A 1,153,433-nucleotide genomic window follows, 5' to 3' on the forward strand; every position below is an offset into this window, starting at 1 on the left:
TAAAAAATGTGTGGGTATTTATGCAGTTAAAGGGAATGAATTAGACATGTGTTTTAATTTAGATATTATGAGGCTTTTCAGCATTTAATGAAGTGAGTTGCATCTGCTCTTCACACAGATTTTTTTTTTCATTGAATTTCTGAATAAAATGGATGGGAAAGGAAACAACTGCAAGCAAGACATTACAGTCCTCAAAACTATAAAACTCTCTAGCTTGTGAAAATGTGGATTCTTCATTTAAGATCTTGCTCAGCAACACACTTCCAAAATACAATCATTCTTAAATGTTAAAGCCACTGATTCTAGCCACTCGAGCTAGAAGGTCCTCTGACCAAAATATTAAAGAAAACTCATTTCTTCCTCTTTATTTGGTGTTTACATTACAGCTCTGGGCCTTAATGGCATTTCTGAGGAAACTAATACCTTCCAAAATCATCTTTAAGCGAAAAAACAGCCAAAGAGCTTCTACAAACAGAAACTAAAATAAAAGGTTACATGAGAGCCTGTGTAGGAACTGTGAAAGACTTCTGTAATACCCTATCTTTTAGGAATATACAATCTTTTAGGAACAGTTCTCAATGTTTCCCAAGCTGTACGAGCCACCCTGCCAAAGGACACCTGGGTGCAGGTATTGGAAGACACTGACACCACCTTACTCTGACCAGAACTGGACACATGAGATCCAGGCCTTCAGTCAGCCTATCCGTTCTTGATTAGAATTTCTCTCAATGCCCTCAATAACATCATGATATTAATCCCCCAAAGCTGCTGCGGTACTGTAACATTTTAATTTTGCTATCCTTGTATGTCCAGAACAAGAGACATCTTACATATTATTCTTATTGTCTTGGGCAGTGCATATCCAGAAATAAATACAGCAGTTAAAGTATTTAGAAATCCTGTATTAAAGAAATTCAGAGTTAGTTGGTCTTCACAGTGATCAGACTTTAAATGAATTAACTGCATTTAAAAAGAGAAATATTGGTGAGAGTTCAAGTGAGATATAGTCTGACATTTTTGGCCTGGACTGCTTTTGTTTTCAAATAATTGTTTTTTCTTCCCAGAGCAGGTGAGGAATAGGAATGTGGAGAAGAGTGATCAAATTTCATCCAAAAAAATACTGAGGAATAAAAGCAGCCATTACATTAATCCTCATCTTCAGAAAAATTCTACTTCATGTCAGCAGTTGGTAAAAGGAGTAGGCAAAAGGTGACAACGGGGTAATCTGCCCTTTCCATGTCCCTAAACCTCATGAAAAACCCACTATCCTTGTCTCTGCCAAGATTTAAGCTTTTAACCCTTCAGGTAATGTACAGAAGTTACAATCTGCTCAAAGGAGAAAACCATGCTTTCCCCAGCTGGAGGTTGTCTTGGCACCCTGTTACCATCCTGGTGACCACTTGTATCAGTGATTGCACTCACTCACATTTTTTACTTGCAGGTAAAACCTCTGAGTGTCTGGCCCAGAATCAGTTCTCTTTTATTTTGTTGGGAAGACTTCTGTCAGCCATCTAGAGGTTAGGCACCTCATCCAAATATGTGGCCCAGGCACATTTGACAAGGTTCATCCCTCCCCAGCCTAAATGACTAAGCTGGCTCAACTCCAGAGGGACCTCCATCTTTGCACTGGTTATAGAGCAGGCTAGACCACTAGCTTAAACCAGACTTGCAGCTTTTTGACACCTAATGCTAGAGTAAATGGATGCCACCTCCTTGACTTGTGTGGTCTCCAGGCAGCCTCCAGCTGCTCTAGTACCATTTCTTCTCAAGTGTCCTGATCACTGTATTCTGGCCAGAGCAGATTATACCTACATTATTGAGAAGATGTCATAGCATTACAGACCAGTGTGGCAGGAGAAGCTATTGAACCATGCTTGAAGTGATCTTGAGGGAATTTGTAAATCCATGTTCCCTTTTTAGGCTACTTTTATGCAAAACGTACATTAGAGTAAGTTTAACACCTTCATTATTATTATCTGAGGTGCTGAGTTTACTCCTGACCTTTAGTAAAAGGAGCACACAGAAAACAAATTTTTGACAGAGAAGGTCAGCTGAGCCTGTTTTCATGCAAGTCATACCTAGAAAATCTCTACTAAAACAGAGTACTCACTGACTTGAAAGCCAACTGATTCTTAAACAATATTCCAATCCAAACAAACTGATCTTTAAATTGGACCTTGCAACTACTTTTGCAAAATCAGCCCCTGCCATTGAGGTACATCTGGTGAGCATGAAGTCAGATGATTTTTTTCTGAGTATGAGCATTCCAGTAAGCTTGCAGATGAACTCTAAGCTCCGGTGCAATTTAAAAGCTGTAGACTGAATACGCTCTTTTCAGTCCCTGCCAAACACCAGCTCACTGCAGGATTAACATATACATAACATTCAAACCATAGCATGTGTCTGAAGGGACAGTTCACCGTAGTCCCTTGGACGATAACAGACCTTCCAGTCACCCCTAGACTTGCCTACAATGAAGCACAAGTGAAAAAAGACTGAGGACAAAGTGAGCCAGGGACCTAGTCACTAGACCGTCCCCAGAGACAGTAGAGGGAGACGAGCTCGGCTCTAGGGTAACAAATCTTGGATGGGGTAGGATGGAATGGGACTAACCACCTTCTGGAAGTGTCTATTCACTGTTCTTTGTGCAGAGATTGAAGACAACTATTTCAGGAGAGACCTCTGACTTTTAGACAGCATCTGTCAAGATGAAACCCATCCATCCCTGGACAGGAGAAGCTCACATTCCTGTTTTTTCAGCCAGCTTGTTTGTCTTTGCCCTGAAATGAACTCCCATTAATCTCAGAGTAAGTTGTGGCTGAGAAGTAGTTTGTGAATCTGTTTTTTATCTTTGCCACCTTTCAGCTCTCATTTACAAGCTTCCAGCTCAGCCTGGGTGCCTGGCCATGGCCATGTGTGTAGGCATCCCATCAGGAATGCCAGGACTCTTCTCAACAGAGGGAACTCAGCCACCAAACTGTGTAGACACAGCCTTTGGCATCTCACTAGAGAAAGGGCAAGAGAGACTTTATATTCCTGGAATTGCCTTGCTTCCTTACAAGAATATCTCAAGTTGTACTTATTTTCTTGAGGTTTTTTTTTTTTCCTGGAAGGTTGTTCTCTCTGTTTTTATTCCCTCCTGAGAAAGGGAAAAGAAACAAATGCCATAGGGCTAAGACAAGAAGGAGCGCATGTAATTTGGCAAAGACTGTCTGAGTGCTGAACCCAAGTACTGCTGGAATCATAATATTTACTAAATTTCATATTGAGGGTAATACCCCAAGCTCTCTTTTTTCTGTATTTCATTTGTCCTGGCTATTAATAGCCTATATGACACCCATATGATCAAATAAATCTGGCCACTGTGGAGAACCCCATGGAAGTGGCTTGGTTGTGCTGTGTGTGGGCTGAGTTTATGAGCAGGTTTCAAGAAAGCTGTTCAGGGGTTTCACCACCCTCCAGGGACTGTCTTGCACAGCAGTTTTGAGAGTAGGAGGGAGAGAAGGGAACTGAGACCCCCTCTGTGGTGGCAATACCTCTGGCTGCTGCCAGCCCGGGGCCAGAGTGAGCTCAGAACCTTTGCTGACCAGCCCCAGTGATAAAATACCTGGCCATGGGGAGCAATCTCTACCCCTGAGTGAGAATTTAATTCTTTGTTTGCAATTTTATTTCATTCCATTTTGAAGCACTGAAAGAGTAAGACAAGCTGGTAAATAAAATCTCAAGTTGCTTATTCAGTTTTTAGTTCTTTTCATTTTGTCTCCTAGAAACTAAGGGCAAGTTAGTCAGTTAAGACTAGAGCTTGGATAATTAGGCTTTTACAATTATTTCCTTTTCTTAGCAACAGAGTAAATGGCAAAGTATTAATAACATTCCTTGCTAAGGTTCAAAAAAATATTCTTTTCCTGCAGTTAAGCAAGGCACTCTTTTAAAAATCATTTTACCTATGAAATTGTTAATGAGATTAAAAAATGTTCTTTGCTTTGCCTTCCCCCAGGAGACCTTGGCTAAGTACTACTTCAGATAATGGCAAAACATACAAGTAAGTTGCTAAAGGGACTACCCCAGCACTGAATTTACTGCAAAACAAACAAAAGTGACATAAGCAAATAGGTGAACTCTTGAAAAGGGCCCCAGCAGGGCAAAGATTTGAGGGTTTTTTTCATTGGTTTCTCTGGTTCAGAAAGCTTAATTTCTCAGCAAAAAACTAGCTGTGCATGGCCAGGCAGCAGCAACTAGGCATGCTAACAAAATAAGCAATTTTAAACCATTCAATCAAGCTAGCCAAGGGGAGTGGATGAAAAAGGCATTTTTAAAAGCTGTTCTGTGCACTTGAAGTGTCTTTTTTCATTCCTCTGGTCTCCTGATTCCATCCAGGACACGTCTTTGCATGTCAGCAAAATCCAGATGAAATCGCAAAGACTGAAATTCTCTGCTGGGGGTTTAGGAGGAACTTGAGTGGTCGTAAACCCTGAATGGGCTGCTGCACAGGAGGAATTTCATTCACAGAGTTCCTTTGCCATATTATTAAGTATCTTTTATTTACATTTCGTAACTATATCTTCTGCCTGTACCATGAAAACTCTTAGCAACTTTTAAACAATGGATCTTCTGTATAATGTGCTTGTTAAAGTTTCCTGAAATGAACTCTTCACACTGTATATATTAGATAACTAATACTGTACTACAACTCTTTTGACTGCTTGTTTTTCAAAGAGCCACAGGAGTTCATTCTTCCTATGCATCTCATTGGAACATATCTCAGAATCATCCATCATGTGCAGATCAGCAAAGTTGTCATGAATGAAGAAATAAGAGTTTTAAATTGCAGTTCTACCACCTGAGAAATACACTGGCTTTAAGACTTAGCCGGGTGTTTGCATTCCTGTCATGAAACCTCGAACATCCATTTAAGCTTAGGACTCTGCCTGAGATACAGCATTTTGTGGGATTACTTCTATGGATCTCAGCATGGCTGATGTACAGATGAAATAGTATTTGCTTTGTACCTTTTGTGTTAGATCTGACTCTGAAATTTTACCACCTGAAGTGCTTTTTTATTGACAGTTCAGATGTGTTCATGTCCTGTGAACAGCAAGTTGAATTGTCAATACACAAAGGCAAGTGTGTGTGCTATGATGCTGCTCTGTGCACATGGGCTTGGCTGGACTGGCTACATTTCCCCGGGATGATCAGGCTATACTCACTAGATATATAAATGTAAAAAAAAAAAATCTAATTTCTTAATGTCATCTAAAGGCAGCCATTTCTGTGGTATGAAACTGATCTATCAAATATATCCTGTGTATGACTTAGTTAAAAATTTCCACCTTTAGAGGTGGTTTATATGGGAAATATATCAAGGGGTCATGTGTAGGTATTTCAGATGAAATTAACAAAGGTAAAACAGGAGCTTGTTGAAATCTCCAAGAAATGGGTTTCCTTCTTTGCATTATTTTTTCATTATATTCTGGAGTAGGTTTCTAAAGGCTGCCACAACCAGCAGGCTCAGCAACAGCCATAGTTAAGCTCCTAGGGTAGAGGATTATTCCATGTTCAAATAGGTTTGGGTACATTCCGCTCAGCTCTGTTCTTGGCATTTGGTGTCTGGAGAGACATTGCTGGTGCTGGTCCTTTTCAAGGTTTCCTCATCATTCTTCAGTCCCACACTTTTAATGTCCTTGTCATTGCCTGCCTTTTCCAGATGCAAGACAAAGCATGTCTTGAATTAGGCAGAATAGAATCCAATTGCTGGTTTTTCTTTAGAGTGTTTTGTCTAGCTCCAGCATGGAGCAGGCAATATAAAACCCCTTTCTGTTTCAAACTGAGTCTCTCTTTTCTTTCTGGTAAGTATGTACTTATTCCTGCCATCACACAAGACCCAATATGAAAGTAGATGCCACTAAAAATCAACACCTCTAAACACTGCTTCATTACAGCAGCCGACAGACAAGTTGTACCAGCAGAAGGGCTCAGATATGCTGATTAGTGTTATAATTGATGATGAATATTTATAAAAACAATCCCAAACTCAGGATATATCGGCAATATTTTTTTCAATTATTTTTCTTTCCTTTATATGTAATCTCCCACTGTCTAAAATACTTTCACTCAGTCCTCATGGATTTTAGGATCCTGTTCTAACCTGCTTCCTTTGCACTTTTTGAAGAAGGTTAAATTTCATCCACTTCATGTAGTATGCTTTGACACTTCAGTTGCTACAATAGAAGATGGAAAGTAGGCAATGCATATTCACAGTTCCTGAAACAAAAGAAAGCAGTAAAAGACATTGGAATTGCAAAACATGGCAAGAAAAAACACATTTTCCCCCCAAGGGATAGGAAGTACTATTTTTATCTTTGTGTGGAAGAAGATGATGCTGCAGTCACCTAACACATTAGTAAGATTAAATGTTGATGATATTACTCTTTGTAAGCCTTGAGAAGGTGAAAAAGGCACCTGACAGTCACATGAGGAATGCAGAATGGTGGCAATAAAAACATCTACATAGTTGCCACCCCTAGTTTGGAAGCCTGCTGGAAAAATCCAGAAGTCTTCAGCTGTAGGCTGAAGCTGTACTCTGCTCTGTTATAACTTCATAAATCTTGTTGTTGAGATAGCTGTGAACTATTTGCACTCCTGTAAGTCAAACTGGAACCCACAAATGTGCATTCACAGTGTTACCTGAACAAGAACTGGTGAAACCACCCAAAATTATGAAGAAGCCAAAAGCCATTGTTCAAACATTTGTGGGATAACCAGACTCTGGAAATATTCTTAAAAATTTGTTCTGATTTTTATCTTAGGCCACACAGAAAATAAGAAATTATAAAGATATGTTAAATAAAAGTGATTGCATTGCAAAATGAGAATAAACTAAAACATGTCTGAAAAATACTCTTTTTATTATGCTACATTTTTAATATCTAAAAATAAACAGTTGTTTATTCAGATTTGATGATAACATTGACTCACCTACCACGCAGCAAACCAAAGATTTCTCTAATGTGTTTGTTTTGAAGAACTAACTCGCAAAACAAGAAGTCCTTTTAGTGGCAATAACATTTTATAATCGCAGAAGGGCTGTCATTTCTCAGGCTGGGAACACAAAATAGCACTTTGTGTTTACCATGTTCATAGTCATCAATCTAAGTACCCTGGAGTGGAAGACTTGAAAGGCTTTACATATAAGCTGCCTCATATGGCGTCTCAGTGTTTCCTCATTTGATATAAATAGCTTCTGGTTGTTCTTTTCTCCACTTGGCTTCACCTCTTCTGAGGTCAGGTATTGTGCTGATCTCGTGCATGATGAGGGAGGTCAGCCATGGCCATTTGGAGATGCACAGGCTGACTCAGGGTATGAATCACACTGTAAAGAAGACAGTCTGTCCCTCAGCTTTTATGAAAAGTTCTCACTCGTTTCAGTGAAGCTTCTTGTTAACAGCAGGCACTTCAGAAAAATGCAGCTGGAGTAAGTTTGTTGCATTTATTGAGAGTACATCTCCTTAAGGAGAAAAGATATGTCTCCTTAAGATATGTCAACTCAGGGACGTGTTTCCTTAAGAAATGCCACTGAGGTGCCTGGTGTTATGATTTAGCTGTATAGCCCTGCACCTCCAAACATTTTGTTTCTTCCCTGTGAGAACAAGCGCAGAAGCAAATAAACTGAGGTAATAAAAAGAGAACCACTAGACTCCTTTAACCCCTCCCAGACCAAATGGCTAAAATGGCCAGCCAGCCATAAACAAGAGTTGGAGGACTGTATCTCTACAGCATTTGTCCCATGATGTGGGATGATGCATTGGAAACACCAAATACACTAAAAGGAGAGGAAAGGTTTGGAGATACAATCAACCTGAGATCAAGAGAGATGGATTCAGATCCTGACTTTGCCACAGGCATCTTCTGTGACACCAGATAAATCACACAATTTCCCTGTGCTCCAGTTTCTAGACATGACATCAAGATAACCCAGGAGGTTCACAGAGAAGGGGTGAGCACAAGGTGTTCTGTGGTCTTCCATTAGCATCTGGGTGCTCTGCAGCTCACACACACATTGCAAGAACCACTGCACTTGAGTTAAGCTCTGCTTTTTTCTCTTCTGCCCTCTGCTTGTTTTGTTCAGCAGCAGATCCATCTGTGCAGTGGCCAGCCCTTCCTACCTGCAGTGCCAAGGCAAGATCTTGCAGGCACCATCGTGCTGTGAGCAAGAAAGAGGATGTGCCAAAGGGCCTGTCTAAAGGCTACACCGTGATGTGGGCACACACAAGGGCCATGTGGGAGTTTAGTGATGTGCCAAATTGCTGGGCAGCTGCTTGTGCTGAGGGTGGCCATAACAGCATCAACAACACAGGGCAGCACACTGTAATAGGTTCTTCAGGTTTGGCTGATGTCCCTCCACAAGCACTGCTGCACCAGTGCCATCAGTTGTTAGCACCAGACAGGCAAATCCCTTCTCCCAGCTCAGTGTTACAGTAGGGAAATGGGTGTGGGGGTGTGATATGGGCAGTTCAGTCATAAAGTGAGAGCAGCTACTCCAAGCCTGCAGGTTTGAAGAGGCATTGGCCAAAACACTTTCCTCAGGAAAACTGCAGCCCTGAATGCTCAGAAGGGGAAGGTGCACTCACACACACACACACACCCCCAGCTCAGGGGCCTGGGCTTGCCTTGCAGCCTACTCAGTGCCAGCAAATATGTGGGAGTGAAATTCAATTGTTCAACACCACAATCATCTCATTCAGTCAGAAAACCAGCCTTCAGACTAATCCTCCTCAGAGACAAGTTACACGGAAAGTTCCAGCTTGTAATGTTGTCACTTTGGTTACACACATAAAGACAAGAAAAGGAATATCTTGATTTGAAGTGTTCAGCACCTGCAGTTCCTGTTGACTTGACTGGTATTTCTGACTACTTGACAATTCTGAAAACAAGACCAATCCTTTCACAGCAGAAAAGGGCTCTTTTTTCCTTCCTGGTAAGCAGAATTCACATATAAATCACATAGAAACTAAAAAAAAATTTAAAAAAAAAAGTTTAAGGCTGAAATCAGGCAGATAATTTTCAGCCCAAAAGTGCAGTTATCAGCACACAGAGATATAGATAATTGTAGAAGTCTCCACTTACACTGCAATACAGTGTTCCACCACAGTACAAAAAAAAGAAATTATACAAGTATGATTATTACTATAAGAAGCTAATGCAGCTACAGTAAGTGATTACACCAGTTAGAAACTGTTAAAGATTCATTTTAACTTCATCTCCTCACTAGTCTCCCTGGGATTTTTTGCTTTGTTATTCTTTCAAGTAAGTGTAAACTGGGGGGTTTGCCTTTTACAGACCCAATGTTCAACTCCATTTTTGTATCGCTAAAAAACAGCAATTTCTGATTTAAACTGCTCTGAGCAGGCATTCATAGTTGAATTCCACTACAATTTTTGAATAAAACCACAGATAGGCTGTTTGTTTTTTCTAGCTAAAATTAGTTATAGCCACCAATACAAATGGTCTGCATTCATGCAGGTTTGTGTAGTGGGCTGCCCACAGCACCAGCATGGTGCCAGATACCAACTTAAACTAGTAATTTGGAAGGATTTCAACATCAGCCTTCCCGATTTCCCCGTCTAGGGGCCTTTTGAGTAATTAAAGATTACCCAGCTCTTGCTGGAGGCCACCAATGCATTAGCTAGAGTCAACACCAAGCTTTGGAAAAGTGCGGCTACCTGTGTTTAGTCCCAGTATTCCATAAGTTGTGAAACAGTGACAGAGCTGGTGTCAGGGAAGAAGCAGTTGCCCCTTGCAGGTGCCACTGGTGAGGTTTTGCAGCTGCTTCAGAGAAGGATGACAAACAAACTAGAAAAATGCCAGAGGAACCTATCAGAAAATGTTGCAAATTTTATTGGAAATTCTTCCCTCTGAAAGTACTTTTCAATGCTGCTTTACCAAAGTCAAAAGGCATCCTAAAGCAAGATCTGGTTCTCCTTGATATTACCGTGAGAGATGTGGGCAACTCAGTACCATGTGTGTTTGAGTTTGCAGACGGTCTCCAGCTGACAGAGACTGCATGCCTGTTAAAGGGTAGGCATTCAAAAATAATAGGATAAAGGGATCTTAAAAGAACAGAATGCAAGGTTCCAGAAGGTACAGACTTATAAAGGACCAATAGTAAATCCCTCAAGTGTGAGAGCCCAATGAGCAGAGGCAGTTTAGACAACTCAGAAGAATATCTGGAGCCTACAGTAGATCACAAGGTGAACATTAGCATGTTGATGCAAAAGGAAAACTAAAAAATCTACTGAAATACATAGTAAAATTATATGTAAAACCTTAATTAATCTTCTGTAGTCCTCAGGGAAAAAAATGTTCTTGTGAGAGTACAGATCAATTCCCACAGAGGTATAAGCTCCTACCTGTTTGGACTTCTGCAGTGAAGAAGGACACACTGACATGACACAAGGTGCACCTTCTGTCCAGGGTAGGAGAATACACCTATTCCTACTTCAGTTCACTGGCAGCTCCCAGCACAGCAGCAGGAGATTGTCTTGTCTGGCTGCAGAAGAGAATCATTTGAAATGGATAATCAATGTTCAACTGCCCAATGCTGGAAACATTAGTGCCAGGAACAAATAATGTCTAAATAGTCTGTTAATACAAGACATTAATAACTAATTGGAAAACAGAATCAGCTCATAAATTATTCTTAAGTAGAAATTATTTTTATTTGAAGCTCCTACAATTTACAAGAGGTAATATGAGCTCTGTTGCCAACCATTTTCCAGACTCTGGATTTCCACCATTCATAGCCCAGTGTCTTTTGTATTCAGTTTTTTGAAAGAACCACAAGAAAAAGGTTTTTTTGTGAGATAAGGCATCAAAAGTCTAAAATCCAAGTGGTTGTCTGCCTGCACTAAGTGTGGGCTAATTTTCAAAGGCTATAAACAAAATATTGCATATTGTATGAACTGCTCAGCAAAACCAAATTTATGCAAAAAAAATAAAATGCGGCTGCTAACAAGTTTTTTTACAGAGTCCTGAGTTGCTCTCTCCTCCCCTTTCAAATACAATGCATGTAGTTCCTGAAAGCTAAGACATCAAAAGGCATTGCTCTTTGGTAAATCCCAAAGTGTCATGTGGTACAGTATGTAAATCTGGATATACAAGATACCTGAGAGCAAATTGTGAACCCTAACTCAGGGAAACCCTACAGGGTATTAATTTCACATGATGGGATAGTAGAGAAATTTAATGAGCTTCTACTGGAAGCATAGGAACCCGTTTTAATCCTGGGTTGAGTAAATTGTCCTGTTCTGCCATGTACCTAACCCAGCAGCCACAGCCTGGAGAGAGGCAGTAGCAAACACATCACAGGCAGGTACAATTAATCTTGCTTTAAGTAGCTATGAAGCAAAATGCCAAAGAGAACATTCCTTCCTAGCCCTAAACATATTTGTATAACTTTTAAGACTTTAAAACACCTGAAATCCAGAAACTGTAGTAATAGGGAAACATTCCTGGTATGATAGTTTTTAAGCGTTTAATATTATGCAAAGATGACAACATTCTAGAATTATTTTTACAAGTATGTAGAGGTGATTACCACTTACTTAAGTCTACAGGATTTTTCCACAATGGGATCTTTGGCTGAGAAAATCAATTCCAAAGTCCAAAGTTTGTGACAAGCGATTAAACAAAACTATGCAATGTTACTGTGAGACTGCTGACTGGTGTTGGCATTAGGATCATCAATGATAAATCCATCTTTAACATGTTTAAAAACTGTTTAAAGAAAGCAGATCAATTATTATTTTTCAACTCTTTGTATGAAAATTAATACTTCTACAGAGAAAATTTTTTTGTTGATTTATAATTTATTTCAACTGGCAAAATCCCTTAGGTACAAAAATGTAAATATTTACCTAGCCAAAAGTGCTTTTACTAAGTCTCTCTTCAGGGGAAAAAAAAAAAAAGAAGGGAAAAAAAAAACCAGCTATTCTTTGTAACATAAAAATAGGAAGCACAGTGGAATATTCAACAAACTGGTTTCAGACACCCAGTGCAGCCCAGTAGGTTTAGCATAAAAACTTTAGTTAGGAGCTGCCAGGAGATATTTCATTGCATTTGTGTGACATTCTTTAACTGGTTTTCATACATTCCAGTTTCATGTAAATATATCCATGTAGAGCTAATGCTGTGGTAAAAGTAAATGTTTGAGACTCTGCAAAGATTAAAGGGATACCGTTAACCTCACTCTTGCCTTTAGCTGGAATATTTCCTGATTTTTTTTTTTTAATCTTTAATGTATATTTTTTCTATAATTTAAAAGCAAAAATAATATAAATGGCTCTTTTTCTGGCAATTCATTGGCATTTGAATGCTAGAAGCCACAAACATATTATTGGAACTGAGTAGCCGTGACATTGTGATACTGAGAGTCTTAAAATAAAGGAGAAAAGAATAAAATTACCCCTTGAACCTCATTTCAATTCAAAAGAGAAAAAAAAATCCCAGGCTTGTTAACATAAATAGTATGTGCAAATATGCATAAGACAACAGCCCCTTGGTAACATTTTTCCCACAGGAGGGAATTCCTGCAAAATTGTAGGCTATGTGCAGATACTTTTTATTTTCTAAACAAAAATTGCATTATGCCAAAAGACATATACATTTCAACCACTATTAGGGTGTAATTAAATTATGTTAGTTATCTTTGTTTGTAATACAAGGAACAAGATTTCTGTTGAAAGCACAAGGCGCTCCTAGGTTAATATCCTTTCATCTCACTAAGTGTCACACTGTAGGTGGTCTGCAGTGCTTTCTTTATACAGAACTTTTCACAGGATTTGCTTAATTCAATGCTACTTTTTAGCTTTTGGGTCAAGTGAAAAAAATAGCAGGAAAGCCACAAGAGGACAAATTCCCCTTTCACTTAGCCCGTGTAAATCCTGTTGAATAGGGAAAGCAGGACAAAGGCTGAATACTGTGCCTTTGACATAAGGAGAAATACAAATATTTCATGAACAGGGCAACAAATGTCTTTGAAAGTTGCAACAAAGTAACAATTTCTGTAAAACTGCAGAGCCCATTATTTCCTATTCATTGAAAACATATGTTGATGCTGTTGCATATCAGAAACAATCAGAAGTCATTTGATTTCTTATTTCTAAGACTAAAACAGTAGCTTACTTTTTAATACATAACCAATTGTTACAAAACATCTGGTGAGCTGTACCTTTCACAGTTTATAGACAAATTCTTGCTTTAAAGGCAAATTGGAAAATCTTATGCTTTCTTTTCCCTATAAATGCAGCATTTCCTCAGCCCCAGTAGAACTCCTTTGCCTTGCTTGCTCACTATTTCCATGCTGCTGGTGGACATGAATATTGTACATAAGTCTTTAAAAAGAAAAAAAAATAGATTTTCTAGGACAAACTCTTCTTCTCCCACTCTTCACTTCCCACCTCCATGTTTCTCTTGCACCTCTTTGTGTAACATTTTGCTGCCTCAGTTCGTTGCCCAGGATGCCACACAGCAGAGTTGACAGCTTGCACTGCACAACTATTAGCACAAAGTCTTCCATGCATTAAGAAGAAAACCAATGCCATGCCAAACACTTCAAGTGTAAAATGTGAAACTGCTTTTATATAAGGAGTGGCCACTAAGTTTTATATACTCAGAGGACATAAATGCTAAGAAATGTTATCCAGGTCTCTCTTACTGTATTAAAAGTTGGAAAGCTTTTTACTCTATTGGATTTAGTTCATAAATCTCATTCCAGAGCCAAGGATTCTCATACCAGATGACATTAATGGGACTTCAAAATTCACCTGCTGACTCTCTGACATACAGAATTTGAATCTCCCAGAGGTTTATATAATGAACTTTAATTGCTAATAATGTAACTAAACTAGGTTATCAAGAAAGAACCCAAGACACCCAGATGAGTCTTTGTAAAGACCAAGGCCAAAAGTGCCAGGAGGTTTGAAATGTCAAGTGTCTCCCAGTGAGAGGAGCTGCCAGTCCTGGTCACTGCAGCAGTTTCCTCATCAGAAAGCAGCACACAGACAGCAAGGGAGAGAGTACACACTGTGCTTCATCAGTCTGACAGATAACCCAGAAAAGAGTAGGGAAAAGCAAATCGACAAAGAGAAAAGTCCGGGCTCATTGTTCATCCACTAGCAGAAAGGAAAAAATCCCAAGGAAAGACGTTAAAAATTATTCCTAAGCAGGAAAGTGCAAGTGGCACCAAATCCATGTTTAGCTGTAATGTGAGAAACAACCAGAGGATGTGGTTTTAGCCAAGACAGACGTTACATAGAAGGATGAGGCAACGATTGTCTAAATACAGCAAAAGGACTCACGGTTCCCGAAGGCCCACCATTCCCCAAGTTGCACCATAATCCAAAGCTTCAGCAGCCACCTCAGATATGCCAGAAAGACAATTTCCCCTTGGAACCATCTGAAACAGGTATAACATGAAGCAATAGTAATTGCAGATGGGAATCCATGGACATATCACACCTCATAAAAATATGCGTAGATTTGTGGTTTGCAGAAATATGTGTTTGATACATTTGAATGCGAAAACAAGGAAAATTTTAAAAACAGGATATTACACTACAGGTACCTTAATGTGAGAGGAAGAACTTGGAAGAGATGGTTCATCAGAGAAGGAAAACATTCAACAGATGATGCCAAGGAGAGCCAAGTATTTCATGCCTGGTTGATATTTGTTGTCATAAAATAGCAATCAGTACAATTACAAAAAGGAAATTTTAAAAAAAAATTGAAATAAGGTATAGAAAGTATTCAGGTAAATTGTAAATCAATGGGCCCTGTGAAACTTACCAAGGCATGCCTGGAAAATTGGTTCATACAAATCCTAAAACTTTATCAGTTATCTTTGGAAAGATGTAGAGGACTGGTGACATTGCAGACTAGAAAAGGACAAATGAGATGCTTTTTCTTCAAACAGATGTAAAAAAGAACCTGGGAAATAACAGGTTGGTTCAACTTTTCAGTCCCCTTAGAGTAACAGAACAAATAATTTCCTTAAAATACACCAAAGAAAGAAAAAATAGTTAAACAAAATAAGAGAACATGGTTGCAGCAAGTGTATTTGGAAACTTCCAGTTCTGCACAACCAATCTAGCTTCCTGCAAGAAGTGGCAAACCTGTTTTGTAGTTGAGGAAAGGACTATGGGGAAAAACAAATAGTAATATCATATAGCTTAATATTAGTAAACATATAGTTTGACCTTAGTAAAGTTTTTACACTGCTTATTTCAACATTCTCATAAGTAAGCTCAGAACTTTTGTACATGCTATAGTTCACAACCAGATGCAGAATCAGACACAGAGCAATTTTTGGTGGTTCACTGTCAAAAAAAAGGTGTCCACTATTATCATACATCTTCCTGAATTAGTTGTGTGGTGGAGTAAACATACATTGCTATAAACATATACACAGACAACAAAGAGATACATTGATATATTAATAAGTATCTTTTGTATCTGAATTAGGTGGTGGTAACAACAGTTGTGAAAAGTCAGAACCTCAATTAGTCCAGAATGATCTTTTCAGAGACTTGATACAGATTACAAATGTCACCATGAGATTAAGTAAGCTTTATAGGTAGGTAGAAATAACCAATTACGTAAGTACAAATAACGAAGGACAGGAAAGGATGGTTATAGGAAATTAAAAGCAGCGCACGAGTCACCACACTGAACTTTTACCAAATCCCAAACCTCATACTGGCTGAAGGGGTCACTATAAGGCATTCAAAGTCATTCTCCCACACTTCTTAGCATTGGAAAGGCCAAAAGGAGTCTGAGTTTATGTCCAGCTTGGAGAATCACTTTCCAAGGAAAATATGAGCTTTCAGTTAGATTGTGATTGGAGTTCTGTCCGCAAAAGTGGAAGAATTCGTGCTACTTTTTCTGAGGGAGAGCATGATGCATCATAAATTTCCACACAGGAAATTCTGAAAAAAGTCTTATGTCACAGATCATTAATAGCTACAATAGATGACTTCAAAAGGTTGCATTATCCTATCACTGGAATTACTCAACTTGTGGAAGAAGTATCTGCATGAAAAAGTTAAGTGGGTTAGTGCTGACTTTGAGCAAGGGAATGGACTAACTGATTTGCTGATATCTTCTACAACCTCACTGCCTGGGATTTCGTATCAGGGTTTGGCATTAGCTATTTGCAGGGAATTTGTATCTTCTGCTTTATCTGTGAGTATTTGATCTCACCTGACTGTTAATTGCCCCATTTCTTTGCATTTTTTCCTCTGGTAAATCTGTATATGATGTAGACAATGTTATGGGGTCCCTTGTTCATGGAAGAGTAATGTCTTTTCTGACTTTTTCAACCCTTTCCAAAAGAAGTCTGAAAAACAAAGTATGGAATCCAAAGCATGCCCTGCAGGGCTTGGGAGCAGCTGTCTGGTGCTCAGGCTTCCCAAAGGAAGGCAGTCTGATTGTCTGATGTGCCATGAGAGTGGTTGGTGGCTCCTCAGTCAGCACTTGCTGCTGTCCTGTTTCCCTCTTACCTTCTTGCTTGTGTTTGCCCACCATCTCCATTCCTGCCCAGTATGCAATGAGTTCTCTGGGGTGAAGCTGCCTCCTCTTCTCTTTGTTCACACACTTGCTATCAGGCTTCTGAGAGAAATCCCCAGGCACTACAATTAACTCATTATTGCTGGTGATAGTGCTATTAAAATTTGCTGTTTACAATTACTCACATGCAGTAATTACATGCATTCTTATTTTCCATTGGTTCAAACTATACATTGGGAGGGAGAGAGGCAATGTTTAATCTCTTCTACATAACTGATTTGCAAGGTTATTTCAGATTTTCAGATATGAAATATTGTGTTCCTTCTACATGAAGTGCAACATTCACTTGGGGAAGGCAGAGATAAATGAGGGGATAAGGCTCATGTCATTTGTTGTCTTTCTTAAGTCTTCAGTGAACTCTTGTAGGGAAATCTTACTTGTTATTCTTATAGCAAACAGATATTAATTCCTATCTTGCATCCACCTGCTTATCTACCACATTACAGAGGGGTCCTGCCCACATTTAATCTACTGATTAAATGCCAGTTTAATTCTTCTATGCTGTAGGCCACAAGAAATGTGTTCAAAGGACAGCCCCTCATATACACACCACAGTATAAACATTTTAATGAAATAGAATTTTTTGTAGGAGGGGAAAAAGTTCCTTTGCTTTGAAAATAATGAATAAGCTCTCGCTGAAATGAACCTTTTATGTACACATTTATGTTTCTGATCTGGCAGCTTTGAAGAGCTGATATCATCAGTTTTAGATCCTGGAGTCTGGCCACTATTCTCTGAAACATATTTTACAATGGAAAAGACCATTTGCAAGCAAGTAAAACAATACAGAGGAAAAAAAATCAGGTTATTTTCAAAGTTTGCAGATTTTTTATTCCTTTGCAACCTTTCTGCCTGACATATAAAACATTCTGTGTCTCTTGCTTACCATACCACTGCCCTGCTACTCTCCTGCTTCATTAGGATACTAGGACTACTGATGGCAGAGGTTAACTGCAATTTTAATTTCCACTGGAAGGTGTTTGTGTATGTCCCACTGCATGATGTTGTGCAGTTGTTCTTAACAGAGCTTACACTGCACCTGCCCAAGAAAGTACATATTTCTTCAGTTCCTCTAGCATGTAAGCATAAAAGCACACTGGTGTAAGTTTGACTGCATTAAAACCAAAGGAGAACTCATGTGAGGGGTTCAGCAGAGATGGGAAACTTGCTCTAACATTACATTTCTTACAGCAGTTGCCCCAGTTCATAAATTTAACTCTTTCTATGGACAGAGGAGCTGAAGCAGAGGCCATGAGGCTCAGCAAGCCTCAGAGGTTGAGCACTGACCCCCGCAGAGCAAAGGCAGTGCTTTTGAATCATTTCCTCCCTTGGCCCATGCAGCTTCCTCACCCAAGGCTGCAGTGAGACCTGGAGTCAGGATTAAGGTACATCATGTTTCTGCACACAGGATGGAAGCCATGACTTACACCATGGACATGGGGGGCAGCTTTCCAGATTTCCACTTGCCGATCCCCAGTGCTCCTCCTCCTGTGAGAACTCACAGACCCAAGGCATCTGTCATTCCAAAACTTCTCCAGGTGAAACTGGGATCTTTAAACATAAAAGCAGGTTTAAATCATTCAAAAATGCGCCACAAACTGAACTGCCACACAGGTTCAAACCACCCAATAGGCTATTTTCTTTAATGAAAAATTCAGAATCAATTTCCTTCTCTTTTTATAATCATTTCACAGGTTTCCAAAAGAGCAGAATCTGTATCAAAATATGCTCCAGATAGTCTTGTAACAGGAACTCATTTTGAGGGTCCTGAATTTTGGAAGGCACAGATCCTTTTCTGTGCATAATGGTCAGAAGACCTAAGCTTTCAAAAGTAGCGTTAAACTCTTCTGTAGAGCAAACAGGAGACAAAAACTGGATCAGATGTCTGTAAGTAAAATCACAAAAGGATGAAGGAAGACTTCTGAGGTAATCCAAGGACACACTACTTACTCCAGCAAACCACTTTCTTCAGTGAGCCTCAAAGGCCATGGAGCATGGACTGTCTACATCTGCTGACAAACTGAAGAGTCCTGAAGAACTCCTCTGCTTTCCACTGGAGCTTGTGCAAGTGTAGGATCAGGCAGTCTGGAGAACAGCTCTTCACACTCTGATTATCCCACTCTCAGCCTTCCTCCCACTTGCACCAAGGGGGAGGGAGCAGCAGGCAGAGGTGGCTTCATAAATTCCATAGATCAGAGTCACCATAAGTAATCTCTTGATTTGTAATTAAAAGCAGCGTCTAGCCTGAGGTAGTAGAGTATCCTTGAGCTTCAGGCCTAGAGGGATTGTTTTGTCTGATCAAAATGTGAAGACAGTACCTAACACTCTGTATGGCATTTAGAGTTATATCCTAAAGCAGTACAGGATTTGAAAAATATAAAAGCTAAAATCCTAAGCCATCAATGTAACCCCCTACAGTTTGCAACTACTTCGGGATTTTTCCTTCTACCTTCCATAGACAACTCATAGCAGGGACACTTTGGCTCTGCTCAGCTCCTGCACACAGCCTGCATTGGTCTTTGTGGGAGGATTATGGCCTTTGCTGGTTTGCTACCTACAACTCTACTTAGGGTGGCTGACAGTATCCAAGCAAGAAATAAAATGGCCTGTGATGCATCAAAGTCTGCTGAGCAGCCACCAGTGCTTTGCTTCAGCCAGAATTCAGAGTTATTAGTTCATTTATTTGAAGATCCTGTCTTCATCTTCATGTGAGACCAAATTATCCTCTCAATTGCAGTAGTGTAGATCATTACATCAATAGAAAAGCAGTGAACAAGATGATGTGGTTCCTGTTGTAATGGCAATCCTGTTGGCCATTCCTAGACCTCAGGCTGACTCCCTGTGTCTCTAGTCCCTGCAAAGAAGCAAGACAGAGCAGCCCAAAAGGCAGCCCTTAAAAAAGGGCCTAGGTGGGCGCAGTCCTCCTCACAAACATGGTCTAAGTAAACATGGTCAGTCTCTCAAGCAAAGACATAGATGAAAAACTGGAAGGATCTGCACAAAAGCCCATGACAAGCTGAACTGTCTTAAAACAGTTGCTGGGATTTTCCAAAAAGAGACATTTAAAAAGTCCTTTACAATTCTGGTTATTGGGGTTTTGATTCCATTGTTCCATTGGCCTCACTCAAACGCTTTCTTCTCCAAATCTCAACTAAAATTGCTTTTCATTTAATAATACATACTTATTTTCTTCTTTTTTTCTGAGCATAAGTCTGCTCTTTTTACATTTCCTTTACAAGGCAAATTTGGCATGCAATTTGGTTGCATATCCTGATGTCAGCTTATTGAAGGCAGGTGCACTCTTTAATATATATGGGCACAGGGACCCCCTTCCAGACTATAAAATAATACTGGGCATGTCCTCATGTGTAATATCTCTAATTTTTTCTATTCATAAACCTAAAAATATGAGCTGTTTTTTTGCCTATACCCATTACAAATGAGTGTGAAGAGGCAGGGACCATATTTCAACATTACACAAAGATGGTGTTAAAATTATTCCATTAACATTTTTTGTTTATCATATTGTCTTTATATGACAGGAATGTGAAAAGGAAATGATGCTGTGATGCTGCACTTTTATTTCTAACAAAATAATCATGATAGAAAATACTCCATGGCAAAGCAACTTCAGCTAGCCCAACTGCCACTCTTTTACTTAATCTGGAAAGAGGTGACCCAGCATGCTGTCAAACAAAAATCCTTCACTTTTTATTTAGCATTCTTATAGAATTAATAACACACAATGGGGAGTAAAGAAGAAAAATTATTCTGTCTGTAATGAAACAAACATGGTCCACATGATGCCATTTTCAGAGATCTATTGATTGGTGTAGTTTTTAATTTGATAAATCTTCATGCAAAATGAGATGACCTGTGAATGGTAGAAAAACACATTTCTTCCTTTTTAAAAGTCAAAAAAAATATAACAGATATTAAATGGTTTCTATAATTTAATTCCCATTTTCTTGTGTTCATTCAAACATTTCTAAAGGCCAAATCTATGCAGGCAGCAATCCCGTTTAGCTGACATTGTGGCTGTGCCCTGTGCCAGTCCAACTCCTGGTTATCTGGACCTGCTGGAGCACGGAGCTTTTTGTCTCTGAGGCACTCACTCATGTTCTTCTCTCTGTGAAAAAACAATATTCAAGGATAATGGAAAGAAGCTCCATGTAGGGCTCATCTCAGCATGAGATCAGGTTGCACCTGTAAATAAGTGCCTCAAGGTCAGATATGTCTGAAGATATTCAGTAACATATTTTTCACTGATTCTCAGAGCATCTGAATACTTTTGTGAGCCTGTAAGGACCTCATCACCAGCAACTGAAAAAGGCCAGGGGCACATCCTTGGGCACCACAAGTTTTCCAATCTACTAGTAAGGTCTCCAATATGGATCCAGCCTGTGCCACCTAGCTGTCCCCAAAAAATACCCTGCATTTGGGAGTGAATGCAAGTCAGGAGCCATACCTAGGAGGAAGCAGGAAAGCAGCTTTCATGGCATGGAGGAGAAGAAGAAAGCAGAGCAACATCTGTGTGTATCCTTTTGTGACAGGTATTCTCCGGCCAAGAGGGCAGCCTGAGGAATTCAGCAGGGTATGTTCAAAAGTGGATTCAGTACACAGTATTTGTGGGGGGGTTGATTCTTTTTTTTTTTTTTAACTGAGGGTATGTTTGAGAGCTAGTGGATATGACTGACCAATAAATCCTACAGTGGAATAAATCTCAGAGGAGGTGGGCAAGGGCAATGCGCCCATGAAGCTCAGAGAACACAAAGCAGTTGACTTTATCTCAACACAAAGGGAACCAGAGGGGATCTTTATCTTCAACAAGTAGCTATCAGCAGCTGAGTGGATCAAACAGTGGTGTAAACATCTCCCTGAGTTATCCAGACCATTATGAGGGGAGTCAGCCCAATGCAGAGTATAAAAACTAAACTAACAAAAGAATTTTGAAAACAGTGGGCTTGAAGCGGCTTCAACACACTCATCCCTTCCTAAGAAACTGGGGAAGTCCAGAGTCATGACAATGAGTCATAGAGTCACATAATCATAGAATATCTCAAGTTGGAAGGGATTCATAAAAATCATTGACCCCAATTCCCTGCTCCTCACAGAACTACCACAATATCATATGATTAAGAGTACATCCAGACGCTCCTTAAACTCTTCCAGGGGCTGTCCACCATCTCAATGGAGAACTTTTATTCTTATGTTCAACTTTCCCCAAGACAGCTAGTACAGTGAGCCTATTATAGAGACCAGTGATGGGAATCACACTGGTAATTGTGACTGAGCTTTGTATTGCAATTGCTATCACTTGCTAAGTGTGACTTACGTAAGTATTGGGTTTTCAGAACATTTTGTATCATTCTACTAAAAGAGAAGTCCTGTGTAATATATAAATAACTAAATTGCTATTAAGGATAATTCCCTCCATGTGTGGAATATCTAAAAGAAGCTGATCAGAGCTGATCAGGACTCTACCAGGAAGATCACACCTTTTCTTTCAGCGAAGAATGCAGCACCATGGAGGACCCTCTGAATTTCAGGTCTACCTGTATCAGCTGCCAAGATGCAGGCTTTCCTTAATCCTTAAGTCATACTAAAAAGGTACCAGGACTTCTAAGTCCCCTATGCACAAATACAAGTCATACCTACAATCTTTGATTCAATCATCTCTCAATTCCAGTCAGTTTGCCTATGATGATCCCAATGCCATGATGTCTCCTGGTTCGGATGGTAAATACATTTTACTCATTTAGAAGGTTTATTTTCCCCTTCTCAAATCCAAATCTACAGGACAGTATATTTCTCTTAACTCATGAGTAACCAGGACAACCCATTACAAAGTCCTGTACTTTTTGAAAAACACAGAACTATACACAGCAGACCTGCCTTGAATCCCTGCAAGGATCAGCAGGCCCCTGATCTGGGCTAAAATTCACAAAACAGTATCAAAGAATCACAGAATCAAGGTTGGAAGAGATCTTCAAGATTATCTAGTCCAGTGGTTAACCCAGCACCACCATAGTCATCCCTGAAACTTATCTCCAGGTGCCACATACAGACACTTCCAGAGATGGTAAATTCACCACCTCCCTGAGCAACTCAATCCAAAGCCTAACCACTCTTTCAGTGATCTTTCAGTGACAATATGTTTTTAGTATTTTCTAATCCAAGCCTTCCCTGGGGCAGCATAAGGTCATTTCCTCTTGCCTTTTCACTTGAGACATGTCAGAAGAGACCAACTCCCACCTCACTGAAGCCTCCTTTCATGCATTTGTAGACTGCAATGAGATCCCCCTTGAACTTTCTCTTCTCCAGGCTGAACACCCCCAGCTCCCTCAGCTGCTCCTCACAGCACTTGTGCTCCAGAGCCTTCCCCAGCTCCGTTGCCCTTCCCTGGACACGCTCCAGCCCCTCAATGTCTCTCTTGCACTGAGGGGCCCAGAACTGAGCACAGCATTGGAGCTGTGGCCTCAGCAGTGCTGGGTACAGGGGGACGGTCACTGCCCTGCTCCTGCTGGCCACACCTGGCTGATCCAGGCCAGGATGCCATCGGCCTTCTTGGAAACTTGGGCAACTGCTGGCTCAGAACAACCTACTTATTGAGCAAGAAAATAGAAAGAAGTGCTAGTGCACCATGGTAAAACCTGAGGAGTGCAGCCATGAGGCACCAGCTCGCTTCCCTTCCACGACACTTCTGCTCTTACAACCGTACAGCAGGCTGTACAGCTCATGTGAACTCCTCTGATAAACCCTTGATGATATCAACTGTCAAACAAGCTTCTTAAAAGAACTATGCAGTTCAGCATTTGTTCTTCCTTTTTGAGCTGCAGCTTTCCTGCTTGTGTATCTGATGTATGCAGGGAACACCACTAGATTCCATCTCCTGCTTCATTACTATCACATCACAAGAGTCTTAAGGGAATGTTCTACTCTAAATCTGTTATACCCATCTTAATTTTTTGCCTTCTTTTCCTTTTCCTTCATTTCCTTTTTTCCCTGGTAACAGAATAGGTAATGTGTAAACAATTTGTTAGCTGCTCCCATGCTAAAAGTGGTACTGTTCTTCCTGATTTATAAGTGTAACAAAAGAAATTGCAAAGACACAGAAATTAGAAATGCTTTTTTTTTAACTAGCTATCTGAGGCTGACCAAACCAAGAATGGAAAACTTCTTGCTGTGTACATGTATAACTCATGAGACAGAAGAAGTTGCATCCTTGATGTCTCACCACTGATGCAAAAGACATCAAAATATTTTCTAGACAAGGCTCTGTGCTCCTTAGGCATGTTAGAAACCTGAGCTCTAAAATCATGTGAATTCTTTTTTTTTTTAATTTTGTACTATGCAAGAAAATGCATTGAAGTACAATTCTACTCCAAGAAATTACTGTAGAATCAGCATCTTTTTCACACTTTTTATCATTCCCATCCACAAATTCAGAGATCTCTCCTTCCAATAGTTATAATGGGAGATTTTTTTCTATGCCTTACTCCTTTTATCACTGAAGTGGTCATACTGGTAAGATAGTTATATATCATTAAGAGCATTACAAAGCCAAGCACAAGCTCCCACAGAGTAGGAAGATAAAAGTACAAAATTGAGACAATGGGTGACATAACCTAGGTATCTGAAAGGAGAGTTTTGCCTGAAAAACATTTGTCCTGGAGCTGAGGAGGGTCAAGACAACAGGACTAGTTTAGCTTTCACTCCCCTTTTTGAGTTTACAGCTCTGAGTATCAGAGAGATCAGAGAGAGCTTGTCTCTTTCCAGACTAGGTAGGTTTTTAATTAGAAATATGTGAGTTACAGTAATAAAAAATGCCAAGAAGTCCCTCTAATAATTTTTTCTGATCAAAGCTGAACACTCAAAAATTCATCCTGAGACTCTCTTTGTCATCAAAACTCTCTCTGCTTCCAGAGGTGATCCCATTTCTGAGCCCAGCAGAAGCTTCAGGCAACAATATCATGGGCAGCTGACCTGGTGCAACATCTCATTTCCACTAAAAAAAAAGGCATTTCACTCTTCCTCTCTGGTCAAACTCCTCCCCCTTCCCTTGTTTAGTTGACTTACTTTCCACCAGGATGCTTGGTTCACAGAAGGGCCTGATGAAGCAGCATGAAGTAAACAGCTAGAAGAAAACCAGAAGTGATAGAGGAGGGTGGAGGAAGGAGGAACCTTACATTTTCAGCAACAATAAGCTGAAATAACATTCACTACCTCTCAGGGAACCACAGCCTAAATTAGATGTGAAGAACTGGGCAGTGCCTATCTTTTTCCATTGTCTCTGAGCAGATCCTCCAGCACTGACTTGGCTCAGACCTCCAGCTTTTAGACAGCCACCCTCAGGTGAGATCTGTCCCCTTTAGCAATACTTGATCTGCCAAGGCAGGGTGGACTTGCTTTGATTTTTATCACATTTCAGCCAGGGACATCTTTGGGTCCTTTTCAATCTGTACTCAGTAGTACTGCAGTGATGAAGAAAAGAGAGAAATATAAGCAAACATTTACAGAGAAACTTGAGACTTTAGCCTAATTTTGGAGCATTCTGAGAGCAATGCAGGCATCCCCAGGAAGATACATAGAGTTCTGTGAAGACACTTGAAGTTGAATCTATTTTCATTTATATTTTTACAGAAAACTCATTTCCATACATTCTGCTGAGTTGAACAAGATCAGAGGAACAAGTCCATTGTTTCAAAGGTGGAGAAGGCTAGTGTCAGGAATGAAGGTGTGCACAGTGTGTGGTAGGGTCAGATGTTCGACAGTATTTATGCGCTGAAAGAAGGTCAGCCAATCTGCAAGAGATGAAAAATTGTCCTTCTGACTTGCTCCCTTCAAAACCCTTGGTCTTTGTTCACTGATCTGATTCCAGTGAGATTTCTATGAAAGTACAGGTGGAAAATAAAGCAATGAAAAACAGCACCTTTGTAATTCCACATTTGCATTACAGACTTGGATTTTGAAAGGGGCAGGAAAAAAACAAGAACTGCATGTCAAACCTGCATCTTTTGAGGCTGTCTCAGCATAACTGCCTCTAACAGGCTGAGCATCTTGGGACTCATAAAAAGATGTTCAAGGCATTTTTTATACTAACATTTCAGTAGATCAACTAAAAGACCAGCATGTCATGCATGGAATGAAAAATACCAAGAGTTCAAATTTGAAAGCAATGAGTTCAAGTGAGCAGAAGCAGAAAAGAATAGGTGCAGGAAACAGAATCTTGGAAAAATCAGTCTTTTCTTCTTTATTATCTTAGTTAGACTGACATTTTGAGGGGCTTGCCAGATACTACAGGGTTAGTGGATTGTCCTGGAAAGCGTTGTGTGATATTTTTTGTGACTTTTATACAAAAGATATTTGCTGACCACTGACTGAAAAATCTCCTGTACTGGAAGATACTCCCAGGGTTCCACAATTCAAGTTGCATATGCAAAAATATTTGTGATAACCTGAATCAAAATGGACCATTCTTTATTGAGACTATTTCATTTGTTGCTAATAAACCATTGATACCGATGAACCCTGCAAATATCTTTACCTTTTTAGCACAAGATTTTAAAGGAACTGTTCACAACATGCCTTGGTAAGAGAAATTTTTCTTGGGTTTTCTCCAACTATTCTTGCTAACGTGCTAAGTTCTTCCATCCATTACCTTAGGAATAGGCAACACACTTTAATCTAGAAGGTGGTTTCCTGTCCCTTCATTATCTGGTTCTTTAGCAAATCTTTCTGTGTTAAACTTCATTTTTATTACTAACTGAATACATTAGGACTTAAAAATTTTGTACAGCCAAAGTAGGTGTGGTACTATTTATAAATCAAGGGTAAGTTATGCAGTTTTCATAAGGTGGTTTATATTGCATATTTGAAATCTGGAGGTGTTTCAGGAATGTATCATAAAACCACCTTCCATAAACTGTCTCTCAGGAAACAGTAATGATAACAGAGGCAGACAGATCTCACTTTAAACAAGTTACCTTGTACCCTTGATATACTAAATTTCTGGAATTTTTTTTACCAGATTGAAAATCTTTCCAACTTTTTGAAGTCTTATCAGCTAAGTTTTCAGAAGATTCACTTTACTGCTAAGATTTCCAAACACTCAGTAATGTTGAGGCTATATAGCTGTATAAATCTTGCCTCATAAATTTCACAGATTTATGAAAATCCTAATTGTGTACCATGCATAAAAGTAAAATCAATTCTGTATATAAAATAATAAATGTACACATACTAATTAAGCTTCCAAATCCCAAAATGGTGAACTTATAGATGCCAGAAAAAGATTTGACATCTGTGCAGTTTACTAAATGTGAACTCTAACTTTTCTGGATTTTACCTCACTTATTATTTTCACAGAAAAAATGTGTGCAAAGCTTCATGTCTGACAATGTGGGTGTCAGAAGCCTGAAAAGGGTGAAACAAATTGGAAAAGTAGAATGAAAATATATAAAAACCTGTAAAATTACTATGTTCCCTGACTGTAGGCAAGAGCTATATTTAGATCTGGTGACCATAATGGGATATTGGTTAGAAGATGAAGGACAAATTTCAATACATGTTCATTACTTTAAAGAAATTACACCTTAGAGTAAGTCTTTTATATTGAAAAATTACAGTAGTTAAAAAAAAAAAAAGGAATGTCTTTAGTGCAGAAAGTAGTTTACCTAGCCTATATCCTTCTGTGTTCATTTTGCTGCTGTTGGATATAACTGTGTAAATAAGGAATGCCTTTCAGAGCCAAGGTTCTCCTTTTTTCTATCCTTCAGAGGAGTCAGTTCACAACATCATGACCGGTTCTTGTGTGAAGAAGCCCTGGGAGAGTTCTATTTTATTTAACTATACTGAAATATTTTTCTTGCATGTTAAATACCCAAGGTCTAATAAAACCTATTTACCATCTGACATTTATCTCACTTGGGGTTTTTTTTGGTGGGAAGCCTTGACAGCCCAGAGGAATAGCTAGGATACCACAGATAAAACACAGATATTGATTGTTCACAAAGGAGCATTTCTACCAACTGTTTCCTAAGTATTTGAGTTTTATGCATGGTAATTGAAACACAGCAAACACATAAAGTATGAACTCATTTTATTCCTTTACTGGATTCCTTCATTTTACACTGACATCACAATCATTCTGACTACACCAATATCTACTGAAAACCATGTGCATTTGCAATACTAAAAACAAACTTCCATAAATCAGAAAATCTAAAGCAATAAAAATAAACTTTTCCAGATTCCTTTATAATGAACAGGAACTACTGCTTTGAGGAAATCTTTGTGTAAGTGTTCAGAGAAATTATATTATGGACCTTGGAATATAATATATATATCAGTACAGCTTGAAGGTATCATGTTTTGAAAGACACCATGACATTGATGCTTAAAAAACACTAGTAATGAGATAGAAACATTGAACACAAAATAAAGCTTTACTGGGACTGAATTTGATTCAACAGGTTCAGTTTTCATCATGATGCACTTAATGTGAAGCCAGAATAGTAAAATGTCTGAAAGGAGGTTGTTTATCCCCACACCTCCTCTCCCCACTGTCGGCCCTGTATCCCCCAGTCGGGCTTGGAGGGTTGGTTTAGTGAACTGATATGGAGTCTGACAGGAGACAGAGACAGCACAAGGTGAAAGTCAAGAATGGATGGTGAAGAGCAAGGTGGATGTGAGAAATTGAACTCTTCCTTCTGAGTAGGGTGGCCATAAGGAAAATAAGACACAAAAAAAAGGTGTTGGGGTAGAGCAGGGACCAGAACTCATGTCATCTGAAAGCTAGTCCTGTTTTCTGTCTGCCAGATCAGAGAGAGGTTTAGATTGGAGAGGAAGAACAACTTCTTCACTGAAAGTATTTTCAAGCACTGAAACAGGCTGCCCAAGGAAGTTGTGGAGTCATTATCACTGCAGATGTTTAAAGGCACTAAGATGTGGCACTTAGGGGAAGAGCTTAGCAGTGGACTTGGCAGTTCTGGGTTTATGGGTGGACACGCAGGGACCAGGGTGTGACATAAGGCAGGTCTCCTATTATTGCAAAGAGAAAGCATAGCAGAAGCGTGTTGTGAAGCTGAAGTCAGTGCGACGTGGGCTTTCAGGTGCAGACCAAAGAACAAACATTCCCATCACATGGAGGACTCCTCTCAAGTGAACAGTGGAAAGATTTCACCGGAGTCGTTCCACCAGCCACAGCTGATCATTTCATAGGCCTATAGAAAAAGCTTTTCATAGAAATTAGCTCGGAGAGCAGCAATCATGAGGTAATTCTGGTTTTCATACAAAGGGAGCTTGAAAGCAGGTCAACAGCTCGAGTGTGATGGAGTAGGCGGGAAGAATGACAAACTCCACAACTCATGAGCCTATAAAGCTTTTAATAAATGTGCCAGCTGCTTTCAGGTTGTGTCTAAAGGATGCCCTCAGGGAAAGCTGGTGTGTGGATAGATAGCAGCACAGGCATAAGGCTGGCAGACTGACTTGAGATAGGTCCCAAGCCACAGACGGAGAGAAGGAATATAAAAAAGGAAAAAGAGCCTGAGACATGATAAGGCCACTGCTTGGAGGAGGTGTCTCTGAGCAGGCAATGGCTGGGAAGGGATGATCAGCCCAACAAGAGCAAAGGGTTATATGGGCAGATGTGGCTGTTCAGGTATATTGTTAATAAGGAAGGAGGAGGAATGTTGGTGTTGGTCCTAAAGGACTAGTGAGGTCTTGAGCATACAACCCACCAGCCTTCACGTTTGGGTGGAACTGGAGGATGGATGGGACCCCAGTGACAGAGGTGACAAATGGCAGAAATGCTAAATGCCAACCAGGGTGTCTACCCCCGTGAGGGGGCACTTTGTCTGCTGGTGGAGACCATGAGCCATCACAAGGATTTTGAGGAACTGAGTTCCTCAAAACTAACTACACCAAAGGATGTGTGTGTGGTCATCACAGACACTTGGATTATTTGTAAATAAAGCAGCAAAGGGGAGGGCTCTCCAGAAATCATATCTCAGCAAGAAAAATACGTTAGAAGGATACTGGGAGCAAGAGGAAAAGGAGGTACAGAAACACAAAAGTTCTCAGAGAAACAGGAGATTGTCAATGTACAAGTTGAGTTTGAGCTTGCAAAGAGAATGAAAGTGAATGGTCAAAAAATTTGTTTCTATAGCAAAGAAGAGAGAATTAAGTAGTTGGCTATGTATTGACTGGAGAGATGCTAAATCTCTAAATAACCTATATATCTCCAAGATCTATGTGATTATTGTGTCTTCATTTCAGAGCAGATCTGCTTCATGATGAAACATGGACATGCATGTGGTCCTCAAACTGCTGACCTCTACAAAGGACAAGGATTTGAGCACTGAAAACACCCTTTGTTATTCCCTTAGGAGCAGGCACATTAGAATCACAGAATCACAAGGCTGGAAGAGACCTTCAAGATCATCAAGTTCAACACAGCCCTAACACTTCAAGTAAACCATGGCACTGAGTGCCACATCCAGTCTTTTTTGAAACACATCCAGGAATGGTGATACCACCACCTCCTGTGGCAAACCATTCTAATATTTTATCACCCTTTCTGTAAAAACCTTTTTCCTAATATCCAACCTATATTTCCCTTGGTCCAGCTTAAGAATGTGTTAATGAACCTAAAAATCTGTCTTCTATTATTATTTTCATTTTGCTGAGAAAACTGGAACATAAGAATGAACATACAGCATAGGATTTTGGTAAATCCATGCTAACAAAAAGTCCAAGAGAATGGAAAGCCTAGTTCTTAATGTGAAGAGAAAAGGAATCTACACCTTTGGAACCTGATTGAATTCAAAACCATATACAACTTGAAAACAAAATGCATTATATGAATAATTAATGAATAAAAGATATGGAGATAAATAGAAGATGGGATAAAAGGTTACCTAAATTAGCATACCAGACTCAAAACAACTCTTGTTCTGAGAGATTAAATTTTTAAAAAATTATGTGCAAGATACAATCTTTCTTTGGAAAAATAATCTTTACAAAGATTATAAGTGGGGATTAATACAAGAATTGTAAGGTGCACCAGGAACCAACTAAAGACAACAAGCAAGTGGGGAAGTACCTTGCCACAAAAATGTTGGCTTGCTAAAGACATTTTCTGATAACAGAAATTTGGAAAGCATTCTTATAAGGGAGGAGAATCCAAGCAAACAGGAAGAACTAGATGACCTTAAGGAGTGAAGCAATTGAAATGGGATAATATTTAATGGTATCAAATGGCATGCTCTGTACCTAAGGATTTATAAGACAGATTTATGCAATAAACTAGGAGCACATCCATTCAAAAGGTGAGGAGCACACCCTGAATGTGCTAACTACCCACAGGATCTGTTGCCAGCATAATGCAACTGTGACCAAGGTAAGTGCAAGCCTGAAACCTACCAAGGGCCATTTCTAATACAGTTAGGAAAGTATTGGTGCTATTGCTAAAATCCTGGGAGATCATGATTGGGCCATTGGGTACTGTCACAAGGAAAGTTTCCTCCACCCTAGATTAGGCATCTAAAAATTAAGCATTTTAGTATGAGCAAGTCATCCAAGACTCTTCTATATATGCTGAAAATAAATCTAGAAAGCCATAAATTTCAGCCTATAGTCATGTCCAACACAAACGTAAAGCTCTGGCTTCTGGAAGTTTTTCTCATCTCTTCTTCATCTTTGAGTATAAGGGTGTGAACACCTCAGATGTGTGAAAAATGAGTGAGGTACATCCAGGTCAGGAACAAAAGCTAATGAACACAGTCTGGCCCTTTTTGCCAGGAACAAAATATACAAATTGACTTGATTAAGTCTGAAAATAAAAAGATGTATTATCGTAGCCATGAGTGTTTACAGATGTGGTGAAAAAGTTCTAAGAGGGCTTTAAGATGAAGACCAGTGCCAAAGGAAAGAAAGAAATTACATTGAACGACTTTATTCAGTCCTGTGGAGCTACATTTAAACCTTGCTAGATATTCACTCACTGTTTAACCACATCTATGCTTCACCAGCTCTTTAGAGATAGTCATTCCATATTATAGACAACTTCATGACTTCATGGTACTTGCAGTATATTTATAGCATGCACCTTCCCAAAGTAAAACACTGTGTGTACAAAATTGTCCTAGACTGGCCTGTTCGTGTTTGTCAGTGGCTGGCAAACCACAGAGTTTGTCAGTTTGCTAAAGTTGTCTTTGTTTTGCCATTATCTTTCTTTGTCTCTCCTCTAGACACAACTTGGCTAAGATTCTGTCTGAATTTAAGTATCAGTTCTAAATTGTTGTGAAAAATACTGCTTAACACACTCTAAACAGACATATTGTAGATGACAATAAACATAAATCTTTGAAAATACCCTGCAGAGTAAATGACAGAACTTCAAATAAAACTGTCCTGCTTGATATAAGGTTATGCCATTATTATGAATTGTGCATCAGCACGTATGTTTCTCAAATACTCTATGTTTCTGCACATATGTTTCTCAAATACTCCATGTTTCTGCATTATTTTGCAACCCTGTGACCTAGTCTAGCATTAAATCATATGAAGTTCAGCCTCTGAGTTTTATCCTGGCCTGTAGAACACAGGTACCATTACTGTTTCATAAACAGGAATAAGACATTTACACTTCCATGCTATATATCTGCATAGCCACTTACATTTTGTCTCTTTCTTAAACATGACATCTAATATGTGACATCAAGGATAATCAGATTCATGTATCCTTTCAACACCTCATGATTTTCAGAAAGATTTAAAGGGGGAATTAGAAGATTTGTTTACAACCACACCCTTCCCAAGTTCTAACCACAGAATCATTCTTTGGCCAAAGGAGTGGGACAGAATCCCTTATTTCCTGTACATTTTTCTTGCTAATGCAAGCTGAGATATAAAACCAAGGACAAAGCCGACAAAGCCTTCTTTCTGGGTATATAGCAGAGCCCTTTTGAAGACCCCAGTGGGATGGAAAATCCCAGAAAACAATGTATTTGCAGAGGTAGCTTCACTATTCTACCTGAAGGTGCTCATGTGCCATCATGGCTCCCTGGAATGGCTGACCCATAAAAAGTTGCCAACCAGTTACAACTGGTGGACAGATTGCTTCAACAGTAAAAAACTGCAAGGAATTTATTCTGGATTTTTTTTTTTTTTTAGAAAATCAAGCATATGTGATTGCAGTGTCAGTCCCCCCTGATAACCCTTGAAGCCGCTGACAAACCTCAGCCAAACCTGGAAGAGTTTCAAAAACAAATTAAGTTCCTGTAAGTCTGTGGGGGAGTGGTGGTGAGATAGAGGAGGGAGATCCCCAAGTTTGTCCCTCTGGAAGGAGAAGGGCAAAACAGCACTGCAGGGAAGCAGAAGAATTTGGTACTATTTGGTGGGGAGCAGCAACCTCTAGATGGGTATTCTGGCTTTCAAATTCCAGCGCCATCTTTTGGAAGCAAAATTCAGGCTTGAGTTGAAAAGACGCACAAAACCAGTCAGCCACCAGCAGGGTCTGCTTAGCTGGAAATCCCTGGGGAAAGCTGCACCCCAAGCACAGCAAGCACCAGCACCTCCAGTGCAAACCATTCCTCCTCCTTGTCAGCAGTGGAGGAAAAGCAGGCAGTGGCCTCCCTGTATTAGCATTGTCCTTTGGTACAGCCACCCAAGTGGATCACAGCAGGGTAAACACCCACCAGATAATATAAATATTGCTTTCCTTTTCTTTGAAAGAAACAAAATTCGTATCCTGATGATGTGTCCCCTTAAGGGATAACTTTCACTACACTATGAAGATTGTAGTTTCTTCCAAAACTGACTTCAAATGCTACAACATGCACCTGTGGCATCATTTCAATAATGGCAGTCATGGAAAACTTCTCTAACAAAAAATTGAGGTCTAAATTCCAGAATATATAAACAAATAAGTAAATAAAGAAGGCAAATTTTCTGTACTTTGGGTTTTAATGAACTATCTCTCATCTTCCCGTTTTTGTGAAAGCCTGTGAGGCAGCTGAAATAGAAAAGTTTAGCATCAGTTTTCAGAGAATGGGGTACAAGGTTTTTGCTCAAGGCAACCCTGTTTTACACTATCACCTGTGAATGAGCAGATTCCGAGGAATGTCTGAAAGAAGGACCTTTAATTCCTTCTCCAGTTTAACATGAACAGCTCTTAGATGTTTATGGATGTGCCTAAATTAAGCACAGCTCTCCAGAACTGCAAAAAAAGGGAACAGTTCTGTGTCAGCAGGATTCCCATATGATCACAATCTCCATGGAAGGAGGGGAAAAGTTTTATTATTTTGTGCAAATATCTTTCTGTGGAAACTAAATATAAATGGTTTAGCAGACTGAAATTGCTGTGAAGGCTTCCAGTTCAGAGCAAACTCCTGAAATTTATTACAAATACCAAAGGCCAAAGGGGAATGAACTGTACTTCAGAGGTGGAATGAAAGAATCTCCCCAAAAAGAGCCACAATCAATGTGTCATCTAGGCAAATTAATATCCCCACTCCCAGACAGATATTTTTTTGAAAAGGAGGGAGAAGGGGTGCTATTTTGAGTTATAGGGATACTTCAGAATTCAGGGTTTAATTGCACTTTAGCCATAGAAGCTTGTTTTAGATATTGCTTCTTTCAAATATTTCAGACCTTCCTTCCTTGAAAGCTCACATCTTCATAATGCCATCTAGTAATGCTTCATAAAGTACGTGAGAACCAGCTGGGGTAGAAGTCCAGACTGCAAACACAGAGATTAAGATCATTAACACACACCAAAAAAAACTTAAAAAAAATAAAATAACAAGCCTGTTCCACTCCCAAATAAAACAACACTGATCCTTCTTTCTTACTTCCTGATTTGCTAATCAGCAATAACTGGGGGTAAACAACCAACGGTGTTTATGCCTGCACATTGGATGCTGCCCTCTGGGCAAAGGCCTGGCACCTTCCCTCAGGTGCCACTTCCCTGGACCCATGTCAGACACTTGAAGAAAACAAGGAAAGCCTCGGGGAGAGGCAGCACAGGGCAAGGCCAGGGCTGGTGCTGGCATGCTGGCTCTGCACCTGCCTCACAGCCCGGCACCTCTCCCGCTCCCTGCCCTTTGCACACCCAGGCGTGACAGGCTGGGTGCTTTTCTGAGCAGCTTGTATGGTTAGCTGTGGAGGGAGGGGGGTTTTCCTGCCCTGTGTTGTTTGCACAGCACCTAGGAGGCTGGGTCTGTATTTCTGCAGGGCTGCTGGAATAAAAACTTGAAAATAGCAAGTAGCAATGGAGCTGATGACAATCATCCAGCACATTTACCCTCCAGGTCTGGCAGTGTTGAAAGTTCAGTGTGTTACCAAGGAGTTCCTCGAGTGTCACAGGTCCTTGCTCTGATAAATTAGTGTCTAATCCTAAGAGTGGCTCATTGGTTTTCAGGTTTAGGCCCTTAATCTCCTTCCCTAGCTCAGGAATCTTCTCACCCTGCATCCAGAGAGATCATCAGTCATTCCTTTGCCTAGAGTTACCAAACAACATCCAATTTTTTAGTAAAGATGTCAAAGTGTCTGTCTAAACATCTTCTGGTTTTGGCCTGAAACTGATATGGGTTGAAAGTCTTCAGCTCTTCCCTAAATCTTGACAGCTGGCTAACAACAAATAAAAAACAGCCCAGTGATTTACTATGTGGATCCCACATTGTTGTGCTCTGTGTTTCTTTAAGAAAGGTGCAAGTATATGTGTAAGAGTCTTGAAATACAGTGGTTGCCATGGCAATTATCTGTGTTTAGAGAGTGGAGGGGAGTAAAGTTCCATGTAAGTGGTCAGAGTAGAGTGCAAGTTAAACATGCCTCTTTGCAGGTCTAAATTATGTACTTTTCTCTCCCCACCCCATCCCCCCTCCAAATATTTGTGAAAATATGCATAGATTGTCTGATGAGCTCCAAACTATTCTTGCAACAATGCCAGACTTTTTTCTCTCCCTCAATATTCCCACTTGCCTGTAAATCCTGTGAGAATAAAGCATAAGGCTGCAGAATTGCCCATCCACACTCCCATCGAGGAGTTTCCTTATCTGGTTCATTTCTCCTTAATGGGACTGAGTCCATTACTCTTACAAAACTAACAGATCAAAAATATAGGTACACCTAAATGGCTGTAAATTCAATTGGAAGGGAATATTATATAAGTATAAATCATCAGGACAAATACCCCTTAGCATTTGTACTGTGCTTTACATTTTCTAATTACTCCATGGATTTGTTGCTTTAGAACAAATATGCATTGTGCCTGGAGCTGGAACATCTATTCTCCATAAATCTTTCTCCTCATGTTCTCTCTCATTTTCATTTATCAACCTAGATTTTTCCCCATTTCCTCACATACATGATAAGGATATGATTCCCAGCCTCCACATGCATGCACACAGCTTGTGTAGTTATTTGCCAGGTGTTCCATGCTCAAGGTTGGCTCTAAGGCCCTTTGCAGGGCTCTTTGGCTTTCACATAGGAATATTCTGTTTGAATATTCTGAATATTCTATAATGTTTCAGGACAGTGATCACAACAGAAACTGTACAGGTGATAGTTGCCTGCTGCTCTGATTTCACAGGGATAGTGTTCACCTCAGACTCCATGAAATGAATGGCGACTTCCAAAGTATTCACAGGTGAGACTCCATTCTGGCCACCTCCTGAATGCCACTTCTCCCAGAAATGTCTGTGACAGTAACAAAACCAGAATACGTACCTTGCAATAGGCCTGTAAGGAGCAATGGTTACACTGGGAAAGAGCCACTGCTTATTGCTGATTTAGAATTCACATACAGCACTGATGTGCTCCGCTTGAATATAGAGTGAGTTCTGCAAAGGAATTGACACCATGACAGTTTGACACAGCTGCTCTTTAAAGCGTGTTGCTCAGGGCTTCTTTAAATATTAATGGGTAGATTGCAAGATGGAAATACATTATTAGGTACTTTTGAAACACTGGATCCTGAGGCTCTGCTGGTTTCCAAGCAGCTGTTAGTAAAGGAGTCATGGGTTCCAGCAGCTGTGAGCTGAGGAAAGGAAACTCTATTTACTTTTAGATCCAGAAGGGCCATGTTGGCTAACACTGAAGGCACCTCATCCTTCACTTTCCATCCTTTACCAGTGTTTTGAAAGTTGTAATAATCTTCCTCTGCAAATGAATGGTGGGTAATTTTATGTTTTTTAAGAGGTGTCAGGACTAAGCTTTACAAAAGAATCAGAAATTATTTGGTCCTTGTCTCACTGTGTTTAACCAAGTTTTACATGAGGCAGTTAGTGACATTGATAAACAATTCAGTTGATGAAGGAAGAAAAACCAAAGATTACCAAAATATGATCACAGTTGAAGATGTGTGACCAGCATGATGCCTCCACAGCGAGCGGTTTTATAACCCCCTCTGGTAGGCAACATGGGAAGGGAGGCATTTTTGGGAGGGATCTAGGCAAGGCAAGGGTGGTGAGCAGCTGGAGAATAGATGTGGGAAAGGTCTTTCATGATTATGGGTGTACTACTATTAGAGAAGCAAGTATGCTGTACTGGTAAATGGTGTCCTTTGCCATCATGTTGTATTTCTAGAGCCTGAAGAATGGCAGATCACAAGCATCACGCCAACCACTCATTCACAAAGAAAGCACTGCCAGTACGAACTTCTCTCTGAGCTGAACTGATCACCAATACACCTTACCAATTAAAAGGCTCTCCCAAAACTGCCACCTCACAGAAATCCCATTTTACAACTAGGCAATGCACTCTCTTCCCTACTGTCTGATTTACTGCCCATGTATTGCTCTTCAGATTACTCTCTTTATATATCTAGCTGATTCAGTGACATGGGAGCATGATGCAGACTGACTGGACAGTGTGATGAAGCTGGGTGGCATTGCTTAGATTATCTCAGAGTGTGTTGGCTCTCCTCAGGGTCGATAAAGACCCTGCCCCATAGGTCCTGCTGCCTAATGGTTCTATAATTACAGTAACCTTTGGGAAGGCTTAGCAATAAATAACATTTTCCATGAGGCTAGTACTGTTTCAAAACACAATGACTTGCATATGCAGGGTATGACTGCTTTCTCCATCAGCGGAAGCCACATCATCTCCTCCACCTTGTCCCTATAGCAGGAGGCACCATAAGCTAACCATAAGTCTGTGGTTTAACCCCCTTTCTGAGGACACAGGTTAAATCTGTATTGTTCTGCTCATGTGGGTGCACAGGGTCTGAAAATACTCAAAGACAAAAGTGCAAGAGCATAAGATGAGTAGAAAAAGGCGGTGGCAGATAAAAAATTGGAAAACTGTCCTGCTTACCAGGCAGTCTGGCCAGTGCCTGGGGGTACCTCAGGCTTATCAGGTAGGTTTGAATGAGCCAGATTGGAAATGCAGAAGGTATCTGGGAGAGGGGAAAGCCATCTCCTGTCAAAAGTATTCTGCACATTGATGCAATTCAGCGAAAACATGCTTGGCTAACTGTCCTCTTTGACTCAGGAAAGAAGGGTTATGAAACTCCCAGTGACCATGTTAGCACCAGGACATGTGTGGTCGGGCCTCCTCCACCATGTGCCACCCAGGAAGCCCTGCCACACTTGCCAGGACTGTGGGTCAATTTTAACTTTAGTTTACCTTAGCACTGTAACAGTATACCCAGGCCAGGGATCAGCCCCCCTGTGGGTTCTATGCTGGCATTTAAAGCCCTCCTGGATAGACCCAGCAGGGTCCTTGCTCATGGGGAGCATTAGGAAGCATGATATACAGGCATTTCAGCTCTCCCTACCACATCAGACAAGAAACTATGCACAGCCCAAGTTTTGGGCCATTTGGCTGCTCTTTCATAGACCTCAGTGTGGTTTTAGCTTTATGGAAAGTATTAGCTATTACAAAATAACCTGTAGATAAGATCATGACATAAGGAATCTCATATTATTTCAGTAACTATCAGTTTTGTGAAGTCATGAGCATTTTGGCCCAATCTTGAAAAATACCTACAATGTGTTCTGCAAACATTTGCAGCCTTGCACAATAGCTTCTCCTTTTTTTTTCCAGGACTCTTTGTATGCTTCCAAAGTGGTTTGCTGGATTGGGCCCCAGACACTTGGGTATTCTGTAGCTCATTCACACAGTATAATGAGGTAGTTTGTACTAGATTTTCAATTTAGTTGTAGAGTTTGGTCCATTTCAGCAAACTTCTTCATGGAGTAGGAAATATAAAGCTGGAAGCATTACAATACCATAACCATGAAACACAGACTTCCTGCATGTCAGTCTACTTTAAAAAGAAATAGTGTCTCTCATTTGTAAATTTCAAAATAAATTAAGTGCATGGAGGAAGGTATTGAAGAGAAAACACCTTAAAAACAAGTGAGAAAACTCAGTCTTTTTCATTCTGTGAAGTGTGACAGCATATGGTAGATAGTGGGTGGCTGTTCTAAACATAACATGTATGTGTCCAACCTAAAATGTTTTATTGGTTCCTACTTATGAAAGCAGCAGCTAAAAATGACTGATGACTGTTCTTTCTATATCAGCAGCGTGTAAAGGCCCAAGGAAAAGAAAAATCAGTCTTTAAACTCATAAACATCTTTAAACAGCCATAAAACTCTGTTTGACGTACCATTTTTCCCAAGGTACCCCAAGTTTAATGTTTCCTCTTTATGAAACCATAAGACTACAATATTTTTAAATATCACTATTATTTTCAGATAATACTAAAATATGTCAGAAAAAAAAAAAAGGAGAATAATCTTCTCTTTTCCCAGAATTACTGTAGCTCTCATCTCAATATCCTTTGAGAGCACAGGTATCTAGGACTACATACTCATGTTAGTTTAATACAAGAGAAAATACAAGCCACAACTACAAGCCTCCCGGATCTATAGGAGAAAACAGTTTTATCCCATCTTCATTACAACTCAGTACATTATAAACGTGAAAGTTGAGCCAGGAGTAAAATTTCCCCATTGTCCCCTCCTTTTTTCCCTCTGAGAGTTATTATCACGGAAGGAACTGAGGCTGAAACTGGGAAATGTTACAGTGTGCTCCAAGTAAGTCCAGTTTGTTACTAACCTGTCCTCCTGTGGCAGCGACTCCTGCGTCTGAGGCCAGCTGCCAAGCATGCTCCCTCTTCCTCCCACACAAGTTTCATCCTTGTGGTCAGCTGTTTCTTGGAAGCTGGGGAGCATAATTGATATTGCAACTATCACACCGTGCACAGAGTGAGCTTACACAACTTTGTGAACATGCTTTTCTTGCCCTCTCCACCCACCTTTCTCTAAAGCTATGTGTTTGTTGGTAAAAACAGGATTCAGGTGTCAGTTATATGGGTGGAGCTCAGGTGCTTCTGCAGATATGTGTCCTAATCCTCCTCCAGGGATCAGACTGCACCCAGGTGACCATACCTTTGAGTGACCTCAGTCCAGTGGCACAAGGGGCCCTGTCCTTGGCCCTGCACCAACAGCAACACTGGCATTACTGCCTGAAAGCAGCCTCTCAGCTCAGAGTATCAGCAGCTAGCCTGCTGGCTGGAAAAGCAGGGAAGATGCACAAGCTGCACATGTGCCTCCCAAACCTGTCTCAGCCCTGAATTTCATCTCCCATGCAGCTGAGTCCCCCTTGTTACTTGGGGTTCAGAAAGCCAAGCCTGCCCCAGCAAGTGTGGGATAGCTCCCCAAACTGCTGTCTGGGAAACAGATAATGCACATTTTGTGACTTTGTCCCAAAACAGCACAGCAAATTTGGGATGGACATGAGTTTTGGAACAGATTCAAAACTGTCTGTTTGGGGTTTGTGGCTGGATTTTTGGGTTGTTTTTTTTGGTTGGCTGAGGGGGTTTGGGTTTTTGGGGTTTTTTTTATCAATATGACACAAAAAAAAACCTCCAAGCCTTTCCAATGAAAGGACTGCACAGTCATTCATCAGACACTGCCTCCCCCTCAGTAGGACTGGTCTGCACCAAAGGATTCTACAGAAAAAGAGAGCTCCACCAAAGGATTCTACACAAAAAAATACTGCTTTGTGTTGCAGTCTTAGCCCTGAGAAAGGAGAAAACTCACCCAGCCTCCTGTAGTAATGACTTTTATCAGAATTAGAGCATGAGAAAATCATTTGTGTCTTTCCTTACATGATTCGTCCAAGTTTGGAAAAGGAAGTACTGCTGACACACTATGCTTTTCATTGGTTATTCTTCTGAGAACCTCAAATCTTCGTATTCATAACCTAACATCTCCAGCCCCACATATGGAATTTTTATTAGAACTTCTTTTTAATTAAACATTGACCTGACAAAACCTTCAGATAGCTTGACTTTTATGAAATTCTGCGCATTCTAATTTCATTATTTATGATGGCTATAGCCTCAAATGCTTGTGCATGCTGCTTTAAATGCCTGCAAGATTCTTGCCCCAAAAGATGGTAATCTATGTAATACAAAAATCTCTGAGTGAAGGTATGCTGATTATTGCAAGGCAAATGCAGAAGAAAAACAGCCACAACAAAGACAAGTGTGGAAATTCGGTTGCAATAATGTTATGTGATCCCTGGTAATACACACATGTTCCTTATGTACTTGAGGTTAGTTTTATATAGCACCTTTCAATTATTTTACTGATGACAAATATGTTTACACAGCTCTACAGAGCTACTTGGGAAACTTTACATAGCATTGCGGTACACGGCGAGATAAATCCTGGTTATACAGGGCCAGCATTACCCCTGCTCATTGCAGCAACTGGGAACTGAAGTCACTTAAAATGTAGAAGGAAGCATCAGGTCACTGAATGCCTCAAAATACTGAGGACAAAAGAAGGGTTTTCAAAAAGTATTCATCTTCTCGGAAACTATTCCCAAGTTACAAAATAATCAGTGATAGTTAAAAAATCTTCTTCTAAAATTCTCTATACTTAGGGCCTTGGTAGTTCAATTATGAAAACAAACAGAATTCATCTCACTTTATTGTACCTCAGAGTGGTTAAGGACAAAATTTCCAACAGTATTTCAAAGACGGTTTTTTGAGAGCATCTGTATTCCTGACAAAGAGTTTGCTCCACTGCTTTTCTTTGGTGGGATTGAAGGAGTTCTCTTATATTAAAAGTTTTATATTTTGATGAATACTGAAATTAGAGTCACATTTATTAAATCACTGGAATATAGTAAATGCAATTGAATATGGCTTAAATTAAATGGTTTTCGAAGGAAAATATGTGTAATCATTGTCAAACAATATTTCTTCAAAAGTATAATTGCTGTTTTAATTCTTTGCATGTCTTATATGAATTGTCCAGTTTTGCTGTGTTAAAAGACCAAAAGAACCATACAAAATATTCATGTGGAAAGTACTCTCTTTCTTTGCTTTTTAAGCATTTTTCTCTTGCTAGTTCAAATACTAATTCAAATTGCATAAAATGGAGAGAAAATCCCTGAACATCTGCAAACAGGGAAGAACTTCCCAGATTACATTTATTGGATGTCCTTAACACAGCACAATTACACATTTTCAATGGAAAAGATGACCAATCAGCTTAAATTGCCCAACTGAGTGAATGGAGTCAGCTTCTCTTGAACCAGGAAAGGTGGATGAGGCCTGACATAGATGTTTGTTTTATTCTAATAGGTTTCCCCAGGATGTAACCATTATTTATTTAAAATGGGAGTACTGACACATTTACAATGAGAGAAAAATCATTTCACAGTTTTATTGAAAGGACTCCATCAATAACACTGGGAGAAACAAATTAATACTACAGGCATTTAAAAACTAGTGATAACAACTCATGAATCAAATCACAAATGTAATGATTATTTAATGATAAACTGCACAAATAAAATGTGTGTTATTTCTTCTGCCTGGTTTCTGCTGAGGCACCTGCTGTAGTGTCATACAAGATATGCTACATGGATGGGGATGAGATAGGCAGAGAATGGGCTCATGGAGGTGCAGTGGGTTATGCAGGTCAAGGAAGCTGCAGACCCAAGGAAGACAGGGAGTGGAGATTTTCAAGGCCTGGTTTTGGAAACATCTCTGTGCAGCAGTGCCAAGGATGCCTTCAGCACAGAAAGGAAGAGCACATAAATGAGATTCACTGCTTACACTGGGAGGCATCTCACATGCATGGGAGGCACTTTCTCCTTCAGTGGGCAGGGACCACTTAGAAGGTCTTGTCTCCATCAGTGAGAAGCATGGACACCAACATTGATAGTGGGTATTGTGGCAGGGCAGTAGCTCAGTACTTCCAGGGCATGGCTAACTGCTGACCCAGGGATGTGCTACCTCCTGCTTGAGCTTCTTTTAGTCTTTCTTTCTCCTGCTTGTGTTCTTCTTGTGAGAGGCTTTGTCTATCACAGCATCAATTCTCCCTCTCTTCTTTGCAGCCAGTTTGGTGAAAGTGCTCTCAGACAGAACTGACGGGCACTTAGAGGAGTGTTTGTGTCAGTACTTCCCAAGCCCTCTCCCTTATCAGGTACTCAGAGTTAAGCACATGCTTAAATATTTTACTGGATCCAGGCCCATTCTCACACACATAAACCAGACAGGGACAACTAGAAGTGGTCAAGAAATGATGGGACACTGCTCACCAGGAAAGCATGTGAATTGCCATTAAACAGGCGATAAATTGCAAGAATTCAAAAAACACCAGTGCCATAATCCAGCTGTTAAGTGACCATGTTCCCAGTGTGCACACACTTCCAAGAAAAATTAAAATATGGACATGAGGCAAGCAGTTGCCTAGCAGACTGCTGAGTGCACGGGATTTATGTCTCAGTAGTTAGTATTATATTACACTCACAAAGTAGTATCCAAATATCAGCAGCTGTGTCTTGTATCCATTATTTCCCTTCTCCCCCAAATATAAACCTTCCTCACCTTTTTAATTAGAAAAGCTGTTTGTTGACTATGACATGGAAACATTTTACGTGTTGTTGTCCAAAACTGCTGTTATTAAATAAGCAGGAAAATATGTTTGGTGGTAAATAGCAATGACCTTTAAAACAATGTCAAGCCCACACATCCCATAATTTGTGCATAGGTATGTGTTCCTTTAAGTCACTGTATATTACCAGTAATGTGACATAGAAAGCTGCTGTGGAAAGTATCTTTGTTTGAAGAACTGTAGAGTAAATAAATAATTTAAAACTGAAGTGCATAGCCAACTTACCTTGTAAACTGCTAAATTCAAACCGGTTCATGGGAGGACTGACTCGAGATGTATAAAAATCAATTTTTTTTTTTATCATGAAAAATATTTACAACAGTTAACTGAGGTCAGGACATCTCTTATTTTCTTGGCTGACTCATCCATCACTTGTGCAGCAGCCTTCTCATGCATAACAGAGGAGCACTGGTGTCACGCAAGCAGAGAAGTGGCCCTGACAAATGCAGGAAGAGAGGCTGATTTCACCTGTGTAAAATAATGTCATTTTTCATAAAACACCTACAGAAGAAAACCCAATTAGGCTAGAGTGCACCCTAGCCTTCCTCCAGGCCGTTCCAGTGAAATGCAGAGGTTGTGTGGTGTTGCTCCAGGAAATCAGCAAAGATTTTTCATGTCATTATTTTTGTTGGTGCCATTTGTTTCAGTTTCATTTTGTATTTGGAGAGGAAGGAGAAGAGACAGAGAAAGATGAGCAGGAAAAGTTGTCCTTAGGGCAAAACACTTACTGTATTAAGTGCAAAATTATTTGAAAAGTACTGTGAACATTTTTTAAGAAACCTCAGCAAGCTGCTTAGATGCAAATAAAACTGTGTAAGAGACCCTGAATCTCATGTCTCGCATTTAACAGACCCTTTTATAAGGAAGGGTGTGCCAGGGTGTGCAGGTCTGCACGGACAGACCTTGAGCTCAGTGCGAGCATGACGCAACAGCAAAGTGTTTTACAGGACACTTGTACCATGGGAACTGCACAGGCAGGGCAAGGGTTGGTAGGAAGAGCTAGCAAGGTATAAATAAATATATGTTTGTTAATGTGAGAAATTCGTGGAGCGAGGGCCTGTAGTGCTCTCTTACAAGGGATGGACAAGAGAGCAGTGCAGGTGTGTAAAGGTGGGTCTTCCTAAGTACTTACCCACTGGTTTGGTAGAGAATTTTTCAACTGAGCAATTCTTTACTGGGAAACAGTGATTCAAGAAAATCACTGTTTTTCACTTACCTGTTCTGGTTAAAGTTTACTCAGGAACAGGCTCTGAAGGACTAGATGAAAGCTAGGGACAGAGAAAGGGAAGCAGCCCTTGCAACATGTTGGTATTCAAAGCATCTAGTTAGCAGGAAATAAAAGGGTTTGGCTCAGTCTAGATCAGAAGTCAGAGCAGGAGTTTCCCTCCTCGTGAGTGAGTCCAGTGACAACTATGAGATCCAGGAGAGCTCTTTTTTTTGTGCTTTTCCCAAGAAAAGCAGCAATATATCTTGAGGATATGTCAAACTTTTTTTAAGTCTCAGAGCTTCACAGGATAAGAAGATCATTTCTCAGCAAAGATATCCAATCTCTGGTAGTTTTCATACTGTAATGTAAGTGTCTCTTTGACCAGGCACCCAAAAGCCACAACCAACCATTCCCATGAGAGAGTGAGAGAGTGTGCTGGGAGCATGCAGACCCTCCTGAGGTGGGTGTCCCCAGGCCCCCACTATCCTCTGGATGCACTCATAGTGGCAGCAAATTTTCTGACAGCTCTACTTGGGCAGTTTTGAATGGCGGCAGGTCATAACAAGCTGAGGATGAAGGAGCTGTAGGCCTCATTTCAGCAGAGGGGACATTTCAGCAGGGGAGCTGCTTGTACTAAGCAATGCAAAAACCCTCCAATTTTCCCAAACTAAGAAGGAAGTTTGGAGGGGTGGCTTCTTGGTTCTACAAATTACCTGCATTTTGAACTGCCTTTATCTCTTGGTGAGCATCATGAACTACACTCAGATGCAAATGAGATGAGCAGAAATGAGACACATGCATGTGCTATGCCTATTTCCTCCTGCTGAACGTCTGGTCCAGTGGTAAACACCAGCCCAGGAAGGAGCAGAGAGGTAGAAGCAAAGTCCAGGAGCAAAGGCCATACCCTTTAATGTACAGCTCATGGGAAATGCAGCAACAATCCAGGAGTCAAGACTGAACCTTGACTTCTTCCACAGTACAAGCTGTGAACAGTGACACATGGAGGACAGCCATGCATCTGTGAGGCTGTTATTCCTTCAGTTTCCTGAAATTAGTTTTAAGCTGACCCATGGTCAGATCATTGTGGCCTTCAGTTGATACATATAAAAGATTGAGAGAGATTTGGAACACTAAAAACCAATTGGACTGAAATTTTTCATTTTCTCCACACCCAGACATTTTTTTCTTAAGCATGTTTCTTATTTCTGTCATACCAGAGATCCTGGACAACCCAATGATGTTCCAGTATGACCTCTGTTGCTATTGCTCAGGACTTTGCTTCTTCTGAATCACACTCTGCCACCAACACTAACTTCCAAACACCCCTGTCTTGGTCAAGCTCCATTTCCCAGCAGAACAGCCCACCCCAGCCACTGAATGCCATTGCTTTTCTCCTTGAAAAACTGTCTCTCCTGTAACTATTTCCTGACTTAGTTTCTTCTCCATTGCTGCTTCCTCGCCTGATTTTTTTTGCCTGTTTTGCCTCTGCCTGTGCTAAATAACACACTCTTACTGAGAACAAGACCTCATTTTATTTGCTTCGTAAAATGTCCATGTACATGGATGGATATGTATAAATAATTAATACATGCCTTAATCTAAAGATTATGAAGAAGAAGGTGGTGTTTGCCACAGAAAGATTACTGTGGAAAAAATAACCAGACTGTAATTTTCTCTAGAGACCTATGAAAGAATTAACCCAAAGAAGGCCCCCTTAAGTACTTTTGCAGATAGCCCAATGAATTCCAGGTATGGCTTTGCTTTGCATTCATTTTCCTTTCTTCCAAGATATATCTGCCTATCTTACATGCACACATTCATATCCTTGCCTCTTCCTCTGTGAATAGTTTCTCCATGCCATTTCATCCTGCAGCAACTGTAAAATAGCGTAATTCTTTTCACAGTGCAGGCAGGGTAGCTAAAGGGCTCTTGCAGAGATCTGAAGTTGTACAGCATACAGCTCTTGAAACAAGAACTGTGAGCTGCAAATTGGATGCAGAAACACTTGCTGGTCCTCAGCTGCTTCTTTTCTAAATGTGTACTCAAGCCTCGAGCTCAGTTCCTGCTGGGAGGTAGAATGGGCAGATAAGCACAAGCAGGGCCTGTCAGCAAGTGGCACAGACCCCTCCAGAACAATTTGGTCAGCCCAGAGTTCTGCTCAAGTCAATAAATCTTGGAGAAAGACAGAACTCATCAGCAATGAGTAGCCTTGTGCCCCCCAAGCAACCTCTGTGCCTCCCAGATCCCAAACCTGGCACTTTTAAGTGCAGCTTACTTGGACTCAGCTCGAATCTGCTGGACATTTAGGACACTTGAGGAGCTGTGTGGTTGTTGGAGTGTTGGAGTGTGGTTGTGGGTGTTGGAGTTGTGGGGAGTTGTGTGGCTGTGTGGGTATCAGAGAGCAAAAATGCTTTGCCCCCCGGCCATCAAAAGCTCCAAGAATTCCCAGCATGACTCTTCAGTGACCACAGACAGCAGCAGAAATCTCAGCCTTGCTTTCTTTCCTGGGCTGAACCCTCTGCTCCTTCTGCAAACCTTCCACTTGCTTTGTCCTTTCCTCCAAAAAGCTGCAAGAGCACAGTCTGGCTCGGCTGAGGGGACTGGGGGACACAGAAAGGAAGCACCTGCAGCTGGGGCAGTCAAATCCAGCCAGTCCAGCATAGCTGGGAGGGGAAAGGTCTCTTGTCACCCTTCAGTCTTTCTCAAAGTGCCTTACAGGGAAAAAGTAATTTTATAATGGCTGGAGCTTTTTGATGCCAAAGAAGAATGAAGGAAAGTTACTTAAAAGCCAAGATCAGCCTGCACCAGACATCATGGTAAGAGCAGCTGAGCAGAGCTTGTATACCTTCCATCCACAGTAAGACCTTCACACTGAGCAGGACTGAAGTTGTCTGTCCTCAGGGCTGGCAAAAGAGCACATACAAGCCTGAGGTATAACTCCTAGGACTGGATGTCAGTGCTGGTAAGGACTGTAGTGTGGGAACTTGGGGAGAGGGTACACAGCCGGATCAGGTACCTCAGGGAAAGGCAGCTGTGCCTCGTCTCATGACCCCAAGGAAGAGCAGAGGACAGGTAAAGCTGGCACAGAGAAGGGACAAGTCTGGAAGGATTCCAGGCAGCCCAGCAAGCCCAGCACCCCTTTTCCTCTGGGTCCCTCCATGAGCACATCACTGCCAGTTCTTGCTTTCCTTCTCTTTATGCCAGCTTAAGTCTGGGGTAATAGTCAAACAGGAAACTAGATACAATCAGGGAGCACAGGCAATAATGCAAAGCACTGGGGACTGCTTCCACAAACCTGCCCCCCACACTGATATCCCTGTGAACCCTTATTTAATCAGGTATCTGGTAGCCCATGCTTCCCTTTTAGCCCTTTTGAGGGTCTCATTGTCCCAATGGCACAACTTGCTATTTTTCTCTAACAGGATTTTGGTCTTCCTTTCCGATCTTTCTAGAACTTGCTCCTGATGTCACAAAATCACCTTCAGTATTTTAAATACAGTAAATCACCAAAGCCTACTGACTCCACTTTTTTACAAAAGACATTCAACTTCTTTTGACTGAAGTGGGAGCTAAGGCTATTCAGTGCTTTGCAAGATCAAACCTTAAAAGCAGGCTTAATGGTAGCAGCTTTCTCCTTTGGTTTACATCAAGTGATGACTACCATTTGTTCTTTTTTCTATAAATTTTCAAATCTTCACCAAAGATACTGGTTTCCTTGCTGGTGTAATCTACTCCATTCCATTTATCAGCCTATTAAAAAAAGATTGGTACAGTAATTTCTTATATGGATTAGGTGTTTCAGATAATTCCCAGATACTGCTTTTCTATTTTGCTGATTTCTGGGCTCACCTGCAAGCTTGCCTTGATCCTTTTCTCTGCTTAGCTCCTGTACATAAAAAGGGAGACTCAAACACACATTCCTCAGTAACAGTTTACATTAACATCTCTCTGCTTATCCTGTAATTACAGTGTAGGTACTCTGGTCCCTTGCACTCATGTTTGTCAGAGTAGAGGGATCTTGTGTGTACCTGTTTTATCTATCACAGCCCCAAGAAAACACAGACACTTTGAAGTACACATTTGGAAAGTGCACAACCAAACTGTTCATAAATATGCCGCTTAATCACTCCACCCATGGGTGAAAAAGGCTCCCTAGGTCTTGAGAAAAGTTTGGTGAATAGGGCATTCTGTGTTACTACTTTTCAAGATCCAGAAGACAGATGAGGCTGTGAAGATTGTTGTTATGTATAATTTTTGGCCTTTTGGTTTACAATCAATGCCAGTGTTTGGGATACAAAAGAGTCACCAGCAGTAAATAACGGTTTCTGATCACACAATTAAGTTCTCATGACTACATAATAACTGAACCGTGTTGCAGTTTCAATTAACGTGATGGTCTCTGTCTCCAGTCCAAATATGTTGTCTAAGTCATGGTGCATTAAGTTAACTAAACTGAATAAATAGATAATGGCATTAAATAACTGCTAGGGTAAATAAAATGTCTTTTAAATTAAATGAGAGGACCAGTGCTCCCTATGTGCTTGGCTATACTGCGCATTGTAGCATGCCAATAGAACAGTTTAGGAAAGAAAGGTTCCACCCTGCACTGTGCTGCATGTTCTGGATGTTCTCCAGACAAACCCTAAGTACAGTCTGGAATTTAACTAAATTAATTGGCTTCCAAAAAAATACAGCTATCTATGCACTCTTGGAGATGAAGACCATGGTTCCCACAATTTTTCAGGATCCAGACCTTGACAAGGAAAATTTCAATATTGCAACAATAAGTCCCTCAGACTAACATCATCTGGAGCCATGGAGTGGGAGAGAGGGAGGGACCTGCTCCCAGGAACAGCCTGTGTGCAGAGGCTCCTGTAGTAGTCAGTATTTCAGGGTCAGATCAAAAGGGATTTAAGCTATAGCAGAAAAACAGATGGGGAATTGGTGAGGTGGAAAGAGAGAGAGTGCAATTAATCCAGACAGCTGGCATGGCAAAGAGGCAGGCCTGACCACCAGCAGTGGAAGGGAGTGTGGGGAGAGCCAAGGGGTGGCTGCATGGGATGTGCTGGGTAGCACTGATAGGCCTGAATGGATGTGAAAGACACAGGCACAAGAGGCTTCAGAGCGTGATTTTTAGAGAAGGAAATGAAAATGCCAAAGCTCATACTAATTCTGAAGATCTTGTTTTGCTGGAGGTGGGAACCTCAGATCTCAGTGAACCCCTTAAATAAATATGGAGACCTCTGCTTGTGCAAACAGCAAGGGGCCAGGCAGCATCCGCAGCAGCCTGGCTGTGGGGCTCTGGAAGAATGCCCAGGAAAGGAGCAGGAGTTAGGAAAGCATGAAGTTTTCAGCATTCAAACAAGTGATTGTCAGGCCATACACTAAAGGTAGATCTGGATTTGTAGAAAGGCAGCTTTCCTTTTAGCAAACAAGGCATCAGTCAAAGCATCCTCCTGTGACTGCCATGCAGTGTCTTGCACAGGGGCCACCAACACGGCAACAGGGACAGACAAGCAGAATTTATCTTAAAGTCCACACTGACATGGGGATGCAAAGCACTGTGAGAAAAATCAAATGCAAGAGCTACTCTGCCCACAGGAAGCTTCCTGGTATGCCAGGAAGCCTGTAGGCTTCTCTGGCCTTCTTGGGATAAGTTTTTACTCCTGACACACAGAGAAGAGTTTACACAGTGGAGTTTGAGCTATCACTTTCATAAAAGCAAATGGGGCCTTGCTGTCTATGGAGAAAAGCTTGAAAATTCTAAATCAAAAGCTTCAGGATCCCAGCCTAAAAAATGACAATATTTACTTGTTTGATGACATTTATGGTGCTTGTGGTGGCTTGGGAGTGTGGGGGACAGGCATTACAGCAGCAGCAGACAGGAGGCTGAACCAAAACCTCCTACCCCAGGTATGTGGGCAGCACAGGTACTCTCCAGGGATGGTAGCTAGTGATCTGTGCACAACAAGAGCCTGCAAAGCAGTTCCTGTCTTTGGCTGTACTGGGCAACAGAGCAAGCTCTGATTAATCACATTTTAGTGGGTGGAATGACAGTTTCCACTATTCAGTAAACATTAACTTTAATCAGCAAAGACTTAAATTTTTTTCTCCCTCTCCTTTTAATCAGGAATGTATGTGCTAAACAGCCTGCACTCAATATCAAAGGCTCTGCATAGTGGAGAAGGCTTTCTGAAGACCTATGAATTGCTGTTGAAGGGGAGCTTGTGATGTGGTTACTTGCAGTAGCAGAGACCAGATTCAGTGACCTTAGAGGTTCCCTCCAGGCCTGTCTATTCCTTTCTCCCTCCATACAGTTACATTCTGGGATGTTTCATTTTTAAATACAAATTCCAAATGAGCTTTCATGCAACAGTTAAAAACTGCTGAGAAATGTATGAAAACACAGATTGTGATCTAATTTGTGAAAAGGACTTCAAAAGATGCACATCCCATCATCTGATTCTCTAGCCAGTCCTCCAGAGGTAGCAGCAGAGCACTGTGGCACTGTAAGAACATTAAAAGGTATCTTCTGCCTAGTAAAATGACATGCCAAAGCTAGGGAGACTTGGGAGACAACAGAGCTGTGAGGATGCAGTTAAGCAGGACTTCACCCCTCTAGTTCTTATTACAGCAATGCTATAATTCAAATTAGCTCAAAAACTACAGCAAAATCAAACCAAACTATATCTTCAAGTTCCTGGTTTAATAGGATTGCTTTTGATGAAACTCTCTAGAATTTCAAAATCCAAACATAGTTAACGCTATTTTAGTTATGGGTTTTACCAGCTGAAACTTGCCAAGCAAATATGTTTGCTTACATGTTAGTTTAGCATTCTACAGTAAAAATTATTTTTTGGAAATAAATTAAGCAAAGAAAACTCTGTGGGTCTAAATTGTTAATGGTTTATGCCAGTAGTTTTGCTGAAAGCAGCATAATTAATCCAATTTTCACCAGTTGTATGGTGTGAAGTAAAGCATATATTCTAAGCTGTTAAATCCTTTTTAGTAGTATAAAAATCAAACTTAAGCAAATTTTCTTTTGTGCCACTTCAGTGTAGAAATATTCATTTTAAATTAAAGCAGTCAAACTCAACACTAAAGGGGTTTTGATGTGCAACTTAATTCTAATAAATTTTAATGGCTCTTACTTTTCATACATAGCATGTGGAACTTGTTAATTAAAACCTACTTCCTTGTGTTAGGTCTTGATCACGTTCCAGCATCTCTCTTAATGTGCTACTAAAATGTCTCTTTGACAGCCCAGAGCTGGGAGGCACTGAATGCCATCAACTCCCAGTGAGCTTTCCAGGTTGCTTTGCACTTTGGAGGTTTTACATGGTTTAAAAGTCAGACTGAACTGCTGTGATCATCCTTGTTGGATGAGCACCTACTCCCTGGCTCTGCACATCCCCAGAGGGCTCAAGTCCAGGGCTCACCAAAATTAGATTTTGAGTAGTTAGGAGCAGACACAGAGTACACATGTTAGTCACACTTACCTGATGGCTCACTGGTTTTGCTCTGGTACCCACCAAAGAAGAAATGCAGTTACTGATATCAAATCTCAGAGCTTTTGAAAATGAAGGTATTATTTTATCAGCTATAGGGAAAATTTTGAGGAAAACAGGCTACAGAGAACTCTGATCCTCTTACCTTTCTCCACTGGTAGCTTGATTATATATATATATATCTATATCTATATCTATATATCTATATATATATATCTATATATATATATATATATATATATCCTATGGCTCCTGCAGTAGCTTATTGACATCTGTTCTCTGTCCTCATGTCGATCCCCAAAGACTGTTCCTCCTCTGGTCAGAAGGCCCTGTCCCTGGCAATTCAGGTTTAAGTGCTGCACAAACCAAGGGAGGAGACTCAGCATAAAGCCTAGCCAGGTTCCCAAGATGCCTCTACCTCCTCACTGCTTTACCTGAGCTCACTGTGGCTTCTACTCCTTTTGCACCCTTTCCCTTCATCTAGGCCAAGAGTCTGCCAGAGGGAGAGGTGAAGCTAGGCTCAGGTATTATCTCAGGTCAGTGCATGGCACTCCCAGACCTTGCCAGAGCAAGGCCAGCCATAGTGCACTGGACATCCACCTGGAGTCCCTGCACAAAGCACAGCACAGGATTTACTCTGATTGTTCCTCGGTTAAAAGCACTGCCTTCCTAAGGAAACCACAAGTAGTGTTTTAAGGTTTCTAGTCTTGATTGAAAGCCATCAAATAAAGCCCTTCCAATGATTAATTGCCCCTGTGAACCCAGTGCTCAGGGCCTTCATGCACAGATTCCCCATCCTCAGGTCCCATCTTGGACTTGCATCTGCCACCAGCAGCACAGTGAGCCTTTCATGCAGATATCTGCAATACCAGTTTCCAGCTCTTTCTCCTCCAGCCACTCTAACCTGCAAGGTCCAGTTATTCCTTGGACTGAGGAACAATGGTTATGGCTCTGCAGCTTGGGCACCATTGGAATCACAGAAAACGAGATGCAGTTTCTGCTCCTGTGCTACTCTAATATGAAACTGTAGAATAACAAAATAGAAATTCAGGTCTTTATCTCAAATCTCTTCCTGCACAAGTAAACAGCTTCCTCTGTAAGGAAAAAATGCTGCATGAAACCTCCTTTAATTAACTCAAACTTGGAGGTAACCTCAATTCATAAAAGGGACTAAATTAAATACTCTTTATCCCTGCAATTTGAGGTGGGGGGAATCAGTCAACATCTACAGTCTGCCCACTTGCCTTCCTCTGTCTTTCCTGCCTTCCCTCACTTCTGAGCAGTTCAGCTTTGCTTAGCCAGGTACTTGGAGAGCTGGAAACCAGCAGCACCTGGCACAGCCAGATATACTTCGTGGAAGCCCAGCTCTGCACACAGTGGTCCCTGGCAGAGAGCAGCAGCCCCACGTCGGTGCCCGCTGGCCTCTACGCGGTCCAGTGAGGGCTCTGCTGAAATGAACTTTCTTGAGGCAAACCTGCGGGTGAGTGCTAAAGATCAGGATGCTGGCAGGGAAGATGTGCAGCAAAGCATAAAGGAGCTTTTCTGCGGAAGTGCTCTTGGACAAATATGCTTAACTCTGAGCAAATGCCAGACTAGGCAGAGAGGGGAATGAAAGCTGCCCCGTTAACCAGGGAAGAGGCAGAAATTTCCTGAGTCGCAACCAGCAGCAGCTGGCAGTGCCACCTGAGCAGCAGAGCACCCAGCTGCATGGCCTCATTGGTCCAAGGACAAAATCTATTAAAGAGCTTGAAAGTGTTAGCAGGATCACTGGGGATGTGCTAACAAGTGAGCTCCCAGCATGGACTCATTTTCCTACAGCCACTTAGCAGGGGTCATCAGATAGTGATATTTGCTTACTACTGAGCTGCACTGGATTAAAACACTCTTCCCAGTGACATGGGGGGCTTTCTGGCACCCAAAATATTTTTTTTTCAATGGCAAGTTACCAAGATGTATTACACATGGCAGGTTGAGATCAATGCTATCGTTTTTACCAAACAAATAGCCATGCATTGCAAAAGGTCAATAAACTGGCAAAGGAAAATGTACAGCTAGTCATAAAGAAGCTTTTCTGTGGAAGTGTTCTTGGATAAATAAACATGAGTTCTTGTAAACACTGTGTACTTTCCAGATGCAAATATTCAGAAGGTGTGCTCAAAAAGCCTGAGATGATGTCCAGCTCAGCATTTTATTAATTGGAGACGGTGAATTTTTGGTCAGTTATTAAGTGAAACTTAATATGAAAAAGTGTTTGTTTGCCTAGTCAGGCTTACTGCTTACACCAAGATGTTGATAAGAGCATTCAGAACAGTAAAAGATACTTTGGATGTTAGAAAACACCTTGTGCAATATAGTGAGATTAGATATGGAGCAGGTTGCAGGACACAGGAAGGAAGGTAGAATGGTGGGGTAGCAGTTTACAGAGTTCAGACAGGGGTAGGATTGGTTTGGTTCTGCAATATTGTTTGGTATCTTTAGAAAATTTTAACTATGTGCTTTTTCAAATTTTAGTTTTACTCAAGCCTGAGAGTTGTTTGAAAACAGGATTTCTACTTGTGTGAAAGATGAAAAATTTAATCACAAGAAAGTAACCCTGCTGGGCTGGGAGGGTGAGGTATTGTTCCAGTTTAGGGGCACACCTGAGGGCACAGGTTTAAAGACTCTGGGCTCTTTCAAGAGTGTAGAGGAGGTCTGAAGCATCATTGGAACAACCAGTCCCTCCACCAAAGCAGACATCTGTCAAGGGCTGGCACCTCTGCCACAGCCCCATGGGGAGTTTTGGTGGGGGTACACTGTCCCACGCTCAGTGGTTATTAAACCCAGTGGTTGTTTTCCTAACTTGTCCTGAGAGTCTTAATTACTCTTGCTCCAAGCACACAGCCACCCTGCTTCATGAAAAGCTGGACAGAAAGCACCTGTTGGGGTTATGCAGTTCACCTCCCTCCTGGTTTGGGATTACTCCTACTGCACGCTTCCTGGCTTTTATTTTCCCCCAGAACAACTTCAAAACCTCCAAGCAGCACATCTTCTGCACCCTCCTCCACAAGCTTGGCCCTAAGGTTTGGGAGGGCACACAGCTCTTCTCTGCTCATTCAGAAGCTGGAAATGCACATCCTGTACCCTCTCAGCTCAAAAACTGAACTCAGTTTGCATGTCCGTGGAGACTGTGTGAAAATAACTGAGTGTGTTTAGATCCAAACCAGCATAAGATACATCATACAGAGGTCATCTGCAGTCTGCAGCTTAAATACAACATGGGTGTAAGCAGATCAGAGATGCATCACAGAGCCTTGTCATGCAAATAACTCCGACATCCATGTATGGCCTTTCCTCAAGTTTCCTTCTCCAGCGGGAGGAATTTGAGCCTACTTTTCCCCCCTGAGCAATTCACAGGGGTTCCCAGCAAAGGCACTGCCAAAGGGCTGAGGCTCAGTGGTGTGGGGGAGCGAGCCTCTGCAGAATGCCCAGCTGTGCACTGAGCCCTCCAAGGGGGCTGCCTCGGGTGTCATGGGATGTAGCAATACATCCCAAGGCTACTCCTGGAATGTCTCTGAGGCATTGTCCTGGCCCCCATTGTAGCTGTTTCCCAAGCCACTCACATCACTCTTTTAGTGACCAGAAACAGAAGTTGTTATCCTGCACTGTAGGAAGCTCTGACCAAAACCCACTACAGTGTGTAACCCAGAAGGAGGCTCTGGTGCTCCCTGGCTCCTGCCAGCACTGAGTGGTGCCACAGTCCTGCTGCTCCATCAGCAGAAGCTTCCAACGTCCTGCCTTGGTCCCCTTGCTGCTGCCCACATCCTGCCTGGCCATCCCAACACGCCTCACATCATTCATCCCACAGCCATGCCAGGAACACCCAAACACAGGACTTCCAAGAGGAAGCTAGCACCATTTTAGACTCAGTGTAAATAGTTTTGCAATGCTGTTTTTGGGCCCAGGAATTTCCCCCAAACAGGGAAGAATCCAGGAGAAGGTGAGGAAAGCATGTGAGACAGGATGCTGAGTCAGCAGCCTGACATCTCCATAATGGATGCCAGAGGAGACACATGCACCCACTCCAGGCAGCAACTGTCCAGTGGGGAGGGATCCGTGCACACAGCTTCAAAGTCTTCAGCCACAAGACCCATTTGGTGCTGGTAGATTTGCTGGTGGCAAAGCTGGGCAAATCCAGGACACCTGAAGCTGCTGCAAAGGGCACATTCTTGCTCAAAAAGGTCCAAAAACATCTTCTACTCCTGCAGCATAGGCCATGTCTCTGCTGCAGTGATGGTTGACCTTGGAGGATGGAAGTAGGAGGAAAAGTTGATAGACACAAGGGCAGCTTGCTTTTCTTCTTGTCATGTGTGGCTTTTTTATTTTTTAATCCATTTTTGTACCAACCATTCCCCTACTGCTTCTATGGCTTAAGAAAAAGCTCATTTCCTTTCTTCTTTTAGTCAGAGACTAAAAATATTCACCAAACTCTAAGAAAAAACTCACTGTACTGTTTGATAGAAACACATTATCTTTATCTTATGAAGGGTCATGCTACCAGGGGTCCCTCTTCAAGGTGAAATGAACGTTTGATACTGTCCTACTTGTTCCCAAGATGTGAGGACTTGAGCCTCAAGGCAGTCTCAGTATAAGAAACTGCTGAAAAAATTGAAATATCTGTCTAGATCTGGGGATTTAACAGATTTCTAGAAGTTCTCTTTTGCTCCCAAGCCCACATTTGAATCAAAATCAATTCTTCCTCTCCCTTTCCAAATATTAAATCTGACTTTAAGGAAAGCCTAAAGGAAAAGCATAAAGTGAAATAAGCAGAAGCAGAGAAAACATAGTTCTCACAAAGAACAGCAAAAGCAGGAGAATAAAAGTGTTCATTCTGAAAGCCAGGTAGGCTTCATGCACCAGCTGTACACTCAGTCCCTCTTTAGATACCACAGTTGTTCACCATCCACCTGACTATTATCCTCCCCCTTGATCTGGGGGACTTTCCATCTCTTCCTCCCCTGGATGATTACATGACCTTTCATCACTAGGACAAGCTGCCTTCCATTAGCCCAGTCTCTCCTCCCCTCCTTATCCTCAGAAATCTGGCAGAGACTGCTGACTCCATCCTTTTCTCCAGAGCAAGGCTGTCCTCCAGAAAGTGTCTCTGCCTCACCTCAAGCATGTCCTGGAGGTACCTGCCCCAAGCAGGATGAATTGTACCTCAGTTTAAAGCCCAACATAGCCTGAAGCAGACAACAAGAGCCACCTCCTTCCTATTTTTGACCCTGGATCTTACACTGGTAAACTCCAGACATTGCTTATTACACTACTTTAAGTCACAGCATTCAAGATTTTTTAGTTTATTGACTGCTGACACAAATTCTTTGTATATTGTGACATTTTTGGCTCATTCCTCACTTCTTTATGTTTAGAGCAGAGAAACAAAGGAAGGGGAGTGTGGAGTAATCTTACACTGTCTATTAAAAGCAGTGATGGAGCATTCAAAGCAAAGCACATGGCAGAGGGAATCACAAGGCTGGAGAAAACAGTTGGATGTGTGTCTCCCATGACAATTTTTTCCCCTAATGCATAGCAAAAGAAAAGGGGCTCAGAATTCACACATCATGCAAACTACAAAAATTGTTGAGAATGTACTAATGAGAATTAAATGCTGGTAGGTGCTCTCAGATGTCATCTGAGAAACTGAAGTGGTGAGTACCAGAAATAGGTTGCCAGCTGTCTCTAGTCATATTCTTTGTACAAGAATGCTAACAGTTTCCCCCTCCTATACACCCAGGGACAAACTCTGCCATCGTGTAAATCCATGCAAGCCTCCAGCTTCTCCAGGACTGCACAGCTGTAAAAGGAATCTCACAGTTTTATTAAAGGCTGAGAAAAAACATTTGGCAGTGCTGCCTGCTGTCAGCTACCGCCTTTCTGGGAAGCTCTAGCAGCCCAGCCTGGCTTACAGCATCTCATCCCCCGCGGCACACTCAGCACATTCAGCACATTAGGAGGACAGTATTTTAACTCCCCACACTGTGGGCAAAAGTGCCCCACTCAGGGCAAAAATGAGACAGGTGCCAGGCATCTTGAGTGTCAGCCAGGCAGTTTACTCACAGTTGCATTATTCCCCGTGTTTGCCTCCCTCTGAGTGGTGCAGGCTTCTCCTCTGTGCTGCACTGCAGCTCTGCTGTGCTTGGCTGCTGCACGAGGAAGCCCATCCCGCTCTGGCAGAGTGCAGATCCCACTGCTGCCTTCTCCACAATGCCCAGCACAGCGGGTGGAGCTGTTCTGAGGTGTCCATCCTCAGGACCTGCACCCACACAAATCTGAGAAAGTTATTTCCAAAAGCTCCATTGTTCCTGGTGATGGCAACAGCTCGGGTCTCACTGTGGCAGGCCACATATTTCATTTTGGAAATGGACATGTTGTGATTCAAGGCTGGACACCATGTCTTGTTTCAAACTTACAAATGTCTTCCAGTAACTGTATCTCCAGTTTGAAAATTGCCTCACTGAAATATTTTCTGTATCTAGCTTGGTCTCAATCCTCTTCTGTGTACCAAAGATAGAGGAATAATTTTCAGTGCTCCTTTATGGTTAATAGTTACTGGAAAAAATTCCCCCTTCCTCTTCTGCAGTTTCACCAATTATTTCTGCTTCACACCACATTTCTAAATAATTTGCTGTCTATGAATATCCCCTTTCCCTCCACTGTTCCTTAATACCCACACTTTTTGCAACTTGAGTAAGTAACCAAATTTCAGTGTCCTACATGTTCTCTCCATTGGGAAGAAAATGACGCAAACAAGAATTTCTTTTATTTTTTGCTGCAGTCCTATTTATTTAGAGACTTTACATAAGGTCCTTCTGCCCTGAACCCAGCAGGATTCAAACCTCAGGAGATGGTTTCTTCGCTCACTGACCCAGTGATTATCCAATCCCCCAAGGCCCCCTAAAGTGAGCCCTCCCAAAGTGTGTCTTGCCCCACTCCCTTAAAGGCTTCCCCACTCATTTACAGGCTATGATCCCTTCCCCACTAACTCACCTCCAGTTTCCATTTCTTGTCCCATACAGGCAGATACCACGACACAGATTTTCCCACACAGGCTTCCTGGAAGGCCCCTTCCCACCAGTCCAACTGTGATTTCAAGCTTCTTTAAAGCCCCCAGTGTTTTGACAATCTGTAAAGCAAAAGCTACTTCAATCTCACATTAAGCTTGAATTATATCCACCAGGAGCAATAAGATATCTCCCAGGTTATCATTTTTAAAAATATTCTCTGTATTTTATGAGGTTATGAGGTATCTGCAATTTTAAAAAATATTCTCTCTATTTTACTGCTCACTTCTCTGTCTTTACTGGATCTGTGATGAAGTTCTCAGCATCTCAGTACTGATGGCAAAGGGGACAGCATTACCATGGCTGGGTACAGCCCAACACGCTGGATGCTGAGTCAGCTCCCCTGGAGTCAATCTGACATTTTTAAGCAATGAAAGAAGCTTGTACTAGGCAAGCTGTGCACAATGAGCAGGAACCTTTTCTTCAATAATAACCTCTAACAAATGGGAATTGAAAAAAATGTTGCCAAGATGTTCTTTTGAAGGTGGAAAATGCTGCCTCCTAAAATTAAATTGCACAAAGCTGGACAAAGAAAGAGAGCAAACCACGTGCCAGACAAACTGCCACTCAGCTAATACCTTACTTTCTAAATATAAAAACAACCTACTGCTTACACTGACAGTTCAGCACATAAGCAAGAAGGCAATGATGTATAACACCATACTGAGCTGAGCCTGCAGAAGCACACACTCAACTTAGCTGCCTCTCTGTAATTATTTATGAAAGGGTACTGGAGAGACAGGGTAAAACATGTCCAAAGAAGAGCAGCAGCAGCACAGAGGTTGCTCAGCTGAGCCACTTTTGTCCACAGGGGTTGTCAAAACTCACAGCTGTGAGTGGCCCCCACCAGTGGCCAAGAGACTCCTACCCCTTGCCCTCTCAAGACAATTTGTTGCTCTGTTCCTTTATGCAGCTGTTTACAAACACTTCTTTAAAAATGTCTGCAAGCCAATGCAATAGCTTCTGATATGCTTGGCCACAAAGGCTCTCCCAAAATTTTTCCTGAAACCCATTTCTGGAGAGAAGCAAGACAAAAAATGTTGATCTTTTCTTACCCTTATCACCCCACTCAGTTCATTCAGCACTGTAGAGAGCCTTCTTCAGCCTTAACCAATGTTTGGTACAGGACACCCTGCAGATTTACAGGTTTCTTATTTTATTCCATGTCTCATGCAGGCAAAAAGTTACACAGCAAGAAAAAGGAAGGAGCAGATATTTTTCTTACTCCTAGTTCTGTACCCTTTAGTTTCTCAATTGGCCAGTACCACCAGTTCACCATTGCTGCACTGGACTTCCCTTACCTTTTTAAATTATAACAAAATCAATTCACTTTTCTATGAAGCTATTTTTAGATCTAGTTTTAAAAAAATCCATTCATAGACATTCTTTGTAGCTACATTTTATAAAAAAAAGCTTTCACAAAGACTGTGATTCATAATACCTAAGCTCACGCATAAAATTCTATTGATTACCTAGCATTTTACAGAATTTCATTATTACTTGAATTTTAAAGCAAAAACTCAAATCTTGGGAAACTCTGAAGATTTCAGTTTTATGTTAATACAAAATCAAATCCTTTTCCCTAAAGGGATAAAATGGATTTTCTTTAGCCAGCACTTCTGATCAATTTTACCCTCATGCTGCTACAGCATCATCATACTTATTCGTCCTTCAGGTCTTTATAAATTTTCAAAGCTACACTCTGAAACTCTGAGCGCTAGAGGCATCATGATCAATCATCAGCTCCAGTATCTGCTGTGGCAGCTAAAACTGGGTTAAACTGGGAATTGGAGCTGAGAGCATGAAGTGAGCTGAGAGTAGTACTACTTCTAAGTGTATGCCCTTAACAAAGGAAGGTAAGACATGAAAGTAGATTTCACTTGGTGCTGAAGTTTAACCTTATAAAAATTGTCAGTTCACTAAACTGCAATTACAAAGGTTCCTAATTGTCCTGTTTTGTGTCCCTATGCCAGCTGAACCCAAAAACACAGCTTACCATGAACATGAAGGAAGCCAAACATGAAAGCTCTGACCATGCCTGCACTTCAATGACCATTTGCACAGACAGGTTCTGCCAGCAGCAGGGTCTCAGTGACGCCACATTGGTTTGGAGGGAGAGAAAACACAGCAGTTTTCTGAATATTCATCTCTAAATTCCAGGGAATTGTTGGCATTTAAGACAATGTAACATGGCAAATATGTTGAGAAGTTACTTTGATTAATTAGGTATCTCCTGCATTTTGTGTCTTGGCATTTCATGACCCCTTTCTGGGCTAGAAATATTTTAGTACATCAAGGCAGGTAATTTCAGGATCAGTTCTGTCAGAGCAGAAATGGAAAACCTGCAGCACTGACTTTCCAGAATCTTTTCCAGTGAACTAACCTGAAAAAAACCAAGCTTGGTTTCACAGTTTCTTTCAGCTGGATCCCCTGCCAGTATGAATTTCAAAAGCCTGCATCATGATTCGAACATGTTCCTATGCCAAGTGGTTTCCACTAAGTTAACAAAAAGAAGTGCTCAGCCCCGTGCTGCAAATCTTTTCACATTCCAGAGGACTTGAGTAAGTGGGCACCGGGTGGTCATTCACATACTCTGTCTAGCAAAACAATGTTCCCAGCTTACTTACACAGAGCAGAAGTGTTCTAGGAATTTGCAAGTGTGGTGTTCTTAGAAACAGTGACCTGCAGCCACTTCTCCTGAAAGCATAAGCCTTACTGGTGGTTTGGGGACAGATACTCATTTGCACTGGAAAGGTCAAACAAGTTTGGGGTGAACAGATTCAGGAAAGCAATAGTGCTGCTCTTCCCCTAGGGGATAGCTCAGTGTTGTTAGCATAGCTCACATCCTGGATGCAGGATTGCTCATATGGGGATGTCCCCAGATGTCCATCTTTTTGTCCATCTAGCTGGAGGCTGTAGGTGAACAGGGGCAAAACCTAAAGATCCCGTGAAGAAAATACCTTTAGTATCTACAAAGATACCTTTGGTATCTATATGAACAATAAGAAGACACTGTCAAATGGAAAATGTGAGAAACCAGACTCCATATGGAGCTGGCAGGAATTAACTGTTTGTAGCACTGAGCCCTTAGTGTAACTCACACTATACACATGTAAGTATCAGCTCCCTGCACTCCCATTTTTGCAACTGCAATCACATCATAGTAGGGCTCATCAGATACACTGCAGCTTCATTCAGAATATTTCCACCTTTACCTTTACCACCATTTCCTCCACCTGTTCAGTCTGTGAGGAGAAAATGCCACCTCCTCTTTCCTTCAGTTTTAAGGTAACGTCACATCAGACAATACTGACAAATTTGCTCTCTCTGGTCTTCCATAACAAGAACAACAAAACAATTCAACATTGTGCGACTCAGTCCTTTAGACCTCCTTGTGGCCTGCATGAACTTCCAAAATCCCCTTTTGGGTTTCCCCATCTTGTTATTCCCTCACGGAAGAAAAAGATATGAAAAATAAAAGTTGCGTGCATGACCTTCTGTGAGCTCAGTCTTGTCTTACTGAAAATGTATAACTTAAATATTGTCTAAATTTTACATATAGAAAATATATTTTTCAGACAGGACTTTCCTCTTGAACTGTCTAGCTTAGCTGAAGTTTTCTCACTGAAGATTTTGATTACTATTGTTCTTCCACTGACAGCAAGTGAGGACTCCTATGCCTCTGAGATGGTGTTTTTTTCATTTCAGAGGGTTTAAATTATTAAAAAAATCCAGTGAGAAGTTTTCCTAGTTGTTACACAATGTCCTTTGAAGTATTTCATTGGGGCTTTTTTACATCTGCAGTTGGTGATTTTGGATATAGTGTGTCAAGTTAAAAAAATACACATCACTTTGAAATAACGACCTTTGTGTATATTTATAATTAAACTAGCTTGTAGAGTAATTTGTATAGCTTCCCTCTCTTTAGATACAAAAGAAGAGAAACTCAGACCTTGCTGAAGCCAACAAGAGAACTCTGATTGGCACAAACAGCAGCAGGTGCTCACCTGTAATCTATATCATAAAACCATAATTGGCCATCTCCTTTAGGACTAAACTAAGAGGAATGTTGAAGGTCAGGACGAAGGTGTATTTGCAGCCTGCATAGTTTCTGTACACATTAATAGTCCTTCATGGGTATTATGTTCACATTTTTCAGAATGTATTTGTGGTATTTTATTTGCTAAAGCCTGGTCAGGTGGTCGCTGCTGTCTGAGACAGACAATTATAGCAGTCCCAACCATACCTAACCAGCAAAACTAAACAGAATCTGAGCTTGCCCAGGTAAGCTGTACCTGGTCAGGAGCAGTGCTGCCCATTGTGTATCTCTCTCTATCTGTCTTAGTGAGGACACCAGGAAACAGAGAAAAGAAATATCTCTTCAGGAAGGGTGACAAATGCTGAAAGAACACGGTATCTACAGCAGCAGAGCTGTACAGCTTCCTTAATTTGCCTTCTTTTCTGTCCCAGCAGAGGAGGAAGATGAGTTTACAGAATGGCAACTACCTTACCCACAGGGAATTTGCTTAGCTGAATCGTGACTCATGCTGCTTGTCTTTCCTGGAGTTAGGAGCTCTGCTTTTGCTTATTCACTGCAGCAGCAAAGAAAATCAAAGCTGGCACATTAGACAAGACACAGTGTTATGCCTGGCAGCTGTTATAATGTTTGACTTTTGGGATCAAATCATCAGCCTAGGTAGGTATTTTTTGGAGGCTAAAAGAAAGGCAGGCAAAGGGTGCCCTAAGCAGAAGCTGAACTAAAGCCTATCTCCAAGCCCTCAGGACCCTTTCCAGTGTCCCTGAGGTGCCCCAGGGCACCTTGTTGCCCTTGTTGGGCTGCAGCACTGCCCACCTCAGTGCCACAGGCCCAGGCTCACAGCTACTGCCTCCCCACTGCCTGCAAAGTGAAGTGAGCAAGTTTCTGTAGCACTAAAGCAGTAAAGGTCACATAAAGGGAAATTGTATTTTGGCCTATTTCTCTGTACTTTGATTTTTAGACACCTTTTCATGCAATTCACACAGGTCAGTCCAAACACTGGCAGCTCAGAAGCTCCAGTAAAGCCAAGGCATGTGAAACAAAATAGGATCATTTCCCCTAAAATTTCCCTGGTCCAGTTTCCACAGTAAGTATGCACCCTTTTCCAACTACTTCTTCTCAAATATGTGTTGTCATGAACATAAATTAAAATCAAGCCTGCTGGCTGCAGAATAATTAGCATACTAAATGGGTTTTTGCTTTCAGAGAGAGGATTTTGTTTCTGAAGGTCACTTTCTTCTGAAGGAGCCAAGACACTCTGCTGCAACACATTCTGCTGCAACACACTCTGCAGCAAATGCAGAGATTTAATCGTGTCAACCAAGCACTTCTAGCAGATCTTCTCTTCCTTTGGATGTGCTTAAATAATTGGACACGATGCTCTAATACTTTAAAGCAGGGACAAGGAAGAGGATGAGGGTTTAATAATTGCATCTCATGGCATGAAAGGAACTTTGCTCATTGGAACTCCCCTTAGTTTTTATAAAGGAGATGGGGCAAGTCTGCAGTGTATAAAAAATGGGAAATGCTGTGCCCAGTTTTGCACCAAACACAGTTCAAGAGGGAAGCATGAAATTGAGAAGGTTTAACCAAGATATTCCCAACAAATAACCTGCAAGGGCATATGAAGTTCCTACTGCTGACTAAAGGACAGGGATGATGAGACCCGAATCAAAATAGGAGCAGAAAATAAATCAAGGGGAAGCCAATGGAATTCCAAGACTGTGTAAATAAATAACTACTTGGTGAGCAGAAGTGGGAGGGTCCAAGTGACAGAGCCACCACCATTCTGTTTCCGCTCACTACCAAGTAGCTATTCATTTTATTGTTTGTTGTTGAAGTCATTTTTCCAATTATTTAGACTCCAGAAGCAAGAGAGTTGGGGTTTTTGTGTCCAAAAATTGCAACATGAATTCAAGTATTGGCTCAACTACTACTGTTCTAGTCCCCTTGCGATGATAAGATTTGTGCAGCTTAATTTCCTAAATTGCTCTGTAACACTCTTCCATCCATGTCTTCCCAGAACCAATGATCTCCTCAAGGAGGGAAAAAGTGGGCAATTGCCTTCGGTTTTTACTTGGAAGTATAAAATACAAAGAAAAGAGGAAAAAACTCCTTGATCTGTGGACTTGCCTGATAGCTTGCCCGAAAAAATAATAGTAAGATATAAATTTTCCCATTTATCTTGATCAAATAATACCGCTAGAAGAAAACCTCCTATTTAAACCAGATGTTCATTCTGAAATTCGGGGAGCTTTTGCTGAGAGAGAGAGGTCAGGGATAGATGCCAGCATTGGAATGGCTTTGGTCCTGCCCACCAGTGTCACTGTTTGAGTGCATGGAGGCTGGGAGGGCTGGTCTTTCCTTGCTCCTCTGAATCAGTGGGCCACCACATCCCTCCTGTACCAGCCCTTACCCCCAACACCCCAGGATGGGTGAATCAAGGGCAGGGAGATTCCCCTATCAGGTTACTGGGCATCCTGCCTGCTGCTGCCCACAGAGACAAACAGCAGGTCCCAGCAACAGCAGTGGTGGAAGAAGCCCAAGGTTACCAAGTCATCCTACTTGAGATGTTTGACTTTTGGTTCAGGCCAATCAAGAAGTAAACATATCTTATTTTCTTTTAATTTTCTTTGTGGTGTTCACAATGTTGTTTTCATCCTATTTATTGCTACGGAAGGCAATAGCAAAATAATACATCCTAACTGGCTATTGGAGACAAAGCAGTGAAAAAGCATGACCTTAGCAAGGAGGAACACCTTTCTAAGAGGAACACCTCTACAAAAATAATTGTTTCATGCCTGTGACAAGGAGAACTGTGGAAGAGAGGAAAACTTGAAGGCTATCCTACCTCCTCTCACTATTAAGCCTTCATCAGTTGTACTGATCATGCAGATATTGATTTCCTCCAAGCCAGGGCTTAGCCTTAAACTCACTTACACAAAGATCAGTTAGGCACAAATTACCTGTATCTTAAGTAGCTGTCTGTGGTCAACTAGGAATTTTGCAAAGAAGGAGCACAGACATCTCCTGGTGCCAGACATGGCCCTTGCTCAGCAGACACCTTTGTTGTGAGCACCACAATCCAGCACACACCTCAGCAGACCAGGCTCTGCAGCACCCACTCATGTCAACAGTGAGGCTGTTCAGTCCTCAGTATATGGAGAAGAAGTTTTCCAGCCCCAAAACAGATCCTCTTCTCTGGTCTGAGTCCTTTAACACCACTTACATTATGGAGCTGACCCTTGAGATGGATTGCTCATTAGAGGTGTGCAACACATGGTCTTCTAAAGCTGGTAAGAAATATCAGTTAGCTGGAAAGTGGAGAAAATGTGCTTGGGGGAAAAGGGGTAGCACACAGGCAAAGCAGGGAGAAGAAACAGAAACATTTGTGTTTCTGTTTTATTACATTTCAGACTAAATGTGCTAACTTCCCCCGGCAAACCCAGGAACTTCCTTGTCCCCCTGCTTAGATGAGCCCTGTTTTCGACAGGTCTCTTTGCTGCCTCTCCCTCCTCTCCACAGGGACATGGCTTCCCTGTTTCAGAGAGACTTTCCCTGCAGTGCAGACAAGTTCCTCAGCTTGTCTGAGTGAGCACTTTGCCTTGATGGAAGTTAACCCTGGAGTTGGGCGGCAGCAGCTGCGGGGAGGTTTGAGAGGCATCTGCAGCAGGTGGGGAGGTAAGCACTTCTGCTGTGCATCAGAGGCCTGGCATACCCGTGTAACAGCTGAATATGGTCTCCAAGACTACATCTCTGTGAACAAATCACATTTTCCATTAAGAAAGAAATGGATGCTCAGCTGCACGCTACTTCATGAGCCATGGAACACTTACCTACTATCACAACTGAAAATATGGCTACAAGTAACATAGCTTTGACTTCAACATTTCAACTCGGGAGTATCTTGGCTAATTTTTAATTGTTTATTTAAGCAATACAAGAGAGGAAGTGGAAATAAACAGGTTCACATGTACTGTCAAGCCTGTTGTTCATCTAGTTTTGAGGGGAGGGTTTAAGATGTCACAGCCACCAAATTTGTACAGCAAAGACTGTTCTTGACAGCTGAGATCAGAACTTTGCTTGTTTTCCACTTTGCTGCTACAGAAGAGTGGGGATACTCCTGGGATCCCACCTAATCTAATCAAGCAGGCCTGTTTGTTCTAAAGAGAAAGAAGGCTATGAGATGCTTCTAGCAGAGTACCTGTGTGTATGTAACAACTCACAGAGACTACAGAGGGAAAACACCAGTCTACTCAGAGCAGCCTTCAGACATACACCAACAGTGCATTTTTCAGATAGATAATAAAGCCATAAAAGTAGAAACATTAATTAGGTGCATGGAATATCGGCTGAGGTGGGAAAGATAAGAGGTGCAAATTCTACTGAAGTCAAGCATGAACTCCTTCATGTGGTCCTGGAATGAGGAAGGTAGTCTCTTGCTGAGGGAATTGCTTGTGCAGTACAATAAACCAAAAGACAGCAGCTTCCTTTCTACACCAAGCAGCCTGGCAGGCACATTGTTATAGAGGCTGGAACAAGCAGGGACATTCCACTTGGAAGAGAGCAGGCTGATCTCAAGCAGCAGGAAATGTCAATGACGGTGGCAGCGTGTAACACCATCCCCTTAGCAGAGCATTCGTGGAGTTCACTGTACATCAACTTCACAGACATTGACAAAAGCTTTTGCTAAGATGACAGATAATATCAATTGGAACATAATGGGATATTAGAGAATCCCAGAAAGACAGTTAAGAGTATGGAAATCTGTTGAGAGGGATCAGAGCATGAGCAAGCTCACATTTCCCTCCTTCAAACACACTAGAGGTAAGGGGTAACATGCAGTTTTCTTTTCTTTCACTGTTTCTTCAAAGTTTTTTTACTGAGTAAAGACTGACTTGATTGGTAATGAGATTACACTGGACTCAATGACAACTACAAAGTACAAGTTTCATTGATAGCATCAGCCTAAATACCCAAATACCACAAAATTATATTAGGAAGGTTGAGGTGATAGGAAGAAGCACCTTAAAAATACTGGAAAGGTGTGGGTTTTATTAGAAGGAGGAGAGCTAATACATGAGAGCACATAATACAGCAGGCTATTTGGGAGTGATTCCCATGCACATTGAAGAGGCCAAAAGATCTGCTTTCCTCCAAAGGACAGTGGAGTGGATGGGAGACAGTGAGGAAAATATCCTTAATCGAACTGGGGACGTGAACCTGACTTTCATTCTTCAGAGAACAGGTCAGGTCTTACAACAAAAGGGATTGACAACCAAATTGTGCCTCTTTAACACACATTTCAAGTCCTTATAATTCAATGAGTTGCCAACACGAGTAATTCAACGTGGCTGATCAAGAGATTTCAAGTTAATAAGGTGATGTCTACAATGTAGTTTAGGTGTTAAATTATCTTAATGGATAATAAACCAAGGCTTGCACAGAACACTTAGTGAAAGGAGAAATGGAATGGATACACCATATCCAAATAAACTGACATTATATATTGAACACCCTTCTAATGGTGACACTAGGACACACTATGATGAAGACCCAAACCATCCTGAATGGGAAGATGCAAGCACTGATTTCTTCTGAAGCCAAATCACACAATATATCAAAGATGAAAATGCACAGAGAACTGTTTACCAGCAAGTCTTCTGCTTCCTAGGACTGAAGATAAGACGGACCTACCATACAAGTTCCTTGTGAAGGTTTGTGAAATTAACTACAGTCCAAGAATAAAAAACATGGATTGTAGCAGAAAGAAGAGAAAGGGAAAAATAAGAGTCCTGCCTGAGAAGTTACAGCCTTGCCAGCCAAAACATTAGAGATTTAGAAAATTGGCTTAACCAAAGAAGCCAGAGATAGATAATTTGACTGCAACCACTTCTGTGTGTGGACATTCATAACAAGCATAAAGATTTCTAAAAAGCAATAGAAATCATGCTACATAAGAAATACAAAAGAAAGAAGTATGCATTCAAGAGCGCAGCTGTGAGGGAGTATTTCAAGACACTGTTTCAATGTTTACATCTACTCTCTCAACAAGGGTAGAAATAACAATAATAATTTTAACTAAAGCTACCCTCTGCGGGGGCAGGGGGAGCTTGTCAATAAAATGAATGAGTTCCAACATTACAGAAATGCTCTTTTCACCTAGACTGACTGCCTCCAACTGTAAGATATACATAAATCCAGACCCTCTGGACATGGAAAAAAATATCTACAGGGCATATTTTGCATATCAGCATAATTTGACTGCCTGTGATTTCTCAAAAAAACAGAAATGTGAGAAACATTTTGACAGTTCAGTCTAATTCCAGAATTCTTTTGGCTATGTAGTTGCTAGTTGTGAGTGATGCACATAAAAATAATTTCCCTTAACCTAAAGGAAAAGGGGGGCAGGTTTTTGGGCTTGTGGGGTTTTTTTGAGGTTTTCTGCTGTTGTTGTCTTTTGGTGGGGTATTTTTAGTTTTGGGGGGTGGGATTTTTTTGGTTTTTTTGGTTTTTTGCTATGAAGTGAAATCTCTTTTGCATCACTAAACAATATAGAGCTAAAATTTATTTTATACACAGCTCTCTGTGACAGGATATTTGTGAGAGGTTGTTCAGGCAACAGATGCAGGTTTAATAAAGCTGGCATGACTTGAGGATCATTTGGAAAGATTTCTCCCATGATAACAACAACATACAAGGTATTAAAGTACAATTAATGTTGTTGCCCTCCATGTAATAGACATGGTAAGAAAAGGTCATCCTATGGACTGCTAACAGCTACTCTGAGCACAAGAGCAGCATCTTTGCAAGGCTTGTGATCCTCTATCTTAACCCAGAATCACATGGCAATTTTCCTGCCCCAGGGTTCAGACCAGAATAACTCTGAAAAATTATACAAAGGCAGCTGGACTTCAGAAATCATGAATGAAAATATAAAATAATCATTTTCACTATCATTGGGTAGAAAAAACCACACACAAAAGATATTAAAGGTAGAAAACCGTGAGGGGAAAAAAGCAAAAAGACTGGGTTTTATAAATTACTTTGCAGGCGGAACTTGGTTGTTATTCTCACTTAAAATTTCCAGAACACCATTAAATATTTTCTGCTTTCAAACTTCTGGCATCTGACCTGGCCAGACACCTTCACAATTTTTTGTTTCTAATCACTAATTGTCTTTTGAGACTTAGATTTAAGGTGCCAATTATCCATGACCTGCATACTTTAATGCCAAAGAGTTCAGCAACAAACTCTAGGGCAGGCTCTTCCAGCTTCTTGACAAGAGGAGATGAGTTTTTACTATTGGAACTTACTTGAGGGCCAGTTGGGAAAACCATCTTGTAGCGTTATGGAAAGGTAAAAGATAACAAAAAGGCAGGACAGAACTGACTTGTGAACAACCCATGGAGAGCTCTAACAGTTTAAGAACAGAGATAAAATTCTGGAAAACAGAAGCCTTCTGGTTTTATTCTCAGATCAGTAAACAATGGGCCACGTGGAATAGAATATTGAGGATTACATGGTTGTCTACTTCTTTCCTCAGTTTACCTACAAATACAGCTGCCTGCACATACACAGCTAAATGAGTAGAGGTCTGAGTTTCCAAGATTTTCATCAAAATTCCAAAGAATCTGGAATCTCTCCATTTCTGCAAAGCAAACTGCAGTTTTAAGGAGCCTGGTCTCTTCTCGAGGTTTCCTCGTGTACCTCATGGGGACCTTGTGAGAATTCACTAGGTGGGACAGGATTTCATACAAAAAGGTATTCAGCATGGCTCACAGCCTATCCATTTCTACTCCTATAATCATGAGTAACAGAGCTGAACCTTAGAGACACTTCCTTACTCGGTACAAGAGGCAGAGCAGAGCATAAGCTAGGACTGAGAAAGGCATGCTGCAGAAGCATCTTCTCTTACCTCTTGCAATATTCTGTACACAAAGAAACTGCCTCAGAAGCATCTTTTTAACTCCTTCCTATTTGCATATTTATTAAACTCACATTTATCTTATTTTCAGGGGGAAAACAGAAGAGCTTGATTTTTTAGGCCAGAGTCTCATCTCCAGCCTCCACATCTCATGTCATTTTCAAAATACACCTTTTTTTTTTCCATCCAGTTGGCAGGCAGTTTGAGTCCTGCACTGGTTGGTAGAAACTTAAGGAAATTTTCCTAGGATTTTTCTCTTTCCACTCCGCACTGCCCAGCTCTGCCAGGTTTCATTCCCCCCACCTATGTTTGAGAGTGCTGCCTTACACATTACCAAATGCAGCTCCACACCAGCCCATATTATAACACTGGTCTGGATCTCCATCATCTTTTGGGCCATTCTGCTTGCCCAGACAGATCTGCTTCAGGTGGAACGCTAATACAATTCTTGCCAAAAAGACATCTCCCTGCTTTTTTCCAAATTAGCAAAAAGGGATAGAAAATATTGATGATTTTTGTCTTCCTGGAATATTCTCACACTCTTTCTAGGAATAAGCAAGGACATCTCTCTGCCATCCCATTATTACACATGTGCACAGTTATAAGAAAATGTTCTGAAGGGACGTCAAGCAAATAATACCAGTTTTCAAAATTCTATAGCAATATATTTATACAAATTACAGAATTCTGTATGTATTTACACACCATTACAGAATACCAAGTAAAAATAACACCAATCATTCTTTTCTTTTTCCCTCAGATTTTTCTTCAGGTCAATTTTAGAGCTTGAGAAAGGTGCCAGATGGGCAGGACTAGAAGGTGAAGACTTCTGTTTGTCCACAGCACAGGAGGAGAGGCACTGCAAGCCTCCCTGCTTTGCCGTGTCAGCTCTCTGCAGCCCTGATTTAGCAGGATCACATAAGGAGCAGGAGGGTGTCCATACCCCTTCACACCTTCCTGGCAAAGGAGCTGAGCAGCACCCAGGTGACAATGGCTTTGCCCATCCCCCACCCGAAAACAAACAGAAATCACTCATTTTACACAAGGGACTGAACAGAATCTGTTGTTCGCTACCCGAAACAGGCCAAATTTGACCCAGTGAACCTGCAGGGAGTGGCAAACTGCCAGCTCCTGGGCCGTCCAGTCTTGCAGTAATGCCTAAGTTAAATTACACGTTTCTATATTTACATAAAGTCAGTATTTACACACCATTACGGGTTATTCGAGTAAATCGGTTACAGTTTATTTAGAAGGACTGCCATAAACTCATAACATTTTTCTTGAGTTTAATCCTTTCTGTAGAAAAATACAAAAAAAAAATAAATTAAATAAAACATGTTAACTAGTAGTAATGATTAGCCTATGACTAAAAATTCCAAGTCAATTTAACATTAAGACTTTAACTGTGGCCTAATATTGCGGCCTCGACTCAGAGTCATTTTAACCTTTGCAAATAATTTCCTGGTGTATGTCAGATTTACTGAAACAGCAGAGAGTTGCAACCTCCCTTCCTCATGGTGGGCTTGATGCATTTACCACAGAGCAGTGAGCCTTGGTCCTGCCCAGGAGCGCCTTTTCTTCTCCTACAATCTCTGCATCGCCCACACGAATGATCCGGCACCCAACCGACCCACAGCAGCCAAACCATCCGAGCCCCAAAGGCTGGGACACAAATGTGTGGGCTGCAGCTGAAGGCTGCAAATTCCCAGGCAATAACAGTCCCTAGACAGGTACCCTACAAATCAACTAATGTAATTTACGTCTCTTTATCATCCATGAACAATCACAACAAAACACCATGTTGTGTTTGAGATCACTGATATCGCCGGTTGAGACATGGCTCCTCCTACCTGCTTCAGCACGGACAGGGAACATTTGTTCAGCACACTGAGCCAGAGGTCATTCCAGAACAGAAATAAATTTCAAACCATATAAATCAGATGGACAAGGGTGCTGTAGAGCAAAAATTTCTTAATTACAATTAGGCTACAACCTTTTGCATCACTCCTCCAAAGGAGCCCCCGTGCGTATGCAGACAGCTAGGGTGTCAGGACCAGCCCTGCTCCCAACATATCCAATGGTGAAGGCTACACTCAACTTAATGGCACTGGATTGAAATCCTAAGGGATAAAACAACTACAAAATGCATTTTTCATATGGATCCTAACATGGTTTTCGTCTCTTTTTTTTTCCTCTTTTCTTCAGAGTATTAGGGGAAAAAATGCCTCTTCCTGAGGGTTAATTTCCAAATGGTAACTGCTAATCAATGTGTTCGTGTGCTTATCTTAAAATGCTACATACCCTTAAATATTATATACTGTCTCCTCACTTAGGGTTCATGAATATTTGAACATACTTTAGGAAAAACAATAAAAATAAGTCTAATACTGTCCCCCTCATTGTCATTATTGATAGAGATTTATTAGTTTCATTTTGCAAGTTTTACTTTAGGAAGGGTGCTAATATCATGTATTATGACAGTTCACACTGAAAGCAATTTTCCATAAAAGGTATTACAATGACCCCTATGGAACTTGTATAATTTCATACTAGATAGTCAAGTGCACAAATAAACATGTTTACAAGAGTGATCCTGTTAACCTGGTTCTTGCCCTCTGAAATATTTATGTGTTCTTTGTGGAATCTTAAAATTAGTATAATTGTTGTTGGTATTACTTATGTTGTTTCTGGCATTCTCTTTAGGAAAAAAAATAGCATATTTATCATCTAGCTTTGGTATAATCTGCAATAGGTTTTAACAAGTAGAATATATTCCAACCCCTATATTTTCCACAGCTGTGAAATTTACAATGATGTAAGAAGTCACTTTATCAGAGAGGAAATATTACAGACACATAAAAAAAAGTTGAAGACCCAGTTTTCTCTTTAATCCTCTGGGGTAAGCTATGAAACAAGCAGTCAGAAGAGTGAGGACTCAGTGTCATGAGTGGTGTGCATACTTGTACAATAATACGGGCACAAAAGAGATTGTCGCCTTTAGTACATGAGGGTCACTAGAATTTATTATTGTTATTACCTTTTTATTGTTGGCTTTTTTTTTATCCATGCACCTTTATATTTACTTGCATGAATTTACCACAGGTTCATAGTGGCCTTTGCCATTTCAATGCTTACAGAGCCTAAAGCTTCCAAAATGCCTATCTGGCCTGTACATATTTCATTAAAAATAAACTCTATATAATAAATAAATATATAAAATAAATAAAATGTTGCCTTTGGAATTTCTATAAATAAATTTAACTTTTTATTTTTATTTTTTTTACTAAGAGGTCTTTGCTTTAAACTCAGTGGGGTGAGACCCAGAGAGCGATTAACTGAAAAGTCTCTTGTTTAAGTAAGACTGCACCCTCCATGCCTTTGTAAATGCAGCGTACACTTGAGCAGGCCACCAGCCAAAAATCCTGATGAATCGAAGTATGGCAGCTATGCTGATATATGACGAAGTACAACTGATCAAAAATTTAAAAGCGTGTCTATTCCCCAGCATGCATCAGGCCTTCCTCCTCCTCCTCCTCCTCTTCACCCTCCTCCTCCCCTCGGCTCCTCTCTCTCACGCTCTCACTCCCATTCATCCTCTCCCTTCCTCTCTCTCTCGCACTCACTCTCTCGCGCTCCCTCTCGTACTAAATCAAGCGAGTGGGCATAGGCTCTCCTCCAGGAGGACAAACCTTTAAGTGCAGAACAAAATCAGCATGTTCCATCCAAGCCTCCATCATACATTATGCATGCGACAAAGTTTGGCAACAGTGGAGCTGATGTGATGACACAGCTAATCAATAAGAACCCACCGCATGAAACCTTTATAGTGGTTACTTTTTAAGGGCTCAAGTGAAGGAATTGTCTTTGTCAACTTTGGCTTAAAATATCCTTATATAGTTCTGGTACTTTCTCAGGGTCCACTGGTCTAGGTAAAAAATGTGTAAATTTTTGATGCCGTTTAGTCCTAGTCCCTTCTCTTGGAGTCCCATCTTTATTTAACGCAACGTAGTACCGTCTTCCAGTGTCCACATGTTTATATAGATTTGATGAATATGTGTTATACCAGTTTTCTTCAAATTGCTCTCTGAATACACACTCCTGGGTTAATTTTTCCTGTGGAAAGAAAAGAAAGAGCAGTAAGGAGACAGCCACTAAAATAAGCTACTTGTTAAAGAATCACTACTTTAATGGCTTGAAACTGGTATCTCCTCAATAAATTGCAGAATAAACTATTTCAATTCTCCCAGTTTTAGCTACGAAGATCTGTATTGCTGGGTGTTTCAGGAGGCAGTCAGAAGGGTGGATAATTCTATGTGAAGCAAAAATGACTCTCAAAGCCTCACTGCCCAAATCAATACCATAACAACAAAGATGAAAACAGATACTTTTCATTTCTGAGAGCTCCCAAGCAGCTTACAAGACCTTACTGGACTTCTGTAACAAATTGTTTCAATGGTGAGTGCAGGCATTCAAACAAACAGATATAAATAAAAGAAATTAGAACCAGTTTGCAGGGCTGTAATAAAATTTACAGTCTTAAAATCTCGATGTCGTTTCAACGCATGGAGAACTTGGTGCATTTCATTAATTTAAAGACATGCAATTTGCTAGCCTTCATTTGATTTATTATTTGTATCATGAAGACACAACCCAACAGAGCTTCAAACCGAAACATGAACCCTGTGTGCTGAGATGAAGTAAGCAAGGAAAAGCCCTCCAGGTTTGCATTGTCAGGGTCATCCTTGTGTCCCATCCTACTGAGGACAGGACCCACTGAGGATATCAACCATTCATCAGATCCCCCTGCCACCATAGAATCCCACTCCTTCCAGTTGACCCACTTCTTCAGTCTGTGTGTTGCCTTCCACATCCTTAAGATTGCTTAAATTTCTTTTTTAAAAAATTGCTTAATAGAGTGCTTAAAACACAGCCACCTGATAACCAGACTCATTTTAGGAAGGACTCACACAAATTACTGGGAAAAAAGGTGGTGAGCATGGGAGAGCTGATGGAAAGCTGGGAAAAATAAGCCTGAAAATAGCCTTTTCACCAGGCACAAGAAAAAAATAGTGATAACTCAATGTATTTTTTGCAACAAGTTCTCATTTCAATAGTACTCATATCAACCATACCCAGCTTCCATCTGAGGATGCATTTCTAATTATTACAAGGCTCCATACAGTACATGTGTTTTACAGACATTAAATCTTAAAATAGTTCTTTTAGATTGGAGCATGGAGATGGGAAAACAGAGACCAAGGCCCAGATGCAGCAATGTATGGCAACTAAGGCATAAACCTGTGCCTGCACACAACTAAGGAGCCACAGCTCAAGCACCCCTAAGAAACCACCTTCCATGACTTTACCAAGGAGCTTCCCAAGGTTTACCACCACCAAACCCAGCAGCTTTCCTGAAGCTGCAGGTGCCTTTGCAGCCACCTCTGCTGCTTGAGACTCAGCTCACAACCCTTTCCCAAACCAATGTGCTTTGGCCCAGATGTTTTCACTGCTGCTTTGTGTGGCAAGCACTCTGCTCCCAGGGCAGCCCACTTGGGCTGGGGACAAGAGAGGCCCAAGGAGCCCTATATACCTTACAGAAGACACCCAGGAAGTATTCCTTGTGGGGGAAATAACCCTGTGCAAATGGGGAAAGGAAGCCAACACCCCTCTGCACCTGTACAAACTGGGTATTGAGCTGCAAAGACAGAGTCCTCCTCAAGCCCTCCCAAACACCTGAGGGTTTGGGATTTGGAGGGTTATTTTAAATTAAATTTGTGGCAATTCCAGTAGGCAAGAAAGGCAGCAAGTAAGCTGCTCCTGACTTCCCCTTTAATGGGTACCTCATTACCACTCAGAAAGTAGAAATCCCAGACAGGACCTGGTTTCACATGTTCAACACCTGAAAATTCACTGTGGCAGTGACCATATCCCTTTGTGGATGTGATAACTTTTTTTTAGAGTAATTCCTGACTTTGACATTTTTAGTTCAATTTTTTTTAGTTCAATTTAATTTTTTTAGTTTGTTTTTTTTTTTTACTTCAAACAGAGCAATAGTCTACAATGGTTGTAGGCAAAAGAAGCACAAATCTGTTCACATTAAATCCTTATCTGTGGGCCATACCCTGCAACCTCCTATTGATAATTGCCTCTATGTCCTTTGCCAGCTTGAAACTGCAGCCGCATTGAGCATCACCAGACCAGCAGCAGCTGCCAGTTACACCCATTGCAGTATTCCCCTTGCACAGCCTCAAAAGTACAAACTATTATAAAAGGTAATCTGCTGCAGAGAGGATTAAGTATAGATTTCATTAGTGGTTTATTTTGCATGAGGTTTAAAATCATCTGTGTTTGTCCTAAGGCAGATTCAGATGCTAAGGAGTATTATATACTGGACTTATATAAGTTTGTGGGGAAAGAGAAACTAATTCAAATTGTTTTCCTGCTCTCAGAAGGCAATAGGATCACATGACAAGCACTGCAGAAGAACTCCCTGCTAAAAATAGCAGCATTTTAGGAAGATATTTCAGTCCTGTCGTGAATTCATTAATTATTCACTTCATCTGCGGTTTTTTTTAGCATCATCATAAATTTCTATCTTTGCAAGAACTACTTCCCCATGCCCTGAAGGAGAAATTTTAAAATAGCCTCTCTTTATCTGGCAGGTTTGATGGATCATGACAGTGCTGTGGTACACATAACTAGCAGACCCTGAATCAGGGTTTGCATTGTACTGCACTCTGGATGAGTTAAATGGATTTCAAGCTCACAAATTCAATCTTCATTTTACAAGCTTATCCTATTTTAACTTTCTATTCACTTACAAGACAGCTACATCTCTTTTGTCCTTCAAAATTCTCAGAAATTCATGTACAAACGTGAGGCAAATACTTCAACATGAACATGACAGAGCAATCAGAATGTGGGATCAGGTAGGCAGGACATTAACAATTACCCTTTAAAAGAAATTAAATTATTTCTTTATACAGTCAAGCCTTTTCCTTCTAGGAGACTTAGAAATTCTGGTTGTGGTCAGACACTATTGGAGTAAATCAGTGTTGACAACTTTGGATCAGATCCTGTAAGTAATGTGGCACACTGAAATCCCATAATATCCTTCTTCCCATGCCCTAGGAGAGTCTTACAATGATGTCTCATCTAATACCAAGACAGACAGAAATCAACATCCACCAGAACAGTCATTTATGCAGAATCACAGAATCCTTTGGTCTGGAAGGGACCTTTAAGATCCCAGAGTCCAACCATTGACCTAAACTTGATGAGCCTACCCCTAAACCATGTACCACCATAGCCCTACATAGCATTAATACCTTATGCTCACATTTTAAGTATGCAGGTCTTTATTCCAGCCAGAAATGAGCATAACACAGAGGTGAGGCTGGTCCATCCTGCCAACATCACCCTATTGTCTCTCCATCTTAGGAAGGGAAAGTCTTGCTCTAAACCGACTCTCCCAGTATGGAAAGGATATGGTGTTTCCTGATCACATTTCTCCTTCTGGCTATGACTTTTAGAAAGTCCCTCTATGCACATTTGAAGAGCAAGATTTAGCCCTACAATACAGCAATTTTTGCATACCTTTATTCCAGCAACTGACTTCTCTATCAATTTTCCAGTGCAAATATTTCCTTGCACCATACTTAAAGTTGCTGGACATCTTTGTCGAAAGCTGACACAAATACCAAACATACCCAACTGGAACAGCTATGGAAAGTAACCTGCATTCCTGTGAAAGGGGAGGCTGCCTGCCTTGCTCAAATCATTTAATTCAGGGCCAAATAAGGAGGTGACCTCAAAATTATATAAATCAGATGTTGCACCACATTCCACATGTTTTCTGTGAGAGCTGTTCATAGAGTATTCAACTACAAAGTGATTGATTTTCATTTTGCTACATTTCCATGCTTCACCTGTTTGGTTTTTTAACCTGTTATTTAACTCAGAATGTGCAAATAATCACATTGTACAAAGATGCACATATTACAAAGACAAAACCCCGAGAAAGATTAAATTCAGAAAACTGCTAATGGCTGGTCAGTGTTAGCAAGCTCAGGACCCCTTTCCCTTTTTACATTCTCCACCACCTAACAAGGAAAGAAAATAATTATGTTATGCTATTTCCAGGCAGATTGATTAAAAGTCAGATTCTAAAGTAATAAAGTGCATGGTTACAGGCATCAAATGAAAGTTCTGCTAGCTTGTTTTAAAATAGCTATCCATGTGAAGTGGTTAATTGCAAATAAGTAGAAACACGTAAAACACATGTATACTGCTCAGAGAATGGTTTCATGACTCTAAAGAATGTAAGACATTCGTGCTGCTTGCTACTTGAAAGAACAGTACAGGGTCCGATATAAAACACATCAATACTCTTTCTTTCTTTCTTTTAAATAACCCAATGGAGCTAAAACTTCAATTTATTTTGTAATCTGATAAAAGAAAGCCTCTTCAGACCATCATTCCTAAAGTCACAGCAAGTACCTTTCATGCCAAGCAAACTACTCTGTTCTATGCCATGTGTAGTTCTCCCTTTTGCAAACTGCTACACTGATTCAGCAGAGACAACACCTAATCCAGAAGTCCAAACAATTATTAACAAGAAATATATCTGATGTAGTCAACACTTCCTGTATACCTGCTGCACACTAACACCTTGTTAATCCACCCTGTCTTAATAAAAGTCATGTTTATATGTATAATCCCCTGAGTAATTTCATGCAAATCCCTCATTATGGCTACATGGCATTACTGAAAACTGCGTATGTAGTGAAGGGAAACAAAGAAAAGCCCTATTCTCCTCTGAAGCTTTGCTGCTCTGCCTACCAACACACACATTTTACATGCCATTGGCCCTTCCCATGCTGTAATGCAAACAGCCTCTAGAACACACTACGTTCAGCTAATAATTAACACTCATCCAGAGCTGTCATAAATAAAGGTCTAGCTTAACATTTGCTGTGGCATTTTCTGTACTCTCATGCTCAGCCTGTTTGTTTCTGGCTGGGTGAACTACCTCCAGCCACAATGAGAAGCCAAATACCAGTGTCCAAGCAGCACCACTTTCTTTTCCAAATTAGACCACAGTGTGAGTCAAGGCCTGCACACTGTGTGTCTGACTTGGTAAGTGTCACAGAGATTTCTTTGATGAGTTTCTCCAAGCAGCCTCTTTTCAGAATGCTTTGTTTGATAATTTGACAGAACATGAAATAAATGGGGAAAAAAATAGTCTGCCAAGAGGACTAGCTGACTGGCTTTTGTGTTTGTGTCAGTAGCTCTCCAAAAGCCTTTTAGCAGGAAAGCCTTCAGGGCCAGAGGAGAGACAAGCAGTCAGGCACCAATGCTGCCACTGATATACATTTCATATTCCATGGCACATTAAATAAGATGAGGGAAATCAGGCAAGGTGTCCCTGGCAAAACCACAGTTAGGCAACTGCATTCTCCCTACCTGAGGTCACCTTGTACTCTCACAGAGTACATCCAGTATCCATCTTACTTGCTTCCCCTAAACCTCTTCGTTAATTTGTATAAAGTTTTTATTATACATCAATCCCCACTTACAAAATAAAAATCAAGCGTGTCTGTTCTGTGCTGCTGCCATGCAGAAGTAATGATGGTGCTTAATTATTAGCATCTTTCATACAAAAAGTTTGTAAAGATCCCAAGACCCAGCAGAACTTGAACCCCTTGGGATCATGATTGCCAAAAGCCACCACACAACACCTACATAGATGCAGACCCTGTGGTACTTCCAGGCCCTGATGCAGACAACAGAAAAGCAGCACTTCCTGAGCACGGTAAGCAGACCCCAGTACCAACAGTAAAATCCCAGGACACTGTCAGTGCAGGAGGGATTTCAGGGCTTCAGCCCTTTGTCCCATTGCCACTCTTCTCCTGCTCCCTTGCTCTCCACACTATCAAGAACCTTCTCTGGAGAGACCAGGCTGGCACAGAGCACTGTGCTACACCAGGGCTGTTTACAGAGCTCTTCTGATGTGAGCTGCAGGATGAGATGCCAATTAGGCCTCCATCCATTTTTGCCACTGCCAACTCCTCAGCTCTTGGTTTTACTGATATCCTCTCCTTTGAGATTTCAAGTTTGCAGCATCTGTCAAGCCTTAAGCATTCCCTCCTTGGACATGAAATCATTATGGGACGAGCAGCCCCACTGTGCCTGAGGATAGGCAGCCCACCAACAGCCATGCCTAAGTTCACAAAGGCTGGGTTTATATCTGCTCAGCCAAGCGCATGAGATGAAAACTCATTTTCACCTAAACACCCAAGATCTGCTCATGACGCTGTTGGAAGTCTTGACAAAACTCCAGGGGCAGATCTCAGGCTACATAAGCTGTCACAGTGTCTTTTCTCTGGAAGCTGATGAGCTTCCTTCTCCACACCACAACAGAACAGGACCAGGACAAAGTCGACTCTTAGAAAACAAATAAACAAGCAGGTCTGTTCCCCTCCCTTCCACACCAGCAGATCTGGGCCCACACTGTGTCATTTACTAGTCACACTTCTAACCTCTACTTTATTTTTGATTCCCTTGGCACAATAAAGAACTGCAGTCATCAATGTTATCTAAGCATCTAATTCATAACGCTTGGCTGAACCCTTCCAAGAATCAGAAAGCAAGGTGGTATTCAGAAATCTGATACAGGGGCCAGAGCCAATTTTTAAAGAAGATGGGAGAAGGGTTCCCGTCAGCTTAAATGGAACATGGATCAGCCTTGCAATGATAAAAAGGCAACAAATATTTTAAGACATTAAAAGAACCATTTCAGGCATGCTCAGATTTACTGAAAGCTGTAACTTGACCTTCCCCAGCTCCCCACTCCACAAATTCTCTTCTATCAAAAGACAACCTGTATTTCAAAGCAGGGCTGCCACCCTACAGCTACACAGTCTTTAGCCTGAATACCAGTTAAGGTTTTACCCAGACAGAGATTTGTAAATAAAACATGCTTGCCTTAAATCCAACTAAGATGGAACAAAGTGTTTTGTCAGTATTTTTTGCCTTGTTCTGCGGTTCTCTAAGCACAGAACACAGCTTTAAAGAACAGATAGACCTCATTCAGCAAAAAGTGCTGTTTAAGTGAGCTAAACTCACATGCAGAAAACATTGTAAAGTGAGGGATAAGAAGTACTTAATCTGCATGAGCCTCTACATTCAGTGAGTACCCCACAAAAGAGATTTATCCACCATTAACGAATCACCTCATCTCTCAGCTACCAGGTGGCATCATAAAAAGAGCAGAATGCTCAGGACCCTTCATGAAACACTTTGCCACAGGGACCAAATAATTATTATACATATGTAGTGATATAAATATACATTATAAAAGTAATTCATGATTTATTCTTTCAGCAAGATGATTTGGTCAAGGACTGATGAACAAAAGCCTGTCTCCATATTTTGCTATTAATTTTATGCAAAGCTACCAGCTAGGTACTAGCTCAGTGAATAAGGACATTACTGATCACATTGTCATTCTGGATGGGGGTCATAAAACAAATACAGCATCACAAGCTATCACATTTTGGAAAGATCCTCACTGAAATGCCACATAGCCACTGGGGTTTGAAAACCAACAAGCTTCACAGAGAAATTTTTAAAACTATGTGCTTTGGTGGGCACTACAACAAAGGACTGGCACACTGTGATCTTTACCTAGCAGGGCTCAATTGCTTATTCAGTTTAAATTGTTTAAAAATGAGGCCTTTTGATTTCCCACCTTGTTTGGACAGGAAGGAAGGCCAGCATGTCAAATAGTTGCTGCTGAAGAAAAGATGTCATGCTTCTTTTTTCAGACAGCAGTGCCCCCTCCCTTGGCAAACACTTCTCATAAACAGTCTCTCCAGGGGTGACTTTTTGGACACTTCCCCCCTTCCTTTTCCCAGGGGCAATCCTGCCAAAAAGTCTTGGATTTAGTTACACAATTTTAGTATCTTGCTTTCTGAGTAGAATAAAGGGTATTTCCTCAATATCTCTCAGAAAATCCATACATCTTTGGTGCTGCTATGCCATGACTTATGTTGTCAGTGATACAGCTGACCCAGCCTTTGGGAAACAGTGGAGGCTCTGGTCCTTCATGAGACCCCTACTCCTCACATGCACACCAGTGGGCCTGTCTTTCAATGGGTAAAACTTCAGTCATGCACTTAATTTCAGCTTTGATGAAAGAAGTTGTCATTCTGTCTGTAAAAACCCAAAAGATATATAGTAACAACTTCAACAGAACTAGTGACTGAAGAGCTCAAAGACCAGGTTGTTGTTCTTCCAGGCACCTGCAAACATGGATCTTCCAAAGAAATTGGATTTTTAAAGTAAAAAAGGGAAAAACCCTGCTATTTTGTTTAAACTTTACAACATTTGTATATTCTAAAATAAATAAAAAGATTCTGCTGAAGTCTTCTCCAATAACTTTCCTGTTCTGAGTTCAGATTATATACTATATGATGTCTTAACAAAGGCATCAATGGGACAAAATCCTCCTTGTCATGAAAGAGTAAGATTATATGTTAAAAGATTGCCTCTAGATTGCAGACTCTCATAGGTAGGAACCCTGTCTAGATTTAGGTTTTTAAAATGATGAATACAATACAGCTCTTATCTTGATTGGGATCTGCTGACACAACCATGAAACTAATTGGTGGTTTCACAGGAGCAGGTCCAATCCTGATTCCATTGAAGGCAATGGTATTTTGACCATAATAGAATCAAGTCAAAATTTCTCTTGATCACAACTGTCTCTATAATTGTGTTAAATCTGAAGAGCAAAGTTGAGCAGATTAAAGATGTGCAGCCTGGGCCAGACCTCAAAAGTATGCAGCGTCCACACTAGAACACAAGTTTTACCTGAGCAGCAGCCTGTGGAACACAAATATAAAATCTTATCCTCAAATCAGATATCTGCCAGTATAAAATGAATGAAAAAAGAAACAAAAGGTCCTTATAGAAGGGGAAAATATGGATTTGCACTATAACAAGCTTCATTTCTCAAGGTTTTGAATGTGACACAAATGAACCACATTGCTGCACATCACCAAATCAGCCTAAGCACAGTCAAACTGCAAAGCTAATCTCAACCTAGTCAAAATCCCTAATGAAGTCCCCACAGGGCAAACGTTTTCTACTCTCTCTTTGAAATTATGAATGGTATTATGAATGGCAAAGTGGGAGAGAGTACCACATTCACATTGCACTGGCTCCTGAATCAGAAACAGAGCACATCTGATCTTTATCTGATGCAGTGAATAATCCCCAAGCACATCTCAGTGTGTCACTGCTGCTGATGCTTTTAGCATGTCACTTCAACACAGTATTCTCAGATCAACCAAAGGCACTGAACCTTTTCACACCCCTGTATCATTGCACAGCCAGCCCCAGAAAGGCTCAGGGCTGCAGTGACAGGGAACTACACAACTCCAAAGAAAAGAATCTGAAGATGTCCCACTCTTGCTTGCTGAGTATGATTTGGGCTAAAGTGCAGTTATGCCACTTTAACAACTCCCTGCTGTTGAAAGCATGGTGCTCAACCCATCAACCATCCCACACTGCACCTGATTTTCCCACTGAGCCCCAGTGCTTGCCCAAACAGGCAGCAAGCCAGTTCAGGAAGCTGAACATTTTCCTGTGGCTTTATATCCCTCAGCTGATCTCATGACAGGTGAGATGAGTGCCAGTGTTGGAGCATGGAAGAAAGCAGAAGCATGCAGCACTAGCAGGGAATCAGAACTGCCCTTCCTGGAAGAGGCTTCCTGCAAGGTTACATTGGCTGCCTCCTCAAGCAGCACCTCTAGCCTCCTGTTTTCATGAGAACACAAAATTTCAGACATCTTTAGTTAGGGAAAAACAAATCATTAAACTAAGGTTTGAGTAGGATCTTACTTTACCAAAGCTTAGCTTTTATATACACATATAAACACATAAACATATGTATATGTATGTATGTGTGTATATATATATATATATACAAACATACACTCACACACATAATTTATATAGAAGTTACTCATACTGTCCTGTCCCAGGCATGTAGTGAGAATCCAAGATCAACATAGAATTGCAGACCAAGGCAGGGAGATCACTGAGAGTTTTGTCCCAGAAAAAATTATCTTCAGACCTAGTGAGCATTTGAAATTAAGTCTCCTGAGGAAGACCATAGACTTGAGGAAAAGTGTAGTATCTATCTCACAGAACAGTACTAGTAAGTGTCCCTCTTTGGTGACAGTGTTCAAGTCTATGAAATTCTGATTTAAAAAAGACTGAAGCCATAGTTCAAAAACAACCACAAAAGTTGCAGTTTCTCACAAAGCTTTCTCCCATATCACCTGTGTCAAGTGTACTGACCTATCATTTTTTCCTAAACCAGTGCCCACATCTCAAAAGACCTTTTATTCTATAGATTCCTTCATACCTTGCTGAGCAGGTTGCAGTTCCTGCCTCATTCCCCATGCTGGTGCTTGTGGGGAACACCATTTAACAGTACCCAGCTTTCAGCAAAACTGCCCATCCTAATTCTAAGATTGGTTATCTGCAAGGGTAAAGTAGATGAGGTAACTCAAGTATATGGACTTTTCTCAGATCTATACCCTCCACAAAGGAAATTTCCACAGTCACAAAGCTGTTTCTTACTGTACAGTGCAGAGAAAGCATTTATGTCTCATCTACACCTCCCTGCAAAAATCCCTCTGGACAACTCAAAAACCCATTTCCTCACAGCCTGAATCTTCCTCATTATGCAGCCTAAGCTTTCTTGTGACCCATTCAAACCTATACATTCTTGTACTCTATTTCAAGGACTTCTTTTTCCTCCCTAGTGTTACACCTCAAAGTACTTACAGAGAGCAAGAGCATACCCTCTCAGCTTTCATTCTCAGGCTAAGTCAAGATCTTTAGAGTCTATCATTTGAGTCTTTTCATCCCTCTGATCATCCCAGCATGCCCTTTCTGTACCTGTTTTGCTTTCAATTCATCTTCTTTAACGCAGTGACAAACTTCATTTTGTATTTAGACTGGATCCTCCTAGTGTTGTATGGAGTGGCACTGATAGAGCTCTCCTCGTGTGTAAATATTTTAGGTACCAAGACTATTCTGTGAGTTTGCCTCCTCTGCTGAAAATACTTCCCAGCTTTGCAAAAATTTCAATAACACACCACTACCTTTTTATGACAAGATGTTTAATGTCCCTAATAAAACCAGGGAATAAAATCAGTCCAGGGAACAATCCATAAAAACTCCACTAATAGCTTCACTCCAGTCTAATACCTTTCAGCACTCCCCATTGCTGTCTTCTCTTCAGAGTTTTCACCATCTATCATACAAGTCTTCTAATAACACTCATTCTACCCACTGTAACAAACATTCTCTTTTGTAGGTCATACCTAACACAGCCCTGAAGATTAGCACTATTTTCCATTTCTAGAAAAAGGTATTCCTACCAAAAATAAAATACCATGCTTGCCTGAAACTATTTATCCTGCTTCAGTAAACTCATCATGCATGTACTTCCTCTACTCTTCCATTTAAAAGGATGTTCCTAACGTCCCAAGGGCATCCCAAGCCAGACTGATAGCCCTGCAGCCAAACACAAAGTACACAGCCCCAGGTACACACACACTGGAGGCTGGAAATTGCCTCAGAGGGAAGCAAACACTCCCTCACCCAGGGTTTGCTCCCACCTTTGTGCTGCACCTTCCAGTGACTTGGAAGGGAACCACTGTGGCTGAAGCCCTTTTGCTTGGCCAGATCTGTTTTCCAGCTTTGTACTTCAATTCCCCAGGCAGCAAAGAAACACTTGTGCCAGCAAAAGGGAGGGGATGGATGGTTGGAGGGAAAATAGCCACTTCTTTCAGTAGCAGTATTGGCTGCCCCTACTGCCTTTGTTCAACCCACAGCAGGGAGCTGCCCAGACACATGTTACCACCCAAAGGATTTTATCAGAGACAGGGCTAGCCCAGCTAGCATCCACACTCAAACTGTATTGCATTTACACTCCCTCCTGAATACATCATGTTGGTAAAGACTTCTGTTCCCTTTCCAGGTATATAGCTTAAAAACTTTTCACCTTATAAAAGTTTAAGTACACATTTCAGGGCCCAAATCAGCTTTATTGCATCAATTTCCATTTCATGCCCATGCTTCTACATCTCTAAGACATAATCTTTTCTGCAACCTGCTCTTTTCCCATTCTCTGCAGACCCTCTGCCCAGCTTTCACAATCTTCAAATCCTTACATGCAGTTTCACCCTTGCTGGGATACCACTTCCACAAGATTTCTGCATGTCTGACAAAGTTTCAGATTTCCTTAACATTCAGAGCCATAAGCACCTTTTTGAACTGGGCCTCTTCATAGTTTGCCCATCAAATTAACTACAGGCCTGCTTCTTGCAGTCTCCTGCTTAAAGCAGATTTACCCAGGGAGACACGAGTTGCTGTAGTCAGTAAAAGACACCATTGGGTTTTTGATCATGGGAGTGCCAGGTTTTCCTGAGCAAAGCTGCTTGTGCAGAAAGCCTGACCACTCCTTACAAGCCAGCTGCCACAGGAATCACCCTCTGTCTCTCCATTTATACCATTTACCAGAAGCCACTTTATTATTGTAAATAATAATACTAACACAAGCAGAAGGGCATTAAACCAGGTGCCACAGCCATTATCCCTCCTGGGATTTGACCACTCTCAGCCTAGAAGTCTCTGCCTTCACTCAAGGAAATTGCTTTTAATTCTTCTTCCAAAAATTGTGCACTGAGACTGTTCTGTTTCCAGGCTTATGCCAACTGTGGTACCTGGACACTGAGAACAGATAATTCAGATTATTATTTTTTAAAAAATCAATCTGAAACACATGGAATCATTTTAGATCAGAGGTATTTAAAAGGAAAGTGTGATGGTACTGGAGGGTAATTTATTTATTTATCCAGTTCTTAAACACCTGTAGTAATTATATACCTGGCCCAAATGCTGTTACCAACATGCACTTTCAACCTGCTTTTTTCTTCGTGTTGTTTCCGTGCACCTTGACCTACCATTTGAAAGGCTGAACAATTCCCTTCCTTTATTTGCACAGGAACATTAAAGATATTTTTAGAATGCAGCCAAAGAAATCCTTGCCTACACCAAGCAATTTTCAGTAAACTTTGACAAATTGTCCTTTTTTATCAGAAAAATTTCTGTTCACCAGTCTTTGTAGCTTCACAGCCCTTCCAGGACTGTGGGGACCCAAACAAAAGCATAAAACACTGCAGGTGCAGCCCTGCTGGGACAATAAAGAGGCATATCGTCACCTCCCTGCACACTTACTGGGAAAACATGTTTCTTCAAGGACAGTACTCTCTCTCTCTCTCCTCCTCCTCCACCCTCTCCCCAGTGTTTCAGGAGCAAAAGGCTAGTTTAGTCTCCCAGATCAAGCTTTCAGTTCACTTTTTGAAGGACAGCAATTTATGACTCTGTTAAAAGCGTTCCTACATCTCACCTTGCAGTACACACCCTGTAAGTCTGCAGCCCAGAGGTGTGGAGCTTCCCTCCCTGGCTCCTGATCTGAGCTCTTCAGCTCTGTCCCAGCTGCTCTGTGAGTAAATGAAGCTCTGTATGCTGCCCTGAGCTCTCCTTCCAAGCACTCTTCCCCGCTTCCTCAACAACTCTTCCCTCTCCACTCCTGCCTTCCTCTCCCCACCTGCACAGCTTTCCTGGTGGCTGCTCCAGATCTTGCAACTACCAAAATTCCTCCTGAGCACCAACCTGAGCTGTCTTTTGCCACCTGCCAAGGGCACAAGGAGCAGTGGAGGCACCAGCATTTCACAGAACGGTTTGGGTTGAAAAGGACTTTTAAATCTCATTTAGTCTAACCCCCCTGCAATGCACATCTTGAACTACATCAGGTTGCTCAGAGCCTGGTCCAACCTGACTTTGAATGTTTTCAGCAATGGGGCATCTACAGTGTCTCTTGGCAACCTGTTCCTGTGCCTCACTACACCCACCACCAAAAAAAATTTATTTATATTCAGTCTGGGAGAGGAATGGGGCAGGTGCATGTCTGTGGGAGATCAGTGACGTGAGTGGGCATGGCAGCAGTCAGATGCAGCACAGCTCTCTGCTGCAGAAAAGCCCAGGACAGCCAGGGCAGCTGAGGCAAGGGTGTCCCATGTTCCTGCTTGATCTGTGCTTGAGGTAGCACAGAACTCCATCAGAGGATAGCCTGCAGTTGGAATATTCATTTTTTGCTAGGTTTTCAAATTAGTATTTGACCGTATAATGACTGGCATGACATAAACTCAGCAATGTACCTTGCCAGAGTGATGGGAGCACTTCTAAATACTGCTGTATAAAGGATGGAAATACAGCAAACCATTTAAATGATTAACACAGTTACTATTACACAGGCTGGAAGAAAATTAGAGAGTGATTCACAATATTTTGTTACTGTAATAGTTACAATAGCTGCTAATATTCCCAAGGGCAGCATGACAATGGGAACAGCCTACAAAAGCATGAAGGTTGTGGGATCAGATCAGAAAGACCTCCCTCCCTCAGTGGTATGGCCCTGAGGAACATAGCTAAGACACATTTGCTAATTTCCTTGCCAGACATGTTGGTAAAAGCTGTTTGGCACTTGGGAAAGAAAAGGTCTTCACGTCTTGTCTTAACCCCCTTTGGGTCCTATCTGTAGTTTGCATTTTTGCTCCTTTCCAGTGGCAAGCACAGTAGCTGCTGTGAAACACGATGAGTCATAGCTGCAGGCTGCCAGGGAAAGGCAAGGTAAAGGGAAAGCAGGGACAGATGAGGCAGGAGGGAAAGCTGCTGTCACTAACCAGGCTCCGAGTCATTGTTAGGTAGCTACCAATGGTTCCCCTGCAGCACCATGTGCATGGTGCCTTTCAGCTTCCCCTGGCTAAATCCATGGCATGAGGAGGAATTTGAGAACAGCCACGTTATGTCACACTTCTGCCTGAAAGCAGCATGAGAGGCACTGTGCTCTTCTGACCAGAAAATGCAGCAGGAACTGCCCCCTGTGAGAGTGGGGAGATGGGAAGAGCTTGTCAAGCAGCTAATCTATGGGGAAAGCAAAACTTTGAGAAGGCCAAGAGGGATGTGACTGGATCAGGATATGCTGAAACTGCCTCTACTGTTGTCTTTCATGAAAACTGGCAGCAATCACCCATCCTGGCTGCTCTGCTTTGCCATATGTCCCATCTCCAGTGGCATCACAATTATGCAGGGAAAAAATCTTCCTGTGTCAAATGTTTCAAATACAAATATAGAAGGATAGAGGTCTTTTAGGTCACTGATTTGGCTCATGCCTAATGTATTTTTCATGCAGTAATTAGAATATAAATATGATAGTGTGAGACACAGGGCACATATTCCAATAGTGTCAAGTACTGAATGCCTCACAAGCTGTGAATCTAAGCACCTACTTAGATCCCCAATGCTGATGTAGAGCAAGACCAAGTATTTCCTAGGCTGCTGCTCAGTTGTGTGTGGGTTTCCCATCTTAGGAAACACAGCCACAGTGTCTTAAATGTATCTGCTAGGTGACAAAGCTGATACTGCTCACAGCCCTTAGGGAATAAACCAAGACAGAGGGATACACCTCACAGCACAGCAGCACAAGGACAACTTACTGGTGCTACAGAGCAGTTCAGCTGAAGAGATTGGTCTGCTTAATGCAGGTGAAAAACTGATTCAACTTTTTCACAGTCTACCACACATCAGTCTCAAAACTAATTTCTTTTAATCTGATCTACTTTGCCAGAGAGATAATTCTGCACTGGATTGTGACTTGCTTCTGGTTCAAGCAACAAATTCATTCCCATCAGAGAACTTCACTTTCAATTAATTGCATTTTTTTACCAAAACCAAAAGCAAAACACTGTCACTTAAAAATGTCCAGCCAATTATACACAAAAATCTGTTCTGAGGCCTGCTTATCTCAGTGTTTCTAAGGGAGCTGACAGTTGCTGAAATATAGGCACTAGGATTGCTAGTGTTGACAAGGCTTTAAAGCATCATCACACTGAGTAGCCATTAGAGGTTATATTTCATTGGAAGTAATGTAATTCAATTACCATCACTCTTTACTATGTCCCATCTCTGGAGGCTGACAATAAGCCCTATCATCCATCAGATTTTAACCTGAACTTTGTATTCTAGCCTCAGAGATTGCCAGTTCTACATTATGAATGGCTTCATATTTTTAGTGTCATTTCTTAGGAAAAAGAGGTTATCCAATTATACTGTACATCCATTTGCCTGCTTGTCTCTCCTTAGGTTGTCAACCAGTTTCAATTAGAAGGCAAAGGTCTTCAAGAAAATTAAGTTCCTATCAGTTTTGCAACTAATCAGAGCCAGGGTAAAGAAGAGAAATTATTTGCACATCCCACTTGGGAGTGGTGAGCTATGTAATCCCTGCAAACTGACAGTCTGGTGAGCATGGACAGCTAACACTGTCCTTTCTCCATACAAGAAACACAAAAGGCTAGGGAATTTGTGCTACTGCAGAGACAGAATATCAGAGAGACCCATGCCTTGTACTGTGAGACACAGCTCCTTAGGAAAGCAGGCTCCTTTAGAACTGCTGTTCGTGAACAACTATTTTATAAATGCAGTGAGTTTACTAATTTACAAAGAATTTCTTGTGTATATTTCTTCAGCAAAGATTGTCTTGACTAATTCACTCTGACAGCCAAACATATTGCAAATACAAAACATAAATTGCACAGGAAAGTTATGTAACGTTTGCTTTCCCAAGTCTATGCATTTAAGTCCTATCAAAAACCACATTTCCTGTCACAGAATATCTGAAATGCAGAGTAACTGATTCACTGTGTTTATATGTTGAAACAATTACTCTTACTGATGACTATCAATATTACTGATTCATATTACTGTTGTTGTTCTGCCTTTTTGCTGCCTAACTGAACCTGATGTACTTTGCTAGTTCTTTATCACATTCATCAGCTGCACAACGATTATGACTTATGACAACTTGCTCCTCACAGGCAACTGGTTTACATCTGTCATTGCATCAATTCCTTTTCTCACTCCCTCTCCATCCTTCCAAACTTTACCTGCTCCTTATTGACATTTATGCTAAATTCAGTTTCTTTGACCTTTCCCGCTCACTGGCTCTCACCACCTCTGCATCTCCCCCTCTCCCATGTCCACTCATCCTCCATCCCTGCCTTGCCCCTCATTTTACCACCTCTTTTTCTGCCTCCCATATACACTGCATCTCCCGGCTTCCTCACCTAGCTTGCTCTTTGTTGAGAAGATAATCTTCTTCATCTCTCTCACACAAAATTTTTCTAGAAAGAGATCAGTGAACCTGGACACCCTTATGGAAACACTTCTGCTGGACTTTCCCAGTTTCACTTGCTCACACTTCTACATGGATTATATACATGGAAGTTGGACTTCCCTCTTATCCCTTCTGTTTTCACCTGCCCATTCCCAGCCATCATCTCATGTTTTCTCCTACTCTCACGGCCATCCCCACCCTTCTCCCTGTTACTGCTACTCCCCTGTGACACAGGTGTCTTCAATTACATTCAAAGCCCTTCTCTACCACTTTAACTTCTTTTTGAGTGTTTCTCTTCAACATTTACACAATCAATGGATCATTGTAGCCTTCTCCTCTGCTTCTAATAAACCCCTGTAGCCTCAGATATTCTCTTTCGCCTCAGATATTTGTTTATCCTTCAATCCTGCCATCCTTTTCCTCAAATACAACTGCTTCTCTTGTCCTTGTAAGCTTTGGAGGTTGATATTTACCTGCTAGAAGAGCTTGCCTTCTACCGTCTGGGGAATTATCTGCCAAATTTCAGATGAACCTGCCCACGATCTACCCAGGGTACGAAGCCGGTTGTACATCAGATGCTTCCAATAGTCCCAGGTAAGAGCCACGTCATACTGACACATGCACACATACACACACACTCCCTCTCTCTCTGTTCTGCTGGAAGACAGCCCATGCTGCTAAGAACAGTCACCCATCAGCTGCAGGTAGGCTGGCAGACTCCCACATCTGAAATACCAAGTTTTACTCCTCCCTCACACCCGTTACTCACTCCTGCTGCCATCCCTCAGGGAGCACCAGTGAAACTTTCAGGACAAGATCACCAAGCCTCTTGCCCTCATTCCTATACTTTTTATAACTTCTGTCATACTCTTGTTTCTCATTCTCTCATCCACATATGCCACCCTTTCCCTCCCCCTCTACCTTATTTTGTCAATTCCTAGAAAGCTCTCTGCCTACACACAAAAGGAATCTACTTTGTCTGGATTTAGGTTTCCACTGACAGGAGATATTTACAAACTTTAGAGTACATCCTTTAGTCTTCAGTGACCAGCTCTGGCCATCAGTCTCTATTGTTTGTATCTAAATTGCCATTCATCTGCATTATTACTCATTCCTGATTTTGTCACCTTTTCCCTCTCCCACATTCATTATGTCACCCACGGGGTCTTGTTTCGAATTAGATTGCAAGATATTCAGAGCAGAAAGAGTGCTCATACAGCACACACACATAGTGCAATGGGAGCTTGTAGGAGCTAGCCAGTGTTTCCCCCACAGAATGTAAGGATTGTAACTGCCCAAGGCTAGCAGGAACTCACCGAGCCATACAGTTCTCCTTTCTCATTCATTCCAAGGTAAAGTCCACTGTCGACTCCTCGGATGCTGACCAAGCCCACTGCTATACTGATAAATTCCAGTATACCTATGAAATGAAGGAAAAAACAAACAATGTATGAGTTGTTCCTATTGAAAGATTTTTTTCCCCATAAATGACTTATCCCTGAGTGTCAAGCAGCTATTTTCAAGGCTGCTTTTTTCCCATTTTCTGAGTTGTTTGGAAGATGAGGACAAAATTAATATACAATACTTCAAGTACTTTGGGTCTTTGTTAGAATGATGCACTGCAAACAGCATTAATGTATCAAATTTAGAGATTGCCCCCAATCTTTCTCATCATTCCTAAACACGTAGCTCTTAAGCTCAGTTATTCTGATTTGCACAACAGATAATATATTCAGAGAAAAAATAAAGTTTTTAGTTTGCCAAAATTAGCAGGAATGAGGAACCTATGAAACTTGTCTTGCAAAATAAATTCTGAAAAAACGCATTTTAATTGGAATTGTGAAATAAAGCAATGTTACACATGGAACCAAAAGATCTCCTTTCAGACATCAATGAATCAGAAATACAGGGAAAGATTTACTCACAGTATGATCTTCCAGAGGCTTGAGAAATGAAAATCCTTAGTATAGTCCAGTGTCATGCATTTCTGTTTAGATAGTAACCATTCTCTCTGGTGTGTTATCATTTACTCATCTAAAATTCAGACATTAAAACATCCTACACCTAAGTGTAATAGTGCATACATGATTAAGTTTTCCCATGCAAATAACAGCAAACTTACACCAACATTTGTTCTCTTAGGAACAAGAATACTTCGCAGAGAAGCACTGCTTTTGCAAATCTCCAAGGTTCAGCACCCATGTGCACAGTACAAGTATCTGTATCAAGTATTGGCTCATCTGGTTCTGAGGGTTTGGGGATTTTCTAGTAGCCTTCCCTGCAAATTGCTTACCTCTTCAGTGAGGATGCTACTGCTGAAATCTAGCATAAGCCTAGTAATCCTGTGTTAAAAAATTGAAATCTCTTCCTATTTGGGAGTGCTCATCTAACACTGTAATGGTCTCACAGGAAGTTGTCCAGCAACATTCAGAAGCATGCTGCTGTGTTATGCTACTTTCTGAGTCACAAAATAAGGTGTGTCCTGTACAGAGTAGCATTTTCAATACATTATGTGAATTTTCATGTATAAGTACACTGCATAACTATTTTTAAAGCTTATTGGAAATTATATGTATATGAAATAATGAAATAACAGTATAGTGTGTGTTGAGCCTCACATGGCCAATAAAAAAGCACTTTCAAGGCTTTTTTAAACAATTAATTTGGCATCTCCCACAAAATAGTTGTGCACTAATCAATAGCAGGCATGAATTGCAGAGATTGAACACAGCACAAGTTGAAGCCAATAGGGAAAATTTATAGCCAAGCTAATGTAAAGATGAAAAGTATTCCCTGTAAGGGAGTATTGATCATTACCTTATATATTATTCAGCACTACAAACACCACAGTATTATTGTTTTGATAACCCTTCTTTAAGGCCTGGTCATTTTAAATTATTCTCTATATATGCACAAATAAAAAATACTGAGAGGAAATATTTTGCCACTATGTAATTATTTAAGTAATATAAAGTGGCAGCAGGCCTTTTTTCTGGTATATGTAGTGTCTCAGATACAATTGATCCATTGAAACAATTTTAAAATTCCCATTATATCTGGACATGCAATACTTTCAGATTTCTTACTAAGGCTTTTTTCTCTAAAGCTTTTACCAAAATATCATATTACTTGATACATGTTACTAAGCAATTTTAACTGAGTTTAAATCTTACATTAAGTGTGTATTAGACACTACTATAGCTAAGTTCGTGAGTCTGGCATTTTTCATATCAGTCCACATGTAGTCTTTAATTGCTGTCATCATTTCAAATATTTGAATCCATGCTGCTTACTGCATCAGAAGAACAAAAAAGGCACTGTCATGTCCTATCGTAAGTGCAGAAAATTAATTTAAGGTACTTGGCAAAGAGCATGCACATATTTGAGATCAGAATAGAGACTTCTTCATTTGAAATACTCAAAAGCCTACTCACAGCAAGTTTTATGTGCCATATTAAGTCCTTCAAGAGATTATCTGGGGCCAAGCATCCAGTCTTACAGAAGTCTTGTCAGCTAAAGGATTGCATTTGTCCCACAGTTCTGTGCATGTTTTCACTGTATAGTTTCTATAATATACAGATAGTACTTAGGACCTGAACCAGATATTAAAATAGACAACCCTCTTCAAAATGAGGCTGTATGAAATGAAAATCAGGACAACTCCAAACTTTGAAAGCTAGGGCCCTATTTATAGCTAAAAAATGTGGAAAGGAAGAGAAGTAGAGAGGAAATAACTCAGTACATGGGGTGCTGAATTTCTTCTCACTGCATTGAACTGCATTTCCTTAATAACTGGTGTTATTAAGGAAAATGCTCAAAGATCCATTCCTTCACAAGGATAGGAAGAAAGTTTCAGGGAAGCTATTTTTTTCCTACATGCCCACATCAGCCCTTCACACACCTTCTTCTACGTGATCCAGCTCAGACCATGCTGAATGGTGCAGGACACCAGCCTGACATAAATGCTGGCCCTGCTCTCCCGACACGCTCACAGGTGAGAGGAGGTGTGTTGTTCACTAAAGTAAAATTTTAATTTTCATCTGTCTTAGCTCTGGTGAAAAGAGAGGCCTACAGAAGCATTTTCCTTAGCTTTTAGGCAATGAACACCTCTGTAACCGCACAGTTTTATGTTGTTGCTGGTTTGCCCTTTTCCCATTTTTGTCTCTGGCTACACGTTGGCTTTCTTTGTATCAATGGAGTGGAGCAGTTCAGCTTTCCCTTAGCACTGCAACAGACCATCTATGACAACGAAGACGGTGAGCAAATATCTCTGCCAGCCCCCTCTTTGTACGGCTTCCAGGGGAAGGGGAGCGCAGGGGGAGCACTGGGGGACCCTCCGGCCTGTTCTCTCCCCGGGCTGCCGCGGAGAGCAGCGGGGCGAGGGAAGTGGAGCCCTTGGTGTCTCAGAAGCCGCCGGGAGGTCAGCCCAGAGATGGGGCGAGGGAAGGAGCTTCCCCTGCGCCCCCCCGTCCCCGGCGCTCCCCTCTCGGCCTCCCGCCCGCCGGCCGAGGCTGCGGTGCGGGGCTGCGCGGAGACACGCGGGGCTGAGCGCTCCGCCGGGATGCGTCCCGCCTGTCGCAGCTGTCACCACCCCGCCCGCTCCCCCACACGATGCCAATTAAAAGACGGGAGCGCAGACAGACACGGCACCCCCAGGCAGCAGGGCCCTGCTTCAGTTTCAGGCTCTCACAGCGCCCTTGCCCGCCCCCCCCCACCCCCATCCCCTCCCCTCTGCAACGCTCAATAGCGGAGGAGACTGTCGGGCCTGCTCGGCGCCTTTCCCTCCGCCTAAAACCTGGCCCACGATTCCCAGTCCCGGGGGCCAGCGCCTTCCCCGCATGCATCACCTTCCCCCCACCCCGCCCGGCCTGCTGGCTCTCCCCGGAGACAGCGCGGGGCGGGGGGCAGGCCCGCCCACCCGCATCCAGCAGCAGAGGGGCGGGCAGCGCAGGGACCCCCGGCCGGAGCCGCCCCCGCGCCCTCCCGGCGCTGAGCCCGCCCCGCCAGCCCAGCGCCGGAGCAGGCAGGGCGGGCCGGGCAGGCGGAGGGCGGGCGGCTGCGCGGCTCCCGCAGATGATGAACGCAGCGGTTCCTTGTAGCAGCAGGTCCCGGGGAGCGGAGGTCACCTGCTGACAAGCTTTTTTTTTTTTCCTTTTCCTGCATGCTCCTATTTTTTTAATGCTGTGCATGCAGTACTTGTGCTGACGCACAGAGACACGCCTCTCCGCTGTTAAAGAGTTCCTGAATTTACAATGACTCTACTGTCTAGCCAATGCCCTACACTAAAGGAGACTGCATCAAAAAATTTTCTCTTGTGACCCGGGAGAGATAAGGCTTTGATCACCTGAGATCACATTACGGGGGGGACCCAGCCGGGTTCTCCCGGGGAGCTTTTCTTTTGGAGATGGACATCTTGCTGCAGGAATTGCGAAATGCCAGGGCTCCCAGAACCGGGCGAGTATAGACACACAATATGGCTCGGTTCATTGTACGCAATAGGCACACATCCAACATAGCATCACAAAAGAATTACTCTTATCTGATGTCTCTCCAGAGGTGTGTGCGGGGAGGGGGATTCCCACAGGGCAGAGCCCAGAGAGGAGTTTACGCGCAGCCCCCGGGGTTTTCTCTTTGTCCTCCTTATTCCTGGAGAAAAACTTCCTTCTGACGCGTACCCCCGCATCCACACACGCGCACGCAGGTTTCCCGCACACGCTCGCAGGAGACCATGTGAGCTCGCTCTCCCCAGGGCAGCTCCCGAGTTGGGATGCAGACCTCCCCAGGATCATCAGAAGATTTCAAAATCACCAAAACTCAAATAGCACCAGCTATTCTGTGACCTTCCGGCAAACACAACAGCAATGTCACGGCAACGATACAAAAGTACCTTCCCGCAAAGAAACCGGGAGCCCCTAGGCATCCCACGGGTTTGCCGTGCCCGGTCTTCCCAACCCCGGAGCGAGCAGGGGCATCACCGGCGCGCTGCATGGGGAAAAGTGTTACCACCGAGACGCGTCCCGGTGGGGGGAAGAGGGAGATCAAAACGACAAGGACAAAAAAAAAAAAAAATCTATTTAAAGCCAAGGCTCTGCAAGGGGTGGAAGAACTGCCCCTCGGAATTGTCAGCTTCCTACAACTGCGGCTGGAAAGCCATTTTTAAAAATAGACGCCACGAATAATGTGGTCACCGCCGCCTTGCGAAGGGAACAGCTGGCGGCCCTCCTCCGGGGGCGGCGGGGCCCCGCGGGCGGCCGGCCCCCCGCCGCCGCGGCTGCCGGTGCGCGCAGCGCCCTACACCTGCTGCGGCCCCGCTCCGCGCCTCGCCGCCGGCCCCGCGCCCGCCGCCCTGGGCCCGCACCGCAGCGGGCAAGGGGAACCTGCGGCGGCGGCTCGGCAGCCACGCGCGGCGCCTGCCCGTGCCAAGGAAAACGCCTAGCTGCAACACACCCCCACCCCCCCGCCCCATTCCCCTCACTACGCGTCTGCCTTAAGCACTTTCCGCACTTTTCCTCGCCAGGAAGCGTGGATGTTGCGCCCCCGGGAGAGCCGCGACGCTGCCCCCCACCCCGCACCCAGCCCCGGAGACCGCGGGCGGGCGGCGTGGGAGGGAAAAAGAGCCTGAAAGCAGCGTGAGAGTGTCAGGGAGCAGCGGATGGAGGGGGATGGAGGATGAACCTGCGACCATGCGGGAGCCTCAGTCCTCTCCTCCCCCGTCCCTCCCTCTCCGCTTCCCTTATGAGCCCTTTGGAGATCATCTCCTACAACACCGGCATTATCTAAATAGCTTCACAAGGCAATAAAATGCAGCTTAGATATCGTTCAACATCTGGCATTAAAATACAAAGGGAGAAAAAAAATCAACACAGGACTTTGTTTTTATGACCGAATTTAAGTGTTGTCAGGTCGGTTCACTCACAAGTTAACTCCTTCCAACAGCTGGGAGCGTGGCGAGCTAACCTGGCATATTTTCCGCACCCCTCCTTTAAAAAAACCCCAAAGTATCAGCTCAGCCAGGCTGTTTTGGTCACTTTCATACATTCAATCTGCCGGGCCTTTAACAGACTCCCTGGCAGCCGGAAAGCTCCAGGTCCACTGGACTCGCGTGTGCATGTGCGTGTGTGCGTGTGTGCGTGCACAGGCTCTCCGGAGCGGCCGGGGCCAGCAGCCCTCCAGCCCTCGCTGCTGAGTCACAAATAGTGTCCCCTGGAAAGGAAACCCAGGGAATGCTCTTTTCAAATTCGCTGTGACACGCCACACAGCTCGAGAAAGGCAGGTTTTGGCGCAGGATTCCCGGCTGGCTCCGGACCCCACCTGCGCTCCCTCTTTCCCGGGGCGCCTGTCACCGGCACTGCCGCACGGCTGCGGGTGCGGGCTCGGGCGGGCGGAGAGCCTGGCTGCGGGTCGGCTGCGGGTGCGCTGCCGCTAAATCCTCGCCGAGCAGCGAACCAGACAGGGTGTGCAATTCGGGCAGTTACTAGGGCAGGTAATCGGCAGAGAAAACGAAAGAAAAGCCCTCGTCAATTTGCGTATAGGACGAGAGCCACTCCCTCCAGGAAACTCGGTGAATTTTAAATTGTGGTGGTTAATGATTAAAAACCCTTTAAACTCGCGAAATCAAATCATTCAGCAGAAACGTCCCGAGCAAAAATTCCACCACCGCCACCACCGCCTCCCAGTACGCGTCTGCTCTTAAGCAGAACTTGGGGCTACACAAACATCGCTACCGAGCACCCGGCGAGGGCTCCTGCTCCGCCGCGGCGGTGCCGCTCGTGTACATCTGCACCCCCGGACACATTCACTTTTCCCCTCGGCGGATCAGCCATCAACACAAACCCCCCTTCCCGCCCGCCTCGCACCCCCCACCGTCCCCCCGCCCGCAGTTCTGCCCCATTATTTCATCACATGACCACTAAAGGGTTAAGGAAAATACCTACCAAATCTGCTGTGGTCTTGCCTGGTTCCCTGGATAGTACCATTGGGGAAGATTTCTAAATGAAATCCAGTCCTGCAGTATAGCTGCCTCCGCCTGAGGATCCCCTTTAAATGGTCCAAGTCCGTGACCGCAGGCCCCCTGGGTAGCCCACCTGCCTCAGACTGACCCAGGTGGTCACTTAACAAAACCGGACTATCCACCGGCAAAACGGGCACATTCCCAAAGGGTACTGCATCCTGCACACCGAAATAGTTCCCAACTTCACCTAAGGGAGCCATCAGAAGATTCTGCTTTTAGAGAATGAGAATAAACAATAATGATGGTGCCAAACCCAGGAGATATAAGATTAGGTATATTCCACTCCTCTCCCCTCCCTAGCGCAGTTACAGAGAAAATGTTCTTTCTTCAATCCATTAAATGCATAAATAAAAGTAATATTCTGTTTTGACTGGTACAGGTTCAAGGTCAAACCAGTTAGTCTAAGAAACCACCACTTTATACTCACACACTGACATATTTATAAACATATAGATGTGTATATCTATATAAATGCATATATCCCCAGCTCTTAGCAAGCAATACGGTCTTCAGCCCATCCAACTGTAATAAAGAAAAAAATCCGTAGTTTCTCCATTTGGTTTAAGATAAGAATGACCATAGCAACTTAAATACCTAGGCGTTATAGGGATTTTTTTTTTTAAGATGCACAGGCTACGTCAGGATTTATGGATTCTGACTCCAGAAAGGCATGCGCTGTTTTTACTCTATAACAGACTGCATACATCAGCATGAATCCTGCAAAGGGGGAGGGGGGAAATCTCACGTTGTTGGCTGAGATAAATCCAAAAAAAAAAATGGAAAAAAGAAAAAGGAAAAAAAAACTTTTGACGTCCAAATCTATTATCCAGAATTCTCAGGAGGCTCAGCAGATGTCCACTGGTTTAGGATTATTGACGATCCACAAGCAAAGCAGCAACATACAAGTGCTTGTGTCTTTCTTGGCTGGCTCGAAACAGGTGTTGCTTCTGCAGGGCTCCCTGTGAAATGTTGTACTCCAGCACTGAGCTGCAGCTCTTGACTGTGGATCTCCATCCAGCACGCAGAGTGGCGCAGGAAGAGGCATTGGGCTGGGTTTAAGGTAGTCCTGATTGCTGCTGGAAGGATTCTCCGAGGTCCTAGCGCTCAGCCCTACCTGCTGCAATACCGAGCCGCTTCCAGCGCTCGGCACGGCGCGGAGCGGCTCTTGCTGCTCTGCGGCAGCGCGGCGCTCGCCGGCAAATAAATAAATAAGTGGGCGAAACTTTGGGGGAGGAATAAAGCGACGCGATGCTAAATATACCGCGCCCGCCCGCTGCGGGAAGCGGGCTCCTCGGGAGATGCCCGCATAGCCCAAGTCCCCGCTGACATTGGCGGGGGGAGTGGGGCGGGCAGCGCCCTGCCCGCCCAGCCCGAGCTCGGCCCGGGGCCCGGCCCCGCCGCAGGGGAGGCGGAGGCGAGCCCGCCCCGCACCGCTCTGCAGCCCGGCCCCGGCCCGCTCTGCCGCAGGTAACCGGGCTGCCGCTGCCCCAAGCGGGGTTCAAACTCAGCTCCGGCGGGCGAACCGGCGGGGCGCGGGAAGTTGGGGAGCTGGGGCGGGTGGTGCGGGTCGGTATTGCCCACGCCGCAGTTTTTGCCTTCTCCGCTCTGGCCCCCCGCCCCGGCAGTCCGCAGCCCTCCCGCTCTGCCCCTGCGCTGCCGGAGGCAGTTTCGGGGATGCCGCTGGCGGTGCGGGGAGCGCCGGGGCCCCGCCGCCGCCCGGGACGCCCCGCGGGCCACCCGTGGCTCCTAGCTCGGCCCCAGTTTGTAAGAGCGCGGTGGAGAGAAGGGAAAAGCGAGTAGGAGGTGGTATGGGGGGAGATAGGGGTGCAGTGCGAAATATGTGTTCTCTTTGCCCCCAACGTCTCCCCCACCCCCCAAAATGAAGTTATTTAAAACTGTCGGGAGAGACTCGGCAAGTGGAGAGAGGGTTTCTGTTTCTTCTTACGATGCCCAGAATTGGTGTTATTGTGGTTTTGCCCTTCGAAAAGAGCTGTGTGAATCAGCAAAGGGCCAGAAGGTCTCCTGCATTTGCAAAAGCGTTCTTGAGCAGAGCTCAAGGACTGGGCACGATGCGGAGCCTTGCACGAGGGAGAAGACATTCTGGCAAACCCTTGAATTGAGCACAGAACCTAAAGACAGGCTCATTTGGGAATGGTGAGGGGAGAGAGAGAAGCAGGGAGAAAAGGAGGAGAAATATAATATCTTGGGGGCTGGGGGAAGAGATTGCATGGTGTGAATGATGATGTGCACCGCTGAGGTAGAGGGGTCCAGGAAGGTCATTGGTGGAGCCTTGAAAGAGAACTCTAGAGAAGAAGAATTTTGCAAGGGGGTTAATTAAAAATAATCGACTCTGCATGTCCTCCTGCTCGATGGGCATGCGGTAGAGGGGGTGACTCTCCTTGCCTTCCCCACCACAAAAGCCAGCAGTCCAGCTCTGACTGGTGCAGCTTTCCTGCATCCCTCCGCTTGCCAATGTGACTAAACACAAGAGGAGGGAGAGAGACTAGTTTCTGTGTCTAGCAGGGAAACTGCAGCAGGGAAAAGCTGTGTCCTGAATCCACACAGACCTTTAGGGAACTGACTCACGCCAGTGGTGCAGGAGCCACCCCCCCTTTTATTTGACTCTACCAGTCTTTATTGCAATTTGAAGGACAGGATGCAGAAGATTCAGAGCAGGGTCACATCACTCTAGTTCTGTACAAACCTACAAAAAGAAAGAGTTGCTGCATGTCAGCCCATGCATTTCAATACGCAGGAACAGAAAAAAAACCCCGACACCAAAGCAGAAAAGTCCTTGCTCTCTAGCAAATAGTTCCAAAGCATTCATCTTTTTTTTTTTTTTTTTTTTTCCTTAGGATTTAAGGACACTGCTCTCACACACTCGTTATATCAGCGTGAACAACTGCAGAATGACTTGGGAAAAACTGCAGAACTCACCATGTCAAAAATCATCATTCTTTATCAAGTGGATCATGGCAGTACCCAGAGGCCCCATTCAGGGCTCACAGCTCCATTGTGTCGGATACTGTAGACACATGTAATAAGAGAGATGGTCTATGCCCAAAGAGCTTATGATCTTAACCCATGATGAAAGACAACAGGTGTATAGTACAAACCCATGGGGGAAGGATAAGGGAAAAACAGCCTTGAGAATAAAAAGCAACAGGCCCAGCCGGTGACAAGTGTTTGGTGTCAGAAGGGAGTTTTAAGGAGATTTGAAGGAGAACAATAAAGGAGATTTACAGTTATTAATGGGGAGATTTTTCCATGCATAATGGCTAACCTGGAAGAGAACATAAAATTGCTTGTTAAAAAATTGCACTGCAGAAAAGTGAAGGTTTGTGCCACTGGCAAAGCAGAGGGGAATACTCCGAGTGACCATAAGGGCCTGGTATCTGGTGTGCTCTCAGGAAAGAGGTTCCCATCTCCTTTCTAGTGCTTTAAATTTACATTTCTAGTCCCAGTGAAGAGTATTATATGGATTTTTTTCTTTACTTCAGGATTCAGTATTTTCTATGTTGTACTTCACACCAGCTTACCTTATGAAAAATATCTTAAGGTAAAGAAGAAAGTATTGGAATAGTTGCCTTTTTTTTTTTTTTGCTAAGGGACTTAAATGAAAGCCTACAGGTTATTTGCTATAGGAAGTTTAGTGTTATAGAAGTGTTATCTAAGTTGAGGCTTTGATGTCTGAATTACTCATAAGTATCAAAGCCACACATGAATTATGCAGGACATCCCCAAAATTATACCCATCTGTGAGTAGGTGGTATTCCAACCTTGCTTCACATAAAATCTATGTGTGATGTGTAATGTCAAACTTACCCCTTACAGAAGTTTGGCATTGCTGATAGCTGGGGCTGTATTAAAAACCTACAATTTTATCCCCAAGACACTGAGGCAGTAACATCCCTAGCTCCCCTCTACTCGAGATTCACACCCACTTCCCTTATACCCTCCTGGAATTAAAGACTGCATCTGCCACAGTGAGTCATCAAGAGCTTACTCATCAGCTTTATGCAGGATTTTAACTCCTGAGAGCAGAACTGGTCAGGAGGATCCTGCATTTCTTGAGGAGTTCCTGGCACACACTCTTCTCACATGTACCACACTAATGTGACACCTCTGTCAGGTTTTAGATAGTTTGGTGCTTTTAAAAGAAAACTATTTTACCTGCACTCTGCCACCTAATTTAGTTTAAAAAGATCATTTCACATATCATTTTTTGAGTGTCATATAAAAATAATTCAGTCTGCCAAAACAGTTTTTTCTTGGGTTGTTTTTTTTTTTTAAACTCCTCCTGTATTGTATAATTTCACCAAGAGCAGGTTCTTATTCTGGACCTTTAATGCATCTAACTCATTTATTTTCCATCCTTGCAGACAGAGAACTGAAAGACTCAGTTATTAAAAAGAGAGGTGTTATGACTTTCCCATGAAACACATGGCATTTGCCATTTTTAAAAAATGTCTTGAGGCAGAAAACTTTTAAAAGCTTTTTTATATATATAAATTGAGAATAATATAAAAAAGTAATGCTATTTTCAGCTTTCTTGACAGATAAGAATTTTTAGGGTATTTCAAAGCATGATACAAACCTGGATATAAGACAATTAATCTCATCTCATTGAGGCTGCTAGAACTGAAACATCAAGCTATAAATGACTTGTTCTTTAACACAGAGAAATAGGAGCAATTTTAGGGCACAAATCATCTGACCTATTCTAGGCATCTACTTTAGGATGACATGACTCATGCGTTAAAGATGCTTAATTCTTCCTCGTGTATGGAGGGAGCCTATATTAGATATAGACTTCTACATGACAGAGGTCTAGCTAGGACTGCATGGATCCCACCTGCTGCCTCATACATGTGATTGAGCATTTCCCCAGAATGGCTGGTGAGGGCACTAAACTATTAATACAGCCACAGAAATTAACACTCTAAAGAAAACTCATGTGATCTCAGCAATGAAAAATGACTGAAAGTCATGATTATCAAACATTAGGTTGACTGGAAATAAAGAAAGCATTTGTGAAAACAAAACAAAACAAAAAGCCGTATGATTCAGGTTAACTGGATTAATAAAAGAAATGTCTACAAATCCAGAAAATTTAAACTGGAGGAATGTATTTGCTTTCTCACTTTAGAGACTAGAAAAAATAGCAGTATTTATGACCAAAAAGATTCCTATAAAAATTCCAGAATTAAGCAGGAAAAGGCCAGTTCATCAAAATTTCACACTAGAGTAGTGTAAAACATGAAGTTTAGATGGAAAATTCCAAGAAAACACCAGTGTTGGTGTCACCATGTTATGCACAGCAACAGTGAGATATCTGACATGGACTTTTCATGGTGTTATAGTATTTTGCAGTGTACAGGAATCAGTGAATCACATAAACAAATACTGGCAGAATATGATCTTTGTGATCATCTTAGGGAAGGAGTTATTAGGATAAAGTCAAGTGCATCGACACAAGTGTCAAACACAGTCTTTTTGAATGCACATCCCTGTTGGTGATACTTGAAGGTAGACAGGGTGATGTAAGTATGAAAGCTGCCAAATATGTTTGCAATTTCTGTGGTGTGTTTATTTGTACATAGCTTGTATCTGCTTATTTTAGTAATGAATTGATTGTCTACTGTGTTGCAAGTTCCCTCCAGCTCAAGAGCCAAAGTGCCACTGATTGAAAGGAGAAAAAGGGAGGAAATCAGGGTTGCCATGTGTGCAGGTGACCGCAGAATCCTCCACATGGCAAGCAATTTGTGTGGCAAGGCTCGCAGAACTGCTCATTGTGAGAACTTCTTTACCATGGCCAGTGCTTTGCTTGGTGCAGCTTCCCTGCCCAAACAAGTGCCTCATCAGAGGTTTCTGCCTTCTTCATGCTCCCATACTGTCGGTGCTCAGTTGTAGCAGCAGTCTCAGTAGGGTTTGCTAGCAGGCTGCAGGGCATCCCGGAGGCTCTTCCTTTGGCTGATATTCTTCTCCTGTAGATAGTTCACTGCCTGAAAGATGAGGCGGCCTTTGTACACCAACCAAGGCACATAGCTTGACCATCAGCTGGGTGCTACTTACCAGTGCTAGACTGGAGCTGCAGACAGCGGCCAGGTCCTCGCCCCCTTGCCGGGCAGGGACAAGGCGCCTCTCGGCACCTGCCCAGCACGGCAGGAGCTGGTGCGTGCCCCACTTACGGCTCCATGTGCGCTGCGGCAGGCGCGGCAGCAGCCCGGTGTGCCGTCCCCCGACGGATTAGGTCCGTGCCAGCTCCAGGATGGCTCTGTGCCCGCTTTCTGGAACGGCCAAAGGCCTTGAGAGCTTTCCCGACGGAAGGGATTACCTCTCTCTCCACGGCATTCAGGACATTTCGTGCCGAACGGCCCCGAGCCCAGGCCTGCAGCGGCCGCCCGGGGCTGCTCCCCACAGGGCCGCGCCGCTGACCCCGCCGGGGCAAGGGGCCGGGCGCGGCGGGCCGGGGGCTGCGGGCAGGGGCAGCCGCGCTTCTGCGGGGCTCTCTTGCCCTCTAGCGGGCAAAGCCAGCGGGGCGGCCCCGCCGTGCCCCCGGCCAGCGCTGCCGTGCCAGGCCAGAGCCCGCGGCCCGCTCTGCCGGAGCCCGGCTCCCGCCCGGGACAGCCCCGCCGGGGCCGGGGCCGGGGCCGTGCCCTGGGGCCGGGCTGTGCTGCGGGAGCCGGGCAGCCGGGCTGGGCAGCGCGGCGGGAGCAGCGCTCCGAGCAGAGCGCCTTGTCCAGGATGCCACCGCCGGTCAGCCAACTGCGGAGAGAGCGACCCGGCGCCACGGCCCCAGCCAGCAGCACGAAGAGCCGACAGCAACACCATAATGGGCAGTCAGAGACACCATTCGTCTTCGCGATTCCTTCAGCCGGTTTGGCTGACCACAGCTACGGAGGGGGAGCCAAAGTGGAGCACGGGGCCGTGCACCCCAGCTGCTGGGCAAGCATCGTGTGCCCGCTGCTGCTGAAGAAGGGAGCAGTCACTGCGGACAAGGGAGTGCTGGGCACGCAGAGACCTGGAGGCAGCTCTGCATCAGCCCACAGCTGAGTGGGGTGGAAGTGATGCTGGAGGCCGTGTTTGGGAAAGGGAGGACATCTGTGCTCATGTGGGGTGTTCTGACACACCAAAATTTCAGTTCTTTAAGTTGCGTAGCCTGTGTTTACTAAGAATTCTCCTTTTCTGCTAATGGTTTAGAAAATATTTCAGTATCGCCATCTCCATCATCTTCTTCCTTCCTGGTTCCAAATCAATAAAAACTAGTCCTTTCCTACATTATTTTAAGCATACTATCTCCATCTAACAGAAGTTCAGATATTATCAGTAGGAATGCTTGCTTTACAAATGTTTTAGAAAACTCACAGCTTTTAAAAAACTGGCAGTGACTGACTTTCTTCCTGTAGACTTCAGCTTGACTTTATCACTTTTCCCATTTTGCAGATAAATTTTATACTTTTTCTCCCTCCTCAATTTAAAAATTATTTTCAGTATTATACATTGCATTTTTACTCTGACTGTTGTAACCACTGAACCACAATAGACTTAAAAGTTATCATTTTCATGAAATATACCTTGTTAGCCATCTAACAGAATTTGTTTTCTTCCTCTCTAAAGCTTTCCTACTCTCACTTATAATTTCCCATTTTTGGGGAATCACTGATACCTCTGAGGTCACCATCCCCTCTCATGACTCCTTGAGGTAGGGCAGTAATGAGAAAGTCCTCTGTTTGCTGTTAGTAAATATAGTTGGGTCACTTGGAATGCATCACTTGGAAACCTCCACTCTCTGCTACAGTTATTATAATCCTTTGCATGCCTGTGTCCGTTTCATTTGCTTAAATGCTATCCAATTACTTTGTTGATAACTAACATATTTTGCATGGTTTTGCCTGGTGATTTTCTGAATCATTCTGTTGCTATTTCACCAATAACTCAACAGTATGTAACTGCACTCTGATTCAGTAATGTGAAGGAACAGAATATAACAATTTGCTTTAAATAACTATCCTGGATATTATACTAATGCTTTCCTTTTGGTTGGCCAAGACAAAAGTATCTCTGACTAGAATCTTGTTTGTTTCTCCTGAACTTACTGCTTTGAAAGCAAGACTGGAGACCCTTCCCTCTTGTACAGGGAGGAAAGGGGGAGAAGCTCTGGAGAAGTCAGTAGCTGTGGGGAGCTGAGCTGCAAGATTCCTAAGCCATTCCCCACAGAGGACTGCCATCTTCTGTTTAAGCCATTTCTGTTTGCCCAGCCTAAGTTTATAAAAAAACTGGGCAAAAGGTGAAGGGGGAAGAGAAGGGACCACACTGTACAAAGTGCCATTGGCATAATCTTTTCATATGCTGTTGTGAGCTACCAAAAATATTTTATATAGTGTCCTATTTGCTGGTGAAGAATTGGAAATGTCTGTGATCTGTATCTAAGGTATTTCAGATAAGGAGTTTTTCTACTCCACATCTTTGCCATGAACAGCTACAACCCACGTTTGCTGTTACATAGGGAGTTAATGGTAATAGCTGCACCTTCTAGGTTTAAAATAAGTGAATTCAGGCTTACCAGAGAAGGATAAAGAAACCAACAGAGGTTCTTGAGCTACTACACAGCCCTCAGTGTGACTCTCCCTGCCTCTCTCTGGATGTCAAGGCATGCTTTTATGAGGGTCACCAAAACACTTCTGAGTACCAGGCTGTATCTTTATCCATAGCTGGAATATCTCCTCCCTGCGGAGGAGCAGAACAGAAAAAAGTCTTCATTCCTTTGCCCCCACTCCTCAAAATTCATACTGATTTCCACATCCTACCCTACTTTTCTCAGAAAAAATTTCCAAGGAGATGAAAAGCTCTCTACTAACAAGAATTTGCTTCTCTGCTTTCATGGCTGCTCTTGACAAAAAACAGCTTTCCCACCCTGTTGTTTAGATTTCATCAAAGTTTGCAAACCTGAAATCCACCATAGGAATTTTAGTCCCCTCCCAGAAGCTGTTATTCCAAGAGAGCTTAGAAATTCATCACAGGATCTGAAAAACACATCAGCACTGGGAATCCACAACTAGGATTTCATGCCAGAAATAGGTGCCGCCTGAACTACTTTGCTTTTTCTAGGCATTGCAGTGAAATCACTGACAGGGAATGGGGAAATAAACTGTTCAGGAGGTTCCTCTGCTTTAAATATTGCTCTAGGTTTGAGGAGGAGAATGGCAATTACTGTCAGAGATTCTCAGGCACTGACTTTATCGCACAACTAAGCATTGAGAACTCACTTCTGCAAATACGAACAAATTGGCTGTGACTACCTTGCTGTTACCGCAGTAGCACTGCAGCCAACAGAACTAAGCATGCAAATGTTGAGACTTCAGGCAAACATCTAGTATTAAGTATCCTGCTTTTTTTAACGGGACACAGGCTTGCGAAGAAACACATAGCAAAACTGAAGGAAAATTATCTTGCCAAGCCTCATGTTATGCTATTTGTATAAATCTTGATATGAACAAGCAGAAGGAATTTGCTTGAACTTTTTTTGAAAATTCATACCTTGTGTTCTTGCCATCATCTGAGTGTTCCAGCTCTGCATGTGGGAACCTAGTTCTGCTACCCTGCTGAGGGCTGCTAAGGAGAGCTCTGATATAAGCTTATAAGCTTGCTCCCTTCTCTAGACTAGATGTTCTCTGGTTGTGTCTTCCAGTGGAGTGAGGGGGATGACACTGCAAACCCCTCTCTTCAAAAAGATAAGGAGCAAACTCCCACCTTAGGTAAGCTACCATGGCACCACTCTATTGCTGGAGTGTTAACAATTTATACAAATGCAAAACAAGCAAATTTGAGTATTTTATTCCCTCAGGTAAAAAATCCTTTTCTAGTTCATCACTGCAAACACTCAGAATTTGTGGGCCATTCTCAGTCACAGCTTACATAATTAGGAAGCTGTGGAAGTCATCATAGAAGGACAGATGAAAGCAAAATCCAGGTACACCAAGAACAGGGAGATGAGTCAAAGATCCAAGAACTGCTTAAACATTTGCAGAGTCACGCAGTGAATTTCTGGAAAGACTGTTTGCAGTCCAGGTGCTCAAAATACGTGACTCTCAACTGTAAAAGTGTGAGGGCTTAGTAAACGTTCTTGAATAGTCCTCTCTGTAGATTTGATTGTCACTATATCTTTCCTGCATGCAGATTTTGGTCCAGTAGTCCTCATATTTTATTTATAATTTAGGTCATATGCTGCTTTCATAATTTTTTGTCTAGTCATTTAAAGCATCTTTGCACAGTATTCAGACAAGAGAAAATGTTGGGGGTTTATTATTATTATTATATTTTCCATTTTCCTTGGGTTTAAGCAAAGTCTATATAGTGCAGAGTCTATGAAGCACTTTAAATTCACTTTGAAACTTAACTTCAATGCTACTCAAAAGTTGAGGCATTAGAGTTGTCCATGAACAGTGAGAATGAAGCTCATTCCTTAACATTTCTGAAAGGTAAAAGCAAATCTGTAAGCCTTTTAGGCAATTTTTAAGTGATCTCAAACACTCGTTCATAACACACGCAAATGTCACACTCAAAAAAGAACTATACTGGTAACATGCTTTGAAAAAAGTCAGCCTTTTAATAAGGATGTTTTACAAGTGGGGTCTCTCTTAGAACAGAGAATCAAAAAACTTCTATTACTGAAATAACTTTAAATTATGCTTTAAATTATAAGAGCAAAAATTCAAAAATTAGAGCCCAAATTAAGACTGAAAGGCTAAGATTCTCAGAACTGTTCACTGGTGTCTCTTTTTGGCTAATTACATTCAAAACCTCTGAAGATGCCTTACATGAGTGCTCAGTAAATGAACTGCAGGAAATACTTGGAGAAAATTAGGTTCATTAAGATCTCTTCATTGAATCATAGAATTGTTTAGATTGGAAAAGAACCCTAAGATCATTGAATCCAACCATTAACCCAGCACTGTCTGCTGCCATTAACCCATGTCCCTAAGAGCCACATATACAATGACTTTTAAATACCTCCAGGGATGGTGACTCTACCACTTCCTGGGGCAGCCTGTTCCAATGATTGATAACTCTTTCCAAGAAGAATTTTTTTCTAATATCCAGTCTAAACCTACTCTGGAACAACTTGAGGCCATTCTCTTTCACCCTATCACTTCTTACCAGGGAGGAGAGACCAACCCCCACCTGGCTACAGCCTCCTTTCAGGAAGTTGTAGAGAGGGATAAGGTTGCCCCTGAGCCTCCTTTTCTCCAGGTGAAAAAACCCCAGCTGCTCCTCACAGCACTTGTGCTCCAGACCCCTCCCCAGCTCCGTTGCCCTTCCCTGGACACGCTCCAGCCCCTCAATGTCTCTCTTGCACTGAGGGGCCCAGAACTGAGCACAGCATTGGAGCTGTGGCCTCAGCAGTGCTGGGTACAGGGGGACGGTCACTGCCCTGCTCCTGCTGGCCACACCTGGCTGATCCAGGCCAGGATGCCATCGGCCTTCTTGGCCACCTGGGCACACCCTGGACCATGTTCAGCTGCTGTTGACCATCATCCCCAGGTCCTTTTCCAACAGGCAGCTTTCCAGGCACTCTGCCCCTAGTCTATAGGGTTGCATGAGGTTGTTGTGACTCCTCAATGTCTTTAACTATTTAATTACTTATGTCCTAAGTAAGGATAAGGATTTCAATGCCTGAGGACAAGCTCCCACTGTTTAAAATTCCTGGCCTCATCTTTTTGTAGTGAGATCACTCTTCCATTAATATGTGGCACCTTTTTCATATGAAAATTTACTCTATACCATTTCATACCTCCTCAGCCCTTCTGAAAATTATGTCAACCCAGACTAATCACTACAGGTTTCCTATTTGATAGGATACACAGACATCACTAAAGATTTCCTGTTTCATGGATATACAGCTATGATCTTTGCTCTAGAGTATTTGGGAAATACTACCACATTGGGAACTCCTACCACATTATGGAGAACAGACATGAGCTGCCAAGAAGGCCAATAAGCATAGTACTTTTTAATTCATGGTACCTTTTCATTCACATGATTCTTAAGCAAACTAAGAAAAGCTGGTGCAGGCAACATGACAGCATGCAATATACACCATGAGACAAAGCTCAATACTAAATTCTGCCTGTAACTGGCCTTCCCAGCAATTCCTTTCAAGAGTAGTCCTTAAATAAACTATTCCTGAGTAGAAGATAAAATTAGATAATTTTTACATCTTTAAACAGCATTTAAGAATGGAGATCACAGTCTTTATTCCTTTTCCCATTAAACACAGAGTGGTCTGACTCCTCCCCTACACTTTTTAGGTGGCAGCACAGGCATACAGCTCACAGCTATTGTGTGTTCAGGGACTTAGGGCCAACTGTGGCTGCTTCGACCCTCAAGACTTCAGCCACTTTTGAGACACTGCTAATGCAAATCCTACCTCTGTCCACAGGCCAAAAATATTCAGCAGCAACCTCAAACCTCCTGAGGCAAGATTCACACAAGTAGCTCAAGTTTCAACTGCTTGATGGTATAGAACTGCATGAACTTAAGCAGTTTCTCCAAGGGGGAATATAAACAGCTCAACTCAAGGTGAGTTATGCCCAGAACATTACAAAACATTAATTCACATTGAGCTAGAGAGGAAAAGCTCCCAACATTCTACTCTTTCTTGAATATATTCACAAACACCGGCACCCTTGCTCGTCCTAATGCTGATATTTAGAATACAAATAACTGCTGAAAATTAATATCCATAAGGCTGCATTTACAAAAAAAAAAAGATTGTTCCATCTTCACTGAGAACCAGACTGGGTATCTACAGACACTAATGAAGAAAAAGGCAAAATTCCTATCTCATGAAAGATACAGGTCCCAGTCCTCCAAACAAACCAGCAGTTTAGACTGACAGGCAAGGATTTTTTCACGCTGCAGAATGCTGTCTCATGCTCTTTGGAGGACGTCTGTTCCCAGTCACGACAGCCTAGCTGGTTCCCATCAGTTTCAGCATTTCAATAGTACTGACTGCCTCTGCATGGCAAGTACTGTTGAGTTTGCAGAAACTCATCCAATCTCTTTTTGCTGACAGCATAAGCTATGAGATTACAGTGTCATGTGAGCTGTTTTTACGTCTTGTCTTCTGGGGTTTGTTTTCTCCCTCTGATTGCTTCTAATTATTGAAAGGTCCCTACTCTTCCCTACTTCTTTACTTTTTGAGCAAGGTGCAATCAATTCAATTCAATCATCTTTGATCTCATCTCCAGTTCTGCTCTAAGTATGGAGCTATCTCATCATCTCCTAATTTCACTGCTGCCTTGCCTTTCTTCTTAGTCATGCTTTAATGTGGCTGTTTGATGACTAAGGCATGAAATACTTACTCATGTACTGTGTCCTAAAGCTCTGAATCACTGAGCATTTAGCACAAAATTCTAGCATTCTGCTCTTAAGAATAACACCCAGAGACTTTACAGTGGGTATTATGACATTTCATCATGTTCCTACCTTTCTACTAAAAGTTCATTTAGTTCTTCTCCTGTAACAATAAGATCCTCCTCAAATTTTTTACTAAATTTGTCATCTTCAAACTATGAGACTCCTCAAAGAACTATGTCTGTAAAACAGAGACCAAAAGAATATGGAATTCTAGAGCAAGAACTTGTATCTTCATATCAGCTATGGCCCCTGTGCCATAACCTCTTGGTCAAAACTATGTTCAGCACCAAGGGCTCTGCAGCATAGCACAGACATCTTCTGAATTAGCCAGGGGCTAATATTCTCCTCCTCCCACTCATGACATGAGCATTCTCAGCTGTGGAAGGTTAGAACTACAGCAGAGCCAGATGAACAGCTGACTCACTGTGCTCTGCCAATGGTGTACCACATCCACACAGAGAAAATCCCCTTTGCACAAAGTGGTCGCTAGAAATGCTGAAACCTCAAGCTCTTCCTTAATTAAGTTTTTCAATATTAAGCAAAATTTCAGTCATTTTTAAATTGTCTTTCTTTTTATTTGTATGACCATTATTCCTAGTGATTTCTAAGTGGCAATGTACCTCCAGGAGAGGTACAATATATTGGTTCTCTGGAACACTTCTTTTTTATCCTTGTTTAACTCTTTTGCCAGTTTTAGTACAGCCAGCAGTCTTTAACAGATGACAAACCATAAAGAAACATAATTTCAGATCTTAAATATCTAAAAGTCTGTAGAAGTCCTTGGGAAAAACTAAAACTCTGCTTCAGTTTAAATTGTGTACACAAAGACAAAAGGCAACACTTTAGGGAATTAGAAATCTCCACAATACAAATGCAACTAATAGAGCCCCAAAATAAGAGGCTGTCTTAACATATATCAATAAATAAAACACAATCTGTGCCACAGACTTGGTTAAGATGACCGGGGGACCAAGACTCAGAGGAGACTAACATGAGCTACAAGAAAAGACCTAATTTTTTGTGTTTCTGTTGGACTGGTTTTGAACAGGCTTTTACTCAGCACTTCCTGACATGAAACCTTGATCCAGAAGCCTTCCAAGCACAAATCTCATCCAGAATTCAGCAGAAATGTGGTGGATGCAGAATTCACGGGATTACATCTAGTATGCCATGTACAGTGGCAAGTGCTCATACAAGCACACGAACAGCACGTCCTTTCTAACAGAAATTTAGAGATTTGTAGGCGGAGCTGCAGAGCTATGTTATAAAGGCGCACTAAGTTCACTGGAAAATCTAAAATGAAAACAGCCTGGGGTTCTAACCTTCATTCCAGTTTGCAACATGTAAAAGCTACAGAAAAACAGAACTCCTCTTCCTCCTCTCATCATCGTAACACCCTGGATCACAACATTTTAAGGTATTTTTCAGGCTGCTAATTGAATGCCCATCGGCAATTCTGTTCTTTCCTCTACGAGCACATTTTTTATGTTATCCCATCTGAAATTCAAGTCTGGTAAATATAATAAATTTGATTATAACTTAGATTCCCTAGTTATTAAATTAACTTATTTTCAGAAACCATGCTGAATCTAAAGGAGAAAAAGCAGCAAATTATACCTGTCAGCTTTAATGCATTTATAACAATATGAATAAAAGATGTGATTCATCATAGATAATAAGTCTTGCAAAAACTTTGGGTGAGCTGAGAAAATAATGCTAACAGCATTGCAAAACTACTTATAATTTTAAAACCACTTGAGTGGTGAGGAAAATGTGGCAGATCCTAAGGACTACAAAGTGGTCAAAATTCCATTAAATTTGCTCTTGCAGAATTTCTCTTTTTGTGTAAAACCACAGCAGTAATTTTTACTTTCATAACTGCTGATGTAAGATCAGGTATGGAGAAACAAGACAAGACATCTTTTGTGAGTAAACATTTTAGCATTCTCTGATTTGCTAGAGGACAGCATAAACCCTCACTTTGTACCCATAAGCCTAACACACAGTATTATTTATTACCTCTGTGACAACAGAGTTTTGTTTTGTACAACATCAGTACTGTAACTCCAGGATGCACAGGAAAAGCCAGAATAGATGACTTTAATGTCTAAACCCATTTCTGTAGAACATTAACTATTTGTTCTGGCTAAGCTGTTTCTAAGGGTAGGGGATGAAGATGATGAATAAAGCAGATTAAGTTTTAGGCCATCAAGTGTAAGCAGAAGTACAAAAAAATAAGTTCTGGACTGAAGTCTGGAATAGTTTTGCTAGTTTCTTCAAGCATCTTAAAATCTTACAGATTGTCTCAGTCTTAGGAATTTAAGGGATTTTAAACTTACATCATTATATACAAAGGAATTAGAATGAAGGGCACTAAATAAGGCATAAAGTTAATGGTAGTGGTTCCCACAATGCTTTAGACATTTTTTCTTATGTCTTCTTGTTACTTGCTTTCATTGGACCATAGTCTGTCCTATTTCTTCAGAATGTAAGTTACAACAATTTAGAATCAGTAGAGTTATAGCTAGGAAAATTTAAAAACTACGTGTAAGGTGGATGTAAGAAAGTGATGAGTAGTAGCATCAGACTGACAGACATCCTTGGATTTAAAATCAATGTGGATGCCAAAAGTTTGGTAATGCAGAAATTTTTGTTTTTTGAAATTTGCAAAATTTGGACCAAAACCTGTCCAAATAAAGTAATATTTGCAGAAAATATGTTACAAATAGCACCTGTCTCTGGGGATTATTTCCAGCTCTGGCACTGCCTTGTTTTAAGATTTTAGACAAGTTATTCCAGCCTAATGTGTTCCATGGTACAAAAAAAGAAGGTAATCAACCTCTAGTGACCCTACATGGATGCTGTAATACCTAGGTCTTGATAAGGTACCCTGACCTTTCAGAGCAGATGAGTTCCCTGTTGCTCTCCCTGCCGGGATTCTGGTACCATCCCAGCTACCACTGGCAGCTGAGTTTCTGGCAATCAGCAAGTAAACCTAGCTGCTGAATTTACCAGTATTACATATAATAAAACAGAGATTATATAAAAAAAGATTGAGGAGGAGAGTACACTAAAAGAAGAAGAAAAAAGAGATTCCATGGGTGTTAAGTAATTTAGATCCTACTTAATCTGCAACAAAAACGGCTGCCTACTATTTATTCAATATGATAATGCAATACTTATTCCTCAAACTTGCCTTCCACTTCATCCATCCAGGTCTGACAAGAGCAGTGGGCTCTCTGGGTGCTGAGATGTTACCAGCACTGACAGGCCACTGTTATGGGTAGATTTGGGGTAAGGTCACACCACAGATAGTTCCTGGTTTCCAGCAGGTTACCCACAGACTCTTCTGGTCCTCAGTGCTTCACAGGTGTCAGCTTCCTGGAGCTTCTCATGGCTTATGGAGTGGGAGGCTCCTGACTGACCTAAGGTCCTCTGAGTGAAAATGGCACTTTCTCTTGCTGCTGTGAAGAACAATAAATAACTTGCTGTCATCAGTCACTGCCTCCCTTCTAACAGAACCCCTCCCACCTCAACTCAGGGGCAATCTAGCATGGTATGCTGAGCACTCCTAAATGCCTTCAACTACCACAGGGAGGTAGGCAGGCATCCTCTGGAACACTGGATAATCTACCTTTGTGAGCTCTCTCCAACTCTCTCTGCAGCAAATGATAGCAGTAATATTTGAACTGACAGAGGATATATTTATTTTTCACATAAGTCAAGACACAAAAAAGACATAAATTCCAGCGCTCCCAAATACAGATGTTCATGAGCCTAGAAACAAGTTAGTACACAGGGAGGGAATGAGGATATCACAACTTCTCCCATGCAACATTCTTCCCTCAGTTACATCTTGAAGTAACACATCCCGGCTTTCATCTGTCATCAGGGTGGCACCCCATAATCAAACTCTGTCTGACTATCTCATTTGTTGCCAACTCTGACAGCATATGTGCCCAGCAAGATTGATATCCAGATCTGCAAGAGTTCCTTTCCAAAAATCTCTGCAGCAACTAGACACAGTAAAAAAAAGCAGTTTAAAGTGTAGACATTTACAGCTGCACAAAAATAATCTCTGCTCCCCTTACAGTCAGAGAAACTGATACAGGGATTTCTTTGCTTGAGATTCAACTGAGCCACTTCAACAATTATCTTGGGATGAGACAACTCATGCCAAAGGTGAATACTTACCTCATTAACAAGAGCATGAGGTGATAAATTCAGATACAGACACCTATATGTAGACATTTCTTTTTAGTGGGATGAAACTTACCCACATCTAACACACCTCTGCCCTTTTACAAAAACCTTCTAGTGTATGCTTTAGTCCCACCAGTCTCTTCTGTTCCTCAGAAATTAGGTTATGGCTGATTTGCTGTGGATCCTCTGGACTACTTCAACTAAATCTCTCCATTATAGACCAGCCACAGAGAGTCTACACCTAAGCAGCAGGAACATGAGACCCATAAGCAATACTAAAGCCATGTGAGCAGGAGATTCCCTAAGCCTTGTGAACACGGGACAGTCTGTGTATCTCAACTTTTTGCTCTTGGCATAGCTTATGCCTTCTTGGACACATGCGGTTCAGACATTCCAGAATATCAACTCCTTCAAGTTCCCTCAAGATCTTTCACTTCTCTAGAAAAAGGTTATGTAATGGCTTGGAAATCCTCTCTGGCTGTACTTAGCAAAACAGCTCCTGCCTGACTACTGCCAAATGGGGACTGTCAACTTTATCCATAGCTTTGTTCGGGATTTTTATTAGTGCCATTATTACTGTGCTTTTGTGAGTGGATCTAACAGCAGCTTTGGTGCAGCTACAGACTGAGGATCCCTCACCAGCAAATATATCAAGACTGCCCACAATATTCACACAAATAGTAAAGCTGTTTTTCAGCTCTGCAAGTGCCAAATGCAGACACCTATGGAAAAAGATTCTGCTGACTACAATGAACTTCATATTAGGACTTCCAAATTTTTCAGAAAGGATTGCAGAATCTTCTATAGTGAAGCTGTGTGTCTACCACACACTCATTCAATTAGGTTAGATAATATTAAACAACTAAACACATACATGGAAAATAATCATGCCTTCCCCCTGCTCATATAAAAATAGGTGCTTATACAAAAATAGGTGCAATCACAGCTCCTAAATAGTATTGTGAGCAAAAGAAGTAAACACTGTTTGAAATGATGGAATACATTACAGAAAACAGTAATTTAGAGTTTTATTATTTCTTTCTTTTTCACAGAAATAATTATATATACTTCACCATCTTCAGTAGTATTAAGGATGTGATAATTAAGGTAACTTTAATAAATCACAGTAGTAGTGCAACATGTTATTAATAGTTGCTCTAGACTGAGGTCTGGGAAAAGAAATGAGAAATAAATATACAATGCTGCTTCTACTTCAACATTTCCAGAAAACACATATTTTAAAAATGTTTTACAGGTTACAATACTGATAATTCTATAATTGTTTCTTTGGTAATACTGTGAAGTAATGCCTTGCCATCTTTATAGTATTTTTTGAACTACATAATAATAGTTATTTTAAATTATATCGGTCTCAGTCACATTGCACTTAAAAATATAAAGTCAGAGTCCCTAATAAATCCTTCTGGTTTTTCAGGTAACACAGATAAAATTAACTTTGCTAATCTTGACATGTTTTATTGTACTCTTATGCACAATTTCTATCCCTCTCTCTTTTTAAGTACAGAATCTATACAGCAGAAAGTCTTAGGCAATCTTAACTATAGTTATTACTGCCAACTCTTCCTATAAAATTCAGGGTGAAATACTGGTATAATTAAAATTGATTGCAATGCTCACACTGATTTCAGAGAATGAAAGAAAAGAGAAGAAACACCCCCTGAAATACACCAAGGGGGTGTCCCAGCAACACAATTCTATATTTACATAAGAAGCACTGGTAATAAGATTTCAGGAAATCCTATGATTAATATATTATAGGCAAAATATATATATATAAATGTGCATATATTTGTATATATACAAAAGTACAGGTTAAGGGTCAAAATTACAGGATCTTACTTAGACATAGGTCTCTCTTTTTAATCAGTGCTAGCAGCACTGCAGAAGAATGTTTGCAAGGGAAGAAAAACGAAGGATAACTTATTCAGGTGAAAACATGAGGAAAATACAAGTGCTAAAACACATCATTTAATTCCATTACTTAAAATGCTTTCAAGGGACCTCTATTATTGTTGCAAAACTGCAATGGGATCTTATCATTAAAAGATAAAACAGCAGTTGAACTACAGTTCTCATCTAATAGCAAGAAAGTCTCCACTCTTCAAAGATTTATGTATACAGTTAATTTTATGCAGTCAAAGTAGCCTTGCTTCAGACCACAGAATTTTTCAAAATGCTTAAAATTAGGTATAATATATGAAACTTGTCACAGAACTGAGACCTATAGCCTAACTTGGAATGTAATAGCAAATAAACTTTCCAAATCTAAAAAATGAATATTCCTTCACAAAAGAGAATCAGTTTTGATCTGCCTTTTGCATTCACATTAGTGTTTAAACAGTCTGTGTACCATTTCTTTAATAAATCAAATATTTGTCACAAAAAGGTCACTGCCAACTTAGAAACTGCATTTTAAAATCTTTCCAATTCCATTACTGTTATCTTCCATTCTCAAATTATTTTTTTAAGTAAGAATTTTGCTTTCAACTTTTTTTATCTGATTTTCAACTTCACTTAAAAAAAGTAATTCTGAAGCTTGAGGGAACTTGTGTTACATACACCAGCAAAGTTTTTCAGCTAACTACATACAAAGAGTGTGGGAAGACAGTGTGTTAGAAAGGTCAGTATAAATGAATGCTATGAAAGGTATTTGGGGACACATATCTTAGATAAATTTTAATTCTTTTCCTTTTAAATGGACTCTATCATGATAAGCTTTCAAGTAACTTTAGCAAGTTGAAAATATTTGGAGATAAGCTATATTTATAGTGTAGCTCCTAACTGCAAAGATTGCTGTGAACTCTTATTTATGAGCTGAATAGTGTTATCTAGCCACAAAATGCTCATATTTATTTTCAGATCTACTAGTGGATGAATGTCGACTGTCTAGTAATTAGTTCCATTTCCATCATCTCCAAAGCTTACAAAACAACTGGACTTTTTGTAAACTAACAGCTTAAAAGATTCTTCATTGGAGGAAGGTAATTCAGATTCCTTGAAAGTAATCTCTCCTCTATCTGTTGTTCGGTTTTATTTTCTTTTTTTCTTGTGGAGGAGGGATAGATAGAAATTATGAAAATGGTCAAGGCTGCACAGGGCTCTGAGCAACCTGACCTAGCTGAAGATGTTTCAGCTCATTGGAGGGAGGTGGACTAGATGACCGTGAAAGGTTCTAACTATTCTATGAATAACAGTCTTACAAGGCAGCTTTGGAAATCCCTGAACTCAACTTCTAGCCTTCACCATGAAGACCTGGGTACAGGACTTTTGAGCCTCTGGATAGAGACCAAGGTATCACCTGGCCAACTTTAATGACTGTTGAATTCTGTCAATCACCCTGTACTTTTCTAAGTGTGCTAACAACATTTTGTGTTATCACTTTTCTGAAAACTTGTCTTCCCTGTGCTTACATCCTTACCTGCTTCAGAGTGTTTGCCTTGTACTCATAGGCAAACAGACTGTTCTCATGTTTGCTAAAGTAAAACAGAAGTGATATTCTTCAGAGACCATATAAGTTTGACTGGGCTAAAGAAGGTCTGGCTTTGTGAGACCTTCCATTTCAATCTTCTGTCTGACATTGGGCAAAATATAATCTTACAATCCAGTTCTTGACTTATAAAACCAAGCAGTGATATTTGTTGTCCTTTGATTAGCTTGTCTGTTCAGCTCTGCCAGGAAAGTATCAAAATACTGTTAGCACACTGTACAGCCTACTAAAATTTCACATTTGGTTGGAGCTTACTGTCATGTGTACTTATGTTAAATAAGTCAGACCAACCCCCACGCTATTTCTTGTGAAATGGGGACATGTATACAAAAGATGGCTTGCCAGCTTCCTCCCTCAACTTAGAAACAGCTGATCACTGCCTTCCCCAATCCAGTTTATGCAGCATTTTAAGTCCAGGAAGACAGACAAGCATGATGGGTGGCCTTCAGACTAACCAACTGAATCCAGCTCTCAACTCTTATTCTGTAAGAAAGGGTTTAGACAGAATGTAACAGGAGTTAATTTAAGCTGTTCCAAGAGTAAATGAATGCTGGCACTAAGCCTAATGCTCTTGAGGGGATTGCAGTTCTAGTAGAGAGTGAATCCCTCTTGGAACTTGGCCTAACACTCTTAAAAGACACTGAGATATGGAAGTGGACCTTCAGGCATGAGGAGATGTATGTTTACTTGGCTTTTTCTTTTTTTTCAACTTTGTAACAAAACTTAAAAGGAGTAAGTTTCTGCCAAACATGATTTCCTAAGAATGACAGGACTCACAAAGGTTCTGTTTCATGGTGGTATGTTTTTTGTCTTTTGATGTGACTTTACATTATATTCATTGTGCCTAATAAAAGACTAAGAAAAGACTGCATTTAAGCATTGTTACGTAACTATTCAGTGGGACATTGAACCTTAAAGAAAAATTGCATTTTAAACATTTCAGAAAACATTTTATTAGTATTTTCATTTGCTTTTTCAAATTTTCAGCAATGCAAACACCTCTAGTACAAAGTGTGATGTCACCACACAGAAAGCATTTTATAAAAAAGCAAGTATGACATCTTGCTAAATGTAATGATTTCTGCTTATAAGAGCATGGAAGAGCAAACTGAGCAGGACAGCAAAGGGAGGTAACACTTTAGTGCTGCAGCATACAGTAGCTGATGACATTTGTCACCACATAACTCATTTTGTCTGGTGAAACCTTTATTATATTTACCAGACTGTCAGCATCAGACCACAGAGATCTTTGCTTTCTGTCATAAACCACCCTGCAGTGATACTGCATGGAGTGCAACAGGACTCTGTCTGACTCACCAGGAGTTTTCTAGCTGTTTAAGGCGTGTGTTCTCAGAGCACTCACAACTGTAGCAGCACAGTGACAGCAGCACAGCTGTGAGCAGCACGAGTGGCAGCTTCATATTCCGGGAGCCTGGGCCCACGAGGTGAATTTACTGCAGGAGACAAGGGGTGGCTGAGGACACTGAGCTCGCCCATCAGCATTGCGTGCTCTCAGCCATATGAGGATAGCTCTCCATTCACACTGCAGCTGCATCTGTTCCAGGCAGGAAGGAATGTCATCTGAGGAAAGACAAATGACCTACTTATTGCTTTTTACTTAAAGGAAAACTGAAAATGCCTGTCAGAACAATGAATTATACCTCCTTGCCTGTGCTGTGGTTGTGTATTCAACACCAAGGGATCTGGCATTCAAAAATCAAATCTCTCAGCCATCCTTCACAAGATGTTTCTAAGATGTTGCCAGCACTCATGAAGTGCTTGCTATTGGCTTACACAGAAAGTAAAGTCCTTTTAAGGTGTTCATAAAAATACTATGTGTCAAACTGTAAGATTGGGATGGAAAATATTTTGTCTGTCTAGAGGGAAACAGAAATAGGCAATAGGCATTTCCTACAACTTTTACAGAAGAAGTGGGATTTTCCAGTATGTTTAACAATTGACAGATTTTGCTCCTATGTTTTATATTGGGATTAAAAAGGCTTTTCCCATATGAGTTATTTTCTAGGTCTCTGGGAATAGGAAAAAGCTTTTGCAATGTACATTAGCATGTAGAGATGGAAACCATTCATCCTGGTTGTTGCACTCCTGGGTGATTTTGCAATGAGCAGTCATTTGTGTTCCCCAGAGAAGGTGTTTTTGAAGTGTTTGTATCCTGCTAAGGACTTGAGTCCTGAGATTCTTGAAGACGTCTCAAACACTTCACAGAATGACACTCAGTGAACAACACATGCTAAAAGAAAACTGGATAAATTCTGAAATGCCATTTGTTAAATGACTGAAATGATGCTCTGTGAAACTGAATTAATGACTCTGAATTCAGGTCAGAGAAGGAGATTACTTTGATGGCAGTGATGGATGACCCTCTTTTGTCAGTGGATAGAGGGCAAAAAAGCACTTCCATGTTTCAGAGCCCATACCAGAACATTTGTAATGTTGACAACACAGCATTGGCTGTCATATCAGAAAGAGGTGGAAGATACAGTTTGCTAAAACAGACTGAGCACCTTCTGAAGGCCCTCAACCAAAGACCAAAGTAATAGCAAATTACATGCAGCTGTTGTCTCAGCAGTCTTCCTCCATTCATATGGAGTCACTAGGTGAACTACTCTCATTACAAGGATATTGGCCAACGTGCCAACATACAAATGACATTTAACTTACTCTCTGCTTTAATTCATATGACCTTATCATTAATTCTCAGTGGCCCAATTTTTGAATGTGATCAACTAATGTTTGAATGTAACCAACCAAGACCTAGAAAGCTTTGTTAAAACTATGGCAGTGAGAAAAAAAAAGCAGTCTGAAGCATTCATGGTGAGTAGCAGTCTTTTGGCACAAGCGTTACTGCCAACCAAGTCATTCTGTAATGCTTCTCAGCTAACACCTCTGCCATGACAATTTCTGTAAACTCATCTTCTGTCATCTGTATTTCACGAGAAATTCTACTCTGCCCTTGAGAAGGACATTGCAAACTTGCTCATGCTTTTGTTGGTTCTGATCTGGATCACACACTGAGCAACACATCCATATGGGCCATCAATGCCTCGGAAATCATCAGCGCCAGGTCAGCCCTGATTGTGGAAGCTCACCTCACCTGCCTTGCTCAGAACCCCGGGATTCCCGCAGTACCCCCAACCCCGCCCGTGACCCATTGCTCCTCATGCTCTCAGCAGTGGGAATCTTCTCTGGGAGAAGAGTCACACCAGGGAACGAGGCGAAGCTGAGCTCTGTGACAGACACACGGGGGTGGCCGGGGCACCCCTGGGGCCGCAGGACCGCTGCGAGCGTCGCCACTTTTCACTCCCTACCGCACAGGCCAGGCCTTTCCTGCCCCCTCCCCTGACACAACCCAACACCTAGTCCCTGCCCTGCCCGCCTTCCCTCCCTCCCCACCGGGAACCCGCCTGGAAGGGGCCCTGCCGCCTGCCCTCACCTGGGGGCTCCGCGGCCCGGGACGGAGGCACCGGGCGCACTCCGCCTGCGTTACAGAAACAGGGCACCAGTTAGGTTGGAAAAGGCTTCTGGGATCATCGAATCCAACCTGTGGCCCAACACTGCCGTGTCAACCAGCCCATGGCACTGAGTGCCACGTCTAGTCCTTCCTTAAACACCACCAGGTCCCTGGACAGCCCATTCCAACGCCTAACCACCCTTGCTGTGAAGAAATTCCTCCTAATGCCCAACCTAAACCTTCTCTGGCGCAGCTTGAGACTATGTCCTCTCGTGCTGTCGTTTGTTGCCTGGGAGAAGAGTCAACGCCCGCCTGGCTACACCCTCCTTTCAGGTTACCTCTCTGCCAGCTCCGTCCCCTCCGGTTGTGCGGGTGGCGCCGCTCCCACCGGCGGAGCGGGGCCGGCGCGATCCCGCCGGGACCGGGCTACAGCTGCCCCCGCCCCGCGGCCTCGGGCCCGGCACTGCGCATGCGCGGCGCAGCCGCCGCGGCGCTTTCCGGGAAGATGTCGGCGGCGTGGAGAGCGGCGGTGGCGGCGGCCGCCCGAGCCCCGCTGCGGGGGCGGCTCGCCGGGATGCGGTCCCCGCGCAGCCAGCGCCGCCCGTCCGTATGGGGGGCCGCCGCCGCCGCTGCTCTGGTCGGGGGAGGCTGCCTAGCGGCGTGTTACAGCGGGCGGCCGCGCGTGTTCCCGACGGTGCTGGCTCAGGTAAGGCAGCAGCATCCCCGCTCCGGGCGGCGGGCAGGGCTGGCGGGCGCGCCGGGAGCCGGGGCGCGGGGGCGGCTGTCGGCGGCCCGCAGACGGGTCGGGGTCCGCGGTGGTCAGATCCCGTCGTGAGGCGGGACTGGGCTGCGGGAGCCCTCCTGGCCCCGGTGGTGTGGCAGGTAATGCGCGTCCCGGCCCCCTTGGCATCACAGCGTATCTGTCACTTAACGCGGAGCTGCCTCGCCTCAGCGGCCGGGACTCCGCCGGTCTCCGCAGCCGGAGAAGGCAGGGTTGGCCTTAGCACGGAGCCTTTCCCCTCTCACCTTGACAGCCCTGCTCGTGCTGAACGATGGACCTGTGTGCTTTGCGCAGACACACGGCCTGTAGTGAGCTCCGCGTGTTGCTGGTAACTTCCAGGGGAAACTTTCACGGTACCCGGTCTGCATGTCAGGTGCTATTAGACAGTCATGCATGGCTTTGTCTCTTGAAAAAAATATATATAGCTATTTCACGGAAGTAGTACTTTTGTAGTTCGTACTTTGTCTGAAATGCATTACACAGACTTATTTCCTCTTATTATGTCCAAAATGTGTGCCCTGGATGCTAAAATGTGATTTGCCTTGGAGCGTCAGGGCACTCAGAAGGGTGTTCAGAGACAGATTATTTTTATTTATAAAATAATCTTTGTACACGATTTCCCAACTTTATCCTTTTCATGGAGGCAGTGAGCTTTTTCCTCTTCTTCCTCCAGATAAGAAGTTACTGTCAATTAGAGTTGGTTTGTTATTTCAAACTGGAAGACCTAAATGATTTGTAGGCCAGAGGGTTTAGGTGTGATGGGTGAAGAGGTCAGTCTATGCTTGCAGTGCCATTCATCTACTTATATCTAAGAATTTTTGGAAGTATTGAAGACTTTGTATGCTTTGATGTCTTATCTCTTAACAGTGATTAAACAGGCTGAACTACAAGCAGATAAATAGCAGCCTTTATTCTTGAGGACAACATTTATTTCTGCATTAAGAACAAATAATTACTTTTTTAATTCTTTTTTTTTTAATATTGTATCCTTCATTGTGGAAAATACTTAAACTACATCTTCTTAGAAAACTCACATTTTATTAGATAAGCATTTTTGTAAATAGATTATATAGTAGTCCTGGTCCTTGGACTAGGACAAGTTAAAACTTTGGACAGCACATGTTAAAACTTTAATTTTCTATATCCATCTCCTAGCAAGCAAAGCATCCATTACTCAACAGATATGCTACTGAAAATGTATCTCCTTGTTGTTCTTACTTTTAATTATGTGAGGTTTTTAAGCAGCATTGCGTTATTTTTTAAAAGTCCTGTCATTGAGACCAATCTCATTAATACATGGAACTCTTGCTAAAGTGGATGTGTATGTAGGTATATATAAAAAGTGTTAAATGTGGGAAGTAATCACTTTTAAAGGGTGTTGAGTGAAGAGGTCTCAGTCTGGTGCTGATGTGTTCCCGTGGAATAGCTTCCATGAAATGCATGGACAGTCCTATGAGTACACTTTTAATAATTCTCAAGAGGCAGTCCAAAAGTCTAGGACTTACTTAATGGGTTTGGAGATAGTAAATTGCTGGACTCTTCAAATGTTTGTTCAATTTGAACTTTACAGTTTTCCCATAAAATGATTGTTGGAGAAGCTAATTCTCCATATATGTTGTACTCCATGTTGCTGCAGGTAGTGTACTGAGCTTTTTAAAACTATCTAAGAAATTACCATGCAGAGCATAATGCTGCAAGTGGATTGTGAAAGCTATGAGCAACAGTGATACAGCCACGCTGCAAGTCTTTTAAGCAGTTTAGATGCTACTTGTGACTTCTGATTGATAGAAAATAGCCCAAAGTGAAACAGTGTTGAAACAAGTAGTCACCTTTATTACATATTTTGAAGCCATCCTTTTCTCAGGTCAGAGACTGTGGAATCATGAGATATGAAAATTCTTTACACATTCTCATAGTGGATAACCTTATTTTCTGTTAGTATTCCTTCTCATTGTAACTAATCTTAACCAGCCTTGCTTGAGCTTGTGCTGACAAACAATATTAAACTGTTTGTTCCTGTCGTAGTATGCTATGTAGTGGGAATGTTGGCAGCATGGTGTGTGAAATATTACAGGTTAAGGCAAGTATTTGAAATTAAACAGCGTAATTTTCATTATCTTTGTTATAAAGGAATATGTAGTGGAAATGTTTATACTTCTGTATCATCAACAAGTCTTACTGGTTGTTCTTGGGAATGCAGTGGGATTATGGTACAGTGCTTCCCAATTTTCCTTGGTAATGTAGTCTTGTCTGTTTAATTGCTGCAAAATTGGTCATAATTATTTAAAATATTTGACAAAATAAAGCTGACAAAGTGACAAGGTATCTCCATGCTGTAAAGAACCAAAATAATAAGATTTTATGCTTTTCAGCAGCATTACATTATGATTAAAAAGCTCTGTCGTTACGACCAATTTCATGTCTGTGTGTGACTCTGGTGTAAGCATAATTTGAGCCACTGAGTAATTTTCATTCTTGTCCTAAGTTACCATTAGTAACGTCTTTGCACAAAGACTTTATTGGAAATACTTCCTGTCTGTTTAGGTTAAGTAGTTGAAGTTGGTAACTCTATTTAGATTTTCTGTTTTTCTCACTGAAACTAATCTCTGTCAAGGTAGTCAGACATTTTTCAGTTTTTCCTTATTCCAGGCAATTTCAGACATACAATTTCTAGTGAAGCTGGCAAACAGCATGCCAAAGGTAATGTTCTGTATATTTGGTACTTTTTTTTTTTTATTATTTCTTTCTTCTAAAGCTTTTGAATATCCTAAAATCAAAGACTGATACCTTTGGCACCTAGTTTCTCAAATCTATTTTTAATTCCTGTCCTTTCTTCCTGCTGGAATTGGTTTAATCCTGCTTATATTGGTTAGGGGCACCTCTGACTTCTGCTCAGATTAAATGAAATCCAGCCTAACACAGCATAATCCTGTATGAGTCTTTGCAGAATCAAAGGTCTTTCAGGGTCAGATAATCTGTTTTCTTTTTGTGACTTCTATGGATAGTTTCTGTTTTATTTTGTAGTGGCGTGTCTCTGGTTTAATAGAATTGTTTATTCTGACAATGACTTCAGTTCAGGGCTTTTTTTTTAAATTTTGGCCCAGGTTTTTTGTCAACATTTTCACTAACACTTACTTGTTCTTACAATGTACATTAAGTGGTTAACATCCCAGTAATAAAATGTTCTATATTTGATGTAATATACCTCAGATGTAATCTTTCATGATTTATGAAGTTGTTTTCATTCTCTATCTTCATTTGCTGACCTACTGTTTAGAAACATATAACTAATAATATGTTGGTGTAAGTCCTTAGTGTTGATTGTAAAACTCTACAAAGATTATTATAGTAAAATGAACACAGTATTTTTGAAACTTTTTCTTTATAAGTACCAGGTGTTGGTTCCATCTACACTTGATATTTACCTGTGAAGCTACAGTGACAATACCCAAACCAGATAATAGCCTTTGTTAGAAAAAAACTAGATCAATTTTCATTTTTTAATAAAATGAGCTAATTAGCTTGTATCAAGAGGACAAAAAAATAAGGGGGGGGGGGGGGAGGGCTTTTGTTCTACCAGTGTAACTCAGAATGGAGATTTATGTTGAAATCACTAAAAGTATTCCTTCTAGTATCCTAACCAACACAGCCAGGTCAAAAACGTTCACACTGCTCTGCACGCTGCATTGATATTATACAGGCTGTTTTTCTTTTTTAGTAGTGGAATGGCACAAGGGTATATGGTTTGTGACCATGATCAGACTTGGTGTATTGTCTCTTGTGCCCTTTTTCTCTCAGAGCATGCAGTTTGCAATACTAACATGGCTCACTCCAGCTAAATTTGGAACCTTCCAATGAGCTGCAGGCTTGATCTTGGACACACACAAACTGCAAATGATAAGAAAATTCTGAGCAGCAGCAGGCTGCCAGAGGCAGTATATCCTGCCTCTGCTGAGTTTTTTAATGCCATGTTTAGGTCACTAGCTTCAGAAAGAATAAAATTTGATTTGCCCTTGCAAAGTTGTGATCCCTGCAGTGTGTCACAATTGGCACTGAGTCTAAGTCACTGTTTTCCAAATGGGGCTAACTAGAATTGTTACTAGCACATATACAAAGCTTTATGTGTGCAAAGTCTTGTCTGCTGATAAACATTACATGTTTCAGCACTCTGGTTTTTTAGGGTTGTGGGAGCATTAGCTGATACCTCAGTTAAGCTGTATGAAATATTTAAGTAAAGTGGAAATCATAACTAACAGAAATTTTTGGGGTCTGTTCTTGTTAATACTTTCTGTTACATGGTCATAGTCTAATTGGTTCTCTTTATCTTACCTTTTCTGCTAATGCTGTCTTGCATCAGCAATCTTCTTCAGTTATTCCAGATCAGAGGAGACTCAATTTGTCTCTTGGAGGTCTTAAATACTTATATTGTATTTGATCATACTGAAAATATTAAGATAGTGCTTATAGCAGTTAACAAACAATTTGTGATAATTTGTAAAATATTTGAAGTGTCCGAAAATCTAATTTTATTTAAAATGCATTTATTGAAGCAATTCTATTTTGGACTGCAATAATTTTATTATCTCAGTTTAAACTGCATTGAATATTTTGTAATTTTTTAAGTGTCAATGAGTCTTAAGAGAAGCAAAGATGGGAGTGGTAACTTTGTATGTCACACTACCCACACACTACATGGGAGTGGTGACTCCCATGTCACACACATGGGGGTGACAACTTCTATGTCACGATATGAAAACTGTTATTCTGAGCAACTGAGAGTAGAAAACTTTGAGTGATTAAAACTAGAGCTTAGATTTGTTTACCAGGTCTATATGTGTACTCACTATGAAAATTTATTTTGGAGCTATTGCCTTACACCTTTTAAAGAAATTAGAATACTGTAAAAGATTCTCCAAATACTAGCTCTTTCAGGGGACACTCCCTTGGTTCTGCCACTGTGGAAAGGTAAAATAGTATATAAACAAACGTAGGGCTATGCAGAACTCAGCTCCACAGCTCATAGGATAATCTAGGGAGAGTGCATATATTAAATATAACTTTATCAGGGGCTTAGTAGAAATCTCTGGACTCCCAGACTTGGAAGTTGTTAAAAAAAATGATTTAAAAAGTTTTGTAATCCTACCTGTGTTTTTTGGTGACACTTTGAAATGTGTGCTGTGTCTCCAAAGAGATTGAGTGCTGAAACATCGTTGGTTCATGCAAATTCCAGTATTTTATGCATGGTTTTCTTCTCAGGTAAAATTTCCAAACCAGATCAATAGAAAATTTTCAAAATGCTATAAGCATGTTACCTGTCTGGTGTATATTTGTTTGATTGGTAACTTCTGGCAAAAACATATACACTACATGTGCTTCCAAAACAATTGTAAGCAGTTGCATGCAGGTCAAAACGGCATTTTGTTTAAATCATCTGAATTATTTTCTACAGAGCAGTGGAAGGAAGAAGTGCATAGCTCTGGGATTTTAATTGGTTTTTCACACATCCTTAGTAACCAGGATCACTTTGTGACTTAAGTTATGCTTACACTGCTTGTAGGCCACACTTTCTCACTCGCTATATTAAAGATTTTTAGGTTGATTGGTTTGGGTTTGTTTTTGTTTTGTTTTGTTTTGTTGGGGTTTTTTTGTTGTTATTGTTGTTTTGTTTGTTTTGGGGTTTTTTTGGTTTTGTTTTGTAATACATAGTGTTATTTAGGAAGCTATGCATAATAAGTGCATGTGAAGGATTTTTTTGCCAGATAAAAACATACATGTGATGTTTGAATTCATTCACCAAATAGAAAAAAAGAGCATATTTCTTATCCATCAATAATGATTCCTACAAAGTCACACGTCAGTGCTTTGAATTGTGAGATATGATGTATCGTGATAGAATGGGAGTTTTTGTGAGGGTATCTTTGTCTGGTTCATGCTGGGGAAAGAATATTGCTGTTAAGATGAGGTGTCTTGATAAATATAGAATCTGGGATAAAATTGCATAAGGATTTGTAATGATGTATAGAATCGCCTGGAGAGGGGAATGTGGTTCTAAAATAAAACCAGAAGGCATATGTGCAGTCTAATCTAAGAAACATACAAGAAGATTCTTGTGTTTACTTTGTCATAAAAAAAAAAGGTTGCCTGCTTCTGTTGGAACAATAATCCCAGGACAGGTTCTTTTCTCCTAAGTAATATTTTGAGATGCTTATCTTCAAGTCTTTATTCTATTAGAATTTAATGGAGAATGCAGATGCACAGAGATGATTACTGGGGTGCTCACTAAGTAAAATTAAGCATGTATAAAATGAGTCTGCATCGTAATTTTAACATGCTTTTGAAACTTAATGCCAATGTTTGTAATCCACATCAAGCAAGCTGCTCAGTGATGACTTGCAGGCCTCAGAAGCCTCACAGTGGAATTCAGTTTGTGTGAACCTGACGACATGGTTACATTAGTAGTTCTTAAAATCTATGTAGTAAAACAATGCCATGTAGAAATAATGAAAATTACCGTTCCTTCTGTGGTTTGGAGCATCTTTAAGCAAAGATTATTTATTTTCTTATTTGGGTTTTTAAATCTCCTGCTTTACAACTTCCTTAAAGGAAGGGTCAGCTTCCTCAAAATGTTGTCCTTCTGTATTTTTGTGTCTTGCCTTGCTGCTGGTTATTGTTGTCCTTGCTGTCTTACACTGTTCTGAGTGGCAGTACACAGCCAGGCAGTGGTTCCCTGCACAGCCTCAGATTTCTGTTCTGCTTGTAGCATGGCTGGAAAGGTTTTCTTACTGCATCTGCAGGTTGTGTCCTTGAACCATCTACAAGATGGTACCTTTAAATCTTCCTGATGAAGGTTGTGCAAGACTTGCAGCCTGTGGAGGAGGCTCCAGTTGGATTCAAGGTGCTTTGAACCCCTGGTGTTCTTTCCAGCAGTGCCTGCCCAGCACTGGAGAGGCTCCTTATTCAGCCGTGGCAAGCTGCAGGCAGTGCTCTTGCTGGCATGTGGCAGCATCCATCCCTCTGCTCAGCCCTCCGCTGTATCTTTACTGCTATATTTACTATCTCAATAAATATTACTAAAGAAAAAGTTGTCATAGATCATGACAAGGCAGTCAACTCAGTAGGTAAATGCATTCCATACTGCCTGTTACTGAACAGGAAATGGGTAGTCATTTTTTTATTAAATTATTCAGATACCTGTAGTCTATGGCTATGAAAGAGGCAGTTTAACATAATTTATGCATCTGCCTTCTAACTCAGGTATTTAATGTGAATATATTCATATTAATTTTTTTCCCTCTACTGTGCATCTTGAAGTAGATGAAATACTACAAGTGGTTTGCTTCTGAGTTTGAATGACTTGTAACATTCTTGCCTCCAAATTCATCTTCAATGAATGAGTTTTGGGTACTAGTCTCAAAATATTCTGAAAATAGTGTGTGCCCAAAACCTTTTTTAAGCATTGATAAATATGCAATTAGATTGCTAGCTCAGCCTATCCCAATCTTTTTTCTTTTCCTTAAATATGCTTCATGATTTCTGAAACTGTTCCTTTGTGCAGCCAGTGAGGGTAACCTTAGCTACCTCTTGTTTTATTCTGTATTTCACTGTGTTATGGAAATACTGTATGTATCAGGTATCCATCAAGTAGTCTAAATCAATAACTGGGATATTAAATATATCACAAACATCATTCTCTGCATTAGTGACATAACATTGTCATGTTATGTGCCTAAAATAGAATGCGGTATAGAGAGTGTGGAATCTCTAGGACCATGATGTTATAATTAATTATACCCTTAAATATTACTTACATATGTGCATTTGTTTTACAGCTTTAAATATATGGTATCCTTTTCAGTTTTTTTAATGTGAAGTATATATATACTTAAGTTTCTGGCTTTGAAAATATTTACATTTATTCCCTTCTCTTTGTGCACAGAGATTCTTTGTGCAGGTGTCTTCATTGATACTAAAGCAACATGATGTAAAATGTAGTCTTAGAGGTCAAGGTTAAATTTTAACTATCTGTCTTTCATCTGATCTGTCACCTTTTCCTTGAATTCACTCTTGCTATGTGACTTCAGTGATTAAATAAAATCTAACTAACATTCCTTCTAGGCACTTTGATACATGTGGACAGATGGGGTGAGTTAAGCTGCATGGTTTTGTGCTTTTAGCTAATGTAGTAAAAGGTTAGTGCTTGAGAATTTTTGACGGTTTATGTTAATGGACAAACATAAACAGATAAGAAAATAGCTTGCCTATAAACAAAAAAATAGATTGATTAGAAAGAATTGCACAAAATAATATTTTGATTTTTAACAAAGAATCTGAAGAAGAAACTAGCATTTATTTACTGGTGATACAAGACTTTTTCTCCAGTAAATACAGTAGATGGTTTCAACATAGATATTACAAAGTTTCTTTTTTATTTGGTTTCTTAGATGGAAGCTGTTTGCTTTCTTTTTTTTTTTTTTTTGCTAGAAACTTTGAGCTTATTCATAATTACCTTTTTTTTTTTTTTTGTAAGACATGCTCTATTCTGTGCAAGCAGTAGCAACTGTTTTCCCATTGCTGCTGTTTTGTACTGTTTTCCAAATGCATTTTCTGGGGCATTTTCTGGGTTAGAATGAGAGCTCTGTATTGCACTTACTTGTAGACTTTTGTGTTATGTTGTGGCTGACTGAATATGGTTATTCCTGGCAAGTGGCTCAGCATTTTGGAAACATAATCTAGCCAGAAAACAAATAACTCAGAATCTAGTTTAAATAATCATCCAAGATAAATGACAGATGGAACTATGTGAAATGCCCATTCAGAACACGTGTAGTAGGCTATAGCTCCTTGCTGCTACTCACTGAGCTTTTTATTACACATACAGCTGAAAGACAAGAGTAGGGAGTCTCATCAGCTTCAAACACCAGACGTCATTTCAAGTAGTTCCTCAAGTTTTGTGTCCCCTTCAGGGTAGGAGAAATTTCAAGAATGACTATCTTGCACTCATGTAGTCTATGAAAAGCACTTACAGCAGATGTAGCTAATAAATATTATAGGTACTGATACTGTCCCTGCTTCTTTGCCAAATCATCAGAGAAACTCCTTCATTTCTCTCCAAAAACCGCACAAATTCTAGCACAGATAGAAAAGTTACGTGAAATGAAGAAAATTGGTGTTTCCAAATACTTTAAAATCTGTCTTTTTTTTTTAAGTAGGCATTTTCTTTGATAATGCCTTTTAATGGCAATACTCCCATTACAATGATGTATTAAGAAATAATGCTGTAATAATAAAACAATATATACTGAGCTGCGTATAAAGCTGTGTATGTATCTATATGTAATGTAACTTTATATATATTAGTAAGGGTATGCATATGTATAAAATATACTTAAAATACAGATTGTCTGATTACAATAATAAAAAATAAACATAAGAATGTGCTAATGGAGAAATTATGGGATTTATTTTGAAAGTTTCTAGTCTAAATGGCCAGATATGCTCAGCATTTAAAGGACAAAATCTGCCTGAAGTTTTACCAAAAGCTTCTTCTGGTGGCCCTGTAAGAGGCTGAGGTCTGTGTGCTGCCAGATCAGGCTGGGCTTTGAACTTGACTGCATGGGCTTGATGATGTGAGATCTTGCCAAGGAGAAAAGCACGAAGTTCTGTCATGTTGTATTGCTCACTGTGGTGAAATGGACTTGGTAATTATATTTTATGATCTCACAAATTTGCCAAAATGAACTTTATTTTTTAGTAGAGAAAAGTCTTAATGGTTACGTATTGACCACATTATCTGACAATCTGCTTCTCCTTTTATAAAACTTTGAAAATTAGAAGATAACAAACCTTAATTGTGTAGCTGACAGAATAATTGGTTTGGAAATATAGTACAGTTTCTGTACCAGTCCTCTTTAGGCTTGTTTTTGAAGCAACTGTGGACTTGTCTAGTAATTTGGTGTTTTTAATGGCAATGAAAAATCAAAATTATACTTGGCATGGAGACTAAGAAAGTGTTCTTTACTTTATAGCTTTATATTGTTTAAATGCATAAAGACAGTGGCCTAAGTAGCCTGTGATTGTCACAGTGAAATGTTTTCCCTTGCTCATTACACTCTAATGACTTTCCCTCGGGTTAAAGTACTTACTTGGAAATGTGGTAAAGCTGATGGATAAAACATCTGGCACCTTTTTTACTGAAAAATACACTTGATGGTCTTAGGCATCAGGGAATACAGTGCTGACACTGCTGTCTTTGGGAATAAGCAAACAATTATAGGCTTCTGCTGAAGATGGGAAACAGCAGGAATAAGCATTGTAATCTTCAAAAGATGAAAAGCACAATACACAACATGCATCAATTTAAACCAGCATTTCCCAGATCAATTTTGATGATTTATCCAGAGCACTAATATTAAATCTGTACTGTACAGAACGAATGAGGAGAATTGATGCTTGACTTAGTTGTTCATCTTACAGAATCACAGAATAAGTCACTTGAAAGCCACTCTGAAGGATCATCAAATCCAACTCCTGGGCCTGCACAGGACCATCCCCAAGAGTCACTCCATGCACCTGACAGTACGGTCCAAACACTTCTTGAACTCATTCAGGCTTGCTGCTGTGATTCTTACAAGTTCTTCATGACATCCATCTCCACTTAAGAGAAGCTTTTCTACTTTTTCTGGTTGTGGTTTAACCCCATTTGGCAACTACTCATCTCAGAGCCTCTCATTCCCTTCTCCTTGGGGGAGAGAGTCAGAAGAGTAAAGAGGAGAGAACTTGTAGGTTAGAATACAGACAGTGCAATGTGTAGATGCTTTTTCTGCACTTGGACTTGTTTTGTCTGCCATTATCTTCTAACCCTCCACCAGACTATCTGCTGTGCATGCTGCTATTTTTTCTTCACTTAAGTGAGAATTTTTTGAGCTCTGTGAACTCTTTTTTTATTTGAACTGGATGTAGCCAGACATTCCTATATGGAAACTTCTCAACAAAATCTTAAAATATGTTGGGATTAATTTATAATAGTGAAATATGCTCTATTTTGACATACACAGTTAAAATGTGTATTGTAATTTGCCATTCCAGTTAAATCAACTTCTGCATTTTATATCAGAGCTGGAGTTTGTTTTTATAGCTTGGTTGTTACTGTATGTGTGTGTGTTACTGTTGCAGTAGTTCTCCTTCTGGGAAAAAACCCAATTGTTAATTTTTTCACATAGAGCTGTAGTTAGCGCTTCTGTAAAGAAATTTGTGCTTGTCTTTTTGAGCTCTTGCTAGGAAATGTCTTGAATAAGAGTACTAAAGATCTAAAAAGCCGTAAGTAGCAGCATTTAGGCTGTGACCTCTGGAGAGGACTCAATGTGGACAACAAAAATGGGAAAAACTAAAGAAAGTCTTCTGTTTCTGGATTTTAAAAAAATCCATTAAAACTTTAGATTTTAATTTAGCTGAAGAACCATCATGAATGATAGACAGTGTAAAGGGTATAAAATTACTTTGCCTAGAACAGTATTTTTTTCTGAATTTACCAATTGTATGTAATGTTCTTACTCAGTCTTCCAGAAAATTACATTGGGAAATTGCTGACATACTTTTTTTCCAACTGCTGTTAAATTTGGAAAACTGGTAGTGTCATATTACCAAATGGTGTTGCATTGTTATTCTTTAGTTTTAAGATTTGCGTTGTTGTTTCTCTTCAGCCTCAGAAATGGGAAAAAAAAAAAAAAAGAAAAATCTAAATATTTAGGTGCACCAGAAGTGTTGGATGTGTTAATTGAGGAGACATCATGTAGCAATAAATACTGTGTTATTTACATTAACAGTCCTATCAAAAATAATGCACTTGCACTGATAATACACTGTTTGTTTACTGAATGTTTTTCATGGGTGCCTCACTTTATAATCTGCAGTGCTGAGACCCTTGACAGTGCTGCTTCTTGAAATGACAGCAATGCAATCAAGTTGCATTGTCAGAAATCATGGAATCGTAGTCAGATTCCTTGGTGTAAAATTTTTAAAGGACTATATGGTGTTCGAGTACAGATGGATTTTTCCTTGCAGTGTACACTTATTCTCTCTGGCAGTGGTAGGAGGTACCACTTCCAGTATCAAAGGGTTCTGGTATTGACAGCAAACAAGGAGTGATTATCCTGGGAGTCATCACATGGCTGAGTCCTTTGTGGGTAGGATTTGTGAGACTGTAGTTGTGGTAGTAATGGGCATCTTTATTCCTTCTTCATCCCCTGTAGCCTGTGGGTTAGGTCACTCTCCCTCCATAACTTCCAGGAGCAGCAGACTCCATGTGAGAGGCTGCTCTGCCAGCAGGAAGCAAGACTGCTTCCATTGCTGAAGCAAATGGGCTGTTCTGGGCTCGGCTTTGAATGCAGAGTTAGAAGGTGATGAGTAATGGAAAGCAGACACAGTGGCTCTGGGCCAGGCTGCATGGGGATTAAATTCTGGATGTGGTATTAATAGGATGGAATGAGACCCTTCCATAGGGTTCAGCAGTGTGTGTGTGGCTGCGTATCACCTCGATGAATTCATGTGACATACATCTGGGTCTGGCCATTGGAAGTGTCCAGCTGATCTGACTAGACCACTGTAAATGGATTTAGAAGTTGCTTGCCGTTCTTCAAAGTGTATAAAACTTCATGCATACAATGTTCCCTGCCATTCTGGAGGTCACAACCAAGCTGTTATCCTGCTGCGTCAGAGCTGGAGATTGTAAGTTTAATCACTGCCTGCTCGTGGGGTGTTTCTGACCCGTTGAGTGTCCCTGTGAGTGTTTAGCAAAACAAAGTTGGACCCAACATTCTTTATTTGAGCAGCTTCTGTAACTGGGAAGATTGCACAAGCTTTTGATCACCACACCAAGCAGTAGAACGTGTGTTTTCTGTTGGTAAACTTTGAATAGACAGATGATGAGTTTCTGATGGGGATCAGGTTATATTGACATAGCCATGAGACAATAAATGATGCACTTATTATTGTGGATAGGGTGTTGGTCCTTCAGGCCATAATTTGCAAAGAGCAGAGCATTAATAGTTTTCATATGAATTTGAAGGTAACACAACACAATGCATAGCATGCCTATGCATCAGTTGAATATTTTATATTGAGATATTTTGCTGTTTGAAACTTCTCCTAGAGGCAGTTCATAAAAGCAGTTGTTCTGCAAAAATTTCTTTTATTCTTTTATAATATTGGACCCACAATATTCCTATTTAATATAATATTTTTATAGTAGAGGAAGCAGGGAATGAGAAAGTGGATCTTTTCTTCTCCAGGGGCTTCTCTACTGTATTTTTGGAACTGATAAGGCACTGAGGAGAGCACCCTGTGTTATTGCAGTTGTCTCAAAAAATATTATTTTATGCAATAAATGCATAAAATAGCATAATTAATTTTGTTATTCATAAAATAGGTATCCGTGCCATGGCCAGGGACACCTCCTGCTAAACCCAGTTGCTCAAGGTCTTATTATCCAGCCTGGCCTTGAACACTACCAGGGATGGAGCATCCACAGCTTCTCTGGGCAACCAGTTCCAGTATCTCACCACCCTCTCAATAAAGAATTTCTTCCTAATATCCAGCCTAAATTTACTCTTAGTCTGTGCCTATTACTCCTTGTCCTATCACTGCAGTTCCTGAGAGGGAATCCCTCTCCAGCTTCCCTGTAGGCTCCCTTCAGACACTGGAAGGTTGCTACAAGATCTCCACCCAACCTTCTCTTCTGCAGGCTCAACTTTCTCAGCCTGTCTTCATAGGGCAGGTGCTTCAGTCTCCTGTCAACTGCGTGGCCTCCTCTGGACTTAGTCCATCAATTCCATGGAGTCCTTCTTATGCTGGGGACACCAGAACTGTGCTGGTCTGAGCAGAGCAGAGGGGCAGACTCCCCTCCCTTATCCTTCTGGCCATGCTGCTTTGGGTGCAGGATGCACTTGGCTTCTTGGGATGCACATTGACAGCTCATGTTTAGTTTTTCATCAACCATACCTCAAGTCCTTCTCCACAGGGCTGTTTTAATGATGCCCTTTAACACTCCATTGATATCAAACCCTTTGCTGGTATTCATGATGAAACTAAATGGAAGTATTGGTGTATAAATACACTTTACGTCAGTGTTTAGACTTCAGAGTTAAGTGTAGGAAGAGCCTTGATGAGTTCTTTAGTAGCATTTGTTACATCACAAGGGGAGAAACTTCACTGAAGTGCCAAGGTACACTTCTTAATTGTGAAAAACAAGTCTGTAGTAGTGGAAGAAAGTCCGTAAAACCTGACAACTGCTGTAATCCTGTAGAATTCCTAGCTGGCTATCCATTGAATATCCTCCTCCTTTCCTAATAGTATGGGTTTGCTCCATGTGACTTATTTTCTTGATTTGCTGAGGGCTTGTGACCTTCAGAGAGAAAGGGGGAGAGGATCACTTCCCATGCAGAAGCAGCTTGAGAAGATCTCAAGTTTGAAAAAAAGAAAACTGAGAGGGAATTTTTGTTACATGGAAATAGTTTAGATATACAAACTTAGATTGTCTTTATGTCAGTTGGTTTTGTAGTGTCTTGTATGTTGAAATAATTGTTAATAATGGGGTTCTCATGTACTGCAGCAAAATATATGATACCTGAGCTATGAATCTATGAATTGAGATTTTGCTCTCAGAATAAAAGCTCCCCCTTGGTTTTTTTTTTTTTTGGTGGTGGTGTGGGAGTGTAGTGTTACAATTAGTTTTTTTCCCAATTCTTCTCCTTATTAGCATAGGAATGAACAACTGTGTTCATAATGCCAGGCTTGGTGTGCAGTTTTAGTGGCCTTGTTAAAAGCAACAAGGCTGCACCTCAGCATAATGATAACTGTGCAAATAAGTGTTGGGCATCTGCTTTTCTGTACAGAAAGCCTCAGACTCTTCTGTAGTAGTAAGTTTGCTGCAGAATGGGCAGGAGGTTTATTTCAATTAGGTTTTTTCCCATTGAAAACAAAACAGGTGGTTGTAGTCTACAAAGTAGGAATACAGTTGTTTTGACAATATTAGGAAGATTTCCACTGCATACAACAGGAATCGAGAGGAGAAGTAATTTTTCAGAATATAGAGAGTCTGAAAGTTGGGATATCAACTATTTAGTCTCAAATCCATGATCTAGATACTGCAAAACACAAAATTCATTCTGCATCTTTCAGATCAGATAAGCATGTTATCAACCAACTTACTGTGTGCCTATTTATTAAAAAAAAAAAAAGACCACTTTCTGGAGAGTTGCCTAATTTTTCCTCAAGTAAAAATATTTAGATTCTTGTGGTACTATTATTCTGGGATAGAAATATGATTCTTTGGGGGCCAGAGTAAAAGAGAGATATGGAATTTCAAAGGTATGCTGTTTCTCAACCAGATTTGGGTACAACTGGGTACAGCAATACCCACAACTGAAGAAAAAGCACATCAGTTTTGAAAGGAAATGTATCATTATCTTGTCTCTATCCCCTTTTTACTAAGAACTTCTTGAGAAGGACTATTTTTTTCCTGAGACAGTCAAAATAACTATTTTTGAGTCAAAAAGAATTGTTTTCAGGGGCATTTAGAGGATTCTTATGCAGATAATTTGATATTCAAAGTACAGGTAATTCAGTGTAACTCATGTAAGCATCTGGGTAAACTGTATTGTTAGTTTAATTTGCTATTTTTAAAACAGTATTAGTTTAGCATCGGGAAAATAGCACAATAATTTACCAAGTGCTAAATGGGCTTAAAATCCTCCTTAGTGGTATAGCCTAAAGTATGCATCTCAGTTGTGTTAAAGATACTAAAGTAAAAATAAAGAGGAGGAGGAAAGGCCTATCTCTGGTGTCAGAGAGGCATGTGGTAAGCTGCTGTATAAAGGGAAGGTAATGGATCTGCTTGGATTCCAGCCAGTGGTGCTGGACACCGGCATTCTGCTCAGGCGCATTCCAGGGCATTAAGAGCAATCCCTGAGTGTGCTGAGCCCTCTGTGTAATCCATCTTCCCCATGGTCCACTCTGCCGGGGGCCAGGCACTCAGTGGAGGTAATTCCAGTACCAGTGCAGCTTGTTGGTAGTCACTTCTTCAGTTCAGGGCAGTGTTTGTCTTCCGAACGCTTGGACATAGCTGGAGAGCCCCATTTGAATCTCCTGTGCAGGCACCATTTTTCATGTTGCTGTTACTTTCAATGGGTGTTGGATGTTGTCTCTGGTCTCAGTTTCTGGTTGTAAGCAAGTCATCTTGAGAAGATGGTTTTTCAATCTATGTTTTATGAGTGCTATTGGGGTTAGTTGTAAAATTAAGTGGTGGTGGGATTACCTTTTAACCTTTCTGTCCTGTTACCAACTTACTTTGATGCATGTATGATGCAGTTTTCTGAACACAAAGAGGAAGAACAGAAGGAAAAAGGCATTATCCATCACTGCAAGGCACCTGTATATTTTAACAAGTAATGAAGCACCACAGTAAAACTCATACCCCAAAGGTGTCCACAATGGGAGTTTCCATCCTCCAGCCTTTGAGGCTTATCATTCCCATTTTCTCTACCAACCTAATTTTCCACCTTTTCCCATTTTCTTGGCCAGTTAAAAGCAAGACGAATTAGCTAAAAAACTTTGTGCTATGTCTCCTAAACTATAAACTTTAAAGACACTCAGAAATGTTTGCAGAGTTGGCCTCTTTCTCCTTCCTGGCTTGCATCTCCCAATGACAAGCATACACTGTTTTGTGAAGTTACTTCCTCCAAGGTTGTCTGACTATGGGGATTATTTGGCCATTTGTTTTATGGAATGACCAGAGAGCCTGAAAGTGTAGACTTTGTATGTTTGATTGTGTGCAACTTCTTTATAAAAAGGGCATGTTATGAAAGCATCTTACGAAATATAAATATGTATAATGTTATTGGTTTTAATTTCAACTTTTCATGCTAACGGCTATGATTACTTTTCATTGTTATTGGAAAGTTATTTTGCAACAAGACCCTTCAGATAAATATTTTGTGTCAAGCTGGGTTATTGAAATATATCATTATGCCCAAGGTAACTGTGGCCTACACTTTGTTGAGGTGCCATGCCTTGAAAATGTAAAATGACCTGCATTTCCAGCATGAGTATTTATATTCACTTTTTAAAAGCTTAGTGACCAAAATCTATTTTAAAAATAACTTGTTTTTCTTATGTGTTGATAGCAATTAATCCTTATTCAAAGATGCACTCTAATAAGTTAAGCTTCTTAAATTAAACTGATCTGCCTTTCACCTCTCCTGCCTTCTTAGAAAATCTTCCTACTTTGAGTGCTACATAGTATTGTTTATAAATGTGGATGCAAAGAACTAGAAATACTGGACAGTGGAAAGTACAAAGGAAGGGATGGCATTTTCCTTCTCTAGCCCTGGGAGCGTGGTACACTGATGTCTGTCCTCCTCCACTCCCACAGCCTTTCTTAAAAAGGAGCCAAGGTTCAAAAAACTTGTGTTTAATTTGATGCTGTCATTTAACATTCTCTGTGGTTCTGAACAAAGCTATTTATGCGTGGGACCTAAATAGTCATTCACAGCTGCTGCCAGCTTATACCCTAATGATCTTTATAGCTCCTCATCCTCACACTGGAGAGACTTCTTTTAGATAGAATATTTGAAGAGCACTGTGTTTCTTGGTTAGAGCCCTTGTCCAACCCTGTTCATGTTTCACACATTTAGAACTGGCATTAAGATTATCTGTGTTAAATATAGGGAGCCATAAGCACTTGAGAAGACAAAGGGTCTTTAAGAACAACTAGATGTAATTGAGCAATAGTAGTGTGAAATGGTATCAAATCGGCCTTAGAATAGATAGTCTGTTGTGCCAACAGGAGAGTTGTGTTTCATTTTTGGCAAATTTCTCTGATTCTAAAAAGAGGCATTTCTTAAAATTGTAATTGAACTACTTTGTCTAAGCTGTGTAGCTGTGTCCTTTTTAAGTAAATTTTACTGAGCTTTCCCAAGCATTTAGTGTGTTGGGTGTCTAAAGAGAAATTAATATGGAGCTGAACCAAAGGCAGTAGTGTTTACATTAAGACAAAAAAAATTGTAACACTGAGAAATATCTTATCATCTGTTTCTCAACTCTCTTATCTGTTCATTCAAAATCCTATCAAAATAAAGAAAATAAAAATCCACATCTTATATTGATGCTCTTGTGTAGAGTAGCATGGGAAACTGGCCCACTGGTACTTGGAACCCACTGTTGGACAACCCTCTCAGACACATGGTGTGACTCCTGGGGATGGTGCTGGGCAGGGCCAGGAGCTGGAGATGATGAGTCTTGAGGGTCCCTTCCAACTGAGCTTATTCTGGGATTAAGTCTTCCCAGGTAAGAATTTTCTGATTCTTTCTTCAGTTTACTTTTATGTCATCTACCTCTTCCTTTTAAAGAGTAATCTCAGCCACCTAATTCCCACTTTGAACTTCCAGTCTCTCTTGGTGGATTTTGAATTACACAAGCATCTGTTTGAGGAAGAATGGAGATCTGTATCCTGTTTTGAAACTAAAAAATATCTGTGAAAAATGAGTTAGAGACAATGGGATAATTTTCTTTCTGCAGTAAGTAGTGTAGCTTAAAGAGCCAAAATATATGCTTCAAGGTGTCCATACACAACTAAGTAAAGCAATCAACTTTTTAAAAATTCTTCTACCTAATATGTACAGATAATACTGTACCAACCAAAATGTAGCATTATGTGATTTAGACAGTAAAATATACAGATCCCTAAACTGCAAACTTCTTTTATGTTACAATGAATAGTGAGCACATGTGTCTTAGCAGATAGGTGCAAAATGTAAGTAAAGAAAAGACACACAAAATATAATTTGGAATGTTATTTTTTAATACTGTAAGTAATTACATACATTCTGTTTAGTTGCCTTCTGTAATTCATTAGGGCTTTTAAACTGCTGAGTTTAAAGATAATTTGGACTTCCCTCAGTAGAAGCTTTACTGACTAGCTTGAAGCCATTTTCTTTCAAGGAATTAATATTTAGATGTAACATTAGCTATGGGGGTAATTAACAGGTTTAGAATAATGAGTAAAATTTCAAGGACTGTAAATTGCATTCCCTAATATCAACTGTTTAAGGCTTCTTTAAAGGTCTTCTCTGATTAAAATGCTAAATTGATTTTGTTTTATGAACAGGATAAGGAAAAAAATTGCTGTAATGTCTTTGTAGGCTCCATTAGACTTGACTCTTAATTGAAATCAATCCTGGATTAACTAAGCAGACACACTAGACACTCAAAAAATCTCATTTGGTATTGCTTATTTTAAAACATCTGAAATCTCATTTTATTTTTATTAGACTTGCTTGATTTTATAAGAAATAAATACTTTATAGCATGTACTGGTGGAGGGAAGAGGAAGGGGAGAGATATGGGCTTTTGAATTCAGTTTTGTGCCAAAACCAGTTCCTGAAGTGTGGAAACAAGCTCTTTAACTGAGACACAACATATTTCATGACTGCCTCTTGGTTGGCACACTTCATTGATGTTCCAGTGAACTAAGTTGATAACATCAGTATCTGAGAAAAACTAGAAGCACAACACATGTTATAAGAATGCTCATTGTACCGAACTTGTTGTTTGGTATTCCTCCTAAATTCATAATTGTTTTTAGGAAGTTCCCTTCAGGTCTTCCAAATCATTATTAGAAATGGACATTGCTAGCTGATGTGGCAGTGGCATCCCAAAGCTTCTGCTCTTTGAAGAGGAAAAAATAATAGCTTAGAAAAACTTGATTGAAGGTTACTTGAAGAAAAATTTATTTAATATATGGTTGCTAAATTGATGTGTGACCTATGAAGTGAAGAGGTGTCAGACAGCAACACTACAGTGAAAGAACTAGGCAATGCTTTATTTAAATAACACTTTCAGATGCTATCATACATACAGGGTGTAATCAAAATGACTATTTTACCTAAAGCCCAGGTAGAAACCATAAGAATCTGTATTTTATCAGTAAATTGCTCTGGTTATTGCTCAGCCAGCTAATTACCTTCCTTTCTATACTTTCTAATCAGAGAAGAAACAAAAGTATGACCCGGTGATGGCCAACATTGTGTTCGAGGAGCTGTCACACACTGGTGTTTCACCAGAGAAGTGGCTTTTGTGCTGCTGTCTGAATGAGGTGCTTTGGTTATGAGGTGTGAATAATGTTGGGTATGGCAGGGTCTTGAGTGTTTGTTTGGGACCCCTCTTTCCCAGCCCTAAAGATGTATCAATCATTTGAAGTTGCTTCATGTGTAGAATATTTTTAGTTTCTATGTATAAATGTATTAAACTACAAGGGTTGGTTTTTTTTAATCTTTTAAATATTGTCTTGCTTCTAAAAAAAGGGAGAGTTTTTACTATATCATGTATGTTTTTACTTCAGGAATAAAATAAAACTTCTTGCTTTTCTTGAATTACTGCATCCATATATGTGTCTGTACTTGATGCCTGCATCTTAAAAAGGATAAGGCTTGATGATGACTAACATTTTATTAGCATTGTTATGTGATGTGATGGCATGTAGCAGTTGTGAGAGAAGATACTGTTCTCTGACATGCTAATCCTGTGTTATGCTGGGCCATTCACAGACCATTCACATAGTCTTCCTTACTTATCATTAATCTTCTGTGTCAGATCTTCTGCCTGTGATCATTCTTTACTCTAAATCCATATTTAAATATACAGAATGTGGAATTTGTGAGTAATGTGATGCCCAGGAAGGATTAACACAGCAGTTTTGGTTCTTCTTGATCTGGGTTTTCATCTTAGTAATTGATTCACTTTTTAGACCAGACTGTCAAATTCTGTTTCCTAGTTTTTCACATGAATTCACAAATAATTGATTTTCCTGACATCACCTCTAAAATTATATGCATCAAAGTGTAGTGGTTCTTACCATGCTTGTGTGTATTTAAAAATCCTCAGACCTATGTTGTTTTTACAATCATTTGTTCTGCTTCACTTTCCTAGCAACAATCAGTGAATTTAACTGAAAATTGTGAAGTGCTTTGTAATAAATATCTGTGCTCTTTCTGTGTTAGAAGACAAGAAACTATTTTCTTTGTAATAATTCATTTATGAAAAGATGAGTTTTCATTGTAGCACATGGCTCTTTCAGTACCTTTCAATTACTGTGTAGATTGTTTTCTTAAGCAGATAGTAACTTAAATAAAAGTAATTTAAATAAAAGATTAACATATAGGTGCTTTTATTTTAACTGTGAGTAAAATTGCAGTGCTTTTAACTGGTCTGTCAGAAAGATGGCCAAAATTGGTGTGGCATGTCATTCCAGAAAACAAGCAGAAGCATTGATCTGTCATATTGTGTTGTGTGTGCTTGGGGAACCAAGATCTTGGGCAAGATCTTTCTTATGATGAGCATAGAAAATTAAAGTTGTACTTGTGTTCTGGAATTCAAGTGGAGGATGTGTTAGTGTTTGAGTGTTGTGTCAGTTGGGTTTCTTCTAATGTGTTTTTTTTAATGTAGTGGCTTTTCTTTGTTTTTCGCTTAGGAAGCAGTTCTCATCATTCAAATATTTTCTTATTGACAAGAAAGACCTGCATTTGATGAGTAAATGTTAAAGTTAGATGTGGAGATTTCAGGGGACTTAACCAAATTGCTTGTTACTTAAAGGCATATTTAATTTTACTAGCAACATTGTTAGGTATTTATAAATTTTGCAGATGTAATACTATACATAGATAATTAAAAATATAAATATTTCCTGTTGTATAAATGTAGAAACTGTTAGTGGTAAGGTACCAATGGTAAGTATCATTGATTAGTAAGTTTAAATAAAGCTGTGGAGCAGACTGAAAAGTAAGTGGTATGGATAGTAAAATAATAGCAGACTTAAGGTCTGTAATTCTTTCATGGATTAGATACATGATATTCTGCTGGCATTAAGTTCAAAAACCCGTTCCTTTACTATTTGTAATTTGACTTCAGTCACGCATAGACTTGCTGACAGCTATTTACTAGAAGTCTGCCTTTGCAAGAGACTGGTACCTTGCTGTGTAGCAATAAAGATATCGACATACCAGCTGCAAGAACTGTTTTTCAGATGTATTAATATATCGGCAGTAGAAAGTGTGAAAGTCTTGCACTTTGAGCTGAAGTGTGCAAATACACTTAATTTCTTGTAGTTACTTGGCTGCCTGCTGATGCTGTTTTCATTAGAATTGCAATTTTTCCTTGTATATCTTTATTAAATATCAGTATTCAAATTACTTTTTTCAGGTTATCTGTATTAGAAAATAGTCCTGCTTAACAGTCCCCTGTTGTGTGGTAAACTTTCTTGTCAGTAACTTGAAAAGAAACATTCTACAGTTTTGTCATTCTTGGAGGTCTTCTTCCACAGAACAAATGATAGATAGAACAGGGGAAAATGGCCTCAAGTTGCACCAAGAGAAGTTCTGTGAATAATTTTATTCACAGAAAGATTGGTTAAGCACTGGAGAGGCTGTCCAGGGAAGTAGTGAAGTCACTGTCCCTGAAGTGTTTAAAAAACAAGTAGAAGTGGCACTTCATTAAATGGTTTAGTGGGCATAGTGGTAACTGGTGAAAGGTTGGACTTGAGGGTCTCAGAGGTCTTTACCACCAATGATTCTATCATTCTATTTTATGATCATGTGTAATTTGTTTTTCCATGTGCTGTTTTTTTCACTTACATGAAATTTTATCCTACGGTCATTTATACCTTTTGATCAGATTTGGTTTTGGTCATGCCAAATAATTTTGAACAATTACTGAGCCTTTTCACTTTTTTTTTAAACTGGCTTTCTAGACCTCAGGTATGTTGAATCACACTGGCTCTAGGAGCTCTGCTGGCAAAATCTCTCGTATGGAAAATGCTTTATTTTCACTCTTGCTTGCAATTGTTTTAACTAGTTATTTAGTTCTGTTAGGATCTTCCCTTTTGTCTTGTGTTAGCACAGTTTGTTTGGGAGGTTTCTTACCTTATGTTAGATAGCTTGTCCAAACTTCTTGAAAATTGAGATATGTCCTGATACTGAAATCACACGCAGCTGCTTATCAATTCTTCAGCTGCTACTAGTAGTAATGACTTCCCACTACAAAAGCTGCTGGATTTTCCCATTTATTTATCCATATGCTTTGTCTTGCTGGTTTTGCTACAGTTTAAATTGTTTTATTTGGTGCAGGCCTGGCTTACCCATACCAAACTTCCGTTGCTGCTTCCAGAAAGCTAATTTTTTTATTTAAATGGTAGGCTGTTTGAGTATCATTGCAGTCTTATAGAGCACTTTCAGGAAATAAATTTCACACCACAGTCATTAGATCAACTGTTTAATATTTTACTTTGTCTGGAAATGATGGGTGAATACTATCTGATCTTGATAACTTGTTAATGGTTTTATCTAGATTAATTTATGCTGATTGCATAAAAGGCTCTCTCTCTTCTAGCCCTCTGGAGAAAGGTAGTTGTGGCAAATTCCATCTGCTCTTCTATAGTGAGCATCAGGGAGAAGAAAGATCAATGTAGTTTTTTAGTGTTTTTGTTTGAGCTCTCCTTTCATGTTTCGATTTCATATTTGCCTTACTGATTCTTTCTTATCTTTGTGCTTGTTCTTGGAACAGTTGGTTTTAATGTGAATTGAGAAGGTTATTAGAAAGTTGGTTTTAAAACTTACTTTGCTTTCCTTTTTTACAATTTCTAGTTAACCAGTTTGTTTATATCCTCCCCCCTCCTGTTCTCATTGTTAAGGAGCAACATCTGTTTTTAAAAAGACACTTTTCTACCTAAAATAACATTCTGCAATGTTGGTTTTAATCAAGCTGGTTTTTCCAGGGCTTTTTTTTTTATTCTTGCTTGCTTGTTTTTAATAAGTGGTGTATGTTTAACCATATTGGTGGTTTTGATGGATGATCCCTCTCACATGCAAGCATTTACACTTTGAGGCACTTCTTTTAAACTGCCTCTTCATTTTTATGTAGCTTACTTTGATGAAATTTATAACAAATTTTATTCCAAACAGGTTTAATGTGAGTGTATTACAGGTATGATTAGTGGTTCTTTGATTCAGGATGTAACTGGCATTGTGAACTGTGTGTTCACAGCATCAAAAGAGGTTTCTAATTTTTATGACAGCTTACAGCAGGAATAATTTTGCTTTCTAAACTGGGCTGTATCAGTAGTATATTGAGGGAAGAAAAAGGCATTTGGCCTTGGCATTTCTTAGACATATGTAGTCCAAGATACTTCCAGTCTTAGACTCCCAAGTACAAGAAAAGTATTGACAAACTGGTCTGAGTTCAGTAGAAAGCCACCAAGGTGGTTGGGGGCTGAAACACTTGCTGAGTGAAGAAAGATGGAGGTGTCTGCACTTGTTGAATCTGGAGAAGAAGCAGTTTCAAGAGGGCCTAATAGCATCTTTCCAGTGTCCAGGAGAAGGTAATGAAGAAGGCAGAGCCAGATGCTTTGCAGTGGTGAATGGTGGAGATGATAAGACACAATGGGTATGAATTGAAATAAAGAGGATCTAGATGGATTTAAAAAGAAGTTTGGTGGAGGTACATAGCAGGATTTCATGGCTCTTGAATTAATGTTGAATATTTGGCCTCTTTAACTTTGAACTGATTGGCATGGTAATTCTAACATTCTTTTAACACTGTATTTCCTAAATAAAAGGAACAGGCACTGGGGAAAGTTAGGAGTGTTTTGGGCTGTTGCTGTTCCAATTAGATGGTATTTGCATTCCACAGAAGTTGAGTAAGAATGTTGTTCATGATGTCAACAGTCTAATAGTGTTGTTGGACTATATCTGGCTCTGTGGTTTTTGGGTTTGGTTTTTGCAACTTACCTGTCTTGATTGAAAATAATAGCCTTTAGGATTATGGAATCCACAGGTAGTCATTATTCCAGTGTTAATGGTCCAGCTATTCACAAAACAGATTTATAAAGAGGGTTATGAATACAGACATGAAAACAATCTTAACAGAAAATATGTATATGTAAAACCAGTTCCTTTCAGGCGCTTCCAGACTTGCAAAAGTGTAAGCACAACTGGAGAGGTGGAAAATATCATTAAATCTCAGTAAGTAGCTTGGAGACGTCAAATATACAGAGGCCCTACCTTTATTTGTTGTGGAAAATCACATAATATTTAGTCTTTCATTTAATATAGAAACTTTATTCAGACTATTAGTGTAACTTGCTGTTGTCTGTCTTAACTTGTGCAAGTAGTGTTATTTCCTCTGTTATCCTCAGACATATTTTTTTCATTTGGAATTCAGTACTGTATGATTGAGCCTCCTGAGGAAGCTTTCCTAACTTCTGATGTTAGTTGTACAAGATTGTAGCCCTCATTTGCTGAAGCTGGAATTCAAAAGGATGGGTTTCACTGTTATTTTTGCTTGCCTTAAGAAAAGTACATCACCTGATATTCTCTGTAAGACATTTTTTAAATCAATTTTAAGAAAGTGACTCACGTAGCTTGAGGTTTTGTAGTTTGTGCTCTGCTAACTCTGCTAACTGCTCCCTCATATTTCTCATTTCATGGTTGAGAAGTGATTCTTTTCTCAGAAAAACATAAGAACAGCCATTCAGGTTCAGCCAAGGAAGAACTGAGAAACTGGGCAAGTGTATATGGCACTTTTTGTAGTGTGCTGGCCATTTGAGTTTGGACAGCCTAAGGAGGAGCTGTCTTTTACTCAGGATTTACTGGCTTTCAGCTTTTTTGGGTTTTTTTCCTCTTTTCAGTAAACATTTCCAGATTTCACTTGAACACAAAAGGTTTTAGTGCCTGCAGCATAAACTGGCAGCATCTAACAGCTGATCATGCCATGAAGCATCTTCTTTTGGTTTTGAGTATTTGGTGTCAGAGAGACAGCTGTCTCTTTTTTATGTTTCAGGTAGCCAGAAATGAACTGTAATGTTTTATCAAAGTCTGTTATATGCAGTTGAATACAGTGCAAAGTATCTCAAGTGTATAATTAACAAGTATAAAGTTAAATTAAAAGCTTCTTTTTAGCAAGAATGTTCCTTTCATAATGAATGCTATTTGTAATAAATAATGAAATTGTCAATACAGAAATCTTCCAGAAATCTAGCACATCTGATTCCAGAAATATGCAGCAGGAGATACTTATGCAGCATTCCTTTCTGCTTGTGAATATACTTGTTCCATCTAGGTTGAATGAACATAATGTGCTTAGTCATTTCTTCATCCTGTCTTCAGAAGTTCTCCTAGAGCAAGAAATAACACAAATTGCCTTCACGAGATAAGGACAATATGTTCTTTAAACATCATAGAGAAAATTACGGATTTCTTGAGGTTGGTGTACATTGTGATCCCAAAACTGTAAACTAATCAAGAGATGCAGAAGTGGTGCTTTATCTGGTATGCTGGTGGCCCAGAACCAGTAGCTTGTTTATCACCACAGCATGACTGTTTTGTTCTGCTGAAAACTTTCAACAGAAGATAAACTTGGGGACAGTCTGAATTGTCTTTAATTGCATTTATCAAATGAAGAAACAGCTGCATTGGAGTTAGGGAGTACTGTATGCTGTGCTGAAAAACTTTCTCTTTCTTGATATGGTTTAAAAGTTCCTTTGTCCATCTGTAACTGCAGGCAGCAGTTGCCAATTCTGGATCCAGCCATAAATATAAAAAATGCAATAGCCAACATGTTACCTTTTTAAAAGCAGGCAATAGGTTTAAGTTAGGCTTTACATAATCAGCAATATGCTAGGTTGTATGAGCATAACTATTGTGCTTAATTTCTGCTGCAATTTCAACAGAAATCCTCAATTAATTGTTAAATTTGCTAGAGATTTCAAAGTCAGGAAGGATTGCAGTTACCTGCAGAACAGCTCATTTTGCATAGTCCTTTGTTAAAGTCAGCTGAACCAAACCTGAACAGTAAGCTTTCTCAGCTAAGCTAAAGCCTTGCTAATGCATCTGCATCTATAAGGGAAGCAAAAAATATCATTCCTGTGTTGTCAGGTGAACAAGGATATGTTATAAATTCAAATCCTATTTAGAAAGCATATGTGGCCCAGGATTTGGTGCCTTACTGCCTCTGAGGGATCCTTAAGAAAAGGAACAGCAGTGAGCACTCTGCAGTGCATGTAGTGATTTAGTCTATCAAACTGTGCTGCACTTTAGGTTATATGTTCTTAAGAGTATCTTAGAATTTGAGCTTTCTCTCTTAGATATAATGTTCTTAAGTTGGTAATGACTCCCAGTTCTTATGTCAGTAATAGATTTATGTTGTTGAATAAATGGTCTTTCTCTGTAAGTTCTTGTGAGCAATTTTCTCTATTAAGAAATGAGTGTTCTTTAACGTTAAAAGTGATAGTCTGCTGCTAGGATTTCCCCTTGTTCCTATTTTGTAACCATCTACATTTAAAAGTCCAAAGTCATAGGGGCTAGGGTCACCAGTATGCTAGAATACTATGATACTAATGAAAAAATGTCCCTGCCTTTAAACAGTTATTCTGCTTAAAGGATTTATTTGTCATTGTTTATAGACTCATGTATAAACTTACCTGCCCTTACTTCAATACACAACATTAGTACTTTTGCAGAATACTTTTATTTTTATCCCATGCATAATCTCTTTCATTTTGTAAAGCATCTCTTCTGTTCAGAGGGATGTTTTTTACACTGCTCATTTCCCCTTTGAATGGCATTCCTTGGTCTGGCATTTGCTGATTATCAGTTACTTTCCAAGGCATAACTTGTGAAGGGAAGGAAATATGCTCAAACTTACCACTCTAAGACTGTGCATGATCCTGTGCAATTTCTTCTTCCCTTTAATTTGACTGGATTTTTTTTCTTTTTCTTTTGTCAGTGGTATTTAAAGGCAGGCCATTACTTGCACTGTTTTGTTGAATATCAAAGTTATGTGGCTGCTGCTATGCTGAAGTTTGTTGGTGAATAAAACCTGAAACTCTTCAATACCAGATATGTCTTGGAATGATTGTTTTGTTGCAACCAGGAGATGTTTTGTCAGCTCTTGAAGTCTGCTTGGCTGTGCTTCAGTAGTTGTAGTCAGTTTGAGAATTGTGTGCCTTGTGGATCCTGATTAATTGGGAGTGTACAACTTAAATAATGTATCACTTTTTATTCTTTACCAAAAGAATTGCATTTTCTACCTGTCCTTGGGTACATTGTTTAGCAATTTGTATTATTTGTGATGATTAGTACGTCTTCTCTTTGTTCTTTCCCATCAATTAGCATTTCCTTTCCTTTGCTAATTTTTATGCATTTCTATCTGGTTTTATGCATTATGTCCCTCTATCCTTCTTCATTAATTTACTGTCAGCTTATGTACATTGAATTTCAGCTGTTAAAAACATGTTTTTTTCACAATGTTCAATTAGCTCTGCCTTGTAGGAGCATTAAAAAAATTGTTTCTCAAATTCCCTTGTCCTTACTGCTGTCTACTGTGGAGTGCATTTTTTTGCCAGAACTATCTGAGTTGAGCAACCTGGCTGAACTTTAACATTGCTGGTAAGTGTTATGACCTGGGAAATGTCAGCCACTTATATCTCTGGTCACATTTTTTAACCATGACTGTCACCCACCTTCTCATTTTCTGATATCCTGCTTGTACCATACAGTGTTTTGTTGTAGTTGTGGTTTCTATTTATTATATTGAACTTCTGTTTAAAATTTTTATGGGAAAAACTGTATTCATGTTCACATATTTCTCTGCTAGTTTTCAATCTGTATAGAATCTTACTGTTCACTTATTCCTATTACTTGCATTACTTTAGATGTCTAATGAATTAATTTCCTCATTTAATTTCCCTCTGAAACTGTCCTAACATTTATGAAGATCTGTTATCATATTTTGGCATATTTTGGTTCTGAATTACTTATATTTTTTCCAGTTGTCTTCCCTTTCTAACATTGTCTGATTTACTGCCTTTCTTTATAGCTTTTGGAACAGACACTGCTGTTGTTAATTCTGTGCTTCAGCAGTTCTCTCTCAACAATGACAATGGTTTAATCAAATTAGAGTGGATAAGTTTAATGGGAGGTGCACTCCCATTGTTAGAAATCAAAGGAAGTAGAACATCTTTGTGTCTTCATTTAATATTTTATTCTTAAGTACATTTAGTCTGTCATTCTACCTGTGGTTGTTTCCCAGACCCTCATCAGTTGAGAACAAATGAGTCAACAAAAGTAATGTCTTTTCTTGTGCATTTCCTCTTTTTAGTGTATATATCTTTGGAGAAAATGACATGTAAATCTGGTTTGGGATGCAAGGTTATAGGAGTTTTGTAGCAGTTGAAATCACAAGAGTTTTGTTCTTGTGGCCCAGCCCAGTCGGCAGCTTTAGGGGAAGGTTGTTTGATTTACTCTGGGCAGTGTGAGGGACAACCAGCAAAATTCCCAGGAGGTTCAGCAACAAATGTTTACCTGCAGGCTTTAGAGCATTAAGGTAGAATATGGTACTCGGCAAAATTTAAAATGTAGCTTTTTGTGTTACTGTTATCTATAGAAATGCAACAATATAGCCTCCGGAGGTGGGTGTGCACCCCTTCTGCACCTGGGCTGGTACTTTGGGTGTTGTCAGCAAAGCGCCCCGTGCTTTTGGAAGTGATTGATTGTCTGAGCCATTAACTTGCCAGTCTCTCACAGTTGCCTGGTCCTACAGTGAAGTGGAGAACACAGCACAGATAAATTCTATAAGCAGATCCCCAGGTTAGTGGTTTCTGTGGGTTTGTGTGTTTGATGGTGCTTGTAGATACGTTGCTGCTCTAAGTTTGAAATATTCTGAAACACAGATTGTCTGAGACTAAGAAATTGCTGGTTTCCTTGAAAAAAATTATGCAATTTGCCTATGTATGCCAAAGCAATATATATAGAACCCACTTTAAAGTCTAATAACGTTTTGCCAAATGTTATAAAGACATAGTATCGATATGACCTCTAAAGTTTCTGAACTTTATTCTAGAGTTTTTATTTCTAATAAAATTTTACTGCTCTGTTTCAAGGATAATAAAAAAGTAGGTATATATTTTTGAAGATCAGGATTTTAAATGTTCAATAATATTGAGAAAAAACATGCACAAAAATATTTAATACTGTCTACTTCATAAGTTGTTTATACCAGTGCCATTATTTTCCAGTTAACAGGACACTGAGTACGGCTGTTAATATACAGCTGTTTGGGTTTTTGTGCATGTACACACAAAGACACAGAATGCCTGACTATATTTAAGTCCTCAAAAATAAGATAACTGTGATTTTTATCACAAAAAACATCTCTTGTGCACTGTATGTGAGAGGCAGAGAGGCATGCTTCCAGGTAAGGTAGTTCATGGCTTAAGGCAGCTGCCTGGTGTGGTTCCAGCTGTGTGTGGGCATGGGTGGCAGGGGGCTCATGTGCATGAAGTTTGATGTTTTGGGCTCCTAGCCCTGGGCAGATAATGTGCCTTTAGATTTATAGGAATTCTAGTACTTCAACCAGTTGCAGTGATAGTCTTTTTCAGTGCTACTTGTCTTAAATTATTTTTACAAGTCATGAAAGAGTAAGGTATATATTTCCATCTTAAACACTCTAGTTGTTTTTTCACTGGCTTGTTGTATGGCTTAAGAAAGCCATCTTCATTGCTATTCTTACAGATATCATCAGTTCACCACTTCACTGTTGTTGTTTATCCTCCCTCCCCAATCTGAAACTTGCATCTTCTTGTTGTTTAATCTTGTTAGGACTGTAGATAATACACATCAAAACAAAGAAATTTTAATATTTTTCTAGCTAAGAACAGCACTAAAATGAATTGCTCTTTGCTTTAGATATGTTTTACAAGATTGAATCATTATTATAGCTCATCTTTGAACCTTATCTACTGCCTTGTTTGTTTTTTCTTAATGAGTTCCAAAATTAATATTAAGTATTTGTGGTGTCATGAGCTCATGTGGGAAGGCAACATGATACCCATACTCTAGGATTTTTCTTGTTTAATTCCCAGTGACAGAACTATTAAATTTATAATATTTAGCAAAATGCCTATAATAAGCCCTGACTCAAAATGTCAGCTCTGGCAAATAAATTTTCAATGTGCAACATGAAGAAGGTAACGGATCTAAAACTTCAAATCATAAAGGGATAGGATTTTTGCAGAATGAGAATCACACATGTAGATGCAAGCTGAAAGAAAAGCATTGTGCTGTGTAAGTCTCTGAGTTGCCTTTTGTGGCAACAGATGACATTGCCAATTTTCTGCTGAAGTGATGAAGCAACGTAGTGCATGTTGTGGACAATGGTTAGAGCCAGGTGTTGATGTTCTGGTGACTTTCTGTCCTACAGCTTAGAGAAGGAAGCTCAAGATGCAGCATAATCAGGAAGTCATTGGTGATAGTGGTGGACATTTGGGGCTCTTCAGTTACTGGAAAGCAGTTGAAAAAAGATGACAGTGATGTATCCCAGCTGAATGCCTGAGACAAATTGCTTCTGAATTCTGGGACAGAAGGTCCAATGTAAAGTATATAAACTAAGAGCAAGGAAGAAGATAAAAGTTTGAATTCATGACACAGAAGTTTCTTTGTCTAGTATTTTTACCATGGAGGAAAAAGTTAATCAGATGAGAATATATCTGTAAAGGAAGAGATGGCAGAAACCAGTAAATAGGTGAGATTTACTTTATGGACAGAGTTTCTCTCCTGTACTGTTTGCCACCTCTATTATTTTTTCCACCATCACGAAGAGCTGCAGCTCACCCTGCAGCCAAGCTGTGTGAGCATTCCCCATCCAGCTTCTTGCAAAATTGACTAATCATGGAATCATTTCCCCAGTTAATTAACCAGCAAACAAATGCTAATAATAGTGGCAAAGCTTCTGTGTTCCTGGGTGTAGCAGCAGCCATGTTTTTTCACAGTGTAGATGTGTGCCTTCAAAGGAATATCATGCTTGTAGACTAAATCTTCTTTAGTGAGGATGTTGCAGAAGCTTGGATAATGGTATTTATATGTAAAAATCAATTTGAATGTAAAACAATAATAAAATTTAAAAATGCATAGGAGTTTTGGTTTGATTTAGTTTCAGATTCAAGCAGAAACTTTGAAAAATTAAATAATGCAGTGATTTAAGAGCACAGGATCTTAGTTATTAAATGTAGAGAGTAATTAGAGTTTCAACAGCAAACTAAAAAGAGAAACTTCCCAGGAAGACTGATAGAGCCTTTTAGAGGCTTATAAGAGTACTGGGAGCAAACATTTTTAGCAGGATCTGTAGCAAGAGGACAAGGGCTTATGGTTTTAAACGGGTTTGAATTACTTTATATATAAGAAGTAATTTACAATGAGAGTGGTTAAGCACTGGAACAGGTTGCCCAGAGAGGTCTGAAGATGGCCCATCTCCGTAAACATTCAATCAAGGCCAGGTTGGGTGGGGCTCTGAGCAACCTGATGAAGTTAAAGATGTCCCTGCTCACAGCGGGGGAGGTGGACTCAGGCGTGACCTTTAAAAGATCACTTCCAGCTCAAACTATTCTATGACTCCAATCATAAAAGAAAAATAAGCACCTCAAAATGGAAGTGAAATTTTTTGTCTCAATTTTAGATTAGGAAAATACAATAAGACAGAATAGAAAAGGTAGAAAGTTTCTATATGTGTAAACACCTTCAAAGTGGAAGCCAAGTTCGGATATTGATGCGCTCCTGCCAGAATTGTGTGTATCCCAATGCCCCTGCTACATGACTGTAGGCTACTGCTGCTGAAACTGAAGTGGGAAAGGTGGTGCAGGTGATTGTAATCCCATTGGATTTACCTTACCAGTTTTTTTTTTTTTTTTATTTCCAGAAGATACTTAAGTGAAAAAAAAACTTGATAGTAATATAGATGCAGGTGAGACACATCACAAAAGACAAGGAGATTACCACATTTAGATTACTTCAAATAAATGCAGTATTTTTGCAGTGGTTTTCTTGAGGGTATGGAGGCAAATAGGCTGCTCCTTGGAAAAGTTCTGCCTTCCAAGTTGCCTTTTTTGAGATTTTTTTTTTCCAGTTGGTGCCTATATAGGAAATATGAGATGGGAGGGTAAAACTATATCCTCTACCTCATCTGGGGACAGTGCTGCACACATTTGCTATTTGCATTAACAGATCACCTCCTAAGCTATCTTATAGCAGCCTTATCTCTGAAATATGGTGCAGGGTGGATTAAATACTGGAGGACTGGGAAGGATAAATGTACCAGTTGTCAAAGTGAGGAGAAGAGTCAAGGAGGGAGGGTTCAGCTATCCTAATACTGATGTTCTAAAAAAAAATTTGTTAAACCATTTTTATTTATGTGCAAGATAATGAAGAGATGAACAATTGCTAGCATGGGCTTACAAAGAATAAATAATCTTAAATTAGTTTCATCATTCTGTATGATCAAACAGTTGAACTTGTCAATAGAAACAAAGCAGTAGTTTGTTTCTATTTTTATCATATATTTTTACTTCATTTAAAGCCATAAATTTTAAGACATAAGTCTGTCTTTTGTAACATTTTTATAACTAATGCAGAAACATGTGATGTAGGAGAAATTAGTGTACAGTAAGTGCAAAATTTATTGGATTCGTATTTCTGTTGATTATTGTTAATGGATTGCTCTCAAAATGAAAAGGTATATTGAGCAGTTTTGCACAGACCTGCCTGGAGGCTGATTCCCTTTTGGTTTTTTTACCTGATGTACTTAATGGTAGCTGGAATCACTCTTCAGATGACACAAACCTCGAGAAAGACTGGAGAACAAGACTGTATTTCAGAAAGATCTTGCAAAACTGGAAAAATCATCTGCACATGAGCAGGAGAAATCCAGTGAAGATGAGAAGACATGACACCCCTGAATAAATCATAGCAGTCCTTCAGAAAAGGATTTGATAGGAATTTTCATTTGATAGCGCTATACTGTATCAAGAGATAATCCTGTCACTGGGATGTACGGGTAGAGGTTCAGCCAATTAAAGAAGCAAAGTTAAACCTTTATTGAAGTCTTTGCTTGAACACTGTTTTCTTCTTGGGGATAGATGTTGCAAAGCAAACTTGAACCACTTTGAGGCTGAACAGAAGCATCACAGGTGATCAGAAGATAGGAGGAATCCCTTAGGGATGCTTCATTTGTTTAGCCTGTGGAAGGAAAAACAGCAGAGAAAAGAGTGTGGTTTTCTAATAGGTAAAAGACTGTTGCAGAAGAAATAAAGAAATAGCTGCTTTTGTTGATAGCAGCCTTTGATAAGTAACAGCCGTTGAAACTATCAAGAAGAACTCAAAGGAGATGTTAGGGAAACCTTTCGGAATTGCAATTAATAAAATAATAAAGTAGATTTCATGAGAAGGCTTTGAATTTTTGTCATTGCTAGGCTTTGAAGAGCTGGTTAAAGATACAAAGCTATAGATTTCCCCACTTATGAGAGTAAGATGGAATTTTTTTTTAATATTGTTTCTTTAGCCTGTATTATTCAAGAAGTTTCTGATTGAATGATTGCCCCAACAGAAGTATACAAGTTGAAGTGAGATAACATCAGCAGTTACATTTACACTACACCCTACTTGAATTCTCCTTTGAGAAGAAAAGGGAGGAAACCTTTTATTCATTGTAATGTGGACACGGGGGAGGAGTAAAAATAACATTAAAAGATTGCTCTAGATTAGAGATCTTATTCATATTGGACAGTGAAAGTGATAAACTCTTCGCTTGATTCAAACATAATATATTTGCTTCAAGAGACATTTATTTTGAAATATCCCTTTAATGCTTGAGCAGGAATTTGAATCCTAGCAGTTGTTCTCTTCAGATGAGTTTTAAACAATATATTTATGTTTGTATAATCATCGCTTTTATCTGTCCTCATCTTTCTCTGATTTTAATTTGAGAGGTATCTCTTCAGCATGACTGTCTAAACTATTTTTTGCAACAGAGCTGTTAAAAAAATTAAAAACATATAAAAACATATAGCCTTTTAGACAATCTTTACTTTCTCCTTTTCTTCAAGGATGGTCATCTGTGTGGGGTTTTTTGCTGTAATCTCTATAGAGAAGAAGACCCATATATCCTAATTAAAAATTCATTGCCATTTTATGTTTGACAAAAAGCTAAACAATGCATTAGACTAAATTGTCCGTTACACTTTTATGCAAGACGGTATAATTACATGAGAAAAAGCCTTAATAGTAAGAATAAAATTTATCATAGGATAGTGCTAATGCATTTATGCGCAATGAGAGTCAGTTTAATTATAGTACATTTAAGATTGGTATGCCAAGGGCAATAAACTTTATAACATACAAAAGTTTAGTAAGCATGAAACATCATAAGAACAATGTAGACTAAACCTTCCTTGCATCCAAAAAGCTGAAATGCAAAGAAGTTTTTATTTATTGCCTCAGGTAAAAAAGTCTGTAGTAACAGATAAGTGATGACAAAGCTTTGATGTTAATAAACCCAAATGGAAGTAAAAATCAAAGTGTGGAAATGGCTAGGTTATAAAAAGAAAGATGACAGAGTTATACCCTGTAATTAGGCATAATTTGTGCTTTTGGTGCACTATTTGTCCTGCATGAATGAGAGGTTGTCTTATGTTTTCTTGTCCCTGTATAATAGAATTGCAGTATGGGCACATCCTGCTTAAAACCTCCCTGGGATTTTTTTTCAATAAGTATTTGATCGCTCTGTACATACTGATCCCCTTCTGGAAGCACTGGAGCCAGTTCGCCTTTCCTAGTACTTGAAAATAATCATAAGCTGACTGTTTATAAAACACTTCCAGCTAGAAACAAAGAGATAATTTTAGCAAAAATGGAAGCAAATGACAAAATTAATTTCTACCTTGACTATAAATCACAGACTTATGTGTCATTCAAGTAAATGACATCAAAAATAGAAAATAATTAATCCAGTTAAATTATTTAATGAGTTGTTCTGTTTAGCAGCTGGTTGTCTCATGCATATTTTAAACTGTTGTAGAACAAATTGCTGTTAATTAAATAATTTAATTTAATTGATTCCTATCTTTGTTTTATGGTGTCTCTACACGAGACATCAAATTTTCAGTGCTGAAACCTCTTTTACAATCATCTCTTGCTGCCATGTACTGTGAAAATTTATAACAAATCCTTCTTTCGACATTCTATGTTGCAAAGAAACAGAAGAAGTCTTGTTTCAGGGAGAGAACAACAGATTTTACTAAAGGCAATATTTTTGTACCGGTATCAGGTTTTAAACTTTCCAGTTTAGAAATAATTACTGTATTTTTAGACCTGCTGCATTCTCCGTGTCTATGAAATTACTGCAATGTTTGATAGTGATGTGTAATTTTGATCTCTGATGTGAAGTTCACAGCTCTGATTTGATGGGATGTGAAATACTCTCACAGAGCACCTTTCACTGAGCTGCATTACATGTCTAATGTTGTGAGTCCATGAAATGCAGTGCAAGAATTGGCTGCTCCTGCACTGCAAAGCCACCTGATAAAGCTTGTCATTCTCTTATACATAAAGATGCATGAAACAAAATGAAAAAAAATTAGTAGGATTCCTTTTTATCTTGACCTAACTATATATTTTCTTTCATTTTTCATCTCTCCTTTTTAGTTTGAAAGGTGAGTCTGACATTCAGAAGTTCTCAAATGATTTCTGTAAATGTTGCAGTGTGGTTCCATGGCAGTGTCTGCTGGTGGCATGAGGTGGCCCTCTGCCTCTTGTGGGCATCCTTTTGAATTCTGAAGGTACATTTGCTTGTCCTGCAGTGCAGAAATCTACCACTTTTTTTTTAATTGTCTTTCCAGTTCATGAAGTCTTTTTCATTAATTCTGCCCTCAAGGACAAACTCCCTTGTGGGAGGACTCTGATGATTCAGACATTTCCTTTCTGTTTGGGCTGGAGGGGCTGCAAATTCTCTTTCTGGGGGTCTGTGCTAATTCAAGGCTGAGGGATTCCCTCCTCCCACGCCAGTGTCACTCCTGACCTGTTATATGCCCTTCTTCCTACTGATGTCATGCCTTCCTCTAGAACTGCTATAGCTATATTGGGGAAAAGGATTTGGCAAGTCTGTAGTTTCTTCTGCTATTAAAGGAATAATCTCATTGTTATAAAACCAGTTATGTAAGTGTTTCATTTCAGAGGTCACATTTTGGTAAGCTAAAAAGGTTGGCTAAAATTTCTGAACGCCTACGTGGGATATTATTTAAATAAAATTTTAAAAGTGCAAATCCTCAAAGAGTGTTTCAAGTTCTGCCCATGCTTCCAATACTTTAAAATATCTTCAGAAGATTTAAGTGAAAAGTCATAGTAGAGAAACAAGATGCTACTGAAGTAACTTCATCTTTTCTGTCAAGAAGTGCAATTCAGTAGAATTTCAAACCCCTGTGGGCTGTGATGAGAGCAGAACTTATGATAGAAATTGAATAACAGTCCTGTGATTATGTAGTTATAAAAGTAGATGCCTGTAGGTTTTAAACTAATTTTTGCCAGCACCACAGGATTGCTGCAGCCTTAAAACTTCAGTAAAAGTTTAGAGGATGATGCATACTGTGTATGTTCAATGCATGCCAAAGGTGCACATTTTTCTACCTTACCTGTAAAACCACTCTGTCTCTTGAATATGTGCTGATCATTACTTGGTTTTTATTTTCAAGTAAATGTGACATTATTAGTGACCCATGAATGAATATTTCTCTTACAGTCTCAGAAGTGAGGAAATGCTGATCTCTGGGAGGGTTCTCTAAGTATGGTTCATGCTGATCAGTTACTTAAAGATTTTTAGTTTCCCTCCTTTCCACACCACTGAGATCCACCTTTGAATTTTATGTGTAGCTTTTAAGTGGCATTTTCCAACTGCAGTGGAATGAAAAGAGATGTGGCCTATTCCTCTCTCATAAGTGGTAGAGCCATGCTCCAGATGGCTCAATGCATTGTCTTTTCTCCAGCTAACATTGTGAGTTAAGCTCTCCTGGACAGACTGATTTTAATCTGTTTCTTGGGGCCAGATATCTGCTCAAAATCACTGCTATTCTTGAAGTGCTGGTGCTTGCTGAAAATTATCACCATTTCAGTCCCACTGGCAGTTTTCACTCCTAACCAGATGACAATTGATTTTTTCTTAAGCCCACAGTCTGTAGCCATAAAATTAATCCCCTTGTTTAAGCTCAGTATTTCCCTTTCTGTTTCTGATGTTTATTTGCTTTCCTCTTTTGCTTACCCAGTTAATTCTAAACTTCTTTCATGACTCTCAATGCTCCAGATCTGTGAGAATGGAGGTTCTCGCTCTCTCTGACGTTCTAAGCCAGGTTCAGTTTTTACCTGAAGCATCTCCCTCACCACCCAACAGAGGTAGGAATATGAGGCAAAGTTCCTGGACTTCCTCTGGGGCTGAGCAAATCCATGACCCTTCCAGCTGTGGCAGCTGCCACCTTTTTGCCAAGATGATGTGATTTTGATTTGCAGGACAGAAGCACACAGAGTGTGGCTTCCTAGCCAGACACCATACTGCTGCAATTCTTCAACTCAGACTCAGCAAGGAGTGCTTTGGAGGAATGGTTAATTATTGATTTGGGTCTTCCAAGTAGTCTTGCTGTAGAGAATTTGATTTGCCTGTCAATTCCCTGAAATCACTATGTTGTGGGAAAAAAATCTGAAAATTCTTTTTTCTGCGTTTTTAGTCTGAGGTGAATGAGCTTGTGGGATTTCTTTTCAATTCCAGTATGTAAACCAGAACTTTTTTCTTGGCTTTGAGTGGAGCCATTTCAAATTAAAGCATAGTTAATTCTTAACAGAGATTGTGGAGTAGAAATTGAGAAGTATACTTTAATAAGATTTCCGGTGTTTGGAAGAAATGCTACCCTGTAAATCTGAAGTGTTTGACAGCCATGAAATTTTTGTATGGTTTCTTCCTAAATTGGTTTATATGGTATGATATTAATGTTCTCTATTAAAACTGATTATTTCCATTGTCCTCTGATTCTGTTGAGGTGCTGCTACTTGTTAATAACTGGGAAGATGCCTTGAGGTGAAGGAAGAATTGGAATTCCTGTGTGCAGAATTGTCACTTTGCTTAAAGACTTAATTTTCATTTTTAATAATTGTAACACTAATCTATATGTGTTGACAAAGGTTTTTTTATCATAATTGGAAGAAGTGTATGTAGACTAGAACTAGAATAGTGCAATAAATTACCTTTTTTCAAATATTTAACTGCAGTTATGTTAGATTTATAGATGGGAAAAATTTTCTTTCTACTTGCTCTCTCTCTTGGAGCCTATACTAGTTCTGGAGTTCTTTGCCTCTTTTTGTTAGTGTGGTTTTTTGAGTCATTAATTTGATGGATGTCAAAGCCCTGTGTTTGTTTAAAGTGTAATAACATCTTTATTTGAGATGGGGATGTTTTCATCTGGAAATGACAGAATATTTGTGTTCTCTAAAGCACTTTTGCTTCAAATAATGACTTTTGTTCTAACTGGTACTTTGAGAGTATGGTTAGGCCAGTGGCTACAGTTGTAGTAAATCAGTTCCTTCCAAAAGATAATGATTGCTCTGAATCAGACCAGCTTATAACATCATATCAGTTGGATGAAGACTGCTGCAGTCCTTGGACCAGTGGAAGGAATGAAGTTATTCTTTGCCAGGGAAGCCTTAATTGTTTTAAGCCCAAGAACAGAAAGTGTGTACTTAAGGTACTAGCAGGAGCTGAAATGTGGCTTACTTACCAATTGTGACTTAGTAGTAATCCATTTCTATTGCTTCAGATAGCTGTGGATTTGATGAGTAAAATTAAATGTGTACTAATTCAAATTTTGTGCTTTTTCTTTTTACTGTATTTTCTGTAATGATATGTGTGTATTTCCATTACAGATGCAGATGAATAGTAGAGAAAGTGCAATAAAAGTTGATTTGAGTTAGGATTCATTTGATCCTCTTAAAGTTCTAGGCATGAAGTTTTACAGTTGGTATATAATTTGGTTTCTCTTGAGTGTACTGATTTTTAAAAAGGTCAAAATACTTGTTCTGGAGCAGATAAATGCATAAGTTGAAACTATCTAGAATATACAGTGGAGAATTTCGGATTATGTGAAGTTTTCTTCTAAAATGTGTCACAGTTTTACATTTTTTAAATTCAATTAAAGATTTTAAATGAAATTGTGCAAAACCACAATGTGATTTATTTCAGAACATTCATATGGTGAAGTGTTAGAGTACTAAATAGATAATCCAGCAAAATTTAAAAAGTTAAATACATGTACCATCTATTGTTGGCACTTTCACGCTGCAACCTGCTGAGAAAAAAGACAGGAAACTTCCCATGGCTGTTGTGCATTGTCCCAGTAATATGCATGCCATGGAGGAAACACCTAACTAATTATGGATGGATTGGTGTGGTTGTCTCACCTGCTCTGTCTCTGCCTTTCCTGTTGAGATCATTAAGAAAAGGGTTAGGTTTTCTTTGTTTAAATTAAAATCCTGTCCTGTTCTAGAAGCATAAACTTTGGTATGAAAATTGCTCTGTGATTTTTCCAGTAGGCTCTAAATTGGCTTTCTCATGCTTTGATGTCAGTGTTTTGTTTTCAGACTGTGATTCTAGATACTGTAAAAATGTACTGATAATAGTCTTTTCAGAGCATCTTTTACTTGTTTTGGTTATGAGAAGATGTTTTCATTGTTCCAGAAAGAAACCACAATATTCATCTCTGTCATTTCAACTCTTCTGTAATTCTCTTATTTACATTTGATAGTGTCTTTGGATAGAATCCTGGCGAATTCTTAATGACTTTTTTACATCTGGACTTACCTATTTAGGTCTTTTAAAAATCAGCTTTCACAATTCTAATTTTACTCAGTTACTTGTATCTGCAAGTTTTAAATCAGGCGTAAGTATTCTATTCTGCTTTTTAAAACAATAAGAAATTTGCCTCATTAAATGGAAGTGGGAACAGCATTATATAATTGCTGGTTTTAACTCAAATTCTCAGGCTGTACCACAAATAAAATCCTAGCTTTTCTGTGCCCTTTGAAAGCATCAAGCAAAACATAACAACCTTGATGATTTCTGACAAACAAATGAAGATTACTTATGGCAAGCCAGAATTGTTGAATTAGAAACTATATTCCAAGGCTGCTTGTAAGTCTTCACAAATCCTATCACAATGGAATCCATGCAGAAACAAAAATATTGTGAAACAGTTGCCTCCTGGGTGGCTAATTATTGGCATTCTTTCCTTTTTTCCTCAAAGGGAAGCTCTGTATGTTCCCTGTAAACTGCTGTCTGAATCAGCAGCAAGAGTGTTTTGGGGTGGGAAGCTCAAATCTCTTCAGTGATTTATTTGTGAGGGTTTTCTTATTTATACTTTTATTTTATTTTAAAAAATAGTTCTTAAAAGGAACTTCATGAGATCTTTGCTGTCATAAAAGACTTAATACCTTGGCTTGCTCTATTACAAATATCATGTAAACAATTATTGCATTGTTTGTGCTGTTTCATGGATGTTGTTCCATTTTGAAGTAAATGTTGAATTGAAAAGAACAGTTAATACACATTCTTAATTTCACATATTTTGTTTAGATGAACTGATGGAGTAAGAGGGCTTTTTGATTTATTATGCTTTCTCTTTAAGTGAATGCCAAAGCTTTTCTTCTGATTTGAAGTAGAACTTATGATCATATTACTGTTTCTCATGTGCTGTTTATTTCCTTTCTGTGAACATTCCTGTATCAGCTTGATTATTAAAAGTTTTAGATACCATAATGCTAATTAGAAAATAATAATAATAATGTAATTACATTCTCCTCATCATGGAAAAGTGGCAGTTCTCAGTGAAGGAAGGAATAAAAGTCCAGTATATGCCTTCTGATGTCTGCCTTTAGGTAGTTCAAATTATAGAAGCTTTTCAAAAAAGGGCATGAAAAATTACAGCAGGAAAAATTCCTCAATTAAGTTGAGGAAAAATTAGAAACATAGAAGATAAGCTCTTTCTAGGAAGTGTAAATCTGAAAGAAGTAAAATAAATTTCCCTAAATGATACGTTTACATTGGTCTTGCAAGTCACTAGATCCTTTCTCACTCAGATATTTCTAATAGGCCATTGCTTATTGGAATAATACTACATCACACTGCAACAATTGCTAATGTTCCATTAGTTTATGGTCTTTACAGAATCTGGGGAAAGATCACTGTAAATGTGAACAATCACCACCTTGATGGCCTGACTTTCTATTTTTGGCTTTCTTCAGTTGTGTTTTGCTTCCTTGGGAGATTAAGAATTCGTTATTTTCTATCTATTCTTCCTTCTTTGTGGAAGCTGTCAGTCCAATATTTGGATTAACGTTATGATTTAGAGGAAGACATTATTTATTGTTGGGGGGGGGGAATCTATTCTCTTCTGACCATGCTGCAAACATCTTTTGTTACAGCATTTTCCTGTCATGATTTTTCAACGCCCCTGGAGAACTAAAACAAAAAGACAGTGATCTGGCATTTCTGACATTAGAGATGTGGAGTCTGTCCGTGTTACACATAGCTTTGGTACATTTCTGGGCATTCAGGGAGTTTTTCATTATGCTACTTTTCTTAGTCTTAGGATAGTGAAGGAGAGAAGTGTTTTACTGCATGGCAACAAGTGTTTTCTTGTTCCAGGAATGTGCAATACTTTTCCTAAATCTGTTTCAAATGAAAAAAAAAACCAACAAAAAACAAACAAACAAAAAACCCAAACAAACAACAACAACAACAAACAGGCAAAAAAAAAAAACTAAAAAAAAAAAACCAAAAAAAAAAACCCCCATCATGTATTTTATAGGAAAAGCTTAGTGGCACAAGTGTGATCACATCACTGGCTTGTTCAAAACTGCAGCAGAGGAAGAGCATTTAGTTGTAAGTTCGCAGAGTAAAATAGCTGCCTCATCAGCAGAGAGCTGTCATAGAGTGACAAAAAACTATGTCTTGCAGCTATGAAAAATCTTGAAATTCTTATTACATATTTTTGACGTTAACGAGAAACAGGTTTATAATTCAGAATGGTAATTCATTAATGTAATTGTAGAATACGTAAGTAAAAACCATTTCCTTGAATCAGATAGTGGCTTACAGTATTTATTTAAAAATTCTCCATCAGTTTACCTCGTGTTCAATTTTTAAGAATATTAGGACTACTTTTCTGTTTTCTGTACCTATGTGTATGTGTATATATATTTAAAAATGAAAGCATTGCTGCTTCTCCAAATGTGTATGTTGGAGCTAAGATTGGTGCTTAGTAGTCTCAGAGAACTACTTCAAAATCAGCCAGGCTTGTAATTTTTTTATACTTTAATAAAAATTAAATATGTTCTATGATCTATTACCAGGATAAATCCACTGACTTCATCTGAGTTTTCTGAATTATACTAGCTTCACCTGGTTTACAGAAGGGAAAAACTTAGCAGAGACTAGCTAGCAGAAAATGGGATAAGGCAGGTGGGACAAAATTTAAGTTCTACAGCCACTTTGAAGATCAAATATAAAAAAGCAGAAAGCCAAATCAGGAAGCCATGCTCCCTGACCTAACTTTGGAATTCAAAATATGGGAAAAATGCAGAAATGGCCTAGGAATTTCTTCTGTGCTGTGTCATTGAGAGAGACCAATCTGTATGCATATGCAGCACATCATTTTTATACTTTGTTTTCAAATGTGATGAAACAACTCAGCTAAGAAAGCATGCTAAAAGACTTTTTTGAAAAAGAGATCTTCAAATTGTGGTTAATCCCTGTCTGCTTAAATTCTGGTTAAAGTGAGCATAAGTGTGTCTGTAAGGCTGAGCAGACTTAAGTGTTTTGTCAAATGGAAAGAGACTTAAACAAGTTTTACATGTGTTTAAATGTTCTGATCTGCCATGATCTACCGAGTACCTGTATTCTGAGTCTAGTAAAAACCAGTCTGTTAGGTTGGAGATGCAGGGTCAAAGGTGTTTGGCTTTAAGTTCTTGTGTTCTCTTCACATTCTCTAGCAATAGGCTCCTTTGCAGTATTAAAAAGCAGAAATGGAATCCTGGCAAAGTGTGTGGTATTCCTATAAACTGTTGCCCTCAAGACTTCTCAACTGAAATGTCATCATCAAACATCAGTGTTTACAAAGCTAAGTACAAAATAAGTTAATGAGTGAAAATAGAAGAATTTAAAATGCATTTGCAGCCTCTTTGACATTTATTTTTCTAAAATTTAGGGAGCTGTAATTGCACACAAGCATTAGATTAGTTGGTGAAGCTTTATGTAAACCAACAGTCCTGCTGAATTGCTTGGGAAAATGGGGTGAAGGGTTGCCATGGAGTTGGGAGCACATTCACAAGAAACTTGAAAAACGATAATAATTTGATAAGTAATTATACTATTCCTTTAAATATTAAAGTGATAAAATGATACCCTGTACTGAATGTTCCTGCTGTGTGTTTGTGTGTATGTACATACATAAAATGCAGTACACATGGAGTAGAGTGTGCGTGTGTGTTTGTGTTTGTGTGCACACACACATATATATGAAAATCCCAAACTGGGTATGTGGGGTGTTTTCTTCCAAGTTAAAATTCACCCATCTGAGCACATTTCATCTCCTCCTTGTCCTCCCACAGTCCTCCCCCTGATATTTTCTTGCTTCCATATTACCAAATGAAAAGTATCTGTTCCAAGAAAGGAGCAGTATCAAACGCAATGATGATCACTTTGCAGAAGTAACATAGCTTCAAAAGTACTAATAGTTTAATGAATACATGACTTATTCATTTACTTTTGACCTCTGAAAGTAAGAAATTGTCGTTACTCTGAAGAAGGATTTCTTGTTATTTTTTCATGGTAACAATTTCCAGACTAAAGAGGCACAAAAGTTGAGTTAGGAGCAAGACATTTAGGGTATTTTATTTAGAAGTAACTGGTTCAAGTGGATAGCTATTGTGAAGTGTAGTCATTTCACTTCCCCCAGACCTGCTTGTAGCTGCTGTTGATCATTAAAATTTATAACAAATTTCCCAGCTGCTGATGCTGTTAACCAAAGTAATAGCCTCTGTTAAGCTGTAATTGGACTCTCCCTGCATCCTCCCTTGCAACATTTTGAATTCTGTTAAACTTTATTAAACTTGTGACACCCTGTGGCAGTGGTAAGCCATTGCGTATTATGTACATGCCAAAAGAGGTATTTTGAACACCCTTTTGTGGTGTAGCCTTCACTTGTCAAAACTAGAGTGACTGCAGATGACTTTTGGTCTCCCAAAAGAGATACTCCCCTCAGAGGCAGGAGTGGAAGTCATGCTTATTTGCAGCATACTGCATTTTACAAGTAAATGTATTTGCTGGACCAAGCTGACACGCTGTGTTTTGACAGTTTCACTTTGAAACTGCCTCTTTATCACTGATGTTTCTGAAACAGCCATATGTCTGTCTGTGTGCACAGCAGCAGTCCAAGAAGCAGCAAGGGGAACAGCAAGGACACAAAAATATTTCTGAAAGGAGTGATCTTCACTGAGCTTCTGTCATGAACCCTCAAAGTTATTTCATGAAGTCACTGTTAGCAATACTTGTACTATCAACTAATTGAGTAAGGTAGCTAAGACAGGCAGTGTTGTATGGACTTTCAGATCACTTTATTTACAATGCTCTTCAGGGATTTGTGAAGGAGATGGTTAAAACCACTTGGCTGTGTATTGGCAGGGTCCTTGTGAGCAACTCTTTAACACATCCTGAAATATTCACCATAATATTTGAACCTCTCCATTATAAAGAAAAGTTTGGCTCCCTAAACTGTTTTGCTGAAGCATGTTAGTTTGTGAAAGCACTGTATTATCATCTGCCAATAACTATTTACTGGTGTTTTAATGATTTTGTGAATACTGTTAACTGGTATTTTACTTTTTTCATCTGTCATATTGGATTTGTGCTTATAGTTTTAGATTAAGTGCTGATTTTTTTGTTAAAATAATTTTGTAAATAGCTGATAGAGTTGAGTATATCTGAAGCTTTTTGTGAGTGGCTAAAGATTGTTAATCATAGAATTTTTAAAAATGGCTAGCTGTCTTATTTCTAGCATGGTTTCTTTTGCAGATGGCTTTTGAAAACTCTCTGCATTTAAAACCCTAGCATGGATTTAAAATGGCTTTGAAATATTTTTCAAGGTGGCAGGATAGAAAGAGTGTGACTTGACTACTTAATCTCTAGCTGGGGCCAAGGGTTCCTTTTACATAATCCCATCATTCTTACACTATGTTGGTGTAATGGAGGGAGTAAGTGAACAATGGCTGCAAAAAAAAAAAATACAATAATCCCATTCCTATAAATTGGACTGTAGTATTACAAGAAATTGTTTTTGAAGAGCTTTGTTATTGGCAAATTTAAAGGCACTTCTCCTTTTTTTTTTTAATTATTGTCTACTTTTTTTGGTTACAGATGACAATTAGCTGAACGTTATCTTAAAGGTGAAATAAGTAAATAGCGTTCATTTCCCTTCCACTAATTTTTGCAACCCGGTAGCAGAAACTGAACCATCCACATACTGTAAAATCACAATAAATAGTACTTTAAATAGTGTGTTGCATTTGCTCTTCCACCATAAACAAAAAAAGACTATTTTCTAGTGTAATTGTAACTGTAAGCTGAAATCTAAAATTTATTAAAGTTAGTTCTGCCAAATAATTACTGTGAATCTCTCACGATCAATATGTCGAAAATTGTCTAAAGAAAAGAAATCCACATGAACCTTGAAAATCAGTTCTACAAAGGTGATTGAGTATTTGCTTTTTCTTTAAAGATCAAGCTTCCTCTAATAATTCCCATATAATCCCTGTGTAGTTAAATAGCACAGTAGTCATAACATGCTTGAAATGTATGCAAGGCACCAACCCAAAAGTTTTAAGTCTTAATAACAGAAGGATAAAAGGACTTCACTGACACAATTTTATTTTAAAATAAAACGTGATACAGACATAAATGTTAGTATAAGTAAAAGGCTTTTTTACCATACATTTTAGATATTTTATGTTGTAGATTGAAATAAGTTCTCCTTGTCTTAGCCAGAGAAAGAAGTCATGCACACCTTCATAGTCCCAAAAACAAATGTTGTGGTTTCAGTTTGTTCTCTAGTTGATGTCTGTACTGAAGTACAGTGCCTTGAGGAAAGGGAGGTAGGTGATCTGTCACCTGCAGCTTCATTCCCTCTGTGCAGAAATAAAGTGTCTATGGTTAAAAATGTGCTTTGATGTATTAAAAAATTACTGTTAGCTGAGGGATCTTTATGCTTCTAACTTGCCATGTAACTCAAGTAACTGTGTTGCTTTAGGTTGCTGAAAATAAGGAAAGCTATAATATCCCATTAGCAAGATCTGTGGCTTTTCCCCGAAATTTGTCTTTTGAGAACAAGTTGTGTGGGCTTGCACAATTGCCTTCTGGTCTTTAGATGACTCCTGCTGAGATGAGCTAAATCACAAATCTACTTCTGGACGTAGACTTTAATTGGTGTCCATTTTGGTTCATTTTAAATGATGTGCTATGTTTGTAGAAAGTTTCCATCCACTTTTTACAGGCTGCTGTTCTGAAATGTCAAATTACAAAATAGCTTCTGCTGTGGTGAGGTGTATTTTGTCCCAATTCTTAGAGAATTTAAATTTCTTGAATTGTACTGTATCATTAACATTGACATATTCTCTTTTTCAAGTTAATGCTGTGCTAAGTTTACACCTAATATTTAAATTAAATACCTCCTATCAGACATTCAGAAAGCCAGCTTTCAGTATTGAAGGTGTGAAGTGATTCATCTGTGTGGAAATTCACTTTACTGTTGATGACCAGCAAAATATTTTTCTCTGCTTTACCAAAGAATGCATCGCATATACAGTTGATTAATTGCCAGGTTTTGTAGTTTGGTTAGGATTTTATCCTGCTAAAGCATAATGTTCACATTGTTCTTTTAAATGATGGTAATGTGTGAAAACAGTGCTAACAATTCCCAGGTAGAAAATTATTTGCCAGGAAGAGAGGAAAGGATATTAATTGCTCAGAGTGCAGTGGTGTCTATCAGGCACATAGGTCTGACTTTTAATTATTTTTTTTTAATTTTCCAAGCTAGATCTTTATCTGCCTATCAATTTTCCTTTTGTAGTGTGTTTGAAAAATAGGTAATGTTCTTCACTCATGTTTAGCTTCCTATATTCTTCAGGGAGAATATTATGCTGGTTTGGTAAGGGTTTTCTTAAATGGCTCAAATTTTAATTAGCCAAACTTTACAGTCATTTGGATAGTAATTCATGGTTGGTAACTGGGCCCTCAGAAGCTGGCCCAGAACATGCTGGCTTTTTTATAACTGCTAGTAACGAAAGCTCAATTAATCTGGAAAATAATGGATTTTCATTTTTCATTATATTTAACACGTAAGACATATAAAATATTATATATTCCATATAGTAGATGTTTATAACATTGTTTTCTTTTCTCTTCAGTAAAGGAGTCTGGTTTTAGTATCCAAAGACAGTACATTCCTGCTTTTATAGCAGTTCAAAAAAAAAGGTACAGCACTTTTCCATAATTAATCTAAATTACTTGCCACTTGGAACTACTGGAAATTTCAGATCATTCAGGACAAACAGCACTGTACCAACCTAGCCTGGGGTCAGTTTGAGCTTTCTCTTGAAGTTGAATGGAGCGATGCTTCACAAGGAATCCACAAATCTTGAATCTTTTTAGCAACAGAAACAACATTTCTATGTTCAAAAAATATTTTCCAAATGATTTTGTGATAAATGGAAGATAAGTAAATTGTTTTACTGAATATCATTTCAGTCTGATGTCATATTATCAGTTCATCTAATTATATTTGTAAAATCCATGCAATATGCTTTTCTAGTGCTGATTAAGTCATTTTCTATGCCGTTGTGTTTAGCATGCACTTTTTTCTTCTCATCCTGCTATTTTTCCAGGATTCCATCTCCTCCTCCCAAATTTTCTTTTCTCTCAACCTATTTTCTACTTGTAAATAAAGCACCTGTTGCAGTTTGAACACAGTTTTGAACATACCTAGAAGTTATTGTGATGAAATTGAATACATTCTTGTTTTCATGTTAAAAAAAATAAAATCAACTATTAAGTAGAAGTTGGGCTCTTTACACTTCAGCTTGTTCACTTGGCCAATCCAGAAAATAACTATTGACTTTCTCTTAGCTTGAATGTTTGCAACTAAAAAGGAACAATAAGGCACTTTGGCTGTATGTGCTCTGTTTAAAAAAATGGCAACTTGTGTGGGATTCTGATATTTCAAAATATTACACAGATAAGGTTATCTCTAATAGGAAAGTTGTGGTAAAGCTTTAGAAAGCATCACAGGGAAACCCTACTTCAAGAAGTCAGATGACGTGATAGTTCCTAAGCAGGGAGATGGATAGAGAAAAAAATCAGCATAGTGCAGTCTGGGCATTGTAAAGGTTTGTGCAGATAATGTGTAACATGAAGCTGTTTCATTTGTATTCTCAGAGAAGTCCAGAGGTAATCAAAACTAGCTAACACAATGAATTTTGTTAAATTTATTTGGGGGTGTGAGGGGAATAGTAAAAGCCCTTAAGACTGCTTTGAAGTTTTGCTTGCAGACAGTATAGCATCATTATAGCCATCAGGTGTAATTGGGACAAAAGGGACTTTGATCTTCTTGGCATTCCAGAGTGGACCACCTTTTGAGGCAGGATCTCAGCTCCTCTAGCTAACAGATGCTCAGGGAAGGGATTAGCTTCAAATTTACTTCCAGATTGTGCTTGCTTATTTGAGACTTCCTGCATTGTTACTGCATTGTCAGATTGTATTTGAAGATTTAACTCTTTGCTAGCATAAAATTTATGGGGTTTTCTTTGGTTGCATAACAATTTAATAAAGTGACTGTTCTTCGAAAAATTTAATATATAAGTGGGATTGTAGCAGGATCTCTTCAGTGTCTGACTTATTTTATGTCTGTTCTCAAACTACTAGTGGTAAAACTCAGCAAAATTGGTTTTCACATTCTCAACATTCATTCCTGGGGTTGCACCTCTCACAAACAAGTCTGCTGTTACTTTTCTTATCACAGAGTGAAATTCTTTGTTGCAATGTATGAGAAATGTTTGCTTTCCTTTTTGCTGTATGAAAATATTCAACCTGCCAGCATCCTGTAAGATATATGCTTCACTACATGAAGGGTTCCCAAAATTCATGTCAATGAAAGCACAGGTACTAGTGGATTTAGGAGTCATCTCTGTCTTTGTACTGCTCTGTGGACATCTGCAGGAGGGGCTTGTTACTCCTTCCCATCAGCATCCTACACTTCAAATTCAGAACTATAAGCTCACGAACCTGTACTTACCCTGACTTGTTGGTGGGTTGTAGCTGCCAGTGTGAAAAAAGCTTTGGCAACGCACTTCAGATGATCTACATGTGTCAGGTTGGGCCCTTCAGTATTATGTTAATTAAATGAATTCAGCATTAAAATGTTCTACCTTGATGCCAACAAATTGAGAATATACAGCTTATTGTTTTATGTTAAAACATCTCACTCCCTAGCATTGCTGTAAGCTGTGTGTTGACACCAGGAGTCTCGTAGCAATCTCTTTCTGAAAATGTCCTGGTACCACTTCTGGTAGCTGATCTTTCTTTCCTCCTCAGCAGGTTTCCTTTACCCTAGTCACTTTTTACATCACCTCTTGTGAAGGTTATCTGGGATTTATTTTCAAGTTCCAGTACTGTTAGAGTTTGTAAAGTATTGTTTATTCCTCCAGATAAGGTTCTTTTAAATGAAGTTTAAAAACTACTGTGTCATGGCTTGTTAATGTGTCCAAATAGTGAAATGTTTATTGCAATTTTTGTAGTAATTTATTGCAAAAGATGTGGTATAACACCATCTCTGTCTTTTCAGCTGAAGAGTCAGCATTTTTTCCACAGGTAATGCAGAAACTCTGTGCAATTCATTTGAGTCTTTTATGACTGTGAAGAAAGTATCCAAATATAAACATAAGCAGTGCTGTGCTTATCTTTCATTTTTCTAGATTTTCTGAAAGCATGTACCTCCAAGAATGGTTGGTCTCTTTTAGTCATTTAAATGAAGTGCTGAATGCTGAGCATGTAAGTGTGGGTGATAAGTATGTGCTTGCTGATCAAAGGAACCAGGGAGAGTGCAAGTCCAATAATGACTCCGATGATTTTTCGTTATGAAGTCCCTGGAGCCCTAGGCTTGATCAGACAAGATAATTGTGCTTTGAACACATGTAAATTCACCCCCTTGCCCGTGTTTTCTTCAGATGCACCTAGTAGCTCATGAAAAAGATAAGCAAAGGTCTTAGAGGTCCTTTCCAATCCTATTAGTTAATGTTTCTAATTTTTCTATTGCTATCCACTGTTTAATTTTTCTTCTTTTTCTCTTTTTGCTAAAAATGCTTCAGAAAGTGGAATGGAGATATATGGAGATATCTCCTTTCCCCCCCCTTCCCTCACCGCCTCCATGATCTACTATAACTGTTCTCATTTGGTTCTGTGTGAAGTTTTCTGTACTGTGTGGAAGTTTTAAAGACAGAGATGTGCTTGCAATGTATTATGCTAGATGCAGAAGGAGCTCCTGTTCAGTTTTCACCAATTTCTGGCTACAGAAAGAAATTTAACGACAATGAGCATATCAATCTTAGCTTTGTCTCTTGGGACCTTGGAGGAAGGCATGCTTTCTGTCAGGTTCTGAAATTTGAAAATGCATTGTCATTGTCTTAGATGAGCTAAAAAGTAAAATTTGCTATTTACAGTAATGATTATGGTACATCCTAATACATGCTTCAATGATCTGATGAACTTGGGTGTACTTTTAGGGGCTTGGTAGAGGCTACCTTGCTCTTTTGGCAAGTGAGGTGTTTCAAAGCAAATTTTCTTGCTTTCAACAGCATCCTGTTTAAAGCACTTCCAAATTCCCTTACCAAATAACCTGTAAGTGCATTTTTTTTTATATTGACATAGGTATAATAGCAAAATATTGTCACTGCATTTGCAGGTATCCTTGGAGTGCTCTTGCCCAACAGCAAAAAAAATCCTTTAAGTCAGTCATACATGGAGCTTGAAGTCTGTACAGCTCCTTTGCTCCTAGCTACAAAATGACTGTGGGCTGGTGCAACCCAGTGTCTTGCAGTGTGCCTGGATTCTCCTGCAGGGTGCAGTGCTTTTGGGAGCAATAACAGGCTGCAGTTGTGTTAGTCCACTGACATCTCTGTGTTTGGAAGGACAATCATCATCTGCGTGTTCTGCTGAGGTGTGTTCTTGCAGTGGTGTGATGGGTCATGTTCACTCTTCTAGCAATGCAGTCAATGGAACATTGAGTCATCCAACACATTGCTTGGAGTCACAGCTGATTGCCATCATAGAGTTGTATTTACGCTGAGTTCCAGAATAATTGTGTCAAATAATGACAATGAAGGCAGCCTTCGAGTCAGAGACATAGGTCAAGCATCTGATTTGCAAAAGAAAGAACTACCTACTATTTCATTTTAACCAAAATAACCATAGTGTCGACATATGGGGTTTATATATTTAGACTTTTAGAAAATATACCATGTATATGTCCTTAAAAATACGTAAAAATAAAAATTCGGAAACATCAAAAATCTTTTTCTCTGGATAGTGAAAGTAGGAGTTAACGCAGGAGTTTCTGGTGTTTCTTACAACTTTGGGATTAGAAAGGTAGAGAGCAATATTAGTTCTTGATACAATTCCTTTGGGTTTTGACCAAACGTATCTAAAACTGAGTAGTGCTTCTAGGATGTATTCTCACATTTCCATAAAGAGTAACAAAAGTAGGTTTTAATGCAGGAGTTAAGTTGGAATAGGCATTCCCATTTTCTTTGTCTGCAGAGCTACAACTGCTGTGGTTGCTTTGGTTTGGGTATTAGCTGTCGTCTATTCTTTTTTCTGGTTTATGACAAGAAAGTGATTGTGCTTGCTATTTTCATTTTCATCAGCAAAGGTTGCCTGCCTTTCCCAGGCAGTTGGAGTTATTAATGTGAGCCATAGCTTATGTATTACTATTATTGCCAACTGCTGTGCTGTGCCTCATTTCTTACAAAACTTGGCTAGGAAGGAGTTAAGGCAGACAGATTTCTCAGAGGAGAAATCAAATTTTAGGTGTCCAAATATTATGAGGAGTGAGATACCCATCATTCTCTATTGCAGTCAGGAGGAGTCAGGGGTAACTGAGTTCTTACTTTTTATTCTGGATCTGGGAATTTGTCACAAGCACATAGACAGTGAGTGGTGAGCAATACTCCGTGGGCTTTGAGCTAATGACTTGTCTGTCATCTGAGGTGACCTTGCTGAACTGTTGTTTGACATGCAAAGAGAAATTTAAGCTAATAGCAGATAAACTCATTTCTTCTTGTTTGCTGCAGTGGCCAGAAGTTACTGACTCCATCTCCTTTCCTTATGCTTCATCTTCTGAGAAATGAATTTTTATTTATCTTTCACTAGTGTGACTTTTGCCTCAGTATGGCTTTCAACTCCTTTTGGGAAATTCTTGAACTTTATTTAGTACCCTAAGTACTTTAAAAAGTGGCACAAATGACACAGTTCAGTGCCCCTACCATAGGAAATGGTCTTTGCAGTTTGTAAACAGAGAGTGTAAAGGGGAAGTCAATGAGTCAATGAACAGCTCTGTTCATTGGTTGAACAACTTCTGTTTGAAGATAACTTATACTTAGTGGTTTCTAATAAAACATTGAAGTGTTGGTTCATGTTTTCCTGTGTTAAAAAAAAAAAACCTGAAAAAACAACTAACCAAACTCTACCTGAAATTAATAAAAATGTAGCAGAAAACTGCTTCATCAAATATCAGACAAATTGACAAGAATTAGCGTAAGATTCTGTAGCCTTGATGGATTTCTGGCAGATGCCAGAAGTAATAATTAAACTAAAACCTGGAAGTCATTTTATTTTGGTCTGTTTAAGCACAGCCTGCCATTTCAAATTGTTATAAAGAAAAAGCAGAGCACATTTAATTTGGGAATTGGTGATTATTCTGCAGCATTTCTGTAGTGTAGGTAGAACTAGCATGTTGCCAAAAGCTGATTCTCCATTGCATGCAGTCTTCAAAGCTAATTCATGTCCCACACTGGTTTTGTCAGCAAATCAGTCCAAGTTTACATCAGGTTTTGGGTTTGACAAGTAACTTTCTTGTAATGCCACAGGAATGGCATCACAAACATGCAATCTGTGGTTCTGTGAAATGTGTCTTTGATAGTCTCAACAGTGATATTGTTTTGTGAAAGAGAAATTAAAGGCAGAGAATAAGGATGGGATGGAAGAAATCATGGAAGCCTGCAAGTTCTGTTAAAGCATTCTCTGAGCTGCCAGCACAGAGAGTAGCCAGTCCTAAAATGTTTTCTGACTTGATAGCCTGAAAAGGAGCAAATACTTCAACTTTGTTCTCTTACAATGAAAGAAAAGCATGATTATATAGTGATGCTGGAGGCTTTCAGCTACTAGATAAGTTCAGTAACTTGCCCATTGAGGTAGAAGGTGGTAGGGTATCATTTAAATTATGAGTTGTAACTCCCCAAGCTTGGAAGTGGAAATACTTCTTGCAGTGAAAACTGCATCATGCTTTCAGAGTTTAAAAATTCACAAGGAAGTGGCAGTTTAGGACTTCCTTTAAAGAAGGAGCAACTTCTGTGCTTAAAGACTAGGCTGTATGAGTGGTAGCACCTTACATGATTTGTCTACCCTCCCCTTGTATGCACACTGAGTGGTCTATGTCCTTGATTTGCTGTTGGCATGAGGTGAGCAGAGGCTGCTTTAATATTGCATCAATAATTAGAAAGGAAAATTACAATATTTGAAAAATTACTAAAAGTTGTCTTGCAAAACACAGTGCTATTATTTGAAGCTCTGGTAGTTTTCTTGCAAATAGAATCTGGAAACATCTGTTGGCTGCATGCTTGGGATAGGTAGAGTTTGTGCATGTTTGGTGAACCTGGCTCCCAACTCCATCTTCAAGGGCTCACAGAAAGAAATCATCAACCTGTCCCAGATCCTAGATGGAATATTGCTGGTTATTCAAGTTTGAATATTGAACTTCAGGTAAGTGTGATTTGAAGTGGCAGGATTACATTTGGGAAAGTAAAAGGGGGGTTTGTGGCAGGGGGTTTTTTATGGCAGCTGTATGAAGCTGCTCAGAAGTGTGGAGTGATCGAAGTAGTCCCAGCAGAGATGGATTATTGGAGAAATGCAAGTGAGGTGGGCAAAGCTGCCTGATAGATTGCAAAACCATATGATTAATTATACTGATCACATGCATATGGCCCCCATATAACTAATGTATATTTGTGTGCAGAGATTTATCCTCCCCACCACCCTTTTTGTAGTAAAATTCAGAGCAGTGAATTAGGAACGATACAATCAGATATAAAAGGATTTAGAACTGTTTAGGTGACTGGGCCAGCAGCTGGCAAACGTGGTTCACTGTGGAAAAATGTAAAATAATTAGTCTGGGAGCAAGAAACCAAAGGAAACACAGTGTGTGCTGCAATGGAACAATCATTCAGCACACTGACTAGGAAAAGGATTTGAAGGTTATTGTGGAAAAATCATTGAAACCATGGGGCTTATGCACAGCTGCAAGAAAGTAAGTTACTAGGTTGTATCAGAGGGATAAAATACAAAATAAGAGGCGATACGGTTACAGGAGTGTTAGGCTCCATCTGGAATACTGTGTAGAGTATTGGTCAGCATGCCACACAAGAAATATAATGTCTGGGAAAGAGTGAAAAAGCAGTAACAGAGATAAGTATTTTATGTGTTATGTAAAGATTAGGGAAGATGATCTAGGAAAACATATATATATATATATATCCTTCTCCTTTTTTTTCCTCAAGATTGAAAATTGGGAATAATCTTAAAAATGAGGAAATAGAACTGCATATAAAAAGTGGTAAGGATCTGGAATAAATTATTATTTCAGAAAGTCTGTTGGAATACAAAATATACATAAATTCTATAGACTTCATAAAAAGAATTAAAGGAAATGACAAATGAGATAAATTTGTGATTGAGATTTTTAAATTTGAAGGCAGGCAGATTAAGCTGTTTCCCTTTCCACCCCTCTTAAAGGTTTGCAACTTGAATGATCATAGTTTTCAGACTTACTACAACTTGTTGTGAGGAGGGCACATGGTTTTTATCTATGAATTATGCTTTTTTATCTGCTAAGGCTAGTTTAAAATACATTAGGGAGCACCCAGATTCTTCATGTTGTGTAGGAATAATAATGTGTTCATTCTGCTAGCACTTTTCTGAATTTCAGAGACCTGCAACTAGGATATAAGGCTGCCAATCTAGTGCTTCTGCAGTGCCATGTCAGGATAATGATTTGCCACAAGTTTGGAAATGTTTTAGAGATTTGCTGTTTTGTCAGTCCTGGTTCTTCCATGGCATTTAGAGTTTGTGTAAGTGGCAAAATTATAGTTAAGATGAAAAATTTGCTAAAGCAATTAAATTATTTTAAGTAATAAAAGTTCCCCTTTTTCAAGATTCAGCATTTGGCTGGGGGGGATGCTTATCTGTTAATATCTAGCTAGTTGCTGAAGAAGCAGTAAGACAGCATGTGATTAAATGAGAAAGAACTCTGTGGACTTCAGTTCTGTGGAGAAAATTAGCTGTCTGCATCTTTGGATCTAAACCAAATGCAGTGGGTCACTGGACTGAAGTTTGAGAAAGCAATTTATCAAATTTGGTGTAAATTGCTAACTTCTCCAGGAAAACTTTTCCATTTTGGTACCTGCTTTGAAAATTTTGGAGTTACTTAGTCCCTACTACCTCTTCTCTGTTGTCACATAGTCACAACAGTGAGGACAGTTCTCCTGTAGACTTTGTATTTAATGTGCTGGGGCCATGTCTCTTTCAGGACTTCTGAGGAGGTATGCAACAGAGACCAGTCATGATTTTACTATTTTAGGTAGATAGTCATGAGGCCTCAACAGACTGCCTCTGAGGCAGGCACCCAAATTCCATGTACATTACATATACATTACCAAGGGAGTGGAGGAGCTCCGAAGGGGAGTTATGAAGCCTGGGAGCTTTGTAGACAGCAAATTAAACCAGTGTGAGTGGCAGTACTGCTTCTGCTGTGAACTCTGAGTGGCAATTTAGTGCAATTTAGTGCAAGTTGGAAAGTAGCCTCTCATTAATTTAGGTGGCTCCTGACAGTATTCAGAAGCAGAACTTGAAGGACTTCAAAATTGAGTATCAAGCCTTGATTTCTGCATCTCTCTTTAGCTTTCCCTCGTAGGTCATGGCTTCTTGACATATCTATTACTTTCAGTTTTACTTCCTTTTTTGCTTCCATCATCAAAGTCACCTCACTGAAGAACCTGATCTTTCTGGAGTCATTGGAATCTCTACAGTTTAGACACCAAAAATGTATTCTGTTATTAACACCCCTCCCAATTAGTGCTTGAATTCTGGAAAAAAATATATCCCAAAGATGTATTATAAAATGTTAATCTTTACTAATTAAACAGAATCTGATTTTCAACCATATTGCTTTTGACCCACTTTTGATAACATCATTTCAGATTGTTTCCAAGATCTAAAGAGTGACATGCATAATCATTAGACCTAGATCTGAAGAGCTTAAGATGTTACCTTAAAAACAGTTTGGCAATAATAAAACTGTTCTAGCTGGATTGATGAGATCAGTGAAGTGTGAGAAACTAGATCAGTTTTGAGTAAAACTATGTATAGTTTAATTTGAAATGTGCAGCTGCAGTTTTGCAGAAAACAAAATATATAGCAAGCACAATGCTTATATTCAGCCTGAAGTTAAAGCATTTTTTTTCCAGCTATCAATTTACAGCTTAAGATAATGGATTTTGGCAGTGTGCAGAGCTATTAAGTAATGTTTATTAAAATGGATAAGAAAAGACTTAAGAGTTGGCCTGTAAAAGAATTTTTGAAGGGCTGGTTAGTGAAATAAAGAATAGCATTTTCTTCTAGAAGTAAAGTTTTATATCCCTGGAAAAGTCATTAATGAAAAAGATTGTGGTGATATCATCTTATTATTTAATGCAGTTTATGAACTGATATGGAAACTGTACTTAGGATATTTTTTCACTTCTACTGTGAGACTGAAGTTGCTAAACATCTATACTAGAGAGAGAAATAATCAATTATATTTAAGTTTGCTTCAGTCACAAAACTAGCATACAATTTGACATGACCTTAATATTCCCAGGGTCTATTATGCATTGTGCAGTTCTTCAGAATAGGCAATAGATGTGTGAAACTCCATGCCAAAAGTCATTAAAGCACTAGAAGTTTGCATGGACTCAAGGAGATGTTGGGTAAATGCCAAGGGCACTTACATAGCCAAGGGTTGTTAAAAACATAGAAAGAAACCACATCCAGCTCAGGATGTCCCTGAGCTCAAAATAAATTAATACTGAGAGAATATTTTTATTCCTTCCTAAGCATTTGCTTCTGACCAATGCTTGAATTGATGCATACACACTGCAATTGGATTTTTAGTACTATGTCCAACTCACTGAGATGATCTGACCTTGCAGTCACACACCATAAGGAAAGAGAAATCATGTTGGATGAGGTGGACCTTTGATCTGACCCAGCACAGTCATTCCTCCTGTCTTCTGAGATCATTTGTGACCTAATTCAACCTTAAATGTTTTCCAAATACTTTAAAGATACGACTAGACATGTGCACGAGATTAGTTCTGAACATGAGCAGTGTATGTGTGCATTTACTTGCTTTTCTGAATAGAAGTGCTTTTGAAATCTGTAGATCTGCTAACAGGTCACAAAATTGACTGCCAAGTCAAGGCTGTGGAGCCTTGGGCAAAGGGATGCTAAAGCACTTTTTCTGCAGTTAGGAGCAGGGTATCAGTGTAACTGCCTTAAATGAATATGTCTCTTGGCAGTAAGGGGTGCCCTGGGGCCCCATTTTTGACTGCAGGGGCTCCCCAAAGGCTGAGTGCCTCAATGGACATGATGGCAAGGAGAGTTTGAGCTTGACAGAGCCCATGCCCTAGATGAAGTGGAGACCTAAAAAATATGCATTTCTCTTTCATTGTCTTTCAAAATGAGCAAGGTTTTTGCCTAAGCACAGTGAGAACCACCCTGTAACTGGTTTTTGCTCATCTCTCCACTGCCTTCAGTGTTGCCTCCAGAATGAACCTGTGGTCAGTGCTTGATGATTACTATCAGCTAGAAATCAAGTCATCCATTTGTGCTTTCAAACCTTAAATTATTCTGGTGACTAGTGAACCTTCTCCAGCAGAGCAGGAGAAAACTAACATGCATTACTTCTAGTTAGTGTTGTAAACATTTACAAATGGACAGTCTCTCTTGAAAAAATGTGCACATAGCTGAGGTCTTAGGATGTCTTAGAAGTCATTTTTTGACGAAAGAGAAGAGTTTGAACAAAGCATTTATTTGGCTCAGTCTGGGTTTTACATCATAATGTCATCCTTCTTGAATTGAATGTCACAGTCAAACTCTTTCAGTAGAGAAGAAGTCTGAGATAAAGATAATCTTAAAAATTTTGAAGAGGAGAAGAGAGAATTGCATCAGATAGAGTTTTGGACCTCCCAAAGAAATGTAAGGTTTGTGCTAATAGCGCAGTCTGCTTCCAAGAGTATGGCAGATTTGATAAATGAAGCAATACTGGTAACTACGGAGGTCTTGAAAAAGAAAATCAGCACATGCTTGCTGACCTGTTTAAATGGTACTACAACCTCTGCAAAAACTGTTTAAGGTGCAGCCAGGATAGCTGAAAACAGCTTTATCTCTGGTACAGAGGAATGTAGCACAGAGAAGTGGATGACCCACTAGGTATGGGGTTTTCCTAGATTCAGATGCTGCAGAGAAGAAAATTTTGGTGCTGGTTGTGACCTTGCAGTCTCACTGAGGGTGCAGCAGCGATGGACTTTGAAGGGAGGATTGAGAAAACATACTTGAACTTTCATTATAGAAGAAAAGTACAAAATTAGAGAATGGAATTTATAAACACTGGTAAAAAATGAAGGGTCAACACAACTCTGCTGTTATCAGGAATACACTGGTTTTACACTCTCTAATAGCTCCAATTAAAATAAATATTTGTCAGTGTTACTCTATTCACAGAGTCTGATACTGAATTTGACTTTTAGGATAACTCTTGATAGTTCTAAGTGGAAAAGTGACCTTTTGAATTTCTCTGATGTAAATCTAGTATTCTGAACAATCATCTCCTTGATGTCCAGTTTAAAGGTAGTAAGACCTCTTTGCAAATACAGTGTGTGTGTAAATTTAATTTATTTAATGAATTCAAACTTCTGTTACCTTCTGCTGGTGCCCTTAACTATATCTCATCTGTTCAGCTCTCTGTGGATATTATATTAGGGGCTGTCAAAAGCTGATTTTAAATATTCTGATCTACACAGCAATGTGCTAGAATTTTGAAGATTATCCTTGCCAGTTTTGTGTGTGATGCATTTTGCAATCTATTGAAAACTTCAGCTATTACACAAGTTCTTTGATTAAATGGTGTATGCTTAGATCAAACTAAATATGTTCTTTTGAATGGGAGAAATTCTAAATTTCTGAGTTATTTTTTCAAATATTTTGAATGTATTGTGAATTTTTTACAAACTAATGTTGATTAAAATATTTCCTTAGTAAATTAATTATTTTATTATTTTATTACTAGTTTTAGATAAAACTTTCACTGTGGCTTCTGTTTTTCTGAACCAGTGGTGCATTGGAACGGCTTTAGCTGTCTCTTTTCATCCAGACTTTCCATATGTAATTTCTGTATCAAATGGAAATGCTGTAGAAGAAAAATTCTGCATAGGTAGAAAGTTTAAAAAAATAAGCAAGTCTATGAAAAATATGCCTAAGCCATTGGAAAATATAGTGAGTTTTAAGACATTCAGGTTTTACACATGACATTGTCACAAGATCAGTGACTCCTACAGAAAAGAAATCATTTGTTTAGAAGGGAAGTCAGCAGCTTTATGGAGAAATAAATATAATTTTACAACTTAATTACAGTATAAACATTTCTTGTGGTTGCAATGACTTTGTTGTTATTGTTGTATTAATCTTACAGGACATACGGATATTTGTTTAGGTACCTCCTGGGACCTGCTAAATCCTCTGAGCATAGCTCTGACCACTCTTCTAAAGAGCTTAACTTGTTAACCATTTTTCATTTGTGTGACTAAATGTTTAATAAATAAAGGAGGAAAAAAGACAGAAAGAAAAGCTTTAAAGATATTCTATTTTCTTTTCTTTACAAGTTGTTATTCTCTGATTAATTTGCTACTCTGGAAGTTTTATCTAACAGTGTTAGTTCACTGAAATAAACTGAAGAATTTCACACTTCCCAGCTGCTGTTGAATGCTTTAGGAGGTTTGGTGGTGGTAGTCTTTTCTATGGCAACCTAATCAGTTCACTCCTCTTCACTTACAGCACCTTTTTAAGTACCAGACTCTCGGAGAACTGAGAAAATATCTTGGTATAGCATAGCTAATAATGGGGGTAAAATCTGATAGAATTCTTCAAGTGTAAAAAGTATATTGTGACTTTCAGGTAGAGATTCCTTTTGTTTTCAATTTGGTTCTTTATGCAGAAGAACCTGGAGTGTATAGATCTGTCCTTCTTTCATTTTGGGGTTTTTTTCCCCTTGAATTTGTGTGTGTCTTTATCTTGAAAGATTTTTTTTATAAAAGGGCTGGAGAAAAGCTTAGAAAACTTAACTTCCCCCTCACACACTTCCAGAGAGTTTTCAAGCTTCTGGGCGAAGGAGTAATGTGGTTAGCTCTGTAATGTTCACATTATCACAGAAGGGGATTCTGACACTTTCTGAACACAGTTTTCCTGTCTTTCCAGCAATCTGCCACCTCTAGGATTCTTAGATATTTTTTCTTCAGGACTTGTATGTTTTGAGTATTGCCTATTATTTGGGGTCTTCTTCATTTTAGACAGTGATTTTTTTTCCTAAATTTCAGAATATTTATAAGAAATGCTTGTGTAGTTACAATGGCCTCTTCTGTTGTGTTTTAATTTTATTGGGGGGCTGGGTGTTTTTTGCTTGTTTTTTATTTTAAAAAACCCCACAAACCACAAACTGTAAAACTTGTAATTCCTTTACCAGTATTTACTGAGTTTTATGTGGTTTTGCTGTAGAAAGCCATCCTAAGAGTGTGTACAACTAGTGTGCTTACTGGTATAATGTACAGTGACTTGTAACACTGCTAAATACATGTGTGGATTAAAACAAGAGCCTTAAAGCACAACCCTGTAGATCATGCTTTGCATGAAGAATAAACTAAAGGCTTCTGTCTCAGTTGAGCCAGCAGAACTTTCTTCCAAGAATCATGACATTTTTAAACTGAGTTTTCAGACCCTTCCAAAAGGGAAACACTGAAATTTGGATGAATTCATAATAGCCACACGTTTCTCTTAAAGTCTTTGCAGATTGGCTAAATAGAAGCACTCATTTACAGAAACTGATGGAAGATAGCATATATTATAGTTGGATATTTAAGATTCTATTTTTTTTCATTCTTCGATAGTGTCGTATAAGTGTTTTTAGGCCTTACGTACATCTTCTGTTCAGTTTGGTTTGAGTTCTGTTTACTCTTCTATACAGAAACATAGCTCTTAGTCCAGGAAGATGAAGTCACAGGGTATTTCCACTTGGGGGGACCTTGTCTTTGGTAGAGAAGTGATTTTAAATCCATAGGTTCTGCTGCTGCAGGGCTGGTTTTGATCAGTACCGTGGTAGCCTGGTTGGCAACTGCAGCACTGGGTGTATTTCTTGTAATGCTGTCTCAGTGTCATGATGAAAATTCCCTGGCAGAGCAAGTACGAAGTACCTAGGTTAAAAATTAATGGGATTTGCATGATTATATTGGCACACAACGTGTTTTAGGGAGTGATACAGCAATCCAAGGCTCTTCTACATCCACCCTTGTTGGAGGCACTGTGCCATCAGCCACTGTTTAGAACATTTTGTATGTGCAAACATGTTAAGAATAGTGCCTGAACAAGATGGATATTCTGAAATGTGTTTCAAAAACACACAATTGATGGTGTTCTCTGATGAGAGAGAGGCAGTTTCTTTCACCGTGTTTCCCTTGAAGCACATACTTGGTGTGTAAAATATCATGCTGGTGGAACGACTTTGAGGGAATACTTTTGGCACATTGTTGCAAACCTAGGGCATACAGAACTCTTGAAAGTGTATGTAACCATTGACAGAGGCACTCTGGAGTTGTTTTAAAAAGCTTGTGAGACAAATTCTGGTATATTTCTGGGTTTTTTTTATCTCAAATTATCACTAAACTTACTATCTTAGTTCCCATTCCATTGTGTTTACCACTTCTTGCTCAGCTATTACACAGATTAGAATAGCCATCTTGTTTCTAGTCCCTTTTATTCATACATGAACGTGGATATATTTAAATATTCACAACCATTACATGCTAATGCAATACATTTGTTTAGTTACCAAAAAAAAAAAAACCACTTGAAAATGTAACCACTTTGCTTTTTTCTATGTAACTTCACTGTCTGCTGCATCAAATCTAGCTCCCTTATCATCAGAGTTCCATCTCTTTAAACTTGAGTCTGTACTGTTTTGTTTACCTATTGGAAAGTTGCCTTCTCTTTTTGTTATCTTCTCCCGGTCTAGGTTTTAAACATGCCTTCCCTTAGGTTCTTCTGCCTAGGTCCCTAGGTCCAGCATTAAATATTTACTCCTTTAAATTCTTCTGTATGAGCATTGAGTCCGGAATTTGTCATGTTCAGAACAAAAGTTGTCTAGCATTCAACCACCTACTATTAAAGCAGTTAACTTTTTTTTCCTGTCTGTACAGTTGCAGGACCAAGCACTATGACAGTAAAAACCTTTTAAAGCTGTAAATCATCAGGTAAATATGTGGCACCATATCAGCTGGCATGAGTTGGACTGCAAAACTTCCAACAGTTTGAAGTTGCACTTTTCAGACTCGGGCATATATAGTCCCTTTCTCAAGGGTGTGCAGTTAAAACTGAATCTCATGTAATAAATGGATTATCTCTTGATGTAGTTCAGAACAGATGAAGTACAGCCTCTGTCTGAGTTACCCAATCAAAGGAGGCAGTTATTTGAAAGGGCATATGGTTTCCTTCTGCAGCAAAAGTACACTTAAGAGGTAAAGTCCTATCAGCTTGAAAATCCCAAAGATCTGCAAGCTCAGGGTAAGCAAAATCAGATGGCTTAGAAGCTTTCCCAGCTCCTTCGGCGAAGGTGTGCGGAGAGACACTCCATACATCATTTGAATTGAGAAGGAGGAGATAAAATAAAGATATTATGGCATTTCAAAACAAGCTCGATCAGCAGGTCAAGGATTTCTGCCCCTTCACTCTCTTATGAGACCCCATGTGAAGAGTTGCATCCATCTCTGGGCCCTCCAACGGAAAAAGGACATGGACCTGCTGGAGTGACTCCAATGGAGGGGTACAAAGATGATCGAAGTGCTGCAGCACTTCTCCTATGAAGCAGCTGGAGAGAGACTTTTTACAAGGGCATGTGACAAGGGGTGATGGTTCTAAGATGAGAGATGGCAGATTTAGGTTAGATATTAAGAGACAATTCTTTGCTATGAGGGTGGTGAAGCAGCGGCACAGGTTGTCCAGAGAAGCTGTGGATGCTCCTTCCCTGGAAATGTGCATGGGTGGGCTGGATGAGGCTTAGAGCAACCTGGTCTAGTGGGAGGTGTTTCTGCCCATGGCTGGGGATTGGAACTAGATGATTATAAAGTCCCTTCCCACTCAATCTGTTCTATGATTTTATGATTTTAAAGGCACACAATAAAGCACCACACATAGTATCTTTCAAACAGTACACAATGGGTATTGTTTATGCATCCACACATTTTCTTTCAAAAATATCTAGCTCCTCTTACTTTTAAAGATAAATGTATTTGTGTCTTCACATTTTAACTGCTCTTTAATGTGAAGTGATTGACTGAGAAAGATCAGTGAGAAAGAGATGTGACACATTTTTCACCTAAGACTACTGAATGTCAAATACAATGTAATGAGCTCTCCCAGAGAGCTGTATGGACACGTTTCCTGGGTGTGTTGTCTTTGAGGCATCAATGTGGTGCCCCTGCCACTCTGTATGTATTTAGTACTTCTGCACCAGTGTGTTTGAGTGGTGTGTCAGCCTCAGTAGGGGAATGTGTAAGGAGGCTGGTGTGATAACTTGCAAGTAGAGGTGAAAATGTATGGTTTGTTAAATTAATTAACTGGTTCCCCAGCTTGTTAGAGCTTGGGTACCTTATCTGCCTTTCTTCTATTCTGTTAGAGGAAATGTGCTAGTTTCCTACTTTGTTTTAAGCTTATGTTTAAAAATGAGCTCTGGTAAGGTAGAAATTCTAGAATTAAATGCTGAAATTAAAAACCCTTATAAACTGAGACTGTTTTCTCTATTATCCTCATGTTTGAGTTAATTCTCCATTTGGTATGGGTGCTCGTAACAGTAGATCTGCTCTGTGTGCACAATTTAGTCTGAACTCAGTGAAATACAAGGGGAGGGAGAGAAAAATTAAAACCAGAAATGGCAGGGGTTTAGATGCAAATAAACTCCTCAGCTGCTGCTTCAAACATAACCGTCACTAATTAGTACCAGCACAGCAGAACTGACTGAGCAGCTATTTGAAAGAAAGGAGGGGAGTGGCACCTGTTAGTGCATAGAAAGGGCTTCTTCTAATTTTCAAGTGTTTATATGCAGCCATTAAGAGCAGCCAGACATGAGACTTTTGCATTCTTATTCTTCTCTTGTCCTTACTTTAGCAGGCTGTTCTCTGTCTCAGAAGTAGCTCCTGAAAAGGTATTTTTAATCTCTTGCCCTTTTCATATTTCATGACTGTTAGAGCTTTTAGAAATGTAGTTGCTTGTTCAGTTTCAGTCACTCAAATACTTGGAATTTGGAATTGATTTCCAGAGAAATATATTCTCTGTATGAGTTCTGTGCTTTCCCCCTGTGCCCCCCCCCAAGCTTATTTCGTGTCCAAGCTAAGTTTGATTTGCAGGCTCAGAAAACATAATGTTTAAAAAAGTAATACAGATCAATTCACATCATCAGAACATTTTGGTTCTGATCTTATTTTTTTAACTTGGTGTTGGTTTTGGTAACTGGTGCATTTGATCAAGACATGGCTCACTTTCTTTATTGTAAAACTACCAACACTTTTGCACATACTTATACAAGCTTTCTTAAATATTATGATTTTGAGCTTTCTGTAAGTCACATATTTCTGTCAAATGGATTTCTTGTCAAAACTCTCTTTCATCTGTCAATTATTGCATCATATGAAACTTTGAAGCATTCATCTCTGAGCATTATTCCTCTGTGCATTCAGCATGCATGCTGGGTATGTTAACATGTGCAGCAGAGTTGGAGGTCGAATTACATTTTTTGTTATTTTGGTCATTGCAAAATGGATTGGGTTGAAATTGAGATACAATAATGACACTAGTTAACTGCACCGTTTTCATGGGTGGTACAGAAATTTGATACAGAGTTGCTAAATCCTTCTGTAGATCTAGTGTGAATTAGTGGCTCCAAACTTGAGGCTCCCAGAGATCTGGCTGGCACCAACTCGATTTTAATTACATGCACACATTGGTTTAGTTATTCTTGTAGCAGGTAAAATGAGTGTAACAAGTTAATTCTTTCAGATTAGGAGAAGAAAAAAAATATTGGTCCTCTTTTCACATGAGAGGGAAAAAATGGCATCTTAATTTCATTTTTTCCAAAGGAAAAAGGAAGGAAGCTATGTAGATAATAGAAGAAAGAAAGGCAATGAAAGGATACAAAGAGAGAAAAAATTGATTGTATGGAAAAAAAGATTGTATGGAAAGGAGTAAAGAAAAAAAATTATATTGGAAAAAATTAACTGGAAAGTGTATTCTATCTTATAAGCAGAAAAGATTAAGATAAAAAACTTGAAAGGCACAGGTGCATTAAAACACCAAATGCTGTGCAAAGGGACAAAAAGTAAAATTAATTAGAGGGGAAGGCATAATTTTAAATTGAAGGGAGAGATAAGTGCATATGATATTTTAAAATATTTTCTGTTGAATAATCAGCAGCATATATTTGAGTTTGTACTTAAGAATGACTTAGATTTTTAATAGATACAGAATTAGTGTTACCAAAAATCATATCACAGTGATCAGCAGTGTCACTAAAAACACAGGTAAGGGTTATCAAAGTTTTATTTATGTAACCCTTCCTTTTTATTTAATTTATTTAAAAAAATAAAAAATTAAAAATAAAAAACAAACAAAAAACCCACAAAACCACAAGCCAAAGATTGAACACCATGAACACATTGAATTCTTTAATAGCATCTTAAGTTTAGGAGACTGACTGATTAATAAATTAATTATATCAACTGAAAATTAATTGTTTGAAGTAATGCCCTTAGGCATTTCTCTGTGCAGGAAGCTGGGAAGGAAACCACAGTCTTTGGTAATGCTTGTAGATGCCAGTGGCTGGTCAGCTCCTGATCCATTGCCTTGTCACCTGCACAGCATCCTTCTGGAGCCCTTTTCATGTCATTCAATTCTAATTTACCTTCAGCTATCATAGCTTTACCATGCACATTCTGAAATTGGCACTGGAGGCTTGACATAAAACCACAAAGGCATATAAATTCCAAGTTAAAGCTAAAATTTCATTCTCAGTTCTCTTGGTTGTGGGGCTGCTGTGGAGCACATGGGAACACCCAGTGTTTGAAGCCCCAGCTGGACCCACACACAGAAGAACAAGCTGAGCATGGAATTTCAGCTCAAGCCCTACCATTAAAGCCACGTAGCTCTTTGTGGTTGGATTTCTCCTGTATGGCACTGTTAGAGGCAGAAATAAGCCCAAGTCAACCCCAGAGTTATTTTAAACTCTGCTTACAAGAATCTTGTGGTAGTAGTAATAGATTCTTCTCACCCATTATGCCTCAGAAATTTAAATTTTTGTATCCAGCTTGCCTTGAGCTTGCACTGTTGGAAACTGCTTAGGTGTTAGATTACAGATACCTTAATATCTGAGGTTCAGCCTTATATACATAATTATTTCTTACATAATTATTTTTTACAGTATACCTGTCTTTACTTGAAACTCATTTTGTGGAATAAAAGAATAAAACTCTGCTTTTTGCCCAATACATGCATTTTTATGAGCAAAATGAGCTTTCACAGTATTTTTTAAAATGTCAGGAATGTCAAATCTTTTTCATCTGAAGGACTCATTGGATGACTCAGGAAAAACTACTTAGAAATTAGTCAGGATTTAATTGAAGTGGGAAGGATACTGAATTGTGAAGCGAGAGCTTGCCCCCCTCTGCACTCATTAGATCGGTACTTCAAAAGAAGATCAATCTTAATTTTAAGTGATTGAATCAGCCTTTTCTTCAAAACATAATTTTTATTTGATCTTTGGTTAGGCACTTGGAATAATGATTAGAATAGTTATTCAAACATTTATCTCTTCTAAGAACAAATGGGAGTTATGCTTATAAGTTGGTTTTTTGGGTTTTTTTCAAAAAACAGGAGCTTCCTACTTCTTCCCATGTATTTCTATCCCTTACCAGCTGTCTTTGGTGGGTCTGGCATCCCTGCTTATTGAAGACTTGGAGAGATATGTATTGGTGAAGAAAATAATAGTGAATGAGCTTTTAAATGAGATGGTAGCTGCTCTAGCTGAGCTCATGTGCATGTCCCGAAGGGTGTTCTTTGCAGATGACAAATTTCTTCAATAGTGACAGGATGTCAGGAATTTTGCAAAAGCTTAGAAAAAAAAATAGGAGATGGCACAGCTGATTTATTTTGTCCTGTTTTGTTCTCATTTGTGCTAGTTTTGAAGCTGATATTCATAAGAAGTTAGCCACAGCTGTTTTACAACAGAGGAATGCCAGTTTCACAAAAAGAAAAGGGTTTGATGAGTCCACAATCACGTTATTGTAATTCTGATGGGAATAGGTTCCTTTCCAAATACAAGGCACCCTTCAGAGTTAATATGTGAACATGTGAACACAGAATCACAGAACAAGCTGAGTTTGAAGGGATCCATTAGGATCTTCGAGTCCAACTCCTGGCACTCCACAGGACACCCCAAGAGTCACACCATGTGCCTGAGCACACTGTCCAAATGCTCCTTGAACTCTGTCAGGCTGGTGCTGTCACCACTTCCCTGGAAAGTCTGTTCCAGTGCCCAACCTGGAACCAGTTCCTCCCCTGGGTGAGGAACCTTCTCCTAATACCCAACCTAAACCTTCCCTGACACATCTTCAGGCCATTCCCTCAGGTCCTGTCACTGGTCACCACAGAGAAGAGATCAGTGCCTGCCCCTCCTCTTCCCCTCACAATGAAGCTGCTGACTGCAATGAGGTTTCCCCTCAGTCTTCTCTTCTCCAGGCTGAACAGACCAAGTGACCTAAGCCACTCCACATACGACTTTTCCTCAAGGCCCTTCTCCATCTTTGTTGCCCTCCTTTGGACACTCTCTTAACAGCTTAATACCTTTCTTATATGGTGGTGACCAAAACTGGTACCTATGGATTTCAGTTAAAATTGTTGACTTCTGAAATTCAGTGTTCTGTTATCAGTAACAAATTTAGCTTTAGACAGAATTCAGATAAATACTGCAAGACTTAAGAAACTTGAAAATCCTGTTGGTTTGAACATTAGAATTTGCTTTTTACTTCTTGTCTAAACTTTTTTTTTGTATTTATGCAGAAAGATTGCTTTTCATTACATAATTTTGGTTCAAGGACAACTGTGAAACCATTTTGAACTTTTCTTAAAAATTTGCCATTGGGGAAAAATTGCTTTCGTTGCTGTGAGAAGGATGTGATTTTAATAAGAATGCAGCATGTTAATACCCAGCAACCGTGAAATATTCATTTGAGATTTGCAGCATTTGTTGAGTCTTGTTAACTAAGCAATTATGGAGTCACTTGTCCCCTAAAGTTTTAAAAAGAATAAAGCTACATTTGTTGCTACATTTGATTTGTTTTTAAGCAGTATTTTCCAGAACATGCAGGTCTGAACAGCAGCAGTGCACTTGGATTGTAGGCCATGATAGAAAGCTCAAAGCAGTTCTCTCTAAACCAAAGCAAGCCTTGGCTTCAGATATTTAGAGTTAGCCCATATTTTCCTTACATATCAGAATATGATTGTTTTAAATCTAAATTATGAGTATTGTTTTTTTTCTTGTTGTTGGTTGAAGGGATCCCACCCTTCATTGAAACCTGAGGTTTGAGGCAAACAAACATGCTACAAAGGAATACTCAGATTGACTGTAACAGGTGCTTGTAGCCTGTTATTCATTGAAATACTTTAACGAGTCCTTAATGCTAACACAGAGCTGCAAGGCATGGGATTAAATGGCAAGTTGAAGCCTTCTATTTAGAAATACAATAATGTATAATATAATATGTGACGGTAATTGTTCCATGATTAATGTCGAAATACACACAGTGTGTGTTCTGAATCTTAGAGTTTCTCATTTTCCTGTTGTCACCATCTCTGAAATCCTAAAGTATAAATACCTCTGTTTCACTGGGTCTGTGTCCTCTTTTGCTGCCAGTAAGTGCTGGTGCTACTCATCAGAGTATTGTCAACTCTTATGGTTTTCATCCTGAGTCTCTCAATATTAATGAGGAGCAGGTGTAGTTGGAGATTTCTTGTTTGCTTGACTAGTTGAATCTTTGGTTTTGGTGGTATGATCTCTGACTCTTTTGTTGGTGTTTTCATTGCTTTTCCCATTTTTTGACTTCTCTGAAAGACAGGCCCATATTTAAACTAGATCATTATTCTCCCATCTTAGGAGTTGCTTCACAGTTCAAAACTTAACTTCAGGAATGGCTCATTTGCATGGATGCACAGCACATGTCAGCCTTTGCTGAGCCAGCCACTAACCTGGCAAAATACTATTTACTGTTTGGTGGGTTTAGGTTTTTGTTGTTATCAAGCTGAATTTGGCTCAGCAAGAGCCCAAGTAGCAGAGCTGGCAAACAAGGAGGTGTAGGAAGACATGGCTGAGAGCAGGGGAGTGGGAAGCAGGATCAGCCTTTGGTGACATCGAGCCATTAATTTGGCTCACGTGCTCTCAGTTAAGCCAAAGAATACTTTGACTATCATATAAGCATGTCATTCTTTAAGACTATGCCATAAAAGCTTTTATTGCTGGTAGCTTTTTGTTGTGGCTACCCACAAAATACTGAGGTTGATCAAGATTGGGTATAAGGTTTTTTCTAATTATATCTTTGGTCTACAAATGCAGTGGACTTTTTTTTCTTTTTCAGAAGGAAGATGTCATTCATGCAGACGTGGATGAAAGGCTGTCTCTTCGAAAGCACCGCTTCATGCATTTTGCATCGTTGGAATATGAAGGAGAATATTACATGACACCAAGAGATTTCTTGTTCTCAGTAATGTTCGATCAAGTTGAACGTAAGTTGTTTTCTTGTCATTGTATTTGTGAAGGAAAAGAATCTCACTGGTCCCCTTAGAGATGTCATTTGCAAATCACTGGGATAAGATCCTTTATGTTACACAAATCAGCAGAAGCCAATTTTTAAATGTTGCCCATGTGGATTCTCACAGACACTGCTACCCTTTAGACAAGTGAAGTGAGGCTGATGATTTAGAAATCTGGGGACTTGCTGGTGACATCTCTGCATAATTTACATGACTGATCAGTTTGTAGTTCCTCAATTGCTTACATGCCACAGAAAATAGAATGAGTATACTATAATAGTGTTCATACCATTCCTGGTCCTGTTATCTTCTATCCACTTCACCAGCAAGTAATTCTGTAACCTTTTTTCTTAGAGGAGGCAGTGATGGGAATGAGTTAAATGAGAATAATAGAGCCCAGAGTTCAGTTCTACATTTTTCGTTTTAAATCTTCTTTGATTTTTACATAATCTAGTTAAGAACAAATCAAAATCACAAGTGTCTTTTCAAGAAGAACTTTTAAAAGTGTACTTTCTGAGGAGAAGATAGGAACAGCACGCAAATAAAAAGTGCATAGGTTGTTGTCCTTTTTTGCAGGTTTTCTGGTTTCATTAATTCTCTCCCATTCCTTAAGCTTCTTTCATCTTTGTATCTTCTTCTGTTATTTCCATGACACAGTTATGTTTTTAATGATACATGCTTTTTTTCCCAAAAAAAAATTGGGTTTTATAGTTTTCCCAATTGTTTTGTTGGTTTTTTTTTTGCTTTTGAAAGGTTAAGTTTTCCAGTTTCCAGAGAGGATTGTCACTTAGAGGACAAATACTCTGTTAGTTCACCTGCTGAGGGAAAGAGGGAGAAATCCCAGCTTTAGTAGTTGTTTGCTGCAATCTGTGCATGCTGACCAGGAGAACATGTTGTCTAGCAAAAGCCATTCAAAGCCTGGGATGCTCTGCCCACCTACCAGCAAATGCTGTGGTGACTTGGGAGTACTGAACTGGAAATCCTGAAGGGAATTCAACGCCCTGTGGAAGGGTTTGAGAGACAGGGAGAAGGAAGGAGACCAGAAAGCACTTTGAAGCCTGTCGAAAATCTAGGGCAGAAAGCAGTTTAAAAGAGCTGCAAGTAGTCAAATAGGACAATTATTATTAGAATTATTGGTAATAAAAGAAGTTTTCCAGTATCTGCCAAAAATCTGTAGGTGATAAGGATACATGAATTCACTGCTGACACACAGCTTCTAATATTACACAAAGCTGAATATAAATCCTTAGAAGAACTTTATGACCTTGAGAGTCGTGGAGATTTTTAAAATGCTGGTTTTTAATTGTATGGGTGTTAGACTTGGTTCCCCCTCAAAACTTAAGTAATTAAGTTAAAAACCTGAAAGGGAACTTATTTTGAGTTTTCCAGCCTGAAAGACAGTCCGTACAGAAAATTTTAGTTTTTAAGGTGTGGTTTTCAGGCAGTTGTGTCTGAAGACAAGGTTAGAGAGATACGTGTTTTTCAGTTCTAGCCATTCATCCATATTAATTGGTTACTCCAAGTATAATAGTACACTTGCAGATTTTTAATGAAGTGGTATGTGGTGATATTTATTTGTAATGCAGCCAAGTTAATTTCAGTTGCTTTGCTAATATGAGTAGGAAATAGCATTAAACAGAAGCGAATAAATAATGACAAGAAAAAAACCTTTGCTCTAATGCATATTTAGCATTTCAAATTGAGGTCAGGCTTGCAGCAGTCATCATAGATGCTTGATAGAAAAATGTTGACGCTTGAATCTAATGTTCCTAAATATTTTTTTAACTGCCCTTGGTATGGGTTTTTTGGCCAGTAGCATAAACACAGTGGTAAGCAATTCTCTTGATTTCTCTTGCTTGGAATTCTACATTTTTATGTGACTGCAAACAGACACAGACTTTGATAGCAGAGAAATATGGCACTTGAAGTATTTTAAAGGAAGTGGTTTTTATTCATTGTGTTTCAAAGAATTTCATATGAGGAAAATAAACAGACCTATCTCAAGTGTCTGTTGTGGTATATTCAGAGTAGGTCAAGATAGTGAACTCAATAGCAAAGCAGCAGTTATTTTGGAAGCTTTCTGCTTATATAATAAAATAATTCTCTTTGACCCTAAACAGTGCCTTTAGAAAGGAGAAAGGTATGACACTACTTATCCTAGAAAGCTCTTCACTTACTGCATACTTAGATGCAATTTTAACATATGATCCTGCATGCATATGGTGAGTCTTACAATGCTGAACTTCAAGCTTTAATGATTTGGTTCTTCTCTACCTATTTTTGATTAATTGCTACTAAGTAAAAAACCCCAAACCTCCCAGCAAAATCTGAAGCACCCTGGCAGTAACCATTCATCCTCATAAATATTTGCTTGGAGTTTTCCAATTGAAAGCTGTTTATGGTAATATGGAAGACTTAGGGCTGTTCTAAAGTTTTGTTTCTGCTGTACTTTTTACAGACAATATGCAGAAACATATGGCCAGCCTCATGAGCAGTTTAGTTATGTACATCATTAAATACTGCTGAGGTTGATCTGTCCCTGTTCAGAGATAAACACTCCCACAAAGGAAAAAGGCAAGCAAAAGGAGGGAAACACATCTGAATTGAGAATAGAAGACATTGGCTGGCCAGCCAGCCTTAGGGTTTTTTGCTCATGGGTGGTTGTCACTGGAAAATTACTTTGAAATTTACTTTTATTTTTTAAACATACTCAAATTTAGTAGAAAGTAAATGTGGTGTTGTGTAAACCAGAAGAATTGTTGGTGCTAGCATTAAAAAATACCAAAATATTTCAGCTATGTGCAGATTGTCAAGTGAATTCCTGTACACAGTTGGGTGGAATTTATTGCTGATGCAAAAATCTTAGGTGTGGCCTTTGAAAAGGTTGCAAAAGATGCAATAAATTATAATTTATTATGGAACACTTTACCAGATAAGAAAACGGATGAATTGTACTGCGAATATATCAACTGTCATCCAGCATAAGTGATCTTGAACCCTGCCTGGTAGACCTTAGTTCACTACCTCTGGTCATTTATTTCCTGGTGCATGGGTTTCTCTATTACTCATTTTCTTTAAAGTAGGCAAAAGTTGTGAAATATTTGCATTCCTCTTAATTAAATCACACCTTCAAAGTTATTTACTGTGAAGGTGAAAATGAAGAAAAATATTTACAGTACTGCCATGTGAGGAGGATGATCTGATAACAAATGCAAAGTCTCCTGACAGACTTTTTGTTATGCATATTGACAAAGCAGAGCTCTATAAAAGAATAAAGATGCCATCCAAAAAAAATTTGCTTGCTTTTAGAGGGAGTGCTTCTAACACCAAGTTACTCTGTAAACATGTGCCTTGTTCTATTACTGTTAGTTATTTTATGAAAGGAAGCAGCCACCTCTTTATAAACAGTGACAAACAGTAAATGAGATGTGATAGTGTGGCACAGCATTTGTGCCAGTGCAAAACTAATGTGGTAGCATTTTTTTCTACCACTTAGTTCAGTGCATACTAAATGCACCATTGGGGATTTTGGATTCATGGCTATATGCCATGTAATCTTGTGTTAAAACTGTTACCACAGGGATGTGTGGCAAACCATTGCAAAACCAGCCAAATTCTTCTGGGTAATCTGTGGGATGTTCATGTAAATCATCATACCTGATGCAATGATAGTTTAGTGAAAATGTGTTCCCTGTGACCGTTCTTACTGTGATATAAAAATACTTCACAATGTCTGGTAATATCTAATACAAATAATATAAACTTGCTGTGTTGCATCAGAAATTCTGGCATTTTTAACATCACAGGTACGGGAAGGATAAAATTCTGCTGATTTACACTGAATTTTCACTGCAGTGCCGGAGCATTTTCGAGAGACCCTTCATTTTGTAAAATTGTAAAATTTGTATCTTAGACAGTTATGCATACTTAGGCTCATATTCCAGATTAGACAACTAATGCTGTGTTAGAGCTCTATGGAAATACCACCGTTGATGTGCTGTTGCAGAACATACAAGAAAATATGTATTAGTCTTTGAAAAGGACTGTAAGAGTCCTTCAGGAAATGAAGATGTTGCAATGCATTGAATCTGAACTGTGCTTATGTTCATTTTTTTCTGGAGAAGATTATTTCTCTTCCAGGTAGAAGACAAACCTTCAGGTTACCTTGTCTGATAAAAATTGACACTTCCTAAATAAAGATCTTGATCCTTCTTTATCTGCTCAGTCCAGATGTTGTAGCATCTTCATTCATTCAGCTGCAGTAAAAGAGATCTTCCTGTGTTCCACATTACCAGGGTACTAGAGGCAATATTTCCATGGCAGAGTCCTATCTGTCAGTGAGGATGATAAGTGTGTCGTAAGTTCCCTTGGAGAAGTTGTTCAAGTTGGTTAAGCTTTCTTAAGGAGACACAATTGGTGCAAAGTTGTTTTGTGTTTGCAGCCTTGATATGATCTGTGGCTTCCTGTCACAGCATCAGCGTGGTCATGGCTGTGAGGAATCTGAGGAAAGGACACAGTGCAAGGCTGTGGTGGCTAAAACTAAGTTTTAAATTCTCCATTGTCCTTAGTTGAGGTCAGTGCTGGTGCAGTCAGTGGTGTTAGGAGGGCCAAGAGGGACCAGGCAGTAGATGAGCGCTTCAGAATGAGCTGAGTCAGTCTTTTTATTTTTGGGTTTAGAGTTTTTTGCCTTTGGCAGGGGTTCAGATGCCTGCACTTCAGTGTCTTCATTTTGACCTGAATTTCATAGGCAATAGCTAATCAGACTGATGTGAGTCACGCATCAGTGTCAGATCTAAAATCTAGGATTCAGAGTCAAAGAATAAGATTGAGGCTTGTATAAATGGAAAAGCTTTATATGGGAAGTAGGGATTGAAGTGTTGTATGGGGAGCCATTGAAACAGTTGTGAACTGAATTCAATTCTCTCCAATTTCTAATGTGTTAACAAAGAAATTGTTTTCTCTCTATCTCTGCATTTAGTGGTTTTTTAGTACAGATATGTCATTGTTGCTCAAATCCCCCAAACACAGTAAAGAACTCTGCAAGCTGAGTATACATGACAAAGACGACCTCTTGCTCAGTGGTAGATGGAAGCTAAAGTAAAGATAAATCCAAAGAAAAAAACATGATGGTTTAAGGTCATTAGATTAATCTCTTCCAAACTTCAGAAAATGAAACCAAATCAGCCATTTCTAGCCAAGGCTTCTTAGTCATCATTGTTTACTCATTGCTTAAAGTGGGGTTGTGAGTAAAGGAAAATACTATTCCTGTTAAGGAACTGAACAAAAAAGTAAAGATAAACATTGATTGCTGAAAATGTCTTTCATACTGTGAAGTTTTCATCCTCAGCTATCCTTCATCACCCAAAAAGCATTAGGAAATCCTACCACCACCCTGTCAAGGTCTTCAAAGTAACTTACTTTCACTTTCCTTTAAGTGTCCAAGTAGAATATTAAAATAGGTGTTGTCTTGTGCATAAAATAATATATTGTGTTAGATCTAATGTTGTGCCTCAGCCAGTTGTTGGTAATTAATTAAACTAAATAAGGGAGTTTTTTGTTTTTTCTTTTGTCCTCGTCAATTAGATGTTAACTCTGATAACTAACATACATAGGCTGTATGTTTATCTAAAAATTAATTTCACAGTAAATAGTTCTTTGTTTAGAAATATGGCAGAAATTCCTATGATCTTGATAATGTGTATTTATGTCTATTACATCTACATGTTTTGTTGTGAACTCAAAATAAGCACTAATCCACTTTCATAATGGTTGCATCACAACATACTACACAACAGAATCAAAGATGGGATTCTTGAGGAGAAATGCAGTGTTCCCTCCTGCAGCATTCAAATCTGCTCTGCTGGCCAGGCTTCTTTTTTGGTGTATTAACCACTGGCATCTGTACCAACTTCTTTGTTTGCTCCCATATTTCAGAAGAGCATATTTGACCGAGAGTCCGAAAAACAGCTGAAAGGGAGCAGTGCTGAGAGCAGAGGTGTTAGGTGAGTGCTGGCTTCCAGCACTGTAGCCCTGTGGCTGCAGCAGCAAGGGAGTGTGCATGGTCACATGGGAGAGCAGGAGAAAAGGGAACCATGGAGCAAAATGACTTAAAAAGGAACACGTTTTAGCATATCATTGCAGAGGGAAAAATATGTCTTTTTTCTTCCCCTTCAGTTCTATTTTCCTGCCTTCATCCATGTTGAAGGTACCTGAGATACATTCCTTGTACAGTCAAATAGGAAAATATATTTTTGATCCTTAAATTTATACTGACATTGTATTAATTACATTTGTGTGTTTGCAGGTATGTCTGTGTGAGACAACAGTAAGGTTGTATTGAACTCATGTCCCTGTTATGATTGATTCCTATTTTTCCCTTTGTGGCATTGATGACTGGCTGAAGAGAGATGCAGATTGAGAGTTCTTACCTCAATTGACTGCAGTGCTTACTGATTAGTTAAAAACTTGGGCAAGGTGATTTGAAAATACATTAATAGCTATTTACCTTTCAGAAAAACAGTTCAATGTGAAGATAAATTACAGCTTCTCAATGAATGAAAGTAATTTATAAAAACTCAGCACAAAACTCAGCACAAAAAGAGTAGCGATAATAAAAGTGATCAGGCTTCAGCAGAGTTGTGAGCAAGAGGCAAGTGGTCTCAATGCACATCTTGAAGGATTTGGTTATTTAAAGTGTGAAAGTTATTGGTTATTTAATGGCATCTGAATGGAAAACAGATTCCCTGAAACGAATGAAAGTATATTGTGCTCGTACAGAATACTTGTAGTGCAAGTAATGGAAAGATCTGGTTATTAATAACAGGAGTCTGCTTGTTGTATAAACATCATCTGCCTTAGCATTTCAGAAATCTTGAAACAGTTTCTGCTTTAGTCAAGTATTCCAGTTTTGTGACATGCTAATGTGATATTTGAAATACCTAACAGAGAAGTCACTTTTTTTATACATATGGGCACATTTCAAGAGCTCATACAATCATTCTTGGTCTCTGAATATTTTTCCTATCTTTAAAGATTTTTTTTTATTTTTTTAGAACACCACACACTGTTTCAACTACTTTTATAACATACTGTCAACATACCACAGAAAATATCTTTGGGATTTGTTCTCCCACAGGTTCCAAATACTTTTTGACAGATTACTTCAGTATTTTTTTTAATAATTCAGTGGAACTTAATCAGTTCTGAAACATCCTGCTTAACTGGCAATTAAGTCTTAACAGATGTAGCGTGAAAACAGATTCAATGAATTTTTTCACTCTTAAGTGTATTTTAATTTCTTGCAACATATGTCCTCAACACAGACAGGTATTGGTTTATACCTAAGAAGTACAGTCTGGTTTTAAAATTCCTTGGCTTGCATTCAGATATTTAAGAACTGATGAGGATCTGCAGACCACTGACAGATGATAGCAGGTGCCAGGAGTGCAGGTCAGACTCCTGCCAAAATCTAGCATGCATTCTAGCCTCATATTTTCAGTTGTTTGTAACTCTTTTGGTAGTGATGGTTCTGTGCTTTTCCTTAGGCCAATGCTGAATTTTTATTGAATTAGTCATATGATGTATTCTTTTTTGACTAACCTTGATACAGACTACTATTTTTCTCCTGCTTGTTCTCATAAAAAATGTTACATTATGACTTTTTAAAAAATGCCTAGTAGAACCCCAGAGTATCAATCACTTTGCTTCTAGGCAGTAGCAGCAGGCGAGGTGTGCAGCCTGCTTTGGTAGGTGAGAGGAGCTGTCCTTACTTGCCAAACAGCTGGCGTCTCCAGGGGCACTGTTGAGAAGTTCCATTGCTCCCTGTTTGGAAAACACAGGCACTGATTCCCTAAGTGAGAAACTGGCCAGGTTATGCTCTGTTTTTCACTCCCCAGCCTTGCACCTGCAGTGGGTTATAGCACTGATTGTGCTCAGTAGCCTTCCTCATCTGCTGTGAAACAAAAGCAAATACTGAGTTCAAAGACATTTTTCCATGTGTAAAACACACAGGTTCCTCTTGTTAGAGCCACCTGCTCGTATGGCAGTGCCTCCCTTGGGTCACCAGCTTTGTTACTGCAGAGGAGAATGCAGACAAGAGACAATTCTTAGTAATCAAATCAGTCATCCACTGTTGTCCAGTCCCTCAGAGAGCTCAGGTCCTCACACCATCATCCATATCCATACTGCTGGCAAGCACCTGGTCATTCTTTTTTTAAATATCTTTCCTCTCAGACCTGGAAAAGCCTGAAAGTGAAAGGATTTTACAGATGCAGCTAACAAAAAATACTACATTTTCCAACAAATCCTGCCTTGCTTGTTACCAGACAAAAAGTAGTTCAGCATTGCTGATAGGTACAAATCCATCCTACCTGGCAATTCTTGGTTTTTCTAGCTGCTTTTTTCAGCTGATTACTATACATAAAATGCCAGTGTCCAGCAACTTTGTTTACCAAGAGCTGAAATCATACTTGACTTAATAAAAATTCTGAAATGGGTTCCTTGCATGGAATTTAAATAGAAGACATGGCCAAGACAGCTACCTTTTGATGTTTTTCAGTTTATTCCAGTTGTCTTTCAGGACTGATGTTTGAAGTCTTCAGAATGATACAGCTCGTTTTCCCAGGTGCCAGCCTTCTTTTCAAGTCTTGAATGCATGTTCTTTGTGCCAATACTTCTGGAGCTACTGAGACAGTGAAATTTTGCTGCTGCATTGGTATTGGCAAGCTCATAGTCACGTATCCCACTAGGGAAACTGCCAGTTGCAGTACACAGAGGACTTTTCTCCTTTTCTGCTCCTCTCCAAATGTTGGGGGTTTTTTTCCATTTTTGTTTCTTCTGGGGAAGAGATGTACTTGTGTTTGTGTGTCACTCACACCCTGACAATAGCATTTATTTCTTTTCTGTGGATTTGTTGGCGACATAGAATGTGAGAGCTTCCTTCTGCTTCACTGTCAGTTTCTTGGGAAAAACTATAAAATCTAATGCTCAAAAGTTTCATCTACTTCTCTGGCTTTCCTTGAATTGGCTAAGGAGAAACATTTTTTGCCAGCTGTATGGTGGTAAAGGCAGTCTGTACTGCTGAAAAAGTGAGAGGGTCTTTTAAACCAGTATGGTCATTTTAAAAGTACTCTGGGCAACATAAATTACTCTACACTTTCACTAGAAGAAAGCTGTCCATTGTTTGCTTTTCATTTGTACCAACTGTGAGAATTATAAAAAGCTCATTTAAAATTTGATTCATTTGTTGTTTCAATCTCTCTCCCTTGCAGCTAAAATAAGCGTTCGTTTTAAGAGGACAGTTGCTATTCTTTATGTCCAGTATTTCTGTAAAGAGGAGAAAGGATATCTGCTTAGTCAAACCATTGTAAGAGCAACCATATTTATTGCCACTCTTAACCTAAGTTAACATCTAATATCTCATAATGTATTATTATGGATTTGCATCCTCTATTAGTAAATACTTCATGGCTTAGTACTTTAACATTTCATAGCTAAGTGTTTTAAAATGGGAAGATATTTATTTATCATATATGTTTTTTTTATCATATATGTTCTGTAAGTTAGCTCCTATTTCAGCAGTTTAAAATAAAACAAACTTAAAATATAGACCTCATACATTTTTTTCATCCTCAATTTAACATCATTTTTAACCACTGCTTATATTGGAAAACAGTGACACAATATCTGTTGCTTAAAAACTCTGCTGATAACCCTACTCTAAAAGTAGTCACTGTATAAACCCTCTTGCTCTTATGCTCACATTTCCCATTTCCTAAAATAGTGAATTTTCTTCTTTTGAGCCTTAGCTCTGTGATACATTATGGATAATTAAGCTACCACTCAGCCCTGGTCTTGTTAGATTAGCAAACCTGAGTTTATTTTTATCTTCTCTGTCTGAGTGAGGCCATCCATTCCACAGCTTCATGTAGGCATCTTTATTCCATGCTTTTCTGAGTCTGATTTATCTGTGTAAAGCTAGCATCGTTCCCTGGCTCACAGCACAATCCACTATCAATCACTGTGGTCTGAGGGATGGAACGAGGATGAAAGTCAGGAACTTCTTAAATTAAGGCTGTTGCTGAAATTTCTGAATGTCAGACTGCAGCTTTAGTTAAGGAGAAAAATGGTTCAAAGCAATGCTCACTTGAGCAAAATGCTGAAATGCGTGTAGCCTGTGCTGCACTCACAGTCACTACGTGCAGAACAGCTTCCAGCACCAAAGGTGCTCTGGTCCTCATTTGTACCTCCATGTGTCTGCCATGCTGAGGATACTGGGGTAGAGCAAATTCTTTTCTGCATCCTTAGGTGAGGAAATTTTTGGCATAATCATTGCATAGTGATTAAAACAGAAAAAGAGAGATCTGGCAAAGAACAGACTTTTAGGAGGTCATGTACAGTCAAGGACTTGATGCCCCCAGCTAAGGTAGACTTCTGCTCAGGGAAAGGAAAAAATTGTTCTTTTTTTCAGTCCAAAATTGCTCTTGGAGGAGAAATTAGTATTGTCAGAGGAAAGAGACAACACAAAGATAATTGGAAGTGGTGGAAACAGAAGCCCAGTATACTGAAGGCTGCTGAAAGTTAAATGAGACATTAGTGGGAATTTTGATGTAAAGTGTACTTCTGCATTTGGATTTGCCTTCTTAATTATATGTACTGAATAAATATTTGTGTTCTATTTCTGTCTTGACCTATTACAATGTTTCCTCTGGCGCTTAATATGGTCAGAATTCTTCAGAAAATCTGACTGTAAAATAAAAACCAGAGAAAAGCCAAATGTCTTTCAGAGGTTTGCTTCATCAGATTATTTGAATTCAGGGAGAGAAAAATTTTTTTTCTGAGGAAATAAGACAGTTCTAGATAATAACAACTTGTTTTTTGAAAGAAACTCGTGATCTTCTTTGTCTAGATTTTTTTTTCTTTCGGAAAGATTTTTTCTTTATTGTGTGAGGAGTTTGAAGTCAAAGGGTCAAGTGGTGGCTTATCTTTTCTTCTCTTATTCAGTCTGCAAAGTTCATTCTTTAGTGTAGAGGAGGTACTCTAGTTGGTGCACAAGACTTTTTGTTTCTACTGCTATAGAAGGCTGATGAACATCATGTCAATAATTTTAAACATACTATTAGCAGTATTAATTTTTTTTCTGAGTTGCAGTATTAATTTTTTCTGAGTTGCACATTTACCAAACTGTTTTGACCAGTGTAATAAGGTATTATTAACACCTGTTTTTAAGACCTTCTATGATTTTTCTTAACTTTAGCTCTTTCCAGTCTCAGGGGAGTTCTCAGACTTGTCATGATCCTGTTCCTCTTTCCATTACGACGATGTCTACCGGATGAAGGCAGTGTTTCAAATTAGTTTTATGTAACTGTCTTCACTCTGCTGTTCTGAGAAACTTAAAAAACCTAACAGAATCTCCTCACTGAGCTTTTTGCATGGCAAAAATAGGTTAAATCTTCCATAGCTTAAAAACCAGGAGCATTCTGTTATCATTTACATACCCTTGGAGCCCCTGCTGTAGGAAAGCTTTCCAAACATCTGTTAATTGCTATGTGGCAGATGTTAATGGTGTATAAACAAGTCAGACTCAGCAGGGGCTGTTACTGGTTTGCTTGGAGATTTTCTGTGTGCTAATAACAGAATGAGCTAATCTTAGAAGTGGAAAGAAATTCCAGGCTAATTTAAAGATAAAGGTGAGAATGATGTGGACCATCAGTTGAAGGAGAGCAAGTCAGCCACTGAAAGGAACTCCAATTAAACACGAGAAGAAAGGAGAGAAAGAGTAGAGATTGCAATAATGCTTGAACCTGGAGAGCTATGGAAATAGTGAAGTAGGTCTGTGCAGGATCAGTAAATGCTCAAAGCAGTAGACTTTGTCATTCTAATAACGATGTTCAAGACTTTTCATACAGTGTCTTCTGTATGAAAAGTCTTGAACATGGTTATTAGAATGTCCTTACCTTTCCACAATGGCAGTTGGAAAAAGTAATGTCATCACTGGGATGTCATCTGCACTAAAATGGCCTTCCTAAAATTTTCATGTAAGATTGCACTTCAGAGCCTTATAAAGGAAAAGGTTCCTTCTGGAAATTCTGCAATGACAGTATTATCTTAATTCAGCTTTGAATAGCAATTCCCTTTATCATTATCATCCTTGTCATCCCCAGGAATCTAAAACATCTGAAGTGCTACAATACTGCAACTATGCCAAAAGTCTCTTCCCTTAAAATAGCAGTTTTATTATTTTCTTTTTTTTTTCCTTCTCCTTCCTTAAGCTGATTCACTAACATTAATGGGGATTAGTTACAATTATTCAGCTTCTGTTGAAAAAGAAAGGGACGCATTAGGTTCTGCTAGAGTAGGCATCCAATAATTCACTTCATCCTTTTAATAAAACTAATTGCAAAATGGATGTGTTTCTTTGGTGAGTGTTTATGAGCCTTTCTCTTTCAATGGATGATGTCAGCAGAATTTGGGAAGGTGGAGAACAAACAGATAATATCATCAATTGCAAAAAGACAAGGTTTTTGGTGTAAAACTGTTGACTAGTAGCAAGTGGACCCAAAACAACCTTGTGTGCTTTCTTTTGCTTATATTTGTCATATCTTTTAGAAATTCCTCTTACTGACATTCAACACAGATGGTAATTAATTTACTAAAGCCTTTCCAAATTTTCAGTTAAGAGAATTATTTCATCCCCTTTTTGTCCTCTAATACAAATGTATTTGTTGTTTCTTCAAGAAAAGTCTGCTGCAAAGGTGAATAGGAGGTGTAACTAGCACAGTCACCCCATACAGTAATTGAACACCATCCAGTGGGTGTTCACTTAAATCCTTTCATTCCTAAATAGAATCTGTATTGGTTATAATTTACAAAGTAATTGTTCTCTGAACTCAAAAGCAACGCCCTCGGACAGCTAGTCACTGTAAATTGCATGTTCATGAATGGGGCTTTTGTTCTGGAAGAGAAGCATAATAAGGGTTTGAATTTTAGGTGTTTATTGTGCTCTGGACAGTAAGACTAAATGTCCTGGGCCTTAAGCTTAAACACACATTTCACATTAATGAAATTACCAGTATAGAATTGTTTCCTTTCAGTAAAATGCCCCAATTCACTGTTAAATCCAGTGCTTACTACTCTCATGCCTCAACTAATAAGGCAAAAATGCTGTATTGTAGGTTGTCAGTGAGAATGGAAGCCAGGCTACAGCCTTCACTGCATGAGAATGTTGTTGCCCTTAGTATAAGCAAGGGGGCAAAAACCAAAATTTGCCTATGAAACCTACCAACTATTGCAGGTTTTTGATGTTAGTGTATGTTACAAAAGCACATAAATGGATATTTTCTTTTTGGAAGGATTGGTCAGGTGACTGTATTAAATTAGAGAGATGTCTTTTATTCATAACACTTGTAGAAACAAATGTCTGCAGACATATGCTAGACCAAATTGAACATGGTCTTGGGCAACAGATCCTGACTGACCTTGCTTTGAGCTTTTTCCTTTTGTCATTGTGAGAAGATAAGGATATTCTAGTTACTGCAATAACCTCCAGAGCTCCCTTCCAACTTCAGCTATTCTGTGAGTGAGGGAATTTCCCTTAAACATGGGGGAACCCCACTTCATGGGTTTTCCCACAAGCTTCTCAGAAACTCCTGAGACCATCTTTCACAGTCACCAAAAAGGTGCTGCCTGTAATAAATTCCCTAGAATGTTACCACTGGGAAGGAAATAAGAACAATAAGATGTTCAAAAGGATGTGTTTGCTCTGTGGGGGATGTAAGGCAGCCCTGAAGGCCTCAATTTCTAAAGATCTGATGGAAGGACAAGGCGCTAGGAGAATGAATTATGATTACCACCATCATTAGAATAGTGCAGCAATAGAAATCAGACATCCTGCTGTTGAGATTTCCAGATTTTGCAATAGCAGTATAGAAAAACATCAGCCGCCTCTTTCTCTCTGGTTGTTTTTTTTTTTTCTTCTAAAGATATGACTAGGGAGTGCTATAATATGATGAATGACAGTTTCCCAGACTGATATTTCTAGGAAAATTCCATTATCCTTTTCTAATCAGCTGTCACCCCTTTGAGTATTTTTTGCAATATTTCTAAGACCTTTTACCTCATGTTGCTGTTGTAGAAATAAATCTTTTTTAAAAAATACAATACATAACAAAAGAGAAAGTATTAATGATGGTGTAAATAATTTTGATATGTGATAGGGTGAAACAGGAAAACCAGTAAAAAAAAGTAAGCTTCTACATAAACTGGATCTAAGTACTATTTATATTTACAGTACTCTTGAGAACCCATGCAATTTATGTGAAATGTCAATGCTCCTGGTTGCTTACCCACTGCAGTAATTTAAATTGCCTAGATGCACTGATATGTCAGCTGTTTACTGCTTGGACACAAGCACAATAAATGTCCTTTATCTGAAGAGAATTAGAGTAACCAGTGCATTTTTCATGCTGATACCATTAATAAATAAAACTTTTTCACTTAATATTTCTAATTTTACTTTTAAAATTTTAAATTACTTCATCAGTAAATAATTAGATTTTTTTTTTCTTTCTGTTCCACTAGGAATAAGCAATATCTACAATATCCTAAAGTTTGTGTTTGGACGAATAAGTTTAAGAAGCAAACTATTTCACAAACAAAGGAGTTGAATTCATTTCACCAATTTTTGACCTGCCCAGTGGATGAGGGAAAGGCTATGGATGTTGTCTACCTAGACTCTGGAAAAGCCTTTGACACTGTTTTCCTCAGCATTCTCCTGGAGAAGCTGGCTGCTCATGGCTTGGGTGGGTGCACTATTCACTGGGTAAAAAACTGTCTGGATGGCCAAGCCCAGAGAGTGGTGCTGAATGGAGTTACATCCAGCTGGGGGTCGGTCACAACGTGGTGTTCCCCAGGGATCAGTATTTGGGCCAGCCCTGTTTAATATCTTTATTGATTATCTGGATGAGGGGATCAAGGGCACTCAGTCAGTTTGCTGATGACACCAAGTTGGGTGGGAGTATTGATCTGCTGGAGGGCAGGAAGGCAGAGGGATCTGGACAGGCTGAATCACAGGGCCAGGACCAATTGCATGATGTTCAACAAGGCCAAGTCCAGGTCCTGCACTGGGGTCACAACAGCCCCAGGCAGTGCTGCAGGCTGGGGGCAGTGGCTGGGAAGCTGCCTGGTGGAAAAGGACCTGGGGGTGCTGGTCAACAGCAGCTGAACAGGATCCAGAGTGTGCCCAGGTGGCCAAGAAGGCCGATGGCATCCTGGCCTGGATCAGCCAGGTGTGGCCAGCAGGAGCAGGGCAGTGACCGTCCCCCTGTACCCAGCACTGCTGAGACCACAGCTCCAATGCTGTGCTCAGTTCTGGGCCCCTCAGTGCAAGAGAGACATTGAGGGGCTGGAGCGTGTCCAGGGAAGGGCAACGGAGCTGGGGAAGGCTCTGGAGCACAAGGGCTGTGAGGAGCAGCTGAGGGAGCTGGGGGTGTTCAGCCTGGAGAAAAGGAGGCTCAGGGGGACCTCATCACTCTCTGCAGCTGCCTGACAGGAGGGTGCAGCCAGGTGGGGTCAGCCTCTTCTGCCAGGTAAAAAGTGACAGGACAAGAGGAAAAGGCCTCAAATTGCACCAAGGAAGGTTTAGGCTGGGTACTAGGGAAAAATTCTTCAGCTAATGGGTGGTCAGACATTGGAACAGGCTGCCCAGAAAAGCAGTAAAATCACCATCCCCAAAAGTGATCAGAAGACTTGTGGATGTGGCACTTGGGGACACAGTTTACTGGCGGACCTGGCAGTGCTGCATTAACAGCCGGACTCAATGATCTTAGAGGTCTTTACCAACCTTAGTGATTCCATTGTGTTTTGAAGCCAAATCATGGAATCATAGAATTATTAATGTTATAAAGGATTTTTAAAATCATCAAATCCAACCATTAACTCAGACTCCAACCCTAGTCCACCACTAAACCATGTCCCTAAGCAACACATTCACATGTCTTTTAAGTACCTCCAGGTATGGTGCCTCCACAACTTCCCTGGCCAGCCTGTTCCAATGCTTGACAACCCTTTCAGTAAAAAAATGTTTCCAGTCTAAACCTCCCCTTGTGCAACTTGAGGCCATTTTCCAAACAAATTTTAGTATTTATACTGTCTTTCAAATGTGTGAACATGTATTTTTGTGCACCTAAACTGATGAGATAATGCGTGAGTCAAAGTCTATTGGGAGCAATAGGACAAAGTGGTTGACCCTCGTTGACCCATGTGGTTACTTCTGGCATTGTTATCTGTAATTCTTTCATGTTGGAGTATTCAGTACACATCAAAGACAAATAAACCATACAGTTACTTCACATACTTTGACATAGCTTGAAATGATTTGCTGTTTGTGCTTAGGGGATAAATTGCATCAGAGCAAAAAAGTGGAAAAGATGGTCCTCTCTGACATGTCCTCTTTTTTCTTATTCCAGGGTTAGTAAGGTAGCTTTATCCTAATGATACATTCTCACACAATGGAAGAATTCTCCACGTGGCACTTCAGTTATGTTTGCCAGCAAGAGAACCCAATTTGTAATAAGCAATCTTTAGTATTCTTGTGCTTAGTCTTTAACTGGTTGGGGGGGGGGGGGGGGGAAGGGGGAGGGGAGGGAGTTTGCACTTTGTAAGATGCATGTGAAAAGTAACAGTTTCTCATGACAGGGAAGATCTTCAGAATACATATTGTAAAGGAAGTAGCTGAATGAAACAAAAGGAGTAGTTGCTAGTGTGGTAATGGGGCCTTTATTTTGAGCACATAAGTTTAAATCAAGTTTTGCATAATGAGATAAGAATCAGTTTCTGGCTTTCTTAGGATGTTGACCTTTTCTTCCTTCATTTTAATTTTGGGATGATTTGCACACATTTTCATTCTGAATCCAAATTAATCTCTGCTTATAATTAAGATGCAAGTTGATAGAGTTGTGTATACAGTCAGATTTTTAACTGTGTCATTTCACTGTTGTTGTCCTTACCTCTCTTTATTTGTTCTTCTGTCATAATCTTCTCTAGCCATAAAGTAGATGGCAGAACCCTTAGGCCAGGGATCATGACTTCCAATGCTCCCTAGGAGAGGAACAGCACTAGACCTCTAGTGCTAGGAGGCTGTCATAATAGTTTATCTTCGTCTGACATTAGCATCCTAATCTAGAATGTGCTCTGACACTGTAGTATTTAAAATCTAGGTGTTGCTAACAATAGGAGATGATGACTTAAGGAGAGTGATGATTCACAAATTAAACCTTCTTTAGTTCAGAGCTGGATCAAAGTTCCTTAATTGAGTCTTCTTGAAGGCATAGTCTAGCTTATACTGTTCTCTTTGCTAGATAACACTGACTACAATCTTAAAAATTGTAACAGGAATTTTTGGGGGTTGTGGTTCTGCTTGCCTGCTCTTTGTGGGAAGGACTATGGTTTTGTGCAGAGTCTGGAAATGCCATCAATCCCAAAAGTCTGAACTGCATAGTGTTCTCTGTAAGTTGCAGAAATTGTTCTCTACCCTTCTGGTCTCAGAAATATGTATTATGGGTACAGCTCCTTCCACGTAGCTTAGTTGTCCTTTATAAGACTTTATTGCTGCAATTGTGCAGCCATTCCATCTCTTGAACTGTAGTAAACTTTGTCCTTGCATCTGATTAAGTTCTTATTAAAACAGAGAATACATGCCCTTAGCACTGCTAACATTGGGCTGCTAGATAGGAGATTGGAAAAAACAGATTACAGATGTAACAAATACAGAAAGCAGTCATAGTGTGAGTTATCTGGTCGCATGCAGAAGGATTCACTTGCTCAACTCACATGCATAAAAGCTGAGTGTCAGGTCAGAGGAAGTAATTGTAGCATTTCTTTATAAAAAGGAAACTGATAAGTGCAAAACCTGCATTGGACACCTGTCTCAACCTGGAATAAATTGTCCTTTCTCTGTCTGTTTCTTTCCCTTGACTGTAAAGGCAGCCTAAGGTCATTAGTCAGGATAAGTTTGCAGAAAGAGATAATATCTTTTATTAGACCAGTTGCTCTAAGTTGGAAAAATTAGACAAGCTTTTGGGCATATGAGCTCTTCCTCACATCTGAAATAGGAGCAGCAGATTTCAGAGTTAATTATAAATCTTTTTCTGGGTATGTCCTCACACCATCATAGTTACAGCAAAGCACCACAGAGATCACTAACTCAGATTTAGGCACCTAATTTTTAGACATCTAAATGAAGCCAGAGGAACCAAGCATGAGGTGCTTATTTGGGAGTTTGAGAACTTGCATTTCACATGACACTTTTTTTTTTCCAGATGCTCCCTCCAGTGCTGAGCTCTGCCTGCCCAGAGGACTGGCAGCCTCTCCTGCTGGGGAAATGCTCAGCTGCAGTTGTGCTCTCTGCTTGGCTTCTTGCTGCTTGTGTGTTTCACATGAAGTCTTAGCTTGCCTCACATGCTCCCTTTGCAGAGCTGCCCTTACAGGCCTGTGAGACTGCTCCAGTTGTCTGGGAGAGGTGACTTTCTGTATGCTGTATGTCCTTGCAGTACAAGTCTTGTGGTAAGCTTGGAAGTCTGAACATATTCTCATCTTTTCCTTATCTGCAGCTCGGATACATTCTTAGAAAGAGAGCGGATCTGGGAGTATGTCACTTTCCCTGGATAAAATCTAAGGAGAACGCGTTCCCCTGCTCTCCTTGCCATTCCCACAGACTTCTGCTACAGTTCCAGTGAGGACTGAGCTGTTTGCAAGCACTGTACTAGGCACCACAGCATCTGCTTTTACCCTGGTGCCTTTGGTTATTTTGGAGCTCCTGGTGACTTGGTGCCATAGTGTCTTTAAGAGGTTTTGAAAACTTGCTTATCTTAATTCTTTTGTCTGTTTCAGTTTACTAAAAGACGGTGTCATCCTTTGATGTTTCCTCCCTGCATCAGCATCCCATCCTTTTTACCCCGGGCTGCCTGACTCACTGAGAAACCTCCTGGTATTGACTTGCTCTGATGCAACTGCTCTTCTGAAATGGAGATTTGCCAGTGCTGGCCCCATCCCAGCACTCTGTATTTCTTGTTTCCTCAGAGGGACGATTGCTTTAAGTAAAGAAGGACAGATGCAAAGCTTGTTTTGTAAAGCATAGCAGAAGCTTCTATTATTGCAAATTGCCTTTTCCACTGGGCATACTTGAATTCAATTCAGGTGGTTCACTTTACTAATTCATGTGATTGAAATTACTATTATCAATTATCTTTCAATGGAGCAATGCAGTAGTTCAGTAAAAGCTTTCTAGCTGAAGTAGATTCTTAATTCATTTAAATTGCATGCTCATTTATTATTCAGATATTGGTTTGCCAGGAGCTAGCATAGCAATTTGACCACTTGGTTTGTCATGCTCTCAAAAGCCTAAATTTTTTTTGCTATCCTTCATTTATCTCCAACATCACCATTACTTCAAAAGGAGGCCTTAAAGAAATAATTACTAGCTTGAATTTTTGTCCTTTATTGGTTTCATTAACAGTAAGTACTTTATAAATGTATAGAAGAGCTTCAAAGAATGAGAACAAAAATAAGGTAGGTTAAAAAAGGCACACTTTGTTAATATAACATACTTGTCCAGTATCATTAAAATTATCTAAGAGAGCTGAGAATGAAATGCAAGCTATTGAATGTCAAAGATCTTCTATTTCAGGCTAATTTAAACAGAAATTTTAACATCATCTCCCCAAGGAAATCAACATACACGACTCTTATCTAACCCAGCTCTCTGGTGCAGGATTCTCAGAGTTCAGCTTGCGTGAAAGCTGGCAGCCAGTTAAAAGGAAAAAATGCAAATCCTCGTTCCCATGGCAGGCAAGGCTGCAGGGTGGGCTCTGCTGTAAAGGCCACAGCATGAGCTGCATACAGTGGGTGTGGTTTTTAAAATGCTGTGATCCTCAAATTAGGACTGTGCTGAAAACCTATCCCATTTAAAAGGTTTGTTTCACTCATCATTTTGGAGAATGAGAGTTTGTTTCAATTGTGAATACACTTAATGCTATTCTCATCCTAATTTTTCATAAAAAAACAAATGGTTTTATAATACCTCAGTATGACCTTGAACCTGCAAGGTCAATATTCAGCAAAGATAGCAATGAATGCCATCCAAAATTAAAAAGCTGGAAGGTCAATTTTTCTTTTATTTTTGTAATTTTGTCTGTTTGAAATGGAGCTAAAAAGAGATTCGGGTCAAACCTTCTTAGTGACTTTACTGATGAAAAGGACAGGAGTTTGTTCTTCTAGGAAAGGATACATATTTTATACTGTTCACATTTGAATTTCAGGCTGTGGAGAAAGATTGATTCAAAATTTAAATTAAATTTCCATATTACAAAAATAAGACAATGTTGCAGACATGTAAAATCATGTTTTCTTGCAAGTAGTAGTAACTACTTTTACTTTGTCCTTTGATTATTGTTGTTAGAGTTGTTGATATTCGTGATTTTGCTCATTCTTTGAATCTAAACATCTTTTGTCAGATCTAAGCCGGTCCTTAGCTTTACAGGTGTAAAAGGGTGTTACTGTGTGTGCAAGTCCATCCTTGTTAAATTCAGCCCTTTCCTAACAGTAATCCTAACACTGATGTCAGGTCCATTCTACATCTTAGTGAAAAAAACCCATAGATGATGGAAACACTTCTGTTGTAAGAAATGTGACAAAATACCCAGATTTGCCAAGGGCAAATGAAGACTGATGGAGCTGCTCTTGGCAGTGTTTTCTTAATTACAGTTGTCAAGTAACTTTCATGGCTAATGGCACAGAATTTGTGTGTTTATAAGCAGACTCAGTATTCATACAACTGAAAAAGTTAAAATGCCTTTTTGTCCATGAAAAGAGCCTCTGTACCTCATTGTTTCATGGATATGCTGTAGGTGGTGAAAATTAGATGATTGCATCTGTAAAATATGTAGAGACCCTTGAAAATACTCACTGTCCTTTAAACCAGCATTCCAGCATAGTTGTGGCAGGTCTGTAGGAAAAAAAAAGTTCTCATTCAATCAAGTTCAAAACAATAAAAATTCCAAGTTTCTTTTTTTTCATATCAAAGTAAGACTAACTGCTACAAATAAGTTTGGTACTATGTCATTAATTTTCCAATTAGTAAGAATCTATCAAAGTAAAATAATAAAACTAAAGAAAATTGAATCATGCAGATCTTTTACTTTTTAGATTAAATAGTCCCTAATAATTACATCTATTGCCTGTAGTCCTCAGAGAGAAACTAAGATCCTGATGTATTGTAGTCATGTGTGAGGAACCACAGCACCAATATTTAATTCATAGGAAGAAAGAGGCACTTATTTTCTTCAGTGTACAAGCTGGGTAAGAAAACTGGTCAAACCTTTGTAATGCATCTTCTGCAGAGCAGAGTTAACATTCTCCTAATTATTTTAGACAAGGTCTTAAAAGACCTGATTCCTCAGAGGGCTGTACATTTTATATTAATAGAGCTTTCCTTTTTTGTATTTAAAGGGTTCTCACTGTTAAGAAGTAAATAAATTGAGAAAATAAGCACCAAGAGCTAAATTAGCATTCAAGAAGTATGTTTCCTGGTGAAAACAGAGATTTGCGTCTTCACACATTATTTTATATGGTGACAGTACCAATGAAATATAACTGGATGTAATTCTTAGAAAACATTAAAATAATTATTGGAGGAAACTCATTCCACAGTTTAATTTATTATATTATTGTAAGACTGTATTCTAATATCTTACACAAATCCCAGTGTGAAAGATAACACTACTGTCCCTAGTGTCAGAGTGTTTTTTCCAAAAGATTCCTACCCTCCAGTGCACATGCTTGCTGACATCTGCCCATGTGAGAAGAGCACTATTAAGAGAGTCCATATTTATTACTTTACTGTGTTTACTGCTTTGAAAAGTAGAAATCTCTTTGTTTCTCTCTCAATCTGTGCCTTTCCCTCCTGCCTTTTTTCCTGTCTTACTTTAGCAGCTGCTTCTCGTCCAGTTGCTGCAAGGACCAATTCCAACCCAGCTGGTGCTGCCTCTCACCACATCCTGGGGTGTTTGTGACTCTTCTCTCCCTCTTCTGCCACTCAGCAAAGACTTCTTTTGCTCTACCAGTCCTTTCCCCCATGTGAGGGTAGCATGAGCATCTCTATCATTGCTGTTACTGTCTTTTCGCCTCTGAAGGAGGTCAGTCAACATCTTAAATGTCCTCTGGAGGGTGGCTGTGGCTGGATGCAGGAGGGCAGATGTTGATGGCTGCCACAGCCATTTCTGTGAGCTCTAGGCAGTTGCAGTTGTAAGTGCTGGCTGGTGAAGAGTCTGTACGTCTTCAATGGACTTCCCTTCCCTTTCTTAATCTTTATCAAGATCTGATAATTCTCAGTGAGGATATGTTGTTCCTCAAAACCGTGTAGCTGAGGAGTTTCAGCGTTGTTGTGCTGAATGCAACACAAAGGAGAGAAACACAAAAACACTCAAGCAAGTGTACAGCCTCACAAACTTGGCTGGCTATTGTATCAGCTTGTAGCTCCCAGTGCTTTCTCCTTACCTTGCATCACTTAACCATGCCTTTGCTGTTCCAGCTCACAAAGTTCAGCTTGTCTCTCTTCATCATCCTCCTGGATGCTGGCAAAAGGCTGCTCTCCAGTACACTGCTGTGGTAGCAGGTGCTGACCCAGATGTGATGTTCTTGGGATCACCAGGAGAATCAAAGGAATGGGGCTGCTGTTAACTACATAAGGGTATATGGCTGGCTTTAGTGCAGACATCAAGTACAAGGAGCATGTACAGTGAAAAACATTGCAGGGTGGTTTTCCCTTTCTTTCAGATACCCTTTTTTGCAGACCTACAGCCTGATTCATTCCCTTCGATAAGGCTGCTCTCTAGGTGGGTCTGATAGGGCCAAAAAAACAGTTTCAGTTCAGTTTCACATTGACATGTGCTGTACAGAAGCAGTGACATTTCAAAGCTGAGATCTAAATCACTTAATTTGCTTAGCAGCCATTCATGACAATGCTCTGCAGCAGGGACTGCTGTTAGATGAAATTGTGGTGTTACATCACACTGCTCAGGACTCAGCCTTACTGGATGTAGCTATTGTTGCTGCTTTCCCCAGTATGTTATTAGTCTGACTTCTTTTGTCTCAAATGAAGCAAAGTAGAGGATTTCATGCATTGTTTTACTTAAAAGGTAAGCTCTACCTATGGAGCTTTATAGATGTGCCTGTATATGGGTGTTAATGTATGTATAGGCATTGCACAAAAATGAATTCATCCACAGTAACAGGTGGTACTGGCTGCACCTGTTGCTGGGGTCACTCAACACTCCAGTATTAAAACCCTAATTTTAGTTGCTTATAACTTTTGTCAAACTTAAACATTTGTGTTGAAATGTTATGTGCCAGGTGTCTGCCTTAGGCTGATTTGGGGGAGGGGATGTGAGGAGAGGAATTTATCAGCAAAACTGTTACTGCTAATTGAGGGAGCAGAGGCCAGGGTACTGGTTTGCCTGTGCTGAAAAATGAGCTATTGCTGGTTGAGATGTTCCAAGGCAAAAGTTGCCAGTGGAGACCCCTTGCAGCTGGGCGTGCCATTTGCCAGTGCTGTGGAAATTCACTATTTTACTGACAAAGCACCTCCATCTGGCCAAATTATGGGCCTGTGAAAATGCTTGGTAGATGTTTGTTGACAGCTGCCCACCAGGCTGCCTCCATCATGCCCATTTCCAGATAGTGGTGCTGCACTGGTGACCCTTTGGATGCAAAATGCCTGTGAAACAGCAAAGTAGCCTTGGAGACAGTGTGGAGCAAAGCAGGCTGCTGCACACAGGGGCACCAGTCCACAGAGCACATCCAAGTGGCTCAGTTTGTGCTTACTCAGTGTGAGTAGATAGGAGGGAATGGCTGGCTGGAATCCAGAGGAAATGGTGATGAAGGAAGAGCGTGATGGGCTGAGAGGTAAGAGTGAAGGACAGCAGGGTTTGGAGAATTGTATGAGAGATGCTGAAGAGATAGACTGAGAAGGGACATGCACAGCTCCTGCTGGTCCCTGACCATAGGGTTTTTGTGATCCCTGCCTAACCAGCTGGAATATTCCACTCTTGATACATTGCAGCTACATACATACCTACAGATACATTGCAGCTCCTCAAACATGTGATTTGCACAGGAGCATAACCTCTACTGCCAGTGGCTCCCCTATTTAAGTGTATACACTTGAACCTGCTAAGCAACACTTAGCAGTTTGCATGGTTTTTGTCTGATGCTCTTTCAGAAAGCAGAATTGTTCAATTTACTTCTGCTTAATAGAAGCATCAACATTTTATTTTTTTTTTAGTATTTCTTAGCTTACACATACTCAACCTGCACTTCAAGGACTCTCATGTGTGCATGGAAATCCCTTTGTAAATACTACAGCTGTTTCTTGCTGTGTAGTCTTGCTTTGGAATCTGTGTGACATTTGTAGCTCACAGTATGCGAAGTCATACTAGTAAGTTGGTCATCAATATGAAAGTGGGCTGTGCTTTAATCTAGGCTGAGATAACATTTGAACAGACTGCTCATATTATTTTTAAATCTTGTCCTTTCATGATCATTATGGGAATTAGAAACAAACTGTCTGTTGCAAAATATTCTGTTTCATATTACTTAGTATTTTCCCATAAAAATCTGAAGAAATGCCACAGAACCTGATCAAAGTTCAAAGTCAGTTTGTTATTGAATGATGACGATTTTTTTTTATTATAGGCAAAGCCTCAGCCAAGAAACTGACAAAAAAGGTAAGCAAAATGTTCCTTTCCTTCTTCAAAAGAACTTGCATTCTTTCTGTTACTGAAGTGATTAACTCTCTTTCAAAACTGGCTTTATATTTTCTTGTTTGTGTCTTTAAAGGAGGTAGATGCTGCACTGCTGCATGTTGCCAAAGCTAAACCAGGACCAACCTTTTTTAGAGAGCTTGGTGATAAAGGTAATGAGCACTTTTGATAATGCAAAATAAATCTTGCTTTTTATCTCATTGTATGGTATGTGCTGAATGTATTTTTAAAGAGGTTTTCATGGATTTTATTTCATCCTCATCTAGCCAGTAGCTGCCTCCTTGGCAAATCTCTCATTTATACAAGAGAGAGTAAAGAAGCTGGGAGTTGAAAGCCTTCTTAAGTGCAGGAGGAGACGTGAAAGAAACTGAAAAGCCTACTTGGAAGAGGAAAGGGTTAAAGGGATGACTTGAACACAAAATGGACTTTTAGGACTTTTTGTTAATAACCTGACTGTTCCTCTATATAACTTAAATGCATGGAAACTACGAATAAAAATAAAACTTGTACCTAGTTATATTAAGTTGGTATCCCTGATTCCAAGAGCAGTTGAACTTATTTCTCCCTCTTTGGGAGCTCTGTGACCCTTCACAGTGTTGATGTGCTTTGTTTTCTTTTCACCCAGAATTTCCACTTTATATTGAACTACATAAAGAGAGAAAACTAAGAGTGGGGATATTGTTAGTGTAACAACAGGGGATTAAAGAACACCAAATAAACATCTCATTAACATAAATTAATTGAAGAGAGAAAACAAACAAGAGGATCAAGAAAACCAAATAGATGAGCAATTAACCATTTCACAGTAACAAAAGACCAAAATTCCCAAACTAATGAGAAAGACCGACAGCACCTATTCACAAACTTTCTGTATCATACAGTTCAGCCTGAATCTCTTATCCTGTGGATGTTTCTGGAAAATAAAGCTGCTGTTGCACTGCTGCAGTTCCTTGGCCAGCATGAGCCATGCTCTCTCCATGCACCGCAGATCCTCAGACAGGGCTGGAAGCTCGTGCCAAGAGAGCAGCTCTCAATCTCACCCTGCAGCATTTCACCTACCCTTCAGTCTCACAGCCTCTTCTGCCTGCAGTTCATTTCTTGCATCCTTTTACAGACCTGCAAAGGTCTCCAGCTGGGTGCCTTGCTTGTCAGTCTGCCCGTGAAAGCATACCCCAAAAGCCCTGAAACATCTCTGAACAAATTAACAATTTTTTCCTATCCCAGGAGAGGCTGGATTTTGTAAAGTCATTCCCTGCCTTTTCCAATCATCACATGCTTTCCTAGGATTTAGCTGAAAGTATTCTCAGTCTTGAATTTTTGGATATTCTCTCTCTTTACCTGCTTTTTAGAGCCTTTCTTTTTCTAGTGATGGACACTGCAAATCCCCAGAGCATGCTGCCTGGGAAAACCAGGAATCCACAAAGAGAAACTGAAAACAGCAAATCAATGCAGCCTCCTCTTATAGCACGTCTCCCAGCTGAGTGCTTGGCACAAAGTGGGCTCAGTGATACACTCAGAGTTGGTGTCTTCTGCATTCTGGCAAAGATCTGCCCTTGCTTAGTACTGTGTGTTTGAATCTCTGTCCTTCAAAGGCCAGGTAGGAGTTTGAGGCGATGTAAAAATATTCAGTGCAGTCATCCATATGTCCCCACAACACTCAAGAGTTTTTACAATTTTTGGTCATGATGCCTGTTTAGTGACTTTGATGCTTTTGCTTTGAGATGCATTATTATCACAGTTTAAAAATAAAAATATTTATGCTTTTACAAGTACCAGAATAATTAATCTACCCCTGTCCAACTGTTTAGCTGAGGTTATTTTAGCTACCTTCAAATTGTTATTTAAATGTAAAGGAGACAGAAAACTGCCATCAGTCTGGTTTGTAAAATGTAATGCTGGGGGATTCTGCCTTCTAGTGGGCAGTTTTAAAATCTGTGTCATATTTTGTAGGTATACTTATGATTAATTCAGCAATAAGGATATTGTACTGTCAGCATTTGTTAGTAAGTTTGAGAACAGATATTTCTAGGGAGGGTTAGGGAAGGTTCCTTTAGCTTTAGAAAATGACAGTATTTTGCCAATGCAAACTTCATATTCTTGGCTGCAAGTATGCTGAGTCATTCAACAGTGTGTGAAGCTTTTCTCTTTTAAATTGTGCTTGGATAATAATTTAGTTTTCAGTGGGCTGTTTTATTTGGGGTTTTTTGAGTTTGCTATGTTACATCTTTTGAGTACCTTTGTAATGATTTCTGTAGAGTAAAAAAGAAAATTACCAAAATATTTTATTTACTTTATGAATGAAGTAAGTTGGCCGCTCACTGCATATAGGACAATAAAATTAAAGTAAGTTTTTTAATGGAAATGAGTCCACAAATTTAAAAATCTTATGATAAATTATTTTAGTGCCATCAGTCTTCCAGAAAATATCAGTCAGGCTCTGAATTTTCTTTAGATCATTAAGTCAGGTTTTAAAGAATAATACAGAATATTTCTACATATTTTTATTATTAACCTTTTTTACCCATTTCACTATAGTAACTTTTCAGTTAGATTACAGTAAGATGATGAAAACTCCCACCATTTCTTGCAAAGCTTCACTTTCCAGCCCTCTTCAATTCAGGTGCTTCTCCCTTGAGCCAATCAGCAGGGTGGTGTCTTCAAACTGATCTTTTCTTCACATCTTACCATCTCCATAAAAATTTTGCAGATTCTTTCTGCAAAATTTTATAAGGTATAATGATCCCTGTCTAGCTATAAAGCTAAAACTCTCCAGGGACTCAGTATTTTGTATCTCAATTATTACAACTTTATTTTTTCTCAGACTTTTACAACTATAATCTGCCATGTTAATATCCTTTCAAAGGCTTTGATAAACACATTTTTTTCCACAGTTTATTTGAGTGTCTCATCTCTTAATTTTGTATCCCCACACTGGGATCTCCTTGTTCTGTTTTACCAGCATAAACCACTTGTCTTCAGCTTCCAGGTTTTCCTTAGATTATCCCATGCAGAAAATCTCAAGACAGCTGAGGGACAGAGTCCCACTTCTCTCTGCCCAGTAATGGCCTCCTTCATTGCTTGGTGGTTACTGCAGTCCTTGACAGGGAGGTGTTTTCTGTACAGACCTGAGAAGTTACCTCCTTGTCTTCCTTAAAATTCTTCCTTTAATCATTCTTTTGCTGTGTCACACACAAAGCAAAATTAGGAATCTTGATCACTACTTATCACACTATTTGCTTGATTCTTTTTGCCACCTATTTGTTTCTATCCTTTTTTCCTTTTTTAATCTTGTCTTAGGCATATAAGCTAAAAAAATTGGGACAGGAGTGCTTTCTCTGCTTATTTGATTTCAAACTTGTAGAAAACCTAGATGCTTAATCTAAGAATACAACTCCAAGTTTTACAGCAATTAAGATAATAATTTGCATTCTTGCAATGACAGAAATGCTAAAACTTATAAGCAAGACTATGTCTTTGAGATTAAAGTATTTTTTATTTTCACTATGTATTGTATGATTGTAGTACTGTGCTGATATACACCATTCATGTAGGATAATAGAGTAAATAGTGGAGAGGAATGGATGGAGAGGAAAGCTGAGAGACAGAACCAGAGTGTGTTGGCAACAGGATCAGAATTAGACCTCTCTTTAGCTAAGACTTGTTCTCGTATTTTCAGACTCTTGCATTTAGCAATTTAATATTTCTGAGCTCTGGTACTTAGAAGTGTTAAGTCACTATCTGAGGTCAAATACAAATGCTGTTGCTTCTGCATAGTAGTTTATCAGAAGCTAATTGTTTATCACTGAAGCTTAAGTGGGTTCCTTATCTATCAATTAACTAAATATAAATTACAAAAATAGTTTATCTTTGCACAGATAGGCATGTTTGAACTTCATTATTTTAAGCAGCTTCAGCATTATACAATGTTTAGCTCACAAGTTAAAAGTAGCTCAGTTATTTTGAAAAGTGATTTATAAAAAAGCCCTTTACATTTTTTCCCCAAACATTATTGCAGGGCAGATGGTTCAGATTCTGTTGTTTAGCCACCCTCATTCTGCACTCTCTATCTTTAGCTTGCACACTCTATTTTGACGCTATCACATCTTTGTGTTTGTTCAGGCTTTTCACTTAAGGCGGTATTTCAAAAGAAAACACTGGAATTTTCCTTCAAAAGGGGGGAAAATACTTTCACCTTGTAGAAAGGACATGTTCCAAAAAAAAAAAAAAAATAAAAAAGAAGCCTCCTTTTGGCACAGGGCCCAGCAGTACTATCAGCACAATCTAGCAGCTTGGCAGCTTTGCGTGTTGCCATGTTCCCTTGAGAATTAGAGGCAAGCTATTCTCCGCCTTTTGCGAGCCTGCCAAAAGATGGAGGACTTTGATCCTTCAGGGTAATGGTAGAGTAGTTCTCCTCCCAGGTACTAAATGTGACAAAGCACATTTAATTTATTTGCCTTTTATATAAACATTGAATGTTTTCAGTGAGAATCCAAAGATTTAGTGTAGGCCTTTTGTTAATACCAAATAAACCTTACTTTCTTGGTTAGACATGAACATTGATGAGTCTGGGGTTAGGGAATTTTACCTTCAGAGTACTAAAAACAGAAGTGAAAAATTTATTAAATAGTAACTTTGCTTACTTTTATACAGGTATTTAATAAAACATCAAACTACAATTTTTTATATTTCTAAGATTTAATCTCTCAAATTTTGCTGTAAGTTTTTGGGGTTTTCCACAAATAATTTTTAAACTTTTTTTTCAGGGTTGATCTCTTATGCAGAGTATCTGTTTTTGCTGACAATTCTTACAAGTAAGTATTATATATTTAAAATATATAGGCACAAATACTCAGCTGCTAACAGTTTACCAAGAACTTTTCTTCTGATATTCTTTAGCTTCTAAATTTCTGCTTTGTAGTAAAACATAAAAAACTATTATATGTAGGGTGACAATGCATTAATATAAATGGAAATCAATGTCATCATTGGCACATAGCAATACTTCAAAAATCATGGTACTTCCTGCACTATGGGATCAGAAAAGTCTTTTGAAATCCTTTGAGAGGGTGGAGACTTTGATTACAGAACCACATAATAAGGGGAAGAAGAACTGGATGGGAAGAGGAATAATTTTTCTTCTGAATAGTAGTTTTAGTCATTTTGGACAATGAGACATTAGCAATATAGCTCATGCAGGGGTGTGAAAAACTGTTGTAGTGTCTCAGGTTGTTGCCTGTTTTTATTGTGTTCAGATTTGCAATGGCTGCAATACATAAACAGCAGAATTCTTCAGTGTCTTTTTGTCTGCCTTTAAAGTCCCTTTTCTTTATCCTCTCTTCCTTTTGGCTTTATTTCCTCCAAGTATTGTACATGTATTTCAGCCCCCCTCCTTTGCTTCCTTCCTTTTTCACTCAGGCACTTTTTTTTAAAACAACTTTTGTTTCGTACTTGCTTTATCTACAAGCAACAGGCATTGTTTGGTTTTGTGCATGGAAGTGACCTGGGATTGTCTGGTACTTTCTCCATGCCATGCTTGCCACCCTGTGTTTTGTTCTGCTGTGTAGGTGGTGCTTAAAACCACCAGGATTTCAGATGTGTCAATGAGCATTACATGGCAAGACCCCGAGAGCAGTAGCGAAGTCCATATGCATGTCCATGGAATAGTCCACAGAATAGTCCACATGCAGTCTTGTTTAACTGACTTATACAAGTCTAACATTTTCAGCAACAAAGCATAATAGATTTATTGTATCAGTGCATGGGGAAAGGAGAGAAGGACACAATCACTTCTTTTCTGACAGACTGTAGAGGCATCACTCTCGTGTGACCCTCATCACTTCCATGGCTGCAAGATCCATGGCTCGGCTTTAAATAAATTGACAAATTTTCCTTGCTCTGGAAATCCCCCCTCTCATGGTGTAGTATGAACAAGTAATGTTGTTCTCCACAGACTGGAGAGAGTATGTCCAGCCTTTTTATCATTATGCGCCTCTTGCACAATTCAAGTGGCCCTTTTGCAGCTCACCTCATTTCTTAGCAGAACTACATTAGTTCCTGTTGCACAGCATGAAAGGTGGATAATCTCTTTGACAACTTCAGCTACTACACAGTATTAAATTATATATATAGATAGATATGCATTAAGCTTTAACATACAAATACACTGCTTCAGTAGTGGTGACTGTCCCATGCTACACACTGCTTGACCATGTGTTCAAGTGTCTTTTAAAATCAGAGACAGGAGTTTAGCCCAGGTAGGATACTGATTTTAAAATATTTATTGCAACTCATAAAAGATGAATTTATATTAAAAAAGGACAACCATGACAGCCAAATTATTACTTCAGAAGAATACCTTAAAGTTGCAGAAATAGGTGCCAAAGATTGTATTTCTTTAGAAATTTATGGCAGCTGAAAGTGAATTCATGCTGAATTATTGGCTGAAACAATTAGGAAATGAAGCAGTATCAGAGAAAGTTGTTCCACTTCTCCAGAAAATCAAGTAACATTGTTTTTCACAGAATTTATATAGGAATGCATTGAACTGCAAAAACAAAGGCACCTTTTAATGCAGGATACAAATGCAGTGGTAATGTTGCTGCTTTGGTTACACAGAAGGTTATCATACTGATCAGTTTGAAAGCAAATGTCAACAAGTGTTAGTGCCTCTATCTTTGCCTAACAAGTATCCCCTGCCAGTCAGCCCCAAGTTACACAACCTATCTCTCTCACTAGTGAGAATTAATGTGAGATTTCTTAAAGGAGGCATCAATATTTAAATTACTTTCAAGTCACCATCTGAGCAATAGGGAAATGGAAAAAGAGTCATCAGACTCCTGGTTCCATGCTGCCTGTCATACAAAATCAGAGTCTGTAAAAACACTGAACTTGAAAATGTAATTTTGTGATACACAAAGGTTTTATTTTTTCCCCATGACCTCCTTTTCTCTTTTCTGTGTGCCTTGTGTCATCACTATCTTTTTTCCTCCAGTGCTGTATTGAATTTCATTTCTAGCAATAGTTAATGGAGCCCTGCTTGGTGAAGAAGCCCAGGAACTGAAGCTGTCACCTTTACTTAGAGCTTTGTTTCAATTACCCAGTCACACAAGTTGACAGCTTGGTCAATGCAGGAATATTAGGAAAGGAAGCACCTAGGTCTAACCTGCACTCACAGCCAGGATGAAGCACTTCTGTTCAGATTTTGGAATTTTGCCTGATTCTAATTAAATACAAATATATCTGTGGTAGTCTTTGAACTATGCTTATTTTACAAACACATACCTTTGGGGTTACATCATATCAGATAAGTATGTCATCTCTAAACAGTATAAGCAGCTTTAGGTCTATATTTTCACTAACAGCTCTCTTATCTGAAAATTGGAACACAGATGGTATGAATTGCTATTAAATACATCAATTACTTTTATTCTCTAAATATGTTATTGGATAGCCTTTTCTTGCTCTTGTACTAGTAACACAAATTTAGCATGTGGCATTTCCATGGAAAGGAAGCCAGTTTTGAGTATTAAATCAACCCAGTTGCTGGGGACAGCACTGCTGTGCAGATTGCAATGGTATTTATAAAATACCCCTGCATCACAAGATTGCTTCACACAGAATATTAGTTGACTGATGAAGTTGTAGTTATTTCTAAAATGTAAAAATAGTACTCTTTTTAACCATCTTGTTATGACTTGAAAGAAATGGGATATCTCTTTAACTTGTTCCCTTTGCAGAAAAATTCTCTTTAAAAAAAGTAAGTTATAGAACTTTTCAGAATGCAACTAGAAGAATATATTTTCAGAAGCAAAACTCTGAAGGCAGTGGAGTTTTTTAGAGATACTACTTTGCTGCCCTCATGAGTCCAGCATTGTTCTTGGAAGCATCAATATATTCCGGAGACAAAAAGTCCATGCCTGATATGACTGGGTTGTGGCATTAATTCACCTGCTCCAGAGATTACTGGGATAAGGGCTTGCTGCTACAGTGAACTGTACCTACATTTCAGCAGCATGCTGCTCCTGTGTGGGCCTGCCAATGTTCAAGGCCGCCTCCTGTAAGCAAATTAAGATTAGGAAATTGTGGGAAGGAGCTCAAAACACACCATGCTTTTATAGAGTCTTCAAGATTCAGAACTCATTACATTTTTGCGTTGAAAAGAAACATCCACTCGGGGAAGGAAAAATTGTGCAGGGAAAAAATGTGTAGAATTCCTGAAAAAAATCATCTTGATGGGAGTCACACAAAACATGCTTTTGTCAAAAACGGCCAGAAGGAGTTTTCCACTCTTCTCACCTGAAAAGGAGCTCTTATAAAAAAGGCAAAGCTAGACTGCATAAGTGACGTGAGATTTTAGATACATCCTTTGGGAACATCTTAAGATCTGGCCAGTAAGAGATACAGCATTTTTGTTGGGGTCAGATGAACATTCATGGCTTGTACTTAGGCACTGCTGGCATTTCTTACTTTGCCATTGCATTAATTATCCCTTGAAATGATAGTAAAAAGGTGTTTAAACAGTTTGCTTGTATTGGAAGAGGTGTGTATGGTTCACTGGAAATACCATGTGTATACATAACAATGGAGAACTGAACCAGAGTCAATGCTTATTTTACATTTGGTGTTTGAGTTCTAGTGTAAGTGTGTGATATCTTCAATAAAGTCCTTTTGCACTTTGTTGCAGAACCCCAGACGGGACTTCAGATTGCCTTTAAAATGTTGGATGCAGATGGCAATGAACAAGTTGAAAAGAAAGAATTCTTTAAGGTAGGTGTATTTACATACATTTTAATTTTAATTAGATCCATGGGTTATATTTGCTCAATGAAGATTCATTAAAATCATCAAGCCTATTTTTCAGTCCCATCTATGATCACATGCTTACTAAAATATTTTATATAAAAGAAGCACATATTGAAGTATTATGATAGAAGTACTTATCATAATTGAATCCACTTGTATAAATGTTACCTTAGAATTGTAAGTAAATATCTGCTACTGGGAAGGTAGGAATTAGTGTATATCCCTTAATCCCATGAGCTAATTTAAATAATCATCTGGAAGAGTCTTTTGTTTTCTTAATATGTTGAACAATTTCTTCAATTCCCCATCCTCTTTTGGTCTTTATGTATTTTGCTTGCTGTTGCAGAAAGGTTTTTATCAATTCACACTTTGAAGAGAAACAGCAGGGTTTTTCCCATATTATATCTAAACTATGGGCAGAAAGGTAGATACTTTAAAAACTAAGAAAATCTTGCTCTGATGTTTTTAAGAATAGGCTTTAATTGTATAGCTTATTCAACTTTTAAGTATTTAACAGGAGACTAACTAAGTACTTCTTGTCAGAAGTTGAATGCAGAATTAACAATCATAATTTTTAATAGAATCCCTCAACTTATTTCAGATCCTTAATTCATATTTGAGGTAAGTGGAGAGACAATTTTATAAGAAGCTGACATAGCTGCTACGATTCAAATATTTTCAGTCACTAGGGTGATGTTAAAGTTGATCATGAACTCCAAACTCTAGAGAACCTTAAAATCTAAAACTTTTAAAGATGGACCTGTTGATAGAGAAATTAGCAAAAATTTATTTAGGTGAATTTCATAGCCTTAAACTCTGAATTAATAATAGAATAGCTGTTCACATGTTTTGCACTTATCACCTTTATTTCAGTGAATTGTCTCTTAGCAAGGTTACAATTAATGAGTCATACTTTAAATCTGTTCTAAAACGTTGCAAAAATACTTCTAGACTTAGTAGAACTATTTGAATATAATTCTTCAAATTAGGTAATTTTCCAAGACAGTGTTTCCAGAAGCCCCTAACTGAACCTGCAGATACCTTTGTCGTGGTGTAACCCCAGCCAGCAGCCAAGCCCCAGGCAGCTGCTTGTTCTTTCCCCCACCAGCTGGATCAGGGAGAGAATCAGAAGGGCAAGAGAATGGATTGACATAAAGACATTTTGATAGGCAAAGCAGAAGCCATGCACACAAGCAAAGCAGAACAAGGAATTCACTGCTTCCCATGGGCAGGCAGTGTTCAGCCATGCCCAGGAGAGCAGGGACCCACCACGTGTAATGGCAACTTGGGAAGACAAAAGCCATCACTGCAAGTGTCCCCCTCTTCCTCTGTTCCCCCACTTTAAGCACAGAGCATGATGCCAGATGGTCTGGAATGTCCTTTGGTCACTTGGGGTCACCTGTCCTGGCTGTGTCCCCTCCCAGCTTCCCAAGCACCCCAGCCCCTCCCCAGCATGGCAGTACAAAAGCAGAAAAGGCCTTGGCTCTGTGTGAGCCCTGCTCAGCAATAACAAAAACATTTCTGTGTTATCAGCCCTCTGTTCAGCACAAATCTAAAACACACTCCCACACCAGCCACTGTGAAGGAAATTAACTCTACCCCAGCCAAAAACAGTACAGTCCCACACCCATTTGTTGCTACACATGTTAGTGTTAATTATTTTGCTGATTAAAAGGAAATAAAATTCTACTAAGCCTGTATTTTTTAACCTACTAAACCAGGTGCAATCATAGTGAATTGTTATCAGACTAGCAGTTCCCTGATTACCAATATAAGTCTGTTATGGCTGTATTATTCAGCTGCAAAACAGTATGTTATAAGCAAAAAAACTCCATGAACACTAGTGAACATGTTCAGCTTGTAGTGCCTCTGCACCAAAATGCCACATTAGCGGTGCTTTCTTTAAAAAGGTACTGTCAGTTAAGCAAATAAGGAGATTCTTACACTGCTCTTTTGGGGAGATGTGCAATATGTAAATATTATATATTTAATATCATTACCCATTTCAGGTAATTCTAATTGAATCAGCCAGTATAAACAACAGAAAATCATCAAATGTAGAAGTGAAAACATTCTATAAATCATTAAAAATAATTTGATTTCAGTAGAGGCAATCAAGTTAAATGAAAATTATTCTAGTTAAATAGTTTGTTACTTTGCATTTCCTTTTTGGGAAAGGAAGTGCCATAGGATGCAAATTAGTCAGAGGATGAGTTTTCTCTTGTGACTGTTTTCATAATATTTACAGAGGAGACTATTTTCAAGCAAAACTTTATAGATTAGGTTTAAAAATAATTTTTTTTTTGAATGTAAGAATGTGGAAATAAATGTGTGTGTGTTCATCTCTACACTTTAGTTCTGTATGCATCATAGAAGGTTTCTAGATAGCTAATAAATCAGTAAATTATGTGGCTAATCTGTCATTTGTGTTGTCCCAGTTGACATCCTAGCAAAATATATCTGAACTATTCTGTAGTGATTTCCACACTATATTTGATAATTACATCAGGAAATATATGTAAGGAAAATGCAGTGGAAAGGAATAGTGAAGAAGCATTAAGCAGGAGGCAGTGTCTGTAGGCAGGGCACAGTGGGAAAAGAAATTTCCTTGCTGATTCCTTCTCTTACATTGTCACCCTTGTGCTCCCCATTTCCCACCATTATCTACTGGTTAGACATGACTGTGATGTCTGACTGTAGAGTCTGACTGCTGATATAGACTATAGAGTCTTTGAGATGAGAACTTCCCTTTTGGTCTGCAAAATGTCCATCATTCTTTGAATTGGGTATATCTCAATTCTCCCATGTTCCTGCATGAACAGGCACAAGGTGTGTCAAGCAGGTCATTCAGGAAGGGGAAATGAGTGACAAGCAGAAACTCCAACCCCAGTCCTCAGTGCCTGCATTATGTGATGGGATATAGGCTGTTCAAACCTGTATGGACCAGGCACTTCAGGAGTGTGAGGTGCAGAATTTCCCAGCGTTCTCTGCTGACAAAAATGGATGTTTGGGAAAGGAGATCTTGAATGCAATTTCATGTTTTTAACAAGGAGATTTATCTTGTCCTCTACAGCCTTTCCATTTCAGTGCACATTTCCCTAATTTCCAGTAAAAGTCTCTCCCTTCACAGGGATACTCTTGTTCTCTCTCCTCCCAATTTCTTTGTGTTGAAGCCAGTGTAATTCTGCTTTGTCCATGTCTCAGTCGTAAACACTCACAGTACAAGAGACGTTTCAGTATTAGGGCCAAGAGAGTTTTGTTGCTTTGCCCTGCAACTCCAGGGTGAAGCAGACAAGGTAGAAATGGCATGTTCACAGATCTTAGTTGCCACCCTTTAATCAGCCCCTGCCAGAGAGCAGAATCATTTCTCAGAGCCATGTTATCTGCATCTCTGTGAGGACAGTAAGAGACTTCCGTGAACTCTGCACTTCCAAGACATTCACTTGAGTCCTGGTGAGGGGGATTTCCAGACACATAATAACCCATGCGCATTAATCTGAGACCTCCCACCAAGAATAAGGCTACCAAAGTTCCCAAAATCCCCAGCAAGTAAGGAATTTCCCTAACTCTGTAAATCTGTCGTGATTAAAGATGTCTAAGTAAAATTAATGACAGTTCAAAACTATTGGGAATAAAGGCAGAGTAGCTCTGATGGCACATGCAAGAGCTGTATGACTTAGACTTTCCAAACAGACTGTCTTACACACTTCTGCTGGAGAGCAGATACCACAAAATACTTGTAGAGCTTCATCTAGGGCTGAATGAGCCAGCACTCAGCAGCTGTGGCACAGAGCATTTGTCTTAGAGCATCCACAAGCACTGATCTCTCTCAAGCAACTGGAAGATGCAAAACCAACTTCTTTTGTTTCTTTCTTTTTTTTTTTTAAGACTGCCATAGTCTTTCTGCCAGAAAGGCTGTTCAGAACAGATTACTTCTATCTTTAGTAGAGGCTTCACTTGTGCATAATAGGTCTCATTATCTTTGAATCAGCCATTATTATAGTGAGTGGTGAGCAGATATAAATATTAAATACAAATAAATATTACATGGAGGAGTCCATTTCTTGAGGGCAGAATTCTTCTTCCTCTGTGAGTAGTTGCTGCACTATGCTGCAAAAAAATCAACAAACTTCTGGAAATAGTTTCACACACTCTAAGAATTTACATACTGTGTAAGAAAACAATAAGTGAAATCTTTCAGAATATGTGTGAAAATAATTATGCTGTGTGTCTGTGCTCTTCAGTAGCCTCTGCTACTGCAATCCACTCTGCAGATATTTTTAAGAGTCCTTTAGAAATAAAATCTAAAAGAGAAAAATACAATTTTACTCCTGTTTGGAAAGGTTTTGCAGTTGTATTCCTTATGTGTGATCAAGTGATTGACTTTTCAGGTAAGAAAAAACGTGATTTCTCAGTGAGAATATGGACAAGAAGTTGTGGTTTTACCCACAGCTGTATAATGCTATTTTGCTATGAAGAAATTTACAATGCTTTTACTGTACTAGTAATTTGTTTTGTAAATGATCAAAAATCAAGATAATTTGGAGGAACAAATGGTGTTTAATTGCCTTATTTTATAGCATTTCTTTTGGTAAATACTATCAAGATGTGCAATTTAAAACTAATAGTAGAAAGTAAGCATTCTGAGAAACTAAAAAATTGAGGATAAAAAAAAACCCAAACAAACCCAGAACAGGTTAATTACGCAAAAATTGAAGGTCAGGGGATGACTTTTGGCAACACAAACTGACAGCATATTTTTCTTATTGTTTACAAGCCCATACTGCTTCTCTGAAAAACAAAAAAAAACCAACCAAAACCAAAAAAATAACAACAAAGGAGAGATCTAAGAGATCTAAAAGCTCCCCAGGATAATGACTGTGGAAATTTAGTAATGAACTTTTCCCAGGTTTTAATAAGCAGGTTGAGGAATCAGTCAGAAATGCTAGAGAAGCAAACCAGCAGTTTTGAAATTCTTGAGCTATAAAAGCATCTTTTAAAGTCTCCAAATCCAGAGTGATTGGTGTAATTCCGTATCTCTACCTGAAATGTATTAAGTCCCTTGTTCTTTCATTTCTGCTGTCCTTTTGAGGATTCATGCAAACATCTGGAAGGTAGGTGTACTTTGTGCTATATTAAGTCGCTCATTCTTGTGGCAGTGTTCATCTCTGAAGCTGAAATACAGTCAAAGAAACCTTGCAGCTCTGATATACTTGAGGTACTGAAAATAAATGCACGGCTTATATTACTTAAAACTTTATTTGGGACAGTGGAAGTTATGTTTTCAAATGTGAGTCATTTCAGTAATTCTAAAAATCTTCTTAGCTAATACATTCAAGATTAGTTTTTTCCAAGGGTGGAGGGGAAAACTCAAACCACATTCTGCCTAATGCCAGTTCTGGAAAAAATGTTTTCTTATTTAATTAAATTATACTTTATTGTTAGTTGTATAGTACCTCATTTGAACAGGTATGTTTTTCATGTCCAGAAGATCATGTTTGTAACATAACTATGTAAAACTATCTAGAAGGACGGCATGAAAATAAGGATAATTTGTATTTCTGGAATGATCCTTGATGCCATACCCCAGACTTTCAAAATCTTCTGAAGTGAAAACTAAGCTTCTGGTGCTAGGAAATCTCCTCTAAGAATAGAGTAAGCACTGGGCTGCAAGGGATAGATTAATGTTTGGTTATATTAATCACAGTAGATAAGACATTCCTAGGGAAAAGTGTGTCTGAATAGCAAAATATTCTCAAGTATGCAAATATTTTGTCATGACTAGAGAACCTTGCAGAAATGTATAATTAAGAAAAGGTGCAATTAAATCAAGGTTCAAAAAAGTAGGCTCTTATAATATCAAGTTTGTAATTTTCCTGTTCTTTTCTCATGTTTCAACAAATACAGCTACAGAGAATCATTGGGAAGGAAGATGACTTGAAAGCAGCTGGAGATGAAACTGTACTTCGGGTATGAAATAGAGATACATTTTCCTTACAAAAACATTGTAGTGTTTCCCATGAACTTTGTTATTTTTTCAGTTTTTAGATAAGTATATAAGCCTAAGTATTAATGCTTTAATTAAATGAAAGGGCATGATTTGTCAACTGCTTTCTAACTGGGGAAGAAAAATGTTTGTTATTTCTGAGCCTTCTGATGAAATGGATGGAATCAGTGTGTTTCATGACTGTGTATTCACTTGGTTGGTTTCTGTGAGCCTCTCTTTTAAAGCAACTCTTGTATTTTTGAAAATCTCAAGAAGAGCTCCATATTGCCGTATCAGAATAGAAGGCTTTCCAAACGGAAATCTATAGCTTAAGCTTACCTAAATGCTGCTGTTGCAGTGATATCAGCTCATTCTGAGTTGGTTTGAAATGTGATTATTGTCATTGAGGTGACAAAGGCAAGAATTATTTTAGTAAGTCCACTTCCAGAAAGAGGCAGTGTAGATGCAGACCAGAAGAAACAATCCTAGAGTATGATTGTCCAGCTGGAAAAGAAGTTTCACTGTTTTGCAGTCCACTAGCAAATGGTAAATAGATCTCATCAATGAAAGAGACAGGTAAGTTCCTGCTCTCTTTTTTTTTCCCCTGAATCCAGCCACCTCAACCTCCCTTCTTCTGAGGTAGAGTGTATTCTTGAGTCTGTAGTCAGCACAGAGACAAGATATTCTGTAGCCTGGGTGACGTTGAGTGAGACTGAAAACAGAGAGGAAGAATCCTGAGTATACTAGAACACCACAGAAGAAGCTGATGAACCATATAACAACTGATGGAGCAAGCAAAAATGGCATCAAGTTGCACCAGGGGACATTTAGATTGGATATTAGAAAAAAATTTTCACTGTCATTGGTCAAGCACTGTAACAGGCTGCCCAGGGAAATGGTGGAATCACCATCCCTGAAAGAGTTCAAAACACATGTGGATATGGTGCATAGAGACACGTTTAGTGATGGACTTGGCAGTACTGGGTTAATGGTTGGACCCAATAATCTAGAGATCTTCTCCAGTCTAAATTACTCTGTGATTCTAAAGAAGGGGAGAATACAGCTGGATTGTCTCCATCTATTACTAAAAGATGATGCTTACATCAGCAACTTGCTGTCGGCTGTAAACTTTTGGTTTACACTGGGCATGAGGCAGAAGCCGCTGTTCATATTTAAAACATTCAATATGGAATTTATAGAGGGCTCTGCTTTGTAAATCATGCATCAGCAGTTTCTACAAAGAGTTGCTCATGTTCTTTACTTCTTCACATGCCTGAGGAAAAAGTGGAAGTTGCTATTGCTAACACCCTTAAAATTTATTAGGCATAAACTCTCTTCTGATTCACAAGTTTTCCTCCCTCAGTGTATATTCAAAATTGGGTTAAAAGTTGTTTGACTGACAAACAACCATCTCCTTTCTTGAAACTTTTCATCAATCACCAGATTAAAATAGCTAGGATTAATGGGGTTGTCTGCTCTTCAAAACCTATTTCAATTGAAACTTAAATGCCATGACAGTGAAAGAAAAAGGATCTTTATTCTGCATGAATGCACAGCTATAGTATAAAATTTCCAGAGAAACTTTGATACAGTTGGACAGATTAGTTATAAACACATAAGCTTATTGTGAGCTAATTAAATACCTGAGCCGGAATGTCTCTACTTTTTTTTTTTCTTGCTTCAAAGTTTGTTTCAGAGTTTTCCATTGAGAAAAATCTGTCGTTACTGTAGCCAGAAAATGCTATTCAATACAGTTTCATAGAAGACTATAAATGGAATCCTAGTGTGAAAGAAGAATTAAATAGCTTTGGGGAATACAGCTAACTTGAAATTATTGTAGTCTCTATATTTCTACGTGGCAAAATCCAAATTATCACATTTCTCTTAATTTTTATTTTCTTCCTGTCTCAGTTTCTCACCAAAGAAATTGATTATCATTGTAAGCAGTGAATCTGACTATACAGTGTAGTCATTGGATATGTTTTTACCTTTTATGTTTTATAATTATGGTAAATCATTGTATTACCTTTAAGAAAAATAGACAAAGCATAAAAATATGACTGACTATGGTTGACATAGTTGACTATGTTTTTTGAAAGTTGAGATACTGCAACAGAATTTTGGTGTTTGGAATGGTTCTTTACTTCCACAACACTTTCTCAATTTGCATATGAGTTTGCTGTTTTTTCAAAGTAAACCCAGTCTCTGATACCAGATGACAAATGTCACCAACCTAGGAAAATACAGTTTAAATGGTAGTCTGCAGCTTTGTTTAACCAGCAGGTATATGCAGGTGTATTCCCTGTGTGGACAAAGGTCCCAGTCATTTATTTACTTTATGGTGATACCATTTAATACTCATCAAGTTACTATATAAGGAAAAGAAAAATCAGTTTACTGTTCTCCCAGGGTGCTTGTATCTCTGCCTTTTTACAGACACTTTGACTTACACATCTAAAATTCAAATTTTCACCACTTAGTATTGGCCCTTGAATGGGATTACAGTGGAATTGGTTATCCAGATACATGTATTTCAATTGAGGACTTTTCTTATTCCAATATTATAATTGATGCTGGAAGAAAAGCAAAAAAAATCTGCCCAGCCTTAACTGGCTCCATCTTTTGGGAAGTTCTGTGCTGAATTTTGCAGAGCAGGCAGTCTTGTAGCAGAGATGCACACAGTGAAGGAGAGCTGCAGGCAGACTTAAAACACTGGAGTCTGGTTTTTCTAATCAGACTGGAGAAAATGGTGCAGAAGTCAACAGAGGCAGTGACTGCCTCAGCTCAAACACCCTCCCCATAGACCAGAGGAAATTCTCCATCTGGCTTCCTGGCAGAACTGTTCTTCAAATGGAACATCCAGCTGAACCCATGACCATGGTTCATGGAAGAGGAGAGCCAAACTCCCTGCCTGGAAGTGATCTAGATTACAGTAGGAAAGTGCATGATCTAGATTTTGTTTCTTTTGAAAAGGTATTGCCTGGTGAGCAGCACCTGTTGCTTCTGTGTTCCTGCCCTGAGTTCCTTGAAATGATACTCGAACAGTGTAAGGTGCTTTAGTGTCCTGGCTGTGAAAACAATGCTGATGGTGGCAAATATCTACTGGACAAACCAGCTGTCTAGATCAGGGACTTTGCTCTCAGGCCCTTCAGTTTAGATTAATGAGTTACCAAGTACTTTCAATACCTCTCATTTAATATACTTTATGTAATGGGTAAACTTATAAATTACTTTTAGCTACTGTTAGAAAAGGAATGACAATACAGTGTTCTGTATTTGTTCTTGAAATGAAATTAGTGTTGTGAAATACGTGAATTATCTCATTTCCAAATGATTAAAGATATGCTTCTGGATTCCCTAGTGAACTAGTGAATACAAAGTGTGAAAAGTATGATTTGGGATCTTTTTTTAATATTTAACTAGAAGTTGGGGACACAGCTACTCATCTCTTTTAAACAGAAAACTAATGAAATTGTCTGACTATATGCAGTGTACTTTTAGACTCACACATGAACAATTTCATATTATATGAGTATAAGTTGTTTTAGACTGTTGATGTCTCTCTTTTTTTTTTCCCTGTGGTTCTAAAAGAAGTAAATTACAATAGTAATTCACACATTTCTCTCTGTTTACCTGGTCAAGGCAAGGTTTTACACTTGGACTTTCGGACACTGCAGAATTGTGATGTATCTCCTCAACCACAGGAACTGTGCAAGTCATCATAACTTGCCCATCTGCTCCCTAGAATCTCTACCTGGTTTAAAGTTTTCTACTCAGTGCTTCTAAGTCTGCATAGCTCACTGGAGCTAAAGACTGATTAAAACTGAAGGAAGGTGGTGACTGGGAGCTGTGCTCTTCTAGTGCAGCAGTACTCTGTAACAGGGGTGCAAGACATCAGATTTTACAAGAATCTAGTCCAAGACTAAAATTTATATCCCTCCCCAAAGAGTCGGTCATTAATCTTGTAACCTCTCAGTTCAGATGGAATGCACATTTTTTCTTGACCTATCTTCTCCAACGTAAATATGTATGTTTTGTGTCAGCAATTTAACACTGAATTCTGTTGAAAAGCTTTTAGATACTTTAAATCAAGAAGCAGTGTGATGTGCTTTAAAGAAAGTTCTCCAGACAGGCAAACCCCCCTAAAGAACCAAACTGTCTGATACCAAAATGTTAGATTTTTGAAAAAGTGCTGGGTCATTTTCTACCTCATAGACAAGGAAATTATTTTCTTTTTCCATATGATCTGATGACATTGTAACCTCAAGAGAGAGAAGGAACCATATTTGAGCAGGGGCTGGCTGGGGAGCTGATGACAGGCCACATGAGCCATTTTCAGCACCGAGAGCAAGAGGGTTTGTGTGTGCTGAGGATGGATTTGCTCGGCCTTCGAGGCTAGGTCTACCTTGATCAAAAGAGTGGGCTTCATAGGACATCACACCTCCTGAAGGGAGTCCTTGTCATGGAATCTCTTTTTTTGGTGCAAAGTTACATTTTTTAAGTATGCCAGAACAGAGAGGCCGGGCCCGGGTTCCTGTGAGGAGCTGTCCCCAGCTGTGGGTAGGAGCTGCTTTCCCAGGCTGCCAGCAGGGCGTGGGTCAGGCAGCCTCGGGCTTTACAGTGCAGCAGCGCCATTCCCCAACTCTTGGCACAGTCAACCCTCTTGGAACAAGGCATGGTTCAACCTGTTTCTATTTGGGGCCTAAAATATCTCCTGCAGCATCTAGGTTAGTTTTAGCCCCACCAGCTGGAAACCATTTTTATTCTGTACCTCCTTATGTGAATTGATGCAGAGCTGTGGGTGATGCACTGAAACCTGAAGATGTCCATGAAGTTACATGTTCTTCATTACAAAAGGCGTAAGTGTACAGCAGAGTGATTCCATGGCATTAGTTGTCATTAACAAAAGAGCTGATCCTCCCAGTAATAGGAATTATGGGTGTTATTGGATGCTGTTTATTGTTTAGAAGATGTTCTGTCAGACTTCTCAAATATTGTCTGCTATATCCTCTGTAGAATCATCTGTGCATATTTCAGCCCTTCTGCATCAGACCTGAGGTTTTCTTGAATCCTACCTAGTAAGAACATGCATTGCAAAACATGAAAAACTTCAGTGTGGATTTACATTAGGAGGAAAGTTGATTTATCACAAAATACACAGTTTTGTTCTGGGACCCACTAGAGACTGTCTGGGCTTTGCCAAAAAGAACTGCTTTTGGAGATCTGTATCTCCTGGTCCCACTAGCTGGCCTGCTTACAGTTCTTTTGACTGACTGTAACTGTTAGGATTAATTTAATAATGGACACATCTTTTAAACCTTCTTACCAGAACTGAGTCCTAGGATATATTCCAGCATCTGCAAGACTCTCAAAATGACAGAAAGCTTGAATTCTCTTTAGCAGTGTGTGAAGCTAGGCTGCGATAGCAGCCTGGCATGGTGAATTGACTGAGCTAGCAGCTTAAAAACAAAGAGGATTGCAGAGCAGTGGACTCAGAAAAATTTGCAAAGATTTAGTCTTACCTTTGGAAATATTTTAAACATCACTAGCAGACAGAAACTAAGGTATTGTCCTCCTTGCCCAACCTCACTTCTTTGCCCATTCTTCCATCTACTCACTCTCCTTCTGTCTTTAATAAAAAAAATATTCAATCCAAAATACATATTATTTTTAGAATTTCTAGTGAAGTAAGACATTGCACAGCAAATACCATCTCAGGAAGCAAGCAAGAGAACAAGAAACGAATTGCAGATTTGAATCATGATGAATGCTTTCCAGTCATGCCTCAGGCAAAATTCTGCAAGGAAAGGTGGTAAGAATTTAGAGACAGTAAGTCTATTAACATTTCAGATGAGTTTTGAAAGTCAGTTAGGTACATTATTCTGAAAATCCCACCTCACTGTGCGATAAGTTTCTTCTCAGTGACACTTGTTGGTACTTGCTGCAGTATCAGGTCCTAAATGTCAAAAGCTCAGTGGGGAGCTACAGGATTAAGTAGGTCTTTGCCCATGACTCAGTGTTTGCAGCATCAGGCCTCTTATGTTAACAGCCTATGTAATGTAATAAGGAAATAACTTGTGTTATCTGATCTTGCTTAAAAAGGAATAATTGCATAATTCAGCAGTTCATGATACTTTTGAAAGTGTAGGAGGCGTTAACATTACTCTAGGAAAATTAGCCTATGTTTGTAATATGTACACACATGTTCATTAGTTCATAGACTTGTGTGGCATCAGATTGTGTGGTCTTTGGGATTCTGGAACATGTCTGAGTTCCCCACTTGTGGTACATGTCTCTGCTCCATCCTGTGCTTGTATCAAGATGAAACTCCGACCCCTGGGATCCTTTCTCCACCCTATGCCTCAGCTTTCTGTAAATGTACAGATCAAAAGGGTTCTGTGGCGCACCATCCCAGGCCCTGAAGCAGCCAGATAGACCAGAATGCAAACTTTCACTCAGTTTAGATAGTGACTTAAATCTACCAGTCTGGTCTGCTTTACAGCCTGGGATTGGGTTACCATTTCATTCTTATTGCCAAGAGAGACATTCCAAGTGTACCAAGCTCACGAGGGCGAGGTGTTGGAAATATTAATAGAATTCTCATTATCTTCTAACAAGGATTTGTCATGTCAGTACTAATTTATACAGATCAGCAGCAAAAGCTCCTAATGATTCTGTGGACAAAAAGGAATTATGTACTAACATGTACTTTAATTTAATAACATTAACTCTGGGAAAAGCAATTTTTTTAATTTCACCCTTAAGGTGTAGTCTCTGTGGTCTCCTGTTGCATTCTGTGCTTTAAAGAAATGTACTGTTTTGTAGTTCTAAAATATATTTAACTCTCACTAACATAGTGTTTGGACATCTGCCAGTTTCTCTGTGGAATTCCAACTGATAAAGAAGGTAGCCAGCAAGTAGGTGCATATTTGTTATAAATCCTGGGATAGGCTTTGTCATCTTAGATAAGATGAGGTAGGTATTGTTTGTATGCCTTCTTCTAGCTTGTAACTAGAAAAATGTTAATAGAAGAAAAGAACTTTCACTATCACAGACTTCGTTTTGAAAAGGTTATTTTAAACCTCATTTTTCAGTTTGTTTTCATACAGCACTTATTACAATATGGAGTAATTAAATTAGAAGCATTAATTTGTGTAATCATGAGTTCAGTTTTTAAAATTACATTAGCAAATTTATTCCTTGCATTTTTCAAGTGTCCTTTAAACATGTAAGCAAAACCCACAAAAAGCAGATTACAATCTAGCTACAGTGAGGGATATGTGGATTCTTCTCTCTTTCTTTTTAGAAAACTTTGTATTCTGATATAAATAGTTTGGGTTTGAATTTCAAATAAGCATACATGAATGTTTGACTTTTGGCTTTCAAAAAAGCATATACCAATGTTTATGCATCAGTCTTCACAGTAATCTGAAGTGTTTAAACTTCAGAAGGATGGATCTTCTGGGTATTTAAATATTCTTTGCCTGCAATTAAATGATAAAAGTTCAGTAAGTGCAGTTTGCATATCACTTGAAAAGTGTTTTTTTTCGAGGTTCACTCATACATAACTCATATCACTGGCATTTGGTGAACTGTGGCTTGTAGTAGAAATGAGGAATGTTTCTGCTTTAACTAGAAAATAACTTTGTCATGTATGCAGTAAGCATGAAACACGGGGGACTAATGGGACTTGTTATTGATGATGCTGAAAGCTAAATAACCATTAGTATTAAATCTTATGAATAGACTCATCTTTCATCTTACCTCTTCAACCAGATAAAAGACACAGAAGCTATTTAGATGTCATAAGAATAGTATGCTGAAATCCCTACAGACTTAAAAAAAATTCTCTTTTCGTATTGCTTAGTGTTTTGCTGTGTTCAAAGAAATGCCAGTATGCTGGTGCTGAAAGAAGCATAGAGCAGAAATCCAGCATTATGTGTGGGTTTAGGCTTGTTAAAGATTGAGTTGGAATAGTGTGTATCCCTTCTCTGCAGGGATTTCTTCTTTGGATTTTAAAAATATTTCTAGAAAGGTCACTGTCATGGTTTGACACTGGGACAATGCCAGTGCCCCCATGAGAATACTCTCTCCCTGGTTTCTGCTGTGAAATGTGACCAGGAATAAGCAAAGCAGGCTCCCACTTAGGAAAAGAAAAAAAATTTATTAACTAAACTACAAGGGAAAGGAAAAAAAAAAAGAAACACACGAGGAAAATGAAAACTTCACAAATACATCTCCTCCTCCTCCCCACCAAATTCCCAATACAATACATCCCCCAAATCATCGACTCTCAGTCCGGCACCACCCTTCAGAATACTCAATCCTCAGTTCATCAAGAGGAGAAGGAGTCCTTCTTGTGCCAATGGTGACCTCTTCCTTTCATGTCCAGCGTTCTCACCACTGAACGTGGACCAGAGCTGCTTCTAGGGTCGACTTTTAAGGATGCTTCATCCCACTCCAAAAAGGCACAGTCTCAACTTTGGGACATCTGTCCCTCCCATATTTCACCCCCTGAGGCTGAGGGGTACCAACACTGAACCCTTTTTTTTTTTGAAGTGGAAAGAACCTGTTTATTTAACAGGCACAGCACCCCCCAGCGCACAAAATGAAGAATACCACAATACTGGATGACACCATAATAAGACCATAATATACTAGAGCATTATCAGTGTTGGTATTTTCCTAGCTTCATTCATTAGACTATCATGAATGTTTTTAAATAGCTGTAACGTGTTAGAAATACCTAACTAAAAACTTCCTTACAGATACTAACTTTATTTAAGCCTTCTATTCACCTAAGAATAAAGTTTCTTAAAGATTTAACTTGCAACCTTCTCCATTTTAATAATAAAAATAATAAAATATTATAATAAAATGCACTGATGGTGGTTGGAAATTGTTCTTATCTTTCATATAGAGTATTTAGAAGCAGAACTTATAATACACTGTTAGCAGTTAATGTGGAAGAGTTTTTCAGCTCTGAGATCCTGTGTGATAGCTTTGGGAACAATAATTAAATTTCAAGTATCTTTAGGGAAATTCTAGTTCAAATAAATATTTTTAGATTAATGGTGAATATTAATGATCATGCAAAGCATAACAATCATATAGGTTTTTTTGTTTTATAGGAAACAGAACTGGACAGCTGTGGTGTTAATACTGTGTTGCTGGTACATTTCTTTGGAAAACAAGGAAAGGAAAAACTTCGCTTTTCCGAGTTTTTCAGGTATTTTTTCAGCTAGGCAAGCATAACAGGAACTAGTCTTGTTCCTACCCCCTGTGCTTTACCCCAACTCGGGCATTTATCTGACATCACACTGAGTTGATTCAGAAAATTAGTAATGACCAAGTCACAGAAAAAGTGACTTCTAATCAATTAAAAAACACTTTCTGAGTTGAAATACTTCCTTTCCCATTACAGCTGTCATGGTAAGCTACAGGCAACTTCTCCACTTGCTTCAAATTCTAGCTTCTGTTGAAACTTTCCCAGTGCCTTTTCCCCTACCATTTGGACTACTTTTGCAATGAGACTGTGCAGATACCTGTTTGAGTCTTGACACACATACTGTAGCATGACATCAAGAGAAGATTATCTATCAGTATTACCTTTTTTACAAAAATAATCAGTCATTTACAGACTGCAAAAATAAAGTAGAATAATGTGTTTTGCTTCAGTTTGCATTCAGAAGTGGAGAATGTGTGGCAGCCCTCTTAAAAATGAATGTTTTTGCAATCAGTAGACTAAAAAGTGTTTGGCTCCAGTGGCTCTGGTACATACCAGTCTTCAAATAAACAACCTTTCCCTTTTGAAGACCTCAGCTCAATAGGAATCTAAGTGAGTAAAATAAGTCTAAGATGTCTCCAGCTCCCTTTTCTATAAATACCATAGATCCTCTCAATGAAACAAAAGGCAGAGAGCACCAGTAAAAGGTTGTGTTTGCATATACAGTGTAAACTGAAAAGCCTCAGGTTTTAGATAAAATCCTACATTGACCCAATGAGGCATGACATTGATGAAACTATGTACCTTGTACATTCAGAACACGTAGGTTAAAGACCTTTGCCTGCCACACAGATAGAGGCCTGTAATCAAAATCAAACTCCCACATCTTGCTCTTAAAATTTGTGGGATAAGTGTAAGGTTTAATGCAGGTAATTTTTCAACAGTGGCAGTTATGTTTCGTGGGGCTGGAATGTGCCTCTTTATCACTGCGTAGACACTCCATCTCAGCTGCCACGTGACACTGGAGTTTGTTTAACATGCAGAAAGGTGAATAAAAGGATCGCTGTCTTCTTAACCTCTGTGAGGATATCACCTTTCACATGATTTTATTTGCAAGTAAATCAAGCACATCATTTCTGGGTTCCTATTGTTCAGAGAAAATGTGATTTCTATCTGATGGCCTCTCATAACACTTTACCTTCTGTGGGAAGCTATTGTTGGCTGTTTGATCAAAGTGCCACATTGTTTTTACAAGAGATGACTGATGAGCTGTAGAGACATAGATCATTCTCAAAAGCAAAAAATAATGATGGTAAATGCTTTTATCATTTTCCAAGTTCTTGCCTAGAAAGCTTTTCCATTGATCAGTGTAGTACTTAGTAGAAAATAGAGGTGATTATGTTTGATTAGGACACACTAAAACTTGTCACATCAGTTAAATACACAGATATTGCTGTGCTTCAGAGTCTTTAAAACTAAAAAAAAAAAAAAAAAACCACCAAACCACCCGAAAGAAAAAAAAAGGAAAAACCACTAAAAATATAAAAATAATTCACCCTAAAAAACAGGAATGCTTTCATTCTGAAATTTCACTGTACTTATATGGGAATTCTGAAAGCTGAGACCACTGTTCTTATCTCATTACTTATATTTTCCTCATGCTCCCTCTTTTCAGTTTGTCTGGCATTAAAAAATCCTTTTGTAAGTATGCAACCATCTGTATCTACATGCACACCAGCATTATCCAAGCCTTTTAGCCCACAGTCCAAACATTTCAAAAATGTCAGACAGCCACAGTCAATATACCAGGGCAATTAATTTGCCAAACTGTTCTCCTTTCTTTGCCTTTAGATGGCACAAAGAAAATGGAAACTCTCTACATCTCTTGGGGCAGTGTGAGGCTGATGTAAACCAGTTCTTGTGCCTCTTTTCCTACTGCCCTGAACAGAGGAGGCACACTGAGAATAGGGAGGGAATATGGTCAGGCATCTGTCTCCAGCTGGTGCTTGCTTCTTGGGCAATCCCAGATATTGATACACACACAGACAATCCTCAGGCAGTGTTTTTATAAATGTAAAGATTCTTACAGAGATCTTCAGGCTTCTTAAGGTAGGACTCAGGGAACACATGTTCAGCTCCAGACTGCTGGATGAGTTCTTATTAGTTGTATTGTCCTTAACATAAGGACATTATAGTAATTATTAATAAGAATTTACAATTTCAAAACCAAATGTTTCCCTAGCAAATGTTAGGAAATATAAATTTCTGGAGTATGTTTATGTATATTACACTACTAAAGGTGTGGCCTCTTAGTCAAGTACAGCTAGAAGAGTATTCTCCTGTAACCTTTTTTAGGGAAATATAGAAGAATATGCAGTAAGCCTAAAATCATGTAACAAAGAGGGTAGATTTAATACAGGAAGCCGTCTTTCTTTTCAGAAGATCCGAACAAGTTTCTGTTTCAGATGACACCACTCAGTTTTACACCTCAACAATAATGTTATCTTCTAATGCCAGGTCCTTTCTCAGAGAATGTCCCCAGAATTCAAGGCTTTTTTATTCTGTAGTATGGATTTCTCCTGGTTTTTAATATAGAAATAATTTTTAGTCTCTTCTTTAAAAAAAAAAAAAATCTAACTTGTGCTTTAATTTCCAACTACATCAAATGTACTACCTTTTATTCTAGAGTAGAAAACTATTTACTTTTCTAGATATAGGAAATATTTCTTCCTGACAGACACTGGGGGTTGTTTTCCCCTGAAAAAAGTCCCTTACTGATCTTGTTTAAGTATGTCTAATCCCAAATAAAAGAGGAGACAGTATTTCACTCCCTAAACAGTTTACGACTGCTGTGATTTTTTTCTGTAATCTGTCCCCAAGCAAGCTTAAATCTCTTACATTCTCCTTGAAGGAAAAAAGTGCAGAGAGTGTGGAAAGGATATTCAAAAAACTCTCTGATTGTTGTATTTTTTCTGGGATGTCTTGCAAAAAAAGTACTTCCCAGTATGGTTAAACAATGGGCCTCTTTTAATAGTATGAGGAAAGTTAATGTTTCGATCCAGTTTATGTCATTCTCTTACCTGATTTCTTGCTTCTTGTTTCATCAGTTAATAGAATTTTTTACCAGAAATATTCTTCAATTATGGTTCTTTTTTAATTTCTGCTTTAGATTGATGGGGACAAATTGTATAACCATACAGAGATCATGCCTTTTCCCTACTTATCCTGTTTCTTTCCTTCAGTATTTTGAATTTCTTGATACATTTTATTTGGAAGCTTTCATTTAAGAAGCCAAAATGATCCAGGCTGGACCCCACTGCTAGTGCTGACATTTTTGGGGGGGGGCTGTGGTGTGTGTATGCTAGTGCATGGATGCAGGATCTCTTTCAGGTGTCATCATCAACCAGCATGCTGTGCTTTTGCTGTGATGACAGCTTATATATTTTCAGTGATTTTCATCTGGGGATTTGGAATTGCTTTGCAGAAATAGAATATGATTGCTTGTCTCTGTTCCTACACTTTTATCTATGTGTGTGCATAGAGAGTCATAATACATAGAGATTACATCAGTTATAGCCAAGATCAGGCAGTGAGGAAGGGAAGAACAGCAACAAAATCTGGCTTCATGATATTCCTGTCATAACTTAATCTGAATATTTCCCAAATACTTCGTAAAGAGGTTGAGAAAAATATTTTTCTTCCTTTCATGTGAGCTTAGCAAAAGAGTAGCTTGGTTCGTTTCTATAGAACACTTAAAAATGAAAGCGAGTTTTTTGGTTTGGAAATGCTAAGGACAGTAAATCAAAGAGGGTTTTGCTTGCAATTCTGAAAATTGTGAGATTGATTAACTGTCTTAATGCTTGCAAGCCTGAATTTACAAGCATAGATCTAAATGTTTTCTAAAGGTTACCTTTATTAGATTTTCTGTATTCTGGTTTGAAAGTCAGATTGCAAAAAGGCAAGCTGCAGCTGGTTTACCATAGTCTTCTGGTGCAGAGAGGGTTATCAATTCTTCAAAAGGACTTTGGCATCCAAAGAGGAGCCAAAGCATGGTGCAAATGCTGTGGTGGTATATCCACCACTATTTTTGTTGTTAGATTCCTTCCTATAAGCTAGTGTGACAGGAACTGGTCAGTTCCTGTATTAAGAGTGTTGAAGCTCTGCACAGACAGTTCAGGTCAAGAGGTGGAAAAAAAACTTTCCCCAATATTTCCTTAAGTGTTTCAATCTCCTTCTTTCTGTGCCATGAAGAATTCTCCGCTTGGAGGGGGGAATAACTGCATTCCTGAGATGTCCCCTCTTTCATTACATTTTCACTACTATTTGTGGTGGGTTAGCACTATTAAAGCTGAGCTGCCAAAAGCCTTGGGAGACTCCCTCTTTCTATACTAGAGCCCATTACAAAATGAGGGATAAATCCTGATAAGGTTTCTGGATGCTGTTGTAACATGATAACGAATTTGGCCAATGGCCTTCAACGTGGGTGTTTTAGAGAGTGTGGATAACGTGGGCTGTCTTAAAGAAAGTGCTCTCTATTCCTGGCCCTTTCCCCATCTTATAAATTTATGGTTTACCTCTCCTTTTTGTTACTTGGAAACTTAGAGCTTTCTTTCATTTTCAACCTACTATAGCATAAGAGTATTCCCAGTGTAATAATTTTTTAATTGTAGAGCATATCTACAATCAGAATCCTTTTCCTGTACTTGAATTCTGACTCCCTACCAAGTCCCCAGCCAAGATCCCACTGACTTTGGGAGAGCAGGAATTTTATTCCTGTGCTTGTTTTTCCTAATATCTGGATATATTTTGAGGACTTCACAGCTGAAACACATTGCACTGTGATCCAGAAGATACAAAGGCAAGTAGTAAGTAAGTATCCCTAGTGGTGTCTTGACATTTATGTATCAAGTTTTACTTCCTAACCAGAAAGTTATTTTTAATAAGTTTTAATAACTTTTACTTTAAAAAAAAACCTCATTAGGATTTTTAACTCTCACATCTGGGAATAAGAGTGACCTAGAATGCTGATGCGATGATTCACAGTATTTTAATTTTTGTAATATGGGAAACTATCACATAAATTTTAAAATGCACATTTCAGCTACTGCTCCAAGTAGGATTTGATATGGCAGGAAATCTTCCCACTCTGGCTTGCCAGGAGCAAGCCTACAAGTTGAAATGAACTTCAATTAGAAGAGGGTGCAGAAGCAAGAACACACTGAAAGTGCCACAGCCAAACCCTTCACTGTCTGCTCTGGCTTTGCTGCTCCTTTCAGCAGGCTGATGTGTGCAGCTTGGTGGGCTCCTTCCTCATCATGTTGGAATGATTGATCTGCCTTATTGGGTGTGACTAGAAGGCAGATCACCATGGCCTGTCTGCTTAAGGAAATACAATATTCAGAAAAGGTGGAAGAATCTGTTTCTGTGTCATTGCCTGTGGCTAGCAACCAGTAAAGCAAATGACTGATAGCTTTCTCCCCAAGATAAATAGCTCAATTCTCAAGATCTTAAGTCTGTTGCAAAATATGTCCACCTTTCATAGATAAAAGTCCAAGAAAATAAAACACATGTTGTCTCATTTCTCTGCATCCAAGTTCTAGGCATATTTCTGTGAGTGACCTCATTTTCTGCAACTTCTCCTCCTCCAGACCAGACGTTACATGAGTTAGAAACTACAGTCAAAGAAATTGTTCTGCACGGTCTTGGCTGTGCCTTCCAGCCCACCACAAACCACACATCCCAAATACCATCTCCTCCTTGCCTGTGATGGCCGCTCTCACAATGCAGCCAAGTGGCCCTACTCAGTCTCTGCTGGGCTGACTCCAGGCTTGGTCTACATGCCAGATCCATGCTGTTCTCTCCCTGTGCACCTTGACCTCCCTTCCCAAGACCTGGGGAGACTGTTGGGGGCCGTGGGTGCGGCAGGGCTGCTTGTGCCGGGGCTGATCTCCCTGGCACATGCTGGCTGTGATGCTGGCCAGAGGCAGCAGTCTCCTTGTGAGTTACAAAGACAGGAGCTGGGCCTGAAAACAGAGGAGTGTTTTGCAAGCTGAGCAAGGCAGCTCTTGCCACTCTGCAAAACAAAGGGCTGCCCAGTCACACTGGTTGCACTACCTGGTCCTTTGGTCTTTCATCCACTTCTGAGAGGGAGAGCTGGGGGAATTGAAAGTGTGTCAGTCCTTAAGGTGGACTGTGAAGGAACATCTTAGTGTTTGGCTATACTTTAGAATCCCCTTTACTAGACCAGAAAAAGGCACATATAAAATGTGACAGCATTTTGTACCCCTCCTCCGTGTTACCCTAACTCAGCCCCAGCCTGAAACTTAAATTCACCTCACTATAAGGCTTTCATTTACCTGCATGTCCTGAGCTGTGAAGCATTTTTTGGTCCTTTATTTGCATGTGCAGCTCTACCTGTTAGAGGGGAAAATACAAGAGAGAGCTTATGCTTCAAGAGCAGTCTTTAGCTAACCCCTTATAGACTTCACAGAGCTTCAAGCTACTAATTGTCCAAGTGATCTCATTAAAGAGCTAAAGATAGCTGTGTGGACTCAAATGCTGTCATTTTAAGGGAAAGAATTCAAACCCAGTGAGGCCAGGCAAACACAGATGAGCAAATGAACCTCTGCTGATATTGGCTACACAGACCCTTAGCTGTCCTTTTCTCCAATTAATTGCTTTGTCCTAATATAGGAGTATTTCATTCCCTCTTGTCAATAATTTCTGCAACTCAATAAAGAAGGGTTCTTTAGCAATATGGAGGGGATTCTGGCAAACACCACTGGTTTTAGCCTTTATTTTAAAATCACCTCTTGTTTTTGGATTGCCCCATTTCTGAAGTGGAAAATATCAAATGGATCACACTGTATTGTCTGTGTTAACTTTTTCAAAATTAATACTAGCCATATAGACCAAACAGAAAAAACTTGAAGCTACAACTCACAATTACAACTCTGTACCTTCAGGTTATTATTTGCTTCTTGTAATACTTTTTTCTTTCCTTCCCAAAAGAATGGGTGCCTCCTAAAAACTTTGATGTTGACTTTTTCCTTTTTCAGACAGCTCTCTTACCTTCCCAAAGCCCTGCAACATTTTCTGTGCTCTTCTTAACTCTGTACAAGTCAGTTGTAATCCTCTCTGATCTATCCTCTAGTGAGCACAGAACTGATTCACCAAACCTCTGTATGTAGTTATAATCTTTGATAGTTTCAGTCATCTTCTCCTACAGCAATAAATTCAAGTTTCCTCTTTCACCTTTGTGATTATTACTGCCTCGTCTTTTTAGGCACTTTGCAATCTTGTCATTCCTCTCTTTTTAATATGAAACCTCATAAATCATGTGTCAAACCTTCAGTTCCCAAGTCCTTTTTCTTTCATTCATTCATTCATTCATTCATTCATTCATTCATTCATTCATTCATTCATTCATTCATTCATTCATTCATTCATTCATTATGCTGCTGCCTTACCGATTTTTAATCTCCTTATCTGTGCATTTTAAACCCGAGTAAAACCGAGATGTCCAATGCGTCCCTAAGTTCTGCTGGCAGCAGCCCCCTGTGCAGGCCGAGAGCGCGTCCTGCTGGTGTCCTTATGGAAATGCAGCCCTGGAAACATCCGCGAGAGCAGGGGAAATTAAACCTATGGGGTTTATCTGTTTTAAACAACAATGTCGAAAGTGTCTGTGGCTCAGAGCTGGTGTCTGAGGCACTTGGTAGCTAAGGTAGTAGTGGTGATACAGGGATGGAAGTATCAAGTGGTGGATAATATCTGTTTACACTTAGATTCATGGAAAATCTTCAAACAGAAGTCCAAGAAATGGAATTCATCAAGTTTTCAAAGGGTTTGAGCGTCATGAGAAAAGAAGACTTTGTGGCATGGTTGCTGTACTTCACTGATGAGGAAAACAATGAAATTTACTGGCAGAATGTGAAAGACAGAATCGAAACAGGAGAGGTTGGTACCCAAAGTATACTTGTTTTCCTTCCTCCTTTCTGTGCAGAGGTTTTCATTTGAATGTGGGTATCTAATGCGATAACCAGTTGCCAAATGAAGTATTGCAGCCCTTGAATTGTATACAAGTAAGAGCAATGATAATTGTCCAGCTGAGAAATACAAATATCAACAGTGAGTAGGCAGTCACATCTAAACACTAAGTCCCACGAGATTTAATGACATAGAATAATTGGGATTTGAATGTATATTCATTATATATAATCTGAATTCTGTGATACTCTAGAACATCAGTTTGGAAGAATTCAAGACTTTTTGCAAGTTTACAAATAATCTGGAAGACTTTTCCATCGCCATGCAGATGTTTACTGTAGCCAATCGTCCTGTTAAGCGGGGTAAGTGCTGTACATCTTTCATGTGTGTTTTTTTAAAGGCAAAAAAAAATCATTTTAATTATGAAATAATGTAAATTATTATCCCAAAGTACCACAGTGAAATCCAAAAATATTATACCGCTCTGTATTTGGACTTAGTTCTATTTTATTAAAAAATAATAATATAAAGTTTCCAAAATGTTTTAATTTCAAAGTTCTAACGTGCTGTCATATGTGGATTAATGACAGCAGACTAATAAATCATAAAATAGTTTGGGTTGGAAGGGACCTTTAAAGGTCATTTTTCTAAACCTTCTGCCATAGCCAGGGAACTCTGTCACTGGATTAGGTTGCTCAAATCTCCACCCAACCAGACCTTCAACACTTTCAATGATGAGACAGCCACAACTTTGTAAGTTTCTTCCTTATGTCCAGTCTAAATCTACCCTTTTTCACTTTGAAAGCATTTTGCTATTTCTGTCACTACAGGCCTTGGTAAAAACTCTCTTATAAGCTCCCTTGATATAGTGAAAGTCCACAATAAAGTCTGCCCTGAGGTATCTCTTCTCCAGGCTGAACAACCCCAACTCTCTTGGCCTTTCTTCACTGAAGAGGTGCTCCATCCCAAAAATTACCACATAATTTTTGTGGCCGTCCTTTGGACTCACTCCATGTTCTCCCTGTGCTGAGGAGGATGTGTTATGCAGTTATGTCTATCAAAAAGAAACAATGTCGTAAAGTGGGGTTTAAAATAAAGATTTCAAGGAAGGGAGTTGCTTCCTTCCCATACAGGAGAAAGAGGAGCAATGAATCAAAAGTTTTATGGACATACAAATGCTTTTTGTTTTAATCCTGAGGTTGTACTTAGTTGTTACTCTTGAAGGACAAGTCTCATAAGTTATTTCAAAATAGCAACATTATTAAAAAGTTCCTAAGGAAATTTAAAAAGATACTAACATTCATTGAAATTAATATTTGATGGGCTCATGTGAAAAAAGATGAGAGATGTGAGAAGAGGAAAGAGAAATACATATTCTTGAAAGATATATGTTTGGATAGGATTTGAACCAAAGAAAACTAAAGGATTTGCAACTTGTGACTTTCATTACTAGTCTGTTTTTGTGCTGAACCCCACTGTAATCAAAATCAGCCAGCTGCTGAGGTAACTCACAGATGTTACATGCCTATATGTCTAATTCTCTCCTGAATCTGGCTGAGTTCTTTGTCTTGGTATTTGCATGATAATGTGGACATTATCATGTGTATTCACACACATATGAACATTGATCTAAATATAAGACAGTCTTTTAGTCTTTCCTTTTATTCTAGATTTCTTTTTCTTCTGAGTTCACAACTCATCTTTTCTCTCTGGTAAGGTGGCCCTTCTTTGCTTGAAAATTGTTATGCCCCACTGTTGTAGAAGATTTTCTTTTATTGATGTTACATTCAAAGAAAGGATAGCGCCATGTCTGGATTTAAATTCAGCTTCAAAAGATGAAACAGTTAGCATCTTTTCAAAGACAAAATTAAGACTACTATAAACATCCCATGTTTTATGTCTTTTTCAAGTTGTGATATACCCTTTTACAGAAGGATTTTTAACTTAATTCTATTTAAACCAACTGTGAAACCAACTACATTTATACAGGAATTGTTGAAAGAGACGAAGATGAGAGCTATGTCAGGAATGCTATTCCCTCTAGTAAGCTTCAGAAATAATCATATTTATAACACTATTTATAAACAGCACTTGTTTATGAGAGCAGAACCATGTTAATATTGCATTTATGACTTCATTGGACAACTTGCTGTAATAATCTACAATACTGCTAGTCTTCAATAACTTCCAGTTCCTTTTTGAAATTCACACTTCCATGATGCCTTCAAAAATGGATCCAATTCATGTGTTGTGATTGTGCTTGCTACAGTAAATAATAATCCTTCCACTCTTATGAGCTGCTGTTTTGTGGCAGCCCCACACACTTCCTCATCTTCCTTGAGCCAAAACTCCAAATTCTGTGCACCACAGGACAAAAAGAGGGGCTAGTGGGTGTTTCTATACTGCACGTGGTGGTGGAAAGAGAGAAGGAAAAAGAGCTGAAGATGAAAGTACATCTCCACAGAGGTATGGCAGCTTTTTCTGCCACAAATCCTCAGTAACTCTTCAACATCATTTAAGAGGAGCTAGCCAGCTTCTCTCAAAACCAGAACTACAGATATATGAAACCATGTACTGTAAGCAGTGCATTGACCATTTGATGGTCTGTGTTTCTGCAGAGTTGCTGAGGAGATTGTTAGTTGAGATGGAGTATATAACCTACTGTTCTCTCAGAAGAAGAGTTTTCTTGTAGAACGAATTGTCATGAAGCTGGCTTGATATAAAATGGTAAGGTTTTTAATGAGAGGATAGTGAGGCAAACACCATTTGTATGAACAGGAAAGAGCCAAAAGTATGTAAATTTTCATCTATTTCTAGCAAAAATTATCACTTGTACTGTTGCTTGAGAAGCAGTGCCTTGCTAAAGCTTATGATAAAATTAATAGTGTTACAAAAGAAGAAGCATATGGTATTTTCTGGATCCCCAGGTCAAAGGAGGAATTGAGAGTCTGACTCTATGTTCTTAGAAGGCTAATTTATTATTTTATGTTACTATATTAAAGAATGCTATACTAAAACTATACTAAAGAATAGAGAAAGGATACAGACAGAAGGCTTAACAAGATACTAATTAAAAACTTGTGACTGACTCCTGAGAGTCCCAACACAGCTGGATGGTGGTTGGTCATTAAGTCAAAACAATTCACATGAAACCAATCAAACAACCACCTGTTGGATAAACACTCTCCAACCACATTCTGAAGCAGCAAAACAGGGAGAAGCAATGAGATAATATTATTCTCCTTTTCCTCTGAGGCTTCTCAACTTCCCAGGGAAAAAAATTTTTCCCAAGAAATCCTGGCGAAGGGATTTTTCAGAAAATATGACACTGACAGAAGCAAGCTCAAGAACGCATGAACTGAGTCCTCCTAATAGTTTACTAGTTTACACATCCCAAATTCTCCAGTTAGGATACCCACAAGCCATTGTAAATTGGACAGAATCCTGCAATTTATAAGCTTTCCGTTTTCTTTGCAAGTTCAGTCACTTGTGATGTAATATTATGTCTTTATTAGCTGAGTTCAAGAGAGCAGTGAAGGTGGCAACAGGACAGGATCTGTCAGATAATGTTTTGGATACCATCTTCAAGATTTTTGATCTAGATGGAGATGACTGCCTCAGCCACAGCGAGTTTCTTGGAGTCCTGAGGAACCGAATTCATCGAGGCTTGAGGGTAACAAGCTGACATAATTGTTTGTAAAAATCACAGATGATTTCTACAAATTTCTTGTAAATACTTGTAGAAACACAGGTAGAGTTATAGAAAAATATATATATTTTAAATTGGGTAGTCCTTACTGGGATGAATCTGGGATGAGTGCTGCCATTAAGAATTTGTTATTACACATGTGAACTATGGAAGCAGCAGCACATTATATATTGTATTTACACAGTCTGGGAATAGGAGTCTTTTTTGTGTAAATGCTAAACACACTTTAACTTTATTAACAGGTACCACAGCAGCAAGGCATTCAAGGTTTCTGGAAGTGTGTGAAAAAAGAAAGTATTAAAGAAGTCAAAGAACTTTGGAAGCAAACTGGGAAAAGTCCTTTTTAAAGCACTCCATTTTTCTTTTGCTTAAGTGGTTTTTCTTTAGGGGAGTTTGTCTGTCCTGTTTACATAATAACTAAATCAAAAATGCTCTTTTTTTTTTTTTAGCTATAGTTAAAGTTTAATTAACCCAGACTCTAATGCAATAATTTTATAATTGTTCCAGTGCAATCAGTTTGGTTTACAGAACTGGTGTCGCTTTTGGCCTCCATACCAAAGTACTCTTCTTCTGGGGAATAATGTTGTTTACTGCTCTGTGGAGTCTGACCCTGCACTGTAGGATACAGGATGCACAGGATTGAATAATGGCCCCAGGCAGGAGCATCGCAGCAGTATCATCTCCTGTTGAAGGAGTGAATATCATCTCAGCCACCAACACAGCAGCTCTCCTTCTCCAGCAAGGGCAGAGGTCCACAAGGCAAAATCACTTGCACAACACATTTTAAACCTAGTTATCCTAAATCAAAAAGGAAAATTCACACCTTGTTATGGGGATCTGCTCACGTGCTGGTTCCTGATGCTTGATTCCACCAGTTCCTGTGTGGATGTCTGGTTTGTCTGCCCTCATGGTGTTATTATTAAACTGGAAAAATACAAGACTGATGGGCTTGATGCAGGGTTTAAAAGTTGTACATTGATCAATGACTGTGTATTGAGTGTCTCAGACCTCTTCCACACAGTATAAATGGGAAGAAAAAAATCCTAATTCTGTCAAACAGAGTGGTAGCTACAATTTGACTCATTACTATTCTGCTTTAGTTGTATTGCAGAAGATGAATGCGTAACAAATAGTTGTTTTATCTCACTAAAAGTTGTGACAGGAAAACCTGAAGTATCTCAGGAAATCAAGGTTATAATAAGCCATTGTTGAGGTAATATGTCCAATAAAAAACCAAATACAAATGTTTATTACTCCAAATGCAAAGTTAGACCTAAGATCTTGAACACTAAAAAGAGGAACAAATCAAGACTAACACTTAGAAATTACAGATGAACATTTTTTTGCAATAACATAAGGTGCACCTCTGTATACACAGGTGTGCATGTTACATGTTTTGTCTTTCTTACAGTCCCAGGAGCCAAAAGCCAGGTCCAGATCACTCTTCCTGGTTGGCCATATATATAGGAGATAGACTTATCTGTAAAGCTGTCAAGGTTCTTCCTCTTTCCCATTCTCAGTTGTCTGACTTGTCTTGGCTGGGGTGAAAGCTTAACCTTTCAGGATAGGTTTGTGATAATAGAGATAATAGACTCAAAACATGGACTAGGGAAATGTCTCAAAAAAATAACGAAGAAACCACTCAGTGAGGAACTATCCATCCGTTTGTTGCATTACATCATCTGTGTTTGCTTCAAAGCTCAACATGTGGTTCTTGGTTGTCATTTCTTTGGGGTTTGTAAGAAGAGGGGCAATTTCCATGATAGGTAAGACATCAGGGCAGCTCTCACTTGGTGCAGGGACAGGAGAGAGAATGCATTGGGAAACCCTAAAGGTCCCTCCTAAGAAATACTGAGATTACTGAGAATGTGTTTGATGTGTTGGTAGCTATCATGTTTGTGCTGAGGACAAGTCCTCCTGCCTGAGCCTTGGCACAGTGACTCCTAGGGAATACAGTGAGAGACCAGCAAAGTAACTCTTCCCTCATGGCCTCAGCTTGGAGCTTTAATCTAAAGTGTTGAAGAGAAAATGCTGGTAGTCCTGTCATGGGCATGCACCCAGAACAAGATCATGCCTGTGGGGATGTCCTGAGACTGTCTGGAAGATCAGGCACCAGTGACCATCAAGGATCCCTTTTCCCCCAGGAAAAAATCCAAATGAAGTAAATGCCTCAATCTGAGCTCATGCAGTGCTATATGGGCAGCAGGATAGCAGGTGCTGGTTTTTTTGTGTGTTTGGAAATTGTTTGTTGCTTCTCATGGTGGGAGCAAAGGTGGGGCAGTGGGACTGGCACCATAGTACCACAGCCAGCTGCACTTCCCCGAATTATCCAAAAAATGACACTATTGAAGAAGAGCTTCCCTGGCACAGAGGTGTGTATGTGTTCACCCAGTGTGCTTTGTGCCAGCTCTGGCTTTAATGCAAGGCTGCCTTTTATTTGTTGCTGTTAATATTTTGGCAAATCATTTTTACTTTGGAGTGGAAATTATTCCCTAGCATTTTATTCTGTGTGAAGTTAATAGGTTTATGATGTTTTTTATTGCTTTTGTGGTTTCTTTTGTTGACTAATTACTTCCTTATTACAAGATGTTTGGTTTTCTTTTGGAAAAATCAACTCATTTAGCTTTAGTGTATCTAGAAGTTTAATTCCTCAGTGCTCATTTCTATCTGGGTTTGTGCAATCAGCAGTATCTGCTTTCAGGGATTTCAAGTTTTATTTTTCAGTAAAAGTTTGATTTCAAGTTTTATTTTTCAGCAAAAGCTTTGATTTCAAGTTCAGAGGAAAAGCAAAGGTATATGCTTGGGTTTGATATGAATTTTGTGTCTATAGTAAAAAGAAAAAAAAGATTGATTGGAAATTAAAACAGACTTATGAATAATTTTCAGAAGTTATCCTGAAAGTGCAGCTGGAAAGGAACTCCTTTAAAGGCCAGGGATGATTTGTCCACCAGGCTTGAAGAATCAGACTCTGCATTTAATTTGTAAGTTTATTGTTATTTGTCAACTAAAATGGTTTGTAAAACAGTCTTAAAATAATTTCTCATTTTTAATATCTTAGATTAAAAGAGATATTTATGTATTTAGATACACCCTGTTTTTTAAGAAATTCATTATAGTTTGAGTGTTTGATGTTTTAGTTCCTTTTAGTCACTGTGTGATATTTGCAGCCTGCTATGAGCATTACTCAACACAATTTAGTTAAGGCTTATGTCAGCTACCAGTCTAAATATTGTGATGGCTAATCAATTGTGACTTGTTTTAACATAAGGAACTCTTCCTCTGAACAGGAATGTATAGAAAAGCTAAATAAAATCGATTTTTTTTAATCTACCACATTGCATCTGAATTTTACATGGAATAAAGATGAACACATTGCACATTGCAAAAGTCTCAAAAATTTATATAATATATCACAAGGATACACAAAAGCACATGCAGTCACCTACAGCATATAACTGCTTTACAGAATTTTAGTTGTTGTATCCCCATAGCACTTCTTGCATTTCTTTGTTTGTGTACTTTAAGATAATGTCTAATAACCATTTATTCTTCATTTCCAAATGAAGCAAAGGCAAAAGTGCAGTGTGATATACTAGAAGTAATTGAAATTCATTGATTGTTTCTAGAAATTAATTCTGGTGTCTCAGTTTGTACAAGCCTCTTTCTAAAAGCAAAAGTCCCTTTGGATTCAAACCAAGCTGGCAGGTTTTAACAAAACAGGCAACAATGAGCAGTACATGTTCTGCATAGCAGACAAACAACCAGGCCATGGACTGTGGTTTCATGGCACTTCACATGTTCAGTGCATATAACATAAAAAGGATCACTGCCTAATAAAGGGCAAGAATGGGAACAATCATGTTGCTTAGAGGAAGTATAAATTTCAGGTATATTGGCCATACTTGGACTAAAACATAGAAATGGATCAACAAGTGTACATCAAAATTTAAAATGAGTTTTCTTATGCTGGAGTTCTCACAGGAGAGGGCAAGCATGCCTCATACCTTCAGTTTTGTTTTTTCCTGTAAAACAGTCACAGCTGGTTCAGGAAACTACTCCAATGCAGAAAAAAGCCTTCAGTCATTCTAAACAGAAAATACATGCCCAAATGATGTTGTGGTCATTATTAGTGAGATCCAAGTTGCCCCAACAAACAGCTCCTGTAATGCAGTTGGTCACAAGGGAAGCATCAGGATGGCAGATGTAGACACACTCTTCTAGTGCCCAGCTGGCCACAGAAGCTCCTGCTACAGAAGCTGAAGATGTCATTCAACAAGAAGCCGAAAGCCCTTTGCACAACAGAAAACCTGAGAGACTTGAGCATGCACAAAATTAATCAGCAAACAAGTGTGTGTCTCTTCACTCATTTATTTGAATGTTCCCCGTTGGCTTTGTTTATTAAACAATTCCTAGCTGACGCAATAATAAAAAAAATCATACAGCGTATGTGGAGACAGATTTCCCATTAGGCTGATGTTGGCTTAGTTAATAATGTTTCCAGTTCATTAATTGGAGTGCCCTAGTGCAGAGCTCTGCTTGCTGTCCTGGGCTGCTGTTCCTGCACACCAACATTGCAGGGAACCTGCTCAGCACTGCTTGCACCTGCAGGGGCTCAGCCACAGCATCTCATCCCCTGAGGAGTAAAAGACCATGGTTTTCCTTACCTGTGTGCCCATTGTGAGTTTAGATTGAATGCTAGGGAAAAAAAACTTCATATAAAGGGTTGTCAAGCACTGGGGATAAGCTGTCCATGGAGGCAGTTGTGTCACCATCCCTGGAGGTGTTGAAAAGATGTGTAGATGTGGCACCTGGGGACATGGTTTAGTGGTGGTAGACATGGCAGTGCTGGATTAATGGCTGGACTTGGTGATCTTGGAAGTCTTTTTTAAACGAATCTGTTATTCACTTCTGCCTCTGGCACAAGGCTGGCCTGCCTTTCCAGGCTGAGTGAGTGGTGGAAGTAACATGGGATGGCATCAGGCTGTGGGAGAATGGACACAACACCTTGCAGAGCACTGTTTATGACTGGGTTTGTGTTGGCCAGATTTCAGACACACAGGTTTGAAAAAATAGAAGGAGGAATATTCCATAGGTAATTGAGAGGAATGTGTGGGAGTTTTTCTCATGGGATTTCAGATGCAAGCTCCCTGCTCTGAAACAGCCTTAGAGGGCCTGGCCTTTCTCCATGGACTGCAAAGGGAGCACAGAAGATGAGCCTCTCTGGACTAAGCCTGTACTTTGTGAATGCCACAAGCACTTTCCTGGAGAAAGGATATTCTACAGAGGCGTTCTACCACAACACTGTGCCTCAGGTCCACTGCTCTAGGGAAAATTTCTCAGCTTTAATGTCAGCCCATGGAGCAACTGGCTCTAAATCACCCCAAAGAAAACCAATTGTTTTAATTTAAGACTTTCCAATAAAGCGTTTTAAAATTTTCTTCTTTTTTCAGGATACAGATTTTTTTGTTTTAAATTATGTGGCCTCTTACTGTGGTTTAATCTACTTTGAAACTGATACTGTTGGAATGAGCAAACATTACTGAAAAAGTGGTGTACATCACTTAAATAATGCACAGAAGGTAATTCCTAGAGCAATGGCAAATGAGTCACAGGGTAGAAGATGACATTTGCTATTGAAAAGAAAGGATGCCAAAAAACAATGCTTTGCCACTAATCTTTAGAAAAGGAGACTAATTGATAAGTCCTGAAGTCAAAAGAAGAAACAGAAGAGCTATTAGAATAAATCAAAAATAAGGCAAACATGAATATCATTGAACAAAAGGATGCTAGGTAAGCAAGAACTGAATCAATATGGCTGAAATTAGGTTTTTTTAAAATGCTGTTTGACCAAACATGCATCCTTACAATTTATAAATTTGATCCAGTGCAAAAAAGGGATAGTAATCCCTGGTAGTTGGCGTGTACAAGATTACATGATCTGTACTGGAATGTGAAGAGCAAACATTTTACACAATCTCTCTTGGGTTTATGTGTACATCAGGAATTCAAAGCTTCCAAAAATTTGATTTGTCTCATATTACAAGGAATAAATGAGACAAATTATGATTTTGCATCAGTCTTCCATCTAAAGTTTAGTTGCTTCTCCCTTGGGATTGCATGCTCCTGGAGTTTAAGATGAGCTACTTTGAGAGGGAAAAAATACAGAAGCAAAACGGAGATGAAATTGTTGGAGATTATAACCTCTAAATAGTAAAGAGAGAAGTTCTGAGTAACAAGAGTGTTTGCAGGGCCTTGCTTTGGAACCAACAAACATCTGGAAGACTGCAACAGACCCTAACTGGTGCTGAGACTACAAAGGGGAAACATTTCACTTCTCTTACACATTTTTCAATGTGACTAAAGCAGGTGGGCAGCCAGAAGTGGAGGTGTGATGTGAAAATGGACAGGAGATGCCTTTTGTTTTTCAATATTTGACAGTCATGGGATCCAGTGAGAGTGTGGTGAGCAGCTATTCCCACAACATGACATTCTGAGTTGCTCTTCACCTTCCTAGAATCTGCTCCAAGTGTCATTTCTTGTCCTTCCCCACAAATGAGGCAGCAAAGTTTGCACAAGCTGCACTGCAGCCATTTGAAGTCAAACAGGTGTTCAGCAATTCCTAGCAGAGCTTCCTTCATCCTGCATGACTTCTATTCAAGGAGCTGATTTCTTCTCAAGAGGTCCTTGTAGAGACATCCCAGGTGGCTTTCAGGAGTGGAAGATGATAGTTCCTGCCAGCTGTGCCAAGGGGCTTCTTGTGCAGCAAAACTCCTCAGTGGGGGGCACTGTCAGGGGATAAATAATCTCTCTCTGCCACCTCACGACCTTGGTGTTGTCCTTGTTTAATTCAGTCTCGCTTCAGTTCCTGTCATTCTGGAAACGCTGCACGGAAATGCTGCTGGGTTGTAGCTGATAGAGTTTGTCCTGTCCAAGGTTTATACTGCAGCCACTGGCCTTCCATCCTGCCCAAGGCATCTGTCTGACCCAGAACTGAAACACCGGCTGTGTCACAGCTTCCAGCTTTGCCAGCGTCAGACTGCATCCAAACCACGTGTGGCTGTTCCTGCAGTTCAGTATGGACCTGCTAAAAGGGGGAATGTCAACACACACGGCTCCACTGATACCTCTGTGGGTGAAACTGCAGTTTTGTGTCAGCAGGAAAGACTTGGATAGGGAGGATCATGTTGGATCCCCTCACATCTTCCCTAGCATAGTGAACTATTTGCTGGCTAAACCTTTTTATTCATGGCTGTGCTCCTTAGTCTTCATGTTAGGAATTGTGTTTATTGTGAATGGGATTTTGTCAGAAAAGTTGGTGGAAGCACAACCAAGAGGATGGTTAATGCACAGTAACAGCTAGGAGTCACTTACAGCCACAGTAACATGCAGGATGTTCTTGGTAAAAGTTGTTTGTAACTTTGCTTGGCAGGTCCAGGTCCCTTTTTAAATTCCTGAAGGCTTGGAAGTACAATGTTTCTTCACTGAATACACTACTAAGAAACTAACACAGCAATTAAATTATTAAAAGCGCACAGAAGTATCAAACTCAGGTCCTTCTAAAAGCATTATTAACAAATACTATTTTGACACCAAGAATTTAAATGTTTTCCCATTGTCTTGAGGCCAAGTGTTAACAGTCCCATGAGATCTTGAGGTAAAGCACATGCCAGCAGTTGTGGCATGTTTTGATACCCTTAAGAAACAGAATCATGGAATCATTAGGGTTGGAAAAGACCTCTAAGTTCATAAAATCAAATTGCTAACCCAGCACTGCTGTCTTCACTACTCAAGCATGTCCCCAAGTGCCACAATTAATGAAGGTTAGAGGAACTGGAATACTTCAGCTATATCCCTGATGTGCTAACCAGCACATCAGATCAAGACTGTCCTAGTTCACCTTAAATCCAAACTGCTCCATCCTTGTCAGTACTTCTTGTCAGAGTGACTAGATGTCATAACCAAGATGCTGTCAGTGTTACCAGTCACTCCTCCCTTGCTGTACATCTCTCTGTTAGGAGTGAGCCACACCAAATTCTAACACCAGCTCTCTCCCTGTCCTGCAGTCTTTTGCAGCCCTTGCATTACTGCGTGAAGTCTTACAATCCCCTTCTCCACCATCCTGCTCATGCTCCTCTACACAGCGTGCACAAGCATGCCCATACCCAGAGTTCAGATCCCAGGCTGATAATCTTTCCCTGATCCCTGGGCACATGTCCCTGCCCTGTACATCAGGGCCACAGGTCGCTGCTTCATTCCTCTGCTCTGATACCCAGATGAACACACACACATTGCCACACATACAGAGGCTGTGTCTTGGGTAATTGGCCAGCGTGTTCCTTCATTGTCAGCTGTTAAGATGCTGTCTGTTCCCTATGGATGCTGTCAGTTCCCTATGGATGCTCTCTGCTCCGTTTCCCTCGGCTCAGGAGGCCCCTCTTGCTGCCGCCAGATGGCGCCGGAGCGCCGCGGGAGCCGCCAGGGGCCAGGGACGCGCTCCTGGCGCGAGCACCCTTTGGCTCGGCGGGGAGATGGGGAATTTTGCCATGGCGCGGGCCCTTCCGACCTCGGCATCCCACCCACGGCAATGCCAAAGTAAGGCTAAAGATTTCAGGCCCTCCGGAGGCTGAGCTCCGCAAGGCAGCGCCGGCGGCGGTGCCCGGCCGAGGCCACGGTGTGGCCGCAGCTGACAGGCGCTCAGCGCCGCTCAGGAACAGCCGGTGAAACAAAGAGCAGTAAGTCATTTTAAAGTTCCCTTTGCGGCACCCAACAGGCTCCTTGAGCGGTGTAAGTGCTCGGCGAGCAGGGGCAGGCAGCAGCACGGCCCGGAGTTGTCCCACCGCCTTTCTGCCCGACACCGACCCGTCCGGCCAGGACAGGAAAAGGGCAAAAGCTGGAGGTTTAAGAGCAGGTTTTATGGCTGGAGGAGGATCTCGCCCGTGCGAACAGAGGGAGGCGGAGGGTCCCCCGAGGTGCAATGGCGAAGGATGCATGGGGAAGAATATGGCCAGCAGGTCGAAGGAGGGGATCCTCCCCACGACTCAGCCCCGTAGAGGCCACATCTGGAGCGCTGTGTCCCCTTCTGGGCTCCTCAGTACAAGTTGCTACTGGAGAGGGTGCCGTGGAGGACCCTCCAAGGATAATTAAGGATCTGGAGCATCTCTCTTATTGAGGAGAGACTCCAGGAGCTGGGCCTGTTTAGTCTAGAGAGGAGAAGGCAACGTGGAAATCTCGTCAATGCATATAAATGCATCACCAAGGCAGGTGGCAAGGGGATGGTGCCAGGCTCTTTTCAGTGGTGCCCAGTGACAGGACGAGGAGCAATAGCCATAAACTAAAACACAAGTTGCACCTCAACATGAGGAAGAACTCTCCTTGGAGGGTGGGCAGAGCACAGGAACAGGCTACCCTGGCAGGTCATAGAGCCTTCCTCTCTGGAGAGATTCCAAACCCACCTGGACGCGTTCCTGTGTCACCTGCTCGAGGTGACCGTGCTTTGGCAAGGGAGGTTGGACCGGATCATCTCCAGAAGTCCCTTCCATCCTTTACCGTTCTGTGATCCAGAGGCGTTCCGGCACCCCGAGAAGGGGGCGGTGGCGGGCGCTGGGGCCGCCCCTGTCCCGCCCACTGCGGCCCGCCCAGGGCCCGCCCGGGGCCGGCTCCGCAGCGGCGGCCGGAGCTGCAGCCGCCGCCCGCCCGTCGCAGCGCCGGCGCTGCCGCGGTGCCCGGCAGGGAAGATGGCGCCGTCCCACGTCCTCAAGTGCTGCCAGAAGGTGCTGGCCTGGGTGCCCGTGGCCTTCATCGCCCTGGTCGTGGCCTGGTCCTACTACGCCTACGTGGTGGAGCTGTGTGTGTGTGAGTGGACCGGGAGGGTCGCGGGCGGCAGGAGCTACCGGCCGGGCGGGCAGGACCCTCCGCCGGCCGCCTCCTCCCCTGCGCCCCGGCGGGCTCCCTTCTCCCTGCGCCCGCCTCAGGCTTTCGCTCGGGCGGCGGAAGGAAACCCTGCCTCGGGCGCTCCCTCCGGGCCGGCTTTACCTGTTGTCCTCCCGCCCTCAGGTGCCTCATGGTGGCGGGGTCCCGGCCCGGGGCCGCCTGTGGAGGTTCCGGGGAGAGGAGGAGGCCCAGGGTGCTTCGTCTGGGGACAGGGACTTCTCGAGAGCTCAGCCCCTCGTGTCTCCTCGTGAGGAGTTTCCCCTCTATTTTACTGTTGTTCATCCGTCTGATGTATCAAATAACTCCTTAAGGGTGTATAGGGGGTTCCCCTCCCTCCTTTTCATTCAGAAGCCCGGTGCCGGTGAAGCATTATGAGGCTGGAAACATCCAACTTAAGCGGGCTGGGGAAAGGATTTAGGTCTTAGGGGGTTTTGTCAGGCCGTATCCAGGCTTTCTGGACGAGGGCTCGTCTTTATATAAATCTGACTTGCAGCCGATATCGGTCAGGGCGATATTTACCCTTTGCTGTCTTCAGGAGGAAAGTTCCGTTCAGGAGGATGTTGGCTTTCCCTGGGCAGGGTGAATGGAGGGGAACTGTGATGTGCAGTATTCATCAGAATTGCTGAAACTTGGAAGCAGCATAGGAAAACTAAGGAATGGGTTATTGAGCATTTGGCGTGTTTAAGTAAGGAAGCTGAAATGAGGAAGAACCTCGAAAGTACTAAGAACTATTTTAAGCCACATATAGGTCTGTCTAGTGTCTGTAGGTCCTGGTACTACTTCTTATTTGTGTGAACTACATGCTTTGATATCCTTAGCTAGAAAAAAAAATGTTTGCATGTACTTTGTATCTGGGTAAACTGGTATATACAGCCTTCCATTAGCAATAATCACTTTGTTTTTTTCTGTGATGACTTAGTATTTTGGATAACTTTTCTGTATGCTGATGTTATTTCACAACCTTTTGTATTTGGAGATCTAGACTGGAGCATGAACCACTGGCACAAATGTTATTTGAACTTTAAATAGTAGAGACATAGCTGTAAAATAATGCTTGTTGAGGTACTAAGTGAAATGTTGACATGAGATAGTTGCAAATATGTCAGTGTATACAAATTTGCCAAATAACTATTGTGCAGTTGTCTATGTGAATAAATAGGTTTTCTGGGAAATCATGCTTAAAACTATAAACATTTGAAAACAAATTTGAGTCAGTCTACTGGAGGTCTGGGGCATGGGTAGCTGTAACAGTAGTCCTGAAAGGGGCTGTGGGAGGTTATAGACTCACATTTTACAAGTTTTCTGTACCCACTACAGTCTGATTAGTATGACAAAAGGCAGATTAGGGCTATTTTTAAACAAAGAACAAAAACTCAGGGATTAAGAGGCTTGCCTAGGGTCGAACAGGTGGTCTCTGCTTGAATTGGGAACAGAGCCTCAAGCTCTGAGTCCCAGCTTTGTGTCTTGATCACAGAGTGGGTCAGGACTAGGTGCTGTGAATGATTTGTTCTATCATGAACATAGAGAAGCTGAAAAGAGCTCTTCTGAGTTCATTAAGGTTTTGCTTGTGTGAAAATTATTGAGAAGATTGGCTCCCGTTGAAGCAAGAGCTTCTGTGTCTCTAAGTCTGGTTTCTAGAAGACTGGCTCTTTTTGTTCACAAATCAGCTCTATTAATGTCTGTGCATACAGGCTTTTAAGAAAAAGTGTCGTTTAATCAGCAAAATATTTACTGACTTCTGTTGCTGCCACTGAATTTTTCAGTTGTTACTTGTCTAAATCGTGCTCGATGACCAAGGATTTTATTTGTCTTGTGAGTTTTTTCTGTTGAGAGTTTGGAGGGTTTTGGTTTTTGTTGTTTATTTTTAATCTGTTGAATTTTGTTTAGACTCCTGAGAAAAAGTCATCTCACCAAGTGAGAGGAAAGAGATTTTGTGTTTGGGTCTTTTTGGCATTGTGGGTTTTTTCCTTTGCGTGGTTTTACTCTGCGGTTGAGTTCAAACCAGGATTAAGAGGATTTAGAGCAAAATACAAGGTTTTCTGTTTGTCTTGGCAGGTAGTTTTTCTTTCTGCTGGTGCTCCCTATGTTCTGTTTGTTTTGGGAAGGACAGCACTGTGTGCTACGAGGAAGAGCAAGGATGTGCCTCCAGCACACAGCTGATGAATAAGGCAACGCTGGCCTTTGCCGGTGTTCACATGGGGCGACTGCAGAAGCAGGGATATGGCTTTGGTATGGCTTTTGGCAGAGGCTGATCTGTGCCTACTAAAGGAAAGAGAGATGGAGGAAGGGAAGCTTTAGAAATGAGGAGACATAATAGAAAATTTCAAGTAAATACTGGGTAAAAGAGAAATTGAAACCCCACAGACATCAGTGTTTTTTCAAAGTTTATTCTAACAGTTATAACTGTTAGATGTGATACTAACAAGGAAACAGGAAGAGGGAAATCTTGTATTTTCCCAATTATTACTTCTTCCTGGTTTGTTTTTTTTCTTTTTTTTCCTTGAAGTCCTTGGTCATTTATTAAAGGTTGAACATATATTCAGTTAGTAGATCAAGTGGGAAGCCAGGCTTAGTGTAGTATCATAAAGGAGAAGATGGTGAAGTTGGGGCTGCTTCTTTCATCACCTCACCCTTTTCCTTTCAGTTTTGCTTCTCTGTGCTGCTTGCCCCACCCTCCTCTGATGGGGTGCTCACATATTGCTCAATGTGGTGTCTGATGGACTCGGGCTTCTCTATAACTCACTCCTAGTATGTATTTACTGGATTATGCCTCTTCTATAACCCTAAATTATATTACTTACACACTGGCTGTGAACACCAAGGAGAACTGGTGTGGATAAGATGAAAGCAGACTCATGAGCTTGTCTATTGTTTTCCTCCCATGGGAACTGCCAGTATTGTTCTGTCTCTCTGAAGATGTTGAACACTGGCTTGTTTAGACCACTATTGCTATGTAGTTGTGATCCATCAAGTAAATTAGTTATTAAGCTAATTGGAAAGGTGAAAACAGCCAAATGTGTGTAAGTTGAGGGAATGTCAGCATAGTGTAAAAATTCAGTGCATATGTGGAACTACAAAAGACTGAAGGCAGGTCTCAAAGGGCTTTTTAAAACATTTTGAAGTAGAAAAAGCTGACTGAACACTTTCTAACTAGATTATTTCTTCTTTTCACACATAACTTGCCCAGAGCTCTGTTTGCAAGAAAACACACCTAGCAATGCATAAAGGATGTTGTAAAATAGCTTTTTGTTAGTTTGAAACCATTTCATGTGTTCCTTCATCTTTTCAAAACATGTTTTGCTTTTAACATCATTGCTTTTGTAAACAATGGCTATATTATGCTGCTGCTGAATTGGACTGATTGTGTTTGCTTACCACATCCCTCAGATGCTCAGAAAGAGTGAAATGCTTCTCTCATGGTTTGCTTTCATTTATGACTGGCTTGGATCTTATTATCTATCCCAAACGTTTTTGTAGGTGGTGGGCTGTAGTGCAGACTGGTTTAAGGGTGGTCACAAGACAGTTTTGCCACATGTAGTTGGTGGGTGAAGTCAGCTCATTTCTTACAGGCAACCCTTCTGCTAAAAAACACTTCCAGACTTTGGTAGTGCAGTCTTGCACTGAGAAAAATAGGAGTTTGTTAACTTTGAGTTGTCTGCAGCCCCTAACTAAAGTGTTATGACTGGAGTTACTAAAAAGAAACAAAACAGCAAAAAATCCTGATCAGGTTAGCTTTTTACTTCTATACTGAAGAATACATTTATTATACATTTTCTGAAAATCACAGTCCTGACTCTTCTCTTGAGCCAGGAGTTTTCAGGATAATGACTTTTTTACATGTTTAGTAGGCTTGTGAATGAATGAGTGTTTTCATGCTTCAGGGTCTGCAAAGTATGGAAAACTCTGATTTTGAAAGCTATGGGAGAAACTAGTTGTGTATTCTTTTCATAGCATCTAGTTGCAGAAGGTTTGCTTTTTTTGATACAGTGTAATGTCTAGGATGTCTAAAATCCTGGCAAACAAAGAAGTTTGTACTTTAGAATGCATAACTTCGTGTTAGTAGTACAAATTATACTCCTTGCTGCAATGTCTCTTGTCAGTAGGGAGCTAGCTCTGATTTCCCCAAAGCACAGCCCTTATGAGAAGCGCATGGTGATCCCTTGTAACACTCCCCATCTGAAGAGTCTGTTGCATAAACAGAGAGAAGGTAATTCACTCTGCCTCCTCCAAAAGAAATCTCTGCTGAAAATGCTAATGCCATATCTCTCAAGCAAAGGTGATACCAACAGCAGTTCTGATTTCAATCTACAGAAAAAGCTGAAGTATCAGCACTGGGGTAATGTTTGCATGTTAAGCATGTAAAAGGCATTCCTGTAGGAAAAGAGGGTCACCTGTCAAGAAAAGGAAAACAAATTAAACAGGTTAGATCATTAGTTAGTTAACTATGTTTACATGCCTCTCATGAATTTAAAAATACAGAAATTGAACCACTCTGCATACACTTAATTTTGTTGTAGTTTCTCAGCATAAGCATGCATATTATCATCTTAAATGAGAACCTTTTCTGTTATTATAAATAATTAGAATTCCTGTTGAGGTGGTCAGACTGGATACAGATTATTGGAAAACTAAGTGCTCAGCTGAGGAGAAAGATTATCTTCTATGGTGCCTTGCACTGTATTGGTCATACTAGTTTATAGGGACAGGTGGACATGTGCCTTTTATATTAAAATGCAATCTGCTCGCTTGGCAGTCTTCTAATGAAAAAATTGTTCCAAGTGCAACAGCCTGGTTTCTTGAAGAGTTATCTTGTATCTGCTCTTTCTTCTGTCATCAGAAGGACTCCATCCCTCTTCTCCCTCCCAGCCCCTATCTGCAGTGCCCACCCCAGCTCCTGCATCTGCTAAACCATTCCTGACAGCTCTGCAGCAGTTGGCATCTTTCCTTGATCCCAATGACTATCTGGTCAACAAGCAGTGTGGTGCAGTGACCAGTTCGGTGCTGCCCAGCTTGCTCAGGGGACTAGGCAGAAAATGAGCAGCTGAGCTCAGAGCAGCTCTGCCAGCAGGGAGTTTGGGCTTGTCTCTTCTGCTGTCCAACAGCTTTGATGAAACTTAGTGGTGCATACTTTGTGTGACACCTACTGTGAGCCTCGGCACTTGTCTGAAACTGCTCCGTGGGCAGGATGGGTTTGGAGTAGAGTAGAGAAGGGGCTTAGGGAAAGCAAGGAGCTGAGTAAGTGTCTGAGCTAAAGCAGGAGCTCTTCCTGTTTTACTTTCTTGTAGCCATGATCACTCACTGCTGCAGTGCTTCCTGATTGCCTTCTAGATGTGGGCTATAAAGCTTTGCTTCTTGCTTTGAAAGGACTTGGATACCATGAGCATTTAATATTATGGAAAATAACTTCTCTCAGTTTTTTCTCTGGTAACAGCAGTAGGAGATTTCTGTATGCCTCTGGAGTTAGAACAGTGATCTAAATATCACTTTCATTTTTAATCAGGAGTTTTATGTTCCTTCATCACTTGGGAGTCTCTGTTTTCCCGAAAGACGCTATGGATAAAAGGACCAGAATTTCAAGCGTATATTTTCAGCAGACATTACTTTGAGGTCATTGACCCTCTACATACAGTGAACTTCAGGTTCTTCTGTCTGTTGAAATTTCAATAATTAAAACTTTGTTCTCTACTGACTCATATTTTTATGAGTTAATTTCATATGCTTTTCATAATTAAAGAATTTACAGGGTTTAAAGATGGGTTTCAGAGCTGAGTTCTCATATACCTGTGATAGTTGAAATGCTTGGATGGCACTGGACCTGCTTTTACTCTTGGAACTTGGGACTGTGGTAGAAAATGGGAGTAAGATAGATTCTAATTGTCTGCCTAAAATTGTGCCTGTTAATGCTGAGGGTCCATGCCATTCATTTTTCACCCATTCAGTGCATCACTTTGTTAAACAGTTTCTTACAACTGTAAGATTTTATGCTGGTTTAACATGTACTTTTCTTACAAGTGTTACAAACTGTAGGTTCCTGAAACAGCTTTTATGGAGTTTTGATCTCAGACATTAACTTCTTCCAGCTGGTGCATAATCTTCCTGTAATAGGATGAGTATACATTTTTTTCTCATTAGAATGTATAAAATGTAACAGAAACACTTGGAAAGTAAGTACAGACCACTTTTTTTTCTGTAAGCTGAATCTCCACCAAGGTGTGATTCAGTTATAAAAGAGATAATGAGATTGCAACAAATTCATTTGTTCTTTTAGCCACTTCCCCAATATTCCTCCTTCTGCTGTCACTAAACTGTTTTCTGTGGGATGTGCTTAACTCCTTCTCTCCCGCATCAAGAAACAAAAAAAGCCAGATTTTTCCCACTCTTCTGCTTTCCTTCCTCCCCACAATCTTCAGTGGAATACCTAATCTTTGACCATCTTCCCTTATCTTTGCTAGAAGTCAAGTTCCCCCTCTGCAGCATTTCATGCCTCTGCTTTTCCTTTTTCTCAAATGACCAAATGGCTCAGCCATTCCTTCTTCATCTTTTCCTCTGACTCTTAAAATTTTCTTGTGAGATTGTCAAAGACAAGCAGATCATAAGAGCAGCATGCTTTGCCTTTGCAGTTTCTGCAGCAGTCTCTCTGATGATGTACGTGGTGCAGCATTATCTTAAATGTGAAGCATGGAACCATTTCAATCATATGATCTGCAGAGAGAGGGTTTCAAAGCAGCAGTCTTTTGTTTGTGGTATTTCATTTGTGCATCTCGATGTGTGTTTGTCTCCAGTGTGGGCAATTTTTGTGCATCTCTTGTGAAGTGCTAAGTGCAGAGATAGCTGTTTGGGCTTTGGGGTTTGTTTTTTTTCCTTTTTTAAACCTCTTTGTGACAAAAAAAATTTAGAGCTTGAAGAAATTCATCTAGAATTAGGCAAGCTGCCAGTGCAGAGAGAATGAAACAAAGTTTAAATTAAATTTAAATAACCTTGAAAGAAACAGACATTATTTGTTTGAGGAGACCTAAACACATAGTTATTGTATAAGCTGGTTTGCAGTTGTGTGTGGTGGACTTAAAACTTAAGTCAAGTGCCTCATCTACTGCCTTGTCATCGGTGTGAATGCAGAGAACCTGTTACTGTATCATTCTTCATGGCAAGTAGTCATTCCTTTCAGCTTTGTCAAGTTCGGATTTAAACAAAGAGAGAAAGGAAGTGTATATTGCTTTGTGATTGATTGAAGGATTTTACATCTGTTGGTTTGTGCCCTGCAGATTTACCCTGAACATTGCAACGGAGACCAAAACTTGAAGCAGAGCTCTTGGAGCAGTGTGGTTTCTGTTCTGTTTTGCAAAATCCTATGTGACTAACACTCAAGTGGCTTTTTTACAGTATCTGAAAAAGGATGCAATCTATGCATAGGATTTTTGTGGGATGTTTTGTGTGAGTGTATTTTATCTATTTAATCTGCTGCTCCTTAAGTTTCATGTTGGGGGGTTTAAATAATTGTATTTTTAAAAAGTTTGACTTCAGCTTTGTAATTGCATACAGTGATACTATGACTGTGTTCCATGGTAGATAGCTGTTGAGATAAAGCTAAAGCAGCAAGCAGTGCAGAGAGTAGGCTTGAACTTCTGTAATAATTAATAATTTAGACAAAGCATAAATTTTGACAGTGGAAAGTTTAAAAACCCTTGACTACTAGATTCAGGTATGTTTTTCTCTTTTGTGTGGCTATTTTCTGTTAACATCCTGAAAGCTGTAAATATCCTATGTTTCTCACTACTTCCCTCACTTGTAGAACCCTATTGCCAAGTTAAGAGTGGAAGTGGAAACTCTTTGTGAGCAGAAACAATGATCTGGGAGAGTTTTCAGGTACATGCAGGGCCTCAGGAGCTGTGCTTCCATGCCTCAGGATTTGTGGTAGTCTCCCACCACGGGGCAGTGCTCTCCTCTTGCTGGAGGCTATAGTCAAGCAGTTGCACACCCTGCCCCCATCCCAAATGATGACAACAGGCTTAAGGATCTGGGCCAACTCACTCCTAGTTGTTGGTCTTTAGAAGCAACCACTCTCCTGATCTAACTTCCTACAACTCACTGTGGTTGCTGACTTTTGTGCTGCAAGCAGCAGTCCTTTCTTGGACATCACAAACATTGGTTCCCACCAGAGTGCCCCACTCCAGTACTTCACCTGCAAGCAAAGATGTACTGTGTTGCTATGGTGGGTGATAGCCTAGGAAGATGACAGAAGTTAATTCTCTCAGTAGGAGCCATGCATGCTTCAAGCCCTGCTTGTTTCTTGTTAGGCAGCATGCCAGCCCTGCTGTTACCTCCAGTGCTTTTTCCTGGGAGCCCTAATGCATCTCTGAGGAGGAGTAGACAGAGCTGTTCTCCCCTTGGCAGACATTGCATTAGGACTTACAGTGTTTCAGTTAACGTTCTTAGAATCCTGACTTTATGCTTTCCAAGAATATGTGGTGAACTGTCAGCAGGCAGGTGAGCTCTGAGGATTTTTTGGTTTGTTTATTTATTTGCTGGAAGCAATAGTTACTGAATGAGAGCTCTTGGATGATAGGCCGTGCTCTTTTGTACGCTTGCCTCTCTGTTAGCTCTGGACTACTATCAAAGATTCAGTCTAGATGTTCTGGACTATCCAAAAATCCCTTTGCAGTGGCTCATACAGTCTTTGTGCTGTCACTTTTTCATATTCCTAAGTAACCTGGTACTTAGATGAGACCTGCATCAAAATGGTGTACTTCTGACCTTGTCCTCTATCCAAAACTTTCTATCCTTTTATTGCCAGTGGATTTTTCCCTCTGCAGCCCCTGGATCATTTTTTATGTTTCTAGGGAGTTGCTGTCATTTCTTCCTTTTTGCAAAGAAGCTAGAGGGTGTAGATTTAGCTAGTCAAGCTTTGTCTCGGGGTGTCTCAGTCTAAGTAAGGTTTAATGTATAACATTTTGTTTTACGAAAAGAACAAGCAGCAAAGCCTCCAGCATCAAAAGATGCCAGCATTTGTTACCAATCAACTTGATAACCCATGTATGAACAGATTCCTTAAATCACCATGAGAGGTCTTTAAACCTTTATTTCATAAATAGTTTTATAATTTTAAAAATACTTAATATTTATTAATATTTACAAGTCCAGTTTGTTGAAGACAGGAGTTGCCCATCACTACTCTCCCACAACTAATATACTTGTTTTTAAATGACATGTTTTTCAATACAAAGTTCCTCAAAGGGCTGAATCTAGGAGCTTGGCTTATTAATATCTTGATGGGAATCCAGGTAGGTTACATTACTGGCTGCTCTGTTGTCAATGTACTGCTGGCTGAAAATCAACTCTTAACGTAGGCAGTTCCATATTTAAGCTCAGGTGGCAAATACCAGTCAAACCTGACCAACATTGCAAACTTGAAACTTCACTTAGGGAATCCAGTGACATAATGCATGAGGGGAGGTCAGCTTGATGGGCAGTTTGATTTCTTCCATTACTCAGTGAACTTGGTGATAGCAAATTCCTCCTCTCAGAAAACAGAGTGCCTAATGCTTTGTAAGGAGATTTACAAGGAGATCTTTATCCGCAGAGTTTTGCAAGGAGATTTTATCCTCACATTTCAGGAAACACTTGTTGCAAGCTGGGCCAGTAGGTAAGCAAGGAAACTGATTTTGGAAGAGTCTGAAGCCAAACATGAAAAAGGAGCCTGATTAGCAAAGCAGGTCCCTCTTGGCTGCTGACCATTCTCACTGCTGGATGGGGGTTCAGGTCTGCAGGTCACAGCAGCTGTGTCTGGAATTTTTGTTCTCCATGAGCTGACACCTCTGCTCTCCTGCCAGCTGTGTGGAATAGATAAATGAAGACTTGCTTATTTTCATCTGTCTGGTGTAGAAGTAAATGGATTTACTAGTAATGTCCTCAGCCATAAGTCTGTCAGCTTTAAGTGACCTTTATATTCAAGGCAGGTATTGACTGGCAGTCACAAACTGCATATTGGTGTTGTTTTCATCAAAAAGAGTTGGCAGATTGTTAATGACTTCAAAAATACTGTTATGAAAATATATGTTGGTTGGGTGGGATTTTTGCTTGCTTTGGTTTTTACTTTATATATACTGACAGTTTCTGGTATTACCTGCAGAGCACCTGCTCTTGTGCAGGGTGTGTAAGACAGCTCTGTACAGCACCGTGTTTGTCAACACCAGCTGATTATCCTGTTTGTCACTGCTCTCTCTTGCAAGTGTCCTAGTAGTGTCAGCTACAGAACTACTCGAGTTATTCCTAACACAACAAGCATTTTCACATGTGTAGATACTTGAGTGTAGTGTTACTATGAGCTTGATCTGGCCAGCCCGAGGATAAATACCTTTCCTTCAAATGCAAATGTAATTAATTAGTGGTGTGGACATTAGCTAGCTCCATTCAGATGCTTCTGAGTTTCCCTGCCTTTCTGTCAATTCTGCTTTTTCCTGTTCGCTGATGTGCCAGAGAGAGCACAGCTCACTGACTGATGCAACTAAGAGCTCTCTTTGTCTTTTGAGAAGAAACCAGGCTTTCTTTTGGCTCTGTCTGATAGCTTAAAGACAATATTGGAAGCAATTTATGCACAGCACTTCCATGCTACTGAGCAATAAAGCTGTTACTGTTATGATAAAACAGAATTTTTGGTAAAAAATTGAATGAAGTCCAGTAATATGAGTAACCAGCTGAAGAAAGTGTGTAGAAGTAATTTAGGGTTTTAAACCCATCAAAATGCAAATAGAATGAGCAGCGTCAAGAGTAATTAAATAGCCCAAGAAAATCAAGTCGCATTAGGGGGGTTTTGAGCAATTATGGTAAATTGAAAGTGAGTAGTGCTTCTTGGGGAATGGGGCTTTTCAGGGACAGCAGACCAGGTGCATTGCTGGAGCAGAGGGCTAACTTCATATTTTGAAAAATCCTTTAGTAATTTGGGCTGATACATCTCTTAATACACAGTAGTTGGTGCGGACGCAAGTGTGGGACTGAGGTTAAGACCTGGCCACACTTTCTTCTGCATGCTGACCAAGTGTAACTCTTGGGTTTGAAATCGTTTGAAAAGTGCAGGCACCCTCGTTGAGAAGACCATTAGGAGACCTTTGGTATAACTTTCAAGAATATTTTATAGATGCAGCAGTAAGGAGCCATCTGTAGGATTTTGTGGGTTCCAGAAGTCAGCTGCCATTGTAGCTATGTTTTTGAACTGTGTAAGTGGTAGCACAGAATTTACTGTTCCCACAATACGTGGCAGAAATCTTCCCAGTTGTCATAGCTAAATTCATTGCTAAATGTAACTCAGTACCCAAGAAGTATCTTGCATTGCTTATGCTAATTTCTGCTGTAGACTGGTTGTATTTATGCATGTGCTCTCTGTATTGAGGCTGAAAAGACCTTGGTTAAATAAAAAGTTGCTTTATTATTGTGATAAGAGAGTATTTTCTGGGCAGCCAGCCTCCAGCTGCTCTCAATTACTTGTTCTAGTGAAAGAATCATGTTCATATTGTTTAAACCATAAAACAAATCATAATGATAGCTGGTAACAAGTAACAGAAACATTCTGCAGTGCAAGTTGAACTGCCTTGTTTGAAATATGAATTCATTTTGCCTGTCCCTGTGATAATGCTACGCTGAATCCTGTACCGATGGGCATGGCAATCACGAGTGTAGGAGATGTGGTTGTAAAACAGAGCATCCCCCTTTGTACCAGTGTTTCTTCCCTGCCTGCATTTTCTTCCTCCTATTTCCTCCCACCCCAGATTCTCACACATACACAGTACCTGCAGTGCCTTTGAAGGCATCATCTTGTGATCATTTGAAGTCACAAGGCAGTATCTCAAGTGCTCCTGCTGAGCACAGGATGTGTGAGGAGTTTGGGCTCTGGCTCGTGCTTTAAGGCATCAGTGGCCCAGACAGCATTTCTTTCCCCTCTCATGGCTGTGTGTGACCCCAGGACAGTGAGAGGTCACTCGCTGCCATTCCCCCTTCACCTCTGCAACAGCCTGCTGTTGGTGATCACACAGACTTGTAGTGTGGTAGCTACCGACTTCATTGGTGGCTCAAACATGACCCCAGGTGTGAGCTCTCACTTTTTCTCTGTTTGTCTGCCACAGGGGAGTGGGTAGATGGTTAAGAGGGGTAACTTTTTACACCCTTGCAGCAAGAGTTGTCCACCACAGGTCACACGTCTGAGACAAGCATCGTGTCAGACGTGGCTGATGGTGCAACCGTGCTGCAGACCAGCCCCAGCCAGTGCTGCTGCTGAGGCACATGGTGTGGCAATGTGACTCTTGGTGCTGGCTCAGCACAAAGGAGTCACGTCTCCTGCAGCACCATTCTATAAAATGTTGCTTTCTGAATCCCCTGGCAGTATGCTGGGAGTGGAGAAACCTATTGTGTCCTGTTCCTGGATATCTGAAGTTGAAATACATCAGTCTAGTACAATATGAAGATAATACAATTCTAAGCTTATATGGCTCAAAATTCTGCAAAGAGCATTCATGGTGACAATTGAGTGTGTGATTCCTGGACCCCCATAGCCTTTTAGCAGGAACCTGGCAACATCTTCCTGCTTTGGCTTTTGGCTACATGATGCTGTCAACTTAGTCATCTTGAATCATTTCTCTAAAACAACTCTGGGCTGTTAAGGGAGGAGAGCACCTACTGTGTGCCTGCCAGTTAGGAAATAAGAAATATCTCAGTGTGGGAAGGTCACAGAATTAAGGCTTTTCGAGAACAGTGGAGAAGTGCTAAGGTCTTCATGTTCTGTTGCTGCCCTGTAACAGAAGCCAAATGAGTATTTGCTCATGGAAATTTACTCATTGTCCTGCTTGTATCAGTAAATAGTGTTTCTATCAGCTTCTTGTGACTGATTAGGGTCTGCTTTTGCAAATGGAAATTATGTAACCATAAATCTAAGTTACACTTTCAATAAAATGCCATTTTCTGAACAAATTAAACAATGAGATGATGTCAGTGGTGCTTGCCTTTGCAGACAGGGCAGTGCCTGTAGGGGTTTCTGTTGAATTTCAGTACTGGTAATTTCTGGAAATATATGAGTCTGTGTGTATATATGTGCATGGGTAAGTATAGGTATGTTTAGTTATTTGTTTGTACCTCTTTTCATGAAAAGCTGAGAAAAGTTAAGGCTGTGCAACTAGTGAAGGGATGCAATTGCACTTTTATCTCTACCTCTTCCCACCCTTAAGGAATGCCAGCCAAAATGTGAATGTTACTTTGAAATTTGTGGAATGGCTGGAATAACCGAAGTGTGACTTCTGCTCAGAGCTGTCGTGGGCGTGGATGTGGAAATAAGCATAGCACTTCAGTAACAAGATCAGTTCTTGTCCTTTGCTATACTTCTATATTGGTTGGAGTTGAATTTCTTCCTCTGCAGGAAGCTTATCTAGCTATGGTTGGAACATGCCTTTTAGGGGAGTAGGAAAATGTGATTGGGAAGGGGGGGTTTATTCCAAGCTTGAAGACAAATGTCTTTTAGCATGCCTCTTGCAAGGTCTTGGGAGATCATATCACCTCTTTGCCTCAGAATAGAGAGATTTGGTTTTTTCCTATTACGCAGTAAGTTGGAAGATGCTTGAACACGTCATAGCAGCCCTGAAAATAAGCCTGAAACTAAAAGCAAACCAGCTCCCTAACACTTTTCTTTTAGAGATGAGATATTCTGAGAGGTTTCCTTGAAGCAGCTTAAAAAGTGCTCCAAAGCTTTCTGAAGCTGACTTTTCTATCACTTCACACTCCAAGAGGAATGCTTCCAACAAGTGACATTTTCCGACAGTTTCATTTGTTACACAGCTAATGATGTCCCTGTGTCTGCAGGATTGTTTCCTGTGATAAAGCTGTAGGCTCCTGCCTCTTTCATTCTTGTGACATAGGTGAGATGAAAGATAACAGACAACAATGTGAGGAAAAGTATCTAGGAAAGTGTAACCAACCACTGGGGTCACAAAGGAAAGTGTCTTTGTTGCCAGGGGTGATGCTAGGTGTCTAAATCAAAACTAAAACAACTTTTTCCTTTGTGAAAGTTAAAATTGCAATTTGTGCTCGTCCCCTAAGTGGACAGAGTTATAAAGTACATTTGAATCCAGCCTAATATAGGCTGTATGGTGAATTTTAGAGGTAGTATTCTGTAGAAAGGGATTCCACATACTTGAAATGGTGTGCTTCATCTTGGAGGGACCCCAAAATGTTGGGAGATCCTGTGTGTAAGCTGCTCAGTGGGCCTGCTGACAGCGTGTTGCACCTGTATGTTTCTGGGCAAGCTGCAGCAGCAGCAAGTTCAGTGTAGGCCTGTCTACCTCTCTTTACAAGTAAGTTTGCTGCACTCCTTCCTTAGACTGATTTTGGAAACCCTGAGGTAGCCAATATAAAGCTCTGCACTGCAGTCAGGCAGACAGGACTTGTTCACTTTGTTCAACCCCCTGGTGCTGTAGCACTGAGAGGTTGAATCCTTTGAAATTCTGGGGCCATAGTGAAAACTCCATGTGCCTGAGCATGCAAGTGCCTGCTTCTGAGCTCTCTGCATTGAAGTAAACTGCAGCTTTCACTGTCTGGTCATGTTTTATCCTTCCCTGGCAATATCTTTCTAGAACTTCATAAGTCTCACTAAACCAGGAACTTAATACTAAGAAGCAAATCCAAAGCATATTTTTCCTTTTATAGCTGAGCAATAGATTGATATGGCAATATATTTTAAAATCCTCAAAAGAGCAGCTGTTTTACACCACTTATGTTTGTGAATCATGGGCAGTTTGTGTTGATTGCAGTGCTTAAGGCACTAACTTTTGCTGATGCATCTATCTAGTGTATACTGCTGTTGCGTCATGATTTGAACATATCAATCATAAGCAATGTTTATTTTGTTTAAAAAAAAAATCAGTGAAAAGGCAGTGCTGCCTTGGGATTTTTCCCCCATCCCATGTCCCAAACAAGAAACCATATTTCAAAAATGTTTGAAATGAAAATGGCACTAATTTAGCAGAAGCTGGCAGCCATCTAAACATCATGAGCAGTAGAGGAGAAAAGTGATAGGGAGCAAACTTGTAACTAGAGGCCAGGGATGGAGCCCACAATGGCAATGTCATGTTCTCTGAGGTGTTTTCCCCTGATGTACAGTTCAAAAGCAAGAATTGATTTCTCAATGGTACAAAGCTTCTTGTTAGATGGCTGGCCTAGCAAACACTTAAAAGTCTTTTTTACATAAAGATTGATTATTAACGTATGTGAAGAAAGGCTTTGCTTTGTAGTATAAAGGTCCTGTAAAACTGTTCATGTGCCATCTGCTGAGTGGATTTGGACTAGTAGGGTTGCTGTTCATTTAATCTACGTGACAATGGGCATTAGAACTGTGAAAAGGATAGAAACAGTAACATTAACTTGCATGAGCCTCTGAGACAGAAGAGAACAGGACATCTTTTATTTCATCTGAGGATGTTAAGACAGGATGAAAATCACAAGCATTTCCATGTTGGCTTTTACCTCAAACTGCAGGAGTTTCTCAAATGAAAATTGTTCTACACAGTCTAATAACTGCATTCTAACCTAAGGGACTTATTTGTGAAAGAGAAATTATCTCCCTGGTGCTGTGAAGCTTAATTAATTTTTTGAAGGTTATTTAGGGATCTTTTTGATGAAGTCCCACTTGTGATAAAATACTATCTTTTTTTTTTCTCCTTGTTTTTGCATGCAAAACCTGTTCATTATTTTGAGTCTTCAAACATCAGATTTGGCTCACAGCTTTGTTTTGTGCTGAGAGCAGAAATTAGGCTACAAATTAAGGAGTACTTTAATGACAATTAAATCCAGATATCCTGAAGTTTTATAGATAACTATGTTCTCCCACCCCCAACAGAGAATAATTAAGAACTTTTTATGTTTCTTGTCCAAGGAATTACATGTTTATGAATGAATGTGTGCAAAGGTGTTTACTTAAGATATGAGGAGCCAAAGATAAAGCTAAATCTAAAGTACTTTTAGTATTTAAGTTAAACAAACATACTTTGCAAGCTTATTTTACCTCTGACTTTTAAAATAATTTTTATCTTCTCCTTGCATTGTTGAAAACATTTTAACTGGAGAAATAACACATTGGTAAAATTTTAAGCAAAAACACTTACAGGATTTGCTTTAAAAATAATTTGGCTTCTGAAGCATGCAATGGAGTTTCAGGCAGAAACATGGGAGCAGGCTGTGCAAGTATGCATAACTAATGTGAAATTAAGCTGTTCTTTCGGATTGACCTCCTTGAGTTTGAAGGCAACATTTTTCTATCCCAAATGGTAATTTCTTCCGCCTTTAGGTGGAAGGAATTGAAACCTTTTCCATTCATTTTGCAGAGGCTTCTGTGTACAGACAGAGGGTGGATATTTAATGGAAAGGGATGGGAGCAAGAAAGAAGGAAAAAACTCTAAAACATGTCTGAACAAAAAGGGGCCATCTATACACTCAGGTATCATGTCATTATGCCTCTTGCTGCCCATGAAAAGAGGCACAGGTGCATAATGCAGTTACAGACCCGTTCCCTGTAGGTATCTACAGGTAAGTGACAAATGCCACCTCTGTAACAAAGCTTCCCTTCAGAAGGAAGTCTGCAATGCACACTCAAGCCCTGCAGATGTAACATGGGCAGCAAGAGTGCATCTGGAAAAGGCTCTTTTGAATTGTTGCACAGGTTAATGACAGTAGAAGTGTCAAAGCTGGGAGAGAGGAAGAAATATGTAGTGAGCTAAACTGCAGGAGGCACAGTGTGCCCTGTTAAGATTTTGCTCGTGCTGGTGACGAGAAGCTTTAAGATGGAGTCAGGAAGGATCCTTTCCTCAGTGAGTTTCAGTATTTCAGTGTCCAAGGAAGAAATCCAGCAAGGGAAGTGATATGAACACAGCAACCTACAAGTCCAGCAGCTCTCTGTTCAGCATCATCCCTGAACCGATTAACTGAGCGTGAGGGTTTTGGAGAAGCCTGAGGGCAGGAAGATGTACTAGTCAGGCAGTGTACAAGGTAGATTTGAACAATGGAATTTGCTGTTGGCATAAAAGGAGATGAGGAGGTGGAGAGATTTTAACTATGTATGAAGAATTCAGGTCGGGGGGGAAAAAGGCAAAAAATAGTATGTGACAGGAAGAGAGAAGTGGGGGGGGGGGGGGGGGGGAGGAAAACTTAAGGAAGAAGGTTGAGTGTAACAGTTTCACAGGAAAAGTAAGAACTTTTAATTTCGTTTTCTGCTTTCCAGTGGTACACCTGTTGGCCTAGCTGTTGACTCAGAAAAATTAGTTAGGTGCATATAGGAAGGGGAATATGCATAAATTATGTCTAATTGTTGTCTGTGGAGTGTGCTCGCTTCATTAGCCCAGGGAACTGCATCCCTTCAGCTCTTCCAGTAACTCGCCAAGGATCAAGGCTGGCAGGAGGAATATTGACTCCTGTTTTACTCTGGTGTTGGGTGGGGAAACTCTCCTAACACCTAAAGTATGCTTTGGAACAAGTCAACAAACTCGTATATCTCACTTTTAGCCAATAATTTAATTATTTACAAATTTACCTAACTTTTTTTTTCTTCTCTTCCAGTTACCATTTCTTCAACTGCCGAAAAAGGTAATTTTTTAAAGTTTTTATGAAGATGTGAATAGCTGCTTTGCATGCAAATCCTAAGGGACATAGAGTTTAAATGTACTCCTTTATGTGTGAGCTCTGGGTAGTGCGTAGATTAGTGCTAAGAAACAAGGTAAATATTGTACAGTTGAGTCTGTTTTGTTTCTAATACCACAAACTTGGGATGATGACAAGATCTGTGACTAATGCAAGTAATGCAACTATGATTTAAGTTTGCATTTATTTTTAAATGGGTACCTACTAAGAACAGAAAAAGGAGATGAGAGAAGGAACTGCAGCACATACACAATTCCATTTTCTGTTTAGGCCTGTGACCTGGAAGACTTCTGGAAGAGAGTGAATTGTGATTGTACTGCTTAATATTTTCCAAACAGCTTACCAAATTCCTCAGAACTCCATTCTTAAGGAGTAGTTAGAATTGTGCAAAAGACAACCATTTCAAAAGTAGCTACACATTATAATTTTAAATATCCAGGTCAAGTGTTTGAGGCCTTGTTTTGAAAGATTTTAATCTTCATATTGGCTTTAGCAAGTACATGCCACAGTGGGTAGTAGTACACAGTGACAGAGATAAAAACTAACAAAAAATTCTAGTATATTGTTGCTGGGATATTTATTTGGGAGTTCATTGCGGTTTATAGAGGAACATGAGTGGTAGATTAAGCACAGATTTGCACTTTATCCACAGAGAGCTGTTTCAGACTGGTAAAAGCTCTCATCTCTTAAATATTTTGTAAAAGAGCACAAAACTAGAAGCTAATCTATCAGTTTTCTTCCTGGTGAATATCTACCAGAACACTGTAAAAAGAAGGAATCTTGATGGAATTTGTTGGTTTTTAATTTCTAATGGAGAGCTGAAAGAATAGGAAAATCTTCAAAATAAACTGTAAGCCATTCAAGCTGTGAGCTTGTGTTACACTGGATTTTTTCATCCCATTTTACAGCTGGGCTTTACCTTGACTTCACAAAATTCTGCAAGCTGCTGCTGTACTTGCTGTTGACCTGTAGAGGAATAAGTTTTACTTTCTAATTTCTTCCTGAAAGGCAAGATTCATGTATCAGTTAAGGAAGTCTGGCAGAGCAATGTTTGTGTTGCATAGTCAGATCACTATCCCAAATGCAGTGCCTATCTGACTGGATCAGGTTCTTCTAAACCTACCAGAGAAGGAAAATGCAAGATTAATTAATGAGACTGACACTATCACTGGAACCTGTTAGGCTCTTAATAGCTGTCACCTGCATGCTGCTTGCACCTCCCATTTTGAATCATGTCATAGGCATCTGTATGCATGAATTTATCAACCATGAAAGTTGATTTGAAAATGACATGTGAAGTCTTCTTTCATTTGAGAAGAAAGGTGGCTCAAGTTTTCTAAAGTTCTTATAAGCCTGCTCATGATAACCAGGAATCACCATCAGAAGAGTTGAAAGAACAAAATACCAGAAACATTGCTATGTAAATCAATAATGTGCATCTTAGCAAGTGTATTTTGCTCCAGTGTAATAAGTACTGCAGTAAAGTGATTTGAATATAATGGCAACTTTTGATTAAATTAGTGGTGATTCCTTCACCCTGTTAAGGCTCATTTTTGCTTTGTAATTTTATATTCTTGTCTAGTTTTATATCCATTAGGATGGAGGAATAAAGTCAACTCTGAATCTCTGTTAACAATGTAATATACCACTGCTCTATATTATTGCCTCTCTGTAATCTGACTGTCTTGAAAGTAGTATTAAGACTGATTCAGAAAAGAATGTTAAGGGCAAATCTTAGGAGAGCTTAGCATATTTTAGGAGGATTCTGAGAGCATGTCTTAAGACATTTTCTTCTTGAGGCCATAAATTTGTCATAGTATGCATCATTGCCTTTAAAGAGAACTGACTTCACTAGGTCACAGCGTGGCACCGAGAATCCTGGGTTGCCTTAGTCTAGCCAGGACTTCCTTGTGACTCTGAATCTGGATAAACTGGCAGATACTGGGGTTGGGGGTTTTTGTTATATTTTCCATCTAGCTTGTAATGACAAGAAAATGAGCTGACTAGGAATAAACCCAGTTTACATTTGTTCTGCAAACAGATGCAAGATGCTTCAGGGAGTAGTCTGTAGAGGAGCTGCTGATACCCAAAGTGGTGGGTAGATGGACTGCTAAAGTAAAGCTGTTAAAAATGGTATCTTCCCTCCTTCTCATTTCCTGGGGAGCATTGACAGGACAGTTATGTGTAATCACAGTAGGAAAGGCAGCATGGGAGTAGGAAAAGAAGCAAGAATTTATTTAGAATGAAGCCACTTTGGACTGCCAACTGCAGGGTCTTTCCCTGGGTGGTGCCCATCACTGGCTACTGACTAGTGGCCCTTGGCATTTAATGATGGTGACAGATTGCAAGAGCTCAGTGACATGAAGAACACTTTAATAGCTGCCTCTATCTAATAAATACTGGTAGCACTGGCACAGATCTGTACCCTTGACACAGCCAGCTGTGGTCTCTGTTATTCTGTGGGTTTTAGGGACATTTACAGCCTGTGACAAAGCTTTGAGGTTCTGCTGTTTGACTCATTGTGTGTGCACTAAAAATAATCCTTCAAAAGAATCTGAATTCTAGTGTGATTTTTATAGACAGAGTAGAACTGTTTACTGTGTAAGTTAGTTTTGCTGTGCCTTGCCCTTCCCTATATCTCATTTCCTCTTTCCTTCTATTCAATTTCTCTTGCCCTCTTCTCCACCAAAGTTCTGATCTGTGCCACTGATTTCACTCCAGTTTTATGTACTTTTTTCCTCTCTTCCAAACCATTTGCTCATTCTTTAATTGCTTAACCACATTGTGTTTGAATGTAGAGTATGTTTTTCATAACAGACAACTTCTAATAATGCAGTGCCTACTACAGTAATACACAAGTTCTTTCCTATCAAGCGACTGATTTAGGATGGCTTTAGAAAAGGGTTTTGTTTCTGGCATTTTCAGTCAGCTCCACAGCTGAAAATTTGCCAAGTCTGCCTCTGAGGTTGGAGGAATCAGAGGCAAAGGTAAAAAGAATAATTCTCTAACAAAAGCTCAAATGCAATTTGTTTGTTTTCATTGCAATAAACAGTGAAAATCCTGAAAGATGATAAATTAAAGCCATGTCTTCTGTCACTGTGCACAAACATTTTCTGAGCTGTTGGAGGTTCCCAAAGTTTTGAGCCTTTTTTGCTATCCATTAAGTATATCATACACCTTCTTAAAGGACTCTATCTGTACAGAAAAGTAGGTCAAATTTCCTACTTTACTGCAACTGAAGATAATATAAATATTTAATATGACTTCTCTAAGACTTGCTGTTCTGGCACAACTGATCTGTTTCCTCTTGACAAGTGATAAAAGAAACCATTAGAAGAAACAAGATTGGAAGGAGCTTCCTGGGTCATAAGGTCTGCATTTCTGGTCTTTAAGACAGTGATATCATGCATACTCATTAGAAAATTTATTGAGCTCCCTCCTAAACCCAGCTACATTTCATTGCCACTGTGTGTAATAGGACTTTTCCAGCTTGTATTTCTCAGATTATTTGAAAGATAGCAAGAAAATCTTTAACTCACATCTGGCATGACTGGAGTGCAGTACTCTCCAAACCCCTCTTTGGGGATTTTAACTGTCATTCATGACCAGTGCCTTCTGTAATGGCACAGTACTGTGCTGTTTCTGTTAGAAGTAGAAATTAAATTGAATTACATAGGTCAGTAAGTAATCAATTACTTTCTGATAATCTAGAACAGAATTACAGCATCATCTTTATCCAGAAAGGTTAGTCACTTACATGCCAGAAATGAGGCTGTGAGGCTGTGTTCAGTTCGGGGGTTTGGGGGTTTCTTGTTTGTTTTTTTTGTTTGGATGTGGTTTTGTTTTGTGGGGGCCTTTTTTTTGGTGGTGAATTTTGTTTGGTTGGTTTTGGGGGGTGGGTTTTGTCGATTTGTTTTCTCCTTCAAAATCTACTTTGGAAGTTCAGCAAGGTCCTGCACATGAGTCAGGACAATCCCAAGTACAAGTACAGGCTGGTCAGAGACTGGATTGAGAAGCAATCCAGTCTGGGGAGAAAGACATGGAGATGTTGGTTGATGAGAAGCCCTACATGGCTCAGCAGCATGTGCTCACAGCCCTGAAAGCCAGTGGTGTCCTGGGCTGCATCCAAAGCAGAGTGGGCAGCAGGGCTGGGGAGGGGATTCTGCCCCTCTGCTCTGCTCAGAGCCCACTTGCAGTGCTAGATCCAGTTCTGGGGCACCAGCACAGGGAGAACATGGACCTGTTGGAGTGAGTGCAGAGGAGGCTACAAAGATGATCAGAGGAATGGAGCACCTGTCCAGCTGAAGACAGCCTAAGGGGGCTGGGGCTTATTATCCTGGAGAAGTCTCCAGGGAGACCTAATAGCACCTTCCAGTACCTGTAGGGGGGACTACAGGAATCCTGGGGAGAGACTTGTAGCCAGGACATGGACTGATAGGACAAGGGGAGAATGACTTCAAACTGAAAGGAGGCAGGTATAAATTAGGTATTAGAAAGAAGTTCTTTATTGTGGCAGCAGCAAAGGTTGCCCGGAGAAGTTTTGGATGTTCCATCCCTGGAAGCATTCAAGGTCACTTTGTAATCTATAATAAAAACATTATTTCATTGAGGAAGAGCAGCTATAACATTTGGGGAGTGAGGGTGGATGTTTATTTAATTTTTTTAAGTGAACAGTCCTAGAGTGCTAAGTGTAGTTGCTTAGCCCTCCTCAAAGATCGGGGTTGATTTTTTTTTGTTGTTCTTTTCAGCTATATTCACCAAATTCTGATTTGTATTTTATTGCAGTTGTCTACCTTGTAGTTTTTCATCTGTCATTTGTCATGTTTGTATGGTCCTATGGGAAGACAATTTTCACATCTCCTGCAACCCCCTCTAATGAGGTAAGTATAATGTTATGAAAATGTCAATGCCTTTTTTATAAATAGCTGAACTGTTTTCAGTGATGAAATTTGTTTGCAGTACTGCATGATTCACCTTTGCCTTCTCATTGTCTAAAATAGAACAGCATGACAGTGTATCATGAATGAAAATGATCAAGTTAATCTTAAAATACCATATGCTTTGTGTAATGACATTTCCTTATACAAAATGTGTGTTTAAATCATCACAAGTTTGGCAGTCTTGTACAGTGCTATGCTATGAAGTGGCTTTCTTGAAACGTGGAATTTTTAAAAATGATAAATGAAGTACAGTGACAACATTTTTATGTTTCCTTTTTAGGCAGTTTTAACTGTTGTTTGAATAAGAAAGGGTAGTAATGCAATGTATACTTATGACCTGGAGGACTGAACCCACTTACTAGTCAAGGGTTAAGGTTTAGGAACACTGAGATGTGACTACATAAAGAAGCTTTATATAATAGCGAAAGAATGCATGATGAAGTTTTGCTTTGAAAAAGAACCATATTAACTCCAATAAGCCTGAGATGGATTACCTTGTTTTCCATTTTCTCTAATGTGTATGTATGTAAGGATTAAATACAGGGACTGAATTTAAAATATTGCACTTCTCTTCCTTGTTTTTACAAAGCTTTTAAACTGTCTAAACTGTTTGAGGTGTTGGTTGCTCTGTGGGGGTTGAATTTTTATTCTGTTTTCAGCAAGACTGACATTTAGTGCTAATGTCAACCTTAAACATTCTTGAGACAAGTTATTCCCATGCTTTGAAGAAAAAGCAAACACTGCTCTGTAGTGCTTAATTATAGCTTAGAGATCTGTATGTTAAAGCTATAGAATATGAAGTGTAAAAAGCCTAACACTATTCTGCTGTTTAGCTAAGCAAAAAGTCTAAATGCAGCTGTTGAAGATGGAGCACAAGCTGTTGGTCTGGAGTACAAGTCCTGTGAGGAGCAGCTGAGAGACCTGGGGGCGTTCAGTCTGGAGAAAATGAGGCTTGGGGGGACCCTACTGCTCTCTGTAACTGTCTGAAAGGAGAGTGTAGCCAGGTGGGGGTCAGCCTCTTCTCCCAGGTAACAAGTGACAGGACAAGAGGAAATGGACTCAAATTGCTCCAGGGGAGGTCTAGATCAGATATTAGGAAAAATTTCTTCACTGAAAGGCTTGTTGTCACAATCACTGGTACAGGCTGCCCAGAGAAGTGGTTGTATCCCCATCCCTGGAGGTTTTAAAACATTTATAGATGTGGCATTTGGGGATGTGGTTTAGTGGTGGACTTGGCAGTGCTGGGTTTATGGCTGGGCTTGATGACCTTAGATGTTTTCCAACCTAAATGAGTCTATGAATTGGTAAACCTAAAAATTCAAAGGGACTTGTCTTCAGGGTAATTTAGTTTTGCTTTTTCTGTGGTGGTTTTGCAGGAAAATGGTTGAGTTAAGCAGATTAACTAGTTAGAACGTAGTTGAAACTACATTCTAGTTATTCTAGATTTTATAAAGCTATATGAACTAGAGCTGCTTTTAATGCTAATGCCTAGTAACTTTTACTGTCTTCTTGAATTCTTCATTAATAGCAAACTTATCCTGACAATACTTTTCCTGTAGTTACAGTGATGATCTAGCAGGCTTTTTGTATTCAGCAAGTAAAAGGGATGGCTTCAGCATATGGCATGTAATGAATTTTTTGTATATTAACTGTGGAGAGAGATCAGATTTGATAAAATTTTCTTCTACAGCTAGCTTTAAATGAAAAGGGACAAAAAACCTCTCCCACCAGGACAACAAAAAACCACACTCAAAAAATTTTTAAAAAGCAAAAAACCAACCACATTTAAAACCCAGCACCTGTTTCTGGGCAAATCCCTTCTGTTCATGTACTAGTGAGTAATTTATGCTGTTTATACTTAAAAACAAACTTTTTGTTGATGACTTCAGTATCTCTCCATTGTGTGAGAGTGTAAATGTATATATTTTTAATCATTCAAATTGGCTATTCTTGCAAAACAAATAGCATCCTGTGATCTTACTATTGAACTAAAAAAAAGATTCTGCAGCTGCTGTTGTCTTAGTGTAATCCCTGTGCATTTGTCCTAAGAAAGAACAATCAGCATTATACAAGATCCAGAAAGAGGAAGGAAACAAAGGGATTCTTTCTGTTTTCAATAAGAACTGCTGGAACCTCATTGGGAATTCTGTTTGCTGTGTGGTAACAGACAACTTTGGATGCCTTTGAACATATCCTGCTATTGTCCTGAGAGACTGTGGTCTCATAGCCCTATTAAGTTCTGAAATTAGAAAAGAAATGCAGCTTTTTGGAAAACCAAAATCCTATCCAGGATTTTTAGAGTAATACAATGATGTTACATGGACAAATTTAAAAAGCTTTAAATCTTTTTAGTGGGTTCCTTTTCTGTGCACTAATGGTTTGCCTTGAAATGTCATCTAAAGGGGGTACTCATGTTTCCTGCAACCTCTGCTTGATTGCAGGTCGTGGATACCTGGGTTGCCTAGCAGCCTCACAAGGGTAGTAGGGATTAAGGTGTATTGCACTACTGTTTGCTGGAATGTTGCTTCACATCTGCCTTAAACTTTTGATGTGAGCGTCTCCAGTTTTCATGCTTGAATAAATATCGATCTGAGTGGTTAAATTTAAATAATTAGATCAAACTCTTAAGTGATGGCTGAAATGTTAAATTTTAATTTCACCTTTCACATAGATCAGTTCTAGTTCTGGTTATTTAAAAGGGTATTATTTAGACATGTTTCATGTTTCACCCTCAAAGGGTGTGTAGGCGCAGTAGCTGGGATGGTGCTACATGTGACAGGAGGCTTAACTAGATTCTGTGAGCTGTGAGGCATCTTGCTTGCATTCTGGGTTAGGAAATAGCACAGAGAAATTACAGCAATGTCTTACTGCTTCCTCCTTGCTGTAAGTGGAGTCTTCATTGTTGCTTGCCAACTGACTGTAATCCAAAAGAGGAAAAAGTACAGGATGAGAGGAGAATCCATGTGAACAAATCATGCACATGTTTTTGGTAGGAAAATACGATCATACTAAACCACACTAAGCCAGTTTTTGTTCCAGCTGCACACATAGCATTTTTCCACTCTCTACCATGAATGCTTTGTCTATGTGTGCTCATAAAGAGAGCTCTTGTAGTCCATGCAGGAAGCTCAGAGTTTAGAAGTGCTTTGGAACAGAAAAATACCAAAGAAAATCGTCATTTCAGCCCCCGCTGCACAGAGCCTCGTCAGCTGGTTTTTGTGGGGCTTACTGGGAAATACTGTTTCAGCGGATACCAAACTAAGTGTTTCACAAATGAGTAAAAGCTCTCCAGGATTTTCTGGTAAAGGCTTACATTTCAGTAAGGTTTCAACAGGAATGCTTGTCAGGCTTTACTCAGAATTGTAGGACACTCCCAAACTGTAGAGGCTTTGCTTAAGGTGCTTTCAATACAACTTAAGAATTTTGAGACTAGTGTTGACTACTCCTGAGTTAAAAATCCAGTTAAACTCTTCCAGCTTCTGTGTGGGGCTGTGAAGCTCACCACACCCCCTGCCTGCCTTTTTTTCCCCCATCTGGTTTGTACGTCTCTGTATGTTAGAGAGGAAGTGGGGTAAGAGAACTTCAATGCCTTGTAGCAGCAAAGGACTTGTTGCACCTTCCTCTTGTTCACAGTTCGCTTAAATTATGCTTATAGTGACTTAAAGGAAAACTTGTACCTTAAAACTCACTCTGAGTCTCTGTGTTCCCTTGTGTTGGAGAGAAAATACTATAGATAATGGAGCAGAGATGTATTTTCTTAAAAATACATCCAGAAATTAAATACATCCAGAAACTTAGGAGTTCTAAAGATCTCCTGTAATTCCTGTAGCATTCTTTTTTTTGTTTACATGATGCTTTTGGGTCAGTGGATGGGAACACCCAAAGGGTCTTTTCCTTGGAAAACAAAGTAATAATTAATCTTCCCCATCCTATCCATTTTCTACATCCCTCTTAGTTCTGCTTGTCAAAACTTGATAAAGAACAATATGAAAAAGAAGAGAGACCAGAAATCCAGCAGGAGATTTTAAGAAGAGCTGCCAAAGACTTGCCTATCTATACGACAACAGCATCGAGAGGTGAGATATAAAGATAGTTCTATGCTCCTCAAGTTGCTGTTTATTCATTTGTTGCCATTGAATCAATAATTTATTAAGCACATATTGCAAATGCCATGATGTTTTGTTATTTGTTTGTCCTGGTGTTTAATCCCCCTGAGAGAAAGAGCAGTCTTTTTTCTGGGGTTCTCAACATAAAGCCACTACTTGAAATTAAAGAAGAAAAATGTCTTCTAGCAGGAAGAGAGATGATAGCAGTTCTCTCCAGCTGTGGCAATTAAAAATAAACACAGCAAACAAATATAGCTACGATAGCTTGAAAAAGGGAAAATCATATGTGTTGCTCAATTTTATAATGACTTTTATCCTAACTTAAATTTTTTCTTTTTCTTTTTGAGCTGTTTTGATTCAGTGTGAGGAGAAACATACTTAAGATCTTAACATGCTTTTGCAATTTAAAAGAAATAAGTATTGTTTCATTCCCATCTGCAATTCAGTAGAAATCTAGTTATGGACTGTTTCTGGATTTGCTTTTAATATATGTAGGCATTTTATTCCAATTTATAGATGAATGAGCTGTGAAAGTGCTGTCTTATGTATATGTATATTCTTTAAAAATCTGTAGCTTTTGTACGTGCATATATCTTTTTCTCTTTCCTGAAACTAACAACCCTGTAGAATTTCCAAAAATGTAAACTTCTCAAAATAACCATTGCCAAAGTTTACTGTGACTTTTCCAAAGAAAGTCTAAGGACACCTGGCTCTTTTAAATACAGGCCCCCATATAAGAGAATCCCAGTCTTAAGTTCCTGGAGTGGTCTGGGAAGCTGTTGCTAGCTCTTATAATTTCTATTTAGCTGTAGGTGTTGCCTTTCCTCCTGCTTTCCAACTGTCTGTGCTGGTGTCTTATTTCCATTGAGAAAAACCTGAAGGTCTGTTTAAAAATATCCAGGAAAGATGAGGAAGATCTGACTTACTGACCAGTCTGCTAGATCATTGTTTGGTGAAGTGGATAATGAAAGCCAGTGCAGAATGTAGTTTCACAATGAGATGCCTTAGTACCCTGTGCAGAGGAGAAAAGGGGATCAGTGCCAGAGGATGAAGGATAGGAAGACTTGGGAGTCAAAGAGTAAATGAAAATGGAATCAGTAGAGTAGTAAGAGGTAGTTTTGAATACTTTAATATGTTACATTCCTTAAAAAATCAAAACTACGCATCATATGAGATTAGGTGTGTGACAGTCTGTGAGAACAGGTGTGGAAGGGAAGGGCAGGAAGCTCTTTTAAGATTCAGTTCATGTTAAGGGGGAAAGCTTTCATAATATGAGGTGAATTCTACTGACCTGACCCTTGCACTTAAATACAGCAATCAGATACTGCGATCGATGCCAGCTGATCAAACCTGACCGCTGCCACCACTGTTCTGCCTGTGACGTGTAAGTGTCTGAATCTGGAATTACAGACTTTCCCTTTCCTGAAATCATCTCTTTAGTGTGTTCATGTCTTCAGTGGATCGGTTCCTTCTGTTGGTGCAATATTATGGTACAGCCCTATTGTCTAAAGTGGCAGAATTTTTTAGGAAACCTGCTTGTAGCCTTGTAAAACAAAGATTATATTAAAAAATAGATTAATTAAAAAGTAAAAAATCATATAGAGTGAAAGTAAAGAAAGGTAGGTCTGAGATACCAGCACCAGCTAAAGCTTATTATTGAACTGTTTCATTGTACTTGTTTCTGTAGCTTTGAAACAGATGTGTTCTGCTAGAAATGTTTATCTCAAAAATTGGCCTTAGAGTCACATGCCTTTAACATTTCAAAAACATCATTGCTATCCCCTGTTTTCATTATGAATCATCAGAGGAGTCTGCACAGGCACTGAAGGCTGAGGCTATGCATAAGACTTCAGTAGGCTGAGCTTGAGGAAATCTTGTTAACTGAAGAACCTAATACACATCTTTTGGCTAAAATCAAATTTGTTAGCAAATACAATGAATGTCTATGTGTCTGAAATGTCTAGTAACTGTGTTTACTTTAAAACTGGATTAAAGTGGCATGTGAGCTATTCAAATTGCCCTTTGTGCTGATCTTTTCCTCCATTAACTTAAAAAAAAAAAAGGACAAGCAGCATGCAAAATGGTAGAAAAAATAACCCTAAGGTAGACTTAGTTGAAGTGAATGCCAGGCTAACACACCTTATCAACACAACCCTGACAGATCCTTTGGATTTGTTTTCTGTGCAAACACATAAAACTAGTGTGGCTTAATGAACTGGTACATGGTGTTGCTCAGTAATGCTCCCAATGCTAATTTAAGAAACTCTCTTCATAACTGTTCTGAATTTCAAATGGTTCTTTTAGGTAAAAGAACAGCTGCTGTAGTATAGAGAATTTGTATGATTGAGAAGGGCTTGAAAAAGATACAGTAGGGCAAAATACTTGAAAAAATCAATCAATAAAAAACAACACCCAAAACTGTAGAAGCTAAAGTTATGTGTCTTGGAAAGAAAATGTACTTTTTGTCTTAACTTGCTGGAAATTCTGTCTTTCAGATGTGTATTAAAAATGGATCACCACTGTCCATGGTAAGTTTATTTTTTAAAAAATCAGTATAAGAATGATTAATTAGATGCTACTTCAAAAATGGACTTCTGGAGTAAACCTTGATTTCCACAGAAGTTCTTTAATATATGGGAATAAATGTGTGATGCAGTTTTAAAGTTGTAAGCCCAGTAGTCCAAATCGTGCAGTTTCTCCTCATATTGAGAAACCTTGACATTAACGAGACCTGTGAGAAAATCCATTTCTTTCTTTTGTTTACTCTGTTGGTGTTAGCAGGAGAGGAGATACCACTGCAATGGGAGAGTAATTTCTGGATTTTAGGTGATATGTATGACTCACTCAGACTCTTTTGCAGTTTCTGTTCACTGGTAGTCAGTAAAAATATTATCTGCTACCACTGTGAAAAACATTAGTACCACCAGTTGACTTAGAGGTGGTTTTGTAACCAAGCAGCATGCACTGAAGTTGATGGTGAGGTTCCTGTTACTTTCTGTGGTGCCTGCAGTTAGTTTGTAGTGGGAATTGCTTCCTGTATGGACTGTCTGTATTGTAATGCTTTGCCAGCTCATGTCCTGTCCTACAGAATCATGGGGGGTAAAATTCATGGGAGAGGCCCAGATCATTCAGCCTGAGAAATTTCCTTCAAAATAGTGGCTTAAATTGCTTATGAAACACTGGTGCCAGAGTGTTTTGGACATGCCACTGACATCATACACATTTTGCTCTGCAATGTATTGTGGGTTTTTTGTTTGTTTTATTTTTTGTATACCTTAGTAACCTTTTTCTCTTTCCCCTCCTTCTAGGGTGAATAATTGTGTGGGATTTTCTAACTACAAATTCTTCCTCCTGTTTTTAATGTATTCCTTACTGTACTGTTTGTTTGTTGCTGCTACAGTCTTGCAGTACTTCATAAAGTTTTGGACAGTAAGTTCTAAGGCTTTTTTTGGTTGTTGTTCATTTGTTTAATACTGCATGTGTTATTGAAGGCTGCATCAGCATGTTGTCACTCACCATTTACTCTGTTCTGTGGTTCACTGTCATTAATGACATCAATCACAGTGACTGAAGCAGGAGAACCTTATGAATTTTGATGAAGTAAATATATTACACTGCCTGGGATGAGTAAGGGGGGGGAAGGACTTTTGATGAGGACACTGTGCAATTTCTCTGCTCCATCAAAATTGAGTGGCACAGCTCAGGTTTTTATGAGACTATGAGATATAGATAAAGATAGGCTAAAGAAGGAACAGACCCTATCAAACAATTACTATATGTATAATTATATATGTGTGTGTGTATAATAAATACCGACAAATGTGAAATATAAATAACAATTTTGTATCTTCCCAGACTTATCTATGGATAATCTGCTGCCAGATAAGGCAGATTAATTTGTTGGGAACTGTCTGAGCTCTGTTTTGGAGTCCCTACATAGGCATGTTTGAACTTCATATTAGTGGCTTTTATGATCTGGTATGAGTAGAATGCTAAGATATGTACAGTATGAATGCTATACATGTTCTTTGCAACTGTTATGGGTTGTCAAATGGTTAATACACATACATCCATCTTAGTATGTTTAATAACATTTATGTGAAGGCAACCATCCTTGTATGTCAGTGTTATATTGCACTTATCAGTTTTGTTCCAGTCACATCCAGGCTGAACACAGTGCCTTCTGTAGTTGTTCCCTTTCATCTAGAAAAACTTGTAGTGTGCCTTCCTATCTCTAGGCTGAAGTGTTAGTGGCAGAATTCCCTCAATCCATTTCCATTAATGAGCATGCAAAAAGTTACCGCAAGTGGAAGGGTCTCAATCACATCTTTGGGTAAATAATACCATATATTTCTTAAATGCTGGCTGCTGTCAGAGTAACTGGGAAAAGTAGTAATTATCTGCAGTGGTAGATATTGGTATTTGCTTTATTGGAGCAAAAGGTTGCTGCCATGTCAGGGTAAGAGAAGCTTGATCGTGTATTCAAAATAGCTGTACTGAGACAGTTGGCATTAGTTAAGATAAACTGTGCAAAGAAGTTTGTGTTATCTAAACTTGTGGGTCTGATCTGCCAAAGTACTGTATTCCTTTAACCTGTGAGTTCTGTATAGCAGCCTGTCACGGGAGAGCAAGGAGCCATGTGGGAATTGAGCTGTCAGTACTGTGAGATGAAAGCCATAATGTGTTTATCAGTCATAGCTGGGTCTTAAAAGATATTTCAAATTAAATGGTCTGATTCTGCTGTTCAGTCTTGCTTGGCTGTAAAATAGTTAAATTTTCAATCTGTGAATGTGCCATTTCCAAACATCTGCCTGGCTGCTTTCCAGTGCTTTGTATACAATTTCTAAGGAAACTGTAGATGCGCTCTTACATATTTACCAGTCAGTTCTAAAGCAAAAAAAAAGAAAAAAGAATTTGCTTTGCTACATTACTTTATAGACAAAAAAGGCCACAGGACAACTGCCCACGTTGAACAAACATTTAATACCAACAATTGCAGCAGGACTCTTCCAAAGCTCATCAGACACAATGTTGAAGTGGACTCTCAAGCAAAGGAAGTAAACTTAAGAGGGATTATTTTTTTATTATTGATTCAGTTGTTAAAAATGCTTCCTGCAAGAATGGACTACTTCTGAAATGTAACAATAGACAATGTAATTGTGTACTTGCTTTCAATTCCGGATACTTTCAAGACTGAATCTGGCAATGCCCTGATCTTATCAGCAGAATAGGTCTCTGACTCACTTTACTCATATTAAGTCACCCCCTTCACTAAGCTAAGACACTTCTGAGTTTATAACTGACTTAATAAAGTACATTTCCAGAAAGAGGTGGCAGCTCCATAATCATGTAAGCTTGCAAATTTTTGTATGTCTCTTGTATATAAGCTTTTAGGCAAGTGCTCTCTTGGAAGGTTCTCTGTACATCTGTATGCAAACCAAAGCAGAATGCTGCTGACATGTGCTGTCTGTAGATTGCTTCAGTATATTGCTAATCCTCAGCTTTGTCTGCTACAGCATCAGACAGATTGCTGTTTGGACATTTTCTGTCAAGGCTGTCTAGATGCACAGAACCACTGAATATTTTGAATTGGAAGGGACCCTCAAGGATCATCGAATCCAACTCTTCAGTAAACAGCCCATATGGGGATTAAAAACCCACAAACTTGGTGTTATTAGCACCATGGTCTAAAACTGAGCAAATCAAGGTTGTTTTTTCCTCCCAGAGCTTGACTACAGGAAATGTTACAGTATACCTTCAGAAGGTAGTGCTTATTTTTTGCTTCCTCACAGATGTTTTTCAGAGACTGTGCAACAAACTGCTGGATACATCCAGTGTTGGAAAGAAGTATGGACTGCTTCTTGAGGAATGTAGCCTGGGGGAAGAACTTGTTATGAGGTTGTGGAGAGGTGTATGTGCTAAGTAGACAAATGTAGCAATCCATTGTTTTGCACTGTTGATAATACTTGCATAGAGACATGATGCTCCTACGCAGATACTTGGAAACATTGTGAGACATGCACACCTACCAAATTCTTCTTTTGAAGAAAACCTTTGTATTTCTCCCTTACACATGGAAGACTTTTACACAGCACATTTCATACTCTATGCAGAAGTGCTGAAGAAAGGTCTTGATTTTTGTGCATACAATACTGGAACAGCTACACTGGCTGGAAATGTTTACCACAGGCTTGCACACTGATGCTGATGTTAAAATCTGTTTTGTAGATAAGGGAATGTTACTGATTTCTTTATTTATACTCATAACTGCTTTTTCTATATTCATGACATTTTTATTTCTACATCAGAGATTGTTTAAGATAAAATGCCAGTTTAAGACAACCAAATGTCTTTGACACGAACACCAGCACTGGCTGGATGCCCAGTGCTTGATGCCTTGTTTACACAGTGCCTGGTGATGCTTCCCAGCTTATATTTGTGTCTACTCCTATTCTTGCTGCACTGCCACCTCCTTGAAACCATTATGTTTTCAGTGTCTTTCACTGTCCTCCAGATTAATTTTCAGTCCTGAGTATAGCTAAATAAAGGATGTAATACATGCCCTGGGTGGATAACATGTGCTTCTTCAAAACTTTGGTTGTATTAATAATAAGGGGGTAAAAAAAAGGAGTGGTTCCACATCATTAGTTAGAACTCATTCCTCCTGCCTGTACTAAGGATGTAGATCAGATCTGAGTTTTTTTCAAAGATTAGGCTGGACCTGTCTACTGAAAAATGAAGAACAAATCAAGCTCAGACAGCACTTTTGTTTGAGGGATTTTATGACCTGATACCAATCAAATGAGTTTGTAGGGGACTCTTGAATAGTGACTGGCTTCAGCCTATTGTGTGCTAAGTAGTCCAGACTGTGTTGTGCAAATTGCTTCCTTTTGTAAACTCTGCAGCTCTCTCACCTGCAAGTCTCTGCTTCTGTGCTGCTGCTGAGGATAACGATCTTAAATAACCAGTGTCTGAAGTTTCACTCTCTTTTCACATGCGGGGGCACGTGGACTGCTGCTAGTACACCACTGTGAATAAGCTTGTTATACACACTCAAAGTCTGCATGCTTCTCTCCAGTAAAGAATTGGCCTTCTTTAAAAGATGCTTCAGTTCTGCAACTGTCATTCAGGAAGTTACAACCAGTGGCTGAGGCTGGGTAGTCAGAAGAGGTAAATGCTCCTTGGGGATCAGGCAGATTATTCATGCATAATTCGAAAAATCCTCCAGGTTTTAGAGCTGCTGGTTTAGGAAGATGCAAGTGAAATAAACTTAGATTTTCTGACCCACAGAACACACAAAGACTAAGCTGCTGCTGCTCTTTTAGCATCAGAATAAGCTCCTGAGAATTCCTTGTAGAGAATTATTTTGTTTAAATGTGTAATTTCAAAAAAGCCATAGGAATTCAAGTTACAAAAATCAGTTGGGCAGCTGGGGAACACTGCCTTGTGCTCTGAGGTAGAAAGAGTTACTTTGCTTCAACGTGAAGCTTAGGAATAAGCAGCAAGTGGAGTATTTTGCAAGGCTGGAATTCAGTGGATCGCAAAACACAACATATCCCTACTGCAGGTGGAAGAGGGACTGTTGCACAAATTGTCAGTAAATAAGTAACAAAATGGCCAGTAAAAAGGAAGCTGAACTTAAATGGCAGTTTAGAGAGCTGCACTCTTCTGTCATTTGCTTACTATAGAATTATCTGATGGCAGCCAGCACTTTTGAAAATGCTGTGTATATCTGCCTGACTGTAATGTAGATGCTTGGGCTCTCCCTAAGCTTTTTGCACATATTAATGGAATTTAAAAGCCATACATCTTGCCTACAACAGATTAGTTAAGTGTTGGCATCTTAGCCAAGATACCACTCTTAAGGTATAAAGTTTGGAATTTAAAAGCTAATTTGAACGCAGCTTTTCTGTTTCTTCCTTTGTTTTCTCAAGCACTGGTTCAATTTCAGGTGTTATACTAAAGATACATCCTACAAACTTCTCTGTATTGAAGAAAATTAAGAAGAAGAAAAACTGTACTGATTTGTTATCTGATCTCTTTTAAATGAAGAAAATCGTGCAAAGAATGGCAATTTATTTTTTATGGTTTTGGCTGAAACTACGTCTAATGGTAATGGATATGTTCTGAAGTCAGAAAGATTTTTAATTAATAAACCATTACTTGATACCTCAGGAGTATTCTGAGCTTTTCAGACCTTTGTGAATGGTTTCATCATACAGAATATTCACATAACTCTTATTTGTGATGAAAACAACTAGCAAAGAAGGAAGTTGGTCTAGTCATGCTGACCAAGCTGAGCAACCACTTGAAAGTGATCCAGTCACAATCTGAATTCCAGTACATCTATGCTTCAGTAGAAGATTTCATGCCTTGGAAGTTAGTAGTGGGCTCTTGCATACTTCTTCATTTTCTTGGAGAACAGGGGCTAAAGCTGCTGATGTGCTTTGGAAATTGGCACATCCAAGAGCACATTTACACACCAACCATTTTGTTCTTAACAAAGCCTGTGCTGTTTTCAAACACCCTGTCTTAACATAATACTAGTGTTTAATAAATTGTCTTTCTTTGCGCAAAGCTTTGCCGCAGGAAAGCTGCAGAGAATTGTCCAAAGGTAAAATACAATATTGCTGTCAATGTTTAAATGTGGTTCCTACTACAATTTTTCTAGTCCAGGCAGGTATTCACATCATCACAGAAGGAAGGAGACTAGTAATCTGTTGTCTATAAATATATAAGCTATGTACAGGGAAATGGATATACCTATGTGCACTTGATCTTAATTGAAATGTGTTTTAGCTTAAAAAAGAAAGTCAGCCGTAGATAAATGGGTGTACTGAATGCACTAATGGAAAAAAGTAATGGCAGTAATGCTAAGTAAGTAGCTGAGTAAAAATAGCCTCTCTGCTTTCATAATGTTGTTAAAGGTCAACTGCTTGAAAGTGCTGTGATTTTGAGGATATAGAGCTGGAATAGTATTATTACAAATCCCATTGGCCTTTTGAAAGTCTGAAAATAGTTTGGGGTGGAATTGACAATCTGATATGGGTGGGAATTGCTTTCTTTATGGTGGTTATACTGAAATTGTTGTTTTCCACATAGATTTCTGGTGATTCACTTCTACCTGGTCAGACGTGGCAAATTTGTTTTGCTAGGTACATGCTTGTTGTTGCTTAAACATTAGAGGTGATCAAAAATTGAACATCTATCCCATGTCTTGTTTAGGACTTGTTCATGACAGCCATTTACCTTTTATGTTCATTATACCAGCTGAGAATTAGGTACAGTATTACTACCTTGTGGCAGGAATTGCACTTTTTTCCCCTTCAGAGGAAGTGGCTTTGGACATATTTTCCCCATGTCTCTTTGTCTGTGGCTGCACAGTTAAGATTTTCTGGTATAGAAAATGTTTTGCCTTGCCCCCTACTATGCATTTGAAAAGCATGGATGAACAAGTGCACTCACAGTACTAAACTGGGGGAAGGGGTACCCATGAGATTTAAATGCTGTCCTTTTCCAGTTTAACATGACGTGAAAGGAAAAGCTGCTGCTTTTCTTTCTTGGTGAAAACTGAGGTGAAAGACCTATAGCAGTCTGGGTGTGGCAGGAAATGTTCAGCAACAATAGTGCCTTAGTTTCTGGAAGTGTTCACATATTAATCTCTTTCTCTCTTTCTCCCCAGAATGAATTGCCAGATACCCATGCAAAGTTCCACGTACTATTCCTTTTCTTTGTGGCAGCCATGTTCTTCATCAGTATACTGTCACTCTTCAGCTACCACTGCTGGCTAGTTGGCAAAAACAGATCAACTATAGGTCAGTCCATTGGGATATGAAACTTTTCCTGTTCCAGAAAAATGACAATTCAATGAGAATGTGAGGCCTACATAATATGTCATCACATATATCAATATTGATTTTTTCAATATTGTGCAATAAAAAGCATATTTGGTGGAAGTAATTAAACGTGAAACAAAAGGGAAGGTGAAGCCTATGGGGGGTCCTCTGCTGGAGCCAAGCATTCAGATTCATGATGACTGTTCATTTCTTTTGTTTGTATTTTTGAGACCTCTGTGGCACCATGCATTTTTGTTGTGATTTTAACTGTGATGTAACCCAATTGCTACTCATCACTGTTGCTCTAATACTTAGAGTAGCTGGGTATCCCCTACCAAGTCAGAGGCTCTACTGTACATGAACATGTACTACATTTTGAACTAGATGCAAACAAGTATTCTTAAATCCTGTCAAAAAAACCTAACATTATTATTAGGAAGTGGCTTGTAAGAGTGTGATAAAAATGAGAACACTGATACACATTTCCTAGATAATAAGAGATTCCCATATTTTTATGCCTAAACATTTTAAATGGCATTGATCAGCATAAACAAGCTATGTGCATTTAATTAAAGTATTTGAAGTTCTTGCTAGGAAACACTTGAGAGTGGTTTTTGCAGTGTGTGGGGGGACAGAGACTGATGAGTATTTCTACAACTGAGTAAGTCAAAATCTTATATTTTTCATTGGAATTTAAATTTCTAACCTCAAAAATAAGTGGGTTGATTAAAAGTAAAATAATTTTTGGCTAGAATTTTTTTGCTAGTTTTTTTTGATTGGTTGATAGGAGAGTTATTTGAATTATTTTTATTTGACATATCTACAGGTAAGGAATATTCAGTTTCTTTTTAGCTTTGAAGAAAACTTCAACATATTCCTTACCCAAAAGTCAGTGGTCATAATTGGCCACACAGTTCTTTATCTGCTTTCTGGATCATGATCTTAAAAAACAAGATATTGGTATGGAGGGGGAACAATGATTCCTCTCAGTTCTTGGCCAAGGGCGTAACTGGACTGAGTACAAAAATGGTGGTGGCTTGCTATAGTTCATGGTGTGTCTGTTTCTAATATAATAGATTTCATCTTCCTCTGATAGCACGGGATGCTCTTAATTCAGCTTCCTAATTTGGCAGATGTGGAAAAACCTCTTTTGTATGGGCTTAGGTCCAGCGGTACTTATGGTAAATTACTCCTAAAAGAGAAAGTTGTCTGCTCAAAGAAGCTGAAGAGAGAGCAAGTCACCAAGGAATAAGGGATGTATGTGGATATCTTTGGCATGCTGATGGTACTTAGCTTTATCTCAGACTTTGTTAAATGTAAAGACAGAAAGTTGACAAGGTGACTGTCCTCCTTACCTGATTTTCTCATTTTTCACTAACTCTGTGGGGTTTTTTTTCCTCTGATTACTTGAGATTTTTTAAATTTCCCTCCCCTCATAACATATACATCAAGATCACCGCACCTTGCCCAAAACTGGCTCCTTAGCAGTGAAGTTTTGGTTTCTTCACACTCCCTGACTCCTTAGTGGTTTAAAGAATTGCATGTTTTTATTTTACAGAAACATTCCGTGCACCCACATTTCGAAATGGTCCTGATAAAAATGGCTTTTCTCTTGGATGCAGCAAAAATCTAAGGGAGGTTTTTGGAGATGAAAAGAAGTATTGGTTGCTTCCTATCTTTACCAGGTATTCAGTCTGAACAGTAATGAATTAGGGAATTAATTGATTCCATGACTTCCACCTTGCTTCCTTTTCTACTAAAAAATCAAGCACAGCTGAAAAGCCAACTTGTATATCCAGTACAATAAATATTGGTGCAGGGAAAATGTGCATGAGAAAACGATCAAACTCCACACAGAGTTTTCATTCTAAGATGGAGCTTGTTGACAAGAGCCTTTTAAATGCAGAAGTTTGAAAAGCTTTGAGAAGCATATTGCAAAAATTGTACACCTTTTGGTGATAGTCTCAGTGATTATAGAGCAGAAATCAGCAACTCAGAGGAGCTCAAACAGCTGCATCCTAACAACATCAGCTTAAAAACACCTTCTCTTGGCCCTGGAAAAGCTTGACAGCTTTCCTTTTTCTGTAGATGACACTTTAGGAATCAAAAGCCATCTAAGAAATTGCATGTAAATAAGAAACAGGAGGGGGAAAATCTGATATAATTAAAAATGCTGGAATTAAAATGTCAGCTGAGCCAGCATTAGGGAGTTGCAGACAAGCCTTATGAAGCAAGGCTGATGTGCTGCACACTCCAACCACTACCAGATTTCAGCAGAATAGAGTAGGAACTGTGTTTCAACACTGCTCTTGGGGGTCTGTGTATCAGGTAAAAATGTTGCTGAACCTGTTTGTGAAGCTGAGGTCTTGGTATCAAACTGCAGAGGTTATACCAGCAGCTTAAGTTGACTCAGCTGTCTGCTCAACTACCATGTGATTACAGACGGAAGCTCCATGGTAGATTGCTCGATCTGTTTTGCTACCACATTTTGTCCTGATAAACTTTAAAGGAAGGCTTAGCTAATTTCAGAATTATGAGTGAAGGGGAAAGCATGGCCACCAGAATGTTATTTATTATACAGCTTCTGAGGTTGTAAATACCAGAGAGTCTTGCCATGTGTGCATGCTGGTTTAGGGGAAGATTAGGGCTACAGTCTACTGAAATACATCTGTGTTTCTGAAATCCACAGACTTGTGCTTGTGCACAGCAATCCATACTCAGTGATAGAGTGGGAATCAATTGAGCTCGAAGATTTAATTAACTGATCATTTGATTTAGTGGTAGAACTACCTTGCTAAAGTCTGGAGTTCAGCACTGTGCTCAGCTAATTGATTTGACCCTGTAGCCTTTGCCTCTTCTGTGGGTCCTTGTTCAGTTCACTTAAGTGAGCTACCAACAGTGATTTGAGTCTTTGTTTCTCATTTAGTTTGGGAGATGGATGTACTTTCCCAACTCGTTTGGTGATTATGGATCAAGAACAACTTGCAGTCTCAAGCCAAAATGAACCTGCCAAAAGGTAGCTATAGCACCTAAATACTGATTTTGTACTGTTTCATACTTATCTAGAGAAAAAATTATTTCAAAGTTAGTTTTTGAATTCTTTATGCTTCTTGTCTATTCAGAGTAAGTTTGTAAGTCTTCAGTGAAGGACAGACTAGATTAAGACTGAAAACTTGACTATGTCTTGGTTTGTTGTAACGTAAGGCTCTAAGGAAGAAGTAATACCGAAAGTAAGGGAGCTTACTGGCTCTCAGCAACAATCAAAAAAGTCCTTGGGAAGACTGAATAATTGCCCATGGAAAAAAAATGTTTATTTGCTTGGTTTGGGTTTTTTTTCTGAAAGACAAGGTATTATTTGTATTTCATCTCCTCAAGCATGCTTAAGCAAGTAATGCTGAGACATTTTGCAAGAGAAGTAGATCTCTCATGCTGGGGTTTTTAGCTCATTACTTTTTATCCCTCTCAAATTTGCATGTTTTGTATCTTCAATGTATTTTCAAAGCGACAAGAGTCTGTGTGCAGTTTCTGTTTACATTTGCCACCTTAGAAGTCTTCTGCATAGTTTAATGAATTTGTAAGCTGAAGGTTGTTGCCAACAGCAGTAACCTGAGGATTCAAAGGCAATACAGAGAAGAAGTTACTTCCAGTGCAACATAACCTGTGGAATTTACACAGGAACAGGACCCTTGTGCAAACAGAAAAGTATCCTTTTACATTCAGAAGATTGTTCAGAAGGCGGCCCTGGCATTTGCATGGGATAAGATAGCATTTGGCTGCTCTTCCAGATGGAACTGCATAGGTTTTCTTTTTAGCTGTGTGGCAGTGTTATTGTCAGGGTGCCATTTCTTGTGTCTCAATCCGTGGGTTTTTTCCATTAGAAGTGAGTGGCCTGTGTCAGGTAGGGGTTTATTTTAGACTAATGACTGGAACAAGCCTGTAGAGGAATTAGGGCTGGGGGCAGGCAGCCATTTCCAGTTGGCACTTTTTTGTTATTAACTTTGCTTTTAAATAACTTCACTATTCTAGAAATGTCTGAAGCTGCTACAGAATTCCTGTTGACTTTGCTTACTTTTCAGCTCTGTAACCACTCGACCACTCAGTGAATCACAAAATCGGTTGCTATCCGGTGATTGTCAGTGGGTGGAAACTGGCCCTGAAGAGGAAAATGTGAAATCAGGTAGTGGTTTTGTTCGTGGTTCAGTTTTCCTTTTTTTTTTTTTTTTAATTTTTGGCACCTAGAAAGTCCTTAGGAATTGGCTGGAGTGATATAGAAGAAAATGTGTTCCATGGAATCAAGTCAGGATGTTTAGAATTAAGGCTAACTTGCATCCCATGTTCTGCTCCAAAATTAATTGTTGTGTTACGGTAGTGGATGGTATATGGATAAGTAATTCCACTTTTGCACTTCAGTTCTGAGATTTGGGATCTTTTATGTTTGGTAAGGGGGAGGAAAATATTTTTGTAAAAGTAGGCACAACATGGTCAATGTGCTTTCTGGTTTGAAATCTTTGCTATTTGTTATGCAGATCTGCAAAAACACATAATTGAGATTTTCTCACATTCTAGGTGCAAAAAAGCATATTATAGTTTCATTGGAAAGTTGATCTCAGCTAATTACTAACCAACCATCTCAATGAGAAACAGGTAAGACTAACATAATTGATTGCTATTTCTGTACATGTATGAATAAAATTGACATCTTAAAGTCAAAAATCAACTAGTCACGGAATGCAGAAGAGTCCTCTGATGTTGGATGGGTAATAACAAAGTCTAAACAAAATTCAGAGTGGCTGTTGAGAAGACAAGAATGGGAGTAATGCTGTAGTGCAGGAAACATGGGTTGGCTAGGCCTGGGATGAGTCAGACTAATCCTGTAATTTAGATTAAAGTGGGTAGTGCTGGATTTGTTACCTCACCAGGGAAAAGAATCTGATGCTAAATGCAGTTCTGAGATGAAACGCTATCTTGAGGAAGAGCTCCTTAAATGTCTTTTTCTTAGTCATATATTGGTGGGCCATGTTCTGCTCTTTAGGAAGCTGCATGTTCCTGAGGAAGGAAGATCAATAAGTGAATACAGGTCTCTGCATACAGGCTGCTCTATCACATTTGGAATTGACAGTGGTCTTCTGGAATGTTTCTTGCATTAAAGTGCCCTGTGTGCACTTTGCATATAGGAAATACAGCACTTTCTGGTGCATATATGAAAGTTCTTTTGGTGTATTTCCAATGACTAAATTAGACTTCATTTATGTTGACTTTCTACTGTGGTGAGCTTATAAGTTACCATTAAGTTTTCCTTTCTGGAAGACAAACAAATCTTATTTGGTCAACTAACAGCTGTAGAAACTATAGCTGAGTCATTACCACCTCTTTTTTTGTCTTTTTTTTTGTTGTTGTTGTTGTTGTGGTTTTTGTGGTGGGGGTGATGTTTCTGCAAGTAATTCACATTTTTATCAGAAATAAAACACTACATTTGAATTTGGTAAGCTCAGTAATTTTAGGATTACTTTTGTTTCCTTTCCTTTTATTTTTTAAGGAGACTTCTGACCTAAAATTATAGTTTTGGGAGGGAGTTGGTTTGTTTTCAAGGAAAAAAAATCTTTCTAAAAGGCCTTTGTGGGTGATGGTGTGATGCTTGGCCTCATGTTGGTCAGAGTGCTCAGTGTAAACTCATACAAAACCAAGATTAGACTAGTTAGTTACAACTTCTGAAAAACCTACTCAACCATGAGAACTCACCAATGGTAAGTTTCCCCTTTCCAACTTTTCTTAATGTTACATAAATGTGCTAAAGAATATCCCAAGCAAGAGGTTCCTTTCAGCCTCCAGCTATATAAAACCTAATCTGATCTAAATAGGTCACGAAGGCTTTTCTGTTCTTCATGGAGCAGAATAGAAGTTTCTGAGAGCAGCTCATCCCAGCAGCCTTTGATAGGGTATTACAGAAAGGTCCTAATCTTTCTTTCCACTGACCTAGAGAGGGAGCATAGATGACTGTTTTAAGCTAGACAATTAATTGGTAATAGTTTGAGATTAATTTCTTTTCTATCCTCCCTCTCTTCCTAAAATGAGGCCAGATTTAATAAAGGAAGAATTTGTACTTTGTGTTATATTTGCCCAAACTACACTAGTTTTAAAAATTGTATAAATAAAAGTGCATACTTGCACTCCATCCAAAAGCATTTGGGTATGTGTTACCTTAAATTAACTCAGTAACACAATGTTTGAACTAAAACATAAGAAGTATGAAATAAAAACCCACACCCTCCCAGAAGGCTATTTATGAGCTACAGTTGTCTTAACTACTTACCTTAATCAGAAGTCTGTAAATCATATTACCCAGGTGCATTTGTGTAATGCACTATGATTTGTTTGTTCAAAGCTAATTGGATAATTCTATTAATTACCTTTTTTTTTGTTTCACTAGGTTTCTGCAACCCATTTTGAGCTTGAATATTACTTAATTTTGTTTGGAAGAAATTGAGCAGGAAAAAATGGAACATGAACATTTTAGGAAGAGACAAGAAATTCAAGTTTCTGCACAGTACAATGGATTCTTGTAAGCACTATCGCAGAGCAGGGAAGTTAAGACAGATGCCTTAAGATTCTTAATGTGCATTTATGCAACACTGAATTATATACTGCTACCAAAGGGCCAGATCCAGAAGTGCCCTGCTTGGATGCACAAGGTCCAGAGTGGGAACTATGCATTTCTTTTATGCTGCAGTGGTGGGGGTAGATTGCAGAGACTCTTACCTCCTCACGGGCAAACTTCATACCTTAGGCACTGCAGAAGTCACTTCCATAGCAGGTCTCCAGAGTACAGAAGGAAAGAAAAAAGGAAAAGGAAGAAAAAAAAAAAGTCAGCCTAGAGCATGGTCAGCAAGTCTGAAGTGGGAGTATACATAGTTCAGATGCCAGGTGATGGGGAAGGGACTGGATGATGTCTTCTCCTCTCTTCCTATTAACCAGTCTACCCCATGATCACAGCTCTCCAAGTCTTTTGGGACTGAGGTTTCCTTCTACTAGCTGTGCTTTGGAGCTAGGCAATGCCAACAACATAAAAGCCTTTAACTTGGGTGTTGCTTTTTTGCTATAGGATTGAGCTTCCTCATCATTTTAACTTGATTTATTTAACTATACCAAGGACAGAGCTCAAAGAAGAAAACTTGGGTTTTAGTTGAAAAAAAGATGGATTATTACTTTCCAACAATTGTCAGTCAGCATACAAGGAAAAGACAGTCCAAAAAGGAATTAACAGTTCTTACATTTTCTGTTACTGTTTGCTGTGTTCTGTGTAAGGCAGCCACAAAATGGTAAAGTACTCCTGAGAAAAATCATATTGCAGTTGTGTGTTTCTAGAAACAGAACAAGCAGAGTACTGCTTTTTCCATGGGACTCTTGATGGTTTATAAATACTGTTTTATACTTTTGTTTTATCTTTTTATAAAGGCACAAGGTTTTATTGGTTCTAAAGTACAAATATCAGGTACTTAAGAGAAGATTAGTGTTACATCATAGATCTGTGTTAGCACACTGAAAAATTGCATCCTTTAACCTCCCACTTTCAAGTCCTGTTTAAGTGATGCTGAAATTGCTAAAGACTGATGGCTTTGTGCAGCAATGTACCTGCTTACAAAAGGCAAAGTGTGTTTCCTGTGTGAGGAATCAAGTCCATCCCATTCTTAGCTCAAGACCTACAGCAAACAACATGGGGTTTTTTTTTTCCTCACTTCTCTACAGAGAAGACTGCTAACTCATCTTTGGGTGGTATTGCAATTTTGCACCTGGAAAAAGTGGCAAATACTATTTTTCTGTCTGTAAGATTTCTGATGTTCAGCTGCTGCTGATTACAAATAGACATGAGCCCTTTTCATACAGACTGAAGGTAGTAGTCAAATTGATGATCTAGTCCAAAAGAACCTGTTTGGTTTGTCTCCCAGACTGATTGCTACTTGAGTTAAATTTGTTTATGATGGAAATACTAAGGTATCAAGTATACTGTAAGGTTTAAAATAAGTATTTTTTGTCTTTGGATATAATAAATTTTTCTTAAATATTAATCTTCTGGAACAAGAACTCTTTGAGAACTTATGATTTCACTGTTGGATATTCTTGAGACAGAAACAATGGTCCAAACTTGCATGTTTTATAAAAGTTGCAGGATGTTTCTTCAAACTTTGTACAAGAAATTTTGCATTTGCTAATTCCAAAACTTACAAAAGCATTTGCTACACATTGATCTGAAAGGTTTAGCTTTTTTTTCTCAAGTGTTAAGTGAGAAGTGGCCATCTTAACATAAGCTCTCAGCAGTCTCACACCAGCAAAATTTCTTGGGGAAGATAAGAGAGAAGGAAGACTGCGTGTTTAAATGGCTTGTTCTGAATATCATAATTTGCAGCCCCAAACACTGGTGGAACTGTCATGGAGGGCCTGGGATTCATCTGGCTTTTACTGCATCCATGTATTATAGCTGAAATAATACATCCATGCACAGACATCATCTAGCAGAAGTATAAGCAAAATGTATGTCAGAATCCTAAGTATCACTGAACTCAGCAATATGGTCTTTGCTCCCCCCACCTGCTCCCCAAAGTGCTTCATATGCCCCCCCCCCCCACCCCCGTGAATGTATGTATCCTGTAGGCCAACATCAGAACTTGTTTGATTTCTTTAGTCAGGATAGTGAATCTACAGGAAAAACTGCAAGTAAACAGACTGTGCTATCTCCATATGCATTTTCTAGCAAGTGCTGCTCTTCTAAAACCACTTCTTTGTATATCTGATGGACATTTTTGTGGTTTTTCATTAAGAACTCACAATTCTAACATATTTATGCAGATCACAGGAATATTTTGTCCTAGATTTTTCTTCATATTTGAGGTAAGAAAAGGAGAGCAGTGGGTTTAGGATAATCCTGAGGCCAGAGTTACTGTTGGTGTAAAAGCAGGTATTACTGAAAGTCACTTTTACAAATACAAAATGTAGTAAAATGATTGAAAGATGATTCTCCCACATTCACCACCCCCAACACCTTTTGGTTTTTTTGCCTGGGGGACTGGGGACTAAGAGGAACCCCAGACTGATTTAAAGGAATTAAGTTCTCCAAGGGAATTGTACTGCTGAATTCTAAGGGCATGCCAGCCAGTGGGATGGAGGGGTTAGGTTCTCCTGGCAGGCCTGGGCTTTGAGGGAGGTATCATGGCTAAGGCAGCCAGGATGACATCCTCTGCCTTTGGATTCTGTCCTGAGTGCTCCCTGGGCTGTGCTGTGCCAGAAGTCCATGAGGGAGCAGGATGGTTCTTGGGCTGTTGGGCTGCAAGCAGCCATCCGTGTGTCCCTGCTAGCAGAGGCAGGGGCTGCAGGAAGGGGGTACTTTTGGCCCATGGTCAGGAGATCAGAAGGGGGATGGATCCTGAGAAAACAACTGTTTAGGGTATTGGGCTGTATTGTAAATGCTGGTTTTGTGCTTTAGCCTACTCTGTATCAGGGAGTCTTGAAAATACCTAAGTTGTCATTAAAAATAGCAGCCCTTAAGCTTTTAGATCCATTAAAGTAATGACTACTACAAGCAATATGTAGTAGTTATTGTAGGATAGTTGACATTGGCTGTGATTAGAAACTGCTTTCTTGTTTCTTTCTGCTTTTCTCTTTAAAAAAAAAATCTACATACACTCAAAAATTTTTTTAAATGGCTTTAAATGCGCAGTGTGAAAACAGAAGCCTGATGTAGGGGAGGATTTCATTTTTCTGAAATGTCTTGAAAAAACCTGTCCCTGTGAATATGAGGCAGGAAAATCCACAAATAGAAATTACTTAAAACTACACAATACTGGTTTTTTTTTTTCTTACTGTTATTTACTCACAGAGTGTGCAACGCACCCATCATTGCTGTGCCTACCAAAGGCGTATTATGGGAGGAGGGCAGGAAGAGGAGTATTAATTGACTTGATATTAATTGACTTCCTACAGTATTGAGACTGTATTGATATAAGTCAGATGTGATTAAAAACCTCCATTTTAAATAATCTGACGGTTACTTTAGAGGAAGTTTGGGTACTTCTATTTTTAGTGATTTAAGTAGAAATCATGGTAATATTTTTGTTAAAGCTGCCTCTTGAGTGTGGAATTTACAAGTACCAAGCTACTTTTGGTATGCTGTTCTTACAAACTGGTCCTGTTCTCCAGAGTGCTGAATACTCACAGTTTTCAGGTACTGTTTCTTTCCTTTGGTCTTGTGTGGTTCTTCTTTATTAATTATAAATCATCTTTTGGGTTGGGACGAATTTCAATACCACTGAGTATGCACACAAAGACTTCATGATCTAACTGGAGTATGGTCCAGTTGTAGCTAAGCAGAGCCCCAAGAGGAGGAAAACTGCAGCGTTTGCAGCAGTATTAATGTCTGGCAGATTTACCAAGATGTGCTGGCTCCGACACAGATTGACCAAATCTGCCTGGATCTGGAGCACTGACTGACCAGATTTTTATTTAACAGTTAAATAACAACAAAACCACGACAGCTTTGAGTTTCATAGTGTATGTTCTCCAAGGACACCCTCTAAAATTGTGTCTGACTGGAGGATTTGGGTGTGCATTTAGAGAGGTTCCAAAGAGCAGTTACTTTTAGTTCACAAACATGTCTTTTCACAGTACCTAAAAAACAGCAATGTGTGCACTTCAGAGGCTCTTCTTTCTATCCCTAAGTGGCACCAAAGAGAGCAGCTGCACATGAAGGGATTTAGTACTGAACACATTTGTTACACTCATTTCTATCAATTTATTTTGTATATAGAGCTTTTTATACACATTTTTCTTAATTATGTAACTGTTGTGAAACGTCATGAAATTACAAGTAGTTTGTTTTAATGCGGATTAAAACCGGTGTTTGGCCATTTGTTTTCTGAAGCCATTACTTGAATTTGTTTCCATGAGGTAGTGAAGTCTGATAATGTTTACAGGACATTTCTTTGGTTTTGGGAGTTTTCCCCATCTTTCTTCCTACCCCCTGTCCTGAGAAACAGAGAGCTCATGCTCAGCAGTCAAGCAGATGTGTCAGAGATGAAGAATTTGTATTACTTTGTCACCAAAGCATTGGGAGTGACATGCTGATTCCCTTCCGTTTACACTGCTTAGCTGACAACTTAAAGACGCTTAGCATGGTCCTCTGTGATTCCTCCTGTCCCTTATCCTGTTATCAGCTTTATTGTGGGAAACTTAAATCTTCCTGAATGATGATTTACAATCATGAAGCTATCCCAGAGAGAGGCAGCATTCCTCCTGTTAAATCTGTTCCATTTTTAACTTAGATGAATGAAACATCCCTCTTATCTCTGCATTCTTTTTGTATTTGCCAGCAAGGTCATCAACATTTGCACTAATCACAATGTCCCAGCTATTCTACTTCCACAAAGTTATTTTTAATTGTGCTGCCTAAACTTGGAATGAGCTGTATTTAAGTTTGGGACGACGTGTAAAAGATACCTGTAACAATGATGCACGTATTGTATTTTTTTGTATGTTACAGATAGGACTCATCCTATGCACAGAGAAAACGTTGCCATTTATAGTTTAATACTTGAAGTAACTTTTTGAAACGGGCTTTTATAAATGAATAAATACAAAATCACATTGCTTTGCCTGGAAGTTCCTTCATGTTTTAATTGTATTTGCAATTTCCCCATATGTATACTTTTCCATAAAGTTCTCTTAAGCCATTTATAAGCAATGGAAGTGCATTCAAGATTTTGTACATCAGTGTTCAGACCTGTTCATACTTCACTGAAGTATAATTCATGTTTAATAAAAAAGTACCATTTTAAGCCTCTTTTCCAAAGTGATATGAATGGACTTGGCACTTGAATTCATCAGTGAATGCAACATCAACTTAATAAAAGTATGTGAAAGAATCTGAAAAGTGCTCAGCTGTAGCATCTGTGTTATTAGATCACCAAGAAAAACTGCCTACCTGGGAAAAACTTCACCATTGCTCTGGTTTTTACACTCCAGCTGCAACACACCTAAGATTGCACTCACTCTTGACACATCTTCCAGGTCACTGGGTCTTGTGGGGAAATAAAAAGCCTGACTTGTGGCTAAATCTTATTCCTCCAGGACACTAAGCCTGACTTAGAAGTCGACTGCTCCAACAGGAATCAGCCACGTTCGTTTTAGATCAGGAACAATCTGTGTAAGAGAGCTGTAACACCCAAGTTGACACTGACATGACAATGACACTAGCAATTAAGATCAACAATTCTTTCCAGAAAATTTTCTTTTAAATGGAACATTTTATAACATTCCATGAATTCCAGCCTCATCCCCCTGTCTCTGCAGTTCTAGTTCCCCTTGGTCCTTGCATACCTGATGGCAAGTGTCGTAGTCGTGTCTCAAGTACCTGGTGTACACAGAACATCCCTGAGGAAGGGAGAGTAACCAGCCCAAGCCATGTGGCCAGTACCAGCAGTACCCTTTCAACACAGCAGGAATGTTCTCCAGGCTTTCACAAGGCAATCACTGAAGCTATCTAGGTTATAGATAGCTGAAACTAAACTAGGTTATCTATAAATCACCACCACTGCACCTGGTAACTTGCTGTTTAAGCCCTGAAGAACAGAGGGTGGGCAGATAGTAGAGAGGCATGCAAAGGACTTCTCTAACAAAGCAGTAATAATAAAACATAGGCTGTTCCAGAGGACTACTTTTAATGTAGTATTTTGTACACACAGCAACATCTTATTTGTCACCCACACTAATTACAGTGAAATACCATAACAGGTATGAGAGCAGATCCCAGGGTAGTGCACAACATGTGCCAAATATAAACATGCTGTGTTACTCAACATGTCCACTTCTTTGTCACATTTAAGTGGTTTAAATGATCACTGATGTATCTGTGCTCAGGAAACTTGGCTTGTTTCAGGCTTTTGAAAGCTTCCCACTTGGCACGTCTCTCTTCCGTGTTGTGTTTGTATTCCTGTTCCTGTGTCAGGTAAGGTTGGCTGAGCCAATACTCGTTCTCTGCTTCAATTTCCAACCTTCGGATCATTGCTTGCTTCATGGAAATGGTAACCTGTCTTGGTCGCCTGTACTTCCCAATCCATTGTTTTCCAGGAATTCTCTTCCGCAGTAATACTGTTGTTAAAAACATTTTGCCTTAAAACATAAAAAGAAATATAAAATAAATACTCATTACCTTAGGGAGAAAAATACAACTTGGACAAGAAAGATTAAAAGCTCTGCACTCACTCCACTGCCTTGTAGCTGGCTGGTTTGAAGTTTCAGGCTCCAAGTCTGGTAACCATCACACACAGCAGGCAGCACAAGGCCAGATACACTGGAAACTTCAGAAGCAGAAAAGGGGAATTAAAATCTATGTAATTTAAGAATTTATTCAGTTATTCTTACACTGCAATTAAAGCATACCCTCCATAAATTATTTAAGAAAAATCCAGTCACAGATACTCAAGAGTGAAAGGTTCACTTCGCTCAGGCCTTCTTCAAATAGTTGTCAAAACAGAGTATTTCCAGCTCTGTCTTCTTGATCCAAATCTGGCCTTTCCTCAGCATGAGGTTTTGGACTACAATCTCTACAAGCTTATTAGTATGTAATTACCTAGTCTCGTATCCTGACCGAGGGAAATCTGGTTGGTAGAGAGAAGCAATATCCTGAATTAGACCAAGTGGCGTAAGCGGAAAGCACCAATAGACCCTGCCACAACACGCTGGGTGTAAGGGGCAGGAAACGCCGAATGACGTTCAAACTTTACACAAATGCTCTTTGTTAAACTGTTCATTAGTCTCACACACGCTAATGCCCACGTTTCACGCTACACGGGATTTTATCAGCTTTAGGGAATCACAGAATACGCGGAGTTGGAAGGGACCCACAAGGATCATCGAGTCCAACTGGCCCTGCCCCCGACATCGCCAGGAACCACACCATGTACCTCAGAGTTGTCCAAACCCTCCATGAACTCTGTCAGCCGTGACCAAGTCAGTCACCCAAGCACTTCTAGCACGGCACAAAACAGCGCTGCCGCTAACGGAAGCCACGGGGATCCGTGGGAGCATGGCTGCCCGAGTACCCAGCTCCCCTCCCAGCCTCACTCACCGGGAAGCTCCGGCGGCGGCGGCCCCGCGGAGGAGCCAAGATGGCGGCGGGCGAGGAGCGCGGCTCTCGCGAGAGGCGGCGGCGGCGGGCGGGGCCCAGCGGAGCCAATGGGGCTCGCTCTGGCGGCAGTTTGAAGCTCCTCAGCGGCGCGCGCGGCTCGGCCCAGCCCGGCCCGGTTCGGTTCGGTTTCGTTTCGCTCGGGGCCGCCCCGGTCCCGCTTCCCCCGCCCGGAGCCATGGACGTAACCGGGGGCTTCTTCGGCAAGCTGCGGGATCTGGCCCTCACGGTGGAGAGGGAGTTGAAGCAGCTGGAGCGGGCCATGCGCCGGGAGGACGCCGGTAAGAGCAGCCCGCGGCCGTGGCCGCACGCCTGGGCCTGAGGGGCTCGCAGCTGTTCCTCCTTGCGGGATTTGCGTTCCCGCCTGCCACAGCCCCTCATGCTCCTCTGGGAGCGCCTGTGGTGGGCCCGGAGGTCAGCCTGGGAATTGCTCGGCTGGGAATTGTTTGAGCTCCCTCGTCTCGTTGTCTCTCTGAGCTCCTTTGTGGGTGTGTGGCTGAGTTTTTTTATCACGGAGAAAACCAAGGTGAATGGGATGAAATAAGAAGCACGTTCTTGCTTCTTCTTTAAGTAGATCGATATAGGAAAACGTTTGCAGGGCGTGTTCTCTCTCTGGACAGATAGCTCAGGCTTTTAATTGTGTTTATCTCTGTGCTATGTCTTGTCACGTAGCGGGTGCCCTCTTTTACACTACTTGCATTAGCCTTGGTTTCAGTGAAAAAAAGTAATGTCTGCTGCATTGTGTAAGTGAGCAATGCATCTGCCCACGTGCGAATACAATTGAAGAATTCAATTTTCTGCTGAGATTTGTTTTTCACTGGTCTCTATATCACTTTTTTTCCGAATTCCAACCTCTTTAGGGATAAAATTTTAATACAAGTATTAGCTGCCAACATTAAGGTGAAAGCCTGGGCAGTTTCTCTGTGGAGTTTAACACGCTGTACAAAGAGCAGTTTTTTGTGTTGTGAAGTGCCTGACGGGAACTAGTTCTCTTTGGTTTTGTCTATATTGACTCTCTCTGGGTTATGAGTCCAACATCTCTAATATTATAGAAACACAGAATGGTTTGAGTTGGAATGGACCTTAAAGATCACCTAATTCCAGCCCCCTGCCATGGGCAGGGACACCTTCCACTAGACCAGGTTGCTCAGAGCCCCATCCAACCTGAGCTTGGACACTTCCAGAGATGGGGCATCCACAGCTTCTCTGGGCAACCTGTTTCAGAGCCTCATCATTCTCACAGCAAAGAACTTCTCCAAATATCTAATCTAAATCTTCTCTCTCTTAGTTTGAATCCATTCCCCCTTGTCCTGTCACTACATGCCTTTGTAAAAAAAGTCCTTCTCTTTCTTGTGAGCTCCCTTCAGGTACTGTAAGGCTGCAATTAGTTAATCCTGAAGAAGCCTCTCTTTCAGGCTGAACAATCCCAATTCTCTCGGCCTTTCCTTGCAGGAGAGGAAAGGCTGAGAGATCCATCCCTCTGATCATCCCAGTGCCCCTCCTCTGTACCAACTCCAACAGGTCCTGTCCTCCCCGTGCTGGTGCCCCAGAGCTGGTGCAGCCCTGCAGGTGGGCTCTGAGCAGAGCAGAGGGGCAGAATCCCCTCCCTGGCCCTGCTGCCCACCATTGGATGCAGCCCAGGACACGTTTGGCTCTCTGGGCTGTGGGAGCACACTGACAGCTCATGGCCATTCACAGCTCAATGTCAGTGAGTGCACATTGACAGCTCATCTGCTAATGCAGGAAATTGCCATGTAGGATGTTACTTTCATGCTAAAACACTAAGACACCTCTTTTACTTTCTAAACTCTTTTATGTGAACATTCATCTCGAAGACTATGAAGATGAATCTCCGCTCACAGTCTTGCATGACCTCTGTGGCGAAATCAAGACTCAGAAGGTAACAACTTTCTTCCTTCTTGAGAAATTACATGTGTGTGTATGTTCCATAAACTTATGGTTCTGTTTTGGTCATTAAGCCACAATTCAACTTTGTTAGTCAATAGTTATAACCCTTATTTTTACTCACTTACATCTAAGTCCTCTTAATGGCCATGGATATTGGGTAATGCCCAAAAACTTGGTGACCCAAAGTAGGTTTAGCAATGTTTCTTAGTTTGCAGTCACTGCTGTCACTCAGGTAAGCAGGGAACAAAGGTTACAAGGAAGTTGGAGAGTGCCAAGGTACGAGGAGAATGATTCAGGAACAGCAGCTCACAACAAAAGAGAAGCTTGCTTGTTTTCCATGACCAGCCTTTAGAATAAAATCAATCTTCAGAGAAGTTTCAGTACCTTCAGCCATTCAGTTAAACTTGTGAAAAATGTTGTCTATTTCTTATACAGAAGTAGAAAAAATGGGTTATAGAAATGAACAATATAGAAATAATTGAGTGATATAAAAGTAAGATTAACCACCTGCTCTGCGCTTATGCTTTGTACATATGGAGTAAGAGTCCAGACTAATTGCTGTTACCTCGTATTTTTCTGGAGTAAAAGCATATAATTCCTTGGCAAGGTTACCAGCAAGCAGGTATAATACTGTGAACTGTCATTACAGTTACTTTTATAAGATTCCACACACTTGGGTTCTATATATTCCTGGTATTCTGTAGGTATATATACCTGATGGTTTTCAGGTATAGAAAAGACCTAAATTCGCTGCTTATCTTCATCTGAATTGCAATTAAATACTTACTCCCAAAATGCTTGATGTGTAAACTATCATGTGATGATTTGAAAGCCAGTATTTCTATGTTTCCCTCTCTCTCCCCAAAGGAAGATGTTAGTGCCAGTCTTGGTAAGATTTGCTCTGAAAAAAAAGCAGTTAATGAATTTATGAAGGCAAGTGAAATCTTGATGCAAAGAAATGCAGCAGATCTTGGAAAAATAAGAGAGCTGTTCCAGAAATATGGCTACAAACCACATGTCAAAGACTCTACAGGTAATGTTTCTTGTCAATACAGTATGTGAAGAAAAGTATCATTTTTATAAAATGTTTCTCTTTAGCTATGTGTATATTTCTATTAATTAGGAGATCAAGTACACCCATGTTATTTGCTTTATAATAATAGCCAGACAGTAGATTTTGTTGGGATTGGTGCTGTGAGAACAAACCAAAACACAAACACTTGGAATTAGCTCTTCTGGCATGCCTTTAAGTTAGTGTATGTTGGATTTTGGGTTTTTTTCAGTAATAATTATATTCAGAAAACATGTTAGCAAGCATGTTTTGATGACCCAGAGACTTCTGCTGCTTCAGCTTCTCATGCATGAGGAACTATTGTAGATGCACCTCAGCTGGTTTGTATTCACATGTGATGGTTTCATTAACTTAAATCATCCTAGAGAAAATCCTAAAGTGCCTGTTTCACAGCACAAATGGGACAAGAATGCTCAGGAATTATGTGGCATGTGACAAGCACTAGCACCTTGATCATTGGAGGGGAAGGAGGTTCTTAGTCCAGTCAGAAAATGCACATAGAACCGTCTGAAAAATCCAGTTGTGCCAAATGAGTTAAAGTACTACACCTGTCAATACTGCACATACCCCTTTTGGTACCCAGGGCCCAATCAGGTTTCAAAAAGCTTTTGACATAGTCTTAACTTGCTCTGAGCATTATCCAGTCATTACACAAAACAAAATTATGGTTGTGAACCATATGGATGTCCAAGTTAAGCTCCTATAGCTGTTTTACATAGATAGGGCAGAAAGCTCTGATTTTTTTTTTTATAGTGCCTTTCCTTCTATACTCTTTGCCTTTAAAGTCTCCAAAGAGAGCTACAGGTGAAATTATTTTTTTAAGTTGTGTTTTTAAGCTAAGTGTATCTGAAGAGATAATACCACTGCACACCAGAAGGTATACTACTTTAAATGGCCTCCCTCCCCGCCTCTCAGAATCAATTAAGTTGGCAAAGACCTCTGAATTGTCAAGTTCAACCTGTGGCTGACCACCACCAAGTCAACCAGACCACGGCACTGAGTGCCATGTCCAGTCCTTCCTTAAACACCTCCAGTGACTCCACCACCTCCCTGGGAAGTCATTCCAATGTCTAATTACCCTTTCCGTGAAAAAATTCTTGCTAATGTCCAACCTGCATCTTCCCTGCTGCAGCTTAAGACTGTGTCTTCTGGTCCCATCACTTGTTACCTGGCAGAAGAGCCTGAGCCTCCTTTTCTCCAGGCTGAACACCCCCAGCTCCCTCAGCTGCTCCTCACAGCACTTGTGCTCCAGACCCTTCACCATATTCATTGTCCTTTACTTACTACATCATGCAGAAATTGACAGACATTTTGGGGTGTTTTGCTTTATCTAACTCCAAAAATGTACAAACTATGCATTTACATATTTTTGCAGTGAACTATTGTTACCGAAAAAGCTGTCCCCTTCCACAAGTTTTCAGTTACTGCTTCATAACCTTTCCTCAATACTGTTTTTCTGAAGAATGAGCGTTTTAGTACTGTATGCAGCCTTTGCTCTTTCCCCAAAAACCTTTTCATCTCCATGCAGGGAGTAAAAAAAAATTTATGTAAAAATCTTTGAATTTCATTTTCCCTGAAAATAATATTTACCAATAGAGTGAAACTCAGTAAATGTGTGACTTATAAATATAGCTTAGCCATATGAGTGTAGCTTCAGGTTCAGTACTTTAAAGTGAAAGAAGGAATCTATTTTAAGTAAAAAAAAAATTGAATACTGGGGAAATGTCAAAATTTCTGACATAATTTTTTTTTCATTTCTTTTCTTAAAAAGAAGAGGAGGATGAAGCTAACAGTGAATCGGCAATGTCTGCCCAGAATAAATCTGATGAAGAAAAAGCAAATGCTGTGCCTCAGTTCTCTGCTTCTGCAGAGAAGGCGGCGTTGCCCAAAGACCCGCTGCGCAACCCGCAGCTCTCTGACTTTGGTCTCTCGCAGTACGCCTTCTCCCGGCCCTGGAGCGCGCTGAAAGCGCAGCACACCTCGAGTGCCCGTCGGCTCAAGGCCAAGAGTGAGACTCCACTGAGACTGCAGACACCGCAGCCTTTGCCCAAAACACCGAAATGTAAGCTGAAGATGGATGACTACGAGTGTGCGACACCGAAACTTGAGCACTTCGGCATTAGTGAACACACCATGTGTATGAATGAAGATTATACCATGTCACTTATTCAGAAAACTTCTCAGGCTATCAAAAAGTAAGTTGCTGGAATTCAGATTATTTCTCTACTGAATCTTCTGTATTTTCTTCTTGCTGTACTAATTTCTTGCTCCTGTTGCCATTCTTTTGTCTTGAGGTGGGTGATTGTTATCTCTCAGGTGCTGAGTCCTGTGTCATTTAACTCCCTACACATCTTTTCACGTACCCATTGCAGTGCCAGATGCTGACATGAAATACATCTGCTGTGCTCCTTGCCTTGAATGCACCATAAGAATCATCCATACACAATGTATTTACAAAGAGAAAAATACAATGTATGTGACCAAAGGTTTCAGCCTGGTCTTGTCTGCCCTAGATATTACACAGCCAGTGTAAAGGTTGCAGAAGCTTTATTAATATAAACAGAAAACAGTTTGTAAAGCATTCAGTAAATTTTTAGAAGCACTGTATTGTCCCTAACATAAGCCCCACCTTACAGTTTATTCCTTTTGCTCCAGTCTTCTGTTGAAAAGACTTCTCTAGATTTTTACTGTTCTAATTATAAAGGAAAATAATTGCAGCAGTTAGGTCATGCACATAGTTAATAGGTCATGTTTTTATAGTTATTATTAACAATAAGTTCCATTTTAAATTTACCTAAATATTTGATATTTGGAGAAATTGTTTTGAAAACAAGGATCATATGCATGAAAACCACTTTAAAAATTCTACTGGTTCTACTCATTGTAAAAACTAAAAATCATATGATTTCAACTACCTCTATGACTTCAAAGACAAAACTGACTTGAAAAGTTACTTTTTTATTTAACCCAAAGTTTAAGATGTGTTCATCTCAGTAAAATATACTGCCTATACTGTTTACTGGGGTTGTGGGGTTGTTTTGCAGCCTAGACATTTTGTAGAGAAGATCTAAATCTGGTTATGATAGTTAAGATTACTTTTTAAACATTTAAAATAACTTTCTTTAAAGACACAGATTTGTATGTAGGTTAGATAAGTTTCCACTTTTTGCCTAGTATTCTCTTAACTGTATATGCGATTTTTTCACTAGAAAATCTTGGATACGAAAAAATAATTTTTAAAATTTCTGTTTCTGGTGTTGTGGAATCAATATTAAATAGCTTGTCACTTTGAAATCACTAAATTTTATTTTAAAATAATTTGGGGATCTCTCCTTATAAATAGTTATGTAATTAATAAAATTACTTGAAAGCTCTATAGTATTTGATTAACAATTTTATTTAGACATAAAAATTGAATTTAAAATCTTTTCCTGTTTACAAGACCTTATTAGTTTAAAAGCAGAAAAGATTTCCTCTTGTTCTATATAATTTCATAGTCAACAGGCAGTTCAAAATAAAACCCCTAATACAGACTTGATCATCTGTGGCATCTGTTGTACCCTGGACATCTGGTTTAGGTTTGGTTGTTTCTTAATGCCTTAGACTGAAATCTCAGTATATTTGATCATTTGTGGCTGGACTGAACATTTGCATACCACAAATTGCAGTAGACTCACACAGAAAAAATCTGTAAAAAATTCATATTTGAGAAAACTAAATTTTTACTTGCTTATTCATAAATGAATACTAGAAAAGTGGCTAGGTTGGTAATATTCCTTTAATTGTGACTTCTTCATAATACTTGAGAGCTAATTGGGGATTTGGTTTTCAGGTTTGTTAAAAGAGGAGATGATAATGGAGGGAATTTGCCAGAAATGACCATCAAGGAAATCATGGTTACTCCTTCATCAAAATCAAGTAAGAGAGCTGAGAATGGTAAGTAAAGAATCTGTTAAATTAATATACATATGCATTTTTACAGAATGCATGTGCAAGTGTATTGTAAACAGATTGGTTAACTTTAATTGTTTTTCTGATTAAATATGTTTCATTCAAGGCAGGTCATTGTATGAGTAGTAATGTCTCAAAAATGTTGGTGGCTTCTATGGGAAAGTTTCTTACTTCCTATAAATTGTTTCTCATTCTTGTACTCCTATCCAATTAGAATTATGCAGAGGAATTAATAATTTTGTAACTGCAGTTTATCCATGTTTGAAATAAAAATACTGTTTTGCCAACTTAGCTTTTTTTTTCCTGAGAATACCTATTGGATCTGTTTAAAGACAGGAAAGAAAGGGCTAGCAAGACAGTAATTTAAGACTGTCAAAATTAATGCTAAAACTTCTTTGAAAGGAGAAATAGGTTATTTTAAAAATCTTGAGACCAACATAGTGACAACTGGGTAAATGAGAAGGCAAAGCAATGCTGATTTAAGTTGGGCTTCTTCAGTTATATTCTGCAGTGGGACTAGAATGACTACTTTGCATTACCTGCCTTTAAGGAATACTGTAATTTGGATGGATCAAGCAAAATATCAACTAAAGGATACACATGTTTTAGAAAATGAAACTGGAACTGGTAGTAATTATATATGTGTGTGTGTGTGTGTACATACATATTTTTAATTTTATTTCGCTCACCCTTGATAGCAGCAGCTGACTGGATGGCTTCTCCTATGGTATTTGTGTTCTGTACTCCTGATGTGAAGGACTCTTCCAAAACAAATAATACAGTATTATCAAGGTCACCAGAGACAAAGGAACTGCCTCTTCCCAGTCATGCAGCAACACCACAGTGTCCAGATTTTCAAACAAGATGGCTAAAAGCAGAAGCTAAGGTAGTAAATAGCAATTATGTACATTTTCACACACTTTGCCATAAGCAGATTTTAAAATGTCAGTTTGGGGTTCTTTTCCAATACTATTTTTACATATGTCACTATAAAAGTTCTTTCTAATAGTAATTATGTAAGAACATTTACTAAATACTTTACCTAACATAAGTAAATTAACTGAAGGTGTTTAATACTTCTTTTGCAGCAGCAGGTAACACCAGGGGGAAAGCTTGAGTCAGTGACAAAGAATGATGCAAAAGATGCACCATACAATGAAGAAAGAATTCCTTTTGCTGCAAGCTCTGATGGGTATCTTAAACATACTGGGGACCCTTCCCCGCCCAAACTGGAACACTATGACCATTTACTCAATACTCCTCCACCTCCAGAAATAACAAGGATACCAGATAATGTTCTAAAGGTTAGCTAATATGCTTTTTTCCCCTAACAAATTTTAGTATCAAAATACTAGAATTAAAAGGGCCTAGTTCTATCTATAATCTATCTGGTTTGAGTTCTTAGGTAATTCTTTTTATTTCTGTTTAATGTTTCCTATAGATGCTTTCCCAATATAATCATAAGGTAGACTCTTCTAAAGCCAAGGAAATGGAGACCAAGGCAGGAAATACTACAAGATATGAAAGTGGTTCCACTGATTACAGCAACAAAGAGAACAGGTATGATTACACTTCACAAATTTGGTTAAGTAATTTAATTTGTAGGAGGTACAAAGGGGCACTAATGCACTTAGAAATTCACATAGTTGCTTGCTATTTGACTATCAAAACAGCTCTTGTTTCTCTGACTAAATAACTGGGCCTTCGGCATGGCATATAACTGCCTGTTTGTAAAGAACAAATATTATAGCTGGTGGTGTGTTTGGATCCTCCTAAATAATAATAATAAAAAAAAAGGCAGAGTTTTACTGTAGGTTTATCTGTAGGTATACTTTGCTTTGTGGCAATGAAAGCACCAGTGAATGCTTTCTGGGTAAATTTAGGTAATAAAACAAAAAGAATTTGGTGAAAAGTATCTAAATGAGAATTGATTTCAAACTTGTTTTGGTAAAGACAAAATACTTTAAATGAAAAGCTACAATATGTATGAGTAATCTTAGAACAACTGAGTTATAGTTTCATAAAGAATACCATCAGTTTGAATATAAAGAAGTTTTTATCACAACTTTATCAAAGCATACATATTCCTGATTCAATGTAATATAATGCTTATTGATTATCTGTTAAACTTAGAGTCTGTAAAGATTATTTAAGTAGGAGGTACAAGGCACAGGTAAGGAACAACAACCAGAGTGACACAGATAAAAGTTGATATCTTACTATACTTGGGAGTTGGAATCAATTGGTGTAATCTCACTTTAGCTGACCCTTCATTTTTTGTTGTCAAGACAAAAAAGACAAGTTTTCAATATTTCTGTCTTCTGCTAATTCAAAATATGATTAAAATAAGCTCATGAACATGTCTGGGTATATTTTTAGAGGATATCGTGGAGTTTTCAAGACAAACATCTGAAATGAAACTGAAGACCATGTTGAAACTTTCACATTCATGGATCTTATCACTAAATCATGACAAGTTCAAAGAGCAAAAGAAAATACTGGTGGGAAGAAAGAGCCATACCGAGAGCAGGCTTTTTTAATGAGAACAATTCTTTATCCATTATGTGGATAAACTTGTTTGAACTAACAGCTTGTGCTTAATTCTCTATTGACATTATTGGCAAAATGTATTGAGGGGTTGTAAATATATTTCACTTCAAAGAGGAATGGAGATCCATGTACAAGGTGGTGCTTCAGTTGTTTGTTGTGTAGGATTGCATTTGCCGTAGGCTGTAGAGAGTGCAGTTAGATTGTAATAAAAGGAAAGTCCAGTATATTGTTTTCAAAAGTGGATATCTCTGGCTGTTCCAGTGACTCTGCATCCTTTCAGGGCTGAAGTCTGGTGCTTCAACAGTATTTGGTATCTTCAACAGAAACAAGTAAATATGTTTTGTATTGGAAGAGTAATTCCTGCTTTACTGTTTAAAGCAGTTCTGTGCTTTTAGTCCTTTCTGCAGTGCTAAGATGTATCTGACACATCTCTGCATCAGACTGACTGTTAACCTCTCTGACAGACAGGCATTTCCCGTGCAGCTTCTTTCTTTATGCATCAACATAGTATCAGGTGCTATGCATCTGGTTTCTTTGTAGCTCTGGAAGGTGACTCCACTCTACTGTGAATCATTTGAAAATGTGCAATTGTTACTGGATATGTGTATCTTCAGCTGCTTGGAGGAATTTGGTGGCAGGCCTGTAGGTGATTGCTTCCTCTCCTGCTGCTGCTGTGTGTATTCTCTTCAGTGCTGATGTCACTTCTAAATGTGCACATCTAACCCTGTAGTAGCTGACCAAGCTGAAGTTCTCAGAGCTGTTTGGAACTCTTTTGGTAGTCATAGTAATTAGAATTTTTTTCTACCAGCACTTTTATTGTTTTCCACCAGAAAACCCAGCTCCATATCCTTGTTTGGAGACAGTTTGCTGTTTCCAGTGTCAGCTGTTCCTCCAAGTGACTCCAGGACTGTTCTTACTATTTGTCTTCCATTTGATGACTGAAATTCTGTCATTTATGTGAGGGCAAACATGCAACACATGAGAAGGGAGAGACTATCACAGGAGATGGGGATAAGTGGATGTTTTTCTGAACTCACCTCCACATTTTTTTTAAGTCTTCAAGATATGCAAATGTCTAGAGAAGCCCACAAGTATTTCTTCATTTGTTTAGACTTGTCCTGGTTAAAACTTAACAAGTAAAGATTCCTTTTCCTTGCTATTACAGCCATTTTCCAGGATAAATGTATACCAAATTAATGGGAGACAGTGATTTTCTACTAGTTCTGACCTGAGCACCCTGTCATTGAAAATGCTAGTAGTTTCTGTTTAAAATTATGTATATATTAATGTGTCAGTCTGTGAGCTTAATTAACACTTTTGGATACTAAATAAATCTGTCTCAAATGCTTGGTGTCTGCTATAAGAACACTTATTTGTTCTACCCATCTTCCTCCAAGATTGAAGGCCACACCTGCTTCCAGCTTTTTCATAGATTAAAAAAATAGTGGGGTGAATGCTGGTCCTGGAATTTCATGGCTTTGGTAAGGTACAAAGTATTCTTGCTGCAGAACAAGTAGGTTTCAACCAGACAGATTTACCCACACTAAACAGGAGGGATTTCACAGCCTGCAGTCTCTTTCTTGCCCTGCAGCAAGCCAGATAGCCTTTTGACATGAAATGGAACAAGCAGCACTACTACAGACCTTGCTGTATTCCCCCTGCCTTCAGCTAATGAAATTCACAAAAGGGCTTAGAGAAGTCTTTTCCCTGAACTTGAGAACAACTCAGCACTCCACTGTGCTTTCCTCCATTAGGGAAGCATGGAGCTGTACCTTGCAGTGCTGGGTTTCTCACTGCAAGTCACTTGCATAATTTTGTTTGTCTGTTAAAATTTTCTGCTACACATTATTAACTAATAATTATCTTCAATATAACAATTGAAATCTTAGAGTCTTCTAGTCTACTCAAGCTGTTGTGACATGATACAGGGATGAGACTTTTTGGAATCAAGAAATGAAGTCGTATGCATCAGTTTTGTTTTTCTTGCCTTCAGTATTACTCCGATACATGTAATATTGTTGTTTGTATTTGTATTCTTTTTTATAGGTAAAGTATGGCTCTGAGATAGATAAAATCATGGCAGCAAAACAAAAACTAATTTTAGTTTTTTGTACTTCACCTTTGAAACTTTTAGGTTTCAGGATGTCCTAAACAGTAGTTTGGGTAATGGGGAATGACAGCAGTGAAAGTGTAAGCACTGGAACAGGCTGCTTAGAGGCAGTGGAGTCTCCTTCTGTGGAAACAGTGAAAACCCACCTGGATGCAATCCTGCTGTAGCATGGAGGGTGGGACAGGTGGGTGTGTGGCTGTCTGATATACTGGAACAACCAAGGATGCAGCCATGGGGCCGGAGGAGGGTAAAACTCCTCTTAGGCCAGTGTTGCTGCTGGAGAAAGGCTCATCCAGCTGCACTGTAAAGTTAGAAACCTGTCAAAGTGGGAATGATGCAAAAGAAATTTTACAAGTTGGTTTGTTGTGGGGTGAATCTCTTTAACAGCATTGGCCTGTAAGGTTGGATAAACAGTAGCTATGTAAGTAGCAAACAGTGGTTCTTAAGAGACAGCCATCACCTGAAACAAGCAAAGTTGCCAGAGTACAGTTTTGTGTTGTGCTTTATTTAGTTTAATTGGGGGCTGCTTCCACTAGAGGCTGTTTCACCAATTCCCTTGCACAGAATTTAGGGGTTGTACAGTTTTACAATAGATTTCTTCATTTGCCAAGACACAGAAAGGCTAATTATTTTTGTCTTCTCATCTTGTTTGTCCTTCCCAACAGTAATCTCAAGCTCAGCTTTTGCCTTTTGCCCATGTGAGTGCTGGATCAGATGTAAGGGAAGGCTGAGAAGGGAGATCACATCTCCTAGCAGTGCCTGCTCTCAGAAAAGATTGAACCCAGCACAAAATTGCTCTTCAGTATTCAAAAACATCTGGGAAGTAACAAAAAAACCATAGCCTTTTCCTTCATTTGCTCTGGTTCTTAGTATTTTTTCTTTTTCTTTTTTTTTAAAGTATATCAAATGTGTCAGCTAACAGAAGCTTCTCCCCCTAATCCCATTTGTTGTCAAAGGAGCATCTCAACTGTTCTGCCCAGGAAGCCCCTTAATAAGGTGGTCAGTGCTTTCTTATCTGGGAAATACTTTGCCTGAGATTGAACACAATTATAGGTCTTTCAGTGAAATGAAACTTCCCAGATGGTTGTCAAAGGGATAAATGACAAGGATTACTTCTAGTGATTCCCATTGTGCTTTTATTGAAGATTTTATTAACCACTGGAACAATAATTGGAGTCCAGGCTTCCTTGTTTTTTTGAAGTACCCTGGCTTCTTTAAATTTCCTGTAAAATGTCGCATTTGCTTTGTTCTCAGTTGTCACTGAGAACAAATATTCAAATATTCCAGCACTCATGGTGGTTGCATGTGCTCCATCAACAGCTGTAGCTGGTGTTGGATCTCCCTTCTGTTTTGGGAGTACCTTGTTGTTCCCCATGGGACAATAATACAGATCTTGTGGTGTTTATAAGGAGCAAAGACAATATCCAGTGGCCACACTATGGAATCACGTGTGTGTTAGTCCAAAGGAGCACAATTTTCTGCCAGGAAGACATTGGCTCATGCTGCCTATATCAATTTAAATGTAAAACCTTATGCTTCTCTTACACTAATACCTACTTTTACAAAGGGGCAGTTGACCAGATCCAGGAATTTCTTTGAACCTGTCTTGCCTAAATCAAGTTGAAGAGTTTTAAAAAAAAGTAGCACAAATGTGTCTGCATGGGAAATGGTCCATGGAATAAGATCCTCTGCCACACAGGCATTTATCCTGAGGAGGGGCCAAGGAAAGCATAGTTTGCAGAATACCCAACAGGAACGTGTTCAGATGCTTCCATAATTTTTAGCATATTGTATTCTTGGCTTAAAGCCTGGGGTTACATTCTCTAATGATTGCTTATGAAATTATTGTAAACCAATCTAGAGCCTTCTGCATGTTCCCACCTTTCCTCCCCCAGCTGCAGGTCCCACGCCATAGGTTGTCAGTTGCATCACAGCAGTTGTGACTGCAGGGAAATCCATTCCTGCTTGCCCAACCACCAGGAGCTAATTACTGTTTTCCAGGATTAAATTGTTCAGGGACTGTGCATTGACCCAAATCACTGCCTGCCTGCAAAGGCATTGATGGTTGTTGAGGCATGAGAAGGGAAAGGACAGGCGTGGGAGCCAGGATGTCCTCCTTCCCTGGCTGGATGAATCCTATCCTGTCTGTCCGGCTGCTTTGGTAAGGTTGCCTAAGGCTGTTCCTCCATAATTGTGAGACTGGAAATACCCCCCAGAGGGTCTCAAACACCCCAGGCCCTCCGAAGCCAGCCCTTAGGCAGTTAAGACCTTGCCCCAGTGTGCCAGCCAGGCACCCCCTCACCACCGACAGGTGTTTGTGGCCAGGTGCACAACACCACATGGGTGTTTTGCAAGGCATATTCCTCAAGGGGAACTGATACTCTTGTTTTCAACCCATCTGAGTTGCACAAAGTCCAGACACGAGGCCTTAGACAGCAGCAGATGATTGGATTGTTTTGGTTTTAGCAGGTTGAACCTTATCTGTTGCATTACTTATAGTGCTGTTCTTTGAATACTACCCTAGCTCTCATCATTTACCTGCTCTGACACAACAGGATTTCGGAGACCTCCACATTTTTCCTGCTTTCCATTGCAAAAGTGAGAACTTGCTGATAATGCTTAATATGTTCCTGCTGCATCCCAGTGTGTCTGCTTTTGAGCAGAGCTGTACAGTAAAATTTAATTCTCCACAACTGCTCCAGTCAGATAGCAAACACAGAGGGAGGACTATGTCTGGTGCTGCCCAGGTTATTGAAAAAGTGTGAGTTGTCCTCACTCTTTAAATTGAGGGAATTAACTTCCACACCAGGACCTCTCCCAAAAGTGTTGCAGAAGTTAAATTAGGCTTGTGCTGCCACTACAGGAAAGGAGCTGGCTTTCTGATGCTGTAGTACCTGTTTGTGGATGTACATACATATGTGTGTATACACACTTGTATTTGCCTGCACTGGAGGGGTGATGAAATCAGAAGGTGACTGTGAAAACTTAATTAAGGCCTGAGCATGTGGAAAAGAATCTTTTTTCCTCCCCCTGTTAACTGAAAGCCTGGCTAATGATCAACAATTGCATCAATATTTATGTAAGGTGTGACAAGGTTGATGGTGTGGGGATTCTTGGTGAGGAAGAGTAGTATTTTTGATATACCTTCTTTTCTGTTTATAAGATTGAAAAAAAGCATTGGTTTAGGTGCACAGAATGAGGGGGGGAAATTAGAACGAAGAGCCCAAGTTTGTTTGGGGAAGCACAGCAGAGAGTCCTTCATGACAAGCCAAACCTAGACAGGCAGGAAAGACACACCAGAAGGGACACAGAAGAGGAAGAAGTCCCATCTCTGGGAGCAGAGCAGCCTTCAGTAGGTGGTACTGAGGGTAAAAAAGAAATTAAGGGAAGTTACCCTGGTTCTGTAGCTGGGTCTGTATGACTGTGCTGCACCCCACAGGCAAGATGTGGAATGCTTCTGGCCCGGCCAGGGAGCACAGCTCACCAGGCTTGCTGCTGCAGCCAGAGGCCAGGGAGCACAGGCTGGAGACCGGCAGGAATGATCTGGATGTTTGTCCCTGGTTAGAGGCAGAGAAAAACGGCCCTCAGAAAGGACAGGGAGAAGGGGAGGCCTGGAGAGACACCTGCAAGGGAGGTGGGGATAGGTGTGGTATTCCTGGCAGGGCATGGGCAGGAGGCAAGAGTTGTCTGGGCTGCTGGGCAGGGAAGGGATTACCTCTGAGAAGTGTCAAAGTCAGGAAACCTTTTCTGGAGAGCTGTCATCCTAGTTCTTGCCCTTACTCAGCTGGGAGACAAAAAGCTTTGGAGGAGTGGTTGTGATTGACACTAGATATATATAACAAAGCTGTGTCTCTTAGGCCTTTGAGGATCCAAAAAAAAAAAAAAGAAAAGAACCTTATCCAGCTGCCTTCATGAGGGGCAAAAATTCCTCATCAAATTACTGCCTACAAAGCAAATCCTCTGGATTGACAAATTTGGATGCAATGCTGTCTACACCACTTCCTGAGCCTACGGACTGTTCACTGATGATGACCATGTTTCAATTTCCCCAAGCCACAGTGCTCTACATATTTTTTCCTCTCTTTAGGGACTGATATCCCTCCTCAACTTTTATAGCAGCATTCAGAGACAAACTCAACCAGTTACTGGGACTGAATCCCCTGCTGTGCACAAGGAGCTCAGCTGGTGACAGCTTTCACTTCCCTTTCATCTCTTGCCACATCTGGATGGTTGTACGCTGGTGCTGTCTGCTTCTACAGCTGCTGCCATCAGCTTGGATTGCCAGCTGATATATATTGATATAGGAAACCCCTAACCTGAACAACATTCTTCTCTCAAGTGTCTTTTCCCATAATAATAAGCTCTGCATGTCCACATTACCTTCCTGTGTTTTGTGAGCAAGAGATCCAAAAGATGTTTATCCTGAAACAGCTGGGGAAGAGATCAGCTGACATTTATACATTCATGGCAGTCAAGGAAAGGTAAACTCCTCAGCCAAACAATTTTCATGGAGTATTTGCTACTGAAGGCAGTTCTGCACTTTCATTTCCTGGCGATTTTGCTTCATGGGCCACCACATAGAAAGCCAGTAGATGTTCTTTTTCTCTGCCAGCTGGGCAGGAACCAGCATTCCCTGGCCATGTCTCCCATTCCAGCAGCAAAGTCAAGTCGCTTCCCAGAGCAGCTGAGTCACAGACACAGGCTCTGTTGCTGCTGTTGCCTTTTATAGTGACTACATTTAAGAATTATCCTTAAATGCAATTAAGCAAAAACCAGGACACAAAACTGAGGAAATGCCCATATTCCTGTGTACCTCTAATGGCAGGTCTGTCCTTCCCTTTGGTGGGAGCTTTGCAATTCTGTAATTATATGCTGGTTACTCACCGCATGCATTTTGCAGGACAAATGATGCCCTGGGTAGCCCCTGAGCCACTTAGCAGTGGCCTTTGTTTTTCTATGTCCAGGTCTGTTAAGTGTCCCAAACATGAGCAAGCTTGTCCCTGGTAACACAAGTCCCTGAGCTGTTCTAACACGAGGGTTTCTCACATCAGTATTTGGAGCACCACTGCCTCACACCAGAGGTGACTGCACCACAAAAAAACATCCTGCCCATGCCAACTCTGGCAATAATAAATCAGTTCCACTGCCACTTCCAGGCTCAGTCCTTAATAAGCAGCATTTATAAGTGTCTTTTCTTGAGCTCTCTTTAAAAAAAGGTGGGGAGCACTTTACAGTCTTAGGGGAGAAGTGACTCAGATGTAGGTGACTCTGCGAATGAGAGACATTCATGAAGGCTGAAATTGCAGCTCCCTAACATAGAATGCAGAGAAGGGGGACAGAAGAGGGTTAAGCCAAGGGCAGAACTCCCTCAGGCTATACTGAACCAAGGGACTCCTGAGAGGGAAAAAAAAACAAAGCTATATAGATCCCAGTTCATGACACAAAGCACACCTTGTCCTCAGCAGACAGGAACATTTACTGCAGTCCTAGCCTCTGCTCAGGCCTTAGGCAAGGAAGGTGGAGATTCTAATGAGTTACTGCTTCTACTCCTGCCCTTGCCTTGCTCTTAGCACACAGGGGCTCAAGGTGTGGAAACCAAGCACCTGGTCCTGCCCAGACCAGGTGGATGGTCCCAGTCAGGCAAGGACAGCTGGACCCTGCTGGAAGACCAGAGGCACCTGCACATCTCAGCCTCTCCCCCTGCACTGACAGAGGGAGTCAAGCTGGCAAGCACCAAGCACCACTTTGCTGAGACACAGGTCACCCCTTCTTCATCCTGCTCTTTAAGGTACCAGGCAACACCACACAGCAATCTTCCAGCTGCCTCATGGACAACTAAGACCTGAGCCACCCCTTCCTCTATTTTCAGATTCTAGACTGCTCAACACTTCCCAGCACCATTAGTAACTTCTAACACAGAGCAGTCTTGAGCATTGATACACCACTAAATAGTCAAAGGATTAACATCAATTTTTATTCCAAACAAGACAGAACTTCAAAACACCTGTAATCCTCCTGGTCATATTTCATGGAAGTCTTTAGAACACTAGACACACTAATTTACTACTCAAACTATAACAATCAGGGATAGGATGATGGCACTGCTGAAGGGGTTTCTTCTAAACAAACTAAAAGTTAATGTTTAAAAGTTAAATTTCTTCTACAAAGCTCAGCTATGTCTTCAGGTGCTTAGCAACAAAAGCAAAAAAATAAGCCTGCTTTAGAACAGCAAGTAGGAGTAAACAGAATACATAATCATACAAAGAGAAGCAAGACTTTAGTAAGGTCTCATGCGGCTTGATGGGGGTGGTGCACGATTCGGAGGAGTAATTGCTATATCCAAGTAGTCTCCTATCTGGAATTTCTGAGACTGCAATGTCATGGAATCATCTGTGCCCTTCCTGCCCGACATGGTGCTGCCGATCTCCTTCACCCTGTGAGTAGCAGAGGAAAGGCAAGTTAGTTATCAGTGGCCAATCTCTCCAGATGTCCAAAACAGGAACTGCACTGGCTCCTAACTCCCTTCCCATGCCATTTCCTGCACTGCACAAACGTGGCTGTGTACTCAGAACACTGGGGTTTTTCTCTGCAATCCTGGGTGCACCAAATGCTCTGTCTGACAGCACAGAGGAGCCTTCTACCCTCTTATGTTAAATACTAGTGAGAACCCCTTACCCCCTGCCATACAGACAAAGCACAAGACCCCACCAGATTCCAAAGCAGGGTACATCTACTGGCTGCTGACAAAGATTAGCTCATGCTATTCTGGAAGAGAAACACCTGCTACAAGATCACTGCTGTAACTCAGGTGCCTACCAGGACCTACCAGGAACAAAGCATTATCTCAAGTTGGAGGGCCATGTTCCAGCTGCCAATACAAACCAAAGCCTTCAAGCACACAGGCTCATAGTCTTGGGAACACGTTAACAGGGATGGTCACCAAGCACAACTAAGAGGTTGTAGCAGTCATCATAGAGAACTTCAGAAGTTTGGTATGCAGGTTCTGAACTTTAAATCAGTGTTAATGAAGGATAATTTACTGTTCTGGTGCCCAAAGTATTCTATTAACTCAGAGAAGAAATGCCATTTACCTATAGCCAGGCCTCTTGAGATCTGTAAAAACAATTGCAAAGTTGAAATGTGTGCCCTTCTTCCGTGCTTCTGGGTAAACTTCTTTCACCAAGCTGGTCAGCTCTTTCAGAGTTGCATCCATCCTAGATTAAACAAAGAAACTAAAGTGCTTCATACTCTCAAAGGAACAGAAAATAAAGCTTCCCAAAATATTTAACATAGAATCGACATATTGCTACAACCTAACCATGTTTCTTTGCCTTGGCATATCCTATGTCCACAGTTATTGACTGTAACACCTGGGAGAATTCACCACTTACTACACACTGGAGGCAACATGCTCTAGTGCAAATGTGTCTGATTCTCTGTGATATTCAGATGAATCTCTTCATCTCTGTATACATTTCAACATCTGATCTCCAGATCTCTCTGAAGAGTTACTATTTAAACAGCAGGAGCCTTTTTTTTTTAATACATTCATACAAGCCACAGTGTAAGAGTTTCCTCACCTAAGCTGACATCTGTATTAAAGTAACATTACTAACTATTAGAGGAAATGTAAGAAAAGCAGAAAAATAAAATAGCTTTCCGTTTCTGCCCTAGCAGGCAGCACTCCTTTACCCAGCCTTCAACCAGAGCAGGGCTAAAGCTCATGTCTAGAATTTCAAGAACAAAAGTTCTCAGTCACTGCAAGAGAAGTGTCTCCAATTATACAGACTGTGCACTCGCTCCGAGCTTCAGGCAATCAAAGAGCAGTGTGTTGACAGACAATGCCCATTCTGACTTCTGCAGATGGGAAACAACTCAGACACCACCAACAGCCTGGACAGAGTCCATAAATCCAACTTAGAAGTAAATTAGAACTGTATGCTTTGGTAGCCACAAAAATGGATTTATTCAACTACACAACGTATGAGTTAAAACTCTGGCAAACATCATGAAGGGTTTAAAAAGCAGCATAATTCCTTTTCAAAGGTGTTCTTCAAAATATTACAAACAAAACCTAACATGTTTGCAGTGGAGACTAAGGCAGTTCTCCAAAATAAATCTGACAGTGATAAAAAGCAGCTCTCTGTTAAAGCACTGCTACCTTACCATGCAAAAAGAAAACTCATTACTCCACTCTCAAAAGGGTCTGAGTTAAACCAACAAACCATTCACACAACATTTCAAGCCTTCTGGGACAGCTGCTTCTACCGGAAAAACGGGGCTGTTGGAACAATACATACGCATTAAAGGAGAACCTCTGCATTGAGTAGATGTGTTGCGATAACCATCGCCACAGCACAAGCCACCGATTCCATGCAGCAGTAATTGGGCACTTGAGCCGTAGTTAGTCTCGGCGGCTGAGCGCTCACCGCTGCACAAAGCTGTGCTTCGGGAGATGCCCCCTCTCAGCTGCCAGGGCACAGCCAGAACCGCTCCACACCGGCGGCGGCGAAACTCCCCGGAGTTTTCCGACCGGAGCCGGCATAACTCCCTCTGGCCCCGGGGACCCAGGCGAGGCCCCGCAGCTGGGCCAGCCGTAGAGGCGCTGTCACTCACCAGGTGTAGATCTGCAGCTCGCTGGAGGGCACGTTGCCGCGGGAGAACTCGTCCATGCGGTGGTGCCGCCCATTGTTGGTGGTGAAGACGCGCAGCAGCAGCGGGCACGTCTGCGGGGCGAGGCGGGGGTGAGAATGAGCGTGGGGATGGGAGGGAGGAGCCGCAGGGAGGGGATCAGGATGAGGGGAGGGGATCAGGATGAGGGGACGGGATCAGGATGAGGGGCCGTTTGCCACGCCCTCCCCCCCACCTCCGCGGAGGCCTCACGCCGACACTAGGCACTCGCCACTCCCCCCACCCCCGCTGTCTGCCCTGGTGCGGCCGGTGAAGCGGCGCGGCACCAGCACCCCGCACTCCGGACACCTTCTCGCGGTCGATCGGCTTCTCCGGCTCCTTCTTGATCTCCTCCTGCGTCACCCGCGACTCCACCGCCATCTTGCCGCGCCGCTCCCGGATGTCGCCCCGCGCGCCGCCCATCTCGCGAGAGCAGGGGCGGGGGCGGCCCCGGCGGGGCTCCTCCCCCAGGTGTGAGGCGCCAGGCGCCGCCCTGCCCTCAGGGAGCCGCGGGTCGGCCGGAGGGACAAACTGCGCAGCCCGCCGCTGGAAGTAGCAGCAGGGTGAAATAAACTAGCGGGAAATCTATTTAGAATCTATCTTCCCTTAATATTACATTTAGGGAAAGGTCAAATGCATACGCTTCCCGTTTACTTTATTTTTTTTTCCTCACAAGTGGAATCTTTCATTAGGTTAAAATTGAGTCTGTGGTTTGTGTCTTACAAAACAAGCAGGAATATATAATATCTATAAAAGAATACAAAATAGTGGTTTTGTGATAGTTTTTTTAAAATGTCGAGAGTTGCTTGTTACTCATAGCGGTAGGTGCAGAAGGGGCTCAGTTGCTTTCACAGAATTTACACTTGGATTGTTTCTTCTGAATTTATTTCTCATGTTGAGAGTAAAACAAAGTTTCTCTGTAAAACTAAGCAGAAGCGGAAGCGTGCTTGCAGGTCCAAAATAATCATTTATCAGGGACTCAAACATTTGCTGAGGCTGGAAGGGAGCTCTGGAGAAGGCTGCCCACTCCAAAGCCCGGCTCAAAGCAGGATCAGCAGGGGCTGCGTGGGTTCTGAGTATGCCCAAGGATGGAGATCTCTGGGCAACCTGCTCCAGTGCGCAGTTGCCTTTGCAGTTAAAAAAAAAGAGAAAATCACTTCTTATGTCAGTGTGTGCCCTTTGCCTCTGGTTCTGTGGTGGGGCATGGCTGAGAAGTCTGGCTGTCAGTCCTTGCTCCCACCCGCCAGGTATTCCTGTCTCTGCAAGCATCTCTGTGAACAGGGAGATAAATATTATAAAAGTGTATTCACATATTATGTTTATGTGTATATCATAAAGAAGAAAAAGGGTTATGAGTCCATACTACAAAAAAAAAAAAAAGCTCTTGCATTTCACTCTAATATAATCAACAGTACTTGGTTTAAAATGTTGATTTATGGCTCACCAAATACAACATAAGAGAGCCAGGAATGTTCTACAGTTCACCCTCCATTTTTATTAACTTCCTTTTGTAGTAGTCTGGATAGTGCTGTACAGTTTTAATCTACATTAAGTTACAGCATATCATCATTTTGTTACCATAGGCAATGAGTCAGCCTTACTACCATTTGTGGAATTTGATTTCCCAGGCAACAATTCAGTCTATTACTCTGCTAAAATTAATTATCTCTGCCATGATAATATGAACTTTGGGCTCAGTGTGTGAACTACCATTTCTAAAACAAAGGAATTTATGTCAAGTATTGTAAGGGAACAGCTGTAACAAATAAAGCACAAATCTGAGTAGTTCCTTCTGCTAGAACTTTTGGAGTACATTAGTTGTGTGAAAAATTACACTAGTGGGCCTAAGTTTTAAGTAAATTAAAGCATTAATTTATTATGCATGAACACATTTTATTTTAAGTCTAAAATCTAAGATTCTTTTGTCACGTGTTTGGAAGCAAAGGTTGAAAGTTATTTGGAAATGCAAATGCACTGGATGTGGCTGCAGGGTGTGGGTTTTACTCGGGATGGGGCTGTGTGGTTAAACAAGGCATAACACCATAAACGGGGTTCCCACACGTTTAGGCTGAGGTCTCAGAGGTACTGGAGTTGGTCCTTTGCTTGCTTTTGCCAGAGGAGAGGGATTTCGCTCCCACTGCTTGTCCTTAGTCACATGACAGGTTTTTCCCTCCCTTCTGCCAGGCATGACTCTCACTAGATGCTTCCAAATCCAAGCTAAGTTCCCCAATTTAAGAGAAAACTGTCTAGTGTGGGCTGGTTCTCTGTCAGTTAATTTCACTTGACGCCTTCTAAACTGATTCCACAATTGCTAGATCTGGTGCAAGGCGAGTGGAAGTGCATGTCCAGGAGCAGCTTGGAGGCAGAGGGAGAGAATGGGACTGGAGCAGGGCATGTCCCTTCAGTGGTAGTGGGATGGTTGATTGCTTCACCCTCCCTTCATTTATCCTTAGGTTTTGGGGGGCAAGAGGTCTCCTCTGCTTGTTCAGGGACACTGTGTGCTATGCAAAAAATGTCTGTACATGCAAACATGTGTATATATATATATATGTATATACATATATATATATATATATATATATGGTACAATGTAAGGAAAATGAAAGATCCTCGCCGAGGTAGTGAGGCAGGGTAAGACTGCACAGGAGCAAGTCTCCAGCCTTTGTTGTGAAAAGACCCAAAATATGACTAGAACTTTTCCAGCTGTGAATGCCTGTAGAGCAGGAGACGAGTGGTTTGGAAGCGTGAATCGCCCCTTCATGTATTGTTAACACATGTTCTTAAGGAAGTGGTTATTTAAATAGCAAACTGTGAGTTGTTTGTTGGGGCATCTGAGACAGGCATGAATGAGACAGGGACTTGGTGCCATTAGCACATGGGACTGGGCAAAGCTGCTACAGCCTTTTAGAGAGGAGCACTGTGGGTCAAGGAGCCCATTGGCCTACAAAACATTTACTGGAACTTGTGGATGAAAGGGAAAAACAAAAGGAGCAGTTGGTATGGGGTAGCTTAAAACTTTCTAGGCAGAATGGAAGGATTGTAGCAAATAACAAATGTCCTTGGGAAAGTACAGGAAGTAATGGTGTAGCTGAGCCTGGGATATCAGCCATGGAGGCAAACCTCCCAGACACTAGAAAAATTATAGCATGACCAGAATAAAGAACTCCACACATTTCAGAGCCATGGGTGTATAAAATCTGAGTTCAAGGAAGCTGAGTTAGCCTCAGCAGCATACTGCTTCCAGGTTCCCAAGGCTCCCAGGACTTCTGGCTTACTGGCTGTGTTCTGAGTTCTTTCTAACCAGGACTACATACAGCTCCTTAATTTTTCTTGGTTGCATGTGTATCCCATAAAGCCTGTTTGATAGAGGACTTGGTCTTCATCTTGATTGTGGAAAGTTCAACTACCCTATTCTGGCAACAGCACAATCAACTTTCAAACATTTTTACAATCAATTGAGAGAGCAAAGTCTCAAATTTGATGGAGCTTCTACTGCAAACCACCTTTAACTGGTGGAGGAAGAGCACATGCACAACTTCTTTGCAAATGCAATCAATGGTATTTCCTACATTTTGTCTCATGGTGATATCATGGGTGTGTTTTTATGTTCAGAATGCTCCGTGTGCAGTAGATTTGACTACAATGTTTTAATTTCCTGTGTTTTGTACCAAAGTTAGTGTGAATTTCAAGAAGCCTAGTGCTTCTAGCAGCACTGGTGCTGCTAGACAATTACAATGTTTTCATATAAACTTCAGTTTATGTTCCCTGTGTTGAATTTAGATGGTTTGGGCTCACAAAATGCACTGTAACTCTTGGGCTTCTGTGGTCCTCTTCAACCTGCCTGCGAGGCAGCAAGTGAATGAGTCAGTGCAGGACAGACTGGTGGGGCTGTGATGTAGAAAAGGACTCTGGCACTGGATGTGTAAAGCCTACAGAGACCCCCGAGGCAGCACCCTGATTCAGGAGCACCAAGACTTAGCTACCTGGCAGGAATCTGTATTTGTATATAAAGTACATATATGTTTTTCTCTTCTTTTTTTTTTTTTCCCCTGCAAAGTCATCAGAAGGACCAAAAGTTAATAAAAATGCTTTGGAGGTGATTTACTGTTCTACAGTATTGCAGAATGGTTTCACTGCTAATGTGACAGCAGCAGCAGTCAGGCTGTGCAGGTTTGTGCTCGCTCCAGGCACACAGGCGGCGTACGCGAGGCAGAGCCACCGCCGTGCCTTGGAAACAAGCTGCCTCATACCTGCCAGTGTGAGACCTTGATTAAAGCTGGAAGTGGTTTGTGGTGTTGCCAAATGTTATAATTCTGCCATTCTGCTATTCCACATCAGGTGTTTCCTAAAAGAGTATTCTCAGGATGGTTTTTATTCAGTTTCAGAAAAAAATATTCAAGGAATAATGTATTAGGCAGATAAGCATTATCACTCATATTTCTTCATTTTAGATACCAACAGCAGTTAGTCAGAAACCTGCAGCATCCACATGAGAAAGAAATAAAATTTGTGAGATATGCTTACTCCTGTTAAAAATATTCTCATAAAGCAAATACACTGGATTGAACAGTAATATTAAAAAAAACCCAAAAAACTCCGCAATTTATCTGCAGTCAGCTGAGGCTAATATTGGACACCTGGGCATGTGAGGGATTTAGAAGGATGTCCACACAGCTCCTGAGCTCTGCCAGGGGCCTGAGCACAGGAGCTGGGAACAGTGATGATCTATCTTGTTTTCCTTAGGGTGCTGCTCCCCACAATGGGCAGTGATGAAGGATGCAGGATGTGACCCTGCATGCATCCCCTGAGCAGTGTGAGGAGGGAGCTGGAGAGCCACAGTACTTCAGGCTGATCCAGTGCAAAACTGCTCACAATCTAAATCAGCTAGAGAGTACAGCTTATGCAAAAGAGATCCAGCAAAAAATTGTAATGACTGCTTGAATTTCACCTGGAGCAGATCAGAACAAACTGGAGCTTGTAGTTGTCAGCAGAGGAAAAGAGACTTCAGTTTCAAGTAAAGAAAAAGTAGCTCCTGGTCTGTCATATAGAGATATTTTCTTCTCTATACAAATACCCGTTAAGATGAGATGGTGAGGTGTGCTAAATATTCTATTGATTTTTCCTGGTGGAGTTGTAGACTTGGTTACAAAATATAAAATGAAGGAAGAAATGTTGCCAGAATCTAAACCTGGATTTCATTAAAATGTGTTGTCATTTCTCTATAAAATACATCTGCTACAATATTCCAGAAATTTTAGACACACAATAGAGTAATAAACTGCTTTTATAACTTGGGTAATACTCTACCGCAGATTCCTGATTTCCCCCCTACTGTTTGTCTGAAATTACCTCAGTACAGAAATGTTCATGCACTGTGAGGGAGGAACAAATGGGTTGTCATTTCAATCAGTGGAAATTTTTAAAATTGTGTATGAGATGTGTTTTATAGAGAGGACAACCAACACTGGAAGTTGGTCAGCCTGTAATTCAGTGCAGATAGTTAGGTCAGCAGCATGGGTCCCTGCCTGTGCTCCCTGGTTTGCCTTCACTGGGTCAGCTCCACTACTGGAAACAGTGGTGAGAAACCAAGCCAGTGTGAAGGTCACTTTCATTGCTGGTGCTTTCCCCAGTTGCAGATGCTGCTGCTGCCCACTGAGTGAATCGACTTGCCCTGGGGACACAGAGGCTGCCTGACCCTCTGCCCCTGCACTGGCTGCTCTGAGTTAACAGCACTGTCTTCCAAGTGCCCTGCATGGCAAAGCCAGTGTGCTCCCTCACAACATCAGCAGCTGGAAGAGATGTTCTTAGTATTGTCTTCCACATTTCCTGTGCAGACAAATCCCTTCCCTGCCTGCTTCCTGGATTAATGTGATCCTATCCTTGAACACAACACAAAAGTCTGAGAAGGGGGTGAGTGTCTCCATCAAATAGACACATTCCCATTCATGGTTTGGTGGGAACATTTCCATGAGTAAGTGTTAACAGATTAGGTTGATGGTTATTTCAGTATCTTCCCCCAAATATTTGTTATTTTCCCTTCCCATGGAAGAGTCATATTAAAGTACTTAAGCTTTTTTTTCCTGAAGAACAAAACTCCAACTGAGTGTACAAACATACACATAATTTATATGCAGCTCCCTGGCTATGCTTCTCTTCATCTTGCCATAGACACTTAGAAGTTTCCAGTGTGTGGCACACGCTCTTCTATTGAAAACAGTAAATGGATAAAGATGTGTCCTGCATGCTGAGAACAGGTATTTCCCTCCCTGTTTTCTACCCCAGTATGATGGATCCTAACAGAAAAAATCTCCTGTGTCCATGGCATTTTGCACTGATTCTGCAATGATGAGGGAACTGTTGACAAGTAAATCCTCTCTGGGCAGCCCCAGTAGGAGGCATGTTTATTCTGGCTTCCTCCTGGGGCTCACAGAGCCCCACGGAAGGTTTATGAGAGCAGTGGGTATCCTTCCTAAGAAAGGATGATGTTGTGCAGCCATTACGTGTGTCCTGCCTCCAGAAACATTGTCATAAAGAGTCAAGCAAAACCTTTCTCCAAAATAAGTAGTTCCAGGTGGCCAGTCTTGTCAAGCACAAAGCAAAGCCTCAGCAGCCTGAGACAGCTCAGCTGCCCTGCAGAAATATCTTTTGTGGCTCAACGAGAAGGTCAGGAAACACAATTATCTTTCTCTTTTTGTTTTACTTTGTTTTTTCTGAATGGCCACTTATGACGAAAATGTTCTGGCTGCAATAAATTATCCACAACATTTTGAATAATTCAATATAAAACCAAATTCTTTACTGAATGCTATGCAGTATCAATTAGCTCTAACAATATTTTTAAAAGAAAGGAACTGTCCATCACTGGGAGTTTACAATATGTGATGATTGAGTCCAGAATGAATTCTGATAGCCTGGTTACCATAAGCTCCTCAGAGACATGGTGCTTAGTGGAAACACTGAAATAATCCTAATGGTAGTGGCAGAATAGCACCAGTAAAACAGAATGTGCTGTAGGCACGAGGCAAGGCAGAATTGCTTCAAAAGTTCCTAGAAAATTTGTGCATGCCTATTCCTTAGACCAAGAAAGAATAACCTCTCAACAATGGTTATCAGCTGTATTATTTGCCATTTTTCACATGGCAGGAGGTACTGGGGAAATTGCAAATGTAGGAAGTTTTGCTGCAGAGCAATGAAGCTGGAGTTGTAGATGAGTGATCGTAAGGGCATGGGAAGAAGTGCACACAGTGCCCAGGGTTCTGGCAGAAGAAATCACCACTTTTACATTTCTTGCTGTTCCTTCCCTATCAGCTCTCTTGGCAGAGCTGGTCATGATGAGCTCTCCATAGAGTTGTTGCAATGAAACAGCTTAGCAAAGGCTAAGAGATTTTTGTAAAGAGTGTACAAAAATCCTGCTGCTCTCGCCTGGATTGGGTGAGGAAGGGTTCACACAAGCAGCTGTGCTGGCACATCAGTGGGCCAGAGGGGATGGTGATAAAAGGCATCCTTCTTGCCATGGTTCACTTGGAGTCAGAAGATGACATCTGTCCATAACCTGATGCTTTCAAATTATGAGCTGTACAATGTGACAAGTTATGTGACAGCATGACAGACTGTGACATTTCAGATTGCTGTGAGCAGCACTCTTTGTTTGTGTTCACAAGTTGTGTGAGAAGGCACAGCCCTCAAAAAAATAAGTTTCTCACAGACTTGCTAAAGGGAAAATTCTTGCAAATTAAGAAAGGGGGAGGAAATAAACTATTTCAAAAGAAGTGGATAGGCAAAAAATCTTGGGTCAACACTTCTCTACAGTTAGCTTTATGTTTTGTTATGCCTGTTACAAATCTAAGAATAATTCAGGATAATTTCTATAAAACTTCAGGGCATAGAAGAGCAGGAGAAATGGCACTTTTACACGCCTTTAGATTAGATTTCTTCAATGTGAAGCATAAAATAAGATTTTATTTTATTTGGGCTTAAGGAATGTAAAGGCATAATAATTACCAGCTGATACACCAATTTAATGCAGGTGTTCAGAGTTCTTAAAGAATGATAATAACTCAGAATTACCTTTAAAAAGAGACCTCAGAATTTTCAAATTCAAAAAACACAAATTTTGGAAAAAGAAAGCCCCATTATATGAAAGGAATTAAAAATCTTGAATATGAAAAGTACACTAATTCTGTTCCCAGAGACATGGATAGATTCCCCTGCCTGTTAGAGGTGAGCAATTGCTAAGCATGCAGGTTTGAAAATTTCAGAGAAATATTAAGAACATAGGGCACAGTTATTGCTAAATTATTGCACGCAGATTCTGCTGTATGGGCTAGATCTTAAAATGAAGTTCAGCAGTCTGGCTGAGTCTCTCAGACTTGGGTCTGGCTTCACCCAAAAAAATATGGAGCTGCTGCTCAAACATGCTTCAAACAGCATGAATGAGATTCAGAAAGAATTTTAGCCATGGCCAAAGATAAAGTAATACACTGTCAAAGTTATTAGTTGGTTTCTGATTAGAATCCATGAAGACCAGTCAGAATGAGAGATTCACGAGCATCTGTCCATCTCGGGCTGCAAATAAAGTGGGACGATTTCTGTATTTGTGCTGACATAGCTGTAGCTGTTCTTTGATGCAAATGACTTGGCTAGCTAAGGCATTACAAGTTTTTATGTTTAGATGGCAGATAACATTTTTTGTCAGTCATGGAGAAGTTCCTACTGCATTTGCATTCAGGGATGCCTGGATGTTGGTGAATGCTTTTTTATCCCACATTCTTTGAGCCTCTTGTCTTAAGCTGGTAATTTTTGGTGGTGTTAGTGATGGAAGGCAACTAAGAATGGGCTGTGCACCTGCTCCTGGGAGCTCCAAAGTTCATCCTCCTCCTGCTCTCTTGTGGGCTGTGAGCTATACACCTCCATTAGCTCTGTACACATTCTGACAACTGAACTGCAGGGGAGCTTACAGTTTCTTCAGGCTGCCTGAATGAGTCTTGGCTTCTTGCTGGGACAGCAATCCCATTATTCCAGCCACCAGGACTGTGAGTGGCTTCATCACTGGCTAGCTGGCAGAGATAATAGGTGGGGAAAGGTAGTTGAAAGCAGCTGGTCCTTGGCAAGATTGAAAAACATCAGGTGTAACTGTTATTGGCCCTATCTGTGTGTCACTGTTGAAGCAAGTCTGCAGGGGCATTGCTGAAACGTGGGAATTATACTTTGTGCACACCATTGCCTGGCCCAGCCAGGAGCAAAGCCAAAACTATGACAAATAGCAATGGAGTCTTTTGCTAATGTTATAGCTTTTAAAAGACTTCCAGAAAAGATGAATCCTGCTTTCCTGACTGTACCAATGCATATGTCATCCCAAACCACCTTTTCTTTTGCTTCCAAATTGTAAACAAAGCCCTCTGTCTTCTGGGGGAGGAGTGTGCAGAGCATCAGGCTCAATATTTGATGAACATGTGAAAACCTTCACTCACTGTAGTGCTGTAGCAGAAGAGGAATGAGACGGGCATGGCACAGGCAGGGTGTCCTTGCACAGGGAATGCGGCTATGGCAGGTCCCTGGGGAGTTTGAGCTAAGGTGTGCTCCTGTCCAGCCATACCAGCACCACCACTGGGAACAAACTGGGATGTTAAACTCCTCTCACTGCATAGCTGATTCAGCTCCTGCACTGTCCTCGTGCAAGGAAATAACACATTTCTCCCCTGAAATTATCTTGTATTTCCCTGAAGGGTTCTTAAAATATCCACGACACAAAACATAAAGGAAAAACTGCTGGAATTTGGGTAAGATAACAATACGAAGGATATGAGGCAAGGTACCATTTTGTTGTGCTTTACTTGTGCTTGTAATTTATATCTCATCACTTTCAAGGCCTCTGCTGGCAATATTTCCTTCTAAGAATAGAGCTTAAAGGTATTTTAAGAATTCTAGTTGTTGTGCAATTAATAGGGTAACACTTTGTTCCAAGTAAAAAGATCTGCTGTTTTGAGCAGTAACAGTATTTTGCATGTAAAAAAGGGGGAATGGAGAATGTTTTGTTGCCAGCACTTTTCCTTACAGGGGGATGAATCATTTACATTCTTGGCAACCAAGCTTAAATTCACAAGAATGCTCAGTTTGATCAACTTCCTTCAAAACACTAAGCTCAAAGTACAGAGGAAAAAAGAGAGAAAGAAACTTGGATGGGCTTGGATGTGGAAGACATTACAAGATGGACATCCAAGCAGGAAGACAATAAATCTAGTGTACAAATTGTTTTGCCCAAAGCAAGTCGCTGACTTGCTGTTACAAGAGGGTCCAGTCTAAATTAAGAGAGTATTGGAAGGGAGAAATAAAACAAGGAGGAAAAGAGTCAAAGGAGAGAAAGAAAACCCCTGCCAATCTGGCAGACATGGTGGATGTTGTGTCAAACATGAATTTATTTGCTAACAAAACAATGCGAATTTTCATAAAATTTCATAAAAAATCCCTTCAGAATGGAAGATTGTGCTGAGAAACAAAATATGAGAATACAGTTAGTTTAGATGCAAGGAAAGTGTCTATGTTTGGGCTGTTGTTTCACACAGCAAAGGCTGAGGGTCATGGAGGGACTTCTTAGGCAGGAGCACAGGGTGAACCAAGCCATGCCTTCATTGCTCCTCTCCACCTGTGCAGTGGACCCCACTGAGGAAGGGGTGGCACTGAAAATGGTCTGGTTTAGTTTTATTCTCATGGATTCTTTTGCAGCTGGGTTGGTTGCCTGGGCTGGTTCGGCAAGCAGCCCCCTGTGGCACTGCACAATACACCCAAGTGTCAGTGGAGGAGACGACAAGAGTAAGGGGACATGGCAGAGGGGGAATGAAGAAGCTGGACAGGCACTGCTACTGTGCCACCTCATTTGTGATCTTCTATACACCGCTGATCTAAGGGACTTTTGGCCTGCTGCACTCTTCTGCTCAGAGACAGTCAAGTGACAGCTTCAATGAGACCAGCACAATTGCTTGTTGGCTGAAGTAAAAACAACCTAAGTAAAACCCAAAACATTATTTAGTGTGGAATTCCCCTTTTTCTAGATCATCCTGTGGTCATGCAAACAGCTGTGTCAGTATAAAAGCATGACAGTGAGGAGTGGTGGAATACAAGAAGGAAGTACTGCTCCCCAGTACCATTTGATTTCCCCCTGCTCTTCACACCAGTGCTCTGCCACCCCTCACCTGCAGTGCACGTGGGGCTGCAGCACCTCTGGATGATCAGGGTAAATGTGACTGTGTCATGTCCTGCAGCCAGCACAGGGCTCCTGTGCTTCTGTTCAGGGTGTCCTCCCAAAATATATTTGGTACTTACTGAACCTAATATGGGTGGAAGTAAATAATTGGGGAAGAATGAGAAGGTAGAGGCCTAGGAGAGCTGGGCCAGGCCACAAAGGATAACTGCAACTCAAAAGCAGGACCCAAGATACTGCAGAAGTGTTGGTGTCTAATAACCTCAGCATCACACAATTGTTGTTGTGTGTCTTTAGGGTCCCAGTTTCAGTGTGTTCCTCAGTATGTTTCAGTATGTTTCTGTCATGCTCTGCAGTGCTGAGGCACTGAATCCAGTACTGCTCTCTGATTCTGTAATCAGATATGTTGCTTATATGTAGTAAATCCCACACTTTTGGAACACTGAATGTACTGTGTATTCACCATGCAACCACATCCCATTCATAGAATAAAATCAGTGCTTCCTGGTCTGGTTTCCTGTACACAGATTGTACATTAGGTCACCACAGGTCCTGGGGATATGTTCAGGTTTTCCACATGCGTAGCCTTCCTATCCAAGCTGCAGTACAGACAATCCTCAAACATCTGTGCAGGCGAATTTTATGGACAGAAAAAGAAAATATCTAGCAAAAGAAAATATCTAGCAAATCTGGACAGAGGGTAGCCCCAAGTCAGAGCCTCCAACACATCATGAAACACTGGACCAAGCTTCCAAATAGAAATATTGGACCAAGCTTCCAAAAAGAAATGTGAGGAATCTTCACACTGGAGTTTTAAAGACTAGAGAAGTATCTGCCATAGTGAAGTCAGTCTAAACTAGATCACTCACTGCCTTATTTCCCGTAAGAAATACTAGTTTGACTCTCTGCAGCATGAAAAATGGCAAGCACAGTCTGTTCTCTGCTCTGCAGCCTGCTCTCTCCTTCTCCAGCCTCACACATTCCCAGTGTGAAACTCAGTGCAGAAACTTAAGGCTGGACACTGAGAAAAGGGAGATTTGTATGCAATGAGTCTGTGTATTCATGCACGAGAGAAACTGTGGCAGCAATGGTGTTCCCTCATAGTAATGCAAAGCAAGACGGAAATGCGATGAAGTTTTTTTTCAGGATTAGAATAAGCAGAACAAGAGCCAGTTGTTGTTTTGGTGAAGAGGAAAGCAGTTATGTCAAAATGTTTCACCGACTTGGCAAAAATGCCAAGCTGGCCCTGCCTGCAGAATACAAGGACTTCAAAGGGCTTATCTTGAATAAGAATTGACGGAGCCAGATCACTGTTTCCTACATGTATTCAGCTAAGGTTAAATGATATGCAAGGCTATATCCCAAGGGTGTGTTTTCCTGCTGATGCCATCTAAGTTGCTGACACCTCTACCTGGTTTGTGGGATCAGTCTTGCTATAGCTGTGTACACCCAGAGGGAGCTCAGTTCTGACCTAGCACCAGGAAGAGTGGGTCACACTCTCACAACTGGTTACTTCAGGAGTGCTGCTCCACAGTGGGAACACTGAAACAGATGGCGAGGCCCGTGCTCCAGCAGTGAGCCGGTACTTAGGAGGGGTGTGTGGCTCTTAAACAGGATGCAGGCTGAATAACCCTCCATTCCTGAAGAGGGTGGTCCCCGAAGGTCAGGGCTGCCTTCAATGGTGTGGCAGCATGAGAGGAAACTGCCTCAGAGGGTGCTTTCATAATGCTCAGACTATGAATAAATTCAGCCTCTTGTACTCTGGGTTCCCAAGTGTTACTCATAAAATATGTGAATAAGGAGAATAAGGTTAGGAAAAGAACAATTCTCCAGCTAAACTTTCTTTACAGGATGAACGGGGGTCCTCCTCCCCCACCCTTTGTCTGATTTCGTACAAAGGGCTTTGCATCCTGTGCAGGAGTTCTCTTTGCTGCCTGAAAGGAACATATGGATTGTAGGTGATACAAAACTGGAAGAGCTTAGCTCACTGAGTAACAGATTACCTGGGGCTGGAAGGGACTCCTTGATGTGACCTCTACTCAAGCAGCATCACCTAGAGCAGATTTCTCAGGACCATGTCCAGTCAGATTTTGCAAATCCCCACTTATGAAGGCTTTGCAGCCTCTCTGGGCAGCTGAACAGACAGGCAATGACCAAAGACCTGATGTCAGTACAGATAATTTTGACACTTTTCAGATTTATGGTAAATTATTAAAGTACCACCTGAATAAATGTACTTGATATTCACCCATTGGCTCTGGTTCTGCTGAGACTGGCTATAAAATTATGTGGACCAAGGCTGATCCATACTTAACTGAGTTGCATATTTCTGGGAAAAAGACAGTCAAAGAGACAGTTGGGTGCTACATGGGATTAACACACTGTGGTCCCATGGGAGCTCTCCCAGTTCAAGACAGGAGCAGCCATTTCTCCAGTCAGTGCTGTGCTAATACAGTAGGAGGAGGACCAAGGGTCTCTGAACCTGTTACAACAATAAATCCAGAAAAACAATGAAGATTTTTCATCCTTTAAAAGATGAAGAGTTTTCTAAGAATATTTGTCCCTTAAATTCCAGAAGATGAGGGAACAGATAGGGTCATGCTTTCTGTTCCCATGCTTTGGAGCCAACACTTTACCCTGGCCATCACTGTTACCAAGGCAGCATCACAGTTCTGGCAGGAGATCTTATCTGAAATTTTAACAGAGGCACATTTAGGCTATTCAAGACAGTTTTATATTGCTCAAGCTGAAGTCAGTGAAATGTTTCATTCAATTAGCGAGCAAACACAGTCTGTCAATTTCCTCTGTGCAATGCACAGAATTCTCTCTGCTTCCTCCCCAAGTGCAGTACAGCATGTCTGAGCCACTGGCTACTATAATTAGGATGGGGAAAACATTTATGTGGCACTATAAAGGTGAACTGCTTTGCAAGTACAAAAACATTTTGAACTTGCTTTGCAAGTGCAAAAACCATTAAAGTCGTTCCTAAAGAATTCAGAGTCAAACGCTGAATTTGATCAAGAAAAAACACAAGGCAATTGTCTCCAGGGAAAAATGGATCCTGCAGAGATGAAGAATCACCAGGGCAGCAGGTCTAATTGGAGAAGGGAACTCCTGAGCTGAATGGCTGGATGTGACTCAGAAACACTGAGTGGTTTCTTTCCTAATCTGACATGGACCTCATAGGTGAGGAGGAGTCAAGGGTTCTGTGCATGAATTCTCCCTGTAAAACTGTCATTACTTCAGCTCACTCAGCTTCCAAAATAAAGGCAGGCTATGAAACAGAGGCTGGGAGAAGACAAGAGGTACTGAGAGAGGATAATATCAGAAGGCACTCAGGAAGCAAGAGAGGGAACAGGGGCAAAGGAAAACCTTTGGAGAGTGAGGAGGAGGGGAGACAATGACAAGAATAAGAAGTGAGATGGGATCCTTCAAGTGTAGGAGAGGAGAAGGTAGATTAACAAATTTTTGGTTAGGCTCAAGGGAGTACAAAAACCTGAAAGAGAAGCTGTCAGTGAATTTCAGTAGCTAAAGCAGGTAATGGCCAGAGCATAAAGAACTGTAGTCATGGTGATAGAAAAGCAAGGACCACTTCAAGAAGAAGTACTGAGACGGAAATGAAATGCTTCACATTAGGCCTTTCATAAGAGACCAGTAATGTGAAAAGGAAAGAAGATTTTAAAAAAACCCTCCCTGAACCCAGAAAAAAAATAGAAGGATTACAGAAATCAGATTTGAGAGAACTGATACTTTTATATCAAACAAAAACAAAAACAATAATTAATATGTAATAGTAGCAAGAGCTTCCGGAGAAGAAATTTTAAAAGTCACAGGGATCTACAACTGGATAGTCGTGAACAGAATAGAAGATCATTTACCCTCTAGAAAGGTGCAGGCAGAAATGATCAGGTGCAATCAGGGGAGGAACATGAAAAATCAGCAGTGTTTCAGGGGCCACCAGACAAAAAATCTCCACCTACACATTTTGTGTCACCCACTCTGGGCACATGCCTCCTCTCATTTGTCAAGATGAGGGTTTAGCCTGATGTTTCAAATGGTCATGAGGAGCAGTAACTGAAATTCCAAGTGGCCAAGAGAACACTTGTTGCATACAAACACAGTCTTTGCTTGCATTTCACAACATTGCACAAGGTTTAAAAAGTAATCTCCAAATTTGTACACCGATATTACTGTGTACACAGAGAATGGCTAAACAGACCTGGTGTGCATTGAAATTCATGTCATAGCCAGAGCCTGCCCTCTTGCTCCATGTGCACCAAGGGCTTGGCATTGCAGAGAGCATTTGAGTATCTGGACTTATATGTGAATCTTTGAGAAGTGGAAAATAGACAGAAGAGCAATTAGCAATTAGACTTCTTTTGTTAGGCTAAAGGAACCATAGTGAAAAACTGTGCATTAATTGCACTACTTGAAGCAAAAAACGGCCAGAGCACAGAGAAGACTTTTAAAAAGGGAAAAAAGGAAGACCCAGGAAACTACAAGCATGATAATCTTATCTCTGTGCCCAGCAAGATCACAAAGCAGATCCTCCTGGGAACTATGCTAAGGCACATGGAAAATTAGGTGACTGGTGGCAGCTAACATGGCTTCACTAAGGACAAATCATACCTGACAGATTTGGTGGCCTTCTACAGCGGGGTTACAACAGTAGTGGATAAAGGAAGAGCAACAGACATAATCCACTTGAACTTGTGCAAGACATTTGACATTGTCCCATATGACATCCTCATTTCTAAAATGCAGAGACATGGATTTGATGGGTGGACCACTTAATAGGTTGGGAATTGGCTGGATGGTCACACTCAAAGAGTTGTGGTCAACAGCTTAATGCCTGAGGAGAGACAAATGAGAAGTGGCATTCCTCAGGGATTGGTGACTGGTGCTGTTTAACAGCTTTGTCAGTGATGTGGCATAGAGTGCACCCTCAGCAAGTTTCCCAGGGACATCAAGTTATGTAGTGTGATTGACATGCTGGAGGGAAGGGATGTTATCCAGAGAAACCTCGACAGGCTTGAAAGGTGGGCCCATGTGAACTGCATGGAGTTCAAAAAGGCCAAGTGTACCCGCACTTGCCCTGCACCTGCATCAGAGCAATCCCAAGCACAAATACAGACTGCATGGGGGATGGATTAAGAGCAGCACTGAGCAGAAGGATTTAGGGGTGCTGGTTGAAAAGCAGCACTCCTGGGTGTGTTTTGGCAGTGTGCTCTCATATCCCAGAATGCCAACTGCATCCTGGGCTGCATCCAAAGCAGTGTGGGCAGCAGAGGGAGGGACAGGATTCTGTCCCTCTCTTCTGCTGTTGTGAGACCCCACCTGCAGTGCTGCATCCAGCTCTGGAGTCCCCAGTGAAACAATGGAGTGAGTCCATTGGAGGATCATGAAGAAGATGATCAGAGTGCTGTAGCATCTCTCCTATGAAGACAGCTTGTGAAAGTTGGGATTGTTCAGCCTGGAGAATGCTCTGGAGGGACCTTAGAGCAGGCTTCCAGTACCTGAAGGGGGCCATATGAGAGCTGGAGAGATTTTTTATGAAAGCATGTAGTGACAGGACAATGGGGAGTAGTTTTAAACTGACAGGGCAAGTTTAGATTAGATATAAGGAAGAAATTCTTCCCTGTGAATGGTGAGACACTGCCACAGGTTGCTCAGAGAAGCTGTGGATGCTCCATTTCTGGAAGTGTTAAAGGCCAGGTTGGATGAGGCTTGGAGCAACCTGGTCTAGTGGAAGGTGTCCCTGTCTCAATGGCAGGGGGTTGGAACTAGATGACCTTTAAGGTCCTTTGCAACCCAGACCTATGGGTTCTATGATTTGTAATCATGGGGATAAAAAAGCAAGGACCACTTGAGTTGTTTTGCATGCTGTCATAAGATGCTGCTTTAAAACAATTGGTTGTGACTTCCATGTTTCTATTCACTTTGATTTACAGTATAGCAACATTCTTATTCATGTGTTTATCACATTCCAAAACTTAAAGAAAACTTTACTCATATAAGCTACAGATTCATTATAACCAAAATCTGTATTTTAATTACTTACAAATCACATATTATCCAACCTACAGTTTACTACCCCCTAACATTCAGAGCCTTTCTTCTTTGATCCTGGAGTTTTTATGAGCTCTAGCAGAGCATGTAAACGTAAGGTAGAGCAGAGACTGAAAGAAAGTAGCTAGAAAGTTGAAAGCATGTTTAGGACTGCTGTGATGCTTTTTAGACATGGAACTTTGTATTCCTGAAGTGAGCTAAAAGCAGCAGCTGGTGTGGGAAGTTAATTCAGAATAGATGTGGGTTGAAAGACTGCGCGGAAGACTAGGAGACACACGGTGATAATGATAGCCATCAAACAGGAGCACGTGGTGAAGCATTTTTGGAGGGGAAACTCTTTCAGTTTCTATGCTGTTTTCATGTACATTATTCTGTGATGATACTCTAGTAAAGCATGATGGAGAGCCAAGGATTTTTCAGTCTCCTAATGTGGTGGATTGACCCTGACTGGATGCCTGGTGCCCACCAAAGCTGCTTTTGTTGCTGCCATTCTCAGCTGGACAGGGGAAAGAAAATAAAACAAAAAGCTCATGGGTTGAGTTAATGACAGGGAGGCAAAGGACTCACCAATTACAGTCTTGGGCAAAACAGAGTCAGCTTGGGGAAAATTAATTTATTATCAATCAAATCAGAGTAGTATAATAAGAAATAAAAACTAATTCTTAAAATAGCTTTCTCTCACCCCTCCCTTCTTGAATTCACTCCTGAATTCTCTACCTCCTCCCCCACAGTGGTGCAGGGGGACAGGCAATGGGGGCTGCAGTCAGTTCATCACATGTGTCTCTGCTGCTTCTTCCTCCTCAGGAGGCAGCTTGTCACACTGCTCCCCTGCTCCAGTGTGGGGTCCCTCCCACAGGAGACAATTCTCCATGAACTTCTTCAACATCAGTCCTTCCCACAGGCTGCAGTTCTTAGCACTGAGTTCTCCAACATGGGTCCCCCACAGTGTCACAAGTCCTGTCAGCAAACCTACTCCAGCATGCACTCCTCTCTCCACAGATTCACCAGTCCTGCCAGGAGCCTGCTCCAGCATGGGCTTCCCATGGGGTCACAGCCTCCTTCACGCATTCCCCCTGTTCTAATCTGGGCTCTTCCATGGCTGCAGGTAGATTTCTGCTCCTCTCAGAATCTCCAGGGGCACAGCTGCCTCCCCAAGATCTGCACCGAGGCTGCAGGGGAATGTCAGCTCCAGTGCCTGGAGCACCTCCTGCCCCTCCATCACTGAACTGCGTGCCTGCAGCATGGTTGCTCTCATGTTTTCTCACTTTCTGGCTGCTGCTGTGCAGCTTTTTTCCACCCCATTTTAAGTCTGCTATCCCAGAGGCATTACCAATAACCCTGATGGGCTCAGCCTTAGCCAGCAGTGGGCGGGTCCATCTTGGAGTCACTGGCATTGGCTGTGTCAGACATTGGGGCAGCTTCTGGAAGCTTCTCAGAGAAGCCACCCCTGTAGTCCCCCAGTACCGAAGCCTTGCCAAGCAAACCCAATAGACTTACACAGGGGTCCGCTCAGAATTTTCCTCAACAACTTTTTAGGGACTGTAATCCTGAACCAAATTTCAATAAAACTTTGTCTTTTATATGGATGTATGGCACATATGGATGACAAGTCTCAATGTGCAATTTCATGTTTCTATTGCCAAGGCCATGTGATACTTAATCCCCATCTTTCCATCCTGCTTGTGATTATACAAACGGGTCAGGCCAAATTATTTTATTAGTGCAAGTCACTCACCTCACAGACAATAGCAAATACTTCTCTCGGTTTTCTGGTATCCTTCTTTGCTGATAAAGCTGTGTAAACAAGTACAAAGCACACAGGATTTTGACTCCCAGAGTACACAGAGGTGTGACTGTAGTTTTTCCCCTACTCAGTATCATTATTTCTCCCCCAAGAAAATATGCGAGGTTTGTTGACTGGAGCTTCTTATGCTGCCTTGAGATGCCTTGCCAAGTTGTATGTTATCCCACTTCCTTCCTGCAGGCAATCCAAACAGTGAAGGCTTCCACAGGAGCCCTGCCCCTCACAACTGCATCACACAACTGCTCAGCTCTCAGACCCTCTCTTACAGCACAAGAAACGTGGTGGCTCAGTGCTGGGCTCAGCAGGAGCTCTGAGAGCCTGCCCTGCTGAGGGCAAACCTTGACCAGGAGAGTTTTGCAAGCCCGGAAGAAGCCATGAGCCAGCAGCAACCCCTGGGCAGCTCCATGCTGCCATGCAGATGTGGCAGGTATGCTGAGGGAAGGCCAGCTCCATTGGCACAGTCACTGTGAAAAGCCAGTTTACTTAGGAAAATGAGATGAAGCAACAGGCTTACAGCACACTGGAAAATTACTGTGTCAAAGAGAGGCTAAGCAGCGAGGATCTGAATTTCTGCAGAGTAACTAGGGCAAGACCTAAGCCTTACAGGTTTGCCTCGGAGCTTTTTATCTGGGCAATAGTCTGCAACAGAGAAATTGGACATCCCCTCTGACTCTTTGTATTTTGCATCCTTTTGTAATTCTGTTTCTTTTTTAGTGACAATATGATCTAGTTGGTGACTGTTGTTTGGTAGATGAGGATTCTGTTCCTGGCTTTGCCACTGAATTGCTGTGCTCCTTGTGAATGTTCATGAGGCCTAGCCTTGCTTCTCTGTTCAACTCCTCCGTCCATCTTATCTGCACAGATGTAATCTCTGCTCTGAAGAGGTGGTCCCTTATTATGGGTTTGGGGTTTTTTGGTAGCAATTGCAGCCTTCTGGTGCACCATCCCATATAGCAAGATTAATTGATATTTTCCCTGTGCCTCTCTGTAATGTTCTCGCTTAGTAGCAGTTCCACACATGTGATTACCTTGCATCCCCATCTTTTTTCTTATTAACAGCTTATAATCAGCATCTTATTTCTGGTTTTTTTTTTTTTTTAAATTTATGGTTACTTCTATCACCTACTTCTCTCACTCTTTGATGCAAAAGCAGACTTATTAAAAATAGACGTAGAAATAAGTTTTTTTTTACTTCTATAGCTGACATCTACCTCTACCTCTGTTTCCACAGAAGTCTTATTCAGTGTTTCTGGAGTATTTGAGTGCACATAGTTCAATCTCTTACAGTTCGACTTCCATGTTTTATATCAACTCACTCCTTTTTCCTTGTGCATTTTCTTGTGCATTATGTTGCAGATATCAGTCTGTAATCTGTCTGATTCTCTTCTTCTGCAGTGTGTTTTTCTTATCCATGTACTTCCTTACCCATCTGTACTATTATTTTAATTGTCTTTGAATGCACATTAATAGTTCTTCTTAACATATGCCACTGCTGCTTTTTCTATTCCATTCCTTCCTTTACCCTGATCCATGTCCAGTTTCTCTCAGCATTTAATCAGTTGAAATTCACTGCTGTTATTTTTTTCCCTTTAGAGCTGACTTAGTCATAATAACAGGGCTTACAGGGAAAGATCCAAGTCTTGTTCAAAGATCTGATCCAAGGCTCATTACCATGGTCACTATTTTTTTTTTATAATCTTCCAGTTATATTTCCCTCCTTTTCCTCTGACTCTGTCAGATCCAGCAACATCTCAGAAGAGGAATGGTTTCCTCTGAGACCCATGTGTAGTTCAAACCACACATTATGCTGGGAACCCAAAGTATGTTCAATTGATATCTAATCTGGCACTTCCTTGTCCTTTTCTGAAGTACCACTTTTCCTTGTAAGGCTTTTGATAAGGCAGCCTATTAAATGTGCTAACTTGTGACTCCATTCAAGCCTTTAACTGGGAGAACCATTTCTATGTTTGTAAGGTGAGATGGTTATAATCCATCTAGTGTTATCTTCCAAGGGCACTGGACTGCCAGCCCTCACTGCTGAACTCCCTTGCTAACGTATTTATTCTCTCTAGCCATACCTATTTGTCCTTCCTTAGGACAAAAACGATCTTGATAAGTTTCTAAGAATAATACACCTTAAGGCTTGCTGAGATGGTTTTGGTTTTTTGCTCTGGGAAGGATTAGAAGTAATTGTGGTAAAATGCCTGTGACTCAGCCTGATTTGAGAGCAAATGGACATGGGTTCCTAACTAACCCTGAGAATGTGAGCTGTGTGCGTTCCCTGCTGTAACTACTACCTTTTGTCTCCTTCTTGGCAATTATCCATCAGATTTCTCTGGTGAGGTGTTGAGAAGGTGCCTTCCTGGAAGGTGCTTTTGGGGAATGTGACATTTAGCTTTAGTGATCAGACATTAATTGCAAGCAAGTAACTGAAAATACCCATTTTCAGTAAAGTTTTGTCAAATGCTATTTTTGGCTTCATATGAGTAAATTGCAGTCTGTCACATGAGTAGTTTCTATCTAATTCCAGGGTCTTTACCTAATGGGATCAGATCTTTAAACAAGACTTGGATCTTTCCCTGTGTATGAGTTACCCATGGGTAGAGCTGCACAGGGCTTTAATATCAGGCCTTCTAAACAGATACAGTAAATGATCAGATAAATGAACACAGCTTTCCTTTACGTTAATGCTGAATTCTGATGCTGGGCTTTGAGACATCAATTTAACATAATGATCGGTCACAGAAAGAGCTATTTATCCAGAGATTTCTTAGCCTTTCCAAAACATGGGAATTATCCCTCTCTCCTTACAGGCAGGGAAGTTCAGGTGGAGAAGTGAAACAGCTTGCTGTCAGTCCCAAGAGGGACAAGGAGTGGGAAAAAGCTGATCTATGTTCTCTTTGGCTCTACACACCTGGCTACCACCCCCTCACGCAGATCAACATGAAACATTTCAGTGGTGTATCAACCTTCTGAAGCTTTGATAGTCCCTTAGGGCTGCAAAATGCCCTTTCATTGGTGGGTGTGTGTATGTGTGTGTGCATGGGGCATGGGGCACTCCACAGGCTCATTCCTCCCCATGTGCTCTGGGGCTGCCTTTGCATGCTGTGCTCTGTTAGGAGTATCCTAGTCCCAAATCCTTACCTCCGTACCAGTTGCTCTGGGAATTCAAAAGTGCCTCATTTCTTCCCTCAGGATAGGGGTTCCTCGTAACTCCTACATTTTTTTCCCCCCACACGGACATTTTGGGAAACTACCCTTCTCCTCAGCAGTCCCTCATTTTCTGCAGCAAGCCAAGGGCTTTGAATACGCATGTGTTCCTCCCACACCTTTTCTTTCTGTCCGGAGTGTGAATCATTTAGAGCATGTGGCAGGAAGGACAAAGCTGTGGTGGGGGTATTGTTATGCTGGGAGATGCTGCTGTGCCAGGCCTTCGATGAAAAGATAATTGCAGGCTAGACTGATGGTTGCTGGATGCCCAGACCTGTTACCAAGGCTTCACATGTCCTGCATTACCCTTCTCTTTTTCTCCAGGATCAGAAGGGCACGGCCTAAAAACTTCTAAAATTTCTGGATTGGGTGGCAGTGTTGTTCAAAAGCCATCTGCATTGCATCTGAACAAAGTGATGCCATCAAGCTGATTGCAGAGACTTGAACACTTCAGCAATTCATTTCCAAATGGAGGGCGCAACTGGCTCAGCAATTCAGTTCCAAATGGAGAGCACAACTGGCTCACACTGATGAAATTCCACACAAAGTCCCGACATTCCTACAGTCCTCTTGGGCTCTGCTGGGCTCCAGCTGCAGTCAATAATTGATACAAAGTCTGGGGCTGGGAGCAGAGTACATAGGAATGTGGGTCCTTGTGAAATTCAGAGTTTTGAACCTTTTGAACCTGTGAGTGCTGTAAAGGCAGTCTGAGCATCCAGAATGCCTTACCCAGTTAACCAGTCTGTGTGCAAGCTGAGACAGTTTCCCAGTTAGATTTGTCCCATTTCACTATTTGTGCTGAAATAAAATGAATTTCTGAAGTACCAGGTCTCACATTCACTGCATCTTTGCCACTCCAAAAGAGTGCTGCGATACATCTCGTAGGCATACTCTTAAGGGAAAAAAAAAAAAGCATACCTAAACTGTACCTAGAATTTGGTTATAGTTTATTTTTTTCACCTACTCAATTATTGAAGCACTGAGCCTAATTTTGACCACCAGAAATGCAATTTTGCATCAGGGTTAAACATGTATATTATATTCACATATAGGTTGTATTGTCTGTACTGTGCTGGAGAACCCAGAACTGCTGTTTCAAACTGGTTTTGTGTTGGTGATTTGAGAATAATGATTCCCCAGTGTCACTCTGCAAAGAAAAACAATGTGTTGAAACATGAAAATTTCAGTGACATTGTAAAGTCTTTTTTCCTTGCACATGATTCATATTACGTCACACTGCTTTGTTCTAAACATGTCACGGTTATTCTAAACAGGATGTCATTGTCAGCAAATTCCTTGTGTAGGTATGCTCATACACACATGTGTTCACATGTTCACTATTATTTCACGTGTGTGTCCCTCTTTTTGAAAAAAACTAGCAGAGAACCAGGCACTATTGATAATATTCCTGATTTAGGAATATTATCAAGTTCTCTGAACGGGTTCAAGCTTTTATTGGCAATTCGTACTGTGTAAAGAAAAAGTTCATCCACCCACATCCTAATTACTTGGTTGTTAGGAGTATTTTTAGCACCATGATTTGGTAATTGGTTCCAAATACAATAGTTTAGAAAGAGACACTGTGGCCCAGCAAACAGTGAAACAAGAGTACAAGGAGGGGATGAAGCAACACACAGCATCAGATGTCAGGATGGAGCTGCATAGAGCTCCCACCTCCCTCGTTGTTGCAGGTGGGTGGAAGGAGAAAGAATGTGAAATAGTGGATCTGTGGTCCTTCCCACTTGCCCACACGGCAAGACAGCTGCTCAGGCAAGTCAGCAGGTGAGTGCTTTAATCACCACAGACCCAGCAGCATCACTCCCTGAAGAAGAGCCATGAATAAACACAATGACCCTTACTCATGGTCGATTATTATTTCATAGTCTAGTCTGGGAACAGACTTGCTGCTCAGCACAGCCCAGATTGTATTGTTCTTTTCATGGAGCATCTTTCCTTCTGGAGGTGCCTTACTGGGGAGAAGATAGCTGGGAAGAAAGACTTGACAGTAATTTCCAAAGAGATTACTTTCATGGTGATCTCCAAAAACCTTACAAAGATCAAATCATGTTTTAACCAAGTTGTTGTATCAACCTAGCTGACTTCAATTTCCCTCATATTTCTGAGGAACGTGATTTCCATTAGTTTGGGTTTCTAAAAGGGTAAAAGCAGAAACAGTCTACAGAATATCTACATCTGTGGTGCACCAGCTGAATATGGGCACCTTCTAGAGGATGGATGCAACCCATCTCACCTGTACTTGCTGCTCTCAGGTGGGAATTCTATCCCAGGAGCTCTGTGCAAATACATGAAATTCAGGAAGCACAGCTGGCTGGAACCAGGAAGCAAAGTAGTGCAGCTTAGTCTCATTCCCAGATGGATCAGAATGCAATAGGAAAACAAACAATTCCAAAGGAGAAAGGTAAATTAAAAGACCTGTTTTACTTAGATTTAAGAAAGCAGTTAACAAGCAAATCTTACAAAATAGTATTATAGCACAGAGTAAGCAATTTTTATCTTGATGCTGTTCCTTTAAACCAGCCTGAACTTTGTTGGGAAAAGGTCTCAAGCCATTGAGCAATGTCTGGTTTGGGCAATCGTGTTGCTATGCTTCATCGGATAAGCACAGCAGTAATTCAGAAAATGAAGCCATGCTGCATCTGTCATATCATTTAAAATTTACTTCAGTTTTGCAGGTATTTGAAGATTGCAAAATGACCCACATTTTCCTGCAATATTCTGCCAACACTGGAATCTAGTCTGAACCTAATGGATTTCCTTATCTTTAGCTTTCCAGAGTGAGAGGCTTCCTCTTCCCCCCTGACCCTGCCTGACAATATATTCCAGTCAATGACACTATTGAAATTCTGACAGCAATTTATATACAGTAACTGACTGCCTTCAGATGAGATGCTAAACAATTTCTATGCACCAGGCTGCCTTTTTCTCATGAAATGCAGCACTCTATTCTCCTCCCAAACCAGCACTTTTATAAGCACTATTTTTTTATAAGCATTATTCATGTATAGGCACTATTGACAGTTTTGCATGGAAGACATTGAAAAAAAATACAATAAACAAGCTCAGAGAAATATCCTGAGACAGGACTGCCCGTGAGTATATTACTTACAAAAATAGTCTCCCTGGCTTGGAAAAGGCTGTAAATATAGCTCCCATCCTGGAAAGACAGTTATGCACAGACTTCTCTTTGTACGTGCTTGCAGTCCAGTGGAAGACGCTGGGGCTCGCCGCATGATTAAATGTGTCTTAACAGTTTGCAAGACTGACATTTTCCCTGCCAAACAGAGCAACCCTACAATGAGCACCTCTCAGCTGTGCAACAGGATTTTAAGAATTTTGAAGAATTTCAGGACTGCAGGCTTTTTCCATGTTAATGATCTAAAGATATATGCCTATGTATAAAAAAAGTTTATTTTCTAATGGTTTTTACTCTGTATGAATACCCCCTGGTTATGACTAGCATGCATATCTGTCACACTGAGGGTTCAGAGCCAGCCTCCCAGATCTGAACATTACTGTATTTGGGAGCATGGGGATTATTTCTCATTGTCAACTGTCTTTATTAAAAACCAGAGAGATATCTAAAATGGTATTATTTCTGCTTTCATGAAAAACAGGTTCATAGGTGGACATTATCACTCTCTAAAATTACATGAAAGGAGGTTCAGTGAGGTGGGGGTCTGTCTCTTTTCCCAGGTAACAAGCAGCAGGACAAGAGGAAATGCCCTCAAGTAGTGCCAGGGGAGGTTTAGATTGAATCTTAGGAAAAAGATATTCTCTGAAAGGGTGGTTGGGTGTTGGAACAGACTGCCCAGGGAAGTGGTGAGGTCACTGCTCCTGGAAGTGTTCAAAAGGTACATGGATGTGGCATCTGGGGATGTGATTTAGTGGTGAATACATCGGTGCTGGGTTAATGGTTGGACTCGATGATCTCAGAGATCTTTTCCAGTCTTAGTGAGTCTATGAATCTGGTTCCAGGTACCGCGATCCATAATAAGGTCAAATATGAACTTTGCATCTAAATATTCTTTGCAGCTTGGTTCTGCATTTTTGTTCCAGATGTGAATTCCCTGTCTGTCCTCTGATACCTCATAGCTCCCTCGTCTCCTCACCATTATGAAACAACATGAAAAACAAGTAACTTCCCTTAAAAAAAAAAACAAAAACAAAAAAAACCAAAACCAAAAAACAAAAAACAACACCAAAAAAATCCCAAAGCAAACCAGAAGCTAAAAGAAAACCCCAAGTAGGCATTGGAAATGCTGCAACTTTGTGTGCCTGGTTAGTCCATCATGGAATGGAAACTGGTAGGAATAATGGTTATCAGCACAGACCTTTCAATCTAAATGAGTTTGGAGCACGGGGAAGAGCACTTCCAACCCACCTATCCTTCCCAGGGAAGCTGTGGATTCCTCATCCCTGGAAGTGTCCGAGGCCAGGTTGGATGGGGCTGTAAGCAGCCTGGTTTAGTGGAAGGTGCCCTCCATGGGCAGGGGGTTGAAACTTGATGGCCTTTTAAGGTCCCTTCCTACCCAAGCTATTCCATGATTCTATCCCGGCTCATTTCGCCTCAACAAGTGGAAGCAGTGCCACCCCTCTCCCGCCAGGACCCAGCGAGGAGTTGCTGTGACGCGGAGTGTGTTTTGTGAGGGGAAGAAGTGTCTCTACTGCCCGTACACCTACGGACGGGCGCCCCGAGAGGGCCGGCGGGCGGAGGGCAGCGCCCCCCGCCACCTCGGTCCCTGAGGGCGCGCCAGCCCTTCCCGGCCCTTCCCGCCCTGGAAGCCCCTCCCCCCGCTGGAATGCGCCGGGAGGGGAGTGGAATGACGCGGGCGCCGCGGGGTCACGTGGCGCGAATGGAATGCCAACAATGTAGCGAATGTCCCGACTGCGCCCCGCACTCGGCGCCCGGGACGGCCAAGGGGGAAGATGGAGAGCGGCCCGCGCCGCCGCGGCCGCCGCCGCTGCTGAGCCGCGCCGTGCCGACCCGCGGAGGGCGAGCGGCGGCGCCGGGCACCCCGGGGAGGTGAGCGGAGCGGGTGCGGGCGGCGCGGGCTCCCCCTCAGCTCCGGGTGGGAGCGCTCCCCATCCCCCAAAACTGCTCTGCGCGGAAGGGAAAGTCTTGTGGGGAAGCGGGGGGTGCGGGCGAGCGGAGCCGGGTCGGTTCTCGAAGCGGGAGCGAGCGTCCCGTGTGTGAGTCCCCCCGTGGGGGCCGCCTGGGCGCCCTGCCCGCACCCTTCGACATTTTCCGGACACTCGTGTGACAGCGCGGCGCAGCTCCGGCGGAGCGGGGTGGGGGTCCGCCTGCCCGAGGCCTCTGCCCCAGCTGGCCGGAGCTGCTGATAAATGGCCGGAGTTTATTTTGGGAGCTTTCTGCCCACGAAAGGAGTGGGGGGAGAAGGGGCTCCCGGCGGCACGGGGTGGCAGGCGACCCGGTGGGGCAGACCCTGCGGGCTCGGTGTCGCAGGGAGCGAGGGCCCCGGGGAGCGGCCGGGGGCAGGCAGGGTCCGCGGGGTCCCCTGTGGCTGCGGCGGGGCCCCGCCGTTCCCAGTCAGCTGAAGGTCACTGCCAAAAGCCAGCAGCTCGCCACCCTCTCCGCTGCCTCGTGAGCGGTGTGCGTGTTGAAATACCCCTTTCCTCGGGAAAGGCACTCGCCCAAATGACGCAGAAAGGGCTCGTTTGGAGTGTCCGGGCTTTGCGGTCAGTCACTGCCGGGCTGCTGAAGGAAGGTGAGCTGTTTCCCAGAGCCCTGCGTTGGGCCACTGCTTGTGGCTGGCAGTGGGACACGGGCACAGAGTCACTTTTGGACAGTTCTGTGAGCAGGAGAGGTGGAATCGTTTTAGGAAAAATCCCCTTTCTACTTTTCTTCCCTTCCACAATGTGCCCACTTATAAAGAGAAGCACGGTTTGTATAAAAATGAAATTCCTGAAACGCTTCCCCCCCATTGTAGACTTCCGAGATGAACTGAACAGTCCCTGCTTCCTTGAATTGGTGTTCTAAAAAAGCCCAAAAGCGATACCTGTAAATTGAGAGAGGCAAGGAAGTTGTAGCAGTTTCTTAAAACTTTACTCCTTCCTATACTGCCGTGATTTCAAGTTCAGCTCACTCCAGTGCCTGCACAGTTACAGGGAAACAGCTCACCAGCTTGGGTGAGCTTTAGTTTCTTGCCTGTGTCCCAGCTCCACAGAGCCACTAGCACATGCAGCCCGTTGGTGAATGAAGAAACAGGAGAGTGAATAGATAGTGCTGCTGGGAAACAGACATCAACATGTAATTTCAGTGTGTCATTGATCGGTTGTTTGGTTGCTGACAGAGCAGCTATTGGTATTTCTCAAATAAAACAAAAGAATCAGTTACTCAAAAATTGGTTAACTTGATGTAATTAAAGTAATGCTGCACCTGCTTAAGTGTCCATTATCCTGAAGGATAATGGACAAGCTTCTAATTAGTACAGAACATGTAACATTTTGGAAAAGACATTAGGACTGTTTAGTCAGAATGGCTAACAACTCAAAAATAATTTCTTCTGATGGCATGAAGGCTGTTGTTACATCCATGCTGCAGACAGGGTGCAGATTAGAAGGATTTGAAATTATCCAAATCCAGATGTACAGTTAGAAATGCTTGGATAGAATGAGACACACTATGTATCTTTTAAAGCATACAACCATTTAATTTTTTTTTTCTGAAAAAATGCAAATCACAGGAAGATATAAAAAAAGCCAGCAGCTTGTCTTTCCTTGTAAATCATCTGTAATATTTAGTGTTCCATTTTTTTTGCTTATCTTACATATTTAGTTTTTAAAAAAACCCTGCAAAACACGAAACAGGTTTGCAGCTAACTCCAATACTTACTGCTGTTGTTGCTCTCATCCATACTGTCTGAACGACAGTATGGATGGTTTCTGGTTTAAGCAGTATTGTAAATGTAAGCTGAGGAAGTTGCCAGCTGGCTTGACCCAGCATTATTAGACTCGAGCTGAGGCTAAAGGTCACAGAAGTTCTTTATGTGAAGCATGTGTGGAAGTGGGAAAGCAGTCTTTTGCTGCAAAAAGGTGGGGGGCTTGCAAGCTTTCCCAGCGCGTCCCAGGCCTGAGGATTGGCACAGGGACTGAAAAGGAAGAACAACCCAGATGCCTAAACCAAGCCATATGGTGCCTGCTGCTGTCAGGAAAAGAAAGAAAATTATCAACCAATTAATTGCTCTGTATCTTCTAAGCACTAGCTAGTTATGATGTAATCCAAAGAAAGCTGCAATACTATTGTGTTTCATTTTTTACCAAGCCTGTGTATTATCTTTTGCTATATTCTGTCCAAGTAGAAAAAAACCCTCTTTTTGAGATCCAGCAGTTGCTTTTGTCTTCACTTGGGACAATGAAAGCTTGATCTGTTACTGACCAATAGCTGGTTTGTGGAAACATCAAAATCTGGATGAACAGCTTTAGCACTTCCCTTAAAACAATTGGCAAATGTTGCTGTCACTTCTCTGTCAGTTAGCTTTGCTGGGTATTCATGGAAAGCACGGAATGGAGGAGCTCAAGACCTCAAGCACATTATAGGTGTTTTTTTTTTAGTTAATGAAGCATTTAAATCCTAACAAAAAAAGATTGACTTGGGTTAATCTCAAGTGTTTAATCTGTGCTCCTGCATTTCAGTCTGGTGAACCATCATAGAAGAGTCTGGAGCCTGACTGCACTGTTGCATTTGAGATTTTGGTAGAGGAAAGCTTGAAGTAGACTCTGTCCTGATGAGGAAGTGATGGTGGGCTTCAGAGGTGAATGTGTCCTGATTCTGTTGGGCTTCACAGCAGTAAGCTGTTTGCTTGGCAATGAGAAGTGATGGTAAATGCATGGAAATGGTTGGTTTTTTGGGAAGTACTACAGCTTATCACAACAAAAAGAAATTTTAGTATGACCAATGGAAAATAAAGAACAGTACTTCCCTGAGAAATCCTTTTCAATGATAAATGTCCTATGATGAAAAGTGAAGCACCTTTAAAAAAAAATCAAATTGACTTCTGAGTGCCGGTGTGACACATACAGTGTGTTACCATCCTCTGTATTTGCAATTTGGAAACAACTGAGTGGAATTCTTCCCTTACTAGCAAGGTGGCTGGAGCACCATTCAGGAGTCACTTTGCCAGTGCAAATGGCAGCAGAAGAAGTCAGCTTGCATAACCAGCATCAATAGTGAGGTTGTATTTCTGATGAGGCTGTCTTTTAATCCCATTCCAGATTATTTCATTATTGTATTGAGGTGATGCATAAAGATTTAGTTGAGGTAGGATTCTTGTTGTAACCTCTGCTGCATGGAGATCACGAGTTTTACAATTGCTCAGCTGTGTGCATAGGTGTTCTCTGCTGTACATCAGAAGAGCTGACATGCAGCAGAGAACATAAAGCTGTCTCAAAGTCTTCTTTTTCTGTGTTGGTGTGCTGTATGATCTGGTTCTTCATCTTCTGCTCTTACTGTGTAGCTCCATTTACCCATCTTTTCCTTTTCTTCCCTATAAGGCACAGCTAATGAAATATCAATATACCCTTTCCTCTCTTCTTTTTTTTCCTCCCCTCTTCCTTGCAGTTCTGGTGAGAACTGTTACCTTTGGACTTTGCTAAGTTATTCACGTGGAAAGACAAAATATCTTGTCTTTCTGTTATTTACTTTATTATTGAAATACTAGAAGTTGCTATGGTTAGAGTCATCAATATTTCCATCATAAATCTTTTTCATAAACTTCTGAAACTGTGCTCAGCTAGTGTAAAACAAACAAAATCTTAAGTGGGGAGAAAAACATTTCATAAGCATACTCTTCCCTATTTATGAAATAGGATAGGCTTGTCCAGAATTCAGTTATGCAATTGGATAGGAAACTTGCCACAATTAGGTACTGTAAAATTCTTAAATTATTTTTTTTTAAACCTTGGTTTTTAGGAGTTTTATTTTAATTTGTTTTGAAGATTCAACTTGCAAGAAAAACGAGTTATTTATTGGTTATGTTGAGAAAATGTTCTAGAATCCTGCTGAAAACAGATATAAAGTGAAAATCATTAAAGGGTATCCTACTGTGACAGCTTAAGAGGTTCAACTGATTCATTTTCACTTGATTAATTGTCATGCTGTCCCTTCAGAGGCATTTACAATATCTACTTAATTGAATGTACTTTCTGGTTTTTTTTTTGTTTCAGTCACTGTCAGTCTGCAAAATGATGATTCCACAGATTATCATTTTCTGTAGGAAATGTGAAGATTGTGAGCTGAAGTAAAACATTGGCAGAAATCTCTTGAGAGAATTTTGCCTTTTCTTCTCTGTGAAGGATTATGTTTACAAGAAATTGATACCATCAAGTGACACTTCTTTGAAATAATTTAAAAGAAACAAAGAATAAAGCTGTATTTATGCTCAGAGAAAACTGGATCAACAATGAGGCCAAAGACTTTTCCTGCTACGACGTATTCTGGAAACAGCAGACAAAGGTTGCAAGAGATTCGAGAAGGTTTAAAGCAGCCATCCAAATCTTCAGGTCAGGGACTGCCAATTGGAGCAGGCAGTGAAACTTCTCTGGACCCTAAGATTTTAATAGGGAAGGATGCTGCAAGGCAGCAGCAGATGAGACAAACGCCCAAGTTTGGACCATATCAGAAAGCTCTGCGAGAAATCAGGTATTCTCTGCTGCCCTTTGCTAATGAGTCGAGCACCACAGCAGCCGTGGAAGTCAACAGGCAGATGCTCCAGGAACTGGTGAATGCAGGTTGTGATCAGGTACGTATGAACTGGGAGGGGAGGATTGGCACTGCTGTCAAAACAAGTTCATACTCTGGGCTGAAGAAAGGATTTTGGTGGTGGCAGTCAAAATTATGGAAATGCACTGATTCTTCTGGCAGTCATATTTCTGTATGAGCAACAGAATAGATGGACTTACTGGGGACAGATGTGACTAGTGTGGGGTTCATTTATGTTAAAGACAATCATGGTCACCTCTAGGATTCTCCTATGATTATTCTATGGTTTCCCCAGTTGATATATGAGACAGAACAAAGTAGCTTGTCTTTTTTTTAGCTTTCTTTTCTTCTTTTTTCTTTTTTGTTTCTTCATTTTCCCTGCAATGCTTAGTAACAAGCCTTAGTTGTGAGTAATAGGGTGGAATTTTGTCTAGCACATCTAAGCCCAGCTCACTGTCAGAAAAAAGCTGTAAGAAATTATAGACACAATATCTGGTATTTGAAGAATCTCACTTGCTGTTGGCCAGAAGCACGAGGGCTTGGATAGATGTTCAACTGACTGCAGTGATTCTGTCCACACCTTTTCTTCTTCACTTTCTCTGCTTCTATTAGGAAGTGGTAGCCCTGCTCAGATCAGAGACTTGGTGTAGAGATGCTTTTTATTTTTGTCATCCTGGGATTGATGCTAGCATATATTCTTAATTTAAAGACTTTTCACATGGTGCAGAACACAGGCTTTTTGTGTTGAGCTGCATTCATCTTGCTTGTGCTTCCAGTGTTGGCATCAACTTTCACCCCTGTCCAGGAGTAGTTCAAAATTTGGCTTTTTAGGGAAAAAATGCTGGTTTGGGTTCAGATTCTGAGTGTTGTAGGAACACTTTTTTCCCTGTGTGATTGAATAGAAGTTGTTGACAAGCTGAAACATTTCCATTTATAGTCCTTGATAGAAATTGGAGAGATTTAAAACCAAAGTGCTTGCAGTGGCATCTCCTTGATTTCAAAACTTAGCCCCCATTCACTCATGGCAGAATGTGAGTCTCTTTACTCTCCTAGACTATATTCTCATTCTGTATAACAAAACTAACATCAAGCATTATTATAAACAGTATAACAGTATGCATTTCCCTGGAGCCATATAAATGTTAATTAGTGCTGTTTCTATGCCAAAGAGTTTATGCTACACAAGATAATCAGAGCTAGAGTAGATTGCATATCTAATAAGAGGTGCTGCAGAACAACTAAACACTTCCTAGTCCAGTGAACCAAGATGCTGTACTGAATTATTTAACTGGAGGAACTAAGGATTTTCTCTGATCTCTAGTACATCATGAAAACAGTGTTTTTTAGAACTCTAGCCTTTAAATTTCCCTAGCTGTTTAGGATGGGAACACTCCCTGTTCATATGAGCCAAGGTTAAATGAGCACAGCTGGATTCTGGATTGGAAATGCACATTTGGTAGGTTACAGGGACAAATCGTTCACACATAGGACTTGGCTTGTTGGACTGAAATCTTGGAAAGTACTTTGAGCACACTACAGCACAGTAATGTTAAGCCAATGTATAAACCAGAAATACCTGAACACCTGTTAAAATGTCTTGGTATTCAAAGCAGTGTAATGAAGTATGTGTGTAAATTTTTTTATATATTCAGCTATTTTGACTTCAATGTTCATACAATGGTATTGCTGCTTCTAGAGCATTGAACCCAGTTCTGACTCTGATGTGGAGATTTTTGCTCCTTAAATTTTGCTCACATTTTTGGTTGGGCTTTTTTTTGCCCCTCCTCATTGACCATGATTCTTCCATCCTCCCATTTGTTGTTTCTCCCCAGCTATGACTTGTTGCCTGGCAATGGCATTATTGGGCCTATTCTTTAGGTGTGTTTGGCACTCAGGTCTGTGCTTAACCAGGGTCACATTTGGCTAGGGTCCAAGTAGAGGTTTCAAGACTGGAATCCTGTGAATAAAAGTGCTGAGCTTCCTAGGGTGAGTCCAGACCACATAAAGATTCACTCTCCTGGAGGGTGTGAATGAGTGGAGCTTCTTGAGATGATGTGAATGGTGTCTGACCTTGGAGATGGCATAGTGTAGGGTGACAGACCTGATTACTGCCTCTAGATTCTTCTCTTCCCCCTGGTGCCTGAGCTGTTGTGAATCAGATGCTGAACTGTTTCGTATCATGGTGTGTTTTAAATCAGTGATCCCAAGCTGCTCTGTCCCTGCTTGTAAATCAAAGCCTTTGGATGCCTACCACACGGACATCTTCTGCAGTCCTGTGGGCAGCAACAGATCTCTGATTTACCAGAGAAGTGAAGGCAGCTTCAGTTTCTTTGGGGATGTTTTTATTTACCTCTGTACCCAGTGCTTGTGTGAAGTTGGTAAATGGGCATTGAAGCCCACAACCAACCTTCCCCTTTCAAAAGCCATGAGAAGCTGTTTTGAGGTTAAGGATTTCAGTCCATGAACAGCTAATGTTCTGCATGAGCCTTCCACTAGAGTAAGCCTGCAGAATACAAAATTTTACTCCTCCTGATCCTGCTTCATGGTACACAAATAGCTGTTCAGGTGCTGCAAGCATCCTGAAGTGTCTGGCAGTTTGTCATAAGCTCTATTCATGAGCATTCTAGAGGCTGTGAAGAAGGAGTAGAGGGCTATAACACTCAGTTTGATCTGATTGGAACTCCATTTTCCAGCTGGGTTTGGGCTGATGATTTTTGGTGTCCTGGATGGAGCACTGAAAATTAACATTAACCTTGTGGGAAATGTGGTGGACACCATGCAAGGATCAGGATTCTTCTTCAGTCTGTTTATTAAGTCACAATTTTGGCTTTTGGAAGGGTGAAGGGAAGTAGTGACAATTAAAAAGAAAAATAATTTTAGAGGCTAGAAAAAGGATACATCTATTTAATACTCTTACCAGCTCCATGTATCTGTAGCATGGATAGATTTTAAAAACAATCATTTTACATCCTACAAGAGATGTGGGGTTTGTAGCTCCCTGTTCTACCTAAAGTGACTCTTAAGTTTTAAGATTAAATTGAAATTAGTTTTATTAAATAAAAAGGAAACATAACATTTTATTACTTGACTCTTGTTCTGTAAAGTCCACACAGCCAGGAGGTTCATTATAAACCACTTGATAGACTTAACAAGTATATGAAATGCAGTGTAATTCATGAAGTAAATGTCAAATTCTCATGTCTCTCAGTTGCAGTTAGCATAGGTGTTACATAGGAAAACAGACTTTTTTTTTTTAATTGGTTAGGAAGTTGCCAGTATTTTTTTAAATGACCTGTTTTCTTCCAGAAAGATTTCTATTTTTCAGCCATTGTGTAGTTTTTGGTTTTATAGTGAAATCTCATCCCCTAAACTTAATGGGGACTTCACTGTTCACCTGAAAGAAGCCACGATTGCATATTTTCTTGTTTTTAAGAGATAGAAACCAAAATAACATGCATAATTAGTCATTGTTTTTCTGAAACAAATGGAGCAACTTGTCTGTTGTTTGCTTAAGTCATCTTTTCAACAGTAATTATTTAGTGAGTTTCAATCAAAAATAATTAGTGCAGCCTAAATAGTTTCGAAACTCACAGAGCATGACTGTAAAAGACCAGACCTTTTTCTTTGTAAAAGCTTGAAACCAAAAGCACACCTAATATGCCATTCTTTAGTAAATAGAAGTCCTTGGGCTTGGAAGTATAATTTGCAGTCACTGTAGGGGGACAAGAGTGTGGGGCATCTGTCCTGTGGGCTGGTAAACCACTGGAATCACCTGGGGCAACTGGATGGTGTTTGGGGTGTGGTGATAAAAGCAGCTGCTGTTGTGGACTGAGTGTTTCTAATGAATAGATGCAATTGAGTGTATGATCAGTGGCATTCCAGCAACCTGAATGGGCTGTACTGTACTTACTGTACTTCCTTAGAGCATAAACAGCCACTGACATTGTCATTTAGAGTGGGCTGCAGCAGTTCTAGATGAACCGTGGAATGTTACACACTTGTCACTTTTGTGGGCTTTTTTTTTCTTTCCCTCAAGCAAACTTTCCTTTGAGCAAAGGGTGCCTTTTCTGGGTGAAGATTTCTAGACATGGTTTGTTTGGGCAGCTATTTTTAAGAAAAAAATCATGTTTTAGGATTTTTTACAGGCTACATACTGCCAATAACATGCTATCTGATGTACAGCTATGAATATGTGAAGTGGGGAAGTTCTTATGCTTCATTTTCTCCAGAGGCTTTTATAAATATCTGGAGTAAAACATGTACCCCCTGTGCCAATATCAGGATATTTTGAAAGGCAGGATCTTTCCACTAATTGTAGTGTCTTTCAATAAAATGAAATGGTGTCTGTGGAATGGTGTAATAATGTGTGTAAGAATATCAAATTGACTACTTTGTCATCAGTGTTATGCTGAATTAATGAGATTCAGTTTGTAGAAGTGGGGTGGGGGTTTTGGTTGCTTTCTTCTTTTTTTTTTTTCCTTAAATTCCTCATTGCATTCCAGGATTCTTTCAGTCTCTTCGTCATGGCTTGCCTTCTTTTTATTGAACCCGTTTGGCAAAGATTCTACCCTGATTTGGGAATGCTGATTGGTTTCAGGTTTTGAGAATGGGGGATAAAGGATTTCTCTCAGTTTGAACAAATATTTGCAGTTCTTTAAGCGAGAGAAATTCTGTTCTGCCAAATAGAGCTTGGGCAAAAAGTCCCTTTTTTTGCATTTAGCATGTAGAACTAGTATTCTGTTCTTCCTGTTCTGTATAGGTCATGCTTGTCCACCTATGATCCGTGTGCCATCAAGAAGTGTGTTACTGAGCAGTAGGACTTTTCACCATAATGTTGGAGTGATGACAGGAAGCAGATACAATGTAGAGTTTTGTTTTGATAACAGACTTGCTGAAGCTTTGCTGTAGTAAAATATCTGTTGTGATGTATTTGTTAAGAGAACAAGTCTAAAGAGACAGCTTGCCTTCAAGGTGAAGGACAGCAAAAATGTAATAGCAAGTAAGAGAGCTAATTTCATAACACTGGCCTGTCCTGTAACATAATTTTGTGTTTGCTTGAGTAAACTTTACCTGTGTTAGGAGTTTTGCCTGCCCAGCTATTTACCAAAACCTCAAGGATGAACATCTTAGTCATCTTCTGGATGTTTTCAGTCCAGATTGTTTGGTTAATGAAAAATGACTGAGCTGTTATAAGATTGCCTGGGTTATTCTGTGGACATACTTTAAAGGTGAGGATCACAGAATATTTTGAATTGGAAGGAATCCACAAGGGTCATCAAGTCCAGCCCTTAAGTGAATAGCCCATACAGGGATCTAACCTGTGCCCTTGGTGTTGTTAGCACCATGCTCTCACCAGCTGAGCTAATGTGGTGCAAGTCATTACAAGCTGTGCTGCTTGTAGAAGTATTTTGGGTTACAGGGAGGAAAAAAGGGATGTTCAAATGAGGGCACTCATTGCTGAATGCAGGAGAAAGGTTTTATTTTAGCAACTGAAATAGATCTGATAATTCAGGCCAACAGTCTCTTGAGTGTTCCATTTGCATCCACCATCTGAAAGTAAGTTGTTCACTCTGCCTTCTCTTTACTAGGTGTATTGAGGGCTTGTTTCATAACCTTTTCCTACACTTTTTTCTTTCTAACCTCCCTTTTTGGTTTCAGTCTTTCTGAGAGATTTCCAGTGTAATGCAGTGTTCTTCCATCAAAGCATGTAACGGAATGTGTTTCCCCACTAATATGCCTGAGGTTAGCAACTTAAGTCATTTCAGTTCTTCAGAAAAAAAGTGAGTCATAGCTTTCCAGGGGCTGAAAGCAAGAGGTAGAGATGGCTCTTCAGATGATAGATTCAGACACCTTTCTCTCCTAAGCCCTTTCTCTTGTCTCCAGTCTTCCTATGTTTCTGTCACTTCTTGATGATACTGCCTTAGTGAGCATACTTAGATTGTCTGTGTCAGGACACAACTCCCACAATGTATTTGAGATGGCTCTTGCTGTTGTTCTGTGTGAGCATGGCTTGGAATATGCTTGTCCTGCAGAAGGAAGAAAAGTATTTTCCCTTGAGTTTTTGTGGTGGTGGAAATATTTATTAACAGTTGTAAATGATTGTGTGTTCTCCTTCACGTGACAAGATTTGGCAGCTGGGCAGTAATATTGCACTGAAGAAGAATATTTTAAACTCTGCCCTTAATTCTTGTTAGTCTTTTTTCTTCTTTATCAAACTATAGAATAAATTACATCTTGGTAGTAGGATTGTGTTTGAAATGACAGGACAGGAATCAGATGCTAGACTTCAACTGTAGATAAGTGTGAATCTTGAGTTATCTTAAACTTTCCTATTCCTCATATGAGATAAACATTCTTGAAGCTTGGGAGTTAATGTAAAAATATAAAATTGTATCTTGCTATAACAGGGTACTGGATTAACTTGCACTGGATACTTAAAATGTATTTTTAAAAAATTTAATTGCCCGTAGAATTTTGAGCTATGGATTTTATTTTTTTTTATGAGAAAGGAAATGACTTCTTCGCAGTCACTAAAAAATCTGCATAAGCATTTACTTCAGTCTCTGAATAAAAAGCCCTTGTGACCAAAAGTGAAGATTGCCATTATTATTCTAACAGGAAGCTGATATCACAATAGTAGTAGGGTGTAACAGTTCCTTTTGCATTTTTTATGTTGTTCTCAGCCTAAATCTCTGCTGCTCTTTCAGCTTTAGTATCTCAAAGGAACCAATGTGATTTTATATTTTATACTGAGACTGAAAAATAGCATCTCTGCATTGGAAGGGGAATGTGGGGTGTTTTTTGCTTTTCTGTGGGGGTTCTTTTCTTTCTTAAAGAAATTGAATGGCACTTATAAACTTAGAGATTTCAGTGAAAGGACTTGATACAAGACTTTTGCATGCTATTGTCTTTAGGGGTAGGTCAAGGTGTGCATTATGAACGCAATTCAACCTAGGAATGTTTTTTAGTAGTTACCAAACTAATTAAAAGCTTATGTTAAAGCTGCTAATTAAATGTCAGTACAATGAAAATAAAAATTCCTTGCTACTCATGTGATACTCAGGTATGTGCCATACTTCTGTGGAGTGTTTTTTTTTAAAAATTATTTTCTTTTTTCTAAAGCATGGGCAAATATACATAAAATATCATTCAATTGCATTTGTTTTTCCTCAGTTTATTCTTGCTGTAGCCCCATCTCAAGCAGACCACAGCTTGTTGGTGCTCCCATGGGCCCAGCATTCAAATTCTGCTCGGCAGCTGCTTGCGGTGTCAACTCCTATAGAATGTCCATGTGCCATGTGTGTTGTCCATGTGTCCCCCTAATCTTCCATAAATCAGGCTTCACTCTTTGCTTCTTGGGTGCTTCCTGTCTGACTTGCAAATGCTTGTATGCAGTGCTGTCTGAAGTAGGTGAAGAGAGATGTGAAAGAGCCCTTCAAATCTTTTTACTTGGTGGTGCCAGCTGCTGTTTTTCTCATGTAGTGGATATGTCCATTAATTCCCCACCATTGCCTTGAATCACTCTTAAGAAACAGCTGGTTAGATCCAGCTTTTCCTTTCTTTCCTTTTCTCGGAAAGAATTCTTAGCGTATTACAGCTGCCTGTGGCTATAGCTACTCTAGCTATAGATGTTCCACAATCAAGTACTGCTGGAATAAATGCCATTTGTACTAGTAAAATCAAGCAGGGACAGACATATGTTCATAACCTAATTGTGAGTGTAGATTAGATCTGACATTTTTATATTGCTTGGAGCTGAGGCTTAGAGTGGGAAATGCTGGCCCTTATTTCTAAGTTTTTATCATTCCCTAGTCTTTTGGGGAAAAGAAAATTAAATTTAATAATGCTTCTGATTACCAAATTAGAGGCTGAAGTTGCTGTGGCAGTGCTGTGGTCTCATCCTAGCAGTAGCAGTCTCATGTTGTCAGGGCTTGAGAGGGGTCCCAGTTTCCCATCTCCAGAAGATGCTTTAATAAAAGCCTGGTGAAAGTCAGTCAGTCAAACTCTTGCTGTCTGCCTGCTCTACACATCTGCTGCATGTCACCCAAAATACTGCTGCTGATAGGAATATTTTTGATTTTATGTTACTGGGCAGCTTCTGTGGAGGTGGTTCTGTCAGCTCTGATCTTGATGGGGTCTCCCAGCTATGGCTGCAGCACAGCAAAAGTGGTTTGTTCCTAATGAACTTGTCCTGCCATCTGGCCAGTCACTGGCAGTTCACAAGGAACTTCTGGGTTACAAATGGACACATAGAAATTTCGTTTCATACAAGCAGTGCATGTGTGCAAATATGTGTTGGGATATAGGCTGCAGTGTTTGCATGGTGCCAGCTGTTTGTGAAGAACTTAATCCACAGGATTTGGTACTGCATTGAGGATTTCTTTTTCAGTCTAAGGAAGCAATATTCTAATGTTTGAGGCTATGTTCTGCTTCCCTGCAGTGTAAGAGATGGATTTTTCCTGATGAGAAACTTGTGCTCTTCATTTTGAGTGAATCCAAGTAATTAAAAATATTTCCTTAGGGAGGTGAAGGATAAAAAGAATGAGAGAGGATATGAAAATACTTAAAAAAAAAAAATTTCTAGGTCAGTTAATTTTCAGAAGGCCGAAGCTAAAGAACACTGTGTACCTGTAACTTTGTGAATCAGGTAATGGCCATGGCAAGGACAGTCTGTGGAAATAACTCTGTACTGTGCCTTTGCTTTGTCTTTAATTGTTATCAGTGTATGTGTGCATGTGTGAAACTTACTGTGACACACACAGTCAGTTATGCACTTAGAGAAATACAAACACAGTGGGAATTGGGAAAATGGTGGGATTTAAATGTATACTGCTTGAATGACCAAGCATTTTGCAACTGTTTTCTACACCCTACATTATCCTCCTTTTCTGTATCCTTCATTACTCTAACACAAGGTTTGTAAATCACTCATTTAATCCAAGGCACGCAAAGATGCGGGGTCTGGCACCTCACACGCATAAAATGTTAGAAAGAAGGCTGCTGCTGCTGGGTGATAATATGGTTAAGTTTCTGCCCTTTAAAGAGACTGACTTTAGAAGGAGAGCTAGCAGTGTAGAATTACTCCTGTAAAAGTCTTTATATGGCTACATTTGGATTTTATCCACTATTTGAATCTGTCGGATGGGGTTTATTTCAAAACAAATGTCAGCTGAAACTTAGAGATAACTGTTGCTGATCTGCAGCTTCATTCCCTCCCTGTTTATTTGTTTTGTTCTCCCCCTGTATCAGTTCTTATCTTCCAGCCTCTTCAAGTCTATACCTTCCTTTCTTTACCTGTTGTCCTCTTGTACTGCTTTTTCTGCTCCATTGGTTTGAATGACTAATATCCAACACCTCTTATGGGCCTTTCTCTATATGCCTCTGAATACCCTAAATAAGTTTATTTAATTTTTTTAATAATTGCAAACTACTAAGGAATAACTCTTTTATAGACTTTAGTCTTAAATACAAAAATATTTGGTGTGACATGTTAAAGAATTATAGATGCAACTGTAATGTGACTTTGCCAGCACACCCTGTGTGTTTTCATTTCTGCATCTTTTCTTCCATTCAGTGTCAGGGATTCATAGGCTATGCTTAAACCAGCCACCTGTGCCATTCATGCTTTTCTTCCAGCATTGCCACAGTTGCTGTGTTCATTCCACCATCCTGCCAGATGTCAGCCTGATAAAGATGCATAAAATCCAATTCAATCAATGTAATTGGAATCTTTGAAATACTAATTTGTGTGGGGTATCCCCATTTAAAAAAAAATTCTGGTTGTATCAATTAAAAATATAAAAAGTTGTGGTCAAAAGACAGAGACCTTTGAATCAAGATAAATTCACTCCATATTGGGCTGATTTTGTCCTGGCTCCAAATGAGTGCTCCAAACAATATGCATTACACCTTGGTGGAGCCTGGTTTTTTTGGTTGTCCAGCACAGTCTGATTCTATTTTAGATGATCTCTGTATTTTAGATGATCCCCTGATTGCCCATGTGATCTGTGCTGCCCAGACATGGTAGCAACCTGCTGGTTGTGTGCTGGAGCAGGGTGGAATTTTTCTTCAGCAGTTGCTATGCTGGAAACTCACTTCCATCTCCTTCCTGTGATCATTTCTTGCATGTTGGCCATCCCTTCTGTTTAGAAAATCTTTTTATTATGTTCTTTAATGCAAGCACTATGTCCATTGAGTGCTTTCTGGAAGGTGTTTTATGACAAACCTGTGAAATGTGTGGTGTTGCAGTTGTGCAAACAGTGGAGAGAAGCTACTGGTGCATTGTTCAGCAGTACAAATTGAAGACCTAGAGCTGAGGAATCTACAAGTGGGCAAAAGTCTCAGTGTCAGCCAGGACACGTGGCAAGCCAGCTGCCCATGCTACAAGAGGACCTTACTGGGAATTGCCAAAAAATTTGAAAGCAAACCACAAGAATTTTCATTTGTGTTGGTGTGCCTCCCCCCACCCCTCATCTCTCTGTTTGCTGAGAAGTGAACCTTCAGGGCTCTTAACCACATGAAAGTAACTAGAAAAAGTATTTTTTCTGTATTACTTTGTAATACTGTAAAATCATTTGCAACAGATTCTTCCAGGAACTTCTCTGTGATTTCAGAGTGTTAGAAACTGGTGGAGGTTGAGAACTTGCTGTTGCAGGCCCCGCTCCTCACTCAGGCAGAAGTGGGTGCTCAGATTTGCTGCCAGGGAGAATCTTGTCCCCCGAGCCTGGAACACCACTGCTCGGGAGGGAGAGTCTGGGACACAGCTCTGCTTTGCAGGCAGAGCTGCCTTCTCCCAGATTCCTGGGAAGGTCAGAGTGTTCTGCTATGTGTTCAGCACCTCCAGGAGCACTATTTTGAGCAAATAGCAGTGCTACATGCCTAGCAGGATTTTTTGGTTCTTTTCAAAGAACTATTTCTTGCTTTGGGCCAGAGGGTTTGTGCTCCCAAGCTCACCACTGTGTAGTGGAGTATGAACTCAGTCTTCACCCTGCCCTACACAGCCAAACAGCAACAGCTGTAGCACCAGCACAGCATCTACATCTAGCTGGAGCAGGCCAGTTATTTTAGTTTCTGCCATGCATATAACTTCCTTCTCTTCCTCTCTCCCATGAACTTAGAGAAGCAGGACCATTGCCTAGCTTCAGACAAAGCCATGAGTCAAACTAGTGGAGCCCTCCTTGCACAGAAACTGTTGAGCCTATGAATTTGGGGAAACTCCTGCCACTAAACAGAGTGCTAGTTTGCTTTGCCACATTCACATAGTAGTTTTGTGATTTCCCAGTCTGAGAAGAGGCTTTTTTTCTTTATTTTTTTTACTCACAGATCATGGCAGCTAATGGATAGAGGGAGGAAATATTGCTGTTGAGGTTTAAACTCTGCCAGGAAAGTGATGGCCAATGGGAAGCATAACAAGGGTGAAGCTCCTGCTAAAAAGCAGGAGCTGGGTGTGTGAGCAGAGATGATATTTGACATTTACTCGAGGGGCAATGGCAGTTGGGTCTCAAAGGAGGTAGTGCTGAGCTCAACCATTAGTAGTAAACTGGTTGTTATAACTGCCATATCTGGCTTGAAAGGATCATGCTCAGGTGTTGGGAAAGCCCTTCTCTTCCACTCTGCAGGGTGGAAGAAGCAGCAGCCTGAGCCTGAACTGCTCCCTGCACATCAGGGAGAGCAGTGTGGGGTTCCCACCAGAGTTCCCCCAGTGTGTGCCTGCTCCTGGTTTTAGCGGGGGTCACTGCAGAGGTGCTTTCCTCACCTTCTCAGTTTACTGAATTGAAGAGCTCCAGGTTACCTTGCATTCCTCCCTCCCACCCTCTTTTCAGTTTTTTGTTTGCTTGCTGTCTAAAGTCATCCTTAACCCCTCATTCTGCCCACATGCTCTGTTCCACAGGGCTTAATTGCTTTTTGTACTTTCAGGTAACACCCTCCTGTACTTGAAACGCCTGGCTTCTGTGCTTGTTGCAATGGTTGTTCTTGTTTTTAAGAAAATAAAGGATTTGCTTTTCATGTAAAATTAGCTTTATTGTTTCCATATGCAAGGAGAAATCAGGGCAGGCATGTTTCCAGGTCAGCCTGGAGATGGGGTTGGATAGTGAAACCCACTGTTCCAAAAATGGGCTGGAGCAGACAACAGTTCTTGATCTACTGAGCAAAGTTAACTGGCTTGGAGGGAGGCAGGATCCCTTTTTTGGGTGCACATGCATCATGCTGGTATTCTGGAGAGGAGTCAAGCATTGCAATAATGAGCATTTTATTCTGTTAAGTGCTCGTGTTTGTTTTACAGTTTTCTCATAATCAGGTTGTTTTGGTAACTGTAGGCATGAGTTTTGCATGAAGGATTACAAAGGAAAGTTTCTTAGGGCATAGTTCTATACTGCAAGAGTATCTGAGTAGAAGATGTTTGCAGGAGCAGTCTTGTATTGTTCCAAGATTGTGCTCAGTTGGCAGCTGTACTTTGGATTTGTTGTCTTTGGTAGCCTTCTTATGAATCTTATTGCCATGTGTTTCTAAATTTATATGAATGTGATGTGGATCTTTTTCATCTTTGTCTTTTGCTAGGTCATATTTTTACTTCCTTCAGGCGTATTTTAGAAATCTCTTTAAGGCTTTTAAAATTAGTCAGCTTGAATTTTTCCTTTAGCTTCACGATAGTCACTACAGAAGTAAAAAGAGCACAGAAGGAGAATTACAGGCAGTGTTAAAAATGTTCCTTCAGAACAGAAAAGCAGATTTAACATGAATTAAAAACTCAGCTCTGTTTCAGAGTTGCAAAAGCTCTTTTATTCACCAGAGAACTGTTAAAGCTAGTAATTTTTGGCATAGTATCGGTCAGGGAAGCGTGACAAAGTGCAGTGGAATGCACTGAGCTGTGATCCAGCTTGTAGTGTTATATGACTTTTAGTGTATGGAGCATTGCAGGAAGTGCTGCAGGGGGATGGGGAAGGCCTTTTAGTTTCATCAGCTACTGAGTAACAGTGTCCTCCTTCCTCAGACCCCACCTGCATAACAGGGGGTCCACCTTGGTTGCTTGGGTCAGAAGACAAAAAGTGAACTTTTTGCCTGCACAATCTGCTCAGAGCCTGTCTGTTTTCTGAGCACCACTGTGCAGAATGCAGTGAGATGAGGAAGTTTTGTGAAAGTAGTGAGAAAGAAGAGGAATGTATTTGGGATTTCAGATCCACTATGCATGTAGACTGGGATCGTATCCTCAGCCCCACCATGCTAGAATATGAAGATTCTTGAGCTGAATTTCTGCCCTCACTGGAATCAGCTGTAAAATTCCTAGTGATTTCATCAGGCCAGAGTTTTGCTGCCTATTTTGAGCAATAAAAGAGTCCTCCTGTTTCACCAGTACACACACATGCTAAGTCCATTTACTTAGACTTAGGGTTTGGCACAGATTTTGGATTTTGGCCTTAAATGAAGTATGTTCAAATCTCTTTAATATTGGTAACTTGGATTTCAGATAACATGCACAACTGAATAACCAGTTATAATAACCAGCCAAAATATTCTTGTAACTTGAAGCATACCTGGTATTTTCCCTTTCCTCTCTTAATTTTGCTGCCAGTGTTCACAGAATTTTCCAAGCATTTATAATGACATTAAAAAAAAAAAAATCATACCTTTCCTAGCAGAACAAGGTCTTTGGTTTATGACCTGCATGTTAGAAACTGGTAAAACCTCAGTGTGGTATAGATGGTATTACCAGTGTAAATGCCTAACAAGAGTTTTACTATTTGCTTTGGATTTCACATTTGCATTGCAGTGATAATCAAATAAAAGCCACCATTTCATCCTGACATTGGAGTAAAGCTGTTTGGTGCAACATTGCTGTAAAAAATGAGGTCTCTACCCAGAAGACATTACAAGCTGGACTGATTTTTCTAGGGTAGAAATGTGAGAAGGCTGCAATGCAGAAAAGATAAAAGGATAATGATGTTCAGTGGTTTTATTGTTTGCATAGAGATCTCTGTCATTCTTACTGTCTTCTTATTTAACTTTCTACAAGAGGACACCTTGAGGTTGGACTGGAAAAAAGGCTTGATGTTCAGGGCAGGAGTAAATGAGTAGTCAGCTGGTGGGATGGCCCTGTCCATACACTTCAGGTTGGAAAGAATGCAAAGTCCCTTGGCAGAGAGATTGCTTAGATGGGAGCATTGTAATACTCACTGAAAGCTCATTTGGCTTTTAGCACATAGATCCTATTTAAAATTTCGGCTGTCAGATTATTACAGCTTAGGGTACTTCTGCTCTAGTTTCCTGGCTCTAAACTTTTGCAGAGAAAAGCTGCAAGCTAAAAACTGACTATTAAAATTGATATATAAGAGTCATTATAGTCACTCAAGTAATGGGCTACATATGGAACTACTATGGCTGTATTACTGTTTTCTTTTGCAAGGCAGTACTTTGGATAGTTCCAACAATCTCAGCTATTGCATATTCTGAAACATAAATCCTACACATTTCATTTGTGGAAAAACATGCCTGAATTCAGGTTTTCATACATAGTTTTGTATATGCGTATATATATATATATATATATATGTATGCACATACTTCTGAGCCTGCCTGTCATTGGCCTCTGGTTAGTCTCTGAAGGTGGTGGCAGACACTGGAGAGCTTGATTAAAAGTAATTAACCATAATGCCAAGAATTTTAAATGCTGATGGATGCCTTGGAGAAGAGGAATAGACAGTTACAATGCCTGTTACAGGAAGCAGATGTTGGCCTTGGAAGCACTGCTTGAACACTGCTGTTCAGGAGTAACTGCATCTGTGACTCTGCATCTCACAGCACTATCCAAGGCAGTGTGCACACAGCTGGAAGCCCAAGTAAGTGGAATTGTGGAAAGACCATTTCTCTGGAACTGTAGAAACTACCCTAAGATGACCTCTCAGTGTATAGTGAACCTGATCATCAAAATATAGGGGACCATCTCCATGTATCATCACCATGGAGGCTTAGCTTTGTTTTGTGCTTGGCATGCTTGAAGAATACAAACATAGATCTTCTTCCCGTGAACCTGTAGTGTGGTCTGATGCAGGGACATATTTAACAGTACTTGGCAACATGCTTGCAGATTAGCAATCAGTAGGAGGACTGTCTCCACCCAGTTCTCTGAGGGCAAGTTTAGGAAGTTGAAATTTGATTGCCTAACCAGGCATACGTCCTTACCTTTGGCAGCTCTGTCAAACAGGTGCAGAGAAACTGAATTATTTTTACTTCATGCAGAAATCAAGACATTCACCTGTGCACTACTGCACATTGTTGAGTCTTAGTTTCCAAAACTCTGCCTTACTAATCCTCCCTCCCGTGCCATGTAGTGTTGTGCTTGTTACCCCATTGAAGCATGGGCCAGTTTTCATTCTGCTGCTGAAATAATCAAAAAGAATATTGCTCTTTGTGGTTTTGCTGTAGACCTCAATTTTAAGAATATGTTTCCTCAAGGAAGGAAAGTGATCACTTGTCTCTTCTTGTTTCTTAATGTTTTGCACCCTTAAAGATCTTAGAAGAAACAGCGCTGCCTTTAAATAGTATTTGTGCAACTGAGTATGGGCTCTAATAATAACAATGATGATGATAGGAATTTCACAGAACTGCTGAATGGGTCACATTGGATGGGACCACAGTGGGTCATCTGGTTCAACTTTCCTGCTCAAGCAGAGCCATCCTAGAGCATTTGCCACAGGATTGTGTCCAGATGGTCCTTGAATATCTCCAGTGAGGGAGGCTCCACAACTTCTCTGGGCAATCTGTTCCAGTGCTCGGTCACCTGCACAGTAAAGTAGCTCCTCCTCATGTTTAAGTGGAACTTCTGTGCATCAGTTTCTGCCTGTTACCTGTTGTCTTATTCCTTGGCACCACTGAGAAGAGCCTGGATCCATCCTCTTGACACCCTCCCTTTGTACATTTATATACATTGTTGAGGTCCCCTCTGTTTCCTCTTCTTGAGGCCAAACAGCCCAGCTCCCTCAGCCTGTACTCAGGAGAGATGCTTCACTACTGTAACCATCTTTGGAACCCTCTGCTGGGCCCCCTCTGGGAGCTCTGTGTCTTTCTTGTCCTGAGGAGCCCAGACCTGGACACAGCACTCCAGATGTGCCTCACCAGGGCAGAGTAGAGGGACAGGATCTCCTCCCCTGACCTGCTGCCACTGCTCTTCATCCCAGGATCCCACTGGCCTTCTTGGCCACGAGGACACTGCTGGCTCATGGACAGCTTGTTGTCCACCAGGACCCCCAGGTCCTTCTCCACAGAGCTGCTTTCCAGCAGGTCACCCCCAGCCTGTGCTGGTGCCTGGGGTTATTCCTCCCCAAGTGCAGAACTCTGCATTTGCCTTTGTTGAATTCCAGACAGTTCCTCTCACCCATCTCTCCTACCTGTCAAAGTCCTTCTGAAGGACTGCACAGACCTCTGGGGTATTGGCCACTCCTCCCAGCTTTGTGTCATCAGTGAACATTTATCAAAATGATACTGGGCCAAGTATTGAACTTAATAGTAGTAATCCAGCATGAAAAACAATTGGCAGTTCTCCTATCAAATTATATAGGTTGAAAGCATTGGAAAGTAAGAGTCTCCTAGAAGTTTGAGTAAAGGCTTGAAGGAGAGAGGTGAGGAATACTGATCCCCTGCCAGCATTACTGGGAACAACTAAGCAAATGTGTCAACACTAAGTGACTTATTCAAGAGAATATATCTGTTTGAACCTTCTCAAACTCCCTCCTCAGACTTCAGTTTTGAAGATGAGTAGAATCATGTCCTCTGCTCTCCTTTCCTCCCTCTCCTTTGTTTCAGTTTAATCAGGTTCAGACTTCTCTAGAGTTCAAAATACTGTATTTTCATAAGAAATATAGTTGTTGTGGAATAGGTCCAATATATTCTAGAGTGTTAGAAGGTTTTTATTGGCTTGGTACAGTGAGATTTTTTTTCCTTCTTCTGTGGTTTAAAATTACTCGTCTAACATGTTGATTTATAGCCTGTCATGTAAGACTGTTTCCCCTTGGCTATATCTTTTTAAATGATCAAATGTATTTTTGAAAAATGTCCTAGTTTTGCCTTGAAATATTAGGTGATAACTGCACAAGTAAGGGAGGGATTAGCTTGTTAAACTTAGTATGATACCAACATACAAAATACAGCACTTAATGCAGCACAGAGGCAAAAAGAAAAAAAAAAAAACAAACAAACCTTATGATCTGAGCTATCACAAGCATATTCCTTTCACCTGGGAAGTTTGTAGGCTGGTGTGAAGGAAGTAGAGGAGACTCCTGGGCTGGATTTCCAGGAGAGCAGCTTTTGTTGTTGCTGCCAGAGTCACCCGTCTTCCCTCTTGCTTCTCCCCAGTTCCTTCTTGCGATCTGTGCCAGCAGAGTGTTTGTGGAGCTGAGCAGTGACAGATCAGAGAAGTGATCCAGGTTAAAAATAAGTTTTTGGGGATGATGGGAGGGGCATGAGCACAATTAAGGGGTATGACAGGGGGAAAGCACAGAAAGCAGCAGAGAAGTTGAGAGTGGTGGCAGCTGCCTTGGCTGTCAACCACCATCAGAGGAAATGCCAAGAGAAAGCTCAGCCTTGCACTCACATGCTCTCCTCCTTCCAGCTGTGCTCCAGGGAGGGCCATCTGCTCCATGCTGTGTTATCTTACCCCTCCTCTGGTGAGGTCTTACTGCCCCAGCTGAGCTGCTGCTGCAGTTAACCCTAGCTGTCTTGGGGCAAAATGCTTCAACAGCTGGATCACCAGTCTGTGCTAACCCAGCTGGCTCTGGTGGCAAGTGTGGTCAGGCAAGAGGGAAGCAGGTGATAGTTGGGCACAGGGAGAAGTGACAGGCAGCCAGGGACAAGACAGAAATAGTTTTCTGCAACACACTTGCAGCTGGAACAGGTATGTGAATAGTAAGTTATGAATGCTAAATGTAGTGATGTGGATGTTTTCTACATTGCTGTGCTGATTTCATTGATGGCTCATGGCAGGTTTCTGAGAAAGGGGTTGGAATTGAGGAGAATCTTCCCAGAGGATTTATTTTCTTACAACAACCTAAAATACATCTCACAGCTTTTGCATGTAAATGGAGCAGAGTGAGAAAGATGCTTCTTCAGGACTGTGTGTCTTGACTATTGAAGTGTGCCACTTGGCTGGTAGCCATCAGAAGTAACAGTGAGGTGAACTGAGTAAAGATACTGTTAAAGAAAAAGAAACAATTTTAAAAAGGACAATTTCAGAGATAATGTGGAAACCTAGAAAGAAATAGTTTTATACTGTCATGTGTACTTTTGAAAATAATTGCACAATAAAAGCAAAGCTTTTTTTGTGGATGACTTAGCTGTTTCAGTTCCTTTCCATTCTGTTCAACACTATCTAGTATTTATCCCCTATTCTTCTGTATTGAACTGGACTTGGATTCCTGCTTACAGTGTACTTCTAGGACACTAATTAAAGCCTGTGTTACTAACTGGCTTCAATTTATTTTTCATTTACTTATTTATTTGTTTACTTATTTCTACACGTCTCTATTCTCATGGAGCTCAGTAAAGGAGCAGTGGAGTGAAGCATTATCCCCGAGCAGAAGTAGTCTTTTCTTCATGCTTCTCATCACTTTTGGGGACCTCAGTGGGCATTTCTCCCTCCCCCCCTGTAGCTCCCAGTCTGAAGAAGATGCAGCTGCTCTCTTGGGGGAATTGTTTACCTCTCTGTGGAATCTTGTCCTGGTCAGCTATGTGCTAAGAATGTGAATAATTTTGCTGCGGCTGCTTTACATGTAAAAAGCCGGACCTTAAGATATTTTATCTGACTGAGGGTTTTTTTTTTCTTTCTCTTTTTCTTTTTTTGCCTCCAACATTGGTAGATTTGAGAGTTTTGTCTTGCAACTGCAGAAAGCTGTGGTAACTTTGAGTCGTATGAGGCATTTAGTACAAAGAGATATTTTTGAAGCCTTGAAAATCATTAAATACCAGTCAGTGCTGTTTAGCAGTTCTTACTTTTGGAGCAGTAGTTATATATATGTATTTTATAGAGTTAATGCAACTTAGTCAAGAGCTGCATGGAGACTTCTGGAAAATGTCTAATGAGATCCCTAGTGCTGCAGTGTATATTGCATTACTGGATTGAGGATATTGATTTTAAAATGTTAAAAGCTGAACGAATGCCTTTTTATGTTTTTGAATGAGAATTTGGGGAAAAAAAAAAGATAGCATTACAATTAACACATAAAATTCAAAATGCCAAGAAAATTTTTTAAAATATTATTTTATGTACAAGTTTTCCCTCTTCCTATTCCGAACAATAAATACAGGGCAAGTTGCCTTGCACAGCACTTGGGTTCTGTGTGTATGTAAGAGTCTCTACAGAAAAATATTAGGAATCCTATCTCAAGATAAAACACAGATGTTTCTTCAGTCACGTGAGCTGTGCTGTGTTGCACTGGGAGGCTGAGAGAGAAAGTAGCCTTCATTTGTCTCACAGCAGAGCTGTATTTCTCAGATATATTCTTTGTTTTAGACTCTCCATTACTGCTTGATGTCTGTTGGGGTCCCATTGTGGTACAAATCCTCAAAGGAGAGAACAGTTCACTGGTAATGCATTCCAACCAGGTATCCTGGAGGTTTTATAAGTTCTTTTAAAGTACTCCCCAAAGAAAAAGTAGGGGAGCCAAACTCTCATAAACTTCTAAAGGCCATGTCAAGAATACTCTGGAACCTTGTTTGAAAAATTGTTAGTACTTGACCTTGAATATGAACAGACAGCTTAAGTTTGCTGCCTTCACTTGAATTTTCCTTGCCTTGGAGGCTTTAAGACAATGCTTCAGAGTTCTAATGGTTTAAAACTGAACAAATCACCTACAAGAAAAAGCAGGAAGAGGAATATCACTCTTTAATGTTAAAATCTTTTGAAGTAAAAGAAAATTTGTAATGCCTTAAGTAGGTAGCGCTCAGTAAAAATGACAGAGGCACTGTTAACAGGAAGAGGTACAAAATTCAATGTGTAGAGTTGAATATGGAGAAATGCCATAAACAGTACTGATGCTTTGCAAATTTGTAGCACTATGTAACTTTGTGGGTAACAGCTGTCTCTGGCAGCACAAAAACAATTTCCAGTCTTTGACACAATTCTTTTGTATGCTTTGGGGCTTTATTCCTGGACAGCAAACTTCCTAACTCATCTTGCTGAGTCTAAATATCCTGTTTACAAATTCCTCATATCCAATGTGTCTAAAAATAATTTGTAAAGTCTGTGAATATCTGTGAAAATCCTGTTTTCTACATAACTCAATATATATGTATCTTTTTAGTATAAAGAAAAGCAATAGGAAGCCCTCATCTTGGTGTCTGTGGCCGCTGAAAAGAAATGCTTTAATACACAAATAGCATATTGTAAATGTAATGCCAGCCAAACGCGTTTTTGCTAATGCGTGAGCAATAAAATTAGCAAACACATCACTTGCTGCTAATGAAGAGGAATAAGCTCATCATGAAACCTTCATTGAACTGCTGTTCTATCCAGCTTGATTTACTCACCCTGATCGAGTAATAAACTGCTGTCTCTGACAAAAAAAAAAAAAAAAGAAGAGAAGAAAAGAGGGGGAGATTCGTGTGCTAGCAGGAAGGGGTCATGCCACCATTCTCACAGCTCAGGATGTGAAAAGGAGGTCTAGAGGAGGGCATGGATGGCCTGCTGATCTTGCAGCAAATATGCCCTGGTTGCTAATAAGTGTAATTGCACAAAATATCCAAAAGTAAATTAAAAAAAAAAAAACCAAAACACGAAATATCCCACTTGGGAGAAAGAACATGAAAGAACCCAATTCCAAGAGTAGACTTAAATGACAGCTGGCTTTTGCACAGCAAGGTGTTGCTTTTGCAGGAATTTGCTATCTTAATGTATTTAGTCATTTAAAATGCATTGCATGAGGAATAAGTGGGGTTTTGGTTTTTATCTTTTAAGATTGCACATCTTGAGTGTAGGGACCCTCATTTGGACTCCCAGAGTGCAGAGTAGGAGGTTCATTTCTTATTCATGGCCGGATTTCATACATGAGGATCCTGGCACATGACTGGCTGTGAAGCTGTCCTGGAGCACCCTTCTGGAAACAACTATGTTGTTCTGGTGTGTGCTGCACCTTTCCCTCGAGGCTCGGCTCAATTCTACCTCAACTTTGAAGATGTCTTCTGAGCAAGGCTCTTTGCTATGTTCTATGTGTGTTGAGAGTTTGTGAGATTCCAGTGGAATCAATAAACTCCTGAAGGCAGCTTGCTATGATTTTTTTTTTCCAGTAACTTGTATAGGTTCTTTGCTGGGTGCTGCAGCGTTATTAATACCCTCAAATTAGTACTTACATTAGTATTAGTATCAGCACTGTTGGCTGAATTTGCATGTTTCGTTGGGCTGAGTCAGACAAGGGCAAAAGTGGAGGAAATAGTCTGGCTGAAGTCTACCCATTCTCTTGGGTAGGAAAACTTTCTGATTGCATTGGTGACATGCACAGCACCTTTCCTGCTCTGCTAGTTACTTCAATGTGCTTTATGAAGAAGTGTTAATAAAATACTTCCTGTGTGTGTTACTGGTCTTGTCTTTTCAAGCTAAATTCTCTCTTTAAATTGAGTTTCTGGATTCATTGTTGCTTTCTGGATGGAAATCATGCCAATCCAGAGGAAAGTTTCAAACCAAATGGTGATGGGGTTTTGGAACCAAGAATTTGAAGATACCTTCAAATACCTTCCTCCTAGTTATAAAGGCTGTAATACCTGATGTTGTCTGTATTAGCTTTTGGCAAACTCTGCTGCTCGGTGCTGCTGCTGAAATGGTTGTTTGCTTCTCTTTACACCAGCTCAACTGCTTTACTGCTGGATAAAGAAGGTAGGAAATAGGGAGGTGAGAGGTGTGGCATTCAACACTTTGGTAATGCAAATTCAAATCGAGAGGCTTAGTAAAATACTCTCCACTGGCTTGGACTTCTGTGCCATGTAGAAAGGATTTGCTTTGGAATACCAGGTAGAGGACTCTTGTTCTCTGAGTTAGAGTTGTAAGCCTCAGAATTTGCCCAGTGCTTGGCTTGGTATGAAAAGGGGATGATGAGTGCAATCACACCCATAGTTATTAAAAAATGTGGACAGGAACCTGGAAGGGGGTTTCAGTGAACATTACAGGAGATTATAGTGGTGCTTGGTTTGAGACAACTCATGAGCTTATACTTGAATTTGTTTACTAATTGCCCTCTGTTTCCTTTTCCTCAGGGTTTTAAAGCTGTTGTAGAATGTACCTTACCTTTGCAATACTAAAGGTGTGGATGAATAGTGCTGTGCCTTGCCTCGTGGGATCAGGAGAAGCTTTTAAGCCACACTGGTTAATGCAAGGCATGTGGCTGAAACACTGAGTGATGGATTACAGGTCTCTACAGTGGCTGCCAGACAGAAGTCAACTGAAGCACAGGATGAAACTCCTACCAGACTGTGTCCAGAGGGTGGGAAGTTCCCTGTTTCTGTAACCAAAGTGAGAGGGTTTCAGGGAAGTAAAATAGGATCTTTGGAAAGGAGTTATGTACACAGTTGCACGTGTGTGCATGTGCATTCACTCACACATGAAGTAAGCAAAGCTCCTCCATGCTGCTCTGCAGTGTAAACCTGCCAGTGCAGTAATTTGTAAATGCTGCTTATAACATGATTTCCCTCACTATAAGGTTTGTGAATTGGCATATAATAGTGCTCCTGCTCCAGTGCTAAGGAAGGGTTGGGAGAGATTTGTCCAACTTTCTGTCTGTTGATGGACCCGACATGGGTCATTTGCTTAGACCTGAACTCTAAATAGTTTAAATAGCTCTCCAATGAGCATACTTAAAGAGTAATGAGGAACAGTAGTGGCTCTATATACAATTGTTTGCTCTGTCTTAAATTAGAAATCCATTTCAAAATAGGATTGTTCTCTTGTGTCTGTGTAGAGCTCAGCCCAGTGCAGAACGCTTCAGGGTGCCATCACAGTAGAATGGATTTTGTGCATTTAGGGGATAATTCGAGCACAGCAGATGTACAAATACACTTTTTCCCCCCCTCCTTTATTCTATCATTAATGTAAACCTGATCCCTGTGAATTTTGGAATATAGATAGTTCTCAAGTACTACATGTGTTCAAAATGGAATGCTGTGTGCTCGCTCCTTACAACTCTCTGCTGATGTGGGATTTGAAGCAGTGTGTTTCCGGAAGGGGAATTTTCTGTACTCAGGGAACTACTAATATTGCCTATTACTGTTAGCCAAGTATGATTGTTAAATCAGCTTTGAAAAGCTGGGGGAGCAAGCAGGTGCCTTCAGAAAGGGGCATTACAGCCTTTGAGGTAGGCAGTAGATCACCACGGATCTTGTATTAAGTTTACAGTATACTCCCTTCACCAAATATTTGGGAAAAGAGGTCTTGTGCCATCAGCTTTTCAGACACAAATGTGCTTTTTCCAAGGCTGGTGTGGACAGGAAGAACAGGTTATTTGTCAGTGCTCCTCAGGTCTATCTATTAAGTTGCCTCTATGATCAAGCTCTCTGCACCCTGCTCCCCTTCCTCTCTTCACCCTGTTCCTCTTCCCCTCATGCCTGTGTCCTGGCTGGAAGAGAGCAGCTCAGGTCTGTTTTTCCTTTCCAGACTACTTGAAAGAAAGGAAGAAAAGAAAAGAAAAGAAAAGAAAAGTGGTATTTGTGGTATTCATAGTGGCTCTTAGTTATTTTCACTCACTTTATTATTGTTCCTAATGTTGTGGTCTCTCTTTCCTTGCCTGTTTGTTCTTTCATGGCACTTGAGCTTTGTGCAGAGTGCAGCTTTGTTGCCTGGAGCAGGACCTCTTCCAGCTTCCTTCAGCCTCCCCCTTTCCAAATCTTTTCCAGAGTGCCTGTTGTGCTTCCAGAAATGGTCCAATAAATGTATATGCAAATATAATTGAATTACTTGTTTTATCAGACTGGTGACACAAATAAGAGTCTTCTTTATTTTTACATACTGCTTTTAGGGAGCTCACTTGAAATTAGATTATTTTAAAGGAAATAATCTACACAGATGTGCAGACATTATGTAATACCTGTATGTCTGTCAGTACATACACACACTCTCTGGGGTATCAACAGGAATCGTTTGATGAAATTTTCTGGTTGGATTTGAAAATGGACATAGCAGTGCACGTATGTTTTCTCTTTAAACAGATTGCATCTCTTGAATAGTTCATCAGAGCTTCTTGAAGTGTTTACATATGCGCTCTTTGTCTGGAGATGCCTTGTTATAAATACTTTGTTCATTTTACAGGCATTTGTTTGGAAATATGTTGAGCAGCCATGCTTGGTTTATTTCCAAATGTCTTAACTTTGGGACCGTGGGTTGGCTTATAGCCTGTAGTTCATATCTCTCCTTTTCAGGGGAAGAGCTGTATTTGAACAACTCATGGAGCACAAGGACTGTAGTGTAAAATGGGAGGTGTCCCCCGTGAAATGCCCATGGCCAAACACAATGTGTCTTGTAATGAGCTGTGGTGGGGGAATGGAATATACAGACTTAGTTAAAAGAACAGATAAATGCCAGGAAAGAAAAATAAAATTAGTTCTATGCTGCTAGGTAGAATCAGTTGCATAGTGTTAAAAAGTATTTTGATATAACTGGTACCTTTTGAGACATCTGATGAAAAGTTATGTCATATTTCCAGTTGCTGTTCTCAGGTCTGGTTTTGTTCTCTCTTATCCTTTATAAGATGCTGAAGGTGTTATGGTAGCTGTTTCTTTATAAGTACCCTGCTGCTAAATCTATATAGCACTTTTTTCTTGTCTTTTGGATGAACTTAAATAGTTTTGATTAGTCATCAACTTAAGGAGAAGCAGCTGGGAAAAAACAGTAGAAAGGTCTTTTCTGTGATACTTTTGAGAGAACTTTGTATTCACTCTAGGGCTGATAAAGTACAAAAACTAAAGTGATAGATTTCAAATATTGGTATCACTTGTCTGGTTCATTTGTTTCATTTTTAACCATCCAGAGTTGTTTTAAATCCTAAAGGTTATTAGAAACACTTTAATCACCAAAAGAAGGGTTTTGTAAGTGAAAAAAAGTAACCAGATGATCTAGTTACTTTTGTTTTATTTTGTCTGATTCTTTCCATAGCAATAGCAAATAGAGCTATGGAAGGAATATAGCTGGACATCAGGAAAAAATTATTCACAGAAAGGGTGATTAAGCATTGGAGTGGACTGCCCAGGGAGGCGGTGGAGTCACCATCCCTGGGTCTAGTTGATGTGGTGGTGTTCGGTCAAAAGTTGGGCTTGGTGGAGGTCTTTTGCAACTGTAGTGATTCTGTGGGATGTGTCATATTCTGTGGCTTTGAGGATTAAGGCAATTTATTTTAGAGTTGGTTTGTGGTGATCATGATACAAGGGTTTCTGTGCTGGGACCCAGTAGAACTGACACTTCCACCCTCCACCATCTTTTTGCCTAGTACTCCAAGTTGTATATTTTGGCCTGGATTTAATGACCTTATTTTAATAGTAAGTTATCCTGCTGCCATAAACACAGTAACAGGACCCCATTGTACTGGGTGCTGTACAAACAGAGTAGTAAATATGCCAGTCTTCTGTAGGTGACTGTCTAAATAAAGACTGAAAGTGTTGGAAGGCAAACAGAATGAGCAGTGGCATAGCAATGACTGTCACATTAGATTTATTTTTATTTGTTTTTCTTCTGATAGGGCCTTTACCAGAGCACTATATCATTTATAAAATCCTCCCTCTGTGTTTTCCACATACTCCCTTTGTTAGTTCTGCAAATATCCCTTGAAAATATGTATAAAAACCATCTGGTTAAAGTTGTTCCTTACCTGCAATTCCCCATTCCTAACTCACAGTCATGTATTTTTTTCCTGTGTTGATGTGATTTAATTTAGTGAGTCTTACATTTTGTGAGGTGTCTATATTCTTTTTCTGTCTGCCTAGTTTTATGTACTACAGTGTGTTTCTTCTGCATACTTTAACCCCTGGTAAGCCTGGTATGAGGGGAAAAAAAAAGAAGGAAGGAAGCACTCTGACAATGTGAGGTGGGAATGCATAGTCAGTGCAAAGCAGAGCTAAAACATCCAGCCAAAAGAATGGATGACCTTCAGAGCTGGAGTGCTAGCAGAATTAAAAATAATTTGGGAGCACAAAAGGTAGAAATGCTGTAAGGGCTAAAAGCCAGGATTAAAGCCCCAAGCGACTTTACCAAGGATGACTTTTCCACCACTGTTGGCATGTCATCAAGAATGGTGTGTCCACCTCTCATCAAAATCATGTCCCTGTCTGATCTTTCTTGATACAGAGATGGGCTACTACACCAATAAAGGGAACGAAATTCCCATTTAGCAGAAGAAAACAAATTCAGCCCTGGAGGCCAAGCTGTGAAAATCCCTTAGGACGAAGGGGCTCACTTTGTAGGTAACAGCAGAACTGCTGTGAAAAGACAATCAAAACTAAAATCAGAGGCAGTAAAGTGACCCTGCATAATTTAGGCTGGGAGGGAGGTTTATCATTGCCTAAGCAGGATAGCTTGGAGGAGTTTGTAACAGGAGCAGCCCTAACTAATCATGGGGCAGATATCCATTAGTTTCTGAATGGATCACATAGTTTCAGAATGGACTAAGCAGTGCTGCAGCACTCAGTAGGTTTCTGCCTCTGCTAATTTCCTCCTGCTTTTCTGATGGACTAAAACTGAAAAGCACTAATGACACTCAGGATAATATCTTAATTATGTAGCTAGAATATTTTAATCAAGGTTATGGTAGGTATGGGAATTTATGTGCAAAATTTAGCCCCCGATGTTAGCAACCTGAAAACAGGCAAAACAAAAGTCGAGTACAAAATTGGATGAAGTGTCCAACTAGAGAATAATTACAGAGAGAGAATATTGCAAAATAGGCTTCTCTGTTCTGTGGGGCTGCAGGAGTTCTGATAGAGTACATTGTACACATTGTTTCCTGAACTGCTTGGGTTTTGCATGTTTAAAATCATGAATGAAAAATCCTGCAATGGGGGGCTATCGCAGAAAGGCTCGTAATCAATGCTGGATCATCTCTTTTGGCATGAGCTTTATTTTTTTTCCTTCTGCAGGGAACCTGTATCTGTTTCCTGCATCTGTCAGCCATCCTTCTTGGTGAATGGAAAGCAAGTAATTAATTTTTGTTGTTGCTAGCAATTAATTACCCTTGCCAAATTTTGGAGGACCTATTGTCTCCTTCAGACACAATGTTCTTGGGAAAAAGTCTTACTTATTGTAACCTCTTGTGCAATCTTCACTTGGATGATAAGTACATCTTGGCAACGAGGAGCTTTCTGAATGAAAAATGTTGCTGGACAACCCTGTAGTACAGCAAGAACGCAAACCTCTGCCAATGCTGGTGGAGTGCAGCCAGGCGGGAGGGTAAAATGGGGAAAGCCTTTCACACTGCCTGCAGAGCACAGAGTGAGATGAAGTCTTTATGTGCACAAATCCAAATATCTGTTTACCATCAAACAAGGATTTTTCCTATTGAGCATCTGAGCTCAAAGGTGGCCTCCCTTCTAGCAAAATCTTGAAATCTGTTGGAAGGCCGCCATCTACCAGTGTAAGACTGGGGAAATAACAGAGAGCATGTGGACCATGCAGCAGTCAGGTTTAGGTAGCCCACTGTAGGAATTAGCTGGGAAACTCCACCCTCCTGTTTTTTTATTTGAGTCCACAAATTTGGGATGCTGCAGTTTCCTCCGTCTGTTTTGTGGTTCATGGCCTGACTTTGGTTTTCCACTAGATCTGTCCAGAACCATCGCTGACCACTGAAACCTCATTTTAATATTGCAGCTGTTCAATTAATTACAGCTTTGGTAGAGTTAATTGTAAATGTGCATTTTTCCCCCTGTAGCTCTTCACCTTTACTTTTTCTGGTTCATTTTTTCATCAATAGTTAGTGATGTCTGGAAGCAGAAAGGTGCATAAAAGCCCTGCATTGAGAGATGTTTGAATCCTCCAAAGGGAATAGAGAATGAGCTGGGGCTGGGAGCACTCTGTTCTCTTGTGGTTTCTGTGCACACTGCCAGGGGCTGGTGTTTCTCCGTGGGCCTGGCAACTGCTGTGGGGCAGCAGAGCACAGCCAGCAGCCAAGTTTCTCAACCCATGCTGGGCTGACAGCGCTTGGCCTCGTGAAAAGGAAACAATCTGAAGCAGAGGGCCCGATGCAATGTACCTTGCAGTTAATGGAAATCTTTGTTGACCTCAGTGGAAGCTGGATTTGATGCTGTGCCTAGTTGAGTGTTTTGGAGTTGGCTGCAGCTCCAAGTGGCTTTTTTCCCCTGGCTCATTTCTGGTTCCTTTTTTTCCCTTGTCTTTCTAAAGTGTACTTACCTTCCAGTGGTGTAAAATCAAGACAGCTCCATCCATGTCACTGTAACTGGGCACTTTTATCCTTGCCCAGTGTCTGTCCTCATTTCCTCAGCCCTTCCACTGTCTATGTATTGATTTGCAAGATTTTGGCATCGATTTCCCCCCTTTTTGAGCCATTCTGCTGTTTCTGACAAACACTCTCCATCTCACTTAAGCCTCTGCTTTCCAACGAGTGTAATTGTTTAATCCATCTTCTGCCCTTCTTCCTCAACTTCAAAACAGTCCTTACATTGATTCCTAGCAAATGCAGCCCAGGCCCCAGCCCCAGCTGCCAGCAGGGAGCCAACTTCCCCTTCAGCCGGCTCCTGGAGGCCAGCCCTTTGCTGCCTCATGCCAGCCATGCTCCTTTGCTCTCAGAGCTCATCCCTGTGTTGCACATAGAAAGGAGAAGGGCCTGGGGAGCCAGCAGCCACCTCGGGCAGAGCACGCTCTCTGTGATCCTCAGCCACACATCAGCATGTCTTCTGTCCCTAAGGAAAAGGTGCTGGAGGTAATGGAGCTCTCTTCAGGTGACTGCCATAGAGAAGAGAGCTGTGGGCATGGACAGTGGCAATAGGAAGAATGATGCAGAAGAGGACAAATGCCAGCTGCAACACTGCTGGGGCTTCTTGTTGTCCTCTACTCTCCTTGAGTATCACATGCCCCTAGAGGGATTTATCTCCTGGGTGGAGAATTGTGATTATCTGTGATTTGCCTCTGAGGAAAACCTTTTTCCTTTTGTTACCTTTCCTTACTTCATTTTTTCCCTACTTATATTTTCTCCAGCATTAATGTAAATGCTGAGCGAACAGGGTGTGTCATGAGGAAACCCTTTGGAGTGTGGGAGCTGACCTAGTGAAAGTGGGGAGCTGGAGCACAGGGCTGCTGTTACACTGGGGGCTTGCAAGGGGTGAGATGGCCACTGACACACCTGCTGGTCCCAAGCTCTTGCTGGCCTCTTAGGTTATCCAGCTGTGCTCAGTGGAATGTGTTGTGCCTGTTCCATCACATTATTCCTGCTGAAGTTTAAATATGAGTCCCCTAAAACTGTGCTGAAGGTAGAACATGCAGTTTCAGGAAGACCAGTGTTGTTTTTACTTTTGCTTTTCAGACACGGACAATGGCAAAAGAGGAGAAAGTTACAGTATGCTTTCAGAGATGATAACATTTCTCCTATTTTAGCCCCTTTGAATTATATACAGCCAGCACAGATCAGAGAGGGAGAAATGGACCATGTGGGCTGTTTTATTAATCATTAATACAATTGTTACCCAACATCCAAATCAGCCCAAATGTGCTTATAGAGAACATTTAATTTAGGAAACTTAGACTTGTGACCTAAGGCTAGATCTAGCTGCTGTAAATGGGACAAAGTATGTTAGCAGCCATGTGGAACAGGGCTGTAAAGCCCAGTGTCCCTGGATGATGAGAATGGTGAGCACTAAGATGTGCATTTGCTAATACTTGAGAAATGTATCCACAAGAAGAAAAAAAGAAAGAGGAAAAAACATTGTGGGAAATTCTTTCCTTCATACATAATATTTTTCTGATGATTTAAAATTGTCCTTAGTAATATGTTGATGCCAGTGAAGTATTTCAGCTATAGGAAATGTGAAAACAACTATTGCCTTTCTATGAATTATGAGTCATAAATCGTATGAAAAATATTCAGCTTGCTATAGCTATTCCACAAGCAGAACCTCTGACTAATGAAGGAACTGCTGCCATTTTGGGGCAGTAGGAGGGGTCTGAGTAAAGCAAACAAGATGCCAAGTGCCAGCATGTGGCTCTGTGCTAAGTGTGAATTAGTGTCATCTGAGATGGGCCTCCCTTGCTAAGTAAACAATTAGCGGGTATTTGACGTGTACAGAGCAGCAGAGCTGCCCTTTGCTCCAGCTGGAGTTCCCGACTGCCAGCCAGTGCCCAGAACTGACCCTTGGGAGAGCCGTGCACCAGTGCCAACCCAGCTCCACATCTGCAACCGGGCAGCCAAGCCAGGGAGGCACGACCTCCCTGTGATTCAGCGCTCAGTGGGCAGGTTGTGATGACAGCATTCCCCTAAAAATAGTAATAAAGTGGCAAGAGAATAGGATACTGACATTTGCAGGCAAATCCTTGGTGGTAGCATTCATTTCTTTCAGGATCAGCCATCTAAGAACTGGGAGTTTAGTTCAAGTTAGTTCTCTAATCATGTCACTAAGTCACTAGGGTTTATCTCCTCTTATACCTATTTTATGAATTGCCTTTTGGAGGTGATTATAGAAAGATGCTCAGCAACTACTTTTGAGTAGATATCCAGCTTTTTGATGGGTGAAGTTCTGTGAGTGAAATTCAACATTAAAGCTCTGGATTTCAAATTTCTCCTTCATTTCGGAAAACACCATGGAGCCTCATGAGGATTTGTGAATTTTGCTTTGCAACCACATGGTGCTTGAGTCATTGAAAGGTGTTTAATATACCTGAGCTATAAGTAAAAGTACAAACAAACTGCTAGGAGCTGTAGCAACAACTGCAGTAGTTGTTAGCAGCAGCAGCAACTACTGCTAACCATAGTTGTTAATAAAATACAGCTAAAAAGACTGACAGTGTAGCTTTCAGTTTGGGATGCCCAGTCATTTTCCAAACAAATAGTGGATAATGTCCCAGGTGTACTGAAAACAGCAATTTTTCTTCCCTGTGGACTCTAGTGAGCAGAAATCAACCCCTGCCTAATTAGCTTCTTTGTGGTATTGTGAAAGGATAAAGTTTTTACTGTGTTCAGGTGTGACTAAGAGACATGCTCTCAAGTACTAACAGCTAAATTTTCATTTCATTACATTGCATTACATTACATTTCATCCAGTGTGAAATTATGCTGGCTTTTCCATACCTTATTCAAAGATTGTTTAAAGGGCTCTTGAAATACACATTTTAATTTGATGCTTCTTTAATTGCTAGAATCTGGGTAGGTTGTATGTTTTATTATTTTCTTCTTATGATTTTTAAGTTGTGTAAGGCATGTAAATGCTTTCAAAATATGAGTCCATTTGGCTTCAGGCAGCTGTGATCTGATGTTTAGAATGCTCCTATTAATATAAGAACACTTACTGCTCTTCAGCTTGCAGTGCTTGGGTTTTGTCACAAGGTGATTCAATTCTTGTTTGCTTTGCAGGAGATGGCTGTCCGAGCACTGAAGCAGACAGGGAGCAGAAGCATTGAAGCAGCCCTGGAGTACATCAGTAAGATGAGCTACTTGGATCCTAGAAATGAACAGATAGTACGTGTAATTAAGCAAACCTCACCAGGTGAGCATGATTTTTTTTTTTAATTGTGTTCTTCTTTCTTGCAATAAGCTAGTTTTTAAAGTAGGATCACTGCTGGGGAGAAGTGTTGGACAGCAGCGTTCCACAGCAGTCAGGACACAGTGCCAGCTTGCAAGGCCAGCTGGGCTGGAACCTCAGTACAGCTCACCTGCTTCCGAAGAGTTGTCTGTGTACACGTTCATAGTCCACCTTCTTAAACAGAAATCTGTTGTTCAAATCCAAATATTCCCCTATTGGACCAGAACAGACTTACTGGTGTACAAATCTAGGAGGTGGACATCATATCTCTCTTGACATCAAGATTATTTGCACAGCTGAATTATGTGTCCCAAAGAAGGACAGTTATTGCTGCAACATTGCTATGTGGCCTGTGATAAGGGAAAGCAAAGTAAGCTTGCCCCCAAGGCTCAGGATGAATCCTGCTGACAGAGATGACAAATAGGTCTTACTAGCTGCCTCCCACTTCCAGGCCAGGGTAGCCACTTCTTAGGATGCTTAGGATTGCTACAGCCTCATTCAGTGCATCTCACTGTGTCCCAGCAGGTGAGCTGTCAAGGGTGCTGTTGTAAGAACAGCCTCAGCAATGCTGGCCTTGTGTTATCACAGGAGAAAGAGCTCCCAATTATAGATTTCACTTTAAAGATCTCTGGTTATTTGTCCAGCCTGATTCCATTTCAAAACATTGCATTCTTTATGAGGGTATCATTTAGTGTGGTGCAACCCTCAGTGTGCAGAGAGTGTGCAGAAACCTCTCTTAATACCATGCACGTCACTATGTGTCTGTAGGCAGCGGGGCTTGTGTGTCAAGGTGAGGAGTCAGCAGCTGTGCTCAGGTGTGCTGCATCTGGCCCAGCTGGAGCGTGCTGTACTGCAAAAAGCTTGCAATGCACTGTTCAAGCTTGTTAGTATGTCAGTTTGGCTATTCTTAAGTCAGGATTTTAAAAGGAAATGGTTTAGGCATAAATGGGCCAAGTCCTGTAATTTGTGAGAGCTAAAGAAGCAGGAGGGGAACAAAAACATAGCAGCACAGAGTCTTCCCTTGTCTTTTTAGCACAGCCAGTGCTTTATACACCTGCAATTTGTCCTCAGATCAAAGAACTGATGAAAAGTGCCGTTAACACTTCCACTGTAGGAATGCTGCTATCTTGTCTCTGCACATTCTTCAAGCTGAGATTAATATGTTGACACCCTGAAAGATTTTCCTTCCCAACAGATGGAAGATGAGTAATGTGAAGGGGTACTCAGTGTCCAACACATTGGAAGGAATACAGGACAAACTGTATGATGCCTTTGTTTAAATGAAGGAGAAGGAAAGAGGGATTTTTGAGAATGATGGAAGAGAGAGATGTAAACCAGTGTGAGCAGGTGGCTCACTGTGCAGAAGATGGACTCTGTGATGGCCTAGTAGTTTATAGCAATATTGACTTTAAGTTGTATAGAAAGCCCTTCCAGGAGCTTTTTGTCTCCTGTTGTTGTATTTAACACTCTGCTCTGTAACTTCCTCCTGTCTGAGAGCAATGACTGCTAATACTGGTCCAGCTTTAAGAAGCAGGCTGTAGAGTAGTCTGATGAGTTCATAGTTAGGGAATTTGTGTTTCTATTTTCATTATTTGATAGGACTCCCTGATGATTCCTGGCATGAGCATTATTGTGAGCTTGGCACCGTTATCAGTAGGTATACTTGCCACCTAAAACTTTAGGTGTTCAGAGTGTTAAATTTAGGTTTTGAAAGGTGTTTTTAAAACACATACTCCCTGAGCAGTGGGTATATGTGTGTGTGTGTATGTATGTATAGATGCATGAGTAATACAAAGTAATTGGTTCACCTGAATTGTTTCCTAACGTTCTTCTGTATTCTTTTTATAAAGGAAAGGGTATTGTGCCAAATAACGTAACCCGCAGGCCAAGCTTTGAAGGATCAAATGAATCTTTTCCGTCCTACCATCAGATCAGTAATGCAGCCTATGAAGGGACAGGCTTTGGAGCAGAAGGTGCAAATATGCTTACTGAGGTTCCTAGGCCATACATGGACTATTTAATCTCTACTTCTCAGTCTTCAGCTATGACTGCTCCTGTACAGCGACCCTCTGGAGTAGGCACTCACAGCACACCAACGAGCCATCAGCAGAAAGCATACCCTGCAAATATGGAGTCTTCTGTGATTAATTATCCAGTGGCTAATCACAGCAGTCAGGCCCTGCAGCTGCAGGCGTCCCATGGCTGCAACAGCCAACATTACACCAGGCAGCACATGATGGTGCAGGGGGAACCTATGGGATATGGTGTTCAGCGGAGTCCATCCTTCCAAAACAAGATGCAGCAGGAGGGGGGATATGCCAATCTCCCAAATAAAGGGGCAGTTGTTCAGAACAGTACTGGTCATGCATTTCAGCAGGCACCACCAAGCCTGTATATCTCACATTCTCATCACAAGCAGACAAGTCCTTCTTCTCATCAAATGCATGTGATATCCAGAGGTCCAGCCTTTGCTAATGATTTTTCAGACAGTCCACCACAAAATCTATTGACTCCATCTAGAAATAGCCTAAACATGGACCTCTATGACATGAATAATCCTCAAGTTCAGCAGTGGCAGGCAGCAACACCGTCACGCAGAGATTCTGTACAAAACCCAGGAATAGAAACATCTCCACGGCAACATGTATCCTTCAGACCCGATGCCGCAGTGCCAAGCAGAACAAACTCCTTCAACAACCACCAGCAACAGCCACAAGTGACAGTGTCTATGAGACAGGTTCCTCCAGGAAAACCCGATCCTTCCATTACGTCTCCAAACACAATCACGGCAGTCACATCAGCTCATATCCTCCAGCCAGTGAAGAGCATGCGCGTGATGAGACCAGAGCCTCAGACTGCAGTGGGACCTTCCCACCCTGCGTGGCTGCCTGCTCAGGCACCGGCTGTGGATGGCCTGGAGATCATGGAGCAGCATGTGCCACCTCCTGGAGCAGCTAATGCCTACCAGCTCGATGTGGATTACGGTAACCAGGAGCTGCGGTGTCCCCCCCCGCCCTATCCCAAGCATTTGTTCCTTCCTGGCACCACTGAGCAGTTTGATATCAACTGCTTGTGCATGGGCGTGGAGCAGACTCTGCGTGTGGTCCCCACTTCAACAAGCAACAAGGCTGAAGAGAGCAGTGAGAGAAATGACAAAAGCAGCAAGAACACTAAAGCTGAAAAACCAAGCAAAGATAAAAAGCAGATTCAGACGTCTCCGGTGCCTGTGCGAAAAAATGGCAAAGATGAGGAAAAGCGAGAATCCCGGATAAAGAGCTACTCACCTTTTGCCTTCAAGTTCTACATGGAGCAACATGTAGAGAACGTCATAAAGACCTACCAGCAGAAAATTAACAGAAGGTTACAATTGGAGCAAGAAATGGCAAAAGTAATTCTTGTTTTGTTATTGTAAAATCTAGTAGGGTCAAATTGATTATTGCTATTTTTAATTTGTAAAAAAAATTGTAAAGGCAGAATCCACTGAAGTGGTAGGTATCAGACACCTCCCTATACCAGACTGTATCCCCTTAAAAGTGTGGATGCAGGTCTGGGAGGCTGTTTGAAAAACCTGAGATGTGAAATGATATTTGTTCGTACCAGAAAAGTAAAATGAGGCAAAAACCCCCCATATTATAGGTAAGAACTTAGAATGCAGGCTTGAGGCTGAGATAATTCTGGCAGTTCTTTGGCAGCTCTTGCAAAACTCATTGCTCAAGTTCCTCCTCACTGTTCCATGATTGCTGCCCATTCACCAAAGCCATGGTTCAGCTTGGCAGTCGCTCTGCCATATTTTCAGATGACTGTGTAATACTTGACTGAAAGTTGTCTGTTGAACACATATAAGTGATAATGTCATGCAAGTAATCATATTGGACTGACCTGAACTGATTTTGAGACCATTGCCAGAACTCATTCTAGAGGCAGGTCTCAGGGAGATGCATTTTGGGTGATAGAACTTCTTTCATGCCTAACTGCAGCTTTCAAATCTAAGCTGACTCTCTGATAGTGCTGCTTAAAACAAAGCTGCCAAGCTCTGATGATTTGTCTGGCAGTTGTGTTTTAATTTTTACTTCTGAAAGAGGAAGAGGGATTTTTTCTTCCTAGGCATGATTGGAATATGACTTGTCTACTTTTGCATTAAAGGATAAGCTCTAAGAAAAGCTGTTATTAACACATAATGGGTAATAATTAGCTACCTAATTTTCCCTAGCACAGTCAGTTTCCAGAGGCAATTGATTCAATGCTCACATTGCACCAGAAAACTCAGGAGTTTGTTTACTGAGGTTAGAATTAAGAGAATATTCTTGGAAAATCTCTTGAAATGTTGGCATTTTACTGACAGTTAATAGCTTGTCCTCACTGCAAGTACAGGTTGTATTGTGTTGCTTGAGTATTTTCCTGAGACTGAGATAGGGAATGATTTCTAGAGAGGTATAACAGGATCTAATTGTGCTAGTTCTTCTCTTCTGACTCTTCAGCTTTCCCTCACTCAGAGATAATTCAGGTGTAAACAAAAACAACTCCTTCCCCTAGAAACCTTATCACTGACTGAAAATACACATGCAGGAGATTTTGGCGATCTTAATATTGCATTATTCTAGAATTAGCAAGAACAGAGCACACTCATTATTTTACCCTAAAAAGTAAATATTTCCTCTCTTATGGATTGATGTAGTTATCTTTCATTTCAAAAACAGGGTTTCTTGTTTTCATTTGGCTTTTTCCTTTAGTCTGAAACTTCATCCTACCTGTTCTGCAAGTTTCTGTAGACTTACCCCATCCTTTATTCCTACAGATTTAATTTTTATACTGTGAGGATCTCATTGCATAGTCTGGCTGCCCACATTCATCTTTAAATACCTAGACTACAGATGTGAAATTAAATCAGCCTAAGCAGCAGCCCTGTGGGTGTATGCTTGGGTTTCTAGCCTGCTAATCAGTGAGCTTCAGCTCCCTTCACCCTCCCAATGGCCCCTTCTCACCAGGCACTGATCTTTCTCTCAGAAGTAGTTCAGTTGATGCCAATTCATTCAGGATTTTGGATCTGGGGTGTGCAGAAAGAAAAGAGCATGCTGCAGGAAGTGAGTTGTCAGAGGAGCCTCGGGTCAGCCTAGGGGTTTCTGCTGGTGGAGGCCACCAGTGGCTCTCAGCAGAGGGCCAGACACTGAAGTTGGCAAATTTGGCATTCTGCAGGCTCTGTCTTGAAAAGTGGGGGAAATCTGGTTGGATCCAGCTGCTTCTCTCTTTTCCAGGAGGTTTCTCCCCACAGCCCTGTGAAATGTTACTTGCAGTAACTGGGAGGCTCTCTGGAGACGGGAGGTGGACAGGCCAGCTGTTCTACAGCTTGGGTGCAGAGGGAAAAGGATTCATTTAGGAGGGAAATAGCACCAGGGTCTGGGCTGCAGTGGCTGAGGGGAGACCAGACCTGAGGATTTTAGGTACCTATTTTGGGAGGGGAAAAAGAGAAGTTTATAGAACAGATGCTCAGGAGATCTAAAACCTTGAGAGTGGAGGATATTTATGGCAGTGGAAGAAACACAATTTCTGAAGGAGGTTCCAAGGCACTTGAGAATGTGTAGGTCAAAAGCAGCTTTTTAATTACAACACAAAACCAAACAAACAGCACCCAAGGTAGGAAATGCTAACGTGAGTTGCTGTGGGGAACCATTCATGAACAAAGTGAACTGATGCACATAGGTTTGAGTTTGATCTTAAATTAAGCTGGGCTTAAGTGCACATACATATGTGGAGTACAGTGGCAAAGTGCACATTTGAAAGGTGTAAACCATATCCCACGGTCAGGTTTGTTATGTTGTATTCCCCTCTCTGACAATATTGCCCTATGCCTTCTTGTTCAGCCAAAAGAGACAGGCATGCCAATTTCAGATATTGCAAATTCAGGCAACAAGTTTGGGCACAGTGAGTTTTCAGAAATACCTCAACAGTCAAGAGAGTATATCCTTCACGAATACATCTTTTCTGGTTCTTGGTTAATTTTTCTGAGAAATGTGTTTTTGGAATGCTCATTTGTTTTTCTCTTGCTATGAATATAACAGTATAGCTCTTGTGGTTTGTTTTCCTTTGTAAAGGCAGGCCTCTGTGAAGCAGAACAGGAACAAATGAGGAAAATTCTCTACCAGAAGGAGTCCAACTACAACAGACTTAAAAGGGCCAAAATGGACAAATCTATGTTTGTGAAAATCAAGACTCTGGGTATTGGTGCATTTGGAGAAGTATGCCTGGCCTGCAAAGTGGACACCCATGCCCTGTATGCCATGAAGACTCTGCGAAAGAAGGACGTGCTGAACCGGAATCAGGTGGCTCATGTCAAAGCAGAGAGGGACATACTTGCTGAGGCAGACAATGAGTGGGTGGTTAAACTCTATTACTCCTTCCAAGATAAAGACAATTTGTACTTTGTGATGGACTACATCCCTGGTGGGGATATGATGAGCCTGCTGATTCGGATGGAGGTCTTCCCAGAGCGTCTGGCTAGATTTTATATTGCAGAGCTCACTTTGGCCATAGAGAGTGTGCACAAAATGGGATTTATTCATCGAGACATCAAGCCTGACAACATTCTGATAGACCTCGATGGGCATATCAAACTGACTGACTTTGGACTGTGTACTGGATTCAGGTGGACTCACAATTCAAAATACTATCAGAAAGGTAATATTTTTACCCTTTTTCTAGGATGCTATTGTGTTATTTGTTTTGAAACAAGCACCTACTTGTTGGCAGGAACACCAGATCAGGAAACTAGACAAACAGTCAATGGCAATATAATGTGTCTGTCTCTCTCTGACTCACTCAATTAGCTTATTTCCAGTTCTTTTGTTTCCAATACTTTTCAAAACCCTGTCAGTAATGTGGCTGTCTACTGCAGAAGCAGTAATTTTTCAGTTTATACTTGTTGGGAGGGTCTCTTTTGCTGGGGAAATAATTTAATCACAGGCTTGGAGTAGTCCATATGTCTCCTGTATGTGCTGTTGAGTTCTGGTGTCTGTTGGCAAAGAGGATATAAACAATTGGTGTAGCTAACTTAAGTATACTCCATAGTTCTGTGTCCTCCATATGGAACTATACTTCCTTGTGCTGAGACAGAGAGATTTTGTTGGACATTTTGTATGGAAAACCAATTGCGAATGGGAGGGCATTAAAAAATACCTTGGGTTTAAAGTTCAAAAGCCATTCTTCAATGAGAGTAGAAAATGGCTCTGGATCTGAGTAAAAACTCTCTTTGTGTGTCGAGTTTTATGATCACAAATGTGAACTTTCTCTCCCATATGAAAGGGAGCCATATCAGACAAGATAGCATGGAGCCCAGTGATCTTTGGGATGATGTGTCCAACTGTCGATGTGGAGATAGGCTGAAGACATTGGAACAAAGAGCTAAGAAGCAGCACCAGAGATGTCTGGCCCACTCATTAGTTGGAACCCCTAATTACATTGCTCCTGAAGTCCTGCTTCGTAAAGGTAGGTAAACCTGTATTTTTGTCCTGTTTCGCTATTTTTTTTCCTTGAATAAGCTTGCTGCTTTGGAAGATTATCATTCTGAAGGCCACAAACAATTAGATTAAGGAGAACTCCTGATGCTCCAGTGTGTAGCATCACCACACTAGGGGTGGCCATACTTTGTGTGTCCACACTCTGAGGCCTTTGAGTGAGGCTGCTTATAACCGTGTTGGATAATTTTAACAGTGATATTTTTCAAGTATAAAGCAGCTTATCTGTACTCATGGAGTACAACTCTGACCCCTATCAAGTTTACACAGACCAGTGAGTAGCCAGCTGACATTCTGGATCCCTGATTCAGATGGGCCACTTCAGCATAGATTACATAAACTTGTGGAAATATGTCCTCCATATTCCCAGCCAGAGCCTGTGGAACCCAACAGGAAGTTTTCCACAATTTACTCTGAACACTCTACATTCAAAAGGTTAGCTTGAGGAATTTGGACAGTACTTGGTGACTATCCATGCAGAACTGACATGGTCACTGTAACAAGAAGATTAGGTGTTCAGAGGTGTCTGCAAACTAGATCTGCCTGATCTTCTCTAACAGAGATTTCACATTGGATCCTACATCATTTGATTACACAAATTCCTTTGAAATCAGTGTTTAAATTTTTTTTTTTTTTCAGATCTTAAGCATACACCTTATTGGTCTTGTTCACAACACTTAAGTGATTAAAGTTGTTCCTTTGCTTGTAACTTGCTCAGAGAGTTGTCTGTGGCTTTCTTCTGTCTGTAGAGCCAGGTTGTGTCTTTCAGCAGCTTTTCAAAGTCGTGGAGTCATCTCCACTGAACCTAAGATGGACATCAGTTGCTAAACATTTTTGTTATTTGAGGTTCAGTTTGTGCTGCTGTGGGATTGGGCACAAAAAAACCCTCCTTCTTTCTTTTTAATGACAGTGTCATGACTCACTTTTGTTGAGAATTTATTCAGAAAGATTCAAGGACAGTAGGATTAGATCTTTACTAGAAGTAAACAGTAGTAAAGTAAGTCAGCAAGCAGAAGTCACAAACTTTTTGTCTGAGAAAAGGCAGAAGTTTGTGCTGTATGTTTTAATACTTAATTGCAAGCAGGCCTAATAACTCTGTACACATTCCCCTTAGCTAGTGGAGATCAACCTTTTGACTTGCCTTTCAGGATACACTCAGCTCTGTGACTGGTGGAGTGTTGGTGTCATCCTCTTTGAGATGTTAGTGGGACAGCCTCCTTTCCTGGCTCCTACACCCACAGAAACCCAGCTGAAGGTAAGTTGAAGCAAAGTTCCAGTCTGTGGTAGCAAAATTTTAACCCTTCCCTTCCCAGACCTACTCTCCTTTCTTTTTCTAGAGAAAGGAGTAATGGTTAAAAAAGCCTGATTTTAAATAGTTCTGTGTAAGCACACATCTTTTGCCACTAAATGAAGACACTGAATATCAGACTAGAACTGACTTGTCCAGCTACAGAGATAGATATTAGTTTTATGAGTCTTGTTAGCAGAATTGTGATTTCTCAAGCATAAGTTCATCCATTTAATTCCTTAGGGTGCCTATTAGTACCTGATATGCCAGTGACAATTGCAGTTGGCAATATAAGTGTTTCACAATTGAGCAATGATAGGTGTTTTTTAGAGAGGATCTGTCTTGTGACCACTTTTCCTAGTTTATATTTTGGAGACAAAGAGAAGTAATTCCTTTGTGTAAACTGAGTATGTTCTCAAATCTGACTGTTGGAATATTTGGGAAGGAATTTGCCTTTTAAAAAAATGGTACTGTTCTTTTTGTCTGCTAGCCAACAATGTTTTTCTGGTTCATTAATTACTATCAGGAAATGCAATCTTGAAGCTGTGAACTGTGCAGACTGTGAGATGACTCGTTAGGTGTGCACTCCTGTACAGTTCATGTTGGCCATTGGAAGAGTTCTGTTTCCAGATCAGAAGTTCCTTAATACCTTTGTTACCTGCAGGTGATAAATTGGGAAAGCACACTGCACATTCCCTCACAGATCAAGCTGAGCCCTGAGGCAACTGATCTGATCACAAAGCTCTGCTGTGCTGCTGAGGACAGGCTTGGAAGAAATGGAGCAGATGATATTAAAGCCCATTCTTTCTTTCACTCTATGGACTTCTCTACCGATATCCGTAGGCAGCCAGCTCCCTATGTTCCAAAGATCAGCCATCCAATGGACACTTCAAATTTTGATCCAGTTGAAGAAGAAAGTCCTTGGAGTGATGCTAGTGGTGACAGCACCAGGACCTGGGATCCACTAGCCTCTTCCAACAACAAACACACAGAACATGCTTTTTATGAGTTTACTTTCCGAAGATTCTTTGATGACAACGGGTATCCGTTCAGGTATCCCAAACCTTCTGGAATGGAAGTTTGCCAGTCTGAGAAGTCTGATGTAGAAGACAAAGGTGTGGTAGATCAGACTGGAGCTTGTCAGCCTGTATATGTGTAAATTATTGTATAGAGTACTCCAGATAAGACTAATCTCAAATCCAATAGGGCCTTTAACTGATCCTTTAGGAGCTGATCCTGCAGTACTTGTGTACCTTCAGCTGAGGCTGGAGACATCCTGGGGAGTAAAAGAAGCTCGCAGGGCCAGGTCCTAAAGATGGCACTCTTGAAAGTTCAGGTCAGTTCTACTGTAAATAACTTTGTTGATAATTACACTTGAAACCCTGGTCTTCACCAAAATCTGCAAGGCCAGCAGTCTGTCATTTCTGGCCTATTTTATTTGAGGTCAGCATCCCCCTTACTCAGATTAACACTTACAGACTTCTGCAACTGTCAGCGTTGTTTTTTAAATGAGTAAAGAGCACTTATATTTTGTTTATAGCAGGGTTTTTTTCCTACTAAATTATAGGGATTAACTTTGACAAATCATGCTGCTGTTCTTCTTTTCTACATTTTTATTTTATCCATAGCACTTACTTCATATTTAGGAAGATGCATAAAGCTGAAGAACATGTGATGAAAGGTCTGTGCAATAATGTAAGAAAGAAAAAAAAAGAAGAAAAATGAAAAAAAGAAAACTGCTCTCTAATTTTCTAAATTTACTGATGCCATCGTATTCACACCGTGATTTTTGTTTATTCTATGTATTTTCCACATTTCAAAATTGTGACATAACCTTAAAGCTGCTTTATTTCTTTCTGCTTATTGGAGTGTAATAGAAAGTGTGAGCAAGTGGCAACTTGGGTGTGATTTCATTGTCTAGTGTGTGAAGAATGTTGCATGAGCAGTGGTTTTCTATTTGAAATGGCCTTTTCTTGCCATTCACAGGCAGGTCCTGTGGATTCATTTTTCTAAGGGTCTAAAATTAGACCATTTTAAACCGTGTGTTGATAATGTATTGTGTGGATGGTTTCCTCTTATGATTGTATCCAATATTAATTTTGTAAAACAGATTGCAAAGGTTATACCTGAGTAGTGATGTTGTGGTCTGATGTAATAGATGGTTTTAGCAAGCACATGTCACGGGCACACGCATTTCCCAACGTGGATCAGCAGCCAGAACATTACAATGGAGCAGATTTGTGGGGAGAGCCTGGATGGGGCTGGCTCAAGCAGGGAGCAGCACAGAGGCCATGGCCCCAGCTGGCAGAGACAGCACAGCATCCAGACTGGAGCATCTCCCAGCACGGGGCTCCCATAACACCCCAAGGCCCCGGGTGCAGCGAGGCTGAGGCTGGGTGCCTGCAGCTCCACAGACACCTATGGAACCTGGAGGTATGTGGCTTTCCAGACATCAGACCCCACATGTGTATCCATTTAGGATCTAATGTTTTAGGCACTGACATTGGAAAATGTTGGCATTGTTGGTAGGTCATTCTGTCCCATTGTCTAGAGTTAAAATGTTGCTGTGATGGAGCACAATAGGCCTTCATTTCTGTCAAATTATAGGCATACTTTGAAATATCAGTTTTTAACTATGTTAAAATATGCATTTTTCTTGTATGTATAAGTGAGAATTATTCAAGATGATATCAGAATACTAAAGATAATTAAGCCATACATATTTGCATATATATTATATATAACTAAATAAGTAAACACACAAAAATCCGTAATTCAGATTAGTGTAACAGTCCTATTTAAAGTGATTGACCTAATAACATTTGATGAAAACACTCCTTTAATGTGTTTTTGCTTTATTTTATTTTTAAATCTGGAGCTTCATTATTTTTTCCGTATATTATTCCACATATTATTCCTTAATGTTTTAGCATATCCTATCCTATCCATTGTTTAGATATCTAAGCAACAACATATGAATTCATCAGCCTAAACTAAACAAAAATGATTGTGTATTTGTTTACATTTGTATGAAAGGAATGTTCTGAGGTATGCAGTGCTTGTGTTGTGACAGTTCATGTAAGATTCAGTATTACTGCTTTTTTATATAGTAATGCCATTTTTTTGTTATTTACATCTATCTGACATTCTTTCATGTGGTAGGTTCTTTCTCAGGAACTCAATTTAACTGTTATTTATTGATATATCATTGCCTTTGAAAGCTTCTACTGGCAGAATTTATTAAAAACCTGAATCAAAATCTACAATGTGTTTGTGTGTTACTCAACCCTCCTTTAAGGGAGAAGTTTTAGTGGGTTTCTTTTTGTAATGTTATTGATTGAGCTACAAACATAAGATCCAAATCTCATCTCTCCTGCAGCATTTGATGTGGAATCTTGGGGTACCTTGAGGCTATTTCTTCTGTCCTCAATGGCCCTTAAGAATAAGGAGCAGGATTCCAGGTAAAACTTGGAGTGAGCAGGTCAGTGCATGGAACAGATATAGAATGGAATAGATAAAACTGAGCACAGTCACTTCCTTTGCAGTGGTGGTGCTGCCAGGGCAGCCACAACGCTGGCTTGCCTCCTCTGACTGTTGCCTCTGATTAATTCTAAAATGTAAATAATTCACCTGCACACACAGAATCTCTGAAACTAAGCAAAACAAGAGAAACCAGCCCAGAAGGAAACAGGTGCTTCCACTGATTTACAATCTGTGCTGCAGGGAACAGGAGCCAACTCCCCTTTCACCTATAGAACTAATTTGAAAAACCAATCTTTCAAGTTTATCAGGCACTGTCTGTAGAAGCCTCTCATCCTTTGCAGACATTTCAGAGGTAAACAGAAACTTGGGAGTAAATTTATAAAATTTGGACAAGTAAACCTTGTGCTACATCCTGAGGCTGGCTCTAATTCTTGTTTCTGCTGAACTTCCTGCAAAATCAAGGATCTTCTTTTCAGAGATTATTAAAATTCAGGGTTGTTATTGAAATACTCCTTCCTCAAAAACAAAACAAAGCAAATGAAAAAAAGCACCCCAGATAACTTAATAAAAAAACCAGAAAACTGGTTTAAAATATAGCAGGGCTGCCAGGAACAGAAAGGAGTGTCTACAAACCTTTCATACCTGTACTCTTCAGCAGGGCCAGATTTGCTGAGCAGCAGCAGCAATTCTTGAGAAGCAAATTATTCCTAGTTGAATGCAAAAGAACTGGCAGTGGAAGTTAAAACCAATTGCCTAGCTTGAGCAACATGAAAGCTAAATGAGGGAGAGAAGCATTTGACTTTTAAATGGAAATGGAAGAATGAGGCTATGCAGGAAGCAGGCGATAGCCTGGAACTGGATGGAAAATTGGTCTCACGAGCACAAGAAAATTCTTTTCCCTGTAATTTTTGAGGTATGAAATAACTGCCTTAAAAGCTTTCCTAGAGAAACTGCAAGGAGAAGAGGAATTTAGAACATATAATTTGGTCCTATCCCAAAATGCAGAAACATTGGCAGAAAATGGCAACTGTTACTAAATTTACTATTGGAATTAAAAATAATAAATCTTTCCTACAGGAAATAATCTTAAGAATAGATAATGTAGAAATAGCAACCATTAAAACACACACACACACACCCCCAAAAAAGTGTAAAAATGTTTTTCCTGGCAGAGAAATCTGCTGCAGCTAAGAACATGGAAACTGTGCCTACTCCGTGTTTCTGTTCTGAGCAGTGAATGAACAGTGGGCAGCTTTTTGTAAAAACGGAGTCCTGGGTTCCATCTTACTAAAACAAACTGAGGATCTGATCCATAAAACTGGGGTCACCTTCTGCAAATGCAACAGTAGCTCCAGGCCTTGCAGAAGAAACTGGAGCCTGGTGACATGGACAACAGAAATTCGAACAGACTGATGGATGCGCTGACTTGCAGCTCTCATGGTTTCCAAAGTGCCTCAACTTCAGTGCTGTGAGATGAAAAATACCTGTGACAGCATCTATTATTTTTTAAATGTGTTAAGAAAATGGGGCTTCATTAAGCAGACCTTGAATGGTCTTAAGTGTTTCTCAAACTTCAGTGGGGCTCAAAAGATAGAGTTAAAGGCACAGCCCGTCTCATCCCCTTGCCCCAAGAAAGCCCCAGGTACTTAGCAGTTGTAAGAAATGAAAAATTGAATGTGCAAGAGGTACACATGGGCCAAGGGAGATAGCTGATCCTCTTAGGCCATGAGTGGCAGCCAGGAAAAGGACTTTAAAGATGGTCCAGCCTTGCTGCAGTGTGCAGTGGTTACCCCGTGTGGGTGCACGTGCTGGGGACAACATTCTTGCCACTTCCTATTGGTCTGGCCCTTGTTGGGAGCACACAGCAGCCTTCCCAGGGAGTCCTGCTGGACAGGAGGGAGTCCTCAGAGAGCCAGGCCTGCAGCTTTGGGTGCTGCTCTACAGAGAAGGGAGGCTGCACTGCTGCCCTGTTCCCACACCACCTCTGTCCCTGGGCTGCTTCGGAGCAAAGCACAGCCACAGCTCACCCCGAGGCTGCTGGTTTGCCCAGCCAAGTGCCACAAAGGAGCTCACCATGTGCCACAAAATGTAGCCACAGATGGAAAGCTTCTCCCCTAAACTGGCTGTTCCAGTGAAGGCCACATCAACTGTCCCAGAAATATGCTTGTTGTAAGTTATAGTGCTTTTTTCCCTCCTGCTTTTATGCTGCTGGGCAGCTATGGCTGAGGTTTTTCCTTTCTTTTTTCAGGGCAACAGTTGGCTGCACAATCCTGCTCCTTTCCAAAGGGAGCCCTGATAGCTTTCTGTGGCCAGAGGGGAAACTGAGCTAGAAAGGAGAAGAATCCACAGGTCACCCAGTAACATGGCAAAGTTACCCCACTAAAGTAATGCAATATATCTTTAGTAATGCAAAGTCTGCAAATGAAATCACTGCTCCTGAGGGCAACCTCTCCTCAGCCTCTCATGGTGGCCTCATGCTCTGATGAGTTACTGTGTCTTCTTGACAGCTGCTTTCCATGGCATTGGTCATTCTTGGCCTCAATAGCAGCAGTAAGCTCAGCTCAGCAGCTGCCTGTGGCTTTTACTGATCTGATGCCAATTTCAAAGCAGTTAATTTCACTAAAAAGAGACCTGATCGTGCTCAATAGTACAACCAGTAAAAAGGAAAGGAGGGAACACACATTTACCTTTTATGTGTCTAACTTTGCTACTGGGACCTTGGCACAAGGACAAAAGTGTGCATTGGCACATTCTTATGAAAGGCTCAGTTGTCCAATACTTCACAGGTATGTTCTCCAGCTATTTATATGTTTGGGTTTGCCTCAACATTGAAGGATGGGTAAAAGGTTTTTTGGTTTGGTTTTCTAGGCATGAAATCTAACAGGTAAGAAAACTCAAAATTCAGCTTCAAAAGCACCTGTGTAGAGTGTGGCTTATGCTGATGTCATGACAGGACTCAACAAAAGGAAGGGTTTTTTTATAGGAGGAACTCATTTGGGTGGAAACCAGGGAGACTGCAGGTAGCCAAACTGACCAGGGACTGGCAGGAAGAGCAGTGAGTATCAAGGCTGGCTTTACAGCTGGATCTGCTTTGGTTGGGACCAGGGGTGAACAGATAATAGAAGCACAGAAATGCCACAGTTGGCAAAGACTTCTGGAGATCTGCAGTCCAACCTCTGACTCACCATGGGCTGCAGCCCGCACTGGGACTGGCCAGCCAGACTTTTGTCCAGGAAAAGCCTCTAGAGGTGGCACATCCTCCCCCAGCACAAGGGCCTGAGGCTGGGTGGAACAGAAGATAGCTGTCACCAACCACATGTGCTGGTCTCCAAGCCCTTGGGAGCCTGGCTCTGGGGGTTCTGTGGTGTTCTTGGCATCATGGCCCCGCACAGAAGCCTCATGTCACCACTGAGTGTTGTACCACAGCTGCAGGAAGGCATGGTCAGGCAGTGCCAGCCAAAAGGCCCTGAAAGAAGCTATGGCTAAAGAGCTGCATGGAGGATTCTGCAGCTGTTGAGGTGTTGGGGCACAGACCACCCTGGCTGTTCCCCAGCCTTTGCCCACCACTGAGCAGAGCTGTGCACAGCCAGAACACAACTCTCACCTCAAAGGAGCCCATTTCAGAAAATGTGCACCTGCACAGCCATAGGTGAATGAGGTGACTGCCACAGATCAGGCACCTTATAACAGGCAGAAGTGCTGGATAAATGGCAGAGCACTGATAGGAATGATGATGATCTGCTGCAAATCTGGTGAGACACCCATGGCATGTCACCAAGAGGAGCAATAATGCCTTTTCTGTATCCATCTTTTCAATGTGTGCCTTGTCCCTGCTGTGCAGAGGGAGTGTCACACTCACACATGTCAGTGCTCTGCCCCCCAAATTGCTTAATTGTGGAAGAATTATCTAAACAAAAGTATCTCCCAGAAGGAAGTTGTCTTTCCATTCCCAGGGATTGGCTGAGGACAGGCTGTTTCCCTCAGGGAACTCTATTTGTTATGCTGGAGACCAAATCTCTGGGCAGGAGGAGGTGAATTCAAATCCATAGTGGGTTTTCTTCCCCCAAAGAAAATACTTCACATAGGAAAATATTGGTTTGACAAAATGGAAATATTTTGGCAGAATTTACCAGCGCATTTACAATCATATATCTAAAACATGGTAAAAATATTTTGTTTCCAAAGAAATCAAACCAAAAAATGTAGTAAAAAGGCAAAGGGCTTATATTTTATATTTAACACACTATATTCAGAATTGCAAACATTAAAATGAACTACTGTGACTATATCATTTTGAAGTTTCCAGAACGGATTTTGGAAATACAGTTTCTTGGAAATTTCCAACTGTGCATTCCAATTTAGGCCTGAAGGATTGTTTTAACATTCAATTTCCCACATAGCAGGACCTGCCAACTTAAACTAGCTCTAAAAATAACAAAGGAGGTCAAACAAATCCAACTAATATCTGAAATTAAAATGAACTTAACTGACAGCCTCATCCTGCATGGAGCTCTGATGTTATCAATCTTCTTGCCCTCTTCTGAAGTTTAATCCATATTCCAGCCAGGGCTAGGAATGGGAATCACAGCAGGAAGGGTTCTGAGGATGTGATGGTGGGAGCCAGTACCTGCAGTGCCATCGGTGGAGGGTATCCCACGCTGGGGACAGAGCAGGAGCACAGAGAGCAGCACCCTCAGCCTGAGTGGGGCCTGGCCAAGCTGCTGGCCCTGCTCACACAGCCCATCCCGTGGCCGAGCCGATCACTGGGAAGCATCGGTCTGTGAAGTGCCAGAGGAGAGCAAGCAAAGGTTATTTACCCCAGCCTGTAGCTGAGGCACTGACACTGCTGTGCAGTTTCCTTTAGTTTGTTGAAATGCTGTGGTTTGCTGATTTGGAAGTATTCTTTTCTACTGTGGTTGAGTCAGGGGAACAGTGGTGGCTGGAATTGGTGTCCCAAGTGTCTCCATGTTTGCGGCAATGCAGGAATATCTTGTTAGTGCTGTTTTCAAAAGGAACCATAGCCCAGATGTGCTTGGCAGCTTTCCCAGTGGAAGGTAAAGAATAGTGTAGATGACAAGAGGTATTGATGTGAAAGCATTTTAGGGCTGGCAGGTTTAAGGGCCAGAACAGATGAACAGGGGTGAGCGTGGTGCGAGGGCAGGAATTCTTATGCCTGCAGTGGCAGAAGCACAGCAGTGCTTCACTCCTTAAAGCCAAGTGGTACCCAAGCATTTGTGCCCATCCTAGTGGCACTAGTGGACTAATGTCCCATCCCCTAGGGATGTTTTTCTGTCCCCACTAGTTGGGACAGCCTGACACAGGGCCAGGCAGTAGCAAAGCAGCACGGATTGTCATGGCCTAGGAGATTTGTTATCTTGCTGCTACAGAAGGACACATCCGGGGGACATGGAGTCACTCAGGGTGATAGCCACGCCTATGTCTTTACTGTCACAGCTAAGCATAGGCACATCAGGTCCCTCACAGGTACCAGGCTAAGAGTGGCATGTGATGCCCACAAGAAAAAATGTTCTGGGGTGCCTCCATATTTCATGTCCCCATAAACTGCTGCTGTTTGATAGAGGGGCCTCCTGGTGTTCTTTGACTCAAAGAACTCAAATTCCACGTAGCAATCAAGACCAACCCCTGCCTTATGTAGCTCCCTAGCCAAACCCATATTCCATATTCCTAGCAGCCTTGCACTTGGCCTTGGTAGTTAATACAGTCACAACCTTGAAGCCTGTAACTCAAAGTCACAGCAAAATGAAGAACCTCAAGCACGTTGGAGGTGACTGAAGGCAGCCTGTTGAGCAACTGTGACGGCAGCACCTCTCTCTGCAGTGCTTTACTCTTGTCTTTGGTTGCTGTTACATTCAGCCCACTTCAAGATCTCCTTCACAGGGTGAGAAACCTGGTGGCAAGCTGCAAAAATTCAAATTGCTCAGTGTGGCAATAGCTTGGAGTGTTTTATAACAGCTGGCTCAAGAATCAGCTGATTTAATACATGGTTTTGCCAAAGCAGAGTAAATTGCTTCCAGCACATTCCTGCTTTGGTTCCTGTAAGACACCTTGAGGTGACCTTATGCTGCCTGCTCTGAGTTCAGCACAGAAGGCTGGACCTGCAGAACCCCTTCCAGCCTCAGGACTCTGGGGTTCTGGGCCAAGGATGGCAAGGAGCTTCTGGAAGCTCCCCTGTCCAGAAGGTGGAAGCCTCAGTAGAAAAAGAAAAAAAAAAAAAAAAAAAAAAAAAACCAAACCAAAACAAAAACCAATCAATAAGATGAAAAGCAGTTTATCTCGAAGAAAAACTCTTTTCTAGCAGCTGAGTAGCAGTAGGGAAAAGAAAACAGCGCTGATGAGTGGACTTAGGAGTCACTTTGTGGTAAGGACAAGTCGTGGTGTGGCCCAGACAGCAACTGGACAACCCCAGTGACAGCAGCTGGAGCTCAAGGGGCAGAGAGGAAACTTTCTGAAACAGATTGCAGATCTCTGGTTCTGTCTGCTCTTTTCTGATACATTGAAATTCACTTTGCAGCTCAATGACTGACTTAAATTAAATGATTAACATCCTCACTGTTACAGAAAGCATCCTCATCCCTTTATTATGAATTTAAATGTTACTTTGCATTTTCTGAGTGTCAACATGGATAATCAGGCTTGACTTCCTTTTGAGAAATATCAATAAAATAACAGCTTCCACTGTCAGGCTCTGGCACAATTCCCAGTCATTGAGCTACTTGAAACAACATTTGTCATTGCTAAAAACCATTTTTGAAAATAACAGGAACTGCGCCGTAGAAGTTTAACTGCTGCCCTCTTTTGGGTAGGATAATTACTGCTGGTCTCTGTCGGGATGCTCTACCACCGACAGACACGGAACTAACTCTGCGCCGGGAGCACAGGGGTGAAATGGTTCTGTACACTGCATAATATCCTCGAATACCCAAATTCCACAGTGGCTTTGTCTATGAAGGATTTATGCAATTAGTGGTGGTTTCTTTGTCCCTCTGTTCTTCTTCTACAGTTCCTGTGGGCACTGAACAGCTCTGTGCTGCAGGACACTGTGGATCACAAACTCAGATTGCAGGCTGAGTTTAAAATGAGTTTTAACTGCTTGCAGAATACCAGGGAGAATAGTGTAGATTTATCCAGTCTCTGTAGCCTGATTTTCAGATGGTTTGCTCTTGTGCTTGGAAGCCCGGAATTAATAGGTACTTATATTAACATGAACATACTGTGCTTCTATTAAGATTCTTTCCCCTAGTGTCTGTATTTATTTTTAAAGTGACTAACAGCAGTTTAAGTGGTCACAAGGGGGATAACCAGAATCTGTCAGAGAAGATACAAGTAAATGTCCCAAGACCAAAGCAGGAGAGATGTAGAGGCAGGAAAGGATGTTTGAAGCTCAGGGAAAAGACATTAAAGAACACCTGTGCCTTTGCAAATCAGCTTCTGGATTATTTTTAAATCCTGGGATATGAGTCAAAGGTGAAACATTTCCCTTTAAGTCCCTGCACAGGCAGCTACAGCTGATCAGTGAGAAGAAGCAAGAGGTGACCAGTCTGGAATCAGGGAAGATTTTGGGGGAAAATGCCTGCGCCTGGGTGGCACGCTTTCCTTCCTCTGCCACTCTTCCTTTCAGTGCACAGAAAGTGAATCAAGGGAGATGCAGGTTCAGGAAATGTGTTGTTCTGTGGTCTCTCCAGCCTTCCCTTGCTTTTGGCTTCACTTGTAGCACTGAGGCTAAGCAGAGGGGATACAAAGGCTTGTCACTAGGATTATCTTCCCTTGCCTCTCCCTAGCAGACACTCGAGCAGTGGCTTGAAAAATGGGTGTATCTCATATCAAATCTGTGGAAGAAGCTGAAACACAATTCCTAAAAGGTGTTTACAAGCATTTGATTTCTTAGTTGCTCTCTTTCATTTAGACAGCCCTGGCAACTCCCTGGTTGCTGCACAGCTGTCCCAAACTGTCCCCCCCATCCCGAGTCCAAATCCCATGGAGTCTCTGAATTCAATGGTGCAAAGATGCTCAAACACCAAACTTTGCTCCACTCCTTACAGGTTGCTGAGAATCCTTCAAGCTGATGCCAGGCTGGCACAAAACAAGATTCTCACTGTAGAAAAGGGATGCTTACCTGACCAGGACAGACTATTTTGTAAAACATGTTCTGGTGTCTCTAAGGAAAAGGATGGCTAACTGTGTCTCATTGGGGTACTGCAGTGCAGTGTAGGATGAAGTTCCTGCTTCAGAACAGGATTTTTCAGTTTCTTTATTCCATATCTGAAGGTAGATGCTGCTGTATATCTTGTATAATTTTATGTGAGTTTTCTGCAAGAGATTTTTTTGTAAGTGCATATATTCATCTTCTAAAGGACTGCCTTGTTAACTGGAGACAGTTGGTCCCTCTCTAGCTTGATCTTGCTATTTTTACAAAATAAAACATCTTTAACATGTGAAATCAAGAGAGCTTCCACTATATAACAGCGAGTGCTCTGATGAATTGGACTGTCACAAGAGAGGTAAGAGAAACTTTTGGCTCCAGGAGATGCAAGGTCCAAGACCCTGAGCCCTCTCCTACCTCCAGCCACGAGGCCATTGCCTACACTCAAGCAAAAGCAGCCTCCTGTGTGTTCACAGGTGAGAAAGTTGGGATTTGGGTGTCTCTTGCCCCCAAACAGATGCAGAGCTCTGGTCAGAGGTGCCAAATGGGTGACGTAGGTGTTGGGTTTTTTCTCTAGGCCAGAATTGCCAAAATTGGTTGTCTCTGGTGGTTCTTTCAACAAAGGTTTGCATTTATTATAAGCTTCTAATAAGATATCCAGCTCGCCCTAAGAATTATTTATGGGACCTGGCTGTGTACTTTGAGGTGACACCACAAGTTCAGGCACTGATGTCCATTTTGTTGATCTACTCTTGGTGATTTTTAAGGCTGAGGTCTGGATGTCCTCAGCATCTGCTGATGCTAATGAGAGCTGAGAGCACCCCATGAACTCACTAGATTAAGTGCTAACCTTAATAACTGCTGATCTAAATGTTCCCACTCCAGCAGCCAAGGACAGGAAAAATGTTCTGGAAATTTAATTTAATCTCTCAGCATGAGTGTCCTGCATGGAGCTCATCCTTGCTGCTGGACTGTCTTCTCACAGAATGCCTCAGACACCACCTTTGAGGGACCTGCTGATTCTGTGTTGAAATCTCATTCTAAATATGATCCCTTTAGATGTTATTTCACATAATTTTCACATATAGTTATTCACATAACTACAACCAAGTTAACTGTGCAAAAATTTATGTTCATGGTGTCTACGCCCTCATGAACTGAGCAGAGAGGAGAACTCATTGTTTGGTAACTGTGGAGCCCAAGGGTAATCACAACCCACAGGCTTGCCACATTGGAAAACCATTTTGTGGAGTAAAATGCAGTGATAATAATAATCCCCAGATGCTGTAGGAGATGGAAGCCAAAACTGTGGTTTGTAAAGGCCATCTCGTGGTAAGGCACTCGTGTTGTCATTTTAAAACAGTCCATCAGGAGATGCCCTTAGGTTAAAAGAAATAACTTGAGCCACCCCCAGTCTTTCTGCAATACTGATGGTATTTTAGAGACCCAAAAGTGAAGATGACATTTTCCAGTAGGCACATACTGGGCAAGGGCTTGACAACAAGGATAAGCAACAGTCTGACCCCAGTCACAGGGTGAGCTGGGCTGCAAAGTAAAACAGATTTTTTCTTTTTGAGGTAGATTTTAGAAACTTCTCTCATTTTAAATTTAATTGCCTGGCAGTTTTAAAAATGGTGTCCAAGAAAATTATTTTTAAAATAAATGCCATAGTTAAGACAACTCCATAGATATGCTAAAACAAGACTAAGAAATCTGCTGAACAGAGGCTGCCACAGTCAGGGCATCATCCTCACTCCAGAGCAGAGCACAGCAGGCTGCTGTACAGCAAGTCAAGGAAGGGAACAAGGTCCTGCCAGAACTCCAAACTTTGGAAAATGTAATGGAGGTCCTCCATTGCTGCATATTTTGGCCCAAGTGCAGAAATGTGCACACATTCAGTGTTCTTTGAAGTGAAGCCAAGATAGCTGTCACCTCACAAGGAGCTTACAACAAAGTTACACCATGCTGTAGCCAGCAACAAACAGATGGTCTTCTGAAATTTTCCAAATGTGAAACCCAGTAAGAAGAGTTCTTATTTTGCTTTAATATCTTGCTTTATACTAACAAAACCTTGAATTTGAACTACATTTTGTATTATTTGTATATTGTTCTCACTGCAGGCTTAATTAATATCAGTGTCTAACAAGGGGCACTTACCTATGTAATTTTTAATATTCAGTTTTCAAAAAAGTATCTGTTCATAGAGTTGGATATAAGGTCAACTCTGCTTCAAATAACAAGTGACAGCAAAATATTTGAAGAGTTTCAGTATATTAAAAAAAAATAAAAGCCCCCAGAAAGGTCATCTCTTCATGCCAGAGAAACTGGATGAATCACCATGTTACTCTGGGGACTATTGCTTGATGGGTCAGACCTACACTGCTCTTTTCCAATCTGGATCTTAGTTTAGACGTCATTGTCCCCATCCAACAGCTTTTCCATCTGTGTTTATATAAAAGAAGAGATTGATGATGGGGAGAACTGCATCAAGTGAGGAGGAGTTGTGCAGAGGACCACTGCTCAAGTTGGACAGAGGAGACAATCTTTCTTTTGCCTCTTGTTGTGCTAGACCAGCTGTTCTGCCTCCATTGCAAATATACAGCACCCCTGGAATAGGTGCAATCACGTTGTACTTGGAAAGAAGATATGAGGAATGGAGGGATGGGATCCAAACATAGGCAGCTGGTATCCTCTTAGGCAGCCTCAGGTTGTCCATGGAAAAATTTACTAGCAGTGTCTGGATACAGTCCTGACTTAAACAGGTCATGGAGGCTGAAGGGTGCTGTGGTTTCCAGAAGAGATTCTTCCAGTCGAGGATGATGTTGATCAGCTGGGAAGCTACATGGCTGCTCCCTGCACAGAAGGGAGCATTTTGCCAAAACTGCTTCATGAAATAGAGAGAAGGTGGGTGCCCCTGGGACCCCACTTTCCTCCAAAGAGTGTCGTGGCATTTCTTAACAAGCTGCCTCCAGCAGTGACAGATGTTGAAGGGGTCTCTCGGGTGCTCCTCCTGCCTCTCCTGCTTGCTCTTGCCATTGCACAATGTGACACGGTGCAGCTGCCATCTCTCTAAACACCCTCTGTGACAGCGGTGGCCAGTCCTGTTTCATGAGCACCATCTTCACCAAAACATTTCCAACAGAGAAACCAGGTTCACCCCTTCCAAATAAAGGTGGATGCAGTTGCAAGAGTGGCTGAAAAGAAATTAAATTGCTCATTCCCAAACAAAAGTTAATGCAGATGCCATGATTATTCCATGATTTCAGCAACACTGAGAAAATATGACTGAATCATCCAGCTGTGTTGGAGTTGGTACATCAGCCTCCAGCGCATTTCCTGACAATTTAGTAATGACCATTTCCTGCCTAATAAACACAGTCCCATGGTTTATTTGCCTTAATCACCTTGGCCTTCCGCTTCAGAGTTCACCCAGTCCAAAACAATGCTCTTGCTTTTCTTCTTCCATTCTTTGTTTTATTTTTCAGACACATCCTGATGTCATAACTACAGCTAGCAAAGGAACAGGACAGGGGACATTACATTGTTTGAACTGCTGTCATGTCCCTTTGCTGGATCCCACAGACCTGCTATTGCCTATTGTGTTGTGTTTCTTCCCATTTTCCAACATATGAGCACTAATGCATATTTTACTTAGATGATTCTGGAGGAGTTATTTCTAAATGCAATTGCTGACAGTAAGTTATACTGATGGTAGCAAAGAAAACAAATTCTGTACTAACAGCTTTAAAGAATGGAGAGATTCAAAACAGCAGCCATAGAAAGAGTAAACACAGTTTTAACCTGACTCCTGCCGTACTTACTGTCCCAACATCCCAACAGAAACTTCCTTCAGCATTTTGTTCAATGCAAAAGTCTTTTGAATGCCCAACATGAACTGACCAGATCTAACTCAGCATGAAACTTTCTTTTTACACATGTGGCATTTCTCCCTCCTTTATCTGTACCAAAAGTTCATTTGGATGACACCATTTTCTCCAAGACAAGGTAAAGGGCAATTTTTAGTCAGTATTTCTGCACACAAAATGTCATCTCCAAGCCTTAGAATTGTCTTGTTTCACTGCATTTTACTGTGACACCCTGAAAACATGGTCCCCCTGGCCCGTTGGACAATTAGAGTTTGAGGAAAACCATCCTCTGAGTAAATCATCAATACTACTGTCCTTGAGGCTAACAGAACTGTTTATCTCAGTTGCTCTAGTCATTTAGGCAAGACTGTTTACTCTGATGCTCACTTTCAAGTGACACATTATGTAAAATTACTGAAAAATGTGCTGTCAGACACTTCAGCTAAGAATAATGTGAAGCAGGTGATTTGCACAGGGAGAACTTCTACTTCTGAAGATGAGTAAAGCAACAAGTGGTCTTGTCTTCTGCAGTTAAACTCCTAATTGGAAATATTTTCCTTATGGCAAATTATCAATACATTATCAAATTGTTTTTGAAATTTTAAGGTAAACTATCACAGCATATAGAAATCATGTGTAGATACTGATTATAAATTAGGATTGCTACCTTCCATTTACCAAGGCAGGACCCTTGCCTACTATTTCTGATTGTAGAGGAGAATTGCTCTCAATATTTAAACCTGACATTGGCTGTTCATTCACTAAGTTTTGTTAGGTTTTTTTAGTTTAAGCTGGTTTTAAACTGGAAGTTTTTCATACAGTAAATTCATAATGAAGTGTGCTACCAATGCCCCCCAAATCCCCAAGCCAACCCAATTCAACCCATGAGGAGTAAGAGTGATTCTGTCAAACCCATGGTATTTAGGAAGCAAAGTTTTAAAATACATATGATACAAAATGTATCTCTATTATGAGATTATTATTGTTCTTTCCTCAATGGCTGTTATCTGGGGGGCAGACTAGGCTACTAATAAGGCTGCTGGGCTCCCAAAGCTGTGATGTGGCATTCAGGAACTGCACTATCTGAATATGTGCTTGCTCTTTCCATTGACTCCTCAGCCCCATGTCATTCTCTTCCTGGGACAGAGGTTTTTGTGACCATGGGACCTTCAAGAGTAGGGAATTCATCTTGCTGAAAAATAAACCTGGAGGGATTACTTTTGTTTGTTTTTTGGGTTTTGTTAGGAAGGCTGCCCAGCAAGGGTCAGTGTGCAGCCTCACAAATGCTTGTGCCAGAGCAGTGCTGGAGGCAATGGAAGTGAAGAAATGGCAGGATCCAAATGCTGCCTGTTGGATTTCCTGCTGCCCACTGCCCCTGCCATGTCCCCTTGGTTGTGCTGGCATAAGTGAGCCACTGGTCAGTACACTGAGAGCAGAGAGCTTAGGCCACAAAACAACTCAGTGAAACACTGGCTGCTAATTTTAACTGGATTGATTTTCTGAGCCACTTCAGCTCATGGTGACACGGACAGTCATGCCAGCACAGGGGAGGAGCACAAGGAAGGGCAGAGAATGGAATGACAGTGGCAGGGTGGGCAGGGTGGGTGGGGACTGCCAGAAGCGTTACTCTTGCTGAAAAATGTTAGTGTAATCCTATTGAAAGTAGTTCAGTCACTGCAGGAAAATCCATTAGTACAGTCTGGCCTGTCAAGAGTCATCAGTCTCCACATTACTGTTTTTCTTTTGGAACAGATCACACACTGATTACAGGGCATCCGCTTTCACTTCTAATCTTGCCCCATGCACAGGCTTCCATGGGAATTATACCTGGAATAGGTCTCAAGGTTTTGCACCTATGAGACCAGGAGCTCATTAAACAAAAAAAAGATTATTTAATCAATTCAATATTATGTTTTCCTTTATTCACAAAAACATTTGCAAGCAGTGGCAATTTTAACAGACCTAGTTTGGGAAGCTGTGTTTCCAGGAAATTTCATCTGTTGACTACAAATATGCCTTTGACAAGTCAAGGCTGCTTATCTATGAGATGTAATACTTTATATCATAATGTAATGTTTCAATTTCTTTACGGCTAACCAGATTATTATGGACTTGCTTTTCTGGTCGATGTAAATGTAATTACAAAATAAAACTGCTGTGTGGTCAAATAAATCAAAACCTTTATCTGAAGAAACAAATGCAACTTCACCTGAATTTATCTGCATAATCATGCAAATGTAATTTCATTGACAACGTTGCACATGGACAACTGATTATGAAATCATTGTTGAAATCCTTTTTGCTACTCATTCCTTTAATACTCTGCTAACTGGGAAAGAACACAGGGAAGTTGTGACATGAGAAAGCTGTGATGGCTTCAAGGAGTTGAAGCACATTCTGACAGTGTATTGGCTCATAAAATCTTCATACTGCTTAAAATACTCGTTTTCAACCCCAGCCATTATGTGAATCCATCTCCTAAATCAGCTGCAGTGCTGGAGGGTTAAGGGGCTGGCCATGATTATGCTTGCTTTGTAGAATAACTTTGTGATGAAATGCATAGGCCACATAGACAACATTTTTTTTCCTGTTTGACTTTTTTAGGCTGTCATAGTTCTGGTCATATCAGCTATCCACTACTAATGGATATTAATCCAATACTAGTCTCTGATAAGGCTACCAAATATTTTGGACTATCTGGTATAATTGGACTTACAAAAGGATCTTTCTAATGTCTCAACATGCCATGAAAATGAATATTAATTTTTTCAATAAAACAGTCAAATCCATGTGGGACTAACAAGCAGAGTTCATTTTTAACAGTGCAGTGCTGTGATGTGTTGCAGGAGGCAGCAGGGACGTGCAAAATCCAGGCAAGATTTTCAGTGATTCAAAACCAGGGTGCCATTTGTTATCCCCAGAGCAAACTTGGCAGGTAAGAGTGATGGCCACAGCTCATACAAACTTGTCATCCAGGAATCTCCATCTAAGGCACACTGCCATGTTCCATCCATACAACTCAAGGGAAGAAAGAAATTCTTTGAAAATCCAAGTTTATTCTGGAACTGCCAAAGATGAAAAATCTCCTCACTCAGGATAAGTTTTTCAGGGTGCTGGTGCAAACTACAGACCCAAACTGAAGCAGTAAAATGTTCTATGCAATGATCATTCTGCCCATGGACCCTCAGCTGCTGGAGAATCTCAACAGGTATTTCTACTACATGCCTCTTCTGTATATGGAACAAAAATAAAGAGAGTCCTGTTGCATATTTCTGCTGCAACTTCAGAAGTTAGCCACCTTCAGATAGCCTGGGTACAGCTAACTACTGGACCTTGCTTTCTCTACTGCAATTGATTAATTACATGGCACACACTTAGGGTGACTGTACAAGGGATTGGTCAGCTGAGCAGTTAGCTTGCTTTCCATGGATTGACTTCAAAACAGGAAATGGCTAGATGGTGAACCAGCTTGTGAGTACTCAATGATAGTTCTGCTTTCAGGAGGAACACTTTTGAGCAAAAGTTTGTGTCAGACCCCCTTAAGGGAAAACCTCCAAAGTAGTATGGCAGCATTTCCAAACACAAGTAAAACAAGCATGTGTGTGAGTTAAGCTATTGCAGCTTCATTGGCACCTTCTGTGAACTACCACAGATATTTCACCTGTCAGCTTCTCCAGACCCCACTGTTTTGTTACAACACACAAGAGAGAGTCACACATGCAAATTGGGCCCATGGATCCCTTAGTACCAAGGTGGTAAGTCTTACCTAAGGGTATTGCTGAGGAGTTCCACTTAGGTCCTTGCTTTTTATGCAGGATCAGTGACAATTTGACTGTGACTTGTAAGTTATTGAAAGGAAGGAAAAGTCCCCTCTTAAGCAGATGACCTTAGGAATAAACTAATAGGAGGGAAGCAGGCATCTTTAGAGCAGGGTCAAAACAGAACAATTTCAGAGGAGAGACTAAAGCATCAGTACTCTAGCCTATGCTAATCAAAAATGACTCAGTCTTAAGTGAATGACACTTACACAAAACAAGTGTCTAGAGACAGTAGCCTAAAATACACTGGTGCTACATTGATCCCTTTTGGGTTGGTAAGTTTGCCTTGACAACAGCCTTGAGATGAAAGAGGCAGTAAACTGTCAGTCTGAGCTGGCATTTGTGTCCTTCAACATAGATACCTGCTGCATGAAGACTTTTAAATGTTTGCTACAGCCAAGTTGAAACAGACTAGCTTAAGCTATCATCCTACCATCTAGTATACTAGGAAAGTATTCCCAAATACTCCACAAGTCCATGGCAGTGGCAGCACAGAGGCTGTGTGAGGAAAGCATACATATTTCCCAAATACTTAGTGCAAGCTATCACTGATAAACTTCCAAGTGTGAATCATAAGCAACATATTCGGATCAACCAGTCATAAATCCTAAATTTAACTCCAAAGGTCAGAATAGCTAAACTTAGTGACTGTTCTGTTGAGCTCCCCCCTTCCCACACTGCAGTGCTAACCCTGACATGGTGGTTGCCAGACAAGTGGAGTCAGGAGGAAACAGAATGTAAGCAGATACAAACCAAAATACAGCAGGTTTCCTGTAAAACAATTAATGCACTCACTTGCTTTAAACAATGCTTAAGCTCTTACTGTTGCAGCTTCAAATACAGGAATGAGTATCACGAGATGCCAGAAGTCTGTCTGTTCTACTAGCTTACATTTTTTAACTCTACTGACATTTTGCCATCCAGTATCAATCTATTGCAATGCAAGGCCTTGCCTGTGAAAAGCCAATTCAAGTGCAAGGTATGTGCCTCAATTCTTGGGCAGAATATTAGTTTAACATATTGAGTGTGACCCAGTAATTTCTGCGTCTGACATTCTCCTGAATTCTCCCTCTGCAGGCTGCTGCTGTGGTACTCAACTGATGCTTGGCATGTGCAGTGGCTGCTCCTGGCCACTGTGACTCTTCACTGCTCTGACAGTGTCACAAGCTCTGCACACACACAGCTACACAACACACCAATTCTCTATAACCTCATTCTTAGCCCCCACATCTTTTTCTGTGTAATATGGTTAATAATTGGTTTGAATCTTGCTTCCAGTAAGACCCAGTCTTGCAACATGGAGGTTGCTCATGTAAAGACCCAATATTTTTCCTCTTCCCTGTTAAACTCGTGCATGACACATTGCATTACTTGTCAAATGCCATTCTTAACAAAACTGAAGACTTGAAATTAATTACTTGAATGACTAATCCAGCTTTGCAGCACTGCTTACTGTTGTGTTGTAAGAAATAAACAGAGCAAGTGACCAACAGCACTGGGCAGTGCTAGCAAACTTGCTTACAGTAATTTTGGTAGAAGCTTTTCCTCCAGAGGGGAATTGTGACTTACTGTGCCCAGGTAACTTGACTGAGGCCATTTGTATGGAAGTCTAGCCAGGTTGTCTGAAGGACTTAACCTGAATTGTTTTGAAGTGTCTGGTAAGAGACCTTCTGTGTCACTGGTGATGAGCATCACAGACAACCACAAGTGGAATAGTGAGTACTGGAACCACTACTCTGAACAGACTTAATCTAGGTGCTGATGAAAAAACAGTGATAAATCAGGAAGTATTGCAGGAATTCATTGCAGAACCTATTTACAATTTATTTACAGAATTTATCGCAGGAATTGTTGCAGGAACCCATGCAGTCAAGGTTAGGAAAAATGAGCCTGGGAAAGGGAGCAAATTGCATGTTCCAGCCAGAGAAAGGAGGTCTAGTGAGAAAAAGAAGTTTAGGCAGAGATCTCTTGAACACTGCTGGAAATCAACCTTAGGAGCATCTAAGGAAATCAAGCACAGAAAAAAAAATCAAGATGTATGTCCTGATAGACAGGATAGACAAGATAGAGAGGATGGTTTCTAAAGCTTCTACCTAACCAACGATGAAAGATTAATTCCATGCCAAGCTTGCCACTTGCATGCTTGCAATTGTCATTGTGCTTTTGTACTAGTCATCCATTTCCCTACTGACAGTGATTTCCTTACCTCGTGTAACTCACTGCTCAGCCACTTCTATTCCCTTGCACTAGACTTTGTCAGATGCTCCTGACTACAGCAGATCTTTGCTAGTTTTATTGTATGTGTGCATAGGACTGATTAACACATTCAAAACAAACCCAAATTCATGACTGGTTTGAACAACCAACTGTTGTTTTGTTTTCCTTAATGTTTTAATCTTTAGCCCAAATTGGCACTTTGTGGCTGGTTTCAGCTGTGGGAGAAAACAAGGTAGAAAAGGACTGCTAGAGCAGGAAGCCCAGGCTCCACTACCAACAACACTCTTTCTGGCAATGACTTCAAAAGTTTGAACTATTTTAAGAGGATTAGCACCACAAAAGAGGAAAGCATGGAGGAACAATGTGATGCATCTTTTTTAGCCAACAGCAGAAATAGCTTAGGCATTCACTCTGACAAGATAAATGAACAATCAGCTTTTCTAAGACTAGCCAAGAGAACATTAAGATTGTAATATAGCTGAAAGAAAATGTGACTACTTGAACATGTAATTTTTACTGAAGATTACTCCACTCAGTCCTCCCACTCAAAATGAGGATGAGATATACCTGATGATCATATGGTAAAATGCATGATTTTGTCTGCACAAATTATACCACTTGTGAAAGAGAAGTGGATTTAATGAACATGCTAAAGTTTGCCCAAATAGGCAAACTTCAGGGCAGAAGGGATAGGTACAGATTGATCAAACCACTATTCCTATTCACAGACTGGCAGATGGATCCCGTGGTGTCACATCTTACCTAAAATGGAATAACAACCACAGCAGTATGGACTGAATTCTGACCAAAGCAGGAATCTGGAGGTCCTGGTGGACTGTGACAAGGACAGCATGAGCAGGGCCTCTCCATGAGGATGAATAAGCTGAGGTTGACCACAGGACAGCAGGGCTGTGCTCTCATCTATCAGGGTGCAGGTCCAAAGGATTTGGATAGGACTGGAGTAGTGACAGGTCTTCTTGAGAGTCCAAGACAAGGCAAGATAATGAGTCATGTCCAGAGTCCAAATAGAAAGTGCAGCCAGAAAGAGTAGAAGACAGAGTAAGAGTAAAGATCCATGCAGGAGAAAGGGTTGGAGACAAGGCTATATATTACACATTGAAGAAGGACAACTGATGAGCCATGATGAGAGGAGACTGGGCTTGCCACAGGCAAACCTACAGCCCTGCACATGCTGAAATCCCAGGTGAGGGTGTCAAGGCAGTTAAGGCCCAGCCACGCACTTTCCTTGGCCTGACAGGAACCAAGTTAAATGTAAGTGAGCAGAACACCACAGTGGTGAGTAAGGCTACCTCTATAGAGACACATTAGGTTGTTTTTACAGGCATGCAGCCAATAGATCAAAAGAACTACCAGTCCTTTTTCCTCAGCACTTGTTACATCACGTCTGGAAAACCACATTGCACTCTGGGGCCCACACTATGAGAAAGAAGTTGACAAATTGCAGTGAGTACAGCTGAGGGCAGTCAAGTTGGCATGGGGGTGGGAACAACTGTGAGGAAAGGCTGAGGGAATTGCATTCAGTCAGAAAAAGCTTGAAAGGGAGCCCAAGAATTTTCTTCTAGTACCTGAGATTGTCAAGAAAATGCATCAACAGTCTCTACTGCTGTGCACAGCAGCAAGACAAGAAGTAACAGACATATGAGGACATTCTGATTTAAGGGGGAAAAGAGGTCACTGTGACACCAATCAAGCATTGACAAGGTTGCCCTGAGAGTTATGCACTCTCCATTCTCTGAGGTTTTCAAGACCCTGCTGAACAAAATCCTAAGCAACTTGATCAGAAGGCTGAAGAAACAGAAGGTGTGTGTAGAGACCTCTTGAGTCCTCCCAACCTGAAGAACACTATTCTATTTCTATTGCTTTCATGGCTATTCAAGTGTGCTGCTAAACACACAAGGCCACAGGAGAATGAAGGACCTTTGAGAATGCTGAAACAGTTGTTGAAGAATCTCGTTTTGATTATAAGCTACAAGTGCAGAAGTACTCTACTGAAGTAGTCCTTTACTGAACAGAGAATTCTTTAAAATAGGTTTTTTTTCATACCTTTCAGGGATTTTTTTGACATTTTCCTCTTTGTACACAAACTTCTAAGTCTTTAGCTCTGGTTTCTCTTCTTTAGAGTAAGACTCATTGTACATTGCAATGTTTGTCCAATAAACACACTCCAGGACTTAAGTGTCTTGTCACACTCTCACTACCTTTGAACTGCTCCATGTCTGACTGTTGTTCAGTTTTCTGTTTGTTGAGCCCTCCTTTCGGGGCAGCCCTGCTGATCTCCCCACATTCTTCAGCTATGAAAATTAACGTTATCCTGAAATGCATGATCTACTTCTACCTCCTAGGTAAACCCCAAAATCAATAATTTACATGGTTCTATTGCTACTTTTAAACTTGTTTAGTAATAAGCACTGCCATGCCCTCTTCAGCATTGAAAGCTGTCATTTCTTAGGAGAAAAATCCTTGCATTTTTCTTTGGAACAGGAAAGATGGATTTCTTGTTGACATTTCGTTTCCTCAATTCTTTCTTCCACTTTGGCTATTACATTGTATCATCTGCATGGAAACATTGTCCATTGGCACTCAGCAGTGTTGAGCCCACAAGCACTCAACACTGCTATCAGCCGGCTCAGTTAGCTGATAAATTCCGAACCTTGCATAAATTCAGCACTTGAGGTCAGCTAATGCCTCCCCCAGGCTGGGAGAACTATGGCTGGGAGCACCTGGCTCTGCTAAGAGCAGAGCGGTGCAGCGGGTTCAGGGAACACAACAGCTGATGGTGCTCAGTGCTCTGCACTGTGAGGGACGTGCTCTGATCTACGCACTGAACACTCCCTGGCAATTGCAGATCTTCCATTTTGGCTGCATCTGAAGGTATCAAAGCTCCAAGTCTGCTCCAGTGTGCAAACTGAAGTGGAAACCATCAGATTTGTTTAAAAGGCCAACTCTTTAACCAAAATGAAATGCCACTGAAGGCATAATCTGAGAGTCCTTTTGCTCCTGTGGCTGTGCAACAGTGTTCTCTTCAACACATCTTTTAGAGGTGACACTGTCTTGTGACTCACAACCAATAACGTGAAGGTGGATTTTTGTGGAAAAAAGTGCATTTTAGAACAGTTTTAAACATTGTTGGGGTTTTGTTGTTGTTGTTGTTGTTTTACTTTGTTTGTTTTTGGTTTGGTTTGTTTTGTCTGCTGTAAACCAGTTCATTTGTAAAGATGCTGACTGCTCTCTCCCCTCCCCACCACTTTGTAAGCTATATTTTACAAACTCAGCTTCTCATCCCACCACAGATCTGCAAGCACTGCAATGCACAAGAGACTGCCAGCAACCAGCGCCTGCGGCCGCGCTGGCACCTGAGCTCATTGGGAAGCGCAAGAAGTGCATGGAAATCTCCAGGGAGAGTGTCAAGGGGATGGTGCCAGGCTCTCTTCAGTGGTGCCCAGCGACAGGACCAGGAGCAATGGCCACACTTGACCACAACGAGTTCCTCCTCAACACGAGGAAGGACTTCTTTCCATGGAGAGTGGCAGAACACTGGAACCGGCTGCCCAGGGTGGTTGTGGAGCCTCCCTCTCTGGAGACATTCCAAATCCACCTGGACGCGTTCCTGCGCAACCTGCTCCACATGACCCTGCCTTGGTAGGGGGTGTAACCGGTTGATCTCCAGCGGCCCCTTCCACCCCTAACAAACTGAGGGCCGGACAAGTGCAGCGACCTGGGCCCGGCAGGGAGCGGCGACGGCCCCACCCCGCGGCTCGGGAGGTCCCGCCGCGTTCTGCGGGCCGGGCCGGGCCGGGCCGGGCGGGGCCTGAGGGGCGGGGCGGGGCCAGGCCGGGCGGGCGGAGGGAGGCGCGCGGGGCGGGCGCTGTCCCCGCCCGGCGCTCGCAGCGCTGCGGCGGCGCCGCCGCTTCGCTTCCGCGGCGGGGCCGGGCCGGGCCGGGATTGGCCGCGCGGCCGCCTCGCCCCAGAATGCAGCGCATGGCGCGTCATTGAAGAGAGACCATGATGGCGGCGGCGGCCGCGGCGGCGGGGGGCGCCCCCGAGGTGATCGCCCAGCTGGAGAACGCGGCCAAAGTGCTCATGGTGAGGCGGGCGGCGGCACCGCCGCGCCCGGAGCGCCGCCTCGCCCCCGAAGGGGCGCCCGCGCCGGACCCCTCTTCCCTCCCCGCCTCCGTTCCCGCTGCCCTCGCCCCTCGGGTGCGGAGCTCGGGGCGCAGCCCGCCGGGGCGCGCCGCCTCCGCCGCCCCGTCCCGCTCCCTTCTCGAGCGGGCTCCCTCCCTCCCTTCCTGCCCCTCCGCCGCCGCGCCGGCTCGTCCCTGTGGCTCCGCAGCCGGGGCCGGCCCCGCCGCGCACGCCGCGCCGCTCCTCCATGTGCCGCCCGCTCCCCGTCGCCCCAGGCAGGCTGTGCCGGCTGCCCGCGCCCCCCGCTGCCCGCCCCGCCGGCGGGCTGCCCGTCCCCGAGCCCCCGCACCGCCACCGGCCGCCGCCCTGACCCGAGCCCAAGTTGCCAGCGAGCAACTCTCCCTCCCCTCTCCCGGGGCCGGGGCCCGGGACACCTCCCGCGGCGGCGGAGGAGCGGCGGGAGGTCGAGCCCGTCCCCAGCCCAGCGGAGACAGCGAGGCACCCTGGGCAGCGTGGAAGAGGCCTCGGAAGTGGCGCGATCCGGTTCCAGAGTTTTCCTTTGAGTGGAGGGGCACCGAGGAGCCAGAGGCTCACGGTGCAGCCGCGTTGAAGCAAAGCCATTAGTGGTGCTTCGCACTTGATTTGTTTAATTATCAATTAACTGTCCCTGATGTCTGCGTGTTATCTTGTTTTCATAACTGCGTGGAAAAGAAAGCCCATATGGCAAAGAAACTGCGTGGAAAAGAAAGCCCATAAATGTGATGGAGCTGGATACCGATAGTGACCACAGGTGTTAAAGCATCCTAGGTTTGCATCCTTGTAAAAGACTTGTTTGAATGAAAAGCTCTGTGTTGGCTGTTATAGGTTACAGCCCTTTATTACAGATCTTCTGTACATGTCTAGCTGAAAGCCTTCCCCACAGAATTTGTCTTACCAAAAAGTGCTTCTGACAGAGATAAAGCTTGTAAGGTGTTGCTATTAATGGGATTTCAAAAGAACCAAAGAAATGCTAGTGAAGTTTTTCTGGTATCAATAATTAACCAATGGCCAGAGCCTGAATGATTGTGTTTTAATGTCTCGCTGAAGTAGGCCGAATGTAAAGTGAGAGGTGATCATCTTTAGTCGTGGGTGTCTCATCAAAATATGTGTGTTACTCCTTGCAAGTAAAAGTCTGAAAAACACTGACTGTGTTTCCAAGCAGGGCAGTAAAGATAAGTAGCTTGGCAGCAAGCACTAGTCTTTTTAGAAAAATACTTTACAAAGTATGCCACTAGTGATGTGCTTGAAGCTTTGAGCTGATTTTGATTCGTGCATGCTCTACAAAAGATGTCTGTGTGGATTGTTAGATGTTCTGGTAAGGTCTGTGTATCTCTGTTTTACAAATAACACAAATGCAGTAATTACTAGGAGAGTTTGACTTGGTAAGGAAAATCGGTAGAAAGTATTACTGTGTAACAGAACAGGGGTGTGGAACGAAGCTGGTGGTTAAGTAGTTTTCAGTATCAAACCACTAGCATGTGCAGTGGCATCTCCCAAGTCTTGCATCTGTGCTTGAAGACTAAAGGTAATTTGTTGTGGGCATTGTTTCTCTAGCATAGCCTGCTAGCACAGAGAGGGAAAAGCAACTTACTGTGGAGTTGAATTAAATAAAAACTTTAGTACAGTGAAAAGGTGCAGGTCTCTTATGGAAATGTTTGTGATTCTGTTGAAGAATAGTTGCTGAACTTGCTGGTAAAAATACATCTTGAGTCTGCAAGCACATGGATGTTAGGTAGAAATTCAACAAGGATCCTTTCTCCCTACAGCCTCTGACTGTATGAAACCTGACTTGTTGTGATATTTGGCTTTTTCTTCTTTTATTTCTTTTCCACAGCTGATTTTGGAAGTTTCATAGAGAACACTAACCTGAGAAGAACTAGTTAGATGGCTCTTACCGAGGAAGCTGCATGAAACAGAGATATTCACTAGTGCTATCCGTGAGGGTGAGGACTCAGAACCAGGCTTTAAGCAGGGCTGGCTGTGGAAGAGCTGTGAGAACAGTTTAGGGTTATTGCCCTGTGTTCCTTCTCAGAAATCACTGAGTCTTAGGAGGGATGCAGGAGAGGAATGCAGCTCAGCAGGTGCTTCACGAAGGTGGACATAAGACCCCAGGGACTGAAAGAGTTATGAGCTCTGCTCCTGTTCTGTCTTGTTAGCAACTGTGAAAAAGAGGGGCCTGATTGTGTTTCAGGACTGCACCTGAACAGTGATGATCTGAATTTCATTTAGCCAGGGGGCTGCACTGTTTGGTTAAAGGTCCTCTTAGGGATGAGGACAGGAAGTTATCTCTGTGTGGCAGATAGGAGGGGTGAACTGATCAAGCAGCCTGCTGGGATCACTTAGAAAGGTGTTTATGTAAAAATCTGAGGACTTGTGAAGGGTGATGAACCTGCTGCTACTGTTGGAGGTCATGAGTCCGCCACCTTGCAGTGGAGCCTTACCTGAAGCAGTGGAAAGGGCAGAGCTGTGAATGGTCTGACAATAGATGGCAGAAGGTTTTAACTGGGCAGGGAGCTGTGGGGGGATTCAGCAAGGTTTTCTTGTGACAGTCTGTCACAGCTGAGACAGTGGCAATCCTTGCAAAATATGCATGGCTAGGTTTTTAGCCTCACAAAATATGGATGGCTAGGTTTTTAGCCTCGCAAAATATGGATGCATCAAAGGTTTTTAAGCATCAAAATACAGAGCAGGGAGTGGTGGTGGTTTACTTGATACTTGCGTTGATTTCAAATAGAAATTCTAAGCCTTGAGAAAAATTGTGGCATGCTAATAAAAAGACCTGAATGTGTTTAATTAACTTTCCTTGAGGATAAGCATGGATTACTGTGAGCTCTCTAAGTCTTTGAGAAGTATTTTCATAATTTTTTTTTCATTGCTCTGGGTTAGTTGAGTTTTCCTTTGAAAAATTGCTTTTTAGATATCAGATAAAAAACGCCCAAGTCCTGATCTCCTAAATTGCTGATCTTTATGGACTTTACAAACCGTGGCATGCCATGTTTAAAAACTGGAAATGTTCAATCTTTTCTCTCACCAAGCTCTTCTACAGCTGTATGGAAATGCTTTTCCCTTGTTACCAGTAATGCCTTTCAACAGGTTCTAGGTAGCTCATATTCAAAAGGCTTAATTTGAGAAAGGATTGGAATTTGTCAATTTAAATTGATCAATTGTAATAAAAGATGAAACTTATCTTGTCATTAGCTGCCAAGTATGATTTTGAAGGCTGGTGCTGTGACTATTTTCTTTAATGTGCGTAAAAGTATTTAAGGTACAAAAATTGAGTGTGTAATTCTTTTCTAGTAAAGGTGCATGGTGTTCACCTGAAGTAAGATCCCCATTAATCCTTTGATGTGAAGTTTCTCAGTGCCACAGGCTAGTATCCATGTTTGGCCTGTATGACTTTGGCTTGGTAAAGACCATACACCAACATCTGTATGACCTAATTTAATTTACTCCTCCTCTATTTCCTACTGGCATGGTGTCCCCTGACCATATATCTCATATCTATTATGTTCTGTTTAGCTCAGGTGGTAATTAATGACAAATATAATTAGTACTAGTTAGGCACTGTTTTAATAGCTGTCTTTATGGATTAGAGAAGGCATAGGTTGTATTATTAAGGAAAGAAATGTAAATTTCATCCCAGACGTGAGAGGATGAAGTAGGAAACATGCTTAACACCACTTAGTTATTGCTGAAAGTTTATTAAAGCAGGTTGACATTTTCTAGCATATGATATTCTCAGACACCTAAATGTAAATTCACAGGTTATTATTTGTTCACCCCACCTCCCTCCAAAAAGAGGTACTCTGTTCTTACCTGCAGCTCTGCTTTCTCCCTTGTGACCCTGTGCAGAAGATATTGATATTGATGAGATGACATAGGAATTAAACAAGGGAATGGATTTTTGTCAGGTTAGCAAGATGTATTGGCTATCTGTGCAGCCATTTAGGTTGCAGGGCTAGCACAGGGGCACTGAAATTAGATTGTTGGACACGTACAGAGCTGGTCTGCCCCTGCTACTGGTGAGTTGTCAGGTTGGCTCAAGTGTGTAATATACCTCCACTGTACAATTTACTTGCTAACTCTGACTCTCCTGATATTAGAAATGCCAGACTTCACTTAGAGCTGCATACTGAAAAGAGAAGAGGTTACAAGTTTCAGAAGGGAACATTCCAGCTGGAGAGAAGACAAAAAAAATCACATTAAATGTGATTGGTGAAGGCAGTGGAGCAGGCTGTGTAGGGAGGCTGTAGGATCTCCTGTCTTTGGAGATATTTAATACTTGACTGAACAAGTCCCTGAACAACCTGATCTAACTTTGAAATTAGTTCTTTTTTGGGCAGGGGGTTGAGCAAAGTAGGTTCAGAGGTCTTTGTTAGGCTATTCTGTGTGGTGTGGCTCTTGGAAAGCTCAAAGAACATTTGGGTAAAGGCAGCAACTAACAGAATGAGAGGACACAGTCTTAAGCTGCAGCAAGGGAAATATAGGTTGGATATTAGGAAAAATATTTTTACAGAAAGAGTGATCAAGTACTGGAATTGTCTGCCTGGGAAGGTGGTGGAGTCACCATCCCTGGATGTGTTTTATAAAAAGACTGGATGTAGCACTCAGTGCCATGGTTTAGTTGAGGTGCTAGGGCATGGATTGGACTCAGTGATCTTGCAGGTCTCTTCCAACCTTGTGATTCTGTGATTTTGCAGAATTCCATTCTTTACAAATTTGTAAATGTTCTGTTTTGACTGTGGTCTGTTTCAAATGGTGGGTGTTGGGTGTGTGTGTGGGGTGATGTGGATTCTCACATCACCACCTTCTCAGGATACCACTTAGTTTGTGATTTATCCTGCTATTCTAAGGCAGATTTCAGGCTAAAGTTGGGTGGTCTGACAGTGGTCCTAGAAACTTCACTTTCAGATGTTCAAATAAGCTTACAGAATAAGAACATAAGGGAGCATGTTAGTAGGATCAGATTGTTTATACCATCAAACTTGGCAGTTTTTATGGTTGGCTCTTTTTGACCTACCTTTTGTGGAGATCAGGCCTGTTGTGGTAAGTGTATGAAATTGTCAGGAAATAAACCCCCTTGTCTTCCAGCTAGTCCTCAGAGATCAGAGGGGCTGGGTGCAGACAGGCTTAATTTCTCATTTATAACCACTTAGGCACTAAAGTCCAGTCACTTTGAATAAGAACTTTCATAGTTGTGGAATCATGAATAGTCTGTTTTATTGAAGCAGCAGATTATAGGTTCTTGTTAGATTGCTGATAACTGCACTAGACCTACAAAATATAAGTGCATAGCTCTGTGCACAAGTCTTCCCAGGTAAGTTCTAAGGCAGTTAGAGAAACAAATCTTAGGACAGAGTTGTGCCTGCCTTGGGGAGAGGAGCAAACCCATTGACTTGTCTGTAGAATGGGGTTGTATTCTTGTCCATCCATAGTGAAGGATTTCAAATACTGGTTTTATACTTCTTGGACAAATGGATGAATGACTGCAGTTAAAAATCATTGGCTGCCTGTTGCTGCCATCATAGATGTAGGGTGGGGGAATATCTGTTTTCTTATTTTCATATTGGTAGGTGTGGCTTTTAATATATAAACAAGGGCTGAATGAGGGTCTTTGGTTACCTTCATAAAACTGAGCTACCTATCTTGTGGCTGGAAAAGACAGCACAGAAGTGTGGTACCTCAGTGTGTTCCTCCACAGGGCTGAGGCAGCAGTGGTGGCCCTCTGACCTTCACCAGGTCTTTATTCCCATCATTGTCTCCTCAGAGGAACAGATCTAAACCAAGGCTTGTTGTGCACAGTGAAGGGCCAGTGAGGCTGAGGGCTGGCACAGAGACCTGGATGCTTCAGCACTTTACTGAGATAACACTGGGCTCTGGGGCCTCTGCTTCAGCCCAGGCAACATTCAGTTGTTAAGCCTTGCTCAAGCCCAGGCACAAGATGAGCAAGTGGCCCAGCTTGTGGTTTTGCTCAATCAGCCTCATCAATTCTCCATTATCTCACATCTTGACATAAACAGCCAGCCTGTTCTCCACAGAGGCCATGACAATCCTTATTCCACAAGGAAGTTCAGTTTCTTGTTGCAATATATCTTCATTGTGAGGCAACTTTTCAGACTCTGTAGCATGGCTCATAGTAAGGGTGAAAGGGAGAGATGGAGTAGCTCTGCTTTTGTTATGGCAGGTTGCCTGTTGGAAGAAGTCAGACAAATGAATCATTCCAATGCTGAGAAGATTTGGAAAGTCCTCCAAGCTGTCACCCATGAAACAAGCAGGATGTGTGCTATATTATGGCTAGAATTGAGAAAATTTCTGCTCAGATGGGTTTTTTCTGGTGGGTGCCTGTAGCTGCTTTTATTCATTCTGAAATTATGGGAAATAACTATAACATGTTATGATTTTTCTTCCATGGTATCCATTGTGATTTTGTATAATTCTCTATCTTATTTCATCCTCCAGTCATCCCTTAGCTAAACTGAAGGGTTTTGTCATTTTGTCATATGGGATGTTCCCCCATACATCAGATCATCCCTCTGTATTTTTTTAGATTTATGATACTGTTTTTGAATGAACTGACCAGAATTATGTGATGTAGGTACTTGAGGATTTTAGATGTTTGTAAATTTTTGATATTCTTCTGTATTCCTTTCCTAATAGTACTAAACATTGTACTTTTCTTAATTGCTTCAGAGCAGCAAGGTGATGTTTTCAGAGAACCATACCCAAGTTGTTCAGATAATTTTTCAGAACAGTACTAAATAACTTAAGAGTCCATGATATATATGCATATCTTTTTCTTCTTTTGCTTAAGAGCTGGTATGGTTGGTGCATTTTACAGGCACATAGTTCAGATTACAGCCTGGGAGATAAATGTGCATGCCGTGTACACCATGCTAGTGAAACTCTTAACTGGGAGCCAAGACCAAATGTTCATGGAGCTTATCTGTACTAAAGTGAAGAGCTGAGATTAGAGAAGTGAGAACTGATAGAAATTCTGATATCTTTGAAAAGTAAACATTGTGTTTGATGAAATTAAAATCTAGTGAAATGGGATTATGCATGCTTAGAGTTTATTTCCCCTGACTGTTTCACAGTCTTTTTGAATCAATATGTTTCACACCCATTTGACATGTCACCATTGCATTGGCATATTTCTATGTTTTGTTCTGAGTAATCAATGTAAATACTGTGTGCTTGCTTCGACATTCATCTGCTGGGGAGCTTCATTAGTCCATAACTCCATCTGGATTATTCTTCTTCAGGCACTACCTACTGCTGTTTTCCCTTTAACCTGCTTCCTAAGAGTCTTATCGTTGTTATGCTAATCTGTGTTCATTAGTTAATTAACAGCTTTCCCTATGGAGAGGTGGCAGAAATCCTCCTGATTATTAAGTTGAGCTGATCCTGTCACAAGCAGATAAGTAAAATACTCCTTTTCGTCAGTTTCTGACAGTGTTTTGATTCTAAAAAGTCTGAATTAGGTGTACATAAGATCTCTGCAATTTTGATGTGTAGTGGGGTGTATGAGTGGCATAAACCCACATATGTGCTGGGAGATGTGGCATACAAGGGGAAGTGTCAGATCTGAGCTGTAGGAGATGTTGGTCCTTTGGACTTTGAAGTCCAAAACATCTTGTTAAACAGGGAGTAGTTGTTTAGATAGGGATTTTAGGGAATGAAGGAAAACTGACAAGAGGATATACTTTAAATAGTCCCTCTTCTTCCCCTTTCCCATTTTCCAAAAAAGGAAAACCCCAAACTTTCCTACTTCAGAGACATGATGAGTGGCTGCTGTACAGTGCTGTGTTTGGCTCTGCCAAAACGTAGGATAATAGCACACCCACCTGAGTGGTTGCGTAGTGAGCTAGATTGGGTAGTGAATTCAGAGAGAAAGGTGTCTTTTAATTAAAGTAATTTTCACTGTGTTGCATTAGAGACAATTGTACTATCTTGACTGAGATGAGAGAGCTTGCCTATGCTCCTTGAAGAAATTTGGTCAAATTATGTTGTTAAACTACTTAGGAAATAGCATATAGAATTCTCTTTCTTTTCAAATCAAAACTGATTTTATTTTTTATAGATAATACATTAAAAAGTTATTTAAGTTAATGTAGGAGCAAGTGAATAATGGGTTTTGCTTTTGTTACTTTGTAAGTCAGATAAGTTGGTTTAGTGGTGCCTACCAAATTCAAAATTTACAGAACTACAAAAGTGAATATGAAGAAAGGCTAAAGGTATATAATGATTTGTGCTGAAATTATGAATTTCACTCTGTTGTCATTCAGGCCAGCTGTTTTATGTGCAGCTGTGCAAAATGCTAGAGGCACAGCTGTGGTAGTGTTGGAAATATGCCTTATGCCAGGGTCTCTTGAAGGCTTTGTATAATTAATCTGTGGCTGTGAAATCAGTGAAGTGCAGAAAGGTGTCTTGCCATGGAATTTTACAGTTTATGATGGCAGGCTCTGGGATTTCAAAAGCTTGGCTAAGGTGAAGAACATCTGCAGTCCCAGGCTTCTAAGTGTGATGTAGGCTATATTTTCACAGGAGCTTAAACCAGCCTAACACTGAGTGGCAGAGAAAAAACATTACTTGTCTTTTTGCTGGATTGATTATCTGCTAGGTTAGTGAGCTGGACTGGCTGTCAGAAGGACTTGCCAGTTGCCAAAGCTAGCACAGGATAATAATATGTGTCTAGGAGTGGAGAGGAATTAACATGGCTGCAAGGAATGGAAGATCTCCAAGCACCACAGCCTTGGAGCTCTAGAGAGGCAGCCCCTCTTCGTTACTTACTGTCAGCTTAGACTAGAATCCTGTTGTAATGATGGAAAATAATAAAACCAACATCCTTCACAAGTCTATTTTGAAATTGCTCATTTGAAGAGCTGCAGAAAAGCCACGTGGTATTGCATTGGAGTGAGTGGTATGTTCCTCAACTTTTTGTATTTCAGGTCTTTTGAAAATGCATAATTTGATAGTTTTTAAGGCCCAAGGAAGTGATTGAGCCATGTTCTAGCCCTTCTTCAGAGCTGCTTTGGAAGGACCTTGAATTTTACTCTTTGACATCACAAGTAAATATCCTGGCTGCATAGGTTTTTGCTCCAACAGTGTGTGAAGGAGGGCAGGGGCAGTTTGCAGAATTCAAAAAATGTGTTGCAGCATCATTAACACAGAGTGTGCAAATGCAGTGCCTGTGTGTACTCCAGAGGCTGGTGCATTGACTTGTGCCACAGAACATCTGTGGCTCTGGGACTAAAGCATTGGTCTGCATGAAGGACAGCAGTGCAGTTGGATGACAACCAATGCTCAGTTATACCTTCCTTTATTACTGTGAAACAATGTTCCAACTAGCATTAATTGTAGCACTAGTGATGGTGTGCAAGCAGTACCAGGGCTAATAAGCAGCAGAAACAATTATACAAGCACAAACCACGCTGGCTCATTGATGAGTTACAGCAGAACTGCCACCTGTGTCTTGTGGCAGCACAAGAGGAGTCATATCTCTGTGCACTGCCTGTCTGGGCATGGGTGGAAGGTGTCCAAACTGGTGATGTGGGGTTAAGTGTCATCCTCTCACTAGTGTCATCATCTACATGTGTCACTTCTCTGCCTTGGGCAACCAGCAAAGGTTCTTCTCCTTTTGATTATTTTGTTTGGTTCTGCACATAGGTGGTCTTCAAGGTTTTGTTGTGAACTTCCCCAAAACTGATCTGCCACACCTTGGTCTTGTATTGGTGGTCCTGGCATTCACATGGTCCCTTAAGTCACTCACTCACTCATCTTACCATAACTTCACATGGTTTCTGTTGGTGCTGGCAGACCCTGCCTGCTTGCTCTGGGTTTCACTTTGCAGCTCAGTTGGTTTCCTCTTATGTTGCACCCCTCATCTAAAAGTCACAATTTACACATTTGTCACTGGTAGATTTCCTGAGGACATCTCCACAGCATCTCTATGTATATGTGTATGCAGGAACTGGAGATCCCCAAGTGGCAGCCTGTGTCTTTGTTGCACAGCACTGCAGTCCTGGGGGGGGAAGGAATATGTTCCCCCTGTGCAGCTAACTGCTGGTTTGATTCTAGGTGCCTTAAAGGTGAATTGTGTGTCGTTGAAGCCGTGGCTGAAAAGTGTTATGTTAACCTTCACTCATCTTAGGTCCAAAGAGGGCTTTGCGTTTTTTCTACGTCATAATTTTGTTTTAGTTTTTGTTTTGTTTTTCATTAAGGTCTTAACTGTTCTCATTTAGTTTAGCTTTTTCATCTCTTGGGCCACTGGCATCTACTGTTTATTTTGTTAATAATGTTGCTGCTGTTTGACTTCTCTTTCAGCCATGGTCTTGATAGCTTCCCAGGTGGCTACACCTTGCATTGTTATTGAGGAAATGTGCAAATAAGTTTACAAAACAGGTGCACTCCTTTCTGGTGAAAAGAGTATGAATAGTGCTTTCCTCACCTGTCAACAGCAAGCACCAAAGCCCAAGCACAAAAACAAATGTGCTTCTTCCTGAGAGAATTAGGGAGGGTAAGCTGCAAACCCTTTATTTTGTGAGGTTGTTTTAAGTGGGATTAGGAACAGATGTTGGGTAGCTTCAGAATAATGAATTGTTTAGTGGGAATATATAAATATTAAATTCTAATATCAAGAGAAATAACAATATTGTTTCTGGAGCTAGTCTTCTGTTCATTTTACTGTAATATTCCCTCTAAGAGGGCTGAGAATAAAATGTATGATTATGACCACATTTCTTCATGATCATTTTTTCAGTGGAGCCTGAATGTGTGGAGCCCTTTGACTGTTCAGAACTTGAGACTTGGCTCATTTGTGCAGGTTTCTTAGTGTGAGCTCAGGCACTCACTTTAAGGGAGTACTAAAAATTGCATCTTCTAAATGAAATCCCAAAGCATTTCTGTAGGGATTAAAAAAACCCCCAACTTTATCACAGAAAACTCATGTTTAGAAGAGGTTTTCTCAAAATATGTGTCATGTGTCTCCTCTTGTATATCAAAGGATGAATACAGACATGTGTAACTTCTTCAGTATCATGGTTCAGACTGTATTTGCAAGAGTGGAACAAAGTGGGAAAACAAGGTAAAAGTAGAAGACGTCTTACTGTCTCAAGTATGTACAAATCTAGATGGATTTTCGCTGTTTCCCAGTATGGGCAAACTTGGGAAGAACCTTTTTCAAGGTGTGTTCAGTGAAAGTTCATAATTTTTCCTGGGTTTGAGCAAAAGATGTTATTCTCTTCACAAAATTAATTTCAATTTCACAAATTCTCTTGACTTTCTTATCTTCCACCTAATGCAGGTTATGAACTTCTTCCTCTGGCCTCTATTCTGCTCCTCTTTTTTGCTAAACCTTGATTTCTTGTCTGTACCTTGTATCTTTCTGTATCTTATTCTGTTTTCTTACATGATTCAAATATTGTACTTTGTGTGTGTTTTGACTTGTGTATGTAAGTTTTCATTAGTGCCCTAACAGTTAAAAGCCATTAATAAAGGCGGGGGGGGGTTTAGGCCATGCCATTTTGAAAGTACAGTAAACCAAAGGAGTTTTCCACATCAAATATAGATACAATTTAAAAACTTCCTTACCTGCTTTTAATCAACTCTTACTAAATAACTATGATAGGACAAAATGGTTTTGACATTTTAACAAGATTGATGGTGGAGGAAGTGCTAAACTGAGTTTTGGCAGGGAAACTGGCTGCCCTGTGTGCCTGCCTTTCTTCATTAGTTTGGTGGGAGGAAATGCCCTTTTGATAGGAGTCAAAGCCTAAAACGCTCAGAAATCAAAATTTATTACTATCTCAGTTTAAATATTTTATGTAGTGATGGCTTTTGCCTTGTGTTTTGGGGTCTGAGGTGCATGGGGGTTACCCCTGTGATGTCTCACTCCACTGCACGTGCTCACTGTAGAAGGCTACATGTAAGTAAAAGTAATGCCACCCTTAAAGCAATGGCTGGTTATAGCTGTTCTTTCAGAAAGTATAATTTGAAATTGGATGATAGGAAAAAAAAGGATAGTATAAGACACTTTTTCACACACAGTATGAAAGTTTCTTTTGCAGAAGGAGAGCAGATGCTGACTGTAGTTGATGTATAGTGAGCCTGATAAATGGGTATATTGTGTACATCTCAAGTTATGAACTTTAGAAACTGAGTATTGCCATTACCAGCGTTATTATGATCTCCTGTCTAGTAGAAGAGTGATCACAATGATTCTTTCTTTACTTCAATCTTTCTATTGAAATTCACTGTGTACTATCCTGGCACATTTTTTAAGTGGTATCTGTGCTGTCTTATAGGCACAGAAATGAGCCATACAGAGGTAAGCCACTTGAATCATATGATTGAGTTGCAATTAGGATTTTAGAGGCTGTGGATAGGCTAGGATCCTATCTCTTGCTGGAGAACCAGGTCCTGCCAGGGGATAGTCCACCCTGGAGTGAGGACTGTGGTGTGTGTTGGTGCTGGGACTCCTTTCCACCTATTACCCATGTGTCTTCCATGCCTCCTTGTGGGGAAAGAGATAAGCAGCTGGAGTTGGTGGGAGCTGAGGGAGAAATTTGGTTCATTTCCACCAACTCTTCTTTCTTGCTTCAGGATGAGGAGGCCATGGTCACCCCAGTTCCAGGAGATGGTCAGGTTGCCAAATTTGCTATCATTCAGAATTTAAGGCCAGCCACCACCAGCCCTGTGATACCCGAGGAGTAGCTAGAATGCATGGGGGGTTATTTTCTGCTGAATCTCCCATCTCTTAATAGGAAGATTTTGAAATGAATGAATGAAAGGAAATGAGAAGAAACAGGAGAGCAGGGCTTGAGGTTTGAATACAGTTGTTGTAAGGGCACTTTGACTTTTTGTATCCTTTAGTAACATATTTTTAGGATTCCTGTGCTACTACAGTTGTGATGTGCCATTTTTACAGAAGTCAAAGTGGGTTGATTTCATTTGTTAACATTAAATGCTTTTAAAAGGTTTGGGTTTGGAACATTGAGGTTTTCTGTAACATTTCCGTGTAGTTGGGGTGTTTTTCTTATTTTTGTCCTCTTACACAGTGAGTCACATTTTCTGCCTTGCTTGAGCTTTCTCTGGCATACATGGATTGACTTCTTGTTGCTTTGTTGGATCTTACTGGCTGCAAGGGACCATGTGGATTTTCCCATTGCCATCAGTCAGTCAGATGTTTTAGAAAAGTTATTTTGCCAAACAGAACTGCAGGTCAGACCTCATTTGTGCTTTGAAATGTTAGAACAGTGAATGTAGAGATTAGAAAATAAATAACATTTAATTTAAGGGTCTGAATTGTAGCCTCATGTCAGTATTCATCTTCTCACTGTCAACAGCCAGACTACTGTAGGCTAAATATCTATTATGGGATATTTCTCAGATTTAGCTGTGTTGTGCACATAAATGAAGGGTAATTTCAGTGGAGAGCCTGTAATAGTCTATATTTGTGGATCAAATTGTTAGTAGAAAAGTAAAATCTCAGTAGTGTTTGTTGCTTGCCTTGGAGAGAAGTCTTATCTCAGAAAATATTTTTTATTGATGGTAATGATTTACTTGGGCTCTTTAATCCATTAATGTGTATATATATATATAGTATCTTATACAAGAACATTACTAAACTGAGAATAGCTCTTATTACAAACTACAATTTGTCTCCTGATTTACTTGCAAAAGACTTAATAACATATTTCAGCTTCAGAATATAAAGCAAAAGTCGATGAGGAAAAAATAAGTCTTTTTTCCCTATTGTTAAATTTCTGCATGAAAGCAAGATGTGAGTGAGTAGGTGTGTAGGAGGCAATTCCTCCAGCAGTCACACATTTGTTCCAAATATATACTGAAAAATACTGGGCACTCTGGGGTTTAAATAATTCAAGTCATAATTACTTTTGGAGAAGACTTTTTTATCAAAGGAAGTTTTTGTTCAGAAAGTCTTAAATCTTCACCATGTTTCTCTAGTGCAGTTCTGGTTGGAAGTTATTTATTGCATCTTTCTTACCAATCTTCACAAATAATCTTGAGGATCTTTTGAATTGGAGACTGAGTCACTGCTGTAATTTAAATGATTATTCAAAATAGTAAGTGTAAAGGAAGTCATTGGAACGTAGTTGGAGATGTGTTTTGTGCCAGCTGAGTTTTCTGTAGTAACTGTTACTCAAAGCTAGGCAGTCATGTTGTGACTGATCCGACTGGGACAGCAGAAGCTGTTGTTGTTATCAGTTGTCTTAAATTCCTTCTGGCCTTGTGCCCAAAGCTGGAACGTCTGATCTACTTGTAAAGCAGTTGCAGAGCTGAGCATCTTCGTTTAGCCTGAATTGTTAGATGCTTGTGGCATCTGCTTCATGAGAGAACAAGACATCCTTGCATCATTAGGTATCAGTGTCTGCTAGAGAAGTAAGAGTGAATATCTAAGAACAAAAGTGTGGCTAATTGTCTAGTTCTCTGTGCCTGACCTCTACATTTAATCTCTTCAATTAGCTACTTTCATAAGACAAGTGACAGTTTTTGAGTGTGCTGTGATATATTGTAGGGAAAAAAGCTTGTTTGAAACACTTGAAAAGTGTTACTGCTAAAACTGGAATGGAAACTTGTTATGCCTTGACTTCACAGAAGTCAGGGTAATCCAGTCTTGGGGCATGTTGCTTGATATGACTTTGGTAGAGTTACACTTGGAAATCTCCTTATTCTGAGTCTGATTCTTTTGTATAAATTGCTTATACAGCAGAACTATTTTGGGGAGTAATTATTTCAAGGTATTTTTGTTATTTAAGATATAGAAATCTGGTTTTAGTGGGTTTTGCTCATCTTGGTAGAGGAGTACATTAATTTAAAATTGAATGACTTTTGATTATTTAGTTATGTTGCAGCTGTAACAATTGCTTACATGGGTGGAGTAATATATTTAGCTGTCCTAAATGCAGTATGTGTACTAGTTAAAAATTATTGCTTGCCCTCGTGTTGTTTTCTCCCTTTTTTTCTTTTTTTCCTTCTTTTTTTGGCCTGTACTCCTCAGCTATGTTATCACCATCACATGGTGTTCCCCTGCACATGGTTCTCAAGTTCACTCATGATCTTTCTCCTTTGCATATGCCTCACTATAACTTGGCTTCCCTGCCTGCTGGGACATGTTGGCAAACCATCTGGACTTCCTTTATTCCCTGCTTTTCTGAGCATGTCTTGCCTGATGGTGGCTGTCAGCAAAGTCCAGACCCAGCAGTGCCATTGCCATCTGTGGTGGCTTTTGCTTATCCTTGTATATTGACAGAGATCTGCTTCCTAAGCTCTTCCCCCTGGGTTTCCCAGGCTCTCTGCAGCACAGAGTCTAGACACCATTCTGAAGAGCAAGAAAGTATTGAACTGGGTTTTCATAAGCCAAGAGTGGCCCACAGACCAGAGTTTGGGAACAGTTTTATTGTACCTTTTGACTGCAAGAAAGGCATAATTCCCTTACATATTTGGAAGCTCAGTTTGGAGAGTTTGTGGTGAATTTTATGAAGTCACACTTCAGTAGAAGTATCAGATTTTTGTTTCTGCTCTTGTCAAGTTTGTAATGTACTTCACTTGCAGACATAAACATTGCCCTTGGCAAGAAGGGCTCCTACTTGGCTTTAGTGCTAGCAGGTACAAGCAATTTGATTTTTTTTTTTTTTAACCAAGAAAATTCTCTTAGTAGGCGTGTTTGCCTTTCCATAATCCTCCTAGTGTTTAGGCTGTGCTGTTCATAGGGGACCTTTTTGGTAGGTGGGAATACTGTGGGTGTCAGCCTAAAACACTCCAGTGTACTCTCTCTGTGTTCTCCCAAGGAGTGAAGTCTGGAGGAGTGCGTGAGTGTTCTTTGTGACATGCTAATTTGCAGATTTCCCCCAGTGTAATTGTAGGAAGATGCTGACTTTGGTTGTATTCAGTGCAGTTTTGCCACAGCAAAAGTGGAAAATCAAATTTTGACTTGGCAAGTTTTTTTTTCCTGCAAGGAATGAACACTGCTCTTTCCATCCTTAGTTATGTTTATATTTGATTGTGGCCAGGATTTTTCTTAGCAAAATTTTGATGCAGAAGTGCTGGCTAACTAATATTTAAATAAAAAACTACTCCGTTATTGATTTTCAGAATAACGTTGTCACTTGACTGGTAGAAGTTGTTACTTCTAAGCTACTATCAGTGTCTTAAGTAAGCAATAAGTAAAAAATTCTCTGGACTGATATTAGAAGAAACTACTAAACAATGAACTTCAACAAGGTGTTGAAGGTATTGAAGAGGTCAAGATTCATAGTCAGAAGCCAATTCAGTCTTTTTTTACTGGCCTTGTAAGAAGATAGAAATTTTTTACAGTGAGGGTGGTGAAGCAGTGGCAATTGTTGCCCAGAGAAGTTGTGGATGCCCCATCCCTGGAAATATTGAAGGCCAAATTGGATGGGGCTCTGAGTACCCTGGTTGGGTGGAAGGTGAAAGTGTCTCTGCCCATGGTAGGGGGTTGGACTAGATGGCCTTTAAATGTCCCTTCCAACCATTATGTGATTCTGCAATTCTATTCTGTGATCTAAAACCACTAAGAAAATAATGTAACTTCTAATATATGACCAAAAAAGTTGTATTTTGTATATCTGTGATGATTTACATGAAACTGCCTGAACAGAATCACTTGGGAGGGTGGAATTTGATGCATTTTTTTTTTTTTAAGCAAAAGGTGTTTTCAGATAAGAGGAAGGAGCTAAAAAAGCAGACTTCTCATGTGGATGTGGTGTTACTGCTTCAGCCAGTTAGTGGCAAATACAGAGTGACTTCAGCTTTAGTCTTAATGAATAGCTTGTATTTGCAACCTGTTTGCTTCCTTTCTATCTCTTTGTATCTATTCTTTGTATCTATTACTTTAACTTCTTGGCACTTTCCATCCTGGCAAGTAAGTCATAATTACACTATATTTTTAAAACATGTGTTACTGAGGTAGGAAATGCTTGTATAAAGCAGGTGTTTCTAAATACACATGTGTAGGTTCAGTTCCTCCGTATACATCTAACTACTCCTATTGAAAATAAAAGAAAATGCCAAAGCCCTTATTCTTCCTTCATGTACATCAACAGATGTTTCCTAGTGGTGTGTGTACTTTCCCTGGCAGTTGGTCCCCTTTCTTTCTTAGGAGTTGTCCAGGCTTTCAGCTAAGTTTAGCAGTCTTGCAAGTGTTAGTGCTAGTCTGCTACAGTGTCTCTAATCTTCTCTTTTTTCAGTTTCCCTTTCCTTTGAGTGGATAGCTGCCGTTTGAAACAGTAGTCCTGCTGGATCCTTTTTGTGGGCACTGCTGCTTATGGTCCTTTTCTGTATCCAGACAGCTTTGGTAGTTGAAAGGTTGTAATTTTATTCATAATGCTGTGTCACATAGGAACTTTCTTCTTATGGGGCAGTAGTTTGTTATGCTAAAATCAGAAGGATGATCATTGTCCAGGAGAAGCTTTTATAGGTAACTTGCAGGACAAAAGAGAGCACAGATGGTTAGGGGTAATGTCAGACAGTACAGAAAGGAAAGTGATGTAGCTGCAAATGGTTTCAGCATGCCAAAAGAACCTGCTCATTACCTTAGTGTGTTTTAATTCCTTGTAAGTTGGATAGTAGAGAAGAGTTTGAAGGAGACAATTAGAAAGAACACAGTGAATGAGCGTGCTCTAGGGGACTTTGCAAACATGATGAATATGAGGGCATGTTTCTAACCCTATTGTGCCAAGGAGGTGCTGGGTACCCGGGTAGAGGGCTCTTGGGCTCAGTGAGCCAGTGTTCTTATAATATGAAATTTGCACAGAATACGTATGTGCTGGCCTTTTCTTTAAAGCAAAAACTAACTGGACTTTACTTTCATTGTACAGATAAATATTGTCTGAATGCAGTGAAGGCAGTTGACTGTGATCTTTAAGCTCCCTCTGGTGGCTTTGCAGTACAGTTCAAACCTTTACTGTTGCACTTGTCTGCTCTGGACAGTTTTGAGAGTTAAAGTTTGTAATGTATTATTAAGTTATTGTCATTTAAGAAATGCTATATGCCTTTCTGAGGTGTCAAATGTCTTCTGTAACTGGACTTCAGAGAAGTAGAAGAGCTAAAATAGTATAAAACAAGAGATCTACTTTCTAGTTATTATAAGCATAAAGGAAGCATTTCCCATAAAACTTCTCTGGTTGTTTTTTTTCAGTGGTGCCATAATTTGCAGCTGATATCCCTGAAAGTGCCCTTAAGTATTACAGGACGGTGAAAATAGATAGGATTTCTGTATGGCAAACTTTAATATAATGTGTTAATGCAAAATCAGTTTGGATCAGGTAGCCCTGATTTGGTCTTCTTGCTCTAAGGATGTGACTATAAATGACCCTGGGCTTGCAAAATGTTATGCTTTGTCACACCCAAAGGATTCTTTGTAACATGGCTATAATTAGTGAGGCTTCATGAGACTACAGAGCTGTGAGCTGCAAGGTCAGCAATGTTGAAAGGGAAATGTCACTCTACTTCTTTTCTCCCCATCATTGCTGGGGCTTTGGCACTTGTCTGGCTTTTGGATGCTTATTAGATTAACAAATGTTAATTTCCCTTGCCCCTGGATTTCCCCTCTAGCCTCTTTCTTTTGTGCACTAGCTGATAGAAAGTATCATGGAGTATCATGCAAAGAGGTAACAAGACCATGCAGATGGGACCAAGAAAGGAGTAGGAGGATCTCTCCTTTCGGTAGCAGAAAGTTTTTAAAATAAGTCACGTGTCTCAAGAAATTTGATTCTTAGTTCTCATGAAATACATTGGGCAGAGTTGTGTGTTCCTTGGGACTTAAAACTACTTCCAGGCACTGCACAGCAACAGAGGCTGTAGATTAAATGCACCTAAAATGATAACTAGTGCTGGAAAAAAGCAGGCTATCACCACCCATTATATCCCATACTGTGCTGGTGTAGGCTTTTATGCTGGATTATGGTGAACCAGACTGGGGAACTGATCCAGATGAAAAAACCTGGGATGATTTTTGGTGATCGCTTCCCCAGTCTGGTTCTCTGTGCATTTGCACAAATGCTTGCCCATACAGTGGGGGGGAAAAGTGGGAACTGCCTTTTTTCAGTTGGTTTGATTTATTTGCCATAGCTATGACTGAAGTGTGTATCAAGCTGTTGCTGTGTAGGTCAGTCCTGCATGTTTGATGACCTGCTACAAATATTCTTCTGGCATTCTGTACAGCTGGTTCTATTGCAGTGAATGCAGCTGGAATCCATGCAGAGGAGGACGGTCCTTCACACTGCAGAAAACACAAACAGCTGCTCCCATTAGGAACAGCTCATGCTGCATGGAGGAGAGTTGAGGTTACCTCACAGAAATACCTGTTAAATCAGATTTCTTGTGGTTTATTTACTGGAAAATATTTCACTTATGTTAAAAGCATTGGTCTTGATGCTTTTATTCCCAAAGCAGTGGATATAAACCATGAAAGATAGGTGGCACACATGGTCTTCTCAAACTGCTAGGGACAGGGCTGGAATGTGGAGTTTGGAAGTTCAACTGAAGTTCAATAACCTATGCTGTCACCTTGATCCTGCTCTGCAGTTTGGATGTGATCTTCCTACATGTGTGCATGTTCCTTTCTTAAAGGTTGGCATCAGTTTTGCTTACTCTGTTTGTGGTATCAATGCCTTGCATTAGAGTATTTCATGCTAAGCTTGTTATATCTAGTATTTGCAGCCTGTGCAGTTCAGATAAATCCCAAAAAGCAGAAGTCAGAGAATATTAGTGGGAGAAGTGGAGAGCAGTGTGGTGCTGTGAGCTGCTGATACTTTCTGCATGGCTGTTTTTACCCTGTAGGGCAGTATGGGGTGTTGGGGTTGTGCAGTGAGGTGAGGCTGCAGTGCAGGCAGCTCCTCTGGGCTACGTAGGCACTCACAGGAGTCCAGGTTGTTGCATGGTTTCATGCTTTACCTCAAGCTGATTTTTGGGTAGAAACCTCCCTGGAGCTGGCTTTCAACAGAAGATCAGCAGGTGTTACGTGGGCAGCCAAGGTTCCCAGGATGTAATGGGATGGGTATATATAGGGATGGATGTAAGCTGAGGAACCACCATAGCCATTCCCAACTTGTCTCATCAATCACACCAGTCTTCAGGATGTCAATTTTAATATTAAACACTAGAGGGTAGTATGTACCTGGCATATACTTTATTTTAGAACATATCAGTAGTAATTTTTAAATCCCCAGAATTTATTATACAACTACATATTTTAAAATAATTGTAGAGCTAAAGAAAAAATAGTGCTTTGCTTCCAGGACTGTGAGTGTGCTTGGCAGCATTTAGTGATGTGCAGTGGTATTTTTGATCTGAGTAGAAAAAGAATTGGTTTGAATTTAGGGCTGACTTCTAACTTTCTTCTGAAACACTGTTAGGAAACTATACTTAAATTATTCACTCTCTGCCTGATACCTCGATATTCACACCTATGTGCATGCGATGTAAATGCGGAGTGCTCGATAAGAAGAGGTAATGCCTGAGAGCAAGCAGTTTTGCCAAGAGATACTGGGTTTTGGTATTTAACAAGGCAAACATTTATGTGTTTGACACTCATGACATTGACATGACATTGCTTTTAGTATATTTTTGATCAGTGCTTGAATAACTTTTTTTTTTCTTTCAGGCACCACCTTCCATGGTCAACAATGAGCAACGCCAACATGCTGAGCACATATTCCTGTCATTTAGAAAATCAAAATCACCATTTGCTGTTTGCAAACATATTTTGGGTAAGTTTCAATAAATGAATTTAGGTTTGTACATTCTTTTATAACTGGAACTGTGCTGTTCTTTTGCAGCTGGGGCTCTGAACATCAGTTTTGATTTTAATGACTGGGACTTTTTGATGGAGGGTGAAGCCTCTTACTATCATTTTTGTTTTATTTCTGTGAGTTTTTAAGCTGTAAGGTGTAACTTAATGTAGCTAAGTTCCTAAACTGATTTAATAGATTTCCTCTGCAACATGATTATTGTACTACTGTCTAATCTGTGCAGTTTGTGCAGCTGCCAGTAGTGTGGTTGCTTGACTTTGTGCTTCCTTAACATTAAATCAGCCAACGATGCAATTTTATGCACTTCTACCAGATTTTGCATTAGTGCTGAAATGAGAGTTTATTTCAAGTTGAACAGCTTAGTTGCTGTTGACAGCCCAGCTGGAGGAAAAGAGGAAAAAGCTAGAAAAGTATCTGTTCACCTGGTACAAGCAAGACAGTATTGATTTGAAATTTTGTGTGATTATACCTGTGGAGAAAGGAAAGAGGCAGATACCACTCTTCATCAGAAATTTCTTTGATTTTAGTGCTCTAAAATGTTCTAAATGTGGTTGGGTAGCTATTTATAAAATATAAATTTTTTACAGGTGCTACAGAGACTTACTACCGTTTTGCAGCTAGATCTGAAAATTACAAGGGCAGTAAAGATGTAAGATTGCTGCTCAGCACTGTAGTATTGATGTGAGTGCTGGGGACAGGTGAGGGGAATTTCAGTGAAAACTGACTGAGACCTGACAGGGGAAACCTCAAAGTTTGCACAAAAGAACACATGCCAAAACCACAAAAAGCAACTTTTCTTTTAAAGAATTTGCCAGAATGAGCAAATTCTCTTTTAAAAGAGAAATATTACAATTATGTTGAAAATATTATTTTCATACTTAATTCATTCTGCAGTATTTTTTAACAGTTATTTATAAATTTACTGGATTAGAGACTTAGAATTCATGAATATAATTATGTCAGTATTGCAAACCTACTGCTATGTTACACTGTGATATATAGATCAGGGTGTGCTTCCTTTCCTACACCCACTCCACACCAAAATATTTTTCTACAAATGAGGTTCTTCTGGGTTTGGTATATTATAGGAGTACTCCATCTGGTTTGGAAAACTGCAATCACACTTTTTGCTTGATGGGTCAGCAAAATTGATGCTTCTTGTTTTCACATTGATTTTTAGAGAAAATAAGGTGGGTGAAAACATCCTTAAGTAACTTTGTTTGCAGACCATTTGGATCTAAGGATGCATTTCATCATCAATCAGAAATAAATAATGAAATCTCATGAAATCTTAAATGTGGCTGGTTGAATGGAATATGATGCTGATTTCAATACTTTTTAGATGTCTAGATATATTACATCCTTAAACTGTTCATATGCTACTGCCATTGAAAATCCAGCATGTTTCCACATGGAGCAGGTTTTTTGTGGGAATGTAGGCAGTTATGATGCTGAGACCTGGAACTTAAGAGACTTTTTCAAAACTTTCTGCTTCCTCAGTAAGTATCTATACAGAAAGAAACAGAAAGAACAAGTAGTTAAGATTTGGGAGTTGAGCAAGAAGAGGCAGGGATTGTGAAACCAGGAAGGGAAACAAACTGTTTATGATGAAAAATAAAAGACTTGAAGTGTACTGAAGGGATGTGTGCAGGAAGGATGGGCTGGAACCAGAGGACTAAGTAGATGGCTTTTAAAAGAAACAGGAGAAAAATGATCAAGACAGGAGCAGGAATGGGGGTAGAGAGAGATAACAAGGATGATGTCATTTATGGAAAGAAGAGTGTGGGAATGACACAGGAAGAATAATGGAGAAGGTGAGCATATGGGAAAGGGGAACAGCCATTACTATGTTGTTCTTTAGAAACTTGGGGTTGAAGCCAGGAAGCACAAGGCACTGCTTGTGCTTCCTTTCTTCAGTAAGTTCCATGGAGGATGGTGCTGCTCTGGCTGATGACAGGCTCACACCAGGGGCTGCAGCTCTGCGCGGCAGCAATCGCAGTTGTGTGGCTGCAGGACTTGGGCAAAGGGGAAACACTGTCCTTTTTTAATTACATTCTCTTTCTTTGTGTGTGTGTATGAGCTTTGTACAGCTAGAAAAGGCCCAAAGTAACAAGTGCCAGAATTAAAATTCCCATGCAGGAATAATTCAATTTGTTTTTATATGTGTTAGACATACACATTAATCTTTTACTTAAGTGGTTACTTAGTTTTCCAAATTAGGCTAAGTAGATTTAAACGTGGTTTATTTTTATTTAAGCATGTTTACCTCTGTGGGTTTACATTTGGAGCCTGATTAAATTACTTTAAAACATTTTAGCATATTAGCTGCTATCTTTGATATAGAACTTGCATATAAAGGAAATTTATATTATAAACTTGTGTGCATATAATTGGGGCAGGAAAGTTTGTTTTGTAGTATTTTAAAGCCCTTCATCTCATGATGGAGGTTTTTTCAAACACAGTTTTTTTAGTCCTGGCAGGTCAACCACTATAGCTCAAACTCTGCTTCTTGTTTGGGAATTTTATTTCATGTTTTATGCTTTTGCCACCCAGTAGCTGCACCCTTTCTAAAAATTCTTTCTGCAGAGCTCAGAATATTTTGAAACTGGCTTCTGAGATATTACCTGCTATTTCCAAGTTAAAATTTTTAAAAGCTAAGGAACAACAACAAAAATGTCTCTATAGCTTTCTAGCATCATAGAAATTTTATTACTATTCTGACATTTCTCTTTAAATTGCATTTTGTAATCGCCCAAACTGTTAACCTTTCTCTGTAATATACTTCTTTACTTTCCCTAGTGCATCTATATGCATAGTAATCCCATATTTAGATAATAATGGCAAATGATTCCTGCACTGTGGTCAGAAATTACATTTTGGTTAACTCAAAATAAATCGTGAAACTTGAACATGATGTAGAACACTTTAAATACACCATGGATGGTGTCAAAGTTTTGCTTGGAAATGTTAAAGTGTAAGTGGATTTACTTCTTTTTATTACCCATGAAATACATGTACTTTTATGTACTATTTGTTTCAAAGGCAGACACAGAAATTTCCCACTTTGACATGCCTGTAAGATTAATCACTCTTATTAATTGGTCTATTGGAACTAAATCTGTTATCTGGTTTATTTTATTCTCCCATTGTGTTAGCATCCTTATTCCTGTTCTTTGAACCAGCCTCCTAGCACAGACAACTTTTCTCCTGTGTCATTGACTTGAATAATACCAGACAATTTGATAATTGGATTATTGATTATTTCTCCCCCTTTTGAGTTGTAAATTCCTTCTCTGTTTTCATAGCAACAATATTCTATTTAATAATAAATGATAGTAAGTTCCATTACTTTTTTTGTTGGAAACACAGTCAAGCTGAATACATGTCTTCTGATACTCAAGTTGTGTTTGTTTTTTCCTACAGAAACTAGTAAAGTGGACTATGTCCTTTTTCAAGCTGCCACAGCGATAATGGAAGCAGTTGTAAGAGAATGGATTCTCTTGGAAAAGGCTAGCATTGAGTCACTGCGAACATTCCTTCTAACCTATGTCTTACAAAGGCCTAAGTAAGTATATAAAACACACTTCTGAACATATAGGACTCTGCATAAAATCTGGGCTATCACTTCTGTTTCCCTGGGTAGCAGTGCAAGATCATTTTAAGAATAATTTGTCTTCTGGTCTTGGCAGTTAACTTCTGTCAGCTTTCCCGTAGGAATTCACACAAGATATTTGAAAAAGAAATGTGTTTAAAATTTTATTGAGGATCGATGTCCAGAATTACTTTCAATTATATTTGTGCAATGTTGTTCACAGCCTCCAAAAGTATGTTCGGGAGCAGATTTTATTAGCGGTAGCGGTGATAGTGAAACGGGGATCATTAGACAAATCAATCGACTGCAAAAGCATTTTTCATGAAGTCAGCCAGCTGATCAGCAGTGGTAATCCCACTGTGGTAAGTACTTAGTTTTTTTTCTTCAGAAGTTAAGCAGTCTCTATCAGCAGCTTACATTATATACTTAGTGGCTATAAAATATTTTATACTTTGGTTATACAATTAGTCATTAAGTTGGTAACTATCCAATCATTTACCAAATTGGAGATTTTTTTAATGTTTTGGGACAAGGGGTAGTATGTGTATACATACTTTGGTATACAAGGAGACCATATTTTTAGGGAATGTTTTTCTGAATAGCTGCTTTAAATGCCATAGTTGTGGGTTGGTGGTTTGTTTTGATTTTTTTTGGTGTGTTTTTTAAAAATTATTATTTGTTTGTTTTCTTTTTTCCTCTGGTTTTCTTTAATTTCATAGCAAGATCTAAAACAGATTCTCCCATTAGCTGGGAGGTTCTTTGCACACTCTGTTCCCCTTCCATCTGTGCAGTGCTGCACTTTGCTGCAGCTCAGCTGTCGAAATGGACTGCGAGCAGGAGGCATAGGCCTCTGCTGTTCTTTGGGAGACAGTAGGTGGAGAGAAAGGGGTGTGAGGAAGTAAAACATGGAATGGAAATACAAAACTTATTCTTGATTTAATGTCATACTACTAGGGGTAAGTGTTACCTTCGATACTGAGCTCAAAGTGGAAACAAGGTGTCCAATATCTATCTATGCATTTAGTGAAATTCCGTTTGCTATGCCAGGGGATAAGTTTAGAATAGGTCATAATAGAGGCATGTAACTAGAGCTTAAAGAGAGGTGATTTTTTCTCCTACCAGATGAAAATCAAAGAGTATATAGATTCCATGCTGAAACTTTAACTGAAGCTTTTCTCCTAAAAAAACCTTGAGAGAACTGGCTCATGACACTGCTGAGCATTTAGAGTAGCAGTTGTACTAGATAGATGGGAGTGGCAAATGTTTAACTCTGAAAATTCAATCAAAGTGTACTAGAAGTAATCCAGCTCATGTCATGGTCCTAAAAATAGTGTGTCACCTCTGAGCAACAAGTAATATCACTCCAGGGTATGGAAATTTCATTTAGTCTTGTAAAATTTAATTTCACAGTTATTTACCTTAAGGAAACCATTTTAGCCTTTTGATTCTGCATAATTCAGATGGAAATGGGTATTTGTTAAGAAGAACTGAGTTAATGCTTTTTTCCAGGAAACATAGCCTGGTTATTACAATGTAGTTACAGCTGAGGTTTTCAAGTTTTATGCACAACACTTTGTATGCTTATGTAGTTTGTAGAATCTTTGCATAAAGCTACAAAAGTGACATAAATAGAAACGTGGACTTTGAACTAAGGAATGCACAGTCCAGCTTGTACAGTTGTATTTTGTGTATGCACTGTCCACAGACACACTGCACTGACCACAGCATACAGCAGGCTAAGCCTGCCTGCTCCAAGCGTATCGTCCTGCGCATGCTGCAGAGCAGAGCACGTTGCAGAGGAGCTCTGGCTGGGGCACTCTTCTCCAAGTTCAGCTCACTGCCAAACTGAACTCAGTTTTTCATTTCCCTTTATTTAATTTTCCTTTTGTTTCCCCCTCTTCATGAGTATGAATTTCTCCATGGTTTTTCCAAAATATTTGTGCTCAAGTTTTAAGAATGGTATTGAAAATGTCTAGGATATAAAATGTTTTCTATTCTGGTGTGCTAATAAGACTTACTAGCAAAAAATAAAAGACACGTGATGCTGCTGAAAGGTCTTTTCTGTATGGCACAGTGTATGGTTGGTAGTCTTTGGCAAACTGATTATAAGCACATGCTCCCATTTATATGTGACAGTTTATATTATAAGCCAGTTCTCATTCACAAAAATGTTCTTCTAATCTTCTGAGACTTAGCTGCAGGAGAGACTCTGGTACTGGCACCCAGGACTGGCATGTGCAATAATAAGCAGTAATAAAATGGTGTTTCAGCATGCTACCTGCCAAAACTGCTTTCTGAAGGGAGTCAAGGCATGCCTCTTGTATAAATATGTAACAACTTTGAAAGGTTGTATGAAATAACTAAAATAATAAAAAATTCATTGTATGAGTTATCTTTTCAAATATGGTTGGATGGTTTTGTTTCTTTACTAGTGTCCCTGTAGCATTCAGCCATGCCTGAGGTGCTCTGTGGGACCCCAGTGGTGCAGTTGCCTTGCTGCTGTGGGGAGTCTCAGCTAAGGGTGCTCAGGGTATGGTGTGAAGCCACATCCTGAAAGGAGGGGTGCTTTCAAGATCTGAGATTTGCTGTCAGGACAGTGCCATGCACTGTCACAGGTGCTTCTGGAGATTCATTTATATTAGTTACTTCTAAATACAGGCCTCCATTCAAATAATGGAAGAGGCTAGGATGTAGGCATTGAAAGAGGTCAGCTGATGTTTTCCAGTCCTCTCTGCTTCTCTGTGGAAGGAATCATTCAGTTTTTTTGACATCTTTCCCATGGTGTGATAGGCACTCTTGCCTCCTTGTACACTCAAGTTGCAGAAGTCTATCATACCTTTGTGACTCCTAATTCTTTTTCCAGTCTTTTTGTCCTTTCTGTAGCCTTCTCAGCCATCTGTTCTGACCTTCTGCTTACCCATTTACATCATCCTGCCTGAGGTTCACTACACATGAAGTCAGCAGCAGGTCACTTCGTATTTAAAAATGTTTAAAGCTCTCAAACAAGAGCTATCAGCAGCTCTTAGCTGCTGATAATTGGTTAGAGCATGGTACTAATTACACCAAGGTTGTGGGTTGGATCCCCATATGGGCCATTCACTTAAGAGTTGGACTTGATCCTTGTGGGTCTCTTGCAACTCAGACTGTTTTGAGGTGATGGCTTTCTACAGCAGTTTGTAATTGAGAGAAAGTCTATTTCTAAAAAGCAAAGCATTCTCTTGTCTGCTTCTTGCTTACCTTTTCTTCCCTGTTGGCTGTGAAGCTTCTTGATCCATCTTTACCATGTAAGAATAATGTAGATGCTAAATCTTTTCCATTCCCTGCAGCCCTCCACCCAATTCCTGTCAGACATCTGTACTAACTTCATGATCATCAGCCAGTCCTGCTCCATGAAATCTTTGGGACTTTTGAGTAATATCTTGTCAGGGTCAAGTCTTGATAGTTGGGGTAATAAGGAGGGCAGTGAATGTAGATGGTAGTGTCTGTTGTTTGTGTCCTTTAGCAGGATTTGATGTGCTTAGTACCTCAACTTCTTGAGTACTAGTAAAAAAGATCTTCAGAGATGGATGTGTTTTGAGGCTAGGACATGAAGGTGTCATGGCAAACTGACATATAAACAAGACTGTTGAGAATGAAAAAATAAGGAGATTGGAAGGAAGATAAGGAGAGGAATTGTGATGAGAGTAATAAAATTGCTTTAGTATTGAGTAATCTTTTAATAGTAGAACACAGTGTACGTGTTAAGGAAATAACAAGACACTAAGGAGAGTTAATACTTCGGGGATGGGAAGGATGTGTGGTTAGAGCCAGGTTTAGAACTGGAGTGTTGGCTCCTGCTGCTGCTTCTCTGCCATTTGGTGCTTTATGAATCTCACTGAAGAAACCTTTGTTTGAGAAGGGAAAGCAAACTTTTAGTCTGGCTGCCTATTTATTTGTAACTGAGTTTAGGTAGTAATCCTCTAGGAGCACAAAGATTAGCTTTAGAGTTCTTGGTTTTGTTTTTTCTGGTTCCTCCTGTATTATCAATACAAGCCATCCCTCTGGAGATGGAGAACGAAGGAGAATCTGTAATCTCCCTCTGACAGCAATTTCAGGATCTCTTTTCAAAATCTTCATTTCTCTGGGGGACAGAGTTTCTGGCAGCAGACACAGTATCATGAGCCAGTCTTACAATTCTAAATACATGTTTTCTATCACTGATTTCAAGATTTTGGAGAGCTGCGTAGGCCAATTTCTTCTCAACTATAAATTCCTTCAATTTCTTAGCCTTTTCTTGTGTTAAAATATTCTGTTTTTTGCATAGCTGAAGGATTTCATTTGTCCTTCATCCCTGCCAGAAGGACAAGAATCCTGGCAGCTAAGTGACTGACTCCCAGGAGGAGGATCTGGTCTGCATGTGAACACAATCAGATTTTGTTTAAAACCAGACCAAGATATGGATCACACCTCGATTTCTTCCAATATATCTGTAGGCAGATGCAGAGGGATCCAGCTGCTATAGACTTGACATGGGACTGGGAAGCAACAGAAGCTGTGGTTTTTTTGAATGTATTTTAATATAAAGTTCCATATCTGAAGTCTACATATTTTTTTTTGTATATGGAAGAAGACTTGTCAAGACTCAATGGAAAAGCTCTGGAATCCTAACAGTTCCTTTTCTTGCAACATTTGTAAATCTGTTGTTCTGTTTCTCAATGTCCCTAGTTGGGCTAGAGAGAAGATCCAGCTGCTTCAGATTACCTAAAGCTTCTGAGGGATGTGCTGTGAATGGATTTCATGTGAGCAGTGGGAAATACTAATAAGCAAAACTCTAGGCATTAGTCTTCATTGAGGTTAATCTATCCATTATAATGGCTGCCTGGATAACTAGTTATATATATTTAGCATTTACAGTTCTTGTTTCTATTCTTTAAAGGAAATTTTAGTTCTGGAAGCCTGTCTAGCTGTTACTGCTTCATGTGGTAGGGTAGGAGTTGGAGAGGCTCTCCTGACTTTGACATTTTGACAAAAACATATGTATTATCCACCCCAAGTTGTGTCTTCTGGTCTAATAAAATTGTTACCTTGTTCTGTGTACCTCATTGCCCTTGAGACATGTTGAGTCTAAAAAAGTAGAGGGTGAACCAGGATATTTAAGCTGATAAGTTCTCTATAAAGGCCTAAGTTAGTGTGTTAAAGATTGGTTTGGGAATTTTAAGGATCCAGAAACTACTCCACTTGTGAGGCTAAAACTCAGTGATAGAAATGTAAGAGAACTTTAAAACATAAGTGGCTTTTTAGTAGTTGAATTAATCAGGCTGCTTTTGCAGTTTTCAGATTTTTCTGTTGAAAGGGAGCTGGCTTTACCAGAGATGCAAGTCTCCAGTTTAGATGCCTAATAACTACTAGAAATTGATAACTTCCCAGTTACATTTACACTAGAGCCACAGTTCCAACGACAAGGCTGGGAAGTGAGGAGATGTGTTCCAAGTGGTGAGATGTGCATCCCCTGTTCTATGTATGGCATCCCAAACCCTTTCTTTCCTCAATTTTGCCATCTCATGAGCTTTGCACTTGTGGAGTCCCTCACCTGTGACCTCACACACTCACTGGGAAGGAAGAAACTAAGCTTTTCCATGTGTTATACCATGTATTTTTTTATAACAGTGGTATCATACAGGTAAACAGGCTTGAGGGGAAAAGCCTCTTTAAGACATTTGTTGACCTTAGCTGCCTGGTGTTTAGTCATTCTTCCTCTGAAAGGTACCCATAAGAATAAATGCGTTCAGTAACATACTGGATCTTTGTGTTAGTCTGCTTAGAAACAGCCCCTTCTCCCTCACAGCCTCTCTTTTTATTTTTTTCTGGGCAGATCTGCCGTGGAACACAGCCGTGTAATGCAGCTCATTTGACATAGCTGGCAGTATGGCAGGCAGAGCCAGGCAAGAAAGATCAGGAATGAGTACTGGGAAAAGTGGGGGGAGGGAGGACACCAACCCACCAAAGAGCACTTGATGGGATGGTGTATATTCAAGCTGGGTGCTGCTGATGGTGAGCTGCATGGCTAGTCTAACTATTCATTATTTTGAGTTTAATTGAAAGTCCTGTATTTGTTCACGCAGCTGTGGTAGGAGTGAAGATCCAACTGGTGGCATTCAGACAAGGACCTGGAGAAGGATGTTACCTTTATAAATGGTTTTCAGGCCTTCAACTTCTTTTATGAGATTACTTTTTATTTTTTTCCTCCTCCTGATTTCTGCTTTGCAACTTTGCCTGTCTCCAAAGAAAAAAAGAAAAGCATGTTTTGCACACTGTGCTCCAGCAAACTCTGCCTAGACCTCTTCCATTATTAGTAGAGGCTGCTGCTTCTCTTCTTTCTTTGTCCAAAGCCTGCATGCTTCACATGCCACAAGATCATCTTCCTCTGGCCCATGGTGATTCACAGGGGAATTGACTTTTTCTTTCTCAGCTCACCCTGGGGGTTTCCCTTGGTTTGGCTGGTTCCCCCCAAGGAAGGGGAAGCAAGGTCTCGCTTACTATTCTGCTGTAGCTCTGATGTGCTAACCTGGTGCTGCTCATCTGTCTTTGCACAATTGCAGAAAAGGAATGAGAGGAAAGGAGTTCACTGCCCAGCCAGTCCCTTACTGCTGACAGCACAGAACTGCAGCTGTGGGTCCTATTCCTATCATCATATCCCTGCTCTATAGCTTTTTTCCACCAGTTGGCTCATTTGGGAAGGAACAGATGAAAATCAGTGGGTCCTGGTGCTTGCTTATATTTCTTCAAAATAGGTTCTTGTTTTCTTTGGTTGGGAACCAGTACTTCAGCTCTTGGGTCCCCCACCCATCTTGAAATACTCCCAAGTTGAAAAGTTGGAGTGGCCCCAGTTATTCTGTGTACTTAAAGATACTTGTTTTGGTCCTCTGGCTATCATTTTAACCTTCCAATTTGGAGTTGCACCTTATGTTCTGGAGATTTAGATACTCTGAAAATGTTAGCAAAAACAGCTGTGCTTATTCAAGGAAAGTAGAGAAGAAAAGACTACTATTGCCTTTATAAAGAAAGCCAAGCCTTGCTTTAAACAACTTAGTAAAATTGCTTTTGTTACATTCTCATTACATTCTCATATTAGAATTCTATCACCTAGGAGCAACACAGCAAATTCTGCTTCTGATACATTTATTCTTTGATTCTTCCTGCTCTTGTGCAAGTTAAATTTAAATAGTTTAGGAATACTATTAAATCTTCACATGGCTTCCCTTTGGTTTCAGTAACAGAGTTTACATTATACATGTGGAGACAAAAAGTCCTCTAAATGCATATTCAGGCTGGCAGTGATCTAATGTAAAGGGTAGATGTTACGATTTGCTCTATTCAGGCAAAATCTTCCTTCTTTTAAATATGCTTACTGCTTTTTCTGCAAATGTAAATGATACTTGCCGAAGGCACTGCATGATAGTTTAGATTTTGTAGTAAAATGTATTCTTTAATCAAATCTCTGACAACCTAACTGTATCTCTGCTCTGAATTCAAAACAAGGAAACTGTTTTGGTATTGGAGTTCATTCTGCTTTGTCTGTTGGCTTTATTGCTGCAGAGCTGATGTACCACATGTCCATTTTTTCCTAGGCTGTATTTGAACTCTTCTTCCTTTCAGATGCTCTGTAACCTAACTACCCTCAAATTAAGCACTTCATTTATTCCATGGGCAGCCCAGGCACAAGTGTGAAATCCCTTTAAACATTATGGCTTTAGCTTCTTTTATAGGGGACATTCCGTTTGGAGGAATAAGTTGTAATTTACCTTTTGCATCTGAGTTTTACGAATGATATATAAATGCTGTTTATTGTTAAAATGACATATGGTCTTTCTGTAGTGTCTGTGTTTTATTAAAGTCATTTGAAAAGAAAACCACTAAAACGATGTTACTACTGGGTGTCTGATTGCCAAGTTAATCTCTTATCACAAGTCCCATTGATCTTCTGTTTGAGCAGCTGAGAGTCTATTTTATGTATAGCGATCTTTCATAAAGTTTATTCCTGGTAATAAAGCTAACTGGGGTGAGTGCCAAGCTATTCTCAGAGGCAATGCTCTCTCTCAACAAGAGAAGGATTTTATTTTGTTAGATGGGCTTATTGTTTGGGTATGTACTTGTGGCAGAACTAGTGAAATTGCTAGGGAGTGAGTCAAACTAGGTTCAGAGGTGTACTCTTACTGGTATGAAGTTAATGGCATTGCTGCACAATAGACATTCAGATCTGGCTTTTAATATGATGCCCAGAGTCACGTGCATTTTCTACTTATTACACTGTGGTATTACTAACTTGCATTGTTAATCTCTTCTGTGGTGTGGCAAAAACCTGAAAAAAAACCTTTAAAAAAGAACCAACAAATCCCCACCAGAAAACAAATGAACAAACCAACCAGTCAAAACCACACCAAAACCATCAACAAAAGAAAAAAAAAAACCAACAAAAAAACTCCCAAACAAACAAACAAAAAAAACCAAACAAAAACAAAATACAAAAACCCCCAGAACCCTCCACCCTAGAATTTTGTGTTAGGTGAATTCAATTTTCTTATGTGTAAGAGGAAGACATTTTAGTTCACATAGCACACCAGCATTGGTTTCTCTGAAATTGTTGGTTTTCAGATTATTGAAATCTTTCTTCTGATAATATTTATGTTGAGGTACTTAGTGTCTTCACACCAAATGTATCTGTATATTAAAAAAACATAATTCAAAATAGTAGTTAACCTTCAGTAAAATTACTTTATGAAAATAAAATTTTATTTCTAGTAAAATTTACTTGAGCCTTATTCCAGAGTTTCTGAAATATTATTGTGTATTCAGGAAAGTTTAATAGCTGGCCAGGCAAATATTCTTTTAAGCTAATAATTTGTTAATACTTATGAAAATGGTCATCTTACTGCTGTGGACAATAGTTTGTATAAGTTCCTATAGTCTTATGGCAGTTTGGGAAGCAGTGGTGGTATTGCAAAGCTTTGTGCAAATACTTGACAAGGGGTAAGCACAGGTGCAGATGGCATCACAAGCGGATGGATGTGCAAATATTGCACATGAGGCCCTAGGGATAGTGAGGGAATGGGGCAGGATTTGCACTCCAGGTATTGAAATACCAAGTTAAGGACATTGAGGGGATGCTGGGAATTCAGTAGGAGAGAGTAGAGCAGATGGGTGCAGTGTGCCCTGGTATTTGCTGTGAGCTAGCCAGCTGGATGGAGTAAGGTGTGTGAATCTAGTGACATCATTTTTCTTCTGTCATGCTCAAAGCAGGTACTGATGTCCCAGAACTATCTGAACTTGCTCTCATTGAAATCAGGGGATAGGCCACTGCTCAAGCTGCTTAGCAGATTCAGCCAGCCTACCTGTACCCATTGCTCCTTACACTTTCAAAAAGATGTCTTTACCATCAGTGATGAAATTTAATGTTCCTTTTAATTTTTTCTTTGAAATCAGGAGAAAAGCACACCAAAATAAAAATCTCTAACACAATTTTACCATGCACTAGCACATTACTCTGCAAAGAGAAAGGATAAATTATTGTATACATATAAACTTTTTTTCCTATTGTTCCTGCCTGTTTGAACTTGGTGATTGATTTTCCAGTAATTGGCAACCAACTGCAAATGATGGGTAGTCTGCATCGCTGCCCTGCTTGTCCTGTGGTGATCTGGTTAGTGGCTTGGTGTCAGGGTCTTAGCATGCTAAAGCAGAAGCAGTTTAATTTTTGCCTGGTTGTTGTACCAGGTAATCAGGGTATGTTGCAGAGCATCCAAGTGTACAGATTTGTAATTGCAGCTAGTGATGTCCTTATGTCATGGCTGCTTTGAGCTGAAAAATGCAAGTCAGTAATTATTAAGCATCAAATAAAAACTTGTATTTTAAGCTATTTAGAGAGTCATGTGAGAAAACTTTGCATTATTTCTTTAGAAACATGTATTCTGATCTGAAGCATTCTTCTAAAGTCAGACTTGGGGGGTTTTTCTTAGTAGTTCTTTTTTTTTTTTTTTTTAAACAGCTTAATTCTTTTCATATGGAACTTTTAATGTTGGATTTAATACTCAATACTAGTCTATACTGTTTTGGTTTTTAATATTAGATCAAATCTGTATTTTCTTTAACTAAAAAAATTATTTGTGTGAATACCTTGCACAGAAATTTGAAATTTGAATTGTGAAATATTTGAGATAATTAGAAATACTTCTAGTATATAAGTGAGAAAGTTGCACTTTCACTGGAGTACTTTAAATCATGGTGCTGGTTTTCATTGGCTAAATGCTTTTTGTGATATGTGTGGTTTGACAGAGCTGACTGTAAATGAGAAATAGTCCACTTGAAATAAATAATTTCTTTAAAATGGGAATGCTTTTATTTAGCAAATGATCAGCAATATGCTGGTCTGCTGTGTTTATGCAGCTTTATTGCATAGTGGAAGAGAAAACCTGTGTATTATCACAAAGCCACTATGTTTGATCTGTCTGGAACTTATTTAGCAAGTAAGAATGTTAATTTAGTGTTTACTGACTAAGATAACTAGTTGTCTGGGGGGGTCAAGGTACTGACTTCAGAGGCATTTCTGAACAAAGATGTTGCAGTTGGTGGGTGGATGGCACTGGTCTCAGCTGTTGTATGAGCTTGCATAAATAGTATCATCTCCACTTTAATCTTTCGGGTGTTCAGAGGTAGTGTGCATATTTCTGTTTAACCCCTGGACACTTGCTGGCATGCATGACCCTTTAACAATTCCTATCTCTCTGTCCATCCCTGGCACCTTGGCTCCAAACAGTCTGGGAGGATAGCCAGTAATTTTGGAGCTTTTTGTAAAGAACATCTCCTTAACAAAAAGTCTTTTCATTTCAGCAGTATACACTTTCTATTGTGCTTGTTACAACAGTGTAGGGCACAAGTCTGAAGTACTACTTGCATCTCCACTGTGCTCCTCTTTGCGTGCAAGGATCAGTTAAAAGATATTAAAACTGGTGATGATGGTTTCTGGACTTTGGCATCAGGAAAAAAAGCTTTTTTTATATATTTCAGGAAACAGCAACAAAAGCTGGAGCCATGTGTTTCATACAGAAAGTTGGCTTTTAAGTAAATGTTTTAGATAAACATTTCATTTACCTTATATTAAATTTTGAGAATGAAAAAGACACTTAAAACCTTTAGTCTTCATGAATCTGTCTCTCTAAAATTAGCATGCCTTTTTCTCAACAATTTTATATCACTTCGGAGACATAATTTTAATAGAGTAGTTTTAAGGGTTTTTTCTGAGGCATGTCAATGTGGTGCTTTGGAGGGAGGTATCCAAGACCTTTCAAGTATCAGTGCTTTCTGTGAATTCCTCTCCTATTTTTTTTATGGGGAGAGAGGGAAAAGATGTAGTAGACATTGTTATTGCAGTTGTTTTTGACAAACTTGTATCACTTTTGGTGCTACAAAGTTAATCATGATCAAATACCAACATGGTAAGTGTAGCAAATGCAAAGAAGGGCTGAAACAAACTTCTGAGGGACCTGAACTCTTACATCAATAGAAATAAGTGGACAGTGAATCTTCCCTGGAACTAATACCTGTAAAGGTCTGTGCACAGGAAGACAAAGTAATTGGCAAGGCTGGGAAATGGTTTGCAATAAGTTGATTTCATTTGTAATGACAATCACACAGATGCCAGCTTTTATTTTGCTCAAATACTCAAATTTCTTTTTTAAGGATGGAGCCCTGATGATTCCAGAAATGGTTCATCCAAGGATCTATTTTCCTGAAAGTTTGACTTGTTCTAGTTTGTGTTAGAAGGAACTGAAGTAGTAGTTGTATTAAAATGCTAATAGAAAAATGAAGGACACTATAGGTGCTACTGCATTACTGGACACCTTTTAGTTATGTTATTCCCCCTTATGTTTTTTATAGCAAACTTTGGCCTGTTCCATTCTAACGGCGTTGTTGAGCGAGTTCTCAAGTTCAAGTAAAACCAGCAACATTGGACTAAGCATGGAGTTCCATGGTAACTGTAAACGTATATTTCAGGTAAACTAGTTCTGTATTGATATATGCTACCTCTCTTTCTAAAATTTAAACATGTGGAAGCAAAAACACTTTGTTGTGCCAAGTGCAGTCAGGTACACTGTGTCCCTAAAAGCATTAAATAGGGAAAATACTGCAAACAATCCAGATACTGGCTGCTTCAGGAAAATTGGTAATGTATTTTTAAAAAACTTGTATCAAAAAGGTGCAACCCCTTTGTGCCCATTTTATGAATGTAGAGCTACAGATCTTTATGCCGTTGGACTCTTTAATTCCTTGGCTACCAATTGCAAACAAAATGAATACTCTGTGGAACAATGATAGTCTTAAATATAGCTTTGGTTTAAAGCCAAGGAGAGCTATGTATGTATTTAAAAATATTATTGCAGATGGTGTAGTCTGGTTGTCTCAGATGTATTGTTTGGCCAGTCAGAAATGTTTATGTGAAGGCATTGCTTTAAACTGACTGTTGTGGAACAACTTACCAACTTTTTTTCATGCCAAAGACCAACTCTTTTCTCCACCACTTATTAAAAACATATTGGTTTTTTATCTTTTAACGACCAGTATTTATGTGAGGATTTTTTTCATAGTTTTTGCAAATATAATCAATTTTGATGAAAGGGGGGATTCTCACTGGTAATTTCAGAGTATTTCCTATATTTTAATGAAAACAGGGTGAAACTGGAAATTTATATTCTCTCTGGAAGACTATTTCTTGTTGATCAACGTTTCATTAATGACTGAGATACTGAATGTATTGTGTTCGTCCTGACTGTAGGAGGATGATCTGCGGCAGATCTTCATGCTCACAGTAGAGGTACTTCAGGAATTCAGCAGACGTGAAAACCTCAATGCTCAGATGTCTTCAGTGTTTCAGCGTTATCTTGCACTAGCCAATCAGGTCTTAAGCTGGAACTTCCTTCCTCCAAATTATATCCTTTTCATGTCAGGCCCTTTGTTTCCCTTGACTTGGGTCTCTTCTTGGGTGAGGAGTAAAGTCTTTGCAAGGAGAGTAAAACATAGAACTTAGAAGCTTTGTGTTTAGTCATTGATTTATGTTTTCTTCTGTTAGTTTTCTTCTGCTTTTTGTCTCCACCATACTTGCTAAGACATGCTTACCTACAGAAGCTGCTGTTGGCCTTCATTAAAGTTTAAAAGTATTTTACATCGAAGAGAAAATGCACAGAGCACCCACCTTTTACAGGTTTATGGTCAGTCTGGTTGGTGCAGGGAACAGAAAAGTGCAATATACTGCTTCAGTGTAGAACCATGTGGTGAAGAGTCTAAGCCCAGATCAATTTTTGCGCAGAGATCTGATCTGTCCTACTTTTCCCCCTTAGAGAAGAGGTAGGGACAGGCAAATGCCCCATCATGCAGGAATATGCATGTTCATGCAGGTGAACTAACTCCCCATAAAAGAACATGGAATATCTTCAGCCTGAAAAAAAGTCTTTGGTAACTGAGAAATGTCAACTTCATTTTACACAGGTGCCATTGCTTCTGTTTTGATACTTTTGGGGTATCTGCTGTTCATTAGTCTAGAAAAAAGTGGAGTTGGAAAGTAGAGGAGGGAATGGGAATAAGAAAGAGAAAGGCTCTTAGTGAAGGAGAGGAGAAAAAAAAGATAGAAAAATGCTCAGTCCAAAAAATGAGCAAGACAAATATTGTAGAAATACTCAATCACACTCTTTATTCAATAGAGGTTTTAGACAGTATGTGTAGTAAATCATTATAGCACCTGTTTTAATAGCCAGACTACCTTTAAGAAGCTCAGCAAACTTTTAAGCTGGTTTATAAACTTTTTTCTTAAAACTTCTGAAATTGCTACCAAGTTATACATGCTGCAGGAATCTTGATGTTGCCCTCAAATCCACTGTGAAGGATTTTATTTGCTTTCCAGGGGTGGCAGTCAGAAGGTGATACATGTGTGCTTTTGTTTTCTTTTAGTCTCTTCATTATGCAGCAGGCAGCAAAAGTAAATTTATTGGAAACTGGATATTCCTTGGTTCACATCTGTAAAGCAGAATGCCAGTTATATTGGCTTTAAGAATGGTTCCATGGATTAAAAGTAAATATCCCACTTCTATTCATCCCTGAAGTGATTTGGCAGGGGTTCAGAGAGGAATTTAGCCCATGTGCCTGTAAAATGGAGACTGTGGTCAAATTATTGCACCTTATAAAAGTCTTTAGAAGTGTATTTGGGATTTTAAATAGAAAGGAAATGCTCTTGTATTGTGCAGTGGTGGTTCCCTCTGTATTTTAGTCTGGCTTTGCACAAACTTCTGATGCAGTCCTAAATACAGAATCATAGAACGATAAGGGGTTGGAAGGGATCTTGCAGGGACACCTTCCACTAGACCAGGCTGCTCAGAGCCCCATCCAACTTGGCCTTGAACATTTCCAGGGCTGGGGTATCCACAGCTTCTATGGGCAACCTGTTCCAGTGCCTCATCATCCTCACAGGAAGGAATTTCTTCCTAATAACTAACCTGAATTTCCTCTCAGTCTATGCCCATTACTCCTTGTCCTATCACTGCAGTTCCTGAGAGGGAATCCCTCTCCAGCTTCCCTGTAGGCTCCCTTCAGACACTGGAAGGTTGTTACAAGATCTCCACCCAACCTTCTCTTCTGCAGGCTCAACAGCCCCAACTTTCTCAGCCTGTCTTCACAGGGCAGGTGCTCCAGTCTCCTGTCAACTGCGTGTCCTCCTCTGGACTTACTCCATCAATTCCATGGAGTCCTTCTTATGCTGGGGACACCAGAACTGTAGTCAGTACTCCAGGTGGGGTCTCACAGAAAAAGAGTAGAGGGAGAAATCTCCTCCTTCAACCTTTTGATGCCGCACAGGATGCAGTTGTCTGAGCACACTGTTGGCCCATGTTGAGTATTTCATCAGCCATCACCCCTGGCTCCTTCTCTGCAGTGCTGCTCTTAATCACTTCTAACCCCTTGGTGTGTCTGGGATCTTGGTATAGTTCCAAAGTGAAGGCTGTAGTTCTTCATGAGCTCCTTTGTCCTTGGCTAAGGTTTACACTGGTGGAACCAGATAGGGATAGACACATGCAACATGTGGAGCCTTGGAATTTCAGCTTTCCTTTATACATCTATATAATATCAAGTGATTTAAGTGCTAGTAAATAAATGTTACTAGAAATACCAAATCAAGCCATACTACTGCTAAGATTAATCATATTTTCTGCTATTTGGCCTACTTTAGATACTACAGCTCTTAAGTTCTGGCCATTTCTGGATATCGGATGGACCCAAATGCTCTTAATGGATCAATTTCAAATATTTTTGTAGTTTCTGATCCATTGATACCATCTTTTTGTTTTCTACTATTGGGTGCTTCATTTTGCTGAAAGAATACAGCACCAGCTTGGGTCTTCTTTATTTATATATATATATCAACCTCTGTTCACAGAAGTTGGAACATCCTCAGTCATCTCTTAGAAAAATTGGTATTAGCTGCCAAAGATTCAGTAACTCTTGGGGTTTACAGTGCCATGTTGATTGTATTGTGGCATAAATCTGTTTTCCTTAAGATGACCTCTTTAACTGTTGATTGTTAGCTCATGGGCAGTGAAACTTAGCTTGGCTGTAGTTTCTAAATAGATAGCACATTACATAAGAATGTAAGAATTGCTGTGTTGATTGATTGGTTAAAGTCCTTTTGGTGTCCTCTTTCCACATCTTGACAGTACATATGCTGAAGCAATGGGCATAAATTTAATACCTGAAGCATGGAGTAAAATGATCCATTGTATTCTCAGGTATATCTTTTTTCCTTTAGTTGGTATTTCCCCTGGCAAGATAGTATTGATTCTCAGTATTTCCTGCAGCATCACAGAAATCTGCAGTACATTTATGTAATATTTAGCAAGATTCTTGTATCTCCAAAGAAGGGAAATAGCATAAATGTGCATCAACTGTAAGGTGGCTCTTGCAAAGTGGCTCATTATTCAAATCCCCAGGTTGTTAGAATTGAATCAAAACATACCACTTCTCAAGAATTCTGTCCTGTTATAGGGCAACTTTATAAATGTTGCATTGTTAAATGCAGTTTTGGACAGTGTTGCCACCAATTGTAAGAAAAGTTGTGGTGAGTCTGCATTGTCTGTTGCTACCATGAAAGATGCATTCTGGAATACCCCCGTCATTAGAGCAACAAAGGAAGAAACTCTACCTTATTTCAAGTTGGAACTCAGTATTTTTAAATTATCTTGGGATGTAGTGCCTGCAGTAGGAAGGACAAGGCACAGTGACCTAGGAGGCCTCCCTTCAGTCATGTCCAGTTTCTCCTATTTCATTTTCCAGCAATCATCTATTGTTATTTTTATCTGCCACCTTGAGATATTAGTTTACCCGGTGTTTGTGGAGGCTTCAGAGATAGTATCTTGTGGCATGTTGGCTTCTGCACAGTTTCTTTTTTCAGTACTGTTACAGTATTGTTAAATATTATTTACTTGTATGGAACTAGTTTTAACAGCCTCTTTTCTTAAATGAATGTTTCAACTAATTAAGGAAGGACAGATGATTAGTATTAAAAAGTACTACCCTCTCCTTTACAAAAGTGCCTTCAAGAATGTGACTTTTAATACATTGTGAATACCCAAAGTCTCCATTTAAGGAGCTGAGTGTTGTTGGGCTTTTATGAACCTTGGCATGGACATACACATCCTGTGAAGTCAGGATGTAATTATAATTTCTATCATTTTATTTCCAGAGATATTTCTCTTGTTGACTTTGGGATTTTTCTGTTCCTGGCAGCCATATTCTAATGGACTTTGGCTGAATGTCCTCAAATGTAAAAGTTCTTGAACAGAACATAAGAATTGTGTGCAGCTGTCTCCCATCTACAGAAAGGTATCTATTATCTGTCATTAGGAGCTGTCATAAAAGTACTTATCCCTTATTCTTCAATGTATGGATTACAGTACATGAATAAAGAGATACTTGAGCTTTAGTTCTTGTTTTGGATTTAGTGCCTGTACTTGCTTGGAGGCAAGCTGGCAAATGTTCAAGTGATTGTAGTATAGGGGATTGAAAATGCAGGTTATGTAGACCTGGTGGTTTGCACTCTACTAACACACATCATTGCCGTTCCATTGGAATTGTTGGTGCCATGGCAGTTGTATGAACTGACTGAAGCTTTTGTCTGATCTGAACATTTTTGTGTTCATTGGCCACACAGTTAATATCTCTGTTTTGAAAACTTCTTTTAAACTTCAAGCCAGAATGAGACACCTGTCTGGGAGGTTCTGTGAACCATATAGCTCTGCAGACTTCCAAGATTTGAACTCAATCCAACCCAGATTGGTACCATCTGTTGTGCATTATGGAAGCGCATGAAAAGGACACAGAAAACTCAAGGTTCATTTTGAGGAATGGTTCAAGTTGGCATTGCTGCTGAAAAAGCATCCTGCCTCATTACCTCCCATGCTGAGCAGGGAACCACCTGGCTATAAATGTGGTGGGGTTTTGTTAGCAAGTTTTGGTCCCAGGTTTGATTTGTTGCACAGCTGCAGAAATTATTCTACCTGTACCAAGGAGTGACAACATTGATTTCTTCAGCACCATGGCTGCTTTCCATAGGCCTTGTGTTTGTTAGCAGCCTGGAATTATCCTGAATTTACTGCAGCAGTCTGTTCTTATCTGAAAAATGAAGAATAGGGGCACTATCCTGTCTGTGTATTGGGATATAGAGCAAAATTCAATGTAACTGAATCAGCTGTATTTAAGAGAGCTGCATTTTATTTTTATCATGTACTGCTTCTAGGTGCAAACTGACCTGGCTTTGAAATCCCTGATGGTTAGTAATTATTTCTAGGACACTGTTTTCTTGTCAATCCTTTCTAGCAACTTTTTAAGACATCATTGTGCAAACCCAAGAAGATTGGAATATCCCCTGAATTCTGTCATAATTGCACTAAACATATTTATATTGATGTTGAGCTTTTTAACAGTCTTTCATCATTTCCGTTTTCCCAATGAATTCTGTAATCAGTTCGCAATATAGGAACATCTTAACAGCATTAATATCAGAAGAGGGGAAGAGACCAGGAATGACCTTTTTTGGGAAGAGGAGCTGGTTTTCTGTATTCTTGCCCCAGTGTTTTATAAGTTTCCAATTTTGCAGTGATGGTTATGGCACCCTGGATGGCAGCTGGTGTGTGGTGGAAAGGTGTGACTCCTCAGCCACATCTGTGTGGCAGCCACATGTGCTTGGGTGCTTTATGTGCCAGGTAGGCTGGAAGTGATCAGCTTGCATATCATAAGCTGCAGCAGAATGTACCAAGAACTGCAGAATCCACATGGGTGGTCATGAGCCTTGGAACTGGTATGGCTCTGGAATCAGCCAGGTTTAAAATTAGCTTGGGTGTTCCTGCACTTCCTACTCCTGTTCCTGCAATCTGAGTCCAGTGTCTCCAACACAAAGTATTGTTTGATTCTCGTGACTGTTAAGACTACTTCTGTTTAATATTTAAGCATATGCTCCTTGTCCTGGTTGCTGGATGTATTTGTGGAGAGTGTAAGGTATGGAAAGGTCTGTGAAGGATTTCTCCATAGGGGGCAGCAAGCCTCTGCAGCAGTTTTAGGCAGTTGCTCCTTAGACTCATCCCATGTGCTTGGCTCACTAGCTAGAAAGCCAGAGAAGGTCTTAAAAATTCAGATAAATTCAGATAAAATCAGTATTTAACATAACCCTGGAGGGCAGGTACCTCCCTAATGCAGTTTTTTATTTTTAAAATGCAAGTCTATGACTGGCACAAAGTCCAGAAATGTTTCAAACAACAAAAGTAAAGGGATTAAAATGACTTTTAAGAAAGATATTCAGACTTTAGCACTCCAGGATTTTTCCCTCCATTTCTGAGAAGTTTCACTTCTGTGCACAAACTTACAAATGGGGCTCTAGTAGAAGAAATCTCAGCTTTGTTTTTTGAGTTCCAACATACTATTTTGTGGAAGAACAAGCCTTGCCTCTCTTGGGAAAAAGATTGTGGGATTCATTATCAGATACTGGAATTTGTTGAAGTACTGAAGTAAAATATTGTAATCCCTCATGACTACCTTAGGATATGAAATATTTTAATATTCATCTTCACCTATCAGTCCCTTCATGAGACAGAGGCTAGTGAGTGAGAGGAAAACTACACATTTGTTGAGGGGGTTTTTTTTATGGTTTTCATGTTCCTCCAAGAAGCACATAAAACCTTAAACTTTTTTTTTTCTAAATTAGTTTTTAAATTAAAAAATTATTACTTTGAAAAAACTACTGTTATTTTTCCATCTCATGAAACAAAACTAAGCATAGAGCTGATGTCTACATGCATAAATTGAATCAAAGATAAAAGAAAATCTCTTTTAACATTATGGTCTTCTTGTCTTCCTCTCTAGACAATAATAGCCAACATACTGACCTTATCATACATTAAGGTGTCTAATTATGTTTTTATGATTTTTGATCGAGTTCAGTTCACATCACTGAATAATCTAATTCATGCAGAAGATTCAAGTCTCTGAAGGAATCAGTGTCCTAAGCCTTGCAAAATGGTTGAAACATTGACATGCTTCTGGTAGCTGTTTGTTAGTCCGGATTTCCATATAATTCAAAGTGAATTTTATTAAAAGTTTATCATTTCTCAGTACACCTGGGAATGTTACAAACATTTGTATTATTACCAGAAGTGGTTTACAATTGTTTTTCATTCTGGAAACAAAAAAATCCCCAAACTCTCCAGGATGTCATAGTAGACTAATCTATGCTTATCATTTATCTATGTTGTAAGTCTAAATCATAAGCTTGAGTGCTTAGAAAAAAAAAGTGTTTTGCTCATTCTGTACTTTTTGTTTCTTTGTAAGTCTTGACAAGTAAATTAATTTTGGATAATGAAGAGTGCATTTGTCCTGTGTACACCCATGTAGGAGGTAATTCAGTGCCATTTTTTCAGGTTTGGCATAACTAGACTGCTGTTACAAAGACCAAACTGTAGCACAACTTAAGCTGGAGTACTTTTGTGGCAGTAAGCATCTCCACAGCCAGTTTCTGCTAATGCTTGCATACATGTAATACATGCTGGAAAATGGATGCAAGATCTCCATGATAGGTGGAGTCATAATTTGTGATGTTCAGTGAACAGATATTTTACCCCCAAATCTCCTATTGTCAGATGTGTCATCAGTCTGTTAGCATGAGAAACAAGACTAAAAATAACAGGATAAGGCCTCTAAATAGTGAGTTGTTAAAATTGTGACAGCAAACTAGTGCTTCTTTCATTCCATGTGAAAAGCATTTCGTAGCTGGTCCCCTCTGTAGACTCAACCTAGCAAAGAGTAAATTTTTCACAGACTGATAATGTGTTTATAATTGTCTTCTGATAAAACATCCAAGCCAATAGCTTATTGGAGAGTCACAGCAAAGGACATTCTTGTCAGTAAGCAATTTCAAAAAACCATTTTGACTAAGACATTCTAAATGGAAAGGAAAAAAGGCACAGCCTTATTTGCCAGATAAAATTAGTTTTAATTTAGAATATTACTCCTGATAAAGAATGCTTGCATGTGATAATTTCATGCACATATAATTATTTTTTTTAAGTGGGTAGAACCAAAGCGTATTTGATCAATTAAACTACATCGGTGTTTCAGATGGAAGTAAAGTAGAAAATTCTGTGGCACGTAGTTTTTCCCCATCTGAAGTAATGCAGATCTGTTAATTCAACATACATTGATAATCTTGAAAATTGTGAATCTGCTTTTATTTTGCGCTAATGTGAAAACCCGTGATTGTTCTTATGCAGTATAATGTGCTGACAGCAGTCCTGGACACATAACACTGGTGAAGATCCGGTTGGTACTGTACTGTGGGAGAAGTCCCTTTATTTGGAATGTAGTTTTGCACAGTGTTGTTAGGAATTTTGTTTTGTGGCAGAACTCAGAAGACAAGTATAAATAAACTGAAATTGTGCATCCTGCTTTGTGACACAATTTTTCGTATTAAACTACTTACTTGCTTTAAATATTCTTTCCCTTAAACAAAACACATCAAAACTTAAAGGGTTTTCTGTTTTTAATGATACCATTGTAAATTTTATTTCATTCTAGACATAGAAATAGTTTCTTATACACATTTTGTAGTACCGGATTACTTACACTACAAAAGGTAATGCTGTTCATCACCAGTAAGTAAATTATGTACAGCTGAACATGCTGTTACTTACTCTGATGGTTGGGTTAGAAAGGGATCAAAGAGGATAATGTAGGGTTTAAGAAAGACAAATAAAACATTAGTAGTTGCTAGGTTAAAGCAGTTTTACTACTTGAAATGGATGGTGTCACAAAGAGAAGTACTTCCAAAAATTTTTGATTAAAACTGTTGTGTGATCAGATTGACAAATAATTGAACCTGTTTGTTTAAATGTTTTTTCTCATGTCTCTGTTTTTTCTGTACTAGAATATTGGCAGAATTTTGTAAATTAAGTTATGCCAAAATACATGGTGAGAGCTGAAATGAGTGCAGCAAAATTGTGTCTTTACAGCGTGCGCATTTTTCATGAGCGTCTCTTACAAATGTTTTGAATACGACAATGCCTTGTGCTGACTTGTGCTTTTGTTCTTCTCAGTGTGATTAGAAAATGTAGATTCATGCAGGGCTAACATATCTGCATTGTGTGACACATATCTGGCTATTTAGAAAAATAGGATATAGATTTCAATGAGCTATCTTTAGCTATGGTAAGACCTTTTTAAAAGCTGCCAGGAAAATTTTTTAGAAAATGATTTCCTATTTTGCATAAATTTTAACACCTGTTAATTGCGGTTGCTTTTTTCCCTTCTCACAGTGTCACATTAGACACCCTGGTTATCAAAGTGATCGTATCGCTATGGTATGTCTCATAATTATGATCAAACTGTTATCTAACATTCCTGGAGCATTCTTTTTTTCAATACTTAATACCTTTTATTCCTTGGCCTCATGCATGAATTATGCTGTGTATGTGAAGAGGCTTAAAGTTTGTTTCCATTACATTCTTTCTGAATGGATCCTGTTGTATCTAGGATTTTTTTAAAGCCAAGTAGGAATGTTATTGTTGACCTTGACACCAGATAACTGGGCAGACATTATATAGCTATGTTTGAATCCTCACAAAATGTGATGCTAAAGCCAACAGAATCCTGGCGCGAGACCCTCCTGGACAGCAGAGTTATGGAGCTTTTCTTTACAGTAAGTTTCTTTCTTCAACTTTCATAGTCCAGACCACAGGGAAAGCGGCTCCTTCCTGTTCTAAAACTGTGTTGTCGGACTCTTCCTTTTCCATCAGGTAGGATTGATTCTGTTCACTTTAGCTTGCTTATCTAAGCAGACAGAAGTATTGTCTTTTTCCTAGGGTACTGAATTTGTATTTTGCCTATTCATTGCTTTAAATTGGTGACCACTACCAGTAGAAAAAAGTTTATAGTCATCTCAACTTTTATACCTTTAATACTTCTGGACATGTACTCATTATACACAAGCAAGCGCGATGAGCACTAGTAGAGTAGTGAATGTTTCAGATAAGGTGTAACGGCTCTCAGAAAATATCAAACGGACAGTGTGTGGTTGCTGATATTAAAGCATTTGCTCAACAGAACAGCTGAAAATACATAATGTAATTGCAGTTTTCTAGCTACTTTAAGCATACAGAATTCTGCATCTCTTTCCTCAGCACGAAGGAAATCCACAAAGGTTAAAGTAGAGGAAGTTAGAAGGAATAAGGAAGAGGTGGTGTTGGGAAAGGGGAATGTAGTACTCAATTTCTGTAATATAAAAGCCCCACAATGTTAAAAATGGATAGAATTGTGTTGTTTTGTTTTTACAACTGTTGGGAGAAGTTTGTAATCATCGTTCAACTAAGACTTACTGCAGCAGCAATATATATTGACTTATAAATTTATTTGCTATGCAATTTGACTTAGGTTACATCCCTTGGGATCTGAGAATTCAGCATTCTCAGGCTTTTTTTCATTTTTGCAAAGCAGAGAAATCTGCTCAAAACTTGGACAAAATTGTTGTAAGACAATGTAAATGTAACTCTCCAGTGCTGCTTGACAGTATGTGTTTGGATACACGTCCTTAATTGACAGAATTTTCGATAAACCTAAATATTTATTTTATTTTTTTGTTACTGCAAGTTTATCCAGCAGTTTTGAAAAGGTGAAAAAAATCACTGGCAGAACTCTCAGCAGCTACACAGAATCTGAACAGCTGTCTAGACTATCCAGACAGTTGCTACTGTCAGCTGTGAACCTCCACATGCAAATAACTTTTTGGCTTACACGTTAACCCTTCTTCTATGTTTAATAGTATGAAGTTGTTAGAGTTGCATATCTGTTTGCTTGATTGGTTTACAATTACTTATTTGTGATTAAAAAAAAAAGATAATATGCAGATTTGCTTTAATACATTTGCATTTTTCTTAGTAGTAAGCAAGGCTTGCCTGTATTTTATTATTTTTCAGTGAATGCTAGCCAGGGCAGTATGCTGTCAGTTCTGGTTTTAGATTCCTGATTTGCAGTGGTTGAGGCTTGCAATAGTAGTTTGGTGTTTGAGGTAATGTAAGTAAATTGTAGTAATTTTTATTCATTTATCCTATCTGAGAAATTTTAATAACCTTGCAAAAGTTGGCAGGATTGCTCTGTTAGAGCTAAAGCCTTCATTTCTAATCTCAGCCTCGTGTGGGACATATATTAGGAGGGGTATTTCTGTTGCAGGGTTTATTTCTCCTGCTAGTTTGATGTTTCAGGGATTAACTGTGCAGCTAATCCAACTAGTTATGAGTTGGGTGAACTTGCAACTATATCACCACAGAAAAGTGCTTAGTGTTTTAACTGTACTTTTTTGGTATAATATTGCTGAAATAATTTAGCTAAATTTCACTTTTGTGTGAAAAAGCTACTTCATATTCTTTTGTTTATTTATTCAATAAGTCTTCTGTGAAAAAATAGGCATGAGCCTTAAAAAATTCTTTAAATCTCTACTTGACTGATTAAAATAAGTATGTGAGAATATGTTTACTGAAGTAGTTAAGATTCAAATCTAGAAAGTCTCAACAACAGAAATAATGACATAACAGTTTGCACAAATGCAGGAAGATTACTGTTGGCATTGTATAATATAAGGGTGTTGCCAAGGAAGTGATGCATTCATTTTTGTACATGTCTTCAGTGTTTACTTCTGCTAAAGAAGCATCTATATAATCTTGATTGAACTTGTTGACTAACTTTAGCAAGACTCTATAGCCTAGGCATAGTTAGCATAATAGAGATGACTGTCATTATTGCTGTTTTTAGAAGGAGCAGCATGTCTGACTGGCTGGCATCTGTTTCGCTCTTTAAGACATAACATTCAATAGACAGTTCAATTTTCAACATGTAGGTGAGCCTTAACTAAATGTTAGTTTCAGTGAGTTAATTCAAGGCTTGAGATTGTGTGAGCTGAGTCACGATCTTGACGTTTGCCATGCTTTAGAGAGTTGCAGAAACTCTTGTATTTCAGACTGAGTGGAAGTTATAGTAGGCTTTTTTTGGTGTGTGCTCTTTTGGATTGAGAGCCATGTGACTGTTGTAAGAACACCCTGTTTTCATGTATTATTAACTACCTCACTTCCTGAAAGGTACATCGAAAAATCAGAGAAGATACAGATATGGCCCAAGATTCATTACAGTGCCTGGCACAGCTGGCGTCTTTGCACGGGCCAGTCTTTCCTGATGAAGGTTCCCAAGTTGATTACCTGGCACACTTCATTGAGGGATTACTGAATACTATCAATGGGTATGTATGCCTGCTCTCTAAATTTAGATGGCATCTTTTAATCTTTAGTTTGGACTGTAATATATCTGTGTGGAGAAGTGGTATGGCTTGCTTATTTCTGGATGTAATTTGTGCATACTGTTGGATTGCTTAAATTGAGAAAGGACAGATTAAAGTAGGTGGTGCTTATTATGAAATAGATTTATTGAAAATGTATCAACAAAACCAATTCCCTTTTATAATTTTCTTAATGGCAAAAAACTGCTATTTCTATCTATAGAATTGAAATAGAAGACTCTGAAGCAGTGGGAATTTCCAGTATTATCAGCAATCTGATAACTGTATTTCCTCGCAATATTTTAACGGCCATTCCAAATGAACTTTTCTCTTCATTTGTTAACTGCCTTGCACACCTCACCTGTTCTTTTGGAAGAAGTGCTGCCTTGGAAGAAGTGGTAAGTAGCTGCTCTTAAAAAAGTGGGTAGCCTTTTTCACTTCTATTTGTGATAAGCATAAGTGACATGAGAATTTGGCTATTTTGTTAATAACTGTTGTCAATTCAGTGGTTTTGTCCCAGGTATTTCTGCAATCACATACAAGAGGATTTTCTTTTTATTTCACACAGTGTAATGAATGTAAATACACACTGTGTGCATCTTTCCAACGTCATTTTGATTTAAAGTTCATCTTAATTTTTTAAGTGAATGGATTAATTTAAAATATTAAAGTCTGAAAGTATTGCTGACTTGCTGTTGTAGATAATGAACAAGCTGCACTTCTGAAAGTTTAAAGTGACTACATGAACATATGGACAGACTGAAACTTAAGTGCTGCCTAGAGTTCTGAGTAAGGAGTTTCTGATTTAAGTGAGCGTAGCCGTTAAGATCTGTTTTTAACATCAAACATCTAAGCTGTTGAGGTCATACCTTCATTGCTGACACAGTTCAAATGGTATTTGTGCATACAGATCTAGCACAGGAATTAAAAGGATTTTTTTCTTTGAAACTTTAGTTGCAACATTAAAGAGCAGTTGGAATCGCCTAAGTGTTCTGCTCCTAAAAGTTGCATTAAAAATAAAAACTACCAAGGCCACATAGTTTAAGGAAAATAATGTTAGAATTAAAGTAAATAATCTTTCACTTCAACTATTTATGTACAGTAGCTATAGATTTAAAATGAGACTATCAAGATACTAAACAAGATTTCCCCACTATCATGAGAAAGGATGATTTTCTTTGTTTTGACAGTTTGGTGTAGTGACAGAATGAGTTTGAAAATAATTATAGAAGTATTTGGTTAGAAAGTTGATGGATGTGTTTCTTTACCAGAGAGTGCAGGTGTACTAATTAGCATTCATTGCAGAGCATTAGATCATGTCTTTGCTGCGAAGTTAAAATGTATTATATTTGGGCCAGTCCTCACTTAAACTTTTCATTTTTTCATTTCTTAATCAGAAAATCAGTGTTTAAATTTAAAATCTAAAATAAAGCTTCTTTGCAAACTTCACTGGTCAAAATTTGTGTGCTTTTGAGATTTTCTAGTAGAATATCAAATACTTATTCCAGTGTTCACCAGTACATTTAGAAATGCTGCTGAAGCCTTTATAAGATCCATCAAAACCACAGACAGCTATCCTTTAAATTCAAAGGAACTAAAGGGATGTTGGTCCTTCAGTAAGCACCTTGTTACTCGAGAACTGGAATATGCAATCATGTTTAATGAAAATAGTGGTCAACATGATGCCATTTAAAACAATCTCTCAGCAAGGGCTTACACTAGCTTGTACCACTGTCTGGTGCAATAACACTATGTGCTGTGCCTATAGAAGTACTATTTTGCATCCCTGAAAACAATCTTTTGGCTTAGGAATGTCCTGGCCATGGCTAATGTGTTTTCCCAAATTTCTTTTAGAATGCATGCAGTGATGCTTTCTGTGAGCTCATGTGCTGTTAGTAAAGAGTATGAACAGGATGTTGCATAAAAAGTCCAATAAAAATGTCATCAAAGGCTTGTTTTTCTCAAAAACAATATTAAATACTGTTCCTGTTTCATGATACTTTTTCAAATATCATGTGATAGCAGAGATCATTCTGAATTTGGTCCCCTCTGCTGTACTTCCAGCTCTTTGCAACTTGTTGCTGAACAAACTTTCAAAGTGTTTCTACTTCAAAGGGTCAGCAAACTAGGAAGGAAGAAGGACCAAATCTCTTTTTGTTTCACGGAGAGGAAATTAAGAGGAATTAAGCATCTTTGCTTTACATTTATTGGGTTTGTCTTGCTTCTCTTGAACATCTGAGTTTTGATCCATCAGAATGATTCAGCTCCCAGTCTACAGCCTGGCACTTTGCCTGTATGACATCTTTGGTAGCACTGCAGTAGCTAATCTGAAATAAGAATTGGGATGTTTTAGTAAGTTTTCTTCAGGACCAGATTGGTTCAATGTGAATAAAATCTTTCTAATGTTTGGGCATTTATTTTATGGATGCACTTATTAGTCCTAGATTTCTTATGAGAATATCTCTTAAGTGTAGAAATATTTTTTCTTCATGGCAGTAACTTCTTTATTACCTTTTCAAATAAATGAATTGGCTATATTTAATAGTATTTTGTTCTTCATAAAACCATGTCTGTTTAATTGTTAATACTCTCAATTATTAAAAATATTAAAAGTCTTATATGTAAGTTATAGATGTAAATATATTACATGCATGTCACAGTACTTCAGCACTGAATGACTATCAATAAATTTTTGTGTCTTTAGCTAAGTTTTAAAAAGGTATGTTGGGGTGTCTTTCCTAAATTTATGACTTAAATTAGCGTTGAATTTTGCCTCTCTCCTTGTCACCTTCAGGTTTTGTTTTCACAATTGCGTCAGTATGTCCCATATTTTAACTTCTGCAAATATGACAACTTTGCAGTTACAAAAGGATGCTGTGAAGCTATCTTGGAATGCTTCCAATGTGATATCAGTTTTTCCTCTTAATCAGTCATCCAGCCAGTGTTTTCTTTTCCTTGCCTGTTCATCCAGCCGTGTTTGTATCTTCACTGGAAGTCAGGAATTCTTGTGTCTGGAGCATAATTAAGACCTTAATATCTCTTTATTTCATAATTGAACCATTTTACTAACCATTGCTATCTCAGGGTAACTTCTGTGAGCCATCCTGTTGGTTAAAACTTGAGCAGACAACATCTTAGTAGGATGTACAGTCAGCGCTGAAGTTTTTTGAAGTTGGATGTATTTACAAACATTCAATTTTGCATCAAAACAAAAATTTGAGAGTTACATTAAAAATACTTTTTAAAAGAAATGGCCACTTTGGCCAATGCTTTTTGGATTCTTTCATTTGCCTGCAACTCTGGACTTTGTTTTTGAGAGAAGTTATTTCCTTTGGCAACTTATGTGCTATGTATAAGCACATGAATAATTAAAAAGAAGAAACATCTGTTGAAATGCACTGAGTAATTAAAGCCGCAGGCTTATTCTGTTCTAATTCATTGGGTTTTGGTTTGTTCATAGAATGAGAAGTTGGGATTCATCATCAAAACTGGCTACCTCTAATAAGGTTTCTTGAACACTTATAATCTTGCAGTGATTTCCCCTGGAATCATTGTTTTTCCTCTCTCTTTATTTCAGAGATAGTGGAATACCTATAAATCTATATGCAACAGCAGATGAAGAGAAATAGCTAAACACATTGACAGGTTTTTTAAAGCCTAGCAGGCATGAAAGCTGCAGTGACCTTTTTGATGCTTTGCTTCAGTTCATTTTGATATTTTCTTAACTATCCTTAGATACTATTTTTTTTGTTTGTTTGTTTCAACAGTAGAAGAGCATCTATAAAATAATGATAAATATAAGTATGTTCCTCTGGTTTAGCTATTTAGTAATAAGATTTTTTATTTGTTTATTTTTCATCTCTTGCAGCTTGACAAAGATGACATGGTGTATATGGAGGCATATGATAAGTTACTGGAATCTTGGCTTACTTTGGTCCAAGATGACAAACATTTCCATAAAGGTTTCTTTACCCAACATGCTGTTCAAGTCTTTAATTCCTACATTCAGTGCCATCTAGCTGCTCCTGATGGCACAAGGAATTTGGTAAGCCTTCACTGTAGTAGTTTTAGATGATAACATAGAGTAATTGGCCCGTGTCTTTTGGTGTCTGTATATTATGTAGCTCAAGGCAGCTAGTATAGAATTGCCATTTATGATTTCAGAAATGAAAAAAAGTGCTGAACTTGTTACTCATTTGTGATTTCCCAGTCCATTTCTCTCATTCTGGAGGGAAGCTAGAGGAATGTAAAGTTGGAAATCACTTTAAAAAAAAAAGAAGAAAAGTAAAGCTGTAACTCAAATCAATGTGTATCTTGTTCTTTCCATGGATACAGTGACTAAATTTTTGACCTTCCTTCTGGATTAGAATTTTAGTTAAAATTCTCAGTGAAATTGGGGGCCTTTTTTGTGATTGTTGCCTCCCATGCACTATCTTCAAAATATAACTGACATGCATAAATATCTGAAAAAAAAAGGTAGACTGACTGCACTCAAAGTGGAAGAAACTTGGAATATGTGTTCTTTTTGGATAAAATAAATTCCCAGTTGAGTTTTTGAACAGTTGACTGTCTAGAGAAAATTTACAAGTATAACAAGTATCTCTTGAACCATTGAAAAAGAAAGATGATTTGTCCATTTGCCAGGAATCTGGATCTTACTAAAATAGATTCCTATACCGACAGTTGGATGTGAATGTTGGATGAATTAGTTATTGCACAGATTCAATTCAATAACTGTATAAAATCTCTCTTTAATTTGATGCTGTGCAAAGATCTCAGAGGTACCTCATTCTGAAAAGCACTATGTAAAACATAATTCTGCTATCTCAATATGTAACAGATGGTAATAACAGTGCCAAAACTGAGAGAAATATTTCACAAGAGAGCTTTGAATTCATATCAGGCGGTCTTGACATAACTTGTGTACACAGGTTGATTCATGTCATTCTGTGAGATAAGTCATTTATCCCATGGGTAACCTTTAAAAGCCACAGCTGGCATTTTAGAATGCTTCTTGTTCTATATCAAAGCGGCAACAGGAACTTTCAGTGTCTGCTTTGAGAGCAGAGGCTCACCCTTCAATAAACAGCTGCAGCTTTGAAGTTGCCAAAAGAGAATGATTTGCTGGGTTACATAAAGAAAAGATGAATTAAAAGCACTTTGCATAAGGAGTGGATTCAGTTTTCCAGGGCCTCTATAGAAACAAAGCCGACTGATGGCTTTCTCCGCCTCTTGTATTTTACTTAGTTACTTGCATAAATTTTATGATTAATAGATAAGAAAGAAACACTTTTAATATTTGTAATTGGTTTCTGCATATCATGGTTCATCTCTTCAAGGAATAAGATCTGATTATAATTTAAATAGTTTTATAATGCAACCAAGATAAGCTTTGAGAAATTGAACAGTGCAGCTCCTGCATCAGCAAGAAATAAAACTGAGATCATCAAGATTATTAGTCTGCTGTTTTCTGAGTTTATAGCATTTACTTTTAATGTACTTTTTAAAAATTTAGTGGTACTTTTTAAACTACTATTTCCTCTCAAACAGTAGGTTAGGGAAAAACTTTAATGAAAGGACTAACATTCATTTAATCATGAAAAACACTGCCTATTATGTAAGATCTCAGACAACTGAGAACTATTTAAATGTTAGCAAATTAACTGAATGTGGCATTTTGGTAATGAGTTTGTGAAATGCTAATTTGAAAACAATTGAACCCATGTTGACTCTTTGTAACTCTCCTGCATCTAATTTAGTATAAGTCTGTTGTTCATAAGTGCAAATTGTCTTGCAAGAAAGAGCCAAAATAATGCAAAAAATTGTGGTGATAATGAATTTAACAAATATGACTTTAACTGGTTGCTTCTAATTTTGTTGAAATAACCAAAGACTGCCAACGGTGTGGCCTCTCGGGAAGAAGAAGAAATAAGTGAGCTGCAGGAAGATGACAGAGACCAGTTCTGTGACCAGTTGGCTAGCGTAGGCATGCTGGGGAGGATTGCTGCAGAGCACTGCATACCTCTTCTCACAAGGTAGGTACAAAAAAAATAGTCATGAATGCAAATCGATAAAGCAGTCACATAGGAAAAGCCTAGCTTTGCCAAAACAGTTTAAAAGCAGTAAAGCTACTTTGTTATTTGTCCACAGTTTGTTAGAAGACCGAGTGACAAGGCTCCATGGACAGTTGCAAAGACATCAGCAGCAGTTACTTGCCTCACCAGCATCAGGTTCAATTGACAATAAAGTGCTTGACGACCTGTATGAGGATATTCATTGGCTTATTTTAGTCACAGGTTAGTGAACAGCTTTAAATAGTACTTATTCTGGTAGTTTTATTGCAGCTGGAACACCTCAGGGGGAAAAAAAATCCCTGTATATCAACTACTCTGCATTGACTATACATTTTATCCGTTACAATGATTTCATCTTGTATACAGGACTTGCAAAGTCCTTGTCTTACTATCATCTGCCTTGAGTAACAGGAATATTATCTCTAATGATTACCTCATGTAAAGGTTCCATCAATGTCTGTTGGAAATTTCTGCAACTAATTTTGTTACAGATGTTTGAGTTGTGTTATCTGTCAACTTATTCAAGAAATTAGTCTGTTCATGGTATCAGTGGCTGGGTGCACATGACTATATAAGGGAACATAAGATCAGGGTAATGGTGAGAGAGAATCATGAAAGTTCTAGACTTTCTCAGTGTTGATGATCCATTACCCGCTATTTTGTTAAGTTTCAGGGAATTTAGAGCCTTTTTGCTCTAAATTTAGAGCCTCTTGAATTTAGAGCCTTTTTGGGTTTGATTTTTAGATGATGATAGTTTACTTAAGTTTGCAAATGTAGTAACAACTAAGTCTGTACTTTGCTTGGAGAAGTGTATAATGTATGAAATATTTGTGGGACATTTTTTAAGATCTGGCGCTTCAGTTGCTCTCAGATGTTGACATGAATGTGTTTATAATATTTTTGTAACACTGAGATGGAGTTTGTAGCTCACAGATGGTTATGAGATCAGATATTGAAAACTGCAATTAAAGCTGGAATTAATATTATCTAGATACCAGAGTATTGTATGAAAACCCATGCTTCAACTGATCTGAAGTTGCTAGGCCAGGAAAACTGTGTTACAGCACAGGTACTTGAAGTCTGAAAGACTCTCACAGATGTGAGATGTTAGCAAAACAGAAGTCCCAAATGATATGGACTCAGCACAGAAGCTGTAAAACAAGACTTTTTTTACCACATAGCAGAAGAAGAAAAAAAATGACAACAAAATGTTGTTTTGTCCCTCCCCCAAGTAGATGAATTGACTGTAGTGCTTTTACATGAAGCAAAACTTGTCTCTTTTTTATTGGTTTTTAAATTGGTGGTTTCCTTTTCCAGTCTTGGTTTCTTGTCACTTTAGGTTTTTTCCTACTGAATGGCTTTAAAGATTCTAATTAACTTGTATGCATTTAAGCAGTGTTAGTCAGGGTCAATGCAAATGTACAAACATTTGATTCTGGTGTGATGTCTGCAGTTAAGCCTATGGATTCTTTAATCAGAAAGCTGTAAGTTAACCTAGGGTAGAAAGTTGTGATCACTCTTTCTTTTTTAATGTAAGGCTACCTCTTGGCTAATGATACTCAGGGAGAGACTCCGCTAATACCTCCAGAAGTGATGGAATATTCCATTAAACATTCAGCTGAGGTTGACATCAATACAACACTTCAGATTCTGGGATCTCCAGGAGAAAAGGCCTCTTCCATCCCAGGGTACAACAGAACTGATTCTGTAATTAGGTAAGGATGCATCTTGTACTATTAACTGTGTTAAATGCTTTTTCAGAGAAAAAAAACCCTAGAATGTGAGTAGACTTCTATGAATGTGAAAAGTAAGCAATATGTAAACACTGAACATTGAAAAAGGAAAGATTGACCTAATAGTCTTTACAAGCATCATAAGCCAAAGTCTTGGGAATTTACAGAAATGTTTTTCGTATTTCTACTGAATACCCATCTTTTTTTTTTACAGAAAATCCTTAAAATTACTGAAGTAAAAAAAGTTGGCAGATCAAAATCTTTAGATAATATATATTCTAAAATTCTTCAGCACATATACAGCTTAAGCAAATGCTTTCCAGAACATGAGTGAGCTTCTCTACTTTGAATATGGGTTACTGCCCAAGCTTGGCAGTAGCAGCAAAATTGATCCTCAGAGCTTGAGGAATTGTTGTCAGACATCACTGTCAGCCTATAAAAGAAGCAGGAGAGATTTCCCTTCTCTTTTTGCAAGAAGGCTGATGCTCACAAAGGACTCCTCAATTTGGATCCTCACACTTCAGAAGATTGCATTCCATTCTTAAATTGACATGGAGGAGTCTTCACCTAAGATTAGTTGTTGCCTTCATTAAATGTTTTCTTCTGGGAAGAAGGTAGAAAAAGTGGACCTTCATTAGCAATGATGTATGTGCCTAGTGTTTAGAAGGTTGAACACTGCTCACTTACACTATTGGCCACTTCAAGAAGTGACCACCAAACAGGATTTCTTGATGCAGTGTCTCAGTGGTGGGAAAAAACCAGATCAAAATAATGAGAAATTTGAAGCCCTTTAGCAATAACTCTGAAATGTCTTCAAGAAATAGTCCACTGTCAGCTCCTAAGTTTCTTATGCACAATCACATTCTTACAAAATTCAATTGATGTACTGTACTACAAGAGCTAGTATTTAATGTAGTTTTATGGACTGATTGTATTAATGCAATCACCTCATGATTTACTACTTCAGACTATTTCCCAGCAGTAATGAACAAGAGAAAAATAACTGGTCATTTCTGTATTTGTTTTTTGGTATGTGTCACCCTGCAAACACTGCACAATGAGAACCCTTTATTAAACCTCATCGTGCAAGGAACTTTTTGGAGGATATTTGCTCTAGTCTCTCTCTCTCTCTTTCACTCTCTCTCTCTCTCTCAGTGTGCATTTCAAAACCCAATAAATTCGTGTGCTTTTTACTTGATGAGAGTTGAAGTGCTTTGTATTATCCTGATCCTTCTGTCACATTTTGTGAAAAATGAAAGTGGTTTTGGTAGTTGCATTGCTTCTCCAAAAACCACTCTGTGCATTGTATTTTAAATCTGCAGGTTGTTATCTGCTATTTTAAGAGTGTCAGAAGTAGAATCTAGAGCAATAAGGGCAAATCTCACACACCTCCTGAGCCCCCAGATGGGCAAAGATATTGTATGGTTCCTCAAGCGCTGGGCAAAAACTTACCTCCTAGTAGATGAAAAGTTGTATGATCAGGTAAGGATATAACTTTTATGAATTTATTATTCATAAATTTACAAATTTATTCATTTATTACTTTTATGAGTATTAGCAATAATATCATCCTGTGAATATAGATGTCAGTGTACCTATTTAAAAGTGCAATTTTAAATTATTTTTAATGTTATATGGGTTGTGATTTATTTTGGAAATTGTTTGAAATTTGATGTTTTCTTTCATTTGCTAATTAGAAATTTAAGTTTTTGTGGGACTCTTGCACATTTTGCTGTAAATGTGATTTTTTTTGGGTAACCATTGTCATATCAGAATAACATAGTACTCGAGTGAAACTCACTGCAGTGATGTTATAAATTGTGACTGTCCATCAGATTTTACATTTCATCTCTAATACAGTGATTGCTCTTGATCATGATTCTGAGTTAGGTATTTAACACCATGACAAGGTAGCAGTATACATTAGCTAATGTCATGCTACTTTCTCTCCTCATTCTCATTGTATATATCATGATTTCAACAGTGTGTTCTTTGTAAAGGGCAACTTCTTACCGTGCTTGGACAGCACTAATCATGATTAGAACTTGATCCTGATTTTGCTTATCGAACTAACTGTAATCCAGCTAGCTCACAGAGGCCCCCCATCCTGAGGAGGTCCTGTTGGCTCTAATTTTTGAGAAGTTTTCTCCTCCTCCCCTTTATTTCCACTATTGAAGCAACTAAGAATACTAACGCTTCAGGGGGCCTCTCCTTAACAATAATAGGTATCACACAGACTTGTAAATATTTGGAGTCGTATTATTCAGCTCATACATATAGGACAGCTAAGAATTCATAAAGGTACCAGTTGGGCAAGATCCATGTAAAAAACAGTGTGAAGAAACAAAACAGAGTGTCTAGGAAATGCACACATTTAGTTTGTGTTGTCATGTGAAAATGATTGAGACTTCTATTTAAAGCTAATGCTTAGCCATGTATATGAGTTCTTAAAGGTAGAAGTGTTAGTGGTGTGCTAACAGGAAGCTCCTGCACAATTACTACAAAGTCTTTGGATTTCACTCTTGAGAAACCTTCTTTGAAGGTAGGAGAACAGGCAATTTCAAGGAAGCATATTTTAATGTGCCAGGACCAGAGTGTGACATGTTTCCTAAAAGATGTATAGATTGAAGGAACCATCTGCAGAAAGCAGATGCAGATAAATTGAGGTGAAAATTAATTTTTACAAGTTTCTATATAGATCAAGAATTAGTAATAATTTTTACCACTGAATTTTGAGGAATTATGTCTTAAATTCATGGAAACACTTTTGGGAGGCGATTTTGGGATCTTTTAATTATTAAAGCTTTTGAACTTTCACTGGCCTTAAAAGCTAGACATACTCAAGCCTTTTTTGTAAGGACGTTGAAACTTTTCTTTGTTTTAGCTGTTGTGCTTAAAATCACAAGATAAATCTGGCAAAGATTTTTCTATTACAGGTATTCTTTGCCTTTGTCTATGTAACATTTGTGTAATTTAAGTAGGAAAGAAGTGACAGCCTGAAAAGAATTTGCTTACAATGATTGCCATACACTTTTGAGTTCTGGCTTCTGTAAATCTCACTCATTTTAATGCTTTTCTTATAGATAAGTCTGCCATTTAGTACAGCATTTGGTGCTGATACAGAGGGTTCCCAGTGGATTGTGGGTTACCTTTTAGAAAAAGTGATCAGTAACCTGGCAGTGTGGAGTTCAGAGCAGGACCTTGCAAATGATACTGTACAGCTGCTAGTAACATTAGTGGAAAGGAGAGAGCGGTAAGTTGCTATACCTCTGGAAGTCAAAAAGTTTCTTTTGCTTCCTTTAAAGTTTTTTGGCCACAGTAATCCAGATATAGGACACTTCATATTCATGCCTCTGTAAATTACTTTAGTAACATACTATAACTGCAAAAAAACATCACAAACTTGTCTGACAAGCTGAGGAGTGAGACCTGTATTTGACAAAATATCACCTAATTTTTATTACTGTTTAGAAGTGCACTCTCCTTCCCTACTTTTGTGTCTCACTTTTAAACAGTGAGAAAGGAAAACTCTCCTGGTCTCCACTCTTATTGCAAGGATTTTTATGTTGCTGTTAATTTTTGTTGATTAGGAGTTCAGATACTGGCTAAGCCAGTATGAAATATGTTTTTAAATCTAAATTATGTTTTTAAATACAGGATTTTGTGGATTCAGTCAAATTTCAATAAGTTTTCTTTGATATTGCAAACTGTGAAGCAGGAAGTTGTTGAATGCTTTATGTCAATTGACATGCAATTATACATGCAATCGTACATTCACGGTCTACTGAAAGACTGTTCTGAAGTATGAGGATTTAAAATGCTTGAGGATTTTTCTTTTTAAAAAAATTAAACCCCACAGGAGCTAGTTTTGGAATAAATTGCTTATTTTATTATGAAGTAATGAGACTAAGCTTTAATCCATGCAATATGTCCATTAACTCTTGTGTGTGTATGTGTGTAAAACTAAAGCACTTCCCTGCTTTTCTCCTGTATGAATTGATTTATTTTCAGAGTATATACTTCAGAAATCTGAGAGCTGAGGCATTAGTAAGATGAAAATCAAAAGGCAATTTAGCCTCAGAATAAAGGAATTTTAAAAATATAGCAACAAAAAATTCTGGCAACTGCTAGAAACCTGATGTGCTCTGTTCATACAATTTTGTGAAGTCTTTAATGAATTTTTTTTCCCCCTCTTTTAGGGCAAACTTAGTTATTCAGTGTGAAAACTGGTGGAATTTAGCTAAACAGTTTGCAAGGCGAAGCCCTCCTCTTCACTATTTGTCTAGTTCTGTGCAGAGAACACTAATGAAAGCTTTAGTTCTAGGAGGTTTTGCTCATATGGATACAGAAACAAAGCAACAATACTGGACAGAGGTAAGCTATTTTGATACTTCTGTTGCCTCCATATAAGCCAGTTAGTTTAGGGAATTTTATAGTGACACAAAATCAATTTGTATAACATATTTTGTCATTTAATACTGATGATTTTTTAAATTATTCTCTGTTTGATGGTCAATACTTGTATCTCTTGTATCTAAATTGTATCTAAAATATCTCAACCCAAAAAGAAGCCACTAATAATTAATTGAAGTCTTTGTGAGACAGACAGTAGAGCAATATGTTTGAAAAAGACTATTATGGAAGATTAAAAATTTCCCTTGCATTGGGACATTTCTTCCTTTCATTTTAATTTTATGGTATTATGATTTATTCTGTTATCACTTAATGATAATGACAGTAAGTAAAAAGCTGATGTGGAACATAATGAAGAGTCTTGACCAGCTCTTTGTGCACTGGCACCATTAAAGCTCAGATATTTAATACCAGAAAGGCTGATGCTAGAAAGTAGCTGAAATGGCATCAGGAAGCACCATTTGACTTTGTGAAGCATTGACCTTCTGATAAAAACATGCTTTTATTGGCAGAGCTACAAAATTAGAGATTTAAGGTAAAATTGCAATGCAGTGGAAGTAATTGGGAAAAAAATCAACTATTTTTGTGGAAGTTTCTAAATTCAAAATACAGATGATGACAAAAGTGATTTTGCTATTGAGAATCTTAATGTGGCAAAGATAACTGTGAGCATTATCTTAATGGTTTCATTAATAAGCTGTAACAATTTTCCCCCTAATGCTGAATTTGAAGGGAATAAAATGCTTTGAGCCAGAGAAAGTAATTGTCATTTGTTTAAACACTACAAAATTAGCTAAAATATTCATTTGACACCTGCCTGCAGGTCATGATGGACAGTGAGAGGCACTGCTCACTACCACTTCTGCTTGCATTAATGTGACAGATAATGACATAACTGAGCCACTGGAAACTGGAAGTGATTGCTTTTGGCATGGCAGTACATGAATCAGTTTGCTAAGTGATTTAAACCTCATATCTCATGTAATAGTATGCTTATCCTAATGTGACTTCTTTGGAAAATTTCAAGGTTCTTCAGCCACTTCAGCAGCGATTCTTGAATGTGATAAACCAAGAAAACTTTCAGCAGATCTGCCAGGAGGAGGAAGTGAAGCAGGAAATCACTGCTACATTAGAAGCGCTCTGTGGCATTGCTGAGGCTACCCAGATTGATAACGTAGCAATTCTCTTCAATTTCCTAATGGACTTCCTTAATAATTGCATTGGATTAATGGAAGTATACAAAAACACACCAGAGACTGTTAATCTCATAATAGAAGTCTTTGTTGAAGTTGCACATAAACAAATTTGCTATCTTGGAGAGGTAAATTCAGCCAGGAGGGGAAGGAGGGGGGCAGAGTGTGTGTGCATGCTTGTAAATGTGTATACAGTGCTATTCCTTAAACAAAATAAAATGTAGTGATTTTTATAGAGAGAAAGACTATATAGACACATCTGTTAAAGGATTCCCTTGTTTTAAAACATACACTTGCAAAGATTAAAAGCAGGACATTTAGACTGGGTTTTTTACCTATGAATTTAACCACAGTTCATCACTGGTCAAACTCTATGCATGGGTGCCAGAAGAAGACAGACTATGTTGTGTACTTTTTTATAACGATATCAAACTTCTCTGAAGTCTAGTCCAGGAGAATTGCAGCAGTATTCTATGTGGCAAATACTTACCATAGAGACACTGGTTTAGTCCTAGGCAAGGCATTAATAGATCCCAAGAAGTTAACAGTTAAAATTCTGAGTTTGTGCATTACACTTGCATCTTGCACTTAGCACTGTTGGCTAGCTTTGTTTTCAAATTTGGAAAAGTTCCTGCCCATTCCAAACTGGGTATACACAAACCGTACACTGTTTGTGGCTCTAAACTTCTATAATTTAAAGTGTGTCCCAGGGGACTTTGTTGGTAATCTAGTTTGTGAGATTAGTGAGATATGCCACTCTGTCCCAAACCAGTCTTATATGGATTTTTGTTAAGACTGAGGAATTCAGAAAATTAATCTTTTGCTTTTTCAATCAGTATCACATCAATATATGGCTATAAGTGTTCTTATTGTCTAAGGTGGCTGTGTTCCTGATGATTTTGTGTACAATTGGTACAAAAGTGATCATACACTAAAATGAAAATCTTGAAGTATTGTCTACCAAGTAATGCCATCTTAAAACAAGATGTTTAGCTTTTAGCATGTGGAAGTTTTCTTATTATGTAACATTGTTTTATAGGCCAAAGCCATGAACTTGTATGAGGCCTGCCTGACTCTGCTCCAGGTATATTCCAAGAATAATCTAGGTCGACAACGGATAGATGTTACAGCAGAAGAAGACCAGTATCAGGATCTCCTTCTTATTATGGAGCTTCTCACTAATCTTCTATCAAAGGAATTCATAGATTTCAGTGATACAGGTATTAAGGAATTGGTAATTGATGAACCACATGTTGTTTTTTAAACTGTAAGAACCATTCTGGGGCTTGTGTTCAGTCCATGTAAAGTAAAAGCTGAAGTTTAGGCTTGACTAGGTCAGGATATGGAAATTGCTATTTTAAGTAGGAAAGAAGGACTTTTCACTATATTCTAACATCTGAAATTATTGCTGTCATAAAATAAATTATGGATGTATGAAACAGCTTGAAATCTGAAAGTAATTGCAAGTCTGAATATGTTGTACCAGCAGTTTTATAACAAAAAGCTCATAGAGAAGTTGGAGTAGTAAAGTGGCTCAAGAGAGCAGATGGGTGGTCTTCTTAGTACAGGATTCAACTTTTGTGAAATGTTGAGTCATTGAAATTCCATCATTGAGGGTCTTCTGTATTCCTCTTTCACAGATCATGCCTTATGATTTGTGGGTGTACTTAAGGGTTCCTTCTTGTATTCCAACCTGTTACTTTCTTTTGTGTATTTGCCATTTAGAATTGCAGTTGTTGCAAATGACATTTGCATGGTTCATATCTCACCATGTTCTATACACTTTGCACAGATAACAAGCCAGGCAGATTCAATTTGATACCAAGCATGTTTTGATATTCATTGCTTTTCTGAGGTATATATTGAAAGAGAGAAATGCAGTACATAATTTTTTTTTCATCATGCATGCACAACACGAGTATGGAAGCAAATTTAGACTTTGTCCATTAAATGGACAACCCAGTGCTTTGTAAAGTATTAGCTTTGAGATCTGGATGTTAGTTGTGTGGAAAATACTTACCATGAAACAAAGTAATGTGAATAAAACCTAGATATAATGCCTAGAGATCAAATCTATTGAGAATTTTCTACATACTGCTTCTGACTCAATGCAGGAATTATAAAAGTAAGGTCATTGCCAGTTGATGGGAAATGTAGGCCTTAACCTGTAACTGGAGAAAAGTTGACAACATCCTAACTGCTGAACTTTCTCTGTTATCTCTCCCATTTTTTTCTCCTTCTGTTCATAAAATATATTAAAGCATATGTAAATATATATATAAAAAGTATAAAAATGCAGTAATATTTTACTCACTATGTGTTTATGTGTGCAGGCATGAAGCAGCTACCACTAGAAACAAATGCAATATTCTGTAATGGAAGGGAGCCCTCAGTATCTGAAGTGTTCTGGTTTAGCATGCCATCTGGTACAAGTGATTATGAAATGCTTAGTCCTAATGAATATAAATATAGAGTGATGTGACAGCCTCCACTCACTAAGTTTCTATTTTAATACAGTGCCTCACAATTTTGTTTGGAGACAGGGGACTAGTCCTATTTTTTAAAATGTCTGTATTATAAAGAAATGGGACTGTTTCTTCAATATGTTTAATCTTCCTTTTATACAAAATATTTTTTCTTTTCTGTAGATGAAGTATTTAGAGGACATGAGCCTGGGCAAGTTACAAATAGATCTGTATCAGCAGCAGATGTTGTCTTATATGGGGTTAATCTAGTTCTGCCTCTAATGTCACAAGATCTGCTGAAGGTAAGTATATTTTTTACACAGAGCTGCTAGAATATGAAAGCTTTATTGTAATGAATTCCCCAGAATTTGTTCCTCTATGCATTCCACCTCCATAAGCTGAATTTTCTAGATTTCATAAATGTACATAACTGTTCCATAGTTCTAAATACTCTTTGAAAACAAATACTGCAAGCTGAGAAAATGTATATCTGAAGGTCCTAAACAAAACTTTACTTCTAAAAGCAAGTCTGTGCAGATCAACAGCCAAACCTGAAATGTGGCTCATAGAGTCCTTTCTTTGATAGTGTCAGAAATATGACAAAAAGCATAAATAGTGCTGGGGGTTAAAAGTAACTATTTATTTCCACAATACAGATGGCCGTCGATCATAGGCATGAGCAGCTTGTCAGTAGAACAGTAAAATATGAAACAATCACACAGCAGCATTTCATTGTTGCGCTGTGTTCATGTTTTACTTGGAAGCAGGGCAACACTTCAGGAGGGTGTCTCAACTGTCCCCTCTCCACATACTTTCTCATCCAGTAGCTCCTGCTGAGCACAAGATCCACATCCATTTTAGATCAGACCAAAGCAAGGGATCTACCCTGGGAGCCCCTCAATTGTGCTCCAAATGCTCACAAGGCTTTTACCCCACAGGACTAGATTTGTCTGTGTCTGAAATAAAACTCCTTAAATTTGTGTAGAGCAGATACCAGACTGCCACCATCTACTGTTTATCTTTAGGAATTGTCTTTTATTGTACCACAGCGTTTGTATTTATATAAAGTTGTAGCCATTCTAATGACTCAAGTTTCCTGCTAAAATTCTTTTCTTCATTGCACATCATCAGTCTTGTCTCTTTGTACAGTTGGAAATTGTGCCAAAATAGTTACGTGACTGAATCTAAAAATACCATGCTTTTCTTTTGACAGTTTCCATCTCTGTGTAATCAATATTATAAATTAATCACTTTCATATGTGAGATATTCCCTGAGAAGATTCCACAACTTCCAGAGGACCTCTTTAAGAGCCTAATGTACTCACTGGAGTTAGGGATGTCATCGTATCCTTTATAGCTCTTGGGAATGTTTTTTAAAAAAAATCTAAGTTGCTTTTATAAGGACCTGTTAAATATATATTTTTTTTTCCTTTTCCTATCAATATCTGCGTGTATAATTATATATCAGTAATTGACTCTTACTCTGCTCTCTGGGGATTGAGAGTTTCACTGTAGTGTCCACTGAGATTCCAGTGTTAGCTGCATTGCCTCCGACTTGAGGTTCTTGGGCGCAGCCTTTAAGTAGCTTAGCATGTAAGTTTTTTCTGGCAGCCATTCCTGCCTCCTCCATTACTTCATTTCAGAGTGTGTAACTTCATAAGCCTTCAGCTGGTATCCCAAAGCCATTCCTGAATTAGTCTCTCAGCTGGTAATATAAAACATTGCTGCTGTTCTACTGGGCTGGCTCCAGAGCATTTCCTGTCAGGGTGCCAATGGGCTCTCCCTCTCATAATGGGAGTACCATTTTCACTAATCTGTGGCACGTGTCAGAAACAGATGAGCTTGACCATAAGGGACTCTTTCTGAAAATGTTATGTCAGAGAGGGTTATGTTACCTTAGGGCATGTAGCTAATAAAAAAAGTAATGAAGTTGGAATCCTTTCCCCCCACTTTTTCCTAGCATTTTTTAAATTTGATTTTTTAATTAGCAGCTTTGTAGTGAAAAGAAGCCTTGAAACATACAAGCATTTCAGGTATTTTCTAATGTCACAACTGGGTAGTTTGACCACCATTTAATTGAAATTTGACTTCAATTCTTTAACATCCATTATCAGAATGAGCTCAGAGGTTTGCCAGCTCTGTCTGGAGGCTGTAACACCGTTAGCAGAACAGTGTGCGAAAGCACAAGAAACAGATTCAACTCTTTTTCTAGCAACAAGGCACTTTCTTAAGGTAAGGCATCTATGTTTCTTGTTACTTTGATTTTTTGCATAAAAGTAGCATCCAGAGGCCAAACAGTGATCATATCCAGATTAATCAGGATAATACATATAGTAAGAAACAGCCTGTTACCTAAAAAAAAAAAAAAAAAAAGGTGTCAGTTTAAGAAGAAAGAAGGCATGAAGAACTGAAGGTACCAGACTAGAGTCTAGACAAAAGAGGATGGAGGTGTAGAGGGAACGAATCTATTATTACCAGTAAACAAAAGACCTGAGCCTCTCAGAATGGAATTTTTATATTCATGCTCTGCACTTGAGATTGACAGTTTTAGCAGTTCCTGGTGAAACTGTGAACAGAAGGCTTCCAGACTTCTGTGAACTGGAGGCTGGATAGAGTATTAAAAGAAGAGGCATGAAAAAGAGCATAGCTGGGAACTAGAAAGGAAATGCTGTCATTTATTCAGTGTATCTAATGAATTATGCATTTTCTTAATTCAGTGTCACGTTTAGTACTTTACTTTTAGGACCATCCACTTTAATGAATTTTGGGGTGACCTGGTAGCAACTAGGTTCCTACTAAGTGGCAACAAAGTAATTGTGAAATCTGTGTGCTTGTCTTCTGATTTTGTATAGGTTTCAGTTTTACTTAAGACATCTTTTCTTACCAAACTGACTGGGATTTCTGAGGATTGCTCATTAAATGCTTTCATCAGACAAGCTGAGAGAATGAAAAACTTGCATAATCTTGTCTTTATGTATCTTCTAACTTAACATAGTTTCATTCCTTATTTCTGAATTTCCACTTAAAATTATAATAATCCTCTTTACTAATCTCTTCCCTGTTTGACTTTCTGTGAGCTATAGGAGTCTCCAAAACTTGAGGAAAAGTTCTGTATTTTATTCTGGAAGAGCAAAGGCTTTTTTCATTATTTCTCTGGTATATCTAAAGCTTTTGGAGAAAAATACAAGTGATGTCATGTTTCTCTGAAGAACAGTTGATATAAATCAACAACAGGTTCCAGTGCTTTGAGATGTGAATTTATGCTTTTAAGCTGAGACTGGGCTTCAAAAGTTCTGGTACCTAAATCCAAAAATAAAAAATGGGGGCAACAAAGCAAACAACAACCTTGGATGTTTGTAATACATGTTCATTGCTATTATCAGAAGTGAAGATGAGCAGCAAATGTTGATAAAGCGGAAAGTTAAGTTTACACTTACACAACTGCTTCTGTTTCTTGATTTCAGATGGTTTTTGATATGCTGGTACTTCAGAAGCACAATACAGAAATGACAACTGCAGCAGGTGAAGCATTCTACACATTAGTGTGTTTGCATCAGGTATGGTATTCAGATACACCCTGAAAAGAAGTCATTTGTTAAAGGAGAGTGGTTATTACTTGTGCACCTCATAAATCATGGAATCATTTGGCTTGAAAGGGGGCATCCTCAGGAGGTCTGCCTATTTTAGCTGCAGGTCTTTGCATTTGTCCTTGCTGAGCCTGAGTGTCTTTAAATGTCAGTCCTGCCCTTGAATGCACTGACTGTACTTGCCAGTTTGGTTTCATCCCCAGACTGGAGAAGAGTGTATTTCCCCTCCTTCTCCAGGTCACTGGCTAAAATATTTAACAGGACAAGGTCCAGATGAGAGCTCTCACCCATTAAGACAATAAAATCCTACCTTGGTTGCAAGGGTGCAGTACACAGCTGCTGAAGACCTGCATACCTTAGGTATCCACTGCACTTGTCTTAGCCATAGATGTAAGTCATTTTGTCTAAGAAGACAGGTTGGTAAAGCATGATTTACCTGGGTAAATCCACAGTAGATGTTCTCAGAACCACAGAATATGCTGAGTTGGAAGGGGACCATGAGGATCCATGAGGATCATCGAGTCCAACTCCTCACCCTGCACAGGACCATCTCAAGGAATCACACCATGTGCCTGAGTGCATTGTCCAAACACTTCTTGAACTCTGTCAGGCTGGTGCTGTGACCATTCCCTGGGGAGACTGTTCCAGTGCCCAACCACCCTCTGGGTGAAGAACCTTTTCCTAATACCCAACATAAACTTCCCCTGACACAACTTCAGGCCACTCCCTTGGATCTTTTTACTTTCACATGCCCAGAAATAACTTCCAGGAGTACTTGCTTCATGATTTTCTTAGTCATTTGAAGATGATAGATAGCAGCCAGTAATGAATGACATGAGCCAGCTTTCCGATCCCTTGGATAGATTGTCAGGTCTTATGAGCTTGCCTGCATCAAGATTTCTCAAGAGATCCCTGGGTTGATCCTCTTTGCTATGCATAGTTCGTCTCCTCCTTGGACTCTGTCTCTAGTCACAAAGGTCTGGTAAAACCTGTCAGTGAAGACCAAGGCAAAAGAAAGCATTGATTATTTCAGCCTTACCTCTTGTCTACTATCATTAAATCATCTATTCCATTCAGCAATAGAATGCATATTTTCCCTGTTCCTTCTTTTACTCTTAAAGTACTGATAGAAGCTGCTTTTTTTGTCTTTGCTGTCCTTTGCTAAATTCAGCTTTAGCTGAACTTTATTTTTCTGTCTTTGTTCTTGTCTGGACAGTGTTTCTGCTGTCCTCCTTTCTAGCTCATCCTGCTTCTATTTCCTGCATGTGTTGCCCTTGTGCTGGAGTTCAGTCATTAAGTCCCTGCTTAGCTGAATCAGTGGCCTTATTGTTTTCCTCTGTATCCGTTCTTGTGCTTGCAAGAGGTTGTCCTTAGGACCTGTCACCTCTCTTGAGCTCTTTTTGTCTTCAGAGCTCACTCCCACAGGATCCCACCTACCAGTCTTGAAGAAGGTGACATCTGGTCTCATGAGGTCCAGGTCCTGTACTTGGCTGCCCTCTTTCCTCGCTTTCCTGGGAATCTTTAACTCCTCTATTTAATGATAACTGAAAGGCTGGCATTAATTACCACATCCATGACCAGCTCATAATAGCTGTGAATAGCAGATGCAAAGTCACACCCCTGGGTAGCCCATCTGGTATGTGAGCAAATGTCAGGGAGATAATCTCTTGTAAGTCTGATCTGGAAACTTCCTCAAGTTGCTTTAAGATGACTAAAAGCCCTGTTCTGGGGATTTGTAACGAGATCTCACCCCAAAAGATGTCCTCTTTACTGCTTCTCCTCTGATCATGATTCCTAAGCACTCAAATAGATTGCTGCCCAGTCTGTAGAAAAGCATTTTTCATTTGAGCTGCCTTTCCACAGAAGTGTCAATCTTCTGTCATCTTCTGCCCTGAAGAGCTCTAACCAGCTTCCGCCTGTCCCTTGGAACACTCCAGTCATGCCATCTGTCCCACCACATATCAGTGCCTGCAGTAATGTTGCAGCTCTGAACCTGCATGTGAAGCTCTAGCTCCTTCTGTTTCCAATGTTGAACACACTTCTACACAGGCATTTCAGGTTGGTCTCCTTTCAGCCTGTTTCATCCTTTGAGGTGCACTTTTAAACCCATCACATTTGTGTTCTTAATGCTCTCAGTCTCTGTTTCTTTACTCATCTGCAAGTTGTTACCACCATCCCTTAGCAAGCCCCTGGAAGCCCTTCCTGCCGGCTTGGCAAGCCTTTGGCAAAGACCTTGCTAAGCCACTTTGTCCTATGGATCCTTGCTCTTGTTAGCAGCCCTTATCCCTCAAAGAGGGACTCATGAACATGTAAAAGAAAAGGACCCTGTGATACCACCCACAGGTGACAAATTCTTATTGTGTCTACCCTGACCCAACCCTTCATGGGTAGAATGGAGGGAACTGCTGTTCTGACTCCTGTGTCCTTCACATGCGCTCCCAGAACTCAGTCCCTTTGGACTTGCTTCAGGTGTTTCTTTGGTTTTTTTTTCTGTCTAAAATAAGCATGAGAATAAGTAGGATACTCTTAGAAAGGAATCTAAGCTCTCTGTCCCAGGGAAGGAACCCTAGAAAAGGGAGAACCTGTGGGAGGAGATGATTGGCATGGAATATGGGACAGGCATCAAGAAAAAACAGTCCAGTCTGCAGGAATAAGCCTATGCTAAGGAAGAGCCAGAAGGCTCTTTGCCTTAAAATTCTCAACTTAGTCTGCACTGCAAAGCATTGTGCCTTGCTTTGAAGACTTCTTTAGCCTTAGAAAGTACTCACCCTGGTTGAAGGATTTTATCTGGTTTAGAGGTAGGTAAAAGGCTGTGAGGACAGGTGAAGAGGCACTGATGGTTTTCTGTCATAGCCTTTATTCTGGATCGTGTTCTGATGAGAGAAGTTGTATATATTGTATCTCTCTCTTTTTTTTTTAATGTTCGTTTAACAGGCTGAATATTCAGAGTTAGTTGAAACATTGCTATCAACTCAACAAGATCCAGTAATTTACCAGCGGTTAGCAGATGCCTTCAACAAGCTTACTGCAAGCAGCACTCCTCCTACACTGGACCGTAAGCAGAAGATGGCCTTCTTAAAGAGTTTAGAAGAATTTATGGCAAATGTTGGTGGACTTCTCTGTGTAAAATAAACAACAAAACTCTATGCCTAATTTAGACCCTTTCTGCAAAATGCACTGAGAAATGCTGAATGCTGACTAAATCTTGTACCTGTCTCTGGGTTCTTTGCAGCCATCTCAGATTCTAGAGAGCCTGGAAGTTTGAACATAACACCACGGAATAGGAGAGGTCAACTTTGAATCAGCTTCTGCTATTATGTGTTAGCTGCAATCTGTCATACTTGGGTGTGGAAGAGAATGAACAGAAAATCTGAATTGAGTTTTTTTCCATTTATGTCCAAACAGATATGGGCACAATGAAATAAATGCAGTGCCTTTCCCCCTGCGCTGGTTTAAAATATGAGTGGTCATGTAAACATACAGATTTCTTTTCTACCCAAAATCATGTTAGAGTGTGGAGCAGATACATATAAAGCTCTAAACAGTTTAGCTGATTTTAAGCTTTATTTTTCCTCTCTTAAAGTTTGAGTTTGTGTTCCAACGGGGAAGAAAAACCAAATGGTATTTTAACTTGTGTTTAGTTCTGTTTTTCTACATCAACCTGACATTGCAGGTTTAATGCAATGCAGGTTTTTACATTATGTTCTGCTGCCTAAAGTTCAGAGAAAAAAAAAAAAAGATGTATATTTTTGTTCCCCGAAAATGAACTTTAGGAACTGTAGCCATTTCATTGCCTTAATTTAAAAGAAAAAAAAAGAAGCTCATATACTTTAGGTAAGAACTTTAAGGCAAAATTGACTCTTGAGAGGTGGTTTAGGATGTTGGCACTGAGCTGCTGTGTACCTGTTGCAGCCCTTCATGTTGACGTGTTGTTTTGGAATGAGTGTCTAATGCAAGGTTCATGTGTAGTTTTACTTTCAGTATCTGTCTTGATTCTCACCTGGGTTGCATGCAACTGCAATGTGTTTCTACACTGAACTGTTTGCTGAAGCAATAACAACCCAAAAGGTGCGAATTACTGGCAAACTTTGTAAAGTTGGGCATTAGCTAAAACAATTATGCTAGCACAGGGGCATCAAACCCTTTTACTCAAGCATGTCTGTTTGACTCCAGTGGGGAAGGGTAATTGGGAGGTCTCTGCTGTAGGAGATTTTTGTTTTTTGCTGAATCTAGTCCCACTTCTGCAGAGCTCTCCCAGCTGCTCTGCTCTTGCTTGGTTTTTCATATCAGCACTTTAGCTTTTATCATAGCAGCATATAGTGCCCTGATTATATAGAACCAACAAGGGAGAGCAGCACATGAATATGAAAGCAAGGCCTGCTTTGTCTCCTGTCATGAGCCAGAGGAAACTGAAGCAAACACAAATGCTGCATGTCTAGTAAAATTATTTTTGTGGGAATACACAGAGGCAGAAGTAGGCCCTTCTGTTTAAGATCTCTGCTAGATTATGCTGTTAAATATTTCCCATGTGTTTTTACAGTTTATATAAAAAGTCTGGTATACACTTTTATATGGCTACATATAGCTTCATATAGTGTTTGCAATTCTGTGACATTCTTCAGCTATTCATCTCAAAATTAGTCACAATAGCCAGAATCTCACAACAGACACAAATCTCTAATGCTGTGCTATAAGTGATCTAAGGTTTGTTGGGTTTTTTGTTTGTTTGATTGATTTTTTTTTGTTTGTTTGTTTTTTGGCAGTGTTTTGTTTTTTCGTTTTCTGTGGGGGTTTTTTTGGAGGGCGGTGGGGTTTTTTTGGTAAGTTAAATCCGTAAGTGTCTCAAGCATGGATCCACAAGGCCAAAAATACCATCTCTTTATTACACTTTTCTCTTTTAATTTATGTGAAAACTGGGCAAGGGCAGATTTACACATTACAAAGTGACCATAAAACTTCTTAGATAATAGTGTACCTTCCCAGATAGTATTTTATTTCTAAGATAACTTGCATAGCATTTTAGAACAGGAGAATTGCTCTCAATTTTTTCTTTAAATTCTAGTGCTTTTCTTTAAAGGATTTATTGACTGTGCACTTGCACAAAATACAATGATCCTGGCAGATCACTCTGTTTCAAACTGTTGTGATGGCTGAGTTTTTATTTTTAAATTGGGGTTTGCTGTTTTTGAAACTGCTTTTGGGGTTTTTTTGAGTTTATACATTGGATGGGGCAGAAGTTCTGAAACCTTATTTTTTTCAGATGAAGGGCACTGAAGCCTGGGAACATCAGCAGCAGTAGGAGCTGCTGGTTTGTTATGATGTGCCTGATGTCAGGTATCTAGACTGAAGTCTTCAAAGAGATCATAGCAAATATACCATGTTTTGGGTCTGACTGAGTAACTGATACACTCAGTCATCCTTTCTTTTATAACTAGCTCTGTCACTATTGTTTTATTAATCCTAAAACTGGCTCACTATTTAAAAATATTTATTAAATTTAAAGGGTTGAAATCTCTTGCATATTGTGATGAACGGGAGCACAAATTGAGTTTGTATTCTGGGCAAAGTAATGTGCATACCCATTATTTTTCTTTTCAGGCCCATTGTGTTGTAACAAGCAGAAACACACAGCATTTCTGAGTATCAAGACTTTAGCTAAAGTATGAACACCCACTTTCAAAGACTAGTTTTAAAGGTGGTTTAAAAATTTCCTTTGCCCTTTGTTTAAAAATAATATTATATGTTAAAGGAAAACTGTCCTAGTAAGTGTTTGGGGTTTTTTTTGTAATTTCCTGCTTTATGTTACACTTGCCTGTTTTTTAATTTTCCTTTCATTCTCATATATTTAACAGAGATCTTTCCATGCCATTTTATGTTTCTTTTAATGCTAAGATGTCTCTGCTTAGTGACATCCATGAAATGGTTGCAAAGGTTTCTGGAAATAAGTCCTGTTCATTCATACTCTTCCTGGTGACTGCTTCTATCCGAGCTATTTGACTTCTGTATCCTTTCTGTACCAAAAAAAATAGAAAAAAAGAATTTTCTGTGATCATCTACACATTCAGTTGCTATAAATCAGGGTGTGAAAGCACATTGAGGTCCACCGGAACGACTCAGACTGTTTGTAGTGAACACGGAGAGATGACTCAACATAAGTGTCCTGAAAGTTCCATAGCATCATTGCATTAATTTTCCATTCACTGTGGAGAGTGAATAATGGTTCTAAAAATGCACCTGTTTTTTGAAGGAAGAAAAAAGGCAATTCAAACCAAGTTATAAATGCTGCATGATACAATTGTAACAAATATATTTGTCTAGACTTTCCTTGCTGAACCAGACTATTGGACCAGTGTTTTCATTCTGAGACTAGCTTCTTTTCCGTTTTGCCAGCTCCTTCCCCACTGTAATAGTTAGTTCTAATGCTGGCATAATAATTTTGTTCAACCTATAGTTTTGAACACTGACAAGCATCAAGTTCAATCATAAAATTGAAGACCTTGTTAAAAGCACAGATACACAGTGACAGGAGAAGGGGACTGGATGCATGAAACTTCCACTTTCCATGTGCATTTATGCCTTAATTAGCTTCACTGAATTACCACCAGAATCTGCTACTTTTTGCCCAGAGGTTTGTGTTTCACCATTTAATGGTAAAGGGCTCACCTTTTTTCTCAGGAATGAGAAACTTGTTTTCTCAGCATGTCCCAATGCTACTAGTTGAAAGAGAGGGGTTTGAATTGGAGTCATCGCTTTCATAGTGAGAAGAGCTCACTAAAGCCCCAGTGTTTACCTGGGCAAATCCCTTTATATCTAAGCCATGTAGTTCTAGAAAATAAGCTTGTTCAGAGCAGTCAGTTGTCCATTTAAAATCTAGTTCTTTAAAAGGGAAAGCAAATTCTAATTTGTGGTCTGTAAAACTATTAAAAAATACAAATTTGCAGCATTTTGCTTGTAAAACATTTCAAGCAATTTCAGGTTTGGTTAAGTGATTACATAAGAAGGGGTGGGTTTTTTTAAAAAGTAGCTTGATGAATATAAGCGCAGGAGTAGGAGCCAGGCTCCTCTAATTTTGTAATGTTTATCCACAGGATCCTCTGTGGCCATTGGCAAGTCACTCGAACTGTGTTATTGTTAAAATAGCATTAACACCTACCTACCTCACAGGGATGTTGTGAGGATTAGCTTATGCCTATAAAATGCTTTGAGGATCTGAGATGCTATGTAAATATTATATACTTTAATTTTAGTTTTGTGAGGTGTAAGATTTACTGTAATGAAAACAGAAGATTTTCATAATGGTAAAGCCCCGTAGAGGCAGCAGTGGTGCAGTATTCCCAGGACTGATCTACTGCAGTACAGTAATGCTTGCTGTGAAATTGTCATTATTTCAATTACAGCCAATTGAAATGGCAGCTTCTTCTTATAAAAGGTGAGATTCCCCACCAGTGTGCCTCAGTTCTGATCTTCAAAGAGAGAGGACAGTTACTGGTTATTCAGGCTTTGGTGCCTCTGCTTGTGACAAGTGCTGCTTGTGGTGGTAGGGTTTTGTTTGGTTTACGTTTGGTTTTCTTTACATTTTTCTGCAAGGAACAAATACCACACATTTCTCCCATGTCTGTTCCAGTCACTAAGTATAACCAAAGCCTAATGATAACAATTAAAATTTAAAGAGCCAGCCCTGTTCCCCTGCCCCTCATAAATTTACATTTCAGTAGCTTGTGCTCTGTTTTCAGTAAATTAGATTAATGTTTTCTAGTGCTGATGATGAAACAAATCATGAAGTGTGTTTTGCTCTACAGCCTCAAATTCTCAGCTATCTTATAGAGCCCTTTTTTCAGTATGAGATTTCTTGGGGCCCTAGAAACTAAGATACCTCTGGCTTTCCCTTCTCTTCAGTGAATTAAAATTGATTCTGATTTTTCATTTCTTCCCATTCCCTACCCTGCTTTTCCTGTCCTTTTAAGCTGCTGTTAAGCAGATTTGGAAGGCCCTTCCAACCTCAGAGGAAGATACTACTACCCATGTAATTTTCCAATCTGTTACAGCTTGATACTTGAAATTGATAAAAACCTCTCTAATAGTATTCACCATGCATTTCAATCCCCATTAAACCATTCTGGAATTTTCAATTAGGAAAAAAAATACCTATATTATTTGTTTTCTTTATGCAAAATAAGAAACCTCCATGCAGTGAACATGCAGTTTTAAGGCAATAAATGCTAGGACTGCTGTTGGTCAAGTGTGTAAATATTTTAAATGTGTCATTCAATACTGTGTTGAGTTTATATATTAAAAACACAGGGATTGAAGTGCTAGTTGATTTCAAGTACTGTTTTATCTGTACAGTTGAAGATATGAAGTTGCATAGAAGTATTTCACGTTTTATTGCAATAAGACTTGGGAAATGGCTGTGTAATCAAGCCTTATCATGACTGAATTTTCAATTTTGAAATGATCACTTTGTGTATTTTTAAGATCCATAAGCAGGAAGAGGATAAAATTGTTTTCCACTAAAGACTTTTTTATTTTGTTTTGGCCATGTGTGATTTGTGTGTATTCTTGTTTAATATTTTTCTAAAATCTCACCTGTGTTGAATCCCTCAAAAAGCATTTGTTATACTTCCTTACAGTGGAAACATAAATAGCAACATTATGAAACCTTAGGCCACACCTTTTGCTCTTTGGCTACAGTGAATGCACAGTAATTAGGTTAAAAGTTGATGGAGTAACTTTAATTTACATCAGCACTTACGGCATGAGTTTGTCCATCAACAGAAAGTGTGATTAGGGGTGCCACAGCAGTATCTCACACTGGACTGCAATTACCAGAAATAATATATAATCAGATGAATCTTTTCCCCCATCTTCCAAAAGAAGTTTTAAGAGTGACTTTTCTGGTCACTATTACTGGTGGCATTTGTCTACTCAAAAGGAATACTGATTTCTGGGTCTTTAATTTGTGTGTGTGTGTATTTAATTTAAACAGTTTTTATGATGGTATCTGGCACAGAAATGTTCTCCAAGCTCATAATCTGTTCCTATGTAAGGAGCTTCTAACAACAGCATGTTACTTCATGGATATCAGAAAAGTTCAGTTACAGGCAGCAGTTCCTAATGTGCAATTACATTTAAATAAACTACAGCTATTTTCTAGTGTCCCCCTCTTACTTCCATGCACTCACATCATTTAGATAAGGAAAAAAAAAAAAGCTTCACAAATCCTGAAAGTAAAACTACGCAACAACTGTGGTAGTGACAGCTTGCTATATATCTTGGCTGTATGTATCACTAGAATTTTACTGGTTTCAAAAGATTATGCAGTTACATATTTATATTAGCATGGTTTCATTCAGTGAATATTTTGGAGAGGGACAGAAACATTTAAGGTAATTTTGAAGAAATTCCTGAATGCAATTGCTAAGACTAACAGCAGCGTATCCAAGAGTCTTTCATGTAGAAAATGGAACTATTCTGCTTTACCTTAAATATGAGTTCTGGAATAAACTTGAATGATTTGGGTACAAAGCCTTTATTCACACTTGTTTGTCTAAGTATACACAAACCCCATCAATTTTGCCTTTTTGAAACATTGGCTTTAGTTGTGAGTGATGGAATTGGTGGTGGATTTTTTCATTCAGTGATTTGCCATGTCTTACAAGCAGAGAGGTACAAAAGCGCAACCCTCCAAGTGGAATTTGTCTGGACAGCCAACCAAGGAGCAGGTTGTACATGAACTAGAAGAGGGAAGGAGAACGAGAAGAAAGTGATAACTTTGCAATCTTATCCAGAGAAAGAAAAACAGATCAATCTGAAAGTGTAATTACATCATGTTTAACATGACATCTTGAAAGGGATTAGTAAAAGCCTGCCATTTTATCAGCAAGTTTGTTGGGGGAAAGAGTACTGTTTTGGAATTCTGAAATGAAATGTGATACTATCCTTGTAATTTTGTTAATTAAATAATAAATTCCTCTTTATTTTGGAAAACATTCCAGACAAATCTATATATCCAAAGAGAACAAAGAAGCTACCCACTGTGACGGATACATAATTCATTACTAGTTTTTCTGCTGCCTATATTTGAATCTTGTGGAAGAGCTGTTTTCACTTTAACATCTATTAGATGGTATCGGATTTGATTTTCCTGACATGCTGTTGCCTTTACAAGTTAGAGTAAAGCGAAGATGTGGGTGTGATGTACTTCCCTTTTTCTTCCTCTCTCTGTCTGGCCTACTGTTAATGGTTGTAAAGACAAATATGTTTGATTTGCTTTAAGTTACTGTTTTGGATGCTGCAGTTTAGGTTTGTGGCATATTCAAACTGCTTGCCATCTCTGTGTTCGGTGTTCCCTGAATGAAAGTCATAGCTAGACTCCAACACAAGTATTGATTTGAAAGCTTCACTGGTTTAATAAGCTGTCAGGACATTTGCTTTAGTTTTTGAACTGCACCAATACTACTAGTGGTCTTTTGTTCATTGAAGTGATTGTTGTAACTCACAAAAAAAAAAAAAAGCAAACCCCAAAGCCAAAAGCCCACCACCACACTGTGGAATCTCTAGGAAGATCACTGATGTCCTCACAAGATCAACACTACTTTGGGGAAGGCTTATATTCTTCTGCCACTTTAAGGAAAGACTGTTCTTCTGAAGTACTTTTTGCCTGCTTTTAGGCTGTTATGCACTTTCATGATTTCTTAACAAACTACTGTTAAAATGTACTGTAAACATGGATTTTGATAAGCGCACATGTATTTAAACAATTCACTCAGCCTCAGGAAAGCTGGAAAAATTGGATACCTGTTTTGTATCTTGGTTAAAATGTTTGTTACCTGCATCTCTTAAGATGGCCAGATAATGTCTAGATCCTGCGAGTGTAACTATTTAAGATACCAGTATAGTCTGTAAAAGGAGGACAGTGTAATTTTGCTTTAGGGACAGAGAAAAGGGTGTCCTTCTCTTATTTTTCTTAGAGGTATATATATAGTCTGAATTGGAGTTTCAAAAGCAGAAAGCAGTAATAAACCCCATTTACTGTTCAGGAAAAGAAATGTTTTCTTTCGTAACACTATCTGATTTCTATTTTCTTCCTTCTCCTTAAAGAGCGTGTGTGAAATAAGTGCAGAGGTATGTGTAGGAAAAACTGTAAAAGCTGCTGCTGTACATGTTTGCTACTTGACTGCATTTTCTGTTCCACTTTAATTTTACTGGTTTTGCTAAATATATTTTATATATTTTCCTTCCTGCTTCTTGTGATGGCAGAGTGATTACATCTTTGGGGTGGGGGAAAAGCAAAAACAACCATGACAAGGCTTTGGGGCCAGACAATGCCATGATGGTTGGATGTTATCATGTATCTCAGGACATTTTTAGAGAGAACTGTGTAAATCAGAAGCCTTGGTAAAATCTGTGGGGATGTGAAAATGTACAGAAGTACAGATACTGGTAATTCTGTTGAAGGGTTGGGTGTTTGGTTTTTTTTTTTTCAAATACTTGTAAAGTCTGTTTGAAATGCCAATACCACTAGGTGGTATTAAGTGACTAGTGGTCACTTATGTAGAGCATTTTTCTGTCTGAAAGCTGTGGCCCTCTATGGATCCTGAATTACTTCCAAGGAATGCACAAAGCCTGGCAAAATAGAAAGAAGTCACAGGGATCCTGTATCACTGTCATGTTGTTAAGATTTCTGTCTCCATAGAAGAAGACTTGGGACTCCATGAACTACTTAAAGCTTACTTCTGTACTTGAATTCATAGAGTGACTGCAAGCTTTGAAGAGGCTGACTGGCAGTCTGTCCTGCCATTGTGCCACAGGGTCTTGGGAAGCTGTGGTGCAGCTGGCCCACACAGGTACCCCATGGGGCCCCAACACACATTTGATTCTCCATCTGTAGGGGGAACAGCTTGGGAGTGAAAGTAAATGTGCAGCAAGCTTTGCTTAGAAAGAGGAGGTGTTGCAGGTTGTTTTCTAATTAGAATATTTTCACTTTGCTGTTTTCCATCATCATTAATAACTAGAAATTACCCTTGTATGGTTGTAAAGCATTTGCTGCCTTCCAAATCAATGTGCAGTTGGTTTGCCAGCCCTAAACATGTTGAGGGGGGGGGTTTTGTGTGGGTTTTTGGGCTTTTTTGTAAAAAAGTTAATAGAAGTTTTTTTAGGCTTAATGGCAACAGGAAAGATTCTACAAGTAGAATTTAATAATCTATTTTCATATTAATTAAACCTGATTATACTTTTTCATATGGCTGCAGGTTGTGCTACAGTGAGAACAAAACTAGAATTTCATTAGTAGAGAAAAAATGCAACAGAGTAAAAATAAAAACTCAAACCCCAGAACAGAAATGCCTCATGAGTAACAAGCTGCTATTGCTTTCCAGGCTAGAACTGTGTTTTTAAACACTGTTTCTGATCTAGCAAATGCATTAGTGAAGAGGCAGTGGTCTATGTCATCAGGTTTGTCTCAAGGACACCAGTATCACTGCTGTGTGACATGGGTCTGTCAGTGAAAGGACAGGGGAGATAGCCTAACTGGAAATACCTATCTGCAAAAATATTAGGGAATAATAAAACCCAATTATTAATAAGACATTTCTTTCAAGATGCACTTTACAGGTATTCCTGTGTTTGTGTTTCATTTGTCCTCGCATCCCAAAGAAATTGCAGCCAGAGATAACCTGTTTTTATCCCTTCCTACAGGATCACTTGAGCTCCTTTAGAGCTTTGCTTCTAGAACTGTCTTGTAACAGGATTCAAGCAAGGGCTGTGCTTGCTGCCAAGTAGTATCTGATATCACAACCTAAATAATGTCACCCTGGCAGCCCACCCCCAAGCCCCCAGACAGCCATGTGCCCTTATGTGATCTGTCTAACCTTTCTGCTGAGGAGGGATTGCTTGCCAAGGGGCAGTCTGCTGCTCGGGGAAATCTGGACTGAGAGTGTGTGTCAGCCCTGTCTCATTTCCACTTTCATTATCAGCCCTGTGCAGAATGTTTTTCATGTAAAATACCTTACAAACATGCATGAAATAGGACAATTACTGAAGTGTCACTTCACATTTCTTGCTGCACTCAGTAATGCTACACAGCTATCAATATCAAGACTTGTCACTTTCCAAAATGCAGGGAAAAGGGGTTGGTTTGTTTGTTTTAAATTACAGCAATGCTGGTAGCATGAACGGATATGGATACCCACCATATGTGACAGTCTCCTGTGCTGGGATGAAGACTTTTTTTGGCAAGAACTTTCAAAGACAAAGTGGGTAATGCACTGAATGCCCAATGATCCAGACTGCAAAGGAGTCTTTTAAACCAAATGAAAATGCCCACAGTTCTCTACTGTCATGAAAAACCTTGTTTCCACATGAGGGAGGTTAAAAATATGGGGATCTGAAGGAAAAATTGGCCAATTCCCACATCCTGTGGTGGAAAGAAAATTTGATTTTCTGCTGCTTATGTAAGCTGTGCTGCAAAATATTTTATCATTAATTTAGTATTTCTGTCTTCCAGAGCAGTAGTTCTGCTCTGTTCATTAATGCCCAGTGCTGAGCCCGTGACTTTCTGTTCAGCAACAGTGAAATGTTGTGGCAGATGAAGACTGAGCAGGTTGTAGGTAAAACAGCAGTTTCTTACTCAGCTCACTGCTGATATTCTGGCTCTGGAGAACATGAGGAGAGTCTGCTGTTGGGTTAAATAATCTGATGGGCAACCTCCTATGGGCTGGATTCTAGGAGGGTGACAGAGACAACACTATGCACATGACTTTTACAAACACTGAGCTTTATAAAGAAAGAATGAGAAAAATGGGTGAGCTTTTGTCTTGGGGCAGTGAGATCATGAGACATGCCAGATAAGCATGTTGTGCCTACACATGAGAAACAAGAAAATGGGAAGTTTTTATGACCAAAGGGAAAGATATAGTGGATTAAATTTTCCCCCTCTGCTTTAGTGAGACCCCACCTGGAATACTGCTTCCAGCTCTGGCGTCCCCAGCACAAGGACATTGCCCCATCAGAGCAAGTCCCAGGGAGGGACAACAGGGATTAGAGGCAGGGACTACCACTCACATGAGGGAAGATTAAGAGAATTGGGATTGTTCAGCCTGGAAAAGAGAAGGATTTGGGATGACCTAACTGTGGTCTTTCAGTACCTCTAGGGAGCCTACAAAAAACGATTGACAGAAACTTTTTACATGGGTATATAGTGACAGGACAAGGGGGAATGACTTCAAACTGATAGCAAGTATGTTTAGATGCGATATTAGAAAGAAATTCTTTACTGTGACAGTGGTGAGGCACTGGAACAGGTTGCCCAGAGAAGCTTTGGATCATCCCTGGAAGTGTTCAAAGCCAGGTTGGGTGGGGCTTGAAGCAACCTGGGATAGTGAGAGGTGTTCCTGCCCATGGTAGTGGGGTTGAAACTAGATGGTCTTTAAGGTCCCTTGCAACACAAACCATTCTATGATTTTATGAAGTTAAACAAGGAAGGTATTTTAAAACTCGCTATGTTTTGAAAGCATCTATGAATCGGATCGACTTCCGTTTGTATGCAAGAAAGGGAGCTGGTTCCAGCCTGCTAATGCTGAATAGAAATGGAAAGCCTGGACAGGAGACTCAGCTGTAGAAAACCAGTTTGGTGCGCTGGGCTGCGGTGCCGGGCAGAACTGGCGGCTCCTGAACACTTTCCGTCTGACTCGAGGGATGCCTGTGCTCTCCGGGTCTGCCAGGCCGGGTGCCGGAGGCTGTCTGGGTCCCCAGCTCTCTCCCGTGCCTACCCTGTCCCACATCGCGGCACACACGCCATTCCCCGGCGCGCTCGGGGCCGGGGCCGGGACCGGGGCCGGGACCGGGGCCGGGACCGGGGCCGGAGGGGGCGGGCCCGGGAGCTCCGCCAGGCCCAGCGTGTCCAGCAGGGGGCGCGCGGTCCCTGGCCGGCGCGGCACGCGCGCGGCGCGGGGGGCGGGGCCTGGGGCGAGCTGCGCGCGCGCGGAGGGAGCCGGCGGGCGGTGAGTGGCGCGAGGGCCGCGCGCGGGGCGGGAGTGGGGCCCGGGGCCACCGCGCGTGCCCGCCCGGAACCGCCGTGAGGGCGGCGGCGCGGAGCCCCCTCACCCACCCATCGCCGCCCCCTCACCGCCTGACCCTGCTGCGCCGCGCGGGCGATGGCGGCCGAGGCGCGGACTGGCTGGCTGGGGTCACCCCCTGCCCCCCACGGGGATTCTGTGTGGCCGCAGAGTTCCCTCGAAGCGATCCACGGGGTAGGGGACAGCAGGAAACGGCCTTCTCCGGGAACCCTCCGTGTCCCCTCAGCCACGTGTAGGAGGGACCGGTGATCCCGAGCCTGTCCTCCGTAGGACACATCATAATTTCCTTTTGCTTGAAGTAGCCACCAGGGCTCCTGACTTTGCTTTGTTAATCCGTTGCAGTTTCTGTGTATTTGGTAATCCTCTGAGAGCTTCTCTTGTATGAACTTTCTGTGTGACTTTGACACATTGTGAAAATCCGGTTTTTGAGGTATCAGGGCACAAGTCCAGACATTTAGTAGCTTTCCGGTCTATCAGATCAGGACTTCTCTACCTCCAGGCAGGTGGTTGCAGCCCCTGCCAGGTGATTTTCATTAGGGTTGCACACCACTGGCCAGCATTTCTCGGTGTGTGCTGCAAACACCGTGGATGATGAGCTGCTTGTCTCAAAGACTGACTTGGGCAGCTTGGAAAAAACACAGACAACTAGATTTAACTCCATTTCATGCTCTCGGTCTTTTGATCAAGGTTACTCTTAGAATAAGATCTTTTCTGAAGTTGCACATGTGCTTTTTATATTGTTGGTAAAAGATCTAAAGGACTAACACTGTCCTCTTCTTCCTTCTTCCCAGCGATGAACAGCATGGCTTTCCAGATGTATTTCTACTCCATGACCTTTTAGCAGTCTTTCCTAATGTTTTCTTATCACCTGTTCTCCATGTGGTCATAACTACAGGTGAAATGAATGTACTGAGGACCAAAAACTGTTAATTTTTCCATAGTGTTTAACTTTGAGTATTTTTTTCCTTTGTTTCAGAATTTGGCTATATAAAAATAGACTTCTCATACATGAATGCCAGAAACTATTGTTAAATACATACAACATTCTTGTGTGGACAAAGCCTTGGAGTCTCCTGTGCTGCTCTTATCTCTCTTAATTTATTTTTTGGTTTTTTTGGAGAGCTTTCACTCTGTAGTGATGACATTTGCCTGAACAGTGCATCAGCTAGTAAGAGAGAGATTGAGCTGTGCACAGGGGAAGGGACTAAAGAGTCTGCAGGGACCTCCACCCCTTCATCCTACCTGCTGCACTGCAAGCCACATTTGTCACCTCATTTTTCCTGTTTTATGGGTAGATCTGGCCCTTTAGGGACCAGTAGCATTCAGATTTGCCATTTTACCCTATGAACACAAGTTTCCCATTTTACCCTGCCTGTTCCTGTTCCACTCTATCTGAGGGAGCTTACCTCCTTCTCTGGTGTTTTCCTTCAGATGACCTTTGACTTCACCATGAGAGTAATTTTCTAAACCTTATGCAGTGTTCTTGAACTGTTCTTGGATATCTGATTTCCCCCTATGTGGCTTCCAGAGAGGATCTGTGTGAGGACAGAGCATGGTCTGCATGTGGAGGGACCCAGGGCCTGGGGCAAGCTGGGATTGGTCAGCTGGAGCCTCAGGGGCCTTGGGAATTAATAGTATAAAGATTCCCACAGAGGCAGTGGGATTTTGTGCTTCTTCCCATTCTCCTGTAGAACTTTCAGGGTTGCTTCTGGACTTGAGAGCAGTGAACTTAATGGAAGAGATAATGAAGGGATTTCAAACAGTAGAACCGTCGTCTCCCTTGAAGGAATTTACAAGTCTTGTGGACATAAAGTCACTTTAAGGGTTTTCTGATGTAGTTCTTAACCATGAGAATGTCTTCATCCTAATAAATTGAGTCAGTATATTCATTCAGAAAAATATATTAAATTTTGGAGGCATTTATAATAGCTGTAGTAATATTTCTACCATATGTTCTGAGTTACCTCTCCTTGCAAAACCTCACAGTTAATTACTTCTTGGTTCCTAAGGCTTTTAATTTACAAACCAAAAGGAAGAGTTTAAAAAAAATCAACTAAAAATTATTCATAGATTAAAGATGTCTATGGCAGTATGCCTTTTTATGTTCTGAAACAATGGCAAATTCTTCATCAGCAACTTTATCTGTGAGGGTTTTGATTCATGGGCATGTATTTAGTCTTTGCAAATGCTAGTATGGGCTCACTGAACAGAAAATCAAAAAATTTCAACTTTTGACTTAAAAACTGAAGCTTTCCACCTGTTTCAGTTTCTTAGAGTCAAATCATGGTTGTGTTCTTGCTTGGTGGGTAATAGCAGACCAGATTACTGTATGTATTATTCAGTTATTTAAAAATAACTGTGATTGTAAATTTCTACCATGTCCTAACAAAAATAAATTGTTTAATAGGACCTAAATGGGTCATAGTGTTGTGTATTGTTAGAGCATTGTGGCTGGAAACTGTTATCTGTCTGGACATACAGTCATTCCTATAATAAATACTTGAAATAATACGTAATTTAATAATGTAAATAGTCTTAAAGCATTTGTGTTTTGTTCAATGAAAAACTGGGGGGAAAATAATGATTTTGGCTTTACTAAGTAGCTTGACTCCGGAATTCTCTTGCGTGAGACCGATGCCATAGGTGGATCTTTGGGCTGTGAGCAATTCCCTGTTTGGCCAGCCTGGCCTGAGAATCCAGCAAGTCAGTAAATGATACTCTGGAAAAGGCAGGTTTTGCAGATAAGAGCTTTCCTTAGGAAAGCTAAGGAAACTTACTGTGTCAGAGAAATGGCAGAGTTATCTCCCAGTGCCAGGGTAAGGTACCATTTTTTCAGCAAGCAGGAGGAAGCTGTTTTAAGGAAACTTCATCTTGAAAGCTCTTTTAGAGCAGAAGGAAGGGGTGGAGGAGGAGACTGCCAGTTCTGGAGCTCTCCTTGTAATGCAGGGAATGAGGAGAAGAACCATGAGCAGCTCCACTTGAAATGACTCAAAATGTTCAGTCACTGTTCAGGTGAGTTCTTGGTGACTTGTGCATAATGCAGGTGTATCCCTGTCTGCATCTCCAGGCTCTGTTAAAGGCATTGCTCATGTGCTGATCCTTAGGCTGGATGCAGGCAAAGTGGTTTCTTGGGAGAAGAATCTTTCTCAATTTTCTCCAGTTCTTTTCACGTGCTGAGTCCATTCCAGCACCTCCGTTCCACGAGGTGGCGCCGTTCCCGAGGAGAGGCTGCTGTGCTGCCTGAGGCAGAGGGCTCAGGGACGCTGCCTGGCAGAACCCACTTCAGGAGCTTTCTGAAAATGGCTCTACTTCTCCACTGGTACCTACCGTGTCTTCTTGGAGCTTCTTGGCTGCCTTTTTTTTTTTTCTTCCTTTGTAGGTTTGTGGCATTTAGAGGAATCTTTTTATGGCATGGAAGTTAAAACCAGGTGATGCTGAACTAGAATGCTAGTTTACTTCGTTTGGAACATGGGAAGGAATGACCAATAGCTATCATTATTTCTAGGAAGGAAGGGAATCATTTCTATAGGATTTTCCAGTTCCACAGGAAACCAAAAGCTGTAATGTCAACTTCCCTGTAAGAGCATAAGCCAAATCCATGTTGCATAGAAAGGGAACAGTGTTGCTGCTCTTCCTGAATTCTCTGTGGAGACTTGTTATTTCCAATTGGCCTCTCACTGATTTAAGAGCACTTAAGTAGAGGGAATAATTTTTCTTTTGTTAGGAGGTTTTCCTAGTTAGCTGCATTCTTGTTGGAAGTTGTTTAACCTCACAAGATTATGCTGTTTTTACAAACATTCACCATTGAAATGGGTTCATTTAATTAATTTCTTTTTTCTTGTTGACATCTAAGAAAATGGACGATGATGATGACATTCCCCAGCTTTCATCCCATACATTGGCTGCCCTCCAGGAGTTCTATTTGGAACAGCAGCAGAGAGAGGGCATGAAGACCTCCCAAGGGTTTAATCAATATTCCATTGGCTCAATAGAAGAAGACTGGGTAAGAAACTATAAATTTCAGTGAGTGAAGCACAGAGAGAGGAGTAGCCCTGACCAAGGTTCTTTTGTGGCTGGAAAATGAAATGAAATTAAAGAGGGGAACACTCAAGATATTGCTATTAATGGATGGCAACACTGTAGGGAGATTTGCTTTAGTATTAAATCTGGATGTAGTTGTTTGCTCCACATGTGCATGGGGGGTACAAACTCAAAGTACATGGAGAGGGAATAAAGCTGCTAATGGAAGCATCTGTCCCTTCTGGAAATTTTAACTCCAGCCTGGCATGTGATAGTAGTAAAGACTCTTCCCTGAGTCTGAGACAAGCGTAGTGTAACAAGACCAAGTGATCTTTCCTTTCATTTTTTTTTGTGTGTGTGTGTGTGTTTTATTTCTTTATTTTTGTGGATGGCTGTTTTGCTGCTTCTTTTTATTTGTGACAGACTGATTTCTGATTTGTCTCTGGGTTGGGCTTTTTTGGTCTTCCTTTTTCTGATTGTTCTGATTTAGTTATCCTTTTCTTTCTCCCCACACTGTCACTTTTCAAGGGCCTTTTTCCTCATCTGCTGAAGGAACTCAATTGAAGAGCACATAAATAATGTGCATCTGCCCATTGGCTTTGAAATACCCTGTCAGTGGTTTGGATTTCTTGGTTTTCCTGATACTGCAGTTCATGTTTTGGAAACAGAGAGTGTAAGGTACCTGCTGCATATCACTAGATCACAGAAGTAGGAAGACTGTCAGGAAAACAGCCACCTTTCTAGCTTTACAGGTTGTGAACTGAGAAGTTGCTGTGGATTGTGGTTTTCTTGAGTTATGACTCACCACACATAACTGCATAGCACAGCCAGAAGATTTGATGTTGTTTGTAATTGTGCATTATCTTTCTCAGCAACTGAGCCAGTTTTGGTACAGTGATGAAACTGCATCATGCCTGGCTAAGGAAGCAGTTCTGGCAGCTGGAAAAGGTGGCAGGTAGGTTTAATAATTGTGTTGTAGATTTAACATTAAGATCTGCAAATATTTTGTTTCTGCTATGTTGGCAAGAACATGCAGTTTAATTCATTACTCATTGTACTTCAGTTTTGTTCAGCTGAGATACTGCAGAGCTGCTTTGATGTTATTTAGTTAATAGTTTATACTGATCTTCCTCTTTGTCATTTCATTGAATGTTGTAGGCTGTGCCTTGTAAAAGTTTACTATAAATCTTTGTAATTTTTTGAGAAATACAAAGTGCTTCAGAGCACATTATGGACTTATAATTAGTTTTTATATTGTTTCTGTAGAACAGATGGAAAAAACTTGGTTTTCTTCCTACTTCTATAAACAGTAATTTTTCATTTTTGAGTGTACTTCCTTGCTTTTCTGAAACAAGACTTTCTCTGTAGTTAAGCTTAAGATCTTTATGTAGCATGGGGTTGAACAGGTAATGACTTTCATACTTAAAACTTTGTTACTATGATAATTAATTGTTAGAATGGAGGAACAATACTTTATATTTTTGGGACTAATGTTTAAAATGTTTTCCCAAAGCCTGTCTGAAGACTGCTGAGAAGACTGTAGAGTTTTGTTGCTGTTGTTTGCCTTTTAAAATTACAATTTTAAGTTATTGTGTGTTTTTTTCAGGATAGCATGTGTTAGTGCACCAAGTGTGTACCAGAAACTGAAAGAACAGGATGGTGAGGATTTTTCTGTGTGTATACTGGAGTATGACAGAAGGTTTTCTGTGTATGGAGAAGAGTTTATCTTCTATGATTACAACCACCCTTTGGACTTACCTGAAAATCTCCTGCCACACAGTTTTGACGTCGTAATAGCAGATCCACCCTATCTGTCTGAGGAATGTCTTCAAAAGACTGCAGAGACCATCAAATACCTAACAAAAGGAAAGATTCTGCTTTGCACAGGTATAACTAATAAAAATATTAGGTCCCCTTAAGTAGCTTTTTTCTCTCTTTGTAATGACAAACTTACATGAGTCAAATGCTAACTCAATAATGCTGAATTATCATTAATTTAAGGAGGAATATGTGTCCTAAGCCTTTTATTTGAGTACTTGAGGTACTCAAATAAAGGTACTTCAACCTTTATTTTAAACAGAAGTGGGTTTCAATAGTTCAAGTCAGTACTTTTTTCCTATGGCATTATGAATTTTACTAAATTTTGGAAGAATTATAAGATCATCCAGCAAAACTCCAGAAATATAATTTTTCTTGTAGAAGGGCCACTCTATATAATTGCACTGATTGAAATCTGGGAATGGCAAACATAGGTGCAAGTTATTGTTTATGTCTTATACACTGAAATACAGGAGGAGGAATTAAACAGCAGTGATAAAAGCAGAAACCAGATAACTAGATATCTGTACTTGTGGGTCCTTCTTTAGGAAGGTGCACTTGCTGTTTGAGAAGTGATGTGTATCTGCCCAAGTCATGGCTTTTCTTAAACTGTTTTGTTATTACTGTGTTGTTATCTGAGGACATCCAGGAAACCTTTCCAAAAAGCGAAGGTCAAAACCCCTCTGTATGTACAATTTCAGGGAAGGCAACCAAGCAGGCAAAATAAAGAAAAATTAAAATAATGTGGCTATAGAAAGCCTGCTCCTTGGTTTAAGTGCACAAGGCAGTCACACACAAGGGTGATTCTCAGACGCTTTTCCCTAGAGTGGATAGGTGGTCCTTCAGTTTACTGCTCAAAGCAGTGATTTCTCAGTGTGTAACTGCAAATATCACTTCATGGTTTATATAAGTGAAAGAGTAGATGTAATCTGTTTGCATTTCCCACAGCTCCCTACCATTTAACTTCCTTGGAATGTAGCAAGAAGACGGAGTTCAAGTTTGGTTTCTGTAAAAATGGCACTGATACCCTCTACTTATTTTTATGAAACTTCTTGGACATTCATTTCTTTGGGATGTCTTCCATTCTTCTAGATTTACTTTACGTTTCCCAACAGATTCTGTTGTCAAGGAAGGCTGAGAGTGTAGTTGCTTTAAGCCTGCCTTCCTTAAAAAACACCGGGCTCTCTAAGTATGCATTTGGGAGGAGCTATTAAAAAAGTTCAAACATTCTGTTACTGTTTTTTCTTATTGAATACCAATTATTTTTGCTGCAGGTGCAGTCATGGAGGAGCAGGCAGCAAAGCATCTTGGTGTGAAGATGTGCAAGTTTATTCCAAAACACTCGCGAAATTTAGCCAATGAATTTCGATGCTATGTGAACTATGCTTCTGGACTGGACTAATTCTCCTAAGATCATCTACAAATCTACTTTTCTTTTGAAGCTTTTTCAGTCAAGCTTCTTTCTGTTTACTGACAGTTATGCCACATTTCTGAGGGCTGACATAGTCAGCTCTGAATACTGTTTTCTGGCATAGCTGGAATCAACACAGTGTGATAGCCTCTCTCTTTTAAATGAGTAAGCATTTGCAGTTACTGTGTTTTGTATTAGGTAAATGCAGACCAAGCAATGCAGGTGCTGGATAATGGGAACTTCTTTGTTTAACTTTAACTGGTAGCTTTTACTATATGAGGACACATCAGTGACCTCTTTGAAGTGAATTTAGCTTATAACAGCACATAGGTGTTTGCCTTGCAGGCATCAGAATCGTCATTGCCAAAGAGCGTGGTACTTCTGTAGTAATGTGACCCACGCATGTCCCTTAAATCTTGAATCCTAATGGCTCTGATTAAATATAATGCCTGCTTTTTAATAATTTCAATATCAAACTAAAGAGGATCTACAGGTATGTCAAGTTACACGAATGGTTACGATTTTTTTTCCCAGTTGCCTGATTTTATCTTTTTCTCCTGTTCCACAGACAGCAGCAGAGCAGTAGAATAGAAGCATCTTAAAAATCATTGAATCTTACAAGGCCACTGAAGAATAATATATTGATAAACTCCCATTGTTTCAAATGGAAAAATGTTAGATTTTATATTCAAGGTTTGGTCTATATTTCAGTCAAAAATAGATAATGCATTGGAAAGGGTTTGCTTTGCATAAGTAGAGATTTTTGATAACTGGGAATTTTAAAGCCACTTTTGACTAGCCTTTTGACTACACTACTGAAGTATTTTTGGGTGGAGATTAGTTCATAAATTTCAAGGCACTCAACACTTTTATAATCTCTAAAAATACTGCAAAACACAAGCACTTGTCTTTGTATGTCATACTATGTAAAAGTTAACAGAAATGCTGCATCTACAAGACAAATCACATAAAATCAAGTACTAAATTTATTTGTAGTGGGAATAAGCCTAATTAAGCTTGTGAGATGAGACTTTTTATAAAGCAGTGATAATACTCATGTTTCTGCTGTTTGGATGCAAATTTTCCCATCTGGTGGAGTAAACAGCTGAGCAGGAATAATATAGATGGATTCTAATTCTCTCTCAGTGCTCAGAGAATGGTGTTGTCTGAGCTGAACACAAAAGTGGTTCATAAACACCCACCCAATCCACCCTAGCTCTCCTCCCCATTTTCCAAGAGATCTGTTTGCTTCCTAAGGCCTTTCTCTTCTCACATTTTATACCTGCTGCTGCCTCCCTGCATGCAGTGTTCCTGGGCTCCATGGTAACATTTTTCTTCCTCTTGCACATGCCTTGGTTTCCGTCAGGCTGGTCACAGGGGTTGTTAAAACAGGGGAAGTGCAGTGAGGAAATGCTCACAGGGAGAACAGGCACTGGCCTCTCCTTTCTGCTGTGTGAGCCAGGGCCCATACAGTCTTGCCTTTCAAAGCAGATGCCATCCTTGCTGCTGAGCCAGAATTCCCCTGAAAATGACTGTCCACAGGTGAAATACACCTGGGTTTAGTTGTTTTCTGGGAGGCTACATCATCACTTTCATGTGGCCAGTTTGACAATAAAGCAAACCAGAATGGTAACTGCGTAGCTCTTGGCACTAACCTGTACTTTAAACTGGTTCATTACCTCAGTGTCTTGCACACCAAGCAGATGGAGATAATGAAGTAACTCATGAAACTTTGTTTTGAACTGCATAGAGGCTTCAAGTGGGACAGGCATGATTGCCAGAAGGGATGATACTGTTCCCCTGCCACCCACCTAAATTAGAATGTGCTGTTCAAATCGAAGCCTCACCTATTTTGCTGTTTTATTTGCTTCATTTTGGTAAATGTGTATTATTGGGCTCTCCATGGCAGAGTTAAAAGTCAACTTCACTAACTTCATCAGAGATATTTCTTAAAAAGATAAAAGTGCACCATTCAGTTGTACCAAGAAGTTCACTTCCAAGAAAATCACTGCTGCTTCTAACATGTAGGTCAGACAGCTTTGAAAAGGGGCACTGTGAAGATGCATAGTTACGGAACTGAGGGTGCATGGAAATCTGTGCAGATGCACTCAACAGAGCAGCCTGTTGTCCACCAGCCTCCCTCTTAAAAGCCTGGGGACTGCAGGCAGCTGCCCAAGTAGAGCTTGACTAGTGGCATTTACAGCCTTCATCAGTGATGGGTCATAAATTATTTTTGTCTAACTTGATTCCAAGGAAGTAGCTGTTTCTGAGAAGGGTACAAGTCACAAAAATCCATAGTGAATTTGTGTTTTGTGCCAGCATGGTAACTTTAAGAAATAGTACATGACAGCAAAACCCTCTTTTCTTCTGTAACAGGATTGTGAATAAAAATGTCAGTGTCAAGCAGTGACTGACTACTGGGGGTGTCTCATGGATGGACTTTCTGTTGGAACAGACTGTGGGGAAGTGTCAGCACTGTGCTCCTTTTCCAGTGGCATTTATGACTGCACAGTCCTATGTGCTACAGCCTCCTTAACTATCCTAGCCCAGGTAGTTATGGCTGTTCCCTCATGCCAGCAGGATTAATGGGTGTTTATACTTTCTGAGCACATCACAGCCTTTTTCCCTTTTCCTCCTGCTGCTTTCATGTTCATGTTCCCCCATGCAATTCCATGTTTATATGTAGCTGTAGATCTTCACCCATTCAGACAGACACCTTCAGGTGATGACTGGCAAGTGAACCCAAACTAGCATCTCGGGCTTTCCTCAGCCTTCCTGAATGATAGGAATTTTCCAAACTACCTTAAACGATACTACAGAAAAGAAAATAATCTCATTACCAAGGATATTGTTCTATGTTTTGTGGCTCCTAATGTATTCCAGGGACAACCTTGTTGAAGGAAAAGATTTTCCTGGCACAACAAAAAATTTTCTCAAATCAGCTGCAGCTGCCAGATAGTTCTAGCTTTGAATTGTTTGCATTTATTGGGCCTGGAGTTGGTTCAGTGAGGCACTTCATGTCTTCCTTCTGTCAACAGTTTGTGAAGCCTTGAAGCAACTCCAATGAACACTCCCTCCCCCATGCAAATTAAAGGCAAGGCTGTGGCAGCTGTAACCAGAGGGCTGGAAGCTGGAAAATGTCACACCACATTTGAAGTGAAACTGATATAAATCCATGATGTGATGACCTCATAAAAAAAACCCAATTCCAAACAAATACAAACTACATTTAACACTCAACCTTTCCCACATGAGTAATGTGGAGAGAAAGGATATATGGAAGGATATTATGATGGCCAGCAAGTGTTTGTGTAGCTAATAGCTCTTGATGTTAAGTATTAACAAACAGTTGCTCACTAACAAAATATCAAACAGTTGCTCATGCTAAAACTTAAACAGCTTTTAAGGGACACCTAACTGGAAAGCTGAATCAGGAAGCAAATTGGCTCAGCTAAAAAGTCTGTCACAGAGGAAAATGAGGATTAAGATGGAAAAATGGGCTTCTGAATGAAACAGCATAAAGATGCCTGAACCATGGGAAGCTTGCTGCACTTGTTTGCAGTGTGATGAGGTCACCAACACAAGTGCTCTATTGATCCAGGTTTTGCAGTTCTCGGGTACTTTCAATCATCCACGTTCTGAAGCTCTCTATAAGCTAAAGCATCTACTTTTCTGGAGTGGAGAAACTGATTCTGTTCTATTTACCTGATTTTAGCTTGCACCTCCCAGGAATTCCCTGAACATGTTATAGTTATTTGAAAACCTCAAAATGACTCCATAATTTATGTCTGGAGGACAAGAGAGTTGCAATAAAAAAAAGAGATTTTTTTTACTCCACATCATGCAAATATATACCCATGTGTTCTAATAACTAATTTGTTGCAGACAAATTTGTATAACAAAAGTGCAGACAATGAGTTCTGCTGGAGGGGCAGTGTTTGGCCAGACTTAGCTGGTAGCCCCTCTGGGTATCTATTAAATGTTAAATGCTGCATGGTTGGACATTTTGCTGTTGTTTGGGGTCATTTTATTGCCTCTTAGGGTGAAGACTTTGCTTTCTATACAATGGAGTCTGAAGGTTCAACTTCATGCTGCAATAAGTGTACATGTGGAGAAAACCTCACAATCTAATGGTGAAGCTGGAAGGGATCAGGGTACTGAAATATCACCAGTGTTTCTCCAGTTTTGTGGGTCAGCCTCCCTTTTGAGCCCCTCTGATTACCATTTCCCTCTGCTCAGAGGATGAGAAGTTCCTCCACATTAGAAGGAAGGAAAAGAAGTTGTAACTGCTGCAAGTATTTTCATTCTCTGGGGAAAAGGTAACTGCCTATAATTGCTGGCAGCAGCTAGGCAATTAGCTGTTCTCTGAGTAGTAAAAGCATTTTATGACCATCTCTGAACTCACCTTTGAGAATCCCCTTGAGATAGAAGCATCACAATTGGAGGAAACACAGATCTAAAGACAAGGAAAATTGAGGAAAAGCATCTGCACCAAAAACACAGCTACAACCTTCAATCTGGCATTGTGATGGGAATATTTATTTGTTTCTGGAGTTCTTAAAGTTATTTTAGGCTTTGTAAGAGGTTTCAGAGATTGCACTATAAAAATACTGTTATGCTAGACTGAGTCAGAGAGAGCACAATCAATAATGATGCACCAAGACATGGAGTTGTCATAGACTCCACAGACTTTCATTCTGTCTTCAACTTGTTAATTGTGATTAGCTCGTAGTCTTTCCATTCTTCATCCAACAACACTCCAAAGAAGAGTGTGTTTATGTAGTGTAGGGGCTTTCTCTGCTATGAATTAAGGCAAATTTCAAGATTCATGATGTAGCAGACACATTGCTGCATATGATGTTCATTCTCTAAAGGTATTGCAGTCATGATCCTTCATCTGTAAAAGAGATTCTCTGCTGTGCATTCAGAGGTTTATCCATTTTGGTGGGTGTCGCCCTCTGAGGAATTACGTTTGTGCAAGGCATGCCTGGTCATTCCTGATTCTCATTCACTAGGCTGAGTCAACTTCAGTCTCTTGTTCTGGAAATGCAAGTTTTTGTGTATGCAGGGTTTCTGGTGAGGGCCTGCCACCAAGTTCCATCAGCAGCAGGCTGCTCAGATGGAAGGCTGCCTGGTCAGCTTTTGCAGGTGGTGATCATCTGTTACATGTAGCATAAGGAGAAATGAGTAACAGTAATTGTAAAAATCAGTTGGATCTAACAAGTTTGGATTGACTGGGACTCAACTCAATGACCTCTTGTAGGATCTGGAAGTTAAGACCTAGCCTGCTTACTCACCTGCAGCGCACCTGAGGTGAAGGCCATCCTTGGTACTTTTTAATGGGGAATCTCCTTTTCTAAAATGAGAAAGGTTGCATGGAATACAGTTTTATCACAAGGAAGTTAAGCAGTCAGTGATGAATGAAATCAAATACAGAATTCTTGGGACCCAAACTGTGTTTTTCCTAATTGATATTTTCTGTGTAATTTGACATAATCCACATCAAGAAAGTCTGCTGCATTTTTACAATATTCTAGGATATTTTTTCTCAACACCTTTGTACCCTTAGCAATTTGGCAAGTTTAAAAATAGCAAGCATATAGAATATTGCTTCATGAATGACTCCAACTCAGCAAAGGTTTCCTTGCTGTGGTGTATAAATTAGCCAAAGAGGTAACAGCTCAGAGGCAAAGCTTGGAGTTTATGCAGTATAAAGGGAGGCTCTCCCAGCCTGGGAAATTATCCTTTTAACTGCTAATTTGTCATGTGTAGGGCAGCTGTGTGATATTTATACAAATGTATTTTAAAGTAGAATATAAGAGATTCCTCAAAAATATCTACAACCAGTAGCCTGTTATAGTAATAGCTACCATGTCTTACAGTTGCATCATCTTCTAAAATTTACTGTGAATAAGCAAAGATAAAATTTTCTGCTCTAAGGAAAAAGAAAAGCTACTTTGGAGTTTGCAATAATGAACTAAACAAGTTTACATGAGCTAAAGAAATAGAATTAATTGCCATCTCTAATGATCTGAGTGACTGGGCTTTCCATCTTATATCTGAAATAACTAAGTAGAAAAAGAGGGTGAGTGAATGTGTTTGCTGCTGCGGTGCAGTTTCCTGAGGTGGTGAGGTGATGATATGAGGCCAGTACTGAAACATGACTTTTAATCCATTCTTCATTCCGACGAGGGCTTGTTCTGGCCCACCAGCAACTTCACTTCTTGCTTATCTATGCTGGAATTGAGGCTCTCTGCCTCCTTTTCTTGCTCGGGGACGCAGGTGCAGCCCACGGGGATGGTGATGTAATCCTCGGTGTAGACGTAGCGGCCGCCGGCGCAGGCGGGCGTGCGGCGCAGGATGACGGTGGGCATGAACACCGGCGTGCTGCGGAACTGCAGGCTCTCCTCGCCAAAGAGCCCCATCAGGCAGCCTTTGCACAGGCAGTAGGCTTCGGGAATGTACTTAGGGTATCTCGTGGGATCGTAGGAGATCCTAGAGGGAAGCAGATAAAGATTCATTAGTACCTCTAAAACCAGGTATATTCATCTGGAAATATATCATCTTACATATTATTATAATTATTATAGCATTATAATGATTATATCATGTTTTTGTTGTCTTCGCCAGGAAAAACAGCTGTAGCTGTTGCTGTCTGGCTTCTAGTGTGTAAGGTGTAAAGAAAAAAATCATGAACAGGTTACAGAACTGATTAGGTCCTACAGTGCACATGGGAGTGTCTAGCTTTCTGAATTGTAATATTCAAGGGTTTAATCAGAACGAGTTTTGCAGTTTGGACCAAATGGGTAAACAGAGCATTAAAAAGGACACTTGGGCATTTCTAAACTTTTTATCTGCCTTGAGTTCTTCAAAAACTGGTACAAATCCTTGTTAACATTATTATTGTTAAAGCCATGACATGATGTTTTAAAATTCAGTAATTTAAATAAAATTGAATTGTACTATTATTTCTGCAATAGATTTTTCTCCCTAGTATATTTGGGGTCATAAATGTGCGTTCCCCTTGAAAGCAGAACTCTGTATGGCTTTTCTAATTCATGCCTACTGTATCTTCCTCTAACCACAGAAGAGCAACATTTTCATGCCCACTGCAACTTCCTGGGATGAGGCATCCACAGCTTCTCTGGGTAGTGTCTCACCACCCTCACATCTTAATTCTTCCCAGTATCTGATCTAAACCTTCTGTCTTCCAATTTAATGCCATTATGCCTTGTCCTATCACTCCATGCCCTTGTGAAGAGTCCTTCTCCAGCTCTCTTGTAGGGCCCTTTTAGATACTGGAAAATTCAGCCTGTCTTTATAGGAGAGGTTCTCCATCCCTTTGAGTGTTTTCATAGAGGCCTTCTCTGGACTCATTCTAACAGGTCCACATTCTTCTTGTGTTGTGATCCCAGAGCTGGATGCAGTCCTCCAGGTGGTATCTCTTAATAGATCTTAAAGTGATCTTAAATCTTAATCGATTTAAAGCAATTTCTAAATTGTGTTTCCCAGGGTTGGCAGCACTTCCTCAGGTATCAAAGTGTTCACCTTTTATCTTTCCAGGCTGTCTCTGAGATGAGAAGAGGTTTCAGGTTTGGAAGAGGCAGAACCCTTAGTCTGCCTGAAGCTGTGACTGCAGCCACTGCTAGTCAACAAAATCTGTCCTTGTGAGAGCAGGCAGCCTGGCTCTCCCTCTCACACCCACCCCTGGGTTGACACTGGTGTTTTTCTGGTCACAGGATTGATCAAGGAACTCATTCAGCTGAGGAGTAACTCCATCAGAAGCTGGGGTTTGGTCTGTCAGCTGTCTTGCCACACATACACACATATACACTCTGCAACAGCAGGCCAGAGTGAACAAGCAGCTTAGGCAGCGACATAAGGAAGCTGTCCTTTTCAGAAGTATTACCAGTTTATCTGGTTAAAGGAAATCTGAAATCACAGCTTTTGCCAAACACAAACTTGATTATCATGTTGTCAAGGAAAATAGACTTTTAAATTAATATATATAAATAAAATTTAAAGAATTTGTTTTCCTCACCAAAAAATCTGACCAGTTCTCTAATAGCCAGACACCTGTGATGTTGCAGATATTTTTGCAATGCTTCTCTGTCCCATTTATACTCACTTACTTTCCCCAGGAAATACCTTCATGTTACAGGATCTCACACCAGTATGAAATAAAATATGTGGTAGCCAGCAGAAGGGAAGAAAGGGGAACACAGGCCTTTCTACTGTGATACATTCCCATTTCAAACTCATGTGTGAGTAATATCAGAGGTGGATTGTTAAACACACCATGTGTCAAGTTATTGGTATTTCCTCTATTGTATTATCTCTAGCACCTGGTTTATGATGTTTCTGGAAAGCATGAACATGCTTCTGCATGCAAACATGAAAGGTTTCACTGATAACAGGAAAACACTGTCACTGGAATCACGGTCTGCAACCATCTTTCTCCTCCAGATTCCCACGTGGAAAAAGTCAGGTATTAATGGGGTGGGTTTTTTGAAAGATGGTGTGGTTGTGGTATGGTTTTCTACTTTCCAAGGGAAAAAATCTCTTATATTACTAAGTTCAATGTTAATACATCATGTGAGGACTGGAACAAATCAGAGAGAATCCAGACTTAGTGGTGAATTCAAAATATAGATGTGGTTTTGCATCCAGACCAGAACTTCAAGGCTGAAGCCTGTAAGTAATGCCTCCTGAAATTAATACCTGAACTCAAATGTCACTAAAATTTGGAGCCCTATACAAGGTTCTGCATCTTCAGCTCAAACTTATTCAGAAAAGCCATATAAATAAAACTTCATTTGTGTCTTTCTAGGCAACCCCGGCCTGCTTGGGTCAGAGCCACTAAGAAACACCAACCACCTCAAGTCATGTTTTAACATCGCCTGGAAGAGGGTAAATATTTTCTATTGGATTAATTAACCAGGCAAAACTGCATGCTCCATGTTCCTGCTATTTACACCCAAGAGATGGATGGAGCTGGGAAGAGTGGTGGTGAACCAGAGAAATGCAACTTTTCCTCTGGTACTGAAGTGTCCCCTGCAGCTTGTGTCACTTGGCATCTGCCAATGTGGCACTGCTGCAAACCAGCCAGCCCAGACGCTTTGATGAGGATTGCCCGTGTCCTGTGAACTCAGGTCACCACTGTGGAAAGCTGAGTCTGCCCTGCCAGCACTGCTGGTTCCCAAGTGACAGGAGCAGTGAGCTGTGCCGAGCTGCTCTGTTCCATCTGCTGGAACAAGCAGCAGGTTTGTGCTGAACTGGAGCTGCTAATGAAGTGTGACTCGGCTGCTTTTCCTTCTGACCCTACAAGCGCTTTGAGAGCTCCCAGTGAAAAACAAACTTCCTGCCATTTATGTACTAAGCCTGGAAACTCAAGAGAAAACTTCCTGTCAGAAGTAAAACTCTTGCAGAGACTTAATCTGCCTTCTCCTGTACTGCTGCTTTTATATGTAGTATTTTTAATAATATTGTCACTTCGTAATTTCCAAGCTTCTGATTCCACAGGGTCAGATGCTGTGCTGGAGCAGGGAGCCGACTCTTCAGAAAATCACTGTTAGCACTGGGCTAACAGCTGGATGTTATCAAAAGTCTAATAAGCAGATCATCATCCCCTTCCTTCACACTCTGAAATACTTAGAGGATTAAGAGCTAACAGCTTTTTTTCCCCCTTGCCAAGACATTTATTTCCCTACAGCAGGTGTTCTTTTGTTCATGTAATGCTTTATTTTATATACAGGCAGCAACATAGGTATTACTACTGTAGAAATAGCCCAATGCTAACTGATTTTCTGAAGAGTTGTACAAATGTGCTCAACTCAAAAAGAATGGCAGCTCTGCATCCCCTTGTATTCTTTCCCTTGGCTGGATCTTTGGGACAGGCACACCGTGCCACATGGTACCATTAAATCCTGGAAAATGCCTTGGGTAAGCTTCTAGAAAATGACTGGAGTATTATTTGAAGGGAAGCCCTCCTGTATGACTATTCAAACACACTGCAGACAAGCTTGGCTTTTACCACTGAAAAATGACTTGCCTGTATTACTTGTATTAAGAATTTATGTAAATGAGCACTTAACCAAGGATGCTTATAAACTGAAGCTGATTTTTGCAAAACAGAAAAAAACAAGCTGGGCAATGTTTTGGAGAGGGTCTGGCTAACTTGGCTAACATCATCAGAGCAGCACTGACAATAAAAGTTAAATCTTTGTAAATTAACCATTAGTAGATGCAGGATTAGGCCCCAGAGGCAAAAACAAAAGCCACAGAATTTGGAAATTCAGAAACATGGATGACTTCTTGAATACACATAAAGAAATTTGCTGAACTCATGTAGAAATGTGTTTGCAAATTAGTTATGATTGTTATTGTAGCCTTAAGACGACAGAAAATAAAAATAGAGCTGATATATACAGCTGGTTAATGAATATCATCTGTGCTCTGCAGCACCATGAATGGAATCACAAATTAGCACTACCTGTAAAAGTGCTGCTGACTTCAGCAGGATCAGATTTTTCAAGGTTTGCTCTGAGCTTTATGATCAGACCCCCACAAAAGTTTAGGCAGACATTTAAAATTAATCCTTTTTATAATGGCTCTTGTCCATGAGCAACTTTTCTGTGCATCTGTGGAGCTGTGCTTGCCCTGCTAATGATTCACCATGATTGTGGCTTCTGTAAATGTTAACAAGGGCATGATCCTGTGCTGTCAGCAGGGTCTGCAGGCCCAGCCATACCATTAATTCTTGTCGAGAAGCTCTGACCCATAGCAGTAGCCAAGTGGCCCATGCCAGGAACTCCTTGTACAAGCAGGTTCCCTGGATTTCATTGACTGTCCATGTAATACTGCTAGAATGGACAAGCACAAGCAACTCCTAGATAGGTGTCACAAGCTGGCACACAGTCAGCCTGATGATTTCATGGAAGGATGATTTCAGGGCAGAACTCCTGCTGCTGGCTCTATTTTTTAAAAAAAGCTGGGTAATTTGTAGCCCAACTTCCTGAACTGCTGAGCAAATCCAGCGTGCTCACTGACTTCAGGGAACTCTGCTGTCTCTTTATAGCTCTGCAGAGCAAAGAGTGATTCACGTGATTCAGCTCTGTGCCCTGAGTTATATACTGATCTCCTGTGGCCACCAGGATGGAATTTCAGTATCAGACACATGAACAAGTATTTTCTCCATAACTTTTGCCTTAAATACCACCTGTTGGTTGCTGCTAGCATCAGGGTCAGGGACCAGATGGATCTGAGGTGCAATCCATGTACAACTCCTGTATCTCTGGTTTGCAGCAAGCCAAAAGTGATGTAAGTCTTGATTTTTGTATAACCAAATTAAAAGACCAAGTAATGGAAAATAAACAGTAAGCACAGAGCAAAGATAAGCAAAGAAGCCACACAAGGATTATCTGAGCTTTGAGCCAGTCAAACCTAATTCTTCCACACTTAAACAGAATGACAGGTTTGGGATACAGATGATGCAGTAGAGTCAACATTATACACAGTTCTCTAAGAAATATATTTGATTCTTTCTCATAAATGCTGATATGAAAAAATTCCAGTTGACTTGGACTGAACAGTCATGTGAACAGAAGAATTACAAGCAGCAGCGTTAAACAGCTGGGAGCAGGTGCCTGGGGAGATATTCAGGGGAAGGTAAGTAGAGCCAGACTTAATATCTTTATTATTAATGACCTGGAATAGGCAGTATAAACAGTATGTTAATGAAATCTGCAGATGGTAACAATGGGAAATGCTGCAACGCCAATGAAGACAGAGAAACAGCATGAGGTATCTCAGGCATTAAAATGCATGTCAAAAAGAAAAAAGAGCCTTTATGCACAGAGCAGGAATGAACTGCACTGTAAGTCTTTAGGTGCAGAAAAGAGCAGGATGTGTGTGAGACGCTGGAATGGGACAGGCACCTTGATGCAAATTTCAAGTAGCCAAATTCAGCCTTTGAGCAGTTTCCTATCAGGGCATACAAGAGGGGTCTGCCCACAGTGAGTTTATTTATGAGCATTCACCACTAGAACAACTTTGGTGATTCAGAAGGCAGTGCAGGAGACAGCAATGAATCTGTGAAGGGGAGCAATTTACGAGGGAAAAGAATTAAAAGCAAGTAAGCTTGTTGAGAAAGTGCTGTACGGCACATGGCTGTGTGCAGCTTTTCAGATTAACACTCCAGCCATGGAGAAGAAATTGATGGGATTGTATAAGTGAAATTGGTTAACCATCGACAAAGCCAAATGGGACATTACTTGCAGTCTTTAATGGAGAGCTGTGTGTCTCTCTCAAAGACCTGGAGTAACTCTAATAGGATTAAGGAGCTTCCAGGGTACCCAGCTGAAGACCATAGAACAAAACAAATATTCATATCTAGCTTCAAAATCTATGAGATAGCAGGTGGTAATAGCTAATGCACTTTAGCAGTCTTATATTTTACATTTTAATTATACATCTTGAGGTATCTGTTGCTGTCTCATTGCATGCTAATGATACAGTAAAAATGCAGTCACAAAAATGAAGCTGTAAATGAGATCTGTTAACTAGACAGAGTGCTCAGGCCTCTTTACCCTAGAGAAACATTTTCCCCTCTGATATAATTTTAGATTTTGCTTTTAATGGTGTAATACTTCTTCCCCACTATCTTTAAAAATTCCTAGCTTGGAGATGTCATCAAGTTACTTGTATGTGAATGGTTAGTGGTCTGTCTGAAAACACTTGGATGAAAAAGTACAGTGGATTTACTTTTGTAAGCCAAGCCCCAAAAAGCAGCTGGTTCTCTGTTAAAAAGTAAGCCTATACAGAGCTGCAGCTGAAAATAAATACCTGCCCAATGAGACGTAAGGACGAAGGCACTGTTTTCTAACCAGAGGAACAATTTTCTGATAGCACTAGTATTTTGCAAAACCACTGTTAAAAATACCTGAGCCCAACTGTAGGTGTTTTGCTCATGGCATTTGCTTTGTGCACTCTTAGGTAGCTTTAAAATCCTCAGTTTTCTTACAGAAAATGTATTGCTAAAAATACTTTGCTTATGAAAGGCTTACTGAGCAAATAAACCATCTTTCTCTCAGTAGGATTACTTCTTACACTAAAAGCGAGCAAAACCCATGCCATAAAATAAATATTTATTGGAGAGCCTAACAAGGAGATAACTGTTTGCTGAATACACAGGAGCTGCATCAAAGTATATACCAGGGATAATGTATAAAAAGTAGCAAGAAAGTCAGTTCCTTTTAAGTTTGCACGTTTTAGCTTCCTGTTGTCTGCAGTCCTTTACAGAAAGCTGTAAACAGAATTCAGTCTTATTCAAACCACCAGAAGGCTTCATAGTCTTCTGAGAATGTGATCACACACTGGGTTTAGTGTACTAGATCAGTGGTTTCCAAGCTTTTCCAGAGCTTCCAATAGAAATGCAGGCCCTTGTTTTGTATATTAACCAGCCTCACAACAAATTTACTTTACTTTGTTGGTTTTATGCCCCCTAAAAATATGCCAGTCCCTGTTTCCACCTCAGAGGAAGGAGGTTTGCAAAGCACAGGTTGAAAACACAGGTGTAGAATACTGCTGTACTCATTCCTTGCCTATGGTCCTACAGCAAAGGGGACATGGAGCCCTTGGGACTGTTTGGTAGGTGAGGATATGGCTCTGTTGGTGGGTGACCGGAACACAGACTGTACCCTGAAGTCTTTTAGAAACAGCCGAGTGTCTGCAGTCACATTTTTGGGAAAGCATCTGAGCCCCTCTGTGGCTGCTGCAGAGTCAAGAGGTGCTTCTTTGGTGGGGGTGGTCCTTTGCTGAGGCTCCTCTGATTGTCACATACGGCAATTTGCCCAAGTGACTTTTTGAGGGTTGTCTGTGCTCCCGGGTGGGTGTGGATGTGGGTGTGATCTCCATCTCACAGCTTGCTCCACCTCATTCATTTACCTTTTTGTCCATTAGACATAGCTTGTGCCCTCACACAAGCTGTTTTTACATAATTACCTTCTATCGCCCACTTCGACGTGTGTTTTAGCACCTTTCCTGGCTGCTGCCCGGTGCCGCGGCCACCCCTCGCCTCCCTCGCCGCCCCGGCAAAGCCGGCGGAGCCTGGCGCTCCCGGTCCCGCACGGGGACCCCGCCCCGGCTCCCTTCAGCCCTCCGGGCCCCCGAGGCGGCCGCACCTCCCTTCCCCGGTGCCCAGAGTCACCTGTATGCCCAGGGCGATGCGCTGCGCAGGTTGACGGGGAGCCGGACCCTCTTGTCGGCGGGCGGCCGTGCCCCGGCGGGGCAGCTGGCGTTGTGCTGGCGGCCGGGCGGCTCGGGCTGCAGGGTGTGGTGGAAGGCGCTGAGCATGCCCGCCGCCAGCCGCCCGTACAGCTGCTCCAGCAGCTCCTCGGGCCGCTCGCCGCAGCTCCGCGTCCGCGCCGGCCGCTGCTTGGGCGCCCTGGCGGCCTCCGGGCGGAGCGGGAGCAGCGCCGCGCAGAGCAGCGCCAGCAGCGCCGCCGGCGCCGCCCGCACCTGCAAGGACGCCGCCGTCAGCGGGGATGGGGACAGCGGGGACACCGCGCCCGCCCGCCCGCCCGCGCCCGCAGCCCCCCGCCCGCAGCCCCTTACCCTGCCTCGCTGCATGGCGCCCGGGCTGCTTCTCCTCCAGGGAGCCGGGGAGAGCGGCGGGCTGCGGCGCCGCGCCGTGCCACTGGCTCTCCCGGCGGAGGAGCTGTTGGAAAAGTGCCCCGCGCCTCACTGCATCTCCCCTGGCCTCGCCTGCCAGGAACATGTTCGGCGGCGCTCACGGCGGCGGCGAGCGCTCGGCGCGGGCCGGTCCCGCATCCCAGCGCGGCCCCGGGGACACCTCGCGGGCACGGGCGGGCACGGACGGATCCGGGCCCCGGCCCCGCCGCCGCCACCCCGCCGAGCTACCGACCCTGCGCGCCCCGCAAGCCCGGGGCTGCCGTCGGGAGCCCCGCTCTCCCTCCCACCGCACCGGCGGCACGGGCGGGAGCCAGGCTGTCCCCAGCCCCGCCGGGACACGGCGTCCAGTGGCACTCTCTGGGCCAGGGCTCGAGACTGAAGCAGAGCCAGGGCGATTTGGCCCAGTCGGAGCCAAAGTGTCAAGGCTGATGTGAAAAAATGTGGGGATTTACAGCTGGAGAAGGGACTGCTCTAGCCCGGACTCTCCCAGTCACTTTAGGGCAGTTGGCACTGTCCCTCATAGGAGTTCATGATTTCTGACTTACCCGACTCCAGGTAGCACCTTTGGCACCTTTCTCCATCCCAGCTGTGCCGTTTCTCCAGCAGGCACCGAGGTGTTGATGTCCAGCATGAAAGCTGGGCCTGATCCTCCTTTCCTCCTGCCCAGGTGGCCTGGGGCAGACACCCAGGGCAGGGTCACTCTGCTGGCTGCAAGAGAAGCCCCTTCAGAAGAAGAGAAATTGGCATTGTACCTACCTAAAGGAGGTTGAGGTGAGTCTCACCTCCAATGGCTTCTCCACCTATTCTGTACTTTTAAAAACACATTATACAATATAATCATGGTCTCTGTGGGTCTCACAACCCACAAAAATAAGACTATAAATAGTACTCTGGCTCATAAAAGATGTGATCCACTGAAATGGTGTGCATTATAAACAGACTTTAGAATTCATCACTTGAATCAAGTGATTAAGTCCTGCACATCTATTGAGGCATTAGGATAAGGATAGTTAAATATGGAAATACAGGTTAGGAATAATGGGAAAAGGGATCATAAATTATACAAAGACTGAGAAACCCCAACTTGGTACCACAGAAATACAAGATATCAACTTCACCAAACAGGCTGGAGTTGAAACAGAATGGTCTGGCATTCATAAATGTAATGAAGTGTCTTGATTTTGTGGTTTCTGAAAAGTCATGCAGTTAAATCTAACTATGATTTTTAGTGATTTTTATGCCATATGCATCACAGATCAGTATCACTTATTAGCAGTATCTTGACCTTTAACTGTGTGGGATTTGAGACAGATTTCAGCTCTGAGAATGGACAGTTTTAAATTGAATTCCAAACTCTCCTCTGCACTCCTATCCTCAAGCTAAGGACTGGGACAAGGTGTGTGTCCATTTAGCCTGGTCCAGTCTAACCCCTGACCATGCACCTGGCCTTTTGTTACTTGACCACCTTTGAGTGGTGTGTGTGGCAACATGGCAAATATTTATCACCATAGGTCTTTTTATATTGCTCTTCCTGACACCAATCAGCATCTTCAGAAATTTCAGATATCTGAGTAGCATGAGGATGTCACACTTGGCTTTGCAAAATGTGAGTTTTATTTACTTCCTTTATATGCATCAACATTTCTGGGAGAGGCCTGCCCCAAAAAATGAGAGCAGATGAAAACAAAACAATGGCACAGACATTAAATTGCCATTAAATTTAAGGCTTTATGTCTTATCTAGGCAATATTCTAATTCTGTATGACATTTGCATTGTATTGTCTTTTGAAAAATCACATTGATTCAAATAATAAGAACCACAGGTCAGCAAGTGAGATTCCATTACAGAGGAACTCAGAGAGCTGTGCCAGTTCTTGTGGCATAGTCTACCCTAGAGACATGTAAGTCATAAAATATTCCCTAATACACTTTGGCAACTTAGGTTCCTCCATGACCTTAAGAAATTACTAGCCAGTATCTTTGTCATTGGTGTTAATTTTGAATTTTCTTAGAATTTGAGAGGGATTTAAAATATCTATACAAATGAAATATTGAAAAAATATTTAGTAATATGAAATCCATCCTGAATTTGATATAATACAGGTTATTTCAATCAATGGATTCAGAACTATGTCTTTCACTTTTACCTAATATTCTAAATGTTCTTTCTGGAGATTGTCATTCAATATTTGTATTTGGGACTGGTATCTACCTCTCTCCTGAGTTTATCACCACAGTGATCAGTGTCAGATAATAAGTTCAGTTTCACAAATTCCTGCTATGAGAAAGTTAGGATGTTCCAAAGAAAACTAAGCTCAGCAAGTGAAATGTCACTAAAGACATTTTTAGTGAGTTCATATAAATAAGAAGAAACTTTTTCTGCAGCTGATTCCACCAGAGAGCATTTCATGCCATGTTAAACACTGAAACGTGTTTAACGAAGGACACACCAGGTTTGTCTTCAACCTTACATTGTTACTAACAGCTGGAGAAAAATGTGTCATAGCAGGAGAAAAATATCCTTTTCAAATATGTTATCATCAGACCATTATGATAATTTGGGAAATTGTTTCAGAACCATTGGAATGATGGTGAAAACCTGACAGTAAATGTAAGAATGCAGCTCCTTCCAGACACATTAATCCCCAAGGAGCAGCGTTGTCAGGATGTTTTCTGGTTGGGGTTGTTGTCTTCCATAGCTGCTGTGGCACACACAAGAGCCAGTTTCAGATACTATGGTTCACACATAAATAAATCACATTATTGTGACAAACACTAAAAATGGCAGAATTGCTCTACACTGGCATATTTCAACTGCTTATTCCCATCCTGCTACAGCATTAATGAGATCCTGTCTCTATCTGAAACAATGATGTGAAAAAGGTTTTAAAAATCATCATACAGACCTTCAAGTTGAACAACTCAAGTTGTCGGGTGGAACAAGCATTCAGCTGACATCCCCAGCAGATATAAATTTTCAGAGAAATAATTTAATTACTCCCCAAAGAGTAATTCTGTCCTTCTGCCTCACATTCTGTTTGCAGATAACCTGTCACCCAAACTCTTCTGTTCCCATTCATCTTCCCTGCAGTTGTAATACCACTTTGCAGTGTCCTTGGCATGGCATCTTCTGCAGCAGCATCTCAGCACATTTTACAGTTGTTAGGCAATTTAACTATGCAAAAGTGAATTCTTGAGAAGTGCAGAATCTTCCGAAGACTTCATTTTGCCAAAGGGGAAACTGAGGAGCAAACAGGTTAAAAATAGCCTTTTTACCATAAAGTTGATCATCTGTGTCCTTGACTTCAAGAATAATAAAAACTTAGCAAATGAGATTAATTTCTTAAGATCTCATACTACTCTCGCAAAGGAACCAAGAGAAACAGCCCTTTATAATAAAATTTTATCATAAAACTATTTCTTGGCAATTTTGGATGCCCCATCCCTGGAAGTGTTCGAGGCCAGTTTGGATGAAGCTTGAGGAAACCTGGTCTAGTGGAAGGTGTCCCTGCCCACAGCGGGTGGGTTGGAACTGGATGATCTTTAAGGTCTCTTCCAACCCCAGCCATTCTCTGATTCTACGAACTATATCTTTGTACAATTTTAAATTCCTATTTTACTCTGCAATAGCTTTGTTTTAGAAGTAATAAGTCATGTAATCTGACAAAGGATGTTCAGAGAAAAACATGAAATATGTGATTAAGAATGTTTTGATGCTATAGAGCTAGGCTTGTTCAGAAATAAATAAAATACTACTCAAGTAGTCATTTCTATTTGGCTCCTGTACAAAGAAACGTTTTTCATACATGCAAAGAGAAAGGTAACTTGGTATGTAAAGTTCCTACCCTGAGGAAGACCTCAAGTCTAAGAGGTCAGCTGAGGATTGTTCAATATTGTAAAATAGATCTTTTCATGATGATAGAAGCTAAGATACCTCATGCATCAGTTTCTCGAGGGGGTCAGAATTTTCCTAGGTTTAATGTTACTGCTCCTCTAACATAAAATAATAAATTAATATAATAGCAGGAATCTTAAATTATTAATTGACTAATTCCACAATGATAAACACAAGATAGGGTTTAAATGCTGCTGGAAGCACATACCTGCAGTGTGTGGCTTCTGGAGATGTAGTCTGTTTTGTGCAACCAAGCCTGAAGAAAAATTCCTACTTGAATTTCATGGATGAAAGTGATTTAGCTCATTCAGGTTTCAACTCCTGTGGTTTCTAAGACCTATCTCAGGACTAAGGGCATCCTACACAGCAGCAGGGAACACCAACTCACTGCATCCAAGCTAAATACCAACCAAGGACAGGGTCAGGGACATCATATCAACACAGTGCATAATCCTATATAACCCAGGTAATTATTTGAAAAGAGCATTCCACATTTCCTTGGAGAGCTGAGCTGCCTGAATCACACAGGTGTGCTCACCTCTGGGACAGCCTGAGGCATTCCAACGTGGTGACCCAGCACTTTGGAGACGTGCATGCACCTTCTTTCTCAACAGATCCCAGTCGTATTCATCTCCATCAGGGATCACTCTTGTGCCTTCAGTCCAGTCTTTGAGTCTTGTGTTCTCTCATACAGAACATCTTACACCAAAGAAGAAGGATGATGCACTGAAGCTGCTTCCAAAGAATGGCTCCTGGCCCAGGCTTACCTTTGGATCATGCAAGCCAATTGTCTGGGAGATGAATTGTCATGGTCCAAAACTGTGCTACTGTGCACTGCTGTGCTACTGGTCTTACAGAACAGCTGGGTACACATCCCCTCCTCTGCTCTGGGCTTGCCTGGCAATGTTCTAGTAGAGATGCAGCCATAGTGAACACGGCTTTAAAGTGGATGAACCTGGGCTACATCATTTTGACTGTCAGCAGGACTCATTATTCCAGTGTTGGAGCTGGATCACATGGCTTTCTGTCAGTTCAGAACAAGCTCAACTGTGCTTGCAAAATAACATGCAAATTCATCATAACCCAAAGCATTATATAATCAGATCCTCATGCTATAGGAAACAGCATGTTCCAGAAGTCCCTGGGAGTCTGTACACAGGAAACAACATGTTCCAGAACTGCCTGTGAGTTTGTGCAGGGCTGGAACAAAAGTGCAATTGTTTGTAATCCACAGAATTTTACCTAATGTAGTTATGCATCTGGGCAAACTGAATCAAGAAACTGGTGCTGATCAAAATCTCTCTGATATTGATCAGCAGGAGTGTTTCTATAGACTTAAGTTGGGAACTGTATCCCAAGGTATTGGTACTTCATGCCACTTTATCTTGGACATGCCTATGTGATTGCAATTTTTGATTAGATGCTGTATTGGGTTTGCGTGGCCAAACTTTGGTAGTGGGGGCCTACAGGGGTGGCTTTTATGAGAAGCTGCCAGAAGCTTCCCCAATGTCCAGTGGAGCCAATGCCAGCTGGTTCCAAAATGGACGTGCTGCTGATTAAGGCTGGACCTATTAGAAATGGTGGTAATGCCTCTCAGATAACATATTTAAGAAGAACTCTGTAAAAAGTTACTGCACAGATGTAACTGTGGTCAGAGAAGAGCAGGGTGAGAACACATGAGAGGGACAGCCCTGCAGACACCAAGGTCAGGGCAGAAGGAGGGGCAGGAGGGGCTCCAGGCACTGGAGCTGAGATTCCCCTGCAGCCCTTGGTGCAGAGTGTGGTGAGGCAGCTGTGACCCTGCAGCCCATGGAGATCCACAGGGATGCAGAGATCCACCTGGAGCCCATGGAGGAGCCCATGCTGGAGCAGGTGATACCTGAGGGGAGGCTGTGGCCCGTGGGAGGCCCCTGGGGAGAGGAGCCCATGCTGCAGCAGCCTGTCCTGGAAGGGCTGCACCCTGGGGAAGAGTGACCCACGCTGCAGCAGTTTGAGGGGAACTGTTGCTTGTGAGATGGACTCACACTGGACAAGTTCAAGGAGAACTGTCTCCCATGGGAGGGACCCCGTGGTGCGGCAGGGGAACAACTCCTCTCCCTGAGCAGCAGGAGAGGCCACGGAAGAGATCATGACCCCCATTCCCTGTCTCCCTCAGCCTCACTGGGGGAGGAAGTAGAGCTGAGAAGAGAGGGGTGGGCAGAAGGTGTTTTGAAGGTTTATTTTACTACTCATTATCCTGCTCTGATTTTGTTAACAATAAATTCAATTAGTATCTCTAATTTAAATCTATTTCACCTCTGATGGTCTTTGGTGAGTAATCTCTCTCAGTCCTTATCTCAACCCATGAACCCTCTGTTATATTTTCTCTCTCCTGCTCAGTTGCAGAGGGGAGTGAGAGGCTTCAGTGGGTGCCAGGCATCCAGCCAGGATCAACCCACTGGAGTCTACTCAAATGTCTTTGTGTTAGAAGACCATGGCAGTATCTCTCCTGCCTTCTCTTCTGCACTGTTTCACAGCTTTGTCTACGCTCCCTGCCAGAGTCCCATTTATTGTCTCTTACTGTGATTAACTCTGATACCTCATGCCACTGCAGTCTGGAGCTGAAAATACTCCCTCCTGTGTGGTACATTGCATCCTGGTGTCTTCCAAGACTAAGCCTGACAGAAAGAACTACCACGACATCCAGGAATCTGTCATTGTACAACCAGAGCAGTAGATACAGCAGGACTGAGGAACAGGCAAGAGAGACTTGCAGAAATCAGGCAGCTGCCATCCACTTCCTTCTCATGCTCTTTTCCATCCCTTAGAAGGATCAGGCCCCAGAGCTTACCTTGTCTTTCTTCTTTGGTGAGCCCCTTGGGGTGTTCCATAAACAGCACTGAACACATTCTGCTTGTTCCATCAGGTGGAAGTGGTGCAATCCCAGATGAAACACTGCTCTGGTCCCATGGGAAGCATGCTACACACAAAGCAGCTCATACACCCCACAGGACACTTCTGACCACTGCAGACATCCTATGAAACTGGGCAGCATTTCTAAAACCTGAAAAAACATTTCATGAAGATACAAAGAGACTTCTCCACTGTCACTGGCAAACAGTCTGAGCAGCACTGAGCAACACTGAGAAGGAACACTGAAAATTTCAGAAGATTGAATTCTTGCAATTCAAAGTGCAATAACCAAAGTCTAACTATTAAACCAAACTCATGCCAGGGTTCCAAAAACAAGCCATCTCAGTGGACTAGTTTTGCAAGTGTTTATTAGGAAATTATGAACACCTGACTAATATTTTTCATCTCCCCAAAGTGATCCCTACTACAGGAATTTAACAGGTCTCAGTAACTTCAGATCCAACTTGTTCAGTTCATAAGCAAAATGGTGATTTCTGTAACTAACTTTGCCCATACTTAGGTTAGGCTGTAGAAAACTACCACTGTGTGGTCAGTGCCACAGTCTCCAACATAAGACTCAAAAGCTGCAGTCTAATTAGTGATTCTGAACAAACTAGGCTGAAATCCTGAGAACTCTGATCACTCAAAAAAAAAAAAAAACCCAAAAAAAAAAAAACCCAACAAAAATAAGGACATTTTGCTGAGAGACTACAAAAATGGTCCTAGTTCATCTAAGAGTATGCTAAAATTAAGATGCTTTCTTTGGTATCAGTGCAAAGTGATTCGCTGAATTGGGACCTTAAGGAAGACCAGGGTCATACCCAGCATTTTCAGGTCAGTTCACAAGACTTAAAAAATTCTGGCTTTGGATGAAAGATACAGGATTTTTGACCTTACAAGCATTGCTTCGAGGTATTCTGCATTGAAAGGTGAAATTTTAGAGGCTTTTCTCTCTAATATTATCATTGTATGTATCTCTGAAAGCAAAAGCTTTACACATTTGATACAGCTTGCAATGTGTTTGAGTACTTGTGTAGATCTTATGCATGAGTAAAATAACCTCACCATTATTTTTTTAATCAATCACAGAGGACACTGCAATTACAAATCCAAGTTTTTAACATAAGGTACCACATGTTCAAAGTATTTAATGAATAGTTTATAAAAATCCACTACAAAATCATTATGAATGAAAAGTGTTTCAGCTAAAACTTTTACAAGGATTAAAAAAAAAGATGAGTGGCCCATATGCTATTCTGGAAGCAGATCCTCTCCTAGTTCTTCATCAGCAAAATCATCTTCCTCCGTTCTTTTTCTTGCTGCTGTTTTTGGTCTTTCTGGTTGTGGGCCAAGTGGATCTGCGTAGGAGGCATCTAGGGTTTAAATAAATACATGTGAAACAGTTACAAACTATTTTAGCTTTAACTTTAGCTGGTTTTAAACATACAAAATCAAATACAAGGTTAGGATTTAGCACTACACATCTGTGTCTTTGAAATGCAGACCAGAAGGAGCATGTGAATGCTGAAGGAGAACAAAACACTGCATTCAGGAACTGAGGCAGGGCACAAGAGCAAAGTTCCAGAGTTCTACTGATGGAAGCCTCTTGGTGTTTTTTCTAATAAATTTCTCTTATTATACTACAGTGAGAAAAAGACTTTGGAAATGTGCAAGGAACAGCAAGACTGATGACTTGTTTGAGGAATGGCTTTTTAGGAAGTACCACATTCCACATGAATTTGAGTTTTTAAACCCCTTTGAAAATCCAGTCTTATTGAAGAACCTATGACTGCAGAATGGCAAGAACTGACTTAAAGGACACAGCAGACAGATATTGAAAGTAATATTAACAAGGGCCACATTTCTTAATATTTACAATAACTTTATAATGAGCTCTGAACAATGAAGTGAAAGCCTCATTTTCATGGGAAAATGTTTCCCCAATTATCTAATTTTACATACTCTTCCAACAACTTATATTTTTTCCTCTCTCCTTATTTCTCCTCTCCCTGAGGACCATGAAATTAAAAAAGGTATAAGATGTCCACTTGCCTATTTCTTTACTGCTGCTACCTTCATAGGGTTCATTTGTTCCAGGCAGAACTTTCAGTTTGGCACTCAGTCTTTCCCCTTTGGTACCACCACTATCTGGGGAACAGGGAAAAAAAAAAAAAGACAACATGCTGTTATGTTCTGTGAAACCACGATACAAGAATAACACCAATTCAGCTACTACTATCTGTCAAACTGGACTTGGATGAAACCATCTTTTCATGACAGACACAGTACTCATTTGTAATAGTGGTCTTTAAAACACAGTGGACACTGTGTCCACACGTGTGTGTGTTAACGTTTTTTAAAAAATATATACAGCCTTATGACTTTGGAGTAAACACATTAAAATATTTCTGCTTCAAATGCTGACATTTCAGTTGCTTATAAATTACAGGCACATTTTGGAGTTAAAATAAGCATGATAAATATATAAACACTGTCACAATGTACACTGGACATTTCCTATGTTTGTGTGCTTACTTACACATCAGTGTGATCCACCTGCTCAGTACTGTCAAGGTTAAATGCAACACTTAAGTTTGTTTTTAATCAGAAGAGCATATTTGCCATGTGCTGTCTGCGTGGCAGCAGGCTCAGTCCATGTGTACAGACCATGCTGGCCCTGCAGCTCGCTGTAAACACTCTGCTGGCAGCTCCCTTTGCAGCAGGGCCCCAAGGAATGTGTCGGCTCCAAGGGCTGCCTCCTGCCCGGACAACATCAGATTAACATTCTCCTGCCACAGCAGTATTCCAGACACTTCAAATATTCTCTTCACCTCTGATTCTCTTTTTCAGATTCATGGCAAGCTTTCAATCTCATCTGCTACAAAAAATTTTTATGCAGTATTTTTTCACCTGGAGAAAACATTTTGAGTTTGACTTGGTATATTTACAAGGCAGGATGTGCAGCCAAATAGAGACATGTTCATTTACAACACCAAACAACGTGGGTATTAAAAATCTTCCATCGTAAGGAGGAAAAATGGGTTTCATTCAGCAAACATTAATTACAAAGTCTGGACTTGGCAACATATTTCCATTATCTTATTTACTACAAATGTCATTTTAATAGATATTGTTATAATTAAAAGAAAAAAAAAAAACAACTCCCCCCCAGATGTCTACAAAGATGACAAACATTTATCTTTCTATAAATACTACCACAGACTTCTGTTTGCTCAATCCTAAACTGGAAGACGTCTCTGCTCCAAGAAAGATCTAATACATACAGTCATGTCAAACAGTTAATAAGTTCACCAGACACATATTGCAGTTGAAATTTCAAAGCAAGGAACACATATCTTAATGTACATCCACTTCCCTTGGACCAATTCTCACTGACAGGTTTCATGAAAGAAGTAATATTTGAAGAATTTGAAGAAACAGGGAGAAAACAATGAGTTTTCCTGGAGAGAAACTCAACTAAAGGGCTGTGAAATTAAAAAAGGGCGTCCCCTTGATTTGAGTGGGCTCTGGACAGGCCTGTACAACAAGAAGGTGAGAGCTGGCCTTCAGAGATGCCATGGATGAAAATGTTTTGAGGAAAATACAAATAATCAATGAGAAAAAGAGTAGGATAGAAATAGGCACAGTCTTGCATAATGGAAAACAATTAATTTTTAACATGATAAATAAAGTTGTAAGGAGCCGTAAAGAGATGCAAAGACAGGAACAATACAGCAGACTACACTAGGGGAAGACTGAACTGGTTGAAGAAACTTCATAGGTTTAATTGGTTGGTCCCAGAAAGGAAGAACTGCATGTAATGAAAATAAAAGAGGAGGCAAATGGCATACCAAATGTTTTCAGCTGTGAAGGAGGAAAACACATGGGTGCTAGCAATGCTGCCAGAGGAAGGGGAAAGACTTTATATAAAGTGAAAGAAGGAAGAAAAGGATGGTAGACAAACCAAACTGAGTGGGATTAACAGAATGCCCACTAGTTACCTGCACATCTTACTGCCCTAAAAAAATACAATTGAAAACAGAGGCTTCTTTAGATCTTCTAGGATCCTTAAGTTTTACTAGGTACATTTAACAGTAACCTAATGGAAATCTTTTCTCAGGTGGATCAACAAAGTAACACTGCTCACCTTACTTCTGTATGAGCATTATATCCAGCAAGAGTGAAGGGAAACAACCCTTCTGGTTAATTCTTCACATTTAGTTTAGATTAGATTAATATGCAAAACCACATTAAGTCTCTGTGGACTGCAGTATGCTCTGAGCATACCTGAAGATGAGGAAGAGGAGCACCTTTCATTTTAAAGTGCACCCAGAAGAAAGTAAGAGGTGCTTGACACCATCCGCATTACATGGAGATGTCAGCAGCTCAGGAAGTGAGATGTCTGGCTCAATGCTTTCTTTCAGCTGAGGGAGTTCAAACCCACAACTCCAGCTTTCACAAGGAATGAAATGGCTGTTAAGCCATTTGGGGTAAGCTTTTCTTGACACTCTTGCCATGGGATACAGGATTTGGCTGCCAATATGGCAGCTATTAAAAATTCTGTTGACCATATAACATGATCTGCCAGAAGTCTAAATATCATCTTGAAATTATTTTTTGTAGTTCTGTTTGGAGAATCATCTACATGTTTTTATTTAGCATACATTCACACATAATTTGGCAATATTAAGGAATATAAGCTTGCAATATAGACTTCAGGATTTTGGTATCCTACAGTAAAGAAAACTTCAGGGAAGGAGTTGTTTTTAAAGCATTTTTTCCACAGACACACATACTTTTTGGAGGCAAGTTTTACAATTTCTACTCATGATTCCCTGCTGCTCTCACCCCATCTAGGAAAAAGATTTTATATACCTTTTGAATTATGGGAATGAAATTAACTTTTACTAAAGTAATACACAGAAGAAAACAAAGATAAAAACTACAAATAAAGCTTTTCATTCTCACTGTTATCTACTAAGAGCACAGCGTTGAGTGTTAACATCTCTCTGATTGTACCTACAATCAGAGGACTACAGGTAGATATTTCTGAAACTGCAAATTAATTTTCTCTCTGTTACTGTATTAACTGTAACACCAGCACCTAATTCAAAGTAGCTTTTGAATAATGGAAGACCACTGCTGAACTAAATTGCTCTCTGTATCTAAGGAAACCTGCAATGAATACCCAGTCCTTATTTATTAACTTATTGGGCTTTTATTAAGTAAGTTATTACTGTAGCTCATGCAGAGGCCATCCCCCCTGTACTCATTTTGGGGTGACAATGTGGACACCTACACATGAAGTGACCACAGGAACACAGCTCCAGATTTCAGTTGAAAAAGCAACAGGAACCAATTAAGCAGAGCTGGTCAACATAAAATTTGATTTATAAATACATTTACTCTGTAAAATCATAATACTTGAGATTTGGATTACCATGCTGACATTACCTTCCCCTCATAGTTTCTGTTAAATAGCCTTAACTGAGGACTATGCATACAAAGACATAAATAATACACTCTGCATGCTGATATCTTTTACAGTGCATTCCTTCCTCTCATCTGTTCATAAGTCATGGCCATATTACTATATTTAGGATGTTTAAATTATTCTATTAGAATTGTTTCATTCATTTAGAGTTGTTCAATGTTTTACAAAAACTGATTTGAACTAATTCCTTCACATAGAATTTGGATGGGAATTAAAAAGAATCAAAATATAAAACCTAATTTTAAAAAATGACCAATTTTATATGGCAGAACAATGAATAATGCAACATACTGCAAAAATAATCCCTTTTTGTAATTTAAGTAGTGATACCTAGCAAAAAAGATTCTCCATCTTTTTATGTTTCTGTATTTCCTGTGTCACACGATACCTGTGTGTACTTCAAACCAAAAAATCCATTGTATTTGTATTTATTTTTTTAGAGGAATCTAACTAGTTGCAATTACAGTGATGATACTATTGCATTGGAAATTCCCCCAGTACCACAAAGGACATAAATCAGAATTTTACTCATCAAGAAAAGACATCAAAGGGTAAGATTGTTTGGTAATCTACCTCCTCTGTAAAATCTTTATGAAACAAGGAACACAGTGGGCTAACTCTCCAATAAATCCAGAATGTGTTTAAAGTGCAGCTCGGTGTATCTCTCATATTTGGGATGGAAACACCATCTTTGGAGAAGAATTGGCATTGGTTTGACCAAAGAGAAGAGTAAGTTCAGTGCAGAAGGCAGAATAATATATTAAAACAGTGAAACAGCATGGGAAGTAGATGCAATTTATAACTTTGCTGCTGTTCATTTTGATTTGATATTCTGTTGATGAAAATTGTTTGTGGTGTGTCAGTTCAGCTCACTCCTTAGGTGAGTTCGGAGCAGAAAACAGATTAAGATGTTCTCTTCATTTCAACAGATTTTCCCTTCTCCATTAATTAAGAAAACTTTTTTCTATTCTTCACACACAGCCAATGGAACCCTCCCAAAATGACTTGTAATTAATGAGGCATCAACAGGCACACAAAGCCTAGCAAATATAAATGATTGCCATGTCCTGGCTGAAGAGTAACAAGAAAATATCATCTTTATCACAGTCAGGATTATCTGGGATGCCTACAGCTCAAACATCTAAAACATACTTCCATAATATATAAGGAGATCCCTCTGGGATGGTAAAGGGTGTTTGAATATGGGAAATCTTTGGGGATGGACAAACTGACAAAGTCACCAGTGAAATGAAAAAGGGAAAAGACACCTAAATTATTCCCATGTGGTTTATTTTCCAAATCCATCCTGACAGGCCTAGGTAACAAGGAGAATGCAAAGTACTCAGCCTTTCCTCTTCTGAATTCAACACTGCTTCTGTGGGCTCCTGTCCGAGACTGCACGGCTCCTCTCATCCAGCACAGAACTCCCCATTCAGTGAGCTGGGCAAATGCAGAGACCAAGTAAACACTGCCATGGGAATGGATTCCTTAATGTCATACTTTGCATTATCTACACTTATAAAGGCATTATGCTATCAGTCAGGAAAAATTCCTTATGCTGGTAAAAACCACAGTGCACCAACTGCTAAGTTCTGGATATTACAATCATGTATCTGCAAAACACAAAAAAGTGAGTATGAAAACAAGAAAAGATTATTGGATAGAAAATCTTTGAGAACTGCCTCAACTCAGATGTTACTGTTAGCTCCCTTCAAGGTTTCATGGTATTGTGGTTTTGGGGTTTTTTCTCCTTTTTAAAATTAAAAAAAGAATTAACAGGATTGTATCAATGTCATTTGCTTCCAACATAACCCAAGTAAGATTGAAAACCAAAAATCTGATAATTGTGGGGAGAAGAAAATTTCCCTTTTTATAGTGAGTGACAAATGTGTTCAATTTTGGGTAGGGATTTTAGATTTAATGCTTATCTCTCTCTCAGGACAAGAGCAGACTTTAACTGACATTGATATATAGACGTCAGTTTTCTTGATCTCTCTGTTCCATTCTGTCTACCATTCATGCACACATCAATTATATTGCTGAAATTGTGCTGTGGTGCATCTCACACACCTTTCTGTTTTAATTTATATTGGCAAAGTACTGGATGCCCTATGAAGTACAAACCTTGCTGGCTTAGTTCTCTTTCTTCTTAGCTTCCTCTTTAAAAGCAATTTTAGATCATATTTCCTAAAACAAGGAAACCTGAATTATTAATACTCTTAATACAAATAACTGTATGGGGACAAAATATTTGGAGGGGGAAAAATCTCATAGGAATGCTGACAAGTATGAGGACAGTGAGCTGCTAAGAGGAAAGAAAGAAAACAGGCATCATACTTAAAATATTTGGAATGCATAAGACTTCAGTTAGCTAGTAAGTACTTTGATTTAGCTAGTAAGTACTAAACTAAGGAGGATTCCATGCTTCACTGGGTTCAGTAATGATGGCAAATCCCTCATACAGTATAGGAAAATGAACCCTTTTGGTCTTGGCAACACCACTGGAAAAGACTAACCTTAAAATGTATACATTTATATTTTTCTTCTCTCCTTTTGAAGTCAATTATCAAAAGCATACTAATATTATGAAATAAAATAACCCATGTTTATATTTCATACGTATCTTCACACAGGCCATGCACAGGAATTTATAAAACTGCAAATTACAGCTCATAACCCAGGTGAACAAAGCCAAGCTTTGGACAAAATAAAATGTTTGGGTGTTCAGGTGTCTATTAGTCATCCTCAGTACAATGTGGACAAAATACAGCCCAGTCCTTAACATCTGATGCTGTGAGTGTCCAGGTTCTTCACTGATAAGGCTCCCTAGAGCCAACATTACCAGTTAAAATGTGCCCAGTGCCTTTGACTCATTCTAAAAATACATATAAGTAGTGCAGCTCACCACAACTTTTAATTAAGAATCCCAGCAGGAAGTTAACTCTAGGCTCAGTACAGGACCTTCTTTGTACCTTTGCTTGTTTGCCAAGTCATTTCCAGAAAGGCTGGATCTCTGGCACTGAATTTGTATAATGAAGACTTCTCAAACATACTCTTACACAGACTTGTTCCCAAACTGTGTTTTTTTCAACTCTTTCATATATTTGACATAATATCTTAAACTCAACAATCTAAGAATTACTGATAGGGCAAATTCTAGGTCAACACTTATCCTTCTTAACCTCTCATCCCCTTTCTTATTGGTTTAAAATTAAAAAAAAATAGAAAAAAATTAAAAAAGGAAGACAACTTTCCATAGATACTTGTGTCTTTAAAAGAAATACTGACAAACTGGTAGTTTGTGGGATTTGTGTTGTCTTAGCATCCTTTCAGCATAAGCATTAGGTATACTTTCTTTTGCTAAATTACTCTCTCCCTCCTGAAACACGCCCCTTTTTCATGAATGAGGGTGGGGATAATTACAAAACAGAGCTGGAAGAGACCCTTTGTGTCATTTCCCTACACACCTGGTGCAAAGTTTTGCACAGCTGTAAATACCCTTGCCTGTTACCAATGCTGCTCTTCATTTCTTCTTGCTGGATGCTGAAGTGGATTCCTCTTAATGCCAGAGAACAGGGACCAATCCTGTCTCACAGTTGGCACCTCCAGCTGTTTTGTTGGCACCTCCAGCTGGCTGCCAGATCACAGGGTTTATGTAACAAAGGAGGGCCCAGAAACTCTCCATCCTCTTCCACCCTGCTCTGCTACTTAAGTAAAGAATTACTTTGGCCTGAGGCCCAGAACAGGTAAAATTCAATCCTAGGTGAATGGTTGTTTCTTCCACACATCAAGAAATTACTTAAAAGCTTCTATAGTGAAATTACTGAGCTAGAAAAGATCTCTCTCAAGCACCTAACACTCACTCTTAGGCCTCAGAAAATCCAGGGAAGCAGTCTTCATAAATGTAACAGCATTCTAAAGTCCTCTTCAGATTACATTAGTAAGTGCCATGACTTTTCCTGACCCTACAGAATTTGGTAAGTGTAGTAAAATATCTGCTATGTAGGTGGAGAAATAAAATTACCAAATAAGAAAAAAAACCATCATAAAATATTTCTCTGTAAAAGGAAGGGAAGAGAGGCAAGAATTTACTGGGGATATCTTCTAATGAAACCCATTGATATCAAGATAAACCAAAAGCAGGATACAAATAAACCATTTCCTTTTTGGGTTAAAATATGGGGTTTTGGTTGGTTGGGGTTTTTTTTGTTGTGGTTTTTTTTTTTTTTTTTTTTTTTTGGTTTTGTTTTTTTTTTTTTAGGTGGTTGAAGTGGCCTGAAGTCTTCTAGTTTCCTTAGAGCAGCAGTGAGGGACTGTTAGGTTTACATTACTAATTTCATGGATTTAATAATGGGAGGGAAAAATCATTTGCCCTGCAACATGCAGGCTACCTAGTGCAGAAAAGACAATACAGGGCAGTTTCCTGACTTACATTGAAGGAGTTTTACATTTATGGAAATCGGGACTGCAAATTTATAGAAGCAAGGAGACTGAGTGTCCAGAGAGGAAGATTTCTTCTAGGGAAGACTCTAGAACTTCAGTTCTGCTACCCAGAGATAAGGGGAAGGATGAGCTCAAAGACAGTAAAGGGTATGTTATCCTTAATACAGAGTTGGCTGCACAGAACAATCTGCTGAACTTGTAACAAACGCCTATCATAGCAGATTACATGGTGGCCACAAAATTCATTTTCCTTCATGTTAAATAAAGAAACAATGAATTCCTATTTTCCATGGCTTATGTGTTCTGTTTTGTTATAACAAATGATTCCTTTTAGTAAATATTCCAAAGTTCAAAATGTTCAAATACCAAGTTAATGGGATAAAAACATTCATGTTCACAGTACTGAAAACAATCAGAAATTTAGCTTTAGGAATACAATAAGGCCTGTATATAAAACATAAATGTGGGACCAAATCCATGCTACTGTACCAGTTGCACTGAGAAAATCAAAAAGTATGAAACAAAGTTGCTGAAGCCCTTCCATATTACTCAGTGCATATTTTTGTGTGTTTCAGGATGAAAGGAGGCTTTAGAAACACTTTCAGAAAATCTGTTTCCTTCAGGGTCCTGTCAAAACTGATATTTAAGCAGAGGCCTTGACTACTTACCACCACTTCCCTCTTTGCGGCTCCGTGCACTGCCCTCTCTGCCAGATTTAATGCGCTGCACGACAGTGGAAAAGGTTTGGAAAGAACAGAACATAAAACTCATTTAGTAATATATATTAGAGAAAATGATTGAAAATTAAACTCAGCTTGTTAATAAAACAGTAGAAGAATGTTAAACTAGACTTACTACACTGTAACTACTAAAGGTTGTTTTTCAACACAAAAAATTGTCCTTAAAATCAGGGTTAAATCCAATGTTTATATAAAACAAGAGTTCTGTGAAATGCAAATAGAATATCTCAGTAAATTATTTTTCTTCAGATAAAATTTATACAAGGAATGTGCCTAAAAATAGTTCAGATGTTCCTTTGTAAAGTACAGCTGAAAAAACAGGCAACACAGCCCTCCTTGCATGAGTTCAAAGTAGCCTCTGCCTATTAACATCTTGTAAATCCCACAAGCATTTTATTATTGTAAAGACTCAAAAGGGAGAAGTGGGGGAATCTATAAAAAGAACTATTCACCCTATGGATCTTGGATTTTGAATTTTTGGCACAGAACTGTATTTCACAGCAAAATTTAATTTGCTGTTGAGTGTTAAATGCAAGATAAAGGTGAAGGTAAATATTTTAAAAGCTGTGTTTAAAAGTCAGCTCTCTTGCATAGGGGAAGGTACCATAAACATCTCCCAGCTGTGTTTTTTTGAGTGTTATTTGAAAATTTTAACAGTTTATCAAAGCAATACCTTTGTATGACATGGCAGACTTAAATCTTCTGGCAAAACACCAGATTTCTTATGCATACATCTTGTCAATTATAAGACAGGACACCTCAGTGAGGAACTTTTTGATAGGTAGGTATAAGAACTTGATGTTTAAAGCACTCAGCTATTAATAAAGTATCTCTGCATCTTACTTCAAAATATGAATTCAGGATCTGATTAAAACACATGTCTTCATATGTTTCTTCATGTCATGTCTTCAGGTCAATTACTATAAATTCTTCACTCATTTTTCACCAGAAAAATATCATGAAGTCTGGCAAAGTTGGAATGATACCAAAGAAGTGAAAGAACTTTCAAGATTCATGCCAACAGAAAAAGGAAGAACTCTTAAATCAAAACCCACAGGAGTCAGACAGGAAAGCATTGAGCCTAGTGTGAAACTAGGACTGGTCTTGGAGCAATTCAGTCTGGGACCAGAATTTCTCACACTTTTTTATTTGCTTTGGGAAATCCTCAAGCCTAAAATATGTTCTCTGAATTTTGGATTAAATATCCTTTTCACAGCCCAGTGAAGTAGCATATACCAATCCTTCAGGAAGCCTGTCCAGACTCTGCCAGCTGTTGAATGACTGACAATAAGTCTGACAGCAGCACAGCTTCTGTCCACCCAAGGGAAGCAGTTCCTGTGTGATAGTGCCCTCTTGGCATTTACACCCTAGGACCTTCCTCCCAAAATATAACATCATAACTACAATTTAAACATACGATTAACTCCTGTAAAATTCCAAGTGAATAGTTTGTAAGTAATCCCACACTAAAAGCAGACATTCAAAATAGGTTTCCACCCTAAAGATGCCTATTTCTCCCATGACTGCAAAAGACATTTAGGATGGTTAGCCCAGATGTGGATGCCTGAAGTCAAAGGCAGTAAGGCCCCTGCAGCATTTGCACCTCTCATCGCTGCTTCTCAGCACAGCCCATCAGCCCCGTTCTCAGTCATTAAGCTCACTGAAGGGAAATAAACAGTAATGTGTGTACACAGCAGTGCCAAGGAAGCTCTGTGAACTTTTACACTATTACCTGTCTTTTTTAGAGTGAAACATGAAAAAGGAAGGCTAATGCAGTAAAAAACCCCAATCAAACAAACAAAAACAAAAGACCCCAGCTCCCCTCCCACCCCCACCACCCCTCAAACATTCCAACATATGAAGGTTGCAGTAAAAACTAAATGCTGTGAGAAGCAGGGAGAAAAATGAACTCCACAGATGTTCCCAGATTTTTGGCTGGAAGTATTTAACAACTTGTCCATATTTGAGAACTGAGGGAAATAAGCACTCCAGAATATTTATTTTGGTATAAACTCCATGTGGATATACTTCTTCTGGAAAAACAATGCCGAAATAGAAAATTTTGATAAATTTCTACAGGAAGACAAAGTCTGTGTGCAGACTGTGAAATGCAGGTACACTATCCTAGCATTTTACCTATTTTGTCTCTACTGGGTGCAATTGAGAAGTTAAGGGCTAGTCTAAAATTGGGAGCAGGAATTGAACTGTATCTGGTACTGCTAACTGAAACCAGTATTCCTATTGGAAACTTAGGTGGTGAAATATTAAAATTTGGTAATTTTAGAACTAGAAAGTATAGTTTATGACTGTATGGTCATGGATGACAGAAGGAACTTGGGAAAAAAACCCTAGTAATTTCCAAAGCCAGATGGCAGAGAGAAGACTAAAAATCACACACCCACCCCCAACAAAGAAACAAACAAAAAAAACCTTCCCAAACCCAAAATCGGAGGATGGGAACCCAGATGTAACATCAATAGCAAAAGAAGGAACTGCAGGGCTATTGTTTGCAAGACAGCACTGATGTAGAGATTGTCACAGAAAGATACTCCAGTACTAATGCAGGACAGCTGCATACTGAATCACAGTGTGCCCTGAAACATCTTTTCTTAGAGTCTTTGCTCTTTTACCAACTACAACAGTGTTCATTATTAAGAAAACTGTGTCAGTGGGTTCCTTGGGAGCAGAAGAAGTTGTTCCTTTCCTTTGGGAGGAACTTGGAAAGTTTTGAGAGTGTGGCAGAGGAGAAAGGCAGAAGAAGGAGATGGGAACATGTCCTGCCAAGACAAGGAGCAGCAAGAAGGAGCAGAAAGCAACTGATGAGACTTCAGAGGTTCTGAAGAGAGTGTACTTGGAACCACAGGGGCAGAATTTTGCTCCCATTCAGAGCTTACTCAGGTTGGAAACACTGGCCTGTCTGCAGGAATGAAGTTGACAGAACTGACAAGAAACCTGTTGTATTTTTATTATTAGCTGTGGTTTTTAGGGGGCACAAAGGAAAGAGGCATGTTTGTCTGGGGTTTGTTTGGGTTTTTTAAACTTACTGCATTTCATTTTATCTGCTTAAATGAAAATCGGTTTAGTTTCAATTACAGTACTATCAGGCTTATTCAAAAGGCTGAATTAATTTTTTTTCTTTTCTAGACACACTAGAGGAAATATTTAAGCAGATCTATCTTAAAGCTTTGACTAATTAAAAGTGCCATCATAGAAACCCTATCTGATCTGCTCTACTCTGCCCTCCTGATACTCCAGAGTTGTGTGTCCAGTTCTGGAGCATCCAGTGTAAGGACTTGGCCCTGTTGGAGAGGGCCCAGAGGAGGACCATGAAGATAAGAAGAGAGCTGAAGCACTTCTCCAGCGAAGACAGGCTGAGAGGGTTGAAGCTGTTCAGCCTGGAGAAGAGAAGACTCTGGGGAAATGTTGTGGCCTTTCAATACTTAAAGGGGTCTTAAAGGAAATATGGGGACAGACTTTTTACTAAGGCCTGTGGTGGCAGAACAAGGAATAATGGCTTTAAACTGAGAAAGGGTAGAGAAGGAGAAAAAAAAATGTTGAGGATGTTGGGATACTGGAACAGGTTGCCCAGAGAAGCTGTGGATGACCATCCCTGGAAATGTTCAAAGTCAGATTTGATGGGGCTCTGAGTAACCTGATAATGGAAGGTGTCCCTGCGCACAGCAGGGGTTTGAAACTAATCTTCAAATGTTCCTTTCAACCTAAACCATTCTGTGATCCTGCTTTGCAAGGTTAGTGCTGTGACAGGATAGAGTCAACACACTCTTAAACAGGAATACTGAAATGCAAGACACAGAGGGAGCTTCCCACATCATGGCTGAATTATGGTCATTGTTAAAGCCTGAACAGTCTAAACCAAGTGTGCAATAACTTGTTCAAGTCTGTGTTGGAGCCCACTGATACTTCTGTCATTCAGCTATGACTTGATGAATTTCCTTAACACAAAGAAGTCAGAATGAAAAACCCCCATAATTTAAACATAATTTTTATGTTACTAAAATCTTAAGTTACTTAGAGGATTTAAACTTTTAAATAGTCTATCAGTAGCTTTTTCCTCACCAGAAAGTAATGTGTTTGGGAAAGCTCTTGCTTCCCATATGAAAAAAACCAGAAAGAGACATGACAAATTTTAGGTTTTTAAAAATTGTATTCAAATATTAACTTCTGTAAAGAAAAAAAGGTGTTTTCTTTAAAGTCCTTGACATTGCCCATCTACAATTAATGCCTTCAGTGTAGAAAAAAGCCCAGAATTACATACAAAGAAATGGACTTTCCTTCTCCAGGCACCTCTCTCTCTCTAGTCAACTATAAAATAAACCAGTTTTAACTGGTGTTGTTGGTGAGCTTTCTCAAGTAAAGCACTGAGGTATTGAAAGTTACTGCAACAAACTATGTATATTACTGACACTGAAGTGATCAGAAACCAAGCAAAGGCTGTTTAATACACTTCAGTGAATCTCTTAATTGTGAGCTCTGCAGAATAGGTACATTATATCTGTTTTGCTTACTGATACAATTATGGGGAGACATGGAGGAATATCAATCCCACTACAGCTGTTAACCGTTTTCTTTTGTCCATTTTCCCAAGTGCTTTGAATTGTACAGTTACTGAAAAACCCAGTCAGTACACTTCAGCTAGCCCCTCAAAGTGTGGTTGTAGCATAAAGCTGCAATCCTTCAGTCAGTGTTTCCCCTTGTGAGTTTCATTTTTAAAGTGTCCCCTTGCTCACATGCATACTCAGGCTCCCAGGAACTTAAGCAGAAGTAGCCAAGAATGCATGTGCACATGATCTGTCATCAAAAGGGACCAAAAAGTGTTAGTAAGAGCAGAGTAAATTAGTTAATACTTAAAGTATCCTAATGTGGCTATGAAGCTCTGAGGCAATTTTCTGGATAGGCTAACCAAGCTTGAATACTTTGCAGCTCAACAGCATGGATAATGCTTTTCAAACAAGCAGCTGTTTTTAATTTTAAAATCTTATTTTAACACCAGAATAGCAAGAAAACAATGCATGAGTGCACACACACACAAACGTGAGCTCCCTCTTCTGAACAGAACACAAGTTATGATCTCATACCTTTCACAGCCTGTTACTTTTCCATGGAATTTTTTTTTTTTTTTTTTTTTTAAATTGGCACTCACATGAATAGTTTACTTCTACCTATATACTATGTCAGTGCTGCAGTTTTGTATATGATGAAAAAGGAGTTCTTTTACATGGACAAATTCTTAGGCTTCCCATCTCTCCCTATAGTTGCATTATTACTTGGCTCATAAATACACTGAAGTATTAAATAAAATCTGGCGAGTAGGAAAGACGACATTCCACAGACATTGAATTATGTGAGTGGCTCTGGCATTCCCTCATGTCCACATAGTCCATCTTTCACTAGTATTTAAAAATCACAGAAAATCTGGTGCTCAGAAACTATTCAGACAGATGTAAGACTGATCAGTAATTTAAAACTAAGTCTCCCAAACCCCCAAAATATAAGCTTCTGTAAACCAGGAAGTTAACAACACATTTTGTCTTGAAGTATCATAAACATTACTTTAGCTTCACCTACCTTTGCAGCAATACTGTGTAATACACACAGAAACAAACTTACCTGCTCTCTGATTTCTTTTAATTTTTCTGCTTTCTTGAGCTTTGTTATATATTCCTGGACTTCTTTCAGCCCCATGTCTGTGCAGAGACGAACTAAAAATCTGAGGCCTAATTGGAAAGCAAAGCATTGTTAGAAAAGGATTTACAAGCAGGTCAAACTACAAGTGCAGCCTGACAGAACTGGACATGCAGAATGGCAAAGAGTGCAAATAACTGCAAACAAGGTGACTCCAGTCCAGTATCACTATACAAGTTGTGATATTTTGCAAGTAATTCACTATTTTCTCTGTATCTGTATCCATGAACAGTACAAATACCATTGGTATATGTGGAAGGCAAAAGGCATACTAAGTATTTTGGCTCAGAATTCTTGACATTTGCAAAATATTTTGGAAAGCATAGAAATGATACTACAATATTACTAAGGAGATGCTATCAAGAGAATTTTGTTGAAAACAATTTTGCAAATGCCAAGTGAATCAAAATGTTTTTTTTCCTCTGTCTGTGGTTGATTTTCAAAGAGTAATATTTATAGAATTAAGAAACCCCAACAAAGCTGACATAAAAATCAAATGTAACTGTATGATTGAACTAAAAGAATCCCTGAAAAACATTCTCCTGAGACACTCTACCAAACTCTGAAAACATTGTTGGTATTCCTATGTGTTTGTTAACATTCCTTTCAAAGAACTGAAGCAGAAACAAGCAGGACATGATCCATTCTCTCCAGACTGCTTTCACAAACATGTTATTTCATTTTGTGCTAAATTAGTTTTCTGCTGGTTTAGGAAGCCCATGCTCAGGGATGGATGAGGGAAGAACCATTGTTTCAGCAGTAGAAAACTTAAATCAGTAAAATTGTCTTGCCTAACTCCTGCCTCCATTTGTGAAATTTGTAGAAACTGCATTCAGAAACATATTTGCATTCTAAAAGGTTTACTAAATGCCCCTCTGAAATATGTATGACCAACACGAACATGATATTTTGCTTATAACTTGGAGGAGTTACAGTACTGAATTTCACTTGTACAAGAGAGCTGTGATTCCTCTTTAAAAAAACAATAAATTTGTTAAAGCAGAATGATATGATTTTAAAATAAAATACAATGGCTGTTCGTCCCACATTGCATCTAAAAGCACAGACTCATTGGCGACAACCTTGTATTTTGGAATTTGAGAGGCACAGTGTGGGATGGAAGAGAATGTTTACACAACCACTGACAACCCTTGTTTTCTACAGGGCTTTTTTATTTACAGTACAGGTGTGACTGATTTTGCGAAGTGTCTTACTCTTCAAAGTTGTGTTTCCTGCAGTTTAGTTTGAAATCCTCTATGGATTTTCCAGAGACTGGGAGACCAGCTATAGTTAAAAACCCAGCAACAAAATCTCACCCTCAATGTTTTTTTTTGGAAACCATGACTTTGATAAAACTTAGCAATAAGATTTTCTTGTATCTAGAAATTCACAGCAGGAATTTCAACTAGCAGGAACTAAAAGTACAAGTACATATATTTTTCATAAGAAAGATTAAATGAGTAACATAGTTATAATATCTAGGACATATGTATGAGAAAGAACTCATCCAATGCAACTCAGTTAAAGTTTTTTTTCATTGCTCTTCTTCAGCATTACCCTCATATTTCTTAGATCACGCGTCAGTGTTGTCACAAAAACCATGCAGCATTAGCATGAATAAAAATATTAGTTAATGGAAGTATTTTTATATGAAAAATACATCATATGATTACTAACACACCTATTCAATGTAACAAAGTTTCCTTTGATAGTTGCACCACAGAATGAGATAACTTACATTCAACATTCTCTGGGAATTTTCTGTGAATGACTTTGTATTTCTCCAGAGCTTTCTGGTAGTTGCCTGCAAACAAAACAAACATCTCCTATCCACACATAAAAAAGAATATTTGACAAGAAATTGGAACACCTTAACATCAATTAATCTTTATAGTAAGAGTAAATTTAATATTGTAGGACCAAATTTGATAAGACCAAACTTAACATTCTTTATTAATGGATAGTAAAAATTAAAAGCATCTGAAAACAGTCCAAATTACTCTGTAAATAACAGAATTAATGAGGAGGAGGTTACTGATTTTTGGGGGTTTTTTTTGACCTTCCTCTATGACACCATTGTTCCAGTGTCTCACCATGCTCACAATGAAAAATTCCTCCCTTATGCCCAGTGTAAGTCTACTCTTATTCAGTTTAAAACTGTTGCTCCATGACCTGGAACTGCAGACCCTAGTCTGTTTCCATCCTTCCCATGAAACCCTCATTATTCTCCTAGCTGAACAACCTCAATGAATTACAAAAGAATGTTACAAACCTGAAAGCAATAACAAAAAAGTTACAGAACTTACCACTTCTTCTGTAGCAACTGGCAACCATCAGCTGCCACTTCACTTGTGTTGGCCTGCATATAAATAAAACAAAATCATGTACACTGCCAAACAATGAATGAGCAAAATAATCTGCATAGCACTGGTAAAGACCTACTATTTATCTACTAATCAACGTTTCACCGTGCATGTTGCCTTCCTAGAAAGAATGTATCCTGCTCAGCTCACACACTGCTGCATCACACACCTGTTTCCAGGACTCCATGTCACTCATTTTCAGTCCCATATTAAGAGTTTTTCTCAGGTTCATGATTCTGTGCCCAGACACAATTAGTAGACCTGACATGTGAACCACTAATCTTTGTCAGAGATAAAGAACCATGCAATGGGGGAGGAACAAAATGCTAAATTGTATTCTGAGGAGGTTCCATCACTAGGATCCCACACTGGCCATGGATTCCTGCCAGGAAACACAGTCCCTACTCACAGCTTTGAACTGTGGCTCCTCCTCTGTGCTATCACCTTGATGTCCTAGCTGCTGCCTGTCCTTCTCTTTTTAGCACATAATGGTGACAGTATGGTCAGAGAAAATATTTGAGATGCTTGGGCATGTGCAATAAAACTGTTGGACTCTTTCATCATTTTTACAAAGACAATGTGAAAATTAGGAAATTTTCATGTTAACAGTGTAAGCATGAGCCAAAGAATGTTGCACATGTGGCTTACAATTGAATAGTAGCATATCCAAAAGGGACCGTCAGTTAACATTTTCAGAATAATTTTGTACTTATCCTCTTCAGTTTTCCTCTCTAATAATAGCACAGGCCATTTTTAACTCTAAGCAATCTGTTTGCCTGCTAGTTGCCAAGTAAGTTCATGAAATACAAATGTTGCACCTTTTTAGCTTCAGCTGAATGTGTCTCCTGCAAACAAAGGCAGTGAAACACACACCATAATCGAAGTTATTACTCAGTTCAGTATGAAAACTCTAGAGAGAATAAATTGTCAGCATCAAGTACTAACTACACTAAGTCCTTTTATTAAGGATAGACTTCAGTGTGCTAGGAAAAATAAAATAGTGAAAAACTGCTTCCCAATTCATTGTCTAACAAGTTATCTTAGAATGCAATTTAAAAAGTAGTTATTGTGATTAAAACACTGAATACATTAAACAATAAAATTTAAAAATGCTGTTGACAGTTAAAACAAGGATATAATTTTAAAATGCAACTTTATTTAAAGTTAGTCGCAATTTACATTTACATTTATATTTACCAATTAGCATATCTAGTCTCTATTTTTAATACCAAATAAACAGCAAAAAAAAAATCTCCTCCCACAGAGAAAACATTTTTCTGTATTACAGATAAATTACAAGTTATACTGAAGAATTTAATATGCCAATTCTTCATAAGTACTTTACAATCCACATACTTAATGCATGGAGCGACTGCGACATGAAGCACAAAATATTTAAATCTTTGCCAAAACAAGATTGTGAAATAATTTCCCTTATTCTCAGCTGTTTCTTTCCAAATTTTCTAAGAAGGCCGTGGATGCCAGCATATGAAATCTCATAGCTTGACTAAAACGATTTTTTAAGGTGGCCGGTATTTGTAGGGAAAAGAATGCTGGGAAACGTGTGAACTGTGATTTCTGTCAGCTCTCCTGTGTATTTTTGTCTAAAGTACTTCTCTATTTCTTTATAAATATACCACCATTTGAATGAAATCTATTTTTTTTTTCATTTTTAATCCTCAATTAAACCTTAGATTTTCTCATCTGTAATTAAAGATCTACTCTAACCCAAGCATCTCAAAGCCAGAGTTAGGATTTTTTACTGAAAGTTTTTTACTGAACTTCTTACAACCTACATGCAGAATCATTTTTCCTTGAATTATACTGTATGATTTTTTGTTCACATGGTGTTTTGTATATACATGTCATTGAGATTCAAGAACAAAAAGAATGTCAAATTTTAGATCATCACAAGAGAAGCCATAACAGAGTTTTGCATAATTTTTCATAGTTTTCCTAAAACACAAAATAAAGAAATTCGCACTTATTGGGAGTGAATTTTAGTTCATCTATTAACACAAAATTCTTCATGAACCTATAGACATATATTTGTTTCCAGATAAAAAGACTGTGTATGTGTATTCTTAGAATTCTCTTTGAACTCTGGATTCCAAATTTAAATTTGACCAAATTTTATTTATAAACCATTCTCTAGTGAGGTCCCTTTCTGAACTAAAATAAAGTATATGACCTATATACTTACTCAAGTGCATCATATTCTGCTAAAGAACAATTTCAGCAATTAAGTTGTTGAACTAAACTCAGTATAATTCAAATATCTTTATCAGGATCAGTTTAGCCTGTCAATTTATTTTCACTGATTACTGATAGTACAGCACTGCACATTTTTGCTTACTTATATGCCTTATTTGATGGAAATAGAAGTCATGTGGAAAAGAGGAAATGCAGTAAGATCAGTCAAAACATGCACTCATCTGAACCACCAAATCCTCACCGCATAATAAAACAATAGAAAGGAAATATTTCACATGAAGACACAGAGAAAGAGGTCTTGGTGGCTTTGGAGAACTGTTCTCCATTTCATAGTTGTGTTTAATTGCAGATAATAGAGAAAAATAGGTTCTAATAGCTAACTCTCTCTTGGGCCCAGTGGAGGATTTTATTTAACACTGAAATGCACAGTAAAAGCAAAAACACACTGTAAATGAGCAGAAAGTTGAGAAAATTTAAAAATATCACAAATATTCTTAATCCTGCTGTTTGTTTCTAGTATTAAAGTTATCCAGCTGATTTATCTCCAGGTATTCTGATAGATGTCTAATCAGAAATTTGAGTAGGCATAGAATAATAACTACTTACAGGATAAGTGCTGCCCTTTCAAAGTACTCAATGGCTTTTTCACAGAACTGGGTGTCAATGTAATATGCTCCAAGCCACTCAATGACCTCAATGTTGGAAGGGAAATACCGGTATGACTGACAAAATAGGAAAGGTGAAAAACCACACAACTTTAGTGATAAACAACATCTGTATGTTGCTTCTGGAATATCTTACTCAAGTATTTAATTCTCCAGATGCCCAAAACATGTAATATAAATGAATGGAAGTAGTGTGCTACACTAAGTGATCCTGGTGGGGGGGCAGAAAAAAAGCATGCTAAGTTTTCTAATTGCAGAATGCTTTTTAGAAGTTATCCCAGATGAGCCTGTCACATTTTCCATCTAGCCTTATTTGAAATAGTATTTTAAATAGCTTGTAACAGCAAAAACATTTACTGAAATCACATCTATGTATGAATAACTTACCTAAAACATTAAACAATGCTAACTAATAAGTGTGCAATTCCACATTCACATCAGTCTGCTGGAAAACTCACCCCAAAGCATTCCTTTCTGTACATAACTACATGAATAGCATTTTCAGCTTTTTAAAAATTCCCTTTGAAATAGGCAACAAAATTATCATCAAGAACAACTCAGCTGGTAATTCAGATTGCAACACAGATTTGGTCATCCTCACTTTGCACAGATAAAGAAAGAGAACTCTCAGATTGCACCAGACACTTCTGTCTTATTCTCATTTCTAACACAGAAGAACCTCTAGAAACTGTAGACAGTAGTACAGCTGGTTTGAAATGAAAGAAGCTGCCTATCTTTAGGCAACTGTGTATACATAATGTATAGCTATACTGTTAAAATATATATAAAAACTTCCAGGCATAAACAAAACACAATCTATATGTATCTCCATATTATACAGACACAGCTTCCAATCAACTCAGCCACATTACACACCTCTAAAATTACTTCTATTATATCCCAATTTTATTTTGTCCCAATGTAAACACTGACTACATAAAAGAAAATGGAAAGTCTGAGGCCAATATCCACATGAAAACATAACCTATGTTTCCTTAGGATCTGACTACAAAAATCAGATTTTGTTAACTCTCCCCCAGTATCTCTTTTTCATCCTCTTTTTGGATGACATTTCATAATGTTTAAATTAATCAATTATTAATTTGATATAGGAACCTATGGCAAATTTTTCTTTACTTAGGACAAAGTGCATTGAAAAAGCAAAATTACCTCACAGTAATAATGAAAAGCCTGGGATTTATCACCTTCAGTATCATATAAATTCCCTAGCTTTGAAAGTACATGTGGATCAGTTGGTACTACACTGATCAATTGCAGCAGCCACTCTATGGCTTGATTGGGATCTTCCATGATCTGGTATCTGAGTTTTCCTCAGTCAAGGACTGATGCCAATGGTAGTTTGATTTAGAAATCCTAATACTTTACCTAATGCAATCCATATGCTGAACACTACACCAGTCACTGTAGTGGGAAGATACAATGACTCTTTTTTTCCACACTGTTTTCATAATTTAATTTGTATCAGAAATATTTTTCTTATGCTAGAAGAAGAAAAGTATTAAGAGACTTTGTCTGCTCTTTCACCTTAGAATCATGTTGGACTCAACAGAACTCTGGGCTCACTTGTCCTCTCTCTCTCTCTGACACTAATCTGACTTTGACTTCCTCATTTATATGAACAAAGTGTGAGAGCCAGGCCATTTATTTGCAGCCTTTACAACCTGGCTAGTTTCTGTACTAGCAGCATTTTGTTCTAAAGTGATTAGGTAAAATTGCTATTCCAAGAACAGCCTTTTGCCAGCAGGGGTGTTTTCTGCTGTATGTCTAAGGAGCACAGTCCAGACTATTCTGGTCCAGAGAACAGCAATTTTAGCTGTAACTCAGCCTGCAGTGTGCTCTTCCCTCCTGAATGGCACAATGGCTCAGAGCTCTGGCAGTATCAGCTGGAGCTACTGCCCAACCTGTTTTTTCAGTTTCTACTCCATCCTACCTGACACTGAAGAAGCTTCTGAGAATTGGTGGAAAGCAGTTTTACATAGCAGTGGAGCAGAGAAGCTCTTCCCCAGATGGATACAGAGCTGTTGGGCCATTTGTGCTGCCATAAAGGGGTTTACATGGAAAAGAGATCGGAGCCCTTTCATATGTTTGGAGGTTACTTATTTTACTGACTAGAATATATTTTTATTACCTACACTATTCTTAAAAGTGTAGTACATCAGCTGCAATCTGTTCTGCCTTGGGGAGGATTTTTTTACAGTTTGGACATCCTCAGAAGCATTGTTAAAGAAGCTCATAGTTTAGGGTATCACTGGTGATGTGCAAAGCCAATCTCTTCCCTCAGCTTTTCAATCTGTTGAGCTTCTGCAGTGCTGGGAGACAATTATTTTCTTACACATACACTAACTAATCTGAAAACAGCTTTCAGAACAGAACTTCACATTTATTAGCTATATATATTTTTTCTTAAATATTTTACTTAATTGTGCTTACATCTGTATTTTCATAGCAAAACCAGCAGCATTTTAAATATTCCATGACACAATTTAATACTGTGTAAATCTAATCCCTGCACTGTGAGCAGTCTTAATGTTGTTCACCTGCTTCACTGGAAATATTCAATAAGGGTTAAGTTCTGCTCTCATTTTTCTTACAAACATCAGATAATAAATCGTTCTTACTATAATGGACAGCATAGTAAATTTCTAAATCACCTTGACATGACTGAAACACGTATTTTGGATTAAACGAGTTTACTAAAACCACCATTCCTTATAATAAGCCAGAAAAAGATACATGCTTGCTAGCTGGTAAAGGACTTGGGCACTATTTGGAAGGATTGCATGGAGTTTCAGAAAACAATCCAAAGCTTCATCTATCCTGTTTAACTTCTTGTAAGCTAAACCTAAAAAATAAAGGTTACAGTATTAATATAATGAGACACAGATTACTTCAGTATATTAACTGAAAGGATAACCACAAAAAGCAAAAGAGGAACTCAGTACTTGGAGGCAGTGTACCTGCCTTGACTTTAAAGAACTCTCTATTTGTGAGAGCCATGCACAGAACTGTTATCAGCCAACATGACCTACCAAACTGGTAAACACAAGGAACATGAACCCAAACAAAGACCAAGAACTTATGTAATGTCATTTTTTGAACAAGCTTAATGAGGGAAAGGCAAGGCTTTTAGAGGAGAATGACTGATGGCTTAATAATGCTGAAACTGGTATCCCTTTAATAGGTATATGAATTTCTTAATCTTCAAAGTAACTTATTCATCTGCAATTACTAATTATGTTAACACTGGGATTTTTTTTTTTTTTTGCAGAACAGATAGGTAGTACAATTTAATACCTTGCCATAACATAAATCACTCAATAAAGTAATAAAAATTCACACATATTTCTATAAGAAAACTTTCAAAGACGGATTCTCAGAAACACTAGTGTTACCTTCAGTCAAAAGCTAAATCACAATAGCACCTGTGACTTACCAAGATTATAAAGTGCTTCAGTGCATAAGGAATCATTCCTGAGAGCTTCCTTATAAAATTCAGCTGCTTTTTCACAGTCTCCATTTGCAAAAACAGTATTTCCTTTGTTAGTTAGAGCTGCTGGATTGTACCTATCAGAATTTACTGCTAAATCTGCATAGTTAGTTGCTTGTTCCAATTCATTCCCCTACATGAACAAAACAAACATTGTATTAGTAATTTGTCAAGTAACTTGCAGCTATGGCTTCTTCCAGGAATTTCAGGGGATTGAGGATGAAAACCAACCCCATTACTCCGTCCTAAAATACTTCTTATATATTTGCATAAGGTAGATCATCTCTTTCAAGTTGCCACTCTGTCCCATGCAGTCTGCAAGCTTTCTCTGTTGCAATAAAGTAGCATTGACTAAAAAAAAATTTTTAAAAAATCCATACCCTACAAACTTCATACACAAACACATCTGCCTAAGCTACCTATTTCACACGTTTCTGAAGTTCAGCTGGGGTTCCCAGTTTAATGTGTTAAATCCAGCCACTGAACTTCTGCACAAATCCAACTGCAAGCATGTTCCTGTGGCCTGGGGCTCAATCTCACTCTGCTTCCCATCAACAGTATACAAAGGGATCTGATCCAAATTCCAACTGGTGTTCCAGAATAACTACTCTAAGGTGCAGTTTCTTCTTGTTTACAGAGATTATTTAGGCAGACACAGAAATTGCTACAAAAACACAGAGGTTGCTACATAAACCACAGTTCTTAACTGGTTTTGTTGAAGCAAACACTTACCAAATAATAAAGGAATGAAAGGTTTGTTGCAGCTGCACTCTTTACTCTGCTATCCTTTTTTTCAAATATTTTCAAAGTCTCCAGTGCCTAGAAATAATTTGGAAACAACTTACTTCACACTGAAGTGAACTTATTCCAAAATCCTTTCAGAAAGCATTGACAAACAGTAACAAACAGCTGAAATTATCAACTCATATGCTCACATACATGATAATTACTAGAGCTTGTAACACACACTTCTGAGCATGTACACACAAAATTGTATCTATATTTATACAATATTAATTTTCATCACAATATTTCAATAATATTGGCTATTTATTACCTATCCAAAATTTAGATTAGATAAGGCTACTGTGAACTACAGGTATCTGACAATTCTATATGTACAAAATGCAGTGTTAGATGATTTGCTTTTAATCTAGTCAACTAATGAAAATTCTCATGCCTATTTTTCTAGTTCTTTAAGTGAAAACCAAAGAATTGACATAAAACCTTTATCAAAAATCCAAAAAAGAACACACTATATAAAAAAATACACACAATAGGGTAGGACTGGATTTCAATGTGCCTTTGTTTTGTATAATAAGAAGATGACAACTGTCTAAATTTAGGAAGTACTCAAATGTGAAACTTGAGACTAGAAGATTTTTTTTAAAACTTGAATATGAAAACTAAATTTCATAAACTCCAAAATAAACATGTTTATAGACCAAAAAAAAGGAGCATATTTATAGCAAATAAACTACAAAAATCCCTCTGATATAAAAGGCAGCTTTTTCTTCTCATTGACTATGGAATACATTTGTAACTGCAGACTAAATTATTAAATAAACCTGTCTCCCTTACGCTAAATATTTATATTAACAACACAAACTGTTAGAATATCACAGTGAGCCCAGTTCCATCATCTATTACAACACAAATGTGGCAACCACAATTTAACCATCAACATTAGCAAGTCAACAGTTTCTTTCCTCCTTTGCATGAAATCTTTAAGCCGCTGTTTACATATCAAAGCAAAGGCATGACACTGTATGTCAAATGCCAAAACAAACATAAAGAGAAGTTTTAATTGTCTGTCATACATAGTTTTCACAGTTACTCTACACAAAAACTGTAACTGCACTAATGATGTGCAAAATGACAAAATATATACAGCTGAATGTAGTTCATAGATTCAGTCAACTACATCCTACCCAAGAACTATGAACTATTAATGATCTCAATATTCTTCTAATAGAAAATTCTTTAAAAACACACCAATTTCAATCAAGAAGAGCATTACAAAAGTTAGGCTCTAGATTTTGTGGTCTCAGAAATGTAAGACTTGTAACTATACTTTTAAACTTTTTATATATATATATTTATGATTTTCTCTAAGAAGGGAATAATCCCAAATATTTCCAGATGTAACACTACTATATCTGAGGTACTCTTAAGCAAAGATTTGCTTCTTCATGGAATTAACTTTTGGATCATTTAGAGCTTTACAGTTCAAAGTTACTTTCTGAAAATCCATTTCTCATTGTATCTGATTTATTTACTTTGCTTGTACTGCTAAATGGCACCTTGGATGATAAAGACCTGACAGAAATGCCCTTTTCATGTATAACAAAAAGTTCACACAATTCTGAACTCAATTTATTTACTAGTAAATTATTTTATGGGTCTCTTGAACCATTTCAGCAATTATGAGTCCTAGGATGAGCCCCCACTTATGAGGATGAAAATCCATAGGCAATATTCCTTATGTCCTTGTAAGGTAGCACTGCATCATCAGTTACATTTAAAGATTTCTAAAGAAATTCTAACTTTTAAATCCCAACAATAACAATTACTTAGGTTCAACAATCAAAACACAGACTATCCAAACTATTCTTTGTGAGTTGCTTCCAGCGTATCTAAATTATTTGGTTATAGAAGTTAAACTTCAAAGCAGTTTGTCTGACTCCAGCAGGGTGTGCCAGAGATGTTAAAATGATGCATGGTTAACGTGCAGAATTTTGTTTTTAAATTAATTTTCAAAGTTTTTCTTTGATATTAAAAAAAATCGAAGTATTTTATACACACAACTAAACATAATGTGGTAATTTTCCTTTGAATTTTATTTTATATTTTAAGTGCAAGGACTGCTTTAAAATAATATATTCATTATGATGAACCCATACAGCCCATTGTTGTAGCAGGAGAAATCTAAGAAATCTATTCCAGTTTGTTTTGGTTTTTTTTTTTTTAAAGATGCAATAAAACTTCAGCCTTGGAACTGAGTATTTCAAAAAGTTTCCATTCTTGTTATTTAGCCAAAGGTGTGTTGAGCAGTTTGTGAGTTAAGAAATATATGAAAAACAGACAGGCAGGATGAATGTAAATGTCTGCTGCAGTTTTATTAGAACAAAACAAATATAAAGATGCTCTGCAATCTCCATTTTGAAGCCCCACTCTACTGTTTAGTGGTTCCAGTGCAGGTTAAAGGTCTTCTGTCACATAATCCAAGTAAAAAGGTTCTTCTCCCCTTACTCCTAACTTCCAACAGATTTCCCTCTCCCTCCATTGAAGTACTCCACAAAACACCAACAATCTCTGTACCTCATTTTATCCCTGAGAACTGATTTTAGTTTTTTTAACCTATACTGAACACTAACTGGAAATCACAAAAAATTACCATTGAAACAATAAATTCTCGAGATCATCGGACTTTTTACCCACCTGTAACATTCTCACCCTTCAAAAGGTATCATCAGTAAAGCTACCAGATTTTACTAAATCGTTGCAAACTCTCAAACTGCTTCCTGATCTCAGAAAAGGTTTCAATGGGCTGGTTTTGGCTGGGATAGTTAATTCTTTTCATAAATATTTGTATGGGACTCTGTTTTGGGTTTATGCTGGAAACTGTTGATAACACAGGTTTAGCTAAGCAGGGTTCATACAAAGCCAAGGCCTCTTTTGCCCCTCACCCCACTCCACCAGTGAGTGGACTGGGGGTGCACAAGGAATTGGGACAGGACACAGCCATGACAGTTGGCCCCAGCTGATCAAAGGGAGGTCCCAGACCCCCAGGTGGAGGTGTCATATAAAGGTGGGGGAAGAAGGAGGAAGAGGGGATGTTTGGTGCAATGCTGCTTGTCTCCCCAGGTCACCATTATGCATGGCGGAGCACTGCTCTCCTGGGGATGGCTGAATACATCTGCCTGCCCATGGGAAGTGCTGAATGAATTCCTTGGTTTTGCTTGTGTGCACAGCTTTTGCTTTACCTATCACACTGTCTTTATCTTAGCCCATGAGTTTTCTCCCCTTAACTCTTCTGATTCTATCCCCCATCCCAGCAGGGCAGGGCAGGGTATGAGTGAGTGAGTGAGTGAGTGAGTGAGTGAGTGAGTGAGTGAGTGAGTGAGTGAGTGAGTGAGTGAGGTTTAGTTGCCAGCTGGGGTTAAACCACAATAGTCAGACATGCAGGATAATACAGGATAACTCTCTTGCTGTATCAACAGGGAAGGAGAAGAGGACAAGGCAGACAGGGAGAGCAAGAGCTGCTCAGGAAACCAGAAAAGCTTAAATATGAGAAGTAAAAGCAGGCTGAAGTTAAGCATGTGGCCCTGTGTGCATCCCTCCAAGATGTGGGAATATGAATGACCTTAGAAGATAACAGGTATCTACAGCTTCAGCTCTAATTTTGCTGTATATGATCTACCATAATTCTTGCCACTCATGCACAGCTGGGGATTGCTCTATTCCTTTTTATTTATGAAGCATTCCCATCACTGAATGTACCAGCCAGTGCATTTTAAAAGAAAACATGTCAAATCCTGTCACATATCCAAGTTTGGTTTTGGTCAGATGAAGCTTTTTTTTCTAACTACTCAAATTCCAAACCAAGCCTTGTACGTAATGGAATGACAGAAGAGCCAATTAAAGTATAAGGACAATTTATAGTATATTAGAGAATGCTGTAGCACATGGGGAGCTGCAAGAATACCAGAGCATAAACAGTAACTATACAAAGCAGGTGCAGCTGCATGTATTCTGGTACTATAGCCAACCTAATTGAGAGAGATTAGCTCATATTAATGAAAACACCCCCAGGCTGATTAGCAAAGACTTTCTAGTCTCTATTGACTGTACTGACCTGAGTTCCATTAACTGCAATGACAGCTGGGACACCCAGTGAAGAAAACTACACTTGGGTGTTTTGATTTTGAAATGCATTTTATTCACTCAAACTTCCATGGCAGAAATTTCATTTAGATAAAATTTGTCTCTTGCCAGTGTTTTTATAAAGTTATTTTACTGATCAGCATCAAAATAATAATTATTTGCATAAATCACACTTTCTCTTGCCAAAAAATATGCTGTGGCTAACAAAGGTATATACAGTATTGAAAAGTACTAAAGGGCAAATACAGTATTGAAAAGTACTAATGTGAGAAGTTACTATACCTGGTTAAAATTCTGTTGCCTCAAGTAAGTAGTGGCTTTATTTATTTCCAGGTCATTGGCTAATTCCACATAGTGGGAAGCTTTCACTGCATCAACACACCTGCAACAGAAAGCAAGCCATGAAGATAAACAAAATGCATCTATACAAATACCTCCAAGTTACATTTTTTTCAGCTAATTTGCTTTCCAAACTGAATTTTCTTAGGTAATCTTTCTTCACAGTGGCAAAGAGCACTCTGATTAAAAATACCTGTAAGAATATTTCAGTCCTATAACCTACCCTAATTACAGTATCTCTGCTAACTCTTGTTTCTTTTGAGTCAGCTGCCTAAATATCACTTTATTTTCTATCACTGAGCAATACTTGATGTCAAAAACTGACAAAAATTATTTTTCAAGCCATTTTCTTTGGCTACATTCCATAATGTAGTTATAATGTGTTTTTTTCAAATTTCATCTCCTGATGCATATATTACCTAACCTATAAAAAATACTAGTGAACAAAGCCAGAGACTACAGACTGTGTCCCTGAGCTACATCATAACACTAATCAAGTCATAATAATAAGTCTCTTTCTGGCCATTCCCCAGTAAGTTGTGGCTTAGGGTTTTCTGCAAAAAAGTGCAGAACAGAAGGCAGCAGACAGTTTGGATGTTCACTCACAGCCACCACCTTCCATGGTTTGGTGTGATCTGCTTTCAGCTGCCTGATCATTTAAGTAAGACCTTTACTTATTGCATGCATATCCTGTTCTCTCAAACATTTGGAAAATAGGCACAATAAATGAACAACTTCTGGGATGCTTCCTTAACACTTTCCACTATTTTATTAACTGGTGGAAAGCCACCTTCTTTCCTTTTAGTAATTGGCTATTTTGCCAACAGAAGTTTAATACAACAAACTGCCTGGTGCTATAATTGGTTTGGCACATGGACAGTCTTTAGACAAATGCCTTTTATATTAGAGAAAAAGTTGTAATAAAAATTGGTAATTTCTTCTTTTATTACAGATGTTTTTGCAACATCAAAAAAGCATTTTCACCAGTCAGTTGTAACATCTTTTAACCATAAAATGCAATGAGATCTAACCATCCAACTGTTCTTTATGAAATATGACAGAATAGTCCCAATAATGTCACATTTTAAGTAAGAAGTTATGAACTCTGAAGAGTATTTGTCCCTACTTTACTTCTCTAAATAAAATGAATTTGATTGAAAGTACATTTAATACTCAGAGGACCCATAATAAAGATAATAATCAGAAAAACTAAACTTAAGCTGCCAGTTAAACTTCTTCATTGGGCTTGAATACCTCAGCTTAAAATAACAAAGAGTAAATCTGTCCTGATACCCAAAAAACAATCCCATAGATCTCAGCAAAAGCTGTTCAATTAGCCAGAACACATTTGAGAATGTGTTACTCCATGACAAGTATTCTGTGGATAGCACTAAGAAAACTGAGTATCTGACAACCTTTTCCAGTTTTTCTGAACAAAAAACAAGATACAGAGCAAACAAATCTGACTTGCTCATGCTAACAAATTAGAAAACAACAACCTATTTTTTCACAAGACGTATTATTTAAATCCTGATAATTCAGAATGGCAGAAGTAGAGAAATCTTAAGATTATAAATATTATTATTAAAACATCAAACACCACCTTGTGGTCTCTAGCAGACAATACATGTCTGTGTGAGAAGATTGTTTCCTGTTAGTGTAAACAGCTTTCCTAGTGAATTATAATTATAGGACCTGCAAAATTTCAGAATAATCCTAACAGGCCACAAACCTCAAGGACAGTCCTCTTTTCCCATCAAACATTATTCACTGCCCAAATATTAACATATATGTTAGTAATATTGTGCCTGCAATACACAACATTAATTTGCATGCATACTATTATTCTCCAATGCTATTAAAATACAAAAAATATTAAAGGAAGCCCTTATAATAAAAAGCTAAAAATAAATTTTGAAAAACTTATGCTAGCAATTTTTATACGGTCATTATAGGAAGTGTGTCTAATTGAATTTGTTTTAAAGAAAAGAGTATGCTGCTGTAGAAAATATCACAGAAAGCAAAAGCTAAGCTGTACATTGAAAAATAAAGTCCAAATGAGGAACTGTGTCAGCAGCCTATCACTGTGTACATTTACGTAAGCGTTTTAAGAAATGGTAGATTAAGTTTATATTTAAAAACATTAAGTTCATAAATGAAATTCAAACAAATCTTTCTTAAAATTTAGATTCCAGTAGTTTATATAACGACTCTATGGAGTGATCAAAATTCTTAAGCACTCCAAGTCTTCATTATGCCATCCCCAACCTTATAGACTAGGAATCACTGCCTTCCATATAGCATTTGTCTGCTGAGACTTTTAAAAGCTTGTCAATTTTGAATTTGAACTTTTTGTGTGAGTTCAGAACACCACAAAATGTGCAATTAAGAGATGGCATTTGATGATAAATTACTTTTAAAGACAGAACACACTCTAATGCTTTGTTGTGTTAGGAGGCAAACTGAAAATAGCCTGGTTGCTGTTTGAGATGCACAGAGAATTGTTTTTCCCAGGCTGCTTCCATCTCTGAATTGGTTCATAACCAGCACAAGAGTTGACACAGTTTAGACAAAAAGAAGCCTCACTTGACTCTTACCAGTCATAGCCTACTGCAAAAGATGTCTCGATTGCTGGTGCAATGAGTTTAGCAGCTGTCATGATGTATTCCTCTGCCAAGGACTTCCTAAAGGAAAAAAAACCACAAAAACACAACACAAAATGTGAAATAAGTTCTTCACTGTCAGGGTGGTGAGGCACTGGAACAGGCTGCCCAGAGAAGCTGTGGATGTCCCATTCTTGGAAGTGTTCAAGGCCAGGTTGGATGGGGCTCTGAGCAACCTCAACTAGTGGGAAGTGCCCCTGCCCATGGCAGGGGGGCTGGAATCAAATCATCTCTGAAGTCCCTTCCAACCCAAATGACTCTATATGTGCATACAATTCTATATCATAATTTCAAAAACATGTATAGAAAAGAAAAAAAACAAACCAAAATGTGTTCTGCCTTCTTCCTGCACTCAGTACAAATCTCAGAAGTCAATGCTACCAGTTCTCTGTTAGCACTTCTCCCCTGTATCGTGATTAAGCTCTTAGTTTTTTCTGTTTTCCTTTCACTGCACACTAGATGTATTTTTTAAAAATCTCAAAAGCTGCAAGTTTTGAGTACTGTACCCTGTAACATGTGGGATAGATACTCTATGGCAGTACACTGAACTGAGTGATCCAACTGGCTCTTCTGAGCATGTTCTTTCCTAAGAATTGGGAGGACACTTTTGTAACAAGAGCTGTGGACAGGTGACAAGACTGATAATCCTTCCAGGAGCTAAAATTCAAGGCACCACAGTCAAGAAAGAACAGAGTCCACCATTACCTCTCACGTTCTATTTGACTTAAACTGTCATTTTTAATGGCTTCAATCAGTAGATTTGTATGTAGATCATCCTGGAGGGGGACAAAACAACTGTAAATTATATCAGTATACAAAAATTTTATTTATTTTATAGACAATATGAGTGCAAACACAAATTGATGTAAAATAAATAGTCTATAATATCACTTACTTTCCACATTTGCAAAAGCTAGCTTCAGTTAAAAGTAGTTTTCTAACCATGTACTCTGAAATTTGGCATTACAACTGCTTCAATACTGTTTTTCTGCTCATGTGTGCTGTCACGGTTCACATTAAGGTTGTTAACAGATGTAGTTCCTGTCATGTGTATCAGACCAGAAAGGCTGCAGATCACACTGACAATATTCTCATGCTTAAAAATAAGCATTTGCTGAACTGCTGTGGTATTCAGCAGATAAGGACTTGTGCTACCTCCTTGTTACAATAACTTGTATGATCATCTTTTGGCTTCTATCACACATCTCTGTTAGCTCTAAAAGAAGTTATGCAGGGTATGTTAGGTAGCCACCCCTTCCTTGTTTATTAGGGACAGATCATAGATTTATGCAAAATAAAGACCAGAAGGAAATTGTGATCTTTTCTCTGACCTCTTAATAAAAAAAATAGAGAACTTGTAATGTCTGTTAAAACCATAGCTTGCCTACCCTTAGAAATAACTTTTGCTGTCCCAAGGCTTTCTTCCAATGAATGATCTTACATAGTCCTCAATTAATTCAAAGGCTTAATGATCCTTACTCTTATATAATTTCTAATAGAAGAAATTATATAAAATGTATTAAAATATATACATATGTATCAATAAATATATCTGTATTCTTTGTATGTTAAATTTTATTTCCTTATGCTATGACAATAAGAAACAACAGCTACTCTTAGGCTGCAAACAGTTTGAAGATTAGTTATGTATTTGATATTTAGGACTGAAAGATTTGCATCACTGAAAAAAAGACTGCTAGAAGATAAAAGCTTTGATCTTTCTACAGTGGATTTTTCTAAGAGTGACCCTAAGCCTATTAAACTATTTTTTCCTCTCTTCAGCATCGTGGAAAGTCAAAGGAAGTTTCCAGCAAAGTCTAATAAACTAAAATAGTAATCTGTAAATGTCACTATAGTTTTCTTCTGTAAAATAACACTACAATATTACAAGTTTTATTAACACTCACTTGAGGAAACTTGCATAAATCCACTTATTATTTAGCTCCCTTTATTTACCTTATAAATATTTTATTAAAATTTTATAGAAATGAAGATGGTCAAGTGCAGTAAACCCCACAGACTTAGGTAAAGCTCCATGGAGAACTGAACAATAGGAATGCTGAGACAGCAACAGGAGCTCCTGTCTCTCTCTGTAACCCTATAGGTCACTATACCTAAACCCTTACTATTGGTGAAATCTGGATCCCCCTGAACCCTATAAAAGGGGCACCCTTTATCCCATTTGACAGAAGAAGAGCTGTCACTGGCACCCTTGGCAGACTTCCCCAATAAAGCCATCTCTGTGGAAGCAGCCAGCGCCTCTCCTCCTCTCTCTCTCGCCGTCTGCTGCAGCTTCAGCCAAGGGCAATCCACCTAGCAAGCAAGAGCTGAAATCCTAAGAGAGCTGATACCACTATAGAGCTGATCACTACCGAGCTTGCTAAGGTGGCTGGCCCGCGGCCATTGGCCTCGAGCTAGCTTGGTTCCGGGCACCCTGTCCCCCTGAGGGCTGGGCTCCTGAGCTATCTTGAGAATAAGGCCAGATAAGAGGCTTTATTAGTAAAGCAGTAAGTGAGCTATGTAAGTAAGCCCAAATGAATTTCAGCAAAATCATTACGAAGACAATCTTGTGGTGTGGGTTTTATGTACATCATCTCTTTTGAGGAAATAGAGATTTAAATGTTCTCTCATTATTTTACACATCTGAGCAGTACTGCCACACTAATATGCATGCTGGTAAAAAAGTTATTTCAGATACTAATCAATTTCCATATTCAGTACAGTCCAAGCAATCACTATCTCTCCTTCTTTCTCCTGATTTACTATATAAACACACAGTTTAAGTTTTCAAACTTACATTTAATGAAATGTATTTGTCTTCATAATCCACTTCCAAGGGAACTTCGATGAGGTTTTTGAAGGCTTTCTTCATTTGCTCACCATTTCCAATAGCAAAGTAACATAAGATCAGGTTGAAGCCTGCCTTCAGGTTTGGGGATATGCTCATTATTTCTTCAAATGAAGAAATGGCATCAACGTATTGGCCAGTTTTAATAAATGCAACTCCAATATTTTCCATTATTTTTATCCTAAGTAAGAAATCATGTTTAGGTTATATTTTTAACTACTAAATCATACTGTATTGAAAACTTGTATTTCATAAGCATGACTCCTAGAAAAAACTTACCTCATCTGTTTGTGGGAACTAGTAATCTGGTCTAGAGCCATACGGTAGAATTTGATAGCTTTGGAATAGTTCCGTTGTTTTAAATAAATATTTCCCATATTTACCTTCAGTATACCTATCAAAAGGAGTCAATGAGTTACAACATTTTAAAAGTGTTTCAAAGTGACAGAGTAGAACATCACCTTAATAAATTTGTCTTCATTATAGGATAGCAATGTCCTTTTAAAGCTGCACTGCACAGAACTGTCTTCTGTGAATTTAACTTAAGAGAAGATGAGAGAGAAGATGAAGTAGTGATGAAACCTAGAACAGAACTATCATGTAAGATGTAGTCTGATTTTGAATAGAGGGATGAAGTAGTGATTATTTATAGTGCTCTCCAGGAAGAAACTGCAAATAAGCATCTCTGAAAAAAAAAAAAAAAAGAAACCCACTGTAGGAGTCTCAAAGATATGCAAAATACTAAAAGGCCAAGTCAAAAGAGAAAAAAATAGTAAAAGAGAAGACCACATAGCATGTGTGACATGAGAAAATTATGTATTTGTTTTTATGTTTAGCTTAGTCTGTGGAAAGAAAAGACTTCATGAGTCAGTATAATCTAATGTGGTTTGGCTCTCCAAGTCAAAGATTATGAATATCTGTCATCCACTCTGAGTGGCAGACATGAGAAGTGAGTTCTCTGAGTTTCAGCACCATGCAGATGCAGTCCTCACTGTGAATGCCTGACTACCAGTTTTAATTCACTTTGGGATACAACCTACCTCCATTGCTGAACATCTTATTCTTCACTATAACTTGGTAAGTAGTCAGTGCTTCAGCATACATTTCATTAGCAACATACTGACTGGCCAGATTGAGGAGAACCTATAAAAATTGGAATTACAGATTTCAAGTTAATTTTACCTTGGAACTATTGTCTTTACCATTTGTAAGCTTCCCATCTTTAATGTTCCTTTGTTCTTGCAAATCGATATAGAGGAAACAAGTTTAAAAGCTACTTATTCTAGACAATTCTTTTATTTTTGTACATAAATTACTAGCATTCAAAGTTATGCTACATGGGCCTAAGTAAACACAGTGCTATAATGCAAGGTTATTAAAAGATATTTATACAAGATAATTCTCAGAAACTGTGTAATTTATGACTCCCAACATGTGGAAAATGGTATTATTGCCTGTGGTCACTCAGTTTAGAAGGGGAGAATTTTTCCAAACTGCTGTTTCACAACAGAAGTTCTGTTGGTGTCAGATAAAATAGCTCTGCATTTTTTCCACAGTTTTACTCTGACCTTCATGGTAAAATATATTACCAGGTCTGCCTAATTCAATATATTAATTGTTAATAATTGTCTCTACAGCACTACTTGGAGTATGAATTTAAATATCTCTCAAGCATTTTTATGCATATTGTATGCTTTTAAAAAAAAAAAGTTTACTATTTGAAAACCATAGTGTAAATCTGGATACCTACCTTTAGATTCAGAAATATTACTATATCCTATTTAATGTAACACATTCTCGGTCACTTAATAGTTCAATTTAAAGGCAGCATCTTATCTTTCTTGTTTTGTTTTCTCCTCTTGGCATATTACAGTCTCTAGGCTATTTATTTCTGAAATACAGGGTCTGCATCTGCTGTATTTTGATATGCAGGTTTTACATGTGAATAAATAAATGAAATACATATTCATGGAAATTCTGTTCCACTTAACGTAGACTATGTGGTTTCTCTGGCATTTGAGATTGCATGGAAATGGACTCGATGACATGAATGGATCCCCTCTGTACACTGCCAGGAGCATTACAACACAGACACACACACTTCAGGAAACACTGACATTTCTCCTCAGGTGGTTTTTTAGCAACATTCCAGTCACTGAAGATTTCTAAGCACTTACTGTGTAAGTGAGGTCTAAGTTGATACTTTCTGGGGGAGCGATTTGTTCACGTTGTCTCAACAATTCTCTTTCCTGTCTTCCAGCCTCTTTTGCTTTCTCCAGAGCCTTAAACAAAATACTAGAATTTAACAGTGCCTTGAATCTTACAGACTCATGGTGATGAAAATACATTCAAAACAAGTATGAAGAGAATACACTCATGTCTATTTTCTTTGGCTAACAGACTGCACCAACTGCCTGAAAAAAGCACTATAACTCACTGAAGTTTTAATTAGCACTAAGCACACATACAGTTATCTAAGTCTGCTTAGCTGTGTAATTATGTACCCAATTATAATTCTCTGCAGACTGGTGTCAATATCCTTTGTATAAGTAACACCTTTGGGTGTAGTAAGTGCCATTAGCAGTCCCGTGCACCTCCACAAGGATACAACGATTAAGAAAGTAACAGTTACTACTCAAGGTGGCTATTTGGAGGCAGTGGTGGAAGAAGCACTTCAAGATATAGCTTGATTCCTAGTCCTTATGATAGGAGGTCCAACTTGGCTATTTTTCAGATAATGAGTTCACAACTTTGATGACTTTTGCAGGAAAATGGATATTCTGCTGGACTTGGCAGAAACAAACATCCTATGGGACATCCAACATCCTTGGAGTTGTCTGATACAATTTACATAAGAAACAATCCCTTTGACATCAAGAGCATACATTCTTGAGCATATATGCAAGAGGCTCCGGAAAAACTAACAAGATAGATTAGTTAATTAGCCACTACTCAGTGGCACAACAATGCTCTAACATCCTCTATAGCAGAACAAATACATTCAAACTCTCCATTGGAAATAGTTCCTTATCCATGGTAACCTTTGATCATACATAGGAACCATCAAATGCTAGATAGCCTTGGCCAGAACTGTGCCAGTACAACTAATCCATCAGACCCATGTGAAGAGGTCAATGGACACAGGCAGAAGGGAATTTTTGTAACACTCAAATCTTAACAAATATATATGCCAGAAATACAGCTTCTACTTTTTTTTTTTCAGCAAAGCAAGGTATCACTAAACTAGAAGAGCATAATAAATTTAGAACTAAAATTATTTTAATAATTTTAAACATTTGACTGCAAGTCATTTCAAAACATCTATCTATACAAATTACAGCAGAAATTAAGTGAAAGTCAGAAAAACTACCAATTTCAAGTCTCCACAGCTATTGGCAACACAGCTTTCTTCAACCAGTTCATTCACTTTTTTTTCCAACTGTCTCATCTTCTCTTCTAAACTAAAATAAAAATAACAATAAAAGCATTAACACTAAAGTAATGCAACTGCAAACACTAAGCTTTTACACATTATATTCTCAATAAAACAACACAATAACATATCACATGTCACAACTAACTGGTTTTCTCATCAAAGAAAGTATTGTGTGAAACTATGCCCAGAGAAGATAGCCCAAAGATATCACATTCACACCTTAATTTGAGAACAGAGACCTAAGAAAACATAAATCCTCTTACAAGAACAGTACAGATAGGCAAATTTCACAAATCAAATTTGTTCAGAAGTAACTAGAAAACAACAGATGAGCTTTTATATCAAACACTAATGAAATGAAATATCATATTAAAAGCAATTAATTGAACCTTTATTTGCATACATAATTCTAAAGCACTGCTTGTTATCTGCAAATGCAGATTCTGACAAAAAGTTGTGGTTCTTCTAGACTTTTTCCACTGCTAAATAACTAAACATTTCAATAGGATTCCCTATTCCTGTTTAGCTATTTGGGGAACAGAACTTTGGTATTGGAAAACTCAAGGATTTTCTGAGCGAACTCCCCAAGCTGGCACCAGCCTGCAAGTTTCAGCTCATTTGTGTGGCAACAGCTACACCCAAATTTCTAAGCGAGTCAGAACTAGAAATCACTGAAATCAGATGCTCCTGAAAGTCAGCCAAACACATGCACAAATGTTTGTGGCATTATTCCACCAAGTTCAGAGTTTGGCCCCTCAAGGTTTTTGTAACTGCCTGGATGTTTTTAAACTCTATGCATGGCTGGTTTTTTGTGGCTGTTAATGCTTTGAAAGAATGTAATGCAGAACTGAACAAACCTGTCTGAAGTTTTCTTTTCCAGAGGTGAAGCAGGACCTCTTGCTTGGCCAAGAGGATCAAATGAAGAACCTGAAAAATTAACAGAGTACTGAAAACTGTAAAATAACATCTCCCTGTGGCAGCTGGTGATTTCTACAAACCATACCTCTCACAGCTGCTTTAGTGTAACCTGCAGCTTGCACTGCTGTCATTGGTCGAGAAATCCCATCCTCAAATAAAGAAGATATATTAAAATATTCTCACTAAAAATATGTTGTAGACAATACAGACATCATTTTTATATATTCATATATATTATTTTAATGACAAATTGTTCATTGCATGTCAGTAAGCATTAGAAACTACTACACAGTTATTGCTTCCAAATCTGTGCTCAAATAAAACACACATCACTACCCTCATGCTTTCTGACAGTACTATGTTCAAAAAAGGACAAATTAAAGGGGAATAATTTGTATTAATTCAATGAACTTCTAAATACTTGTATCTAACACTTATCAAAAAAATTCATTGTTCCAAATGAATATAAAATGCAAATATTGGAACTTTTACCTGTATAGTTCCTGTCATAGGTCTCCCCATAGATGAAGTTAAAGTTGCCTTTGACTACAAAAATAAGTAAGTTGTTTGAAATTGTCATTCACAAAGCACAAGAAGCCTACATACTGTCTTCTAAACACTAAAAAATTTTAAAAGTTGAGCTAACTCTCACATAAGTTTATAGCAAAGTTCCCATTTATGTTACTCACATGCAATATACTGCCAGTTCCTGGCAGACTTAATGATGTTGAATACTTCAGTTAGCACAAATTCACAACAAAGGTTTTCTATGTATTTGGATACTGCTGTCAGCTCTTTTAAAAAGAAGTACACAGAAAATTATCTGAGGCAGCATACTTTCCATTATTGAATTATTGAAATTGCTAGCTTCAAATTGAACAAGTAATTTACACAAAATAATTCAGTAAAATTCTGTGTAGAGCTGATATAATCTGTCACTGTATTAATCTGTTAAATTATGTTTTCATGCAGATTTATTTTATCAATACATCTAAGTATACCAAAGAACACAACCAACTTTTTCTGATTCAACTAGAGATGTTTCAGAGCCTGTATTCTTCAAGACTTGATTTCACCTTAACTTCCAGAAAACTTTCCCGAGCTCAAATAACAACCTATTCAGTTTCCCCTGCAAGTGAACCCAATTAATACCCTGCACTCTAATGTCTCATGTAGCACAGAAGATTTGCACATGGTTCAGGAGAAAATAAAAACAACCAGTAACCTTGACCAAGTGCAAAACTGTGAATTATAACCAATAAACAGATGCAGTTCACTGGAATGAAATTCTTAATTTAGAAGGGCTCACTTTGTGCATGGAATTAAATGGTACATTTCTATTTTGTAAACGACATTTTCATTAAGGATATAACAGAACAAAAACCTGCCCCAAATCCAGTAGCTAGAGGTCTTGGACTTGATGTAGCAGGAATTTTGGCTGTCACCTGGGTGGGAAAAAAAAAAAGAACCAAACAAAAAAACCCCACCAATTAAAACCTGTATATGTCAATTATTAGTGTTTCTACATAGTAAGATCTACATTAATGCTCAGTGTTTTAAAAGGTACTTACAGGGGGTCTTCTTCCATGACTTGTTCTTGCTGCCTGTTGAAAAGCTACATCATTTTCTAAATCCTAGAAAAGACAAAAAAATTAACAATTTTAAAACCACAACACCCAACTCATAATTCCACAACCTTCAGACTACTGAAAGCAGATTGGCAAAAAGTCAAAAATTCTTCACAAAATACTTGAAGATAACTGAACAACAGGGTTTACTGACAATAAATTACAGTTATGTTATTTGTCTATCTTTCTTGGTATTTAGATTAGGAAATGTAAAAATTTGTTATTTTCTAAAAACACAGAGGAAAGAGAGCTAAAGTCATAAAATATAACATGAATTTCTTTTCCCATCCAAATGCTCTTATCAAATACTTAGACTCTTTCTGAATTTGGACATTAACAACTGCAAGGCAAGACATTAAAACATCTCATGTTCCTCAGGTTCTGCAGCAACTCCCATTAACTGGGTACTGGGATTTCACACAAGATGCCAAGTCTTGCTAGTGGGTTTGGACCAAATCACATCACTGGAGTGTCCCAACTCCACCAAACCAGCAGTTACCCAAAAGTGGTCTGCAGGGCTACTTAAAGACATCCCAGATGCTCTACCCAGTTGCACAGAGACCTGCAGGATTCCATTTTTTACTGCAAGCCCCTCCAGCAGCAGCACAGTAGGAAACCAATGACCTACTGACCACTCAGGAGCCTCTTTTGTCAGAAAACTTGCTGCTGCACACAGCCTGGGAAACACCAGGCTGAATGTGCCTGCAAATAATTATGATTTTATACTTCAAAAATGCTAACCATTACAGCATCTTAGATCTCTTGAGATCTTCACAAGTGCTTAGTTGGAAAAGAAAGCTACCAAAGAATTAACTATTCAAGAAGATCCTGAGAACCTGATGTTTCTTGCTAAATAAAGTAAATTTTACTTCAAAGAAGTTGTAAACTTGTACATTATTGTACCCATAAATTCTTGTCTTATAATTCTAAGTTAAAATCCTATGTATGGGAAAAGTGGGAAACAGCAAATATTTTACCTCTGTGTCAAACATGGGATTATAATCATTGTAGCCAGAATAGAGATCATCTTCATTATTCTCAGGAGCTGGATGCACATTTTGCATCATTTTTCTGTGAAACATGTAACATGCCAAATGTTATCTTGGTGGTTTTATATAAATATTTTAAAATGCAAAATATAAACAGCAGTAGTTTGATTAGTCATAAAAACTAGGACTCACCTATAAACAATATGAAATGGCACCCTTTCATGGATTTATACTTTTGTTTATACTTATATCAGTTATGAAAATTGCTTTAAAGGTACTCATCATTAAAACTAAATTATAATAATAAGTAACTGAATTACTACTTCTAGAACAGTATCTTTCCATTGTCAGCTAACTCATGTTTGAGACAACTCATAAAGTTAGTCTTTATAGGCCAAACCATAGTAGTTAGTCTAATGAAAGGTATTTAATCTTGCTTTGAAGCTTCCCTTCCGCATTCTAAGATCAACATAGCTACAGTTATGAAGCCATTTCAATTAAAACGGGTTTTAAAAGCTAGCATTAAGGAAGCCCGGGTTCCTAAGTCTTTCTCCACCAATATTTTCCTGTCTAACACGGTGCCTTCACCTGCTGGCTTTTCACTCATGGAGGGCACACACTGAGGTATCTCACTTTGCCTGGCTACCTGTTCTCATAAAAACCTCAAGAAGGCAACGTTTGCTTTCATCGATAACATGAAGTACATGCCCTTCAGCAAGCAAGCCTCAGCCAGGTCGCAGCGCACGGTTCCTCGGCAGCGGCAGCGGGAGGATGAAGAGGATGTTCCCGTCGCTTCCCCGCCGTGCGCGGTGCCCCGCGGCCAAGCCGCTCCCAGCGCGGGTTCCTCCAGCGAGCACCCGGCGATGATGAGCCCCGGAGCGGGGACAGCTCAGGGCACGGGCGGGACTCGCCCTCCGCTCGCCCGCGGCCCGCTCGGCGCTCAGGGCCGGGCGGCGTTGCCCGGGACACGGCGGCGCTCCCCGCATGCACCGCGGCCGGGCGGGGCGAGCCGCGGGCGGGGCCGGGCGCTGCCGGAGCCGCTGCCCCGGGCGGGCGGTGCTGCCGTGAGGGGCGGGCTGGGGGCTGGGCCTTGGCGCTCGGGGAAACGGAGAGCGGCCCCTCCTGCCAAGTAAACGGCAGGAAAAGTCCGTCAAACGCCTGAACACGTTTCCAATCCAGTCGCAATCCAAAACGTCAAATTTTCTTCCAATGAGCTGAGAAATGTGTTCTTAAAACGAAAAGGCTCAATTAAAAAAAAAAAAAAAAGAAGTTGTTAAAACTTCCTGTATGCCATAGCCTCTGAAACTAAATTTGAAAAATAAAAATCCCTAATGTCTTATAAAAAGATGATTCTCCCTGCCATCTTTACTACTTTCTCTTGGTATTTTGAATCCCTGACAAGTGTCAGTTGATTTGCCCACGACAAATCATTATACTCCGGAGAAAGTTTCCAATGCCTAAATGGAAAGCAGAATAGAGAAGGGATCTCTGAACACGCCTACAGTATTTTTGAGAGAGAAAACATTTTATGAAACCAATTGTAACCCCTACTGCCTTATGCCAATAGCATAAGAAAGCTGAAAAGACAATATACAGTACAGTCAGAACACCCTTTTTATGGTCAGAGATTGTGTGCATTATGCAATGTCAGAGTCTTCTGCTGCTCACCTTTCAGCCCCAAAGTCCTTTCTGAAGAGATAAGTGCAGGGGACAAGTGAAAGGTCTTTCTACTCTGGCTCCCAACAAGAGAAATAAAGATAACATAAAGAATTATTAAGACATTATCACTTCCTGCATTAACCTGTTCACATTCCATGCATGAACCACTTTCACACAGAAACTTGAGACTTGCGACCTTTGGACATGAGAATCTTTATACCAGAATTTTCTGGAGTACAAGTAGTTTGCAGAATGACAGACTTAGGGTGGGAAAAGTTTTCAGCTGCATTACTTCCCACAAATCATAAACTTAAGCATAAGAAAAATATGTACATTTATAGCCCCTCTTTTTCTGCTTGTGACTCCTCATAAACATTGAACCTGTGATTTTTAGATTTTTCTCATTGTCCCCAACTGCATTAATATGTACCTGAGCAATAGGTAGATTGTGTGGTAATAGACCTAGCTCTGCTATCCAGCTTGTCCATGCTGGGGACCTGGGCATACTGGTGCCCAGCACTGTTCTCAACCCAAATTTCTAGGGCAGTGAAAAGAAGGCACTGTGTCAAGGAGGCAGTGCATCTGATTTGTAAATGAGGTGGTGCCAAGGCAGCCCTGGAATCTGACCATGTTCCTACTGTCAGACTTCCTTACCCTCCAAAATTGGGTGTATACATTCAGAGTTAAGTGGCTCCTGGCCTGTATGGACTCTGACCATACTGGGAACATGCCCTGGCCCAGGTCCTGAGACCTTGCATTCCAGCTGCTACTTTTGACATACTCACAAGATTATGAGAGTCTCAATGACTTTGGTCATGTTTTGAAAAGCTGTGTCAATCGACAGGGTTTAGTTTGGGTTTTTTTTTTGTTTTTTTTTTTTTTTTGTTTGTTTGTTTGTTTTTTGTTTTTTGTTTTTGTTTTTTTTTTGTTTTTTGTTTTGCTTTTTTTCTCATGCTATGAAGTATAAATACATCTTAATACATGAAGATTTCACACAAACCCCCAAAATCTCAGGATCCTTTGTGGCAACACAGGGCCTTACTCATGGGTTGTGATCATAAGACTTCATCTAACAAGATGATGCTACAGTAAGAAAACCTGTAATGGTGTAAGATGATGTAATTGTCTTTATTGGCTAAATCCAGACGGCAACCTAGAAAGTGAAAAAAAAAAAACCAAAAAAAAAAAACAAACCCAAAAGAGTAAATTTAGTATCTACTCTAGTCCAAGTAGCATTGTATGCTTTAAATTCCTGATCATTTTAAGTTGGATTAAACCACGACTATCATTAAATTCCTCGGATCACTCCTCTGACTGGCATCAAGTTACACACTTGTGCAGCTGAAGCAAACTGCTAATCTGATGAGGTTTTCCTTCAGTCACATCAAGACATCAAGTACCTATTCAAGACATCAAGTACCTGATCCTGAGAATTCAGTGAAAATTTAGTACAGATTAAAGAAACCATGAAGCTATATTCTGAAATAGGAATTTCTTTGCCTTTCAATACATGGTGAATCTGTCTTTTTTCAGTAGTAACTTTGCAAATAAGGACTCAGACAAACTATTCCAGGACCTACTAATTTGGGTTCAGGGGTTACTGGCCACAGTCTGCCTGTTATAATTGCTGTTAGTATGTACCTTTTGTAATCGCTGTTAGTGTGTACCTTACCCTTGCTCTGCCAGTTGAGCTGTTCATCTGATCAAACACTGATTGCTGTTTTTCTGATTTGAAAATGTAATTCTCCCACTGTAATCTTTAAAAAAGTAATTTTCTAGTACTGAATTCTGAACTGACCAGGTTTTGGGATTACCTGCTGTCATGCAGAAACCATTCAACCAGCTCGACTGTCAGAAACAGTGAAGCTGCATTTAACTGCTCCTCACAGAACTAAAGCATGTAGTCAGCATACAATTTGAAAACAAAGAACCTCATTATGAATGATACAACTGTTACAAATAATGTATATGAAACTGTAGAATGCGTGAATTGGAAGGGATCCACAAGAATCATCAAAGTGCAGCTCCTGGCCCTACACAGGACACCCCAAGGATCACACCATGTGCCCTTCTTTGTTGTACCATATGTTGTAGTTTGGGTTTGAAATGCATTTGCAACAGGAAAATCATTTTCTTAACAGGTATTTTTACTATTGAACTATATAATTCTATCTAGTTTTGCTGAATTGTGCTTTAGTAGTATCCACTTTACTACTGTTTACTTTCTTATTCCTTCAGATTGCTTCTTTAGGAATAAGAATTTTGACAATATTGATAGTATTTGCATCAGGCTATCTGCACTTTGAAAGACCACTCAAATCAACGGCACGAACTACTAACAATAATTAAAATGATAGTTTTAATTTTAACATAATTTCAATACAACTAGTTGTAACACAGTATGCAAACCATTAGTTAGAACAAATAAAGTGATAAATTAAAGCTATCTTTTTAAGGCATTATACTTCATGAACCATTAGGAACATAGTAGCAATAGATCATAGTCCATTACCAAATAAATGTACTTGCTGGTTGCTCTAGTGAACAAGTGATATATTAAACAGATCTAATACTTAACAAATGTGAACTATGCCTCTGTTTTTATTCCACACTAAAAGCTTAAGCTAGCACTCTCTGTATTTTAAAAGCATACCATTCCTTTATTTTCTCCAAGGGGAATTCACATCTCCTTCATATTACACGTCACCAAGGCTCAGAGTTAGTGAGAGTTATTTCCCCTTGCTTATTACATGACCCTTTTATACCATCCTGCTTCTCCCCTGCAGTAAATCCACCCCTCTGTGGCCAGTAGCAGATTTCAGCTCTGCCCATGGGGCAGCAGAGGAGCACACTCCATAGAAAAAGACTAAAAACATAGAGGGATCAACTATGCAGCTCCCAGCACAAGTAAAATCTGCCTCTACACCTATTTGACTTTGAAAAAAGAATATATACGCTGGTGAGTGCATGCCTGGTGCCAGTACAAGCCCTCCTTTTCATTCCTAATGGAGCCCAAGTCCTTTCACCATATTATTGGTTGGTTATGGTTTTTGATGTTTCTGGGCTTACAGCACCTTCTGTCCTTACCATGTGAATTGCAGAAGAGGGAGGAGAATCACTGTCCCTAACTTGTGGTGGCTGCAAGAACTGGGCCTAAAACTCCTCTGCTATTACACAAAAATTAAACTTGTACTTTGTTTTTAAGTCATATTTTCTTCCCTTGATTTACTCTTCTGAGAATTTAATTATCTATATTTTCTTTCTTTCTGGCAAACTTCTCTCTCCTCTTTTGATCTTGTTTGGACTTACCAGTGTGTCTGATCACTGCAGATGCTGGGAAATATGGCTGCGGTCATACCCTAGTTTTGATTAAGTAATGTAGAGCTATGGGGCTTTGTCACTAATATATGGATAATAATAACAACAACAACAACAACAAGAACAGTAATTTAGTTCACATTTCATTGCCATAGACTTGTTTTGTTCACCGCCAGAACTAAAAGGCCCTGTAATCATTTTTATCACAGCTGTGATTAGCTCTAAAACCCTTGCAGTAATACTCGGAACTTTTAATTCTCTGAATCTACTTGTACATCTGCAATGGCTTTTGTCTCTTAGTCTATTGCTGATGTCAAGTCTGAGGTGGTCAAATAAATACGCGTCTCAGGAGGTCAAAGAGTATAAAAATAACTGATAAGTACTTCTAAATGGAAGTGGTGGTAAAGTTGTTCTGAAGACCATTTTTTCTCAAGCCCAGGTGACATTACTTTTATGTTCTAGGAACTACCATTTTTTCTTTGAGGTAAAAACCTGAGTTCACAAAGAAAGTATGCATTGTTTGCTTCAGTTATGCTCTGTCTATACAAAGGTCTTCGTGTTTAGAACATGCCAAGTCATGCCATTTTGAATTAGTCTTCAAAGGAACAAAATTGGTACATGCTAAAACCTTAAAATGCTGCTTTCTACACCAGCCTACATAAGCCCTGAGCAGCAGCACTGGCACAGCAAGCTACACTCTTCTGTCCCACTGCCTTAAATCTTCCCATGGCCCTATTTACTGCCACTTGGCTCCACTAACACTTCCCAGCTACTGGCATATCTCAGGTTACATGGGTAGTGTTAAGGTCAGGAAGCCAAGGAGATAATAGTTTGGTTTTCCATCTGCTACCCATTGAGCAGTCTTCATGAAGCCTTTAGGAATATATCGTTTTGACTTCTCCATCTCATTGTTGAATGTGATTGGAATTAGCAAAGTGCCGGTGAGCAGGCAGATGTACCAAATTATTATGTTAGCCTTATTTATTTTTCTTGGAAAGTAGAAGTTTGGTCAAAAGAACCTGAACAAACTTTCAAATGATAGCCAAAGGTTCACTGAACTTCATCAGTAACTATCAAACCTTTATTCTGGGATCGAATGTATTATTTTTCCACTGTTAGGTTTTTTGAGAAAGACAAGAAAACTTAAAAGTATTTCCTGGATATATTAAGAGTACATTAATATAATTTTTTATATTAATCAAACATTTAAAATGTCACGTTTTCTCTCCGTGCCCGGGGAGCGGGGGGGGGGCGGGACCTGGGGGCTGCGGCCGGGGGAGCCGCCCCCGCCCCGCCCCGGCCCCGGCCCCGGCCCCGGCCCCGGCCCCGGCCCCCGCCCCGTCCCCCGCCCCGTCCCCCGCCCCGTCCCCCGCCCCGCCCCCGGCCCCGGCCCCGGCCCCGGCCCCCGGCCCCGCCCCCGGCCCCGGCCCTCGGCCCCGGCCCCGGCCCCGGCCCCGGCCCAGGGCAGGCTCGGCCCCGTGCCGGTCCCCGCCCCGTGCCCGCCCCGGCCCCGGTCAGTCTCGGCCCCGGGGCGGGGGCGGCCGCGGAGCCAATGGGCGGCCGTGACATGGCGGGAGCCGCGGGCGGGGCGGGCCCGCACGGGGCAGAGGTGTCTCATCCCGCTGCCCATCCCGCATCTCCCGGTGGCGGCGGCCGCAGGCATGGAGCCCTCGCAGGTTACCATTATCGGCAGGTAAAGCTCTCGTCGCCCGCGGGCGGGCGCAGAGCCCCGGGGAGGAGGTTCCGGCGCGGCGCCTGTAGGACGGATGCCCGGGGAGTGCGAAGGGGCTTGGGCGCCGTCTCCCGGCTCGGTCCGGCCTGCGGGGAGGGGGTTCGGGGACTCGGTGCTGGGTACGGCCCTGCCGCAGGTGTCCCCACTGCTGCGGCTGCCGGATGTGACAGCGCGGTGCTGGCTCGGGGCAGGCGGTGGGTTCTCCCCAGCCGCGGGGGCGCGCTGCTGCTGGATCTCGGGAAGTGGGGGGATGCACCTGCTTGCCTCTACTTAGAGTGCCTTTGTTTAAGCCCCTGAGAGCTCTGTGCTACTGTAAGACAGACAGCAAACAAACATCTTTACGAAGTAAGGTACCCTTTACGTCCGAAAGACTGCTGTCCCTTTTCATTGCAATGCCTTGTGTGTGTCTAAGTGCAAGAGGAGTGGAGAAATCCAAGCACAGCTTAACGTCCTGTTAGTCAGCTGTGTCGGGAAACTCCTAAATTCGTCTTAAACACTCCTGAAGCAATATTGACTTGCCACAAAAGTCAGCAGTATTTCTGGCTTGTGTGGGAAGGCATTGTTTCATCCTCTCATTGAGCTGAACCTAGAGTTCTTTACTTGAACAAGAGTCAGGAGGAGAGAGAGAATAGGTGCGGGATAGTAACAATCCCTTGTGCACCACTGTACCTTGGTGCTACAAGTGTGGGCTGGAGCCAGCTTTATCCACAAGACCACTCGAAGCCTCAGGATGGGAGTTTGGGTGCTGCTGTGTGATGCTGACCAAACTGGCTCCTACTGCTGGTGCTCAGGGAAATTTTGTTCACTGTAGATGTGCCTGAAGGGTCAGGAGAGTTGGGCTCTTGCCTGCTGTGGCTCCTGTGGCGCTGCTGCAGGTTTTGGTAGCAGCTGTGGAAGTAGTGTGAGCAGATCTGGTTGTTAATACTTTATCACTGAGCCCAAAATGACAGTGCTTAAAGTGTCAGAAAGCACTGTCTTAGGGTGAAATATGCTAACATCAGGTTGTGATGATGCTGTCATGTACAATGCAGTAACAGTGCAGGCCTGATACCTACCACTGACTTACTTTGTGCGCTCTGCGGTTCAAAACAAAAACCCCACAATCCTAGAAACCTGTATTAAAGAATTTTTTTTGTGTTTAAGGAAATTTAATTTAAAAGTGCAATTTAGACAGGTTATGCTACTTTGTAAAGATACTGGTAGCTCAGATATGCTTATGTCAAGTTGAAGTTATTCAAATGCTTTTATTTTATAAATACTCATTAGCCAGGAGGCTGCAGTAGCTAACAAACCTTGACCATGCCTATTCTGTAAATTTGTTCTGTTGCTTGCCTCAGAATTGATGATCTCTGGGCTTACTGCAGAGAAGTTGTTTATTTTTACCTTTAAAAGGTAGGTTTTGAGAGAGACCTCGCTGTCTGCTTAACAGCAGTAAATGCAAAACTTCACTTTTTTGTCCGAGTTATTTCTACTGATTCCTGCTATTTCCTGAAACTTCCTGTTTTGATCCCTTTTAAAAATATATAGTTAAACCAAAGGCTGAGCATGTTCCTGTTTTTTCTTCCTTCTTTTCTCATCTGCCCTATTACTTTATCTCTGACTTTTGCTCCCCTTTTAATGTTTTATTGGCCTAATGGCCTTGAATTTTTCAGTTCCTAGACATCACTAAAGCTTAATGCTGCAAATACAGTGATCTTGGAAGTGAGAGGAAATGCATGTAATTATCAAAACCCCCACTGTAACAATCATGGATCTTGAGTTCTGATCTTGTCTCTGTTATGGATTTTCTTTTCCTAATTTTTTGTGATTTCAGCTTACTTAAGCTTGTGACATTGTGCCTTGGTGCTTCCATTTGAAAAGACTGCTGACTGCTACACATCTAATGAAGTTAGAATCTGCATGTCTTTAAGAGAGATAATAAAACTGTCAGTTACTACAGATTTCCTCCATGTGTTGCTCAGTAATATGATTCACCAAAAGATGTAGGCAGACTGTTCCTATGTGTATCCAGCGTGATAAAGTGCTTAATCTAAAAATAAAGGTAGCGCTAGAAGTGGCTAGGTGGAAAAATAGTATCAAACCCATGCTCAGTTAAGATTTTTTTTTTTCCTTTTCATGTGCTTGGGATACTTTGTGAATTGCTGAGGACCTGTGACTTCAGTAGCTGGGCCTTCTGGGTTTTCTGATCACCTCTGAAGCAGGGTCCTGCACTCTGGGATCAGTGGACTGCTGCCTGTCTTCAGTCTATGAGCCGAACAGATCTTTTAATTAATTAATTTATTTAAAATCTCTTAAATATAAATGCATTAACCAAGTCCAGGTTAAGATTGTGGCTGACAAAACTGTTGGTGATTGAGTCCACTGTCCTAAAGTAGTGTTTCCTCCTATTTGAATTCTGCTCTCCTTTTTCTGTTTTGTTTTGGGTTTTTTCTTCCCTGTTATTTTCATGCCAGCTTTCAGAGAACCTGTTATACACAGCCAGCAAAGAGCATTTCTCTGTTAGAGTGATTATTTCTCATCAGTATGTAACTGATCTTTTTATCAAATATCAAAGAGTCCAAGCTCTGGTTTGGTTTTTGCAATGCTTTCAAGATCTCCTTCCCCCTATTAAATGCTGGTTTATTAATTGGCTGATATATTTTTTTTTCAGTGGGCTCATTGGTCGCAGCTGGGCCATGGTGTTTGCTGCTGGAGGCTTCAGAGTGAAACTTTATGATATTGCACAAGAGCAGCTAACAACTGCACTGGAAAATATTCGGTAGGTAACCTGACTTGAAATAACTGGGGTTGGAATGAAACTGTGGGATTTTTGTAATTATGAATGAATAGCCATATCTTGTTATTTCAGAGAGCATAGATTTTAGGCTTTGAAGAAAGCTTTAACTTAGAAGTACAGGTTAAGATCAGAAGATCTGTACTTCCAAGTGTAACTGACATTTCTGAAGAGAAATTTAATTTTCAGGTTATTCAAGATCTTACGGTTAAATTCAATTTTTTAAAATAATGCTTACCACCATTAGGTTATGTATAGGCTAGGTTTAAAATATATGAATGTAAGAGTTTTTTCACAGAAAGGCAACAAAGACCTTTTCAAAGCGGAGGTAGATTAAGTTGGATTGTTGAGAAGCCCTGCTACAATTATTAGCATTTTATACCTAGTTTTTAAACTCTTAAACTGGTGGTTTTGAGTCCTAGAAGAACAAGTTGCTAGTGTCATTGGTCAGTTAGAGTTGAAGCAGGAAGCATCTTTAGAAGGAGTGCCAGTGTGAGGGTGTGAACATGATGTCACTCACACCAGTTGAGTCCAGGAAGCCTCCAGCCCTATTCTGTTGCCCATGGCACTGTGGCTAAAGCCTCGTGCTTTTGGTACTACAAGAGCTACAAGTTCAAGTCTTGCCTGTCTGGCCCCTCCCCCAGCCTTCAATGCCAGCAAGTTAATTATCTATTCAGTCACTCTTAACTGGATTTCTTCCAAGTATTTCTCTAACCTTCCCTTGAACTGATATAAATCCTTCTGTGGCCTCCTTACCAAAGGACTTTGTGTTCTGCACATTTACTGCTCATTGTGTGAAGAGCTGTTCCCTTGTGTTTGTTTTGAACCTGGCTCCTAAATTACGTTAATTGACCCCTAGTTCTTGTGTTAGAAGGAACATGTCTGCTTGGTCCTATGCACCCTCTTCTTGCTGGGCCTGAAAATACAGCTTTTATCTGCCTGTGAGTGAGGGTGAAAGTATATTTATAAAGTGGTTCTGTGTACAACCTTATGTTGCTGTATTGGTATTTAATGCTGGACTTCAGATGACTTCGCAATTAGCACCAACCTAAATGCATCAGCTCTCCCTTCATGATGCCTAGGACTGACATGATGTCAGCTTGTGTGTCGGCTATATGGGGTGTAAGGTGCACCTGAAAAAAAGTTGCGGTGTGTTGCATCCTAATTGCTTTCTGTAACAAGCCTTAAAGCAAACAGGAGTGACTTTAGGAACCCCTTGTAGATCAGTTCAGTTGTTAGAGTTCAGAACTTAAACAGTATGTGATCTCTATTGAGATCTGCTAAAAAAGGCTTGATAACAGAAAAGTGGGAAAATCTATCTCCTCTTTTTTTTCTTTCCAGGTAGATGTTAGACCAAACATCTCTGTTGCATCACGTAGATGACACAAACTTTTGGGTTTTTTCAGAGTTGCTGTCATAGTTGTAGCCACAATGAGACTCTGGGTTATTAGGTGGCAGCTTTGTGGTGTTCATTACTAAAGCCCCATATTTTTTCTTATAGCATCATGAGGATGTTAGCCTTCCAAGGATTTCAGCTTGGAAACACGAGGCATATATGTGTAATAGGATAGAGTGCTATTTAAGTGGGTCTGTACTGTTGTGTGCCTGTGTGTGTTCTCCTGCAGGAGTTCACAGAATCACCAAATGGGTAGTGTTGGAAGGGAGTACTGAAGGTCATCTAGTCCTACCTCCCTGCTCAAGCAGGGTTTTCTAAAGCTCCTTGTATCCAGACAGCTTTTGAATGGCTCCAGGAAAGAGACCCTACAATCTTTCTGGGCAAGCTGTTCCAGTGTTTAGTTAACCTAACAGTAAAGAAGCTCTTCCTCTTGTTCAGGTGGAACTTGCTGTATTCCAATTTCTGCCTGTTGTCCTATTGCTTGGCACCACTGAGAAGAGCCTGAATCCATTTCTTGACATCCTCCTTTAAGATGCTTATAGACATTGTTGGGGTCGCCTGTGTTGTCTCTTCTCAAGGTTGAACAGGCCCAACTCCATCAGCCTTTCCTGGTAGAAGAGATGCTCCAGCACCAAAATCATCCTCATAACCCTCTGCTGGGCCCCCTCTGGGAGCTCTGTGTCTTTCTTGTCCTGAGGAGCCCAGACCTGGACACAGCACTCCAGATGTGCCTCACCAGGGCAGAGTAGAGGAGCAGGATCTCCTCCCCTGACCTGCTGGCACTGCTCTTCATCCCAGGATCCCACTGGCCTTCTTGGCCACGAGGACACTGCTGGCTCATGGACAGCTTGTTGTCCACCAGGATCCCCAGGTCCTTCTCCACAGAGCTGCTTTCCAGCAGGTCACCCCCAGCCTGTGCTGGTGCCTGGGGTTATTCTTCCCCAGGTGTAGAACTCTGCATTTGCCTTTGTTGAATTCCAGACAGTTCCTCTCTGCCCATCTCTCCTACCTGTCAAAGTCCTTCTGAAGGACTGCACAGACCTCTGGGGTATTGGCCACTCCTCCCAATTCAGTGTCATTGGTCAACTTGCTGAGGAGGCGAGGAGGCACCTGCCCCTTCATCCAAGTCATTGATAGGTTCAAGGCAAGTTCAGTTGAGTTCAAGGCAGGTTTTGCCTTTTACATAAGATGATCTTAACTTATAATTAACTTGTGTATTTTGGCTATTGTAACACCAGTTAAAAAGTCTAGTTTCAGAAAAACATAGATCTTGTGACAAGAATACAAAGCTACACAGTTTCTTCAACCACTGTTTTAATGATTGTATCTATCAAGATATGGTCAAACTTCTTTGCACTCATTTCATAGCACACAACCTGCAGTAAATCACAGTGATTTACTGGTGTGGTACTTCTGTAAGAGCTGGAGCTTGAGCAGGTAATATGTGCTAACAGGAGAGCAGCAAGGGAATGTCTTTCTCATAGACCCAGCTGGTGACTGGTTCTCTGAACCTGATATAATTTGCTTTCCTTTTCCCCTCTAAATAGCAAATACTTTTTGGGAAGATTTTAGGCTTAGGGGTTTTGTGGTTTATTTTGTTTTAGTATTGGAACATATTTATTCCAGTCTAGTCTGCAGTCCACAAACTTCTAGTGTATGGAGGTATGACTTACTGGGGAGAAACTAGAGTGTGCAGATGACTATTTGTAGTTTCCCTTTTCCAAATAAAACGGGATTTGAGTAGTAAGCAACACTCACTTTACTTCTAAAAGGAGATGATACTTCTTTGATGGCAGAAGTGATAATTATTTTATGTTGTTGCCTTTTAGTCTGACCCAGAAATTCGGAACATCTCGGGGTCTGCTTTAATGGAACAACCTTTTGTTCTAATGAAGGAACAAACTAATGAACACCCTTATACCACACTGGACCTACTGAATGCATGCTCTAGTAGCCTGCCTTGGGAAATGTAATTTTTCATATCCAGCATGCTTTTTTTCTGCATTAGTGTGATTCTGGTTTGAATGCAACGTTGCTAAATTTTGAAATAATGAGAATTAGAAAAACAAGTAGTATCCTATTCTTGAAAATAGTCCTAAAACATAGGATGCAGAAATGCTTTAGTGCATGCCCCTCTGCCAAAAATAAATGTATGATTCTTGTAATACATAAACTTTTCTAAGTAGTTACTGTTCTATTGTTTTAAACACAATTATTCTGCTAATAAAGACTGATTAATTACCAGGCTTACTGGCTTAGTCTTCCAGTCTGTCTTATGTGTTGCTTTGTTGTACTCTATATATCAAGAGCAAAATGCAGCTTGGCTTAGGTCTTCTTTGAAAGTTTTATCTATCTCCTTTGAGGGGAGAACTTCTAAATAGATGATTCTTTTCAGAACACAGTTTGATATTGAGTGCCTGATGCTGGCACATCAAGCTTGTGCTAAATCGTAGCCTTGATTCTACCTTTTGATTTTATCTCTGCCCACCCACCGTGCCCAAAAGTGCAATTAACTAGCTAGGCAAAACTGCTTCACTTGCAGAACTAACTAGAGAACGTATTGATAGGCTTTGGAAGGGGATAGATTCCTTTACAAAGGTTCTGTCTGACTGAGTTGAAAATACCTCCAAAAGAAAATGTTTTTTCACCTCATTCCTGTGTGGTAGCCAGCACCCATGGCAGCTGGAACAAATGATTTCAGTAAGGGTGATTTGTGTAATGACTAAAGTTGTGTTTTGAGAACAGTTATGGTGCTCACATTTGCCTGGTATGCAGAGTAACAGGTTGTCCAAGCAGTCAGTGAAATCTCCTGTCCTGAAAGCTTTCAAGCTTGGCTACACAAAACCAACTTGGTCTATCCTGTCTCGGGCTAAAGATGAGTGATGTTTTGGTTTGTTCTCACCATGCCAACTACCCTCTCATTTATCAGACAGCACTACATGGTAGTGCTTTGACAGCTGAATAGTTCTAGTCTACAGCAGCTGGCTGAACTTTTGAAGAACAGGGCTGGTTCTTCAAAAGTTTCTTCTCTTCCTTTCCTTCTTGTTAGTGTGGGCAGTGTGGTTGTGATTAATTCAAGTAAGTATTTGCTGGTTGCAACCATGTGTGCTGAATACAAGTGCCCAGTAGTGGCTGTGGATAAAGGTGAAGCAAGTGGGATGTGAACAAGATGAGTCAAGTGTTAGCATTGTTTTCAGGGTCCTTCTGTAAAGACTTTTAGAGTAGGATTTGTAACCAGAAGCATTTTATGTGATTGGGAGTGTTCCTGTAGATTGGATACCTTATCCTGAAGCAAATACTAGCCCAGTTCCCAGAATAGTGCTGACATGGGCAGACAGGTACAACAGTAAAACTCTGGACGTAGATGAAGCATAAGCTCAAAAAGGAAGTAGTATTTTGTTATTGATGTGAATTCTTCATTCTTCAAAGACCTTACAGGTATTGAGGGAGACTCTCTGAGCTGCACATACAATACAGCTGCAGAGTGAAGCTGTGGATATGGCTGCAATGATTGCAGTCCAGGGTCTGTCTTCATTAAAAAGTCATCCAGTAGAGGTCAGTGGTGCACTGCTCTATGTACAAACCTATGTACATTACCTTTGTAATGTATGGTAAGTATCAGGGAACACTGGTTTCCCACAGTACTGCAGCAATCTAATACCCCATCGGAATATAAAGATGGTTTAGTGTTTGAAAGACTAAAATTTGTTTGTGGAACAAAACAACCAGAATGACTATAAGTAGATTGACAAAGGGTGCAAAAAATTTCCCATGACGGAAACCCAAAACTGAAGTAATGCACATATTTCCTACTTCATGTTTTAACTGACTTAAATGCATAGCTAACATGAAGATTGGTTATGGTAAAAAGAATGCTTTTTGTTTAGGAATAAAAAAAAATCAGTCCAGCCTCAAATTCCAAAGATGAAGACGGTAGTTTTGAAGGTTAACTAAGAAATGGTATTCTGAGTGCACAGTGTATTGTTAGTGATTTATGACAGAAAAGCAGAAATGCAGAATGGCTATCACTGGCACAGAAGGGAAGATATGAAACAGGAGATGGGTGCTGCAAGCTTGGGGAAGAAAATAGAAGCTGGATCACTTAGTCTATGACTCCAGCTTTTTTGAATCCCTCAGTCACCAGTCATGTACTCTAATTTTGGAGAACCTGGGAGGATAAGACAAATGTAGTATTGCAATAAGAGTGAACAAGAACTTCACCCTCTTCTTCAAAGAAGGAAGTAATTCTGATAAGATCTCTTAAAATGTAACTTTTGTTTTGTGTGTGTTTTACTTGGGCAAAAGCACCTGGCAAATGAAGTTCTAATGAATGGATAGTAAGGACCTTTTGAATTATTCATCTTGCCTCACAAGGTATGAGGGAGCCAGAAGTTTGGATTCTGTAGCTTAGGGCACCTGTTTCTTTCCAGATGAAGCACTGGCACCTTTAGTGCTAGAAGCCTTAAGTATTGGATGAAGTTTCTGTCCAGCATGCTGTATATTCCCTCTGACCTAGAGAAAGGGAGCTGAAGATCCCTGTTTCCTATTCTTTGCCATAAATTGCTTAAGAAGTAGAAGTCTGTGCTTTTCAGCCATCTATTTGCCATGTCCTTAATTTAGTTGGTAGGAAGAATAAAGGGTTTTTTCTTTTTCCTGCTGCTATTCATTAGGTAAATTTCCCCATGTATTCATGAGGATGAGCAGTTTTTGCTGAATAATAACCAACAGCTCAGAGGATTTCTGTCTTGAAACTGATGAAAACTGAACCGATTTAACCATGATAAAGACTACATCAAGGAGCTTTAGGTTGATTGTGATCAGACAGATTAATCCCACCTAATTTCTGTGGCCATTGTTCCTCTAAGCAGTTTATAATGGTTTTGAAAAATGGCTTACTTGTTCTGGATGTTTGAGGGCTTCAAACTATAGAGACCTTTTCTGAAGAAGTGGCATGTCCAGTCCCGGCCAGGGTGTGTCCTTGAGCATTCATTTCAAGTTTAGTAACTATTTAAATTTTTCAACACTTCTTCTGTAGTCATTAAAAAAACCTCAAAATGTAGGTTTGGTTTTTATGAAGGACTCTTGCCTGTATCGAATATATTTATTTATTTCTATACTAGTAAAGAGGTGTTCCTACAGTGAGGCTTTGTAGCAAAAGAGCTGTTTGTAAAACTACATGAAGTTTATTAAAGGGACCTTGCTTCCCATTAAATATGAGCCAAATAAACCTCTTGCTGATTGTGCACCAGTTAAAACAAACAAATTTGAAGTGGTGACCATCTGACATCTAGGTGTAGATCTTGGAGCTGTCTGTGCTTGAAGAGAAGAAAAACCTTTGATAAGATGGGGGAGGAAGGAGAAATGACTGCAATGAACCTTTATAGTTTTGAATAGAGATGTGTGCAGTGGCATAACAAATTGTGTAGAACATGGTTTGTTAAGAAGGTTTTTTAAAAAATTGATGGTGGCTGAACAATGATAACGTGTTTAAATGTGTCTATGTTGTTTCTGTCAGCAAACAAATGAAAGAGATGGAGAAGTCGGGAGTCCTGAAAGGAGCTTTGAGTGCGGAGCAGCAGTTGGCTCTCATTAGCGTTTGTACAGACCTGAAGGCAGCAGTAGAGGGTGCTACTTTCATTCAGGTAAGCAAAGATTTGCCAGCTCATAGCAAATGGTTCAGAAAGGTGATTAAAAGCTGTGCTACGCAGGAGGTGGGCACTGGAGAGTTCAACATCATGACCCCATAAGAATATAGTCATGCTTGTTAAAGTTCTTTCTAGCCTGATGGTATTCTGGTGTGGGAGATCATGCCTCTTTGTAGAATTTCTAGCACTAGTGTCTTTGCAAGTTTATTCTGAGTTATGGGGGGAGAGGCTGGCAGCTAAGCAGGGAGGGAATTGGTGATCTCCATGTATAATAATGACTGTACCTGTTAGAAAGATGAATGTAAGGTGAAGATTGGCAGGAGATATTTGGGGGACAGATTGTCACCTAAGGAATGCCACACATTCTAGAGCTGGGTCTAAAATGTATTTTTTTCCTCTCCAGGTACCTAGTGAAGGCAGGGAGTATGACATATGGGATGACTCTTCTGACTGTGAGGGAGTGCTGTAGCCAAACACAGCTATCCCAGAATGCTAGAGTATTAAAACCAGGGTTGATACATAGGTTTGAAATCTGTCCTGCTTAGTAAAAGTGGAATGGAGAACAAACTGAACTGCTAGGACTGATAGTTTGTGGCTGCTTAATTATTAATATGCTCACTGGATTTGACATACTGCAGAGAATAGGCTAATCTGGGATCATTTCTGGGATAAAGTGTGAATGTGTTTTCATTAGGATTGGCATCTTCTACCCTAAATGGCTCCCCAGTATTATTCCAGTGTTGTACCCTTAGCTGTCTCTACATGGATTTGTGCTGCACTCTCATGTACAACTTACACTGTTTCAGGCTGTAAATTTCCAGTCTGATCAGCTGGAACACAACCCTAATAACAAACTGAACTGAAAAAAGCACAGACTTCCAGACCTTTATTCCTCCCAATTTGGTGAAGTGAGGAGGAGAGAATGCGAGGCAGGGCAAAGCCTCATGCAGAAGTTAAGGTGTGAATGTACTCTAGCTTTTTACAGTGGTACACTGCTTTGTGTTCACTCCTTTTCTTCACAGGATGAAACTATATATTCACCCCTTACTCTTAAGAGTATCTTGCTCTTTCATCACTAGTGAGCTTGGAACTTGTTAGTTTGCAGTATTGTGTTCATGCATGTATTGCCTACTTGTACTGAGTTTAATTTGCAAATTTATAGTCTAATCACTCAGTCTTGTAAACTCCTTCTGCAAATGCTTGTGCTTGTAATAATGATGGCAAACTTAAATTTCATGAGCTAACTTTCATGTCATTTATGAATGGATGTAACAAAGGGCACGGCTGTCTGTGAAACAGCCAGCCTATTCCAGTGAGTAAGAACTGACTGTTCTTCCTACCTTCTGCTTGTGAAGGCTGTCTTCTTGTTTCCAGTATTCTCATAGTTCTTCTTGGGTTTTTTTGCTGTTTCAAGCATTTCTTACTACCTGGTATATCCATATTGAGTCCTTACTTTCTCCTGGATGCTACCTGTAAGGATCTGATCTTTCTTAGTGCCAACTTTGTATCTCTTTAGCATTCTGACTTCTGTTTTACTATCTTCCTTTGAAGCTGAACCTAGCTGTGATGGAGTTCTTGGGTCTTGTTGCTCTGGCAGGGATGTTGAGTTTTGGTATGCTATTCGTCACATGAGAGAGGGTCTTTGACAAAATCTTAAGATTTTTGAACAAGGTCTTGCATGCAACGTCAGAGTAAATCAAGGTCCCACCACTGTCAGTTCATTTATAAAATGGGCATTGGGCAAATGTTGCAAAATCAAAGTAATTTTCTGTTAGAAGGAACCTGTGGAACTCATTTGGCCCAACCCATTGCGGGACCAACTTGCATCAACTTGCGCAGAATTTGTGCAGTTGAGTTTTGGGTAAGCACTTCTGGTCTCTCTGGGTAACGTGTTACAATGTTTGATTGCAGTCATTGCAACTTTTCCCTAATATCTAATTGGAAGTCTCTTCTTGCAACTTCAGTCTTCTTGCCTGCTGTCCTACCAGCCTGCACCTCAGAGAACCTGGGTGTTCCTTTCAGGTAGCTGAAGACAGTGGTTGGTAGTCTCCAAACAGCAGCAGTGTACCTGGGGTAACTGCAGCTTTCTGGCACTATTTTATGTTCCCTTAGTCCTCTTGATTTCTCTAAACATGTAGTTATTTAGTTTATCAATAAAAAGAAACAAAATAGCTGCATTATGCCCATGGATAACAAGTCATATGTGTGAAACATGGTTGGCACTATTTGTATCAGCTCTTCAAACTATAGCATTAAAGTTTAGCTTTATTCAAAGTCTTAACAAATGCACAATGGAAGTGGGCAGGCAACTTATTTGAAATTTACTTTAATTTTCTCTTGAAGGAAGGTGATGGAATAGAGTGAAACAATCTTGACTCACAGCCTTATTTCAGCAGTGAGCAGACAACTTTATGACTGAACCACGTTAAATTTAAGAAATGCTGCTTGGTGCAGCTTTGAATGTGGAAGGACAAAATGTACTAATTATACTAATGTATACTAATGTAAATTATAAGTGCAAATGTTCTTACTTTTAGTTACTTAAAAAATTAAATATTGGTTGCATTAATCTTAGTTGAATATAGAGGACTCAGTTTTCATGCTTATGATATAACCTACTGATTAGCTTATTTCAAAATTTTCATGAGAACTCCATTTATTTACCCTGGATTTCAGTTGGTTAAATCTTAACTTCTTTTCAAATCTGGCCTTTGTAGAATAAGCCCACTTAAAGCTTTAAAAAACTTCTTGATGTTTGCCCTCCATGGGTAAATTCTTCAGACAATTGCCATCTAAGTAGTTTTCATAGGACATAACTTAAAACAGAAGGGATAAAATAGTAAAAAATGGAACTTCCTAAGTTATATCAGTGAAGATACAAATGGGGAAAAGATGGAAGAGATCTTTAGAAGGACTGAGAAGAAAATTTGTAACAGTGATGTCTTGAACATTTTAAAAGGTTATATATTCTCTCTCCTGAGCATTTTCATGAAGTAACTTGTCTTGCTTAGTGTGCTTTACATCAACTTCAGAAGGAAATCAGTCCATGTTTTGCTCTCAATCTAAGTATTCACATGAGTTCACTTCTCAGAACTTTCCTGTGCTACTTGGAATAAATGCATAACCTATAGCATGTAGGTGAATGTACGCTGCAAGTTTTTATATCACTTAAAAGCTTTAATTCTGAAATAACTTTTCCATTAGCTGAAAACTCCATGGAGATAAATTAATGGATATGTTTGTACTATAATGTTCCTGGTGTGGGACTATCATGGGTGAGTGAAATGTTTATTTTTGTGCTCTTAGCTTTCCTGCATAAATATATGATTACTTTTGTTTTCTGTCTTTATGTGACTACTGGGTACTAAACATCTGAGTTCTCCTTTGAGTATTAAAACCAGTTTTTAGTGGATATGTGTCTAGTTCATAAATAAGATAAAATGAAAGAGGTGCAGCACTTGTATGATCTTTTACCACAACACTAGTAAAACAAAACCAAAGGTTTTAAATTGAACAATTTACTAACAGAAAATAAAGTTTGCTAGCTGTCAGAGGAAGATTAGATGGATAACCATTGCTAAGATATTACTCTTGACGCCTGAGCTGCTGTGTATTTTGGTGACTTGTGAGGGCTGGCTGGGCTGGTTGAAGATGGACACAAAAGGTCACTGAGAGGTGATCTCTGAACCTGTCTGTTGTGCTGTGGCATTGAACAGAACAGACTGGGCAAGAACAGACTGGTGTAAGCTTTTAACTTACACCTTGTGTTCTTGAAGTATTTATCCTTTTTACTTTTGAAAGAACTCTGCCTAAAAACCTTAGAACAGTATCTTCATTTCCTGCCCACCCTTTAAAAAGAGAGGGTGTTCTGCCCCCTCTCTTCTTCCCCCCATTACACCTGCACAGGCTGTTGAGCTGGTGATAACGACACTAATAGATTTTCAGCCTGGTATCTTTCAGATCTTGCTCGCTCTTTCATCTTTTCCAGTTAGACATATTTTTAAAAAACAGTGTTAACAGCTTTCAAAAAGTCTGGTGGTGCCTTCAGGGTGCAAAATCAGCATCGACTTTGGAGCTTTGTCAACAGGTGTCCTGTGTCTCTGGTCATAGAAGTTAGTTTTTGACTGTCTCTTACCAGTTTCTGCTTGTAACTTTTGTTTGGCTTTCCTGACGTCTTTCAAGAACCCTTTTACTTCTGGGGATGAGGGAATGTCTGCAGACAGGGGTGAGGATATCTTCAGCTGCCCTGAGCTCATAGGCTGGAAGACCGTACTGTTTTGGAGGCTCTGTTAGTCACAGATCTCTGTGAAAACAAAACTGCTGGCAGCAGAGTGTGCAAGCATTGCAGTAACATGGCTTCTTCTGAACTGAGCCCTGGACAGACAAACATGGGTCTGTTTGCTCTCAGCTGGGCAAATGTAACCTTAGGCCTGGTTTTACCCTACAGAGCTTAAACACTGGCCTGAGGCACCAGAAGTTGTGTTTTGGCTTTTGAGGGAACGGGTTTTAGGCATGGCACTTGACTTGCTGTCTTTGTAGAAGTCTTGAGAAAATTCTTTCTAATTTTAAAGGTTTAAATGATCAGATCTTAAAGACTTGCTGTAAAACATTTTATGAGGTCAGTGTCTGAGTTGAACTGAAAGATGATGTTGAGCTTGCCAGTGTCACTGTAGTGGTGCTGCTGCTGAATGGACTTATGTCCTTCCAAGTTTTTTAACATTTATTTCCCATCTAGTCTGTGCATATAGCAGCTGGTGTGATCTACCATTACAGTCTTGAATATGGTTTTGGTCCTTGTTTCAGGAAGTTGTCATTACCAAAACTGTCATCCTGCCTGACAACTAATCTTGCTCTTCAGGTTCTCTTCCATTGCTCCCTAGTCCCTTTTCTGGGGTGGTGTTGTGTTTCCATTGCCTTTCCTAGATCGCTTTCCCTATTTTTCAGGGTGGATGAGATCAGGGTAGAGGAAAACAGAAAATCCAGTACTTTGAGAGAAGATGTAGGGAGGAGGAGCAGGTCAGTCAACTAGTTTGAGATCTTATTGCCCTTTCCTGAGGGAACAAAAAGGATCTTCAACTGTCGCAGCCTGATTGACTTGTCTATCTTTTGAAAGTTTTGTTGGACATGTGAACATCATGGAAAATGATGGATCTTTTCATGCCATGATACTAACAGGAGAAGAAGCAAACTTGTCTTCATTTGCTGTATTTGCTTTAAACAAAAAAAACAGCCAAAAAGCCTCTCACAGAAACCCTTCAAACCCTCCCAAATTTGTGTGATTTTAGAAAATGTAGTTCTGAAAACTAGTACCTCCACAAATCCTGTTTTTTTTATTGCTGAAAGTTGAAAGGACACTTGTAATTCGGTCATTTATTCTGAACAGTATAAAATGGCAGTAACTTGATATTTTTATTGGTCAGATTCTTTAACAGAGTATGTTTATGAAATGTAGGAAAGTACAAAATGTTTCCATCCAAGTGCTGGATTTCACCTCCGTGTTTACTTGCACAGTATCTTGCAGTCAACAGTATTTCATGTCACTCAAGAGGTAGTGATTCATGAAGCATCAGATTTCATACTCATATGAGCTCATATGTTCAAGACAAATAAGAAGTTATCACTCTAGGTCTAAAGTGATTTATAGCCCTAAATTATTTTTTTAAATTAGGTTAGCCTGAAAGTGCTGGTGCCTTTACCTGATTTTTTATGACTGCTTTTACAAGAAGTTTCTTTAGCTAGTAATGAGACCAAAGGCAGGCAGGATCAGTCATACCTAGACAACTGTCTGTCAAAAATGTGTTAACCTGTTCTTAAAATTCTCTTGTGGCGTGATTCCTTCTCCTCCCATGTTCAGCATTTTGCTCCAGTGCATACATAACTCATCGAAAGTCTATGACTGAAGGTCTGGGATGGGAAACTCACATGCCTGTACTTTATTAATGTTTTTTATAATTGTGTCACATGGTGATAATATGGCATTCCCATGCCTAACAAACAGCCAGTCTGCTTTTCAGTTAAAGGAGCTTCTGCCCTTATGATGCCTTTGTACCCTTGGTTTACAGGATAGCAGTAGTTAGTAAGATAGTTCAGGTTCAAAATAAAAGTCTCGGTTGCCAAGGTTGTATATGCTTGGTTTGGACTAACTAGAGTTGGTTTACACCTAAGGGGGCTTTTGTTGCAAGTGATACTTTTGTTCATGAGTTGGTTTTTGTTCATGAGCTTGAAACCATCTTGGAGGAAGTTATGTACCCACTTAGTGGAATGAGTATCTGCTGTGGGAAGGGGGGCACAGGAAAAAAATCATATGTAATGATTTTGAATTTTGTGAAATTACCAAATCTATTAAAATGTATTAAAAATATATATTAAATGTATTAAAAATATATATATTTGAGCTAAGTTCTATTGGCTAACAGTAATATCAGAAGCAAAATCGATACTTCTATTTAATAATTTGTTCTGATATTAAAAATACAGTTTTATGTCTCTGCTTGTTTTACTAGCTTAACTCCCAGCCTCTGCAGTCAAGATGTGACATTTTTTAATTGCAGGTGGCGTAGTTCCCCACGTTCGTGTGTGTGACTCTTGTTTACTGACTGGCGTGCACTTTAGTATCTGACATGGAATACAATAAAAAAAGCGCTCAAGTTTCCTTAATAGAAGGTGCATCTTCACTCTTCCAGAATGGAGATACACACCTAAACCCTGCAGGAACAGAACAAACCAGCACATCAACACAAAAACCTAAACAGAAATTATAATAATTAGGAGTGAAATACTAATGATAGTAGTGAACATTTTAAACCCGCTTTTGCTTAAAATATAATTTGATGTGAGTTCAATAAAATGGTGACTGAAACACAGCAGTCTATATGCAAGATGGAACAAATAGATGGAATTTTGCTTTGCTAACTTCAGTAACCTCGACTTTGCCAGTGATATTGGAGGATACAGAACTGGTTGTCAAATGGCAGGGTTTAATTTGCAGAGAGCTTATTTTAGCATATATACTTTTTTCAGAGGTTTTTACAAGAATCCTTTATTATATTATTTAGATACGGTAAAATTATAGGGAATAATTGTATTTGACTGTAGAGTTGCTATAGATAGTAATTTGAAATCTCTATTTAATTTCATTAAATTTGGAGGTCTCCTTTTCAGGTGTTTTTAACGTCTGTCTTAAACAGCATTCAGGTTATGTGTATAAAAAAACCACAGGCCAAAGCCTTTTGTAGGTTTATATTAATCAGGCTTTGTTTTAGAAATAAAACATTCTCAAGTGACTTGTTAGACTGAAAGTAAAACAGTTATGCCTGTCTTTTCTGCAAAGTTCTTTTTCTAGTGGATTATAACTATAGAAGATAATGGAAGTATTTGTAGAAATGTATTAGGCACCAAGCTTTCAGAAAAGCTCATTTTCTGACATGTAGAACTCTTTGTCTCTTAATCCTGTGGAGTTCTTTATATTCCCACAAAAAGCTGGATATAATGTGGTTCCTGTTGCAGGAGTGCTGACAGTCTGGGTCCAGCTTGTGGGATAGTTCGGTGCTTTGAAAGCTGCTGCTATGGTCTCATTCTGTGAGAGGAGAGGATTGCTGTCACTTGACTCTGGGAACTGTTCTACAGGAGTGCCTTAAAAATGTCAGCAAAATCACAGCACTGACAAGCTGAGGCTTCTTAAAATGCTGTAAGTTTTACATGTGTGTAAACAGGGCAGGGGCTTGTGGCATGTTTGGAGATCCTCACTTAACTGCAGAAGATGAGGAGGATTCTTGTTGCAGTCAAAGTGGTCATGGCTCCTAAACAACTTACCTGCTGCTTAAAACCTTACTGAATTTACTGGGAAAGGGGAAATTGCAGAACTCTAGTAAAGAATTTTCTACCTCAGCTGGCAAGGGCACAGGGTGCTCTTGCTATAGCAGCTGTGGCATGGCAGTGAAATGGAACTCTTGGGGGTTAGGTGATATAAGACAAAGGTGAATAGCTGTGGGAGGGGAATAAGGTGTTTCTTGCTCTCTCTTGGGTTGATTGAGGAGCCAGTTGAGATCTTGTGGGTCAATGTTAGCAGGACCACCAATGTGGGAGACTTTGTGGTAGATGTCTGCTATGGACCACTTGATCAGGAAGAAAAGGCCTTCTTCAGAAACCTCACATTCACAGGCCCATGTCTTCATGGTGGGGCTTCAACCACATCAATATCTGCTGGAGGGACAGCTCAGGAGAGCACAAAGAATTCAGAAGGATTGTGGAATGCATTCATGGTAACTTTAACACAGGTGGTTGAGGAGTAGAAGGGAGGACATGTTGTGCTGGACCTCACAAACAATGAAAACTGTTTGGAGATGTGAAGGTCATGGGGAAGTCTTGACTATAGTGACCATGAGAATGGTGAAGTTGAGGATCCTTGAGAGAACAAGCAAGACAAAAACTGGGATTACAGCCCTAGACTTCAGGAGGGACAACTTTGGCCTGTTGGGCCAAAATCTACTTGGAAGAGTCCTGTGGTATGGGATAGACTCCTGCAATGAAGGTGGGTCCAGGAGAGCTCAAGGCAGATCTGTCTTCACTTGCAGGAGTGTATATATTATCATAAACCTTCATATTAATATTGCCAGGGAAGAAAGACTTTCTTGTTTGTTTTGAATTTGCACCAGACAGCATCTAGTCAGGAGGGAGGAATTCATTGTTGTGCAGCTGTAGCTTTCAGACTTCTTTATTCAGCGATTCCTAATGCTGGTGACTACCATCACACTCCATACTTGTTATTGGGAAGGCTTGATGCTGCTCCCTGTGACAGCAGCTCCAGATGATCTTACAGAAAGTGCCTTGCTTGTTGCTGAGTGGCTGCTAATCTTTGATCTTCTGCATAGTTTAAATGTCTGGCTTTCATCTTATACTGCTTCTGTAGGATGTCTACTTATTTTAGACCATACCACTGTGTTGCAGGGCTTTGTTTCAGGCCATATTTTCTTTCTTTTGCCTCCCAATAGTAATAAATTGCTCAGTAGCAATTCTCATTGATAGTATAAGGAAATGTTATTTTGCAAGATAGTGTTTTGGGGAGTGTTTTCCTAGAAGTTACAGAGGAGTTGCTATCTTGGCTTATTTGAGAATGGATGGGAAGAACCTAGGGAGATGCCAGCATTTAAGTATAGGAAAATGAAGTTGTGCATTTAGATGAGCGTGGATGAATGTGGGAGTACAGATGGTGGGTGCCATGGTGAGAAAGGCCTATACAAAAACACAGAGACGCTGGATTTAAACAGATGAAACTCACTGGCTTTCCATGTACAGGGGTTGTGTCATTGAGTGCAGTTTCTTATTTAGGGACAACTAGACCTCAATCACCATGTGGTGTATCAGTTAGCTAGGGAGGAAGTCTAGCATGTGTTTATCTTTGTGTAGTTCTTTACTGGTTCAAGTAGCTGTGGTGTGTTCTCTGAACATGTATTTGAATAGTGAAATTCCTATTACATCTAGGCCTTTAATTCAATACAACACTTCCAGGAGATGGGTTTTAAAAATTAACAGCTGTCATGTTAGGCATGTCATCAGGCTCTTAAGAGATGTTTAATAAAGTTTAAATTAGAAGCCAGATTTGTAGCAACCTTAGGTGACCAGGCCTCGGAATAAAGCTTTACTGTTCTCTGCAAGTGAGAAGTATGATCGTCCCTAAGAAAAGGGCACAGAAATATACAGTGTCACTTAAAATGCATAGTGGTGCATGCTAACCTCTTTGCACTGATTCTTTGAGAGAAACTGTGGTAGCTTTAAACCCATATCTTACCTGCTCTCTTTCTGATATTCCCTTTCTCATGGTAAACAGAATAGCTTCAGACCTCTCCAGGCTTTAAAACTGACTGCAAGTGAGGTTCCTGTTTAATGGATTGTTTAGAGCTTAATTTTCCCCCTGTTCTTCAGGGAATTGATGTCTCTTAGAAAATAATTGCATGCTTGAGAACAGAAGCTTTATTGCAGTGGTCCAACAACCTGAATACAATTGTGACACTATACAAAATATTCCAAGCAAATGGCCCATTCAGAAACCTTACGTAACCATGGCAGGTTTGAGTTACCAGCAGATTTGAGTTTGCCTGTTTGATTATCATCTGATGTGAGAGCAGGCTTAGAGTTTCAAGTTCACAAACCTATTCAAAGCACCTCTTTTATTAGCTTGAACAGTATCTGCAGAGTTCTCATCATCTTTGGCTTCACTAAAAGAAACTATTTAAACTTAACCAACAAGCAGGGATTCTGGAACTATGAGCAGACTATCATTTTGTTTTGATAAGGCTGTCTAACACTTTGGGCTCTATCTGGAGTTCTTAAATGACCCTGTTTATCTCTTTTGCATCATGGAACCTTTAGTACTGTTCCATGCAACTTATTTTTTAAGACTTCAAATTTCTTTTAACCCATTTTTTGGTTTAAACACTCTGGCCCTGGGCATCCTTGCCACAGAGTCTGTCTGAAGCAGCAGATGTTAAATGTAAATTTTGGATTACATCAAATGTGTAGCCTTTCCCCCTAGCCTTGCTGTGTGTAGTTCAACATAACAGAAAGGACAGAATGAAGTACTGGCAGGTAGGGGAAGGTTAGAGTTGGAAAAGAGCAGGTATTTTCTGTGTGTTTTAAAGGGAAGGCTGAGGTTTTGCAACTTTGGGATCCTCTTTGGATTTTTTTAAACTCTTCCAAAACCCCTTGAAAACAGGCTGGCCTTCTTCCTCCATTTTCTTCTCATAAGGTGAAGACTTTTCTGTTGCTTGTGGGATCCACTGTAGTTATTATCCCATGTCCTTCTCCTCCCAGACTAGTGGATCTTTGCATGCTCTCCCTCAGGCATCTCCTGAAGATAACTTTGGGAATCCTGTGATTGTAGGTTGTGGCTCTTGGCTCACATGTAAAATTTCACACAGTATGTAGATCTGAATGTGCTCAGTAGCTTTGGTAGGGGTTTTGATAGCATTCATTCTACTTCAGATGGTCTTCAGAAGTCTTTCTCAGTGACCCTCATACTTAAAATGCATAAGTATCTTCATTAATTTCAACTCTAGGAGTTGTTTAAGCAAAGATTGCAGAGATGTACCTCGGAATCTCCTGCCATATTTCTGGAGTTTGTAAGTTTTTCTTCCTTTGAGATACACCTGTTCATTTCCATCTTGTCTTAGAGAGAATACTGACTTCTATCATGTGAGATACTCTTAAAAAAAAAGTGGAGACCAGGTCTTATTCCTCTGTATTGTGTTATCTCCCTGTGTGAGTTAAAGTCTGTATTTTAGACAAAGCAGAATATTTTCTTTTGCATTAAATCTCCTGTAGGGTGTGGTGGTCCATCTTCTGCTGTACATAATCTCTTGGGCTTTCCATTTCTTTAACTGTGGGAAGATATTTTTGTGTTACTGGCTCACCGGTATATCTAGGCTGATTAAAACAGATGGTTTGTGCTGAATTCCTAAGTGTCAGTCCAGGATGGGATCAGTGAAGTCTGAGATGTATAGATAGATACTATTGAACTACATAACTTCTAATACTGTTTTTTGGTTTTATTCCAGGAATGCACTCCAGAGAATCTGGAACTGAAAAAGAAGATTTTTGGTCAGTTGGATCTAATTGTGGGTGACAGTGTTATCTTGAGCAGCTCGACCTCTTGTCTGTTACCCAGCAAATTGTTCACTGGCCTTAAACATGTTAAGCAGTGCATTGTGTCACATCCTGTAAGTACGATGGCATGTTTCCTTTTTGTGTAAACTGCAGCCCAAACTCCTTCCTGCAGTCTGAAAGACTCAGAAGGTTATTTGGGGCTCTTGTGTGCAATTGTTAGTGTGCAGGGCCAATTTTTCAAAAAAGCTGTAGTTTGGTTATTCTGCGAGCAGCAGCACTAATCTACAAAATTGAGAGGATGTAGCATGTTGCAGCTGTTGGATCAAGATATGTTCTGTGTGAGTAGTTGTGCTCATATCGTTGTGTGTTTCTCAAACTAGTGGCTTTCAAAATGTAGGAATTCTATGTTTTGTGTACAAGCTGATAACATTGCTACTTTATTCTTGTGTCATTGTTAGTCTTTTCTAGTATCCTTTCTTAGCTTCTGTTGGGTAACAGTAAGAATCCAAACACTGAGCTTCATGTGCTTGTCAGGCTATATTGATAAAAGATGGGAAATCTAAACTCCAGTTTCTTCAGACTTGTGATGCAGAAGCAATATTCCTTAATTTCTAAAAGAGGCATTAAGGAATGGTGAAAGGGAACAAATTGGACTTGGAGCTGAATTTGCATGCTTCATGACCAACCTGGACAGGGCAGTGATGCAAAAATGGAATGACTGGAGGTTGCAGCAGAACCTCAAAATGGTCAAAGGCACTTGTGGGCTTCTGTAGAGGTCTGTTTGGAACTGCCAGGCAGCATCTCTCCTCCACATGGAAGAGCATTTTATCTTGATCATCACTGGGATTTTTACTGCTTCTGTTTTCCACTATTCAAGAAGGTAATGAATTTGTTAACCCAGTGTTAGTTGGGTGGTCAGCTGATCAGTTAAAGAGGACTGTTGTCATGAAGAGAGGTGCTGCCCTGGTCTCTGCAGTTTGGTAACTACATGATATCTCTCCAGGGCATCCCTCAGAGTGTAAAGTAAACATAAAGTAAAGTAAATTCCCTGGGCATGCACAAGAGTACAAAAATACAGCACTGCTTCACTGTAGTGTCTCTACAGCTACCTGTAGCCTCCTGCTGTAGTGTCAAAGCATTTGGTCAGTGCCTTTCTGATACACCTTCACCACCACTGTGCCTTGGGGTGCTTGTGTGGCAAGGGGAACAAAAGGCTTGGTTTGTTTTTCTCCTGTATAACAAGTTTTCAATCCCTTTTAATTATAAAAGAGGTCAAATTTCAAAATATGTATCTGTGCCTAGATCTAGCCTTTCTCCAGTCTAAAGTTCAATAGTTTCTTATCTCTTGCTTCCAGGGTTGTAGTCTTCTCTAGTGTAAGACAAGAGATAATGTCTCTTTAACATTTCTATCTTAAGTAACTATACAATTTCTTCTTTTTTAACCGGTTCCTGGCTGCATGATTGTCAGTCTTTGATTTTACTGTACTCTTTCTTACTGTTTTCCCAAGCTGGTCTGTACCAGTTGATTTTGTTTAGTCTGAACTGCAGTCTTTGTAGAAGCAACTCCTGAAACCAGGTTTTATCAGATCTGGAAAAGTGGTCTCTGCATAAACATTTTCTACATTTCTGCATTTCTGTTGTAAGGATATGTATTTTGTCAAAACGAACGCTCTGGAGTACCTTAAAATGTCTAATTGTTCCCAAATGGCTTTGCAGTCCAAATGAGACTGTTTTTGTAGTAATCTCAGCTTCACTCAGCTGTACTGAGTGTACCAAAGAAGCTGTAAAGCAGTGTACTCTTCCAGGGGCCTTTCTGCATCTGCATCAGGAAACATGCTTGCTTTGTAGTAGTTGTTGGCTTTGGGTGGGTTTTTTTGTTTTGTTTTATTTTTTTACTAAAATCTTGAACACAATAGTAGGATTTGGTGGCTGCAGGAAGCAAGCAGCTCTGCAAGACACTGAAAACAAGTGTGGAATTTGATATACCAGAAGAATTAAAAGCTAAAGTTGTAGAGCCTCTGGCATGAGTGAGGGTGTTGAGATAAAATGAAATTAAGTGCCCAAAGGGCAGAAGCAGTTCATCCCTTTGCTTAACATGGTTCAGTAATTAGAAAAAAAAAATCTCACAGCACAGCTGTATGATAGAAAAGCACACAATCCTTATGTTACAGTACAAAACAGATTCAGCTGTTCTCTGAAAGCAGTTTCAGGCAATGGATCAATAGAGGTCTGCTGCAGGGTGGTTCTCTTCTCATGTACTGTATAGGCCTGCTAGACCACACAACTAGAAATATGGGGCTAGAGGAGACTGTGCCACTGAGTGAAGTCCCCTGTTGTACAGGAAACCCTGCAGTCAAATAACCTTAAAACTTCATAAAACTCTCTCAGATTATTTTTTTAACTCCACTACTCCTGTTAGAAATTGTTTGTGTCTTCTAATTTTTGTTCTGATCTTATTACTGGTCCATTAAAATTAATATTTATGTTTGTTGACAGCTTTTCTGTAACTTAATTCTTTTCAGCATTTTCTTTGTTATCTCCTTTCTTAGCTGTGTCTTTCTTATGCTAAGGTGACCTTCTGTTCCCTGAAATACTTCTCATTTTTAGAAACTTTCCCCCATTCCCTACTTCATCTATGTTCTACTACTTTCAGTTTTTACCAGTATCTATTTATCTCACTCCTGAAAAATTGCCTTCCTGTGTCTCCTCAGTGTGCTCATGAGCACACCCATATGCTCCCTGTGCCAAGTTCATGAAATGGAATACTTCAATAAGATCACTGTCCACAGTAATCTTCCAAGAAATTTTTAATTTTAGCCTTAGTCTCTCTCAACAATTAACCTGTCCTCTTTTTGACTGGAACCTGTGATATACTTAAGCCTTAGAGAATGTCTTGATGCTTGCAGTGCTTTGGGTCATGCTCAATTGCCTGGCACCACTGGATGGTGTCCATCCACCACACCGTTCTCAGCATTGCTGATGGCAGTGCCAAAAATACTGATGTGAGAGAGGCTGTGTTGGGACACAAGGCCCTCTAAAAGGAATGAAGTGTGTTACATCAGTAGTTAGAGCACATGTCAGACCCTGCAGGAAAGGGAACCATGTAAATACTGAAAAGAAAGAACATGCAGGGAGGAAAGGCTACTTGCACATTCCTGTGACTAAATCCTGTCCTTGCATTTACAGGAGCACAGTTAAGAGTAGTTGACTATAGGGAGCATGATGAAAGAATCAGTAGTTAATTGCCATCCTTCAAATGTCAGTGTTATTCCTGGTAGTAACTTTATTATATGTTAGCCCCTTTTATTGCCTGGAGCTAGATGGAGAGCTGAATTTAGCACCTTTAAGAATACAGCTGAAGGACTGCTACTTTGGAAAGAGAATGCATGCAGCTTAACTGTCTGTAACTGTCTATGACCTGAAGAACTTTTAGCTTTTTCCAGGATGTTCTTTAGGATTTTTTGGTTTTTACTGCAAAAATACATAACACAAAGGTCTTGACTTGATGAGAAATTACATTTGAGAAGAGTCAGGGAGAGGTAATTTATTTTTTTCTAAGTACAGTGTTTGAAGGTAACCTGTTCTGCAACATTTTCAAAGTATGTTTTATGTGATATCTGTTACTGTATTTAGCATATATTTACAGGCTTGGGGCCAGTAGCTGCTTATCTGTTAAGTGTTGCATCTTACAGGTGGCAATACTTTTGCTATAAAATTCCTGATGGTCTAAAAGGAAATACCTTGCTTAGTTTGGAAAGACAGGTGGTGACCATATGTCTTAGAACAACAAATAGCCTGAATATTGAGCAAACAGTTCCTCAAGTCAGAATAAAGTCTTGCAGTACTGTTTGAGTGCTGTCATCTCTGGTGTAGCTCCATGAATTTTGCTGAGGTTAAACAGAGTTTGATTTACTGCAAGTTTTAATTTCTTTTAATTTGAGTTAATGCACCAGCTTTTATTGGATTAGTGAAGTCTTTCAAGGTCTGAATATCAGGCTTGCTGTGTTCCCTGGAAATTATCCAAGTTAGTGCCATCTATAAAGATGCTTTATATTAACTTGTTCTGTTGGTGGCTGATGTTCTTCTTTTGTTTTTTTTTCTTGAGGTAAATCCACCTTACTTTGTGCCATTGGTTGAAATTGTTCCTCATCCAGAAACAGATCCTTCTACGACAGAGAGAACATATGCCCTGATGAAGAAGATTGGTCAGTCTCCTGTCAAACTGAACAGAGAAATTGAGGGGTTTGTTCTGAATCGACTACAGTATGCAGTGATAAGTGAAGCTTGGAGACTTGTGGGTGTATGTATATCTTCTTTTTCAGTACTGGGTCAGTTCTGTAGATGTGATAAGTGAGATTTTATATTTAAATACCCTTTAAATTTGTGCCATCTTTGTTCAGCTGTCCCTTATGAACATAAAATGTATATTTAAATGTAAAGTAAGCCCAGTAAGAAGTGATGTCAGTTCTAAAAAGCAAAGACTGACAAAAATGAGGTGATATGCAATGGTAAAAATTATTCTTTATCCTGCTTTCTTTTTTCAGAATACTGTTATTTTCAGGGCAATCAAAAGAATTATTTTAAAAGCACAGGAAGCAAAATACCAATTTTTATTTTTGTAGGCTTCTCATCATTTTGTTTGTTTTTTTCTAGTGTTGTTAGCTTACTGTACAGTGGTCATGAAAATATTTTAAATGGTTTTCTCTTTGGCCTTTCAGGAACTGCACTCATAGGTTTAACTGTTACTTGATACTTGTAGGTAAAGACAGATTTCTCCTCCTCCTGCCCATTCAGACTTCTAGCTGAGAATCATTTGTTTGTGTGCCTTCAGCTTTTCCCATAGTTAGTGCTCTGTGCTGAAGTCTCATCTTTCAGCAGGAGCTAAGTTAAGAGTCTGTTGCTATTCTCTTGAGAAGAGTTTCAACTGAGCTTTAATAGGACTTACTTTCTTCTTGTGGAGTGTTTTGATTTTTCAAGCTGTTTAAAACAACCATGCACACAAATACAGGTAAAGATCTTAAAACTAAGGTAATATTTCTGTAAACAAAGCAACTCTTTTTCCAAAGAAGTGTTTAAACATAGTTGCTGAACTGATTTTGCTTTCCTGTAGCTGGCTTTCACTAGTAACATAATACAACAATATAAAGGAGATGGTGAATAATAATAAGTAAAAATAGTGTTGTGAGGAAGGAACTGATCTACTACTGAAGATGTTTATTTAAATTTTAAAAATGGCTTCTGTTGTTAAACTTTTAATACAAAGTCTCAAGTTTATGATAAGAAAAACACCTTCAGAAAGCTGTAGTCATGTTGGAAAACATAGAATAGAAAAAAACCAGGAATGTAAAGTTACAGAATAGTTTGGGTTGGAAGGGACCTCTGGAGATCTAATCCCAGCCCCCTATTACAGCAGGATGCACAGGATCACGTCTAGGTGGGTTTTGAATAACTTCAGAGGAAAACATTCATTCTCATTGGGTAGCCTGCTCCAGTGCTCTGTCACCCTCAAAGAAAAGATTTTTCCTATTGAGATGCAACTTTCTGAGTTTTTAGTTTGTGCCTGTTGTCCCTTGTGGACCAGTCACCCATGGTCAGCACAGACATTCAGGTAATGTCTCAAAAATCTAACAGGATTCTTTCACATCTCTGAGAGCATAAACTCAATGGTGGAAGCCACTGCCATAGTAACCTAGGATGCTAAAAATTTGAATGGATCCACAGATCATTTAGACACATTCACATTAGACTGTGCAGAAGCAACCTCCAAGTTCAAAGTCTCAAAGACTGGGCTGCTGGGAGCTGAGGCAGTACAGTACATATCCCTGAAAGTATCATTCTCTGTTTGGTCTTGCTGTGGAAGGCATTTAAGAACACTTCATGGGCTGCTGTTGGAAAGGAAGTACTGAGTTGAGGCAAACCTTTAGTATGAACCTGTTGTATGGATGCTTTTGTGGCAGTGGTAGTTATGTGAATAGTAATAAAATAGTGCTTGAAGGGCTAACAGATACAGAAAGTTGCTTTTGTTGTAAATCAAAGTTTCCGAGTTGTTCTGTTCCTGTATAATTTTACAGCGTTTCAGCCAAACACACATTTAAACAGTAACAACTTTGGTGGCTGTATTTCCATTCCAGAAGCCTAAACAATAGCAGCTGTCAAAGGTGTATAGTTTCAGCTGTGTGACTTCAGGCTGCACAGTGCCTTTCATGGGAGGAGAATCACTGCAGATAGGTGAGAACTGCAGGCCTGGGCCAGTTTGTGTGTTTCTACTGTTGTGCTGCCAACTTAGTAATTTTTATTGCAAGTCATGTTCTTTTGGTGTATTACACTTTCCAAATAGGGAAACATAATTCTTGCTTCTGATTGTGAAGTCACTTTCCTGTTCTTACTGTTGAAAACATCAATCTCCCCAACTCTGTCTTTGAGAGACTCCTAAAAATCAAATTTCACTCATGTTGGTTACATCTCGAACAAATGTTTTCATTACTCTGAGAAGCACTGGGGGATTGTTGCGTTGCTGTGTTGGGGTTTTTTTGTTGGTTAGTTGATTGGTTGGGGTATTTTTTGGGTTTTTTTCAGTCAGCTGAGCTTATTTCATTAAAGAAACTAGTGGAAGTTTCTCCAGTAGAACTACTAATGTCCTGTTAAAGTCATTGGTGGTAGGACAGACATGCAGTACAGCTGTATTTACAACATTTATCTTGAAAACGTTGTAATAAATAGGCTGATTAGCTTGCAGAATATGTTTTAGTTCCCAAATTTGTCTGGGAAACTGACAACCTGTCAGTCTTTCTCTTTTCTTTAGCAGTGCTGTATTGGGATGGATGAGACATGGGTGAGGGGTCATGTTATGGGAGAAAGGCTCTGATACAGAGCATGACAGTAAAGATGCAGCTGTGTAGAAGGAAATGTGGTAAAGATATCTGCTTGCAGAATGTTGTGTGGGGCTCACTAACTTCTGCTCTGTGGGTCCAAGAGTAGGACACACTTTAAACACAACCAGAAATCTGAGGTAAGGCTCTGCCAGCACAGAAATCTGAGTGCTGGCCCAGACTCCACATGATGCTCAAGTTGCATGTGGCATGGATGCTGGAGCGCAGAGAGGAGCATAACTCAGGGCAAAGAGATTAAAGTAGCAATGAGAAACCTGATTGTTGGGATGCAGTTTGTCTTTGCTGAAGGTGCTGGGGTTCCCAGCTACACACACAGGGAAGCTGGGATTTTACAGCTGGGCACAAAATGAGTGCTTTGAATGCAGGACTGGTCTGAATGCGGGAGTGGGAAGTGTGGTGGTAAAGTGGTAAAAAAATAATAGGCTTGAAAGTTGAGATCCAATTTGTTGGAAAGTAGGAAAAAGAAAACTCATTTGGAGATGTACTGTTGAATGCTGAGAACTTTGTTTATGTGGATGATTAGGAATGTAGATTACAGAATGCAGAAGTTTGACTTTACAAGAACTTAGAAGCAAAGACCATGGATTCTTTTACAGGTCTAAAAGATGTAATTCAAGCAAGTGCTTCTTTTTGAAGCAAGAGTGCTACAAAAAGATATTTTGGGTCTGAGTTAGTCTTTTAGTGACAAGATGTCTTTTCAAAGATTGCTTTGACTTGCAAGTCACAAGCATTTGGGCAGTGCAGGTTTTTGTGGCAGGAAATTTTTGTATCAGTTATCTCTGTCTCCTCATGCTCCACATTTATTCCATGCTAAAGCAGATAAGTGAGAGCACTCCCTTCTGTCTCTTTAAGGTCATGTGTCTGAGAACTTTTTGTAGGACCTCATAGCCTATCTGAGACTGGCATTCATGTAGGCTTCTTATTTATGTATTCAATTGTTAGGGCTCTGGTAGAAATGTTGCAAAGCTGATAAAGAAGAGAGTAAAAGAAGTTCTATGAGATGTTGAGGTTGAAGATCCTTATTCCTCTCTTATCAACCCTAAATTTTTATATTACCTGTTTGGAACCATTAGAATAATCTTTAGCCAGTAACAGGAAAAATACCTCAAACTGCTTTCTCTGTTATTCTCTGTTGCCATTTATTTGCTTTCTCACATCTCCATTGACAGTGGTCACTGGTGTGTCTGATTTTGTTCATAACTCTTGGAGCAGAAGCTTACTGCCTTTATTTGCCTTGGAAGCACACTGTGCACTGTAGACATCATTATTTTTGTACTTTTACCAGTACCTTTTATAGTAGTTTAGGATTATGTTGCAAGGGGTATTAATTAAATAGCTTGACTTTATCTTGTTCTGAAGGTAAAATTTTGGTTAATATAATCCAGAAAATAACAACCAAACACTTCAGGAGTCTCAAGCCTTACTCTGAGTAGCTGTGATTGTCATTTAACTGTGGATCACTGAGTGAAATCTTACCTTTGTGAAATATTTCCCTAAGCATCACCTGGAATTTGCAAGGAGATCATAAAATAAAGCAGCAGAGATAGCAGGTGGAGCATGACAGTTTTTAACCTTGATATAATTTAGGAGTTTCAGCTGTTTCAGTTTTAGGAACAAGTTAAAACTGTTACAGGATGAATTGTGTACATACTCTACTTATCTCTACACAAGATTTTAATACTGTCTTAATGTGGGTTTTTTTTCTTTAAAGTGGATTTTCTTTTATGTTATAGTCCTTGTAAAACATGAAAGAATGGAAAGCTCTTCAATTTTTGTTAATCTCTTGGAAAATAAAGTCATGGTTTAGCTATGTGTCCATTTTAGTTTGTTTTTGTGGCAATCAGGTGCATTGGTTTCAATCATTAATTTATGTACCTCTCTTTTCTCAAGTGACTAGCTTAGCAGACTTTAAATGCTGGCAAGACTTTTAAAGTCCAAATTCCTTACTACTAATTATCCTACAGTGTTATTCAGACACTTTTTCCAAAAGATTGAAGATAAGGTATAGGATTAAACATTATTTACAGTGCCTCATAAAAGGGGAAATATCATAAAAAGGAAGTTTAAAGAGACAGGAAAACAAATAGTGTTGATACTAAGTGTTTCTTACAGGGTGAGGTGAGTGAGGGTGCCATGGAAGAAGGAAGATAAAGGCCAGCAAAGCAAGGAGGTGTGAAGTGTGTAGGACAACAAGTTTCTTAAACATTATGAAATGGAAAGATCTAGAGGGATATAGGAGAAAAGTCACCTGCTCAAAATGACAGGACTGGAAAAAGATCTCATCAGGGTGTGGATGGAAGGGACTTGATTGAAGCGATAGTGAAGAGGAGGGTGTAAAAAGTACTGCTGAGACAGAATGCATGTATTGGTGGCAATGAGAGAAAAAAAAAGAATACTGAATTTGGGAAAGAGGGAGGATGAAGTGGTAGATTTGGAAACAGAAAGTATGTGGTCCAGGAGGCAGTGAAATCCAAAATAACTCTTCAACAGACTGGAGTGAGTAGGTAGATAATGAATTGGTAGAATCAGAAAAAAATAAGATTGTGATGTTTTTGGGCCATTACGTTTGGTACGATTACAAACCAAGTCCACGACAGAAGTTGTGCTGTAGGTGTGACTCAGAGATGAAAAGAAAGACTGCTCATTAAAACCGAGCAGGTTGGGTCAGAGCCTAATGCTGGAGACTGCAGAACCACCACAGCTTTTTGGAAAGGTGAAAAGGATCCCTGCATAGGGAGAAGCACTAATAAAGTACCAAAGGTTCATTAGGATAATCCTGTGGTATCACTGGAGGTTAGAATCTCTAGGAAAATGAGATTATGGTATATAAATTCTTATATAAATGTTGTCATAAGAAGTGTGGAGGATTCTGAGATAGTCTAGATTTTGAAATTTGACTGGCCATTGGGATCACTGAGGATTTTGGTGGAATTTATTTTAAATCTTGATTGTGTAGCTGTAAGAGCTTCTAGTGAACTCCTACTATACTTCCCTCTGACAAATGCTGGAGGCAGAGGCTTACCAGAAGGGTAATCCAGGATGAAAAATCCCATTGGGAAGATTAATTCACACCTACACTTAGTGAAACCAGATAGGAACTCTTTCTTGTTTAGTTCTTAGCATAAACCTCAATCTTTGTGGAAGACACCTTGCTGACCTTGCAGCCAGGTGAATCATTCCACCAACTGATGATCTCCTTACCATAAATGGGAGTAGGGTTATTGCCTAGGGTAGGAAGGTCTAACTTGTTTATCATTTATATGTTCTACTTTATGAAGAGAAGTAAAAATTTTTCTTTAGAAGGGTCTTTTTGACAAGAAGAAGCTTGAGCTCATTTGTATAGAACACTTTATCCCTCAACTGAAGGGATCTGTCATGGTTTCCTTCTGGTAGCAGCAATTTTTGCCTTTTAGCAGCTGCAAACATCAAATTGCAGTTATAGTCAAAAGGCCAGGAGCAAAGCACTCATGATTCTGAGGGCACCTGGTCTTCAAATATATGAGGACTATGGACTATGGTATCCAAAGAAAGTAAGTTAATAATTTGGAAATTATTTTGCAATGATTCTGAAGTGCTTCAAGAGCCTGTTAACTCTTTTAACACTATGTTTACAGTTTTTAACTGCTGCTGTGGTTCAAATGTTTGTCTGGAATTTGTGGTTAGTCTTTTGTCCACAAATCCATGTCAGCCAGGGGGGGCAGGGAGAAACCACTCATCAAGCACAGCTTTAGCAGCACAACTCATTGTTTGGATGAAGCACTCCCTACAGAAGAACACTTTTGTTGACTTTGCTGATCTTGTTCAGAGAAGTTGCGTTGCCATGTCAGGGGAAAAAGCTTTCACAGAATGTATGGTGCCTGTGTTAGTTATCCTGATGCTGGTCTGTAATCTGAATTCTCTCTGAGGTTTTTGTTTAGTCCTGTCTTTATGCAGACCTTTCTGTCTGCCTCTAGATGAGTTACCTTACCATGTCTGTACTTTACCTTTAATTTGAAGAAAATTATGCTTTCTTATCCCTGCCATTTTATGGCTAATTGTTAGGAGAACTGTGTCTCCTATATGGTACATAGATCTTAATAATTATGTCAGTGTTTCCTTTTCAAAGTAGAGTTCTGCAACAGGGATTCAGACTGGCTTGGTTGATAGGAACAAGGCCTACTAATAGGTTGAGTCTTGAGGCTGTCTTACAGAAGTCTGAGTATAAGCTTGAGATGATGAAACTTGATGTCTGTGGCCAGCTGTAGAAGTTATGTTCATTTGTGGCTTTTAAGTTTCTTTTAAAGTAGCAGTAGATTATGTAAATCATGGACACAGGAAGACACTGTGGATGAGATTGAGCTCATTTAAGATGGGATCTTGAAAATGTAGACTGTGATATCTAAGCTTCTTACTCATCTTTCAATTGGTGAGAATTAGGCCCTTTTAGGACACAACTCCTCTTACCTACTGTAGATGCCTGCTTTAGGATGCTGATTTCCTTTTTCCCCTGGTGATTATAAAGAGAGTCTAGATGTCTAGCTTAGATGTCAATGTCTACTACAGATCAGAAGAGCTGTCCTGTGTGCCCGTAACTCTAGCCCATCACTGCATGATACAAAGGGGCATTCAGACAGGGCCTTGCAAGAGAGAAACTTAACAGAAAATGATGTGGTTTTGTCCAAGCAGATGAGTAAATGAGTATGAGTATTGCAAAGCTTAAAGGGGCTTGTTAAGGAAGAGGCACTGAGTAGGCTGAGCACCTCAGAGTAGGGTAAAAAGATAAATTACAAGCAGTTCAGCATCTCTTCCACCTTCCTACCCAGAAGGAAATGTTTTCATGTCTCTGGGAATAAAGAGGACAAGTTCTCAAAACCTGATCAAAGTGGTTAGAACAAGTATTCATTAAGTCATATCTTTCTAAGAGGTGGAAAACAACCTCATGTAATAAAAAGTATTCTTCTCAAGTAAATCTGTTCAGGCAAAGAACTGTAAATCACATTTTACAAGCCTTCCTGTGCTTGCCCCAACCTGATGGAGGCATTGGCTTTTTTGTAAGTGCTGCATGTGGGTGGAATAGCAATGCTCAACTTCTAACACAAGAAGGGCTTCATTTTGCTTGCTCTGTATCCTGCCAGCTCTTGAGATATGAGGCTGTCCGTGCACTCGAGAGCCCTGGGCAGGTTGAGGCTGAGTAGGCTGAATGTTGGGTGAGTTTTGTGGAAGGGAGTGGCAACTGCATTGCCTGCATGCTTGGACCCAGCCTTTTTTGCAGGTGGCCTCAGGAGCAGTACCCTCTTGTGCACCACCATTCTACTAATTGGGACTCTGCCCAAAAATCCAGAACTGAGAGAATATGAAGGGAGGTGTAACATTTAGCAAAATTCCTGTATTTAAAAGGGTTGGTATAGCACTTGGATTTGATATAAACTCTTTAGGCCATGTGCTATTAAGAGTGTCATGCTTGCTTTCTTCTCCAATTCTCAGTTTCTGGGACTAGGAAGTACAGTCCTAGAGATATGAGTGAATGCCTATGCTGAACTGTATGAAGGCTTGCATAGTAGATGGACATTTCTAACAAGCAGTTGTGTTTTTCTCTTTGAAATCCTAACTGCTATTTCTAGACTTAGTTTTTATTACTTCCCTAATTTTTAATTATATACAAAAAAATGGGAAATTTTGTGTTAAAAGCAATCATTCACCAGTCTTCCTTCCTGTTGTACTTTTGCTGCTTAGGAAGGAGTAATATCTCCTACTGATCTAGACCTTGTGATGTCTGATGGATTGGGAATGCGATACGCATTTATTGGACCTCTGGAAACCATGCATCTTAATGCAGAAGGTATGTAGTGCAAAATGTTATGAATATGAAGGGAGGGCTTGCTTTGCACAGGACACTGGAAATGTTATGTAACAAACCAGGTTAGGATTGCTGCAACTATGACTTGTCTCTTTTTAAAATGTAATGGTAAGGAAAACTTATTTAAAGTGTGAGGTCAGTGGAAGGAAATGGATATTGATTATCTTGTTTCAAGTGATCAAATGAAAGATAACAACCTATTAAAACACTAGCTGTGTAATAAATTTTTTCTGAGATTCATCCCATCATACTTTGATAACATTGCTGTAGCCATAGTTCTGAACCATCTGAGTGTCAGGTAAAAAAAACTATTGAAAAAGTTTAGCTGATAATCCAGTGTCAACAGAAAATCACTTTCCATAGATGAATACCCCCCTGCTGCTGAATTTGTAGCAAAGCTGAATTTGTAAATATCTCTGGAGCTGCTATGTTTTAAGCTTATATGCTGAATGAAATAAAAGTACTTTTGTCAGCAAAATCCTGTGCATACAAAGCTGACTTGACAAAAGAGTCAAGTAACAGTTTGACATCTGTCTTGCATAATTAATACTTTTAGATGTTTTTATTTACCTGGGATTCACATATACTATTCAAAAAAGTGAATTGTGTAAAATGAAATTAAAATTATGGATCAGCGTCACAAAGGTTTGAGCAGACTTCAACAAAACACAAAAACTTCAAAAAGTTAAGATCACCTAAATACTAGCTCTTTATATTATGGGCTGTGTCTTTATTTTGCTATTGTATGGTCCTTGACATGGTAGGCTCTGCTCTGCAGCTGGATCTTCTAGGCAATGCTGCAGTACATTTGTGCACTGAACCATTTCCACAACAGCACCTTGTTGGCTGGCTCAGTAACTTGGGTTGTGAGAAGGATTGCTTCACTCCTGCGCTTGCAGATACATTGTCTCTGAGTCTAGGGCTGCTCCTGTTTATGTGCTCACAGACTGACTCAGCCTCTTGCTCTCATCAGTCAGTTTAAATCAAAATTGCTGATGTCAGGACATGTGATGGCTTATGTTCATAGTTCTGTGCCAGTGCCAACTTCTCTTTGGTTGCCCAGTATTGCTTCACATAATGTGGAATAATATGGACCTCCTCTTCATTGCCAAGGATTTGCTTGACTAACCTGATCTCCTTCTAAAGCAAGATGATCTTAGTGGATGATGAAAAAGATATTGTCTATCTGGATTTTAGTAAAGCCTTTGACACCATTTTCCAAAGCATTCTCCTGGAGAAACTGGCTGCTCACTGCTTAAAAGACTGTCTGGATGGCTGGGCCTAGAGAGTGGTGGGGAATGGAATTACTTTCATCTGGGGGCTGGTCACAAAGTGGTGTTCCCAGGGTTCAGTGCTGGGCCCAGTCCTGTTTAATATCTTCATTGATGATCTGGATGAAGAGATCAAGTGTGCCCTCAGTATGCCCTTAGTAAATTTGCAGATGACACCAAGTTGGGTGGGAGTGTTGATTTGCTGGAGGGCAGGAAGGCCCTGCAGAGTGATCTGGTCATACTGGATGTCAAGACCACTTGCATGATGTTCAACAAGGCCAAGTCCAGGTCCTGCACTGGGGTCACAACAGCCCCAGGCAGTGCTGCAGGCTGGGGGCAGTGGCTGGGAAGCTGCCTGGTGGAAAAGGACCTGGGGGTGCTGGTCAACAGCAGCTGAACACGATCCAGAGTGTGCCCAGGTGGCCAAGAAGGCCGATGGCATCCTGGCCTGGATCAGCCAGGTGTGGCCAGCAGGAGCAGGGCAGTGACCGTCCCCCTGTACCCAGCACTGCTGAGGCCACAGCTCCAATGCTGTGCTCAGTTCTGGGCCCCTCAGTGCAAGAGAGACATTGAAGGGCTGGAGCGTGTCCAGGGAAGGGCAACGGAGCTGGGGAAGGCTCTGGAGCACAAGTGCTGTGAGGAGCAGCTGAGGGAGCTGGGGGTGTTCAGCCTGGAGAAAAGGAGGCTCAGGGGGACCTCATCACTCTCTGCAACTGCCTGACAGGAGGGTGCAGCCAGGTGGAGATCAGTCTGTTCTCCCAGGTAACAAGTGATAGGACAAGAGGAAATGGCTTAAAGTTGCACCAGGGAAGGTTTAGATTGGATATCAGGGAAAAATTCTTCATGGTAGGGGTTGTTAAGCATTGGAACAGGCTGCCCAGGGAAGAGCTTGTGTCGCCATCCCTGGAGGTATTGAAGAGACATGTAGATGTGGCAGTCAGGGATGTGGTTTGCTGGTGAACTTGGCAATGCTGGGTTAACAGTTGGACTTGATCTTAGAAGTCTTTTCCAAAGTAAACGACTTTATGATTCTATGAAAGCCTTCTCTGATGCTTTGTACTAATACTGTCTTTTTTTTATTAGCAGAAGGAAGTGGAGGTAGATAAAAGAAAGTGTCTCTATCCTTTTCATTAGCCTGTCAGCTTCACAGCAGCTGCCATTTTTTACAGTATAAGATATTAGTTGCCCACAGTCTTCAACTATTTGTTAATCAGTGAGGAAGGATGAAGGAAGCATGTGAGAGAAAATAGTGTTATTTGTAGAGTCCCTCTTTTTTTGTTTTGTTTTGTTATGATGATGTGACATTGTTTGGATTTGAATAAATTTATTCCAATTATTTTTTCTGAGATCAGTGTTTCTTCTTTCCCTGTGGGATGCATACATCAAGATCCTCCCCTGAACTTCCTATGGGCTACTGTCACTTTTTGGCTCTGTTAGTTCTTACATCCTTTCCTCCCTATTCATAAAGGATCCTATCAAACCTATTATCTAGGCCACTTCAGGTTACCATTTAATCAATGCATGAATATTAGGAATGCTGACTATATGGCAGTGAGCCAACAGCCTTGAATATGGAATAAAATGACAGCGTCAAGTCATTAAAAGGAGCAGAAACAGCAACAACAGTTTGAGGATTGAATTGCAACAGACAGGAAAGAAACTGCTTTGGGGAGGAAAAAAGCCTACCCAAACTGCATAATAATATAAATTTGATTGTTGATTTCATCAAATAAAATTAATGTTGATATCTGTTTCAGATTTTGAGTTTGTCCTCTTATGATTTCACATGCCAGCATCACAACAAATGCTGTTAAGTCTTTTACAAGGAAGATCAGTAGACTTCACTACAGTCAGTTTGCATGTTCACTGTTGTAGGATTATGTTAGCAGACACTACATCCCACCTGTACATGTACTGGGCAATCTGTGAATATAGTGAAGATGGTCCAGCCTCAGTGAGATTGTATCTCCTAATCGCTTGTTTCTTGAAAAATCTGGTTTCTTCTTTTTTGTTTTTTAAGCCCTTGCAACCAATCATCTGTAGAAGCAGAGGCTAGACTATAACATCCTGTGTTTTATAGGTTTGCAGCAAAAGTTCTTAATATGTATTTCATAATTGGCTTAGATCAGATATTTTGTTAGTAGGTTATTTAGTGAGCTATAATTGGAACTTGATCTAAACTGCCAATATCAGCAAAAGAGTTGGATGGTAGGAGGTTGAAGGATCTTTGTTGCTGTTTTCTCTCCTGCATTTATATCAATACCATTCCAGGATTATATTCTACTTGTCACTCACTGAGGTATTCATAGAGGTGTCTATAGGAGTTATGCGGAAATTGGGGCTGATGTATGGTCCCCGTAAAGAAAGTGCAACTATCCAGTAAGCTGGAAATGAGTCTTCATGATCAATATTATGTTTCTCTTACAGAAAATGGGAATACTTGCTCATTTTAGAAGCACCTGCCAGGTGAATTGGTTTTGGATGATAGGGGCAGAATGATTGTGCTGTGTGAAAAGCACAAAATATGGGGAGGAAAGAGTGGAGAATCATTAAGTCATAGTTGAAAGGGAGGAAATTTTACTTTTTTTGTTAGGCAAGACATAGCTAAGTGTGGTTTCTAAGAATTATTCTAAACAGATATGCTGGCTGGTTCAAGAGCAGAGATTATTTCCATTGCTATGGCCACTACTTCAGTGCTGCTGTACAGGGAGCAAACCAAGCTTTAACCCAGTTCAGGAGCTTTTGTACTGCAAGCTGGTCAGCAGGTGTGAGAATGTCTAAGGTAGTAACATCTAAGAAAAGGAAGCCTGCCTTCTTTTCTGTCCAGTCTATGTGTTACGTTTTAGAATAATAAAATATCTCAACCCAATTCAGGATACTTGCAAAAGGATGCTACTGAGATGGAGTATCACAGTGGTGTATAATCATACAAACCCTTTTAATGTTCATAAATCCACCGTATATTTAATATGTGTTTACATGCATTCAGTTCCCTTCCCAATAGGCTGAAAAAAAAGCAGTTTATAGCCCTTCTAGAACTGCTGTTTGCCTTTGTGGAGCAGCAGGGCTTTTTTGTATGAAAGAGTTTATATGCAGTAAGTCAAGGTGTGAATTTTTCAGAATACTGGCTGCTGTGCACCAGTTTCCTTCTGTGGGCTCATAGGTGTAAAGTAGTTCCCTCTGCTTTCTGAAAGGAAAACATGACTTTGCAGAGGAATTCTTGGAGCATTATTCCTCAAGTCCTTATAGATGGTTACCAAAGAAAGTGTCTTGATGCATTCATGAAAGAGTGTGAAATGATCACCAAGTGATCAGACTGGGGAATTCATCCCAAGTTTGAAACTGATCTAAGAAAATAAGCAGTTCATAATGACTTGGTTTTATTCCTTGATCCAGCAGGCCTGCAGAAATACTTGTGCATTGCTGTTGAGATGGTAACACTGGCACAATGAGAATAAAACCTTTTTTGGTGCTACCAGTTTTTCAGTGTAGTTCCAAGTATTTGTGTGATTAGAGCCATAAGTGAACCCATATGGCAATTTATGTAGTGTACAAAACGTCCTGTGAATTCACACCCTAGCTCAGAGCATGCATCTGTGTTCAGACACACCCTTGATGAAGATAGGATTACATTTAGAAAGTTGCCCTCAGAGGTGTGATGTCTAGAAATGTAATCCCTCTATCATTAAAAAAGTTCAGGACTTTTGTTTCTCTGAACATAATATAACCATGTCAGATTCCTTCACAATGTTCCTTTTTTTCTGTTAAAATAGGCCCTTTTTTCTGTTATCATCCATCTTTCACTGCAGGCTCTTCTTAGATTTTATGTGCTAAAGTCAACCCCACCCCAGTCTTTTCAAATTGTTGATGCTATTGCATCAGTGGCTTGACCATCATGCCTCCTCTCTTTGAGTCATTACAGTATCTTAATATGCTGCTCATCAGGTTGAAAGTCATCAAGTATGGTGGAGCACCCTCTCTTTGGCATGTTCCGTGTCCATGCCAATGACACTTGCTCCCGACTCTCATTCCATGTCACAAGTGTCCCAGTGCTTGCTAGACTGGTTTACCGAGTTTGCTTGCTTGTATCCTTCAGCCCTCATGCCTGTTGCCTTTCTTGTGAAGAGAAAGGGATGAGACAGCATACGAGAAGCTGATACTCTAAAGTGCTTACAAACTATAATATACTACATTTTATACTGTTGTGTTTTCACTTCTCTTTTCCTACTGCTAGTCATTATCCTCCTTATGAACTTGTGGCTTGTTTCAGGGCAGTGAAGCACTTAATGCATGTTTCTAAGCTAAATATCTGTCCTGAGTTCCTTTTTCTTCATCAATACTGTGTTCATCTTGGTGATGCAACTAGAGGCATTGCAGCAGTAACCATGTTTGCACCACACCAGTGCAAGTTCTCAGGTAAGGAGCTGCAAACTTTAAGTGTGGTTATTAGAACAAATTCTTGTGGGACAGTTCATTAGCCGTTTTGGAAACTGCCTGAACTCTCACCGAAACTGCATAAGCAGCAGCTTATTCCATTATTGGAGCCTTGGGCAGCTGAAGAGCCTTGAATCAATGCCTTTGTCTACACCTTCTTGTAACTAGACTGTAGAAGTCAGAAATGCTGAGAGAGTTTGGGATTTTCAAGGAAGATAGAGTATTCTCCTTTTCATCTCTATAATCTTGCATGTACTGCCCCCTTAGAACTTTTTGTAACTCATTCTTCTTCTTTCACCCCTGCCATAGCTGTGACTAAGTGGTGGAAGGAAATTCAGGAAACTCCTACCTTTCCTGGAAGTGTTTCTGTTTTGTATTCATAGTTCTCAGTTGCCTGCTGCAACATGTGCCTCCTCCCATGGCCTCTTTCCTCCAACATTGGCTAGGTGAGCGTGTGCAAGACGGGGAAGGTTTAGACAGGGAGCCAGCAAACTACACAGACAAGAGGAAGCTATCATCCTTTTCCTCTGTCCCAGGTGCATCTTGTGTCATTCTTGTTCTCCAGTTGGAGATAGCGCGGCACAGCGTGGGCACAGCAGTGGCCCGCACAGAGTGATGGTTGTTTTTATCAACCCCATTTACCATCTTGCTATTTTTCCACCTCCCAGGTGCTCCTGTTTCACACTGTTTGCCAAAGCTGATTCTTCCAGCTTAAGCTGCTCCCTGGGTAGTATCAACAAGGATTAAAGAGATTCTATCATATTTGTTTGCCTTCTTGTCCCTATGATCCAACCAAAGGCTCTTATCCACCTTTGCAATAGCCCTGACCCTTGAACCAAAGAACTCCTAAGTCTAAAGGCCTGGAGTCAAATATTTGCTATGAGTTTGCGGTTGAAAAGCAAAGTGATTTTTTTCAGCAATATTCCCCATTGCTCAAGTGCCAGCTTCAAGAAGGCATTAAATAAGTTGATACCGATTTCTGGAATCAAATTAAAATTGCATTTCACACTGGAAGAACTGTCTTGAGTTATTAATTTAACTACTCATTTTTCTTAATCCTTGAGTGAGATTGTGTGTGTATTCGAACTTTTGGTCTACTGACTTCACTCGAGACTTGAAAGATTTTGCAGTGCCCACGCCCTGCTTGGCATACAGCATATGTGCCTGCACGTTAGCATGTCAGCCACAATGTTGATATCAGCTGTGCTAATGTTGCTGCTCTTCTCTAGACCGCTAAGTTTTTTCTCATTTTTAAATCTTTTGCTGACATTGCATAAGGCTTCTTTTCATTCTTACATTACATGCAGTGGGTGAATTGTGCTATCCAGCCTGCTTTTGGCACGTCTCTGCTGCATTGATGAGCTACACCCACCCAGAAATTGTTCTGATTCATTCAAGCAGTAGGTGAACGAACTGCCAGTAGGAGCTTGATTTCCAGGTCTAGCTGGTTGAGTGATCTTTAAAGGCCATGTCCAGCTCAGGAGTTCATACTCAGCAGATAAATGGTTCAGCCATGTCCAAGCATTCAGCTTTCCCAAGATACTAATGCACTTGAGGCTTGTGAAAAAGATTTCTGGTGTACACTCTTCTAGGCTACCTTCTCATTACTACCACAATCAAAACTACTCAGATCTGTGGTATTATTGCACAAGCTTACCAGATGTTTGAAAGGTTCCCGTTGACTTTTGGAAAAGTACCAAATCTAAATTATTAGGTCTAAGTGTCATAGACCTGTGTGAGCTGGATAAACACCAGAATAACTGGTAACTGACACTGCTCAGTTTACCATTCCTTCTGTTGCCAGTTGGTCATAGGGAATTGCTTGGATTGCTCTATTCGACTGAATAGCCTTTGTTTATTTTGTCATTGTCCAGCTGGCAACAGCTGCTGGCAGAATAAACCTGCACTCTCTGCCTCAGTCATTTCTACTTCTGCATGTGGGAACATTTTTGCTCAGACTCCTCACTGTTAGAAGACAAAGCTCACATGAGGAAGTTGCATGTAACTATTTTTGTCTTGTGGCTGGTGCATGAGTCCTGTATAGCATTGTCTTGGGTTCCCAGGATTACTCATGTGGATAGCATACCCCTAGTAGGTCAGTCTGGGTTGGCTTCAGGTGCTGAAGTCTGTGAACCCAGCTGTTAAAATGTAATAGGCAAACACTTATGCTAATGGCAGGGTATGGTCAGAAAACCCTGATAACCAGTGGTCCTTTCCAGAGTGCTTATGGAAGTGGATGGTGGTCTCTGCTTCTTCCCCCAGTGAAGAGATAGGATGATGTCACAGCCTGTTCCACATCCCACAGTAATGCTTCCTGAACCTCACTTCCTGCCAGGGATGTTTTGAATCCCACAAGGCAATCTGGAGGTTTCTGGCTGTGTGTCAATCAAGAAAATTGATCAAAATACAAATTTTCTCTAATTAGAAAACCAATATATCTGTATGACTAGCTGGCATTCCTTGTTGTGTTGGGGAAAGCTGGAAAGTGCCAGATTGTATTCTAGGAATGCATATGCTCCATGGCTAGATAATACAAGGAAACAGACTAACTGAATGCTGATTGTCACACTCTTGGCTCCATGGGTAGATAACACAAGGAAACAGACTAACCAAATGCTGATTGTCACACATTTGCCACCAAATATAGATTCAAGCTATTTAACAAGGCTGCAGTTTTTCTCAGAGCCTCCTCCTTCCTTCAGATACTGGAGAATGTTTCTAGTCCATTTTTAAAGGAGTGGAATACAAATCTCTCTACCTTGCTCTTATGCAATGGACATATTCTGCTGTTCTGTCCTTTCAGTTGTTTAGCTGATGGTCATCATGACTTCAGAGTGCTGAAGGAAATTTAGTACTTCCTTGAGGCTTTATCCTTTGAAAGTTCTTCTTTGGCCCAGAAACCAGAGTGCTCTCCATCCTCCTACTGACCTCAGAGGCCTTTCAGAAACCGTCTACCTCAGCGATTTCAGGCGTGTTGAGCAGTCTGTAGTGTAGTTTATGATACACAGTTGGCCGTAGTCAGAGGTTTCCAATTATTCATTCCAATCTCAGCCATTTTAGGGTTAGACAGGTGTGACTTGTAAGGTATTGATATCATACAGTAATGCATTCCAGGGAACTGTTGAGGAAAGAGATCACTTAATGAGTCTTGACCTGATTTGCATTCTTTTGTGTGATAGTCAGGCCTACTCACTTATATTTCCTGCATTTTGTGGTTTGATAAGAGCATGAGCAGTTTTTGTTCATGCTTCTCAATCTGTACGATGTCCTGAGTGTTCATGGAAGAGTTGGTAACTGTAACTGCTTGCCTCTGTCTTTTGTATGTTTCTTCTCTTTGCTTTCATAATTAACTAATAAAAATAGAATTAAGTGTGCAAATTCTTCAGTCTCTGTGATTCTCAGAAGCCTTTAGTGGATGTCCAGAACTTCTCAGATCTGGGGTGATCACCAGGATAATCCACATAGGTGTGATAGGTTGGACTCAATGATCTCAAAGTCTCTTTCAACTTAGTTGATTCTGTGTTTGTATCAGTGTCAGCTTTTTTACTGCCAGACAAGCAGTGCTCATTTACTGTTGTGATGCAGTTCCTGACGTCCTGATTGGGAAAGGCTTATCCTTATCCTTTCCTGATTATGTGGTAGTTAATAGCACTAAAAGTCTACTAGATATGTATGTCTGGCTAAGTGACTGATTTCTCTTTTTGATGCATGTATGATTTCATACTCTCTAGTGCCTCAACAGTAATTGTTTAGAGATTCCTACTGGAGCTGATGGAACCTGGGTCTTTGTGTAATTCAGCCAAGGTCTACTTGGCTGCCATTTTACCCATCATTACCAGTTAGCTGGTTCCCAGGTTCTCTGACCATGTGTTTTAAGAGCTTCACAAATCCTGTGTGAAGGTTCTGAGGTCAGACCAAGCTCTCAGGGTTTCATACAGTCTTGGAAAATCCCAGAGGTGGAGACTGCACAACCTCTGTGGGCAACCTGTGCCAGTGCTTGAGTGTCTAGTCTGAACCCCTCATATCAAATTGTGCCTGTTGTCCCTTGTCTTTCTGCTGTCCCACAAACGTAAAGAGTCTGGCTCTGTATGCTCACTGACTTCCCCACAGGCTCTGCTGCAGCACTGCAAGCTGCTGGTAGGTTCCCCCACAGCCATCTCTCCTCCAGGCTGAAAAAACGCAGATCCCCCAGCCTCTCCTCACAGGACAAGTGCTCCAAGCCCCCACCATTTTGGTGGCTTCTGCTGAAGTTGCTCTGTTTTGTCAGTGGTTTTTTGTACTGGGGAGTCCCAAACTGAATGCAGTATTCTGGATGCAGTCTAATGAATGCTGAGTAAAGGGTGTTAATTGCTTCCTTCAGTCTGCTGTTAATTAACTTCAATCTGTTAACACAGCCTAGGCTGCTGGCCCTCTTTGCTGCCAGGGCACACTGTTGGTTCCTGTGCAGCTTGCTGCCTGCCACTACCAGGAGTTCTTGGAGTTCATAAGCTTGTGTTGTTGCAAGGAGCCCTTCCTTCTGAGATGCAGGATCTTGCATATGTCCTGTTAAAGTTTTATATTGGCTCATTCCTCCAACCTTTCTAAAGGCAGTCTTGCCCTTCAATGTATCAGCTGGTCCATACCACTCTAGCTCCCACTCCTACCCAATTGGATGCTATTCACACCTTATGAGCATGGTTTTTTAAGCAGTATGGGTCTCAGGACAATTTCTTTCAATATTCCATTTGTGCTGGCCTGCAGGTGGAGTGCAATCCATTAACCACTACCTCTGAGCCTACATGTCCAACCTACTTTTGTCCATCTAGTTGTCCAGACAGACAGACCCTAATGTCCTAACTTTGATACAAGAATATTATAAAAGACCATGTCAAATGCCTTTCTAAAGTTGAGGTAAATGATATCCACTACTTTCCTATTTTTCACAGTTATTTAACCACAGAAGGCAATGAAGTCAGACATGATATACACCATTGGAGACTACATGCTGATTGTCACAATCACACTCTCATTCTTGTGTCCAGGAATTTCTTTCAAGAGGACTTGCTCCTTAATTTTCTTAGGGACAGAAGAGAGATTTATTGGCCTGTGATTTTTTTTCTGCCTTTTTTTAAGATGGGTGCAATATTTGCCTTCAGTCGTATGAAGATCTCGTGATGACATTGGTGCATTGACTGACTTATCTTTAAAGTATGGTAGAAAGCAGACTTGCAAGGGCATGCTAGTAACAATAAGGGATATTACTAGCAGTAGAAGTCCATCTTGTTGCCCCTGACATCCTTGCAAGTTACAGCTGGAGCTGATCTTTGGCTTTCCTGACACTATTCCTAGATGCCTAGGGGGTGTTTTTCAACTTCTTTACAGCCTGTCCCTGCTTCCACCTGCTGTATGACACCTTTTTGCACGGGAGCTTATCCAAGCAAATCTCTTGATACATGTACTTGTCTTCCTGAATATTAGGATGGACTGTTCCTGCTGTTGGAGGATGCTGTGCTTTACTGGCCTGTCCACAGGCTCTCATTCAGCCAGTTGCCCTTCCCATGGAATAGCTCCACAGATCTGAGCTGCCCCATTACAGACATAGCACACCCCCTCCTTATCTTTCCTGCAGTGTGTATCTCTCCAGTTGTGTGAGCCATCCCCACACACCTCAGTTGCCCCTGATATAAAGTTTTTCTCACTAGATGGGCCAGGGTTTTGGCAAAGATGCCTTTTCTCCACTTTGTCAGGTGAATCCTGTCTTCCCCTAGAAGTCCTCAACCATCAGAGAGGGTTAAAAAAACCAAATTCCTGTCTCTAACCCCACTTAGAGGTTGAAAGATACAGATCTGCAAGATCCATCTGTTCCTCCTTTAGCCTTTTTCCTTCACTGGAGGCTACCTGTGTCTCCATGCCTTTGATGCTTTCCCCCTGAGCCATGTTGTCCTTGATACACTCCAGGTTAATAAATGGAAGTAATGACAGGAATGCTTCACGATATGACACACACTGACTGGGAGGAGAGGTGAGAGCACTCTCCTCATGCTCCCTGGTCAGGGAAGCTTTCTGGTCACAAGTAACAAAGCACAGATGTATTCATGGTCGTGCACTACACCCTCACACAGCATTTTCTGCTGGTGTGTGACATTCATTGGTTTTGCAATGAAGCAGTGTCCCAAATAATTTTTCCGTGAACCTTAATGGAAATGGGGTGTATAGAATCCATTTTTCCTTCATGACAATTAAGTGTCTTAATCATAAGAGCAGACCATTTTTTGGATCTCTGATTTCTGGGTCTCTGCCTGCTTAAGCACAGGCAGCCTTACTGACTTTAACTGGGAATTTCTGTTGAAATGTAACTTTTCACTCTTATTTTCAGGTGTTTCAAGTTATTGTGAAAGATATGCTGAAGGAATGAAACTTGTTCTGAACACCTTTGGGCCAGTTCCAGAATTTTCAGGTGAAACTGTGCAGAAAGTCAATCAGGTAAATAAATCCTCCACACTATTCCTTATCACTTCTTTCCTCTTATCGTATTATTCTCAGCCTCCTTTCCCACATGGATATTCATCCTATGTCTTCTCCTACTCCATCTTCCTGCATAAACTTGGAGCTTTTTTTCTTCTGGGTGTTCTTTTTATACTTCACAAACCAGAGTTCCAGTTTGTCGTGTGTGCAAATACATGTTTAAGGGAAGCATGTGAGCAGTCTGGTAAGGTTACTTGCATGTTTAAAGATAAAATGTGTTTAAGTGCTGTTCTGGATTGGGATCTAGTTTATGTATTAACATTTCTAAGCCCACAATTTGTTTATAGTCACTACATAGTCATTTTGAATGACCATAGGAATCAACTGAAGTATTGTCATTTCCTAACTCTGCCTTTTCAAAAGGTGCCTTTTTTAATGATTCACTAAAGAATATGTGTAGGGGTTGAATAATTTCTGATCAGCTGTCAGAGATTAATTCCAAATATGGAGGCAGCCTGTCTGGAAGATAGCATATTGTGTTCCTATTTATGTTAGGAACACATTTTGAGGAAAAACATTCTTTTATGCTTAAATAACGTAAACTGCTTATAATAACAATTAATAATAATTTTGGCATCATTCACAATCAGAAGCTTATAATTGGTATGAAACAGTTTGGCTTTCTTTATAGAAGGCTGGATTCCACTTCAAAATCTGTTTCTGTGTCTTTATTATCTTCAGTCTTTGGTGCCAAAGATGAGTTTGCAGGGGATCCTCTGTTAGAGTAAATCATTAAGCATTTCTTACCTTACTCCTATGTCCCTCCCTGATTTTTTTATGGAGTGACTGCAGCTTACCAGTCATTGGTAGCAGGTGCATGTTTTACCCAGTTTCTCAACACTTGCCTTTTAAGCCTAAGACCTCAGGTCCTATTTTGGCAAAGATGACCTTGTGGTCTCTATCTGCACTCTCAAAACAACTTTTTTTCCTTGTCACTTCTAAGACAACTTTGACTGTGCACTCAGAAATGCTTTTTTCCCTGTCTCCCCCTGTCACTTTTATAATAACTGGTATTCTTAAGACAAAATGTTTTATAAACATGATATCCCTCACTGCATTTATGGGGAACCACACACAGGAATCTGGTTCAGAACACATTTCAGCAACATAAATGGTCAGGTTTTCTCCTTTCTACTTAATAAAAGATTGTTATCAAAGAGACAAGACAGTGACTGTGTGGAGCAAAATGAGGGAAGAGGCTGATGCTTTCTTGTTTCTGTAGTCCTCTATGTTGCCACATTCAGGATGACCTTATTCAGGTGGGAGCATTTTTATTCCCATACAGGTTGGTTCCTTTCCAGTCACTCATGGAAAGAGTGACCTATTTCTTGTGATAGCCTAAATGATAATTTATGTGGATGGTGACTTGATCTGACACAGGGAAAGCAGGAAAAAATGCTGGTGAAAAACTTTTCACTCAGAATGTGAAATTTAGTTATCTTAAATTTTCTCTTCCAGGCACTGTCTGAAAAAATTCCAGTTGTTCCAAAAATCCTGGATGCCAGGAGAAAATGGAGAGATGAATGTCTCACTGGTCTTGCCAAACTGAAAACACAAATGAAATCTGACTGAGATGCACCTTGTCTAACAGGAGAGACCAAATGAAGAGCAGATCTTCATAAAAAGCTGAAATTTTTAGTCATGCAGAAGAGGAGGCTGAATGGGCAACCAATGATATATGCACATGGAAACCAATGAAACATTTGGTCCAAATTTGCCAAATTCATGAATGACTAGAAACAATTATTAAAAAGTTCAGTTAAAATGTGTCAAATTGCTATATAAATGCATTAGATGTGTAAGCATTAAGTAGCTTTAGCAACATTAATATTGTGCAATGCAGGAACACAATCACGTTTTAAATAATGCATTTTTCACCTTGCTTAGGAATTCAGCACTTGAACAATATTTGCTAGTGCAGGGATCTGAAACAGGCAAACATCAGCTGTTTGTCACTGGAGAAAATAAGCCCTCCCCCACCAGTCCCTGTGACAGTGAGGTTAATTTGTAAAGCAGTGACTGCAGATAGGAGAAGGTTGTATTGAGCAGAGTGGATTCACTGAATGGTGAGCTGAGACCTCAGGAGCAGTTAAGGGTCACTTCAGTTCATGTCTGTTACTGTTTCACAATGTAGGGGAAAGAACTGCTCCTCCTTTCCCTCCCCTTGGCACTTCTGTACCTGTATGGTGATCTAAATGTGAGTAAATACAGCAGAATTCCCCCTTCATCCCCTCCCCCTGGTTCTGTAAGACTTACCAGAGACCTACTTGGTCTTCAAGACCACGCACTTGAGAGCCCATGGCTTTGCTCACTGATGTTTGATGCTGGCTGTTGGCACTGCTGCATAAGTACGTGCCCGATTTTATGACTTGTCTGTGAGAAAGAAAAGATCTGGATTTAGTAGCTGGTTTGGGAGACAGTGTGGTGTAGTGCACCTGTCTGGGCTTTCTCCATGACCTTCTAAATGATCAGAAACCAGTTTACCTCTCTGCTGCCACATCTGTTTTATACACTGGTCGAAGCAAGATCTGCTTCTTTAAGATTCAGCTGTAGCTGAAGGAACCCAGATATCGGAGTTGGAACTAGATGATCTTTAAGGTCCCTTCCAACCCAAGACATTTGATGATTCTATGATCTGCTCTTCTGGTCCCCTACAGAGGGAAAGATCCAGTGGCTTAGATGTAGCATTTATGCTTTACTGCTGCCCTTCCCTCAGGAGATAAAATATCTCCACATAGAAAAACACAGGATACACCCAGAAGTAGGATCAACCTGAGGTGCTGTAGTGGCATGTTTTGGTCCACTGCAAAGTGTTATTATGAACATCTGTACTCTATAATATAGTTGGACTTCGATCTTAGCTGGAACCTTGGGGCATTACTGTTAATGCAGATAGTAGGAATAACTTGAAACATTGCATTGCACCCACCCTGCTTGAGTTAAGCAGTTCTGAATTTGTGCTAGTTTGTCATGTAACTTCACAATACAGATGCAGAAGTTTTAAGCTGTCATTCTGCTAATTCTCATGTGTTTTTATAGAGGATGCACACAAACAAGCTGTTGTTATTAAAGCTGTAACTTTACTAGTTATAGTTTTGAGCTTAGCAGAAATATCTGCATGAACATATCAAACCCACTTATTTGTGTTTATGACACAGTAAAAGAGACATAAAACAATTTGTATTGCTTGACACAAGAAGTGGGTCAAGAACACATCTCTGGATGTAAAACATAGGACGGGAGGCATAGTGCAGAGGTTGTCTTGTGCTTCTTTATAATCAGTGGAGTGAATAGAAAATTTGTAAGCTCCAATTAATACTTTATCCCAATAGAGACTTAAAATGTTCATGTTTGTTCTCTTGTTTTTTATTGCCACAGTGACTGGCTCAACCTGCATTTAGGTATCTCAGTAGTCAGTCCTCACTCCTGAGGCCTTACTAGGCAATAGTAAATTAATTATGAGGTTGATTTCCTCATTTTGTGTATGGTTTTGCATTTCAGACAAGGCTGAAGAAGGTTCTGATTACTTTCAAGATTTGACCTGTTTTTCTTGTGGGCATATGACATTGTCATAACTAATTAGCTTGCAGTGCTTCTGTTTACTCTGAGATTTTTTTAAAACTTGATCATGCCATGAAATATTTGCTGCTGCCTTTGTTATTTGCTTATTAATAAAATATTTTAATTAGGAAGGTATTAACTTGTGTGCTCCAGTGTGATTTGATGCTTGAGAGACAGAGCAGTTCTGTAGAATGAGCAGCTGCTCCACAGGGTTACAGCAGATCTCACCTTGGAGCATCAGCTCCCATACAGGCTTACATCTATAAGTTGGGGAAGGGGAAGGTGCTTGACAAAAAGTGTATTTTAACTGCTATTTGCATAGGAGTTCCAGCCTCCAGGAGATATTTTTGCCCCGTGAGGATTAGTCAGGCAGAGGCACAGGGTGTCCACAGAGGTGGAACAGTCCTCCAGCCTGGAGGTTTCCAAGTCCTGACTGGATGAAGCCCTGAACAGCCTGGTCTGACCTCAAAGCTGACTTGCTGTGAGCAGGAGGTTACAGTAGAGACCTCCTAAGCTTCCTCCTGGTTTGCATTTCCTGATTTCAGGTTTTATTTGATTCTGGATAATTTTGCATCAGAAATGTTGCTCCAGTCAAATATTTATTTTGTTTGATTGTCAACAGAATGAGAAGTACTTAAATGATCAAGTAACTATTTTATGGTAAACTATGAGATATTTTGGAATAATGTACCTTGTGGTTTCTTTTTTACACAATTACATATTTTAAATTCCTGTATTTTTTTATTCAGGTTACGCCTATAGAATTTTTGAAGGCAGTCTTTGTTACACTGTGTTTTTCTCTGTTTCACCAATTTAATATTTATTGTTTTCTGTATTGCATGTATTTTACTGTAAGTTACTGCTGCATATTGGAAGCAGTGTCCAATATATTATACCAAAGCCTTTGATTTAATTAAAAAGAAACCATCTAAGATGTGTGAGATAGGAAGAAAGGACAGATGCACAGAAATACTCCATTGCTTCTCTAAGGGAAGTCTCCAATAGCTCTGTTTCCTAAATCTCTGAGTGTAGTGGAGTAGCTTGCAGCTTGCAAAGCAGCTATATTAATTTACTTTCCCTATTCTGAAGTAGTTTCCCTATTCTTCCGTTAAGTCATTATAAGTTTGAAAGTTAAAATGGGAGCATTTTTCTGATTGCACTATTATCTAATTGGAATGGTATTAAACTGTATTATCCTATCTATACCATCTTTTAGGCAAAGAGTGGACTGTGCTTCATTAGGGAAGCAGGAGAAGTGCTTGTGGTGCTTGTATAAAAACAGAAAAAAATCATTTTGAGACAAAGTGATGTCATTGTCAGTCTCAATTTCTTGAAAGATGAGATCTGGTGCCAGTGTCTGTATAGTTCCATGTCAGGATTGCATTGCCATAATATGGAGTTACAAAAAGGGGTTTGAGAATCTGTAACTGTGGTGCCGTTGCAGGGATGGAGATACGGAGGACAGGAGCTCACCCTGAGAAGAAGAGCCCAGCAGATGTGAACCTTAAAATTACTTGAAGTATCAGGAGGAAAACCAAATGGTCTTCTGCTTTCAGCAGCCTACTAGGCCCAAAGGGAGTCTTCCACAAATTAATTTGGATCTACTTAGAGCAAACAAGTGTAAATGAATATGTTTGCTGTATGTGCCTGCTCATCTGCTCTGTTCCCTCAAGCTTCAGTGAGAGTATGTGTGTGCATGCACATGTGGGTGCTATTGCAGAGTGGAAAGACAAAAACAAAAACTGACCCCAGGGGAAAATTCACATTCAGTTTGGTAAGGATTTGAATGTACCAAGCCAACAGCCAAGGATTTCTTTCTGTACTTGTCTGTGATTTCACAAAGAGAAAGGAGTTCCTTCCTTCAGCATGTTATTCAGAGCTGCAGGGGTGCAGCTTAGAGCACATCACTTAGAGGAAGTTACTATGGACTGGTATCTGTTATAGTTAATTTTTTGGGTGGAACCTTCTCTAGAAAGGCTAAACAAACCTCTTGGTTCTGTTATCAATGGGAGATCATAAGAAACTGGCATTGTTCTAGTTTTCTATGGAGCAGTACAACATATTTTCTTAACATATTCAAAGAAATGCTCCATGGGCTTGCAAGGATGGATTGCTCTTCACCAGACATTTAAATGGAGAGATGCTTGGAATAAAAGAGCACTCAGTGTGTATGAGATTTCTTCTTGAATGTGGGTGTGAAATGGAGATTTTAACATGTGTCTTGGTACACTCTTTCCAGCTACTTGCATTTCACACCTGTTTTCACAAGAAGCAGAGATGTGTAAGATGCAGAATCATTCAGAAACGTGTTTCCTTTTATCTATGGGTAGAATATAGTCTAACATGGAAAACTTAATTAAGAGTCCATAGTTTCATGTGGATACAGGAAAGCTTTATGCTGAACTTACTTTTTTTAAAAGATTCTATACAATAAGAGCTGTAAATTTGCCCTAAATTGAATGTTTGATCTGTTTAGCTTAAGCCTAGATGATGACACTGTTGTAGTTTTAACAGACTGCTCAAGGCCTCTACAAGGGTCCAACACCTTTGTGTCATCCCAATGGAAAGGTTTTCCAATAGAAAACATTAAAAAGGCTCTGTAATTTAAAGCACTATGAAAACCCTTCTTTCCATTCACAATGTGTTTAAACTTTACCATCAGGTCTTGCACTAATTTTTCCAATACCAAAACAGTACCTACTTTCCACATCAAGCCACGGTTGCTTGTTCTTGGTCTGCTTAAACAGGTAATGCTCCTAAGGAATACAATGGAGGCATTTTTTGGCAGCCCAAGGAGAAAGTGATGAGGCTGGAAAATCCTCACTGTGACTCTGATATTACTGAAAAAATTAGGTTGTTGTTTATGAGTCAGCTTTACTGCAAGCTATGGTTGATGTGGAGCTTGTTGTTTGGTTTTTTTAATAAACCCTGCTTAATGGGGTGAAATCTGCATATTAAGTCCTTAGTAGTAGTATAGAAATTATTTCTGTGCAGTTAAAAATATATTTCTGGAATTGCCAGGCACAAAGACAGCAGTCACCAAAGTGTGTAGTTTTCCACATTCCAGAGCATCTTGCAACCACAAAACCAGATTTTCTGATATTACTCAAAGCCATGCAGTAATGGAAAGATATAATTGTGCCATTTCAAACACACGGGCTACTGCAGACAGCACATTGCTTAGCCAGGTGATTTCATTAAATGAGCATGCCTGCTGTCCATGTGGTACTGAATTTTATGGAATAGGAACAGCATGAAGTCACATTTTGTACTTCTACAAACCAGAAATGTTTCCATTTGCTTTTGATTTTCCTTCTTTAGAAAGAAAAGTTAACTACAAACATCATCTCCCCTCTATCAGAATCTGTATCAGTGCATAGTAAAGGGTGATTACAGAAGTCTGAATATAGCTTCAGTTGCTGAGACATCTCATACTACTCCAGCGTGTTGTTTACAAAACAAAAACCATTAGAAATAAGGATGTGACTGCAGAGAAAAATAGAGAATACAATTTTTCTTAGGCAGATGCAGGTATTATTTATATTATGACAAATAAAATCAGATTTAATCTGATCTTAGTGTCCTAATAGTTTATTATAAGGGAAAACCAGTAGGTAGAGATTAATGCAAACATATTTAATCATCAGTAAAAGGGAGGTAGGTGCATGTTGCACTATGTATACAGTGCTTACTGCATCTGAATATAGGTTTTGGTTTCAAGTCTCTTCTTAAAAAACTACTGTCCAGACTCCTCTGGAGTGTGCTGCCATAAAATGTGCTGTAACAACTGGCCAGACAGTGGCCACTGACTAGCCTTGGGTAGTTGCTGCCATGTCCACCCTGTTGGCAGTCCTGTCCCCATGCCTGTGAAGAGCAAATCAAAGTGTAACTTCCAGCTGCCACCTCTGCTGTGAGCTGCAGGTGAGTTTCTTGCCTGTTGCCAGAAGGACTTTGCTCTGGCACGCTGCTGCTGGCCGTGCTGCTGCAGGCCAGTAAACAGGAGATGTGGGCAGCCTTGCCCACAGCCCTGGGGTTTGTTCTGTTTCTTAGGCCAGATCAGTCTGTGCTGGCCTCCAGCATGGCTTGCTGCCCTGTTTCTATAGCAAAGGGCTTTTGGCTGTACTGCCTGTATAGGCCAGTCTGCCCAGCTCCTGGGAAGCCAGCCACAGCCTGTTGCAGAGCTGGCAATGGATGTTAACAGCTCATCCTCATTTACCCATTTTCCAGGCTAACAAACTTGGACTATTCACCTATAAAATCAATTTTTTCCTTCCAAGATAGTTTACCTGTGATAGCTGATATCCATCTGCCCTGGTGCTGTGCTGGTCCAAGCTCTTTTCTGTGATCCCTGCTGCAGCTTTTCTGATTTTTGCTGATGTGGGTTACTGCCAGCTGCCATCTACCTGATGGCATGACTTCAGTCTGAGGAAATCTGGAGAACTTTCCATGATGTAAATATTAATTTCTCAGCAGCATGGGGGCTCTTTTGCCAGGATGTGTGTGGTTGCAGGACCTTCCTCTTGTGGTTGTGTCAAAGGTTCTGAAATTTTTGTTAAAAGGTAGAGGTGATCACCACTGGATGTTAGAGCCTACAAGGAGGGCTTTAACATGGCCATGCTCATGATTTATGAGTAATTTAAAAGCCACATAATTTGTAAGCTGCCTAATTAAAGCAATGTTTACACACTTCTAGAACAACACACAATCACCTTGTTTATAGCAGGAAAGCACAAAGACCAGAACTGAATAAAACCCAGTTACCATGGGAAGACTGGTTTGTTTAGTATTAACACCACAGCTGTCCCTTACTTTTGGCAACACTCAGTGAGCTTGTTTTCAATAGTGGCACTGAAACAGTGTTATTCTGGTTGCTTCTCATCCTTTTAGTGTGCATTTCCTCAAGAAGTCTCTCTGAGGGAAGCAAAACCTTGTATTTAGCAGCATTTTTAAAAAATTTATGATCCTTTGCATGATTTCCAAGCTCATGTAGCCATAGGAGTATATTCTACACTTTGTTGTATTTCTTCTTTTCCCTTTTTTTAAGCTTTCCTTTGAATTGTCCATTCACCATCCACCTCTCTTTCCACATTAGTTGCTTGTGGTGACCCTTCACTACTGATGTTTCTCAGCTGCTGAGAGGATCATCTTTAATTTCAAAACTACACATGGGGATTAACTGCTACCCAGATGTTGTACCAACCTCCCACTCCGGCCTCTACAAGCAAACTCTTTGTGATGAATAGTGATTATTTCCACTTAGTAGATTGGATCTAAACTCTGAATCTAAACTCTGGCCATCTGGACCCTGTTTCATCATGGCGGGTGTCCCAAGAGTGTGTTTTGGTCATTCCCATTGCAGTTCCACAGGCACAGCCCAGCAGCCCATTGGCAGAAACTCCTCTGACTCACATTCCTCCCAGGACAGTGCTGTGTGCTGCAGGTGCAGGAGTGCAAATGCAGCCTTTTCCTAATCCTCCCAGTTGACAGCAATACTTGACTTCTCCAATTTAATCTCATGGTAGGTTCCAAGATGAAGCTGCTCCCTATTCTATGTCTGACTCAGTATTTATCTGTCAACTTGGTGCTTGCTGAGATCATTGGTGATCAACTACTTTGAGAGCCTTAAAACAAAGTTATTGGCAGAATTTTTAGCCCACAGGGATTTTATGTTTGGATCTGGAAGGCACAGGCAGTAGAAGCAGGACTTTTGTGGTCAGCACAGTCGCTGTAATGTGGGACATTATATTTCTTTTTTAGCCTCACAGTGCAGCTCTCCCAGTCCCTGGCTCCTGCCTGTTGCCTTTTCAGCTCCTTGCATCCTCCCTGAGAAGCAGAGACCCCACACAGGTGATGTGTGTTGGATGTACCAGTGCTCACTGATGTAGCTTTTCTGAGCCCTCGTTCCCTCCAGCTCTCACTTCATATTCTTTCTTTCTATTGCCCAGAAATGGGATACATTTTTGCTTGTTTCCAGGCCTGTTTGGCAAATACTGTCCTTCCAGTCATGGTTTTCTCAAGGAGACCTTTCTATTTTTGTTACTTGAACTATTATTTTCACATGTTTTTAGTGGTATTTCCAACAATTTTACCTGGAGAAAACTCTTATGACAAATCTGCAACAGCTCTTCCTCTTTTTTTATTTCTTTTGTGAGGAAATTATGAAATGCCTAATACATGCTTTTACTTTTGTGAAGGTTTGGAATGGAACCAGCTATGGTTCACACAATTCCACCCTTGGCTAAAATCCCCAGTTTACATACCTGGGAAAACCACAGTAACTGGGTGGAGAAAGTATAGTCTCCACAATTAAAATTGCAAGCTGACTTAATGAAGGGAAATTTATTAGGGGAGAATTTTATGACAGTATATTTTCATCTTTGGCAATAATCTCATATACAGCACAACAGATAGCACAGGGCTGAACAACACCCTGAGCATAGCCCAGACTGAGGGAGGCTGCACTGGGGGATCCTCAGATCTGTGTCAGCATTGCCCTTCACTGCCCAGGAGGACAGGCAATGGTCCTGACCCACGCAGTTTCTTTTTACTTTGTGCCTTCTCCTAGCTTGCATTTGTACCTTTATACAGTTCCTGTCCTACTACCCCATATTTCTAATTTTTTTAATCCATGCCTGTTTGTCCCTTACAGTCTCCCTCATTTTCCAGTTGCCTACTTAATGCTCAACTGCATCTTTGCATTCCCATTTTTCCCTTGGTGGAAGTTGGCAGTGCTCTGGGTCATGCACCCTCCCAGGGGAAGAGGATTGGAGATGGCAGAGGGAATGGTTGCAAGAGTTACACAGGAGCCTGATCTGAATGTGGCACCTTAGCAGATGTCACTTACTTAAGCCATGGTCTCAGCCCTGTGCATGGCAAATTAAAAAATCTTGACTGGGATCGATCCCCTGTCAGCCCAAGACAAGCAGATTTATCACCTGGTGCTCAGTCTCTCACATCTCCTCCTTCTGATGCCCATGATTTTGGCTGACAGTTATTTTAACTGTTTGCTTGGTCTTGAGCTTTGTTCCTCTTTGTGGGCATGGAGACCATCTTCACATACTTATCTACACTCTTGGACTCACTGCTTATAAAACAGATTAAATAATATTTTTCAAGCTTTTGCAAGGTTGTAGGAAGCTTGCTGTAGCTGCAAATACAAGTATCAAGCTGCAAATACAAGTCTGATCCACAGCTTAGATTTTTTTAAAAAGTTTTCCTGAGTGTAAGTTGAGCAACTGAACAAGTTATTTAGAGCAGTTGCAGAGGTCTTTGAGTTCTTTTAGGAAAGGATTGATACACGCCTCTTGGAGATTACGCAGATATCGTTAGTACAAATCAGAGATCCTTGATCCCTATAAACATGCAAATTAGAAACAATTAAAATATACAACATGGCCTAATGCTTAATATAAGCATACACCCCATGCTCATGCAGCCACAAATTAGTTTATCTAAAGAGACCAAGAGGAAGATGAAGAAAAAAGTGGAGTGACACTTGATCCCAATAAGTAAAGTCTAGCTCTGAGAAGGTGATTTCCAAAGGGATATTTTGAGAGCATTTTAGGTCATTGTACAAAGCAAAAAAAAAAAAAAAACCCAAATCAAAACCACAAAAAAATCCAAACCCAAACTTACTGTAAACAAGACAAATATTCAAGGTAGCAATTCAAGATAGAGTGGTGGTAGGCATTTTGGAAACATGGTAAAGCTCTACAAACAACACATAATACGATAATTTCCAGAAGGGTGTGAGCAAGCCAGGGCTGCTGGGACATCCCCATTGCACAAACCAATGAAGAAATCACAGGAGCAGATACTCATAACTTTTACAAAGAGGAAGATGTGAAGGAAATAGGAAATAAAGTCAAGACAGAGGCATGTTGAAATAACCAGGGAAGGCCGAATCACTGTCAACACTGAGGCTATGACAGATGAGAGAACTGAAGAGGGAAATAGGATGTGGACGTGAAACTAGTGGGGAAAGGCTGCTGGAACATCAGAAAAAATCTGCAAAACCAGGAGAGTGTAAATAGATACGGACTAGCTGGTTTTACTGCCCTTCTCTGATTTTATGGAAGATCACCTCAATGCTTCCTTAGAGATACGATGGGAGTATTGGGGTGAGTATTGGAAGCAGCCTTGGTGAGCTGGGCAGGGAGCTGGAGAGGGAGCTGGGGATGCCATGGGCTGGTCATGCTCATTCCTTGTAGAAGGCATCTGCTTCAGGAGGCAGCATTTTACAAGGTAAACAATGTCATGCAGACTAAAATGACAAGACTGTCATAAAACAAAACAAAGGTTTCAACAAGATTGCAGTTTTTCAAGAATTAGCAAACCTTCAGGCCATTGTCTGAGGTAAGTACTAATGGGGCCAAGGAGTTGTGGAGCTCCTGTGCTTCTCATTTCTATGAGCAGCAATTTGGCATTTAGGGGCTGGGAGCAATATTCCCATGGAAGATCTGAATGCTGTTCCTTGGTCACTGCATGTAAGACAGTATAAACAGCAGACATATTTAAATTAGTGACAACACTCTCCATTTCCTGCAAGCATCAGTCCTTTCACCTTAGATTTACAGCCTCTCATCTCCAGTGTCTTCACCTAAGGCAAAGGGCAGAATGTTGTTGTGCAGGAATTAATAAATAACAGGTGCTATGTTTGCAGATGGACTCTGCACCACCAACTCCTCCATGGATGATGACAAATGGAGATTTGCTCAGCCACCTGTGTTGGACAGTACACTGGTACTGGAACCATTGTTTGAACCTCTCTTTGGTGTCCAAGTGCAAATGTCTCTGATCCTGTGTGTGATGGGTCCATGGGTATCATTCCATGGAGTGAGGATGGCTACAGCAGGCAAAAGGCTGGGTAAATAAAAGATGTGAATTTGAAAAAACCAGGCAGATTAAAAGGATTGGTTGTAAAACAAAGTGAATATGTTGTGAGATAAGGGTACATAATGGGCTGCAGCTGAAAAGATTATAGTAGTGATATATAAAGAATGTCCTGAATTAATCACTTCCTTTGTCTAAGTATTTGTGTTTTGCAAAGCATAATCACTTAGCAACCTACACTGTCATTTTTACTTTTTACTTAAATTGTTTCCTGGGGGTATTATCTCTATCTGGCTCAGCAAAATTAGAACAGTAGTTCACTTAACACTGTCTATAAGTAGATGGAAATAGTTGGCTCCAGATGTATTATGAATTGTGCTTAGAGAATTAACATGGTTTAGATCATAGAAAGTGGGGCATATTTGCTGTTCAACACTTTCTTATAGAGCAGTAATCTGTGTTTAGCTTTATGGATCTTATCAAATGCTTGTTCAAGCCAAGTCACAACTCTAGCCAAGAATACTTAATGCCAGGTTTGAGGCGACGAAATGTAAGCCAGGAGGAACCTGGCAGCATTGCTGGGCTCCCTCTCAGCACTGAGACATCCCAAGGCCAGGGAGCCCTACTGGACCCCCACCACAGGCACTCAGTGCAGCAAAACATCACACCCAGGTATGTCTAAGGACTCCTGAAAAATCTCTCTGGAAAGGGATTCTCCAGCCTCTCCCCACACTCCATGCCTTGTACATCTTGGAAATGTTCCCTAGTGGGTTGTCAAAGGACTCTTTGTTGCAGAAGAAAAATTGATTTCTTCATGTCTTTGTCTACAGATAATGTAAAACAATCATTTTCCCAAGAAGGCTGTATGTGTTAGAGGATTGTTTCCATCTCTGTTCTGGAAATATTTTTTCCTTGGACTAAATGAGCCATGTTTTTCATTTTGAATCCCTTGGTGTATAATTCTCTTGATTCCTGTGCTCCTTGAATGCTTCTCACTTTGTCCAGGTCTGCAAGTACCATGTCCAGACCAGGACCCTGCACTCCAGTTAATTAATGCAAACATCTTTAGCCTCTATTAAATCACATCATATCAATGCTCACTTCTGTTTGAAGAGGAGTGAAGATAATGTGTGCCTTTTCCCAGTCCTCAGACTAATTTGCTGCCATGCCAGAGCAGCCCACACCCTGCTCAGTGGTGATCCCAGCCAAACTCTGGCACACTCAGACCTCCCACCTGGGCTGCCTGCACCTTTTGCCCTTCCTTTTGCATGCTGTTATTTTCAGCCCTGTCTAGATGAGCAAAGAGTGAATCAGTGGAGAAACAGGAGTGGATGGTGAGTGGCTTTGTCCTTTTCTTCCTCTCTGAAATCTGCTGCCCAGCACTTGTGGCTGGCAGGAAGGGAGGACTGGGCTGGGCTGTGAGTCATCCTCCATTCCCTGCTCTCCTCCTAAGCCAGGTGCTGCTTGTTCTCTGCCAACTGCAAGCTATTGCCAAGGCCCTAGCCCCTTGCTTGTAAGGAAAAAAATCTTCCCTCTCTGTGCATATCCACTGCTGTGGCACAAACATCCTCATTTAGAGCAGCCCTTCCTTCCCTTTGCTCTGATGGATGAGCCCTGCACTCCTCTGTGTCACTGCTGGCAGCAGATACCTGCTGCTGTCCTGCTGCACAGCCCAATCAGTGGCCTCAGCATAAAGAATTTCAGCATAAAAATGGGTCCAAAAGTCTGCAAAAACCCAGCAGCTGTCCCATGACATCTTAACACCTGATGGAGAGTGAGAAATTATGGATCCACAATGTGGGTGTTTTCAGTTTCAGTGCTGATTGATAACAAGGAAAGTTTAAACACTTGAACAATAACTTCATTAATGCTACAGACCTGAAGGGAGAGGTGAACTGAGGGGTTAAACATTAAATAGCTTTCAACTGTTAAAAGTAGCATGTCTATGGCCATAGCTTTCCACTGAGAGTCACTTGGACACCTGAGTCTCTCAAATTCAGAAGATATCCAGGCAGAGATGCTTTCCATCAGGACCTGTCCACACCCAGCTGTGATGGGGCAGGACATACCCTGCCTGGGCTAGGCTTGAGAAGCCATGCAATGGCAAAGTGGGTACACACACCTACCACTGCTCCAGTACTGCCAGCATCTGAGAATCAGAGGTCTGGGGTAAAACCATGCAAGCTTTCATTGTCATGAACACTTTCTATTTGTTGTTAATAGTCTGGGAGGGCTTTTTAATTAGTTCTTTATATTAGATCATTTGGCTACTTTAAGATGACTCTTTATTTCCACAATCTGCAGGATTAATAATGCACTGTGGGAGCTTTTTTTGATTTGACCTCTTCTGCTTGCCTGTGCTGTTTGCAGAGATCTTCGCACTCACCAGGTGACACAAGTAGCCCTGACTTTTCAAAAAGAGTATCTATCATCAGTCAGCACTCATAAAATCCTGCAAACCGATGACCAGCATTGCATGGCTGTGCCTTCAACTTTGCTTGGTATTTGTAAATAATAAAAAGGTTCTGTATGAAGATGTTGAGGCAGAAGTGCAAGAAGTGCAGGATTGTATGCTGCAGCAGTATTTTCTGATTACGTCTTTCTTGTGAAATTTAAGCTCTCCTCACGTATGAACGGGCAAACCCTGCTCAGCATCTTTGAGTGAGGGGAGGCTTTTCCACCTGCCCTCCACTACAGGAAGAGGTCATCTTTCTCTCCTGCCCATTGGTGCTGTGGGGACCCACCAGAGCAGCAGGTAGCGAAGCCGCCCCAGCTCTAGGTAGGCCAGTGTGGGGGTATTAGTCATCCACTTACCACATGCCTCACTGCCTGTGCCTGGAGCAGACGTGTTCCACTGCCTTTATGTAACCCCCTGGAGGGCTGGTGCTGCCAGGGGCAGCCACCTCCGCCACTGCCACCAGTGCCCAGCAGTGACCTTGAGCTGCAGGTGACACTGAAGCCTGCCATGAAGAGGCAGAGGTGCCCGTGAGCCCGGTGCAGGAGGGCCTGCTGCAACAGTGCCAGCCCTGAACTGCAAAGCCCACCTGGGGCAAAACCCCTGGTCCTGGCTGGTAAGGCTAACCCTCTGTTCCCACTCTCTCATCTGGGAGTGCACCATTGGGATAGAGGGTCACCATCAAATTTTGTGTCAAAAGACACATGAGGCTCCCCTTCGCCCCCAACCTGCAGGCTCAGCTCCATCTCAAGCCCACAGTCCTGGTGGATTTTTAACAAGCATGAAGGATTGGTTTTGTCTAATCCTGTGTGTGCAACCATCAGGCAAGTTCTTATCTTGACTTAACCTACAGGTAGAACGACTCTGGTCATACTGCTAGCATATTTCAGGGATTTATGTCCACACCCCTGTGGTGTGTGCACTCCGATATCCCTCAGGTCGTTTTTCATCATCGGTTACGCTTCAAGTCTCTGCAATCAGATATGGTTATCTGAGCAACAGGGAGAAATATTTACCAAAATGAAATTAAGATGGGAAAACGGGGAAGAAAGAATAAAGGGAGGAGAAAAGAACTAAAGATGAAAACTCAGTGTTGTTTGAAATTTGCACTGATGTTTGTTAGAAAATGAATTGGTTTCACTTTTGCACATTGCTCTATACAAGGAGATTTATCTCGTGACATATATTTGCCTTCTAGTTGGCATGGCAATTTGATTCTTGAGATACTTTGCTTTTTTCTTTCCCACACATTTAGCTCCTGATAATGTTGAGAGAGGTGGTTGATGAGGATCTCAAGAAAACTTGGATTGTGATGAGCCAGGGATATTGAAAGTCCAGTTCTAGATAATGTTTCTACATTTCTACTGTTCTTCTGTACATCCATTAATTTTTTCCCAGAGTTTCTTCTTATGGGATGCTGTCTTGGCTATGATCAACAGGGAATGGCTGAGATCTGGGTACAGATTGCTGAGCTGAGGTGTTGCAGCACCCGCAACCCAAGTACCATTTACCTGCCAAAGCAACCCATTGGGCCAAGGAACACTCCTGTCTTGGGACCCTTCATTCCTTGTATGAGAGAACAACCTTGACTACTCCTGTGGCCATGACTGGGCAGAGCAGCTCAGTTGACCTTGTGTTCTTCAACCAAACTCTTCTACCAAACTGGCAACATCATTTGTCCCTCTGGTGTCCTGGGGGGAGGCTATGGAGAAGATGCTAAAAACAGCAGCTTCGTGAACCATCACCATCTATTGCCATCTCTGCATTGGCAGGTGGGATAAACCCCACCTGATTTACTGTGGTCTCCTGCAGCACACACCTCCAGGACAGACAGCAACAGAATTTATAGTTACATTTTTCTTGTAACTGGGAAACAAAGAAAAGGAAATGTGATAAAACCAGAGCAGTCTTCTGGCAAAGGTGCCCTTAAGTCTGTCTCCTTGTCTTGTGCTGACAGCTGCTTGATCTTGGGGCTCTCAGGTTGACTCCTCCATGCTCCAAAACAGAAATTTCTGCCTCCTGATAGCAGATTTAGCCTGGCTAATCACCATCAGCTTCTTTAAGTTCCAGAAATGGAACGCTGCATCTAAATTCAGTGCTGTTACCACAGGCACTGTCCACAGCCCTGTGGGGCTCAAATGGGATTCCTGCTCTTTGCAGTTATTCATCTGGCTGTTCTGGACACACCCTGACTTGTGACTGCCATCTCAGCACTTAATTAAGGGGTTAATGCAGATCTCCACCTGCTTCTTGCTCAATGTGGTTGTAATGGCAGCCTGGACCCCTCTGGGAGGGAGAGCAGGAATGGGTCTCCTCTGGAATCTTTACAACACTAAAATGTATTCCCATATCATGCTGTTGCCTTGTGAATGTCTGATGTGGTATAGGTTACAGAGATATCTTTGTGGACATGAAAAGTATTAAAATGTACCTATTTACTCTGTTGCAAATGTCATGCATTGCAAGCTTAGGAAAGTATCTTGGGAGGCATGAATTTTGCCCTTAAGCACTAAGAAATGTATGAAATACTACTTAAAAGTAGTATCCCGTACTTGTTAAGATTTGTTGTCTTCAGTAAGTTCCTTTGGTCCCTCCTCACTATGTGTATGTCTGATGTGTGCCATTATTCTTTCAATTAGTGCAAACTTTCCACCAGGCCCAGAGGGATCAGGGTGCTCTGTGCCAAGGTTTTTACCTTGGGAGATTATGACCTGCAGGACAAGAGCTGTGGATGAGAACTTGAGTGCTCCAGAGCAGTCTGGAAGCCTGTAGGTACAAGCTGAGTGGCACCACCAGCCCCCAGCCAGCCAATGCCAAGGTTAAAGTACTACCCTGACTTTGGGAAGGGGAAAGAGGACAGATCAAGGTCACACATAAGTAGCTCATGTAAAGCTTTCTCAAAACTCCTTCCTGCCTCATGCCATAAGGTCCCCCAAGGAAAAGTCCCAGGGAACACTTGTTGTCTGGGGTTAGGCTGGGAAACTAAGCAGGGAAGCTCAAGTGGATGTGTGATTTCCCAAAAGGGTTTGGAAGACTCCTGCATTCCTAATGGGGCCAATACATAGGAGGTGATCTGTGTCACCACAGAGGCACGTGAAACAAAAGCTGGTCCAATTCCCTCTCTGAGCTCCACTACATGCTCTTGAGATGCACTCAGAGCCCCAGTGCTTAGCACAGGGAGGACTCGAATGCCCTCAAAGATGGGGGAAAATCTGTTTCAGAGCTTAGGCTTTAGGTGGATTGTATCCACTTTAGTAAGGCTGTTTCCAGGACATTTTTTTTTTAAAGGAGAGAAAGGGAAAATAAAATAGGCTCCTTGAGGTAATAGCAAAAGTGGAAAGGTAGGTAGGTCTTGGCACTATTTGACAGAGCGTGACTCTAGGTAGCTAACCATCAAGATGAGAAAATATTTTCTACTCCTGTGTAGCTTGTGGTATGGTCCATGGCCCAGATTTTGGAGGCACAAATTTCAGTCCTTTTGCTGACCCAGCAACTGCCTGTGTCAGCCATGGCTGTGCACCCCAGAAGAAGGCAGAGTCTCTCCTGAAGGTGAGACTCTCAAGTGGTTGCAGCAGCCAGGTCTTGGGCTGCTGGATAAGGATTGTCCTGGTAGGGTATGGTCCATGCTGGGAAACATCACAGAAGCACCTGACAACCCCAAATCCTCTGGATGTTTATGCATTGCAGCTCTCCTTCCTGCTTACATTTGGGATGTGGATTTTATGTCCAAGACTCATCTCTCATAAAAAGAGGGAAAGAGCAGCTATTTAGTTCTGCTTTGTACTCTGGTTTTGCAAATTTACTATTTGTTTTATAGGTAGGCAATGACTTTTGTTTTCTCATTGGCATGGTTATTTCATGGCTAAAGAAAGAATAGAGTTGTATATGAAGTACCAGGTAAAGAAGAAGTCACTCATGTTCAAGGCCCTGATGATATAAAATGTACACAGAAAACTCCTCTGCTCACATAAAATACAGAAGGTTTAAAAAAAAAGTCTCATGTTTCCCTTTTAAAAATTCAGAATCTCTTAAACCAAGAAAAATGCATCCATGGGAAGAGAGTGCCAGTAATAACAGGCCTGCTCTTACATCCACTGGAAAAAGAGAAACAAGTAGCAGTTTCCCTTGAGGGAAGAGGGATTCTGGAAGTTAAACAGAAATGTTTATGCTTGTGAAGAGTTAAAAGGCTTCATAGGCACCCGGCTTCCCCCTCATCCCCTGAGCACCTCAGAGCAATGCATCAGCCCTGCAGCACAGGAAAACAGCCCAGAAAAGAGCTTGCTTTCAGCAGCCCCATCTTCTGCAGGGAGACAAGGAAACACCAGAACAGGGATGTGGCTAAGTGTCAGCAGATCTTGCCCTCCAAAATTCCCACTGGGGACTATTTGCATATTCTTTCTGTGCGGGAGACCACTGTTTTTTCAATAGCTGAAGCCTTTGCCTGCCCAGGTTGAAAACTACTGTTAGAGGATTTTCTTTGTTAAATTTAAAGCGACTCACATAAAAAAGGAAGCAGTCTGAGTTAGATGTGAATCATCCTTTATGCACTGATCAACCTTCCTGTTCTCATTGCTGCATTTGAATAATTTTGTTAAGCTTGCATTTAAAGCCTTTCCATAAAGTGGCTTTTGGCTTGGCACAAAATACAAATAATTATCCACTCTATTAACATCTATATTCTATGAGAACTCGTCTGGCAAATGTGCCACGTAATCTACACAGGCATTGATCCTAAATTAAAAGACAGCATCAAAATCTGAGTCAGCTGTTCTACACATTATTAAATGTCCATTTTGGTTATGCTGTTGATTGTTGCCAATCCAATTTCATACTTGCCCGTTCCTTTTTTCTAGTCTTCCTATCCTGTGGCGGAAGACCACATAGATAACCAAAGCACTGCATAACATTTCTTTGTGTCTGCCTTTCACTTGGCTTTCATATGGATTTTGTCCCATGTTTTATGTCAGGAGCACTTTGGTGATTCCATTCAGTTGATGGTCTCTGCCCTCTCTCCTACCTCTCCAACCCCAGCCAAGATGAGTGGCTGAAAATCTTGTACGGAGAAGCCAAACTCCATAGTCCAAAACAAATTTCCTGACTGTTTTCACTAGGTGGAGAATAATCTACAACCAAAGCAAATCTGGTTTCATGGCTAAGAGGCAAATCTTTCCTCCCCTGCAGCCACAGCACATCTTGACCATGGTGGAAGGACAACAATTTTGCTGCATGCAGTGAGGGAAGGAAGAACAGAAGGCAGTTTCCAAAGGATGACCTCCCTTCTTTGCTCTACACAGCAAGGCAGGAAGTTCCCACAGTGGGAGGACACCCATGAGGCTGGAGGTTTGCAACCATAGGAGATCATAGTTAGGCTGTGTTATCTCATCCACTAAAACCAATCCAAAACATCCAAACTGCTGAGTGACCGAATTTCAGAGATGTTAGCCAGTGCACATGACAAAGGGGATGACTGTCAGGACAAGGTAAGCAGGAGTCCATTCATTGCTTGGCAGAAGGTTGGGATAAATGGGAAGAGTCCTTCCTTAGGAGAAAAACTGGTTTGCTGGATGGTGAAGAAAGAGGTTCTCCTGTAACCTAAACGTGTGTAGCACAGACTCAGTGGGGACCTTTAACTGCATGGGACAAGGCTTCCCATGACCTGAGTCAGTTTGGTAATCCCCACACTGCAGATTACCACACAGACATGCACCCAAAGCAGCAGAAAAAATTGGAGATTGCATCCTTCAGGAACCACAGGTGCTCCCTGGATCTTCCTGCTGCCCCAGAAAATAATGCCATCATGCCAAACCAGGCAAAGCAGAGGGTATGACTGTCCTGCATTGCCCAACCTCTGCCCACTCAGCTGACGTCTCTCTGGCAACTCTGGTGAAGAAAAGAGGAGAGGGCTGGATGGGCATCTGGGCAGGGGGAGAAGGTTGGCATGTTAACCCATGGTTAGCTAGGAACAGCTGTGGCCTGGGGTGGTTTCTGATGGGATAGGCTATCCATAGATGTAATCCTAACTGGAGTGTCTGATGGGAGATGCTGGCTAAGCAGAGACCATCCCATTCTGCTGAGCAGGAGTTAGATGAGAGGCATTCACTGGCCACTGAAAGTCAATAGTGTTGGCTGAATGAAAACTCTTAGATAATACTAATGGGCTCAGCATTGGGTGCTGAGCCTCATCAATGGGTGCTAAGAGTGACTGGGTGATCTCAGCACCAGGTCTCTCACAGCAGCCCACATGCTTCAGGGGATAGAGGACACCCCATGGGATTACTGTAATTATGTCCTGTGGGGCAAAGGATATATTTCTCACTTCTTCAGGTAGGATCTCATGAGGCCATGAGGTATGAGTTGTACCTGACCAAATTAAAGAAAGCCTGCGATTGAACTGGGACTATTCCGACAAAACTGGCCTGACAACCTTGACCTACCCATCTGGGGATTCTAGCACTAGAGGAAAGATTCTCTCAGAGGCTTCAATTGATGGGAATGGAGAGTTAACAAAGGAGGGATGAAAGCTGGAAAAATCCCTTCCTACTTTCTCTTTCTGCAGGGACTGGCAGTCTAACTTAGTGATTCTCTCCTGAAAGGAAGAGGGGAGGTTTGTCAAGACCTTCTTTAGTCACTCCATCTCCATAACTTAATTCTTTCAAAAGTTAGGCAAGTGCTGGGCCTGGGGACAATGGTGCTTGAGTAGGAAAATGCTGCTAGCTTTCTGCTCATGTTGCAGAGTCACATTTACTCAGCTTGCATGAGGAGTGATTAAAGCATTTTACATTGGAGATGCTCCTGTGGGCATGTGCTGGGAATGACTCCTGCTCTAATCCAGTAGCTGACATAGCAAAATCTTGCATTCCTTTGTTGCCAATCATTAAATCAAAGTCACAATCCATTTGGAGTAACTCATGGAAACTCATTATTATTTTGCCATTGCTTGCTGAACTGCTTAGATAATCAAAATGCTTGTGAGAACAGGGAAAAAATCTTGCTCTTGGCCTAGAAGGTGCAAAGAGCAGTGACACACCCCAAGTGAGAAGCAGCAGGATGTGTGGGAGCAGAGAAAGAGGACTTGGGAGGATATGAACCATGAGACCCCCTGGAGTTCCATGGACCTCATCACAGTTAAACATAATGTTTTCAAGGCAAGCTCTTACCTGCTCTCTCATTTCATTGCTATGGTGCAAGGGACATAAGGAGGAAGGTAATGGGAATTAGTTCTTTTAAACAGCCAGTAAAGGAAAAGCCCTTGCCATGTTTTGGAAGCCCAACATCCCTTAAGATAGAGACAACATAAGATCCTTGGCCCAGTTGTCAGGGGAGACATGGGAAGAGCCAGCTCCTTTTTCAACTTGGAAGTCTGGGAGTGGGCAGCAAATTAATGGAGAATATTTCCCTTAATTCATGAGGAAAAATGTGAATAACTGCTGAGGTTTCCATTCTGTACCAGCATGAAGCCATTTTTCCACTCTGGCCAAATATTAGGGAATATTTGGCACATGAAGACAGCATTGATACTTGTGCATTTCTATCACATGGGCTTGAGATTGATGCCATTTACTCATTAAGGCTTGTTTCTGCAAACATGTAGGTAGATAACCCGCTTATTCAATGGTCCCTGTGAATGATTTTGTGCATTTATGGAAACATCCATGTCAGACCCTCAGCGCCCCAGAGGCATCAAGGAAAATGTACACCTGGAGCTCTGAAGATTGACATTAGTTGTGACACTTCCTATAGGAAGGTATATGACAGCATTTCTCAGACATGATCATTTACAAAGTGAAAATGTCAATGTAACCAATAATACTTGAAGTTATTTTCTCATGACTAATTATACCTCTGAAAGTGAATATGCAGCTGCAGTTACCAAGTGATGGGGCAGTCAAAGGCCCATAAATACACTTTAACCACAATCATCCTTTTTGCCAATAGAAACTATGGCCTTCCACAGATGAAGTGTATAAAAAAGCATAAAGAATATATGAAAGCCGTGACTCTGTGGAATTATGCAGGTTCTAAACAATCATAGAGAGCAAAACATTTGAAGGAGATAAGTCATTTGAGAACTTAGCAGCTAATTAATTTTGACTCTTGCGCTGCATTTCTTAAGTTCCCACACTCACTGTGTTTCTAAGGCTAAATCCTATAGACCTTATCAGCTCACATTTAAGGGTTAATTTACAGAGCCTCTGTCCAGCAGAACATGCTTCACTGTTCTTTGCACAACTGCATAAAACATTGTAAATGCTTTTCAGAAAAAAGAAGTTGGAATACAAAATAAAAAGCAAATCTTAGAGGAAGACCATTTTTTTAGTGGTGAGAGTCTGGATCCTGTGACAGTGAAGTAGCCGAACTAGAGGGTTATATATATTTACTCTGCCTGACTGAGCCAGTAAGGCAAATGGACAACTTGTGCATTTATACAGCTTTGTATTTATATATTCTTTCCCAAATTCATGTCTCTTATTGGCTGTAAAATAGAAGCAGACACAAATGGTTAAACTCCTTTGTCCAAATTCTGCTGTTATCTATATTCATTAATTTTCTATGACCTGTGCAGAACCCATAACATAGAACCCAAGAAAGCATAAAACCCATAACACACCAACAACACCCTGACCTAGCCTTTGAAATGTGGCCTCTACAAGATGCCCCTCATGAGGCCCCTCTTGCTTCTTGGAAGTTGACCTTCTTTCAGAAGAGTCTAACAAATACTTTCCAAATTAGGGCTATTCAACCATCCCTGCCCAGAGACACAGAACATAATTACCATCATGATTTATCTGGAGAATTTTCAACTCCTGAACATACTGTAGTGACATTTGCTGATGGTATTCTTAGCATGCATGGGAGGGACAGGGCTTTTTGTTAACACGTATCTCTAAGGTTATGTGTGTAGGATACCGACTTTTCAGCTCCCTGTACTAATGTTAACTATATGTTGGCATGTTAGAAGTTGTCCTGTGTCCTCCAGCACAGCTCTGTAATTTGAAATGCAGAGGAAGGAAACCTACCGGATTAAGACAGAGGAAGACAGAAAATTCTTCAGACTTCCAAATGTGGAGAAAAGAGACCTGAGCTATCTCCCAGTGCATAAGCAGTTCTGCCTTTCATGACTGCAACATGATGAGCATCTCACAATGCACAATTCTGCCCTGCATGCAAGCACATCAAAATGACTCCACATCTGATTTTGTGTTTGCTTCTCAGTTTGAGATAAAACTGCTTGCATAAATAATCTTGTAAAACTTTTGGGGGTTTATTTCTTGTATTTATTAGCACATAGTGACACACGATAATTATATCACTATAATGATACCAATTGAAGATTCTGATTAAATTACTTACACAGATCCAACTTCATTTCTGAAGGAAGTGTGCTTGATATCAGTGTTTTCCCAAAGGGCAGAATTATCTGAAGTGCAGGGTGGGGCTGAAAAGGGGAATAACTTCAGTCAGTCATTAACATTTCAGAAAAAGATGATATGCTTCACACCAAATAAAGGTAAAAGGACACAAATAGTGTTTAGCCATCTATGCAGCACTGGTTTTGCCATGGTGGTGCTTTGCAATTACAAATAGAAAGGCAGACTGTACATTGAAGAGAGTCCTCAATTTTTCTTAACATGTGCTCCACACTATGAAAAGCCTGAAGCATTAATATTTTGTATATATGAACTCAGTGAATGCAACCACTATCAGGAAAACGTCTTACCAAACACAGAAGATGGAAGATAACAAGAAGAGTCTGGCACCGCTAATTCTGTTTCTAATTTTAATGTTATTTTAATTGCCATCATGGAGAATGGAATGAAGATTCTGAGGCCCAGTCCTGTTCTCATCACATTTTATGGGAGGTTTGGCACCAGCTTTCATGGGAACAGGACTGGGTGTCATACCTTCATATCCCAGTAATGTGAGAGGGATTGCCAGTATCTGTATCATCTGCAAAGTCTGATGGCCTCTGTAAATTAGCAAATGTGCAGAAGCCAACAGCAGGAAAGGATCTGCAAAGATGAATTCAAAAGGAATTACCTATAGAGGGGAGAGAATAGATGTTAGAGCAGCAGAAATATGGCTGAGTTGCATTAACTAGGGTGCAAAAAAGCTGATTATTCTGTCGAACATACTGGGAGAAACCTAAGAGAATTGCATTCAGTTTTAGGAGACTATAAGAAAAAGAAATAAACTGAAATGTGACTGAATTAAAAAAAAATCCCACCAAAGAATCCATAACGCACCAACAAAAATCAAGCCCCAAAACCCAAAGACTGAGCTTCCCTAAAACATTTTCCAAGGTCTTTAGGTATTTGAAATCAATGTAATCTGCCATATGAAACCTAGAAGGGTTTGAAAAAAATGCCCTAGGAATACAGTGACTTTTACATACATGAAAAAAAGCAGAGAGAGATTAACTCACTGCAAGTGACATGGAAGACCCTCAGCCATGCAGTGTAGGTCTCTGCACTGAAAGGGTGGTCAGGCACTGGAACAGGCTGCCCAAGAAGGTGGTGGAGTCACCATCCCTGGAAGCACTCAAGAAATAACCAGACGTGGCACATAGTGCTATGGTTTAGTTGACAAAGTGGTGCTTAGTCAAAGGTTGGACTCAATGACCTTGGAGGTCTTTTCCAGCCTAAATGATTCTGTGATCCTATGAGTGAAGGTTCCTTAAAGACTTGAGGAGGAACGACGTGTCTTTGTCGACAATGAGATTCTTTCTTCAAGAAAACATTGACAAACCAGTGAAAAAGAAAGAGCCAGAGGAAGGAGGGGAAACACCATGTATCTGTTCCCAGAATACAGAAGCCACATGTCAGCAGGCAACTGAATTACGGTGCTTATACTGGAGGGACAAGCACTCATTCATGAACCTTCTTCCAATACATGAAAAATGGATAAATAAAGCCAGTGCAGATGAACAGGAAGTATGTAATGGCCAACAAAGCCTGGACAATGCAAAGCCAGGAGGGATATCTGCTCACGCAAGATATGCATACTGGACTGACAGCACAGGCAAAGCTGACCTCAACTCTATGCACTGAAGTGGTCACAGAGAAGTCTGGACTCATGCTGATCATTAATATAAATTCAGACTTACACCTTGACACAATTTGGAGAACAGTAATTCTCTGCTTGAACAAGTGCATGCCTGCTCCCAGACTGACATCAGATAGAATGTGGAGCAGAACAGCTGAGAAAATAGGACAAGATTTAGCTATATCTCATGTTTCTGCTGAATGGAGACAGTGAAACACAGAAAGATAAATTAAAGAGATCTGGGGAGATTGGGGAATGAAGTAAGGGCCAGAAAGTGGAGAGTCAGCAAGAAACCTGAACCACCATCAGAACATCTTAAGTGAAAACAACAGGCTAAAGAGAAGGAGCAATCAGGGAAGATACCCTTACAGGGAACACAAAAATCTCAAAGCAAGTGAATAGATCTGGGGCAGGGGACAGATTAAAAAGAGCCAAGAGCCTAAAGGCTGCCAGATAACATGCAACAAGAGGAGGGAGGGGCTTCTGGATGGTACCTTAAAGGAAGAAAAAAATGGGTACAGGCAAGTAGTGGAAATGAAGGAAAGAAAGAGAGCACTGGACAAGTGCTAATGCCTGTCTAGGATTCCCGGGCAGAATAGGATATAAAAAAATCCCACTATAGGAGGGGCAATCTGTCATGCTCGAAACAAGTGAAATGCAAAGCCTTCAGGGGAACTCAAGAGCAGCTTTAGAGGAATCAAAGCAGGGACGGCTGCTGTGAGACACAGTGGTGAGAACTCCAGGAGGAAAAATGGAGGTAGTCCCAGGGCTAAAGACAGGAAAAATCAGAGGAGAATGGAAAGGAGAATTAGAGGGTGAGTTACAGGAGCTCCTTGGGTAGGGGACAAGCTATGGGAACAGAAAAGGGAAGGTAACAGAGGATGTGGCTAGAGTAGAACAAGAGCAGTTCCCAGGAGAAGGGCAGGTTGGTTTAGGACAAGGGGCTGAGGTAGACAGCACGGATTAGGAGCCATGAGCCATTCTGGCAGCTGGCAGCAGGAGCTTGCTTATTCAGCAAGTCAGGCGGTAATTAATTAAATCAAGTCAGGCAGCAATCAGTCAGTTAAATCGGGTAACAATGACTCAATTAAGTTGAACTGGGGAACAATGAATTTATTACATCAAACCAGGGAACAATGAACCAATTAAATCAGGTGGAAGCCTCCACAGGTCCATCCAGAGCCTGGGCTAGGTGCCACTGGGGTGGGGGACTTGCTGCAGCTGCCTGCTCCAGGAGGAACATCACCACAGCAACTGAGCATTGCCGCTGACAGCCTTGCTTGTCCCCCTCGCCCAGAGCACAGAAGGACACGGCAGTCTGCAGCCAGTCTGATGAAATGCTTGCAATAAACCAAAGGGGTGGGGAGATTGAAACTGTCAGCTTCCAAATTAGCAATAGTGTTGCAGAAATTACTGGGCTGCCTCAGGATGAAGAAAGCTCTGCCTTTCAAATCAGGCTGATGCTGGATATCCAGAGCTGTCAGCTTAAGAAATGGAGAGGCTTTGATGGGTGCCTGACAATGGGTTAGTCTATCCTAACTGGCACACAGGAGAGGTACATTTTCCAAGGCCATCCTGGAAGAACATGGCTATGTACTAAAACAGCTGCCCATGCCCATTTTGACATTAAAAAGTGTAAATTATATGGATTGGTGTGAGTTGGGCTGGTCATGTACTGGCAATGTTAAGAACCATTTTCATCCTCCTTTTTTGGTTCCCTATATAATTTGGTATTAAGGGGTTTTTGGGGCTTGATTTTTTTTGTTCTCTCCTGTTCCTTCTTCTATCTCCACAAGTAGGGGACATCACTAAGATAGTCAAGTTACCTTGGCAGGAAAGTAGCTGGTGCATTTCTTTTGGGACTTTCCATGCATATCAGCAAACTGAAAACAAAAAAGGGAAGGTCTCATTGATAAGGACAACCTGAGGTCAAAAAGATGAGGGAGACAGCCATCTGCCCATTATTTAAGAGAAGTGCAATCATAATAATTCTCTCAGGTACCTGTAAGGCCTTTGCAGGTAAAAAAAAACCTACTACTTTTCCAGGCAGTACAAATGCTTGACATGCTGCAATAGTTAATGAACAGGGATATTGCATGGGCAACCTTTATCATATCACACATTGTCATTAAAGTAATTATATTGAAAAGGAAATGAGTCTTCAGGTGTTTTTCCTGGCTAGATGAGGTCCTGGGATTTGCCCAGAGTGTGTAAATAAGGGCTAACACAATCCCTGTAGAATGCTGACCAGCAAATTAAATTGAAAAAAAAAGCTGAAGAAGAACAGCTTTCTGAGCAGCATACAACAAAGATGAGCTTGGTCCAAGACTTAGTATATATTATCAGTACTATACGTCTCCCTGTTGTCTCCTAATAAATGTGCCACAAGACAGCGTGAACTTTGAAACACAGTGGCACAATAGTTTCACACTGAAGGACTGGACATAATTTTCTTTTCCCTGCTCTGAACTGCTAAATAGTCAGAAGGCAAAAAGAGTCTAATTAGAGATGTGAAGGTTTGGAAAGAAAACAGAAACCTCCTGCTTCCAGTCTGCACCACAGTGTTTAAGCAGCCGTCTGCCATGGAAAAATGGAAAAGAAACTTCCTGGGGGTCTGGGTTTTTTCCTCCTCTTTTATCCATTCGGAATAATATTAAGACTGAGCAGTTGGACTTGTTCTTATACAAATCTTCACACTAATGAAGTACACAAAAATCAGCTTAAAATTTCAGTCAACAGTTCCAGTAGTTTCAGAATCTGGTTTATTAGTGCTCGGAAGAAAAACTTGACCCATGCCAATATTTCAAAAAGCATAATTTAAATGCTCTACAGGGCAGTCAATGATTGTGATTATGACCTTGACTGTGATGATGACCTTCTAGACAATAACATGCACTATCAAAGAGGCTGACCTTATCCTAAATTTGGGCTTTATACCTAAAGCTACTTCTGGTCAACAGGATGTTGTGATAACTCTATTTTAAAAAAAATTATTTTCAAACTGCATTATCTTGTGAGGCATCTAGTGACACAAAATTTCTGAACCCTGTAACTTTATTTTCCTCTTTGTTTATTTGTCAGTAATGGATGGGTTTTATGTTTATCCATTCTCTTCTCACTTTTTACTTTAAAATCATGTCAATAAAGAAAATCTATATTATAGTGCACTGCAGGAGAAGGGGCTGTCACAATTCAAAGTAATCAATTCCCAAGTATTTATTTCACAGTTTTATCAAACAGTAGTTTTTATATGCTAGCTAAATAATTCACTATATTTTTACATCCTAGCTAAATAAAAGATTCCTCACCTGTAAAGGAATAAGTACAATTTAACTCTGTTTACTAAGTGGCATATATTACTGAATATATGCCCTTTTACCCTCATAAATAAAGATGAAACACTGTGATTAAGAGTAGGACTTCCAATCCTTAAACTTCCAGCACTTACACATGTCCCATTCCTTTTTTTTTTCTAGTGTCCCTTGAGTCATCATTCATAATCAAAGAGGGTGCTGGTGCTACTGGGTAAGAGAAATATCATTCAACAAATGAGAGATGAAAGAGTTACCCAGCTGAAGAGAACCTGGTCTGTTTCTCCCTGTCACTCATTCACCTGGTGCTCCCCACTGTCTAGGGAATAGATAGATAGTTTGTTACTATCAAATTTTGGAAACGCAGAATATCATTTTAGACTCTTCTTTGCTGTCAAAACTGGGTGCTTCTGCCTTGGGAGCAACACCAGGTGTTGGCCTCCAACTGTGACACTCTTGAAGGCAGTGCAGTGAAGACCTGATAGAAGGCAGCTCCAAGAGCTCCACACTCTGCCCATGGCTGCTTGTCTGCCTTTAGGCAACTGTGAGACCCATGGGGCCTTGTTTCCACTAGCTTTTCATGGAAAAGACCTTCAAGACCATCCAGTTCAACCTTTGACCAACACCATGTCAACTGAACCGTATTACTAAGTGCCATGTCCAGTCATTTCTTGATCAATTCGAGGGGTGGTGACTCCACCACCACCCTGGGCAGCCTCTTCCAATGTCTGGCCACCTTTTCAGTGAATAAATTCTTCCTGATGCCCAACCTCACTATCTCCTGGTGCAACCTGAGGCTGTGTCCTCTTCTCCTGTCATTCATTGGCTGTCTGGGAGAAGACGCCCCACCTCACAACAACCTCTCTTCAGGCAGCTGTACAGAGCAAAACGGTCTCCTGGGAGCCTCCTGTTCTCCAGGCTAAACACCCCCATCTCCCTCAAGCTACTCCTCATAAGACTTACATTTTTTATTTCTATTTCCACAATATTTCTCTTACTGAAAAAAAAAAATAAAAATCACCAAACCTCTTTTTGGTGGCAAACACAGCCTAGCGAGGACAGCACAAAACTTAAAATACTCTGCTGAGCTAAACATAACCAATGTTTAAAGTATTTCGCACCTTAAAAGGACACATTTCACTTTTTCAAGGTCAGTGAATCAAGCTGGAAGGTGACTGGAGAGAGAACAACTCATGAGTTCCCGATGTCTCTTCTAAAGCTTTTCTTCCATTAGGAGATGGGCTTTCCCTTTTGCAAAGTGCAGATTCATGACCAGGCCCAGAGCCACCTCCCTTCCTCACACACGCCATACACATGGACCTTGAACGTCATCTGAACACACAACTCCCACAGAAGTCAGCGAGCACAGGTAAACTCAGCCCTCAGATATTTATTGCATGTCTAGCTCAGCATCACATCATATACCTTGGGCCCGGTCCTACAGCTGCTGCAGTGACCCAGTTTCCCTGGGTTCCCCCTGGATGGGGTATAACTAATGAATGGTCCCAGAGCTGATCCAGCTTTTATCAATAGGTTGGATTACAAGCCTCCTCAGATCTCTTCCAACACAAATTTTCCTATGGTCTTAATGTACAGGTTCTGTGGATGTGACTGCAAGGGTAAGAAAGGGTGGGAGGAAAGATGAGCAGCACAGAGACACAGGTTAATGTTTAAAGCACAGCTGATGACGATTTCTTATCTTTCAAGTATTGGACTGTCTGTGATAGAAATTCCTACCTCTTCTTCCTGAATGTGAAATCAAAATTAAGTAACTGATTTTTGCTAAAGATTTCCACAGGGATTACGTGTATTCTAGAAGGTAGAAAGACAAGGCAGTAGAACTTTGTTGGAAGTAATTTATCATAGGGTCCTTATACTCCAAACACACACAAACACAAGAGTTTTTCACCTGAAGTCTGAGCAAATGTCCTGTTTGTCCAGTTGTGGTGTACATTTTCTTTGGAAATTTAGTTAAGAGGTTTACAAATTATTTACTTAATTTGATGTGCCTGTCTACAAGACAGGGTACACAGTTTTGGGCAGGGATTTTTGAACCTGAAGTGAATTGTTTCCTCAGCAACTGTATTCCTTGGAAACAGAAAACTCTCCAAAATAGTTCTTTGCACTGGCAAACACGCACATCTCCGTGAAAGCCTGCGAGTCTGCAGGGCACTGCTCTAGCATTTCAATCGCACTTGGAAAACAAACCCCAAAAAGCCAGAAACTACTGGCTCTTCCCTCTGCGTTTGGCCAGTAGCTCTTTTAATGATTTCCAGGAGAAAAGACCCAGCTTTTTTCTGTCCTAAGGCCCTTCTGACTACCTGGATTCCTCAAGATGGAAACACAACCCTATTATCTTAAATAGATATGCATTTCCCCCGAAAACCCCTCAGGTATCCATTGTTACCTTGATCTCCCTTCCCCTCAGGGTCTCCCCCTACCACCCCAGACCAGCCCTTCCGCGGCAGGAAGCGGGCCTGGGGCGGACACAAGCCCTTCCCACGCCTTGTTTTGGCTCTTTGCTCCTCACCTTGGAAGCCCCGCTAGGCGCAGCCCCCTCAGCGGGGCAGAGCGGCGGGGATGGGCCCCGGGCCCCGCCCCGGCTTCCCACCGCCGCTTCCGCGGGTGGCCGGAGGAGCGGGGCGCGGGCGGGGGCGGGCGAGGGGCGGGCTAAAAGCGGCGGCAGGTGAGCGGGGAGGGACCTTAAAGCTCCGGGGCGGCAAGGCCGGGGCCGCCCGCTCCACAGCCCCTAGCGGAGCCACGTTGATAGGCGCAGCCCGGCCGCGACGCTGGGAGCTCCCGGCGGGGTGAGCGTCCCTCAGCAGCGGGGCCGCTGAGGCAGGTGAGAGGAAGAAGGGAAGGGGCGCGGCGGGGCAGCTCGGCAGCTCCACCGGGCAGCTGATCTCACTTGTTGCGGGGCTGGGGCTGCAGTGGGGCAGCTCCCACCGGGCAGCTGAGGCCGCACTTGTTGCGGGGCCGGGGCCGCGGCGGCGCCGCCGGGAGCTCTGGTGGCGCTGCCCGCCGGGGAGGGAGCGGGGCCGGGCGCGGAGCCGCCGTGTGCGCTGCCCACCCTGCCCCGGCAGGATTTCCCCTGCTCGGCATGGGTGCTCTCTGCTTCCCGTCCCCAGCTTAAGCGCGACGGGGAGTGCTCGAAGCCCTCGAGCAGTTCTGGTGGGGAATGCTCCTGTCTCTGATGGTTACGCGTTTAACTTAAGGCGAAATCTTTATTCACCTCCCAGCAGCTCTCTGTGACCGCGTTATGTGAAGTACGTCCGACCAGCTACGACACCAAGCAAAATCAAGGTTCCTGCAATTACAGGTAATTTGCGACACGCCTACAGATGTTAAGAGAACTGCGGGAAGGTAAACAGCTTGCATCAGTAAAACTGACAGGTCCTGTGAGTGTCTGATCACACACTGGAAACATTCCTTAGAATTACAGGGGGAGTAGGAAATGAGGTGTGAGTCAGAAATAAATGTATTTCTGAGTATCGGGGCTGGATTAGATCGCACAAAGAATGAGTACTTACAGCTTTAAATAAAACCCGAGGGAAGTGCTGGAGTAAGGGCAGGAGTGCTTGCTTAGTGCCTGGCACTAGCTAGGAGCTGGGCATGTTTTGGGCATGACTGGCTTTTCCGTCATCGGGCTTTCCTATATTGGGTGTTACTTTCACAGTCTCTCATGTTGAAGAATCTCTCCCCTGCTCTCAACAGAGGAAATTATTTCCTTGTCTTGTATCCCATTATTTTTCACTATGTGGCCTGAAAATACTCTTGAGACAACAGACAGAGGGTTGCAGGAAGGAAGTGGCCTTTTGTTTTAAGAATGCTCTTTTAAATCCAGGTTTTATAACTTTCATGATCAATGGCTGCATCCTGTATGAAATACTGAGGGTTTGGGATCACCACAGTGTATGTGCGTACACTGAGTCAAAAGCAGAATTAAATATATTTTCATCCTTAATTTTTTTAAAGGAGTTATGTAATTTTTAACATTTCTTGGCCTCCACTGCTTAGCCTGGAAACCCTGCTTGCCAGATGCATCCTTTTAGGAGCCCCAGAGAAAAGACAGTAGGCAGGAGGGTGTGTGTGTGATGATTGGGTTTGATCTGCCTTAGAGAGCAAGGCAGTGGTGGGACGAGCCTCAGCCTGGAAGAAGGTGGTATCTCCGTGTCAACTAGGCATTGCAATGTAAATTTCCAGGCAGGCTTTTCAGCTCATTTCCAGAGTGATGAGGTTACATCTGTACTGCAAGTGTTGGTGTTTGTAGGAGACTTCAGACAATTCCCAGAACTGTCAGTCCCATAATTGTAGGATTGTGAATGTATATGAAGGATTACATATCTCAGAACTTAAAAATTGGACTGTGAAACCCCATGAGTTAGCATACTTCTCTGGAGAAATTGATTCTGTCCTGACAGGACCAGTTCTCTCAATGTGCTGAAGCTAGGCCTCTGACAGTGTTGCTGTTTTGCATCTCTTAATGTGCAATCCAGGTAGATTATTTGGGCAGCCTCATGTATTTTGTGCAAAAAAAGTAATTGTACATTGCAAAATGTCTAGCAGGCTATCTTAGTAGCTGGAAAAATAACAGCACTTTGAGTTATATGTGCAAGTTTGTCACGGTCACTGCATAACCTCTATGGGTACTTGGGAGCAAAGAAGATGCTCTTACAAGTTGATTATTGTGAACACTTCCAGTTAAATCAGTGGTCCCACACACTGTGTGAAATAGGAGCATGTTGAAGCTGTTTTTTTCTTTTGATGTTTTCCCTTGTTCTGTTCCTTGCTGATTTTAATTGTTACTTAATGATGACTGATGAGGTATCTGGAAGGAAAACTGTGACTCTTACCTGGCTAAATACCAGTTTGTGTAAGGAAAAGCTTGAAGTGATGATATATGGGGTGAGATAATATGCTGTCAAAACAGCAGGAATGTAGAAAAAGAGAAGCACGTCCTCTGTTAGTTGATAAAAGAATGTTGAAACTAATTCTATTCCTTATCATACACCTGCATTTCTTCCTGTAATAGAGTTTTGGGCATGACTGGGAATTTCATTTTTCCTAAAAAGGAAAGAGTTACTTTGGACTTCACTCTTGATGAATGAAATAACAAAATACATGCTCAAGGAAAGCTACAGTGCACTGTAAAATGTTAGTGTTTATAAGTTTAAGTTGTGTATGAAAGAAGACAGAGGCTTGTTGATTTTAGAGGAGAGACTTGTAGAGGGACTGTAGACATCTGGCTAGGTGTTGGGGGATGGAAATAGGAATTAGGTAACAGGCTTAAAAGAAAAAGTAACATTCAAAAGTTATTTTGATGACCAGAAGTGGGGTGCAGTATCTCTAAAGCTTTCTTTAAGATATATAGGAAATAGGACACTTGTATCAGTGGAGACCTAGTCCTCAGGAATTCAGCTTTCTTCCAAAGTAAGAAGGTTTAAGCACACTTTGTGAAGGAAAGGTTTACAGGGAAAAATGGCTGAGACAGGCTAAACTCCAGTAGGACTTGTGCTGTCCTTGTTATGCCTTCAAGTGTGACCTCTGATTTCCTGTTTTGTACAAGTGGAATGAATTTTTTGCAGAGATGTTCTGGAGGATAGCAATCTCCAGTTCCACTTGCAGGCTGGTGAAATAGGTATGAATGTGTTCCAAGCATCCTTGGAAAATGACTTAAAAGTTATGTGAGGACATGAATATGGGATAGTCATAAGGGTGTCATTGTGGGCAGAAACTGAACCCTTAAATGGTCTTGATATTTAAGTAGCATAATTTTTTAATAACATTTAACTGCATATGAATTGGGTCCTAATCGGTTGGATTTCTCTGGATTTCTTGCTGGGTTTAATTAGAGCAAAGAATGCCTCCTGTTTTTCTAAACTTGAGTAGAAGGAAAGAACAATGCTTGCAGTGTTCAGACCTGCAACTGTCAGAGGTTTCCTGTTCCTGATTAGTCTTTGCCTGCTCTTGTGTCAAATCAGATATACTGTAATCCCTCTCTTGTGGCTCTTCTCCTCTCCAGTTTCCACTCTGATCTGGAGATAGGTGTTCAGAACAAAGTTTAAGAGCTACTAGAGAATTGCACAGGCTTTTGTGATTGTTAGGCTGCTCCTTTGATCTTTTTCAGCTTTTTAGGAAAGAGTTGTTGATATTCTAGAGTCTTCCAGCTGCATACTCCTTGAAGTTTTTAATATACTGCTGTAAAATTAAAATAGCTGGAAGGCTACCTATTAAAGGATTTTAGTTGCCAAGGTCTAAATTCAAAGCTTTGTCTTCTTGCATTTTGAACTCTGTATTAAAGCTATAGCAAATATTAAAGCTGTATATGTAGGGAGCTCCATTCTTTTTCAGGTGTCAGAAATATCCTGGATGATTGAATTCAAGTTTGGTGCTTCCAGCTTTGAACTGTTACTTATCTGTCTTGGTCCTTTGAGCCTGTGAAGCTTGTAATTGCAGTGGAGCATTTCAGGAGAACAGCCCTGTGAGATGGTGAGATTTTTGTTATCTCTAGTTTAATGTCTGGGAAACTGAGGCATGGGGCAGACTGAAATTAGGTAAGAAGTCTGAGCAAGTTAGCAAGTGATTGCTGTAGCCTGTGTACCCACCTTTCTTGGTGAAATGAAAGGATGCTGTCTTTTGGAAGATGCTAATCTCTATTTATTAGAAGCTTTCTTGCTTCAGCCTTGACAGTGCTGCTGTTCTTGTAGTACAGCACCAAAACTAGCTCAGCAATAGGAATAACAAAATTTACACACTGGCAATTAAGTGCTTGCTGTAAACTAGATACCAGGTTGGCAGGGTGGAGGCATACTGATGCAAAACTACTGAAACCCAGACTAGTGTGTGCTTCAAATCTGAGTAATGACACAGCATTATGCAGCTCTAGGACACCTTGGTGCTGGTTATCACCTCCCCCTATGAGCCCCTGCTCCAGTGCAGCTGTTGAGATCAACAACTGAAGGGAAAGTTGTCTCAGCAGCACATTTGAATGCATGGTGGACCTCAACATGCAGCAGTACTTCTTGTGCAAAGTTGGGTCATAAAATAATTTTGGTAATGATTTTACATCTGTTAGTTTAGATGTTCTGAAGCTTTTCTGTGGCAGCAGTTCTGCATTAAACTGCTTCTCTTGGGTATGTGAGTTGCCTTTGTCCCCAGGTGGGGGGTAAGCAGGGACACTTGAGACCAGTGCTTTTTGGCTTAAAGATTATCTTGGTTAACACATTCCCACGTGGGATAAAGTGACATTTTTCTTGGCAGTCTGCTGATCTTTTATCAGTATCCAGAGGTACTGCTGAAAGTGGTGGAAAGTCACCCTAAACTGGTAACTCCTGGTACACTGTACACTAAAATTTTGATGGAAGTGGAGTCATTGTGAATACCCTCTAAATTTCTGTGTAATTCCAGTACAGTAAATAAATTGGTATCCAAACTGAAGGTGAGAAGGGTATAATCATAGTCTGAATTTGTGCATAAATTAGGGGTCTGTGGACCTCTTCTTGAATGGGACTCCTAGATGTTCCTGTAGCATAAGCAGATACTGTAATACTTGCTTGTGACTACTTGTTTTTCTTGCTCTATAATATCCTATAGCACAAGCACCATGTATGTATGTGACAGAGACACATCTTCTGTTGCTTTTACACCTTCACTGTAGTCCAGCTGTGGATTTAGCCACTGAGTAATGAATTTCCAGTATAACAGTCTTTAACAAAGGAAAATGGTGCCTGTTAACAAGCCAGCTGTACTCATAAACAGGAGAGCTCAGTGATGATTGTCCTCGGTGTTGTGAATTGCAGGGATTTTCACTGGGTGTGTGCACCGTGCTGTGATTGCAGTTTAATGTAGGTTTACAGGAGCTGGCTTTAAAGTAGAAGGCAGTATAGCCATGGCAGCACAGAGCTCAAAATACTGCCCATGAGCTGTAGAACTACAGAAGGCATTAAGCTGTAGTTCTTCTCTTGCTGCTGTTTAGCTTACTGGGGGTGGGGGGAAAAAACCCCCCACAAATCAACAACCAAAAAACCAAACCCCAACTGAAACACCTGCTTATGTGGCTATGTTGTGTGATCATGCAGACCTGGTTCCTTTGTAACTTAACTTTTCAGTCAAGCATGGTGATCTTTTAGGATTGTTTTTAACTGTTAACTGTAACAACCATATCCTGCTGTGGTCCTCTAATTGTTGAATGAAACAGAAGGTACTGCTGGTAGTAGAACAGATATCTATGTGGAGACTTGGAAAAGCTTATTTTCATGCCCAGTTGCAATTTTTGTGAAGGAGAATTTAACATTTAATGCGCTCCCCTGTTAGAAATTATTCTAAATGCTTTGTTACTCAACCTTGCTAATTTCAGCTGTCTTCTGTTCTTCCCAGTTTCTTCCTTTATAACCAATCCCTATACTCATTCCTACTTTATATTTTTTCCCCAAAGTTCACCTAAGCTTTCTTGTCTTTAATGTACCAGCAAACTAGGTAAGTCCTTGGCTGTCTACATACTATTATTTCTGTAAGTATTTGGCAGGATTTGCTCACATAGAAATAGTATCTGGACTGGCCCTCTTAAAATATGACTTACCAACCCATTAAAGGGATGTAATTTTCCTGTTTTCTTCTCCTTTGGTCTGCAAGACAGTTAATATTTTACTTGCTAGTGAAAAAGAAAGCAAGTATTTGAAAGAAAGATAATCAAATCTATGATCAAGGTTCTAGCATTTGAGTGAGTAAAGAGTAAATGAGCCATCACATCAGTAAAGGTGGTTTTAGTAGTGTGAAGGGCCATACTTGGCTAACTTAAATTCTTCTTGGATCACTGTGTCTCTTTGTTGGTGAGGGGGGGACACTTTGGCAGTGTCTGAATTGCCTTTGCTGGATCCTCTGAAGTTGTATTGAGGGGAACTGTTTAAAGCCAGCTAGTAGGAAACAACTGTCGCCAAAGTATTTGGATGGCATTCGGGCTGCCTGGATATGGCATTACAGTCTTTCAGGGAGAAGATAGTGAGACTTCCCTGGTGTCTGACCAGTGCCTGTAGCACTCTGGAGTAGTCCACAAGTCATATGACTCTCCACCAATGTCAAAACAAGCCTGAGAGGCTGTGAGCAAGAAGGGGCAAAGGTTGGTGACTTGCTCAGCAAGCAGAGGGAAGAACCAGTGGATGGTGGCAGGAGGAGCTGAAGAGACAGCTGGAAGATTTGGTAAGGTGTGTGGGAAGGGTGAAGGGAGGAGTGTTTGGACAGATAGGAAAGACAGAGGCTTTTTTGGAAAGGAGAGGAGATGTAACCAGGGGACTCTGGACAAAAGACTGCCTCTTCAAAGTCTGGTGGCTTTTTTTCTTCTTTCTTGATCCAGATACAGACATGTCTTTGCTAGAATTGAAGCACAGATTTTTGGCTTAACAAGCACAATATACTCTCAGAGAATATGGAGCGAGTCAAATGAAGAGGAGTGTTGCCAGTGCCTCTTTCCCACTAACTGCTCATTCTTACCCATGCTTTGCAATTTGCAGCCTGGGGTTTTTGTTGTTGTTGGTTTTTTGGTTTTTTGTTTGTTTTTGTTTGTTTGTTTTGGTTGGGTGTTTTTTTTTAATGTAGCTGTCCTTTTCAGATGATCTGTGGGTCTGTACTGTTAAGCAGATTGATGAAATGGATTAGGTTTAAAAAAACCAAACCAACCAAAACGTACTAGTCCTGCAAAGAACTTATGGACAAGTTGCCTGCTTTATAATGCACCTCCACAAAGTCACAGGAGATGAGCTGTAGTGTGACCTTAGCAGGAAACAGAACCAGGGGGGCTTCTTGAGCTAACTACACACTGGGGAACTTTTATTTTGAATCTCCTTCTGCACAGGGAGGAGGAAACAAATCCGTGTGAAGTTATAACAAAATGGCAGCACTGCTGGTGTGCAGCAAGATGTGAAGCTAAGAAACAGGGCTTATGAGGAGTAGATACATAGGTTTCACTTCACAGCCTTTTCACTCTAAAGGTGGTTGACAGGCAGGGAGAAGAAGATGGAATGACTGAGAAGAGTAAGGACTGTGATGGAGTTACAGGATAGGTGGATAATGTGTGTAATAACACTGTTTGCCTGGTGCCAGTCTTCTACAGGATTTATTTTCAAATGTTCATAAGTATTTCTAGTCATAGTACTTAGTTGTAGTGTCATTTTATAAGTACTGTAATTGCCATATGTCTGTAATAGTAGCAGAGAACACTAAAAAGTTGTAATTGTCCCTCTGTTTAACAATGCAATAATTGCAGAGGAAAATTCTGAAAGAATTTTCATCAATCAGATGACAGAAAAGGAGTAGAAACAGTTAAAAATCCAGCTGATATGTTTAGTAAGGATCCTGTAGTATTAAGGGTCTTTCCTGTGTCCTCATAGGGTTGTTAACCCTAGAGACTCTCTGTAACTGTATGCTAATGAAAAAAGAATCTTCTTGGAAAAAATAACCTAGTAGCATAGCAAGGTAAATCTGTTTCTGTGTGGCTTCAGTCACATAAAGAGGAAATAGCACATAAAGATTGTGCGTCCTGAAGGAGGCTCAGGAAAAGCTCTCTCCAATCTGGCGGAGATCTTTGATCTCCCCCTTGGTTTTCACCTCCTGTAGTATAACCCCACACAGTCAACCAGCAGGATCTGAGTTTATGGAACTAGTGAAGGGAGATTACATTTAAATCCCAGTAACTCAAGGAAAAGATACCATTGTGTTGCGTAACAATTAAGTGTCCTCATTTTCTCTGAGCTGTTGTGTACTTTGATTGATACTCAGTCAATGCATGTGGCTTACTGATTATATGTGTCTCACTGTAAACCAGGAAGGTTTTTGACATTACTCAGAATGGGAGTGTGACGTGGAAGACAACTACAAAATAGTGTCATAATTTTCTTCCTCATGCAGTGTGATCCAGCTCAGAGTCAGGAAAATCTTGTGATTGATATGATGACCTTTTTGCCAATAGCTGCTCTTTATAGCAACTTTGAAAAGATGATTTTGCTTATTGGTGCCTTGTGCTGTAAATGCCAAGGAAATATGTGCTCTGAGATAGAAACAAATTAACAAAGTTGTGAAATAAAAACCTTCATAAGCAATTTCAGAATCAAGAGATCTGTAAGCACTCTTACAGGGTCCTGGCTGATAGGCAAAAGAAGTGCCAGTTTCTTGAATACACAGTAGTTTGCAAACTAATTTTCTGTAAATCCATCTGAAGTGGAGGAGTGTGGGAAGATGGGGTGGAATGCCTCTGAATGCTCTCTGTGAAAAGCTGTTTGTGGAAACTGCAAAAACTCAGATAATTGTGGTGATCCTGAGGAGATCAAAAGGTGAAATTCTTAATTCATTACAGTCATAGCACTTTGAAACTCACTTGCTGGAAACTATTGAATAAGTTGAAAAAGTCTCTGAGCTACTGCTGGCCTGTCTGAACTCTTCAAATGTTGACTATAGCACACTCCCTGCCTCTGAAATATCTCTCCTAATCTAGGACTAATGAAGTCTGTGTTATGAGAGGAAGAAAACTCCAACCTGACATGCATTCACAATGGAGAAGGCCTTATCCACTTACCCTAGGCCCTTTTTGTAGTTAGTGCAAAGAAAAGCAATTTTGGTATGAATCTTAAGCATTGATTTTAAATGTCCAGCTCAAGATGGGTAATGACCAGGATTTTACCTTCAGTGTTTCAAGCTGGTGTGGTGTTTGCTTTGGCTAAGAATGCTGTCACACTCTTTAAACTGGTGAATGCAGGTTATCTAGACCTTCTCATGGAAGATGCAGAGCATCAGCAGTAGTTGCTCAAGGTCTGTCTTTATTGTGGGAATGTACTTAAATCATTATTTACACTCTAAAGATAAGAATAAACTAATTGGCTTTGATTTGTATAGGAATTCTGTCTAACATGTTATTTTTTTAACATAACATCTACCTTTCTTTTGGCTGGTATCTTCTATCATTTTGTTACTGTTTTCAAGCTACTAGAAGTTGTATCTTTTCATTTAAGGCTGTGTTCATCATTTTCCCATCCGTCTTTCTTACTTAATGTAGCATTGGCAAATACACCTAGGAGTCAAATGAATGTGGTGCCATGTGTGTAATCCAGTGTGAAATACTACCTGCTGATATGTGATTAGGTTATCATGTATGACTAGTTGTAGGTAAGCCCACTGCGTCAACAAAACGTTACCACAGCCGGTGAATGTGCTGCAGTTATGATATTGCCTTTATTTTAAACCACATGCTTGCTGGTATTTGTTTCCTGTCTTGATTAATCTTAGTTTTATTTATTTGTCTTGTCTTAGGTCAGAGGATTGAAGCAAGACAATGGATTGGGGAGCTCTGCATACCATTTTGGGAGGTGTAAATAAGCACTCCACCAGTATCGGGAAGATATGGCTCACAGTCCTCTTCATCTTCCGTATCATGATCCTGGTTGTGGCTGCAGAGAGAGTCTGGGGAGATGAACAAGATGACTTTGTCTGCAACACACTTCAGCCTGGCTGCAGAAATGTGTGCTATGATCACTTTTTCCCCATCTCTCACATCAGACTCTGGGCCCTGCAGCTGATCTTTGTCTCCACACCTGCGCTGTTGGTGGCCATGCATGTGGCTTACAGGAGGCATGAGAAGAAAAGGCAGTTCAGAAAAGGAGACCAGAAATGTGAATTCAAGGACATCGAAGAAATTAGGAAACAGAGGTTTCGTATTGAGGGCTCCTTGTGGTGGACGTACACCAGCAGCATCTTTTTCAGACTGGTCTTTGAAGCAGTCTTCATGTACGCGTTTTATTTCATGTACGATGGGTTCCGAATGCCTCGCTTAATGAAGTGTAATGCCTGGCCCTGCCCCAACACTGTAGACTGCTTTGTTTCCCGACCTACTGAAAAGACCGTGTTCACTATTTTCATGATTGCTGTGTCCAGCATTTGCATTCTTTTAAATGTGGCTGAATTATGTTACTTACTGGCAAAGTTTTTCCTCAGAAGGTCTAAAAACGCTGGAAATTCGAAACAGCAACCCAACCATGAGAATAAGGAAGAAACCAAACAAAATGAAATGAATGAGTTAATATCTGATAGCTGCCAGAACACAGTTATAGGGTTTACAAGTAGCTAAGGTGGTGCCAGTGCTGATGTTCACTCTTTTTGGAGTGAATGTTTTATTTAAAGGCTGCAAATGAAATTTGTTGTATGAGACAAAGTTGGGTGAGGTTTTGATGCATAGTGTCAGATGTCGAGTAGGTGCATGTCTGGGAAAAGTCAGGACAGCCTAAACATGTGAAAATTGTGTGAGGATTAAATAGGAAGATACACTTTCCTGTGAGTACCCTTACAAGCTGACTATGACAAGTGGGAAGCCCTCTGCTACCTTCATGCTGACACAGCTCCTGAAAACTAAATGCAATGGCAATAAGAACAAAACTCTTTCCAAGCTAGGTATCCTAGTAATACAAGATGTTTTGTAATAGTGATAGTTTTTACTTGTGAACTGATGATTAAAATATTTTTCTAAAATCTAAGATTCCATGTTACTTAAGGTGTTATAGTACACAACTGACTGTGTTTTATTTCTTAACCAGGCATATGCAGATGAACGCTGTAATACCATATTCATAGGGAGGAGACAACAATAGGCTTACATACACCTTCACAGCTTTGCAAGTGCTGCTTGAGTCTGGGCAGGTAGCTTGAGATGCTTGTATACACACTGCTGGCTGTAGGGGAATTGTTTGAAAGCCCACCAGTGTGGACAATTGAGGTACCTAGATTCTGAATGCAAACTCCTGCCTAAAAACAGCACTAAAATATAGTTACAGCCTATGTAGACTTGTTTAAACAGCTAGCAGACCTGGTAATTGTACCAATTTCTTAATTGCATACTGTCAGTTTTATAGCAACTTACATAAGTTTATGTAGATGGTTTTTTCTCTAATGTATTAGCTGTTTCTTTATACTGTATCACATCGTGGAATTTTTTTGTTTTGATTTGTTTGCTTTTTTGTAGTAGACTGATGGTGCTGTTATGAGACTAGAGTCTGTCTGGTTTCAAGGACATGGAAAAGTATTCCTGGAAATGAAGCGAGTCTTCCGAATAAAAGGCAAACACTTAAACCTTTCTTAGTGAAGTGAGAGTCTATATGTGAATGCTAGGCAATATTTTAAGTAGGAACTTACAAAAACTTTTTCAAGTAGAGACTCTACATCCAAAGTGCACATAACCCCTAGGCACCTCTCATTCCCATCCAGGGCACTGATGCCCTAATTCTATTGTCCATACTCTAATGGAGATAGACAGGAAACTCTGAGTGCATGGCAGTATATGGCTGCGGGAGGGGTGTGCTTGTGAAAGCAGGGGAACCTGAGAGTCAGAGGTGGGTGCAATGCAAAACAGCTATATTGCCTTGTGTCTTCCTGTTTTGGGCCACTTCTCATCAGCATGGATACACTGACCTCGGTAGAGCTAAGTTTTGGGACTTGGTTTGTTTGTCATCATTTTACAAATGGATTGGCCTCACTATCTTTCTATAATGGAACTACTCTTCCAAGGTGGAGAACAAAGAGCAGGTATCCTTAGGAGCAGATATTGCAGAGTGCCCTTTTCCTCATGCTGTTGTATCACACTTCTTACAGGTGCCAGCACAGCTCTGAAGGAGGGCAGGTGTCCATGCTGTAAGAGAGCTTCAGTGGGTTGGTTGTTTTATTTGTGACTAGTAAAACCCTAACAGGGAGCAGGCACAAACAACAGGAGAGAGAAAATACCTAGAGTCAGCTCTGTCCCTGCATGAGGGCGTGAGCTGAGCCCTGCCATTTATCTGTTCTCTTCCACTGGCAAACTCCTGATCTTTCCTGCCTTCACAGCACATTTTCTTTTTTAATCACTGTTGTGAAAAGAAATTGCTGCTAGTCTTCTAAATGTGTCTACCAACAAGCTTGAGGAAAAAGTATACACAACTATAGTATACTAGTGTTTATTATTCTCTCTGGAGCTTTAAGGAAGCTGATCCCTTAGGGTCAGGAAGGTGGGTGCTCAGGCTGTACCTTGCTGGATCATTGCCCAGGCTGCCCAGGTGCACAAGCAGAGTGATGGTTCCAGGGTGTGAAGATACAGCTACTTTTCTTCCAGGAACATGTTTCATGGAACAACTTGAGACTTGACTTCCATCTGGGACATCTGTGGATCACGTACCATATTGTCAATATGAATGGAGATCAGTTAATAATTATGCCTGTGTCTTACCTCCTTAGTGATCAATTTGAATTAGCCCTATGCTGCATGCCAATAAACCTGTGAAGCTCCTTGAGGTAGATATGTTTTCCTCAAAAGGAGGAGGGGTTGTTTTTCTTGGTCTATGATAAAATGCAGGCCTGCAAAAGCCCAAATGGGGATATGATGATAGCTCTCTCTGTGGTTTTTCTTTTCCTGCTCACAAGTTTTCAAACAGCGAGTTCTATTCCAGCAGTTAGCTTTTTCTAGAACGTCAGTTCCATTCCTGTTTTTCTTTTCATCCTGAGTAAGTGGGCAAAGTTTCAATGAAAAAATTGGTTGTCTGCAGTCCTTTGTAGGCCAGCACAAGTCTGTGTGTGGCCATGCTGTAAATGGATTTGGGTTGGCTGGACATTTCCTGCGTGGTAGCAGGACCTGGTAAGGTGCAGTCTGGCAACACTGCCCTGTTGCTGTGGTGTCCTGGCAGCCAGATGGGTTGGGAACAAATGTGCAAGTCCCATCGAATCTGCACCAAGGGCAGCTGTAAATCAAGGAGCCAGAGCTGATCCAAGGCTTCGCTAGCACTAAAGCTATTGATCATCTCAGCAGGCAAGACCAGTTGTGACTGATGTGTTTGGCTGAAATATTTCTTCTCATTCTATGTACCATACTCATTATGAACACTCTCCTCTGAAATATCCCTAATTTCTGTTACTGCCAAGGTAAAGTCTCTGACAGTTTCAGTGCTCTCTTTAAATAATTCCTAGTAGATGGCACCATGATGAAATGACAGCTTTAGTGACTTGTTTCTCCAAGTCACCTTTCCCCTGCCTGCTGCATTTTATGGCCTCAGTAGAGGAGGCAGCTGTGTTTAATAGGGTCACAGTTAACCCTGTCTGCAGGGAAAAGCCGAGCTGCTTTTCTTGGTTTCCAATTCCTGTGCCTTTCCCTATTGGCTGAGGCTGTCTGGGGCTGTTCTGAACTGCCAAGCACGCCTGCCCCCACACATTCTCTGTGCTTGCCCTTGCTCCTGCCCTGCAGCCATCCCTCCAGGAGAGGGTCTCCCCAGCCCTCTAACTCTCTCACCTACTGGTGACTGGGTTATGCTCTACTGGCACCACCAGTAGTTCAGCTAGTTTTCTCTGATGGCAGCTGGCTCAACTGTCTCTGCCTATCCCTGCAGCTGTTACCCACCCTGTGATTTCTCCTTTGTTATGCCTGGGGCAGAGATTGCTTAAATTGGTTTTGATGCCAAACAATTAATCAGAGCCTCTGGAAAAGCTCTCTTGAAAATTCCCTGCATCCCTTCCCACCTTCTTGTCTTGCTGTCCTTTCAATAGGCAGGAGCTCTGACTGCCTGCAAGTGCAGCAGCACTGGCAGCTGGACTCTATTCCTGTTATGCATCGTGGCCCTTGACTCCAGCACCCTGCTCCATCCTTCACTCTCCCTCTCAGCCCAGCCCCATTGCAACTTTGACTCTGTTTTTCCATTGACCTAGGCCCATCCCAGCAACCCTGCATGCCAAAGACCTAAAAGCAAACGAGACCAGCTGTGGGATGGTCTGAACTCACTCTCCTCCTTTTGCACACTCAGGCTGCCTCCCCTGTGCCAGGTGCTGCAGCCATGAGCTCTTTGCTGCCAGATTAGAGTCACTTAGGCTCCCCAGCCCTTTTTGTGGTGTGTGTTGTGTCAGCCCAGTGCCTCAGCTACCCTTGCCCTGCAAGAATGTGCTGGGAAGCACTGCCACAGCCAACAAAAGGCAGACCCCTGCTCCTAACTGCCTGCTATGTTTTTCTATTGCCACTATTAACTGTATTCCCCTTACCAAGCCAAAGCTGTATCACAATCCTGCTGAAATAAATCTTTCATAGAATTATAGAATAGTTTACCATCTCTCTGAGCAACCTGTTCAAGTGTTTCACCACCATTATAAAAAATGTCATCCTTATATCTCTCCTAGTCTGAATCTGCCCTCCTTTAGTTTAAAACCATTACCCTTGTCCTACTGTAACAGGCCCTGCTAAAAAGTTCACCACCATCTTTCTCATAAGCTCCTTTTAAGTACTAAAAGGCTGCAAAAAAGTCTCCTTGGAGCCTTCCTTCTCCAGGCTGAACAGTCTTAATTCTTTCAGCCTGTCTTCACAGGAAAACCCTTCCATTCCTCTGATCATTTTTGTGGCCCTCCCCTAGACCCACTCCAACAGGTCCACACCTTTGCTGCTCTGGAGACTTCAGAGCTGGATCTAGCACTGCAGGTGGGCTCTGAGCAGAGCAGAGGGGCAGAATCCCCTCCCTGGCCCTGCTGCCCACTCTGCTTTGGATGCAGTCCAGGACACCACGGGCTTCTAGGCTGTGGGAGCACACTGACAGCTTGTGTCCAGTCTCTCACCCAGCAGCACCACCAAGTCCTCTGCAGGGCTGCTCTCAATCCCTTCATCCTATGGATACTAGAGTTGCCCTGACCCAGGCTGGCTTTGTTGAACTTCGTGAGGTTCCTATGGGCCCACTTCTTGAGCTTGTCCAGGTCCCTCAGGTGTGTCATTTGAAAACTTGTTTTAGGGTATACTTAATCCCATTGTGTATTTCTGATATCACTGATGGAGATATTACAAAATATTCTGAGTTCGAAGAAACCCACAAGGACCATGAAGTTCAACTCTTAAGTGAATGGCCCATATTCAAACAGACCACCTTGGTGTTTGTAGCACTATGCTCTAACCAACTGAGATAATCTCAGTGGCTCAAATTACAGGTCATATGGTTTCAAACCACCTGCCATGGCAGAGGAAAGGGGATTTTAAACAGTCTGGTCCTGATATGGAGGTGGTCCCTGAGGGACACTACTTTTTACCAATTTCTATTGGGACATTCAACCACTGACCACTCCTTTTTGGATATGACCATCCCAACCTATTCCTCATCTACTGAACAGCATACCCATTAAATCCACCTCTCCATTTCAGAGAGAAGGATGTTGTGAGTGGACTGTGCCAAAGGCCTTACAGAAATGCAGGTAAATGACACGTGTAGCTCTTCCCTGGTCACCCCATCACAGAAGGCCTCTGGGTCTGTCATGCAGGACTTGCCCTTGGTGAAGCTGTGCTGGCTGTTTCAAATCACCTCCCTGTCCTCCATGTGCCTTAGCACAGCTGTGTTCTCAGAGAGCATGGCCTCTGAAGCCAGAGGGATTGTCAGGATGAGATCCTACCCCGCACTGGCCACTGCTGTCCCCACAGGTGGGCCCATGGGCAGAGACCATCTCCACCACAGCGAACTTCTTCACAGGGACATTGCATGGGCTGCAGTGAGAGCGTGACTGGTGTGGCAGCCTTTCCCCTGCCAGAGGAGTGTCTATGCCCTTTCCCTGAAGCGCCCTGCATTGTCAGGCTTGTACTTCTCCGCTTAGGCATGTAAAGGTGAATGGCCTCCCCTTCAACTTCCACAGAAGCTGAAAATCAGCTTCACAAAAAAAGATGGGGGTGGGGTACAAATAACATTTCTGCAGGTTCCCGCCTGCTCACCCCTGCAGCCCTGACACTGTTCTGGAGTATGACTGCTTCTCCAGCACGCACGCAGAACTTCTCCAGAAAGCAGCACCCAGCGCTGTGATTGGCACACAAAGCAATGGACAGGTGGGTCCGTGGGAGGAAAAGGCAGGGAGAGGTTCTTGCAGAGCCCTGACTCAGCCATCAAGTCCCAGCAAGGGCCCCAGTCAGCACCCTGTCTTATCCCTGGCAAGAGGCATATGGACAGGAGTGCCACTCCCTGCACCTTGTCACCATGGCCATCTCCTGCCTGAGCTGCTAGGACACCCATCAATGTCAGAATTTGCATTTCAGCCTCCCCACACCCACCAGCACTCTGAACATCAGCTTGGCCCTTTCTGAAAGCTTGCAGATATTTCAGATCCAAAGCTCCTCACTGTCACTCAGCAAATCCCTGTTGATTCCAAGCAGGCTTGGGCCGGGCCCTTAGGAAGGGCGTAACTCCTTAAAAACACTGCAATACCACCCAGACGCTTTCTGCACTCCCCTTTTGCAACACCAGTCCCATTTCACACAGCAGCTATTACCTGCTGGCGGCAGATCTCCATGTTGGATTTGTAATTCCTGCCGGCAGTGATGGTGCCCTGGTGCTGGGCAGGCTGCAGAGCCTACACTGATGTGTGGTCGTGCTCCCACAGCCACTTCAGCCACTTCCAGTTTCTGCTGGTGGCTGCAGAAAAGACTTCATTACTTAGAGGAGGAGGGGGAGAGCTCCCTAGAATGTTCTGGCTTAACAAATCCAAGAGTCTTTTTTTCTCCTGCTGTGTTGGATGTTGGGTAGCCATTTATTTGTGTATGAGCCCCTGAATCAGAGAAGTTTGGGACAGCAAGATCAGTAAAGCAGGAAGGTTTTACACCCTGCTGGTTCCCAACCCAACAGAACTCTTAGTCCATGGCAGTCAGGCTATTTGACTTCCTTCAGACCCAGAGGCAAAGCTGGTTCTGCTCCTAACAATCCAGAGCAGCAAGCTGCAGCCTTTCTGTATTAGCAAAACCACAGTGCAGTCCTGGCTAATCTAACTTCTCCCAATATTTTACACCACCATCTCATTGTTATAATTTACATGATGCACCTCTCAGGCCAGTGACCCATCTCAGTGATGCCTTTGGGACATCTGGGAAATTTATTAAACAATATCTGGCAAGTATTAAACAACGATGACACCATATAAATCATGACAATGGCCTCGGGAAAGAGTCCTTTGATGCCACCTAGGACATGTGAAAACCCTGGAAAGAAAAGCAAATGGTGAACCCCGTGGTCCAGGTAAAACTCCCAGTATGTCCCTGGGGCTAAAGTTCACAATAGTGAACCTGGAATGGCTTTTGCAGCTTTTAGCCAGATGTGAGTGACACAGGAGGGAGAATTTAATCCTGTTATTAGGAATGATGGCTTGGGTTTAATTAAAATATTAAATATTAAATATTAAAATATTGCCCAGGTAGGCACAGAGTATGTTCAGTTGAGGGTAATAAACATTTGAAAGCATCCAAGAGAGGCTGTCAGAAAAAATTGCCACACTCAGCTATTTACTCCATTTTCGGTTAGTTATCTGGTAAAAATTTAACTAGTTCACCAGTCCCTGCAAAGTTTCCCAGAGCAGATAAGGCTTGTGCAGAGAGCAACATTCATGTCTCCCACACCACAGCTGTCCAAATGGGGCTGAACCCAGCTCTGATCCCACAGTTCCAAAGGGAGGAATAATGAAAATAATAGTTCATATTGACACAGAATAAGTATAGCAAAAAAGTAGGATTCCTAGCAAATGTTTTAAAACCTCAGTTAAGGACTCAAGTTTTGTTTTGGCATCCCTTATAATTACTTATGTTTAAAGGGATATTTCAGCAGAAGAGACTGACAGAAGATAAAATCATTAGGTGCTGAAAGAGAAGTTTGGATCAGAAAAGAACTAAGGTACATTGAGGAAAGATCTTTTTCCCAGAAGCACTATGATAGGTGAAAAATAAAATTAATTTCAAGGAAAGATTTTAACTCCTCATCCAACTCACTGGTTTCCAGTGGCTTGAACACCTTCAGGAACAAGAACTGTCTAGATAATTATATCACCCAGTTGTGCTGGTGGGTGGGAGGCAGGTTCAGCTGTCCTTGGGGGTCAGAAACCTAAAGGGGGCTCTCAAAGACACACGTGATTTCTGGCACAGAGCTGGAAAGTGTGTCCACACCCAGCAGAGGTGAGAAGTGATGACCAGAAACGCCTTCCTTTTTCTTGGTAATTGTAAGGAAAAAGAGCAGCATCAATGAAGTAACTTCTTCACTTGTTCACAGATGCATGAAACTGATAACGTGGAACTTCATTTACTATGCATTATTTCACAGGAATTAGAGCTGAAAGGGGAATGCTGCATAACTCAGTTTTACCTCCTCACAGCCAAGAGGGATAACCTTGATTCCGAGCTTATTTTTGTGTTTATCCACTGCTTATTGTAAAGATTAAAGTCGTGCTGGAGCTTCCTCTGCAGGGAGAGCCTGACTTGCCAAACTGCCACCCACGCTTTGTCCCTCTGGCATTTCTCCTGTTCTTCCCAGCACCGAAGTGGGGTTTATATGGAAGTTATATGGGGTTACACGGAGAAACCCCTTGTCCATCCCTCTGGTCCCTCCAGCAACAGCAGAGAGAAGATGAACAACATCCACAGGGGATAGTGGAAGCCATCCAGTGAATTTAAGTGCCTGGAGGGCTGGGTGGTAGCTGGATAGGGGTTTCCTTTATTACAGCTCTGAACTGAGTAGGTGTCTGACATCTGTTTAAATCCTATAAGTACCTAAATAGTCTCTTGGATCTCATCCCAAAACCTATCTAACCCCTTTATCACTGTGTAGGAAACCCTGACTGGCAGTCAAAGACATCCTACCAGCTAATCACCAACCAAAGGGAACACTTCACAGCCTCTGGAGGACCGACCTGTGCAGCTGTACGTCCTTGGCCCAAATGGTCTTGTGACATCACCTAGTTCACACACAATTCACCAGCTTAATTTACTCCTCTGCAAGCTAGCTCTCACTTTTTTTCTTCTTCTTCTTCTTTTTTTTTTTTCTTTTTAAACAGTTCTGGTATTTTGCAGTGTCATTCACCAAAGAGCTGGAAGGTATTATCCAATCGACCACTGAAGAATAGCCAGCTATTAAACATGATTAAAAGCCAGCAGAAAATGTATTGTTTCTTGATGGATCTGTTAGAAAGATAGGAAGAAATGTTACTTTTTTACACACTTACTAACCAATGAAAAAAGGTGAATATTAGAAATAAGATGTCACAATCTGCAAATCTGAAGCAGCATCAAATTCACCTGGATCATACTTCAGTTGTATTTGACTTGAAGAATGCTTGAAGAATAAGGGCTACCTGTTCTTGCTTGAGCATTTCCTGGATCAGAAAGGCTGCTTTGATTAACTAAATTAATTTTGTATTTATCTTGATAAAATCCTGGAAAATTCCTGTGGTAGATATATTTCAATTAACCTTGGTTACATAATTTTAGCTTATTTTGGTAAGCTGTCAGTGCTGCAAAACCAATTTGAATGTTGGGTAAATTCTCAGCATTACCAAGCCCAGCAATACTGACAGCAAAAGCCCAAATTTTTGTTATTTTGGGCTATAATTGAACTATAATTTTCAGAGGGTAGAAGAGACCACTGAGGACTGAAACATGTTGCTGAAGTGATTCCTTTAGACTGCAAGGTTCAAACCCACATGTCCATCTAACCTCAGGAGAAAGAGGTGACATACCTCCCCCACTGCACAGCTCACAAGCTGTCCTGGGCTGTGGTATAGAAATGTAAGCCTTTCCAGAATGTGGTGGATTTCAGAAATCTGGCCAGTAACTTCTGGGCCTAATTGGAGAGTATTTAGACAACTTTCCCCATCTCTTCCTTTGCTCTCTGGAATTTCAAAGGGAGCACAAGCTGTTTTATTCCTGGAGCCGTACTGTGGCCTCTCTGTCATAGCACGTGTCAAATAAGCAAAAACAAAAATAATAATTAATTTAGCTATTTTTAGAGATCATGCTGTGACTTTCACATCAGCAGGCAGTGCTATTACATTACTGGGTAGTGCTGAAAGTGTACTGAGTACCACGGAAAAGGAAAAAGAGATGCAAATACAATTTACCAGGCCAACTGGAGCTGTACGTAGCTAAAAGGGCATGAACAATCTTGTTTTTTATGCCCTTATGTTTTTTATTTCATGTCTCTGAAGTTATAGACATGCATGGAATTTTGCTGACTTACAGGCAAAATACCTGTTCCTGGGACATACAATGGGCTGTACAACAATGCAACATGTCTTGACACAAGGAAGAATGACTTCACCTGGGGCTGTGGGCTGCAGTTTGGAAATAAAGTGTTTCAACAGCAGTTGCAATCCCTGGCAGGAACTGAAAACTCTGCATGTTCTGATCTTGAATGGAATTTCTTTGTGGCTTCACATAAATGCTGTCAATCCAAATAAATTCCAGTAGATTCCATCTCTTTTGAAATAATAGAAACTACTGCAAGTGGTTTATGAGCACCCTTCCCTGATGCTCTACCCATAATGATAAAGTATCTAGCAGTAAAACACCTGGTGTGGTTTAGACCTGATTTATTTTACACTTTTTGCACAAACTAGACATGTACAGAGTTGCTATAAGATTGTTTTAATTCTATTTTTCTGGTGTCCAGACAACATGCCCTGCACAATTCAGCCAGCCCATACCAGGCAAATGCCAGCAGAAGCACCCTGTTTCTTCCCACCACTGACCCCACTGTGAATGCCTCCTGGTCTCATTTTGGTTTGGAACCTTACAGCCTGTGGGTCAGCAAGACCTGAAATTTGCCTCTCTTCCCATCTTCTCCATTTTCACTGAAACCCCAACATATTTGGGGAGCAATTTTTTCCTGCTTTTTTTGTAATTGTACTCGTAACTATGTACCAAGTCAGCCCAACACCAAATTCCTCTGTGCTGCCTTGACCAGGAAAGACATCCCAGTCCTTCTTCACTGGCCAGACTGAGAAGGGACTGCACACACAGGTTGGAGAGAAGAGAGTTATAACTGGGGGTCTCTTGGAGGGCTATCCTAGCACAGATAAGGGGCTCTGGTGAGGTGTGGGAACCCAGGAAATTGCTCTGGCTGCCCTGGAGGATTCAAGCCCCTGCCCAGGGGGCTCAGAGACCTTGGCAAAGAGCCCAAGACCCCTGTGCCTTTGATCTTGACCCATGGAAAAAGTTACCAACCTTTATATGAAGAATTACAAGTCAAGAGAATTTAAGTAGAATGATAGTGAATTTATCACAGGGTGAAAAATAGATTTTTGGGGTTATTGGAATGGGGGCTCAGGGGACAAGATGGAGGAATCTGGGCATGTCCAGCCTTTCTTCTTCTTCTTCTTCTTGGCCTCCATCTTCTGCTGTGATGTTGGCACTTTTAGATTGGTTTAGAGTAGAAGCTCACTGTCTAACATAGGTGATAGGTATTGGAAAGTTATGATAAATAATGTACACATCGTTTTTAGTATAAAAAGATAACACCACCCCGGGGGCAGGCAGAGTGCCTCTGTCTGACCTGCTGAACAGACCTCGGCAGGCCAAGAGAAAGAATTTTATAGATAAGAAACAATAAACAACTTTGAGACCAAGAAATGAAGAGCTCTGAGTCCTTCTTCCAGACCACCAGACTGGGAAAAGAGATTTTCTGACATATCTCGGGGTCATTCTGAACAGCTAATGCCCGAGAGTAAGGAATCCCCAGCTAACACAACTCAGCATGCCCTTCATGTGTCGGGTTTGGGCACTTCCCCTTGAGCACGCCTCAAGCAATTCCAACCTCTTTTGCAAAATGCTATCCTTTTATGTAGTCAAATAACAAAGGAACAGATTTTTTCACCCCCATGGTCAGTTTATTCTGCCACCCACCATTTACTCATAAAAGTGTCAGCTCAAACAGGAACTATCCAGCAGCAGGCATGTGATGGTGCTGAGAAGGAATCTCAAATAAGGAGCGGCAACCTGGAAAAAATTTATTTATTAGCAAAAGAAATTATCTATTGACCCATTAAATTATGCCAGCAAGTCACCAAGCACCTGTTCAGCTGAAGTCCTTGACTTTGTGCCAGATTTTAAGTACTGAGAGTATCTGGAAAATAAAAGCATTGCAAAAGACAGTGTTTTTATTGGATGTCCACCTTTCTCTGCCTGAAGCAAATCCCTTTATGGTGTACTTGAATAAAACGAAGAGCAGAGGTAGAAACATTCCTGACCCAAAGGGATTTGATTTTCCTTCTTTTGGAGTGCTGGTTGAAAGGGATATTTCTTGTATTTATCTGGAGTTTTTGTAATCCTGAATGCCTATATTTCTTAGGAATAAGCTCAGTGACCTTTCTGAGGAGATGTTGTGTGGCTCTTTGCCACACATTGGCTTTGCCACACAATTTCTTGGCATAATATCTCTGTTTCTTCCATGTCTACAAGATCCCTTTCCACAGATTTCTGCAGTGGTCTCTGCTGGGAATCCTGTGGTTAGCAGCATGATGACAAGCAAGGAGGAGAGACACTGGTACCTGGAACATTATCTTCCCTGGGGCTCCACCACCCTTTGGAGACAGAAATCAAGGACTCCTTCCTCATATGCAGCAATAATTGCTGATCCAGTTTTAAATGATCTGGTCCCTTTGGTTTGTTCCAAGTCCAGCTGATTCAGTCTATGTGTAGACTTAATAACCACCTCCTTTCCCTGGTTCTGTGTAGTTAAAATGCAGCTGCAGAGAAATCCTTGAGATATTTCAGGGAACATCCTGGCAGTTTGCAGCTTACCTTCTTTTCAGATCTGCCAGTACAAGTCTCCTCAAAGAGCTTGAAAGTCATCTTCCACCCCCTAGTCAGACCCAGGGAAAAGCCTTGCTTCTCTCTGGGACTATTCTGCACACCAGAGATTTCTTGGTACCTGACAAAAACACAGAAGTGAGACAAGTTCTCAGTTTTTCCAGCCTGTGGCAGCTGCTGCAAAAAGACGGGGGAGAGTGTCAGGGCTGAAAAGGGCAATGAAAAGGGGTATTAGAAAAGTCAGAACTGGGAAGAATGCATGTAAAGTTTGGAAGGATGTCAGGGAGAGCCTAAAATAGCAGACAGATTATTTAGGCTACTGGGGCAAGAGTTGCAGGGATTTCTTCACAGCAGCCTTTGTACCCCAAGGATACTGCCATGTTCAAAGGTCCTATTGCACAATGCAGTGGAAGAGCCAACATCCTTACTCCTTTCCAACCTGTTACAGACAAGAGTTATGAAATGGATGAATACAAAACCACGACTTCACCCTTCTCATAACTATACATTATAATTTATTACTGTCATAACTGTAACATTGACTCATTTAATGAAATACTGGTTCAGTCCCTAGTTGTTGTCTTCAGCTGTCATTCCAATTTATCAGTAAGGGTCATAAATTATGCATTGACCATTACTAAGCCCTTAAAAATCAAAAGTTCTTCTATTTATACCTAAAATTTTTTTATCACTGGTAGAAAATTCAGGAAATTAACATAACAAACCAGAAACACATGGGCAAGAAAAGGGTCACACTGGCCCATGAACATTTTATTCAGCTGCAGAATAATTATTTTAGTAAAAAAGTTGTTGGGATTTTTTTGGGGTTGTTTGTTTTTTAACATTAGCAAGACATCTAACATTTTCCCTGGCTTAACTCATGCATTTATTTTTGAGGTTTTACATACCAAATACAGTGTCTGAGACTTGTGGAGCTAGTGTGGAGTTTGTCTAGAAGAGTCCTTCTAAGCATCAATGCCATGCTGTAGTCCAGCCTCACATCCCCCAAACCCCAGAGAAGCATGATCTGCCTTCCTCTGCCAAAGACAACTGCCCTCAGCTCACCGGCATTTCTGTGTACTTTGCTCTTTGGTTTTGTGTCTGGTTGTTTCAGGTCAGCAGAATCATTCCAGCAAGCTGACCTCTCCCCACTCTGCTGGTAACATTTCCCTCTAAGGTACAAGGTGGTGGATAACCTGGATGTATATCCTTTTTTATTACACACTTAGTGGCCCTTGGCCAAACAAGTCTTCCTGGAACCTACTTCAGCTTCCTTTATTATTTCCTGCACAAAGCAAAGCCTCACAATCTTGCATAATTTCTGTTAACTTTACAGCTCCAAATTGTTGCCCATTGACCAAACAGTCAAGCTTGAGCATGCAGCTGCCTGCTTGGTTCCTGTTAGGACAGAAGCTCTCCTAATGTTGTCTCTGCCCAGGGGCACCAGTGCCAGCTTTGCACACAGCTTTGGGTGCTTCAGTGCCCAAGAGCTCTTCAGGTGCTGCAGATTTTGCCCCATCAGCATAACAATCTTACTCTGTCACCCTGTGTTCTTTTTTAATCTCCCGTACTGAATATAGGTAGCTGCTGAAAGTCAGCAGATTTTGAGCATTCTCCAAATTATATGCATAACACCCTTGCCAGTATTAAATTTTTTTCAGCCCTCAGTGGAGCCCTTACTCTTGAATATCCACAAACGAGGAAAGAGCCACTTGGCTATGCCATGTGAAGGAGACATCTGATGGGATGTGTGGCAGGTATTTCACAAGTCGCTGAACTGCCAGGAAAAAAGTTTTAGAGTGGGGAATGAAGAAAACCTAGGGAATGAAAAACAGAGAGCGGGCATTTGAGAATTTGATTTGTCCATACGTCCTGGAGCACAGCCTGGATACATCCCAGACAGCTTCACAAGCATGTTCTCATCTCCAGGGAATAGCACTGGGCATGGGGATAGCACCCAAAGGGCCCTGGGATTGTCACTGACTGAGAGCACCACACAGACACATGGGCACAGGGCACAGCTACAGCCCAGCATGGATCTGTTGGAGGAACATGTTGGTGTAGGGCTTGACAGAGTTTCTCCCTGGAAAGCTGTTTTTAATAGTCACTGCTTTCCTGAATTTTGTTTTGTTAATAGCATGAGATTTCAACTGTATCCCTTTAGTTGACTCTTCTTCTCAGCTCCTTTCAACTCCCAGTGCAACTCCTTTATCTCCAAATAGTTTAGCAAGAGGAAATGTTTCCCATTATATATTTGCATGCAAGAGATGACTTGGTTAATATGATGCATACATAGGTGCAACCACTGAATCATCCTATTCTTGTTTTTAATCTGATTCAGGACAGGAATTTCAGACCTTGGCAAATTGCTGGATCAGTCACGTAGTCAACGATTTAAATATTGACAAAAAACCCAAGAGAATGTACTTTATTCCGATTAAATTAAAGCAATGCAAAAGATGTGAATCCAGCCCAATTTCCATGGAGGAATCATGCATCGTTCTCACATACTGCCTGCTTCCCCACCATCCCCTTTGAGTTCCTGTCACTGAGTCCAACGATTCACACCAGAAATCATCACACTTCCCACCCACATCTTGCCCTTCTCTTTGTGGGGTGTACAGAAGCAGATCTTTTCCCTTTGTTGGCATCCAGCCTCTCCTCAGTCTTCACTGGCACTACCCTTTGTATTTAGCAGCTTTTATGGCTGTCCATAGAAGCTCCATCATCCCAGCTTTTAGCAATTTCTCTCCCCAGCCTTGAGTATTTGACACTGGTATCTCTCACTATCTTCTTCCCACCCTTATCTGTGAATAAATAAATGAATGGGGGTTTCTTCTATTCTCTATGTTCTCCAAGAGATGGAGAAGGACAGAACCTCCTCAGATAAGCATCAAAGATTAAAGTGTTCCCGGCAAACCTGAGAAGTCTGCCTGAACTTTAATAGTGCATTTACAGACATGGAATATGCATGGCAAAGGGTGGGAATTGGTCAAATGTAAAGCCTGCCCCTAGCTCTGGCTGTGCCCTACACCCTTTTCTTTGGGGGAAGATTAATTTGGAGAGACAGTGGAAAGTACCTCCCCAAATGCAAAGAAAATCACAAAGCTTCTTTATAGACCCTGCTCTGCTCATTCCTGGCCTTACAGTGCATCTTTGTGACCCTCTCTTTGAAAAGGTACCACTCACATGAAACTCCCCAACCTATCACAAACTGTTTTTTTTTAATTTTTGCAACAGGTGGGAAATAGGGGTCCTACCCACCGACTCTGTCTCACCTGTGAGGGGGTTGGAGCCTTTGTGCACAAGCAGCGGTGTCCAGAGCCTGTGATGCTGAGGGCGCTGGAGACCCTGAGCGCTGCAAGGTGAGCTGGGCCAGCCTGGTGCCCCCCTGAGGGGACAGGCGGTGGCCCTGTGAGGGCGTCTCTGGAGCTGCAGGGCTTGGACAAAAGACCTGAGAAGTTGAGGGAAGCTTACTTATCTATTCTAATTAGGGAGGAATAGAGCTACCACAAAGAAAATTCGGGTTGCCACAGGGGGTTGAAACAAAGGATCTGGCAGCTATTGACACTTTAAAATGTGTCACTTAAGTGTTGTGTTAAGTGTCTTTTTTACAGCTTGACTAAATGATGAAACCTGTTTAACTTCCTTGTTAACCTGCCCAGCTAAGAGAAAAGGCAGAACCCACGCTGCTTTATGAAATAAATTTGGAAGATGATTTTGAGGAACTTCTGGAAGACAACTCTTGCTCGGAGAAGCAAACCAGATGCTGTGTCCCTCTCCAGAAGTCTCCTGAATTATTTGAACTAGGCAGCAAACATAAAAGAAGGTTGATGTCTTCTGTGCTGCCTTCTTTTGTCAGGGGTCTCAAGCTTTGTGTGGCGGAGAAGCCTTTGGAGTCTGTGATGATCATAGGGTTGCTGGCATGGCCAGAGAACTGAGAGTCACCTGCGGCAACACTGACACAAACCAGCATCTGTGCAGCCCCTACATCGAGCTGAGCTCTCAAAGCACGCTGAGTGCTGTTTCCACACACAGAGCAGCCTCTCAATCCCTGATCCTCCTCCTACAGCATAAACCACAGCAGTATTTTGATCACATTTTACTGTTAAAAAAGCTGAAAGATGATAAAGTGACAAAGTATTTACGTCAAACAATGAAAGTTTGTTCTTGGAAAATAAAATGTTCCCTGGAAATGACACGTGAGCCCATTACTTCTGTGTGGGGAGAGAGGAGGCAGAGTTGTACCCAACATGGTGGCTCTGTTCGCTTTAAGAATTTAATGTTGTGTAATAGACATGGGAGCTATGGCTTTATGGATTTGAGCTCCTACAAACGTGTAGTTGTATTAGGCAGGCCTTGCCAACAGCACTTCAGGCACTTTTCTATAAAATAAAAGGCTTATTTTTTAAAAGGCTGGGAGGGCAATTAAAGTGCATGTAATAAAAATGACTGGGTATGTATTTCAGACACTAATATACATGTAAAGATACTGAAGGATACAAAATTATTGGCTCAAGGGCTAAGCAAGTACGGTGTTTTTGGTCATATAATGACTAAAATGAGTGTTTGAACAGCAGAGCAAACTGGTTACACATGCTGAGTTGAACTGGGAAGGTGCTTTTATTGCTGATGATAGTGCAAAAATGCCAGGTTTGACATGTTTAATCCAGCCTCAAAGAAATGAAAACTACTTCCAAAGTGTGGTCTGAGTCTCTAGCTGCATTTCCAGTTGATAAAATGACTGTTGTGCATGACAAGTAGTGAGTAAGCTGCTAAGTGTTGAAAGAGCCCCATTTGAAGCAAACGTGGTGAATAAGGACGTTGCTACACTTACGAATCAGCAAAAATCAAAATCTTTGTGAATTGTAAAAGTGGTGCTTTGTGGTAGTCAAAACTAAACCTGACCATGAGGAGCAGCAGATCTTATCCAGTGTAACAGGATAATAAAATTTCAAGTGAACCTGGGCATCTGCTGATGCAAACTAATACACAGTGTGAAAACTAGTTCAAAATACACCTATTCAAGTGTATGGGTGTATGTGTACACCAGGAGGTACTGTTCTAATTTCTAACAATGCTTGGGAAAGAATCTATGAAAAAATCAACTTATTGCTATAACGTGTCTGAAAAATGAAAACGAGTAAACGGGGATTACCAGAAAATGATGGCGAATGCCACAGGAAGCATTGCTCTGTGAATTTATAAACTGTGCAGGTACTTGGACTGCTCTTGCAAAAACGACACACATCACAAGTTGTGATGAGAATCATAAGGTTATATAACAGCTCCTGCACGGAGCTTCAACAAATGAGGACTTTCAGCAGAGAATAAAAAGGATGGAGAGGGGATATGACAGAAGTTTATGCTCTCAGAAGTTTATACTCTTAAAGGAGATGATCAGGAAAAGATAATTAGCTATTGCTCCCAATGGTGAGGACTCAGGAATGTCCTGTGAAATTATATAAGAGCAAGTTTTTAGGAAATGAAAGTTTTTTCTCTTTCACCACACATAATTAAGCTACTGAGTTAAATACTCCAGGATCACGTGGATTTATATATATATATATGGTATAAATATTAAATATTTATATAAGCCATATAGAGGTGACATCAAAACATAGTTAGGCAAAGCAGAGAGTGAAACAAGTGCTATTAAGAATATTAAAATTATAGATCAAGACAGAGCCTCTGGAGGTGCCTGGGGGCTGTTGAAAGCAGAGATGAAGACACAGTCTTTAGAAAGCCTTAGGGCATTACTGGGAGATGATGCCAAGATTTCTGCCATCCTGAGATAAGCTAAAACCTGTTTCTGAGTTGAGGAAGTGACAACAGTATTTATTTTCCTATTTTTATGAAGCTTTTATTTCCGCATTACTTTATGACCCACAAGAAACGTTTTGTATATAAATGAACACTTCATAGCATTCACCAGCTTCAATGCTACCCCTTGCTTACAGATGAACCTTTAAAAATTCCAGAGTTGTTAAAACTTGTCTCTTGCACCTCCTGCCAATGAGACAGGTGTTAAGAAAAGTGTATGCAACAAGCCTGTAACCCTGGATTTATGCTCTGTCAGAATTCCTTGCTTGGATTTCCCTCTCCTTCCCAAATAAAGCATTGCATACATGGACAAGCAAACAAAAATCAGGGAAACTAAAAGGAGCACTCAGCTTTAACACAGAATTTGTTTGATTGTAAATGAAAAACACTGTGGCAGTACTGAGCAACACAAGCTGTGAATTTCTTCCAAGCATTTACAATTACTATCTATCAAACCTGAGTATCATTTCATGAAATAATAGTTAACTATTTGAGATCTTTCTATTTAGATTATTTAAAGATCTCAGATTTCAGTGAAGCTTTCAATACTGTCACAGCACCTTTCTGAACAAAATGTCCAGCACACAGTTGGATAAACATGTCATGCAAACTGGTGAGCAACTGGCTCATGGGTTGGGCACAAAGGGTTCCAGTGAATGGGGTCACATCAGACTGGTGACCTGTCACTACTGGAGTTCCACAGGGCTCGCTCTCAGGCCCTGTGCTCTTCAACATCTTCATAAATGACTTGGATGCAGGACTCAAAGATATACTAAGTTCACTGATGATACTAAATTGGGAGGAGTTATTGACTTGCCTGAGGGCAGAAAGGCTGTGCAGAGAGACCTGGACAAATGAGAGGGCTGGGCAATCACCAAACAGATGAAGATCAGAAAGGGAAAGTTCTGGATTCTGCACCTGGGATGGGGCAACCCTGGATGTACGGGCAGACTGGGGAATGAGATGCTGGAGAGCAGTGCCACACAAAGGGACCTGGGGCTCCTGGTCTGTGGCAAGTTGATCCAGCAGTGAACCAGCAGTGCCCTGGCAGCCAGGAGGGCCAACTCTGTCCTGGGGAGCATCAGGCGCAGCATGGCCAGATGGGCAAGGGAGGGGATTGTCCTGCTCTGCTCTGCTCTGGGGCAGCCTCACCTCCAGTGCTGGGGGCAGTTCTGGGTGCCACAATATAAAAAAAGACATTAAACTATGGGAGTGTCCAAAGGAGGGCAACAAGGTGGAGAAAGGCTTTGAGGGGAAACCATATGAGGAGTGGCTGAGGCCACTGGATGTGTTCAGCTTGGAGGAGACTGAGGGGAGATGTCATTGCAGTCTTGAGCAATGACTTGTGAGGGGAAAGGGAGGGGCAGACATTGACCTCTCCCCTTTGATGACCAGTGACAGGACCCAAGGGAATGGCCTCAAGTTGTATCAGGGGAGGTTTAGGCTGGATATTAGTAAAAGGTTTTTCACCCAGAGGGTGGTTGGATACTGGAACAGGTTCCCCAGAGAAGTGGTTACAGCATCGAGCCTGATACAGTTCAACAAGTGTTTGGACAATGCTCTCCAGCACATGGTGTGACTCTTGGGGTGTCCTGTGCAGGGCCAGGAGCTGGACTCAATGATCATTGTGGGTCCCTTCCAACTCAGAATATCCTATGAAGTCCAACTTAACTTTCTACACCTCTGATAGCAAAGCCAAATTAATTTGTAATTTTGCAGATACACACACAAATTTGAGTTTCTGGTAATTCTATATGAATTACTAGATCAAATTAAATATTAATTAAGTCCCTACTGATGAAAGCATTTCTACTCCCAGACACGTCACAAAACCAGGCTCATTACTAGGTGTAATATACAGAGATTTACTTCAATATACAGTAACAAACACAGCATTTTCAGCAAAAATTTTTCTACTCAGACAAATTTTTATTATTTTTCCTACACATCCTTTTTTACACAGCATTCATTTCTGGTAGGAATTTTTGTCAGTGTTTTGAAAAGCCAACACTCTTTACTAAGTCGTAATGAAGCATCATTTAATAGAAGTCATGCTTGGTTGGATGCTTTGGGTGAAATGCAGACTGTGTGAGGCTAACCTGAGCAGGACAGCAACACTTGGTATACTTTACATGTTACAAGCAAAGCCCAAGGTATGGGCTTCTAGTGCTGATACAAGTAATTCCTACTTGGATGGCTTGGACTTTGTCCACAAAACCTTTCCTTAAAGATGAGGCTTAAAGAGTACTATAATAAGAAGAAACTTTTTTTTTTTTTTTATTGTGAACAACAGAGGTCAATCACCAGACAAATAACACCTAGTGACAGATGTTCACATGGCAACTCTGATTTGAGTCACCCTTTATACTTCCTTCTAGATTACTTTCTCTCACAAAACCAACTTTAATCCTCACTCACTCTGCGCAGTAGCAGTAAAATCAGGGCTGTGCACCCTAGTGAGGAATTCTTTTTCAAAGAAAGACCAAGATCTTACTTCTATCCTGCCTTTAGCTGTCTGATGCCCTTGTTATCCCTACATCTGGCTACCGAGAATTTTTAATTATCAATTCATTAGCTAGTTTACCCACTCCTTGTCTACCAAACTCAGGCCTTCTAAGAAGGTCTCTGAGGTTTCTCTCTGTAGCCCTGCCTTACCCCGGAGAAAATCTATGGGAGCTGCGTTTTATCTGAACATTGTACCAACTTTCTCAAGGTGACGATTTCCTCCGGCTGCCACGGTTTAGGGGCAGTTTCGGAGTGTCCCGCGGGACTGAATCCCCTCCGGGACGTGTTTTCTGCCAAAACTTGGGAACCAATACCGACGCCGGGCCGTATTTGCAGGGTACCGGGTGCGCTCCGCCCGATGCGCGCCCTGTGCTCACGGACGTGCCGGGCGAACCCGAGGGCGCTCCCCCGGGGGGCACCGTCCCCAGTCCCGCTCCGCCCGCAGCAGCTCCCGCCCCGTGGCTCAGGCCCCCGGCCCGGCCCGGCCCCGCCCTGGGTTCCCACCGCCGCCTCCGCGGGCGGCCGGAGGAGCGGGGCGCGGACGGGGGCGGGCGCGGGCGAGTTAAAAGTGGCGGCAGGTGAACGGGGAGGGACCTTAGAGCTCGGGGCCGGAGAGGCTGGGGCCGCCCGCTCCGCTGGCGCAAGCGGACCTTGGAGCAGCGCGGCGCGCCTGTCGCGTCCTGTGTGTCCTGCCCAGCCGTGCCAGGTGAGGGTCCGGAGCGGTTTCCTTGTGTCCTGCCCAGCCGTGCCAGGTGAGGGTCCGGAGCGGTTTCCTTGTGTCCTGCCCAGCCGTGCCAGGTGAGGGTCCGGAGCGGTTTCCTTGTGTCCTGCCCAGCCGTGCCAGGTGAGGGTCCGGAGCGGTTTCCTTGTGTCCTGCCCAGCCGTGCCAGGTGAGGGTGCGGAGCGGCTCCCGCGTGCCGCAGCGGTGGGATCGGGACCGGGGCTGGGATTAGGCTGTGCGCCCCTCCGAGCGGGTGGCGATCCGTGTGCTGGAGCGGGGCTTGGGTCGGGGCCGTCCCGGCGGCTCTGGGGCAGCCACGCCGCAGCCCCGACCCCGGGCAAGCCGTGCTTGGGCGGGGGCTGTCAGCCCCGGGACCGGCGGGGCAGAGGCAGGGGCTGGGGCCGGTGGCTGCGGTTGGCCGGCACGCTCGGACCGCGCAGCCCGTCCGGGCAGGAGCCGTCGGAGCTCCGAGCCAGAGCCGGTGTTTGCCGAGAGTGCCCGCTGACAGGAGCGGACGGCGATCCTGCCGCTTCCCTCCGCTGAAGGCTCGTAGCCGCGCGGGAACTCGGCAGGATAAAGGTCGGCTGGTGGGAGGGAGGGGCTGGCATCCAGCTACTAACCCAGAGTGGGGATTTGGAGTAGTTTTCAATAACGATGTCTTGGTTGGCAAGTTGGGGATCCGGGTAGATTGGCTTCCTAACAACCTACTGCAGTGTTTCGGTAGTGGCAGGTGAGAGGGAGAAAAGTTTTTTACTCCCCCCAAAACTTGAAGCCTTGGTTTAGAACTGCAGTGTGAGATGGCGCTTGGAACCCGGGCTGTTCGGCTCAGCGATATGCACTTCCCAGACTTTCCTTCAGTTCTGATTAGCTTCTTGTAAAGGCTTAATTGACTTAATTTTATTGACTGTGCAACAGATATGAGGGAATTCTTAACAGAATAATGCAGCTATCTCATCATAGCCTGTAGGTTAGCTCAGTATAAAATGCTGCAAAAAATGGTGCCAGTTTCAGCAGAGACAAAGCATGAGAAGTCTCAGGAATCCCAGTCATCTTCTCAAAGTTGTTTTCTTTTTTGCCTTACCCAGTTTTACCTTTCCGCATCACAGTAAATCTGACCTCTCCCTCTTGCCTCCAGGCTTGTCCGTACAAGCTAGGCCCTCGTACCAAGGGTATGTGTTGGGGCACGTTTTGTCCTTCGGTTAGGATGTAACTGCACCAGGGTAAAAAGTTCCCCCCCGCCGCCCCGCTGTGTGAGAATGAGAGATTTTTGTAAACTTTGGCCTGTGTTGCGTTGCAAGGTACCATGCTCTCCCCACAGCACACAGCCAGCAGCAAGAGGAGATGGAGCTCTTATCCATGGCCCCTGTGGCTCTCCCAGTCTAGCCTTGAGACGTGATGGACCAGCTATGCAGGTTCCCAGGTCGGGTTTCAAAGTGTTTTGTCCACTTCAGTGATAGTTTCTTTATGGCTGCAATCAGTGAAAGTTGAGCCCTGAGACTGAGGTCTGAACTTCAGCAAAACTTACTTTCAAAAATGGCAGAGTGGATTTTAGTTTTTTAAGAGAATGAGGAAAGCTGAAATGGAACTTCTCAGATGTTTGACTTTTTGTATTCTGCTGGAGTGTGATAGCATCTAGAAAATCAACATAAACTCTTCAGACGAGGGCTTTTTCTTCTCAACTCCGTGACTCTGCTTGCCTTCTTTTTTGGATGACATAGCAATAAATGTGAAAGGGCAGGCTCTGCTCTATCTGCCTTTGCCTGCTGGTTTGTGCTGTATAAGCATGCAGCCCTGACAGAGGTGGCTTGAGGCTTCTCACTAGCGTTGGTGACACAAACAGGGCAGGAGACTTTTTCTCCTTTCAATGCTTTTGTTAAAAGTGATCAGTTCAAAATTGGGAAGCCTGACGGGTCTGCAGCGTCTGCCGTTTCTCCCAGGGCGACTCACAGAAGAAGGATATGCGCAGCTTTGTCCACTAGGGGTAGTGCTGGAGGTTCCGTCCTTGTGCGAGCCTTAGGCATGACCCAGATGTTCATCTCTGCAGCTGCTCTCTCTCCGGCTCCCGGTCCGAGAGGGTTTTCTTGCTCAGGGTGAGGGGTAATGAAGGCCCCCAGCATCTCTGCAAGCCCAGCACTCCGCTCCTCATGTCCAGACATCACTCCAATTTCCCAACTCTATATTGGCTCGTTGTTTTGGGGGTCTTTTCAGTAAGTTTAGAGTAGTAGCTTCTCATGGCATGCTGCTCCTGAGGTTATCTTGCATGCCCCCCCTCCCAAGTCTTGTCTTTCCTCCTCACTGCCTGGGGATGTCCCCTCCCTTCACTGTCTCGGAGAAGAGCCATTACCTTAGCCCTAGCCAGGGCCTTTACTGATACAAAAAATACAAAAAAGAACCATTAACGACAACGACTTATAATTATCATAACAAACAGGTAGTGCTTTAGCAGCAACTGTCTAGTTTTTGTAACCTTTTTCTCACAAAAAAAAAAAAAATGGCAGATTTTTTGTTTATAACAGTTGGCAAATTCAAACGTTGTACTTTTGAGATTAAGAGCCTTGTCTGAGCTGCAACAGAAAGCCTTGGAGGTCTGCTGCGGGTGTCTGTGTGGAGTAAGGACTTCTGCTGAAAAAGGCCAAGTAGTACTTACCTCTGGCTCAAAGAAAGCACCTCAGCCTTCTAGGGCTATGGTGTTGGTAAAGAAATCCTGTAAAAAATGCTAGAGAAGACTCTAGTTTGTCTAGACGTGGCTTAACTCATGCAGTGATAGTAATTTCTGTTGCTTTGGGAAGTACACTGGAAGGCAAAATGCTGACCAGAGTCCACCACAGAAAGGCCAGGAGGATGTACAGAGGAACTGTATTAAGATGTCCTTATTTCCTGCCCAAAGCCAAAGTAATACAGTGAGGTATGCTTGTCCCATGATAAACTGATGGAAAGAAAGAGTTTAATAAGTTGTTTGAATCCATAAACATATCGGTGACACAAATGAAAGTGACTTACACTTGCCTATGGCTCTGGAGAGACTGTTAGGAAGTTCTCTTTTTCACAGGTTTAGAATTGATTTTTCACAGTTTGAAAAGTGACCATTCTGTGTATTGTGTCATCCTGCAGGTAAAAGGACACAGAAGAGAAGATGGACTGGGGAACTCTGCAGGGTGTTTTGGGAGGTGTAAATAAGCACTCCACCAGTATCGGGAAGATATGGCTCACAGTCCTCTTCATCTTCCGTATCATGATCCTGGTTGTGGCTGCAGAGAGAGTCTGGGGAGATGAACAACAAGATTTTGTCTGCAACACACTTCAGCCTGGCTGCAGAAATGTGTGCTATGATCACTTTTTCCCCATCTCTCACATCAGACTCTGGGCCCTGCAGCTGATCTTTGTCTCCACACCTGCGCTGCTGGTGGCCATGCATGTGGCTTACACCAGGCATGAGAAGAAAAGGCGGTTAAGAAACGGTGAGAAAATTGATATTGAAGAGATAAAAAATCAAAGGATTCACATTCGGGGCCCCTTGTGGTGGACATACACCAGCAGCATCTTCTTCAGGATCGTCTTTGAGGCTGTCTTCATGTACGTGTTCTATTACATGTACGATGGGTACCAGATGCCCCGCCTGGTGAAGTGCGATGCTTGGCCCTGCCCCAACACTGTGGATTGTTTTGTGTCTCGGCCCACTGAGAAAACCACATTTACTATTTTCATGCTTGCTGTATCTGGGATCTGCATGATGTTGAATCTGGCTGAGTTGTGCTACCTAGTGATAAAAGTTTGCACAAAAGAATCCAGGAAAGCAGTAGTTTTGAAATAAGTTCCTGGTTTCAGGATTTACTGGCTCCCAATTTGCCTTCAACTTTCTTAGGTGTAAGAGAACAATAAACAATATTTTCATATTCAAGGAAAAGGATAAAAAATGAATGTTCTTTTGTGTTTTAGAACTGATAGCCTCTCTAGGAAGCTGGTGCAAAGACAAGTTTTAAAGATCATAAACTAATTCAGTATTCCTGCATCCACTATTAGAGAGAGTGGCCTTCTGGCACCAGCTTCTCCAAGTATGCCTACTGCTGGGATCCTATTGTTGGGACAGCTAACTCTTCAAACACTGGGAGTGGAAAGAACCAGAGAAGGCTCTAGTGCCCAGAGGAGATCCAGGACTCACAAACACTGTGTTTGCTTAGAGGCAAAACAGTATCAAAGGTCTTTGGTGATAAGTGGAGTAAAGGATTTTTTTGGTGCACATCACAGCTTTTGAGAAGGAAGAAGACAGGGAGGTGATTGTGTTTATACTAGGTGTCTTTTCTAAGTAGTCTGGAGGGCAAGAAAATGGTGTAGGAACACAGATACTCTGGCAGTGCATGCTATCAGCTTTGCTTGGTACCAGCATATTTTTTTCTTCTCATCTTGCCTGCACTGAGAAGCATTTCCTTAAGGGTTGGGGGTGGCCAGTATCAACTGCCTGTGAATGCCATTAGGTCAATGCTGCCTCCCCACAGTCACAAAGACTACAGCAGTGGGAGGAATGAAGTTCATTTTTCATTCTCTTGATCAGATAAAAAAAGGGGTTGTCACCTCTGGAAGGATGGAGGCAGTGAAACAACTTCTCTTTTTCTCTCACAATACGTTGTGAAGAATCTTAGTACAGTAGACTTCATCTGATAAAGAAATGTTTTACCACCTGAATGTGCCTCACTCAGCTGTATACTCTTAAAGCTTTTTTTTCCCAATAAAAACCAAGAAAAAGTGCCTTTTTTTTTGTTCTGCTGGTTATAAAAAAAAAAGTGTTTCAATTTATAGCATGATATCCAATGCTTCTTTGATTGCTCCTGTTTTTTTATCTAGCCTGCACAGCTCTTCTTCATAAAACCTTCTCCCTATCTGAGGTGCCCTTCAAATGAGTTGAGCAAACCACTCCCCAGTCTCTCTGACATTCCACATAGTGAGATTAAATCACCATTCCTTTTCTTAAAGTTGGCCTAGCAGGAACTACAGACAGTTTGGAGAGCTAAAATAGCAAAGGGACCCAATCACAAATGAGGAGGAACTTGATATTTTTCTTAAAGTTCACACTGCTGTGCTGTAAATTGTGTATTTGTAATTTGAACTGCTATATGAGTCAGCCTGGTCTTGTCTTGTCTCAAAAGGTGTTTTATGCCTCTAATGGGCAGCATGTGGCACTTAGGGCAACACAGTTGATCTCCCAAGTGCCTATTGAGCCCACTTCTAGAAATCTGTCTTTTTCTCCTCCTTTGCTTTAATAACTGGCTTTTCTCCAAAATAATGAGCAGTAGCTCAGCTTCTCTATTTGCATTCATCTTTTACTGTACATTTAAATTTGTTGCTTTTGGAGTAAATAAAGCTGTATGAATTAAGACCCGTGACCCTTCACTGTGCACTAAAAGTGGAGCATAAATAGGCTCCACTTGCTTGTGAGCTACATCCAGTGCTACAACTTGACTGCAGACGGAAATCTGTCATCTAAGAGGAAAGCAAGAAAACCATAAAAACACCATCCTCAGACCATAAAAAAAGATAAAAGGTCATTCATAATGAGCTGGACTGGAAACTTGAATTGTGAAAGCATCCTTAATTCAACTCCAAAGAACACACTTTGGCATATACCAGGTTTGTGCTTGATAGAGTTCCTGCATTATTCCATGTACATGTACAAAGAGAGCAAGCTAGTCCCAGTGCTCTAGTATTACATTTCTTTTGTAGCAAGATTTATTTTTTTCCCTGAAATTATAATTAAAGCACTTTTGTGGTGTCTGTTTTCTGTATTACTTATACATGCTGTGTGTTACCTAATGTGTCTAATAAAAATCTGTTTACCATAGTGGATGTGCACCAATACTATACTCAATAGCCAAGGGCTAGTTGTAAGGATTTTACCTTACTGCTGCAGGTTGGTGTTTCCATTGGTTGCACTGCCTGTTACCCTGAAATCTCCACTTGAAATCAAATGTGCTGCTTAAGACAGCCTTGCAGCTAGAAAAGGCCAGTGATAAACTTAACCCGCTCCATAGGGAAAGTTTGTTTTTGCCCCCTACCTTTGAATTTAGCTGGGACTTGGAATGAGACACACCAAAACTGTTAATACTAACACTATGAAGTTATCTTCAACTAGCAGTCTGGCAACAAGATTATCAGACAGCAAAAAAAGATAGCACTGGGGAAAGTGTTTGGGTGTAGCCAAGAGAGAGCTTTGATCCAGAACTGCAGCATCAGGCCATGATAGCTCTGAGATCTGTGTATATTTAATTTGACTGAATAGCTGCTTTGTGAAAAAAATCAGATACTTTATAGGAACATGGGAATTGCACCTCTTTCTACATGTGCTACATTGCATAGCTGACCTTCTACAAATGCATTTCATGCAGATTAAAATATATTATTGTGTTGAAATTGTGTGTTCTTTCCTGAAATGCACTAGTAGTGTCTGCATTTGGTACTTGGCTCCTAGACTTTCCTCAGAATAAAGATTGCAAAGCATGTTGAAAACTTAAGCAGCAAATCTGAGGTCATGACTGTAAAAGCAGCTGATTCCTCATTGTTCAGTGTCCAGCATAGCCAGACCATGGAACACCTAATAACGTGGTGTCAGAACTGGGGAGTGGGGGAATGGGACTGGCTGAAATTATTCTTTGACTGAAATTGCCAGGAAAAAAATCACCATTGACTCAATCAGGTTAAACTTTGATCCAAAACCTTGAAACCAAAACTACAAGCATGTTGGTCAGAGTAAGGAGATGGGGGGAAGAAAACTTTATTGGTCACTCATGGACCCAGACAGAAAAGAAATCCTAACTACCTTGGGAGAAAGAATGATTTAAAAGGAAACCAGAATATAGATCTTCTGTATTTATGACTTCTGGATATAGAAGTACCTTTAATAAAGGTTTTCATAGACAAAAATAAAAATATCCTATGGTTGTTTACAGATATTATAAGCCAGCGTGCTAAGTTATTTTATGTCTGATAGGACAAATACAAAAGACATTATATGGTCCATACAGAGAAATGCACTCCTGTACAAGCTCTGTTACAAGCTGCTTTATTTTGTAAAAAGTGTACTGTATCAATAAGGAACAGCTAAGAGCACTTTGCTAGAAACTAAACCTGATGAAAATTATTGGGTTTTTTTTCTCTAATTTTAATTTCCTCACCTCAAAATTAGGCTGAGGGGGTTTACCCTGAAACTTTCAGGTTTACCCTGAAAATCACACTCAAAGAATTGCACTGTATTTTGGTTTGCCAGTTCTGATATTCAGGACACTCATTGCCCAGAGTATTACAGGGTCATTTGATTTTTCACCATCTTACTATCTACACAGTCATTTGAACTCGTTTGCAGACAGTGGCAAGAGCAATGGTAACTATTTGAAGCTTAATGAGCTAAGACTAATGGTAATGACTTTCAAGATAGTTCAGAAGGTACCTACACTTTTGTCCCCATCTGACCAACCTAGCTTGTCACTGTCATTTTCTCTTATGCATTATATTTCTCTTCTATAAAACTGGGTCAGCTTTGACTTGGCTATTTTCTATACAAAGTTTCCTAGCCACCAAATGAAAGTCTTTATAACCTAGGCTTGGAAATGCATTGATCTTTTAATTTGGAAGGCCCAGATGAGGAAACAAGTCACATCTCAGAGTTTCCATCTCTGAGAACATTCCTTGCTCTTGCTCTGGTTGGTCTCCCATCCTACTGTAGATTTAAATGTGAGATTTGGTCACATCATTGCACTTACCTTCTTCCTTTTCTGAGAGTTTAATCATTGCCACTAACTCAGAGATTATTTCACATCTATGTATTTGAATAGCCAAGTCCATTGTATTTGAATTAGCCATCTACCAAAAACATCTTCTCCAAGAATACCACCAGGTTGACAGATGCTTGCATAAGTCTCTGTGGCAAAGGAGTGATACAGTATCAGAATGATGTACAGTTTAGGGAAGTGTGTTTTCAATGAATCAGAATTTGTAGAGTTGAGCCATGAATGACTGCAGGTTGTAGATGGATGTTTTGAACAGCAGCATATATTCTGTGTGCTGCTAAGAGCCAGCATTCCAGTCATAGCCTGGCACAGTCCCAAGGAAAAGGAATACTTTAGTGTGTGGTGCACACACACTGGTCTGAAGCACAAGGCATTTTTCTATGGACAAGCTGTGCTGGGCAGGTCTACTTGCTTATACAAGATGTATATTTTCTGTTGTCTTGGCAATTGTGGTAATTTAGACACATCATCTGGGAAAGACAGTAGCAGGCTTAAAACTGTGTAAGTTGAGATAATGAAATAGGGTTTAAAAGTGTTCTGCAGATACTTTGCTATGGAGGTTCAATCTTTATGACACCATATAAAAACTCCTCCCACACCTCTCAGCAATCCACACATTAGCAGGAGGAATGCTGCACTTCTGTTGTGACGATTGGAAAACTTGCTATCTGTTTAGTATCCAACTATCAACATTTTCTTCATCACAAGACTTCTTTCACTTGATTTGAAAGTGTAATGGCAGTCCTGGTATACAGAGTCAACCCTGACTCTCATTGTTCCTGAGTTTTCCCAATTGAAAGATAAAGGTGACAACTGCATCATGTTCACAGGGATCAGAACAGTTTAATCAAACACTGTTTGTTAAGATCATTGCAACAGGTGCCAGAAAAATATAATTATTGTGTGGTTAAGATTTCAAACCTATTATGTTGCATCGTTAGTGTAATGTCTGCTTACAGTTTGTCATGTCCCTGCCCTAGGTATTGCATCCTTTCCAAGGACTGAGTATTTAATATACAGTTTAAACAGCTTCCATAATGCGTCCAGCACAGATAAAAAAACCCAGTTATTCCTCTACACACACGTGCACAAAGACTCAGAGCAGCAAACTGACTACATCATTCCCTCACTGTTATCTGATAGAAGACTGAATGAGACATTGCAACATGGATTTGTCAGGCATAATTTCTGTCTATGCCGCGATAGAAGCTTTTGTGTATTGCAGTAAAATAGTTATTAATGACTCATTGTCAGAGCATCAGGATCCACCAAATGGGATAAACTGCATGCAGCTGGGAGGAGCTGCAGGTGCAAGGGAAGATACTTAGGATTCAATAAGATCTTTATCACCGGGATAAATGGTTTAACAATAGTAGTTTTAGAAGGTAGGAAGGTGTAAGCGCTTCTACTGTGAAACATGAAGCACTTGCAAAACTTTCGGATGGGAGACCTGTTCTGAAGCAAAAACCAGTTTTGTAAAGAAGAGCTGGAGTTTGTGGAAGATCATCCGTGGAACATTACACAATAACGTAATTGACATTGAAAAAAAACATCATACTGGTATGCATTCAAGATTTGTCAAAACCAGGATGTTTGAAATTAAGTTTTCAGTCTTGTTAGCACCCAAAAGTCTGTTTGCCAGTGCAGCGTTTGTCCCAGACCATCTCTGTCAACCTGGTTCCTTTGTGCTTTTAGCAACTGTAATAAGATATTGGTGTGCTATAGTATGTTCCACTTAACTAGGTATATGAGGTGGTATTGTAAGTAAATAAAATTCCAATTAATATAAGTGAAATTTGTGATGGATTATTTTTTTTTCTTCTCATCACAGTTAGTAAAAAGCTCCTTATGCCTTGGTTGTGTGTCTCACAAAATAGGCATTTGTCCCAACAGGAGAAAGACAGAAACCCAGATCACTGTTCTGTTTTGCTGCCCATTTTACTATATGTGCAAACATTGGTGGAGTTCACTGAAGCCTGATCTGCAGCTAGGAGATTATTTCCCACCAGTGGCATGCCATTTTGTGCTACTGATTTCTTTAATTCCAAAGGCAGACCTGCACATCATGCAGCAGTTTGAATTTTGTAGAGGAATTTTCTCTTACATAATAGTGTTTTTCCTATTTTAAAGCAAGATGCCTATTGCTGTTTCTTGCTGTGGAAGGCAGTAATTATTTGAGGCTTTACAAGTTCATCGTGGATGACATTCAGGTATATTCCCGGTAAAACACACTGTGTTTGCTCTTACCCTGAACACAATGAGAAAGAACATCCTTGTTTAGAAGCCTTGGTTGTGGTTTGGCACAATGACCTGCCCACTGGCAATACTAGTTTAGGGCACTCATACTGATGTCGTTCCTTCCTGCTCACTCTTATCCTGTCTGTCTGTCTCTCCCACCCCATTCAACACGGTGCCTCCAACTCGAGGACCTGCACCGAGCCAGCACAGTTGTTTGCACAGCTGTGCTCAGTACTGGACTGGCTCCCTGCTTTAGCTGATGAAGAAACAAATGTTTTGCTTTGCTGGATTGTTTTTCAGATGGATTAATTCCTTGAGCTTCATTACAGGGAGGCCATATGAACTTCCACACTGACAAGACTGCGGGGCAGTAGGTCATGGTGTTGGGCAAGAAGAGCTTCAGGGAGTGATTGGAAGGGGTGGAGGGAATGGCAACATGAAGTTCATTTGCAGCTACACATGCTGCAATTTCAAACCACAGCCTCTGGCTGTGTTTTCCTGAGTGACTGCTACTAGAAAGGCAAAAACCTTAACTGCCTATTCTCCCTTTGCTGCTGTACCCTTCCGTGCTCCCTGTTCGTCTCTGCTGGCCCTGCTGCTCAGCTACTGGCCATCTTCCTTGCTCCAACACAATCTTTCCTCAACTTCTGTATGAGTTGATTTAACTCACTAACTCAGCAGTGAACTATTTGAACTCTGCATTCTAAATTTGTTTTCTTCAGCTCATATTTCAGCTATATTTCCTGTTGTGGCAGGAATCAATGTGTTTCAAACATCAATATTTTTATTTCCTATTTCTGCCTAGTGTCAGAAAAAAAAAATAGCATCACACCATGACAGAATGATAGCAGGCCTAATTCCTCTTAGGAGTCTGCATGTCCTGTGTCTCTCTTTTTGATTCTTCCTCCTAACAGTCACCTGGCTTGTACAGTTCTAGTTCTTCCTCTGCTACATCTTACGTGGAGCTTTAGACTCTATGAAGATGAATGGAAAGCATCTTGTTGTTCCATAACCCAGAATACTCAGATTTATGTTGATGCTGTTCTTGTTGTAGTGTTAGGAGACTTCCCACGTTTCCAAAGGAAAGAACCAGAAAGGACCAGAGGATGCTGGTTCTGGTGGGTGAAACACCAGCCCAGAGTCTCTCTGCTATTCTCAGAACCATATAACCTAGGACAAGATATTTAATCTTCCTGTGCCTCCATTCCTACCCATTAGAATTCACAGTGTCATCCTACAAAATTAGACATTCTAATACTTCCTGACACCAATTCTTGCACTGCCTTCTCTGATGTTCTTAGCAGTAGTGTTGAACAGAACACTAATCACTAACTGGCACAATAATAAAAATTAGTTTATAATATGAGATCAAACTACAATTTCCATCTTTTTATTGCCATTTTATTTAATTAATTCTAAAGTCCTTCGATTCATCTATGTAGAAAACAACTAGAGATTTTAATCTTCCTTGCTTCAAGCTGTGGTCCCGAAGGTAGCAGTATCCTTTCCCAGAATTTAAATATCTTTAGTGCCATCTTCTGTAGGGCAGTGGCATGTCAAGTGCAGTTCTCTTTACTAACACAATGAGCTGAACTGAAGGCATTTGTAGCTCTTTTTTCGGCTGACTGTGTGGATAAAACTGCTGTCAGCACTGCTGAGCCACGTGTCACTTTGGCATGGCTTTTAACTGAAGACATGTACCACAGGTCAGGGGTCTTTCCACCAGACCGTGCTTGGATGCACAGTTACATAAGAGTGATCCTTTTCTGTACTTCAAAATAGATGTTTCCTTTAGAAATAGCAAAGGGTGAAACATTGTTTTAGATCAATCCTGATCTGAAAATGTCTATTTGTCGTGTTGAGAAGCACCTCAGGTTCAGACTAAGACCAATCAAGAAATACCTCCTTAACTTATGAGATCTTTTTATCATTTCATAAAGCTTTGTGTCTATTTTTATTTTCTTTCCGTGTACCTTGTCATGAAAACCTGACTCATCTAATCTTAAAAATACCTGCCTGACTGCTCTGTTTCCCCACTTCCTGAATTCACCTTGTTTCTGTGCCAGCCGCATCATGTACTGCTAAAAGTCCGCCTGGAATGGGGAATGGGGGTTGTCACCTGTGTAGAGGCTTGGATGGAAGACAAAAGATGGTACTAAAGACGATAATTAGTCCCTCTCTGGAGACATTCAAAACCCAGCTGGATATGTTCCTGTGTAACCTGCTGTGGGTGACTCTGTCTTGACAAGGATGTTGGACTGGATGACCTCCAGAGGTCCCTTCCAACCTGAACCATTCTCTGATTCTGTGTTAATTAAAGGAAGGCTGAAAATTTTGTAAGTGCGCATTTTAATGTAAAAATTTAAATGTCACCTTAACATCTTAAGTTATGTGTTGCTGTCTAGTGTTAATGCCAATGGAGGGAAACCTTTAAAAATAATGAGAACTAGCAATGCTGTGCTTCTTTAAAGATAAATGAGGAAACCAGCAGGTTGGCTCTTCCAAGGAAATCCTTCTGTCAGAAAGTCCACATGAAGAGACACTTTTGAACATCATTAACTAAATATGAGCCTATTTTCTTTCTGAAAGAAAATGAATAGGCTCATATTTTTCTTTCCTACTTTTTTTCTATTTACCCCTTGTTTGGCTACAGATACTCCTGTCCTAGTATATGACTAATAAGTCATATGTCCTCAATATGCTTTCATGTTGAGGACATATGCTTGGGCTTTCACCAGTACTTAATTGGTTCTTCACTTTTAAAACTGCTTCCTTCAAGTTTTCCCCATGGATTTTGCATCCTTGCCTGTCCCATTTTCTACAAATGATCCAGAGGGTTTTGCTGATAGACCAAATCTCTTATTGTATGAACCTGGAAGGGAATTCTTGGAAAGGATATTGTTAGCTCCCATGGCAGGCAGGCACTGCATCAGTTTCTCCTAGTTTGAAATGTGAAGGATTCTATAATAAAAACCTTCTGTGTCACTACTAAAAGGATACTCTAGAATCTCACTGCCCTCCTGAGTAAGAATATCTTGAAAAAACAAGTGTCAAGGCCAGCTTGTACAGAGAGTGGGAAATACCACCGGAAACTTCCAGAGAGTGAGAAAGCCATCAGAGAAACACTCTGTGCTTCATGCTCTTAAAACTTACGAGCTGAGAGACTTCACTGCATGAGGAAAGTTTTAATGTTAGGAGTTACTGCAGCTGCTGGGATTCCATTCTGTACCCTAACCACAGCCTCTCAAGCCCCAGCGCTTCAGGATCAGCCCTGTGATACACTTACAATCATGGCAGCACTGTGTTTCAGATACATCACCCACCTCTGAACAGTCATTTGTCCTTGTGCCACTTCTAGTGCTTAGGGTCCACAGAGATCTTTCTCTCTAGTGCTTTCAGCTGAAATATTTATAGGGACCAATCAAGCAGTGCAAGAATACAAGAACATGGGCATGGTCAGATTCAGATTCTCAACAGTTCTCTGCTGCACACAGCTTCTCAGAGTGTCTCAAAATTTTTATTTGATTTTTTTTTTTTAATTAAGTAAAACCTTGGGAGTGACTGGTGTGGTTCTGTTTTTGTAGAGAATCACGAGAAACTCATATGTTACTGCTGAAGAGTTGTTGAGTCATCATATCACTTTAAGTCATTCTTCCATAGAAGCATAGGATGGTTTGGGTTGGAAGGAAGCTTAAAGACCATCTAACTCTAACCCCTCTGGCCAAGGGCAGGGACACCTACTAGACCATGTTGCTCATGGCCCCAACCAACTGGGCCTTGAACACTTCTGGGGATGGGGCATCTGCAACTTATCCGGGCAACCTGTTCCCATTGACTCACCACTCTCACACTACAGACTTTCTTCCTAAAATCTAATCTAAATCCACTCCTTTTCAGTTTCCCCCTTGTCCAGTCACTACATGCCCTTGTATCAAGTCCCTCTTTGGCTTTCTTGTAGACCTATTTAGGAGCTGGAAGGCTCCTGTATGGTCCCCTTAGACCCTTTCCTTCAGGCTGAACAGCCCTAACTCTCTCAGCCTGTCTTCATAAGCAGCGGCGCTCCAGCCCTCAGATAATCTTCATGGCCCTCCTCTGGACTCACTCCAACAGATCCACATCCTTCTTATGGTGGGGGCCCCTTGAATTGGGCGAGGCACTCCAGGTGGGGTCTGATGAGAGCAGAACAGCAGGGGAGAAATCACCTCCCTGGACCTGCTTTGAGCAGAACCACCTCCCACTCTGCTTTAGATGCTGCCCAGGCTGTGTGTCTGTTTTCCTTTCCCTGGGGCAACACTACAGCACACACGAAAGCCTAACCAAAATACAAGTGATAGTAATATTTTTGAGTACTTATGCTGAAAATGTCAAGAGCTACTTTTAAATAATAACTTTTAGAACAGTGACAACTGATCTCTGTTTTGGGGGGTTTTTGTTTTTTCTTTTTCCAAAAGTTCTGCGCCCAACAGCTTGATAGCTGATCCTGACTGAGGAGGGGTCTGAGGGAAAGCAAAAAGGGGTTGGCAGCCCTTGGGGGGGCTCTTCATGCAGGACACACAGGCACCACCTGCAAAGTTTATCCGCTCTCAGAGAGAAAACCCACGTTTTGGTGAAGAAGCCGTTCGGTTCTTTTGGGCTCCTTTTCCCCCCTTTTGCTCAGGTATCTCTGACACCTGACGGAGAGCGGCGCATTCGGCGGCCGGGGCTCGGCGCCCTCCGAGCGGGCAGCGGCTCCGGCGGCGCAGGGAGGGCTTTCTCACGCTTCTGTCCTCAACGGGAAATAAACTCTTTTATCCCCCAGGAAATCCCGCGGAGGTGGGATGGGTCATCTGCACAGTGACAAACATTTTAAAATCCAGGGAGACAATCCGCTTGGAGCCTGCCGGGTGAGGAGGGGGGCTTGCTGGCCCTGCCCGTCCCGTCCCGTGTGGAGCCGCGGCGGGAGGCGGGGAGGGGAGGGCAGAGGGAGGGCCGGGTGCCCGGGGGCTGCGGGGCGGCCGCCAGAGGTGCCGGCGCCGGGTGGGGAGCGCGGAGAGCAGCAGGCAGGGCACAAGGCAAGCACAAGGCAAAGCACAGGGCACGGCGCTGGGCGGGCAGCAGCAGGCAGGGCGCAGGGCACGGCGCTGGGCAGGGGCTGGGCAGGGGCTGCCCGCCCCGCCCCGCCGCTTCTGTCACAGCCCAGCCGAGTTTGGGGGCGCCTCTTTCCCCCGCTTAAACGACCTATGCGCCGTCTCCGCCCGGACTCTTCCGCAGGAGTCGCGCCCTTGCTGCTTTACAAAGCCTTCCTCCCGCCAAGCGTAAGTAGAGCGGGCCTGGGCTGCGCCGCTCGCCGCCGGGCAGAGCCGGCACAGGGGACGTGGGCACGCCGGGGGCGGGAGCCTGCCCGGGCCTCTGCCCGCTCGCCGTGTCTCCCGGCCGTGGGATGGGCGGCGGGGAAGGGCAGGGCGGGGCCCATCCTGCTCGTCCTACTGAGGAGGAGTCGTGGCAGGCGCCAGTCGTGGCCCCTACTGCTCTGAGTACCTTCCTGAGGGACCCTGGTGCGAGTGTCCCTGCCGCACCAAGGGAGCGGTGTGCAGGCAGCGGCGTTCACAGATGGGACGGTAACTGAGCCTGGTCTGGCAGGGAGAAGTGTCCAAACCTCGCCAAGTACCTCAGAAGATGCAGTGGAGGACAAAGTAACAATATTAATATCCAGGATGGTTGTGTAGGCACGTGCAATACCTTCCTTAAAAGTTGTTAGTAGCATGTGAACACTGATGTGCATTTCCAGCCAGTTTTGCACTTGGAGTAAAGTTAAGTCTTAAATATAAAGCAGAGCCAGAATTTTTTCCAGCATTGTAAGTGGTGCTGCACAGAATGATGGAGTTCACGAGCATAACCCGAGATGGTTCTGGGGTTCCAGTGACACTGATCTACTTTCAGTAGAAAGAACACTTTCTATTGGTAATGGGGAAACCGGCTGGGTGGCCTCCCTGCATTTACCTCACTCGGTTCACATCTTTGGTCTGAGAGTTACCAAAACATGCCAGTTACTCACTTGTTCATGTAGGACTCACAAGTGATGCAAAGTATTGAGATGAATAAATATTCTTAGGAGGGTATGAAGCTTGATGAAGTAAAAATTTGCCAGTGTTATAAGCAAAAAAAAGTTGTTTCATTTGTGTCCTTTTTTTTCCTGTAGGCAAAAAATTGTTGTGTTCGTTGCTGACTCACTCACATGAAGAAATCATATAAGCCTGGCATGTTATTAGAAATCCCTAGTGTGTTAGGTCTTTAAAATACTGACATAGATATGAAAAATGAATTGAACTGAGTAGTCAGCGATACTAGAGGTATTTACCTCTTTTATTTAAAGGTAAATCAGAGAATCCTGCTGGAACATTTTAGAATTAAACTAGAAAAAATTTAAATTGTTTCTATAGTATGAAAGTGTACTTTGAGGAGTTTGAACAGGGTCTCCTTTGCAGTTACTTTAACTTACCTGAAGTCCTCTCAGACAGATACTCAAATGTTGGAGTCCCTGCTTTTCTGCAGTAAAAAAGGGTCTTAAGTCTTTGGATGCCAGAAAGGCTCATCTTTCCTTTGTGTATCGGGGGCGGGGGGCGGGACGCTCCTGCAGGGCGCAGTTTTTAGATCTGTGTGGCTGATGGCATGTGGGCACCTGACAGCTCTGTCTCATTCATGCTTCACTCGCTCGGGATGTAGGACTGCTGCCCTCATGCTCCACGGCTGTTCTGCAGTCCCCCGGTAGCTCCACACCCTTGACACCTTTCAGCTTTACTGGTAAGTCACTGTCTTTTCCTTCCCACCTAGAGCTCTAAGATGGCATTTGCATCTTCTGGGGGAGAAAAGGGGTTGCTTTTTGTTCCTGTTTTTCTCCTGCAGCTAATGAACCAGAACAAGGGCTCCTGCAGGGAAGAGGGGAGTTTAACAGGTGGGGTGTAGCTCTCCTCTGGCTCAGCCCTGCACTCCTCGCGCTTTTCCTTTACTCAGGCCAAACTTTCGCTCAGAGGTCAAGTGGAGTCAAGGAGAAGTCTAAAGAAGTTTTGCCTGGGATTTAAGGAGGAGGCTCCATAGCAGTAAAGTAAGTTCAAGGTAATAGCAAGATCAGTTAAGGAATTAATTTTTAACAAGTGTTTAAAATACAATGAGAGTGGTGATAGATGTGTCTGAAAGTATGACACTGGGAGCATGAACAAAGGTATTTTTCAAATCCTTGTTGAAACAAGTTTACAAAATGAACTGTGAAACTTCTATTGTGATTTATTAAACACTCACCATTGTGTTTCATATACATATACATGGCCAAATGCCATTAAGTTTCACTGGAAATTATAGTAGCTCATTCTGTGCCCACACATACGCCAGTTTGTCTGGAAGTACATGGTCACGCTGCAGACTTTCTGCAGGATGACTGCTTTTGTCTCATTTAAGTTAGCAAAGTTAAGAACCTGGTAGTGGTGGAGATTCCTGATTGTTTGGTGTAAAAACAAAGTAAATATTGCAAGTTGTTTTCACAGCTTTTTTTTTTTTTTTGTCATACTGCTTTATAAAGTAGATATAATTTTGAAGAAAAAATCTAAATCCTGAGTGTTTAGACTGTCACAAGAAATTACAGGAAATGTGGCCTGAATTTAAGAAATTGTATTCTGACAAGGATATCTGTTAAGTTTCTAAATATTTGTTATGGGACACCTTTTGGATATACCAGTATAATGAAATCATAAATACATCAAGTGTCATAATCTGGTAATGTATGTAGTTCAGCCGTGTACTTATTTGTGTTCATATGTGTATACAAATACATAAATACGTGCATGTTGAGTAAATTTATAAATAACAAAATTTTGCACACCTAGTACACATAGTGATGAACCTCTTCAGTGACATCATCAGAAATAAAAATAACTGGAAAGTTTGGCAATGTCACATTATAATTATTCTTCTCCTGCAGAGGGATAGATATGACATTGCAGCTTCTAAAATTTAGTCTTGCTTTCTTGTTCTCTTTGTTATGTGCAAAGTGTGTTTGTGCATGTACTAAACTAGTAATTAATAACACAACATTGATTCTTAAATGCCATGCCAATTTTTATGAGTGTCCATTTTTCAGTGTGGTCTCAAAGGAATGATTTTCTAATACAAGAAATACAATACAACAAAATACACCAAATAATACAAGACTCCCAGTTCTTATTAAATGATATGAAGGTTCATGAAGTCCTTGCTTTTCATACTGTTGAATTAGATTGTTTTCTGAGACAGATTCTCTGTCATTCCCTTGTGGGTATTCATGGACATAATGAAATGCAGATAAAGATGTTTCATTTCGTAATCTGCATTTTTTTCCAAGCACAAAAAGAAAAAATGTCTCCTTTCACAATCCTTTTTGAAGATTAGGTCTTAAGAGTTGCCTGTCTCTGTAGCACTGAAAGTAATTCTATACAGTTGAATTTTATATAATACTACAAAAGCAAGCCTGGGATATTCTCAGCTGAAATACTGAGTTGTGGCTGTTTAAATTTAGACATAGGTATTCTTGAACTCACTAGGGAAAAATCAAATATTCTCTGAGCATTGTGAACTTTCTGTTTTCATTTAATGTGATTTAATAATGATTTGTATCAAGCCACCCCTTTGCAGTTGGTGTGATTTTTGGATGAGTTACACTGGCCTTAAGAATTGCTTACTGAAGAATGTATTGACAGTGAAGAAAGACACAGGACCTGGATTTCTGGGAACTCTCCAGCCAGTGGAGATATGTAACTTTGCATTGCCCTTGGAAAAAATGTCCTTCCAGTATTTATGTACTATGGACAAGACACATTTGTGGTGAAGGCAGCAGTTGCTGCAGTTCATACTAGGATGTACACTGAGATTTTTCACCTCTGTGCAGCTGAGATGCTGTGAAGTATCTGCTCATGGTTTAAACACTGTCTTGGTGTGCAGGATGAATTTGCACTCTAATACACATAAATAAATATTATAGCTAATGTAAGCACTAAAATAGCTTTTTTTTTATGTGTATCCTCTGAGAAGTGCATTGTGTCATGTCTTTGGTGTCCTGAATTAACTCAGCCTGGGCATTGCTGACCTGTAGTAAAAAGAAAAAAAATCTTGAGTAGTGTTAGTGATTGGAGAATGATTAAGTTAGATGGATTTATTATTTGTCATTTTAATTTCTAAAAATTGTTAGTGTTCTTCTGTTAATCACTAGATAAATTCTCAGAAAAGCACAAAACATCCTGTTTTCATTGTAGACATCATTGCCTGCTCAGTACCTGAGGTGCCTATTTTGTTTTATCCGGATGGAAAATAAAGTGAGGCAGAGTGTATTGAACTGAGAGGCACAGAATAATGCAAAGTATAGCAGAGAAAGGAAATATTGAACTTGGGTTTATGCTAAGCTTCTTTAATCCATCAAATATCACATTATTTATTTTGCTTTTCCTACATTTTCCCACTCATAATGAGAACATGCCTGAACAACAGTTTAGTTCTATTCAAAGCTGGAACTAAGCTGGGTATATCTTCAAATGATTTTGAGTAAAAAAAAGTATAAAATTAATTCATTACTGCCGTAAAAATTATTATTTGTCAAGATTAAAATTACTTAACCATCCAAAATATTTTAAACCGTACAACATTAAGATGGATGGTTAAATTTTAAAGTAAAATAAACATATTAAATTAAGACTATGAAAATACTATAACAAAATTTATTCAGCTTTGGGCTACTGTTTTAAGAGGAGAAAAAATACACTCTTCAAAAAGAATCTGAATTTTTTAAAAAAAAACATTTCAGGACAGGGAACGTACACAAAATCAGTATTTTGTAGTTAGTATAGTTTCTGGTTTATCATGTTATATTGGAAAAAGAATTCACTTATATTAAAGGGAATGCATTTTTGAAGAATGTCAAAGATGTATTTTTAGGGGGAGTTTTTATTAAATTAACTTAGTGTGATGAAAAATGAGTTAGTATACCAGGATTTATAGAACTGCAAAATACTAATGGGTGTGTTGTTGCTTTTTATGTGAAAGCATACTGCTCTACAGTTATAGGTATTTCATTGCCTCACAGTAAAATCAAGTTATAAAAAAGTACCTTAAATAAATTTAATTTCTTTCATTGCCTAACTAAAAGCCTGAAAGAAGTTCAGGATAGACTTTGGAAGTACTTATTTTGGAAAACCAGTGTCATAATTGTGGGAAATTACATTAATATAATGATGAGAATAGTACACTTCTTCAGTGGTAAATTCCTAGCTGTAGCCATGAACAACTTTTTTTTCTCAGGAATTGTAAGACACCCAGGTGTTTGGATAAGAAGTATAAGCATAGTAAGATGTGATTAAGTTATATAAAAATATTCTAAGATTTTTAAACAAGAAGATAATTACTTTTCTGATAGCGGTTTTTACTCTATGCAAATTGTTAAATCTGAATTACAGTTATATACAAGTATTTCTGAAGGTATTGAAGTTAGCTGAAAGCAAATTTTTTAATTTTGTTTTTAGTTGAAGGTTGACATATAAAATATAGTTGTGAGTTTATTTGGGGAATGAATTGTACTTATATATATTCCAGTTAGGGACAGGCCAAGGATAAGAGAAGTGATACCAGGAGTTTTCTCTTGTTTCTCAATTGGAGGAAGCTTGTGAGGAATCTGATATTAAAAAAAATCTCACACTTTAAGCCTTTCCAAATCAGCAATTGTGTCTCTGCCTAGAATTGGACTTGGGAGGCCCATCATGCATGAATTGGTGGAAACTGCTGAGAATATATGCCAGTTGTTTGTCACAGAAATAAGGTCATAGGATGTAATTCTGTTTTTTTCCAAGAAAATATCTGTATTATAGTTGCTGAAGTGACCTTGAGTTTGTTGTTTTGGTTTTTTTGTTTTGTTTTGTTTGGTTTTAATGATGTTGCAGTAGTTATGGTTCAGTAACACGAACTGCCAGGACAGTAGGGGAAATAGCACAGAAATGTTTTCACCATTCCTTGTGCAGAATTTGTCATTCTTCCCAATATTTCAAGTTATTAAAATGTCTGGGTTTTTTTATAAATAAACAAATTTAAATATGATTAGTCTTTGAGAACATGCTTGTTGAGTTGTACAAATTCCAAAATTCAACTGTAAATTCCATTGGTTTTGAGTAATTGTTTTTCTGTGTTTGTACAGTTTGAAAATAGTAGAGGCCCATTACTAACTTTCTGATTGCTGGAGTAAATAAGTTCTGATAGCAATAAAATTATTAGAGTTAGGTAAACTTTGCATCACACTCAGGATACCAGTGCAGTTGCATTAATAGTAGCCTTATTCTGTTTAATTGATCTGGTTTCTACCTGTTCTTTTCTAAATAAAAGCAGGAACAGATAGAGCCATCTCAGACAGAGGAAACAGAAATAATGTTATTTTAAATATTTAAGTCTTGTAGAAATTCTGACTTACAAATCCTTCTTGCCAGTTGTGTATAGACCTGTATGGGCTCTGTGAGATCATTTTAAACATCTCCCTTCTGTGCTTACCAAAGCCTGTGGTTGTGTGGTCTCAGGGTTATCTAGTTCTTAATATATATGTGCGCAATATTCTGCAAAAGCAAGATAAGAAATATCATTTGTCGATCAATCTGTTCTGCCCCAGCGCTGTGCAATTCCAAGATGTTTTACCATTGCTCTAATTGCTCTGATGTTCTTGTTGTAGGTTAGAAATCTGAAGCAATGGGTGACTGGAGCTTTCTGGGGAGACTGTTAGAGAATGCGCAGGAGCACTCCACGGTTATTGGCAAGGTTTGGCTGACGGTACTGTTTATCTTCAGGATCCTGGTGCTGGGGGCTGCTGCTGAGGAGGTCTGGGGAGACGAGCAGTCGGACTTTACATGCAACACTCAGCAACCTGGTTGCGAAAATGTTTGCTATGACAAAGCCTTCCCCATTTCTCACATCCGCTTCTGGGTGCTGCAGATCATTTTTGTCTCCACTCCAACCCTCATCTACCTGGGCCATGTCCTGCACATTGTACGCATGGAGGAGAAGAGGAAAGAGAAGGAGGAGCTGAAAAAGAAGGGGAGCAGCAAAGATGGCAACTACCCAGTAGCAGCAGCAGCATCTGGCAGCGGTGGTGGAGGAGGCAGCAATAACGTCAAAGATCAACCTATTGTCAAAAGGGGGAAGGAGAAGCTCCCAATCCGTGATGAACGTGGTAGAATTCGTATGGGAGGTGCCTTGCTCCGTACTTACGTCTTCAATATCATATTCAAGACACTGTTTGAGGTGGGCTTCATTGTGGGCCAATACTTCCTATATGGCTTCGAGCTAAAGCCAGTTTACCAGTGCAGCCGCTCACCTTGTCCACACACTGTGGACTGCTTCATCTCGAGGCCCACTGAGAAGACAATCTTCATCATCTTCATGTTGGTGGTGGCCTCAGTCTCCTTGCTGCTGAACATGCTTGAGATATATCACCTGGGGTGGAAGAAGCTCAAGCAGGGCATGACGAGTCAGTACATCCTCGAGATGCCTGTCGCAACAATGACACCAGTTATGGTAACAGGGGAGTCCAAACCTGTTTCCCTGCCGCCGCCAGCACCACCTGTGGTGGTCACAACTGCCACGCCGGCCCCTGTTCTGCCTGACACCCGTGCTGTCACACCACTGCTGGCCCCAGTGACCATGGCATCGTACTATGCTACAGCTGCTCCAAGACCGCGGCCCTCCTCCAACACGACATCCATGGCAAGCTACCCCGCTGCTCCACAAGTTCCTGAGGAGAGGCACCGCGCTGTGACTCCCACACCCATCTCCACTCCCGTCACCATCCCGACCCCCATCCCCACGCCCACGCCGGCTGTCATCAACTACTTCAACAGCAGCAGCCGTGCCCTGACATCTGAGCAGAACTGGGTCAACATGGCAGCTGAGCAGCAGGCGAAGGTTTCCTCCAGCTCAGCAGGCTCCTCTACCCCCAGCAGCGTCCGGCATCCCCTTCCTGAGCAGGAAGAGCCACTGGAGCAGCTGCTCCCACCCCCGGCCGTGCTGCCCATTGCCGCAGCCAACAGCGGCAGCAGCACCAGCCTGAGCGGGGCGAGCGGCAGCAAGTGGGATGTGGAGGGCGAGGTGGAGCTGTCGGGGGCACGGCCCGTGTCGGCCGCCTGCACCACGGTGGAGATGCACGAGCCGCCGCTGCTCGTAGACACGCGGCGCCTGAGCAGGGCCAGTAAGTCGAGCAGCTGCAGAGCCCGGTCAGACGACCTGGCCGTGTGAGGCGGTCGCCCTGCTCGGGGAGCGGGTGCTGGAAGGCGGAGTGGGCAGGGGAGCTGCCTGGGGAGGCCAGGCCTGGCGTGGGTGAGGAGGCCTGGGCTTCAAACTTAGACGCTTGCTGTTTTTGCACTCTGTGAGTTGTAGTGGGGAAAATTATCAACATTTTCTAATAGGTCAGGGGTGACCGAAGCGCAGCCCGTGGGCCAGGGGCCAGTCCCGCTTTCCTTCATGTTCACAGCAGATCCCTCAAGGGCAGCTGTAGGGGAGGCCTGCACAGATTACAGGTGGTGATGGTAGCTGGTCGTGTGCCTTGAGGCTGACTTCCATCTGAGAAAAATGTTAATATCCCTGGTGCCCGTGCACCTGGCTGTCATCTCCCTCCTGCCCTTGCCTTCACTTCAGCTCTTTCCCAGAAGCTCTCCATGAGCAGATGCAATGACTTTCTTTCTTCCTCTTAAATCTTACGTAGCCCTACATAGGGTGGTATATTGCCTCTTGGCACCTGTTGTGTCTACGGACCAACTTGCCATACTAAAGGTAACTCAGTTTCTTCCACATAACGTGCCTTATGAAGCCTTTGTGTTCATGGCAAGTCACCGACGTGGTCCTCGGCCAGGCAAAGTTTAGGGAACCCCTGGAATAGATTTTTGAGGTTCTTCTTTCCATAATTTTTTTTTTTTTTTTTTACTCTTGACCTCTTAGGAAGTGTTCAGTTTGACCTTCTATCCAGTGTTTGCCAACCATGATCACACCATGTTTATAAGCCTGCAAATATGTTTGAGCATGTTTGACTATAATTTTAGCTGACTTCTAAAATTGCTTACAGGAGGACAGGAATTCAAACCACACCTTGGAAATTATTACACAGAACAATTTCTCTTCAGAAAGCAAGGATTATGATTTCAATACACATGTGGCTCCATACATTGCCCGTGGACAGACAATTAGGATAAAGTACAGCTCTGCAGTTTAGACTATTAGATATCAGCATAAGTTTGTTGGAAAAATGCTTTTTAGAAGTGAACTTGAGTGCTTATTTTTAAGTATTTGAACATTTTGAGAATAATCTGTAGGTTTAAAGTTACTTGACTGTGTACTTAATAATTTTAGTTTGATCTTTGATCTTACAAGAAAATGTAAGAGGAAAAAAACTTACTAATGATGAAATTCCCAAATCAACATTATTTCCTGTTGTGTACCCTTTAACATCAATCTGTAGTGTCTTTGGGTCAGTGAAAACAGACTTAGATAATATTGTATTGCAGATAAAGTGGCTAAAATATCTGGGCAATGTGGTGGCTGAAGGGTCTGAATCCAACTGAAGTCACTTTCAGAATTTCCGTTCAATTTAACAAGGAGCAAGATTTGGGAGTGGATCTTGCAGGCCTTATTCAAGCAAGACTAACATTCACATGAAGTTTTGGGAGCCAGAAGAAATTTAGATTTTGGGCCTTAGAAAAGACATTGAAATCCTGCTTTTGAAAAATGTGTGTGTCCCTTAAAAATGGGTGAAGGAAAGTACTAGGGTTTTTTTTCTAAGGTGCATCTTTCCTTTCAACAGGCTCTGTCCTTTATTCCCTCCTAAACAAGATGTTAGAATTCTGCATGCCTGAATAGGCTCAGGAGGGTTTCAGTACAAAAGGAATACAGAATTAAACCCAGCTTCTGTTCTAAGCAAACTCCAAAAGAACTAAAGCTTGGTGTCAGTCCTGTTGCTGCTATAAATCCAATGTACTGTAACTGGAAAAGAGCAATCAAACACAGTGGGATAACCCTTTGCATCTTCCAAGTGTTTGGCCTGGCAGTGCAGTCCTTACTCAGGCAAAGCAGTGTCAACCTGTAGCAAGTAGTTAACATTACCAGTTATTTCTGCTGTTAAATGTTTTCCTGACCATGCTTATTTTATTCAACAGTCAAAATATATTCCCACCACACAAGATTAAACATTTTTGCTGCTTTCTGAGTAGTCAAGATTAGCTTCTTATGATCAGAAGCACTGTTATGCAACCTTTGGGCATGTTGTCTCATGACTTCCTTGTCCTGCTTGTGTTGAACCAGGTGAGGAGAAGTCCTTCTGCTTCCATGGATCTTTAGGGCAGCCACTGCATTAAAAGTCGTTGTGTAGTAGTACAATAAAGATATTTATTATTCAGTATCCAGCTTCAGGCATTCTCTCATGGATTTTCTGTGTTTTAAGCCATAAAAACCCTTTCTGCAAGAAAACTAAAAGCCAAGTTCTGCTTTCTATTGTATCCATGCAACTATGCTAAACATAGACTAAAGTTGATGAAGTTGCCTAGATGTAAACAAAGGCAGAGATTAAGATTCAAAATTTTTAGATTTACTAGCATCTATAGTAAGCAGTTTTGTAAGTTTTGATAAATGCCAGTTAACTACATTGCTGAAATAATGCAATATATGCATCTCTGTGTTTTAGTACATTGGAGTTTATGGGCTACATTTTCCTTTGTTCTATGCTTCTGAAGGATGAAGTCAAAGTCTTTCTGGAGTGTATTTATATAAACCAGACCACCTGGAATGTGTGCTTTTAATATCACTGCCTGAGAGCAAAACTGATGATGTTTGATGGGGCTCTGCATCTTGCAGCCCTTACTTTAGTACTACCCTCACAGAGTGTGTCCTGCAGGATTGCATCCATATTGTATATAAAAAATAGTAAGAGAGATAGATTAAACTTAGGGTCAACTGAGACTTAGGCTGACATTGTCAAGTTAATGTGTGTGGTTAGACCTGCAGAAAGTTCAGATGCTTTTGTGGAATGTATGGTATTTTCAGCCAGAGTAACTACTGGAAAGCTCTAAAAGATGGTTTTTCCTGTTAGGTGAAGCTCGGGGGGAGAAATGTAACTCTATTGCAACCCCTAAGAGAAGTCTGAGAGAGCAGCCTCTGCACCCAGGCAGTCCTGGTCTGAGAAAGCAAAGCTACAACTCACAGGTTGCGCTTATAAGATCAGCTTAAGTTCCATCACGTAACTATGCAGCGTCACGCCTCTTCATTGCCTGCAGTTTCATTTGGAGTCCAGTAACTGTTTCTTCATTTAAGCCCAGGTAACTGTTTTGGCAGAACTCCTCCTTAGTGCTTACAACTGCTTGTAGTTGCTGCATCACATCTGGATTCAGATTTGTTGAAAGAAAAATCTTACTGGTGTGGCCAATTTTGAGGACTTCAATCTTTACTCATGAACGATCACTGGATTCAAGATCCTGTGAGTCAAGTGCTGAATTATGTGCAGAATTGTGCAGTTCTAGAAAATATGTACAAACATCCATTGACTTGCAGAATAGAGTCTATGGGCAAAAATTATCTGCTAATTTCTAAGTTGTTGACCCTTTCCTGTCAATTAATTAGGAAGTTTCATGGGAACTGGAAGCAGGTGATACCCTGATTTAACCCAGTCATGTGGCTGTTCAAACCACAATTTTGAAAGACTTCAAGTGCACAGCCAAGATACAAAACCAGTAGGTAAGTTATCACAAAAGCAGAAGTCAGAACAGAATCATGCCTGATATTAAGCAGACTGAAAAAAAACCCACTAATTTTTGCTCTTTGAGTAGAATAATTGTAGGAAAACTTGTTCTCTCTCTTACTTGAAGTTAAAAAATGCTGAGGTAAGGTATGGAAAAGAAAACTGAAAAAAGATACTCTTTGAACAAGTTACCAGGTGTATGATGTACTACTCCTTTTGCAGTATATTTGTTGTTCAACAAGGCACTTAGAGCTAATTAAATGTCTGACATTTTGCAGCTCTTAAGATTATTTTATGGTATGAACACATAAGTGTAGGATCAGTAAAATAATACAAGCAAGCTTTAAAAATCAGATCACTATTTAGGTCCTTTTTTGGTTAGTCATGGGACCACCTCCTCAGCTGCTCCAAACTGTTGCATTCCACTGAGTTCATGTTTGTGACAGCAGTCTGCAGGAGCAGGGTGTTGAGCCCCCAGGTCTTTTTGTTTTATACAGATACTAACACCATGGATTTGAACAGGCTGGGTTTTTTTTAAATTCCAAATGTTTTACTTTGGTTCTTCTTCTGAAAAGTGTGCTCTTGCAATTTTGATTTTCTGAAGTTTACATTCAGTTTTTGATTTCAGATTGCACATTTGGATGAAATAAACTGCTTTCTAAGTTTACATTTGTATAAGAAGTAAAAGAATGACTCTGCCAATGTGTTAAACATGGGAGAAATGTCTTACTATAACACAGGAACTCTTCAGACATAAGGCAGTACCATTAAATTTAACCTGATCACTGATGCATAGTATCAGCTTTCTCTGTGTAATGAAAGTATGGGCATTGGATATATAGGGAGCACACCATGGGGGAAAAAAAATTCATCATGAATTCAATTATTGCCAAATAAACTAAGGCTCACTCTTGTTCATATGCCTTCCTGTGTGTTTAGAGCTTCAATGACAAAAATTAGCTGTGACATATGTCCTTTACGAGCTAAATTTACAGCCTGGTTTAAAATTCCAAACAAAGTACTTGTGAATAAACACTGCACTGTTACACTGTAGAAGATTTTACAAAAAATAAATTAAATGTTTTGCTTTCTAGGCAAAAATATGGTTCTGAGCCTGCAAATACAATTTCATGCAAGTTATTTTAACTTTTGCAAATAAGACCATTAAAGGCAATGGGACTATTTGCATAAACTAAAAACACTGGTGTATTAAAGAAATTGTAGATTTACATTTTAAGTTTGCTGTAAGATGCCAATCTAATTCTAGAGCTGTCAGTTCTTGAAGAGTTTTGCAAGATGTGTGAGCATATTTTAAGGTGGAGAGTACATTGCTATTTGCATTGCCACTATTTCTCACAGATAAAGGGTTCTGAAGCATAAGAAAGCTTACTCAGAACTTTTTTGTTGCTTTCCAGATGTTTGTCTTTTACATGACGGAATCTGACAAAAAACATAGCAAGTTTTCTGGGCAGTCAGGAACTTGTAGTAACAATAAAACCAGCAAACAGTACTGTCTTCAGAGAAGTGCCTTGTATATTAAATTCTGTAAGAAGAAGGTTGATGTAAACGTTAATTTACCTCATATGTTTACAAAATTGTGACTAAATAAACTTTTTGTACCACAGCATTGTCTCTTCTAGATTAAATTTTCATGGTTGTGTAGATGGTCTTTTAAAATACTAATGTGACAGAAGAGTTAGCTCCCTCCCTTTATCACTTACACTGCTTCTTCCTTTCATCATGTGAAGTGCTCACTGAACTGCATCTCTTGGAAAACTGGATGCTGAAACCTGTCTCCCTGCAGAACTCCCAGTGGCTTCAGAGGAAGTTCACAGTCCAGAAGACACGTGGGAGCAAGACCCACTTGAGCATGTGCAAAGGGGAAATGCTGACTGCCTTGACATCAGTGGGAGGTCTGCTTCTGCCTTCCACCAAATCCAGGTTTCACTCCTGGCTCCTGCCTTGACACAGGAGTCACTCACTGTTCATCTCATGCAGTGTGACACTGCCACCTTTCCCCCAGTGCTGACTCACTAACTTTGATTTAACCATCCAGCTGCTGTGCCATGAGGCTATATATGTCACCTATAAATGCACGAAGGGTTTTAGTGCAGGGAAAGTGTGTCCTTACTGGGGATAATGTGGGCTGTCCACAGCATTTGAAATTTGCTGATTTGCCCCCTTCTAGGAATGTTCACAGTTCAACATGCAGAAGTGTAACTCAATTCTGCACTGAAAATGTGCAATGTACTAAAGGCAAGTCAGTCTAAAGATTGTTTAGTCCTGTGAAGAGGCCAGGGCCAGATTTCTGAGAAGTTTTGCTTGTGGAGAGCAGCAATGTAGGCAAGACTAAATGTGTCTTCCAGAACTCTTAAGTATGAAGGCTATGTAAAACATTATTTTATCTGCAGCACTTACATGGACCTGGCAGGTCAAGATAGTTTCTGCCCTGTAGTACTGAGTGCTTCTCTCTCATGGGAGTACAGTGAAGCTTATTTTTTTGGTGCCTCCTTGTGCTCAGGCAGTGCTGCCTCTGCTTTACCTGATGTATCCATATGGTAAACCAGAGTGTTCACTATCTCTGATGACTGGCAGGGGTAAAGCAGGCTGTCAGGTGTATAATATGGGCAGCACTAAGATTGTGCTTAGCAGTAATAAGCTGAGGAAGTGCATAAAGTTGTGTGGTAATACTAGCTGATAACTCACTTGCCTCTGATCAAGAGCACCTTTTGCTACAAATATATCTGGCAAGCTTTCTACTTAGATGCATATTCACCATTTTGTCACTTGAAGAACAGACAGATACTCCCAAGGGAGCTGAGCATGTCAGCAGTGCAGACACTGCTTGGTCATGGACTCTCCCTCCCTTGGGACAAAGCCACCCTGCTGTCACCTTCCATCCACTGTCTCTAAAGAATTTCTGGCTGGAGTAGGAGATAAATGTGTTGCTGCTCTTGGTCTCTGAAGGTCTTTGTGATAGTGTGGGCACCTCTTGCTGCCACACTGAGCGAGGTAGCTTCATGTGAGCTTCTGGAGAAAGCATGAGAGGTGTGCCCTCCTCATCTACAGCTATGTCAGGGTACCCTGAAGATTCTGATAGCAATGAAAAGAGATGTGCTGGGGGGAACTCTCTAACCTGCTCCAGTAAGTGTCTGAACAGTTGTGCTGAAAGCCAAATGAGCAGCATTCCCCACAGCCCTGTACTGCTGCTGCTGTTCCCAGGGATTTGGCACAGGAACAATCAGCTGGGCTTTAGCAAATATTTTCACTGTGGCTCCACTAAGAATGGGCATTAACTAACACCGTCAGTGTTTCCCCACACTGTAGCTGGAATAGGAATGAAGGCAATACATGTTGCCTCTCAAGGAAACAGATGTCAGATAGTGAGATCTTAATAGCTCTGACATTTTGATCACTGTTGGCAACTGGATGTGCATCAAGTCTAATTGTCTTTGTGTCTATTTTCAGCAGAAAATAGAGTTAGCAGATGCTTATCCAAACCCACAGACTGAAGAGAGCTTTCTCATACGGATGATCTAGGAAAGACTGTTTTACTTAGAGTGTCGTAGTCCACGAAGACAGGGTGTTTGAGGAAGTACACATTTTAGCAGGCGTAGGTGTGTGATGTCATGCCAGAATTACAGGTATCATTAATTACTGTTGATGCATTAGTAGGACAGTTGGATTGCACCAGCTGTTCTTCATTGAGCATGGTTTGTTTTCATTTTTAAAGAGAGATTAGTGGTACATAGCAACAAAACACTGTCCTATGTGGTAGTCACCTCCTTTTGTTTTGTTTTTTTTTTTTGCAGGATGTGGTCTATGTATCTTTGAGTCACTAGCAGTAGTACAGTGCCTGTCAGAACTTTGTTTAGTCCATGGAGAGCAGTATTCAATGTGTGGGCTTTTGCCACACCTTGTTTTTCAGGGAGCACTTATGACAGTGGCTACAGATGTAGTTGAGGCTCCTGGTGCCATGGACAGAGGCAATGAGCAGACTGACACCAAGCTCACAAAGAACTGCCCAGGCTCACTGTGTTTGCATCACTAATGTAGCCATCTCTAACCTTTTTTCAGACAGATCTTTGTAATTTTAGACGTTGCCTCCTGAGGGAAAAAAAAAAATCAAATACTTGAAGTTTATTTGTCCCATGAAAGTATGATAAAATATATTAAAATGTCCAGACCTTTGCATTTCTAAGTAGCATGGGACATGGCTTTTTAAAGAGTTCCTATGGTTTCTAGGGATTTTTTTTAAATAGAAAGGGCTTCACAAGTTCAGACTCTGAGAAAGACAATACATATTTCGTTGGGATACATTCTTCTTGTGTTTGCACAGGATCCACCAAAGTCAGTGAATTGATGGAATACAGTGAAATAAAACCTTTACTTTCCATGTGAGAATATAGATTCTATGTCTATACTCAATTTAATGAAAACTAAAAAGGAAGAGCAAACAATTAGCAGCTATCATATATCTCACTCTCCTGTCTGAGAAGATTAAACTTTCTAAAGATTTTGGCTTTAAGGCATGTTGTGGTCTTTTGAGCAGAGACTAAGGGCTAATTATGGTTGAACTATCCTGCCCCACAGAGGAACCTACTGTTTGCTTTGCATGTCTTATGTAGTGGGGTTTGCTATATAAATTCTGCACAAAATGCAGAAGTAAGCAGCTAAGGAGGTTTTGCCTAAGCAAACTCAATGTGTTTGGATTATGGATACTCTAAGGGGAAAGAATCGTTTTCATTATGGGAGAAAAACCTGCAGCAAAGCCAGCCTGGCTGGGATACCAGAAACACACATGGCTGATTCTCTGGAATTTCTACATCCTGTAGTCTTTTAAACTCTGTATTCAATTAAAGTGGTGCAGCCCAATGCTTTGAGAGGAAACTTCTTGACCAGGAGTCTACAAAATAATGCCTGCATTTACATTTGTCTGTGCATGGGGCTGTACTAGTGACTGCAGTATTTTGGGATTTTGTAGCATGGAGAAGGATGCAGTCTGCACCAGCCTCTTGCTGTGGCCTACATGAGAATTCTATCTAACTTTCAGGATGTGTTTTTAAAATCTCTGCTCTTTATTGTTTACTGGAGTGGAGCCTCTTTTCAGCATATCTGTGGCCATAGGTGGAGCTGCAAGAGCCTGCCTTTGTGCTGCCTCCATGCCATTCTCCTTGCAGCAGGCAGCATCAGTCCTTCTGAGCAGCCTGCCAGCACAGGTTGCTCCTGACTCATTCAAGCTGTGGGGCTTAATTCAGGTTCAGAACTTCCTTAAGACTAGGAAAAAATTCTTGTCTTCCTGTGTAAGGTGAGACCATATAAAATGCCTCAGTAATTTCATTTATAGTTTTGTTTTAGACACCTAGTTATTTTGAACCTTATTCCTCCATCCTTGAGTTCAAACTCAGTTTTCATACCCAGAATGCTGAAGTGCCATCTCTGTAGATGATCCCAGTGGCAAAATAATTCCATTGCTACCCCATAAGTTGGAGAGAGCATGGACTGCTTGCTGTCCATGCATAATGGAAAAGCTTAAAGGTATTTGCTTAGATGTTGAAATCTCTTACAGCTAAAGCCATGACTTAGCTTTCTAACAAAGTTTTGTGTATCAGGAATTCCTTTTCCCTACAGCTGCTGTAGCAAGTCATGCATGACACTGAAATGTGCATTACAAGTTTTTGGGTGTATAGGAGAAGTGCAGTGATCTGCATATAATTTGGGCAGCTGTCTTTATTTTCAGCTGAAAGAATTCTCTCAGTTGCAACAACGTAAATCCGGTATAACTCCACCACACCGGGGTAACACAGATAAGACTTTCTTTGTGTTTAAATGACTGCAATGAATAAGATCAATTGCAAAAAGAATAGTTCTTTTTTTTTTAAAGAAAGAAAGATCTGCAAGTTTAGTACATAATGGGCCAAATTAATCTCTGTTGTAAGTACATTCATTTCAGTGGTGTTGCAGCAGAAATGAATTTAGCCTGAAGCAACTTTACAATAACTCATATATAAGCATGCACAACTAAATGTATTACACTTTAAACAAACTCAGCATTGTCTGGAGCACAGTTGGTCTGCTGAACCTCTGAAGTTAGGAGCTAACCATTGTGTGCTGAGTTTGTTTAGACAGTACCATTTTTGTTCAATTGGCTACATCGGCGGTATTTTAGTGACAGCAGGAATGTTCTCTCTAGCTACAAAGTGACATTATGGCTGTCAGACACGATTTTTATGCCTTAACTCTTTTGTTCACTTAGAAATAGTCTTATAACAAAATAGAGAGAAAGAAATAGTTTCACCAGTTCTGAAATGTTTCAGATTAATTCTTTGAGTTGTTCCTTTAATTCAAAAGGGGTTGAAATGCTTTTATGGAAGAAAACTCATAAATAATAGAAGTAGTCAAGGAGTGTGAAGAGTAAACCAAATCAGATCCAGAAAGTATTAATTCAGCTTTCAATAAGTTAATGTAACATTAATTTTTCTCTGGATTCAGGCTTGAATTTTGAATAGTTTTCAGTTACAAGTGTTATGATGCCAGACATTGCTACAGCTGCTAAGTCCCTCAACCAACAGTGCACATGGTGTTTGTGGAGTTGTCTGTTCACGCTCTACTAGAGGAGCACTTGGGCTGAATGTTTTAGGCAGTCACTATGTGTCACAGTTGCATAAATGCCTTTTGCTTCTTCATGTTTTTGCTACATTTTATGCCATCATCTGCCCTGACCAAGAAGAGTTTGGCTTTATTGTGTTTGTAACCCCCTTACAACCAGTTTTACTTCCCCTTTACATCCTCCCTCAGTCTTCCCTTCACCAAACTAAATAAACTCATCTCCTACAGCCTCTCTTTGGGACTTCAGGCCCCTGATCATCTTTACTGACCCTTGCTGCACCTTCTCCAGTTTCTCCACTTTCCCCTTGAGCTGAGGGCTGTGAAACTGGACACAGCACTCCAGGTGTAGCCTTGCTGGTGCTCACACAAAATCAAGCAATTTGCCCTCATTTTCCTACTTCACATTATATTTCCCAGGGCAGCTGCAGCCTGGCAGTGAGCACTCAGAGAGATATGCTGTGAGCTCTCTACTGGAACAGGGTTAGATTTCTCATTCACAGGTAGATTTGAAATAGACCTTAAAAAAAACTTCAGCAGCAAGAAGAGGTCAAAAACAAGTGAGCTCAGAAAAGTGTCAATTTTTTTTTTTTTTTTTTTTTGTAAAGTGAAAGCATTGCAAAATAAACATTAGAAGAACTAGGCAACAAATACTCCTGTGGAAAACTGAGTTTTTATAGATGTTTTGTGTCATGACTAGGGCCAGATTTGGACCTATTTGTGCTGTTCCTAGCAATAATCTTTGCACTTTGAAAAATATAATCTTCTATGCTGTACATTGTCCATTTTCCTGCATTGTCTATCCAATGTCCTGCATCTCCTTGTGGATACATAGACTATGTGTGGTGGTCAGATACCCAGCTGTCACCCTATCACATACAAAGATTGAGGTGTAGACTGTGATGGTGAGGTCAAGTCCTGAGCTGGCAATGCTGCTTTTAGCCTGATGGGGTGGGGACAGAGGATGTGGCTGCAGAAGTTCCAGTAGGCCAAGGGTGATTTCCATTTTTACTTAGTTGTCCACTCTAAGAATAATAAGGGCATGCTTATCGCCCTGGATATTTATAGGGTTTCCTACAGCAGCATGGTTTATAAATAACTAAGGGTCTCAGGGCAACTGTTAATGGCAGAGAGAAAGGAAGTTAACCTTTTTCAGAGTTAAAAAAGTTGCAGTATGTGACGATATTTTTTTGTTTAGAGCTGCAACCATAGTATCTGTGGTGCAGCAGATCTGTCCAAGCAACTTGCTCAATCTCTTTTTTTTTTTAATACCTTACTAACCTTTCAGCACCCTGAGACAATCTTGCTCAAGTCTCATCTTTGCAATGCCAGACAATATTTTCTTGCAATTTGCAACCCTGCTTGCAGTCAGGTTAATGGACTCACTGCACTGACATGTTTGGACTGAGCTGCATTCCAGCCTCTGCCACAACAGCAGCTTGGCAGATTTTCTCCTGCATGGCTACTGTGACAAGCTGGAGTTTAGGCAGGAATTAAAGTACTGGTGATTCTTGGGAATTCTCAACAATTCTGTCCCACATATTTAGAGCTTGGCTGGGCAATGACCAGGGTCTACTGAAGAGGGTAGATACTTTGGGAATATTCTCTTCAATGGAAAAGACCCATCTGTCAAGGACAGAGACAACATGCCATAAAGCTTGGGGGCCTGCTTTTAGGGACTGCAGTTGCTAGTTATGTAGAAATCCATTGAAGGGGAAAAATCCATTAAAACCAGGAGATCTCTTGCTGTCCAGGGGTCCAGGGAAGTTCTGATGCCCCTGGGGTCAGAGTTAGTTTGTTGTTCACCTAATGGAATGTCGGAGCCTTCTGAAGACCGGGTTTGTGGACTCTTTAGCCTTGGTGCTGGTTCTGGGTGCTGGCAGTGGCACTGAGGCCATTGGGCAAACACAGTGTCCTCCATCTGTAAAGAGGACAAAAGACCCCAGGGTGATAAGCACTGTGGCCTTTGCACTGCTAAACCTTTTTTCCTTGATGCCTTTACTCCTTGGCATCCTGGAATGAGATGTAGAACCCTATGCCCATTTCAAGCAGCCCCTGAGGGCAGTGTGGCTGAGGGAGAGATTATGGCTCATGCTGGGGGCAGGCACTGTCTCCAGGCTGGCTCTCAGGTGAATCCAGCAGAAGTAGGGAGGCTGTAATGCAGGGAGTGAACAATCTGGACACAGTTTCTGCACAGCAAGGGCAGAGACTGCTGGGCTGTGTCTGCTGCTGCCTTGGCTTTATCCATACCATGAGAATGGAGGTGCCCCGAGAGCCAGTGCTGGAGGCTGGTCTGCAGTGACTTTCTGCTCAACATCAGGCCTTTGTAAAAAGCCTGTGAAAAGGTGATGCTTGAACCACCATGCTAAGTATCAGGAAGTAAAACCCTACTAAGGAAGAGAGGGAGGATGTAGAAGATTGATTGGAACCAACATCCAGAGGGAATGGAGTCCAGCTTTGTTGGTAGAAAGTACCTCACCCCCACTTAGGGAATTTGTAGGCACTCCCTGCAGCACTGATATAGCTATGGGATCTACATAATTGCTGAAGAATTCATTATTAAATGTAATGTTCAGACAAAGGGAACTTATTTCTCAGTCTTGGCCCTTAATTAATCCATTTAAAATTTACCCAAACCACATGTTGTAAAATTGACCCTCATTTTTAAATTTGCAAAGGAACATTTTAATTTTAAGATTGCTTTATGCAGTGCAGAAGGCCTTTTACAGGTTTGGTTTTCCTAAAATTTGATATTGTGTCATGTGTTAAGAGATTAAAGAAGGGCTCATTTAAGAGAAGCAGCCAGTACTGGGGCTGGGCTGAGATTCTTGGTGAGGCTGCTGAGGAGCCCTTAGAGGATCACATCATCACATCCAAGGATGTTCCCAGCCTGCTCAGTCCCTCCAGAGGCAGAGGTCACTGCCTCCTGGCTTCACAAGAACAGCTGAAAATGTCACACTGACAGACTTCTTTAGAAACCTTATCTAGGCTATTCTTTTTGACTCTTGCTGTAACTCTGTGCCTCTTTCTCCTCCCTTTCCTGTCCACACATACTCTGCAGTCTCATCCCTTTACAATTCTTCCCTTGCCTGCTGCTCTTCTACCTTCACCTTCACATCTTTCTCTATTTATGCTGGTAAGCACCATAGCCATTCCTATTTCTGTCCTTTCTGCCTGACACTAATCCTCACTATTTTGTGATGTGTCCATCTCTTCCTCACTTTCTCCTGCTGTCTCTGCAGCACCCAGTTCATCTCTAAAAATGTCACTGTCAGCTGCAACACTCCTCTGTGCTGCCCTTTGTAACTCCTCATTCTTCCAGATAAACATCTCCCCTTTCCATGAGTCTTTTGGCTCACTTCTCAAACTATCCTTCCATCAGATACTTTTCCTCACAAAGGATCTTACCAGTCCCTGCAGAATTATTCTCCCAATTTACACCCCCCACAACTTCCCCCATTATCCAGCTTATATTTCTTCTTCCTCTGCTGAACAGCCAGCAAAAATGTAGTTTGTCTTCTGCTCTCTCCTTCTAGTAACTCCATTTGCACATATGGTCTCCTGTCATCTCCTGCCCTCTTCTGCCCAATTTCCTATTCTTCCTCACTCCATCTCAACCCATTCCCTTCTGCTGTTTGCCTATCCTCCAGCTCTTTCCCCATACACAACAAGCTTTAGCACATTCCAGCCTCTAAAAAGAAGAAAACCTTTGGGTCTCTACTTGGATGTCTGCCATCCACCTTCCTGTACTTTGAAGTTCAATCACTGCAGTTCAGAATTTGTTCCTGTAATTGTTGGTTTTGGGTTTTCTTTTTTGTCCCACTCTTGCCTTCCTCTCCTCTGTCTTCTTTCCCTACTACTAACTCACCACACACATCAAGCTGTCTTTAATGCCCTCTTCCTGGACAAAATCCAAAATTGTTCCTTCCTGCTTACACTCTTCTGCCCCTCAGGAGCCATTCTGTTTTTAGAATGTCGTGTCTTCTTTTTTTCTGAAGTTCTTTTGCTTTCTCCTTAACCTCTGCTTACATTGCTGGTAAGTCTTCCACATTTCTGGTAAAAGTCAATGTTGATTTCTGCTTCTAAATTATCTCCAGCTTCTTGAAATCCCTGCTTTAAATCTGCTCATCCACTTGAAAATATGAGTTTAGAAAACTGAGAGATCAGTTTCATGTAGAAGCAGGTGCTACTCAGCCTTTTTCTAGAACTAGCCCTCATGTAAATGTGCTTACATATTGATTTAGTTTAATGCTACTGTCAACCTCCCCTTAGCATAATTCTAAACAGAATTTAATGGGCATTTTCTTGACACACTTAAAATATAGTTTGAAAGATAACTGTCTTAAAAGGTGTAAACTTGAAAGGTGCTTGGGTTGCACTCTGTAAGGTCAGTCATGAAAAATGAAGCAGGGCCATGCATATTAAGTATCTCACAGATAAACACATGTGAGGAGGAGATCCAGACATAGAAAGCTGTTGGGTTCTGGGACAGATTCCAAGGACAAACAGAGCACTTTGCCTGTACAAATAAATATTTTCTCCTGATAGATTGGCTAGTATCACCTAGACATGGCAGACTGAAAGCATATTTTGCCTTCTTCATGGCTCAGAAATATTTTTTTTTCTCTGAATGAAAACTTTCATTAAACACTGAGTCCTTGAATTGACTGTTGTTCTGCTTCTGGTCTTTAGGTTATTTTATTTAATTCTCTGAGCCATCCCTGCATTCTGCTGCAGCCAACAGTGTTGACACATCTCCATATACTGGAATCTGCTCACTTCAGGATGCTTATCTGCCTGCAGTAGGAGCCCCATTGCCCTGAGTCCCTGTTCCACAATGTCTCTGGCCAGATTTTCTTCTAGCTGTAGGTCTTTCTGCATTTTCCCCCTCACTGATCATGGAACAGTATCTTCCTGCCTCCGTGGACCAAAAGGGACAGACTTACAGAATACATCCATGCTTGGCTTGCAGACATTTTGAAATAGAAAAATAACAAGTTAGTGCCTGTGATATGCACAGGGAACTTGCTTATATTTAATGGTTTTCAGCTACTGGCAAAGAATGAAAACTTTTTCCTATGGGGAATTCCAGCTGCTCTCCTCACCAGGATTTTATTCCTCTTTGGTGACATAGACAGAGCCCTCTATCCAGCATTTACCTGGTGAGATGGTCTTTTGGCCACTAGTGGTCAATTTAATTTTTCAACCTCTGCTTTCCAGGCTTAGATGTCTAATTTTTACGTGTAAGAAATTAAATTCTGTCTATTAGTGTCAAAGTGCAATTTACCAGCTGTCCTTATGTATGCATCAAATATGGATAACCCCAAAGAGGAGAGCTAAAGGGTTAAATATAAAATGTGGAGTGGTCATGGAGCAGCTATTTTCCCTTGTGTATGGAGTGCTGTGTTATCACTGTGCTGCTCAAAGGCAGGCATGAGTGACTGACTGAAGTGGAAGCATAATCAGCTTCATGTCCCTTTCTCCTGCAAGCTCAGCTGCTCCCTTTAAAGAAAGACTGCAAAGTACAGGACACCAAGCCAGAAAAGCACATTCTGAGTATCAAAAATCCAACTGATTGTTAACTTGACTGAACATATTTCTGTATGTCTGAGTTCATGTCCTATGGTGAGGAATGACAAACTGTTGGCATATGTCAGCCCAAGGTTTCTGAAGGTTACTGCTCTGGCTGGATTACCCTTTTCTAAAAATGACCTCCTGCCAAGACTAGATTCACACTACAGGCAAGCTTTGGTGCTCACTGCCCTTCTTATGAAGTAAGTGTAGTTCCTTACATTTATACTGACTTTCCTCCAAAATGTTTCCCCAGTATTTTAGTGCTTTGTGCTCAGTGTTAATCCAGCAGCTATGAAGCCTCACTTCTCTTAGCAATGCCTTCATGTTAACCTGGAGGGAATCCTGTCACTGCCCAGCATCTCCCTTACTCCATCTGCAAAAGGGACCCATGGCACTCATCTGCTTTAAGAAATGCTTTCACATCTGTAGATGAGAAGCTTTATGTTGTACAGAGATACTTTCAGTCACGGGAAAGGACACTAAACTTTTAAGAATGGACCGTGGTAATTAGTATAAGCTTTCTTTTATAAGCAAATGTACAATCTTTCAAATAAGCAAATGTGATTTAGCAAATTGAATATGATGGGCAAAATACAAGTCTTGCAGAAAATAGCCTATGAAAAAATGATTTCTAATCATGACACTGCTGGTTCTGTATATCACTTCATCCCTTACTACAGCTCTAAAAATGTCTGCCATGTGTCTATAGCTTCAATAACTAGCTAAAGACATCTTGAAGTGTGCCATATCATTCCATGACAATTAACATAGTCATCTTTCATATGAATTTTATATCAACAAGTCCCTAAGAAACAAGCCAGGGTAATTTTAGAGAGAAGACCCAAACTAAGGAAGAATTTGAAGACCTGCCATGAGCAATAGATGTTCAATGTAACAAAGAAAGCACCAAAATGTGGCTGAGGGGGATGGTACCATATGGCAAAAGGAGCTGAGAGGCAAACTTGTGCTTTTCCAGGCTCTTTTTGTCCATCCTGAGAAGGAAACTCAGTGTTACTGGTTATCTGTCTTAACTGTTGTTTCATGCACCAGACAGCAGCAAGAAACTTCCCACATTTTGAAAGACTGCATTTTGTGGGACCTGTCAAGAAGAGAGGTCTTATTTTTGAGGAATCCCTATGTCTGACACAAAATCCAAGCACGATGGCTTCATGAAACTGGGACACCTAACACAGGCAAAAGGAGCTGATGGTCATGTCTGAGGGGGTTACTGCTGAAAATATATTTCAAGATCAAGACAACTATTTTTATAATGTTTAATTGATTCTGCATTCTTAACCTTTCTTTTAGATCCTATTAATGCTGCCTCAGAATCTTTCAGTGGGAAATATCTTCCTACAGTTAGTTTCAGAAAGCAATTGCAGATCGTCATCTGGTTTTGGAGGATCTCAGAAAGTGGAGAACAAGTGCTTTGGAGTAGTCTTGGACAAGAACTAGACTTTGGACAGGATGGCACTGGGGGACTGGCACCTCTGGGCTGTGGAGGTGACTCTGTCTAGCCTGCAGCAACAGAAATGGTGCCCAGCTGTTTGTCTCCCCAGTCCTGAGCAGATATCGACAACTTGTTGACAGTGCTGGCAATGAGGTCAAGCACTGAAAGTGCACCAACACTCAGTCCTTCACTCACTCTCTTCTTTATGCTGGCACTTGAGAGGAAGTACTCTGAACTGGTGTGGGTGGAAGAGGATGCTTCTGGTCTGCTGAAGAAGACTTAAGCATCATCAAATTGCTGTTCCCAGTAGACAGCAACTTTCAGCTTTGACAGAACACTAGAGGGAAAATGGTTAATAGAAAGAGAGCTGAAATGTTTTAGTATCTTGTTGGGAAGTTATTTTGGCATTGGATTCAGATGGTAAAATATGTTTCCTTTGATGCTGTGCCACATAGAGGGGATTGATTTGTCCCAGAACAAGCAGTAGATCCTGCACAGATCTGACTGGTGTGCTGCAGCTACAGGCTGATGTTAAACTAGAGCACCAAGAGAGGCTGAGGGATGCAAGGATGAATAATGCAAAGGCCAAGAGGTGCAAAGACACTGAAAAGATGCAATGATGACAGATATAAAGACAAGTTCATCAGAACAAATGACAAGTTGGATGCCAGCACATGAGGTTTGGAAGTTATGTTGTGGCTACTGCCCAGAAAAGGAGCTGTTTCTTTCAGCTTTATTTTGGAGAAAGTAAAAAATTATTCAAAGGAGATAAAATGGAGGATGTTGTACCATTTTATCATACCTAGATCTCATTTAACACTATTGTGTTTACTACATTTGCCTCAGACAGGTTGCAAAATAAATGTCTGAAACTGCTATAGACAAAGCAAACATCATTAGGGCAATTAGTACTGGCTGTCCTGGCATTTGGACATTTGGACTAATTTACTTAAACATCAATACCACAATCTTTTTGTTCATAGTCTGTACACAGGATATCTGCTGCTAGGAAGATACTTTAAGATGGAACAAGTTATTGCTGTCTTAGACAAAATAAGTGACAAACAAAAGAAAACTACAATCCACAAGTGTTTTCTGTGAAAATAAATTTGGTCTCCTTTTTCTAAATTGTTGGTATATTTCAACTTCTCAGTTGGCTTTTTTCTGTTTGTTTTTTTTTGTTTGTTTTGTTTTAAATACACTCTATGACAATCCCCAAACAAGTCCCTAAATTAATTTTTGCTTAACAAAGCACACAAGGCCTCACAGAGCTCTTGTAAGATTTGTGTGCCTACATCCTGCCCCAGCCTAAGTGGAGGCATGTTAGAGTCACTTCAACAACCCCCAGTCAGAAAAAGATGACCCTGTGGTCAGAAAAGAGAGTCAGAATATTGCAAGCAGGCAACTGAGTCTCCAGTCCTGCCATGATCAATGTATTTTTAAATTTGATAATCTATTAAGCTTTTGTGGGGGATCCATTCTATCAGAGATTTTATTATCGATACCACTGGGTTTGCTTAAACAAAGAAGAAGAAAAAAACAAAAGAAAAAACAAGAGAAAAACTTGCTAGTAGTATTTGAACTTCAATTAAATTTGCAAGAATTTTTATTTGTATAAGCCCCACAAAGCCAGATAATTTCAGGAAGAATTAATTTAGTGTGAAATGACTCAACATGGCAAAAATGTGTGAGATGCAAAGTCCCTGGTTCTGATTCTTTTTTCGCAAGTTGTCTGCATGTCCTGTGTGTTTGAAAATCCAGGTATCTGCAAGGTCTTTCTAAAATTATAACACCTCCTCCCCCCCAGATGCTCCCTTATAGGAAGTTTCAAAAAGGGATATAACCATGAAGAGGGCATATATGGTGAACACTGTCTCAGTAGCACGTATTGAACAGGGTTAGCAGACATTAGTGAATTATCCTTAAGGTGGAAAATAGCTTTCCAGTTTGATCCAGAAGTCTTAAAGGCTTTCTCACATTTCTGCAAGACTGGGATCAAACTGAAAAGTTATATGCCAAAGGAGTAAACTGCTTTTAAAATACAGCCAGAAGACATCTTTCCACACACTGGATTTCTCCTGTTGTTTCTCATGCTTTATATGTATTCGCATTGCCAAGAAAATAAAGAATTATTCTGAATTTCAGAAGAACTTTCCTGCTGGAGGCCTGAACTAACTTTCCTCTGCTGGGAAAAGTAATTATTCTCTCTAGTTCTGGTCCTACCTGGCTTTTCCATGTACACAAAGCATAAGTCTGTGTTGTTCTTCTTTTCACATCTCAGAAATACCATCATATCTATCTGATATTTAAGGTTTTGTGTGTCTATGGTCCCATATGGGCTGCTGGGCTGATACTTTTCTCAGAAAATGGCAAGGAACACCAATAGCCCCTTTCCTGGAAATTTCATGTGCTTTACTCCTGCCTCCCCAGAGAGCTGATCACATCTGCTCTGGCTCCCAAAGGGCTCACTCAGAAGTCCAGGAATAGCTGACAGCAAAGCCCAGAGCAGTTCATCAAATGCAGAGGACAACTGGACTGGGGGATGGCAAGTAGCTTTCTAAAGGCCCAGCTACAACAGACAAACCTGTTTCAGGGCACAAACATATGAAAGTCTAGTCCTCAGGTGACATGTCTTACTCCCACAGCCCAAATTCCTGTGTGAAGGGTGGAACACATCCCATGCAGTGCTGGTTGCCAAAGTGCCACTCAGCTGGTCCATCCCATTCAAGCAGGCTCATCCAGCAGCCAATGGCAGACAGTGTATTTCCAGACAGTGATTTATTCCTCAGTCCTCTGATTCCCCAGGGCATGACAAACTCTTCATTTCTCCTGTCTTTTCCTCTGGCAAATGCTCTCCTAACCTAGGGCAGAAGTATCAGGCGTTTCCCAGGGTTGGTGAGCCATGGGCACCATGCTGTCTTAAAGGGTATCCAACCCACCCAGCTCCCATATAATGTATCCTTTAAGAGAAATAGGAGCAATCCTTTTCTAAGGCCATATTTATTGAATAAATAATTCACTTTTCTGGCTCGTTTGTTGGCTTGTTATAGAATGATTGCAGTTTTAGTGCTTTGCCTTAGTTATGAGGCTCTGCAGGCATCATTCCTGCCACTTAAACTGTTCACACTGCTTTTGTTAAAAGGCCAGAGGTTTAAAAGACACTGATATCACACAATGTCCTCACCCAGCATCAGCAGAATAGTGCTGCCAAGAGCAAGGCAGCTGAACGTGATGGTCACTGTAAGGACATCATGTGAAGCTACCTAGAGCAGTAAGTGCTTTTCTCTGAGAAGCCTGTGCTGAGGCAAAAAGGTGCCAACTGCTGAATGATCAAGACAGCCCTTTTTAGTTCCCCATGGAGGATCTGGGTTTGTAAACTTCTACTCATGTGAAAACAAAATTCTTGCTCTTGAGGAGGTAAAGAGGGTAAATCACCAGGTGTCCTCTGACATTTCCCTTCCTCCAGCCTCAGAGGGCAACACCTTGCCTTGGACATTAATACACCTGGGAACTTTGCAGAAATAAAATGTTGCATGCTGATTACCCAATGAAGAACAAATGGTTGTTCTGCTCTGAGTTGTTCAGGGAAATTTTTTTTGTCCCTGACTGATCTTCCCTTTAGCTCCTTTAGGCCTTTCCAATTCTGTGTTTTCAAACACAAAAAAATGTCCATGTTGACCATTTAGATGGGCACTGTATTGCAATGTTCTAGCAGTATTGTCTTTAGTTCAGCAGTAAATCATGTAACTCCAGGATATGGGAAACTGTGGACGTGATTTCTGGGAACACAGAGTAGTATTCCTTCCTTGTTGACCTTAATTTCCCTTTCCTTCTAGCAGGGTTGTGTGTAAATGTTTCTGATCTGAAGGCACCTTTTGAACTCCCGTTGCTGTCATCACTGTAAAGGAGGCAGAAATCAATGAAGCAGAGAAAGTACTGTGGGCACAGCAATCAGCAGCCACATTCTTCATTCCATCCATGCTTTTTGCAGGCTTGTCCCTCAAGCACAGCATGTTGCACCATGCTCTTGCCAGGTATTCATGTAATAATGGTAGAAAGGGCTCTCCATCAAGAAAAAGCCCATATGAAAAAGGCAAATGATACATAGCTGACATGTGAATCATATTTCCTGGCTGCAGAGCTACAGATTTTCTGATGTGCAGCCAGATTTATGTCCATCTTCTCTGTAACTCCTATTTCACCATGGACATCCTGCCTGCACTTTCCTGTCTCCAGGGAGGGTAGTAGTTCTCTTGGATTTCAGAGATTTCATATGCTAACTTGTTGCAATTATTTCCTCTTGAATTCTGGCACACATGAATGTTAATTAGTTGCAAACTTTGTAAATATACTCTTAAAGGTATTTGATTGTAGTCAGCATAAAAGACATCAAGAACTTAGAGGAAATTTTCCATATTTAATCAACAAAAGAATGATTTTATGGTTGTGGAACTAGAGAAAGGCTCAGACACAGGCTTAGGCTACAGCTTTGCTGCTGGCTCCCTGTCCAACATTATTTGAGCAATTCAGTGTCTTTTGCTGCAGAATTACTGCTTTTTTCTTTCCTTTTCACTCATCTGTTTTGTCCTGATTTCTCATTTCTCATATTAGAAAAGCCTGAACTTTATAATTCTCTTAATGTGTGTTTGTAAAGCTTGAATGTAAGAGGACGCTGAGGTGCAGCTGTGCCACTCACAATTACTTTGTCAGTCTTATGCTTCACTTGACAAGAAAGACAGTGCTGCAGAACACCCAGTTATACTCTGGCATGATTTGGTTTATTTGTAGCTCTTCAACAGGTTTGGAATAACAAGAATCAGTAGAAGCATGTAAACAAGAAAAAAGAAAACTTTTTCTGAGAATGTCTGTCCACCTTGTTTGCTGCAACCAAAAGATCATAGCTTCAAGGGGAAGTCGTGTTTGACCACTTTACAAACTTCTGTGATGAGATGAGTGGCTTCTTAGGAGGGGCACAGAGCAGTGGGTGCTGCCTACCTCGACTTCAGTAGGGTTTCCAACACTGTCTGGATCTGCAGACAGTGAAGTGGATTGCAAATTGCCTGAACTGCTCTGGCTGGACCCAGAGGGTGGTGACCACTGGGAGAAAATCTAGCTGGAGGCAAATAACGAGTGGTGTGAGCAGAGAACAAGAGCAGGGTGTACCTTCTTAACACTTCCATTAGCGATCTGGATGGTGGAGCAGAGTGTACTCTCAGGTCTGAGGATTACACCAAACTGGGAGAATTGGCTGATAAACTTCTGGTCTTTCTGCCATCCAGAGGAACCTTGACAGGCTGGAGAAACAGGCCAGCAAGAATCTCATGAAGTTCAACAAGAAGAATTGCCGAGTTTGGCACCCGGGGAGGGACAACCCCAGGTACCAGCATAAACTGGGGACCAGAGAGCTGGAAAGCAGTTTGGGAGAAGAAGACCTAGGGATGCTGGTAGACAGCAGGTTGAACAGGAGCCAGCAGTGGAGCAGCAAGGAAATCTGATGTAATCCTGGGCTGCACTGCCAGCAGGTCACAGGGGGGGTCCTTTCCCTCCACTCAGTCCTGGGGAGGCCACAGCTGGAGTGCTGAGTCGTGGAGTTACTGGAGAGAGTCCAACAAGGGGCCACAAAGATGATGGAGGGATAGAAACATCTCTTCTGGGAGGAAAGGCTGAGAGAGTGGGACTGCTCTGCCTGGAGAAGGCTCTAAGGGATTTATTTAATCAATATATATGAATACCAAAAGAGACAGTACAAAGCAGATGGAGCCAGAGTCTTCCCAGGGACAAAAGAGGCAACAGGCACAAATTGAAACACAGGAAGTTTTCTCTGAACATTGGGAAATGTTTTTTTTTTTTACTGTGAGGGTGATGGAGCACTGACACAGGCTGCTGAGAGGGGTTATGAGGTTTCCATCATGTGGAGTTTCTCAACAGTCATTTGGGCATGGTTTTGGGCAAACAGCTCTAGGTGGCCCTGCTGGAGGAGGGGGTTGAACCAGGTGGTCTCTGGAGGTCACTTCAAACTTTTCTGTGCCTCTGTGAAAGGCTGTGGAACAGAACAATCTCTGACAATGCTTTTGTCATCTATCAGCAAACATCCTGTAACAGCAAAGCCAGACAATAGCAGGCAGAGCTTTCTTTCAAAAACCAAAAATGTAGTCACATACAAGAAAGGTTAGTGCAGGAATGGTGACATGTTCTTATTTGTGAACCTGAAGCTCCGGAAATGGAAGAAACTCTTGCACTTTGTCACTGCAGTGCTGTTCCCCATAAGACACTGCACCATGGTAAACCTCTCCCAAATTTAAATCTCCTGGTTCACATTTCTTACAAATTCTAAACCATTTCTTACAAAACTATTTTACAATACAAGTCACAAAGATTTTTTTGCCATTTTTTGTCTTAATCAATGCACTTTAAACCTGTGAAACCAATAATGTGAGGTTCCAGTGATACACAGGCTCATGGGAGGCCAGTCTTGGGGACAATCAGTAGCTTTATAGGAACATTCAGTTAAATTCTGATTATTAGGGAGCAGAGTGAGGAGGTGAGCAGTGCAGATTCCTGCTCCAGAAAGCTGAGGAATCAGGGCTGTGCAGTGCAGAGGGGAGGCATGACAGCATGGTTTAGGGTGGCAGAAGGCACAGGAAATCATAGCAATGCTTCTGTGCTTCCAGTCAGGACTTCCAAACAGTTCAAAAGGTCATCCAGAGAGATTCTGCACCCAGTTTTATTACCAAAGAAATTTACCTGGCTGCTGGGTATTTGAGTTAAATGAGTGCTTCCCACTGGTACTCCTACTACCCCCTGCCAGGAGCTCCTGACTTGTCCTAGTCCTGTGAATTAAACTGGGGAAGAAATTAACTGAAAATGAAATTAGTCATGCAAAGCAGGATACAGTCAGCAAATCAGCTCTGTGATCTGGAGCAAAAGATCTGAGGTGGCTGGGCAAACTGGCCTCCACTTTGGTAACCATGTAACCAAGATTTCTGAGTGATGATAAGGCCCTGGAATGCCTCACCATGTTCTCTTCAGGTACAATTCTTTTTGACTGTCTTGAACACCAGAAATATTTTGTAATATATGTACCTAGAATACTGGATGGACAGTTGAAGATGTGTCAAAATTGACAGTATTTTCAGACTTTTCCTCTGACATTTTGGCATGAAACAAAGTCTATTGCTTAAAAACATTATATTTAAATAATCATTAGAAATTATTTTAGAACAGAACTGCAGTTAGCTTTTATATTTACATTTTTAAAAACCCATCTTGAATTAACTTTAAAATTTTTTTTAGCATAAAAACTTAAAAATTTTTAACTAATCAAGTTTAGTTTTCACTTGAGCTCAGAGGTGTAGGTGGATACTGACTGCAGATCCCCTTTCCAGGGGGTAAATCTTCATGTCCTGAAAAGACACTTGTTTTAACCAAAACCATCTGGAAATACTTGCACTTATTTTAACTTCAGTTTTTCCTGGTTATCTAAAAAGATCACACTGTACTTGCTTAAACAAAACACTGAAAAATGCAGTTGTCATCCATTCTATTCCTCCTGTAGCTGAACACTTTGTTGTTTTATAATAAGTGGTGACATTAGTTCATATCATGTGATTAAAAAGGATTCATTGCACATTAGAGCCCATAATCACAGCCTATAGTCTCATTTTAACATTTCTCACTGGCATATCCTACTTGACCCTGCTTACTGCAGCACTTCTATTATGCTGTCTAAAAGGACAAGAGGACTGAACAGAAACAAAAATGCAGGGGTGAACATTGCTTTCACACTCACAGCTATGTGTTCAGTGCTGTTATAGCTCTCAGTGAATAGAAGAAATCTGGAGTCTGGCCAACGCCGCTCGATAGAAATCTCCATCTTCCCAAAAAAAAGCCCTGATGTGTTTAAAATAAAGTGACCAGCTAAACCAGTGAGCAAGAACTTTCTTTCACAGAACTCCAGGACACCACTGAAGACAACCTGCTTTAATACAGTATCAGCTTCATGCTTTATGCACCATCACTGTTTAGTAGTGTTTATTTTTTTTCTTGGCACAGTGGTAAAGTATGATGAGGATAAATATCAAAAGGTTGAAGGCTATTCATTAGATCTTTTTGTCTAGGTTTGTAATAGGTAATGCAGCATTGATGTACTGCTTAGGAAACAAATCAAGATATCATAAAGCAAAAATGCACCTTCATGGGTCAGTTCTGTTACAGATGGTATGCTGATATCAACATGAAAATAGTTGTCTTGTCTTTATTGAATGATATGAACAACCAAACCAGATCTTTCTTGGTTTAACTCCTTCTTTTTGCTGTCTTTCAAGAGATCTGCATATCAGATCAACGTGACAATAAAAGGTAGCGAGGTGCTGTCTGAAGCTGAGAAAACAGTTTAGCCAGAGCTGAGCCATGGGCAGGTGTGTGCTGAGGGCTCCTGGGAGGGCACAGGGGCAGGGAGGCTGCTGCTGCTGCTGCAGGTAGGCAGCTCTCCCTGCTGTGGGACAGGGAGGGAGGGTTTCACCTCCAGCCCACAGGACTGATGCCACAGCCTGTTTGCCTTGTGTTGCACCAGGAGCTTCCAAATGGAAATATGGTGAGGAAGCCTCAAAAGAGATCCCAGCCTGGAGTTTAGCTTGGACATTTCTGCTTCTCTGCTACTTTCACTTAGTTTTCATTATTTGTCATGTCTACGCTGCTTTGCTATGGGCTTGGCCACCCACCTCTCCATGGCAAACCTTAAGATGGGGCTTGCCTGGGGCACTGTGGGCACTGTTTTCCTGGTGCCTCAGGGCTGGGGATTTTGTCTGGTTGGGTTTTTTTTAAATTTAACATATTTAGAATAGCCTTACAGTATCAGGTCTGAATGAAAGCTGTAGGCTGAGTACATGGTGTGGCACAGTGGTGAGGCAGCAAACATCCCCCTGCCCTTGTACCCTGCTTCTGGGCATCCATCTGCACCTTTCTGAGCCACACCTCTGGCTCAGCCAATTTAATTCATCTTCTGAACCAAATCTTCTCCAGCTTTGCTGAAATTCTGGTGCTCAGTGATGGCCAGTGTTCACCAAATGGCAGTTCCCCTTCCTGAGGGAAAAAAATCCCAATCAATCTGAATCACAGCACCTCAGTTTCTTCATTTTAAAACCCTACTCCACAGCCTATTGCTTCTCTCTCAATTGCTCATGTTTTCTTCTGTGATAAAGAGACAGTCTGTCCTAGTGGCCTCTTTTTCACCTGGCAAAAGCAAGGGAGGTTTGGGCTTTCCCTGAATCTCTCATAGCCCTCAAAAACGTGTACAAACTCCCTTTGTACACAGAAAAACCACATGAGACATCTCACAGTCCAAAGTATTTTACATCCCCCATGGGGGACATTGCTCAGGTTTTCAAATTTAAACAAAATCTTCTCTGCTCATTTTTGCAGAGACTGGTTATCCTGCCAGGGACTTTATTTCCCATTGTTTAACATATTTTTCATTATATCTTCTAAAGTTCATTTTTCAGGACTGCCTTATGGTGGATCTCTCTTTCAATCATCCAGCCTGGCTGATGATATTCTGTCTTTCCACAGTTTCCACAGTCCTCTTTCACCTCATCTCTCCTCCTGCCTGGATCCAGTCCCTTTGGGCAGCCAGCTGCTGTCCCACTTTGCTCCCACCTGGGCCATGGAGCACACTTAGGGTAACAAGTGAACAGGGTCTGCTGTGGGAATCAGTGTGACCATTCCTGCTGCTATCAGAGGTTCCCTTCCTGTTGGAAAGGAACCTGCCCACCAAACCCAGATCCTTTTGCTGGCCACCACAGAGATCTGCTGTTGCTTCCAGAATCCATCCCCCACTGGTGCTATTTTACCACTGAATCAGCATTTATTCAGCAGAAGTAATAAATAGTTAAATGATCATTTCCAGCACTTACAGGGAGGTACTTACTGTCCTATCCGACCTCCTCATCCTCTGTAGCAGCCAGGTGACCAAGAGGAATTTTGTTACTTTGGTTTTCTGGTTTTGATTTTGTTTGCTCACAGCCATACAGGAAAGCCACAGCGCAGCCAGCTCAGGAAACTCAAGCTCATATGGGCTGTGACAACAACCAGATGAGATATGGCCATCTACACAGGAATAATCCTCTAACAACCCTCCATGACAGTGGTACCAAACAAGTTACATTTCTCCAAAAAGGAGTCTCTGCAGCAGTGGGGGGAACTGTTGGAAAACCCTTTTAACTTTAGCACAATAGTGTTTGATCCCTATATCCGTGGTTAATGCTTATTTTTGTACCATATAGTGCTTAGTACAGATGCCAGAGATTAATGTGGCTTTGTATTAACTCCCTACATCTGTAACTAATAAGTCCTGTGCCAGTTACAGCTTCCTTATTTACCTATATCAGTGATTAATATGTACTGCTAGATGACTTAGTTTGGAAAACAAAGATATTGTGCCAAAGCAAAAAATGATAAGAAAAGTACATCATGACCTGACCACATATTTGAGATACTCTTAAGGAGAAAAGATTCATTAGAAGATCTGGAACTATGAAAAGGAAATTTAGGGAAGGGGATGTTCCCAAACAACCACCAAAGACCCTCAAGAGGCCCCTCCTCATATCCAAATAACTCCACAGATATAATTAGCATATGGATGTGTTCAGGAAATGTAATGAATATGCAATAGAAATTTTGAGAATATGTGTTGGTTTCATGACTATAACCTGGTCCATTAGGCTGCTGGGTGGGCACGTTACAGGGAGTGATCCCCATGCACCCAGTGGTCTCCGAGTGGACTTGGGCTCCCAGCACCTCCCCTTCCATGCTGAGGGATTCAGTGATGAAATCACTGCTACTTGGTTCAGCCCTCCTCCACACCTGTGGAGTGGCTGTGGGTGGCTGCAGGTCTGCTGCAGTGCTCTGCTGCCTCACTTCATTTCTCTCTTGTCTGTGCAATTAGAAAGAAAAACATGCAGTGTAAAATTCCCACCACCTTCCTACTGCTTTTTAATCATATATTTTTGTTTGAATTTATTTGGTTACACTGGCTTTGCCTTGCCCTGCTTTATCATAGCACATCGATGTGCCTGGAAAGCAGCAGCACTGAAAATAAAGTTCAGGAAAGTAACAGGGTTGAAATTAGATCATCATTGTCCCCATCATTCTTAAATGAAATTGATTTTTTTCTTGAAATCTTTTGCTTGTTAACAGCACTACATAATTATTACATCTCATTTCCCTTTAATATGAAACTGTGGGAGCTGCATTGTCCATGTTCCTGAGTTTCCAGAGAGTTAACAAAAATGTGGTTACACCAAGCTTTCATTGTGAGGGGTGTCAGGGATGTGTTGTGGGCTTTGTTGGGCACTGGCGCCACGTGACCGGCCCAGACACCTCACACAATGGCATAAAAAGGCTCTGGTCTTGTCAGCAACACCAGCTCTGTCAAAAAAACTTCTAACAATTGTCTTCTGTTGGAAGAGCATATATTTTACTAAAAGCTATATCATTTGTCTTTTAATGCTTTTTTGCCTCAGTGAGAAACAGCAATGGCTGCACAGTGCTCTGCCTTGCCTCATGCACCACCAGCTAACTCGACTGGCACTGCCAGTGAGATCCTTTCACAGCACTTGGAACACTGAAAAACTGAAAATTATGATGAAAATTACTACAAATTATGGGGTAGCATTCTATAAGCGACTTGCCTGCTGACATATATTGCTGGTTCTGTGAAGATGACAGACAAACTTCTAACTCAAGACATACAGAAGTCAAACCTGGCGGTGACTGCAGCAGTCAAACAGTGTTAACGTTCCCTATTACAGGGAAAAAAGCGAATTAAATTTTTACTGTAACTGAGAAATTGAATCACTGTACTATGCCTGCAGATCTATGTACAAAGCTCATGGAAGCCATTGTCACTGCTCTCCTTTCCTGCAGCCACCACTGGGTCAGGACCTCTCAGCAGCAGGTGATGCAGCTTGAAAAGGCTAGAAGACATCAGCATTTTTGTATTCAAGAAATACTGCTGGCATTGGGGAAAAATGTAATTTTTACACAAAATGCTTTGTTTGAAAATACTATTTTTTGTTAAAAGAAGAAAGCTGATTTGTCTCAGGTGTGTTATATGTGCTCAGAATTCACTGACAATTGTGATCCCAGTGGGAGAAACTGCTTAGAATCATAGAACCATGGAATGGTTTGGTTTCTCAGAGCCCCACATAACCTGACTTCTTTTCAGCAATGAGCTATCAACCACCTCTCTGGGGTAACCTGTCCCAGTGTTTCACCAGCCTCATAATAAAAAAATGTCTTCCTTACATCTAGTCTGAATCTACTCTCTCTTAAATTAAAAACATTCTCCTTGTCCTATCACTACAGGCCCTGCTAAAAAAATTTGTTTCCATCTTTCTAATAAGCTTCCTTATACCCTCCTTAAGAACCTTCTCTTCTCCAGGCTGAACAACCTCAGCTCTGTCAGCCTTTCCTCAAAGGAGAAGTGGTCCAGCCCTGAGCATCTGTGTAGTTCTCCTCTGGATTTGCTTCAACAGGTCCATGCCTTTCCTGTGCTGAGGACCCCAGAGATGCATGCAAACCCAGTTGCTCATGGGCTGAAAATGATGCATGAAAAGATTGCTTTTCTGTGCCTGATCTCCCTGCTGTACCTAAATAAGGTTTTTCTCAGAAGCTGAAATATTGTCCTGATGAAAACTTTGAGTTTTCTTGAATTGGACCTGATTACCAGGTACCTTGCTGGGCATCCCGGGTTAAGTCTTCCCTTTGACCCTGGCAATTCTTTACCTTTCTTAACCCCAGACATAGAAACAACAGGACCTTTTACAGAGTCCAAACAGTCATGGTCTCAATTTACAGAGCCAGTAAAGCTGTTTCAAAGGCCTTCACTCCTGTGTTGGTTACCTTCCTGAAACAGGAAGTTTGGATCTATTGATTCCTCTAGCAACAGTTCAGCAGTGACTGTCATGAACCAGAAATTATGGGCTATAAATGCTCATCTTCCCAACCTTTTCAAAGAAAAAGCACCCTGAGCCCTTAAAGGTTTGCTAGGACTCTCCCTGGTACCTGCATTTTCCAAAAAATACAATTTGGGAAGCTGAATGCTGATTCCCCCTGGGAAGTTGAGAATCACACAAAACCTGGTGTTCCAGCTTATGCCAAATTCTCTGTCCCTCCCATGAATTCCTGGGATGTGCCAGGAACACCACAGTTAGGGGAGCTGGCAGGGCTCTGCCAGAGGCATGAAGATCAGGAGTTCTCGGGCATGACTGGTGCAGCTACCACTGCTTCACCCCTGGACATTTCCAGCAGGACATGGGAATGACTCTGTTAGTGAGAAGGAACAGGAGCAGCCAAACACCAGAGCAAACACTAAACTGGGCTGGTGTTTCCCAGGACAGGCACATCTGGCATCAGCAGCAGCACCTCAGCACCTCCACCAGACCAAATGCAGCCCCCATTAGTGCATCTCCAGTACGTGGAGGATGACAACAGCACCGAGAAATCTTCTTCCTCCTGGTAATTTTCATCTCAGAAGAGGACAGCAGCAAGACTCAACTCCCCCTTAACTTGGGAACCCCCTTCCCTATGCTGGTAACATTGTGCCTTGGGAAGGCAGAGCACGAAACAACTCATAGACAATCTTGTTTCCCTGAGACTCTTTTTGCTCACCTGCTTCTCCCTGCCCTGCAGAAATCTCTCCCAGGATGCTGCTGAAGGACTAGAAGGAGGCAGAACTGTTCCTTAAAACAAAAAACCAACCAACCAACCAAACAAGCAAACAAACAAGAAATGTCACTTTCTTGCATTTTAAAAAGAAAATAATCTATACAATATTTCTGTCATGGTGCCCATTCTGATGCAAAAATACATCCACCCTTACATAGGAGGCTCACTAGTGCTCTTCCTCTCTGAGATCCCATCCCAATGGATTTCTGCACAGCAACGAAATACTGTGAAGGAGGCATTGCCCTTCTTGTTGATTTTTATTTCTTTTGCTCAACAGTTTGTTCTAACATCCCTTGCTATTTACTTCCTCCCTACTGAGCTCAAGCAGTCCAAATTGTTCAGCCTTGCTCCCAAAAATCCTTTTCAAAATTTGCTGTGCTCAGGTCCTTTATAAGTTCAGCAACTGTAGCATTAAATCTGGCCCCTTGTTAAACCGGCTGCAGAGCCACCAAGGAATTTCAGAATCACAGAATATTCTGAGTTGGAAGGGAGCCACAAGGATCATGGAGTCCAGCTCTTAAGTGAATGGCCCAAACAAAGATCAAACACATGACTTCAGCATTATTAGCACCATCCCTGCTATTGCACACGATTCTCTCTTGTTCTGGCAACAAACTGAGACTTAACTCACCACTGGCCTGTGGCTCCAGAGATTCAGCTGATGTCAGGAGTCACTTTGAGCCTCCTCCTCCCTTACTCTGGGGGAGTGTCCACTTGAAGCTGGAGAAGAAACCACACTGTATCTTGATGAGACACCAATGACATAGATGAGAATGTTCTCCCTTGAGGGTGAGGACGCTTTTTCAAAATACTCCAAAATACACGTTGGACACCACCTCTGGGGATGAGGTGGAATTTTATTGTAAGAAATACTTTCTGCCTGAAGGTCCTCAGAGATGTCTGCTTCAGCAGGAGCTGTCCAAGATATAGGAACATGTAAATGACCAAGTCTGTCCTCTGCTAAAGGTGCTAAAGGGCTCCTATCCTCCAACCAACCTGAACTGAACGGACACACTGGTAGGGAATTCAAAGGCCTTTTCAGCTCTGCCAGCTGACATTAGGGACAAAGACTGCTCTTCTTCCTGTCCTCTTTCAAACTTGTCTTTTCTTATTTACTGTGTTTTACAGCTTTCACCTTTAATCCCTGTTGGTCACTGATACACAGCCAGAATTCATCAGAGGGGAAAAAAAGGAACAAAAAAAGCTTTATTTCTTAAGTTAACAGAAATCAGATTATAAATCTTCCTGTATTTATTCTTTTTATTACCACAATAGAGTTATTACTCACTAAAGTGGATGTCACATATGGGGCTGGAGAAAAGACAAACAGAAGATATTTTAAGATATAATGAGGAGGGAAGATTTTTGGAATTAGTTTTTTTCCAGATGTACCGAGGCTGATGATTTTGCAATGATGGTGTGAACCCCTTCCTTTGTCTTAGTGACACAGATTTATCCTGAGCTGAAAAGCTCTCTCTTCACTTACAAGTAGGGTATTTCAAAAAATGTTAATTAAAGACTAGAAATGCAAATACTAGACATATTGCCTTGTACATTATACAATATACATATTGTATAATGCATGCTGAAAGTAGAAATAACCTTCATGACTGGAAGCGATCTTCATGACTTATTCAGCTAACATACTAAGAAATAAAATAATTGTTCATATTTTAAACTGGTAAAGCATTTCCAGTGTTTTGGCACAAATGAAATGTCAACAGTTTAAATTACACAGATGACAAAGATGTTTCTATTCCTGTGCCTAAAAGGACACAGAGGTTTCATGTTTTATGAACCAGAATTTTAGTATAAAAACAAAACAGAGTAGGTACTTACAAGTATCTAAGCCCATCATAGATAACACAACCCACTAATGCTTTGAACACTTCCCTCTTCTGTGACTGTGAACCAGGAACAATTATTTCAATAAATAAATCAACAAATACATAAAGAAAGGAAGAAGATGCTAATAACCCCAACTCTCCTTTAGTGGGCAGAAGAACGATCCTTGAGGAGTTCTTCTGAGAGAAACCAAAGCAGCCTGCTCCTGATTGGGGAAAGACCTAGCCACCAAAACAAAATTTTAATTTATTTCAATATACAAACTGAAACCAGGATAACTCATAAGGCATAACTCAAAGAAGGAGCTGGTTTAATATTAGGTTTTGCTCTTTCTGGACCTTTCAAGTCCAACCTACTGCCTCTCCAGCTTGGCATCCATGGGCTTTGTCTTCCAAAACTTTCACCTCCTGCACAGCTGTAGGCACCCAGTTTCAGAGGGACACATGTTTTCAGTATCTGTACTTCTGTCAAACTCTCAGTAATTTGGGCCAAGTCAAGATTTAAACCTAGGGAACAATTCTAGGAAGCTTTCAGCTCTCACGTCAGGAAGGTGAACAGCAGCTTTGCTGCTGCCTTGACATTGTCCCCTGTCCCAAGGCAGGGTGGCAGCCAGGAATGGCCCTCAGCAAGTGCCACATGCCACCTCTCCAGGAAATGCCACATCTCAAAGAAAGCAGAACTCAGATCATGTTCACGCCTCATTCATACTCACATCGCTGGGATTTGAACACGTAGTTGAGTAAGAAATCAAAGTTGAGTTTCATCTTCTCATTTTTTTTCTCTATTTGGTTTTTGTGAAACCAAGTAGAGAAAACATCTGCAGAAATTGCTCTGCTCAGAAGTGTTTCCAGGACTGGCACTGGTTTGCCCAGCTAAAATCATGTTTCATGAGGGGATCAGCAGAGTCTGGGCACTCATGTCATAGCTGTGACAAACAAGAGGGCTGCTCTGTGGCTCCTTGCCTGCAGCCACCTCTCACATCCTCCTCCCAGCAACAGAGGAAATGGCTGATGGTCTCCTTGAAGGATTTTTCCAAGAACTCTGTTATCTTCAGAGGTTTTCTTCTTTCATTTCACACATCAAGCAAAACCAAACCAAACCAAACACAAACAAAGGAAGGGGGGGTGGGGGGGAAGCACACTGGAGGTAGAAAAACATGACATGAAACAATCAGTAAAAGTGCTGGAATACCTCACCAGTACCTGGGACACAATACAGAGTTAACTGCATTCTTCCCTACTCATATTATGCAATTGCAAATGTGTCATGTGTGACTGCTGTATCAGTAGCTTTATTCCATAAAGATAACCAGTTCTTGGGTGAGGAAACAATTTTCCAGATATATGTATTTGGAAACACCAACACACCAATTTCCCAAAAATAAAACTCACCAGACTAAACCCTTTCACATACCTACCTCTTTTCTACATCCACCATGCGTGCAGGAATGGCTGAAAAGCTTTGAGCCAGGCTATGCAGAAAGTTGTACCAGGTGTCAGAAGCTCAGGAGGCCTCATCAGAAAGTACATCTTAAACCTGCAACTTTTAAACTCTGGTAGTTGTTCAAAGTGGACACAGTCACCCTTTTCTGTCCTGTTTCCCTGTGTCACAGACACAAACACCAGCCTGAGTTTCAAAGCCCAGGACTCATCACATGCTGGTCCCAAGTGCTGTGGCTTGTGTGCTGAGGTTTTGGGTTTCAACACTTCAAATTCAATGCTTCCAAAACATAATTCACCTTTGGTATTATAATCCAGAGACTCATTTCACCTGTGATGGCCAAACACCCTCTTACATCTCAGTAATTTAAACTCCCACTCCACTTACTCTGCCACATATTCAGTCCTGCACATAATGTGTATTATATAATGCACAACATGAGTGCAATGAATTGAAGAGTGGGTGTTTAAAAAATGGAAATTAAAATATTCAACAGCCGTTCCTAAGCGTAACAGACAAAATGGGAAAGTGGAATAGAAAAACCCTCTCCTATGTAATAAAAAGGTCAGCAAAAATGGGTATGGGATGAGTTTTCCTACCACTACTCATGCCTTTTTCTCTTCCATCTCACACACCACCTTCCTTGTGGGACTGCAAGGTTTATGGACCACCTCTCCTATGTTCCCCACCTATTTACACAGCCTCTCATAGGACAGAGTCACAGGTACTAAGAAAATAAATTTTGCTGCACTGCAGAGTCCCACTGTGAGTACTTTCAAGGTAATTAATATTGCAAAACACTGAAATTATTTCACAACCACAACCTTTTGTTCAATAAAAATCAACTGTTGTAATTTATGCTTAGTTCCCTAATTACAAAAAGCTGCATGATTCTCATTGACTGAACACAGTCACAGATGAAAAAGATGACTATCAAAGTAAATTTATTTTCTGAAAATTGCATGAATTTTTCACTGTTTCTCACACTGAACTATACTTTCTTACTGCTGCTGTCTAACTTTCTTACTGTCTTAAGGCCACTACTTTACCTGGAAATTGTTCAAAATTTGATGTGACAGCAAGGAGATGCAGAGCACATGTTGGCACGGTTGGCGAAGTTAAGAAAACCCCGCCAGGACTGGAGTGCAGGGCTGTGTGTGGACAGAGGGGTGTAGTCCCCACACTGCATTTCCCAGGTCATCTCTGCCAGAGCTCACAGGGATGCCCTCAACAGCCAGGGTGCCACTTCAAACCCTCTTAAGGAGGAAAATGAGGTTTCTTAGATACATCACCACGTGAAAGCTGTGTGCCTGTGTAGAACACAGCATCGTATTTTGTCCTGCACAGCATATACTTCCTTGACATCAACCTTATTCTACTCCAGCTGCTACAGTTCTACCAAAGGAAAAAAAAAAAGGATTTGCCCTGAACTCCTAATTACTATAAAATTACATATCTTTATTTTTCCAGAACTAAGGTATTTTATTGCATTTCGCATCACCATTCAAATTTAGGAATAAAATGCATACATCAAAGCATGATGCAGACTTGACTGCAATATCTCTGCAGTTTACAACGTTCAATCTGAACACATGAACCACTCAAAAAACATTATTGCTGATGATGGAATAGCTCCATCTTCTGGAATAAAAGTTATTTTCTTAACAACCATCTTTACATTTCCAACATGGATCTTTATGTTAAAATGTCTATTTCAAAACCCAACTTGGATATTTTTACTGACTGCAGATGAATCTTGGGTAGAAAATGGAGGGAATTTTACAACAATAATGTGGTTTCTGATAAAATTTAAGAAGCATTATTTCCTCCTGGTGCTGAAAATGCCTAGAGATTGTTCAACATGCCATAATAAAGACTGACCTTACCATTTAAGAAATAGCTGTAATCTGATTATGAGAACAAGAATTTAAAACTCTTGCTGAAGACAAAACACTCAACACATATACTTAACTTTTAGTTTCACATTAAAGGTTTGCAGTTTTACAAAAGTGTGTTTGTCATTAAACACAGTTATAATCAGGGAGCAATTGAAACCTCTGCTGAAGTCCCTGAAGTCTGAACTATAGAGAAGGGGCTGCAAGTGATCCTTACTGCTATTTATCAAAACACTTAAAAGTTATGTTTAAATGAAATATTTCAAATTTCATTTAACACAGGTAATTAGTAATGATCCCCATATGTAAATTTAACTTATGGTCAAGTCAGGTGTTAAAAAAGCAGGAGAGACCAGAACAAAACAATGACTCCAGTTCCTGATTTTATCCCTTTTATGTATCATGGGCATATTCTATGGCTGCTGTTTGAAAAAAACAGGTGTTAATGAACAAAGTTCTTAAGTATTCACTCACAAAGGGAAAGGTGCATTGAAGCTGTTGGTGATCTACTCACTGGTGCTGTGTTGTATTTCTTGATTTCACAGGAAGGGTAATGCCACCAGAAAGAAATGAAAAATTAAACATGTACATTTCCATCTCCATTTGAAATAGTGGTATATCTAAAATTAATACATACTCACAGACACACCAGAAATTTAAATGAACTTAGTTAACAAAACAAAGCAACTGAAGCTTTATTTATCTATATAGAAAGATGCATCCTTATGTGCATTCTTTTAAGCTAAGGAAAATGAAAAAGCCATGCAGCCCTTGCAAGAAATAAATCCTCAGGTGGTAATATATATATACATAGAAAGTTTCTCCTTTAGTAGATGATTCCTCTCAACAGGTAATTAATGCCATTTAGGAGAGACTTAAGCTTATGAGTACTTTATAGTAGAATACTCTACTACATTTTTTTCAGTACAACAGCAAAACCATTGCTTGAACCACCATATTGTTTGTATTAGTTAAATAAGAGCAAGTAACAGAACTTAAGCAGTTAAACATGTATCTGGAAATCAGACTACTTAAGTAAAGTAAGCACAAGGAAAGGATATAGAGCAAATGAAAGGATTTTTCTTCAAGAAAAATCACCTTTCGACTTGTTGCAACTTCACATCTCATATGGCTTTTGAATGGAGGCATTAGTTAAAAGAATCTTTCCACCCATAGTCAAGTATTGACTGTATTTAAATACAGCAATGCAAGGACAAACAAGTTAAAAATTTAGCATACCATATTGCTTTATGTAATATGGCATAGAACCCCTTTCTATAAGGCTACAAAGGACAAATTTACATTAATATGAGGTACTGGCATTTATGATTGGAAAAGTAAAGATGAAAAAAGGATTATACAGCATTGTCATCAGACATCTCTTTTTTTTTCCTTTTTCTTTTTTTTTTTTGAGGGGCTTTTGGTTTTAGTTTTCCTTTTTACAAAATATGTGTCTTGATGACCGCATGCTCTAAGCTTATATTCACTTATTTTTACATATATATTTTATTTGTAGGGGCAATTGAGAGAGAGTCACAAATAACGAAAGGACACTAAGGTTTTAATAAGGGCAACAAAAAAGTGTTTTCACCAGAATAGATTCACATTACAGTACACCAATATTGACAGCATTCTCTTTTGTCTATTTTTGGTACATAAGATGGAATCTCTCTACATAACCTTATAAGGCTTCAGTAACTAAAAAGTAAAAAACCTATTAGTTTACAATTCATTTAAAAATTCTGAAAGACACAGCAAGTTCTAAACTTTAGTAGTGCTACCCATACACAACCATCTGGTTTCAGAAGCCATTAAAAGAGCCTCCTCCAAGGGAGCTTCCAACAGCAGAGTTGTGCAACATGGATGTATCTTACTACGAGGGGAAAAAAAAATTACACATGGCACATTCTCATTCATATTTTGCAATGTAAAAAGTTACAAACATACCTAATCAAATAAATAATAAAAAAAGAATCTGAAATGTGTTTGTTATGTATCCTAAAATCACTACGCAGAATAATGGAGACTTTCACTCACAAACTATTTACATGGTAATACCCGGGTGAGGGTACACACTGCTACAAAACTCATAAAACAAAGGGTAAACTTGAAATGTTTTCCATAGTAAAGGTCTAGCAGCATGACTATATCTAATGCTGTTTGTTGTCTTTGACAGTTTTTGGAAGTTTGTTTTAATCTATGTCTTCGTCCAGTTCATAATTGTCTTTATCATAAATATCTTTTACTAAAAGAACCCGTACGAGCATATTTTCCAAAGTGTTGCGGTCCAGTGAGGTGGCAGTGTACCAGATGGGGCTCTCTGCCGACACCGAGCACTCCGGCTGCAGATAGAACATGTCTGTCCTCTGGTTCAGATTCTGTGGGCTACCAGGAGGAAAACACAGCGGGTTAGAAACAGAGCCTCACAGGACAAAACAGAACGTTAGCAGCTCCAAAATCTTGCACAAACAAACTTCTAACTGCACCTAGGCAAGTTACCAAAAACCCCAAACCAACCAGAACGAAAAGAATAATGTGAAGAAATGTGGTCTTGTTGACAGAAGGAGCCTTGCCTGGTCGGGCACAAACCCAGCCAGTCCCACATCTGCAGAGCCCCAGATGCCTGGGACTCAGCAAGCATGCAAGAGATCACAGACTCTTCAAAAACCTGCACATCCAGGTCTTGCTAAACCAGAAAGTGCTTTCCATGATTTGCAAAGAGACCCAACACTAATTACACCAACTACATCAATAATTGCTCACACAATTGTTGGCTGACGTGGCTACCTCTGAATGTAAAGCCTGGGGTTCCCTTGAAAAGCCAAGGATGGTAGTTCTGAGATGCACAGAAGTGTAAGCAGCTAAAATCTCTCCTCCTCCTGTTATATTTAAAAGGTTGGTTGTTATAAATCTTAATCCCTTAATTCCTTAGCTGCCATTTTATGGAATTACATGCAGCTCAGAAACATCCTTTAAGACCCTAGAGAAGACTTCTTTCAGGAAATCTTAGCAGTTCATCCATTTAGGCAAGTCTCAGAAAAGAATTTTCAGTTCTGGATGAGCAAGTGATCACTCAAGCTCCCTCCTTCACAAATACTGCAGACTTCAGGAGTCAACTATATTTCATGTTTCTTCAGTAAAAATAAGGATTTTCACCAGCTCACCTTCCCAAATTGGTTGATAAGATTTCAGGTGTTGCTCTTCACCTGCTGAGGTGACTGTCAGATTGTTTTGCTCTCATGTAAATCAGATTAAGAGTCAGATAAGGAGTAAAGTATGGTTGTTTAAAATAGTCTACTAATTTAAATATTTTAACCTCCTTCCTACTTGCTTGAAACAACAGTATTTTTATAGGAACAAGCAATCACAGAATCACAGAATCAATCAGGTTGGAAAAGACTTCTGGGATCATCAAGTCCAATTTGTGGTCCAACACCTCCATGTCAACCAGACCATGGCACTGAATGCCACATCCAGTCTTTCCTTAAGCACCTCCAGCACCTCCCTGGGCAGCCCATTCCCATGGCTAATTACCCTTCCTGTGGAGAAATTCCCCTCTAATGTCCAACCTAAACCCATCCAAGTGCAGTTTGAGACTATAATGAGACAATAATACAGTCCTTCATAGCTGTGAATGAAAACATCCTGAAATTTCAACTATGCAGCTGTCCACTGGTTGCCAAGTATGTTTCAAACAGCTGGCATTACCTAAAATTTTACAATAGTTTTTACAGTGTTAAATATTCCATTTAAAATATTTCAACAAAATTAAGAAGCAGAACCAGGAGAACAGTCTTGCTGCTTTATTTAACAATGGTGACCAACATCTGCAAGACAGCATGGCTTGAAACCACATCATAACTGATGCTCCAAATGGGTTTAAGAGCATTCTTTTCTCACAAAGTTGAGGTGTTCCTCCTAAAGAAAAGAAATTATGTGGTCTCTCCCCCAGTGACTGTGTAACTCAGTCCAAAAAGCCAACTTAGACTTTTTAATGACAAATCCTCCCCAAATCATGAAAGTACAGAAAGTGAAGGCAAAATCCCCCTGCAACAACCAGGATCAACTGAGTTTTTGAAAAACAGGTGGTTGCATTAACAGACCACAACCTCTTTTTTACTTGTTTCTCTCTATAGCACCACATGCTTGTACTTCTGCTGATGCTGTGTGTGAGCTCCTTCCTCACCTTTCAGACCATAATGCTGTTTCCTAACATGCATTGAGTCTCATACTTAATTTACTGTCTTGTATATACCAGGTGATTTTATTTCTTTGGTATCACTTGCCCTCATTTCCCTTAGAGTTATACAAAACATTAAAATCAGTCACTTGAATGGCTGTTACAGTTAAGGAAAAATACTTTCCAAGAAATCTTGTTTTCAAGCTTCCAAAACACTTAGCTAGTAAATAAATTTTTTTAAGAGTTGCCTAAGCTTTTTTTTTTAATGTAATAAATTCTGCTTCCTTCCTTCCTGCACAATTAATTGTAGAGATTGGATGGAAACAAGCTAGTTCTAAATACTGGGTTAATGCCAGTAGTCGTTTACCTACCACAAAATATTTCAAACATGCTTCCACACTGGGTACCTCAAAAGCATCTACATTTCAGATGCCTGATAACTTATAATGAAGCAAATTTGTTGTCTTAACCCAATTCTTAGTGAAGAGATGGGGACCTCACAAACAAAACCCTCAGTAGCAAAACCCACCAGAATTCTTGCTGGCAATTCTCTGCAGAGATACTTGGTATTCCCAGGTAAGAGAATTGAATTGTATTGTTATTCCCAGATGGAGCCCTTGAAAACTAACACTGAAGTACTCCACTGCTCCCACACTTAATGCACATTTTGTCCAGATACAGAACTGGAGATTTCATTTAGGTATTTTTCAGGAAATTTCAATCCATTCCCTTTGTTTGAGCACATTTAATGTTGCATCAAAACAGTTCCTTTCTGGTTTACTCTAGACCCTGTCTGTATTACCCTGTATCACACTTACCTTTTAGACAGATAGCACTCAAACATTTTCACAGGGCATCTAGCTGGATCAGATGTGTTTTCAATTTGTTCAAATACTGGCACATCATCTTCATGTTTCCTTTTTCCAGTAGCAATTTTATCTTTAAGAAGAAAATCAACAACATCTAAGCTGTAACTTGAAATTATTTTACATTTTTCAGTAAAATTCCCCATAAGAAGCCCACCAAGTACCACAAGTTAGTTACCACAATGGTGCAAATCTGCAAACTGGAAATGCCACCCACAGCCACAGGAAAGTCACAGCATTTCACATGGAGACCAGTGGGCTCAAATAAACTCAGAGACCCTGCAGTCCCCATGGACCACACACTCCAATTAGAGCTCTGGGAGCTGAGAGCTGCTAGACTTAGCATGCAAAGGCAGAGCTCTGGCTCCTGGCCAGGTGCCCAGATGTCCCTCCTCAGTGCCATGTGGATGCTCCTGCAATACTAATTTTGAACTGCCATAGTACCTTCATTATCAGCTCTGCACAGGGAAGACACTTGATATCGAAGACAAGCTTTGCTTTCCATAGTTAGCGGATTTTTCTTCCACTGTCTAAAAACAGTGCCAAAAGAAAGTCTTAAATGCTGCTCCACTGTTTTCAGGCCAAAATATTTAGTGTTAAAGTAGAACAGAGTATTCAAAAGAGCAACAGGTGAATGTGATCCTAGCTGTTTAATCCTCCAAAGGTAATCTTCTTCAACTCGAGAGAATATTGATCCTTGGAAAGAAAGAATAGTAGGGAAAATACAATGGATTAGCCCATGAACTGTCAAGATAAAAAAAAAATCAAGTGTTTTTTTTACTGTGAAATGTAGCAAAATGATCATGACAGAAGCTGCTGATAAACTTATTTATTTTTATGTCCACACTCCCCAAACCCATGTATTAAAGACACTCACTGAGACAGTCGGTGGGAAATTTCAGTAGAGGCAATTTCAGAGAGAACACATTTCTGTTTAATTACAACAGCATTTCTGACATGCAGCTCTCTCATGCTATTTCACAGAAATTAATGTTCAATGGAGTAACCTTAATTCCATCATAAAAGGCATATATTTGAGTTCATTTTATTCTGCTCAGGTTAAGGCCTCCAAACATTGTACCTTCTTCTTTCTTATTACTAATGGATATCTCACTTGGAAAGCATTCCTGGACCATAAGAGGATGAGGAAGGGCCCAACACAGAGGCTCTCTGGGCTGTACTGAGAGAAGCCAATATTGAGAAAAGAAAGGAAAGGGTCTGGCAAGGACAAGCCTCAAGTGAGGATTATGAAAAAGATGGTAGAACACCTGATTCTGTACTTCAGCACCAGTATTGGTCTGCTGGGAAAAATCTGCTTTCTCCATGAACAAAAATGATCCTTCTGAGGAGAAGACTCTCAGCAAAGAGTCCTCCTAATCCAGATCAGAAATTCTAAAATACATCAATTGTTAGCCCTACCTACACATAGTGCAGCGCCCCCCTGCCTGCTTCCATCTGGGGGAAAAAATGGGCAAAAAAATAAGTTCAGCTCAGGTAAAAACTACAGGTCAAAGAGCTTTTTTTAACTTTCTCTCCTAAAGATGGGTAGTAATTTTTAAGTGAGTGGCAAAAACAACTCTTGTAGCATGGATTACCCAGAAATAAGACAAATAAAAACAGATAGAGTTTTAAATTAAATCTTAGAAGACACGTCTGTAATTCTTCATCAACTGCTATTGCAATGCATAACATATATATACATATATATATGCATGCTTAAGAATACATAACTTGTAAGAGATGAAAACCATACATGACCAAAAAGAAAATTACCATCTGGAAGTATGCTTGGCTGCCAGCTTCGAAGGATTTTATTTAATTCCTGTTCAAACGTCTGGTAGATTGGATCAATAAATATGTTGTCTTTCCGATTACTCCTATATAAATACTAGAGAAAAGAGAGAGACACAGCATTTACAATTCCAGATTAGAATAACTCCTGTGCTACAGGGTTTTCTTTTTTTCATAACTGTGCAAGTGTGGTACTGAAAAGCAGTATCTAAAAATAAAGCTAAGCCACCTTTCCAATATCTAACAGGTAACAGTTACTTCCAATATAATTGTATGTTGTAAATTTCTAACTGGATATGAATCATAGTTTAATTACAACTAATATTTTTCTCTAAGATTTCCTGTGTGCAACATTGTATCAGTGAATGGGGAGTCATTAAAAAATCCCCAAATCACAAACAACTAATTTATCTTATCCTACAACTAGGCCTTCAAAAAAAATCCAAAACCAACCCATATTTAGCAAGAGTCTGCCCTTTTAAATGTGAACTCCAGACAGTGACAAAACCATCTTCAATACAAAAGTGGAAGAAAAAACCCCACCCATATATTTGTGGTAATAATATACAGCAATACAAGAAAGATGATAGGATGGTGCAAGGCACTGGCCTATTCTGCAGTCTAATTATCTTACCCCTCTTGATCTTACAAAAATTCTTTTGAACCTTTACCAAGAATTAATGGCTGAGGACTACTGTTTGACACTATCATCTCTGAGACATTTCTAAGAAAGGGAGGATTGGCTTCTTAATTTCCCACTTCAGCGTTATCTTTGCAAGAACATGCCTGTTAGTAAATACAATAAAAGTGACGGACAAAAAACGCATTTGCTTCTGGAAATGACATCTATTTCTTGAAATACCATGCTTGAAATCACATTAACCACAACACTGATAGGTGATTATGGTTCAGTACATCCTAGCCTCCTTATCTTTGCACTTAATTTTATAATCAGGGTAAATGAATGAATACACTTCCTACAGGTTTTCAACAACATTTTCATTTAGATAACTATTTTATATGGTAAGTTTAACTAACTCCTCAAAGAAAAATATTCCCTCATATGTGCTTGTTTCCATGTACACCAGTTTTGATTTCATAAAGCAATTCTAAGCTAGATAATACAGCTCACTGTAAGCTTCATGGCATTTGCCCTTCCATTCCCTGGCACTTTTTTCCACCACGTAATTCTCTCTGGTTTGCATTAAACACTTACACTGAACGCTGGCAGTGAAAATGAAGACTGAAAACTGGTTCAAAACCAATCCACACTCAAGCCTGTGAGAACTCAACTAAAAATACTTCTTCCTGTTTCAGAGTAAGTGTTGACTAAACCCTGGCATCCCCAGCTCAAGTCTGAAGCTCCCCAGAGCACTGGCACTGGAGGGTCTATAGAAGGATGATGTTGTGCAGCAGGACAGACTCCAACCTACCACCCAAGCCTGCAAACCTTCATTCCCAAACCACTTTGCCCTGCTGCTCTACAAACCCTACAGGGGCAGCATGAGCACAAGCCATTCCCACCTGAGATGAGCTCTACTGAGATGAGCATGGGAAGGAACTGGATGTGCCTCTGAATCCCACAGTGGAGGACAACAGGCTGAATCACTGTGCACAGCAATTTTGTCTGACCTTCAGACAAACATCTGCCAAACTCTGGCAGCCTGCCCAAACAGCCCTGTTACCAGACATACGAAAAACAAGAAAAAAAACCCCAAACCAAATCCCAATAATCCCAATTAGGGACAAAGAATGAAGGCCATGATGCAACAAAGGAGCACTGCAGGCTAACACCTTCCTCTAGATGAATCCTCTCCACTAGATGCCTGCCTGACCATGCAGCAGCCTTTAATTCTAAGTGTGTTATCCTTCAGGATCACTACTTTAGAGCTATCAAAAGCATTACTGAACCACTTCTGTCTGAAAGCAGAACAATTTCAGCTGTAAATTAACCTGAACTGAGAAACTGCACCATCTGACTCAGGGACTGGTTTCCTGGAACAGATTTTACAGTGTTTCCTTTAGGAAAAAGTTGTTCTACAAACTTAAAAAAGAAAACAACCAACTTAGGACTTGAAGACTCCTGAGCTCAAGCCACATTCTATCCATGAGGAAAAGCTCCAAACTGAGTATTTAGCCACAATGAGTGCAGTAATGCTCTTGGAAGGGGAATGTACTTTTTTTACTAGCCTATGGTTCCTACATCCTCTTCCCTTGAAGAGATATTTACTCTAGGATAGCAAAACATTAATGATCATTGGCCCAACCGTATTCTTAAATAGCATCATTACATCTCCTCTGAGCCCCTTCCAAGTTCAACAAAGCCAATACCTTTGATGCAGTAGCAGACAATTTATTCTCTTTCAGGGTAGGGGTTGTCAAGTGGAAAGGAAATTTCTAAGCAAATTCTAGAAGGCAATGGAGTTTCATTGTGCATGTGACAATTGCATTGCATTTAGTGTACCACTAGCTTGCTTAAATATGTTTCTTCAAAAGGGTGGTAATATTTGCCCCCAAATATTTGCCATTTGCACACAGGTGATGGCTGCAGCCCTTCACAGCTCGTGTTCCTGTCTCTCACTTGCTGTCTGCCTTTGTGAAATGCAAGCTCATCAGGACACAGCACATCTTCCTACCAGTCTGGCCAACAAATCAGGGCTGTTCACACTGCCTGAATTAAATCCTGGACAAAAAGTATAGGCAGTAAATTACAGTAAAATGACCACATGTTGCTTCACTAATGTTCCAGCACTGTGTATGTGTATTAGGCCTCATGATAATTGTAGCTGCCACACAAACTATGGTTCTGAAGAGCTGAAAAAAAGATATTTTATACACAACTAGCTTTCATGACTGACAAAATAGACAATGTCAAAGGTACAAAGAGAAAGATTAAAAAATATTGTTTGAGTTCCATTTTATAAACACATACTTCCCTCTGTGTACTGTTTATCTGCTTAAGGTGAGTATTTTCAATTCAACAGAAAGGTACAGAGAGACAGTGTATCATGCAAGTGCAGAAGCAGAAAGCTAGCTCAACTTGAAACACACCTTGTAGCAATATTGACTAAAAAGCCACTGACTAAAATCAATGTTTGCTTCTCAAGTTTCAACAATGAGGCAAAGGTAGCAACTAACTCTTTATTTTTGCACACATGCAACACAGGAAAATTACTATTTTGCTACTTATTTTTAAAATACTTCAATTTTAAAAACTGTTCTTGATTCAAGTCCTCTGCCTCAAGTATGGAATAGTTTAAGTAGAACTGCAAACCCTGTGAGCAGCTTGCTTTCCACATCATACACATCTTTTATTCCCTTTTAACTTGAATGAAATTTTCTGTGCACTCAGCTCTGAACACTGCTTATTTTGCCTATGTTTTGCCTTATGTAGCAAAAATTAAGACAGCCCTCCCTGCTTAAAAGATCAGCTTCTCTAATTACCTAGCAATAGGTTACAGCCTTCACATCCACTACATCCAACCTGACTCCTTCCCATCTTACTATGTGTAGGACAGTCAACACAGCAGAGTTTCTTGCACTCTCTCCTGCCTGGCCACAATCTGCAATACCCAGTAAATCAGACCCTCCCCAAAAGACAATTTAGATTGTTTCCTCTATATGCTAAGGAACTGAATTAGTCAAAGGCTTAGAGATCATGCCTTGTTTCATTCTGTTTTTACACTGGACATCTTTAGCAAACAAAATGAAGCACAGCATTTAAGAAGACTATGTCGTTTTTGACTGGGTTAATTACTTGCTTTAACCCAGCAAGAGGCTTAAAATTATTAGAATATACCAATGTGTGTTTGAGCTTTCAGGATGGGTCTGCAAACTCATTTCTTACACAGACAGCTCTCTACAACATGATGACACAGCACCCTGTGTAAAGGGTAGCCCTTTATACACAGCCATGTATAAAGGGTAGCTCCTAGCCAGTAAATCCATGTTATCTCCACTCTTCTACTGAAATGGGTTACAGTCAAATCAGCAGCTCCATTTCCCATCTCTACAGCCTCTACTAACCTCCTGAATTCCAAGACACAGATAATAGATGCTGTCAGGTGCATAGTTCTCTCCATTAGGCCTTCGAATTTCATTGACAAAATGTGTCAACCCATAGTTTAACTCAGCTGAAGTATGTGATAATAGATCTTCCTTTAATTTCACAGACTTTACTGTAAAATAGAGAAGAAATGCTACATTATACAACAGAATTGTCACACAGTGAAGGTGGGATGGGGTACTTTTTGACTGAAAACTGGGAAACTGGCTTGATGTCCTCTCCATTAACCAATGAATGAGACTAAAATGTACTAGGCAGTTAAAATGTTAGGTCTGTATTAAAACAATCAAGGCTCCCACAGTAAAGTCTAGTTAACCAAATGCAGTAACACCTGCTAACAAATGTACAGTCATGCACAGCTCAGGATGACACAGAGGCAGCCCAAGATGCTGAAGTGAAGCCAGTGGTGTAGAGGGGCACCTTCAGGGGAAACAGCAGTTTCCAAAGACCCAAGAGCACAACACAAGGGTGCTGAGACGCATGTGGGAGCTGAAGAGCAGCAGGAGTAGCAGCAATTCCCCTTTTCCCCCACAGTACAAATGTGTACAGAGAGGAGAGCTGCAGAAAGAGCAGCATGGCTCCAGGGGATCAAAGGACACCTTGTGCCAGAGCTCCACAGCCAGGTCATGCCAGCCTCAGAGGAAGATCTCCTTACAGGATAAAGAGTAGGCCTTGCCATTTAGAAGCCCAGAAACAGTGTGAGCCCTGAAGTGAGTTAGAATATGAGGAAAAATAGGATGCAAACAAAACATTAAAATGGTCGCAGAAAATCAGAATAGCCAAGAAGGTGCTGTCCTAGCTTTCATGAGAAGTGTGAGACCCAGCATTTTGAACCAAACAGGAGAAACTAGAAGAAAAAGAGTTTGGCAACTCTGCGGTAAAATAATCTCAGTCATGCTGGAAACATTAAGGACATGAGAAAAATTCGATCAAAAATTCCAGCTGAGAGTCACACAAAAAGCAGGTGAGAATCCCTAGCAGGTCAGAATGTGGATGGCAGATTTCTGGCAATACTTACTTGATTTCAGCTCCTCTAGCTCTGGAAGCTGCTGGTCTAAGTGGCGGGACTTTACCCAGTGCTTCCAGGCGTTCACCCCGTAGGCGTATTTGAAGGGAAAGCTGCACTCGGAGTTCTCGGAGCTGTCATCGTGCGCCTGGTACTCTGACACGGCTTTCCTCTTCACACCCTGCCACGGCAACACAGAGGGTAAGGCCACCAGCAGGGACACAGCACCTGGCACAGCCAGCTGCGGGCCAAAGGGCACAATGAACCCCAGTGCACTCACACAACGTCAGCGTGTCCATGCACAGGGAGCTGAAGATGGGACAAATCTGTGCCACAAGGCTCCACTCCTCAAATGAACCCTTTGCCAATGGAAAAGGCAGCACTGGTTCCAGATTAAAGCATGCCTAGCAGAGCATATGTGATAATGTCCAGTGCATAATAGCAAAAGCTATTTTTTTAAAAATTTTTTTACTATTATTTTTACTATTATTTTTAAAATATTTTTTTACTCCAGATTTGATACTAGAAAGACCCATTTATTATTAGAAAGCTTTAGTAGAAGTTGGCTGTTTTTTTTTAAAGCTGCAATATCTACTGCAGTTATTGGAACAAAACCATTTCAGCTTTGTGGCAGACATAGGAAACTATTTCTTGGTAGTGTCCTCCTAAATAAAAGACTATGGTTAATTTGTATCCAATGTCTAAACTAAGATTGGCTAAAAATAAAATCTGGGAAAATTACAAGCAAATAAAAAAAAAGTTTAACCTCTTTTATATGGTATGGCTCCCATTATGAACCATGGTAATGACAATGTTTTTCCATCTTACTATCAAATTAAACCAAGACCTCTTTGTTCAAAGCAGAAGGTAAAGCAGCATTGCTAAGAATACAGTAGGTATATACACAGTGGCACATTCCACCAACAGTTCTGCCACTGTGAAGCAAAAACAGGATCAGAATTTACACATCACATTCATATCAAATCCTACAGTTATCTGCAACAGACATACCACTGAAATAATTTTATTACTTGAAATGTATCAATGTATGTCATAAAGATAGGATATTAGGTATGAGTAGACAGTAACACGCTGTAAATCATTATCAGAACTAAAACCAAAAGAAAAGGATATTTTTTCCTACATAAATTTTTGTGCTTTTCTTGATATTTTTAATACCATGAAAAAATTACCTTCTTTTTGGACCGAGGCCTTGGCTGTTCCTCATATTCTTCACCAAAAACAGGAGGTAACAAAAACTCATTTTCTGTATCCAGCTCCTCAGTTGCTGAAAATACATTAACAGAAACTTATTTCTAAGTGTATTTTAAATAACATTGCTTTGAAAAAAAACCAATTACCTATATTGGTGTGCCTTAACATAAGGTGTCCACAAAGGCACACAAATAAACACAACCAAATGCTGGATTTTGGTAAGAGGAAACAAACCTGGTTTTATATTCAAACTAAAACAAAGCTGTCAAATTGTAAAACAAAGCTGTCAAATAGTTTATTTCTAAGTAGGTTTCAGAGTACACAATGCTCAACATTTCAAGTATTATCTGAAGTTGCTAAGGCAGGATTTCTCACTGTAGACTCATATATAATGTTTTCTGCCCAGGCTGTCTTTGGTATCAAAAATTCTTAGGTATGGTGAGAATGAGCAGCTTTGACTGGAAAAAATACAAATTAACTTAGTACATATAGTTTTGTTCATGTATTTAGATGATTTCTATACATGTTTTGTTATTTCTTGTAGCACATTACACTTAGTTTAAAACATTAAGAACCAGAAGGCAAACTCCTTCAGTGAAACTGGTTTAGTCTTTATCTATACAAGTGGTGGAGGTCTAGCTCATGATGGATAACACAGTTGAGTTTGGTAAGCAGATGTATGGCAATCCCTCAAAATACTGTTAATTTAACATTTCAGGTAGGATTGAGGACTCTATTTCAGGGAGGAATGAGACAAGGCATGAATGGATGTAGTGTTGCAAGTCCCACCCTTTATTTACTTTATTGAAGATGGTTCATCCCTCATTTAGCCATCAAAGAACGTTTTCACTCAAAATTGAATGCTCTTCTGATAATCTGATTTCACCACCTTATTTCTCAAGACAGCTCTCCAACTGGAGCAGATGAAACAGCACTTACATGCAGAGATTTCAGAACTCTGCCCCAGACTCAAAAGCAGTCCTTCTCCTGATACCACAAAGAATCTTATCTCAGAAGCACTTCAGTGTAATCAATGCCTCTTAGAGACTGCTGCTACTTACTACTCCAACTTGCTTATTTCTTTTCTTCTATGGTTTTTCTTTCTCATGTACCCAGCTTCACTTAAAAAGAGGGTTAAAAAACTAGTATGCATCTGACTAGTGAATTTCCCAGGATTAAGGTCAGCCTAACCCCCAGGCCTTCTCTTTAAATTAGGCATAGAGAAAACTGGACATCTGCTGGAGATAGAAGTAGTCTTCAGCACAAAAGGAGCCTGTCAGCTCCTGCAGAACCTGCCCAGCTGAGGTATGAGAGTCATGTGTCCAACAGAAGCTCTGAAAGAGGGACAGTAACTACAGCCAGAAGCTTTCTTGGATCTTGGATTGACTGGGGTATGGTGTAAGAAAACAGACACCATTCCCTGCATTCTGTAGAGTGGGAGAAATTGTACTAGATAGCATCAAGAGTTTCTTTCAAGAAAGGCAGTGATTTTTTCCTGCTAATTCAAATAACGCTACCACTTCAAATGCTGACATGGACATTACCAAGATATTAAAAGGTAACACAAGTGGTGTGCAGCATGCCAACTTGCCTGTCAATTTTCTAACAAACTTGAGTGGGAAGTTGACTCCTTAGTAATTTCTCTAAGTCATGAAAATACCTGGAAATTGAAGAATGCATTCATTATGTTTTCCATGACACATGCCATCTGAGTCCTTGAGCCTTCAAAACAACTCATGCACCCAAGTTCTTTGTGAATGGTTAACTTCCCCTTTTCTTTGCATTGTTTCAAATACTGTATTTAGAAAGATGGAAGAACTCATTCAGAAGTCCCCCATCCATGCCCCAAAGGCATGGCAAAGTTTTACCTAACTGTAGTCAGTCAGACAGGTGGATCCTGCAATCAAATAAAGCTTCTCTGAAAGGATGATTAAACAAGGCACAAGGGCTGCCCAGAGTGTCACAGTATTTATTAAAATCACAGAAGAATTACCTCTTGGAAAGTCTATTTCAATATCGAGGTCTGGCTCATATGGAACATCGGGCAAGCTTGTCCGTGACTCTGAGTTTAGGAGATTGGTGTCAGCTATCACACCTGTTTAAAACAAAAGGAAAACATTTCATTATTTTAACCAACACATGGATTAGCCAAATGGAGCAGATCTACAACTTTAGAAGCTGAGTTGTTCTAAAACTGATTGTTCTGCTCATTCTCATCCTACATTTTCTTGTTCTTGGGATCTCGTATTTACATTTCCAACCTGATTTCCTTCAAACATAAAACATACTTACTAGCCCATTGTTCTTCTCCATAAAGGTGAGTCAGCAAAGCACATGTATAGAAAATCAAATATTGGTGAACCTGGATCATATCAACCAATCCCAGAATTCAAACAATCTTGCCAAAACTAACTGTCTATTTTCCTACCTGATCCTGTCACAACAGAACAGACTTTCAATTCTGCTTTTGTAGGATCTGTTTCTCAAATAAGGCAGGGAGAAACAAAGCTTGAACTCTCTCCAACTTCTGGTAAACACTGATTGCTCCAAATTCAGTCCTCTGTAAGTGAGCATGCTCTGATCCCATACATCTGCTCATTTAGCTAGCTGTACTTCACAAAAGAGAGCAAGAAACTGAAAATGACAACCTTGCAGTGCTACCAGAAATGTGCAGTTTTAGTAGAAGAATGGCAATAGATCAGAATACAGTAAGCCTCCCAGGACTGCAGCTCCACTGGCCTCCTACATAACAAGGCACAAAGTGTAAGTGTATGTAATTTGTCAATAACCTTTCAGAAATCTGTTGAAAGACCTTGGAAAAAACCTTCAAATTTTCATCTGAGTGAAGGCAAATTTTCCTGGAAAGACATAGGAAAGACTTGAAGATTTGGGCAAGCAGAGCCAGGAAAGAAGAGCAAAGAGACATGGGCACTGAGAAACTAAAACTACAAAGTATAAAGTATGTGGGACTTTTTGATCTTTGGATATAAATTTTTATTATGAGAATAATGTGTTGGTTGTTGCCCAGTAGTGCTTACTCTAAATCATGGGCTTTTCAGTTTCCCATGTTTTGCCAGAATGCACAAGAAGCTGAAAGGAAGCATGTCCAGAACAGTTGAGCTGAGGTGTCCAAAGGGGTGTTGGACACACAATGCTCAGTATATAACTGGGGAAGTTGGCTGGGAACCACCAATTGCTGCTCAAGAACAGGCTGGGTCAGTGGGTGGAGAGCACCTGTGTGGTGCATCACTTAGCTTTCTTGTGTTTTATTCCTCCCTCTCCCCTCTTTTAATTGTATTTACTAGTATAGTTAGTATTATATTTTCTTTTGTTTCAATTATTAAACTGTTCTTGACTCACAAGGTTTACTTTTTTTCCCAAGTCTCTTCCCCACTAGGCATGAGGGGACTGAGTGAGTGGCTGTGTGGTACTTAGCTGCCATCTGACATTAAAGTACAATACAACTTCATATAAGACTTCAATGACAAACAAACCCAATCCTTCTAGTCACACACATCCCCCAGCATTCCAAACAGTCAAAAACTCATCAGGAAACTCACTGGCCACATCAGAAGCTTCAGCTTTTCCAACATGTTCAGGTACCACCCCTGACAAGTTCAGTAGCTCAGCTTCCAGAGGATCTCCGGGCACTTTTCCCCTCAGCTCTTCTATTGCTGCTAGGATTTTCTCAGTGCTATCCAGAGTAGTGGGCAAAAAAACTGGAACTGGCACCTGTGCAGATAGGGAGGCAGAGATAATTAGAAAAGAAAAAATGCCACAACAAAGCAATCAACAACCAAAAAAAAAAAGATCTATACTCTTCTTCTGAAAGACAGGGTTGATACAGATTGGAAACAAGTCACTTCAGTGTGAGCAAAATGCTGACAGGTTAAAAACCCAACATGAAGGAGCTAGGAACAGAAGGGATAGCAGGAAAGGATACAGGAAAAAAAAAAAAAGACAAAAAGCTGGTCAAAGAAAGAACAGAAAGGTCTTTGGAACTTCAAACTTGTTTGATTGTAACCTCAGACCAACAGTTTGGACAAATCAACATCTTGTTTTAGTGGCTTGTTTTTTCCTGCTGTTTATCCCACTCTGCCATCCATTCCCAACACAACCTTTTCAGTTTCCTTATTACAAGAACAAACCTTGCTGTTAAAGGCTTATTCAGCATATTCAGCAAAAGCAGAAGTTTCACTCAGAATTGCTCCTAAAAATCCCAGTGGCACAAGATGTTCATACTGGAAGCAGGCAGACAGGTCCTAAAGAACAATCAGGAATCAAGTGCCGCTGTGGGATTCCAATGCTTTTTCAATAAATTCCAATTTTCATTCCAATTTTCAATAAATAGCTCTGCAGCACCCTGCAATCCTTTAGATGGACCAGGAGGAGAACAAGCAGCAGCCCAAGGTGGTCCCACACAAGCATGTGAAGAGATGCCAATTTTAAAATGAAGCTGGAGTCTCACTTACAGGAACAGGAACCGCGGCAGGAATAGGAACATTTTGACTGTACATATTCATAGGCACCGGAACGTAGACTGGTACAGGAATAGGCACTGGGACATACTCTTTTTTCCACTCATCTTCTATTAAGAGAAAAAGGAAAAAGGCAAATACTGCCAGGTATTTAAATATATTTTACACCTGCCATTTAGTGAGAAAAAAAATCAGAATATTTGCAATATGTAATAGTTAAGAAAAAGTTGTAATGAGGAAATTAGTTCTAGCACAGTTCAGGAGTTACCTGTCTGACAAGATTTTGCCTGCATATGAGGTTTACAGTACGTGGCTTTTGTCATTGTCAAAGGCTTGCAAAGAACTGCCTTGTTCTTCATTTCTCTGTTAGGTGTTGGAGAAGGTGGTGGAGCTGAGCCCTGCAGACAAGCAAATAAGAGAAGGTGCTGTTGCACCACACTGATTCCAACACAAAGTTCTTGACTTAATTTATCAGCTGATACTTTTCATAAATGAGATACCGAAGAGGAAGCTCAAAGAAACATAACAACACAACAACAACAGCAGCACCAACTACTATTCTAAAATTGCAAGCTATTCTACATTCCTAATACTGAGCTGCCACTGCCAGGATCATAAGAGGAGGGCTAGCACTTCTGGCTCATTTCCCTTTTTTTTTTTTTTAATTGAAGGTACCCTAAACACGTTTTTCAATGTGCTTAAGTGAAAGAGCCATTTAAGCAATTTTATAACATGAAAAGTAATTTTAGCTGTAAAAAGAGTTAATTATGAGCAGCATGAACAAACTTTAGGCTCAAGATCTAACCTTCTTGAATTATGCCATAGTCCAAAGATGACCTTTTTTTTAAAAAAAAAAAAAAAAAAATTCTGAATGAAAATTCTCTGAACACTTTTTTATTACCTAAAGTATGAGCTTCGAGCTCCCCCTGCTGGCTTTGCAACGGTGACAATAAATAACCTGGGAACATCCTGGAACGTTCAGACTGCATCCTTATGGTCAAGAGGTAAAAAAAACCTCTTGCTCCAGACATGGCTTTTGTACCCTACTACCACTTTTAGAACCTGATTTGAGAAACAAACTCTCAGTTTTATTTGGTAATGTATAAGAAGACTAGCCCCATATGTCCATTTAGATAAGGAAAGAAAGCCCAGTCCTGAGAACAGCAATATGCTCCACCAGGTGTACACTCCCTAAAATATATTTTAAAAATACTGTATCACACATAGCTTTGACATGATCTTTACATGACTGAATTAACATCATTAAACATAAAATACTATAAGTTTTTAACATGACAGCTTAGCTTGTCTGATGTCTCTAGTTACCTAAGTAATTTTATGTTTCTCATAAATGTATTTATATTGTCATCAAAAACTTTCACTTTTTCACTTAAATCTAAGATTTACCTTTGATGCCTATTTGCATTTAAAAGGCAATTCTCTCAGACCTTCCATGCAACAAATAAATCAAAACAAAACTAAGTTTCAAACAAAAAACACTAAGCTAACAGAAAATAATATTAATAGTATTTTTGACAAGCTGAGAAAAACTGAAACTCAGAATGATGAAGGCTGCTGCTCCACTGATGATCCCCACCCTTCCAGACATTGATCCTGCAAAAGGCTCTGCTTCCCTACTCTGTAACAAAGTCAATCAGACCTTGAGCACCTGGAGAATTCTTCCCTTGGGAAGGACAAAATTTAAGAACTGAAGATTTATTTTCAACCTTTTAAAGCTGAGCTACCACCTTAATATTCCAACTGGACAGTGAAATGCTCTTCCTTTTCTATACTCAATAAATACACTAGTTATTCTAAACACATGAGTAAGACACACAGTGTGTTGATCAACTTTTAAGCAACATTTATATGCACTATAGATGTAAAACACAGGGTTGATCATTTAGTTTCCCAGAAGACATTGAAAAGGAAGTATGAATATTTGAAATTTTTATTTCACCTACAGATATGAAAAAGACTAAAAAGTTTATAAATTTAGCTTAGGATCATTCAAAGACACTGATTTTTGGTTTTTAATAGCATCCCTCTAATTCACTGGGATCTCACATTTTAAGTACATCTAATTATGTTTTGTATATATACAGAGAGAGAGAGAGACACACACACACAGAGTTAGATGTAAGAGTGTGTTAAATATATGTACTTACTGTCATTTTTGTCCGGGGAGTTTGACAGCCCTGATCTAAAAGTACAAGGAAACATTTTTAGAATTTTTTTCCCTTTTTCAAAATCAAAGCAAATTTCAGTAAGCAACTCAAGGTAACACCTGTCACCAATATAACATTAAATCAAGAGAACTCATTAGAACCGTATTGCAGGTGAGAACTGCACACAAGACTTTTCCTTCATGGACATCTCCCTACTGATCTCCCTCAACACTCCAGTATTGAGCCTTACACAAAGGCAAATGATAAATCAATGCTCTAGTCAGATGTGAATACAGCCTCTTTCAGAAAAGTAAACACCAAAACATTCAAGTATGAAAATGGCTATACAAAGTAGCTGAGCTGGTATAATTGCATTAATTTAAAAGCTGGTTTATTTGAACTTTGCCTGACTTCCCATTTAAACCACACAAACATGTATTCAGTGCCCATGAGCAAATTTACACAGTACCTACTGCCAACAGAATGGGAAAAAAAAGCAATGTATTCCTCCTGTCTAGATACTTTCATTGTATTTTCATTTCCATTTCACTTATTTTCCTTTCATTCCATTTAATTAATTTTTTTTTTTCATTCCTAGTGCATCTGTTCTCTGTGACCAAAAGGCATTTTGAGAAACGTTTCCACACAGTAAATAATGACAAACTGGAGCACAACAAAAGAGGAAAACATTTTCTCTTCCCATGATGATACAGCACTAAAACTACACTTAACCCAGAACAGCTCAATGATAACAGCTGAAAACAGCTCTGATGATAACATAGAAAAGGATAACACCTAACGCAATTTATTACAACAAATAGATAATTCATGCAGCTTTCAATTTTTCATTGAAAGGAAGCTTCTGGCTTAGCCCTGAAGCAGCACCTACCATAGTGCAGGTTCTCAGGTCCTTTCTGGGTGGCCAGATTGGGCTCGTTCTGCTGGCAGTAGAAGCGGAGCAGGCAGTGCTGATCGCAGAAATGCTTCATCTCACCACGCCACTGCACCTTCTCTTTCAGGACTCCTTGGGACTTACAACAGTCACACCGTACAGCCTTAATGCAAAGGAAGATTTCACATTTTTAAACAGGCCTTGGGAAGACATTATTGTTACATTTTAAAAGGCTACATTTTTAAGAGTACTGAGGATTCAGTACCACTATACAGTTAAGTCTCGCTCATGAACAACAGTTAAGCTCCCTTCCTTTTCAACTGTTTACTGGGGGTTAGCAGCCAGAACAAATCTGCTTTGCTTTAGTAATTTGTCACTATGTAAAGAAAAAAATAAAATTGCTCACTTTTAAAGAGTCATGAAAAAAAAAAATAATTTTGTGCATCAATTTTAATTAATTTCATTGAAGCATTCTGCAAAACAAAAGCAGAAAGTGTTAGGCTCCTTAATGACTCTATTGAACTGAGGACAAACACAAGCCATTTTTTCTACTTTCAAGATCTAGCAGGCTTTTTTTGTTTGTTTTAAAAAAGAATCAAAAGTTTTAAAAAGTCACCAAAAGAATAATTTCTCTAGGTATGAAATCAGCATAAATGTTTTTTATATTTCCATTGTTTTAGTAGTTTGGCAACAATTTTAAATTACAGTTCTATAGTTCATCCAAGTTTCTCTATGATTTATAAACAACATTTTCTCTCAAAAAAAAAGAGGACTCCCCCAAAATTTAGTTAGCATGTAACTTGGAAACTCAAACATTTCAGCAATATATCCTTCATGAACTTGCATGTTAATTTAATGAGGCATCACTAAGGCAATGTTCTTCTCCAGAATAGATTCTACTGCATTTCATCTGCCACGCTATAAATTACTACCTGAACAGTGGCAGCCTCAATTTCACATCGTCCAGTAAGCAAATAACTGTTTGCACTACAGCTTGCCTCGGTATTGCTTGCAACCTCTATCCTAAAGCAGACCTTAAAAAATTCAAAACTTTAAAGATGCTCAGCAATCCAAAGTAAGTCAACCTAATAATATAGCCAGGAGAGGAAGAGGGAAGTTATAATATATGCAACATAAAACATTAATACATAAAACCATACACAACATTGCAGTTATGCATGAGGCTCTGATGGCTTAAAAAAACAAAACAAAACAAAACGAAGTCCAACTGTAGTTTTTGTGACTCCAAAAAAGTATGAACAAGCCAATTAGTTCCAATTTTAAAAATAATTAAATGTGTAGTTTCTTCTCTGTATTTGAACAGTGTGGTACTATCCCCTAGCAGTGTAAGAAATTAAGCTCTCAGTTGTAATTTTCAAGTATTTAAAGATGATACGTAGAGAGGCTCTTTTCTAACAGTATAACCAGCATAAATTGGGAGCAATTGAAGCTGCAGCTTCAAGATCACCTCACACTAAGCATCAGGTGGCCCTGGAAGAGCAGGTATTTCTCTTCTCAGTGCAGGTAGCAGCAGCAGTGCTTATGCACCTGTAGGGCACACAAGGTCAGAGGGCTTACAGCACTGCATCATCCCCATCCTCCCTCAATTTTTGTTATATTTGTCACTTGGACTTTCCACTGATGCTGATCCACAGTTCCCTCTGCAGATCACCTCAGTGGGACAAAAGAGAAAGTAAGCTTTATTCTCAGAAGGGAGTGGGGAAGAAGGTAAAATGTAGAGGTAGATAGATAGAATGTTGCCAAAATAGCGTAGATTTAACCAGTTCAGGAAAGCCGTGAATTCACACCTTTAAGGCAGATGCAACTTCCAAAGCCACCAAAAGACTGAAATATCAGTAGGAGAAAAAAAAAAAAAAAAAAAAAAGGTATAATTCACTCTAAATTTAAATCTCAAACCCACCTAACACTGATTAAGAATGACAGCTGACTCACGTACAGAAAAGCCCATCTATTCTGACCTGCTGCACGCTGCTTGACTATCAAAGCACCACTTTCTGCTCATTTTTCTCTCCTTCAAAGAAAGAAAAAGGGGTCAAATCTTGTCAAATCCAGCAACTACAGCCTTCCTACAGCAGGGGCTGTTGTGATAGGATAGGGAGAAATGGTTTAAAACTGGAGGGTCAGTTTAAGATTAGATATAAAAAAAAGATATAAACTTAGACTAGATAGAAGAAAGAAGTTTTTCAGAATGAGGGTGAAACACTGGAACATGTTGCCCAGAGAGGTTATAGATAGGTAAACTTTTAAGGTGTGATGGGGCTCCAAGCAACCTGCTCTCACTGAAGAAGTCTCTGCTCATTGCAGAGGTGTTGGGACTACTCAGCCTCATAAAGGTCCCTTCCAACCCAACTATTCTGTGATTCTTTCATTCCTGCAACTGTTCTCTCCCTCTTCTGGTTTCCTTTTTCATTTAGGCTTTTGAATAAGTATTCTAATGTCTCTCCTGGGCTTCTACTAAATTATTTAGGTAAAAAAAAATTGGTTTGCTTCTGCATGGAAATTTCTATTCCTCAGGAAATCTGAGATTCTTTCAGTGACGCTTCCCTTCTCATCTCTACATTTACTACACTTGAATTCTACTGTTTCTGTAATTCTGTTTACAGTCAATGTTATACACCATTCCATGCACTGAAGTTTCCTGCTGTTTGCTCACCCACTTCCCTGACCATCAAATTTATTGAAAGTGAATATGAATTAAAGATTTTTGTGATATTTCATGATTTTTCCTTCCTTCCTTCCCCTTTTCATTTGTTTTCATCTGGGATATTCGCACTAAATGTTAACTGAATCTCCAAAATACCTGCCTCAAGTCTGCTTATCTCTGTGTTCCAAAAAGCCCATCTCTGCTTGCTGTACTTGCACTGCATAAGTCCTTTGCCACTCCTAACTGCTTTTTGGTACATTTCTTTTCCCATTACATGTTCAAATGGACATGGTGATTAGTATAAATCACTAATGTTTGCCCCAAATTTGGGTTAAAAAATAAAATTTCCGTATGTGGGGCTTTTATTTATATTTTTAATTCCTCCATCACCTGTTCCTAATGTTCTCCAATGGTGTGGACTGCTATTAACTTCACCTAATCTTAGCTGTTTATTCCAGCTTCAATTGCAGTAAATAGGAAACAAAAGCTGTTCCCAGAGAGTGAGTGAGTATAAAAGAAGATCAGCTGTTCTGAAAGAGTACTTACTGGAGGTTGAGATGTCTAACTAGAGAATGGCTGAATTCCAACAACAGAAATTCCACAAGGCTGTCTTGCTGTCTTTACCATTTTGATTAATGCTGGCTTCACTTTCAAATTTTACCACTGCTGACAATCTTTGCTGAGCTCACCTGCCACAGTGACTTTTCCTTGCCTCAGACTGTAGTTCCCCACCTCCTACCTCCTCTTTGCTGCAGACACCTGACCCTCACTGTATACAAAGCCATCACTGCACATGCTGAGTCTGATCAATTCTCCACTGTGGCCTCGTGCGACCTGTGAGGCTACAGGGGAGAACCAGACAGTACTTCAGCTGCAGTCCTGTCACCAATGTTTCTCAGTGTGTTTAAAGAAACAGATTTCTGCGCTGTTCTCAGGACTGTATACTCTTTTTAAAAGTAATTTCAATGTTCTAATTAATCAAATGATTGAAACTGTCCTCAAACATCAGGCTACGTTAAGATTTATACTGACGTTTCCCAGGCATTTTCAGGATTAACATCTAAACCATTGCCTGCAAGTTTACAGGAGGAGCTCTGAAAACTTAAGGAGCTAACCTCAAGACACCCACAATTTCACCTCTTGTCTCAGAGGTGCATGGGACCTAAAGAGTAGAAATTTCCTCAGAACTTGGCACCAACTGCAGCTGTTGTTCAACAAATGATCAGGACTAAAACTATTCTTTTACATTTCACTGCCTCATATTAGGTTTAAAGGACTCTTACCTAGGTAAGTCTAATGAACTTTTAATGGAGTTGTTGTGCTTCTACTATTGTTAACTTCTTTGGGCTTTCTGAGAAGAGAATTTTGGCATTCAGGGAAGTGCTCCCACAATACTTGATTCTTTTAAAAGGTTACAATGTTTTCCAGATAATATTACATGAGAAAGATGTGTCCATAAAAAAACATAGACAAAGAAGATGGAGACAAACACTTGTTTAATGAACACAATGATGGTGTTAAAACATTACTAAGTTATTACTACTTATTCTCTTCATGTATACATTCATTGAAACTCCAAAATAACACTGGACATTGCATAAATGAGACAAAGCTCATACACATGTAACTATTCTTTTAAGAAGCTAACAGACAAAACAGCTAATGAAGTACAAACTCAGAGAATGGTCCTTATCTATTCTGTCTTCCCATGTTTTGATCATTGTCTATTTTGGCTACATAAGAATACTGAGCTAACAATGCACTACCAGATCTAAGGTATCTGGAGCAACTTCCATAAAGTGGGAGAAGTTATCAGCAAGGATGTAAAGAAATAAAAAAGAGAATTTTAGCAAAAGACACAATTTCCCAAAACCTATTATATGTCTTTCCCATGTAATAAATCTCAAGCTTTTTTAACCAAAACTCAATTGCATTAAGGCTTTAAGAAGCACTTGAAAAAAATTACAATTAACAATTCTTAATTGGAATCCTAGTTACACTAGCAAGTGTAACATTCAAAAAGTAGAAGTATCTAACACATCAAAATTATCAAATATCAAAAGTTACCAGCAAATCTCTTTAAATTGCCTTTTTATGACATCAGATCTAACTTTGCTGTGACACAGTACCAACAGCATTTATTCAGACTTCATGGGCCAATTATTACCTTATCCCATGAATCAAGATAATGTGAAGCCCAAGTTTTCAAGTGGTCTCAAAGCTGAATCACAGCACAAGCTTCCACAGAAGCTTAGCCACATTAAAGTAGTTTGGTATGCACACCTCCAGACTAAATTCTTTGCTGAATCATCAAAAGATTTCTAAAGCACACCAAAGATTTAAGTTCTCTACCAGAAGGCACTTTTTTCACAGGGATAAATTTAATCTCACACCCCATGTTTTAAGGCATATCGATAGATTAAATATGACTGTATGAAGTTAATATTTTAGTTAAGACCTTTGCAGCCAAGCTCTGTCACCCTATTTTCATGTGAGACAAAAGAAACACATTGTTGTCTTCAGAAGTTTTCTTTTAGGAATGTCAAATAAGATCCTACATACATTACTCAAAATAAAGAATTTACAGTGTGTGGCTGTAACATTTCTAGAACCAGACATTCCAAAATATCCGATATATCTTCATATTCAGTTCTTTTATGGTAGGTAGATCGTCTTGAATTACAGGACTTGTATCTAGCCCTCTAACATTTCAAGTTTTTTACTGCCTTCCAGGCTGTGTGCAGAGTTTTGGTACGGTGATGAATTTTGTACTGTCTTTTTGGCAACTGCATCCACAGTGTAGCTCTTGTTTTGAAATTATCAGTGTAGCTTTCCAGGACGTTCACACCAGAGATCAAATATTTTATCCATGGCACTAATCGCAGGTTAAACCCAGTCCAATTTCATCTTTTCCTTTCAAAAAATGTAAACAAAAAAACTCTCATTGTGAAGTCTTTGCTGGTGCTTCACAAGGCAGTTAAGCTTCCAGAGACTTAGAAATAGATGCTATCTGTTTGATTTAAACTGTTATTAGAAATCCATTTGGTCTTGCTTTTTCCTTTGGCATCCTTTCCACTGGGAAATACTGAACAATCAAAGCCTCTGCAGTTCAAACTGTGGGAGAAGGGAAAAGGCAAAAAAGGAGGCAAAAACAGGAACAAGAAAAACTCTGCTAATGTCAGTGAACTCAAGGTTTCCAGCTGCTACTAACAGCGTTTTCAACATTCTGAATACACATTAAAGAAGTTTTGACAAGAAAAATGTGGCATTAACTGAGAAAAAAATTGGAATTGTAAAGTAACAAATATACATACTAATTTTTTTTGTTTTCTGTAACTCGAGACTTCCTTGCCAAATGAATTAATAAAATCAGACGATAGAAATGCTGCTCTAAGATCTACAAAAAATGAAATTATGAACTTAATACATTTGCTTATTCTATAGCAAATGCTTTGCTGAATTAAGCCATATTTGCTGCACAGTCCTTGAGATATCCTCACATGTGCATTTTTGGTTTTTTTAATTGTGGAGCTCTCGTCAAAAATTCTGAGTTACTTGCCTTGTAGTACCAGTCCTGAAATTTTTTACAGCACTCTTCACTGCAGAAATCTCTCACTACACCATCAAGTTCCTTAGTTGCTCCCTTTTTGCACAGCTGTGAGCAGTAATTACAAGTAACACATCTCAGTCCTAACCGTCTTGCAAAGTCTTGTTTATATAGCAGCTTGCAGCCTGGAAACAGATTTTAAACATTAGGAACAAAGTAACTTTCACAGAGAGATATCACAGTTAAGAGCTAAATATTGAAAATTAAATGAATACAACAACAGCTAACAACTGGGGCTTCAGACAAATTCAGGTTGCACAGATATATATCTATACTATATTTCAAGACATTTTTTACCCAAATACCTTTCCTGCACAACTCTATGGTTTCCTGTGATGCCTGCATTTTTTTCAAAACCCTATGCTGATTTTTTTCCATCAAATCCCTGAATAAACAGTCAGGAAAAAAATACATAATTTTCTTTTAATATAGACCCATGCAAAAACATTGACTTGGAGTTACATTGCTCAGTTACACATCCTCAAAATGCTAGAGATCCAGACAATGCTATCTACTAGAAATACCTATCTTCATGGATCAACTTAAATTTTATTACTACCTTTATTTATATTAATACAACAAACCACTTAAAATAACTCATTAATATTTAAGAACACTAATATGTACAAAATTACCTCAGAACTGAGGGATTTCTTAAAAAATGTAACAGTAAAGCAAGTAATGATCAGTAGTGACAGTTACGCAATGACAGGAAATTACACATGAAATTTGTGAAGAGTTTATATGCAATTAATATTTTAATTTTTTTTTTTCCCCACACTGGGGTGGGGGTGGAGATGCTGGTTATTTTGGTTTTGGTTGGTTGTTTTGTGTTGGTTTGGTTTTTGGTGGGTTTTCTTCTTTGGTGGGGTGTTTTTGTTTTTTTATTTACTGTGCAGTCATACTTTCAAGGTTGCAATAATGACAGCTATATTCTTCCATAATCTGATCCTCCCTCAAGCAAATCAGAAAGACATTCTACCATATTAAATGCATTAAAAGGTGAATACTGTAGCTATTATATAGGCTATTTTCAGAATATATTGTATTTAAATGACCTCAAATCTAGTGCCCATTCAGCTGATGCCTAAATCATATACTGTATACCTCTGTAATTGTCCTAATTTTACAGGAGAGAACAGACTGAGAAGATGAAGTAACTCTCCAAATTGAACACCGGAGGGACAAGATAACATTTACACAGACCTTTAACTAAGGAACTGCACCTGCTCTTATGATGTACCAAATATCACAGCACCACCAAAGATGAGAACTCAAGTCTTCCAAGTGTCCACTCTGCTAGGATGTGTGTATATAATCTAACAGATACAGACTTCTGTACTTCTGGTAAGTTATGAAACTCAGTATGCAAGATCCATGCTGTACTTCCTCTGCCATACAGAATATAAAAATACTATAATGTATTTGGTAATTTCGATTATGTGACTTCTGCTGTTGTCTATTAGGGCAGAATTAATATGTGTGAAACTGAGATACTATTTTTAAATCACTAAAAGCACAAGAATGCAAATGGAAAATGCAGCAGACTGAATCTTCCAAAAACAAAAGGTTATTGAGAAACTTAAACTTGTAATACAACAAGCTTTGCTAACAAATTAAATTTGCTAGTAATGGCAAAACAAGACATTTATAGAATATTGTACAAATAAGACACTGTAGGTAATTTGGTTTAAAGTGTTTTTGTTGGGGTTGTTTTTTTGTTTCTTCTTTGGGTTTTTTAAGTTCTTCAACAACAGAATAAAAAAATTACTAGCACAGATGGAAAGTGCCATATCCAGAAGCCATCCTTAGAGTGCAAATGATTTGGACTTTTAAATACATTGCTTTGAAGGAAATAACAATCCTAAAGATAACAGTGTGTGCAAGCTATTAGTTACAAGTACCAATTAAAAGCAAAATTTCTTGCCAATATTTTCTCCTGCTGGCTGTATCTCTCATTATTGCATGGAGCATCATATTCTTTCCACTTCTTTACAATTCCAGAGATATCTTAGCACCACAATGTATCCTCCTCTTCAGTGGTCTCTTAGAAGAGCCACTCAATGCTGCATCACACTTTCAAAACTACAGACTTAGAAACACTCTTCTACTACCAACCAGGCAACCTATGTCCATCTGCTAAATAGTTTTCAAAAAGGAATGGAAAAAATAAACATTTTTCTTGGCTGCTGAACTACAGGAAGCAAAGTTGAAGATGATGCAGCTATTTTATTTTTAAAAGTTATCAGGTAAGAAATTTTCCACTCTACAGTCAAACATCTCCCACATCTCTGTGACTCATGGAAAATTATCAGTGATCATTAAATAAGGGGAAACAAAAGTCAAAAATTCCAGCCCTCAAGACCTAAATGCCTGGAAAACATGGGGTTTTTTACAGATCACTGACTGCAGGTCTTCTTGCTGAAGGAGGCCTCTACAGAAGATAAAAAACCCATTTTTGGATGTTGATGGTAGATTTTCAGAACACTGAAACTTGCTAAAGTAGAATCTATACAAAGTCTTCCTTTTGCAACATCATGAGCAAAATTCTACAGATTTGTCTGAAACTCTTTTATGTATTTGTAATAGGTAACTTAATCTATGGGGCCAGGGAAATACTGGTTTAGTTTCAAGATCTTGTGACTTCAAAGAAAGAGAATCTGAAATGCCTTTCTTAGGTCCTCAGTAGCCTGCAGTCCAGTATATATGATTTTATTACAATGCTATGGTTTTGACTGAAAGAGTAAGACTGTTTGTATGGATAGAAGTATTTGACTTTGGCAAAACAGATTCTAAGCTCCAACAATTTGGTCTTCTCTTGCACAAGAGAAATTCTGAATCAACATAACAGTAATACCCATGTTGGCCTTGTAGATGTGACCATGAAGATGGCTTTGATTTACAGCACACTCTGAATGAGCAATGCAGAAAGCACTGAATGTCTGACCTTTCTAATATAAACACTAGAATCCTAAGGGGTTGTTCAGCCTAACTCCCCTGGGGACTTGGGGTTCATAAGTATAAGCCTGCCTAAAACAGACAGCTGATAGTCCCAACATTTTGAACAAAGAGATCTGATTGTACTCAGGTAAGTTCCTCAAGATTTCTGCTACAACACCAGACCCACAAGTTACAGTGGGATCAGATAAAAACCTCTACTGCTTTAAAGTGCCTTGGAGAGAAAACAGCTCTTACTTTGAAAGAAACTATAAGCACAGGTTATCTGGCTCAAGCTACACCAGCCATTAATTACAGTCTTTATTGAAGTTCTAACACCATCTCACAAGCTGGCTGTCTCAGAAACACCCTTTTCAGAAGTATCTCCAACTCAAAATCTGAAGCAAACAAAAACTAAGTAGGTGAGAATCTGCTAACTTAACATAACATGTCCTTAATTACATTATTAGAATTCTGGCTTCCAAGCAAAACCCAACACAAAAGCTGTATCTTAAGAGCCCTGAATTTTGGTCCCCCACATAAATGGTAGAGAAAGAAATGATCTGAACACATACAAGAGAAGATTGCTGACAAGAAAGCATCCAGGCAGCTCCTCAAAACCTTTACCTCAGGGAAGTTCTAGGTTAAGAGAGCTTTCTTTCTCTTGGCAGATGCAAGATCTCTGCCAGGTTCAGCCCAGCAGAGTTGGCCACAGCAGAAAACCCTGCTTCACTTGACTGACTGTAGACCCAGTGCAAGTAAGCTACTAAGAACGTGGTCTTAACTCTACCAGCAGCACCTACCTGAATTACAGGAAGTTCAGTACATTTCTACATCAAGTAGCTGTGTAAAAAGAAATGCTGAACCAGAAGTAATCCTGAGTCCTCAACACCAGTCCCTTTTTACCACAGGGACTAACATATTTTATAAAAAGTAGTTGTTCCACCCTAAAAGAATTAGGGTTTTACCTCTGAAATCCTGTTCTTCCTAAACTACCTTTGTCCTTCAAGTAACACTCAAAACTTGTTTTTTTCTCATCTTGGAGTAACTTCAATTGTTACCCGCTCTAGAGAAGAATAACAACAGGCCTTCAGCATCACAAGCTACATCTTGGAAGCTTTCTGGAGCTATATTCCTTCCAGATTTTTCTGCTCCATCTCCCTCTGTACTGATTTGAATGCAAAACCTCTTCCATACCCACACTGCTATGACCTGCTCTATCCAGATTCATAACAAACATTATTATTTTTAGGAAAACAGAAGCAATGTATCCAAATTCTGGATCCTGCTTGGATTACTGTTAAAGTAGACCCTATCCTCTTCTGTGAGAAGAGGAGTTATGTGTACACATACCCCTTCCTTCCTTGTCTTCACCTCAGGAACCTTTTATTATAATTCAATCCAATCTTATACAACTTCAGTTTATCCTACTATTTCCTGATATTAGGTACTATCTCCTTCCATTCTCCTCCCTCCTACTCCAATCTAGTTACTCATGTTTTGCTTATTCTTAAATCTTTTCAGGTTGATAATTCTTTCACGTTGATAAGAAACATCTTTTTAAGCGTTCTTCTTCTCGTGCTCATAATCTCAGCACATTAAATTGCATCACCCCTTATCTGCACCACTCAATGCTGTCTTTGCTCAAAGAACTATATCAAACCTCTTTAAAAAAAGATACAACAGTGGAATTAACACTGAAGAATGAAAATCTAACAAGGACCGCTGCTGTCGAACAATGCACAGGATTTCACTTGATATTCTGTAACATGTTATCAATTATCTCTCCACAAAGAAAAACAAAAATTTCAAGACTCAGTATGTGTACAGAAATTTTAAATTATATTACTTTAACACTGTCAATGTTCTCCCTCTACAAAGGGAATGGAAGATAAACAATCTCTTCCAAAGCATAGTTATACCTTTCCATTTCTCAGCTACAAGAATACTGTAAGAAATATCAAAACCAAGGTTAACAAGTTAAAACTGTCCAGTAATTTCAGAAGAGACGCAACCAAGAAGCACTAACTGGAAACTACATCTACACTGAGACTCTTCCACAAGTGGAATACCACAAGAACCAATTGTCCAGCTCTTCCATGTGTTTGTCTAGGAGGTGCAGAACTTTGCTTTCTTTCAGCATAGCCAAAAGCCTTCATTTGGTGCTTCTGTAGCGAAGGAGCTTGTTAAATATCTCCTAAGGGACTTGCCAGAATTGAATATGCTGTCCCTCTTACCTTAATTCATTTCTATAAGCAAAAAATATTATTTTAGCTTTTACAGTAACAAAATTTGTTTGAGACAGTCATCTGTGGCTCAAAGATTTAAAACCAGACTACTTAATCAGATGACAAGGCCTGAACAGTCATGGCCACAACCATGGCCTCTGTGCCACCAGAGTTCCCTAAAGACAACTGCCATAGCTCACTGAGATGCCAGGAATGTCCCATTCTAACTTCTGTCCACAGCACACTAAGCATGTCAGAGTGTCTCAGGACCAGGAATCTCTGAATACCTCCAACATTCACTTCTACTTTTCCACTAACCCAGTTTGTAGGAAAGGAATATCCTCCTGCAGTAACAACATGGCTCCTGCAATTGTGAACGAGTATTTTTACAGATCACGCATTTTGCAGTATTTAAGATGTGTTCTGCTTTTTACTTGTCCCCTTTTGCCAGGATATCCCAACTCAGCACCAAACAAAGCTTTAAATGAAAGCCACAAGGAAAGTGACATTTCAGGTTAGAATTTATCTCAGGAAGGACACTGCCAGAAGAAGTGGTCATGAGCAAAACCAAACTAGGCACCGTAGCAAGATCAAATTATTTCAACATGGCAGGCCTCCATCAAGAGCTGTTGAAAGGGACATAAGAGCTCTGTGAAGCACAAATCCTAGAGTGTGTAAAAGGGTGATTTCACACTGTCTTCAAAAATATCTGTACGTGAGCCCAAATTCCGTACATTTTATTTTCAAAAGCAGTATTGGTGCCTCTAAAAAAGATAGTTGCTAATGTAAACTATTAAAAAAGCTGTGTTTGAACAGTTTCTGTAGCTCTCACTTTAAAAATAATGAGACCAAACATCAGGAACAAAGAGACTCATACAGGGTTGATGGCAACTCCCTTTGTCTAGGGGGACATAGCAGCTCAGCACGACAGGGACTGTGCACCAACCCTTCCTCAGCCCATCCACCACAGAAGCCCAGCAACTCTAACTAAGTCTCAGCAACACTTCATATCACACATCAGTTTTTACATAATTTTTTTCCTGTTCCTAATAACAACAGGAATTGCTATAAATATCAGGTAGTATCCTAATTGATTGTGAAACACTGGAATGTAAGCACCTCTACAAAATTTAACACACCTGTGTTTAGGCTATCTCAGTATCTGTAGTATTTTCATATAATTCTAAAAATTAATCAACTAATCATTTAATCAGATACTTTGCCAAACAATCCACTGTGCAGCACTAGTTGGGAAAATCCCACTCTAAAACCTACAATGCTTTAACTGAGTATACACTTTATCTAGAAGAAGGTAGAATTAATTACCTAAACTTATTTTTCCACTTGTCAACTCTACAATATTTTAAGAGGTTATCTCTACTTAGATGAAACATCAGATGTTTTCAGAGAAAATTCTATGTCTGCATTGAGTTTCACTTGTAGAAGCTGTAATTCCCAGAAATTTACTAGCAGACTATCAGGGTGATAGTACAGTTGCTAGTTTGACAGCTGTCTTTTATCTGTATTATCCATTTGAAAAGAATTCCCAAGTATCACATAACTGAGCTACTCCAACAGCTTAATCACCTTCTCCCTCCTAGAAGAAGACAACCACATAAGAATCAGTGTTATTACAATTTGCATTATAAAATTATTATGCCTGTGTTGTTTACGTCATAGCACTTAGTTCTACTGGAAAGATGAATTAAAGAAGTCTACAAATAAAATAAAATTATGGTGATACTCATAATAAAATAGTTTCATTGCTGGATTGCCAAAGACTGACTTGCTCTCTCAGACTCTCAGAAGGAGTATGTATTACAAAAAACAAAAAAAAAAAACCACTCCCGAAATATCCCAAACCCAGTAATTTGAAGATTTCCTCAGGATTAAAAACTTGTACAGCCTATCCTCAATTGTCACTCATGTAACTACATACATAAAAATCCACAAACTACTTCTTAATTTAGCATACATAATACATATCTTTTTTAATTTAGACGTAGATATTTTGGAATGCAGCATTCTAGTGGCAAAACACCAGGACAGCCTCAGCACCAGTGGAACAGATTAAACTCTTTCATCTACTCTGTTAGGGTTGTTCATTCTCCACATAGTATCCAATTTTTGGACAAAAACAGAAAAACCATCCTATACTGCATGAAGGAAATTAATAACCATGTTCAGCACAAAACCTAGGTCAGTTCTAATCACACCTTATTAAAATGGAGGTTTCAGCTACCTCCTGCACATGTTTTGAAGTGTCTCAAGAGAAACATATAAAGAAACAGAGCTGGAATAAAACCACACAGAAATACTGATCCACGAGACTTTAATGTGGGTGCCAGGGTCTGTGTGTAACTATATATGGATATGCATGTGTGAAAAAACCCTTCAGGTATGAAGAATGGGAGCAATGTCATCTTCAGTACTCCAGCTGAGCAGCTGTAAGCAGTCAAGGGATATTTGTGGTTGATCTTATATATGCTTTCCCATCAGTCTGCACAAAGGTGAACAAGTAAGTACACTTGCAGAAACTTCAACACGTGTTTAATTTCTGAATTTATCTAGGAGCATTTTATAAACACTCCCCTGAAAATTCTCCACATTTTCCCTTGAGGGTTCAATTTCTTCCAAAAATGCCAGCAACTTTTGTGACTGAGTACCTCTGGCTATTCCTTCTCAAACTGTGATACGTTGTCTTCCAATGAAGAATAATTGCATGCTCAAAAAAATAATCTGTGTTGGTGAGGTTCCTTGAACAATGTGCAATATCAAAACTGGAATGGCCTCCACATCCAAAAAACATTTGGTACTTGAACTGGTTTTGTTATCTTACAAACAGTTGGACATATATCTGGAAAAAGACTTTGAAATTAAGGACAAACCAATGATATTTAGGTGCCTGGAAAAGGGGGAAAAATCTATCACATCTGATGATGGAACTTCTATTTGTTGACCTCCAGAAGTCCACCAAAAGTCCTGGCCCTGTCTTTCCCACATCAGATCAAAGCATGATTCATTCTTGGATTGTACTGTTTCTGCAGTCATCGATGACAACTGATGGTTTTCCTTCAAAATAAATGGTCAACGGTTCCTTCAGAATTTCTGTCCAGGTCATTGGTTTATTTGCAAGAGGAACACGTACAGCTCTTTGTCATATGCATCACAAAGTAGACCTCACCTACAGCTGGCAGGTATACACTGTATTTATTCAAGTTATGATCTACTTAATGGTGCTTTTGACTATCTTCTCTCTATTACTCAGTGATTCAGCAGCAAGCTGATAAACTTTGTCTATATGGTAACATTTTGCACATTCACCATCACAAATTTAGTATTTATCCTTGAGCTGGCAGCCCAGCACCTGCAAACTCAAGACCCGCACCTATACACCTGGCAACATATTCCTCCCACACAGTATCTCTATTTAAACAGGAGAGACTGTTTTTATATCTTTTCTTCCTCAAATTTTCCCATAGGAAACACAAGTCCTCACTTACTTCAAGCCTCCTCATACAGAAGTAGTAATGGCATAGGTGGCATTATGAATCCTACTCATTTCATTGTGACAGCCCCCCCAGCTTTAAACTGAAGGAGTAATAAATAGTCACAGTAATAGAAGCATATATTTTTAATCTCCAGAAAAGTATCTTGCTCTTGTTTGAATGTATTCTGTGGAATTGTTTCATTTACAGAAACAATTTCTAGCTAGAGGTTGCTGAGCTGATACACTGTAAGGCTGGGCCTTCATGTGTCTGTTTTTTACCCTCCAGCTATCACTTTCCAGTCCAGAACAACACACTCCATTGTCCAGAAACAACAGACTGCAGAGTCCCGAGCTGTAAGGGAATGGCATGGACGAAAGATTGCCTTCAGCCCTGCATTCCAACCCTTTCCAGCTTAACAGGATCCTCCTACAAGTAAACTCCCATATCTACTATTTCATCTGCCTGCAAATAGAAATCTTCCACAGAGGTCTTATCAAATGACATTGAAAGTGTTGCTGTTATAACTAAAGAAAAAAATATTCACCATATTTGGGAATAATAGGTCATCCAAACTTGTAGGTAAACTTCTAAGATCATGATTAAATACCAGTACCAAAGAAGAGCTCACCAGAAGTGGAAAGGATAGGTCCTTGTTAAAAATCTGTTTTTCTATTTTCTATTGAAACCATGCTTTAATGCAACTTAGAAGAAACCCAGGCCCATGGAGTTCCCTTTTACTTTGTTTTCTTTTTGAAAATTCAAGTAATTAGTCTAGCAAATTGTAGTGACAGTAATCAACACACAGCAATAGGCATCATTCAAGTTATTGCTTAAGTATCCATTCTAAGCCAACATAGAACTCTTACTGTTATACTTAATTTAGAAACTGCTAATCAAAGAGAAAGTTTGGTGTTCATCAGTGCAGGTAATGTTGTATATGCACTACTGCATACATTTTTAAAATGAATGTGTAATATTTTGTGCATATGTATGTATGCAAAGTGCATAAAGGTGTATGTATTTACACACACACACACACTGAAGAATGCTACCCCTAACCTAGACTAAGTGGTGAAAAGCTCTAAAGGCAGCTCAGATAAATTAAAAAGTACCTGCACTAATAATACCAGCTACAATGACTTCAATAACAGTAATGAAGTGACTTCTAGTTTAGCCGCAAGTACAACAGAATGAGTTGTAACCTTGAATCTTAACATATAAACAAAGTAAGTAAACTGCAGTAGAATAACCAATACCTCAGGAAAAAACCAAACACATACATACCTTCACTGCAAAAGGGTCTTTTGATACCAGAGAAATTCACTGTTTCATGGAGCGTTTTCTCTTCCTGACAGTATTCACAGTATGTAACTATGCAGTGCAGTTTCTTATAATCATCAGAACATGCTCTGCTGCAGAACTGATACACTTTGTTCTAAATGCAAAGTTGCAAAGCATCATGAATAAGGTTAATGGATAAAATCTTAAGGTCTAACTAGTGCAACTTGAACTGACAGTTGCCATTAAGACAATTTACAAAGTAAACTGAAGTGCAAACGCATAATTAGAGTGTGACTTCTAATGCTAAAAATTTACAAATACCAATTAAGCTGACAGTGCTACAAATACTCATAATTTCACATGAAAACACTGAACAGAAAATATGCCACTCAATCTCAGCATATCCTCTTTAGATACTTCTCTCCGTTCATAAAGAAGGGTAATAATGGTACTTCATATCTACAATGAAAGCAGATTCCAGACTTACAGCTCATCTGAGAAAATACATTTTTTAAAATTACACAGATATTTATGAACAAAGACTTCTGCTTTTATCCATACTGAAATTAAATTATATTCTACAGAACCAGGTAGATTTTAACTGAGCTTTTTAAAAGAAACTTCAATACTTTATAAAATAGCTAGAAAAACTGTATTACAGTTCTAAGTTTAAACTTTTAAACACATCACCATTCTAAGAATAACACCAACATCCCCCTTACCTCCCATTCCAGTACTTCTGGTTTTGAACAGAAAGAACTTTTGCAATAATTACATTTCAACTGAATATCACTGGGAGAGACGAACTGACCATTTGTTGAAGACTGAACACTGAGCGTCTGAAAAACATAAATATATATACATACATCACTAAGAAAAACAAGTTACTTTTAAAATGTGGGGTTTTTTTTCAATTAAGCTTACAGTGTTTTGAGAATTCAGGAGTTTATTTATAAGCTCAAGAACATTTCTGGCAAAAGCACAGCAGGTTGGTTCTTTACCTTAATTCCTTTTCCCATGTCATCTCAGATTTCTCAACTTTGAATCATTACCCTTACTTCCACCATAATTACTTTAAGTCATATTTTTTTACCTTACCTTTCTTATGCCTTTTATTTAAGGGTTAACGCATTTTTTGTAAAAATAAACAAAAAAATATCCCCAAACTGAATGCTTTTGTTAATCACAAAACATATTTTCAGATAAAAACATTTCACAGCTTGTATTGTTTTGGTGACAGACAAAGACCAACAAACAAATGTTTTCAAAGCCAAACCTCACCAAGGCAGATTATCAACATCTTATGCAAGCATACCACTTGAAAATACAACTACTAAAGTAAAAGGCTTTCAGTGAGAAACCTCACATCAACTCAGTTTAAGAATAAACTAGCTAACAGCCGTAAGTAGCCTCAATCCCATGGCAGGAAGATGCAATTATTCACACAACCAGCCCCAAAACAATCCAGGGGTTTAAAACTGAGAAAAATACTTAAGATTGTATGTGTAAGTATGAGAATTTAATTCTCTGAGAAATTTCTTTAGTGCATTTCTGCAGCAGTCAGTAGATAAAAGAACTAAATTATACAGTACCTGTATCTTTCAGTGTGTCTTATATGTGCCAACAGAACAGAGTGTTTTTGCAAATTCCCTAAATAAGCAAGAACTATTGGTGTGTTATAGATGTGATGTTCAAGACAAAGATCTGAATCAGCAGGAATCACAGACACTTGAATTGAGGACAACTTTCTTACATCTGTCTTCTCAACAAACTTTCCCACACTATTTGCAACAGAACAAATATATTTAAAGACAATTTCTCTTCAGACAGATTTGTTACTACCTCTCCACTGTGTAACAGTGAAAACTCAAAACATTTCTGTTACAGGATACTTCAGACTCTCATGTTAGTAAGGGTTCACCTACACTAAAAAATAAATTAAAACTATGTTGAGACTTGTTGCTGATATAAACCCTGATCTATGTGGGCTGCTACTGCTGAGTGCTAGCAGGCAGTGCAAACAGTATCATTTTATGCAGATGCATTAATCCTGTGTCATGAGTCTGCAGATATTAAGTGGTCATGCATATTCCACAATCACAGGCAGGACCTGAGACCCAACTGCCAGGCAGCAGAAAGATGACACCTTTACTCAATGGCCTATCAGCCTGTAACAACTTATATATACATAAACTTCTACAACAACTTTTTTTCTGATGCCTACACACAATATTATCATATTTCTCCCCTTATATCCAGCAAATGTCCCTGTGGCTCAGCAAGGTTTGCTTCACTTTGGCTGCTCTAAATAGCTGAAGATTTGCAAAAACATGAGAGCCACAAAGGCATATTTAACTGCAAGGTCCAACCCGTGCACTTCTGCTTTTGCAGGTGTCCTCACAGAGCAAACACCGTGCTTGACACATGCTGCTCTGTGCTTTATGGAAGCCCTAGAAGCTCTCATTGAAAATGAAAAGAACTCAGGAATACCCAGCATCTCCAGCTCAGGAATGAAGGAGATGCAAAGAACTAGCAGATGTGACAACTTGTACAGAAACACTGAAGACAGAGAGATGAATGAAGATGAAATATACTAAATGGTCATCAAATGAAAAGCAACCCTTATCTTTCACATCTATAGTTATTTTTAAATATGGGACCCAAACACCCTATTGTGAGGGCTATAAGTTAAAAGTAAAACATAGTTTTCAGTTGTTTTCTGAGGTATGCCACAGTTACCTTCTTTTATTTCTTTCCATTACTGTTTACTGGGGTAGAAACTCAGACTCACAAAGTCTAGGGAGCTGATAATTGAAAAATAACAAAAAGCTAGAGAAGTGAGAACAACAAAGTCTGAGACTATTTCAAATTAGTATTTGTTTTAAAGGAAACTTAGGCATAACTATAAATATAAGTTTAATAACTTATAAGTAGTTATATTTAGAAGTAATAACATTATTACTTCTAAAAAACCCCAAAATCAACTCTTTTTATCATGAGATCCTCTGGTTAATTAACTATTTTTCCAGAAAAATCTGTAAAGAACTGAATTTATATTACTGAAAGTTCTAAACCAAGCAGAAGATGGTTTTTAAATCAAGTTAATGAAAACATTGTTTTGTATGCCTCTTTAAAGTTTCAATTATTCTGCTTACAATTAAAGACTGCTTCTGCATTATAATTTGAGATAAGATGACATGCATGTAGTATTTTCACCATCTTGCTTTACTTCTAACTTACAAGGTACTTAAAGTACCCTCAGGAATTATTTGGGAGCATAATTACAGATAAGGAATAATAAAAGGAAAAAAGATGATAAATTCATTAAAATCTTTCACCAGTCACCCTGAACACAAAGCTTTATCTGTGCTGTGTTGTATCAAAGACATCTTTGAAGTTATGTACCTATGTTTGTTCTTTTGAGAGCCTGCCCTGAATAACAAAAGCATGAGAAGTGCAAGCAAAGCAAAAAACCATTGTAAAGCCCTCTTCAGCCTTCAATGCAACCAGCTCAAACTGCTCTAAGATGCCAGTTTAATGATGAACACTAGGCAGGCACAGCCCAGGATCTTCTGAGAAGGCCACCACAGCATCTTCAGCCCTGCCCCTGCAGCTTATGTGACAGAAGATTATCCTTGCTCACAGCAACATGAAATCAAATTGTGGAAACATTTCTGTACATAAGTGTACACGTGGAAGAGCTAGTAGGCAGCCAAATTGAGGTTAGCTGTTTTTTCCAGCTGAGAAAAAAACCTCAAAGCTTTGAAAGAAACAAGTTTTTCTTAATGCACATGAGAGAACCACTTATGAGAAATCTTCTACATGCTGTCATTCATTAGGACTGTTCCACAAGCAAAATCAATGGAACTAAATTAAATAGGGAAGGAAACAAACTTTTCCCCTGCATTCATGCACACACAGACCTTCCAGCATAGGCATGGAAGGCATATTTTTATTATTATCAAATTTAGAAGAGTATTTGTCTGTGTGCACACACATGTATAAGAGACATGCAACATATATAGCCAAGAACACTCCCAGGCACCAACACAATGGTGAAAGAGAACAGCATTAGTGAATAACCAGGGAGAGTAACCTGCTAAAAACTATTGTACTTGTAATTCTTACCCATACTGGTCCTACAATTCTCCAGATACATCCATTAATTGGAAGCAAAGCCCAAACCAACTAAAGCTTGAGCACAAATTTTGCACAGACTTGTGTTTTGCCAGACAGCTTGTACTGTCAGACACTTACACAGCTGCTAACTCTGGGAAGACACTTGTGTTATTGCTTCCATGTTCACAATAAATAATCAATAGTTTATTTTTCCCTTAACAGCAAGATCTTCAACTGACCCAGTAAAAGTACCAGTATCAATACTGGTTTAAAACAATACACCTTGGGAACAGTTCCATCTTTAACTCTGCATTAACAACCTCCAAGACAGAGTGTGGAAGACAAGATTCAGTCCCACTGTTCTACCACCAACTACCAAACAAAAACACACAAAACAGGCTGTTATCTCTTTCTTACAAGACTAAATGCTCTTACAGGCTGCTCAAAGGAGAATGCAGATACGGACATACACTGTACAACATGCAGCTCAGCTGAATCTTTCCAGTATTTCAATCCATTAAAAGAACAACTAGCTAGAAACAAAAGGTTATTTGTAAGACACAATTATAATCAATCCTTAAGTTCTGTAAAACAAACGTACCTATTTGTAAACCAAAAGGACTAAAACCCCTGCAGAAGGGAAGAAACACAGGCCTGAGATAGCAATTATTCAGTTTTGTGAAGGATAACCCTTAAAGAAAAAAGTCCAGGAAGAGCAGGCAAAGCATGAAAAGGGGATGAATATGAAGCCAGAAAACTAAAATAAGAGTTATCTCCATTAACACTGAAAAATACGGAGCACCATAGTAAATTGACAATTTTTTCAATTTAGGTTCAGTACCTTACGTGTCACTTAGGTACAAGAGAAGTCTCAAGGGAACACTAACAGTGCTCACATTGTGGTATACCATCCTTTCCACCTAAATACTAAATGAACAGAACAAAGAAGCTGTTCTCATACATTCAACTCTAGCCTCATGGTGAATACATTTTATTTTTTTACACAGTGACTACACAAAAGCTATGAAAAGTTGAAATCCAACAATGGTGGTAGCTGTAAGCAAATAACAACCTACCCATTCTTGGTCTTTACTGAGAAGTCACAGACTGCAAGGCTGCTTCAATTAAATTTCACTACAACCCTGACAGGAGATCTATGTGCAGCACTGAGACTGCAACAGAAGCATGAGCACAAGGACTCAGTAAGACCACGAACCCAGAGCCAGCATTAAATGATCTGGCAGCTCTATTCAATAATGTTGCTTAATGCTGACTGATGTGCAAATCCAAGAAGGCCCAGGTTGAATTTGTCATTCCCTGGCTGTATTTGTTCTGAGAGTTCTTGGGGATGCAATTGATTGTAAAATCACGTACAATAAAATAGATGTCAGATGAGTTTGCACTAAGTATTACAGTCTGTCATCACATACTAACAATACACAGGTATTCTGTTAATCAGTTCCACTGACAGACACCTACCAAACTGGTTATGAAGGAAACACAGAACATGGCTACATGACAGAGGTCCTACCCAGGGCATATTAAAGAAGCAATTAGAAGACCAATTTGCTGTCCAGTTGACAGAAAACAGCAAAGTTCAATGACAAATGGGAAAACCCTGTGTGGGTGTAATTCTTCAACAACACATGAGGAAGCAATTATCAATTATCCTGCGTAAATCTGGGAAAAATGCTTTTACATACAAAAATTCAAACATATTCTTTTAAAATATCCTTTGATCACCAAGAGATTAATGGCTATGACATGTTTCACTTATGCTTTAACCTTGATTCATGCTGAAAATATGACACTTTCAACAAGCAGAGCAGCCTCATCCAGAGTGCATGCCATTAGCCTAGCAACCCCCCCAGTTTAGGGCCACAATTTAAACAGCTACTATTGTCCATAAACAAAATGGTTAAGGCTCTAACCTTCCATTTCAGAAGGAATCACTTTTCTCCATGGCAAACCTTTGTTAGTTCTACATGCAATATGAGAATTTTGTTATTGAGTTTAGTACAAAAGAAGCTAAATTTGTTGACCTTCAATGTAAAACAGCAAGGCTCACATCCATGAAGAGGCTAAGGTGGTAAAAAGAAGATGAGCAGTGATACAGCTTTGTGCTTTCTAATATAAAGCAGAAACTGGTAAGTTTTTATAAGCTTAAGACAGCAGCTAGTGTTACTATGAAACAGCCCTTTGATCAAAGAAAATATTATGAGCCAGGAGCACTTGCTATGTTAATTGTAACTCTCAAGCATGTATACACAAGCAAGTTAGCTTAATATTCAAATACTTAACACCAACACAGGCACACAAATATTTAGGGAGGAAAAGATTTAACACAACAGCTAACCTGAAATTTAGCTACACAACTGGAACTGCAAAAGTTGTACAGTTTTCCATCAGGCATTGTGGCTTGATATTGAGGTAAAGAGTTTCGCTTACAAAAGTGGCAAATAATTTCCATACCTAAAAGAAAAACGCAGTTTACAAACAAAATAAACAGAAAATAATAGGGAAAAAAAAGAGTATTACAGGTGAGCCCTTTTTGGCTTTTTAATGCTGAAAACTAAGATAAGTCTGTTTTCCAGTCAGCTTCTACAAGTCACACAAAGCAAAAAAAAATTACAGAAGTCTGGATAAATACTTTCACTAAAGATCAGTACTAAAGATGAAAACACTTTCTTCCATAAAATTCAGTGGAGCATTTTCAACTTCAAGTTGAGATCTGCTTTGCATACTGAAGAAAACATGTTTTGAATTATTTACTGGATCAAAAACTTTACCTAGAGAATATCTATATGCATTATAACTATCTCCCTTCTTATCCATCTCCTGCTTGACTGAAAAAAAAATCCAGGGTGGGATTAATATGAGAATTCAGAGAATATGAATTCATATGCAAAAAACCTGCACTATCTTCCTGTGACACAGTGGAGCACATTATGCTTCAGCATTTTTTTCATAGGAAGCCTTAAGACAGTTGAAAATTCTTTCCAACATCACAAAAAAAAAGCCCAGTGAGGAAAATTAATCCTCACGGGTTCATTTACTGGTGTTCAACAGAAGATGTTTTGGGGTTTTTTTTAATGAAGTTAAAAACTATAAAGTCACATCTGCAGAGACTAACTGTAAAACAAATGCACCCACCCCCAGTGTTCAAATTTTAAAAAAGTCTACTCTTAGCAGTGATGAAAACCCATCATCCTTTTCACTTACTTTGTGATTTTGCATATTTTGATTTGTGTGTGTTCATGCATACAGTTGAGCAGTATGGCTCCATATATCCATTAGGTCCTATGCACTGAGTCATGTCAAAAAACCTGCACTGAGCTCTGCAGCCAGTACAAGATGTTAATTTGCCACATTTCTAAAACATAAAACAAAGCAAAACAATGCATTAGTTAAAACTATGCTTGGCTTTTAATTTAATTTATAGTCTAAAAACAAAAAACAAAATAAAACAAATGATAAGTTTTATTTCTATCATCTGCTCTCTCATCAGATCCTTCCTATATTAACTCTCCTGATCATCCTCTCAAGAGCATTCAGCACTCAGGTTGTGTCTTTTACTGCTGGGAAAAAGCTAGCTAAAAATAACCTTCTGTGTAAAGACACACACATACACACACACCCTTCAAAAAACTCAAACCAACCAAACCATCCCAATTCCATCCCAAATCTCACTGTCTGCAAACTGGACTGTGGAAAGAGTGTGCAACAAGTTGTGCTGAATTGAAGAGTTTCAAAGAACTCTATTCCTCTCTCCTTGTTGATGGGACAGTGGTTGTAAGGAAAGTAACAGGAATCTGGCATGGCTAACGTGATTCATGGGATGGGTAAGCTTAGAGAAGACTCCTTTTGGTCCAACCTCCCTGTTCAATCAGAGTCTGCCCAGAGCACATGGCACAGGATTGCATCCCAGATGGTTCATGAATATCTCCAGTGAGGGAGACTCCATAACTTCTCTGGGCAATCTGCTCCATTGTGCAGTCACCTGCACAGCAAAGTTATGAATATGAAGAATAAACAAACTCTGGGGAGAAAAAAATTCTATCTCCAATCCTGCAAGCAGGAGGAACACACTGCAGAGGTTCTATGCTCAAGTGTGACTCCATGAACCTGATAAAAGACTCGATTTTGATATCTCTCAACACAGCAGTCAGTTCATCAGCAGTTTTCCACAGAACGGAACAAACGTTCTATAAAAAGCACAGAAAAAGCTGCACAGAGCAGGAATACCAATGACACAGTCAACATACAAAATCAATAATTCTGATGTGCTACATGTATTACATATGCCAGTGTTAGGCAAATATCTCAAGCATGATAAAGCAGGTTTCAGAAAAAATATCTAGGCACCTTCTCTGCCCATAGAAATAGTATCAGGGTTTTGACAGTGATGGAGAAAATTCCTCACCAAACATGATGGGCCGCCTACTAGACAGACTCTCACCTTATTATTAGAAAATTGTCACTTAGGCACTTAAGATCTCTTCCCTTCTAAAGAAATTATTTTAGCACTCTCTCTCCCTCTTTCCCTATTCTCAAGGATGGAAAGGAGAAGGAAAGACAAAGCATGTTTCATAGGTGCTTCCCTTTGTTCAAAGCGAGAAAAGCTTCAGAGCATATCTTTGCTCTTCCTATTTTTCAGTAGCTAAATTTCAAAACTAGTTAAATCCAATCTTACAGACAGCTAGAGATGAAATTTTTGGGTTTATAATGTCATCTTTCCTATTCTAAGAGCATCCACATAAAAACATGCAAATCCACACGTGCCTGTGACACAAAAACAGATGCAGCACCTTGCAGAGTCCAGTAAAATTTCCACACAACTTCACAATTTCCACATGCTGTTTTGATGAAACCTTTGCTGGAGATTTCCTCCAGAAAGGAGTACCTGTCAAGATACCAAGCTCCTACCTAGAAGAAGGTATAAAATACAACTCTAGGATACTTCCTTCCTATTTTAATTTTTTTCCATTTGCCTTTAAACAAGTTACTCAGGATATCATTATCTTCCTAAAATTGGCAAAATTCACACTTAGTACCAGGACCAAAATGTAGCAGTTATATTGTTCTTTGAGCTGGAACTCTTCTGCTGCTATACATTCATCTCCTCTGGCAGGCTAATAAACAAGAGGAGGGCATCCAGAAACCTCTGAGATATATTGCTAATAATACAGGAGGAGGCTACAACTTACAAAGGACTTGATTTCTTGGAACATGCTTAATGAACAACCACCACAAAAAAATCTGCTTGCACAAATAGCCTTGGGAGCCACAGAATAACCCAAAATGTAAATCTAGAAGCATTGATGCAAATATGCTGGCAAATAACTAAGAGCATTCAGCAATATGATCAGAAAACAACACACAGGCAAATGAAGCTTTCACAAGTCCCATATCCAAAAGAGAAATCCAACAGAGGCTACAGTGATTTCAAGAGACAGCAAGACAAAAGTATAAGTTTTAATAAATGAATTTATAGTAAACTGATCAGAGCATAATCAGAAAAAAATTCATTGTGTCAGTAAACTACGTGTTTCAACAAAAATTCCTTGAAAGAGGAAATAGCTTTTGCTAACCAGCATCTCAAATACCTCATCATTTATGTGATATCAAAAAAGGATCATGCATAGAAAAAACAGTGCAACAGCATGTCAATCACTTCCGAATTTCATACATCTTCTAAATACAGTTGTTCACTGACTTCACCCCATCTCTTTAGATTTAAAAGCAAGAAGAAATTTATTTCTATCTAGTAATAACCTAACAAACCTAGATCTAGTTTATCAAGACTACAAAGACTAAGAGTTTCCAAAAAACATGCCAACTATGCAGAAGATTCTGTGGGTAAGAGCAAAACTGTAATAACAAAGCTCTCATTTTATTCTTGTAATAACAACTAAAAAGAATATTTGAGCATTTCAACATTATTAGAAATTTAAACATATTGTTACACAAGTGAAGAAGACAGGGCATGGTGGAAAAAAAGAAAATTAGAAGGTCTAACCCTTCTTTAAATGTATTGCTCCCAAAACATTGTAATCGGCATCTCCCTCAAGTGAAACATTTTTCTTGCATTTTTATTATCTTTCCAGCACTCCCTAAACTTCCAAGTTTGAGCATTAAAATCATTTTAAAAAACCCAGGGAGTACCACACTATTATTAAAGAAAGAATAATGCATACCTGAAAGTATTCAATCAGTGCTATACATGTGTCTCAAACATTTATTTTTGAGAGAATCTAACCCAACAACTTCCTCCACTGACAACATCAACAGAGAGCCTCACTATATCTCTAATGTTTTTGAATACCCATAATGCAAACCAAGAATTTTTATTTTGTTCATAAGTGTGAAATTTCCAGATGAGACTATCAAATTTCTTAGCTAACTTACATTTCTACTCTCAAATTCTTCCCAACATAATCTCTTTCATCTCTAAGAATCTGCAGTATTAACTTCATTCTGCAGAAAAAGTAACATTTGAGAATCCTTTCTCTCAAAGCATCTTTCTAGCTGCCATAGACAAAGAGAAGATACACTAAAATTAAGGAGAGGAAATACAGAGGGTCAAAGAGCATTCTTATGAGGTAAGGATTTTTGGCCTGGAAACAAGATAGCTTAGGAGAATAATGACAGAACCAAAATTGGTTTTATGTGGGGCACAATGGATCAACTGCTCAGTGTATTTTCTAATATTAAAAACTACAAAAAAATCACATGAATATCAACAGAAATTTGAAAATAAACAGGAGACATTTCTTCATGTGACCAATAGCAGGTCAGCAGAACCTCTTACCAACAAGAGCCATGGATGGAAAAACTGTTTGCATACGTGCACAAGGAGACTGGAAAAGCACTAATTAAAGAGATTTGCCAAAAATAGCATACAGGAACATCACATGAAGTTCAAGGGATGCCCTGACCTCTAGAGAGTCAGAAGCCAAGAGAATGCTCAGAGGAAAATATTCTAAGTTCCTGCCCTGGTCTTACTCTTCCATTTATGCCCACTTACATCACTGCAGGAGTTTCAATCCCTAATCAGTACCATTACAGCTTTCTCAAGTTCTTACCACAGTACATACTTAATTTAATATTTTAACCACCCTCAAGGAAAAGTGGGTGTTTAGAAAAGAAATGAAGGAAAACTTAAAATTGTATCATTGTTGTTGATATTTCACAGCAGGATGCAAAAAGATCTTCACCAGCAGAGGAAAACCAGAACAAAATACCAAAATTTTCACTAGTAACTAAGTAAAGAGGGAACAAATAACACAAAACTCCTGAGGCTTTATTTTAAAAATCACTGCTTCCTTCTTTGTTTCAGAAGAAAATCACAGAATCATATACACTGGAGGAGACCTCCTGAGGTGAAATGCAGCCTCCTGCTCAAAGCAGGTCCAGGTGTTTGCTCAGGATCTTGTCCGGTCAAATCTGAGCATCTCCAAGGACAAACACTCCCAAAACCCCTCAGGAGGATTTCACCATCCTTATAGGAGAGGAAAAAACAAAACAAAACACACACCCAAAAAAAAAAACAACAAAAAAAACCAAAAACCCCACCACCAAAAACCAACCAACCAACTGAAAAAAAAACCCACAACAAAAAACAAAAACAAACCACCTTTTTCTTTACCTAAGTAAGTTTCCCCTTGTTTTCAAGTTGTGTCTCTTGTTAAGAGTTCAACTTTGTCTTCCTCTGTCTCCTCCCATTAGATAACTCATCCCCCTTTATGCTTCTCAGGCTTGAACAAAGTAACATCTCCCAAGCCTGTCCTACCAAGTCAGGTTCTCCAGCCATCTAAGCATCTTGGTAGCCCTCCACTGAACTTCCACCAGCATGACAATGCCTTTCATTCTGTCAAATCCAAAACTGCCCACTATGCTCTAGATGAAGTCTCAAGAGCAGAAGGATGGGGGGGTGGCCCAAAAAGATCACCTCCCCTAACCTGCTGGCTGTACTCTTGCTAATATCCTTGGAGACACTAAAGAACTTAAATGGATGTGTTCCTGAAGGACCTGCTCCAGGTGACCCTGTTTGAGCTGGGGGTGGACAAGATGACCTCCAGAGGTCAGGCATTTTATGAGACAACCCAGGACCCAGCTGGCCATCTTTCCTTCAAGGGCACACTCCTAACCCCAGTTCAGCTTCTCCACTGGGATGCCCAAGTATTTTTCTCCAAAGCTGTTTTCTGGGCAATTAGCTTCCATTTCAGATCAAGTCTTAGCTTCATCTTGTGCTCCTGCCTCTTGACAAAACCTGCAAATTCAAACTAGCTTCAGTTTCAAGTTTCCTTCAAAGGTGAAACTAACACAAAACCAATCTGCAAGAGAAAGTATCAAGCATTTTCCTCCCACTTCACATCTACAGCATCCTATGAAAACATGCACATTTGAGGACTGTGATTTCAAGAAAAATTGAAGTTAAAACACAATCAAATTAGTAAGGAAAACTGTATCTAAGTTACTAAGTATAAATAAACGAAGCTAATCCAGAAGCAACATTTCAAGCTAATAAAGGCCCAGTGCCCTCTGAGGAAAAGCCTGATGCACAGTAGCCTGACTACATCTCTCCTTCACTACTACACCTAGTTTCTGCATTGAGATGACCTAATTTTTGCTAGATCCTATTGCATGCTTGACCTCTTCCAAAGGATCAAGTCTATGGCTGATGAAGAAGTCTGAAAATTCTTCTCATTGTATTTGATTCTAAACTCACTCAATCTTTCATGACTTGCTCGTATATCCTTAGAGACTTAATTCCAGAAGGTCTATTTCATGATAGGCATCTCATGAGAGATAACAGACATTAAACAATGAAAACTCTTGCAAGTCATGAGTTGTAGATATATTTCAACTATTCCTTCCATTCACTAGGACAGTGTTCGACTCGAATGGGCAACTACAGAAGCAGCTATCCAAATGCAAGACAAAGCAGATGAATGTGGCATATTCCAGATCTAAAAGAATTGTTTCAACAAAAATACTAATTCCTGGGAAAAAAATTCACTTGAAAGGTTTGTGAGGAATTTTTATTCTTGCTACTATCAGCAATTATGACTTTAGAAGGAATCTTGACCTTCCTTTACATCTTACTGAAAGGATCATGTAAGCTCAAGTCTAGAGCTCTTGCTGCATGTACCCTACAAAGAATAAAGATCAAACTCCAAAATAAATGTTAGACCAATACCATAAGTTCACAGCATATTAGAAGCCTCATTTCTGCTTGCTTGGGACTAATGAGAGCCTCTGTTCTTCAATCTTCTGGCTGCAACAGTACTTCAATAACGCTACTACTGCCTTGAATCTAGGCATCTGTGCTAGACACTTTTATTCTTGACTGAAAAAAAAGCAGCATCATCTGCTTTGTCTGCCTTGACAAGGCTAAGAGAGCATGATGAAGGATATGCCAAGGTGTAAGAGAGCATTCTTGCTACAGCTTCTCCCATGCAAGGGCCAGTCAACAGAAAATATCAGAACAGCAGCTGATTGCCACAATGCTATGTAGCAGCCCTAAGATCTGCTTCCAGTTAAAGAAAATCCTTTGTAGTGAAAACTCCATGGAAAAACATATTGTTAAATGCTTCTCAATCCAGGCAAACCTCCCTGGTAGCTTTACAGAATAAGAGGTTTAGATTAGAATTAAAAAAAACCACCAGGAAATTCCAGGACAGAAACTTAGTACACCTGTATTCAAACAGAAAAGGAGAAAGAAAACAGCATTTTCTGTAAGTAGAAAAGCAGATGCATTTGCTACATGGAATTTTATGATAACTGAGATCCCTCAGAAAGGTCATCAAGAAAATAGCAGCTAAACTACTTCAGATTCATCTGAAAGGATGGTCTGATGGAACCTGAGGCAACATGCAAGTCTAAGAAAAGAACCAGATATCAGTAGAATCTGTACCAGCAAAGAAGACATTGTATAATTTATTTTCTCTTAAAATATTGCATCCAAATCATCCCTCCCCCAAGAGTAACAAGTGTAAACTCTTCCTTAAAAGCACTTGCCCAAGTCCTCAGAGGAAAAGATGAAGCAATTGCTTTTGTGGGCCTTGAACACCAAGTGAGTTAGTTTACATTCCATCAGCTGAACTCTGCAAACAGCTAGATCGATAACTTGTCCAGTACTTTTCCCTGGCATCCCCAACTGCCAGTGCTCTTTTTGCAGGCTTTGTTCCCACACTCAAGACACTTGTCTTCCTGTCTCTGAGAAAGGCAGAGCTGAAAACACCTGCCTCAAAAAGCAAGTTACTTCTACACTAACTGAATGTTTCAGCTGATTCTGTTCTGCCTTTTCTCTCTTTCCTCCAACCCCATCCAGGTAATTACTCCAGGTACACCAGTGCATGGATGTGGTTACCTCCATCATAACTATGATACCTAGTCATGCAACCTCCTTGCTTCCTCTTTCCAGGAAGCTCCTGTGCTCCCACACAAATCACAGCTCACATTTGACTGCCTATGTAGCCTTCTTCAGAACTACAAAGCCATTTTAACATTTCTGATGGACCCATCTATTTTTATCTTCTAAAATAGCTACATAATAGTATTCTTAACAGTTATGATGAACTATATTCAGATGTCTAAGGAATCTGGTACCACCATTTTTACTGAACAGCAGCAAATTCTACAGTTGGAAGACAAGACTTTTAAAGAAATAGCAAAATAAATGGTTCCAGACAGCAGGAGTGAATAAACAGTAAAAGAGAAGGCAGAACAGGAAAGTTTCTAGGACTCAGTTTGCATAAGTGATGCAAGACACTTGGAGTCATAAATACCAAAAGGTCTCAAAAAACCTCCCCATATCACTAAGCAGGAAGAAAGAAGAAATGATTATTCCTTGGTTGATAAAGATTTTGGTCTTTTAACCATGTTAGATGGGATAAAAAGCATCTACCTATCTCCATTTGTAGAAGTGTGCACAGTAGGAGACAACAGTACGATCAGAGATTACTTAATACCAAACTGAGTATTATCTGAACCTAACAGAAGTGGTTTACTATATGATGAAGAAACTTCACTATTAAACCAGTTTGGTCTGGCTGAAACCACAGAACTTCTCTTTAAAAGTGACCAAAATTAAAAAAAAAAAAAAGTCAGTATTTCTAACATTTCAATGTAAGTGGGCTGTTCAACTCTAACAATTACTGACTCTGTCAAGAGTACTTACTCTTGAAACAGACACTTGGATATAAGAGTTTATAAAACAGTAAAAACAACAGGAAGTGGCAGATTTTGTAGTTCATTGTACTACCAAGATAAAAAGGAAGACAGGAAGGACACTCTGTCTTAACAGCAAAGAAGCACAGAAAAAAACTCGACACTGCATGGGACAGGACAAAGTTGAAAACCCTAGATGCTTCACTGAAGTGCTAAGTGGCAGGACATTCTACCACAGCATTTAAACCAGTAGATAACAAGACACTTTATGAGGATAAGTACAAACCCTATGCAAGCAATTAATTGTTAGCTGCAGAGCTGACATGCGTATTATTGTATACAGTGAAGGCTCTTAAAACCCAGCACAGAGATAAAATAGACAAATGAGTTTAAAGAGTTTCACAAAAGCAGTTCCTTGGCAAAGAGCAGAAACTGAACAAGGAAGCATAAATGCCTAGGGTGTTTTTTTTTTCTATTGCTTGTAAGTGAATAGCTTAGTGGCACAGCATAGCCCTGTTATTCTTGAAGCATGTTCAGTAGTATGTCTTCATCTAATCAAGAAGTAACCAAATGCACTTTTATGCAATATTGAAAGTTTTTCACTAAATGAAAAGGCACTGCAAGCATCCTCTCCAACTAGAAAAACTCTCATTTGGCTTGCATTCATTAAGTCTCACTTCAGTCCAGAGCTATCAAAAAGCCTATGAAGAAATAGCTAGAGCTGCTTTCCCACCCACCTTCCCCTCCTCCCCCTCCTTTTTGGCAATGGATAAAGACCATCACTTTAAGAAGCCCCCAAAGCAAGCAGATCCCAGGTCACATTCTAAGAAGAATTTTAGTTACAGAAGCAAAGTAGACACGGTAAAGGAACATTTTTAACTAGGAAGGCATTAAATACTTTCTTGGTAGAATCAAGAGCACCGTGGACTGATCAGGCAAGGAAGCAAAATATTTTTAAAAGCAGACACAGACATTGCCCTAGCTTAGTTGGAAAGCTCAAGATTAAAAGGTATGGTTGGCTGCACAAACTAAATCACAAATTCCCAGAAACAGTCCACTTGTTTCTTAAAACAAGGCTGTCAAGCCTGTACCAAAATCCAGCAAACCAGGACACAAACATGGGAATTACATTGGAAAGGAACTTAACTAATTTTGTGGAGACAGAAAACGTGCAATAGTAGCAGAAACAAAAATACTGAAGCAACCTGGGTATGTGCTGCATGAGGTTAACATCTTTATGACAGGCATATTTGAGGTCACTTCCAATTTACCACACAGATCATTTTCAAATAAATCATTACAGTAATTTTCTAAATGCTTATACTTGTATTTTAACTATAGAAAATATCTGCTCAAAGAAATAAGGTATTTCAGTATCTGTACAATAACAGACCATTTTAGTGAGTTCCTGTTCAGATATAATTTCATTCTCTTCTAAGGTGGTTTGTTTGGGTTTTCCATTTTTTTTAGGGTCATTATTAAAGTTGCTCTTGACCCTCTACATGTGAAGAGTTTGAACCTCAGTGCAACAGTCAGAGTGTACAATCTAGCAGTAATTGTCATCTTCAGGTTTTAAAAAATTTAAATACTTCCAATGAGGGCTTTGTTTTCACATTTTATCTAGATTGTCACACCTTTTTTTGAGAAATTACTTTATCATTGTTTTATCTTTTTTGACTTGCACTTAGCTTCCTTCACACATGGCTTTTGTATCACAGAGAAATTAACTTGCTCTTGCAAGTTAATTAACTTGCTCTTGCAACTACAGTGAGCATTAGTTATGCCTATTTATTATTTTAAAATAATTTTAGAAATTATTATTTGTAATTCATAACTTTTTAATACTAAAAGACACCCAAAGATCTGCAATTACTTTAAATTTTAGGAAAGGAAAAACAACAATGACCTCTCAGAAAATCAAGACTCATAATGCAATATTAAAGATTATGTATGTATCATTTTTAAACCAGGTTCTGAAACTGGTACATAGGAAGATCAATGCATCCATCACCTTGAAAGGTGACTTAGGACATTTGAGAAAAAACCTACTCTCCATCCCAGGAATAGAATTTTTTCTTACTGCCAGGAACAGTCTAAAGCAGAGGAAAGACACACTTTGCAGCAAATGGATCACCTGCAGTAATCCAATTACTTGTTATTCTGAGAGCCACTACAATCTTTATTGCCCACAAGTTTAATTTTTTCATTCCAAGAAAAGAAGAAAAAAAGTCCATGATGAGTTATTGAAAAATTATGTGTTCAAATCAGTGTAATATTTATTTTTTTAAATTGTGATTAAGTATATAGATAGGTACAAGTAATAAGGAGTTTTCATTTATTACTACTACAAATATATAGCAATATTGATAGGTGTATGACATTTACAATATAAACTGCTTAATACAAAGCTCATACCAGCAAGACCTATTTATTTTACAGCTGTTTGTAAGAAAACATTTGCTATAACTCTTATGTGACACACAATAATACAACACAATGCTGGAATCAAATGACATTAACTTATTCTGTATTATTTCTTTCATGAAGTTTATTTCAGTATGCAATAATGACTCTCCCAAAATCTCTCCTTCAGCAGTTCTCCTTTAAAGCAAGGTCTACTAATTTCTAAGGAAACACTGTTATAACTGAATGAAACAACCCATAATTTACCAACCGCCGCCTAGTGGGTTGTCAGTGATATTTTCTAGTCTTTTTTAAACTTTTCTAAAAAAAACTCCTTGAACATACTCAGCAAAAAAAAAACCTAAACAAACTTCAAACCTAAATATTATATCAACTAAATATTCTCAAGTATTTGTGTCCTGAGCAACTTCAGACACCTACAGCATATACTAGAAGAACTTCCACTTGTATAGTTTGACTTTCATATACTCATAGAATGACAGAATGGTCTAGGGGGAGTTGGAAGATCATCCAGTTCCAATCCCCTCTGCCACAGTCAGGGACACCTTCCACTGGACCAGGCTGCTCAGGGCCCCATTCCAGCTGGCCTTGGATACTCCCAAGGATAGAACATCCACAGTTTCCCTAGGCAACCTGTTCCAGTGCCTCACTACATTTACAGTAAAAATTTTTTTCCCTAATATCTAATCTAAACCTACTCTCTTTAAATCTAAACCCATTTCCCCTTATCCCATCACTATGTGCTCTTGTAAATAGTCTCGTTCCATCATTCCTCCAAGTTCCCTTCAGCTACTGGAAGCTCACCATTAGGTCACCCTGAGGCCTTCTCTTTTCCAGACTGAACAACCCCAACTCCCTCAGCTCTTCCTCACAGGAGAGGTTCTCCATCCCTCTGATCATCCCAGTGCCCCTCCTCTGTACCAACTCCAGCAGGTCCCTGTCCTCCCCATGCTGGTGCCCCAGAGCTGATGCAGCCCTGCAGGTGGGCTCTGAGCAGAGCAGAGGGGCAGAATCCCCTCCCTGGCCCTGCTGCCCACCATGGATGCAGCCCAGGACACGTTTGGCTCTCTGGGCTGTGGGAGCACACTGACAGCTCATGGCCAGCCTCTCATCCTCCAGCACCCCCAAGTCCTTCTCAGCAGGGCTGCTCTCCATCTGTTCATCCCCAGCCTGTGTTGACATGGGGGGATGCCCAATCCAGGTGCAGCACCTTGTACTTGGTGTTTGTCCTTTATTTGGACTCCTGTGAAGCCTTTGGCTGAGATTCCCATGGACTCACTTGAAGCTTGTCCAGTCCCTCTGGATGGCATCCTGTCATTCAGGTGTGTCACTGCACCCTCAGCTCGGTGTCATTTGCAAACTTGCTGTAGATGCACTTGCTGTAGATGTAGTGCCTTTGTCTATTCCTTAATGAAATAACACCTGTCCAAATATGGACCCCTGAGGGACACCACTTGTCACCAGTGTTTAGCAGGACTCCAAATCATTGACCACTGCCCTCTGGATACAACCATCCAACCAATTCCTAATCCACCTAACGGTCCACCTGTTGAATCCACCACTTTCCAGTCTGGAGAGGAGAATATTGTGGGGAACCATGTCAAAGGCTTTACAAAAGTCCAGATAAACAATATCTATAGTCTTTCCCTTATCCACTGGTGTACTTACTTCATAACAGAAAGGCACCTGGCTGGTCATACGGGATTTTTCCATAAGAGCTTCCCTTAATAATACTCTAAACTCCTCACACTCTGTGAATATTTGAAATCTACCAGTTAAGAATTACGCTTAATCACCATTCCAAAACAGATGCACAAGAGCACTCAAATTAACGTTCTCACAGCCTATTATAGTGGCACAGTATCACTTATTTTGATAAACGAATTAAGAACTTGCTTGCATAAAATCTGCTGTCAGAAGTGAATGAACCAAAACAATGTGTCTCAACTTTAAAGGTTCTCACAATAATGCAGCAACTTGACACTACTTGAAGATCCCTGGTACTGCAAACTACTCCTCCTCCCCAAATTAAACTAGAACATACAACCTGCTACCCATATTCTTCTCATTCTCAAATACATATCTAAACACACAATACAAGGATATGTAAACAAATACAGTATATTCTGTCATTAAAGTACAAATTTATCATTTAACCTCAAAATTCCATGTTCATTTCATAATTCCATGTGCAGTGTAAGTTATACTGGTTGTGGGGGAATGTTTCACGTTCAAGGTTAATCTCCTGCATTTTTGTTTCTTCAAGAGACAGTATTCAACGTTTCTTCAAGTCTTTCCATGGCTTCTGGGCATGCCTATGTTTTTAGTAGCTTGCAAACCTATCCTGTCCCTTTTGGTACAGCTGTGGCAAAAAAATAACGCTTATGTTATGTTTCCAATGAGGCTGTTTACACATTTCCAGCTTTGCTCTTCTCAATACAGCACATACACAGGAAAAGCCATCCCCAAAAGCACCAGAGCTCAGTGTCCAGTGAGAAAATACAAGCACACATGATGCAACATTAACGAACTTTACAACACAGCACTGCAATGCCTCTTCTCTTGGACCACTGGTTTCTTAAAAATGGGAAGAGATTAAGAATGAGCCTGAGCAATGTGCAGCACAGTGGCCACTCACATATTCAAGTGTGCATTTCAAAATCAGAAACAAATTTCCTAGCAAAAGAGCCCTGTCAGAACACTTCCCCTGTAACCCCAAAGCAGAACATACCAAGCAAAAGAACCCAAAAAATAACACCCCCAAAATCCCCATATTCTATTTCCTCCACTGAAATATTTAATATTTCAGAGCTATCCTATTATACTATAAATACTGTGATTAACATTTAAACCTTCTAGCCAGCATTAGCAGCAGCTCAGAGCTAAGCTGGCTCTGCAAAATATAAAAGACATCAGCATCAGACTTCTTGATTTGGCATTATACTTAAACACAATTACTGCTATCTTAACAGTCTTAAAAATAAATGAAAAACAAACCAAATAAATAAAATGAAAGCATAAAATTTGACATATGGAAGGATGACAATAATTTTCTGAATCCTGTACAATGGAGATGAGACATAGTGCAAGTACACAGCCAAACTGTAACCAGTTAGTGTCTTCTCAGAGCAATGACCAATATGTTATGCTCTGCATATTTTTTAATGTTTCAAAACTGCATCCAAGTGAGCTTTTATATAAAAAACCCCATAACTTAAGGACCAATAAAGCCTGTGTGGTGTGCTTGCTATTAATATACTTCAGATACCACCAACAGAAGAAACCTGGAATTATTAACAACATTTAATTTCAATTGTACTTTCATTAAGAACAAATATGTATCACTATTACAGCAACATCAGAAAGATATAGTAGTAAAAGGTCCACTGCAGATAGAAAAATGAAATTAATGCCAGTGAGAAGAAACTAAGTCTTTGTTATTTATGTCTTCTTAGGAGAAATAAACCCATGCTATTAGTACCAGGATAAACTTAAGAACGATTAATGCTTATTTAACTTTAATTTATAGGTAAAGAAGACATTACCTGCTTGTATTCACCAACGCAGTTCTGACAGCAGAATCTTTTCTGCTGACCATCAATAGTAAGGACATTGTTTCCAGCTCCTTTACTGGGCAAGTACTCTCCACAATGCTCACAGCAATTCATTATTAAACCATTTGCCATCCTGTATCTATTGAAGCAATGGTCACTGCACAGCTTATGAGTCATATTTTTAAAGCTAACTTCGTGACGAATCTAAAAAATAAAAATAAAAAAGTATTCTATCACTAGACAAGCACAAAGTTGCCTGAAACTAACAGACTGGCTAGAAATCTTACATTTAAATAACCATCTCACTATTTAAAACCTTGAAATGACCATGAAATATACAAACAGAAAGGGATGTTTCTGTTGTCTCCAACATACTAGGAAAACACTCTTAGACTCATCTACACTTTAGCCTAGAAGGAAAGACCAGAGGGACGGGTGTGGAAATTGCATATGAGAGCAGGCAATTTATGCAAGTTTTATAAAATGGAAGAACCTGGCATATGAGGATTGGCCAGACATTATGCTGTGTAAAGCAGTAGCCTGAACTATGCTGAACTCACTGATCAAGAAGGCATCAAGAATACATATATTCATGAGAATTTAAAATTACACATACTCTACAAATATCTAAAACCATCTGCATTACCTTTCAAAACATACAAAAAAAAAATAGGTAATACAGTGGATCTTGACATTTTCTTATCAGCAATTCTTTTATATTAGAGATCTGGGTTATAACTACAAGATTCTATGCCTAATAGAACACATTATCAGCAAAAGGCAGTTCAAGTTTCTGAAACAAATATCAAGCTCTTGGAATATTTTCTTCCTTCAGGTGTTTTTTGTGAATATTAAACCTTCATATTTTAGTATCTCAAAATACTGAAGATTTTACCTTTTTTTATTTTCAGTATTAATATTTCAGAATATAAGGTATTAATATGTCATTATTGAGAAAGACAAAAAACAGTCAACCAGACCTCAGTTAGTTTACCACAGATCGTGCATCTTGATTTATTCAAGGCTCCTTTTGAGGGATTCTGTTTATCTTCATAGAAGGATAAACATGATGTACTGCAAAACTCCTGGAAAGACTCACTTGAATCTACTTGAGCAACAATGGTACCTTTCATGGTTGTTATATCTCTGAAATACAAAAACAAAAGCAAAACCACATGCTTATGTTTTTACTTCTATAAACAGGAACACTTCACATGTTGTAAGATTCATTCTTCCTTTCAAGGTTTACATTTCAAAACAGTTTTTTTAGTGTACAGTTGTTAGCCACAAAATGAATACCAAGTTTGATAATATTTTTACAACTACTAAGTCTATACTGTGTAAACCCCTATGTTTTTCTTTAGCTTTGAGTTATTTTTTCCCATTAATTATTCTAGAACCAAGTAGTATCAATGCACCATTAGATGTAGTTATGGCAAACTCAGTGTTTTCCAAAAAACTAACACAGCAAATTTGAGCTAGCCATTTTACAATGGCTTTTCCTTTTACAAAAAAGCTGTATGTAAGTTTCATACAAAAAATTCAGATTTATAATAAAAAGCAAGAAATTTTGTTTGTAGGTATTTTCAGTATTAATCTCAGGACATGATGAGAGGAAGAGAGAAACTTGTTTTTTCATATTTTTAAACTTATAAACAACCAAAGAGCTTAGAACTCTACCACAAACATGCCTAGAAGTTCTATCATTCAAAATTTACAAAAGTTAATTCCATCATTCATTTAAAAAGTTCCAAAGCATCTGAGCAGGTCATGCAGCTGTCCATGGAACTGTGCCAATTTAACACCTTAAACCAGAAAACCAACCATCAATAAAAGTAACTTGAAATTGAACAAACCTTGTTCTAACCAAACAGACTTTTACTGTCCCAAACTAATACACACCATATATTACAAGAAGTAAGGAGAGGAAATAAAAGCCTCCTCCTTTGCCTTCTAAGTAAAAAACCCACAAAAATCTAAAACCTATTATTGACATATAGGAAATGCTACTGGGTAGAATATATAAGAACAATTATTGTGCACATCTGGAACACCAGTTGGAAAACACATACCCCACATACTCATACCTATAAGTTTTAAAACCAAGATGAGTAAAAACCACTGGAAAAACAGGGAAAAGGTATGTTTCCTTAGATACTTCCTTGAAAATTCACTTGTACAGCCCTGATACCAGCACTTGCAAGCTTGCCTTCTTCCATCAAGGGGAAGTCAGCAGAGTTTGGCTTACTCTTTGGAGAACTAAGATTTGTGTCAGGGAGTGCCATCATTCCTGTTCTGCAAAACAAAGGCAGAGCTTCTGCCCTGGGGAGCTTGCTATTTATGTAGTTGCAGAAGACTTCAGAGGAATACAAGAAAAGGGATTTATAATAAAATACCTAAGAATTCTGACTTTTCCTATTGGGTTATACAGAGGAACAGTGCCACAGAGGAACAATTTAGTGCACATACTAAGACTAACATCACTTCAAAAACTGTCAAAGGTGACTTCAGAAAGATTTTCTTTAATCTCAAAAGCTAGAAATAAGGTGTTTTCCTCATCATTCAAAAATAAAGCCTTTTCATTTAGGGCAGTTTTGTACATAGCCTCTTGCAATAGACAGCTTAATTATCTCCAAAGTGGCAAAGGAGCATGGGTTTAGCCATGATTTCAGACAGAGAAGATTTGTGTAATCTTCAACTTTACAGATCATGCAGCAAGCTGAATATGGCAGTCACCAGATTATGTCTAAAAAAATATAATAGTGTATAAACACATAACAAGGCAATAGAAAGAAGCATTATTTTAACTAGCCCTGTAGAGGGAAGGGTTCAGAGAATTTGAGCTTTTAACACATATTTTTTTTAAAAAAACCTAGAATATCTTACATTTTCTAGGTTTTCGGGGTACCATGTATGAGTATGCAGGATATCAATGTTTTCTATAGCTTATTTTTACTGAGTGCCAAGGAAAAAAAGACCAATAGCTTGCATCCCAATAGTAGTCATTAATCCAGCACACTGGACAGTAATGGAAAAGATTTTTTTACTAGCTTAAATCTGTGATTGAGCTCTCAAGAGCACACACTAGCAAAGGCATCCTTATTGCAAGCCTTTTAGTTCAGCAAAAATTCATCCTTTAACCAGTGTCACTGCAGCATGTAGCAGACTGAGAATATGAAAAAGTGCAAAAAGCTCATTTAACAGTACACTGAAAGTAAGCGTACAGCCAGTCTATATACTTAACACTACAACAACACAATTACAGAAGGCTTCTCTTTGGCAATTTCAAGTCTGGCAAATTAAGAAAAACTGCAAGTCAAACCTACCCAGTAATTTAAAATAAGCCACTTCTAGCTATGCTTTTTACTCCCTCTATACCAACCACTTATGGGGAAAACCTAAGGCTTTTCCTATCCCCCTATGACCAAGAGTGGAAGAACTCCCAAGTTTCTTCCAGCTTCTTGCAAGTATGACTTTGTCATTCCTTTAAAGTCTCTTTATTTTACATCTTCATCTATCAAAATGAGTGCTTTCTACACAACACATGGTCCACTTTTTTCAGAAAGCACTTCATATATGAAGTATATCTTGTCACAAAGTATGGCACAACTTGGACACCTTACCTTAAAAAAAAAATCAGCTATTTTTAGTGTCTTGGCTTTCAATAAAATAATGTCCCATACTCTGAATTCAAAAGCTGGCATTATTTTGTTAGACACAGAGAATTCAACATTTCCAGACACTAAAGCACCACTATATAAAGCATTTATATAATCAGCTTTTATACCATTAATGGAGCAATTCTCATGCACGTGTTAAGAATCTTAATAGTACTGAATGTAGGTGCTAGAGTGAAACAAAATAAAAACTCACTTTCTGCACATGACACAAAGTTTCTTTGGAGTGGGTTTGTGTGAAAATGAAGAGAGGCAGGTAGTGGAGCAGAAAAGGTGAGCTGATCCTTTCCGCTGATACGCAGTCTGTCCCTTCTGTAAAGGCTTTTTGCAGTTTGCACACGTGACTTTAACCTGCTTAGAAGGCTGTTGCTGGGGAGAAGGCTGGAAAATTTGCTTAGGAAGGGATGCTACAGGTGACAAGGAATCCACACCTGGTTGCTTCTGATTCCTAGGAAAGGAAGCTGACTGGGATATCCAAGAATCTTCAAGACAAAAAACCCAAACATAAAAGTAAATCAAGAGACACGTATGTATGTACAGAATAGTATTCACAGATGTATCATCATAAAATCATTTTTCTCTGGGAATGACCAGAGAAGATATTTTAATTTCAGGTTTAATGTAAAAAATCCTATTTGATGGTACCACTCTCCATTTCTAAAAAGCTTCAGAACATGAACAAATTTCAGGATGTTCCCATCCTACATCTAGTGACAGGTTTTGCAGATTTCAATTCACTTGCACTGAGTCTGCAAGCTGGCAATCTTATCTTCAAACAAAAAAAAATACAATTAAAAGACTAACAACATAGAATTTCTAAACCAATGTTTGAGACAAACTCTGCAAATTCAGATCCAAAATTTTCATTAGTTATTTTGTTCTAAAGCTTTAACAAGCATAATGTGCCCAGCCTCAGTGATAAACCCTAGAACTGGCTCCTAGACCAGCCTGCAGCCAGAGAACTATTCTGTATAGCAGTGAATGTCCAAAGTCATGAGAGAAACAACTTCCTCAGTAGTAATCAGTGAACCTAGAAGATAATATTTTGTTAAGTTCTGGAAGTACACAGATCCATGTCCCCATGTTTCAGACTCCACTAGTTTTTAATCTGTATTTTTTGGAAAATAAACTACCATGGAACAAAGTTATCTTTGCCCAATCTTTTGTAGCATAAGTAACTCCTATAACAGGAATGTAAGCAAGACATTTTTCTGAAAGAAATACATCTATGAACATCATATGTTAAATTACACGCTCCATTATCTTGGTCTGGAGCAGAAAATACAGTTCTGGGGGGGAAAAGAAATCCCCCAACAAAATGTCATTTCTAGGCTTTTCTCTGGAATTCCAGCTTTCATTTAAAGTGATTATCATCAGAATTTCGAAATGTTTATCTTCTGAAGACTGAATTAAAACTGAAAAAAACAACTTTGCATGATAAACAACATTTGCACAAATTTTCAATAGTGTGCCAGTTATACCAAACACTGTGACAGCCCTTGGGACTTACCTAGCCTTGAATGTTTTACTGGAGTGATCCAGAGTATTTCTGGAGTGTTAATACAACTAATACCCAAACCTAAGACAGATGATTTTAAATTCTATGACTTCAAATAACATAAACATTAACCTACAGACAAGAGCAACTGCCCATACCTTATTCTTAAGGGACATTATTTTGGTCCATAATTGTTTATTAAATAAAAGGAACCCTTTCCTCCTGCTTTCTGCATTCCTTTCTTTCCCCAAAGGATTCTATTAACAACATATTCTGATGCATAGCTTTAAAATCCATTTAGGGACAAAGTTCCAAGAACACTTGTTAGTACAAGAAACAACATACATTCCTTAGAAGGTAAAAGATCATTTTCGTGTGTGCCTTTTTAGCTGTCAAGGATGTCCTACTACTCAGCCATTTAAGACAATCTAGAAATTTACCTGTTGTAGTGCTTGAGAGTAAGCAGAAGAGCTGGAAGGAAAAGGTGAAGGGAAAAGGACACAAAACAAAACACATTTGTCTTAAAAGTGTTAAAGGTGTTTACCTTGGAAGGCATGAATATCCTTACTGACAAACTAAGACAAGCTACCAGAGTGCTTAGAATTAAAATTAAGTGCCCTCTTTAAGCTTTTCTGTATTTCTACTACTTCAAATATACTATTATCCTGGCAGCACCTTAACACCTCAAAACATTCTTTTCTTTTAGATTTCAAGTGAAAGCACATTGCCTGTCTTATCAGGAATACACAGCATGTGCAATAGAGCTACAGTAGTGCTCAACTGCCAGTCATGAAAACTTGAATTTGCCACTCATTTCAGTTTGAAACATTCAGCAGAACTAATACCTAATTAAAGTAGGTAATATCTCTTTAAGGTTTTTTTCAATTATTCCTGATTTTCTTAAGGCCTCAGATAGCCTCCCTTGATATTTTGTTGCATTTTTCCTTCCATAAACATACAAGAAGAATATCAGGAGATCTTGACTTTTTTTTCTTTTACTTTTTCCATATCCCAGCTTCATAGATACCCATTTTATATTAAGCCTTTTCTTCACATCTCGCTTCTCAGCCATGATACCTCCTTTGTTTAAAGTTCTCTGTAAAGGATCTGCAAAATCCAATTTTTGTGCCCTTGCACTGAGGTGTATCACACTTCCTTACTTAATTCATGGTGAATTTTCATACCTCACTGCCTTATGTCTTCATCCTTCAAGCTCCTACCTGCAATTCTGTAATGGCCAAGTTTATGAGACTATACAGTGCCATGTTCAACCACATCTTACTGCTATGGCTTTTCAGGTTGGTCTCCTTCCTTCTTACTCATTCCTGCTCTAAAACACTATAAAATTATCCTTTCCTCTCATTTATACCATTTTATTACAGAGTCATCTGGCAAAAATTAATTTTTTTTAAAAGTTGAAAAGAATGTGTCAGTACATCTTGGGGCAGAGTTGGGAAAGAAGACAGTACTGAAGTTTTACACAGGTATGCAGCTTTTGAAACACACTGAGCTACAAACAGTTGGATTAAAACCTGGTTCACATCAGGGCAATTGTAAACTGCACCCTCAATTTACTAGGTGTTGGCTCTTTCTCTGGAGCATTTCTGAAGCACAAAAACTAGAATGCATTGAGAGAAACAAAAGTTCCACTCCAAAGGACATCTACATGGACTTCATCTACCTGGACGTCTCCCAAGACCTTTGATATGGTCCCCCCACAACGTTCTTGCTGCTGAATTGGAGATATATATAGCTCATGGATAAAGAATTGGCTGGATGACTGCACCCCAAGAATTACAGTTCATGGCTCAATGTCCAAGTGGGAAACAGTAACAAGTGGTGTCCTCCAAGGGTCTGTACTGGGACAGGTATTATTTAGGTTTTTTTTTCAACAACACAGAGAGTGAGATTAAGCAGACTCTCGGCAGGTTTGCTGGGAACACCAAGCTGGGTGGTACAATTGATAAGACAGAGGGGACAGTATACCATCCATAGGGATCTTGACAGCCTGGATGAATGAGCCCATGCAAAACTCCGAGCCCAACAAGGCCAAGTGCAAGGTCAGCCAGGGCAATCTTCAATACCAATACAAACTGGGGGCTGAATGGATTGAGGGCAGCCCTGTGGAGGAGGACTGTGGGGGACCAGTAGATTTAAAACTGGACATGAGCCAGCAACCTGTGCTTACAGACCAAAAAGTCACTCATATCCTGGTCTGTGGTGATTCTGTCCCTCTGCTCTGCTGAGAGCCCACCTGCAAAATACTGCATCTAGCTCTGAGGTCCTCTGTACAAGACAGAAATGGGCTTGTTAAAGCAAGCACAGAAGAGGGTTACAAGAAGTGACAGAAGGCTTGAACACCTCTCCTGTAAAGAAAAGCAAAGACTTGGGAGTTGCTCTGTCTGAAGAAGAGAAGGCTGGGGAGACCATATTGCAGTCTTTCAACATATAAAGCAGGGTTACAGAAAAAGATGCACTGAGATTTGTTAACAAGACCTGTAGTAAGAGGACAGGAGGCAGTACCTTTAAATTGAAAGAGGGTAGGTTTATATTGGTCATGAGACAGAATTGACAGAATTCTTTTACAATAAAGGTGGCAAGACACAGGAACAGGTTATCCAGAGAAGCTATGGATGCCCCATCCATGAGTGTTCCAGGTCAGGTTGGATGGGGCTCTGAGCAACCTCATCCAGTGAAAGCTGTCCCTGCCACGGCAGGGTGGTTGGATGAGCTGATCTTTTAATGTCCTTTTCAATCCAAACCATTCTATCATAGGCACTCCAATGCCTACTGGGGACATCAGACTCTAAATTAATGTGTAGGACACAAGTGTCTCTGTTATACACCTACTGCTTCATATACAGAAGAGGCACCTACTCAAGGAAAATAGACTAACAGATCCAGAAGAAATCTTCCAAACCACATATATAATCACAGAATCATTTAGGTTGGAGAAGATGCCTAAGATCATCAAATCCAACCATTAATCCAGCACTCCCACTAAACCATGTCCCTGAGTGCCACATCTACACCCCTTTTAAACATCTCCAGGGTTGGAGATCACTTTCTTGGGCAGCCTGTTCCAGTATTTAATAATCCTTTTGGTGAAGACATGTTTCCTAATGTATTATGCCACTGAACATATTTTATTCTAGTCACAGATAAGGTAGTGATGGGCATGAAGGGAATCAAGATCTTTCATACATATTAAGCTAAAAGACTAAGCAGTGCCACTGCCAAAAATACTTAAATCAAAACTTCTATAATCAATTTATTTCACAACTTATTTTCAGCCTTTAAGGAAAAATTCAAAATCACAACTTACCAGGATTATGATGAGTCACAGATTCTCCATTTTGAAATACATCTCCAGCCACGTTCATTCTACCAGGATTGAAAGGTCCTACACCAGTCTTGGTCTGTGAAGTCAAAGATGGGGTGTATGTTTGCAAATTAACACCAAAATTATCTGACTGCAGTCCGTTAGATACATCTCCCAAGCTGGCATTGTGCAGTGACGTCACATGTGTAATCATTAGGTTCATGTCACGCCTGTCACCATCATTTTCTAAATGACTGACACTGACAGATCTCATAGCACCTGTTTCTAATGTAGTAACATTAGCAATCTGAATTTCTGAGTCTGGTTCTGTGGTTATACCACTATTACCTATCCCTGAATTTACCTTACTTCTTGAAAAACTGGAAGGTGAGAATTCCATTTCGTTGGTTCTATTTTTACACTCTGGAAGTCTTCGTTCATTAAAACTGGAAGCATTCTTCTCTTGTCCTTGATTTGTTTCAATATCTTCTTCATCGTCAATAATAATAGTTTCACTTATACTCCCCTTTCGAGAATTTAAGTCTTTTGGAGAAGGAAGCATTTTGCAATCATTTCCTTTAAGTTCTTCATTTTTAGATGATGTAAATGCAGCATTCCTTTGATCTGCTACCAGCGACGTAGAATTTTGCGGAGGTTGTACAGGCTCGATAAAAACTACATCATCATCATCTTCTATAGGCGAGTTTTGGAATTTATTAGGTCTAGAAACTAAAGAACTTGGTGGCCCTCCAAATGTATTTCCTACATTTGCAAGACCTGCTGCCATGGTGGTATTCCCTAGCAGACTAGGAGTATTTTCAGACAAGTCTAATCCTCCCAGAGGACTCGTGTCCATTCCAGATCTGCTGTTTGAAGAAAAACAAAGCAAGAAAAGAACACATCCAACTTCAGCAAGTAAGATACTACTTTCCAGCAACAGTTCTTAAAAATAACTACTGAATTAATAGTTCCAGATTTTATTTTCTTCCTGAGATAATATGAAGGAAAATTAGGTTTTTCTATGCTCCTTTTTGAATGTCTTAACATCCATTTACTTTCTAATCCTATACTAGCAAAAACTATGCAATCGCTACACATCACAATGTTTTATCAATACTTTTACACACAGGAAACAGAATTTTCAGTGCTATTTATTAAATGATCCCAATCTCTCAGTCCCTTTCCCACCCCATATATGCAAGCAATTATCTTCTAGCACTGCATTTGCTAGACTACAAAGCAAGGTCAAGAGTTAGGCACACAGAAAGAAAAAGTGAATTCCTATTAAATTCTGGCCCTATTAGGAACGTTAACAACTTTGAAATTCGACTGATTTCCCTCAACCCCACACTGCCAAAGCTCCTTAGGTTGCCACAAGATGATTGGAACAAAGAAGTAAGGAAGAGATACATAGGAAACCCTTGAATGTGACAAAAATAGATACATTATTGAGCAGCAGAAAGTGGACAGCAACCTCTCATTTGTAGCCACTACAGACTGGTAGCTCATTTGAAGTCCTGACTTATTACCTCATGCTCCTGCAACTTTCAGTGACTTCGTCTTATTTCTTTTAAGAGCAAACAGTGTTTATTCAGGCTACTTCCCAACAGCTACTTTGCCTGGGGAGCTCTGTTTGCTTTTAGTAATTGTTCAGTTTGGGGAATCTGTTCTTCATAAATGTCAATTCAACCATGAATTAAAAAAATATAAAAGTCAACCTGGATATAATCAAAGCTAAAAGACCTAAGATGGCTCTAAAAGACATCTGTACTAAAGATCAGTAACTTAAACCAATCTTGATACAATACTACAAGAAAAATACAGACATAATTATAATGTGGGTATGTCTTGGAGTAAACACTGATCTGTGACATCACTGAGTTTGTGTGGAAGGTTAGAAGCAGCTATCTGTGCTTTTTTATAAAACCTTTATTACAGGAAGGTAAATACAAGAAGTAGAAATATCCTGCTCATCTATACTTACCCATCCAGAAATCCACTGCAATCTGTTTACCTTAATAAGTTGCTCCAAGCACTTTTATTTTCTTTCCTGTGGGGAAACTGCTCTTGTATCAACTTGCTGCCTTTCACAAAAGTACTGTGGTCTGAAACGGGGTTAAAACAAACATTAGCTAACCAAAACTATTTCCTCATCTCAAGCATCATCTGCCAGCTATGTTCCTTACACCACCTTTCTTCTAAATTTACAGTTTAAGTTCAAACCTGACTTTAGCACTATGATCCTCCAGTAAGAGAGAATGTGAGTCTATTCAATCTCTGCTGTGAATAAAGCAGCAACAGTACTGAGATCTTCTACTCTGTCACATTACACATCCAGAAGGCTTTACAGAGGGGAAAAATATGCAATGTTTGGTAAGAGACAGACATACATAACTGCAACTGAGTAATGAAACATTAGAATTAAGAAGTATATCTGTAATAGAATACTAAGGAAATAAATTATTCAAGTAAACTAAGCAACCAAGAAAAAAAATCTCAGCAGCTACACTTCCTTCATTTTTATTGTGTCAACCTCCTTGCTGCCTGTAGCAGAATACACTAAGCTGAAATTAAAATAGGAAAGGAAAACTACAGGACATAAAAATCAGGCCTACAATGCAATATAAACCTTACACTGCTAGTATTTTTCAACTTGTATATATGCACTGCAGTGATACTTAGCACAGATTCAGGCATCCATAGTCTGTATTAACACACGAGATCACTCACAAGAGACTGTTCAAAATTCAAGCATCTATTTATTCTTCAGGTTTTATAACAGTCATTAGGTTTTCCAGACTTGGCAGCATTTTTAAAAGAGAGAGCATCAACTAGTATAGTTATCTACTCTTTGAGGACAGCCTTTAAAACCCACGACAGGAAAAATGCCCAGAGGAATAAAGCTCAAATATTCTTCTACACATTTACACTACTCAAGCCCTGCTGACCATTAACTGAGCAGGAGCAGGGAGGGCAGGACCAGGACCAAACAGTAAAGCTGTGAACCAGATTAATCCTAGAGGAGTGGCAGGCGACCACCTTTTAATTCCTTCCTATGTTAGCCTCACAGACAAATGCCATTATATAATAGCATTTGAACCACAATAAAGGGAATGCTGAATTGCAATGAAAGAAGGTTTCTAACCAAGAAAATTGTATTATCAATGTAGTTGGCATGTACATCCCTGGAAATCAGTCAGTTACACTGAAGGTTAATTTAATCCAATATTCTCTTTCACTTTACTTTTTCCTCCAGGGCTGAATAACTTAAAGTTAGATTTTTCTGCATCTCAGATTTTGCTGAAAAGAATTAATTTAATTTTTAAACTTTCACAGGTTTATTCTATATATTTTCTTTTTTTACAAGGACAAAAGCACCACAAGCACATAAAGCTGATAATAAAGTTTCAAATATACTCGAACAGATGTGAGCAGGGGAAAAATAAGACTATGCCAAGACTACACCCTAGGCCGCACTCAAAACCTTTGTGATTCCTATTTTCACAAATCCTTAGTAGAAAGTCAGACTTGGGCTGTATTACAATACATGCACATAACATGTGCAAAGTTGAGACTCAAAACACTTATCTTTTTGCCTAAATCTATTTACTTTCTCCACAAAGCTCCTAGGTTTTAATGAGTTGTACCGCTAAGTATTAAAAATATAAAAATTTGTGTTTAACTACTAGTATAAAGTCATAAGCAAAATCTGCATATATTTCCCTGCAAATAGCTCGTACCTCCCAACAACAAAATTACCCATAATATGTGTAAAATGAGGTGGCTTGTTTTCTAAAAGTAGGAACAGCAAGGAGAAACATAAAAACCACGTAGGCAATGTCACAGTCAGTACTTCTAAATGAAAAACTACCCAAAAAAAAAGTGACTTTAAAAAAAAGTTTAGAATGGAAAACCGGGAAAAAACTCATACCTCAAAACAGGCAACAGCAAAAGATGCTTTACAATAGAAATACAATGATTAGAAACCCTGAGATTTGTTAGACTGATCACTGGACAAATTGCTGAGATTTAGGGGGAAAAAACGAAACTGAAACAGAAAAAACCCAAACCAACTAACAAAACAAAACCCCAACTCAACAACAACAAAACCAAATAATTCATAAAAAACCCAATGAACAAACACCTCAAACAAAAAATCTCAACCAACCAACAACAAGAAAACAACCCACAAAATAGTGAGACCTAGTTTGCAGAAAATGCATGTTCGATACTGCTGAAGAACAAGCTCAAGGCTTTGTGGTGGTACACAGACACCAAAATCACATCTGGACAGAAACAGAAGCACTACCAATATTCAACAGCCATCCTTGAACCAGGCCTTGTGTGTCCCTCTTTATTTAAGCTACATCACTCACCTTTTAAAAGTCTTCACGCTGAAATAAATTACGATCCCATTGCTTTGTTCAAGGCCTAATTTCTGGAAGAAATAAGAGACAAAATGTAGGCACTTCTTTAGAATGATGACAACTACTACAGCTCTTAAGACACTTAAGTAATACTTGTAGGGTCAACTCCACTGATGAATGATAAGAGAGTTAAAGTTATCATGAATTGCAGAAACCCAGGTGAGGTGTACCAGTACCTCAAAAAAAAATTCAGCTCTGCTTTTACAAAAGCAGAAACTGGAATTTAAATGCCTTTACCAAGTGCCATTAATAACATGTGGAATGAAGGTGACAGAAGATCAAATTCACAGTTATGTACCCTTGGAGCAAAAACACAAAAATCAAGATGAGTCACTGAAATCTGGCTAAAACTGCAGTTCCACCAAAACAGACATCCAAAGTAGGACCACCATGTACATATGTTTCCCTATCAATGCTATAAGCCTAAAAACAAAAAAGAAAACTTGAAAGACTACTTTGGAAATAATGCATAACTGAGACATCTTCAGACGTGAACAGATAAACAAAATTTAGGAGACAGTATCCTAAGAAACAAATACTGGAACAAAAAGGGAATTATTTGCCTCAGCAAAAGAATACTACTTTCTGCTAGGAAAGCACAGTATCGTAACTAAATTATTTACATCAAGAGGTACTGTGCTACTTTTAAATTCCACGTCCCAAGCAGAAGAAACAGCCCATTAATGGTAAACTACCAATCACTTCCACTCAACAGTGACACCACAGGTGAGATAATGAGCACGAGAGACTGCAAAGTACTCTCATTCCCATTATCTCACTATGGTGAGATAATCACTCACCGTAACTACTTAACCACTGTTTTAACTACTTTTAACTACTGTTGTGCAAACTAGGGCAGGGGGGAAGTAAAATCAGCCCACCACCGAATGATGGGAAAAATTTTTACAACGTAGTCAACTTCAACCACCGAGAGAACTCTCTGAAGAAAAAGCAAATCTTAGTCTAACTCTGGGCCACGCAACATAGTTCAAGGTGTGATTATCCAGACAGCACTCCAGAAAAGCATATTTCAATTCCCAGGGGGATAAAAAAAATACAAATACAAAAAATCTCGTTACTTCAATATCTGGCTTCAGAAAGAACAACCTCAGTGGGAGGAGAAGAAATGGAACAGCTAGAACAAAAAGCTTGAAAGCATGAAGGCCATTTAAAAAACTCATGCATACGACCAGCCTAAAAAGACTCCAAAAACCCAAGAGGAACAAGTAGTTGGTTCCCAACTACTATCAGGAAGTCTCTGACCTACAAAAGTGCTGGAATTGTACTGGGGGGATGTTTTACATACATTTCATACACCTTTTGGTTAGAAACAGGCTACTGACCTAGGTCAGAGCAACAACAGTTTGTCTAAAATCCCAATTCTTGTCAATTTTACCATCTGTAAAATTTTCCTGAAGTAAAAGAGTATCCATGAAGCCTGAACCAGAAAACACAGAATAAATTCTTTGCACTGATGTTCAGTAAGGAAAAGATCAGGGAAGATCACATCCAAGCTCTCTTTCTACAGGTCAGGTCAGAGGAAAAATGTTGCATCAAAGTGCTAACAGAAGAGGATTTTAGAACAAATCACCAGGGCCATGTGGAAGTCACTTAAGATTTCTAAAGTCAGTCAGCAATTTTTTATTTCAGTATCTGCAACCGATTACTTAAGCAGAAGGGAAGAACAATTACTCAGACTACAGTCCTATCTCTATCACTAAATAAATTGATAGAAACTACAGCTGAATAAATATACAAAAAAATCCCCAAAACATAGGGGAGGACAGTAATACAAATTTCGAAATGAAAAGGTAATGTCTCACAGGACTACTGCCAAAATCTTTTGAAGGGTTCACATACTTTTTGACCAACCCTGATTAAACTGGTATATCCCACTAAAGTCTTCCAAAAGGCATTCAAACACTGTACTTACTGAAGACTGCTGTGGAAATTATTTACAATAAAGATTTTGAGAAGATGCTCTCTGGGGGATTTGTAATTATTTAAAGAGAAAAATATCATGTGTTGTTCATTGTTACCACAATAAAGACAAGTTACCACAGGGATTCCAAAATAAAATGACACAGATCAACATATATAAGTCAGCCAAGAGATAGTGACTCCCAAAATGAGTGCTTCCTAATCATATAAACTTATTCACAGCAGCTGAAAACACAAACTGATTGTAAAGCAATGTGGCAGGAAAAATCAGTAGTGACAAATGCAAGGTAATGAACAAGGGGGGAAAGAATACACATAATTTGAGATCCCCGTTGCAACCTTCTCACTCTTTCAAATCAAAGCTACTCAATCATCAACAACCAAAGAGGGGAAAAAAAAGAATCAAATAAAACAAAGCACATTTGTTACTACAAAACAAACATACTTCACCAGCATCTTGCTTATCAAGAGATGTTCAGATCACTCACTTTTCAGAGAAAGGGAGAAACAGATGAGTTACACGAACAATTTATACTCATGGAAAATACTTCTCTTTGAAACGAAAACAACTCAAGGAAGATCCTAAATCTGAAAGAATAAAAAAAATACAGATGATACGAGCTGCCCAATGTTTTGCAAGAAGAAAAAGGTGCCAAATTAAATAATTAAGAAGCTTTAATAATCTATTGTGCATGAAAACATTTTGCTAATTGGGAAAGTCGCTGCTGCAGAAGGCTACAGAGGTTAGAAATGCAAGCAGTTCAAACAGGGATTGGGCAAACATGAAATAAATGCACTGATAACTTAAAACACAGTGGTTCAAAGGAAACTACAAAATTCTTGGCCAGCTAGGTGAAAACCAGAATACACCTGCAGAAAAATAAGCCTTTAACTGAAAAGCTTCTATTCCTATACATCCCTGCTGCAAACAAGTTACCCAATTGTCTATTTGCCTAGTACAGCAATTACCCTAACACAGGAGAGTAATAATCATCTTCTTACATACAAAAGAAATATCACTAGCCTCACTGAAGCTCTACCCATTTACCCAAAAAATCTGAAGTTCAGCCCATGGCTCTGAAGCTGACTTCAGCTGAGGGATGGATGTCAACATGTTGGTATAAGGTCAGAGACTTTACGAACATGTCCCTAATGTTCTGTGAAGCTATCCAGTTCTAATGGTCACTTCCTGACCCTGACATTCATTTGATCATAATATCAATTAATTCCTTAATTCTGCTAGTTTCTGAAGTTCCTCTCCTTATTACAGAAGATCACTTATCACTTGACTTTCCTTTTGTCTGATGATCACAAGCTCAGTACAGACTATCTACAAAGCAGCTATCAAGAAGCTCTCTAGCTTAATGTCTTGCCACAGCTCAGGAACACTCATTCCCTACAAAGCCAGATAAAACCCATGTACCACAGCTTTCTTGGGGTATGAAGCATCAATCCAGTGGCTGGCTGAATGTATGCCACAGTTCACCCCAAAAACAAAGTAAACCACTCCAATTAAAATCACCTAAAAGTAACACTTTTTCACTGCAATTGAAGCAAATTAGTAACCCAACTATATCCACATATAAGAAGTGAAAAGTGCTAGAAAAACACAAGTAGCTCAAAATTTTAAAGGGTTGTAATTTAAGACAGTTTTAAGCTAAATCTGCATGCTACTACTACAGTCTCAATTTGGGCATAGTAAATGATGTATACTGTGTATGGAGAGACTCCTACCTATGTGAATACAACTCCAAGTTAGAGAGAAAGCAGTTGCAGGGCCCTTCTGAGTCACCAGATATAAAACTCTTACCACAGGCAACCACAAACTGTTTTGGTTTGTGGTTTTTTTTCCTCCTTATATCCTTCCTCAGGGGTACTCAGCCATCAGCCGTAGCTTTTTATGTTCACATATCCCTTAGATACATGGTAGCTCTGATTTACTGTTAACTTTTACACCTCTAACAAAAGTTTTAACACTTCTGAAGGTCTGCCTAGTTACCAGGTCCACAGCCTCATTGCTATGCTATCATGTGGCTGTTTCTGCAACCACAGAAAAGAGTTTCCTGCTGGAACCCTTTCCAGCCACGTCAGTTCCCCAAACGAAAAATTTCTGTGCAAGAACACTACAGCTGTGCCTGAACATATCAAGGTTGGTACCACAGCTCTGAACTTCAGCACAGAGATCATTTCAGCAGACAGGACAGTCATGACAAGCTGATGGCCACAGACAGAAATGCTCTACCCTGAGAGCAACTACTACATAAAGCAATCCAACATGCATGTGCCCACTGCCAACACAGCAAGCAGTGACACATGGAATATTAAAACAGGTCAGGCTGAATTTTACAACATGTATATCCAGTGGCCACATTGAGTTGTGTATCTGAAGCAAGCAAGGCTTTCAGCAAGCTTCAGTCATTACATTAATGCCACAATGACTCAACTATTTCATCTGCCAGTTTCACACATAAATCATGGTAATGAGTTCAACAGGAATACTTGCATATTTTGGGCTAACTTCAAGTGCAAGTATTCACAACACCAAAGTAAAACAAGGGTCTTAAATTACTATACAAGCTCATGAAAGTATCTGAATAACACTTAACACAAACCCATTTATATTGCTGGTGTTTCAGAACCTCAGTAAAAGCTTTCAGAACAGGATACTAAGTTTAGGTTCACAAATCTAATTTACCTGTTCATCTGAGTACCATCATTACAAAAGCCTGGTATATCTCATTGCTTGAGTTTTGAGACACTACTTCAGAAATTATTTTCCAGTAGGTTTGGAGCTGCTTCAAATTTAATTCTTTCCTCTGATTTTTTGTATGGATTGAAGAAATTAGCTTACTAAAAGTCACGATGTAAGATTCAAAATGTGTTTGTCACGCAGATTTCAGAGAATTCAACAAAAAAGCAAGACCTAAAAGACCTGTAATTCAGCAGAGACAGTAACTAAGAACAGTAAAAGGGCAAGATCTACTTAGTGAAATATTTTGAAGCAAGTCAGTAAATTTTAGTTTTATTCACAAGACTATTTACACACAGCTAAAGCCTACCAAAAGCATGCAAACTGTGATATCTTCTGAGCATCTTAACTGAACTGCAGCCACCACTGCTAAATGTGAATGCTGACATCTGTTTTCCAACTGATGCTTCCAGGAATATTTGAATAATTTTGCTTAACACAGCTTCTTCCTTGAGTCTTCCTACTCAATGAATGCTAGGAAATGCTTCCTTGCATGCACAAACAGAATCAAAATACAGAATCAACCTCAAACTTAATTCTGTGAAGGGGTATCCAAAACAAGCACCAGTAATTCTCAAGACTACTCATCAAAGAATGAGCAGCACTTGGCATAGGTATTCATGGCAAATCAAAATCATACAGTTGACCAACAGTGTTTTAGGGCAGCCACATTGACTTGTGTCTCCTCATCTGCACACTTTCTATGTATTTCACAGCTGTTTAATCTTGGAAACACACTGATCAGCAAGAGCACAGCACCATTTCTAGCCTTAAAAGCCATTATGTGCAATGTGGTAGAGAGTAAATTTTATCTACTACTCATGCAGCAAGATGCTGCTTAAGGATGTCCTTTATTATAAATAGAATAGAAAGGTAAAACAAGAGAGAAAAACAAAGGACCTGCAATAAAATGCTTATCTATTACTTATATCCAAGCGTGTGTCTATTTCCAGAAAATAGGCAACACTAGACCACAGCAACAGACTTGAAAGATGGCTAAGTGGAAAGGGAATACAGAAACAATAGAGAAACACTATGCCAGAGATATGAACACAGGAAAAGGACATGTAAAATCCTGAAAAATAAAGTGGCATTAATACAGCATGAAAAGAGTCAAGTTGTTATTTGATGGATCTTAACTTTAAAAAAATGCAACACTTAATAGGAAAAACAAATACTGAATGACTAGATCAGAAAGAGACCCAGGAACAGTAAATTTATTTAGATGTCAGGTCTGAGCAATAGAACACAGGCCATTGGTGTCAGTGGGTCAGAGCACACATTGCAAAAACATGCCTTAATCTTCATTGCTCCATGTAGAGCCAAGAGTAACTGAGAATTCAAATCTATGAAGTCCCTAGCTTTTGTTAGCATTTAAAAAAAAGCCTGGTATGCACAAATAGCACATTATCTTTCAAATTTGTCAAGTTACAAAAATTTGGATGTACAGCCAATCATATGTAAACCAACCAAATGTGAACAAGTAACTAGAGACCAGAAAGAACAGAAATCTCAAGAGCAAGAATTTCCCAATGTTTGATTATCTTAGCTATGCACAATTGTTACCCCTGTTGTTACTCATGCCTATTACCTGCTATTCTACCAAAAGCTCTTCTCAGAGAAGAGCTTGGCTTTGTCTTTTCTCTATTTTCCCACTAATTAGTTGAAAACAGCAGTAACCTGTCCCTTCAGCCTTCTCTTTAGACTGAACACAACCCTCTTTCTCAGCTTTTCCTTTGTTATGTGTTCAATCACCCTGGTGTTACACCGGGCTTACTCTAGAATATCCCTATCTTCATTAGGACATAGTCTAACCAAAACCAGACTAAACACTGTAGATGGGTTCTCCCAGTATAAGACACTGCAGAACAATCACTTTCTTTAAACTGCTGGCTACCACCTTGCTGATTTCAGTCCAGTATGCTGCTTACATTCAATCCTGCTAGGGTGCACTATTCATGTTTAACTTGCTGTTCACCAGGACTAGCTAAAGCTGTCTTCTATCCTATTAGTGCCCAAATGGTACTATTCTCAAACATTCTGGAAATGAAGACACTTTTTAACTAACCATACGGACTTTTAACACTATTCTTCATTAGTGCTTCTTCTTAATTGGTTGGGATTTTTTCATTTTTATTTTAAACTAGTATTCAGTCTACACTCATATCATGTATAACCCATGAACAAGTAGCTCTGTATGGTTAACTAGCATCCATGCCTAATGGCACACCACTTCTCAGTGCCTTACTGCACAAATCTTTTTGACTAATGCTTCTAAAATACTTTATTTTTGCATATGCTTAGAAAGAGGAAAAACTGTCATGCCAAAGTCTGCAAATGAACAAGTTTGAAGACAGAGCATTTTCTTTGCCTTTAGCATAAATAACATCAGCTAATAGCCTCAAACAGATTTTTCATCCCTGAGAAATAATCAAGTATTGGCTAACAACCTAGTATTTTGGGCCTGGTATGGACAAGCTTCTTCAACACAGTTTACTTGCAGTGATTCGTATTCAATGCATCAAGTAATTCAGAACAAAGAAAACTGAATTTAAAAGAGTAAGTTAATATGCTGTATGTAGGAGGGAAACCCATGTGGACTAAGACCAAGTAATCAGACAATGAAGCTACAGTGTAACAAAGGAAAGAAAAACTTATCACCACAAACAAAATGAGATAGAAAAAGAAGTGGGAGAAGATCAAACTAAAAAACCAGCCACAAAACAGTTCAAGTTCCATATGAGGTAAGGTTGACGGGAAACGGAATCCAAGGCAAGAATAGATCTGGTCAGCAAGGCAAGTATGATAGGTTTTCACAGCTGCACTGGCTGGCTGCAAGTTACATTATGCAATCAAGACTCCAGGTTATCCAACTGCTTTAAAGTGTAAAAGGTAGTCTTATTTTTAAATAAGATGTATACTGTATTCATTAAGGCCACAGTTACACAACTACAAACCACATCCAGTCCTGGACAGGACTACTGTGGTTTTGAATTCGTATTCCTTTCCCCTTTCTCCCTAGCTGTTTAAGGATTCTAACAGCCAGTCAGTCCATCATGGGAGCTAAGATGGTAGAAAGTGGAAATACAAAAAAAAAAACAAGAGCAAATACTCTACACCTACATAGCTCCTCATCCCCAAATTTCATTGTGATGATTCATGGACCTAAACTGACTCCCAAAACTGAAAACGTAAAACAATCAAAAAAGCCAGAAAAGGCTGATGTTGGTACAAACAGGAAAGGACAATGACAAACCTAAATTAGTTTGGTTTAAATGGTCATAAAACCAAGGATATATACATTCAATTTAAACCCATGAAAAATATTCAAAGTACTATTTGTCTTAAGCCAGTATTTCATCTTTTGAATCTACATATGCAACTGGAAGTATAGTCTGAGCCTTAAAAAAAACCCAAAAACTATTAACTTTCCTAGCAGGGAGCTTTTCAAATCCTCTATAAACTTTTGTCTAAAAAGAAGAAAGCGATGCCTCAATAAGCTATTCCACCTTCTAGTTCTTGTACCTGCTGAAAGGCTACACACTGTTCCCTGTTTGATTTTGTACTGTTCAGGCAGTAACTGACACTCAGAAATTCATCTTTTAACACTGGAGATGGAAAGGGAGATGAAGGAAGCACACCCAATTATCTACCATGTTACTGGGTGCACCATCTTTCCTAGAGCAGGATTAAGTCACACTGTAATCTATTCTCTTTTATTGAGGAACAGACCTTCTTAAGTAATTCTTGTGTATCTTCTCCAAACATTTCTTGTGTATCTTCTTGTGTTATGGTTCTTTTAAATTACTAAAAAAAGTATTTTTTAGTAATTTAAATTTCGTTGAATTTAGTGCAGATCAGTACTGTACTATACACAGTATTAGTCAGACCATCTCAGTATTTCTATTTGTTAATTCTTTGGATAGAAGTATACATAACGATGGTCAAACACAGTGATGATGGCAAACATCCACCTTTTGCTAGTGGTAAAAAAACAAACCACCTTTGTTGTGCTCTCCATTTTCCTTCATTTCTAAATTGTGATTTCTTTGTTTATTACATGGATTACAAAGGACTTCTTACCTGGTCTCTCTAGATATTACTTGGCTTCCTTAACAAGGCACCACCTACCAGAACAAAACATCATTTCCTGAATTAATTTTTTTTTCAAAAAACATAACCACCCTTACAAGAAAAACTACTACTACTACTAATTATTATCATAATAAACAAAATCCCAAATATGCACATGTGCAAACACTAGTTATAAACTAAAAGGATGTCTGGTAAATTCTGTCAGCTTAATAAGAATCTTAAACATTTATAGATTGGTGTATTAACAATCAATTGTTGCTCAAACAAAACGACAACATTATCTCAGGTATAACAGAACACTACTCTTCTCCCCTATTCCATACACACACACAAAAAAAATTAAAAAAAGACACCAATACCACACCCACAGATCACAACTGTTATCACAGACTCCCAGGAGCCAAAGCTGCAGACCACATCATGCTAGCCACTGTGCAAACACAGAGTAAAACTGTTCAAAGAGCAAACAATCTAAACATAAGGGGCAACAGATGGAGAGAGACAAAAATGAGAATACAAGGAAACAGCACCACCATAAACAATGGTTACAATTAGTTCTTGTTCTAAGGATGGTGTGTTTGAGTCCCAGGGTGACAGGAAAGGTGGTGGTTGGGGTTTGTTTTCAGTAGGCTTTATTTCCTAAAGTCAGGTTCTTTTGCATTAACAGGTTGCAACTGGCTTGCTTGTAAGGGTGCACATGCAGAATTTCTCCAAGTATGAGAAGCATCACAGGAGAATGAATGAAATTGTTTAACTGCCCATGATGTCACTTCCTAAACAGCTCTTACAACCTCATTAACAACAAAAAACAGATAGTACCTTTCACAGTTAAATCCCAACACTGAATTAAAGCTAAGTAAAACCTGTTGGTTTTACCACCATAAAATGCAAAAAGGCAAAAAGACTGGACAGTCAGAAGTCCAGGAAAGCACTCTGGTATAGGATTCTGAGTCCATATCCACAGAGCAGGATCATTCTTATCAGATCTTTTAAGAAAAATTGTTACCACACAATACAGAGGTCAAAGCATGATCTTGTACTCATGTGATTTTTAACACAACTAAATAACAAACACCTAATTGCTGATTAACAGTTAAGACACCACTTAATATGTGGGAGAAATCTACAGTCTTTGTTAGAAGAGTGTGTGCTATGTCTAAAACCAGGGCTAGACCCAAAGACCTCATGACACTGCTGTCTACAAGCAACAGCACAGAGAGTTTTCCTTTGCAATAGCAGCCTCAGCTAAAGGTCAGACATCTACAAGGAGAAGTCAAAAGCACATGCAGAGATTTAGCGAGTTTAGAGGGCAGCAAGTCTGGAAGAGAGAGAGACTTGAAGGTCATCCATACAGGTGTGACAGCTGAGTTTATGAATGAGATGAACAATACGACTTTTAGAGAAATCTGATGTAGTATTAGGAGTAAATACCAAGCTGGAAAGATCTTACACAGATCAAAGGAAAAGGAACTCCAAAAAGAAGTAAGGTTTCTACCAAGGCTACTTTCAACGAGAGAGGAAAACAAAAAACAAAAGAAAAAAATAGCACAGTTGCATTATGAGTTAATTCAAACGAATTAACTTTTTTAATGTTCAGTATGGCTGCATTGCACAGAAGAGCCTAAACAAAGGTAACATGCCAGTACACTTTCAACAAAAGCCTGCAGGAGGAAAACAAAGATGTCCATATTTCTTGGGCAGACTGTGAGCTGTAAGCAGCCCTCAATTAGTAAAATTTGGCATAACCCATACAATTCTATGTGCATGATTTTCTATCTTCTTCAATACCATCTTTCACAGCAAAAGATTAGAGGAAACTAAATGTAGAAACCAACACAAACACAAGACAAACTCTTCCATAATGCCACTTATCTCTCCTAATGGTCTGGCCCAGCAGAAGCTACATCAGTAGCTACATCAGTAGCTCTGGTTCAAAGCAGCTGCTGTCCCCATCAGTGCCCAAGTGGCAGCATGTGCCCAAGCATAGATGGCTACTGTACAAACTATTCCATGGGGGAAAGGTGGAACTGAGATGACATCCTGCTTAGCATGCGTTGGGGGATAAAGCTGATGAGCAGGGACTATGTCTGAACAGACTTCTGTACAGCACTAGGGACAAATGTCACTATTACAGCCTTTGGAAGCTACAGCAATGCTAACTGAAGGAGTCTGATAGTCTTGTAAGGGTAAAACAAGCTGTACAATAAAGTTCATAAACCTTTTAAATAAAGAAGCAACATATTACACCTTATATTTTTTAGATACCCAAACACATAGTTTTGCATGACAGCAAACAGCATTAAGTAGTCTCATCTCAGACAAACTTAAAAAACCCACACAAACCCAACCCAAATCCTCTTGTGCTACTGACACTCAGTATGGCTGGCTAGAACACTGACAATGCCTGAGTGTTTCAAATCAGTATTGCAGCTACTCTGCTAAGATCAATGACCACTTGCTTCTGCACCTGACCTCTGTGATGAGTCGCTGCTACACCTACAAGATTATTCTCATAATAGCTGATGGTGAGAAAGGGGCAGAGAAAGAAGTTATGGTAAAGCTAATCCCAAAAAATTTAGGAAACATGGACAAAAATTAAGGATTTAAGCATGACAACAAACTTAGGAAATACAAATGCCCTCTGAATCAAGAAAAATTTGAAAAAATATGTTGGTGGCAATCTTGTCACTAGAACACAAAAATTAACAATCGCTGTAGATTTCACTTATGTTGGACTAATAAAATCTGTACTATAACTATTGATTGAAATAATTTTCTTCTGATAGCAAACCAGAGCAAGAAAACAACTTTCATCATTGACATGTCCAGTCCAAGAGATAGTCCAGGTGAAGGGATGAGACTGTCTATAAAGGACAGTCACTGATCTCATCTACTACAACTGTTGATGTTCTCATACATACACACATATAATCAAACTCTTAGTGTGTGTGTGTGTGTGTGTGTGTCTTATTGAACTCTAGTGGCATTGAGTTCCACAGAATACATATAAAATTCCTAACTTCTGGAAGTTAACAGAAAAGAAAAGTTTTCAACTGTAAAAATCATTTAAGTATAATAAAGTGGCATTGAAATCATGGAGTCATTTAGGTTGGAAAACACAATTAAGATCAAGTCCAACCATTAAACCGGCATCACCATGTTCACCACTAAATGATGTCCCTACGCTTCACACACATCTTCTAATTACTTTCAGGGGTGGCAACTCCACCACTTTCTTGGGCAGCATATTTCTATGCTTGACAACCCTTCCAGTGGAAAAAAAATTCCCAAACAACCAATCTAAACCTCCCCTGGTGTAACTTGAGGCCATCTTATCCTGTCACTTGTTGCCTGGCAGAAGAGGCTGACCCCACCTGGCTGCACCCTCCTGTCAGGCAGCTGCAGAGAGTGATGAGGTCCCCCTGAGCCTCCTTTTCTCCAGGCTGAACACCCCCAGCTCCCTCAGCTGCTCCTCACAGCACTTGTGCTCCAGAGCCTTCCCCAGCTCCGTTGCCCTTCCCTGGACACGCTCCAGCCCCTCAATGTCTCTCTTGCACTGAGGGGCCCAGAACTGAGCACAGCATTGGAGCTGTGGCCTCAGCAGTGCTGGGTACAGGGGGACGGTCACTGCCCTGCTCCTGCTGGCCACACCTGGCTGATCCAGGCCAGGATGCCATCGGCCTTCTTGGCCACCTGGGTACACACAAGATTGTATTCTATGGAGCCAACCACAGCAGCAATGAATGCTGCTTAACCATCTGAGTAGGGGGTAAGGGATGGAGATTCACATGACAGCAAAGATGCAAAGCTTGACTGTGCATTAGAAACCACAGAAACACCTGAGAACAGTCACATATGAATCAGCACTTCTCTCCCAAAATAGGTGGCAGCATAAATAGTCCCAATAAAGTGCATTTACACCAATACATACAGCATGGGCAACACAGGAGAGCTGGGATAATTCACTGTGCAGCTGAAAAACTATGATATAAAATCAATATAGTGAAAGTCCCAACTGAAGAAGCCGTAACATGCAACTTCATTCCAGAAGTCTCAAACTTCTTTCTTCTACCAAAAATTTCTCTTAGAAGTACAAAACACTATCTCACAAACTTGCAAATCTTGGTACAAAATGAAGAAGGTAAATAGTAACATCTAAACTGAGTAAATTGTTCATACATCAAGTTCTCATGTACTGCCAGCCGTAAAAGCCAGCAGCACATAGGGCAAGCTATAAATATGGGATACAAGCTAAGCTTCGTTGGAACTTCAATATGTAAGCAAGCAACACACTTAGCCACAAGAGCATTCAACTACTAAGATTACACCACTGAAACAAAGTTAAGAAGAAGTTGAAAAGAAAACACTTTCAGCTCCAGAGTTAAACACAATTTCAATGGACACAAAACTCCACTGCAACATAGGGGGCTTTTAAGGCCCTCATGAGGCAAGTATTACCTCAAACAACTCACACTGAACACCTGAGCAGTCTTTTGAACTCCTGTGAACTTCAAATTCCAATCCATTTACACAAATTGGTTGAGTTCATTGTTAATTGTGATGGAAAAATAAACAGTTCTCCGTGAACAGTGAATTTTCCATTAGCAACAATTCTTGATACAGGTTCTTAACAGAACCCCCCCATACTGCTTTTGTTGCAGGGTACGCCAATTGAGTGCAAACTCAAACAATGTGACAGAACTTGAGTAATTCTGTACTTAGTCCTCAAAACCAAAATGAAAACTTCTCAAACACCACAAGACGATTCATGCTTCTGCAGGACCAAAAAAGCCAAAACCCAAACCAAACAACCCCAGCAAAAATCTGGAAGACATTGTACCAGCTTTGTACCACATCTTTCTGTACATACTTGAACAAGCTCTACAAAAGACAGAGAAACTTGCTTTCATTCTTCCACTGCCACTTTGACATTCTTGCTGATGCAAATCCCTCTTAGCATGTTATTACAGGGTAAGCAACAGTAGAATGCAATCATATATTTGAAGTCAAAGAGGATTAATAACAATATAAAGCCAATTTCGTAGATAATAAAGTGAATTTATTGCTCTAATTAAGAGAGACTTCTATTAAAACAAGTTACTTAGTTTAACCACCAAATAACATGGCTGATGAGTTTGGTTGCTAGAGATGACCTTGCAGCAGTAAGCACCAAATACATTCCCTCCCAGAACAGCATGGTCCTATCACATGCCATAAGAAGGCTGTACCACCATCCTCACAGCTGGAGGAGGACAATGTGCCACCTACCAGGATGCTTTTGTGCAAGACATTTATTTAAGTCTTACAAAGGCTTACTGAATCTTAGCTATATGGCTGTTCTTGGCAGTATTCTCATCTTTTCATAAGCAGCCACACAAAGCTGCAATAATTTTTGTCAAACTAGCACCAGTACACAACAGTCCCCCTCCTTCCAAAGCATCATTTGCCTTGATTGCTCCTAGAAGTAACTTTTTTTGACATGAAGGATCATCAGGAAAAAAACAGAACAGCTGTTAGACTGGAATGCATAATGAATGAATCAGAAGTAAAGTTAGATGGTAGCCTTGCATCCAAGATATGATAAGAGTTAAAAAATTATTATTAAAAATGTTAAACTGCTGTAGCAAGTCAAGGGTTGGAACAGACAACTTTATTAAAGATAACATGCCATGTAATGTAAACTCTTACAAGTCTTTGATGCGGTCCATAATTTTAGATGCCCAGAATAAATACAGATCTGATGGCCTCATCCTAAGCAGTGAGGTTTGCAGCGAACCACTCATTCTTTGTATAGCCACCAAAAAGTGACAAAGAAAGTTGCAAGCTCTGCAAATCTGAAAAATCTACCACGTAAAACAGCAAAGGACAGAGACAAGAGAGTGGAAAAATAATTCAAGATACGAGTGGTGGGAAAGACCGCACCACCTGAATCCGTGCTGTACCCAAGCGAGAGACCCAGAAGGCAAGAGAGGCGCTGCCTTTTTGTTTTGTTCTCGGGCTGCACGTTCCCAGCGGAGCCGCCGCGCTGCCCGCCGGCGCCTCTGGCGGCGCAGCCCGCGCACCGCGCCCGGGCCCGCCGCGGCAGCTCCGAGCCTCTCCCGTGCGCCCGCAGCCTCGCTCGCTCCTTCCCTGCGCTACTTGGCGATCTCGGAATCCCCCGCGCAGCTAAAAAACAGCCCCAGTATTAACAAGGACAGAAAATAGAGTTAAGTTATGTCCCAGCCCTACCCACAGGGATTGGCAACAAGCCTCTCCTTAGCCAACCTAACACCCAACAGAGATCAAAATCTGCTCTGAAAATCCCACGCAAACAGAACACCAAAAATGCTCGCTATTGGGAACCTGTGGGTTTCCCCAATGTCCTCTAGCTTCCTGGGGAAGGGACAAAGCTGGCTCAGAAGCCCAGCCAAGGAACCCAACAAAACCACCCAAACAAATCTACGGGTGTAGAGAACTAGTGTGAATGCACAGAGACGATGGAGCACGCTTCTCCATGGCAAACTGCTGGGTGATTTTAAACCTCCCATGCCTCTTCTTAGCTTCGAGATGATACGGGGGACACGTGATTCGAGCAATGGGGGGGGAGAAAATTCAAGATGGCTGAAGGTGTCTTGTCACGGATTTTCATACACGCTCCAGAACTCTAGAGGGCACCCGAAATATGCCCTCCTCCTCCTCCTCCCTCCCGAGCCGGGTAACGTGAGCAGCGGCAGCAGCCCGTCGTCTGCCTGCCGGAGTTGGTATTGCAGGAGCGGTGTCTGCAGCAGCAGCGCCCACTCCGCGAGGAGGAGCCGCCTCACAGCCATTACTGGGGCTTCGCCCCAGGGCAGCAGCTACTGATCCCAGGAATTTCCCCACCCAGCCCTAGAGGGACCTCATTCACCCCTGCCCCCGGAGAATACGGGGCGGGGGGAATGGCTGAAGCCCGCTGGAAGCAGGTCTAGCCAAGGCAGAAACAGATACACAAATAGCACTCACAATGGAGCTCCCTCTCCTTGTTGGTCGCTGCCAAGGCTGCACCAAACTGGGCTGGAGCCTAAGGGAAAGACACGGGGTTAACACGGGGCAGCGAGGATCAGGCAGCGCCCCCAAGGAGCGTTTCCATCGTCTGGCCAGGGCAGGTACTGCCTGCATCACTCACCACTTCCCTTTAATCGCAATCTTTCAAATAAATAAATAAATAAATAAACAAACAAATAAATCCACTGCCCTCGCCGGGGGCGGTGGGTATACCTCACGGCACACCCACGCAGCTTGTCCCCGCTGAAAGAAGGAGGGACAAGGAGCCCTTCCCGGGCGCCGCCACACCGAGGGCTTTCACCGCGAGTGTGGGGGACAGGGCAGCGGTGGCACCTACGGTGGGGAACAGCGAGTATTACCTGCGAACTTGCCCTATCAGCCCTGAACCGGCGCCCGGAGGAACCGCGGGGCCCTCAGCGGCACGGCCCCGGCGCCAGGCGAGCGCCCGCGCCCCCCGCCCGCTGGCGCGGCAGTTGCCCCTGGTCTCGGGTTTGCCCCCCTGCAGTCGGCCAGCAGCACTACCGCCTCCTGTCCGCCATTAGAGGGACCCAGCCGAACAATACGGGAGGGGAGCCGCGGAGCGCCGGGCAGGGGAGGGGAGAGGAGGGGAGGGAGGTACAGGCGGGGGGGGCTGCGAGGGTGGTGGGTGGGGGAGGCACCGGGGCAGAACAACAGCCGAGGGCCCGGCGGGGAAGGGAGGGAGAGAGTTAAAATAGGAGGCGCTAGAGCAGACCCGGCCCTTCCCCCAAATACCCCTGCCCCCCCCTTCGGGGCTGCCCCCGGGCGCCCCCCATTTTTCCCCACCGCCCCCCTCCATGGCGCGATGGTTATGCGCGGGACTGCCCCTGGTGCCACCCGCGCCCCTGCCGCCAGAGGTGGCGGCGCGGCAGCGACACCGCGGGGTACTTCGGCCGGGTAGCTGGGAGGCACGGCGGCTGCTCTCCCATCCCCGCCCTGGGGGCAGCTGAGCGCCGCCAGCCCCCCGCCAGCCCGCCCCAGTGAGGCGCAGCGCCCCGCGCCCCCGCCTTACCCGGCTCCCCACCGCCTGCGGGCACGAACCCCCCCGCGGGGGACGCACGCACTCTGCGCTACTCCTCCGGCGCCTCAACTCTAACTCGGTCCAGTCCCGGGCGAAGCGCAGCTGCTGGCGAAGGGGAGGAGGAACCGGGCCAAGGGAGCTCGGGGAGATCCGCCTCCCTGCCCCGGCATTGGCTTTCCCAGAGGGCGGGCTCTGGCGCTGGGCTAGCCGAGTGGGTGCGCCGCCCATCCATCAGAGCCGCCCGCAGCCGGTTGACCCTATAAACTGCCAATCTTCCTCCTGGCCATGCTTGGGGTTCTTCCCACTTTGATCCATCAGGTTTGAGGAACCCGGATCGTTGCCCACCGACCGGCTCGTTACCCGTGCCCCAGGGTTGCGTTGTCGCTCCCTGCGCCGCTGTTAGACAGCGGCAACTTGCAGAAGTTCTCGGTGCCGCCGAGCCGGCTGCGGCCCGCTGGCCGTGGGCAGGGTGCGCTGGCCGTCCCGGCCGTGCACTCGGTCCCTGCGGGCGCCACCCCTCCGACCGTGGGGCGCGGGCTCGCCTCTCCCGCTTCGTCCCCCACCGCCGAGCCATAGGGGCTGGCAGTGCTTATCCGAAGGCTCCCACTTTGCTCCTTCCTTCATCTCACTAGGGTTTTGAACCTGGGGCCATGCCCATGGTGGACAGAGCATGGGTAATGGAAGCATTCCCAGAGGGAAAAGGGAGAGTTCACGTCTCCTAGGGAGGGCGCCTGACCCGCGTCCCCGCAGCCTGCCCCGCCGAGCAGCGCCTCCTCAGCCGAGGACGCCTTGCTGCCCCCGCCCGCCGCGGGGGAGGGCGCCATATCAGGCACCGACATGGCTCCTGGAGGAGATGGTAGTGGTGGTGGTGGCAGTGGTGGTGGCGTCCTCCATTTTGTCGGAAGCCGCTGCGGGGAGCTTGGTACCAATTCGAACCAACGTGAGGCGCAGCGGGGCGTCCATTTGAACGGCCTCCGTCCGGCTTCCCCGCGGGAAAAAGAGCCGGGTGCTCCCGGCGGTGCCGGGGGGTGGGAACGAGTGCTCCGGCCAGGCGCCGGGAGTCAACTCTCCGCCCGCCCTTCGCCAAAATGGAGGATGCGCGCTTTCCTTGCGCGGCTCCTTCCCCGCGCTGGCCATGGCACCAGCGCCCGCTCCTTCGAGGACCGGGAGCGCGCAGCCGCCCGTCTGGCGCGCTGGTCCCGCTCTGCTCTATTCACCCATCCTCCTCTGCCCAGAAGAGGGAGAGAGAGAGCGCGATACCCGCCCTGCTCCTCTAGCCGGGATCAATCCGTGTCAACCACGCGGAGCAGCGTCCCCCGGGGAGAGAGGCTCTTGTGTGCGCAAGGCGCTGGGTTTCAGCGGCTGGCGCCATTTCCAGTCGGGAGCTGGAGCCTCCCGGGAGATCAGCCTTCCTCACGGCCGGCGCAGGAGTCATTGAAGGGATGTCGCCTCTCTCTCAACAAACCTTTGATGTGTTTGGCTAATAATTTTCATGTGTGGGAGAGACGAGAAATTTTCTCTCATCCATTGTCACAACAATACATCTAGTGTCTTCCCAATGGTGCCACCCAGAGACATAGGCTCCAGTCAACAACTCAACCCAAAATCTTATCCGGCACTGTTACTCTATGTTGTTGGGTGGAATTAATATGGGTTTGGGTTTTTTGGGTTTTGGGGCTTTTTGTTCAAAACACACTGCTCATCAGATGAAGCTTGGAAGGGCTACTTGATGTGGAGGGACAGAGTTCCCTCAGGGCTGGCAGCAGCTTGCTCATGCCTGCAAAAAAATATGTGAGCTGATGGCAAAACAGCTCTAATACAACCACTGCCAAGGACGAAAGTGCCATGTCTGCATGCATCATCATACATTTTGAAGGTCTCAAAGTTGCCCCATAAATTGATATATATTTGATCTGCAGTATCACACTACCAAACTAATTATGTAACCAGAAAGGTGTTGAAATTTTGACATTGAATCCCATTCACTCCATCAAGTCAGCTGGCTCCTGACCATCTTCATCATTAGCCTGGAATATCTTCTAGGTTGGTAAAATTCAAAGCTGTTTTAAGTTGTCCTCCCTATTACATATTTGCCAAGGTTCCTAGTCGTATGTCTCAGGAAGATGTCTTTTGTTCTACAACAGTGTTTTTCCATAAGCATTTAAGTTCTCATGGAGTTCAGAAAGAAATTCAAGAGGGCTTAAGCACTAGGAACGGATGGTAGAAAACAAGTGTTTTTCTAATTAAGAACACATTAAAGGAAACCTATCACTCTTGGTATTCTGGAGTACTAAAAGTAACTGGAGAATACTTTGCATTTTACCACTGCCATAGCAAGAGACATTACCTAACAGTGTTATCTAGGACTATTACATAGCAATAGAACATTTTCATTAATGTTTTAGATTATACAGCTTAAACAAAATTTAATGGTTTTGCTTGCACTTTTGGAACTATGTGAAATGTTTTTAAATATTAAAGTTTATAACTCCAGAGAACTGTTGTCCCCCTATAGACATGTAACCTTAGTTACAAATTCATATGTTGAAATATAGCCAAAATAATTAAATACACCATGACTTTTCCTTTATTTTTTCAACTGACATCAGGAAAAAGGGTGAAAAGTTCAGGCAATTATGTAAAATTCCTCTTCTTCTATAGAAACATGTATAATTCAGATAACTTTTAAGAACAATTCATATAGAGTAATTCTATTTATGGTTTGAAAGAGTTAGCGTTATTTCAAACTCTTTCAGCAAAATCTCTTCATGAACACCAGAGAACTGAAGCATATGTATTTATAGGCTTCACACCACTTCTTTCATGGACAGGCCTGATGTCAGTAACCTTACTAGAAAATGTCAAATATACTGACCAGGAGTAGATAAATTCAACAAAGTTGAGCCAACAGTTTGTTTATCAACTTATAAGAAGACATAAGAATGACATCCTTCTCTCTGTCATGGAGGACTATTTTCTCAAAAAGCAGTCAACTTTGAACTGAGAAGGAGTAATCTGATATATTTTGGAAGGTTTATGTTTGAGGAGAAATCTTAAAAGCACTTACCAAGACAACCTTCAAGTGATGCATGTTGTATTGTAGTAACAGGATGAACATAGTTTAAAGCCACTTCTTAGAACAACTTTTCTTTTTCCCCCTACCATTTCTTCCAGTATTTCTCTTTCTTTTCTGTCCTTAATCTCACTTCTTTATCTACTTATCCTCAGTCCCTCTTGGCCACACAAAGAAGAAAGATGTGAACAACCTGTATAGGTTGATAGAACATTGTTCTCATAGCCATGGCATAATGGAATTCTGGTCTACCAGTGTTTGCTCAGTACAACTGCAAGAAATAGTAGTGGATGGAAAAGAAATTAAAAATACAAAATCAAAACAAAAGAAAGCAGAATCTTAAAACACCTATAATTAGTAACAGCTTCATCATTTTGGTTTTACTTCCTCTATTGGTGTTCTGATTTTTGAGTTTCATCAGTCATAGCAGCTATTCTTTGTAGACTAAAGCTCTTAATGAAAAGATACTTAGGAAAAAACTCTTCACTATGAGGGTTCTGAGGCTCTGGAGCTGGTTGCCCAGAGAAGCTGTGGATGCCCCATCTCCAGCCATGTTCAATGCCAGGTTCAATGGAGCTTTGGGCAACCTGGTCTAATGGAAGGTGTCCCTGCCCATGCTACAGGGGTTGGAACCAGATGGTCTTCAGAGTCCCCTCCCAATCCAAATCAATCTATGATTCCATGATACCATATCTGTGTGTTTGTACCCTACATAACAGAACCCATAGAATTTTTTAAAACTAAAAAAAATGCTTTGTACAGGACGTTACCTGTGGTTTTCATTATGGTTGTTGAACTACATATACATTTTGTAATATTTATAAATAAATCACTATGTAGCTATAAGCAGATTGCATTCAGCTGTTTTATTTGCAGTTTAATTAACCAAAAGTGATCTTTCCAACAGTTAAATAAGGAGACAATATATCCTATTCTATAAGATTATCATTCATTGCATAATATAATGTGCCTTCAAATGACCTTTATGCCACATCCCATATTTAAATTTTGGAAGAGTAAATAACAACTTATGTTCTGATTTGGGCAACTTCCCCACAGAAGACATTCCCATACTGAAAGAATAAGATTGTAATACCTTCCAGTTGTTCTTCTGAAATAATTATAAGAGAGTTTACAATAATCAACATAATCTTTACTTGCAAAGTAATTTTTATTAATTTTTAAACATTTGAGGATTTTAGTTGGATTAATCTCTTGTCTTAATGGAGAAATGGTATTACAAAACACAAGGTAGGATCTTAAAACTGTAAGAGACTGCTTAGGTCACTGAGTCCACTATCTTGCTATTAGAGGAAACTGTGTCATATAATCCCTTGCAGAAACTTTTCAAGCCCCCTCTTAATGGTAGCCTGATATGTTTACCCCCTACTTCTGTTGCAAATCTGTTCCAGAACTTCATTGTTTTGGTGGTTAGAAATTTCCTTCTAATTTTCAGACTAAATTTATTCAAGAATCCATTTGTTTTTGTGCCAATATTCATCCTTTGGCTTAAATAGCTCTTCTCCCTCCCTGGTGTTTAGTCCTGATATATTTATAGACAGCCTTCATATTCCCTCTGAGCCTTCCTTTTGCTAGACTAAATACAGATTATTTAGTCTCTTCTTGCTCCACAGATCTTCAGTCCACTGGTCATTCTGCTAGGCTTTATTACTACTCATCCCAGTCTGAACTCATCTGTCTGAATGTGAGTTCAAATTCTCATAATAATCCATTTTAGGCTAAATTACTTCATTGTACAGTAGATCAATATTTCCATATCTCTATGGAATATTACAGTCTTGGGTGTGTAGTTGCCTTTTTGTATAAGTGCATTAGATAGCCACCTACTGATATCTATGTTCTTTTCCACCACTCAGTTACTGGGAAAGTTCTCCATTAACAGCAAAATTTTTGTTAGCATCCAAGTGCATGACCTTGCATTTTGTATTATAGCAGTTTATTTTGTTTCCATTAGTTCAATCATCAAGGCCATCCATTGTTTTTCCATATGACATCTCACTGCAGCTCTGTTGATGATGCTGCCTAGTTTTGTGAAACCAGCCACTGCAATAAATTTATTTTCTCTTCTTTGCCAAACAATAAGATTCATCCCAAGAACAACTCCCAAAGAAACCTACTAGAAGGTACTATTCATTTTGGTACTCTTCTGCTTGATACTACCTGCTGCCATTTCCTTCATTCTGCTCTGGAAAATTTGACCTTATCTCTGGGATTCTCAATGGGTGGCAAAATTCTTCTGCTACTCAGTCCCTCTTTCCCCAGAAGCACTCTACTTAATGATCCTTTTTATTCAGTTGACTTGATTAACTAGGTCATAGTTTACCAAAATTTGCCTTTTGAATAAAGGGGTTTAGATATAGACCTGCTTTTGTCTTCTTTCCATACAATTTACACAACATCAACTTTCAGGATCATTTTCTACAACCAGTTTTTCTATACTGTCCTGTCCTCAAACTGTAAGTCCAAGTCTAAAATAGCATGATTTCATGTTGGTTTAGTGACATTTTGCTGAGAAAAGCTGTCAGCTATGACATTCAGCTATTTTTGGGGCCCTGCCACCATTAATAACATTTGTTCTCCAACCTACTAAATCAATTAAGTAAAAAAAAAAGGTGAATAGCTTTTTGCCACCTTAGTGAGTTGAAGTGACTTATGTGTCAACCAGGTACCAAAGCCCCCACAAAGACCGCAGAGAAGAGTGTGCAGCCTGAAGGAGGAGAGAATGACTCCATTTCAGCAGGAGGGAGTTGTTGCATGAACCTAGCTTCTCATCTTACCATAACCTATCTTTGGAGCAGCATCTGTGTATGTATTCCTATATATAAAGAAAATTCCCTATTCTTTCTAAATCCTATTTCTTTCTAGATTTTTCACTTGTGGATCTCAAAAACTATTTGATCACAAGTATTAATCAAGTACTGGATTTGGTAAGTTAAACCTTTTCTAGTTTCCTAAATAGGATATTTCTACTTAAGAGGTTGAAGATCTCCTCCTGTGGGATGTGTAAGAATAGCACTGAATGAAAGAGCTTCTGTGTACCTTCAGCTTTGTTTCTTTCCATTAAATATGGCTGATGATATTCTTTTTTTTTTTTATCCTGGTATTTCTCTTACTGAAGAACTTGAATAAGATGAGGCTCCACGGTTTCACCACAAGCAAGTTGCTGCATGATAAAGCTGCTGCCAAAAGTAGCAGTCCTGCCTTCTTCTCAGTGACTAGCTATAAATTTATGTCACCTTTCTATGGTGACATGAGCATTCTTGCAGCTAGAAATTGGCCAATTTTCAGTTGGATCAACACGTTGATCTTTCTGCATGTGCAATCAGATGAGTGATAGTGTTTGATAAGGGGGTGCAGTGGAAAGCACAGGGAAAAATGTATTTTCCATTTTTGAAACAGCACTACTAGCTGGCAGAAATTGAAGTGATGCTACATATATATAATGGAATCAGTAGTTTTTGGCTGATGACCTGGCTTCTGTTTTATCTCAGTAAGATCCACAATGTAGTTTTTAATTGGTTATTAGCATTCTTTAGAGTTGTCTGAGAGAAAAAAACAAACTTGAAAAATATAAAATTGTCAAGTGAATTTTATGTCATAATGCTTAAGTTTGGTCAGTTTTTAAACCATTCTTTAATATATTTCTTGTAATAAATTTCATTTTAAAATCAAATTATTCAGAATCATAATAAGATTCTCTTACTGCATATCACTGTGATAATAGTTAAGTAATATTTTGACATGTGCTTCATAGAAAAAAAAAGAAAAAATAGTAATTTTTGTGAACTTTTTCATTTTCAAAGCAAAGCCATTTTTCTTCAGTTTCATTAGTGTCTGAGCAATGAACAAAGTTGCTTTTTTGGGCAACTTGTCCTTTCCTGTTGGATGAGGACTGTGCCATAATCAACAGGACTGTCTGGTTGGATTAATGCACTGCTCTTTTATATTCTAAAAGGCCATTTGGAAAAATTAGTTAGGGCAGAACAGTCAGGGCATTTACTAGCACCTTTCCACAATGGCTTTGTTAAACTGTAAGGCGGATGGGTGAGTATTCTAAAGAGCAGAGTCCCTTGCTTGCCACGAGGCTCAGAATATGTCCTGCACAGAGCCTTGCGAGTGGGAAGACTCCAGCCTACTTCCCACAGAGAGAAGATTTTGTGATGGCACTCTCATAAGACTCCTGACTGACCTGACCATTTCTTCCTTTAAAAGGACTACAGACTTGGACTTTGACTTGTGACCCAAACCCCAAAATTTTTGCTCTTTAAACATCTGTCATGGTGCAGCCCCTTTTTCACATAAACACTAACAGTGCTCTATTCTCAATTTCAGACCCCTCACTAGTGCACCATCACCCCCAGAGCTGAATCTGTTGTGATCTCTTTATTTTTGTGATCTTTCAAAGGTCCATAATTGTGGAAGGGGCTAACAGCAGGCCTGTTAGCTAAAGGAGTGAGAAGAAGCTGAGAAGTAAGAAGAAGCTGATAAGGAGCTCTGTCCAAGGCTGTAACCAAGGAGACCGAGAGAAGAAAGATAAGAGAACTTTGCAGCTGGATGAAGCATTTTTAGAAAGTTAGTTGAAGTCACTATAACTTCTCACCAATAGTATTATGTTGACTTATTGTGGCCAATAGTAAAGGTAGAAGAAGCATAAACAATTGGAAAGTGTATAAAAGTCAACCATGTTCAATAATAAAGAGTTGCCAACTGAGACTACTTGTGGTCTCTGCTTTGTGTCGTGACCACCTCGACAGCGACACATAATTTCCTTCTAGTTTTCTAGTGTCTCTTAAGGTACCTTCCCTTCAATCTCTTGCTCTTACTCTAAAAGCATAATTTTGTTCACAGACTTTTCTTCATTTAGTTCAAAACCAAAAACCATTCTTGCTCATCATAACTAAGTGTGTTATACACAAAAAAGTAATTGAAGGAATAGAAACTTTGCAAAGTCTAATGCCTACAGGTTAGGACGTGCAGCATTCCCTACATCCCCATTCAACTTCAGTTCTAAAAGGCCAAATGTAAAAATCACAATGAATTTGTGACATGGCTTTTAAGAACTGCCTTCCATAGTCTCTGCTCTTTGGAGCTGCTGTCTCCAATCCTTGTGTCCCACTGCCTATGTTCAGCTCAACAGGCAGCTCCTTGTCCCTCTTTGTCAGCTTATGGGGATTCAGACTCAAAAATCCCCACCCTGTGATCCCACCTTCAAGCTGTATTGATATAAATTCAGATTGGATATTAAAAAGTTCTTCACTGAGAGTGTGGTCAGTGAAGCTCTCCAGGGAAGTGCTCCAGGCCTGTAGGTGTTCAAGAAGGGTTTGAACAAAACTCTCAGATATATGATTTAACTTTTAACTTGTCCTGTGGGCAGTCAGGACTTGAACTTTATGATCCTCATGGACCCTTTCCAACTCAGATTATTTTATGATTCCACAGTTCCTTTGACATTTATCAATAGCACATGACAGCTTCGCAAATATTAATGCATTTATCCCCACATTATACACATGAGAGACCATACAGTTAGTGTCACAAATATGTGTTATTTGGCTGCCTGTTTTGGATGGCTACATTTGTCAGGGGTATAGCATTTATTTCTACACTTTATTTGGCAATCACCTCTGACATCAACTTTGTTTGCAGTTGAGGAGTCTTCACAGCATGAGGCTGGGTGCCCAGAAAGTGAAAAATACCTATTTCTCATTGCCTGTCCCAAAACTGAATTAAATGAGATTCAGCCTCACAGAGGATCCATTGAAACAAGACAATGAGATAATCCACTTGTTCAGGAGATATTCTTCTGTCCAAAGAACACACTTTTTCTTCATGAAACCAGGAGCCTCAGTCACTGGACTGTGTAGCTTTTGTACTAGAAAGGTAAATGCAAAGAGTCATACAATCAGCAGGCTACTTCACATCTTCTCCCTACTCTGAACACTAGATATCTTGTGTACTGAAATAAGTAAGGAATGGCCTATGGTTCAAACAGAATGTGATCTCTCACAGATAAAAGACTGTATCTTCCAGGAGTCTGAATTAAGTTTTCACAAGTAACCTGAGTTCGAGTGCTCTCTATTTTTTGTATGTTTTAATGTCTGTATTCTTAAAACTTCCCAAATTACTTTTAAGAGTTAACTAATCCAGAAAAACAACCATCAGAAAGTCTGTCTTGTTAAAGCAAATTTATATCCCTGGGGCTCATCCAAAAAGTTCAAAACTCACAAGTTTATAGAACAAATTCTGGTGATATTAGCCAATAGCAAATGAAAGCAGGAGAAAAATATAATTCCTGAATTCTGTGTAGCTTAATCATTTGGGAGAGATAAGCTAAAATGTTAGGTTGTCTCTTTACCAGCTAACTCAGGAATCCTGGACCCTGAGCTGTGTTCAAAAGGACCACACATTCCCTTTTCTTCTGCACCACTGCCTGCCCTGCAGCCTATGTCTGATTCTTCCAATTTCTCACATCTTAACTTCCAGTTTGAAGATGCACATCCTGGCACATTTGAGGCTTATATCCTAGTCCCCTATTGCTTTGAAGCATTGTTCCAGCTCCCATTCTTTCCTTATCTCAGTAGTCATTAAGTCCCTTTGAGCATATCTTCTCACATTTATGTATTCCAGCACCACTTCCCTACTCTCAGTTCTTGGCATTGTAGCAAGCTATTCAGGAATAATGTCAGAGTTTGGACCTCAGACTGGAGCATATCAGTATGTACGTAATCAAGAATTTATGAATCACAAGCTAACTTGTGCATACAGAGAATTTTCAAACTTACAGGAACATAAAAACATAAAAGCAGTCAAACCAAATGTTTGTTTAGCCCAAGATCCCCTCTCTCACAGTGGCCAGTGGACATCTAGAGAACAGCAGAAGACAGCAGTACAGTGACACCTCCCAAATATTCTCTCAGCCTCCATCTTATCACTTTTTCAAATATGGGTCAGTGAATAGAAATCAGGAGATAGAGAGGTAGGAAACAACAGGTTGCATATATTGCCATGGATCATAGTTGTTAAATACACTTGTTTCAAGGTTTCTTTTGAACAAACAGGACTTTTTTTTTAGGTTTTTATTCTGCCCCATGGCTTTTGGTTAATATTTTGTCACATTTTAAAGATTTGAGATTTCAAGATGCCTAACCTTGATCATATTTTCAAAACAACCTACCTAGCCCAAAGTCACTGTTCTGCTGGAGAACAGTTTACCCACTGAGGTAAGTGGCGTTTTTTTCTACTCAATTAGATACCAATTAATTACTAGACAAGGAATCATAGAATAGAATAATAGAATATCTTGAGTTGGAAGGGGACCCACAAGAATCATTGAGTCCAACTCATGGCCATTGTGGAAAATGGACTGAGTGGCTGTTTATGTCAAAATAGAGAAATGCTGTGAGACAGTGGAGAATTGATGAGGCTGATTGAGCAAAACCACAAGCTGGGCCACTTCCTCATCTTGTGCCTGGGCTTGAGCAAGGCTTAACAAGTGGATGTTGCCTGGGCTGAAGCAGAGGCCCCAGAGCCCGATGTTGTCTCAGTAAAGTGCAGAAGAACCTACATCTCTGTGCCAGCCCTCAGCCTCACTGGCCCTTCACTGTGCACAACAAGCCTTGGTTTAGATCTGTTTCTCTGAGGAGACAATGATGGGAATAAAGACCTGGTGAAGGTCAGAGGGCCACCACTGCTGCCTCAGCCATGTGGAGGAACACACTGAGGTACCACACTTCTGTGCTGCCAATGTTTCAACTAATTAAATTTTGTTTGTACCTTCAGTCAAACAAAAATTCTGCAAACTCAGTTTGATTAAAGATAACCAGAGACCTTCTCTGTCCCCTTATTTACATATTAAAACCACACTCTAATTGGTCATAAATTGGAAATTAAGCTCAGCCACACCAAGCCTCTCTGATGTCTAAGGACTAGTTGGAATGCAAGGGGGTTTATTTTCTGCCAAATTTCATACACTTACTGCACTAACTGTGCAGGACAACCCCAAGGATCACACCATGTGCCCAGGAACATTGTTCAAACAATTCTTGAACTGTGTCGGGCTTGGTGCTATGACCACTTCCCTGGGGAGCCTGTTCCACTGCCCAACCATCCTCTGGGTGAAGAACCTTTCCATAATGCCCAACTCAAACCTCCCCTGACACAGCTTCATGCTGTTCCCTTCATTTCTATCACTGGTCACCAGAGAGAAGAGATTGGCACTGTGAGAAGTGCCAATCTCCCCTCAGTCTCAGGAGGAGGTAGAACTTTGATGTAGCACATAAAAGAGGAAGCTTAAAACCATGTAACCTACAAGAGAAAGTTTCATCTGAACTTAAAATATCATTTCTGAGAAATCCCTTTATAACAATGTCAAATGCCACAGATTTTAACTCCCTGCAGTGTAGAGATCTTTAATGTAGTGGAAAAGTGGCAACAGATACATTTTACTGATTGAAAAAATTGAGTATGACGTCTAATTACATTGGTGGAACAAGTAAAACTATGAACACACCTATGAGGAAAGATCCTAGGCTGGAAACTGCTCTACAAAGACACTCTTCAGCACACACAATGTAAAATGGCTGGAGATAATTAGTGGAAAATCCCCATTATGAAGAGCTATTCATCAGGACATGACTAGGGAATCAGAGAGCAGAAATTAATGTAACCATGCGTTTCATACAATCTGGGAATGGGAAAGAAATGAGTTTCAGAATTTTCTTGCTATATACCTGATGGGCTACTGATAATAGCAGCAAAATTTATGATGGCATAATTTACAGAAACTCTTGCTTTAACTTTTGTCAGGATCCACATATGAGAGATGAGAAGTCACTTTCCACTGTATACAGAAGCAGCACATGTGATCCAGTAAGACATTTAGAAAATGCATTTGGGGGTCTTCCTTGGTTTTGACTGTAAGCCACTTTGTTAATGCTGCTATTCTGTAAGCACATGTCACTCTCATAAAATGATACAATCATTTAGTAAGAGAGTGCAAGGAACAAATAGACATTTGAATATTTCTACATGAAAACTCATCAGCTGGGAAGAAATTTTACCATCTTTAGAGTCCAGGTGCTCTGTTCTGGCCAGTGCTAACTGGGTCACAGTGAAATATGATTCTTCAGCACAGTCTTGTAGGCAAGAGGGCCATTATAATCCTTAAATGTATAAATAACAACATATTAAGAGGTTGTAGGGAAATTATATTACAGCTATATTTGCCAAAGTTGTGGACTAGTACTGAAGTGACCATTGACTGTTTACATTAGTTGGTTTAGTAATTAACACCCAACTTTTGGATGTCATGAAGCCAATCTCTAGTGAGAGACATCATTGTAGTGAGAAGCTCAGGTGATTTTAGCTTTGTATGAATCCTAACTTTACTTAACATTTCTCCCATGGGAAACTTACCTTTGGTAAAACCAGAGCAACTTGCTCCTTGCTTATGTGGAGGAGGATAGGACAACTGAAAGAAATGTGGAGGTCAGATAGAACAACAACAACAAAAAAAGACACAGGCTGCGCTGGAACTACTTATCAAGCCTTGATATGGATTCTTCATCACTACAAATGTTTTAATTTTTTTTCCCCCTAAAAGTTGTACTATAACTCACATGGGAAATAATTCTGAGAAAGTCTTTCATTCTATGTTGTTTAGGCACCCAAAGGTCTATTCTGGAATCAAACATTAGAGGAAAGACAACAGCCTTTCCTGGCTTTCTGTCAGTAAAGCCAACCTGGATATCTTTTTTTTTTCAATAATAGGGCCCAGGCAGCTTAGCTAGAATTAAGAATTAAGAAGACAAATGGAAAAATGTCCTGTGACACTTAAAATACATGAGGTCTAATCAGTTCTTCAGAGGAAGGCTGATGAGTATCATGTTACTGTATATTTAGATGTAATTATTCTAAGTAGAATGCACATTAAGGAGCAGTAGAAAAATTCAGAATGTAGAACTGCTAAAGAAGACTTACTATCACTTTCTTGAAAAAGAAAATTTAATTTTTTGTATATTCCTCAGAATATATATCTTGTTATTGATATAACTGACTGTGTTACCAGTTTTTCTTCTGGAGGAAACAAATCAACACCCCAGGTTGTTGGGAAATCGACTGTATAAGGTATTGTATTTTCTTCTAAGCAGCTTTGTATTGCTGGTTTTGTTCTTTGTAGCAATTGCTAATTTTGGTGAGATTTTCAAGCATGATTAAATTCTAAGAGAAAGCAGGAAAAAACTTGTAGTTTATTAATAAATATCAGTTAATAACTGTTGACCAGTTATTTCTCCTGAACTGAGTTGCATTTCTTAATTCTAATTTTCCTCCAACAACAAACAGCAAAGGGCTTAATTTACTTTACAGTTGCCTAGATGCAAGTTCAGATAGATATTTAAATTTAATAATTACATTGTTGTCAATGTCTATATTTGCTAGACAAAATAATCTGATTCAGACATTTTTGTGTGGATTAATGGGTGCATTAAGAATTCAATGCGGTTCTGTATCAAGTCTGTCACTGCTGTGAATATCATAATCACACTAAATGTATAAATCCAATGTGATGCTTTCAGAATTAAAATGAAACTGTTTTACTAGAGCTAGAAGCAGAGAGGTAAATAGGAATTGGTATAACGCAAATGAAATTAATATCAAAACCTTTATTTGTTTATTGTAAGATGTGCACTTTTGTAATAAACATTTCTTAGTGTATGGAATGGAATTTCAAAGTGGTTTAATTTTCTTTCTTTCACTGATTCAGAGATGGGTTCAGAAGCTTCACAGAATTCCTACTCCTCCCAATTCCCTCAGTTCTAAAAACTCTAAAGCAGGTGTTTCTCAGGCATTGATCACTTTTAAATTTCAGACTCAATGTGATTAATGTAAAAAAAATTAGAGAGAAACTACAGCATTTTCCTGTTTTAGTGTTTTCACTTTCCAATTGTCACTTAGAAGCTGATGTACTGAATATTCCCAGTTATATACCAGCTGAGGTAGCGATTTTCTTCTATGTTTAGCAGTAGCCCAGGGAACCATGATTACTCTTTGCTATAAAATGAAGGAATTACTATTTGATAATGAGTGATTGTGAAATATTTAACCATGTTCATAATTTACAAAAATACTCCAGAGGAAAAAGGGAATTAGCTAACCTTTTAGAAAAGATCACTATGAAATTTTCTGCATAGCACAGGATTTTTCAGTGCAGGAATGGAATTTTGTTAATCCAGTGTATTTTGCATTATAGAGAAAGAAACATAAATTTTAAGTGCTTGGACAGTACTATTTTTATATGCAAAGTTAATAATACTGTCTTGAGATTACCCTTCTTTCCCAAACATACTCAATGTCTTTTCCTTACTAGCTGTTGACAAGCTTTATTCCAAGATGAGTCTAGCCAAAGTCAATGGATACTGAAAGCAGAATTTTGAAATTAAAACACTTAAAATCATATATATATATTAATAGCTGAAAATATTTCCACCTACTATTTCTTAAGAAGCAGTAGAGCATGCAAACACGCCACAGCAAAACCCACAGGTTTTCACTGTAAGTAAAGACACTGAACTCAGGAAGACAGAACTGTCAAAGGATTCAGCACATTAAGTAGTCAGTCAATGTATGTCCACTAGCAAAGCTAAAAAGAACCAAAGAAAGTTCTAGTGCATGCAGAGGACTGGCATGAATTGGTCAAAAACAAGTGCCACTAATGGAGTGTCAGGGAAACAATACCGGAGCAGAAAGCAGATCTCGAGAATACCAGTAAGTGCTCGAGAACAAAAGCCAGGAGCATGATTACAACTTAAATGCAAAGAGCAGCAAAGAATTACAGTGCTCATTCAATGTATGGGGTGGATCTGCAAAAACAGAGACAAGGCTCTAGGATCAGCTTCTAACTTGTCCACTTGTCAGGACTTGATGTGATTAGCTGCAGAGCTGCTGGCCCAGAAAGTATCTCCCAGGGCAATCTGACTGGAAGACACAACACGACGTGAGCCTTAACACGTCAATGTTACTTGGATTTCTCAGTGGCACAAGTGAGCAACAGCACCTCTCAGCTCCACAATGTACTTTGCAGCTGAGCATGGTTTTAGACGGAGTGGAGTAAAGAGTTTAAAACCAAACAAAGTAGAAATGCTACTGTGGACTTGTGGCAATATTTCCTCTTGAATATGGGGAAGAACTTTTTAACTGTGCAGGTGGCCAAGCCCTGGAACATATTGCCCAGAGTAGGTGTGGAGTCTCCCTCACTGCAGATATTCAAGAACAATCCTGTGCTCTGTGCTCTAGGATGACCCTGCTTGAGCACAGAGTTTGCATCAGATGACCTACTGCGGTCCCATTCAACCTTACCTATTTTGTGATTTTGTGAATGCCACTTAAAAGGTTAATTCCATAATGAAAAGTTAGTTTTAGACATTTTGACTATATAGTATGATTTGCTAAAGGGAATTTTAGACATTGGAGCAGCTCCATCACCTAACACTGGGTCAGAACAGTTACATTCAAATGAAATGTTAAACAGTAGAGAAGTGAGTTGATCTCAATGGACCAAAATTTTCAGTTGTCATTACATTTTTATAATCTGAAATGATTCTTTAATATCATAGTACATATTTGCATGTAACTTGTCATCCTCCTCTAGAGACAAGGAAAGTAATATTTTTAAATACTTTGGATGATATTGAACACTTTCATATTTTAACTCTTACGTGTGTAGAACAAATCCATGTTTACATGGATTAAATGTTCTGAGAACTGTAAGTGTCACCAGCATGGGTATGGAAAGCAACTTACATCATCAGAGATAACATCTACAAATTTTAATTTCCAGTCCTGGAGTCAGCTCCTTTGTTGAGTGACACATGCATCCAGATGGGCTCTTTTACCCACCACACTACAGAAAGAGTACACCTCAGCACATTGCCAGAGGGGTGGGAATTTGAGACTGGGGGGGAAGCTTGGGAGGAGTTCAACATGGTTCTACCTTTCTTTGTAATTGAAAAAAAGGGATACCTGGAATGTCAAGTGTCCCATTAGAGAAACAAATGTTTTCAAAGACTTGACAATAAAGACATAAAAAGTAATGACCAGCCGAGTAGTAGTGGACTGCTCACATTTTTATCAGTGATGGCAGGTGAGATTATCAAGATACACAACTAGAAGTGGCTCATCTGTTGTGTATGGCACAGACAGAAACCTGTGAATCCTGTGGAAACAAAGAGATGCAACATGAAATCAAAAGTGTGATTGTGCTGGCTATGATGTTATTATATTGGGAAGAAGGACTTGCTTAAGTGAACAACTTACTCCATCTTTATTTGCTTAAAATTACAGTTTAGAATGTACCAAAGATAGTGTAAAGTACCAAAACATTTATTCCTGGCAAGCTTACTACTATGAGTAGTAAAAATGACAGTCATTACAGAGGTAGTGTAGTATTTTCTGCAAATATAAATTATAAAGTCAAGGAGAATGGCATCATCAAGAAGTATAAAAGAAACTGTCTGGCACCTTTGGGAACGGCTAATTACTCTGCAGCAGTCTGTGCACACTGAGTGATCAGAAGGGGTCAGCATGTGACAGTGTGCTATACCAGCTCTGTTTAGAACATCAGACAAATATTCTGGCACTTTCCAGATACTGATCAGAAAATGAATAATTAATTCCATTTCAACTACTGTGCTGTATCTTTAGGTGCAAAAGGTCTAAAATAATCTTTATTCTATGCAATGAACTGCAAATTGTTAAACTAATAAGGCCCACAAAGAAGAATTCCCTGAACAGACAATAAGTTACAGTGGCTCAGTTCACATATGAATAGTTCCAGCTGCTTTTTGAGGAAATGGTATCAAAATGACACATCAGCCTCTTACCCTCCTGCCATGAATGGTTTAGTGAAATGATTCATTCATCTGTTTGAGAAAGCAATCTGCGCTCCACTCCTGCATGATATTAAGCTAGCTAGCTCAAGCTAGTTACCAACACAATAATCTTCTGTCTGTAGAAAGGCACTCTGGCACTACCCTTTGTAGGACTTAATTTAAGACCTCACCAGGATGTTCTAATCCTTAAATGCAGAAGGATACTGAAAATAAATATTATGACTGAATAGTTACAGCTAAAAACAACAGGACTTTCATGTTACAAAAAAATCAAACGGAAACAAAACAAAAAAACCACAAAACTCAAAAAGAAACCCCAAAACAACAACAAAAAAGGATATTATGGAAGCATTTGGAAAGGTGGAGTATGGAATATTAATCCCAATATTTCCAGGTGGGACCTGCCTAGGCTCGTCTGACCCTTGCTGCTGGGCCAAAGGCGGCAGCTGTGGTGTTTCACCCCAGAGATACCTTTGGGTGGCTGGATGCTGCAGCTGGGCACTCGGAACAAATCCAGGCAGAGTAGGAACTCAGTTTACCTCTGGTGGAAAAGGTTCAGGTGATGGTGAAGAGACAAAGGAGAGGATTCTGCCGTAGAGTTTTAATCCAGAGTTTTATTCCAGGATGACAGACCTCTGAATCTTGTATCAGCTCCCAACAGAATCCAGACCGCATGGTCCCGTCTCCTTTTAAGCCCCGGGGACAGGGGGAGAGGAAAGAAGAGGTTGGCACACCTGGGGGGTTGGGATAGGTGGAACAGGAAATGGCATCACACTGCAACAGCTGAGTAATTAGGACAGAGAGTGACCCCATCCTCTTCTTCACTCTAATATATGGTAGGGATAATTCATGCTATTAATGTATGGTATAAAATATTGTCAAATCCAAAAGCATGACCATCCCAGCTGGGAGCAGCTGTCTATTTAGACTCAGCTAGTTCCCGGACACAAGATAAGATAAACACCTGCAACATTCAGAAGTTTTTTCTAACATCCAGTTTGAACATTCATTGTTTTTTCAGAACAAATATAAACAGACTATGTTTCTAATTTCTTTCAAGTCCTTACTTTCTACAACTCTCATCACTCTTTTGGGTTTCTCTGGACTCTTGCTAGTTGATACATGACCTTGTCCAGAGCCTTAAATTGAACATGACATTGCATTAGATGAGCATATATTTGTGTCAGAGCCATATGTATGTGTCTTTTTTCTGTGTCAAGTACAATGCACTACTGTGCATCCACTCTACTATTGCTGGGGTGTTTGTAACACCACTTTATGTTGGCAATACACCTGGAGTCCCACATCCTTCTTTGCAGAACAGTCACCTGAGCACTTTATTGCTCTCCATCCTATATTTGATTATTTTTGCCCGAAGGCAGCATCTTTTCCCTGTGGAGTTTTATCCTTTTTTTTCCCCTTCAGATGATTTCTCTGATTTAATTTTTTGAGTACTAATTCTGACTAAACACAGCTAAAATCTCTTCCATTTTTCTGCAAAGTTGAAATTTCTATTTAACTACTCAGATACCTTTTGAAATAGGGAAGAATACTGAACCCTGACCTTGCAGGACTCCAGTCAATACACTGTCCAAACAGTCAATAAAAACTCTATCAGTACAGTTTTGTATTACAGTAGTTTCATCCAGGGCATCTTTCTCCAGGTTATTTATTGGGCTCTCACATACAGGAATATCAAACCCATTACTTAAGTCAGTATACAAAAAATCAACCAGTGCTTCATCTGTAAAACCAATTAATCTGATGCAGAGAACAATTAAACTAGCTTGCTATGATTTGTTTTATGCTGTCTATAACTTTTGTTCCTTCTGATTCTTACAAGTAATTTGTTCCAGCATTTTACAGGAAAAAAACTGATTGGTTTATCATTTTGTGATTTATCTTTCCCCATTTTAAATGTTTTCCCTTTTCTAATCTCTTGATACTTTTTAAAATTTGTCAAAGCTAGGTACTAACTACTTCACCCATATACTAGAGAGAGGTTTCTTAGGTTCAGACAGTTTAAGAATTCACAATTCAGTGTATTTCTAGTCTGCTCGTGCTTATTCTTGGCTGAATACTTAATCCTTTAGCTATAGGTTTTGTGCTACCATCTGATTGCAACTGACCTTGATGGTAAAAGCTGATGGAAAAAAAGGCATTAAACTATCAGGTCTGTTATTAACTTCCTTGTGTATTGGTCAGTGGGCTAATTATTTTCTTAGGATCATATTGCTAATGTATTTAAATATTTTTGTGGGTCTTGGCCTCTCTGATCTTTGTACCTTTATATTTATGCTATATATTTTTATTTCTTCCTCGGTAATTTGACCTATTTTGCACTTTTTCTGTGTTTCCTTGTTGTTTAAGAACTCATGGTTTAACCAGGTTGGTCTATTTGTGCATTTACTGTCTCTCCTACACAATGAAAACAGTACACATTTGTGTACATACATTATTGTGGACCTGGTGTCTTGCCCCCAGTTTCTGACTGCTTTAACTTCCCAAAAATCTGGAATTCCTATTTGCTATTCCCTCCTTCCTAGGTGTCCCCCTAACTTCACATTTTAAACCAGTTCCTCAGTTGGTTAAAAATATCATGTAGAAGATTCCGTCAAAGCGCTTTCTCCTGCTGCATCAAAATTTTTTCACAGACTGGACAGTCTGTCTTATTTTCCCAACAAATAACAAGCCTAATTATTAATCTATATTATTGTCAAATAGTGGCTCTTAACCTCTTGTCTGCATGACCACAATTAGTTAGAAGTTTTGGTTTGCTGGTCTGTGATAGGTTCCCACAGTGTTAACACCCATAATTCCTTTATTCTTTGTCCAGAGATCTTCAGTATGAAATGTTCCTTTACCATCTGCAGCTCATAGCAAAGATAAGTCTTTGTTTATTTAATTATCTGTTATAGATGGATAATGAGATGATTGGCTCTCGCAATTAAAAGATAACTATTGTGTGAATATTAAGAAAAGCTGTAGTGATGTATAGTTATGTTATTGTAGTTTAGATGTCCTCTGTTCTCCCCATAGTTCCTTTCCCCCCCTGTATTGTGGCCATCAGACAGCTGGGGTTGTCTAGGACAGGTAAGAAGAAGGCTGCACATGTGCCCCTTGCATGGGGCAGTTGGGAATGGGAAAAGCTTGGTGCTTAGGGGGTGCAGCATGGCAACACCTGATCAACCAAGTTACAAGAAAATGGTTTCCACCAATAAATGGCAAAGAAGAGCTGACTGACAGACTTTGGGAGGGGCCAGGGCTGTCTGATGCAACCCCCAGGGGTATGAAGGACTGAGCATCCATCTTGAACCTGAACTGGCCGTGTGGTATGCACGAGGGCAGTTCCCAGCGCTGCAGCTTTTTCCTTATGTAGTCCTTTGTGTATTTTTGTCAAGGTTTAATAAACCTTTTTAAATTTTCAAAGTGAGCAGTTGTTTCTCACATTATATATGTAATATAACAACAGGTTTTACACCATTCTAGTTCCCTGAAAAATAATACAATCTGTTACTCCAATTTTATGATCATTTGAATAAGGTGATAGGATTTAAAGATCTTTAGACACAGTTTAAGTGGAGAAGTGAGAAAGGGGGATGTTCATCTTCTAAATATCAGGTGAAGACTGAAGATTCGTGACTGCTTATACTAAACATGAACTGTCAGGTGTTCTGTTTATTTTAAGATATTCTCATCATCCTATAAATTTTTATCCTGCAAAGACTCAGAGAATTCCCTAATCCTTCCAATGCTATAGTGGGGGTCAGCAAGTTCCCAGTTTAGAAGACCTGTCTGATTAATCCCAGTGCACCATCCATGAGTTTGTGCAGCATCATCTCCTAGCCCTCAAAGCAGTCTATGGACTCAGGTATATAATGACAGGGGATTCCAGCTTTGATGTGGGTTCTCTGCTGGACTAGTGGTGGCAGGAGCTGCCTTCTCCACTATCCTGGCAAGAACAGTATCATAGAACCATCGAATGTCCTGAACTGGAAGGCACACACAAGGATCATTGAAGTCTAACTGCTGGCCCCAACAGGTCACACCCAAGAATCACACACGTGCCTGAGGCCCTCTGTTATCTACTCCCAGACATGCTTCAGGGGATGACTCCACTCAGGAACAAAGAAGCGACTACAGGAATCCCCATTTCCCTTCTGAGCAGAAGCAGGGGCAGGAAGAGATATGCATAGATAGTACTCCTCTGTAGCCAAGCTGTTGATGTGCCTTAGTCTGGAAGAAGTCATCTGTGAATTCTTTTGTTCTTTCACTAAGTGGTTGTTTCCACTCACAGCTCACATTTCTTCTTTAGGCATATAGATAACACACCCTCAGTCAGTCACACCTAATTTATGATTGCAGTATTTCCTTCAGAGCCACATGACTGGACATTTGCTTTTTAAGTTTTAAATACAAGTCCGAGGGATTTTTAAGAACATTTTTGCAGGAGGTGTACAGCAGTCCCTAGGATAGAATATCTATACTTTACTCCTACCCTAGATAAAGTTAGCTCTCAATATCCCAGAAAAATTCTGAAATGTTTTATTCAGATCAGGTAGATTTTCACTCATGTTGTTAGGCTAAAAATGAGATTCTAAGATAGACATTGAATAATCAACTGATTTTCAAACGTGACACATGATAGTTCCTAATGAACTTACTGGCAGCTCCTAATTACTGTTACCAAAAATCAAACCATGCATTTAGAAAAATAAATATGGATAGAAGATACTAATTTATATTTCCATTAGAAAACCAACAGTTTTTAAGGAGCTATAATGCTAGTAACAATCAGTTACCACATACCAAAACCTTTCTCTTCACCCTAAGATTACATAATGAACTTTCGATGTACTGCATTCTATTATGAGAAGGAAAATTTACTTGAAACTGTCCCTATTTAAGTAATTTTCATAGTGCACCATATTCTGGTTTCTTTAATCTTTCTTAGTGTTTATACGGTGCAGCTGGAATTGTTACTCAGGTGCTTTAATTAAAACCAAACCAAACCAAACCATGCAAATTAAATCCATTAGGTGATTTCTGAAGACAAGCTTCCTCTGCTTGTTTGTCAATGGATGCAGAGAGCCCAGACCCAACTTCTGATCTTTAAAGACATTCTGCACAGGAGGAGGTGCAAGGCTTCCTGAAGTTAGCACCTCTCTTTGGAGTGTTTGCAGGCTTTTATACAAGTGACAGCAAAGAAGAAGTTGCACAAAACTTGTTAATTGGTCACCTTGACCAATGCATTTCTGCACATGTTCCAGCTGCTCACTGCATAGAGGCAATCTGATATTAGCATGTTAGGTTCCTCTCAGGGGAGTAATTTTTATCAAGGTAATTAATCTTTAGTTATCTCCAGACAACCTTGCTCTCTTCTCTCCAGTCTCCCTAGACAGGAGGTGATCCATCTTTGGCATTAACACACCCTTGTCATTCTTGTATGTGATTCTCCACTTTGAGGAGGACCACAGTATTGGATTACAATACAGATGATGCAAAGTCCTGAGCTCACACAAACCTACTCTGAAACTTCAAGTGTGTGTTAAAAATGTGAAGGTGGACTGTGTCCTAGAGGATTTGATATTGGATCAGGCATTATCAAGCATTATCAAGCTACTTTTGACTTCTTGCTGAATCAAGAATACTTTGGCCTCCTACAGATGGTATGAAAAATTATAGCCATTATAAAAGAGGCTGTATCAAGTGCTAGGGTAGTGTGATGGAAATGCAGTGTTTTGTTCATGCTTGATCTATATTTAATCTGAACTGAAAGTGATCCACCATGCACAAATTTGGAACCAGGTCTGAGTCTTCTACTGGTCAAGGGAAATACTCTAATGAATGACCAGTATGCTTATTGCACTTGTTATAATTATATATAGTTTTACTTAATTTCAGCTCTGTTTAGGTAAAACATCCCTTTCATTATTTTTCCCAGGACTTTTAAGGGTAGAAGATAAGATAAGAATAGATCCTTCTGAACTAGTGGATCTAGATACTACAAGGCATTTGGCTATCACATTATTGTGGCTATATAAGTTGAATATTTTGTGTTGTAGGAATTTTAAACAATATGTCAGTTCTGCACAACATTAGGGGTTCTTCTCCATCATCTGGAATTAGAACTAGTCTGCCCAACTTTTTGAGTCAAACAAATTAACTAAAATAAAAAATACCAGGAATTTCGATAAAAGCTTGATTGTTCTGAAAACAAAACAAATCAATGTTGTTGTTATACAACAGTAGGAGATTGATTATTCAACTACAGTAAAAAATGCTGTATTCTATGAAATAATCACAATATTAAAAGACATGCCCCAGCTTCAGCTGAGTAAATGAAGATGCAATATTTTGCCACTTAACAATCAAGTAAGTGACCACAGTTACTTTTTACTTTACAGTTACTTCCAGTCAGTATCTGGAAGGTGAGTAGAAATAGATTTGTAATTGTGTAACTATGAAGAAATGTGTAACTTTAAAAAATACATTGTCTGGAACACCTGGTATTTGGGATACTAGGTACATGTACCAGGGTGTCTTCCTAGATAGATAGATAGTTTTGTGACCAGTTCCATACAGATCTTTGACCCTGCCAAACTGGGACAAATGCAAAGGCAGGACATATACTCCTACAAAAGCAGCAGCTCCAGTCTCCAAGAAAAAACAGGCTGATGAAGGTTCTTCCTTCATCATTGTTTCACTGTGCAGCACAACTATCTGACTGTGAAGTGATGATCTCCAAACCACTTTTTACTGTAATTCCTCTCATTCTACATCAAATAAATTTGGATGTTAAGAAGTCCTCTGTAATTTTTGAAGACATTTTTTTCACTAAGACTTCATTCAAGCTTGATCATTGTATGCCATTCACCCATTCATTAAAGCTACCTCAGAGAGCAAGTTTCTATTGCTTTCCACAAGTTTAGAGAAAGAATAAGAATTGTCTTTGATGACCTTACTGCATTTCTTTGTATAATATAAGCTTTTTCCACAATTCTACAATGTGCTGTTTTCCTCTCTTTTCTATTTATTCCTCTGATCCTCAAACATATGCTGGAAGAAGTAGCAGATTCATACAAGAATATGGAATATATATTTTTAATTCTTGATTAACCAAAACTTTTATCATGCTCTCAAAATGATTTGCATCTGAGGATGCTGGGATAGGTTTCCCTGGAGTGATTCTGAAATACACAAAGAATGTTTTATAACAGTAAATACGGTGCTTCTCACAGGCAACTCTTCTCTAGGTTAAACATTCACACTGTCTGGATGGACAGCAGTCTATGTTCACAGATTTATGTGTATTTTTCACCCATTTTGCACAGTATGGTCTTCTGAAAGTTCACTTGGCAAGAAACAGTTTTTGCTAAGTATAAAGTGTGAAATCTGGCAATAAAGTTTTAAATTAAACCCAACATTTTCAGCCTACATTCTGACAACTGCTATCTTACTAAACAGTATCAGTTTCTAGCCAGAATTATGTGCCATGTCCACCATCAATTTTTCAGAGCAACATACAGCTTCTGAGGTACCACGTATCACAAGGCAACAAGGATGGGCAGGGATGACTACATCACCTCTATTGAAGATTTGGTGAATGTGACCCAGAAGAAAGAATAAATTGAAAAAGAACAAGTAAAATGACATTATTGTCTTTCAAATGTATTGCCCATTGGAGAAGTGTCTGTAAGAGTAAATACATCTGTGGGAATCCTGGTCAAGTTGCCATTAAGGTAAGTGATGCTTAGTCCTGTTGATTGTGTAGCCTCAGACTCCTAACTTTTTTCGTAATATGGAAACGAGGTGGATCGTTCAGACTCATGCCCTGTTGAAAACCACTGGGACCTCCAGCATTGCATTCTTCCTCATACAGGACTGTGCTCCATCAATGACCATTTCCCAGTACTCCCAGAGGCAAAGATGCGCCCTCTGCAGAGGGCAAAGCCACAGTGCACCAGCACTCTCCTTAAAAATAAGGTCCAAATTCCCATAGTTCTCAGAGGGAATGAAGCCACTGCTGCTCCCAGCCTCTATTTTGATAGTTTTGTGGCCCTTGGGTCGGCTGGGCCTGCCCCTGTGGCAGGGGTTGAGCTCAGTTCATTGGGAAAAAGAGCACCTGGGAAATGGCAGATCAAAACAAATCAGCCTGCACTCTCAGGAAGAGCAGGACATGCTGGCATTGTGGAAGGGATCAATTATTCATTAGGTTCCTCACCAGTGACTTTATGTACTGCCTCTGCTAAGCCTCTAGTTATATTGGAAAAACAAGTAATTAAGCAAGGAGTTTGACTATTGGTGCTAAATAAGCATTTTAAAAGGCAACCTATGGCAACATATTTGCTAAAAGATTCGAGATTAGGATAAGAGAGATGCAATGATGTGTGAGGCTATAGGGATGTAGAGTAAATGAGGGAATTTCCATATACATAATAAAAAGTGTGTGTTTTTCACACAGGAAAGGAATTTCCACTTCAACCTGGCCATTTACTGCAAGTGCAGCTAGATCTCTTTCTGTTTGTGTAACCCAGCTCCTTCTCCCAACTGGATCTGCTGCTCACTCAAATACAGCCAATTTTTTGTGCTGATGGAAGCATTTTTTCCTTTTAACACTGTTCATCCTTCTGTCTTTCATGAGAATATACATTGAAGTGAATGGTGTGGAGAATACTAGTGTACAACCCATGCCAGAGATAATAGCTTCAGCCCTCAGTGTATTTTGACCAGCCATCTCCCCATCATCCAAGCACTCTGTCTCAGGCATCTCTCACAAACAGCAGAAGCATGAAGCAGTGATGGTGATATTGCCCTGCCTTTGAATGAAGGCTTTCATCTTACCAGTGCACTTGCTCTGCAGGTTGGCACATCCTAGTTCCTCACAGATTATGTTGCATTTGGTTTTCTGTCATCTGTGTTCCAGATTTGTATCACTGAAGGGGTACTGGGGAAAGACAAAGGTGATACAGAGACCCCATCATCAGAAGGCATGAAAAAGCATTTTATTATTAGAAATTCATAGTTCTTATAGAAACAATGGTGGACCTAAGACCTGATTGGCCTTTAGGAATCTCCTCTCACCTATTGGACAAGAAGGGACAACTCCTTCTTGTAAACATCTTTGACAAACAGAGATTGTCTGCCAAGTGTAGAGATTGAGATAATAATTGTTTTAATTCTTTCTCTGAGCTTTCTCACAGCTTCTCAGGAAAATCCTGGCAGAGCTGTGTCTCTCTCTGTTCAGAGGATATGTGATTACCACAGATTTGGCCTTATTTGTCTGATGGGTGGGCTGGATGTCACCATTCTCCAGTTATTTTCCTTTTTGTTCCTATTATTCACCTGTATCTGTAGCTTCCTTACATCACCCATATGACAATGCAGCTTGGAAAGGTTGCTATTCTTCAGTGTAATAAAGTGATGGTTGTACTCCCCAAAAGCTTAATTGTGTGTCCCTAATATCAGGTCTTTTCTCCTACTATAGCAGAAAATCTCCTTTGTATTATCTTAATTTAAACATAACCTTTGTTGTTCTTTTTCTGTTCTTAATTGAAAACAGGGAATCTGTTCTCTAGTCAGTCAACTGGTTACCAAACCAAAGATAATCAAAGTTTAATAAGTTTAGTCCCTGAAACAATATACCTTGATAGCTCAAAATTGATTAACAGCACTCCAGGTCTCACTTTTGATACTCAGTCTTGCAGCTGTCTGTATGGCAAATTTTACCTGTGCTCAAATTCTTTCCAGTGCAAAACCATTTACATTCCACTGCCATGCATGGTAGTACCTTGTGTAAGTGTGGCCACCAGACAAGTTTAGGTGACCTAGTTCAGGACCAAATCATATAAGGATCCCACTTGGTTAAATAAGAAAGCAAAAGTAAAAATAAAGATGAGGAAGTGATTTTTTTTTTTTTTTTTTTTTTTTTTAGACATGAGAAATACTGAGAAATAATACATTTTTTGACACAGAGAGCTCAGGCAAAAGTAATCAGTTTATTGAGATATTATAAGCAAACTTTTCTTACCAGGCCTATTTTCTGTACACAGGCTCAGAGATAGCTCAGAGATCCCTTCATGCTTGGACCCTGGCCAGTCTATTCTCTCTTCCCCAAACTGGCCTCTCTATTTTAGGGCTTCAGTGAAACCTGACATGTCTTAGAAAGTGTGTGCACATGTCTGAGGATGCTCTCCTCACTGTGTTCTGCATTCATCACACTCAGCATAATGTGTCATGATTGGCCTAGTTTGAGAAAAAGTATCTCAAGTGTTCTGGTTGCAGTTCTCCACTGGGTATCCACCAAGTAAGTTCATCTGCAAAAAGCTGAATTAGTGAGGTTTTGTGACCTTTTAGTTCCAGGTTTGATTATGTCCAGAGGAACTGGACACAGGACTTAGAACATCCCAGGACCCTGAGTTCCAGGTGCTTCTGTATCACCATAGTTTTTTCAAATGTCATGCCATTTCCCATATATACTAACAGAGGCATTCATCCCCAGCCTAGCTAGGCTCAGGCACATGGGTCCCACTGTGCAAACACTGTAGGCTGCTGGGTTTGCTCATGGTCTGCTTTGTACATTGTAGATGGCAAAGTAGGTTGCATGCAGGATGCCTCTATGAGCACCAGGTGATCATGTGAGCAGATTTGCAGAGTATTTGTATGGGTATCTGGCTTTAAGGTTGGGTTGGACTTTCTAGTCCTGTCCCTACAAGCAGTGCATTTGGTCCTTTGCCTTATAAAAAAAATGACCACAGTGTCCCAATTTTTCTCAGAATTGGAACATCTAATGAATATCACTTGCTTTGGGAATTCATTCTGCTCACATTTCTGCCATAGGATAACTGGGATTCTGCGTGATAATGCACAAGTAATCCTGGGAATTTATACTTGAAGAGTTTCCTTCGTTTGAGAATTCACAGTGTTTAAAATTTAATTCATATTACATTACATTACCCATGTGAAGTAAGTAAACATTTTCCCCAGTGCAGAAACTGAGATGTTATGAAGATCAAGACTTTGTAGGCTGTATATCTCATAGACACCTGTTTAAAAGATGGCCTTATTTTTGAAGGTAGTAAGTACTTAAGGTTTCTACTGACTTTAGCCTCTAGCTTTTGTCACCTGCTTTGGAAAATACTGACTTAAATAAATTGCACTGCATCACAGAATGATGTGTTAAATGTGTTCACATCAAGAATCTGCCTTTGGTCTGATATTCAAAGAGAAATCCTCCTTAAATTCCTTTTACAGTCCTTAATATTAGGAAAAAATATACCAGGAAAAAAACCAAAAACGTGAAAACAAATAACAGACCACTACAACCCAAACCAAAAAGGATCTCATATATGTGTCTCATCTAGAAGCTGATAAGATGTATGTTTGTCCTTAATTTCTCTATGGGACAGTACAACTTCTAACAGATTTCTTTATTGCTGGGCAACAAAGCTATCTTGCTGTGCTACAGATTTAACCAATGACTTGCAGGAACTGTCACAGTGTGAGAAGCACCACCAGGACCTGTGGGAGCAACTTATTCCAGCCTGTAACTAATCAGTCACTGGTGCTGGGAAGCACTCAAAGGAGCAGTTCCCTGCTACTGTGTTTAAACAGGATTCCAACAGGAATAGAAGCTGGCTGGCTGCAGGAGAGCTGTTTTTAAGTGCAAGAGGTTTTCTCTGAGGTCACACTATTACTGAAAGGCTGCCTGACCTTCAGGCATGTACAGCAGTTTACTGTATTTGCTTGCTGAATGAGCTAAACTGACCTTGCATTTACTTTGGGATTAGATCTTGCTTGAGAGATTAACTGGGGAGCTGTGGCCTTCTTTTTTCTGGTCTGAAAAGAGATAAAATGGAGTATATTACACAACTTTGGACTACAACTTTGGGCAAAAAAGTGAGTCTATATTCAAAGTTTTTGCTCAAAGTTTTTTGTTAATTTTACTATCATGATTCAGTGTGTTACATTCATCAACTACCTGCTTGGTAGCTGAGCTATTTCCTTGACAAGGTAACTTTACCTTAATCCAAATATGAGCTTGGAGCAAGAAATACATGTTCAGGTCTCATTTACTCCAGCCTACAATTTCAGCTCAAGTCCACTTTAATAAACAGTGTACTGGATAGCTGGTAACACTTACCTGAAGGATGGCAGGCATAGGCATAGAAAAACTTCAAGCTGTAGCAGGATCTTCTCAAATGCCTTAGCTGAGGTTTTTACAGGGACAGACACTCTGTCATGTTCATGAAGATGGATACCTCCAAATTCCAGAAGTGGAAGGTGCTAGTACTTTAAGGGGTGCTTCTTTCCTAACAGGTAACAGGAAGCCTCTATCAGGTGCTGTTTGAGATGAGGCTGGAATGGTAATACCACATTTATTAACCACCAATGCTTGCTTAAACAACTTTTCACTTGCTTCTCTTCTCTCTCTCCCTTTATTCTTTCAGCTGGATTAGTTCCCCCATCCCATTTACATGTGGCTGTATAAGCATCAGAGTAATGTGTCAAAAAAACCCCTGCAGTAAGAAACAAGACAGGGACAATCAGAAATGTCAGGTGAAAGAATGGAGCAGAGACTCTACAGAGCAGTGTAAGTAGTGCTGCTGGGCATTGCCACACTCACAAAAATTAGATTCCCAGAGTTTTGTGGGGGGAAAGAAAAAAAAAAGTAAAAATGTTTAAAATCTGATCTATGTGTGGTATAATTTTACACATGCACCTGAACTTACAAATACTGAATAGCAACAACTAGCAAGTTAAAAACAGCTAAATGCATTGTTACATAACATGAAATTAGACTTAATTTTCTGGTATCAATTTTAATTTATCAATTTAGAGATTATAGATCTTGCATTATTTTTTGTCGATTTTTTTTAAACAGTAAAACTGTATATCTGCTTCCTACATTTACGTCCTAGACAGATCAACAGTTTTCTCTTAAACATTTGTCATTGACTACCGGTCAAAAATAGTATGATTAATAAGACAGGCCTTGAGGTTCCTCTAATATGGCAGTTCCTGAATTTATGTGCACTACACTACAGACAAACCACATTCCACCTTAAAAAAAAAGCAAAGTTAACTACTCAAAAAAGTGTCAAAACAATATTCCGATTTCATTATTTCCTAATTTTTTGTTAGGTGAATTTTTCAAGTTTTTGAGTTTTCAGGATAGTAAAATATTTTGACCTGTAAAACGTGCTCAAAGATTATAAATACTATTTCTTCTCTAGATGTAAGAGTGATTGACAGATATGAGTGAAATCAATAAGGTTTAGATAAAAGTATTAGATAAACTCCTGAAAATTGAATTCACAAATTCCTAATTCAGTTTAAATTTCTTCCCTTGACAAATACAAAATTAAATCCTGGAACTGGAGAGCAAAAGTAAAGACCACAGAGAAATGTCTTATACCTTTTCAGATCACAGTCACTGTTCAGATTACAGAAGATTTTCAGTCCCGGTGGCCCCGTGGAAAAAGTAAATTCACAGAGGAATAGTCTTATGCCCCAATTTGAAAGGAAAACCAAAAGAAAAAAATAGTGAACCAATAAGAATCATGTAAGAAAATTTATGGAATACATTAGCTTAATTGCAGAGGATACAAATAATCAAATGCAAGAGATGCATTTTGCTACAGATTGTAAAAGAGATGATTTGGAGTAAAAGAGAACAAAACCCCCAACCACTGGCCATCTACCATGGATCCCCAAGTGAAGCTCTACTGCCTGATGTGCTGACAGGATACCAAATGATTGTTTAGATATAAATCAAGAGCTGAATGTATTTGGGAAATGTTTCCTTAAATCTCCAAGTTCCTGCTTGCCTTAGTACTTTACTGTCACTCATCTACAAAAAAAGGTAAAGACAATATGCTGAAAAATATTCAAAAAGGAGTGCATTGTATGCATTGATTATATTAGTGGAGAAAGTAGCTTTGGAAAACTCAGGTAACGTTTGTTGGGCCTATATGGCCATCTGACAAGTGTCTTCCCAGACACATATATTTTAATGTATTTTCAGTCCTTGAGACCAATGCTGTTTCAAAGAATCATACTGACTATTCAAACACAGATAATTCTAAAATACAGGTCTTCATTCACATTAAAATAGATATTGATATGGCATGAATTTAGGTGACTACTAACCATATTAGGTTAGGTTGTACAGATTTTATAAATGCAATTCATATACATTTCAATCCATGTAAAAACAATGAAAGAATGTTGCTGAATTCTGCTAGTGTTAAGAAAAGAAAATAGAGAAAGGCAGCCTTCCCACCAAGTTTAAAAATAGAAAATCCAGCTCGTGCTGTCCATCTGGGACCAGAGAGATGGTATTACTGTAGGTTTATCATGTTTATTTCCACTTGAATTATTCCATTAGAGCGATAATTCCAGGATTTGTCACCAGATGGCACTGCAAGGACGTGATCCCGTAACCTCTCCTCATACTCCATTAGTGGCGCCATGAGGTCATCCCCCGGCAATCACAAAGAATGCTCTTTCGGATTGCATTAAGCCTCTCCTCCTCCACTCCCTTTATGTTTACCCCATCAGGCCTGCTGGCACAGCTACGACAGTTTTTAATATTCCTAGCCAACTGGACTTGGTAAGAAAAGCTTGACAGTGGAGACCAAAACCTGCCTAAAGTTAATTAGCCCAGATATTGCCATGAGCAATACTGAAGGCAAACGCTGTCTCTAATGGCAAGAGATGAAAGTCTCACCTGTGTCAGGTCATGCACAGAGGTTTGCTTCAGTTCCAAGGCCTTGCAATTCTGAGCAGGATCCCAGCCTCAGCCTATCTGCCTATCTCATTCACTGCTTTTTCAGTGCAGAATGTTGTGTTTTCCCCTGTTTCCTTTCTCCTCTCAAACAGAGCATCCTGTTCCATGCCCTAATTTGCCTCTCAGTTCTAGTGCTCCCTGACATATTCTGTCATGGCCTGCCACTGCAGCTTGAATTACAAGTACTGATCCTGTGACTCTACGCAGATTTTAGGAAGTAAAAGGAAATAAACCTGGAAGTCCAAAGATGTATTGAGCACTAAGCTATAGTTGCCTTTTGAGAAGTCAGTTTCAGCCCTATCACAGCTGTCATCACTGGAGTGCTGGCACCTGAGCAATCACACTGAAGTTGTGCAAAGGTAACTACATGTAGCATCAGATCTTCATTTGCAGATCAAGGTGTGTCAGATCTTCATGTGCAAATCAAGCATTTTCAAGTTCACAGCATAAAAAGCTCTTGAGCTTCCTTTCAGAGGTCTGATGCATTCCTTGTATTCAGCAGGATGCTGATATGTGGTAGGAAAGTAATGCTATGATACAGAAAATTAAAGGCTAGGACAGTTCCTTCTGACAGTCTAATATGACAATATGACACAACCTGTCTCTGTAGCAGACAAAATGAAAAATACTGCTGATTTTCACCCCCTTTCTTTTTTTTTTTTTTTTTGTTAATGAATGTTCTTCTCAATAGGGCAATAGTGATTGTACTATAGATACTCAGGCATATGCAGAATAATGTATATATGCTAGTAAATTTAAATACAAAACCATCTGTGAGATGATAATCTAAAACAATACATGAGTAAGAAAAGAGAGTCTGGCAGTACATGTAAAGACAGAAATGAAATTAAATGAAATTGCAAAACCCCAAAATTCCTAAATGAAGTGAAAACAATTAAATGGAATTGGAATTACAGGAATGAGCTGAAACTTCACAGAAAGGTTTGTCATTGAAATCTTGAGATTTTATTTCCTTTCATGAAAAGAAGGATTTTCATTTCATGAAAAGAAATTAAATGAGATATCAAGGAATGAAGGGAAATGAAAAGACAGGAAAGGAAATATAATGACATGAAATTAAATTGGAAAAAAAAATCTGAAATTAGGCGCAAACAATTAAATGGAATGGAAAGAAAGGAAGTGCAATGAAACGTGCTGAAACTTTGTGAAATTATTTTCATTGAAATCTCAAGATTTCATTTCCTTCCATGAAGTGAAGAAGTCATGACTGTTTTAAGGTCTTAAAATAAATTCCCAGTCAAACTAAATTTTGTTAGGCAAAATCAGGGCTGTCTGTTGTGGCCTTTTGAATGCCAAGTTGAGTAAATTCAGGCTTCCATAAAACCCCTCAAGAATGACAATGAATGTAAATTATCATGTGATTATAAACGTTTCTCCCCCATTCTTCTGAAATCACTTTCATGTAGTTCAGCTACATTAAAAACATTAAATATAACAATACCAGACTAATGGAGAGTGGCTGAAATAGCCCAGGATTTCGCTTTCAATGATATGAATTTGATTTAGTAAGCCATAAAGATTTCAGTGGATGTTTATAGCTAAAGGAAAACATTGGGACAAGAACTTTGAGGAACCCTTTTTTCTCCTTTGAAAATAATTTTTGGTTAACTGGTGTCAGTGCCAAGGTGTACATGTCACCAAGCCACCAAGACTCTGGGCACTTGGGGAGATTAGCTGTCTGGGGTTCTTCTGATGAATGAGTAAATTATTGTGAAATTATGTGTTAATGATGGCGAGGAAGTGACTGAACACAGCAGATATAAGATTCTTTCTGTGTGTTAACTTTAAATGCTTGACCATAGGGCATGTGCAATAGCTCCTTCTCAAAAAAGCTAAAACAAGTGCAAGCATTATGGTTATACTGTGAATCTGACTAATTAAGATAGTGTATGGATCCATGAGCACATTAAGTATATATATTTTTTCAGATATATTTCCTTGTTTCTGGAAGGTGGAATTTTGTTGCTCTATTTTACTGAACTATATTTTTTTTTATTGAGGTATTGCTATAGTTAAGGGAAAGTAAGAATAGTATGGAATTTGTAAACACTCCTTTCTCTTCCTATTGACATTTTTATATCAGGAAAATCGTGGTTGCAATCGTGGTTGCAATTTAAATGGTTGCAGCTTTTACTACTAACCTGATTTGGAAATCTCTGTTTGAAAACCATGACAGTTTTATTATACCACATTGGTAAAAACAGCCAGACTACCTGGCATCTCCTTTTTTCCATCTACAGTGTATAGTCACATAATTTCTAACATGTATTTTACCCCTTTTCATGCTTTATTTACAAAGTTATTGGTTTGGTGTAAGTTGGTTCCTTTTTTAAACACTTGTGTCTTAACACTTGTTATTGAATCCTAAATATACTTCAAAGAATTGTTCTTTGGACAGTAAAGATGATTAGGCTTTAAGGCTCCCATACTGCTGCTCTAATGCCTCCATCATGTTCCTACACTGCCTGACTTCCTGCCTTTTCTATGAGTAGATATCCTTCTCCTATCATGTATTTTCTGAATTTCAGAGGTTAAAATCTGCATTTAGCTTGATGCCCTACAGAGAGATAGGAAGAAAGGGACAGATCTTTGTTGTACCTCAAATGATACAACAAGACAGAGGAACTTCAAATATTCCACAATAGACAAAGTAACCCCCAAGCGCCACATTCATGCCTGTTGTAGAGTTAACTTGTTCTTGAATATCATGCTTGATATTGCTTGTTCCAAACAACAGTGTATGCCACACAGTAGCTGAAGTAACTACTGACCTCATAAAATGGTCTGGACTTTTTCAGTGCTAGAGTTCTATTAGTGAAACAATTCTGAGAAACCATGCACTAGTTGTACTACTGGTTGAAACACATGAACCAAGCCAAGCAGCTACAAATCTGGCAGGAGAGCAAACCACAGTCTGGTGCTGCAGATGGGGGACATCCACAGTCTTTGCTAGAAGAAGGCATGCCTGAGGGAGGAAACGTTTCACTTCACATTCTCAGAAGAAAGTTGCCCCCTTTATAATGAAAGCTGTTGCTTTGTAAGAAGCTGTCCTGGAAGGAGTGTGACAAGGCCTTTCTTCACTCAGATTTGTCTCACACATCTGCTTCGGTGAATGCTTTTTTTGCCCTGTCAGTCTGCAGGTCCTCCCATGCGGCACAGCAGTGCCCGGACAGCCCTTCCTGGCCTGGGTCAGCCAGGGTGTGGCCGGCAGGAGCAGGGCAGTGACCGTCCCCCTGTGCTCAGCACTGGTGAGGCCACACCTCAAGGGCTGTGTCAAGTTTTGGGCCTCTTAATTCAGGAATGACACTGAGAAGCTGGAACTAGTCCAGAGAAGGGCAATGGAGCTGGAGAAAGGTTTGCAGAACAAGTCCTGTGAGGTGTGGCTGAGGGAGCTGGGGGTGTTTAACCTGGAGAAAAGGAATCTCGTGGGAGACCTCATCACTCTCTGCAACTGCCTGACAGGAGGGTACAGCCAGGTTGGGGTTGGCCTCTTCTCCCGGGCAACAGGTCATAGGACAGGAGGACATAGCCTCGAGCTGCCTCAGGGCAGGTTTAGGTTGGACATCATCTCTTCACAGAAAGGGTGATTAGACATTGGAATGGGCTGCCCAGCGTGGCGGTGGAATTACTTTCCCTGGAGGTGTTTAAGGAAAGACTGGACGTGGAACTCAGTGGCGTGATCTTGTTGACATGGCCACATTCAGCCGCAGGTTAGATTCGATGACCTCAAGAGGTGTTTTCCAACCTGATTGATTCTGTGGTTTTTGTGATTCCCTCAGCTGTTCCCGCCGCCGCCGCCTCAGCGTCTCTTGTGTCACGCCTGCCTCCCTCTCCCGCAGGGACCAAACACCCCAGGGCATCACGCCCGGCTGCCTTTCCCTTGGGAGAGACCCCAGCGAGGGGCTCCTCTGCCTGGGGACTGGTTGAGGAGACCGCTGCTCTAACACAACACGGCAGCGCAGCCGCGGAATCACATCTGTCTCTAGAGGGGGACAGACGGCTCTCCGCGGGCCCGGGGCAGGTTCGGCCGTGCGCGGAGCGGAGGGGGAGCGGCGGCGGCGGCGCGGCCGTGAGGGGGAGCGGGGCCGGGGCGGGGCTTCCCGCGGGGACGGCACAACTCGCCGGGGCTGGCGGCGGCGCCATTTTGAATTGGCTGAGGGTCGGAGGCGGCGGCTGCCGAGCAGGGTTCCGCGTCCCCCGAGGGAGAACCCGCGAGGAAGGAGCGGATATGGCCGCGAATAGGAACTTGAAGCAAGTGCGGATCGAAAACAGCTCCCCGGCGGTGCCGCTGGGCATGGTGGGGGGCGGCGGCGGCGGCAACCTGAAAGGATTGCGCGGCCTAGAAGCGGAGAGTGAGGCGGCGGCGGCCATGGCTCTGGTGCCGAGCAAAGAAGGCGGCGGAGATGAGGAGCAGGAGGTTGGGTTCACCATCGATATCAAGAGCTTTCTCAAACCTGGCGAGAAGAGCTACACGCAGCGTTGCCGGCTGTTCGTGGGGAATCTGCCTACTGATATCACCGAGGAGGATTTCAAGCGCCTTTTCGAGCGCTACGGGGAGCCCAGCGAGGTCTTCATCAATCGGGACCGTGGCTTCGGCTTCATCCGCCTGGTGAGGATCCGAGCGGGCCCCTGGGGCTGTCTCCGAAAGCGAGAGGCTTCGGTCCCTTGCCCCCCGCCCCCTTCCCCTCCATTTCGGCGGGTGTAAAAAAAGGCAGCATCTGCCTCTCTTCCTCCTCACTGCTAGCGCAGGTCCCCCCGCCTCTTCTTCCTTCTTTCCCCTCCCCGTTCGCCTCTACACATCCAAGCCAGACCCTTGCATTCAGAGGAGTCTTCCCAGCCCCTGGCGTTTCGGTCCCCGCCTCACCCCATGGCACTTACTACAGTTAAAGAATGGACAGGATTGTTTGGAAATACACAGCATCCGTGCTCGCACATCGTGAGCACGGAACATAAAATCACGGAATTGAAAAGGTTGCGGACCGCGGGTTGTTTGAATTACTTGTGCCCGGATAAGACAAGATTTCTCGGGGTAATACAGTATTTGATTAAACATGCTCGAGTTAAGCATGCAAAAAACCGAATCATTCGAAAAGTTTATGATATTGTATTTAAATGGTAATTTAGTGTGAGAGATTAGTTTTCACGATTGCTCTGTTTGAAATGCACAGATTTGTATCATTCTGGGAATAGCTTTAGAGTGCTTTAGGTGTCTAGTCATGATTTTTCCATATATTTTACTGGTTAGAGTTTTTTTACTTTTTGGTTGTCATCTTAAAATACTTGTGGCATTCTGCCATGCATCTTTTACCCTGAGAATTCCCCGGCCTGAAATAGCAATTTTATGGAGGAAGTGGGATATACTTACATCTCGTTACTCATTTTTGTGCGTAATACAAATTAGATAGAGTTTTTATGTGAACTTCCATTTTCCATTACGTTTAGGGAATATATATATATATTTTAACAGCTTGCCTAGCCTGTTGAACTGTGAAGAAATATATAAAGAATTTATAAATGTCAGGGATTGCAGGTATCCAACCTGGTGAAGATTTTTGAAGTGAGAAAAAAGGTAGTTGATTTACACAGTCTCACGGATGTGGGTGCAGAAAGCCCATTAATGTGAGACGAATGAATAGAAGAGCAAAGAAGGTAATTTCACCATTTGTTGATGAAATTTGAATTGGACATCCATTGAGGGCAAGTGCGATATTTTCACTTATTTAAAAACAAAACAAAAACCCAACCCAAAATACCTTAGATCCTGTAATGTTTGAATACCGTTTCCTGCTGTGGGGAGCCAGAGATGCAGAATATAAACATTTGAGTAGGAAAACGTGAGAAGTACCAACTATCCAACTCTACTCAAAACCTTTATAGAGCAGTAGCATCATAATGAGAATCTATTAAATCCTCTAATAGGCAAGAAAAAATTTGCGTCTGTGTTGTTTTTAGAATAAACCAGCGGTTTATTCTAAATAATAATATAAATAAATATTTATTTATATCTATTTTATATCTAAAAATAAATAAGGGGCAATGAATGCATTTTTTTCAGTCAGAGGACAGAGACTTTGATTTGTTTGTTGGGTTTTTTGTTGTTGGCTTGATGTTTTGATTGGAGGAAACAAGTTGAATGGTCCTGTTGCCAATATGCTCAAGTGAAGGAAAACATCACTTTTCGGGGGGGGCACACAAAAGTGATACTTGCTGTCTTTGAAAAGAAAAGATATAAAATATTTTCTATCTCTATAAAGGAATCTAGAACCTTGGCTGAAATAGCAAAGGCAGAACTTGATGGTACTATTTTGAAGAGCAGACCACTTCGAATTCGATTTGCTACCCATGGAGCTGCCTTAACTGTGAAGAATCTGTCGCCTGTGGTTTCCAATGAGCTGCTGGAACAAGCATTCTCGCAATTCGGGCCAGTGGAAAGAGCGGTTGTTGTAGTAGATGATCGCGGCAGAGCTACAGGGAAAGGTTTTGTAGAGTTTGCAGCAAAACCTCCGGCACGGAAAGCTCTAGAAAGATGCAGTGATGGGGCATTCTTGCTTACAACGTAAGTTCACAGGTTTTTGTTTGGAGTTGTGAGTATATCTTCCCGATGTGAGCAAAAATTGCATTCTTACTTTGTTTTCAAATTCTCTCAAAGCCATGAGGTTAGAAAAGTGTTTTGCATGAACACCACAAATACTCTTGTTTTTTTTTAAAGAAAACCATCTTTCTCTGCTTACTGTTTATAAGATTTCTTGTTACCATATTAGAGTCTGAGAGCAAAATTCTCGGTTTTTTCTTGCTCATATGTAATATTACTTTTCCTTCTCTATATAATAAGGCATTTTCTGTTGAGGCTTTCTTCTCATTGGTTGCAGTCTTCCTGATCCCAGTAACAGTGACAAAATAATATTCCTTTGTTTCTTAACAAATCAGTGCACGACATTGCTGATATTTCTGTAGACTAAAGAAGTGTTTATACCGCAAAAATTATCTGTGGCTTGTAAGGCCAGGATTTTCTCGCTGTTTTAAAATGAAGACTGAGATTCTGAAGAGGTTGATATATGTACTAGTGATACTTGGAAAACAATCTATTTCAAGGACAAGCAAGCTTGCAAATAGCAGCACTTCTCCTGCATCTCCTATTTCTGTACTTGCCAAAGAGAGTTGTTAATTGCTGCACTTTACACAGTCACAAGTGACATTTTCAAATGCTTTCTTAAAAACGGTGTGAAATTATACATATTTATGATTTCTTTTTATTTCTGTGATTCTCATTGGGAAAATAAGGCTGTGGTTTCACAGCATGAAAACTTGCTGCCGTTAATTGGGTTTGGAGTTTTTTTCCTGCCCTGGCTATGCTATTCTTGAACTTCGTGACACTTCCATAAGCCACTTGTGCTTGCTAAAACAACAGAAAAGCATTCATTTATATGGGGGTCCGTTGCAGTCTGCTCAAGCACAGGAAGGTGCTTGCTGATGTCAGGTCCAGCAGAGAATTAGGCAGGAGAAAATGTTGCCAGGAGGAGTTGGCAGGTGAATAAGGGGTCTGGGACTCCCAAATCTTGTGTGCTACTGAACTGACTTGATGGTTACATAGTAAATTTAATCTGAATACATCTTTACTGTTACCGAGAGGAGCCAGCAATTTGTGCTTGTTCCCTGGGTCTTCTTGGCAGTAGTAACTGAGTGGAAGTGTGGTGAGCTAAACAAGGGAAGTAATGTAGTTCAGTGTTACATTAGTGCTATTCTTGGCGTGAGAGATGTGGCAGGGAAAAAGAAGCTGGGATATGAGGGGAGGATATTCTTGTTTTGCCAGCTGGATAGATCAGTTGGATTGAAATGACCATCTAACCGTGTCCTGAGTGAATAAAAAGCACTTGATCATTTTCTTGCTTAGTTGACGTGTTGCCTAATGCACAGTTGCAAAGATAATTAGCATGAATCTAAAATGCTGCTAATGTACTTTGATGTTTTGCTTCAGAGTCTAAAGTTTGCCTTTTTAAACTGAAAACTCTTTGCCTAATCAGAACATGTTTCAGTTCCTGTTTAAATGTATCAAAACGAGACATTCAAAACATTAGTGTTTTAACATTATTGTTTTACATCATAACATGTTAGCACCGCAGTTCAGTTGCATTTAAATAGCAGAGCTGCCAGCAATTGCCATGCAGATGGCATCAGTTGTGGTCTTTGATTCTGGGCTTCATCTTTTTAATGTGAACTTGATGCACAGTGTTAAATATATTGGGAGTCATTGGTTTTGTTTGTTGGTGGTTTTTTTTGTTTTTTTTCCTGGTTAGGGGCTGGGGCAGTAGGGGAAGAACTGCAAAGTGAAATAAAGACATGGAACACAATAAACGAGTGCTGATGTTTTGAAAATCATGTCTCTAGTGATCTGTGATTTGTAAGCTCTGCTCCCAAGACTGATGCAAAGAGCTCTTTACACAATTAAGAGTTTTTACACTGCTGTCTTTGGCTCATGCTTGCCAAAATATCAAGGAAGCTGTTTTCAGCTTTTCAGTCAGGATTCTAATTTGTGAGTGTGTGGTTGTTCAAAGAATGGAATTTAAATAACTTAAGTGGAAATGTTTTTCTAATTATCGTTGTAATATTAATACTAAATTATCAAGCTGTTTTCAGTTCTGGCGTAACTTGAAGAACAGTTGTTGTAGAAGTCAGTAGAAATATGAATAGGTTGTGCTGTTCTGTTTTGGGTTTGTTGCTTTCCTAGTACAATCATGGCCTCTGTGGTGCCTCACTGATAAAAACAGAAAGGTAGTTCCTTCCTAAATATTTTGTAATTATTGATAGATGGTTTTGGTATTTTAAAAAAGCAAACAAGACTGTGTCAAGTAAGTTGTGGTTTCTAGGCAGAATAGCTGGATTTGGCCATAAAAACAATTCTTTTCTGAAGGTAATTGTTAAGATTAGGATTCATTGGAATTCTGAGATTTAAGACAAGACACAGGAATTACATGTTAGCTTTCTGGAGTGTTTCTTCAAAATGCTGAAATAACTTATAACTGCTTCTTTAATGATTCAGTTAATAAATTGAAAATGTTTTCCAGAACACCTCGACCTGTTGTTGTAGAACCGATGGAGCAATTTGATGATGAGGATGGACTCCCTGAGAAGCTAATGCAAAAAACACAACAGTACCACAAGTAAGTTGTGGTTAGCCTTTTTTTATAAAACATTATTTATATATTTAGTTACCTTTGTAAATATACACTGATTTTTACTTTTGAGTTTGTGTAGCAGGAAGTAGTGCTTTTGTATGTTGTGCTGTTTTGGGTCAAAGGATTAAACAGGACCTTCCCAAATTTCCTAATCGTGGTAAAATTCAGACTTGACTTGTTAGTTTAACATGCTGTGCATTTAATGTAGTAGAGAGATTCTTGGCCTACACTGCAGTCAATAGGAGCTTGTTGCCAGCAAACTATAGTCTTTTATGGACTAGAGGTGTGGTCTAATCCTACAGAGATTTTGGATACCCACAGATCTTTATGTTCTCTGAATAGCCCCTGAACTGTTTGCAGCCTCCCTGGCATGTAAATCTTTGCAGCCTCCACAGTTGAGGTAAAACTTTGAGCATGACATGAGAAAGTGAATCTCAGTCATGAGATAAAAGTCCCCTAATCTGAAAATACTAATTTTTAATATTGTAATTTGCCATTCACGTTGCTTGAATCTAAAATGTTGATTTTGAGACTGTAGAATACCACGTCTTAAAAATTTGTCACTGTTAGGTACAATATTAGTGTTAGAATGGGAAATGTGGGCTCATTTTAAAGGCTGCAGATTCCAGCTAATATTCTGGGCTGTCTAGTAAGCATTGATATTTATCTAAATAACTGGTTTAGTGGATTGACTGCTTGATTTAGAAGGCTGAGCACTGTTAAATCTAGTGTTGCAGCTTAGTATTTTGTATTGATGGCAATACAAATTTTTATCTTAAATAAATTGAATCTTTATTTGGGCAATTTTTGGAAAAGTGTCTTTTTACTTATCTTAATGTCTGATTTAATCTTTGTCTGGTTTAGAATGTAGTTGTCTGACAGGTTGATAAAAAGTGAGATCTACACTTGAAGTGGTTGTGTATACATTCTGTGGCTGTTACAGCTGTTGATCTAAATGTGTCCTTCTGTACATTTTTACTGCAAAATTTTTATTAGGGAAAGAGAACAGCCTCCACGCTTTGCTCAGCCTGGAACATTTGAGTTTGAGTATGCTTCACGGTGGAAGGCTCTTGATGAGATGGAAAAGCAGCAGCGGGAACAGGTTGACAGGAACATTAGAGAAGCCAAAGAGAAACTTGAGGCAGAAATGGAAGCAGCTAGACATGAGCATCAGCTAATGCTGATGAGGCAAGGTAAAACCAGATCATCTACCAGTATTGAATTTGTTTTGTCGCAGATGGTTTTTTTGTGTAGCATATTGAGCTGTATACTTGGACCTTTGCTGGTCACCATTTAATTAAATGCATTTAACTGAGAAAAAGGAAGGAATAATTCTCTGTGCACATATTCCTTGATGATTTGCAGAAATTAATTAAGCATCTTATAAAGAGGTGATTGTCTCTTTTCCCCACTTCCTAAATTTATCTTTAGTAAAAAGTTTACTTAGCCTGTTTTTCCTGAACGGGCACATGTGCTCCCAGTGTGGAGCCATGCTGTTTTTATAAGGTCTTGTACAGAGCAGAAGGTCTTATGCAGAAGATAATAACATAAAAGCTTACCTATATAATAACATGAAAAGCATAAGGTCTTATACAGAGTGTAATAACACGGAAAACTGTTTTGAAATGCCAGATAGTTGCTGCAGCACCTGAAATGGCAACTGTTTCTTGGTTCATTTTCCAAGAAAAACTGTTAAAGCATTGCATTTCCTTGTAAGCACAGGTGTATGTATTAGAGGTGAGGAATGTGCATGTTAATATGATCCAAGATTGCTGCCGACAGTACACAGTGCAGTCCTCCTGGGCAGCTGGACACACATTGTAATTTTGTGTGTATGCGTGACTGACATTTTTAAAGATGGTTCAGTGCTTAAATTACAGGTTGGATAAATCTACTGTTGACTTATCTAATTGTTAATATTTAACAATGCTAATAGTCCAGTTCCAGAACTCATGCTCTTTAATTTCCTTTGAATTTATTCACCTGGTGCTTGGATTTGAGGGCAAGATTAGAGATTACTTTGTCTTAAATTCATGTCTTAATTATGTGTAAGCTGAGACAAGATTACAGTGGCCTGTTCATTAAGATAGAAGAAATGGTAAAACATGGGAAAACATCTTTGTGTTTTTGGATATTAGGGTTTCTTTTAAGGACAACATGAAGGAAAAGGTATTCTGCTTTTTGAATTTGTGAAATGCCAGTTTTATATAAAAAAGAGAGAATTATTCCTTCCATTGGAGAGCCACTAAAGCATGAAAGCATATGGTGCTACTATTCCAGTGAGAAAATATGTTTCTTTTAGTGTAGGAGGAGGGCTTTTCCCCCTCACAGTTTGGTTAGCAGAGCACCTCTTTGGTACCACATAACTCAGAATTTTGTTAGATAGTTGGGTTTCTTCTTGGTTATCTGCCAACACTTAATTTTCAGAGCTCTAGAGATCAGTAAGAATTCCCTCTGTTTTAATCTTCTGAATTCTTCAGCTTCAATATACATGAAAATAAGGTGTTTTTTTTCACTTGTATTTATTTTCAGAGATAACTTCCTCTTGTTGCTCTGAACAGTGGGTCTAGGTTCATGCCATGCCAAGAATATTGCTTATATTAATTGCATGACAGGATTGCAATCCTGTGATTGCATCACTGTCACTCTTGCACCGAGAATGACACAGGACCAGGTGGGAGGCAGTATTGTGGAAAGAGCAAAAGAAAGCTTTATTCAAGAGAACCGTGTGGTTTTTATGGAGTGATACGATACATTGTTTGGTTGACTAGTTAACAGTAACACCTTTCTCATACTCCGTCCTTGAGAAGAACAGAAAGATGAAGCAGAAAAACACCACCTGCAGATTGTTTATACTTAACAAGTGATCACATCCTTACAACTCCCTGAAAGTTCTCACAAGCTGCTGTGAGAAACGTTTGCCGTTTCTCTCTCTCTGTCCCATGGCATCCACACATCACAGGATTGTATAGAAAGATGCAATGAAGTTTTTAAGGCACCAGAACCTTATAGAATTAATAATTTTGTATCCCTGGTGCATGAAGTCAAATTTAAAGATGTATTGAAGTCAATATGAAATATGAAATAAAATAGAAAATGTCATGTTTTAGTTGTGTAGGAGTTAAAAAGAAGACAGGAAGGATGAGCTTACTGGTCCATATACTCTAGCAGGTGGAGGTTGTGTTCAAAGTGCTCCACGAGAGCTAGTAGGACTGGAGCTCTAGAATGTGTTGGTTTGAGTACTCAGGTTTTTGCGGTGTGGTATTAATTCTGAAGGTAGATTTAATTCTTCTGATACGTGTAATTTTTCACTTTGTAGTGTCATATTTTGACAGATTGAGTCAAAGTAATTTGTAAAGCAGAATACGTGTTTCCATGTGTAAGTAAATTGCACAGTATTTCTGATCTATGTACTGGTGGTATGCATCAAATATTTGTAAATATTCTCTAGTAATGGTGATTAAATAGATTATGAAAATACTGGAAAACATGACTGAATTTAACCAGAAGCTTAATTTTTGTATCAATTATATGGAAGCTTGGCATTTATTTTCCATCTTTAGAAAAATCAGCAGTTAAAATTGCTAAAAGTCTTTGTGGAGTTGATATTCTAGCTTGTAGGATTAACTTCTGAGGTCAGAGAACACCTTCACCTTCTGCTGTCTGCTATGTTAGAAACTTGAAGGTAAAACGAAGCCCTTGTCCTTTTATAAGCACAAGAAAATGCAGAGGCTAATAATAATGCTCTCTGTTTGTTTTCTTTTTTTCCCACAGCTGCTTTAGTGCAGATTTTTTTCTGCTCAGAGAAAGGGCCTGTCAATCAAGAATTACCATCATTACAGGTCCTTTAATATGAATGGCTCTTATGCAGAATTGGAACCTCTATATCTGTGTTTTCATCTAGCTTAGTAAGGCTTTCTGCTAAGATTCGGCAGTTGTCACATGATACTGAATCTTAAATTGCTGTGTTGAACTTTTAACATACTAACAATTTCATTAAAGGCAATAAACTATGCTGTGGAGAAAAATTAGGAGAACAATGAGAAAAGTAGAGTGCTGCACCTTAAGAACAAAGGACAGTAAATGATAGTGGTAGAGAGAAAGTAGGAAGTCTTGGTCCTGTGTGCACAAGAAATAGGGAATGCTGTTTAAATTTGGAAGAACAAAGAACTAAAAAGGAAGCATATTTTCCCATAGTTGACAGTGTTGTGTACAAGTTTGAGGAAACTGATTTGCATAACTAAGAAGATATTTTAATTAATATAGTGAAGAAATTCGTAGAGAAAGAGTGCAGACAGGTCGAACTAAAGCATGAAAGCCATGTAATGGACAATACAGGAAAATGTTACTTGTGGTTTCTATAAATAGTATCATGTGGCCAATATCCTATGTAGTCAAAAAATAAAAAAAAGAACTGCGTTCTAACAAATGGTAAAATTATTATTCATTGAAGAAAGCATAGATTTCCAGGTAGAAAGCAATAATGTGACTGGTCAGGAAAAGTAATTACTGTGAGTTATGCCCTGCTTTTTAAGGACATTTTAAGTGCTTCATAGGAGGCCATGGCTGTGCCTTTTTTGTGGGGTTAAACTACTAGTCATTTTTAAGTTGCAGTAAGCAGAGCCATGATAGAGCTTCATGGAGGTTCAGACTTCCCTCATGCACCTGAAATTCATATGACTTCTCTTGCTCTGATGTGTGCCATGCAGGGGTCTGCAGTAGGTAGTGGAGAGCATAAAAGTCCATAAATATTGTAGTGGTTTTCTTGGTAGGGTGACTTTAGCAGTATAAAACGTTGTGAGAAAATTGACGCCCTGTCCTAGATGTAAAACCAGGATGTGATTTAAGGGATTAAGAGAGGTTTTTTTGCTTTTCTTTGCAAACTTAAAACTTTTGTTTCTGCAACCTGCTCTGGGGGCTTTGCCCATTTTGTACTTTTCTATGTTTGTAAGCCACAGATCCAGTGTTTCTTTCAAGTACTAGACTTAGCTTTATGGAAAGAGATGCGTTAAATGCATTGAAAATTTGGTTTAAAACCATGAATGTTAGAACTGTAATCTGACATTAATAAATTTTGTGTTGCCACATGATTGATTGACAGCTTTTATATTAAATGCACTTTTAATCCTGTTAGATCTCATGCGTCGTCAGGAAGAATTGAGGCGCTTGGAAGAGCTTCGAAACCAAGAACTTCAAAAACGCAAGCAGATACAGCTGAGGTATTTTGTCTTCTACTGTGCACAAGTGTGGCATGCAGCCACTGTAGGCCTGCATGAATTTAGATATGTTAGCTAAACTGGCTTCCCAAAAGCATTATATGTGATGTTTCTGATAATGTAATGCAATATAAAAGATTGTTTTTGAGTGTTGTTTGATTCTTTTCACTTATTTCAGCTCTGCTAATTTTGTTGTAAATTTCTGAGATGTCTAAATGTCAGCCTATTTTTTGGTTTCATATTTATTTTAACATGACCAAAGCATTGCTGTGATAGATAGGAACACACTTCTAAATTTTATGGGCAGCTGATCTGCATGTAGAATCACAGCATTGCAATCTTATAGTCTGATATGGGATTTTGGAAGTTTTTTCACTTGATATTCTAGTATGTTGAAAACAATTTTTCTTTTAGGATTTGACTCATGCAAATAATTGTTTTAATGCCTCTTCTAAAGTTTAAGAAAATAGACATAGTCTCTTCATATTGATTTGTACTTTTTGTTAAATATCACAATAAATGTCAATAAGATAAAAAGAACAGCGCAAACACATCTCAGAATTAAAAATTGTGTCTTTTGGCCCTGTTGAAATGTTTTAATCCATAGCAGCTTCTTTAAAACTGGAATATTTTAACATGTTTACTGATACATAGCTGGAAGAGTAGGTATAGAATGTATTGGTGTTGAAATTACTTGTATTCCAGTAAAAAAAAAAAAAAAAAAAAAAAACCAAACCAAAACAAAACTTCAAAAGTACTCAAACTCATCAAGTTGAGTAGATTAGTGCCTTGCACTGTGCAAAAAAAAAAAAAATAATGGCCAGTTTTGTTGATATGCTTGATCTTACCTCTGAGGCTGAGTGCAAACCTAAACAGGTCAAGAGACTAAGCTGCCTTAATTTTGAAAAATACCCTAGACATGAAGAAGAGCACAGACGTCGGGAAGAGGAGATGCTACGCCAGAGGGAACAGGAGGAATTACGACGACAGCAGGAGGGAGGATTTAAGCCAAATTTCATGGACAATGTAAGTACAGTTCTATGGTGAAAGTCCAAATTGCAAAAGGATTTTTTCATTACATTATTTTTATACTAGTTATTGAACTGCCATCTTCTTGTTGGCTGTTTTCAATTCAGTATTTCACTGTTCCCCTGAGCAAATTGCTACATATTCAGTTGTGTAATTACTCTTTTGTATGATGACATCACTCTTATTTTTCCAACAAGCTAGTGGTGTAACGCTTCCATCAAGTGAAGGTGCTCAGATACTAATTTTTTTACTTGGGAATTGAAATGCTTCAGTAAAATAGTTTTTCTAAGTGGGAGGTGATAGGAATCACCCATCCTGATGTGCCCTACTCTGCCTGAAGGTTTAAATTTTAAACCAGTTAATGCTGCTAAGCTTGTTTGAATTACTGGTTTTGGTTTATGTTAACTTACTAAGAAAGTTTTCAGAAACAAAAAGGGCAATATTAATTTCATATGGAGCCTAAAATCATTCTCCCTTTTGACGCTGTGTAAAACTAGATGAGGAGAACATCCAAATCATTACTAAAGGAGACTGAAAGATTATAATGGTGAGGGAAAATTTGTCCTCGCTATAATCTGTACGTTATTTATATTCGTAATTTAGGTATGCTCTGCCTCTGAAGACTCATCCTGCAGGACTAACAAAATAGTGCTATCAGAGGAGTCAGATTCTAAATTTTTTTGGTTAAAGGGTATGACTTTTTTTCTACCAGCCACATTAGTTCAGTGAATGCAAACTGTGTTGCAAATGCTTTAATTTCTCTTGAGTAAGATGCCTTTTACTATAACAGCTATTCCTAGTGAGGAAATAAATGAATAAGCAATTCACACAATGCTCTTTTCCATTATTAAAACAACTGTAATTTGCAGGAGGGGATTTTGCTCCCCTTCACAGGTGCAACTTCATACATCAATGAGAAATGAGCTGGTTTCTCAGCTGCTTCCTGTGAAAGAAAAGCCTGGTTTACATTCTATACCATGAAATTTTCTGTAGGGTTGTGAAGAATTTGTTATGTATGTTCTGAGACATCCTGAGAGATGTTAGAAAATAAATTATTTCCTCTTTTCAGCAGGACATTTTTCCCCTTGTCTGTCCCTTAGTTTTTTAGTAAAGATGGGGAGGAAGCAAAATAGTTCCTTTGATTTTATTAACAGGTGTGATTTGTTTTTGCTCACTGTGTTTTGAGGGACTCACATCCAAAGTAGATGGTAATTTATTTACATATGTTCTCACTGTAAAAGAAAACTGCTTTCAGCACATCTTTTCTTCAAGGAAATGAAGACCAAGGATTCAGAACTCATACTGTCCTTTAGTGTTTTCCAAATATTATCAAACATAATTGGGGAAATAGCATGTTACAGTTGTCTCGTGTAATTTAGAAATAGCACTTACTGATGGCTTCTGTAGTGCCAAATGTGAAATTTCACATCACTCTAATATCCTAATGTAGCATCTTTTGGGGTTGCCTGACTTTCTGACCCTGTAAGCTACTTGTCAAAACCTCCTGGCTCCTCTGTGAGACCCGTGATTCTTGCTGCAGAGAGCTGGAGTAATAGCAAGCTGGAGAGCCAACCCACTGCCCTGGGATGGCAGTAGCTCCCTCAGATTCCATTGCTGTTAGGAAGCTGTGGCCTGTGTTCTGCAGCTTGGAGCAGGGAAAGCTAGATAATGTTGGCCACCACAGCCTTTACTGGTTTATTCTTACATCTGTCTTGAGATAGGAGTATTTAGTCTCTGTGCTTAAATTGCTTACCACAGTTTGTCCATCCTTGTTGCTTATCTAAATTTTTTAATTCCAAACCCTCCATGAATAGAAACTGTTAAAGTTGTTGTGCTGGACTTGGCAAAAATGTAGGATAAAAAGGGAAGAAGAGTGGTTCAAATGGAAATCACTTCAGTTACTATGCATAATTTATATGGCTTTATATGTCAAATTTTTTTTGAGGTGAAAGGTAGAAGAGTGCTTTGGAAGAGTGTAGCTTTCCCACTCTCATGCATTACTGAAATGGTGTGTTCATGTGGACCTAATTAATACACTGCAAGAATATATACATGTAGTTTTGCAGTAACAGCCCTACCAAAAGCTTTTTAAGTTAGATATAAAGGACTATAGAGTACACGTGTTGTTTTTTAATCATCATATGAAATTGAAGTGGCATATACAATGATACATGAAAAAATGTATTTTTAAGATTAGTATTTAGTGTTCTGGTTATGTCTAGGTTTTACTTCTAATGCTCTTTAAACATGAAAAAGTGAAACAAAATAGTGAGTGATGTGTTTACTTTCTTTAGCAACAGTTTCTAATCAGGGCAGCAGTGTGACTAAGCATTTTTTAGACGCTTGTTTTAAGATGTACTTAGATAACTAGTTATATAGTGTGAATGGGAATTGAAAAAGCCTTTGCATTTTGCAGCAGAGAAAAACTGTAAGCCTTTTCTGGAGATTGCAAAATGACACATGAAATCTGATTTCAACTTAAAATGTCTTATACAACTAATTAGTTTTTATTTGTTCTTACTAATACTCGTTTACTGTGAACAGATTCCATCTTGCACTTACTTCTACTCTCAGATTACTACTGTACATGTACTGAGAAAGTTATTCTCTATTTTCAGAGATTAAAAGTTGACTGTTGGTGAGAATTGCATTTTTTGGTACTGTTGGATAGTTTTTTACCATATCAAGTCTTGATAAACTCTTCTGGCATTACACTTACAACATATTAAAGTCTTCTGCCAACAATGTATTTAGCAGGACAATAATAATTGTTTCTAATCATTGTTTTTGTTTCTTAAAAGCTTTGAAAAGTAAGCTTCCTTCACTTACATCCTATCACTTTTTACTGGTCAGTCTAAAACAGGAAGATAAATGGTAAGTGCAATGGCAACCAGAATTGGACCCTCTCATGTAAGGCTGCAGTATTAGGCTTTCCTGTTGAAAGTTTCTATCTGTGTCTTTTCCCTAACTCATTCAACTTGGATTATTAAAAACTATAACTACTTTTGAGAAACATCTTGTAATCAAGTTTAATGCAGCTAGAAGTTATTTGATTTTATTACAGATGATAAAAATATTATCTGTGAGAGGATTTATTTTCCTGAAGCATTCTTGTTGCTGGTGATGATGAACATTAGAAATTTGATTGCATTGATTGTTAATATAATGGGCAGCTTGGTGATGCTTAAACAATTTATTAATCTATTTGTGTGATCTCTACTAGATAAATTATGAATAAATACTTTCATATTGGTAAGGTTTTTTCCCTTCCTTTCTACAAGTCAGTTAGTTGAAATGTGCTGTTATAAAGCTCAACAATTTATATGCATTCTGATTTCACAGTAGCTTAATTGGGAAACTAATTTTCCAGTAGTATTTTACTAATTTTTATTTTGCATACATTCTTCTGGCTGAAAGAGGAACTTGATGATGGTGATTTATTTTGCAACAGCACAAATATTTTTTAAATAGAAAATACTTCTGAGTGCCAGTAATACATTAATTACTCAAATATGCAATCGTTATTATCCAGTTATGGATGGCTTGCTTTGATTTATGTTGTTGAATCTCAATCAGAGGCGTTCTACAAAATAATTCCTGTTCCAAGACCTGCTTTTATTTGTGTCACCAACTTAGTGTTTTGGATTTAGTGTATTAAAATAGTCTCTATGTGTCTAAAACAGAGACCAAAAGTATGTAGGAGTTGTAGTCCTGGTTTTATGTGGATAGATTTACTTCTGTAGTAACACTGTGAAATAGTGTTGGGTGGGTATTGTACTTAGTGAAGCAATAGCTGTAATACCAGCCTTAAACTTACCTCTCTTCTTGCTGGTAGTTTAAAGAGGGAATTGAGATTTTTGGACATCCTTGCCAAGGAAAGGATGTCCTCCAAGGAAAACCCCTTTTTGAATGTGTAAGGGACTGTTTCCTGAGATTTCTTCAGTTTCAATTTCTGAATGCTTGCTGGTTTTTTCATGTAAGACTTCGTATATTAAATAGTTTTCTTTTGAAACTCATAGTCTTTTCAGGAATTATTACTAGATGTTGTTTTGCTTTCCTTTAGTTTTTCTTGCAGAAGCATTGCTCTCAAGTTTGGTGAGTAATTATCAGCATAAAGTGTCAGCTGCTAAAGCAGTGGAGATGCTTCAACAGCAGGGATTGTAGTGGACTTGGATCAAAAACTGTAAGACAGATGAGAGCAAGAAAGTAAAAAGGCACATTGCAAAACAACAATGATGTTTATAGCTTCAGGAATGCTATCGCAACATAGTTTTTCTTCTAAGAGTTTGGTCCTTTGGAGCAGTTTATAAATATAGTTTTCCATTTCTTACTGTTTGAAGCCCTATGGAGGCATGTCTTATCCCTCACTTCTAGGTTCACTTGTGAGTTAAGCATTAGGCATGTTTTAAACAAGACTGTCAGATTTCCTTGAACTTCTGTAATTCAGGACTAGATTTTTGCACTTCTTGCCTGTTTAGGAGCATAGAACTGTATTTTGATCCTATCTTCTCATAGCATTGTGCTCAAAAGCTCCAGTAATGTAAGCAGTTAGAATTTTCACTGAATGGTGAATTGTTTCTTACCTAACTCAAAACTAAGCTAAGGCAGATGCCCAATAATAAAATAATGAAACCTTTCTAAGAATCTTTTCAAATTTGATAAGTTTTCTAACAATTAATGTTGGTTATTTTATCCTGACAGCCTCGTATACTGAATGAAGCTAATGGTGGTGAAGTTGTGTGAGTTCATATGAATAAAATCTCAGTTTCTTGCTGCTTTATAAAAGCTCTTCTGTAGAGCGGGATTGGGTGAGATGAATTGCATCCTTACTGCAGTCCAGCATACATCGTTCATGTGTGACACCTTAAAGGCTTTTTAAGGTAAAACTAGCTTGGAAAAAGACAAATCATTAAATGCAGAACTAAAACACACCAACCTGACAAAATACTGCTTTTCTTGGCAGTGGTTTTATTTCAGTGATCAAGTTTCTTCCTATAAATCAACACAGGATAGGCCTTTAAGCAGGCATTCTATAAATACATAGTTTGTGGTTTTGTGGGCAGTCCTAGTTTTGGCAGTAGCACTAAATTATATTTATTTTTTCATGAGTGATGTACATCACTAGACAGATTCTTAAATCATGCATTTCTTCTGTTCTTTGATGTTTCAGATACTAAATTAGTTGCTTTGGGCAAGAATAATACTTCCTTAACAAGCCGTAAAATATTCAATTTGTATTATTTTCAGCAACTAAATTAATTATTTTGAGCCTTTAATTGCATTGTCAGGTAAATAAAACTTTAGCTATCATATCTGCTTTTAGTATGAAAAGACATTGCATGGAAATCAATGCAGATCTTCAGGTATCTTTTTGTAATGTATTATGTACTTATATGTATTAAATGAAGGTGTTTGTGGAATAAGTTCTTTTGGTTGTAAGTGTTTCATGACCATTTTAGGATGGTTCATAATTGATTTTCTAGGTCATGTTTTTATGTATGTCAAGGATGCTACTTAAAGTAATTTTTCAGTAACAGTTTTTAGGCAGTGTGATATTTTTGTATTATATTTAGGAGACTAATCTTTTGCTCTGTTGCAGTCATCTTCTAAATTGGAAAATACCAATATGTACTTTATATGAACTCACAAAACAGAACAAGTGACTATTCACAAATAATTTTTATAGTTTATTCTGCTGTCAAATGTGCGGTAATCTCCAATATGAATTTAGGTGTTGTGCTACTGCTTTTAAGCTTTTCCAAATTTGTTCTTTTCTACAGTAATTGATAGAGAATTTTCTGTCCATATTCTTTAGATTATCTAGTTTTGTTTATAACCTTACTTTCTCTTAGTAAGACTGATGATTGGGATGCTAAAATAACACTGTCCAGATGCTGCTTATGTAATGGCAAAATGACATTAGTCATCAGTCTCGGTGTTTCATGAGGCCTCAGCTGTAGCAGATGCCACTTTTATTCAATTATTGATGGAAAGACCTCAAATGCATCTGTACTTGTTTATAGAATACTCCATTTGCGTACTTAACTTTTTTGTTTGATGGATAAAAATGAAAAAATCTAATCAAGAGCAGATTTTATATGCCTATATTCTATATTTTACTATTATTTCTGAAAATTATTGCTGCTCACAATTTGAAATAAATGATAAATGAAATCATCTTACTCAAGTTAGAGATCTTCAGTTTTTCATATTAGGCCAAGCAAGAGTACTTTGAAAACATATAACTTAAAAAAATTACTGATGTGTTTGATAAATGCCATATATATTTGAAGAAGCTGAAATTAATGTTTGCCTTAATAATTTTCATTTTTTCTTCCTCAGCTACTGGAGTTAAGTTTGACTTGGAGTTTGTACACGTATTTACCCAGACTAAGAAGAAACTAACTTTCAGTTTCAGTTGTCTGCTTGGTACCTATTTCGGACTCGTCCACCTCTCTAAATCTTGAGATCTTGCTTGGTGGCGCTGAGACTTGCAATCAAAATATGTTCCTCTGCTTAGAACAGTTTGTCTTTGCTCAAGGGATCTGGGTTTAAAGAAAGAATAAAATGCCCAAGAAGCAATAAGTGAGATTTCTGTAGAAATACTATTTTTGCATGCAAGGAAACCTGTTAATGGGTCTGTTGCATAGTGTGGAGGAAGCCTGTTTAGTGACCTGGTTTCTGTCTCTCAAGCCAATGCCTTCCACATAGTTTTTTTTCTTAAATGTGACCTTCTGATTAGCCTCTAGCATTTTACTTCAGTAGCTCTCACAGAGCAGAAAATATTAATAGTGGTAATGCAGTAAACTGATAGAAATAAATATAAATTTACTTAGTGCTGTTACCTGTCTATTGAAACCAGGATGTTGTTTTTAAAATTAAAATAGTTATTATTTTTATCATGAGTATTTCACAAGCCTCCTTGTCAAATTATTTTTTCTTATTACTGGAGGTAGTGCTTGTTTTGGGTTATTAAATCATCCATGAGGAAAATAGAGTTTAAATCTGATACTTCTGACTTCCATCAAGTACACTTTAATTGTGCAAAGATTGGGTATTACTTTCCAATTAATTAACACTTTTAATAAATAGTGGGTTTTGGTAAGAAGATGAGTTTCAGTAGAGCTATTTTGTAACTGTTCAGATGGGGAGTTCAGTAGAAACTGAAGCCTAAAGAGTCCATTAAATATATTTGAGATTTGCTATTCAAAGATGTTTCTGCCTGAACATAATCTTAAAATCACAGCATGGTTTTATTTGGAAGGGGCCATTAAAGGCCCCCTAGTTCATTTCCTTCTGCAATAAGCAGGGGCATCTTAAACTGCTTTAGGTTGCTCAGAGCCCCATGCAGTACTTAATGTTTCCATGGATGGGGCGTCCACCACTTGTCTGGGCAACTTGTTCCAGTATTTGTTGGCTCTCATTGTAAAAAAAAAAAAAAAATTAAGTTCCTTTCACCTAGTTGGAATACCCACTCTTAGTTTAAGGTTATCACCCCATGTTCTGTCACAAGAGGCCCTACTAAAACGTTTGTCACCGTTACGATTTCCTACAGTGGCTAATGGCTCATTAGTTTAGGCCTAGAGTTGTGTAGGATGAAAGAGTGCTTGCATTAGTTTTGTTCTGTACGTGACATGAAGCTCTTACTGCAGGTCTCAAATGCAGTTTGGGTTATCTGCTTATGACAGGATAGCTAGTAGCTGTCTGTTTTAAGAATAAGACAATATAATGTTGAAATTAGGCTTTGTTTATCTTCCTCCATGCTTCTGGGTTTTATAATACTTTTAAAACGTTACTTACTTATGGAGTCTTCCTGTTTGTTTTCCCCACCATTTCTGAATCATTAAACATTTGTTTTAACTATAGGGGAACTTCTGAGTTTAGGTAAGAACCAGCTATTCATGTTTGTCCCTGTTGATTGGGTGGTCCCCATTGAGTCCCTATCATAATTCTGACCTTTGGGTCTATTGTATGTAAATAAAATAGTAGTTTTTGCTGGATATTTTTGATGAAACCAGACAGTGTAGCTTAAGAATGTGTGAGCTTGGGTTAGGGTACTTAGCTAGAAAGCAATGTTTCTCAATCTGTTTGGTTTTATTCAGATGACCAGAGTTTTACACTTTTGATGGAAATACTAGAATTGCCTGGTATAATGTATTATTTTCATCAGACAGAACTTTGTGCAAATGACAAGCATCTTCCTCATTCAAGTCTGCCTCATGTTGCACCAATTTTACAGAAAATGGCCAACAAGTTGTGTAAAATAAATGTGGAGTTGGCTTTCTGCAGAAAGTTTCACTGATGCTTCTCTGTTTTTATTTTCTTATGTTTTAGTGTGCTGTATGTGTGGACAGGCCATAAGTTAATTGGAGAAATCTTAAACGTTGAACTATTCTGATTGTAAGCAACATGCATAGCATCTATAAAAGACACTATGGGTGCTACAAGTTTCTCCTACAGGACCTCTTTGTAGGATTGAAAGACTTTGGCTTTCAGCTTCCTTTTAACAAATACTTGCATATTCTATTTACTTGGTAACTCAAATTAATTATGAGTTAACAACTACAATTGGACTGGCTTTTATGTTATAATTTATTTCGCATATATCATATCTACTTGGTGAGGAAAAATTGATATTAGAGAAGTCTGGCAAAGAGCTATATTTAGTGCACTGTGGCTATAACTAGTGGTGCTCTTAAGTTGATTTTGCAGTCTTATAGTTGGCACTTCAACTAAGAAGCAGATTTTCACATAAACATTCCATGATAAAGGGTATTCTTGACTGATTAATTTCTCTTGTAAGTAAACATTGATGACTTCCACTACATTCTACTACTTACCATTGAATCTTGCATTTGGGAAAAACTCTTTTCTTGACTCCATCCAGTGTTCACTCTTTAAAATATTTGTATAGATTTGGGATTTGTGCAAAGAAAACGTAACAATTTGGGAAATCTATAATGCAGCATTGTTCTTTAACACCTGATTTTCAGTTTAGTATTTTAGTGCATTTCTGCATGAGGGTAGAGTTAGCCCAGTCTTTGTTACCAGTTAAGCAGTCCTTCAAGTCCACCCCTACCATGGTAAATAGTGGCGTGTATCTTAAATCATTTGCAGCCTGCCAGGTTGTCTGTTTTGATACTTATCCACTCTTTTGACATTTCTTCAGCTCATATAAAACCAGAATAATTCTAAGATTAAATTGTCTAATATGCCTCTGAGGATGTGAATATATTGTGAATATAGTGTAATCGTTACATGTCTCAGTCATGAACTTGGTGATATGCTGTATATTTCTTCTAGAAAGTACTTTTGTCGGTAAGTAAACAGTAAAGTGCCTTGGAAAAATATTTGTATTATGTTCAGCTGTTGATATGTATTTAAATTATATTTTGAATTTTTCTACTGTTACTGAAAAAAAGAAGCTAACAGAAATGGGAGAAATTTTTTAATATTTTGGTTCCATGAATCTAAGGTGGCTCCAAACTCCAGCAGAACCAGATTAAGTGGCAGAATTGAAAAAGTTGCTATTAAGGGAATTGATAAAATGTGATCTCATTTTTCAAAGGATTTCCAAATCTGTTAAAAGTGGTTACCTTCTCTAAGCACCTTTGTCTTGTGAAAATGATTTCTGAATTTTAGCTTAAAATATTTGAGAAGCAGATTTTTACCACTCTTGTGAGTCTTAGTTGTTAAATCAAGGGGAAAATTTGCCAGAATACCTCTGTGCTTGTTTTCTCTCAAATCATCAACAGCAAAGGCATTTGGAAAAAGTATCCTTCTTTGCACTTACGTCCTCAGAGAGTGCTTCATATACAGTGAAGGGATAAGGTAGGATTTCTCTTTACCTGAACAGATGATGTAATAATGATTTGGGGCATGGAATTAAGATACTTTGATTTTGGTCCTAGCTACTGTATATATATGCAGTTCATTTAGGGCCTGATTTTGCCCTCTGTGTACTTTTTTTTTTTTAGATGATGAATAAATTTTATCTCAAGTTATGAGAAAATGAAGTAAGTTTTTTGTCAGTTTTGTAGATCTTGTATATACAATGTTGTGCTGTATTTTAACAAATGGAAATAAGAGAGGTGGGAGAAAAGCTCACAAATTATTTTAAAGCAATGGCTTAAATGCAATATTAAAATTCAGTGAAGGAGCAAGTAACTACAAGACAAAATAATGAAGCAGAAAAGATATAAATTGCAATATGGAACCAAGTTCTATAATCAACAGAATAGGTTCCGTGGTATATCTTGGCTTCTTTTAGACTATTTTCTTTCTTGTTAACAAGTTAGATTGTAATTTGAATTTTGAGCTGTAATACATTCTGAGAGTATGAATTCTTGTGTTAAACAAAGGTGTTACTTTGCTGTGCATTAAACAGTATTGTCTTTAACCTTTAGAATTAACCTTTTCTTTAGGACTAAGAATTAAGCTTTAATCTTTAGGACTATTAAATGTTGCTGGTTAGTGATGTATCCCCTAAAGGTCTTTGTATTGAGAGTCATGTTAGTGTAATTAAACTGCTTTCTTTTCCAATACTGTCAGTTTAGACCTGACTTAAACATCGTGTGAGAATTGAAAGGAAGCTAACTGTAGTTCAGATTGGGTTTTGCATCCAGCTGTAAGAGAAGGACAAAATCAAAACATTCTGGGAAGTTCACAGCTGTTTAACAGTTTACAGTAAAAGTATTTTTAAATAATAACTTTAATTTACAATGCTAAATACTTTTGAGGAGTTTTAATTGCATTTGTTTAATTGGGTGTTTTTTCTCTGTGGGCTTTAGCTGTCGAGGACTATCCTTAGCAGCTGATGCAGAAGGAAAATGAGATCCCTTAGGAGTTGAAGACTTTTTGTTCTCAGAACTAAAAGAAGAGAACAAAGATGTAATGCATAGAGGTTTTTCACAAATACATCCCTATACTTTTGCTGTTAGTTTTGAAAGAAATTCCCGTCTTCAAATAAAATTGATACTTCCTTTCCAATCTTACTGAAAGGACAGGAATACTTAAGAAATATGCTAAACTAGTAATAATTTATTTTGTAATTGTAGATTTAATACCATTAGGAGTGTTTTTCCAATTTGTAGCATTTACTGGAATATGTCTGTGTGATTGTATTTCATGCAATGTGTATTCCTGATTTTACCTGTGTGATACTTCTTTAATGTTGAGCATTTTTAGTGTTGGAATTTAATGAGTCATCTCCATCAGCTTTATTCATGACTCGAGTCAGAAAGCAGTAAATTGCCTTTATCTCTTCTAGCCTTCTTAGTATGTTTTTTCAAAGATTGAGTCCTGGTGACAGGTATTAAACCTAATGAAAATTCTTTTCATTAGGATTCCTATTTAAAAACAGGACTCTAGAGTTCACTGCATGCTATATGTTTTATAGCTACATTTACTGTAGTTGTTATCTTGTTTGGTGTATTTGTGTAGATTTGTGTGAAGTAAGAGAGTTTATATTTTTTTAGACTGTTGGGTGAGCACTATCACTCAGTTCCTAGAGGTTGGAGTAGTTTAGGCTGGAAAGCACTTTTGGAATCATCTGGTATGATGCCCAGCTCAGAGTAGGGATCAGCTCTAAATTTAGATTTCAGTGCTCAAGAACACATACAAATCTTGGATTTCGAAAGATCAATATTTGTCATGTAAAATTACTTACTGATATTGTGTATGAACTCTGTGGGGATATTGTAACTTTTGGATCTTACATAGAGATCTTAATTGAGGAACAAACTGAAGAGGGAAGGATGACAAGAAGATGGAAGAGAAACCTTTTATTACTTTAACTTCCTACTGCCACTTAACTTCAGTGCACTTGTCATTGGAGTGAAATAGTGGACTATTCTGAGGAAAAGACAAATAATGCAAAATCAAAAGTATACCCCGGATTCTAGTTTTAATTGCTAACTAGCAGCTTTAATAACTTGTATGATTTATGCCATTAAAATATAGGTGTCTTTCAGTAAGTTACAATTTAAGTAAGGTTTATGCCTCATTAAGAGGTCTTTGAAAATAATTTTTCTTTTCCAGAATGAACTTAATGAAATAAACCAGACTAGAAGGGAGTAATGAATTCTAGTAAGAGGCACAGAAATGTCATACCTGTTTTGACAAATATATAGTCTGCTGGAGAATAAAATTCAGTTTTCATGTTAATGAAAAAAGTGAGAATCAGCAGCACTGTTAATTACATTTTGCTCTACATGCACAGCCTAGATAAAGTGCTAATTAAACTATTAATTTTCAAGTTTATGGGGAAAGTGTTCTTTTCTTACTAAAGCATTTTATGGATGCCACGTCTTAGCATTATTGTGCTAAGTACATGCATAGCATGTACTATGAAAGGTAAGTAAATAGTTGCACGTTCTTCTGGTCACAAACCATTGAAAACTGTATGGTCTGCCATCATAACATTTCTGAGATGTCATGCTTTTTTGCTGTTCTAAAATTTTCCATGCCATATTTTGTTCCTACCATAATTTTTGACAGTTTTGTTACCATGAATATTGCATCACTTGGAGACAAGATTAATTTTTGCTGGGTTGCTGCAATTGCAAGGCCTATTTTTAAGGAAAAAAAGTAGCACTGATTTGTCAGTTAAAAAAGTCAGGTTTATGACTGTTTGTATTTTTACTTGCAGTGTGACCTGTATCAATTCTTAGGTGTTTTTCAAAAGATTTAGTTTCATGGTTTTGTAGAGCATTTAAAAATAGTGTAATATATTTAACAAAGTCAGAAGAATCATCTTGGCTGTTCTTTATATATTTAGACTGCTGTTATCAGTGTGGTAAGAGGTGTAAGAACATAGCACATGATACACCTCAAATACTTTGGAAAACTGGTTTCAAGTATTTGGTAAAAAGGGGAGAATCCATACTATGTTAAATGTTAAATACATATTTTGAAAACTTGAGTGTATTCAATATTTTGGTATAGATCTACTTTTTACATTTGATGTTAACATTAGTTGGCATTGTGAGAAATACAATTTTTAATGCTTCTGTCTAAAGTAATTAGTAAGTATAATCCTATAGTTGCCATCATAGCAATTTTTCTAAAAGATTAATCAGATGAATTGGACCTTTTTGAGGGTTGTCTGCATTAGTGAGTTCTGAAGTATTTTAAAAATATCCTGGCAACAAATAATTTGGAAAAGTTTGGGTTGTGTAAACAGTGCTCCACAATAGGACATTTTTTGTTTGCTGACTTAGTCTTTTTGATAATGGCTTTTTCTGATTTTCACAAAGTTTAACTTTTGCTTTCCTGCACATTCTTTGTCTTATGGCTTTCTTTCTCCCTGTAACAGCATGTCATCCATTTTTTTATTCTCTTCCTGTTAAGATCGATTTCCCAGGTATGGGTGACTTCAGAGGTTCTTAATCACCCCACATATTTCTCTCTTAAGGGTTTTAAGGGTTTAGCCCTATTCTCGTGCTGCTCAGTTTTAACTCCCTGTTGTCGGTGGCTTTGGGGAAGGGTCTGAAACAGTCTGCTACTGAGCAGAAGAATGGGAAATCATTTAGTGAGGAAAAGAAGCTTTGAGAATGTAACACTATCATTGTTAAGCTCTTCAAAAGGCTTCAGTATCTGAAAATGAACCTCTCAGATGGGCTCGAATTACCAACCAGCAGTGGTTCTGCTCTTGTGTCAAACTCCTTCCTTTCTGTTATATTTTGGGCAAAACCCATGGACTAGTTGACTTAACCTACCTGTAGTAACATGTTTATGCTCACATTGTAAAGAGCTGTCTAGGACCTGATTTGTGTGTGACAGGACTGAATTTTTGTTACCATCCAGGACTCCTCCAGATAGAATTTTTAAATACATCAAGCATCTCATGGCATAAATGATATATACTGCTTGCTAACGTTTGAAATTGAGTCTTTTCTCTGACAGGAAGTGTAAAGTTGCTAATTCTGTGTTACAAGTATGGAAGAATTTTTCCCATGCTGAAAAGTCAAGGGAACATGATATGTTTTGTACGTGCAACAGTAGGAATAATTATAAGCAGCAGCAGCATCTTAATCTTGAAGACGTGTTGATAAAGTAATAGGCAGCAGAGACCTTAAGGCACATTTATTTATTATCAGGGTCTTGATTCTATACCTGCAATGTTGTTTATACTGTAATAGTTCAACACTGAAGTTAAAGCTTGAAAAATGGCAAATAATTACTTCATGGTTTTTCTTACAAATGTTAAACTAGACTAAACAAAAGTAGGTTCTACCCATCTTTGCTGTACTTCAGTTAACCAAAGACTGGTAGCATTTCAAGACAGGGAAAAAATGGTGGATTCCTAGGAGGAAGACTAGTGTATTTTTTAAAGAAAGTGTACATCAGAGCTTGCACATGCTTCTGTCCTTTACAAAGAAAACAAGTTCTAGTAACTAGTGCAGCTTTACATATCTGTACTTAACATCCTTATCTAGCCAGTATTGTACTTAGCCTTGCATTATGGCACTTGTCACATTAAAAAAAACAAATACCAACCAACTTGCAGTTTAACCTGAGATGAATTAAGGAAGGCTTGTGCCTACTGTAAAGTCTGGTGCTTTGCTTTGCAGTGAAAGTTTGTCACAACTGTTCATGGTGTGTCAGCTTTTCACACAAGCATATAGGCATACACGTGTGCACACAGTCTGACTAGTGTAACTGATAGCCATTGTGTTTCCCTATCCTTTTGGGCCAGGGATGATACACCACTTTCCCTTCTGCTTCATGATGTCAAGACTGAGGTGGACAAGCAGACTAATAATCGACGTGGTTGTATGCTGATTTGTAACTAACTCATGTCAGTTTATGGATATACTTATCCCGATGGGGCTGCTGATTTTACTTAAAATGTCAATTGATGTTACTGTCAAAGGTCTGTCAGAGTTAGCTGCATGTTCTCTGATAAATTTTTAACGTGGGTTCTAGGGTCAGAAGAAGAGATCCTCCTCAGTGTTCCATCAATGGCCTTTTTTAGCTGGACTTTAAAACCTGCCTGTGTCTTTTAGTTACCAGACCTTATTTTTCCACTCCACATTAAGCCATATTCTTTTGAAAAGACTGTATACTCTTCTTATGTGAAGTACTTTTTCTAGGTTAAAATGAGTTACTACAAACAAAGTTGTTGACTTGAGAGCTCTTCATCATATATCTCATGGCATTTTCCTATAGCAGGATATTTTTATAAAACTGTTGGTTCTGTTCTGTCAAATAGTGGTGTCTGCTGCTTCAAGTGGCTGAAGATAGAAGACTCACGTTTGGCATCCCAAATATGATTGACCAAACCAGACTTTGTGAACCTGTACAAATACAATGAATGTATTTTGATTTATTAGTATTTCCATGTAAAAGTCACTTATAGACAGATTTAGTTGCCTAGTATGCAGATTTCCTTTCAAAGTGTATCTGATCTTAGGCTCTTACATCATAAGTGGAATGGTTTTTCAGAATGAGGTAAATTTTTTTGAATTTTCTTATTCTCAGCATGTGTGTGTTTGTTTACTCAAGAGAAGAATACTTGTTAATATTCCTGTAGAAAATTGAGGAGAATTTTTTTTTATAAATTTCATTTGGTTTTGTTTTGAACTGTGAATTTGTTCTTTTTGATGTAAACAGTAATTCTAAAATCCCTTGGATTGTCTCTGCTAGAGTATTTTGTTTTCCCATAGGTGATGATTTTTTTGCCACTCTGGGTACTATCCTTTGAGTATTGTTTCACAGCAGGCTGGGGTTCATGTTTAGTAATGTCAGAGAACTTTTGCTGTTGGGTGACTGACCATCAATTGAATCTTGATCAATTTGATGTGTTATTTGTCTCTTTAGTGTAAATGCATGTTACAGTTTCTGGTGACACTACAGTTTTATGCTGGTTTTAAAAGGATGGTCAGTATCTGAACTAACATCAATAGCAAAGTATAATTCATTAAAAAAATACACCACCAGCAAGTTAAGTCAAAACTATTTCAACAATGATGAATTGGTAGGTTGAATTTATATACCATAATATAATACATCAGAACTTGGTTTTCAATCAACACAAGTATTTTTGAGTCATTAAATTAGTTTGAGTATTATTGAACCTTTAGGAGAGTATTGTAATAAGACCTGTTTGTTTACAGGTAAAACAGAAATATTTATTAATTAAAAACACTCCGTAAAGATGGATTCATTTTGGTTGATCACATAACTATTTGGGAGCTTTAGACTGCTGCCTTTGATAAATGAAACTTGGGATGTTTAATCTTTATTATGCAAAAATGTACAGCATTGTTACCTTGAACTTATTTATCCCTTTGGTGTTATAAAAACCATTATTGTAATGGTTTTTGTAATTATTGTCTTTCCTTGCACTGTTTTTGATCAATGGAAACTTTTAAACTTTTTTATTTTCATGGAGTAAATGGGAATGTTTTAAGTTCTAAGAATGATAGGTTGACCATGAAAACTATGTTTACTTTCAGAGAGAACAGGAAATGAGAATGGGTGATATGGGTCCTCGTGGAGCAATAAACATGGGAGGTAGGGATCTGAAGGAAAAAGGCTTCTGTAATGTAATTTTTTTTTCTTTGGGACTGTACATATTACTCAAGCACTATTAATTATTGACAACTGGTAAAAAAGGAGTAAGCAATATCAGGAAATAAAAAAAACCCCAACATATATATTGCTTTCAAGCAGCTTTCCCCCCCCACCCCTGGTGTATCTTTCTTTTACTGCTTTGACTATACATGGCAAAAAAATGATGTGTGAGTTAAGAGAAACAAAAATCAGGCACAAGTGATGCTCTGGGAGTTATCTGATACAAAAAAGGAATCTTATGTTAAAAAAATATTTGGCATTATTTTGGAGGGACTATCCAAAGAAATTATGACTGTAATTGCATGTAGTGAAATGATGTAGAGGTTAAAATTTGCAAGTTCCTCTTGATGTACTTGGTGTGGTAAATGAATAATGTGCTTGGTGTTCTACCAATTTCCTCCAAGTCTGTTATTTGTAAATATTCTCTGTTAGCTCTTGCAGCTTAAAATACTGTCACTGCTAAAATCTATTACTGTGTAATATACTACTAAAAGCTAGTATTGTGTAATAGAAAAGTATAATAATTAGTGCTTGCTCCATGTATGCAGACTGAAACAGTTTGGAATCTTACTTACCCAGAATATCTGCTTTTAAACAAGACTGAAACTTTTAAAATATTTCTTCAAAACCACCAAATCTAACTAAACTGTGTCAACTGTTAATCTATTGGAAGTGTCCTAATGGTAGTTTAAAATAAATTAAGGTGGTAATTAAAAGAAAAGTAATAAAACTATATTTTACTAATCCCATATATTTTAAAATTGAAAGTGCATACAAAACTCAATAATTTCAGTTGACATTTTGAGTAATGTGAATTTTTAGAGTAAGAAATCTGCTTCAAATTTTGAAACACATTCATGATTTCCTTGCATTTATTGAGACACATTTATAGCTGAAAAATAGAAAGAGGCTTGTGCTTTCAGGGATGATGAAAATTATTTACAAATAATTCTGAAGAAGGACATAGTGAAGTTATCTACAAATATTAAACTGAAGCATAAATTGAGACTTAATTTCTTTTTTTATAGTTGTACTTATGCATATGATTGCATCATACTTGAAAATTTCATTTTCTTCAATTAGAAGACTTTTAAAATGTTGATACTATGTCAGTTGTCCAGATTCACAAAATACGCTTTCCATGTGCAGATTTAAAGTGTGTATTTACTGCAGTTCTTAACTGTGATTATTGGTCTTGCTTTCTAAGTTTTGTGTTCCAACTTGATTTTAAACTTAATACTTTTAGAAATAAATTGTATAATCCTAAAAAAAGTTAGAGTAACACCAAACTGCTACTTTAAAATATCCATAGCAAATAAGTGTAGCATTTATTTCTGCAGAGGCTGGATTTTAAGTTCACTCATCATAGAGATTTTGTTTTTTTCCCAGCAATTAACTCCATTAGTACAACTAAAATAATTGACCACAAAACCTTACAGTAGACCTTTAAATAGTAGAACTTCAGTTGTTGACAGTAGCATCCTTTCTTAATATTTCTATTGGAATTGTAATTTTATTTTTAACTTACCTTTACCTGTGCCATTTGCGACATTTTTATAATGTGGGGCGGAGTGAGCTGGAATATCTCTAATAACTGAAATATCTGAATGATAATTTTCTAAGAAAGCAGAGTACCTCTATGACAGATTTAATAAGTGCTGATTTGTGCAGAACTGCTCATTTTTACAACTTTCTGTGACAGTTTCTGAGAGAATATGTATACCTCATCAAAGCATTTAATTGGATCTGTAGTGCTAAGTGCAGATTATAAACTTAAATATGTAAAAAAGGGACTTTTTTGGGGAACCATCTCTGCATTGATGGACTTTGTTGTTGGGTGCATTTCAGACATTTAGAGTGGACTTTTTCAGCCCTTCAGTTTGCAGAAAAGGACTTTTTTTTAGTGTCTGCATTGTGGCATGAATGCTAATAACTGCTTTCCATCTGTTGCTGAGCACGGTCCTGTAAATGAATTCCTCACATCAGTGTCCCACCAAAAAGAAAGGACAATTATGTGGTTAGCTCTTAGGGTCTGCTTTGCAGATAGGAGGATTTTGGAGAACCTTTGAGTTACAGCTAATCTATTGTGGTGGCCTCTTGCTGAAAGTATGCAGGCCCCCAGTCTCTCCTTGCATTATACTCTGTAGTTTTGCTCCTTTCAGATCTGACTCTGCCTGAAACAGGATCAGAATTCTAGAGGTTTGATAGTATGAGTTGCTATCTGCCACCCTGGGTACGTTTGTATGACATGGAGCATGAGAACTTTGTGGCAGTTGACAGATAAGTGACAGTATCTGTGAGTGGCCACCTGGCTCAGTATAATTAGGCTGATAAGCAAACCAATAGCAAGTAATTAAGAATTTAGTTAATGGCACTACTGCATGCACTGAGTGCTGCTACCATCATGATAGTCCCGCAGAGTGCTTCTGATAATAAAGGTTTCTCCTTATATTGGCAGTCTAGATTTCTTTTCCTTCTGTATCTAACTCAATGGGTGACAGTAAAAATCCATTTTAGAGCATATGCTCCTGTAATTTTCTTGAATTGTAGCCCAGTGTTCTGCCTGCTACATGAACTGACCATGTGTATGGATAGTTAAGAAGTATCCAACATGAGTGTACCTTTGCTTTGACTCAATGTTACAGGGAGGAGTCTACGAGTTATTTCATTACTAAGCTCAAAGACTTCTGCTTTTCAAAATTACGGGATTTCTCTCACTTGTAGTAAACTTGTTTAGCACTTCTCATGTGCTGCTGTGTAGCATGCATTGTTTTTGCTAAAGAGTTTGTGATTGGCCTAACGTATATATGATCAAACCCAGGTCTTCAATTTTAGCAGCAATATCTTGAATGCCATGGTTTCACTGGCTGCTGTGACATGATGTTCTCAAGGCAAATAATTGAGATGTAATTGTGCATGCCTGCAGATAGTCACAGTACTGTATCTGTGTGAAGTGGCCTCCTTTGAATGATGGGTATTTATAGATGCATTATTAAAAAAGTGCAGCTGTGGTGAGAAGTGAGAGGGTTTATTTTTAAGATATAAACAACAGGCTTATTAGTCTAGCAACATGTCAGATTTCTTTATATTATGAAAATGTATACTTAAAGTGTGCACTAAATGCCGAAGGTATGCTTTCTTCCATTACCAAATTTTGGACGCATACTTTGGGCTGAAGAGGATGGATTTTTGTGGGGAATGGGAGGAATGCATCAACACCAGCCTTGAAGTTGATATTTCATAATAGTAAAGTGTGAGGTAGGTAGAGTATTTTCTTATAGCGACACATGAAAATACAATGAAGGCATACAGTAGGTTAGTGAGTACTGGCAGAGTGATACTTCTTAGTGAAATATTACAGCTAAATGATCTCCTCAGAATATGTTTTCAAGATTTCCTTCTACCTCTTTGATTCAGACTTTGGGAGGAGATTGTTCTGTCTTTTCAAGTTCTAACGAAGCTACTTAGTTTTCTGGTACTTATACCATAAGAAATTACAACTAAATGCAAGATGTTATTTATTCTATATTGCAAATTTATTGTGAAGTTGAGTGCCATCTCTGTTATTGCTGTTAGACCTTTAGTCTAATCTACTGTACACTATATCAATTAACATACTACTGGTGGAAGACTTCTTGCAAATGTACATTTCATCTGTTAAGATCCCTAAAGTGCCGAGTTGCCTTATAGCTGCCAATATCTGTAAAATCACTTGAGATTTTTGCAAATTTGTGGTGTGCATATTCCATGTAGATGCAATATGAACATTTTGATTCCTGCACAGAAACTGTACAGCTATATTTAGCTGTAAAGGTTGGGATTTTCAAATACATGAGGCAAATTACGTAATGCAGAATAATAGAGATTATTTAAAATCTGTTTAAAAGCAGATGATTGAGATAAATGTACAGTCTCAAAGAATGTATTTTTTTCCAAGTATTTGAAGTCTTGTACATTTGGCTTTTTAAATATTGTAAATTGTTTGTTTGTTTTTGTAAAATTAAGATAGGACAGCTCTAAGTATAGATTGTTTTGCATAGATGCGTTTAGCCCAGCACCTGCTGGTAACCAAGGCCCTCCTCCAATGATGGGTATGAATATGAACAACAGAGGAACTTTACCTGGCCCTGCAATGGGTCCTGGTCCTTCCATGGGACCAGAAGGAGCTGCAAATATGGGAACACCAATGATGCCAGATAATGGAACAGTGGTAATGTATCACAAATTTAATTCCTTTGAATAGCTGTCATGTCTCATGGCCCATTTTTCTTACCAAAGGTATTTTCACGCTGAGTAAGAATTTGTTACACGTTTTGGATCTGTTAAAAGTAATTGATAAAAGCTTTTCATGCAAATAATTTACAACCAGAAAGAGAAATTTTTTTTTTTTTGATATTACTGTGAAAATCCTAATTCCCTTAGGGAACAAAAATCTCTAAGTTTAGAGTTTTGCTGTTCTTTTCTTTAGTAAAACTAAATTCTGTAAATTAGCCTGTTGGGGTTTTTGATGAACAGTTAAACGTTGGAAGGTGCAAAGTGTGAAGATATCTTTGTGTAAACTATTTAATTTTTTAAAGAGACTTTAGTGTTCTTTGTATTTCTTTTCTAACACTGTTAAATGCATGAGATTGACAGTAATTGTGCCACTTAGAAAATCGGTAGCCAACAGCTGTTGGTAACTCTTACATCAATACAGGAAAAATAATATTGCCCAATTGCGTCTGGTAATAGGGAATGTCTTTTATATGTCTGGGATTTATTATCAAGAGCAGATAGGCCATTGGATGCAGTTAAAGCACTAGCCATTCTTGCTTTATTCTCATAGCCAGTCACTTTTCCTAGCTGTAATGTCTTATGTAGAGAAACAACTATATAATCTGAAATTTGACTTTTACATATTTTTCAGTACTGTTCTGATACTAGATTGGTGGTGGTGTGATATAATGGAATACATAGTATTAACAGTTAGTCTGTTATAATTTTGTTGGAACACAGAAGCATTTTGTAGCTGTGTTTTTTTAGATATACCTTCTCAATAGTATCTATCTGTGATTGAGCAATCTGTATAAGGAAGTTAGAACAAAATCCATTGTTCCATAGAAGAAAATGAGATTTGGATTTTGCACAAAATACATTGTGGCTCTGGTCTTTATCAGATAAAAAGGAGAGGGTCTTATTTCACATCATATGAGCCAGCTCATTTTATCAGTTGTGCCATTACTCACAAAATGAAGAGCATGCAATTCACAAAATACTGAATTTGGAAATGCATTTGCTGGAGACCACTGTGTTACTGGTCACCTTGAGAACCGTCTCTTGTGATTATATAGACACTGAAAAAGAGGTGTATGGAAAAGAACGTGGTATTATAATCACAGTATCTAACTTAAACTGTTGTTTTTCTACAAAAAGTCATTCCAGGTATGGAAATGTAGGAAATAAACTGACACTTCAAAATGCATGTTTAAAAAAAATTCTTTTCCCTTTCATTTTCTTATGCATGCTTCTGAAGGATAAATTAGATTTTAGTGTTTTCTTCATTTTGGTCTTTGAAAGTTTTTAACTTGGGAGGTTGGACCCCTACAGAAAGGCATAGCCTTATTGTATTATTGCTGTTGTTAGAAAGACCTTTTTAGAGCTATCTACTAAAACACTGTAACAATTATTTGCCACCGAGGGAAACGAATAATATGCTTTATAAATTACAGATTTAATGTTTTTGATTGGATATTTTTGTGAAGCCTTGAAGGGAAAGTTGTAGCATTCTTCCATTTGTTTCACTGCAGTCTTTTGAAACCTGGATTGTCTTGGAACATAACATTTTAAAAGTAGCTTCCCCCACTTACTAATGTAGGTAGTTAATTACAGCAGTTTTCTTGTTGGCTGGGAAGAGGGGTCCTTATTGGAAAGAGGACTTGACTTTTTGTCCAAAAGTCAAATGGTAAAAGGGATCAGGGGTAATAACTTACTTGTTGAATTTCATATCTATTGCTAACAAGCTGGCATGCATTAAGATAATTTTAAAACAGTTTTTACCCAGTGCTACAGATTTAAAGGCGCTTTAGCTCAGTAGTAGGTCTTGATGCAGCTCTTTGAAGTAACCATTCTCATACACAATGTTACACTTGAAATAATGCACATATATACAGCCGTGATCGGGGTTGCATGTACTTTTATCTATATAGATAAAATGCTGGGGTTTTAGTTATGTATGCATATATATGTATAAATTAGCAGACTCCAGAGCTGCTGAGCTCTACTACTGTCACTGGTGTTAGGCTTTCAGAGGAATTCTTTTCTGATTCAGGCATATAAGTAAAGTGCTGGTTTTAATGTCCTCATTGAACTCTGAACACCTGGGGAGTTGATGTAATCTCTGTACAGAAGGAATTTATTCTGAAAGCATAACTGTCCTTAACTGGTAAATGATGAGTTATTTCCACATCTGATTGTACCATGTATCTATGCTTTTAATGGTTTATGTTGAGTTTAAATTTCTCCATGTGGGGTTCTATTTTTAAACACTTATATACTGAACTGTAATTGTTCAGATGGATTTTTTTTTACTTGGAAATTAAGCAAATAAATCTGTGTAAGGATATATACCCTTATTAATATTAATCATAGAGCCAAGGAAAGTAAATATGGAATATTAGTTGGATTTTTATCTCACACTGATATTTCAGAATGAACCTTAGTTAAATAAGAGGGTTTTTATAAACTAGGAATAGTCAAAAATTATGCATTTTGTCACTAATGTAGTTTTGTTTGGACAGAATTTCAGAATTTTAAAAGCCTTAACTAAAGATCTCTAAAGTGCCATACAAAAGGCTAACTCCAGGTAGCATGGACTTGAAATACCCATATGTATGTGCGTATAGAGGTCTTAAGGCTATTAAAAGAATAAATGCAGTGTCTAGAAATACAAAAGCTGATTTCCTCCCCTCCTAGTTTGACAATGTTTCTCTGTCTAATTTATTTAAGGGAGAAGCTTTGTAGTTGGTATAAGGCACAGTGGGGCTTAGATATAAAACGGTTTCCTGTCTCCTCTGTTACATAGAGAATATGTATTGCTTCAGATGTGCCTGTAAGGATGAAGTTACATTCAGCACCAGAGTCAGTCTTAAATACTGTTTTTTAATTTTAAATTTACTTTACAAAGTTGGAGCATAACATTAGCACTCTTTAATTTCCAGCTCTTTTTCCATAATAACTAATTGAATTGCTCCTTTCTTCCTTCTATGTGTGATCCTGATTCTGCTGGACTATCTGCTGAACTCCATGACAACATCACTTGTGATTTTTGTTGTAACTCACATTTGACATGTTCCAAATGGACTTGTGCTAGCATAATGAGAGATTCCCTCAAGGAGGCCCATCCCAGATGGGTTCACCTCTGGTTAGTAGAACGGGCTCTGAAACTCCTCAGCCGCCAATGAGTGGTGTAGGTGCCGTGAGTGGTGGACCTGGTGGCTTTGGTAGAGGAAACCCAGGGGGCAACTTTGAAGGACCTAACAAGCGTCGCAGATACTAAACCTTAATTCATTCCCTACTGTTTTAGAAATTCCAGTAAAATTATACAGTGATATGCCTTTATAATTTTAGCTGTTATCTGGAAACGGTTCTATTGTTATTGTAGTCTTTAAAACAGTTTCTTTTGTAAAACTTTTTTTGTATTCAGTCATAGGCTTTGTAGTATAGAGCAGAAATGATGCGGATCATTATGTAAGGCAATGTGTTTGTGACTCTAGCAAAATGCAATGTGTGACTATGCTGTAAAACGTGCGGTTATCTGATTACAATAAAACAAAAATCACTGGAAAGGATTTTGGGAATGTTATTACTAATACTGAGTAAGAACAATTTTATGCTTTATTATAAGTGGCATCATATTCATTTTTATGTAGTTTCTACTATGTGTCAAGAAAGTTCCATTCTTAATAGTGTTTAGGTGAACTGCATGGTGCAGTACATCCTGGGAAACTTAAAACACACCTGCTTTTGTTTTGACTTTCAAAGAGCATAAAATTTTATACAAAGTGTTCTCAAAGATGGTGTGTCCTTGCATCTCAATCCATCATTGCAAACTTAGTCACAGTAGGCTTATCAACAGAGGTCATCTGTCAGAAAAATTATTAGAAAATTTAACTTGGGGAGGGAAAAAAACAACTTTGGAAAGGAATCTCTATATATGCTTTATTCATAACAGTGTGAGTGAATTTACCTAAACCATATTTATAGAGGAGAAAATTGGTTGTGACATCTGTGTGTTCTGCTGATGGTTAAAGTATCTCCCATTGCAAGGAAGGAGACATTTCTGCACGGTGGTCAAAAGCTTTCCTCTGTGTTTGCACATCATTATTAATAAGTATACATTTTCCCTAGTGGTTGGTTTGAATAAAAACATGTCTGTTATCAGTGAGTAACTGTTTAATTAGGAAGCAAATACATGTTTTCCAGTGAAAATAAGTGTTCACTTATAGTTGAGTAATACGCATTTGGAAGGATTGCACATGAGTATTCTTCAGAAAGGTTTTACAGAACAAGGAATTTGGAAAATCCCATTTACAGCATAACTCGGGGTAGGTTTGCTGATTAAGATAAAACTAGTAGTAAAGCTATTAGGAAGCTTATTATGATTTTGTTTTGTCAGTCTTGGAAGATGATGGAAAAGACCTATTGGTTCTATTCCTGTAATGGCAAATAAGTAGGGATATTGGTTTCTTACTATTACTCTTTTTTCTGGGCAAAATAGTTGTAAAATAGTAGTGATCTTTTTTATCAGTTCACGTACATTTTCAGAGGTATACCTAACTAAATTTTATCTGCATGAATTATGGTGCTATATTGGTTAAAAACTGATTTGAAATAACCTGGTGCCCTAATAGCATCCAGATGGTATATACATACCTCAGTAAGGGATGCAGGCAGCAGAGAGGGCTTGTGTGTTACTTGTTAATGTGAGATTGGCTTGGTGGATTGAATTTTGAGCAAAGAAAATTGCAATATTGCTGGCATTTTGGAAATACACTGTTACTTAAATTGCCCGTGTATATGGCTTAGGATACTGTTTTCATACAATTCAGGAGTTACCTTAGTGTAACTAAGTATGTAGGTCCTCACTTATGACATCTGTACCTGCAAAGCATTTTCCTTTATATTGTCTTTAATGTTGCCATTTTTTGCTTGACTTAACACGTGCCGCACTTTGTAATGCAATACTGAGTTACCTTTAGTCTGGAATACTCTTTCTCCTTGGTATATGTATCACATTATAGCACTCATTCTTAAAGTAAACCTCAACCGAACTGCAAATGGTTTTCCTTTACACACTAAAAGGTCCTAAACATCAAGATTTGGGAAAATTACTGTTTTTTCACTGCTATAAACTAATGCTTGCATATGGCAACTGGTTAAGCTCTCTGCTCTAGTGTCCTTTATGCAGTTGAAAATGCAGTATCTAGTAAGGTGTCTAAATATGAGATGACTTTTTTCTAATATTTCCTGCCCTTGTACGTGACCTTTTTTAGGGGATTAAGGAAGTATTGGTGAATTGGTAGTTCTCAACTGTAAAGCTGTACAGGGAATATGTTTTAAGTACAAATTAAACTGCATTCAAAAGGTTGGTTCATCTTCTTCAAAGGAAAAGGCTGTGTTAGTCAGGCTTTTAGCTAGCTCCTGTATATTTGATAAGCTATGTAAACCCTCCTCCTTATAATATCTGAGTATGTTTGAGAAGAACATTAAGTACACTAAATCCTCAGAAGTTGTTAATACTTTCTGTGCCAGCTTCATGCAATTTTAAGTGCATGTTTGTTGCACTGTGGTTTTGGTAGCAAGTAGAGACATGCATGTATTTGAAAGTTATTTTAGATTTTATTTAACATTAGTGATTGCCATTCCACAGTTGTGACCTGCCCCTCCTGTAAACCTCTGACTTGGATGGCTCTGCTGCATGGTAGCAGTGGATTTGTCAGCTGTCCTTACTGCAGAAAATAATTTAATCTATTTTTAAATGTCTGTGAACCAAGTCCTAACAATCAATACTGAAATATATTTTTGGGCAGATTTTAAGGAGTTAATGAAGAATGCCTTTTGTAGCTGATGACATGCTGCTGTGTTAAGCTCTTAAAAGTCTTCTTTGGGCTGCTTGGCTTAACTCTAAAGGCAGTGCTTCTCATTTTGCCAAATGTGGTAGAAACTGATCCTAGCTATAAAATAAACACATAATTTTATTGAAAAATTAATGGTCACAAATTGTTTCTTTAAAATGTGTAGATGTATTTTTGTGTGAAGGTTCTGCCCTTCTCCTAAAGTGATTAATTTTTCTTGATCCTCGTCTGGTGGAGCAGTTTATCATTTTTTCTGTGTACACAGGTACTCAAGTTTTTAACTACATTTGCATTGTTTGACTGGAGCGTATAGTGAAGTCCTGACACTCTGCTATGTGGTATGCTAAAACAAGTAGGCTTGGAATATATATGAATCTGCCAACTACAGTGTATATATATACATTATATATACAATATATATACATTATATATTACTTTTATAATGTACTTACTGAGGTTTTCCATTATTCCTGAAGTTTCATATTCCTAAACTACCAAATTTTCCAGTGAGATACAATTTTGGTACTTAAAGATAACAAAGCTTTACTATTCCATTTAAGTTACACATTGTTCTGACCAATGTGCTCTTTAGATAAAGCACGTTGATATCTTGGGAAACTTTCTGGTGATGCTAATACACTTTACTGTATTAATTTCCTAAGAAAATCACGAACTACTGTGGATTACCTGGAAAGAAAATTCCTGACATGCAGTTCTTTTATTTGTTGTCCATGGTTTTTTTATGCAGTTGTACATAAAGATATAATAAGCTGGAGATTCTTACTAGAATAAAATTTAAAATAGATGGCAAGAAGACAGTATGAACTAAATAATTAAATTTTAAACATAAGCCAATAGGATTTTATAGTATGCATTTTTTGAGGAGCATTCTGATATAAAGTATGTCACCATATTCACCAAATTAATTTCCCTCTTTTCACCTCTTGATTTCAGATATAGAATAATTTGTCATTACAAATACTTTGAAAGGTACTACAAACACAGTGACATTCATGAACTATGTCTTGCTAAACAGTTTCAATCTCCTTTTAGATAACTTGGCTCAAAAATGCTGAAATAAGCAATCTAAAGGCAGATTCTCAAATGAAAACCAAAACCCTGTAGGCCTTTTTGAAGGGAGAAATGATTGGAGGTGAGATGTTCAGCAGTTATCCGGTGTGCTCAGGTGGCATGAAGTTCATTTTACTTTAGTATGTTGAAGAAACAAATTTTTTGGTACTTCCTGATTTATCTATTTTTTACAAGAAGTTGGATCATGATTTTTGCCTTCCGAAGTCAAACTACAGTATAATTGAACCACTAAATTAGCACAGAATGCAGGGTAACAGCTAGAGTCAGTTAATGTTGGACCACAGATGTGAATGGGGTTCTAAATCCCATTCCTGAGACTCGAAGTGTTGCATATCCATGGGTCATTTTAGAGTCTGCATGCAGCATCTTTTCTTAGCTTGTGCTTGTGGGCAGGAGTGGGGGACTCCAGAGAGCACATACTTCCAATGCAATCTAATTGTCTTCTCAGGAGCCCTCAAGTTATTAATATGGACACTGTGCTGTTATCAAGATGCTCATCTTGGTGTTTGGTCATTTCCATGGGCTGTTAGCTCACTCCTAGCATGAGGGAATATTGGACCAAACTTTTCTTACTCATCAGTGGTAAGGAGGGAGTGAGTGTGACCTATGAGAAATGCAAATCCAATACTTTAGATTATTGGATATTCAGTGCTAGTTTGGTGGCAAATGTTGAACTGTAGTAACGTGAAGGCATTTGCTTTCTTAAAAATTCACTTACTGAAATGTAAGAACTTAGTAACAATAAGAGGATTGACTAAAAACTTTGAACACCGAATGTCAGATAAAATTTTTCCCGTTTGATTGTTTTTATGTTACCTTTTGTTACCTTTCCAGATATACTGTAAAGTAGTTTTAGCCATCTCACCAGTTTAGTGCGTTTTGTTGATGGTTTCATGTGCTTTCCCATAAAGTATTTTAAAAATCATAGCTGTAGGCATTTCAGGTGTGTTTTCACGGTAATCCATGAAATACTGAAGCTAGTTATAAAATTGTCTAAAATATTACTTGTAGAATAAATAAACGGAACATGAAATTTTCATGAAAACTGTTTTTTATGATTTTAAATGCATGGAAGCAAACCCTCATTGTGTTAATTTTCAGTGGGATAGATTTTAATAGGTCTTTTCCATCTTGAACTTCCTTAAGATACTCTGAAAGTTAATATAATTGAAATTTGGAAGGCATCCTTATTAATGACCTCAGCCTGACTCTTAAAAGCAGTGTGAGAAGTTTCTTCTGTTTGGAACAGCAGCCCTTTTTTCCTAATTGAAGGAGCTATTCAGAAAACCATTCAGAGATAAATACAACATACTTACAGGTAAAACTATTAAAAAAACCCTCTGCTCTAATGTAAAGATTATTGTACACACAGATCACATTGAAAGAAAAAAAGCAACTTTGTAAATGTGGGTAAAAACTCAAGTGATTTGTATGTGGTCCCTTGGGTGGAGAATAAAATGCTCATAATAAGAGGTATGAGATTCAAAAGGAACTGGAGTGTGTTACTACATACACATGTGGATAAGGTTTTTCCATTTGTTTGCATAAGTGATTTGTCTAGAGCTTCCATTGTTCCTAGATTTACTAGTGTGCTTTTATGTCTCAATTTCTGTAGAGTAAAGCATAGCTGTATAATTTGATTGAATTTACATGCTGACTGTATGTGGGACGTTAAGTGCTTGACTTGAAAGAATTGCAGTGAGAATAAAGATGCTGTTCTTGACTTTAAGTAAAAACTGCGTAGATGCTTGAACAGGAATAAGTGTGGAGGGTCCTGTATGTAAATTGAACAAAAAATATGGGAGAGAGGGAATAAAGTAACATAATAAAAGTGAGAAGAGTGTGGTTTAATTTTATATCTACAGCAGATTCACAGAAATAACTTTAAGTCTTGTTCTACATGAAAACCACAATGCAACTGATTTTTAATAGAAGAGGTGGAAATACCAGTTACATTCATGTCTTGGGTTTTTGGAACTGAATTTAGTTTTATGCAGATGGCCAAAGAAAAACTGAAACGAATTAATGTTTTAAAAATATTTTGAAATTCTTGGGTTGTATGGTGGGATCACTGCAGTTGGTTATATCTCTTTGTGTTGCTTTTATGAAGTTGATGTGTAGGACTTCATTTTGTGGCTGAATACAGCACCGTATACAGCGTACATACGCCATGTAAGTATGTAACAGCTGATTTTAAGGTTATTAGCCTCTCATCAAACTAGTGAGAATCCAGTCTTAAACCTGAGTGCATCATAGACAGAGAAGCACCAAACAGAAGATCATGGTAAAGGAAAATGAAATAGTACATATCTATTAGTAGTAATGGGATGAGATTAAGTTATTTTCATTAATTTTTGCCTTAATTCACTGTAATCAATTTTTTTGTGTGTGACAGGGAAACTAATTTTATTATCAGTTAAAGAAGGAAAGAAAGAAAAAAATCCCCAACAAAATATCTCTCCCAAAGAATCCCCAAACCCTAAAATCCTCAGTGTACAACCCAATCCCAAGCAAAATGTGTTTTCCCACTTTAAATAAATATGTATACTTAAGCAAGGTAGAAGAGAAAATAAATCTAAAAATATGTAAAAAACAAAAGGGTTTACTGTAATTCTTTTTGCATCTGTTAGCTCTTGATGTTCTGGTCATTTTAAAGTGTTACTTTTTTAAAAAAAAAATTAATCCCATTACTGTTCATTATTTGTTATAAAAGGATTTATTCTACTAAATTTATTTATTGTTACTAAGTTTTCAATATTTTTATATAGTGTAAAATTGCATGAAAAAACACTGCATAAACCAGCTATTACAGTACTGTAGAATGCAGTCTTTGAACTGCTAGCTGAATTGGTCTTCCAGGCTGCTTACAAATGTTTTAAATATTTGTATGCTAATGGAAATTTGAAATGTTTGTGTGCATATTAAAAATAATCCAGTACATGCCTTGCTGCAGATATGAATAGCCTTTTGCCCTCCTTGCTGCTTGGTCCTGCTCCCTCTGTGTCCCCAGGCAGGAGACACAGGTAAAGGCAGGTAAGGGAGACTGTGAGAATTATTGATTCTAATTATTTCAGTGTGGAAGGAAAGAAGAGCAAGAAGGGGCAGTAGAGCAAGACTCTTCTTACCTGTGCATACATAGGGTATTTTATGCTGCAGACAGAGAACATAGTTCAATAAATGTTCTCATTAAGTGTGTTTGGAAGAAATACATAGCCTAGAACAAATGGATAAGAAGTGTGTAGAGGACTTTAGATGTCTGACTAACCTGGTTATGGTTTACATTCTTAGTGATAGTTGGGCCAAGAGGGCAAGTATTTCAAGCAGTGAAAAAAAAAATTCCACTAAAATGTTGAGCCAAAGTTTATGTGAGCTTGATCTGTCTGTTCACTTTCTGCAGTTACCAAGAAGGTTACTTGCAAGCCAGTAAAAAATGGAAAATAGTGTTCTTCGTGATTTCTCCAGGAGAGATGATATACACAGTTGCTTTAAAAAGAAGCAAGACTATTCACATGTATTTTTCTTGGAAGAAAATATAAAAAACTGCCATTACAAAGATGGGAAAAACAGTCTTTTAAAATGCTAACATTCTTCATTCTTTGACATGATAGCCTTGTGTTGTTCCATATATTATGTTCTGCTTTTAAGGGAAAGAGCATGTGCAAGGTAAGCCACAGCTGCAGTTTTAATTAACTTCAAATAAAAAGCTTTTCCCACAAGACACACCTGTAATAATGAAACAGTAGTTAATCTTCAGTTTTGTTTCAGTGTGGAATATTGTGTTTCTAGAACTTAGCATTTTACCAGTTCCAGTTCCACATCTGACATTTTTGGAACCAGAGCTGTGCCAAATCATACAAATAAAGTTTTTGCCTTAGTGTGTGAACAATGCAATTACTGCAGTTCAAAAACTGAATGTTCAAGAGTTTTGAAAGAAAATGCATGGAAGAATTGTCATCTATTGAATTGCTGGTTTAAAGGTGAAAATTGTCAACTTGACAGCTGGGATGGCTTTACTTCTAACATTATTTTAGGCTATGTGTCAGTTTATTATTGTCATGTTATACATTGTGTAGTTTTTATAATACCACTTAATGCATGTTTGACATTTTTCTTGCATCACACTTGCATAGTTTCATATATTATTCACACTGATTAATACAACTGTCTGTAGGTGGGGGGTACCAGAGCATTTGTTTAGTATTATGTAACTTGTTTAGGAGTGTTTTTCATTGATAAGCGTGTTTTCTGTCTTGTGTTTACTCTGGATGTTCTGAGCAAAAGACACTTTTTCTACTTTATGTGGGGAAAAAGCAACAAGTAATGACAGAGTGGTTATTAGGAAAGTAAATGGAAGTTCTGGATGCTTCTTACTGTTTCTAAAATGACAGCTGACTCAGGAGAATAAAATCACTTGGTATACTTTCTGCATGACTATTTTAGACTTTTCCCTGCTTACACCACAGTTAAGGATCATTTTTCAAGGTTGCAAACAAAATTTTTAATTTCTGTCTGGTTTTAGTCCTAACTGTGTTTACAAGACAGTAAATTAAACACAAATGTCTCAATGTTTGCTCTGAAAAGTACTCTTAACTCCCGAAATTGTATTAAACATAAGGAAAAATAATTTGAGTTTCATAATTTTAAAATACTGAATTAGCCAGTCCCCTGGGGGTGCAGTGGGGGTGGAGGAAGCACAGATTTGTGGAGAAATCATACTCTTGTTTTCAGTTGCGCTGTGTTCCTGGGCATGCATTTTTTTACTCTTTACATTGAGCCCATTTGTTACAAAGATTTAAAAAGAAATATAATTCATCATATTTCATCCAGTTATAAATTCATTGCTACATTGTAAAAATCAGAGTTGGTTAGTGGCTCATTTACTTTACTGGAGATTATGGCATGTAGTATAAATATCAGAAATAGGGTAATTCAAGCGTTGATAGTTACTGGTGTTATGTTGTTGTGCCTTTAAGCCCAGTTGGATAAAAGCTGATATATATTGAGCATAACAATGTCTTAAAACTCAGTGCCCAGAACCTTGATGCTGAATTTGCATTTCTGCTTTATTGCTGTGATAATAACAAAATACTCACAGGTTTGAAAGTTTACATCTAGATATATGGAGGAGAGTAAAGGATTATTATTCTATGTTGCTTGGTTTTGAGGTCTTGTGTGGGAAAACTGGTATTGTAGAATCTTTTCTATATGATTGCTTAAAAACCTACTGGTTTTTTTGAACTGTCTTGTATATTTAAAACTGTCCAGTGTGAAGGAAGCCAAATGATGTATCTTTAAAGAATGTAGGAAGGCAATTTGGCTAGAGGTCTTACTTGAGCTCTAAATCATTTACTGGTTTGACACTGAGGACATGGTGTCTTAACTCTAACCTTACACTACAATTATATTGAAAAATTGTGCAAGCTTCTGCCAAGCTTTAGAAGTGATGTGAGGATGTAAGGTGACATACTGACTGTAGAATTGGGCCAAATTATTGATATTTGATGCTTGTCACCAGCCAGCTCTAGTTGTCCTAATCCATTCCTTTTAGGATTTTGTTTCCTTTTCTGTACTCTAGGTTTTCTTTTGTTTAAAACGCTTTATGTTTTCCTGATAATGTGGAAGATATAAGCTGTATGAAACTTTATTTGGGGGTTCTAACACTAAACTTGATGGAAATGGTTTAAAGCAAGGGAAAGATGTCAGATGCACAGTAAAACCCAGTTCTGTCTATGATTTGACAAGTTGTTACATACCTCTTCATATGTGTTTTGTTAGTATATATCATGTATGTTTTCTTAACCTATTGTGCCTTTAAAAAGGATTTATGTCTCTTTCTACGGGGGCAAAAAATTTTGTTCTGGATTAATTTAATTTCATTGTTTCTCTTTCATGTAATTGCACAATAATGAAGTGACAAAGAGTACATGAGAACTTAATAGATAGTTACTCTTTCTGAGCTCAAAGATGTGTGCAAATACTAATACAGAAAAGTATAATTAGATAAGTGCTCTTCATGGATTTACAGTTGGGGGAGATATTATTGTGGAAGAGCAGGAAAACGTGGCTTTATCTCATCTTTCACTTTGCAGCTTTTAATAATTTAGGAACTACCATAGAATTAAAGACCCCAAGTATGACTCTTATAAATTTCATCTAAAATTCTTAAGTGTTGTTTCAGAGTTCTGCTATAAACAAAACTAATTCAGTGTAAACATTCAAATAAAATACGTGCTTTAATGGAAAAAGTAATTCTGAAAGCCTGTGTTTTATTAAGGTAAGAAGAGTAATGTTATTGGGGAGTTAGGTGTAGTTTCTCGTATCTTTATTTTTGACTACATAACCTTAAAGGAATAAAAGTGAAATTAATGACATGCAGGAAAAGGCTAAATATACGGGACATAATTTCCTGGAAAAGGACTGAAGTTCAAATATGTGTAACTTAAGTACCAGTAATGGACTTTTGTCATAAGTTCAGAAAGCTTCTGCTTAGAAACAGGTGCTGCCAAATCTAGTCCTGCTCTTATGGCAGGAAAATGTCATCTTTGCCTTGATTGTGGCAAACCAAGAATAGGATTATCAGGATTTAAGTTTATGAAGAACCTAGTTATCTTGCCACAGTGATAACTTTGAATAGCTGAAGGGTCAGCATCTTAGGTAAGTTTGTCTGCTGAGTTGGTATATGTACAGCTGCATGATTGTCACAGCCTTCCCAGGTCTTGGAATATGGTAGTGCTTTTGGTTGTTTCAGCAGTTGCTTCATGGGCCTCAGTTAATGAAGTTTGTTTATGGCTGCTCAGATGCTTTTCAAAGTCATCTTTTCTGCTTAGCAAATTCTCTCAGGTAGTGACAGCCACTGCAGTTGTGGATTGAGAGTGATGCCGTCATGGGGTGCTTAATTCAGCATGTGCTCCTATCAGCTGCAGTCAGCTTAGTTTATACCTGTTCAGTCATTACAGTGCACTTCCAAATATTACTTTTCATTAATGGAAGTTGTGTTCTCAATGAGGTATTGATCTGGGCAAGTTTGAGTAGAGGCTTAAGAAAATAGAGAAAATACAAACTAGTTACACTTGTACTGTCAATGAGACAAATTCCTTTAATAATTCCAGGTGTGTTATGGAAAATTAATCTCTTGGATGGTTCTAATTCCCTAAGTTTGTAATAAAGGTACTTGGATTTTGTTCTACCTCTGTTTTCTGAGGCTCATCTTTAAACTGTTTGGACATCTGCATTCATTTTAGCTTTCACAGCTTGATGTAAACTAGAGTCCTTCAAACTTTATGCATAAATATACCCTGTCAGGGCATACTCATCAGTCAGGTGCTGATCAGATGCAAGATTTTGTAGAGTCCAGAATGAAAGTAAGTGTAAAAGTTGTTAAGTAAGATGAAAGTAAGTTACGAGAAGACCAGAACAAGATTGAGCAGAATAGGAGAGCAAACTGCTTTGAAGGTGGTCTGTAAAACAAAGTGCAAAATAATCTGATAACAAGTACATGTTCTGTTAATCTTTCAAAGAAATGGATGCATCAGGATGCAGAACTTCAATATGAAATGCAGACTTTTTTGGAGAAGCTGCTGCTTGCTTAAGCGGAGTTTCTTTTTCAAGATGTTACAAGTAATGTTTGTAGTGTATTAGAATGGATGTTTTTTACTCGTGTACATCAGAAGTCACAAACAGGTAACAGCTTTTATGTTTTTATCTGTGTGTGTAACCATTTTCTCATTAATGTGTTGATACTTACAAACTTGGCACCCAAGATAATTTTGATAGCTTGTTTGTAAATTAGTATTTTTAATGTGAGAATTATAGTGCGAGCTTGCATCTTGAAATCTGAATGAGCTATGATGAAAAACAGTACCAGCAATCAGTCTCTTTGATTAAAAATATTTAGTTTTGAATATGATGCCAAGTTACTGCCTTTGTATATAAGATGATATCAAAAGGGAGTTCCTCACTTCTCAGACTGTGGTCTTGGCCTAGTCCTGTGCAAAGGAGTGTCATCACTGAGGCCTTTACTTTGCTCTCAGTTGGAGAAAATGGTAGCCAACTGGAGCGACTTTATGGAGGGTATATGGTGGAATGGTTAATAGTATTCCTAACACTCACTAAGATGCCTCATCTGTTATTCAGACTTGAAATTATTTCTAATATAGTGCTTTTCAGTCCTCTGCCACAAGTTAGTAGGTGTTTGGTTTGCTCTATGTATGACAGCTGAGCTTAAAGCTTTTAAAAAATGTTTGCTATTAACTTAGAAAGCTATTTCACTTTGGGTAGGAAGAATAGCTTTTATCTTGCAGGCAGTAGTGATGTCTACTAAAATAAGGAATGCTGTACATAGAATTTACAGCATTCTATGGTACTATAAAGCTGAAATAAATCCTGATAGTGCATCATCAGGAATATGTCCAGTTTTGCAAAGAAAGGACAAAGAGCCAAGTTTGAATCCCAGCTTGCCAGGCAGAGAGTAGCAAATAGAGAAATGGCTTCTTTATTCAACATTGCTTTGTGAGTTTTTTCAGGAACAGGTAAGTCTATGTCAGTATACCAGTATGGGGTAGATAGGATACCCTGCAATTTATTAATGCTGTTTGTTGTCTTAGTCTTGAAATACAGATTCCATTTCCTGTATTTCAAATCTAATGTAAGATTTTCTGTTTTCTACCAATTATGATTTTATTATGGTGGAAGCCAGAAGTTGATAATTCTGCATTTCTTACAGAGTAATCTGTGATGGAAGTTGTCACCCAGTAGAGTTAGTACAGGAGGGAAATGACTTAACTGCACAAAGAATCACAGATCTTTTGATGGGACCAGAAGCAATGGGTACACACAGAAACACAGGGGATTACTTCTGAGCATCAGGAAACTTTTTTACTGTGAGGGGTGAGCAAGCACTGGCACAGCCTGCCCAGAGAGGTTGTGGAGTCTCCATTCTTGGAGATGCCACAAGCCATCTGGATGTGGTCCTGGGCACTGGCTCTAGGTAGCCCTGCCTGAGCCGAGGAGTTGGACCAGATGATCTCTAGAGATCCCTTCTGACATTAACAAGTCCACGATTCTGTCATCTAAGCAAAACTTGGAATTCATTAAACTTTATGTGAATGAATTAACAGTTAAACCCTATTACATGCTTGGGTATTTGAATCCTTCCTTACTAGGTTTCATTTCAATGTAGTTGTATGTATTGGGTAGTATTGTTAAATTTTACATTTTCAAATGAAGCATGTCAAAGATGAAAGCTCTTGGAGTGAATGAGTTGATGTTAATAAAGACTGTGTGACCACATCTTGCCCTGCCCTTCCCCCAGCACAGTCTTACAGCTTCAGAGATTTTAGCCCCACAAAGATAATCAGTTCTGCTGTCATTATTTTGGAAGAGGAGGTTAGGACACTGGCCTAACTTGGCACCTGCTGCAAAAATGACAGGTAAGGAACCTTACAGGAGGGAATGGGGAGCATTGTGTGAAGTTCTGTAAAGCAGAATTACAAACACTTCAGAAGCTATGTATTAGTGAGTTTCACAATTCCTTAGGAATACTGTTGTGGGTTTTTTTTTTTAATTAGAGAAAATTGGACTATGCACAGTATAGGAAGTTTTGTGTGAAACTAGATTCCCTCTTAGGTTTTGGAAGGTAGAAAACATCCTCAAACTAGTGAGGTCATCACTACTATATATAAGAATTATTCTATAATACAAAGCTTATGCTGATTTTCTGTAGTCTTAAAACTAAGATATAAGAAAATTGTCTTTTAGGCTTTGCATATGCACATTTCTGCTACTTTAAAACAATTTTAAATATTTTTGAAATAAAAAATTAGTCTTAATAGAAGTATGCCTATTTAAACATCCCTAAAATCTTAGTGGTTCTCTTAACTCCTTGCATAAGTTTATATTTGTTTGCATTGTGTGTAGCACAATTGTATCCTGACTTCTGTTAAAGTAGTAGACCTGTACTGAGATCCTACTTAACTCTGTGCTAGCTGTTCTGGTTTAATGATATCTTGTTTACAGCAGACTTTTCTAAATCTATGTCTCTGATAGGTGACCTCAGAGTTTCCAGAACCTGGCAGAACTATCTTGTGAAATTTTAACTCTAGCTTCCAGTGCCAAGTGCAGCATTATCAGATGCTTTTCATCTGTCACGTTTCTTAAGTTTTCTTTGTGAAGTCACATCTATACATCATTATTTCTAGGGGAAAGAGATGATGAGGGTTAAAGGTTATTCTCTTGTTCCTTCAACAGTTTTGTACTTTTTAGCTGTTCATGATAAAGTATCACAAAATGCTCAGAACTTCACATCTGTGTAACCTGTCATATGAGTTCTGAATGGAGAAAATAACACCATTATTTGGACATTTTTCCAAGATGCTCAGCATGAACACAGTCATTGAATGTAAAAATCTAAACATTGAAAGATATTTTTGCTGCTTCAATGACAACATTTGTAAAATGGGTAATTATGAAAATCAGTGATGAGCCAGCTATTCTGGTGGTGCAGGTTCCTCAACTTGAAGTGGGAGTGTCATAGAGGGGAGGGGCCTGTATTAAAAAATACAGGATTTTGTTGCTGTTTCACACAGGATTGTCTTAATGACTTGGACTACTGTGTTGCAATGCATAAAATTTTGCAAAAAATATAATGTGTGTGTATATATATATATAAAAAACCCACTGGATGCTATTGTGTCTTGCATCTAGGAATGTAATGACTTGCAAATGAGCAATTTTATTGTTTTTATGAAGTGCTTACAAATTTTAGTATCTTTGAATTCTGACCTTGCTGAAGCTGTACAGATGAAAACTTTTGTGTCTTCTGTTTAAATGCTTTCAGACATGCTCATCATTCCCTAAATACTGAAGAAATCATCTAATTTCTATATGCTGAAGATCTGCAATCCAAGCAAAACAGAAACTAATGTCCCTTGATCACAGATTGTCACTGGCATGTGTTCATTGCCTGGCCACTAGTAACTGCCACCATTTGTTCTTTTTTGAAATCTGATCCCAGAAGAGGAATATTACTGCATTCACATTCCTCATTCTGTGTAAGATGCTAACTTCAGGTACCCTACTCCTTGTAACTTTAAGTTGTGAAATGGATGTAAAATATTTTTAACGATCTTGCAAAGGAAATTGAACGCCTTGTTGGCTTAGCTCAAGTAGTACTTTCCCTTTTGTTTCTAGGAACTTAATTCTTCCTTTGAGCTCTAATTTGGTATTTTTTTTCCTTAAATACTTGCTTGCTTCTACCTCTCTGCAAGTACTTAATATGCACTTATTAAGAGAATTTGACAAACACAAGATTTGGAAAAAATGTGTTGCAGTTTGTCTCCTATAATCCCTGGCAGCTATGCAGTGATGCCAGGTAACAATTTCTTTTAGTCTCTCATGGTTTTATTATCCTCAGTAGGGACTACTCATAATTAAGATGAGCAGGTTTGGCCAGACTAAAGTTAAAACTAAGAGAAGAATGGGGAGGATAAGATTGCCTGACCATTTAAGAATGTCTAGCACTGTATCTTCTGTTAGTATGTCAGCAGCCAACATTGTTATCTGTTACCTTTTGATAGGTAAGCCTGAACAAATGCAAACATGAACACAGCTCTGCGGATCATCTCGGGTTCCCTTTGGAAACCCCAAATAAGTGGCCACAAGGGATTGTGTGTTTTCCTGAGAACACCTCGGCATTGGAGTTCTTCTTTCTGTGTGCTGGATAGTGGTTCTGCTACTCTCAAAATCATACCTGTGCCCGCTGGTGCAAAATGCCATATGGTCACTTCAGTGGAATTCAAAATTTACCTGTGCTGCTGTTGTGTGTTGCTAGGTAATTTTTAAAGTAGACTAAAATAAAGGGGAAACTTAGTGGGGTTTTATTACTCTTACTTACAATAGCCACCAAAAAGCCCATTAATTAAAAAAATTAAAACAAAAAAAAACCTGAACTAAACCACAAAACCTGTTCTGTCAGTCAATCCAGTGAAGCTGCCATGCATCCGTGTGCAAGGTACGTGTGCAGTGTCCTTCGGTGTTGGAGTGTCACAGCTATTCCTCCTCCGAATTGGCACCAGCAGCCTGGAGCTTGTCCCACACAGCCGGTCTGTGCTGCGGATATCCCGCTAAGCTGAGCATGCATTACTTGAGATAGCCACACTTAGGAGTTGGTTTTCAATTTTCCTTTGTAACAGCACAATATATGCACAATATCATTCTATTTGTGTGTGATGCCTCTCTCCTCTCGAGAACAGGCATGTTGATCATGCTGTAAGCCTTTTAGACTAGGTCAGATTCATTTTGCTTACCATACCCACCATACCCACTTTGAGCTTTAATTTAAAGAAGAACTTTATCATATGGATGAAAATTCAGTCTCTTTGAAAACAACTTTTGCTTGTGTTCCAGCTCACTCTTAGAAATCACATTTTTTCATCACTGGCTGTTTGGATGCATTCAGCTCTAGCAAAGTAAATACTACTAATCATAAACAGTAGAGTTTATATAGGGTAGAGAGGTTGGAATGATCTTAGAAGAGGGAGAATTGTGAATAAATTGTGGAGAGGCACATTCCTAGTAGAAACTATAGGCATTTTAACACTCCCAGCAGTCTTACTGGGTGGTTTTAGAGCCTGTAATCAAAAATGGACGATAATAATTTGGCTACAGCTTTGTCACTAATATCTACTGGTTGCCAAGAATATGGCACACTGCTTTCTCTTCAGTAAATCTGGGTGGCCAAGAAAGAGAAAGTAATATTTACTGTCAGTTACAGAAACTGGAGAGACTGTGTTAGGCCTTGATGCTTTAGCTTTCTTGATTGGGGGGGTGAAGGAGAAAGTAATTATTGGGTTTTTTTAATAATAAAATACAGACTGAAAACTATGCAGTTTGTAATTTTAGCCTTCCTGTTAGATGGGTACATACCTATCAATAGCTACATTAATTGCACCATGTTGAGGTGATGTCTCAGGACACTAACACTTCTCCAGATGACAGTTTCAGCCAACTCCCTATGACTGGCAGTTCATCACTACAGCTATTACTGCATTTGACTTGCTAAATGATTGTAGAATCGACACAGTTAGAAAGGGTTAGTGGGCTGTGCTCTTTCATTTGTGCTTTAGGAAGAAAGTATCTATCTTGCTGAATGTCTGGTGCAGAATAGATAACTGAACTTTGTAAATCTGATAGATAGCAAGTTTCACCATGGTGTGGGAAGGGAGATAAAAAGGAACCAAATGGGAGAATTGATTTAATAGGGCTCAGACATTAATCATGCCAACTTTAAAATGGTATTTATTCTGAGCTGCACATCTCAGCCTGTTTTCAGCTGTGTCTGATAAGGTACATGTTAACTTTATTGTAAACGTTTGTGGTTGTGTGTTGTAATTTGCACATATGTCACTTCTTGAATTGCTTTTTGGGACTGCTCCTAAAGTGAAGCTAGCCTGAAAGGTGTAACCTATGTGTGGCTTTCCAAAGGAATTCTTTCTGTAATAAATGCTTTGCAGGGTGTGCTAAGTTTTATGGTCATCAAAACAGGACCTCAAGATGTTGGAAAATCATTTTAACAAGTCTTTACTTGAGAGTATGGGGAGTTCTTCACCCCTTTGTACTGCTGTGATGAGGACCTTTCCAGGCAGTCTTCTCTGTAGACATTTCCGTAGGGCTCTCAGGCTCTGCAAACACGTTTCTGTGCCTGAGTAAGGGATTATGATAAGCCTGTCAAACATTGCACTGCTCACATCTTACTTTAAGTCTGAGACACTTATGGAGAAGAGGTGATTTTAATTCTGGGAGGACGAAATGTGTCTACAGGTGAGAGCTGTTTCGAAGCCTGAATGGCTGGGGCATGGAGCTGTTGAATTTTAAACATTTTGGATAGTTGATTTGCATGTGTACTCTGAGAAGACACTGTGCAAGGTGGATACCACTTACTGCAAATACAAGCCAATCGGTTGCAGAAGTTGTAAAATTACGGAAGTCCTAAACTTTTGCATCAATTTCTAATGTTTGCAGTATTAAACTGTATTTTAAGAATGATACTTGTATGCAGTTCTGTTGTGAGATGTTTTTTTACTCCAGCTCAGTTCAGGTATATTATTTTGATAGATAACTTTGCCCCCAGTTAATAATGTCTGTACAACAACACGCTGCAGAAAGAGGAGGAGACTGCAGTGAGAGCTGTTAGTTCTCAAGTGTCACTAATGACTCAGTGTTGTGTGCAGGGATCCTGATCATTTTAGTGGCACTAATATTAGAAGGATGAAATGCCACTTTCGCCATGTGCCTTGGCAGGCCTAGAATCTCTAGAATGTCTAGTGTCACATGAAATACATATGTTTTAGAAAACCTCCAAAGGGAAATGACTTGGGGCTCTTTGGATAAGAACTGCAGTTAATCTACTCCAAGCAGAAATATAAAAATCTAGGAACTTGTTAATGTTCTTGGAACAGCTGTTGTTTAACTGCTGAGGTAGTAAAAATTTAAATAAAATCTGTGGAGAAACAACTAAGTGGTAAGAATGGGTAGAGAATAAATTGATTTTTTTCTGGTAATGGGAAGTTTTATTATGGTTTATTACTCCATATATTATGGGTTTCTGAAAAGAGAAGCTACTGCATTTTCCCTTTTGCTTGAAATGTCAGTTATTTACTGTCTCTCTATTTTTTTTAGGTTACTATTAAAATCTTAAAAATGCAGATGAAGACTGGCTTGTGCAGAATCCTTCTGGTATCTTATGCAGACAAAAGAGAATCCTAAACCAGGTTTTAGTACAAGGTACGTATTAAGGTATATGGCTTTATCCAGCAGTTACTGAAGTCCCCCACTTTTTGTTCAGATTTGTGATTTGATGTAGTTGTTCTTCTACACTTCAAGTAATACTTGATTTCAGATAATGTAATTCCTGGCCTAATTCCTGCCATGTGTTATGTTTTTAAAGGACTTCAAGCATATGCACACAGCCTCTAGCAGTCAGCTCAAGCTCTGGACAGCCATCCAAACCCCACAGTGCCACATTAATATGATGCCATGTCTGAGCTGCTGGATGTTACCGATACATTGCACTCAGACTCCTGATTGTTTGTACAACCAACACAGTAGTTACTGATTCTGAACAGTCTTTGGCATTAATCAGAGGGCTCTGGTCTGGAATGTGGTGTCCATGCACTCTGGGAAGCCTGGGGCATAGTTTGATTTGTGTGCACACAGGTGTGTTGTGCCACCTGCCCTGACTGTGGACAGCATTTCAATGGTGCTGACAAATAGCAAGGTTTTAAAGGGAGTTGTATGCAGCTAAGTTCAATAGTTCTGGTAACTCTAAAATACCAGTTATTTTTATAAAGCAAAAGTAAATTTAAACACTAGTGGGATTTGACAAAGATTCTGCAAGTTCTAGTGGTAAAGCAAGAGAAACTTGTGTTAATTCTTCTGTGTTTGTTTGGCTTGGCAAAAGGACTAAGAGCTGTCTCTTTAGTTGTGTTAACAGTAAATAAGAGAACTGGGAATATAAAGGACCAGAACAATTTATCTGTTTTATAATCACATGTAATAGGTGTCCTTGTCCATGGCAGGGGTTCAGACCAGCTGATCATCTCTCTCCATGTGCTGGCAACTTTCTTTGTAAAGCAGGATGCCATTTGGATGCCTTTGTGGCCAGGTTGCACTCTTTGCTCAGGGTAGTTTTTGGACCTGGTGTTCACCAGGGCCACCATGTCCTTACCTGCAAAGGGGCACTCCAGCCAGCTGGCCTCTAGCCTGTCCTGGTGTCTGGGATTATTTCTCCCCAGGAGCAGGATTTGGCATTTCCTTCTGTTGAATTTCATGAGATCCTGTAAGCCCATTTCTCCAGCCTCTCGAGGGATCACTGGATGGTGGCATGACTCTATGGCCTTAGCAGCCGCTCCTCTCAGCTTTGTGTCACCTGCAGACTTCTGAGGACATGTTGTCCCATCAACCAGGGCAGAAATGAACATCCTGAAAAGGACTGGCCTCAGTGCAGGGATACTCTGCTATTCACTCATGTCCAAGAGGACTTCATGTCACCAACAGCCTTCTAAGCCCATCTCTTCAGCCAGTTTTTAGTCCACCTCATGGTCCACTGAGCCTATCAGTAGTCTGTCAGTATCATGACAGGATCAAAGTGATAATTGGAGATACTATGGCAGTGTCAAAAGATTTCCTAAGCCAAGGCAGATAATATCCACTGCTCTCCCCATGTCCACTGAACTGGTCACGTCACCAGAGAGGCTCTCCAGTTGGGATCCTTAAGAATTTGCAAATGACCTTGTTGTAAATCCATGCTGACTGCTGCCACTTACCTTCTTGGTCTGGAAACGTTTTTTTGGAGTAGTTGTTCCATCACCTTCCGAGGGCCTGGAGTTCCCTGGGTTCTCTTTCCTGCCATTCTTGAAGACTGGAGTGACTTTTGCTTTCCCCTGATGTGCTTGCACACCTCTCCCAGTTGCCACACTCTGTCAGCAATGCAGGGTGGCCTTGCAAGGCCAGCAGCCAGCTCCTTCAGCACTCATGGGAGCATCCTAGCAAGCTCAGCATGTGTGACTTGTCCAGTTTGTGTTCTCTAAACTGGACCCTGTGATGTTCTTGGTTCTGGGAAGGGCACTGATGAGGTGGGAAAGTTGTTGCACACCTTTTTGTGGTTCTGCTTTTGCCCTTTACTAAGGAGTCCTGTTATTTTCTAGTTCACAGTATAAGAATTATCACACAACAATTGGCAATATAAACCAGACTACTGAAATAAGCAACCTACAAGCATTTACTCACAAAATCTAAAAAAGACAAGCAGCTAAAGCTCTTTGTCAGAAAAGTAAAGTAAAACAGAAAAAGGCTGCCTAATTTTTTCAGTTGATTCAAATGTTTTTGGGTTTTTTTTAATCCAGAGGACATTTTGTCTTGACCATGTAGCCATTGGAATTCAGTCTTGTTTGTCATTACATATGAGAGTGCTGCTGTGCACAAGAGCCATTTGGGAACCTCAGTGTTTGGCAGGTTTCCCAGGCATCTCAGAATTTTTCTGTCAGCTTACAGTTTCCTTCCTGTGAAGGAAAAAAAGGATGGTCAAGGTTCCTTGGAGATACAAGTGTTCCTTTTACTGGCTAAATAACAACTCCTTGTCTCAATGAAGTGATAAGAACCTTTCTTCCTCTTCCCCCATTCCTCACATGTATGGTGGCTTCAGATTGCAGTGTGAACCTGGCTGACCAAGTATAATGGCCCAATGAATTTGTGCTAAGTATTGTGCCAGGCTGCCTGCTCCTGGGCTTCCTGAACAGAGGGAGCTGCAGCTGCCTTCGCGGGGGCAGGGCTGTCTGAAAAATTGCTGGCATTGCTCAGCTCTTTATCCAACTGTATTTGCTGTAGGGGGATAGAATATAAGAAAATAAAGATAGTGTAGAAAGTAATCTTACCCCTAAGGAGTTGCAGCTGGGCCAATTATCAAAGATTAGGAACAGGCCTGATTTTAACAGGCCACAGCTGTAACCAATGAGAAGATTGAGAAGATGCTATAAAAGAATGGGGTGGCTGGTTGAGAAGGGAACTGGAGTCAGTTGGCTGCTTTGTGAAGAAGAAAGTGTCAGTGCTCTGAGGAGCTGCCCATGAGAAACACCAAGGAGGTATGAAATTTTTGTGATAAGGAGACAATAGTATGGAACCCCTGTAATAAGATGACAACATTTGCTGGTGTGTTGCTCTGTTATTTGCCATTTGAGTCTTAAGTGCTCTACTTTGATGACAAAAGCACACTGTCAAGGAAGTTATCACTGAAGTGTCTCTTGTAACTCCTCAGCCTGAATCGTACTTACTTCCTGGAAATGTTCATCTCCATTGAATGCATTAGGTTTCAATGGAAGCTGCTGGTGGCTGCCCACCCTCAGAACTGAGGCTGTTACATTGTGATGATGTGCAAAATGCTGCTCTGCACCTTGGAGTTACAAGGACCATCAGGGTGAGAATATAATCGTGTTGTCACTTGTTAAAACTCCTATAATGGTACATTTTGTACTCAGTTTTTAGTTTGTTAATACTATTTTTGTGCTTAATGCATGAATGTTTTTTTTTCCTTGTATCTCTCAGTGCTCTTGGGTAAACAAATAATGCTGTTATCTAATAAAATAGTAACTAAATCTGTCACACCTGGCTGAAGGTAGGAGAAGGACAAACTGATCATACTCAGTTAAGCTGTTTTCTCTCTGCTTGCAGAAAGGCCAGACCTATGAGACCTGAAGGAAAAGGGCTGTTTGAAATGACAAAAAAAGAACACACACAGCCTGGAGGTGGTGTCCCCCACCAATACCTCAGCTTGGAAAAGACATGAGAAGAATGTGAATACATCTGCTCGTGAGCTCCAAGTCCTCTTCCTACATGAGGAGACAAGTTACAGCTTTTGTGATGTTACTGTCTTCAGCCTCTGGCACAGAAGGTGGTGCCAGTCCAGCATTTCATAGCAGAGCTGATGTTGGCCTGCTTTGATGTGTAACTGAGGTACTGATGCCCTTTTCATCTAGACTGCACTCCAGGCAGATTTTCTTTTTAGAAACAGCAGTGTTAAGGGAAATGGGTGTAACTAAAAGGATTAAAGTTTCTATGTTCTACAAGAATAATAAGAGTAAATGATATATTAAATGACTGCTCCTTGGTTTAACTGATTGCTGTTGGCCTTTAAAAAAGCCTTTTAAAATGTAAGAAAATATTTTTGAGCCCTACAATACATATCAAAAAATAGGAAAGTGGTAGGGTTTAAAGAAAAAGCAGTAATGTGGATTGTGTTTATGTTGCAGTAGTTTAGAAGAATATGAAAGTATTAATTATCTGGAGAAAAATGGTATGAGGCAGTGACAGCTGAAAAGAACTGGAAGGAAATGCTAATCATAGGGGAGATTACAGCTGCAGTAAGTTGTCTGTGCTGTTGAGTAAGGAGTTATGCTGCAAATGCCAGCTGTCTTAATGTAGCTGAATAAAAAGATGAAAAAACATGAAGAATGAAAAATTAATTTTACGTCATGTGATTTGAACACTGGCCTGTAACATACCAGGAAGGGTTTTTTCAAATTTCTATAGCTATTGTAAAACTGTTTAAAATTAAATGAGTAACAGGATGTTTATTTTTTATTTCCTGAAATCAGCAATGCAGTGGACATGAATTGAAGACTTGACTGGAACCTCACACAGTTAAATCCTGCAGTGGGAACTGAACTAAGCTGATGGCGAAGCAGCTGGTGGTGAAGCAGCTTTGCAGAGGCTGATACGGGGTCCTGAGGGACAAGTGAAGATGAAGGTGTCCACTCCCATGCTGGGCTCCATTAGAAGATCATGGCTGAGCAGGGGCCAGAAGAGCAATCTCTCAGTTCAGCACTTCTGAGACTGCAGCTGAAACACTGTGCCCAGTTCTGGGCTCTTGAAGACAAGAAGATGTAGTAACAAACCCCATGGAAGCCATTGGGCAATCAGAAGGCTGTGGAGCACAGGAGCCACAGGGCCAGGCAGCAGGGGTTCTTCCAGCTGGAGAACAGGAGGTAGGGGTGGTTAAGAGATCCTGTTGACCTGGCTGTGTAAGAGAAGTGCGTAGAGAAGATGGAGCCAGGCTCATGGCAGTGGTACACAGTATGGTGGCAGTTTTGTTCCATTGTTTCAGTGCATGGAAGTGGCACACCATACCACTAATAAAAACAGTACAAGGTAGTACTGTGTGGCTGTACTTACCTGGAGTCCCTGCACTGTGGAACCATTGGGGGCTTCCTGGTAATCATTTGGTTTCAGGAAGGGTGGATGCAGGGGACTTGGTCTGGAGGTTCTCTTGTGGTTTTAGGGATCTTAACCCTGCTATTCACTGAAAGAACTACTCTGATATTGACACAGCAGAGCTGACAGTTCTATAAAGGTGAGGGAACACCCAAAGCTTTTATATCTCCTGTGCAAGCATACAGGTTGTCCCGTGCAACCTTGTAAAGCCTTTTTGAGAAAAACTGCCAGCACAACCTTTACAGGTGGGAGGGGCTGGGACCAGCACCTTCCCCTCTTCCCCACTGGAGGGCTGTATTCAGTGTAGGACATGCAGCTGCTCTAAGACGCCAAACAGGGCTTTCTTCCCAAATTCATCAAACTGTTCTTGGCTAGGGAAAGTCCATACAAGTAACAGTTACAGGGTGCAAGACTTCTCATCAGAAGTGGGAGTCTGCGCTACAGATTGAGATGTCACCACATGGGTAACCCTGTCCCCACAAGCTCTGGTGGCCCATGCCCACACAGTTGCAGTGACTCCAGTTTTGGAACAGGCCCTCATCTCCCTGGGTGTGTGACAATGTCTTCAGTTCCCATACGCATGGTTTGGGTTTCTCAGCAGCAGAGCTGTGCCTTCCCTTAAGAGCAAGAGGCACAGCAGCAGAGGGAGACAATGGGAAGGTCTGACCCCTCTACTGTAACTGCACCAGTGCAACCAGTAACTCTTCAGAGGAGTTCCTTACACTTCAGATCATGCAGGAAGTATTACAGACATTCTGGAAAAGGATTAATTTGTAGTTACCACGCAGGACTGGTTTGCTGTGGAAAAACAGGAGACCTGAAGTCAGAAAGAACCATCTTCTGCCTGGTTCCTTCCTGCTGACTGCTATACTTGAGGTATCTGAGCTTTGAGCAACCCTTTTTAAAGCTTAATTTTTCCTGCTGCCTCAGTTCTGCTCAAATTTCTAGTGTGTGGTGTCTTTTTCGGGTATTTTTTTCCAAACTTGTCTTTGTCCCTCACTCAAACATTTTAGCCATGTTGAGAAGGTGAAAAGTACACATCTTAAATTCACACTGATCAAAACCCATTTTGTTTTTGCAAATGGGTGCAGAAAGCACAGAAAGCCTGTGACATGGTCAACTGCACCACCCACCAACCTTCAGCACCAGTGAAAGAAGCCAGAACAGCAGTACTGGTGCTGGTACAGTGAAGGTAAAAACCCTGAGCCTTCAGAACCATCTGCTACCACTGCAGTTCATGGGAACTGCAGCTGCAGCCCTTGCTGGTGGCAGCAAGAAGAAACTGAGCAAGTACTTCACAGGTATTTCTCCACAGTGCCTAAGTAATTGTTTTTTATTGTAGCTACTTTCTCTTCATCCTTTGTCCACCAAAACCTTTTTCAGCAATCAGACAAAACCCATACAATAAAAACCGACAAAACCCAGCTTCAAACAGCTTTTCATACACTTCTTATGCATCTTCAATAGGGATTCTGAATTTATACTGCCAACTAAAAGAGAAAGATGGCTGCAAAATATTCATCCCTAATAAAAGCATCATGAAACCCAGATTTCATTCCCATGTTCTGTAGAACTCCTCCCTCTCTCCCAAGTGCCTCAAGATAAAAAACAAAACAACTCCCCAAATCAACAGCCTCTGACAAACTACTTGCTGTATCAACTCTTGGAGCATTACTAGACATTTTTAGGTTAGACTGTACAACAGTTTCTAAATAGCATCTCTATCATTTGGACATTTGTTCAGAACACCTTTTATCCCCGCCTGGAGCAGCTCCAGCATTTCCCACTGGCAGGTACTGTACAGAGCTTGTGCCACACACACTGTGCTGCCACACGTCCTGCAGGAGTGACTGCAAGAGGCAGCCATGCAGATGAAACCTGGCACTCCAGCATAAGGAAACACAAGTGTCCTCTTTCCTTATGCATCATCCAGGCTTATGCACAGGGACTAAAATTTCAGCTACACAAAGTCCCAAGTGTTGGCAGTGACATACCTGATTCTCAGCCAGTGCTTTTCATGCATCTCAGGTGTTCATACTTAGAAAAGTGAGGTATCTAACATATTTCAGAGAGGTGGAGGTATAAAGTCTGTTCAAAACCCAAATTTGTTAAGATTTCATCAATACTGTGCAAAAACATAAGCAACTATTCTAAATCAAAACAGAAACGAGTATTTCTATGTCATGCTGCTGTTCTAGTTTTATATAGCTTAATGTGACATTACACAAAAATTGTGTCTTTCGTTACTCATTTGGCATCTCTTAAATATGAAAGATTTAAAATTTTAAGAACCAAAAATTAAAAACCAGTTAACTGAAATTTATATTAAAAAAAAATCACAGTTCTTAAAAGGATACTTCATATAGCTGCACCATTTTGATGGTGAGCAGTCAAAATAATCAAGAATTGATGCAGAAGTTTTGCTAATAATATAGGCACATAGTGGCATGTAAACTACACATGACAACTAGAACAGCAAAGGCACGATCTGGTTTGCTTTTTCCTACCTTTCAAGATGTTGGTTAATTTACAGAGAAAGATATTCTATACTCCATGCAGAAGTATTACATTTATATTTTACAGCACAGGACCATTACAAAACTGCTGTCATCTGATAAAACGGGTCATTTAAATAAAATAATAATATAATAATAATAAGATAAAAAGATATAGCAGCTTTTTGCACTGAGGAACTGAATTTCTGAAGTAAAGGACAACACATGTTCTGTCATCTGTCAGGCTGAGAACATCTGAAATTCTCTATGTATCTTCTTGTCTACAAAAAGCACTGCCTGGACACTGAAGGTAGCTACAAGTTTTCTGGTTTGCTCTTTTCAGCTTGTATTTGTTTTTAGATGTCACCTAAGACCTCAAAAGTTAAGATATCTGTAAAACTACCAGATGCTTCTCTAATAGCAAAGGCAGGTTAAAGCAGAGATTTAACTGGGAACCTGGCTGAGACCCTTCTGCGAATGGAGCCTGTTCAGATGTCTTTGTTCATGCCTGCAGACTGAACTCTGTTAGTTCAAAGGGAATCACTCTAAGCATAACAGGTGTTTCATTGAGAGACAGGAACAGGAGCAGTTTTAAAACAGAACACAGCCCTCAGCAACTTAAAAGTTAAACCTAATGCAGTCATTTTAAAGTGTAATTTCTTCCCATGGCTCCAATAATATGACAGTTCTGCATTTCACATAGAAATGTTAGAGTAAGTAGAAAACTTTAGTTTACAAATGAAGATCTTTAAAAAAGACATTTCATGTAATTACCTTAAATAGTTCTTATATGCACCGTTCCACATTGTGGAAAAGCTGAAATATGCAGTCTGGACTCCACAAGTTAAAGAAAGACAAAGTTATATGTATTGGCACAAATACTTACATCTACATCTGTACAAAGTAAAAAAAGCTGACAACCCTGTCCCACCAGTGCAGCGTATTCAACTGCTCTCCAACACACACTTCCTGCGACTGCCAATGAGTGGCAAGCTGGGAACTGAGTCTTCAGAGTGTGGTGCCAAAAAGTTCCAAACTGCTTTGTCAGTCTCTGAACAGAGGAATCAGAAGTATATCCAAAAAAGTGTCAGTCCACTCATGGCATGCTCAGAGGTCACTGCAGCTGCACTCTGTAAGCTCCTATGAGCAGCTTCACCTGTAAAAGAAAACAAAGGTTTCCATATCAACGCTGGCAACAGGTGATTACTCTGTTAAACGCTCCTATGTGGCACAAGGAAAGGCACACAATTGCTACTGACTAAGAAAGGAAAAAAGAGGAATTATGAAGTCCTTAACAAAATCAGTTTATAGTAGCCCTACTTAGATATGGATGGTTTGTTAGAGGATGCCAGTAGAATACTGCTGTGGTTTTGTTTGAACAAGTTAGCCCCAAGTCTGAACCAGACAAACATGTACTTCCATCTGCATACACCTTTTTCCACAAAAAAAAAAAAAAAAAAAAAAAAAAAAAAAAAAAGAAGAAGAAGAAAAGAAAGTACAATAAAACATTTAAGACTATAACTTCAACTATCCCTCAACTATCCAATCCTTCAACAGGATCTGGAAAATATACTGCTACCTCTTTCTAGGATAAAATAAATGCTACCAGAACAGAATTCAGTAGTGGGGAATATTCCCCAAACCACCTGTAAAATGCAACAGACTATTTAAAAGCAGAGTGCATACCCCAGGAAGTATTTCCAACACACAAGCAAAAACATCTGTATGCAAAAATAAAAAAAAAGGTGGCCACTCCATGTATCTTTCAGTCATCAAATTCAAAATATAGATGGAGAAGATGTTTAGCTGGAACACCAGTTTATCCTAGTGTATGAATTATTCTCACCACAACATAAAAATGTTTAATTATAACAGAACTAACACGTGGAAATGTTCCCAAGTTCTGGCTATGTCACAGGATGTAACTGTAACTGATGGAAACTGGGATCACGAGACAGAGGAAAATCTTTGAGTTTTACATTTGCAATATACAGGTAGAAGCATTCAGACAATGGAAGAGTACAACAAATGAGCATACACATTTAATTTTGAGAACATTTTGTACCTTGGCAGTAGGAGCTTCTGCCAACCGTATGAAAAGCTTGTTAAGGCCTGCAGTAGGGCTGAAGGAATAAATAAAGTGACTATCCTACAAGGAAAAAGAAAATGGACAAAGTTAATGGTAGGTTATGGCTGAAAGAGCTGTGTAAGAGGACTAACAATTCAATATTTTCACCATGCTTTTTTGGAAAGAACATTGTACATGAACCTTTGATGCAACGACTGAGAAAACAAGACTTCAAAATTGTGCAATGTGATCCATTTAATAGATTAAAAAAAACCAAATTAGAAAATAATTATTAGAACTTTGAGGTAGGTTGTTAAAAAAATATTTAAGAACTTACTTGGGTCAAAAATATGAGAGGCTTGGTTAATTAGAGAAGAAGCCTCAGTCCCAGAATCACAGAAGGCTGGAGAAGATCTCTCCAGGGCATCTAATCCAACCCCCTGCTCAAGCAGGGCCACCTAGAATCGTTTATCCAGCACTATGTCCCTAACTTTTAAGTCATACATTTTTATGGAACCTAGTACAAGCAAACATTATAGTTCTCTCCATATACAAAGAAAATTAATTTTCATTTTAGAAAAACAGAATGATAAAAAGTATGCTTCATCACAATACTGTAAATTCAAATTACGGCACTGAGATTTCCCAGGCTGCTCTATAAAGACTTTATGAAGTAGTTTTACAGTCAATCAGCTATATGAAAAGATTTACCAAGAATAAAGGGAGCTGGAATTTGTCGTTTAAAACCACAGCTTGTACACTGCATGGTCCACAGAGCCGAGCAACAATGTCTTTACCGAAGAAATTTGCATGGAAAATAAAGAGAAGAATTCCAGATCCTAAAGGGAAGACAATTCAGTTACATGAATTTAAAATCAGATCCATTATCTAGAACTGTGTACACTAGACCTTTGAAGACAGGTGCAAATACATATAAGTAAAAACCATCATATGGTGTATATATATACTAACAAACCAACATGCAAAACTCCCATTTCCCAAACCAGTGAATCCAGAAAACAATTGGCTTGGTCACCAAGTTAAGGACTTTTCACAACAGAAATAATTTTATGTGGCTATTAGAAAGGAATGCAAAATGGAAACAGCAATCCTCAGCACAGTTCACTTCTGTGGTTTCAGGTTTACTCAAAGAGAGTTATGGAATTTAGTGTGGTTTGGGTCTAGTCAAGAGAACAGACAACTGAGCCCAGACATTACAGATCTTTATGAACTGCACTGGAATTCAATAAGCAGCAACTTAAGGTACCCACAAATATTTCATTTTAATAAACAAACTTACATTAAGTTTCTTAATTCTAAAATACAGGATATCTATAATAAGAACTGGAAGACTTATCCAACAACTCTGAACAACCAGAAAACTGAGCAGACATACCCACTTTCAATCTCAGTTTAAGTGGATTCTAATAGTCACACTGATTTATCACTTTAAGAAAAATCATTATCAGTAGATATTTCCCTGATATACTCATCAAAAATGACTTAGATAAGCCAAGCAGCAGAAAATAGCATCTGAATTCCTGGAAAAATAACGAAATATTCCCAAATACATTGGGAATTTGATTCCTGTCTTTTTCAAAAGGTTTGTGGGCAAAACAAAGTTGACTGCCGCTGCTTCCTTTTCCTAGTATTTCTAGACTGCATTTGTCTCAGGGCACTGCTGGGACTACATTCCAAGCCTTCAGTACATGACCTACTGTACATGAAACACAAGCATCTACTACAAGACCTTCTCTAGATAATCTAGTAAGCCTAGATTTTCCTGAATCATTAATTCTAAGGTAAAGGTAAACCACTCCTTTCCTATCATGCCTGTCACTGAGCTAATGTAACCCATGAACAGGAAGAAGTTGACACTCTGTATGAGGCAATTAAAAAGCCTTAAAAAAATACAGACAAACCCTACCCATAATACATCAAAATATAATTGCTCTCCCTATGTTCCATAATCAGAGTGCTCTTAATGTGATGTACTGCAAAATCATACAAAATAATTTTGCATAGGAGATAATTTAAGACATGCTTCAAACATATTGTTCTACCTTTTTTAAACAAACAAAACCCCCGCCACAGCAACAAACCCCTCCCTACCTTCTGGCACGTTCTGTGGAGGTTTATAGTTAAAATCCAAAGAAAAGTCTGGCCCTTCGCAGAGACGATGACACGCAATTGGGAACACTGGCTCCAGCAAAGCAAGGCAATTTTCAAAATAATTCCTGATGGTATCTTCTGCTACTTTTGAGAGCCTGAAAGACCAAACAAGTGAGGCCTGTGCTTCACACAATGAATTATTTTACCAGATATAGGCTTGGTGAGAGCTGACACACACATATGCAAAAAAAAGCATTCCGGATCACCTTTTTAGATTCCTGATTTTCAGGAGTGAATGCCTTCCTCACTAGCATTTATACAGAGATGAACCACAGGTCCCAGTACTGTTAATAAAATATTTTATCAGCAATCTGTTTGTGAAATTCAACTACCGGGTCCAAAAAAATAAAATGTTAATACAAATGCACTGCAGTAGATTAAAAAAAAAGGATTTTACTAGCCACATATTTTGAAGGCTTTATATACAGAAAGATATCCCAGAAACATCAATATATACTTGGTGGCTAAATGGACATCCCCACTTTCCCAGCTGGATTGAATTATCAATCTGCCTGCAAGTAAAAATAAAGAAGCACATCCCTGTATAATTTTACTGGCAATACTACTAGAAAAATGCAGTTCCTAGTTAAACTCTGTGAATAAAACAGTGCAAAGGTAGCCATTCTACCACTAAAAGGGAGGCCAAGTGGGGGTTTTGTTTGTTTTTTTGGGGAGTTAGGGAACCAGGTGGAGCGGCAGCCCAGCTTTCAAAGAGAGACCACATTACTAGTGGTGTCCAGCACCTTTGCAGGCAGACCACTCAGTAATCCTCTTCAGAAAGCTGTTTGGTCAGAATTGGGTTTTACATGCTTTAGCACAGCAGAGGTCCTGCCTCTGGCTTTTCCAGTTATTATTCAGAACACACTTCCCCACCCTGCTAACTGGGACTATCATCTGCAGAAACTAAAACTTCAATGTTTCACTGGAAGGAAACCACAAGAACTGCCATGCCTAAGCAAGCCCCAAAGCCTATGTAGCCTGTTTCCCAGATGCTTGACAAAGCCATATTAAATATGAGAAATTTAACAGTAGGTTTTTTTGGTACACTGTCCTATTTTCTAGCAATCTGATTAAGAGCCATCCAAAACTAGAAACTGCAGCCAAATCCCATCTCCTTAGATCTGCTTAATCCCTTCTAAAATCCCATGTATTTGTGACCACAGCATTCTGCAACAATGAGATCCGTGATTCAGTTTTGCTGTGCAAAAATATTCTTCCACTTCAAACCTATCACTAGATCATTTATTAGGATGGCCTGCAGAACCTGTCTCATGGCTTTGGGTTATTTTTTGTTGTTGTTTCCTGATTTCACATTTTGACCATTTAATAATTTTATTTTCAGCTTTACTACTACTATAATGTTGTCCTCTGACTGACAAAAAGCACTGAACTGGTATTTTCAGTGAGTCTAAAAGCTTCCCAAATTAGCAAGAGCTGTGTTACTCCCTGTACAGTTCACATCAGCACAGTAATGCCCCCAGACATGACTTTGCAATCATCAATATTTAATTTCAACTGCCACTTGTTGACTGGCAAAATTACATGGTCAAGATCTTCAAAAACTCATTATTTAGATTAGCCAAAACTGAAGGTGGCAGATGTCAAATAGGAAACAAACTGGAAAGGTATCAAATAGTGAATGAGTGACAAAGTCTCATTACAGTGAACAGCAGATACCAGGTCACTTATTTATCCTGCATGCTTGCTGTTGCCTTCAAAACCTTAACTAACAACAAGTCATTATTTGCTTCCCTAGGCCTGAAGCAGCACACTCCATTCACCCACATTAGCTGCCCCTGCTCACTTTAAGAGGTTTCTAATTTCTGAAAAATAATTATTACCTTTTATGCTTTTAGCACTTTTCTTTTAGCATTCTTCAAGAGAAAAACATTCCTTACAGTGTTCCTCTGCTCACGACAGAAGTTTGCTTGTGTCTGTGATCTACAGTATCACAGACAAGCTTTCCAGGGCACTAAAAACAGTGGCATCACAATACTTTCCTCCTGGTATGGAACTGGATCCAAACATGTTACTTCAGCAAAAATCAGTAGCACAAAATCTAGCTGGAAACCAATCACTGCTGGTGCACTCTGAGATCAATAGTGGGTCTGGTCCTGTTCAACAGCTTAATTAATGACCTGGTGGATGGTGCAGCAAACCCTCAGCACTTTGGCAGATGAGACAAAACTGGGAGGAGTGGCTGACAGCCTCTGATATCCACAAGAGACCTTGACAGGCTTGAGAAGTGGGCTGACAGAACCCTCACAATGTTCAGATATCTTTAGAAAGTTTCCAATGACCTGACATCTCTCTGAGCAGCCTGTGCCAATGCTGCATCACCCTCAAAAGGAAAAATTTCCTGATGCTTAGTGGTAGCCTCCTGTGTTCCAGTTTGTGTCCATTGCCCCTTGTCCAGTCACTGGGAACCACTAAAAACAACCTGACTCCATTCCCTTAACCCTGTCATTTCAGGTGTTTTTTGATTGGCACACACTGACCATTACAAGGCAGTTTCTGTAAAGACAGACTTGAGAAGTCAGCTGATGGGAAACACAAGAGATATGAAGCAAAAAACAGCCAGGGCTTTCTATACACTGGAAGAGAGTAAGTTTGGATTACAAACTACTTGATAGATTGCCTTAGATTACATAGATGAATCACAAGGACTACATCATCATGAAACAAGAAAAAAATCTTGCACTGAGACAGTGTTCTTCCAGCACTAACTATGCATTCATGGCAAAATCTCACCTGCTGCAGAAGCCACGAGACCCTCCTTAAGTCTTCCCCAAATTTAGAGATGGCTGGTTTTAATTTTCTGCCCATATACATTAACTACAGTATTCCTCCAAATGGGTATTTGGAGAGCTTGCTCCTTCTCTGTATGTTTGTCTCAGTGTAGCTCAGTATATTTTGTCATGACCATATGACACCAACACTTTACATGTCACATACACCGCACTGCTCTTCAGTCATTCTGCTGCATGATAATGATGATGATTTCCATCATCTATTGGCATGAAAGCTTTATCCCTGGCACTTTCAGCTCATAGCTGATGTTTAAAGGTCCAAACAACACCACAGCAACACAACGCCTGGACAGACTTTTCATGATGTTTCAGCTTGGTGTTCTTTTGTTTGATTTTCCCCTATGCTTTCTAGCAAGGTATTTTATTTGGCACGCCCTACTAAGAGCTTACATTCAATGGTCCAGTGCTTATACACTTCTAGGTTTTCATGGTTGCTATATCTTAAGTAATCTTTCTCTTCTAGGAATTACTTTTTCCTCCTCTCCATACTTTTACTCAGTGTTTGAGCATGTGTATGCCCATTCTGCTAGCTCACATAATTTTGCTTTCATATGACTTATTAGTTAAGCATGCTGCCCAAATCAGATCTGTTTTCTTTCCTGACATTTTCCTTGACTTAAACCAGAATGATGACATGCCTAGCATGGCAAACTTCAGCAGAACAAACTTCCAAGTACATTTTACTCACGTTTCCAAGTGGCTCCTGAGCTGCTCATACACCAGTATGTTATTGCACTGTTTAGCAAAATGCATGGCACTGTTCTGGTGCTTGGACAAAATGTTGCAGTCAGCTCCGCTTTCAATCATGAGCCGCACTATATCAGAATTCCCTCTTTTACAAGCCTGGGTGGGAAGGGAGAAGATGGAAGGACAGAAAACAACGACAAACCCCTCAGAACAGAGTATATATGACAGACAGCAAGCAGAACTGCAGAACTGAATTAAAATCCAAAATTAGTTACAATTTAGAACTTTAATTATTTGCTCTGTGAATGGTAACACAGCTTGAAACTCAGGAACACACTCCATAAATATTTTATCTTTATCCAGGCAGAAGCAGCAACAGTCAGGATTACCAAGCAGACATAATTAGAAAAAAAAATAAAGAAAGCAAATCCCAGAAGTTCTGCGAAAACAACTGATCTGCTGGAGTTCAGTGTGTAAATTTTCTTGGAATTGTTTACCTCAGTAAATATGTTTCTCTAGAACTATTCAGAAATTACTGAGGTAACATTTCAAGTGCCTGTTTTTCTATGCATCTCAGTTTAAAATGGTACTTCGGGTATGCAATTAATTTACAGAATTTGTCTCAGACTGGTACGTAGCTATGTGAGAAAGCCACTGTTATCCTCTGCATAAATGTTCAAGGCTATGCACTGTTACTTACAGCAAGAATTTCAGGGCACATCAACCATAAACTTAGCAAAAGCACAGGAAAATCTAAAAAAAGTTTTACTTTGAAGAAAGCAAACACATGCTCTTGATCACTTGTTTTCAAACACTTCACTCAGATAAATTAGGAAAAGGCACAAGAGATAAAACATTTTTATCACTGTAAGACCTTTCAGAAGACAGCTTCTGAAACTTCTCTCTGCTCTGAACTTGGATCTGTGCCTTCAATCCATCATCTTCCATAAACAGTACAACCCACCTGCCTTCCTCAAACCAAAAAACCAAGAAAAATCTCACACCACCTGACAGAAAGGAATTGAGTGCTAAGATCTTTTTTCTCTCCTTTTAGAAAAAGTATGATCAAACTCCTAAGGTTAAATAAGAATGACTTGATAAACACATTGATAGGTTATCCACAGAGGACTAGCTTTGTCCCAGTAAGTTACTGGAAATGAAGATCCTATTCTTTGTATCTGCATTGTAAAACAAACACCTGGAATAAATCACTGTAGGCTGCTAATTGGTTTGTACAGCTGTGTATCAAAGACTAATAAAAACTTTAAAGAAGGTCAAGACTGAGGTTCATGGAAGTAGCCAAATTATAAAGAGATTTTTGGATTGAAGTGGCTGAGGAAACCACAAGTGAGTTGTTGTCTTCAGAGAAAATGTGAAATCCCCACTTGTTAAGCCTCACAGAGTGCAGAACAGAAACAATATCACATTGTCTGGGCAGGAAAGCTTCTGTAACCTCTTTGGCAAACAAACCACACAAACAGCCTACACATAAATAGAGCAACTTCATCCAAAGGGGAACTTTGGTGAAATTCATCCACATAAAGAAAAAAATATGAAAAGCACAGACTGTTTTATGAGTGTTAGAATTTTCTCATTACAAAAATTTTTTTTAAAAATCAAGATTTCCTTTGTGACTGGGGGAATAATGGTGCAGAACAGGCACTGGGAATCAGACTGTAAATTGGCTATTTTATTTCTGGCCTGCAATAAAACAGCAAGTGCCAATCACAGAAGCACCCAAGTGAAAGATTATCCTTTCTGGAATTTTTCTCTTCCTGCTGACAATTTGATTATCTCAGAGGAAGACCACATCTGCATTTCTTTGAGCCACATCTGCAGAAGAGGATGATGAGCCACATTTAGCGCTGCATGCTGAAGGCATCTGTGTTTCTTGTTTAGATATTACAGTACATTAAAGAAATGGATTAGAACTCTGCTTAGAGTAACTATGAAGGATATTTTTATTTCAAATATGGAATGTGTTCCTGAAATGAATTCTATAAATAGGTTTTTATGTTTTACTAGTTTGACAAAAGTATTCCTAATAAACCACATAAGGACAAACATAGGATTTACCTTCATTAAGGCAGTCTCACCACTGCTCTGCTGCATGTTCACATATGCTCCAGCTTCCAGAAGAATAGCTACTGTTGTTAGAAAATTCTGGGGAAAAAAAACAAACCAAACCCACAACACAGGTAAGTAAAAAATATTCTGATTTTGTTTCAGAATACAAAATGACATTTACTTAAAATTCATCCATAGAACTCAAAACATGAGTCATGGCACAATTAACACTGTTCTCTCCCATGGCTAAAAAAGAGCATTTCAGACTTAGGCAAGTGGATAGTCCTAATTATTTATAGTTCTTACATTTTTTTCCTAAATCCTGCAATAATAAACATCACAGAAAGGAAGCAGTGTATTTGCATCTGCCACCAAATGGGAATGAGGCTCCCCGCTGCCTTTCTATCTACTGTTCATGGGACCCACCTGAACAGAGGAGTGCACCCATGAAACCCTGGCTTGCTCTAACTTACTGCTTGAGCTGTCTTAGTTTGGGAAGAGCTTGCCACCGTGTTCATTGCCCAACTGCTTTAAAAGACCAAATCCTGTTTAATCAGAGATTTTCTTTCGAAGTGTCTCCAGTTTGGATCCTGTGTAGCCAGATATCATAACAGGCAATTCTACCACAAGAACTTCAGCTCCACTTTTCCTCCTAGGATATTCTCTGCTCAGGGCAGGGTTTGTGATCAGAACTTATTTATACTACAATAACCACAGCTGCTGAAATTATTATTAGTCACCCTGCTGTATCTTGCTAACTACTTTTTAGGCATCATTCAAAGGTAAAAAACTGTGTACTGCCTTTAATCATAAGTAAAATAGCTCACAATCACAAACAGAACAATAACCAAGCCAACCTTTTCAGCTGCATGTATCAATGCAGTTGTTCCATTTTTCTGTCTACCATTAACTTTAGCTCCTTTCCTGATCAGCACCCGCAGAAGGTCGTCGTGCCCTCCAGCAGCAGCAAGCATTACCAGGGTCATTCCACTTGGGTCCTGGAAAAAAAAAATCATTTCCATTACAGAAACAAAGCTGCAAGACAAAAATTTCAAGTCCATCAACATGTTTCACAAAGATTTCCCTCCCTGGTAGAAGAATTCACACATACATGGCTGCCAGATATCAGCATACTATCACCTCCCACTTCTCTGGTCTGCAGGTCTCACACTCTCAGCTCTATAATCTGCAAAATCCATAACATTCTGAGGATCAGAACAAGAAGCAGAAAAACCAAAATGAACCAGGAAGAAAGGCTGTAAGGTATTTGAGGGTGGGGAAGGCAGCAAGACTGTCAGCACCCATGGAGAAAAACCACTATGGCTCAAGTCAGCTGCTCTCACAACACTGCCTTTTGATTTTATCAGAGTGTAAGTACAAAGACACTCTAACCAGCCAGTCTCCTCACTCCTTCCTGCATTTTCCACCAGACCTTACAACTCACAGAACACATGCTGGCCTCAGTAGTTTATTTCCCATCTTCCCTACGACACCTCAGAAGACTCAGCATAATGCTGAGTTCTCAAAATGCTGCATAACACAACTACACAAGATCACCAGTGAAAATACCAATACTGGAGATTTTAAAACTCAAAAATGGAACTACAGTCCTATTCAACAGGAAAATAGATCCTTGAAAGTAAACCAAGTAAGAACATAGCTGATAACAAACTGGCAGAAAACTAATTATGAAGTGGTGCCAGTATGTCAAACACCTTGCAGGTTTTGGGGCTTTTCAGAGTTTTGTATCCCATGAACAATGTTTTACACAGTTCAGCCACTTGTACTGATGGTTATTGTTCCTAATAGCATGCAAAGTTCCACATTTAGTCAGTTAAGTACACTGGGCAAGTTAGCTGGAAAGCTACTGGGATGGTTCTATCAAACTTCATTTTTTCTTAGAAGAAATGGATAACAAATACTGAAACTTCCAAGTCTGTGCTCCCTTTTAACCCCCTGTGCTTTTTTTACTTAGGTGAGATGGAAATCTGCTACAACATAAGAGGGGAAAGCTTTTCAAATAAATCAAAATTTGTATTCTTCCCTCCTACTGTCTTCCAATACTTCTACTGCACAAAAATTACCTCTTGATCCAAATTATATTCCTCATTTGAAGAAAGCGCCATTTTCACCGTCATGTAGTCTCCACTTTTAACAGCATCTCTGAGGAGAGCTAGAAAATAAATTCAGTGTTGTTACAGGATATTTCCCTTTGAAATGTCAGCTAAGAAATACCCCTTCTTGCCAGAAAATACTCACCACTTGATATTGGTTCTGTTGATACATGATTCTCATCTTTTCCATCAAGATGCTTCTGGAATTCTTCTAGTGTCAGCCATTCTAACTGCATGTCCATACCCAAACTCAGGACTTGCTGCTTGCCATCTATCATGTATTTAATTTTGTGGAATTAAAAAAAAAGTAAAATAAGCAATAAATTGTAAATTTTCAAGCTAATGAATGCTTGCTCTTGCTTCAATGATCAGCAGCTTAACAAACAGCTACTGCTACTTTTCATTCAAATAAACCCTGGCAGTCAGCATGGAATGGTTCTCAGCAGCAAAGGCTACATTACAAACAAACAAAAAGCTTTTACTTGAAAGAAACTGCCAATTTGTGGTAATAAATAAGGCTGCAGTGATTATGGGAAGGTGAACACTCCATCACTGTAGTAGCAGAAGCACTGGAAACACACTGAAAAGGTACCAGTGAGTTTCAAAAGAAAGCTTCATTTCAGCCCCCTGCAGAGACAAGAACTGGAGCACTTGGGATGCAAGCAGGAATGGAGAAAATCTTAGCTACCAGTGTTCTCCATTTGACCCCCATCAACTACTTCTCTATCATCTTCTGCAGCAATGCAAGTCCATCTCTTTGCTTCATCCCTTATATTTCTCTTTTCCTTATACACCTTGCTCTTTTAATTCTTTTATGGATTTCCATTCTAGCAAAGATTCCTTTCTTTTGCAGTTATTCTCATAATATTAATTTTTTTTCTTCTGAAGCTACATTAACAACTCAAATGCACTTTTGATCACCTTAAAGCCTAGAATATTTAGTTACCAAGAGTGACTACTTGAGCCACTAAGGACCACACATAACAAAATTTAAGTAAATGACCAGCATCAATTTAGAAAAGACCTGTTCTCTTTCTGTAAGGTATTGGAGCACAGTAGCAAGCTTAGCATAAGACAGAAGTCAGGGAGAGCTAGTCCACCTCCACCTATCCTGGCAAGTCTGATTTCTGGCTGCTTTACACATGGTACCACCTTCCTTTTAATAAATGCTGCTTAGAATTGTGCATAAATACTATTTCTGAAGTATGGTTCAGTATCTGTGATTACCACACAAAGGACAAGTGCTGCACAGAAAAAAATCATTACTCATTCTGCTTCTTACTACTTTTCCTAAGCACTGTAAGCATCTATGCCACTTTCAGAAAAAGGTGCTTCTCTAGTGAAGGAATTTATCCTGAAAAAAGTAATCCAGAGCTGTTCTGAGATGAAGAGCAGTAATACTAATAATCCATTATACTATTAGGAACAGAAACAGAACCTAGACATTCTTTGTTGTTGTGGTGGTTTGACAGGAAATGTGTTTTTTGGGATGCTGTGTTTTTGGCCAATGGATATTCAGACTTTAATATTGGCATTTAACCTGGCCATTGAGACATGGACACGCCTCTGAGAACACGGGGTTAAAAGCAGAGCTCTCCCCTGGGAGGGCCCTCTTGGGTTTCCGGCGGGAAAGAGTTCGGGTCTCTGCCCCGGCCCAGCTGCTGGCTGGGCAGGGGGAGGGAAAAGCCATGTGGCCGAGAGAGGTAGGCCTGAGCCCGGGGTGGAAGGGTGGAAGAGAGAGAGAGAGAGAGAGAGAGACACCGGGAGGCATCGGGCAGCCCCCCCTGAGAGACACAGAGAGAGAGAGAAAGAGCCGCTGCCTGAGACTGTAACCTTGAAGCTTGATAAACATGGGCCTGTGCCGGCAGCACGGCTGGGACGGAGAAGGCCGCTTGTAGGAGCTTTTAACCCCTTTTTGGAAAATGAGAACTTTACAGAGCATTGACCTTTCCTAGAAGATAGAGTGGAAGATGAAAAAGGAAATGGGCCAGTGTGAGAGAGGTCTGGGCGAGTGAGAGGTAGTAGAAGAGTAGAGAAGAATCCTAGTGGGAAGAGATGATGGAGTGGCTTTTGCTGGACTCTTTTTGTATAGCCATGGACAGAACCATGTTCCTTGTGACACAGAGACTGCATTCTAGGGGGAGGCAATGGCCTCAGAGCCAAGAGGGTTCAGTGTTGATGCCCCTCGGCCCCAGGGGGTGAAAAAATATGGGGGGGACAGGTGTCCCAAAGGAGAGATTGTGGGGACAGGTGTCCCAAAGGAGAGACTGTGCCTTTTTTGGATCGGGACAGAGCATCCTTAAAAGACAACCCTAGAAGCAGTTCTGGTCCGTGTTCAGTGGTGAGAGCACTGGACATGAAAAGGAAGAAGTCACCACGGCAGATGTTCTCCGGGCGGTGCCACGAGTGACACGGAAACACATGAGGCTTCAGCTGTGTTTCCAGGGGAAGCCCATGGCACAAGAAGGACTCCTCTCCTCTTGATGAACTGAGGATTGATTGTTTGAAGGGTGGTACAGGACTGAGAGTTGGTGATTTGAGGATCAAATGTATTGTGTTGAAATTTGGTGGGGGGAGGAGGAAATGCATTTGTGAGGTTTTCATTTTCCCTGTGTGTGTGTTCCTTTTTCTTTGTAGTTGTAGAGTAGTTAATAAAGTTCTAGTTCTTTTTTCCCTAAGTAGGAGCCTGCTTTGCTTATTCCTGGTCACATCTCACAGCAGAAACCAGGGAGAAGGTATTTTCATGGGGGCACTGGCATTGTGCCAGTGTCAAACCATGACAGTTGTGTATCTAATCATCCAGGGTTGTATAACATAACTTGTCTCTGTGGCTGAAGAAAGAGGCAAGATGTTTGTCTGATGGGAGCCCCTACTAATTTTCTTAAGTATAAAAAGGATATACTCATAATATTGTCAGAACACTTCTGAAAATAGCCAATGGTTGGATGAATTCCTCTAAAAAAAGCTACTATTACATGCCAGAGAAGCACAGTTGTCAATCTTAAATTAAAAAGGGCAAAATTAACTTGTCTACAAAAATGTCAGAGACTTCTATATACTTCTGTGCTTCATATATGAAACATATATTAACATTCTCGTGAAGCATGTATTAGCAAAGCCATAGACCACAAGACTTTTGCTTCCTAAAATAAACACAGAATTCCTTATTTCTGGTGTGTGTGTGTGTCTGTGTGTGTTGCAAAATTACACAATATCTGCCTTATAGAAATAAGAAGAGCATGCCCTGAATGGTCATTCCCTTCTCTGTTTCAAGAAGTTAGCACTTACTTTTTAGGACCTTCTGTTCTTTTCTGGTTTTTTCTTCTTTTTCAGACTCCTTTTTTTGAGATTTTTCTTTAATTTCAGTTTTCTTTACTTCTTTTTCCTAAAATTGAAAGCAAAGACCAAATTTTAGTGGTGCAGAAAAAAAATGGAAAATTAACTCCTTTCACCACTCCAACAATAAAGTATATTTACAATTAATACTACTGAAACCTATATGCAACAGACTTGTAGACATTCCTAAGAATTAAACAGGTGAGTCAGGAGTTAAGTCTGTGAAGGCTTCTTCCCTAACAGTGGAAGTATTATTTCCTGAACATAGCAACTTCAATTCATAATTTTACTGCATCCCAGCCATTCAAGTTGCCTTATGGAAGAGCTGCAAATATGACAAAATCAGCATTTTTAAGGAAATTCAAAATTAGAAACTTTTTGTTCATTCCAAATAGTAAACCTGAATAGAATGTAATTATTTCAGAGCATTTAACAATTTGGTAGCACCGTATTTGAAGCATTATGATATCATTGAGTTGAACCTCAACTGAGAAAACTTGACAGTTGGACAGAAAAGGTTCCAAGCTTTGCAATTTACACAGACAGAATGTAATGGCAACAGTTATTTGTGAAAACAGACACTCAGTAAAATCCACCCAAAGTCATTATATCCCTGCAGAAGTCTGAGCTTAGCAGTATCTAATATCACAGAAGAAACTTACTGTAGATGTAGATATATGATCAAATTTGCCAAAATGGAACCCAGCTTTCTCTACCAATGTTCACCTTTCTCCTCTCTCTCTCCACTCACCAAATTCACTGCAGAGTAGGTTGGACAAGGCTCCTTGGCATGGCTTTGTATCAGTCTCTGACACTTAGTGGCAAAGAGAGTAGCACTGTCTTTCTGAAAAACTGCCCCAAAAGAAGTCCTCACAAAAATTTACATATATGCTACCACATGGCAGAGCAGAAACCTTAATTAAACCAGATTAATTTGGTATATCATTATGTATTAGCAGAGCTGAGACATTTAATTGCTTTCCTCACCACCCCCCTTCCCTCCACAAACTTTGGCTTTTAATCACTGACGTGATTAATGCAAACACAGGCAGCTGCTCATCCTGCCAGATGCTCAGTCTTTAAGAGGAAATCCATAACTTACTAAAGGGACTACCAGATATGTGCTACAGTGGGGCTTTTAAAATCAGTATTCTATTCCAGTTAAAATCAGTATTCTATTCCAGATTTCTAATGCTGATCAGATGCAGAACACACCCCTTTTTTTTGGAGGCAAATGAAATGGAAGGAATGGGTCAGCATGCAGACTGACCCCAAACAGAAAATACTGTGTTATAAATTGACATCACTGGTGCTCCATAAGCAGACTTAACTTACATAAGGAAAGACAGGAAATATATGTGATGACTTTCTTTGAAAGGTATCATCTTGTCTGGGCCAACAATTTAGTGAACAAAAAATACCCTGCAGAACTCTCCACCAAACCTACCCATGCAAGTCCACAGCTGCTCCAGATAATAACTAACCAATTACAGGAAACACTGTTTAAGCCTTCTACACCCAGAAGCAAAGAGCAGAACACCTTCCCTACTTTGCTGGTACCTCAGAGCATGACCTTCCTTGGAGCACGACCACGAGAAAAGCCAGAGATAACTCACTGAGAATGCTGACTGAAGAGCCACAGGCAAACCCACTGTCCTCTGCTATTCATTTATTCATAGTCAAGGTGACAGGATTTTTAGACTACTGGTAAATAGAACAGAATTCCAAAGATTTTTTCTATTCTTATCTCTCTCTCACAAACACTATAGCCTTGAACTGTAAGTAAACCATTTGGGTAATAAAGGACCATATCACTTCAACTAATTAAATAGCCTTCTGAAACTGGCCTATGCCTCACAGTAATTCCTTGTTTTCCAGAACTTTCAACACTAAGATCCTGCAAACACGCTCTTCCGTGTAGCTCTACTTTGAGATTATGACACATAATTCTCTATCCCCAGAATAACTTATTTAAGGTGACCTACTCCATACACAGAACAATCACAAGCAGAGGACCACTGCTGAACCTGCAGAAGTAACTTTCTACCATGGAATTATGGTCTCAGAAGTGGCATATAGTCCAGTAAGTATCAATGTGTTTTGACTGCAATCCTGTTAAATCAGAACATGGCTGCTCTGAGCAGACAATGTTTTATGAACTGCAAACTGTATCAGAACAGGCTGAAGCCGATGAAAGAAATTATACTCCCAGAAACATTACAAAAAATACTTATTTTGGTCATAATTTTCTTCTTTTGCCTTTACAATACTGCTTTTCTTAAAGCACTACTGTATTGAACAAGGAACAATAAATATCCTGGTATTTGCTTAGCTTATTTCTTACAATAGGTACAGCATTTCTATTTCTATTTAATATGAAACGAAATTTAATATGAAACGAAACATTTCCTGTAAGCACTCCAGGAATTCTAACAAGACAAGCTTGTTACACAATTATTTGGGAGACCTGTGTGGAGAGCTTTGTGGACAGTTGGCTAGCTGAGAAAGGTCACGTAGACATGATACCGCTAGTTAAGATAGAAGGAGGCAAGTCTAGGAGTCAGCAGTCAGTGTCCAATCACTGATGTGACCTTGCTGCAACATCAGGATGGGGGAGAGGATCTTTTGCCAGAAATATGGAGATAGTTTCAGTAGAATAACCACAAGAATGTAGAAGTATTAACAAAATAACTATAAGAATATAGAAGTAGGAGTGGTTGCCCAATGAGTAATTAACCAATAATGAGCTCAGCTTTGCAGTATGTATAAGCTTCATTAACACCAATATAAATATGTGTGAGCTATCAATAAACTTGGGAGACTTGCCGATCACTCATATTGAGTGCCGCATTTCTTCCGCCGATCCCACAGACCTGGGCTTTAGAAGTGATTTCAGCATTCCAGCTCTCAGGCAGGTGCCACCACAGGTAATTCCTGATGGAATGGCCAGTGTCTGAGAGAGAGCAAGTGTTGCTCAACACTGTTCTGCCTTACTACACAAGTAGAAAAAAGTCAGATGGGGAAACTCTTGAAGGTGGGCACGAACAAAGCTAAAAATAACAGCATGCCTTGCAAGAACAGGAAATTTCATTCTAAGAAGACACAGTAAACAGGAGACATTTATCCTTTCACATTTGTGCTCTCCTTTCCTAAAGCACTCCCCCCCCCCCCCCCCCCTTAGAGTGTTCAGAATCGAGGAATTTCCCAGTCTCTGTTATATATTGTGCAGTGGGTGTTTCTTTAAGCTCATGCAGCTCAGTACCTTTCCAATTTGTACTTTTCTCTTTGCCATCATGAACAGTCATGGTTTGAGGTATGTGTACCTTGAAGATGACTGATTTTACCCCCAGCCCCCACGCTAACCACACTTACCTCCCCAGGGGAATCCATGGGCCTGCACACCCTTTCATCAGCGCTCAATTTCACACCCTTCTGCACTGGTGAAGGAGCAGGTGACACTTTCTCCAACTCTCCTGGTACTTTTTCTTGACCTGTTTGCTTTTTGTGCATGCTCTTCTTCTCTAAATGACTATCCTGAATTTCTACTTTTCCATCCTCTTCTCTACAGTCTTCTGCTTTCTGAACTTTCTTCTTCTTTCTTTTAGCCCTAGTATCACTACCATCATCTTCATTACTTGCTGATCCATCAAGATATTTATCAGGAATGCCATCTTTTCCATCAATTTCTTGTTCCAATCTCTCTTCTCCACTTATTACCTTTTGTTTCTCGTCTTTATTTTCAGAATTTATGTTTAAATTTTCATTATAAGTTCCTTGAGAAACTGAATCATCCACAGGACTTGATTCTGAGTCCAACTGAACATCTCCTTGCTTCTCCTTCTGCGATTTTTTATTTTCTTTAGAATCTTCTTTAGATTTTATTTTTAAATCTTCTCCCTTCTTTTTCTTGATTTCTTTAGTATCTTCTTTCCTTTGCTTCTTTGGTTCCTTTGAATCCTCCTTAGTTTCTAAAGTCCTTTTTTTTGACTTTGAATCTAAAACCAAAATATCTGAGGAATTTTCACATTCTGTTCTGGGTTTTTCCTTGACTTTTGGAGACTTAGATTTTTTCTTCTTCGGGTCATCTGAACCTCTATCCTCTCCCTCTTTTGACTTCTTCTTTTTCTTCTTTGGTGAAACATCATCTTTTGTTTCACTTTGCCAGTCGCTGTCAGACTCTGCTTCAAATATATCATCATTTAGAGGTGGTTTCTAAAAGGTAAAGAAAAAAAATTAAAAGTTTTTCCTTCCCCAATAAACTATCACTTTGGTACAAAGTATATAAAAATGGTAGTGGTCGTGCTTGGGAAAAATAAATCTTTAAGCACTTTTATCTTTTGATCCCTGCCAAGATCATTCCTCATTGCCAAACTGCAAAATGTGATAATACAATTCTAGCTTACTTACCTAAATTACACTACTAACTGCTTGGATGAGAATCAATACACAAACAATTCAAGTAAACCAATTACACAGCCAACAACCATATTCTAGAACAGAACAAATCTGAGCTATTTTACATCAAAAACAATTGATTTGATTTTGTAGGATTTACCTACAGGTTTACCAGAAGCAGGGTACCAGTTTTCAAAAAGGATCCTTATACTGCTTTTTCAGGCTAACTGAGCTGTTAAAAAGAAGAAAAGAAACAGCTATATTCTGCCCTCTGGAATCTAATCTTTCTGTATTCCTGTCCTACCAAACTGATATCTTACCAAATGATTCCATGTTCACTGATCTCCTACAGAAAGCAGGAGGATGATTGGAACACTGTGCCCCGCCTCAGTGACAAGACAATTGTCAGAGAAGAGCAACAATATTAAATTTCACAAGAAACAAAGAAGTTATGGATGAGATTTTTTTAATTCCACGTTTCAAATGCCTTCCCTTCTCCCCTCCTCTCATTAGTAGAGTCTAGATAAGGATTATGTCTCCAGGGTAAGATACTGAAGTTGAAACACACCTGTATTTCTTTTTTGACAGATTTAGGCTTATTATCCACAATCTTTTTTCTGAATTCAAGAAGCACTTCTTTGCAGTCTTCCAAGTGAGCCTCTGGTTCCCAGGTATCATCATCAGAGGTGTATCCTTTCCACCGGACTTTATAGAGAGTTTTACCCTGTAAGAAAAACCCACAGCATTAATACAATATAGCATAGTATTGCATCAGCTAGTCAGTTCCTGAGGATGTCAGTGGATACAGAATTTTGTGTATACACAAATCAGTATTTCTGTAGTTGGAACAGTTTTATCCAAAATACTTCCAGTATCTAACATTTGTTCAGAACCACAGCTATAATGTACATATCATAAATTCCCAGTCAGCTTATCAAAATGGGTTTTCTGACACTTATGAAACGATTTTTTTTCAAGTTTTAATATTTCTTCCATAAAAATTTCAAGATTGACGGTTTTCTCTTTGCTGAATAACTTGAAATAAATCCTTAACACTTCTAATGAATTACCACCACTCATCAAGTTCCATATCGAAATTTATAATTTATGCTATATTTGTAATCAATTCTATTTCTGATAAACTGAAATACCAACAATAAGGAAAAAAAAACCCAGCAATGAAATCAAGTTAAACCTAGACAAAAATATGAGTGTGTGCATCTCAGTGGAGTTATTTACAAAGAATTTGGTAGATTACATACAAAAATCTGAGGCCAATTGTTTCAACATTATTGAAATTCACTGAGGGATAAAATTGCACCTTGCAGTCTCTGTCTAGTTTTTTCTACTAAATTATGAAGTTCTTTACCATTAAAAAAAAATAATTTTTAGTAAATGTACTTAGGAAAGCACCTTTGGAGAGGCAAAATAGTACCTCTCACTTTCAAACATGGACTGATAATGCTCTGAAAGACCTTACAGCACTAACCAAGCCTGGAGAAAAAAAGCTTCAGGAAGAATTGCCAATTGGCACTTACTGTTAAATGTCTATGCATAAATTTTTGCCTGAGCATAATTAACCTTTGACCAAGTGTATAAACATGCCACTAAACTTCAGCAACCAACTGACCAACTCTATTTATAATCTTCTGTATTTTGCTTCACAGACATCTAAATAAATAAATAGCCTGTATTCAAACACCTTAGTTTTAACATTTCTCTTAGAATTTAGCTTAACCCATCTCTCTTGATTTAGGAGTTAAATTTCCAAAATCATATTCCCCTCTCCTCTTTCTTCTATTGGGGTTACTTACAAAATAAGCAACCAGTAACTTCCTCATTACAGTCACAGAGTGTGTTAGGTTATAAAGGATTTCCAGAACTAACAAGTAAAATGCCCTCTCAAAGCAGGACTGCCTCCATCAGGCTGCTCAGGTATCTGCCCAGTCAGTGTATCTATGCAGGTGTCCCTGTCTTCCAGCTTGTGTCCTCTGTCTGTCACATCCTTTCCCTGTGCACCCCCAGGAAAGATGTGATTCTGTCCTCTCCACATCCTCCTGTCAGATACAGATATTACTCTGATCTCCCCTGATTCTTTTCTTCTTATGGCAAAGCAAATCCAGCTCTCAGCTTCCTGTTTTCATTACCGTCCTCTCTGGTATGTACATGTCTTTCTATCCTGGGGAGCTCAGAACTTCACATGCTACTCAGGATGCTTCTCAGCAGTCTGAGAAGAGAGAATGAAGCATCTCTTGATCTTCTGGCTACACTCCTGGATGCTGCTGGCCTCCTTTGCTGCAAGAACTGCTGACTCATGTTCACCTTACTTGCCTGTGGGGACTCTCAGCTCCTTTCCTGCAAATCTGTGTCGTAGCCAGCTGGACTCTCACCTCTCTGCTGGCACAGGGTTATTCCCTTTCAGATGCAGGATCTCTGCTAGCTGCAGTTAGGAACATCCTTGTAACTCAGGCACTAAATAAGCTACAAGTCCTTTTTTCATTAATTGAGAAAGTTACATGAAGTCTAATGCAAATGCAAACCATTTGGCTGCTGAATGACTATATCCTGTACATGGAAAGTGACAGAAAAATGCAGCTTAGGATAGTTTTACAAAATTCAGCTTAAGTGAAGGCAGAAGAGTGATTCTCCCACTTAAGAGGCACAGTCTTACACTCACCTATCAACACTCTCTCACTATTAGTTTTTTTTTTCCCTTCTGTTATCACTTAGAAAAAACTGAATGCTTCCAAGCATTTTTATACTGCTCTAGCTTCTGTGAGAACTAGTGATGAGCTAGAACCAAGTTGTATGGAAAAGGATACCACCATGTCATTAAACAGCACAGTTACAATTTCCCACTTCCACTGGGGAACATCACAATTTGCACCAGAGCCTGTTGTTGGAGTATGACTGAGGTGCAGAACGAAAAGCTTTACAGATACACTGAGAGACTACATTTCCAAACTTCCACTGCTTGCTCTCTCAAGTAGGTCATGTTAATGTTTTATTTATGCACAGGTATAACTCCCCAGCCCAATCCCAACCCAGGAGTGCTGCCCCTCATCCCATCACCAGGTATGCCAGGCCCAACAACACCAGTTCTGTGTGTGGGAAGAGCACCTCCATGCAGGGCTCTCCAGCTGTGACACTTCTGTTCTGTGACACACAGCACCCCATGCCACGCTGCCCAGTGGCTGGCTCCCTCTGTGGAGCCCAGGAGCACAGCCCCTGCAGCAGAGCAACTGAGAGGGCACCTGATGAGCTTGGAGCTCAGGCCACAAAGCCACAATCACCATGTGCTGGCTACACCCACACGCTGGAGCTGACCCAGCCTGGAAAACTCAGGCACACAGAGCTCAGGATGTGCTGCAGAATGGGCTGCTTGGAGGGGAGGGAAAAGAGACACCCTGTTACCACCACGTGCCAATGACATTTTTAAGAGATGGTACTTGATGCATCCCAGTACTCTTTAATGTCTCACCACCACAACCACCTAGAGACTTCAGGTTCCATCACTTGGAGGTGGGTGGAAAGAAAAGAATTAAAAAAAAAAAAGAAAAAAAAAGGGAATCCTCTTGTTTTCAAGCCTAACTTATGTTGATCAACAATTCACTTCTATAAATACTGTATTACTATGAAAGCACAACATAATCTTAAGACATCAACATACTTCAGCTAAGGTACAATTTAATAACATCACAAATATCGAAGAAAATGCTGATCTGAAGGCTCTCCAGACTAAGGGTTTCAAGACTCTGATCTTTTACATGAAATTGACAGATTTTTATAATGTCATAGACTGAAGCCTAAAATTAAAAAGCATCAGTTAGTTAAAATAAAAATCTTCCAGGCACAAAATAATTTAAGAAAACCCCTGTGTTAATTATTTTTTCTATTTGAGATTTAGGAAAATTTTTAAAGAACTTCAACCAGTGTAGGTTGCTTTCAAAGAAACAAACCAAGGCCTGGTATTTAATTTTAAACAATGCAAGATGACTACAGCTTATTATTTCAATTGGGAGAAGACTCTCTTATTTCAGGAGGTCTTTCCCCGTTTTGTCTTTCACCGTGGTCCCTGGCAACATACCCTGAAAACACCTCTATGCTCACAGTTCTATCCAACCCTGCCCATCTCTGCGCTAAAACATTTCACACCAAAACAGTACCGCAGTTCAGCGTCAAGAGCCAAGAGCAGTTTAATAATGCAGACAAAACCCAACAACTTAGTAAAGACCTATCTCTGGCTGAGGGCACAGAATCCGGAGCAAGGCACGGAAAGCCTGCTTGCAGAGCCGTGCACAGGGCGGTTCACACTGCACCCCCAGCGGGATTACCCTTTTCACGTGCCCCTCGCGGCCCGGTGACAGCGAGCCGCGCACTCACCCCCTCGTTCTTCACGTCCAGGATCTTCTCCACCTCGAACACGTCCTCCCCGTCCTCCTCCTCATCCTCCTCGCTCTCGCCGCCGCCAGCCTCCCCGCCGCCTGCTGCCGCAGAGCCCGTCGCTTTGCCCGCTTTGCCCGCCCTGTCGCCGTCTTCCTCCCCGCCCTCCCCATCCTCGGCCGCCGCGGCCGCCGCCGTCTCCTCCTCTCCCTCCGCCCCCTCCAGCCTGGCCGCCGCCGCCGCCGCCGCCTCGGCCCCGCTCCCGGCCGCCGCCGCCGCCGCCGCCATCTTGGGCCGAGTTTCGAACGACAAGGGCGCAAAGCGGCTGCGACATCCGCGGCCGGGCGCGGGGGGCGGGGCAGCGGCCGCCACAGCCAATGGCCGCGCGCGCAGCCTGTGACGCACAGGGCCGCGTGCCCTTCGCGCGGCCGTCGCTGGGCGGGGTTTGGGGGGGGCCTGAGGGAGCGTCCCGGTGCAGTCTCGGCCGTGGCTGGCGACGGCTCCGCCCAGGGATAGAGACCGGGACAGCTCCCATGGGATGGGAACGGCGGGCTCCCAGCCACGTCTGACCTGGCCGCGGGCACCTCCGGGCATGGGACAGCCGCGGCTTCTCTGTGGCCTTGGGCACTTCCAGTCGTGGGGCATCCACAGCTTCTCTGGGCAGCCTGTTCCAGTGCCTCACCGCCCTCACAGGGAAGAATTCCTTCCTAACATCTAATCTAAGTCTCTTCTCTGTGGTTTAAAAGCATTCCCCGCCCCCCCCCCTTGCCCTATCGCTATTTGCCCGTCACTCTTCCTCGTTTTTGTAATCCCCCTTTAGGTACGGGAAGGTGCTACGAGCTCTCTCTGGGGCCTTCTCCAGGCTGAACAATCCCAAGGCCCTCAGCCTGTCTTCCTCCATCCCTCTCATCATCCCAGTGCCCCTCCTCTGCACTCACTCCAACAGATTCATGTCCTCCCCGTGCTGGTGCCCCAGAGCTGGTGCAGCCCTGCAGGTGGGCTCTGAGCAGAGCAGAGGGGCAGAATCCCCTCCCTGGCCCTGCTGCCCACCATGGATGCAGCCCAGGACACGTTTGGCTCTCTGGGCTGTGGGAGCACACTGACAGCTCATGGCCAGCCTCTCATCCATCAGCACCCCCAAGTCCTTCTCAGCAGGGCTGCTCTCAGTGAGTTCTTCTCCCGTGCTTGGGATCGCCCCAATTCAAATGCAGCATCTTCCACTTTGACTTGTTGGATTTAAGGTATTCTTTGCCCTCAGCTGGATGAGGTTTTGGAGAAATGCACAAGAAAGATGTACATGGACATCTCAGGACAAGGTCCTGCTGTGGCATTGATAGGGTTTCTTACTAAGGAAGATAACTGCTTTTAATTTCATAGTATTTTACATGTTAAAGTACTTGGCAAGTGTAGCTTTTTTATGTAACATGTAGGAGGAAGGAAATAGAAGTCTTGTAAGAAAAAGCAAATAAATCACGCCCTATTTGCTTATTCCACTGCCTTTTGCTAGAGCCAGAGTGTCAGTGTATTGGTGTGACAGTGTTTGCAGGGGTGTTAGGATAAGGGAAGAGACGAGAATGTTGACTCCATGTTTCAGAAGGCTTGATTTCTTATTTTATGATATATATTATACTAAAACTATACTAAAAGAATAGAAGAAAGGGTTTCATTAGAAGGCTAGCTAAGAATAGAAAAAGGAATGAATCCTAACAAAAGCTTGTGACTCGGACAGAGAGTCCAAGCCAGCTGACTGTGATTGGCCATTAATTAGAAACAACGGCATGAGACCAATCACAGATGTACCTGTTGCATTCCACGGCAGCAGATAACCATTGTTTACATTTTGTTCCTGAGGCCTCTCAGCTTCTCAGGAGAAAAAATCCTAAGGAAAGGATTTTTCGTAAAATGTGTCTGTGACAGAATTGGATCTCAGAAACAGATCCTTAGGGAACATATATCACTGACCCAAAACTCGGCTTTTAGTGTGAATATGTATCTTCCAAACACACACACCCATGTGGGATGTATTGCTGCAAGAGTGACAGATGTACTGAAGAAAAAAACATTCTTCCTATTTTTGCCAGCACTTTCTTTCTAAGGAAATTCTAGTAATGGAGCAATTGACCATGCAAAGACTGAACAGCAGATTTGGAAGCTAGTTTATCATGGTCTCTATTAAGGAATCTCTCTAGTTTTTAAGATAGCCATACCCTGGCTCTTCTCATAGTGTAGTACAAATATTTCCTTTGTATTTTTATTAAAAAGAGCCAGCGTCTTCCATCTTGAGAAGAAGGATTCAGAGCACCTTAGAAACAGAAGGACATTGGGATATCCCTCCTGGCAAGGTCCTCTACAAGGTCAAGTGTATCTACTCCACCCTTAGCCTGTTTGTTTAAATTCTCAGGAAAACCTCTATGGAAAAGGTTCTGCAGTTTTCCTTAGTAACCTCTTAGTTCTGTGTAACTGCTGGGCAGCATTCTTCATTTGCAAGGGCAGTATCAGACATTACTATGGTACTGTTGAATCCCCTGCTTCTGAATATTTTCAAAGGATTGACAAACAAGTGTGGAGTATGCCCCATACCCACTTGATCCCTCAGTGCAAGTCATTGTGCTGTCTCCAACTACATTTCATCAGATCACAAGGTACCAAAGTGTTGTTCTTCTGTGCAGCTCCTTAATTTAGAATATGTAGTGTATTCATTAAACACCTATGAAAAGCCCATTAAATTAAAATAAATGTTAGTCAGTGTTTGGTCTGGTATAAAATAAAATAAATTAATCAGCATAAAATCAGAATACAGAGTAACAACAGGAAAGAAAGAGAGAACTCTTTCCTCCTAACAAAACTGACCTATGTGTTCACAAATAAATCTATGATCAGTAAGAAAAGCAGTGCAGTAGAAAAATATCTATCCTGCTGTTTGCATTTCGAGGCACACTGTAGGAATTACAAAACCACCCAATTAAGAACACTGATATGTTATAAAGATATGTATTAGTTCCTTGTTAATCACACTCTAGTATCTGCCAAAACATCTGCCACACTTCACTGAATTGCTACATTATGCTTTCTTTACTGTGCCATCTAAGTACATGAGATTTTAGAAGAAATCAAAACAAAGATATTATAAAAGTACTTTACAATGTGCAACAAACCAGAAATTAGCATGAAAAAATAAATGTTAAGGTATTTTAAACAGTTACAGGTAAATAAAATATTACATATATGTAAAAACAACACTTAATAACTGTAAGACCATTTGTTTCCATACCTTAAAGTGTGTGACTTTGAAAGTTAATATTTAGAAGCTAATTCTGTTATTATCTTAAAGAATGATGGCATTAAATATTTTATGCAGAAGGATAATTCATGTTAGATAAAGTTGATATCTATTATCTCCTTGAATCCCAGTCTTTCCCAAGTTCAGCTTGCTAGCAAATAGATGGAAATTGCCTTCTTACCAACTGTATTGCTTTCTTCATCAGCTCAAAAGCCCAATGAACACCACTGTGAGTAGAAATGAAGTATCATTATAATAAAATCCTATAAGTCCACCAAAGGAGCAGGAAAAAATAATTTCTTCTAATGATAATTATTTTAAAGACAAAATTTTCTATAGTATGCTGATCCAGCATGTATAAAATATCATCTGATGCAGAATGAGTAATATAATTCCTCAAAAGAGGAAGGAAGATCTCCAGGGCTCTCCTGACTGTTTCTGTATCCTTTTCCTGCATGCCCAGTAAAGTATGAAGTGTATACATTTTCCTCTTTTAGCACAAGGAATCTATTATATCTTGGTTATAATATTCTTTAATATAGCCATTGAATCTTCATGATGATACTAGTTTTTGTCTGTTGGGAGGATTTATAGATAAGATATTTTTTAAATGCACACCTTCAATTAGATGAATCTTCCAATTTCATTAGTGTTTTGAAAACTATCCCTTTCAATTCCTTTGTGCATCTTGTGAACTCTAGCACAAGAACAGTAGCAATCAATGGCAGTAGCTTTTCTTTTCCATTTGGAACCATGGAAGAAGAAAAGGGAAGGAACGTTACTGTTTAAATGATTTCTTGACCACAATAAAGGTACTTTCTGCAAAGGCCTTTAAGCCAGCATTTGCCTAATGCCAGTTAATTGTTTCACCATGCAACCACTGCTAGGGAGAGAATTCACATTAGTGGTTTGTCAGACATGCTCCTGGGTTTCACACTAACCTTGGTAATGGGCTGTTGGGAATTTTGCAGTTTGTGTTTGCTTAGGTTCTCATCTACTTCTGGCGCAGATGAAACATAGCACTAACCAAAACCTCCTCCTGCCCTAAGCAGTCTACATCTGATCCTTTGTTGGTAAAAACAACATTTTTGTTGCAAAAGCATTTTGGTAGCAAAAGCATTTTCCTTTTCACCAAATGTTCTTTGGTCTAAGTGCAGCCTTCAGTTACAAATTACAGATTTCAGAAAAAAACAATTAATTTCTGCTATGAGCAAGCAATGAGAGGTATAAGACTCCAAAATATATATTTAGGGGGAAATTATATTCAGATGTGACTGTGCTTGTTATTAGGACAAATTTACTTCAAATAGACTAAATTAAATTAACAGTCTAATTTTATTAGACTAAATATTAAAAGGAGGCCTAAAGAAAAAAAAAAGTTGCATGTTAGAGTCTTGCAATGATAAGCATTCCATACAAAGCATTCTTTAGAATATAACCAAAGTGATTTACTTACTGAAGTAAAACCCTTCAGTAATGCCAAATCATGTATGATGTTCATTCAAAATGAAGAAAATTCTGTGAAATATGTGAGTAAAGACTGATTTTAAGACCATTAAAATATTAAGCATGGAGCAATGATATGGAAACACAAGCTTAAGATTTATGACTGGAATATCAGAATAGAAGTATTACAAACTGCTACACATTCCTGGTTGTGGTTCAGTGTGTTTTGCTGGTTTGATAATAATAATATGCATAAAATTAGGCCATGACAAGAAAGTAATAGCTGGCTCTTCGGTAAAAAGTAAATAGAGGAACTGTATTTCAAGAAGAACTTCTATTTCAAGCCAATTTTGACTGTATTCATTCTTTCTCTGAAAAAAAAATAAATTCCAAAACATGTAAGGCAATTGGCTTGCTTGGTGTAGAGCTGAACCTGCCATAGAATTTGAGCAATATATTAAAATAATAATTTCATTGGACAGCTGCTTTTCAAATGCTGTTTCAAACTCTGGTTGAAACAGAAGCATGCAAGCTTACAGGAGGAGAAGCAAAATCATCAGGGCAGTGGACAAATATTATTTCATTACAAGTATACCCAAACATTTTCATTATTCTTATTTTGGAATAAGAGCAGAATACATCTATATTTTAGAGTTTTAACAAATATATGTGTAATTTACTTCTAATGCCTGAAAAGTGAAAATTACCTGTCCTTTACCTATATCCCAGGTATCACATGAAAAACTGAAAAAGGAATTTCGTGGTTTTACGTTCTTATCCAATTTACTCTTCTGCAAACAGCACTGATTCTAAATCTTAAAAAAATCACAGATATAATCTTTTAGTCATCACTGCCACCATCAGTTTTTGAGAAGTACTAGAATTAAAAAGAATATGTAAATCAGAAGTGCATACTGTCCTTGCTAAGAACAGAGATGCTATAAAAAACAAAGGTTTTCAAGAATGGAACAATGAAATGCCTGAAGAATGAAAGTGTTTCCACTAGGGAAGGAAAGGTTTGCATAAATAGGAATCATTATCTTTCTCCTTTCCTTGAGGGAGTTGCTGTATTATTGCAGAAAGAAATCCCCAAACTAATACATTTGAACTAAGCAACACTGATGAAAAGGAAGAAAAGGAAAAGACATCATGGTTGGAAAGAAAATATTATCTGTCATCTTACTTATTTTAATCAATTTCAACAGCAGATGGACAGATTAGTCATGTGAAGACTTTGCCTTTTACCTCTGCAGCATTTTATCTTATGTAAGGAAAAAATATATATAAAAAAAGAGCTGAAAAGAACTAAAAGTGTCAGGGACTTCATAAACGTGTGGGACAATAATAACCTGGAATCACATATTTTAAGATACTCTCTTGAGTTTTAGGGGTATTTCTCAGGCAAGGAGTTTCTGTGAGAGAAAGTAAGAGAGGTTGAATTGATCTCTCCTTTCCTACCTAACCTTTTATTAATGTTTTCCAGTGGTGAAAATGAGCTTTTCTGTAGCACAGCCGTACCTGGATTCTGTTTGTGGGTGATTCAGAGTGCTAGAAGTGCCACCTATGGCCTTTTCACATTTTAGTGAAAAAGATTCAAATACCTTTGAGAAAAATCACTGCAGCAGCAGCAACTACAGCAGAATGCAAAATCTAGGAAGGCCAAATGCCTTAGAATAAAATACTGACAGATTCTATAAATATTTATGCATAAATTGTAAATACAGTCCTAAAAATGTAATGGTTTAATAATTTGTTTATATTTAATTAGTATAGCAATTACATGACTCATAGATGCCACTTAGTTCCAGCCTCAGCTGTGACTTGTTTGTTCACTTACACTGCTCCAAATGCAACATCTGTATCAAACACTGTAGTCACATTTCTAGGAAATACAAACAGCAGCACAACAGTTGGGAAGAAACTGTGATTTAACAGAAATGATTGGACACTGTGTCGAAATTTTTTACTTGTATGAGGCAAAAGATAAAAAAACTCCAAAAGATACTGTGCGACTCAAAAGAAAATGAATTTCTGGAGAATGCTCAGCTTAGGAAAATTAATCAAAATGCATTCCCTTCCATGGTGTGAAATCCTCATCAAAACTAAACTGTTCTAAACAATGTCTTCATTTAGATATTGAACAAAACTATGTTTTAGCATATTCATTATTACATTATGAATGGTACAGGTTATGCATTATATCTCTCATTTTGTTGGGATGCTTCTCTACCCACTTTTGAGGCAGGTACAACTGAGAAATCTAGATATTTAGAACAAAGCCTCATTAACTAATTTAATTACAGCCTGGCAGTTTGTCTTCTAGAAGAGGAAAAAAAGCACTTAAATATTTATTTAATAACAAGATAGTGAATATTACTTGTTTTGTAACGACAAGAGAATGACAACAGTAGATTTAACAGAGGTAGTTCCTAAGGCCTGTTCCCAAAGAGGTTATAAAAAGTCTACAAGGTGCAGTTTCCATTTACATTTTATGTTCTTTAAAATATCACTCACTCTCCCCAATGAGTTTTTAGATAAAAAGATAAACCAGAAAGGCTCCAAGCACAACAGAAATTTTCAGCTAAGAACAGAGAACCAAGCTGCTTGCAAATGAATGGTAAAGCCAAAGAGATGAGACAGAAGTGTTTTCTGGGATAAAACTTCCATTTAAAATACACAACAGAACTTCCAAAGCAGAAGCATGGCTACTAAGTGAAATTATTTTACCTTTATCTGTACAGCTATGTATGTTTTTAATATTGAATGGTATGTCAATACCCATATCCATGGGTATGGAAAATCCACTAAATAAGGAGAAAAGAAAAAGACCCACTCCAGGAGAGTTGGTGTTTAATCTGCATGCCATGACATATCCATGAGAAGGAGCTATGTTTTCTGTCCTTTTAAACTCCTTAAACAAAAGTGGGGAATACCAAACTTGTTAAGACAAATTTTTGTTCCTAGGCTACCCAAAGAATAACCACATTGATTCATTATGGATATTCATAGCTTAAAAGGTTAGAAAATTTCAAGAGGTGATTTGGCATGATCTCCTCTTTAACACATTACATTTATTTTCTAAAGCAAAGCTTTATAACAGCCGGCCGGACTGGATTTCAAAGAAGGCGAGTTCATAATTTTCCCTGGCTAACTGTTCCAAACATCACTGGTAAAACTGCATGTCTTTTTTTCTTTTTTTTTTTTTTTTAGCTTTAATTTGCAGATCTTGCTTCTTAATTTTACTTTCGCAATAGCATAACAGAAAGAAATTTGCTAGGTTAAATAATACACTCAAGATACAAAAAGACCTAAGATACCACATGATGTGTTAGAATCGCCTCCCATTTTGCAGACAGAGGTGCAGGCCAAAGGAGAAACAGCAGCACAGACACAGCAGATAAAAGAATTGTGCCAACACAAATGAACTTTCCAAGTCCTACAGGAGCTAATGCATCCTTGGAGATAATTACAAGGCCTTCTACCAATCACAGCAAGCCTAAGTTCATGGTTAAGTTGCTTTATGACAAGAATGATTACAAACAATTATCCTCAGACAAAAGAGGAGAAATTGAAAGCAAAACAATCATAAGCTTATTTAAGCCTCTTGTGTAACTACATTCCTCCAGGCATGGAACTTTTGCTTCTTAACAAGAGGTTATTTTAAGACTGTGTTTTAACAAACCTGCGTGTTTTCATTCAATGCTTTGTCCTGTTGCCATAGTGATACAGAAGCTGGCACATGAAAGGAGCTACAGCCATTCTGAAAACTCAGTGCAGTGACATAGGTGATTAGATCACAACTGCAGAACATGAAGATTAACTTCCAACACTTATTACAAAAATATCCTAAGAAAACCCCAAAACAAAAGCCAGAAACAAGATTTAATGATCTCATTAAAGTCCATGTTTTCCAAAACAATAATCTAATTAGTGTTTAGAGGCACTGAAACTAAAAGCTAAACCAGAAACTACTATTTGTTTTGATGAAGCATTGAATTGATAATGAATTGATAATAATAATATGAAATATCAAACTTTTCATAATTCCTTCATTTCTGGCAAAACCGGATGAATGGTATCAAATGTGTGGTCTAAATAAGTCCTCTTCCCAATAAAGATATGACTCAGCAAGGAATCTGTAACTGGACAATTGTAAATTTTCTGGTAGGCACTAAGCCATGACATTGAACATACTGGTGAATCTTGGTCCATTTGCTAAGCTCCATCACCCTGACTAATAGCTTTTTGATATTACCTCTTCTTTTGATTCACCACTCTTTTCTTTAACCTATGAAAGATTTTTCCAAAATAAATAATTTAATCTCTATAGACAGAAAGCTTAGCCAATATTCTCTTAAATGACATGACTACATTGAAATTCTGCTAAGTGGCAACAACAAAAGACGTGAGAGAAACTAAGATTAGCATTGTATATCTTCATTACTAATTAAGTGGTTTCAGATCTTGAGATTGAAGGAACTACATCAAAGGCAAAGTACAATAATACTTTATCTCTCCAGTGATGAGTTTTCCATTGATAAAAGTGTCAAATCCATAAACAGCAGCTTTATCCTCCAAAGGAGAGATATATTTAGCTTCAATAGATTTACAGTTTTAATTGGTGTAAGGCTGTAACATCACTACCTGAAATTAGTATTTTTTGTGCAATATTTAAGTTGTGATTAAAACATGAACACTTTCAGTGTGATGCTGCTTTTCACTACCAAATATCAATCAGCATGCCACAATTAGAACTTCTATTTCTACTTTAGAAGTGAAGGTAAAATATTCATCAGTGCTTGTAAAATAGACATCTCCAGAAATATATAAGGAGCTGTAGAATTTTAATCTCTAAATCATTAATCAAATCTCTTCCAGAAGAAGAGGAAAACATGGCCCTTTAAAGGTCATTTGATACACTGGCAGAGCTCAAGGTGTCAAGCTATTGCCCATAAAAGAAGTCACTACTGCAGTATGTCTATAATGGTACAAAAATCATTATGTGCTTTTATGAGGCTGCTTTGACACTGAAACCCCCTGAATAGAGATCCTTGTGCAGAGACACATGTGACAGATTTGGTGAAGCCACAGCTTCAGCATGATGAGACTGCTTGGGACAGGATGTAGTTGAAAGGGGAGGAGATTGTGGAAGGATGTTGCAGGATTGGAAAAGATTTGTGACTTGACAGAACGTGTTCTTAGGGAATATGTACTAAAAACCAAGTTAGCCTGCTTGGCTAACTTTATTAGCCTTTTTTCAGGTTAGAATAGCAACTTATTCTGGGGTGATTGATATTTTACTTGTAACAGCTAACTTAGGTTGTCTAACCAAAGCCAAAACCAAACCACAAATACATTTCCAGAAACCTTTTATCATCCTAGGTATTCCTCATGGTTTACAGTTCAGCCAAGGAGGTCTTTTAAAGAGGACAGAATGTGTGTATGCTACTGCAGAAAGCTTCTTGACAACAGTCACTTGATTACACACAGGCAGAAGACAGACTTAAAAATAGAGCCAAGCCTTTCACTGACCAAAGAATTTTATATATTTTTTTGACTATACATCTCTAAGAATAAAAACTATTTCTACTCAGTTTCAGAACTTGTCTTCATTTAGAGATTGAATTGCATCCCTGTTATGAATAAGAAGCTTGACTAGGCCAATATTCAAGCAGCAATCAATTTATTATTTAATATGGTAAAGTATGAGCAATACAGCGCTGGGTACAGTGGGGGAAGTTTTCCCTCCATCTGCACACCGATAATTGAGGGTTACAGGTATTTATAGGGGTACTCATCAGCTTTTTTCAGCAGTTTCTATTTCTAATTTTTTTACTCATCAGCAATTTTTATTCCAAATTATTACATCACAATTCTATACATTATTGTGATCTTAGTTTTGCAGGATGTATCTAAAAGGAGGATCCCAGATGGTGATGGTCCAGTTTCCGAAAGAAGAAAGACGAATCCCATCTGGTGGAGTCCAGCTCCCCAGATGTGGGTCCACCTTTTAATTGCAGAGACTATAAATCTAACAACAGTGATGTCCAGCTTCCCTTGGTCAAAACCATAAATCCTTGAGGTGATGGTCATCTTCCTTTCTCAAGCTGTTTTTCTCTGTTTCCATAAGGCGTGAGATAAGCATATTTCCTATATATATATTCTAAAGCTATAGTTTTATATATATATATATAGTTATATATATATATATATAGTATATTAGTATATATATATTCTAAAGCTATAGTTTCAAGGATACAAGTAATATTCTAAAATTATACTTCAAAAGGTTATTATTGCAAAGCTCTTTATGGATTAAATGCAAGCAAAAAGCAATATCCTTAACACCTTAATTCCAATGCTCCTAAATCAACCAGGGTTAATTGCAAAAAAATATAGGGTCAAAGGCCTTTTTCCAATGCTTTATTTTCATCTGTTATTATTAGAATTCACAACTCTCCCATTGTTGGGGTCCACACATTTCGCATTCATAAATACACACATCACCTGTTTGTACCTGACACAAAACACAGCTTTGTATTTTACATCCCCCTTTTTAAAAAAATTTTATTTAACTGAATACTAAATAGCATTTTTACTAAAAAATAGCTTAACAAATAGATTATTTTTTCAGGGCTGAGTTGTGGAAAAGGACAATAAATAGCATACTCCACCTGGGCTACAAAGCCTATTATCCTTGCCATAAAATAAACATTTCCCACTTTCCAGAGGGAATGCATTTCCCAGTCTGTCCTGAAGACCAGTTTTTACAGGATTTGAAAGATTTGCATTTGGTAATGGGTAGGCTAAATAAAAAGTTATGAAAGATTAAAAAGCTATTTTTTGAAATATACACTTGGGAAGAATGATTGAAACGAATCCTATATCAATAGCCCACATTTATTTGTGAGGTTCAGAACACAAAGATAACACTTCATTTCTGTGTTGTGCACTGCTGAGCTGTAGGCTATCTGTGGGATCATGAGTTCAGAATAGCTCTCTAAGCTTTACAAGGTCTTTCTTTAGAATCTCATATTTGAATTATTTAAAGACCATTTGATGATTTATGTACAAGTACTTCCTTTGCTTCTCTTGAAACATACTGTGGCAGGATTGCAACTGCTGTTGGTAATTATGCCTGTAGGAAATCTGTTAATCAGATGCTACACAGATGTCACATGGTAACCACTAATTTGGTAACATCCGCAAACAAATGACAAATTACTTTTTATTATGTTAGCTTCAAATAAGTACTCAAAAAAGAGTTCTGATAAGCATTTATGAAACTCAAGGGGCAAGTCAATATACAAACAGAAAAATAAATTCTTACTTGCATACTGTAAATGACATTGTAAATGTAAAATGACAATGACTCTGTGTCATTGCTCTCTTGTACCACTTCCATTCCAATTGTAGGCTGGAATGGTTTTATTTGATTGTCAGCAAGGCAAGACTTCCGGATATCCTTTGCCAAAAATAAATCCTCTGGCAGGATCTATGGAGTTTATATTGTAATTGCATTAAAAGAGGGAAATTTCTGTTTGCTCTGTACTTACAAGAATGATGTAGCTGTTAGAGTTCTGACTGTGACCTCTCCAGAGGGCCTGATGGCTTGGGCTGAGTGCCAGCCTTGTCAGCACAGCTGTGAGAAGACTGAAAATTCCTATCTCTCCTTTGCTCACGTGCCTTTGAGCCTGGGCACTTACCCACGGTCTCTCAGCTGAACCATGTTGCCAATATGTGTGCATCCAGCCTTGCACCTCCCTGGTTCTGTCCCACATCCTCATGGACTCAGGTTCCTGCTTTGATCTGGACCTGCAGACGAGCCACCACGAGGAGGCCAAAGAGACTGACGGTGGCTGCTCTCACCAGCAGTGACAGCCACCTGCTCTGACCTTCCTGTCTGGGTCCTGCCTGCCCAGAGCAGCTACCAGGCCTCCCCAGCAGGCTGAGCACTTCCTCACTAGTTTCTAAAAAGATGAGGCAATGGACTGACTTGCAGCACAGTAACTGCTCAGTAACTTCTGACTGACTGAACTCCTACCCAGCTTAAAAATTAAGGAACTGACACAGGAGCTTAGGGGGAGTTCCTTGGAGACTGCCCTAGGCAGACCAGCTGTGCTTCAGCCAGGTGTTACCTGTCTAGATATGCTGGCTGACTTCTTGCTCTGTCAATCCAGGCAGCCCAAGGAACTCCCCTGAGCAGTTTATGCTGTAGGCAAAGGAGGAGACCAAGCTGTACATGGATTGGTAATTTTAAATAATCTCTGGAAACTGTTCTAGCATATGCAGGAAAGAAAAGGGTACACAGAACAGTCTATGCATGTAGTTACAACAGCTCAGATATATTTTTGCATATGGGTGAAGATTAATAAAGAGAAATTTATTATATATATGGTGGAGTATTTGTTAGGGTCAGCTGGAGGATGATTATAACAGTTCCCTGATTCTCCTTTGATCCAGCTGAAGATGCCCTCACAATGATTACAGCATCACCATTTAGAGAGCAACTGGTCTTCCTGATGGAAGAACCAAATTCCCCCCACAAGTGTTACTCAAATAATAAGATTCCAATAAATAATTTGTTTTAAACTTACAGCCTGTGAATTTGCCAGTTATGCAGAGTATCCTGTCAATTTATCTAGTAAGTATGTTCAGAACTGGTGTGTAGCACAGGGTTCACAAGCAATATAGAAAAGTTATCCACCACAGGTCCTCTTTTCTAGATAACAACTTTTTGGAAAGTATGTACTCTATTTCAGTTTGGTGACATCTAACTTGATAGAACTCCATCACCATTTTTATAGTGCCTCATCACCATGTCCCTCATCCAGGTGCATTTTTAACTTGGAGTAAAATACTTTCTGCTTTGCTCACCTTTAAACTGAAAGCTATTGCAAAATTGCAGAAAGAGCATAAAGCAACAAATACTGAAAATGGATCATTTAATTCCACACTGAAATAAAACTTTAACTTTTGTTAGTGCAATATCCATGGAATATATTATTGCAGCTAGAATAGGAAAACAGTATTTAACAGTTGGATATTATTCTGCCCTCATCCTGGGCTACTTGCAAAGTACCTCAAGCAGAGTTAAGAGACAGTAAAATAACCTCCCTAAAATAAAATGGAATATAAATCAGATTGAAAGAGAACAACATTGTGTTGATTCACATTGCCAGCTTTAATGCATTGATGAAATAACATAAAGAAGATAATAAATTTCTTATTAAATGTTTCAGTGCACCACATGATCCTAAAACATACAGTAGAAGTCTTATTTATAAAGTGAAACCTACAGATGAAATGATAGTAATGAATGTTCTATTATTTTGTCCTCTCAAGGCAAGAGGAAAAAGGCAAAATGCTCTTTAATTTACATGAACTACAGGCAACTGCTAGTAAAATGTTGACATAAGAGGCTGCATAGCAATGTCTTACTGCAGTTCAATATTGATCCAAGAACTAGTCTCTGTCTCTCAAATGCCTTTGGGACAAAATGAAAGGTTAATCTAACTGATCAACATCCCACTTCTTGATTATTATGTGATTTTTTAACTGAGATTTTTTTTCCTTCAATTTAAATGCTATTTCTCTCATAAATTAATCAAAGTGGGAAGAGTTAGTGAAGACTGTTTTGTTGTATTCTTACAGATAGATGCATTGAGATTCAGAATCTTTTATGTCTCTGTGGTTCAGTTCTTGTAAAAGCTATCAATGATTGAACATTATTTACCAGATACTTATCAAATTTCACCTATCTGAAATATGTTGGGAATCTTAATATCAAAACAATTGCATGTCGTAAAAAGCATTTACCACAAACAGCATTTCCTCATGCCTTTGCTGATTTATGCAATGTAGTCATTATGGTTTCTTAGAACATTTATACAATATTGCTAATGTACTCCATACTCACCAGAACCCAGATAAACATGCATTATTTCTGCATCTAAAAGTGAAAGGAGTACTCTTCTGCCATATAGAAATTGAGGAAGAGCATCAAAAGTGAGTTTCATGGAATAAGTTTAAGCAAAGTAATTCCAGAATTGGGAAACATTCTACTGGCAAAGCTCTTCAAATTTAACATAATTTTGCCTTCAGTTTTAACAAAATTCTTGCCTTAAACAGTGATTTTCTTTTTGTTCTGAAGCCATAGTTGTTTGTTAGGTCATTGGAACTCAAATTACATGAATGAAGATTATCCTCTTCAACATTTAGACAGCAAAGTAAAAGAATTGAGGTATGTGGGAAAGGGAGATTAAATGAGCCATAGGCTTAACAAAAGGGTGGATAGGCAGTTACTCTTAATAACAGCTGTAATATCCAAAGGCCTTCAGCAGTAGCTGTGCATTAATTACATGTCACCTGATAATGCAACAAGGACTATAATTACAACTATTTTTCCATTACAAGAGAATGGCTGACTGAAGGATGGTTGAAACCTGCTGCATGCTCTGCCTTCTGTGACTATCTTCTTACATGATCTTCTTACTTGATTTATCTCATGAAAGGGATCCTAAGAATTGTGTAAATTGCTATAAAATAGAAAAATCATCTGCCCTAGGGAAGTACTGCATGGTTTTAGTGTTCTGACTCTAAAGCAAAATTTGAGATAAAAGTCTCTGAAACAAGGATTGGAGCAGACTGCATGGGAAGTGCTTGAGTCACCATCCCTGCAAGTATTTAGAAGATGTGCAGATGTGACACTTAGGGATATGGTTTAGCAGTAGACTTGGCAGAGTTAAGATTCTGAATCTCAATGCATCTATCTGTAAGAATACAATAAAACAGCTTTCACTAACTCTTCCCACTTATGATTAATTTACGAGAGAAATAGCATTTAAATTGAAGGAAAAAAAATCTCAGTTAAAAAAATCACACAGTATTCAATCCTAAACAATCCTATGAATCCATGGATTTGCTGAAGTACAGAAGTATCAAAAGTGTAGTTACCAATCCCAGTCTGAAACACAAGATACATGTTTGCTGGGAAAAAATTACTTCTTACAGTCTTTACATATTGACCCTCACAGAGTAACAAGAATTAACTAACATCATTTAGGCTTATGTTGTTTACTGATTCAATAACTAAATTATCCAGGCCTTTCATAGAATTACCCAATAGATAGACATAACAGTCTGCAGACTCCAAATTCTTACATTAACAATAACATAACTAAAACCCAATTCAGTAATGTGTTTTTTATTCAGAGTTTCCCCTCTCCAACAATGAGAGAAGCACAACAGCATGGCAATTTTAGCCAGGGGGAAAAAAACCTTCCCTGGTTCTTTTGTGGAGAAAGAATATTGCTCTTCATTTCTTTATATAACATTTCACTACTACAGCATCACATGCATTAAAAATGTAAATGGAATATTTTAATTTAAATATTGAATCAAGATACAATCTCTACAGTTCTTGTTTCTCTGCGTGAAGGCAAAACTCTACAACACTTGCACCACTTGGTATTTTCCTTCTGAAATCTCAGAAGTAAGTATGGCACTTACTTTGTTATTCAGCACAAAATTAACTACTCTACCATTTTCCTTTATGGATGCTTTCAACTTCCTCTTCTCCTGAATAGGCAAGAATTTTAGTTTAATAAAGATCACACAGTTTGCAAAGATTGCCATTGCTGTTCTGTTAAAAGAAAAAAGATTTTTTTTTTTGGCTGAGAAAACTTTGTTTCCCAATATCCACCTAAGTAGTCTTTCATATTCTTGCAATTCCAGGGAGTTCCAAAACAAATCCCATTTTATCAGCATGCTATTCAAATCTACTTGGAACATATCTTAATCAGTTTTATTAATTTTGTTTAATTATGTGGAAAATTTAGCATGACCTACATTCTCAGTAAAATCATGGCTTGAACTAAGTGCAAACTCTTTTCTTAATCTCTTGCTGCTAATACATGCTGTTAGTAATGTGGAATTACCTTAAACTGGACTGCAACAACCTCGCCTTCAGTTCTCCTTTCACACAGAACCATTATAAAATAACTCTTTTTCAAGAATGTAAATTGCATTTCATGTTTCCACTAACTGATTTATAATCTGAAAATATTGAAAAAAACCCAAACCCCAAAACAAAAACCCCACAGCACAACATCTAAAACAAAACTTTGGAAAACTGATCCAGACTAAACCCAATACAGAAAACACACAACACATGCCTCAACTACAACAAAACCCCCAGACCCAAGAGGACAGTATTAATCCAGATCTGTTTTCTGATAGAATTCACTTCTGGCTGTGGAAGTGAGGCTGAGGCAGGGGAGAGATGGAAGTAGGAGTGCTGCTCTTCTCAGCAGTGTCAATCTAAATCATCTGTAAAAAGACTTGAGTGAAAATCGGCTGCATGTCATTTGTGACAAACTATGCTAAGATATGGGAGACTGGGAAAGTTTCATTTAAACAGAAGTGGAATTATGACAACAAAATGTCAGTATTTGGCTTAAGTGATTAAAATATATCATCAATGTCTATTTGTTTTGCTGGACTCTTATGAGTGTAAGGTTATTTTAAAAGCTGATTTTAAAAGAATGATAAACACAGTGTAAATGAGCACACTGCACAGAGCACTGACCTCTTTATATAGCATATGAGCTCCTCAGCATGTCATGGGGCTTTCTAGGGTTTCAGAGCCCAGCAGTGGTAAATAAGTCTTAAGTGCAAGCTAGCTGGTCTCATGACTGGGTGGGTTCAGACAGAACAAAGCCAAAAACAATGCCCCCATTAAGCTTATTTGAAGCACAGGGCACAGTTTAATTTTCTCTGAAAGGCATTCAGAGAGTATGCTTCAAAACTACCCTGAGAACTTAATCAACCTTAGGCAGCTCTTGGTTTGGCTGAAAACTGCATTACTGCTCCAAGCCAAGCTAATGCAGACACCCTGCTAATGCTACAGTAGCTAGTGTAAAGGGAATACATACTTGTAAAATAAAACAGTCAAGTCATAAATTGTTTAACCAAGGAATGTTTGGACCCCAGTGCACCATGTCCATATCTCATCCAGAGGGTTTGTATCAGTATCACTGGGAAAGACTTTTACTCTATTTATATTTCTGAAAAGGCTACTTGATGATGCAAATTTTCCACACTGACCTAAGGCCAAGTAATTTTATTTGTGAGATAACTGGACAGAGCTGACACTCTAGAATACTTGGACCCTCTAAATTCATCCTGCACTTGCAGGAAGAGGCAGAAGAAATCAGAAACTTCTTGTTCAAAGGTATTGTGGGAGGAACGCAATTCTTGTGCCTTGCAAAAACATCTGATGTTAAACTTCCCTCTCTCTTGGAGAGGCCCTTTGGAACAAAAATGCCTTTTCTCTATCTTAATGAGAGCTCCACATAGACTGCAAATTCTGATTAAGCTTCTATCCTTCTATAAAGAAACCTACACTAAGGACTGAAAAAAAAGGAAAAAAAGGGAAAGCAGATGCTAGTTGAAGTACTTGTGTTCATTTCCTAATTCACATTTTTCTGCCCTGTGTATGTACAAATGGGGAAACATTTATTAGAAAATTTTCTTTAGACTAAACCCAAATAACTTAATTACCCAGTAGGTCATTCTGGCTCTAAAATTATTGGTCAAATTGTGCCAAATCCTTTAAAAGGTCAATAAAACCTTTGCACCAACCCTGCAGAAAAATTCTGCTTTAGTGCAGAGAAAGAATAAATCAAGAGACAGTGACAATGCAGAGGAAATGTTTAAATGGCACTAACATCAGCACTTGACAATCTGATATAAGATTATGGTTTGATTAATTTATCAAGGACCAAGTTGAGAGGAGATGATTAGGATAAGGTTTCAGATAAAAAAAAAACTCCAACCAAACACATTACCCTGAGATAATTTTAGGCTGAGACTGAGAGCATGGCACCTACACTACATTTAAGGAATACGTTTATTTTCTTACTCTCTGGCCTATTTGATTTTCAATGTATGCATTTCTTCTGCAGCGCAGGAAAAAGGAAATCAGATGGCTACTGTGGAATAACCTAAATTATTAGTTAAAAAATAAGTAGTTAGTCAAGGAGACAGAGCATCATAATCCATTTGAATTTGGGTTTTTTAGTAAAACCTGGAAAATCAACACTATGAGATGCAATTTTACCCATGTCTGTATACACTATACACCTGATGGAACTGGCAACTCTATAATGGTTTTAGATAATGGTAGTAGGTACATTTAGGTCAGGTAGATAACAGATCAAAGGCACATGAGGTCAATATATACCTAAATATTGTGGTTCTTGTTTTTTGTTGGTTGTTTTTGCATTAGCAGTGATTTTGGCCTAAAAGTACTCTCTGCTCACATACACACCCACCCCCACAAAATGGGACAAGGCAGTCATCAATCACAGCCAGCTGGGGTTCATGAGGAGAAAGTCCTGCTTGGCAAACTTATTTTCTTTTTATGACAAGGTAACCCACCTAGTTGATCAAGGCAAGCCAGCTGATGTAATTTTTCTGGATTTCAGTAAAGCTTTCAAAACTATCTCTCACAGTGTTCTCTGGCTGAGGGCAGGGGGACTGTGCTGCTCTGTTTTGAGATGGTGTGACCTCACCTTGAGTCCCACATGCAGTTCTGGGTGCCACCATACAGGAAGGACAATAAACTATTAGAGAGCATCCAAGGAGGGCCACAGGGATGGTGAAGAGGGGAAGCCTTATGAGGAGCAGCTGAGGTCACTTGGTCTGTTCAGCCAGGAGAGGAGGAGACTGAGGGGAGACCCCATTGCAGTCTGCAGCTTCCTTGTATGAGAAATAGCTACTTACTTTTCATAGTTTAGGAAAGTTTATTAAACCTTATCAAAAATACAACAGAAGACTGAATAGAGAAAAAAGGTCACGTGAGCAAAAGATTTCCCTCGCCATGTGCTCAGCCCCCTCACAATGGAGGTTTTCCCTTTTTAACCCTGTAACCCCTCCCAGAGTTCTGTCCATCAACCCCTTCTTCGCTGTCCAGAGGTGGAGATCTTGTCCTCAAATCCTGATTGGAGGTCAGAAGTCACCATAGTGACAAGCTGGCCCTCCCAGATGTCCCAACTCCAGCTGTCCCTTGATAACCACATGAGGGAGTAAAACATGACTAAAAATCTATAAAACTTTTTATAACCTATACACATTATATTTGTCCATTAATTGAGAGTTAATCATTACTCATCTATCACACTTGTGAGGGGAAAAGGAGGGGCAAGCACTGATCTCTTCACTTTCGTGCCCAGTGACAGGACCTGAGGGAATGGCCTGAAGCTGTGTCAGGGGAGGTTCAGGCTGGACATTAGAAAAAGGTTCCTCACCCAGAGGGCAGGGCTGGGCACTGGAACAGGCTCCCAAGGGAATGGTCACAGAGCATTTGGACAGTGTGCTCAGGCACATGGTGTGACTCTTGGGGTGGTCCTGTTGAAACACAGGCCTCAACTGACATAAGTGACATAAGCACTTCAGCATAGGTAGGAATTAGCAAAAGATTTAAGTGTAACTGCTGCATCTGACTGTAACCACTTTTGCAAGCAGAGGTCTAGCCCTAGCAGGCTAAAGTGGTAAGAAAGGAGAGGCATGTTGGCTGTGACAAAAAGTCAGAAAAATGCAAAGTCATAGGGTTTGTTTTCATAGATAGAAGAATGTAATCAATAAAGCACAGTTATAGAAAAGCATAACAGCAGTTAGGTGAATGTGATGAATGTGTTAGATAGGGGCTATGCACTGTGTTTGTAGCCCTAGGATAAAGAAACCACACATTATGTAAGACCCCAACCCTTAAAGCTGCAGCTTTTAGATAAGAAAACAAACAAGGGCGGATGCCAGAACTGTGAAGTATAAAAGCCTGTGCAAAATGAACCCCAGTCAGACGTGCACATGGAGTGCTAACCCCTGCATGATCTCTTGGCTCCAATAAAAGTGTGCTGTGTTTTACAGTACCTGCTATGGAGCAGGTGCCTTTGAATCACTGTGCAGGGCCAGGAGCTGGACTTGACGGTCCTTGTAGGTCCCTTCCAAGTCAGGATATTCTATGAGTCTATGAACTTTGGAATACCTAACAGGGATCAAGAATTTGAGTTAAAACCTGTTCAAAGCATGTACTCAGCAGCTTTTCTCTCCTGAGTGAGGGAGATTCTCCCTGATCTTTCTCACTATTGATTAACGTGATCACTGGATTGTAGGCCATTTTCTCCTATTTCCCTAGAGAATGAAATTTCTTAAAAATTTTAGCAGTGTTTGGCTTTGCTAGTTTTGAATGGCAAAATTTACAAAATTCAAAATCAGAATTTGTATTTGAATTAAAACTATTATATTTAATCTGTGTGTTCAGGATTAATTAGCCAGTAATACAAACTTTTATAACTGGAATACTGTGTTGTTGCAGCATCTGATAAGGAAGTTATGCAAAGTCTAACTGCTGACAATTTTCCCTGTTTTAATTCTTACAATTTTATATCGGTGGAGATCCTTAAGGTCCCAACAGCCTCAAAAGGATTTCACACAAGCACTCAAGCTTGTACTTCATGATCAAACCACAAACTCAACACTGCTGTCAGTAATGGATTATATTTTTAGCACATAAAAGAAGCCAAAAATAAATTTCCATCATCCAACAACAGACCATCATTAATCTATAGTCCTGTAAGACCATAAATGTGCAGGTAAACTGGAAAAAAACCCCAAACCCCTCTAATAGTATTTTCCTACTAAGATGTCAAAGGGGCTGAATGTGATGCTGTGGTTTAGAAAGGCGCAAGTACAGATCCTTCTATATTCCAGCACATTAGCCTATCAATGTTAATGAAGATTTGAGTCTTAGGACAATCATGTAGACACTATATTTGTAACTTGCTAAACCAAAGTCCAGGAAAAATGGTGGCAGTGTGAAAAATGCCAATCACTTGTTTTTAAAATTTTAAAAGTTTAATAGTAATAAAATGATAATAAAATTAGTAATATAATTAGAGTAATAAAAATTTGGACAATTTGAATTAGGACAATAAGAGACAATAAGAACAAAGAGTTACGGACAGTCTGGGTACCCTTTTCTGGGCAACATAAGCCCGAAAAAGGACACACGTTAACAGAGGATTAACCCTTAAAAGCAATAGCCTGTTGCATAGTCATACACCTGATACATGATGCATAAATTCCATTCAGACAAAGGATTCTGTCTGGTCAGTGTCAGCTTCTTCCTAATCCTGACGGCATCATCATGGCTTAGCAAGGTGGGAAGAAGTTCGTTTCTTCTGATAAGGGAGCAATAAATTCTCTTTCTCTGAAAGATTTAGGTGTCCTGTGGCTGCTATCTGGTGTGAGTACCTCATTCCTTTCTTTACAAAAATATCCCACATACATCGTTTCTATTTCAACATTTTGTTATAACCTAAAACTATATTTAACACACTACTGAAAAGATTAATACAACATAACTTTCTAACATAATACATACAATGTGAAAAACGCCAATCACTTCTTTTTAAAATTTTAAAAGTTTAATAGCAATAAAATGGTTATAAAAATAATAATACAATTAGAGTAATAATAATTTGGACAATTTGAATTAGGACAATATGAGACTATAGAAACAAAGAGTTACGGATGTCTGGGTACCCTTTTTCTGGACAACATAAGCCCGAAAAAGGACACCCCTTAACAGAGGATTAACCCTTAATAGCAATAGCCTGTTGCATATTCCTACACCTGATACATGATGCATAAATTCCATTCAAATACAGGATTCTGTCTGATCATCATCAACTTCTTCCTCATAAGCCTAACGGTGTCATCCTGGCTGAGCAAGGCGGGAAGAAGTTAGTTTCTCCTGATAATGGAGCAATAAATTCTCGGAAAGATTTAGGTGTCCTGTGACTGCTATCTCAGTGCGAGTCCTTTCTTTAGAAAAAAATGTATCCCTACATAGCATAGTTTCTATTTTAGCATTTTGTTATAACCTAAAACTATATTTAATACACTACTAAAAAAATTAATACAACATAACTTTCTAACATAACACATATAATATTCATCTTAATATTTGCGAAAAGCCAATCATAAAAGACGCCTTTTTCACAGCAGTATAGCAGAAAGAGCCCTATGGGACTACAGGAAAGAACGAGGGAGAATTAAGACCAATCGAAGGCCCCCGAAGAGGCTGCCCCGGGGTTATCCAGCCCAGCGCTCGGTGCTGGCCCTGCCCACACGGAGGGCCCTGGAGCTCCAGGACACAGCCGGAGGCGCTCCCCAAGACTGCAGCGAGCCGCTCTATCGCTGTCTGGAGTTCAGAGGAAAACGCTAATTTAGCTCAGTAAGACAGAGCATGCCTAAAACACGAAATGTCAGGAGGCCTGGGGGTGCATTTCGCCCATTTATCTCTGCGTTCCTCCCGTCCCGCCGCTGTTTAAAGCTTAAAAGGCTGTGAGTAGCCGCAGCTAAAGCACACTGACGTCCGCAGCCTCGCCCCAGCAGCAGAGCGACGCTGCTCCAAGAGTCCTCCGCAAAGGGGAACCAGCGGGAGCACCCGGGAGCCACCCCGAGCTGTGGGGCGCATTCGGGAGCCGGGACAGCCCCAACTCCGGAGCGGCTCCCGCCGCCGCTTCCCGCCCGGACAGCCCCGGCACCAACCGGGGCACGGCCGCCACTGTGGACGCCCATCAACCGCCTTCCCACCGCGGAGGCTCTTGGGAGCGGTAGTCCCAATCTGCCGCGTTCCCAGGCCAGCTGCGAGGCGGCCCTGCGGCGCTCGGAACTACAGCTCCCAGCATGCACGGCGGCGGGGCAGTGCCCGCCTGTGGCGCCGGGAGGCTGTGCGATGGCGGCAGGTTTGTAATAGAAGGAGAAGGCTGTGGCAGTCGGAGCTGGGCGCGGTGGTGGCGGCGGCCTGAGGAGTGGGGCCGGGGCAGCTGCCTCGCTGTATGCGAGGGGGCGCGGGTCGGAGCTGTCGTGGAGTGGGTGCTTCGGGGCTGGGGGTGCGCTTGGGGCGTGCTCTGTGAGGACGGTGTCGGTGAGGGAGGGCGCCGGGCCCGACACCTCGGCTCGGCTGAGGAGCGGGGCTGTGCTCATCTCCCCGCTGTCGACCTAAGTGGGGATCCCTTTGTCCCTCCTGCTCTTCGCGGGACGAATCAGCCTGATCCGTGCTGGCTGCTCCGGCTGGCTCGAGAATGCTGCTGCCGTAAATTTCATGGGGAGGTTTAGGCTGGCAGGCGGTCTCCAGAGGGTCTCCCAAAGGGGACGGGGAAAACAGCCCGTGAACCTTGCAGACTTCAATTTGCCACTGCGGGAATCTGCACCTCGCTGGGAAACACACGGCAGTCGTTTCTATATGAAACATTTGTATAATGTTTCTCCTAGTCGCCGTTTCAAACTCTTGTTGAAACTCATTTTGACTGCGGGAAAATGAAGTGAGAGCTGGCTTGGGCTGAACTCTTGGGAATGAGGAAGCTTTAAGAAGTTATTTCCTGATTAGCAGGACTCATGAACCTGGGCTGCTGTGGTTGTGTGTCCTTGGTGCCATGGCCCCTTCTCTCTGTATTCCCCTGACACTCCACATACACGGGCAGAGAATCATTTGCCCTGGGATTACCTTGAGGAGCACGGCTGAGCAGCCCTGCTCCTGCTGCCACACTGTCACCGACAGCAGTTCTGTCTTTTTCTTCTTAAGTGAGGAAATCCCTCCGGGCCTCCTTCCTGCATGAATTTATTCATGTTTTATGGCACTTGTAGGATTTGTTGCTGTATTTAAAATTTCCTCTGGATGGATTGTAAAGAAGCTTTTTGGGAGAAGGAGGATAACAGGCAGCGCAGCTGCAGCGTTTCCTTGAGAAACTAAGGAAGATATGAAAATGATAAGTGTTGTATTGAAATATGTGCAGTAAAGTGTTTGTATTTAGATGGACATATCTGAAACTTTGCATTAATGTGGAGGTCATGTGGTGGAGATCTCTCAGCTCATCAAATCACTTCTTTTGTTGCAAGTGTTTAAAAAAAATTCTGAATCTCTCCCAGTACTACTGAAGAAAATATTATGTACAACTTTATGGTATTTGAGATGATGTTGGCTGCACTCAAATCATACAATTAAGAGTTGGATTTTGTTGATTTTCTGCACCAAAAGTGTTTGTTACTTATTATCCAAATTGTTTCTATTGCCTATGAGTTATTTTTGTAAATGCAGTAGGTTGGTTATAACAGAGTTGCTTGTATTCTTTTACTGGGAATCTGTTATTGTAAATTTCTGATTTTGTTTATCTGCTTAATTTCTAGGTGCTAGAAGTAGATAGATAACTGTCCATACCAGCTGCCTGGAACTTTGAAAGTTATATTGTCTTAAATCTACAGACCGTGATATTATTGTGTTAATGCTGATCTGCAGAGAAATTGGAATACAGTTTGCAAGATGCCAACTGTTGAAAATCTGAGTAGTGAGCAAAACTTCAATGCATATTGGATGCTCAGTAGCACCCGTGCTGGAGTCTTATTAGGTCCTAGTTTTACTGGTTTGAACTTTAAGAAAGAAAATTTGTTACCTGGACCTGAAAACATCACAGCTTTACCTGAAGAAGTACTGCATCTTTCAGACAGCTGTTCTGTAAGTGATGACTCCCTGTGTGAAGAGTCTGCCAGCTCTCAGGCACTTCAGCAGTGTACCACTGGAGCACCTTTTCCAGCAGCAGCTGGAAACATGGAAAGCTCTAAACCAGACTTAGTCCACGGTGAAGTGGATGGTCAGAAGAAATCCAGTCACAGTGATCCACTCTTACAAAAGCTTGAACAGGTAATAAATATACCTAGAATTCTTTGACATGCTTACAGTAAGATTTATTTTGTTCCTGCATATGATTTGTTATGCCTGCAAGTAAGCAAATCCCTTGCAATGAATAGGCCACAGCAAGCTTAAAGAGCAAATCCTGAGTTTCAGTTGTGCTCACATGAAAGTTGATGTCTTCCTCATGGTGTGCATTTACTGGGAGTGTAACTGCTGTTGTTTCCAGGTGGCACAAGTTCCAGTTTAAAATGAAATTGTTCTTAAAAATCATTTTTCCTGGAAAGGTGCACGCAGTTCTAGTTGAAGTTTCTTCCCTTGAGGCTGTGGAAATGGGGTGCTGGTCATTACAGTGATAGTGCTTGACCACAGGTATTGACAACACAGTGGAGTTGAATGTTCCTGTATCTATAGCAACATCTTTTGTTAGTTCTCAAAGTAGGTGTGACATACCTGGCTCTGTTTAGATGAGGGGATAAGTTAGTGTTGAATGTGATAAAGTATCCAAGACATCAGGATAAAAAAAGGCCTGGAATTGTAATGCTGTTATGTTACTTACTTTTTTTTTTCCTAATGCAAGTGTGTCAGTCAATCCACTGTAAATTGCTATTTGTTCCCTAAAGCTCTTCCCAAATACTGGATACAGATTGTGTTGGCTGCAAGTCTTCAGCAGAACTTTAGTAAATCCTGCAGTTAAGGACTAAGAAGTCCTTGTCCACTATGCCAGCAGCTACATCAGTATAAATCCCTATATCTGTTCACTGGAGTGGAGAGAGGGAGAGTGTGTGTGTTTCCAGAGTAGAATTCCATTAATTACCAGGTGCTATAAAAGTTTTCTCCTGTATTTTACATGACAGGGGAATACTTACCCACTTTTTAAATATTGTCAGTAATATCAATTAGTGGCTAAATAAATATTAGCTGATTTATTGCTCCTTAAGAGAAATTATTAAGTGTCCTTAGAAAGTTATTGACAATCTATAACAAAATATTTCTTGGTAAATTCTAAATAAACCTAGCCTCTAATACACTTATTTATTTATTTATTTGAAAAGCTGAAGGAATTGCAACAGCAGAAACAGGAACAGTTAAAGAAACAACAGATGGAACAACTTCAAAGGTTAATGGAAGAGCAGCAGAAGCTACTTAGCATGGTATCTGGCCAGCCAGCAGCTCTTGGTAAGTTGTACTGATGTACATGATGTACTTCGTATAAACTGAAAAATCTAATCTCATTTTCCAGTTAAAATCTGAAAGTGTCTTCTGGGTTCCTCATTTTAAGATTACTTCATTAGTCAAAGATAAATGCTGCATTGCTTCAGTGCCTGAAAGTTGAGTGCTACTGAAGAAGGAATATTGTCCTATTTTTATAAAATGCCAGCTGTAATTGTGGCTTGATCAATATGTGCTATGATGGGAGCCTTTGCTCCAAAGTACATGTATTGAAGTGTAAAACAATTACTTTCCTTTCTCATTAGCTGCTTCTCACAGTACTTTTGGTTGCTTTAGGCTTTCCGTGTAGCCAAATGAAGTGGTCCCTCCTTGTTGGGGCTCACACATATCACATTGAGGTGATGAACTAAACCAGGATAGAGAGCTGATCTGTATTTAAAAACAGAGACTTGTAACCTTTATCAGTTTTCCAGTCTTGTTTGCTGGGTGCAAGGAGAGGGGACATCTCTTGGCTGGGGAAAGCTTTTAGAGCTGAGGAGGGGTACTTTCTGCTCTTGGCAGTGTCAGTCCAATCTGACTTAAATGATTGTCTTCCTTTCACTCTGCCTACCTGAGAAGATTAAATTAGGGCTTATTTTAGGAGAAGAAAATCAGGATTGCCCAATCACTTATTCTTGGTCAGTGACATAAGGGTGGAGGCTGGGTGATCAATCCTGCCCTTCAGTGCCTTTTCTCCTGTGGAGCAGTAATTTTGTGATACAAATAGAATGACACAGCCATTTTGTTCCTTCTCCTTTCAAGGTTTTACTGTGATGGCTGAAAGTCAAAAGCTGAGACCTGGACATTCCACAGGCTTAGCACCTCCACCTCAGTTGCCATCATCTGGATACCAGAATATCTTTGAAGACAGAGCTCGTGCTCTGGATGTTTCTTCCCATACACAAGACAACAATTCTTTACAAAAGCTGAACAACAGAGAATGCACCTCATCTTTGAAGAACAATCTTTCAGAAGTGTCTGCCTGTGAAAAGCAAGGTCTGTGTGTGCCTCTGAAAAGGCCAAATGGTTTGAAAAACAAAGAAGACAAATACATTACTGCTTAGTCATTTATAGAAACATAACTTGATGTGTGGTGCTTTTTTCTCCCTTGTCTGAAAAAAGCACCTTGTCTGAAAATTACTGAGAATAATTTTCTGCTACTTATTTTGAAGGTTTTATAATTTTAGTTGGTTTACTTGGTATGTTGGTTTGTTTACTGATGGCTTACAGACCTCAGAATGTTCCTGTTGTTGTCCATTTGAGTTTGGTTAAAAGCAGCATGAGCCAAAAATCAAATTCTTCTCAATTTATGCATATATATGTATATGGAAATATATATATATGTATGGGAAACAAGAACCTTGATAAGAGAGCTTATCAGTATAGCAGACATCAACATTTGCTCAGTTATATTTTTAAGCCATACATTAACAATAGTGAAGCAGATGAACAATCAGAATGGATTATTTAAGGTCTGTGGAAAATTTTTAATGCATAATTGCTTATTCCATTAAAAAGAACGTGCAAATTCAAATAAGAATTAATTTGGGGAAATCTTAGAACTGTTTTATGTAGCAATTCAGATCACATGGCAATGAAGCTCCCTTCTGGTTTTCACCTGACCTGAATGCTGTTTAAAGTATGTGCTGAAAACTGATTTGTTGTTGGGATGAAAAAATACCCAACAACTCTGTTGCTTTCACAGGAAAAAACCTGTGGTGTCCAGAAAAAAAGATGGAATTATTAATGGAGAGTGAAGATAATCACATTGATCACATATTAGGTGTGGGAAGTGCAGATGTCTCTGAAAATTCCCGTGGAGGTGAACAGTTGTTGACTAATGCAGAGGAAAGGTAATTCAACTATGATTATGCATTTTTTATCAAATTACACAAGTTTGGTTGAATTCTGAGTCCTGAAGGAAAGAGTCTGGTGCTCTGAATTTGTGCAATTTCTTAACAAAGGATTTGATTTTCCTAGGTACTGTGGAGACCTATGGTAAGAGAGGCTCTTGCTTGGAATTGCTTGTGCTGTAAAAGATGAAATGTTGTGTGTTGGATGAAGAGGTGTGTGTGCAGCCTGGGGTAATGACAGCATAGAAGCACCTTTCAGTATAGCTGGGTATATAAGCAGTTATGATTGCTGTTCCCACTTTGATTTATTACAACCTCCTATCCACTGTTATGTCTGAGAGTAGTAATGTGAGGGAGGAGGGTGGGGCTGTGACTTTTTAGTTTATTATGGGGAGTTATGATTGTTTGAAATGTCCAAGACCAGGCTGGACAGGGCTCTGAGCAACCTGGTCTAGTGGAAGGTGTCCCTGCCCACTGTGACAGGGTTGGGAGGTTGGAACAAGGTGATCTTTAAAGTCCTTTCCGACCCAAACCATTCACTGATTATGTGATTCTGTGAAATGTGGCTGTGTCTCCCCTGGGGTAGGTCTTGCCCACCCCCAGCCTGCTTCCTGGGGTGGGCAGCAGCATGAAAAAGCAAAGAAGGCCCTGATGCTATACAAGCAGGGTTCAGCAATAGCTAAAATATTATGTTATCAGTGCTGTTAGCTATGAAAAAAGCTCACTCCATGCCAGCCAGACCCAGCACTCCTGTGAAGGAGGAGAGGGAGACAGGGAACATTATCTCAGTAGCATTCCTGAGCGGAAAGGTGATACTGTAGGAATTGGCAGTGTGGCTAAATTATGAGTGGAAGTTTGGTGATTTGTCCAAAAGAAAGGATCACTAAGAAAAGCAGTGAAAGAAAAAGCAACAAAACCTGCACACAGTGACTTTTAGATATGTATATTAACTATTGCAGGGATTGGATAAACATGTAGTGTTAAAATGCATTTCTGAAATTATCTTAATGCCTAAAGCACCTCAGAATTTCTCATCTTTTATGCAATTACACCATAGGTCTTTGACTACCAGTGGTGTTAAACATAGTTATTTTATACAGAATTGTAAGAGTTGTTTTTGTACTTACTCTAGACCTATTAAAGCTGCAATACATGGGAAGAAACAAACTTTTGAAGAATTCTTGGAAGAACAGATACAACTAGAAGAACAGCGCCTGGAGCAAACCCAGAAGTTACAGGTTATTGATTATTTAAAAACCTTCATTCTTTTTTATATATTGTGCCAAGATGTGATAGGTGCTTTAAAGGTGTACAAGGAAGATGCTAGCAGGGGAAGCTAACACTGAATGCAGCATTCACATTCTGAAAAATAATAAGCCCCCAATACTTCACTTGCTGAAGTCTTCAGAAATCCAGTAAAAATGTACCATGTAAATTTCTACTGATATCTGGGATTTATTTGAAGAAATCTTCAAACTGTGTAAGAAGCTTTTTAACATTTTATTGTTTGCTTTTCTCTACTCAATTTCAGGAGGCAAATGGATCAGCTGTTCAAAAACCAGTGATCAAAAGACCCTTCCTGAAAAGAGGGGAAGGTTTAACAAGATTGACTAATGCCAAGTCTAAAATGACAAAACTTGGAGAAAACACCTCAAAACTTCAACAAAGGGCTTTAGATGATAGAAATGCTATTAAAGTGGACAGATTACAAATACAGAAGAAAACTGCACTTCCTGGCAAAGAACTGGTTTCTGAAAATCCTTTTGTACCGTGTAAAAAATACAGCCACCCCCGTAAAGTAAAACATTGTCCTATTCAGAAGACAGTGGTACTCAGGAATCACAATGGAGAAAATATCTTGCCATTAGAAACAAGAATGCAATCAGGAAAAAATCATGATGGACAGATGAGAGATTCTTACCCATCAGAAATTAACAAAAAAATAGGAACAGAGAACAGAGCAGAATTTGCTAAGTCTAACACTGGCAAAATCAAAACCAATTTACCTGGTGCTGAAAAGTCTCAGTTGTCTCAAGAACTGACCAGTGCCTTTTCTAATTCTAAATGTCCCATAGGTCACCCTGTAAAAGATTCAGAACTGTCTTTTGAACTTTCATTTCAGAATAAACTGGAGAACTGGGAAAAAGAAAAAGAGAAAGAGAATCTAGAATTAGATGAATTTTTGTTTCTAGAACAAGCTGCAGATGAAATATCTTTCTCAAGTAATTCCTCATTTGTGCAAAGGATCTTGGAACGAGACCAGCAAACTTTGAAAGGCCGTAGGATGTCTTCTACTCCTATCAAGGCAAAGCAGCAGCAAGTCAAGGTGCTGGCTGTGGAACTCACAGATGAGAGAAATAAAAGTGCAGACTGTGTGGCACAGGAAAATACAAATGATAGCCCAGTTATGCATACAGCCTCAAATTCAGGAACAGATTTTAGAATGAAGGATCTATTGAGTAAAACAGATGGTGTAGTATTTTCAGCTTCTTCCATGAAAGCAGCTCCTGCTTTAAAAAGTAATCACTGGATTGTAAATGGAGATAAGAGTGAGGGCAACAGTGATACTGCTACAGATTCTGAGAGTGAATTTGGGGCCACATTGAAGCATGACAACAAAGATGCTAAGACAGCCCTCATGAACCACGAAGAAAGTGATCCAGAATTTTTTGATTGTGGAAGTTCTGTTAAAGACATCAGCAAAGAGAGCAAAAATGGAGATGCTGACCTTGGGTTGTCGGACAAAGATTGTGGTGCCCTGTCAAAGCAAAAGATTAGAAAAGCTACAGATGATCACAGAAGCATGTTGTGTATAAGTAGGAATAAATTTGAGTTTGATGATGAAAGAACATGGAGTGATCTTGATGAAAATTATGTTAGCATTGATTTACCTGAAAAATATACTAAAACACCTTTGCAGATGGACTTTTCCTTTAAGAATGGTACAACTGTCCCAGACAAAGCAATAAAGAGGAAAGTTGCCTCCAAGAAAGGAGATGAAATGTCCAAAGAGTTTGCAGTGGACAGTGATTCAAATGGACCTCCAGTATCAAACCTGATGATGAAACTGTTTCCTTCACTGAAGCCGAAGCCAAAGGCAGGCTGCCATGCAGAGCGTGAAACCAAATCAAATGTGGAGCCAGAGCTGGCAGGTGAGGGAACAGCAACAGGTGGTGAGGAAGGTGTGTTGTACAAGTGTTCCCTACTAGTGCTTGAGCTCCAAACTGAAGTTACACCAGAGGGTTTAAGTACAGACTTCTGCTGTGAGAACCCTCCCCCTGCATCTCTGGCTGCATGTCTGATGCTAGATACAAGAATTACACAGCTTGCAGAATGACTCTGATTGGTGAAAACTTCTTTTGAAAAATTTATTTATTTAATTGGTGGGTTTCTTTTTTTCTCCTTCCCTCTGGAGGCTTCAGCTCATTGAAGTTACTTGATGGGAAGCTGCTTGATCACTGTTTCTGAATGAAGGAAAATAGCAAGGGCAAGCTGAAAATGAAGTGGTACCTTCCTTTCCACCACAGTGGATTTATACCACAGTAGGGTAATGGGTGTGAACAGATGGGTGTGAACAGACTTTGTAGTGACTAAAACTTGAAAAAACTTAAAACCATAAACTTTCCTGTTTAATATACCCTATACCATCATGCTGTGTGTATGTACCTGGCACATATATGTGGTATGTACCTACACATGTGCCTATACACTCATTACACCCTTATACCTTCGTTTTATTTCTCTGGCTTGATGTGAAGCCCTTCAAATTCCAGTTCCAAATATAGCTTTAGTTCTACCAAGATGAAAGGTACATTCAGTACTTAAAGTACTAGAGAAGTAATGGATCTACTCCATATTTGTAAATAATGCCGTGTTTTCAAAGATCTGCGTTATTTGGCTAGTAGAAATTTTTTTGCAAAATTACTGCTATCTCTAAATGGTATTTACTAGGTCTCTAAAAATAGTATTTACTTGTTTTTGTTTTTGTTTTTTTTTAACAATTTTTAAGCTGGTGTGTGATAATTGTTCACTTCAGTCTTAGGAGTGCCATTTGGATAATGTGCATGTGACTGTGCTTTGACAGGCAACACTGTTCCATCCCAGCTATTGAGAGAGAGACTGGCTGAGTTGGAGAAGGAAATTGAGAGATTCCGAGCTGAGAACACGACTCTGAGTAAACTCCGTGAAGAAAGAGAGCACGCCCTGGCAAATATCAGGTAACTTTTACTCAAAATATTTTGGTGCATTCACTTTCACAGTGTGTTGCAGACTCTTCCAAAGTCCAGTGACCGGCAGCACAGGTAAACTGTCCAATCAGCGGAAGAAACGCGGCACTCGATACGAGTGATCAGCAAGTCTCAAAGTTTATTGATAGTTCACACATATTTATATTGGTGTTAATGAAGCTTATACATACTGCAAAGCTGAGCTCATTATTGGTTAATTACTCATCGGGCAACCACACCTGCTTCTATATTCTTACAGCTATTTTGTTATTACTTCTACATTCTTGTGGTTATTCTGCTGAAACCATCATCATATTTCTGGCAAAAGATCCTCTCCCCCATCCTGATGTTGCAGCAAGGTCACATCAGTGATTGGACACTGATTGCTGACTCCTAGACCTGCCTCCGTCTATCTTAACTAGCGGTATCATGTCTACGTGACCTTTCTCAGCTAGCCAACTGTCCACAAAGCTCTCCACAGTAAACAATTCAGGTGCTTCAGTTACAGCAGAGATTGGCCTATACACAAGTTGCTGCTCTATGTGTATGTTAAACTGTAATTATTACACGCAATTTAATAGTGTTAAGAATCCCTGCTCAGTTAAAATGATGTCCCTAAAGGCTATATTTTGGAGAATGTATACTTTTGTTCTAAAGGATAATACAATCCTGAATTAGCCCTGCAGAACTGGTCTTAATGCTTTTGCTTTGGGTTTCATATTGGTGTGTACACACTGAGAATCTTTTAATTTGAACAGGGGCATTTTTAAGTGGCATATAGAACAGAATAATTACCTCTGATGACGTAAATGGAGCACATCTGTTCCTACCACAGCCACTTTTGTTTTGTTCGGGAATATTGTGTCTTTGGCTAACATTTAATTTTTGACCTCCTATTAGCAGATTCTTTTCTCTGATGTTTTTGGGGGATGGTGTTCTAATGTTTTGAAGAATGTGGCAAGATTTTGGCCAAAGCTTTTCTAAATTCAGGATAATATTTGTGACTAGAAGATATAAAAATAGATATTATTGGACTTCAAACACCTGCTGTGTGACAATTCCTACCCTTAAATAACTAATACAGTTTATAAGTAAGTCTTCCTCAGGGTAATAGATGCTGAACTGCAATCTGTTACCACAAGACACTGAGTCTTCACTTTCTTTCTTAAAATCCAGATATAAAGGAGATTTGGGCTAAAACAACAACTTTGTTTCATAATTACAGGAAAGAAATTGCAGACTTTGAACAGAAGAAAGCCCAAGAACTGGCTGAATTAGAAGAATATAAAAAAAAGGAAATTAAAAAACTGCAAAAGGAGCGTAAAGTTTTTGAAAAATACACCACAGAAGCTAGAGCAATTCCAGATAAAAAGGAACGGGATGAAATTCAGGTATAAAAATATATTATTATTCTAGTCCACATAGGAACATGTAAGTTCACTTAAAGGCAGTCAAGAATTAAATTCTAACTTAGTTCAAAGATTATAGGTGATTTCAAGATGGGAACTGCTAGCAGATGTCGGTTAGTAAGGTGAATTTGGCAGTGCTGGATTAACAGTTGGACTCCATGATTTTAAAGTTTTTTTTTTCCAATCTAAATTATTCTAATTGAGGAAGGGAACTAGTCTTTACAATGCTGTTTGATGGTTTTAAGGCAAAAACTCCTCATGAGTAAATCTTTTTGTCACATTTCCATGCTAAAAACTGCTAGTAACTGATAGAATGACCTTCAACTTTGAAACAAAATTACTGACGTTAAAATATTAAGTTGTAAGTTTTTATTTATGGTAGTCGATCAAAGTGCCAACTAGAACTCCAGAAGGGTTTAATTCTCTCTATAACTCTTGTACAGTCTATGTAGTAATCTTCTACAATTTTCAAAATTACATTTTATTATCACTTATTGGTCTTTAGGTATCAGTGATGTAAGGAACAAGATCTGTTTCTTCCTTCATTGTCAGGATGTATGGTATATGAGATGCACAAACAAGCCATATCACACAGGGAGTTCCATCTTCCTTCCCTACAAATTTCCCTTCAGAAAACTGAATTGACATTTGCTAAACTAGGCAGATTTGCATGTATTTTTGTGTGTTTGTGTCCTTCCTATTTTCTGTGCCAAGATTTTTGAAGGGCCCTCCAAGGGTAGCATTAAGGATTTTGTGTTTCTGTCTCAGGTGTTTTTGTACTGGCCAATCTAGGAAGTGTAAAAAATGCCAAAAAGCAGGAAAAACAATTCCTGTGATTGGAGTAGAGCTTATAAAGTTGGTAGTTTACACTCTTTCAGGAAAGAAAACTCTTCCTTACCTTTCACCTCTGCACTATTAAGCTGATTTGACTTTTTTGCCACTTATGCCTTTTTTCCTTGTGTTTGTATTTCTATTAGAAACGAAAATATATTTTATTATATTAAAAATGAAAACATGCATTTTTCTAAGGCTTTAAAACAGCAGATTGCAGAGTTACAGGAAGATCTAAAACGAAAAGAGGCAAAATGGTCGACTACCTATCGACGCCTTAAAGATCAAATAGAAGCTTTAGTAAATGAGAATTTTGAGCTAAAAGAGGAAATCAAAATTATGGAGAAGTTTCGTCTAGAAGCCTGGAAGAAAGTAGAAGCTGCTAGAAGCAAGAAAAAAGTAGAAAATCCTGGGATGAGTCCAAATAGAGCAGAATCTGTAAGTTATTAATCTTGATGCTTTAAATATATTTGTGTGAGTACTGGTGGGTTTTCTGTTACATAATTGGACTCTAATAGCTACAACTTAGCTGTTTTCTTTTAATTTACTTCTGTGGGGACTATGCTAGTGGTGACAGACACAGAATTTTGTTAATACCATATTCTCTGCAAATGTCAATGCTCACAATATGCAGTATCCCTTTTGTTGAGGAACTCAACTTGGAAATAAAAAATGATGCAGGTATGAAAGAAAAGTAATTGATGAAGTCTAAGCTGTGAACCTCTGCCCCTTTGGGATCAACCAGGCAAACCAAGCAGTTCACAATTGTCTAAAGCAGTTATATTAAGTTTTGAAACTATAACTATTATTCTGGATTGCATGCATCAAATGAACATTTTGGAGTTGTTGATAGCAAAGGAGCTGATGGAGGAAGAGTTCCAAAGTGCAGCTTGGGCTACATCACACAAGCCCTTCTGCTGATCAAGTCTCAAAACTGTATAGTTTGTGAAGAAAGCTTCCAGTAAATTTAATGTCAGATGGTCTATAAATTTTATTGACTCTGTATGAACAGTTATGATTACATGTCACATAAACCACAACTACTTTTTTTCTTTTAGTGTCTACCAAATAGAGGCCTAAAAAGTCAAAGTGCATCTCCGCTTCTTCCAGTACAAAAGTGCAGCAAGATAAACGGCAAAAGTTACTCACAAGCAAAAGGTAAAAATATTTGTCTATGCAGAAATTCTGTTAAGTCTTAAAAATAAAATGAATGTGAAGTTTTGCTTTGTGGAGTGCATTACCACCTCAAAAGGAGATAAGAGTGGGAGCTGTCATGGGCTTGAGCATATGGATAAATACCTCACAGGGTGGGATTCTGGAGAAAGCTGTCATTTCACTCCAGTTCTGGAGTGAAAAATGCTTCTGGTTATACATGATGGTCTGCAGCACTGCAGAAGCTGCTTTCTGTAATCAAAAATGACATTCATCACTGGTGTTCTCCAAGCTGCAGGTGTTTGTTAGATCAGAGTCACTGAATGGTTTGGGTTGGAAGGGACCTCCAAGGTCATCCATTTCCAACCCCTTGCCACAGGCAGGGACACCTTCCACTAGACCAGAGGTGCTCAGGGCCCCATCCAGCCTGTCCTTGGACCATTCCAGGAAAGGAGCAACCTCAGCTTCTCTGGGCTGCCTGTTTCAGTGCCCCACTGCCCTGACAGTGAAAAATTTCTTCCTAATGTCTAGTTGAGTGTGTTGATAACATCAGAACTGCTGTGTCTCTTCAGAACCTTCCATCAGCAGATCTGTAATCATATGGGCAATGCTGTGGCAGGTGTTCCTTGTTCACAGTTAGTTAGTGTCTGCCTTCCTAAGGGATAATCACATATGGAAAGTAACTGCAGGGTACTTTTTTGACACCTCTGACAGCTCATCCAACCATCATGTTATCTGTTACAGGAGTATGTTCCAGAATTGAAGGTAGTTTTATTTTGGTAGTTTGATTGGAGAGACATGGAAAAAATATGCTGATCAGTTCCTGTTAAAAGCTGATATTCATCTTCCTTTGTTCATTATAAGGCATCACTTACAGTGTTGTCTAAATTTGTAGGAGGGGCAAATCCTTTGTAAATCTACAGAGATGAAATAGGACAGAAAGTGCATTAAATGTCCCTTGTAATGATTCTTCAATTCTAGCTTCTCACTGACACACAAAACATTGTCAGTGATTGATTCTTTTCTGGGCATGTGCTTATCCTTTTAGTAAATACCCTTCTTTCAGTTTCCACTGCAGTTAAGAAATGTGGGTGTCCTGTACAGCTTGACCTCCTATATAATTGTAACTCTTAAACCACACTTTAATTTCTCTCCACTATAACTATTACATGTGTTTCAGTAGGAAAACTTCCTAGAACACCTGCATCAGGACCTGGTAATGAGAGAAACACCTCTGAGGCAATGACTGCACTGGAAGATTCTTCTCAGACTTTTATGGTAGTAAGTCCTGCGTGTTGATTTGATTTTCAAAGCAGGGAAGAAAAAGCCTGAAATGGAAAAGTTAATGAGTACCTGGAGGGTGACTGATGAGGCTGTTAACTCATCTTTTTGTGTTCTTCAGCCTTTATTGTCGTAACAGAAAATGGCTATGTACCAGTCAATGAGGAGTGTTTTACCTTTGTCTAGTAGTTGCATTATTCTTTGGCTCAGGAAAAATACAAAGTAATAATCTCCTGCTCTTTTGAATTTTTTACCTTTTGGAGGGCTAAAGAAGGATGAATGTTCATATGCCCCATGTGGGGCAACATGTGCAAGGATCTTTTAAATAGTTTAATTATTTCTTACATTATTTGCTGTAGGTTACCCTTAGGCTTTAGAGAACTTGATCGTTTCATACCATGATGTGGATTTCTTAAGGAAATTGAGCTCCATGTTACAGCACATCACTGAATTCCACTTCAGTCCAGACTACAACTGGCCACAGATATCCAGTGATTGCTCACCCTCCATCTATTGTAGCACCTGAATTACATTTGGAGTTGCTTAAACCCCAGATTGTGTTTATGCCTCCCCATACTCATCTTCTGTCTGTGATGCTCCTTGTTTCCTAAAATATCTGTCAGACTAGGAAAAAAGTATATAAAGACAAAGCTTGATTTGAGTTTTTGCTTGTCATCTCAGGACACCTCTCCTAATGAAGCTTATGTGTCACCACCATCTGCTCCTGCATTTACAGGCAGTGAAGAGATACAGAGAGAAACTGCTTATCCTGATGGAAAGGTAAAATGAGAGCTCGGCACTTGGAAATTCTGGAAGACAGCTGTTGGGAAAGATGAGTGTGAGGGCTCAATACTGACTCACTTGTGTTTTCATTAGGTTGAGAAGGTTTTGAAAAATGGCTGTCACCTTATATTTTTCCCAAATGGAACATGCAAGAAAGTGGGCTCTGATGGGAAGACCATAACTATAACCTTCTTCAATGGGGATGTGAAACAGATTATGCCTGATCAAACAGTGGTAGGTATCCTAGATCTGCATTTTTCAATAACTGCATAGTTATCTGCATGTGTACCCTCATTTAAAACTTCTCATTAGTTACACTGAATCTCAACTGTTGTCTGCAGATTTATTATTACGCTGATGCTAAGACTACTCACACTACATACACTGATGGCTTAGAGGTCTTGCAGTTTTCAAATGGACAAATAGGTAAAGAAATCGTCCAACCCAACTGTCAGAATTATTGCCCAGATGTAGGTATGTATTTATGTAATAAGCATATTGTCTCAAAATACGTTTCAGAGAAGCATTATCCTGATGGCAAGAAGGAAATAACCTTCCCTGATCAGACAATTAAGAGTCTATTTACAGATGGCCAAGAAGAAAGTATCTTTCCTGATGGCACTGTTGTTCGTGTGCAGCGGTGAGCTTTTCCTTCTGGGGTTCCCTGGGCTGGGCAGGGGATGGAGCACCTGGGGCTCAGTGACAGGAGCACTATATGGTGACAGGTGTTTCTGCATCTCCTGCAGGCTTGCATTTCAATGGACTATACTGTGAACACACAGTTACTGCTCGAGTTTTGGGGGTTTGTTTGTTGATAGCATGGAAGAGGCATAAAGACAGTGTATTATCTCATACCCTAACCTAAGAGACTTCTCTGTAGGGGGATAGAATATAAGAAAATAAAGATAGTGTAGAAAGTAATCTTACCCCTAAGGAGTTGCAGCTGGGCCAATTATCAAAGATTAGGAACAGGCCTGACTTTAACAGGCCACAGCTGTAACCAATGAGAAGATGCTATAAAAGAATGGGGTGGCTGGTTGAGAAGGGAACTGGAGGCAGTTGGCTTCTTTGTGAAGAAGAAAGTCAGTGCTCTGAGGAGCTGCCCATGAGAAACACCAAGAAGTTATGAAACTTTTGAGATAAGGAGACAACAGTATGGAACCCCTGTAATAAGATGACAACAATTCTGTATTTGTACATAATTCTAGGAAAAAATATCTAGGAACCTGGCTAGTGTGGGAAGCAGGTGTGACAGACAGCAGATAACTGACAAGTTTTAAACTTCCCTTGGACTTCAGCAGTGATGGATTTGATGCAGATAAAGTGCAGTGGAGGTTCTCAAGTATAAAGAAGTAATATCAGTTTTGCAGAAACAGGTTTCTGAGTATGAACCAGCTGAGATACTTAACAGATTTTTCCACAAATACTGTTTTCCTTCATTTAGGCTGACATATCCAATGCTGGTTCTGAGACTAAGCTTACACCAATGCATAATCCTTGGGGTTTTCTTTCCCCTTTAATGCAGAGATGGAACCAAAACGATAGAGTTCAATAATGGCCAGCGAGAACTGCACACGCCACAGTTTAAGAGACGGGAGTATCCAGATGGGACTGTCAAGACTGTGTACATGAATGGACAGCAGGAAACCAAGTATGTCTCTGGGAGAGTCAGAATAAAGGACAAGGATGGTAATATTATCATGGACACCAAGTTGTAGACCATGTCAAAACTGCTGAAGTGTTAGCACATCAGCAAAAATAATGTACATTTCTGTAAACAAGTGAAAAAGCTTAAAGCTTGTTGTGTATATATTATTTATAATTTTCTCTAAATAAATTTATTTTTCAGTGGGTGCTACTACATCAGCACTTTGGCTAATTCTTTTTTCCCATTTCTATGTTTAAGAAACAGTTTATTGATTTGGTATTCAGCCATATGGCATTAAAAAGGTGTTTTTTACATCAGCTGTCAGTGAACATTCAAACAACTGCAGACCATACCTTATTTTGGACATCAGTTTACTTACTGCTTGACTTGAAAGACCAAAGGAATGGCAGTCTTGGACTATTCCTTCATCTTATTTTCTTCATCTTGGAGTTAGGAGGCAACAACATTAGCAAAATGCAGTGTCTGTTCTACTGAAACTGCCCTTCTATACTCACAGGGCTAACACAGGTGAGGCTGGGGGACAGGTTCATTCTCCAAGCTACTCAGAAACACCAGAAAATTAACAAAAGTCATCTCATCCAGTTTTCCCACCTAGCAGGTATTTTTAAGCTGACTTGTCTTTGTAAAATTCTGCAGTACCTACCATCAAAAGGTTGCTGCTGGGCTGGCTGCTTTAAGTCTCCCTTCCTGTGCATGTTGAAAAATTTGTTTCCTTCTCTCACATGGGAGAAGATACTTTCTTCTCCTTGTCTCCTCTGCCCCCCTCCCCTTTCTCCTCAGTGAAAGCTCTGTCCTTACTCTGTCTATGCCCTTTATTACTCACAGGGTGGCAATGAGAACTGTGCTCACTCACACCCAGAAGTTCCCTGGCTGGGTGCAGAGACAGATCCTGGACTTTTGGGTCAAACTGTTTAAACAGCAGCTGTTACATAATTCAGGGCTGAGTCTCTTTCAAGATGGGTGATAAACAGTGGGGTTTTGGTCTTCTTTAAATGAAAACGTTTTGAAAATAAGCATGAGCTCTCTGGGGTATTTGCAACACCTAGGATGTGGCTGGTTAGTACCAGAATATGTACTGGAAGTGTGACAGGATCCTTCCACTGTCTGTCCCATTGTGCCTGGGCAGAGAGGTCAGCTTTGGACCCTTGCTTTCACAGGAGCTTGAAGGAAGAGATGTGTGCAAGGCTCTGTCTGTGTGCATAAGCACAAACTGAAGCACAGCAGGCTCCCTCTGACCAGCAAGAGGCTGCTTTCCTGGGAGAGTGACTGAGCCCTGGAACTGCCTGCCTGGAGAGGCTATGGAGTCATCATCACAAGTGTTTCCCTTGATAATCTAGACAAAGCTCTCCTTGGAGAGACTGGGAGGGGCTGAGCTTTACACGTAAAGGATTTAGTACAATGAAGAGACACCCAGAGAAACCTCACATACTACAGCAGTAAAGGAAAACAAGCTTTCAGGTGCATGCTGACCAAACTATTTATTCCAAAACTCTGAAGTAGAAGAGATGTAACAACACCTGAAAGTGAAAACAGAAACCAGCAACAATGCAAACGTGTTCCAGAACAAAGACAGTAATGCAGCCCCAGCTGTTTGCTCCCTATCTCGTGCTGGGTGGAAATGTCTGTCACCACATAAACCTGAAACACAAACAACAGTTATGTCACAATAATAAAACTTCATCTTCCCTCCAAGTCTTTGAACAAGATACTAGAAAAAGTGTCCCAGCATCAGCTTTTGATCCAATTCTTCACCCCTATGCATCAGTTCCATCTACTCCTATGAGAAGGGTATCACAGAACAATACTTAAGGCTCCAAGGCCAGAAAAAATTGAATGTGGATACAAAGTTTTGCTATTCCAATATTAGAAGGTGTTAGGAACATCACCTTCACATTTGCTAGAAAAGTGCTTAACAAGTGGGAAGGAAATGGGAATAAATAAATGGGAATGAAAAATGATGTAACAAGGTTGGCCAAGAAATCTGAAAATCCAAGTCTCTGGTATTCCCCATCAATAACACATATTCCCATGGATAACACATAACCCTAATGAAGAGCTTTAAACACATAGTATAGTATAAAGCTCTTCATTAAAAATATTGCATGTTTGTGTAGACATGTGGACACCAGCATGTTAGCATGGATGCTTGCCTGAGCAACCACTGAGAACCACCAGCACCTGACACAGATTAAAAGCAGAAAATAAAGATCAGTTTTGATTGTTTGGGCAGAGTACACTGCCACATCTGCAAAGTGCCTTTCTCAGTTACTGGCAGCAGAAGCTCTTTATGTTATACCACCCCAGGGTTCTTTGTTTCAGTGCCTTAATTGTGGGTTTCAGTAATGGTATGTAAAGAAATTTTTTAACAACTTTTTGGTTTATGTTAAATATTTTACTAATAGAATATGTGGAGAGAAGGGATTTTTTCTCAAATAAACTTTAGTTGTCCACATTACTGGCAGTTTATACTTTTCTTAGAACTTCTGCAACCATCCCTCCCCAGTGGTATGAATTTGTAGTTCATGGTCACTGTACTTACGTGTCACTGATCCAACTCTGCAAGACCCATTTCTATCAGCTTCAGATGAACCAGATTTTTGTCATCTCCATACAAAGAAATGGTAACCTCTGGTGAAACAGTCTGAAAGATTACAGTGTTGACATTTACAGATTTAAACCTCAAGCTGATACTGAAAGATTTTACTTGCTACACTCACTGTCTAAATGGAACTGTGAATATAATAAGAATACCTCTGGTTTTAAAATAACAGGAATGCTCAGAAACTTTGTGATTGCAGAATGAAGAACATCACACCATTTTCTCTTGGCTTTCCTTCATGGTAAATGGTTTTCAATTTTAAACTACGAGGATTCACAGTAAAGCAAAGCCTTAGAAATTAGACTGCTAGTAAGAATTTTAGTCTCAGCAAGAACCAAGGGAAAAAAAAAAAGGCATTTCTTACAAGTATGGAAGCAGAGAGACGCTTTCCTTCAACACAGTCCACCATGGTCCACAATGCTTTCAGGCTCCATTCTGGGGAATAAGGAATTCTTTCCACGTTTTTGTCATCTGAAGCAGGTCTAAATCCAGCCAGCAGAACTCGCACTGCCTGCACTGGGTACTTCAGCAGGTGACAAGGTATGTGACGCAATCTGAAAGCAACATGGCAAAATGAGAAGCGTTTGCCCACAGCAATCCACCAGCCAGGAAGGACACCAGGCTGGCTGAGTGGCTCACACAGCACTTTTATGGTGTAGGAACCAGGACTGGAGTCCCTGCTCTACAGAAACATGCCAACATCAGACCCAACAATGCCTCAGGCCCTCTGAAGGACTTGGCACAGGAGCTGTCAGAAAGCAGCGCAGCATCAGAGACCCCTCCCCAGAACCCTGCTCGGGGAAGAGTCCCAAGAGCCCCAAACACAGATTGCAGCACAGGAATCCAAGTGTGAATATCACAGTGCAGCTCCACAAACCTTCGTGGTCCAAATGCTTCACACCTGAATGTGCTCGAGACACACTACTGGAAATAGGTACCTGGGTTTACATTGTCATCTCCCCATTCTTTATCTTTCTAAAGAAGCAAGGGAAAGGGGAAGCAGAGAAATGCAGCTCTGAAACAGAAGAGACTGTCTCCCAAGACCTTAACAGACTTGCAAAGCACAGAATCTGTTCAAATCCCCATTTCTGCATCATCTTCAGCAAGGATGTGTACATTCCACAAGAAGCTTGAAAGCAAGTCATTGTGATTAAGCAGTACCTATGTGTGTATGTGTATATGTACTATATATACAGGTTCTATATATGCACTGTGGTGCTATGTACTATCCACATACATGTAAATGTATATGTATGAGGAATTCAGACAGGCTTATGGAACCCTCAAAGCCTGGGATGTGTGAGACATATCTGTGTCAGCACAGGAACAGTCCAGAGCATCTCAGAACTGCACAGAACAGGGATTTGAACATCCATGTTCCACACAGGCAGAGCAGGGTGTGTCCCACTCAGATACTCCTTTATCCCTCAGTTTAATCCCCAGCTGTCTTCTGTGTAGAAAACAGTCACACAGGATTGGGATTTGTTTGTACACCTGGAGGGCTCAGCCCTTGTTTTGAGTAAGGTTCTCAGGTGCAGAAGCAGATTAAACTGAGCCCACTCACAGGTTAAGTAAGTGGAGATAATGGAGAAATCTGGTATTATAATAATGGGCTTCTCAAAACAACCTGGAACAGAGAAGCAGGTGCACAAACCCCACACCCCACAGACAGAAATTATTTAACCAGCCAAAACACCTTCTCTCTAACTAAAATCCAATAGTAAATGATGGTAAAAATATATATATGTAGTTCTAGAAAAAATTATAATAAATGTAACACACATATATTTATTTATAAGTACATATTTTATGATTTAAGTGTATACATGCATACATACATACACACAGACATTTTACATGCAGTTATTTCTTATTTACCTGCTGGTTGGGGCAACTAAGTAAGTACCATAGTCAACAAACTGAACCAGAATCTGAACAGGCACAAGCTGTGTAATAGAGAGGAGTTTTGCTCTATACCATAAACCATCCACATACTCTGCAAGGCAAGGCAGTTCTATAAAAGAAAGAAAAAAACCAAAACCATCACACAACACCCCACAGTACTCAGCGCAGTACAAACTGACCCTGAAAACCCACTTTACTTTGTGACCAAGATTAAGTCTCCTCTTCCTTATCTACTACTGTAGATACTACACGAAAACTACTACAATTTTGTTCCATGCATCCTCCAATTCTACCTGAATTCCAATCCAAGCAGTACTATGCAATTTAAGTCAAGTTTCTCTACCTCACATGGCAATGGTGAGAAATAACAGCAAATATCTTGGTTAAAAGATAGTGATCCAAACAGTTTAACGTTCTAGCTTTTCAACTTGGACTCATCTGCACAATCCACTCAGTAAATAGACTGATCTCCAGGTGAATAGACATGTCTGGAAGACAGGAGGCAGATCATGCCTAAAACCTCACCCAGACTTTTATGAGTTGGCAGAATCAAGTATGAGTGAGAACTGCTTTCTTCACCAGGTTTTACACAGCCATACTTGTGTTAATGTAGGCCCAACAGCTGTGGACATTAAAGTGGTGATCCTTAGGGCTCACACACTTCTCAACATTTATAACATGATTTTCTGTACATAACTTTTGTCTTTTGAATATTTAATAAAATTGTCACAGTTCAGTGACAGGTACCTTTAGAGTGAAGTTTTATTACTGCCAAACAGGACCTAAAGTCCATTCAGAACTCTAACAGGCACTAGGAGTCTGAGTTCTGTCCATCATTTTCCAGTGGAGGAGAATGACATAAAAGCCTCAATTTAGTGAAGAGTAAAAACATATTACAGTGTATAATGTAATTATAGTGTGATCTTACTCCTTACTCTCCAAAACTTTTATTTAAAGATACATAGAACTACAAAAGGAAACTCAGGCTTTCTAAATATCCACACAAAACAACAGGGAAAATAATCAGAGCGTACCTTTTTTGAAGTTTGTTAGATGAGGAAGTGTCTTTACAATTTTATTGCACCACTTCAGGGCTTTCCTAAGGCTCTCTGAGTCACAGCTGGCAGATCTCTCTGTGGCAGAGCGCTCTGTAAGGTTCTCAGAAGAATCAAGACAAATATAAACCTATTTAAAGAAAAGGCTCTGATGTTACTATTTTTTGCAGTTAATTTAGAAATGAGGAATTCCAACCATTATTAAGTTTACTTTTAATCCAGATCCCATCTTTGAAAGGTTCAGCATCTCCTTGCTCCCCTTTCTTCTCTATTTCATCATTCAACATTCAAAGTCCACATAGGAATCTTTTATTTGATCAATTCACATGACATTCTGCATTTTGCCTGGGAGATTGGGCAGAACTCCAGGAAACTGTGTGGGCTTACATAAAATTCACTATTGTTCTGCCACATTAAATTCCAACAACCTATTTTCTTATTAAAAAAAGCTAACTACCAGACTGCAGTAGTGTAATTCTTTAAATTAATTTTTCTAGAGAAACGAGTAGTGTTTCGCTGCCCCCACCTATGAGGTTATTTCAACTAAGTGTTCATCCAGAGAGCTGCCCCACACAACCCCCTGCACCAACAGCTCAGGACCATTTTGCAGCCTCTAATGCTACGAGATTGCCACCTGTGCTCTCCTTTTCAGCTGCTCAGTGGGAGTGCAGCATGTGAGATGTTGACCAGACACACTGACCTCCTTGGGGGACACCAGGTGGGTAACTGTGACAGGAAAGGTTTCTCCTGGAACAGGCAGTGGTTGCAGCAGGTACGAAGGCGAAAGGTCTCCTTCAAATACCCCCTAGACCAAGACAGACTTCAGCTGAGCATCATACTGAATAACAAAACAGAAACTAACTAAGGTATGACTTCTGGTACAAAGGAGTTACCTAAAAAGGTGTATAATAACAGTAAGCAGTGTGTCCTTGATGAAAAAAAAACAACATTGCAATGTAGGAGATAAAGATTTTTCTCAGCAGCATGGCATTGTCCAGTGTATCTTCTTTTAAAACCATGTATTTTACAGTTTGAATTCTACATGCCATTACTGCATTTGGTTCACCACAAAATAAACCCTGGAGCATTAAATTATATTTTTAGAAGGATATATGGCACACAGCTCAGCTAGAACATAGGTCATGAAAAGAGCTCATATTATCTCTTGTACTTAAAACATGATGTGTTACAAAATGTACAATTTCTCCAAAATACATTTTTACACATTTACTTGAGGAACACTTTTCCTTAATGCCCCAAGAGAAAAGTAGAAGCAACATATGTAACTGGAAAATGAAACAATGAATTATGACCCTTTGTTTCCCTTGCAGGATCCGACAGAGGATGCAGTACAAAAAATCATTATGTTCCTCAAATTTAGCTAGGAAAAAAAGATTTTTTTTCCATTCAAAGTACATACTCCTGAAGGTAAAGAAAGGATGTCTAACTATATCACAGATACACAAACTGAATGGCAGATTTCTGCAAAACTATCAGGAGCAGTGTGAGTCAGGAGCCACCTGACTACACTTGGACACACACACCTGGAGTAAGAATCACTGCTGTAAAGCTCAGCACACCTGGAGATTCTGATGCATTCTCCAACATCCTACTGCCCCACCAGGAATCTCAGGCTAATGCCTAAGCTAGGACTGTCATGTGGTAACAAACACCAGCTCCTAAGCTCATCAGTGCAGTGCAAGGCAAACTAAGACAGACACTGCAGCAATGGTGCACTGAGCCCTGCATAAGCCACTGTTAGCAGCTGCAAGGCTCACAACACAGAATGAAGTCCTTATTAGCTTAACTCACCCCACATCACAGATTTGAAGCTGTGAAATAAAGTCACAAAGCTATAGAATAAAATAATAGATAATGGTTACACCCTATATAAAATGAATGCACTTCAGTTGTCTTGTGAGCATGGCTGCCGAGTCTCTCTCTACAGCTAAAACCAGAGCTGATTATGTTTGAATGTGTTCAGAGCTGTTTGCTTCCCACTTTTGCTGTTCCTGAGATTCAGCTCCAGTTCTGGATACCTTGCTTCTTTTCTGGTTTACAACTGAACACTTCTGATGTCTGTTTTCTTACAAATTGTTCTGAGTCACTCATTCCTGGAATGGATCTGCTTAATGCTATTATTCCTTGAGGAAAGCACTTCAGGCTTTCTGAATGCTTTTTGCCTGCAACCTTCTTACACAGCTTTATTTTTGTTTTCCAAATTTAATTTTTGTGTTAAAGGTACCAATCTCATTTCCAGATCCATATTTAATTTGCTGAAGCTGTGTGTCGTGCTGACTTTATGAAAATGCAACAAGAGATTGATTTACAATGAGGTTTTCCATGGTTACTCAGCTCTAATATACACTGAGGGATTTTCCTAACTGCATCATGAGCCCAGTGGCAGACAACTCGAGCTTAGCACCAGCAGTGACAGCAGCAGACTCTGTACTGGAAAATTATTTTCTGAAGCAAAGATGTTAATTGGAATGAAAAGTACATTGGCAGACTTAAACAGAATTAAGAGAAAAATGCAATAACAAAATCTTAGCAATTTAAATAAACCTGATCCTCAGATTTCAAGGAACAAAAAAATGAAAACAAATATGGAGAAATTATTTATGCACGGGTTTTTTGTGTTAAGAAAAGGAAGTTAGGTGGAAACTTCAATCTTACCTGATGATCTTTAGGGGAGATGTCCCAGACTCTTGGAATAAAGAACCTAGGTAACTCCCCTATAAATCACTGGCTTTATGATGAAATACTTGATTTAATTTACTCCATCCTTGGATATATTTCTATGAATAACTAATCCCTTCAAGTGCTAAAAGTATTACCCTATTCATAGTGTTCTAGAGGAATGCTAGCTGGACTTTAAACAGAAGTGCAAAAATCTCTTTTCATTACAGAGTCCATGAACAAACTCTTGGCAATTTTTTATTCCACAGAGTCTTATCAGCACATTGTAGCTCCCCATGTTGTGCTGCAGACCTATGTGCTCAGTCCTACTGCTGCTTACAGCAGAAAACCACACAGAAATATTTTAAAAAGTAACAAATCCTCCTAGATCACAACAAGCAACTGAATAATCTTTCCAAAGGTAGAACAGCAAAAGGAGGACAAACACACACACAAGTCTCACCACCTTTTGTATGTCCTGGCAATCTTCAGCAACACAGTACCTCTGGTATGCCATGAAGGATGAAAGTGACATCCCCCCAAAATACAGGCTGATGGACAGCTTGCCCCATGGGTTATCTGGTAGCTCCTATTTACACAGGACAAAACAGGACTGGAACAGTAATACTGGCTAAAGTTTTAGAAACAGTGACCAAGAAATTCAAACCTCTCATGTTGATAAGCATAACACACTCAAAGCCACAAGACCAAGATGCCTATTAACAACCGTAGTAACACAAATGGGAGTATCTCTCTTTCTGATATGGAAGCACCAATTGCTCATCCTAACACTGAAATACTATCCCATGTTTGCTCACTCAAACCCTTCCCCCTTCACAATTTATCATTAAGCTGCCTGAAATGACTTGTTTTCAGACAATACAGATGATGTGCTTCCTTATAATGTTAATAAATTATGTTAGAATTTTACCACTTAGAATAGAATTTAGAACAATTTATGCTGCCAATAGGTAGGTTACTTGTCAAAATGACAACTCAACATGAGCAGGGTGAAAAACCAGCACTAACTCTAATGGACATATTTAAGGCCTGAAAACTATAATAAAGTCACAGGAGAAGTAAGTTTAGTTGTGGTTTTTCTTTTGTCTAAGAAATGCATTTACCGCAATACTTCCTCATGTACAATTCTTAATGCTAGTTAAAAGGAAAAAGACAACAAAACTTCATTTCATTCCACATCTATGAATAAATTAGGCTACCTTAACATGAATTTCAACCTCTTCATTTTTGAGAAGTTCTTGAAGGTATTCTACTGCCTCCTGCTGCCAAAAATTTCCAATCTATTTGGAGAAAAGCAGGAAACCAACACATTAAGATGCTAACAAGTAATATTCTAACAAGTAATATTCTTCCAATTCTTAGGGTAGATGGAAATACACAACTACCATTAAAAAAGAAATCTGACTAGAAGATACATTAGTTTGATTTGCCTACAATCATTTAAATATTATCTACTATTTGATGCATTATAATTCAAGTGACAATGCAACCCACAATTTTCAGATCTTGAAATGGCTTAGAAAGAGATGCTGCTTGCCAAATCTAACCAATACTATGTATGCAATAATGTATGTGTGCAAAATTGTCTGAAGCATAATCCAAATACTTACAGAATCTAAGATAACACTCAACAAAACTTAAATACTTTTATTGTCTCCTGCATCTGTTTGCTGTCCAACCTGTACGCTTACAAGCCTGTCTTTCACAGAATCATAGACTGGTTTGGGTTGGAAAGAAACTTAAGGATTGAATTTGAACCCTCTGCTGTGGGCAGGGGCACCTTCCACTAGACCGGGTTGCTCCAAGCCCCCTCCAACCTGGCCTTGAACACTTTAGGGATGGGGCATCAACAACATCCCTAGGCAGCCTGTTCCCATGTCTCACTATCCTTGTAGTGAAGACTTTCTTCCTAGTACCAAATCTAAACCTGCCCTCTGTCAATTTGAAGATATTCCCCCTGGTCCTATCACTCCATGAGCTTGTAAGAAGTCTCTCCCCAGTTCTCCTGTAGCCCCCTTTAGGTACTGGAAGGTGCTGAATATCTCCCTGGAGCCTTCTCTTCTCCAGGACAAGCAGCCCCAACTCTCTCAGCCTGTCATAGGAGAGGTTCTCCAGCCCTCTGATCTCCATTGCCCTTCCCTGGACTTGGTCCCACTGGTGCTGTTCTTCAGGTGCTCTCCTGACCTGTGATCCCTCTCCAGGCTTGGCATGCCTATAGACCAAAGAGGCTCTTCTTCTCTGGGACACGGGCCCCACCTGAGCAGGCTCATCCAAGTGAGTGCCATCATCCAAGCAGCCCAACCACTGGCTGTGCAACAGTCCTGTGGCAACAGTTATCATTTCATAACTCACCAGACTGAAGTGAATCCTTCAAAGCCCTTCCCTCTGCCAGACAGGACTGATGAAAAAACTACTGGGAGGCCACAGATCCTTACAAGCACTCTTGGGATCTGCAGATAACCCCTGCAGACACAGCCAGGAGCAGTCTGAGGGTTATCACTGGTGTCAACAGGAGCAGATAACTAACTCATGGCACTGGGAAACAGGGAGAGGACTGTATAGGGCCTGGCAGCCTCTCGGTGATGTCCCCAGCACAAACAGGCAGGAGCACCATCCCTCTCTAGAGAATGTTGGGTCAGCACATGGGCTCCTCTGAACCTCTCTGAAGGAGCACCCACTCCTGTCTCCCATCTCCCCCTGCCTTTTGTCAGCTGCACTGGGGGTTACACAGGGAGCAGAGGGTGCTGCCCTCCTCAGCCCTGGCATCCCTCCTGATGGGAGGGCTCTGTCCTCATCAGCCTGCAGAGTGAGGAAGCAGTGCTACAGGAACACCTCACACTCTGGGGAAAATCTCTTCTTCTTGCAGGCCCTTGCCATTGCAAGCTTCCGTTCTTCTGCATGATTGTCCCTTCTCTCTTCCACATGTGCTGCTGGGAGGGTTTCTGGCTGTTTGGCTGTGGGTTCACTGCAGACTGCACTTGGAATCAGCTATCCAACCCCTCCTCAGCCTCCCTGATGCTGCACAGCCCTCTCACCACCCGCTGCAGGAGCTTTCCTACCTGGGCATGCTACCTTTCCCTGGCAGGTCTGCTGCCTGTCCCTGCCCCACCACCCCTGCAGCCTTCCTTACTCTATCAGTTTAACTATTTCCAGCAATAAAAGTAAGCTGGTAACTTCAGTATTTCACTTTTACTAAGTTCACCATTCAGAGTAAGCAAGGTGTGATGGTATGTGAAGATGTTATTTACACACCAATTACTTACTGACAAAAACCCCTAAAACAATTCAGCTGTATCAGTTTGGATTGCTTCCTACACAGCCAAGATCAGAATGTTAGGAACACAGTTTTGCAGGACTTGACAATTTCAGATTGTCTGGCCATTCTGCATTAAGAAATCCAGGACTTACTTTTTGTTGGTGCTACTGCAAACTGAATTATCATTTCTGAGTATCCCCTGCCAAGCCTGCAGTGTCCTGTCTCACAAAGGTCTAACCCCACTGACAGCTACCCTTCAAGCATGGTCCCCTCATAAAGCAAACCTGCTGGGCCCTGACAAGGACCTGCTGAAACAATCCTCATCATCTCTTCTCTGAATCCTTGCAGGCAAGAGAAGACACCAGCACTACTCTCAGCCTGACCAGGCAGGGTATTGACTTGAGCAACCACCCACCAACACACGGACGTGCCACTACTCACCGGCAGCGTCTTGTAGAGCTGGCACGGGATGCAAAATGGAGGAATGCCAGTGTAGAATGTGGTTGGATACAGGTGACACTGAGGAATGCTCTCTATGTAACCACGGTCTATGTACTGTACCTACAGGAAATGCAAAGATTTCCTGAAATAATTCCTGAAATACTTAAGTTTAGTAAGGGAATGCATTTGTTTACAGCATTACTTTTATGGAGGAAAAAGAATAATGGTTCGATGGTAAGTAAGTGATGTGACAAAGGGAAAAAGCAAGAAAAGATTAAAAAAAGTGCTGTGGCAGATTAGAAATTCAGTTTATAAACTTCTCTTGCAAAAATTCCTACCTTTTGTGGAATAACCAGTTTAAAATATAAAGGAAAAAAAATTTGTGAACTAGGATAGATTTTTCAATCTGCATTCAAAAGTCATGAGCAGACTCAACAGCTCAGGTAAGATGAACTGCTAATAAGAAGGTTCTACACCTTTGCAGCAGAAAGAATTCAAAACAGACAGCCAATACTTTTTGGGTGGGGATTAGGGCAGGTGTGGGATTCTAAACCTAATTGTTTTTAAAGCATTCCACATATGGTAAGAACAGCAAAATAAAAAACCTAAGAGGGATTACTTACAGGAAATCAAGAGCAGCTTTTTACTTAAGAAAATGAATCATTACTAGGGAAACGACAGGAAAAATTGTGACAACTGAAAGAGGTAAAAATGATTTTTAAAATAAATGTAAAAATGAGGACGGTAATCCACACTTCTAAGCAGAATGAACAACTGCACAGGTCACAGCTGAATGAAAAAATGTTAAATCCATTATTTATTTTACAGGAATGGATTACATACCTTTTTTAAACACACATATGCAGATATACATACACCCTCTCCCCTTACCCCATCCAATCAAACTTACCTGCAGAGTACTACCACTGACTTCTACAATTTTAGCTCGATACCACACAGTATCTGATCCTCTTACAACACAGGCTTCTCCCTTCTTCCAGCAGTAGGGTATCAGGAGACCAAGGCCTTTGAAAGTATTTTGTATTTCAGCCATCAATTTGTTTAGTGCAGTTTCTTGGGAGAGGAGGTGAAATAAAAAAAAAAAAAAATTAAGAATAGTCTCTAACATTCGTGCAAAATATTTCCATCACTAAACCCCATCAGATGCAGATGACATGTATAAACAAACACATGTGCAACTTTAAAATATACTTCCCAACAGTGATACAATATGTATGTTCAATATCTAGTATATGCAGAAGAGTTACTAACAGTAAACTGCATTTCCAACCCTGAAGCCATTAGAAATTCTGAATTCTAATCTCAGAAGAACTTGTGGAAGAGTCTATAAATTTTGGAAGTGACACCTAGGCACCACTGTATCAGAGCAAAACAAAGCATGAAGAGGACAACAACTCTCAAAACACTGTTTTGGTGGTAGGACACCATGAAACAACACAGAAGAGGTGTCCAGAAGAACCTCTCCTGTTATGGTACAGCCTACAGCAAGAACTGCAGGAAGAACACACAGTCCTGTGCAAGTGGGGTTACTGTACTTTGAATTTCAAAGTTTTAGGAATAAAAATAGTCACATAATCTAGTAGTTAAATGCATTCGTGGAGCAAAAAAGATAGAATTAATGTTCTCATACATAAATATATCTCTAAAGCACAATATACTAACATGGAACTGAGGAGTGACACTGCATCAGTCAGAAGAATATGAAACTCTTTCAAGCAACACAAACAGGAAACGTTGTGAGATATAGAATGTATCACAATGCAAATAAAGAGCCTGAAGAAACTACTGAGCTTAAACTGCTGGAAAAAAAATACAACAGTATCTGAGAACCAAGCTAACTTCCAAAAATCTTTATGACTGTATCTGCATCACTTTGAAGAAGATTACTACATTTACTTGATCAGTCAACGTTACAAAATAAAGCACTTGCTGCTTTACCCATTACAGCCTAGAGAAGAAAGGCAAGTAACCTGCCTATCCAAGTACTTTGAGTTTTTGGATTTCTTGGGAGGGTGGGAGGACAGGAGAGCTGATTTAAGGAGAGAGAATCCCTGCCCCTCACACCAAAGGACATCACCTCTCAAGAGGAATATTCCAAACCAGTGAAACATGTACCAAATAGGTGTTCTAGCATACATTCTGATACCCAAGAGCACTCAGATTCATAAATGTATTTTCTTCTATGTAAACTCACCAAATGATTTTGGTATTATATAAATAGTTCCATCACCTCCAATACAACTCACTACAGCCTGGAAAACTTTTGCTTCAGGAACAATAGGAGATTTATATACTTCATCCATTTCTGGATGAGGCAGTGGCTTGTGTATTTTGAGTGACTTTTGTTCACTCTCTGAAATAGTGGTGTTTTCCTCTGGAACAGTCCTGTTTCTTTCACATGCAATTTTGGAATTACAACCATCCAGCTGTGTGTTCTCCTGCTCAAAATGTCCTTCAAGATGTTCCTTGGAGACTAAACAAGCCCCATTGGCTTTACCAGTTCTAGAAGATTCAATCAAATATCAATGTATTAACTGACAGAGAACTTCAAAAGTGCAAAACTACAAAATAATACGAGTAACACAGAGAAGTGGCAAAGGTATCTCAAAGTACTGTCATCTAAAAACTTAGAGAACTGCAATGTGCCATGGATACTTAAATAACATTATACTCATTATAAAACATTATAAGTAAGTCCACTGAAGATGGAGTTCTGTTGCTAGAACTGTAGAACACAATCCAAATTTTTTTATTTGATTAGTTTTGTCAAATATGAACATCAGAGTATGAGAGAATATAACAGAAAAGTATCCAAACCTTCTGTTTCTAAGAGCCAAACCCTGTTCAATAAGGTATTCAGAAGTATCAGTCATTTTTCCTGTTTCATCTTTGCAAAGAATTTTCACGGGCAATGCACAACCCACAACATTTTCCTGGAAAAAATGGGAGAGTCGGACAACATACTACAAATATGCATTTCCTCTAAACTACAGGCATATTTTTCATTTTATTGGTACTGACTGTCAATCAGACATCCTTGAACAACTGGTACCCACATGAAAAGACACAAATTTATTTAATCCATATGAATCATTTTACCAACTGTTCTATGCTACACACGGCATTAAAAAAGAGTTGTAGAGTAAAACTTGCTTTTCCCCTCAGCTTTTTTAATAAAATCAAGTGCCAAACACTTGTTTTCCAGCAGGAGATTTAAACCCATGCATAAATAACTCCACTCATCACTGCTTTTATTGCCACACACACTGTAAAATATCACTGGCAGCTGACAACTGACACTGAACAAACCAAATCCTTTCAATAATCATTTTTTTTTAAACCGTGGAAGAGATAAATTACTAATGATATTCATACAGCACTGGATTAATTCTTCCAGTCTCTGAGGCTTGAAAACTAATAAAGTAGCTTCTGAAATAATTCTCATAAAAAACCTGAGCTGCTTGCTTATCTGTCCATAAAGGCTGTCAGCATCCAGTGATCCCAAAGATACATCTACTGTTCTCCAGTAACCAACTATACAAAAGATGAAGTTCTCTCCACACTGGGTAGCCAACTGCTCTACTGCTACAGTGAATAACAAAAGTAAAGCAGAAAGAAGAAAGCACCTTTTCCCCTAGAGCAAACAGCTATACAAGTTCTACTAATGACTTTTTGAAAGGTAAAATATTCAGGAAAAAATCCAAATTAACAGACAGTCTGACAGGAATTTTGTAAATACCACTGCTTTTGATTACAAACCTGTATGACTATCTTCACTTGTGCTCCAGTTAGGTAATAGGACAAGCATTCACACACTGTTGCTGTCCACTGTGTGCTTCCACCTGTGGGTCTAACATGGAACAAATGATAACCTCTAGGTACAAAAGAAGTTGGCATCTCCTGAGTATAACCACCAACTCTTCCCTCTACCAAAAACTTGGCTTTTTTTCTAAACTGTTTTTTTCTGTTACAGGAAAAAAAAAAAAGAATCTCTACTACAGTCACGAGTAACAAAATCATTATTAATTTCTGGATCTCTACAACCAGAAAAATTAAAAAATACAAACTCAGAATTTCAAAATGAGGAGGATTATGAGTTCTGGAAGTTATGACACCTGTCAAAACTTATGACACCTGTCAAAAGTCTAGAAAAGAGACCTTCTGTACAGCTTCATGAGATCCAATTCATCTCAAATTCTGAGCCAAGGAAAGAAAGTCTTCAGTGAAATAAATCTGTTCACTATTTTGTAACTCAACCTATAAATATTATTTATTTCTACAGAACAGTTTCTGCTTTACTACAATACAGTAGAACCCTTAGAAAAAAACTCCAAACCTTAATTAAATAAATCACAGCCAGCACCCCATTTCTTTATTTCTTTATTCAAAAAGCAAACCACATCCAAATCTTACAGAATCAGTGCTAACAAAGGTACATCATTGCTAGTTTCTATCGCTGCCACTCAGTATAAGGGAAAGGCTACCTTATTTCTGTCAGTGAACATTCCATTGCTAACATCCTGATGGTCTTCATGTTTTCCTCAAGTTTTCTTAGACAGCTGACCTCCACCGTTTTTTCAGATCCAGAATCATAAAGTAGTACCTGTTACAGGCAAGAAACCACAAAACAGAAAAAAAACCCCTCTCATGCTGTTATCTGTAAGAAATGGCAATTTGAAGCATCCCTGAGGAGGTTAAAAGAAGTTCAAACATAACTGGGATTTAATAAATGCCTTTTGCACTGAAATACTTCACCACAACTCAAGAAACTACCACAGCACAGCAAAGGGACAAACCATACAAATCTGCTCAAAGGAGGTTAAACAACTTTACTGACTTTTTGGTAAACCAAGAAACACTGAAATAGCTCTCCTCCACCCCTTGCTTTTTATTCTGATGGGGTTAAATAGCTGTTTGAAGGCTCCTGGGCTCAGAAATCAGATGATGCAAACTGAAGTAGACAAAGTCCCATCTCTGCTTCCTACTGAAAAGACCCCTGGGCACAACCTGATGATGGATGAAAAGAAAATAATAGCAATCCAGTGCTGATTACCTGTATGATCAAAAAGCCATTCTTCCTTTAGAGACACCTAAGTATTCAATCACAAAATGCTTTTTCTGGTGCTCATTATTTTCAAACTAGTACAACAGAACACATTTCAAGCAGTGCTGTGTGAGGTTACTGTGGAAAGTGTTACAGCTACATGGCACAGTGCATCAGGATCAGTTTAGGGTTCATGCAACTGCCTGACTACATGTGATCCTGTGGTGTTGCATTTGGTTCAACTGGCTCCCTCTTTTAACAAGGATCATTAAGTTTGAATTAGTGTAACCCTCAGTTTCACACACCTGCTGGAATCTAAAATGAATTGTTAGACTATAGCTTGGGAATCTCTGCTGTGTTCCAAACAGCAGTGTAAATAAAGAGTCAACCTCATGAGCCTTCCTCAACTACCAGATTCCCTGCTAAAGGCACCTGAGCTTTGACGAGTCCGTCAACTGATTTGCAGCAATGGACAGCATTACTTAAACGCTCAACAACAGCAAAAGGCTGTGAGAAAATATGAACACAGAAGAAAGAAACAAAGATTTGACCTTATTTTAATCAGTGAGCGCTTTCAAGTTTAAAAATAAAAGTATGAACCCTGTTAAGATAAGAGCTTTACCTCCGCACTTGTTTCAGAGACAATCCTGCTTATCTGACCTCTCTGCCACTGTCCCACATCGTGTACGTAAACAGCACAGTGCATTTCCCTCTCCCACTTCACAGACTGTGGCTGGGATTCTCTGTAGATGGAAGCCATCTCCTCCTGTAATCTGACATTCAAAAAAACGCTTTTCTACTGATAAAATGTAATGCAGTAAATAAAAGGCTTACTCAGTCATTGTTTAACTAGCATATAGTGAAGCTGTATGGTTTTAACAGATGTACAGTGCTGCAGCTTTCCTTTCTGACATGTTAGAAATACATGAAATGGGAGTTACAAAACACATGCACACTGATTAAAAGCCTGTAAACCTATCATGTTAACTTAGACACTGGAATTAATCTGAGCAATCCTGCGTGCTTTGTATGGCACTATTTGAAAACTACACTGGGTTCTCTTGACAACAGTTTGAGAGTGTGGTCCTCAATGTCACGACTACATAAATGGAACTCTAGGCAGTCACAGCCAAGAAGATTAAAAGATTAATGAATGCATAAGCAATTTGCACTAAACCTTAACACACTCTTCTAACTATATCCAAAGAGTAGGCATGACTACCTAAATGTTACCTAAATATCTACCAAAGGCAGGCTGATATACACTGTGTCTAGAAATTGTGTTCAAACTTCCTAACAGGGTACTGGAAACACTTGGAAAAAAAACCCTGCTACTACCACTAAGAGTAAATTCTAAGACTTGGGATACAGGTTTTATTTAACTAGATTTCTAATGAGGGAATGGGAAGGAGAGAAGAAAGAGCAGGAAGATCTAATCTTTTTGGACACTGTTGCATTCATCAGGCTCCAATATGTACTACAATAAAACTGATTTGAAATACAAGTGAGATCATATACTTAAATTTGAAATCAGAACTATTTAATAAGCCACAATATAGTGCCAACCTCTCTTCTGCTCCTATACTTTCCTCAACAAAGGCAAGTAAGTCAGCAGCCTTCAAGAAGTACACAGTATCAAAGCAACTCTCATCAGAGTTTGTTCTAACTACACTTCACCATTTTGTCATAAGGACACTTTAATTAAAGAGAAGTTCTTTGAATTTCAGTACCTTTTCAGTATACCTTCTGATGCCAGCAATTGTACAAAAATTTTACTAGGAGACACAACGTGACTAATCCTTCCATGTAACTCCTTGTTACAAAGTGCTCTGAAATCTCCTTCATCGACAGATTCCATGTCTGTAGGAATAAAAGCTTCTGAGGCTTTAGAAATTTCTTCTAGAGGATCATCCCATATTTCATTAGGCTTTACTTCAGTTCTTTCAGTGTACCTGTAAAGAGGACAAAATAGTTAGAATAGAAAGTTTAAACAGATTTTATATGAAGTGAAAAAGGCTCAATACCAAAATAACAGGGAATTATTCAACATGAAAAAAGTGAGCTGTAGCTTAGACAAAAACATTCATAAGTGCTACTTCTAAACATGAACGATAGTAACATTTTTATTCTCCTTCAGAAGGTATCCTTGCACATTCAGGGAAGAGAAGAGATAGCACAGGGAACACCAAGATCATAAGAACAGAACATCTGGAGTGGGCCTCTTGCCCCACAATATAAGGGACAAAGGCCTGTGGGGGGTCCATTCTAAAGGACAGGAAGAAAAGAAGGAAGGGGCAAGATGGATAAATTGCTGTGTCCTGACCCCAACTGCCTGCACTACTCACTGCCTCCCTGAATGCTGAGTGGAACTCAAGGGCAGGGGAGGAGTGAGAGCTACTTGGAATAAACTTGACCCTGGAAAGGGGGAGGGTAGGTGCTATAAATCTTTGTCTTCTGTGTACCAATGCCTGAATTAGTCATTCAGTGTTTATGCTAATTAGTAATAACTAAGTAAAATCAAGTGTGTTTTCCTGCAACAGTACTTGGCAAGTGATTTCTTTGTCTTTATTTTGAGCCATGAGTTTTCAAATTTCTTTTATTTTCTCCCCAGTCCAACTAAAGAAGGGAGAGTGAGCAAGGGATCATAAAATCCACCTTATTCAGGGGATCAGTGTGTTACACAACAACTTATACTAAAGGAATATATCCCATCGACTGAAGGCTGGAAGCAAGCATCTAAGTACAGATGGGACACCACAAAATACCTTTGTGACAGAGAAAAAACAACTCAGCTGTTCAGGCTGCATAACTTACAAAAATCTTACTAAAAATTGTGACTATGACAGTATTAGAGTGTTACTAAGATTTAGTAACATTTCTGAGCTAGGAGAGAAAATCCACTTACATGCTTCCTCCTAAAAAAAGCAAATTCAGGAATTTCCTTTTGGAATGAAAACTTCCCATTTAATGATGTATTTCCATCAGTATTCAAAAATGATTAATTGAAGAGTAAGTACAGATTTTCATGAATTATATAGCCCATGGATTATCTATTATACTTCCCAACTCAGCTGTCTTCCCAACCCTTCTGTTGCTGCCATAGCTGGTTACCCAAGTGTTTTCTAGTAACAGACTAGAAAACATCTCCCAAAGGGATGACTCACCATATGTGCAGGTTTAAGACACAAATTCTTTTTCTTATTACATGGGAATGGGAACCTTAACAGTGAACACTTTGGGAAGATCTGGCACTCAGGGGCACTACAAGTACAAGGCAAACATTTGGTTTCAAATTTTTTCACAGGTACAACTTCAATACATTAGTTAAGATTTAGTTTGAGAATTAAACTATTGAATTGCAGTTACACTCTAAATTACACCAGCTGATGGATGAGATCTTAAAATCAATTTATCACAGATGTGGTAAATTCCAGCCACTGGAGGTGACACACCAACACCAGCAGTTTCAATACACAAATTCTGTATTTCCAAAAACTTTGAAAGAAATGCACAATGTATTTACCCAGGTATGTAGGATGCTAAGTCTTCTTCAACTAGCTGGCAGTTAATACTGAATTTTTTCCCATTATCAGCAGAGGCATTGAAGAGCTCAATAGATAAGATGTTATTATCTAAAATTTCTGTGAATGAATAATATCAACATAATTAGTGCCAATCAATGACAGTATGAAGATTCTGGTTTTAGAGCAATGACAAATAATGCCAAAAGACAGAATTCTCCAAAATTACGTCTGATGTACAAAATAACTGATTCTGAACATCAACAATATGCAGATGCTTAACTTTGCACATATCCATAAAATTAACTTAAAATACACCAATAATCACAAAATGCTTTTGTAGAAAAACTCCAACTGCTATGCTTAGTTCCATTTATCAAATGGGCTCCAAATCATCATTCCACAAGGGCTGAGAAGTAAGTAGCTACATATGAACAATATATGGTATTGAGAAAAATCCTACTAAGGCATATATGTGTTATCTGAAATTATTTTTCTTTTTTGGCAATATTTTAGAGCAGCAGCAATCACAGTCACAGACACCAATAAAGTCAGGAAATGTCATGGACAGCTAGTACTTTGGGAAACAAGCCCACCTGAATAATCAGAATACTTATGTAACACTGGTGTGGTCTGTAAGATAAGACATGAACAGAACTTTTGTTGCAAGTTTTATCTGTTATGCCTCCTCCAATCAGAGGAGAGAATTTAGATATTCTCACTCCAGGCTATCTCTAGCAGGTATGAACACAAGCATTTAAAATAAATACTATTATAAATTTCAAAGTGATTGTTTCTACATTTGAGACAACCTAACAATACAGAAATAGAAATTAATACACTCCTGATAACTTACCAATAACTGAACACAACATAAGCTTATCTTCAGTCATTTCTTCAAATCTTTCCTTGGCTTCTCTGTTCCACTCATCTGCCCCTTTGAATGGCTCAATGCAAGCCAGCCTACACCTGATTGCCTGAAGAAAAACCCAAAATTGTGCAACCAACATCACATACAGATCAAGATCATCTCATTATGACTGAACCACAGGCTTTGCTTTGCACTCATGCACAACAGCACAACCTTGGCTTCTGGTTCCACATTACCACAATCTGATTTAGTTCAAAATGATCCCTCCCTTCCCAGTAGCTGAGCATGAACCTCACATTCAGAGACCTTCTTGCTGAAATACAAAGAGCCTAAATCTCTTTTTCTCCCTTTATGGTAAGGCATAGAACAGTACAGAGATCAGTAAAGATTATTGCACAGAAGTGATAAAAAAAGTGCCTTCAAGGAGTTAAGAAAAACCCCTACCAACATATGAAGTCTCAAAGTTCAGCATAATTGTGATTAGTAACCAAAACTATCAAATGAATAGCAAAGAAAAAAATAATTTCCATTTATGGACTTTTTTTATTTGGCAGAAATACTTTGCCATTTTCTTTCCCAGTCAGTTTTCCTCCTTGTCAAAAGGGGGACACTCCATCCATTCCTCAAGTTAGAAAAACACCAAATTTTAAATGCAAACAAAAATACATATAAAAACCCCCTCTTATTACGAGATTATAATTTAAAAAGGAAAGAACACAAAATTTCATTTGGCTTATTATGGAAATAAATTTAGATGAATTAAATAAGCATGTATATACACATTGTATATATACCTCTCCTGCAGTATGTAAATTGCAGGGCAACATTAGATTTAATTAACACCTGAAAGATACAAAAAAAAATTGAGTTTTCAATATGCACCCAAAACATTAAGTGAGACACTTCATAATGGTGGGCAAAAATGAAGTTCCTTAATATTTTATTTATTTAATGTATTTCAGAAGGTGCCCAATTCTCTCTTTCCCCTCTCATTCACTGAGATGCTGTTAATTTTGAGTGTTTAATCCAGGCATTTACCTTTTCTGGAAAGCTCAGGAATTCCTGTTTCACTCTGCGTATGTCTTCATGAGTTAAGTTTGCAATGTTGCCGTAGTCAACATATTTTACCAGAACTTCCCGACAACTTGGCAGCCCTCCAAGGAAAACAACCCAAGATATTTTAACAAAAAATTAGTATCTGATACAGGTTAAAGCACCAGAATTTCAGAGCAGACCCCACATTCATGCTGTATGACCACCTAGTATAATTTTTTTTTAAATTTTATACCCCCACCAAAATGAGTATTCTTTAGGAGCCAGCTCTTTCAGGTCCTTGAAATGCCAGCCCTGGCATCTGGGCCCTTTTTGTGAGACACTGGCACACTGAAGACATGCCAAGTAAACAGGTAGGCAGACATGCTACACTGCCCACCTACAGGCAACACAGACTCAGCACAAGCACAGCCCCCCACTCCCTTTGGAATTACTATGGAGAATTATGAACCAACACCAGATACACTCACAGGCTGGCTGGAATAGCCAAAGCTGGGGTTCACACTGTAACAGCAAGAGAAATGCTACTTGAAATAATTATGTAATAGAATTTCAATAATCTCTAGAGAATGGAATATGTTGCATCTCTGTTTAGAAAGCACAGGTGTATAAATCAGTCTGTTAATAGCAAAAGAATATGAATTAGTACTACTGACTCTGTGAAGCTACCGGGTAGTACCATAATTCCCAGTAAAAATACTGGCTGGATGTTACTGCTCATATCCAGCATGTGACTCTGACCTACTAGCACATCTGATTTTGCAACCTAGCATTAGAGTAAAAGAATCAATACTTCACCTATAATCTGTGCTCTGTACCAATTCCCATCCTCCTGCTTTGCAATGCATGCTTGGCCTTCAACTGGGCAAAAAATTTCAAAGTTTTTACCATTCTCTTGTTTATATATCTCCTGAATTTTCTCTGGAAGAGCTAAAGATTCCACACTCTCTCTCTGAAATAAAAACAACAAACCACACATACACTGCAGATGTTCTTCTTAATGGCATTTTTACTCTTTTAAGGAATAATTCTTTTAATAGTACTGTACTTTCCAGTCTTCCCTCCAAAATTAAAGTGGTCATGAATACATAAAGTGAATTAAAGACAATTATTGAATAGTGCCCTATTCAATCAATTCTAACCAGTAAAATACTGCACACCCACAAAAGAATGAATCATGTTACAGAACTGACAAGACCTTTCCAGGATTTTAAGAGTTCCTGAAGTTTAACTAGGCTGAATCAATGACTGTTGGAATTAATCTCACCTACTAATTCTAGGAATCCAACCACTGGTAACAAGTGACAGAACTTAATAGAAATTGTAGCTTATTTAGTGTGGGCTACAAATAGGTCAACATTAAAATGTTTACTCATAGTTTAATGTGAACAGGTTTTATTTCTAAACTTACCAAGCGAAGATAGAAATCACTTGGACTATTAATGTGACAAACCACAACAAAGACCTCTTCTCCTTCCTGTGGAATATTTGGTGGACTGTACTGCAAGACAGTGCAGTTTTCCAACTGGCTGGGAAGCTGTAATTTAAACCTAAGATAAACAAAGAGAAATTTTGAATAAAGTCAGTCAAAATGAACTGCAAACAAACCCTTTTATATTCAAATGTCAAACTTCCCATTAAAATACACAAAATTATCTTATAAAAATTACCTGATTGATACTTAAATGTATAGCTTAAACTTTCCCTCTTGTAGATGGTGCAGCCAATTATCTGTAGTGCTTCTCCCACTGCCTACCAGCCAAATCAAACAGATCCCAGGCTCATTTCTGTGTGGTTTTCTGTCTGTGATGGACATCAAGGGCTTTTCATTTAGAGAGCCCCCCCTGTTACTTAAAATTTGTACAGAATAGATATTTTGCCATTTTCTAAAATAAAGTTCCCTATCTAAATGAAGCCTGACTAGTGCAAATGAGTATAGCATGGTGCTCATTGGTGAAGGTGAAAAAAGGAAATTAGCAGACACTGCTGAAGGTTAATACATCACACATTAATATATGGAACACTGCAAAAGCAACCAGCTTAGTAAACTTCACTTGGTAAGCATTATTCTGTTATCACTTATGGCATGAGGAGCAGGATGGAAGGAAAGAAGACACATACCTTGCCAAATCTAAGAAAACCAATGCATCCTTGAGAGACAGTGGTGTATTACTGCTTACTTCATTAAATGCAGGTTTTCTCAGATCCACAATGAGAACACCATCCTCTTCTCTAAACACCATCATTGAAACAACTTTATTATTTACCATTTCTAAAAATTTTGTCTTTGCCTCCTCTTCCCAACCTTCATCCTGTATTAGAAAGAAAAAGTTACTGGGGATGTCAGAGAATGTTAAAACAAAAAATACAAACAAAATAATTGAAAGATAGATAAAGTAAATGCAAAGAAGAAAGCACAGATGCATCTGAACAGATTAAATAGTGAACATGGTCAGACTTGTCTAGTCCATAGCCAGGACAGCACTGAATGGAATTCATTATGGATTAGTATGTGTATCAAACTGTATAAAACTGAGTCAGGTCAAAGGACTGCAGTTTCTACCATGTTTCTTCTGAAGACCCCCTCAGATTGTTTTGATACATCAACCAGAATCATCTGACCATACTTTCATCTCATGACTTTCCCATGAATTGAGAGAACAGAAATGTAAGTTTGTCTTCTTGTGTCTTTACACAAATGCACAACCTGATTTGATCAATTTACATGCTGCTGCTCTCCACAGCATCCTGTGTAACATTTTATCTACCTTGGAAAAGCCTGTCTTAATTTGTTTCTCTGGGATCAAGTTAATGCATTTCTCATTTGATACTGCAAATCTGTGCCTCTTACGCACAGAAAAAATTGAAAGTACATATAAGGAAGGCGTTTTATCTACACTTGAGAAAATTGTTCCAGAACTTTCCTATTTAAAGTTACTTCAGTCAACATCAGACTGGTAAAAAAGACCAACAGTTAATACTGTCAGAAATGCAGAGGTGTACTGGACTTAGTTCACTTCCACATGAATGTGGCAGGAATAAAGCAAGCCTAATAAAAAGTGAATACTGAAGGAAATAATACTGTTATATATATTCCTTTTTTGGTAATAGAATAAAGGTTGGCAGTACTTTATTTGTGATTATACTGAAAGAGAATAAATAACACTTTACAATAGTGGCAGAAATTTTTAAGTAACAAGTACAATCCCTGAAGGGATTATCTTAAATTTTTTTTAAGAAGCCATTTTTTCTTTGTTTGGATGACTTTTGAAAGTTACTACTTGCATAGTTACCAGACAGACACAAAAGAAGAGGATCAATTTTGCAATTACTTTTTAAACTTCACAAAAGAACATGTCTAAAGTATGAACAGTGAGATTTAAGCCTGAAATATACATTTGTAGTCTCACAGGCTTTTTAAGACTTTCATTTCTTTTCCAATGAGAGCAATGCAACACATCTTTTTACAAGAGAATTTAACTTAAAAAAATAAACCCTGTACTCTTGAGTTTCCTTCTGTTTATATTGGAATAAAATAACTTTAAATTCCATATTTACATTCTTTATTAGAAATCTTATTAAGAAGGTCCTGAAATACTTCAAGCAGTTTGTACTTACTTCATTTTTGGGAACAACATCCTTCAGTGAACACCGTACTGCTAAAGGAGGAATGGCTGCAAGCTCTGCCTCAATGTGCTGGTCAGGCTTCCTCACAAACAGACAAATGTCATGGGTTTCAATAATTTGCAGAGTAGCAGGATCAGGCCTTTCAGTGGGTTCACATCTAATGTCAATGGGAATAAATGCAGCACTAGCTTGAAAGCAAAATAGTCCAAACCCAATGCCTAAAACCCCCCAAACCAAACCCCAAATTTTTATTGTAAATTATTATTGCAGTAATTGGCGTAATGTCATGTCCATAAAACAGAATTTTAAAGTCTCAGTGAAATGCATTTTTTTAAAACATTTAGTACTTACATGCTCATGAGTTTGCTTTTGCAAATTCATGTCTCAGTTAAATATTTTAATGCATGCAGGCTTGTACACTTGTGCACTTAAATACAGTGCCACTTTTTTTTTTGAAGGGAATATGTATGCAGAGAATACCAGAGCCATTTGGGTATCTGGTTTTCCACCTGTGTGAAGTTGAGGAAGGACTTGTTTCTCAGAAGATACCTTGAATAACAACAGTAAAGACAGCAACTGCAGACAGAACCCCTTCTTTCCATAAACATACCCTGAGAAAATCAGAACTACAGAGCTTCCAAAATCAATCAGGAATACTTTCAGCAATGCAATATCACACACTTTGTATCTTATTGGACCACAAAGCTTCTTCCTCTGATTTTTACTTTCTACAGGAATTAGTTCAGTGATAGTTCCACGGCACCACATTCCAGTTTCCTTACTCTTAATGAAAGTTCTAGCACCTATATGGAAGCAAATACAAAAGGACTAAATTCAGTATTTTAGAGTATTTCACACCGAAACTATTGTTACAGTTCTGCATAACGCTCCCCTATTCCCATCCTCCACACAGGTAATAAAAGTGCTACTGCTACAATGAAGACACAAAGACTGTAAATCTTGTCTCTGTAGCCACTAGAAGTTCCCCTCACATTCATTTACACAGTGTCTTTAAGGCTAACAGGTGCTTGGCTTGTATCAAAAAGTAATTTCTGGTAAACTTTCTATAGTTCTGAGAAAACTGGCAAAAACCCCACTGACATAATACATACTTTTTATCAGTTTTCTGAACACATTATGGAAGTGGGTAACATCATCAACATGTTGGCTAGGAAATAATTTTAATGATTTAAGAATGTATTACTGTCTTTCATTTTCCCTTCTAGAATGGTTTCTATTCAGTCAGTGAACTTTATAAGGACTGCTTTACCACATAAAGGAGTGGGAGGGAGGAGAGAAAAAAGAAAGAATATGATACTAAGGAAGGTATATTGCAAGGTAGTATTTTAAGCTGTGTAGACCTTTAGACATTAACAATTTACCTAGTTCCAAAATGTCTGAAGGCAAGAGATAGGAACTCTTACTACAGCAGAAGTTTTCTAATTTTGTCTGCAAAGCAAATGCTTCTTTCTTCTGTGAATATCTCCGAATATAGAAATGGCATGGATTTATCACATGGCTTACCAACACCAATTCTGTCAAACCTGAGGAAGACATAACAAATTATCAAATACCCTCCATCTGTGACTCCAACAGATATTATCAGGCATATGATTTGAGTTTATGTTGCATTAGTCATGATAATATTACCTCTAACAGATTTTAATCTGACAAGTCTGTTCATACTTGTTTCAAACTACTACCATGTTTGCTTCCTGATGGAATTTTTTTCTTCTGAACTACCTCCCTTATGCTACCCTCCAAAACAAAACACTGTCTCACAAAATGGTAGCCTGAATTTAAGTGGGTAATTCAGAGTTTTTATTCCCTCTAACAAGGACATAGAAAGCAAATTAGAGATTAAGACTTCTACTTTTAAGAACAGGTATGCTAAGCACTTTCCTATAGTTAGTGTTAGTGCACAAAGACCAAGGAACTAGCCAGGAGATGACCCTATGTAAGACAGGATTTATGACTAAACATCCAAATCCTCTGTACTGCAGGCACCTCCCCCCATTAGGGATGCAAAAGACAGGTTTCTCTTTCTGAAGCCACTCAACAAAGGTTGTTAATGGATCAGAGGGTTTTGGAAGCTCCACAACCCAATTCTTACAGGAGTATTTTATACCTGCAAAGAGTGGACAACATCATCTAGGCTGAATGTCACCTGCATGACTGATCAGGGCACACCAACCAGACAAACTTGCAACATCCTGGAGCACTGCCACCTCTGAACTGCAACACATCATGGGTGAAAGACTACACAGAATCTGGCATCTGAAACAATCTGAGCAGGTACCCAGGACTGCACTTCCAAATTTAGGAAACGCTGCATCCAGAAGAGATGCAAGATTTCTCTTAGCCATTTCCAGTGTAAAAGATGGCACCTGAACAAGAAGTCTGAATGACTTGGAAGATTTCCCCTATAGGGACACAGCCTCTTTTGGATCACCCCTGGTCATCATCTCCAAGAGTGATGAGTCAGCTATCTTGTCTTACATACAGAACTATGGAACTATAAAGGCTGGAAAACACCTCTAAGACCCTGAGCACCTCCTGCCCACCAGCTTGGCAGGCTCTGCTGGACTCCCTCCTGTGTGTGACAGTGACTTTCAGTACCACAAGGTCCAATACTGAAAACAGTACTCCAGATTCAGTCTTCTGACAGAGGGGAAGGATCCCCTCATGGACTTGTCAGCTACACTCTTACTAGTACAATCCAGGGAGAACCTGACAAGCTGAGGAACCTAGCTGTTCCTGCCAAATATCATAGGACAATGGCCTGAGAGAAGATTCAAGAAGCTGAGGCAACTGACAGAAAAGCATTCTCCAGAGCCAATAACAGAAACTCGTACAAGTCAAAGTAAATCATCGTATAGCAGATAGTGCTTTTGACCCTCTTTGGAGAGCTCGTGATAAAGTTTTCAATGAACTAAACAGGAGAACAAATAAACCCTCAAAAGAATTGAAACAGACACCATTAAAGAACTTGCATGTGCCAAACACACAGCATAATACAAGACTCAAAAACTGGATCACACTCAGCAATGGAACACTGAAAGCATGAGGTACTAAGACACTTGCCTTCCATGTCATCTTCAAGTATTTCTTCTATTATGACATCAGGTGTTTCTTCCTGCTCATCAAGGATAAGAGTGTCTTGCCCATTATCTTCACTGTATTTGGGAAAAATTTTATTTGGAAACAAATTAACATAATTCAGTCTGTTTCTAGAAAAGCACAAGTCAAAGCAGAGCTTTGATTAAGAATGCATCACTATGTCAAAAAAATGCCTCATAAGACCTGCTAGAAATAAACTGAATTGCACTTTTTAGTACCAAGACAACAAAAAACCAGTACTATAACTCTGAATGCTAGGAAGAACTGTCACAGACACAGTACATATAGTTGGGCACAGCTTACTGCAAGAGCTACCCCCACCTAGATGATCAGAGACCCCAAGTACAAATACTAACTATTTGAAAACAATGTTCATAATATGATAAGATAGCTCAAAGTTGAAAACAAAAGGCATATCAGATGCTTTTGTACTAACAGATACTACTCACTCTCGTGTGGAGGATTTTCAAGTATTACAGTATGCAATAAATCTTTTTTAGCATATTCATTGTTAACTACAACAGCCCTAATAGCAACTCCATTCTATTTTTTCAAGTATTAGTCAAAGACCACAGAAACAAACAAACAACAACAAAAAACAAACAAAAAGTCCCCAAATAAGTTAAAAGCAATTGTAATTTTAAAAATAAAAGGGTTTTCTTTGTTAATCTTAAGTTTCTTCTGGCATTTGACACAATCTGTATTTAGACTGTGAACTGGAAATACTACCAATTTCAGTACTTGCTGTTCATTAGATTAATTTACATGCATTTTCATGTGCTGAAATGATTAACATCTCTATTACATGCAGTACAAACACAGCAGGCACAGCACCCAGGGAGACAGTTTTGTGGTTGCCTTGGCAGTGTTGGGTTTACAGTTGGACTCAATGACCTTTTCCAGCCTAACTGGTTCCATGGTCGAATCATTAAGTGCCAATCAAAGTTGAAAAGTAAACAGCATAAATGAAATCTGGATAACTTAGGTGATTCAGCAAAATATACTAGGGCAAAACACAAGCAAAACCAAAACGTCAGAATTGAAACACAAACTGGACTGACTAGAATGGTGATTGACATACCAGCATATAAAAATTTGCTTTGCTTCAATAAACTCTTTGAATTCCATAAGCACCTACAGTTTTTTTGTATTTTGAATTCCATAAGCACCTACAGTTTCCAATAAGAACATAACTACTAGAGCAGGTAAATTACTACACCTATTCTCTTTCATTAAAAAAATACTTACTTCCTTGTCATTCCCTGTTTAATGTCTCCCAAATTTTCTAATGAAGATGTAATCTCAAATGTGTTCAGGAACAATCTCAAGAGAAGACAACAAATATTATAGAGAGTTACAAGAATACCTAAATCACTTTGACAGTTTGAGACCTATGGTGTTTTTCAGCACAATATTCATGGAGGGGCAAAGTAAGATTAATTACCTACTCCAGTTTATTTGTTCCTACAAAAACCAGATTTGGCTGCTCATTTATCTTCATGTTCATATTTAAAAACTCTTGTCTTATGCTTTCTCCCTCATGCACAGAGTACTGCAGCATTCACCCACTTTTCTCATCTACACTCAGTTTAGTTCAATATATTATTCTGCACAAAGAATTTTCTTTCCCTTGTAAAGAACAAAACTGTAACTCAAGTCCAAAATATATGCTACTGTTCATTGCTACATTATTAACTATTTTCTTTACCAATGAAAACCAGCAAAATCTTTTAAGCACTTTTACATTTAAATTAATGGAATTGTGAATGTAACTTAAATAAATGCCTTAGCTTTTCTATCAAGTTTTAATTAATGAAAACCAAAATCTAAGTAGTATTGAACAGTTGTCTGGGCTTCTCTCCCACTGCCCCTTCAGGAAAGTATCACTCTTTTTTCTACAACATTTTATGTCTACAGCATGTGTCTCAACTTCTATGCACCTCCTACTTGTGGTTTTTTTCACCTTTGGTGTAATTTTGGAGTGGCACAAGGTACATAATGCCTTTAGAGTTATCAGGTCTCCTTTGTCCTCTGTTCAGCTGAAGTTCTCAAAAAGATTCCCAATGAAAACAAAATTGGATTTTGTTATGTTTCAGCTTTCTTTTAAATTGGGAGAGTTTTCCATTATGCATTTAAACAGGCATCTCTGAAATTGCCATTCATCACTGACAGTATCTTCAAAACAGTGACTTGGTAGGTAGGGCCTAAGTTTTCTAAAAGAGGATTTTATAGATTGCTTTATCCATATTCTAACTCAAGAATGCAACTAACAAGACAAGAGGGGTCCTAATTTTTGTCTCATGTTGGAACAACCCACCCAGGGGTTGGCTGAGTCACCATCCCTGGAGGCATGGGGCTAACAGAGCTGGGGCTGTTCTGCCTGGAGTAGGCAAGGCACCAGGGAGATCTTACAGCACCCTCCAGAAAGACAGGCACACACAAGTTTTCTAGAGCCTCCTGCAACAGTTTAAAACCATTACCCCTTGACCTAAGGGAATGTTGATTCACAGTAGATAAAAGGAGTTTCTTACAGTAAGAGTGGTGAAACAGCAGAACAAGTGGCCTGGAGAGGTGGTAAATGCCCCATCCCTGGAAAGGTTTAAGGTCAGACTGGATGGGGCTCTGAGGAACCTGATCTAGCTCAGGATGCCTTTGCTCACTGGAGGACACTTGGGCTATACAACCTTTGAAGGTCCCACTCAAACCAAACCATTCTATGACTGTGATTTAAGACATGTAGACACTACACTTAAACATATGGCAAAGGTAGAGCTGGTAGTGTTAGGTTAATGGTTGGATTCAGTGATCCTAATAGCCTTTTCCAACCTAAATGATTCTGTGATCCTACAAAAATTGTTTGCATTTAGCATGTAAATAATCAACTTGCTCAGCTTCATTTCTCTGTGCCAGTCAGAATTACACCCCCCACTCTATTCCCTGAGAGGTTCCACATCCTGAAATACAACAGGGGCCCGCCCCAAGATGTTCCAAGGAAGCACCATCTTTGTCCTGTCCCTCCATCATTTTCCAGTGTGGCCTTTATGCACTAGGAACTGCAGCACTCTTGGCCAGCCTTATGACCAAGTTGCACAGGGTCAGGTGTACCTCAGCTGTGACCTATTTTCTTACTCACTTCTGCTACAGAAATCATCAGTGGCTTCCAGTGAGGACAGCATGGCAACTGGGATTTTCCACAACTTTTTTTAGACACCAGCAGTCCAAAAAGCATTTAATGTTTCCTGAAGGTCAGAAACTGACTCACTAAAAAAGTAATTAAGCCCTTATTCTCCCAATTTATTTCTATTTGTAAGGAAAGGAGGATTTCAGAAGTGGCAGAAGTCTGTCAAGGGTTTTTAAAGTGCACATGTATTTGCCTATATTTCAGCAAATTGTATGTGTTTTCTCCCCCATGCCTCACATAAAGGCTATTGCCTACTTTTAGTGAAGAGTTCATACTTATGCCTGCAGTAGTTTTTCAGGCAACTGCAAGTGAAGAAGCTCAACTTCTGCTGTTTAATTGTCCCATGAACAGTTTTTGTAATTAAGATAACCCACGCCTCTTTTTACCTCCCTGTGTATCTCCCACTCCAGTCATTTACCTTGAAAGTATTTTGTCCTTTAAATTCTTCACTCTTGAGAGCTCAGCCTCCACTGGCAACTTCAAGTCATAAATAATCTGAAATGAAGAAGTACAATCTTAGCTTCCATTAAACAGGAAGTTATACAAGCACCTATTATCTATAGCATGACACCTTAAATTTTTTGGTAAAAACCCCAAGAGTTTACCCAACAGCCAATTCTCAAATATGCCTCTTGCCTTATTAACACTTAATGGTTGGGATTTCGTAATCTAAGCATGCCAACAGAAGCAAAAGTCAGATACTCCTTTTATATCTAATGAGAAAGTGATCTCTAAGTAAAAAGGCAGGCCTATGAGAGGAGAGTGGTGGCTGCCAGTTCCTAAAAAACTCACAGTGGTGAGACAGAAGTAAATGGTAGAAAAAAAGGAACAACTAGATGTCTTTTCTGAGTCAGAAGACCCAGTTTCTTCAGCAGGAAAGTGACAAATAGATGCAGGGTAGGCGATTCTGAAAAAGCACATTTCTTCAAAGAATGACAAGACCAATTATTCATTCCTTTTCTCAACACAAGGACTACAAAGGCTCCAAATGAAATAATTGAGTGGCACATTTTGAAATCACAGAGGAAGCTTTTTTACATAAACCTCACTTTAAACAGTAAAAGGTGGAACTCACTGCCACAACCTATGCCTATGTACATACAATGCATATATGTACACACCCACGCACATTGCCACAAGCTTTACAATGGCATTAAAGAAGATGCTCCACAATCTTATGACAAAATAAGGTCACGTTCATTCAGTGTAATGACCCTGATGCATCCTATTGATACTAAAATCCTCAACCTTCAACTTCCCCAGTTTCTTGGATGCTTCCTCCAAGCATCTCTCCTCTCTGTTGCCAGAGACTTCAGAAGATGGACCTCTGCTCTGATACAGCATGGCAGGTAGCATGGATTTCTATGAACAGCAGATATGATGGGGAGAAAGAACAAAAGTAAAGGCCTGGGACCAAGAGGATCAAGTGAGTGTGGCTATGAATACTGGAGTAGTTCAGTGAGAAGGATGAAGAGCTCTGGAATAAAAAAAGGCTTAAGAAACTGAACTGATCCAAACACCACCTTTTCATTGACCAGAACTGTGCCAGTTTTCCTATCCTCCCCCTCCATTTCCTGTTTCAGATGCCAAACTCTTCAAGGTAAGAACCACCTTTTTTGGCTTCCTATCAGTCACCCGACTGTAACTTGTGACTAAGACCAAATAAAAATTCTGTGTCTGTGAAGAAGCAGGTTAAGAATATAACAGCCCCAAAATGTCAGCACTGAAATCAGCAAACTGGGACCACAAACTTCTAATCCAAATTTTAATATATTCCTTAAAAATAAATTATTTCACAGTGCAAGAATGTTACTACCTGAGCGAGATCACAACAGTTTCTTAGAGCATGTGAAAATTTTAATTCCTTTGCCGTCTTAATGGCACCAGTCAAGTGCTTCTTCTTCTCTTCAATAATTTCCTTTGTTTTTGCAATACTAGAAATGTAGTTGTTGATGTTCTCCTTTAATTCTGCGAATGATTTCCTTTTCCTGTGTTAAAAACATTACTTTTCATAGAATTTAAAACGCACTCAGCTGCACAGACTCAAATCTGAACTGTTACACACAGCTGCCAGCCACACACTACAAAGTGGATACATCTCACACACAAGGATCATCTCCCCCAAACAGTGAGAAGTACAGGCATGGGAAATGCACTCTGTAATTGGAGGGACCATGAAAGTTAAGGAGGTCACACTGAGAAGATATTTATTAATTAACTATTTGGAGCACTCTTCCATTTCAGCCTCCTGATATTTCCAAACACATCCAACTGAAAAATAAACAATTGAATCTTACAATTAATTCTACTAAGGCAGAATTAAAGACCATCCCCCTTAGAGGCTCTTCTGGAAACCTGAGCTTTAACACCTCTCTGCCCCCAATCTGAAGACATAAATATTTGTGAAAATGGAGAAATGAAGTGTCCCTGTGCTTTTATCAGCTTGAAAGTGTGCAGGAAGTAAATAAAAAAAACCCCTGCTATCCCTGCTGTTAAAATTTATCATCCACTAATAAGAGTATTGCAAAACCTCAAAACTGAGCTTTTTCAGAAAATTAACATTATGAGTAGTTTTTCTTATCCTTTTAAGAGCAGAGGCAGCATAAGCTAAACCAGCTCCAAGATGCCACAATGAAAGGGTAAAAATAAAAGACAGGTACTACGAAATACTGCTACGAGAAAATTCTAAACAAAATTTTACTCTTTCACCTGAATTAGGACAAGGTTTGTGGTAAAAGTAACTCACCCGTGCCATACTACAAAACTAGATTACTACCTTGACAGAAGAGTAATAAGTTCATCAAGTGTTCTATCTGCAGCTTCTGTAACTTTGTCTTTTTTATGCTTTACTTTCAACTCCAAGTATTCCAGCACCTATTTTGTTCAGTACGAATAAACATGCATTATTTCATTATTATTTTATTACTCTCACAATACTATTACTACTACTTTTAAAATTCAGAACAGAAGCAATGAACAGTAAGACAGTGATGGATACCCCAGCAGATAGAGTTACATTAAACCACTTATAGCTCATTACAACCCTCTTTTTTCTCTAACCTGGAGTCAGCTGGCACTGTTTGAATCCCCCACTGAAGCTTTTAGGTCTATGAAGAAACACACAGGTCTTGGGCCCAATGTCTCACTTTCCTTACCTGACCTTCAAACCTGCACCATACACAGATAACAGCATGCTGAGATTTCTACTGATTTTAAAAACTCATTGTGAGCATAAAGGGAACATTAAAAAAAATCTTCCTCTGGCTAAACATCAGTTTTGTCACTACAGTTACATTTACTGAAGAGACCATGGGAAAAGCAACCTCAATAGTGCAATACTGCTTTGGCAATTTCTCAGTCTTTGTTGAAAACTTGTTACAAGACCACAGTCTTGGTATTATAATACCCATGCATTATTATATTATAGCTGCTGAAATGGGAAGTTTTTACAATATGCTATTAGTAAATGAATTAGGAATTCAACATAGCTTTGCTTAACATAAAGATTGCCATTGGAAAGTAATGGAGAACAGGCCTCACTGACACTTCCCACCACATTTACCAGAACTAAGTTTTTGAAACATTAAATACTTCTATACTGTGTGTCTTACAAGTAAAATACAAATAGATGGCAAAGACAGAACTGCAAGCTTTTCTACAGTACATTTAAGAAGAGCTAAAGTTTAAATAAATTAATTATCATTGATAAAGTTAAAAAGGTAATTAATAAAACCTATTAACAGCATTAGCTAGTATTTTAAGATTCTTCCTATATTTTATACTGTGCATATAAATTACTTGATTTACATTTTTCTGCACATTTTGTTGCATTTTTTACTTCTGCTGCCTTCATAACATCTTTTCCAACTTTAAATGCAGAAAGAGGCACACTAGAATTTAAAAGTTAGACTAGCTGCTAGAGTAAAAACAAAAGCTGAATTTTCCCCTGATCCAAGGAAACACAAACTTAGTACTTAAAGACTGGCTTGCATATGGTTCTGCTAAATGTATGTATTGACCTATTAACTTTAAATTATGCACAGGCTTGTGTACTCCTTTGCAGACTACTTCTCAGACTGGAGCCTGGGCTTTAAGTGTGCACTCACAGAAAGAACATGAACAGTTGAAAGACAAAACAAAGACAGGAAAAACAAATTTAAATAGTGCATTAATGTGTGACTACCCACAACAAAAACCTCCAGTCTAGGAGAGGACTGATTATTTAGTGAGTTATTTAACTAAATTTCACCCACCTTGCTTGCATCACAGAAGTGGCCAAGATTACTAACAGCTATGCCCAAAGCTTCATCAATATCTTGCCCAGTGTTGTTCTCCTAAAGGAAAAGTTTGCCAATGAACATAAAAGTTGCTTGCACAACTAAAAGGCAAGAGGGTCTACAACCATTTGCCATTTTGACAGAGGCATTTGATGTGGATGACTGATGAGCTACGTGAAGACTCTGAGCAGCTCCATAATGGCCATCAGGCACAAAACACTTGGCTCACCTGAATTTCACTGACAACATTTCCACTGTAGTATTTCTGAAACAGAGCTAAATTTATTTCTTCAGACAATTTAGTTGCATACTCACATAAACCAAATTAAAACAGTAAATGAAAAAAAAGGCAAAAGAAAGTTACTAATACAGAGAAAAGAAAACATGGAAGATTGAAAATGGGAACACTGCAGCCTAGAACAAAAAATAATTAGAAATATCACTTGGGGAAAACCCCTCAAAAAACGTAGCTAGTTTCCAGTAGTTTACCAATACAAGGAAACCATTTTCAAACTTTAACAGGCACTGTAACAAAACTACCTAAGAAATCACATCAGGCATTTGTAAGGTCAGTGTACAGGACAATCTCCACAGAAGAAAACACGACTGGCACTGGATATACAGTTCCTTTATGGTCACTTTAAAACATCCACAACCTATGTTTTCTGGTCTAAAACCTCACAAACCTATTTAGAAAGACGAGGTTAGGAAATTTAACAGAATGTAAAGAGGTCCATTTGTCCACCAACCTCGTTGCCCTGAATTACTGTTTTAAGGATGTGAACATAAGCCTTGCAGATGCCCTGAATTTAAAAACAAATAAAGAAGCGCCCAACTCAAATGTTGTGAAGTCTGGGGTATCTTTTAAGAAAAGCTAAATTCAAAATACATAATTTCACAGCAGCTGGACAGACCTAAGTGTCTTCAGCTATGATCTCACTGAGGAGTCTGAGCTGCACTCATTTTGCCAAGTTATCTTATGAACAGTGAAGCTGCACATCCCTATGGTAAGACAGAACAGTAGCAAGAAACTGTTAAGGCTGCAGAGTTTTTGTTTTACAAAGTGCACTATTAACTATGCATATACCAAACCAAGTGAAAATATAAGGAAATTCCATGTTAACGCACCATGTCAGATGATGGAGCTAGAGCTGATCCGTCACTCAGCCCACCGTTGGAAGAAAATGGGTACTGAACATTTTTCTCTTTGACACTGTGACTGAAGGGCCTGCAAACAAAAAATTGTAAAGAAAAGACCTGTGCATTTTAAATAAAGTACCAAACTTCCTACAAATACTTCACAAGAGTATTTCAAAATCTATCATTAAATACATATACAGACCTATTTATGTAACAAATAAATTCACACATATAGCAGATACCCCATTAAAAAATATCTCCTTTTTACTATAATCCCATTAAATGTAGCTATTTTTCATTTGACAATTTTGGCAAGGCTGAACAAAACCTTAGCAGCTGGTAGTGATTCTTATCCTCAGTGAGAGTAAATGCATGACTATGAATATTCCAGGATTCATTTTTCATTTGTTACTGTTAAAATCTTTAGAACACATGACCAATGACACCAAAACCATTTACTGGCAACCTGTTAGGAAGGCTCTTAAGTTTTATCATATGATGACCTCCAGCTGCTCTGCTGCAACAGCTAACAAGACTCCCACAAAAGCAGTGAGCATAAAGCAGCCTTATTCCAGGAAGGAAGCCTTGTGTTGTTCTTCTGGGGCTCAGTTTGTTGCGTCTGGCCAATGGTGAGAGCATTGGGAGAACACTGCTGCAGAGACTGACAGCCAGACATGAAATCTTTCACTTTGGGCAAGGTTAGCAGTGCATGTTACATGCACCAAACTCAGAAGATAAATTTCCTACATCTTCCTTTCAGAACAGGTTCCTTATGCAGCAGACCTGAAAGAATTTTGTGGGACTATCCTTATTTGCATGAACGTCAATCTCCACAGCAGTAACACTGCAGAGGGAAGATAGCCACTTCAAGACTTCCTTCAGGTTCACACTGACTGGGCAAATAAACAAGTGAATGTACTTTAGATTTGACAAGACCACAGAATATTGCTGGCATAATCTTCATATGGCTGTGACTGGTTATCGAAACAGAAGGAGCAATAGGATCAGCAGGTGAGTCCTTCCCACCACAGCCTGGCAGTTCAGCAGATCTCTCTCCCTCTGAACCCTTATCAGCCATCTACCACAGTGCTTAAACTTTCAGTTTCACACATTTTCAAGCCAAACCAATTTGTTTTTCGCTGCCTCTCAATGAAATGATACTTGTACTCAATGTGTTCCCACAGTATCACACACTCATACCAACAACACATTAGTGAAGTTTAAAGGACACATAGAAAAATCAGCCCAAGGAAAATGTCTGGAACCACTTACTTGGTCAAGTCTTCTCCCAGGCTGGCATTTAAAGACATGAAAAGATTTATTAAAGGTTTACCTTGCTTGTCTTTCCGAGCTGCTGCCACACAGCCCAAATTTAAAGTCCGTTCTGTCCTAAATTTAGAGGGGAAAAGGAAAACAAGTTAAACCACAGGCTTACAGCCAAATCCCAGGGAAAGGTATTCTATAAACCTGTTTTCACCTTCAGTATCCACCCCTGCCCACCATTTCAATTAGACAGAGCTTCAAAGTAAGTGCTGCTGAATTGTACAAGGGGAGGTCTGAGGAAAGAGCTCCAAAGTGGAACATCTGTAGCCATCAGTGCACCTTTGTAATAAATAAAAAGTGTTCCTAGTAAAAGGAATCCTGACTTCCTGTTTGCACTCAGTATTTTCCCCATCATATTATGCAAAACTCATAACATACTTGATTCCTGAACCAGATTCTACAATGTACTTTTTCAGTAAGACTTAATTTCAGGGCTTAAATGCCAAAGATCTGACTCACTTGTATTTTGCAATAAATGCTAAACCTGAATTTCATAAGAGGAAAAAAAGGCATTTCATGTTTGTCCAAAATATAAATTTCAATGAAACAATGGCATTAACATGCCACAACACACAAGAGTCATGCACAAGGCAATTTTTTTAAGATGCAGAAAACCTCAACACTGACGCACTACCAGGCAAAGTGAAGTTGTTTTTTTTAGTATCTTTTAAATCTTTATGTACAGAAAATGTACATATTAATGAGTAGCTTTCTTGCACACTGTGTGCACACAAGAGGGTGGAACAGATCTGGCAACAAGGGGCACTAATGAGAATTGTAAAAGCACACCCTCCTAAACCCAGGCTCTGAACAGCTGATGTGCACTACACAGCAACACTGTGTAATGAGAAACGCAAGCAAGCACCTGCTGGGGATGTAGGTGGTCATAAAGCACAGACCCTGAACACACAGGGGGCCTGAGCCTGCTTTAATCACTCTCATGAAAACTCACAAGCTCCTATAAAATTGCTACTTCACACCACCCCAGTGACTACTGAACTTAAAGCTTTAGATCAACTTACTTCTGCAGAAGAGAAACAAAACAAATCAGTGTCTTCATCCTTCCCATCACCGTGCAACACTGTAAAAGCAAGCACAGAAAAACCCACCCCTGTAGGGCATCCTAATCCATAAAACAAAAGGAATACACCATCACCAGTGTAGTCTTCTAAATAGTATTCAGCAAGTCAACAGGAACTAGAACCCTGACTTTTTAAAATAAGGGAATTTAAGAGCTAGTAATAGAAATCCAGATGGATAGATATAAAACTTAGCTGAGAATTACAAAGACTGACTTGCATGTACTGATTAGGGCATTATCTGTTATCTTTAGTTATATATATTGTTACTACATTCAGTACAGGATAACCATACAAAAGGAAAAAAGGCAAAAAATCCCAGACCTTCAAAAAGCACAGTTAAGTACAGGAAAGAAATTGGCTTAATAAACACCCATAAATACTACGCATCCCATACAATTTTTCAACTATTGGAAAAAAGTTACTCATGCAGAAAAACCCAGAAAAATGAGGCTTCTTTTAGAGCAAACTTGACAATCACTTCATCGAGAAAAGAAGCCAGAGAGGAATCAAAAGGAATTGATTGTTCTTGCTAACTACTGGTAAGTAGCAAATAAACAATGTGTTAATCAAATCCAGCAGCTCATCTACTGTCCTTAACAGATCATATAAAATGAAAATTAATAGTGAGTAGTGCATACAATAAAACTGCTGGAAATAAAAGGATCCAAAAGACTTACCTTCTGCACTGAGAGCTTTAGACATATGACACAAATCACCATTTCTCTGATATGGCTCTGTAAAATGCTCTTCTAGTAGCTTAGCACACTGCCTTCAGAGGTAAAAGTAAAGATTTAGGAACATCAAGAATATTAGTAAGAAACTAATTCTGACTTCCAGCTGTTCCAGAGCTAAGCTTTTACCAAATGACTTCACGAAGAAGCTGCAGTTAACAAAACACACCACAAAAAATCTGTCACCCTCTCTTAACTGGGGAAGTACATCATCATACATAAAGGTGATACTACATCTGCTAGGCATGCAGTATTTCAGGTAACTAGAACCGGCACAAATAAATTGTTATGTAATCAGTTTTAATCACATTCATTATAGTTATTTGAAACATACTGAATAAATCAACAGAGCTAATTTGTACAAAATACATACAGATCAGTATGATACACTATCTAACAGCATAACAAATTGCATTAAAAAAAGGCTCTTTCCATGAACCTACTCCAAATACCGAAACTTTACATAAACTGACTACTTTACTCACATACATAACGGTCTCACAACACTGCAGAACACAAACATTACTTCCTACATTTTCTCAATTCTATTTCCTGGTAATTGCGCTGTCAGAGCTTGATAATAATAATAATAATAATAGCCACCATCTAAATCGACATACCTCACACCTTTCATTCGACTTCTGGGAAGCTCTCTATTACTATCACCCAACAAAGAGAACTCTCCCATTCCACTCATGGTGCCTAATATTAAAAAAAAAAAAAAAGGAAAAAAAAAGAAAAAAAAAAAAGGAGACAAATTACTTTCAACCTTTCAACGCAGCCCAGTTCATCACTTGAGCCAATACGAGAGGATTGCATCATTTTGCATGGAGCAAAATGGAAGTGATAGACACAGAAATCATATCATATACACCTATGTTGTACTGGATTCTTACACACCTATTTCTTCCTTGAAAAGCAAATCTAAATGGAACAGACCAGCAGCCTGCCCTGCACTGCTCAGCTGCTCCACCCCGTCCCACCAACCACAGCTGGGCACCGCAAGAAGCTCCCAAGCTCCCACTACTGTTGGATACCGTAAGAAGCTCCCACCACAGCTGGGCACCGCAAGAAGCTCCCAGCTCCCACCACTGCTGGGCACGGCAGGAAGCTCCCAGCTCCCACCACTGCTGCTCTCCCACCTCCCTCCTGAGCGCGTACCCTCCAAGGATGGTTTCTCCCTACTGCAATTATCCCCATACTCACTCCCTGCCTGCAATCCAGCCCACATACTCCCATCCCTGGGGACTGCTGCCGCCTCGCACCTTCCGCGGTTTCTCAGGCTGTTGTTTTCGGTCCCTGCCCCAGAGGAGCGCTCGCTCTCTCTCTCCCTCCCGCGGCGCTGCGGGCGGGCTCAGGGACGCGCGGCCGCCGCTCGCGCACCGCGCCCGCTCCCCGCGCTGCCGCGCCGAGCCCCTCGCGCGCTAAGATGGCGACCGGCCCGGGGCGCCTCTCGAGGCGGCCGCAGCCAATCGCGGGCGGGCGCGAGGGGCGGGGCGGCCGCGCTCGGCCGGGTGGCTCCGCCATCGTGCCCCATGGTGGAGGCCCTGCTGTGGCGGGAGCGTGGCACCTGCGGGCTGGGATAGGACACCGCCTGCTGTTCGCTCCCTATTTCAGCAGCGAGAGTGGGGACAGAATCGGGAGAGTGGAAGGTAGAAAACCCGCGGGTTGAGGTTAAGGTAGTTTAGTAGAGAAAGAAAAAGCTACGTGCATAAGCAAAGCAAAAAAACCCGAGGGATTAATTCACAGCTTCCAATGGGCAGGCAGGTGTTCAGCCAGCCTCGGGAGAGCAGGGACCCATCACGTACAATGTTAACTTGAGATGACAAAAGTCATCACTGCAAACGTCCCACATTCCTTTCTTTCCCCTCTTTCTACCCACAGCATGATGTCAGATGGTCTGGAATGTCCCTTTGGTCAGTCGGGGTCACTTGTCCTGGCTGTGTCCCCTCCCAGCCTCTGATGCACCTACAGCTTCCTCACCAGTTTAAAACCTGACAATATAAAAGCAGAAAAGGCCCTGGCTCGGTGTAAACCCTGCTCAACAACAACAAAAACATCTCTTGATTGTCAACGCTCTGCTTAGCACAAATCCAAACCACAGCCCCATACCACTGTCACTACCCCAGGCAAAACCAGAGCACTGGATTAGAAGCCCTTACGTCCAGGCTTTGGGGTTCCTTTATGCTACATGCATTCTCTTGCAGAAGAAGCAAGAGATATTTTTGCAGTGTTTTACCACTCCTGTTTTGGCTGTCACAAACGTAGCCTGATACTTTGCAGCTATCTGTTTAATCACCTCTTGTGCAATACAGTTAAATTTTAAAATTAGATACATTGATTTTCCTCTGCTGTTGTCCAGGTGTTAACAAGATAAGTTTCTTGTTAGAATTGCCCTGTTAAGGTTTTGGGCTTGACATGCTCAGGGGAAGGTTACTAAAAGCTTATCAAGGTTACTAAAAGCTTATCAAGCCACCAAAACTTATCAAGAAGGATATACTACTGATAGTGGGCACAGGGAATGCTGAAACACAAACCTTACTCAAAGTTTTCGTAATAACAGGATGTTATTTCATAATAACAGGATGTTGGTGGGGCCAAGGCAAACAGTATTTGCGTGGAAAAGAGTCAAAAAAATGAGAGACTACAGTCCTGTATGCTGAAAGGACAGGAGAAGATTTTCAGGAGTAATGAGGAAGAAAGCATGAAGAGAGGAGCAACGCAGTTCAAAAATTACACAATTTTATGGAGTAGGGCCTCACCCATTCTTGGTAAAACACCCAAATCAAACAAGTTTGCATGGGGTTTTTTTAATCTACACTTGAATGAACCTGATCTGTGTGTGAGGGGTGGAACTTTCCAGAAGTTATCCTCAAACTGATTTCCCTCAGATGGGAAGAAATTAATCATCTCTCTCCATGTTATCCATAAGAACTAAACCCCCTTCTCCTGCTCTGTGAATACCAGTCATTCTGATTCTCCCATCACTTTTTGCAATGAAGCTAAAATCTCAGGTGTTTCCTCAACATGTATTTAAATTTGGAAATTGCTTCCTCTGCTTCCAAGGTGAGGGCAGACTTGCACACCCAAAATTTTGTTTTCATCTTTCTTATTATGTGATAATTCCCATTTAAAATCTAACTCACAGTTTTTTAAGATCGTAATGAGTAACAGCTGAGGAGTAAAATGTAGGATTGGTGATGGCAGACCTGCTGTGGATGTAGCAGAGAAAGTGAAATGATAGGAAGGTTGGCTTGATTAGAGGTCTGAATGCAATGTTAAAGCAGCAGAACATGATAATCTGAAAAACAGTGTAACTAGCTATAAGAAGAGCTAATTAGCTAATTATATTGGCCTAATTAGCTCTTTGGTGGGAAGACAGCTTATTCTTGCTTATATTTTAGTTAATAACACATTCCGAAGTAATAGTTTTCTTATTATTAATTGTGTAAAAATTAAAAAAAATACAGCTTCACATTCTGCTCTCCATGTCTTTACAAAGAATTATAAAGACGTGCATACAGGTTATGTATCATGTATATATTGTGGGTTTTTATAGCTCTGTCAGCCTGTATCTGAAAGAATAAGTGAATATACACATCGTCTCTTCAGTTTTGCGCTCACACCACTCTGAAAATCTGAAGACAAAGCGGGCAGTTCGGTAAATCATTCCTAAAAAAGCGGTAATTATCCTGGAAGGAAGGCACACCTTGTGCCTGTGCGCAGAGGGCACTACCGATGTCCCCTAGCTTTTGGCGGTGCAGTTGGAGCGGGAGGCCCGGTGTGTGGCGGGCGGGTCCCCACGAGGTGGCAGCATGGGCTAACGCCGGCCGCCCGCCTCTCCCTCGGCTGCCGTGCGGAGAGCGGTGCGCTGCCATGGAAGGGTGCTGCTGGACACACTGACGGCCTGGGGGCGAGCGCTGCTGTTGTATTCTCAAGGCATAGTCAAATGCAATTTGAAAACATAGGTCACGACGGCCCCATGTAGCGCTTCAGGCTCGGGGAAAGCTACCTGGGAAGCTGCCCGGCGGAAAAGGACCTGGGGGTGCTGGTCAACAGCAGCTGAACACGATCCAGGGTGTGCCCAGGTGGCCCAGAAGGCCGATGGCATCCTGGCCTGGATCAGCCAGGTGTGGCCAGCAGGAGCAGGGCAGTGACCGTCCCCCTGTACCCAGCACTGCTGAGGCCACAGCTCCAATGCTGTGCTCAGTTCTGGGCCCCTCAGTGCAAGAGAGACATTGAGGGGCTGGAGCGTATCCAGGGAAGGGCAACGGAGCTGGGGAAGGCTCTGGAGCACAAGTGCTGTGAGGAACAGCTGAGGGAGCTGGGGGTGTTCAGCCTGGAGAAAAGGAGGCTCAGGGGGACCTCATCACTCTCTGCAGCTGCCTGACAGGAGGGTGCAGCCAGGTGGGGTCAGCCTCTTCTGCCAGGCAACAAGAGACAGAACAAGAGAAGTGTCGTGGCATTGCACCAGCATCAAACCATGACAAGAACACAGCTTTAAGTTGCACTGGGGAGGTTGAGGTTGGACATCAGGAAGCATTTCTGCATTGAAAGGGTCATCAAACATTAGAACAAACTGCCCAAGGAAGTGGTGGAGTCACTATTCCTAGAAGCGGAGACTGGATGTGGCATAGTGCTGTGGTCTTGTTGACAAGGTGGTGATTAGTCTGAGGTTGAAGTCAATGATGTCCTTTCCAACCTAAATGATTCTATGATTCTATTCTGGTTCTATGTTTTCTTTATAATCTTTCCAGCCATCTGTTATTTCTTCAAATCCATAATTGCATCTTCCTTCTCATTGTCCGTATCTTGCCTTTTCTCAGCGATAATTTCTGCTTTCAACATTTAATTACTAAATGCACTAAAACTGCCCAGTTTTAAATTTTTTTATGTTGTGATTTAGATGACAGATTCTGCAAATGTGTATCTCGGTTATTTGGTATGTAATTGCTATTAGATTTTTTTCCTGTACTGTGGCTGTGTGATTAAGTGCTAAGCAGAAACAAAGTCTTTCCCTAGATGCTGTGTGACAGGTTCCATGTGTGTTTGCAAAAGGAAGGATACCTGTTACATTACTGCAGGGAGGGCCAAATGACACAATTCAGTACAGTTTGTAGGTAGGGGTTGTGCAGGTGTATTGGAAGTATGGTTTCTTTAATTGTGTAGCATTAACAATTGAAGGTTTACACATTAGACAAGTAACTTAAAAATGTTGTGGTGGCCTAACACAGAGACACTGATAGCTGAGGGAAATGCACTTAATGTTAACTCTTGGCTCATAGTACTTATAATTGCCTTTCGAAGTATCACAAATTTAAGTAATTTATACTGTTAAAGAGATCTGACTTTTCAAGATAATTTGATTTTTTGTTAGCTATATGTACATTTGTGATTTCTAGATCTACTCAAGGTGCAAAATTTCTGCTCTAACAGTACAGCTGGTATTTTCTTCTGTGATGTTTATAGGATAATAAATAGTTAATTTTTACAGCTCTAGTATCTGGCAGCAGTCACTCAAATAAAATTTAAGAGTGATGACTTACTTATGTTCATTTACTACATTGCTATTATCACTGTGCCTAAAATTACTTTTTATGACCAGTTAGTGTTGATCTAAACCTGTGCTGTTGCTGAAAGGGTTGGTTTTGCATTTTCTCATTCCAGCTGTGTGTTCACCCTTTCCTAGTGTTACTACTAGTGTTTCTGGCACCATACCAGATGGATTAGTGAGCTGGTTGTATAGGTTGTTGTTGAGTAACCATTTAGTTCCCTTATAATTCATACCAAGAGCCTTGGAGCCTTGCATTTAACAATGCAGTCAGTGGCTGTTCTTACTTGGGCTTAGTAGTACCACCACCCAAAAACCACTTAGTAGTGGTGCTTATATTCAGTAGCTATTTTTTATCTAATTTTCTGTGAATGAAATTAATTGCAGGGTATGCCAGATAGGTTTTTCTCATCCACCCTGTTGGTTAAAGCTAACAAACTGTCTGTAAGTGTAACAGTGGATGGTTTGGTCCCAAGTACTTCCATGGCATTGGTGATGAAATCACACTGCTCCTTTTCTCTAGAGAATCTTACTGTGTCTGAAACACAGGGGAGGAAATCTGCTGAATCTGTCTTCAGATATATTTATAGTAAAAATATGACAAAATTCAGAGGGATAAGAGTGTTTAACTTAAAATGTTACTGTGATTTTTACCACACTATTAGTGCTTGAATCAAGCATTCCAGACATGGAATGGTGAGTTAGCCTGGTTCATTCTACTCAGCTGCTGGGTCTCATAGCCTGACAGAGCTGAGGCTGTTGAAGCTCCATCTCTCTAGGTCCAGCCAGTAGTGAGGTTTGAGTGTGTATTCCCAATTTTGATTTATTATTGAAAAGACTACAATGCACCTTGACCACACAGTATAAGTAGGGATATCTGGAAATAAAGACTTGTTAAACAAGCAAGGCACAGATTTGGGTGGCATTACACAAATAAATATCAAGTAGAGAGATTGCTGTATCCTGTGGGATCTGACGGAAGCCTCTGTGTGGGCACTGAGGTTGGTTTGGGGGTCTTTCAATTGCATTTGTTTGTATGGAAAGGTATAAAAGATGTTCAAATCTTCCTGCAGAGCAGCCTTTGTTAGGCTCATTGAAGATGAAATTCTGTCTCTAGGCAAACCAAGCTTTCTCTTTTGTTCATAAAATTTTTAAGAAACTTGGTTTCACAGCAAAAATGCCATCTGGTCCTATGATAAAGAGTACTCCTAACAAATTATATTCTCTTGTTAAACAAATTTATTAAAAGATTTTTTGGAATTACCTATGCAAAATGAAAGTGAAAAGATCAGTGGTATTTTTTCAATGCCTGTACACAAGGTTTCAGCAGTTCAAGGTGTAAATATGCAATGATATTCCCTTCACAGCAAATTGTTGCAAATATTTACCACATGCATCTGTACAAATTTGTCAGCATCCCCCTGAGCTGCTCATGTGTGATGTCCCTTACTGGATTTCCCCATAAGACAAAACCATTAGTTTTTTTGTCTTTTATAATCAACACATAGAAAATTGTTGATGTCTTAAGAAGGCATTTAGAGGATTTACTAGTTAAAATTCTTCATAGTGCACTGAAAACGGGTAGTGATGAGGGAAGAGGATGGATTATTTTTATGGTTAAGGCTTTATCTGATGGTCTAAGAGCTTGACTACTGAAATCATTGAAATGACAGTTTAATACCATATTCCTCCACTAACTCCTTGCTGGACCTTGAGCTAGTTAGTTGATCACCTTGTTTATTTTGGTTTCTTTGTGATGTTCCTCTGAAAGTATAGACAAAGGAGTTGGATGGCTGTTAGGATGACAAATACCACATACCACTGGTTCTGAATTCTGTTGCTTTACTGATGAAAGTGATGTCGTTTAGAAAGAACAGGATTACCGCCCTGTGGCACATCCATTCCAATCCCTGTCATTGTAATTACTATCAAATTAATTCTGGCTATTCTAGGAAAGATAAAATATTTTACTAGAAGGTACTCTATGTCTTAAGGTTTTTGTGTTATTCATGCATAATAAAAAGGAATGAAATCAATGACAAATGGAGAATCTGAATTTAAAATGACTGCTAAGCAAGTGGAGCACATCCTCAGGACTGTGAGTGTTTTACTTTTCAATCTACACAAGGCAGAATATTAAATATCCAAGAAACAATATGTTTGTGGTCCCAGAGAAACAAGATTATATGCCTCTTATGTATATGTGTCTTATGTTCCCAGAAATTATCTTTGTATTGTTCATTTTTTGGGATGCACATCTGCCATTTGACAGAGTATAAAGCATTGCTGTTATTTATGAAGCACATTAATATGCCCAGAACTTTTGTGGAATTAAAAAAAAAAAAAAAAAAAAAAAAGAAGAAATGTATTTTAAATTTCACTTCCTTTAAAAATGCAAGAAAATATCAGGAACAGAAAGTCTTTTTTGTTTATTTTGGCTGGTGTAGCTGTTTGCTTCATCTTTCATTATTTTTTTCTGGAATAATAATTGAAATGTGTGGTTAATAACTTCAATTGGTGTAAAAGCTATCTTTTAGTACATTCATATGATGCTGAGCATAAAATTGAAGTTGATAATTATACACAAGCTAAAATTACTCCAAATCACAGGAGTATTCATTTTTATCCTTTGTATTTGAAGGTAAGAATTACTGTGAATGATACACAGAGATTTCTGTAGAAAAAAAGCTTCCATGGGCTGTAACTTTTAGGATGGCTATTGCTGAAGAATGGAGTATAGGATAGGGTATTTTGTAAGAACTTGGGCAGGCATGGTTGTTCATTTCTTCTAAGTTATATAAGAACTAGAAGGCATCTGAAGAAATGATAAAATGACAGATCTTAAGCAAAAATCACATTTGAAAACAATTTATAATTAAACATTAAAAATGACTTCATACAGAATTATAAATGTATTAAGATATGATCAGTCAATTTCATGGTCCATGAATTAGAACTGTTAGAATGAATGGTGCACACAGGATAGATTGTAATTCTGTTAGTCTCTCAGTGCTCACAGCAAAAGAGTTTACTGAGGGAAGCACCATTCCATAATGGTCTATTTTTATGTGTTTGCTCTAAACACCCACTTACAGCCACAGTCAGACATAAGGCCACTTTTCTTTAATTTTCTCTTTGTATGCACCAATTTGCTTGTATTTCCATGCTAATAAGTTATGATCCCAAGAATCTAATAAAGGTCTAATACAAAAAGTTAATATTACTGAGTGGTACCGTGATTTAGGAGAACTAGATTCAACCATAGCACAAGATTATTAAGTATAGATACAATAAAATTTTAAAACACATAAACTTATTTCAGGTGTGTGATTAGTTTTTTTATACATGGTCTAAATGTACTTTTAACAAGTGCATTTGTACATTTGTATTAGCAGTAATAAAGTAGTTACATCATCTCTTTGTTATCATCCCTGAAATACATTTTGAGCTTTAGTGTATTCCATGGTTGGGTAAACATTCCAATTAACATATTGGCTAATACATTGACTTTAGCAAAAATGACACTGTGAGTTGAGAATGGGAAAAAGGTTTCTTCACATGAAGACATAATCCTTTCAATATAGGCTGACCACTTGGAATGCAGTGGGGAATTATTAAGAGCAGTTAAAGCCCAGGATTGCATTTCTTATGGTAGTTGTTTTAGCACCTTATTTCATTTAGACAAGATCTTTTTTTTTTTTTTTTGAATACTTATAATGTGCCTCAGGTTTGTAGTATTTTAGAGAATATACAGAGAAAATTTATTACATATCCTTAATCAAAAAGGATATTTGAGTATTTTCCAGTGCCTGTTTTCTGTGAAGGAAACGCTTTGCTGGATTTTCTTTCTGTGTTATTTTCTCCATTTTTTCAGACCCACTTGTCAGGCTGAAACAATGTGTGGAAGCTCTTCGCTGTAACTCGCCCGTGTTCCAGGAATCACTGGAGTTCTAAATGGAAAATGTGAAACCTGTTCTTCTAAACTGAACAACATACACCGCCAGATTGGAGTGTTGTAGAGCCGTGGCTGGAATGAGGAGAAAAATAAATCCAAAGTTTTCAAGCAGACTTCAATTAAAATAATGGTAAATACTAGAATATAAGCAGAAATGCTGGAAATTCTTCAGAGTATATTTCCATGTATTTACAAAGCAGTGCTTAGTTACATTCCAGGCAAAATTGATCAGTTCATCCCTGGTTAGTTGTTTTCAGTCCTTCCGAGCAGGTCATAGGTCTAAGAGTCCTGGACACATGTTTAGAAATTCTAATCAAGTTGTTTTCCTGGAGTTGCTGATAAGTCCAGGAAAGGGCCTACACATTGGTTTGAAAGTGTAGTTTCGTGCGTGGGATTGTTGATTTTTTTTTCCAGGTGCTTTTTAAAACCATCCATCTCAGATGTGGTTCTGCATGGAGTTTGGAGTTGAGGAATGCCATTAAGTAAGACAGGTTGTTTCAGCAGCTTCTGGATTTAGGCTTGAGGCAGATTACTCGAGAATGTAGAAAAGAGATATGGTCTTTGTGGAAGCATAGGTGGGAGGAAGGGACTTAAAGAGAGAAGGCTTTACAAAAAGTGTATTCATCCCTGCCCAAAATAGTCTTCTGAAACTATTATGTGGTTGTACTTACCTTGTTTTTTGTGTTTTGCTGATGTAGCCATAGAAGCTCTTCCTAGGACTGATAAAACCCCCTAAGCTGCAGGAGTTCTTGAGGCTCATAACAGCATGGTGTTTTTCAGGCTTCCTGTGGTATTATTTAAAGGTACAGCTTCAAAAGGAGTTCCAAAGCATATACAGAATACTGTTAAGCTAAGGTTGCTCTCCATTACAATAGTTATTTTGGTAAGGCTGGGAAGAAATGAAGTTGGCAAAATGTCAGTATGACTTCACAGAGGTAACTTAGAGAGACCAGCTGAGATTGGGACATCTGCCTTACAACCTGTCATTGACATGAATTCTGCCCAGATGATTTAGCTATGTAATAATGTGCCTGGAAGAGTTTTCTCTTCTCTCCAACCTGTACAAGTTCTTTTGCATTCTGTCTGTGAACATTAGCCATGTCCTGGGTTTGGGAGTTACTGGTGCTTTCAAGCATGACTGAGAAAAGACCAAAGTGCAATTGGTTACTACAAATGAAATTTTGAAGGAGTATGCAGAAGGTGCTGAACATACCTGAAATCTCAGGAAAAAAGCGCAAAGATTTCATTTTATGCCTATCCACACCTGACTTTTCAAAGTCAAATTAATTCAACCCAGATGGTAAAATAATCTGACCACAAAGAGCACACTTCTAGAGTGTCTTTCTTTTTGCAGAGTAGATAAAAGAGCATTTTTCATGCTGCAGTATTAAAGAGACCATCTTTATGCTCCACAAATCATGTGATTTTATCCACCCTGATGGCAGATTTCAGAATTATCTTTCTGGTATGAAAATTTACAGAACATTATTTTTTATGTATTCACATTATAGCTTTATTAAAAAAAAAAGACGGGATTGTGATGCTCTTACTGATTTCTATTCTTTAGAGTCTAAAATCCTATACTGTAAATTTATTTGCAATTTGCTGTAAATTGGATTAATATAACCACTATTCTAGAATAATTCAATTAAATTAATAACATTATCTGAAATTACATGTTAACTTTTTGCCAGGTTTTTCAAAGATAATAAAAATTAATTCAGTCAGCTTGGCTTTTCCTTATTTTCTTTGTTTCTTTGTCTAATTGTGTTTTCTGTTTGTAATTATTATTCTAATTAGTTGATAAAGATTTATGGCAAAGAATTAATTAAAAGCTATGCACAAGAAAAGCTTGTTTGTGTTTTTCTAATAAGATATAGCATTTGCTTTCTCATGATTCAAGTGGCAGGTTATGCAAACATTTCTATTTCTGATCCTTCTAAGGCTTTTGTCTCTTGTCTGTTAAGTATTTCGTGGGGGAAAACATGATCATCAAGTCGGCAATCTGCCTAGGATTTCAAAATGGCATGAAAATAAATAATTACACACGATGAAAACATTTAGGATATTGCATTTTGATCATTTCATGTCACTGGCAGACCCATTTCAGGAAGAAAAACAACATTACATAAAGTCTAGTGGTACAGTAAACAAGGGGAGTTAAAGACTGATGGATATCACTGTCTGTTCTCTCCCTAGGGTAAAGTATCGACTGTAATACTTCAAAATTACTTTTCTTTTTCCTTTTCCCTTTTCTCCATGACAGAGAAATCAGCAGGTGTCTGATAAATACCATGGCTTTGGCAATCTGTAATAGCTGTTATTGGAACAGAGGACCTAATTCCATAGAAGGATTTCCCTTCAAGATAACCTGAATTTGTAAACATCTTACCTTGCTCACCTACCTAATCATCAGGAGGAACAGAGCTGCTCAGTTTCAGAGTCGAGGCTTGAGTAGTAGAATGTCTTTGTAATATTCATCATTCTCTTCAGAATCCAAATATATCTGTTATTCCCCTTTATTGATGTCTTTTATGCTTGCTCTTACTATAATTCTAATACTCATCTGAGCTGCTGCTCAGAAGGCAAGTTTTACTTATGTGCTGCATCAAAGGAGAAAGTGAAATTGATCATTAAAAGACAAGGTGACCTAACTGAATGTAATTAATCTACTGTGTTTAAAATAGCCTAGATATGTCTGGCTTTCAGAAGCATTACACTTCCCAAAGAGTGGTAGAAGACAGTGGCATTAGCATGCTCATGAAACAATTCCTATGCCCATATACATATGGAAACAGAAGTTTTTTAGGAAGTCATATTGAGCTATATATTTATCTATAATCTTAAATATTTATCTTGACCTCTGATCTTACAAACTGGATCTACTTAATAAAAACTGCAACTTGTAAACCTTTTTAAACAATGTTCAAGAAATGTTGTTACATCTTTGACTTTTATCAGCCTTTATGCTTGGAAACCCTTGGAGTCAGGAGAGCAACTTCCATCCATTTTCTAGTGTGAACCTGTTTTACTATAACCTGTTTTAATACACCTTGGCTTCTCCCATTTGGGAACTGCCTACTACTGAATGAGTGATACAGGACCTCTGCTTCACATTGCTTTTACCCTGAATTAGTGGGAGTTCAGGCCAGTGAAAATAGACTGACTGAACACATTTTCTCTTTGAAAAAAACAGAAGAACTGTAAGTTCTGTCAGTAAGGAGTAATGGAAAAAAACACAGGTTATTCATAATGAAAAATTGCTTGCTCTAATTTGTGACATACAGATTTTGTTTATGGGGTGGATCTTGTGGGCTTTATCTTCAACAATACCACAAAAGATAAACAGGTATTGTACACTACGTTCATGCAAGATGATACAGTTAGATTCACTTCAGAGAAAGGCAGGAATTCTTTGGGGTGGAGTGCTTCATGGTGCAATATGTTTTTGGGAAAGAGAAATGTTTTGCTGTGTAGAAGGAACATGTCCTCTCCTGCCTGTGCCATATTGTCTCTGTGATCCACCTGTTTTCTGAGTGACAGACTTTGTCAGATGTTTTTCTGTTCTAAGACCATTGGTACTGCTTTCTTCCATCAGACATTGCATTGTGGATGTCTTCAAGTAAGATATAAACTGGCCTGTAAATATTCTATGAAAGATTTTACAATCATGTGGTTTAGAAGTCACAGAGTAAATGGGAGTACATAATGGTATGTTACTGTGACCAGGGCAAGTGACATCTGAAAGATCCTTAAGGTACTTTCTCTGTTTGGCAGGCCTCACTGCTCTATTATGTCAGTTTTTGGGGAAGCACATGAAGAAAAAGATAGCCTGGTTGGATAGAGTCCCAGGGAAAGCAGCCAGACTTGTCAGGGGACAGGAAAGCACAGCTAATGAAAAGAAAATTAAAGGAATGAGAGTAATGGTGAGAATTTGTACTTTTGCTGAAGCAAAGACTAATTATGGTAAATACTATGGAGAAGTTCAAATGTTAAGGAGAGATAAACACTTAGTGGGATAATTGATATTTGAAACTAGTGTACACCTTAAGAATATATTAAAAAAAAGTCTCTCACAAGCAATATTTGACCCTAGTTGAGAGCAAGGTATTGCACCATGACCTTTCAACATTTGTTCTCTACCTATTGACAATGATTTTTGGTAACTACCTGCAACATTTACCTGGAAAAGGCAAAAACTCAAGAGTGCCAGTTTATAAGAGTAGCTGTGCTGATCTTGGCTGGGATAGAGTTAAATTTCTTCACAGTATCTGGTGTGGGGCTGTGTTTTGGATTTATGCTGGACACAGTGTTGATAACACAGAGATGTTTTTGTTATTGCTGAGCAGGGCTTACACAGAGCCAAAGCCTTTTCTGTTCCTCGCCCCACCTACCAGTGAGGCAAAGAATAGCCAGGACAATTGACTCCAACTGACCAAAAGGATGTCCCAGACCATGTGGTGTCAGGCTCAGCAATAAAGTTAGGGGGCAAGGTTGGCCAGGGGGCAGCTGCTTCTCAGGAACTGGCAGGGCAATGGTCAGTGGGTGGTGAGAATCTCTTTTCATTTGCATCAGTTTTCTTTCTTGGGATTCACTTTTTTCTTTGTTATACTATTATTATTATTATTATTATTATTATTATTATTATTATTATTATTATTATTATTATTATTATTTCTTCTTCTTCTTAACTATTAAGCTGTCTTTATCTCAACTCACACATTTTCTCACTTTTACCCTTCTGATTCTCTCCCCTATTCCACCTGCAGGGCAGAATGAGAGAGCATCTGCGTTAATCCACATCAGCATCCTTACAGGATCAGACCAAAGACTGAACTAAGCCACTAAATCAGCATGACCAAATACCTCTCTGGAGTGCCTCTATGCAGCTGCATGCTCCATGGGGAGCAAAAAGGAGGAGTTATAGCACTGCATCTAAATGCAGGGTTAAATCTCATGGTGATCACAGCAACATGGTGGGATAGATGTGTTGGAAGAGCAAGCTAGGAAGATAAGAAGGACGAGTGTAAGAATATGATGCACAAACCAGAACAAGTCCACTAAGGGGCATGTAGATGATTAAGCACTTGAAGCATCTTCCTTATGAGGAAAGGCTTAGAGAGTTAAAACTCTTTATCCTGGAGAAGACTCAGGGGTCCCAATCAGTGTTTATACCTCACAGGAGGGAAGAAAGAAGATGGAGCCAGAGTCTTCTCAGTGGTATCCAGTGAGAGGACAAGAGGCACAAGTGGAAAAGTGGAGAATTCTGTTTAAACATAAGAAAAAGATTTCTAACTGTAAAAGGTGATCAAACATTGGAAAAGGTTGCCCAGAGACTTTAGAGTCATCTTTCTTGAAGATATTCAAAACCCACCTGAGAACAACCTGTTCACTCTGCTTGGAGCAGATATGTTGGCGTAGATTATCTCCACAAGTCCCTTCTAACCTTTCTGAATCTGGCACTCTATCAAGTAGTGGTAAATAGTGGTGCATGGGGAAACATTGCAGGTACACATTGCTCCTTTTCCTGGTTTGTCAGTTTAGCTTCTGCAATCAGTAGATCAAGTATTAGTCATGTGTAATAGTCATAGATAGATCCTCTCTGCAATTTGTTTAATTATTTTAAATCTATTTATGCATATGATGTCTGTGGCATGTTGTGATAATGAATGCCACAATTTGATTATGCAAAATATAGTTCATGCAGCCAGAACTATTAAATCAGGCCAGTGAATTCCCCAAAGCACAAAGTTCTTAGCCATTGATATTGGTAGGAAGGTTGCAGGGGAGTCAGAGGGAGTGTGTGACTCTCTGTACAAACTAAACACTTACATCTCTATAATATTCTGTGCCTTTTGTTTACAGTTGCAGATCTCTGAAAAAATCTAGTCTGCTGCTGTGTTTTCTTCACTTTGATCTCTCTGATCCTTTTTTCCCTTCACTGTCTTTGAAAGGCTTCTCTCTCATTTGTGTAATTTAAAAAAAAGCTTCTAATGGAGCCATTTTCACTCAGTGCCCACCCTGTCTGAAGCACTAACAGGACTGTTTCTTGATGAAGGAGTTTTGACTCCAGATGACTTTCATGTGCTTTAAAGAATATAGTCCAGCAAAGGAGGAGCTAGGGCTGTGGGAAAATAATGTTAGATGAACTTGCCTCTCTGCAAAGATAAGATAAAGGCTTACATCTAAAATAAGTTAATAGGTGAATTTCTAGAGATCCTTATATACACTTATCTATGACTATTTAAATGTATTATGCCATCTCACGTGCTTGAAAGCCTTTCTGTAAAGCCATGTGAGTTTAAAAGAATACAGTGCAAAGTCTAGTATTAGAGTATGTTTATACTTGGACAACACCATCTAATTCATATATTGAGTTAAAGTCTTAGAAAACTACTCTTAAAGCTTTCCTCAAGCAATACAAGATGAATAACTAATGAATTTTCAATAATGTAAAGAATAAACTCTGCTTTTAAAAATGTTTGAAATGCCATTTAAATTACTAAAGCTGTTTTTACTGCTACAGTTACTACAATCACTACCAAAAATAACAAAGCTTTGTAACTGGTCCTGATCCAGTTGAAGTAAAGATTGTTTTTGTGTGAAAGAACCTGGTTAAGGATTAACTGGAGATATATCGGATGAAATCCATATTGTTTTTTAAAACTAGCTATCATTATGGACTTTAATTTCTTGCATTTCTCTTCTTTATTTTGGAACATTATTGTTTTATTTTAACCTTATGTACTAGAAAGTACTCCAGCTCTTTTCATGCAATTTTTAAAATTACTTGAATTTTAGGAAAAAAATTAGAAAAATAAGAAACAAAAGTGTGAAATAGAACAAGACAGAGAAATTGTGTTAGAGAGGCTGGATTATTAATAAGTTCCATGCATTATGTGGGAGGAGCTATGGAAGGTAAATTTACTCACTTGGCCTTTAGCTTGGGCATGCCTTTATAGCCACAGCTTTTGTGGACCTATGTAGTTCAAGGCATTCAGCTCTGTATCAAATGGTGGGTTTCCCTGCCTGTCCCCACATGACTGTCATAGCTGGCTGGCTGTGGTGCCACAGCTGTGCTGCAGGTGTGCTGCCCAATCTGGTTCACTCCCATCCTTGTTGCACCCAGGTCTGCTCATTTGGCTCCCATTGAGGCCAGTGGAGAGAAAGGCAGAAGGGCCCAGGTGTGAGAATTCATGTGATGAATGTGAGAGCCTGTGATGGAGCATGTGTTTCAAAGATTGCACTTCAATATTAATATAGTCCATTCAATGAAACCAAAATGTCCATGGAGGCAGCTTTGGAGAAAAAAGTTTAACTAGGAAAAACTACAAAAGAGAGACTGGGATTAGGAATATTTCCTGTGAAAATTTTCCCCTGCATTGCACTGACAAGGGGGTGAGGTGCATGCACAGCAGCCAAAACCAGACAAAGAGGGGATATAACCCAGCATCCTGCAGAGCCACAGAGCATTAACAGCATTACCTTCACACACCTTTGTGCTTCCCCTGGCCCTCTGTGAGTCTGCTGATCTGTAAATTACAGGATGACAAGCGTGCAGGGAGCACAGCTTTCCCATGTGTGACAGAGTCCAAGCAGATGGATATTTTCAGCCTAAGAGATACAGGAGGGCCGGAATCTGCTGTGTCTGTATGGAGATGGTCAAAAAGCATCTCTCAGCATCTCCACCAGGACAGCCTTCCCAACTGAGCATGAGGGCTGGCCTGCTGTGCTGGAGGGGTGGGGGAGAATGCACAGGTCCAACAACACTCTGGCACTGGCTGTCAGAGCTGCTAAGGCTTGCTTAGGAGCTACAGGGAATGCTCCTAGAGTTCAGACCAGTGCCCTGCATACCCCAAGAATATTACTGTGCACAAGGCCCTGGAGAAGACCTTTGTGAAGAAACAGGGAGGTAGAATAGGTTAGTAAGGACAAACATTGATAATTAAACCACTTTTTTTTTTATTTAATAACTTTATTTTTACAAACTGAAAAAAAGCATTTCACTACATTTCTGTAGAGAAACAAAAGTCAGAATCTTTTGAAATGTTTGCCCCTTTGACAGCCTTTCCTTTCAGTTTAAACTCTGTTGAGTTGCTGTACACTGTGGCAGAGGGCTTCCAGCACTCAACTCATTACAGGAGAGGGAACCAATGCAGAAGGGGATGGATTTTCATAAATGCATTCTCCCACTTACAAATAGACATAAAAATTTAGCATAGCAGCTAGCAAAATCTAATATAATGTTTTGCATGGATTTTTCATTTCAAAAATAGGAAGAAGAAAATTACCTTTAATTTGAAATATCAAGCATGCAGATTTGAATGGGATAAGGAGAACATCACAGTTACTGCCCAAAAGTTTTGGATTGCTTTATCTTGTTCTATTAAGAGGTTTCCTAGATTTTTATATCTCTGATATCCTTTTTTCATCTTACATAACTCTTCTGAAACTGGTGAAAAATGAATACAAGGATGAGAAAAGAAGGTTCTGGAAGAAAAGTAAATAAATAAAAGATTCAGTATAAATCCTTGTAATATCAGGCTGGCCACATTGAGTAGTAACTATGGAAGCATAAAGAAATTAATTCCAAATGGAGTAGCATACTTCTTATTGCATGAAGGTGAAAAAGGTCTCAAAATATTGAGTCTGCCAGAGGCTACCAGCCAGTCAGGAACTAACAACTGCCATTTAGAAATGTGAGCAATGCAGAAAGATATACAAAATGTTGTCAGATCAAGCCTCTAGCACAGGCAATCCATTGGGAGCAGATTTTTGTCCTATTGATGTAGAACTGCCAGTCTGTAAGCCAGCAGGGGATTTGCCTCCAGCAGCTTAGCTATAGCTGTCCCCAGCAGACTTGTGAGGAGCACTGGATTTGTGTGTTTGGTTGGGTATCTCACAGCAGACTTCTCAGTGAGCTACTGTCAGTGGTCTCACTACTCCTACAGTCTTAATAGGTAGCATCTTGAAAGTGTTCCCCATACACTTGTGATTTAAAACAAAACCTTTGATCAAAGTGATAAGTTTGGTAATCAGCAGGTTGAGTGTCAGCATCAACAACAAAGACAGTCTAACAAGTGAGTTTTACTGAATACCTACACAATTACACAGTCAAGAGTTTATTGTTAGCTGTGTGATGGTCAGACACTAAACTGGATCTGTAGATTTGCCAGTCAGTGTGAATGATGGCTCCTCCCAAACTGCTGGAACAGATATCTTAAAAAATATGAGAGAAATGAAAAGTGTGGGAAATAGAAAGTGCATGGGAAAAAGAAAATCTTTGTGCAGAGCTGTTCTCTTTATAATTTAAAATATTTTAAAAGTTGTGCTTGGAAGGCATTTTATGTTCCTGTCTCCTTTATATTACCAAGAGATGAAGAAGAGGTTTCTGAAGAGAATGCTAGAACTGTATGAAGATCCTTACTTGCAGTGATCCAAACACTTCAAAATAATGTCAGATCAAGCATAAAACAATGTCATTGAGACATAAAATAATGTCATTGAGATGTAATGGCTATTTTAGAGAACCTCTATTAAAGCATTTTAATAAATATTGTACTCTTCAGATCTTTGTATTTTTATTCCTGTGTCCATCACAGTTGAATTGCAGATATGAGTAACTTAATATTTGTAAACAAAAGAACTTGAAGGTCAAAGATGATAATATGAGGTAATGCTTGTATCTTGATACTATGCTAACATAAGGCATCATCTATCAGAACCACAATTTTTTGGAACTAAATTGAGCAGGTAAAACTCATTGTCCAAGAAAAATGCATGTTATTTAAAGAAGCAAGGAGATGTTACTACTCACAGGTTTTACTGTTGTGGTAGTGAGATCTCAGCTGCCTGAATCCTGATATCCTTGCATTCTGCTGAGCTGTGTCCAGCTGTTGGATGGGTGAAGTTTTGTACTGGACCAGGATTAACTCAGTTAGAGTTTCTTCCTGTTCTACTTTGCTCCATTTGTCTCATCTGAAAATGGACATTTTCTCATGACTTGTTCTCTGTACATCATGTGACTTCTTATATTCTACTGCTAGTGATTAACAGCAACAGAAAAAACACGTTTGAGCAGTGGCATGTGGGAAATACACTTGCAATGTGTGATTTTCTTAAGTGGTAAGAAGCCACTGGCTCTGGGAAAGTAGTCAGCTGGAAGTCAAGCTGTCCCAAATATGTCCTAGGTCAACAATTTAGGTCTAATGCTATAGTTTTGAAAATCCTTGCAATATTTTTTACATCTTGTAACTTTTGTTATCAGTTATGGTAGTCATGATTTAAGCATGCTGAATTAAATAAAAATTATTTTTTAAAAAATTGTTCTTAGTAGTCGTCACTGTCTTTTGTGCTAGTTGCTAATGACTATGAGTGTTAATAACCTTTAGAACTGCATTTAGGTTTGCTTTTAATACTGTAAATTTAAAAAATAAATCACATTTATAAGAAAGGTTTTTAATTCCTTGTTAACAGTTTTCACCTATTTTTAGGCCAAACTCTCCAGTTTCCATATCTAGATATTGAATCTCATAATGTCTTTGCTAGCTTAAAGATTAATCTGCTTTCAGAAATATCTCTCGTTGTTTAGATATCTAGAGACTGATCATGCTCTGTTTGCCTTCCACTAGAGAAACTGCTTTTAATTCTTTGATAGAAAAGCTGTATCTGGATGTGCCACTGTAATTTGAACAGCTTTCTGAATGTTTGTCTGACATGAGTATCAGAAAAATACTATGTACTGAATTATTACCACTTCACCACTTCAACTGTGTAGTGTCTGTTAATGCACTGTGAGGTTGCCTTTTTGCTCTCAGCCAAAATTAAGTTGCTCTCAACTAAAATGAAATCACTCTCAGCTCATACTCAGTTGGTTACTCTGTCACATCCATGCCATTTTCTCTGCTTTATGAAGCTTTTATCTGCCAAATTAAATAAATTTGTTTTCCCACTCAAGTTTGCAGACACGGGTTTGTCCAAGTTATGTATTTGTTTAGTTAGTTACACCTTTTAAAAGGTACTTAAAAATATCATTATGAGTGTATGAAGATTTTCATGACAGTATGTGGGGGAAACAAGCAGACATCTAAAATTCAGGTGCTCTCTTCTTATTCCTTGTTCTTGTACTACAGGTTCTGAATCTAAAAGTGTGATGTGCCAAAGATAAATAGAGATAAGGCGCCAGAGGCTGTGTTAGCTTCACTAAGAGGTTTTGCATGTGTACCAAAAAAAGTGTAATGACAAATGGTCTTAGCAATATAGTTCCTCTGACTGTCCATGTACCCACAGCTGCCTGAGATTTTCAACCAAGCATTCTGAGCACAAAGCTGAAGGGAACTGAATTGATATTTGGGGGTCGATTCCTTTTTTTGGTTTGTTCTTTTCATTTTCTGCTTACCAGTTTGTAATTGTCCTTCTGCAAGTCTAGTTCAGATTTTCGGGGTCACTTATGGAGGCACCAGACACCAGGGAAAGTGTCAGTTTTGGTTTACTTCTGAGAACAGCCCCAGATATTGTACTGTCTGGAATATTAGAGAATGGCTGAGTTGATTTCTTCCTCAAGTATAATCGACTTTACAACTGTTACAAAGTCTAAGATATCTTATATAGGGAAATGTTCCCTGCAGAATTTCGGAAATCGTTATTGGCTCCATCCTTGTGCTGTATTCCTCTTTTAAACATTTTTCAAAATTAGCAATTCTGTGAATGTAAATGAAGTCAAACTGGTACAAAACTGATGTGAAGGAATGGAAGACCAGATCCTCCCTGAGTGCACTGATGTATTGTGACTGGACTCCTGTGTTCTGACATTTAGAGAAGATAATGTAACTGTGAAAATGTCATGTTCATTATCAAGATCTGAATGTCATCATCCTTTGACCTCAGAGTTCTGTAAAGTTTGTTAACTAAAAAAAGAAAGCTGTTGTGTTTTCCTTCCCTATTTGTCTTCTGAGTAGAGTTCCTGCTGCTTTGGGAACAGCACTGACATTTGCTTGAGAACTTGGTGGCAGGCACAAAATCACATCCTGAAAACAAACAGAAATTTGTTGAAACATGCTGACAGCTAGATACTTTCAGCTGTGCTACTTCTAAGATTTCTGTCGACAGATGTTTTGTAGAAAATTGATGTTACAGAAGATATGTGAACAATATGGATAATACTGACTTCTTGATGCTCATGAATTTCTTGACTTCTCATAGATTCTGCTCTGAGTCTGGGCAGGAGGGAATGTGAGAAAGATGATGGGTTTTGTACATGGTAGCTTGTCTGGCAAATGACTGACTTGCACAGCCTCTAGAAAAAAACCTGGTGTATTGCAAATGCTAATGCAGTCTGTGACCTTTGCATGATAAGAACATTGATAACAGATTTTTCAATGGTGCACTCATTAATAAAGTGTAGGAAATGGGACTTGTGTGATGGATGTGAGGCAGATAGAATAAGCCAGGATATTTAATCATCTCTTCTTGATGACTGAACTCTTTTACCCATGTTAATCTTGGAGGCATGGGCTGGCATTATATATAAGATCTCTATAATGTTACTGGTATCCCAGAAGGCCAATACATTTTTAGGATGATGCTAAGCACCTTTCTACCTGGCCTGATGTCTGAGAGACCAAAGGTAGTGAATTCTAACACACATGAAGACTAAGACAGGTATGATATATGTATTAAGAGATCCAGTTTCCAGTGAGGATGAAGGATTATCATTGCAGAGTGTTTTCTAGAGTTGTCCAGATTTAGAAGTCACATTGGCAACAGTGTCCACTTAGAGCAGGACAAAAATTAATTAATTTTTGTTGAACTGTTCTGGCAATGATCTCTAATGATCTGCTACCTTGTGTTGAAACTTCCTAACAAGAAGCAGGATATTGACTCTGTTCACCTGGTGAGGAAGTCACTGCTGTTGGGAATAGTGTTTTCTAGGAAAAACGTAACACTTGAATGTGGTAGATGGCATGGGTTTGGGCAGTACTTAGAGGCATTAGAGATGTTTTAGAACTCTGTGTATTGTGCACAACAAAATCCTTCTGTGGCAGAGTTAGCCTGGAGGAGAGCATTAGGCCATGCAAGGATTCAGCAGAATAAAAAAAAAAAATAAGGCAGTAAATGAAGGAAACAAAATCTATGATCAGCATATGGAATTTATCCTTCATTTAGATGAGAATGAGGCATTGCAAATCCAACTGGTATAGAAATAGCCCAAGAAAGTAAATATTAACCTGTAAAGCAATGAAGAGGACCTTATTGCAACTATATAAATATGTGAGAAGGCTGAATGCAGGCCCACTCCTTTTCTTAAAGGTAATTTGATGTTCTTTTTGAAATGTGGATCTGAGATCCTTGGTAGAGTCCTCTAGTCTCATAGTGCCTTCATTCTTTACTTCACTACAGACTAATTTTGGTGCCTCTCTAGTGTTACAAGGCTTTACATTCACTCAAATGTTTCCTGGAAAAGGTTAGTTTTAGACCAAAATTAAGTTCAGGAGTGGACTGAGTAATCAGCTGAGGCTGAGGATGTTGATAGTGATCTCTTTGTTCACAATATGGAAAGGTGTAATTATTATTTCTGGAATTAGTTTAGATACTGTCAATTTGTTGCCAAATGTGTGTGGCATATACAATATTTTAACAAAATAAATGTTGCCATAGACACATATTAAAAGCACATATTACTTGTCAACCCTCTAAAGACTGAAATGCAATCTGTAATGAGATTAAAAAGGTCCAAAGTAAAGAATAAAGAACTGCACAAAGGATTTCAGATTGTGTGGAGTCTGCTCTGAATTTCTCCAAGAAACACCTATTACTTCAGCTTCGTGTTTCAATTACGTATACGAGAGATTGAGAATTAAGATTACTGGAAATGTGTATTTTTTGGAAATAAAGCTGTAAAAAAGTAAAAAGAGCAAAGTGATGAAAAGAGGCCTGTTTTCAACAAACCATGTTACTTATGTGCTCACATGGTCCCACTCCTCGAGTGCCCATAGTGCCTGCTCTCCTCTCCAAGTGTACTTGACAACACTTTTGTCAAGTGTGGGTGACTAAGCTCTGGAACAGATTGCCCAGAGAGGTTGTGGAGATCTTCAAGAAATGTCTGGACACAATCCTATGCCATGTGCTCTAAGAAGACTCTCCCTGAGCAGGGAGGTTGGACCAGATGATCCTACCAGTGCCCCTTCCCACCTGATCCACAGAATCTGTGATTCTGTGATCATGAGCTGTTTACTTTAAACAACAGATTCAAAACACCCAGAGTTGCCCTTCGGCTGTGAACACAACCTTCATCCAGTGTGGATGGATGGATGGATGGATGGATGGATGGATGGATGGATGGATGGATGGATGGATGTAGGACATATTCCCCTGCTCTGAGATCACAGGGGGATATCTGAGCCATGCTGGAGCCCAGAGTGGTACCAGGATGTTTGGATAGCCTTTGCCAGTATTGTGCATATTTAGATGAAGTAGTTTTGTCTTTCAGCTTCTACTGTAGGTACTTGCAGCCAGTGTGTGTGCTTAGGTCTTTTTGTCCCTTTCCCATCAGACAGCAAAAGTTGTCCACAGCTGCTGAGTTGCAAAGAGACACCAGCACCATGCTTTGCTCCATGGACATGTATAAACACTCAGACAGCATGTCAGGAAGAGGAGCCAGAGGAGCTGTTTTCCTCTGGACACAGGGTGTTCTCATTCTTCCCCATTGCTGCAGCCCTGCCTCTTCTGCTACCTGAGCTGCATTTCCAGATGCTATTGAAGGCAAGGACAGTGCACGGCCCTGTGTCACCCACCCAGGCCAATGGGAGGTCCTAGCCTTTGGCCTGGGAGAAGGTGTTGTGGGGCCTAAGTACAGTGTGCCCTCGATGGCCAGAGTTATTTTTGGGAATGGACACCATGGGAGTCAGAGCTCCCAGCGTTGGTCCAGCTCCTCTCATCATCAGTAACAATATGGAACCCTAAATGCCCTGTCCTGGGTCCTTTTACATTCACACTTGGGTTTCTGTGCTGCCGTGAGAAAAAAAGCCCAGTGTGGGCATTCTTCAGGTGAAAACCTTAAAGGAGTGGGAACTCACATTACTTCTGCCACTGTGCTCTTGAGGAGAAGGAACTAATAATGTTTTTGGGGCACTTTGTCAGATTGAAGAAAAAAATTACCAATTCCCTCTCAAACAAAGACTGTATCTACAAAACCATCTTCCCACTAGTGCAGTTCTGAGATGGCCTTGGGACTGAGTCTAGCAAGCAGCTTTTTGGTCATATCTGTTCTTTATGAAGTCTATCAAAGGATTCTGGAGGGTCTGAGATGCAGGGTGGCAGCCTTCTCTCCATGAGGCAGCCTTTTCAAAGGGACAGACAAATGTGTCTAAAAGCTGGAATAGATCATGAAATCAAGAAAAAAAAAGGCGTTCATTTAAATTTCTATATGCTTACTGATGGCCTTAACACTTTCCTTCTGTTGTTGAACTTATTTAAATTCTCCCTAGCATGACTGTCAGGTGATAAACCACTTCCCCCCTCCAGTGCAAATTACATGTATCAACATGTCTCACAGATCTTCTAACCAGTATGTAGCATCCCCTAGTTCTTCAGCACATATCATATGAAGACTTTCCTGAGGTGTCCAGGGAAATAAAAGCTGGAAGGCTCTCTTCACTCTATCAGCAGACTCCTTTCTCCCTTGGAAGAGTCAATTGCTGTCACATCACCTGAAAGCACTGGCCTCTGCAGCAGCTCTGTGGTGCTCTAGTGGTCCTTTCTGTCCATCATCAAGATCTGGTGTTAAGAGGATCTTCCCTAGTCAGGGTTCTGGCAGCCTGTACAATAAATCTATATAAAGTCAGATTTTTGTGTGCCTATTTGATAGCAAAGGGAAAATGTATTTGGTTTGCATTAGAGAGACACCAGAGAAAATCATAGAGTTCATTATGAAACATTCTAAGAGTATTTAGGAGAAATCACATGGTTAGAATGCCATGACCTGATTATTTGTGAAGTCATAGAATATACTGTGTTCCAGGGGACTGAGTGGATATAATGATCAGATTGCAGCTCTGGTACATAGTATGCTGGAAAACACTTCCTCTTACTTCATTATTTTCTAAAGCAATTCAGGTTCTTCCTCTATTTGCATCTACAGGCCTCTGGCTTATTTTCAAAAGTGTCATTCCCATTTATCCAGAAGGTAATTTTGCTTGACTTCAGATTGCCATTTCAGGGTTGGTGTTTATAATTATAACAGATATTTTCACCACATACAGAGGTTGAAAATTACAGTGACACAATCTCTGGGAAATGACATGAGCTACATTAACCATAGAAAAATATTTCTTAGGAATTAGTTATGATTTCCCTCCTTTCTGTAATTTTAGGTTTACCTGTACCGAACTTGATCTTTCATTTTCTCCCTTGATCACTTAGCAATAAAACCCTTCTGCATTTCTGCAGTCAGCTGGCATTTGTATTATCTTGAACACCTTGGTATTCTTAACAAACATAGACAACCCTTATGCATATTATCTATCTCTTTAAAGATATGGTGAAGCCCCAGACAGGGCTTCATAGCAACTTCCCAGTCATAAAAACAAAGTAAATATTCTTACCCTTTGTTTTCTAGTCATGTAGCCATGCAAAGACCTTTTCTCTTGTCCATTTTAGCTTGTTTCTATAAAAGTGTCTCATAGTAAGCCCTGCCAAATTTGTTTTGGAAATGAAAGAAGATTATATTAAATGCATCTTTTTTGTCCACATGTTTATTAAAATATAATCAGAGAATTCTGGCAGATTTCTGAGGCTTGATCTCTGTAAAGACTGTTGATCTTCCCCACTTTGTACCTGCTAATTCTATTCCTGGGAAGAATTGCTACCAATTTGCTCAGTGAAATGTTGAGGTTACTTGCTTAGAGTTCCTCAAATCTCTTTTGAAAACCTTTATAAAAAACCATTGCCACTGTTCTGCACATGAAGCAGCTTTAAAGGATTTAGTGGTTTGGCTTTTTTATCCTTGAGAGTATCCTTAGCAATTGCAAGTTCCTATTGTCCTGTCCCATCTGGTTGTTGCTGCTCTTTCTTTTTCTTTGTAACTACTGCTTCTGACACCTTGGCTTGAGACACATCTTCCACATGCTTACCATAAAAAAATTTTCTTATGGGTGCCAGCATATCCTCTCCCCACCCCCATCCTTTCCCAACATGTGCGGTTACAAAATACACTTGGTTTTTGGCTGTGGTTTCATTATGTTTCTGTGTCTTTCTGTTGTAGCTTCATCATCTATTGTCTCTGCAGAGCGTCTGATATATTTTTGCCCTTATTATTGTGTTTGAAAATTTATGGTGTTTTTGTTTCTTGCCACGTTTCAGTTCCAATTATTTGATTTATTCTCTCTGTGTACCTGAACTCTACAAAATATTGCAGCTATCATCACAAGAATTGTTGCTTGTGTACATGTCTGCTTTTTATTCTTTTCTTGTTTACAACAAGTCAAGCTAAGAACAACACTAAAATCAGTAGAGCTGTTCAGTGATCTCTTCAAAGGAAAAGAAGATTTAGAAACCTTGAATTTGCCAAAGAATTCCTGTGACCTCTAGATACAAGAATCTCATATCTGTTGGCCTAGCAACCCCAGGATGTAGTTGTACCTCAATCTCTGATACAGAAATAATGATACATAACATTTCAGCCTCATGCTCTTTTTTAATCCCCTTTTTGATTCAGAACATAACAAATGTCTGACACGTGTTCAAAGACACACTACAAGACTTGGCATCTCTAAGTCTTTGTATCTAAATGCTTACTTGCCCCTCCCCACCACCCCTGAAGCCAAGTGAGGGGACCATGAATCCTTTGGCAGAGAAACTCCCATCCAAGCAGCTACTTGTACCAACTACAGTCCAATCAGTTCTGTTGCTCTAAACCTGCAATTTTATGAAAAAAACTGCTCTTCAGTTTTTGAGTGTGTTGGTTTTGCTAAGACCATCCAGATGACTTCCAAAATATGGGGCCCAAAATCAGCAGGAGCATTTGAGATTTCGGGCATGTCATTCTCGCTTTCAGCTAGAGGAATACTGTAAAGAATAATATTACTGAAAGTAACACAAACATAGCCCAATACATCACGTGTACATAGTGAAATGTCTTCAGGCAAAACTGGCATTTCAGGCTTTCCCTTTCTAAGGCTCATTCATGAACATGATATTGAGCTGGCTAATCAAGTTTGAAAGGCTGAAACACCCATTCTTTGCTTATGAGCTTTTACTGGAAGCCCAGCAGCTGAACAGAGTATGTTAATCTTAAAATATCAAAATGGAAAGATTTGAGGAGTCTTTTTGTTCCCTGCCTTACCTTTCAGACCTCTAGCACAATTCCATCTATTCTGGATTACAGATGAAATCATTTAATGAGGAAAATGTGAGAATATAAGATGTGTGGATAAATGGTTCAGAAATTAAGTTTATGAAACTTTTCAGGCAAATTTTACAAAGAGTGAGGCAAAGCAATCAAAATCTTACCTCTTTTGCAAGGAGTAAAAGCAGGTCAGTTTTGAACAGACTGGCTTCACAGATTGTCTCAGATGAGTGACAGGGAGTTCTGATGTCTGAGCTACCATGAAAACAAATAGAAAAAAAAGGTATTCCTCTCTCTTCTCCAGTTAAAATTAATTTGGGAAAATTTACAGCCTTTGCACCATAGAAAGGAAGTCATTTGAGTAAGAGGTAAGAAGAGGATACCTGATGTATGGCTTTATTAAAATGTACTATCATAATATCAATTTGTAGGAACAGTAATTGCCACACATTGTACTAATGCAGCACCTGCTTATAGGACACACTGCCTTTGATTAAGTTCTTCAGAATTACATACCTATAAAAGATGCAGAAGGTGATGTATTTAATTTTGGCCCTGAGAAGAGGCATCCTGCTGGTTTGCATGATGTTCTGGAGATACATGATCTCATCTGTATATCCAGGAGTTTGGCTTTGTTCCCACTTTCTCTTCTGACTCTTCTTCAACAAAACACAATGGAGACCTTTCCTATTTCTGTTATTTAGCTGAAAACTACAGGAATACTCCTTCCCTGAAGGAAACTCATTGTGGCCTTTGGTTGTGTGGCTTGCTGGAGTCACCTCTTTATGCAGCAGAAGTTTCATGGCTTTTCCTCACTGACCAGAAGAACCCTTCAATCAAGAGTATTCAGAACAGTTGGGATATTGTCCATGATGGGTGAGACATTCCCACTATGAGAAAGAAAGATCCCCATTTTCAGTGTAGCGCTGTACTGGAACCTTGTTTAAAAATGCTAGAGAGGCAACTGCAAGAGCCCAGCATCTTAAAAACTTTGGCAACGAGGGAGGGGTACAGCTTTCCTTCCTCTGAGAGTCAGAATAGCCAAAACTTCCCTGAAGTAAGCAATAAGTGAGACATGTATGTCAAGGGTCATCCTCAATGCTCACATGGCATGAAGAAATGCTCTGTGGGAATAAGAACTGATAAGTTACAGAATCACTTCTGAAGAAGCAGGAGGAACACTGAGACTTGCAACACTGACAACTGGCAGGCGATAAAATGTACTTAAAGCAAGAAAATGTGTATGCAATCATCTAGTTATAAGGAGGCAGATTTTGTTGTTCACTTGGTGTTCTTCCACCCTGACTTCATAGAATCATTTAGTCCAAACATTTACCTAGCTCTTCCAAGGCTGCTTTTACTGCTTTGCCTAGGGTTGGGGTTCCACCTAGGGTTAGGGTTCAGAAAACCACAAAGCCCAGGCCTCCAGGCACACTGCAGCTGCAAAAGGCATGCCAAGGGGAACACAGAACTGCCACAGCATGGCTTAATCCACACCTTTCTCCTTTGAGCCAGCCTTAGCCCAAGGCTGCTTTTACTGCTCGGCCTGGGGTTAGGGTTCTGCCTAGGGTTGGGTTCCAAAAACCACAGAGCCCAGAGCTCCAGGCACACTGCAGCTGCAAAAGGCATGCCAAGGGGAACACAGAAATGCCACAACATGGCTTCATCCACACCTCTCTCCTTTGAGCCAGCTTAGCCAATCCAAATATTCTTGCCTGATATTCATGACCTCAGGATTTGCTCAGAATCTGAAAACAGGTTGCATCAAGACAGAGGATGAAGATAAATTGATAGCAATATGAAGACAAGATTTTTTTTAAAAAGTGGGTCTCTTTCGACTGTTAGCAGATGGCAATGCACTCCACTTCTCAGCAAATTCTTTTAGCAGGCTCTCTGAGCAAATGCACGAGGGGGTGGAAGTTATGATGCATTTCTAAAATAGGAAAATAACTTATAACTCAAGCTTTATATATTTTAAGCTATTATGAGCAGCTGTGAAAACACTTGTTTATTTTAACTATTTGCCTTAGCTTCAAAATTTGTAATTGGAATGAGAAATCACAGGGTGTTCCCTTTCTATTTCCTTTCCTAAGGATTTGTGTTCAAGGCTTCTTTACCCCTGTAGATTCCAGAGCTATAAGTAATGCAATAAAAACTTGATCTAAATCTCACTGAAATTCGCAAGTGGCTATCCATGGGCTTTATGGGGCTTTCTCATGGACTTTCTCTAGCTTTGGACCAAGGCAGATGCTTTCCTGTTTTCACATCCACATGAAAAGCTTTGCCTATTTTGTAGTCTTGTTAGGAAGCTGGAGTAAGACTTGCCTCAGTTTCAGGCTCTGACATGCCTGCAAAAGTTGCACATCTGTGACCTTCCAGTTACAGCTCTGTCTACCAGGGTTTAAACTGAAGTAGAAATGGCAGCATGAGGGGCCTAATGTCTGATCTGAAATAGGTTTTAGGAGGATCCTGAAATCTTGGACTGTGCTACTCTGAGTGTGCACCAAAGCACAGGGTAAAGCAAAGAGGACTTGTGGTTCCACCCATCCAACTGGGAAGTTTTGGCAGTGATAGGGTAGAACCTTCTGACTTGGTTGTTGGATTTGGAGACATAAATTTCCTCCACAATCCCAGTGTGAACACTTCTGCATCCTGCTATTTTAGTATTTTCCTCATATAGTGTGCCATCTGCTTCACTCACTTCATTTAGCAACGGAATGAAAAAGTTGTTTTAAAATCCAAATTGGGACTGTAGAGTGATTCATGACCAGGTATAACAGGAATAGTTCAAATAAAAATCATTTGAGAGCTTGTTTAAATTTTGGGACTAGCTTTCCAAAAGGCACAGGAACCTGCACATTCAGATCACCAGAAGAAATTAATTCTATAAATATGAAGGAACCACAGATTGAAATGTAGTGATGAGTAGTTCTATGAAACTGACTTCATTATCTAAAAATGAAAAAGGAAAAATCTTCTTCTGTGGACCTACATAATCCTGTACCTGAGTGGGGCTGCTTTAGGAGTTACAGGTGTCTCAATATTACTCTTTAAGATATTTACTTGTATTAAATGAGAGCAGCTCCTCAGGGAAATACATTGATTCAAAAAATGTCATGTTTCTTTCCAGTGGTAAAAATTTCTAAGAATTTCTAGGCTCTTAGGATTTAATTTTTGATGTTGCCACTTGGTGTTTCACAATGAAGAGTTTTTCATTGTTCTCTCATATCTATCCTGTAAAATTGTTGCAAAATGAATGCAGCGAATAATTCGTCTCCTCCAAGTGTATATTTTGTTATAGACAAAGAGACAAAATTCTGTATTTGTAGTACTTTAAATATAGCTTTTTTGAGATTCATGAACTAGATCATTCTAATATTTTTTTCTCATTTTGTCTTTGTTTGGTTTGGGTTTTTTTCCCAAATAAAAATATGGTTAAATTTCTCATTAAATAATTAAATTGAAAAAAAATTGCTTAGTACCTACATGTTCCAGAATTACTGTCAGCAGGAAACATTTTAATTTTCAAATGTAATCCTTGAAAATAGTTTCTCTTGAAGTGTGAGCATACTTTGCACATTTTTTTTCATGATCTTGAAATAATTTAATCTTTTGAGATCAAGATTGAAAATAGCAGAACACATGAAGCCCATTGGTTACTGTTGATAACAGTTATGGATAATTCTGGCCAGTGAAGGCTTGCCATCATGTTACCTTTTCCAAAATCTGTATAAACATGTGCATACGACTAAGTTGTCTCATACTTTCATTTACCAACAACACTGAATACTATGAACTCCCTTTTCCAGAACTATATTAAACTAGTGATTTTCAGTGCTTGTAAAACAATTCCCCTTTACATTTACTTTACAATTTTCAGCCATTTATTGGTTTTTATAATTTTGTTTTTAAGTGTTTTGTTTACCCTGAACTGTTTCACATATGGCAGTGAAATGCCACTTGAATGCCCTGTTACTGTTCCATAGGCATCAGAGTCCACAAATATCTCGGACTTGGTTCACCATTTTTAAGGAAATATGTGGGGTTTGATATAACAAAATCATTTTCAGGCATGGAGTCAACCAACATACTTGATTTTGTTGCTTGTGGAGCTTAGGAACTCTTTTCATACAGTGTGATAGGGATATTGTTTGTAATTGTCAATATTGGCTCAGAACTCTGCCAATAAACAAAGTAAAAAGTATTTTTCTTTGCCCAAATTATTTTTCAGTGGATTTTAATATCATGTCTAAATGGGCTCATTCATCTTTAGCTGTATCCTGCACCATATTTTAATGCATTAATACTCTTACATCTGTATTTTCAAGAATGACATAGCAGAAAGCAATATAGTTTCTATTATGCAGTCCTTGTCAGATGGGAGCTTTCCATATTGAACAATGGAACATGGGATCTGCTAATTTATTAAATAGCAAAGTCAGTCTAGTCCTTGTTGTACATCACATTAAAGTGAGTTAGAATATTTGGAAAGAATTGTGAATTTTGAGTTCACTACAAAAATTTACTTGTTCTTCTCCTCAAAATACTGTAATATCACATTATTTCAGTCAAACAAGTAATTTCCCCAGCCTGCTGCTCAAGTAATAAAAATTCTTCTTTCTTCCATTTTGAAAATAATTTTTTCTGACACCTTTCAAAATGGCATTTAACAATAAGCACTCAGCATTTTTTAAATAATGGTTTGTTCTTTCATTCAATCACTATGTCCTTGAGTATTTATTATCTTTGAAAACTTCTACCAGCACATGGTTTTCCTTTATCTCTAGGCTTCACCCTTATGAAGCCTAACAACTTAAAGATCATGGTGTACGTACATGTCATGCCATTCTAGCAGATTCTTCATGCCTTCTTCTCAAAAGTTTGTGGTTAGGAAAGCTTTGTATGGATGTGAAAGAAATGAAATAAATATTTTTATAATCAGATGTGCTGTAAGCATTGTTACTGGTGCCCACCCAAACTCTTGCAGGGCCAGTGGTGCTCGTGTTTAATTCCTTCTGGCTTCAATGGCATCTGCAGGGGAGACACTCCTTGGGCTTTTGTAGCTCTGGAGTGAGGTGTCTGAAGGAGATGAACAGAAGGTCCCCTGTCCTCTCCAGTTTATTTCAGTTCCATCTGCCTCATTTTCTTTATAACCTCTTGGGTTCTTGTTTTCCATTTAATTTCTGGTGGTGTTCATTCCATCTTTTGAACATTTCTCACCTCTGTGCCACCTTAGACCTCATCCTAGGTCCACAGTCCTCTTCCCCAACCATCTAACTCAAAATAAGCTCTTCAGGTCATTTGAGTAAAACATTAATAACAACCATTTTCTTTTTATTTGTTCATCTTTACAAAACTAAAGTCTTTAGGTAAGTATAAAGAGGTAAATCAGAATGCAAATAAATACAGATTGAGCAAAGTTCCTGTAATTAAATATAAGGTACTGAACATGCAAATAATTACCCTGTAAGTTTTTGGGTTGTTATACTGATGTAATGCTAGCTAAATTCTCCTGCATTAAATAGTGAATGATGTAAATTTAACTAACAAGCAGGAGGAATTCCTCAGAGCTGATGTCAGCAAGAGACTTTCAGTAATTTCAGAGGGGAAATATTTGTAAGCTGAAAAAATGTTTTTATTGTGTTTATTATTAGGATTGGGAGAAATAGACCTATTATTCCAAAGCCTTTTTTAAAATGTAGTTGCACAGCATTAAGACAAAATTGAAGGGAACTTCTGTGAGGTAACAGAAACTCCAGAATTATTCTTATCCAAAGACATATTTTACTGTAATACCTAAAGCACAACTCCCTTGGACTGTTTTCTATGGTGGCAGCAGAACATTTTTCATTCTTACACCTTCCAGTATACAGATGGCCTGTGTCAATGCAATCACCTTTCTCACTCAGCAGAGAAGAGAACAGATGATAGAATTTAAATTAGAAATGTGAAAGTGCCAAGTAAGAAAGCATGTGAGAGAGAGATCTGCTCGTATCTCTCACCTCCAAGTCTGCAGCAGCCTCTGTGCACAAAGCCTGCGGGTCTGTGGTCTGCAGGACCCTGAGGGGTGGCTGTCAGAGTGGCTGGAAGCCACCAAAAGGCAAGCTGGGAGGCACTGCCTTCAAACAGACCTTGATATGTCACACAAGGAAAAGAGGACAGTCTTCAAAAGTGCAGTAATAGAAATGGGGAAAAAACCCAGAGGGAAACAATACAAAGCAGAAGTAATAGAAAAGTATCTTGGGCAGTAATGTAGGAATTCAACACTAAGAAAGACCTAACTGGAGAGGAAGAGATGTGTTGTTAAGGGCTGGATGAAATTAGTAGCCACCACGGGACCAGCGTGAGGAGCAACTGCATTACAGCTGTGAAACACACAAATTTGTCCAAACAATGATCAAGGCAAGATATTTCCACTGGATATAATCTCACCAACAAATGTGCCCATGGAGTATAACTCTCTGCTTAAGCTGGGAGTGCTCAAGGAGGAGTTATTGCAGAGGAGTAGACGCTGTTTAAAAAGGGCTGTTTGCATGATGGAGGAAATAGAGGGGTTCTTCTTTGAGAGAAATAAAAAAGAACTAAAGAACTTAGCTTCTTCAACTGAACTGAATTTAGAGAGTAGACATTATTGCTTTCCACAATTTAACTGGAGGTGGCAGAAAGGAGAGTAGGACATGAAAGAGAAACGTAATACTCGAGAAGAAATAGCGTTGTTTAAACTATATGGACAATTTTGTCACAAAACCTAGTATTGTCTTGAAAATTCCCAGTCACACAGATGAAATTATTTTGCTGGAAATAGGGCCCTTCAGGCAGTAATTCAGTTTTGCACCAAGGGCAGAGTAGATGCCCTAAAAGAACAGGAAAGGATGGGCACCAGGAGTCTTCCTAGGTGGCTCCGGGGTTTTGTGGGTGCATCAGGGAGAGGCTGGGAAGGGCTGATCACTTCTTGGGGGGCTGTGGGAGGTAGGGCTAGAAAAAGTTTAAGGGAATGCTTTCAGTCAGACAACAGGCCAGTATCTTTCTAGGAATTAAAGTTGGTCAATTGGGAGGGCTGGCCATAGGTTGATGGGAAACTTTGGATATGGGTAAGGTGATGGGAGACACCAATTTCTGTGGGCTGGGGAAGGCTCTCTTTGTATGTGGGGAGTTTTTCATTGTTTTCCTCCTGTGCTCTTCAGGAGAACAGAAAGCCTTAGCCCACCTCCTTACCAAGGTTTGACAGACCCTGCCCTACCTCTTCAGTTGCCAGCCTACTCCTTATCCTGCTGAAAGAGTACATTTATTTGGGAAATGAGAAGAATATTTTTTGCCATCATGGAAAGGAGGCTCTGAAACAAGAACACTGGAACCAAAATAAATAGGAAATTTTGAGGTGAAACTAAAGGTCTTTATGGAACATTACTGCAGAGCAAGGCGAGACCCAATGACCCTGGACATCCTTTTCAGTGATGTACTTCTACTGAAAAAATACTCTTAAGTTTTGTCTTCTGTTGCCTTGAAGAAATCTTTTATGCTCAAAGAAACAGGACAATGAAAGCACTACTAATGTCCATACACATCAGTGGTTTCTACAGAAAAGTCATAAGGCTTGGACAGCCAAAGGGGTGCCCTAGAAATTAAAGCACTTTTATGAGAATATCTGACCCATTCAGTGACCCTCTCTTCTATCTTGCTTTACTACAGATCTGACTTATACCATACTGGACCCTCTCTCTCTAAGTTTAAGCAGGAACAGAGGGACAAAACAATGAAGTGATGCTTCCTCAAGCTAGGTTTTCTGTTCACACTGTAGCCTTCACCAAATCACTTCAAAATAACACTAGATTTTATTCCCTTTAAGATGAGGAGATATTGAAAAAAAAAGTCTTTAAATTCAAATCTCTGTAATTTTCCAAAACTATGAAGTGCTGCAAACGCAGGATTATTTTGTAAAACACAGGTAAATGTTAACAGCAGGAAACTGAACAATGATCAGCCAAGCCTGTCATCTTTATCTGCATCAATAAGGAAAATCTTTTTTGTCAGAAAGAAAGCTTTGGCTGAGTGGTCGTGCCCAAAGCTTTTGACATCTATTCTGATGAATAGCTACCCTGAATTTTCAAGATACAGCTCTTCTGTCAGACATAATTCTTCCAGAAACAACAAATATGCTTTGAGTATGTATTGTGGAGAGAGGTCAGCTGTGATGTGAACTAGAAAAGTCTGCTAATGCTGGGCTTGACTTCCCTCTGTCATGCCAAAATTAGTGGTTTATTGTCTGCAGCCTTCAGGAAAGGCTGTTAGAGACTTCTTAAGGTTATTTTTCACAAGAAGGTCTTCTCCCATTTCCCAGCAAGACTTCGCACTCCATTTAAAGTATCTGCCCAAATGGAGATGAAACATCTTTTAAGAAAGAAGAGGAAAAGCTGTGATGGGTGTTGAAGCATTTAGTGCTTCCTAAGCCAGAAAGCTTTCCACAAGGCAATTGGTGTTGGCAAGGAATGCAGCCTCCACCCCAAAGCTATTCCTTGGACAGTTAAACAAGATGTTGGACTGTTTTTGAGGCAAAATATAAGGTTTCACTTGGAAAAAGAAAATTAAGATCAATCCATCAATACCATTAGCAATCAATAGTAGATTTTGCAGAAGGAAGATGGGCTGGGATGGTTACAGTCATCACCCCAACCCACAAATGTTGCACTGCTGAGGTCAACAGAATTGTTAATTTTATTATTTTTTTTTAGTATGAAGAGGGAGGACAAAGGTTATACACAAATTGCTGCTCTTCCTTCTTCTCTATAAAAGCAATCAATAGAGCTGCTTTAAATTAAGGAACCAGTCCCTCCTTTCTGCTGTCAAGCATTAACATCAGTGTTAATGAGGCCAGCTTCTCTTTGGAAGAGAAAGTTTCTCCCAAATCAACTGAGATGTGAATCAAATCAATGATGCTTTGAACCCCAGTAACAGTCTTTACCTTTCTTTTTTTGAACACTGGAAAAAACTATTTTATTACATGCTAAACATCAAGGCACACATATTTGGATGCAAAAATAAACGTTGTATGGCCAGTATGGAACTGGTTTTCAGAAAAGTGAAGCATCCATAGCAGACACTCAGGTCAGTATGAAACAATAATGCTCAGCACCTCTAAAGAAACCAAGGCCAAGTTATTTTAAACTGAGTGTCTCTTTGCATGAATGAAGTTCTTGAAAAGTAGTGTTTAGTCTGAAAATGTGCATGCCAGTGATTTCCCCGTATACACATTGAACCTCATAAAGTATTTGAAATGGCAGGAGCAATTTAGTTCATCTAACATGGTAGTGGTTCTTTCTCCCTTTCTCTCTTTTTATTTTCTCTCTGTTTCTCATGGGCACAAATTTTAATCATTACTCATGAGAAGAATTTAAACACAAAGGCAGTGCCAGAAAGGTATTTTTGCTTTGAAGGCATCTTTGTACATATTAGCAGAGGATACTGAGTAGCTGTTTAAGCACACAGGACAGCATAGGATGTGTGTGCACTCACATGACCATTGCCAGCCATGCACAGGATTTTTCTGCTAAACAGTCACAGTCTAGATTAAATTGATATTGCTAAGGGGAAAATTACAGTGTGCAACACAATGGGCATCCAGCATCAAGGAATGACACATCAAGATTAGCCTTTAAAAGAAAAAGACAGCCACCTTCTGTTTTCTTACATTACAAGTTCACAGCAAGAGGATGGATGTAGGTGCTCTCCTGTCTTGCAAAAAGTGTTCAGGTTAAGTGGGAGAAAGCAAAACTGGGAGAACAGATTGTGCTCCTATATGACAGGGCTCACTGTTGTCTGTGGGTGGAACAAAAAGGTAACTGTTTCTTTGCATAGCTGCAGAAAACCTGAAATAGAGCCATGAAAAAATCCTTACCTTTCTGGACAGGAAAAACTATTGCAAAGATCTTCCTATTATGTGGCACCAGATCTTCTCATAAGCCTTGCTCTCAGTCTGCTCCTCATTGTGGTCTGTACTACAGCAGCCACAGCAGCAGCTCAGGGATGTGTACTGATTTTTCATACTCTGGCAACTGAACTGCACCTGGGGTTCAGACTTTCCTGGTGCAAAGTCCTGGTGCAGACCCAGCTTGCTGTACTGCTGTATGTGAACCATGCTCACCTGACAGAGCTGCACCAGCACAGCTGCACCAGTGGCAAATGTGCCTCCAGACAAGAGGTGGGTTACAGACATGAATGACCTCAACTGGAGGGGCTGCTTTCAGCTTTCAAAACGTGGGTTTTGTGCTGGCTGGGACATCTGCCCCATGTGCTTCCTGCACATCCCACATTAATACCCCATCAGACAGCATTAGCTTCTTTCATCTTAACAAATGTAGGTATCTGTGGTTATGATCAAGCAATCACATGGCAGAGCCTGTGTTAAGTGTGTTGTCTCCTTCTCCCTGCTGATTTTTCAACCCCCACTGAACCATGCCCCCATCTCTGCAGTCAGCCTTCCAGGATGCTCTGCTCCTTGGGGCCACGGCTGCTCTGATGTAATTCTGTGTAGGCATCTTTATCTGGCACAGCGAGCTGTGAAGCTCATTCTGCATTAACTTGCACCACGCTCCCTCAATCAGCAGCGTGTGAGACAAAGAAACATATGGGCCTTTATTGTTGTCATTACTGTGATGATGATTACCCAGGGAAAAAGGGGAGATAAGAGCAAAATCTAAACAGCAAGATTCTTATATTAACATGCCATTCTAATCAAGTAATCTGGTTTAAGTAATTGCATTATGAATACTCAGAATGTATTAATTTTAAGATCCAGAAATCTAAATGTATGTAAGGCCAAAGCTTTGTAGCATCTGCATTATTGCTGCAATGCATAGTCTTTTTAAGGGGTAGATGTGGGAAGATTTTTTTCTAGAACATTTGCTTTGCAGTGGAAGCAGGTATCTTTACAATGTATAAATAAATTAAAGTAATCCCTTTTCTAAAATAAGAATTTTCCTTTCTTTTTTTGAGATTTTGAACACAGGTACATTTAAATGTCTATGGTAAATTCCTCTAATTTCTTTTGTGTTAAAAGGAAGATAGGAACAGCTTCTATATAAATGCACAGCAGTTAATAGTCGCCAATATTTTGCATAATGTACCAAAATCTATAAATAATAAAGATTAGCTAAGGAATTATCCTTTTATGCTTAAAATATATGTAAAACTGCACAATAGCTGAATATAGTTATTTAGTGTTGCTCTGCTGTTTTTGAAATACCTGTTTACTAGCCATTTGTCAGACATTCCTAATGGCAGTCATAGTAAATTTAAACTGTTTTTTTCTCTTAGTATCTCATCTAATTAGTTTAAGCATATGGCAGAGAACAGAACCCGCAGTTAGTACTAAACTCAAAATGCAGTTCTGGCTTCACAGCTGCATAATTAATTTCTTTGTTGCTGAAAAAATGCCTGTATGGTTCACCTGCCTCTATTAGTTTATGTTAGATTGATTGCTTTATTTCCCTTTAATTTTGCTCTGCTTCATATGAAACCTTGTCCTCAAAGATGTCCTGCTATCTTGATCTGCTGAGAGCTTCAGGGCAGCCCCGTTCCCAGTGAAACCCCTTCATGAAGTGATTGGTATGATGTAAGGTCAGATTTAGGGTTCCTGCTAAACTTCCATGAACCTTTTCCTTCACTTCTATGCAGAGGCTCTTCCCTAACCTTGTCCTTCTGACTGTCATCCTCTGCAGTGACTGCCTCCAAGGATACCTGTATCTATTCGCCTCTTCAGTCTCCAGTTCTGTACTCTTCTTCTTCAATTCTCTCAGACTCTGCTATTTTCCCCTGTAGCTGAGTTTTTTACTTCTGTAAAGCCTTTTGGACACAATTTACATATAAAATGTTAGACAAAAGAGACCATATTGCATGAAACTTGGGTTTGCTCTGCATCCACAGCTGTTAGTAATAGAAAAACTGAAACATCAAGTTGATTGTGATACTGCTTGAATAAAGAGCTGTGATTTCATCTTAAGTCTCCTTTTTTTTTTTTTTATTAGAAAGCTCTAACATGTCTTTCTATGCAATTTCATTAAAAAGGCACATACTTAAGTTTTGTTTGGCAGGAAACAATGGGCACTAACAGCCCAGTGAGCAGCGTTTGGCAAGTACGCTGTCCAGAACACGTATTTGCTGGGTCAACAAGTTATATGGAGTTAGGAAACTGCTGATTTGATGGTGCAAAGACTGTGAATATCTTCTCATGTAGAAAGCATGCAGTCCCTTTCTCATAAACCCTACAGGTAGAATATGTGTCATTCTTTAACGCTGCTATGGGGAAAAATTGCAAAATGGAAAAAATACTAATAAGCTTTTCCAGACGGCAGTATAAAAACATTATTGCTTCTGCTACCATGTCTGTTATTTATTATATCTCCTGTTACCCAAGCATGGCTTAACTCTATCATAAGTTCTCCTCAGTTCAGTTCTTTTGGAAATGCCTAGGACAGAAATATGGAGACTGCTTTCTACTGAACGTAGCTTAATTTTATTTATTTTTTAAAATTTATTTTGAGACAATTTATTTGGTTCTGAGATTTGCAGCTTTTTTTTTTTCTTTAGTTTGATTCTAATTTTTGTATTAGGTATCCCATCAGTTTTGACATCAGTTAGGGAAGGACATGAAATGTCAGTACATGGAGATACATTTAATGTTATGGTTTAGCTAAACTGTTAGGCTCGAGTCTTTCGTTGGTGTGACAAGAGGTGGGGCTGTGAGCCAGCAGTCTGTAAATGCTCTCCAGGACAGGTTCTCAATGCTCAGGGTTAAGTCAGGGACTGTAATGGCAAGGCACTTTCCCTGGGAAGTCACACTGAACACCATTGCAGAAGAGGGACTGATGGCCTGGAGGTGCCCAGTGAGGGAGGGGTTCAAGAGAAAGCAGAGGTCCCCAGGAAGTTACAGGCTGGATCCAGCCTGCAGGAGGTGTCATCCCTATCTCCAGAAGCCTGCTGCCTCCTGCCAACTTTTCCAGTTGTCAAGGTTAAAGTCAGAGCTGCCATTTTTGCCAAGCAGGAGATTTATAAGGTGAGCTGCCTAAAAGACTAGATAGAATTTTCCATTGTGGACTCTTATCTAAAATAAGGGCTTGGAAAGGTTCTGAGCAGTCAAAGACTGGTGCCATGTATCTTCCCAGGATGAGTGAGCTCATACTGCAAAGAATAAACCCAAGCATGCCATCTGAAATTAATAGGATCAGTAAGGATGGATTTCTGGACATCAAAAATACATTTTCCTGTAGGTGCTTAAGTCCTGTAATGTGTGAGATCAATGCTTGATCCACTTATTTTAGAAGACCTCTGTTACACACTAGTAGAAACAATATCTTGAGCAAGGTTTGTAAATTTTTCTCTCTGGTGTTAGCAAACTTATGTCATTAAAAAACCCTGCTTGGAATCCTTTTCCCCAGATTAATGGGGATTTGATTTTCCTGAGGATGTGCTGATGTTATTTGTATTTGGCATAAATAATCTTGAATTGAGTCTGAGAGATGGCTCAGCTGCCTGTTGCTGGCTTGCTTGCTCTTTAGCTTAATTGATTGCTGGGTCAGATTCTGAGAGTGTTTCTGGGAGAACAGCTTCTAGGAAATCTAGTCCTTGATTTGTCCCAGGGCAGATGAATGTCTGTAATTTGTACCAACCCTTTTCCCTTAGAGGCTTGAAGTATGTGTGCTCCTAGGCCAGTCAATTGCCTCCCTTTGTCTCCTGCTTGCAGAAGTGCCTTAATCCCCTGATGACAGCAATCAGCTGGTCTAATAATGGCATGTCTAGTACAGAGGAGTTAGATACTGATGTCTAGAAATCTATTAATTAATTTAATTTTTTAGAAAGCTATTAATTAAAGAGTTAAGAGTGAAAAGAAAGATAGCTTTTATTTGATGAGGAAGATAGATAGAAATTATTCTGTGAACCAGGTGTGGCATTTGTGTCCATATGCATAAAGGAAGCTGGAAGAAACTGAAGACCCACCACTGAGCTGTCTGAATTAGTCTTACTTTAGGTGAAATGGTAAAAAAGCTTTAAAGAGACATTGTTAAGATTGAAGATGAAGATGACCCCCTTCACCCTGCTTCTCAGCAGAAACACCTGGGTTAGAGAAGGAGCTAAGTGAGGCTGGCTGTGTCCCTGAAGTCCAGACAATTTTCTTACACACCCCTTAAAGATGCCAGTTGCAAACTGCTTTGGATTAGCACCTGGAAATGTTGAATATGCCATTTTCTTGGTTGCTTTGCACAGAAAAGCCAGCTGATTTAAATAGCTTTTCCTTCCTACATTATGCAACCTGTCTGAGTAAAATGCTGCAGGACTTTCTCATAACCTGAATGTGGATTGTCATAAAAACAAAGCATTTAGGGAAACAAAAAAACCCAGACCTTGAGATTCTGTTTAGCTTGTCTTTCCTTACTAAGCCAGGATTAATTTGTGTCTATATAATTCATGATTCTTAATTACTCAACATTTTCTTAAAAGCTCTGACTACACAGTCTTCTCATCTGTCCTCTTACAGTGCCTCACTGTGCCCGTAAGTTTGGAGTTTATTCCAGCCTGCTCTTGTCTAGATTCCCAGTGATGACTATTTCTTCATGTACAGTGTCCAAACCTGGACCTGGTGCTCCAATCAAAGTATCACCAAACCTTTTGGTATATCACAAGTTGCATTTCACAGAATCACAGAATCATTTAGGTTGGAAAAGACCTCCAGGATCATCAAGTCCAATCTTTGACTGATCACCACCTTGACAAGTTGAACACCTTTGGGGATAGTGAGTTCACCACTTCCCTGGGCAGCCAATGTCCACTGTTTGAAAAAACAACATATTTATATGTTTTCTTTGCACTTCAGATTGAAAAGAATATTTCATCCTTCTAGGATGAAATCAAGTCACTGGGTTAAATACTCAGTCAAACACTGGATTTATATTTAGCAGATTCTGAGAAGTGTTCAGTACATGATGCCTCCAACAGGCTAACCCCAAGGGATATTTTCAAAGCTGGGAAGTTTTGATAGTAGCATTGTGGCAGGCAGGTTGAAAAATCTTTCCTGAGTTGAAGATAAGGAAATCCTTGTGAGGGGAAGGATTTGAATCCAAATAATTCTCTTAGTTTGGCCTGGGTTCTAAAAGCTGGCTCTTCCTCTGTGGAAGCTCTAAGAACATAATAGAAATAAGATCTCCATTCATTTGATTGCAAACCCTATGAAAAGCTCTAAAGAGAATATGGAAGAAACACACTGAGCTGTCTGTCAAAACTGCTCTGTGTGTATTTCTGTGTGATGCTTCTGTAAATGTGATGATCCTAAATTTCTCCTGTTACAAAAGTTTCCTTCCTTCTCTGTGAGATTCAGAACTTATGTGGTCCCTAAGCAGATTAATGACTTTGCAATAATGTAGATACCAAGAGTCTCATTTGTGTTCCTGATAGTATTGCAGAGCAGTGGGAGCTGAGACAGGATTTGCAAACAAGACATGAAGGATGTGTACTTTTTTAGGATCTTCTCTGAGTTGCATTACTTGGGATTTTATGGGAAATTTACTGATTTTTACTCTTCAAATAATATTATAAATAAAAAAAATAATAATGTGGGGAGAAACTTTCATATGGGGACAGACTACAGACAAATGATCGGTTTCTGCATCATTTTACCATATATAACTTCATTTTATATCAAAGAAGTATCATTCCCTGCATAATAGAATTTGTTTTGGCCCAATATTTGAAGTGTTAGGAAAATATTAAGAGAAGATACAAGAATGTCAGACTAAAGGGCAGCAGTGTTGAACACCTGTGCACTACCAAACAGCAGGCTGAAGGAAGACATTTGGTACACCCTGCCATGTGATGTACAGATGTACAAGGCTGCCCTACACACTGCCCCCAGCACTGAGGTGGGAAGCTAAAAAGTCCTGTTACCCCTTGCCCACACTGAGAATGTGGGGTGCTCTTGGGAGGATTTAATGTTCTTTGGCCTTGCCAGCAGTGTCTCATCATCACCTTGGCAGGCAGAGGCTGGAGATGGTCTTCAGGTGGATTGGGCTGATCTAACATCTGCATTTCTAAAACTGGAGACTTGCCCAGCAGGTCGGTTTTCTGACTGATCTGCTTCAGTGTTGTGACTCCTCCTGACACACCAGTGTGATAGGAATAGCAGGAAAAGGTAGGTGAGGTCAAAGATGAGGAGGAAGAAATACAAGGGTCCTCTTCTGTAACAGTCTGTCTGGTCCCTTGCCATGGGTCTGAACGAACACAGCTGCCGTGAACCTGACTGGGTTTGCCCTCTGTGCCTTCAAAAACATTGGGAAGTTGCTTAGGCTGCTTCTGCCAGTGAGCTGATGTGTTTGTTCTGGTAAAAGCTTTTGTAAAAAACTTATACTTGGAACACATAAAACATTGATATGTGTTGTTCCCAAAGGAATGAGTTTAAAGACTATTACTGTGTTAGAGCCAAATGCTTTGGTTGAAGCTGTATACACAGTTCTTCAAAGAGTCACTCTGAGTACAGCTTTGTTTGCAGGAAGGTTGGGGTTCTGCCATGGTCTTGGGTGCAGGGAGGCTCAGTAATGAGCATAAAAAGATTTACCTCTTCCTATAATCCTTCTTCCTTGTTTAGCTGTTGAGGCAATTGCACATACATAACTCTACTATGTCCCTCCATTGAAAGAAATAATTCTGAGACAGGCTATCCAAAAATAAACAAAAAATTAGGAAATAAATTATTTATAGGGAATAGCACAATACAATATCTTATCCAGGTTTAATTTACCACCAACATTAAATCACATATTTATTTTGCTTTCTACCATATTTATGTCTTAAAGCATGCAAAATGTTTAGAATAATCAAAATTATTTTTTGATAAAAAAAAAGAACGTTGGGAAGCTCTAAACTGGAAAACAAGCTGCTTTTGACTTGCTTTTCTCCCATAGACTTCAGAGTCACAAATACCAAGTGTGTTTGTTTCTTTTGATGTGATTAATGGCCCATTCTTTCAATCTGCTCCATGAACTGGTCAAGAATTGGCAAGTGATAAAATGTCATTCGGTGGCTTATCAGAGCCACTGCCAAAACATATGACTGGCAGCCCTTGAGGTAAATGACTAAGTGACTGCAGCTTGGGGAGAAGGGGGCATTCCATCCTCATCAGCTTTGACTTTTCAGAATAAGCTGTCAGCATGGTTCTCACTGAGTCCTCACTCAGACTAGGATTCTGCAGGATGATCTCTGCCTCTTTCCAGACACTTTATTGGAATTATCTGAGAAAAGGAAACTGCCTGAGCACTGGCTGTCACTGCTACTGCCCTGCTGGCTTTGCTAGATGCTGATCTGTACCATGGCAATAGTAATGTTGTCTCTATTGCTTTTAACCTTTTCATATTCTTGCTGCGCTTTCTTTTGATTTTCTGACACACGCTGTCACTTAGTAATAATAAAGCTGTCAATGGTATCAACAGTTGATCTTTTATGATGGGATCAAGAAGACTGACAAGAGCAAAGGAAATGCCAGATTTCTCGTGGCAGGTTAATTTATTCAAAGTACTCTGAAAATTATTTCCATTCCTGTTACACACAAGTGATGCCCAGCAAGACCAAGGCCTGCAAGATGGGATACAGGCTGCAGAAGGATTCAGTGTGTAGGAATTCTGTCAAGTAAATGATTCAGCTACAAGCAAAGCTAATAACTAAAAGCTGTTTGCTAAATATCCTGAGGCAGAGCCTGTAGGAGTAAGTTGGAATTGCTATTTATTTGACTAGGCTATGAATCAAATTTTCAATTCCCCATCCATATTCCTAGGTGATCTCAGCAGATAGATAAGCTGTTTCAGAAGAGCCCAGCACAGCAGAAGGATTTCCTTGGAAGAATAATTTCCAGAGGATGCTGGGTGATGCTTTGTGCTGAAGCACATGACAGTGCCTGTTTTAAGGAGTATTTTTCAGATCTCCTACAAGCAGATCTGTTAGTAAGTGACACCCAGGAAACACTGGAGAGAAATAATTTGCTTCAGTAAATTAGAATTATAGTGGTAAATTTTGTTGGGTGTTTTTTAAAAAAATATTTTATTTCAAAGTTCTCAGTGATTTTAAATCTTTTTTTGGTGTTCAGACAGCACCTAGTTTATAGAGGGCAGAGGTCATTGCTTTCTGAAAAGGAGGGAACTTCCGCTTTCTCCAAAATGAGGCATTAATTGAGCCTGTTTAAACCAACTCTTAAAAAATCTGGAAAAGCATGCTTATGGGATGCCACACAATTTGGAAACATTTTATATATAATTTGAAGATTAATGGGGGATTTTTTCTGATACTGGATTGCAGTCATCAGAAAGATAAAGTAGTTATCTGTAATTTGCAGAGAAAGACTTGAGTAGCCCTCACTGATATTTTGGCATCCTTTTGCTGAGTTTTCTTTGTCACCAAAGAGGCAAACATGATAGCAATGTTTTTGAACTGAAGTAAAAGGCAAAACATGGATTAGATTTTGAAAGAGAGTGAATTTTGTTTATTTCTTTAAATTTTTTTAGAGCCAAGAGAGAACAAGAGATCAAGAATAATATGGAAAATTAGGTCATCCACAAGTAAACTGAATGAGTGAAAAAAAAGCTAGCAATCTTTATGCTTCGATGCATAGGCCAGTGACAGGGCATAAGAAGACTATTTCACCATTCTGTTTTCTATGAAGCATCAAGTAATTAATTAAATTGGACTGATTTGTTCCACTGTGTCAATCTCCATGTTCATGTGACAGATAAAGACTAGGCACAGCAAATCATGCATTTAAAAATCACAATTTAAAAGAAATTATTCACAATTTAAAATAAATTATTTTCACCTTTTAGTCTCTTCTATCCTCTCATGATTCTCTTAACAATGTCAAGCAGTGCCCAGGATTTTCCCCATGACCTAGTCCCCCCAAGAAGTGTTTCAGTGCTCTGGCTCAGGGATGTGCCGTGTCTCAGGAGCACAGCTGCAGGTCAGGTGCTGTGGCTGCACTGGTGAGCCTGGCTCCAGCTCCACTCATCCTGACCTTTCTTTGTGCTCTGCCTTGCCAGGCACAATGACTGCTTCTTGCTGGTCCCTCCTAGTGCCCTGTGGCATTCAGAGGGCATGGGCAGGGTGTGCAGCAGCAGAGCTCAGGCTGTGCTGTCTGCCCCTGTGCATTTCTCAGTTTGCTTTTCCCATCTCCCCACCAGACTGTTCCACATGTCCCGCTCTTATCCTACCAAATCCCCATGATATTGGTTCGCATACCTGCTGGCACAGACATGGTTATTTTTGTTCTGTTTACAACAGTGAACAATTCTGCCTTTGATTGCATTATTTTTTGAGAATATTCACTGCTAACTTCTCTTTTCATTTGGGGCTGAAAGCTGGCAATCATGAGGAGGGTAGACTTCTGTATTGGATAGATCCTGTTGGGTACATCTCTGCGACCATCTAGCCATCTAAAGGTGTGATAAGGATTAAGCAAGTCATCAAGGCTTCCTCATTCTCTGTTTTGGAGAGAAGTAGGGTCCTCCAAGGCATGAATCATCCCATTTTAAGGCAGGCCTGTGATTTTACCTGCTCTCATTTTCCCTTTAGTTTTCCGCAGATGGTAATGGTTTCAGCAGATGTATCAGGTCAGTGGTCTTAGAAGAGCTCCTACCTCAAAATGCAGGAGGCTGTGTTAAGGTCATGGATCCCAGTTTTGTGGGACCCTGAATCAGAGTCTACCTCTGGAGCAAGACAGATGAATTGTGTCAAATTTAAATAGGTATCTAGCTTGGAACAGAACAGAACAGATCCAGCCATCCTTGGGGTTGTTTTTAGTTCAACACACTGAAAAAAATCTGAAGGAAATTTTTCCACCAAGTTTTTTTAATGCCTAGCTTACAAGACATGAATAGATTGAAATTTGGGAGATCTGGATAAGCTTCCAGTTTTGTGGCTGTGGATGAATAACGTTGATCATTCAGTTCTTTATTTGTTGTCCTTCTCTCCTTCACTGTACTTCCATGAAGTACCATCACAGTAAGACCAGTAATAATATGAATTTAATAAGCCAGTCTGCTTCTGCATTGTATCATTTGTTATGCAGGCTGATAAATACATCTCCATTTCACACTTAATGAAGTATTCATTTAAAATAAACTTGAGTGTAATTCAACACATTATTTCTTCATTAAAGAAAATCTGTCCTTTTTGTCTGATCAGCGTTGATGGTGTCTGAATACTTAATCCAGTCTTGCTTTTCCTGCAGGAGATGTGCATTTGCATGAGCAACATTTACAATACCTAGACATGATTGTGCATTCTCTCTAAATTAAAAATTTAGAGAGGACTAAACTCTAAAGCACTGTAGGTGCCAGTCAGGTGAGTGGAACTGTTTTTATTTATTAACAGCAGACAAAGAATTAACTCAGTGGCAAGCTGGCTGGAAAGCAACTTGGCAGGGAACTTGGACTGGCCATGGATCTGAGCCACCTGCTGTAGCTGACCCTGCTCTGAGCAGGGGCTTGAACTAGGTGATCTTCATATGTCCCTTCCATCCTCAGCTTTCTGTGAGTCTTAGCAACTCATCCACTATAAATGCAGCATAAAAATGGTGGGCAAGCATTATTCTATGGTTGTTGTGTTTGCCTCGGGGTATTTTACCTAAACCTAAGCATAAGAATCCTAAAGTATTTTAGGTATTTTACCTAAACCTAAGCATAAGAATCCTAAAGTATCTGCCAACATGTTTTTAGTTCAGTAACAGAATACTTTTCAGAAGAAGATTTTATTTTGAGGGGTTTTTTCCCAGGCTAAGGCTCAGTAACAACCAAAAATGGACAGGCAGAAGAAATGAAATCTGATTATTTATTTGTAGTTAATATTGCCTGCTCCCATTAAGTCTGTGAAGCAAATAAAAACCCAATTGGTGATGGAATTCCCTTACTAGAAGAGAAGCCATGAACATAACCTCTAGCTGTAAGAACAGACGTCAGTGTTAGCACAGTGCCTTGGAGATAATAATTGTTATTAATTCTTTTTCTCATCTTTCACTTGTCTTGTACATGATTACCTCATTAAAACAGGCTAATTTTGTCTTCTCACACGTGGATCTCACTGCTTTCCACTGCTGCTTCACACTTGGAATAATTCCACTGCTAATATGGATTCATAAAGACAAAAGGAAGGATAGGCCCCCCTTCTGAACATCAGACAATACTCATGAAACTGTTCTTCATTTCAGCTTTAAGAGATATTTAATTTCTCTTCAGGAGTCAAAAACCTGTGCTTTGTTTCATTGCAGCTCTTGCTGCAATGACAGGGCTTTCAGTCACATATAATTCAGCTCAAGGAGTGTTCTGCCACCAGGAGATTACATGTCTTTTATTTTCCACAGTAACATGCCACCTGCTGCAAGAGGAAATACTTCTGAGAATGTTTTTAAATGAAGCAAGGATTTATTTTGAATTCATTTTAACACTGGTCTTAGCATTTCTTAAATCCCATCTGGAGTTCAAATAAACTTAAAGAAAGAATAGATTTTTGCATAACTTTGGATGCAAGGGTAAATTTAATGTGGTCTTTAAAATCAGCTTTGTTCCTGTATGATTCCTTTATTTAAGCAGAGGTCATTTGTCTTCATGCCTTTCTGAGAATCCTCTCAGTTAATATCATGACCTGCCTTGTAAGTGAGGATGTGCCCTTTTGACACTGACTTTGTTCATGCTCCCTTAATGCTCTGTTTGTGTAAAAATGCATGTATTTATCTGCATCTACATTTTATGCCTTCAAAATTGCAAGCCAGTCCCATAGTTGTGTTGCAAATGAAAGAAAGATAAAACTAACATAAAACTATGATTCATAGAATCATAGGATGGTTTGGGATGGAAGGAACCTTAAAGATTATCTAGTTTCAACCCCCTGCCATGGGCAGGGACAGCTCTCTCTAGACGGGTTAGCTCAGGGCCCCATCCAACCTGACCTTGAACACTTCCAGGGATGGGGCATCCACAGCTTCCCTGGGCAGCCTGTTCTAGTAATTGCTACTAATTTCTGCTGTCTGATCCAACCTATTTCTCTGAAAGTGTCTCTGCCCTCTCAGAGAGCCCAGTGAACAGCAGGGACTCTGTGCCAGTGCATGAAGCTGTCTGATGGATCCACCACACCTTTGCTTGCTGGAACAAATGTCAATGCAGCAAACCTGGCAGCCAGAGCAGATGGATTCTCAGTTGCTTAATCTTGCCTCTGAAGCCAGAACCAAAATTCATATATACACAAATGACTTTTCCCTTTTCTGTGTTTCTGCCTGAGAATCCACACGGACTGTTCAGGTTCACCCAGGCACATGTTCTGGTATCAACAATGGCCAAAATTAAGGGCAGATGGGGCCATCCTTCAGTTCAACTTTTCATACCACAAGTCATAGGATTTTGCTGACTTCATGTATGTCTGATCTAGAGCAACATTTTTGAATTTTCAAATATACATAGAGGACGACTCGAGTGTGACCCCCAGGAAGCCTTTCCTGTGGGTAATTGCTCACCCATTTAACTTCAGCTTCTACCCAGTGGATCCATGTTACTTGTGGCTTTTCAGCCTAATGAAAAAAAAATAGAAGTAACTGTCAAAAGAACCCCATTATGACATTATCTAAGATATTAAAAAGTGATGATCAAATCTCTCTAAAACATCCTTCTTGGAAAATTGAGAGATTTTATCAGTTTGGCAGCTTTTAGTCCACATAATACATCCATGTTGATATTGTGTGGTTATATTTCATTTAAAATGTCATGCAGTCTTAAGCAAACTTGCTTACTTAGGTCTGCTGTTATTATATCAACACTAGTCATTTTATCATCCAAATATAGAAAGCCATGAAAAAAAATTCACTCAGCTGCTTCGCCAAATCTGTTTTCTATAAATGCACATTGATGTTCAAAGATTGCACTAAATTCTGTTGTTCTGTGTTAACTGAGTGTATGTCACATGCATTCTTACTTTCTGGGGATCAGTGCCAAGCCAACAAGCTTGTAAGTGCACAGGTCACAGTAGCCAAACACTATTCCTCTTAATGCCAACACATTGTAAACGGCCCTTGGTGTTTTAAGATCCACATTCCTTATGGACTAAACAAATAAGATCAGCACAAATAAGCCAGAAAAGTCCTGGGCTGGCTGCTTCAAACTCTCACATGTCATTAAGCCAGACATGCTTAAATGTTTATCTTTATTTATTTATTAGATAATTAATTAACTGACTAATTAAAACTAATTAAAATTAACTAAAGAAAATTAATAATTATTTTATTCACTTGTTAAATAAATAAACAAGATATTATTTAGTTATTAACTTTATTTATTTATAACTCATTGACATTGCCACTTGTTTCTCTATTGATATAAAATGATTTTGACATAAATTTGATAGCAATATATTTTTTTAACCAAAGAAGAATCATATTATTTCTTGAACATTTCTGCCTACTTTTCATAATTGCCCGAGACTAAAGTTTATCTATAGCACAGGAATTTAATTGTTACTAAAATTGGTATTATACCTGAGATGCTTAAAATCCAGCATGTTCTTCATAAGTCTGAAGGTCATGTAATTGTTTTTGTGGCTTTGTTTTCCTTTTCATTCTTCTTAAATTTCTGGGGCTTGATGTGAGTATGCTTATTTGCATTACCATTATCTCTGTGTTACTTTCTCTTTCTTTTTCTTTCTACAGCTGATTTGTTAATTAGCCCTATTTTTCATTAGGCCTTTTGGGCACCTTGGGAAGTGTTCTAAACTTCTCTCAATGATCATTTGTTTATGTCTTTTTACTTCATTGTCATAACTGATTTAGTGAATAACAATCTTTGGCTTTGTGCCACATTTAGTGGTCAAGACATTTGCAACATGACCTGTAATCAATGCACAAGCGCTTCTGGAGCAGCCACTACAATTGAAGCAGCCCCTTCTATAATCAGTTGTATTTTCTGTGTCAAGACAAAGCCTAATATAGATTTTTTTCCCACAAGTTAGGAAAGTGAGAGACTACTTTAAAAAATTTTAGGCATCACTTAGTACTGACAAAAAATTGAGTGCATGTCACTTAAATCAAAGGGTCTATCAGAACACTTTTCTTCCTGCTATATGAATGGTAATATTTTTTAAGGAGCTGCTATGTAGCAAGTTATCAGCTCTTGTTCTTGACAGTAATAGTTGAATCCTCAGCCCCTACCTTAATTTCTGGGAAATGTTTTTATCTAGAATTAATTTACTAGCTCTATCTGAAATTTCTGTGCAGAGAAGTCAGTTTGCAGGTTTTCTTTGTTAACCAAGTTGAGACAAAGAGTTTACCTCTTCTAATTGTGCTCTGTGGTGAAGGTAATTACTTCTTTAGGCAGGGTCCCTGTGTGCAGCGAGCTGGTTTGCAGAGCAGAGAGCTGGGGGGGCATGTGTCTGCTTTCTCCACCAAAAATAGTGGCAAGGAGATGTCACTATCATCAGGGACAAAAGCCCTGCTCTGGGTAGAAGGTGTCAGTATGATGCCTTGGAGTGGCTACCTAAAAGAGAAGACAAACAACATTAAGAGAATAAAAGTGGGTATTTTTTGAAGGCCTTCAATAGGTACACCTTGGGCAGTCAAAAGCCTCTCAGGCACTGCCCCCAAGACAGATGACAGTCACACAGTTATAAAGTTTGGTCCATTTACATAGCAGGGGTTAATCCTCCAATTACTGCTTCAGGTAATGAAGTCATTTACTCCAAGTTTGCCCCCCCAATTCACTGTTGTTTACTTCTCTCAGGTAGACAGTGAGTTGTCCTTGAGTTTCAAGCCTAGAGAGGAATTGGTTTGTCTGAATAAAATGGCAGAACAGTAGCTAACACTCTACATGGAGTTTATACACTAAAGAATTGCAGGATTGCAAATATATGAAAAATATAAAAGCTAAAATCTTAAGGCAGCAAGTAAAACTGACAGAGGACCCTTTCACTTGATGAACATTGTAGGGTTTGAAAGGCCCCCAAAATCTGTATCTTGACTTCCTATTATGGAGAGGTTTTGAGTGATTTTCTGTTCTCTGTATCTGAGTAAATCTACTCTCCAGAGACACACAGTACCTTTTAGACAATGCTGCATCTGGCGGGGCTAAAATCTGTACTTGTTTCCATAGCCATTGCTTTCCTTCTGCTCAATGGGCTATCCAATAGTACAAGGCTGTGATTTTGCTTCCCAAGTAACTACTGAGCCTTTCCTTTGCTCAAAGGGCATTTTCTTTCCCAAATTCTTTTGTGTGTTGTTCTTTTCAATGCATTGTGTTGCTATCTGTAGTGCTCTTGCTTCAAAGCACAGAAGCCATACAAGTGAAAAAGCCCTGCTGTCAATTGTTAAAACCAAAGTTAATCTTAATATTTTAGCTTCCCATATTGGTTTTTACCAGACAATAAAATCCCTCTTGTTCCTTTCACCTACTCTGACAAAAGCAGGCTTTCATGTAACACCCAGAGCAGTAACTGGGTTACACTTGCCTTCCAAAATCCTCAACCCTGTAGGTGGATTCTTTCTAAAGAGTTTGATCTTTGTGGAGCACCACTATGAGATGGTACAGTCTGTTCCTTACAGACTATTAGAGACAATAAATAACCCAAGGAGAGCTCAGGGCCTACAGCTAGACCAACTTTATACATCCCACTGAAATTAGTGGGGCTGCTGACTGGAGGAAAGTTTGCTTCCTTTGGTCAACCATGGTGACCTTTAAATTGAAGAAGTGTAGCTTCCTCTTGAATAAATGTCTGCCCTGCCATGTTCCTAGTCTCCATTTCCAGCTGGCTTCTTCTGATCCAGGTCCTTATAGTATGTTCCTCATGTCCTGTGCTGTAATTACTGCCTTATTTATCTTTCCTTCCTTTCCTCTGTGGCCCATAATTTGAATTTTCCTGCTGGAGCCCTTGCTGTGATGGTCAGACAGGTATCTGCCTCTCCTTGCCTTGCGCACCTTCTGCCACCTGTAATGGAGCTGGGAGAGCCACATTACGTGACTGGGATGCAGAGCAGGGCCAAAGGGGACAAGAAGAACTGAAGGAAAGTGACACATCTAAGATGTGAGCATGTAACTCTTAAAATTGGGCCTGGCAGGTAAATGTTTCACTCAGCAGCTGTGTAAGCTCTGAAGAAAAGTGTGACACTGCAATGCAGGAAGGGCTGAAGAGCACAAAACCTGCATCTCTCATCTGCTCAGTTGTGCTGGTGGGAATAAGAGAGCTTGATGTGCAGGAATCAGTCATTAGGATGTTCCTGGGAACAGCTTTACATGGCCAATCCAGCCTATTTGTTTGATAAAGAAAAATGATTTTTTGCCTGCTTTCATGGTCAGCTTGGCAGCAAGTGCCAGTATTGTCTCAAGAAACACATGGAGATTGGATCAGAAATTTGCTGTGGATGAGTATAACTTACTAATGTCTAGTTCTTACATCATTTAGTTATGTATTGGGTTGAAAGTGTTTTACAGAAATGGTCACTTGAAGCCATTTACAGAGAAGAGGTCCATGACACCAGGGAGTGAAGGGACTTTCTGAGTCCACAAGCTGACCCAGAGGATTGCCACATCTTTAGGCTCTCAGCCCAGCATCCTGCTCATGTTTCCATCTCCCCTGCAGCTCATCTTTATTTCTGTGGCAATCATAGCAGACATTTTCCTTCACATTACCATAAATATTGTTGTTTTTTTTTTTTTTCCCATGCCTTTTCTTTATTGCTGCCCATAGAGTCCAATTAAAACAGAGTTGAAAGCAACTTCTTGTGTCTTTCTGGATCATTGTTATCACTTCCCTGCATTCTCAAATGGGGAAATGGAGGAAATGGCTTTAGATGTCCTATTCTTAGCAGCTATTGAAAAATGTCAGGAGCACCACTGAGCTGTCTATGGTAACAGGCTTCTTACACCAGCCCACATACAGGGAAATGCTCAGTGCTGTGATTTCTCTAAGAGTATTGCTGTTTAAAGCAAATATCTCAGCTGGCATGAAACTAACCTGGCCAGTGCAAAATGACATTTTACAAATGTAGTAGCTCCAGTGATAACTGGTTTCAGATTTCATCTGAAAGCCTTAATTTTCCTAGAACTCAAGGTTGATGCAGTTGGACAGATAAAATGAAAACTTTCCCTCATATAAGCAAGGAATAAGTTCTTACTATAGGTGTATTTGTATTTTACCAGCTCTTTGATTTTTAAAAATGGTCAGTACTTCATTAATAAAGCATTAAACTCATGCCATTGCCCCTGACATAGGCAAGGCATAGTAAGAAAAGCATGTTCTCTCCTTAATGAAGTCACTTTTCAGGTAGAACTCTCCTGTTGCAACTAGTGAATCACAGTTTAAGATAAGAAGTGAAAATAAGGAGATCGTAGGTATGTGTAGGGAGGGTTTGAGCTGGATAATTTCCCTGATTTGAGTGGAAATTGGCCAAACTAACTTGCTTTGCCTTCTTTGCTATGCTATGCAATGCTTGCTGTGCTTATTTCTCAACATCCCAAAACCTTATGGCAGTGAAACCTTTAATGTGACTAATATGCAGTATGCTTTTTTTTTGTTCCTTTCTGTTGAAGATTGTCCAGGTGGTTGTTTAATTTTGAAAGCCTAAAGAAGATGTGTCAATATGCATAGGTGTGGCTCTTTTTAGAGGAGACAGGCTCAAAGAAGTGTGCTCTGCCCTGGGAGCAGCAGGCAGGGAGGCTGGGGACTGTCTCTGCTTTCAGTGCAGGCACACCTCAATGGTCAGTGCTGCCTTCCCAGAAAGTCTGGGAGCCTTTCTCCCCTGTAGAGAGAAGTTGTTATTCTTGCTCTTATTGTGCTGAAGACATGAATTGTCAGCTGAGGACTTCATGTAGAAGTAGGTGCAGGCTGCAGTGTGCCTTCGTGACCTGTGTGGGATCTTGATTTATGATTTATTGCTGGGGAACACTGGCAGAGGTGCTGTGTGAGAATGAAAGGAATTTGGATTTGTTTCTTAGAGCTAGCATGGCTGAGGATATCTTGGATGTGTAGATTGTGTGCTAATTGGAATCTTCCAGGTCCTGAAAGGGTCACATCAAGTGCATTATTTATTTAACCTGCTTATTAGCAATGTTGCTGACATTATTTGTATTACCTCACAGTGCAACAAGGAAATAACAAAGCTGTGGGAGGCAATGACCAGACCACAGATTTCAGGGAATGGAATCTTCTAACCAACCACAGAAAATTAAGCTATTTGGGGCCTTGGACACTTTCTTGTTTTCAGAAAGTCAATTTTTCATTTCTTGAAGTACAATGTGATCATATTGAGTTCCTGGAAAATTGAGAGTGGAATATATTTTAACTAGCAAGGAATTTACTATGGATATCATATGGTTTTCACCATAGAAACTGGAAAAAATGAAATGGATGGAACAAAACAATGAATGATTATCCTTAAAATTTCATCATGAAAGTACTTCATGTGTATCAAATAACTTTGCTACTTGGATGGAGGTAAACAACCACTTAAAGAAATGTTAGAAAGCAAAAATCCAGAAAAGCAGTCATGCTGTTCTTGCTGGTACAAGTGCTACATTTCCAGTGCATGGGAGGACTGGACAATTGGGAACATGCTGTGTCTGTGAAAGAGCATATCTGGAAATATGCCTCAGAGAGTGAAGTTTCAAGGAGCAAACTTAGCTTACTTAAAAAATTTCACATTTCCAATTACTACAGTGAGTTCAAGTCTCCGAGCTGAAAATACTCCTCATGCAGTGCTCAGAATCATTTCCTCTGAAAGATGAAAGAAAACGTTCAGGTTTGAGAAATTTCTTGAATTAGCTAAAGTATTTTTGAAAGCTGAAATGATGAAACTCCAAAAGGCTCAGCAGCAGTTAGATCAAACTCAGTCTTCTTGATAAACTCAGCATCTACTGTTCACTGACAGGGACAGATAGCAGAGATGGAAATATTTTGCTGGGATGGATCAATCTATCAGGTTCTTTTCTTGTCCATAGCAGAACTTTCTAAGTGTTTTTGTCTGTGTATTCAGTGCTACAAGAGAAAGCTCTTCCATGAATTCCTCTGACATGCTGTTCCAGTGTAATGAGCTTTCTAATTAGTTAATAGTTGCTAATTTTCAGGCTCCATTTTTCTTTCAAATTCCATATGAAGATAATCCTAACTTTATGGCCTGCAGCCCAAACTTAATCAGAATTTCTGGGCTATTAATAGAGCTGGTCAAAATGCACAATTACCTCCCATGGGGATTTTTCTCACTGCAGTGCTTGTTTTTGTTCTCAGCTTGGAACTGCAGAAATTTTGAACATTCCCTATTATACGGAACATAATATATTAAAATAATTCTGCATAATTTTGAAACATCTCTTTTTTTTTCCGTAAATCACATGATTTTCCCTTCATGTTTTAATGAAATGGTGCTATATCCTGAATGAAAAAAAAAAAGACAAGGACTGTGTAATATCAAAAGGTGCAGCTGTTTACAGTAACGATTTCTACCAGCATTTTCCTTTATGTTGAAAACATTTGATCCTAGTGTGGTGCTAAATGAATGTGATTGCTAACAAATTTTGTTGCTTCAAAGCATGTTTTTTTTCTGGGAGAAGTTTGTCCCATGAGGTTTTGATCAGAACTTATCATGGTCAGAATTAGAATTCAGATCTCTCCACTAAGCAAAGTGAGTGTAACCTGCGAGGCCAAAGAACCATTTTTCATGTTTCTTCACCAGAAATTGTGAATTTGAAGACACCTCAGAAGCACTCATTCTGCACTTATTTTTCTGTCTGTAGCTCTGAATCTATCAGTAGTCATAGCAGAAAATTGAAACTAGCTGTGATCCCTCTCTGGCTCATGCTGCTGATAATGAGTAGTAACTTGAATTGATACAGTTATAAACAGAAGCGATTGGTGAAGTGAGGTCTGGGTTCTGAAAGCCAGAAGCCAAGTTAAGGACACAGAGGTCTGATATCTGCATCTGTGAAAGACTGCTGGGGTTGATGGAAGCCTGTCAATTTCAGCTGAAAGGAAAACACTGTTACATTGAAATTCTGTGTTTATATATTCTAGTGTGTACATAAAGATATACTGTCTTTTTTTCTCAGGTATCTTCTGATATGTTGAAAGCACGTAGTTCATACCTTTTCACTAAATTCCAGTAGGTTAAACTATCTGCTAATATTGTCTCTAGAGTGTCTGATTACAGTAAAAGCCTGATTGGTCCAGATGGGTGACCAAAGGGAGAATCATTTCCAGCTCAGCACCTAGCAGATTAGTGAGCATTTTAAAATCCACAAAGAAATATGGGATGAGCAGAATGAATATCACCTATCTCACACCTTTGCTTTTCTGTTGTCTGAGAGCTACCCACTGATGGTCGGTGTAGCAGCCCAGAAGCTGCATAATCTGTCTATGAAATCAGAGAAGCAGTATCAGAGTTCAAGTATGGTACACTATCTTATAAGATTTTTAAAATTTCAAAGAAAATTATCAGTATCTAGTGATAACCTCACTGGCCTAAAAATATTTATGTAGTTATGCTCATATTGAAGGGGAAAGGGAATACTCACAGTCATTCCTCTGAGGAGAGAACCAAGTCTGCCCCCCACAGCATTCAGTGATATTTTCACAATGGATGTTAGTAAGACCAGGACTGACTACCGTAGTCATTTGTATGGAAAACATCTACCTGCAAGGCCAGGCTGACACAGTGTGCAATAAATTCTCCAAGTCCCCTTTTAATTAATGAGTTCAGCATTCATATGGAGGTAATTGCATGTAACACATTACTTGTGTTCCATCAAATTAGACAGAGCCACTTCCATCTGAGAACAGGTTCCAAACATCTGCTTCTAGAGAGCATTATTATTGTTTGTTTGTACAGGACTAACCATGTGCCAGCTGCTTTACCAGCAGAGAGGAGCCAGGTCCTGGCTTCAAAAAGTTTGCAAACTGAATAGACTGCTTGAGCACTAAGGGGGAGGAAGGGGAATGAAAGGGACCAGTGCTGTTGAGACAAAGAATTTCCCTTGATCCCATCAGAGTTCTGGATTTTGCAGTGCTAATAAAAGATCTCATTCATTGAAAATATACTACCCCTACACAGGCTGAAGAATTCTCATCCTCATCGAAATTTAGTCACTTGAATGAGAACCTAAGGATGTTTGGTCTCCTCTAATTACCAGAGAGAGACAGGAACTTGCAAGGGATGATCCATCCTATCCTGAAGAAGGGCAGGAAGGGTAAGTTCAGGTTCCTTCTGTCGTCTTCTCTCCCCATTAGCATGGCAGGATCCTAATGGCTTAAATTAAACTCCCAACTTTCATATGGCTGACACTGGATGAAACAAGCCCTACCCTGAAACCTCATCCTGTGAGCAGGATCCTCTTGCTCAGTCCAGTTGCTGCTGTGTGTGTTTAAATGACTCTGAAGCAGAGGCTAGAAGTGATCCTGTTGGGAATGGCCAGCAGATCCCGTCCCAGCACACACCCCTTGTATTGTTGATTCTTTATTTGCTGTCTGCACACATGGTGCTCCTATGCTCAGGCTGGCTGGAGAGGGTGGTCCTGGAGAGGGGTTCCATTTGCATTGTGCTTCCAGGAGTATGGATCTCTGGCACCTCCAATTCACATGAAACCAATCAAACAATGACCAGTTGGTAAACAATCTCCAGACCACATTCCAAAGCAGCAAACACAGGAGAAGCAATCAGATAATTATTGTTTTCATTTCTCTCTGAGGCTTCTCAGCTTCCCAGGAGAAGAAATCCTGGCAAAGGGATTTTTCCAGAAAATATGACAGTGACAGGCAGCTGCCTCTGACACTTGTTATAGTAAAAGCAAGCGACCCCAGCGTCTGGGAGAAATGATGCATCTGACTCCATTGATATCAGAAGGCTAATTAATGACTTTATTATACTATATAATTCTATATTATATTACACTCCATCTAAACTGAACCTGCACAAGCACTCAACTCAACTGAAGAGAATCTCGTGACTGTCTGCTGACTGCACAAGCACTCGCACTTGGCCCTGATAGGCCAAGGAAACAAAACACCAAAATTTTGGGTAAACAATCTCCGTATTGCATTCTATTTTTGCACAAACACAGGCGTAGCAAATGAGATAAGAATTGTTTCTTCTTTCTCTGAGGTTCTTCGCTGTGATTCCCAGAAAATATCCTTGGGAAGCTGTGCCTTGCTTTTCTCTGTGAAGAGAAATGTGGCCACAACTTGTGGTGTGTGAGCTTCTCCTGGGGCATGAATGTGGAAGTGTGGAAGTGTGCCTCTGGCACCACTGGCATCCACAGAGCAGGCACGGCTCACACTGCACAGCAACATATGGCAGAAAACACCACATGGAGGGAACATCAGAATAAACACATCTGGGACAAAACAGATATGAAATCAGCATGTCGGAGTGCAGCCATTTATAAAATAATACGTGTCTCTTGAAAAAGCAGGTAGCCATGCCTGCAGGGGCTGCTTGGATGTGCCTTTTTGTCACATTTCCCGATGACAACAATTGGGGGACCTGTTGGTTCATTGGCAAATTAGCATGTAACTCAGAAAGACCTAGCCAGGCTGGAGGAATGGAATGACAGATACTTCATGAAATTCAACAGGAAATAGTGCCAAGTCCTGCACCATGGATGGATGAGCCCTGCACAGCAACAATCCTAATATCTTTGGCTCTTTGCTTTGTTCTGTTTTCTATGGAGCCCAGCCAAGCACATTTTGCTCCAATGTCTTAAACTATTTACTATTACTATTTATGCTGCTGTAACTCGGAATGTAATCTCATATCTGTACACATTTTAGGACAAGAGGAAATAGCCTCAAGTTTCATCAGGGTGGGTTTAGATTGGATATTAGGAAAAATTTCTTCACTGAGAGGTTGGTCAAGCGTTGGAACAGGCTGCTCAGGGAAGTGGTAGAATCACTGTCCTTGGAAGTATTCAAAAGATATGTGGATGTGGTTCTTAGGGACATGGTTTATTGGTGGACATGGAAGTGTTAGGTTAATGGTTGAACTTGATGGTCTTAGAGGTCTCTTCCAACATTAATGTTTCTATGATGCTATGGTTTGACCTTATTATTGCTTTTCAATATTAAACACAGTGCAGCTTATTTAGCATTAAACACCATGTACTGTAGAACCCACTGTTAGCTCACTGATATGTAACAGAAAACAATCAAACTCAAATACTGAAATGTATCAAAACTCATGTGGCAGAAAAATCCTTCAGCCTTTGTCTAAACAAAACCTGCAGCCATTTTTCTGTTGAAGGATCTCATGGGAATAGACATATTTTATTGAAATGCCTCACTTCCAGGTGTTGCTTTCAGAAGAGCACAATCTAAAACCAATCAAAAATGGTTTGAGCAGGTTCTCATAAAATATTAGAGGCCCTTGCTGACATGTACTGTGGAACCTGGGTTAAAAACCCAGGTGCTAGCCACCATTGAAAAGGTCTGGCCTTATATAGAACTGAAATAAGAGACCACATACACTGTCCTAACAGATATAGGTTTGTCTAATTCCATGATGGGAAATGGCCTTCCAAGTCAGGCAGTGAAATGGAGGTGAAATGCTGTGCACAGTGACAAACAATAGCTTTGTTTGTCCTGCTGTGTCCCAGAGGCAACTGGAAATCCTCCATGGACAGACTGAAATTAAGTGAGAAGAGATTTCAGATTTTAAGAGATTCCAGTTTGTACTTGAATTAAATGTAAGGCAACAAGTGAAATAAAGAGTGTTGGAGAAATGGAACTGGACTCCTACTTGAAGGGAAAATGCATTTGCCAGCTCAGGCCGGGGCTGAGATTTTCTCCCTGTGACACAGCTTGGCACAGAAGTCCAGGTGCACTGTGAGGTGTGTTTTTATGCCTCCTGATGCCAGAGGAAGGCAGCTGAACCTGAAGAACCCCTGCTCTTTTTTGGTACAGCAATTTACATGTAAGCGTGTGATTTGAAAAACAGTGTGTTGTGTCTTCAAGGCTCCCTAGTAAATGAAATAATTTGCTGTTCATTATGTATTTCTGTATTCTGTTGAAAGAGTGTTTTTTTGCCAAATTATAAGTGTATAAATGCTAGCAATTCTGTCTTTGTTAGTGTCCCTGGTAGAACAGATCTATGATAAAGAAGTTGCTTAATTATTTTAATGTTTATTTATACTTTCTATCAATCATATCTGGTCTGTATTTCCAGTCCATTCTTTCTTATGTTCAAACTAATCCTAGATGACATAATTTGCACACACAACTTCAGTTATTACCTCTTTTTTTGGTGACTCACAATATCCTTTCCGTGGCCACATAAATTGAATTCAGTACACTTGTAAATAATTGTTCCCAGTGGAAGTTGTTTGTTAAAATTCTGAATCAGTAGGGACTATAAATTTATTTCTGACCTTAAAATCAATGAAGCACCTCACATGTAGCTGGCATTTCATCAGCTATTGCTGACCTTCTGTTCTCTGTGCAAGCTCTTGTAGCTCAAACTCTGATTGAGCTGTTCTGGATTTCTGCTGCCACTCAAATGTAGGCTTAAAATAGAACGACTGTGGATCTCTCTCAGTACTCTTCACCACCTCTGATGGGATACCAAATCAGCCAAAGGTCTGAAGTGAATTTGTGGGCCATTTCCCTAAGGTGAGCCCTGCATGAAATCCAGCCAGGATTTACCAACTCCAGTAAGTGACCAATAACCTTATGCAGGTTTCCTTTAATTTTGCTTCACTTGGGCATTCTTTTTTCAGTGTTTCTTCCTCAAAGGATAGTGCTAATAACACCAGGGTTGGGTGTTTTATCCCAGTATGAGCCATTCAGTTAAGAGTTGGACTCAATGATCCTTGTGGGTCCCTTCTAGCTCAGAGTATTGTCTGGTTCTGTAACTCTGTACTTTGACCAGATGCTAAAAGCCTAGGCCTCTCTTTCTCCTCACCTTCCACCTGCAGCTGAGCTACAGCCAAGCTATCCACAGCTGCTCTTTTACTTATCTGGGGAAAATGCCTGGGGACCCTGCTTACCTACTCACTGACATGAAGGTTTGCAGGGCAGTACTGTGTCAAGCACAATCAAATGCTATGATGTTGCAATAAAAAATTGTATTGATTTAATCTTACTGAATTTAAATGCAGCAGCCTATCCTATCTATTAGTTTTGGTTCATTTATATTCTTGGGGCCAGTTCCAGAGATCTTTCAAAATAGCTGGAGCTTTTGATGGAATATAGGTTACGGTTTCAGTGTTGGCATACCAAATGACATTAAGAAGGTGCCAATTGTCAATCTTTTTCTTGTCTGAGTGGAACAGAAGAAAGATGTCACTATCTTTGTCATATCTGCTATTTTTTGTAGGTCCTTGAAAATGTTTCTATACCACCACTATGAAGCCTACCAGCACTTACTAAAAACTTGCATGATGAGAGGTAGAAATATATTTTGGTTTTTTTTTTCTCTCCATAGTAATTTTGGAACAAAACTCTTCAGCTTTCCTTCTGCCCAACTTCTAGATGTTGTAAAATTTATTATAAAGCCAACTGATGCTGACACCTTTTTCATTCAGCTTTTACAAGTAGAAAGGTTACATTTGCATGAAAGTACATTTGCATTTTCTTATTTACAGAACAAATATAACTATATATGAAGCAGAAATAGAAATGCCTTGTTGGTTATTAACCTCTTCTATAGGAGATACTTGAGGCTTTACTAAACATTGAGTTGTTTTTAATATGGCTCTTAGAATTAAAGCTGTGTGGAATGCTTGAAAAACACAAAGGTAGAATGCAGAAAGAGAGAATGCAGAGTAAGAGTAGGAAAACACTTGTTGTTCACATTTTGTAAAGGATTATTTGCCTTTCTGTCTGCAGGATTCTGGATCTGACCCTTAAATCTCAGCACTGGAGCTTTAACATGGAATTCAGTCTATTATATTTGTGTGCCTATTGCTGATTTAAGTGCTGTGAGGTATCTAAGAGAGTTTCATGGGCCTGGTAGATATTAGGGAGGACCTGTGAAAAACACTTCTCTGCTGGTTTTGCTGCTGGAGATGGGATAATTAGGGGCAGCTGAAGATGCTTTTCTGTGGAGTCACACCCTGACAATAGAGTCAGTGCAGTTCAGATAGCCATACGTTTCCCTGTCTGTTTTTTGGTGAGTTGAAAATCCCTCTAAGTTCCGTGAGAGACTTGATTGTATCTCCACTGACAACAAAGGGAGCAGAGATACCGACTGCGCATGCACACTGCTAAATTTAGCCATGCTTGTCTTTGAGCTGAATCCTACCTGAACAGTTCAAAACATAGCTGTGCCAGAGCTGGTACACTGAGATTTCTGTTGTCAGTTTTCATCAGCCAGCACTGGAATGTCTTTCCTTGATGTATGATTCTATCTAGAGCAGCAGCTGAAAAACATACCGTGGGTGTCTACTAACTGCTGACAACTCCTCATTTGTTCTCAGCAGGGATACGGCTGCTGCTGTTTGCTCTTTATTCTGGGGCTCCACAGATAAGTTTTTCTTCTCTCCCTCTCTCCTCCCCCTGCCCCTATCTCCAAACACAGAATCACAGAATCATAAAAACACATTGGTTAGAAAAGACCTTTAAGATCATCAAGCCTAGCATTACCCCAGCACTGCCAAGTCCACCACTGAACCATGTCCTCAGTGCCACACCTAAATATCTTTTAAATATCTCTTGGGATGGTGACTCCACCACTTCCCTGGACAACCTGTTCCAGTGCTTGTCAACCCTTCGGGTGTAGAAAATTTCCCTAATACCTAATCTAGGCTTTGCCTGGTGCAACTTGAGGCTGTTTCCTCTTGTCCTGTCACTTGTTGCCTGGCAGAATAGGGTGACCCCACCTGGCTGCACCCTCCTGTCAGGCAGCTGCAGAGAGTGATGAGGTCCCCCTGAGCCTCCTTTTCTCCAGGCTGAACACCCCCAGCTCCCTCAGCTGCTCCTCACAGCACTTGTGCTCCAGAGCCTTCCCCAGCTCCGTTGCCCTTCCCTGGACACGCTCCAGCCCCTCAATGTCTCTCTTGCACTGAGGGGCCCAGAACTGAGCACAGCATTGGAGCTGTGGCCTCAGCAGTGCTGGGTACAGGGGGACGGTCACTGCCCTGCTCCTGCTGGCCACACCTGGCTGATCCAGGCCAGGATGCCATCGGCCTTCTTGGCCACCTGGGCACACTCTGGATCGTGTTCAGCTGCTGTTGACCAGCACCCCCAGGTCCTTTTCTGCTGGGCAGCTTCCCAGACAGCTTTACCCGAGCCTGAAGCACTACATGTGGTTGTTGTGACCCCAAGGGCAGGACCTGGCACTTGGCCTTGCTGAACCTCATATGACTGGCCTCTGTCCTGTGATCCAGCCTGTCCAGATCCCTCTGCAGAGCCTTCCTGCCCTCCAGCTGATCAACATTCCCACCCAACTTGGTGTCACCAGCAAACTGAGGCTGAGGGGCTCTCGAACCCCTTGTCCAGATCGTTGGTGGACAAAACCAGAAACTCTTCTATTCAGCAGCTTGTTTCATGGAGCTTTTTGTTTGCAATGTCTGAAGATGCTCTTGACATGCTGGGAAGATGTCATTTCAAGATATTAAAGAGAACTGGCTCCAGTGTTGAGCCTGGGGAAGACTGCTTGTGATACATCCTTCTCTTTGACTCTGTTATACCCTCTTTATCATATACATATATGGATAGTTTTTTTTTTAAGATTACAATATATGTTAATCAGGTGCTCTTATTGATGCGGACTATTGTTTACCACCTCAAGCAGAGTTGAATACAGTGTCTTAAAACATCATTGGGCTGCCAGGGAAAGATGCTTGCTGAAAAAGGCCAGGTTTGCTAAAGAAAAGTGCATTGCAACATCTGACAGAGATCTGCGGGGACCATTACTCCACATCCATTTTGCTATAAGACTCCTATTTCAAAAGATGCACTTTTCAGAGAAACACTAGGAGAGATGGATAAGAAAGGTTAGGAAAGCCTTGGGTATTGATTTATTTGGCTGTGCTGTAGACACAGCCTCCTACCTGGTAATATTGCTCTTGCTCTAAATGTATATTTCAGCTTAGTGGCTCTTTTATTTAGCAGCTTTTTTGTTCTGAAGGTCTAAGGATGCTGCTGATGTCCTGGGCAGCATTTTCTGTGCTTCAGAGGCTCTCATGTAAAATGTGAGGTACAGGCCATTCCAGAGATTGTAACATCTGTTGTGCTGGCTCACACAGGAACAGCACTGTCTCTTTAATAGTCCAAAAACTGCTTAATTGGTAAAGGTAACCAAACTCAAATGTGTTAGACCTGCATTATCATTACAGAACATTAAAAAAAATTGATTGCAGCAAGTGAGAATAGAATCAAATACTAAGTTTTATGCATCTGTTCTCTGACAGATTTTTTTGCCTTTGTGCAAAATAGTTTCCCTTGAATGTCATCTAGGCACGTAAATATTGTGTATTTCATGCAGATTAATGAAGGTTTGGTTCATTTCTATATAATTCAGTTTCTTCCCAGCTGTTAATGGGAGGAGGGAACTCTGCACAGACTCTGCTCAGCATATGGTCCATAGCTAGCAGCAGATCACATCACCCAGCTGTTGTATCCTCCAGGACTGCTCCAACAGATTCTTCAGACTCTTCAGAGTCAATTTTCCATAAAGCTCACCCATAAGGGGTGAAAAACCTGTCCATTTGCAAGGGACTAAGCAGTAGGTAACAAGATTAAAATAAATTAAATCTTTGTAAAAGAGCATACAAGTAGTTGCATGTCAGGACTGCCTGTTTACCCTGATGTGAATGTGGAGAAACTGTTGATTCTGTAGCATCTCTTTTTACCTTTCACCTGATTATGGATGGCAGGAAGAATTGTGTGTTTGTTGCTGAAAAACAGGCTCCTTAGTCCACTGTGAGCAGCAGGAATAGATTATCTTATTCCTCCCCTCCTTGTCCAGTGTAATCCGATTTTGACCAATTTTGACCGATTTTGACCAAATTTGACCTTGGGGGGCTGGTGAGAGGCGAGAGTGCAGATCAGTTTTCCAGTGTCATCCCCTTTTCCCAGTTCACAATAACAACTACCACTAACCAGTATGGCAGAAGTTTCTCTTCTGCATGCCTGTAGCAGCTGAAAAACAAAGTGAAGACAGTTACTCCTGGGTTACTGCCTGGGCACTGCATCATGACCAGACAGTAACACAAGTTGCAGTCACTGCAGATCAGATTCAAAGGGGTGATGTGAATTCATATTTTCCTCCCCAGAATCTTCCTTCCATGTTCCAGCATATGATATTTTATGTCATTTATAAGTTCAGCAAAACAAGTTTGCCCTTCTTATTTACACCACTTTTAATGGTCACTAGGGGTTGGGTAAATCTTCTGGCATCCCATGTTCTGCAGCTGCCTATTATGACTAACACAAGTTTGGTATGGCTCTTGCTGGCTTCCTTTGTGCATTACTTTGTTTAAATTGGAGAGTTATGTTACTTCTTATTGGCATATGTTTACATCTTCAGAACACCATACGCTGTCTGAGACTAATCCAATTTATTCCTTGTTGACAGGAATATAGGAGGCACTGTCACTTGCTAGGCTCAGTATGAAATGTGATTTCATGCTGACTCTCCCCTGAAAATGAAAAGCCAACCAAGTGTTACAGAATGGAGATATTTTAAAGATCATGACAGCTGGGAAAGTTTTGCATTTTGCTCAGCCTTTTCCAGATTTTGATGGTTTTGTTGTCTTTACAGTCTTAGTACAGCCTTGTTAGCCTATGGATCTTGTTGGATTTAATTACTAGGATCTAATGTTTGTAAGTTTGGAGAGCCCATATGCTTCAGTAATTGTTTTAATTGAAGGAGATTCAGCATGTTGTGAAACTGAAGTAGACTTTTTTGTGAATCAAAAGTTAGGTCAGTATGTAAGTGGAAATTTAACTTGAAATCTTCCCCCTTATTACCAGAATATGTTTGTCTACCTACTAGACACACTGACACCCTTGCTATAAGGGGAATTTCTAGATGAACATCTCTTGTATGGTCCTTGCTTCCTTCTGGAGTTCAAAGCTGTTCTGTGGCACAAACCTGCATGAATGCTGAAAGCTGTGCTGGGAGATGTCTAGGCAGGAACTTCCTTGAGGAGTGAGGTCTCAGGTTTTTGTCAGTACTGGTGAAGTTCATCTGCGCAGACACCACCTGTGTGGGCACCTCTATCAGAGCTCTCAGGATTCTCTGCTCTCAGGAAAGTCAGTGTAGACACAATAGACTTTTCTGAGGACTTCCTGAGGGAGTGAACTGCCCTGGAGATCAGATTGGAATAAGGTGCCTCTGCCTTGCATCTGATTTGTAGAGGAGCTTTGGTAGAAGATAGATGCTCTCCTAGTACATGCCAAGAAATTGCACTTGAGCATAGAGGGTGTGCAGCTCTACAAAATAGAAAATTAAATGCCTCCAGGACCCTTATAAATTTATTTATTCCTAATTTCTTTGCAGTCTAAGGTGCAGAGATCAATGTGCTGGGCTTCGTTGGACTGTGGCCTATGCTTTATATGGATTTCAATTATGGTACATGTACACCATCAGCAGACTCACTTTGTGGTTTGTACAGAGCTGTGCTCTTCTGTTTGTCCAAAAACATGTTGAGTTGTCCCTGAGAACATTTCCTGGAGTAATGGATTTGTACTCTCTGGGAGGAAATCAACATACAGGAGAATCACAGGGTGGCTGAGCCTGGAAGGCACCTTAGGAGATTGCCTAGTCCAGTCTGTTGCTGAAAGCAAGTTCCCCAGGACTGTGTCCAGTCCAGAGACTAAATAAACTTCTTGGGCAACTTCTGCCATCTTTTGTTTTCCATCTTCATGGTAAAAAATGCTTTTGTAAGTGTAGTGTCCAATATTTTAGTTTGGGCCTATTGCCTCCTGTCCTCTCACTGGGCACTACTGCGGGAAACACGGTCTCCATCTTCATTACATCCTCTCATTTCTTTTCATTTCCTGGGTGCTTTTGGAATAGATACAAGAAAGCTCAAATGTTTTCTCTTATGGCATATTACCAAGACAGCTGAAGTTCTGTATAAGGAGTTTTAGTAGAGAATTAGAACAGATTTCTCCCCCCACCTCTATTTTCAGTCCAAGAGCAGAAATTACAAGAAAGCTCATGAAAAAAGCAGTTTGGTGGTGTTTCTGTGACAACACTGGGAATTAATAAAACCAGAAGTGTTTAGGAGAGAATTTGTAGCTTTTGAAGATTTTTTCTCATATCTGAATTCAGCCTGTTTTTTCCTAATACCTAAGTATAGGCAAGAGATTATTTTCCACCAGGAGTTCCATGTTAGGATAGAAAAGGATGTATGATTCCTTTTATTTTCTAGCATCTTACAGGACTGTAAAATCACATCTAAATTGAGAAAATAGCTCTCAAAGAGGAAAGTGGTGCTACTGCCAATTTTTAATGCACCAGTGCGACAAGCCAACAAAAGCTTTCCATAAAAATTCTTTTCATATTTACATTTATTGAATTGAGTATATCCAACCACTGACATACCAGATCCTTTCCTAGAAGCCTTTATAAAAGGAAGTCAATTTAATTGTATTAGAACGAGGCTGGATTTATTTGCAATCTGAAGAGTTTGGGTAACTGGAGACTAATTTTTCTTGAAACAGTTAATTTCACAATAGTTTCTGATATTCCATTTTGCACATGGTTGGAACGAGTGTGTTAGAGGGCTTTGGACCTTAGAGACCAACAACTTTCGACATACAACAGAATGAAAGTGTACCCATTGGAATATAAAATCATTCTCTGTGTGGAAGCATACTTGGCCCATAATTTGTGGAAATACCAGTATGTGTTATGTGAGGTTATATTACCCCTACCATTTAAGGAATATTTCTTGCTTTCAAAGTACAAATATGAATTACAGAGCTTTGAAACAATGATTGTATTTGTCTTGACAGTGGCCTAACAAAGGCACACAGACAAAAAGTCAGAGTCCCTTGACCTTTATAAACATTTCAGATTGTGACACAGCCAGTGTGGTTTGTTTTGTTTCAGAGGACCATAGGTCACCAGCTTTCCTCTGACTGTGGATACTTTATGTGTACAAAGAAAATGTGGCTTTCCAGAGTTTTCAGGCTAAAGCCACTCCTGCATATTGCTGTAGAATGATCAAAACTGTTTCATACGTCAAAAATCTCAGAATTACAGTTCTGGGAAGTGCATAATCTACTTTCATTTACTGATAATTGTTTCCTGAATTATTACCAAAGGTCACTTAAAAATGGACCAAATCCCAATATGTACCCTCAATCTGAAGTCACCCCATAACAGATTCTACTTCAATGAATTAAGACATTTTGTTTCCTGTAACAGGGTTTGAAAATCAGGTGGGAATTTGACCAACATCATGAAATACAGTGCATCCTCTCATGCAAAGGGTTTATTGGTGAAATCAAACCTATATTTTGAAGAAATGATGAAATTAGGATTTAAATAGTTTGATCCACCAAATTGGAAGCTTTTATAATAAAATACTTGGAAAAACCAATGGAAGAGGACTAAACTGAACATACAATTTGTACACACTCTGGACTTTTCCTGGTGTGAAATTGACAGAGTAAAAGAGTGAAGCAAAAAATCTAAGTAGCTCAAGATCTGACATGTGGATTTGCAAAACATGAGGCTGGATAAACACATATTATAAAGAAATTTACAGAACTGGGTACAGTAGGGACAGTCTCAGATAACGACATGTAGCATCCAAAACTTGTCACTTCTGAAATCCTGGAATCAAGTTTGTCTGGGAATTGTCCCAGTTTGTGCTGCCAGAGGACCTTGTTCCTGTGGCAGTCATTGATGGAAGTCAGCAGGATTTTAAAATAATGTTTTTAGTAAGGAGACATCAAATATCATCCAGCAGACATTTACAGGTTGTACATAGGACACTGAGAATTTAATCTGCTGCTCAGCCTGTGACACAGCCCTGGCCTCATGCTGTGGACAGTGATGGCAGCAGATCACTGCAAGACACGCCAGACCATTGCAAGGCAGATCACCTTTCCTGGGAGGAGCTCACAGAGGGAAGGTGGCTCTCACTGCTCTGCTTCAGGCTGCAGAGCCATGCTGGGAAAGGGAATGAATTAATGAACAGGTGGTCTCAAAGCATGTCCCTCAGCTATTCACCTTCCCTGGAGACTTCAGAGGTTGGATTTGAGAAAGCATGGCTTAATTAGCTCATCAAACTCTTTGGACCTGGAAGCAATTGGGCTTTAATTCACTTTTCATAATATCGTTTGTTTTTATGAACCTTGTGTGGAGCATTCACTATGTAAATAAATTATATTTTCACTTTGTCCTCTCCTCTCTGCTCTGGGCTCATTTAATACTCACTTGGCTTGTATCTTAGAAGAAAACAATCACAAACCGGAAAGACCAGAGTTCTTTAATTTAAACAAATCCATTATCCTGGAGCTGAAAATTTAGTTTAGTCTCAGCAAAATAACAAGCATATGCAGTCTTTGGAGTAATTTTTATTTATATATTTAAAAGCTTGTTTAACTGTTACTGCCTGGCTGCCTTAGTGTCTGAAGGCTGCCTAAAGATTTAAGGTGAACTCAGTAATAAAGCAGTTAGGAATCTACAGTTGGACTTAAATGGAATTCAAGGTACATCTCCAGGGATCAGCAAAATACTGTGCAGAGCTGCCTCAGCTAATGATGACTGAGAGGGTTTGGTGGTTGAAGGCAAGGCAGAAACAAAGGCAGGGCCATTTCATTATATGATGGAGCTCTCTAGTAGCAGTAGTATTTGACAGGTCCTGGTGAATGACTGTGCCCAACAGGGAACCTTGTGATGCTGAAGTGCCTTGACCAAACCATCTGTCACTGTCAGCATAACTCTCCAATAGCTTAAATCACTGGCCCTGGGAGATTTACCTTTGCATCTAAAGTTAGATGCTTCACACTCTGTACCCTGCTGTTTGGCTGGTGTTTCCAGCCCCTCTTGTGGAAATGGCACTTGCTCCCTGTGTCTACACCTCTGGCATGACATGGCAGCCCAGCCCCTTCAGGACCAGCATGTCAAGCTGAGGACAACAGTATCCCAGCTAGGACCACAAGCTGTGTCACCCTCCTTACTGTGAGCAGCAATGTCCTTCAGCCAGCAAAGACCCATGTCCAGAGGTCAAAAGGCTTCCCTGCAGCATCTAGAATCTTTAGGGGCCTTGAGGGCCTGCCTCATGGGATCCAATTGGGGTATCCAATACTCTGCTTGTTTTGACTCTGCACGTAGTCTTTGTATCTCATGCAACCTGGTGTTATTTCAGTTTTATGGGATATGAGTCCATCCAGACCTTTACTGGCAGGAAGAGGGTTTAGAGCCTTTAGACTGCCTTTGCCTGCTCTGTGGGGGATGCCCAGACAAGTGCTACTAAATTCCCTCCAGGAGGAGGTTCAGCTAGTGCAGGTCTTGTAAGGACATCCAGCCTCCGTGTACAAACCACTCAGGAGGTTCTGCTCATTAGCCTTTAGCTACCCTTTGGCCTTTCACACACTGCAAGACCCTTTGCCACCCCTTTTGGGGTTTAGTCACTGTTGTACTAGAATACTGAATATCCACTGTGGGAGAGACAGTCTCATGTTCAGAGTACCCACTTGGCTTATCCAACAAATTGACTATTTTGTACACAAAAAACTTGCAAGAGTAGAGGAAGAAAATACCCTGGCAGAGTTTCTCAAGGTCCCCAGGGAAAGTGGTAGGCAGTAAGTCAGACTCAGCTTGGAGCACAGCACTAGGGATGAGGTTTGATTTGAGGCTAGTGCTACACCCTGGCCCCCTCCATCTCCTCACTGCCCTACAGGGTCTGTACCTCTACATTCATTAAAAATTACCCAAACTAAACCAAAGAAACATATTTCAGGTTGAACAAAATACATCATTCAAATCAAATGGATTTGTACATTTTTTTCTAATGGCATCTGAGTGGTGCAGTGTTGGGCACAGTTTACCAGTGAGTTGCCTCTAAGGTAAGGTTGGAAAGAGGAATCTGCAGGAGGAGCCCGGCCCTGGAAGGAGAGAAGCCCCAGATGTCACGCCAGGTTTGACACCAGCACCCCAGTGTGGGGAGCTGGGTGCCCAAGCTGTACTCCAGCTGTGGTAGAAAGGGTGCATTTCATTCCCTGTTTGGAGTGGCTGCCATGGCAAACTGGCCTCTCGTGGGGGCTGAGGTGACCAGAGGTCCTGCTCTGCCAGCATCATTTACAATTGCAGTAATTTTGGAGCTTTGGGGAATTTAGCTGCTAAATTCTGCCAGAGTGGATGGTGTTTTTCAGAGGCCCCTGACTCCATCAGCTATGGGAGGTTTTTTTAGTCACAGCACAGGGTGATCACCTTTCCAAACATCAGGGGTATGCTGCAGCATGGGAGACTGCTAAAGCTGCAATGTGAAATATATTAATATTTAGCCTTTTAGCCTCTTTTTGAACAACATGTTTTCGCTGGGAGTTTCCAATGAAAATCAACCAAGGATAGAAAGATTCAAGGGTGAAAAAATAGTTGTACAGTTGGACAAAATCATCAGCAACTGGAAATAAAACCTTGAAGCAGCAAATCTCAAGGTATTTTTAACTGCATCTGTTGCTATCTGTGCTGCCTGTCAAAACAAGAGTCTGTTTCATGCCCTCTGTGTTTCTGACAAGCTCTGTGTGAGGTGTTCTTGGACCAGCTTTGCAGTCCGAGGGAAATGCAGCTGCCTCCAAGATGGTTGCAGCATGGGGGAGCAGATCAGGAATGGAGGATGGATACATTCATCAAGTCTGTCTTTAGGGTAAATTTTAAGTAGACAGAAGTTAAATATTTAACTGGAATGTAGTCAGGATTCCAGCACCCTGTGTAAAACAAATACAATCAACTTTAAAAGGTAAAAGAGCTTTTTTTCTCTTTGCATATTTTGTTCAAAATTATTAAAACATATTAGAGAAAATAATTCAAACTTGTAAAAATCTTTATAATAAGAAAGGGAAATCTCATAGCAGCTGTTGCTGAGAAAATACTTTTTACTTACCACTTTTCTGAGATAATTAAGGTAAATAATCAGACTGTATATATGTCTCCAGGCAAATACTTAATCATCTACTTTGGCTGTTGTTGCTGTAAGGGTAGTTCTTTATGGTAATTTGCCAGTGATGAGTGGAAAGCAATGCTTCTAATGTTCATCTTCCCCCAGTGCTCTGCTGGGCATGCTGAACTGCAGATAGCACAGTGTGGTGTATTAAAGGTGTGAAGGGATTTATGGCCACTGTTCCCACTGGAGCTTGTGGAGATAATCTGCCCTCATAGATCCTGAAAGCTTGCAGATGCCAGCATGCTTACTAACTGGCAGACCTGGCTAGAAAATACTGAGAGATATCCTTTTTTTTTTTCTTAATTTGCTTGGGGATTGAGGTTCCCTGGAGAAGCTTGTCTGAGCTGAAAATGCTTTGGTGAGTATAACCAGATTATAAAGTATGGATGGCAGGTGGTTTCTGTGCATGGTTGAAGATCCAGATTTCTAGCCCTCTCCAAAGAAAAGCTAAAATCCCAACCTGACACCTCATCCCAAATGTATTCTTTGTGAGCCAGTCATAGGAAGAGCAATGGGGACAGTCAGATCTCTGTGGCAGCCAAGCCAGGAGCTGCCAGGAGATTGCAGCAGATCCTTACCATGAATGTACCCATGTGTAAACTCATGCAGAACTTTCCTAGGCTGCCAAGGACATTCACAGGAGGTAAGGACTGAGTGCCAGTCTCAGGAGTGATTTGAGTGGTGGCCCTTGCAAGCCAAAGAGGCTTAAACCAGGGCTGAAGACAGCCCCAGGTGTGAGCAGAGCAATGATATCCTGCAGCCTTGACCCCGAGCCCCAGGCTAAAAGAAGATCTACCAGGATCTACCCTGTGCAGCTTATTTCATAGACATACTGGTGGGAAGGGACTCCAGGAGGCTTCCACTCCAAGCCTCCCACTCAAAGTGGTGCCATCAACAACACCAGATCAACTTGCCTGTAGCTTTGTCTAGCAAAGTCTGCTACAACTCCAAAGATGGGGATCCCCTGTCTCCCGTTATCCGGTTCCAGTTTTGCACTACCCTCAAGGTGGATAAATTTTTCCTGATGTTCAGCCTGAGGTTGCTAAGCCACAATCTGGGCCCTTATCTCTTTTAGTCATTTGCCACTACCAAAAACTGTTTGTTCTTTGCACCTGCCTTTTCAAAGGGGGCTGTTAGACCCCTCTTAGCCTCCCCTTTACCAGACAAAGCCAGCCCAAAATGCTCAACTTTCTCTGCATCTCATAAGTTCTGGCTCCTTGATCATCTTGGCAGCAGTTTTGCAATATCTTTCTTTAACTGGGGCTACAAAATTGGTTCAAAAGTGCAACAAGTCTAATCTTGTTTACTGCAGAGGATTTATTGATGCCCTGGATTCTGGTATGAGTTCTCAGGCATCACCAACACCACAAAATTTTGAGGTGTTTGTGATGTAGAAGCATTCTGTGCACATGCACATTGGTTGTGCATCAGGCAGATACTGCTCAGGGCCTTGAAGGTTAGGATGATGCTGAAGCACAGTCTCAACAGATGCCTCTGGAACATCCTGGAGAATGGGAATGGAGCCCAGTTAAAGGAATGCATTGGTTGTAGATTACAGCTGACATACATGAGCTGGCTGCATTACTGTGAACTCCACTGATGAGCAAAAGTTTTAAGATTGCCTTTTCTGCAAAAAGATAGGCAGACCAACAGATTTCTTTCATTCAAGCACTAAATAATATTTTTATGGCAATCCTTTTAAAAGTCTCTAAGTTTTGTGCAGCTAAGCCAGATTAGTTTCTTAAATGTATTGTTTCTTTATGCTGTATGCTATTAAAAAAAAATAATAAATTGTGACCCTGTCACAAAAGACCTGTCTTTCAAAAAAATATAATCCTGCTGCAATTTCGAAGAGGACTGAAAAGAATTGTTTAAAATATGTGTGTTAATGAGCTTTTCTGTATCACTCATCCGTGAACATTGAAACCTGTGGAGCCCTGAAATTATTTGCTAGAACTTGGACAGATGTGGTAAAAATAAGAAGAAGTTATTTCCATCATTTGGTCCCAAGGCCAAGTTCTTCAGTGCTGCTGTAAATGCAGTTTTCTTGGCACAAATAAAGACATTTTCTTTTAACAAAATTAGGATTTTCTGGCATACTCTAGCTGGCAGCTCTGAGAAACTTTACAACATCTGAGGAAAAAAACTGAAATGGGAAAGGAAAACTGAGGGATCTGACACCATGTCTGGCCTTTGCTTATGGGTTTTATTAGGAGGATGCTGACTTCTCCCTCAGCTCTGTTGCACACTCCGTGGACTATTCACACCAATTCCTGTGGTTGTGGCCAGATGTGACCAAGGGCAGCTCTGCACTTTTCCAGCAGCCCACCTGCATATATCCATCTCTTCACCTGCCAGGACACTACTGTGGGTACAAAACCCAGTCCTGCACTACACCATGTGATTTGTGGGGTCTGGGTAGTTTTGTCATCTCTGTGGCATCAGATTCTTTCCTCATGATGTAAAATGTGCCAGCATATATATGTGCACTGCAGATAACTGCTGGGGGGAATCCATGTCAAGTAAAGCTGGAAGTCTGAGAGCTGGCTGTATCTGAAGTTCATGATGTGAACTCCCTTTCATGGTGCTGGGGCAGAAATGGGCACCTTTGGAGTATGAATCACCCGCCCTGTTTTGCCTGTTGCTCCTGACTGACTCACAAGGAGCTCTCTAGCTCTCTGAGGCTGACAGCTGAATGACAGGGCTCAAGTTATGTAATCACAGAAGCATCAAGGTTGCAAGAGACCTTCAGGATCATTTAGTCCAGCCACCAACCCAGCACCATCCTGATCATGCCCAAGCCACATCCAGAGACCACCTTCCCTCCACCCCACCATCTCCTCGAACAATTTATTCCAGTGTGTAACCACCCCTACAGTGAAAATGTTTTTCTAATGTTTAATCTAAACCTGAACCTGTTTGTTGGGGTTATTTTGAGGGTTTTTTTTTTTTAAATCCTTCAATATCTAATCTGAAGTTGGGTCCACTAGACCTCACTTCTGGGGTTTGAACTGAAATAACATTCTCTTAAAATTCTGTCCAGGTAAAAAGCCATGGCTGTTTCTTTGTACAACTTTTCACTAAGTGGTCTGGCTTATTCCTTTATTCTTCCCACATCCAAGCACAGGCTTAGTTTTGACAGGTTAGAGACTGGAGCCAAACAATTGTGGGTAACAATCAATATAGATCCTTGTTGAGGTCACAATCATAAAACTATATCACTAGGAAATAAAAACAGAGGATGTAGACATTCAAATTAATGTTTGTGAAATATATGCCAAAAATTAATTTATTAGGCAAGTAATACTGGTTCAGTTTTGCTGATAATTTGTTTATATTACATAGCATTCCTTCACTTACAGTTGTGACATATCACTTATTTCTTTAGGACCATTCCAGAAAGTAGAAGACCATATTAAGTCCTAACAGGACCTCTGGGACACAAAACACTCTCTAAATACTTTGAATTCATTTGCCTTTAAAAGCATAAAATAAATCATGAACTAATCAGACTCTTCATTGAATTTTGCCTGTAAACCACATGTATTTTTTGAGTTCAGTTTCCTTAACATACCAACCTTTTCCAGCAATTCTTTTCCAATTGTACAGATGCAGCAGCAAATCAAGCACCCTGTGTTTCTAAAGTGCAGTTTAAAAAAAATCTTTAGAATGTTAAAACTATGAGCATACATTGACACACCTCTTTTAATATCTGCATATATTTGCAATAGGAAAAGCCACACAGCCAGGGAATATTAATAAGAGAAGAAAAAAGTCCTCACTATCATTCACACATATGGAAAATCAATTTTTCTTTTGACCAATGATGTCACCTTCCTAGAACAAAGTGCTGAGGAGGGCCAAGGAATGATGGAATAACTCATCTTGTAATCTTCCTAATTTTTCAGTGGTCTGGTTTGTAAGATTTGTAATTGTTTTTATTGTACATGTACCTGAAACAGACACAAAAGCTCATTTTAGGAAAGAAAACCATCAAAAATGATCAGAATTGCACAGGTTTCAGATGGAGGTATTCAAGCCCATGTGCCTGTCTCAGTTTTCTGTGCAGCACCACTACCAGGTGAATGTGTTCCTCTGCACAAGCCCCAGTGAGCCAAGGAGCAGGGCTGAGGATGTGGATTTGTAACACACTGTTCACTGAGGATACAGCACAACAATATAAAAGGTGTGGGGCCTCAAGAAAATAACTTGATTATTAAAAAGCAAATGGCCAGCCCATCCTGCATGTGGTCTGTACTCCTAAACCTGCTAGCAAAAACATAAGAAAGTCATGCAATGAAAACTGTGTGTGGCCCAACAGAATCAGAAAGGGAAAAGACTAGAAAAGATTACCCAAAAGAGGGAGCAGAGCAGCCATAAAACATGGCAGTTCAAATGCAAACAGAAAAAATAAGAGAGCTACAGAAGAAATAAGTGTGCCTGGAAAAGGGGATAACAAAAAGCTGAAAAGCAAGAATACAGTCAGGAAACTAGTAGGGGCACTTGGTGACCAACATGTCAAAAGGTCATTTACAGATGATGAAGCCAGAGTGACAAAGATCAGTGAATTTTTTGCATCAGTCTTAACACAGAAGACAATGAGCAGAATCTTTGCAAATAGGTGAGCAAAGCTAGATCAGGTTGAGATGAAGAGAGAGGGTATAGCAGTCTAAACAAGAAAACCACATCCTATCCAATAGTGAGATTGGGATAGCACTGATTTGGGAGTCCTGAAGAGCCCTATGCACAATTAGGGGGCTGTGGGCCAAGGTGTATCTGTTGTCATTACAAACTGCTGCTGCTTGCTAGAGACCTTGTGGATTTTCAGTGGAACTTCTGTCCACAAAAGGGCTCCAAAAGGGCACTATCAGTCAGTGCCTCTGACTTCCAACCATGGTAAGATGGCAAGCCCTGATGCAGAACAGGATTGTTTCACCACATGGGAGAGCATTAATTTTTGAGGAAACTCAATGGAGCCTCTGTGAGGAGAGGAACACCCAGTGGTGCTCTGGGAGGGTGGTAAAGGGACCATGCTGATAAAGGGTGCATTCTTAGTTGTATATAGCAAGTGTAGATTTGCAAAAAGCTTGTGACAGAGTTCCACACTGAAGGTTGTGAAAGAAGTTATGTTGCTATGGGACTAGAAATAGGTCCTTTTTGGACTGAGAGCTGGTTGAAGGATCGGAAACAAACCATAATTCCTAATGGTAGCTTTCCAAATTCTAAATATCAGGATTTTTCAAAACAGAAAGTATTTCTTTACAAGGTAGGAAAAATTTCTTAATGGAAAGGGTTGTTGAGCCCTGGAAAAGGCTGCCCAGGGAAGTGGTGGAGTCACCATCCCTGGAAGTATTTAAAAGACATGGAGGTGTGGCACTGGGGGATATGGTTTAGTGGCAGAGCTGGATTAATGGCCAGATGCAATGATCTTGAATGTCTTATCCAACTTATATGATTTTATGATTCTAAGTCAGTAGTCATTTTTCTTTTTTATTACTTAGTTGTCCCAGTAGGTTGCAGAGCTGCTTAACTAGAGGAGATTCAAATAGAAATGAAGCAGATTTATAGACAATGGGTTCAAAACAAGTACTAAAGGGAAACGATAGGTATTTACCCTTTGACATCCCTTATCTAGATTAGGAATTGATAGCAGATAATGGGGAAGTAGGATGGGAGAGGACCATAGAAAGTGTTCAGGTGTCAGTGCTCTTGAAATAGCTTCTATTGCTGTTGTGGTCTTTTTCCCTAGAAAAAATCAGAGTTCTGAGAAAGAAATATAGCTTGTGAAAAATACTTGCGTATCTAATCTCACTCAAGAACTGAGTGGGCTATGAGGAGGGGAGTTTATGTTTTTAATGAAAGGAGGCATGCCAATCATGTATAAATGAAAACAAGCGAAAATGGGGGAAATCTGGAGTAAATCTAACTACTCCTCAGGTACATGTCTGACACCTGAAGCCCTCAATGAAAACATCATTGTAGACCCCATGCTGGCATCATAAAACATCAGCTGGGATTACAGATAGCACACAGCCAACAGAGTGAAATATCCTTCAGTCTTTTGTGTTGAACTAAAGTTTTCTCTACCAGGACTTTGTCTTCACAAAAAAAGGAAATGCAGCAGAAAAGGATGTTTGGCTTTATCCCACTATGTCCCTTCCTTCCCTGTCTTGGCTTCATCTCTGCTGTGTCCTGTGAAGCCTGTGCTCTAATCCATCCTGCTACTCTTCTATCCCAGGAATGCCCTGGGGCAGATTGCTTCCAGGCAGCATGTGGGAGTACCTGTGGAGATCAGGCTTGTGAGTGGAAACCATTTTGTCCAGGTGTAACACAGAGAAGCTGCTTTCACCATTTGGAACTCCTGCCTTAGCAGCCTGTTTGAGTCCCTCTCTCTCCTTCCATCCTATCCACCTCAATGGGTACTCTTCAAGGCATCATTTGTCTTCATCTGTACAAATCCCAAAGCTGACCTGGCACTCACCTCCCACAAATGTACCTGCTGAGTGTTTTAAATTTCATGGTTGGTACTTGCTTCTGACATTAGGTACATTTGAAAATCTTGCCTTAAAACACATTTTGAAGTTAAAGCTGTTTTTCCGATTTGTTGTTCCCAAAGGATTTCTCCCATTCCAGGTGTTCTCTGATTTCTACTGGAAGAAGGATTAACACCTGGACTAAGGGCTGGGGGATGCCCTTGATGTAACAGTGTTGAGAACCAGATTTTATTTGCACTTCATTGCTGTATGTGCAGCACTAATGTATGAAAGTTCTTAACAGAGACACTTCCCAGTCTTCCCAACTCAGCATGGATTGTGTAATTCAGCTCTTCTGGAAACCTCTAACTGGAGGCTTTAGATGATTTTCCTCTAGAGAAAAATGCCTGTACTTGATCTAAGAACTTGATCTAAGTTCTTCCACTGGGACTTTTGTGTCTGTTTCTGAGTGTAAATTGTTGCACATAGATCTTTGCTGGGCAATGTGGGGTCAGATGGATTTACAGCAGATAAATGTGTGCCTTTCAATGTGTGCCCTGCTAAACTTATATATATATGTTGTATTTTTTTTCTATTCATATCTTGATCTGAGGATTATTAAATTGATATTAGAAAACACTACATTGAAAATGTTATCTTTATGGCTCTTTGTCCAGGATGCCTTAATGATTGAGAAGAAGAAAGAAAATGGAATGAAGGCATTCTGTCAAAATTAGGTGTTTACCTGCTATAAACCTCCATATACTGTTGGGAGACCTGGTCAAAATTTGTAGAAAACCAGTAGAAACTTAGAAAATGTTGGAATGTATTTAGAAGACACTCTTCTTGTCCAGAAGACTCCAAAAATCTTGACAGAACAGAAAACTGTTTGACAGTTCCTATTTTGGAAGCTGAGAGAGCTGGGGGTGGTTTGCTGGATTAGAATGTGCAGCAACAGCATTAATGCAGAGCCTGGCTTATCTTCACAGCAGCAGAGGCCATTTGTAAAATCACACTATCAGCACTAGCATAAAGACAACTTAGAAGGGCTCCAAATATTCTGTGAAAAAAACCCCACCATTAATTCATATGCAAAAGGAGTTGCTCCACTGCTGGTATAAAGGATGGAATCTGTCTTTGGGATGGGAATTGTGATGAAGAACTTTCTGGGACCATGTCTTTGTCTTCACGAGGGTTTTATGAGAGCCTGCTGATTCTTATAGATGCTCCAGAAGTACTCACTGAAGAAGATCTCTGCATCCTGCTTGTTCCGTATCATTTCAGAGCAACTCAGGGGACCATGACAAGTCCCTGATGGCTCAAACTCTCTTTTTAGATGTCTGGAGGCAGACTCTGACTTTGGGTTGCTGAGATAATTGTGACGAGTGTGTAGAGCTGATCTTGCCAGGCACTGAACATTCTGGAGGGAGTCAGAAATGAGTGGTTGTGGTTACTCCAGCAGTGTGGAGTAAGGACAGAACTGGTTCCTTTAGCAAAATTACTCAGCTGTTTAAACCCACAATCAGACCTCTTTCTGGACTAAGACAGTGTACCCTTCTTTGGGCATCCCGCACCCCAAAGATCTTACAGGAAGGATCTTATACATGCCCCTGAAATAGTTGTGGTTTTGCTGCTGCAGCATATATGGGGGGAGATTTTGTAAGAGATGGGGGCAGGACATGGGGAACCAGGACAGTGAGGTGAAAGGGATGTGAATTCTAGGTCCCCCTAAGCTTAAGGGGGAAGGTGTATTGAGAATTCTTCTCAAGAGAGGTCAGATTGCTGGGCAGTAATCACCTTAGTGGGCCATCCTCCACAGCCAGGGGCCCATGAGAAATAAGGTTGTTATTAGGGCACCTGGCAGAGGGGCAGGTCCCAGGGACATAGGCCAGGTTTTTCTGATCACACTTTACAGCCTTGCTTGAGGAGAAGGTTCTAAAGCACTTTCCTGAATCTCATCCTTTATCCTCTTGCATGTCTAGGTTGAGCAAGATGAATACTCTGAACAGGTTTCACCTGGTTTCACCTTTCCTGAGACCAGCAGTAGTAGCAGTTCTTATGGTACATTCTTCTCCACCAAAGTGATGATTAACCCCAGCTGGGAGAATCACCTCTCTGAGGGCAGCATGCCCAGGTACATGCCAAGCCACAGGAGGATCAGCATCCACCAGCTCCCCTTACATCTTCCAGTGGTGGAAGTGCTGCCCAAGTGTCCTTTCCCAGCCCTTCCTCCCCTCCTCTTCCACGGGGGGGAATGCCACATCCCCTGCCAGTGTTGTGTCAACCCCCCTCAAACCACCACACACCTCGCTTGAACTCCTTTCAATCTGCTGCCCTGGGGGTTTAATAAAGGTAATGACACTTGTCCGCCCCAGGCCATCCCTGTAAGTCAGCAAAGAGTGCTCTGATCTTGTAAATCACACTGTAAATTGCTTACACATCTCTCAGATTTTGCTAGTTTATTTGTTTCAGTTTTCCTCTGCAGCTCTCAGCTGGTGCTGGACAAGGGAGACTGGATTAGACCAGCCCAACCATGGATTTCCGCCAGCATGGCAAATCTGGAATAATTTATCTTTTTTCTTTTTTTCTTTTTTCCCCCCAAGTAGAGCAGCAGCAAGTTTGCTTTTGAGCCAGCACCTCACAGTCCCTTGTGACAATCACAGATACAAAAATCATGTGCGGTTGCTCGGTAACACTCAAATGTAAGTACTGTACATGTCCCAAGGACTGCACTGTATTTAATCAAAAGTTACAAATACTATATAAACACACCAAATTCGGGGGAATCTGCTAATAATTCAACAGAGCAACGGTAATATGCTGCTCATAAATTTAAAACTCTCTACATATTAAACAGGAACTGCTGACAACATAGCACTTACCATAAAATCTGTAAAAATGGGGGAAAATATGATTCTCTGGCCATTGATAAATCAAAGACATGAAACCTATGGAGTAAACCCAAGAAACAGTGAAGGAAGTCTACCAGAATCAAAGAAAACAGCATCCAAATTAACCCAAGCAAGATCCAGACTCAAGCTATAGCCACAGATCAAAACATTCCTCTGTATATAAACATCCTGCCATGGGGGCTGATCAACATCTCACATTAGTAATGCTATATTCCCCAAGAAGGGCTTTCAAGGCACACATCAGCACAAAAGATGTGAAGTTCAAAGCCAACAATAAGAAAACAATTAGAAACAGAAATCTCCCACTCAAGGACTCCACCAAGAATGGCAATCTCTTTTATTAGCACAATATTCCCTGCAGTGGCAAAGAAGAACACTTAGAAAAGTCAGAGAAGAGACAAAATAGTCTGCAAAAATTAGAATAACAATATGCTAGTTTACAATATTTTATATGTTCATAACGGGAAACAAACTTCAACTTCAGGAGCTCCTTTTCTCTCCCCATGTTTCCTTTGTTTCCTAGATTTCTGCTGCAGCTGTTAGAGAAAATATCCCATAGTAACTGCGATGGTGCTAATCACAAATTGTTAAAATAAACATTGTCTTTAAAATAAAACAATGCAGCAGCTGTGCTGCTGGATCAAGTTCATCCCTCTTTCTGTTTTCTGACAACTTCCCCAAGAAAAGGGTTTTACCTGCCCCATCCAAGATTTGCCACCATTACTGCTGTTGCTCCAGTTATTTCAGGCAATGCTGGAATTAGCTTGTCTTTTCCAATATTTACTCTTCCTGTGATTGTTTTTGTTTCCTTGGTAAATGTAATTTTAGTGAATTGACACTGAAGACCCACCAAAGACAGATGTTTGCTCAGAGGTTTCCTGTGTAGTAATGCAGTCCAGGGAGAACAGTGAGGCCACTGAGAACAGCTAACCACAGGTGAGATTTCCCTCCCAGGGAGGTACCCAGAGACTGCCTGCAGTGGGACAGGTTTACCTCATCTAAGCAGAGCCCACCTCCTTGTGCTTTTGTTGAAAAGCTGCATCCACAGTGCTTTGTTTAGTTAGGAATGCAATTAAATGGGAGGGCTTATCTGGGGATGATCAATCATCCCCAAATATTCCATGTCTTTCCTATCAGCACTTTGATGTTCTGGGTCATATGAATGTTGGAGAACTTTGGCTAAGACATAAGAGCAGATTTTTACTGTTCAAAACAGTTTCTTCAGAAATATTGAGCAGGAGGAAAGTGAGTAGTGGAGGAGGTATCTATAGCAGAGCAGAGAGTCCCTGTGGTGATTTCCGTGGTTGAATGCTGTCCCATTGCTGATGGCCAGGGTACCTGTCACTCTTCTCCTGTGCTCAACAGCCTGAGAGGGAGGGAAAGAATGGGTCTGGGAGGACCCTGCTGCCCTTCATTTCACACCATCAGCTTTTACCTTATTTCATTTGAGAAAACATAAATCTCCCTGGAGTGGGCTATCAGTGAGCTTGTTTGAGGAGGGGGTTATAGAGACACTGCCTTGGGCTAAAATCAGCTTCCCCCTCCTTATTTGCTCAAATCTTTGGCAGCCCCTAGGAACATAAACCAAGCAACTTTGTAGCAGTGCTTTATTAAAATCAAGTTGCATAGAACGAAAAGAACAAGTTTAAAAAGGGATGGGAGTGGTGATGTGTTCCAGACCTGGTCCTGAGCAGCAGGTGGTTAATGGGAACCTTCCAAGGAGCCCTTCCAGGAAAGGTGCCTCAGGTAGGGTCTCTGCGGTCAAATATGTTAGCAATAATTTCTCCAGCAATTATCTGAGGTTGTGAAATAAATATGGGCTCCAATAAAATAGATGGTGCTTGTATTTAATTATTACTGTGCTCAGAAAGACCTTGCACGGTGTCAAGAGGACCATAAGGTGAACAAAGGAAGTGAAATGTAACGTGAAGAATATTATGCAGCTATGAATTTTGATTGATTAAATGGATGAGGAGAGAAAAAAAAAATCAATGCAGGTCTTCCACTCTGGTATAGGACTGTGAATACTCTACTCTTCAATCCTCCAAAGACACATGCCAAAAAAATTCTCAGGTGGGCATTTTCATTTTTCACTGACTGCCCTCAAAACAAGCCCATTCAATGAACTCCATCACAACACAAGATTCTTCCAGGGAACCTAGATCCCAAAAAATCAGCCTGCTATAATTTCTAAGTACAAAGCACAGATACAAGCTCTGGTTGCAGGTTTTGGGTTTGCTTCCAGGGTGATGAGGGTTGAGGTGGTGGTTTCTGCATTCAAACTGGGTGCTTCACCCAGTCTTCTGTGAACTAAGGACCTATGAAAGGAGCAGTGAATTTGGGCAGTTGTGAATGAAGTGTGCTTAGATGGTAGTGCTAACCAACATGATACCCCTATATCACAAATGTTTAGACAAACTCTGGTCTGTTAAAGGTTATTTCTGCTAAGAGGACAGGATTATCCCACCAAGAGGTTTTACTGTTGAATCATTCTGTTTTCTTACTGAGACTGATGAAGCTCTGTTTCTCAAACAGAGAGAAATCAAATAGCAATTAGCCATTAGTTTCATTTGCTCTTAGTTTCAATTGTCTGTCAATCATCTCTCAGCCCCTCATCTCTAGAGGTCTCCTTTTCAGCTTGTTCTGGGCTCTATAACCTTCCACCTTTTTTCCCATTGACACAAACTTTTGGGAATAATGGCCAGTGGCACTTCATTAACATGTCATTTTGGTTTAGAGAGTTGTGCCACAGAAGCCACTGTTATTTCAGCTATTTGAGATCACTATGGAGTGCAGCTGTTCCTTCACAGTTTTGTGTGTGGATCTCAGCAGTTTGTGGCCCATCCATAACACTAATTCACTAGAAATGGCTGAATAACTATAATGAATTAGCCATAAACATTGTCATCAGCCAAAGTGGCTGTGCAAGGACATTAACCCAGAAGAAGAATGGTAGCAATCAGCAAAGTCAGAAACTGTATGGCTAATGACTGCATTGCTTGAGTAACTAAAACCAGTGAAATATTTGGAAAGTGTCCTCAAGATGAGCCTAGTTCCAAGCCCCACTACCCACAGGCTTCTGAACCATAGGTTTCAAGTGGGATGAAGAGTTGAGTGTTACAGATGGTATTCTTTTTTTTATACCATTGTATAAACTAAATTTTTAAAAATTGGACAGTGCTGATTTTATTGGTTTTTACCTTATAACTTAGTCCAAGTACAGTAATTTTAAAAGTCATTTTCATTATTCTGTAATCATTTTGCCACTGACATTTATTTCTCTTTCAATCTCTGTTGGGATTATGGTAGACAATAAAATTGAAATGTCAGCCTTCTATTTCACTGTTGCCTGTCTTTTTTATTAAAGATAAATTAAACTCTGTAAAGAAACACATATTCTTCTAACAACCATCTTTAGATACTGTTTTTGATTGGAATAACAAATCATTTAGAAAAGGCCCAATCTGTTTGGGTGTTGTGGGGTTTTAATTGAACACCTTGAATAAACTGCTATGAATCACAGAGCCAGTGCAAGGGGAAGCAGCAGGTCTTGCAGCCAGGAGAGCACCAAGTGAGACACACTGCCTGGGCCTGCTGACATGGGCGCATGGGGAGCCACTGCAGACTGCCTGGGGCTCTAGCACTTTATTTTGTCTGTAGCAGATGAAACGTAAAATTCTCTTTTGCAAGGAAGCCCTTAGAACTCAGGTCTGGTTTATCCATTTGACACTAAGCTGCTCTGAAGGGTAGTGCCCCACTGCTGTGTGGAGCAGAGGAGGTCAGTGTGAAGGTCATGCCTGGCTTGCAAGGCTGTGTGATGGGTTCCCTGGGACCCACTAGTGACAGAGGCTCAGTTGTGTCACTGCAGCATTGGGGTGATGTGTACCAAGGGCACAGCCATCTCTGTGGGAGCCCTGACTCCCAGCCCAGCCAAGTTCACATTACATTTAAAAGCAGAACACGCCCAAGGGCAGGGTTCATCCCTGCAACAGAAGAGCATCAGAAAGAGCTTTGAATTTTCAATAAACAAAGATGAAGCTGTTGACCAGAAAAGCTTGTAGTGTGTAGGCCTTCTCCAGACTTTAAGAGCTTGCACCTTTTCCACATTCCTGTTAGCGTTCAAAAACACATAATCACATAAGCGATTATATGCGGCGCTTTTTATTCAAGAGCTCTGGGAATCGGGGTAGTTTCCACCCAAATCTGACTCCGACCATACATTCAAGGTGAACATGTTTTATACTCTATCGTTATATAATTTTCATGATAATTATCAAACTTATATTGTTCTATTGTATACACAGATTTCAGCTAAACATAGCCCCCTTTAAATTTCCAACATAGTTTCTCACGATTCTTCTTATGGTTATATAATAATTACATTTAATTACTAAACAATCATCACATCTAACAATTATATCATTTATCATACTGCTTACGCAGGTGCAGTGATCTGAGAAAACACAAAGCCTAACATTTTCAAAGTCTATCTTTAACATTTTCCAGGGCTCCACTATCATTCCCACTGAGCTTCTCACAAATGCTGGCACCTGTGCCCATGTGTATGCCTGTGCAGCAGGCAGGAGAACATGCTAGAGACTCTGCTTGGAGTAATGCCAATAAATATTCATGAAGAAATGCTAAATTAGAGGATAGTAGAGGCCAGGTCAATGGAAACATGAGAATGCCACTTGGGAGAAGATGTACAATGGAGAACAGGGTCATTCATGTGAAGGCAAAATGCTTTGGACACAAAAGCATCAAGATGAGAGAGTTGGAAGACGTGAGAATGCAAGCCTGCTATGGGAAATAATGGGGAACTGGGGAGGTCATGCCTGGCTGTACTTCTTCTAGGAAATGAAATGGGCCAGGAAACATCCCTGAGCACAGCAAGGGATGTTTGTATTAGCCCCAGCTATTAATCAAGAGTAGTTTTCAAATGGCTAAACTTTGGAGGCTATCTACCTTTGGGTCACTGGGTCAGCTGGCCTTTGGTTCGTTGTCCAGTACAGGGACAATAATTTTGTGTATGTTTTTAGATCATGTGCCATCTCAAGAGACCCTGGGCATGACTGAAGTGCCTGCAGAGTCATAAAGGGTTGCCCCGCTTCATTAGACAGGCAATTTGGAGTCTAGTTACATGCTCACATGATGTGGCTTGGGTTATCTTTGGAACATGAAGCCAGGTTTCAGGGAGCAGGGAGCAAAGCCCCAGTCAGAGCACACACAGCAATTCTGGTCCTTGGTGTCTTTGCAGAGTGTTGCTTGGTGTGTGTGTGTGTGTGTGTGTGTGCAATAAATGTTTCATCAAAATTAGCCATAGTGGCTCAGGATATGTCCACAAGTCCTGCTCCAAAGGACTTAGATTTTTCTGGTTAGATGAGGTAGAAGAAGTCAAGTTGGAAAACAGAGGGACAAAGGCTGCAGGAAGATGAATGAGATAATTGAAGTCCAGCATGAAGGTTTGTTCAGGAGACGAGGCACAGAAGAGCCCAGAGCCCTCAAAGCATACGCAGAGGAAACATCAAATATGCTGAAGGCTCACCAAGGTGAGAACAAGAATATGAAGCTCACTGGAGATCCTGGACGTGGGCAGCCTCAACCATGCCATGTTGGCAGATAAGTAGCTTAGGGGATCAGGAAAGACCTGGAAGAAGCATGGGAGGACAGGTCTGATTTTAAAGATACAAGGGAGGGAGAGGGAAGAGTGCTCTCTGCATGTGCTATGTGAAAGGTCATCAGAGGGAACTTGAGGAGGAATGAGAAGATGCAATAGAACATTTGGTTGATGAGGGAAGGCTTTCTTTGTAACAGCACTTACCTGAAATAGCAGCATGACACTGCAGAAATGATTCCTTCCTTCCTTCCTTCCTTCCTTCCTTCCTTCCTTCCTTCCTTCCTTCCTTCCTTCCTTCCTTCCTTCCTTCCTTCCTTCCTTCCTTCCTTCCTTCCTTCCTTCCTTCCTTCCTTCCTTCCTTCCTTCCTTCCTTCCTTCCTTCCTTCCTTCCTTCCTTCCTTCCTTCCTTCCTTCCTTCCTTCCTTCCTTCCTTCCTTCCTTCCTTCCTTCCTTCCTTCCTTCCTTCCTTCCTTCCTTCCTTCCTTCCTTCCTTCCTTCCTTCCTTCCTGTTACAAACTGGAACATGGCAGATTTAAGGCAAGCAGATGGTCTGCAGGCAGAAAGAGATGCTTAATCTGCCTGGCCCATCACACATTTATTCAGACCAGGGTCTATTTTGGGCTTGGCCCCCTTCTTGGCACAGTCCTCAGCTTCTCCTGTGACTCTGCCAAACTGTGAGCTGAGTCTCCCTTTTTTGACAGAACTGGCACATGTTGTTCTTCATTCACAATCTGTTTTTTAGAGTCATTTTTACAGCAAATAGCCAAAGGAAACAACATTTTATTGCATAATGAGACAGCTCAGAAATAGTGAAATGGAGGTGAGAAATACGTTATCAGGAATTAAATTAATCATTTAAAAAAGAGGTTTGAGAGCAGATTAGTTTCATGCCTTTGTGCTATTTTTATGACTTCTACTATTGCATTGTCAGGTCCTGGCATAGCACTGTGTCTGGAGCTTCAGCCTGTGGTGCTGACTGCAAAACAAGCACTCACTTTGGAATGCTTTTCTCATTTTGCAAATCATCTTTCTCTAAAGAAAATCAATGAACAGTGACCCAGACAGTCAGGTTCATGCACTCCAACAGTGCTGCAAAGCCTGGGATGCCAAGGGCCAGCTGTGCCTGGTGCTTGCTCTTCCCACCACGCATTTGAACACTGATTGAATGGAGCAGGAACAAACCCACCTCCCCCAGGCTCCAAGCAAGGTGTGCAAGTGCAGGCTCCTCTCTTGGGAAAGGCACCTGCCCCGCTGCCAGGTTGGAACAAGCCTCAGCCACTCTGCATTTCCAGCTTTGAATTCTCCAGCAGCCTGGCCTGAAACACAAGGATTGCTCCAATGTTCCTCTTCTTTAACATGTGCCATCAGCATTCTCCAAAGTGGTTCCATATCTCCTGTCACTGTGTTGCTCCCCAAACTCCAGGTGCTCCTTTGGTGGCTCCTTGCAATGGCAGCTCCTCCTACATGAGTAGCCATGGAGCAGCCAGGTTGTCCTGTGAGCCCAGGGGCCGTGGCTGTCCTGGCACAGGGGGCATGCCCAGTGCTGGCTCTGAGCTGTTTCCAGCAGCTGACTGGCATGGGTTAGCTATTCTGCTCCAAAATGATGCTGGGGTTGTGCTCACAGCTTTATGGGTGAACATGTTCCCAGGCACTCAGACACAAACCAGGCTGTCTAAGCAAGTGAAACCAACAGCTGTGCAATGTTCTCTCTGGGTTATGGGGTAATTGGCCCCTCTGAATTTCTGCCTCAGGCTCCATGTGCCTCAGAGCAGACCAGTCCCAGGTTTCCTAGTCTTGGCCATCCTGAAGTTTTGTCCATCAAGAAACTGAAGGTTTACTCAATGAAAGTAGGAACAGGCAGAAGGAGTGAGAACTTTGACACCCTGCAGGTTATTCCTACCTACAGACTGTTTTGCAGAGGGAGAAGTGCTGGCATGATGAAGGGAATCCATTTTTGGGAGGTTGTGTGAATGGATGGGTAGGTAGATGGATGGATCAATGAGTAGATGATGAGCAGGATAAATAAATATCGGTTTCTCTGGGTCTGGATTGAAGGCACTTGAGACAGTAATTCCTGTTCAGACTCAGGTGTTTATTATTTCTTATCAGTAAAACAGCCTCATCACTGAGTTTAGCAGCTTTTCATTAGAAGGCACAAAATGGCTAGCTATCTCTTGTTACAAGGCCTTTTAAGGCTAAACTCTCCAATTAAGAACTGACACCTAGATTATTTTCCCTTTTAACCCAATAACTGATCCCACAGAGCCCCCAGTGGGGACTTTTCTGCCCAATTACAGAGTGCCACCCAAACCCATGAAGAAGAAGAAAGAAGAAGGATGAAGAAGAAACCCAGGACAGCACCCTGTGCCCTCCATCTTGCTTCCATCCACAACATACTAAAAATCCCAAAACCTAAATTTCTCACCAAGTGATACACCTACACTACTCTCTATAATCTATTTCACACTTTTGTGGATTCTGGTCTATCTTGAAGTCTAGGAAACTTTCCCCATGAATGAGGGTCAAAGTCAGCGCTCCCCTGGGGGTCAGGGCACCCCAGAGCAGACAGAGAAATATTCCTGGTGCCCTGGGTTTCCACAGATAAAGACAAACTGAAAAAGAACACTTACAAAATATCTAAAGCCTGTGAATACAAACAGAAAAGCAAGTTAAGGATAAGAAAAATACTGTCTTTCTAGGACCATCTTTTCATTTAGCCACACCTTCTGACTGTAGGGATCCTATTTGACAACCCTCTTCTAACCACAGACCCAAGGTCATTTCCATCTTTGAACATGTAAACCAGGATTAGACACATGGAACTGCCCTTAAAGTCATGCGAGACATTTCACATATAACAGCAATTATTTTGAGCCTAAAACCTATGCTACCTAGCCTTATATGCTCTTAAATCTTGTTCTCCATGCAGATGCAGACAAGTACTGTTGTAAACAGACCCCTATAAACATAAATCAAGAGAACCAAAATTAAGGGCACACTTTCACCTTCACGTGTTTTGCTGCAAAGATCAATATAAAATGTAGTGAATTGCACTTTGCAATGTGCACTGCACAGGTCAAACAGAACATGCTTTGTTACAAACTGACCTTGGCTAGATGGTAACATTTTTAGAAGCTTTCAGACCTCAATGAACTGAAGAACTGCAAAGACAGCTGGAAAAATTTTAGCATCTAATTTCTCTTAGAAGCTTCTGTGGTAGAAATTCAAAGTTGACATTTTTGCCCTTGGACAGGATGATGTATGTGAGAATTCATGTGACATATGCTCTAGTTCATTAAGAGAGTAATAAAACTTAAAATCTTTCTGCAGTCATAAAATTATTTCTCACCTGAATCACCACTATAGAAGTTTGTGAATGTTTCCATCTGAATTGTACTTGAAGTATAAAATGTTATTAAATCAAAATAATTTTCAACCATATTTGACATGTGCACACCAAAACACCAGCCTTACTATGTCAAAAATTTAATCAATTTATTTCCTTTGCCTCTCTTTCTTCTCTTTTTATTTCCATTATTAATTAATAAAACTCACAAAATCTATGATAGTAGAAAAAAATTTTTCAATTTCTTAGGACATTGCTTGCTTACCTCCGTTTTCCCACAGCAGAAGGAATACACATTCCTTGTCTTCTGTCTCCTGACTCTCAGCCTTGAATGACCAGGTTGGGTTTACTTGGTTGGTGCAAGGAACCCTGTCCCAGCCTTCTCTCTTTTCTAGTGCTTATGTAAATAATTTCATAGGGGAAACCAGGACTATTCCAACAGAAGACTCCCCCATTTGATAGAGAAGGAATCATTTTCCATGCTGGCAAGGGGGCTGGAGCAGTAGTGGGCAGTCAGCTGCCACTCCTGTGCCAGATGTAGTTCCTTGCACAGTAGGAACATGTCAGGGCACAATCATGACCAGATGCACACAGGTCAAGGCCAGACCATATGCTTTTTATTTTTTCTTAATGTCAAACTCTGGATGTTTTTACTCCTTGCTCTAGCATACAGGACCACATCCACACCTTCCAATGCACACAGGCACACTGCACTCCCACCCTGAATATTGCTCTACAGAGACATCAGGACTCCTGTCTCTGCCTTGGTCCTGAGGTAGTAAAGGCTTAGCTGATGCTTCCAGGATCAGTCAGGTCTTCTTTTAAACCCCAGGATGAGATTGCTGTTTTCATGCCTCTGCATCCTCTAATGAATTTCTTTGTTTTTATGAGCAAGTGTCACCAGTGCCATCATGCTGGGTCCCAGCCTGTGTGTGCTCATGCAGTGCAGCAGCCACAGCGAGGCTGAACAAGCAGTTTGGCAGTGGGACAGCATCCTTAGGATTGTGTGCAGCAGGCATCCCTGAAAGAATGGGAATGATCCTCACACTGGGGGAGTGGGAAAGAATTCAACTGCTGGGAAACCAGCTGAATTTAACAAATGAAAATTGTTTCTTCACTTGGATAGCACAGGCTGCCAGCTTTTCTCAGTAGCTGCCTGACAATCAAGTCCTGCACTTGATATCTGGTAGGCTAAGTATTTTCCAGTTTCTTGACTTTCACCCCAGCCTTCAGCTGTGCTTGTTAGAGCTCTCACTGGTTTCTCTGGCCTCTGCCTGGTGTTTGCTTTGACTTGGGAGGTGGATGTTATTTCCAAACTACTGCCACAGACAGCTGATGAAAGCTGAGCCTCCCTCTCCGACAAGCATCACTGATAGTTTCCATTTCTTACAGGTGCTGTAGCAGGAGGTCCTTACCTCTTGCATCAACTGCAGAATCTTCTCTCAAGTTGTATTAAATGTCTCAGCACTCCTGAACTGTGCTCAAGCTAAAAAATTGCACTAAAGAAGTTTGTGCACATTGATCTTTTGGATAATATGTCAAAAGCATAAACCCAATCCTGTATCTTTTCCATGCATTTCCCTTCAGTGTAGTGCTTCAACTATCTCATACAATCTGCTGTAGATTAACATTGGAATGGAAACTTGTGTAACATCTTTTCTAACAGAAAAAAGCAACTTGCTTACATTGGTACTTGACATTTCAATGTGCATATCATCCATAGAAAATGTCAATAGTTGGGATGAGCAATTTCATCAGAGGGAATGAAATGGAAGTGAACAAATGTAATTGTAGCTAACTGCCATTCTCTGAAAGAACATGCTATTGAAAGTTGTTGTAGATTAAAAAAGATCTTAAACTACAAACACTAACAGGCAGCAGAACTTTGGGTATGTGTGTGTGAGCAAGTGGCTGTCCAAAAAAGAACTTTTGAGTGGTGAAGAAGAAGATCTGCCTGTAGGAGGGACATGTAGGCCTGGGGGGAAGAAGGGGAAGGACTGCAGGTTATAATGACAGAAAGCAAGAGCTTGAAATTAGGCTCTTAAATAAACCCCAGTACCCAGATCCACCATGTGTTGTTATTTACTATGTCTCACTTCTGACAAAGCTGTAATTAAACCTTGAGCAGAGCAGAGAGGACTCCATCGATGAGTAATGCAAGGAGGTTTTATTTAAACAGGCATCTGTGGAACAGAAAGGGAAGAATGTCTGACTGGACATTTTCTTTTATAAATAAATTTTGGGTTTTGGTTTTTTTTTTGAAATGGGAAACAGTTGGCTCAACAGCTGCCAGTTATTTGACTGCACAAGATTTGCCATGATGATATGATGAGCATATTTGGAATAAGTTTTTGCTACACTATTAAAATTTGCTGGCAGGGGAAGAGAC

At 39.9% G+C, this 1,153,433-nt stretch overlaps 21 protein-coding genes and 1 long non-coding RNA gene across 67 annotated transcripts; 12 read left to right on the forward strand and 10 right to left on the reverse strand.

The window, feature by feature from the left end:
- Positions 1-72,539: 72,539 nt before the first annotated feature.
- On the reverse strand, positions 72,540-102,048 carry FGF9 (fibroblast growth factor 9). The gene is made up of 3 exons (XM_054651432.2): positions 100,582-102,048; positions 93,964-94,067; positions 72,540-75,441 (listed from the first exon to the last, which is right to left on the reverse strand). Exons 1-3 carry the CDS (start codon positions 100,856-100,858, stop codon positions 75,196-75,198), a joined length of 627 nt encoding a protein of 208 aa, XP_054507407.1. The 5' UTR covers positions 100,859-102,048; the 3' UTR covers positions 72,540-75,195.
- A 17,234-nt stretch (positions 102,049-119,282) lies between these two features.
- LOC129132361 (uncharacterized) lies at positions 119,283-125,753 on the reverse strand. Its single transcript, XR_013180956.1, has 3 exons — positions 125,602-125,753; positions 123,109-123,372; positions 119,283-122,274 (listed from the first exon to the last, which is right to left on the reverse strand). It is a non-coding gene; the product is annotated as an uncharacterized LOC129132361 (long non-coding RNA).
- MICU2 (mitochondrial calcium uptake 2) lies at positions 125,753-261,376 on the forward strand. The gene is made up of 12 exons (XM_054654374.2): positions 125,753-125,969; positions 197,351-197,498; positions 222,270-222,301; positions 222,414-222,489; positions 227,101-227,148; positions 231,021-231,103; positions 237,047-237,109; positions 246,257-246,354; positions 254,136-254,307; positions 254,591-254,699; positions 257,853-258,010; positions 258,289-261,376. Exons 1-12 carry the CDS (start codon positions 125,769-125,771, stop codon positions 258,391-258,393), a joined length of 1,293 nt encoding a protein of 430 aa, XP_054510349.2. The 5' UTR covers positions 125,753-125,768; the 3' UTR covers positions 258,394-261,376.
- On the forward strand, positions 260,891-316,439 carry ZDHHC20 (zDHHC palmitoyltransferase 20). Of its 5 annotated transcripts, none has more exons than XM_077173878.1 (14): positions 260,891-261,027; positions 285,557-285,583; positions 290,423-290,517; positions 294,533-294,653; positions 295,998-296,067; positions 297,179-297,211; positions 297,992-298,112; positions 303,262-303,297; positions 304,366-304,498; positions 306,078-306,204; positions 307,446-307,535; positions 308,596-308,696; positions 309,086-309,163; positions 310,947-316,439. In XM_077173878.1, the coding sequence occupies exons 1-13, from the start codon at positions 260,982-260,984 to the stop codon at positions 309,121-309,123; spliced, it is 1,038 nt and encodes a 345-aa protein (XP_077029993.1). In that variant the 5' UTR covers positions 260,891-260,981; the 3' UTR covers positions 309,124-309,163; positions 310,947-316,439. The 5 variants fall into 5 exon arrangements, with proteins under 5 accessions (XP_077029993.1, XP_077029989.1, XP_077029991.1 ...); XM_077173874.1 differs by lacking the exon at positions 260,891-261,027 and adding an exon at positions 267,673-267,898; XM_077173879.1 differs by lacking the exon at positions 260,891-261,027 and adding an exon at positions 267,676-267,816.
- A 767-nt stretch (positions 316,440-317,206) lies between these two features.
- Positions 317,207-318,746, reverse strand: MRPL57 (mitochondrial ribosomal protein L57). 4 transcript variants are annotated; one of them, XM_054654592.2, is made up of 3 exons: positions 318,633-318,746; positions 317,768-317,862; positions 317,207-317,674 (listed from the first exon to the last, which is right to left on the reverse strand). In XM_054654592.2, exon 3 carries the CDS (start codon positions 317,667-317,669, stop codon positions 317,358-317,360), a length of 312 nt encoding a protein of 103 aa, XP_054510567.1. In that variant the 5' UTR covers positions 317,670-317,674; positions 317,768-317,862; positions 318,633-318,746; the 3' UTR covers positions 317,207-317,357. The 4 variants fall into 4 exon arrangements, with proteins under 4 accessions (XP_054510567.1, XP_054510566.1, XP_077029995.1 ...); XM_054654591.2 differs by lacking the exon at positions 318,633-318,746 and adding an exon at positions 318,469-318,608; XM_077173880.1 differs by lacking the exon at positions 318,633-318,746 and adding an exon at positions 317,945-318,113.
- SKA3 (spindle and kinetochore associated complex subunit 3) lies at positions 318,626-329,500 on the forward strand. Its single transcript, XM_054654597.2, has 9 exons — positions 318,626-318,970; positions 320,525-320,589; positions 321,465-321,630; positions 323,441-323,864; positions 325,502-325,605; positions 326,319-326,506; positions 326,709-326,924; positions 327,062-327,180; positions 328,000-329,500. Exons 1-9 carry the CDS (start codon positions 318,673-318,675, stop codon positions 328,031-328,033), a joined length of 1,614 nt encoding a protein of 537 aa, XP_054510572.2. The 5' UTR covers positions 318,626-318,672; the 3' UTR covers positions 328,034-329,500.
- A 6,732-nt stretch (positions 329,501-336,232) lies between these two features.
- On the reverse strand, positions 336,233-361,279 carry SAP18 (Sin3A associated protein 18). Its single transcript, XM_054654590.2, has 6 exons — positions 361,165-361,279; positions 357,952-358,010; positions 339,260-339,496; positions 338,897-339,006; positions 337,372-337,494; positions 336,233-336,714 (listed from the first exon to the last, which is right to left on the reverse strand). Exons 1-6 carry the CDS (start codon positions 361,262-361,264, stop codon positions 336,558-336,560), a joined length of 786 nt encoding a protein of 261 aa, XP_054510565.2. The 5' UTR covers positions 361,265-361,279; the 3' UTR covers positions 336,233-336,557.
- Positions 361,280-366,059: 4,780 nt separating this feature from the next.
- LATS2 (large tumor suppressor kinase 2) lies at positions 366,060-414,719 on the forward strand. Of its 2 annotated transcripts, XM_054654584.2 has the most exons (8): positions 366,135-366,274; positions 370,435-371,009; positions 402,496-402,628; positions 404,515-406,052; positions 408,754-409,336; positions 409,961-410,143; positions 411,321-411,427; positions 412,125-414,719. In XM_054654584.2, exons 2-8 carry the CDS (start codon positions 370,671-370,673, stop codon positions 412,617-412,619), a joined length of 3,378 nt encoding a protein of 1,125 aa, XP_054510559.1. In that variant the 5' UTR covers positions 366,135-366,274; positions 370,435-370,670; the 3' UTR covers positions 412,620-414,719. The 2 variants fall into 2 exon arrangements, with proteins under 2 accessions (XP_077029997.1, XP_054510559.1); XM_077173882.1 differs by lacking the exon at positions 370,435-371,009 and having other exon boundaries at positions 366,060-366,274.
- A 22,210-nt stretch (positions 414,720-436,929) lies between these two features.
- XPO4 (exportin 4) lies at positions 436,930-517,146 on the forward strand. Its single transcript, XM_054654947.2, has 23 exons — positions 436,930-437,109; positions 457,832-457,937; positions 461,403-461,544; positions 461,795-461,933; positions 473,482-473,598; positions 474,377-474,530; positions 483,711-483,823; positions 486,252-486,409; positions 486,669-486,843; positions 490,314-490,490; positions 492,338-492,480; positions 492,596-492,741; positions 494,057-494,234; positions 495,575-495,734; positions 497,336-497,505; positions 498,452-498,626; positions 499,693-499,986; positions 500,898-501,078; positions 502,507-502,625; positions 503,537-503,667; positions 504,438-504,555; positions 505,788-505,880; positions 508,845-517,146. Exons 1-23 carry the CDS (start codon positions 437,029-437,031, stop codon positions 509,040-509,042), a joined length of 3,468 nt encoding a protein of 1,155 aa, XP_054510922.1. The 5' UTR covers positions 436,930-437,028; the 3' UTR covers positions 509,043-517,146.
- A 3,690-nt stretch (positions 517,147-520,836) lies between these two features.
- Positions 520,837-530,639, forward strand: EEF1AKMT1 (EEF1A lysine methyltransferase 1). Of its 2 annotated transcripts, none has more exons than XM_077173887.1 (5): positions 520,837-520,909; positions 524,838-524,987; positions 525,877-525,959; positions 526,611-526,891; positions 528,097-530,639. In XM_077173887.1, exons 2-5 carry the CDS (start codon positions 524,841-524,843, stop codon positions 528,222-528,224), a joined length of 639 nt encoding a protein of 212 aa, XP_077030002.1. In that variant the 5' UTR covers positions 520,837-520,909; positions 524,838-524,840; the 3' UTR covers positions 528,225-530,639. The 2 variants fall into 2 exon arrangements, with proteins under 2 accessions (XP_077030002.1, XP_077030003.1); XM_077173888.1 differs by lacking the exon at positions 520,837-520,909 and adding an exon at positions 523,349-524,303.
- Positions 530,640-532,751: 2,112 nt separating this feature from the next.
- Positions 532,752-546,137, reverse strand: IL17D (interleukin 17D). 3 transcript variants are annotated; one of them, XR_013180957.1, is made up of 5 exons: positions 545,831-546,137; positions 543,470-543,632; positions 542,440-542,750; positions 533,531-534,728; positions 532,752-533,392 (listed from the first exon to the last, which is right to left on the reverse strand). XR_013180957.1 is itself a non-coding variant. In XM_077173886.1 (4 exons), the coding sequence occupies exons 2-4, from the start codon at positions 543,503-543,505 to the stop codon at positions 534,413-534,415; spliced, it is 663 nt and encodes a 220-aa protein (XP_077030001.1). In that variant the 5' UTR covers positions 543,506-543,632; positions 545,831-546,137; the 3' UTR covers positions 532,752-534,412. The 3 variants fall into 3 exon arrangements, 2 of the variants coding, with proteins under 2 accessions (XP_077030001.1, XP_054483734.1); XM_077173886.1 differs by having other exon boundaries at positions 532,752-534,728; XM_054627759.2 differs by lacking the exons at positions 543,470-543,632; positions 545,831-546,137 and adding an exon at positions 542,847-543,259 and having other exon boundaries at positions 532,752-534,728.
- A 3,925-nt stretch (positions 546,138-550,062) lies between these two features.
- IFT88 (intraflagellar transport 88) lies at positions 550,063-593,561 on the reverse strand. 3 transcript variants are annotated; one of them, XM_054654586.2, is made up of 26 exons: positions 593,258-593,561; positions 592,538-592,631; positions 591,504-591,566; positions 591,321-591,377; positions 590,425-590,478; positions 590,018-590,081; positions 589,872-589,941; positions 588,949-589,039; positions 587,756-587,860; positions 586,619-586,721; positions 585,858-585,972; positions 585,528-585,759; positions 583,436-583,506; positions 582,665-582,751; positions 580,011-580,110; positions 575,574-575,660; positions 574,788-574,974; positions 574,088-574,196; positions 572,504-572,654; positions 571,275-571,390; positions 568,398-568,450; positions 567,830-567,895; positions 566,017-566,123; positions 560,317-560,371; positions 551,764-551,859; positions 550,063-551,084 (listed from the first exon to the last, which is right to left on the reverse strand). In XM_054654586.2, exons 2-26 carry the CDS (start codon positions 592,625-592,627, stop codon positions 550,963-550,965), a joined length of 2,451 nt encoding a protein of 816 aa, XP_054510561.2. In that variant the 5' UTR covers positions 592,628-592,631; positions 593,258-593,561; the 3' UTR covers positions 550,063-550,962. The 3 variants fall into 3 exon arrangements, with proteins under 3 accessions (XP_054510561.2, XP_077029998.1, XP_077030000.1); XM_077173883.1 differs by lacking the exon at positions 591,321-591,377; XM_077173885.1 differs by lacking the exons at positions 592,538-592,631; positions 593,258-593,561 and having other exon boundaries at positions 591,317-591,377; positions 591,504-591,568.
- Positions 593,562-599,040: 5,479 nt separating this feature from the next.
- On the reverse strand, positions 599,041-678,393 carry LOC143693362 (uncharacterized). 12 transcript variants are annotated; one of them, XM_077173895.1, is made up of 6 exons: positions 677,341-677,462; positions 673,326-673,382; positions 669,808-669,892; positions 653,456-653,709; positions 647,865-647,981; positions 599,041-599,344 (listed from the first exon to the last, which is right to left on the reverse strand). In XM_077173895.1, exons 4-6 carry the CDS (start codon positions 653,566-653,568, stop codon positions 599,041-599,043), a joined length of 534 nt encoding a protein of 177 aa, XP_077030010.1. In that variant the 5' UTR covers positions 653,569-653,709; positions 669,808-669,892; positions 673,326-673,382; positions 677,341-677,462. The 12 variants fall into 12 exon arrangements, 6 of the variants coding, with proteins under 6 accessions (XP_077030010.1, XP_077030009.1, XP_077030013.1 ...); XM_077173894.1 differs by lacking the exons at positions 673,326-673,382; positions 677,341-677,462 and adding an exon at positions 677,702-677,839; XM_077173898.1 differs by lacking the exons at positions 653,456-653,709; positions 677,341-677,462 and adding an exon at positions 677,702-677,839.
- CRYL1 (crystallin lambda 1) lies at positions 599,092-649,304 on the forward strand. The gene is made up of 8 exons (XM_054628308.2): positions 599,092-599,219; positions 601,909-602,016; positions 608,943-609,069; positions 620,625-620,786; positions 624,779-624,973; positions 633,276-633,381; positions 645,460-645,566; positions 647,067-649,304. Exons 1-8 carry the CDS (start codon positions 599,188-599,190, stop codon positions 647,178-647,180), a joined length of 951 nt encoding a protein of 316 aa, XP_054484283.2. The 5' UTR covers positions 599,092-599,187; the 3' UTR covers positions 647,181-649,304.
- LOC129134879 (gap junction beta-6 protein) lies at positions 677,005-688,918 on the forward strand. Of its 7 annotated transcripts, none has more exons than XM_077173890.1 (4): positions 677,494-677,652; positions 678,050-678,129; positions 681,162-681,299; positions 687,105-688,918. In XM_077173890.1, exon 4 carries the CDS (start codon positions 687,127-687,129, stop codon positions 687,916-687,918), a length of 792 nt encoding a protein of 263 aa, XP_077030005.1. In that variant the 5' UTR covers positions 677,494-677,652; positions 678,050-678,129; positions 681,162-681,299; positions 687,105-687,126; the 3' UTR covers positions 687,919-688,918. The 7 variants fall into 7 exon arrangements, with proteins under 7 accessions (XP_054510583.1, XP_054510584.1, XP_077030005.1 ...); XM_077173891.1 differs by having other exon boundaries at positions 677,496-677,652; positions 678,053-678,129; XM_054654608.2 differs by lacking the exons at positions 677,494-677,652; positions 681,162-681,299 and adding an exon at positions 677,005-677,203.
- A 23,635-nt stretch (positions 688,919-712,553) lies between these two features.
- On the forward strand, positions 712,554-713,231 carry LOC129117154 (gap junction beta-2 protein-like). The gene has a single exon (XM_054627683.2). It carries the CDS (start codon positions 712,554-712,556, stop codon positions 713,229-713,231), a length of 678 nt encoding a protein of 225 aa, XP_054483658.1.
- A 17,923-nt stretch (positions 713,232-731,154) lies between these two features.
- GJA3 (gap junction protein alpha 3) lies at positions 731,155-732,793 on the forward strand. Its single transcript, XM_054654900.2, has one exon. The coding sequence runs from the start codon at positions 731,155-731,157 to the stop codon at positions 732,694-732,696; it is 1,542 nt and encodes a 513-aa protein (XP_054510875.1). The 3' UTR covers positions 732,697-732,793.
- Positions 732,794-769,385: 36,592 nt separating this feature from the next.
- On the reverse strand, positions 769,386-856,775 carry ZMYM2 (zinc finger MYM-type containing 2). Of its 8 annotated transcripts, none has more exons than XM_077173906.1 (26): positions 856,618-856,775; positions 839,732-839,793; positions 837,340-837,460; positions 835,720-836,221; positions 835,359-835,452; positions 830,732-831,017; positions 827,839-828,004; positions 826,850-827,062; positions 812,928-813,078; positions 812,062-812,177; positions 806,309-806,425; positions 805,590-805,740; positions 795,602-795,774; positions 789,375-789,540; positions 788,486-788,520; positions 786,586-786,715; positions 786,312-786,427; positions 785,400-785,571; positions 783,833-783,934; positions 781,818-781,912; positions 780,637-780,805; positions 779,579-779,730; positions 775,535-775,649; positions 774,206-774,457; positions 773,714-773,834; positions 769,386-771,100 (listed from the first exon to the last, which is right to left on the reverse strand). In XM_077173906.1, exons 4-26 carry the CDS (start codon positions 836,209-836,211, stop codon positions 770,908-770,910), a joined length of 3,777 nt encoding a protein of 1,258 aa, XP_077030021.1. In that variant the 5' UTR covers positions 836,212-836,221; positions 837,340-837,460; positions 839,732-839,793; positions 856,618-856,775; the 3' UTR covers positions 769,386-770,907. The 8 variants fall into 8 exon arrangements, with proteins under 8 accessions (XP_077030021.1, XP_077030018.1, XP_054510125.2 ...); XM_077173903.1 differs by adding an exon at positions 855,546-855,603 and having other exon boundaries at positions 835,359-836,221; positions 856,618-856,770; XM_054654150.2 differs by having other exon boundaries at positions 835,359-836,218; positions 837,370-837,460.
- A 35,740-nt stretch (positions 856,776-892,515) lies between these two features.
- On the forward strand, positions 892,516-951,316 carry PSPC1 (paraspeckle component 1). Of its 7 annotated transcripts, XM_077173908.1 has the most exons (14): positions 892,519-893,027; positions 894,673-894,974; positions 897,481-897,576; positions 898,588-898,784; positions 902,726-902,810; positions 903,725-903,833; positions 920,297-920,354; positions 924,455-924,624; positions 927,763-942,666; positions 943,192-943,445; positions 946,292-946,396; positions 949,425-949,583; positions 949,838-950,119; positions 950,761-951,316. In XM_077173908.1, exons 1-9 carry the CDS (start codon positions 892,647-892,649, stop codon positions 927,946-927,948), a joined length of 1,584 nt encoding a protein of 527 aa, XP_077030023.1. In that variant the 5' UTR covers positions 892,519-892,646; the 3' UTR covers positions 927,949-942,666; positions 943,192-943,445; positions 946,292-946,396; positions 949,425-949,583; positions 949,838-950,119; positions 950,761-951,316. The 7 variants fall into 7 exon arrangements, with proteins under 7 accessions (XP_077030028.1, XP_077030027.1, XP_077030026.1 ...); XM_054628208.2 differs by having other exon boundaries at positions 927,763-943,445; XM_077173907.1 differs by having other exon boundaries at positions 927,763-943,445; positions 949,476-949,583.
- On the reverse strand, positions 950,710-978,206 carry MPHOSPH8 (M-phase phosphoprotein 8). 3 transcript variants are annotated; one of them, XR_013180964.1, is made up of 15 exons: positions 977,904-978,206; positions 974,089-974,244; positions 972,498-973,337; positions 969,078-969,174; positions 965,935-966,060; positions 965,760-965,848; positions 964,533-964,673; positions 963,685-963,771; positions 961,610-961,764; positions 958,052-958,206; positions 956,651-956,778; positions 955,937-956,020; positions 954,758-955,027; positions 951,338-952,174; positions 950,710-951,136 (listed from the first exon to the last, which is right to left on the reverse strand). XR_013180964.1 is itself a non-coding variant. In XM_054628207.2 (13 exons), the coding sequence occupies exons 1-13, from the start codon at positions 978,189-978,191 to the stop codon at positions 954,986-954,988; spliced, it is 2,388 nt and encodes a 795-aa protein (XP_054484182.2). In that variant the 5' UTR covers positions 978,192-978,206; the 3' UTR covers positions 952,679-954,985. The 3 variants fall into 3 exon arrangements, 1 of the variants encoding a protein (XP_054484182.2); XR_008533848.2 differs by lacking the exon at positions 951,338-952,174; XM_054628207.2 differs by lacking the exons at positions 950,710-951,136; positions 951,338-952,174 and having other exon boundaries at positions 952,679-955,027.
- Positions 978,207-1,001,374: 23,168 nt separating this feature from the next.
- On the forward strand, positions 1,001,375-1,017,992 carry CPAP (centrosome assembly and centriole elongation protein). The gene is made up of 17 exons (XM_077173914.1): positions 1,001,375-1,001,444; positions 1,002,886-1,003,396; positions 1,004,440-1,004,563; positions 1,005,359-1,005,592; positions 1,006,302-1,006,449; positions 1,007,582-1,007,687; positions 1,007,981-1,009,601; positions 1,010,534-1,010,666; positions 1,011,901-1,012,066; positions 1,013,114-1,013,353; positions 1,013,974-1,014,073; positions 1,015,251-1,015,348; positions 1,016,030-1,016,128; positions 1,016,225-1,016,365; positions 1,016,473-1,016,557; positions 1,016,651-1,016,771; positions 1,017,657-1,017,992. The coding sequence occupies exons 2-17, from the start codon at positions 1,003,019-1,003,021 to the stop codon at positions 1,017,847-1,017,849; spliced, it is 3,987 nt and encodes a 1,328-aa protein (XP_077030029.1). The 5' UTR covers positions 1,001,375-1,001,444; positions 1,002,886-1,003,018; the 3' UTR covers positions 1,017,850-1,017,992.
- Positions 1,017,993-1,019,259: 1,267 nt separating this feature from the next.
- On the reverse strand, positions 1,019,260-1,060,159 carry RNF17 (ring finger protein 17). Its single transcript, XM_077174701.1, has 37 exons — positions 1,060,013-1,060,159; positions 1,059,368-1,059,449; positions 1,058,694-1,058,785; positions 1,057,957-1,058,015; positions 1,056,945-1,057,000; positions 1,055,600-1,055,699; positions 1,054,448-1,054,528; positions 1,052,971-1,053,068; positions 1,052,011-1,052,182; positions 1,050,613-1,050,689; positions 1,048,262-1,048,336; positions 1,046,978-1,047,069; positions 1,045,276-1,045,437; positions 1,044,504-1,044,696; positions 1,043,885-1,044,050; positions 1,042,388-1,042,578; positions 1,041,678-1,041,816; positions 1,041,065-1,041,218; positions 1,040,252-1,040,367; positions 1,039,199-1,039,319; positions 1,038,345-1,038,462; positions 1,036,552-1,036,773; positions 1,035,444-1,035,594; positions 1,034,262-1,034,380; positions 1,033,537-1,033,627; positions 1,032,595-1,032,710; positions 1,031,972-1,032,279; positions 1,030,667-1,030,830; positions 1,029,757-1,029,876; positions 1,027,259-1,027,339; positions 1,026,505-1,026,627; positions 1,024,060-1,024,164; positions 1,023,339-1,023,489; positions 1,022,278-1,022,413; positions 1,020,764-1,020,953; positions 1,020,340-1,020,441; positions 1,019,260-1,019,438 (listed from the first exon to the last, which is right to left on the reverse strand). Exons 2-36 carry the CDS (start codon positions 1,059,442-1,059,444, stop codon positions 1,020,343-1,020,345), a joined length of 4,515 nt encoding a protein of 1,504 aa, XP_077030816.1. The 5' UTR covers positions 1,059,445-1,059,449; positions 1,060,013-1,060,159; the 3' UTR covers positions 1,019,260-1,019,438; positions 1,020,340-1,020,342.
- Positions 1,060,160-1,153,433: the final 93,274 nt, after the last annotated feature.

The sequence above is a fragment of the Agelaius phoeniceus genome, chromosome 2 (genome assembly GCF_051311805.1).
Source record: "Agelaius phoeniceus isolate bAgePho1 chromosome 2, bAgePho1.hap1, whole genome shotgun sequence".
Lineage (NCBI taxonomy): Eukaryota > Metazoa > Chordata > Aves > Passeriformes > Icteridae > Agelaius > Agelaius phoeniceus.

Excerpts from the sequence above, each read along its gene's own strand:
- FGF9 (XM_054651432.2), bottom strand. The coding sequence starts at position 100,858 with ATGGCTCCCTTAGGTGAAGTTGGGAACTATTTCGGTGTGCAGGATGCA. Across the intron at positions 94,068-100,581 it reads GCAAGACCACAGCAGATTTG|GTATACTGGAATTTATCAGT; the intron begins GTAGGTATTTTC and ends TTCATTTCATAG. Across the intron at positions 75,442-93,963 it reads AAGGAGAACTGTATGGCTCG|GAAAAATTAACCCAGGAGTG; the intron begins GTGAGTTCCTGC and ends TTCTTTCCACAG.
- MICU2 (XM_054654374.2), top strand. The coding sequence starts at position 125,769 with ATGTCGGCGGCGTGGAGAGCGGCGGTGGCGGCGGCCGCCCGAGCCCCG. Across the intron at positions 222,302-222,413 it reads CCAAGAAACTGACAAAAAAG|GAGGTAGATGCTGCACTGCT; the intron begins GTAAGCAAAATG and ends GTGTCTTTAAAG. Across the intron at positions 227,149-231,020 it reads TTTGCTGACAATTCTTACAA|AACCCCAGACGGGACTTCAG; the intron begins GTAAGTATTATA and ends ACTTTGTTGCAG.
- ZDHHC20 (XM_077173874.1), top strand. The coding sequence starts at position 267,781 with ATGGCGCCGTCCCACGTCCTCAAGTGCTGCCAGAAGGTGCTGGCCTGG. Across the intron at positions 285,584-290,422 it reads TTCTTCAACTGCCGAAAAAG|TTGTCTACCTTGTAGTTTTT; the intron begins GTAATTTTTTAA and ends ATTTTATTGCAG. Across the intron at positions 303,298-304,365 it reads CTGCAGAGAATTGTCCAAAG|AATGAATTGCCAGATACCCA; the intron begins GTAAAATACAAT and ends CTTTCTCCCCAG.
- MRPL57 (XM_054654592.2), bottom strand. The coding sequence starts at position 317,669 with ATGTTTTTAACAACAGTATTACTGCGGAAGAGAATTCCTGGAAAACAA.
- SKA3 (XM_054654597.2), top strand. The coding sequence starts at position 318,673 with ATGGCGGCGGGCGAGGAGCGCGGCTCTCGCGAGAGGCGGCGGCGGCGG. Across the intron at positions 320,590-321,464 it reads GCGAAATCAAGACTCAGAAG|GAAGATGTTAGTGCCAGTCT; the intron begins GTAACAACTTTC and ends CTCTCCCCAAAG. Across the intron at positions 326,507-326,708 it reads GGCTAAAAGCAGAAGCTAAG|CAGCAGGTAACACCAGGGGG; the intron begins GTAGTAAATAGC and ends CTTCTTTTGCAG.
- SAP18 (XM_054654590.2), bottom strand. The coding sequence starts at position 361,264 with ATGTCCGTGTGGGGGGAAAAAAATGTAGGAGTTACGAGGAACCCCTAT. Across the intron at positions 358,011-361,164 it reads CCAGAGCAACTGGTACGGAG|CTTTATCAGCAAAGAAGGAT; the intron begins GTAAGGATTTGG and ends TTGTTTACACAG. Across the intron at positions 337,495-338,896 it reads GAGCTGCAGATCTACACCTG|GATGGATGCAACTCTGAAAG; the intron begins GTGAGTGACAGC and ends TGTTTAATCTAG.
- LATS2 (XM_054654584.2), top strand. The coding sequence starts at position 370,671 with ATGAGGCCAAAGACTTTTCCTGCTACGACGTATTCTGGAAACAGCAGA. Across the intron at positions 402,629-404,514 it reads AATTAAGCAAACCTCACCAG|GAAAGGGTATTGTGCCAAAT; the intron begins GTGAGCATGATT and ends CTTTTTATAAAG. Across the intron at positions 411,428-412,124 it reads CCACAGAAACCCAGCTGAAG|GTGATAAATTGGGAAAGCAC; the intron begins GTAAGTTGAAGC and ends TGTTACCTGCAG.
- XPO4 (XM_054654947.2), top strand. The coding sequence starts at position 437,029 with ATGATGGCGGCGGCGGCCGCGGCGGCGGGGGGCGCCCCCGAGGTGATC. Across the intron at positions 483,824-486,251 it reads TTATGGAGCTTTTCTTTACA|GTACATCGAAAAATCAGAGA; the intron begins GTAAGTTTCTTT and ends ACTTCCTGAAAG. Across the intron at positions 499,987-500,897 it reads AAATTTGCTATCTTGGAGAG|GCCAAAGCCATGAACTTGTA; the intron begins GTAAATTCAGCC and ends ATTGTTTTATAG.
- EEF1AKMT1 (XM_077173887.1), top strand. The coding sequence starts at position 524,841 with ATGGACGATGATGATGACATTCCCCAGCTTTCATCCCATACATTGGCT. Across the intron at positions 524,988-525,876 it reads GCTCAATAGAAGAAGACTGG|CAACTGAGCCAGTTTTGGTA; the intron begins GTAAGAAACTAT and ends TATCTTTCTCAG. Across the intron at positions 526,892-528,096 it reads AAAGATTCTGCTTTGCACAG|GTGCAGTCATGGAGGAGCAG; the intron begins GTATAACTAATA and ends TTTTTGCTGCAG.
- IL17D (XM_077173886.1), bottom strand. The coding sequence starts at position 543,505 with ATGGAGAAAGGTGCCAAAGGTGCTACCTGGAGTCGG. Across the intron at positions 542,751-543,469 it reads AAGGTGCTACCTGGAGTCGG|GTGCGGGCGGCGCCGGCGGC; the intron begins GTAAGTCAGAAA and ends GCGTCCTTGCAG. Across the intron at positions 534,729-542,439 it reads GCATCGCCCTGGGCATACAG|GATCTCCTACGATCCCACGA; the intron begins GTGACTCTGGGC and ends GCTTCCCTCTAG.
- IFT88 (XM_054654586.2), bottom strand. The coding sequence starts at position 592,627 with ATGATGCAAAATGTGCATCCAGCTCCTGAGAATAATGAAGATGATCTC. Across the intron at positions 587,861-588,948 it reads GCTGTGGAGACTTGAAATTG|GCTCTGGAGAAAGCAAAAGA; the intron begins GTAGTTTTTCTG and ends ATTTTGTTTAAG. Across the intron at positions 586,722-587,755 it reads ACTTAGACCTCACTTACACA|GTTCTCCTCAATCTGGCCAG; the intron begins GTAAGTGCTTAG and ends CAATTTTTATAG.
- CRYL1 (XM_054628308.2), top strand. The coding sequence starts at position 599,188 with ATGGAGCCCTCGCAGGTTACCATTATCGGCAG. Across the intron at positions 599,220-601,908 it reads CAGGTTACCATTATCGGCAG|TGGGCTCATTGGTCGCAGCT; the intron begins GTAAAGCTCTCG and ends TTTTTTTTTCAG. Across the intron at positions 624,974-633,275 it reads AAGCTTGGAGACTTGTGGGT|GAAGGAGTAATATCTCCTAC; the intron begins GTATGTATATCT and ends TTTGCTGCTTAG.
- LOC143693362 (XM_077173894.1), bottom strand. The coding sequence starts at position 653,568 with ATGGCAGCTGGCAGTAACCCACATCAGCAAAAATCAGAAAAGCTGCAG. Across the intron at positions 647,982-653,455 it reads ATGGATATCAGCTATCACAG|ACAAGTCATAAAATCGGGCA; the intron begins GTAAACTATCTT and ends TCTTTCTCACAG. Across the intron at positions 599,345-647,864 it reads GAAGACCAAGTAGGTCTCTG|GCCGGACCGAGCCGGGAGAC; the intron begins GTAAGTCTTACA and ends CCCTCCCCGCAG.
- LOC129134879 (XM_054654608.2), top strand. The coding sequence starts at position 687,127 with ATGGATTGGGGAGCTCTGCATACCATTTTGGGAGGTGTAAATAAGCAC.
- LOC129117154 (XM_054627683.2), top strand. The coding sequence starts at position 712,554 with ATGGACTGGGGAACTCTGCAGGGTGTTTTGGGAGGTGTAAATAAGCAC.
- GJA3 (XM_054654900.2), top strand. The coding sequence starts at position 731,155 with ATGGGTGACTGGAGCTTTCTGGGGAGACTGTTAGAGAATGCGCAGGAG.
- ZMYM2 (XM_054654150.2), bottom strand. The coding sequence starts at position 836,211 with ATGGACACGAGTCCTCTGGGAGGATTAGACTTGTCTGAAAATACTCCT. Across the intron at positions 828,005-830,731 it reads CTTTGTGTCATGTGCAGAAA|AGATATAACAACCATGAAAG; the intron begins GTGAGTTTTTAT and ends TTTGTATTTCAG. Across the intron at positions 774,458-775,534 it reads GCCAAGCATACTTCCAGATG|GATCAATATTCTCTCGAGTT; the intron begins GTAATTTTCTTT and ends TTTCTTTCCAAG.
- PSPC1 (XM_054628208.2), top strand. The coding sequence starts at position 892,647 with ATGGCCGCGAATAGGAACTTGAAGCAAGTGCGGATCGAAAACAGCTCC. Across the intron at positions 898,785-902,725 it reads GCTAATGCTGATGAGGCAAG|ATCTCATGCGTCGTCAGGAA; the intron begins GTAAAACCAGAT and ends TAATCCTGTTAG. Across the intron at positions 920,355-924,454 it reads TGGAGCAATAAACATGGGAG|ATGCGTTTAGCCCAGCACCT; the intron begins GTAGGGATCTGA and ends TGTTTTGCATAG.
- MPHOSPH8 (XM_054628207.2), bottom strand. The coding sequence starts at position 978,191 with ATGGCGGCGGCGGCGGCGGCGGCCGGGAGCGGGGCCGAGGCGGCGGCG. Across the intron at positions 974,245-977,903 it reads TGGACGTGAAGAACGAGGGG|GGTAAAACTCTCTATAAAGT; the intron begins GTGAGTGCGCGG and ends TTTTTCTTACAG. Across the intron at positions 966,061-969,077 it reads AGAACAGAAGGTCCTAAAAA|ATGGCAAGCAGCAAGTCCTG; the intron begins GTAAGTGCTAAC and ends AATACATGATAG.
- CPAP (XM_077173914.1), top strand. The coding sequence starts at position 1,003,019 with ATGCCAACTGTTGAAAATCTGAGTAGTGAGCAAAACTTCAATGCATAT. Across the intron at positions 1,012,067-1,013,113 it reads AGGAACGGGATGAAATTCAG|GCTTTAAAACAGCAGATTGC; the intron begins GTATAAAAATAT and ends CATTTTTCTAAG. Across the intron at positions 1,016,558-1,016,650 it reads GTTTTCAAATGGACAAATAG|AGAAGCATTATCCTGATGGC; the intron begins GTAAAGAAATCG and ends AATACGTTTCAG.
- RNF17 (XM_077174701.1), bottom strand. The coding sequence starts at position 1,059,444 with ATGAGTGGAATGGGAGAGTTCTCTTTGTTGGGTGATAGTAATAGAGAG. Across the intron at positions 1,045,438-1,046,977 it reads ACTTGAAGATGACATGGAAG|GTTTGACAGAATTGGTGTTG; the intron begins GCAAGTGTCTTA and ends TGTCTTCCTCAG. Across the intron at positions 1,042,579-1,043,884 it reads ATGTTGTTCCCAAAAATGAA|GATGAAGGTTGGGAAGAGGA; the intron begins GTAAGTACAAAC and ends TTTCTAATACAG.